General features: G+C 38.3%; 48 protein-coding genes, 5 long non-coding RNA genes and 1 pseudogene across 112 annotated transcripts in view; 43 read left to right on the forward strand and 11 right to left on the reverse strand.

Annotated features, from left to right (window-relative positions):
- The first annotated feature begins 8,130 nt into the window (after positions 1–8,130).
- LOC126865861 (uncharacterized) lies at positions 8,131–32,144 on the forward strand. The gene is made up of 5 exons (XM_050618752.1): positions 8,131–8,310; positions 22,709–22,791; positions 24,649–27,412; positions 28,092–28,169; positions 28,774–32,144. Exons 2-5 carry the CDS (start codon positions 22,716–22,718, stop codon positions 31,919–31,921), a joined length of 6,066 nt encoding a protein of 2,021 aa, XP_050474709.1. The 5' UTR covers positions 8,131–8,310; positions 22,709–22,715; the 3' UTR covers positions 31,922–32,144.
- Positions 32,145–32,412: 268 nt separating this feature from the next.
- Positions 32,413–37,875, reverse strand: LOC126866098 (uncharacterized). Of its 2 annotated transcripts, XM_050619239.1 has the most exons (6): positions 37,729–37,875; positions 36,264–36,764; positions 35,794–36,041; positions 34,980–35,550; positions 34,036–34,255; positions 32,413–33,654 (listed from the first exon to the last, which is right to left on the reverse strand). In XM_050619239.1, exons 2-6 carry the CDS (start codon positions 36,762–36,764, stop codon positions 33,485–33,487), a joined length of 1,710 nt encoding a protein of 569 aa, XP_050475196.1. In that variant the 5' UTR covers positions 37,729–37,875; the 3' UTR covers positions 32,413–33,484. The 2 variants fall into 2 exon arrangements, with proteins under 2 accessions (XP_050475196.1, XP_050475198.1); XM_050619241.1 differs by lacking the exon at positions 32,413–33,654 and having other exon boundaries at positions 34,036–34,250.
- A 1,265-nt stretch (positions 37,876–39,140) lies between these two features.
- Positions 39,141–47,455, forward strand: LOC126865862 (uncharacterized). The gene is made up of 5 exons (XM_050618753.1): positions 39,141–44,560; positions 44,906–45,628; positions 46,167–46,271; positions 46,347–46,526; positions 47,368–47,455. The coding sequence occupies exons 1-5, from the start codon at positions 44,265–44,267 to the stop codon at positions 47,453–47,455; spliced, it is 1,392 nt and encodes a 463-aa protein (XP_050474710.1). The 5' UTR covers positions 39,141–44,264.
- A 9,122-nt stretch (positions 47,456–56,577) lies between these two features.
- On the forward strand, positions 56,578–69,574 carry LOC126866092 (uncharacterized). Its single transcript, XM_050619223.1, has 4 exons — positions 56,578–56,946; positions 63,249–64,345; positions 64,660–66,312; positions 68,332–69,574. The coding sequence occupies exons 1-4, from the start codon at positions 56,932–56,934 to the stop codon at positions 68,453–68,455; spliced, it is 2,889 nt and encodes a 962-aa protein (XP_050475180.1). The 5' UTR covers positions 56,578–56,931; the 3' UTR covers positions 68,456–69,574.
- Positions 69,575–70,926: 1,352 nt separating this feature from the next.
- LOC126866105 (odorant receptor 4-like) lies at positions 70,927–74,110 on the forward strand. Its single transcript, XM_050619262.1, has 7 exons — positions 70,927–71,463; positions 71,598–71,870; positions 72,091–72,541; positions 72,767–72,866; positions 72,970–73,092; positions 73,169–73,327; positions 73,867–74,110. Exons 1-7 carry the CDS (start codon positions 71,448–71,450, stop codon positions 73,921–73,923), a joined length of 1,179 nt encoding a protein of 392 aa, XP_050475219.1. The 5' UTR covers positions 70,927–71,447; the 3' UTR covers positions 73,924–74,110.
- Positions 74,111–77,402: 3,292 nt separating this feature from the next.
- Positions 77,403–79,836, forward strand: LOC126865863 (odorant receptor 22c-like). The gene is made up of 6 exons (XM_050618754.1): positions 77,403–77,587; positions 77,709–78,240; positions 78,469–78,568; positions 78,682–78,804; positions 78,876–79,034; positions 79,732–79,836. Exons 1-6 carry the CDS (start codon positions 77,443–77,445, stop codon positions 79,786–79,788), a joined length of 1,116 nt encoding a protein of 371 aa, XP_050474711.1. The 5' UTR covers positions 77,403–77,442; the 3' UTR covers positions 79,789–79,836.
- Positions 79,837–80,806: 970 nt separating this feature from the next.
- On the forward strand, positions 80,807–82,093 carry LOC126866116 (uncharacterized; annotated as a pseudogene).
- A 1,605-nt stretch (positions 82,094–83,698) lies between these two features.
- On the forward strand, positions 83,699–85,652 carry LOC126865864 (odorant receptor 22c-like). Its single transcript, XM_050618756.1, has 5 exons — positions 83,699–83,895; positions 84,115–84,565; positions 84,746–84,896; positions 84,959–85,081; positions 85,159–85,652. The coding sequence occupies exons 1-5, from the start codon at positions 83,748–83,750 to the stop codon at positions 85,336–85,338; spliced, it is 1,053 nt and encodes a 350-aa protein (XP_050474713.1). The 5' UTR covers positions 83,699–83,747; the 3' UTR covers positions 85,339–85,652.
- Positions 85,653–86,975: 1,323 nt separating this feature from the next.
- On the forward strand, positions 86,976–89,572 carry LOC126865865 (odorant receptor 4-like). The gene is made up of 6 exons (XM_050618757.1): positions 86,976–87,374; positions 87,614–88,136; positions 88,290–88,389; positions 88,492–88,614; positions 88,690–88,848; positions 89,400–89,572. Exons 1-6 carry the CDS (start codon positions 87,158–87,160, stop codon positions 89,454–89,456), a joined length of 1,179 nt encoding a protein of 392 aa, XP_050474714.1. The 5' UTR covers positions 86,976–87,157; the 3' UTR covers positions 89,457–89,572.
- Positions 89,573–91,415: 1,843 nt separating this feature from the next.
- Positions 91,416–94,343, forward strand: LOC126865866 (odorant receptor 9a-like). The gene is made up of 5 exons (XM_050618758.1): positions 91,416–91,514; positions 91,811–92,140; positions 92,549–93,035; positions 93,404–93,503; positions 94,140–94,343. The coding sequence occupies exons 1-5, from the start codon at positions 91,499–91,501 to the stop codon at positions 94,341–94,343; spliced, it is 1,137 nt and encodes a 378-aa protein (XP_050474715.1). The 5' UTR covers positions 91,416–91,498.
- A 389-nt stretch (positions 94,344–94,732) lies between these two features.
- LOC126866130 (odorant receptor 13a-like) lies at positions 94,733–97,818 on the forward strand. Its single transcript, XM_050619304.1, has 6 exons — positions 94,733–95,687; positions 96,128–96,608; positions 96,835–96,934; positions 97,017–97,139; positions 97,250–97,405; positions 97,501–97,818. The coding sequence occupies exons 1-6, from the start codon at positions 95,417–95,419 to the stop codon at positions 97,552–97,554; spliced, it is 1,185 nt and encodes a 394-aa protein (XP_050475261.1). The 5' UTR covers positions 94,733–95,416; the 3' UTR covers positions 97,555–97,818.
- A 5,773-nt stretch (positions 97,819–103,591) lies between these two features.
- On the forward strand, positions 103,592–105,585 carry LOC126865867 (odorant receptor 13a-like). The gene is made up of 5 exons (XM_050618759.1): positions 103,592–104,410; positions 104,638–104,737; positions 104,820–104,942; positions 105,049–105,204; positions 105,300–105,585. Exons 1-5 carry the CDS (start codon positions 103,839–103,841, stop codon positions 105,351–105,353), a joined length of 1,005 nt encoding a protein of 334 aa, XP_050474716.1. The 5' UTR covers positions 103,592–103,838; the 3' UTR covers positions 105,354–105,585.
- A 1,572-nt stretch (positions 105,586–107,157) lies between these two features.
- Positions 107,158–108,770, forward strand: LOC126865868 (odorant receptor 4-like). The gene is made up of 5 exons (XM_050618760.1): positions 107,158–107,302; positions 107,524–108,039; positions 108,173–108,300; positions 108,400–108,522; positions 108,591–108,770. The coding sequence occupies exons 1-5, from the start codon at positions 107,158–107,160 to the stop codon at positions 108,768–108,770; spliced, it is 1,092 nt and encodes a 363-aa protein (XP_050474717.1).
- A 1,946-nt stretch (positions 108,771–110,716) lies between these two features.
- LOC126866118 (uncharacterized) lies at positions 110,717–112,240 on the forward strand. The gene is made up of 4 exons (XM_050619283.1): positions 110,717–110,893; positions 111,302–111,413; positions 111,467–111,656; positions 111,941–112,240. Exons 1-4 carry the CDS (start codon positions 110,717–110,719, stop codon positions 112,083–112,085), a joined length of 624 nt encoding a protein of 207 aa, XP_050475240.1. The 3' UTR covers positions 112,086–112,240.
- Positions 112,241–112,925: 685 nt separating this feature from the next.
- On the forward strand, positions 112,926–114,832 carry LOC126866113 (proteasome subunit alpha type-3). Its single transcript, XM_050619277.1, has 4 exons — positions 112,926–113,083; positions 113,173–113,255; positions 113,437–113,828; positions 114,430–114,832. The coding sequence occupies exons 1-4, from the start codon at positions 113,063–113,065 to the stop codon at positions 114,696–114,698; spliced, it is 765 nt and encodes a 254-aa protein (XP_050475234.1). The 5' UTR covers positions 112,926–113,062; the 3' UTR covers positions 114,699–114,832.
- A 137-nt stretch (positions 114,833–114,969) lies between these two features.
- LOC126866108 (green-sensitive opsin-like) lies at positions 114,970–125,944 on the forward strand. 3 transcript variants are annotated; one of them, XM_050619268.1, is made up of 7 exons: positions 114,970–115,604; positions 115,854–116,040; positions 117,816–117,910; positions 120,412–120,522; positions 122,162–122,421; positions 123,439–123,554; positions 124,329–125,944. In XM_050619268.1, exons 2-7 carry the CDS (start codon positions 115,900–115,902, stop codon positions 124,533–124,535), a joined length of 930 nt encoding a protein of 309 aa, XP_050475225.1. In that variant the 5' UTR covers positions 114,970–115,604; positions 115,854–115,899; the 3' UTR covers positions 124,536–125,944. The 3 variants fall into 3 exon arrangements, with proteins under 3 accessions (XP_050475225.1, XP_050475223.1, XP_050475224.1); XM_050619266.1 differs by having other exon boundaries at positions 114,970–116,040; XM_050619267.1 differs by having other exon boundaries at positions 114,970–116,028.
- A 9,525-nt stretch (positions 125,945–135,469) lies between these two features.
- On the forward strand, positions 135,470–142,753 carry LOC126866099 (UDP-glycosyltransferase UGT4). The gene is made up of 7 exons (XM_050619242.1): positions 135,470–137,996; positions 139,129–139,395; positions 139,735–139,933; positions 140,020–140,196; positions 140,731–141,048; positions 141,457–141,685; positions 141,766–142,753. The coding sequence occupies exons 1-7, from the start codon at positions 137,760–137,762 to the stop codon at positions 141,902–141,904; spliced, it is 1,566 nt and encodes a 521-aa protein (XP_050475199.1). The 5' UTR covers positions 135,470–137,759; the 3' UTR covers positions 141,905–142,753.
- A 7-nt stretch (positions 142,754–142,760) lies between these two features.
- On the forward strand, positions 142,761–186,736 carry LOC126866091 (insulin-like peptide receptor). 3 transcript variants are annotated; one of them, XM_050619220.1, is made up of 8 exons: positions 142,761–143,583; positions 146,722–146,850; positions 163,576–164,669; positions 165,471–165,903; positions 167,086–167,236; positions 169,020–169,197; positions 170,193–170,361; positions 171,024–186,736. In XM_050619220.1, the coding sequence occupies exons 3-8, from the start codon at positions 164,401–164,403 to the stop codon at positions 174,069–174,071; spliced, it is 4,248 nt and encodes a 1,415-aa protein (XP_050475177.1). In that variant the 5' UTR covers positions 142,761–143,583; positions 146,722–146,850; positions 163,576–164,400; the 3' UTR covers positions 174,072–186,736. The 3 variants fall into 3 exon arrangements, with proteins under 3 accessions (XP_050475177.1, XP_050475178.1, XP_050475179.1); XM_050619221.1 differs by lacking the exon at positions 142,761–143,583 and adding an exon at positions 143,590–145,399; XM_050619222.1 differs by lacking the exon at positions 142,761–143,583 and adding an exon at positions 145,407–146,658.
- A 2,187-nt stretch (positions 186,737–188,923) lies between these two features.
- On the forward strand, positions 188,924–192,348 carry LOC126866104 (PI-PLC X domain-containing protein 1-like). The gene is made up of 8 exons (XM_050619261.1): positions 188,924–189,058; positions 189,425–189,524; positions 189,589–189,837; positions 190,019–190,221; positions 190,308–190,515; positions 190,684–190,948; positions 191,048–191,283; positions 192,314–192,348. The coding sequence occupies exons 2-8, from the start codon at positions 189,428–189,430 to the stop codon at positions 192,346–192,348; spliced, it is 1,293 nt and encodes a 430-aa protein (XP_050475218.1). The 5' UTR covers positions 188,924–189,058; positions 189,425–189,427.
- Positions 192,349–192,379: 31 nt separating this feature from the next.
- Positions 192,380–194,148, forward strand: LOC126866112 (vitamin K-dependent protein C-like). Its single transcript, XM_050619276.1, has 7 exons — positions 192,380–192,522; positions 192,610–192,715; positions 192,774–192,934; positions 193,029–193,127; positions 193,204–193,376; positions 193,492–193,610; positions 193,930–194,148. Exons 1-6 carry the CDS (start codon positions 192,381–192,383, stop codon positions 193,594–193,596), a joined length of 786 nt encoding a protein of 261 aa, XP_050475233.1. The 5' UTR covers position 192,380; the 3' UTR covers positions 193,597–193,610; positions 193,930–194,148.
- Positions 193,370–194,595, reverse strand: LOC126866122 (protein lin-52 homolog). Of its 6 annotated transcripts, none has more exons than XM_050619293.1 (6): positions 194,454–194,595; positions 194,238–194,291; positions 194,086–194,163; positions 193,906–194,004; positions 193,658–193,828; positions 193,370–193,581 (listed from the first exon to the last, which is right to left on the reverse strand). In XM_050619293.1, exons 2-5 carry the CDS (start codon positions 194,275–194,277, stop codon positions 193,695–193,697), a joined length of 351 nt encoding a protein of 116 aa, XP_050475250.1. In that variant the 5' UTR covers positions 194,278–194,291; positions 194,454–194,595; the 3' UTR covers positions 193,370–193,581; positions 193,658–193,694. The 6 variants fall into 6 exon arrangements, with proteins under 6 accessions (XP_050475250.1, XP_050475251.1, XP_050475249.1 ...); XM_050619294.1 differs by having other exon boundaries at positions 193,906–193,998; positions 194,238–194,296; XM_050619292.1 differs by having other exon boundaries at positions 194,238–194,296.
- Positions 194,596–195,168: 573 nt separating this feature from the next.
- On the forward strand, positions 195,169–386,794 carry LOC126866133 (uncharacterized). Its single transcript, XR_007689776.1, has 3 exons — positions 195,169–195,409; positions 241,382–241,585; positions 380,356–386,794. It is a non-coding gene; the product is annotated as an uncharacterized LOC126866133 (long non-coding RNA).
- Positions 351,464–362,015, reverse strand: LOC126866100 (silk gland factor 1). The gene has a single exon (XM_050619243.1). It carries the CDS (start codon positions 360,444–360,446, stop codon positions 358,923–358,925), a length of 1,524 nt encoding a protein of 507 aa, XP_050475200.1. The 5' UTR covers positions 360,447–362,015; the 3' UTR covers positions 351,464–358,922.
- A 707-nt stretch (positions 386,795–387,501) lies between the features above and the next one.
- Positions 387,502–399,480, reverse strand: LOC126866095 (uncharacterized). 4 transcript variants are annotated; one of them, XM_050619227.1, is made up of 7 exons: positions 398,984–399,477; positions 398,218–398,911; positions 397,979–398,108; positions 397,715–397,833; positions 394,490–394,584; positions 391,198–392,412; positions 387,502–387,649 (listed from the first exon to the last, which is right to left on the reverse strand). In XM_050619227.1, exons 1-6 carry the CDS (start codon positions 398,992–398,994, stop codon positions 391,311–391,313), a joined length of 2,151 nt encoding a protein of 716 aa, XP_050475184.1. In that variant the 5' UTR covers positions 398,995–399,477; the 3' UTR covers positions 387,502–387,649; positions 391,198–391,310. The 4 variants fall into 4 exon arrangements, with proteins under 4 accessions (XP_050475184.1, XP_050475185.1, XP_050475186.1 ...); XM_050619228.1 differs by having other exon boundaries at positions 387,507–387,787; positions 398,218–398,908; positions 398,984–399,480; XM_050619229.1 differs by having other exon boundaries at positions 387,507–387,787; positions 391,198–392,055; positions 398,984–399,479.
- A 549-nt stretch (positions 399,481–400,029) lies between these two features.
- LOC126866093 (protein transport protein Sec23A) lies at positions 400,030–404,487 on the forward strand. 2 transcript variants are annotated; one of them, XM_050619225.1, is made up of 11 exons: positions 400,030–400,218; positions 400,340–400,622; positions 400,714–400,800; positions 400,881–401,127; positions 401,198–401,447; positions 401,512–402,162; positions 402,231–402,384; positions 402,466–402,617; positions 402,692–402,866; positions 402,941–403,162; positions 403,343–404,487. In XM_050619225.1, the coding sequence occupies exons 2-11, from the start codon at positions 400,344–400,346 to the stop codon at positions 403,382–403,384; spliced, it is 2,259 nt and encodes a 752-aa protein (XP_050475182.1). In that variant the 5' UTR covers positions 400,030–400,218; positions 400,340–400,343; the 3' UTR covers positions 403,385–404,487. The 2 variants fall into 2 exon arrangements, with proteins under 2 accessions (XP_050475182.1, XP_050475181.1); XM_050619224.1 differs by having other exon boundaries at positions 403,868–404,487.
- Positions 403,471–406,158, reverse strand: LOC126866117 (calcineurin B homologous protein 1). 2 transcript variants are annotated; one of them, XM_050619282.1, is made up of 5 exons: positions 405,914–406,158; positions 405,472–405,816; positions 405,053–405,316; positions 404,883–404,976; positions 403,471–404,801 (listed from the first exon to the last, which is right to left on the reverse strand). In XM_050619282.1, the coding sequence occupies exons 2-5, from the start codon at positions 405,536–405,538 to the stop codon at positions 404,657–404,659; spliced, it is 570 nt and encodes a 189-aa protein (XP_050475239.1). In that variant the 5' UTR covers positions 405,539–405,816; positions 405,914–406,158; the 3' UTR covers positions 403,471–404,656. The 2 variants fall into 2 exon arrangements, with proteins under 2 accessions (XP_050475239.1, XP_050475238.1); XM_050619281.1 differs by having other exon boundaries at positions 405,472–406,158.
- Positions 406,159–406,719: 561 nt separating this feature from the next.
- On the forward strand, positions 406,720–407,725 carry LOC126866129 (protein transport protein Sec61 subunit gamma). Its single transcript, XM_050619303.1, has 4 exons — positions 406,720–406,878; positions 407,180–407,286; positions 407,354–407,456; positions 407,529–407,725. Exons 2-4 carry the CDS (start codon positions 407,193–407,195, stop codon positions 407,536–407,538), a joined length of 207 nt encoding a protein of 68 aa, XP_050475260.1. The 5' UTR covers positions 406,720–406,878; positions 407,180–407,192; the 3' UTR covers positions 407,539–407,725.
- Positions 407,726–407,805: 80 nt separating this feature from the next.
- On the reverse strand, positions 407,806–438,307 carry LOC126866111 (activating transcription factor 3). 5 transcript variants are annotated; one of them, XM_050619274.1, is made up of 4 exons: positions 438,164–438,307; positions 412,474–412,735; positions 411,550–411,686; positions 407,806–410,982 (listed from the first exon to the last, which is right to left on the reverse strand). In XM_050619274.1, exons 2-4 carry the CDS (start codon positions 412,709–412,711, stop codon positions 410,548–410,550), a joined length of 810 nt encoding a protein of 269 aa, XP_050475231.1. In that variant the 5' UTR covers positions 412,712–412,735; positions 438,164–438,307; the 3' UTR covers positions 407,806–410,547. The 5 variants fall into 5 exon arrangements, with proteins under 5 accessions (XP_050475231.1, XP_050475232.1, XP_050475227.1 ...); XM_050619275.1 differs by lacking the exon at positions 438,164–438,307 and adding an exon at positions 436,694–436,812 and having other exon boundaries at positions 412,528–412,735; XM_050619270.1 differs by lacking the exon at positions 438,164–438,307 and adding an exon at positions 436,694–436,812.
- A 71-nt stretch (positions 438,308–438,378) lies between these two features.
- On the forward strand, positions 438,379–439,606 carry LOC126866110 (nucleic acid dioxygenase ALKBH1). The gene is made up of 3 exons (XM_050619269.1): positions 438,379–438,570; positions 438,631–438,887; positions 438,976–439,606. The coding sequence occupies exons 1-3, from the start codon at positions 438,478–438,480 to the stop codon at positions 439,550–439,552; spliced, it is 927 nt and encodes a 308-aa protein (XP_050475226.1). The 5' UTR covers positions 438,379–438,477; the 3' UTR covers positions 439,553–439,606.
- A 961-nt stretch (positions 439,607–440,567) lies between these two features.
- Positions 440,568–442,371, forward strand: LOC126866115 (V-type proton ATPase subunit D). The gene is made up of 4 exons (XM_050619279.1): positions 440,568–440,687; positions 441,027–441,144; positions 441,217–441,702; positions 441,785–442,371. Exons 1-4 carry the CDS (start codon positions 440,647–440,649, stop codon positions 441,878–441,880), a joined length of 741 nt encoding a protein of 246 aa, XP_050475236.1. The 5' UTR covers positions 440,568–440,646; the 3' UTR covers positions 441,881–442,371.
- A 311-nt stretch (positions 442,372–442,682) lies between these two features.
- On the forward strand, positions 442,683–445,153 carry LOC126866114 (arylalkylamine N-acetyltransferase 1-like). Of its 2 annotated transcripts, XR_007689774.1 has the most exons (4): positions 442,683–443,012; positions 443,213–443,482; positions 444,111–444,851; positions 444,928–445,153. XR_007689774.1 is itself a non-coding variant. In XM_050619278.1 (3 exons), the coding sequence occupies exons 1-3, from the start codon at positions 442,698–442,700 to the stop codon at positions 444,267–444,269; spliced, it is 744 nt and encodes a 247-aa protein (XP_050475235.1). In that variant the 5' UTR covers positions 442,683–442,697; the 3' UTR covers positions 444,270–445,153. The 2 variants fall into 2 exon arrangements, 1 of the variants encoding a protein (XP_050475235.1); XM_050619278.1 differs by having other exon boundaries at positions 444,111–445,153.
- LOC126866106 (cytoplasmic 60S subunit biogenesis factor ZNF622) lies at positions 445,053–446,957 on the reverse strand. The gene is made up of 2 exons (XM_050619263.1): positions 445,911–446,957; positions 445,053–445,830 (listed from the first exon to the last, which is right to left on the reverse strand). Exons 1-2 carry the CDS (start codon positions 446,578–446,580, stop codon positions 445,358–445,360), a joined length of 1,143 nt encoding a protein of 380 aa, XP_050475220.1. The 5' UTR covers positions 446,581–446,957; the 3' UTR covers positions 445,053–445,357.
- Positions 446,958–448,743: 1,786 nt separating this feature from the next.
- On the forward strand, positions 448,744–470,314 carry LOC126866127 (uncharacterized). Of its 2 annotated transcripts, none has more exons than XM_050619300.1 (3): positions 448,744–449,113; positions 469,729–470,053; positions 470,207–470,314. In XM_050619300.1, the coding sequence occupies exons 1-3, from the start codon at positions 449,092–449,094 to the stop codon at positions 470,244–470,246; spliced, it is 387 nt and encodes a 128-aa protein (XP_050475257.1). In that variant the 5' UTR covers positions 448,744–449,091; the 3' UTR covers positions 470,247–470,314. The 2 variants fall into 2 exon arrangements, with proteins under 2 accessions (XP_050475257.1, XP_050475258.1); XM_050619301.1 differs by lacking the exon at positions 448,744–449,113 and adding an exon at positions 460,892–461,224.
- A 136-nt stretch (positions 470,315–470,450) lies between these two features.
- Positions 470,451–473,619, forward strand: LOC126866103 (eukaryotic translation initiation factor 5). The gene is made up of 4 exons (XM_050619259.1): positions 470,451–471,692; positions 471,775–471,960; positions 472,044–473,394; positions 473,530–473,619. Exons 1-3 carry the CDS (start codon positions 470,637–470,639, stop codon positions 472,164–472,166), a joined length of 1,365 nt encoding a protein of 454 aa, XP_050475216.1. The 5' UTR covers positions 470,451–470,636; the 3' UTR covers positions 472,167–473,394; positions 473,530–473,619.
- Positions 473,620–476,475: 2,856 nt separating this feature from the next.
- On the forward strand, positions 476,476–489,468 carry LOC126866097 (kinesin light chain). Of its 7 annotated transcripts, none has more exons than XM_050619233.1 (8): positions 476,476–476,814; positions 478,998–479,364; positions 480,540–480,705; positions 480,990–481,705; positions 481,787–481,990; positions 482,293–482,409; positions 482,564–484,806; positions 485,545–489,468. In XM_050619233.1, the coding sequence occupies exons 1-7, from the start codon at positions 476,771–476,773 to the stop codon at positions 482,687–482,689; spliced, it is 1,740 nt and encodes a 579-aa protein (XP_050475190.1). In that variant the 5' UTR covers positions 476,476–476,770; the 3' UTR covers positions 482,690–484,806; positions 485,545–489,468. The 7 variants fall into 7 exon arrangements, with proteins under 7 accessions (XP_050475190.1, XP_050475191.1, XP_050475189.1 ...); XM_050619234.1 differs by having other exon boundaries at positions 480,540–480,699; positions 482,290–482,409; XM_050619232.1 differs by having other exon boundaries at positions 476,477–476,814; positions 482,290–482,409.
- Positions 489,469–489,714: 246 nt separating this feature from the next.
- On the reverse strand, positions 489,715–649,085 carry LOC126866090 (protein sprint). 12 transcript variants are annotated; one of them, XM_050619208.1, is made up of 18 exons: positions 648,846–649,085; positions 636,275–636,519; positions 614,516–614,589; positions 525,535–525,658; positions 520,144–520,335; positions 511,947–512,131; positions 507,779–507,954; positions 507,478–507,573; positions 506,574–507,166; positions 504,900–505,602; positions 504,181–504,654; positions 503,427–503,571; positions 502,492–502,721; positions 494,279–494,739; positions 493,584–493,715; positions 493,195–493,437; positions 492,748–492,940; positions 489,715–492,311 (listed from the first exon to the last, which is right to left on the reverse strand). In XM_050619208.1, the coding sequence occupies exons 2-18, from the start codon at positions 636,353–636,355 to the stop codon at positions 492,208–492,210; spliced, it is 4,206 nt and encodes a 1,401-aa protein (XP_050475165.1). In that variant the 5' UTR covers positions 636,356–636,519; positions 648,846–649,085; the 3' UTR covers positions 489,715–492,207. The 12 variants fall into 12 exon arrangements, with proteins under 12 accessions (XP_050475165.1, XP_050475166.1, XP_050475163.1 ...); XM_050619209.1 differs by lacking the exon at positions 648,846–649,085 and adding an exon at positions 638,256–638,414; XM_050619206.1 differs by lacking the exons at positions 636,275–636,519; positions 648,846–649,085 and adding an exon at positions 621,809–622,115.
- Positions 586,529–596,983, forward strand: LOC126866134 (uncharacterized). The gene is made up of 2 exons (XR_007689777.1): positions 586,529–587,277; positions 587,418–596,983. It is a non-coding gene; the product is annotated as an uncharacterized LOC126866134 (long non-coding RNA).
- Positions 624,218–665,855, forward strand: LOC126866120 (general odorant-binding protein 56d-like). Of its 2 annotated transcripts, none has more exons than XM_050619285.1 (5): positions 624,218–625,336; positions 662,419–662,494; positions 662,592–662,680; positions 662,764–662,875; positions 663,289–665,855. In XM_050619285.1, the coding sequence occupies exons 1-5, from the start codon at positions 625,238–625,240 to the stop codon at positions 663,372–663,374; spliced, it is 462 nt and encodes a 153-aa protein (XP_050475242.1). In that variant the 5' UTR covers positions 624,218–625,237; the 3' UTR covers positions 663,375–665,855. The 2 variants fall into 2 exon arrangements, with proteins under 2 accessions (XP_050475242.1, XP_050475243.1); XM_050619286.1 differs by lacking the exon at positions 624,218–625,336 and adding an exon at positions 659,753–661,879.
- LOC126866121 (uncharacterized) lies at positions 665,709–667,612 on the forward strand. The gene is made up of 6 exons (XM_050619287.1): positions 665,709–665,855; positions 665,953–666,034; positions 666,464–666,552; positions 666,684–666,795; positions 666,962–667,029; positions 667,466–667,612. The coding sequence occupies exons 1-6, from the start codon at positions 665,784–665,786 to the stop codon at positions 667,481–667,483; spliced, it is 441 nt and encodes a 146-aa protein (XP_050475244.1). The 5' UTR covers positions 665,709–665,783; the 3' UTR covers positions 667,484–667,612.
- A 2,049-nt stretch (positions 667,613–669,661) lies between these two features.
- LOC126866124 (uncharacterized) lies at positions 669,662–671,934 on the forward strand. The gene is made up of 5 exons (XM_050619296.1): positions 669,662–669,778; positions 670,462–670,552; positions 670,632–670,726; positions 671,525–671,651; positions 671,730–671,934. The coding sequence occupies exons 1-5, from the start codon at positions 669,737–669,739 to the stop codon at positions 671,792–671,794; spliced, it is 420 nt and encodes a 139-aa protein (XP_050475253.1). The 5' UTR covers positions 669,662–669,736; the 3' UTR covers positions 671,795–671,934.
- Positions 671,935–673,441: 1,507 nt separating this feature from the next.
- Positions 673,442–675,096, forward strand: LOC126866125 (general odorant-binding protein 19d). The gene is made up of 5 exons (XM_050619298.1): positions 673,442–673,558; positions 674,131–674,221; positions 674,299–674,390; positions 674,594–674,711; positions 674,773–675,096. Exons 1-5 carry the CDS (start codon positions 673,517–673,519, stop codon positions 674,838–674,840), a joined length of 411 nt encoding a protein of 136 aa, XP_050475255.1. The 5' UTR covers positions 673,442–673,516; the 3' UTR covers positions 674,841–675,096.
- An 829-nt stretch (positions 675,097–675,925) lies between these two features.
- LOC126866123 (uncharacterized) lies at positions 675,926–678,213 on the forward strand. The gene is made up of 5 exons (XM_050619295.1): positions 675,926–676,054; positions 677,219–677,321; positions 677,439–677,530; positions 677,615–677,732; positions 678,041–678,213. Exons 1-5 carry the CDS (start codon positions 676,013–676,015, stop codon positions 678,112–678,114), a joined length of 429 nt encoding a protein of 142 aa, XP_050475252.1. The 5' UTR covers positions 675,926–676,012; the 3' UTR covers positions 678,115–678,213.
- A 2,485-nt stretch (positions 678,214–680,698) lies between these two features.
- On the forward strand, positions 680,699–682,645 carry LOC126866128 (uncharacterized). Its single transcript, XM_050619302.1, has 3 exons — positions 680,699–681,660; positions 681,974–682,092; positions 682,182–682,645. Exons 1-3 carry the CDS (start codon positions 681,600–681,602, stop codon positions 682,311–682,313), a joined length of 312 nt encoding a protein of 103 aa, XP_050475259.1. The 5' UTR covers positions 680,699–681,599; the 3' UTR covers positions 682,314–682,645.
- A 1,266-nt stretch (positions 682,646–683,911) lies between these two features.
- Positions 683,912–685,473, forward strand: LOC126866119 (uncharacterized). Its single transcript, XM_050619284.1, has 5 exons — positions 683,912–684,069; positions 684,241–684,295; positions 684,495–684,586; positions 685,073–685,187; positions 685,269–685,473. The coding sequence occupies exons 1-5, from the start codon at positions 683,965–683,967 to the stop codon at positions 685,367–685,369; spliced, it is 468 nt and encodes a 155-aa protein (XP_050475241.1). The 5' UTR covers positions 683,912–683,964; the 3' UTR covers positions 685,370–685,473.
- A 2,790-nt stretch (positions 685,474–688,263) lies between these two features.
- On the forward strand, positions 688,264–690,053 carry LOC126866126 (uncharacterized). The gene is made up of 5 exons (XM_050619299.1): positions 688,264–688,441; positions 688,613–688,667; positions 688,860–688,951; positions 689,636–689,750; positions 689,825–690,053. Exons 1-5 carry the CDS (start codon positions 688,391–688,393, stop codon positions 689,917–689,919), a joined length of 408 nt encoding a protein of 135 aa, XP_050475256.1. The 5' UTR covers positions 688,264–688,390; the 3' UTR covers positions 689,920–690,053.
- An 11,262-nt stretch (positions 690,054–701,315) lies between these two features.
- On the reverse strand, positions 701,316–703,984 carry LOC126866101 (mitochondrial ribonuclease P catalytic subunit). 4 transcript variants are annotated; one of them, XM_050619247.1, is made up of 6 exons: positions 703,633–703,984; positions 703,280–703,329; positions 702,534–703,131; positions 702,206–702,452; positions 701,947–702,074; positions 701,316–701,865 (listed from the first exon to the last, which is right to left on the reverse strand). In XM_050619247.1, exons 3-6 carry the CDS (start codon positions 703,127–703,129, stop codon positions 701,544–701,546), a joined length of 1,293 nt encoding a protein of 430 aa, XP_050475204.1. In that variant the 5' UTR covers positions 703,130–703,131; positions 703,280–703,329; positions 703,633–703,984; the 3' UTR covers positions 701,316–701,543. The 4 variants fall into 4 exon arrangements, with proteins under 4 accessions (XP_050475204.1, XP_050475202.1, XP_050475203.1 ...); XM_050619245.1 differs by having other exon boundaries at positions 703,193–703,329; XM_050619246.1 differs by lacking the exon at positions 703,633–703,984 and having other exon boundaries at positions 703,193–703,341.
- Positions 703,985–704,857: 873 nt separating this feature from the next.
- LOC126866107 (leucine-rich repeat-containing protein 58) lies at positions 704,858–711,756 on the forward strand. Of its 2 annotated transcripts, none has more exons than XM_050619264.1 (5): positions 704,858–705,508; positions 707,451–707,964; positions 708,396–708,612; positions 708,874–709,063; positions 709,957–711,756. In XM_050619264.1, exons 2-5 carry the CDS (start codon positions 707,492–707,494, stop codon positions 710,118–710,120), a joined length of 1,044 nt encoding a protein of 347 aa, XP_050475221.1. In that variant the 5' UTR covers positions 704,858–705,508; positions 707,451–707,491; the 3' UTR covers positions 710,121–711,756. The 2 variants fall into 2 exon arrangements, with proteins under 2 accessions (XP_050475221.1, XP_050475222.1); XM_050619265.1 differs by lacking the exon at positions 704,858–705,508 and adding an exon at positions 706,039–706,526.
- Positions 711,757–715,227: 3,471 nt separating this feature from the next.
- On the reverse strand, positions 715,228–777,248 carry LOC126866102 (protein kinase shaggy-like). Of its 10 annotated transcripts, none has more exons than XM_050619254.1 (9): positions 775,414–777,248; positions 757,380–757,412; positions 727,312–727,502; positions 726,350–726,433; positions 725,572–725,610; positions 724,335–724,445; positions 723,679–723,916; positions 722,564–722,757; positions 715,228–720,535 (listed from the first exon to the last, which is right to left on the reverse strand). In XM_050619254.1, the coding sequence occupies exons 1-9, from the start codon at positions 775,496–775,498 to the stop codon at positions 720,164–720,166; spliced, it is 1,347 nt and encodes a 448-aa protein (XP_050475211.1). In that variant the 5' UTR covers positions 775,499–777,248; the 3' UTR covers positions 715,228–720,163. The 10 variants fall into 10 exon arrangements, with proteins under 10 accessions (XP_050475211.1, XP_050475210.1, XP_050475213.1 ...); XM_050619253.1 differs by having other exon boundaries at positions 727,312–727,522; positions 757,379–757,412; XM_050619256.1 differs by lacking the exon at positions 775,414–777,248 and adding an exon at positions 775,112–775,225.
- On the forward strand, positions 769,060–774,309 carry LOC126866135 (uncharacterized). The gene is made up of 2 exons (XR_007689778.1): positions 769,060–773,066; positions 773,166–774,309. It is a non-coding gene; the product is annotated as an uncharacterized LOC126866135 (long non-coding RNA).
- A 221-nt stretch (positions 777,249–777,469) lies between the features above and the next one.
- On the forward strand, positions 777,470–779,741 carry LOC126866132 (uncharacterized). The gene is made up of 2 exons (XR_007689775.1): positions 777,470–778,259; positions 778,407–779,741. It is a non-coding gene; the product is annotated as an uncharacterized LOC126866132 (long non-coding RNA).
- A 1,561-nt stretch (positions 779,742–781,302) lies between these two features.
- On the reverse strand, positions 781,303–785,042 carry LOC126866096 (myotubularin-related protein 9). Its single transcript, XM_050619231.1, has 7 exons — positions 784,507–785,042; positions 784,248–784,413; positions 783,869–784,161; positions 783,686–783,789; positions 783,226–783,530; positions 782,816–783,139; positions 781,303–782,733 (listed from the first exon to the last, which is right to left on the reverse strand). The coding sequence occupies exons 1-7, from the start codon at positions 784,660–784,662 to the stop codon at positions 782,333–782,335; spliced, it is 1,749 nt and encodes a 582-aa protein (XP_050475188.1). The 5' UTR covers positions 784,663–785,042; the 3' UTR covers positions 781,303–782,332.
- A 670-nt stretch (positions 785,043–785,712) lies between these two features.
- Positions 785,713–1,134,784, forward strand: LOC126866077 (connectin-like). Of its 3 annotated transcripts, XM_050619178.1 has the most exons (9): positions 785,713–785,881; positions 832,222–832,285; positions 882,383–882,444; positions 973,477–973,553; positions 1,003,204–1,003,772; positions 1,008,604–1,009,097; positions 1,120,884–1,121,069; positions 1,123,407–1,123,531; positions 1,125,609–1,134,784. In XM_050619178.1, the coding sequence occupies exons 5-9, from the start codon at positions 1,003,228–1,003,230 to the stop codon at positions 1,125,855–1,125,857; spliced, it is 1,599 nt and encodes a 532-aa protein (XP_050475135.1). In that variant the 5' UTR covers positions 785,713–785,881; positions 832,222–832,285; positions 882,383–882,444; positions 973,477–973,553; positions 1,003,204–1,003,227; the 3' UTR covers positions 1,125,858–1,134,784. The 3 variants fall into 3 exon arrangements, with proteins under 3 accessions (XP_050475135.1, XP_050475134.1, XP_050475136.1); XM_050619177.1 differs by lacking the exon at positions 882,383–882,444; XM_050619179.1 differs by lacking the exons at positions 785,713–785,881; positions 832,222–832,285; positions 882,383–882,444 and adding an exon at positions 948,412–948,885.
- Positions 1,038,004–1,038,748, forward strand: LOC126866078 (uncharacterized). Its single transcript, XR_007689769.1, has 3 exons — positions 1,038,004–1,038,259; positions 1,038,363–1,038,465; positions 1,038,569–1,038,748. It is a non-coding gene; the product is annotated as an uncharacterized LOC126866078 (long non-coding RNA).
- A 1,128-nt stretch (positions 1,134,785–1,135,912) lies between the features above and the next one.
- The window catches only part of LOC126866022 (ammonium transporter Rh type A), a 43,539-nt gene continuing 26,018 nt past the window's right edge, over positions 1,135,913–1,153,433 (forward strand). For 2 of the 6 annotated variants that reach the window (XM_050619060.1, XM_050619064.1), the window contains exons 1-3: positions 1,148,149–1,148,175; positions 1,148,509–1,148,647; positions 1,150,087–1,150,146. In XM_050619060.1, coding sequence (XP_050475017.1) covers positions 1,148,164–1,148,175; positions 1,148,509–1,148,647; positions 1,150,087–1,150,146 — 211 coding nt within the window. In that variant the 5' untranslated portion in view covers positions 1,148,149–1,148,163. Of the gene's footprint in view, positions 1,136,342–1,137,694; positions 1,137,850–1,140,835; positions 1,140,965–1,145,429; positions 1,145,735–1,148,148; positions 1,148,176–1,148,508; positions 1,148,648–1,150,086; positions 1,150,147–1,153,433 lie in introns of those variants that run through there. The other 4 variants (XM_050619066.1, XM_050619061.1, XM_050619065.1 and 1 more) reach the window with 4 other exon arrangements.

The following is a 1,153,433-nucleotide window of genomic DNA, read 5'->3' on the forward strand; positions in this document are numbered from 1 at the left end:
GATGCACAACATTTTCCGTTTCATATTATTTTATCGAATTGCGTACGATCCATTTCGTTCTATCAAACTAAAGATCACAACGTTCCACAGATTAGGTTTCATGTTCGTAATAAAGATGCATCGTTGTAAAACACGTGTCTGTGAAAGAAAGACACGTTTCGGGCAATCTAATAAATCCAGAAATTGGATTTAACTGAATGAAATATAGATCCGAGTGGTTTATCTCCGTTTAAAAGCGTAGCTCGCGCTTTTGTTCGACGTATGGAGGAGTTTCGAAAATTCAACATCGGCATCGCGTTCGATGCGTCGTTACGCTGCGGGACGCCTGTGAACATGGCAGAAATCTGGGCTACGCACGTGCAAATGTACCGTAATAATAATTGTTTCCTTAATTACAGCCACGGCGTATGATTATGCGTACGGTTCGTTCGTCGCGTTCTTTTTTCACGAAGATCGCGCCGCTCCTAGAAAAATTGGTTCCTTCGCAACCGTTTCGGCGACGTACGGATGCGAGCAATGATTCATCGAGATCAGCTAACGTGTCTCTTTGAAATTGCGCGTGAAAGTACGACGGGTTTACAGCGATGAGATCATCGAGAGGTGAAGCATGGGATCGCGTGGGTGACCATGTGGTTCGCGTTAAAATTCCCAGTCTTTTCGTAGTATTTTCTCGTCGATAAACGAATCGAAGTGACGTTGCAAGCGATTCGAGGGATTTGCGTCGGGAAATATGCGACCAAGCGTTGATTAGCATAGGACGATAATCGAAGCGAAAATGTTTATGGATTTATAGGTTTTATGGTGCGAGAATACAGAGAACGCGTATAATATGGAAAAATACGCAAAGCATCGAAACGAAAGCGATCAACTTGTGACGATATTTAAGAAATGAAATCGATCTTTATCTAAGTTCTATTTCTTTTAGCCACGAAATTAATGGAAATATAAATTCACACGAAGATTCGTAGTCTAGTGATTATAATTGGCAGCGTGAATGTGTCAAGTGTGTGCAGGTTTCTTAATTTTTAATTGGACAGTATTAGTTGTAATAAGATGTAGAGATGTTATATTCATGGGAAGCTGTTTCATTTGAAATTCCATTTAATTTCAACTTAGTTAACATCTTCTTTAATTAATAAATAACACCTCCGACTCGTAGTTGGTCATTTGCAAAGTGTAATTGCCACTTGATAAAATAATTACGTGCCCGTCACGCCTTATACAAGCAAGATAATAGCGATCAACGAACAATTTAAGTACACAATATCTATATTCATGACGTACGAGCAAATCGTTGTGTAATTCGTGTAAGATTTGTTTCAAGAATTATTTGAACCGTCGGTGTTAAATTGAAGCAAAGTAACAGTAACGTGCCGGTGATATTAAAACGGCATGAACAATTTCGAGGCAGTGAAAAAATTGTGCGTTGTAGATAGAGGATTCATAGTGCTCTTGAATTACACACACACACACACACATATATATGTAATTTACAAGTTACATTATAATATCCGGCCATATAATATAATTAATAATTTCCAATCGTTCGGTATCGTTGCATGTGCATCAATCGTTAAACAAAAACAAAAAAAAAAAAAAAATATTAAATCAAAATTCAGATGGAAATGAGCTGGGATACACGTTTGACGCGGTTGGAAGATTTTTAGCGATAAAACGTAAATTACGAGCAGAACGCTGAGATTCGCAAAGTCTCTACTGTTGCGCTGACATCGTTCCCTATCCTGGTATTGAAATCACTCTGAACTCTGAACCATGCGTTCCCTGATATGCCTAACGCTATATGCTATGCTATAAAAATGGATCGAGCGCTTTACGTCAGTTCTTTTCCTTTCCTTCTTCTTCTTCTTCTTCTTCTTCTTTTTTCTATTCTCATAACAAAAAAAAAAAAAAAATGTCTCCCAAAATTGCGATCTTGTGGCGAAAAAATGTGCATAGAAACATCGATAGCGATTATTAAAAGACTAACCGATTATTTTACGATCGACTTTAGCCATCACAATCTTCATAGACATCTGCGCTAATTGGTATTCGAGTTACGATTGTATTGTAATCGCGTCTAGCTATTATAATTTTATTTGTTTTTACAATTCTTCTGGTTCGCGAGTTCTCTGTAGAATGTTCATTATCTTCTTTTACATTCTATTGCCGTCGTTTATCGACTTGTTTCTCTGTCATTTCTACCCGTACACTGTTTCCGTTTTACTTTTAAAATTCCGCCCAGATGATCCGACAGTTTTTCCCCCAGTTTTCTTACGTCCATATTCTAGTTGATTATTATTTCGTTGCAATTTCATTTATTATACTTATTATCTATCGATAACGAGCATCGAGAAGATCGCAAATGGTCGTAGACGGGCTCATTAACGCTGCAACTAGACGCTTGGAATCCTATCGAGAAAATGGAACGAGTTTCAGTTGTAAAACGATCGACCAGGAGCCATGAATTTAATTGCTGAGCAAATAGCTGCGCACTGGAGAACAATGGGCCGTTCGATGCGAACAGTTACGGGAAATTAGCCCGTTAACATGGCGCATTAACATGTTACAACGTTAAAGTGTTAGCGCTTACAGCGAACGACAGACACCTTGCGCTTCGCTCGAGTTTCCCGGTTTCGATACAAATCGTTTCAAAGCTTTCCTTAATTGAACGCGCGGCTGCGAATTAAAGCGAAACGTTAACAGGTCGGAAGTTGTCTTTCCTGACAGCGAAGGAGAGAGAAAGGAAGAAAGTATCGTCGAATTTTAAGCATCTTTTCGTGCCTTGCGTTATGATACAGCGAGTATCTCGATTTTATCGTTGCTTGTGTCAGGATGGAGAAGAGGAAGCGATCTTCAACGCGGCTACAGGAACAAAGTTGTACATTTAAATGAAATAATAAGAAACGGCAGGTCGAAATCGAAGTTGGTAAAAACGTTGAATTTTTTCTTTCGATATTTAAAAGAGGCGACAAAGAAGATTCTCTTTGCCCGGATTAATCCGAGCCGAGAAAAGATCCGAATTTGTATCTAAGAAATATTCCAACCGAACGATATTTAAGAATGTTTAAGATGGAAATACAGGATGGCGGTCGCTGGTAACGTTCAGCGGTGCGCGCGGTTTTAAACGAGCAAAACACTAATACAGAAAAGACGAATAAAACGACAGATAATATTCCTAAAGTTGTCGGGAATAAAATACACAGATCTTAAGATATATTTTTCCATTAGCCTTTTATCTCGCTATACTTTGCCGATCGCGTTTTTCGATCTCCGTTGAACTGCCGATGTCGCTCATCGGAGGCTCCTAAAGCCAAGAGATCAGCTTCCCGGTAGCCGCGCGAACAGAAACAGCCTTTCCTATGGAACGACCATTGGGTCACAACGAACAATAGGTGGAAAAAAAATTGATCGATCGAGAAAGCAGGAACGCGAATACGTTGGAATAGCAGTGAGCGTGCAATTGCACGGCGATTCTGAATATCGACACGAATCTCCGCTTTCGAGGCAGCGGTATTAGCCGCGTGAATGGTGTTACCGGTTAAACGGGAGAATCGTGGGAACGAGAGGCGAATGAAACAGACCTAGAAAGAGGAGGAGGAGGAGCAGCAGCAGCAGCGGGAGAAGGAGCAGCAGGACGAAGAAAGGGAAGAAGGAAAGAGGAAAAAGACGAAGAGGACGTGCAGCAAGGTGAAAGAAATACGGTCGGTAGGGAGAAGGTCTTCTCCGCCGTAAGCAACGAGGATATCGCGATCGTGAATAGCAAGGACACGAACAGCGTTCGCGAGTAGCTTCCCAGTGAAAGAAGGGATATCCGAGTCCCCACTATTAAATGGCTCGACTCTGACGCGGTAAGGAGAAGCTACATCGGGGGCGGTAGAATACCACCAGCCTCAGTGCAATTTCGACACTCGTCTCGCAGTCACTTGTCACAAAAGGGCGATCGTTTTACGATCTTGTCCGACTCTTGCTCCGATTTTACGATCTTCGAAACGTGAGAGAAAGGTATGCACCACCAAAGGATGGTGATAGAGGGCGAAGGCGTTTGATGGACGCGCGAAGAACCGCGGCACGCCGTTCAAGTTGCCGAAGAAACAGATAAAAGATGCGCCGGATCGTTTAAAGAGAAATTGTAGGATTTCGTTGTGGAAGAGAAGCGCGTTTTCTTTCGCGAAGAATCTACGTTTCCGGATGAAATTGTCGGAGAGACCGGATCGAAGGACGAGCGAAGATAGAACTGTTTAGAGAGAAACTCCGAGGCTACGCTTTTGGCGAGCAACTGGAACGCGTGGAAGAAGTTGGAAGGAAGAGTTTGTTTAGAGAGAAATTGAATCGTATCTCGCGAACGACTACGGCTATTTGGCGAGGTACCCAAGAATATCGTAAATGAAGGAACAGTCTAGATAAGAACAGAGAGATTTTTCTCCAGAGGGTTAAATTTCCGCGACACTCCGTGCTGGAACACGGCTGTCCCAAAAGAAAGACAAAACGTTGGACGATGTGGTCGGAGAACATCGGAGAGCGATTCTCGTCAAGGACAAAAGGGTAAAGTTGCACAACAGGATATTACGAAAGAATTTTTGCATGAAATTTGAAGGGAATAGGATAGAGGCGTATTACGGTGGGAAAAGAAGGAATTAGAAGATGTAAACATTGGAACGATCGTGATCGTTTGACAAATTGGACAGCACCGCGGAGATCGGTAGCCTAACGCAATTGCCTTAAGCACAGGTTCTGGCGTACCGATAAAAGATAATTAGCCTATGGATAAAAAATTGAAAGGAGTAAGTTGACTTGCAAAAACATCGATAGGAAGAGAAAGTAACTAAAGAACGGCATCTCTAACAAGCTGATTGCTATGAATCTCGACAGATTTCAATTACAAATAAAAGAACCGTTTTGTGTAAAAAACTATTACGATCGAGCGTCGTTATTTTTATTTTGACCATCGACCAAGCTGGCAGAAGCGCCGTATAAAGCGATAAAAATAGAAAGGAATTGTTAAACGAAGACTCGTAAAAGTCGGGCTTCCATTAGCGCGAAAGGAACAAAGGATTTGACAGCGAAATAGAAACGAACTGCTTGAGTTTGCATTTTCGTGGAAAAGATCGAGAAGCAGCGGACGGTGAAGGAAGTGACCTGGTCAGAGGATTCTTCTTCAACGACGAACTTCCACAAATTGAACGTTTCCTGTGATTTTACTGGAGCACGAACGACCGTGTCCACGAACATGCAAGACCTCTTTGATGGCACGCAATGACACAAAACGCGTATTTATTTCTTCGTCGATTAGCGTGTCTACCTAGAAACGCGTCGTGCCGGAAGCCCATTGCAGAATCATCAACGTCTCTTCGATTCGAACATATCTCGGTCACAGAATCAATCTGTCATACATAATTGAACGAAACAAGGAGCATATTGCCGCTTTTTCGATATTCCTTTGATTTCTTTCCTTTGACACGATTCCGAGATCATTTACCGACGATGATAATAGGAAAGACGATCTCTTCGTTTCGAATAGAACGTGACGAAGGATCGAGGATTTATCAGACACGTGACACGTACGCTGGAAAATGATCAAAGAGGAAGGACACTGTATTTCTGCGATGTTTCTTTGCTTTCATGCATCTGCAGCATTCTAAGGTCGTGATACTTTTCCAGGGAAATTATTAGAAAATCTGATCTTTTCAGATCGAACAGACGCGTTCGAATGATCGACGATCTGTCGCGAACTATCCAACGACTCGTTACGAAGAGAAAAAGAATGTCACGATTCTAAGATCGCATCTTCAGGGAAATAATCGATAAATATAATCCCTCGATCGGAAACAGAACACGATCGAAGGATCAGCGATCCATCATACGCGATCGACCGAGAGGCGAAAGGAAAGAGAAGAAACACGCTACTACCTTCGTAACCGTTTCCTTGATTTCTTGCATCCAACACGACTTCAAGATCGCTTCGCGACAAAAATAATTAAAAAACATAATTCCACGCAACTTTCCTAGGCGTTAGCCCTGGAGCAGCAACGATCGGATCGATAAGAGCAGATCGTATAGTCGTGGATGGCGAGAGACTCGAAAGGACAGCCGCCGGAAGCAAAGAGGAAAAACGACGAATGGTCGGAGAAGAGTAAAAACGACACCGGAGGAGTCGGTCGAATCAGAGAAAGCAGCAAGAAACGATTCGAAGCGCAAAAAGGGATGAAACGTTTCGGGGCTTATGAGGCGTGAAACCAAGATCGCGAATCTCTTCAGCAAGTGGTTGGTTTACGGACGAGCGGACGAGTAGATAGGGAGGAGACTCGTACGTTATGAGGCGAGGATGATCGTCGAGCAAGTCGACAACTTGGGAACGAAGCGAGTGTTATAGTTGGACAGGCGAAGAAGAAACAGCAACTGCAAGTTGAAGCTTTAATTATCATTATTCTCTTTGTCTCGAAGAGCGTATTTGAATGGCAACGATGAGAAATTTAAAGAACATTCCAAAGAATTGAAGATTTCGTTCTTTGGAAAGGAGAGACTGTTCTTCCTGGAAAGAAGAAAACAGGAGAAGAGATAATTAGCCGCGGGGAAACCATACGAGTCTGACACGGTATTCGCATCTCCAAGAAGAAACTCTGACAGGTGAGTAACGAAAATTGGATATTATTTGTCTGTAAAAAATAATCAAACTCCGATGCTTCTCCGTTTACTCTTTTTACTCGATAGAACGATTGATTCAATAAGATAAACGTTATTGGTCGTACGAGATCTTTAAACGAAACATAAATCGGGATAGCAACCGAAATACAAAGTTTTAAACGTTTTTCACAGCACGATAATATTCAGCGATAAATTTAATTAACAAAATGACGAAGGTTCCTAATCGAGTGAGACAGCGATTTCGCAATGAAGCTACAGAGAAATAGGTATATCAAGTATTTTTAGAAACATAGCGAATATTAGGTGAAAATTATTTGTCCTACATGACGAAGATTCAAAAATGTGTAATCGGGATAACGACACAAGTGGGAAGAAACGTGGTGCGTTTTTCCAAACGTGTTCCCGTTTCACTGAATTCTAATCAAATCTGTTAGACACGACGAAAGGGGAGAGAAAACATCGGCATACCAGAGCACTCGTGATTTGCACGCGTTATCCGGCGCACAGCACGAATCAACCTCTGAAATACGCGTTCACGCCGGCTACTAGACTCTACGACTAAAAGAGCAACGTCGATATCGTAGATTCTATAGCGTAGAATGTAGGTAGACAAGCCACCTAGTTTTATTGGATGCAAAACGATAAATTATCCAGTAGAAAGTCTGTGACGTGCAGTAAGCTGTGAATACGTCTTATCTCTCGATAGAAAAGGAAAGCCAGTAATCTGCATACAAATCGAAACGCTAGACGAATCTGAAGGCATTGAATTTTCTTACCGGGTATAACGTTGACATTTTAATTTGACTTTTCATTTGATTCGGTAATTCTCATCTGGCTGGTTGAGAATCATAGCGATGTAGGTCAGTTTTATAAAATACCTTGTTATCGCGAATTATCCACCTTATGTATTGTCAGGATGAAAATTATTTTCATAGAATACAAATTTTATTCCATAACACGTGCAAATATAATGTACTTATCGAGTAGCTTCACTAGTTCTTTTTTTTTTTGATTTTTTGAAAATCTTTTCGTTGATTCTCAATCTAATAGTGAAATACGCGGCAAAAGTTCAGATCGTATCGATCGTCAAAGACGCTACCAACTTTTCGCCAACGATTCCATATTATTGCGAAATGTTCGTTATATTTTTTCATATCGTGAAAAAGCATCGTAGCAAAGAATAAAATTATAATTTAATTATTTACGAAATCAAAGGGACGATACCTTTAAAATATATAATTAAATTCGAATTCTCAAATGTTTGGCTCGTATCGCTGTGATTTTCAGCTCGCTACCATAGCGTTTGATAATTTTCATATTTTTCTTACACTTTCCCTGGATATACAAATAGAATCGATTCTACAGCAAGAATGATAGACTTGATTTCACGATGGATCAATGAATTCGATTGTTTCACGCGTGATTTGAGCGAACGATCCAAGACAAATCGTTCACCTTGACCGTGAATCGATGTTCCGTTTCAGGAACGGAAGTGCCGCGATCGACGCCAGCCAGAAAGTTGTCGTTCGCGTAAATCGAATCGATACCGTGTCGAGACTGCCGATTCCATCGGGATAAAACGAAACGAAGCGAACCAGCGTGTTCCTCTGGAGCGAATAGAGGAGGAATCGAGAGGGTACGCGAGGAATAGTCACGACTCCAAAGTAGGTGAGTATCCTGGAACTTATTTAAGAAGCAAAGATTCTATAAACGGTTTACGAAAGCTGGAAAAATAAATTCATGCAAGTTAAAGTCATAATATCGAGAATAAAAGATACCAATACGTTGGAGAAATTAAGAATCCAAATCAGTAAGTTGCACAGTTCAAAGTTGGAGTTTCTCGAATTTTGGGAAATTTCAAGCTGAAAATTTTGATGTTGATTAAATTAATAACTGCAGTTTCGTAGAAACTAGAAAAATTAAAAGCTGGAATTTTTGCAAATCGAATCAATTAACAGCTGGAATTTGTTATAATTGGAGAAATTCAAAAATGTGGTATCTAAAAGTTGAAATTTAAGAACATTGAAATTGTTCACTTGAGACTTTTCAAAATTACGATTCAATTAGAATGTTCTCTCTCTCTCTCTCTCTCTCTCTCTCTCTCTCTCTCTCTCTCTCTCGATGGAAATAATATTTAATAATACACAGTAGACGATGTTCAAAGAGATCTTGAAAATTGGATCAATGAATCAGTGGATTAGTAGAGTTATGGGTTGGCGATATTTTATGAATGATATATTAAGGTTTTTTTCAAGATGAAATATGAAATATGAAATAACGTAACACCGTATTGAATAAAGTAAACAGTAAATACTTAATGACCGACAATCTTTCAAACGTAATTTACGAATTCTACAAAGTCACGATCGATGCAATCAAGCTTGCAGTTGATTTTATCGCGTGTAGAGTACAATGCTCGCGGCGAGTCAGAATGTAGGTGGCCATTATGACGATGGTAATCAGAATTTCATGCAGGAAATCGTCGGTGAATGATGGCATGGTACTGCCGTTGTTTACAAACATTTTTTATTTTTTTTTTACACGCGATGTAATTAACGACGGTATAATTAACGCGCACTTTCGCGAGAAGCAAAACGCTTCCTTCCGATTGAACGATTTATTCTTTCGATCAATGCCACTCGCCTAACGCCATTTAACGCTTCTTTCGGACATTGACTAGTAGACAAAGAGTATTCTTTTTAATCGCTATATTTTTCCTAATGATACTACCTGATATTTATTAATTAATTAAAGTTATCGAAGTAGTCGGTATTTTAGATATTTCGGTTTCTAGATACTTGAGTATTTTTTATTATTTTAATATTCTTTTTACAGACATCTGATGATCTACGAATGATCGTAAACGATGATAAAAAAGATTCATTATAGATAATAGAAATTTATATATCGCTACAGAATATTTCTTTGCGAAATCGATACAACTGGTATTTATTCGAACAAAAGTATACGCGATTGATGTTTGCCAATTACTTCTATCATCCTTTATAATTAACTTTTGTAATTCATTTTTATACAATGTTCGTCTATTTTATATCAAGTTTGTATAATAACTTAAATTCACTCTCGTCGAATATATTCTTAAAAGAGATTCTTCCTCTTACTTGCGATACATTTTATACGAACAGCATGTGGGAATACCAGTTGTTGAAAACGAGTTGGCACATGTTATCCCCAGGTTTCACGTGTTCGTCAATTATCACGAACGCGACGGCAGCAATTAGTACCGTTTCAAGAAGCCAGAGTTACTTTTTCCTTCTTCGGCTGTTGTTTCTGATTTCCTCGAAACTTTCGTTCTCTTCACGATCGATAACCTTCTTGCCCATCAACGTCACGTTCGTTTCGCCATCTTCTCATAAAACGATTTCCTCGTCCTATCATCGGCAAACTTCCCCAACACCGCATTAATCTTTCTCTTCCAGTAAATTCCAATCTTACTTCATTTCGTTTCACTTGTTTTCACTAATAAATGAACAGTTTCCTCCAAAAGAAAAAAAAATCGTACAATACCAATCTATGCAATTACATGAAACGCGCGTTACTCTCGGTTTATCAATGGAGATCGGATACAGCGTAAATGCCGATCGAATACATTAGGAAAGCTTGTTTCCTTCGATTCGCATGCATTCGTTCAACGTTATAAGCCGAAAGCTCGTTTACTACATTTTTATTTAAATTCTGTGCACGCTATACTTGGACGCGCATCTACATAATTCTAATTATTAAAAGAGCATGATCTAAAGTAAGATGTTCCAAAGACCGGATGCGTGTCCTGCTCAGATAGTCGAACGAGAATTTTCGTAGCCTGCGGCCCACGAGTTCAAGGTTCTAATTAGCATCGTTCTCGATCCATTTTTCAGCGGATCATCCTGGTTTGGTTTCCTGCGAGATCCAACGAGCACATGCAAAACAGCTACTTGGCGGGATCGGTTGGTTGTCGAGCGGCTCGCGTTAAAAAAGGTTTTCGATAGATAACGGTCCGCTCGTTGCGGAAGCGCTCCCGTTCAACGATCCGCGGACGTTGCTCTTAATTATTTATTACGCGTCGATGACGTAACCCTCGGGGAATCGTTACGGTGTCAGACACGGTGGAAATTTTATTAATTCGAATCGTCGCTTCATCGTGGAAATCTTTCTTCTTCTTTGCTAATGATTCTTTGTTTCTTATGTATTACATTTAGATACATGGGATTATCAGTCTTTTTCCTTCTAGTATTTGACCCTCGATTCGCATACTGGGTCGTTTTCCATCAGTCATTATCATTAATTTTTCATTTTTCTCATACTTTTGTTTAAATTTAAACTCTGCTTGAAAAAATTAATTTAGCACGTAGATGTCGATTAAAAAGTACTCGGGCGATATTCTAGAAACTTGAAAGTATGTTCAAGAATTTTGGAGGATTTTTTAAAGACACAAAAACATAGAAAAAATAGATTTCGTGGACTCGAAGGACGTTTCATGCGGGCGACACGACGTTGGGAAAAGCGAGGTTGCAGGCTTACGTGGTTAAGTATGGTGTTATATTTATTTTTAATTGAAGTATTTAGTCCTAGTTTTAATCTTCTTTTTTTTTTAGATTTCTTTTTCCATTGAAAATGAGTGATCATAAGTAGTTTTCTTCTAACATTTAACCACGCTATTTACCATGTTTTCGAAGATTAGATTCGTGTTTCAATTTTAATACTTTTAATGCATCAGGCTTTCCAAAGACAAGATTCAATTCTTATCAAGTTTATAAACAAATAAAGATTAAAATTCCACTTTGATCTAGAAATAAATTAAACAATGACACCTTGATGGTATTCTCTTAATTTTTGCCTGCTTCTAAACCAGATTTCGCAAATATTCCACGAATTGTGTTTCGAGGACATGTTTTGCCACGCGCGTTTCTCATATTCTGCTATTTTGAAACGTAAGCTTTCATCAACGTGTCGTCACGATAACGATTAAGAGCCGCAGATGGATTAACGTTTCTCCGCGATTTCCTAGTAATTTCCCGCATCTTGGCGTCCTCGCTAATCGATCAGGACTTGTCATGGGAATCGTTCAATCTCCCCTCGTCGACGATGATTTACAACGCGAGACAGACTACTACGATCGTTCTATAATAATGTGAGATTTCAGTTGAAAGATTCATTGAACGATACAAAAGAGACGATCACGTCGAATCCCATTTTAAACAACTAATTGCCTATATACAATCGAAAATAATCTCTTCTAATATTAAACGCTTAACTTTTCAAAGAAATTCCCAGCACACTTAAAAATTACAATCGTCGTGCCGTAATCTTTTCTTGTCTAATCATGAAACACAGGCAATTACGTTAAAGTTTATTAATACTCGAATTCTTCCTGCATTTTCCACGATGATAATGAAAGCCTGTTCTCGAATAGTTGCCGACCATTGTTCCGCGGAGGCGGCATTAATTACTCGTGTTCCTCTTTTGCTTTCTTCTTTCCTCGTCGTCGTAGCGGTCACAGGCACGCGTCGAAATGGTCTGGCGACAGTGAGGTCGACAGGCGTCGTTTGGCAACAGATGGGAAAGGTATCTATGGCCGTAAGAAGTGCCGCTATGTCCCACATCGGCTGCCTACGATTCTGGCACGGTAACCACGTTCCCCTATTATATGTGCACACCTTCCGGCAGGTGGTTCCCGAGATTTGCTTCTCTTCCTTACAGGGATGCGTAGAGTTCGATTTATTCGAATATCGTATGCTTCCTGTACTATGTACTATGAAAAGCGAAAAGAAGATAGGACAATTCACATGTGCTGTATTCACGGAAGAATTGTCGTTCGGAAATGACGATTAGACTGCGGACTATTTTTGCAAAATTTCTATTTTTCCAAAATTCCTATTTTTGCAAATTTCCTATTTTTCCAAATTTCCTATTTTTATAAACGCAAGTGAGGACATGGAACTTTCAAGTAAGTTTAGAAAATAGATGTATGTACATGTGTATTGTACCAGCGAGGAATGAAAGAGAGGAAGACAAAAGGAAATCGCCGTGGGACAAGCGCATCGCGTATGTGTCGAACGAATGAATGTGCGATGAAACAAATTCATTGCTGTTTGAGATGTACAAGAGAATAGAGGGCTGTTCGTTAATATTTCAAGTTATTATGTTATGTATAAGATAGTTCTTCTGTTCTAATAAATTTTGTATTTCATAAAAAATTAACAATTGTCACGATGAGTATCTTGTATTTTGGATATTTCATGTATTTTTACATTTTACGTGAATTTTCGTAATCGTCGAACATTCGGTAAACGCATAAAAATCCGCCGTCTAACGACGATAATTAAACATCAGACGTACACGCTGATACAATCTTTTTATTTTAACAAGACGTTGAAATTAGTACAAAATAGTGTAACACCAGCTGTATTTGTACCTAACGTTTTTCTCCTTTCTAATTTCCCTCGATACCTCTAAATCGCGTGCTCGACTTACCAGCTTTCCTCGTTAGGGATGGTAATTACAGCCATCTTGATCCTTTTTTATTATACTAGCACGTTGTTAAAGGTATTTAAATGTAACAGACTGATGCTTACGTATATTCAACGCTTATATTTTTGTTCCCAGATTTCGCGAGATATCCCACAAGATATCTTCAAGCACGTACTTGAATTTGTTTTCACTCGTTGACACGATAATCCTTTTTTCCTTTTTCCTGGTTCCTTTTTTCAAATTTTGAAGCGAATTTCAGATCGCACAGCTGACCGGAGCACAAGTATCACTATGAGCATATTACGAGCAATAAAATTTCCCATGAACGTACAACCATAAGCGGTGTAATTATTAGCTGATAAATTATCGCGCAAGAAGGTACATTTTAAACAAATTTGCGACAAACCAAACGACGAAATTGTTCCTATCCAAAACTGTCTGCAAAAGTTCTTTCTATATCGACACCATCCAAGCCTTTTTGGTATTCTATTTTTTTTTCTTTTTTACGCATACTGGCTGCTTTATTTATTTTGGACGTTATCTTCGAAAACGAAATACAGAAACAGATCTACTTCATCTACAATTTACGTTAGCGTTTTCTTCACGAAATCGTGCAACTATTGCACCCTCTTGCATCTGACATTTGACGACAAAAGGGAGTAATCTAGCGTCCCAATCCGATCTATCTGCACCGTTGAGTCGATGGCGTTAGCACCGGAAGTGGATGTCCGCCTTCTCCGCGTTGTCGCGTTCACGCGTTTCTCGTTTCGACCCAACGAATCCAAATAGACGCTCGTTCGTCTACCAGAACCAGTTTCCCTAAGACCAATATCCCTATGCCGTCGATTACTGTCAACGTTATTTTCGCTTAAAGTGAAATTTCGTTGTAAATCTGAAGCTCGGCGTAGCGTAAATTTAACAGGGAAAATTAGTAGAGTGAATTTAATTGCCTGTTAAAATGTCCGAGCGAGTAATAAGTTAGCAGAGGAAATTGAAAATACCAGGGTCAGGATCTGCTGTAAAATCGTTTGGTAATAAATTCAAACGGAGAAACGTTATATCTAGAAGTTAATTACACCTGTAAAAGTATTGTTTAATGTTATTCGTGGAACAATTTCAAGCTAATTGTATTTGTAGAAAATGTCCCGAATAATGAAGTCGAAAGATCGACAATTACGTGGAAATGTTTTACGAGAGAATAAGATTGTTTTTTTTCAAGTTACATTTTAAAGAATCTTATTTTTATTCTTCCAATATCTGTCATCTCATCGACACTGGTTAACATTTTTCTTTTACATTGCTTTTGATAAATATAAATTAAAAGATCGATCCGCTGAGAAAGTTTTGCATATCGCTATATGTACGCGACTGTTGGTATTTCTCTAACAAAGTTTTGAGAAAGATCTTCGAAACGCGGACGTTAACGGACAAAAAGCGAATATCGAGCATCTTGAGTGACATTTAGAACGCAACAGCATGTTATCCACGTGGCGAGTACTGTTGCCTTTCTTGCAGAATGTATCGCCATTAGGAAGCAAGTGGTGCTTGTAAAAACAGATCTTCTGCGTGTTCGACGATCACAATCGCGATGAACGTACTTACCCTTGGAACCGGTTTCACGGTCTCTGCTAGGATTACAAAGGTATGTCGAAGTACTATGATCCTTTTTTCTCGATTCTAGGTCGAGATCCATCGCGTGGCTGTAATTGGCACGATAAAAAGAAAAGGAAGAAATAAGAGAAAATAGAAGGTAAAACGTTTTAATCGTGTCAATTATTGTCACGATATAAGGCAATTTTTGTTTTTGTTTATTGGAATTAGTTTGAAACACGTTGGAATTATATTGGATATGTCAGCAATTTGTATCGAAATTATCTTCGTACTCGACCTTCTTGCATAGCGCTTCGCTGGCGAACTGTTAGATCTGTTTTCGGAATAATATAAACTCGAGTTAGTTTCTCAGGTTAAAATACCATGGTATAACCGTTGCCCACGCATAATTAATGGATCACTCATTTCACATCTCGCGTTCCATATAATTCAAACTGTTTTCCGTGGGTTTGGTTCAGGGAAATGTACGGTATCCGACGTTCCTGCTTTCTGATACGATCAAACTCCACGCTGTATGTTCGTTCGCCAGTTCGTTGTTTGAAAGAACGTGCAACCTAAATCACCATGTGCCATTTTATATTCGCGGTGTGGAATATCGTAAACAGTACCTGAGAACAGTACCTTTCGGATATAAGTCAGGAAACTTTGAAAAAAGGACGAACGTTACGAAAGCAAATTGACAGAATTGATAAATATCATTTACGTAACAGATAAACGAGAGAAGCGCTGAATATTTGATTTTCACTGAATTAGATCTGTGATAGTAATGACACGACTTTGGTAGTTAGCCATGGCATTCAAACGACCTTGGGAAGAAGCAAAGCGATAATATGATAATTGCTAACGACTCGTAAGTGACTTTCAGTGCTAATATCGCGACGTCGATGACGGTTTAAGAACTTGAAGCGACTTTGAATAGCGATGATTCGACTTTGAAAATTATTGATAATCTTCGAATGACCTCGAGCGTTAAGGGCAAGCGATCTTTTACGACCTCGTGGTTAGCGAGGAAAGTATATGCAATATATAAATTTGTTTTTTTTTTATTAATTTTACACTCTTTTTCGTAATCGTTCAGATTCTTATTCAACCTCAGCATACGCTGCATTATTACGTGTAAAGTACACGTAATATCGTGGTAATTGTTTTCAATTTTCAGTTCAGCCTAATATGAGATATATCGAGCTTATAATTCACCTGACGAAAATTAAAAAAATGCTATATAACGATTCACTTCCGTGATTGTACCGTTTAAAGCAATTTTTACGGTAATTAATTCTTTATCAAAGCGATCTTACAAAGTCTTAAGGTGTTAGTACTTTCAAAGAAATATCCTGTAGGATATAAATTAAAATGTAAGTCAGAATTATACAGTCAGAAATAATAGGAAGGCAAAAATATTTGATTGATGCGACTTTCGGACGATAGAACAATCGATTTTTATTAAGGGGGTATTCTGGTCTAGAAATTTGAAAAAATCGAACATTTTTTTTCATATTTCCAAAGTTTAGACATTCGAGAATATGCCCTTAAAAGGATTTTTCAAAATTTCAATTATTTTACGAGTTACAGCCATTTTTGTGACGCAGCATCTGCTCCGGTCCGACCGGGACCAATGTGCAGTAAACGATAGACGCTGCTCGAGTAGCTACGTCTCAAAACTTTAAACGCGTTTTTCTCGAAACTACTTTTTTCGAGTTGGCGTGCACGATATCTCAAGTTCTAACGAACCGATTTATTTTAAATTTGGTCTGAATATTCCTTATATACTCCTGTATCGTTCGGACCACGCTCAGCTCAAAATCTTTAATATTACTATTTTTTAAACGTTCGGAATTATCAAAAAAACGTGCGAAATAAGACATTTTTTTTCAAACGGCCGTCATTTTGTGAAAAAATGTTGTGTTGACTTTTCCAAGATTCAAACGATAGCGGCATCCATACTAATTAAGAATCCGTTCGCATTTTTTGTTTCGGATGACCAGAAGGGTTGATATCGTGCACGCCACGACACCCTATTTTCTTGGCAGCACCCACTTTGCCAGCTCATAACTTTTTAAATATTGAATTTTTTTTCAGTGAATTTTTTACGTAATCTCGAAATATCAATAAACAAATGCTAAAAAGAAGGGTAGCAAAAATATTTGTTGTTTCGCTTGTACAGAGCTTCAAAAATCGCCCGAAATTCATGCCTCTAGACCAGAATACCCCCTTAAATCTCATTTCTTCGAACAGAGAATGAGAAAATTGTCAGTTTGATTAAATATTTAAGGGCTGCGTATCTTTTTGGCCGCTAAGCTACATAATGAGATGAGAAGGTACAGTCTCGCTTTCGTTTGTTTATTTTCTAATACATACGCGTGGCTTGGTGCAACAAGCGCCAATGTAATATTTTTGCAAAAATCAGTTAAACTCTGTACTAAGTTTGTAAATAATTGGGCACTCTATATAAAAAACGACAATTTCAAATTCTATGTGGAAATTACTATAATGGCACTGTATATACGTCAACGTAAACATTTTTCATGAAATAAAGTTTCTGCTAAAAATAGCAAAGTCAACGTAGATAAAACAAATAGCATGTCCTTTAATTCTTCCTCTTTGTATTAGAAGAGAAATTTGAAACAGCAGAAACTTGAACACGAACTTTTTCACATATCTCTAAGTGCTAATATAATTTTTATTTATTTATTTATAAGCACCGACGTTGATATTTCCTGCATCAAGCCGCAGATATAATAATTCGTGACAGGAAAAGAGTATCTTTTAGTAATAAACATTCCGTTCGGATATTTGAATATTCGAATAACGAAGGCTCTACCCTAATACAGATCGTTTTTCTTCTAAACGAACGTTTCCATCTTTTATTTCTTCCTTCATAGTGATGGTCGTAAACCGCCAAATAGCCAACGAAATTGCGTAAATTGCACAAATTGTATAAATTGGAAATTATTCGTGCAATCGAGTATCGCTGAAGCTTTCCTTCCTCAACTAGGTTCAGCGATAAAAGTTTAGGCGAAGTTCGTTCGTCGAATCGATGTTTTATTCATCGTGTGGATCACATTAAGCCATGTTTCGTAGGAAACAGTCGTAGAGATCTCGAAAGTCGGTGAAATTTTCCAGTCGAACTTCCTGTACGTTTTACAGAACCCTAATAATCTTTTATTCTCAAGCCATTTAACTAAATTATCCAAACAGTATGAATTCGATACAGTTTCCCGGTCGACTTCCTGCAACGAAAGCAGAAAAACAGATTTGATCGTAACGGCGACTGAATGTAACGCAGCTATGCAACTCACTCGCAATGATTTAACGCGTCGAGTATAATAAAGCTCGCTATTACGGAACAACGAATCAACCTTCTTCTTAACTAATTACGCGTAATTCGTTAAGTGTCAGGGTTTCCCATACAACTTTTTATCGTCGCGTGGCAGCCAAACACGCGATCGCGGTACGATGTGAACACGTTTTGCTTTAATTTAGAACGCAAGTATTTCTCTCCAACGCTGTTACAACTATGCTCTCGTCATTAGGTGGTATTGACAAAATCCGCAAATCGCTTAGTTGCCAACCCGATAGAACGCCAGAGCATAGTTGTAACATCGTTGGAGAGAAGTACTTGCGTTCTAAATTAAAGCAAAGTCGATGCCACCTAATGAAGAAATTCGCAAATCATTTAGTTGCCAACCCGATAGAACTCCTGTTAAGTCTTTAACAAAAGAGAAATCATAGTAGTCCATCTTCGTTAAAAGATATTTCTACCTTTCGTACTTGCTGTACGCATCCCCTGTACTTTTCTGCCTACGAATTTCCCGTAAACGCGACAAATTTCGCAACATCGCCGACATATCTCGCATATCGTGTGCGGTTACGTCATACGCGTAACCCCAATCGAGCGTGGTGGTTCCGATGCGCGCGTCCTTCCCCGTTTTCGTTGGCTCGTCTCGACGAATCATCCAGGAGATTCACCCAATTCCCGAGGTGATCGGCCAAGGTAGTCACGAACACGCTTTAGCATACACGTCGCGCCGCGCAGCGAAGGTTATTCAACCCGAGCAGATCTCGTTCGTAGGCAACGCGGAGTAACGGGTTCCCGATGACTCGTGCATGAGGCGCCTCTCCACCTTGCCGGATTACCCGGTGGTCAGGCTGCGTGCACGCCGGGCCCACCGCTTCTCCAACCTTCGAGTCGTAGATTCAGTCAGCCGTGCACCATTGTCGAAACATCGTCCTGCCGCACGACACGATCGCGATTCCTCACCGCGTCTACTCCTCCGCCAATGATCCTAGTTTCGTCCCGCGATCGCTAGCTTTGTCTCATCTTCGTAGAACGTTCGAGTTTCAAGTCGGTTCGAACAGTGTTTCTTCGTTTGTCTTTCAGTTTGACGAGTAGTTTGCCTTCTGTAGTGTCGCGTTCTGATATTTTCTTTGGTGTAGCTTTCTGCTTTCCTTCGTATCTCGTTATTGCGCGTGTTTGGTGATTAAATGCGGTTTCCAGGAGGATTCTGAGATTCAGGTAAGAGAAATTCCAAGGTTTCAGACGGCTTGGTCTTTGATTTCGATCCGCGAGAGTCAAAGGAGCGCGCGCTTCGTGCGTTTCGCTGAGGATTCGCTCGTCGATTTATGTTTATTCAAGTTCGACAGGTTTCCGTCTACGGTGGTTCGTACCGGAACTGGTTTCACGCCATAAAGCGAGCAATTTAGATTTTGTAATGGCGAAACTCGAGTACCAACTATTTTACAGGATGATCGTGTTCGCGTAATTAAGTCGTTTTTCTCTCGAGACGGTTTTAAGCGCCATGGTGGAAGAAGGAAGAATTCCCTTCAACGAGAAGAAGCTTTCAAAGCAGTTTCGAGATAACAAAGCTAAGATGAAAGAGAAACGCAAGAAATATTCTCTCAACGATCGAGTCTCCCGAGATTTAAACTGACCAACCTGTGATCGATTTTCCACTTTCTAGAAGTCTATCAATGTTAATCTCGGAATACGTAAATGGTATTCAATTTTTCGCAAATCGAACGATTCATCTCCATACGGTTGTCGGTTTAATTTCCCTATCGTTCGGTTATCGCAAAACGCTAGACGAGCTATGGAAAAAATCATCGGCGCAAGGACATATTCGTCTCCATTAGCCTCGTTAGGATTTTAATCCCATTATCCAATTTCTATCGTTCTACGTTCCTTGTACAAAGCTACAAGCTATGAAAATCATTGCCAAACGTGGCAGAACGTTCAGGAACCCGTCGACCTGGAAACGCGACGACGGCCACGGTCCATTCGGAGGAAATACCGTGACGATGCATCGCTGAAACGACATTCGCGATTCGCGACACACGTATCAAAAGTATTTCGACTTAACGGTACGTTGGTTGTAATCGAGCTACGAACACTCTCCGACGATTTGCAGTGGCCTCTGACACGCTTGCCGGCCTACACCGTTGGCCATAAATATATCAGGACACCCAGTGATTACGTTTAATGGAACGCCGAAACGAATTTTACTTCGCCTTATAATACTCTTCCTTGCAAATAGACCGCGTGTTTTTCTTCATTCGTAGGAAATTCGAATATGCAAAAGTGGGCAGAATGCGTGCGATATAAAGCATCGAAAGTACAGTACCGGTTATAGTATTTAGTAAAACAATTTTCTACCTGGCTTTCATTTACCTAATTACCTCCATAAAAACATGAATTTGCGTAAATAACCGTAGTATATTTATTTTATAGGATACGTATGGTAGCGGACGAAAGAAAGCTTCACGGCTATACAGTACGAAATGTACGAAGACTATAATCTTACGAAACGCATTTATATTTGACAAGAGCAACGAACGAACGTGAAATATACTGCAAAGTAGATTATCGTTATCAACGTAGCAGAAAATCGTCAGTACGAGCGTTATTGACGCTTATAGAGCACCATACTTTTACGCTCTCTTTCGTCCGCCACTGTACAATGCGAGTCAAATAACAGATTTATAACGAAATAACTGAAAAATAAAAAAGTAGTCGGTAACGTTCGATTTGTACGGAATGTCTGTCAATGTTGTGACGCTTACGGCCAGGTGTGTACGTCGGAGGATGCACAATGTGCTCACACCGACACATTCAAATGGGGGGGGGGGGGGGACTAAGAAGATTGATAGTCCAGGTACCGTTACCGGACACCAATATCAACGAAAAAGATGCAACGGTACAAAATAAAAGAAAAAACACGATACTTTTACGGCGTTCGAAGAGAAACCACCGGGGAGCTTGGAACGCGCTCAATATTGGGCACCGATTGAAAGGAGAATGTGGATGTTGGTCAGGCTCGGTGTACACGACGAACGCTTGGGTTTAATTGAGATGGAATTTCGGCTGGTAGGATTAGGCTGAACCGGTTATAGTATTCGATGGAGTTTAATTAGGATACGTGATTTGGATGGATTTTAGAGTTTTTTAAGTAACTGCTGTAGCATTCGATTGGATGGGACTAGAATTTCTAGAGTTTAAGTTCTCCATTGCTTGTATTGGTTGGCAACTAAGTGATCGCGGATTTTGTCATTAGGTGGTATTGACAAAATCCGCAATAACTTAGTTGCCAATCCAATAATATTTCCAAGATGAAGTTGGTATTTTTAAACATCTCCGGTGTCTGTTTTAAATGTTCATCTTTAATTTTTAAGCCTTTGGAGCATCTGTTAGGTTGTATAAAATTGACGAAGAAATTGTACAAAGAAGAAAGAGTTAATTCAAAAAAGGAAGAAAGCAATAAGAAAGAAAAGTAAAAAGAAAGAGAACGTCTTTAAAAAAAGGATTATTCACATTTTATCGCAAGGTTTCGATTTGCATAAAATAAAGTCATAAAATAAAATTGAGTATTAAACGGTGTGTTCCTTCGCGTCTGTGCCGCGAAACGACCGCAAAACTCCTCATTTCCATGCGATCGGCATCGCGAAGCGAACGACCAAGACGCGGCTATCGAATACGAACGATCACCTCGATCGAGACCTTCGTACGCAAATCGACGATCAAACATTCCCGACGTGTCCCACTGGAAAACGATCGAGCCACCTGTTTCGATCGTCATTGCGTCATTGCTCTGTAATTTATCGTAACGTACATTCATTTTCGGATACGTTTCGTTAAGTGATCGTTCCACTGATTCATCTTACGAAGTTGGCTCACCTTCGATAAGGTCGAGGTTAATTTCTGGAGGAAGAAGCGCACGTGCTTCCTGGTGAAGCTACTAAAATTATTCCATTCGTGATAAACTCTGAATAAAAATCGAGTGGATTATTGGGTCGAGGATAAACCTGGTCCTTAATTCTTTTCTTTATTATTCCTTTTTAATGCTTCGTTTTTGTAAGCAGAATATATTTTCTAAGATATCAGGTTGTCCGAAAAGTTTCTTTCGGTTTATAAGATGATAATAGATGAACAATAATTTCTGTTTTATACTATTTTATCGAATTAGGTTTTCGTTATATTTCTATTATTATATTCGTGCACAATTCAATAAACTAATATGAAACAAGAAACATTGTACGTCTATTATTTCCTTATAAAACGAAAGAAACTTTTCGGACAACCTAATATAACAATCGACGATTAAAGAAAAGTATAAGCGAGAGAACGTTCAATTGCAGAAAATCATAGGCAAAGCTAAATTCAAATAGGAAATTTATATCTTCGAAATTTTAAACACTAGAACATTGATTCGCTAAACGTCAAAGCAGACAATTGCAACTATATTTCTAAATATTAACGTTAAACATTGAGATTACTTGCGTTTATAAAGGTTTCAACATTTGTAATATCATTTTTTGGATTGTACAGCTAAGAATTACAAAATCCATGATTAACATCACTCAGGCAGGAAGATATAAATACGGACGAGTTTTACGGATGAAAAATCATTAAATGTACCGTAGACATTACGCAGTCAAAAAGATACAAATACGTGGGTAGATGAAACTACTATTTCTCGTTTTGTTTCAGTGCAAAAATGCGGATGAAGCTGTTAAAGATCGTGGTGGTCCTGTTGCTGTCAGGATCGGGCAACGCCAGGCCGCAGAAAACCGGTAAGAATCAACGTTTCTCATGAACATCGTTACGATTATCCATAAAACGTGAATCGTTCGAGGGAAAAATATTTATTTCATAGAGGAAACGTTAAATATTTTCGCGTGAAATAGTCAAGAGGAAAGGGATATTCCGCGAACACTAGACGTTCTGATTGTCGGTTACTCGTCGCAAACAGGCTATGTACTTATTTGATTGCGAATCCTCTAAGGGAAACGTTGCTAGTTTCCATGAAACTTTCCATTTAACAAGGCGAAGTTTAAAGTCTTTAATCAAGCGACGCGCTATACAATTATCGAGGATGACTGTCTTTCGTGTCTATTAAAATGTTGAAATTATTACGATAGCACGGATACGACGATAGTTTTATCTTTTTCCTAATGAGATTTCCTTTCGAGGCTTCCTTATGATGGAAAAACGTGGGGGCGGATTTTGCTCCATCGTTTTCTGTATTTTGTAATCGTAGCTGCTATTAATTACATCATCCTGAAAGTATACGTACACGTAGAAGATAATGCATAGGTGTAGCTATACCAATAGCCTAAATTTTCAACTCGAAGTCGTTAACTTTTAGGTAGAAAATATTCAATTATTAAAAACATATGATATCGTCGAATTACGAATTTTTGCTTGTTAAACTCTCTCCCAGCTCTCAATTCCCACAGGTAATTCTCAACGTTTTCAACATATATTTTATTCTACGTATACTCCTTTATATCTTCCTGTCGTTCTTTCGTTCGCGAAAAGGAAAAGCTTCGTTTTATCGCGAAATGCAAATTTCTCGTAAAGCTTTGTATCTACCGAAGCTACTGTGTCCAGTAAATTCGTGTTTCACCATATCGATCGTATCGACCACGTTCCGTGTCAGAGGAAAGCGCGGTGTGTAGCACGTGATTACGCGAACCAGTCTGCACGCAGATTACACGTTCACCAGGAAATGTAATTCCCGGAGTCGCAACAGAAATTTTCTATCCGAACGACGATCGTCCACCGATTCCTCCTTGTTTGTTACAAAATTTTATTTCGTAACATAAAAGTTTCTTTCTTCTTTTTATCCCTCTAACTAGGTTTTTATTTCGCTGGCCAATTACGGCTGTTGTAATCTTCCAATCAATAATCTGTTGTTTTCTAAGAATTCATAACAACCGTTGTTACGAAACGACTATTCTGTGGGATAACGCGCGTGCAATGTGTTTCGATCGGATTTTATCTACAGGGCGAATATCGTGGGAAACTTGAGAAACCCAAGTGAATTTAATTAACGTTATAATGTAAATGTAATTTTCCTATCATATCGTTGTATATACTTGTTATTTCATAATTTTCGAAATGTTATATTTTTATATTAATGCTAATAGAAATCTTTCTTCCTCTCTTTCATTCGAGAACTAATTATACAATATAAAATATACAGGGTGGTTGGTAACTGGTGGTACAAGCGGAAAGGGGATGATCCTACGCGAAAAAAGAAGTCGAAAATATAGAATAACAATTTTTCGTTCGAGGCTTTGTTTTCGAGAAAATCGACTTTGAATTTTCGCTCGGTACGCGCGCACTTCATCACGTTTCGTTATAACGGATCTCACTGTAGATTTTTAAAAAAATTAAAAGAAAATAAAAAAAAATTTTTATGCTATATCTTCGACTTTTTTTCGCGTACAATCACCCTGTATATAACGTAATTATATTATTCGCATAAAAATATAATATAATATAATTTTTCCCCATGATATCCCGGAACAATTCTCATTTCGTGCTTTTACAAATATTATATCATTATCTTTCTATATTTTCGAATAATACGTACAAAGTAAAAGTTTATTTCAGAAATGAATTAACATTTAATTAATTTTCAGAAGGATCGATTCAAGTTCAGCCATCGAGGCCAAATCCTGAGCAATGGAGAGGCTCCGGCGTGCCCCACACCGTTCGAGAAGATAGCAGGTACAGGTGGAATTCCGGAAGTAGTACTATTCCGTACATTAACTTACATTATCGCGATAATGTTAATCCTCCTATCGAGTCTAACGTCGAGGTAAGTGTCGATAAAACGAGACAACCGGAATCAACGCGCTTTCTTCGGCCGAACTCGAACAACTTCTGGAATCCCTCGAAGTTTCAACCAAGAAACTCAGGAAAGATAATCGACAAACAAAGTACGAGCATGTTTCATGAACGATCAATTAAAGGCGACCATCTAACCAGGTTTAGAAACACGTCTCGTCGTCAATCTATAGTGCCAAAGAATCATAGCACTGTTTCAGGTGATTCCACTAAAGAATCAGCCAATTGCTTCTCAAAAACAGATCAGAGACTTAATGTAGGTTATAGACGCGTACCGCTTCCAAATTCGAGAATTTCGAACGCGAAGATAGCCACTAGAAGAAATTCCACGAAAAATGGCCCTACGCGAGATTTCACGCGCGATAGTCCGCGGAGAAAGGCGAATGATATGTTGATGAATAATTCAGGATCCAATGTCGTAACCTTGAGCCAGAATTCGGAATTCTCGGGTCAGGAGGAAGTGTTTTCGCTCACGCTGGACAAAAAGGTCGAGTCCACGACTGCGTTCGATCACGTCGCGGCCATCAGAAAGATCACAAGCATGTTGACTCGCAATCAGACTACCTCTAAATTACCTTTAGAAAACAAACACGGCGTAGACGTTGGTATTCCGTCGACTCTTTCTTTGCACAGCCATTCCAATCGTTATTGGGGCTCCAAGCATTCCAACAGAACAAAAATTCGTCGTCCTCAAGGTCATTCCTCTAATTCGAACAAAAAGAATCAGAATAGGCTTCATTTAAATAAGATGCACGTCAAAAGGAACAATTCTTCTATTTCTAACACGAGCTTGAAGAATTGGCCCAATAGTGCCATTCAAAACGACGAAGATTTTCATAATTACGATCAATATACCACGATAGAAGAGGATGTGAAGCCAGAGGAGGTGGTTGAGAAACCATTTCCATTGAGAAATTCCACTTTCAATTATCACATACCTGTTTCGAATCCCAATTTTCAAGAAATAGTTCACTGGTTGAAAATCCCGGCTTTTATGACGAATGGCAGTCATATAATGGAGAGTGATCAACTCAATAGTCCAATTAGCCTCGCTTTTGATCCAGTTTATCAAAATCTGGAACCGAATAGGCCTTCTAAGCCGAATATCGTTCCACAGCTCAAGCCTGGCTTCATTTATCCTCTTCGTCCTCCGAGCTATACCGCGGAGAAGGTGCCAATTTGGCCACCGAGTGGCCCATCGAGGAACAAGACTCAGGATCCTTTCGTTCACAATCCACAGACTCAGGTTTCTCAAAACACAGTTGTTCAATTAATAAATACAGACTCGAGCAGGCCAAATAGGACGACTCTTGGGACCAAAGTGCCTCCAGGATTTATCAGGCCAATTCCGCCAGGTCCTTCAAGTCCTTCGTCCTCTTTGACCTCTTCAGGATCTGGTCCGTATCCCCCTTTTGCCTCTTTAGCTTCGTCAGGATCTGGATCGCACTCTCCTTCGTCGAGTCTCTCGCAATTGTATCCTTCCACCGCAACAACTTCGAAGCCAGGCCCAAACGTTCACATAGGCTTTACCTCTTACGAGGACAACGATAAAGTACCTGATCAGAAACCTCAGACTCCGATGGTAACCTATGACCAAAGTTGTCCTACGATCCTAATAAACACTTACACGAGAATCAATAACACTATTCAAAGCAAAGAAGGCTGTACAGACTTGAACATCATCATCAATTCCCAAGTGTTCAACACTAACGCCTTTAAGTCTACACCTCCCCCTCTGCCTGACCAATCCAATCCTGAAAATTATCAGGTTTATGGAGACTCAGACAAATATGGTAGCCAAATAGGTTCAGATACCAATTATCAAGCAATACCTATCTACCAACCTAGTTCTCCAGGATCTCAGTGGCCTCAGAACAGTTACTACGACTCCTCAAAGTACCCACAGAACCAGAATCTTCAGCAAAACGACGTTTCCAACGTGGAGGTGATTCAGGATACCCAGATCAGTATTTCGAGTCCAGCTGAAGTTTCTCCTCCAGTCGAGTCTTCCTTAGAAGCAGTGGAAGAAACTGATCCGTTAAACGACAGTACAGGTTCTTCGGCACAAGTTGGCTCAGACGTTGGTCAAGCAAACGATTCTCCAGGTGTGAATTCATTAGTTCGACCAGCTGTGACACCAGCTGCGTCAAATCCTGGCTCCTCAGGATCTACTAATATCTCTCCGGCAGGTCTAGGCACAGGATCATCTTCTATTCCAAGTCGTCCAAGTCATGACGATGACGACGACGACTTTGACTTGTCCCCCAGTGGTATCATGGATTCCATAGCTTCGGTGTTCACTTATTTCACGTTTGTCAATCCCTTGCATTATGGGTTCTTCAGCTTGGCAGCTGCTCCTTTCACCGCTCTCGCAGCTGGAATGCTTGGTATCGTTACTTTTATCTATCCTTGGCTGTTCCCTGCTTCGTTTAGCTTTAGCAGGGCTAACAATAATAATGGCGATAGCCTTTGGTATAATATCGAAGAAGTGGTGATCCAGTCTTTGGAGAAGTATGGAAGGATGAACGAATGGAAGAGTAAGAGGAAGAAGAGGAAGAGATGAAACATTGGAGAGTTTCAGATTCAGGTTCTCCTGATAATTTTTCATCATGTGAAGATTTAAGTTTGGGTTTTTTGAGACAATTTAGAACCTCGTGCGTTGATATACAGGGTAAGTTAGGATAGTTCCCGAAGAAACGAAGGGTGTCACTGTTAGAACCAGGTGGATGTTAGGAACATATGGCGTATATAGGATGATTCAATGGTGGAGTTTAAATAGATCATATGGTGGTCATAATTGCAAGTTACCAGTGCTAATAAATTCTCCTGCGAATACAAATAGAATAACAAAATCTATATTCTATACGTTAGTTTTACAAATTACAAATTAAAATAATAAAATTGGGCAACAGAAATCTATAACCTACAGCTTTTCATTTTACGCATCCGTAGAAAATTTCAAGGCACAAAATATATTAGTTTATGATACAAATTTCTGCTTAGATCCCATTTTTAGTAGGATTTATGAAAATATAAATTTTCAGAAATACAAGTGGTCTGTATATAAAGAAACGAAGAAAATACAATTATTGGATCAGCCTGTATATTGCATAATTATTAAAAAGTTTTCTTATACTAGAAAGTTTTAGAAGCTCTAATATTTAATATCTTTAATACTAATATTTTTTAAAATAACTCTTAGATTTTATTTATTTAATTTATGAATCGTTTGAAGGGCAAAGGACATAGAATGGTGTCTAGAGAATAGAAAATTAACCTCGCCAATGGTAGCTTTACTTAATTATGTTAATAAGTAAGTATACAGAGTACGAAGAGATTTCCTAGCAATAGAAACATACACACACAGAACAGTATTACAGATGTACTTATGCTATACCTTTAATGATAATGATTTACTTTTACGTTACTTCGAATTACGTACTTTTCTTTAGAGTATCTAGGGCATTGCTAGTATTTGTGCCAGTGAATTGTAATTGAAATAAAACCATTGAAACGAACAAATTATGCGTTTCTTTCTTTCAATACAACCAATAATTTATCACATTTCATATGTCTTTCTTATCAGCAGAATATAGTTATCTTCATATACCTAAGAAATAGCCTTATCAAATTCCAATCCTATATTCCAAAAATCATTTGCCATTACAATTATTCCAAAGAGATTATTGAAAATCACTCTGTATCATAAAATCCTTGAAAATAGTTAAGATAATAGAATCTATTTTAACATAAAGATTAACAAAACAATCCTTTTCCTGAAATATTTCACAGACTTATAGAAAGGTAAGGAACAAGCATCCATTGATCACTCTGCTAACTAAATTATTGCTATTTAATGTAATTTAAAGATATCTCAATTGTTATTTAAACTGCCAATTTAATTTACCACAAATTTGAAGCTTTAATTTTCCGAAAATCGACGTAATCTTTCAATCTTCTTTCAGTATCCATTCGAACGACACGCAACGTCACCTGAAAGACATGCACCACATCGATCAGTCCTTAAGAACGGTGGCCACTCAATTACTAAACGTGACCAATCCCGAAGAACCGCCAAAGATCCTCGACAACGTGATCAAGAGGCCCATTCCGAGTCAAAAACCAATCGAAAGAAACGAAGCCACTCCGATCAAAGAGATATACGTGAACAATGGTCCACCTGCTAATATTGGATTTGGCAGACCGATCAATTCCAAGTTCAACTACTTCGAGACGAGTCATCCAGGTCAAGCAATGGCCATCACCGAAGAAGAACTCGAAAAAGAATTAAGTTCAACGCGTCTGATGACTGCTTATAAGAATCATGCAACGACCACTGGTGGAATTTCCACATGGATCCTTCTAAACCCACCGTCGACAACGACGAAGACGACAGAGATAGAAAAGAAGACGAAACAGCCGTTTCAAATGGAAGTGAAAATGACTGTGAAACCAACGACTTTGATGGAGAGAGTGGAAACCACTGAAAGAGTGACAGAGAAAGTTACCATGCCCGTATCCACGACATTAGTCATGGATCAGTCTTCTACTACAAAGAAATCTGTCTCAGTCGACACGAAGAAGAGCACCGAATCGAAACCAGAGAAAATTCAAACCACAGAGAAGGTAGAGTCCATGCAGAGTACCACTTTGAAGGTTCCACAGACTACTGCGAATAATTTGGAGAATAAGGAGGCTGTTGTTAGTACCACGAAGAAGATACAGATTTTAAGAACGACACCTAAGCCTAAGATAGCTACCACGAAGACTACCGTATTATCTAAACCTTCTGGTTCGAAGCCTTCTAGACCTAGTCAACAGAATAGGCCTAAGCCTCCTATGAGAAGAACTACTACCGTTAAGCCGGATTCTGCGAAAAATGAGACTGTTTCTACTGGTAAGATAGAGAAGGTTACTTTCAGACCGGTTCAAATGATCACCATTCCAAAGAACAAGGTAGAAAGCACCGAGAAGCCTATGTTCGTGACCAAGATCAAAGCGTCTATCGCGATGGACACTCAGAAGACTAGCACGCAGTCTTCGGCTTCTTCCATGGCCACCAGTTTAGAAGTAACTACGACTTCTAGACCGACTACGATCGAGAATAATCTAGTGGAGGTGTCTGTGAAGCCGAAACCAGTTGGTACAAAGGTGAACAACGTATTGAAAGTCCAATTGAAGAAGCCTCTAGACGAGACGACAAAGATCGAAGTAGAACCCATTAAGGTGAATGCTCCCGTGTTGAAGATCGAGAAAGTGGAAAAGAACGAGGTTAAGAAAGAAGAAGAGAAGGAAACAGAGAATCTGGACAATACCAGGATAGATTTAATGAAATTTGATTTTAATCCTGAACTGACCAAGATCAACGTAAACACAGAAGTTTCTTCGACTTCAACGAGCACCACACAATCGACGACGTCCACTTCGACAACTAAAAGACCTAGGAACAATCCTAAGAGGAAGAAGAATAAAGTCAGAAGGCGAAAGCCAACTACATCCACCACTACAACCACTGTTTCTTCGGTGATATCTAGTACGACAGAGAAAGATTTAATAGAGGAACCAATCGCTGAAAATGGTATACAGGAGTCGAAGATAGTACCTGAGACCAAGGTGGCTGGTAATTGGACGAAGACAAAGAAGAAGCCAGCTTCGACTCCCATTAGTATGCAGATTTACAACTTCCTGAGTCGAGAGGTGATGCCTAGTTTTGGAGTGATGTCTTTGGTGGGATTGGGACTTGGCCTGGCTTCTTACTTCTTGTATCCGCTCGGAGGAACCGTCACTAGAAGAAACTACGACGTTGAGCCTAAATATAAGTATAATTTCGACGAATACGGTGGAAACTATGGTCAAAGGGAAGAGGAGGTCTTGTCTAAAGTTCTTCAGGGTATGACAATTGACGAGAACAAGTATCCTGGCTCGAAGGACTATGACAACAATTACTATAGGTACCAACATTATGACGGAGGTTATGACGCTCAGCCAATCAAGAAAAGCGATCAAAGGTACCCTCCTTCATCTGCAATATATCGTCCAGAGAACACAGCGTCTATACATAAATATAAGAACACTGATTATCGTTATTCGGATAGTACAAGCACTCCAAATTACTATGACAGGTCTAAACATCGCGAGTACGTGGTTGGATCTGCCGCTCCTGGCACAGCCAACCGACAATTCGTTGTCGGAAGCATTCCCAAAGAGTACCCACCTTACGAAGAGAAGATTCCTTCTTTATCGACCCCAGGAAAGCTGGCTAACAGTTACGAGCCTACAGAAAGTGGGCAGATACAGTTCGACCACGATGTAAACCAGAACTTCAATTTTCCTGTGGGGTCTGCTCAAAACTATGGTCCAGTACAGACAGCTAGACCAGATGACACTTACGAGGAAGTTGAGATCACACCTACCGCGGTTGCTGTGGAGCATGGACCTAGGTCTCTGAAGCTTAAACGGTCTCTCCTGGACTTGACAAAGATATCTCCAACGGAGACACGTCGTTCTAGAAAGAGAAGGGACTCCGTAATTCAAGTTATACCATCGAAACGACAATTGGAAGAGGAAGGGAAGGAGCAAGATTTGAGCAACGAAATCCTTAATATCATTGACTCAGCTATACCCGAAGAAGACTATACTCAGAAGAAGAAGAACAAGAACAAGGAAATGGAAGATTTTGCGAATAAAAGAAGAAAAGAGAAAGAGGACGAAAGGAATCGACTGAAAGAATCCACTACCAACAGTCAGATTTTAAAAACGAGCACAGCTGCCCCTGTGGACACTTCTACGGAGACTACCGAGTCTCCTACTTTTTCTCCGAGTTCCACGGAAAGCGATTCTGAAAGTAACACGACGAATAATCCGAAATCGACCGAAAGCACCAGCGAGTGGATCGATCTGACCACGGCGAAGCCAACCGAGCAGAACGGTTTCAATCTCTTCAGTTTCGTGAAGAAGATCGCCGAGATCAAGTTCAGGCTCGGTCTGACGCTCCTTAAACACGCCAGCGAGGGTTTTGCCAGATATCTTGGCCACGTGCAGAAGAGGATCAACGGAGAGGAGTGAATAGGCTCCTTCCAGGAAGCTGAATACAATGGACTCGAGTGACGACCGCGATTTATACTGTCACTAGGTCAGCACGTACCTTATTCTTCGAGCACGTCAGGACATCGTCTTGAAAACGGAAATCCCTCGTATCTTAACATCTGTTCGAGAATTTCGAGAGGGTGGAGACGATTTTCGGACGTTTTATGGTTGGAAAGGTCTTTCCACGAGGGTGACTTTCTGTAGAATCTGAAATACCTTCGTCGTTTGTTTTTTCTTTTTTCTTTCTTGTTGAATATTCAGCATTTTTTTTTTTTTTTTTTTTTAGGGAAGAAATGTTTGTTTCTGGAGGAAGAAGGTAATTTTTTGAGAGCAAGGTATTGTTAAATTTTTACAATATTGAGATAGCAGGATTGTAAGATCGGGGAAGAATTAGCATTTGACTGGAATTATGTATATTTTGTATTTTTGCGTAAGAGATTGATATCTCTTGTTTTAATAATTTGCGAAGATTCCTTTAACATTTTTATAATATAAATGTTTTATATTATAATTTGACATTTTATATTATATTAACATTACATAATATTCGAAGAAGGGTGTTTCTTTTTGTTTGGAAATGAACATTTCTTCTTTGTTACGAAAATGATGAAGTTATTTTAGCTCGTAGAACCAGACAGCTCACCCTCTGTTAGTATAATACTCTGACGATGAAGAGAACTGCTCTTTCTATATGTTTTAAATAATTCTTATTGCGTAGAATCATAATTTTTGCAAACTTTCTTAGAAATGTTGCTTCATCCATTTATTAATCTATAGTTTCATTAAAATTTTTATCGTGCAATTGGGATCAAGAGAAGAGGAAGAGTTTTTCCTGGACGCGAATGAGTACGACAAGCTTTAAAAATAAATGTTAAGGAATAGGATTTCTCGCATAGAATCTAATTTCCATTAAAAGATATATTCCAAGAACGCTTTCCCCGAATTATAGAAACGTTTTTTAGGGAACGCTAAAGGTTTTGATAAACTTTCAACGAAAAGTTCTATTTTTTTATTCTCCAAGTGACTCTTTCGTTCTTCGATCGTATTTTTCGTTGGTACTTATGCTTTTTATTAAGTATTTAAGCGAACGACGAAATGTAAAGTATGTTATAAATACGCATATGATTAAATAAATAAATAATAAATAAGATGCATGTCTACATAATACCCTGACATGTGTGTATATGTCATATATACGAACGAAACTAGTAATAAAAATCTAATTTTTCTATCCGAAAGAACACATTCGTTTTTCTATGAGAAAATTCAACTAACCGCTACTAAACTATCATAGAGAACCTGATTAACGTACAAATAAAAAGTAAAGCACTTACGGAATAGATACTTAAAATTATGTGTATAGATCTATCATGTACATTTTCTTAAACTCTAGTATGTTAATTTACTTTTTATATTTTCTATCCGAAGTCTGTTCTATTTTTTCTAAATTCTTTTTCTTGCTAAATTCTCTTATTTATATCTTCTATTCTCATTCCTATTCCCACGAATTGTCAGAGAGTTTATTTCTCTAGATTGGTTTACCTATCGTAGTCTCGTTCCACGGACTCGATGTTCGTTCGTGGGATTGAGATCGCGAATATTCGTCACTGTATCATCCTCATTGAGAAGCCTTGATCCAGAAGTCATTAGGTCCCTCTTTCGTCGGCCAAGAAACATGGGTATCATCATCGCCATCGTTGCCGGTAATATTCCTGCAGAGGAGCAAATTTACTCCAACGAAATCAATTCCCTTAAATCTTAGCTTCTGATCTTAGTTTTTGATCTTCTCGTTATTTTCCCAACGTTTAACTTCTAAACTTCTAAATCGTCAGTTTTTTCGCTTAAATTCTACGAACTTCAAAATCTCAAGTTCACAATTCGTGAATTTTCTCTATGTAAGGAACATGATAAATAACAATATTTCTCTGCGTCTCTTCAAGAATTTTGATCCTTCTGTTACTTTAAATAATCGCTTCTAAATGCACAATACTACTGTTGCTATGTTACCACATTAATTCTATTTCCTACAGACAATTCCTATGTTCTACTTCTCTAAAGTAGTTAGATAAATTAGTAACAAATGACAAACTTACCAGCACCGACAGCAGCCAAGACAGCAGAGCTAGATGCTTGATTTCCTAACGTGTTTCTGATAGGTCTCTTCCTTAGAATCATCGGTACCGTTTGCCTCTCCATTTCGTACTCTCTTCGGCTCTGGTCCACGCTCTTGAAGGTCTTTTCCACTTCCAGAAGACCTCCGTGCGATGTTGTCGTATTTGTGCCGTTGATCGACGGTAACACCGTCAACCTGACCTAGGTAAACGATATTTCATCAAGCGACTGCCAGTTTCCGATAAATATTACAAAACCGAAGACAATGCGATATATATGTGACGTGTAGAATTTCAAAATTGCCCTCCTATAAGATATGGAAATATAAAAGATCTATCATGTTTTTCACCCATGCCTTTGGGTCTTCAATTGTAAAGAAAAAATGACGACAGAATTTTGTTCTAATATATTCTCTTCTCCAAAATTCTCCTTTTTGCTTCTACTATATTTTAGGTAGAATAATCCTATTTTTTTCATTTCTCGTTTTTACTAATGAAACCTTGATTCGTCCATGGGATTTAATTTCGGGGATTACTCAGCTACGTTTCGCAAACACGCAAATGATTTTTCGTTTACGCAAGCCTGGCTCACGTACTAATAAACGTGTTACGAATCGCGAGTTACGACGCAAAAGTGAAAGAATTGCTCTTTCCTCCTTCTGCGAGTTATTATATTGCAATTATCATTATAGGTGACTTTTAGTCGACTCTGTAACTCTGTTTCATTCCTCTTCTAGGACACACACGAAAGAATCAAGAAAACAGTTATAATTGTCATTTTGTCAATCGATAATTTATAAAAGTTGCAAGCAAGGGGTAATACTTAATTTTAACGAGAAACATTCAAAGAATCTTTCCTATGCTCAAATTTTCTCAAACGTTTTTCCAAGTATATTACAGAAACTTCTTTGATCATCTAGCCTAACCTGTCTCTTCGACGTGACCACGGCGATCGCTGGATCAGGTTCTTCCTCTTTTCTATCCACGCTCTTAGTAACGTTCTGTACTTGACCTATCGAATCTATCTTCATCGACCTTTGTCTGGACTTGGAGTAGCCTCTGTTCGTCGACAGCAATACCCATTGCCCATCCCCGTTTCCGGGATAGCTCTGTGGATGATTGTTTACATATTGATACTGAGAGAATCCTGGTCTCTCCGTGGGAGGCCGCAGACGATCGTCGAATCTCGTTGGAAAATCATGCCAATCGTTACTCTCTTCTCCTTGGTTTTTATCAGCGTATCTATCCAAATATTGATAACTCGGTTTCGTTGGTTGAGGTCTGTTCCAGTTACTTGGGAAATTGGCTGGACGATTGTCGGTAATTATGTCGCTATTTGGACGGTCAGAATAATTGTTCCAAGACGGCCTCTCAGGGGGCCACTTTTGAGCCTGAGTTTCTTCAGGCTTTTCGGTATAGTAAGCAGGACGAGTTGTAGGCTTTTGCCATGGTTTCTCGTTGGTGTTCTCTGGCCAAGTTGGTTTTGGCTTTTCATACCTGCAATTCGAACGTGATGGTATAAATTGCTTTGAGAAAATGAAAATGTTATTCGGTTCTATATAATATGAAATATCTTTTCTGGCTTGTTAAATCCCTTGTTAAGTAGAAAATATATGTTTATCATTTCTGACGAAGCTGATTTAGCCTTTCAACGGATGGTCTGGTATTTACTTCAATTAGGATGACAATGTAGAGAATAGAAAATGAACGACTTCAGTGCAAAATCGCAGGCAAATTTACCATGGCTTATTGTTCTCGTAGATTGGCCTGACAGAGTAATCCGAGGCCCAAGGTTTCCCAATGCTCGGTTTGTCCCATGGTTTCACTTCCGGCCAGGGCCGCTGCGTACTTGGAGTCGCTTGCCATTTAGAAATTTTGCTTTTCGACCATGGTATTGCCTCCAAGGTAACCCAACCATTTCTATCTTCGTGCGAATTCGCTCCGTAATACTTGTTCCTCTTCAAGGTGTCGTTCAACGTCGCGCTTAACTGAAACCGTCAATTACAGAACAATCGGTTAAAAAGCCTGTAACCGATTACGATCTTCGTCTCTCATAAGCAAGAAAAATTCAGATTATAGAAAATTGCAACACTAAAATATGAATGTATCATCTACTCATTCTCCAGATTTTCTTTTTTTTTTTTTTTTGTTATGACACAATATTACACCCTTCGTCATTAACTTAATCAACCCTTAAACAATTATCTTACCCCGTCTTCAGTGGACGTAGAATTTATAGTATCCTCCTCGTCCTTAATATTTTGATCGTAACTCGTATTAGTCGACTGTGTAGTAGTTTGATCATCCACCTCAAGGGACAGAGCTTCGGCAGGTTTCACGATCCTGAACGGATATCTTTGATACTTGTCCGTGCTGCTCTTGATCTTACTCGCGTACTCCTCCAGGAACTTGTTCAACACGTCCGGATTGAAGGTGGACGTCTCAAATCCGTTAATCGACTCGTCCTCGCTCCTGGGGAAGTCCTTGATCATCCTTTGATTGCTGTTCTGAAAGACAGACTTTGCCTCCTGGTGTAATGGACTTCGCGTGGCCGCGATCGGTCCGTCGAGTACCCTCAGACTTTCCCCCCTCGTCCTGAAGAGCTCTGATGCGTTTGTCTTCACTTTCGCGACGTATCTCGCGCTGCACTGCGAGCCCCTCAGGGTCAATGTCACCAGCAGCAGCAGGCAGATCGCTCCTCTCGCTGCCATCTGCAAGGATAAGACGAGGAGAATGTACACGCTTTTGGTTTAGAAACGTTTTCTGCGGATATCGATCTGTTCGTGACTAGTAGACAAGGAGATAAATGGGTTTTCTCTATTACGGATTAGGTTGGTTATTTATCTTTCATGGTGGAAAATATTTTAAGGAAAAAAGGAACGATTTTCAGTTTGGAGTTATTAGAGGAGGCGTATTAGGGGGTTTATTGGGATCCTTTGAGGAGTGGAAAGAATGTATTTTGTGGAAGTAAGACATTGGGAATTTTTGTATACGAGGTGTTCGGGAACAACGTCACTCTTTATTTATTTCCATTGGAAGAGATATTTTCAGAAATTTCTTAGGATTTTTCATTTAATTAATAGGAATGTTGGTTGTATCCTGTGGAACCAAATGGGTACCTTTCCAAAAATTGAATATCAAGTAAGAAATTTGGTAAATAGCGAGAAAATACGTTAGGAGTATTAAACCTGTAAATAAATTCTTTGTTAATTGGAAGTTCTTTCGCGGGACACTTTGAAACTACCAGTAGAGTGGTTTGAAGATAACTTTTTCTGTACGAAAATATAGTTTGAGAGTAACGGTTGATAAATAGTTAAAACATTTCTAAAAACACGAAATACGTAAGAACTAACTTATGACAAATAAGAAGAGCCATGCTAACTATCATAGAACATTCGTCGCAAGAAGATAAGACCAAAAATCGTCGATCGTGCCATTACAGATAAACGAGAGTGGTCCATGAAACATTCGTCGTTGCATTGCAAACAAAGAGAAGCATTAAATTTAAAAAAAAAAGAACAGACCAAAGACCATCCTACTTTAAAAAAAAAATGTATCGCGAAAAGGACCATCCCTAAAAAATACCGATCTGCTCGAAAGCTACGAAAAATAACAAACAAAAAAGAAAAAGGTGAAAGATAGAGAACGAAAAGTAAATCACGTCGCGACACTAACCGTTTTCGATGGTCTTCGTCCAAGTTCTGCAATCCTGGCAGCGACTTTCGGCTGCAGCGAACCAACGAACGATCGTAGGATCGGTTGGAACCAAGGGCAGCCAGGAACCCGTTAGAAAACCACGAAGTAAGCAACGTGAACCGAAAGGTAGCTGAACCGCGCGTCGACCTCCACTGTTCAAGGTCCGAGATGGTTCTGTCGCGGAGACGTTGCCCTCGTTTGCTTTTAATCCAGGTCCCCACTTCCTGAACACCTGGTCCATTTTGCGTCTCGCTCGTGCAACCACGTGCTGCAACAAGCTCGTCCACGCTCCGTACGCTTGGTCACCTGGAGAACGGACGTGTCGGTCGCGTCCACCATTCTTCTCTTCATCTCGTATCTCTGTTCTTCTAGCTGCTGATAATTGTCAGTTGGGCATCTACGCGAGGATTTGGCGAGCTAACTGACACAGATCTTCATCTCGTGCAGTTTCGACTTGTAGCTTTTCTTTTTTCTATCTTTCGTTGCTTTACATCTCATCGATAAATTACGTTTGGTGACGTTTTCAAGTTGCCTATCATCGGCGTAATAACTTTTTTAGGCTGACCGTTCCTCGTACACTACTTTTCCTCCATCGGAATTACCATCCTCCAACGGCGCTTGTCCTCTTTCCACTGATAAAACCAGGATCGTGACAACGCGGTTATCAGTACCACCCGACGTATATAGTGGTCGTTGGAGTATTTCGTAGACAAAACAGATTCTATCTACGCTTCATCTTTTTAATTGTCTTTGTAGGAATAAATATTCGCTGTTTAGTTATCGCATAGACACGCTATAACGAAAGAAACGGCCACAATATCCGAAACTACTTGGCAGACGCCTGTGCATGACGATGGTTTAATACGTTTCTCTTTCTGGAATTTTGAATGAATTTTCAACTCGCCGATGCTTTCCAGTTCTCGTTAATTTTCAATTTTCCATACTTTTAAACGGATATCGTAAAACGTGGAGCGTTAGGTTTCTCGTAAGTTTCTGAGGAGTTTAAGGAGCAGAACCATGCAGTCCGTTTCCTCGGCTCTTGTTGACTTCAAGGTGCGAATAGAATCCAGCGAGCAAGCCAGGGTTCGTCACGCACTAATTGTTTCCAGCGTGGACAATCAACGGCTACTTTGCACGGTGGTTTTTCTGGTTATGATTCGGAATGTCAGCCGTTCACGCTGGCGGAGTTCTCCATTTTTCTCAATGAACAATTCTTGTCGATTCATAGATATCTTGCCGGTAAATGCGTTTTGTTGACCGAGGATCTTTAAAAACCGGTTCCTTCGCACTGACACTCGCTATCGAGCTTCCTCCAGACCATAAAAGTATCGACGACGTTGAAGAAGGCCTTGATCAACGAAGTTCCAACGAAAATGGCCACTCTCCGGAACGATCCTTCAAATTGAAAAGAAAATTAAAATCATAATATCGATTTTCGAAGAAATATCTAACAAAATTAATAGCAAAAGTAATCCTTCTACTCTAAACCTATTGGGTTGGCAACTAAGTGATTGCGGATTTTATCAATACCACCTAATGACAAAATCCGCAGTCACTTAGTTGCCAAGCCAATAGCTCCTAACGTTAAGAAATTCGTAGATCATCGACAGCTGAGAACGATGAAGATGAGAATGAGAACTGTGTTCTTCCCGATAGTAAAATTAGATTCTAATAATGAGAATCCTTTCACGAGGATTTCTAATAAATACAGCGGCACAAGACGAATCCTTTTAACCAGAGAATTAAACTCCGATATTAAAAAGCGAATCGATTGACAATGAAAATAGTTTCAATATATTCGGTGGTTCTTCCACTTTGATAGTGGCGTCTTCGATGGTTACGTTATTAGAGGGAAAAGATGGCTAACGTCGATAAAAGTCCCTTGCTATTGTTTCACAGACGAATTTCGTCGTCTTGCCATATGGAATTCGTTCATCGATTAAGGACACAGGGAAAAAGGAGTAGAGGAACGAGCATGACGATGTTCATGCTCGATAAATCACCAATTCCTTGCTGTTTTATAGTCAGAGGGAGTCGATCGTTTCGCTGTTTTTGCGCTTTCTCGGCACAGAAACCCCGTGAGTTTTTCCCCTTTTTTATCTCTTGTCACACCATGAAATTCTTCCACCTTGCTCCGCCAGTGAAACGTCTCTAACGTTTTCCGTTTTACGAGCAGTTTCCGTACCACGTGCTCGGATTTTCACATTTTTGCATCCTCGACCCACAAACCTCCCGTTAATTTCTTTCTTCCAACAGGAATTTCTTAGGTCAGGTCAATGATTCTGCAGGATTCTCTTCGAGAATTTCTTACCTGCTTCGTTCTCGGTCCATCAAACACTTATATTTTGCGAACCATCTTTTCTTCCTCTTTTTGTTACAGATATTTTTATTAGAAATATTTTCCTATAGCGTCGCTACGAATTTCAACAAATTCCATAGGATCGATAAACGGTAAATTGATTTTTCTTCGTTGGTCGGACGTGAAACCTTAGATCATCGACTCGACGTCGATTTTCGGAAGATACAAAGCGACATGGAAATGCGAATGAAAGACACGATGGAAGATACAAGATACGAAATACAATAGAAGAAGGAAAAATGCGAGAAGATCAAAAGTTTGAATTTGATGTTAGGAAATTCATTCTATGAAAAATACTGAAACTTCGAGTTTAAGCTGTTGGCAATTTTCCATGCTTTTTATAGAAACTCCAACAGTTTTCGAAACGCTCCGAAAGATTTGATAGAAACTCGAAGAATCTTTGTATTATGCCGAAGACGAAGATCGTTCGATTCCACTGGACTTCCGATAGACGCGCAACGAGCCAGGATTTTTCCCTTCCGATTCCGGTCTGACGGTGCGGTCGCTTGGCCTACTCGAAACCGGAATTGGGTCGTTCTCCGGCGTAGATAACCGCGAAAACGAGCAGCAGGACGCGCATTGGAAAAAGGAGAGAACAGACGACTGTCAAGTGCAGGGATCGTCTACTTTCGTTGTCGGCCGATCCAAACGGAAGGGGATATCGTGCGCAGAAACTCGTGACTCGTGTGTCGCGTGTCCTGTGTTTTTTTAATAAACCGATGGATTTTTCTAGAATTACGAGAAACATCGAAGGAACTACGTCACGAACGAAAATAGCGAAAACGAAGAGAATTTTGATATGGTAAAAATGAAAAAGTGACCAAGTTTTGTAAATGAAACATTTGTGACATTTTGCGATTGATCTGGAAAAATTGTCGATTGAAATTCTTGAGAAATTATCAATCGACGCTAGAAACTCACAGTTCCCTTTTTCTAACATTTTTCTCGAGTACTCTAGCTGTTTTTATCGTTTGAAAACAATTTATCTGATACTATTTTAAATAGAATACAAAAAGGTCTCGTTTCCCTTTAAAACCAAAGACTCGCGAATGTTCATATCTGCTAGCGAAAATAATAATCTTTTGCGAATTGTTAATAGATCAAAATTAATTCTCTAGTTTCTCTACCGTTAAACGGAGGATAGTTAAGCACAAGTTGCGATTATTATTTGAGCCTAATTTACGGAAAAATGAGATTCCTTAATAAAGAATGGTTTAACCTATTAATTACGATATCTTTTGATCAGAGTAATTAGAAATTGGCGAACGTGAATCAATGTTGGTCAAGCCGGTAAATAAATGTGCTCGTATAAAGTATGTCAAGTAATTTAGTAAATGTAAATAGAATAAATTAGAATAATTTTTAATGACGATGGAACGATGTTTTAAAATGGCAAAAAATTCTTAAATATATAAATCGAATATAAGATGTGACAATAAGATATCGACGAACGAAATGACAAGTTCTTAAAGCTTCCACTTTACCACAATAATCCCGATCATTTATAAATATTTCTTATCGTATATCGTAATAGATTTATGCTCGTAATTTAAAAGATTAAATTACACCTATATATATAAACTGCGAAGCGTAATTGATCTTTGAAAGAAAACGGAACGAAAGTTTCAGACGAATGTTAATTAAAAGGCGACAGTCACGATGACTATTCGGACACGAAGAAGTCGTGCATAGGATTGGTATTGTACAGGTTTATCGTGTATCTAACATCTGCTTTAACCAGTTCCTGGGCACGACTTGACCTCTGTTTGAAACAAGGCCAGACTCTCGCCGCTCGCTGATAAAACTCGCCTTAGAAAGTCTTTTCACCCCTTTCCGCTCTTTGCTCAGATTCCGTGAAGCCGTGTAATAAAACATTTTTCCTTCCTATTTTACGCCTCATCCGTAGAAATCCAACCAGCTGGTCGGTTTCTTCCTTAACGATCCATTTGTTTTACCGATCGACTTCCTTTGCCTGGTTACGACACTTATCTTCGAACCTCTTCGTCTCATTCGCGAACATCACGAATTACTTTTATTATTTCATGATCGAATCGCTCAAATTGATTCGCTTGAATATTTACTTATTTTATTTACTTTATTTATTAATTAAGGGAACTTATATTTATGGATATTTCAATAGAAGAGTCACAGGAGATCGAAATTTCTGAAAATTTCATTCTATCGCGGTAGGGATAAAATCGGAGATGTTGAAAATTCCACATCCATCTCTGGATGAATCTTCTAACCTACTAAAATCACCAGCTCTCTTATAGCTACGTTTCACTGCCAGTATAATATACTACGAGTATAATAAAACGAATAATACTCGAAACTCGGGAGTTTTAGCGTCTGAAAGTTAAGACGACTTGAAAATGTTAAATCCACTTACGAATGACTTTTATAGCCCGATAGAACCGTCGTAATCGTAAGCTATAGCCACGTATAGAATCGTTAGAAAATTTCACACGTGTACAATCCAATAAGCCGATAATCCTACGAAACTACGAACACAAGGTCGACATATAGGCAAAGTTGTAGCATCTGAAAAGATTGCCTAATTGAACGTGAAAATGTCGAGATACATCGTTAATCGTTGCAATTTCCACGACTTAACGAGCGAGCAACGGTGAAACCAGGGAAAAGTGTAGCTGGGAAACGCGTTAAACGATTATTTCTTTCATTGCAGGTTTTATATGCGGCCAGCGTGAAAAGTGTCCCAGAATCCATCCGAGAAATCCGATATAACGTGGTCGGTTACGTGGGTCTATTCTATGAGTTTCGTGACTTCTCGCGTTAAAAACCTTTCGTTATTCTCAAGTGTACTTTCCATGGAAACTGGTTGTCGATGCGTGAATATCGTCCCGACATCTAGGCTATCCCCTTTCGCGGTCGTTCTTTCTTCCTTATTTTTCCGGCCACTTTCGTTCCGACCTCGCCAAGATGTTAACGTACCGATAATGAAAACAAGTATTAAGCAGAGAGAAGACAAGCTGCTGACAATCGTAATTATCTGATCGCCTAGAAACTACCGACGATGAACTTGTTTACACAGGCTCGCGAAAATACTCGAACGCTTATGGTTATCCTTTGCGAACAGACTGCGGATTTTGATGAATCCATTCGAGCAATTCGAAGATATAGAATGGCAACGTGACATACGAAAGTATAAATGAAGTATACAAAGTAGAGTACTTATTATAATATTTAGTAGATGAAACGAATTGAGATAAAGTTTGAAAATATACTGGGTGGCCGGCGAGTCGGTCGCTACGATTCTTCATTTTCTTTTTCGATTTCAACGTGAAATGTTTTGAACCAAAAGTCAGCGAGTTTTCAAGCCACTACAAATGTCGATACAAGGAGTTTAGGTTTTCCTTTTATCGATTAACTGTCGTTCGAAACACTTCCCTTGCTAAATTATCTGGTGTTTGAAATATCGTGGCTACCGCATCACCCTGTATGTAGAAATTACAAGATATTTGTAATATTCGTATCATACGCGATGGTAATGATTTGATAGAAATCCAAATAGTCAAAAGTTGATAGAAACGATAAGAAAAATTTGTACGCTTAAAATAATTTACCTCGTCGTTAATAATAAATGGTGTATTTCGATGTTAACGACGTGATAATTTAACAAAGATGTAGCTTTGTATATCTTACGTATAGGGTGACTCGGGAATAATACAGTACGTTCGATAAATCGTTCGGCAAACGGTGCAATGATAGAGTGAAACGTTTTTCTGTTTGTTCTGATACGAGTTGATGAACTTGAGCGAATGGGAACATACCGGATGGCCTGTGTCTTAGGACAACAGGCTACCAGAATTCGTACTATAAATGAAACCTTCTGTACAATTAATTTTAGACGCCAAAGTGTTGCGAGAATACGTTGTCGAAATCTCTCTGTAGCGTCCCCTTCGCCCACGCCTCAGCTGGAACTAAACGAGCACTTTGTCAACGGCAATTGGAGTAAGGCTGATGATTAAGAGACGAATTTCACCTTCACGCTTTTTAGAGAACACGTCGACTCTAGTTTCTCGCGTGTTAAAGACGCCGAATCGCCGAAGATCCTGTTTAGTGCGACAGACACACCGCCGTAGAACATCTTAAACACATCCACCATTTTTCGTTCTACGAAATACGCCAACGCAGAATGGACCGGCAGGTTATTACGACGAAACTGTTATTCCTCATCTTGTTGCTATTCGCAAGCTCAGTCCGCGCCAAAGATCACGCAAGATCGAGCAGCCTAACTCCAAACGAGGCGGTGAAGCCAGTGGAAGAATTCGTCGAGGAGTCCTCCACCGAAGACCAATTTTCGTTGGAATCCGCGACGACCACAGAGTCCGCCACAACTGTACAGACCTACCAGAAGCTGACACTGTCCATCAATGCCAGGAAAAACATTTCCAGAGAATTCAGACCCAGTGTACATCTAGGTGTGGTATCGTAATTTTGAGTGAATGCAGAACAGAGAGTTTGAGCGAAAGATTCGTGCGAAACGATAGTGAATCGAACGGATGTTTATCGATAGCAAGTGAGTATAGATTGTTGCGCGTGTGAATTAGGATGTATGGCGGACACGTGTAAATTTGATTGAGATAATCGAGCGTCATGCGTGTGAGATCTTCGACCCATCTTTAATCCTCCTATCTTTATATTTCCACTTTATTCTTATTGCAACAAATGAAAACTTATCTGTCGCTATATTCGTAATTCTAATATTCAATGAACCATTCGATACTACGCTTAACAATTTCTCTACATAGGTGAAATTAAGGAATCGAGAATCAGTAATGTTCCCTTCAACGCTGTTCATCATTTCAACTTCGACAATGGAGTGGATCCTGCCTCGTATCACCAACATTTAAAAGATTTCCAAATAGTCTTCCAGCCTACGGCGAAGACTCTGCAAACTCTTCAGGCTGGTAATCAAGGGAATTCTTACCAGAATTTATTCGAAACTGTCGTTGCACCAACTGAAGAGAGTAAGAAAGATGGGACGACGCAGAATGGTTACGTCAAATTTCAAGACGATGGGTTGGACGCTGTCAGAGTCGAATACGACGACTCTTCGAAGGATCAAGCTTTCCATCAACAGTTCTCTCATTCGGTTACGGAAAATATGGGGGCGCAGTACGATTCCACGGACCAACAAATCTTCCAGAATTTAGAGAAGCCTGTTTTCGATCAGCAAACGTCCACCGTTTGGGGAAAACCGTCAAAATTTCAGGCTGAAAGTGAGAAACACGAGGGAAGCTTTTCAAAACCGGAACTGAACGCTGATCCTTTAAAGATGTCACATTATACTGGATTTTACGATCATCAGAATCAGCAACAGTCAAATCTGAAAAGTTTCGAGTTATTCAGGAAGCCGAGTAACGGGGTGGTCTATGTCCAGGAGTCGTCGTTTCTCACAACTAGGAAGTATCCTTATCCTATCTATCAGCCACACCGTGGATATCATCAGGTTGATTTTATCAACGACGAACGTCCGTCTTATCCTGTTAAGAAAAGGTGAGCGTTCCGTCGACTTTCCACTTTTCCTTCGCTTTTGAAAATATCTTCCAAGTTGCTACTTCTCCTCTGGATCCGTGTTCTCTTTTAAATCGCGATTTCCCACTGCAACAGCCAAAAATAATTTAGACATCTCACAACTTCATTCATATCGTTTACAAAGAGCGAATCAATGTTCGTCGCGATGAAAATTTTCTAAATACTAATGGTCACGTTAAGATGAACGAGCGTCGATAATTTTCAAAGTAAAATTAAAAGCAACGATACCTCGAGAACTGTATCGTTTCCAGCGGATATCTTTTTCATGAGAAAAAGTACACTTGTACCTTTCTTGGTCTGTCAGTTTTGCGACGCCTAAATTATCGTTCTCCTCTCAGTCCTTGCAACAATAGCAAAATTCCTGAATACATAAAAATAGCTGCTTTATTATTGGGTTGGCAGCCAAGTGTCATTAGGTGGTAATGACAAAATCCGCAATCGCTTAGTTGCCAACCCAATACTTCAAAGATGTTATTCGCTCACGAGATTCTCTTCGCAGAGTGTCCTCCTGGAAAAAGATCTTCCATTTGATCGGCGCTATTCTGCCTCTCGGTCTGCTCATAGCTGCTCTGACTCCAAATGTCGTAAAGGTCGACAACACTACGTGAGTGCACTCTCGTTTTTTTTCCGCTCCAGAAACGTGTCTACTGGAATTCTAATCACGAACGAAACCCTTTAGCCAGCCTAACATCGTTTTGTCCAAGTGGAGGGTCGCTGACCTTCCAGCGGAACATAAACACGCGAGATACACGGATCCCTTCAACGACTGCGAGGAAAGATCCATTTGTGATATGATCTTGGCTGGCGGTGACGCTGGATCCACCGTGTTGCAGAACATTTTATGGAACCTGGCGACAAGGTAATTGTTCGATTATTAAAAATTAAGAATAAATGGAAGAACAGAATTTTGGGCAAAGGTCGAGTAATTTTCTTTATACTTGTGATCGTGAAACTTACGTCGTTATTTATGTATATTAATCGGAGATTGGATAATTGTTTAATCGTTTGGAGTAAATTGGAGAGGAAAGTTTTCAAGACGCATAGAAAAACGTGAAATGCAATTTTAGTCGTGAGATTCGTCTACGAGTTCTTGTAAATCGTTCGCTGTATAATTCTTCAATTATTTGGAAAGTTGCGAACAGAATATGGGGACAATTTCACGTTGGGAAAATTAAAAATAGAATTTAGTGAAATATCGAACGATTTCGTTTATAATCGTGGTTGCAAGACTTGCGTAGAATTCTTGAAAACCTGTAAACTAAGAAGCAGCGACAAGTGATAGTACGCATAACGTTTAGTAGGTTAAAAATCGCTTTATTAGCTCTACAAAACGTGGTTCGTTTACTCTGAGCCGATTCATCAGTGGATTTTTAATAGCTTGTCAGCCAGTTAATGGTGTCTATGCAATTAGAAAAGTGGAACAGCGAAGGCGATGTTTAAAACGCGCGTGAGTTATCCGTTCGGAGACAATTTTTGTTTCTCTGGCGTACCGAATAAAAAAAAAGAAAAAAAAAGAATAAATAAAAGAAGAAGAGATAATTTATTTGTAAAGAGCTGTTCCAACTTTTTCCAACGATTTCTAAAATATGAAGAAGAGAAAATTTCTCTTTTATTCCATTTTTAGAAATTTGAAAATTATTTATAAATTCTTAACCGTATCGTTGTGCTTCGACGTGATGGATTTTTTTTTTTATTGTTAGAACATCGACAACAATGGCGAAAGAAAGCGGGCTTCACGATGTTTTCGAGGCGGTGAAGAAAAAGGATTGTACCAACGTCCTTTGTTAATTTCTTCTTTAATTTGCGATGAAAGATATAGAACCGGACGAGGGTAACAGTGATTCTCTGCATTATAATCGCGGATGTGAGCAATTTTCACGGTGAAAAATTGAAACCTGCTAATGTTTAACTTTCTCCAAGCGATCGTATTAAAAATAAGACACAGAAGTGGACTCGTAGAAACCTGGCAGAAAGTAGCTGCTAAGTAATTACTGCTACCATTCCGACTCTTCATACGTCGATTAATATTTCTATCATTCGAAAATAACCGTAACCTCGAGATTATTGGTGTAATGTGAATTTTTATAATTAGAAAAAAATTGGGAACAACAAATTATTATTCTGCCCAATGTGCTTCTAAGAATATCAAATTTATATTTTCAATAATTCGATACTTTTTTCTTACTGAATCTCCATTCGATTATTTCAAGAATAAAATACTCTTGGCATACAATATTTCGATCAATGTTATAAATATTTCGATTTTGTTCAATTCAACTCCGTCAATTTGCCAACGTGTACAAACCAATTTTTTAATTTTCTATTCACGTGTTTCAATTACAAAATGTATTAGGTTGTCCGGAAAGTGTCTTTCTTTTACAGACACGTCTTTTACAACGATGTATCTTTGTACAAACATGAAACCTAATCTGTCGAACGTTGTGACTTTTATTTTGATAGAACAAAATTGATCATGCGCGATTCGACAAAATAATATAAAAAGGAAAATGTTTCCTATTATTTCCTCATAAAAGGAAAGAAACTTTTCGGGCAACCTAATATTATCATTTAACGATAATATATTTAATTGTATTACAAAAAAAAAAAATTTAACAATCCTCGATCAATATGCATTAATAACCACTCGGAAATCGAACTGATCTGTCTCACAATTTACAGCAGCATTTTAAATTGAAATATTTGTACAACGAATTAGTATACACTCCGATTAGTTTGTATCACCAGCTATAACACGTTCCTTTACTCGAGCGTCGATGAAAGTGACCAAAGCTTCACCGAACAAGGGCACCACGACCGAATGAAAGGATTATTCGGGAATTGTTGGTGCGAGTGCGCTTCTCTTCGGCGCAAGTGAAAGTAGTCACAGTGTATAAGTGGGTCGACAATATTCTACGCTAGTTTGAGTCCGGAATTTATGTCCCTGCGACGAGATACGGGTTATCGGCAAGTGCAACGAGCTTTCACACGCGTCTCGAGTACCAATACCTCGACCAATTCACGAAAATCATCCTGTTCATCTCATTTTTTTTTTTATTATTATTATTTTCAATTCTTTTTCTCAATCTTCGTAATTTGAAATTATTATTGAAATTTATGGAGAAGCGAATTTTGAGAAACATCGCGCTTTAGGTAGAAGTTAACTGGAAGATCGAACGATGGAAAAAATCATCGGTCGGTTGAGGCGCGTTCAGGGCTGAAAAATACCGGGTGGGACTCGAATTTTGGGTCGACCGATTTGCTTCTCCATTTTCACTTGAGGAATGCAAGAAAGACCAGCGTGGATCACCGTACTGTTACCTGAACGATTGATTAATGACAGCCTGCTTCACTGAATACGATAAAACATATCTTCGTTTCCTTTAATCAACGCCCTTTCACTTAATTATCCATTCGATAGTCAACACGAATTTCTGTTAATCGAATAAACGAATTATCATATCTCATTCGAACTCTGTTACAACATCCAACTTCGACGTTACATTAATCAATGTGACACCGACGATCTCGTTTACACGAAAATTGGTATAACTTTACTTTGTAAGTTGCACCGTCGTGAATTTCATAAAACGACGAATTATTCTTATACAGGATGGTTGGTAACTGGTGGTACAAGCGGAAAGGGGGCGATTCTACGCGAAAAAAGAAGTCAAAAATATAGAACAAAATTTTTTTTTAATTTTTTTTTAAATCTACAGTGAGATCCCTTATAACGAGACGCGATAAAGTGCAGGCGTACCGAGCGGAAATTCAAAGTCGATTTTCTCGAAAACAAAGCCTCGAACGAAAAATTGTTATTCTATATTTTCGACTTCTTTTTTCGCCTGGAATCACCCCCTTTCCGCTTGTACCACCAGTTATCAACCACCCTGTATATTCGATCGCACCGAAGTAAATTCAACCGCGCGTATAATATTTCCACGACGCTTAACCATCCATACAAAAGCCGACGTACAGAATACCAGCACGTGAGTGAAACCGATCTTCCATTTCCCACGATCGTCATCGTGTCCAATTAATGGCACACACGCGCCACATACGCAACAAAGCAAGGAGCAAAGATAAAACAAAGAGCAGAATTCCAGCGCGTGTCGATTCAGAAGTAAAACGTTTTATTCGAGGGACGGACAACCGTGGAAAGAAAGTCCAGCCAATTACGCGCACTTATCTCTAATTACCCTAGCCTCTTTCCTAATAAACACACTTTCGCAGAACGTCGTCCACCGCTTTGCGGTGGCTCGTGTGATCGTAAGATCGCGTTTGAATGGCAACGAAAGTGAGCCACTTTTTATCGACGGTTCTACTTCTGACGAGGTTATCCTCGACGAGTCGACGAGCTGGTAAAAAACCGACGAGCAGACATGGAGTTTCCGGTGATCGCGCCGGATGCGGATATTCCCTCGATACTTATGGCGATTTCTTATCGTTGCGAGAACTGTGTTAACGAGATCACTGACTTTCGTACGATCGAATGGTCAAGAAGACACGGGAAAATGATTTCTGGAAACTTGCGATTACAACGTCCGTAAAGGGATCTCACCGTTTCCTTTTTCTCTTCGTTTTATCGACAAAGCATTTGATTGTTTGGCGAAATTTTAGAAATTCTAATTGGAAGAATCGGAGATAATTGATTCTTAAGTATCGAATGTCAAGCAAATGGATCATTTGAAAGATCGGTAAATTGTATTATTAAGTAGATCGAACGTTGAGAAAATGGGCCCTTTTGAAGATCAATGCTTAAGGTAGTTCGTTGGTAACGATAATTTTATATATCAGGTTGTCCGGAAAGTGTCTTTCTTCTACAGACACGTGTTTTACAACAACGTGTCTTTATACAAACATGAAACCTAATCTGTCGAACGTTGTGATCTTTACTTTGATAGAACAAAATGGATCGTACGTAATTCGATAAAATAATATAAAACGGAAGAAACTTTTCGGACGACCTAATAGTAAGCTACATACTTTAAGAAAATGAAGCATTTTCCGGATTATTTCGTGCATCTGGAATCTTGAGAAGACGCATAATTTGGAAGATTCGGGTAATGGCTTATATCGGAAGAAAATCATTAATAAGGGATTTTGTTGAAACTTTGCACAAGTGTTCGTCAGACCTGCCTGAGAATTTAGCCACAATTTGTACGTTTCTTACTATAAGAGAGAAATCAACTCTTTTATTCGAACCGATTCTTCTACGTAGACGCTTGTAAATGTCGCAAATGATCTAAAATATTAAAAAATTAAAAGTTATACCGTGTCTCGAGATTTGTGCGAAAAATTTTTCAAAGAAATCATTTTTTTACGTGTATTATTGTACGTAACGTATAATTTCTGTTCACGTGTGGCCGAAAACGTATTTATATAAAACGTCCATTGTCCCTTTTTTTTAAAAATAATCACGAGAAGGTAATAATGTCCATTTCTTAAGAATTGGAACGAATCTTAATATCGACAGATTACTATATTCGAATGCTATGAAATAGAAGAAACTGGAAACAGATTCACTAATAATTATTATACGTAATTACGATAATGATTATCATCGTATAAGAAACTCTGGCGTGTTATTTACTTAAGTTTCATTTCCACTGTAGGTTCTTTACACGAAATTACGGGTGCTATATTAAGTGGTGTAATTTTCGAGATTGCGGGGTTTTGCTCCATCTTATTGCGAAGGTCGGATCAATTTGAAAAAGATGAAAGAATCATTATGCTCGTTAAGGTGTTCCGTGCCGCCTGTTTATTAGCTGTCCCATTTTTACAATATCAAAATGGTAAGTGGAAACGGCTGTCCTACGTGTTAAATTGACGCGCGAAAATTAAACGTTCGGTCGTCGATGAATATGGAAAACGAGAAAGATTAACGCCTCCTACAGGGACATTAACAAACATTTACTTTGCTCACAAAGAAATTTGTAAAAAGTCTCAAGAAACTCGAAAGACGGGTATCCCAAAAAATAAGGACAAGAGCGAAAAACCTAAATTTATTTGTACTATTATTTATGTTTTTAAAGCTATTAATCGCTAAACCACGGATTTTTTTATATCCCCCAAAATATAATAGAAAAAAATAGAACGTAGGCAGAAAATTCGTGTTACGTGCAATCTGTACACTTCTGCGCTTTCAAACTTCCCGTAAACGCGTAACAATCCGCAAAAAATTTAATGATCGCAAAAGACACGCATTGCGAAAGAAGAAATTTGTCCATGAATTTTTAACTGTCAATCTACATGCGCGTCAACGACCCAGAAAATTCTCAAAATGCTCGATGCTCGATCCCGCGTCCGACACTTTCACTTTCATCCAGCTTTCTCCGCTAACGGGCCATCTTCCTTAACAGCCATCGTCGACCCTTTGCCGATTGGTGGGAAGGTTTCTGAACGATCATCCTCTGAACTGTGACGCTTATCTTTCAACGCTTGCAAACAGCGGTCTTTCGGGCGTGGGTCGTCAACTATGACGACGCGTAGGCTCATCTTCGAGGTGTGTCAAGGAAAACGAGTGCGCAACAGATACCGAGCGATATTGGAAAACCAACGATGCCATCGTCCATCGTATCCAACACAATGGAAACGATCACGATCGTACGCGTCTATAGTTCTTAATGGCACGAGGACGCGAAATTCTATCGAAGGACGTGAATCCGCTTATCGGCTCGATACCTGCAACCACAACATACTAACAAGTAAGGTACACGGTAAATAAGGTACGAAAGGTACGCTGTGTATAATTTCTAAAAAAGAGCACACGAAAAAGTATGTCGGTGCCTCGATAAATTTTCTAAAGTAAACGAATCGTCGTTGGCAGCTTGTAAATCGTTTAAGCTGCCTTTGTGAGAAAAAGAAAGTAGCCGATCGTTTTTCTAGCTCGACAAGGTACGGCTGCGACCTTTCTCGACCTTCCGGAATGTGCGCAGCATTTATGGAAATGATCGTACCGTGGCAGTGCCGGAGTCACGGCATGCAGGAAATTCGTCGACTTTCGCTGTTCAAGGGCGGCGAGGAAAGTAAAACGCAGCACGCTCAGTTCTATTCTCGGTTTGCCGAGACTATGCCGTGTAATCATTTACATGACCAAGAGCCAGAGACGGCGGTAAAATACGAAAGGGAGAGCAGTTAATGACACCAGCCACCTGTTAGCTGGCCAAGTTTCTCAGGATCGATTCTATATAACCGAATGACTATGATATAGACTGGTAGGTGATTGCTAGACTACGGTTATTTATGCAAATTCATATTTTTATGCAAATAATTAAAAGAACAGGTCCGAGACGGTGATTCGTTTCATCGTTCATCGACGAGTATTCTATGAATTTTTGTATCTTTAAATTTACCATAAAAATCCACGGTTTGACGATTATTCAGCTATGTAACAAAAAAATAATCCGTTTTATACGCACGTGGTATCTGTGGAGTGTTTCTACGACGTAGAATATAGACGTCAGGGGATACAGAAATGGGACACAAATTTTCGATACCTCGAAATGAAATTTAGCCCGAGGGCGAAGTTTAAGTCGAAGTATACTTTGTTACTATAGGAGCGGATTATTTGAATAGAAAAGAGAATATGTGAAGTGTATAGGATTGTCGAAACGATCTTCGTACTATTTATGTTCTCGAACAGATCGATCATATCGATCGTGTTTCGTGATTCGAGTTCTATTGGCGTAGTAATCGAAGTCCCTCGCCATTCTCTCGTTCTGTATTTTTATTATAACCTTTTGGTAAAAGTTTAAACGTTCCACGTTCGTACAATATCTTTTTCTTCCTGAGTTTGGCTGAAAAAAATCCGGAATTCTCTATAAAACTCTTACTATACTACAAAAAATGGAAACACAAGAACGTGTAAGAACATTCATTTACATTTCGACTTATTCATGATAATTATATTTCAGAATACTATATTACATCACTATAGTATCGTTCATTAATAAAACATAACGTCTACATAAATTTCTAATTGCAAATTACAACCGGATTCACTTGTATAGTTCACGAATTGTCCATAGTAAAGGATTCATTGAGAAACAGAATTTTACGATAATTGAATGAGTTTTAGAATAAATATGTAGATTTTAATTACGAATCTCGAATACAAGCATATCCGTGTTGATAGAATTTGGCCATCGTACTACTACTAGTGGTGTATCATAGTCGTTTATCCGCATGCCAATCTACCGACATGCAAATGAGACTAATGATCCTCAACCAATGGATCGATGTAATCAGATATCGCTGACGCGTTTCATATGACGCTAGTGTTACCGATTAGCATTAGAGTTCATGTTCGATCAGACCGCTTACAAGTCGTTCATTGAATTTTTCTCTTATCTCCGTTTCGCATCTGCCTTTGGCAATTACAAAATAGCAAACAAGTAGAAAAATATATTCTGTAGTGTGAAGGTGACGCATAGATTTCTAGATCGAACAACGATTTTTAGAAATTTATTGTGCTTGCTTTATTGCAGCATGAAGAACAAAGAATTGCTGGTACATTTTCAAGACGAAACCTTTCCGTTCCAAAATACTTGCAAAAATAAAATATTGTAAAAATCGTCGAAATACAAAGGACTTGTAGCGAAACGTTTCTATGTCAAAACATCATCGAAAATATATCTAAGCTAAAAATTGGTCATTGAGAAAAAAAAGGAAGCAACACGCGTGGAATTAAAAGTTAAGGAACTAAGAAATCCGATCTTTTGCATTAGGTCGTTCGAGAAGTTTCTTTCGTTTTATAAGGCAATAATGGATGCACAGCATTTTCTCTTTTATATTATTTTATCGAATTACGTATGACCCATTTTGTTCTATCAAACTAAAGATCACAACGTTCGACAGATTAGGTTTCATGTTAGCACCCAAAAAGCAAGCTACCGAAACGTCCTATTTTGCGACCAAGTTTTCAGGACAGAAAAAAACAAATAAAAACAAAATCACATAGAAGCTCCGCTCCCCCAAACTTAAACCTTAAACCCAAAAATTATATTAAACACGAAAAATGTAAAGCGCCGACACATATTATAGCATGGCTACGTCGTACCCGTTGCGTATCGGCACTTTTGCCTAAAACGTCATTACAAAAATTCACCGTTTATTGTGAATACCAAAATGTATTTAAAATTGTATCTTGGGTTTAATAAACATCTTAAAAAAAAAGAAATTAGGTTTCATGTTTGTATAAAGATGCATCGTTGTAGAAGACGTGTCTGTAAAAGGAAGACGCTTTTCGGACAGTCTAATAGCATGCTGAAATCTATTAATCGAAAACGATCAAGATTATTAAAAATGCATCTAATCTTTCGTCATCCGCAAGGCGAATTTTCATAAAAATCGAGTTGCAAAGTGCGTGTTATTTAAAAATTCAGTAACGGACAGGAGGTTACGCGGCCATGCACCGACGCGACGCTCCTCTTCTTCGTCGTCTTCATCGAATCGATGGACTTTCACTGGCAGGTCTCTGAACCCGGCGCGCCGCCGCTTCAACGACGTCTCTTCCGGTTTGGCCCCGTCGCACCGTTCGTGAACTTGAAAACCGGACCGGCCACTGTCTCAAAGTTTCGCGAACTCACCTTCCCTCTCCTCTCCTCTTCTCTGCTCGCCAAACCCTGGTCTGCGAAACCTTGCACAGCTGTTCGTGCATTTTACGGAACGCTCGTGAGGAGAAAGTGGCGGAGGAACGTGGAAGAACCGATTGGAGTGGAGAATTTTCCTATCGCCATTGTAATTCATGCTACTGACCTTAATAACGATGGTAATCTTTGTCGTACGTCGCAGCAATCGGATATATGTGAAATTAAAAGCAAGTAAAAATGTAATGAAAAATAACGTGGAGAAGGTGAGATCTAGCAAACGGCTATTAGTCTAATTACGTGAACAACATGTTCATGTAATTAACGTCGTTATAGTAACGTATGTATACATGTAACAGCATAGTGAGCATCACTGAGGAGGATTTCAATGACTTATGCTGATAGATCATTTTCACGTAAATTCTATTTTCATTTTTACGCTCTTTGTAATCAGATCGTGGATGTTGGCGAAAATTTAGTCGATTTGAAATTAATTTGAAGAATTACGGAATAATCCGGATGGCTGTCGATTATCACTAGAGTTCGACGAAGTACCGATTAGTAATGTGAAGTGGAATGAAAAAAATCATTGACCTGGATTAGATGGACGAATCGTCGAGTAAGAATGTTCGTAAAATTTCTATCTTCGTTCGCGAATGAAAGGTGATTGACAGTCGTCAAGCTAAGGCGATAAAGTTCTAGTTTGAATTCCTGGATTAGACGACAATCGATTTCTCCTGGTTTCAATGATTTGAAAAACGTACGACTTCCTACGGCAGGATTTAAAAAAGAACTTTCAACCGGACGATTTCTCTCCAAGAGATTCTTTTCTTTTTTTCAAATACAGATTTTCACTCTGGATCCGAATCTACGAACCCGAAAGGTAAAATTTCGATTTTCCGATTGCTTCCGTCGCTCCAATTTCAAAATTGCTAATTTTTTTTTTCTTATAAATAACTAGTAAAAAAAAAAAAAGTACCGAAAGCTAGAATTTCAAAATCCCAAAAATCGGCTTCCATGTGCATCGTCGATCGATGGATTTCTATCGATCTGTGCCCAATCAGATTCACTTCCGTCATACAATTTTACGATATACAAAGTTCCAACAAACTAATACCGTTAAAGTATCGAAAGGCAGAGGTTGGAAATTCTTAGAATCCAGTGCCATATCCGTTGGCAATCGGTTTCCATTGACCTGTACCCGACGATACGGAAAATGTTTCGATCAACCGGGGGAGAGACGCTGAACGTCGCGACGGAAGAAGGCGAAGGCGAACGCGGGAAGTAGGTCGGAGAGAAGTGCCGGTCCTTCGTCGGAGACACGAGGAGCCGCTGACTGAGCGCCTTCGTCAGTCTCGCGAAGATATTCCGGGAGTCAACAGGTGCGTAGGAGCAGGCCTTCTCTTTCTGCTTCTTTAAAAAAAAAAAAAAAAAAAAGAAGAAACATCTATCTTTGATCCTCACGTTCCACGCGAATCGATCGTTCGTCAATTTCGTTCTTTACGCGTCTATCATGCGGATCTAACGACGTATCCACGTTATAATCTTCCTCCTTTTTCCCTCGTTTCTTTTTTTATTCTTTGCCTATTACTTCGTGCGCTCTCTCTGGACACGATCTTCCCACTGGATCTTTGACCATTGGATCAGCTGGATCAGCACGATCGAAGACACGCAAAAATGGACAGATTTAAGGTATTTATTCTTTTTGAGTTTGCGCGTTGCTAAGACTTGACGTACAGGTATCTTCGCAAACTTTCTACAGAATTTTGTTATTTTTTTTTTTAATTTGACGCGCTTTAAAGATTTCATATGTAACGTGTATTTTGTTCCGTGACAGAGGTCTTGTAGTTCTTCGTGATCTTGTGTATGGATAAAATTTGCCGTCTATCGACTTTGTTAAGTATCGTGAAATTTCTGACATTTGATGCGTTTTATTTGTTAACAGCTTTTTAGTATTCCTTCGTTAAATCTCCGTTAGCGTTTAATATTCTTCTAACTTTACTTCCTGAGTTCTCTGTTTACTTTGTAGTCCCTTGAAATAGTGTTACGACTTGCTACTCAAGCTTCTCGAACGTTTCTTACTTTCGATATCTTCTTTTCTTCGAGTTGCAAGATATTTCTCCAGCACGTCGTTCTTTTCACTGCTCACATTCCTGCAATTGCAAGACAAGCTTCCACTGTATCGGCCGCTTTTATCTCAAGCGTAAAAGCGATTCTTTATTCTTCACATCTTAACAAGCCTATGGAATACGTAAACAGGCAAACGTTCCTCTTACGCTTTTCCTCCACCTTCGTCAAATAAATCTTCGTCTCTTTAACAATGATTTCTCGCGAAACAACATTTCCAACAGGCATTTTTAAAGCCTGCGCATCTCCGTCGTATCGCAAAAATAATTCCTCTCGTTTTTTAAATTATTGTCAATTTTCTACATCCTTCTTCCGGTTCTTCCACCTCGCAGTTTCACATTTCTACCGATGAACGCTCGGAGGCGATTTCAATCGAAGAATCACCGAGCAAACACTGGAGCAGGACCAAGGAATTAAATAGAAATAAAAAAGAAAAGAATAATCGTTAATTGGCAGAGAATGAACGTCGATCCGCGAGCTTTCTGGAGCGGAAACGCAATGTGACACGGATCGGGGGCATCGCAGTCCGCGTGGATCGTGCGCTTCCTTCGCCGACACATTAATTGCGTATCGTTCATTAGTTGGACGTTGCAATTTTCATGTTCCCATAAGCTCGATAATGCACGAACCTTCAATTTCACGCTTCAACGATGTACGTATGTTCACCAACAGACTGTTAGCGATCTATGATTATTTATCCTTCGTGAGTTTCTCAGCCATACGATCAATTACCATGTTCGATTTTGGATAGTTAGATCTGCATAGTTCGCAAGAATCGGAATATTAATTACTTTTAAAACTATAGGTTTTTTATATCGTTCCTTCGAAAAAAAAAAAAAAAAAAAATAGAAAAATGGTTCAGAACTTGTCCCGATTAATTTATCTATATTACGTCCTACTTTCGAAATTTTATTTTGCATTGAAAAACGTTTATCTTAGAAACCTCGAAAACGAAGAGAACGGGTATATTGTAACCCTATTCAACGAAGGAAGATAAGACTCGAGAATCATAAACGTTCATGAACATAATCGCGATGTCGTAAAACGATGAATGGAGACTTTAAATTTGCAGACTTTGAAGTATTACGAATCAACGAGTATTATACAAAAGAATATATTCATTCGATTAGGCGATAGGCGAAAGAAGGCTATTACGATAAGAAATATTTAAGTCGATATTAATCATGGATTAATCGTTTGCTTCGTCAGCACAAAATTAATACGCTACGCTCAATTTATAACGACTTTTACGAGCATCTTTACACGCCATTTCCATCGTTACGATTGAAATTAAATTCACCGCAACAGAGAAATAATGCAGATCACTGGTTTTTACATCGTCGAAACCACAATTTCCATCGAACTAAGTTCAATTCTACCGAGGCACGACTATCCGTATCCAAGTGGAAGAATAAGAAAGAACTTAAGATCGTTTCGTACCATTTGCGAACATCATTGCAAATACCATCGCAATCCACGACCAACAGAAAACCCATTCCACTTTCCTTTGCATATTTCAACACAAAGATGGTTGCTGCAAAAGGTAAAGAGTCTCAGCGAGGTCGTGCACGCGTTAAGGTCACGAGGGGTTCGATCGGTTAGCAGTTTCTCGGCACCAGCCGTTCGGCCGTGAATCGTCGAACGAAAGTCACCAGAATGGAAAAAGTGGATCGTCTCTTCAACGCGTGGACGCGACGCGTGCAGGCCGATCGTGTGCGAGACGTGCCCGGGGAAAGCACGTCGTTCTGTTTCACTTGTTGATGCGAGACCAGCCTTCTCGGTCCAATTGTTAATTTTATTTCGATCCATCTTTATCGTCGTCTCTTCGGTGTCTTTGTTTTTATCGGTATGTTCGAGAACCGCACTTACATTTCGTTCCGTTATTTTTGCGTTATTATTTGGAAAAATTATACGGTAAAAATGGTCGAAGAGTTTGGATGAATTCCGAGATAATCGAAGACTACAAGGGAAATAACACAATTCATATTTTCCGTCCATGTACGAAACAATTTTAAGATTATGTTGTCGATTAATGTTATGTTACTAGATTTGAATTTTTATTTGATTTTGATACTGAACATGCGTTTTTCCACCCTCTTCGTAACTTTGAAAATATCGTTAGAATATTGAAATATCGAAGATATTAAAATATTGCTTGTCTTGATATTTATACAGGGTGGTTGGTAACTGGTGGTACAAGCGGAAAGGGGGTGATTCTACGCGAAAAAAGAAGTCGAAAATATAGAATAACAATTTTTCGTTCGAGGCTTTGTTTTCGAGAAAATCGACTTTGAATTTTCGCTCGGTACGCCTGCACTTTATCGCGTTTCGTTATAACGGATCTCACTGTAGATCGTTGTCTCGATTGACGTTACTTGTTAAATTTTAAAATTTTAAAATTTTTGAATTTTTAAATTTTTAAATTTTTAAATTTTTAAATTTTTAAATTTTTAAATTTTTAAATGTTTAAATGTTTAAATTTTTAAATTTTTAAATTTTAAAATTTTTAAATTTTTGAATTTTTGAATTTTTAAATTTTTAAATTTTTAAATTTTTAAATTTTTAAATTTTTAAATTTTTAAATTTTTATTCTATATTTTCGACTTCTTTTTTCGCGTAGAATCACCCCCTTTCCGCTTGTACCACCAGTTACCAACCACTCTGTATATTTCGCTTTTATCAAAGTTTATCGGTTGCGTGTTTGAATTTAACCGATTCTCGCCACTTTTAGCTACTTCATGTAGAAATATTCCTTCTGAATCGTGTGGTAACGTTGAAATAGAAAATCAGTAAGAGCGTATTTGTCGCGTTTCTTTTCTTGCGATATTCAACTAATTATTAATCTACGTGGAAATTTTTTAATGGATTTTTTATCGTAAAATTGTCCGATGAAAAGATTATGCGTTTTTTATGTGTCTCCGTTTTCATGGACGATATACGCGATGTTTAAGTTTCAAGTAGTAACTGTGAATCGAGCGATTGAGCTGTTCATCGTGATTTTCTCTTCGTTATTTACTTTTTATTTCATACACTTATATATTTTTATACTCACTCGTGCTAGCTCATGCTTCAATCTTTTTCCTTCTATTCTTGCTCGTGCTATTTCACATTTCTATTAAATCTAACGCTCTATCCGACAACAAATATCATTTCGTTTTAAAGCGCAATAATCTCAATGTCGGTCGTTTTCACGCATCAGCGTTTTCAATGGATAATGTTTGTTCCAACCTGATAAAATATGAGCGAGCAATGTCCAGAAAATTGCTGCGATTTGTCGATACTATTCAGTTCGTAAAGGAAATTTCAATCATTGAATAAGTAGTACGTTATCTCATTGTCATTGTCGTCAATTCGACAATTTAATTTTACAAACATAAGTACTTCGCCATGTTTAATCGATTTATATTTTCTCTCGTTACGATTTAAACGAAGCTTTTCCAACCATTTGCGAAATTTTACTCCTCCAGACTTTTCTTCATGTCGCAGCCACATCAAGTCGATCATTGGTCGTTGCAACAGACCGTTGTATCGCCTGAACGACATGGTGTTTCCTCGATGAATAATCATGGGATTTATAATAGAAAGTATCTAGACACTCGGTTACTGCATCGCTATTTTCTAATCTTCGCCGAAGAATCCGGGAGATTTCAACGAGCCATTAAATTTCTCTCACCGCGATTGCCTCCTGCGACGCGATTCTCGTTTCTGTGAGGCGCATTCGTCTTTCAACGCAACTTCCTCAGCATAATTCATTGCAAGGTCGTGCGGTAGATGTTAGCGGAAGAACATTTAGGTGCGAGACTGGTGGATCTTCATTTGCATTACACTGGTGAAACTTTCGTTCTAAAATAGCTACATTTCAAGAGAAGCCTAATGTATTTTCTTCTTTCTTTTTTTTTTCTTTTTTTTTGGAAATTAATATCAACGGAGGGAAATACGATTGCATTAATCAGGACATTTTGTAAAAATTCGATCGACTCACGAAATTGTAATTTCGTGACATTTCACAAACGCACGATGGCAAAGTCTCCGAATTCCGACACGGTAGATGATAATGTAACTGTACTTTGAAAAGTATAGAACCGCAACTACACTCATTTCAAAAATATAACGTGTAAAAGTACACGTGGAAAAGACTATAACAGAATTTATCAGTTAAATCGAACGTGTAACTTTATAAATGCGCGATCACGATGTTCCATTCAAAAAGAACACGATGGTAAATTTGCAAATTACTACGATAGAAATCGATGTCTGTAACTATTAATAATTAACGAGTAATTTCTCAAATTACATTTATATCCTGCAATCAATCAAATTCATAAAAATTATCGCAAAGATATAATAGCAGAGTTTAGCATTTAAATCCGATTTATACTTTCTCGTGGCAATTTTTTCTATACTACGAAGTATCTTGGCAGCAAGGCTGATTCTACTTCCTAAAATAGTTTAGACAACTTAGGCTTACTAGGAATAAAGAGGAGGCGTAAAGGAGAAAGTTCGATGACTCATAAAGCGTAATACGGATCGCATGTTATTCCTCTTTTGTTCGATGCAATTAAACACGTCTTTTTTGCTGATTCTGAACTATCCTTCGAAAGTTAGTTTCGCGAGTTAAGAATTTTACAGAAGGCTCGCGAATTCCTCGTTTCTCGTTTTATAGAAAATTTTCTTTCCCATCGAGAGTAGACGTGGAAATTTTATTCATCTGCTGTCTTTTTTTCTTTTTACCAACAAACAGCTTGAACGACGAAACGTCAACGAAAAATATCTATCATTATTGAAACTTTTTAAGATACGGATACTTGTCGAAAGAAACTAATTTGCAATGCTACACAGAGTTTATAATTCATTCGAAATAATTTCTTTTGATCTTCGAGCTTGGCTCGTTAACATAGACACAGTTTCGACATTACTGTTTTGGTACTCAAATTTTTCGATCAGGTTTCACTGATAAAAAATTCCGGCGGCGCGATATGAAAAGTGAAAGTGACCCTAAAAATCTTCGAATCACTGTCACCAAGCCGATCGCATCTGAAACCTTGCGTTTTCAGCTTTACATACATCACTGTGCATAAGTATTTCTTCAGCTGGTGCAATTTCAGCAAAATATTATTTTATGACGGTAATACGTTTCGTAAGAAAGAGATCAAGTCCGATCAGAATTTACTCTGACCCAAACCTAATTAAAACTTAATTTACATGCAATGTAAATTACCTATTCGATGTAAACTCGCCTATTTCCCATTGTAGCAACGATCTGTTATAAAACGAATTTCTCATAATAAAGTCGACGATAAATTCAAACAAACCTCTCACTTGCCACTTTTTTCAAACTAATCATACGCTCGTTAATCGCAATCACGCGTCAACCTAATTGTTTCACCATCTTTCATTTATTACAGATGTATTCACACCCACTTAAATAGCGAAATCATGAAACTCGCCTATAAAATCTTGACACAAAGAGTCTAAATAGGCTTCGTGAGCATAATCGAGCACGTAACATATGCCATACAAAGCTGTACGTAGACGTAACGCGTAAAAGCATGTAGCTTGGGATCGAGGAGGACATAATGGACTTCCGGTAGGCCCGTTTCCATCCAGATACACGGCCATGTAACGAATGAATCGTTACATAAACTGTATTCGTAGTTAATCCTTCGTACTTACTGCCAAAAATTAATTATCTTACGTATCGTTATTGGTTAATCTTAATTATCGTCTAAATTAATCCACTAATTTCTGATAATCTTTCAGAGACCTCAAACTTAGACACTTTACTCGCTTCAATGGCATTTCTCAAACTTGTTTCTAAATATATCGACCACTACATAATTCTGCAAAAAGTATTTCCCTCGTTTTAGGTGACGTTCATTCTGGCGTTGATGACACTAGCCATCATCCACATCAGCACGGCTGATCTACCGAAACCCAGCTACGCTAGAACGATGCTGAAAGTATCACGAAGCCTTCCAGGCGAAACAGAGGAGCTGAAAGTACGAACGAGCGAAGGGAACGTGGCAACTTTGATCGTGAAACGTCGAGACAAATCCTACCCCGAACAACAAACAGCGAACGAGCCTGCTAAAACTCTTCAAGATCCTGAAAATCCTAATCCTCGACTAACCAACGAGAACGCCACATCGTCGGACGTATCTGAATCGATAAAAACCGAACCAAAGACCAAAGAGGACATCAGAAGATTGGAAGAGGCTCAAATAGAGCAACTCAGAGCGAAACTGTCAGACTCTGACAGCCAAAGTGGCTTCTCCAAACTTGAGAACGTATCCGCGAACGAGGAGACGAACATCGGTGAAAAGATTCGACCAGTCAGAGAACAGAACATCGATTACGGAAGCTGGACTCCTCTGGGTACCGATGGAAGGGCTGTTCAGCTTCAGGAATCGACGACGGAGGAATATCTGAGCTGGAAACCTCTTCAAAGTGATTTGAAGACGACTACCGAAGAAAGGACCAATTACGCCAGATTCGATCCAGCGTTTCCTGCAGGTGGACTACTTCTGCCGCGACATTTTCAGGACAGATCGGAGAGGAAACTGCAGTTGGCCGACCAGAGCGAGGAAAAGACTCGCTACACGTTTTTGCCTCATCAGATACGATCTTCGAGAACGAATATCGGAGCAAACGCGTCCAAGAACAGAGATGGCAAGAACGTGCCGCCAGAAGTAATCGTCAGGTCGGAGATAAACGTGAAATCAAATCCAAAGAGGTCACCTATGACGCTGGATAGGGATGGTACCCCTGTGATTCATGGCAAGCGGGTTCCCGACGAACCTATCGATAAGATTCAAACGTGGCGCAACGCACGAGTGATTAACAATAAATTGATACACGATGCAACATCTACGGACAACCTGGAAACCTCTTCGAGTTTTTATCCGGCGGAGAATGCTGTGGAGAGGCAGAGGTTCGAGAGATTCTTCAAGAACGTTAACAGGAGGTATGTCGAGGGTATAAAGATGAAAGAACATTTTATAATCGAAAAATAGAGCTGGCTTCTGTTGCACACGTTGAACTAATATTATCGGTAGTTCAACCAATGAAATTATTAGTAACTGAACTAGTTTATTATTTTGTTATTATTATTATTATTATTATTGGTAATAGCAACAGCGGTAGTACGTAGTAGCAATTGAACTAATATTATTAGCGAAAGTTCACGAGTCACGGGTTACGAGTTAGCTACTTGGTTATATATGCTTCGAGGAAATACACGATAAATATCGATATATTTTTCGTCAATTTGTCCGATAGATACGGCAAAGACTACGAAGAGGAAGGGAGAAACGTGTTCTTCGAGTGGGATCCAAAGAACTACAAGAACGAAGCGTTGAAAGCAGAGGTCTACGAAGCAAGAACAGACAATTACCGAAGCAACTCTCACAAAAGGATGCTACACCCTGACGGCGTGTCGATCTATCCAGTTTCGCAGCTCTACACCCCGGAAAGTCAAAAGATCGCGCCAGTCGCCTTGAAGCCTGGCGCCAGGGCACCGGTCCTTCAATACGCTCATCCAGAATTGGGCGTGCAGCCTGCAAAGATCCTAAAAAACGAGAAAAGAAGGCCGGACAATTTCCCGGAGAACCAATACTCCTTTACCGAACAAAGACAGAAGAAGAAGTACGTCTTAAACGACAAGAACATCGTGGACACTTACACGACGAAGAATTATTACCCTAATCAGCATTTCTATGGTCTGAAGAGACCGAACGACGCCCCATTTTGGGTGAAAATCTCGGAGAACCTGAAAAATCAATTCTCCAATGGCGTGGAGAAGGTTTCGCAATTTACTCGACCAGTGATCGATCCTCTGGTGGAAGCTACGCATAAAATTTCACAGAATTTAGGTCTTTCGAACGGCAAAGAGGCTGAAGACAAGGTCGGCACTGTTGCTTCCGGTAGCAGTATCCTGATTCCAGCTCTGGGACTCGTGGCATCAGGAGCTGCTCTCGGAATCGGTGCTGTCGCTGTTGGAAGATACCTAGACGTTGATGTTTTAAAGAGATCTAACGAAGCTCTAGGCAGCGAGGTGGAATATCAACGAGCTTTGGACGCTAGTCAGCTAGCTACTCAGCCTTTGTTGAGAGAAGCGGATCGACAGAATAATGGCGGAGACTCGGAGCAGGTAGACAAATATAGCGGAACCGTGTACTTCCTCGAGAACGTAACACCGAACGAAGAATTGAAAGTTGATCGCGATGGTGGAAATTCAAATAATCGGAACGGAGTTTTGTTGATCGTGGAGGGAAATGGGAAAGTAGAGAACCAAGAGACTAAGCCGGAAATGGAGGAGAACAAGCAGGCGACGGGATACTCGAGAAGGAAACGAAGTCTCGATTATTTGGACATTTTCCAAGCGGAAGGGAATTTAAAGAACTTAATCAGAAATAAACGTTTGCAACGAAAGGGACCCGATTCGATCAGCGAGATCGTAGAGATCGATCTTCCTTCTCGCGAAGGTAGCATTGACGTCACGGAGTTTCTTATTCCAAATAGAAAAGCGAACGACCGAAGTAATTCGAAAAAGAACAACGAGGATTCTGCTATTTTGATAATCGAGGATGGCTCCACGCCTTTGGACTTCCTCCAGAAAAATCTGGCTAACGATGTGTCTGATAAAAATGATTTGGTCAGCTTGGAGAGGGTCGTAGAAGGTTCTGTGAGCGACGAAAAAGAGTCTGTAGACGGAAGGGGCGAAAGACGAAGGAGAAGAAGCATCGAAAGCGATCAGGAACTGGAAGACGCACTTCAGAATCTGGAGAACGCAGAGGTTGCTGAGGTAGCTCATATCGATGGTGACTGGACCAACACACCCTGTGCCAAAAGGATATTCTGCGACGCTATGATCGAAAGGGGCGCAGATGCGGTTATTTTGATGGAGAAAAAAATGGCTGGTCTTTTAGGCTTGTGAGTATCACGTCAACATTCATATCGAACTATTATGGTCATTTCGAAAAATTATTACGACCTATAGAATTATGTAATTTGGTATCGAATTGTGTTATATTACAGTTAGTAGAGAATGTTACAGTCAGTTACCTATAAAGTTTTACTATGATACGTAGTTTCAGAACCAAACTATCGTGGTATTTTCCTAGCATTGTTATGGTACACAGTTTTCAGATTGAACTATTATGGTAGTTTCCAAGAATTATTTTCTTTTTAGCAAAAAGGTGAACGTAAAGTTACAAAACACACGGGAAGTTGTTTGTTCGTGTGATATAATGACGGTTCTCGCCAATTAGCATATTATTTTGTAGCTGGCTATGTTTGGTGTACGGCCTTTCGGTTTCGTAGATCTGAGAAATGCCGATAGACCTCTTTTCTTCCTCTTCGCCGCTTCTTTTAGAAGAAACGAGTCTTTTTACGGATACGTACTCCTTCTAGAGAAAGGAACGCATTTTAAAAGCTTCGCCGATTCGTCTACGAAGATGTATAGATTTTTCAAGAAAATGGTAATCGGTTTTACAGAATGGAAATGCACTAGAGAAACTACACAGTGGAATGGACAGTAGAGATACAGTCCATTTATCTGAACTTGCCTGAACAATTTACAGATTGCAGTTCATATAATAGAATTATTTCTACCTCCTACTAGGAGATCACGTTCAGATCAATGATTTTTCAGACCAGCAAACGTTCAATCGATCGAATATGAAATAAAATTTCGTTCGGATAAACCGAGTTCTACTGTACGCGTTTCAAGAGCGAATCGACGTTACTCGCGTGTTTAATTTACAAGAAATACCGTATCATCGAATCATTGGAAACAGATAACTTAATTCTTTAAATATTCATGAGTGCCCAGTGAAAATCGATCGCACGGTCGTGATTTCCAGTGAAACTATGCTCGAAACGAACATGCAGCTATCTCGGGGTAGAAATCGTTTACGATCGATAACCAGGAGCGAGGAATGAAACGTTCAGATTCGAGATCAATTTGTCATCGTTTAATTTTCTATCGTTTCTTACGCGGGGCTTTTCCCGTGACACACGCGTACATAGTCTGGCTCGTCACGAAGGTACACGACGTGCGCACGCGCTCGCGCACGCGTGTATGCACAGAGTGAAATTGTGCTAAGAGGTAAAAGTCGAATCAGTCAGTAGGACGTCGCCGGCGAAAGCTGGGAAGAAAGTTATCTGTTTCTCGCTATGGTTCCGTCCAGCCGGCGAGGTTCTTTGATTTTCACGACTCGTCCCGGGATAATGGCTTTGTTTGAACTGGTTTCAAATGGAAAGGAAATTGCAGATACTATTTCAAGGATTTGAAGAATCGATCTGGAGTATTCTTTAGATAGAGGCAGACTTTTTAAGGTTCCTTTTCTTTTTCAGAAGCTCAGAAAATCTACATTTGTTTTGCCTGAATATCTACATATTCGTTTTAGAAAAAGTTAAAGGTCAATGTTGCAAACGGTATTCATCGTCCTATGGTATCATTTAGTTATTTCATGTGGCTTTCGTACGACTATAAAAATTTGATAGGAATTTAAATTACCAAAATAAAATGTAGAATCTGATAAAAAGGACGCTTCATTGTGAATAATTTCAGCCACTCTACGTGAATTTAAATACGCTGGTATACACAACTTTTACGCTACATAGCCTTGCAAGGGATTAATTTCTCCATTTATTAATCGCACCTATTCGATCAGACTTTCTAACTCGTCAATTTCACCAAAACAACTTCGATTTATCGTCACAATTCGATAGGGTCAACTTTCGATTCTACCATCTGCTTGTCATCGTCTTTTTCATTCGATCCTACGATTTATTAACGATCCAATTACACATCGTTCCGTTAACTATCAATTCAATATCACCGTGCCTATCGATAGTCTGGCAAGATCACGGTCGCCTCGGGCTTTTTCTAACGAATTGCCGTCAACCATCGGCCATTAATCGCTTGAATTTGTGCGATGTTCACAGAATTCAGCCGGGAGCAGCTGTCCAAGTGTCCAGCCACTTCCAGCAGGTCATGGACGCGGTACGAAGACACGATTGTTCGAGCTTTCTGTGTCCCCAGGCCAGGCCAGGAAACGTTTTCTTCTAAACAAAAGAAAAGAAGAAAGAGGAAGAAAGAGAACTCTTCGCTTAGATTCCTCTTGTAGATTCGTCGACGGACCGTGTACTTGCCCCCCGTCCTCAGCATCGGAGAAAAGCGGAACTGAGAAATTGTTAACTTCGCGACCGGTGAAAGCATTCGCCGTATAGTTCGATTCGAGTGATTCGGGATCCGGCGATTCGACTCGCACGTTGATTTGGTTTTAGAGACGTTTTCGAGAGTTACTTTCAATCAGAGCACGAAAAGTGGGAATTTTTTTCAATCGGAGTGCGAACGTTTCGATTATTGGGATTCCATTCGAGGTGATAAAGGTTTGGCTGTAGTTTTTACAAAATTGGATGGCTGAGATTCGATAGCAAGATTAATTTGTAGATCAGGATCTAAATTATTGAGATTTCTTTGAACGCGTAATAGAAACTGCATTTTTCTCAATTATTTCCTCAATTTGACACAAATAAATAGAATCTGGATGCCCTTAAAAGCATAAAAGAAGCTTGACTAAATGACAAAGTTCGTTCGACTTTCAGTCAATTTAATGGGACTTGCATTCATGTATGTATGTAATGGAACATTTATTTTAAATTTCTGAAGCTCAGCAAAGTTTTTAATAGAACAGGGCGAAAATGGAGTCACGAATAATCTCTGTGAAAATTGTAGGGAACATTGCGAACTGATCGTTCAGTAAAAACTGTACATATTTGCCACCTTATTTAATATAAACTTAGGCTGGTAATTTAAGAAACTAGAGTTAATTGATTTCTATGAAACTCGAAACGACATAGCTCAAACTTGACCTAAATTATTCGATGCTACTAGATTGCATTGTTTCAACGCGATGAATTAGATAAATCGTTTGAATTACGTTTTAATTAGTTTGGGTCAAATTTGAGCCTTCATTGGGTCCTTTTCAAAGGAATGGATTTGGCTTGAGAAATCTGAATAGATGGATTGATTTCTTAAGAAAAATCGACAGACAAATTACTAATCGATATGTATAATATTCTTAAGCGATATATTTATTTTGTTTCTTCCATTTTATCGTTTCACCTGCCTAATGGAAACAGCCTTAATTTGTAAAATAGGAATAAATTATACTTTCTTGCAATACTTCTGGTAAGATCATTTATTCTCTTGCTTTACCGACTGCAAATAATTATCTGAATGGTACATTACCGTACCACATGCAAGAAGGAACTTTAACCAATTTTATATACAGATTAATACTATTATATGAAATTATTTATATAGAAATCCTTATCTATCATGTATTCTCCTCATCTAATTTGCTCCTAAATAATATTGATATACGTGAGTTTTCGTTTTAATTATATGCCCATAATTTTCTTCAAAAACTGAAACTTATTTTCCTCGTTTAAAACGAAAATAAGAACGAGACACGAGAAATAAAAGAACAACAGTAATAACTAAAATGAAAGTTGATTAAAGCAAATAAAAGTTAATTAAAAAAACTCTCAAGTTACCTTTATCCACGTACTGCAAACAAGTGTATATCTGCAAACGTGATCCAACGTTTCGTATCCAATTTCAGTAGCGTATAAATGCGAACGAAAATGTAGTATGTTCCATGGTAAAAGTTTCTCAATAAAGACAATTAATTATTCAAGGAAGGAGACAGAAGTTAGTCAGTAAGCACTTAACTTGAAGACAGTTTGCTAGCAGGCAAAGACGATTAAAAAAAATTGTCTATCCTCGTAGACGCGAAACTTCGAAGCTTGCACGTTTCCAAGTTGCAACATTTTCGTATGAAAAAAGGTGCAGAGGTGGTTTTTCACCTGCCAAGACGGGCATGCGCACGTCTTCTTTCGTGTAAAGAACGAGAAATTCGTGACAGTCGTTTGATCGTGCAGCTCGCGTGCGTGCACTTCTAACGGACTTCGACACAGGTACACATTTAACGGTAATTTCCTAAATGTTACTCAATGTTTCGCACATCTCATGGGGTACTATGCAATAGAAAAATGTCATAAGAATTAAACTATACAGTAACTCTCCAATTTTATCTGGGAAAGTATATTCCAGTTACAGAATCATCCTAGATACTTATAAAAGCTACATCAGACGAACTTTCACGGTCAGTTACATTTCATTATAAAAGATATAATCATTCTATAAAATTTTTAATATATGTTACTATTCAATGAACGTAAGATTTTATACAGAATTTTACAAAATTACACTACTTATCGAATAGATACTTTGGTATTCATATACTCTCATAAGACTTTTTTTATCCGAAAGAACAAAACTCTATTACGAAAGAATTCCATAAACAATTGAAGAATTTGATACAGTGATTAAAAAATTGAATCGTCTACAAAACTTACATTTTGTACAAGCGACACCAAAGATTCTTCTGTTGATGATTTCTTCATTGCTCCCAATTTGTCATCTTAACATTCCTAAAAAAAAATATGAAATACAAAATTGTATTGTTTGTTTTAAAATAACAACAAAATGATGACATTAGTATGACCAATATAATACACATCCGTTCTTTTATTACATAATATACAAGATCATAAGGTTTTTTATTTTATATAATTTCTGGATATTATATTCGCCACTTAAACAAATTTCTCTGACAGCATTAATTTCCAGTAATAATTGCAGTTATTGATGAATTGTTTCCTTCACCAAATTAATTTTTTTTATTTGCAAATTTTGATGCACATCCGTGAAAGGAAGACAGTATGAACTAACAACGTAGCAAAAACGCGAACAATCCCCGTCTTTCTTTCACTTCCACGAATGTTGGAAGTAGTTATGAGTAATTACAGACGAATAATCGTAATAGCCAAAATTAGACATAACTTTGAGAAAGACACTGAACTATATATTCACGAATAATTAATATCATAATAAGCATTCTGATTGAGCAAAGCGACATGCGCTGTGAAAAACGTCCTGATAGTTTTTGAACGTGAGAACAGGTGGTTCAGTTACGAGAAAAAAGGCCCCTATGGATACCCAACGAGGTAATTTTAAATATTAATTGCAGAATTCTTTGTTTTACCACCTTAAAAATAAATATTTTTAGAAATTATATTTTTAAGTAATCATAGAGTAATCATAGATTCTGAAATATTATTTAAGTACCTCTTTGTGATAGATAGAGATATAGATTTAAACAATGTGTACGCTTGGAATTACAACCTGCTGAAGTTTATGGGTATCTGGCCGGAAGAGAGGAAATGGAACCGATCTTCCAGTTACCTCGTTCTTTTACCATTTCTCACGATGATGTGCTTCGCATGTGGTCCACAAACTATTAATCTTTCGATAATCGCGGCTGACTCTGATCTGGTGATTGAGAATCTATCGAATAACATTACCTTCATGGTTTCGATTATGAAGACTTTGACCGTTTGGATCAACGGCATACGTAAGCATTTCAGAAAATTAATAAATATGGATATATCATTTTTTTTTAAATAAAAGTACTACCACATATGCAGCTTATAAATCTCATTGTACTGTTCTATTTTATCATATTCTCTCATCTATTTACGTTATATTTTAAAATATTCTTTAATCTTATTCTAATTGTTACACAAAAAGATCTATCAAGACGTATTCTATCTGCCATTTCCTCCTCTTCCAAGCGTTAAAGTCTCTGCTAGGATATATGGCCAATGACTGGGACGCAGTGACGAATAATATCGAACGAAAAACAATGGTGAATACCGCGAGGATCACTAGAAAGATTACAATAGGAAGCACATTGATGGTCAACATCGTAATTCTCGCTTTTGTGCCTGCACGATTGTCTAGCATGAAAAACAACGACATTGCATTATTCCTTCGTGGCTATTACCCATACAACACTAGCATCAGTCCAAATTTCGAATTGACGATGATCGCTCAATACGTGGCTGCCATTTATGCTGCAAATACGTACACAACTGTAGATGCTCTCGTTGTCCTGCTGATTTTTCACGTCTGCGGACAGCTTTCGATTTTGAGGCAAGATTTAGGGAAGATTGATTCGCACGATAAGAAAAATATAGAAATGAAGATGCAGAAGATTGTCGAAAAGCATGAATATATAAATAGGTTCGTATTAAGGAAATTTGTTATTTTGTTGAAGATACTAGGGAATATATACAGCGAAGAGAATAAATTAGAGTAAGCGTATACATGGAATGTTAATTTTCGATGTTTAAGTTCATCAATGTAAAACCATTGTATGTTCGTCTTTTCTTTTCTTCGTCTCAATCTTTAAACTCATAATGTTGCTGTCATTTGCTAACTATTAATCTTGTCATGTGCACAACTAAGGTTCGCGGGAAGGATAGAGAATTCCTTTAACATGATGCTTCTGTTTCAAATGCTGAGTTGCACCATTCAGATATGTTCTCAGTTTTACCAAGTTATTATGGTACGATGAAAGACATGCCTTTTTTCAAGTGTATATAATATAAAAAAATTTCAAAAAGCATTACAAAATAATACATTATTTTTTCTCATAATTTAATGTGCAGTCGTTAGGAGAGAATACAATGGAACACATGATTTTGCAAATTTCGTTCCTATTGATATACGTAGCTTACGTGATGTTGCAACTGTTCCTATATTGTTACATGGGAGAAAAACTAGCAGCCGAGGTACTTTTTAGAAAAGAAAAATGAATGGATTGTCATATCTAGAGGTGGGAAATTATTAAAATGGCAATTTTTTCAGAGTACAGAAATAGCTAACACAGCCTATAATACCAAGTGGTACGATTTACCTCCCAAGAATGCAAGAGGGCTTGTAATTATTATGTGTCGTGCCAGATCTTCACCCTTACAAATTACAGCAGGCAGATTTTGTTCCTTTACTTTTGCACTTTACTGTCAGGTAAGTGTAAACGAGTTATAATACAATTTACAGGTAGTATTTTTGTGTACTATTTTTTCGGAAATGAAGATGATTTTTGATCTTTTAACTGGACTGATGTATGTCGTTCTATGTCATATGAAGGGGTTTGTGGAGGCAATGGGCTTAAAAGGTTGCATGTCATCTCATTTCTAGAAAAATTCTGCAAGTATAAACAAACGATATACTGTATTCTATTGGTCATAGGAAACTGTACAACTTTTCCCTGATTATTTTTTTCTACTACATAGCATTAGGAAAATACCAAGGAAAAAGGTGACTAATAAACACCCTATAGGTTTAAGATTTAGTTTCGATATAAAATAAATAGATGAATGTAAGTCTTTATATGTGAAAATATTCCAAAACAAGTTCCGGAAAAAGCAGGGATTAGAAAAATATGTAATGCAGATCTTCTATCCAGTGTGTGAAGATGAATAATAATCAAAAATATGTGTATACATATAAAATATCTCATACGTATATAAAGACATGCAGAACAACCTTCTTTTTGTGTTCAGGTCTTAAAAACATCGATGGGGTATGTTTCTGTTCTACACGCAATGAAAAATCAATAATAGACGATCCCATACAACTGTGAATTTTACAACTGGCCATAAACTTGATGAAAGAAGCGTTAAGAAAAGAATAGTATTTAGTATATATCTCTAAATGATAAATTATATCTTGAAGCAACGGGAATTAAAATGACGAGACAAAAAATTAGGCACTGCGTAAAGTAATAAAACAATTGATTATTAAAGAGATTCCTCGGGAAACCTTGAAGATATTATTTTTCCCTCTTTGTGCACATCCATACTATTCCCATAACATTTGTTGAGAACGAAGAAAAATTGGCCACCATTTGCTTTGATGCGTACAGATAAAAAATGAGCAGGCTTCTCGGTTTGCTGGCAAAACATTGCACGTATGTGTAGTTTAGTGAAGTTTGGTACGATTGTTCCTGGATCCTACGCCAACGAGTTGAATCTATTCGATATACCTATACTTGTACTGCATAAATGCTTTTGCTATACCTATTTTATACCAAACTATCAACACACATATCAGCAAAGGTTTACAGAAAGTATGTGGTTTGCTGTGACAGCAGTCAGGTGAATACACAAGTTAGCGGAATGATTTTCGCGTCATTCGCATCCCTTACGCTTGGTTTATAAATTCGTGCGTGGATGCAAGGCAGTGACAGTCACGCGTGTGAGACGAGCACATGATTTTCTGTGCTTCCAGGTCAGACCAGTGGTACGCTAGTAGCGTCGGAGCAGAGTAGAAAGCATTTGTGGAGAGTATAAGGGGAGCTTTTTTTAGTGGGTTGACATTAGCATTTTGCAGTTCCACATAATTCATATTATGCACAATACGCGTAACGTGGTATTTCTGCTGTCCTTCGAAAAAATAGACGAAGCTAAGTAATATTGTCTTCTAAAAAAAAACTTACCGTTTGGATTCCTCCTCTAGATTCGGCTAACCGTGTACTAGCCCCCCTCGTCTTTAGCCCTTGGAGAAAATCGAAACTGAGAAATCGTCAATTTGCGGCCGGTGATAGAATTCGTATAGTTCGATTCGGGTCATTCGAGATCCGTTCGTTTTTTGGTTTTACTGACGTCTTCGACATTTACCTACAATCAAAGCACAAAAAGTGGAAATTTTTATTCAATTGGAGCGCGAACGTTTGGATTATTGGGATTTGATTCATGGTGATATAGCTTTTAATAAAATTTGATGGCTGAGATTGGATAGCAGGTCTAATTTGGTGATCAGAATTTGCAATATTTCTGGCGAGACCGTTTATCCTTCTATTTTATCGACTGTAAATAATTGTCTAACTTGTACATTACTGTGCTGTATGCAAAAAGTAATCATGTTTGTGTACAATTTAATAGTATTATATAAAATAGTTTATACATCACTACAGCCTTTCCATCTTTTGACAATTTTCTACCTTATCCTTTTAATTAAGAATGTGCTTTCTTATCCTTATTATTAAATGAACCTCGCTTTGTCTCATATTTTCCTGATACAATTTGTTTCCATATAATATTGATACGTATGTGTTCTCGTCTCACTTACATGTTAAAGATTTTCTTAAAACATTGAAACTCTATTTCCTGGTTGAAACCATAACAATATCGAGGCACGAAAAATACAAGAAACGCAGTAATACTTGAAATTGAAATTGATTGAAGTAAATTAAAGTTAGTTAAAAATGTCCTACGTTACCTCTGTTCATGTACTGCGAACAAGCCTCCGTTTACAAATGTGAAGGAGTTTCGCATCGAATTTAGGTAACACATAAATGCGAATAAAAACGTAGTATGTTCCACGGCAAAAGTTTCTCAATAAAGTCAATCAATTATTCAAGGACGAAGACAGAAGTTAGTCAGCAAGTACTTAAGTTGAAGACAGTTTGCTAGCAAGCGAAGACGATTAAAAAAATTTGTCTATCCTCGTAGACGCGAAACTTTGATGCTTGCACGCTTACAAGTTGCATCATTTTCACATGAGAAAAGGTGATGAGGTGGTTTTTCACCTGCCAAGACGGGCATGCGTTCTTCTTTGGTGTAAAGAACGAGAAATTCGTGACAGTCATTTGATCGTGCAGCTTGCTTGCGTGTACTTCTAATGGACTTCGACGCAGGTACGCATTTAACGATATTTTCCTAAATGTTACTTAATGTTTCGCACATCTCATGGGGTACTATGCAATAGAAAAATGTTATAAGAATTAAATTATATAGTAACTTTACAATTTTATTTGGAAGAAAATATCGCAGTTACAGAACCATCCTATATATTTACAAAAGCAATATCAGACGAACATTCACAGTCAGTTACATTTCATTATAAAAGATATAATTATTCTATAGAATTTTTAATGTATGTTACTATTCAATGAACGTAAGATTTTATACAGAATTTTACAAAATTACACTACTTATCGAATAGATACTTTGGTATTCATATACTCTCATAAGATTTTTTTTATCCGAAAGAACAAAACTCTATTACGAAAGAATTGCATAAACAATTGAAGAAGTGATAAAGTGATTAAAAAATTGAATCGTCTACAAAACTTACATTTTGTACAAGTGACACCAAAGATTCTTCTGTTGACGATTTCTTCATTGCTCCCAATTTGTCATCTTAACATTCCTAAAAAAAATATGAAATACAAAATTGTATTGTTTGTTTTAAAATAACAACAAAATGATGACATTAGTATGACTAATATAATAGACATCCGTTCTTTTATTAGATAATATACAAGATCATAAGGTTTTTTATTTTATATAATTTCTGGATATTATATTCGCCACTTAAACAAATTTCTCTGACAGCATTAATTTCCAGTAATAATTGCAATTATTGATGAATTATTTCCTCCACGAAATTAAATTTTTTTACTTGTAAATTTTGATGCACATCCGTGAAAGGAAGACAGTGTGGACTAACGACGTAGCGAAAACGCGAACAATCCCCGTTTTTCTTTCATTTCCACGAATGTTGGAAGTAGTTACGAGTGATTACAGACGAATAATCGTAATAACCAAAATTAGACATAACTTTGAGAAAGACACTGAACTACATATTCACGAATAATTAATATCATAATAAGCATTCTGACTGAACAAGGAGACATGCGCTATGAAAAACGTCCTGATAGTTTTTGAACGTGAGAACAGGTGGTTCAGTTACGAGAAAACAGGCCCCTATGGATACCCAACGAGGTAATTTTACATATTAATACAGAAATATTCGGAAAAAATTGCAATGCTTACAGAAATTTTTGTTTTGCCACCTAAAAAATAAATGGCTAATTGAGAAAAAAGGGCAAATTATATTTTTAAGTAACATAGCAATCATAGAGTAATCATGGGGAGAAAAAGATAAATTATAGGTATATTTAATCTTAAGATTCTGAAATATTATTTAAGTACACATTTATGATAGATAGAGATATAGATTTAAACTATATGTACGGTTGGAACTACAACATGCTGAAGTTTATGGGTATTTGGCCGGAAGAGAGGAAATGGAACCGACCTTCCAGTTACTTCGTTCTGTTGCCGTGTATCGTGATGGTGTGCTTCATTTGTGCTCCACAAACTTTTAATCTTTCGATAATTGCGGGTGACTCTGATCTGGTGATCGAGAATCTATCGACTAACATTACTATCACGATTTCTCTTATGAAGACTATGGCTGTGTGGATGAAAGGCAAACGTAAGCATTTCAAAAATGTTTTTTTTTTTAACTAAAAATACTACCAAATATCCACTTTGTAAATATTATTCTACTGTTTTATTCTATTATATTCTATAATCTATCTAAATTATATTCTAAGACATTCATTTATCTTATTCTAATTGTTACACAAAAAGATCCATCAAGACGTATTCTATTAGCCATATTCTTCTGTTGCAAGCATTAAAGTCTTTGCTGAGATGCATGGCGAATGACTGGGATACAGTGACGAACAATGCCGACCGAGAAAAGATGGTGAACATCGCGAGGATCACTAAAAAGATTACGATAAGAAGCATACTGCTGGCCAACATCGTAATTGTAGCTTTTTTACCCGCTCGATTGTCTAGCATGCTATACAACGACAAAGAACTGTTTTACCGTGGTTATTACCCCTACAATACTACGATCAGTCCAAATTTCGAATTGACACTAATCGGTCAATTGATGGCTGCTCTTTATGCAGCCATAACCTATACAACGGTAGATACTTTTGTCGTCTTGTTGATTTTTCATGCCTGTGGACAACTTTCGATTCTGAGAGACGATCTAAGGAAGATTCATTCGTATCATAACAAAAATGTAGAAATAAAATTACAGCAGATCGTGCAAAAGCATGTATATATTAATAGGTTTGTATTAGAAAAAATCGTTCTTTTGTTGACGATGGAAAGAAAGATTGAAGAAGCACAGTAATGATTATGAATTATAATCAGAAGAATCATGAAATACTAAGTACCGAAATTAAATTCGAGAATTTAAAATCTTTCTAAGTCCACCTTTTACTTTCTTTCCCTTAACCTATAAATGCATAATGTTAACATCTGACAATTATTAATCGCGTCGTATGTATATTTAAGGTTCGCGGAAACGATAGAGAAATCTTTCAACATGATGCTTCTGTTTCAAATGCTCGGTTGCACCACTCAGCTATGTTCTCAGACTTATCAAGTTCTTATGGTACGAAGAATAAAACATTCATTTCCAAATGGATAATACATTGTCGAAGGATACAGCAAAAAGTATTATAATAACAAAATAATACATCATTTTTCTCATAATTTAATTTATAGTCACTTGGAGAGGAAGCAATAGAACATATGATTTTGCAAATTACGTTCCTGTTGATATACGTAATTTACGTGATGTTGCAATTGCTCTTATATTGTTACATGGGAGAAAAGCTAACTGTCGAGGTACATACTTTTTATAAATCAAAAATGGATCAATCGACGTTTTGGAAAATAAAATTTGCAATTTTTTTCAGAGTACAGAAATTGCCAACACTGCGTACAATGCCGAATGGTACAATTTACCTCCCAAGAATGCAAGATGGCTTGTAATTATCATGTGCCGTGCCAGGTCTTCACCCTTACAAATTACAGCTGGCAGATTTTGTTGCTTTACTTTAGTGCTATACTCTCAGGTAAGCGTAAAGCGGGTATAATTCAAATAACGGATACCAATTTTCCTAAAATTCTCTGGATAAATTGCGACGTATCCGAGAGATACAGTGACTAATTTATAATGTTGTGCCAATTTTTGGACAGAGATTGTGTCCATATGAAAAATGTTCAATTTTATTCAAATAGTTGCAATATAAGAATTCTATATACATGTAAAATATAGGTATCCTGTTTGAGAGAAGTATTAGATGATTCTTGCTGCAATTCTATCAGGACAGATTCTATCCTTGGAAGATATGTATCGATAAAGTTTAGTTAGTAAATCCTGGAATACATCATATGTAAGAGATATAAAAATATCCCACAAATTGACTGCTTAGATTCTAGCATATTAAGAGAGGAAGATATATCGAAAAGTAGAATAAATGCAGCGGTGATATATTGATCTTAGGACATAGAATTCTAACCGAGGCAAAAAGTAGATATATAATATTACGTTAAGAGAAATTAAGGTATACACAGAGGGTCCACGTATTTACCAGCCGTAGGTATATGTGTATACGTCCCAGACATGTCAGAGGAATATAGATAGGAGTAAATCTATAGATGTGACGATATTCCAACAGAAATTTGGGAATGAGTAGGAGTTAGAAAAATATGTAATGATATCTCATATTTACATAAACGTATACAGAGCAATCTTTTCTTTGTGTTCAGGTCTTAAAAACCTCGATGGGGTATGTATCCGTTCTACTCGCAATGAAAAATAAATAATGTACTTCTGCAAATTTTACAACTGTCTATCAACTTGATAAAAGAAGAGCTACGATAAGAATATTTTAGTATATTTCTCTAAATGATAAATTATATCTCAGAGCAACGAGAATTAAAATGGTGAGACAAAAAATTAGGCACTGTGGAAAGTAATGAAATTATTAATTACTAAAGAGATACCTCGAGACCACGAATACTTCTCACAAAACCTTTCCTTCTGCACCTTGATATTCTCCAATTCTTTCCTTTTCTTTTTTTAAAAATATTATGTTTAGGATGCTTCTTTGAGCAACGTTAAACCTATTCGTAGTCGATTGCTGAGACACTAACCGCAGACATGCCATTGATAAATATTTAATAGGTTTATGAACCGTAGCTGCAACTGGTACTTTTGTTACTAACGTTGTTCGTGTTAGATATTATCTTCATTCGCTGCTATTTTCCCCATTTCTCAGCAATTATGCGCTATTTTTAAGCGAAAACTTGGACACACTGAGAATACATGACAGTCTGTATATCAGCACGGTTAGCTTTAATCAAAAACAATGATGTTTCTGCTATTGTGTTACGAAAATTACTTTTCTAAACATTTTTCGATAGCGAATAATCATTTGCATAAACATATAAACATGGATACGTACACCTCCTTTGCAAATATTAAAAAATCTTATATAATACACGTTAATTGGCACGGATCATCAAGAAAACGATTAATAAGTACTTGGCGAATTTTTTAGCAGATTCCTAGATAAATTATTAAAATTAGATAAAGTGGTGTACAATACCCGCTTGTTGCGATGGTCAGGTCTAATATATTGTCAGGACGATCAGGTATGAAAGTGGATGTTTGAAATTGGCACGTGCGAATTTTCGCGTAAGCGGTGGCTCCTCAGTGCGCGGCTACCGTAGCGATTTTGAACAGCGAAGGAGACAGTGGAGCGTCCGAACATCCGCTTGTCGATCATAAGTGATCGTAATGCGTATCCGTTTATTCATCTCTTTCGTTTTTCACCCGTGAATGCTATCCTTTCTTTTTCCCCGCTTGCAGAGTAATACACAAAGCGAGTCAGAAGCTGATCTAGGTGCACTTCATCCAGCCACGTTCCCTTACGACGTCAGCAAGAGTCAAAATGTTGAGATCGCATGGCCGGGACAATTCATGGGCTCGGTGCTAAGCGCGATATGCTATTCTTGTTTCGACACGTTCCTTGCGGTTCTCGTGTTATACTTGTGCGGTCAATTAACTGTTCTTAGGATGGCTCTCGAGGATCCAACTAACGTGACAAAGCAGAATAATTACGCAAGCTTCTATGAACGACTGGGATTCATTGTGAACCAGGACAATCAGTTGCCTAGGTTGGTAGAAGCGATTTATCAGTACGCTAAAAATGTTTGCGCGAATTAAGAAATGAATATTAGAAAGATATTTCTTTCGCAATCCAATTAGTGAAAGGAGATTATTTCAAAAAAAAAAAAAAAAAAAAAAAGAAAATAGGAAATGTTAGTCGATTTATCAGATCGAAAAATCGTTTAGGATATAACTAGTAAACAAATTTAAGGAAGCGTTTGTTCCAAGGTTTGCCGTGATCGTGGAAGATCGTTTCAATTTCACGATACTCGTTCGGGTTATAATCTGCACGTCGTTGTATTTTCTGACTGGATGCCGTATGACAACCGTATGCTAAAGTTAATATTACATTGACATTTGTTCGACGAGGAAAGAAATTGGTACGTAATGCAGTTTCTTTTCCGTTTTAGACCGTAAATCAGGTGCAAGTGGACGTGCCAATAGTTGGAATGATATTTTTCACCATACACGTAATTTATACTGTGCTACATCTTCGCACTTATGACCATATGGGTGAAATGCTTCGTGGACAAGTGAGTTATTTATGTATAAATAGAAAATTTGTCCAAAGGTTAAAAGTTTCATTTCTTTCTTCCAAATTACGCTTTCAATACTCTAATAGAAGATTTGCTTTCAGAGTGCTGGTATTGGACAATCAGCGTACGATTGCAACTGGTATTTACCACCGAAGGACGTCATTTCATTAATTATCGTGATGTGTCGAGCGAAAGTATCGTTTCAAATAACAGCTGGAAAGTTCAGTTCCTTCTCCCTCGAACTCTTTGATACTGTGAATCAAACGATCATGGAACTAAATTATTTTTTAACTGACTTTTACAAACATTTAAATGTGCATCTGAAGAGTTCAGAATAGTATTTTGTCAAGTTCTAAAAATTTCTATTTGATATCTTACCATATGGTTAGCTATGAAATATCGACTGATAGATGAAAAGTAACATAATCGTATGGTTGACAAATGTTTGTTCTCGTTTAGGATAATAGGAAACACAGCACACTGCGTATTTTATAAAATCACACTCCTTACGGAATAAATATTTTGATATCTATTCAGAGTTCTATATCAAGATTCATATAATCTGATAAAGATACTTTTAACCGAAAGAATAGAGATTTAGTACGAAGAAATTGTACATTCGAAGAACTTGATAAAATCACAAAAAAATTGAGATGTTGATAAAACTCACACTTTATAGAAATAGTATCTCTCCCAAAGATTTCTTCCTAAAACGAAAAGTTCCTGAAGAGAACTTGCTGAAAAAAAAGTATGGAATAGAAAAATGCATTTCACATTTTAAGATTGCAAGAAAATGATGATATTACTATCACGAATACAATACGCATTTGCACTTTTACAACACAATATAAAAGACCACAAGATAGATATAAATAAATATGTAGCGTAGAACTATCTATACGTTTTATCACTGAAATCAACAGGGAAAGACTGCTCTTATACAGATCTGTGAAACTACCTGAAGTCTTAATGTATAAATGAGAAATTTGACAGATCTGAATTTTCTAAGTTAATTCTAGTGATGCATTAAATCTAACCCTTAAGTGTAAACTATATAAATATAATTCTATTAGTTGAAAATCTTAATTTTATGAATTACATATTTTTTATTTTATAAAATTACTGGATATTGTATTTATCATTTAAACAAATTTCTTCGAAAACGCTTTCTTTCAATAATAGGTGTTTATTACTGGTGATATATTTGCTCAATACAATTGAAAAAATTCTTTTGCTTGTAAACTTTGAATCGTATCCATGAAAGGAATATAGTGTCGAGTTAACAATATTGTAAAAACGCAATGCATTCCCTGTTTATTCCCTCGTACTGTCGAAGAGGTTGTGAATAATTGCGGATGAGCACTTGTAACAGCCAAACTGTAATGATAGATCCAACTTACTTAGAGACAAAGTTGAGAACGGCGCTGAACTACGCATTCACGAATAATTGATATCATAACGCGCATGAAGGAGACGCGCGCTGAGGAAAACGTCGTAGTAGCTTTCGAACGTGAGAACAGGTAGTTCAGTTATGGGAAAAAATGCCTCTATGGATATCCAACGAGGTAACTTTACAATTTTTCAAATTTAATTAAACATATTCGAAAAATATTGCAGTGCCTGCAGATATTTTTGTTTTATCAAATTAATTTACAAAATATCCTAATTATTCGAAATAAATAAATAGGTAAATGAGAATAATATGCAAAAGGGAAAAAAAGAAAAAGGAAATTTATATTTTTAAGTAATATATCATAAAGAAAAAAAGAAATACAGTATATTAAATTTGACGGCCCAGAACTATTCTTTGGATGATAATAATTTAGATTCAAAATACAAGAAAAATGAAGATTATATTCTAAAATAATATTATAGATAGTGAATAAGAAAAATTGTAGGTATATTTAATCTCAGGATTCTGATATATCTTTAAGTACCCATTCATGACAGATAGTGATATAGACGTAAAGTATATATACGGTTGGAACTATTACATGCTGAGATTTATGGGTATCTGGCCGGAAGAGAGGAAATGGTACCGAGCTTACAGTTACCTCGTTCTTTTACCGTGTATCATGATGCTGTGCTTCGTATGTGCTCCACAAACAATTAACCTTCCGATGATCGCGAGTGACTCTGATCTGGTGATCGAGAATCTATCGACTAACATTACCATCACGCTGTCGCTTATGAAGACAATAGTTATTTGGTTCAAAGGCAAATGTGAGTATTTAAAAAATTAACAAAAATACATTTATCGTGTTAATTTAACTAAAAACACTATCAATTATCTACTTTGTAAATTTTATTCTATTGCTTTATTCTATCATATTCTGTTACATATTTATATTATATTTTAAGATATTCTTTAGTCTTATTCTAATTGCTTCACAAAACGAGCATTCAAGACGTACTCTATCTGGCATTTTCTTCTCTTGCAAGCATTAAGACCTCTGATAAAGTGCATGGTCAACGATTGGGACACAGTGATGAACGAAACCGAACGAGAAACAATGGTGAACATTGCGATAATCACCAGAAAGACTACAATGAGAAGCACATTGATGGTTAACATCGTAGTTCTCGCTTTTCTACCTGCACGACTATCTAACATGAGATACAACGACAGCGCACTGTTCTTTCGTGGTTATTTCCCCTACAACACTAGCATCAGTCCAAATTTCGAATTGACGATGATCGGTCAATTCGTCGCTACTGTTTATGCTGCGAATACCTACACAGCTATAGATACTTTTGTCGTCCTGTTGATTTTTCATGTCTGTGGACAGCTTTCGAATTTGAGAGACGATTTACAGAAGATTCATTCGTACGATAAGAAAGATGTAGAAACGAAGTTGCGGAAAATTATTCAGAAGCATGAATATATTAACAGGTTCGTATTCTAAAGATATTGTTTTACTGAAGATGGTAAGAAAGCTACACAGTAAGGAGAATAAATTATAATAAGCGTATTCATGAAATATTAATATCTTAAATCAAAATTCATCGACTTAAAATTTCTGTACGTTTATCTTTTATTTTCTTTGTTTTAACATGTAATTGCATAATTTAGCCGCCGTTTAGCAAATATTAATCATGTCGTACGTACATCTAAGGTTCGCGACAACGATAGAGAATTCTTTCAACATGATGCTTCTGCTTCAAATGCTGGGTTGCACTATTCAAATATGCTCTCAGTCTTATCAAATCATTATGGTACGAAGGTAAAAATATCAAGGAATTTTCTAAAATAAATACATCAGCTTTGATATAATTTAATTTATAGTCATTTGAAGAGGAAGCAATGGAATACATGATTTTCCAAATTACGTTTCTGTTGTTATACGTAGTTTACGTGATGTTGCAATTGTTCCTATATTGTTACATGGGAGAAAAACTAGCAGCCGAGGTACTTTTTATAAAAGGCAAATTAGTTAATTGACGTTTTCGGTGATGAGAAATTATTAAAATTCGCAATTTTTTCAGAGTACGGAAATAGCTAACACGGCGTACTACGCCGAATGGTACAATTTACCTCCCAAGAATGCAAGATGGCTTGTAATTATTATGTGCCGTGCCAGATCTTCACCGTTACAAATTACAGCAGGCAGATTTTATTGGTTTACTCTAGCGCTATATACTCAGGTAAGTGTGAACGAGTCCTAATACGATTTACGAACACAAACTTTCTTAACAATTCTGTGATAAATTGCGAAGTATCTGAGAGCTACAGTGACCAATTTATAACGCATTGTCAATTGTTGACACAACAAAAATTATAACGAGTATTAGATGATTGCTGTTCAATTGCTGATCAATTCTAGCAGCACTGACTACAGGCTCAGAATGTATCGATACAATTTAGGTACCAAATTCTGAAACACATCCTGTGTAAAAAACACAAAAATATCTCGCAATTTAAATGCTACAGGTTACATTCTAGCGTATTAAGAGAGATGGATATAGTAGAAGAAAAAAGCGTACGAGTATAGAGAATATAGAGAACTAAACTAAAAAATAGATATGCGATATGGTATATAGATCAAGAGATGAAAAAATATGTACACGGTGTTCACGGTATTTCTAGACAGCGTTCTTATCGTAAACGTTAAGTATGAGGATAAATTGAATAAGGAACAAGTGTTACTGTTATTTGTAAGCAACATAATGGCGTATGTAATTTTTTTATATGTGTGATAATATATGTGCAAGTCTTTAGATGCGACGATACTCCAGAAGAAGTATAGGATTGAATGAGAGTTTGAAAAATATGTAATCCAAGTCCTTCTTTTCGGGCTGCGAAGCCGAAAAATAAGTAAATGTATGTAGGGGAGAGTACTGACCGTAATACAATAGCGACCAAAATTAGTTCTACCTTTTTTCACCAGGTATTAGCAATTTTACTTGAATGAAAAAATGAATATAACGATCCTGTGCAACATATTTCGGAATCATATTGTTTGTTCCACAGCTTTCGCTGTTCTGACATTTTAAACGTGTACATTTTGACGTGCTGATATTTTATTTGTCAGGTAAGTAAATGATTTTTACTATTTTTTTTATTATGTATACTATATCTAATCTATTAATTGTAATTACCTGCCCCAACTTTTCAATTTTCTTTGTATGTTATATACATTACAATCTAAAAGGTTTCCACATGTTTCTCGTCCAGCATCCAACAAATCAGTAGTCGACCAGTACACATCAAGTTCTTTTTATCAAGTTCAATCTGTTGGCAACTGAAATGAAATAAAAAAATGTTGTCAATTCTACATACTGAGTTTCACAAAATTAATATCACTCCTTTTATTAAGTCCATTTGTATTACAAACATATTTTTTAAATTCTGATTATTGCTGATTCTAGCCCAGGATATAACAAAAAAGCTTAGAGTGGTCGGTAGTGTAAGAAAGCTGCAAAAGCGCAGGCATCACCTGCTTCTCTTTTATTTCCTCGTATCGTGGAGGAGGTTGTGAATAATTACAGATAAATACATACTTGTAACAGTCAAACTGTAATGACAGATCCAACTTACTGAGACATAAAGTTGAGAGCGACGCTGAACTACGCATTCACGAATAATTGATATCATAATGCGCATGAAGGGGACGCGCGCTGAGGAAACCGTCGGAGTAGCTTTTGAACGTGAGAGCAGGTGGTTCAGTTATGGGAAAACAGGCCTCTATGGATATCCAACGAGGTAATTTCACATATTACCTAATAAATATTGGTAAAAACCAGCGAGATTAGCAGAAATTTCTCTTTTATCACTTTAATCGTTGAAAATAAGAAGTGAATAATTGAAAATAATAGAAAATAACTAAAACTGGAGACTGTAATTTTAGATATTACTATGGATAGTGGAAGAGAAATATGACATATTTAATCTTGCGACTGTGAATTATTTTTTAAGTACCTATTTATAGATAGAGATGTAGATTTAAACAATGTGTACGCTTGGAATTACAACCTTCTGAAGTTTATGGGTATCTGGCCGGAAGAGAGGAAATGGAACCGATCTTCCAGTTACCTAGTTCTATTACCGTGTATCATAATGCTGTGCTTCGCATGTGCTCCACAAACAATTAACCTTCCTATGATCGCCGGTGACTCTGATTTGGTGATCGAGAATCTATCGACTAATATTACCGTCATGGTTTCCCTCATGAAGACTCTGACTGTTTGGATCAACGGCATACGTAAGCATTTCAGAAAATTACACAACAACAAATTAAACAAGAAATATGGATTTGTCTTCTTTTTTTAATTAAAAATACTGCCCAATATGCAGCTTATAAATCTCATTGTACTGTTCTATTTTGTCATATTGTCTTATCTATTTACGCTATATTTTAAAATATTCTTTAATCTTATTCTAATTGTTACACAAAAAGATCTATCAAGACGTATTCTATCTGCCATTTCCTCCTCTTCCAAGCGTTAAAGTCTCTGCTAGGATATATGGCCAATGACTGGGACGCAGTGACGAATAATATCGAACGAGAAACAATGGTGAACACCGCGAGGATCACTAGAAAGATTACAATAGGAAGCACATTGATGGTTAACATCGTAATTCTCGCTTTTGTGCCTGCACGATTGTCTAGCATGAAAAACAACGACATTACACTATTCCTTCGTGGCTATTACCCGTATAACACTAGCATCAGTCCAAATTTCGAATTGACGATGATCGGTCAATACGTGGCTGCCATTTATGCAGCGAATACGTACACAACTGTAGATGCTCTCGTTGTCCTACTGATTTTTCACGTCTGCGGACAGCTTTCGATTTTGAGGCAAGATTTAGGGAAGATTGATTCGTACGATAAGAAAAATATAGAAATGAAGATGCAGAAGATTGTCGAAAAGCATGAATATATAAATAGGTTCGTATTAAGGAAATTTGTTATTTTGTTGAAGATACTAGGGAATATATACAGCGAAGAGAATAAATTAGAGTAAGCGTATGCATGGAATGTTAATTTTCGATGTTTGAGTTCATCAATGTAAAACCATTGTATATTCGTCTTTTCTTTTCTTCGTCTCAACCTTTAAACTCATAATGTTGCTGTCATTTGCTAACTATTAATCTTGTCATGTGTACAACTAAGGTTCGCCGGAAGGATAGAGAATTCCTTTAACATGATGCTTCTGTTTCAAATGCTGAGTTGCACCATTCAGATATGTTCTCAGTTTTACCAAGTTATGATGGTACGATGAAAAACATATCTTTTTTCAAGTGCATATAATATAAAAAAATTTCAAAAAGTATTACAAAATAATATATCATTTTTCTCATAATTTAATGTGCAGTCGTTGGGAGAGAATACAATGGAAGACATGATTTTTCAAATTTCGTTCTTATTGATATACGTATTTTACGTGATGTTGCAACTGTTCCTATATTGTTACATGGGAGAAAAACTAGCAGCCGAGGTATTTTTTAGAAAAGAAAAATGAATATTGCCGTTTCTAGTGATGAGAAATTATTCAAATTTTCAGTTTTTTCAGAGTACAGAAATAGCTAACATAGCCTACGGTACAAAATGGTACAATTTACCTCCCAAGAATGCAAGATGGCTTGTAATTATTATGTGCCGTGCCACGTCTTCACCCTTACAAATTACAGCAGGCAGATTTTGTTCCTTTACTTTTGCGCTTTACTGTCAGGTAAGTGTAAACGAGTTATAATACAATTTACAGGTAGTATTTTTGTGTACTATTTTTTCGGAAATGAAGATCATTTTCGATCCTTTAAATAGACTGCTGCATGTCTTTTTATGTCATATGACGCGATTTGTGGAGACTATGGGCTTAAATAGCTGCATGTCACTATCGTTTCTAGAATCATACTGCAAGTATAAAAAAAATGATATACGCTATTATATTGGTCACAGGAAATTGTAAAACTTTTTCCTGATAATTTTTTTCTAATAAATGCCATTTGGAAAATACCAAGAAAAAGCTGGCTGATAAATTCGTGAACACCCTATTTCTTTAAGATTTAGCTTAGATATAAAATAAGTAGATGTGTGTAAGCCTTTAGATGTAACAGTATTCTCAAACACGTTTCGGAATGAGCAGAGATTAGAAAAATATGTAATGCAAATCATTTATCCGGAGTGTGAAGATGAATAATAATCAAAAATATGTATATATATGTATAATATCTCACATTTACATAAACATATACAGAACAACATTTTTTTTTTTGTATTCAGGTCATAAAAACCTCGATGGGGTATGTTTCTGTCCTATACGCAATGAAAAATAAATAATAGACGATCCGATACATCTGTGAATTTTACAACCGTCCATCAGCTTGATAAAAGAAGCGTTACAAAAAGAATATTTTAGTATATTTCTCTAAATGATAAATTATATCTCAAAGTAATGAGAATTAAAATGGCGAAACAAAAAAATTAAATACTGTGTAAAGTAATAAAATTATTAATTATTAAAGAGATTCCTCGAGACCACGAGTGCTTCTCAGGAAACCTTAAAGATATCATCTTTCCCTCTTTTCGCAGATCGACATTTTTCCCATCACAATTGTTGAGAACAAAGAAAAGTTGGTCACCGTTTGCTTTGACGCGTACAGATAAAAAATGAGCAGATTTCCGAGTTTGCTGGCAAAACAATGTACGTGTGTGTAGTTTAGTGAAGCTTGGTACAATTCTTCTTGGATCCTACGCCAACGAGTTGATGATCCTATTAGATATATGTATACTTGTAATGCATAAATGCTTTTGCTATACCCATTTTATACCAAACTATTAACACACATATCAGCAAAGGTTTACAGAAAGTATGTGGTTTGCTGTGACAGCCGTCAGGTGAGTATACAAGTTAGGGGAAGGTTCTTCGCGTCATTCGCATCCCCTATGCTTGGTTTATAAATTCGTGCGTCGATACAAACCAATGACAGTCACGCATGTGATACGGGAATATGATTTTCTGTGTCTTCAGATCAGACCAGTAATACGCTAATAGTGTCAAAGCAGCATTTATGGAGAGTGTAAGGGCAGTTTTTTTTTAGTGGGTTGAAATTAGCATTTAGCAGTTCCACATAATTCATATTATGCATAATATGCATAGCATGGTATTTCTGCTCTCCTTCGAAAAAAAGACGAAGCTAAGAAATACTTTCTTCTAAAAAAAAACTTACCGTTTGGATTCCTCCTCTAGGTTCGGCTAACCGTGTACTTGCCCCTCGTCTTTAGCCCTTGGAGAAAATCGGAGCTGAGAAATCGTCAATTTGCGGCCGGTGATAGCATTCGCCGTATAGTTCGATTCGAGTCATTCGAGATCTGTTCGTTTTTTGGTTTTACCGACGTCTTTGACATTTACCTACAATTAACAAAAAGTGAAAATTTTTATTCGACTGGGATGTGAACGAATTCATGGTGATATAGGTATCTATAAAATTTGATGGCTCAGATTGGATAGTAGGTTTAGTTTAGTGATCGAAATTTGCAATATTTCTGGCGGAATCGTTTATCCTCCTATTTTATCGATTGTAAATAATTGTCTAAGTAGTATATTACTGTGCTGTATGCAAAAAGTAATAATGTTTGTGTGCAATTTAATGGTATTATATAAAATAATTCATACATAACTACACATTTTTCCATTTTTTGACAATTTTCTACCTTATTCTTTTAATTAAGAAGGTGCTTTCTTATTTTTATTATTAAATGAACCTCGCTTTGTCTCATATTTTCCTGATACAATTTGTTTCCATATAATGTTGATATGTATGTGTTCTCGTCTCACTTACATGCTAAAGATTTTCTTAAAACATTGTAACTCAATTTCTTGGTTGAAACGAAAACAACATCGAGGCATGAAAAATACAAGAACCGCAGTAATAATTGAAATTGAAATTGATTGAAGTAAATTAAAGTTAGTTAAAAATGTCGTACGTTACCTCTGTACATGTACTGCGAACAAGCCTCCGTTTACAAATGTGAAGGAGTTTCGCATCGAATTTAACACATAAATGCGAATAAAAACGTAGCATGTTCCATGGTAAAAGTTTCTCAATAAAGGCAATCAATTATTCAACGATGAAGACAGAAAGTATCCAGTAAGTAGTTAAGTTAAAGACAGTTTGTTAGCAGGCGAAGACGATTAAAAAAATTTGTCTATCTACGTAGACGCAAAACTTCGAAGTTTGCTCGTACTACTTGGAAGTTGTAACATTTTCACATGAGGTGGTTTCTCACGTACCAAGAGGAGCAGGCATTTTTCTTTCGTGTAAAGAACGAGAAATTCGCGGCAGTCATTTGATCGTGCAGCTGGCGCGTGTGTACTTCTAATGGACTTCGATGCAGGTGCCATTTTTAATTATTTTCGTGAATTTTACTTAATCTTCGGATATGTCATGGGATACCTAAAAAGAAAAATACAATGAAAAATAAATTGTATAGTAACATTCGAATTTCGCTTTAAAAAGTTGCAGCATATCTCAGTTAATAGAATCACCCTTTATATTTATAAAAGATATACAACATGAATTTTTGCTATCACTTAATTTTTATTATAAGAAATATGATCATTCTAAACTAACTTTAATATCTCGTAGTATTCAATAAGCGTAAGATTTTCCACGAACTCGTTTACTTTTGAGGATTGAAGACAGCCATTGGATGGAATCGTTGGAATATGGAACTAATTGGCATCTGGCCGGAACCGGGAAGAACTGACGAACGATTGTCACATTTCAAGGCTCTAATTTATTTGTCCATAATAACTATATTTGGAACTGGACCGCAGAGTGCGAACCTATTTTTCATATGGGGGAATCTTGAGTTGGTGACAGAAAACCTGTCAACAGCTAATATTCCTGGTATAAACGCTATGATAAAGCTGATCTTTGCTTGGTACTACAAAGACTGTACGTATAAAGAGGACAAGCGATCTGCTAAACAATTACAATGTTGCACGCTTAAATTCTATTAGATTTATTAGATCACATTTCTCGCAGAACAGCGATTTTGCTCTGGAAATATTACCAGTCCCCTTAATATGGGCGAAGAATAAACATTGAGTTTAAGAGAAATAACTACACTGGAATCTTTTACGTTTTTGTACACATTTCTTTTTCTTTTTGGTATTTAAATCACATCAACTGCTTGGTTATTAGCGATTATATTACTTTATATTTTTTTTTGATATTATGTTACTTGTGTACTTATTGCGTTACTTATGTTACTTATATCTAAAAACTTGGTAAGGTCTTTTGTTTCGTTAATATATATAAAAGTTGTCCTTTAGTGGTGTTATCTTGCAAAAATCTTGTTGTTTACACATTGAAGTGATACGAGTTAATAGGCCATTTAACAAATTAATTGGATTATATTTCAAGCTTTCAAACCTATCATGAAGTCTTTCTACGATGACTGGCGCAGTGCGAAGACGGAAGAAGAAAAGACAGCGATGCTGAAGATGGCTAAACCTGCGAACTTTATTTCCGTCTGGTGTTCAATATTAACTCTCACAATGGTCACTGCATATTTAAGCCTTCGATCTATTAACGTCTATCTTTCTGATAGATTACACGAAAACCAGGATCATTTGAGCTTGTATCCTGGATATTTTCCCTATAACATTCGACCAGTACCGATATTGTTAATGACCAATTTTGCTCAAGTAATTGCGGGATATTCAGCTACTATTTGCTATACCACTGTCGACACTTTTATCGCTATGTTAGTCCTGCATATATGTGGACAATTTGAAATTTTAAGGAAGAAATTAACAAGATTGATGGACGGCGAGGAAGGAAATAGAAGCATAGATGAGTTTCAAAAGGAGTTGGTTTGGATTATTACCAAGCACGAGCATCTGAACTGGTGAATAGCATATCTCGATATTTACTAGCTTTTTACATATTAGATTATTATATAATAGATTTCTAAAACGATCCTTATAACATATTCTAAGGATATTCCTTAACGTATTAAATGTGCATTATTTTGTTCTTAAGAACAATACTAGGAAATTTGAGTTTTCCTTTATACTATGATAATCTCAATTCTTCTTCAATACCATGATGTATTTTGATATTACCATATTTCAATACTTAACGTGTATCCAAGGCTATCATTTGTTAATATTCCAATGCTTAAAATTATCCTATCCTAGTATTTCAATATTATAATATTTCATTTTCTAACATTCCAACCTGAAACACTAATCTCGGTAAACATTTTTATTAAAGGCTTGCACAGACGATCGAAAAATGCTTTAGTCCGCTATTGTTGCTACAGATGTTACTGTGTACCATCGAAATATGCTTTCAAGGTTTCTTGTTCTTTAACGTAAGTTACGTTTACTATATTCTTTGTACTCCGTGGTTGTAAGATCACAGTAATAACGCAAATTAACCAGGTATTGATTAAAAACGAAAATGGAATCTTCAACTTTCAACTGGTTTTCTTTGTCCTCTTCGTCTGCTTCATCCTTGTACACGTGTATCTTTATTGTTACATAGGCGAGATGCTTCTCATTCAAGTAAGTAATCCTTCATGCCACTGTAATCAACATATTCATAACTGAGTTCTGATAGATCCGATCTCATGCTCCTTGTAAATTGGAAATCGTGCATCGAGTTTTAATGTCTGACTAGTCTCTCAAAAATCAACAATTGTCTGAATCGTGTTATAAACCATGAAATCCGAACCGTAATAGAATACATTTTTATAGCATCGCTTGTTACTAATTTATTATTGTCCAAATAAAATAAAAATGATAAATGTGAACACAATACTTTCAATAATCATAGAATAGATACATAATAATCTTACAATCATCTGTTTGAAGAGATAATAGATAAAAAAGTACACAGAAATAGCTTTGAACGAAAATCTCACAAACGTCAAGATAATTATAATTCTTTTTAATTCATCGATGCTCGACGAACAAACGAATGAAGCAGAGGCTCATGAAGGAAGTAGAAAAGTTACTTTGGATGGTTTCAGAGTAGAGAAATGAGCAATAGCGCGTACGAATCGAATTGGTACAACGTCTCACCTTCTCAAACCAAATGTCTTCTATTCATCATGAACCGGTCCACTCGTCCACTTTGTTTGACTGCAGGCAAATTTGGTATCTTCTCTATGGAACTGTTCAGTACCGTATGTACAAATATCGACTCATAAACCACGGCTATCGAAGTACATAATTCACTTTCATCAGTAAAATCACTTAAATCTTGTTTTAGATTCTGAAAACAGCGATGGGATACCTTTCGGTGTTACTAACAGTTGCAAATAACGATTAGACTTGTTTATCCGTAGTCAAGTTGCAAACTCATCCTTAGAATACGTACCCTGATCTGTACGATTGTTCATCTACAATTATTTGAACGAAATGTTATCACAGTTACGACATATCACGGTACCGTATGTAAAACTTGAGCGTATTAAACGTTACAACACAAGACTAACCGAGAAAGTGAATATTCTCTACATCACAAAAAGAAGTTCGAGTTCAGCTCGATTAGAGGTAAACTTTCCTTTGCTGGTTGATAGATAAGATAATTATCGAAGACAAAGTTTCACAGACGAGACAGACCATCGAAAATACAATTTCTATGTTTCGGTTCGTCAGCCCTCGATCTTATCGTTGCCTAACCGAAAGAGTTCGAAATTGCAAGGTTTGTTTCGCTTCGCAAACTTCCAGATTGCGCCTATTAAAAGTTCCATAAGAAAGGTTTCAACATCACGATTGTGAATGCGTAATGAGCGGCACGAAAGGCCTGCGCGTAATCTGCAGGACCAGTTATCGAAATATCCCCGCTGAGGAGACAACTAGAACAGAGACATCGCGTCGATTCAGTCGGAATTTAATCCTTTCAACCGATGGAAAAATTTCAACTTTGAAATTCGCCACTCATTGACATTTTTTAAAAGATTCGTTTCAAGAATTATAAACTGTCGAAAATATAATTCAAGTAACACGATTTCCACAGTAGTGGAAGATAAAAATTCGTTATTTCTTCAAACGAATCATAGTATTCAATAACTCCAAGTACCAAATTCTAAATTTGATAACAGCCCTCCTATAGTTCTATAGATACAAATAAAATTGTAAATATTCCAAACAATGTTCTGTTCTCAATGCGTTCAAGCTACGATGTAACGATCGTTTAAAATTACAATTGCTGATAATTACAATATATTCATAATTAGTACGTTCTCAAAATTACGCGAGGTATCGTTCGAAAGGAAAAATGGACTTTGCAATGGGATGGAATCGTTTCAACTTGACGTTACTCGGTGTGTGGCCGGAACCGAGAAAAGTATCAAGAGGATCACGATTACTTTCGAGTATAATATTCTGGTTTACGACTATTGTGACGTTTATTTTCATCTGTGCACCACAAACAGCAAATCTGGTATTGAAATCAACTAATTTGGACGAAGTAATCGAAAATTTGTCGATTAATATACCGATCGCCTTTGCATTGGTTAAGCAGATCGTTCTACGGTATTATAAGAAAGGTAATTATACCTATATATATTTCTATTTATATATATATATATATATTTTGTATGTATATTTATATATATTTACTTACATATTTATTTTTCCAAATCTACCTAATCAAAGAAATAAAATCTAAACGCAGACTTATTTCACCCTTGTAATATTTTAAGGAATATTTTATGTAGCAGTATGAATGTGCATTCTATAGATTTTTACAAAATTTCTCATAAATGCATAAATATTCATAGTTAATTAATCTTTCAAGGTTCTGAATCAAGCTTATTTAATTTTGTCCCTTTTAGTATCAATACGTTAGACCATACGTGAGCTAATTTAACTAGAAACACAAAGATCTAATTACTGATACTTCACCCAACTACACGTCAATATTTGTTTAAAATATGTGACGATATCCACAAATATAATATACATATAACAATTAATATCTCTTTAGCCCTGACGCTATTACTCAGCCAAATGTTCGACGACTGGAACGAGCCAATCGCAAATCAAGATCGTCAAACGATGTTAAAGAACGCGAAAATTAGTCGAATGATATCCATAGTCTGTTCCACTTTAACATATCTCATGCTTTTCGCTTTTATATCGCTACAAATTTGGAGTAATATGCAAAGTGCGTCAGAAGCCGATCTAGGAGGACTCCTTCATCCAGCCACGTTCCCTTACGACACACGCAAAAGTCCAAATTTCGAGATTACATGGCTGGGACAGTTTATGGGCACGGTGCTAACCGCGATATGCTATTCTTGCTTCGACACGTTCCTTGCGGTTCTTGTGTTGCACTTGTGCGGTCAATTAACTGTTCTTAGAATGGCACTCGAGGATCTAGCTAACACGACGAAGAAGGATAATAATTACGCAAGATTCCATGAACGACTGGGATTCATTGTGAACAGGCACAATCTGTTATCTAGGTTGGTACAAACGATCTATTAGTGAACTAAAAATGTTTATTAAAATGTTTATTAAAATGGGTGTTAAAAGAAGATGTATTTCTCTCGCCAATTATTAAAAAAAGAAGAAAGAAAAATAAATTAAATGTTACTTAAAGAAAAGAAGATGTTAATAAATTTGGAAAATGAAAAATGCAAAACAATAATTTAATTAAATTAGGATTTAAAGAAGCATTTGTGATCCAAGGTTTGCCGTGATCGTGGAAGATTGCTTCAATCTCACGTTACTTATTCAGACTGTAATCTGCACAGCGATGTTTTGTCTGACTGGATATCGTATGATAACTGTATGCTGAAGTTAATATTACATTGATATTTTTCCAACGAGATAAGAAATTGCTATATAATGTACATTCCGTTCCATTTTAGTCCGTAGATCAGGAGCAAGCGGACGTACCAATAGTTGGAATGATATTTTTCATCATACACGTAATTTATACTATGCTGCATCTTTTTATTTATTGTTATATAGGAGAAATGCTTCTAGGGGAAGTGAGTTATTTATATATACATAAATAGAAAATTTTATTAAAGAACGAAAGTTCAATTTCTTTCTTGGAAAAGTAACGCTCCACACGCCCTAATACAACATTTACTTTCAGAGTACCGGTGTTGGGCAAGCAGCATACGAGTGCGATTGGTACGATTTACCACCGAAGAACGCGATTTCACTAATTATCGTAATATGTCGCGCGAAAGTATCGTTTCAAATAACAGCTGGAAAATTCAGTCCTTTCTCGCTCGAACTCTTTAATGCTGTGAGTCAAACGATCATGATTCTAAATTATTTTCTAATGGATTTTTACACACATTTAGACATGGATCTGAAGAGCTGACAGTGGTATTTTGTTAGGTTCTAAAAACGTCTGCTGGATACCTTTCAGTATTGTTAGCCATGAAGGATTGATTGTTCGAAGAAAAGTAACGTAATCGTATGGTTGAAATATATTGGTTCTTGTATATGGAAGAAACAATAAAAAAACACAGTACACCGAGCATTTTATAAAATCACGTTACATATCGTATAAATATTTTGATATCCGTTCAGAGGTTCATGTTGCGATTCATATAGTCCCATAACAATGCTTTTATCCGAAGTAATTGCACAAACATTCGAAGAAACTTTTGGTAAAACGATCAAAACATTGAAATATTCATAAAACTCACATTTCGTTGAAATAGCACGTCTTCCAAAGATTTTGCTTTTGGTTTTTTCCTCGTCGTTTCCACTTCACCGTTTTAACTTCGTGCAAGAAAAAAATATGAAATAAAAAAATTCATCCTATATTATATATACATAATATTATAAGAAAACAATGATATTTTTGTCACTAATGTAAAAAAAATTTGCACTTGTATAACATAACATAGAAAACCACTAGATACAAATAAAAAGCAAGCGATATGTTCCGGAGAGCTATCTATACGTTGTATCACTGCAGCGTACAGGGAAAGACTGCCCTTACATAGACCTCTGGAACTACCTAAACCCTAAGTGAAGAATATGACAGAAGAAAGTTTGATACTGAACTACGTACTATATTGAAAGTATTGGCATTACATGTAACTACACATTTAAAAAATTCGCATAGAAGAGAAATGAAATTTTTAATTACGTTATATTTTATTTTTATATATTAATCCTACAAATATAATATAATAAACATGCTACATAAATGTAACCGGTATAAATTTAATTCAATCTATTTCATAAACATAATTTTACAAACTATACATTTTATATTTTATAGAATTCCTGGGCATTATATTCATCGACTAAACAAATTTCTTTGACAACGTTACCTTCTAGTAATAATTGTATTTATTCATAGATTATTTGCTCGATGTGATCCAATTTCTTTTACTTGTGAATTTTGACACGCATCAATGAAAGGAACGTAGTATATACTGAGAGAGTTGCAAAAACGCAGGCATCACTTGCTTCTTTTTTATTTTCTCGTGTCGTGGAAGAAGTTATGAATAATTACAAATGAATACATACTTGCAACAGCCAAACTGTAATGATAGATCCAACTTACCTCGACATAAAGTTGAGAATGACACTGTACTGCATATTCACGAATAATTGATATCATAATGCTCATTCTAACTGCATGAAGGGGTCATGCGCTGAGAAAAACGACGGAATGGCTCCCCAACGTAAGAACAGGTGATTCAGTTTTGGGAAAAGGAGCCTCTATGGATAACCAACAAGGTAATGTTACATATTAGATAAAAAATATTTGTAAAATGTAGCAGTAGTTGTAGAAAATTTTCTTTTGTCATCTTAATTGTTAAAAATAAATGGTTATGTATGTGAAAATAATACAAAAAGAGCAAAAACGAGGGAAATCATATTTTTAAGTAATATACATACACCGCAAACAGAAAAAGAAATATTGTATATTAAATTTTGAGGTCGAAAACTATTTTTTAGTTAACAATGATTTAGATTTAAAATACCAAAAAATGGAGACTATATTTTTGAAGAATATTAGGGTTAGAAAAGAAATGTTATATATATATGCAACTGGCGACAAGTTCAAACCTTTCGGTATCCCCTCGACCAGTATAAATAGACGACCATGTCCTCCAGACACAGTCAGTCGCGGGAATCAATATCATTATCGAGTCAGTCAGTCAGTCAATCGCACGAATCAATATCAGTATCGAGTCAGTCAGTCGAGCGAATAAATACAACGAATCAGTCTAGCTAATCAGCATAACAATTAGTATCAGTACCGCAGTATCGCGTAATCTTATAACGAATATCATCAAGCGAGCAACACTTGCGATTAACTTTGTATTCTACACTTTAAAATATCTGTAAATAGAGTTAATCGAATTAACTCATTTTCTTATTACTATAACCAACAACGCGTCTCACCGCCCAACCCCAAAGTTTTTCCTGATTATTTTTTTGTAATACACACCATTTGGAAAATACTAAGAAAAAAGCTGCCTAATAAATCCGTGAACACCCTATATGTTTAAGATTTAGCTTAGGTATAAAATAAGTAGATGTGTGTAAGCCTTTATATGTGACAATATTCTCAAACAAGTTTCGGAATGAGCAGAGATTAGAAAAATATATAATGCACATCATTTATCCAGAGTGTGAAGATGAATAATAATAAAAAATATCAGAAAATATAATATCTCACATTTACATAAACATATACAGAACAACATTTTTTTTTTGTATTCAGGTCATAAAAACCTCGATGGGGTATGTTTCTGTCCTATACCCAATGAAAAATAAATAATAGACGATCCGATATATCTGTGAATTTTACAACCGTCCGTCAGCTTGATAAAAGAAGCGTTACAAAAAGAATATTTCAGTATACTTCTCCAAATGATGAGTTATATCTCAAAGCACTGAAAATTAAAATGACGAGATAAAAAAATTAGACACTGTGAAAAGTAATAAAATTATTAATTATTAAAGAGATTTTTCGAGAACACGAGTGCTTCTCAGGAAACCTTAAAGATATCATTTTGCCCTCTTTTCGCAGATCGACATTTTTCCCATCAAAATTGTTGAGAACAAAGGAAATTTGGTCACCGTTTGCTTTGACGAGTACAGATAAAAAATGAGCATGTACTTCCCGGCTTGCTGGGAAAACAATGTACGTATGTGTAGTTTAGTGAAGCCTGGTACAATTTTTCCTGGATCCTACGCCAACGAGTTGATGATCCCACTCGAAGCATAAATGCTTTTGCTGTAGCCACTTTATACCAAACTATCAACACACGTATCAGCAAAGGTTTACAGAAAGTATGTGGTCTGAAGTGACAGCAGTCAGGTGAGTACACAAGTTAGGGGAAGGATCTTCGCGTCATTCGCATCCCTTATGCTTGGTTTATAAATTTGTGCGTCGATGTAAGTCAGTGACAGTCACGCGTGTGATAGGGGGACATGATTTTCTGTGTCTTCAGGTCAGACTAGTAGTACGCTAGTAGTGTCGGAGCAGAGTGGAAAGCATTTATGGAGAATATAAAGGGAGGTTTTTTAGTAGGTTGACATTAGCATTCTACAGTTCCCCATAATTCATATTATGCATAATATGCATAACCTGTCATTTCCGTCCTCCTTAAGAAAAAAAGACGATGCTAAGAAACATTTTGTAAATTAGAGATCGTGCATCAAGTTTTAATGTCTGACTAGTCTCTCAAAAATCAACAATTGTCTGAATCGTGTTATAAACCATGAAATCCGAACCGTAATAGAATACATTTTTATAGCATCGCTTGTTACTAATTTATTATTGTCCAAATAAAATAAAAATGATAAATGTGAACACAATACTTTCAATAATCATAGAATAGATACATAATCATCTTACAATCATCTTTTTGAAGAGATAATAGACACACGCACGTATCTTGATTTTTAATTTATATTAAAAAAAACACACACAGAAATAGCTTTGAACGAAAATCTCACAAACGTCAAGATAATTATAATTATTTTTAATTCATCGATGCTTGACGAACAAACCAATAAAGCAGAGGCTCATGAAGGAAGTAGAAAAGTTACTTTGGATGGTCTCAGAGTAGAGAAATGAGCAATTGCGCGTACGAATCGAATTGATACAACGTCTCACCTTCTGAAACCAAATATCTTCTATTATTCATCATGAACAGGTCCACCCTTCCACTTTGTTTGACTGCAGGCAAATTTGGCATCTTCTCTATAGAACTGTTCAGTACCGTATGTACAAATACCGACTCATTAATCACGGCTATCGAAGTACATAATTCACTTTCATCAGTAAAATCACTTAAATCTTGTTTTAGATTCTGAAAACAGCGATGGGATGCCTTTCGGTGTTACTAACAGTTGCAAATAACGATTAGACTTGTTTATCTTTATCTCTTCTTTATCTCATCTTTAGAATACGTACCCTGATCTGTACGATTGTTCATCTACAATTATTTGAACGAAATGTTATCACAGTTACGACATATCACGGTACCGTATGTAAAACTTGAACGTATTAAACGTTACAACACAAGACTAACCGAGAAAGTGAATATTCTCTACATCACAAAAAGAAAATCCGCGATATAAGCAAAAGTTTCGAGCTTGGAGTTCAGCTGGATTCGTGGTAAAGTTTGTTTTGCTGGCTGAAAGATAACATAATTATCGAAGACAAAGTTTCACAAAGAAGACAGACTATGGAAAATACAATTTTTATATTTCGGTTCGTCAGCCCTCGATCTTATCGTCGGCTAACCGAAAGAGTTCGAAATTGCAAGGTTTGTTTCGCTTCGCAAACTTTCAGACTGCGCCTATTAAAAGTTCCAACAGAAAGGTTTCAACGTCACGATTGTGAATGTATAATGAGCGACACGAAAGGCCTGCGCGTAATCTGCAGGACCAGTTATCGAAATATCCCCGCTGAGGAAGCAATTAGAACAGAGACATCGCGTCGATTCAGTCGGAATTTAATCCTTTCAACCGATGGAAAAATTTCAACTTTGAAATTCGCCACTCATTGACATTTTTTAAAAGATTCGTTTCAAGAATTATAAACCGTCGAAAATATAATTCAAGTAAGACGATTTCCACAGTAGTGGAAGATAAAAATTCGTTATTTCTTCAAACGAATCATAGTATTCAATAACTCCAAGTACCAAATTCTAAATTTGATAACAGCCCTCCTATAGTTCTATAGATACAAATAAAATTGTAAATATTCCAAACAATGTTCTGTTCTCAATGCGTTCAAGCTACGATGTAACGATCGTTTAAAATTACAATTGCTGATAATTACAATATATTCATAATTAGTACGTTCTCAAAATTACGCGAGGTATCGTTCGAAAGGAAAAATGGACTTTGCAATGGGATGGAATCGTTTCAACTTGACGTTACTCGGTGTGTGGCCGGAACCGAGAAAAGTATCAAGAGGATCACGATTACTTTCGAGTATAATATTCTGGTTTACGACTATTGTGACGTTTACTTTCATCTGTGTACCACAAACAGCAAATCTGGTATTGAAATCGACTAATTTCAACGAAATAATCGAAAACCTATCGATTAATATACCGATCGCCTTTGCATTGATTAAGCAGATCGTTCTACGATATTATAAGAAAGGTATTTATACCTATATATATTTATATCTATGTTTACGTTTACGTTTACGTTTACGTTTACGTTTACGTTTACGTTTACGTTTACGTTTACGTTTACGTTTACGTTTACGTTTACGTTTACGTTTACGTTTACGTTTACGTTTACGTTTACGTTTACGTTTACGTTTACGTTTACGTTTACGTTTACGTTTACGTTTACGTTTACGTTTACGTTTACGTTTACGTTTACGTTTACGTTTACGTTTACGTTTACGTTTACGTTTACGTTTACGTTTACGTTTACGTTTACGTTTACGTTTACGTTTACGTTTACGTTTACGTTTACGTTTACGTTTACGTTTACGTTTACGTTTACGTTTACGTTTACGTTTACGTTTACGTTTACGTTTACGTTTACGTTTACGTTTACGTTTACGTTTACGTTTACGTTTACGTTTACGTTTACGTTTACGTTTACGTTTACGTTTACGTTTACGTTTACGTTTACGTTTACGTTTACGTTTACGTTTACGTTTACGTTTACGTTTACGTTTACGTTTACGTTTACGTTTACGTTTACGTTTACGTTTACGTTTACGTTTACGTTTACGTTTACGTTTACGTTTACGTTTACGTTTACGTTTATGTTTACGTTTATGTTTGTGTTTATGTTTATGTTTGTGTTTCTGTTTATGTGTACGTTTACGGTTACGGTTACGGTTACGGTTACGGTTACGTTTACGTTTACGTTTATTTACTTACATATTTATTTTTCCAAATCTACCTAATCAAAGAAATAAAGTTTAAACGGAGACTTATTTCACCCTTGTAATATTCTAAGGAATATTTTATGTAGCCGTATGAATGTGTATTCAATAGATTTTTACTAAATTTCTCATAAATGCATAAATATCCATAGCTAATAAATCTTTCAAGGTTTTAAATCAAGCTAAATTATTTTTATCCCTTTTAGTATCAATACGTAAAATCAATTATTCCCTATCAATACTTAATTTCGAAATACATACTTGCGTACATCAAGTATGTATAATAGGCCATACGTGAGCTAATTTAACTAGAAACAGAAAGATCTAATTACTGATGCTGCACCCAACTACACGTCAATATTTGTCTAAAATATGTGACGATATCCACAAATATAATATACATATAACAATTAATATCTCCCTAGCCCTGACGCTATTACTCAGCCAAATGTTCGACGACTGGACCGAGCCAATCGCAAATCAAGATCGTCAAACGATGTTAAAGAACGCGCAAATTAGTCGAATGATATCTATAGTCTGTTCCACTCTAACGTATCTCATGCTTTTCGCTTTTATATCGCTACAAATTTGGAGTAATATGCAAAGTGCGTCAGAAGCCGATCTAGGAGGACTCCTTCATCCAGCTACGTTTCCTTACAACACCAGCAAGAGTCCAAATTTCGAACTCACATGGCTGGGACAATTTATAGGCACGATGTTAGCCGGGATATCCTATTCTTGCTTCGACACGTTCCTTGCGGTTCCCGTGTTACATTTGTGCGGTCAATTAACTGTTCTTAGAATGGCACTCGAGGATCTAGCTAACGCGACGAAGAAGGATAATAATTACGCAAGGTTCCATGAACGACTGGGATTCATTGTGAACAGGCACAATCTGTTATCTAGGTTGGTACAAACGATCTATTAGTGAACTAAAAATGTTTATTAAAATGTTTATTAAAATAGGTCTTAAAAGAAGATTTATTTCCCTCACCAATTATTTAAAAAAAAGAAAAGAAAAATAAATTAAGTGTTACTTAAAGAAAAGAAGATGTTAATAAATTTAGAAAAATGAAAAATGCCCAACGATAATTTAATTAAATTAGGATTTAAAGAAGCATTTGTGATCCAAGGTTTGCCGTGATCGTGGAAGATTGCTTCAATCTCACGTTACTTGTTCAGACTGTAATCTGCACAGCGATGTTTTGTCTGACTGGATATCGTATGATAACTGTATGCTGAAGTTAATATTACATTGATATTTTTCCGACGAGATAAGAAATTGCTATATAATGTACATTCCTTTCCATTTTAGTCCGTAGATCAGGAGCAAGCGGACATACGAATAGTTGGAATGATATTTTTCATCATACACGTAATTTATACTATGCTGCATCTTTTTATTTATTGTTATATAGGAGAAATGCTTCTAGGGGAAGTGAGTTATTTATATATAAATGGAAAATTTTGTTAAAGAACGAAAGTTCAATTTCTTTCTTGGAAAAGTAACGCTCCACACGCCCTAATACAACATTTACTTTCAGAGTACCGGTGTTGGGCAATCAGCATACGAGTGCGATTGGTACGATTTACCACCGAAGAACGCGATTTCACTAATTATCGTAATATGTCGCGCGAAAGTATCGTTTCAAATAACAGCTGGAAAATTCAGTCCCTTCTCCCTCGAACTCTTTAATGCTGTGAGTCAAACGATCATGCATCTAAATTATTTTCTAGTGGACTTTTACATACAGTTAGACATGGATCAGAAGAGTTGACAATGATATTTTGTTAGGTTCTAAAAACTTCTGCCGGATATCTTTCAGTATTGTTAGCCATGAAGGATTGACTGTTCGGAGAAGAGTAACATAATCGTATGGTTGAAATATATTGGTTCTTGTATATGAGAGAAAAAATAAAAAAACACTGTAAACCGAACGTTTTATAAAATTACGCTACATGTTGAATAAATATTTTGATATCCGTTCAGAGGTTCATGTTGCGATTCATATAGTCCCATAACAATGCTTTTATCCGAAGTAATTGCACAAACTTTCGAAGAATCTTTTGGTAAAACGATCAAAACATTGAAATATTCATAAAACTCACATTTCATTGAAATAGCACGTCTTCTGCTTTTCGTTATTTCCTTGTCATTTTCACTTCACCGTTTTAACTTCCTGCAAGAAAAAAATATGAAATAAAAAAATGCATCCTATATTATATATACATAATATTATAAGAAAACAATGATATTGCTGTCATTAATATAAAAAAAATTTGCACTTGTATAACATAACATAGAAAACCACTAGATACAAATAAAAAGCAAGCGATATGTCCCGGAGAGCTATCTATACGTTGTATCACTGCAGCGTACAGGGAAAGACTGCCCTTACATAGACCTCTGGAACTACCTAAACCCTAAGTGAAGAATATGACAGAAGAAAGTTTGATACTGAACTACGTACTATATTGAAAGTATTGGCATTACATGTAACTACACATTTAAAAAATTCGCATAGAAGAGAAATGAAATTTTTAATTACGTTATATTTTATTTTTATATATTAATCCTACAAATATAATATAATAAACATGCTACATAAATGTAACCGGTATAAATTTAATTCAATCTATTTCATAAACATAATTTTACAAACTATACATTTTATATTTTATAGAATTCCTGGGCATTATATTCATCGACTAAACAAATTTCTTTGACAACGTTACCTTCTAGTAATAATTGTAATTATTCATAGATTATTTGCTCGATGTGATCCAATTTCTTTTACTTGTGAATTTTGACACGCATCAATGAAAGGAACGTAGTATATACTGAGAGAGTTGCAAAAACGCAGGCATCACTTGCTTCTTTTTTATTTTCTCGTGTCGTGGAAGAAGTTATGAATAATTACAAATGAATACATACTTGCAACAGCCAAACTGTAATGATAGATCCAACTTACCTCGACATAAAGTTGAGAATGACACTGTACTGCATATTCACGAATAATTGATATCATAATGCGCATTCTGACTGCATGAAGGGGACATGCGCTGAGAAGAACGACGGAATAGCTCCCCAACGTAAGAACAGGTGATTCAGTTATGGGAAAAAGGGCCTCTATGGATAACCAACAAGGTAATGTTACATATTAGATAAAAAATATTTATAAAATGTAGCAGTAGTTGTAGAAAATTTTCTTTTGTCATCTTAATTGTTAAAAATAAATGATTATGTAAGTGAAAATAATACAAAAGGAGTAAAAACGAAGGAAATTATATTTTTAAGTAATATACATACACTGCAAACAGAAAAAGAAATATTGTATGTTAAATTTTGAGGTCGAAAACTGTTTTTTAGTAAACAATGATTTAGATTTAAAATACCAAAAAAATAGAGACTATATTTTTGAAGAATACTAAAGTTAGAAAAAAAATGTTATGTATATATATATATATATATATATATATATTATTGGCATGCAGAATTATTTATTAAGCGCCTATTTATGATAGATGGAAACATAGATTTAAACTATGTGTATGGTTGGAACTATCACATGCTAAAGTTTATGGGTATCTGGCCGGAAGAAAGGAAATGGAACCGGCCTTCCAGTTATCACATTCTGTTACCGTTTATCATGATGGTGTGCTTCGCATGTGCCCCACAAACTATTAATCTTTTGTTAATCGCGGGTAACTCTAACTTGGTGATCGAGAATCTTTCGACTAATATTACTACCACGATTTCACTTATGAAGGCTATGGCTGTTTGGATCAAAGGCAAACGTAAGCATTTCAGAAAATTAACAAGTAAGGATTTATCATGTTTCTTTTCAGTAAGAATACTGCCAAATATAAACTATATAAATCTTATTCTATTATTCTACTTCATTATATTCTATTACCTATCTACGTTATATTCTACAATATTCTTTAATCATATTTCAATTGTCAAACAAAACGGACTCTCAAGACGTACTCTATCTGCCATTTTCTCTTACTGCAAGCATTAAAGTTTTTGGTAAAGTGCATGGCTAATGACTGGAACACAACGATGGACAAAGCCGAACGAGAAACAATGGTGAACATCCGGAGGATCACTAGAAAGACTACAATAAGAAGCACGTTGATGGCCAACATTGTGCTTCTCGCTTTTGTGCCTGCACGGTTGTTTAGTATGAGATACAGTGACAACATGCTGTTCTATCGTGGCTATTTCCCCTATAACATTACCATCAGTCCAAATTACGAATTGACAATGATCGGTCAATTCATGGCTACGTTTTATGCGGCCACTACGTACACAGCAGTAGATACTTTTGTCGTTCTGTTGATTTTCCATGTCTGCGGACAGCTTTCGAATTTGAGAGACGATTTACGGAAGATTCATTCGTACGATAAAAAAGATCTGGAAAAGAAGTTGCAGAAAATTATTCAGAAGCATGAATATATTAGTAGGTTCGTATTCAAAAAATTTGTTCTTTTTGAAGATGGTGAAAAAGATGGAAGGAGCACAGTGATGAGTATAAATTATAATAAGAAGAATTATGAGATATTAATTAACGAAATTGAAATTCGAGAATTTAAAATCTTTCTAAGTCCATCTTTTACTTTCTTTGTTTTAACCATTAAATGCATAATTTGCCATCTGACAATTATTAATCATGTCGTATGCATATCTAAGATTCGCCAACAAGATAGAGAATTCTTTCAACATGATGCTCCTCCTTCAAATGCTGAGTTGCACCATTCAGATATGCTCTCAATCTTACCAAGTCATTATGGTACGAAGAAAACATACCTTTTCCAAATGTATATCGCACTAAAGTATCAACAAATTTTCTAAAATAAATACACCATCTTTGACATCATTTAATTTATAGTCATTTGGAGAGCAAGAGATGGAATACATGATTTTGCAACTTTCGTTTCTGCTGATATACGTAGTTTATGTGATGTTGCATTTGTTCCTATACTGTTACATGGGCGAAAAACTAACTTCCGAGGTACCTTTTATGAAAGAAAAATTAATTAATCGATGTTTTCGGTAATTAAAATTTGCAATTTTTTTCAGAGTACAGAAATTGCTGACACGGTGTACAATGCCGAATGGTACAATTTACCTCCCAAGAATGCAAGATGGCTTATAATTATCATGTGTCGTGCCAGGGCTTCGCCTTTAAAAATTACAGCAGGCAAATTTTGTTCCTTTACTTTAGTGCTATTCTCTCAGGTAAGCGTGAACGAGTCATAATACAATTTACTCTAAAATGTGTTATAACGCAAACGTGTCATTAGCAGAATTGAAATGTGCATTCGATAAATTCGTCGTGTCATGCGCTTTCGTATGAGATAAAAAAACGTACAGCATTCTGCTTCAAAAACTGTAGTTCACTCTCGTTTCTTGAAAAATACTGAAAATATTAAAAATATATATATATATATGCTATTACACTGGTCATAGAAAACTATAAAATTTTTTCCTCGACCACTTTTTTCTAATATATGCAATTTACAAGAAAAACACTGGCTAATAAATCCGTAAACGCCCTATACATTTAAGATTTAGTTCAAATATAAGATAAGATGTATGTATATGTTTAAGATAGGAATGTAAACTGGTGAAAGTCTTTAGATAGAACAATATTCTAAAAGAAATGCGAGAATGTGTAGAAGTTAGAAAAATACGTAATCCAGACCCTTCGTCTGGGCTGTGAAAACGAATAATAATATAAAAAAGAACAATATACATATGTGACATTTCACATTTACATAAACATATACAGAGCAATTTCTTTTTCTTGTGTTTAGGTCTTAAAAACCTCGATGGGATATGTTTCTGTTCTACACGCAATGAAAAATAAATAATATACTTCTGCAAATTTTACAACTGTCCATTAACTTGATAAAAGAAGTATTACGAGAAGAAAATCTTAATATATTCCTCTAAATGATAAATTATGCCCCAAAGCAACAAGAAGTAAAAAGACGAGATGAAAAATTTGACAGCGTAAAGAGTAATCGAATTATTAATTATTAACAAGATTCCTCGAGACCACGAATATTTCTGACGAAACATTTTTCTTTCTTCTTGCGTTCATTTTTCTCCACATCGACATTTTTTCTTTTTTCTTTTTGCTTTGGGTGCATAATACTTGAGCAGCTTTAAACTTACTTCTAGTTGACTACTTACAGACGATCCGCAGACACGCTATTGATGAATATTTAACCAGTCTACGATCCGTAACCGCAGCTGATACTTTTGTTACAAGTGTTGCTCGTGTTAGGTATCATCATTGTCCACTGTCATTTTCCCTATTTCTCATCGATTATGCGCTCTTTTTGAGGTGGAAACTTGGACACATTGCGAATGGACGACAGTTGGTATACCATCACGAGTAGCTACGATCAAAAGCAATGGTGTTACTGCTATTATACTATAATATAAAAATAATATAAATAATACAATTATGCTAAAATATAATATAATGAATCATCAAGAAAACTCTGAATCAATAGCCCGCGAATTTTTTAGCAAATTCATATTTCCATGAATATCATTTAAGAAAATATAACTTGGATAAAAAATTGTTTTACTTTCTGGATATTATAGAGAATACTGTACTGTATCACGTGCATTTTGTGTAATTTTTCATTTCCAAAATTTCCATAAATCCATGAAAATCCGAAATCTGTTAATCAGTAAAAATTGTTTATTCGTATAGAATAACGATTAAGAATACATAGAAGAAAACTTGTAGAAGTTATTTGCAAGAGTTTTCACCGTTTATTTCCGTCAACGTTGACGAATGAAAGTTCGCGTGGTGCGTGGCTAATAAACGTTATTAACAATTGTGTATGGAACACCATCACAATGGGTGAAAACAAAGAGAGATTGGCCATAGTTTTCTTTGATGCGCGCAGATAAAAAATAAACGAGCTGTACGGTTTGCTGGCAACAGAAAACGTCACCTTATAAAAATCACCGCTCCCATCGTCTGCGACGTTACTTTAGTTCTTCTCATGTCGCGAAGTACACGACTTTTCTCTTACACGAGAACTTACAATAATTTTTTCTTTGTACGATGAATAATTTCGATTATAATTAATACTTGATTTGTTTCGTGAGATACTTTTAGTTTGACCAAAAGGTCCAGTCTGTTGTGTATATGGTGAGAAATTAAATTAAGTCGACAGAAAATGATGTTAAATGCGAAGATTTTGATTATCATGGGATTAGTGAGTTATGGGGTTATTGCTAGAAACATGGAAGGCAATAAAGAGCTTCTTAAGGAACCAAATAATAAGAAGCATGGAGTTTCTATGTTGATGGAAATAGCGAAGGAGCTTGTACAAAGATCCTCGACTAGTAGTCAGGTATGTCATCATATAATAATATATTATAAATATAATAGTGAATTATATTTATTATGTACATATTTAATATCGTATACAAGGTGTTTCTAGCACCTTAGCTTAGGTCAAATACATTTATATTCAATTTAAGAAAGTAAAGGCAACTGGAATCTTTGATTTCGCCTCTGCTTCAGAAGCAAACACATATACCTCGTGTTGCACTATGCGAAATTATTTAATTTTAATTCGTGAAATATTCGTCTACATAGTTTCAACATTTTTGGTGAGAAATATCTTATACAGTAGCATAATAATGATAACAGAAATTATTACAAAACCGAACATACTGAAGTAATTTTGTCAGAAATTATAAAATAAACGAATTAAGAATAGATGAAGTATTAATTTTTAACGATACAATTCTTACAGGTGTTGAATCTGAATTTATCAAATTTGTTATTACTTTTGGTATTGAAAGCAGTCGTGTTTGGAGCAGGATATCTAGGCCATCATGGTTACAAAGGACGCGACTTAGAAGAAGGTGTATTTTATCGAAACAATTATCAAAATTGAACAATGTTTTCTTATATTTAGACATACGAAATATTGAAAATAATAATATATTTCTAGAAAATGTGGTATCTGAAGCTGAAGTTACGTTGGCATTAGGATACTTAATGGGAGATACGTGTCTGTATAGAGCAGCTTGTGAAGAACCTCACGTCGCGAAAGAATATCTAGGAGCTGCAGAAATGATCATCCAAACGATAAAATTGCTACCCCAGTACGTAATTTATAATAAATTTTTCTAAATATATCTTTTAGTTCGTCTAGCGCTAGATTATGAATTTTCATGCCTTTATGGGAAAAAAATACAAAGGATAAATAAAATGCATATAATATTCAAAAATGTATAAAATATACAAAGTAAAGTATTTTTTATACATAATATTTAGTACATGAAATAAATCTCTACTCAGGTCCCGTTTCTTTGTGTTCATAAAGGCATAAATGTGCATAAATATTCGCAGCTTATAATTTTTAAAAATAGCTGTATCTACTTTTCAGAGGTTCGTCGATTGAAGGGAAGTATCAGCAAATAGTGACGGAATTCCGAAAAGCCATCGAACATGGTGTTGCAGATAATTGTCCGCCTCAATATACTTGCAAGAAAGAGAATATTAAGAATTTTTTGAAAGAAGAGGGGAAATGAAAACATGCTGAATTAATAGTTGATGCTCTGGAAGAACCTATAGTATTTATTGGATGCTTCCAAAAATAAATTGTACGCTTCTAAATGACTCCTTTAATTTTTTACCATTATTACATTTGTCCATAGAGCTCTTTTTTGTTATTTGTCAATTTGATAATTAGTGTCAATTGAAAAAACTAACCTCTATCAATTATCCTTTTTTAAACAAATTGATCATTTTTCTAGTAACGTCGTAGATTACAATCATTGTTAGGCTTTATATAATTAATTTCTGACAGTGTAAAAACCGAAGTACTTAAGTGCACGAAGAATTGAACTTGAAATATTCAGATTGTGCTGAAAAATTTTATTTTATTAGAGACCAGTACGGCGTCGGACGGCCCATCGGCGGAACCGACAGCCAAACGACATATAGATATATCTAGAATTTTATGATTCATGTACCATAAAGCTTGAAAAATTACTAACAATATACACGCAGTATATCTGCATAATTTTAACATATTACATATTTAGTTACCTGCTTCTTCCTCCAAAACTATCAAGAATCTTACTTCGCAGTTTCAAATTCGTATTCATATGCGCCATCTTGATGTTTTCTAGCATTCCTTTCCTAGAAATGATTTAATTTTTATTGAAAAAACGTAAAAACAGTAGTATCTGACAAAATATGCATTATCTTAAACATAACGAGATACTTAAGTAAAACGTTAAACGTTGATTTACCTAATTTTTCTTATTTTATTTCAATTTTACGACGAAGAAATAATGCATTAGTATCACAGTCGTTTAAAAACTAAAAGCTTTCGTATTCGCCGCCAGACGTCAGTTCTGCAGTTTGACAACTAACCTATCATGATGAGGCATACAGCATTGACGATCAAGTTTTGATTTTCGCCTATTCACGCCGTTTGAGCATATAAACAATTTTTGCCTGTAATAGTATTACAGTACTTATAACCACGATTGACTAAAAAATGAGTTCCATAGGCACAGGGGTAAATATATAGTGTATTAATTTAAAAGAAACTGTGATAATCCATTAGTTATGAACAATTATAAAATATAACCTCCTTCTGATTTTCAGTATGATTTGTCTGCTTCTCAATTTTCACCTGACGGACGTGTGTTTCAAGTGGAATATGCACAAAAAGCCGTCGAAAATGGAGGGTGAGTGTTCAAATAGTTTTATTTGTCAATTTATCCTAAAAATATCTTTTGCGGATTTGGTTATCTACACCGTTCACAAGACTTTAAAGATACTGCAGTGACACAGAGAATTTTCAATAATTTATAAACTTTTGTTATAGTTTAAAATATTTATTTGAAAATTATATTGCTTTGATTATAGAACAGTTATAGGATTAAGAGGAAAAGATGGCATTGTATTTGCTGTGGAAAAGATAGTTACTTCCAAGCTTTATGAGGTTGGCACAAATAAAAGAATATTCAATATAGACAAACATCTTGGTATGGCAGTTTCTGGTTTGATATCCGATGCCAGACAGATCGTAGAGATCGCTAGATCCGAAGCGTCTAGCTACAAATCCCAATATGGAATTGGTATTCCTCTGAAATACTTAAACGAAAGAGTTTCTATGTACATGCATGCGTATACTTTGTATTCGGCAGTCAGGCCATACGGCTGTTCTGTAATACTTGGTGCATATGAACACGATGGCCCAGCTATGTATATGATAGATCCTTCTGGAGTTTCATATGGGTACTACGGTTGTGCTGTTGGTATGTATTAATATATGAGATATGTCCATTTTAAATATATACATATGATTATTTCTATAAACATCTTCTATAAACATCTATAAACATCGGATACAATTTTTAATTTTTTACAAAAAAATATTAAAATACTTTGGTCAGAAGTGATTATTTTGAAAGATATTTTGACTTTAATCTTGTAAAATTTATTGTATGAAAGGCAAGGGAAGGCATCGCAACGTTTTTATGTTTATATTTTCCTTGCCTTTCATACGATAAGTTTTACGAAAGTAAAGTTAAAATATCTCTCGAACCAATCATTTTTTAATCAAGGTACCTTAATACTTTTTTGTAGAGAATTAAAGTATGCATCGAATGGTGTATAAGAAATTGTTCATTTTAAAAAGTTATGTTATTGAAATCTCTGAAAAATAAGAAAGTAAAAAAAGAATCGATATATCTTATTAAGTTTTCCCCATGAAATCAAACAACTATCATTTGAAATATTTTTCGAATTTCTGATATTTATAGAAATAATCAGATGTATATATTTAAAACGGACATATCACATATATTAATACATATCAACAGCACAACCATTATATTTAAATACATCATTCTGTAGGCAAGGCAAAACAGTCTGCAAAGACGGAAATTGAAAAATTGAAGCTATCTGAAATGACTTGCAATGAATTAGTAAAAGAAGCAGCACGTATAATTTATCTTGTTCACGATGAATTAAAAGACAAGCAGTTTGAGCTTGAAATGAGCTGGGTTGGTAAACACACGAATGGAAGGCACGAGCGTATACCGGCGGACGTAAAAGCTGATGCTGAGGCAAAAGCGAAACAAGCAATGGCGGAAGATTCAGACAGTGACACGGAAGACATGTAAATTGACTCGATAATCTTAAAGATACTTTTTACATTGTAAGTTATAATTTAAATACCTACAAATTACTGCAACAAATTTATTGTCATCTTGATATAGTCAAATAAAGAATACTGTCTGTTGTTTATAAAATTGCATATTCTCTCTTTTTAATATAAAGCATCATTTAGTTTCATAATCTCTCGATGTGTTACAAACGAATGTTATGGATTTCTTTTATCAATTTACCACAGTGTGACATAACTTTTTAATCTGCTCGAGAAAAATCCTGCATCACACATCCATTCGTTAAATGTAAATTTTGTAAACAATCGGGGGCCTGTCATCCGCAATAATCCACAAATAACGAGTACGGTTTTCCCTGCCGTTAATTGGATTTGCAAATCTTTTTACTCGCCGAAAAAGGATTCTTTGTACTCTACATGCAAAGGATACAATACAACAAAATCAAGTTTGCTTAAAAAAATAATCCTTAGCAATTTGTAAGAAATTTCCTTTATACATAATTCCAATTTGAACTCTCTGTCTAATCAGAATATAACACAGAATCCAAACAAACTCGTTTCCAGCATCAGTTCTCAGGATTGTACTTCCAACCAGATCTCCAGCTCTTTCATCACCTAGTTTCCATCATGATACATCTATCCTCAAGAGAGAATACCCTTACCCAATGCAATTAAGTGCACCAAGTGACCGGAGGTTGAAAACAATATGACCATGTGATCGTTGATTTCATCCTAATGGAATGAAACTGGTAACCGCGAGGGGTTGAACGGGGGTTGCTGCTGTAGTTTCGCGCATGCTGTTTCTACCTGCCGGCAAGAGGGTTGGTTTTAGCCGGTAACGGCGACTGATAGAGAGTACGTGCAGTCAGAGGAAAGGGTAGTTTCATCCGGGCTTTATATAAGGGTACGTACAGTTTGAAACTTAGTCATAAACTGCTTTTGGTTGATGCATGTAGTCCGCTTCTTGCGCGACTTCGAAAAGAGGAACGTAATCTGTCCGACGATTAACGCGTTCAATCGCCACGTGGTGCTTTTTCGTTTGCTTTTTCCCCTTTTTCGTGTCGGTGGTAAAAAAAAAAAAAAAAAAAAAAGGGCGGAGAAGTGTGGAAGTGTAAAGGCAGAAAAATACAAGAAGAATGTCCTTGAACCGTAGCACCGTGGACAATGTCGTTTACGATGCCGATGATCAAGTCAGTCCGATGGTGTACGTCGCTGCAGCGATCGCATTGGGATTTATCGGATTTTTTGGTTTCACCATGAATCTTCTGGTGGCGATCGTGATCGTCAAGGACGCGCAGATACTGTGGACACCCGTCAACGTGATCCTGGTTAATCTTGTCGTAAGACATCAAATAATAGTTCTTGAAACGATATTAGCTGATTTTATAACGTTTTTCATACTGGTTTTTGAAGTTTGCGAGCGATGATTTATAAATGTTGAAAGATCTTAGTTTAGTAAATTCATTTTGGAATGAGTAAGAATATTAATTGATTCGATATTTAGAAATTATTTCTTCATAATTACAGTCGACAGATATCTACTATTTTTTCCAAAATTGTATTGTGGTAAAATAGAGGTCAATATAAATCAATTTTTTTAATTCTTCAAAACCTGTATCCTCTTGCATAATAATTTACTGGTAATATTACCAAATTTACAAGTTATAAATTGTAGATTATACACATCTGCTTTACAATTTTATAATCTTATATAGAATAATCAAATAATTCGTAATTTGTAAAGTTTACTCGTAAAATTTTATTTGTTTTTTGTTTAAACGAGAGAGGATAATATCGTTAAAGGTATTTATGTGAAATCTTCTCAGTCGTATAATTCGCATAGGAGATGTTAAGGTTCGTGGATGCGAATAATTTATACGTCTGTATATCGCGCCTCCATGCAACTCTTTAGCACGGTGCTAAGTAGACGTATTAGTTACACTCTACGTTACTCACATAGAAACTGTGTCATTCGATATTATGCAAATGAATCGTTTGCTTTTCTCTTTCATGGGAAACTAGATATACCTATAACTTGATTGGATTTTTATAATTTAAAAACCAATCAAGTTATTATCCAGTTATTGGAATTGTCGTAAATTTGATTACTTTTATGAAATTCTATCTTCTGACTAATTGGTAAGTGAAGATTCAGTTGATTGAAAATTCTAATCGGAAAATCTGTGGAATAAATTTATTTTCTATTGTTTTAGATTACAATCGCGGGAGAATTTTAACCGAAACCATGACGAGCAATTTGGAAACCAGTATTTACGTAGTTCAGATTTTTATTAAAAATATTAAAATCGATTCTCGCCACATCGATTTACTCCATTAATTTAATCGAAGCTTCGCGTGCATTAATTTTCCACCGTATAATTGATGCTTTCAGCTCTTTCATTTTCAATCGTAACGTCGAAGAATGTTATCCTTTCAATTAATTTTATTACAGAATTATTAACGCATCATAGATTTATATCTCTGCTGAATTTTGTAAGAACGTTCCATACAATCATGATTCCTTTCCCGGGGATGAGGCTAGAGAAGAGGATGAAAGCTCTGAAATTCGAGGAATTATAGTTGAAGAAGATGGAGTTGCGCGTACTCTAGCAACGAAAGCGACTAGAAGAAATTCTTCTAGAAAGCAGAATCGACCTTAGAGTACTAAGTCGATAAAATTCGTGGAGCTTTCACGGCAGGCTTTCGTGTTATCACACCTTTAACTTTGATTTTTTTTTTATGATACAATTATTCGGCGAACTAGAGATACGAAACGATCGAAAAAAATATAGAAGAGTGTGAATATTTATAGAGTTGCAAACTTCACTAAAGTTGGAATCTACCGCAACAGAACGGTGTTTTTCCGCGTCGTTTGTGTCAATCAATTCTCTAATGGCACCCTCGTAGCACCGTGTTTTCATCGAATATCACCGAAAATATTCCCATTGTGGAATTGAATACGAGTGTTGAATGGAAATTGAAAAATTGCGAAAGTTCTCTGATCGTTTTGTTTTTTCTTTTATTTCGTTTTATGCGATAATTGTTTTACACATCTGTTCCTTTCCGTTTGAGTAAAGACTCAACGTGAATAATTTAAGGACAATTTTTACTTCAGGTTGGCGATTTCCTGGTGGCTGCGTTTGGAAATCCTGTTGCGATGGTTTCTGCTATCACAGGCGGATGGTACTGGGGCTACAAAATGTGCCTCTGGTATAATTTATCGTTTATTAAACGTAATCGCATGAAACTTCTCCGAGGCATATCAACTACATACGAGACGATATTCCCTTTCATCCTGAACGAATGTAATCTTCCTATTATTCCCTTTTCTTACTCGCTTTCGTTGTAATCGCGATGCACATCGTGGTTTCTCGCGGTAGAGAATAATTGAATCTCGGATAAATGTAATCTTCTTGCTGCCGTTTAAAGCGGCTGACTCCAACGAACGGAAAGAAACTCAGGCAACTTTTACTGAAAATTAATGGCTGAGCAGAATTGTTTTCCCCGCGGCTTACAGTTGAAAATTAAAGACAAACGTGAAAATGTCTGATAAAGCATTCGCATTACAGCATTGCGATTAGTTTACGCTGTCTCGACTTACGCTATAATTAGTTTACACCATCAATATCGGCTATTTACGGAATACGGTAAAATTTCTTGTTATGTGGAATGGCAACGACACTCCGTGATCCTTGGTGAAAGGAAAAATTGAATTCTTCGTCGTGACAGATCTAACGCTACTGCGTCAGTATTGGTAGGCATGTACGTACAGAGCGAATTGTGTCATTTTTTTTAACGAGCTTGTAAAGCAACATACGTAAGCTACAAAAGCTACCATTGAAAGGGGAAGGTTTTTCTGGAAATAGAACAGCCGAAACACGGCCAACGAAACCAGCCCTTCTCTGCTCTCTTCTATTCCGTCTCCATTGGGAGCGTGATTACTTTACAACGTTAAAATTCCAGCCAATGTTGGTATTTAATTATGAAGATTTCACAAATGAATAACTCGCTTTCATCTTCTTAACTTATTTCATTCAAATATTTCTCTACGTTTATTTGAAAGTTTTGTTCACTGATTCTCTATGATACAGCACTTTTTTTTTTATACAAAATACAGAATAATCGTTCAGAAGAATTAGAATAACCAAGGAAAACGAAGTAGGAAGTACTATTTATGTTACTATGATACTTATGTTCCAGATGAAACTTCCAAGCACAAACGCAATGTGTGAATGTTGTGACATTCCCTGTCATGCACGTTTCGCTCGTAGAATTTCAATAGCACGAACAGAAAATCCATTTATTTAATACGTTAATGCTCATTATCGGCACGAATGTAATTATTCAGGAGCGTGCGCCAATGAAGATGCGGTTCGTTAAACGTAATTATCGTAAGATAATTCTGCAAAACTTTATTCGAGTTCTTTTCTGTTTAAAAAAATTATCGCCTATTTCATTTGGTTAACTTTTATCTTCTTCCAAGTAAGTACTTATCGACTGGCCCATCTTTTCAGTTGCTGGTTATTTCATTTTCGCTTCCTCCCGTTAATTCTGTAATTCCTTTAATTCAGCGACTGTTTTTAGCGTTATTTTTCTATATTTTTATATCTTTGAATATAGCTATTACTATTGCAACATAATCAATTTTATATATATAAATATCTTAATACATGTATACTTATCATCAGTATAAATGTGGGATATAAGATAAAATGAAGTATTTTCGAACTCAAATCGTCGAGACTTGAGAGTGGTTAATAAAGGAACGTAAAAGCGAGCCGAGTATCTTTTATGAATTATTTTTGCCTTCATTTTGTCACAAAATTTGACGAATTTCCTCGTTAACGGAACGTATAATTATCCCTGGAACTAATAATTCTTTAGGATTCCTAGAATGGACGAGTTTCGTTATAACGAGATGAAACGTTCGCTCTGTCACGGTCTCGTAAAATCCTGTGTCTCTTTCAGGTCATTAAATATGGTGTCGAGACGACGAAATTAAGAGAAAGTATCTGGCGCACGGTGTACCTACCGCAAAGTGGAGTTTCGTGGTTTGCCATCGTTTAAACGTTCAACAAACCTTCGAAGAATTCTTCGTGGACACCGCAAATGATAAAAGCAAACAATGTTACGTCTAAGTCCGAGAGAGAATTGGGAATAAACGGATATTTCTAGTGAAAAGTTGAGAAATGTAAATCGACACGATTGCAATCGAAAATTGACGTCGTCGTACAGGATGTCCCAGTTCCTCTCTCTAAAACTATACTGGCATATTTTATAAATAAAAGTTTAAAGATATAGCCTTCGGTCAAATATAAGTTCATAAAAAGTTCATAGAAAAATTATAGTTTAAAATAAAACTGGTTACAATAGTTATTCTTATATCTTACTGCTTTTTGATGATACTTTTGTATCTGATAGAATTGTAACTTTAAAGTTTCATTGATCTTACTAATGGTTTATTGCAACAATATATTATTCTGATTGTGATAACGCGAGTAATATTAATTTATAAAAATTTCAAGTTCCCATGATACTTATAGAATAAAATATGCCAAAGATCCCAGGTCGAAGTCAAATCTAACAATTTTCAGAAATTTCGTTAATCTCTCGCCCAATTTCTCCTGCCTAGAATGATTAATATTAACCAAAAATCTTTGGCTTGTTACAATTCCATTGAAACAACGTTTTTCTTTTTTTGTTTTTCAAAGCTACGCTTGGTTCATGTCCACTCTGGGGTTCGCCAGTATCGGGAACCTGACAGTAATGGCTGTTGAAAGGTGGTTACTGGTAGCCAGACCGATGAAAGCTCTGTCCATAAGGTGAGAATGATTCCATTTACTTTTACTTTATTTGGCAGGCAAAGATGTTTCGAAAGAACTGTGTATATATTTCGTCAAGGTGAAGAAAAATGGCCTTGACTTTGTCAGTCGAATCGCGGAGCAACACGACGGACGTTCCGCTCCGAAAACCTCAACTCGTCGCGACACACGTGCACGTGAACAATGTAGAGAAGAAGTGGATCGTAACACTCGATCCTGCATAATACACGATGCTTTTCTTTGCTCTGTCTAATTACACGTCGAGATACGTCGCATGTCGAATCGAATAACGCGAAGGCGAATTGATCGTTCGTTCCGCTTACAATTACAAGTTATAGCTTTTCAGATCAATCTTATGAATCGAGCGTTTATGTAAATACAGCTCCATGTTTATGCTTTTATGTAAATGAACGTTCGCGGCGAGAAATAATTACTAATTTATAAATATTCAGAAGATAAAAAGCATAACACTGAACAGCTAGCTTCATAGATCAGAATTTCTGATGTCTCAACAGAGACCCGTCAAACAACTTTCAATCGCAGTCTTTGAACTTTATAGTGGAAAAAATTTGTATCGCAAGCTGAGAAAATCTTACGAAAATTCTTGTCTCTCTACAGAAATTCGGAGAAGCCTTTTCTAACAATTTGTAACATTTTGCGCCGTCGACTGTTCGACGAATACGAAAACGTTCGAAGCAAAGATGTTTCACGTCGTGGATCGAGCCTGTAAGGTAGTAGCATTCTTTAATAACCCGCGAGAGTCGCCTGTGTAATTATGAACGTCGTTCTAGATTCTAGAGGATAAGTTCAAGATTAAAAATCCGCGTGAATCACTTCAACGGTATTTTACCGATCTTCTAATCAATTTTGGATTAACAATGTCGGTTTCCGTTCTTTAGACGCTTCTTAAGGTGCAGCTTTTCACTCTTACGTTAAGACAGGATGGTGTTTCGACGATGAAAAAGAAAACGCGTAGAGAAATGTTCTTAAGTGCTTACGCTACGATGATAAAGGAGAAAATAAATTTTCCTGGCCGCGAGCCACGATTACTTCGTTGAACACCGTAAACGAAGTAATCCTCTAACGCGAAAATTTTTGCCGACAATCGTCGGCCAACCAAAAACCGAATTAAACTGAACACGTTCGGACGTGACACGTGTTTCTTAGAAAAAGGAGATTTTTACTTCCAACTTTGTTCCCATTGATATTGAAACTTTAATCGATTGCAACGAAAGTTGTACGAAATGTTCCAGTAACATCCTTATCTATTCTTGAAGAAACGTTCCGTTGCAAATTTTCGATGCGATTCTTTCGAAATGTGCAACGTGTCTTCCGTGATTATTCTACATAAATGAATTTTTTATTTCTCTGCCAAGTTATTTAAAAACCAAGAAAGAGGCTAATTCTCGAGATACTCTGTATTGCCTATGCAATTACCTACTATACTAAATATATCAAATATTACAAATAAATACTATACTGAATAATATACTAAATATAATTGCAGATTTTGTCAATACCATTTAATGACGAAATCCGCAATCACTTGGTTGCCAACCCAATATTATGCACGCCGACGATAAGCTGCCTTATAATTTTACTTCACGCACTGTCTGTACGAATCGTCTGTTTTCTACAGGCATGCGATAACACTTGGAATCTTTGTCTGGATCTATGCACTCTGCCTCTCTCTGCCACCACTATTTGGCTGGGGTAGTTACGGTCCAGAGGCAGGAAACGTGTCTTGCAGCGTGTCCTGGGAAGTCCACGACCCTCTTACCAAAAGCGACAGCTACATAGGATTCCTCTTCGTGTTTGGTCTGATCATCCCCGTTTTGGTGATCAGTAGTAGTTACGTGGCAATTATAGCGACCTTGAGAAAAGTGCGAAAGAGAGCAGGTAAGTTAGTTCCTGATCGTAATCTTTTCTAATAATTTGCAAAATCTGATCGAGTCTGATCGAAATCTCCTCAAAACTACGGTAAAGCTTCGTCTATGTAAACTTGTCGGCAGATAAGCGATTCGTACAATAGGAATTCCTCGCAGTATTTCTTTTTTATTTAATTTGTAATTTACAATTTGTCCAGATGGCCATTTGGTAAATGTTTCTAACTTATTTGCTAAGTAACATGTGGATGGCTACCCCCAGCTGGATACCATCTTTGAGTTGAGTTTGACTGTTTTATTTCTTATCTTGAAAATTGAACATAAGAAAATTTACTTTTTTTATTATTTAATTTGTACTTTACAATTTGTCCAGATGGACATTTGGCAAATGTTTCTAACTTAATTGCTAAATAACATGTGGATGGCTACCCCCAGCGGGATACCATCTTTGAGTTGAGTTTGACTGTTTTATTTCTTATCTTGAAAATTGAACATAAGAAAATTTACTTTTTTTATTATTTAATTTGTACTTTACAATTTGTCCAGCTGGACATTTGGCAAATGTTTCTAACTTAATTGCTAAATAACATGTGGATGGCTACCCCCAGCGGGATACCATCTTCGAGTTTGACTATTTTATTTCTTACCTTGAAAATTGAACATAAAAAAATTTCTTTTTTTGAATTGTTTAATTTGTACTTTACAATTTGTCCAGATGGACATTTGGTAAATGTTTCTAACTTAATTGCTAAATAACATGTGGATGGCTGCCCCCAGGGGGTACCATCTTCGAGTTCGTCTATTTTATTTCTTTAGTCAGGTCAGTGGGGTGTTTTTTTTTTAATTTTTCGTTCAAATAAATGAGCTCGATCGACGGAAGGCTATTTAATTGAGCGCTAGATAATAAAACTTCAAATACATAAACGGACTTAATACGAACAGAGTTCTTCTATAGTTTGCCTTTTGTATTTGTGAAAGAGCCATACTTCCGTTGCTCACGTTAGCAACGCGAAAATAATTTGTTTCACAGGCGCAAGCGGAAGACGCGAGGCGAAGATCACGAAAATGGTTGCACTAATGATAACTGCCTTCCTGCTCGCCTGGTCGCCTTACGCTGCTCTTGCGATCGCCGCGCAATATTTCGACGTAAGTTGTAAATTCATATCCAAGAATATAATCTTTTAAAGTGGTCACAGTTCCATAATTTCACGCAGAAAATTTTACAACTTCCTCTTATTACTTACATCGATCTTCTTGAATACATCTTTTCTTAGTGTTATCAGACGAACAATTTCTAATTTTGTTCTTGCAAAGTTTCGTTTAACGCGCGATGTAAAATTCAAATTTTCGTTGATAGAACTGAGATAACACGAAAACTCGCGTTACGAGGTTCTTCACCATCAACACCAGTTTCATATTAATTCGTAAGATCGGCTGAAATTGAGAAAGCTGTATCGTTGCACGCGATACGAGATGCACCTTCCTTTGTTCGTACACCGTGAACGATTTGCATATCTATACATGTGGGGTGAAAGTATTTCGTTATAATTTCGTATTACCAGCAGGTGCCATTAACAGACACAACGCCATAACGATGCCCGTTAAATATCGTCACTCGTTTCGTATGTATTCGATGATACTTTGTGTTTCAAACTGGTCTCCGAACCTAGCACTGAACATCGCCATCGACGAGAAAGTTCAAACTTGTCGTTTGAACTTTCAATTTTATAAACATAATAATTTCTTTACTTAAGAATCTTCCGTTTTTTAATATAATCACGTCCATTATAATTTATTTAGAAATCACAACGCTATTGGTAGACGATGCAATACAACCGACAAAACTTATTATGCAGCTAATAGAAATCGTTTAGCGAGAGCAACAGATTATTCTAACAAAATCTTCGATTAATTTTCTAGGCGAAGCCATCGGCATCGGTAGCTGTGCTTCCGGCGTTATTGGCCAAATCCTCCATTTGCTACAACCCTATAATCTACGCAGGTTTAAACAGCCAATTTCCCCGCTCTCTAAAGAAGATCTTCGACGTACGAATCGCGAGATCCTCGTTACCGGACAGTCAAAACACCGCGTTGACGCTGTTGAACAGACAAGAGCAAAGGAACTGAGGACCATTATCTCTATCGAACAACGCCATAAATGTCTGCAGCTATGTAGATGTTGGATGAATCGTGGAACCATCGAATATAAGTCGTCTTAACAACGTGGTTCTTCCTTCTTGCCTCTTTGTTGTTTGCTTTCGCTTCTTTTCGTCCGCTGGATTTGCTTATCCGATTACGGATTCACGTACGTGAGCGGATCTTTTGTTTCTGCGATCGAATTAGTCGTGAGAACAGCGTTGAATTTTGCCGGGATACGCTAAACGTTCTTTCGTTTCGATGCGAAGATCTTAACACCTGGTGGAAGTTTCGAAGATCGCGGTGAAAAGCAAACGATACGCGTTCTTTTCTTTCGTTTTCCGGTATTTTCGTTTGCTTTTTACAGTCTTCGTGGCTCTCACGCGTTGCCATGTGTTAATTGATGCGTGAACTTTTTTGGCCGCTTGGTTCCACCGATGAACGTCGCAGTGTGTCTCTCGAAGATCGTTCGTGTAATGAAACGTGCGAATAAGAAAAATTGAATTTCATTACGGTTTGGTTTCACACAGCGTGACATTCTTTGCCGAAATCATTCGTAGCAGGTAGTTTGAATGTATTTTGGCGCAGGTAAATTGCTAAAATACCGAATGAAAGAAACACCGAAGTTTTGAGTAGAGTAAGATAGAATTATTTAAGTTAGAAGGATATTTGAGCGAAGCTAAGTAATTCGCCTTGCGATTCGCCAAATCTCACAATGAACAATTTTCAAGCAAGCCACGTTTCAAGATATTCGACTTGTTAATCACGCGATAAACGAGAAGACGGATGATCATAATGTCAGAGAAACAATAAGAATCTCGATTAAACTTCATTTGTAATCTATATTGCACGCGACATATTTTAAGTCCATAAAATGACAATTGGTCGTAAATTAAAAGCAAGTGGAAGGAAAAAAGCAAAGCTTGGAGCAATGACGAAATTACGTTATCCATTAAGTATCGTAAGGATCGTAAAGCAGACGCGTTGTTATAATTTAGAAATAAAAATAACCAATAAGCAATCATATCTCTCTCTGTTCTCCATTGAAAGAGATTCTACGCTCGTAGAATAGTAATAGTTGCGCTGTTATTCTTTCTAATTCCTCTTACGAGTTCCAGTCGCGATGGAATCATTATGGATGGCTTTGCAAAGTATCTGTATTACGATTCGTAACACGTGCGATTATGGCAAGATAGCGAAAGTGAAATCGCGAGGAAAATTCAACGTCGCTAATCAAACCTTTTCTGAAGCAACCGCGTACGATGCGATTGACCCATCCAGATATGTAATTTCAAATTCAATCAGAAATTCGAATCGCAATTATATCTGCACGCTCTCCCATATCGTCGTTATTTTTCTTCAATTGTAATTATATTAAATTAAATTCAATTAAATTATAATCATGGCAAAAGAACATACAGTGGTTCGCGAAAGTAATCGAACGTTCGTAAACGTTTTTTAATATCGCGTGTCACGTAAAACATTTTGAAATTTCACTGGCATCGTGAGATACGGATATGCTGATTATATTGAATTAAATTTTGAAACAAATGTAAAAACGTACACGGAAAGTACGCAAGATGTTTAATGCAAGTACACGTGTATCTTTTAGAAATTATAAAACAGCCGAATAAGCCTCGATATTCGGTAGGATCGTCTTTCACACTTATTATACGCCCAAGATGACTATCTATGCTGTATACTAATCTTTCGCTAAATACATATTTGCGGTAAATATCTCGTGGCTTCTGTACGCGTTTCCAGATTGATTTGAAATATTATTAATACAACGATAGTACAACGTTCCAAAATGTTTTCTATAACGTAAAATGTTTTCTACATAAAAGTTTTCTGCAGTGAGCGTTCGCGTATTTTTGCGCGCCACTCTACACCTACGTAGAGTACAGTTTATGAAGACACTGCAGATGATCGAAGAAGAGAATTTTTCCCTGAAATTTTCTGAAAACGCGCGTTTCTATATTCTACGACTGAGACTACGATAGATAATCGTCGTATCGGTTGATCGTATCGTGACTATGGCAAGATAGCGAAAACAGGATTAGGATTTCCATTAATCGAGCGTGTAACGACTCGAGCGAAGAGCGAAAAGGAATGAATGGATACCGTGCGTAATCTGTCTGTGAACGTTTTCACAAGAACGATCGGTATTACGCAACGATAATTGGCCACAGTCTCGCGACTACGAAGATTCGTTCGAGACGACGAGTTGCACGCCAGCCGTGAGACAGGTTTCGAATAAAAGCAAAAGCCACGGCGAAATGGGACATTGGATCTTGGTTTTTTTATTGCCACATCCTTAGCACGTGACCGTAATACTTCATCGATGGCCAAAGAAAATCTTGGCAACTGATACACGTGCTCGTCGTTTGAGAAAGAGAAGAATAGGAATCGTGGGATTAACGAACGAGGAACTATTTGTTCCGGAAGCTTTATCGTACAGAACGATTTTACACAGAAGTTTACAAATTGTTATTTTTCTCTATTGTTTATTGCATTTCATCTTTCGATAAGAGAAACGATATTTTTTCGTGGTTGATCTTCTCTTAATTTTCTTCTCGTAACGTACAAATCCGATCGTACTGTGCAACGTTCGATGCTAAATTTTTAACTGATTCGAATAATCCTACCCTGTGTTGAATTTTCTACGAATGAAATTCCTATCTTACAAAGTAGCTTTTATTTATCGTATCTTTAACGTATAAAGTTTCCCTCGATTTGCCATCGAAAATTAACAAATCCTTTGTATAATAAGAAACAGCTGACTGTAACTATTTTGTGAAATATATTTTTAGTATTCTTTCACGGATCGAAGGCGTAGAAACTAGATATTTTTGTAGGAAAGCGCGTTGCGAGTTAAAGAACGATCGCATCGGGCCAGTGCACAGTGCGGCATTGGAATGAGAATTGGGGACAAAAATCAGAATTCGCTGGTCACATTCGTTCGCACGTTCGCAGATCAGATACACAGGTAATCGCATTAGATTTTGAGGTAGAAACGACTTTTATTAACTTCCGTCGATTTTTTGGGGAGAATTACTGTTCACGATTATATCGTTTACTTACAGACTGATGATATCATCGTACAATAAGATCGAAATCGGACGATTATTTAGATTCTTATCCACCGCATACCGCATTGTATGGCGTAACGATTGGAACCAGATCCGAATGCGGATGAAGCCAGAAAGAATTAAAAAATGACGGCTTCGAAAGGAGCGTTTGCGATATAAACGTTAGTCGAGGCAAGCAGCCTTTTTTTTGTTTTTTAACATAGAGACTCGTTTTCGACGAGAAACCTGCTTCGAACAGGAGTGTCGATCCTTTACGGAAGCGAATTTTTCGAGAGTGGAAGCAAAGATAAAAGTTACAGTTAAACGCGAAAACATGCGAGAAGAGTCAAATGGAAAGAGGTAGTTGATGAGAGGAATTGATAAGTTTCTACGTTCAATCCGATAATCGTTTCGTTTTGTTAAGAAAAAATTAATCCACGTTGTTTAAAAGCTCGACTAAGTAACTTTATGGAAAAAGAAGCGAGTGGATGAAATAAAAGAGAAATAATTTTCCCGAACAAAAGCATCAAACTGTGGATAAAAAATATTCCATATTCCCCATTAAAATATATCATCGCCGTTTTAACGAATCTTCTACGCATTTTGTATTAAACCCTCTCCTGTTCCGTCAAACGATTTATAGAAAAGTACTTGACTATTTCATAACAAATCGTCTTCAATGGAAGCAATTAACCGAAAGAACAGATACAATTCGCCGTTTCGACGAGACGGTCGTAAAACACGAAGAACGACCGGCAGAAAATGTCTTCGTTGTCAACGAGCCAGAATCTCTCTTGAACGAAAGAAGAAGAACGAATTTTTTCGACAGGGATACTTTCATTTCCTGACATTTAAATCTTACGTGGAACGAGTTAACCAAATCGATGGAGAAGCAATTAGGAGGGAAGAAAAGAGGCAGAAGAACGGCGAATCTGACGTAGCTTCTGAAATCTGAGCTGTTGAAAATAGGATCCACGTTAAGAGACGCGAGTTTCTATTCTTTCGTTGAACAAGGCCATAAACTTGACAAATGAAAGGCGATTTCAGAGCAAGTGTAATTTACCGATATAAATGGCTGTGAAAGGAACTTATCGAGTGGACCACGGAAAAGATCGTACTGCGACTTGATCGATCGCTAGAAATCTAATGGTAAATTGTGGCCAATTCGATTCGATTCGATATACGACCGTCTTGTTAGTTATTTCATCACGAGAGCAAGAAATAAGAAATATTTCGTGTTTTTGGTGGGTCGATTCGGTTGGTTGAATTGTTACGGAGCAACGTGGATTGTTATCGGTCTGGAATATACAGAGAATCCAAAGTTTCATGGATTTTCCGTATATATTACGCGACCAATACACAAACACGTTATACAGTACGTCGCTTCACGTTATTCTCTTATGCTGTTAGGTTGCACGTTTGAAGAAACGACAGATTACGCGTAGTGAGTTTGCAGACTGAAGTCAGAAATATTGGATTGGCGATTACGATAAAGAGAACGATCTGGTTTCTACGATTGTTTGATTAATCTATATCACGTCTCTTCGAAGATATGACATTTATCGTTTAATTAGTCGATTAGCTCGTCTATAATACTCTGCTGAGATTTATGTTACAACGATCTATATTCTCCGAGAGCAGGTAAACCAGTTTTGCCTGTAAGATTTATCAAGTGTTGAGAATTCTCAGGTAATAAAAACATGGAGCGCGTGCTTTCAACTTGCGGCAACTCGTAACAGCTTAAAAAAGCAAGTCTCGTTGAAGAAACGTGGCGCAGCCCTACGCTTCTGTTCGAGTAGTGGTCCCAATAAAACTTTTGCTTATATAAAAGTAAATGAGAACGTAGACCATTAAAAGAGTCGAAAAGTTGATTTTCATCTTCTTCGGAGGAATAACGTGGAGTAAGAATGAAAAAGAAAAACAAGGTCGTTAGCGAGCGTGACTTTTAAGGAATTTTTCCTCATCGAATCCTTGAAATTTATGCGCACACTTTATGGCGCGCATTTTTATGTACGTGCGATTTAATAGCACGAAGATGTTTCTCTACTTGAGACACGCATCGATCGAGAAAGAAATCGATATGCACGGTACGTGTAATACGCGGTGGTTTCGATATGGGACGGGCCACAGTGCAGCGAACTGTTCCGATAGCAAATCGGTCGCGAACGAGTAACGGTACCGAACCAGTGAAATTTGTCCTAATTCTTTATTTCGCCACGATTCGCGAAACGCTATCTCGTGCTTGATACGTTCTATAAAATAGTTTCTTTTTTGTCGCGCATAAAAATTTCTACGTTTCATAATTTTTGATCGGAGATTTCTAGGTCTCGCTCATTTAACATTCGTAATCGTTGTTTTCGATATAAAAATAGGAAAATGTACGTAAATGTAAGAAGATCGCAGGCGAACTCGTAGCGATTACACGTTTGTTTGTTCTAACGTTACTTTGCGACTAGAAAAGAATAGCTTAATATGAAAATACATTCGTCACATTTGACGATGCTATTGCTACGTTCTCGTCGTTTAAATTGAATTTTATTTGAAAACGATATCTCGCTCTGGGTTCCTATGTCTCTGTCGCTTGAATTGAACGCGGTAAAAGTATCGAGAGGTGGAATTATTTCAAAATGATATGCACCAGCAGTTTCCTACGCTCTTATTTCTTGAATCGAATTTAATCAAACTTTTACCACGTCGAATTAATACCTGCGATTTCCTATATTGCTGTTGCTGCGACGTTGATAAAAAGCCTGATGATCGGTCGAAACTGCGATTAGATTAGATTAGATTAAAATAGATAAATTAGATATTCGAAATCACTTACTTCGTTTCTGCTTTATATCTAATACGTTCTCCAAAACGGGACCAAGTATTTTACAATGCCTCGAAAGGCGATAGAAATCGTTAAAAATACGAGTTAAGGTAAATGGAAAGTAAATAAAAATATTTGAATCGCCAGTACTTGACGGTTTACTTCCGATGATATGTGAGCGTTGCAATTATTTTGACCGTCTGGCACAGGTAAAAATAATTCGACCTGGTCTCGAAGAAAAGAAAATTATAAAAGAGAAACTCGAGTCCTTCGACACTCGAAACGAGCGTCCAAGTTTCTGGGTGTCCTGGTTTATCCTCCTATCGATAAATTCGTTCGTACAGGCGTATGATATTATTATTCGCGATTATTCGTATAGCGGAACATTTCTTGTACAAATTCCAATTACACAAACGAACGCAACAAGTCAACGTGGATCTAGTTTCTTATCAATCGTGATCTTACCGACCACGATCATGTTCCACGTATTTGTATCGGTTTAAAAACATGATTATGCAACTTGGAAAAACTCTAGCAATTTTTCTTTTCCACTTCAGCGTTACACGTTTCGTTTTGCAATTATACGTTGTCTCTGCTAATTTATACTTTTTATACTTTATTAATTTATACTTGTGGTTATTGCGTTAGGGATTATAAAAGGAATACAGCGTTCTTCGGTGCTAGAAACAATTTTCTTTTCTTATTGTTGGGCTTTAAAAGTTATAAATCTCAGAGGTTTGATTTCGGTTTATCGGTTGACATCGAAAAAGAATTGGAAAGTAAGAACTGTTGGAAATCGTAGAAGACGGCAGTAGAATTTTATTTTAGCTTTAAAATTCGCAACCCACGGATATTTGTTTCTTTACCTTTGCCTTTAAAGAGTCAGATCTGCCTGAAGCAAATTATTAGACCGTCCGAAAAGTTTTTTTGGTTTTATAAGGAAATAATAAATGCACAATATTTTTCGTTTTATATTATTTTATCGAGCTACGTACGATCCATTTTCTTCTATCGAAATCAAAAATCAGAACGTCCGACAGATTAGGTTTCATGTTCGTACAAAGATGCGTCGTTGTAAAAAACGTGTAAGTTGTAAAGACACTTTTCGGACAGGCTAATACAAATTACAAATTACACCGTGTGACACAGTTTGACACTTGTAACGGGTAGACTATCGAACATTCCTTTCTCACAGACCCGTTATTTGCTTAATACATTCTCATCGGTCTCACACAAATCATCATATTAATTCGTCCAGTCATCGTGGTAAAAGATTGCCGTTATTCTATTGCACAATCACATTTTAAGATTTACTCGTCAAATCTTCAACTTTCACTTGTAAGTATCGTCCACTTCGTTGATACTACTCGTTCATCTTCGAAGAGAATTTGTGGTCTCAAAACGGCCAGCCGTTAAATTAATCATCGTGCTCTGTCGTTTAAATTGTAAAGCAACTTCTACGAGCAACTATCGAAGAAAGCTTGCAGCGATTTTGTTTCGACGGTGGTTCCACAGCGACGAAAAAATAATATTCGTGATGACAGAAGCCAATTATAAACGTCGGAAATACCTGCGATATTCGTACATCAATAATATCTAGAAGCGTGGACGATCAGAGAGATGCGGTTCTGTTTGCCATCGACTTAATCTTAGAGCGTAAACGTGTTATTCTTCGAGATATTTACAATTGATAAATTGCTTCCGTTTGTCGTACAAATAGCACGTTCCATCCTCGATTATTAATGGAATAAAATGTTAAATAATCGATCAGAGGTAAGATGAAATAAAATATCGCATCGTGAAAAGAACGATGCAGAGACAAAGTTTTCTAAATTGTACATTTTAAATGGAATCGTAATTTTGATAAACGCATTTTGTTTCACGTGTTTAGCGAGATATCGAATAATAATGTACGATAAATGATATTAAAACGACGATCAAAGATGAACGTTCTTGACATTTAACAAACGTTTGATACTCTAAAGTGTAACAAGATCTGGAAACGATATGAAAAACTGTTCGAAAGTATAGAAAGTATATTGGAATTAAAAGAAACTGTTTCGCCGAAGGGGTAGAATTTTATAAAGAATATCCAATTAGGATAGCAGAGCGAATCGTCGTTGTAAAATGTAACGGATATTACGTTACTATTTAATGATGGTAATAACGATTAACGAAGACGCTCCTAAACGAGCTCGGATAATCTTTCAGTAAATTGTTCTTTTATCGTGTTTATTATCGATATTCTTTATTCTCTGATATTAAATGTAAATTATAAATAAACGAAATGAGAAGATCAATGAGAAGAACTCCTATGCGCTTATACGTTGTCTTTACTAATTTATAATAAACTTGTCGTTATTCTATTGGAGATTATAAAAAAGAATACAGTGTTCTTCGGTTGATGAGAAAATTATACTGGGAATCAGCTGGTACACGAGCTATACCTAGACAAATTTTTCTTCCTTTTATTATTTAATTTGTACTTTACAATTTGTCCAGATGGACATTTGGTAAATGTTTCTAACTTAATTGCTAAATAACATGTGGATGGCTACCCCCAGCGGGATACCATCTTCGAGTTTGGCTATTTTATTTTTTACCTTGAAAATTGAACATAAAAAAATTTCTTTTTTTGAATTGTTTAATTTGTACTTTACAATTTGTCCAGCTGAGCATTTGGCAAATGTTTCTAACTTAATTGCTAAATAACATGCGGATGGCTACCCCCAGCGGGATACCATCTTCGAGTTTGGCTATTTTATTTTTTACCTTGAAAATTGAACATAAAAAAATTTCTTTTTTGAATTGTTTAATTTGTACTTTACAATTTGTCCAGCTGGGCATTTGGCAAATGTTTCTAACTTAATTGCTAAATAACATGTGGATGGCTACTCCCAGCGGGATACCATCTTCGAGTTTGGCTATTTTATTTTTTACCTTGAAAATTGAACATAAAAAAATTTCTTTTTTGAATTGTTTAATTTGTACTTTACAATTTGTCCAGCTGGGCATTTGGCAAATGTTTCTAACTTAATTGCTAAATAACATGTGGATGGCTACTCCCAGCGGGATACCATCTTCGAGTTTGGCTATTTTATTTTTTACCTTGAAAATTGAACATAAAAAAATTTCTTTTTTTGAATTGTTTAATTTGTACTTTACAATTTGTCCAGCTGGACATTTGGTAAATTTTTCTAACTTAATATAAGAAAATGACTCGGTATTATACGCCTACTATGTCGACGAATAAGACAATGCTCGAATATTCCAATAGTATATCAAGATGCGAAGCAATCTTTCACTTTTATTTCACTTTTCACGAATTGATAATCCTAACAGCGTGGTAAATCAAACTCTTATATTCTCTACTTTCCACTGATTAAAAAACCTTCTATCCTGCGATATCTCAATTTAAAGAATTTCCAATACCATTTCATCCACCTCGTACGAATAATACGAAATGGTTTGTCATTCCGTCAATCCATCAAAAGTCCATCAATCTCCGATCCTCCTCCGATCTTTTCAATCCAAAAAGTTAGCAATACCACGGTTCTGACTTGTAACGAGCAGCCCCAAATCATTTTCCCACTACCAATGGATCAACCAGCCATCACAGCAACAGAAGCAAAATTCTAATCGAACCTCCCACTTTTGCATCGACAGCATAGTATAACAAAGGTGTCGAGGTAACTCACGATTGGTTTGTGTATCTCATTGTTGCTGGTTCGCGGGACATCTTTGTGAACGGGGACCATCGAAAAGCAAGAAGAAGCAAGTGCTGGTGGGAGGGAAAACTCTCTCTCTCGAGCACAGCTGATCATTAAAGCTACCGCTGGCCAGTCAAACTTTCACGCTCGGTGATATCCAAGCTTCGTGCGTCGAAACGCGTCGAGTCTCAAGGTCTGCGAAAATCGATCGACCGATTTTTTTCGCTCGAGCCCCTGCACCTGGGCCTATTAACCTCGTTTTCGCTAAATCGAAATTTAACGGAAGATAAAAGCGAGATAAATTTTCGAAATACGAAAGCAGTGAATGTGATTCGATCGACTCGCTAAACAATAAGAATCTTCGCTATAGAGCGACGTTGAAAAATCTGCCAACTTCGTTTTCGCTGAATCGAAATTCAGCCGAGTTCGTACAATACGAACATCGCGAACGACAAGATCGACCTACGTATTTACGTACGAAACATCGAGAGTTTTTAACCTAACGCAAACTAAAAGGTGTTTATCTCGTTTTCATTGCATCGATATTTAATCAGAAATATGACCGAATGAATCTTCCACGAAATAAATTTCCGATCGAATCGACACGTCAAAGGATAAGGAACCTTCGCTGTAAAGTGACATTAAAAGGCGTAGGTATCGGGTTCTAGCGAGAAGAATCGTGAGCGAGGATATCCGAATGGAATTAATGGAAAAGTTGCATGGTGAAACTGAATCGATGAAACGTTGATTAAAAAGGACGATTTCAATTTGGCAGAAGAAACTTCTTTCGTAGAAATGGTAAGGAAAACGCGGAGGAACGAGCGCACGAGAAAGGAAGGAAACGCTGGCTGCGCGTAAATCGCAAGAAAGAAGTCGAGGACCAGCGCCACGAGGTAAGGAAAAGTGTTACGGATCGCGTCCCACGATTTTCGACGACTCGATCGAGGAGCTTCGTCGACGACCAGATACACTGTCGAGCTGTGGCAAACATTTGTGAAATAACATCATAAATATGTTCGTCATACGTCCGTCGACTCGTGAAGACTTAATCGTTAAAATTTGCTAGTGAAAAGAACGAGACTTTGATCCTCGAAGAATCTTTGCTCCTTAATTTCCTCTGTATACGTTCGAAAATAAGTCTCCTGTGAAATATGATAACTAAACTAGACTTTCAACGAGTCGATTTTGTATTTGGCACTTTGTATCTATTGGAAATTACGATTTAGTCTAACAAGGGAAGAATTTGTCGAAACTATTTGCAAGAGCCATAGAAACGTAGATTAGTTACATATAGAGTCATAGAAAAAAAATAGGAATGGAACGATCTTCCAAAGATCGTAGAAATTTGAAAAAAAGGACCACTTATCGTTAGGGTCCACAGTATCGATCCTTTTAACGAAAAATCCATCGAAATCAAGAGTTACGCGTATCTAATTATTAGTCGAGACGAATGTTGCTAATTAATCAGAAAAACGCAAAAGTATTTGGACACCGTTCGATTTCCTATTAACACAGATAATATATTCGTACAAATTTTCTACATTTACCAAATGTCCAACCGGGCAAATTGTAAAGTACAAATTAAATAATAAAACAAAAATTTTCTCCGACAAATGTTTCGATAATTTCCCGTATCGCTGTAATCCATACAAATGTTCGATTCGTCGACAAATCTGCGTTCCTCGTGTCTGTACGATTGAACTTTCGATCCCTGAAACTCCCTAAAACGTACATCTCGTTGGTTGGGAAGGTTACTCGTCCATTTGAGATTCACGAAAAGGATTTAACGTCTCGTCTAATCCCGTTAAACGTGCCGTATCACGTACGGATATCGACCTATCCGTTTTTCGCGAAGGAAAGAGAATCGTCAAAGGAAGAGCCAGAGAAAGGAACAGGAGGGAAGGAGAGTCAAGATCAGGATTTCAATCTCGAGAGATCGTATTGTCGGTCTGGAACGAGCGCTGCACTTGAAACTTGCATTATTTAGTGAAAGTTTCAGGCGTCGTTTGAATATCGTCGAAGGTTAAATTTACGTGTTCTCGCGAGCGAACGAGAATTGATTAAAGATGATCGGCTGATGAATTGGATGATCTTTACTCCGAGTTTCGCGTACCGTACTTGAAACAGTGTCGTTTGTCGATCGAACCACTGTCGCGTAAGAAAGAAAATTGCCGGGACAAGCGACGAGTTTCGAATGTTTCCTTTGGCAGAAATTTTGCATATCAGAAACGAGGATAGGTAGCTTCCCTTTCTTTAAATAACAAATATTTAGGCTTAACGTTATACAGTGGATTTATTCCTATGGTTTTATCACGTTTCAATAGTTCGGTTGAAGTATCGATTAATTTATAAAGCGTTACAGCAACGCGTCGCTCGATGAAAGACAAAACGAACGTAAAAATGTTCCGTTTGAAAACGTGTTTCTTTACTTTTAAATAGTGAAATTGTAATCGTACAGGCCATTGCGAAATACATCGAGTATCGTACACCGATTGATGTAGAAAGGCAAAGATGACACAAAGAAAATGATAAAACTTGAATGTCCTTCGCATTTAAAACGGTAGACAGAACATTTGAACTAAGAAGAGCTTCCGTGTAGCCGTGCTACACGAACAAACAAATCATTTTGTGGTTTTCTGTGTTTCAGTTGCAGACCTTTAAGCCGGAATAAAGAATCACGGAAACGAACGTGATCGGTCATGCTCGGCGACTTCGTGTAAAAATGACGAGGAAATAGCAGTCTCGAGGTTTCATGGACGGGTTTGTCCGAAGAAAAGCCGTCTCCTCTCCCGTCTACTCGTCTCTCTCAGGACTATCGTCCATCGTACGATCGATGGCCGTTTCTTTTTTCTCTCGTCGACCTATCATTACAATGATAATGGAGTTGTTTTCCCAATCCTTCGGGCTTTGACGGGCCAACGTATTTAGGCGCGGTTCCACCGACGAAAAGCAGACAGACAGTGCCACACGAGCAACATCGTAGTACGCTACTTGGAAACAGAAGTTGGAAGAATTTGAGAAATTCAGTGGAGGAAAAGATAGGAATATACATGGGCAGTAATATAAAGTAGAGAACGTTGGAACGTCGAGGTTACAAGTGAGAAACTGTCATAGAAGCTCAGGCAGAACTTGCAGGAATTTATCAAACTACACGAAAGAGGAGATAGAGACGTACAGCTGAAGTAACGCGAAACAGAGGACGTTGGAATGTTAAGATACGAACGAGCAGCTTTCATATAAGGAGCTTAGGCAAAACTTTGGAGAACTTGAGGAATTAGATCGAAGAGGACAAGGCATACGAAGAAGATACTTGAATGTTAAGATCGCAAGTGAGAAACTTTCTGTTCGAATAAAGGATAAAGCAACATCGAGTGGAAAATAGGAATCAACGTAGAACGAGGAACATCGAAGAATACTAACGGCGCGAACGAGGAATGTTCACGGAAGAAAGTTGCAACGTTTAAGGGTGCTGCTTTGACGATGATATAGTATCCGATGTCAAAAGCTTCTTCCTCCAGTGTAAACTTGATCGGATAGACGCAGGACACGCTGGTTGAGGTGTTGTGGACGACCAAAACAGCTGAAACGCGAAAAGAAAAAAATAAACGGTGAAAACTTAAAGATGAGCAATTCGATGGCTCCAACAATTATTTTCTTCGTTATCTTGTTAGTCTGTAATTGCACGATGGGTTACAATATCCTGCTGGCCACTATGGGTGGCACGAAGTCGCACACCGTGCCATTTGTGGCACTGGGTAGCAGTTTGAAGGCACGTGGACACAACGTGACCCTGTTGAGCGCGTTTCCGGGACCAGCTGCGAACAGCGGATTGCAAGAGTTCGTTCCGCCTATCTTCGAGGTATTCATTTCCAATTTTTACGAATAAGATATTTCACAAAAAAAAAAAGAGAAAAATTGCGATACGAAGATCGACAAGTGACAGAAATTGAGAATTCTTGAATTCGGTGTTTCCCTGCTATCTAATTATGAAAGATAAGCTGATTAGAAGTAGCTCTTAGAGAATAACGGAAGACATTTTCGAGCGCGTATTATTCCGTCTAGACGCAATTTCACCTATAGTATCAGTTCGTTGGGTTATTTAATTACGGGAGTGCCGGAAGTAGCACAAGGGCGTACAAAAGGGATGGTATACGAATTGACTGGAGTTTGTAGCGTGAGCAAACAGCTGCTGGTAAATTATAGAAACCCGGGTCGAGAAGCTTGGGGAATTCGATGGTTGTAGGTCATGTACACGCAGAACCTCTTGGTTTCAATGAATCCTGTTCGTTCCACTGGGTGGAAATAAAACAAATAATTTGATACTGGTATTTTGATAATTGAAATAGAGAAGATTATTATCGAGAACGACGTATAAAAGGTTCAAGAAAAGCAACAATACAAAATAATACGAATTAAAACGTATTTGTCAAATGGAATAAGACAATCGAGCTTCGTTCAAATTAATCGAGTCAGCTGACTCAGATGCGCACTGATAAAATGGTTTCAAATTGCTTGAGTCCGCGTTTTGCTTCACACGAAACGTACAAACTTCAAGCGAAGTCGAGGTTCTTCAATTACTCGCAAAAATGTCAAGTTACGTAATTATGTTCGAAGCAAACGCTTGGCTTTTGACCCGACAGTTTTGTACGAATCTCCTAAACTTGAATTTTACAAGCCTGTTTTAATTCCAAATAATCTGATTAATCTACTGAAGGATTTGGTAAAGAAAACTCGGAAACCTAACTGCGTCTAAATTCGTCGCTTCGCATATCGGTAACGTTAATGACTTTACACGAATTGCGTACGTATTAAGCTTTAACTTCTCCATATTCTAGTTTTGTCTCACTAAAATGCTCGCGTTCCGTGGTTATTCGAAATAACGCGTTTCCATCGAGTGGATACACAGTGGAAGAAATTTATTAAAGAAAAACGCGATAGTAGGATTGCTTTACGAGGAAGCTGGCATTTAGACTGTGTTTTATTATCGATAGGCTTATGTCGGGAATTACACGTCCGAATGGGACTTGGTTGGCGCAAGATTCCGAGATGAAATGCCTATCTCTCCGTGGGACGCAATGCGATATGCCTGGGAGGCATGCGAGGCGCTTCTTCGCGACGAAATCTCCGTATCTTGGCTGAGAAGACCCGAAGGCAATTCTCAGACGCGATGGGACGTCGCGGTCGTCGACGGAGCCTTCCCCGAGTGCCTTCTAGGAGTTCTTCATGGCGAGGATGTGCCCACTATCATGCTGAATACCGTAACTATTTTAAATACGCTGTAAAGACAGGCCATTCGCTAGCAAACATATTTGCCAATAGCGTTCGCGAATAACAAGTCTGTAATGGCCGAGACCTAAAAAAGTATTTCATTATGTACATGATCTTTAGTCTGGATTAAAATTTTGAATAATTTTGGATAAATTAATTTTGAATAAGAGCGTAATAATGGGTGCAGGAGTAGACATTTGAAAGAATATTTTAAAGCAAATAAATGACAGCAAAGTAGATAAAAGAGTTTCGAGAAAACTGGTTCACCGCACCTTTCTCAATGTCTCGATTACTCGTAGCGAAACAACTGAAGAAAAATGTCGATATAGGTGGCACTATACAGCGGATCCATAAGTCGCCAAGGGAACCCATCGCCATGGTCCGTCACGCCTTACTTTGGCAAATCCCTGACCCAGGACATGAACTTCTTTCAAAGGGTTCTAAACGTAGCCTGTCTCGTCACCTTGAGAATAATGCACTGGATTATGGTCAGCGGGTACCTTCAACCGGTTCTGAGAAAGTACCTAGGTACGTACATCTTTTATCCGCGATCGGTTTCATCGACGACGATCTGCTTTTTCTCGAACAATCTCGTTTCATCTTCGCTGCTTCAGGGAACCAGTTACCAGACGTGCGAGATCTGACCACGGAGATTCCTCTGACGTTGCAGAACAGTCATTACAGCGTGGCGGAGTCGGTGCCGTATTTAGCGAACGTGGTGAACGTCGCGTGTCTGCATTGCAAGCCGGCGACAAAGCTTAGTCCCGACTTGGAGAGCTTCTTGCAACGCGGTGAGTCGATATCCTAAGTCAACTCGCGTCGTTAACGGGAAATTACGCTCGCCTGTTGGGCCAAGGTTTGTCGATTGGTCGGAGAAAGTGGAGATGATGGAGCTGCGTCAAAGGATATTGAACATTTCTCTCGTAGCATGGGAAAGATGCAAACTCGCGCGATGTAGAATTTACATGCTCGCTGTAGCGAAGATCGAATTGCCGTAGGAATGTAACGCTAGAACCACCGACTAGATTAAAATACACAACTTGTGCCAAAGAGATAGAAAAGGAAGATACGGAGAACCAATTGTTATCCTGTATTTTACGAAGAATCGTTCGAAATTATTATAAAAATTCACATATCGGTCATTTCAATGGACCTGCTAGCTTTAATGTTAAAGTAGCCTTGATACGTCAAAAATGTCTAATCTGTCTTTCTGTCATAACGATCCATTACGTTTTTGTACCAGCTTATCGTACAATGGATCATTTTCAGGCCAAGTCGAAAGACTGAAAGTAGTTCGTCACGATAACCGTGAAACATGGCCGTAGGTTTCATATTCGTATCTATGGGTTCGTCGGTTCGAGCATCAGGAATGCCAGAGGCACTTCGTCAAATTTTCGTGGCAGCCTTCGCCACGCTTCCGTACAACGTCGTGTGGAAATGGGAAGCTATGAAGATCAAAGATCTGCCGTCGAACGTCAGAACGGCGGCATGGTGGCCTCAGCAAGAGCTGTTAGGCCATCCGAAGCTACAAGCGTTCGTCTCACACGGAGGACTTTTGTCTTTGCACGAGGCTGCTTATCACGCCGCCCCGACCCTCGTTTTGCCTGTTTTCTGCGATCACGATGGAAACGCGGCACAAGCTGGTAAAATATCGACGCTTCGCCTTTTATCTTATTGTTTCGTTTGCACTTGGAATATCGATCAAAGAGCACGTAACAAATGTGACTATCTGTCTATGCTTGTGTTTCTTTAAACGAACGAAGAATATACTCTGGCATCTTTGATCTCTGTTTAATATATTTGAATTTTTTAACATTTTCTACGATATTTCTTACATTATACAATTATCGTAAGCGCGTGTCTAATTCTATCACAGAGAATTGTTTTCCATTAAGTCGTGGAACCTTGGCAAAGACCATGAATATCGATAAATGAAATAAATTAATAATAACTTTAGAAATATATAAAACTGAAAGAATTGGATGACTTGTAAGAACTTCCACTAAGCGTACGATCTTCGAAGGAATATTTTCAATCCTTTTGCATTACAGAAAAACTGGGTTACGTTCTGGTGATGGACTTGGCTAGGATATCCATCGGAAGTTTTCGTGATGGGATTCTCAAGGTGGCTGCCATACACAACAATTCGTACCGAATGGCAGCGAGGAAGAGAAGCTCGTTGCTACGGGAGTTGCCAATTAACCCCAGAAAACTGGCTACTTGGTGGGTAGAACACGTTGCCAAGTACAAAGGAGCTGAGCATTTAAAAAGTTCTACAAGGTACGTCGAAGCCTTTCTAAGAATTTCTCTTTTAGGTCTTAATCCCTAAGAAATTGTTTAATGGAATTAATTTGTTTTAGATATATGAATGTTATTCACTATTATTCCATCGATGTGGCAATGTTTTACGCGATAGCGTTATTACTATCGGTATACGGACTGAAGAAATTGTGTTGGAGAACTATTTCCAAACAAATTGTCAGGAAGAAAATCGACTAGACTGTGAATAGTGTCAATTTCGTTTTCTGTGAAATTATCATGTATTTATTTAATATGTTTAGTACCTTTTAATACCGTTTATGGATATTTTAGCGATTTTTGATATTGCCTATATAAATATCTTACGATTAGATTTAAAATATTTTCTTAAAAATCTAAACATTTCTATCCTCTTTACTGTGCTTGAATTAATATGTAATATAGTAAAATAAGCTCTGTTTAGATGAAAGAAGAAATAATTAAAAGTAAAAATTAGTGATTATTCAGAAAATGATAATATCGACGTATAACAGGTTTCTACGTTAACTACTATTGATGTAGCGGACCGAATGTATCTTTGAAATCTCACGGAATGATGCAATGTAGTTTACATTGCACATGCAATTTGCACATTGCAATTTGCAAAGTCTATGGTTTAAACTAGAAGCGCGAAAATATATTGAAACAATCTTTTTGAGACTATATGCAATTCATAAAACTATAAACATCCGGTTGTTCGGCAATTGAATAAAAGCGAACTTGTTTACAAACATTCGAATCAAAAGCTATTCTGACATGTTATATGTATATTGCCTGCATAACCACTCTCCGATGTAAATAAGAGAAACCAGATATATATCATGAACATTGATATAAATCACTTCTGGCAAGATGTTTTTGCTTATGCAACCTTCAACAAGATAAATAAAAAATAGTACTCGCTTCAAAACAAAGACTCAACGATAAGAAGTCTTTTTTACGTAGATATCTACTCTTATGCAACCTTCAACGGGATAAATAAAAAACAGTATTCGTTGCTTCGGAACAAAGACTCAATAATAAATATTCTTGAAAACAAGTTTCTACCGATACATACGCTGCTACATATGTAAACTGGCTGAACACATTCCCATTTTTCCCTCTACATGGAAGAATTCCTGTATGCTTTACCCGTCGTAACTACTCGTCGTAACTTATCGCGTCTGGCCTCCATTATTGGGTGTTCTGACAGCGCTTCCAATCATTCAGACAAGTATCGTTTCTCATCGGGAACGACAGTTCAGGAAATGGTTGAAACCTACGTCGCACTTTTAAACACTTTAGACTGGATGCAGATACACCTACATGCTATTCGATTCTGTAGGTTTATACATAAACGATGTAATGCACATGAGTGCGAGATCTCGTTCTTAAAAATATAAAGATATCGAATTGCCTAGCGTCACTGATGATAAATCGCAACGACGTCATATCGTACACACGCTGTGTCAGGCCTTACGTCCCAAATGTTTGTGAATATATAAACGTCTACGGATATTGACGGAAGCAAGATAGCAAGACGGGGAAGGGGGCATGCACGTGGCTAGTGGCGAAGTATGGTACTGACGTTAGTTAAGGAGTCTTTACGAACGGCGGCGCACGAGTCGGATTCCCGCCGCGACACGAGCAGAGTACTCGTGTTTTCACGACGCTTCTACGTCCGTGACCCGTGGCGAAGTCGGCGCTCGATCACGATTGGATCAGTACCAGCTGATTCGTTCGTCAGAATGTTGGTGTACGTTTTGTTATTACGTTTCTGAGGGCTGCCTCTAACCGAGTGTTCTCTCGTCGTCAATCGCGAATCGGTCCGTGTGTGCGGAGACGATACGAGAGTGGCGGGCCAGAGTGCAAATTCCGGGGCACGCGAGTAGAGCCAAAAGGTAAATGCCAAATATGGGATACAACGTAACGTGTGTGTATGTGCGAGATGGTAGTGAGGATCGTGGTGTTTTGAAAGGACACGTCTAACCACGTGGAACGTGGTGCCAGTTTGTAGCGTGACTCGACAATTTGTTCGTGAGACGAAAAATATATTAAACGTGCATGCTTGAGAAAAGTGAGGAGGTAACAGTCTATGAGAGGAGGCGAGAAACAAAAGAGGGCACTTGAGACGATGTCGCGAAAGAAGAGAGAACAGAGACGGGAGAGAAAAGAGAGAGAGAGAGGCAGAGAAAGAGACAGAGAGAGAGAGAGAGAGAGAGAGAGAGAAACAGGCGAGGCAAAGATAGAATAAAGACACGAAGAAGAGAGTCGAGGCAGAGAGTTGACTGTTGTTCGTTCAGCGAAAACACGTGGGGAGCGAGCGGGAGTTTCGCCGTGATCGACGAACGTTGTTTCATAGCCCCGTAAATGAAAGTTCTTCTCGTTAAATGGATGAATCCCTCGTGTCGTATCTTGACGATCGATCGTTCCTCGGCACTTGGCGAAGGTGCACGAGAAACGGTGGAAAACGGCATCCTGTTAGACGAATATGCGCGAACGGTAAACGATGCTGCGCATACGAGCATGTAGAGTGTTCACATGGTGGCGGTAGGTGGGTAGCTGGATATCTGGTTTCTCACTCGCGGCTTCTGGGGCCTGTTGGTCACCGGAAAACAAACGGTCGAGGTCGGGGCCGAAGTCCTCCATGCAAAATGCCGCATACTGAATACGCGCAACAACCGATGCAACAAACGAATGCTCTATGCAGTATGGGCATCATCGTGTGTGTTGTGTGTCTGTTGGGACGCTTTTACCCTCTTGCGCTTGCCTCTGGCGCGTGACGTAATCCATTCAAGCGCTTACTACGCAATACGGGACGCGGGCAGTAGCAGCCGCCTCTCTCTCTCTCTCTCTCTTTCTCCTCTCTCCTCTCTCTCCTCTCCAATATAGTATACCTTTCTCTTTATCTAGTCTAGAGGAAGACCATGCTTTCCATGCTTCCTTCCTTGTCGCACCCCCCTCCCACTTTGTCGGAACAACCCTTCTTTTTCTTATCATTCGATAATGGCGACGGGAAAGAAAACGGTCTCACGTCGTGCGTCGCAATTATAGTTTCCTCCCGACCGGTTTTTCCTTTCGTCCGTCAGTCGTGCTACTCTGTCTGTGTCTGCCTGCCTTTTGTGGCACGTGTTTTTACATATTCTCTGTTTGTCTCCGTCTCGAGTTAAGCGATCGTGCGTGCATAGACGTATATCCTGTGGTGCGAAGGAAATCATCAACGATCGAAGGATTTCCGAATACACGAGAGCAGAATTTCGCAGTCGTGTCCACTCGTGACCACCCTTTCTCCCTACCCCCACTTTTATGACATTCCCCTACCGTCGCGGCGAGTTTTCTTAGCGTCGCATGTGAATTACGCGGTTCTTACAGCAATCGGACGTGCCGAGCCGCGTTTTGTTTCGTCGCGTGTAGTGTGTACGCGTGTGTCGAACGCGTCGCGCGTGAGTACCGCGGGGAGTTAACGGTATCATGTTTAAAAAAGCAACCCGAGGCGCGCCAGTGACGATAACATGGTCGCCTTGAACGGTGTTTGGTGTACTTGTTCGTTTGGTGATGTCTGTTCATCATCCATGTGAATTCGTACTTCCGTTGTACTATTTAAATCTTTATAGTCGCATAAGAAACGATATTCCAATTGTGCTAGTAAACACAAAAGAAGCAGACTAGATCGAACTGTTTAACGAAGTTCAGTGCCGTGAATTATGAATTCTTCTGGTACGTAAATATGATTCCATCGCGTATCAACAACCTGTTCGAAGGTGGGATAAAGTAAACAAGCGGTGCGTAGATCGTCGAGAGCAGAGGCTACTTGCGGTGGTGGCGTCTCGGCGCTTTAACCTTCGGGGAGTGGTTCTTTGTGTTTCTTCTTTCTCTTTATGTTTTATGTTTTATTTTATTTTACCGGAGTCCGCGAAGCTAACTACGCATTAGAAGCGGCTACGAATCATCGCGCGTCAGTCGAAGGAGTGAGCACGCGCGCGCACGTACGCATCAACTCACGCACGCAGTCTTTGTCCTAAATAGTCCGTGGAGCGAAGTGTTGGAAGAAAAAAGATGGAATTTCGTGGTGTATAGAGCAAACTCGTGTCTCTTGTGAAATCTTCTACGGGCGAAGCCTTGAAAAAGTTCCGGCTAGGCGACGACGCAGAAAAAGAGAATTAGTCTGTGGTCGTGTGTTTTGTAATCGGTCGCGTTACCGTACACATCGATCCAGCTCCTTTTCCACGTGCACTTGTATCTACGTATATACCCCTATACTTGTACAATTAATCACAAATGTCTACGTGTACTCCTCGAGCCGGAAACGTTTTTTAAAACGAACAAAGACATTGGCTCTCAGCAATTGTTTTGCGGTTCATTTTCTTTGAACGTATTTCCACAGCTATGTGAAATCGTAGAACAAGTATACTTAACCGTCTTCTGTTCTCGTTAAACGTCACAGAGAATCAAAGAGAAAAGTTTCTGATGGAAAAAGTTTTGTCTTAGTCCTTAGTCTTAAGTTTCCTATACGAAATAAAACATCTTATCTCTTGTCGTTGTTGGCACGCGTGATCTGTTTCACTTTTACGCGAAAGATTTTCTCGAAACACCAAAAGTTCTCCTCGAAGTCGAAACAAGTTTGACACACATATAAAAAAATTCATACATGCAAATGTCCATATAATATATATAATACACGTACGAAGAAGTCCTCCACATAGACGTCGCTAAGAACCTTCGTAGAACTGATCAAATCAAAACGTTAAACGTTTCGTAATTTCTGATAAAATTTCGTTCTAAAAGTCTCTCCTAAGTCTTCCTCCAAACACCTTAATATGCCGAGCAAATTTACCTTTTCACTTTGCACTGATGTATAACTGATAGTGTTGCCTTTTGGTTTCTATTGATAATATCATACGTACACATACACTGGAAACTTGAAGCGTGTAAACAGACCGCCGTGAGCAACTGCATGCGTACATCTACACGTCTATGTACGTGCAAAAATCGTTCTACTTGGCCTTTTTACTTCATATCTATTTTCGTTATTTACGCAGTGATTTCGGACTATCGGCATGCCGAGTAATGTGGGACACACGGCAGTGGTGCTTCGGTAGTGATTGTGTTATCGACGTGTCATCATCGAGGACGAACGACACGGATCCACTTCGCGGCCAGGAATGTATGTATGTATCTATGACACGCGTAAGTATTGGCGCGTAAAAAATTTCGGCACGTTCCTTAGCCGGCAATTTGAACGGTTTCTGCGATAATAACGCGCAACAAGCGATCGTGTCCCATAGCCGTTCGAATTGCGTGTCGGCCAAAGTATGTCGAAGAGAATGTTATTTGTTCGCCGGCGTCTAGACGCATGATTTTTTCGATAAAAGGTGCTTCGATAATGGTGTGGCGATTAAGCATGCGGATTAGAATAGTTTGTTTGCTACGAAGATAGTGTCGATATTAGGGGATAAATGCATTTACTGGAAATATTGATTACTATATAAGTATAGTCTACAGCGAGTCACGAAACTGTTTCGATTACTCGTACATTTATTAATATTACGCGTGTTGTGCAAAACTTCTTGAAGTTTCGTGATTTCACATTTCGTTAGAATTCTGATCGTGGTTACATATATTGGTAAAATTTGAATATCTTGTAAAAAATCAGTATACGACATAAGCAGTCGTATACTGTGCCAAAGCCGTGCCGCTGTGAAAAGATTTAATAATTAGCCGTTTCGTTACGATAGAACTTGGGTTAAAATTGAAAACCATTCTGGATGTCTTTTTTTTTTCAACTCGTGAACCATTGTTTGGCTCAGCACGAGATATACATATCTGTCACGTGCTCGCGAAACAGCGTTCAACTTCGACTTTGCGACACTTGTTCCGCGCTCAGGGTATCGCGTGAACAATGTTTTTTTTTTTTGTCTCTGCTTCTCCGTGCCGACGTGTTTTTTGCACGCGTGGAAGAAGCTCGCGCGCGCACACGCTGTCTTCTGCACCACGTGCGCGTAGAAAACACGTTGCACGACATTCGATTAATCGGAAGCGATTAAACGGAAGTAAATAAAAACGCGCTCGAGCGAGGAACTGCAATGGTCGTTTCGAGTCGGTTTCGAAGTACGTTCGTTCGTAAATCGTGGAAAATGCTAATTACGCGTAAACATGCTGCGAACAATTAATTGGCTAGCCAACGAAACGGTTTTTGCGGCGCTAGTAAACAAAATTCAATTAATTGATCAATTATGCAACGAAGTTATTGCGGACGAGCGTGCATACTGATATCGATGATCGTTAAATTTTAAACGAAAGATACAGAGCGCACGGAAACGTTAAATTTAACGATTCTGCGATAAATTACGTTTAGTGGCCGTTTAATTTGACCGATTGCTATAATAAGAAAAAACTGTCAATTTACGTGCGCGAGCTTAAATCACGTTAAATTATTTATAGTAGGTTGTATCGCATACTTAAAGAATCGAAAGTCACGTAACCGCGTATCAGAATGAAGACACGATTTAAAGAGGATCGTAACTCGACGAGAAAAAGCCGTGACGCAACCATGTTTTGTGTTATTGTGATTATCTTGAAATTATAACCTTCAACAGAGAGAGAGAGAGAGAGAGAGAGAGAGAGAAAGAGCGTGTTTCCTCGTAAACAAAATTTTTATCGTAGATCGTTCTATCCATCCTTACTCGACTGTCAGAATTTCGTTCGGGTGTGAAATAAACATGGCTGGTCCGTCGTCACGCGAATGCAGGGAGCTGTGACGGAGACCGGGAAACGAGAGAAATATTGACCATCAGATATAACAAAATGGTTACGTAAGCTAGGCGACGGAAGGGTGGTTGATCTGAGGAAAATTATTGTCACGTCTCTCGTTCGGTTAAATTTTCTCTCGCATAAATTTTCCCATAGAAATAACCATCTAGCTAGCGTGTAACCACTTTTACGTATGCAGAGTAAAGAAACGTATCAGATAGCCGTATTTCATTTACGCTCGATGGAAAAGAGAGATAAGAAGATTTTATTAAAGGTACACCATCCTCGATAACCGACAGGATAAAATACGTGACCAGTTAACGAAACGACGAAAGTTATTGTATTCTCGACTATGAACACGAAACGACAGCTCGCATCGTTACGACCGATCATCCCCATTATCTCGACTCTTCCGTAATCAGCTTCTGTTCTAAAAATAACGACAACGTGTCGCTACCGATGGAAAAGAAACGCGGACACATGTACGTCGAGAACGTTACTAAACACGATAACGATCGCGAGAAATCACCGTCGGGATCGTAGAACGGAAACGCCGATGACTTATAGTTTAAAAAAGGTCTGCGCCGTTTAATAAGGTCGAGATCATCTCCCTGGTATCGCGGTCCGGTGCGTTTGGGGAGGGACGCTTTTCCAACGGTTTTAATATAGAACGACTCGGTCGACGAAACGATCGGACTACGAGCGAAGACAATGAACGTGTACGGCTAATTTTTAATGAGACGCGCACCAAGCATTTACCTACGTAACGCGAACCGATTCAACGAGTTTGACGCAACGGTTGTGACACACATGACGTATACCTTGCAGCGATAACGTGTTATCGCGACCACCGTGATGCAATTTCTTCGGTTTCCATTAATCTTAATCGATTTTTTTTTTCTTTCATGAATGAAAATCGTAGAATAAGCATTCTATTTTCTCTCGATGTTTCTATTACGTTACTACGTTTATCGAGTACTATTATACAACTTAGGCGTAGATAACGCAGCATCTGGTTGAAACTTTATTTACTTGTCTTATTTATTTGGAAAAGGAAAGAGCTAGTTCATCGTAGTGATATACATTTTTGTATTTAACGCTTCGAGTAAGTAGTAACGAAAGTAATATTCAGCGAATTCTTGCGATTGTTTTTCAGCATCGCATAAATCGAACGAATTTAACAGAATTGAATAACGTGAATCGATCAAGAGGGAATGAAATGAAATGCTGCGTCAACGTAAGTTCCAGCCTCGATGGGTTAAGGTTGGCTAGAACTTGCGTTTTGACAGAATACTGAACGTCCGATTCAATCGAAAGTTAAATAGCCGTGCTTCCACGTTTTAACGATTTTCATCCCGGCGTGTAATACGCGCGGTATTTGCGCTATCACAGCGACCACTACTAGCAACGAACTGACCGGCACGAAAATGAAAGTTACGAAGTGGAAAAGTGGAAATTTCCTCGCGTGAAGGTCGTGGTTGTAATACAGCCGTTTAAGGAGATCGAGGTTTCCATGGAAAAGGAAAATGTGACGGTCAAGGACGACGAAAATGTAGATCAATTAGCGCGGTATCGCGCTTCGTATGCTCGCCGCAGGGAACTCAGTTTCAAAGTAACAAGCAATTCTTGTCGCACAAAACGCGCGTATCTATTTGTCGTGTAACAACGACTGAAATCGATGAAATCATTAAGACGATATGTCGGCTTCTCCTGTGTCTCCCAATATACACCGAATTAAGGACAAATATCTGTACGTAGGTCAGAAGTAATCGGGAGAGCAGTTTGGAGTTTCGTGACGAATTGATACAGGTGGAGAAATTAAGGTCATTGGGAGATTTTGAGTGATGGAACTTCTTTGCAACTTTGTTCTTATGGACTTTTTCTTTCTTCAAATTTATGGTATCACAGTATCATCAATTTTAACATGTTTTATATCTGTTAGCGTTAGTAAGCGTACGTCTTCTCCAGGTTATCGTTTAATTTTTACACAGTCGCATAGATGGATCCTTTTTATATAAAATTTTCATTTGAAGTTTAAACAAATTTTTATAATATCGATATACAGAGCGACAACGTGGGAAATATTTATCGTTACATGATCGACGTGAAAACGCGTCGAAAATAATTTGATTGTAAAAGCTGTTTGTAAGAGTCACAAGAGGAACGTAATGAATTATGACCAATTATACGTGTTAGCTTTTGCTGTCAAACCGAAATTCGATGATCGTTTATGGAATATATCGTACGATTTTGGAATATTATTTAAATTCTGCGTAATCGAGCTTCACGCTTATCCGTACACCATAGATCCCAAAATTCCAATGAATCAGCCTGTATATCGTGACTACGTCTAATCGGCCGAAAAGGACACACGTGGCCATATAAGCCAAAGAGGCATCTATTTCCTCGTAAACGGCTGGAAATGTCCTCGAAGCGTTCGTCTGTCGGTGAGCAAGTAGTATAAACCGAAAAGGATGGGAGAGGCCAAAAGAGGCCGTGATCTCTTGACACACGTAATTTGGGACGACGCAAAAGCAATGCGTGGGTCGTTGCCGAAGCTTCCTGGAAGCGTTTTCTCACGGTGTTTATATGTTCTTGTTTCCACGCCTTCGATCGATTCCGCAACCCACTGAAAATAGATCGTCTATCGAATCACGCGATCCCATGAAATAAAATATGCAAAGTAGATCTTTTCGTTAATTTAAACTCGTTGCGATCCTCGACTTTTTATATTTCCATCTTTCGCCGATAACGGAAACTCGTGATATATTTTTTAAAGTTAGAAGGATACAAATTGAACCGAAAATAAACCGCAAGGCTAAGTATAAATGTCCAACGGTATAATTTTGCGTTGCAACGGTTTGATTCTATGGCGAATAATAGCAATTTCCGGAGGCCATTAACCCCTGATACACGAGCGGTTAACTGGCCCCTTATTGTACGGAGTCTGATCCTGATGATCATTCAAATCGATAGTCCGGTTATGTAGATACATCGTGCGGATTAGAACCGATGCAGCGCAGACGAGAGATGCGATGCTGCACCCCGTTCCGATTTCGTATTAATCGCCGTTACTCGATGCACGCGACCTGTCTTCAATGTGTGATTCGTCGGATTTGTGTGTATTTCTAATCGCAGAATGCGCATACGGTACGTCGTGAAATATATCGGTGGTTGTAATGGAATCGAAAAAGAAGGACATTCGCAAGTGAAGCTGTTGCGGAGAGAATGAACGATGGAATTCTCAAATCACAGAAATAGAAATTAACACGCGTTTACCATTGCACACTAAGAGGAGATTCCAACGCTTTGTTGCGTTATCTTGAAATAGTTGCGCCAATCTGGCAATTTGTAGCACTTTGTTAAGAAAATAACCGGAGAATGCGACGAAATAAAAATTTATGTTTGTACTATTCTCTTTGTCTAATCTACCGAGATAGTAACTAACATTTGAAATTATTTGCATAACTAAAATACATATGCATTTGCATAAAAGTCCTCGGTTTAGTCGTCGCTGTAAACAATCACAGAGTAAAGAAACACCGTACAATATGTGCGTAATAAATATTACGCGATTTTGCTACGTCTCGACTCGTATTGTACGATCTACTGTTGCAATCCGATACGTATTTCGTACATTATATGTTACGTGCTAAAGCTGCCAAGTCTCACAGCTTCACTTGTATGTACAAAGCCGCGACTACATGACATCGTTTATCTACATCGGGCCTTACTCGAAGTCTTTTCTACAGAAATGTGTCTGTACACTTTTGAATATCGCCTGTTGCTCGTCTATCTGGCTTCAGACATCGTCGATGCGAAGGGAAACTCGAGGGACTCGGTGGAAAATTGATACAGATTCGGAAGGAAGATGAGACAAATTTAGGAAATATCGTATAGAACTTTTAGACCTTCATGAGATGATTTAGCAGTGTTCGGAAGCATACACATTCTAAAAAAAATAAAACTAAAAGTTTAACTGCCTTTTTATCTGTCTTTGATTTCTTCGATGTAAAAATTTCCTCGTTTCTACTATCTTTCTAGCGAGCTTCTCCGCTTTGGTGGAAATTTCTATTGTGAGAATTTTCATTCTATACTTAAACAATAGGAAGCAGATTCTTATTTGGTTTTATTTTATTCTGTCGCTCTTCTTCCGACCTGCTTGGTTGACAATCAAGCGATTGAGGATTTTGTCATTAGATGGTAATGACAAAATCCACGATCAGTTGTCGACCCAGTAAACGGATAGAATTCCTATCGCGTCGTATCTTGACTAGGAAGAAAATATGATTTTTCAGAAGCTCGGCAAGGTTAATCTTGTTTCTCGTTGTTCCTCGGCGTGTCGCAATTTTGTTTCGTTTTGTTTTCGTAGATGTTCATAGACCGTAGAATCTGGTATTATTTGAATATCGAAAATTGGCGCAGATAGAAGCGGTGAAAGTCGATCAAATTGGTGGCGACAGATGTTAAGCACGAGAATAGTAATTTAATGGTCGACTAACTTCGATGAAAGCATTTCCCCGTCGATGCGTCTCTTCTTCCGCGTGTTTTTTTCGTCGCGATCAGACGCTATGGTCTTTTTACGCTGTTCGCGATGAACGAACTTGTGTCTACGTATAAGCCAGGAAACATTTATCATCAGAAGCTCCGCGCCGATGCGTAGACTCGGGATTACGGTGGAATGTAAAAGATCCATAGAGAAGTGTTTGACTTTTACGAGCGAGCATGAAAATCGATCGTAAACGTCCCTCCCTCTTTTTCATAATTTACCATTTTACGTACTGTCATATCCTGTATATTACCTTGCGGCGAAAGCACGTCGCTGTATTAAAACTGACGTTTGAATCATTCTCCCAAGTCACGTGATACGCTAGCGTCATTTCGAACAGTATATTAAACGAAGCTGCCACGATTGGAGGGGGTCAAACGTGCGCCATTTTAGTTGATCGATCGTCGCGTGTTACTCGAAGACCGAATATCGCCCGTTTTCTGCGTCGTTCCTCCTTAATTCTCGTGCGCCCTTCGCATGGAACCTTGCAGGAAACGAGGAATAAGTCACATGGCTCGAAGGACCAAAGTAACGACGCAGTGATGCAATTTCTCGTCCTGTCATTCCCGTTTGCCTTCGTATAATCTCGTTTGCCCGATGATCCGGCCCGTAATCACGTAAATGAGATTTCTCTATCGTCATCGTCTCGTTTGCCGCAACGGTGAACGTTGTTTACGCGCGTGAATATAATTTGCGTTTCTAGAAATAATCCGCTATTATCTCCCGGTTGCACTCGTCTTGGTTTCGCATCTCGCTAAATCGACCGTGCCCTCGTTTCGGGATAAACTCGAAAGAATTTCCTTCCCGCGAACAATTCTCGTAGGCATTATTATTGGTTGCTTGTGATTTTTCTTTCCATGAAATTGATAATCGAGATGACCTTCCGTGATTTATTTTTGCTTTCGAGAAAACACGTTAGAGGAAATGGAAAAAGAAGATACCGCGTAGGAGTAGTGTCGGAAAGTTGATACTGGCGTGTAAATGTTGGCGACTCTGATGTTGATATATTAATGCGTTGAAAAATATTAATGGTGCTCGACTCGACCGATGTTTTTCGATATCAATACGTATCGTCGTTTAATTACTGTCAACAGACAGTCCGTAGAAATGATAGTTTTATAATAAGTCCAAATGAAACCACCGAGGAAGTTAAAGTGCGAGTTTAAAAAACGGCATAAAGTATTTCGCAATAATTTGAACACCGATACTCGAGGACTAATAACGTAATAAGGTATTAGCAAGCATACGTATGGTTTTCATGATCGTTATCATTAAGACGTTAACGAGCCTCGCAGTCCATCCTTAATGTACAAATACGTAATTTCACACAGTCTTGCGGTTGTAAAATACCGTGCGTATCGTCTTGTTACAAGCTGTAATTACGACTAATCTAATTGTATCTTTACCAGTCGAGCATTTTGCATCGCTGATTTCGTTGCCTGTTACACCAAGGGTTATTTCTCTCTTTTTTCGTTTTCTGCTCGTAAAACACCATTTGCACGTTAATTATCAGCAGTCGAACGTTCTTCACAATTTCATTGGAGAATTTTAATTGTATCGATATTACGCTCGTTCGCGATGATACGGCCAACATCGTTGCTTAATCAATCCGTATCTTGTCCATTCGATTAATTGGCGAATATTTCAGGCTTGGTATGTACGGCTTTTGTGATTTACCGATCCGAATGATTATTATCGTGTTTGTCATCGTTATCGTTATGATATTATTATCGGAGGAAATATAAAATATAATAATTTTCAGATATAATTTGTCGATCACCGATGTGGATTTATTTCGAATATTTTTCATTTAGTTAAAATTTCAATTTTAGTTAACGAATTTCTGATAATGCAACGAAAATGTTAATTATACTTTGTTTCGGTTTGTTTCGATTAAAAATAAAGAATATGTCAACGTTAAGAATATTTTGTTACGTCGGTCTTTATTTTGGCTCGATAATAAAATTCAAATATTTAAACAGTTAGCTGTTGCGACCTCTTTGAAAAGCGTGTGCCTAAAACTTATCGGAAAAAGTAAACTGCGACGAATATACTCGTCAAATACAGAGTATACGTGGCTGTTATTACACAGAATTAAATTATAATGAAACGACTGTTTTATTTTTTAATTTTATTGCCGACAGGGAACGCCGTAACGCGAAATATTGCCATCTCTTCATGACGAATATACTCGTCAAAAACAGCTAACTGGTTAAGATACATTCCTCGGGAATGTAAATCAATTCCGTGGCGCTATTGCGTCATTATATTTTCCTGTCGTTGCAGCATCGAGTTATATCTAATATCACCATACTTATATCTCTTACAGAACAATTCGAAATTCTTTCAAAAGAATTGCAAGTACTTCCAAATGTCCATTTATACGTAATCACGCGTAATTTATAAATGAAATTAATTAGCGTGTAACGAGAACGAGGACCGCGACTTAACAGCAAAATAAGCTTGCAGAATGTTCCGGACGAATTCTCGAGCTGGAAAATTTCGGCACGAGGTTACAACGTCATGTCCATCTAATTATGGTCCGGTTAACATAACGCCTCGTTCGTGAGTCAGCTTGTTGACGTTCTTTCAAACGATTTTGCTCTACCGCTTCGTTTCTGTCTTTCTTATTATTTCGTCGGGTCTCGCTCGCTCACGTTCATTCAAGACAATGAAAGGTGGTCGGTTTTGCGTAAGGATGATAAAAAAAGCATCAGCTCGTAAACACGCGCATCTGCAGCTACCATTCATATTTAGACATTTGGTGTATAATTAGACCAAAAGATTGATATTTTTGATATATTCTGAAAGTTGTGATAGAAGAACGTGCCTTTGCTGTTCATTTGTTTATAAATAGATCTAAGTTGAAATCAGTTGTATGTACAGCTGTATCACTCGAGAGAGGAACATGTTTTATAATAAATAAAATAATAATAAACAGGTTCGTTTCAAGAGTATTTTACATATTTGTAGGCGGTAACGTATCTATATTTCTTTTTTTTTTTTTTCTGTTTCTTGTTCTCTGTTATCGTTTGTTGCGTCAGCATGAGGCGAACAGAGAGACCGGAAATGGGTTGCGAGTGAAAACAATGTGCGTTATAGCGAGGCTAGTGTTCGTTACGTGCTACGGAACAAGTCGCCTCTAAAGGGAGTACTCTTCTCCGCTTTTCCTTCTTTTTCTTTCGTTTCAGGGTTGATAAAATTGTTCGTGATAGAAGGGTTTATCGTGACTCATGGGATTCGCGAGATGAGCTGTCTTGGGGTAAATTTGCTTTGGTCTTCTTTTCCTTCCTACATAATTGAGTGAAATTGTGGCTAATACGAGTGACACAGGTTTCGACAAAGTTAAAATCGAGTTACTAGGAAGCTAAACTGATCAATTTAATTTTCTTTCACTTAGAAAGAAATTTTGGTTTTATATTTTCGTTTTAATGTCGGAATATAACATTAGTGGACGAATTTGTTTTTCGCGTAAAGTTAAAATCCAAGGGTTTGGCGAATTTTCGATGACTTGGAAATTAAATAAAAATTCCAATTAAACAAAAGCCGAACGCTCTTGGAAACTATATACAAATCTTAACCAAATGAAAACCAAAGTGCAATGGAAAGCTAAACGATGGTCAAATGCGAAAAGAAATGGCACAAGACCGTTTATGTTATAATTTCACACGCGAGACTGCATCCTGCAAACAAGAACTTGGGACATTTTTTACCAAACTACGAACCATTTGTAGGGAATTTGTACCGAGGTATACCGTAGAATTTCAAATTAATTAACCGTACCACGAACAATATTTCAAACTAAGTACACCGAAACGTTGTTAGTTATTAGTTAAAATCTGGAAAATTGAGCACACAGAGGGTTCGAGTTTAATCGTTTAATCTTCGTTCATGGTCTGCAGGAAGAAATTAATATGTATGTGTATATCCTTGGAATTACGTGATTCGTTTCTGAATCTCGGATATCCTATCGAGTAGCAACTACGAGGAAAACGTGAGATCGCGAACGAAACATCGTTAACATCATCGAAGGTTCACGATCGCATCAACCTTTAACTAATTCTCACTCGATCGTATCCAGTCGGTCGTACATCACGATTGGTACATAGAACGAAAGAATTTAAAATTCTATCAGGTACGTCGAAAGGTTCTGTCGTTTTTGTTCTTCGAAAGGATGGGAACCAATTATTCGCACTGGAATTTCTACTAATTAGTCTTCGATATAGCGTCCTTTTCGTTAAATTTCTCATTGTTCTTATTAAAATATCCTTCCAACCACTACTCTACGACTTGATTCTCAGCGTCGAATATTTTTCCTATCGATTTATAAAGACCCGAAGAAATTGCCAATTTATATTTAAAAAAGGCTGAGAGAACTACTTTTATCATATACTTTTTTTTGAAGCTTCAACAAAATGCCAGATTTCTGGTGCGTTTCGTCGTGGAACGATCGATCGATCGAATTTTCAACAAATAATTTGTTCAGCAAAGTACATATTATGGACTGTCATATACTAAGCACAGAAATAAATAGATAGCGCACACAGGGTGGTTGGTTATACTGGTGGTACAAACGGAAAGGGGGTGATTCTATGCGAAAAAAGAAGTTGAAAATATAGAATAACAATTTTTTTTTTTTTTTAATTTTTCCATCGAGACAACGATCTACAGTGAGCTCCGTTATAACGAGACGCGATAAAGTGCGCGCGTACCGAGCGAAAATTCAAAGCCGATTTTCTCGAAAACAAAGCCTCGAACGAAAAATTTTTATTCTATATTTTCGACTTCTTTTTTCGCGTAGAATCACGCCCTTTCCGCTTGTGCCACCAATTACCAACCACCCTGTATACGAGAAATTTAAATATCCAGAGCGAAGCACATACTTCTTATCGTGTTTACTAGGTGAAACAAATTTTTACTCGGATCCTACTTCAGTTGCGTTTGTAAATAAAAATATGAAATTGTACGAACGTCTGAACGTACACGATCTACTCGTAAATATACACAGAAAAGCTGACGATAAAATTTCTTGGTCGATCTAACACAATAGAACATCAAGATTCGTGTCGGGCGAAGGTCATAAGAGACCAAGTTTGAACTGTTGAAATCTGTATTGGGCTGTGTACGATGTTTCACGATATCTATTACACTCGTATGAAGAAAAGATCGCAACAAGCGAAGCTTCACTGCCGAAATTTCGTCGTAAGTAGCACGACTTTAACGCGTGACGAGTATATGAAAGATGCAAGTTCCTTAGACCGAGAGGTGTAAAAGTTGCTAATAAATAGCGCGATGAGTCGTTCGACTGAAAATTCGTGCACGTGCGTCTGTCGCTATGGCGAAATAACATAGCCGCGCAACTATGCCGGCCCTGGGCTGCGGCTGGCATACTTTTCGTGCTAAGAACCAAACGCGAGCGTGCCAAGCTACCTCGATGCGTTAATTAATTTTGCAACTTGTCGTCGAACGTCGATGAAAGTCGAATCTTGTCATTTCGAGGACGCGCGACCGTATACACAGTCGAATTCCTTTCGAGTTTGTAGCATTTCTCGCGAACTTGAAATTCGTCGGCCAAGTTTTACGCGAATTCGTCGCTGTAAATTTGTTTTTCCCAATTCTTGATCGCGAATATTACATTAACGCGTTCACCGCCACTTCCATTTATTCCAACACTTACGGACGGTTTTTGTAAATATACTGCGCGTGTCACGCGAAAGATTTTTTATGATACACGACGATATGATACAATTGGCGCGATCACGTTGGCAAAGTTTGAAACTGAAATCCGGAAATTCGTATAGAAGATGGAAAATATTTATTGCAGAAACGTATACTTTGGGAAAATCAGAAAATTATTTGAGCAGTTGGTCGTCCATCGTGACTCGTAAATGTATTCTCAGATCGCTTTCAAACTTTACCACTGGTATTCAGTCAGCTATACTCGCAAACAGTTAACGTTTGGACTTAGAACAGTTAGGACATTGTACAGTTAGAAAAAGAAGAAAAGAGAATATGCTTTTCTCTACTGTAGTATATCTTAGGCTTAATTTTAAACATGTGATCATTCTTCTTTTATCACATCTTGTCGATGATTCAAAATGGTTTCAGCCTGTTTGTTTTGGATCGGTTCAAATGTGAACAGAATAGATACTATGATTTATTTCTGATATACGCGAGTTGCTCGAAATAATTTGAGGGTCGTTCGTAAATAGATTATCCAACACTCTCGATACTATGCTATGCAAATGCTCTGTAAAGTTCATACAAACTGAAATACATGTAGCCTGGTTTTTCTCTATGTACTTTATAGTAAAACTTATTTCGCCATTCCTTGTTGAAAGCTGACGAAACAACGTGAATTTTACGTCGTTTTACGTCGATCGTGTATCCCTGTTTCAAAGATCTATCTCTTATTGTTTATAATAGATTTTAAAGGGATCTATTTTGAGTGGACATATTTTTCTAACGAAATTCGACGACGTACTTCTCTGCGTTACGAATTATTCATGTCGTCTAGATCACGTATCGTCACGAATTCCTTGGCAGAGTGGCTGATAAGAAACGAGGGCTCAGACACGAGCCAATCCGCTGTTTATCAGCTCGTTATCAGGGCCGCGTCAACTTATGAATGGGCGGAATGATGCCAGTTCGTACGATTTCGGGCTCCTTCATGACCACCCGAGTTTTTCGTAAGATTTAATTACGAGCACGAGAAACGTATGGACCATTCACTTGGCGGAATTTCTTATGAACTGTTTTTCAAGTGCGTGTATTATCTCGGAAATTTGGAATGGCTTGATATCAGGGCAAATCAAATACTCGAAAATGTCAAGTACTCTTAGCAAGATCAAAACAAATCTGTTTACTTCGGCATTACTTCTTAATATGAAAAGGAAGAAGAAGGAGCCAAGGAGGAAGTTAAAGAGGTGCAACCTAAATTGCATACTAAATTACGTTGTATTCACGAGAGAAACCAATAAGTATACGATTTACTCGAAGATGAACATTTTTAGTCGAACTAAAAGCCACCTGAATGTTTCCATTACCGTTTGATAAGGTCGTTCACTTTAGTTTCGTTTTTACTTTCGTAAAATCACCGTATTTTTGCTGTTTTATCTAGGCTCGTCGAAAAGAGAAATAATTTGAATATCGCGTTTTCCACTTTGTGACAAGCGACACATTTTTAAGAGAATTAAAAAGTCGTTAAAAAGATAAAGGATTAGAGATATTTTCCAGAAAACGATATCCAAACAAGGATAATAATCGTGGAATATTTTAGCGGTTGAAACAAAACCTCCCTAATATCTGGAACAAGAGTTAACAATCTGTAATTTTTCTTAGTATAATTTATAATTTATAATTACTTTACCGAATAGTTATGTATTTGCATATTACGTGTTCCTCCTACGTATTTGTAAAATTTTCCTAAGCGAATAAATGTTTTGCTTAGATATTTGCATAAACGAGGTCAAACAAATTTAACACAACTCCAGAGTTGAAAAGTCGGTCGATATAGTCAGCAATATATATAGTTATATATATATATAATTAACACTTGCAATTATCGCAATTTGTTTCAAAATGAATATCAGCCAATCCTCTCAATTAATCGTCTCGAGTTTATCGAAGTTCCCCGATACGATGAATTATTGGGTTTCAACAAAGAGAATGAAGTGGATAAATTAAGTACCATGAGAATAATTCGATAACGAACTCTGTTTCTTCTTGCGATCGGGTTCAAGTATTTTTATCGTCGTTTTATCTGTAGTAAATTTTCAGTTACTGTACTACTTCCTTTGAGACTTCCTTTTCCTCCGTGTAATTACGCTACCATGAAATTTGCCGGTCGAAGCTACTATCAAGCTATTTTCTTTCCTGTTTGTTACTTTTTTTTATCTGCATGAATGGCATTTAAAATTGTTGTGAAGCAAATGCCATCGCGTTGTTTTCAAATCTTGTTGGAAAGAATATTGCATAAAAGAAACGACTTCTCCAACTTTTCTTATTTAACAAAAACAGGCTTCTGTTTTCCAACGAATACGTTAATTACGAGATAATACGATAATTACGAGATCGTTTGATTTCTTTTTTCTTTTGTTTCTCAAATTTTTATTCAATGACATTTCAAGAATTTTTCTTACGATTACCCGCAATGACGAAAGGGAGATGTCTTTGAATTCTCCTCTTTATGAAACCTCTTGTAATTTTCTCTGCTTGTTTCTAGGAAATGATAGGAAACAGAATAATCTAATCAGCGTGACTCGATAGCAGATTATCCAATAATTCTACTGTCCATTAAGTCTAGCTTAATTCAGTGAAATGACACTTTACAAATTTCTGAACCTTATCAAACAAGATTTCACCCATATTCCAATTTGTTCGTTAAATTACAACAACTTGGATACTCATCGTTAGTTACGTCAAAGTACCAGGCTAATTACCATTCGAAGCAACCTGAATATTCCTAATAACCATATTAAAACGATCAATTTCTCTTCGCGATAACCAACCTCTCATCTTCATCTGTCCACAAAAGGAAGAGTGTAAAAATAAAAAAATAGAAAGAAAAAAAAGAAAAGAAAAGTAAAAGGAGAAATGGAAACTTCAAAATGAGGCATCAACGTGTCGACCATTCCTCGTACAAACTTGACAAGATATAAATTCCAATTTCTGGGCTGGAAAGGAGTGGATATCTGATGAATATAGAAGCGGATCCTTGGTTTCACCGCAGAAAACTTGTTCCCAGACCTGACAGTGGAGCATAATTATACTCGTCACGTAAATAAAAATGAACCGTGCAATTACTGCGCAAACCACACGAACTATGTTGCATATAGGAAAAAATCTCCTCCTTTGGAAATATTTGCATACAAGATACTGGAGTAACAAAAATGCTAAGTGCAGGCAAAAAGTTAATGTTCGGTATTCATCATCCAGTTAGCTACCACGTTATTATCACGCGCAACTCGGCCTTTTACGTAATCTTGAGCAACTTGAAATCTTTTCACCAAAAAGCGCCGCTTACAACAGCTTTGAAGTTGTCGGTAAATTTATGCGAGTAGGAAGGTGTCAAAGTCCACATCTGTAACATTACGTTCGATATATTGCACGAAGCGATTTCTTTCCGCACAATTTCTGATGATACAGAGAGTTCTCTGGAGGTTAGCGATCCCGCGAGTAAAAACGCGTTTGGCCATTCCAATCTTATGTTTTTTATCTTTTCTTCACCGGTGAGCTGAGAATTCCACGAAACCCCGACGAAACTAGTCTGGTTTCACGAAATTCTTTATTTTTTTACTCCTTTCTTTTTATCCTTTTTTTTTTCTTTTTTACATATTTATCTTCCATTTCGTTCGGAAGTCAAGTTCAAAAGTTCCTTCATCAATGTGTCTGTTAGCTCGTGAGTCACTCAGCTTGTGAGTGAATCGGTACACCCATGTGGTTGCAATTTTTGCAGGGCAGCTCTGCTGTTAAGTCGAACACCGTCCGTGATTTATGCTCGTAACTTTATAAAGAACGTTATGCGATACGTTTATGGATATAACAGCGTGCGCGGATCGTGAGATCTTTCGGGCGTCTTATCGAGGGTGGAGGTTGTGGCTAAAAAGTACGAAAGAACAGAAAGTGGACGGCGAAGATTACGAGATGCTTTCACCGCTTATCGAGTTAAAATTTCGTGAATCCTACAACTCGCGTGACAAAACGGCATTCGCACGGTTATAAGCAGCGTCATGAATATGCAAGTCATTTTTCTCTTTCTTTTTCTCTTTCTTCCCTTTCCGTTCCTTTTTTCGCTGGTAACCCGTGAAAGCTGTTTATTAAAACAGCTGTGCCTTGTCCAGGTGTTCGCCACCTTTTTCTGCAACTTTGTTAGATTAAGCGCACCGGTGTGAGACGCTCCATGATCACCGGTCATTTTATCTACTCTCCTTAATTATTTCCAAATTTAGTGATTTACATTTCCGTAACCAAAGCACCAAATGTGTACGATCTTGGCGTTCGCAAATTTGCCGATGACACGCGATTTTCTCGTGCGATTTTAATCATCGCGCTCCATGACTGTTACTGCAGGTACCGCATTCTATAATACAATTTAATGCCCCGTAAGCGAACCAACTTGTTCACGTTTTAAGCTTATACAAAATTTAGCGAAATCCTAAAACGTTTATCAACGTCTTTGCCACATTATGCGGTCTTTGGTCCAGGTAAATATTTGACACTTATTTTAGTAAGAATAACGATTAACTTGGAGAAATTTGAGAGGTTCAATTTTTAAGTTTTTTCAAAGTTCTAGTAAACTTTATGATACGAATATTAAAATGCAAAACCGGGCCATACGATAATAAGGAAATGTAAGAAACCCCAAATTCTGAATCTAGAGAAACCTTTCTAACGATGCGTAAACACGTCACAGTGCTACGAGTAAAAGTTGTGTGAAACTTCTTAAAGGGTTATGTGGTCGGTTAGTCTCGTTAGTTTCTGCCGACGACTACTGCGACAATCCGCTAAACAACGTTTAGGAATAATCATCAGGAATTGCCTGAATCGGACATGAATCCGACTAGTCACAATTGTGCCGTTCGATTGCTTGCAGGCGTCGCACTGGTACAGCTATGAGGGGCGGAAAATTCTTCATCTTCAATAAGAAGCTTCTTTGAGCATCGCTTTGTCCAGGATTTGCACACTGGTTCTGGAGAAAGGCTTCGAAAACAACAAAGGGAAAAGAACAAGAAGAAACTAAACCATTCGATCGACTATATCCGAGTCCTAGCTGTCTGCATCGAGTCGATCTTTTTTCTTAAAAATTCGCTTTTCTAATTGGAACTTGCAAGAAGAGCCCTAAGATCGATCTATAAAACCGTGGATCGAGGATCGCGATTTACTATCGGCCAGGAACAGAGCATGAAGCCGGAAGATCCGCAAACCAGGTCGTTGAGCAGTCATTAAACCAGCTGTGACCGCAGTTCATCGTGCTTGTTAATCATTTGCACAAGGTAGAAAGTCGAAATCGTCACGGAACTATAATATATTGCATAGCTGGAAGCCTGAGTCACGATTCTTGGTAGAATGATATTTGCAAGTTTCGCGCGATCCTAACGATTCGTCCGAGAACGAGCAGAGGTGGAAAAAAGGTCTAACGAGAGAGCAACTAGCGATTCTGCTCGAGGCAAACGATCGTTCGAGTTCCTTGGATCTGGAAGAGGAGAAGCGAAACCGTGTTGTCTGTTGTTCGATCTTGTTCGAGGTCCATCGGCTGAGATCAAACTGTTTAGAATCGCTTGACACACAGAGAGGGCCTTTGTTCGACGATCGATCGATCTGGTAGAGGTGGGGAGGCGAAACACGTTAAAGGGTGGGGTAATTTGGGAAGATTTGACGATCGTCTTCTCGATAGTACAGTCTTGCCTGAGACAGGAAGATGAAGATGAGGTGGTTACTGGTGGTCGTGCTCCTTTCCACCACAACGCTGCTGTCCTGCTGCCAACCAAATAGTGTTCGGTACAGGACAAGCCTCGACGATGACAACGACGAGATTAGGAGCAGATACGAAGCGAATTACGCATATACAAACACCGAGAAGGCTATCCCTAGGCACGGACGTCGCGAGAGGAACCTGGACGATTCTGACGATCCGTTTTACGAGCGGATCGTTTCCTACAGAAGCAACAGGGCCATCGATGCTTCCAGGTATATACTCTTGAAAAGAGCTGATTGCTTGTTTGATCAAGGATTTTTCGTTGTTAATCGATCACGCCATTACTAGTGGGTCCTTAACCCACCTTTGGTTGAAGGGAATTGTTTTTGGATACCTGAGTTATGTAAAGCGTAATAATAATTCTTTGCAAAAAATTGAGAAGAAAACGTGAAAAGAGCTTTCTCGTAGGGTTGCTCGTTTGCGGAGAAATCGGAATTGAAATGTATGGAGAGCTGCGTGCAGGAGGCGTAGGTACCATAATTTCAGAGCCGATTTGCGTGCCAACGAAGAATCCCAGAACAAAACTTTTTGCACGTTTTCTGCGCACTTTTTTGCGCTGAATAATTTCCCGTATCCCAAATCCCAATCCTATTTGTCTGTAATTTACGTTAACATTAATCTGTGTCTGTTGCGTCTAATCTATGTCTGTAATTTATACCGTAATTAATTTCTTCTATCGCCTATCTGAAAACGCAGTGTTTTAAAACATCTAATCAAGCATAATTGATTCAAATTAATCCCCCTTGTCTTTTTAAAAAATTACTATTCTCTAAGACGTATCGTTATTTGTCCAAAGCAGCAATACAATTTCCTAAGAAGAAGAATTTCTTCCCATATATAAAGAAACAAAATTTAAAGTATTGCACGTACATGGAAGGAAAAGAGAACTTGGACCTTCTTCGACTAACCCAAACACAGAACCTTCAATCCTGATTCGAACAAATCGCACCTCGCCGTACATTTTACGATACTCTCCAGCGATCTCGGCTAAATTCGTTGCCTAATGACGACAGGTCGACGGAAGCCAACGCAAAATTGACCCAGCAACCGGGCCAACTACCGAACCTCCCTAAATCGAACGCAAAACCAATCGACGTGGTTCACGAGAAGGGTCGACGAAGGGTCACAAACAAAAACGTGACGATTGGCGATGGAATTTGCCAGAGCATCGATATACGGAACAGCGCGTCTGGTTTCGGCATTATGAAGGATTGTCGCGTGATAGAGGGCTTTCTGCAGATCGTCCTCATCGAGAATAACTCCGAGACGGACTTTCAACCGATCACTTTTCCCAAACTTCGGGAGATCACTGGCTACCTGCTTCTCTATCGCGTGAATGGATTGAAGACTCTCAGCAATCTGTTCCCAAATCTCGAGGTGATCAGAGGCAACATCTTGCTGACCGATTACGCGTTCATGGTGTACGAGATGCAGAATCTACAGGAGGTAAGCATTACGTAGGTACGATTTATAATTCTGCGCTGCGAAGTTTTTACTTCCGCGGTGTGAAAAAGTAAACGAGCGACGATCGAATAATAGCTCTGTTTGCGAAGCAAATATTGTCCAGCCGTATTGGTGAAAGAGAGAACGAAAGAGAGAAAGAGAGAGAGAGAGGGAGAGAAAGTTGGTTGACTCTGGAAAAAAGAGATGGTGCTAATAATTCGCGTGTTGTTTCTGAAAATAAATCAATATTCACACCGCTGGCAAATATTTGCACAGAGAAATATCATTTTTCCGCAGTTCGTTCTGTATTCTCTGTTTTTTATTCGATCGGTGTTCTTGTTCGAAAGCAACAGATAGATAATTAAAAAAGATATTCGATTAGTATTTAGTTGAATTTAATTTTAGCCTGCTTTAAATTTAGCTGCTTTAAATTTTAGTTTCATTTCAACATAAACTATGTATCTATGTTAGAGATGGAATCAACTTCACTATGTGTTTATAATATGAATATATGTAAATGTAAAATAACTTTAGCCTCGAGAATCGTATAATAGTTTAATTATTTTAAAGTTTTGTTTTAAAGATTGTTTCTTCTCTTGAAATGACATTTTTTTTTTGCAGACACTATGGCAGTGTATCCTTAAAACCTTGGCAACTTAATCATGTGCTAACTTATTTTCTTTATTCTGCAATTTATTTCTAATCACCTCGGCGTTACGAGCCACTGCCCGTTCTTTACAGAAAGAAAATTTCCATTAAATAGACCAAGATATGTCTTGTCAATCGAGTAAAGTAAAGAATTTGAAATGCGAACCAGTTTGCAAATACAAACCACTTTACAAACGTAAATTATTATTTTTTTTTTTTTTTTTACTTATTACGTACTTCAAAGCAATACATATCGGTAGTGTATCATAATCAGCGAAGAAAATTAGTAATTATGTTATAGTGGAACCGGTTAGAGGATCAATACGAAAAACACGAGTAGATGGACGTGCTCGGATCATTTCCCACGTTCCTGACAGAGAGGCTTCTCTCCAATTTGCTTTCTGGACGTAGCTAGTTGACTCGGCGGGTCAAGTGACGTTAATTAGTCAATCGAATTAACCAGTCGTTCGACCTCTGGCTAGCAGTTAGCTTTATCGGGGCTAAATCGACGCCTTGTGGCGGAATTCTTTCTTGCAGATCGGTTTGAAGAAACTTACCGAGATCTCACGGGGCAGCGTTCGGATCGAGAAGAATCCGGCGTTGTGTTACACCACCCTCGACTGGGACCTCATCGTTTCTGCTGGGGAGAATGTTATCAAGGACAATGGGGAGGAAGCCTCTTGCCCTGGTAGTTATCGACTTATTAGTCGATTAATATTATTATTCTTTCAATTGATGAAAATCTCTTTGAGTAGAATATCATGTTACGAACATGCTGTGTTAATAATTAAAGGGCTTATGATAAAACTAATTTGCGTTCGCGTTTTGTTCTATTTCGGAAGAATGGAAGAATGTTCTAATATATTTAATTTTTGTTTAATACATTGACTTTTTTTTTAACAAAATATCCGTATAATCGGTACGTAATTACAATGCGGTAGTGTATCTAATTATTGGATTGGCAATTAAGTGATTGCGGATTTTGCCAATACCACCTAATGACAAAATCCGCAATCATTTAGTTGCCAACCGATTACGAAGATGTGGAATTATTTTTGCAGAATCGACTAATTTTCATTCGATAAGTCAAAATGTTGATTATTTTCTATAATATCGGTTTCATCGTGAGCCTTGATTTCGACTGCCAGAACGAGATATTATTTAAAGAATCGCAAGATTGAACGCCGATGTTCTTATTTTTAAGCTCGTTGATTTACAACATATCGTATATAAAGCATACTGTTACGATCAAATTTTGTTCTTTTTTTTTTTCTTTAATACGATTTTATTGAAATTACAAATCTGTATGCTTTTTTCGTGCATGTGATTAAGCGATTAATGCTGACACAGAGATCTTTGCTTTTTGTGCTTGGTGTGCTTTTTGCTTTGGAAAGGCAATCTACTGATCTCTCATTTTTATTCTTTCTATTCTTTGTGATCTTAATGAACTTCCTTTTCTTTGTTTGGTCGGTTTCATAATTAAAAGATTTTCTTTGAATTAAAGTCTTCGTAGGATCACGCCCAGACTCAAAATACTCTATAACCGTGTATATAACTCGTTAAAATATAAAATTCCACTGCTTTTGCACTAATTGGCTGTTCGTTCTTTCTTTTTTTTTTCATTTCTGTTGCAGGCGAAGAACGGTTTGGTAGAATATTAAATCCAATCTACATATAACATAGTATATAAGCATGAGAGGTATAAGAATAGGGAGGAGTAGTACTAAGTCATTGACCATTATTTTAGATGCGTATGTGTAAAGAAAAAGTGTGGAAAATCCACTACATAGATACGAAAAAGTCTTACGTGTAATTAGATATGTGCGAGGGCTTTGACGAAATGTTTTTCTTGTGGATTTGAACCGTAAGTTAAAAGTTTTCAATTGGATTACTTAAAAATATGAAAAACAGGCGGAAAAATTTTGTGGAAGTTTTTTTTTTTTTTTGGTTAAGATTAGGTTTGGAATGTTTATAAAATTATGGTTTCTGTAAGAACATAGAAAGAACTAAATATAAACTTCGCTATGTTACTTCGGAATATAAACAAATTCAGTTTTTATTCTCCAATAATTTGGTTCGATCTATTTGACGAATGATTTACTTTAAAACGAGAAAAACAAAACGAAAAGAAGAATTACTTAGAAAATGAACAAAGCAGTTTACACGATTTAGTTTTTATAGAAAATATTTAAGAAATCACGATCGTACGATTGTTGTGAATGCTTTTTCTTTAATCGTCACAAATTGAAGCAATACATTTGCCCAAGGGAGAATCGTGTATGTACCTAACGCACGTACTGTAGCAATTGAACTCGTGACGAGACTTCAAGTATGTTTAAGAGCTTCTACAAGGCGACATTACCAGTATACGATCCTCCCAACGTCGTGCTCGCATGTTAAAGATACATTAGTTCAGGTACGAGCAAAATTACCACGCAGCCATAGTTTTAATCGACTTTTCACCGCTACAGGATGTTCCCACTGTCCCGGGGGTTACTGCTGGACTTCGCAGCATTGTCAGAGAACAGAGAGGCTGGATTGTCACGATCAGTGTCTGGGAGAGTGTCACGGTCCAACGGAAAGCGAATGTTACGTATGCAAGCATTATCGGCACGAGGGGAAATGCGTGGAAACCTGCCCTAGTGATCTGTGAGTTATATTCTGCAAGCTTACTTTTCTTCCTCCTTCCTTTATATACTATCTGTTTAAAAATATTTTTATCGTTAATTTCACATAACATAAATTCGTTCTTTTAAAAATATTTTTATCGTTCATTTCGCATAGCATAAATTTGTTCTCTTGTAATCCGTAATTGTGTATCCGTTAATTTTATTCGTAAATGTAACGTTAAATATTCGTGGAAAATTGGCCGAGCGATTTAAATAATGCTGCGGAAGCTGTATTGATTTTTTTATTTATACAGAAATTCTTTCCAAAATTAATTCAATTGATTTTCAGAAGATAAATTCTTCGTTCGGTAACCGGTAATATCATTTATTTTATTTTTATAAATATATTACTACAACCTTTCTTGTGTAATGTTAATCAACGATTTAAAATAACTATATCTAAAAGTTACTCTCGTTTTTTTGTCTTTTCTTAAATCTTCTTTATTTTCACTTCTTTTTAATCGTCGATTTCTCGCAAAAGTCTTATATTTATTATTTAGCGATACCTTGTATGATTTGCCCTTTCGAACTTCGAGGGGTTCTGCTGATTACATCCTCGCGTATATCTTACTTTTCTCTGATCGATAGTAAATCTCGCAAAATTCCTGTGAAACTAACTTACAGAATGCACAAAATTCCAGCTGATTGAATTATTTCTCCGACAATTTGTATGAGTTATCGGATATCGTGCAGGAACAACGTAACACTTATGGATAGGTGTTGGAATAGCTGGAAAAAGTCTTTTCCACTGCAAAGGTGCTGAGTATTTCCATAGTTATGGAAAAAGTTTCTCTTGAAACTCTGAAGCATCCTTCCTTTGGAAAGGAGAGCGGAAGTCGCCGGTCATGCTTTCTATTCTTTCATGAACGTTATGAACACGTATAGTGGGGGGATTGTATCGCAGTGACCTTGAGCTGCTAACTGTTTCCAGCAAGCTATAGCAGCCGGATAAACGCGACACGATCTGTTCCACAGATACTCCTATCTCTCGAGACGCTGCGTCACGAAGGATGAGTGTGTACGAATGAATCGTCTAAGACGAGTATATTATGTCCTGGAAGATGGTCAGGCTTGGAGACCATTCAATGGATCCTGCGTGACTCATTGCCCTGATGGTTACGAGGATGCACTCGACGAGAACAATGTACGTAAAATATTCTCCTTTGTGTTCTCGTCCTTTACTTCGATCCCACCATACGATTAATTATTGTGTACCAACATTGCGATCAGATTGCGAGATCAAGGAAGGAAAACGGGAAGGTAAGGTATAGACCGGTCGCGTTGAACATTCGCTTCATATTTAATTCAACGCACGATGAGAAGAGAGAACGTTCGTTATTGTGGAACGCGCGCGGGTGTTAAAATACTAAATCGCCGATAGAATTATAAAACGATGAGATCTCTTGTTCTACTTGAAGAGATCAAGGGTGATGGTAATTGACAATTGTGGGCTGGCCAAAGATGATAGAGATACCAACAAACTACGGTGTGATAACGTTCTACCGTCTGATCGAAGATGTGGCTTATGAGATTGTTCGAGTGTGTTTTTTTTTTTTTTTTTTATTTATTGTAAGTCAATCGTTCTCTGAACAGCTACAGTGCGGAAATAGAGGTAGATTTTAATTTACAAAGGAAATGTCAATAGGTCTTTGTGAGTTTCGGTCAGCTCGTAGATCGTTGTTAACTTAAGTTAATAGTAATTAAAATAAGAAATCAGTTAGATTCCTATAGCAAGTGTCTTCTACAAATGGTATCGATGTATTTCTGGTAACACATACCATTCATAACACTTGGTTCTAATTACAGATGACCACGTGTCGCGCTTGCGTGAACAGCTGCCGGAAGGTCGGCCACGGCGCTCTGATCCGTCACATCTCCGACGCCCAGAGCTTCCGTGGTATAACCGTAGTGAAAGGCGCGCTGGAGTTCCAAATTCGAAATGGAAATCCGAACATAATGAACGAACTAAGCGACGCATTCGGTCGAGTCGAAGAAATTACCGAGTACGTCAAGATCACTCATTCGTTCCCCATTACCTCGTTGAATTTCTTCAAAAAGCTCAAGGTTATCAAGGGTGAGAAACTGGACATTAACAACGCCAGCCTATCCGTCTTGGACAATCCCAATCTGTCCAGCCTGTTCCCACCAGGGCAAGAAATCAGAATCGAAAATGGCCGACTCTTCTTCCATTACAATCCAAAGCTCTGCTTGTCCAAAATCATACAGTTCAGTCAAATGGTGAACATCACGAACTACACCGACCTGGAAATACAGCCGCAATCGAATGGCGAGAAAGTGGCTTGCGATATAGTGAATATAAATATCACGGTTAAAAATTTGGGACCCGATTACGCGGATTTGATGTGGGATAGTTACAAGCCACCGGAAGGGCAGCAGTTGCTCAGTTACCTGTTGAATTATATTGAGACGGAAAATCAGAACATCACGTACGAGATGAACGCTTGCGGGTGGAACAACACCTGGCAGATAGTCGACGTAGATATTCCTAAATGGAACACAACGGTTTCGAAGCATATCAGCAATCTGAAGCCCTACACTATGTACGCGGTATACGTAAAGACGTTCAACGCCAGGACCACCAAGTTCGTGGGACCAGTGGGTCAGTCGAGAATCATCTTCTTCAGGACGAAGAGCACCATTCCATCACCTCCGATGAACGCAGTATCCACTGCCTTGAGCGAGACTGAGATTCTAGTCAAGTGGGAACCGCCACTGTTCCCTAATGGGCCAATAGGATACTACATGGTCTCTAGCGTCATGATCTACGAAGACGAGAATCTAATCTCGTCCAGGGATTACTGCAACGATACGCTAGACAGTGAACTGGAATCTGAGGAAGTGGTGCCGGACGTAACCGTGAAGACGCCAGTGGTAAATCGGGTTTCGTGTTGCTCGAAGAGCACGAACAGGAATATCGTCACGTCGAAGAAGTTCGAGATTTTCTGCCACGAGAACACGACTATCAGCTACATATCGCCCGGCTGGAAGGACTACTGCGTGTACAACTCCTACAACACTGTGGACAATCAGTTCTACGAGCTGGCGAACAATCTGTCCACCCCTCGACCGGAAGAATCCAGCAGATTCGATGCATTCAAGTCCACGGGGAACGTGTTAGACAAGCACGCGGTCACGTACAACGTTAGCGGTCGAAACAATTCGTTCGTGATCAAGAATCTGCGCCATTACTCGCGCTACATCATCAGTATAGCCGCGTGCGGCGTCAAAGTCAACGAGTCGAATATGTGCTCATCGATTCAGTACACGAACACCCGAACGAGGAAGCGGAATCGTGCGGATGACGTGAAGAACGTGAAAGTGCAGGTGACTAACAACACCATCGTTGAGGTTTTTTGGGATCTGGTGAAAGATCCTAACGCCCTCACCGTTTCATACACCATCGAATACACCAACTTGGACGTGAAAGACGCGAAGAAGAGCACCGAGTGCATCCCACGAACTGGACGAAAAGATACCATCAACAGTTACTTGATCAAGAACCTGAGTCCTGGAAAATACAGTTTACGGATGAAGTCCACGTCGTTGGCCGGTGATGGTAACTTCTCGAACGTGGTGTATTTTTCCATAGGTCTGAGCAACACCACACCCATCACGTTAATAGCGTTGTTCACGTTTGGTGTTCTGTCTATGGTATTCGTCATTTTACTCGTCGTTTTGAGGCATCATCAGAAGAGGAAGAAACAGGAAAGACTGATCGCCAGCGTAAACCCTGATTACATAGAAACAAAGTACGTGATCGACGAGTGGGAGGTACCCAGGGAAAGCGTGGAGATCTTGGAGGAACTTGGTTTGGGCAATTTTGGTATGGTGTATAGAGGAGTGTACGACAAAACTACGCCAGTGGCCATCAAAACGATTTCGAAGACGGCTAGTCAGAGGGAGAAGAACGAGTTCCTGAACGAAGCCTCGGTAATGAAGAACTTCTCGACTTTTCACATAATTAAGCTCATCGGCGTGGTATCCATCGAGAACCCCCCGTTCGTTATCATGGAACTAATGGAGAATGGAGACCTGAAGACCTATCTGCGTCGGATTCGCGACACCCATCTCGTGCCGGATGCCTGCAGAATTATGAGGATGGCGGCTGAGATAGCCGATGGCATGGCTTATTTGGAATCGAAGAAGTACGTTCATCGAGACTTAGCTGCGCGGAATTGCATGGTGTCGAAGAACTTGGTGTGCAAAATCGGTGACTTTGGCATGGCCAGAGACGTTTATGAAACGGACTACTACAAAATCGGTAGGAAAGGCCTTCTTCCGATCAGATGGATGGCACCGGAGAATTTGTCAGACGGTGTGTTTACGTCAGATTCTGACGTCTGGTCGTTCGGTGTGGTTCTTTATGAGATTTTAACTCTCGCAGAGATTCCTTACCAAGGTTTCTCTAACGAGGAAGTGCTCAGCCATGTGTTGCACAAAGGGACTCTAAATATTCCACGTAATTGTCCCGAAAATATCCAGAAGATCATGGAGAAGTGTTTCAAGTGGCGACCAAACGACCGTCCCACGTTCATGGAGATCGTGTCAGAGCTGGAGCCGTTTCTTGGCCAAGATTTCTACGAGAAATCGTTCTACCACTCGATGGAAGGTGTGGAGAGCCGAAACTCGGGTATGAAGAAGCCCTATCATCACGCAGCTCCTATCAGATTTCATTGGGGCAACGAGACGGCCAGGTGGGTAAAGGAGTTCGAGGACAACGTGACGCTGTTGGATCAGACGAAAGCCGGCACCAGCAGGGGACGTATTTTTAAGAATGGCTTCCAGCATTTCGGTAATGTAGCCAACATGGAGGACGTACCCCTCGATCGATGAAGTTCTACGGTCAGTCTATAATAGCGAATTTTTCAATGGCGTAAGTGTATTCGTCCGGGACAAGTCCCCGGCAAGTCACAAACTCGTTTAGGTACGATGTACAAAGGATACTCAGGGCAATGAAACGTAAACGAGGGCCCAACGAGTTCGGCAGACGGGAATAGGCAAGGATTTTTTTTCTGTCTCTTGCCAGCCTGACAAGTTCAGGACGACACTTGAAAAGATTCGTCTGTCGGTGCTCGTTGATTTCCAATTAGGACCTTAATGGCAACGAGCGACTAAGAATATCTTCACAGCTTTTCGTGCATACGTTCTTCGCTCTAACCGAGCGCTAATAGTATGTATAATGTTTAACTTAACCAAAAGCGTTTGAAGACAGAGTCCAATCAGACGCGATGTTTTTCTTTGATTTCTTTTGTTTTTCTTCTTAGAAAGCGTAACCAAAAGCTCTTAGCTCCTCGGCCATGCAAGCCTACGAACTTTGTTCATTCCTTGAAAGGATTATATTTCGTTTCGTCCTTTCACATGGATATTTCTTTCTGTTTCTCTTCTACTTTTTCTCTCTAGATTAGTAGATAATGTTTTAGGGACACGCGGTTTTTTTTTTTTTTTTTTTTTTTTTTTTTTGTTAACTTGCAGTCTCCTGCCGCTCAAAGAACTGACTAATTATATGTGCTAGGTACGAAGTTGCGTAGAGTTCGTAAGCCCAGGTACAATGAATTCTTTGTTGTTTGATACTCGTTGCATTTTCATCAACTCATTGTTCGAAACTGCCCTGTCTAAACTTGCCAAGTTTGGTGCTCGTCCAAGATCAAATTTTTGATTGTGTACATTTTTATAAAGGGAACATTACTGACTGTTAGTTATTAGATCCAGAAAAATAGACGGAAATAACAGAGACTCAAGAGACTCCGAAGGAAAACATTTTTCTACAGATAACAGTAATTTGATTGTATGCTTCGATGCATAAACGACTGGAAATGCTGAGTAACAATGAATTCACTGTATTCACGCGCAGTTTTTGCGAAGAAGAAAGTGGAAGAAGACACATTCGCGTCGTAGGTACTTTCTTCGTCGACCGTTTCAAAACGACGCGACGACCGATCGAAAGTTCAAAGCTCATCGAATCGCGTTGTCGTGCTCCATTTGCCAAGTGGGACTCGATGTGTCAAGATTTATGGATGCTTATACATATCTATATCAACGTTCTATCAAGAGAGGAAGACTTAGCAATACCATGAATTAAAAAGAAAACTCCCTCTTTTTCACACTGTTGCAATACTCTAAGGTTCCAAAATTAAGCAGAGTTCGTTTCCATTTTTATACGAACGACGTCAGTCAGGTTTTCCGAAAAAAAAAAGAAAAAAAAAAGGTGGACTAAAAATGCTATTCGCGAAACGATCTCTGGATCACCAAGAAAATCTGGCGGTGCAGCCAAACGGTAAAATAATTTGATTAGATATTACATCACCGCGACATATCGAATCCATTGATTTACTTTCTTTCTGACAGTAGAATCGTTGAAGAAATTGCAAAAGTTTGAAACAACGTACCATTCGAACTCGTGCTACTGATCTCTTCTATTAAACAAACGAATTTACTTTCACTAAAATCTTATAAAATTTAGGCGGATGTATACATTGATTAATCACTTGCTAAATTCTATACTCGCAATCTGACAACAGAATGCTTCCAAAATTTAAGAAACTCTTACATTTTCCCTTTATTCGATCTATAAAGTCAACTGATGAAAATGCTCGAGCAATTTCCCTATATCCAGTTTTACGTCCATTCTGTGATCTTTTTCTAAATCCTATTCCCTTCCAGAAACTTCCGATTCATTCTGCGATTCGTTCCATCATGAAAGAACGATCGAAAAGAGAGGCAAAGAAGCAGCTGCACGGCGATGCACCGCCACCCCATTTCGTCCACGAATCGATCCCAGACTGTGTTCATAGGACAGAGTCGACCGGAAGCCGACAGAAAGAGAGAGGAGATAGAGATAGAGATTGAATAAAGGGGAGGGGGAAGGGAAGGGAAGGGAAGGGGGGTAATTTAGGCGATCGTCGAGCGCTCGAGAATCCATAGACAGACACACTGATCCCCCTCCGCACGTACATAGTACACATATGCATACCAGAGTTCCTTGTTCAGATATACGTATATAGTTTACGCGAGTCGTGCCCGTGTGCGCGTGTACACATATTTTATTCGCGGAGGAAGATAATGGTTATACTTCCGGGGGCACATGCGCGCTAAGCCGCGTTTCCATCGTGCAACGTATACGTTGTTCTAGGTAAAAAAGAAAAGAAAGAAAAAAAAAAAGAAAACACTTGCAATAAGCATGCCAACAATCTTCTTGCAATAAGTACTGAATATAATTAAACGTATAAAGAATAGTTAAGCGTTGTAAGCGTGTATAGCGGCTTCGGTAAATGCCAAGGAAATCTAAGAGACAGAAAAAGAGTATATCTCTATTTTATTGTAATGATATATATATATATATATATATATATATATATATATATATATATATATATATATATATATATATGAATATATATGTACACATAATAGGCACACGTTCGGATAAGTATTTTTTCGGCTGCAGTATATATATATATATATATATTCACTCTTTGACCGATCGACATACACACTCGCAAGGGGAATGAAAGAAAAAGGGGACAGAAAGGTGTACGCGTATCATGGCGCACGAATACATTGGCGCAGGTACAGACAGAAGTTCCAGAGAGGCTTTTATCGACGGACGTTGCGAAAAGTCGTCCACCAGAAAGATTATGTTCTTTCCGGTTATTGAACGATAACAGTCTCCGTTTCCGATTTCTCGCTCTTTCATTATATCGAATGGAGACATGAATTGAGTCGGCCCGAGGTATTAAAATTCGAGTCCATTTCGTGAAAGAGAATTTATGATATGGTTATGTACTGGGTGTTCTTTCTTGTCGAGTTTGATCGTTTCGAATGGTTTGTAGTAGTATTAAATTTGTTTAGTACGCCAAAGTGGTAGTAACTTCGTACGTATTTTTTTTTTTTTTTTTTTTTTTTTTTTTTTTTTTTTTTTTTTTCGAACGTCATTTGATTTCCTTTTCTGCTTTTCTGTAGAAGTCGTAGACGCTCGCGAGACATAGGTGATCGATGCAAAATCTCTGACAAAGCGTACACGTTCTCGCACACAGTATTAATGTACACTTACATCGTTGCATCGATTAAGAATGGTAACACGGAGTAATCACGATTTTATCAGCATTGCATAACGCTTAAAGCAAACGAAAGAAATCGTAAGTTTTCATTTCTTGAATATTTTCACTATATAACGATATTCGTTGAAATTCTCTCGTATATTTATCATAAAAGTGTATTACGGTGGCGCGAATAATTTTTTAAACATTTATGTGAATCGATAAAAATTGAACACCTTGTACGTACCGTATCATGCATTGCAACCTTTCGTTTACCTGGATCAACTTCACACGCAGATAAAAGAGTATATATATTATAAATATATCATATGTTATTATTACTATTATTACTATTATTATTATTATAATTTCTATGTTTATACATATATGTAAATATTTAACTTATTTTTATTTTATATTCGATTCGCGAGCGTAGCTCGTGTCCCGTTATTACTAATTCTAATCGTTTGCTAGCGCACGCATAGAAGTTCCTTTAATTTAGCAATATTTCAGCGGTATGTCGTTCGATTTCGTCAAATATTTACCGTAATTTATCCGTGCTAGCTTTAACATTAACGATAGCGATTTGAAAAACGGAGAATAAGGATGCACATAGTCGGAAGTCTGACCTGCGCGAATACCATGTACCTTCTCGTTCTTTTTCATTTTCTATTTTAACCCTTAACGGTTGTCATACACGGACGTTCGTTCACCGCAGCACATCTTTCTTTAACTAAAAAGTTCACCAAGTCAAACAAACTGGACTAAACGTATTATTATCGTTCAACGTTAGACGAATAGTTCGCAGCAGTTAGTTCAGTAGTATTATGTATTGCAGCACGATGATATTAAGATAAAGCGGGCTACAGTGAAATTTCACTCGCCGTAGCCTTCAAAAAGGATAGATAGACTTTTAAACCGACGAAACGGTTTTAAACGGGGAAAATATTTGACAAACGAAAGTGCGTGGTAAATTAATTTTACCATAAACTACCCTACGATTAGCAGTCAGGCAGGTATTACGTAGGATAAAACGTTACTAAAAGAATAATAACGATATGAGATAGTCGTGTTTTATCGTTGAGATATTTGATCTCCGCGGTTTAATATCTTCGCCAACACAGATATACGAGATTCTAAAAGCATAGAACTTTCTTCGTTTTAAGATTAAACCGTGCAACCGTGTGAATAATCTCTTGAAGGAATAGAGAACAGTCGAATGGAAACAAGCAATCTTACTTACGATTAGTTAGGAAGCATCGCGAACACGTTATGTACCCTAATGGCCGATCACAATGAGTTTGCCCCGTTGTTGCAACCATTTCTAAACTATTCCGTCTTTATTTTCTCGACCTATGTGCATACGGTTCTATCGATACGCTGTTATTTACTGAAAACCGTTCTAATTTGGAAACATTTGAATTAACTAGTTGCGAATTGATTCGGTTGTTTAAATTAAACTAAATCTTCCTTGCGCCAATGTTTGATGAGATTAAGCATCGGATGTTATTAAAACCGCTGACAACTATAATCGACAATTAGAAAAATTTAATTGGATGAAAGAATGAGTTAGAGAGCGAAGCAGGATTAAGATGGGTTTGTTAATGAACAAATTTATTTGATTACAGCGATACCGGTGTTCAGATAAGGCAATATTCAGTAAATAACGCGTACAAGAGAATCCTTGAAATCGAGTCCTGAGATGTTCACCATCGCACACGTTGTATATATTATTGTGTAACAAATAGTGATAATAATGTTAACATAACGATTCGTATCCGGATAGAACGATGTAGGAACGATGTTGGCTCGATATTCCTTGAAATTTCGATAATTAGACGAATCATAGACCAATAAATAATAGAGGATAAATGTTTAAATTCGCGGCATTGTATATACTAGGGTGTCCTAAAATATTTAGTCGAATGAAATGAAATTTGAACGAACGACGACGTGTAACGAAAAAATTGATTTTGAAGTTTCGATCGCATGCGATATTGAAAAATATTTTTCATATTATAAAAAAAATGTTTTTTCATATCTCCGGGGGATCTTTATCTTTTATTTACTATGAATTTTCACGTTTTTTTTTAAGAACTAGTAAGGCAGAAAGATTTCAATTTAAAGATTCTAAAATAAATTGGAATATTCTGAGCTTGTCGAACGTTGTCTACGTTGATAAAAAAAAAAAAAAAAAAAGACCAATGCGATCGAAATTGTAGAAACAATATTTTGTTCCTCGTTGTTGATCCTCGAATCCATTTTCTCTCATATTTGACTGCATATTTTTCGATGCTACGTTTGAAACGTTAATCGTTAACGTACTAATTCCACTAAATTCTTCAGGAAGGGTCTTTTTCTCTCTTTCTCTCTTTTTCATTGTGTTCCATGATATCGACAATGTGTATAATGATATTAAAAGCGACGAAGAAGAAACTAAAGAAGTAAAAAGAAAAAAAATGTGTAAAAACGAAATTAAAATTTTGCCACTAAAATATGCTAATGAGAAAGAGAGACTGGAAACTGTATAATAATATTCTCGAAAATCAAAATATTCTAATGGGCATTAATCGTGTGTATTTATCGTGAGCCTCGTGTTTGAATAATAAACGACTATTTTTTACACGTTGCAATAAGTAGAAATTTAAAAATCGTGTAAATAAAAGAGAATAAACATTTCGAATAACTAGAAGAGGAAGAGAGAGAGAGAGAGAGAGAGAGAGAGAGAGAGAAACTTGTATCGAATCAACGTTTGTGGAAAGTAAGTAAATAAATGAATAAGAGAAAAATATAGAACCCTTAGGGTGTATATGAACTAAAATTAAAAAATTAATTAAAAGGGAAAGGGAATATCGAAAATCGAATGCCGGGCCAACGCATAAAAGACTAAAAAAAAAAAAAAAGAAAAAAAAAAAAAGAGCAGTGAACTACGTTCTATGTGGGTGATCGATTTTATTAAAGTATTTATTATTGCCGCCTAGTGCCTGAAGGCAGGAAATCGTTTCGCGTGCATTTCCCGATACGTGGAAGCACGTGTTTCCATCAGGAAACGCGCGAGGGGAAGAGTTTTTCGTTGATGCAGGTGATCAGTGCCGTAACTAGAACTAACTTCCTTAATGAGTCGTTAACAGCACTATTACTGAATTGTTGAATCATTAAACGAAGGATCTACGATCTTGATCTATTAAACTCTAGGCAGTGGAACGATTTATAAAAATTACATGGACGCGACTTTAACGAAGGTAAATTAAACTATATTATAATAATAAATACTTCGCAAATGTTTGCTATGCGATTCAAAGATACGAAAATTATTTCTATGATATTCTTCTATCGATTAATCGTACGGTATTTTTATTGGAACACGAGCGAGTAATTAATTAATTAATTAATAATGCCATTTATATCTAACAATCCTCCTTCAATTTCTTCAAATTTCATTCTTTCAAACGTCGACGAAAAACACATTAGCCAAATTCTTGGCACGTTCTTTCCGTCGTTAAGGAAATGTTAGATTTAAATAGCGTAAATCGTCTGGCACCTCTCGATAGGTTAATCCGAGTCCTTTTCGTTTCGATCTAGTACACACGCCACTTTCTATCTATCAGATATTAGATCACATTCTTTGAAATAGACTGCAAAAACAATCAGGTGCGAAGTAAAGTAGCGAAAGGTAATAAGACTAAATAAAAAAAAGAAGAAAAAAAGATGATAGATAGAGGTTCACAGTGCGGCCTAGTGCCACTGATCGCTTTCACACGACCTATACAACTTTCGATGTACATATTGGATTGGCAACTAAGCGATTGCGGGTTTTGTCAATACCATCTAATGACAAAATCCGCAATCACTTAGTTGCCAATCCAATATGTCGTGTTTTCTCGCGTTAATTTATCGAATGTTAGAATGTTAGAATGTTAGAATGTTAGAATGTTAGAATGTGGTCCAATCGCGCATTACGTTTGCGATACGCATCTGTATCGGTTCTCGTGTACATAAATAGATTTTCTGGATCTAGATTTAGTAACTATGAACAGGGTGAGCACAAGCCTAGCTTGTCGAGTCTGTCGACGAACGATCAGTCAAGTAAAAGAAATCTCTTAATTCGTTTCGCAGGCAAATATCCTAATTTAGTGAGCAGCACTGAAACGTAGACACACACACGCTACGAAGCGTGTGCGCAGCACCTTAGTTGCCTATACTGAGTAATCATAGACGGTTAATTAGCGTGAGGATGAATTTCCGTGAAGTGTCCCACGGTGAATCAGGTTCAGAAGGCGTCGTTCGACGCTTTAAATCGATAAATTAGTCGTAAAAGAGGCGAAGCAACATCGGGCGTGAGTCGTGCTGGTTGCTCTGATGACTTTCGTTTAAATCTCACCGACTGCACTGCTTCCTGAATGTACAGGGTGTTTAGGAGAAAAGCTCTAAGATTTTTCTCACTCGTATTATTCATTCGGATGAATAATTTGCTAAATTATCTTCGATACGACTTGTTCCTTTGCAAGAAATGTTTATTTTTTTATAGGCAATTGTATACTTTGACAAAATACTCATACGTGTACTATAAATCCATCAAATCCGATCATTGGATATTTACGAACAGTAACGTTAACTCGCTCATCGATCGCGCGAATGTTGCATCGAAGTTAGAGAAAAGAAATTATACTTGGAAATATTACTTGGCAAAGAGAAAAGAAAGTTCCTTGCTTTTCTATCATCTTTTCTGATATTAACGATAATCTATAATTACGATACCATGTTGTTTCCTCTTACGTACTCTTTGTTCCATATACTCGTATTCTCAGATCGTTTATTTCCTTCTTTGAGTATTATACCGATCAGACGTGCTCTATTCTTCTCGGTGAGTAAAATATTTCGTTGAAATAATTTCATTGATAACATTAACGTCTTGGATCCTTATTTTTCTTTTCCACGCTCTATAGCAACGTATACGGTCTTGTTGATTCAGTATTTTTCTTTTTGCTACTTGGTTTTATAGGGTCGTTTTCCTTTTTCTCTGAACGTGGCGCTTGGCCGTTGTTCATCGAACGAAACTGATTAAACGACAGGCCACTTCGGAATTTGTGATAGTTCTAGTTACGGTACTAGTTGTAAGCGTTCATATAGTATGTATAGGGTGCGCGAATGTACGCACAAGAAAAAATGCGCGCCGCGTCTAGTAGAATTTCAATGGACTGACACCGAAGATTTAGTTTTTAAATTGTATAGGTATATAGCGCCTCAAATATTCCTTCGTTCGAACGACTGGCCTTCGATAGAGAAATATTCGCGGCAATTACGAGTATCGTAAGAACCTTTGCAACCGCCTGTACATAGTTCCGGCGGTCTTCATTTTCGATGTGTTTTTTTTCTAAAATTGAAGCGCCACTTCTTCTGAAAAAAAAAGCGTGATCTGGGAATCGGAAGAGGAAATTATGTTTCAGTTCCGAGTGTCGAATAACATTATCTATAGATTATAAATCGTTGAACGTTCTTTGGTTTCTTCGAGATTAAGAGCGAGCATAATCGTTAGTTATTACTATCGCGAGTTTGGATCGAATCCAAAAGCTTTGATCAATTTCTCATTTTCTTGATATCCGTTGAAATGTTAAATGTAAGATAAACGATTGTACGTATGGTTTTGTTTGACGCGTAAAATCACCAAGATTGTTCAATCGATCGACGTTCGATTTATGTTTAACCGTAAAAGTAATTTTTTTTTTAAGATTCGTTCCAACGCCTTCTTCAGGTTTCGTTAGGTTCTTTTTCAAACATCTTCGTATAAATAGATTCCTAATAAAAAAAATTACGTAAAACGAATACTGCCTAAGCACGATCAAACTATATAAATATACAAGCAAGAAACCATAGAAAATAATTTCTATCGTCTCAAGGTACTAGGAGCAATAAAAAAAGGTACAACGTAAAAATTAACTTAGAGAAGTTTAACGAGATAAGATTCGAAATCCAAGATTCCTGGATCGCGAATAGCCTGCAAGACTAAACTTATTATAATACAGCTTGAACTCGGAAATCAGAAAGAGAAAAGGATAATTGAGAGGCTGTGAAAAGAAAAGTATTATGTACGGTACTATGGAAACTATACTATCTATGTACCGTTTTTCGTAAACGTTTAAACACCAATACGTTACAAATAAATAAGAAAATTTACACCGATAAATATCGTATAATAGTTTGAATATAAACAATTTGATTAGACCGATTTGAAACTTCTTTTTTTCATTAGTTTATATTTCTTTTTGATAAAATTCACGTTTTTCCGTCATCGAATCCCTCAATTATCCTTATGGAAATAATCGATCGAAGGAAAATGTTAACGTTAATTTCCGATCGATTTCCGGCGTATTTTTATGCAGACTGCTCGGATATTTAAGATTCTTCTACTCATCTACCACACGTAACCAAAAGCGACAGGAAACTTCAATTTTCTCGATATACAGAAAAGAAAAAGGGGAAAAAAGAACTCGAGGTGCATAGTCCTATATTTTATACAGACCTTGTTACCTTAAGTATATAATATCGATAATAAGCAGCATGTATACGCGTATAACGATTCACCGAACTATACTATATCGTATAACGATAAAAACTATAAAACGTTATAGATATAACGATCTAACGAATACCTATATACATAATTTCCTTTTCTTCGTCTTTTTCTTCTTTTCTTCCTTTTAAGGATCGTGTACAATCGGAGCACAGGTGTTCGTTTTTTTTTTTCTAATTAATTATTCGATATTCGTTTTCTTTTTTATTTATGATCGTTAAACATAGAAGTTAAGAAGCTATTCCTCTAGCAACGAATTATTTTGCTCGCTCAGTGGATCATCGAGTTTATTACTCGTTAAATAGGGAATAAGAGCGACATCGTGAAAAGTAAAATATCGCTATGATGCAGCATGCTACTTGCGATTTTATCGCGCGTGATTTTTCGTTCACACATTTCTCGAAGCAATAGAAAGCAACGATGGTTGCAAAAATAGTTTCGTATGGAATGCAAGGGATGTTTCTGTCTTCTGCGAAAAAGAGGAATTTGTTTTTCTTTTGGTTTGAAAGTGCGCGTCGAGGCGTGTGCCGTGTTCAGGCAGAAGAATCTCACGAATTGAACAACCCGTTTTCAACTTCGTAGCACTTTCGTTAATTCGTAAGAATTGTCACATATCCGCCACAACGTCAGCCGCCAATTTGTCGTCAATAGTCATCCGAGACATTGACTAGATCGCCCGTGTTAAACTGCATTTAAAAAAAAGAATATTCATATATATAAATAAATATATTGTTCATGAAATCCATTCGGAAGATTTTAAATCATTGGTAACTTTGTGCTTCGTACATTTTCACATTGTATAGAACACAGTGAGAAATGTAACTAAATCGATAAGTCTAATGTTTCCGATCTTTTTTTTTTTTTTTTTTTTTAATCTAATTTAAAAGAAATTGTTTTAATGAATTTTATTTATTTAAAAAATCACGTTATACGAAATTGAGTCAGAAATTTGTCGAATGACATTTGAATATTATTCGTGAACGATAAAAGCTTTCCCCGAGGGCGCTTGATCCTTAATTAATAGATAATCATAATTTATTATTTATCCCGTATGGGTGAATCCTCCCAAACGTTCCCCCTCGGTTTTTCGAAAGGTTTCGCGATTCCAGCGTAACCCATTATCCGTCAGAATTGTTGGAAATGTATATTTACGACATGAGATATCGCCTAACTGTGTTGCAATTTTCTCAAATGAAAAAAATAAAATAGAATCGAACGATCGATAGAGGAAAAGTTATATAGAACTGACGGATAATGGGTGAAGATTTCATTGAAATTCTGAGGATAATATCGAAGAGATGAGCCGGAGAACGCGAGGAGAAACCAAAATCCAGACCTTTCCATAAGAAACGTTATTCCTAATCAAAAAAATCCTGCCATACCGTGTCTTCCAAGACAGAGATTATTGAATAGCGAATTAGTTTAGTATTTATACACGGTTTTGCGCCGCTATCTGTGTTGCGAACTCGCCCAAATCGACTAATTATTATCGATGAATGGATATTATAGAAACTGATCACATTCCGATACATGGGAATAACATTGGAATTATTATTCTAATTTTGATAATATCATTGTACCGAATTTATAAAAAAAAATATCTCGTGTCGCGACGCTCAAACTTTTACATATATTTCGATCTTCCTCTCGTTTTAATAGAAGATGGGATTTATAACGTTTTAGAAAGATGTTCGACGTAAAATTCAAATGATAAACCGTGCATACCGATAAGAATCTCTTTCATATTTTACTAGAAATTGACATTTTTTCTTCGAGTGAAATTGTAACAATCACATTGTCGATAATCAATCAAGCAAAACTATTGTCTCGCGCGTAGATCATTTGAACGATGAGTTTACTGGATACGAGGAACGTTGTAGGAAAGAAATAACGAATAATAATAATAATAATAATTATGGGCTAGCAATATTCGATAACGATGAAAAACCGTACCCCTGTAATCCGAAATAAGTTAAGTTGTCGTTTTATCCTGTTAAAGAAGAAAAAGTAGCGAACGTGCGAGCATTGAGATGAATGAAAGAAATAAGTCTGATTGCCTGTGAGGTGAAAGAAGTAACGCGCGAATATTTTACGACGCGGAAAGAAAGAGTCGGCGAACGTCGTTGTCAACTTTCTTACGGCGAAAACGATGATGCACGCGCACGCGTAAAAAGAACATGTTTTTACACTGTGTAAGATACGAGTTTTAACGATTGTGTAAGAAAAAAAGGTTCTATCCGGGGGAAAAATTGGCGGTGGTGTGAAGAAAAAACCAGAGACATCGAAGATAAAATTGTTCTGAAATAATTATGATACGATTAATGAGAACACTGCACCACGATTACTTGCGACACTCGATGTGTATTTAAAAAATAAGTCCTTCTTTTCACGAGTTGTATCGGCTGAGAATCTAATTTGGTAAAGAAAAATCAAACACTATATCGTTTGTTGCTATATGTGTTCGAAATACAGTTATTATTGTTCTTGTGGTCAAGATACGAGAATCTAATATAAAATTGTTTTAAAATGAAAAAGAAATGTATAAGAAATCCGAACGTTTCGTATGATATTCCCTAAAATGCATCACATACATACAAGATCGTGAAATTTCTAATTTTATCGGTAATCTGCCCTTTACTAACTTATTTGCGTACTTTCGTTTCGAGTTTCAACGTGAAACTCGTTCGATTTCTTCGATATCTCCTGTTAATACCCCTTGCCGGACCCGCCACACCTAATCACACAAATGTACATACTTATATTGCACTAATTTTAGTATTGCCGCTGAGTATTATAACTAGTCACATAAGCCAAAAGTTTGTTACTCTCGCAAAGTTTTCTTTTTTCTCAGTTTTGTAATAAAGGAGGATGAGTAAAGTCCTTAAATTGAACTTACGCGTTATTCACAATCCCACCCTTATGTTTCCTATTTCTGAAATTTTTTGTATGTTAAAAAATACAAAATTTAAGTAGACAGAGTGAAAAGTTAACAGTGGAAAGCAAATAGAGTAAATATCAGTTTTAAGTCGTACAAATTTATTTTAAATATAATTTCAAATAAGTAATTATTTAATAATTAAACGGATAATTTCAAATAAAAACTATCATTAGTTTTACTTTATTTGTTTAACTTTGGATATATCGTGTCATTACATGTCATACGTTAACGGCTAAATTTAATGAGAAGTAAAGTTACAAGTGGCATTCAGGCAAATAGGATCTTCAAATTTCCCGCCTATGTTCGACAAGCAAACATGGAAGATAACCATTAAAATCGATTAAATATCTTAATGTATTTCATTCAAATAGATTCTTATCGCTATTTCATAACTTCATATAAGTACTCTTCCATTTACTCAACTTTATTGTCTTTAAATGTCGGAAATTTCAAAACAGTCACTTACCATTTGACGAATAACCTTGATCGTAAATAATTTGAAGTCTGTACTTGACGTCATAAACTTGTGTTACACCCAAATTACGTATAAATGCAACGTACTTTTGTCCTCGAAATTATCGATAATTGGTATAAATAGAAAAATATTTTTAATGTATTCGTTATCATAAAATTTTTTCGCGAAATGTTCGTTTTTACTTGATCGTTGACTAGACTTCGTCCGCGATTTGACAAGCATTGATATCTCGTAGAATCGTAGAAATATATCACGTTACTTTTAGAGTTTAATGCAAGATGCAACCACAAATGCATCAAGGGAAGAACACTAGCAAAATTTATGGAACGATTGAAATATTTAACGTAAATTTAAAAGGTATATTGGAAATTGGAATCGACGAAGACACCACCACAAGCTTCGATCGCGAACCGCGTTTGCAACGATAATCGTTCGAAGGCAGTTCAAATTGTTTCCAACGAAGTCAATTGCATATCATTAAAAAAAAAATCAACTTAATTATTAAAAAATTTAATATAGTATTGTATTAAATTATTTTTAATAATTATAAAGCTTGAATTACATCACAAAGATTAATAAAGAATCCAGTTAAAATTAGTCAGTGTAAATATTTTATCCGTGATATTATCGACTTGCGCAGATTTATCGACGGTTGATACAAACTGGTCATACACGAAAACTCAAATGAACGACGATAGATAAATATTACCACCGAATTATTTAATCCACCTGTGTTATCACAGGTATTATCCTCATCATAGCCATACATATTGAAATATTACAACGAGTTTAACATTTCAATCGGCTTCCTTCGATAATAAAACTTGTAGAATATCAATATCGATCGAATAATAAAGAAAGATTATAATATCTGTATCTTCTCGTTTTCCATACTAGAGAAAATTATATTTAACGCTATGATTCACACATTTTCAAGGCTAATATCAGGATATTAAGAACCTTTTAGAACAATTCTCTAAAGCAAATGGCAACTAAAATTGTTCTCGCGTCTGAATCGGGCTAAAACAACGCTTTAGTGACCTAAAAGCGAAGGTCGTTTCTCATGCAGTTACGCTCGACGTAATTACCTCTTAGGAAACAACACTACGAGCAAAATATTATTACGAAAGGTAAGATTGACGTCTTTGTACAAGCAGCGGGTCTTAAACTGGTAGGTGAGAGAGTTTATAACATATCTAAGAAACATACGATACAAAGTTACATTGTTATTTCAATATAGATTTAATTAATTTTCTTATACAGACAATGCAATCGAAAATATCGGTAGACATAGTCGACACATTCATTGAAAAAGAACGAAGGATTCGTTGCAAAATCACGTTGCATCGTTTAAAGATCATAGTACCACGCGTTCTTCATCTTTTTCTCTCCTTTCCAGCTCGTCCGCCTATTTCTTCTTTATTCTACTTCCAATTATCGCGTACCTAGTTAACCGAATGGTAATTCGCTCAAACGATCTCTAAATTAAATAGACTTTATTACACTAGGAGAGAAACGTAGAAAGGCACAGTAAGATTCTAACGTTTTGTCGTAAACTTTGGCATTTTACGTAAAGAGTCAATGAATGTTTCGCGTTTAGATTAGATAAAACCGCATGTTTAGTTTTACATTTCTAATCAGTCGCAATTATAATTTTCGTATAACGAAAGGGCCCAACAATATTTGATCAGATTTAAATGACGCGTACTCGTCAAAAATCAGTTCGTATCTGTCGACCACGGTTTGTGTCACGTGCAACGCTCGTTCTACTAATTTAGTTTTAAAATCGAATTTTTCTAGGTACGTATCGCACCAAACAGATTACTAACAGTCACTTTTTATCATCAATAGATTATGGATATGTGTGGAAATTCATATTTCTGAAGCATATTTTTCACTCACTAAATATTATAACGAATATATTCTATTCTGAATACTAACGTAGTTTTGTATATATTACGTCCATTTTATGCATCTTTGCACTTTTATGCATCCTTTAAATGCATAGAAATCTGCAATCCAGTCGTAAGTAAACAGTTTTAAATAATTTCTCAATAATATTTCCTAAGATTTATACATGTTCGATCAATTTTCAATAATTAATTTTAAACGAAACAAAGAACTACGGCTATCACTGTAGTATCAACTTTCTGCAATTACAAAAAGGTAATGGCGCAGTATACGACAAGAATATTATTCGTTCTCTTATCGGTGATAATTAACGAGACATCGTTTGCCAGAATTTGCAATTCATCCGGGGAAAATTGTAAGTATATTTCTTTTATAACTTCGAAACTGTTCTTTAAAGCTTAACCGTTCCGACCACTTAGGGCAATCCCGGATTGGTTTACTCGTTTCGCCGATAATTTCGAGATCAAAGATTCGAGAGATAGAGATTTACTGGAATAACGTTAATATCGAGCCCGGAGACAAAATCTCGCTATTCGAGGAAAGCTCTTCGGGAGATCAACGTGAAATTTACACCGTTGTTCCGAATAGTCTCAGTGGTGTCGAGAAGACCGGAGTACTAGCTGAATTCATACCTAGTTCGAACCTTTCTTTCGTGAAAAGGTGTACAAGTTAGTGGTCATAGAATTTTTTAATCAATCTAATCTCGCAAACGGATCGCCATTTAATCAGAAATTTCTATCATTCGTCTGTAATTGATTTCTCATATTTTTCTATAATTATAAATTAACCTGAATTATTTTGTACTTGGAAAAAGGTCTCGCTCTAATTCTGGCGGTATTTTTTTTTCAGGGTACAGTATAAGATGGCGGGCAGATAAAGAAATAAAAGATACAAAGTGTCTGGGAACTCAGCCGACATGGATGAAAGAAAGGAAAGATATTCTGGGCCCTTTAAAAATGAAACAGATATTTCTGCCTGGAACTCACGATTCCGCGTCGTACAATGAGAACGACGACAGAGCAAGCATCGTTTCAGACTTTGCTGTGACTCAGGTATAAATGTAATACGGCAGATAGAGAATTGAAATTTGCAATATCTTCGACGTGATTGTCAGCAGAATAAATTAACAAATTCGTAGGATTTAGATATCCTCGGGCAATTAATACACGGTGTACGGTACTTAGACATCAGAGTGGGACGTTATCACGAGACCAACGAGATTTGGTGGACCAATCATGGACCATTTTATCGATCAGTCTCGTTAAAAACTGTCATAGACCAAGTGAAAAAGTTCCTCGACAATACCGAAGAAATCGTGATAATAGATATCCGTGAATTTCCTGTTGGTAATGCGTTTAATTTTAATCTATTTTTATAAACGATAATCTTATTTGGTCTAGTTGCATTTAACTGTCCATGAATTTCCCATTTATAGTACTTTAAATCATCGATCCATCGTGACAAAGAATAATTTTATTTTTCATTCTAATCGCCTGTTTCTGGTAAATTCACAGGTTTCAATAACATATCAGATCACCACGCATTGGCCACGTATCTGGAAGATGAATTTCGGGATTATTATTTGCCCAATAATTATGGATGGGGCACCACGTTGAACGAGATCTGGTCTTCTGGAAAACGATTGATAATCGGTTATGAAAACATGAGAATCGTGAACAGTCACTCTAGCATGTGGCCTTATGTGTTGCACCAGTGGGGAAACGTTCAAAGCACCGAGCAATTGTTCCGATATTTGGATAAAATTGAGACCAGTGATAGGTAAACTACTTAGAAAATAAAACTAAAATGCGATGGATCTATTTTACATGTTACAAACGATATTGACAGAAAATAAACTTGGTAACAATTTGGTTGCAGGAATAGCGCAACAAGACCTCGATCGGCTATGGCAGAGATGACCGCGGATCTTACGTATATTCTTTTCAATGGATTGACAAGTCTACGAGATATGGCGCACAAAGTTAATTTAAATGTAACTAATTGGTATAGCACCGTTTGGCAATACTCGGCCAATATCGTAGCAGTGGATTTTTTAAGAAGCACAGATATTGTCGAAATTGCCATTGAGTCTAATGAAAATCGTCATTTACATTGTAGGTATTAGCCATTCTTTGTATAAGTCTAATTCATCGTTAATCCTAGCTCGTACAATACGTTACTGTTTGGAACGTACTATGCAGGATCATGCAGAAAATTTTTCTTTAATACGTTCGCTATCATAGCGGATTGGAGTACAAAATGTCCATCACCGATCGTATTTTATTTCCCGCATTTTTCTACAATATTTAATAATATTTTTCTTATAAATAATAACTCTGAGATTTATTTTTGTTTTAATCAGGCACGTCGGTTATACGAATTTCATTTATCTGGCAACTTGTAATTAAATGTAAATTAATTTTAAGCGTCGCACGTGTACGTGCTGGTAGCGAACATATTAAATTCATTCCAATTAAGCAATACTCATCCAGGATATAAACATATTTGTAAATGTTATCCGAGTAATAAAATATACTTTCGAATAAGGTTTTCAGATAGAATATTTTATCTATCAGATAGAATAATAGAAATCGTATTTTCCGAGTTATATAATGTTAAAAATGGTGGTGTGTGTAGGCGTGTGCGTGTGTGTGTTTAACAGCATCGCTTTAGAAACTTTCTGCACAAGCATTTGTGCACCGTTTTCTGCATGACAATGAGACTTCCGCCGGAAGAACGAATAATACTTTGAACGTAATAAAATCTGTGTCGCATTGCATGTTACGAAATAGGATCTGCCAAACAAGACAGTCTGAAATATGTTTCAAACGGCGCCGGTTGATCAAAGAAAAGATGTTCCTTTCGTCAGTTTTTATTGTTCTTCTTTATTCTATCTGTACATTAAGCGTCACCGATCAGACACAACACGTTTTCAGCGAAACGTATTCGATTAATTTGATTAATTGTCCGAACGATAAAAAGTGTACATTTGTCGAGCATTGTCCCGCTATTCTGAATTTAATGAATCACAATCTACTGCCGATTCATAGGTAAATCGGTGTAATGCTGCTTTATAAGAAATTGGAATATAAACGAAATCGATAAGAGACATGATTTAAGCTTTTATTTTAAAAATTAACGTAGATTTCGACAAGCGATTTGTGGTTACGAGAACATAAAACCAAAAGTGTGCTGCGACGTGGATAGCAATATGGTGAACTCATTTTTTACCCAAAAGGATGGTACATCTTTTACGAGATCGAATCTAATTCCAGAATGTGGCAGGAGCTTCGTTCATGGTGATGTTAACTCTATAGGAATGTACCCTTTTGTTGCAAGAATTGGATTTAAAAGTAAGCCAGAAATGAGATATTTATTTATACAAACGGTACATTTATTAATCAATAATAGATAATTGATGTTTCACAATTTTGTCATAGGTAACACAGGGCAAATAAAGTATCCTTGTAACGGTGTAATTTTGAATCAGCGCACGATATTAACTACTGCCAGTTGCGCACTTGCAAAGTCTAGTATTTATCAATTGTGAGTACTCTCATCTTTTAAGGTAAAACTTCGAACAGATTTTTCGATGTTTTAATAGGGATTCTGTGCTTGTTGGTGAGTTTAATACTGATACTGATCCTGATTGCAATACACAGAAAATTAATATATCGTACGTGATAAAACATCCCAACTATCGATCTGATACTTTTGCGAATAATATAGCGATGTTACGTTTAAAAGAATCAATACAATATACTGGTAATTATTAAAAGATTCTTCGATTTTTTATATGAAAAATATATCGATCAATGTGAGTAAGATTTTTACCTTTGTTTCAATACTAAATAATTAGTAACTGCACAACCTGTGTGTCTTTTACCAAGAGATGGATATGTAAATGTAGGAATGAATCCTATTCTTGTCGGATGGGGTAAGCTGGCAAGCCAGAAAGGTAAAAAGATTACGTACAACTCAATGAAACAGAGTGTATTTGTAAGGAAGTTAAAAATATTGAAATTTTATCGAAGTGAACACTTGTAAGCAACAATTGCTGAAAATGAGGATTGTATCGACTGAAGAATGCATGAATTATTACAACCAAGGATCAACAGTCGAATTGTGCACGATAGGGGATGAAGAGCCATGTTCAGGATACAATGGAAGTCCCCTTTTATTTAAATATGGCGATACATATTTCTTGGTAAAACTTTATATATTTAACGTTTCATGAAATTTTACATTTGATTATTTACAATGAAATACATTTATAAAACTACAGTTATATATATATATATATATATATATATCATTTTTAGTTAGGCATTTTATCGTACGGTTCCGACTGCAGCATGACCAACAACTTCCCCTCAGTCTTCGTGAATATACAGAAATACACAAGATGGATTCTAGAAAATTGTTGATTGTACATTAAGAGGTTAGTAGCTTATTTAATATTGTATATTTTAATAAAACATGTATTACCACTTTCTTACATATAATTTCTTTGGACAAAATTCTGTTATTTATGCTTGAAAATGTTTAAATATTTTCCACGGGTCATCTCCTTCGCCTCTTCCAATCCCAATTGATACGCCATATCGTGTAACTTTTTCACTTCAGATATTAAACCACCCATTGATAAATTTCCGAGTTCTAAAATAAAAATCATCATATTTTCAGCATAATAAAAGATATTCTGTATGAAATTGTGTTTCTGGATGTAAACTTACGATGTAATTGATTTATATCATCAGGTGTGAGACCAGCAGCCCAAGATGACGGTTCTGTTTGAGGTGAATTTTGCGCTACGAATTCATTTACACCTGGAACTTCATTAATTGTTAATATATATATGATATATCGTAATTCTTGTCCAGAGTAGGCTATAAAATTGTATGGAATATACTTACTTTGCTCAGGCCATAGGTCAGGCGATGCTCTATCTAGTTTCTCTAAACTCATAAGACTTTCTTCTACACAAATTAGATCTATAAATGAAAAATATGTGAATATCTAAGAAATTTATTGTTACTTTATTTAAGGGTATGTTAAATATATATACCTGATTGGTCCGTTGGATCTTCTGTAGTCATTATGTTCATTGGATCCGTGTTACCTAACCTTCGTTCAAATTTAATATCCGAAATGAAAGTGAAAAAGCAAATATTTACAAAGACGTAGAAATGTACTTAATACGAAAAATATGAAAATTAGACAGTTTTCGTTACAATTATTATGAAATAAATACAACATGTACAATATATTATACAATATTTACACGTTATGTAGCTTGAAGAATTGGACCCTGTTTTGCCGCTTTTAATAGTGGCTCCACCGATTGCGTTTCTTGTTGCGTTTTCCTTAATTTGTTGCGTTCTTGACGTTCAATATCACGTTCTACACCTAGTCGAAGCTGTCTTCTGTAAAAGTTATGGAAATACACATTATAAAATATTATTTCAAAGGCTAACGTGCCGCGAAATACAACTTTATCGTGTAACATGGATCGAACGCTCTAATCAAATTAATTTACATTTATGGTACATGGATTAAATATATTTAAGTTGTACTTTTAATTCAGAAAAAAAAATAATTAGTTGAAACTCTTTATAACATAAAGATTGAACAGAATGATCGACGTTATTAACTTTAAATAGTTCGGTAACTTTTTATTTGAACTATGGCTTGAAATATTGACTTAAAAAAGACATTTGAAGAAACATATTTTTGCTCTATCTATCGTCACAACACATGTAAAAAGGAAATAAAAATATTTGTATTTTGTATTGTATAGTATATTTGCTGTTAATGTTTAACGATGAGTCCATGTTACACGATGTTAATTTTGTATATAGAATACGTTGCTTACGCATAACCTAACAATATAAGAATACTTTGAATTACCTCTCAGCTTCTTGTTGATAATGTACATAACCTACCATCCATGCTGTCGTTGCACAACATAATGCAAAAGTAGTTTTCGCAGCAAGTGACATAATATCCTTCTCGCTATTTTTTTTTAATATACCTGTGCACTTTTACATCTATAAGCGATTATATCGAAAGTATATTTTTGTTCACATGCGAGAATGCGATATATCGAATGTACGTAACGAATTATCTATTTCGATTCTCGAAAGTACGAACGGTAGTTTTGTGAAAAGTGCATAGTGCAAATTCTCTGTGAAAAATTGTGATAGTCAAGAATAACTTCGAAGCCGGATGCTGTAAAATGTAAGTAAGACGTTCTTTCGATATATTTTTTATTATTTTGTTATAATATTTGTTTTATAAGTTGTTATCGTTACATAAATGATGAAATAGGTTTCGTTGTTCTGAAATTGTATAATTTCGCCATTTTAACGTATCGAAATAAATTTCAAACATACGAAAAATTAAAACTTCCCTTTCAATTAATATCAATTGAAAGTAGAACGATTGTTATGTTTTTTTTTTATGAAATGTATAAAAAGATAATTTAATTTAAGTATTTATTATCGACAGGAAAGTCGATTGCTAGACAGGTACCTAATCTTGCCGCGAGAGATCACATCCAGTACGTCGTACGTTTCGAAACGATAAAATATTTATATTTATGTATAAAACTTATTGTTACAATAATTAATGATACGAAAGAAAGATGCAACGAAAACGGTTATATTAACAACAAGTGTTATAGATAATTCTTATCGATCGGTGACTTAATATTTATAAATTTCTATTCAAATTCCATCAAATCATCTAATTATACTTCTTCATAGAAAAGTCTTTTTAAACAAGAAAGTTATTTCAGACACTTACAACTATAATATCCATAATAGCATTTCAAAATGTTTCACATATACATAATATACAAAAAATCCTCTATGATATGTATTTAAATACTATCAGAAATCGCTGTATTTCAAATGCTATAAATTATAAGACCCAAAACCATATCTGCTATTTAGTTCAGATACTCGAATTTATCCAAAAAAGTTATCAATACTATAAATTTCCATCAGAAATGATTCAAGATCTGTACCAGAGTACATATATTCCATCTTTCTTGGTACATATTCTTGTTACTTGAGAAGGGACGATAATCCTCTCGTGACCACGCAACCATATGAAACGTAATTGGGACCGGAAGGAATCTGATGATGCGGAAGGGTGGAGACGACGACGTAACCGAGATATAGGGTCCGTTCTTATCTACAGAATACAGGCCACGTTTCTCTACCTCTCGGCATTCCACATCTCGTAAGTTATATCACGAGTTCGGAAACACCGTAGGACACTGTATGATGAATCGACCTCGTTGCCCTTTTGTCCGCCCTTCAGATAAATTCCTTATGTCCCTTACACTTTGCTATTTGCATATTCGAAAATTGAATTATGCATCATTCTTGACGACGCAATTCTTTGAGAGTATTGATCATTGGTTATTGCTGCAGCATCGCACTTCTTCCATTCTTTTGGATCTGACGTACTTCTCTATGGTTTTAAAGAATAATTTGTATAAAAATAATTTGCAGAATAGAAATCCTAAATGCTGTTATAGGTGTTTTGGGTTAACGTTGAATTAGGGTTGAAGCTAGTGTTGTTGTACGTTGTTGTTAGTGTGTTTAGGTGTTTAGGGCTCTCAGCCCCTTACACATAAAACGCAAAGCTCAAAATATTGGCTTAATTTCGATTCCAACTTTATTATCAACTCCTATGCTCGAATACCAGCAAACTGAAATTTATAACCTTTACAAAAATGCCGAATCACGGAACGAATATCAATTATTGAATATCGTATTACATCACACGTAGAAATGTTATCAATGTTACCTCCCTCTCTCTCTCTCTCTCTCTCTTTCTCGTGTCCAAATTTTAAATATCAAAGAAGATTTGAAAAAGAAGAGGTCGCCTAGGTGCAGCCAGCGTTCGTAGACTTCCTAAGAAGTTCTTCACCTTAGGAAGGGACGCGTGAGAGAACGGTTTAGGATATAATTATCGAATTCCGTTGGATGGCTGCTGGACACAGGGGCCCCGTGTATCCTTAGTGTGAACTTTACTGAACTTATATAATGCATGCGTAAGGAGAATGGACCACCCATGTAGAGAGGTCTCTCTCGACGCGGCCTCGAGTACCCTTAGGAGTCGCGCGCGGACCAAGTACTCCATCGGAACGAGTAGTCGCTTGGACAGCATACCGGGTAGAATATGACACCAGGTATGAGAACCAGCTTTTTCTAGCAGTCGAATAATATGCATCGTGCATGCTCGATGGATCCAGTGACGATTCGGTTTCCGAATGCCGGGTTACGAGTCTCTTTTGCTTTGGAATACCTAAACATACAGTTGAATATAATGAATTTGATGAATGATGATTTTGACTGATCGAGATTCGCTGAAAATTGCACTTTTCTTTAGTCTTCTTGTCTGTCTTGATCGAAGGCTCGTTTTACGTAACATTGGAATTTATTGCAATTTAAATTCATTTGCAAGGAAATGGCAATTGAAGTTTTCTTATCAATATATTTGAAGTTTTCGTTCTTTAGATTCCAAACTATCGAATTAGTCAAGTGCAGTGAATTTGACGATGATTCTGGCCGCTTGGAATTTCTGGTAATTCTGCAATTTCCAAGTAGCAGTGTCCGAAGCTTTTCTTCTTTAGACTTCCTTTCAAAATCGATCAAATTAGTCCGTTGGTTTATATTTCTGGATACTCGAGAGATTTACATAGCGAAATGGAAGTTTTAGTTTCAATTGAAAAGGACGAAGATCATTGTGAATTCATCTTACGCTACAAAGAGTTATGAAATTTCAAAAATAACATATAAGCGATGTTAATGTTCGTTATTGGATAAGATTTGCAAAAGTTGAGACCAAAGTCTACAAAGTAGAAATTTTGTTGTAAGAATTCTTGCAATAAATACTGACAAGAATCAACAGGCATTTCAAGCGTCGACCTAAACAAGATAATCGAAGCGGCTAGGAACGAAGCAACTGGAACCTTGGTATTTTTATATTTAAATCGAATGAAAGAATTCTCAGCTAAAAAGAGTTCATTTGGTAGTTGGGCGTTTATTTTATACGCCCGGGACACATAGTATATCAGATAAATCCGTAGAAAGCGCAGCGGAATGACGAGTCGTGATGCTGTTCCTTCGTGAAGAGCAGTAGAGGCCGAAGATTTCAGGTCAGTCCGTCTCGAGAGCATAATGCATCACAGTACGGGAAAGAGTTGTGTAAACGAACTTTCATGAACTTCCGAAAGTAGTCGCTTTTTTTCTCCTCCCTCCTTTCACCCCCTCCTGCTATACTCCTTTTGCTGTTGATGTTTTCGCTAAGCATTTCTGCACTCTTACCACGGTAGGCTCTGTCTGAAACATATTTTCAAAATTCTTCTCGTTCTTTAAGTCCGCCTGTTATCCCTCATTCGCCAATTTTAATTCTTCGATGACTTATGGTCAAGCTTCGTTGAAATTAGCGTCGAATTCTGTAATTCTATCCTTCGTAGTACCACTAGATACAAATTTCTATTAGGTCACCCGAAAAGTTTCTTTCGTTTTATAAGGAAATAATGGATGCACTATATTTTTCGTTTTATATTATTTTATCGAATCACGTACGATCCATTTTGTTCTATCGAAACAAAGATCACAACGTTCGACAGATTAGGTTTCAAAAGACGGGTCTGTAAAAGAAAGACACTTCTCGGACAACCTAATACAATCTTAAAATTTTGTTTTTCGTAAACAAATTACGAGTATCTATCTGTATGAAAATATTTTTCTCTCGCCAATTATATAATTTTGTAATTATTTTCTGCCACTGGCGTCCGGATAGTCTCGCCAGTGTTAGAATCTTGGTAGTGAGAATAATAAAGAACAACGATACTGTTGAAAGTCACGTCGTTATTACGCGACATGCAGATTCGAGAGTGTGTCGATAATAAAAATAGGACTGGAAATTCTTCAAATTTTGTTTTTCGTCAACAGATTAGAAGGATCTATCTGTATGAAAATATTTTTCTCTCGCTAATTATATAATTTTGTAATTATTTTCTGCTACTGGCGTCCGGATAGTCTCGCCAGTGTTGGAATCTTGGTAATGAGAATAATAAAGAACAACGATGCTGTTGAAAGTCACGTCGTTATTACGCGACATGCAGATTCGAGCGTGTGTCGATAAATAAAAATAGGACTGAAAATTCTTTAAACTGAGGCTGTGTGTGGTCCGCAAGAGGTGTTAATCGAGAGACTCGCTACTGTCTTGCTTCTAACCGGCCCTTCAATTAGTATACATCTTCTACCTTCTCTACACATGGTACAGGAACTCTCGTGGCCCGGCCGAATTCACTAACCTCTCTGTCTCGAATGAAAGAAAATAAAAAGACGAGAAAGAAGAAGCTGCTGTTCTTGGAATTGCGTCGTTCCTTCACGATTTCGATCGATTTTCTCCGTGGAAAGTGGTCAGCGTCGAACACTTTGATAGAAATAATCGAATGTATAGAATAGAATTACATGTTTGTGGTGGAACTTTTATGCTCTTTGGATTTCGCTTCAAATTGCTAAGTATTTTAAAGGCAACGATAATAATTCGGTAGTGTTGCACCGACATAAAACGTAACGTTAGATTTCGTTCGAATTCACCGAGGATCAAAAGTAAATAGAAACAAAGGTAATAATTTGGTAACGTTGAGTGACCAGTGTGAAACTGGATTTTATTTCAAGTAGAAAAAACTGAGTATTTTAAAGGTAAAAATAATTGTTGGATAGGATAGAATTTTTACGGGGTCGTGAAAAGAGCGTTCGAATCATCGAAATGAATTCCCTTTCTCGATATATTTGACAAATTTTCTGTTCGATATGTGTCAGAGTATTGATTTCATAAATAGCGTCACTGTGCAAGGATTTTTATATTTCTCTGCATTTTTTCTTTTTTTTTTTTTTTTTTTTCGTATTTAGGTGTCATCCAGAGTCGCATTCCAACAGCAACTTTGACATGAATATTCGATGAGCAATTTAAGTGAACACCGTTGACAATTGGCACTCATTGAACAAGTTGTACGCAGAAACGCGCGTACGTCGCTCATAAATATTAATTTACCGTCTTCTAGTCGATGCTCGTCGTGTGGCCGGGGACACGAGCTCGATCTTCTGCGTCTCGAAATTTTTCTTGGTAGAAAGGTTTAAAAGAGTTGGCGGAAAAGATCAAAGAATTAGACGAAATAATGCACAATTGCCTTGTGCTCGTTTCATTCCATTAGAAATGGATTATTAAACGGAACCGATACAGCGTCGATTATTAAAGACGGTTATTCGCGTACTTTGAGAAGCTGGAAGAATTGAAAATACGTATTTTTCGTATCTCAGATGTACTCGACTTTTTCGTACTCGAAAAAATCTGAAAAATCAGTCCATCGATAACAACGATATTACGGTGGAATGGAAAAGTCGACAAATAAAGGAAAGTCGTAAAAATGTCGTTGGACGAAACCTCGCGCACGCACGCAACACACGAAAACCACTGAGCTCGATCGTAGAGGCGAACCTCTACGAAACACCGCGCCACTGAAACCGCTAAATTACCCAAATCTGACCCTTTCGCCGCCGAAACAATCGCTGTTTGATCCAGCTGCAGCCGATCATCCCCTGGCAACTGAAACAGCCTCGAAAAGATCAGTGGAAAGAGCGTGCTCGAGTTGGTCTATCAACACGAATCCATGAGTCACAAAAGTCAGTCGCGGGCTAATATTTGACGGGGGTGTGCGGCTTTCCAAAGAAATTCCGAGGTGCAAAGCGAATCCAACGCAAACCGTTTGAATGAACTTGCCTTTTTGTTATACTTTACCACCTGTCGCGTGTGTGCGCAAGAGGGGCGGCGGCGCGAAGACGGGGATGCAAGAGAGAACGAACGCGAGAGACAGAGAATGACTGGAACGAGCAGAGGAAAGAGGGAAGAGGAGGAGGAGGAGGAGGAGGAGGAGGAGGCAGGGGGGAGGGAAGAAAGAAAGAAAGAAAGAGACACACGGAAAGCTGAGGGCTGGGTGAAAGGGTGAAGGAGGGGGCGAAAGAGAATGGGTAGAGGGTGAACGGAGGAACATGTGGTTCTATTTGTAAAAACAAAGTTTGCGCGGGACAAACACGGGCAGACAGTGGCGGGCCTAGTCGGCTTCCAGGTAAAAGCGCAACAAAGACTCGATTGCGTTCCGTTTCACTCGCTCTGATTCCTTTTTGCCTACGGTTCACGGTTGTCGTTCGTCCCGGACCCCGTGTACCCAACCCCCTTGTCCAAGTATGACGGCTGTTGACCGATCTTTGCGGTTCCAACGAGCCTTCTTTAATTAACCCTTCGATCTTGGAGCTGTTTCGCGATAGAAATGTCATGACGTACGAATTGTACGAGGGTCGCGTGACACAGTTACGACGAGTCTATTTTTATCGATCAGCTGACTTTTCTGTCATTCGATGGTTGAAAAATGGTACTTTACCGTGAAATAGCTGGAAAAGGGAATATAACGATAAACTGAGAGATGCGAGCGTTTCGAAGATAAATGGCAAATAGACGAGAGATTTTTTCGTATTTATGGGAAATTTAAAAACATTAAATTGCGCAAAATGAAGGTAATATAAAAATATACAGAGTCAGTCGATAAGTACTGTGTCGATAATTTCAAGGGATTATTCGAATTGATGCAATTTTATTTTCTAATGCCTTATATTCTTCTGCTTCTGTTAACACGATCTTGAGCTTTTTAAATAGTATCGTATTAGGTTGTCCGAAAAGTCTCTTTCGTTTTATAAAAAAAATAATAGACGCACGATGTTTTTTTGTTTTGTAATAGTTTATTGAATTATGCACGAACGTGATAATAGAAATAGAAGGAGATGGATCATATCTAATTCGATAAAATAATATAAAACAAAAATCGTTGTTCATCTATTATCACCTTATGAAAGGAAAGAAACTTTTCGGACAATCTAATATATTTTCTGTACCGTTAGTGGATTCAGCTGGACGTTCCATGCAACAAAATATTGGCCTATTTATATCGAAGAAACATTAGTTTGCCCGATATCCTAACTTCGATTTGCCAAAGTTAATGTACGACAGACGAAGAAAGACGCTTGTGTTTGCGTTGTCTCAAGGAGGCGACAAAAGTATATCCCAAAAGCATATCCCATTTCGTTTAATCCGAAAATCAAATGAAAAGTATTTGTTGACGCAGAAGTGGCCGAGGATATGTTGAATTTTAAAATTGCTCTTCTGTAAAACACGAGAAATGTGTCTTATCGTGTTCTTCACCCGTGACCTTCCTACGTACAGTATTGCGCCTACTGTGGACTTTTATGGTGAATGTTTTATGACATTGATGGTTGATTGACATGTTGATTGCAACCCGGGGGTTATTCCTGACTGCTGATGTTTGGAATCTATCGAAGTATTAAATTTTACGAATAAATAAAAGGTGAAAATATTTGCGAAATTTTTTATATTTTTATTGTACTACGGTAAAAGGGTAAAATACTAAATGCATCATAAGTCGCTTAATTATTTAATACATATATTTAATATAAATATATGTGCATAGATTGCTTTCAGTTTATTTTATGGATTATTTTAGCTATCCATTTTTATAAATTCAGTATGTATAAAAGATATATTATACATATTTTTTAACAAGGTTGTTGTAAACTGTCCAATGTGTGTATATGCATGTTGAAATATTATCGTGTTGAAATAAGCGACAATTTTCTAGCGTTATGGACGAAACGTACAAAATTCAAGCAAATTGGTGTATTAAAAAATGGGTTAAAAAATTGAGTGAACTGCGCGATCTGTCAAGAATAAGAGATAATTAGTTACTTTTGGCTTAAAAAGAGTCCATCTTTTTTCATAGTTTGATCTATTTTATTATTTTTTTATTCTAATCGTTGCATTAGATGATCTATGTCTCTTTTCGTAAGCACTCTTTTCGATAGCACTTCTTCTTCTCTATCTAGTCTTTATTTGTTCTTGCATTTATATCGAAGTATTTTAAAGACGAATATCGGTAAATTTATTAATATCGCACTTGGCACATTCGCCAAGTTAACGAAAGTATCGATTTATCGTTCTATATTCGCAGAAAGGCTAAATAAATAAGAAAAGAAATTCGTTTAAATTGCCATTACCTAATAATGTTCCCTTGAATGAACGCAGCAAAGTTTCCTAACGGATTAGGGCTGCCAGTACAAAGATGACTAAGGAACAACGTTGTTTGATGTGGACGTGTTGTCGAATGGCTCGTCAACAGCGGTGCAACGCGCCAGCTTTGTTGGTTTATATTCTAGGAGCAATAGTTTAAGGAAAATATTTGTCAACAGTTCGTTGATTGTTAGCTTAAACACTGAATATTCGACAGTGTTTATGATTGGCTAAGAATAGTTCAGAATTTCCGGTTAAAGATACCTTTTGCGATCGTTAAATGCATATTAATGTCTCCTATATATGTACGTGTAACTTGTACGTAGGTTAACGCGTGTCTCACACGTCCTGTTCTTCATTTTCCAACACGAGCTTCGTATTACGCTCTGGCAAAGCAAACTTTTTAAGTTTCTCTCTATTCGTTCAACGTCCTTTTTAATCGGCGAAACCTCCTCTTTCTCCACGTTTTTTTTTTTTTTTTTTTTTGATAAATTTCGTTTCTCGATTGGCTTCGGGAAAAAGGATTCTTAATACCGTAATTCTCGGCAGATACTTGCATTTTGACAAATTTATAAAATCCCGAAGAACCCTATCCGAACGTAGACGTCTGATCCGGAAGAGTAACGGAATTCGAACGAATCCTCGTTCGTCAACTTCTCAAATCGCAACTTCTTCCATCTTCGAAATCATCGAAGAACCCGGCAGCTCCTACGAACCGTTCGTCTAGGCTATCTGTTCAAGGACGGACAGGTTCATAGGCCGTTTTGACGCGAGAATGAGAAAACGGAAGAGAAAAGAACGTGAACGAGAAGGGGTGCAGGCACGGAGGATGCGAACGCGGAGATGGTGGTGGTGGCGGTTGACGGTGGTCGACGGTGGTTGACGGTGGTGGTGTATGCCGCGACAAATATTTACCTGTCAACACAGAGAGGCTCGCACTACCATCCCGTTCCATCCCTTCGCCGCAAACGACATGCATATCCAAGCGAACGTTTGATGGCTGGACTGGAGAGTTGGGGACGAAGGGAGCAGAGGAGAGAGATGGGACGTCGCGAACGGAGCCAAACGAATCATAAAAGAGGCCGATTGAGAGACAAAGCGGAATAGAGAGGAAAGGCAATGACACGCGATAAGAACCGAGAACTTGATTTTCACGCGAGCCTCGGCTTTATCATCGGTGGAACGCGAGTTTTCGGCCGATTATATGGTGTTTCAGGAAAGGCTTCAAAGGAGGTACGCAACCACGAAGACCTATCCTGCAGGGTACATGTAACATTTTCTTTCGCCTACGAGTATCGAAGGCGAAGGATGAAGGCTTTTGTGGAGAACTTTAAGCTGCGCTTTTACTCTGTGTTCATCTCTTTCCATTATCCGATTGCATATCCAGGGGAACCTTATTCGCTTTATTAAACAACGGCAAATGTGACTAGAACGTAGAAAGTAAAAAATTTGTGCGCGGACTTGAACAAAAATATCCACGATAGATCTAGTCTAAGAAGAATATGTCTATTAAGAGTTAATAATAAATTAATAAGATAATAATAATGTAAAGATCTTAGTCGGACGTTAAATCAAATCAAAGGACTAATCGCATCTATCGAAGAATTGATTCTATCGTACATTCTGTTTTCAGGTCGAATCAAAAATTTATTTCAGTTTTATCAGCAAAGAAATGTTAAAACTTTCTAACATGAGTCGATCTCCTGACCAGTTGGAAATGTTAGGAACTTGTGGAAATTGATTTAACTTGGCGATCATGGGTCACGCGAGAGGTTCAATTTTATTTCCAACTTAAATTCGAAGTTCTCGAATTCGGTTGCAAGAAACTCGTGCAGAATTTGCAATTACAAATTTTCCGGTTACGTGTATCCGGCAGTTTATTCAAAAATATTTCATAAGTGTATGTAGAAGCACAGCAGTTACCGAGTTAACAGGGAGTTGGTGTTCTACGCTCTTTGTTCAACGAAAGACAGGCCAATGTTGTAGATTAATTTGGACAAGCCACCGAAAATGTAACCGCGTTTACGTGCAAGGGGCTAATAAATTAAAAAGCTCGCTTCCTGGCTCCCTTCGCTGTAATTTTTCCTGTCCAGCACGTTATGTAATTTTAACGCACCAAAGACGAACAAAATTGGCAACTTAAAAATCAATACCGCCTTCAAAACTTCTTCATGTAGTACGGCTTTACAGTCGATATCATTCGACGTTACACTTTATCAACGACCAAATTAATTAGGAACTACGAACTAAAGATAAGCAGAAATTCTGCAAGAAACCTTGCTGTGCAACAAAATTAATTACATCTCCCCTTACACGCTCCACCCGATTATAAATCCCAGAATTTTCCAATATTCGAATACAATATTCGATCGTTTTCAAATTTTCAAGTATCCAAAATTGTTCGAACTGCAGATAAAATTATACCTTGCGTCTGAACTATAAAACATACGAACAAATTTATCCATCCCTTCCAAACTCTAAAACCTTCGAAATATCTTAAATCTCAATCCTCCCACAAACGCTTCATCAAATCCGCACTACAATCCTCAACATGCCTCCTATCCTTCACAAAAATATGAAAACATTTCAGGAATCGATATAATCGAACGAATATCCCTCCCTCCGCATCGTCGTTCGCGAAATCACCCTGTAACCGTGCGATGCTTGCTTAAAGGCCGCTTTCAGCCGGCTGTTAAGCGAACGGAGCCTAATCGAACAATTTTTCCGGCGCATTTCGAGTTTGTTGCGGATCGTGGGTACACAGAGGCAAAGCGGATCGCGGCCGAGATTCGGTTGCTCGAGAGCGATGCAAAAGGGGGTGGCAAGGGGATGGAGGAAACACGGTGGAGGAAACGATGGCCACCTACGATCCCTCGCTCGTTCGTTCATTCACTTATTCACTCTCCTCCCGTTTCTATTCTCTCCTCTCTGTGTGCTTTTAATTTACCGGGCGGCAGGCAAATGTTTGCGCCACTCCCCCTCGATCGTACGACCATCTCTTTCTCTCTTTCCACCGTATTCCATCGCCGCCTCCTCCACCTCCTCCGCCGCCGCCTCTTCGTCGATTTTCCTCCACCTTTTGCCTCCTACGCCGTTTCCTGTTCGCCCTGTCTCGCTTTCTCCGCGATCGTTCTCGTGTACAGCCCCTTGGCGAGCCACCCTCCGCTCGCTCCTCGAATATATTGACCGACTCTGACCATTCTGATGCTCGCGGGGGTGGTTCAACGTCGATGGTAATCTAGGTAATACGGCGAGGTCACTTATCGAGGAATCGCTCGCGGTGCCGCTTTGAAAAAAGCGCAAACCGATGGCGGGACGCGGCGAGGGGGTTGGTCAGAGGTTTCGTTCGGTTCGTGCATCCTCTTGTAGCTATGAATATACGTGTATCGTGTAGTGGACAGTCGAATTCGCGTGCTTTCAAAAGCGCTTTGGTTTTCGTCCGTTTTTTATCCACTTTTCCCTTTTTTTCGTCTCGTTCCCTCGTGGAGGGAACTTTGGCAGAGCTTTAGTTCAGGGGTGGGAATCGGTTGGTAGGGTAAATTGATAGGGTTTTCGACATAGGTGATGGTACTAGGAGAGTACATTTTTCAAAGAGGAAGGCTTTCTTTCCTTTTTTATTTTGTTTATCCCTTTTCTGTTTTAATTGCCAAGCTTTCTGAAAGTTCATTGGCAAACTTTTCAAATTTTTGGAATAAGGAAACGAAATAGCTAATGCTACTAGAATAGCGCATTCTCAAAGAGACGAGTTTTATCTCTTTTTTCATTTTTCTTTAATATTCTTCTCTATCGAAAACCTGTTTGGCGGTTAATTGCGTCTTTTATACGTTTTAGAATGGTTGACGAAACAAACGATGTTACTGGAACGATACTTACTTTCTCGAAAGACGATAGTTTCAGTTCTTTTATTTTCGTCCTCCTATCACTTTTGTTTTTAATCGCGGAACTATCTCGATGCGAATCGAAAGATTCGTAATATCAATGATCGTTTATCGATTCGATCGTTTCGGACGACCTTGCCAATCTTTTGGCAATAGAAACGCAGTGAAGCAGTAGTTGCGATTAATTTTTCCTTTTCGTTTTTGTAATCGGCAATTTTGTTATTCGAATCGTACAGGTTCTATACGACAATGTTTATTGGGGTTCTTTAAGGGCAGCAAGCGGCCGATCGGCGCGCCACTTAATGTATTTGAAGAGCACCGCATAAAGGTAGATTTGCAGAAGTTAGGCGAAATTTTATTGGGCCGGTAGCCGAGGAATAATATTGACAGGGGAGACGTAGAAACGAAATTGAGTCAACATCGGGTAATGGGAGAGTAATGCAATCTTGGGAATAAGAAAAAAAAATGAGACTGTGTATTACACTGAAGTGGGGGTTATATAGATTATAAAATCGATTGCGAGTCAATAAATGGAATCCCGTAGGCGAAACGAAATTACTAATTTCTTAATATTACAAACGCTGGTATCTGATAGATCGATAACGAGACGAGAAATATATTAACATATTACCTACAACGCTCCGTTTCTCCATTAGAAGAAATTCTTTCGTTCTTAATGTGATATCGGTTCTTTCATATCCTGCAGTTTTTCTTTCTGCAAGTACACACATTGCCCTTTTTGAGATTCTTCGTTTCTTGTAACAGTCGTAACACAGATAAATCACCGTTTACTGCTAAAACTGCAAATTGGAAAGTTGCAGAAAATTTCCAATTTTAACACGAATATTGAAATTCTAATGAACAAAGTGTAACAATCGTCGGAAAGAAATTAAAGCGATTGTTGAGTATTCGTAAAAGCTGGAACACGATGCTTATTTCCGAACATCCAATTCTCACCAGCCACTTTCCTCCAACAACCCTCTCGAACTTCCCCTGTCGACTACCAAGCATACCGACCAACCACCACCCTCCGGCGAGCTTACTTTCTTGTCCAATCTAAATTCCAATAATCGTCCACCTTTGGCCGGGAAGCCGTGTTTCGGCGCGCGATAAAACGACGATGGCCGTCGGAACAGAACGGTATCGGCGCGCGGCGGATTTCGGTTAAGGCGCGTGTGCGCGCGTTTCACTTGTGGCTTTTAATAAATGGTATAAAAACGAGATCAAATATTTAACCGGGAAATATTTGAGCGAGTGCCTATTATTACAGGGTAGTCGCGTAGCATAGATATCTGGCCGCAACCCCATGGTACCCCGCGCCATTCCGTTTATGCCTGGCAAATATACCTAGTTGTTCGTTAGATATATGTAGGAAAGAGAACAGAGGAGATACAGGGTATCTGTGTGTCGATTTAAAGCGACACCAGCAGAGTGCCTCTCTACTTTTCGCCCGCTCCCTCTTTTATTTCCTTTCTTTCTCTCTTTCCCCTCTCTTTTTTAATTTAAACATCCTTGCTCGATCGCTTGCCCGCTCACGTCCAAGTGTTCTGGCTAATTATCGCGATTCTCGGATATTACATTGAATAATACATGGGAAATTTCGGACTGCCTTCGACGTTTCCTCGGCACGTTCCCTGAAAAATTTGTTGCAAATGAATTGCATGGAAATACGTACTTGTATGTTAGGATAGTTGGCAAATAGTCTTTCTTGAGTGATTAGGTTTTCCTTCGTTGTCTTTTAGCTTCGATAGAGAAGTCAATTATTATGCTAGATGTCTATATGTTGCATTAGGTTTTCCAGAATGTGTTTTACTTTCGCAAACGTGTTTTTCACAACAATGCATCTTTATACAGGGTGGTTGGTAACTGGTGGTACAAGCGGAAAGGGGGTGATTCTACGCGAAAAAGGAAGTCGAAAATATAGAATAAAAATCTTTCGTTTTAGGCTTTGTTTTCGAGAAAATCGACTTTGAATTTTCGCTCGGTACGCGTGCACTTTGTCGCGTCTCGTTATAACGGATCTCACTGTCGAGATCGTTGTCTCGATGGAAAAATTAAAGAAAAATGAAAAAACATTTTTGTTCTGTATTTTCGACTTCTCTTTTCGCGTAGAATCACCCCCTTTCTGCTTGTACCACCAGTTACCAACCACCCTGTATAAACGTGAAACCAAGTCTGTGAAATGTCGCGGTGTTTATCTCGACAGAACAAAATGGATTGTACGTAATTCGAGGATCTCATAAAACGAAAGAAACTTTTCAGACAACCCAATACTAGTAGAGATAGGAATGTGCCTTCTCACGATCTATGGTGGTATCTTTGTGCACGATAAAAATAAAATCGATTATATAAAAATTGTCTTTACGATATTATAGAACGATTCCATTTCGACGATTCGATTTCATCGAATTCCGGTATTCAAAATTCATAATTTCCAAAAGCAAAATCTTTTACTTTTCGAAAATTACTTTTGGTAGATTTCTGCACGCATTCTATTTGTCTTTAACGCGTTCATTAATTATTCGTAGACAACGGTCGTTACACGTTGTCGGGCGATCTTCGTGTTCCTCGCGTCGTGCTGCTTCCGGTCACGTGGCGACGCACTACAAAACGAGAGGGTCAAACGAGTGGCCAACGTTTATCGAAGGTAGCCGCGTGCGGAAGACGCGTAATTACACGACACCTTACGTCCTACCGTACGCTATTTGCATCAAATTTTCTTCGAACGTGCAAACATGTCCCTGGCCGATAATTACAGCCCATAAATGTACTGTTTATTCGATTGTGCGTGAGGTTCGCGATGGAATCCTTCCACCTTCCCACGAAATGGACGACGTGTTCGTCGCCTCCACTTCGTTCGATAAATTCGAGCAATAAGCAAAAGCGGTAGTTGTTCTTAGATTTAGAACAACACGTATAAACCATTGATCTCTCGATGTAGCAATACAAAATGAATCAAATGAACCGAAGCAGATATAATCTTTAGATCTGATTACGAAAAACTATTTTTCGTAATTTAATTAACTAATCGTAATTAACTAATTTCCTTACATTTATTTAAATAAGATTCGATGTTTGCCGACAATTCCTAAGGATGAGGCAACAAAGAGTACGTGTGAGTTATCAATTCGTCGTCAGATCCACGTAGGCTGCCATGGTTTCCCGAAACTCGACTAGGGCCGCGCCATAAAGGCGCGTTATTCGTGGTGAGCGCGTCAGTGTGTAAATCACGTCTCTGAAAGTCGGGTTTATTAGCGACGAGGCGACGACCGGCGATGTTTGCCTGGCAATAGAACAGGCCGGAAAGAAGAGAGGATCACGAAGATCCTCGAGATCCTCTGTCGAAACGCTCGTGCGTATCGCCCTTCAATAACTGTCGCCTTTGTGTGCACGCCGAAATTATGTTCCAATAAAGGTTTTACGGGGCTGGGTAATACACCGTGTCTCGTTAATTGCACCCGATACCGAGCAACATGGTGGTGATGGTGTTGGAGCCAAAGATGCTCGTTCATATCCTTCAATTTCAATAATTCCATCCACTTCTTAAAGAACAATGAAACTTATTTATACGTAATATACCTAGATGCTGATTAAAAGTTTGTTATTATTTGTTATTATTGTCGTTCTAGGATTTTGCGCTGTTTTATGCACGCGTGAACGTATTTGAGGATATATCAATTGCGGAATTAAGTATTTAGTTTTCATATAATCGTTATAATGGAATTGAACAATTTCTGCAACAGGAATTAAAAGGCAGATGCGCACTAGTACACTGAAACAGGATAATTTCTCCTATCGTATACATATAATGGAACGGATTAACGTTACTTCATCCTGATCGAGATATCGTGGAGGATTTTTTGTTTCAACTGCAACCATCTTATAGCCCATTGTGCTCGGATTTCTATTTACTCGAAGAGAATCGCTATTTCTACGATATCCTGTGTACCGGCAAATATTTTTCTGTCAACATTAGCGCTCAAGAGAGCTCCCCGTTGTCATCGAGCGATATCTAAAGCTATTTTGATGTCCTTAAGACTTTCAATTTCCTTCAAGTACCTTCTTCCATCAAAAAGGAGAAAAAAAAATAATAATAATAAAATAGGACAAGAATTTTCGATTAAATGTTGCTACATACATATCACACTTATGGCTAGGAGCACGGTGACTTAAGTCAGCCCACCACTGGGTTTCTTATATTAAAAATATCAGTACATCTCTTTCGAGTCATAAAAACGTATCGTGCTAATTACAAATCGCTATTGTATAACTTTCACCAGTACGATCAATCCAACGATAAATTGTGCCAATAGCCGAATCGTTTAAAGGAAAAAGTACAAAGTAGAAACGGAAAGGAGGGGGATACTAATTCCACGTATCGCCACGAGGCGGAATTACTTTTTGACGAATTTAATTTCAAGCTTAATTAATCGTGACGACCGGACGGGCAGCGCGCGCACGGGGATCCCAAAGACGCTCCAATTAACTTTAAATTCCCGGCTTGCCTCGTAATTTCTCCGCCGTGTGGCTCGACACAACCCCACTCCTCTTCCGAACCCCTTCCCGTCGCTTCTCGGATGGACGAACGTAGAAAACAGAGGCTCTTGAAAAACCCTGGAAAATTCTGCGATACTCCGTTCGAGGGGGAAAAAACCAGCTCTGCGAGGAAGAAAGAAAGAGCCAGAGAATAAGGAACGAGAAGCGGAAGGAGAAGGAGGAAACGACGGAAGATCCGGTCTTTGAACTTCGTCTAGCGGAAGGCGGATGATTGTACGCTGTCTTTGAAGCTGGTTAAACTCTCTCTTTCTCTCTCTCTCTCTCTCTCTCTCTCTCTCGAGAAGGGCGAGACAGAGGAGGACAGAGAAACGGAGGATGGAAGGAGAAAGGGGTGGAAAGAGCCGCGAGTGAACGAACAGTAAAGCCACCCTTTGAGACGAACCGGTTAGAAGATGAATTCGAACGCTGGCTGAGAGAGGGTTCCAAGGGGCAGAGAGGGTGGTTACAAACACGAAGATGGTAAAAGTTTATTAATTAGCTAGAATTAAGCGTGGCCAAGGCTGGCGTTCCGTGCCGAAGTTCCTCGCAGCAAGTGGAAACTGAAGGAAGAAAACGGAAGGAGGAGGTGCGCAACTTTTATCCTGCTGGATCTCGTTGTCCTGTCATCGTGGCGATTCGCATCCCCTTCGACCGGCTAATCGACCATTCCACCGTAATTCGCCATTATTTTTAAGGTGTAATTGAATATTGCAGTAATAGATGGCAGAAGGGTGATAAGATGGTTGATTCTTTATTAACGCTGATTCGATTTGGTCGAGGGTGAAGGTTTCAGTGGTTTATCGGTTTAATTGCGGGGAATTCGAGGGGATGGACTTTATGTTGAGAATAGAAACACTTGAAAGGTGTTGGGGATGGTTTGTAAGCAAAATCATTTTTACAGTGAAAGCGCCTTTACAATAAAATAAATTAGGGGGAGATTGAGTGGTAAATAATATTTCGCAATAATCGACTTCACTGAGCATTAGTCTTTTACTTTCGTTTTAATTATTCGAAAAACACTTTGTTTAGGTGAAGTTTCTAGTAACACAGAAAAACCAAGACTATCGTCTAATAACAGATTTAAGCTCGTTAATAGAAGCATGCTTCTCAAATTAAATTTTACTTTCATGGATTTTCATAGAGCGCATAGCTCTTCGATGTAACGTTAACGAAGATATATCTAGATGTGGCATCGCAATGACATTTTAAAAAATTTAAAAAAATCCAACATTTTTCACTCCTCGTCGTTCTTACGATCGACCAACAAGCTTCAAACTTTCCTTAAAACTAAAAATCCAAGAACAAGTTTGTTTCCAAAACTGGCCACGTCCGTTGTTTCCATGTATTCCGTTCAACCCCCGTTTGATCGCATCCCCCGAGCCCGTAAGTGCAGCGTAATTCGTCGTACCAAATAGGCGAGGCATGAGAATCGTTTGGTCGCACGGAGGCACCGCTTATTCATATTTAATTCGCTCGACTCGTCAGTTGTACGTCAAGGGGTAGTCGCGAGCGTGAATCGTAGGGGTTGGTTCAGCCAGCGGGCAAACGTGACCCATTATGCCGCGTTTCCGGCCGACTTGCTCTCATTGCCCGCTCATCATCGTCGATAATTCTCGTAAACTGCGCGTCCGGCCCCTCGTAATATTGTCCTACGCCGATATTTTAACGAGGTCGACCCATCAAGTCATAATTCCAGCCCAAGTGTCCGTGTTTATGATAGTAATTTTGTTAACGAAGTTGTGCAACGATGCTACCTAATGATTCTCTAACGTTTTGGAAAAGGTGTCGTTGAAGGGTAATTTGGTATGTTTGAAGCTATTAGTGGGTAGATTGCACAAGGGTTAGGATAGGGTGCTAAATATTAATTATGTAGACAGTTTGGTATGTTCGTGATGAAGGTGTTTGAATTGATAATTTTGAGTTGGCGTTTCGAATGGATGTCTGGAAATGGAAAATCCAAATGTTGAGCGATTATTAGGGCTCTTCAGGTTCCCTCACTCCGGAAAATCTCTACAGATGGCGCCAGCGAAGTCGCTTCATAGGCGCCGAATGATAGCATGATCAATACAAGATGTACAATTTCGAAAGTACCAGATTCTACGTGAAACCTGACCGCATCTTTGAAGAAACTGATACTCGAATATTGCTTTCGGTACGGTGCAGGCTAATCTTCAAACATGTCACTTCGTAAATTTCAGAAAATCTTCCTTGAGGATCAATCTGGTCACTCCAGAAGAACAACAAACACGATCGAGTCCCCTGTCCTCCAAATTCTAGATATCGTCAAACTTCTGTCGCAATCCTAGCTTCATAAAAAAACCTTTCTCGCTACTCCATAGTATTCAACGCAAAAGTTCAGCTTCCTTTTTCAAAAACGGTCGGATCATCGCTCGATCTTTCTGCAAACTTCAAGAGTCTCAGCCAGACGCGACCCAACCTCCGTCGCGATGTACGCAAACGGTGGTTTCGGCGTCACGGGGCAGTTAAGGTCGACTTAAATCCATTAAACGCGCACACGCGCTTTCACTGTCCCGGCGCGGTATTCTCTTTCTCGGAACGGCTTGATGCCACGAGGGTGAATAACGGGCGCTGTAGTCCTCCTCGTCGTGGCGTCGTCGTCTTTTCCAAACAAGAATTTGCACTCTCTTCGTTACCATGGCCAGGCGTCTCTGCAAACTACAGTGAGCGGGAACGCTAAAGTAACGTGGAGTAACGCAACGTATATACACGAAGAGAGAGGTGGGCAAGGGGGGAGTGGATGGTTGGGTGGCGGGTGTATACACCCTGTTGGAGCCCCGGAGAGTCTCGACCAACCCTGGAAGAGGCCAGAGTCCCGCGCGATAGACGAAGACGGAAGGACGCGGGAGCAGAGGGAGCGGCGGAGTGAGAGAAAGGGAGAAAGAGAGAGATTTGCAGGCCCGTGGGTTTGTTTGACTTTACTTGCAGCTATGTAATTGAATATTATACCAGGCCGCCTCGTTGGAAGGGTTGAAAACTCTTACGAAAAGGGAAGGGCTCCGGGGCCGAGGATCCGAATGGTGGACGAGAGATAGCCCAGAAAAGCTTCGGGGGAAGGGGGATGCTTGATGGAGTGGTCCATAAGAGGAACCAGAAAATTAACTGAAAATCTCACGAAATCGCAAAGGACCTACCGTGCCGCCGTGGGGTGTGTTTACCCTTTATTATACTCGCGCGCATCTACCCTTCTAACGCAGACCGCTTCTTCCACCCCCGCGTTTCGCGTCCGGAACGTCGAGCTTCTTTTGAGTCGCTCGAGCTGGCTTTTCCCTTCTACCGTTCAAAAATCTTATTGTAAATTTTGGATTTTACTTCTAGAGCTTGGATCCCTTTGTACGTTGTGGTCGTAGCTATGGAAGTCGATCCGCTGTTGTTTGATTTGATATTCTGTTCGGATGGAAAATTGTGTCGCGACGAGTCCTTCTGTAAAGCTTCTGATCCCCTAATATTGAAACTTTCCTTCGTTCGTCTATTATGCCGTTTGCACAAAATTCAGAAACCTTCGTTTTACGTAACGATTCAATTATCATCGCAAGCAAAGATCTCGAGTTTCGAGCCTCACAGAAATTCGTCACGAAGATCACATGCCGAATATACTCGTTCACGCTTATGTTCACGCTCTTCAATAATCGTCAACAAGTCCGAGCCATCGACCACACTTCACCGGTATCCTTCGTCAAACCACACTACCTAAATACGAGTACATACATCTGCTACTCTAAACTATCTCCTTAGTAGTTCCACGAAAATATCCAGTACTTCGTTCTCCATGAGTACAACTGGTTTACCAAAAGGCATTTTCAACCGGCTCTTCCCGGCTACCATACGTCCACGCTAAAATCAAAAATACTCCGACAAGTACGACTGGAAAGCATCGTAAGGAACAACAGGAACGAGACCCAGAACCGCGGATTCTACCCCTCGGGAGAGATGAAACTCGAGAAAAAGAGAAAGCGAAAGAGAACGAAAGAAAGAGACAGTGGACGGCAGAGGGGAAGAGGGAGAGGGAGAAGAGAACATGCCGCAGGATGGTTGGTATACAGTAGCGCGTACAATCCGCTGGTCGATGGTGCGGCCCGTAACGCCCAGCTACTGCGCAACCAATGCGCGAGTCCACCATGTTTAATGCTGCGAATTCGCTCACCCTCCGAGGCGGCTCGCCCTCGTCCCTTCTAGCCTCTCGCCCGGCATGCTGGTACCGACCCTAACCTCCGTCTGCTCGTCCTCCTATCCCCTCCGTGTCCTGCCCTTTCTGCCCTTCCCTCTCCTAACCCGGTCATCCTTCTTCAGGCTTTGCCTCCTCTGCAACTTCCCTTCTCCTCGTTGCGGCTCTTCTTCAACAGCGATCCGTGCACTCGCTCGCGTCCACATGACGGACAACAAATTCTCATGTACACGCGGCTGAAACCTCATCGGCTATACGACATCCGCTATTCTCTCTTTTGCCTAAGACCATTTTCCTCTGGATCGTTCGTTTTTCAGCCTGGACCGCTGTTTGGGTTGCTTCGAACGCCTTCATCTTTTGGTTGCATTGTATTAATTCGACAGTCGAGTCGTCGGTTAATCAGAAGCTTCGCTAGTCGTGGAATTATAAGTTAACGGAGACATACAGCCGGGGACGAAGATAAGTGGACAAAGACCTTCACTGGCAGTGAAAGCAGGCATCGATTAAATTTAATCGAACTCTCTCTCTCTCTTCTCTGGTATTAGCGTTAGATACTTAAGTCTTCTTCATTACAATGTTGTAGATATCTTCTCGGGGACGTTTGATGGAAAATTTTAAAATCCTGTTATTCATCTCACATTACGATACTTCCTCATACATCTTCCATCTTGACTTCATTTCTTCATCTTCGTCCCATCTTTTCATTTCTTTGCTACAAATCCAATAGCCTATTTTTAATGACACAAGTACAGTGCATCTTCGATGTATTTAACCCGTATAATCCACTCGACGAACGTGTCCCGATACCAGAGCATCAAGATTCTTTTTCCAAAAGAACCTTGCTAACACCAAAAAAGAAAGAAAGAGTGAACTGCCGGATGAGAAAGAGTCGGGCGGGCCATGGAACTGGATCCAGCCGATGTTGTAACGCTGCATAATGATTACCGATGTATTTAGGTATGGCTAGGTCGGGCTATTGACAGAAGGTACGTTGATGGTGCCGCGTTTGTCGGTTCGCGAGGAGGGTTGGCAAGGAAGAGGGGCGGATGGACGCGCAGAGAGTAGGCACGGGCCGTGGGCGCGTGGGTGACAAAGGGGGTGGCCGAGTCAGGGGGTTGGTAGCGGTGGATCGAGGCCGTAGGGTGGGCTAGTACGGAGAAGCACTAGTAACGAGTATTTGCAGGCCGGCTCGATGCATAGTTAATGATTTGTCAACCGAACCCCCTACTGGACCACGCCGAACCTGACTAGGCCATACATTATAACCAGCCAGATATACCGGGTGAGCCGCGGAAGCGCGTGACCTGTAGTGCACGCGCCACTTCCGCTTACAGCCAGCCTGATCAAAGTGTCGCGTTTGCTCTACCCTGTTTGCCACGGCTCTGCTCGTTTCCTATGAGCCAGGAACCATTTTCATCGAGATAAAAAGCGTTTCGATTCGTGATCGTTTGGTTATTCGTTGGACAGGCTGATGGTAGGTGTTGAGCGAAAGGAAAGTTGATTCGTTCGCGATCAAGGCTAGGAGATGGGATATCGACGAGACTGTGCAACATTCTAAGTGGTGGAAATTGGAAAATGGGAATTTTGGAGCAGATCTGCTCTGTATCTCATTCTTAGAGTGATTAGGTATTTTAGGAAGACGGTTTTGTTTGGGGTTAGGGGTGGAAATTATGTCGAGAAGTTTAGCGAGGCAAAGGGTGACTATAGGAATTAATTTGTGCAATTTTTTCTTCTAAGGTTTAAAGAAGCTTTTAATTAAATTTGAGAAATTTTTGTTGGTTAAATTTGTTGAAGTAATTACTTCAAGAAAAACTCTACATCTTTACTTTTGTATATCCGTGACCTGGAAACCGCTGTTACGAAGAGAATAGAATTTAAGGAAACAAAAGATTTGAAATACCGAAATGTCCATATTATTGTACCCTTGAATATAAATTATGTTTTGGGTTATGAGATCTATAAACGAAAGACCTATAAACAAAAGTAGATTTCTATTGCTGTTTCTTGTAGCCTTCAGCTAGAGCTACACGGTTAACTTTCTGGTAATAACCTTTGTCATAAATTTACGAACGTGCTCCCTATCATAGCTTCTTCTACTGTATTGTAACACTATAAGAATGAGGATCTGGATCAACATACACTATACACTATACCTATACCTATATTTATACCTTTATTTATTTCAATATATTTTCCTATTACAAATTCATCCTCTCGTTATTCTATCAATCGATCTCAACAAAATTAAAGAGTTACGTTAGTTAAATATCGACGGGGTTGTAGAATATTCAATGTAACGACATGGAAATGATAGGCTAATTTATAATTTTGAAGGAGATTCGGTGGCTAAAATTTTGTGTAATAATTTTGGGAAAGGAGTTAGTTTCGATTGAAATTGTTGATAATTTAACGAGGCAAAAACTGGTAATTGAAATTTATTTATACGGTTATCTGTATTGTGTTGTTATGAGAAAACTTTCAATCAAATGGGAATGATGATTAAATTATGGAGTTATTAATAATAAGCCAGAGCCGAATAAAAATAATTTTCCGCGTAACGAGTTGAAAAACTGAACAAAGTTACCAATGAAAACATTAAAACTCATTTAATATTCCGTTAAATTGATATCGGAACGGACGTCCGCGATTCAACGCGATACGCACGCACGGCCGGATGTATAATTTTTATTTAAATATATTTCATTGCGCGCTACGTTTTCGAATTTTTGATGCGCTAAAGTGTAATATAAACAGCCGGTTTAATTATTTCAGTAATATGCAATTTAATTTTCGGATTGTACTGCTTACGCGTCTTGAAATATTTACTCTCGTGGTTGCAGCTCTATTTCGAATTCGCGTTAATCTGTAATTTTGCCCGAAATTCAATGTACGATTCTTTCTTTTCTCATTGAAACGCGAATTAATATCTTTAGAGAAATAAATTTTATTGTTTACAAAATATCGAACAAATGGTTACGAATTACTGTTCCTAACGAAATTCATTACACTTCGTCGAGTATTTTTCAAATTTTTCAAAGATTCGAATCTCAAGCGTTTGAACGTTAAATTCAAACTTTTCATTTTTTACATCAAACTTTAATTCCAAAACTAAAATTCTTTGGAATTCAATTTTTATTTGTCAATGTATTCGAGTATTCGAGTTTTAGAAGCGGATTATCGACAAATCGGTAATCCCTTGTGGCAACGCATGATAATTTTCTGCGTGCGACCATACAACGAGCGCGCATAAGGGCAAACTAAATAGCCTTAACAACCGGTTAATGGTCGACCACATTATTGAAAAGGACTTGCGGTTTCTTCTAAGGACAGCGACCACCCAGCCGTAATATTAGGGAGGGATTGTGGTTTATGACCATGCTTCGTTCACACGAAACGCCATAAAAAGCTTTTACGCATCCTCTCTACATTGTCCACAATGAAAACCCTTCATGCTTTGCAAACAGAGCGTTAGGAACGTTTAAAGAAAAAGAAAGGCAGAGTAAAAAATTTTCTATTCTTCCGATTAGACCAATCTCTAGGCAAATATTACGCTAATACTTTCTCGTAATATTTATTTTTTATAATTTGCAAGTAAATGTAATTTCTCCAATTAAGCCTTTTATGCTCGATGTTGAATACGCGTAACATTGTAACAATTCGTTAACTAACCGAACGATATACAAACGTGTTTTTTTCGTTAAATTGGCCCATGTTTTCATGCATTATACCTTCTTTTTTTTTTGCACCAGAACACTAGCGAAAATGTTTCTATTGTTAACAAAATTGACTTCGAGAAAGGTTAACAATTTTGCCAATTACACAATTCCCTTCTGAATTGTTTCGCTCGAGGAGGTCACTAGTCCTGCAATACGATTCTCTAAATACGCAACAAGCTTTCTATCGAGCACACAAAGATTACGATGTTTCCTGATACACGCGTTACATCTTTCACGAGGCTTCGTTACTATTTACATGCTCGTTAACTATCATGAAAGTCGGTTTGCCGTTCGACGTTACAATGCAAATCCGACGTGCAATCGGTCGTTTACACGAAACGAAATAATCTCGTAATGTTAATAAAACCGTGATGTACGTTTGTGTGCGCATTGGTCTCTGCTTGTACGTGTATTCGCGAGTGTGTACGCCGGCAAGAATGCAAACGATAATCTTGAAGCGACGATTCCGTTAAGGTGCATCAACACCTCGAACGTTGGTATACGTCATTAATTAAATGGAAGAGTCGATGGAGTGGTGCGCAGTGGTTAGAGGCTGTAGACAATCTCCAAATATTTGCGAGGCCAAATATCTTACCTAAACATCGGAGTGACACGGTAGTTTCTAACCATCACTCTCATCTCCGCGTATAACTGCTTTCTGAAACGTCAAACCGAACGAGGGTAACACCGCTATAGTGTTTTACCCTCTTTAACAATGTGTAATCGTTACCTATTTTCCATACGGTTGTCTAATAAGTTCGTTTGCCTTTCGGCATTACTAGGTTGCGAACGTTTATGTACTTCTATTATATCTTTATGAACAGGATTTAAGGATTAAAATCCAAATAGAAATTTAGTTTTGTTTACTAGATATCGTAACAGATTACTCTACGTTGGATATTTGAATCATTTTTCTTTTTTTACGCCAAGTTAAAATTTTATTTGGTGGATTTGGAGAAACTTACTGTTGTTTTTTTTTTTTAATTCGGAAAGTAGTTACGTATATGCGTAAAGTTTGCGAAATTATTTGAAGATCCGAGTCGACGAAATAGAGGGTTGAAAAGTAGATTGAAATTCAAATCAACGTTTTAATGTTTGAACTGTGTCCCATCGTCGAATTTACATATGTGTGTATGTTGCGTGATTAATGGTTCACGAATGTCGCTCATGTTCGACAGTCTCTATTTTTAATGCCACTCGTGACACGTTGAAAGTGTTGGTTCAGTTTGTTAATTCGTCGAGTACGTTTGCTCGAAAATTGAACGTTACGTATGAGCGAGGATTAAACAACGCTCTTTTATGTACAAACTTTCGCAAATAAGAAGTTACACATTTTCACGTGCATGTAAGATGTTTCGATAGATTCAATATTGTCATTTCTGGAATTGATCATCTTCTATTTGCTTACCTTTTCACGTTAAAACATTCAAGATTATCCGCGTTAAGTCTATTTTAACATTTATTTAACAGGATCACATATATATATATATTAAATATTTACATCGATTTCTTATCAACTCCAAAATAAAATACAAACGATCTCTGAATATTTACGGGAAACGTATCTACGTAAAGTTGAAATTACGCGAATCTCACGTAATATTTATTTTTCAAAAATTCTTTATTTCCAACGATTTCGTCTTGAACGTAGAACAAAACGGTCTCCGGAATTAAATTAAATTTCTCAATTTTCAGTTTCGTTCATCCAATAGTCGAACAGTAAAAAATGGTTTATTGTCGTTGAAAAGACGTTTAATTCAAAAATTATTGAACCAAATATAACCAAATGTATGAGCCGAGTCCCACAAAATTATCAGTGAAAATGCGATTTAACGAAACACAGATAAAAATGTACGCATCAAAGCTTCCACCTTCTACCGAAGGTAAAAAAGAAAATACGTTACGTCTTAGAATATAATTTATCGTAATCGATTATGGGACTCTCGTGTCGACCGTAGGAACATCGTCGAGGCGGTGGTATGTTCTATCGTGTTATGTAATTGTTCGACTCGCAGTATGGGGTGGGCACGCCCCACCTGGCGCTTAGTTCCCCATTCGGAAGCGTGGCAAAAGGCAAGGACCATAACCTCGTCCGTAATTTGTCACGATTACCAGCAGATTACTGGTGTCGCTGACAGCCTTTTAGGCTACCGTTCGTAACAGTACGGCTGCTCCTCCCTCGAGAGATCATCCTCGTCCTTTGCCTTTGATTAAGGATTTTTTCGTTTAAAATTTGCAGCGGAAGTGGTGATTCTACGGATATTTGGTACGTCATCAATCGCTTCTTTACAAATGCACGATATATTTTTTATTTAGCAAGCGTTATAAAGGTATATCTGACGCATCGTTCGTGCGATATTTTATTCTTTTTCTTTATTTGAACGCAAATGTTTAGCCGTTGATTTCGTTATCAAATAGAAGAGACGGAAATTGATCGCCAAATATTGTGATTAAGATTTCTCGTGCTGTTAGTTATTTGATGATATTGACTGTTAGAATTGGCGTGTGATTTAGGGATAAGCGGAGGATTTAAATAAACCGTCGAAGATTTCGAATAAAGACAAAACCGTATATAATTATGAAACAAGGCTAACATCTAGTAATCGTTTACCTTGTACAGTATATATAAATTAAATCTAAACTGCAAATGGTAATTGTCAATTTGTTGGTAATTAGCAAATATCCAGTGACTTGTGAATAAATATGTACCAATCTATACGTGATTATGATTGTTTACCTAATCGTTTGCCAAATTTATTTACCTTATATACACAAATTCATTTACTTTACAAATATGAATTATACATAGTATTTTTAAACGTTAGTTATAATTCTATGGAACATTTCCGATTCTCCGGTAACGTGTGAGCCACTTCCAAGCATAACCGATCAACCCTATCTTCCGAATATTACTTTCATTCAACTCGGTGCCAAAACATGTAATTAGCGTTTAATTCGCGAGAACTGATGCGATAAATCGTTACGTAATACGCTATTAATTGCTTAATGAACTTGATAAATCAACTAACCAGTCAAGTTTAAAGTTATACGAATTGCGTTGGTACACACAACAGTCCAATTCTCGTCAGCTCGTACGACCAACATCTTACAAAATAAAACCTCCTACAGATCGACCATAGTTGAAAAGGAGAACAGGAAAGAAAGGAAAACTAAAATAATCATTCGGTAGGTACCTGCGAGTAGCCGCGAGGAACAGCACAATTCGAATCTCCGCGCGCGACGTAACGATATGGCTAAACACACTTGCGCACCGTGTGCACGGAGTTCATAGAGCGGCGTGGAACGAGCTGGATGTTAGTATTTTAAGCCTATTTAAGTGTGTTTGTCGTATAATATTGACATCGTGCACACACAGGCGAAGATAGCGCACTTACACATGCGTGCTGCCTCTTTTCCTTTCTCTCCCTTTCTCACTTGCGAGACGATCTTACTATTTCTCCTTCCTTTCCCATTTCTCATCTCTCTCTCTCTCTCTCTCTCTCTCTCTCTCCCTTTTTCACCCCTTTCTTTTTGCTGGCGTAAGCGCCACACGTAAGAAGACACACGCACGAACGAGAAAAGGAGCGGCGAGTGAATGAAATCGCGGTGTGTGCTCGGCAAACGACGCGGCGCGTCGCGTCGCGACGCCCCGTGCCACCGAGAATAGAACGTAAAAATTCCGTCGTCGAACTGCCGCTATCGGGATTAGCTGCCGATCGATCTCGTGTTTGAACGTCTCAATGAGTGGATTCGCGCGAGAATTGTTTGTCAAGGTATTGTTAACCGAGTGGTTTCTTTAGTTTGTTTGGCGAATTATTAAGATCCCCGTGGCTGCCGTGAGTATTTGTCGAATTTTGTGTGCAAGTTTGTCCTGGGGAAACGAAAGTGATTTTCGTACAAGTTTCAAACTTACCACCGGATATGAAATGGCTGTTCGATCGAATTCTTTATAGGTGTGTTTCAAACTTTGTCTCCAGTAGAGGAATATCATCTAAACGTGCAAGATGTTAATTAAAACGGTTGTTAAACCAATCGTTTTATTTTTCTAGAATTTTCTTTGAACGAGAGTCTCGTAAAATATGCATCGTTTTAATAAAAAAAATTTGGAAGAACGTTCTCTGATCAAACAAGCAATGGTTGTGCGAAATCAACTTTCGTAAAAATGAAACAAATATCAATTACTTGTCGATAATTTCTTGAAACGAATGGTCCTCGTTTCAGCGTAACTGCTTCTCTATAAACAACATTCCGATGAATTTAACAAATTCTAAACCACAAATTGTACACAAATAAAGGTTAGAAGCGTGTTGGATGACGATCTGTCGCGAAATCGGTAGCCGGAATCCCGGTCGAAGGAAGCGAAGAGCGATAGGAGGAATTGTAAGGAGAAAAGTGTGCGAATCATAGGACGGTGTGCCGGGGGTACGTGAAACGCAACATTGAACTTGTAAAGATCTAACGAGATCAATGTTGAGGTTCAGAACTGGCGACTGACTGTTTGCTGATTGGCTTAAATCAACGTTAAGCCGATCCAATCCAATCCGTGCTCGGAGGCAGGCGGTCCCTTTCCTTCCCTTTCGTCGGTCTCGGAAACTTTAGGGGTGAGTCCTTCGAAGCAACCGATACAAGTAAACTCGAACAAACGATCTTAAAGCCTGGATATCTTTCGCGATAGGATTAGAAGCCGAGCTTCCTGTATCATCCGTCATTCATCCTATGTTTAAGTGATCTAAGTTGCAAACATCTGAAAACGCGCGCTTCCCTATCAACTTTGGTAGATGAGGACAAATTTCGTATCTCGAAGAAGTATTCGCGAAAATCTAAGCTGGTCTAATTCGAGACTGGTCAGGAGAAATGTCTAGACTGACGTTTAGATATATTTTTGTCAGTACAGAAACCGCTCCAAATCGCTCGTCCGTTGGAACGAATACCTCATTCTTCGTCCCTTATTTCAATTTCTACGCTCACTGGTAAATTATTGTTAATTTTATTCTATATATCGTTGACAAACCGACTATGTTACGTATAACTAAAAGTATTGGGATTTATAAATAGGAATAAAGCTAGTAAACAAAACAAGATCAAAAGTTCTAACTAGAAACGACTGTTCCATTAGAGCCAATATTCTCGGCAAAGCTAACATCGAAATAATAAAAGCTAACAATCAACGCGATATCTCCCAATTCCAGAAGTAAATACCAAACAGAAAACACAACGTGAAAATCCAAAGTTCTACAATTCCACGCAGATATACAAATATTGAAAAAAGCTAGAAACAAGCGAAAAAGGAAGTTGCAACGATACGCCAAGTCATCGGAGGATCTAATTACCGCGGAATCATGCGTAATCGACGACGAATGAGCGCGTAACAGGGTGTATTCTTTCGCGACGAACAAAGGGGCAACGGTTCATCTTCTCGGAGAATTTGTGAGACGATTGTGAATAGGCAAAAGGACTCCAGAATCCGGAGCAGCGAACGTCCGGTGGAATTGGAGAGGCAGAAAGGAGAAAAGGAAACGACGATGGTTAAAGAGCGGACAAAAGTCAAAACGTCCGGATCCAGGCGTGTATTGTGCTTCGTTGAATCGGCCGTGAAATCCATGTTGTGCCTTTTTCGTGAAATTTCTTTTCACGTGGCCGTTCAATGGCCAACAGGCTGACCTGGCCTTTTTGCCGCGATGTCTAAACGAGAATCGAATGGAAGGTAGCGCTCGATGACGAGCTGGGAGGAGTGTTACGTCCGAATCGATGATCGATCGCGAGAAAACTGTCGAAAGTGCGTGGACAAGGGTGGAGTCGAATATCCATTTGGAAATTCTATGGAAGTACAAGGTTGTTTTCGATTCTGCGTCTCGAATTGGAAATGGATATTGTGGGTTCTGGGTATCAGTGGTCGTCGAAATTAGGACAAGAAATGGCATTAGGAAATGGGACGAACGTTCCGAACAAATTTTAGTTCCAAGTAATTTCTTTCAAGGACGAAGAAGGGTGTAGGTGTCTATTTGAAAATTCCATGCACGCGCAAGGTTGTATTTGATTCTTGATTTAGGAATAAATGTTGGAATAGGATGGGTATCGGTTTTCAAACTATTGCAGTCATCGACGTTTTTCAAAGTATCTTAAAGAGTCGTCTCGTAAATTCTTTTATTCCAAAAATCCATCGCCCTTTTTTTCGTTAATAGTTCAACCATTGCTCGTTCGTTACTCTTCTTACCCCAGTAATATTACATTTTCATTAAATCAATTTGTTCGATTCGGAGCCTGAGTATCGAGAAGGGGTGGAAGTCGATCTATAGAGTCTTTCCCAGCCAATTTGTCGGGGTTGTCTATTCCTCGGGCGTCCATGAATGCCGCATCGCCGCCCTACACGCCCCCAGGAAATACCATTCAGACAACACAACGTCCCTGCAAACCTTTGATTGCGTATATAATGTGTCTCGTTTATTGTCGGGGCGTGGAACGCGAAGGGACGACTGTTCGATGATATATGGCACCTTTCTGTCTCCACGAGACCAAAATTCCCCTGTATTTACGAGGATTCGTTTCAATCTTCTGTCGCTCGATCGATCGGCCGATTCATCTTCAAAAACGTCCATAGTTACGTAAGAATCGCTGTAGTAAACAACCTCGAAGGAACAGGTCTTTCTATCGAAGATCTGCTCATACACTTCGATCCAAAAATGTATTTTAACGCCTCTTTTTTTTTTTCTGGCGATAAAACCACGCGTGAACGATGCCAGAGGGAAAAGCGTACGTTAATATTAACACGCTATCGCGGATAAACATTCTGTTTTTAAGATTCAGACGGTCCTGGATGGAAATTTGCATTCGCTTTTTACGCGTGTTTGGCAAATAGGTTTATGGTAGGGGTGAAAACGGAGCGTTTGCAAATATGTATCGAAAGGAAAAAGGAAGGGGGGAAAAAAAGGAACGAACTATTTTCATTGTTCCATCGTGTACGTCGGGGATCGACGGCGAAACAAAAAAAAAAATGTTGCAAATATTTATTAACGCGCACTATACATTTTTTACAAGTGCTTCAGACGCGAAAATGGGCCGTTTAATTGTGATTTGAAAACACACAAACGGGAAAAGAAAAAATATGGAAAAAATACGGCCGGTCGAAAAATAGGGATGCCTCCTTGGACACAAGAGGGCGAGTATACACGAGCCTGTTTTTCCCCGTGAATCATGTCGAAACACGGAGATCGCGCGGGAAATAAATGTCTCTGATTTTTATTAATGGCTCGTGTTTCAACAGCAAATGATAGCAAATACGAAAAACAACAAATAGAATTTCAACGCGAGCAAGATTATAGCGCGCCGCCTGTTTCCGCTTCGCCGTTTCCTCTCCTCGATTTTTTTCCATGATATTTTTTTTACCCGTTTTCGACGGATATTACTTCCTGCTCGTATTACGTGTTTGCCTACGCATTGTAAACATTAATCAAATTGCCTAGTAATTTCGTGCAACCAATTGGTCTATTAATTGACTTTCCGCCGCGAAACCAAGCGCTTCATCGGCATCCTTACATAAGTATGAAACGTTTTTTCGCATCGTTTTCGGAACCGCCTTAAAGGCGTATCTTGCGATAAACGTTCCGTCTAAATTCAAGGAAAATATCGTCTGACCAACTTTTTTCGTTTTACATATTTTTGCAGGAAAAATAGTATCCGTGGTTCAACTATATTTAAGATCCGACGTTTAAAATCGGTTTATGGAAATACTCGAGAGACGCGTGGAATGGTACGAAAAAATAAATTGAACAATTCCATTAAAAAAATTCGATATAAGAATTTCATCGATTAAAATGTCAAAATTATATCGATCGACCATGGAGATGGTGATAGCTTGCAGAAAGATATTTCTCTTTTCTATTGGTTTCCCATAAAGTAAGAACGTTGCAATTATAACCTCCGTTCTTTCTAATTAATTATACATTTTTAACGTCTAAAAACAAAAGTTTCTTCAATTCCTTCCGTACTACGGCAATTCTAAAATCCCCCAAAAAATTCTTCTTGCCGTATCTCTTCGTCATACAACTCACAAACAAAGATTCGAGTCTCGGAAGGGATCGAATCGTTCGATCGACGGCGGCAACAAGTCTGCCGCGATTTTAACAAGAAGAATAAGATGGCGCTGGATGATCCATTGACTAGGAACGCGTGTCGAGTCAGTGCAAAAAGGGATGCGTGGCGCGAGCGCTAAAACAACATTTTAAGCGGGCAAACATGCATAGAATATGATAACAAAAGGCGTGACCGGAGCGGAACACATGTCCAAACATTAGGCACAATGTCCTACCGGTCGAAATCGTCTGTATCCTCTCCTCTCTCACCCTTCTGGCCGATCAGTTGTTCACCGGCAACGGTAAAATGTTTGCAATACGTTACACGGCCATTCAAACCGGCGAAACGGCCCCGGTGAACTGTTACCTAAATGCCGTACGATGGCCAAGAAATGGCCCCCCGAAGAATGACCGCTTTCCTACAACCGATCGATCTTTTCTTCTCTTGTGCCGCAATGAAAACACCGTGACATCGTTTTTCACCCCTCGCTCATCCTCGATCTTGACCAGTTTTGAGGAACGTTGACGCGAGCTGTTGACCGTCCTTGAAAATCTCTACCCCTTTTGTTTGCTTTTTGGTTACACGCACTTCAGGCGAATTTCGCGAGATTGTTTCTTTAGGGTCGGATATTAACTCCGTTGCATATTTCGGATCGTTTTCGATTCAATTGCGTTTCCCTATTGTTCACGAATTTGCTAACCGCAAGGTGCGGTTTAATGAAATCTCAGTGATTTCTATTTTTGTAATAATTTGGCCTTCTCGATCTTACTGTTTCGATATACAATTCCTTTATCGATATCTTATTTTAAACGTAATTAAGAGATCGTCTGGATAATATGCGATTAGCTGATACGAGATTGGATTTAAAAATTGCTCTCGTATGAAAAAGACAAAATCCATCTTCGTTTTGTGATCTTCGTGTAAACAGTAGTATGATCTTATAACGTATGACAAGATCTACCGGTATTGAAAGTTTCTACTTCGTAAGTGCAGGAAAATTGTCGCGTTGTCGATGCGAGCCGAGAGGAGGCAAGCTGGAATAAAGGTGGCGCGTTTTTCTTTCTCTCGTTACGTTTCGCTTCCTGTTCCTTCGTTACCGCGAGACGCCGGCGGTCTTTCTCGTGCTCTCCGGTGGATGTTATGTGGGTCGTTCCATCCCGTCTCAGCCTGTCTCTTTCTATTCTCTGTCTGTATCTGGTCCCGCGGCCTCTCGCCCGCCATTCTCGTCTCTTCCGTTCCGTTTCGTTCCAGGCTGGCTTGCGAGCCCAACTTGCGTCAATATTTGACTCAAACACGTTAAAACAATACCCAGGCCCCGGAGTAGAGAGTCGTTTCAACGTGCTTCCCAGAATTTTATCTCGCGTCAGAAAACGCCTAACGACTTCCCGCCGCGGAGAATTTCGGGCTTGTGGAGGGAGTTTGCGAACACCCGTCGCCACCCCCGGAAAACGCACGGAACCAGAGAATCGGTCGTTCTCGTCGTCTGCTTCTTCTTCCTCTTCTTCTCGCAGTCTCTGCCGTTTCCTTTTCATCTTTTATTTTTTTCAATCTCCCCTTGGTGTATTCTTCTTTGATTTCATATTTATCCGAACGTTTTATTGCCCACGGCGACCAAACGGCACGCGGCCAACCTGGTTCAGCCTTTCGAGACTTTGTTGTGTATTTCCATTAGGAGGATAGGATCCAGGCTTTTTCGGGGTAAATAGAGGAAGAAGGAAGGATGGAAGGTTGATTGGACCATCGAGCGTACGGTTAATTAACTCGCAGAGTTGACCAGAATTGCTTTAGAAGGGCCGCATAAGCTGAATCGAGGTTCGAATTTTTGCAAATTGTTGTAGCGATTAATTCTGACAATTAATCGGAATTGCCTCGGGCTAAGAATCGAATACATCTAGGAAAATTATATGTAGCGCGGTTAGTTTCGCCAGTTGATCAACATTGTTTCAAGCGAAACTGGATATAATCTGTTGATTGAATTAGTTCTGGCAGTCGATGCTGGCCAACGAGCATACAAGTGAATTCTGAATCGAATTATTCGGTTATTAACTAATAGCAATAAGAGTGACGATTAAGTTGAAAAGTATAAATAAAATTTGTATCGTCTTCTTTCCTCTTTTTACGAGAACTTTCAGTTTCTTATTCGCTCGATTATCGTTAACCTACGTCAGAACGAATTAATGTTTCATTCGCTCGGAAACACGTTTCGCGTGTTCGTTTATCGAGTTCGTATATTTTCATAGAGAAGAAAATTCCTCGAAGAATAGCTTCAATTGCAAATTCAAGTTTATGAGGTAGGATTTTAGTTTGGATTATTGCGACGAGTTATCTGTTAATGGACCGAAGCCAGGAAGTAATAGAAAAAGATTCGTAGAAAAAGCGGTTCCAGGAAAACGAAGCACGAGGTACGAAGATTTAACACTTTGTTCGCGGCAGTCGAATGCATTTCGTATTTCACCTACGGTTCGCTTCTGTTTGCACGCGAGATACGAGGTAATAAATCGAAAACTACCATTGCAGGTCCGCTCAAAGCATTCGCTTCATATTCAAGCTGCTTCCATTATTCACTTTCAAAAGAAGTTGGAGCAGTTTTCCGTTTCGGCGTGCTGCTTGATAAATTAAAGGTTTGATTCTTCGGATCGTCGTGATGCAACTCTTTTTTATCTTTTCAAAGCATATCGTATCGTTTCGATCCTGCAGGTTTCATCTTCCACACATTTTCTCTGGGATTGTACCGATTTCGAGCGATTTCTATCGCTGTTTTCCTTGTTTTTGGCAAAGTTCTTCGAGTTCTTAGAACGATAAATCAGTATCGGAATAATAAATGAAATGAGCGACTATGATATATGGGTGATAACAACTTAAACAATCGGAGAGGAAACTAACTGTAAAATCGTTAGTTATTAGAGGTTTACAAGAGGAAAATTTCCTGAGTTACAAATCCATAATAGTCGTTAGAAACACGTAAGTAGATACAGAAGAATTTTTCTCCAATTTGTGCAGCAAAATTTCTACGTAATATCGCGATATTTAACGAGTCGAAGAAAGGGAAGGGTGGAACAGACGAAAGAGAAGGAAAGAAGGATGGAAAAAGAGGAATAAGAATAGTAGCCATTAAAAGTATCTAGAATCGAAAAAAGGAATCACCTTAAGGCGTGATTATGCGATCTTTTCATTTTTAACTCTAATATACCAATATACTTGTTGGGAATTGTGGATTTTAATCGCCGAAATAAATGTATAGGAGCACTTGCATTACACTTAGAATCGATATCAAAATAGTTTCAGATTTATTTGATATGTGATTTACAAGATATTCGTCGATATACATTTGCACTTGTCTCAGCACTCTCTTTGTCTCACCATCTTCTATACCACACTACCAACGAAACAGTTGCATTCATCTGTTTTACGAGACGCTGTGCACTCACATACTCCCATATACACTCATAACTGACATATGTGTGTCACTACTACGCGGCTAATCCAGTGTAGCACAGAAAATGACACATATCCGAATAATACTATCCTTCTTAAACCACGTTTGCAATTAGGCCATGATTCGTATGACAGAAATACTTCAATATCAAAGAGTTACAAGGCAGATAATGGTTGCAATTTCAACCACGCAACAAAGAAAACTCCAAATCCCCGATCTTGTCTTATTTTACGATCGGGTATTGGTAATTCGTAGCATGAACGAAAGAAATCCCGGGCGCCTAAACCGCTTTGGCTCTCATAAAATCTCATAACCCGGGGGCGAGGTGGGCTTTCCCTATCGGCAGAGAAAAAAATAGGAGAAAGGAAAGGGAGAAAGAGAAGCGGGACGGGATGGAAAGGGCCTCCGGGAAGAAAGGAGCACGGAATCGCTGGTGGCTTGATTCACGATGGGGCGACACCGACGAAAAGGGTCCGGCGCACTTTTGCCTGTGCGATGAATTTTCAATGGGAAAAGCGACGGCCAGGGTGCATCTGTTTGTCTTTCGGATCACGCCTTTAACGCGCAGACTTATAATGCCTCCGCCGCGTGTATGTACACGCGTACACACCGTCGTGTTCCCCTTTTCGTATAGAGAGACTTGTTATTCGTACTTGCGGATCAGTGTACACGACCGCTTCGTTATCAAATGCTCCAGAGGCGATTTTTCGTTGCATTCTTCCTGGTCGCTTGTTTTCTATTGAAAGGGACGTTTCTCAGCGAGGTTCGTTATCGATCAACCACGTAAGGATTAGAAAGTTAGAAATGTGTAAAAGCTGCTTTTTTTTTTTTTTTTTTTGTCAAATTCTAATCGCACGAGTTTTTTTTTTATTGAGAGGAAGAGTGCTTGGGTCTGTCGTCGATCGATTAAGATTTTCAAAAGTTGGAAACTAGCAGATAGATGTAAATTTATCGGCAGGGAATAATGGCGAAGCATCAAATCCAATTGTGCTTTTACGCGATCTTACGGAATTGTTGTTAAAGGCGATTTTTCGTTGCATCGATCTGGTTCTTCGCTTCCTCGAGAACATTCGGAAGGAGAAAAAATCCGAGCGTCGGAACGAAGCTATAAAGAAACCAGAGAAGGATGGGTGGACGATCCAGGCAGGAGAGAGACGAAATAGCAGCGCTACTCTCTCGGCTCTCGTCCTTCAAAAGACTCGGAATATTGTCCTGCAGTGCAAACAGTCCCAGACACATTCTACGTCCCACTTCGCCTCGAGGCAGCGCCAAGACGCTTCAGCTTCGCCTTCGCCACGGTTGGCCGTGTTTGCCCGCAGGCAAATGTGTTTCCTTAGGCTGTCCGAAATGTTTGGACGAAGGCAGCAAGCCGCCTCGGTCGCGGGTTTCGCTATTCCATGGCTATCAGAGTTAAAGCTTTTCGATAAAAAGTACCCACCAGTATCGTAGTTTTCTTACGAAACATAGTGCCTATCGAATTTCTGTTAAACTCGTCTCTGAAATCAGAGCGGATGAATTGATGTGACTGGAATCATCGAGAGAATTTGATTCGTTGTAGAGAACAACGTTGGGTTATTTGAGACACTATGATATTTGGATCAAAGTGTACAAGCAGTTTACCTTGTAATTCATCGACGATTCTTTTATTCTTCTGTATTTAAAAATATATAACGATGAAACCTTCAATTCGGAGAAATAGCTTAGATGATTATCCGAGGGTAGTAAGGAAAGAATATGGCGTATCTACAGTGAAATGAAATTTATTAATCAGGTACAATGGACGTGGTTAAGTAGATAATCGATTGGGAAAGTGAAGATTGATATTTGGTATTCAGTAATGGAGTTGGTTAATGGAGAGGACGGAGTGTCTGACCAGTGAAGGATGATTCTACTTTCGCTTAATCACGACAGTATCTATGTCCGTATATGTACATGGAGAATTATTTGTACGACGCAAATTGATTTTGCATATGAGTATACTTCCTATTACTTGTATTCCTTTGTTACTTCCCTTATTAATTCATATATTTATATGCGTGTTAACGTGTTTTCACTACAAGCGAACGCAATTTCTACTAATCGTGATTCCACGGAGCTCGTTGCTGTACCTACGATTTTATCTGAGAAACAAATTTGCAAAACATCAATTGGCAAATCAGAAACATTCCACGCCTTCACCAACACCCAAGTCCAAAAAACCCAGAAACGCGTAAATACGCGATCACAACCAGAACCAGTCGATCTGCAGCCTGTCTACACCCGAAATCGGTAATCTCAAGTTAACTACCGTTAGAATTCGCCGATCAGTAAACTGTCCTGCAGCAAACGGCCTCGAGACCACACGTCCGACCACCTACACACACGTCTATATGTATGTATGCGGTTCGAGGTTAGTCCGTTCATCGAAGACGCCCTGTAGCCGTACGGAAACAGCGACTTATATCGAGGTATCCTCCGATTGGGTCATCCTCTCTGTATTCCGATCAAAGCCCTCAGGGCGGCGGAGTAGACGCTGCAGGTCGCATCGGGGATGCACCTACACAGACGCACCCTTGCCTACACGCTAGCCTATATGCATGTACATACCTGCGGGGAATAGATTAAGCTTGTGTCGGCGCATTGTCGTAGGGACACATGTAGGCTCTAAGTAGGTTGTGTGTGTCGAGTTTGCAAACATGTCTGTAGCGTTGTCAGGCGGGCAGGAAATTACGTCCGCCTTTAGCCGGTCTCTATATTACGCCACCCCCTGGTATCTCCTCCCGGTCACACAGACGCGCGTAAACGGACACACGTAGGCAAGATACAGGTACGTATATGTGTACGTGTACATACATCAGGCATCCTTATATTCCAACGTGTACAACAGTAGAGTTTAGAGGGTGAGTGCGCGTACGCGCACGCGCGCGCGCGCGCACATACCACGTATACATGGCATGGATGGATTCTCTGAGGATGAGGCGGCTTCGTACGTAGTAGCTACCTGGGCCAGAGATACGTGTGTACACAAGCGTTGTGTACCAACGCGGTATGGTACATACCTAGGGCTAACAATAATGCGACTAGTTGCAAATGGGATGGATACCCATACCTGCCGACGTGACAACGTGTAAGACGGCGTACCGCGACGCGACGCTTCCTTTCCAGGATTGTCTTTGCCCGGATTAGGGTTAATGGATGCTTCTGCGATCGATCATTTGGTCGTTTGAAATAATTTCGAGATTCAGTGCCGAGAGAAGATCGTCGCGGTCGTTTGTTTCATGACTGATCCTAAGCGTAATCGTAGAAGATAATCTGATAGTTTGAAATCGTCTTGAGATATAATATCGAAATACGAATGGAAGATTCTTAGATGGCTTGATTACAGTCAGTTGTTTCATGGTGATCTTTGCAAGAGGAAGGGGGAATAGTTCGATGAGATGTTGAGATAGATCGAACTATCAACGTACTTAAATCATTTCCATCGTTCTTTTTTCAAATTACACTGTACGCTGTATCGATCACTTGGTCGTTTGAAATAATTTCGAGATTCAGTGCCGAGAGAAGAGTGGAAGATCGTCGCGGTCGTTTGTTTCATGACTGATCCTAAGCGTAATCGTAGAAGATAATCTGATAGTTTGAAATCGTTTTGAGATATAATATCGAAATACGAATGGAAGATTCTTAGATGGCTCGATTACACTCAGTTGTATAGTTGTTTCATGATGAATTTTGCAAGAGGAAGGGGAAATAGTTCGATGAGGTGTTGAGATAGATCGAACTATCAACGTACTTAAATCATTTCCATTGCTCGTTTTTTAAATTACACTATACGCTCCAAACAATTAGAACGGTGGTAGATGGCGTATCGCAGTCGGATTTCGCGGCACAATATCGTCGGTATCGCCGGGTTTTTCACTAGCAGTAATAACAGCAGGAATAAAAGAGCAGCCGGTAGAACGCATAAACGCATAAAACAGTGCGCGAGCGAAAGGTAAAGTTTGAAAGGCAAATTTATACACGCTTTTTGCTTTTGATCTTATCAATGATTACGTAGCGTCGATTTCGAAAAATGTTCAACCGCCCAGGTCCGTTCGCTTTTTGATCAAACGCATTTCTATCTCTCTTCCGCTCTCGTTTCGTATTTTACTTTCGTCACGCCGTTTATTCACCCCGCAGCGATTTCGCTGGATAGCTGAAATTTTCATGCGAACTAAGGCTTGGACAACACCGTGGCCAACGTCATTTTAAAGTACATCCGAAGACAAAGGCGTTTCTTCGTTTCTTGGGAGAAAAGCTTTTGTATTTTGTTTGTAACTTTCTAGACGAGTATAAAAGTATGGTTAAACAGTGATAAAAAAGGGAGTAGTTTATTTGTGGATAAGCACTCTATTTTATTCGCCTACGTCAATATTTAACACTTTGATACTGGGTATTCGAACACACCGTACAGCAAATATTATACACACGCGTGTACTTATAACCTGCTACGATTAAAACGTGAAATTGTAAGAGCCAGCACAGCAGAATGGTGTGGACGTTTCTATGTATAAGAGAACGTCAAGAATAATTGACACTGGAAATTATAGAAAATATTCAAAGTACAAAATGAAAAATGGTCAGTATCTTACAGCACATATAGAGACTTTTTCACCATTTTACGTGTATTTAAAAAAGGTAGTTCCTCTCTTTTTTAATTTGGTTTTATCGTAACGATAATCGCAAGAGTTAGATTATTTACATATTACCAAAAAGTAATTATCTGTTTCATTTAAGATAGTCGAAACTTTCATCTTCACTTTGATAGAAGCGCCGTAATATCCGATTGCTTCAACTGTAAATAAAGCGGTCCCATAAACAAAAGGGTATAAACGTCGAGGCGGTAGCGTTAATCTACGGCGCAACTAAAATATTTATCGGTGAATAAATTTGTTCGTCGTCGCCGGGAGCAAACATCGAAGTTACTTATGGTGTAATGAATCACGGTTAATACCTGCTGCGCGTTCTCCTTGGCGAGTCGGCAAACTTTACGAAGCAGTTAGCACAGTACAGGCGTACAGTGTGCGCTACACTCGCCTGGGATCGTGTTCGATTATCCAGATCCAGATCCAACGATCGTAGAGTTTAATTTTGAAGAAGTCTTTGGTATTTGACAAAAGTTATTTCCTTCTAAATAATTCTTAAATAGGCCAAGACGAAAATTAATAAATTTGACTCGATTTTCTATTCTATTGGAATTTCGATTAAAAATCTCTTTGTTTTTAACTGTATAAGTAGAAAACGGAGACTTGTAAATTTCAATGTCGTCCTGTAGTGACCATGTACAAAAAGCACAAACGATACCGTGTTAATTATTTTCTGTCGTCGGACTATTATTTTTTTGAATCAGTTTCTGTTTATCAACTATACTTAGTGTCCTATTTTAACTATAAACGTAGCTATAAAATACATGCCAGATGCCAAGGTTTTAAATGTTGCAAGGTCTAAGAGAGCGAAGATTTTCAAGCGGTTCGAGGAGCACAGATCGTTCCTTGTCGAAAGTAGAACCGTTCATTGGCCGTAGCACGAGGCTCTTGTCCAAATACTGAGTCACTGTGACAACAATGGATCACCACTACGATTCTCATCGTCGTGAACGGGGTCGAAGGCTCAGCTGATTGCTCCGTATCACTCAGGGGATGAGGGTTTGTTTATTAATACCTCGAAGATGCAACGCTTCCCCTATTTCCACATACGATTCGCGTGAATCCGACGACCTAATTTTACGCCCCCTAATCGTTCCCACGATTTTGTCGAAATTCCTGAAATCACCCTTCCCGACGATATTGCATCTAACGAAGATCTTTGTCTCGTTTCAACGTGGACAAAACATTATTTTCATAGAATAATATTCAACTTAGAAACCTCATAAGGCGCACGAGCGTAGGTTGATCGAGTCAGAACGAGTCGTAAAAAAAAAAAAAAACGAAAGTTCAAAGTGAAAGCAAATTGTTTGAGATATAAAAAACGAGTGCGAGCAAATAGTACAGAATGGGTTTATCGAGATTCTCGAGAGAATAAAAGAAGACTACCTAAAATATGAATTATTTGAAATAAATTAAAATTCTTTCAGCAAATTACCGCTTAAATCAAACCCTTTTTAATTAGCAGCAGATTAAAAACAACGTCAAGCATCTTTGTACTCGTTCATAAAGATGTAACATCTCTTTTCGGTAATAAAATCCATGGTAGGTGCGATTAAACATGCCATAGAGAAACAAGTCCTTACAAGCAAATCCACCATCGTCCCGCTAACCTTGAAGAAACATTTCCACCCTTCGAACACGAAAAGTTCCACCATCTGTTGTCTCAGCGAAGGCACTCGATGTCGCGCGAAGTATCAAAAATTAAGACGCATTCTTAGAGGCGAAAGGGAAAACAAGGTGGAGTGTTTGCATGGAACGGTTGGAAAGGGATGCGCAAGGGAGGGCCGCTTTGCATGGCATTAGCACCTATATTATTGTAAGCCGACGCGCATAATTCTCCAGGCTGCAAGATGGCCGACAATTTCGCGCACACCCCTCTTTCCGGGGATCTCGAATTAATTTAATATCGTTACACCCTTTTACCATCCCCCTTCCCTACACCTTTTCGTCCGGCTCTCTTTTGTCGGATATTTACACGATACGGCAATGATAAAACTGCGCCTGGACATGTCATGCAACCTGTTAATCGGCCGACGCTGCAAATCGAATATAAATATGTTTATAGGCGCGTATTTGTATTTTTGCGCGAGTCGACAGGTTGCAATTACACCGATTAATAAACAGAGAGTAAAAAATAATATCGGAGCCAAGTCACTGGCGCGTGATTGTTTCACGATGCGTTTGTGATTTTTGGAATTTTTCCCTGGTGAAACGTGCGCGTGTTCGCGAATATTATACAGCATAAGTTGTGGTAATTTTGCCAGCGAGATTGTGCAAGGAAATTAGTGGCTTTTGGAACTCGGCTTTTTTCAGAAGTAAATCAACGATAAACAAAGGTTGATATTTTTTACTACGTAGGCTTATGCGCAACTACCGACACAGATTTTCCATTACCAAACAAATATTCGATCTGTTACAGTCGCGATAATTTTAGTGCTTCTCAAGACTCAACTTTTGCTAGCTGCTGAACTAGATGCATCCTAATTAGGTGTTAAAAATTCGAAACATGATTTTATTTCAAGCTGTACTTGCTTGTCCAAGGTAGACCCGAAGAAGCGAAACGCAATGCTCACGAAAAACGTTGTCGCGAGAGTACAACTCGTAACACGATTGTCTTCCGAGAAATCAAAATCGCAATATTAACGTGTTATTATATACCAAGAAACAATTCCTCCAGGAACAAAATTGTACATCTTTGACCGGTTGAAAAGAATTGTACGTAAAGCGGTTAAAACCTTCATCCCCCTTCCATGACAAAAAAAAAAAAAAAAAAAAAAGAAAAACAGCAAATTTCACGAGATACTCGAGCGAAAAGACGAGAGAAGCATTGGACAGAATCACCGAATAATATCGAGCACACGGGGCTCAAAGCGAGTGGCATCGAATCGATCGTGGCGTTTGAAAGGGAGCCGGATCGAACGGGCAATCGGCGAACCGGCCCATCGATGTCGCGGTCGAGCATTACGTTTTTCCTGGCCGGATGTAAATGCAGGCAATATCGCGATGTTGGCGCCAATGGTCGACGCTCGAGTGACTGGTGCTGATTGATGTTGCCGTGTTTGGTCAGAGGGTTGTTTCTCCGCTCCGCAGCAGCCCCCAGCGGACCCAATAAGCACCTCACGCATACACGCGTGCCTGCTCTCCGGTCCACCTACGCCTAACTTAGCCGAAGGAAGCGGAGCCATTGTTTACACGAGTCGCAGTGGCCGTCTGTCGCGATACTACGAGCTCAGCCATCCCCGAACGCCCGCTCCTCCGACTCCCATGGGGAGGAACTAGCTTTAAACCATCCCTTTTCAAAGCCTCTCCTACAGAGAACAACGACGTCGATTTATCGAACTTCAATTGTGACCAGCTTTAAATCAATCCTCATTTTTACATCTCTGTGCCTGTTGTTGTTCGCATTGCTTTCGCCTTTGCGTGGATAATTCCAAGGGTTGTTCAGGCTAAATCGGTGCTTATGGGTTTATGAGAAATTTAAATATGTAGAGATGTAATGCTTAAAGGATAAAGAAAATTCTTAGGTGGGATTCATTTCTTTAGTTGAGCTCTTATACATTCGCATAAACGTTCCCAACGTAGTGACGATCGTAGGATTCTGGCGTTAGAAGGTTGTTGGGTAATCGATGGATTTTGTGAGTTTTGGAGATGTTAACCATCGACTCGTGTAATGCGGGTCTCATTCGTGTTTTGATTTTCCCATTAGAGCGTTATGTTTCTCGTTGCATTTGATACAGCGCGAGAGAAATGAACTATAATTTCAGAGACATGACATTAGAGATAAAGATACACTCCGTACCGAAGATTTTGCAGAACAGTCGTTGATACTTCTAATTACGTTAAACAACGGGGGTGCGGAAACTTCTCACGATATTTTTTCGATCGACGTGAAAGAAAGGGGTTTGCACTGGGGGTTGGTCAAGCGGAAGCACGGTAGCGATAAAGTAAACAGGCCTACCAATGTCACCAGCAAACGCGGCTTTCAATAAAAATTTTCCTCCGCGAAATTCTGCGTGCGTCCTCGTCTTTGCCGATTCAGACGCCTCTAAAACGAAAGTGTACCGTTGAAACACTTGCCAACAATTTTCAACGCGACGAGATGTTCCATCTCTCCGCAGAAACCTCCGAAATTTTTGCTCTTGCAGCGCCTGTAATTAAACAGAGATCGTCCCGTGTCGGCGTTTCGTCGAGTCTAATCCGACAATCATCGCGATGAAATAAAACGCGCAGCGTGCCAAAACGCGGAGAGATAAAATCGAGTTAAAATCGCGTTCGCCAGCCAGGAAGTTGGGACGTTGAAAATGAAACTCGCTGCCTCCCTCCTGAAAATGCATTAATTATACGAATGCGGACGTGAATCGCGACGCTGGAATATTTCAATCTACTTAAAAAGCCATCCGTTTGAAAGTAATTATCGCGATGAAATTAAAATGTCAACCGTGGTGCAACGGTATACACGAATATGTGTGTTTGAGCGCGCGCGCCCGCGCGCCAGCCAGTTCGTATCGTATGTTTGTGTTGTGTGATCGGCGGCGTGCTGTTTACCTGCAAATCTAACTAATCTAAATGGTAATGTGACAGAATTACGATAGCACCCGCTCCTCCCTCCTCTCACTCTGACTCGCGGCCGAGCTTTTTCTCTTTCTCCGCCTCCGTCCCCTGTTCCGTCCCTCTTGCGCCCGCATTTCGCCGCAGCACGACGACAACGTCATCGTTGTCCCATTACCAGCGCGCTTTTAATGAATTTTCAACCAACAACACCGGCGAAAGCTCGCCATTTTAAAACGTTTATCGCGCAACGCGATCATTCGCGCTTTCGGCTGTTATCGAAATTTCTGAGCGGCTTTTCGAAGGTGCTGGGACATAGACACACTCTCGCACAATTGGGAAATTCAGTATCGTTCAGGAAATTTTATAAGTTAGAGATTTTAAGTCGCCTCTGTCAATATTTTGATGATGGAATAGTTCTCGCTAAGAATGAAATGGCTGATAGATAACGAAGACTATACGCAAAGACTCGATCAGCTATATTTGTTGATTTTTATATCACTTGATAGCTAAAACAGGGCATTTTAATGTGTTATCTGATCGAAAATAGCGTGTTTTTAATTATATTCATAGAAATATAAAATTGTATATCCACAGTTTATACAGATAATATAATATAGATAACAGGCAACTAGTTTCTTTGAATAAGCAATCGATCCTTGATCAAATAGAGTTCAAATGAAAAGACACCGTATTGGCTATCAACAATATCAAATACCAAAAATATACAATTTTCGCTGCCATAAAAATCAACTAAATCGGCTTATTACCCACGATTAATCGATATTTCATAACGGCAATCAAAGGAAGCAAGTTAAGTTCCTTAAACAAGAACCTGTAGAAAGAAGCTCCTTGCTATTGGTTACAGTTTAACGAGCGCGTATCACGAGACACGTGTTTCGAGACACGGCGTATTTTTCTTTGACAAGCATCGTAGAGCCCTTAAACGACGTTCTCGCGGCGTTTCGAGGGCATTCTATTTCTATTCCGGAGAGTAAATGAAGTCACTTTACAGGTACGACGGAAGCGGCGAACAAACGAGGTCGCAACGAGAAACGCCTCGTCTCACCCTCCTTTCGCCTCTCCTAGTCTTTTCGACGGTGATGTTCCGGGGTAGGTTGGGCCTCGGTGCTTCGAAGAATGCGACGCGCATCAGGAACCGCAGCCAATTTCAATATTTGAGGAAACTCGGCTGACAGGAGTTCCGCAAAATTTGCAGGTAAAAGGCGAAAATGTCCGTGGTGATTTAACGAGCCCTTTAAGGCACTCTCAAAAAGGACTCTGTTGACAGCCAAACAAACTATTCGGAATAACAGGTTAAACTCTCCCGCGCACGATAACGTCTACACATGAATATTGAGAGGCGAGAGACACGTGGAGATGTTACCCTCTGCGGCTTCTTTTTTTTTTTTCTCCTCCTTTCCTACTCCTCTTTGCATTCCAGTCGTCCCTTTTTCCTTTTCGTCACGGACTAATGCTCGCTTCTACCCGGATAAAAGAGATAAAAAGCGGGGAATTTTGGTGGAGAAATTTCTGCGTCGATGCGAATCCTTCTGGGGACGTTTTTTTTTATTGCAGGTACGCTACTGGTCACAAATTTCGAATTACCTCTTTTTCATTCAAATAATAAGATCGTTAAAAGAAAGGAGTAATTTATGTTCCTTTACACGATGTTCAAATACGATACAGTAACCTTTTAACGAGTTTCTGCGCAATACTTAACAAAGTCCACGGTATTGATACTATATTTCAAAGACTTTATTACACACCAGTTTTATTAAAGCCAATGTTTATAACTATCAAGTGATTTGTTAACAGAAGTGTACTTAGTAAACACATGCAATTAACGAAGTAACGTTTCGATGCCATAAAGGTTAGCGCATATATTATCCGCTGACTTACAGATACGGATATTCTCTACAGTATCTCTTCTTTCAACTAGCCCAATTTTCTGCAAATCTTAGGACTCTGAATAAGAAAAATGTGAGAGACGTGCTAAAACACGTTACTCTTATTACCGATCTCCGCAAAGACGTCCGAGCAGAGCGTCCGTAGGTTCTTTGAATGGGCTTGAACGCCAGCATATGGGGGTGGAGCTGCGGGTTCAGCGATCGACCGCGTGAAATCGACCACCTCGTGCACCGCCATCCCACGGGCAGCATCCACCATCCAGCATCCAGCATCCAACGTCCACGTTCCGCTCCCACCCTCGTCGCTTCCGCCATCCACCCTCGTGCTCGTTGTATTATCGTACGACCGCACGGGCTAGCCCCTACATCGTCAACATGTCCGGGACAAGCAGCGGTGTGTGCGCGGGCGCGCGCTCTCCGCTCGTTTTCACACATATCCATCTGCATGTATGTATATAATATAGATATATAGATATATATGTATATATGTGCATGTGTATACATACGTACATCTGCATACATATACACATGTACGTATGTGGGTGATAGTCGCGTGGTACATTGAGACAGTCATGGTCGACGATGTACAGTTGGTGGTGCGTCTGTGTATGACGTGATTAAACCGGGCTCCACCACTCACTCCCTCCCTCTGGTATCGCTTTCCACCCCCGACAACTGCCGGCGGCCAACATGGCCGCCGCTAATTAGCGCCTAATTATTATTTATTGCATCGGACGCGACCCGGTATATGCCGACACCAGCGACAGTCGCGACACACCGCGTAATATAACTGCCACTACGTCCGTCTCTAATCGTCTCTCTCTCTCTCTCTCTCTCTCTCACCCCCTGTTTTTCACTCTGTGCTCGTCGTTGCCTCGGGCGAGAAGCCAATTGTGCTACGTTACGATCCGCATACGCCCGAAATCAATCTGGCTTGTCGCAGTGGCTTCCACGATAGTTTTTTCGGCGTTGCTTGAACTGATGCTTTTTGATGAACACGGTAGAACCGTGGGGTTTGGTCGAGAAGGGTGCAGGATGTTGCATCGAATGCGAATGAATTTATCGTTAGGAGCCGTGGTAAATGCAATGGATGAGGCGAGGAGCTAAAGAAAAGTTTGGTGTATGTTCGCAGAGATTTGATTAGGTTTGAACGTCGATATTTGCAGCGATGATCACGTGTAGATCTTTGGACAACCAGCGATCCTTGTCTTTCTGGCAGTTTTGCGCCTTCGAGATAATATTTCGGCTTCTGATATTCTTTGCGTTTCGTTGTCTGATTATAACGGATATTTAATTCGATAATTTGATTTCAACGTTATGTCATGTTCATAGTTACAGAAACGTAGTACAGGTATGATTAGAAATAATCTAAACCTCTTCGATCACTCTCCTGTATAAAAGCTTAGAAAGATCAACCCTTAAATTACACTCGTTGATCAAACTCACAAAACGCATACTCACGTACGTACCTATTATCAAAATCGACGCGAATCGATGCACGGAAACTGGCTGAAAGGTTGGTTATCTGGACGAGGACGATAACGAGGGAGATGGCAGAGTTTTTCTGCCGCGGAATAATCCAGAAGAGGCCGCGATAGTCAGCGAGAAGAAGGGGTGACGAAGGGAGTCGTAGTCGAGTTGCGGCCGGATCGGTCGAGTTAAGTCGGGTCAGGTCGAGTCGAGCAGAGGTACCAACAGGGCGGTCGCAAATATTGGTATTTGGCAAAGACTATCCTTGATCCGTGTCTCTCTTTCTCTTTCTCCGCGCCTCCTTGTCACCGCACCCCCTTATCCTCGTGCATTCTCTCACTTGTCGTCACCCTCTTTCCATCGATGTCTCTTCTATCGTTCCTCCGTTTCCGGATCCGGGCTCACCCCGTTGTCCGGCCATCTTCTCAAGTTCGAAAGGGGTGCGAATGCCAGTTTTTCTTTCGAATCGTGATCAATGATCGGGAAAGTGGTCGTTAGAGCACTCTGTTCGGACTGTTTGAGCAAGTTTGATGGACTTGTAGAATAACAGGCGTAGTTCTTAAGGGATATTTAAGGGATATATAAAGGATATTTCGGGTGTTGCAGCTTTTCCAAAGGAATTAGGACCTTCTTGATACTATTTTTTTGGTAATATTTTCGATACTGCCGATAGCTTGGATTTACGGATGAATTATATTATAACTCTGGCTGGAATTTGTACAGATTACGATGAACTTTGGACGTAGTAGATTACAGTTTATCAAAGTTTCAAACTCTGGGAAACTTTGATATAACGGAATTGGTGGAAGCAGGTTTTAGCAACAAGTAATTCAATTGTTTATTGAACTTTGCAGCGAAATAAATAATCGACGATATATTTCTCAATTAAAACGATAAAACAATTTACTTCGTTTAATTCCAAAATTACGAATCCACTTACTAACTAATTTACTAACATTGCTATTATACTCAAACTTTTGATATTATTGAATTTACCGATATTTATTTAATGATTAAATGTTCCAATTCTGACTATCGCTTGCGATCCAATGATACGAAATTACGATTAAAATTTTTCACATTTTTGAAACGAAGCCCAACTTCCGAATACATATCGGTAAGCACACGCGTCCCTAACACAGAGTTTACGCTTGTGGTTTGCGTGCGAGTCCGTCTACAAGAAACAGGTTGCATTGCTCAAGCGTGCATTGTACTTTGAGAGAGCCGGAGAATAATAAACGGGGAGTGGCTGGTAGTTTGTATCTATTCGCGCGATCGACGCCAGACAAAGCGATATTTTTTCCAGACGATCGAGCAACAATCGGCTTCCGCTACCCGTTTGGATTTTCACGCGAAAACGATCGGACATGGCTTCGCTTGCTCTAATATTTACTTCATGGAACTGTAAAAATGGCGACCCGAATGTTACATGTTAAAAATCTGTCGCACGCGAGCGGCGATCTGCTAAATGCCAACGCGATGCTTCGATTCACGGCCTGCAGCTATCCTCGTGTAAATAATCCTCATATTTTTTTTGCTTCCCCCCACCTTTTTTTTTATTTTTCACGGCAGATATGATGAAATTTAAAGGTATGTTTGGTGTGTAGTGGGAATTTGTAAGCTGGAAAAGGATAAAGGCGAATTGGAAGGAACTGCGCGCTAGCGTGATTCGTTTCTGAACAGGATTTTTGAATTTACAAAATTCTGCAATCTGTAAAAGAGTGCGACGAATGAGGCTGGATAATAAGAAATATTTTTCTGGTAGGTGTAAAAGTATGAAATTTGTAGTCGGTTATTGCAATAATTTATCGCGAAGATGAATATGCCATAAGATTTGTAGCCCGACGTTTTTATCGAGTCTTGGTTTAGATAGTGGATTTTGGTTATCACGTACGATTATTAAACGATATTTAAGAAGAATTCCCACAAGCACACCTCGTCCTCAATTGCTTAAACGCAACCATGGCCCTTCACGAGCGCTGATGTTTGCTCAGCCAGGAACGCTATCGCATTCTCATGACGGAAAATCCACCAGATAGTCTTCTTCTTAGTCTCGCTGATGCGCGTGAATACCGCTGCGCCCTTCTTCGACTTAAAGCTCCGTTCACAAGCAAATTATCATTTAACAAATTCACGATCCCTATAACGTTTCTAAAAAATATATTACGGATAAACGTTACGAAAATACAGCATATCCTTAAAATATAAAATACAGAAAATTCTTTAACAAAAGATCGAGAAGATCGAGGAAACCTCTGAAATACATTGATATCGACGAATCATTGGAAATATTGAAACTAAAATTTTCCATAATATAAACCATTTCCAAAATAGTTAAACTAAATCCATTGAATTATTCTTTGAAGCTTCTAAGTATTTTACGCAGAGTTCACTGAGAAAAAAGTTGCAAAGTATAGTTCCTTGTTAGCAGAAGTATGTACGCGTAATATGTAGAATTTAATCGCTCGAATCATCTCCAGAATGCCGTAAAAGAACTTTTTTATTGCACTGAGTTTCTCAAGTCATTCCTGAAAAATACCAAACGTATTGCGTAGAGCATACAGAATAGAAGATTGCAGTGAACAAACACCGGAAACAATTCGTGAACCTCGACAGGAAGTTCTTCGCAGACGTTTCGTCCGATCTTCTGTGAACGTAGCTTAACGGCCGATGGATGGGAGGGAGTTCGGTGTGGCAGAACAGCGATACAGCCAGGGTACACAGAGAAAGCAGCACGGTGCAAAGCAAACGCGCGACTACTAAGGCTAATCTCAAAAATGATAACGCGGAGATAACGTCGGCCCAGATGTCAGACGTTGCTCGCCACAAGAAACGCGTTGTTACCGTGTTCGCGTTATCCGTTTCACGTTCCTAACCATGAAATTTCAACATCTACGGCAACTTGCGGAAAGGCTACGCTCGTTCGAGTACCTGCTCCCATGAAATATCGCTTATCGTTTTCGTGGTTTCCGAGTTACTGACGATTTTCTAAGATTTTCGAAATTTTTGGTAAGTCGACATAAAATCCGGGTTGTCCACTTCGTTTCAAGATACTGACCTATATAAACGTTGTTAGATATCCCGAGACGGAATCGAAGCCACATTGATCGATTCTATAAATGAGAAAATAAAGAAGGAGGTGACGAGTGTTAAAGAATTTTTTAAATTTTCTTGGATTTTACGATTGCTTATGTATCGCAAACTAATGAAAGTAAAAATAATTTGAGAAGTTATACGATGGCAGTTACGTGTCTGGATGATGAAATCGAGAAATTTATAAAGACTGGAGTCGATCAATTTGGTTCTGCGTTTCAAAGAACAGAAGTTTTTAGAAATATGAAGATGAAAGGTAGACTCGATGAAAATACAATCGACTTGGTCTTAATACATCGAATACTGGCAGCTTCCTGCCACGATATCAAATTCTCCTCGTGTGTCACGTTTAACGCTAGAACTACCGATTGTTAACACGAAGCTATTTCTACCAAAATCAGTCGAAATGACTGATCTTTAAAAGATACCTAAAATATTTTCATATTTATTGATTTATTACTTTCTTACAGAAGCAATTCCATGTTATGTAGTACATTTTTGGTATTATTAATCCATCTAGGACCATGACCCCTAAACGAGGATTGACACATTTATAAAATTGTAGAACCGGTATTTCTAGTGTTAAACGTGATCCAAACGATGCCATGAAAATTGTTCAAATAATTCCCAACGTGTCCAAATTTACGAAATCTGTCCTCGAACGTGATCAATCCGTCTCGTATTTTCGAGTCACATTAAACATTATCGGCTAATAGCTATGATATAACTAACTATTCTATGTTTACATTGGACTAACGAGGCACGAATAAAACTGGAAACGAACGGAGGAAAGCAAGAGATGGTAATATATCACGCTTGACGCCAATAGGACGGCCCTTCTACGTAACAATAAACTTCCTAATTAGCTCGACACGAAACGACGCAAGGCCTGGGCGTCTTTGTGTTGGCCAACCCTCGACGAACACTTAGCCTCGCACGAGCCCTCGTCACACGTATGGAATCGTTCTATCGGGCCGATTATATCGACGTTTACGATCGGCCACCTCTTTGTACCAACCCTCCACTTTTGTTTTCGCGAAACCGTTTTGCTCGCTGATACACAGGAGGGGCGAGATTCTTCTGTTATCGTCGAAATCGAATGGTATCGAGTGCGTACTGAATTTGGGTCGTGTGATCGTGCGAGTTCACGTTATTAACGTGTCAGGCTATGGTCGAAGCGAACGCGTTTTCTGACAAACTAGTGTCCATTTCGACAAGTACGTGAAAAGAATCAAATTTACGTATATACAGTGACTACAAAAGTTATTGGCGCGTAAATCTTATTTTCTTTATCACGATGCGTTTTTCCATCGGTTCTACCTATCGTTCTCGCAGTATCAGAAATTTAAGACGCAAGTTTCTCAAGTTGCTTTCATATTGGAGCGAAATGACAAATTACGCAATCGAATCTGATTTAAAAGTAGAAAGTCGTACAATTATCAATACGTACGTTTTCTAATTAATTCCTGAATATGTTATTACATATATTAATATAAATATAACATAAATTAGGATTACTTGCGTATCGTGATTAGAGTCGTTAAAAGGACACGAAGGGCGAGTGGCAGAATGTCCTTTATCGGTAAAAACGGTACTTCCGTGAGAAACCGGAAGTGGATCCTCCGCATTTCGCGCGGTGACACGTGTCAAGAAACACAGCGAGTGTCCCGGTCTATTGAAAAATCGAGTCGGAACGTGAAACACCTGTGACACGCGTCCTTTTCCGTTCGGGACGCATATTAAACAGACCTTATTGTCGCAAGGTGTGTCGAAAACGATGGAACAAAGATTCCAAAACTGGGGGTTTGCCGTAGAGAACGAGCAGAGTCTTCTAAATGGTGCTTGATTGTCGAACAATAAAAGTTAGAGGGAGTTGGAATGGAAAAAGTGACGCTTTTCTTCTTTTTCTGCCATTTCAAATATATTTCCCTCGCTCCTTTACAGACAATGAAACCAGATGTTATTCGAATAAGTTTTCAAAAAATATTCAAATAATAGTTACAAAATGTAAAGCATAAAATTAGTTAGTGAAACGAGTACGAATCTATTTCTTCCTTTGGTTTTCGTAACTAGCTTTCAAGAACTCCGGCGAAACTATTTTCAGTATAATGTTACCTCGAAGAATTCGTCCCTTTTTTTGCGCCAATATCCCTGATTACCTGTAAAACCTGCGATTATCGTACAGTTAAGTCATAAATGGCCGACAGATTGCACGTAATTGAACATATGGTGGTCATCCGCAGTTTTACAAGCACACCTTGTCGCCCTTTGGGTATCGACCCTCAACAGGGATTCATATATTAGTCCATGCGCAATCTTTGAACAATAGACCACGTAACCGACTACACGTTCACTTACTATTCCTTTATTGTCGTGTTTCAACAATCTGCTTTCATTTGTACGATAAATACCACAAATCAGCCTTGGAATACTAATTGAAAAATTAAATTACGCAGCTAGTAGGTAGATTAAGCTTATGGAAGAAATTTACTAAAATATATCCGCTGTAATAAAATATACCCTTGTCGCACTATGCAAAACAAAGCTACAAAAAATGAATAATACCGAAAGCTCTTAATGCTCCTAATTTTATGATCAGGGACTGGATATATCCTTTTCATGTAGCTTTCGTTCTAATATCCTTGGCATAAATCTATATTTAATAGCTCTGACGTTGGAAATTGCAACACCTTGCAACCCAGTACCTGGGAATAGCAACTCCAAATCCATCCTAATCGTTGCTTCGGTAACAGGTGCTGCCAACCTCGAAGACGTCTCAAACGATTCGTTCGGCCGATCCTACGCGATTTTCATGGTATATCCGGCTTGGTTTTGCGCAATATTTTTACCAGACCACCCTTCTAATGGAAACTCGTTGGAAAATCTCCGGTCAGTCTTCGAGACCGAGCCTTTGAGGGATCGAAGGTACGTAGTGGCTGTATCTAATCGATGAACGGTCAGCGGAACCCTGAAACGTTCCGGAGATACGAGGCTCTACCTATTTTCGATCATTTCACTAGAAAGATTACGAGTTCACGAGTCGGTCGCTGCGTTTGAACCAGTTTCGCCTAACAGGATCTGAATTCTGACCACGGATGGTGGATTTCATGGGAACGGATTTTGATCGACCTTAGATTCTGAGATTTTTTTCTTTGGAGGGGTTTTTTTGCTGCAAGTTTGTAGGTGGAGATTTCTCGTATTGAAAAGTGATCGATGAGTGAGGAAACGTGGCTGTCGATGGTGCTATTACGAGAATAGAAAGTTCGTGCAATTTACGATGTAGAGAAACGATTAGAATTCAGACCAATAAAAATCTGCAATTGTTTCAACTGGGACAACGATAGTTTGCTATGATTATAATTGAAAGTATTAGAAGTTTTCGCTAATTGTATTTCCCAGTGATAGAAATCGGGAATATTTTTTAGTAATAGCAATAATAATTTACAGCAGATATCATTCTATAGCAGAGTAGTCAGAATGTAATTATGTTAATTAATATTCCGATTTGTAATCGTCATATTAACACACTTGGCAACAACTGTGATTCGAGTGAATAGAAAACGATAAAAAGGTCATAGGAATTTTATTGCGTGTAAAAAGTACAATTTTCTGTAATAAAATAGTTTCAAATACAATAAAATTCAGAAGTTGATACTAATCATTAGATGTAAAAGAAAAATCGGAGTAAAAAGTTATTAAAATATGCTTGAAGAACGTTTCTATGAAACACAACTACGCGAAAAAGGTTGATAGCTAATTAAATCTTCTTCACTTTGGACAGTGGCTCGTCAGCCAAGTTTCTTTTGTTCGGTGTCCACGATTTTGGCAAATTTGGCGATGGTATCGGTCGTTTTTGATTGCGGCTTTTACTTCTCGTGTTGTTCGGTCGTTGTCTCGACTTCGTCCTCCTCTTAACACTTCGAACCTTATTTTTCCCTCGACTCCTGTTCCTACGAGATGAAGTCTCGCGTCTGGCGGTACTAAGTTTTGCATTGTCCAGATCGAATCTGTGCTCGTTGAAAGAAAACGACGCGAGATGAATCTCCTGATAGTAAAATTTCCATGTTTGAGAACCAACAAAATATTTAACAATCTCTGAGCGATTTTAGAATCGATATAAAACCTTATATCTGATACGAACAATGAACGAAACGGATAATTCTTAAGATTTCAGTTCTTCGTAACAATTATCCAGAATAAAGTTTCCTATGTTTCCCTATGTTTTATATTTTGCAAAAGAATCAAGTAGAGAATAACGTTTTTTCTTTTATATAAATTTACATAATTTTGCAAGGAAGGTTGGTTTGTACCAATAGATTTATTCGTTGTTTCGATTAAAAAATTGTTACAATCACCTAAATCTGTTATTCCTCTTGGCGATGATGCCAAAATCGACGCCACGACGAAGCGCCACGGCTACCTGCTTCCGAAGTGCCTTTCCGGCCAAGATGTCGTGCTTGGCACTGATCTGCTCGACGATCTCCTTCTCGGTGAAACCGTCTGGCGGTTGTTCGCTCCTCAGCAGATCGTAGACGAGGATCGACTTCCGTACCATCTTGATCTTCTAGTTCTTGCTTTCGTTAATGGGTCAACCGGTCGCCAGAATTGGCCAGAAGGAAACATAGGGAATCACACGAGAATAAGTCAAGCCAACATCGTTCTCCGGAAGTTGGTCCCTTATCGTGCGATTATTTCAGAGATTTTCGTTGTATCGTTGGATATTCGCGTCTGCGTTCATTTGGTCTGGATCGTTTTTGTTTCGCTATCGATTTTCTTAATTTTTGATAAATTGTGAAATTATCGCGAATATTTCACTCGTGATAGTCCATAAGGATGAAAAATAGAAGAAAACGCGACGAGAATCGTCTGTATTATCAACCGATGAATTTTACATTGAAAAGTTAATTTGTTAAGTTAATAGGTTGAGTGTGAAATATTCGAGAACGGCGTAGCTCTTGGTTCTTTAATCACAGACGATTAAAAAGATAGGACGAGATAGGAACGATATAATTTCTAAATCAAGCAGCATATAAAGTGTTTACAGAACTCAGCTCGTTCAAATTAAGCTACATTTGTATATTTTTTTTCCAGGTTTAATTTTGATCTTACGCTTCGACAAAGAGGAAACTAATAAAACATTGTGTTTCATCGTATCTGCCAGAAATTGCATTTTGAAATCACGTTTACTTTTTACAAGCCGCCCCGGCTCGCTGTATGTTCTGCTTGCTCTAGTATTTGCGCTCGCCGCATTTATTGCATCCCCGACGCGTGGAACTAACTAAACGGCGTGTTCAGAACGTGCAAATTAAACTCGTTCCACACACCACACAGAATTCAGTCATTCGCGTTCTGCTTCGAACGGCCTTGAAAGATTTTCCCTTAATTTTTGTGTGATTTCAAAATTCCGTTTGGACGATGACGATGCGCAAACATTCCGACTATTCTGCCTTAATTTAAAAGAAAATATTCTGCAAACCTCCAAAGCGCAAATCTTCGCCTGTACCAAAAGATGTATGTCCTTCTGTATGTCCACCTGTATGTCCTTCTCATTACCAGACCACAAAACCAAAGCTGCTTCGTTCGACTTTCGATAATCCCCCGAGAGATCTGTCCTTTTCTTCCTTTGGTTCCCAACTCGGAACTTCTCCAACGACGATATTTCTAAATTCCCAATATTCTGTCACTCGGCCGCTCATTTTCCAAAGAAAAAGTCGCTTGAAAACCTCGAGAATCCCAACTACCCTCGTTGTTGCCTCGAAGCCCAAAACCAACCACTTCGTTCGGTCTTGAAAAACTCGTCGAAGAAACCTCAGTCGCTCGTCTTAGTCGCTTTTTCCTTCGATTTCGCGAAGTTGGTATCGAAGTCGCGACCATCCCAGGGTACAACTCGGTTACACCTGAGCTCTTCGGTATCCGCGGCGGAGGATTCCGTGGCGGAGCTGGATGTTTGCCAAGAGGGACCCGGCTGTCGGAGGGTTTAGAAGGAGCGGCTGGCTTTGAGGATAGCTCCCGAAGGATGACAAGAGGGGATCGGAGGGTGTGGGTGGTTGGTTGGTTGGTTGGTACGTTGGCGCTTAGAAAGAGGGAACACGGCTGGATGGCCAGCGACTCTGATTTCCGTCGGGAATTTCGCCCTATCCGACGCAACCAGGCGAAACCGCCTTTAATCATTCGATTGCCGCCGCTTAGAGTCGTTTCTCGACCAGGACCGATATCTAACCGCCCGCCATATTTACCCAGTAGCATCTGCTGGACCAGACGTTTCTCCTTGGCGCACGGTTAATTAATTTGCCGTTTTTCTTAGCGTTTCGTCGTGGATAATCTTGGCGTCAGGTAGGACCAAGCGATGCTCAACACGCCGCATGTAAATTTTCTTTTCCATCGATAGTCGAATTTCGTATTCTACCTTCGTTTTTCATCTGTATATCTTAAAAATCTTCTTATTGTTGATCGCGACGAATATTTGTTCGAAATATATTACTTGGCGCTTCGAAGCAATTTTTCAGCATTTTATTTCAACGTTTGAGGGGGTCCCGGTTGGATCAAAGGAAGTTTTGCAGAGAGAAAAATTGGAATGTTGAAAAAGAAGCATTGCGCTTCTCTTGTAGAGAAAGGTGGTTCCATCTCGTGTTTGGATTCTTAAACGAAATTGGAGTAGAATTGTAGCGTCGACTCTTATTTCATGCTGCAGTATAGGAAACAGAAATTGGCTTTCGCTGTGTTCTTCATTACGTGACAGCTAAATTTGGACTACAACGAGTGAAACGGACATGGACCAAACAGTGTGCCCCGAAATCGCCAAGTGTACACCGTGTTCTACATTCTGAAATCAACGTAAATCCAAATCCAATTATAGTCCTTCTCCAGCCATTCTGCTAAACAAACCTCGTGTGTCTCCCTAATTTTCTCGACGTTCTACCGCACTCTTTTACTCCGATTAAGAGAAGATCAGTAAAATAATAATTCATCTTTCTTACGAACATCCACGAGGCATTGAACAAAGAATCTTTCATTTTAATTTTGTTAATTAAACTTCATCGGTTTTGCTTATTCTCACTTAAAAAAAAAAAAAAAAAAAAAGGAGAAGAAACCATTACTATATAATAATTCATCTTCGTTAGAAAGCTTCGCAAGAGATTCTTTAAAAAATCTTCTCGTTTAATTAGACCATCTAACTTCCTCGGTCTTTCAATTATCCCTCTGCCAAATTCCTCAAACTTGACCTTTCTATTCAATGGACGAGATTTCTAACGAATAACGATTCATCTTTCTTACAAATTTTCGCGAGACAAGGAACCGAACCAGACGTCTCTCACTTTAATTTTCTTAACCAAACTTCATTAGTTCTTCAGTTTCTTTCTCGTTGTTTCGAAATTCCAAATATTTCGAATATTCTACGACGTTTAAATTGCAAGAAAATTCTTGAACATTCCACTTGAATTAAAACCACAATTTCCCTTCTCGTTCACCTCAAATTCTATACGTTTCGACGTTCCAATCTTCGGATTCTCGTTCGAACCAAAAAATCGACGATGGTCGCTCCTTGTTACAAACTCCACACCATAAAATATTCCGCCAAACAAAGACTATCAGTCGACCGATAGAAAGGAACCTCGTAAATCCGGCTCGTGATCACGAAGGAAAGAATAAAAGAGATGGAAGCTCTTGCAATCTGGATCAGCGAGTGGTTGGTTCGTGCTCAGCATCGTCGAGGACGATAGAATCGAAGGCTTCGATCGTCTTGCCTTTTCTTACCGTAGGATGGACCCCGTGGGGCATCGGTTTCCCGGTTTCCACGGCGCTTTTTCCAATTGTGCCGGCCCCCAGCTCGCCTCCGGTCGGTCCTCCAAGTCAGGGCAAGTGGATTATTGACGGCACGAAACAATGGCGTAGCTTTGTTCCACCAGCTCCGAACGTAATATGTTCGATGCAGTAGTAGGGCCTGTCCGTCCGACAGTTTTGTGCTCATCGAGTGGTTAAAGCCGCGCGCGAGTACTCTTTCTCTTTTTTACTCTCTTTCTCTCTTGTTCGAGCTGAGAGTCAAGTACCCGTGCGGTACATCTGGCTGTCTGATCGGTGTTTATTAAAAATCATACGAAATCTACCGGCCCCTTAGTCCCTCTTTTAGAGTCAGGCGAATATTCGATGCGATGCAAGTCGAGGATTTGACAGGGAATTGGGTAGACGTGGAGTGGTGCGAAGGTTCGAGCGTGGTTCGCTTTCTTTTCCAACGACAGCAGAAATTGCTGCTGGTTTGATTCGAGTACCGTTCGATTGACGTACCAGTGGAACGCAAAAGACGCGTTAGGTCGTGGTTTTTTCGCGGATCGACGGTTTTCGTCGATAATTTGGCTTGGGCAGTGGTCGAACCTCCTTTGCAGAAACTTGAATTTGTAGGGGATTTATTCAGTTTGGTATTAAAATGATCGTGACGTTACTAGAAGTATTAACAGAGACTGGGGACTGAGTACTATGAAGAAAATATACGAAATAAGCGTCTCGCGTAAAGAGTAAGCCGCAGGAAGAAATCGAAGAATATCGATCCCTCCGAAAGATACCCAGGCTGAACGCCATTTAAACAACAAAGCTTTTTAAACCGATCAATCGTCGAATATGAAACCTTTTCGTCAAATTTGAAAATCCAGCAACGTCGTAAAATTATTCGCTGAAGAAGAAGGAGGAAGATGGTGGGAGAAGAAAAGCATGTTGCCAGATAAATCCTCGAGGAACAGGCAGCCAAACACTCGAGCCGACAGTGCCGCCAGCGGAAAAGGATGAAAAGGAGCGAGGAGCAGCGATTACATTTCAAGTCGGTCCGTAACCGGCGTAACGAAGGACCGGAGGAACGATAGTTGAGGAATTAATTCAACTCGACCATCTTTTTCCCCTTCTGTGCCATCACGAGGGAGCAACTGGCTGCCTCTTTGAAGAAGGGCCAATAAGATCGTCCCGGGAACCTCCTTCTTCCTGTCCTCGGGGATAAGACGAGCACTCTGCCGAACAAAACTATCAGATCTTTTCGCGAGAGACTGCTTCGTCATGAGGCGCGAGCCTCGATGGCTAATTTCGCTCCATCTTCGATGTTTCGCCTTCGAGATCTTGCCATTTATTTTCCTTTGATACTGTCTTGACTCATTTTTAGGAAATTTTGATGAATCTTTTCGCAGGATGTTCGAAATAAGGTAAAGAGAATGTCGAATTATTCTTTAGAGTACACATCAAGTTTTGTTTCGTGACTTGAAACATTGAATGCGTTTGTGAGTGGCCAAACCATCTCTCACTTATTAATTAATGCGTCGCTGACAGAAATTAACAGACGCTGTTCGAAAAGTGGACGTAAGTTAGTCTGCCGTGTGTCAGCTTTTCCTCCAGTTTTCGAGCTGATCACATTTTTAATTTGTAATTCAGCTTAAAGCGTAAACTACGACAAATGGTTCGATAATTGCAGTCTTTTCGTTCTTGTTAATTTGTGTAACGTAATTGTATCCGTAAAGATAATTTCGTCTAAGATCCGAGTACTTTCGATCAATATTTTGACTCACTCTACGTACGTGGACTGTCTTGGTTGATTCGATTAAACATTGTCTAATTGTTAGCAGTACTTTTGTGGTTTCCACGAAGATGGTAACGTTGCTAGAATGATTTTGACGAAAGTTATATAAATTAAGCATAGAAATCTGGAATAGGTTTGTGATTCTATGCAGATTAAATTTAAGCAAACCACTAGTTTAGATTAAGTTCTAGTAGAGTTAGTAGAAAAATCATCATCCGTCTTTGAGGAATTCTGTGACGAGTTACCTACGTGATTTGTGTCAAATATATCACATTCTGTAAAAAATTCGTCCCGATTAAGCCCAAGCGCAGGTCGTACGAGAATCTGGTTATATCTCAGCAAATCCATTGCTATATTTAACGCTATTGAGTTATAATTATAAATATCGCTGTTTTTTTTTTTTTTTTTTTTTTTTTAAAAATAACACTAGTCTCTGACGCAAGATACTTGGACGATCGCTATCGTCGTGAAATTCCAAGGGCGGAATGCGATATTAAAATTGGAAAGAAATGCTGTACGTTGGAAACGATTGATAAAACAAGAAAAGCGAGGTCGAAGGCACCGAAATATCGGGACAGGAAGCGGCGGAAAGGTCGGGCCTTCGAGGCGAGTCTCGTGCCGCTGGGAATAGCAAGGTTTTGCTATGGTGAATTTTGCCATGGAGGTCGTGATCCAACGTGCAAACATCCCTGTGGGCAAGAGCTTCGATTTGGTATCCGCCGGCGGTAACTACCGTGCAACCCTCGAGATTCAAAAGTGGTGCTCACCCGTGCAACCGAAATTCGCCGTTTATTCCCTTCCTTGATGCTTTTCCTTTCGCGGTCACTGTATGCTATCCATCACACGGTCCGACTTTTAGCAAAAGCCTCTTACGATTTCAATACCGTCATCAAACTTTGCCTCTCAGACCGCAAGAAAGATCGGTGTTTAATATTTTTTAATAAATCGTACACTTTGATATATATCTTTCGTTTCATTCGAGGTTCGAGCTTCGAAGTTTGAAAAATATCTTTTAACGTTCCAGCGATTTAATGCAAATATAACGATTCTCCCTTTTTTAACGGTATTATTTGACGATCTTTTCAAGAATTACGAGAAATGATTATGAATAAAAAGTAAAATATACATAGTAAAAAAAATAAATTATAAATAAAAGAAGAAAAAGCTATATTTAATAACTTCCTCGGGAATTATGAAAACTTTAGAAACACGGCATAGAATTTCCGAATTTATCGCTTTGTAATGACCCAAAAATATCGAGAAACAGAGATCAATGGACAAAGAAGAGAAAGAAATAAAAAGTTGAAACGTTCCATGGACGAATTTCGAATTATCTCGGTGGAACGTTTGAGCACCACATGAAACCTTCTCCACGGGGGTGGAACAACGAGGGTGGGGTTTGACAGTAGCTGGTGGCTCGGAGGGATTCAATATAATCGCGCAATAAAATTCACTTACAAGCTATAGCCGTCCCTCTTCGCCCTTCGAAAGCGGCGCCTCTCTTTCACCCTACCTCCCCTGCCCTCAACCCTCGTCGATTCGTTTCTCACTGGTCCCAAAAGCGAGCCTTTATCCTGCTGGAAGCGTTCGAGGGAGTACCGCGAAGTATTATCGTTCAGCTTTCGACAGAAGCTCCCTCGACGACTCTTTTTTACCATCCCCTGCCAAAGTACGGAAGCCTCATTTTCTTGCGCGCCCCTTTCTATCTTTCAGCCTTCCACGACTTTTCCTTATGTTTTTACCATTCGCCCGTTTGTCAGCTAATTTGACGGTGTTTCTTTGATTTGTTTCCTTCTACATCATTCTCGTTCAGTGTATACGTGTGTTTTATTTGACGTGTATATAATTTGTCCATATAATATTCTTCTTTTTAGTCTGTTCCCTTTAAAAGAAAAAAAGAAAACAATTTTTCTGCATTCATCGAGTGTTCTCTTCAACGTCACCTTCGTAACTTTATAATGTACGTGTATTTTATGTTTTCTAATTGTTTTATGGAACTATTTTTTCTTCTCTTCATATCGCAATGTTCCATCCTTCTCGATAATCTTCTTATCTTTCGTTATTTGTATCTGGTTTATATTTCTCAATTTTTATTGTATTTATTTATTCCAATTCTCTTAAGAATTCGACTTTATCGCTTGTTTCCCAACGTTTGAAGCGTGTCGAATTTTCGAGAAGCCATTACGCGTATCCCCGGCGTATCTCTTATTCAGGATGGCCATTGTAACGGGAATAATTCAGTGTAATTTTGTCCAGACAACGAAATTTGGTGGCGCGGTTCGATCAATCGAGTGGGCAACCTTTCGTTAAATTATGCATTGCCAATCTCGGCATGTTGACGGGGACAATGTGTATTACACGATGAATATAATAACAAGCCCTCTCTTTTACAGCGCCAAAGTTGCGTTAAAATTTCTCCGTGTTCTTTCTTCTCAACGTTCGAAATTAATCAAACCGATCAACAGCCCCGCCACTCACTGAACCTACTTTCCTAGAATTTCACCAAAATTCCTCCAAAATTTCCTCAAATAGTCTTCTTGTAAATAATTTTCTACTTTCTTGAAGCTACACCAAAACACCACCGCAATCCATTTTCCCAAATTTCTACGGTCAAGTACACACGCATATACATCGACTCAATTCAAAGCGTGGAAATTCCATCGAACTAATCGACCACTTCGTCACTCGCGAGACCTTCGATTCTCTCGCGGTTACTCTAAAGTCCACGCTCCTAAAACCCACGTTTCTTCTGCTCGAATCAAAATCAAAAATCAAAATACGACAACGGACGTCCGCCATTCAAAGGTTTATTTAATCGAACAACTTCTCGCGGAGAAATCTTCCAATGTACGATACTCTGGAATTATGGCCAATTTCTACGAGATCGACCGGACACGAAATCGACTGCGATAGTTGAGGCCAGAGGGTTGGAAAGGACGTGGATAAAAACAGGCCGACAGCTGAGTGTACACAGGAGCCTGTGCCTTTCTTTCTTTCTTTCTTTCTTTATTTTCGGCTCTCTTTCGCTCTCTCGTCGACGTTTCGAATTCTCCACCCCATCGTGAACGCTCGTGCGCGCGCGACCATACTCTCTCTCTCTCTCTCTCTCTCTCTCTCTGCTTTCCTCTTCTCTCCTCTTCTCTACTCTCGTCACTCGCATCCCTGACAACGCGCGCTGCACCTCGGGACCTATGCAAACACGGCCTATTCATTGGGCAACGTGCTCGTATATTGGCGGCGGCGACGTCGAGCAGAAACGAGCGGAACGGAGCGTAACCGACGCGTCTCTATGATTTAATGAATGGGCCCGGTCGATTGAACCACGCGATTCCGCGGCTGTTCACTCTGTGATTATCCTGCCATTGCTTGTCTGCGTTACATCCTTGTCTCTGTGTTCCTTTCTTTTTCTACTCGACTGTTCGGGAAGTTCGTAGCGTTTTCAGGATCTTTCTCAGGAATTTTCTCAGGAAATTCTATCAGCCGAGTATTAAACGTAACGACAAACGCGAGCAACGAAAGATCGGTCAGGAATATGTTTTCTGATAAGACAGTGAATATCGACCTTCGTGCAACGACGAAGCACGTCGAAGTATGTCGATGTTGATGAAGTATGTTCGGTTGAGACGTTGGTGTCATGCTGCGCGACAAATAGCGAGAGAATTACGACGAACGAGACAGCGCATAAAATACGCGATAGAAATTTAGCTGTAGAAAAATACAAAGATGCTTTTGTCGAGTAACCGCCTTACGATTATTGAACCAACATATCGAATTTGTCAGTCTTCGTTCTGCCAATAGAACAAACTATTCTGTGCTACCTCTAACTATAGGTAGATACTTGATTGCTAGAATTCGAAGAAAATCATTCGTTTTCGTTCAAATCGAAATTAGTCGATACGGAATTCCACGCTCGATATCTTGCCACTGGCAATGCCATAATCACTGTACGTTTTGTACGTTCCACAGCGAATTGCAGGAAAGAAAATAGCGCGTTATCTTCTTTTTTTCAGCACAAACCATGCCATATGAATATTATCCAACGCAATCGTTTCGAAGAGAATTATTTAAATGGGCAACCGGGCGGGGATCGCATTATTTCCAGCAGATTATGTCATTTAAGTTTCATGCAGTGCAACGTTGCACTTTATACGCGTAATATACCGCGTTATTTATACCCGGGGCGCCCCGTTAATTTAATAAATTGCGTTATTTCCAGAAGCAGAGATAATAATAATCACGGATCGTTAGAAAAATCGCGACGTCCGTGCTAATGAATTCGTTGCGACGCGGCGATAACATTAATTAAACCGGCTGGCGATTCGTTACGTAATGCCCATTATCAGGCGAATTTTAGTAAATGCCTGCTGTTGCAATAATATATTCCCTCTGAATCCACTGGACGAATAAATTCGTCCCAGTTTATAAAGAACCGCTGTCAACGACCGTTTTTCGATCGATCTACGATAATCCGATAAACAGCGGACACTTAAAACACTCGACGGAGAATATATTCCGACCTTTTTAAAATATCTAAATCGTCGTTGCGTTTGAATCGCTGAAAAGCCACACATTGATCAACTTGAGACATTGAAAAATAGAGAAAATAAACGTTTTCTCTTCTTTCTTTTATTATTGAAGCAATTTAAATATCTTTCTTGATCAGATTCTTCTGCGGCATGTTGCACGTTATTGCAAGACGAATTATAATTGCAATTACAACTACGATTACAATCGTTTTCTTACGCTACTGGGTTATACCTTTTTGCAGCCTCTCTACAACTCTTAATATTCGAGCAAACACGATCTACGTGCAAAGTGAAAAACGAAAGCGTACTATCCACATTTTTTCGATCTCCACGAATCAAAGTGGCCAAAAACTGTACGCGGCTCGATGGTTCATTATTCTCCATCACGTAGAACGAACGGATCGCCCGTGAAAATTCACTAGATGCTCGAAACGCTATCGCGTGTAATATTGTCGAATATCGAGCTTCAGTTTTCCGCAAGTTTCACGTCTACGTCTCACATTCTTCTCTCGTATACGTATCTCGCGTAAATCATGGATCCACGCCTAAGTATGTTTTCTGCAAGAACGTGGTAACGCGTTTCTAATTCGATTTCTGACGATCGTAATGAAACGGCCGGAAGAATTTCTCTAGAAATTCATTCTTAGAAATTTTAGAAAGAAGCGTTATCGAAGAAAATAAGGGATATTCTTGATGAAAATATTTTTTTACAGATTCTTTCTTCGCGCAGGAAATTTGATCTCAGTGGAAGCCAAAGAATTCTTTTTCAAGAAATTTCTAAAAAATTCGTCTATTCTCTGATATTCCTGCGAGCGACAAATTAACGATGTCCCTGGAACTATAAATTTTGTCGCTTGTCCACGGATCAGAGTTCGGTATTTCCGAGTCTGACAGGAATTTCGCGCAGAAGTAACCGGTATAACGCGCGAACGGACTTGTGATGGATTAATGGTAGCTGCAGGACTTTTATGAGGTTGAACGTGGCACGGTTAGTCCTGCGAGACGAGCCGGAATGGAAATCCTAGCCGCTGGTTGGCTGCGGCTGGCTCCGCCTTTCATCCTTGCCATCCCGCCGTTATGTGTGTTACATCCTGCCGTTTAAGTAGATACGTATACTCTCATGTTGGTTCCTACTACCTTGTAATAGGAGTCTTTCGACCTACAGGTTCCTTCACGCAAGGAGATTCGGCGAAATAAGGCGTTCAGCGAGCAGATTCTTAAGTTGCAATAACTTCAAGTTGGACAACCTGTTTTAAGCATTTGAAGTATTTTGAAATGGAAAGTTAAGTCACTACGTGCGTCCCGAATATCACAGTCTCTATCACACGCTATCACGCGTCTTATTTTTTGGCAAATAATTTTAATGTCTATGATGATTTGAAAATAATCTTAATGTCTGCGATAACTGAAACGTCCCTGGTTTCAACAGCATTTAAGGAATACTTCTTTTTCTTTTTTAGGAATATTTTTAAGAATCAGTGACACTAAGTGGACGAAAAGTTTGGTTTGGCTTAGAATTTTCTACATCTCAGAGAAATTTTAAATATCTTAGTCAGCTTGGAGAAATTGCAAAAAATTAGAACGATTCTTAAGATGTAATAACTTCAGTTACACAAGCTGTTTTAAGCATTTGAAGTATTTTGAAGTGGCAAGTTAAGTCACTACATACGCCTCGAATATCACAGTCTCTATCACACGCTCTCACGCGTCTTATTTCTTGGCAAATAATTTTAATGTCTATGATGATTTGAAAATAATCTTAATGTTTGCGATAATTAAAACGTCTCTCGTTTCAACAGCATTTAAGGAATACTTCTCTTTCTTTTTTAGAAATATTTTTGAGAGTCAGTGGCATTAAGTGGACGAAAAGTTTGGTTCGGCTTAGAATTTTCTACATCTCAGAGAAATTCTAAATATTTGAAATATCTTAGTCAACTTGAAGAAATTGCAAAAAATTAGAACGATTCTTAAATTGTAATAACTTCAAGTTGCACAACCTGTTTTAAGCATTTGAAGTATTTTGAAATGGAAAGTTAAGTCGCTACATGCGCCCCGAATATCACAGCCTCTATCACACGCTATCACGCGTCTTATTTCTTGGCAAATAATTTTAATGTCTATGATGATTTGAAAATAATCTTAATGTTTGCGATAACTGAAACGTCCCTGGTTTCAACAGCATTTAAGGAATACTTCTCTTTCTTTTTTAGGAATATTTTTAAGAATCAGTGGCATTAAGTGGACGAAAAGTTTGGTTCGGCTTAGAATTTTCTACATCTCAGAGAAATGTTAAATATTTTAAATATCTTAGTCAGCTTGGAGAAATTGCAAAAAATTAGAACGAAAGAGAATCACGTACCATCGATAGTAGTTTTCTTTTGATACAGATAGTTTGATAAAATAGAAGCAAGCTGCAGGTCCTGTTATAGATTTGCACAGTGGCAAGTAATCCTGACGTGAGAATTACGTGGTCGACACTCGAAACAAGCTGCTCCGTTTATCCATGTAGCTTAATTCGAGAATCTAGCGTTTCAAACTTTGTGTATCTTGCTCGATTTACAACGTTAAACACACAAGGGACATACTATACATCCGTGTCGAGTCTGAATCTCTTTACAATACATTTCACCACCTATTTTCCAATGTTTCACCTGTGTATCTCTACTTTCGATTTTCTCTTGTTTCTTTCAACCATCCTCCGTACATTCGTGGTTTTTCATTGTTAACACTTTGACTGCCACGCCGAAATCACGTGTTTCGCTCAGCACGCCACGGGAGTATTTTTATTATTCGAAGCATATAATGACAAAATAATAATAAATTGATGATGTAAGACAACATTCTTCCCCAATGGACCGTTTATCTTATTGGTGGTCACGGGTGACCACCGTGACGCCTTGATAACAGTCGATAGCGACATATTATAACAAGGCTTCGTTTATTTCAACAAACCAATCGCATTCGTTGTTTCGTCGCAAGCAAAACGTGCAGAATATATCGTTGAAACGTGTAGAAGATATTGGTAAATGGTATTTGCTCGTTCTATATATAATAGTAAGGTATGTTCACACTTCTAACTTCAATTATACGATTATAAAGCAGCATTTACGATTATTTTTTAAACTGTGTTTATAATAATATTCGTAGATTACCCCTGAAAGATATGGATGCAAACACAATGCACCGTTAGATGCAAGATTTGTTCTCTCTTTTTTTTTATTGATGTTCTAATAAAAATGTTTAATCGTTCAATGGAGCACTTTTTATTTCAAAGTATCTTCTATTTATCGGTTATATTAAAAATGCCCTAACTGTCAATTTTCATTGAATTTTTACAATTTTAAGTTCAATCGCTCCGGTCACCACTGACCACCGTCACAGGAGAAACCGTGACCGGTCGTATATGACCAACGTGGCAGTCAAAGTGTTAAAATATTTGTAAAAAAGCTGTCGTACGATCATCTCGCGGAGATTAGAATTTGAAAAAGATTCGTCTCGAAATTTTATTGAAATCCTTAACACTAAACCTACCACTGCTGATCAAATTGACCGCTTTCAAACTTCTACGCAAATTTAAGCATATTTAAACGTTATCATATCGCTTCCTAATTTCTGACTTTTCATGAAACATGCGTACAATATATTTTTTTGGTATTTACTTCTAATTTACTTTGACCGGACACGGTAGGAACAGGTATACACGAAGTGTCGGTAGGTTTAGTGTTAAAACAACGATTATCGAAGATTTCCATCGAAAGTTTTGTATTAGAAACAAATAGATGGCCGATCGTTTGGCTAAGATTCGCTATATTTCCCAGGGTTGGATACGGCAGAGAGGCAGGGTATCCCGTTTCGAGGCGGCCAAATATTTACTAGAAAATGAACCGGTAATCAGTGGTCATATAATTATCGAGATAAATGATAGCCAGTGTACTTGTTTGGCGTTCGAGATGGATACGCGATGACACGCAGTTTGACTGAGCCAAACACGTTTTATTGATTCGCCAAGTGATATCTGCTTCTCGGCCGCCTCGCTCGCCAGCTTCTCTAACGGGTGTGTAATTACGAACGGCCACCTATTGACAATCGTAATTCGACGCTCGACGAGTAGCTACTCTGTTTGCTGTTATTCTCCTATCTCTGCCTTCTCTAAAGAAACATCCACTCTTGGATATCGTTTAATAAACATATGTTCTTCGCCATTCTATTGTGCAAGATGTAACGAAATTAGCAAAGTATCTTTTCATTGGTATAAAGTAACCTTTCAGCTATTTCCACACATTTATCTGTTATCAGGATTTTGTGCGATTTGTAGACGAACCTCGTTAATTTTCCTGGCATATTAGCCATATTTTATAATAATAATTATTAAGGTTTCTTAGCGATACGTCTTATCCGAACGAACAGAAAATTGTACGAATTGAATGGAAGAAAATAAATTGCATCAATTGTTCTTGTCTTTATGTAGATTTTTGTCTGATTAACGGCGTTGTTTTAGCACCAGTAGAATAACAACTATTAATATTCGTCAAATATTAACAGGAGAATATGAAAAAGAATTTGATCCGATCGATAGGTCAATTTTAACAGAAGTTGATTAACAATCGTCGTGTTTACCTAAATTATCATAAGACGAAGTAATCCCGTGTAATACAAAACGTTAAGATCGTGGATAAATTTTCTTCGGGATAAATTTATTTCTCCGCGTAAAAAGTCTGAACTAAAAAGGAATCACAGTTGATCGAAAAATCACAGAGAGTGGTACCGAGCACCATCCAACTAATTCCTGCTCGGTTTCGAGATCACGAGAGTGTACATCGATCCTCCAACCCCACGCTCCAGTATTTTCGTATCTCGATTTTTGATTTCGCGAAAGCTCGTCCACCTTTGGACGCGCGGCAGCCGTGTTTCACGGCGCTGGAATAATGCGTCTATGATCGTCGCGGCGTCGAACGAAGCGGCACAATATTTGAATCGAGCCACCACCCTCCCTCGACCACCAGCAGCGACGCTCTTCCATTGCTGGACAAATATACTCCGAGTCAACATTCGCGATATACCGAATACAGCTACGCGACGTCTGATTGTGTTCACTGCCGGACGGCCCTGACAGAAATCGGAGGGATGAGGGATGAAAAAAGAGAGCAAGGGTAGGCTTTGCACAGCGCATTGTGCGTGTATTGAATTCTTACGACGTACGTGACACCTCGCGAAGAAGAAGTTGTTGTTGTTGTTGCTATTGTTGTTGTTGTTGTTGTTGTTGTTGTTGTTGCTGTCGCTGTCGCTGCTGCTGCTGCTGTTGTTGTTGTTGTTGTTGTTGTTGTTTAGACCGTGCCTTTCGGCTTTGGACGAACTTTCGGTTTTACATCTCTTATGTTGTTGTTATTGCTGCTGTTGTTGCTGTTGTTGCTGCTGCTGCTGCTGCTGCTGTTGTTGTTGTTGTTGTTGTTGTTGTTGTTGTTGTTGTTGTTGTTGTTTAGACCGTGCCTTTCGGCTTTGGACGAACTTTCGGTTTTACATCTCTTATTTCTATTTCTCTTCTTATATGTCTACCTCTCCTCATTTCCACTCTATTCTATTGCACTACCTTACTTATTCTACCTCTGGAAACTAAAAATTGATGACTAAAATAATAATGACTAAAAACTATTGCAACTTTGGTTTTTAGCCTCCTTGCTGCGCCTCCTTCTTGTCGTTTTCCCTTCTCTTCTCGAAATAGCTTCGTTTTTAATTTCCTTCGAGCGATTATGTTAATAATCAGTAAGTTAAATTTGAGGAAAATCCGACGTTCGAATCTTTCAACTGTTTCATCTTACCGTTAGAAGTTACGTTTCTTATTTTTTTTCGAGGAATTCTAAATTCGAGCTAAATCCGATTTTTGGAACTGTTTTATTCGATTCTCAGAAATATAATAAATTGCAATTTCCTTTGATGAACGCGTAGGTTCGTTCTGCGAAAAGTTGAACGAAAGATAGAAGAAAATATTTTAAATATTGAGTTTGGGAATTTTTTTATTCAATAATCGAGAGTATCGATTATTTTGAATCTTATTTTAATTCTGTTGGTGTATGGATCGAATTTGGGAAAAATCGAGCGAAACATCGGGCCTTCGAATTTTCCAACTGTTCTATATTTCATCATCGCTAATGTAAAAAGTTTAAAGTTTTTCGATGGGATATTTGGATGGGATTTGGAAAAATTGAGTCGATGGGAAAAATTGAGCGTTTGAAACTTAACGAGATAGTAGCAGAGTTTATTTATAACAAAAGTGTGGGACGTAATGCAATTAAGTTCGACGAGGGTCGATAATTGCCGCGGCAGTCAACACGCTAACGACCGTGATCAATTTCGCAGTGAAATCTGATTCGTGCTGCTGCTCCAGCGACATATGCAAATAGGTTAAGAATACAGTTGCTTATTAGTCGCCGCGAGGGACCTCGTGTTTGACGTTGCACACGTTGTGTGTGCTTAAACGTAGGAAGGGAAAGTAGCGTCGTGCTACGCAATTTTCACGACAGGACAAAGCGACGTGCCACCTTCTCGCTATTTCAAAATTATACGAAGAAACGACCGACGCTTTCACCGTCATTTTCACACAATTTTCGATCATTATCTCCACTCTTGTACTTCGTTTTAACGTTTTTCAACTTGCAAACTTTTACTTAATTTTAGTTTGTGCATTACATTTTATATTGCGGAACCTATCGATAACCTTCGCTTAAAGTTATACGTACAAACATACTTATATACATATAAAATTAAATATTTTAACGGAAATTTGCAATCGTTGTAATCAAACGATACAGTCGATTTCGAGAAATTTTCCAACCAAAAGTATGTTATATATTTCTTCGTATCGAACAAGAAAACCAAGCCAGCTTATTACAAAACCTGCTATGAAATTCATTGTTTCTGTTATTACGTCAACAGCGCTCCAATCGTATTTAACAAACTCGATATCTTCGCTGCAAAGAAAACTGAAGAAACAACAAGAAACGATGAAGAAATACGCGCGATTTTCCAATAAGCTTCGCAGAAACTACTTACACCGCCTTCTTTCCCTTTATCTGTGCCGCAAGGATACAATAACACCAGGAAGCAATGGAAAGAAGGAAACGGAAGTAGAATAGCCGGAAGCAACGAGGAAGCGACATTAAAGAAAATTAAACGTAAAACCGTGCCGACCCAGAAATTGAGTTTCTTCGCCTTTGGCGGGCCGGCTCCGTAGGGATCTAATTATCAGTTTCGGAACTTTCGAAATTAATAAAACTCCCATCCCTTGCCCGTCCCAAGCTCTTACTCCCCCCCCCCCTTCCAACCCTCCTCGATACCCTTGCTTGGTCCCTCTTGTTATATTGCTCTTCCAAGTCTCGAAGAACCGACCTCTTTGAGGCTGGACGAGCAATGGGCGATGAAGAGGGATGGAAAAGGAGTTTCCAAGTCTTCGTTGGCAAGGGTGAGACTGTTCCTCGCGGTAGAAGGCTGGATTCGGAATTTACCAGTCTAATGCGACTGAAACTCTACCCTCGAGACTCTGTGGGAAAGTTTGCGGGCTCTGCTCGCGTCAGACTCTGCTGCTGTCTTCTTCCATCGTTTACCATCATCCATCGCCTTGTGCCTCTTCCTTATAGCGTTGTCATCTAACTACTTTCTGCGTCGTCGCTTCGTACATAGTCGCGTCTTGCTGTTTGTGGCTCGTTGCTAACACGACGACTGCCACGGTGGTCATCGGTGAACCAGAAATTCTGTACAACGATCGAAAGAGAACGTTGAAAGTTCGTTTTATGTATTAGGTTCGGAATACTAGCCCAGATATTCGTACCCCCGTTCAACGGGGTAACCTGTCCCCTTCTTTCTTTCTCTTCGAATTTGTTTCGTGCCTGAACGACGCTACGTCGTGGTCTTTCGCGTGGTGCGTGCACGTGGACCACGTGGGCCACGATATCGGCCTATGATGACATCGTGAATGGATGCACGAGTTCAGAGACGAAGGTTTAATCGCGTGGTAATTCGTCGTTCGATAGTTTCAGTCGGAATAAGTGGAAACGTATCACTGGGTTTGGGTGCACTGAACGACGAGATTCGCGAGCAGCTACCGTATCCGTGAAGTATTAGGTTGTCCGAGAAGCCTCTTTCGTCTTACGAGGAAATAATAAACGCACAAGATTTTTTGTTTTATATTATTTTGTCGAATCACGTACGATTCATTTTGTTCTGTTGGAGATAAACACCGCGACATTTCACAGACTCGCTTTCACGTTTATACGAAGGTGTATTGTTGTAGAAAACGCGTTTGCGAAAGAAAGACACTTTCCGGACAACCTAATACTGCGACGAGAATGATACTTCTTGATGAATGAATCTCGTACAAAGATTGAAACTAGGATTAAAGTATCACTTTTTCCCATTAAATACGGTCGATGAAGGCGATGACTGTGGGTCGATATCTAAAAATGCAACTGAAAAGACGCAGCAATGGTGCGAAGACCGCAATCAGACGCGTGTAACCAACGCGTGAAACGAACGAAAACGTGGAAAAGCTGGAGACACTCGAGGGCCCGCCGGATACCATGTGTCTGGAAAACGCTTCGAGTCCGATCGAGAGACGAAAGTAACGTCTCTGTAACGGTGACATCGAGGACCCTCGACCGGCCACGCGGGGATCCCCGCTGCTTGCTTTTCGTTGCTTCACGCGCGCGCAACACGCGTCGACACGAAAGCTGCGAGTAATTCGCTGTCAGGACAAGCTGCGGTTTTACATCAGAATTCGAGTGCTCCATTGATACATTTTCCTGTCGCCTGGCCATTATTCACGCCTTCGTTTCCACGCTGTAGGTATCGAGGGACGAACATCGACACTTTGTATTTTCATTTCTCTCTGGGTTTTTCGATGTTGAACGTTTCGTTTTTCTCTTTTATATTTTTATTTTTCTAGGATAGGTTTTTGGGGGATTTGATGGTATTGTGTATGGACTAGAGTGTGGATATGAATTTTTATGCGCTTTCTATGAATATTTGCTACTATGTAGATTCTTTGATGGACGGATGGATATAGATTGTGTTGTCTGAAGCTTCTTCGTGTTAGTGGATTTTCCACATTCATTTGTGATTTTGCGCGATTATTCGCGAATACCGAGAGTGTATTGGTCCGAGCGACCAATAAACCTAGGTTCCATCGTGTTTCACACGAAGCTCGTATCCGCTTGCTTGCTGATATTTCACGACCCACGATTACTTGCGCCCGCGAAAGACGATATATTTCATCCCGTACTCGGCCAATCTGTCTAAAGAGATCTTGTAAAGGCAAGAACGACAGAGAATAAAGAAAAAATAACGTCAAATTCTGCAATGAAAGAAACACACACAACCCTCCAAACAGCATTAATAGAAAATTACATTTCCCAGGAAATCTACTTTATTTACAGCGAAAACGAAATGATACGTAACTGACGATTCACAAAAACAACGCACGATCTCCAACAAATGAACTAATTAAAAGGAAAACCGAGAAAGACACTCGCGGAAGATCGCAAGAAACGAATGCAGTCAACACGATAGCCAAATAAATACATCACGAATCGTCGCCACCTCGTTATCTATCAGCCGAAATCTAAAAACCTCGCTTCCTGTATCACACAATTAACCCCAATCGACCCGTTGCGCGTACACCATCGAACCGAACAAAACAACGAGCGAGCTGAATCTCGAGAAAAGAACCCAATAAAAACCACCCCACGTACCAGTCTCCGTTTCAACTATACACAGTCGTCATCGTAGCAAGTATCGTGGCCGCGAGAGCCGACGAGGGGTTGTCACGGAGTAGACAAACGGGGTGGCACGGTCTTTCCGTCCAAGTGGCCCCAGGGGGTGGCTGTGGCCGGGTCCCGGACGCAGAAACGGGCGATACGTTCGACCAGCAAATCAGAGTCGGTAATCCTGAGCGACAGGGAAGCTTAGCGCCCTCCTGGAAATGGTGGCGAGGGTGGCGAAGCAAGGGTAGCCTGCACCCTGTTTCCAAGCATTGTGCGCGGTTGTACGCGCGATTACGGCCGAATACTGGCCCGACACACCCCCTGGCGTGGATCCTTGGCATCGGTAACCCCGTTGCGATCAAGGGTCGCGAATAATGCCCGTTAAATGCTACATATTGCTCGGCTAGGCCGGAATTTAGCTTGGGGATTTGAATAACGATTTGTCGCCCGGCTCCTTCGATATCACGAGCGTCCCTTTTACGGTCGCGGTGGGGGTTGCGCGGTGATAATTTCGTGGACGGGTCCATGAAACGCTTGTTTTCGGCTCGTGTGGTTTCGCTTGGAACGGTCCTGCGGAAAAGCGAGATTTGTGGTGGCTCGTTGGTTTGTTTGTGTATAACGTAGTTTTAACGAGAATACGCGGAAATAAACTGTTACAGGAATATCGCGAGCGTACGGTGTATAATGATTTTAATGGAAATATCATATATGGGGATAGGAATTGTTATAACGTTTGAATATTACAGGCGACATGTTAGTAATTGGGTCTTGATTTATATTTGATGTAATGGGTAAATTGATCGTAACTGTCCGAACTTTATGGACTGTCGTCTATTATTTTAGAGGAAGTTTCCGGGCTTAATAGGCTCAATTAAAAATAACTTATGTGGTGGAATCGCAGAGGATTGATAAAACGGTAACGAGAACTTGCTGTTGCAACCCGTCAAATATATTTGAAACAAATGAAATAAATTATAAATAAATATAGACAATGTCCAAAGTCGCTGGTACAAACGTATTCGCAAAGACAGTGTATAATCGCTCGTAGATAACTCGTAGATATTAATCAATAACTCATATAACTCTTATAATAATTGATAATAACTCGCGGGGGAGAGTCGGAAAATTCGAATTCGACGGTTGCACGTAGCGGCGACGTTGTTTTGTTTATTCTTTATTTATTCTTACACTTATTTATTCTTTATTTATTCTTATAAAAGTTTATTTATTCTTACATCAGGTGTATCCTAACGATCATGATACTCCGAGGCAAAACAACAACATGATTTGAATTGTCCTCCGACTCATGTGCCGCTACACCTACACACAGCACACGAACGACGCGGTATTCTTCGATTATGTTAACCTTCCCTGCAAGAAATATTTAAAAATCCAGAAACGACGAATTTCCCACACTTCGGCACAATTTATCTTCATTTGCATCTGGCCAAACACCAAAAATGAAATCCTACTTTTCCACTACAAAACGACTTTCCTTTTCACTCTATTCGCTCGGATTCGACCGGAAATCGAGCTTCCTCTTTCTTCCACTCGCGCGTCCATTTCTCACGTGGCAGACAACTCGAAGGAACCCTCGAGCCCCGTAACGTTTTCACATTCGCCTACGAACCTGCGAACGAGTCGATGCGACGAGTCTTCGAACGAGTCGAGACGCGTCGCGAGTGTCGTTAGGGGTGTTCGCCACCCTTTGCTGCTTCTCCTCTGCTCCATGCTTCTTTTCCCCTGCCTGAAACCGAAAACGAAGACAGCAGTTGCGAAGGAGGGCGACACGAGGGGCGGTGGCGAGCGAAAAGAGGCGAATTAAAATTCATGAACGCTTCGAGCAGCGTCGAATTAAAATTCATGGCGGAATTATCGCTGGCTCCTCGAAAACAAAGGAACGGGACGAGTTAGGGGCCCACTCACGAAGTCGCGCCACGGAAATCATCCCCGACACGAGAGTTCCGCGTGAACGGAACCCAGTCGACCCTCCAAAGTCGACTTTTTATCCAACGCTTCCACCATCCCCATCTTTTTAACCCCGTTAGTATCTCCACCCGTTTCGTTCCCCATGGATAATGAGGCTCAGCTCGATCGTTTAACAGGTTGTAATTTGCTGAGACGAATTGGGGGTGGACCGACGGATGACGTGCTGCACGTAATATCAACGATCGACTGTATCGCGGAATTCTACGCGTTTATGAATATCGTTTTGATAACGTACAATCGTTTGAAACAAGTTGGATTTTCACGTTTCCTTGCTTTGACACGTCTAATGAAACTTGGCACAAACGTTTCGAAATCCAGGAACGACCAGGTCCAGGAACCGCACACTTTGTCGAAAGTGCTTTGTCACAGCGATTCGAGGAAACGCGTTTTATTCCAAAAATTCTCTCGTACCTTGATCAACGCGAACGCATCGCACCGAACTTAAAGAAGAGTGAACGAAACGATATGGAAAAATGCATCGGCTTCCAGGAATCGTGTGCGCACGTCCGTTGAACTTTGCCCATTGGTTCGCCGTGTTTTCGCGTGCACGGTTACGAAAGGAGTAGACGGCGACATTAATATTTCATTAATATTCCAGCGAGAGAAGATTCCTGGAAAAGCGAGGCTCGGGGCCTTGTGTACGCGGAGGCGTCGATGTTTTCAACGACGAACGAAGATGGTGGCTTACCAACGAAGGAAAAAGAAAGACAGACGGGCCGCACAGGCTACAGAAGAGAGAATATTCCGTCGTCGGTCGATGGATCGGAGAAAGAAGGAATTTCTCGTCTGGACGTCGTCGACTGGTCGAGCCGGTGGTAGTTAATTAAGTGCTAACAAGTAGAGAACTACCTCGCGTAGCGAGCCACCTCGCCGGAGTAAAATCGTACGACGTGTCCGGCATGGAAGGAAAAAGAAAAAAAAAAAAAAGGAAAAAGAACAAGAAACGCAAGGAAGAAAAATAACGGTGGAAAAAGGAGACGATACGTCCACGCGGCTACAACTTTATTATTTTATTCGAGCCTGGGCTTTTGATTCTTTTCTTTCGGAGAACTGCTGGCTGGTATGGCATTGCTTGGCCAGCTATCGTGGATATCGTGGGAATGGGAAACCGAAGAGTAGATGGAGAAATCTTTTATTTGGTAGCCGAGTGGATGGAAACGTTGGATTTCTTGACAATTTTGTCAATTAGAATTTCTCGTATTTTGATAGGAAAACACGAGAGAGATTCGCGATTTTCTTGAAAATTGAATAATCCACATTTTTTTAAAGACCAGATTCGGCCAGAGATATATGGAAATTTATAAGATCCTAGATTTTCTTAAAAATCCGTTAATTAAAATATTTTAAAGAAGGGATTTACATGGAAAGGTACGAAAATTTACGAGGCGTGATATTTGTTGAACGTAGCTTGTTGGATAACTCGAACGAAGGAAGATTAATATGATTATTATTTTCTCTATTATTAGTTTCTCCGACACATTCGCCGCAATTTATGATTTATGGAATATTTTGTAATAATGGAAAAAATGTTTGGCACGAAACGTTCGATAATTCTTTGTAAGATCGGTGATAAAGCGTCGTCGTCGACACGAAAGAATAAAATGGAGAAACATCAGTCTTGTCTTCGAGAAGGACGATAAAATTATGCACGCGAGAATAGGACGTGCTAATTGAGCAGGCCGTCGGACATTCGAGTTACAGTTACTCTCAAAAATGTTCGTCCGTCTGCGTCCCAGAAATGACGAATTGCAGCTATGAGAACAAATACAATTACGTTGGAAATATTTTTATCGAATAAAAATCACAGGAGTAAAACGCGATAAATACGTTTTTATCGATTTAACTTTCAACTGTAACGAAAAAATAGGAATCGTAACTTATATTATTCGCCTGTGATCTTCGAATGGAATCTCAAAATCTCCGAGACATCGTTCGTAAAAATCTTCTCTCCTCGATCTCGATAAATTTCTTCAAGATATTAACAACGAATATGAATTCCCGCCTTAAAATTCGTTTTTAAAACGAGAGAAGCGATTCTGTTTCTCGGACTTCAACCACGGATTTTCCATTTTACTATCTTCGCCAATAAGCGATCAAAGGCTGTCCGCCTTGTACAAGCTTCGAAGTAAAGAGCACACAGAATCGTACGTCCTTGGAGACGTTAATGCATCAATATAAGTTATATAAGTGGACGGCGCAAGATTTTGCCCGTGGGCTGGCAACGTTGAGTAACACGGACGAGTCGCGATAGAAAATGTGGATTTACAATACACTGGGACGTGTAGTTTCACGAATATCTATCTTCTGGTCAGCAGGATTCTACCTAGAAAATCTTAAGATCGCGGTAAATTATCCGCGATGATTTGCAAATTCGCGAACGAGCAGTTGCGAATTTATTTTCCACATATCGTTACTAATTCATGCAAATATTGCGAACGATTATATGGAATAATATAATCCGCATTATCTCTCAAAGTATTTCTACAACTCTTAGATACTTAGAACCGAGTATAGTATGTACGAATCGACGAATACATTAATAGCGTAGTATCTTGGACTACAATTAATTAATTCACAATAAATGGATTAAACAGATGTTGGTTAAACAGGAAACGATGGTTGTTTAACGCGAACTAATCGCAATAACGTATTACAATTAAGACAACTAGATAATTAATTAGCAACTGTCGTCACCACGGATTCGACTCTCTCTCTCTCTCTCGACAACGCTAGCAACACTATGTCGACAACGCAATTCGCACTCTCTAGCTTCTCAACACACACTGCTATTAATTCGTTTATGTCCCTTAGCAACTCCTTGTCTTTTGTCTTAGCCTCGTATCTTTCGTCTTAGCCCCACCACGCACATTCTCAGCAACCGCTTGTTTATAATTCGCACGACACCCCACTGGCCCCTCGTCCACGATACTACAATATTTGACACCAATAAACAAACAAGTTCTGTAAATACCTAATTGACTAAGCTGAACATCGCACGTCCTGATATCGATCTATCATCCACACCGAGCCAGTTAACAATTCCTTTCGAATCGGCCACCAAACAAGAAAGAATTCAATTATATCGTGGCAGACACGCGGCGTCTGAGTAGCAACAGCTGGACGTTGAGGTAGGTCACGGCTGATTCGGGGACGCGCCACTTAATTCGATGAAGAGATCGGAATCGCGAGTGGAACGCGTGACGCGAGGGACTCGCAGGACCTGGTCGGCTGTTTGAACGACAAATATTTTGTCATCAAACTTCTGTTTCGCGCGGAATCAGCGTGTCTATATGTGCAGGGCTAATACAAAGCGTTTCGCGAGCGTTTGCTAAAATCGGGTCGCACGCTCACCCTAGAACACGCGTTTCGCCTTTCGACATCGATCATTTTTCTTCTTTTCCTTAATATGTCGTAGGATAAGGAATAATTTCAAACGATGTTCTGCTCTTTGTTTATGAATCGATCGACGGGTATTCGTTTAAATAAGCGTGGTGATATCCATCCACGGAAATATAAATTCCAAATAATCGCGAGGAGGAAAGTCGAGGAAGAATGTTCTTGAAACGAATTATTTCTTTATCGTTTGACAAGACGACGAGCAGACAGATCGACTCGCAGAATGCAACGAGACCGAACTGCTCGTTGTTCCCGAATTTATAATTACCACATCGTGGAAGTTTCAAAAATTTCCAGATTATTCGTAAGTTATGAACGTTTACGACGAAGAACGACGTTTGTTCTTAGACGGAGACGGTGACAAGCTTCGCGCAATCTCTTCCACCGTTGTGGCTACTCGACTATTTTCAACGTTGCTTCGAGAAATTTCTATTTGCTAGAAAATTCCTTGCATAACAGATACTCGATCGTCTCTCTTCTCACTTTCTTCTCTGACAAACTTCCAATCTCTTTCACACCCTCGCCCTATTCTGTTTCTCAAGCAATCGATGTCGAATTCTCTCGCCAAACGATCGACGGAATAAGAGAACACTGGGCTAACACTGTGTCTCGCGTATACGTTGTACGCGCGTGGAAGGATCGTAAACGCGGATGCTCTCCGTTTGATTTCCGCTGTCACGACGAGGAGGGTTGTACAAATCGGCGACGTGGAGAACCGCGGCAATTACTGTTGACGCTCAGCGATATTTAACATGGCGTGTCTTAACGACGATTTGGAACATTGTTCAAATGGTTGCTTTGATGCGCGTACAGTCGCAATAACGTCGCCGGAACAACGGAACTGTTGTTTGCCCGACTAGAACACACCGCCGGTTTGTAACTGTTGCGTCGACGACAAGGCGCTGTGTAACGTTTCTAACGCGCTCCTGACAATTTAACAAGTCGCGTATATACATCAACGAATACGGTATTGCGTCTTCCAGTTCTGTCATTCGTCGTGCATTCGTGTTTCAGCAGAGCGGAGGTTAAATCCGTACTAAACGACGTACGATCGTCATAGCTCGGATCGTGACACAAAATGTACGATTCCTGGCTTCTGATTTCCTTCACAGCATTCGCAACTTTCATCGATCGATACGCGATATAACGCGATCCTCTATGTTCCGAATTACTTCACTTTTAGTTCTCATCTTTATATATTAGGTTGTCGGAAAAGTTTCTTTCGTCTGATAAGGTGATAATAGATGAAGAACAATTTCCGTTTTATATTATTTTATCGAATTAGGTACGATCCATTTCCTTCTATTTCTATTATTATGTTCGTGCATAATTCAGTAAACTAATATAAAACAAAAAACATCGTGCGTCTATTATTTCCTTATAAAACAAAGGAAACCTTTCGGACAACCTAATACCAAGGTTTCTCGAATAACACAATTTTGTACTATTTGGTCATTCAAACGTCACACTGATCGACTCCATAAATTGAAAATCCGAGAGAAATAACGACGCAACAAATAATGTTGTAAACAAGTAATGTAAATGTACCTTTGAATTTCGTCGTTGTTTAGTCGTTTCCTTGTGATCAGCGAATTTATGGAATGTTATTCGTTAGATCACTTATTCGTCGAATGGACGAGGCTTGTCTACTTTCACGTCGTCTTCCAATCGTCTGAAAACCATCGCGCGATCCAAAAATGGAATACAGATTCTTTGGAAGAGAGAAATAAAGGAAGGCGAAGATAAACGAAGGTAGAAAGGTTTGGATTCTGAGAGAATCACGAGCAACATGGTTCACGAGGATGATTCGCGAGCCCACAGAACCGTTAGATCGTCCTCTCTGTGCACGCAATTGCGTAAGTGGCCAGGTATCCGGTTGTGTTCGGGCACGTGTCGCGGCGAACAAATAAACGTTGCACGCTCGCAGCTACCTTGGGACCGCGTGTTAACCAGGCTAACCAAGATAATCACTCATTACGAGCGTTTAGCGTGGCCAAGGACCGAGGTGTTCTCGTCGCACGATTGGACGTCGTTAAAGTGGAAATAACTCGCGCGGCAAACACGCGAACCCCGTTGTTCTGCTTAGACCACCGATCTATTTCTTCTTTTAGCGAGTGTCGCGACAACGGAGATCTACACTTCCGGGAAACTATCCTTGGAATCGACCATCCTTCTCGAAGGTTCGTCCATTGTTCGAAAATTTCACGTTCCCGGCTACGTCTGTGCACGAGACGTTTTAAAGGCGAGATGTCTCTAAAACCGAAGATCTTGTCCAGAATTTAATCCCGAGGGGGTGTGGGAAATAATCCACAATTATCTCGATAACGACAAAATTTAATCCCGATCTACAGAGTTAGTTTAAATTTCTAAGCCGTAGAATTTCGTGCGATGAGTATTTTTCCAAGTTTCCACGATTTAGAACTTGATAGACAAAGCATTCGAATTTTACACGGTTGGAAATATGCTTGCGAGAATTTATTAACTTCGAAGTTGGAAAGAACTGCTCCTGGAAAGAAGTTCAAAGGCAAAGAAAGCTCATTAGGAAATTAAATAGATCGAGACACGTCGATAATTACGTATATGGTGTAAAAATCGAGGATACGCGAGTGGTTACCTTAATTAATGATTGTTAACGATTGGATTGAATTTTTAATCGCGATTATACACGATTTTTATCGACGAATCGCGAGAGAGTCTGTAAATACAGGGAGCACGATTTTCATTAAGTTATCGCTGATAATTATGAGTCGAACTAATATTTGCGAGGATATTTCGGGACCACGGATAGAGGAAACGGGAGAGCGGCGGTTGGATTAAAAATGCGCAGGATTTTCGTTGACTTAAACGAGGAAAATTTATTTGCCGACCGCGCTGTTATAAATTGTGTACGCAATTATTTTATTGCATGATGATTTACTTTATCGATACGTTGATATAGAACGATGTTAAAAAGTTAACGCAATGTGAAATGAGTGCTTTAAAAATTATCGAAACGCTTCAATTTACGAGTTTCAATAATTTCCGGTTATTTATGAACAAACAAGAACGCGGACGAGCTAATTAATTATGATTTTATTCGGGCATTGATGATTCTATTATGCAAATATAATATATGTGGTGCATAAAAATTTAATAAATTTCGTAATCGCCTCTGTAATCACTACGTATTTTGCTCGAATCTTCGTTACTGTCCAAATGTTATAATTTACCGAGGAAATAAAACAACATGAATCATCAGAATCCTCGTCGATCTTTCGTATTATCTCTCATTATCTCCCCATATTTGCGACAGTCATGGTAATTAAATGGTATCTTCAATGGTTTTAGATGTTTAATTAGGATGCTGATTCATAACAGATAATTTTCTGTCAGTTTACTCGTGGTCCGGGCCTTGTTTACGAGCTGTAACGATTCTTTTCACGTTTTAGCAACTTGATGTTTGTTTCTTTCCTCGTGTATTTTTATCGCCAATAACGTAACATTTATCTTTTATTTATATACAACGATATAAATTGTTACAAGATTAAATTGTCAATAATTAACGTATCGCAACCCGATTATAAGATATCTCGTGTCCCAGTTCTCTTGTCCTAACAAGAAAAAAACACAAACATCGCTAATTAGTGAATTACTTTCGAACACGATTATCTTAGCAATTCGTAGTTACACCAGATAAATACGTAATCTTGTATATATGAATAAAATTAACAACACCATACTATTTTATGTTTTTATTAATATGTTAATTCTATCGACGTAAAGGCTATGATACAAAGCCTTAAACACTATCGTCAGTGAAATTTCACCCCATTGGTATTTCGTCCCGATATCTTCCCTGTGATGATATATTCCATGGCAATGTTGTTCCTTACAATCAGCGCAAGAACATTCCCCACTCTTCGTCTCATATCGAAAGATAATAAAACGTTTAATTCCGCTCGCTTAACGAGCTATCGACAGTTGCTTTTAACTTGTTGTTGATTTTCCAGTTATAAGGAAATACACCGCCTTGAACTTTCAGCCGTAATAGCCTGTAAAACTACGAGTTAACCATTCAGAAACTTCGTTTCCTTCGACGATCCTTTTTACGAAACGTAATGATTGGAAAAGACTGTGGATCGCGAAGTAGGTGCATAACGAAGCTCGCGTACGCGCTTCTACACGCGCGAGCCGGCGCGCGTATGCAGCCGCGTGTTCGCATATGGCCGCGGAAGGTCGAGCGTGACGTGGTCTCCACTCCCGGCTGCGCAAATATTGATCGAGGTGTCGCCGTGACGAAAAATTCCACCGAACGGGAATACAATGTCCCCGAAGTCGCGAAAGATGGCGCGGAAACGGACGCTAGAACGTCGTCACGGTACCTGGTGAACCGACCACGTGCCGATTCCGCGAAATGGACCTCGTTGAGAACCCTTAAATGGCACTCACGATATCCCGTTTCACGATTTTCTGCCACGAATATTCGTTTTTACGATGTGTGTATAGGCTATGCGTGTAAGCTTGCGCGAAGATTAGAAGAAGTAGAAGTTTGATTTGTTTGTTAACACTCGATGATGGAGAAGATGGGGGTTCGTCGAGGTGCGTCTAAACCAAACGAGCGAGAACGTACAACGAGCGGATAAAAGAAAGTTTATAAACTAAGAAGTATAAAAAGATACCATAAATCGTACAAAATAGATTTACGCGTAGTAGATTGCGATGATACGATCAAATTAATATACAGAAACGAAATGAACGTGTTCGATCCTATGGAAACATTTTTTAAGTATTTCAAACTAAATTTCTTATCTGCAGTTTGTTTAACTCCTAAGCCACGGGCCAGATAAGAGACTTCCTTGCAAACTGATACTAAGATTTACCTCAATTAATTCAAGCATCGATATCTAAATCCGGTGAGTACATCGACGAAACATCCATTTAGCTTTCGTGCACTATTGCTGAACTACTTGGAGTGTAATTTAAATTTATAATCTTTTGTCCGTATAAGAAGGCAACAAGTGTTGTTTTAGTCATTAATCTGTCATCAATTTACATATTTTAGTAATATCTATGTACATATCTTCTGTTAGTATAAATCGACCAAAGTGTCTGTACTTATGAATGTGCATACTTGATCATATTGTGTAAATACTTGCCAGTTATTGGGGTCGATTATCGTATTATTTTCATCGTTTCGTTATAGTACCATACATATATATTTTTGTCTTATAATTAACGCAGCCTACAAATTCAACATTTGTACAATATGTTTTTTCATTTAACACTAGAACTACCGATAGTTAACGCGAAGCTATTTCTACCAAAACCAGTGAAAATGACTGGCCTTCTTACAGAAGAAATTTCATGTTATGTAGTACATTTTTGGTATTATCGATCCATCTAGGACCATGACCCCTAAACGAGGGTCGACACATTTATAAAATTGTAGAACCAGTCATTTTGACCGGCGTGGTATTTCTAGTGTCAACATCTAGCGATCTAGCGATCGATCCGGAACTTTCCTGATAACCGATATCGTCATATCGAACGATACGCGGTAAAAATTTGAAAAACGTGTGGCAAGTTGTAGAAAACGAGGAAACTGGTTAATTGGGGTTCGATAAACAGATCGCAAGACCCTTTTACGCTTTGACGAGTACCAGTCATTTTGACTGCTATTGGTATAAGTAGCCTGAATACGAAATTACTTTCAGTTTGAATACATAAAAAACAAAATAAAATTCATTGTATTATTCTTTTAGTTATCGTTGCGAAAGTTATTACATCATTGCGGAAAAAGATATAACACGATGTAGGAATTTGAAAATAAAATTGTAAAACCAGTCAATTTGTCTGGTGTGGTAGTTCTGGTGTTAAGACTGAAATTCTGATTCGACGCAAGTAGATAGTCTCTTTGTTGAATCGAATAATCCTAGCACCTAGGTATTTTCAGTTAGTTTCAGATTTTTGACATATCGTCTTGTCCGACATAAAGTACACGATATTCTCTCGTTCTTTCGTTATCATATCGAAGATTAATAATCTCTCGGTGTAATAATATCCAATGGTGGCAATAATTTTGTTACTACTATATGAATTCGGGAATTTGGAATATTTTTATAAATTTCGAGTATAGTAATCGACGACGATTTCGATTATGATACGTGGAAATCGCTGCAACAATTTATCGTTGCGATTAAATTCGATCGAAATGACAAATCTGTCGACGTATTCGCCAAACAAAATACAATAATCAAATTGTTTGGCCTATTGGCAATATTCGACGATGTTTTATCGAGTTTCAATAGGCGTCCCCTTGAGTATGCTCGAAACACAGGCCCTCGATTTACAACGTATGTACAAACTATTAATTCGATATACCTCACCGAGGAATATCGATACAAAGTTGTTTCGATATTCTACAACGTTCCTATCGAATTATGACAAGCTGTCGGCTAGCTCCAACTATAAATTCTACGATTGGTCGGTCCGTGAATCCGATGAACGACGTTACACATCTAAATGTCGATTTCTACATTTTATTCGTTCATTTATTTAACAAATGGTGCAAGGAAGGAAGTTACAACGATCTATCGTACAACGAAGAAAACGAGAAGAAATATAAGAAAATAAAAAGGTATAAATATGCATATAAGAAAAAAAGAAGACGGATAAATAAATTTATAAATTATAATAACACGTTAGAAGTTGGATAATTGCAACGCCGATCGTTGCAGCACTCAAAAAAGAGATCGGCTCGATCGAAGATTTCGGAGATACTATTGGCTTGGCAACTAAGTGATTGCGGATTTTTTCATTAGGCGATAACGACAAAATCCGCAATCATTTACTTGCCAACCCAGTGTTTATAAAGTTGCATATTCTGGCGAAAGGATCACGAAATTTAAGATTATTCGAGAATAAGCCAACGCAGAAGAACTAGAATATCGCGTAAAGAACATAAGCAAGCATGAAAATTAACAGGTTGAAATAACAGAGGACTGTCAATGTGATTATTGATGATTTGAAATAAAAACGAAGCATCCTTTGTCTGATCCTTCGGTGTTAACATATTCAACGTACGGAGTACAGGGTCATAGTTGTAGCCTCGACTGCTAAATTCGACGACTATGCGCACGTGATACAAATCGCAGGAATTTATACTGTCTTCTTTCAATAAGTATGATACAGGTATATTCCAGGTGAGGTACAACTAACGAATTGTAGACAGTTTTCGATGTGCAGAGATTACTGGAAATCGTCACAGAAATGAAAAATAAATCCAATAATAATCCAATTAATTTTCTGTAAATGCATAAATATCTGAAGTTTATTAATAATTTACTATAGTGGTGGATACGATTACAAGAAGAAAATCTTATCCGTTGTAGAAAGCACGTAAAATTTCTTAAATGTAGCTTGTAGGTTTTAAAAAATTAGTCGATTACGAGAACTTAATTATATCAAAACTCTTAGCGGATATCATATTCACACAAAGGTGGGTCGACGAAATCGATCGATCTTCTAGAGACCTGGAAGTACCGATAAACAGATAATTGGCTGAGACGTAATATTCCGTGATGGTGTGTAATCCGATACAACTGAACGTCAAACAGTAGGATCATAGAACAGCGAATTGAATTGACTATGGTACCGGGATTCAATTTGGTTTGTGGGGTTCCTTCAGTAAATGGTCATTAAATGTCCTTTTATTATTAAAATTTCCTATTATTTATATTCTCTATTATTCCTACATATTACGCTTATTCTCTAGATTTTTGCTTCCCCAAATCTCCCCGAAACGTATCGACATTCGCATTATACCGACTATAAATATTGCCATCCACTCGTTGAAACGTTCGAAACGTCGAAATCTCTGCAAAGACATCAGCTAGAAACTTCAGGAAAAAACCATCCTCGTGCAACCACTTGCTCGAAACTTTCTCAAAGCTGTGCCTCCCATGGTGCAACGAACACTCGAGCTCAGTCGCTTTTGTTTTATCGCGGCATCTCGCGTATGGGGCGATCAAACGAGCCAGCAAATCCCCTTTTGAGGAGCCGCGGAACAGGTGGTAAGCGCGCAGCGTGGGGTAGGCGCACGTCAAACCACCCCCGTGGTAAATCCCGTACGCAACACCAGACACCATGGGGCCACAGCTGGGCGCCGTGTAGCTGCTTAACCCCCGACAACCATGGCCACCGCACTTCATGCTCCTTTCGAACCGATTGAAAGAGGACACGCGCCCCCTCGAACGTTCAAGGGGTTGATTCGTTTGTCCCATCCGTGGTTTTGAGATTTCTACGCGGTTATTGCTTCGTCGAGACTGGCCACGGTCTTAATTTTAATTTTGTTGTAATTAATTTTGTGGCGCGTTCGCGTTTTAGGACGGTGTTCCTAGGGGTGGATTAGGGTGTCGGTCTTTTGCAGGCGGTTTATCGCTGACAATTGTTACGAGATTCAATTTGTAATCGGTTCTCGGCTGTTTGTGTTTCGAGCTTGTGTTTTCAGAGGGTGAGTCGTGATTTTTTGAGGGTGTATTAGAATCGTGGGTTCTTCTTGAGCTATAAAGTCACGATGGTAAAGAACTATTAATGTAGAACAACGTGTTGAAACACGAAGTACGTTGTATTAGGTCGTCCGAAAAATTTCTTTCCTTTTATAAGGAAATAATGGACGCGCAATATTTTCCCTTTTACATTATTTTATCGAATTACGTATGATCCATCTTGTACTATCAAGATAAAGATCACAACGTTTGATAGATTAGATCTCATGTTTGTACAAAGATAACACTTTTCGGACAACCGAATACTTTAAGCAGAAAGGAACATTTTTCTGCGCACAAGAGAATCACACAACGCGCTTAAACGCTATACCGTAGACGCTATATTGCGAACGGTTATATAAATCTTTTGTTCGATAATAACCTCCTAGCAGTCACATATTCCGAGAGCATTTAGTCGCATAATTATTCTTGCCCCGTGTGTACATTATAAGTTGTATTCTATTCAATCTTCCATGTGTTTTCCATATGTAGAACGTCGATCGATAACGAGGAAAAGGAATTTTTCGCGTGTCGATCGACTGCCGGGTATCGGTTGGGCTCGGGTAATTTCGTAAGTCAAAACTATAATAGCGAGAAACGACACGGCGTGTTTGCACATTTCGACGGTGACACTTTAAGCGGGAGGCCGCATTGAACACAGCCAGACATTTATCGTTGTATACATTGTATATATTTGCTCGTGCTTCCAGCGAGCTTTCGCGTAGAGCCGTTCCCCTGTTGATTCAAAATATCGTAGCCATTTATTCAGCAATCATCGTCGAACGATTAGAAATAATAAAGATCGCTGGTTGCGTTATTATTTATCCCTTCTCTCCCGGCGATACGCCAGGATGATTCGATCGCTCGCTGCACGCGCAAATATTCTTTTAATATTTAAAGATCCTCCCGTGTAACCGCTTTCGTACAAATACTCCGGCCGAGTGTAAATATGTACAAAATATACATCGGCGGAATGTATAAATACGAGGACTATACACTTTCAGGAATAAAATATTTGTCGCTCGTCGAGTCGATGATTCCTCTCGTTTGGTTTTACGGAGGGATTACAAGCCACGTTTCTCTCGCCACGGGCCAATAATTCCCATCCTTTGTTTGCTTTTTGTGGAAGCAGTGATTAGAGCGATTAAAAGAAAGATTATCGTGCCAGTCGATAGTGAAACACGGCTTTCGTTTTTTCCGTTAACGGAGATCATTAAAATATGTGCAGCATTGCTGGGAATTCAGGACGATCAAAGAACTGCCAATGGTAATACGAAATACGTAATGTATTAGCGAGAAACGAAGCTATCGAGACAGCGACCATACCCGAATTCATGTTATTCCACACTACCTGACAATGAACTTTTGCATTTTGACCTTACCTTTGCACATGGCCCGATACCAAATTTTCCCCATCGCGTAGGGCACTCAGGATCCTCTTCTTGCCTCTCAACTCCTACAAACTCGACGTATAAAACTGCGAGCGTTCGACCTCGAGACTAGTCTTGGGTGCGGTCTTGGTCGCGATTTCAGCAAATATTTTCATACTTTGTAACTTCGCTATTTCATTGTAATATTATACTTAATCATTTTTGCGAATAAAAGCATATAAAATTATAAAAGGACAGTCAAGTGAAGCTATCGCTCAGCTCTTCCTTTTTTATCACCAATTTTACGTGACACTATCAACGATAGGAAACTAGAAAACGATCGATTATTAAATTTATCGACCATTTATTTATCAAAGTTATCAAGATGAACTATCCAAAGGAAACAACCACGTCAAACAAAGATCCTTTCACAGATCCTTCCAAAATTCTTCCACCATATACCATCGATCAATATCGTGTAAAAATATTTACAAACATCAACGCGATACCACAAACACCGGTACACCCCATAAATCACAAGAAACGATCTAAAAGAAACAAATATACAGACTTGCCGCTACCTACGATCGTTTGAATCTTCAAACCATAGACCATTCGTGTCAGATGGGTTATGACAGCCGAGACGTCGGCTTTGAAGCGAATACGTAGCGTGGCTTGAAACGAATCTGCCTAGTATAACGCTTGTTAATCGCATCAGCGCCAACATCGTCGATAAATCAGACAATTAGCGGCCATAAGCGCATCGTAAATCGGAATTATCAGAATCGGCTAATGCATTTTGATGCTGCCTGTTTGCTTGGTAACGCGCTGCGGCGGGCCAGCATATATGTTTACCAGTCTTACGATCGCTGGAACCATCACCTGTTTGTTCTGTCAACTAGGAGCCCGGGCCGCTCGTCCCATCCTGTCATAATCGAGTCTCGAAGTAAAATTCTACGCGTCGCACAGCTTCCAATCCCTTGCCACGATTATCCGACTTCTGACTATCGTTCCTGATACGATTCCACGAATCGTACTTAATCGTTCCTGGAAATATTCGCAACGATACACCGTTGTGAATACAAAGGTACGGTTCTTCCAATTATCCTGCAACAATGAAAGCAGTTTGCGATAATAGGAAATAATCGTTGCTATGAAAGAAGAACTAGGTGTTTTTGTATCATACGTGACGTTTCTCTCGGTATGTGCATCAGCTGAGCGAGTTGCGACAGACAGTCTTCAGAAAGAAGATCTGACAATTGGAACGATCGATGGATATTTCAGATTGTTACGTAGCGGCACACGAGTCGTAAGACGAATTCGAATGGAAAATCTCACGTTGTTGTTTCGCCTCGGAATATCAACGCCGTTTTTCGATGTGCAAGATTTAAAAGTAAACAGACTCCGGACAAATCAATAACCGTCAACAAATAGACGAACATACTCTCTAGAACGATCATAACTGGTATCGTTATAGCGAGTAGCATTGTGCGAGCGACGATCACGACGTATTATACTAACTCTGTATTTTTATACTTAGAGTGATTTTTAAATATATCCGACTATCGCGATTAAATAAATCAACGCGTTTAACATTCCACCACAGTTATCTTGGTCCAGATCGAATCTTATCCGATAACGTGTGTTGATGATACTTATGAACGAACGTACGTTAAATACCGAAACGTTACTAACACAGTCGAGTTCGTTGGATCGTTTTAGAGACAATCGTGCTTTTTAATTGTCAGCAAATTATTGAAGATTGAAAGAAAGAATACCACAGGATCCTTGTTGATACACACGATGTTCGCTTGAAGTATTTCTCAAAATATCAGCAGTGTTTTTAATTTGATTAGAACTTGGGTCGCAGCAACGTTAAAAATGAAAGGTGTGCGAAGATTTTCAAACGAGAGTGTATGTAGAATACCATCGTTTCTCTTTTTATTACGTTCTCATCTGGAGTTTTAAAACCGAGAACCTGTCACGTGCCAGTGCGATTTCTCAAGAGAAAACCGTCTCTTCTTGCAACTCTCTCTGGTCAATCGTGGTTGGCACGGTTTCCCACGATCGAGCTGGCATCTATTTAAAAAGCAATCGCCTTCGAGCGTCGGAGAAGTTAATCGCGACGCGGGTACTAGCCGATGTAAACAACCTCTCGATGATGCTTCTAAGTCCATCGACGTCGAACCAATTCCCCGAAGCGGCCAACGCATCCCCTGCGTTACTCCCATAATTTCCCATGCGTTCTACTCGTGCGTGTTATTCACAGGGTATACATATACGAATTCACCTCGTGTTACGCGCGTTCTTCGAAACGCTCGACGATCGATCCTGAATTACGTTCCTCGGTATTCTGCATTCTAAATGATTAAACGCTATGTTCGATCAATTTCGATACTAACCTCTTGAAAGCCAAACTTCTCGATTTATGACTCGGAGATACTCGATGTACGATTAGGGGACTCTGTCGACGTCTCTGTAGATGCATATTTTTATCAGCACAACTAGAGAAACAGAATTCGGAGAAAAATTTGTCTCGTGTACTAGATACTACAACGAGTGGTTTAAAAAATTATATATTTTTTAGGAGAGTCGAAACTGGAAGTCTTTAACGCTCCTGTTTCCCGACTCTTACTTTCTTCTGTTTCTTGCCATTGACAGTCGATAGTTTATCCTTAATTAATTCCCAACTTCCTACGAACCTTCGATTATCAATTTACACTGGGTTCGTGACTTTTGTTGCTTCGTTTACATACCGAGAATACCAATTTTGAACTATTTCAGAATATTCGTCTGAAGTATCCGACGACGAATTATCACACAGTTTGTAACTCTCGCAAATACAATGCCTTCTTAATTAAATGTTACGTCCATTTAATCAAATCGATTATTATTCCATGTAACGAACTTACTTTCCCAGTGACTTGATATTCACCAGATATTCTACCTCATAGCTGCTATGTCTAAGTTTAATTGAATCGGTATTTCTAATTCTATAGTAGTAGGTTGTCCGGAAAGTGTCTTTCTTTCGCAAACGCGTTTTCTACAACAATGCACCTTCGTATAAACGTGAAAGCGAGTCTGTGAAATGTCGCGGTGTTTATCTCCAACAGAACAAAATGAATCGTACGTGATTCGACAAAATAATATAAAACAAAAAATCTTGTGCGTTTATTATTTCCTCGTAAAACGAAAGAGACTTCTCGGACAACCTAATACTTCACGGATACGATAGCTGCTCGCGAATCTCGTCGTTCAGTGCACCCAAACCCAGTGACGCGTTTCCACCTATTCCGACTGAAACTATCGAACGACGAATTACCACGCGATTAAACCTTCGTCTCTGAACTCGTGCATCCATCCACGATGTTCTCATAGGCCGATATCGTGGCCCACGTGGTCCACGTGCACGCACCACGCGAAAGACCACGACGTAGCGTCGTTCAGGCACGAAACAAATTCGAAGAGAAAGAAAGAAGGGGACAGGTTACCCCGTTGAACGGGGGTACGAATATCTGGGCTAGTATTCCGAATGTTTTGACAGGGGGTGGCTGGTCACGTGGCGGTCTTGTGTTTGTAAAACATCGCCGGCTCCTTTATCGCGGCGATATTAAGCAGCAGCACCGCCACGTGACGATCTATTGTTCGCATTGTTGCGGCTCGAGAGAGCAATGATACGGCATTGTTGGCCAGGCGAGACGCAACGCCGTGATTTTGTTTCTCCGCTGCCGATAATCTAATTGAAATTAATTCCCTTGCAGCGATACCGGGGGTTAAACGATAAGAGAGAGAGAGAGAGAGGGAAGAAGATTTCAGCGGACTGAATTAAGCAGAAAGATTTTTGAATTTCATTTACGTAGTAATATGATTTCTGTGATTTTCCTTGCAAGGATTTTCCTTTAAGCATGGAAACTTTCTAGAAAGTAAATTTTTAGAAGCTTCAAGTTGCTTTCGGTAGTTTATACGGAAAAGAATTTCATAGTAGTTTCTTTTTCGTTTCATTCGTTTGCTTTTCTTGTCATTTTACGCGTGCAATTTCTTTTTGGGAAGAAAACTTGGAGGGCTACTTTGAAAAATCATTTGTTGGTATAGATAATATTTTTCTATGGAAAAATGTAGGTTGCATCGAAGATAGGAATACACGGGAACACAGGAAATACAGAAATTACCATTTTCAACGTTTCTGCGTGAGATAAAAAGCCTTTAATAAAAATCTCTCAGACTAAGACGACATTGCTAAGAAATCCAATAATCAGTGTCAACAAATTAAACAATATACATATTTTTCATCGTCTCCGTGAACTCCTCGCCGATAATACAAACAATTTTATCAACCAACGATTAACGATATCGTTGGAAGAATTCTTTCATAAAAGGCTACAGAGTACAAACGAAAATCTCTTCTTTCGTATTAGATTTTGGTCGCGCGCTGCCATTATTCTCTTTGCATAATTTCCATTCGCCAGTCTTTCGTCTAAAACGGAAAAACGTCTCGTTTTTCCAACGATAACTGCCGGTTGATGCGAGATGGCGGAAAAACGCGGTGTGAAACAAGACAGGGCAAATACGCGTCGCGATATTATCGGGCATCAACCGATCCGATTGAGAGACGATAATGTTGCGCCGCCTGATGAAAAACAGCGCTATGCAAACAGCCGATTTTTGCGTCTACCGCGCCACGGCGCCGTAAAGTTCCTTGCCATTTTCAAGCTGAATGTCTATCTCGCGGAACGATGCTGTGCCAGTTTGATCGGGTTTTCCAGGAAACGGCTATTTATTTGATCGAGAGAAATGCTTGAGAATCTTTCTGAAAACATTGTAGTCTACGTATAGAGATAGATATATTATTAGATTTCAAGTGGCACGAAAGTATTCGAGCACTTTTGAAAGCATCGTTAGCACTGTAACGAGACCCAACGATTAGACTGCGGATTTTTATGCAAATTTATATTCTATCAAATCTAAACGGAGAATTCGTTTCGTTTGCTTTGAAAACGTTGTAACAAACACCTTACTTTGGATATTTTATATATCGTTGTACTCTCGTTATACGCACTCTCTGTACTTTTTCTGCAATTTCCGATAAATAAATACGTAGAAATCCGTAGTCTGCCAATGATTCGATAAAACGAAATACGATATACGGCGAAAGAAGGTACACGAATAACCGCGAATAAGCGCGATGTCTCCGCTTCCTTTTTGCCATTAACTCGTCGGCCATCCGATCCGCGTTCGTTCGTTTTCGCACCTTCGTTTGTTCTCTCATCGGCGCAGAATTCCACGCATCTACACGCACGCATACGCACCGTTTATCCTCATACGCATTCGTACGCTGCGTCGTTCTCGCGTGAATAAAAACAGCCACCTCGACCTGTCATCGTCGATAAACGTATCTCATCGAAGCAGCCACGAAAGCGGAGAAATTTTCAAATATTCCATGGTAAACTCGGCTCGCGATCCATTCGGCGCCGCGATAATTAATAGCTGGATGAAACGATAGCACGGGATAGAAAATGCGAGTAGAGTAAGTAGAAAGTGGTAGGAGGTTAGGACTTAGCGTTGACCAGGCGGAAGTTCGTTAATAATTCGGCCCCCGCGCGCTTTCCTCTCGGCGAAGTCTTTTTGAAGCGGGCCCAGTCTCGTCGAAGCTCGCCTCTTCTTGACGAAAAGGTTAGAGCGAGCGAGCGAGAGAAAGAGGAGACGCGAGGGGAATGGTTGCAGCGCATGCCACGAGGGGTTGAAGTCTGTTTGCTCATGAAATATGCAGGCATGCGCCCTCCATAACTGCTCGAAAGCACTGAAACTTGCGTGCAGCCTGGCCGGGCCACGGGATTTTCTGCCCCTTCGAACGTTTACCAAAGCGCAACGTTTACGTCGATGGGAACACGCGTTCTTATCGACGCGGATATCGACTCATAGGCCCGGCAACCGGTTACTCGTCCGCGCAACCGAGTAATTTTAAGTTACAAAGACTTTCTCTTCGTGGATGTAAGATAAGCCTGTTTGTGGAAGTAGGTTTACGCGTTCATGGCTTTTGGCCGCGTTTCTACGAATTTGCTTCCATCCGAACTACTTATAAGCCGAATAGATCGGTTACGTATCCGTGCATTCGAGTAATTTTAACTTGCAACGATAACTTTCTTCGCGAATGTAAAGTAAGTCTTCCAGCGAAAGTACGTAGGTTTGTATGCTCTTGGATTCTGATTCTATTCGTTCGAGTTTGGTTCCATTCGAATGTTAAATTAAATAAAAATTCTGACAATGTGTCGACGAGACATTTTCCTCTAAAAATCCACGCCGCTAATTTCCTCTATCAAAATCGGCTTTCAAACCCGACCCCTCGAAAGAAGCTAATTAAAACAAAAAAAAAAAAAAAAAAAAAAGACGACAGGTAGCAAGAAACGATCTGTAGCCTTTTGAAAAAACCCACAAAATCGCGTGTTTCCTCGAGTTTGGTGCCGCTGTACGATTAAATGAGTCGCGAATCGCTGGCAGAAAGTTAGACATATGGTGAAAGAGCGTACAGGTTGCGTGGGCGTAGCGTGTCAAGCGTTTTTACGAGCCGACGAGCTGCACGAAAGCTCGTCACGTCGACGTGTGTATCCGACGAGTCACGGCCGGATTATTTAACCCCGTGGAGAGCATATGTCGCCATCCCCCTGTATCTAACCGGCTCGGGTTATCGCAATTAACCCGCGTCGAAATCAACGTCGAAATCACCCGCCGATAGCGATCGCCTATAAAAAGCTATTTTATTCGCCCACCTTACTCACCACGGTGCACGATATTTAGACAGGTTGCAAAATTTCTCGTTCTAACGATTTTAACTTTGCGCGTAACTCTCGTTGCGTCTCTGAGCTCGAAGAGATATCGAAGTGGCTACGAAAAGTATTTGTACATATCCTTATGTTTCAATAAATTTCACTTTCGCAGTGTTGAATTTTTGTAGCCATATCAAAGCATTAGATCGTTCGTTTTATATTATTTTATCGAATTACGTACGATCCATTTTGTTCTATCGAAATAAAGATCACAACGTTCGACAGACTAGGTTTCGCGTTCGTATAAAGATGCGTCGTTGTAAAACACGTGTCTGTAAAAGAAAGACAATTTTCGGGCTACCTAATAGCACCGAGTGACGCGAAATTTAGTATTCTTGGATTTGATCGATTATTATATACGTGTCATAACAGGGTACACTGATGTACGAATACCTTTTTCTGATCACTGTACGTGTAGCTGAAAGGTTTGTCTATGGCCCAAATCGAGTTTCTGCTGGTCTTATTTAAGCAAGTTCCTGTACGAGGAAAAGTGACGTTAAGAGGGACGTGTAGAAGAAATCGGGTGAGTCGCAGGGTGAAACAACCGGGAGGGTTGACACCGAGACTGAAAAAGTCTGCGTCAGGCAAACTGCCTACCCTTTGCTCTCGCTTGCACTCGACCACCTCCGCAGGACATTGGGATTTTAAACAAGGACACCTCTGTTAAATCCACGTCTTTGAAAAAGAATATCTCGCGAATATCGCGTAACATATATCTGTGATATAAAGAATTAAAAAGAAGAATAAAAAACGAGCGAGAAGGAGACTCAAGGTACACGCAACTTAGGTTAAAACGAAATGTAATACAGTTAAGGTTGATAAGAAACATTGTTGATAATTGTACGAGAATAATCTTGATGCTTTGAACGATTGGACGTGGAGAAATAAATTGTAATCACCTCGGTCTTGATAAAAAGAAAACAATTGCTTGCAATTGAATAGAGAGAAATAAATTGTATAAACTGGATTTCGAAAACTCGACCTTTTTCTTCCGAGAAAATGGAACGACTCAACGTGAAAAATAAGAGATCTTTAAGAACACATTAATTACGAAGGACGTGGTTGCGTCATGGTAATTTCATAATGAGGTACTCTGTACGGTACACATGCCAGTTAGTCAACGTGCTGGCCAACGAAGCGACGATTATCGATCGAGAAACGAGTTCTCTCTAATATGCATCTACGTACTTGGCGATCGATCAAGAAATAGGAAATTAAAGTTAAAATTTGAACGCACTTTGTCCATATAATTATCACGAATACCTGTACAATTAAAATACCACAATCTCAAAAATATGGAAATCCCAACTCCGCAGAATCAGTATTTTAGTTGTTGTTCGTAGAAGATAAAAAGTCACAGTTAATCATAATCGTTTTAATTTGAAACCTACAAAAAGTACAATGCTATATCGTGATAAAACATAGTAGCGCGATGTTGAGCGAGTAAAATGTATCGAGAGAAAAAAGGAAAAAGAAAATAAAAGTATGCAAAATCGCGCGTAATCTCCAATTCGCATAGCGTAATAAAAGGATTACATTGAAAATTTCACCAACGATTACACGTAATAATTTCCATAAATTATACTATTTTATCTCTATATTATTAATATTCAGGTATAATAATTTCCACTTGTTTCGCAAAACGATATCAGCTATCAACGATTCGCAACAATCATAAGGGAACGATTCAACGGCGATATAAACGTCTACCGCAGACGCGTGAAATTAATAAATTTTTGTTGAATCAGCAGAACACGGCCAACTATACAGCCACACGCATTCTTTCTGTCAGCTCGAGCAGCGACGAATAGCGTGAGAGAGGGTTCACGTGCACGTCGTTTCAATTCGGGCCGATGCCTTGGCCGATCGGACACGGGCCTCGTCGTCGAACGATCCGATGGATCTTCTTCGGCGGTGCGTCGTAAAAAATTCATTACTCGGCCGAGGAATCGATCGTGAACCCGTGTAATTACCTGCCCTCTCGATCTCGCGAACTCTGCCTCGTGGCTCCGCTTCGTTCATGATAGAAGACGTAACGTGCAAAGGAAACACCGTGTGTTCTCTTAATAAGAACAATCGTCGTAGTAATCGTTGACAAAAATGCATTATCCGCTTCTTACTCTTTCCATAGTACTCCTCGTTGTTATTTATCGATTTATCGATGACACCTTCAACGATTTGGTAACGATTTTGTACGATTCGTGAAAGTGATTCTTGTGGTAAATGGTTATGATATGATTCTTATGGTGAATGGGTTTGTAGTACTTGGTGTACGCGTTGCGGTGAATTTTGATCCATTTGGAAATTCTGTTTCTTTCTGATAGAAAAATGTTATTCGAAGTCTCTTGCGTTGCAATGAAATGTACAGATAATAGAAGCAGTCGTCAAAGATAAATGCAAGATAGGTAGGTGCTCGTTTATGTATCGTACAAACACCGAGAATGTTCTTTCCCGTAGTCGGAAAGAAAGCAAAACAATTTCTTAGAAATTACACTAACGATTCTAAGTGTTCGTACTTAAAAAGTCAATTTATCGTTCCATAATGTTAATCGAACGAATGTATCGAAATCGTTTAACAGCTGAGTTATCGGTCTGTCTGATTTGTTTATTTGCTTATTTTGGGTTCGTTTGTTTACATTTCTCGATTGTTTATTTACATTCCTCAGCTAGTACGCGAACCGCCTATTTGTCAAATTGGTTCGCTCTGCGAGAGAAAAGATAGTGAAACCTGAAGAAATTCTACGAGACGAGTGCGGGACGACGCGACAACAGCAACAACAGGACACGCACGCACAGGTGATTTGGCGTTGGAACTTGAGAAATTTCATAAAACGAGAGGAAATGTTATCTTCGCGCGGATCCGATCGCGTTTTATTTCTTCTCTGAAATTATTCGTCGCATATTTTCGCACGTTTCGCGTGAAAAGACGAACGAGCGAACCGAGTGACGATGATCCTGTGGAACACGGTCGTAACGTACGATTCTTCGCACGCTCGAAGAAGCATCGAGCGAGAGAAACAGATAGCGAGGATACAACAGAGGAAACACAGAAGAGAGATCGATTCTGAAAGAACGAAGCTCATCCTTCACGGAGAAGATTTAATTACAGCCCATTCAACGCCTCGTAAAAGCCGACTTTCTAGAAACCCAACGTTCCTCCGCTTCCTCTCTCTCTCTCTCTCTCTCTCTCTCTCCCTCCCTGCGACGCCGCTTAAAATATCTACTTGCATACTCGTTCTTCCCGGATTTGCAGTTTCAATGCTCGTGTCTCGATATACGATATTTCTACATTGTCTGGATATTCTTACAATATTCCTACGCGATATATTTTTCCCTCCAAATTATATACTGGCAGAGGAGTGCAAATTAATAGAAACGAAAGAAAAAGCATTAAAAAGAGCGGCGAGGTACGAAGAGAAAGCCCTAGAATCAAAAAAGGAATTAGTAAAGGAGTGCATAAAAGAGAGAGAGAGAGAGAGAATGGGGGAATGGTCAGGAAGGGAAAAGAGCAAGAAAGAGAAAGAAGGGACTAGAAGAGGTGAGAAAAGGAGGGACGCAGATAGAAACAGGAGAGGAGCAAGAAAGGATGACAGCGGACCAAATTATAGAAGAAAGAAGAAAGAGAGAAACAGAAGAGAGGGGGAAAGGATAAGGGAATCCAAGTATAATATACACTACAGAAACACAGCCAAAGAGAAATTACCAAAGTACTTAGAAGGGAGGATGAAGTGGAAGGACGGAAGAATACTGGCAAGATTCAGACGCGGAAACGAGACCAAAGCAAGGGAATACTGGAAAGAAGAGGGGGGAAAAGGATGCAGACTATGCAGAAGGAAAGAAGAAGACCTAAGACGTGTAATAGAAGAATGTGAAATAACGGGAGGGCCAAAAGACATAGGAAAAACGCTGAACGAGACTGGAGAAGGTTTGGCAGAACTGAAAGCAATAATAGAGAAGAGAAGGGCGAACGACAAGAAGGAGGCACAGCAAGGAGGCTAAGGACCAAAGTTGCAATAGTTTTTAGTCATTAGTTGATAATTTATAGTTCCTAATTTGTAGTTTTTAGAGGTAAAATAAGCAAGGTAGTGCAATAGAATAGAGTGGAAAAGGGGGAAGGTAGACATATAAGAAGAGAAATAGACGTAAGAGATGTAAAACCGAAAGTTCGTCCAAAGCCGAAAGGCACGGACTAAACGATAATAATAATAATAATATTTTTTCATTTTTCTTGTAATACAAGTTATATCGACTAGTGGAATAGACGTAAAATGAAATACGTGGAACTGTAAATACGAAAGACGGTAGTTGCGACCAGAGGTTCGACGTTTTCGCGACGCGGTATCACGTAATTACTAAAATTGACAGTTTTCTCCATTTTTATTCGAATCGTATTTTTCTATTCTATTGGACAATTTCTTAAGTTCGAGCGAAATAAAAATGAATCGATACGAATGATTTGTCGTTTCGATGCTACGCGCTAGATTCGTCTAAAAGATTAAAAATATTTTTTTCTTTTTTGATTGAAACGAGAAGAGGATTGCGATATAAAAAATTTGAAGGTCGAAGATAGCAGTAGGGTTACGATTTTTGGATAACAGAAATCGAACGATACCGATGCGTCCAACGCTGCTCCAAAGCTGATACCAGTGTACGTGCTCGTACGTTGCAACGACTCGAAAGTCATCGCGAAAAGGCGAAGCTCGCTACCGAAAACTCCAAGCGGAAAAATTCTTTCTAATTTCTCATCTGTCAAGTTTTATACATTGTTTAAACTCGCTGAGAAGTTTCGACGTGCATTTTGATAAACTTCGATCGTCCAGCTGCTCGTTCTAATTTACTGGCCACATAGTTGTGATCGTTCTCGCGAGCGAACGACCGACTGGCGCAAATCGTGGAACACACTGCAAAATTAACGATTTGTCCCGCATCGGAACAATGGCATCACGTTCGAGACAGTGTGGATGCTCGATGCCGACAAAAGAACCACCGATTAAATCTTTCCCGTCTAAACGATTGTTATTAACCTCGTATAATCAACATTTTATTCGCTTATGGTTCGTTTTACTTCGATCTGGAATCTAGAAACTCATACTCCTTATAGGCAATTTATGTTACTGCTATATAGAGAGTAATAGCATACTGAGAATATACGACACCTCAATAGCGAGTATTAGCTCGTAGTAAATAGTAAATAATAAATAGTAGACAGGCGGAAAATGCAAGTAGTTTCCCATGCGTTTACGTATTTAATTCTGCCACTCTTCGTCCTCTATTTTTCGATCGATCGATGTCTCTCACAGACAATTTTAAGCTCTTTCGTTTAATTTGATTCGTTCGAGTGAAATTTAAAGAGTATAATAAACGCTGTTGAAAATTAAATCTTAACATGAAATAAGAATTCGTTTAATCGTTTCCTCTGGAATAAACGAGTCTTAAAAGAAGAGGAACGATTTAAAAAGTATACTCATTGACTAATCGTCGTGTTAATGGGCATCGATATCCGGAAGAAACGAGATTCGTCAAGCAGCGAGAGAGACAGAATCGCTTTCCCCGTCGCTTCTAATCAAATTTCGCGAAGCCTGCAATACCGACGAACTGCTTAATGAATTGTATCAACCGGTGCAAGGCCAACGAGGTGAACACGATTTGACTAACGAGGCAGATTCTTAAACGGACGACCCACTCACCCCCTTCGAATTTCTTTCCGTCAGTCCGCCACGCGTTCCTTTTCTTTTCCTCTTCCATGATTATCTTCGCCAGAATTGACTCGATTCGTTTTCTTAATTCTCGATTAGGCTGCGAGCCTGGCCGAGTAAATTGTTCAACGTGAAACGTCATTGGGATTCTACGATATTATCGTATCGCGTAATGTTCAGTGAGAACGACGATTTTATAGATCGTGAAAGGATGCAGAGGATCGGACGAGTGTGCAGTCTGGCGACGACATTTTTCCTCCTCGGGTAAGAGCTTGAGAAGCGCGCGTGTTGACTTACTTGGTTCACGCAGGACGATAAGACGAGCGTGTCTAACGAACAGATAACTGTTTTTCCCGGAAAAGCTGCATGGTACCGATGGAACAGAACTCGCTAGTGGAATCTCGATGATTCATCGATCGTAAGACGATTGTAAATTCGCTTTTTCAAAGATACCGCCGCGTATCATCGAGTATAGTTTCTCTTCAAGGTTCAAGAAGAATTGCAAGACCACGTTATTGCGAATGAACGTTCTCAGCTGGTCCTACGTTCTATTGTCACCGAGATTCTACTTTTTTCCCTTACATTCTCAAACGCACGAATTCGCGAAAAAATTCACAATCGATTAATCGCTAACTCTGATAAATTCGCCTGTGAAGATGCTGCAAAGATAAAATCGCTATCAAGAAGAAAGGAAAAAATTGAAAAAATCAAGGAAGATAGACGGTCGTGGATCGACCGGAAATCGCACGTGATAATCGCGGCGCTGTTGCCTGCGTGCTCCACCCTCTATAAAAGATCGTTCGTAGCGGAATCGATCGCGATAGGAAATCGTTGGAGGCGCGGACGATTATGTCGGGGTCTCCGCGGCGATACGCGTCGACCGGGGCAAAAAGTGTATACTTTATCAGGTGTGTAAACAGTGGCGTAGCTCGACAGAAAATTATGGCGGAACCGGTGTACTCTCGGGCGCTTCGGCTCCGGCCGGTCCCGGCCTTAAACAGAGTTGTAAATTAATGCAGCAGCCGAGCGAACCAGCCCCGTTGCCCGGTGCTATTAATCACGAGGAACTTAATTACAGTCACGCGCTGCCGCGTCATTGTTCCCATCCATGATTCCAGCACGACGCGCGCCAGTAGCCGTGGAAAAACTGCGCCGCACCTCCTCAAATTGCACGTTTAATTACATACTGAATATTCCTCTATAAAGACTATTTTCTGCAAAACGACGCTGTCGTCGTGTTAGTTCGATCGGACATTCCAGAAAATGGCTATACGCGTTCGAAATTCTTGACAATTCTTCAGAGGAATTCTTGCCAATCTTTGCGACAACTTTCTATAGATAGAGAGACATATCGTTTGATTTACAGTGACTCCGCGAAAGTATTCGACCATGTACCATGTACCATGTACCATTTACCATTTACCATTTACCATTTACCATTTATCATTTACTATTTACCATTTACCAGTTACCAGTTATCATTTACTATTTACCATTTACCAGTTACCAGTTACCATTTACTATTTACCATTTACCATTTACCATTTACCATTTACCATTTACTATTTACCATTTACCATTTACCATTCGAAAGTTTATTTCGTTTTATGGGGAAATAATAGACGCGCGACGTTTTCTGTTTTATATTATTTTATTACGATCCATTTTATTTTGCTGAGATAAACACCGCGACATTTCACAGACTTGGTTTCGTTTGTACGAAGGTGCACTGTTGTAAAAAAACACGTTTGCGAAAGAAACACACTTTCCGGACAACCTAATATAATATATGGTGTGAATATGTATAGTTTTTTGGAATTTGGTTAACGCTGTACCTAGCGAAACGCGATTATCGCGATTATAATAGGCAAATTTCGCACCTTGTTTCAAGAGAGACGCTAGGACTCTAATGTTTCCTTTAGAATACGAGAGATCGTCTTGTTCCTGGAAACGGGAATAAAATTGAGACGTAGAGGACTCTAGGACCGCGGCGATGTTGAGAAAATTGTATTAGGTTGTCCGAAAAGTGTCTATTATTTCCTCGTAAAACAACAACCTAATATTTCGCATTAAGAATTCATTGAAGTTTAAAAAATTCACGAAAGTACGTGTATTTTAATTAGAAGAAGAAAACGAGGAAAAATGCAAAGTATAAGAATTGAAGAAGAAATTGAAGACACTGAATTGTACGAAACGATTCTCGAAACTAGCTGTCGATGCCATAAAATATTCTATTTTTCTTTTCTTTCATTCTTTCTTTATTATCCATATCTTGGATGAAATTATATTTCGATGAACAGATACGTTGAAAGGAAAAGAATCTCGAGTGAATCAGCGTGGAAGCAGCCAATGACACGCGAGAATCCACCTAATATAATCTGTTCGCGTAAAAGCGATTGGATCGGTCGTGCCGGTAACACGCCATGGAGAAATCGTAATAAAATAATTCTACTTGTCCCTGGATTTCACGTACAAACATGCTCATGTCGCACGGTACGTGCACTCGTTCCTCTAAATGTACCAGCCTTACTGACGATATCTATCCAATCTTCGGCTTCATATCCCGCCCTATAAATACATTAGCTGATAACGAACGTTCCGGCGACGATAAGATACACGACGAGAAGAAACGTTCGTGTAACTCTTCTAAAGAGGAAAAAAGGTGAAAAAAAAATGTAAAAAAGTGAAGAAATAAAATACAAGATGACGTTCCGTGGCAGGAACACGAATATCCATATAAGAATCAAAGAAATTTGAAAAAGGAAGCAGAAAACATAATTACGAATAATATCTCCTCATTGTCTCAAATAATCTCATCGTTATCGTTTTTTCATATATTTCTTTGCTGGACATAGACTACACCGTGTTTTCTCGTCGTTTCGTCAAAGAGACTCATCGTGTCTCGTAATATTCCGTGCAAAGTTAAAATCAAATTTTATATAGAAAATAGCAACACGTGCTTGCTGTATGTAGGATCGATCGAATTGTCGATTAGTTGAATCGCTAAAATTACAAGTCGGTACAATTCGATATAGTTAAAAATAATTCAAAATGGCACAAATCGATGCGATGTATAGAGGACCACGCGACTGATTCTCAATTTCGGCATTAGATACGCGGATGGCCGTAGGAAAAGAGTTAAGAAACGTTAAAAAACAAAACGAACGTCGATCTATTTAAACAATCGTTGGTTCTCGAGCACTTGGAAATTCGTGGTCGTCGATTTGTCGATCTTTACGTCACGATGACGACCGCGCGTAGTTTGCACAAGTGTTCGGTGTCTTGTTAATTGGCCCCTCGTCGAACGGATGCTAATAAATTTTGTTTCGTTACTTGGACGAGCACCGGCGCTTTTCAATCCCGCATCGTCGATTCGCATCGGGTGGAGGGGAATTATAACAGGTCTTGTGTACGATCGACCGAGAGGAACTTTAATTAAAGTTAATTCCGATACACGCGTTTCTTAATTATCCATGCTCGCCTGTGTGCGAGCCGCGAGATCGTAATCAAGCGTTCCTTCATACACCAATCAAATCGCTCTGTTTCTCCTTCATTTTATCGTCTTCTGTACATTTTATCGATGGTGCAGATGCGTGTGCCTGTTGGTTGGCGATCTACACGAAGGATGATCGTTTTTTAGAAATTTCCACGTCCGATTTTTCACATGCAGAAACTAGCCACGAATATTTCTGGCCACCTAAATATTTGTTTATATTTATTAGAAAATTGTAAGAAACTCTACGATCCTCGTTTAACCCTTTGACTATTGATCGACCGACAACGCGCTGCGATACATAACAAAATATTATCTTATGTGGAAATGTTATCTTCCTTGCACAGTTATTTACTTATTGGTTAAGATGTGCTGCTCGTGCGAGAGATTTTACAACAGGGAATACTCGCTTGTGTCGTCGTAAGAATTACGAGTCTTACGGCTTATATTTTTCCACATATCCGTACGATGTACGGGCTCGACAGTTTCAGCGACGAGTTTCCAGGATGCAAGAATCGCCAGGTTCGAATGATCCGGTTTTCCGAAACATACTGACAACGTTGGTAATTTGAAAAGTGGCTCGGCGCAAAAATTGCACCGATCGAACGATATCGAAGCAAGACGGAGGAAAGGAAAGAAATATAGAAACGATAAAAGGATTAGGAAATCTGGAGAATATAGAAAGACGAAGGAGAAATAGAGAGCGCGAGGAATTTGTAAAATACGAAAAGCATAGAAAATACAAAGAGCAACGCATGAACTAGCGTGGAATGTTATAAAAATTATTCGTGATGTTGAAAGTGGTCGAACGTAGGAAAGAAAAATTGTAAGTATCTTTATTTAGAGGATGACCTTCCGTTTCCAACAAACAGCAACGCGATTAGATACAAGTCCCTGCATAATCGTTCTTTGCGTAAAGAGATAAAATCTTTCGTACATTTGTATGCTTTACATATCTGTTTGAGAACGAAATGGCACACCGAAATCTTGGAGAGCTCGAAGATACCGGAGACTAATTATGGTAGAAGGTTTCGCCGATAACGATTCTGTAAATAAAATAAAATAGCCTGCGAATCAAAATAATTCTACTCTCGTTCTTGTTTATTAATTTTTTTACGAGTATATCTAGATCGCCGATCTGTTTACGCGAATTTAGAATTTACCGCTGGAAACCGAGCATTTACGCGAAGATCCGTTTCAAATTCTACATATTTTTAGAGACTATATTTTTCGTAGGTGCATAAATATCCGCGAGCTATTTTTACGTGGCTGTCAAATGTTGATGGAAAAGATGAACCGAAATAGAATTATACAGAAGAGAGAGAGAGAGAGAGATCGAATCAAATGCATAACAAATATTATAACATATTAAGTGTACGATTAAATATTGAAACGTTTGAGATTCGAGTTTGAAGTGTCAATGAGGAGCGAGTATTGACATCCGCCTTTTAAAGGAAGAAACAATCGGAAGATAATCCTAAAAACCATCAGAAATAGCCGAACAGCCGATTCTGTGTAAAACTACAAGCCGATCTAATTTGAAAATTACACAGTTAAGAAACGAAAAGGGGAACAGGGACTTAATAATTTTTTGATCAAACGTCTATCAAAGGAATATAACAAATGTTAATCTTTGTATAAAATAATATAACGATAATGTCAACTTCTCGAAGAAAAGAAACTCACAAACGTCAAATAATAATGTTTCTTCTTAAAACAATTCGAAACTAATTTTAAAATCACACAAGTGAAATAAGAATCGTATAAGTGTTTGATCAAACATTTACTAAAACGAATATAACAAATATTAATAGCCACCGCAAAATACAGCAAAGAGAAGCGTAAAATGTAATCGATACTCGTCGAGTAATAACAACGATCGATCGAATGCTTTTCAAACTGCTCAAAATCGAAATCTTCGAAATCTAAAGCAGCTTTCCAATTTCCACCAAATCGCTGCTCCATCGAATCGACTACAAAGAATCGTAAATAGTCTGCGAATTTTTATACAAATTTATATTTTTACCAACAGAGAAATATGTTATTTTCATTTGCAACGTAAAGAGATAGAACTTGAATAGAAATTTGCTTCGCGTATTAAACATTTATTACGATATTCTCATCGAATATTTTCTATGTTTTTACTCTATGCTATATGCATTTTCTATTTATGTTTGCACCTTAAAATGTGAATTCTCATCAGAAACATAAAAATCCACATTCTCATTGGAAGAAAAGGACAAAGTTACTGAAAGCGCGGGAGACACGTGGAGAAAGTCGCGCGCGTCCAGTGGTGTCGGCGTCGGCGTCGGCGTCGGCGTCGTCGCCAGGGCGCACTCCAAGCGGCCAAAATATTTAACCTACGATTAACCACTCCTCTCGTACACAAAATGATTCAAGAATCAAATACCAAGAGTCAACCGTGGGGTAGACTGAGTACATATTGTACCCGAACGCTATCGCCAGCCGTCCTACGTGGATACGGATACGCGTACTCTGCTTTCCCTCTGTGTACGTGCTGGCGTGTATAACGACGGTATAATGGCAGACGCACACGTACGAACGCGCAAACAGCGGAAGAGGACATGGAAGGGAAGCGGAGAAAGAAGGTTCGCTGGATGGGGGGTGGTTGAAGCGAGAAAATGAAGAGAAGAATCGAAGAGGAGTGGGCCAAGGTAAAGTGGACGAAGAGAGACGAGGAGGTGCTACGATGCAAGAGCGAAGAAAAAGTGAGGAACGCGGACAAATGAGGAGGAGAAGGTTGAGCAAAACTGGGAGAAGGAGAAAATGGAAAGATACAGGTAGATAGAAATGTGGGGAGGGGGCAGAGGCACAGAGTGGGTAAAGTAAAGAATAAAGAAGGAGAGAAGAAGAAAGAAGAAAGAGGTGGAGGAGCAGGAAGATGCGAATGGATGGGATTTTGGATAAATTGACCGTGTCGTAATACACGAATTTTTACGTTTCGTTCGTCCACGGAGGTGGGAATACGTGATAAAAGATGTTTAAAAGAGAGAACAATTTGTAGATATAAAAGGAGAAAGTAGAAACCAGGGAAACAGGGTGAAAGAAATAAGTGGAAAGAGGAGCATAGGGAATGTAACCGAATATGAATAATTGAAATGAAGAAATATAAACAGCACGGAATAGATGCTGAAGAGAAAAGCAACGACCAAAAGAGACTCTCAGGTCGCGTTTCTAAAAGATCTAAGCGCGAAATCGCCAGAAAAGGAACCGCGTACATGAAACTACGTACACCAGGAAAACACAACGGAACAGGAAAGAATCTCTGAAAAACAAAAGGGGGAAAAACGGTAGAAAAGAGCGAACAAAACGGGGCGGACCGAGAATGAAACGTCGCGGAAATGAGCAGAGAAAAGCGAGGTGAAAAAGCAAGGCAGAGAGGGGAGAAAAAGGGGGAAAATCAAAGCTGTTGGTGCCAATGAATACATATATACACGCCGTTTGTGCCTGGTCGCGTTTCCTTTTTACCCTATATTTCCACGCACGTGTCTACGTATTTTCACGTAAATATTCTCCACACACGTTATATATACACCCATACGTACATTTAGTCGTGTATGTATATGCACGCCGTCACACGCGTGTATTAGCTAGATATTCTCACCACGCTAACGTACATACACCCACACGTGCTGCTTACGTATTTTACGCCCACACGCACGCACATATACCCGCTTACACGTGAGTTTCGACACATATTCTCCACGCATACGCGTGCATACAAACGTCAACGCGTGTACTAGCCACGTATTTTCAGCGCGCATACATTTTACCTATACGTATTAACATGATCCTGCACGTACTCATATACGCGCATACGTACACGTACGTGCGCACAGTCGTCGGAGAAAGAGGAACAGGAGGAGGAAAGAGAGGGAGAAAGAGAGCGTCGACAGAGATGCTGCTGACATTGCTTGAACATATTTGAGTTGCTCCGCTCATGACCAAATATTTATTTATTTGCACGGTAATACACATTTGTATTAACCGCGTAGCACGATTCAAGGCACGTTCATTCAGATTTCTCTGGCAAATTTTGCGCGACCCGCTGCACGACTAATTAGCGACGTGTCCTCCCCCTTTCCTCGCTGGCCCCACGCCCCTCTATACGTATATTGCTCGCTTATTAACCCTAAAAACTGGCCATCCCCGAACGTTAGTTCGTTCCTACGGTGTCCTGTTTACGCGAGTTTTTCCACCGGTTAAAGTATCGTCGCCAAGAAAATTGTTTTCAAAGTGATCGACGAGCTTATGGTCGAACGAAAAACGTTGGTTCAGTCTACGTACGTAGTTTTCGAATAACTTTTCAGGGTAATTAGTAGGCTACGGATTCTTACGGAAATTTATATCTTAAATAGAGGTTCGTTCTACTCGTTAAAAGTTGTTAACAATTATCCTACTTTGGATACTTTATATATTCTTGCGTATTGTATGCATATTGTTTACGTTTTGTATCTTAAAATTTCACGCAAGTACGCAAAAAAACTATATACATATGTATTACGTGTCGGCTTAATAAACGTTTCGAGTTGTCCATAATCTGCCCCATTTTAACGAAACGCTTATCGATCCGCGTTTCGACGCGCACGTTGGTCTGCAACATTACATCGAAAAGTATGTTCATGCTAACGACAAGCAAACAAACCGAGCGTGTTCGATTCTCACCGTGTAGTTGGGTAATCCACCTATCTGTCCGTATATCTAACTTCTTTTCCACTTTTTTCCTCTCTTTCTTTTTTCTCTTTTGTTCGAAGAATGAAATAACACCTGCGAAGATTGCCACCGTTGCCATCGGCGCTCATTTTTCGAGCCAATAGCTTTTTCTTCTTCTTCGCGTACGATAAGAGGAAATCAACTGAAGCAATACGCGCATAGAATTCGAATTTTTGACAAAAAGAATCGTCGTTTTACCTTTGGATGTTTAACCTTCGACGTTACCGCAACGTTGAACGCCGAAACAAGAAAACAAAAGCTGCTGTTATTCAAAACATGCTTCGGATATAATTTCCTTCTTATTTCAAGTACAACGATAAGAAATACACGGAAATACGCAAACAACTGGAACGAATTTCTTCGTGAGAAAACTTGTCACCCTACCATCGTCGTTCGACGCGACTCGATCGTCGTACAGGCATTTCTTACCTTCCAAAAATTCCAAAACTTCTTCCCTTCGTGACTCTATCGCCGGACGAATCGCGCAAAATTGCTCATAATTCGACGATGGATCGTCGATCGCGCTCGCGAATGGAAATGTCGCGAAACATCGGCTGCTGTATTTACTCGCAATTCCGCGGCAGCCGATAATGGGTCCTCGACCCCCTTCAGATAAAAACCAGCACACCACCTTACCACGAACGATCGAGTAATCGTGGAGATACCGCGGGAATAGTTTTCACCGATAATTAATCGATGGAAAAAAGCGGTCTGTTTGCGACCGACCTACATTACATTGCGATAATGACGCTCTTACGTGACTGCGCCGGGGCGCAATCGTTTTCAGAACACGACTCGATGAGAACGATAATATTTGGCTAACTCGGGAAACGGGGGTTGAAGCATTCCTTCGGCCAAACCACCACGTTGCTCTTCCTTCTTTACTTTCCATTCGTTTCGGTCTTTCTGTTGTGTAGGTAGATTATTTCGGACGAGGCTGCGCGTTTAACGACGAATTTCAGTGTACCGTTTAAAACTTGTATCTGAATCTATCGAAAGACGAGTAATTCGTGCGTAGATACGGTACACGATTGGCGCATGTTATTCGGTCGCACCCTGTATATAATTGGAGTTTATATTATAGGTAGTTCGAAAAGTTTCTTTCGTTTGATAAGGTGATAACGGATGAACAATAATTTCTGTTTTATAGCATTTTATCGAATTAGGTATGACCCATTTCGTTCTATTTCTATTATTATGTTCGTGCGTAATTCGATAAACTGATATAAAACAAAAAACATCGTGAGTCTATTATTTCCCTATAAAACGAAAGAAACTTTTCCGACAACCTGATGTAATGGGAATTCGTTGATCCTCCCCATCGCTTGTTACTTTTCGTTCGAACAACGTAACAGAAATGCACGCTCTCGTGGATTCAATTGGCAAAATAGATTTGATCCAGACACCAATGAAAATTTTGTTGCGGTAATTGGAGGCGGATTACACGGAATAGTACACGATATGCGATGAATTACTCTTGAAAACGTTCAGACTACTAAAAAATCTTACAAAGCAGGAGGGTAGTCGATTGAAAATTCTAAAACTCCAACAAACAAGGTTATATAGCAGGTTGGACGAGGCAAGGAGAGGGAGCAAAGGGTCGGGGAGCGTGCTCGGTCGTCGATCAGACGCGGAAACGAGCGTGAATCGCGGGGTCAGGGGGCGCGTGCAAATCCACCCCCGCCAGTGGACGACAAAGGGAGGCGCGACGATATGTACAAACCAACGGAAGCGTGTCGAATCCAGGAAGCGAGGCGAGAATTTCCGGGGAAACATTCGGAAATCGTTGAACGCGTCTAGCCGCCGTTCCGGAAACGTGATTTCGCCAGCCGCCACCTTCGTTCACCCCCATGCACCCTCTCGTCCCTCGACAAGCCACTGTTACACACTCGAAGGCGTCGAAATTCTTGCACAAGCCTCCTCGACGCGTCGAATTTGTGCCCGCGAGTCAATTTTCCATTCCTTGGCAAATACTCGATGCCTGTTTATAAGCGGTGAACGTACGAAGCTGGCAAGTACGTAAAGCGTGAATAAGGAAAGGTAGAAGGGAAGATGTCGCTTTGAGGATAACGCGTGGTTCTTTAAGACGAGAGAAATCTCGCATAAGAAACGGACCTTGCGTTTAACGCTGCAACTACCGATAGTTAACGCGAAGCTATTTCTGCCAAAACCAGTGAAAGTCACTGGTCTTCTTACAGAAGGAATTCCATGTTATGTGATACATTTTTGGTATTATCGATCCATCTAGGACCATGACCCCTAAACGAGGGTCGACGCATTTATAAAATTGTAGAACCAGTCATTTTGACCGGCGTGGTATTTCTAGTGTCAGCATTTAGCGATCTAGCGATCGATCAGGAACTTTCCTGATAACCGATATCGTCATATCGAACGATACGCGGGAAAAATTTGAAAAACGTGTAGGAAGTTGTAGAAAACGAGAAAACTGGTCAATTGGGGTTCGATAAACAGATCGCAGGACCCTTTTACGCTATGACGAGTACCAGCCATTTTGACTGCTATTGGTATAAGTAGCCTGGATACGAAATTACTTTCAGTTTGAATACATAAAAAACAAAATAAAATTCATTGTATTATTCTTTTAGTTATCGTTGCGAAATTCATTACATCATTGCGGAAAAAGATATAACACGATGTAGGAATTTGAAAATAAAATTGTAAAACCAGTCAATTTGTCCGGTGTGGTAGTTCTAGTGTTAACGATATCTCGAACTTGGACAAAATGAATACTTACAAATATACAGGGTGGTTGGTAACTGGTGGTACAAGCGGAAAGGGGGTGATTCTACGCGAAAAAAGAAGTCAAAAATTTACAATAAAAATTCTTTTCTTTTAGTTTTTTCTTCTTTTTTTTTTAAATTTTTCCATCGAGACAACGATCTACAGTGAGATCCTTTATAAAGTGCACGCGTACCGAACGAAAATTCAAAGTCGATTTTCTCGAAAACAAAGCCTCGAGCGAAAAATTTTTATTCTATGTTTTCGACTACCAACGTAGTTACCAACGACCCGTTGGTAACGAGTTACCAACCACCCTGTATAAATATCAGTTTGTGTTCTTCAAAATTTTCTTTAAAATATATCGTTATTTCGATGTCTTTGAAAATAACAGCAATAATAGGCAAATAGAATCTTAGTGAATTAATTCCAGTTAATTAATCTCGATTATAACGAATTTCGAATAAAGATACACGGTGGAGCAATTATTATATTATTTTTCGACGTATATATTTTTATGGCTAATACAGACAACGTAGACGGCTTATTAGCGTTTTCAGTAAATAATGCAATTTGAAATATCGTACGATCACAGTTCGATATTCTCCTAATGCCCGATATGCAGCGAACCAGGGGGTGAAATAATGCGGCTTACCGCCGGGGATGTTTTTAAAGCCAACAAATAGAACGGAGGCCTCTCTAAATATGCTCTGGAATCAGGAGAATCCTGATGCTCGATTGCGAGCCGTGCAACCCTTATTCGCGGAATCCGACGTCGATAGAAAGAGGGGAAAAGTGCCTATCGAACGACTTACTTGAAAAGTAGTACAGGATATAATACTCGCTCGTGCCTCTTTAATATACATCCACTTTGCATACCTTTATTCTACGAAATATTTCATAATATTTCTTTCTTATATTTCGTCTGATTTTTTATTATCACAGCTAATCAATGGTCTGTCATTATCGTTTCACGAATGAACACATCTTTTAACGTGCGTCGAATACAATCGTACGCGTCTATAGTATAAATTATTCAAAGGATCTCGTTCCAAGTTACTTGAGCGACGTTAATCGAAGTTGTTGCAATAATTACGAACAATAGTTTATATCGTTCCTTCGTAACTCGGAAGATAATTTATACATCATATATCTTTTGCGATTATTCGAGCGATTTCCGATCTAAATAATTCACACGATAATTTAGACTCGAAACGATTTAGGACATTGGACGTAACTTGAATAACAGTCGAATGCGTGGTAACCTGTTCGAAAGGAATTTTTAACGATCCTTTTTCATCGATCATTCATAATGGAACAAATTTATAATTAAAGACTGCCTAGATAAGGGTTGGTAGATTAAAACCAGCATTACACGATTCATCTGTGTAACGAACACCACCTTGTCACGACGTAAAAATGGCGTCGTAACCTCCGCCAACGCTTGATTACCACCAGGCAAACGAATCCTGGAAAAGGACAAAGAGCGTACAACGACGACGACGTCTACGAAACCGATAGGGGGAGGGCGACAGTTTACGAGGGTGACGCTAACTCAACGGGGGTGGATGGGTGGTGGCTGGAGTGGACTGGTTTATAGGAGAAACGCGTAGAAAGGACGAAGAGGAGGCGAGAAAAAAAGGGAACCACCCACGGAGAGTCCGACAAAGGCCTGGCCACTTGTCCGATCTCTTGGATCTACGCAAATAGACGCCCACGAAGCCTTTTAACGTTCCTGGTCTCTCGTCGTTGCTTGTCTCCGTCGTTTCTCCGCTTGTTTCCGTGTCCCCATGGCCGACACACCTGCCTTGGCCTCCTTTGAACCGTTTCGCGGTGTCTTCACTCGCTCGTCGCATCGTACGATGATGTTTTTTAACCAGATTCCTCCAGTTTAACGAGTTTAATGGGCGTTCACTGTTGATTGATAATACGCTGCGGTGAATGTAGCATAAATTTGTTCTCGTTTCTGTCAAAAACGATATAATCGTTTATTCGAATATCCCTCTGTCAAACAGAAGTTACTTTCGAATTCTTAGAGGAAAGGAGCACGCAATAGAGAGAATAGGAATGTTTAAACACAGTTGTGTTGCGTATAATATTCGATGATTTATTTCAATCGTCGTTCGTCTCTTTACTATCTCGCGTGCATTTTTGCTGCTGAATAATCTGGATACGCACACTTGTCTATGTATCGATCGTACAGTGGCTAGGAAAAATATTCATTTCCCAATGGAGCGTTTTCTTCTTAGATTCTACGTTTCATTTCCATAGTATTCGATTTCCGTAATCGTGCGAAAGTGCTATTAAACGATACAAAATTTATTATAGTTGGATCTAAATAACTGGTGTATAAGTGAAATGATACGTGCGCAAGCATACAATGTGTACAAATAGCTTTGTAGCCACTGTATATACGCGACGAAATATAAACAACGATACAAAAGGAGAAAAGGAAGGAAACACACAGAATAAAGTAAAACTTTTTTCATGGCTGCTTTGAAACGAGAAAAGCTCGCGCGTACAAGAGAAAAGGGGAGAAAGAGAGAGAGAGAGAGTTAAGGCATCGGCATTGATTGGTTTGTTTGCGAAGAACACACAAGCCAATACACGATGAGAGAGAGAGAGAGAGAGAGAGAGAGAGAGAGAGAGAACGGAACACGCCGACGGAACGCAGCGTGCTAATATTGGCGCGGAAATTACGTAAAACAAAGGAAGCGTGCCGGAACTCCGTGTCTCTCGACAAATCGGCCAATCGATCTTCGCCAGGAGAAAGTTCCTGACCTGGGGAATCGAGTGCCACCTCCGAGAGTATCGATAGCGTTCACGTTACGTTTCAATCTTGTATTTTCCCAGTTGCTCCATTTCAAACCCTTCAACGTGTACGAAAAGAATTTAATAATTGAATGTTATATCTCAATGTGCTTTTAAATGCGTTATACGCACCGCAGAATTGGAACATTAGGAACATTGGAACCAACGAATCTATCGATATTCTTATTACCATTGATATTACTTGCGAACTGTCGTCTGTACACTTTCGTCGACTGTAGTAACAGCACACGAATTTGACCAAATGTAGTCCCAGTTGATGATGGATCGATAACTTGGACACGTTCTTCTCTGAGATATAAGAAACTTATTAGCGTAATAGAAATTCTTGACAAGCCCGCTACACAGATTAGACACACGAAGTAAGTCTCCAGAATTAACAAGAAATAGTTTACCACATACATATCACATATACAGGGTGGTTGGTAACTGGCGGTACAAGCGGAAAGGGGGTGATTCCACGCGAGAAAAGAAGTCGAAAATTTGGAATAAAAATTCTTTTCTTTTAATTTTTCCATCGAGACAACGATCTACAGTGAGATCCGTTATAACGAGACGCGATAAAGTGCACGCGTACCGAGCGAAAATTCATAGTCGATTTTCTCGAAAACAAAGCCTCAAAGGAAAAATTTTTATTCTATATTTTCGACTTCTTTTGTCGCGTAGAATCGCCCCCTTTCCGCTTGTACCACCAGTTACCAATGACTCTGTATATCTTCAACTCCTTCGAGCTTCATAAAATCGTACGATCTAAATGAATCTGAACGAAGAAAGGAACACCGACATCCTTCGTTGAATTCCTAAAAAAGCAACACTGAATAATACAAATTAGCCAACCTATACCTGCGTATATAAACCGTAGAGCGTTAACTGAATTTAATTGCTCTTCGACAACTTACCTCGAAAATGACTTCGAAGCTGGTGCACCTTCCCAGTACCAAGATGCAACCTCAACGCCGATCCTCAGCACTCCCAGAACCCATCGAAAAACCGTGTTGTTACGAAAAGGTTGACGAGTGTGGTCCTCATTTCCATTCTCACCGTGGTCGCCAGGGCCACGAAACCTGATCCTCCGACGCCGCAAGAAGAATACGGATGAGCAGAGAAAACACTGCGGGGCCAAAAAACGGCGGCACTCGAGGCTTTTACGCCTCTTCGAGGAAGAAGGACGTGACGGAGAGATGGCGACGGAAGTGGAGGGCCCGCCGGCTCAAGAGCTTCTATCGGGCCCTTTCGACGAAATCCTGAGCGTGCCGCTGTTTGCCCAAGCGGCTGAGGGTCAAACATCGGATCGCGGCCGGTTTCCACGTCCCCACGTACGATACCTGGGGAAAAGTACCACGTTGGTACCTCGGGGCGTTTACCATTTACCTGAAAAAACCGCGGCTTTCACCGCAGACTCGACGCGCGACTCTTCTTCTTGGTACACGCTGTTGCGCCATGCGTTTCGGCAACGTCGTTCGAAAGACTCGTCCAACATGTAAAATAGCGAAGTTGGTTAACCCCTTGCGTTAAGATTTGTTTTCTGCTGCCCGTGGCAGACACGGAAATCCGATTTCGGAACGTCGCGAGTGATACGAACATCGCCGTGGAATCGAGGGTCTCGCGAACTCAGTACGTCGATGTACTGATTTTTGCAAGTGTACGCGATCATTCGTTGAAACGTCAGTTCTAAATTCCAAGGCCACGCTGTTAAAAGACTACAGCAGACAAAATGGTATAATTAGGCGGTACAGTGTTCTGCGATTGAAAGACAGTAAAATTAACGCATAGATCTACACGTGTGGAATTTAGTTTTTGTTTAACGTTATGAGATAAGGAATTAAAGGATAGTATGATGGTATAATGACACGATCATTGGAAAATTATCGTACTCCCTTTTTTCTATGTATTTAAAGGATGGAAGAAACGGTAGAACGAAGGAATCGAATAAACGAAAGATTTTTATTAAATATTTTTATTAGATATTTGAATTCTTCCAACCCGGGGACATTTTTTACAGCAACCAGACAAGCAGGTTCGTAAAATGTATCCTTTGTCTAATAGAACAAGTTAAATTACGGTATACGAGGTGGCTGGAGGTTGCGGGAAAACAATGAACGCCTTATTTCTGGCACAGACGCGCGGGCCAAGATGACGGGATGGCTAAGGAGACGGGCGCCAGGTACAAGTCAATTTATCGTTGTGCAAACACGCGCTATCGTCGTGCGAACTGGTATCGTCGCGTTACGACTATTCCGCTAGGAATTCTGGGATGAACTCGCGCCTCCTCGATCGTTGGCCTCGTTATCTTCTTGCGTGAAGCGAAATCAGAGAACTCGGGTTTACCTGTGTCACATAAATTTTACGAAATGTAAGAAAATTTTATATAGCACCGCTATCAAAGTGTGCGCGACAATAATAACTCGCTTATGGTGGGTTTATCTCTACATGGAAGAAGAAACTGCAAATAAATTTGAGTAGTCGCTAATCGTTATCGAAATAAATATATCGTTGATATATTTATTTTGTTCTCTCTCTTTGATCTCAGCTGTATATTTAAGACAAAATACAACATCGTAGTAGTCGTTTATTTTATCTCGTTGGGGAATCGAGTATAACAATTTAGGCAAAAATATCTTGTTGCTATTTATTGCTCGTTGTAGATAGATCGAAAACAATTTCTTTAGGAAAATTTATTTCTAAAATGTTATTCGACAATTGAAGCGAATAGATCGGTGAATAAAGCACTGGAGATTAAAACTGTATTCGAGATTAAAACGAAGTATTATTATAGATACAAAAGCAAAATGTAAACCAATATCGAGGAATATTCCATTTGCTGTAAAATTCCATCTCACAGGTCACCGCCTTCCATTTTCTTTCGTCTTCTTCCTTCAACAGTCGCCTGGAATGGCGCGGCCCACGATTTCTTATCAACCACATATTCCCCCGTCGTTGCTATCGCTTCTTCGAACATTTCTGTGAACTCTGCATTCGACAAATTTGTGGTATCCAATATAGAAACCTTGTAACTTCATTTGTACAAAAATTATGTTCCACATCGTATCGATAAACTGTTGCCAGGTTTCTCACTTAAATTCTTACCAAAAATAATTATCCTTCGACCAGAGTGGTTTACGATTGAAAAATAAATGATAAATCGAGCGATCGGAAGAATTACAAATTTCTCTTCTCTTTTAAAAAGAGAATTGTCTCAAGGTTTTTTTAATCTGCAGCGGAAAAATAAGAACTTAGACCGCGCCAAGACGCTATTAAGCTTCCTAAAATTTATAGCCCGTCTTCTGCGTGCCGTGTCTTGATAACATTTATCCTTTGAGTCTTGCGTCTTTTTGTGCGTGAAAACCAGACGATTTCACGGAACATCGTGTTGAAAACAAATATTCGTTTGAAATATTCTTAATTATTCTTCTACGAAAAGAAACGATCTTAACCCAGAGACGAAGGATATTGAATTCTCACTCGTGCAGACGTTTCAGACGTGCAAATTAATCGCTTCGTATATTTAAGTAATTACAATTCTGTTTCTTCGAATTAAAGTTCTACACTTTCTATCCTATCCTTTAAAAAACACCGTACAAGTTGCTGTCCATTTCGAAAATTGAAATATCTTCTTTCTGTAGACGAACGTTTTATGTTGTATACGAAAAACACCAAATTAATTTGTACGCCTAATATTTCCTTCTTTAATTAATATTCCATTAAACTGTATAAACTATTTTATTTTCAAACTCACAGAGGCTATAACGTGTGAAGATTATGGTTTTAACTAAGAAGAAGAGAAATCCTCTTCGTTAGATGTATTTCTTTAATCATTAGAATATTTCTTTATTTCCTAGCGATTTCCTGATGATTTAGCTTCTATCTTTGGCAAATCTATATAGAATACAATATAGAGGGTGGGACAGATGTGTGTCTCCTATACGAAGAAAGCATAATAATAAAGCTGCCAACAGTGGTCGAGTAAATCTAAAGCCTGGTTCATCCTACTAAATAAAGGAAACACCCAACAGATCTCACAAAGGACAGAACCTAACATACAAACACTCACCACACTAAAGAAATAAATCAATCAAATTCGAAGATGGTATCCCACTGGAGGTAGCCATCCACATGTTATATCACTATATCACTGAGCTATAATATTTTACCAAATGTCCTACTGGACAAATTGTAAAATGTAAATAAATAAATAAATAAATAAAAAATCCTACTAAATACAGTGGCAAGCGTGTAACAAAAGGGTCTACATTTGCAACATTGTGATTCTTACCAAGCGTACCTCGAATTACGCTTTGTTTACTTCCCTCAACATGCATCCAGCTCTGACAAATTTTTCCGAAACGCTGATCCTTTGGTACAATAGCAGTTTTTTCGCGCAGATAGTATCATACGAGACTACATAATATTGTCTTTCTTCGTTCTTTATTAATATTATTTCCGTAGCTGAAAACCAAACTGGCATAGGTGAACTTCTTTGGAGTTTCTTAACGGAGAAAGAGAATAAAAATACAGAAATATAGAGAATGGGTAAACACGAAGAGAAGAGAAGAGATAACGAAGAGAAAGAAGAAGAGATGAAAGGAACAAAGGTGGAAGAGTTGCAAAGGGTGTAAAAGGAAATAAACGCTCCAAATTTTAATTAATTACCCTAATAGCTTGTCTAATTACAAACATTACTTAAACTTCTAGTGAATTAATATTTTCAAACAAACATTCTAAAGCTTACTGTTGTAAAAACTATTTATTATACGCTACATTAAATCCATACGTATGAGCATTTTTCCTTTCTTAAAAGAAAATGCTATCATTTCTGGTTAATACACCACAACGTCTTCAAACGACGTCAAACATCTTCCTAAAAATTTCAACAAACGTAAAGAGAATCCTTTGAATCTTCTTTCGCGTACTCGCAAAATTCGGAAAACTACCAATTAAGGCGAGTCTAACGGTCTGATCTAAATTCGAAACAGTTGCGATCATCGAACTTAGCCAAACATCACTCCCACGCGAGAAACGTGTCGGCGGACCGTTTAAAAGAGCAAGAATCGCACAATGAACGGTAAGGCCCGACTAATAGACCTGTTCACCATGGCACGAGAATCCGCCTAAACTGTCCTGCGACAAATTCGGGGGTGCAGATGCTGTTCAATGGGGAATCCGGCTTAAGATCACGCCGTTTAACGCGGTTGAACCCCTGCAGCGCGACACCCGTCAATAAAACACCCCATGAAACGGCAACTATACGCGTTGCGGCTTGCACCCTTCGACCTATGCACTTACACCCCTTATTAAGGGGCTGTTACTGATCAATACGTACCATGGATCGATTAAATTTCACAGATCCAATTGCTTTGGTATTTTTGCCAACTGAATTAACTTGCACCAGAATTTTTACGTGCCATGTGCATTCGTTATCTCCCGCGTCTTCGTTCCGCAAGTATTTCAAACGATTTGTACAATTTTTCAGAAGAAGAATTTATCTGTGCTATTGGTCAAACGTGTGAGATCGTTGCATACGTATATCGCGAAAGACTAGAATTCTTTAGAAGAGTAAACTTGAAATTTCGTTGCTTCAACGTTCCTTTATCGAAAATTTAGAAGAAAATTCAGATTGATAGGAGAATTAGCATAATTAGAAAGTTTGGTATAAATACAACTGCGAGAGTCAGTACAAATTTGCATTACCTTTTAAAATTCTCTACTAAAGAATTTACCAAAATACAAGGTTCCTGTCGGTACGTGATGCACTAATTTCGAACCAGCCATCAAATTAACGGCAGATCCGATATAGACACAAGCGCAAACATGATTCCAAATGTTTGTTCAGTAGTATACTAACAAACATCAAACTTATCAAAGAACAAAGCAAAGAAACTATACCTAATTTATGTCCTACACGTACCCTCCCTTATAGTAAAGTTCCAAGTGCCCAAACTCACCCAAAGCAACAATTAAATCCATCCTCGACAAACATCAACACGAACCATCGGTTTTATACAACTCCGGCTATCGCGACAAACACTTTTGCTTTCGGATACGATCGAAATCGAAGATTTAGAGCGTAGAAAGATGCAGTTGTCGACAGGGCGCATACGGCCCAGTTTATCGCGAATGAGTCTCCGAAGGGGTGCAAGGTACGCGCAAAGGGGGATCCCAAGGGATTGGCCGGGGAATTAGCAGGAATATAGCAGCATTTAGTAGAGCGAACAGCACAGAATCCACCGAATCGCCCCTGTTTGTCGAACAGCCATATACATACAGGACATTTTCCACGCGAGCAATGATCTCGTTATTTGTTTCCAGTCCGATAAAAGGGTGTAAGCTCCTCGTTTCTCCGATACGGTTGCTGAATGCTTTTCACCAGGCGACGAGCATCGAACAGATCGTGGCCTGGCCAAATTTATTTCTTCGTAATTCATCGTGACTGGTGTTCAGATTGTCAACCACGTTACGTACATTTCGCTTCGTAACGTTGCACGTTTCGCGAACTTTCCAGTTTATTTCTTCGGGATAACCCTTTGCTATATTTATATTCATATCGTTGTTGATGTAACGATACGACGAAAGGTTATACTGAAACTGAGGATTATTGGCTGAAGAAGAGAATACGTGACACGATCGATAAGGCGAAAAGTATGTCGGAGATGAAAGGACACCGGAGCCTTCCCTCTGGAACTTCAGGAAAATTGTAATTAAAGTTTACAATTGTAATTAAACAATTTGCCGTCATTCTGCCCAATCGTACTTGTTTGCGATTTATGATAATAAACTTGGGCTCAAGGCGACCATCAGTCGCCGAACGTAGCCGTGGTCAACGGGACGGACGCTTCGCCTAACAAAGGTGTGGAATCATAGTATGACCTCATTAAAAGAAACACCAATAGAGGTACTTGACAGTAAAACATTCCAACGGTTCCTTCGGACAATGAATACCAGATGCTGAGGCGCTTACACAGCACTAGTTCGGTTAGCCCGAGGATCCGCTATAAAACCTGAGTTTTTTTGGTAGTTCAGATTTTTCAAACGGACAGGCAGTCTTTGTCCCAAATTGACCAATTGACAGCGACGTCAATTTCCCTTACTTTCGGAACGAGGACTATACTCGACGAATCCGATGATCTCGTGTCCTTAGACACACTCCATCATAGTTTTCCTCTGTGGCATCATTGGGACGAAAAGTCATTCTTTCTTGTGATCTCATCGAGGAGAGTAGCGCCTTACGATCTGTGAGTATTACACGCTTGAGTTAGAGCAAGTATATCTATCATCCCGTTGACCGTGGATTCGTTATCGAACCTAAGACCAACGTCACTAGCATCGCAAGTGTCCAGCCACCGCTGTTGATCGTCGAATCGGTAATGTTCATACTCGTCGTACCAGGCCGTATCTTCGTTATAACGCAACGATGGCCAATTCCAAGGGAGGTCTATCGAACGCCCACAACTCTATTCCTGACTCTTCTCCGGCAAGTAATTATGACGAAGATTATGAGAAAAACATCGCGAACGTCTTAAATGAATCTGTTTGTTCGTGTACGCAGCCCTAAACGTGTACGTTCTACGAATGGTAAATTTCGAAATGGTAGAAGGGGCTGTATCGATGCCTGGCAAAGTAATTAGTTTAATTTCGTTGAATGGAAAATATTTATTTCTATATTTGTTTGTAGGTTTACTTTTTCCCCTCTTTATTATTTTTCCATCGTAATTCGATAATTGTATCTTTTTGTAGATGTTGAATGTATGAATTTAATTTAACGATTGAAATTTATATATTGAACGTTTGCTATATGCTTCATATCTGCCGCCGATAATTTCAAATTATCGATATTTATATATGCAGCTTGAATTTTTAACTCGATTTGCCCAATATATCGGCTTCATTATTACGCAGAAAGTTTTTATCTTCGTTTAATCAATCGGACATTTCATCGCTAATCATGGCTAGTGGCTAGTAGTTATTTCTTCGCGTCAAACACTTGCCAATTACTCCCAACTATCGTCAATATCCAGCTTATTTTCCAATCACGTTACGATCATCGGTCACAATTACAATTATTAATTCAAACGTAACTAATATCGAAAACGTCTAAAACTTTTCATACAATTCGCATCATTTTTTGTCTTATGGGACTCGTTCTTTGGAAAATGCCAAATTACCTTTCGATATCTATGTGGGATGGTGTGACGTTAGCGAAAGACGTGGCTGATTGTTTATAAACGTTGTTAAGATATGTTAACGTTGTCAAGGAGTGTTGTGAGCGTTACCAAGGTTTGTTAAAGGAAAAATGAGCGTGGTAATGCTGTCAAAGTTGAATTAATCGTGGTCGAGAGAAGTTCATCGTGTTGCTGTGACGTAGAAATAGTGTTAAGCGAATTCGTGAAGTGCGATATTATATTCAATTTTGTGAGAGTGTTACAATATTGTGTTTATCATACTGTCTTTTCTGTTAATTTATAATAAACATTCCCACATCTATAAACGTAACAGTCAGTCGATCAGAATAATCCCGATTACTCTGTGCGAAACAGTCTTTAAAAGCCAATCGAAAATCGTCTTAAAGACCAGCTCGTCGATCAAAAATTCGGAAAAAGCGACGGACTTTCGCGCGAGGCATCGACATACTTTGAAAATTAGCCGAAACACACATCGTTACGATTCGGCGAATTAAAACGGCACGCTCGCCATTGATTAGGAATAATTACCGTTAACGAGCACGATTAAAAGCCAGTGGAACCGGCGAGGGCGGCAAGGTGGAGAGGGAGAGGCGGAGTCGTTTATTAAATGTAAACAGCCATGTTTTTAACGATCGTCCCCGTTCGTTCGTTCGTTTCGAATCATCGGTCCCGGGAATTTCTCGCTTGGCGAATAATCACCGGAACTTCCGGATTATTTTAACCGGTAACCCGGCCCGGCCGGCGTATTTACTTAGCGCGCATAAATTACCAAACGCGAAGCGCAAAATCGTCCGATTTCGCGGCCGCGCAACGCAAATTCACCGACGAATCGGAGGCATCCGACATAATGTCGCGGCTGATAATTACTAAATGCGACTTTGATTAATCGTCGCTTATGAAACGCTGTTTCTACCGATCCAACGAACGAACGCAAGTTTTTATCGCGATATCTCGCGGGATACGTTGCCGAGTTTCGAATGGAAAATCCGATGGAAAATTGCGAGGCTCGTATCTTTGAATACAAGCGGTGTTTCTCTTCTTCCTCCTTTGATTAACCAGATTTGTTGCGTCGCGTGACACAATTCGAACGTCATCGCTCGTTGTCTGGCCGCGAACGGTACATGCGCCGTTATTCAGACCCTCGATAAACCTAAGGGCCCACCATAAATCGTATACATTTTGAAGTTGAACTTTTTGACATAATCCTTTTAAATCGAAGGTTTTATCTGTTTAAATCGAAGGTTTAAATCGAAGTGTTTTATGAACGGTCCTTAGAACACTCCTTACGGAAAACTCCTTACTCCTAATCACGGAAAAGCGAGTAGTTAGTAGAAGCGGATTTTCTCGTGAACAATGACACCTCCTATTCTCCTCTACCTATTCTCATTCATTAACGCTGATCATAACTAATGGACATCACTGATCGTTACCCTCGCCTTCCTAACGAAAAGTGTGAGCAATGAATGAGCAATGAATCAGGTACAATTAATTGTACCTGAAACGCACCCACATTTCCTGCGTAATGACACGAGAGCGATGAGTCCGTCGAAATCAGTCACCACAGCCGCCAAGTCGAAAACGATCAATCGACAGAAGTGAAATCGCAATGTCAGCCAAGTAACGGTCAAATCTCGACAAATTCGAAGATGGTATCCCACTGGGGGTAGCCATCCACATGCTATATTACTATATCACTAAGCTATAATATTTTACCAAATGTCCTACTGGACAAATTGTAAAATGTAAATAAATAAATAAAAAAAAAAATCTCGACAACAGTCAAAGTCAAAACGCAGTCGCCAACACGAAAAGAGTGTCAGGCTGTACTCACTCGTAGTTTAGCAGTCAACGTACACACAATTGTATCCAATATCGATGTTACGTCGGGCGACACTCTAATAGTCTTAAGGACCCATCATAAATCTCAGGAATTTTCTATCTAAGGCCCTTCAGACCGAACAAACATCTCTTTACTGAATCGTTTCTAAAGCTTATCGTCTACTACGGGAAGACACCAGAAAGTTGGTCTTCTTCTAGTTAGTTTTCTTTAGTTAGTACGATACTTCACACTGGCAACTTTCTATAGGGCGATTAAGACCCTTCTTAGTCCACCAACCTTCTTTTATCCAATCAAGAAGAATGTCCATCGTCCTCACTTTCCTAACCAAAATTTTCATGAAAAAATCCGATGGTCCCTCGCGTTAGACACGCTCGTCACTAGCTTTCCTCCGACACAGCATCGTCACTTTAACTTACTTATTCTTCATCGTTAGGACAGTCAACAAGTCATTACCGAGTTTCTATCCTTAAATCAATCACTTACTTAACTTATGCGCATTCACGCAGGTCATTCACGTAGATTCTTACACTCTTGGAATGGACTATTGTCGGAGAAAGTTAACTTTGACAAGTGCTACGTTTGAAAATTGACCAATCTGAATTTGCAAATCTAGAAATCTGAAAACGGTATATCGCAGGGTCAAACCTGATCGAACCTGTTACATCCGATGACTCTACACAAATCAAGGTGCAAGGTAGCAGCCAGATGTCTGCACACCCTTCTTGTATAGTCTTCAACAGTCTTAAGGACTCACCATAAATCTTGGCATTTTCATAGTTAAAGTATTTTCCGCTAGTAACTTTCTCTCGGGGATGGCTAAGACCCTTCCTAGTCCGCCAACCTTCTTATTATCCAATCAGAAGCAATACCTATTGCCCTCACTTTCCTAGCCAAAATTGTCATCAATAAATCCGATGGTCTCGTGCGCTAGACACACCCATCACTAGCTTTCCTCTGCCACAGCATCGTCACTGAACTTCACTGATTTTCCATCTTTAGAACAGTCAACATCTCTTGACCGGGTTTCCACCCTTAGATCAGTCACCTACTTAACTTATACATACGCACCAGCGTAACTATCTTCTTTACAAAGTTGTTGGAATAAACTGTAATGTGTAACTTGTTATATCAGTGCCATGTTTAATTCAACCACCCCTATTATCATAACAGAAATCAGGGGATCGATCAGTTCGTGGCGTCGATTATCTAATCGTAATGGGAATTTACGACTCCCGTTGACGTGCTTCCTCGCGATCGCGTCTCTCCGCGAATGATCGAATAAACAATTGAAGTTGTTTAATTGTTGGAAATATATATGTCGGAGTCAGGTTGGTATTTTGGAACGTTCGATGAACCTTTACTTACTCTACCGTCGCCGACGTAGCTAATATTTATCGGTACAAATGTGGGCGCTACAAGGGGCTATGAGTAATAGCGGCGATAGGATGGTCGAGATGATGGTGACAACGAATTCAGGTTCGATAATTCAGGAATCCACGGTCCACGGGAGGACAGGTATCAACGTAATCCTCGATTCGGGTAACTTCTCGATAACTCAATCAACAATTCGTCCAACGACTAACTAACAAACTGACTCTCTCGTAATCCAAAAGAAACTGCCCTTATATACTCCTGTCCCCACTTCTCGGGTCAATCTTTGTTTTCAAGGAGAGCCATATGATCATTTCATACCTCTGTCAGGTACACGTCCCTCCCGCGACCGTGGCTACGTCTAGTGACCCGCTATGTCACTTTGAACCCGAACCCATCGTCATAAAGTCAGATTGGAACATTAAAACTATTTCTTATTTTTATTACGTAAGTGCAGCTATAGTAAAAGTCTGGACTAGGGTATTGGGCTTTTTCCCAACATTCCGGACAGGAAATCACGATGTTCTTTCATCTCCGACATATATATATCATAACCTGTTAAAATCAGCGTTATACTCGCTCAACCACCCCTATTATCCTAATCGAAATAGGGCATCGATCTATTCGTAACGATTATTCGAATCGGAACGGGAATTTACGACTCCCGTTGACGCGCTTCTTCGAGATCTCGTCGAAACAAAATTCGTGCCCGATATAGCAGGCGGGAGAAAATTTAGATCTAAATAGATCTAGATTTAAATACCATTTAATGACAAATTTCGCAATCACTTAGTTGCCAACCCAATAGAAATAGCATCGACGTACAGGAGAAAATTACACGCGTGCCCATTGCGATATGTACGTAGTGTCGTAACGTCTAGATGTGTGCATTTTAATCGTAATTTATAATTATGCAGTGCTGAAATACTTTACGTCGATGACTATAAAATACATTTTCCCGACTGTCTCGTTATTTTCCGCTCACATTCGTCCGACTTAATTTTTCAGAAAGTTCTCCCGTTCCACAAACATTCCACTTGTTTCATAAAATTTCGAACTTTCGTCTTAAATCTTGTCATGCGTCCACTAAAAATCGAACGAACGGTTCTAAGAAGCTTGAAAATGAAGAAAAATCCGGCGCACGATTTCCATTATCGAAATTAACGAGGTTTCTCGATCGATTCCCGATCGCATTTTAATCGCAATTTATAATTATGCAGTGCTGAAATACTTTTACGTCGATGACTATAAAATACATTTTCCCGACTGTCTCGTTATTTTCCGCTCACATTCGTCCGACTTAATTTTTCAGAAAGTTCTCCCGTTCCACAAACATTCCACTTGTTCCATAAAATTTCGAACTTTCGTTCTAAATCTTGTCATACGTCCACTAAAAATCGAACGAACGGTTCTAAGAAGCTTGAAAATGAAGAAAAATCCGGCGCACGATTTCCATTATCGAAATTAACGAGGTTTCTCGATCGATTCCCGATCGCATTTTAATCGCAATTTATAATTATGCAGTGCTGAAATACTTTTACGTCGATGACTATAAAATACATTTTCCCGACTGTCTCGTTATTTTCCGCTCACATTCGTCCGACTTAATTTTTCAGAAAGTTCTCCCGTTCCACAAACATTCCACTTGTTCCATAAAATTTCGAACTTTCGTTCTAAATCTTGTCATACGTCCACTAAAAATCGAACGAACGGTTCTAAGAAGCTTGAAAATGAAGAAAAATCCGGCGCACGGTTTCCATTATCGAAATTAACGAGGTTTCTCGATCGATTCCCGGTATGGCCGAGCGAATATACGCCTCCACGTGTATCCACTTTAGAAAATTAATACGTCAATTCGAACGACCGTCGTCCGACGACGGTGGTAGAGTTCTTGGCCCGAGAAGAGACAACGTGAACGAAGGATCGTCCAGCGAGTGTTTACCATCGGGAAAACCCGAGGACGGACCAGCGGTTACAGGGAGGACGAGGGGGGTGGACGTTGTATAATTAATCACCGCTCATCCATCAAGCATCTCTGACGTCCTGGTCACTTCACCACGATAATAGATTTCACCACGTCCAGGGATCGAGTGGACGTGCCTGTTACGCGATAACGCATCCTTTCGAATCGGTCGGTGGTTAGAGAAATTGCGCGTTTCTCGCGAAAGATGAACGAAATTCCGAGTACTTTGCGAAACGTATCGCACAGCTGAATGGCTGTAACGCTACAAGCTTCTCGTTTTTCTCGCCGATTGTTGTAGAATCAGAATGGAAATACTTGCGGTGCAAGTAGAACGACGTCATCGTCAGACGTAACTCGCGGTGTGTACGTTGAAATTTTCAGCAATTTTTTCTCGCGAACGTTCGAGTCCGAATGGTAAAATAGGCATAAGCAAATGAGAAAATTCTTTTCGGGGTTTGCTGAAACGAATATTTTACAAAAGCGCAACGGAACGCAGGAATCGCGCAAACAATTCGATCGGTTGCGCTCGCGACGTGCCGGACAGCGCGGAGTGTGGATTTACGAGACAATGATCAAGAGATGACCGTGGTCCGCTACAATTACGGAAATGGTTACTCGAGGCAATCAGGTTAACTGGCAAATTGCGATCGATCGTCCTTTAGCCGCGTAAGGAACTGCGCAAACAGCCTCGAAGATCTCGTTAACCCTATAGATTTTCCAGAAAATTGCATCCAATCTTCGAATCGTTTCAAATTTACCGATCGTACGATCGTTTTATGCTCTTCGGGGAACACAGTGTCGTTGAAAAACCACGATAGGGAAAATTTGTAATCACTTGAAATAGCAATATAATCGTAACTATGCCTTCTTTCATTGAGAATGACATTTCGAAATGTTTTATACAACGCGTAATATACGTCAAAGTTTTCTAAAAAAAATCTTAATAGCGTATTTCGCGTTCCTATGTTGTTTTCTCTCGTGCGTTTCTTCTCACCGAGTTGCTTATAAAACTAATTAAACGTTAAATTGTAATTGTTCTAATAGTAACATTTTTCGCTGTTTGTTATATACATTTAACGTAAGAGATTCGACATGTTCAAAGAGACGGGAATTTGTCTCTTTCAAACCTACAAGATTCTTCGTTGCAACGTAAATTAACCAAACTCGAGAATTTTTTAATCGCCGTTAAAAAGCTATTAAAATTCTACCGACAACGCAAACTATCAACTATCCGACCGTTCGAAATTTCCAGCTCCCATTGATCGAACTTTTTCAATATGGTATCGAAATCTGGAAATAAGAAACAATCGTCTAGTTGAAAGAAGGAGACGTTGAACGAATCGATTTCGAAACGCGCATATGAAATACGTGGTCGTCTGCAAATGGCGTTGTCGTGGCGAGACGTGCCTGTCGGTATAGCGCGTGGATTTGCACGAGGATAATCGAGGGATGACCATGGTCAGCGATCATTACGTCGATGGTCACTCCAGCGGATCACAATGAGCAAGAGCCAAACGACGCGATCGATTCGATGCTTGATGGAAGGATCCGCGTCGCGATAGCTTTATAGCGTTCGAAAATGTTCGAGTACGATGCAGCTTGCTCGCATGCAGTTTGCTCGATTTATTCCTTTGTAGAGGTTGTTCGAAAAACAAAAGGTAGTTTTTAAGTTTGCCGCTAGCCTTTTGAAAATGAAAAAACTTTCGTTGAGTCGTTTGTCATCGCTGATTACGAATTCGATGAAATTCTACTGCGCCATTCGAAGAGTTTGTTATGCGTAGTTGAAAATGTAATGGATGTAACTAAATCGTTAATTCGTATAATTAAATTTTGTTCGAACATAGAAAATAGTAGAGAATCCGAAATTTGATTTAAAAGTGAAATTTGATAAATTCTATTCCATCTTTGATGCTGGTCGAAGAATTTGCCGTTACGTTGCATCGCACTGGTCAATTTTTTAAAGGATTTCTCATTTCTCGCTCCTTACGCGGGTAATTTTATCAATTTTATCGAGTTTGGCACTAGCCTTTTGAAGATGGAAAAAGCTTTGATAAATTGTTTGTCATCGCTGATTACGAATTCGATGAAATTTTTCTGCGCCATTCGAAGAGTTTGTTATGTGTAGTTGAAAATGTAACGGAAGTAACTAAATCGTTAATTCGTATAATTAAATTTTGTTCGAACATAGAAAATAGTAGAGAATCCGAAATTTGATTTAGAAGTGAAGATCTGATAAATTCTATTCCATCTTTGATGCTGGTCGAAGAATTTGCCGTTACGTTGCATCGCACTGGTCAATTTTTTAAAGGATTTCTCATTTCTCGCTCCTTGCGCGGCTAAATTTTATCAATTCGTGATAACTTGGAGAAAAAATTTGCCAGATACCAACAAATCTTCGAATTCATTGAAAACTACAAAATCTCGCCTTTCGCGAAATTACAAATATACTCGTCTAATCTACTTCCCACTTCTACTTTTCTCTTCTTTTCTTCCACCTTCACCCCCCTTCCCCATATCCCTTAGCAATTACAAAACTTACGCTCATAACCACCGACTTTAAAACAGTAATTGTTCACAAACGATCTTCCCTTTCGGAAATTTCCTACCATCCCATGACCAAAAAATCCGACAGCTCGCGAAACACCAGAAATGCTAATCCGTAAACAGCCTATTCACTCGAAGCAGCCACCCTAACGATAAACTCGTCAAACAGATTGCAGAAAATCCACCCTTCGCCACCTTAGCCAGTGCATAATTCTCGCCTGGCCTTCGGACCTGATACCATACTAATCCACTTTTTCCCGATCAAATTCACCCCTGGCTGAAAAAACATTCGCACTAGCTGACAGGGTGAAATCAGGTGTGTGGAACGAAAGGCGACCGCACATGTTCGTTCTCGCGGTTCGCTCACGGCTCGGCTGATTATGCGCCATTATCCTTAATACGATTAAACCGGTGGACAATTTGTCGATTGTTTTAAACCAGCTGATCCTTTTGTTACGCCGATGACGCGTCGATGACGATCAAAGGGCCGATGATCAGGCCCGGACGTATAGACGTGTTTGTCGAAGGTGTATAGCGCGCGTTGTAATCGGGGCCGACTTTGTTCCACGACTCTGGCTGTTTGTTATTGGTAAATCCAAACAAGCGTCGCGATCATCGTTCCGAACGCTCGTCCTTTGCCAGGCTCGTCGATAGCCGGCCGATTTCGAAACGCTGATCAGCGGGTCCGCTGCGGCCGCTTCTGCAAATCGGCCGGACCGAATTCGAACGCTCGTAACGATTCTTCGCAAATATTGCGTCGAAACGGCAAATTTCCACGGATCTTTTTCCCTTTTTCTTTTTTTTTCCTCGCTGCTCTCTTTTTTCTTTTTTTTTTTTTCTATTGGAACAAGATAGGATACCCTGAGGCGTTTAAAAATAGGTAGGATTTGAGAATTTGTTTTTCTTTACATGCATTTCTACATACAATATTTCACATCTTGTCTAGTTTTTCGTTTATTGCAACAGATTCGTAGTAGCTCGCTGCGTTATTTTCCAATTTCTTTTAGATGAAAATAGTACAAAATAGCGAAGCTACTTGCTATGCGTGTAACTCCTGCCGCTGTAACGCTGGTAGTTGGCTGCCATGTTTTACGTGAACTGAAATTTTCAAAAGGAAATATTCATAAATTAAAATCTATTGCACCGAGAATGTAGCGTAAGATTTCTCGAAAGAACGTTAATTTGAGGAAAAGAAAGAAATCGTTCACCAGGCAGACGTCGACTTTAAACGTTTCTAAAAAGTCTATCGAAAAATTAAGATATCGAAGAAATCTTACGCTACGTTGTGAAACATAATACGTGGGTTAATTCTTTAAAATTTGAAGAAAGTCGGATGTGCAATTACGAACGTCTCTCGATCTTCCATACGATCGTGAAATTAAAAAAAGATAAAAGAAAGAAATACACACGCAACTATTTTCACGATGTAACAAGATTTACTAAATATTAGATGATCCGAATGAAGGTCTAATACGCGTGAACCCCCATAGGCTCGCAACCCCGAACCACCCTACAGTCACGCCCCTGCGATACAGTTATTATCAAGCTTACCCTTTGCACTTCATTATAGATGAATAGAGCTAAACGCGAAGCACTATAGCCTACGAATAATTAGCGTGAATATATCGAGCCAATTCACTGTCAATATATCCAACCAGCTCGTCAACGTTTTACCCTTCTCTCTCGCTCTTTTACCCTTTTTACGCCCCCTGCACACGGTGTAATATTAGTCGCGTTATTCACGCAAGCATAAAACGTCATCGTGTTCCAGCGTCGATGAAATATCGATCGAATTAACAAATTAACACGGTCAACCCTTCCGGATGCGATATCTTCTTACACGTAGGTACGTGTTTTACCTACAGACGAGAAAAATCGTCTCTTGCGAATTGTTAATTAAAAGGCGAGATACGACCGTTGAAGCGGTCACGACTTCTAAGAAAACTCTACATCTGGTCCTTTTAATTTTCTCAAGCACCGACGCCATCGACAGCGTATAGACGATAGACTGGGACGAAGACAGACCATAGACAGTAGACAGGCGACGATGGCTTCAGGAGTTTCAGTTATGGGGTAACACTGCAAGCGTGCGGATCTGGACCAGCTCAAATTATATTCCTACTTTGTACTTACACTTCTGTATTAACATATATTTTCTACTTTACAATTTGTTCGCTGTTCATACGTCTAATAACCTCAACAACGACAAATTGTATCTTGCAATGGTCGGCTAATCCGATGGCAAAACTATTCTTCGAATTTTCTATCGTACCGAGGCTCTCGAATCTCGAGAACAAACGCCCGAGCGTGACGAGCGTGAAAATAGAAAGGCGCGGGGAAAAAAGAATAGGCGGAGCACCAAGAGACGACCAGAGAGAGAGTTGCAACGAGCCTCGCGGAGAGTAAACCCTCGATTCGATGTCAAATTTTGTTTCTCGTACAATTAGAGAAAAAGCGTTCGGCGTCGCACGGTTTTAAATTCGTTTGCTCGCTCGATTTCCAGATGTCCAACGAGAAGGAATTTTTAGAGGCGATGCTGAATCGATTTAGAGGGACACGAGGGTAGAGGCAGGGGATAGACAGTGAAGTGCGAAATTGGAAACGCGTCGCCATTAAAACGGCATTAAGCATCGATCGTGGCGCCATAGCGCTCATCGAAAAGGGCTTCTGTGTATTTATAAAGCTAAGATTATTCGGATGATCGGAGATAGCGCGATAAAAGTTATAGAATTCTTTCGAATGGCTTGCAATTCATACAGATTGAACAGTGTGGCGCTAGTTTCAACTTAGGGTATTGGTATCCCGTAGAGTTATCAGTTTTGCCTCGAAATACTTTGTCGTCTCCTGACTTGCTCGTCTCCTGGTATCGCCAAGAACTTTATACAACCGATTGCAAATTTTTGGCCGCTGGTACGCAAGAATTAAAACAGATCCCAGCAGACCAAATTATAGAAGGAAGAAGAAAGAGAGAAACAGAGGAGAGGGGGAAAATGATAAGAGAATCCAAGTATAATATACACTACAGAAACACAGCCAAAGAGAAATTACCAAAGTACTTAGAAGGGAGGATGAAGTGGAAGGACGGAAGAATACTGGCAAGATTCAGACGCGGAAACGAGACCAAAGCAAGGGAATACTGGAAAGAAGAGGGGGGGAAAAGGATGCAGACTATGCAGAAGGAAAGAAGAAGACCTAAGACGTGTAATAGAAGAATGTGAAATAACGGGAGGACCAAAAGACATAGGAAAAACGCTGAACGAGACTGGAGAAGGTTTGGCAGAACTGAAAGCAATAATAGAGAAGAGAAGGGCGAACGGCAAGAAGGAGGCACAGCAAGGAGGCTAAGGACCAAAGTTGTAATAGTTTTTAGTCATTAGTTGATAATTTATAGTTCCTAATGCTAGTTTTTAGAGGTAAAATAAGCAAGGTAGTGCAATAGAATAGAGTGGAAAAGGGGGAAGGTAGACATATAAGAAGAGAAATAGACGTAAGAGATGTAAAACCGAAAGTTCGTCCAAAGCCAAAAGGCACGGACTAAACAATAATAAATAATAAGATAAATAAAACAGATCCAACCGACGTTGATCCATCAGCTTCTAATTGCACGATCTTAAGAGTATCCAGTTAACACTTCGACTGCCACGTTGGTCAGTTTCTCCTCTGACGCCACTGTGGTCATTGCTGGCTGAACTTCTTATAATTGTAAAAATTGAATGAAAATTGACAGACAGGGCATTTTGAACATAACCGATAAATAGAAGACGCTTTGAAATAAAAGTTGCCCCATTGAACAATTAAACATTTTTATTAGAACGTCGATAAAAAAAGAAATGAGAATAAATCTTGCATCTAACGGTGCACTGTGTTAAAACGCTTTAAACATAAATGTGGCTCATCGATACAATCTGGACAATAGGAGGTCACCTTTTTGGTCCGATTCTTAGGAATTTTTTATTCTAACTGTTTAATTTACGTGCCAGGTACGCCTTTCTTTCTTTTGCATTTCGTGTCGCAATCTTTGACGGCTCTGACGAATGGCACTGTATAAGATTCCAAAATCTGATACGTTGATTTTTCTTTTTGTTGCTTGTTTATAGAGTATCATCGCGTTTGAAATCGATGTATTGAACAATAACACTAAAGCTAATTTTATATACCACTTGAGGGTTCTTCTATGTGCTGTAGAATATGCTATCATTTGATCTGATAAATCAACAGCACATTTTCCTCTGTTGTAATCTACCACTACCATTGCTTTATCGCAAACATCATTTTTTTCCGCACCTCTACAATTTCAGACGAGTGCTTCGTCGAAATCATAAAAATAATCATAATGCTGTTTACTAATATCTTGTACACGTTCCAACAATATATTCTGCACGTTTTGCTTACGACGAAATAACAAATGCGAATGGTTTGTTGAAATAAACGAAGCCTTGTTATAATATGTCGCTATCAACTGTTACCAATAAGATAAACGGTCCATTAGGGAAGAATGTCGTCTTACATCATCAATTTATCATTATTTTGCCATTATATGCTTTGAATAAAAAAATAAAAATCTCGTGGCGTATTGAGCGAAACATGTGATTTAGGCGTAGGAATCAAAATTTTAAAGAATTCCACGAGAAATAATATGATTTAATTTCCATTCCAATCTAAATAATCTTTTTTTTAACTAAATAATTTTTACCTTTTTCCTCTGTTACAAAGAACGTAACGCGCAATGTTTGCGAAGTAACATTGTCTAGCAATCGTTTTGAACAGTAAATTTTCGATAAACTCCATGAAGAATTCCGATGTCATTTACTACACCTACGACCGACAGCGTGCGGTGATGAGGACCATTCGTCGGTTGAACGCCGCTGATGCCTTCAACCGTCCTCTTAAAGTAGGACCATGATGCAAATGTGTTAAGCGACGATCCGATTAACGAGTTAAACACTCGCTGAAAAAATAAAACTTATTCGGACACGAAGAAAAAATATCCTCGAAATATTTGAATATTTATCGCGCGCTGTAAAACCGAGCAACAACTTCGACGCGTTTAATGAACGCGCAAACACGAGAACGGGGCGGCAGAACGATGGTCTGGAGTTGATTTCTTGCCGGTAGCCCGGAATTATCGAGTACAGTCCTCTCTGGAAGCGAGCAGCCGGTTCACGGGCTTCCGCCTGGAATTCATTTCGACGAGAAACTCGGGGAACGCGTAACCCCTGTCTCACGGGGTGTTTTAATATTTCATAGGCCGCTACCTCTCGTCGTTCCAGCGAAACGACGTCTTCGCGAATTCCGACCTCCGCACGTGAATACGCGACATCGTGGAATATCTCGACCGGCCGCTATCCTCGGGACGTTAACTGGTGCATTTCGATTAGCAGCGAGATCAGTAGCAAAGCAGAAAGTCCCGAATACATCGCGAAAATGTACGAGAATTGGAGTCGCGAGTTCGTAGGATTGGGATTCGTGCAGTTTTCATTTTTCGGTGAATTTATCGATGTCGCGGGAAACACAGGGAAACGGAGAAATTGGAAGACTTGGAGAGAATAGGCGAAAGAGTTCGAAGATCGAAGCTTGAAGATGGTTCGGTAAGATGGAAGAGACAGTGGTGAATGGAGACGCAAGGAAATGGGAACGTTAGAAACACTGAAGAGAAGGAGCAAAGATAAGCGATAAAAGATAGAGATATAAGCAGTTGAGAGATCAAATTGGCCAATATCATTTTCTGACAATCGTTTGTCGCTTTAAACGAGAAGAAACAAAGGGAACATAAATAGCAATTATGAAAGAAAGAGCTACAAGTTGCGGAAGGTCCACGAGTTTCTCAGAAGTAACAAAGCCATACAATTCTCTCTTTTGCAAAATTCAACCGAATAAATGGAACTAAATAGGAAAAGTCTGAATTAAAGTGTATCTGCTCTTTAAAGGGAATTAAAGGATAGCGTGAGAAAGAGAAGATCGAAAGAGAAAGCTTTAATAAAAAATTTGAAAGAATAGAAAACATCCGCTGAGTTGGAAAAAGTAAATTGAAAGTATAAAAATACAATAAAACAGGTACGAGGCAGTTACATACGTACAAGATGGTAAAAGGGGAAAAGGATATACGAAGAAGAGAGAAAAATGGTACAAGGAAATTTGTAACAAACCTTACGGCTCTCCATGAAATCCGAGATTCAAGGCTGACGTAAAACTATTATACTCCTTGACTGGCTATGATCATCCGTTTCTACTTATCAAACTGTATGACACACGATACGTTTCACGTTTAAATCATCTCGTTCTCAAAAGCATCAGCTTCCGAGTCCAAAAGTAGCGAGTCTCGGATGAAACTACTATAACGTTACAGCGACTGACTACGATCATCCGTTTCTACTTCACGCGATAATAAATAAATGAATGTAAAAATAATTACGATCGCTATCGTCTCGTTCTTCGATCAAATAGTCTGTCAAGACTGAAATAATACTACTATATTTTCCGCCTGACTACGAGTATCCGTTTCCATTTAACAAACTGACGAACGCGTAACTGCACAAGTAACTTGCTTACCATCGCTGTCTCGCACCAAATTCTCGCATAAACGATCTTCGAACCAATGGATCTGGTCGTGAATGAAACAATCCTATGACTTAGCTCGCGCGACTTCCAACTCGATCTTCTCAAACCAACTTCTGTCTCACAAAACTCGTAGAACATCGTTCTCAAAAATCCACGCTCCCAAATTCCTTTCAATCTCAAATAACGAGACCGTAAATGATGAAACACGGAGGAATTATCGAAACGTAGAATCACGTCTACCTGGTACGATCCTCGACCCGATCGATCTGCCAAACCATGTTCGCTCGACCTCCATTGCGATCTCCGCCACAAAATCAACCTGCTGCCTGCAAATCCTCAAAAATGCGATTCTCAAGAACGCACGCTGCCGAGTCGGTGGATTCTCCGCTGCATCCGTTCAGCGGGCGAAAATTTCGATCGCCGTGAGCCTGGTAGCCCAGTGAACCTGCCGTGAATCTGCTACTATCCATCCTCTAGGGATAGCCGGCAAATCTCTCGACGTTCTCCTTGGTTTTGCCCGTGATTTTCCGCGAGATCGGCGGGGAGGAAGGAAGAGAGAAAAGAGAGTGAGATTCGAAGCGTGACAACGGGGCTAGGCAGAGGTTGTGGACGAGAGGAGCGGCGCGGAGAGAGTGGAGAGAGCCGGCTGCCCGGCGGCGGCGGCGGTGGCGGCGGCGGTCGAGCGAGGAAAGCGTTGCCATCGCTACGCCTGGGTATCAGCTTGCCTTCTGGTTGGCCCGAGCGAACGCGGCCCATGAGACTTCGCAGGGTGCAAAGCACGCTTGGTCGAGGTATTGACGCGCCTTCGTGTCCGACTGAGAGGGACGAACACAGGGTGCTGGCAGAGGGAGAGACCAGCGGAGAGTGAACCAGAGCCAGACGAAGAGCGAACAAACCGTATATGCAGTGGCCGTAAAACGAACAGAGAGGACAGAGCAAGGGGAACGAGAGCGAGAGAATCAGGCAGCGACAGCTTGAACAAGGACAGGCTTACGGATGAAAATCGTGGAAGAGGAAAGGATAGGCGAGAAGGAAAGAGGAAACTTTGGGTACCGATGGTTCGGACGAAGATGAACGTATACGTGGATATGGCGAAGAAGAAGAGGATGAACGGAGAGGAAAGAGGAAAGTGACAAAGTGAAAGGGTGAAAACGTAGGATAAAGAGGGACGGATGAAGAGGAGAGGAAACGGCAGAGTGGGAGAGAGCACAGTAGGGAGCAGGAACGAGCCAGAACGCAGGCTCGTTCAACATGGCCGACGCTTCGGGTAACCCCCCACGCTGATAAACGTGCTCATATTCGCTGATAGCCGCTCCCACACGCGTCAGCAGTCGCGTCTTTCCCTCCTCTTCGCCTCGTTCCTCTCACTCGCCGCGTTCTTCCTTCCTCCTGCTGGCTCCTTGCACTCCAAGCTTTTTTCTAGTAGCTTGAGATTCTGCGAGTCTCTTTTCCCAGCTCCGCTCGATTCACCCTGCTCCGCCTCGATTTTCTCCTCTTTCTTTTATTTCGTCTTGTTTTTCAGCAGAAGTCTTCTTTGGATTTTTGGTTTTAAGATAGTCTTTCGGTTCTCTGCCATATAGCTTTCTTTTCTATATAGTTTCCCTAGAGAGGGGTAGTTTTATCGCGATGTTTAAAATGGTTCTCGGTGTTCCGTTTGCGCAGCTCCGTGTTGGAGACGAGCTGGATCGTAGCTCTCTGTTTACGCTTTGATGGGAATTTTACGAGATTGTTCGCGATTTTGATGCGAATTTTCTCGCAACTTTATACTTTTGTTCCTCGATACGACCGTTTTGTACGTATACTGAAATATTTTTGCGAATTTACTTTCGTCTTACTTGGTTGGACATTTTCTAGGAACGTGAGACGCGTTATTTCCGAGACCCGAGAGACTTTTACACTGACACGACCACGTCATGGCGGCGTATGGGGAAATTACGGGAGGATTTACAACGCGAGATTACAAGCGTTACGTAACGATAACCAAATAGAGAACGGAATCGATTCCTTTCCCACGCTCGTGCTCTTCTCGAGAAAGAAAGTGCCGGTCTCGTTCCAAGGAAAATACGGTTTTATCGAAGAAAAATGTTCTCTGATACTTTCCAACCGCGTTACGTAATTTTTTCTCCTATAAAGTGTAAACATTTTACCGAATACACGCGGACGTCTGGAAATTTACCAGTTACATTAGCTCTTGTGCTTTCTGTAAACTTATTCGCAGAAACATTATTTCAATTCGTATCGGGGAACAAGAACACGTCATACGTAACATCGAAATACGTACACGAATTCACTAAATAGAATTCAATAAATAGCAAGGTACGACGTATAGAATCAAAAATCGAACGAGAGACTCCGTTTAAATTTACAATCGACCTTTAATTATTAAATTCACAACCAATCGTACGAATTACGATGGATTTCGAAGATTTCATGAAACTAAAAATACGAAATATTCAACGTTCCGACCAAACGTTCAATTCCTATCGCGTGAAAAAAGACCATAAAGGCACATCACTTTCAACTTATCGTTAGAAAATTTTAACAATTTTAACAATTTTCTCATAACTCCAATAATTCTTCCAAAGTAGAATTATTAATTTCCATCCCTGTGCACCCTATCTCGCTCACCCTGTTCGTCGGAAAAAATATCTTCCATGGAACGCAACGCTCGTAACGGTCATCTTCGCATTGCCACGGTAACGTTCGATTTAATTGCAACGATTTTATCCCCCTCTCCCCTCCGCCCCCGTCCGTCCAACATACAAACACAATTTAGACAGAGTATATCTCGCTCGAGGAGTTATTATTTTTTTCCCCAAAAAATTGTAGACAACGACGACTGCAAGCTTCTATACATAGTAACACGGCGGTTGATGAAAGGAAAGCGGAAGACGAAATCTCCGCCACATTTCGCCATTCACACGAACGGGGATTAAAACGATCCGTGGGCTGTGTATCTTTCTCGAGCACGATCCTTAAACTCGTGCCGCGATGCAATCAGCGGACGGGGGTGTCGGTGTTCTCCAGACGCGGGTGCTTTCAATTTCCTGGCCGATCCTCCGCGCGAAATTGGCCAACGGGTGTCTCAGATCGCGACCGACATGTGCCGGCTGATTTTATTAGCGGACGTCCCATTAAGCGGCGGATTACATTCTAATTAACAAGGAGTTTGTCGTGCGGCCGGGGCCCCCTAATCCGTTTACGAAAATTTCAATTTCTCGGCCGCACCTAAGTAAACCGCGTTTTACCTTCGGACACACACGCTGGTGTGCGCGCGCGCGCGCGCGCGCAAATGCGCTAACCCTCCACAGACTTTGCCTTTCGTCTCGGCATCGTGAGTATATACAGAAATCCCTGAAGCGGTAATCCTTTCGACGATCAAGAAATTACGAACACGGGAAACCGGAAGGTAGAAAGGTTTGCGATCGCAACGATGTTTCTTCGAATGTTCTCGATGTGTTTCGAGGGTTGATTTCTTCGGCTAAGCCTTCGGTGGAGAATTTGTGTCGGGGAAATCGAAGTTTGTTATAAAATTGGATCGGACGTTTAGACTTCTACGGCGATTTTTACGCTTAGCATCTCTGGAAATAAGATAAACGCGAGGAAAGACAATGTTACCGATGTTTGTTACTTGATTTGCACCCGATTGAAATTCCCCTGATAAAGCGATAAACGATGTATCTTAACGTTCTTTGTTTGTGTATAGATCAGGATGATATAGGTGCATTTAATTAGATGAAAGAATATGATACAAGATAGTGATAAGTAAATACGACGTAAGCCGGAAGCCATCCGAAGCCAAAAAGCAAGCATTACAATAAAATTATAAGGAAATTAAGAAAAGGTTAAGTGAAATATGGACTTCTCGCGATGAAATGTTCATTTCCTGCTACGAATGAAAATAAGATTATAGATCGGATATTAGAAAGAATCAATTTCGAGACGCCGGTCGTGTGAAATAACGTTGCGGGTCATAAATTTCATCCGCTACGAGAAATATGTGATAGACGCAGCTCTGTTAGTTTGTGTGACTGACTAAGCTTGCTAGCGTAATTGCTATTATACTTTGTCAGCCACTTTACGTACGAATGCATTAACGCGTACAGGCAGACAACACCGACGTGCTTAAACGTCCACGTCGAAATCCGAAGGGGGTGAACTCCCCTCTTACGAGAATAATCTAACAAGTAAACGACGTGGCCGACGCAACGCGCGTCGGCTTGACGTTAACTGCCGTTCAACGCGCACTCCATGTCACTTTGGTCAGCCGAATCAATTATGACCGACAGTCAACAATTACGTCGTCTAAAGTACAGTGATAGTTGACAGACTCAATAAAATATCGTAAAGTGTAAAAAGGTAGTCTACTTTTTTATCGTCTAACCTACCTTACGCTGTTGAATTTAACACTAGGCTGTCGGAACTAATATTGTTCTTCTTGAAATTTTACGATTATATTTATTATGCCAGTGTTAAAATATACGAATATAATTTTAGTATACTTGTAATATTTTATATGAATGCTGGTAACGCTTATGTAACAAAACTGGTATCTTATTTTCACGAAAAATTCACTGATTCAGTTGCGTAAGGTAGATTAAATGACGAAATATTAGGTTGTCGGAAAAGTGTCTTTTTCTCGCAAACGTGTTTCTTACAACGATGCACCTTCGAACAAACGTGAAAGCAAGTCTGTGAAATGTCACGGTGTTTATCTCGACGGAACACAATCGATCGTAGGTAATTCGATAAAATAATAATTTAAAGAAGAAACGTTGTGCGTTTATTATTTCCTCATAAAACGAAAGAAACTTTTTCGGACAATCTAGTAGAAAATTATACGATGTTTCGTTAAATCTATTGTATCAACTATATCTCTGTAATTAGTCTACTCCGTAAATTGAATTCTGAAATTTTAGAATACAGACAGAATATAGGAAATATGCTACGAATCATAACGAAAAAATGGACGAACGAGCTTTCGATGACGGTTACGCGTTTCTCACCACCGTAAAACGTTAACGTTGCAAAAATCGTAGAGGGTGTGTTAACTTCGTTTCGCTGTATTAACGTCTCGTTTGCCTTCTGGTAGGCGAAAACGCGATAAAATAGAATCGAGCGAAAAAAGAGAAAACGTATTTCAAACCGAATAAGAGGAAATTTGCAGCGAAGAGGCCGGTAGATAGAGATAAGTAACCTCGCGTCAAATATTTGTCCCATACGCGAGAGTGTTGGTTAATTGTAGTAACGTTAATTAAAAGGGGCACTGCTGGTATTATGTCACGCGTGAAACAGAATGGAATAACATTTGCTTGCTTAAATCTTCGTGTAGAAAAACAGACGAATCCTACATTCTTGTTTTCCACTTATTCGTCGATCCATAATTAATCGTTTCCCTTCCTTTCGTCTTCTTTTTCAGCTTTTCTGAGCGACTTGTCGTCGCTTTTGCAGACAGACGAACAATTAATTCTTATTCTTCGACTCGTTGTCTCGTTTATCGATTGAAATGAAAATATAAAAGAGGAAAGAGATTGCTCGTGTTCGATAATCGAGTCAGGTATAAAATTATAAATTTTAATTTTTTACAGACAGAGAGCTACTTTGCGTTCTAATTAATTTGAGCGAAACAACGAGGGATGAACGAGGAGGAGAACGATAGAGCGCACGCGTCCGCGATCCAGTTATAAAATTAAATTGAAAATTATACGGGCCCGCGTGTGCCATACACGATGCGTGAAATGTATCAAAATTGTTTGCAGTTTTTATCATGTTTGCCGTGCCAGCGAATTATTATATCGTATTTCCATAAAGCCATTACACTCCATTAAAATGAAATTCGCAGCTGGACGCTAATCGATCGCCTGTACACGCGTAAACTTTTTGTTTATTACGCATTTATTGTAGCCCGATACCGGGCTTGAAATTATATTTTTTATGCTTAACAGATGGCCACGCGACGAAGTCGATTTTTCATTATTGTTTTATCGTTCGATCATCTTCGAAAAAATAAATAAATTCGACAAACCGATTTTGCAACTGATATTTCAACCGGCAAATATTAATTCGTTTCAATTGTATAATTCTGATAATTTTGTTTTCCTCTTGCCAATGTTTAATCACTTCGTAATTTATATAGCTAAATGAAAATGTGAAACAATTTCATTGAAACGCTTTTCTTTCAAATACATAGGGTAGATGCACGCGGTGAAAAGTAATAAGTTTACCAGTTAACTCGTCGTTCGAATTATAAATCTCTTGGATATTATATATATATATGTTTGTGTGTGTGTGTGTGATACGATATATCTTTATTTATTAAAATATCTTCGCCATGATATAACTTTTTCACGTGTTATTTCATTTCTGTTAAAAATAAATCGTATCATATTTACGTCTGCAAGAACGAAAACCGTCCAAATTGAAATTCACGTATCCTTATTAACTTTTAATTAAGCGATGATGCGTAGAAATTTTTAATTAAACGACAATCCTATCGGCAGATTAAATATCTCAAAATGTATCATAGCCATTAACGCAAGTGTTAATCATAATAATACGAAGGCAAATAACAATTGAAATGCACGTATCAACATTTTAATAACCTGCATAGTAATCTTTTATAAATACATATATATGAAACAATGACAGACATATATATGAAACAAATTTTCGATACGAGCTTATTTTTCTTTTTTCATTTCTAATCTCGTGGTATTTGTTGAGTATAACTTTCGTATTATGGGCACTTTGCATTTTTAAGCAACGTGATGTGAAAATTTACTTGAAAATTGTGATATAAAAATTTCCCCTGCGACTATAAGCTTTTCATTATTTTCGCTGTCTGACCTGGCTTTTCTCGACCGTATTTTACATCGTGTTCTCTGCGCCTTTAAACACGTTGCAAATGAAAATCTGTAAAGTTGACAAACACAGTTAGATTGTCGGCTTCGTTGCAAGAAACGAAATTTTCCGAATGTTTATCGCCGTCGCGTAATCACGATCGCGAAGATTCGATAGGAATCCGCCGTGGAAAATGCATCAGGGAAATTACACCCGATAACGCAGTTACGTGGAAAGACGTCTGCGCAGGTTTCATTTATGCGAGAATCTGAAGTGAAGAAGAAGTTAAGTAGATATCTCTTATCTGATATTATTCAATCATCTACGAGGCAACGAGCTATTCACGATACCTTGTAAATTTCACGTTTATCGAGCGATGGAAACATTCGATGCACGCGAGCAATTTTTCGTCAACGAACGTTCCCAACGTCGATTACTCGGCTCGAAGATTTTACGTTATACAGCTACCTACGATTCGTCAGAAACTTGTTATTTATTCTTGCTACTTTTTTTAAAACGCAGACTGAATTGAAAATTAAACGTTTTCGCTAATACAAGCGCGATATCTGCCACTGAAATAGAGAATCTTCAATTTAATACAAAGTACATTACGGAGGATTCGTTTTATTTTGTATCTTATACTTTACACAATATTGGCTATCAATGATATCTAACGTTCAAGATACAAACTATAAACTAAAGTTAAACAACCAGATTCAGTCTGTCCAATAATTATCAAAATTAGTGCGTTAACACGAATATTTTGCTCCTGAGGTATAAAAGAATTTTATTTTGTATCTTATACTTTACACAATATTGGCTATTAACGATATCTAACGTTTCAGTCTGACCAATAATTATCAAAATTAGCGCGTTAACACGAATATTTCGTTGCTGGCGTACGAAAGAAAAGTTGCGAAGAAGAACTTTAAAGTGTCCGATGCAAAACACGATACTCGGAACCAACGACTGGCGGACTATCGAGTGAAATGAGCGATCAACCCTTTAAAAACACCTCTTAACAAGTTAAACAAACGCGAGAAGACATGCGACGATCATTTTCGTTTCTGTTTGATTCATTCGTTTAGCTGATTCTTTTAATTATTTCGAGCAGCGTGGATGGCGTGCTTTGCTACAATTCGAGTATGCATTTTTATACGAATAACAAAGACCGGGCCTGTCACGCGACTAATAATAAAAAATAAAAGGGAAGATAAAAATATTGTTCGATCGCTGGTCAAATATTTGCCGCCGATAGAAAGAATCAGAGCAACATTAATACTTTTCTGCCTGTTGTTTGCGTTTTATTAACGCGTCGTTGAAAAACTATTTCACGACAAATACGGGAACATTCGGTGGCGGAAAGGTGTTCTAATAGCAGCTCAAGATACGAGGTTACTACCTTGCCTCAAATATTTGCCCTGTCCACGACATCGTCGGTTAATTATGACAACGCTAATTAAAAGAGAAACTGCAATAAATTCGATAAAGCTATATTGACATTCCATCGGACTCGAGTTTTTCTAAGGGGAAACGTGCAAATGCGAAAGAAGTACGAGTTAAAGATCCGTTTATCTTGTAATTTTCTAAATCCTCGGCTCTCTTCCATCGCTTCGTTGACAAACAAAGAATATCAATGTATTATGGTAAATTCTAATCGAACAGCTTTCTAAAAACAAGGTCTCTCGTAAAGCAAAATTTGGAAGATCGCAGTTGCACTTTCTCAATACCAACCACGTTGCGATCGAAGTTATCCTCGATTTTTACGATCTGACGATATCAAATCAAACAATTTTACGAATTATTGAATTGACCTGTAAAAACACAGCATAGAAATTACCGTGCGAGCCTCAAACGTACTAGATTCGATCGCGTGAATTACGATTGCACGCGTTGCAATTACGTGACTGTGCAAGTAGCGATTGCGTGTGATTATCGCGTAAATTGTTGATCAGACTCAGTACGATAATATGACGCACAATCCTAGAAATTATAAATCATAGTACGCACAAATCGAATTAAAACGCCGTTACTAGTCTATCTATACTCGAAAGCTTCGATGCTACGAACTTTCTAGAAGATAATATCAGATAATACAAATCACAAAGATATCCTCGTTTCGTTTCCTCGATTATTCGATCAGTAGTGTATTTATCATTAATTTGTGCTAATTTTACAGTCGATTAAAAACGGTAGATATATAGCGAATTTAATCTTTCGAAAAATGAACCGGCGAGACATAATATTTGACGTGGCGTTGACAGAGAAAATATTCCTCGTAGCAGTGGATGTGCATCGCTGCGTCTCCGGTCAGACATCTTGTCACTGATTCTCCGCGAACCTTGACTCCTCGCCTTTGCCAGCGACGCGAAATTCACGCTTGCGCAACCATAAATTAACGAAGCTGCAAATTACCCTGACTAACACCGCGTGCACATGTACGGCCGTGCAAATATCTGCATACAGGCGATGCAATGCAGCCGTGCACACCACGCGACCAACGTAAAACGGGATATCGGTATCGGTACGATCGAGTAACTATAGTTGCATCGAGTTCGCGTTACGCCAATATAATACTTGGTACACGATATCACGAAATATTTGGTAGTACCATTGTAAATTCACGGTCACAAAATCGCCACAATACATAGTATTTACGAGATAATAGAGTACAATTAAACGATATATTTACAATTGCGTAGTTGGTTGTTTTCACTTTATTCGTTGTAACCGAATATCGAAATATAACGACCTCGGTTTATTGTAATTTCTCATCGTTTTCAGATATCGTACTGTTATATTACCGGATATGGACAGATTTCTTGGAACAGCTATAAACGAGCTTCGCATAAGTTAAACTGGTCGACTCAACTTTGCGTAAATCTTTCAACTTCATTACACATGTACATAATTAGCGTCTAACTTCTCGAAAAACATAATGACTTATATCTCCATAAATAGGTATGTTTTATCATAAATTCCAAGGTAAAATCTGAAAAATAACATTTACACTTTTAATTTCTATTATTAACCAGTATGACTTCTAAGCGACTCGATGTTAGATACAACGCAATATTGATCTATCGTGTTATTAAATACCAATACCCTCTCCTAGACGTAATATCAAGTATTCGATTGATCCGGTATGCCATCAAACATCAGCCTATTACAATTACGCTACTATCAATGCTACCATACCACTCCAGAAAACATCGTTAACCGTAGCCAACCGTAACCACCGCCGCATTCCCAAGAGTACCAACATTATCGACGAACTATACCTGTCGCGTCTCATCCATATACAGCGTGTCCGTCAGAGTTCCGTTTAATACCCTCGAATTAACGACGCCGCTTATCGCCGTGTCCCGAGAGCGAGCCGCTGATAAAACCCGTCGATGAAGCGTTAAATTCCATGCGAGGGGGCTTCTGTCCTTCGTATCCTCCTTCGCAGCAACCCTCGCGCGCACTTTCCACGTTAGCGAGCAAGAGAGAAGAAGCGAGGTTACAAGAGAGCAGGGTAAATTCGTAGCACGCACACGACTTTCCTCTCCTCGTCGATATCGGCGTCGCCTCCCCTCTCGCGCTGTACACGACGGCCCTCCAACCCCCCCACTGCTCGACTGTAGCGTCACACGCTCCCCACCACGTCGACCTACGATATCGTCACTCTCCCCACTACCGCGCCGCTACACTATAGCTTCCCCCACTTTAGCGCCGTTGTCCCGTTCGTCTCTCCGCTTTCGCATCGTTACACCATAGATTCACCCACTCTCGCGCAACCGCTCGTTCGCCTTCCTTCGCGTTCCCCGCTTTTTCCCCCACTCTTTCGCGTCTCCGTTACGTCCCCTCCGCTTCTTCGTTACTCCACCTTTCATCCAGCGCATTCTCCAGCGCGACTCTTTCTCCCTTCGTTGGTGTCTTTCCACGCTCTCTCCCCCCTCCATTCCAGCAACTCTTCGCCCCGCTGCTGTACCGTTCTTCACCGTACGCCGACTCTTTTTTGCCTTGCCTTCTTGTGTCCATTTTTCCACCTCTTTTCACTCGTGTCTTACTGCTTCTCCCTCTTTGTCCCTCTCACGACCACGATTCACCCTTTCTGCTCCACTCCCATCAACCTCCGCTATACTTTCACCGTGTCTCGCTTCGACTCGCGTGCTATTCGATTCGTCTCGCTTCCGCTCGCTTGCGCGTCGCGTCCCTTCCTTCACCCCTTTCTTTCCCCCTCCGACATATACATACGCGTATAAGTATATATACGTATAGGTATAGAGAAGGATATATAGCGTCTCGTTTCACGGCACGGCGAGCCTATATCGAACGAGGAATAGGTACGCGCGAGCCGGCGCGTGTGTGCGCGCGGTATGAGCGCGCGCGGCCGCGCGCATGTGTACAATCAAACATTGTTCATGATTTAGTCAAATATTGGCGAGATACACAGGTTTGTAGTACCTCTCAATGTATATCTGCCTGTGTATCATGCTGAATAATCCGCGGGAGATTGCACCTCGATTGTCCACCCGTTAACTAAGACTCGTTACGCTTACCCGGACTCGCGACGCCCGGCTCCGCGTCCATTCTCCCGTCTTTCTACCGTTATAGTTGTTGTTGATCGTTCGATAGTCGTTAACGTGTCCGACCATGTTTTACGAGACTAGGCTGTTAGAAAACGTTGGAGAAAATGCACGTGTTAGATTCCACTGTTTTTGGTACCTGCAACCTGTTTACTGTATGATTAGGTATGTCTATAGCGTATTATTGTATTTGTATTACAACCGGAACAGTCGGCCAATTCTATTGTAACGTATTTGAGAACACGTGGATGAGATAATGTAACGCTGTCCTCGGATTTCATAGTCGCTGCACGTTGTAAATTGCTATTTATACTATGTGGTATCAGCAATAATGAATTATTTACAATCGCGAACACTTGCTTTTGGTTAGAGATAACAGTAGTAATTAATACTAATCGTAGAACGAGGCTATATTTTCATTTTGATTTCACGGTATAATTGTAATAGGAAATGGACAATACGATATTTGAAAGGGAAATTTAAGTTACAGAGAATGCACAAAGTGAGAAATGTGTCTGATACAAGATTAATATACGTGCATATGATAATACTTACATAGATTAATAGAATTAATAGAAAAATGGAAAATAGTAATATATCCTGTACAGAATAATATGCTAGTGTAATACCTAGAGAGATATGAAATTTGAAAATTAATTTTTGCAATTCATTATGGATGGTTTCTTGATCGATTCTCTTTTCGCCATATTAAAACACACGTGGTCATCAAGGTGACGTTCAATTTAGGGGTCAATTTAAGAGTAATAAAGGCGAGATAGGTGTAATAGGAACTTTTAATGCTTGACGTAAAAGGGGCAGATAAGATAATAAAAACACCACGGCAGTAAATTCGGCCAACGGTATCTGCTAAAGGAAAATCAATATGTCAGGAAACTCTTTCGACCGAGTTATCCGGTCTTGTCGATCCTTTAATTCAGGAAACCTCCATAGAACACGTCGAAAAGAAAAGAAAGAAATCACCAGAAAAGCATCCTATCGCACGTACGTTCCTCGTATTAGGTTGTCCGAGAAGCTTCTTTCGTTTCGTAACAATTTCTGTTTTATATTATTTTATCGAATTAGGTATAATTCATTTCGTTCTATTTCTATTATTACGTTCGTGCATAATTCAATAAACTAATATAAAACAAACAACATTGCGCGTCTATTATTTCCTTATAAAACAAAAGAAACATTTCGGACAACCTGATACAATGTTTGAGACCCACCATACTTTTGTATTCTCCATAACGTCGTTCAAAAAAATGTTGCTCAATTAAATCGCAAACGACTCAAAGTCTATCATGTACCAATACCTAATTTATAATTAATTAAGCAATTTTTCCTGAAATATCTCAAAAGAAAATTCCACGTAATTCGATTGAAAGAACACACCGCCAATAATCCTGGCAATTAACGTGACTTTGAATAGCAAAAAGAAACAGATAAAAAATCAGTTCCGTTTTCTCAAATTCAAACTTATTCAAAAAGAAAAACTACCCTCCATTTAAACTTATTTCGCTGTCCCTCTAAAATCTAACAAAATCATTTCGTTCCCAAGTTGGTAGGTTTCTCCTGGCCCTCGAAGGTTCGACGTACACCGATTCAGTTGCCGGATGATTTCGATGATCGGCACGTAGCCGCGATCGACCGCGTTATAATCCCCCATTACCGTGTCGATGAGGATCGATCGCATCACGAGATTCGTATCGAGGCAACATTGTCTGGCGGAAGCCTGTCGATAATACAATCGGCCGAATTTTTACGGCCGTTCTCGCCGGAATCGCCCGTCGAATCCGTAATTAATGAGCGCATATCGATTGCATACACAGATTAGGAGATTCGAGGAGAGACTGGCTGAACCGGAAATAAAAGGTGAGATGAAATAAAAAAATTAAGGGAGGGGGGCAAAGAGTCAATGAACGCGAACGTGCCTCCTGGATGAAAGTCAAATATTATCGGGCGAATTTGTTAATGCTCTTATATCGCGGAAAACTCCACGGCCTCGTTTTTTCTTTCTCGTTGATGGAATAAAGCTTGCGAAGCGAGGCTGCGATGAAACGATTCGGTAGAATCGAAGAGTAATAGACGGCAACTCGGATTTGGATAAAATATGGCGCAGAGGCGTAAGGTTTCATTTCTATCGCTCAGTTATCCTTTATACGTGCACGAAAATAATTTGTTGTAACTAATAATATCAACGACTATTGTCGAGCGACGAGTTATAGACTTCGTAGATTTCTTTTCCATAATTTTCCAATTTGACATCATCTTATCAACTTCCTTTTGTAAATACATTTATTTTGATAATTTTATGTTCGGTAGAACGATCGGATAATTCATAATTTTGTAAATAATTTACTTTGTTAGATTTAATTTGTCTGATGTTGGTTTTATGTATATGTATAATGTATAGCGTTGATTTATTTATTACTAATTGGAGGTTGTTATTAATCGTTAGATTAAAGGATTAAAGATAAAAGATAATCGTATTACGATACGATCAATTATTTTCCTTTTACTCTATTATAAAAAAAAATTGAATTATAGCTACGGAAGGTTAGAAGTTATGGAAGAATTTATGCACAGTTACACGAATTGCTTATCTAATTCGTTTCATGATTTGGCAATCTTAGATTGTGACAGATTACGACTGACAATGACACGATTTTAGGTATCACTTCGATGATACTAGCAGCGGAACACGATATCATTCCTCTGTTTATCATAGAATTTATCGCCGCGAACTTTCTAAATTAAGCCGTTTAACGCGAACAAGTTAATAAAATATCGATTTTCAACGTAATTTGTAGATTTGCGATTACGATAAACTTAACTATTTTCTTCATGGATAGTAGGTATATAGTCGATAAATTGTGTAAATTACACTTTTAAATAACGAGCTATGCAAATTAGAAGAAGTCCAAGAGAAATTATATCTTGGTCAACCACGAAAGGAGCATTGACACGGTTGCTACCTCGTTATTTTATTTTCGTCCACTTGTTCCAGCTGGACATTACACGCGCGCTATCGTATTTTTACAATACACAACGATTCCTCAGACTCGGCCATCTATCGATCATCATATGATAACGCCGACGATGATGAATCCGCGATCTACATAGCATAATGACCGGAGAATTCTTTCGAATAATTGTTTCTTCGAACGTGCAAATCGCCCTGTTATGATATTGGTTTCCACATAATCATTGAAGCGTTCAAAATGATATACAACGATGATATATATGGCGGCACATGAATTAGAGGTCAATCCAAATCATGTTGTTGTTTTGCCTCGGAGCATCAGGATCGTTAGAATACGCGTAATGTAAGAATAAATAAACTCTGAGCAAAACAATGTCGCCGTTACGTGCAACCGTCGAATAAAGACGAATTTGAATTTTCCGACTCTCCCTCGAGCAATATAAATAAGCTGACGCGATCGCAAACAAATGAGTTACAGTCGGTTGTCGATCAGTTATCAACCAGTTATCGACGAATTATCAGCGATCTAATTAACGAGTCATTAGCGATCCTATTTTACGACTTATACACTGTCTTAGCGAATCGGTTAGTACGAGCGTCTTTGCGAACATTATCTGTATTCTAATTTATCGTTTTAAATATATTCGACGGTTTCAACAACGGCCAATCTCGTCCATTAAACCTCGTCGACCAACCTCTCATATAAACCTGTTCGTATATATTTTTGGAATTTTATCTGCAATATAATCGATAGAGTTAATCTTTATTTGAGTGGCATACTTTAACCTTGCATCGAGGCCATGAAAACTCAAAGTTGTAGACATTCGTACCTTAACGAAATTTATCGACTACCCATTAATAAATTTTTCTGCGGTTAAATTCACTGAATATTTTCATACGTTTTGATTTCCATTTCAACTTGATGGTTCGTCCTTCGAGCTTCCGAAAGACGGGAAATAAAAATGGAATTTTTCGAGTACGTTGTTTCAATTTGTAAAAGAACGACTGCGATTAATTAGTCGAAACGTTCTGCCGCGTCTCTGTAGCATTAAATGCTCTAACTAACGGCAAGGCTCCGATCGCGTTGCTTTTGAAAGATTCGGACGAAAATGGAATTTTTTTGTAAGCGTTGCCAGCCAATGTGGTTAGCTAAAAATCAATTAGCAAAGACACTGGTAATGAATATGCAAGAAGTCGTAATGCTTCTTGGTGAAAACTTTGTGTAACTTTGCTGTCTTCGTACGACGTTGAAAGATACTGTGAATTCGCACACCGAATATCGTGGATAGGCATTTTGCTTACGAATATGGTTAGAGTCGTGAATTAATTAACAGCTTTCCTATTCAAAAATATTATATCCTTGGTGAATGTTATCGAGTACACGAAGTCTGTGAGCTATCGAAAGGAGCGGTGTTTAACGGACTCGCGAATGAAAACGGGAAACCGTAAAGAAACAAGGCTAAGAAATCACTGGTGTGTCTGTACGCGGCAGATAGGCAAGTGCGAGAAAACGAGAAAAAGCTTGCAACAACTTTCTTCAGAGGAAACATCGGAATTTCCGTTTGCTCGTTGCAAACAGTATCGGTGCGATAAAATTATTTAACTTTTGCCGTTTTCTTCTGTTACCGAAATGCTAATACTAATACTACGACGGTATCGTCGGTTATTGTTGCAAGAGATTGCACGACAATTGTTTTCTATTTACGCGCATTATTCTACTTATAAAATACCAAGTCGAAGAAATTTTTACTAACGCTAAACGGGTAAATATTTGCGAATGTTAGTAAACAAATATTCGTGAACATCGCTGAACAAACATTTGTGAGAAATATATTATCTGCCAAATATGTGCAATACGTCGGTGTTACAGCGATTGTAATCGAGTATATCTATGAATATTACATCATGTATTTCTATTAAATTTTAACTCGCGATAATAACTTTTTATCTGATCGTAAGTACTATATCTTAAGTACATGTTATCGTTCTTTTGTTTGAGAATATATCATCTCGTAAAATAAGCTTTAATAACGCGTAGCTACACTGATTCTAGTCTACCGCGATGATTTTGAAGTCGATTCGTTAAATTAGTTTCATAATGCAATCGATAACGGTTGCCTGTGATACACAAGCATAACGATTCGTGGGCAAACATTGACGCGAACCGTGCAAAAGATATATGAAATTCGAAGAAAGTTGAACAAATGGTAGAAGTATCGTAGTATTCGTTGATCTCAAGATGTTTACATTTCAGAAGAAAATAATTCCAATTAATTATAAATACTTCTCGAAGATACGAAGAGGAAGAAAAGAGGAGATAATCGGGTATAATAAAAGAAGAACGTTTAAAAATCAGGCGAATTTTCGTAGAAATACGTGGATTTATTGAAACATTTACAACCTCGTTTGCTCGCGTCGTTTCTTCTCTGTCCGCGGCCCTTGAACACGCGAGGGCCGTGGACGTCATTTCCGCTGCTGTGGCTTGTGCGTGTTATGTACATGAACCACAGAATCACCGCTGGATCGTCATCGAACCACGTGATTCTTCAGAATCCCCGGTCAGAAACGACACTGAAAAACTTCTCCGAAGCGGCGATTCGAACAAGTAAATAGAAGATGTTGCCGTAGAAGTGGACGAAGTTAGGAAGTTATTCGGAAGGTTCGACGGAGATTGGGATGTGGGAGCAAGAGAGGACAGAAGAAAGGGGTGATTTCGTTCCTTGATTCTGATACATCGAGGTTACGTCTCATGGATAAGCGTGGAGAAATGCCGGAATGCACAGGAACAATGAAAGCGTAAACATGGCGACGAGATTTCGTGATTTCGAGACTTTTCCTTTCATTTCGTACGCAAGCGCGAACGCATCCGCAACTTTCGCGGTAGCATCGTTCAACCCGCGAAATCGATCCAGATCTACCATTCTACGTATTCGTGCAAAAGATCGAATGACGAACGAGAAAGGAGGAATGACTTTTCTTCGTGTTTTCTTTTATATCTTCATTCTTTTATTATTATTAGTATTATTTTCTTTTTCGTCTCTGTTTTACTCGTGCACGTGCGTTGCCTTCGGTCGCGGTAATTACCGTTCGACGAGTCTCGAACGGCGAGAAAAATGAACGGAGAGCACATGTCGATAGAAGGAAACCTAGAAACACACTCGGTAACCGACGATATTATTTTCTTTCTCGCTAAGTGATCATAGCGATTCGCGATGCTCGCTGCTCCCTGGCTTTCGTCTCCTCTATTTACAGGGCGTTTCGTGGAGGGGCGTGTTTCAAAAGCAACCCGCAGTCAGTAGCGGTCGTTGAATCGACTAGGGTGGCCAAGAATCGAACCGTGGCATCAGCTGCTACGCTTTTTACAAGCGTTGCTTTTGAAACGCGCTGTACAATGCTCACGCTTCTGCCTCTCTCATGCTATCATTCGCTCGCACATTCGCTCTATCGCACATTATATATATATATATAATATTATATATATATACATACACACACACACATATATATATATATATATAATATGTATATACCTAATAGTGTATCATTAGACACCATTTATTTATATATTTATACTTTGTATTTATAATATTTATATGTATATATATATATATATAGCTCCTGTAACATATATAATATTGTACATCGTACACGTTACGTTTGTGCCGCTATCTACACGTATCATACAAAAAACACTGGACGTGTCCTGCTTTCGACGCTTTTAAACAAGAATTCTTACTCCTGGTATCTCTCTCTCTCTCTCCCTCTCTTTCTCTCTCTCTCTCTCTCTCTCTCGCTCGCTCGCTCGCTCTCTGTCGTACGTTGTGTGAATAAGAATGTGCATGTGTATGTCTGTGCATATCGCGTTGTATCTTGTGTGTTTCGAATGTGCTGCAGCACGAGGATTTTCGAGTATAACGTTGCGTACGAACGCGCACCTCTACAAGGGGAAATACACAGGCGTCTCTTGCAAGCCTACGTTCATTAATTTAGATTTATTCTCGCGGGTTATCACATTTTTCGCTCTACGCCGGCGCTCACGCGGGTTCGAGCCAGCCATCGAACGGGGGCTCTCTTTCCCTTCGGAATCTCCACTCGGATTCGAGACACGAATCGTCAGATCTTGGATCCTTGAGAATTCGCGAGATCGATCGTAACGTCTGCGGTTATTGTTGGTTACAGTCATCGGCATTTATTCCGTCGCTGATTAATATCGTTAAAAGAAAAGAGAAATATAAAAATATAGAAAAAGTATAGCGATCAAGATCGTTCACGTATCGTTCGTTGATTGGAAACGAGAAGAAACAAGTGAGAATGAGATGAACGTGGAAACATTCTAAAGACGACTGCAATTTAACGATTGTAATCGTAACGCGATTAAACTTGCGTGTAATCTCGTCTACCTGAACCGACGCAGCTGTGACTTCTAAGAACTGTGTCTACGTTCACGAAGAATGACGATCTATCACACACTTGTCAAATTATTCGTCATTGTCGATTGTCAATTATTCATTTTCCTATAAATTAATCTTTTCCACGGATAACTATTTTCTGATGATTTGTCAGAAGGCGATTCGTCATTTATACGTGTAACTTGTTTAACTTTCACTCTAACGTCATACGTGGTGTCATCGTCCTATGAAAATATATAACGCTTAACTATATATATGCCAAAACACTTTTCGAACATCCTCGCAGCTTCTGTCGGTTGATTTTCTCAAAGAAGAGGAAACTGATATTAACGAAACTCGCACTGTATTCGAATAATATTCGATAAATATCGAAGATCTCGAGGGAAAAACAGAATAAGTCACTGGTTCTTTGGTTCGGAATCAAAATTCCTCTACTGTATATTTATCGACAGATCTTGATTTCTGATAAACTTTAATAATCGAATTAACAGGATGTTTGATATGCAGGCCTGTCCAATTGTATCGGAACGATAAATTACAGAAACAGAGAAGAGCAGAGGGATTGAGATCAACGACCGGCTGAAAATAGGCATATATCATCGAAGGTACAGATAATCCTAGAAAAATCCTTCGCTATCGCTTTTTAGTATCGCAATCTATACTCGGTAAACAATCGTCTATTGATCGTCGACTCTGCTCTTTGTTCCGCGAAAAAGTACAAGAATCGAGTCAGAAACTTTAAATAACAGAACATTTCCAAGACTGAAGTTTCGTGTTAAACCTCTTAGGTACAGCTGAATTTTGCTGAATTAGGAATTGGCGTATATCGTTAACGCTGTTACAAAGCATTACGAGAGCAAGAAAAGTGTGAAGCAAAACAAACGAAAAAGATCGTTTGGTTCAAACGCTGAGCGAAAGCCGCTACTACAGTGGCGTACTGTACCTGAGTGGTTAAACTCGGTATTGTCTTGGAAAAGTTGAATTTGACTTTTATTTAACACGTCGACTGTCGCGCGCGTTTTCAAAGAAATCTCCGTCAGGCCACGCGTGCAGCAGTACCAAACGTTCTCTGCTAGGTGCTTCCATCGATATTTTAGTAACGCGAGTCGCTCAAGCGGTGGTCTCGTGGAATGATGTGTCGTTTCGTTTGTTCGCAACATTAAAAGCACTAGCTGTTGTCGAATATAACGAAGGAAAGCGTGGTATGGATTATTCCGATCAAATGGTTTCTTATGCCACTGCAATTAGAAAAGGAATCAAATGGTACAGAAAACTCGGCATTCGACTCCTTCTGGGAATTTCTGTTGTAAACCCTTCGACGGTTTACAAAATTGCAACAAGGAAGAATATAAATATTAGAATATTTGGACAATTATTAATTGCAAAATTATAAACGGTTATCTGAAAATACAAAAAATCCTCGAAGTCAGCATAGTATCGCCGTTCGGAAAAACGATTTCGGAAGAAGCATTAGACGCGCGAGCAAACTATGTTACGCAAATAAAAAACGTCGAATGGACCGAACAATGGCACAAAAAAATTTGAAGAAAACAAGAATTTATTGTCCAAATTGTCCCGACCAACCTCAGCTATATATAAAATGCTTTAAGGTTTTACATTCTAAATAATTTGTTTAATAAATCATTTTCGTATTACTTTTATAACAATTCAACAGTTTTATTATTATGGAATTCAAATACCTACAACGATCCTTCGCAAATAGTCAAATAATATAAAACAACCCGAATATGGGTTACGCTGGCCGACCGGAAACTTCGCTGACACCCGAATACGGGAGTCGTGACAGTCAACGTGTTAAATACAGAATCTGAAGTCTTTATCTCAATTTGTAACATGCTACTTGATGCATTGTCAAACGAATGAATTATCATTCAACAAATGTTAACTAGAAACAATCGTAATAAAACACAGAGTTTGAAGATATTTATTTGGATATATTATTTAATATACCTGGGAAATAAACTTTATAAATATAAAACAAAATTGTAATTACTTTATAAAGAAATATCTTGCAATTATTTTAAAGATAAATATCTTAGTAGTCGTATTACAGTGTAAAGATAAAATTAAAAAATTGTTATATTTATCTAATATGTATCTTTTTTTACTTATATTAAACACATGTCCTCGTCAAATATTATTTAAATATTATTTATTATATTTATTATTATCAAATAATTAAATTGCAAAATAATACAATAAATAATTATGTTATAAAGTCTAAGGAACGATGTTGAATTCGATTAACATATTGAGATTACATAGATAACAACTCTCGATTATTTTTATTTGGTAATTGAGCATACGACATCTTCAAGCTTGGTTTTATTTAACGACGGTAATCTTGGTAAACGTCAAAATCATCGAATCAAAGAGAACCAGTTACATAGAGCTCTGTAGAATTTTAACTATCGAATCTTGTCGTATCCCTTGCGTTATTCTCTACGCAATCTTATCTTTCTATAATCGAAGTAACTTAAGATCGAGGAAAATATGAAATTTTCCCTTCGCCTACTTTAAAAACCCTACCCTAAAATTGTTTAAGAACGTTAAAAATTTGTCGTCCTGTTAAAACAAAAATGAGATTGCGACATATATATATATATTCGAGTTAATATTCCGCGTAATAACCAGCAACAAAATAAAGTAAAAGAAAGTAAAAGAAAGTAAAAGAAAGGAAAACCAAGGTTCACGTTCGTGTCTCGAAATGCGAAAATATTCGACTCGATCTCGCCCGATCAACTTCCCTCCGACAAGAAGGAAATTGCACACGTGTATTGCGACTAGAAACGAATCGTTCGAACGAATCGACGATTGTGTTTCCGTGTTAAGAAAGGAACGAGAGAACGGCTGACGGTCGAGGCAAGTGTGGCGCAGCCGGAGGATCGCATCGTTGTCGCGTATCACAGAAAAAAACCTATGCGTATCGTGGTGAACGTCAGTCGAAAAAGGTCGCGAACCGGAAGTCCATGGAGAACTCGTCGAGCATCTACGAATATCTTCGTTTTATTTTCTCCTTTACATCGCAATCTTATGTCTGGTCTCGCGGCCGTATGTCACGATTCGAGTACAGCTTAATCGACGTCTTGACATATTTTTCTTTTTCAACGTCGATTGCCTCGTGTAACGATGAAGAGCAAAGAGATAATCCAGCGACCAAGCGTTCGTACGATGTCGACCGTGAGTTTCGAAACACGCGTCTTTCTCTAACCAAAAATTTCTACGATCCTGGAAACAAGAATCTATTCAAATAAATTAATCTCAGACTCGTAGAGTCGATGTTTACTAGAAATGAACGAACGTGTTAAAAGATAATCTACGTTTATAAATGGACAAGTTAGGTTCAAGAGTTTGGGAATGGAACAACGATGGAAAATAAATAATAAATCGATGGAAACCGACTGGAATTTATAACGCTCGAATGCTTCGATTTTCTTGTACGGTATTAACGATATCAGCGAATCGCGATTAATTGAGAATGCTACGAATATCGATGCGTTTATGGGTAACTTTGAGAAGAAATATACGCGAAGTACGCGTAACGCGCGGAAGTACGAAGAATATTGAAAATACACGTTGGAAAATTTAGCGGGCGAAACAAACTTTTACTTGGGTTAGTTACGTTCACAAAAATACGCGTTTTGCATAAACACGTGTAGATAACTAATGAATAATACGTGATATTATCGAGTTGAAAAACAAGAAATCGTAGATTATCAACTTTTACTGGACGAATAATCTTTACAATTTTATAATTTGATGTCGAATATCGTCAGCTGGTTCTTGTAATTTGTAAAATTCACTTTTAGAAATTTCTAGAACTCTGCGTATTTTATCAAACTTGTTACTATGCTGCGCAAGAGAATTTATCGTTGGAAATTTGTTAGTTTCGCTGACGATATCAATTTAATTGTAAAACAAGATCCCGCTGAAACATCGACGGTTCCGAATTTGTAAATGAAAAGACTACGAGAGAAATGATCAAAAATGGAAAAGGCGAGGATATTATCCGAATCGCCGCACGATTTTTCAAATCGATTTTCTAATTATTGGAATAGAAGATGCGTAAACAACTGGCACTAATTCGAAATTCAATATCATTCAAAATACCGAAAACACGTGTTTAATTTTAAAATAAGATCGACATCGTACTTACTCGGCATTACAGTTCGAACTTCCATAGAACTAATAAACATAGATCGTTGCATTATAAATTTCTTCTTTCGATAAAACTTCTCCGTCAGGCATTTTTAAATCGCCAACATACGTACGACGTACCGCGCAAGATTTCGATTTAGCATTTTCCTCGATAGTTTAATACGCTTTTCAAAACAATTACGTATTTAACTCGTTTCAAAGCACATCATACGAAAATCAGATTATCAGATCATTTTGCTTTATAAATAAAAACACAACGAAGCAACAAGAAGACAGTTTTTACAAAAATAAAATCAACAAAAGTGTAACGATTCGAGTAATTTTAGCTTTGCGTTATTGCTTAATTTTTACTTCAGAAGAAGAAATATTGATTCAACGTCACTGGTATCTCTCGTCTCAAGACTTTCGAAATTTATTATGCAACAGCTTAGTACGATTTAAAAGTCACGCGAGATTAAAAGATCGTCTCGCGAAGGAGCCTTTTATCCCTTACTATTGTACGCGATAGCGAAACAACAGCCGATTAGAACCCATTGTATCCAAAAATGATCTAGGTGAACTCACGACCAGCCAGACCAGAACCGTGTATCACGATCGAACCTTTCAAGATCACACTTTCCACAAAAAGAAACCGCAAAATTCGCACCTGCCCAGCTCGACGATTTCCTAAGCGTCCTCCAGTTGTCGTCCTCCGTGTCTCGAAACGCCCTTTCGCACCCGCACCGTTCGCACCACACCATCCCCTTTTTGACAACGATCGACTCGGAATCCAGCCGCGCGACTCTCACCTCCTACGATCCGGTCTAATCTCCTCCGTTCTAACATCTTCTTACACCATATCCTCCTCGTCGTCTTCCTCCTCCTCCTCGTCGTAATCGTCCTCGTGGCCGACGGGCCAGCAAGCCTCCACCTCGTTGTCCTCGCAGCGTCGCCGACGCCGCTGTTGCGGCGGTTGTATCGACGCTGAGACTCGCAACGACGCTGACTGCGAGACGGCAGCCGCCGGCTGCGGGGGTGCCGACGACGAGGACGAAGAAGACGATGACGAGGACGACAAGGAGGTGGAAGAGGAGGGTGGTTGATGATGATGGGCTTGGTGATCCTGATCGAGGACAGGGAGAACGATGTTCGCCGTGGTCGAGGGATTGCTCGCGGCTGCGGTGGCGGCGTATGCCGCGGCTGCAGCGACTCAGGCCAGGGCGTAGGGGTGGGTAGCGTGGTGTCACAAGCCTGGAGCCGCGGTGGCGACGGAGGACGGCGGGGGCGCGCTGCTACTAGCCACGCTGGTCGCGTGATGGTACAGCGGACTCTGGTAATACTCCTGGTGATGGTGATTGGTCATGTTGTGCATTGGACCAGCCGCGTTCGAGCCCGTGTGCATGCCATTGTGATGATGGTGACTTGGTGGCGCGGAGTGAGCGTGAGGATGATGAGGCGAGCCGAAGTTGGCGTAGCTCTGATGCAGCTGTTCATACATTTTCATCTCCGGTGGCTTGATGTCTTGCGCTCCTGGCGATGTGCCCGCCGTCGCGCCCGGCAGTAGCCTGGTGATGCTAAAAGGATGACTGGCAGCGGTGTACGGTGGCTCTTGTTTCAAACTACCGGTCATTCCATGATGCAGAGCCGTAGGTTCGGAGATCAAGTGAGGATGAAGACTTCGACTGACCATGGCGGTCAATTCGTCGTGAGCAGCGCCTAGTTCGGGTCCTAGGAGGCCGCCTATGTCCGTTGTATCGCTTTTCAACGAGGCGTGGTGTTGATGGAGACTGGCTGCGTGATGATGATGGTGCGACGACACCAGAGAATGAAGATCCTTGTCGTCCTGTTGCTGGGGTCCGTGGTGGAGAGAAGACGTTGTCTTTTTAGCCGCGTGAGCCAACTCGTGGGAGGTAGGACTATTGTGTCCGGCGGCGGCTGCGGCGGCTGCCGCGGCTGCGGCTGCTGCGGCTCCGGTATGATGCTGTTGGTGCTTGTTGTTCTGTCTGGTTAATTCTTTCTTCTCGTCTTTGAACCTCTTCTGTCGACGTAGATAACATCCATTCTCAAACATGTTCCCACTCTCTGGATGCAAGGTCCAAAAGGAGCCCTTGCCAGGCTTGTCCGGAGTTCGCGCCACTTTCACGAAACAATCGTTGAAGCTGAGCGAGTGCCTGATGGAATTCTGCCAGCGTTGCTGATTTTGTCTGTAGAAGGGGAACAGGTCCATGATGAACTGATAGATCTCCGACAACGTAAGCATCTTGCTGGGCGCGTTCTGGATAGCCATTGTGATCAGGCTGATGTAGGAATAGGGCGGTTTCGCGTGCGTGTAACTTCTGCGGTAAGACTTGTCGGTTCTGGCGCGTTGCAAAGCGGAATTAGGCGAATCCGGCTCGGTAAGGGAAAGAGGATCCCTGGTAACACCGGCGCCGCCGCCTGGCGTTAGAGGACCATAGCCGACGGCGCTCATACACGCGCCACCGCCTCCCATCGAGGCACCCCCGTAACCACCCATAGCACCACCGCCCATCGATGCCATCCCCATTGCCGAACTCATGGTGCTCATGTTGAAACCGCCGGCGCCCTGAGGACTGCAACTCGGTCCGACACCGACTCCCATTGACATACCCATAGGCATACATCCTACCGAGTTGATCGAGCTGTACGTCGGCGCCATGCTGCCCATCGTGGACATCGCGGCGCTGGTCATCGCGCCGCCGAGGCTACCAGCATCGCCGTACAGCTTCTGCGACTGGAGCATGGTCATAGAGCTGACCGGTGCCGGAGTGGCGGGTTGCTGTCTGCTTGTCAAACGAGAATCATGAAAACCGCGGTACCACGGCTGCTGTTGGTAATGCGACGGTTCCCGAATCTTCTCCTCGGTGACGAAAATGCTTGACACCGTTCGTCAACACACGGTTATTTCGATTACTCACGATCCTTTATATCCAACATACGACTGCGATTATCATCGAGTTACATGTGTCAATATCACTGATATTTCACTGTCCACGATAATCTGATTCGTACGGCGACAAACAGAAACTTCACCTTCCTTTTCTATGTTTTCTGCAACTTGCTTGATACGATGTTTAAAACACAATTCGCGCACTCCAGCAATTATCCTCTTTGGAAAAATTCACAGAATCTTCGGAAGAAATTCCACGATCTTCCCGGATATAGTATCTTCTTTCGTCCAACACTAAGATTCCTTTAAAATACACCGTAAACGAGCGTCGATAGGTCGGAAAAGTTCACGATCGCTCCGTCACTTCGTCAACACGTTGAGAATAACGCACGGTATGAAATTGTACGCGCGGGCTGTTCGCGCACCGCCAGCACCAAGCACGAGCTGAGAACACACGGCGAGCAGCGATCGACGTTGTTTGAGCGGGGTTCTGTGTGCTCGATCCGCCTCACCTCCACTCTCCCTCATTCACCAGTCTCGTTGTCTCACTGTCTCTCTGTCTCTCTGTGTGCCGTGTGGATGGACGCCGGTTAGCGAGTGTACTCCGCTACTCTTGAGTCTGCCGATCTTGTTCAAACACTCCCCACTCCGTACTACGTCTACCACGCCTGTTCCACGTCCGCCGACCAATCGGCGTCCACGTCTCCCCGTTACTCGACGGTTACACCAACGGAAACGCAACGGAGGGTGTTCAACGTGTCCCCTTCGTATCGCGTGAATCTACAGCGCGATAATGCGAGCGGGGAAACAGCCAGACCTTCGAGCGTTCGACGAAGTACGAAGAGCGCAGCTGCGAAATATCCCGCTTGCGCAATATTCCACAGGATGCCGGGCCACGGCGCCCGACCACCACGTCCCGACGGCCGCGTCCCGATGCTCCTCTCTCATGTCATGTCAACTGTCTGTCTGCCACACGTTTGACACCTATCGGCGCGTGTCACGCGACGGGCTGATTTTCTTCCATTTCTTTCTTTCCTTATTTTCTTCCTTTCGATTCTTTCCTCCTATCTTTGGATACGTCTCCTTTTCGTACATGTTCTTATTCTTCTTTCTTTTTATTTTATTTTAAGTCGATCGCTTGATTTACAGTTTCTTGTATTTCACTTTCCTTTCTCTTTGTGCATTCTTCTTCTTCTTCTTCTTCTTCTTCTTCTTCTTCTTCTTCTTCTTCTTCTTCTTTTGCTTTGTTCCAATATGTTTGAATATGTTATTTGGTTCAGTGAATCGATGCACACAGTTTTTGAAGATAGTTTCCGAAAGAATGTTCGAATTGTGTTTCTCAAACTCGTGGCGATTTTGTGATCTGCGGAGGTTCATGACGGTGCTCGGAGAAGAGGAAGAACGAAGCTACGTTTCTGGTGCAGTACAGGTTCGTAGATCTGTTTGATACAGTAGATTTTTCACGCGTTCACGACGCTTCTCACTCGTTCGCGCTATCGATAGTTACGCGTTCCTCTTACTTTGCTTCGTCCGTTCGTTGAATTTTCGTAGAAATTTCTTATCGACGAATAAAATTAGTCTGCGATAACTATCGTGTACTATACGATATTTTCTAGAGCGATACTCTGTATCAAATACTCGATACAAAATTATTTATTTCTTCAACCTTTTTATCGATTTTTCGTATTTGAACAAACGTTGAAACATTATTTCAATTAATTAAGAATAGCTCGCTAAATTAGATTATCTAGCAAATTGGAGTCGTTGCGATTGAAAGATCGTGAAATTTGGATTCGATGGATCGGTCGTTTTATTTTCTGCGTTTTCTGTGGCAGGTAGATGATGTCTTCCTTTTACGACCCGTTACAACTCGAGCAAATCAAACGAATTAGATGCGCAAACAAACGTGAAATATTGAAACTAATAACACGTAGCTAGTGACATAGAACTTGTTTAAATTAGTCAAACGTCCACTTGTCCTCGAGTTACTTCGATGCTCGAAGATCCAGTAAACACGACAACATCTTGGTGGAAATTCTGATTAGTTTACAGTGTGTTTGAGAGTAGAATTATCAATGACCGTAGTAAATTATGACTGGATTATTTGGTATACGAGAAAAGAAAATGATGTACGTAACTACAGCATCAAACAGCAGGTCGTTTTTACAGTGGTAAGATAGTAAAATACGAGAAACTTAGCTGACAAAGGCCGACCCTATAAAAGCAAATAGAATAAAATGCAGACAATGTATGTATGTACACATAACTTGGAATGTAACGCGCCGTTGCAAATGTTTAACTTTATCAGAAAGAAAAACACGAACGTTTTCTCTGGACTATCTGGAAATAAAGAATTTTTGGTGGGAAAAATGGAAGCTCGTTAAGTAGAGTTTGGCAATAGTAAATGAGAGGAGTAAATATTGACGGATAATAGATTCGTCAAATTGTACGAGTGTACTGTTAGAATCATTTAGCTTGGAAAATAGATCACTTAAATCTAACAACATAAATATTGAAGTATAGCAAATTACAGGGAGTTTGGACTGGCTCAATCAACTTACATAAGAATACCGCTGCTTTCATTACCTATGTCAAAGCTAGATAACTCAAACAGTTACCGATAACATTTAATTACAACAACAAATATACACGCATAATATTTATCTATATCCGTATAACACACTGATAACTCTAAACATCCAACGTAAATTTGTCGATATTTACGATTGAGTTAAACCTCTTCTACTACAAGTAGGCACACTCGAATTTTTTTTTTTTTTTTTTTTTTTTGAGAGAGAGAGAGAACAAATTACAAAACAAGCACTTATTAACTTTTTAACAATAAAGAAATCAGATACAACATAGCTACATAAATATTCTTCAGCCGACTATTCTCTGACATTTTTCGAACGCTTCTTTCCTATGTCGCGATAATTTCGTAATCCTGTCGCAGTCATTGAACGTTTACGCGTCAATGGTACTCTTGTTTCAACGAATAAGAGAAAAATAAAAAGTCGAATCGAACTTTAGGAAATTCGCGGAGAGAAAGGAGAATTATTTTAATTAGTACGATGAAATTACACGTGTACGCGACATTGACTTGTAGATTTTTACTTTTGAAATGATTAGAAAAGACACACACGCGCGCAAACATAACTAACACGAAAAATAGAAATTTCTTTTTTCAAGAAGAAAATCTTATTCTCGATAAATATTCGCGAGTTTTCTTTCTCGGAGAAGGCAAGCAACGATCGTTGGAATATAATTTCATAGAGGAAATCGATAAAAATACGACATCACCATGAGACAATCGAGTTTTGCAATCGAATTTTCCGCTTTCCCGACGCGTCGCGTCGCTCGATCAGCGTCGATTAATCGTTTATCGCGTCTCGAATAATTAACCGTCCGTGGCCCATGAATATTAAACGCGCGTAATAAAAAGAGATCGGATTTTCGGCGGATAATTCGGTTAGCTTAACTGGATCCGGTCGCGCGGTTTCCTCTGTCGCTCCCTCCGTCGATTCGACGCCTCGAAGCTCGCAAGTCGACCGATTTCCTCGTCATTATTTCGCGATTATCCATCGATTCTCTCGTAATTACGATTTTATTTCAAGCGTCGATATTAAAACGACCGATTACTGACAGACGATTTCCTCTATTTAAATAATTCCTGATGCTTTACACGACGCAAAGTACGTACCATTGCAACCAACTATTTCTTCCGACGGAAAGTTGCCAACAATTCCATCAGCACGCAAAGTATCAAAAATGTCAAAAAATCCAATAATTCTAAATTATCGAACAAAGGACTTTGGTTTCTTTCGAATTATAAAGTCTGAAATAAATTGTATAAAATTACTTGTATAAAATTTCATGCTTCAACGGGTTTCGTGTATTTTCATTCAGCGTGATTTTCTGACATTTTCCACGTTGCCATTCTTCTATATGCAAAACCTTTTTCTATACTGATACGTTTACAAACATCCTGCGGGATCTTATTTTCACGATCTTTATGGCCGTGTCGAGGCTCGTAGAGATTGAAAAAAATTAACAAGCCGAATCGATAATGAGCAGTTGAGAAATGACTACCTGTAAATTTGCGATCGTTCTCGAACCGAGATGGAATCAGCGATTCGTTCACGTGGCTAGCTATTTTTCGAGCAAGTGCGAAGTACGGTCTAATGTGTCCGACGCGGACGATTCGAAATGTGAAGGGAACGCGACGAAGAAGAAAGCATCGAAGGGTGGTCGATGTGTCGCATTTATTCAACGACTTAACACGTCCTCCGTCGTGTAAATCACCGAATGGTGACCCATTTTGCTCGTCACGAAGGAGAAACCTCCTTTGCAGTTTCACAGTCGCGTTAGAAACGCGCGATGAAACGTCAAAAAATTAATAGAAATGACCAGATATTTATAGTTACGATAAAGGGATAAAGAAGATAAAACGCGTGGCTAAAAGATCGCTTTAACGCGTTAATTTTTTTAAACGATCGACTAACTTTGTAAGTATGTAGGCAATACAGATTTCCAGGTTGCAAGTGAACGCCACATTATTTTCCACTGGACAATCTGGCGCGACATTATTTATGATAAATAGCGAGGTTGGCGTTAATAATTTTACAGGTTTGTCACGCGGTGCACAATACGATGAACCTGGAACGCGTGCATGTGTGTTAACGGTGAATTAAATATCGAGTTAGCCGATTAATTTGCTGCTGGTTTCTCGCGCGAATAATGGAACCTGTGAAACTCCGTGATCGCGACAGGTTTACGTAAATTACATCTACTAGTTAGAAAAATAGATCCGAATGAAAATGATATCCTATTACAATTATTACAAAATACGTGATATTCTCAAAACTTTTATTTTACGTCTAGAAATTCTTCATGATTATTACACAGTACAAAATTCACTGAAAATTTCCAATCTACGTTCGAAGATTCCGCTTATTTATTCCAAAAATGAGAAACTATATTTCCGCTATTTCTCTCCAAAAACACACAAATTTTAATTAATTCATCCCTCTGAAATCATCCTGTCGAACAAGTTCTTATTTTACCTACATTACTATTGTTCTCTTGCTTCTTTTCTCTTTAACTTCCTTTTCTCTTCTCCTTTTGCTCCTTCGAAGGAGCAACATTCGAAACTGCTAAATCCAGCAACGACTTTTATTATCATTCGCGTAATTTCGTTGCTCGTTTCGTAAGAAAAATGACGGCCGAATATTTCCAAACGATTTGGTCAAACCACCTCGTTTCTTTCGTCAAGAGATAGAAATATTTCCTATTTTTTTTCTCTTTTTTCTTTTCTTGCTTTATTCCCTCTCAGAAGGCTCACCGCGCAGATCAAATATTCCACGGAATAGATTTTAACGCAAAAACTTGGATCGAGCGGAAAAATCTTTGCACGATCGGTTAGGGAACCTTGTTTGCCATCGACCAACAGCTTCGAGACGACATTTTCACCTCAGCCGTCTCTGTGCTTAACACGTTCGCGTCACCATTTACTAATTGTTAATAATCTATAGGCGTTTCGCTCTTCCAACAAGCATCGCCCGTTGTTCTTCGATTTTCGAAAGGAAACACAAAATAGACACAAGCATTTACCTACTATCCTATTATTTCTTGTTGCTTCTACCTTCTCACGGACCTGAGAATTTAAGCAATGTCTCAATAAACGATCAGAGACGTTGCTTTTCGATCGACGCGTACGCCAGTTATCACGAAGTATCTCTTATCGATTACATTGGCGTTGAATTCTAGGGCACAAGGCCCTTATTTACGCATCGGTGTGACAAATATAAAATTTGATTTTTCCGACGGAGCTCGTATTCGCAAATTGAAGAAAGGAATTCCTGAGATTAACTGCTTTCCGAGACTCGTTGCGAAAAAGTAAACGACAAAATGGTGTCCACCGTTGGACAAAGTCACAAAAGGCAGAGTCGATTACGAACGGGCTCCGTCGTTTTATCGATTGCCTGTCCGTCGGCCCTTGTATCTTGTCCACTGACCACCGATTAACAGTCCCCTCTGTCATGATAAAACCACGTCTAAATATCTATCTACGCTATTACAATACAGTTCCTATCGCTACCAAAACGAAAGGAAGACACAATTGAAAAGTACGTAACAGCGCGAAGAAATAAAAGATGTAAAAATTCAAAGTCTGTCTAGACAAACAGGAAATAGGGAATAATAACAGGGAATAATCGGGATAATCACCAAACAAACAATTATCAATTTTTTAATTTATAAAAAAAAATAAGCTAAGAGAATAATCCGGGCGGAGTTGCTAAAAATCATTATCTACGGCCAACTTATAGATATTCGTAGATATTCGCGCTTCGATCATTTCCAAACACCGACAAACATCGTCAAACCATACGTATTTCTTATCCAGCGAAGAAAAATCTTAAAGTATAGCAAGATCGAAGCATTGGCGCCTGAAAGGAGGTGAATTTAAGACTTCAAACGTCGTCAAACTTTCTACAACCACGTTATTCCAACCGATCTTCCGCTATTAATCGCAAAGACAAGAACTGTACCGGATTCCAAATCGTTGGTTTTCGTGATTCCAGCAGCACGAATATACTTTCAAACAATGACGGAATAACCTCAAACAGAAAGATTTTTAAACTTTCTCGAACGCTCGAATTCTGCACAATCCTAACCTACATACCTGAAAGTATTCCAACGAATTACCGCAGAATGTTTTACATGTTGAACATTTCAAACTTGAAAGACCCTACAATATATTTTATGACAGTTCAAAAAAGCAATGTGCTATCTCAACCTCGGTCAAACTTCGTTTGCCGATCGTCAAACAAACGATACAGGAGGGAGAATAGCGCAAAAACTAAAGAAGATAAAGAGTACTAAAATCCAAACTCCATAAACTCGGGGAACATCGGGCACGAAGATCGACCGCACGCTTTTCATCTGGCAACCAGCAAATCTCCGTTTACGGTCACTTTAGTTCCGCTCATTATCCTTGGAAAGCTTCCGCTGGACTTTGGCCCCGATGAGTGTGCACGTGTCGTTTGCATGTACGTGTCGTTACGTACGAACTTGCGGTTGCTCGATCGTAAACACCACAGGATTATCTTTACTGGACACCATTACCATTGTTTCTTTCCTCGTTGCCAACCCTTAGACGTGCAACGAATGGCTGCGGGTTTTCTTGCGTGTTTCATGCTCCTCCATTTCCACGCAATGTCGCTCCAACACGTTCGAAAGATTTCAATAATCCTTTTACACGACCGAATACGAAACTATCGTTGACCGACGATCATCTCAAGTCCCCATATGTATCAGGCGATACATACGATATTTATTGATGATTGCTTAGCGATAGCACGATCATATGCGTTATCTATGGTTTATCATAGATGAGGAAGGAATTTGACGAACACCGATGTTTACACGATTGATTGCATTACAAGCTCGCATAGTACCTACCGTAGTAGCTGCTATTGCGTAAAACTTGTCGAATGCTCCATAAAACCAAAGTATAGGAGATTACAGTTAGGAAAATTCCACGGAGACCAACAGCCGGACAACTTCTCGATAGGAGGAAAGAACTCGAACGTAGAAAGAAGAACGTACGCGTCTCCGCTCTTTATCAACCCCTTACGATGCGATTAACGTTCCCGTCAAATTTCTCAAGCAAAGACAACGTCTTCGTACGTCTGCTCGTTGCCAAGCTACGCAGTACCCGGTCAAAGTTCAAGACACCAAAACCAGAAGCTTGCCGCTATCCAAACTCTTGCTCCCTCTTGATACTTTCGTGGATGATCCGAAGGGAAACCGAAGAAGATCGAAAAAGCAAATGCTTGCCGCGATTAACCGCTGTTAAAATTCAATCCGACGTAACTAGCGCGCGTATATAATAGAAGAATAATAGAAGAAGCTTCTGGCACGGGAAGAGAAAAGGAGAAGCGAGAGAAATATCGGTAGAGTTGCCGGGCGTGACGGGCCGACGAATCGAAGGCATACAACTCGATGATTCAAGCGTTTAGAGTCGGCTAATACTTTACTCGAGAGATTCGTAAACACACACATATGTAGAGGGATGAGGAGGAGGAGGAGAAAGAGGAGGAGGAGAGGCATTCACGAACGGGCGGCGCGTTCCAACATTAGATCCGAGAGCACCCACCTGTACGCCGGGTCTTTATCGAGCCACCAATTGTTTGCGGAATGAAAATATTGTCCCTGTAAACAAGTGGCTACATTGTGCCAAGCGCGCGCGGCGTTCTTCGTTACAACAAATCACTCCCTCTCCTCGGTGCCTCCTCCGCCTCGTGTATCCGCAGCCGCCGCCGCCGCCGCCCGCCAAGTACGGCACAAGTGCGCAATCGAGTACTGTTTGTTTCGATTAGTACCGATCCTCGATCTACGATTAAATAACGATTTGCTATTTGACCTAGATTACATCGTATCACGGACCGCGATCGATTCTACTCTCTCGTCGATGCTCGCTACCGACGATCTACCGACGCTACGCGGCTACCGACTTTTCTGCTTAGCGTGTCCCCTGGGATGCACGATCGTACAACGTTTCGTTTTCTCGCCTTGTTTGTTTCTTGTAATTATCGACACAGCGATTGCTCGATCACGATGACATAGTTTTATCGGAATAATCGAGTGCAGAAAGACCTCTGATTTAGAAAGATTTAGTTTCTGTTTGAACGGGGAGGTTGATGCGTTGATTCGGCTTCTTATCTCTTTCCGCTTGTCTGTCAACTTTTCGTATATTTTACAAAACGACTGTTAACGACGCTATGAGCAAATATGTTACGTAGGAGTCGTTTATTGCGCTAATTTATCGTATCGATTATCGTCGTGGTAATTTATCGGGTAATTTGATTTAACTCGACAAACGTTTCGCGTTTGAAGTAAGAATTTTTTAAGGAGAAACGTAATCGGAGTTGGGAAAAAATGGGAATCAGTCTGAAAAGATAGAGACCCGGCTTGTTGCAGCGGCATTTTTGCCTCAATTACCCGCTGCTTTATTTTCAGTCCGAACGTCATGCTTGGCAACAGTCGGTTTTATTGCATGGAATTTTAACAAACTTATTTGCGCGTGATAAAAAGGCGACACAGAGCCAGAAATTCGTCAGGATCGTGGAAAGAAGACGAGTTCTTTGGATAAACGGAAATTAGCCTGATTAAAGCTGAATATTATGAATTAAAAGTGAATTGTTCGTTCGTTCCCTCGTTTTGTCTCTACAGCCGATCCCTAATTAATCTTTAACTGCATCTTCGTTACAAATCTAATTATACGAATTATAAACTAACAAAGAAAAATAGGAAAAATATCCTGGATTGAATTAAAATTATTTTCTCATATCGTAAAATATCCAGTGTCGCTGCATTTTTCGATTCAATGGTATTTTCCTGCTGTTAAAACATTAATTGAGATCGGAGAAGACAGGAAAAATACGGTTTTATCTGAATTTTGTTCAAAAACTTCTTAAAAATTAATCGTAAAAAAGAAGATATCACGATTTTACAAATTCATTCATTTTACAAACTAAACAAAACGTTGTCGATTCTCCCCTAATTGCTGTCACACATTGAAAGCTTCGAAACGCCCTACGAACCAAACGGTGTTTGACTTCGTTTGAAGCACCGAAACGCGCGAGTCAAGATCCTTCGACTCGATAGAAGTGTTTTGTCATTTTTATACGAAAGTAAGAGGGTTGCCACGAGGGTAGACAGATGGAAGAACGGGCTACGGACCCTGAAGAATGGCTACCTGGTCCACGTGGGTGGTCCACTCCTGTTTTTCTTTCTATTAACGCCGTTGATAGCTTGTTGGCACACAGAACGCGGTCCGCCAAGCCAAAGAAACGCGAAAAACTTATCGACTTCTTTCCCAGAAGAAACGTACTAAAGAAGTTGAAAACAATAATTTGATTGTTATTTTAGATAATTTCTTAAGATCAAATTCATCAACGCCACGGTATTCATCGTCGATTTTCCAAAATCAGAACCCGTTTATCTTCGTTAACAAAGTATCGAATCACGAAGCAACTGCTACAAACACGATGAAAATAATTTGCATACGATTCTACATAATTTCCGGATATAAAATTTTACCTTATCCATCGCTGTTCCATCTTTCGATTCGCGAAAATATCTCTCCTCTCGATATTTCGACTTCGATCTCGCCCTTCCATCTACGCACAATAGAAAAAAAAAGTCTTCCACGTAAAAGACCAACGAGTTTCACTGAAAATCCGACAATCACCGATTTCCCCGGCCTCGGACTCTTTCTTCTTCGGCTCGACCTAGAAAAATATCTGGACGAGCATGCGGCAACCTAAATACCTGTCATCGGACATAGGACGAGTGGCACGAGATTTGTTGTTTCAAGGCTTTGCGAAACAACAATCCGTCGCACCGCCGGGAAGTCAACGTATCGCAGAGCGAAAGGAAAATCAGGTGCGTTCGTGGCTGGGTCACGTCCGAAAAACACCGGCAACTTTTGTCTGCCAAGTGGACAGTGGTAAAAATCACGATACGAGACACGAACACGCGTGAATGGTAGACGCGACTCGTAAACGTTTCGCGTGTTTCGGCATAAATTAGGATGGAAGTTTGGTTGGAGGAAATTTGATTCCGTCAGGTCAAAAGGAGAGAAGCAAGGAAAAACAGAGTTACAATGAAATGTTTAGCCTGCTGAAGATTTCTAGACAAAATATAATCTTATTGATCGATGGAGAATTTCCAAAAATACGGATCTATCGCACAAGCGTAAAACTAGAACAATCATCGAGAAACCTTCGAAGACACGAAAAGTCTGCTGATGCTTGAAACGCGATTTAAAATTACTCGTTTTACCAAAAACGTGAAATCGTTTTAACTTGCAAATTAGCGAAATTCCTATTATTATAATAAAAAGCTGCGGCCAAATTTCCAACAAACATCATCGCTAATGCGTACTTGAACCAACCAACTGGAACTTTGTCAGCTCTGCGAAAAGAGAAGAGACTAAGTCACATTCGTACGCTGAATATTTTCCATCTCAAATATTCCACCTTTCTGCCTAGTTTTATATTCCACGTTCTTACTTACTTATCGCCTAGAAAAACAAGGAACCACCCCGATGGACAGAAGTCAGTCTAAAACTAACTCGGAGAAGATCTTATTCGCAGTTGTGGGTAGCAGATCGACAAATCCGTGTCTCTGAATGCGAACGACCGAACAAGGAGCTTGTGGATCGTGGCCGAACGTCGTTAAGTCCGTACAAATCTTAACCTGTGACTTCGTAAATCGCTGTCACAACATTTACGCGAGAGAAGAGCGTGAACCGCATTAAGCACCGGCATAATCAGGGCAAAACCAATTTTCTTGGCCTAAGGAAAGCCCGGTTCTACGTACATTTCGAGTTTAGGCGATCCTTTGCTTCTCTGAACGCGTCGTGAACGTGCAGCGTGGAATTTGTCGATAGTCGAAAAATTTTTAATGCGCATATCGGTCGAATCGATCGAACCAAGATAAACTTGGTAATTTCTCAGTATCATACAGATGCTTTTTTAGATACCGAAAAGATCTCTTATTTCTTTTTCATTAATTCTATCGTTTACTAACTCTACCGTTTACTACGTCGCTGTTTACACGTTTGTTCGTTCGCGATAGATACAAATTTTACTATTATATTATTTTATTATCTTATTATTACAATTTTTACTCGCAATTTTCATTTTATACTCGCGCGAAACGTCGATACGAATATAAGCGACGAGTAGAAGATAAATAAAAGTCGTCTTTCGAAAAACCATATTCTCACGTTGGACTGCATGCAATTCGCAAGATATAAATTCGCGTCAACGTTACACTTCCAACGTACGATATTATTGCCGAAAAGATTCGATGAAAAAGAGGCCGTAAAAAGACGATAAAAAGACAGACCTTCTACCAGAAATGGTAATTATCGTCGTTCTTCGAAGGATTCGATCAAATACCTTTGTATTTTCTTTTCTTTCCGTCCGCTCATTTTGATGAACCATCGTGCAAAAGCTCCATTCGTATCTGTGTACCTTGCACGCTGTTATATAAACTCATTGACTTCGACCGGTGCCAACGTCGCCATAAAAAAGAAGCAATTTTCCAATCACTTCGACGATTCGCTTTAACCAAGATTCATCCTCGTTTCACGATTCTTCGCGGCAGCACGATCCTCGAGAACGTGCGACGAGTCTATTATTTTTGCCAGGGGCCGAATCCGGGGGGTAGCTCGGCTCGTCCTGGTCGTAGATAGGCCGACGGTCGATCTCGAGGGCCGCAAATCTGGCGAAAGCTCGACGAAGCACGCACAGCACGTGACTCCTCCGAGGGCTCGGTCTGCGTCGCCTCGACCACGATAAAGCACACGCGGTGTATCGTTTTTTAAGTGACTCAATTTCGTCCTGCATCCACTTACGTCTTCCCTTCCTCCGATCGTTCTTCCACACTGTTTTCATCCCCGTGTAATTTCGTCGGGGCTCGAGGGCCTCTGGAAACGACGCTTATGGTCGAGAATGATACTGTTTTGTGGGAATAGACACGCGTGTCGCGTTATTAGATGCGTGTGACCGTTGATCGAACTACTCGAAAGAATTAAAATAATTCGTTGGATAGGAATCTCCTCGGTGAACTGTTGATACTTTGCGTTGTAATTAATAGAAATAAAATAATTATTTATTTATCTGCGCGTTCTTCTTTTTTTTTTTTTTTTTGGTCGCTGTAACTTTTTTTCTTTCGCATTGTTCGCTTCCTGTAGTAAATAAATGACGGATTTATTGCTAAAATTCATTCATCCCTGTCGATCTTTCATCGAATGATTATAGAAATTTCTGGATAAGAGTCAGTTAAAAGACTAATTAAAGTGTATTTTGGTTCATATTAATAATCGTGATAATATTATAATAATATGGTATTAATAATATTGGTTAAAGACGAGGAAGTATATGTAGAAAAATATGCTAAACATATGCCGACAAGTAATCGATGTAACGTATATTTAATTTTAATATACTGTTCGGTTTATTGATAAAACGAGATTTTAATCTACTTGAATAAAATGCTTCTGTATTTAACAAAATTTACTTAACATTAAAAATTCATTGAAACTAATTCCGCGTAAAATCATGATAAATATTGCTTTCGGTCGAATCGATCTTTCATCGATTTATTATAATTTTCGCAACCCTGTGAATTTTTATTCCAATCGTCGTGCTTTCGTTTCATTAGAATGCCAAAACTCTGAACGTTTCAAACGAAGCTCGATATAAAATCGATAAACTCGATTCTTCCATACCATTTTCAAACCGAAGAAATTTTGTAACAATACAAAAACTCGTTTTAAGTAAAAAATAACAAAAGCAGCCGAAAGAACGTCACAAGGTTAATATTCCTCGAAGGGAAACACTTTTACTTGGTGAACCATCGAACTGATACAATTATGTTACGCGTATGTACCTATCCCGAAGAACTTCGAACCTATTGATATTCACAGAACAAAAATATCACGATAATTCGGTTTTATCTACGCCGCCTTATCTTCCCCATTATTATCTTAGTTTCAATACGACGTGAGCGATATATCTGTCGGTGCAGAAAGTATAAATAGCTGGAAAGCGCGTGCAAAGCTCGTCGAAAATCGCGGCGCTAGTCGGTTGTTTGTCATTGCGGGAAATCGGTAAATATTTGCAAGTAATAACCGAGTCGTTGGAAGGATCAATAGAGCACAATTGCTCGACGACGTCTGCCAGGCATCGGGATCTCGTACCCTCGAATCGTTTGCGCAAACTTTTTAACCTGTAAACGGTGTATTCCACAGCTCTACACTGAATAGAATTATTCCGACGATTTGTCTTCTTTCTTTTCTTTCTTTCTTTCTTTCTTTCTTTCTTTCTTTCTTTCTTTCTTTCTTTCTTTCTTTCTTTCTTTCTATTTGTTACTGAGAAAAGCAAGTTCGACGAACAAGATGAAAGTCCACTTTGCGATGGAGTGGCTCTTTTTCGGAGAGTTTGAAAGCGGTTAAAGACCCAGGTTTGTAGTTTTATTTGTCGAGTCATAAACGTCGTGAAATAAAAGAACAGATGAGATGGGAAAAAAATTTATTACGGACGAAGAGTATTATCGAACGTGTCATGGACAAAGAGTTTCATCGAAATTTGGGTATCGCAAAAGGGGCAGGTAATTTTGTCTTTTGTGCGTCTTCCATACAAAAACGAATTAGGCAAATTGAAAAGAAAAACTCAACGAATATCATAAAATTATAAAGTTTGAAAAACTCGTACAAACCGAACCGAAAATATTCCTCGCATAAAAGACAATTTCTGGCCTACTATCGAGTCATAGAACAAGTTGACAACGATATTTACAGCTGTTGAAAAGACCAATACTCTATGAATCATTACAGTCGAAAGTTCAACAGGCTGGCAGGTAAATAAAGTAAACGACAAACAATACAACGATGAATACAGCGTAACGGAAAGAAAATACGACTCATTACCGAGTCATAGGCTATATACAATGAGAGGTAGATGATTCAAAGGGACCAAAGGTTTTAACCGGTAACGTAACCTGTCAAAAGTAACAAACATTTTATTTTATGGTCCTGATCGTTATCAGGCTCGATGACCGAATAGCAAATAAGGCCCAAAATCCTAACATTCTTCGTAAACGGTATTATCTTATTTAATGTCAAATTACCACGGGAGACATCAGTCACGTAGTGAACATTTTTGTTTGTAATGTTTTCTCTGTCTCGTTATCGACTCCCTGGAAACGAGGAAGAATTCGGCTATTGGGTTTACATACACTTCGTACTTTTCGATCTTTCGAATTTGTTATTCCCTGAGTCGAATCGTTAATCGTTGGCTGACTATCGATGGACGAGCATCGAAGCTGACTATAACGAAGAAGCTTTTAACCTGAGAATAATTTGTTACATCGTGTAGGAAATGTAGAATATTTTGTTCCTTTTCTTTTTCTTTTTACGGTAAGATAGCGGTAATAATTTTTGGCAACGAATTACAGTTGTTTCTTAATATTTTGCATAGGAAAGGGGAGTAGTATTAGTTCGTGCGAAACGTTTCTTTCGTTTTACGAGGAAATAATAGACGCGCAAGGTTTTTTCTTTGATATTACTTTGTCGAATTACGTACGATCCGTTTTGTTCGCAGATTTACTTTCACGTTCGTACGAAGGTGCACTGTCGCAGAAAACGCAAAAACAAATTCTCTAGCATTCAAGATTATTTTATAATATTAGTTATTGTTATACAATCTGTAGTCGTAATTCGTACGTAAACTTTACGTAATCGTAAAGTTTCGTAATTTCGTAATTTTCTACGATGGAAATATAATTTTCTATATTGATTCGACGATTAATATTTGTCAGCGGTATCAGTTATCAGTACGTGTGATTAGTGGAAATATCGAGTTAAGAACTAATTAAAACAAATCGTACAGGTATTAGCAGGAAAAATATATAAAACACGTAAGTACGAACACTGCGACGATATTTCCTAACACGTTGAGAAAACAGGTCTACACTAACGCAAACATCGATTCAGAGAATCTGTACATACGTTCCAGTAAACATTTCTTTATAAATATTTGATCGCTAATATTGAACATGTTTAATGTTCCATCTTCATTAGTTGTGCGCTTTTATTTCCACGAGTCTTGCAAGCACCTTTAATCGACCAACCTACAAGATTCATCTAATATTTGCACCACTGGTATTATTTACAATTTTCAACGAGTAATTTATCATCTGCTTACAAACCACAAAAATATTATCGCAAATACAAAAATATCGATAGAAGTTTCGCTTCTTTTACTACCCTGTCCCTCGCTACGTTTTCACTACTTTTGCCGTTTCCTTTTCTTTCTCCTCCGTGTAATTACCCGATCGACCAGACGATTTTTCCATCGTCTTTCGAAACGCTGAAAACCAGGATATATATGTAGCTATAGATACGAAGGAAGACTTATTAAACGACATTCTCATATTATCCTGCAATATCCCATTTGTATTTTTCCAACGACAATAAAAATCTTAATCTCTGGTCGAAGCTTTGTGAACCCACATTTCCAAGAACCAAGTAATTTATCAACAAGAATTTTTCCACCGGGTTAACCCTTTCCCGTCTATTAAACTTACCGTCGGTAAAAGTACCGTCTATCAAATAACCAAAAAAAAATCATACAATAAACCGTTATCGTTTTTAAATTGCGAGTAATTTGGGTAAAAATTATGGGTAGCTATCCTCGCGGCTATCACCCCGTCCATTAGTTCAAACAACGGAGAAAAGCAAATGAGATAACTACCGGCGATAAGTCTAATTAAATTCGTGGTACAACAAAGTTTTTGTTCGAGGAAACGAACGGCCGAAGATTTTTCGATATTTTCCAACGAGAAAGGGCGATCCTGTGTCGCGGGGCGCGTGTATAAAAGCAGCACGCTTCGAAATCGATTGTACAAACAAGAAGGTCGGTAGTGTATGTGTGTGTGTACGTGCGTGCGCGTGTGTGTATGTGTATGCGCGCACCCTCAGCCCCTGGGTGCCGATCTTTCGTTAAATTTCCGTTTCATCGTTTCCGTGCAAACGTACCGCGAAAGGTAAAAGTTTTAAGCAGGCCATCAGGCCAAACCTGAAAAACGTTTGATTTTCGTCGTTCCTCTGCCTCGTTACTCATTCCCATGCCCCTCTTCTCTTCTCGAACACACCGATACTTCCTACGAACGACCGGTGGAAAACACATTTCTATTTAATTGACGAGGAATGGGTGGAAACGAAACGTGAAAGCTTCCTTCCTCTCGTTTATTTTCCACCTTTTTATCTTTCTTCTTCCTCCCAAGTTTCACTCCGTGTTTCACTCGTTACAGCTATTCTATGTCCCGTGATATCACTGTCGTCATCGAATACAGTCAAAGCGTCAGACTGTCGGAAAAGCGTCTTTCTTTCGCAAACGTGTCTTTTACAACAGTGCATTTTTATACAAACGTGAAAGCAAGTCTGTGAAACGTCGCGGTGTTTATCTGGACGGAACAAAACGGATCGTACGTAATTCGACGAAATAATCTAAAACAGAAAAACGTTGTTATTTCCTCATAGAACGAAAGACGCTTTTCGGGCAATCTAATAGAAAATTCCACGTATTTGCTCTTTTCGTTCGAACTTCATTCTTACCAGATAATAAATAGATTATCGTCGTCGGATTGACGGCGTTTCTGGTTGTTCCGGTTGAGTTTCACTGCGAATACCATTTCGTCCTTAAAAGATATTTCATTCTGTAGCTTTTGAGAATATTTTCTTACGCGCAATGAGATTAGACGAGACGAGGTTTATCTTTATTTGTCAGATTTTCTTCAACTTCGTTGTAAGACGCTTTAAGATTAGGACAGCTAGGGAGAAAGATTTTTAATCGAAACGGAACGCGTAGGAAGAAATTTTCGTCAACGCCACTTTTAAGAATGTCCGTTAATTCCTGCATTTACGTGTTTTTGCCAAACGAGAAACGCTCCGTGATTTTCTTTGGCGACTGAAATCGGTCGTTCTCACCATCCTGGAAAAATTTTTCACGACGCCGATGATGTGAAATCACGTTTAATTCAGTTTTCTGCTGGCAAAAACCAAAAGTTTTATGAACATGCAACTATGACACCGCCCGAAAGATGGCAAAAAATGATCGAAGAAAACGAACAATACGTAATTGAATAAAGCTATGTTTCTAAGCAAAAATTTGCTATTTTGTTTATTTAAAATACGCAATCACTTAGTTGCCAACCCTCGACGTCGCGTCAGTCGGTCACCGCGATTTAATTAACGTTACCGATCATCGCAATGGTCATTTACCATCGATAAAACATCGAATTTCTATGTTTTACCGTCTTAAAGAGTAACCCTGTTTCTCTACTCAGCTATTTATCTACCGAGATCTGGCGGAAAATCTCGATACCTGAACGTGTGTCTTGAAAAAGCGGACGAATCAGACTTTCGTTACGTAACGCAAAAAATTGTTAAGGGTGTAACACGAAGTAAAGAACGATCGATGAGCACGTGGAAAGAGACAGCAGGTGTTGGATGAGCGTGGCCGATCAAACGGCTCGAATTGGCAGCGATTTCTCGACTGACGACTCACCACCCCCTTCTTGTTTCAGTCAATTTTAATAATATCAGCCCGTTCTGTACGCCTTCGTGCACGATGACTCGCACGATTTTACGACGGCTTTCAATTATCCGGGGAACCATACTCCCACGGGCCGCTGCCCTCGCGAAATATCGATCCTCGTGCTCTCGACTGCGTGGCTGCCGGAAGTGGGTGGAACGAGGAATTACGTTACGGAGGCGAGACTCGACGATAATCGTCGCTGCACTTTTCCAGATCGTACTTGCGCGTCATAGAGGTAGAACAAATTTATTTGGAACAACGTGGAAGAAGTTTATCGGGTCGAATAAACCGCCCAGCGTCTATGCGAATTCTTATTTTTACAGACTCGATCGGACAGACGGAGTTGAAATAAAAATTTATTTCGTCCGATGTGAATTACAATAAACACTGTGCTTTCCACGTTTCCTATATTTCCTATTGCGTTACGTTCGTTTGCCTTTGAATCGGCTACGAATTCATAAATGTCCGTAGTCGTCCAACATCTTTGGGACGAAGGAAGAACATCTGCGATAGATCTACGAACGCGACCGTTTTAAAGGAAAATTAAAACGGTCAGGGAAATATATTCGTTGCAATCGTCGTTGTCCAACCGAGTGTATAGTTAAACAGCGTACACGCGATAAAGTGATTAGCGGTGAAAAAGAAAGTGCAGGATTATATGCCGGGAAGAAGAACGCTTCGAAGGGAGAAGTATCGTAAATGAAATGTTGTAGAAGCGAAAATAATACAGATCGACCCTGACCACACGTATTCGGCCGAGGTTACCATGTTGGTTCGCAGGTAATCGCCACGAGAACTCGCGCGGAAGATAAGTTTTACCGAATTCCGTCGCCGTATAATAAAACGTTGGGAAAACCCGCGTGTCAGGTAGGAAGAAGAAACGGTTTTTTTTAGAGGGAAACGTGCGAGAGAAAACCTAAAATCCTACCATAAAACGATAATCGACTTACAACAGCGGTACTTTGGCTCAAACGTATTCCAAAGAGACGGTAGAAAAAGCGGGGTAGAAAGGGATGATAGTCCCAGATGTAGATTTTTTTCCTCTCCGTTGTCTTTCCTTTTCGTTTTTATCTTACTTTTGGAAAGACAGTAAACCGAACCAACTATCGAACGACTACCGTACAAAGAACTTAGTAGCAATTTTTATGGTCGCATGGACGACAATTGGAATTGTTATAATTAACAGAGAATTTCGTTGATAAATTTTTCCACGAGACGCAGAGAATACGAAGAAACCATTGATATAGAATGTATAGTAAATCGCTGGAATTATCAGCGTGGTTCAAATCTCTGATTCGTAAATTTGTTGAGAAATTTTCCAAATTTACAATGCTTCAATTTGCGCAGAATGCTTTTCTTATATACCTTTTTAATTCTTTCGTACGAATTTCATGAATCGCGTTCCTACGAAAAAACGCACCGCGCGAAGGGAAAAGCATCGAGACTGCAGCGAGAAAAGATTCGATTCGTAGCAACGGATCGTTTCATCGTAACGCATTTCTCCGTTTCTACCTAAGCTTCGATCGAAACAATGTTTTGCTATCATCACCTACACCGATGCTATCCATATATCGAGCCTTTTACTGTTTCAGACGATCTTCGTGGGAGGCTGTGCACCAAAGACAAACAACCATACACAAGAATAACATCTTTCGCGTTCCGCTAATCACAACACTTGGTGCTGCCTGTACACAGACGTAGAGACGACGATGGAAAAACATAGCGCGGTCGTCGTTCGAGCCGATGGAAAAAGTACCGCTTCTATCGGCGGGTTAATGAAGTGGCCTGTGCACGAGAATTGTTTTTGTTCAAAACATACGAACGTAATTACAGATAAAAATCCATACTATTTTAATTCTCATCTATTCTTCCCTTTTTTTTTTCGGTAATCGAAATTCAATAGTTTACGGTTAATTCCATATACAGGTATAATTTTCGTAAGACCATTACCATTTGAATACAGCGATTTGCGAAATGAAACGATCATACGAATAATAAATTCACCAAACACGAATACCACAGTCCTACAGGAATTTTGTAATATCTTAACAAATAAACAGACAAATCATCCATCCGACAGTTTTCTTCGTGTACATTTTCTTTTATTAAAGTCTCAAGAATATACGTGTACATATGATTATGTATTAAAACAATCCATCCGAAAATGTGTGACACCGAACTATCTGATAATCATCCTCTTTGTGTATTGTAGAACGCTTTGTGTATTTTCTAACTCGACGTATAAAACCGTGACGATAATTTAGCCACAGGTGAAGTATATACGTATAGAGGTGAAAAAATCGTGAGGGTTCTATTTAGTACCTTTAACGGAAAATTTTACGCGCTATCATTATCAGGCTATTCGGTTATTCTTAACGATTACGGATATCGGTTATTCTTAACTTAAGTGTTAGGGGCATCCAGTAGAAAGGTCACTTTTAGTGCGAGATTACCCTCTGATCGGTTGTCCGATTAAAAAATACAATGGAAACCTGAGCGTTCGGCACGATCTTAATGGCACTTCGAGAATTGTTTGATCGAGTAATTACGGATGCGCAGTGCGTTTCGATCATGCACACGGTGTATAATACAGGCCACGATATAGCCAGGCTGTAAATTAATCCTTCGTCCGCAGTGTCCTTGAAACTGAAAGCGTTTCTTACGCAGAGAAATTGGAGGTGAGAAAAAAGAGAAATTCGTTTTCGACAATTAACATCGCGTCTAAACTTTTCCACGAAAAGAGTTACACGTTAGGAATTACATGGAAATTTATCGAGACTTAGATATTACAAGAAACATTAAATTCACTATGTATATTTTATTTTCGAATTCCGCGTAGTGAAACAGAAAATGATCGATGTTATTTCATTTACAGATCGACGAGCTACAAATATATAGCGATCAATGTTAAAGCAAATTGAAAAATAAAAGACAGATCGTAATATAAATATAAATTTGTATTTTGATGCGTTACATGAAGGATGACGATGTTAAAAATGTTCTTGTACACGCTTAACCGAGCTTTTAGATTCTTATACGCATAGCTGTATTTTTCTGTCAACTTCACCGTCCTGACACTCGAAACGCGATCGTTATAACTTTGCTATATCATGGCTCGTACTATCTGATTATACATTTGATATAAACATCGTGATTACGTTGATTCGTGCGATCGTTAAGTACTCTATTTAGGTATACGTGAATTACAGTTACTATATATATACAGGGTGGTTGGTAACTGGTGGTACAAGCGGACAGGGGGTGATTCTACGCGAAAAAAGAAGTCGAAAATATAGAATACAAATTTTTCGTTCGAGGCTTTGTTTTCGAGAAAATCGACTTTGAATTTTGGCTCGGTACGCGTGCACTTTATCGCGTCTCGTTATAACGGATCTCACTGTAGATCGTTGTCTCGATTGACGTTATTTTTTTAATTTTTTAAATTTTTATTCTATATTTTCGACTTCTTTTTTCGCGTAGAATCACCCCCTTTTTATATCACCAGTTACCAACCACCCTGTATATATATTTTTTATTTTTCTTCTTACTATGTATAAAGTAATTAGCAAATGAGATAGACCTCGTTTTTAGAAACTTGTCCATTATATAAATTAGATTCGAAATTATCGTTATAAGTTAGAATCATAGCCGCGTGTCACTGAAACTTATTCCATGGGAATGAACATCTAAACATAGAACGGTAATAATAGTAAAATACTGATATAATAGTAGTAAGGTTGAAACATTTTGAATAAAATTACTTGTATCTATGTAATTGCTGCTATCACAGGAAAAAAATGATTTCTCAATGAAAATGCCAAATTTCGTGAAAATTTGATAAAAGTATAATATAAAATTTACAGATTTATTACAATTTCACAGACATTTACCAGGTCTATCTCTACTCGAATTACCCTACCATCCTCTGTAATCTATCTCTTCCCTTCTTTTTGTCGATTCGTTCATTGGAATTTTTTGTGTACTCATTAACAACGGGACAAGTATTGTGCTACGTAAATTCCAAATGAAAGTTTCTTAAAAATTAAATAACAAAACTTTTAGATATTTTCTATATACCTATACATAAATATACAGGCTGACCCACGAATTGGTCGCCACGATTTTTCAAACACTACCGATTAGCTGACAAGAAAGTTAATCAGCTTTAAATCGGCTTCGAAGTTTCTTATATCGCGGTTTGTAGCCGATTGAAAACCGATCAACCTTCGTTCGAAACATTTTCGCGTCATTTTTACCGAAAATGGTGGAAATTTCGTGAACCACCCTGTATATATTTTGTATGAGAAATATTTGTATTATTTTAACGATATTTTGAATTACAGAGAGCCTCAATTGTGTCGAATCGTGGAACATATTTTTCTATAAATACATGTACGTTTAAAATATCCTGGAAACGAGCGCGACAATAGACGCAATGCTCGGCAAAGAAATTCCTAAAAATGGAATGAAAATTACTGCATAAAAGGAAATAACAGAAAAGAAAATAATAACAAACGATACTCTGAAATTACCGAGCGAATACTATAAAAGAGAGTAAAACAGCGTTTGCTAAAAGAAAAATTGTTCATCGAGAAGGTGCAATTGAAATGGGAATTTCGTCGGGAAAAACAGCCATCGATTACCGTGAATCGAATTCGTGCGAATTTGAATAAAAGATCGACTGTGAATTCCCGCCATTTTAATCTGATTAAATTTCGCGTATCGATAAGTTTGCGCAAACTAAATCGGTAACAATTCATGCAATACACACACGCAGAGAAAGAAAATAAAAGATATTGATCACTCGTGTTGCTATTGGTTAATGCTAGATACATTCATAATGATCAATTGTTTCCCATTCAAACATCACACGCTATCGTTAAATACGAATCGGTTTGCGACATTTCAAATTGTTCTACGATTCGTCAAATCGCACGTATTTCTGTCTTACGAATCTAATTGCAAGAACTATAGTCTTTACATGTTCCGATCGAATTGGTAAATCTATTTACGAAAATAGAACACGCTATTGCAAGTTCGAGTGATCCGAGTTCAATGCCTTAGACACGGAGGACCATACGCTGTCCACTCGAAAAGAGCAACGATCGATGATACAATTTATTTACAATATCGTGTTGCAAAAATGTGAATTAAAATGCTTAAAACAATTAGAAAATCGCTTATCCTTGTAATCTAACAGAAAGAACCAGATAGCTGATATGAAAAAATTAGATATTTCTCGTCGAATTCCTAATTTGTTATGCGAAATTACGAAACAAATTGCGATAGGTACATTCTTGATAAAAAAAAAAAAGCAAATCGAATAATTCTATATCGCATTTTAATCCGAGCCTTCGTTTCTCTGATACGAACGATCAAAATTTCGGAGCGTAACGCGAGAATATGTACGTTCTCTCGTTCAACTTCGATCACAGTTGCCTCGAAAACGAAAATTCAAACTGAAAAATGGTAAAGGACACTTCGATTGTTCCTTTTTGTATCAAAAATAAATTGACCGTGAAAATGATTAAAATATGGACTAATTTTCTAATTATTTTGAGCACTGAAATCGTTCAATTGTCACGGTTGGCTCATCGCAAACAACAGATTCTTCCATTTTTATATATATACGATATCGAAAAATAGAAAGTAAGTTTCATGAAATATCGATGATGAAAGTAATATCACTTCGTTTATGAAAATACTGCTTTTACGACGAGCTTCGGCCCTTAAACTACTTTACATGCATAGTATGTGTATATATATGTGTGTCGTAATATATTTGTTTAATGAGAAATAGATAACACGAGAGACAGAATCTCCGTAGATCGTAATATAAGTCGTTAATTGATTAATTTGTAGCTATTAACTGCCGTTTACTAGAAGAACGCTAATTTCTAAGTAGACAGAGATTCAATCGCAGAAATCGTTCGCTTAATCCCTTTGCCGAGACAATACGAAATCAGGTGAGAGAAATTAAACGGAAAAAGTAGAAATTTTGTTTTGCCCATTAGCATCAATTTATATGTACTACGACATTGAAAAAAGTATAGACGACAATTAAAATCACAGCAAAGAGATTAATCGTTACGCGTTACTATGTACAATGCTGTATCTACATTGTTCATAAAAAAATATATATTTCCGCTATTACAAACTACCAATTCTCGAACGAGGCTTTCCCGAAAATTGCAGAATACCTGTACAAAAATTGGTAACACGATCTTTAATAACGTCCATACACGATGTGGAAATTCAACGAGAGAACATTGCGCTCTCTCTCTTGGGTTTCTGCAATCGAGATAATTTTGGCGAAACATCGACAAAAGCGAGAAAAAGACCAGCTTCGACAAATAACAACGAGCGAAGAATAATTAACATAATAATACTAGACATTCAACTTTCCCGGAAAATTGATAAAACTTCGTCAAATGGAGGGATCGATGTTCGAAGAATATAACAAAGATTCATTTTCAAACCTACGTTTCTCGCAGAACGACCGATCGTTCTAGTTCCAGCTACCATTCTGGATCATCGAGAAACCTTTAGGAGGGAAAATTCCAAAAAATACTCGATGCACCGTTGATTCGATTGGAAACGGGAAAGAAATCAACGTATTAACACGATTACGTCAACTTTGCTCTTAGGACAAACACCAGCGTCGCTGATCTTCGATCCATGAACAGAACACGCAAGCTTATCGACCAGCATCCTCCATTGCGAAGGCTAATCAGCGAAAAATATAACTCGGCGAACGATCGCGCGATAGTTTCATCCCTCGCGATTCTAAAATCGATGCGTTTCGATGCAATCGACGATTTGAGAAAGAAATTGAGAATTTTTCTTTAAGTGGCTGAAACTATGGAACACTTGGAAATTTGTAAATTGGAATATTTCCGTGCAAAACGGACATTCGTTAAGGCATCCGATACTTTGACATTACGTGATATCACTTTTATCGATTTTAATTAAAACAGAATTCTACTCTCAATTAGAATTTATTATTTTAACAATGTGATTTTGATTCGAATTTATCTTATTTTTAGTTTCTGATCTGGGAATAAATCGCGAGAGATAAGAGTACGCGCTTTTTCAGCGAAAACTCATTTAAATCGTTTAACGAATCTAGCAAACTTTCAGGCACGTTCGACGGTATAATAAAAGTCTCGAGGAACCGTCTTCTAAAAAAATTGGGACGAATGAACGATCACAGGTAAGGTTGCGAATCAGTTTTATCAAACCTCGTTACTAACTCTCGAATAATCGACAGATTATCCTCGCGTAACCTTAAAGCGTTAATGTCCGATGAAATTTATGACACGAAAAAAGTAGAAAAAGAGTTTAAGATTATAAATAAATCGAGATTTCTTTTCCCAACGTTAACTGTATGTACAATATTACTTAATCCATAAAAAAAAAAAGTTATTAAGCTTTGTAGAATTGCAGAAATTTTCGTCTTCTCCGTTTCATTGCAATCCACGTTCTTCGCAGTAACCAACACAAAAGTTAGTCATTTGACAACGTTCAAACAAACGACGATCGTAGAAATCGCTCGTCACACATTATGTTTCTTATTATTGAAACAAAATTTCGTCGAGATCTTTCAAACTCGAGTAATTTTAATAGAGCAAACAAATTGATTTAAAAGAATTAACAAGCACTTGTTTTCGCTCATCAAACAACTTCAAACTTATTGCAAAATATTTGTTACTTGTTTCAAAATCTTTTTTTAAAAACTATGGCCTAAGGCGACACAGATAGAGAGCTTGATACTCTTCTCGATCATCGTTCATGATTTTTGGCTCTTCTTCGTTTTCACGCAAAGTTTTCACAATTTTTGGAAGAGTTAATCTAATGTCGTGGACTTAACAATTTCAATTCTGTCATTCATTATGCTCCAATCGAAGGCGTTCACATTCGTCAAATTCGTGAACACTTTCGCACAATCGTTCAATTGCATCTGCAATACTCAAAAAATTCGATTCCAGAGATTATCAAGGAATCTAAATACTCTGTTGCCAATTTCTTCAATCTCCGATCGCTATAAACGTTCGCAAACTCTTCCAAACCATTCTAACGCTTCGAATATCCTAGTTTTCTACACCTTAACGTAAAATCTCCAGTACTCGAAAATGGATCATCGAAAAATCCAAATAGTCTAATGCTACTTTTTTAAATCTCAAATTTCTACAAACCTTTCCAGAATCTTGCAAAACTATCGTTTCCCCTGGCATCCTCCTGTTTCTCAAATTTTAATTTTAAATTTCCAGTGCTTCGAAGATTATCGAGATTTCAAACACGCTACTACTAATTATCATAAACTTTTACAAACATTTCCACTCTGACGCGCCAAATCTTTTTAACTCTTCGGAGTTTCGTCTAGAATTTCCGATACTCCATCCAAGATCATCATCAACCAGTTCATATACGAAATACTCTGACACACTTCCTTCCAATCTCCACTCATCGCAAACCTTTTCAAACCACTTCAGATTATCTCACACCCTGCAAACACATCAAATCACCCTGTTTCTTCGCTTAAACTCTAATCGAAAATTTCGAATATTCCGAAAAATTGCGATCTAAAGATCGGTAACAGGTCCGGACAGCTTAATACCATTTTCGATCATCGACAACCATTCAGGAACCTTCTCTCTGTACGCTGTTCCTCCTTGCTCGTCCACTTTACCATCGTCCTCTTCGTCCTTTCGCTGCCTTCCCTCCTGATTATTCTTCTCGTCTCCTTCCTCTTCGTCTTCCTCTTCATCCTCGGACGAGGACGAAGCGTTCCTCGAGCGTTTCACGTTCACCAAGCTCGGGATGGTTCCCCCTTGGTCGGCGGGATCGATCATCTTATTACGCAGAATGTCCAGCAGCTTCTCCCGTCTGACAAATCACGAGTCAATGAACGTTACATGCGTTCGTTCGCCTATCATCCACTACTCGGCCCAAAGAAATCTCTGTAATGCTCTCTTTAGAAGCGGCAAAAGCAACAGTGAGGTCAGCTGAAAGCCATGCTACCAGCTAGAAGAACAGAAAAAGAATACACACGACCAAAACCGGTCACTCGCGGTTTACCCTCGTCCATTGGCGTCTTGCGGGGTTGTCTTTGAGGTATGGAGGATTGTATAAAGTGTGGAATACGCTTGATATGCAAGGAATATATACACAAGGTGTTTGCAACGTGAAATTACTTTCTATCAGGATTTTTGAGCTGGATGGCGCTCGTTGATACAATCGATCAAAGACGTTCGTTTGTTAATTCGTTTTTGCTCGTTTCGAACGTTCAAATTTCCTAATTTAGAAAATTCCGCTTCGCATTGTGTTCGTCAGATAATTTCCACTGGATCGTTTGACGAACGTGGTTGGAAAAATCAACTCTGTTGCAATTAAAAACAACGTTCGACGTCGGAATTTCTATCTATCGACTTTTGCGAAATATAATAGGAAAAACAATTATTTTATAGCACCGTAGAGGAATTATAAATTGGCGAACGTAAAATATTTGTAAAACGTTTAAATCCTGAGATCTCGAAACCCGTCAAACGTTAAGATCTAAAAATTGTTGACGAATTTTCCGCCATTCCTCTCGTGACAAAAACTGAATCGACAATGAAAAGACAAGATTATCTTCTCTCCCTATAAGATAAATATGAGCCAAAGCAAATCACTCGTATCACCAACATCGAACGAACAGTTGATTTTTCAATCTTCTGTTCGCCAAACAGTCTCAACAGCGAACAGAGTGCCATCCAGCCTACAAGTCCTGAATGAATTTTCGCAAAAGATACTTCTCGCATGGTAAATAGACACTACATTATACATAAAAATAATAAGGGAAATTCGGAATATATGTATTAAGAAGTTCCTTTGGAATTTAGCAGGATCGTTCCTTGTCGGTGGCGTTAAACGCGTTTGCCAGCGACAAACAGCCGGCCTCTGGAACTGTTTAAACAACGAATTAATTTGTTGTTTGCCGTTGTTGACGGGGATTCTACGGCGGCTGTTTGCCGTGGAAATTGTAGAAGAAAGAAAATATCAATTTTGTGCGCGTTCGCGCAAACACACACACACACACGTACACGCAACGCGAGCGCCGGCTTGAAAACATTAAATTAATATAATATTTGATCATTTATTAAATTGCCGCGTACAAACTCGATGCAACGAAACAGAGAATTGCAGAGGAATATCGAGAGAGGGGAAGAAAAAAGAGAAAGAATGGGTAAGAGGAAGAGAAAAATGGAGAAACGTGTATCGGTGGCGGTCGTTATTTCCACCGAACGAACAGATCGAAAGATAAAAATTGACTTTGCTTGTTTAAACTGTACACACCGGGACTTTTATGATGTTTGAGCGAAACGACGGGGATGCAACGAGTATAATCGATAATGATACGTTGATTCTTTCGATCTCGTCCTCGACCATCGATGAAAACCATTATTTTTCCTCCCTTTTTTTTCCTTCTTTTTTTTTTATTTTATTTTTCTATTTTCGTTCCTGGAAGGGAAGTTGCGTAACGTCGAAAATATCGACGCTCGAAAACGTGGTTAACATGTTTGGGGATATCGTCGGAACTTTTTAACTGGCACTGTTCAATAGGTCGAAATGCGTATTATACTCTTGCTATTTAGTCAGTCTTAACCCTGTTACGATCCTTCAATTTTTATGTATATTTATGTTCCAGTCTCACTCTCGTTTTGGCAAGTAGAAAAGTTTGCCGTAGTTTAAGAACAAATTTCAGCGTAGAATCGAAACGAAAAATCGCACGTCTCGACAAACATTTTCTGATATTTTTCGCAGACTGAAAATTATTGAAGGAATCGCGAACGATACCGATGCCTATTTCATGTTCGTCTCTCTCCTCTCTAGGAGAATATTTTAGCATCTTTAATATCCGTCCGATGCATTCCAATTTTTTTTTTTTTTTTTTTTTTTTTAATAAAATACTAATTACATTGCGCGACAATCATTAGAAACTTATTAGATTCAAAATGAAATATATAACACAATTATATAATTATTTCCGTAACATGTAAAGATATTAAAATTATTACGTAGCAGGGTCAATCGTCTCGAACTTACGTCTAAAAAAAAGCGTATTTAGTTGAGGATATTACTTAAGATAATATTTATGATATCGATATAAAAACGTAAGAGATTCTTAAAATCACTTTTACAAAAATTCTATAAGAATATCAAATCTTCCCTGTATGCCTAATGCCGACGATGTTTAAGTTGATTTAAAAATGATCGATCCAAATTGAGAAAAATCGAACCAGTTGAAAAGTTCTAGGGGAATTAAACTAAAAATATGATACAGGCTTGGAAAACAATGTACACTCGGTATTGAAAATGATAAACAAAGTGATAAAACGCATGCTAGACAAGCTGCAAAAGCCATGCCAACGTGGTAATTTACGCTATTTAAATGTACACACGCTTATCGTATAATTAATTACAGCTACAAAGCGAAAGTGAAAGAATCAGCAAACTCTAAAACCATTTTCCCAACATCTCTTTTTCGCGAATTTCTCAACCGTAGATTTTAACGTCGATGTAATATTGGAAATATATTCGTTTCTTTCATTTTCACTTGGAACACATCGAAACTGTACAATACGTAAGTAGAAGAAGAGTACAGAAAAGCGAAGATCGACAGATCGCGAAGATACAAAAATGGATAAATAACTTTACGCGAATCATCAAACAGAGACAGATTTCTTTGAAACTACAAAACGATCGAACTCTTCTCGTACTTCGAACAAAAGCCATCGAGGAAAACACACGATTATTAACATTTTCGAACGATCTTAAGCTTGGTTGCAGGTTTCAGGTCCTGGTATATCGCTTCGTTTATATTAGAAATGACATTACATACTTTAGGAGCGTCTCTTATACAACTAGAAAGACACGATAACAATACAAGAGAAGGCAACAAAGTACTAGAAATAATGGTGTGGAATGTTTCGTCGAACTATAAAACAATCATTTTATACAATTGGTCCGTAAACATCATAACAGATATATTCTTAAAAGCTAAAACAAGAACCCTTAAAAGGTCCAAGTAACTAAATAAACAATTGACGAAATCACCGAAATACCACGATAAAAACCTACGATACACATCTTGATAAAATACTTCTTTAAAATCGATATTTTTCTTCTTAATCTTTCTTCTTAATCTTTCTTCTTAATCGACACTTGTTCGTAAACTAGAGCATACGCTCAAAATACCTAAAATATTGACTCGAAGGTACCTCTGTTTAAATATTCCGTAAACACAGCGAACCAAGCGAAAGGTCGTTCGTCGAGCCCGAAGGAATAGCGCGAAGCGTGTCCACGAAGAAAAAGGAAGAAAGACAGAAAAAGTCTCTATATGGAAACAGACAGACAGACAGAGAGAAAAAGGAGTGGTACAACGATAGACCTACGTGCTATTCGACATGTACATAGTAGTAGCCTCTAGCAAGCCCTTGAAGCCCCCCTCGCTCAACGGCGACCGTTGGTTCGCGTTTGGTTCGCAGGGGCCCCGCGCGTACGTAGCCTAAATGTAGGCGGTGGTGTAGGTAGCGCGTGAAGGTGCTGTCAGGACTCTGGAGGTCAGGATTCCCGTCGAGCAGAGATCTTTCGGCACGAAGGAGCCACCACCGACTACGGTCACTTCCGGGATCTCGGTGATGGCTCGGCTCGTTTCATCGCCGTCGTCGACGTCGTCGTCGCCGCCGTTCAGACGACTCCGATCTTCGTCCTCGCTCACCGTTCTCCGTGCGTCTTTCGTCCCACTGTCGTTCCTCTCTGCGACCGTTCCACCCTTGTCCGTTTCGACGAACGATCTCTTCGACACCGAACTACCCTTCTTCTTCCTCGACTTCTTCGATCCTATTCTCTGATGATGAACGCGCGACAATTCCGCTTCCTTCTTCGACTCTCTTGTCCTTTTCTCTTGCACGTTCGAGGATATCGCGCCAAGGTTCTTGGTCGTAGTCGAATCCGTTTTAGGCTCGTCGTCTCGCGCCGTATCCTCGTCTTTCGTCTTCTTCGAGCTCGAGTTCTCTTCCAAACGATGTTCCACGAGGACAAGGTCGTGGTCCTCGCGTTGATCGCAACTGTTGGTCTCTAACGCGAGCTCGGAAGCAGAGAAAGTGGAGCTCTCGTCCAAACTGACGTCCGTGCGATGTTGCTCGAAACTGTTGCTAGCGGTAACTATCAGCGGCGACTGGTTACCACTGCTAGACACCTGACACTGATCATCCAACGACCACGAAGCATTGATGGACGTTGTCGGACTGCTACAATCAACGGTTGGATAAACGTTCGTCTTGTCCGCGACGAAATGGTGAGCCAGGTCCGCGGTTCGGGAACGTAGTAACGAGGTGATGTGTTGTGGGACTATCGAGGACAACGACGGTGTCGATGACGGTGGTGCGGGGATCAGGCTACAGGTGTCGGATAGAGCGGTACGCACGGGGGTGCTGGTTACGTAGGATTGCGTAGTATCGAAAGTAGCGACAGGCGTGACTGATCTTGCGTTTACGCACTTTGCCGCGTGATTCTCGGCCAGGCACTTGGACGCCCGGGCCTCCTGCAGCTCCCGTCTCAGCGCCAGAGTCTCTTCCTCGAACGCGGCAATCTCGCGGCCTTCGTTGCTACGTGCCAATCAACACACAATTTCCACCATGTTTATATATACATATGTGTTCAGCACGCGGAGATCGCGCGCGCGTATTATCCATTAGACGGCGTATGTGTTTTGTTGGTTCTGCGTTTTGTGGGTGGGTGTTTGGTGCATGCGGTCCCATTTTCACGTGCGGGGTGTAAATAATTGAGAAAGTGCGGGTGCAAAGAGAAGATGGAAGGATAAGAAAGCTGGGAGATGGTCTCGTGCATTTTTTTTTTCTTTTTCGTTTTTAAAAGTGGGTGAAGTTTCTCTCGAATCTCGAGACTGAGTTGCAGCGTTTCTCAAATTCAGGTTCAGTGGATGAAGGTTTGCGACAGGCGAGTTACTAAATATCCAAGTGATCCGCAATAATTTCGACTAATTCACTTACAAACAGCGAGTGTTTTCGCAGAAGCTTTCTGTTAAAATGACGATTCGTAAGCGTTCGCTGGTTGGTTTTAGCGTTAGAGAATAGTGTCGCATAGATGCTATTTAGTTTGGTAATCATTTAGCGAGAAAAATCTTTAAGAGGATTTTGAAATAGCTTTTAAGCAACAAGTGGCGATTCGTTTAAGCGTTTACTCGGTGATTTAAATCGAAAGAACGTTACTGCGATAAAATTAAGTAATTATATTTGGTAACTAACGTCCGTAAAGAGAAATTCTATACCGACGTGTATATTAGATTTTCTGAAATTTAGAAAGGAAAGAAGAGTATGGCTGTATGATAATACGCTGGATACATAGCTATTTAGCGATGAACGTTTCAAGACTGGTTTTTTTTTAATGATTTTCGAGAAGAGGGACGAATACCAGTTTGCAAAGGGAACGACTTTCCGAGTTGAAACTTAAATCTAAGAGAAGAAAGTTAAAGCAATTTCAGCTAGGTAATTAATTTAGTGGTTTTGAAAAATAAGAGATAAATTGCAACTCGCAAGCATTCTGTGAGATCAGAAATTAGCGGTTAGTTTGTTAAAAGATCTTAAAGAAAAGTGTCTAAAAGTAAAAACGAATAGGCTGAAAAGAGGAAAAAATGTGGTAGAAGCTCGAGTGATTATTTGAGAAGTTCTAGCTAAGGTGTTAGTTAGTGCGCTTAATAATTTTGTAGTTCGGATGGTTTCGGTTGTTAAATGTTCGTGTAATATTTTATTTAGAGAAATGAATACTTCTAGAGCTACAAAGGCAAGTTGTTGCATGCTGGTTGTTAGTAATAGACCAAAGTAATTAATTCGGTGATCAGAGATTTCCTATAAGAAAATTGAAAATATTGTATATATATCTTCTATAATATGTTATAGACGAGAAAGGAAGAAATAAAGTTCTAGCAACACGGTTGGTGACCGATCTTCTGCGTTAAATCAACAAAAATTGCAACGAAACGTTTTGCTCAAATTAGAAATAAATTCTTGCTACTACCATAAGACACTGAAGTCGTAAATAAAAACACGTGTAAAATTGCAAAGTACATTTTTAATTAACGAAACACTCCTTTTAGGTGACAGAGAAATCTAACGACAGATAAAACGATATAAATAATAGAAATATCGTAATTTTGTTCGGCCTGCTCGAATGCAGGAAAGCGGGGAAAACGACGTGAAAGAAACAGAGGGCGAGAATGGAAAAAATTAGAAAAAAATAAAAAAGAAAAGACTACGGTCTTATACGATCTTTCCGCTGGTTCGGAAAAAGATCCAATAAAAGTATGTAATAAAGAAAAGGAAAGTATATCGAAATATGCGACGGCAAATCAAATTTCAAATTTGCTTCCACCGATCAAATCGTAGAAATAAATTATTTCGACAAAGCTACTTTTCCGTGAAATTCCACGCTTATCGCTCGTGATCGCAATTGGAAAAAACGTTGGATCGATAGAAATTCCACGTGGTCTATCGATATCAATGATATTTTACAAGATTTAAATTCAGTGCGAAACGCATACTAGATGAAAAACCACGTGTAAAACAATCCACAAAACCTGTATTTGATAAAAGAAGAAACGATGAAGAAGTAGCAAAGTTTATTACAGGAATTCGCAATAATCATGCCAAACTATAATTGGGTACTCACTTTACGTTCAGCTTCAACATGGCAACTTCCTCCTCCAGTTTTGCTATTCGCCTGTCGCTTTCTTCTTTCTCCTCCGTCAGTTTCATTATTTGATTCTGAAACGATCCGACGAGAAACTCGTGCGTTCATAAATGTTCTTTCGTTAACGTAAAAGGTTTCTATTCTATTTAGAAATAATTTGAAAATTATTGGCGAAGCGTGAATTTATTAGAAATACAGAGACATAAAAATAAAGATGTGCACAGGTTTAATGAATTTTAAGACGGTCGGTCGGAAAAAATCTTTCCCGAAGTTTCTTCCCGTCGGAAGAAAACGAGGATAAAGATAAAAGATAAGGGGGGGGGCAATAATACTCGGCACAGATAAGATGGCTCGGCACGTTTCGAAAGAAATCAAACAATTTACATAGCAACCTGCAATTTTTCGCCAGATAACGTTTTACTGGCTTGGATCTCTTTGCTCGTACGATTCTCTAGAACGTGCTCACAATTACCAAGTGCCGTGGAAGAGAAATAATATTTTTGAGAGGAAGCATTTATGATATTCGTTTGCACGTGGTACGATAATTGATTTTCAAGTACGTACGTTCGTACATATTGTACGTTATACGATATTCCTTAAAATCCGCTTAAATTTCTCCATCTAGCGCCAGTTGCGATGATAGTCAAAGAATTAAACAACACTGGGAACGTCCTTCGATCGTAATTTTCCAAGATGTAACGAAAATACCAATTGAGTGTTCTTCGTGTGAAACGTTCGTTTCAAGACATCAGATTCTAAGATTATAAAATATTCGCAATCGTAAACGGTCTGTTCGATAGCGATAGAAATTCGTCGCCGACGTAAAGGAAAATCCTTTTGTGAAGAGCGGAAAATCAAAATAGCGAGACGGTGCGAAGAACAGGATTCCGTGAATCGTCGCGACGGCCACTTGGACCGCGTGAAAACGCGTGGAAATGCCAGAAAGCGAACATGGCAGAAATTTACATGGTCGAAAGTGGAAGGTCCCGGAGGTTCAATTACGGAGATTGGCAACGAGACGAAGAGAGGCTAGCATGGCGCGGACGGCCATCGCTTCGGCTGATGAGGCTAATGGATGGTTGAAACCCGAGAAGACAGAAGAGGAAAAGAGGGAGAGGAAGGAGGCCAAGGGAGAGGCCGTGACAGCCGCTAAGTGCCTCATCCTTCACCCTTCCTCGTCCCTCGACGCACCGTAACACACGGGGCGAAGCGTTCTCTCTTCCTCCGTCTTCCTTTCTACCCCCGTAGCTGACACCCTCATGTGAAACCTAATCATTTTTACCAAACGTCACGGATATTTCGTATTACGTCTACATTAGGTTCTCCGGTATCAGGCTGGGTTTTTATCGAGAACACGAAGCTGCCTTTCGTTTCCTCGGTGAGACCAATTAGGGGATGAAGACGATTTTTACTGCGATGGCAGCAGGAGAATGCAATTGGAGTAAGAGTACGTTTCGAGTCTTTAAATTGAAGGGGTTGCTATAATATGGAGATTCGTTCTTTTTTTTTTTTTTTTTTTTTTGTGAGACTACAAGAAGAAGAAGAAGAAGAAGAAGAAGGTTGTTTTTTTGTGTCAACTAATATTGTACTTTTTTCATTTGACCTTGGAGCTGAAGATATAGATATTATTTCATCCTTCTAATAATTTTAGAATTAATTTTAGTCACGATACTAAGTATCGTCTAAGTATGAAATACCTAGGCTCTTTGTACGAGATGTCCTCGTTTGAAAGCATCAGATTTCTCAGATAGATCGTATCAAGAAATATATCATTTACGTAAAGTATGATTCACACGTTACGTCAGGTAGATTTATGTAATTAATGTGACTTTGCTGAGAGTTGAATTGGAAAGAATAAAACTCACGAAAGAAAACTCGATAACTGAATGGACTCGATAGAGAAAAGTAATTTTAAAAAATGATGCAAAATACTGATCGATTATATATCACTGAATAATTGTTCATTCTCGACTAATATACGCGGTGAAAAATATTGCATTAATCAGTGGATGACCTGATACAATTGGATACCGATTTTTTGTCTCGTGTACCTCTTTGGTTGAAAAGAATACTCACCACCTAATGTGAAAGTATGAAAAATAGAACAGCAGCAGATATTTTTTATTGATAAAATAACGAAGAGGCAAAGATTCAAATTGAACGTTATCTCTCATGAACAGAATAAATGCGGATATATTTGAAGATTACTTTGGTATGCAGATCCCCTTCTTAGATAATAAGAAATTAATCGAACGAGAATACCAATCTTGATTGAAATACGGAAAAAATTATGTTCTCTTCCATAAATAATAAACGATACGTTGACTAAGTTCGGTGAAACGCTTCATATTAAACAGATCGCTGTGAAAAATTACTCGAGAACAACAAACTATGTATGTATATATTTAAAGGCGGCTTATTCTTTTCAATCGCTAACTCTCTGCTAGACATGAATATGAATACGCTCTAGATACTTCTTACTGTTAATATGAAGCTGCGCAGTCGATATAAATATTACGAAAAACAGGGGAGTCTTTATTTGAAGAACGGTATATAAAAATTCCAACGCAAACGTACATAAATAATCAAACAAAAACAGATGGGGTCTCAGGAAACGCGTACGGACGAACTTGATCGATGAAAATTCGCGCGCAGATGATAATCGAGGAAGGAAAATTGTAAGAAAGGAAAAAAGGGGGAAAGGTGAGAGAGGGGAGAAGCGAAGATCACCTGGCCGTCCTAATCAAACAAAACGTACGAATGCTACGCAAACAATACGTCCATGACCATGTCATGGAAATGCCGAAAGCGTCGGTCGGAGCGGCACATTACCGTAGCCTAACTGCAAAGTAGATTCTTTCTCTTCCTTTCTCTTTATCCGCTTTGTTTTCACTTCCCACGTTTTCTATCCGCTGAATTTTTATCCTGTTTCGAAGTTTCCTGCCTTCTCTACACCGAACGAACTTTTCACAAACCTATCGACGCTTGAGTCTACGATCGAGAGGACTAGTATAACGATAACACATTGTGTTTGTTTATGGAAAACTTTTACGTTACCGAATCACGATTGTGAGTCGGTATTTTGAATAACTGTGATACGAGTAAGCGTATGGGGTGAAGCGAATTAGTACATAGGGAATTTGATTTAGAAACTAATTAGTAACTAATAGAAATTAATTTTGTATAAGTTAGTTTAATACGTACGTTTAAATTTGCCACTTCCAACGACCTTTGGTTCAGCTTTTCCTCGATCATGAATTTTACTTTTGAAACTAGTACCTCCTCGTATGTTTTGTTGGCTTGCCTGATTTCGCGAATAAAATCTAAAACAATCAAAATATTTATGGAATTAATTTCTTTTTAATTATACGGATTTAATGTAAAAACATAGAAGTAGAGTAACAAAAATGTATCGTAAAATAGAGGTACTAATAATAAGATACTATAACGATTTCCGTTAACATTTACCTGATAACATTCCTGGTTGATAATCCGAAGAACTACACACTGCTAACTTTGTCTTCATACTACCTATTTCAGACTTTGTTTCGTTTAACTCTTTAAACAGTTGATTATTGCTCTTTTTCAGTTCTGTCATCTGGAAGCAAAATTACGCGATTATTGATTACATCTCTGTAATGCCTTAAATATATACCTGTGTTTATGTGGCTATAATCTATGTTTATTTATTAAGAAAAACTACTCACCTGTTCGATAAGAGATAGAACTAACTTATTGCTACGTCCAACTGTAGTAATGGAGCTACCACTGTCGGCGCTATCAGAGTCTTCGCTCTGACTCTGTACCGGTGCTTCCGCAGACCCAAGACCAGGGTCTGAATACCTCCGATGCTCTGAATTTATCTCATCTCCATTTATTCCATTGTTCTTATTAGCAGTAGATGGCAAACTCGCGTAATCTCCGTTCTGATAGTTAGCAGGGACAGGAGATCCTCCCCCATTTTCTTGTAAACTCGTGTAACCATTTGCCATAGAATTCATATTCAAGTTCAATGGTTGATTTTGATTACAATGTCGTCGGGGTCTACTGTGAACGGCTCTTATACCAGAGACTGGCACCGGCTGATACAGTCTATACATGGTTGGTAGTGAAACAGGCTCCATGGTATATGTCATAGGCATCTGCGTATAACCACACATGCTAGGGTCAGATGTTGTAGTAAAGAGACGTTGTCCATTGTTCTGAAAGTTTTGCGGCATGTTAGACTGCCACAATAACTGTGGATACTCCATTCCAGGTACTATATCGTTATTTTGATCGTTTTGAAAGTTGTTCGTCCACGAGCTAAGCATACTGCTTTTCTTACTGGGTCGTTTTTTGTTCTTCTTGGAATGACTAATAACATCCTCGCGATTCTCTAACCTCGAAGCGTCTAACCTGCTGAAGATTCATCAAAATTATACAAATTGACAACCATGTATCTTATGAACCACGAGAAACATCGCGTCTTACCTTTTATCCATTTTTACGGGATATTATACACTGTGTCAGAGGTTAGCCGTGGATCAACACTCGCGATGTACGTGACATGGAGACTCAAACAGATATCGTATCGTAATGCGTACGCTGGAATACTGACTTCCTGACTCGTATAAAACTTAAACTTGCTAATTCACGTTACAGCATGAGTAGTGCATAATAGATAATAGTAAATAAGGACTAAGGACGGTAAACACTCGGCCTGCTCTATTCTATTCGGAATCGGTCGTTATCACTTTGTGGCTGATTGGTTGAATGAATCCCTACCATTTCGTTGTCACAAAACATGATTAGTTCTAGAATGACACCGCGAACTTTACTTTTTAGTTCTTAAAAACATATTATCGTATTATATTACGCTAATTATGCTACACTTTTTATAATTACTTTTACGCACGCTTTCAAACTTGCCACGTGCATGTACTTTTCGATGTAAATCCTCACATTTATTTGGAAATAAATGCTAAAACATAAATATCATTAGTTTGTTAAAAAAAAGATACAACTAAGAACTATTTCTTAGGAAATCAGTTTAAAATAGAACATTATTAACTGGTCAAGCATTTAACAAAAAAAAGATTTGTTTCTTTTTACAACTTAGCTAATAACCTAATAACCTTTGGGTTTTCAAAGACTTTAATAAAATGTTTATTTAAAATGCAAAAAAATTTAAATGCATTATTTATTATTAAAAAGAGGATTACCTATCTTATCGATGTACTTGACAAATTATATCACGATTATAATTCTCCTCAGATTCTATGCACATTTCTGTTAAGTTTGGAACTTCGCAGTTCCACAAAATAAAAATAATTGCATTGTGAGGTTGTCAATGTACTTAGACACATTTATTGTTCTCTTTACATTTAGCTTACATCTTTCGTTCTAACGACAAAATAAAGGAATGATATAAAGTATTATAAAGGGCTATCTTTTTAAATATTCCAAATTTTTGTTTACTTACAAATTCACGTTCGAATACCGCCTGTGATATCAAAGCGCTGCACGCATGCGTCAAAGTAATTCTTCCAAGCTCCCAAGTGACGTGGCTTCAATGACGGCACGAGTCGTGCTGTTACGGTGAAATTGTGTCGTTTTAATATAATTGTAAAACAATATTGTAACTATGAGAATTTGATAGTTGAGATTATTTAAGATACTTTCAAACTCATTGTCGGGAAACGATAATTAAACGTTGATTTAATTAGGTATGTTTAACCTAAAATCATTAATTGCACCTTTACACTTGTCACATATTTAGAAACTGTATGTATAATAGGAATTAAATATCAGTTGAATTTGTTATTATATGGTATTCGTTAATCATAGAAAAATGACTACTTATGAAGATTTCATTCAACAAAATGAAGACCGCGATGGAGTACGTATCACTTGGAATGTTTGGCCTTCTTCACGTTTAGATGCCACCAGACTTGTCGTGCCATTAGGAACACTTTACCAACCGATCAAAGAAAGGCCAGATCTTCCACCAATACAGTATGATCCTGTTCTTTGTACAAGATCTACTTGTAGAGCAATTTTGAATCCACTGTGCCAGGTGGATTACCGTGCTAAGCTATGGGTGTGCAACCTTTGCTTTCAGAGGAATCCTGTAAGAACCAAGTCATTTTGTTTTGAGAACTAAACAAAATTATCTTCTCTTAAGAAATAAAATAATATTTTGATATTTAATATGTTTTCAGTTTCCTCCACAATATGCTGCTATTTCAGAACAACATCAGCCGGCTGAATTGATACCGAAGTTTTCGACAATTGAATATACCATAATGGTAAATAATATCTATAAATCAAGGTGAAGCAGTATTTTTATTAATCCACAGGATCAATATTGATTGTTATTTTTATACAGAGAGCACAATGCTTGCCTCCTATTTTCTTGTTGGTCGTGGATACATGTATGGATGATGAAGAACTAGGTTCCCTCAAAGATTCATTGCAAATGTCACTTTCTCTGCTCCCATCTAATGCCCTAATTGGTCTTATTACATTTGGAAGAATGGTCCAAGTTCATGAACTAGGTTGTGAAGGATGTAGTAAAAGTTATGTTTTTCGGGGTACTAAGGATTTACAACCAAAACAAGTCCAAGATATGTTGGGTACATATTTTTATTTTTCTATAATAGAATAAAACAATGTAGAATAAATATTTATTATAGAGTGTTATAGGTATAGGCAGACCAATGCCGGGTCAAAATCCAAATCAACAAAGAGGACCAAGTGGACAACCACTTCCGCCAGCTAATCGCTTTTTACAGCCTGTACATAAGTGTGATATGAGTTTAACAGACCTTCTGGGAGAATTACAACGCGATCCATGGCCGATCGGTCCGGGAAAACGTCCATTGCGATCAACTGGTGTCGCACTAGCCGTTGCTACTGGTCTTTTGGAAGCCAGTTATGCTAATACAGGAGCTAGGTACACATTTCATTTGTAAACATTGTATTTAAGTGTTTTGAGTATATTTTACTATTATTTTCAGAATAATGTTATTTGTCGGTGGGCCTTGTTCTCAAGGACCAGGTCAAGTCGTAACGGACGACTTAAGACAGCCTATTAGATCTCACCATGATATTCAAAAAGATAACGCCAAACATATGAAAAAGGCGACTAAACACTATGATTCTCTCGCGTCACGAGCCGCAACCAATGGCCACATAATAGATATATACTCATGCGCTCTCGATCAAACTGGTCTGTTAGAAATGAGACAATGTTGTAACTCAACAGGTGGTCACATGGTCATGGGAGATTCTTTCAATTCTTCTCTATTTAAACAAACGTTCCAACGTGTGTTCGCTAAGGATCATAAAGGCGACTTGAAAATGGCATTTAATGCGACATTAGAAGTAAAGACATCGCGAGAGATCAAAGTTTCGGGTGCGATTGGACCCTGTGTGTCTCTGGGCGTAAAAGGATCGAGTGTCGGAGAACAGGAAGTAGGATTAGGTGGAACGTGTCAGTGGAAATTTTGTTCCCTTACGCCATCCAGTACTACAGCATTGTTTTTCGAGGTTGTTAATCAACATACTGCGCCGATTCCTCAAGGTGGAAGGGGCTGCATTCAGTTCATCACACAGTATCAACATAGTAGTGGTCAACGAAGAATCAGAGTTACTACGATCGCTAGAAAGTACGTTAATATAATCATCCAATTATTAAATATTATTGTATTTTAAATTACAATATTCTTCATTACAGTTGGGCGGATGCATCAACATCTTTGCATCATATAAGTGCTGGTTTTGATCAAGAAGCAGCAGCTGTTCTTATGTCACGTTTAGCGGTATTTAAAGCAGAGAGTGATGACGGACCAGATGTTCTAAGATGGGTCGATCGAATGCTTATCAGATTGGTTCATATTTTTTACTAAATTAGCATTTAATATTTTACATGGCATACGTAATTTTTTTAACGTTAAGGATTTCTGTAATAGTGCCAGAAATTCGGAGAATACGCAAAAGATGATCCAAACAGTTTTAGACTTGCAGAGAATTTCTCTTTATATCCTCAATTTATGTATCATTTGCGTAGATCGCAATTCTTACAAGTATTTAATAATTCCCCCGATGAAACTAGTTTTTATAGGTCAGTAGCTGTTGTACTTCTGTGTTCCGATCAGTCGAAACGCTTCGTTACTAATCGAATTTTACATATTACAGACATATGCTCATGCGAGAAGATTTAACAAATTCTTTAATAATGGTGCAGCCAATTTTGTATAGTTATGGATTTAGTGGTCCCCCAGAACCAGTTTTATTAGATACTTCGTCTATTCAACCAGACAGGATTTTATTGATGGATACTTTCTTCCAAATCCTTATATTCCATGGAGAGGTAGTTATTTGTTACTATTACTTATGATTACTTATAATAAACGATATGATCGTAATGAGTTTAATTTATTACAGACCATTGCACAATGGCGCCAATTAAAATATCAAGATTTGCCGGAATACGAGAATTTCAGACAATTATTAGCAGCGCCTGTTGATGATGCCGCTGAAATATTAGCTGAACGGTTTCCTGCACCAAGATATATTGATACTGAACAAGGTGGTTCACAAGCGAGATTTTTATTGAGTAAAGTAAATCCAAGTCAAACCCACAATAATATGTACGCCTATGGAGCGGTAAGTATATTTTGTTTTTCATTTTTGTTCCTAATGATGCGTTTCATTTACAACATAAATTTTTTCTATATCAAACTATTTTATTTGTTGTTCACTTTCAACAACATTAAATATGAATCAATCATACGTAACTAATAATTTTTTTTATTATCATTTTTATCACCGTGATCCTGCAACCAGGGGATGCCGATACCCAGTGGGGTGTGTTCTTCATTCATTTGATAATTATATTTCTCTTATTATATTTGCTTTCATTGCTTTGGTAATGGAATTTGATCGAAAAAATTTACAGACCTAGACAGTTGATATCTATCTATGCAGTAAAATATTTATTTTCTCTTTATCATACACGTTTCTTAACAGTAGTAAAATAACTAACATATTAATCGTTACTTCGAAAGTTTACAGGAACATTAATATTGAGTCGTTTTAATTTATCTGACATTATTTAACACAATTTCATGTTGCTATAAAGCAAGCATAAAATTCTACACACTTTAACAGTTTTTTGTAGCAGTATTGTCACAATTCACTGGTGGTTGGCATCAAGACATCTTTTTTCTTAAAATATATTTTTATCAATTGTAACTAACTCTAATATCTTTTCTTCTTTTTTTCTATGGATTTGGGAATAAAACTCTTTGATTCCTCTCTACTTCTACAATTATCAATTGTAATTTCTAATTAATTGTTATTATGATTTAGGAAAGTGGAGCACCTGTCTTAACTGACGATGTCAGTCTACAAGTATTCATGGAGCATTTGAAAAAATTGGCTGTATCATCCACGGCTTAAAATGCAGCAATACAAAAGATATTCTCATTGTTTTGCATATGCAAAATTTAATGCCTCAGACACTATGATGATAATTGACACCTATAGTTGCAGTCTATTAAGGAAGGTAAAATAGATACAGTAAGAATTTCCATTATAATGAAAATATACGATTAATGAAATATATAATAATTCTCCAATATTTTTTCCGAAGTCAAGATATAATTCATGTACAAATAAAATACATAGTATTAATGTAATACATATTTTACATCCATGTTTCCATTTTTTTAATGTGTCATTAATATCATAATTTATTTTTCAAGAATGCTCTTTATTATAAATGTGATCACGTTCTCATTTTCTTTTGGAAAATTGTAAACAGTGAAGCAGAACGAATAATGGATTAGTTATTGTAAACAACAGGTTAAAAATCTGTAATGGCAATCGAGTTTGTATATTATGAATCATAAAAATATATAATATTGTACTATTTTTTATTAATTAAAACTGCAGCTGTTTTAATAACAATTTGAAAGAAATGCAATTTACGATATCTTTCCTTTTATTGTACCATTAAATACCAAACGTTATTCAACCTTATCACAAACTGGCAGATGTAACAAAAGGTAATTGTATTCATTAATATTAATTATAAATCTTCTTACATATGCTCAACACATCAGCAAATTGTGCATCATCTAAACAAAAATAAATAAATTAACTAAGGAATCGTATAGACATTTTTTGCTCCACATCTGTCCTCTCTAGTGCTTTAGAAAACTCCTCAAATGAAATCATTCCATCACCATTTTCATCAGCCTCTACTATAGTTCTCTCTGCAATGCTAGTTAACTGTTCTTCGCTAAAATAAATAAATAAAAATTGTTCAGATATGTAATTGTTACTTTATATTGAAACTGATAAATCAAAACTACTTTCTTACCTAATATTTGCACCAACCATCATGTGCAAAATAGCTAGAAGTTCATCTTTCGAAATTAAATCATCATTATCTAAATCATACATTTTGAAAGCAACTGAAAATAATAAGAAACTTATAATATATTAAGACCTTTTTAACTAGATTTAATCAACAACATATTATTGACTTACATTTCAGTTTCTCTTGTCTAGAATTTAATCTATTAGGGCTATTCTTCTTAATGGGTCTGAAATGAGCCAACACTTGCATAAATTGCAAGAAATTCACCCTATCATTACCACTTTCCTCGAAGAAAGCATTTACAATTCTATCGCCAAGAGGATTTATTGCTAATTCTGGGATTCTCAGGAAATCTTCTCTGCTAAGTGTTCCACAATCACCACGATCAAGACTTGTGAAACGACTATATAAGCGTTCAATTTGGTTTGGTGTAACTATAATTACATCAAAATAATGATATAATGCTTATGCATAAACTTACATAATATTTGAATACATATGCATACATTTGAACAAGAATATCATAAACAAAACAGTGAATATGGATATCATTTAAAAATATTATAAGTATCTTATAAATTAAACTTACATCCAGTAGCTTCTTGGATTTGTGCTATTTCCTCTTCACGTAAAAGAAGACTAGATCTGTTACCCATATTTTTTTCGTGTAATAATTAAAATATTTTGTAATAAAATAATTTGATAATTTGAACTAGGTTCGACTAATCTGCATATTTAATTTCCTTGGTCAAAGTACAGTCTCCAAATATAATTCCCTGACAGGTTGACAGGCTAACCACAATCGTAAGTGTCAAAGGTAACTGATAATGTAGAAATTTCACTCAAAGTCGAAGCTAATATATGTGTGCCTGTACACTATACAACATACAATACTACAATCGACTCGTGGCAGTATATATGTTGCAGAAGTATTCTGATAAACAAATTGAATGTATTTAACATTAGTATGACATAATCAAATAATTTTTTAAAACCATCTTCTTTTATACGCTAAGTTTTTTTACAGCTACCTGCGATTTGTAATGTTAATGTTATTCTTTACTAATATTATTAAATGTTACAACGAACCAGATTTTCTCTCTGACTGAACATAACTATATTCAACAAAACATGCTTCGTGCCAAAATTGGGAAAAAAAACTAAATTTCATATTCTAGGAAACCCTATGACTACTATCAGCCACTATCATTTCGACATTCCCATACTGGAGTTTAGGGGAAATTATCCGAAAATTGAATCATGAAAAAACAACATGGAAGACAAAAAGGTTCTCGTTTTGCGCATGTATGACGTGTTATGAATGTCTCAGACAGAGACAGAAATACTCTACTCATCTCTGTCTGTCTCGTAAAAACGAGAATCTATTTTCTTCCATGTTGTTTTTGCACAACTCAATTTTCAGATGGTTTTCCCTAGTGAATGTCGGGACCTGTTTATATGATCGTGACCGGTATTGTAGGAATCCCTAACAGACATTTCATAATTCGTAAGGTGTTCTCAAGTCATATTATTCAATAAAAAGTTCATAATAAAATGAATTTCTTTATTTATGTATATTAAATTATGGATAATCAATATCATGCATTAACATCCCTTTATCTATCCTCCATTTAATGAAAACTGATTTATTTAGAAAAACTTTTCCTTCCGTATCGTTTTTACTTTTTCTCTTGAAATAGAAAGTTATGTGAATCCATGTAATTTATATTCATAAATTACTTATTCGTTACTTTGTACTATTATCCAAATTACAATTTTTCAGAAAGTCATTCAAAAAATTTTTATAAATTTGAATAATTATAAATTCCCGCTGCAGTTCTTCAATTCCAACGTCAGTAACTAGGAAGTGACGTTCCTACAGCATAGTGTCCACGTAGCGCCTCAACTTCTGACGAGCGCAGATTTTTATACGTATACCGTACACGCGGTATACGTCAAATAACACTTTGTGAATCGCCCTCCAATACTACAAAACGTGAGTACAGTGTTTTGGAAATCAACTTTCCGATTTTTTTAAAGAAAACTAAGAAAAATATTAATAATACGCTAGAGAACATTTGTTATAACCTATAAATCAAATTCTATTATTAAGGAATTCAAAATTGAATATATATAATCTATCTAGTTCAAGTGAGATATAACAAATTATTAGGCGCACTATATGTTCAAAAGCATATGTAATTTGCACGTCTATTGGTTTGTTCTAATTGTAAAAATCGGGTGTAACTGTGACTTGCTCAATGTGTTGCTTCGTTACACGTACATTTTACTTTCAGTTGCTCGAACATAATGGATCAAGTGAAGAAACTCACCGAACCTGGACGTCAATTCGCGAAAGACAGTATTCGTCTTATTAAACGATGCACGAAGCCTGATAGAAAGGGTAGGTTTTTAATAAAGTTGATTGACAAATGAGTTTCGACTGTAACTCATTGTACGATGATTTTTAGAATTTCAGAAAATTGCCATTGCCACTGCCATTGGTTTTTGTATAATGGGATTTATAGGATTTTTTGTTAAATTAATCCATATTCCAATTAATAACATCATTGTGTAAGTAGATTTGGTTGTGTACTCTTTACATTTATTCAAGTAATTATATTTATATATCTTTTTTCGTTTTAGGGGTTCATAAGCTCACACTAAATAGGTACAATTAAGATATAATAAGATTATTTTCACTGTTTTCTCCCATTATGTATCTTTATTTATAAGGTAAAATTATGTATTTCATTTTGAATTGATTGTGATTGAGACATGAGAATGTGTGTGTATAATATTAATATTGAATTTTATAATAAAATATGTGTGTAATATTCTTACTGTTTGTACTTTTTTTAACATTTAGACTTTTCTTTTAAAACTTATGGAGTATCTTGAAGCAAAAATAAACATTAGATGATTAGTATCGAAGGCACTTTTATTTGAAGAATAAAATTTTCCCTTAGGGGTTACAACAATAAGATTTTGTCAGCCATTTTTCTAGCTTCAATTCAATGCATTTCTCCTAAGAAAAAATAGCTGTCGCATGGAAAACCACGGCCAGGTACTCAGTAATAAAAAGACAATAGTACGATTTTGTTACAATGAATAAAATCCTATATACTGTTTGCTATTGGTTATTAAAGTTATTCTGCACTTATCCTCTAGAAAGACTTCGTTTTTAATATACTTTACTAAGAAGACAACCAACCTATAGGCCAGATACTATAAGCGACTGTATCTGGGATTTTAATAATGGCAGTATATATTGGATAGCAAACGTAATTATATGAAAATACACTCTATATTTTATTTTAAAGAATCGTCAATTTTGTCCGTGATTTTTTGACAAATGTATGTGTATATGTATATTCCGTAAGCATCGGAATATTTTTCGTTTAAAATAAAATGCAATACTTTCGAACAGTCTGCATATTAAAATCAATTGTGCATTTTTAGCATATTAATAATAATTATTTCGATTATTTTCGGATTCTTTTCTAAATGTGTCAACGATAGAAAAATCTCGTATATAAATATAAACTCTGTTTCAATATATCTGATATACTATTACTTTCAGAACTCTGCATTAGTAAATAGACATCGATAATATACGCTTAACATGTGTATTAAACTATTAAATACTCTTTTCGGGCAACTTAATAAAATTTATATAAAAAGCAAATATATATAATATCTATATATATATATATATATGTATATATATATATGTAGCACCACACGTGTGACTGTTACGTGTTCGTCCTACGCGTAAAAAAAAGAAATCATTCTTAATGCTCGTGGACGCTTTTTTCTTAATCTCGTGAAAGAAGAACAAGAGGAAGACTTTGTCTCACTTCCGCTTTATGAAGTGCAAGGAAAATCTTCTCTTTCGTTAGATCAATCGGCGGTAACATTCCGAATGAATGAAAAGCATCTTTTAGTCCGTGGACACGAAAAAGCGTTTCACTATTTAAAGTAGCTTTCGGCTAAGAATTAAACTAGCTTCCGTACATTGCAAGAACGCGTAAGCGTAGCCCAGAGTGCGTTTACTAATTTTTTTCCACCGATAATCTTGTTATAAAGAAACAAAAATATTCTCTGATCGATATTTCTGATGGTTCTTTGGCATTCCTCCTTGTCACTATTACATATACATTCGTGTATTAAAAATTTTAACGATTACGAACGATCAGAGTTGTAATATAAAAGAAAATTAAGTTGTAACAAATTTTTCCACGCAAACGCACTGAGGGAGGGTAACTACCCACGAAATTGAGGTATGTCGTTCGGTCATTGTCATTAATCGTCATGTATATCGTGTTTTCGTTAACTGTTAATGACGCATACGTGTTTGACATGTGCGTGTCTGCGAGTGTAAATACAATAACATACGTAAACTGTATAAAATATGCACGTTTCACAGTATTAAATATATCGTTTTCGATTATTCGTATAATTATAAGTATCCTTTGAGAACGCGTCTCGTAATCACGTCCCAATGCACGTGAGATAGTCGTAATCAATATCAGAGGACCTATTTTATGCTGAGTTACAAATTATACTTTTCTGTTCTCACTGGTGAATCGAGATGTCGCGTATAAAATAACGGCACTTGACGCGAACCGCCATTTGTAAAAGAAATTCTCGACTCTTACCTAAAGCAACGAAACACCTTTGCCATGCTCAATCGTTTTTACTACATCGTGTTCATAATCCACAAGTATATGTTTCTTTAGAAAACAATCATACAATACGGTAAAGAATAAAATAAGAATTTATAATCTCTCTTTGTATAACGTTCGATACAAATATATCGATATTAATGAATCGGGTATCGCAAAGGTGATTCGTTTCTACCTTACATTTATCGATTACATTAATTATACCTTAGAATGTCACAGTACTTATGTTCAAGGAATCGGTTACTTATTTTCAAGAAAGGGTTACTTTCAAGGAATGTCTTCAAGCGTTCTCCATCGAACGCTTCGAGTATAAAGGGACATATATTAAAAAAAGAAAGAAGAAGAAAACAGGATGAAAGGAGAAGACAGGAGCGCACCGTTATTACAGTAATCAACTTACGAACTACAGACTTGCGATTAACAGAGATGGGAGATCCAAAAGATTCGGTCTACCGGAAGTATTAAGAAAGAGATCAGGGTCGTTTCTTGTAATAATCTACTAACTAATAATATCGCTGACTAATGAAATGACAAATGATAAGTTACAGTTACAGATTTCTTCTTTACAATTTTACAATTCTTTCCGCAAATAAAATAATCGAATAATCTCTAATTTATAAAATTTCCTTTATAAATTATAGATGAAAAGCAATTTTGGTATTGATAATTTGTAACTTGTGACTTTTAATATCCTTCTAATGATACTAGTTCAGTAGGATGCAAAAGGACCCAGAATAATCTCGAAATCTCGTTCAAAACTCCTAAATCGTCTTCAAGACGACGTTTCCGCTAACCGACATAGGTATTTTCGCTTTCTTGCGTCTTCCTGGAATGCATACGACTGTTCTTTCATCGTTAGACGATCCTAGATTCTTAACCGAACAACGTACCATATTCGTCAACCGGTAAACCGAATCTTCACAAGGACTACTCCTGAAAATGGCGCGGTAGACGTTTTTAGAACGTCTATAAAGCTACTAAACCGTACAACCAGCGTTTGAAGTCGGCACGAAGGGACTCTCTTGTCGATAAAAGTCACCCTCGTACTCTTCCACCTTTACCGGATATTCTGTCACACAGTTTTGAGGCTGATTCAATGCTGGCGGAGGCTGCACAAAGTTCTCCTGGTAACTGGGCAGCTGCAAAGGTTCTGCAAACTGTTGGTACGAGGTATCTGTGCCACCTTGCTTCAAGCAAGTTGGTCCATGGAGACTCAACATGTCTACTAGCCTGCGCCTCTGCGTTTCCAGCTCCTGAATCTGCGACTTCAGGTCGTGGTTCTGTGTTTCCAGGATCTCTGATTCCTGCACCAAGGTCACTGTCTTCTCGCGTTTCTTCAATCGACATTTGGTAGCGGCTATCTTGTTCCTCTCGCGTCTCCTTCGGCGCCTTTCCTCGTCCTCTGGAGTTAGCTACAAAAATTTTAGATCTTTAAGAACCATTCTAGTCTTGTCTTATCGTTAGAAATCTTTTTAGTACAGCAATGTGCAAAAGCTTTAGGCTATTTAACGACCTCGCAATAGCAATTGATATTTCTAGGAAATATTTCCACGTTATAACGACGTTAAGAACAACCTATGGTTTTAAGATTATCTCTTTAAATGTTTTCTTTATTTCGCTACAGATTAATCAATATCTTTGGTTGAATTATTAATACGTAATCCTTAAATCAAATATTTCTTAAGAAGCAATTTCTTAATTTCTAAAAGCAGAGCATTTTCGTTTACCAAATAGCCGAAGAGTTTTGCACAGTACCTTATACATTTATAAAGAACAGCTGTATGAAAGTAATTTATTTTATGGTGTAGCGTTTGAGTTCTTGATGAGAGCAGTAACTGATAGAGAACTGGATGGAATGAGCATATCCGGTCTGACTTGAAAACCCGTGAAATCGATGAAACGGCGACTTACAGCGCGGATCGCCCAACATCACGACTGCTTTATCGTATTAACGAGAACAGTATGTGAAGGTTTCTTACTCCACCGCGGTTGTTGTTGTTGCTCGCTTCCTCCTCTTCCTCGTCGTCTGCGCTCCCGTCTTCCTTCTTTGTCTTCTTTTTCGTGTCGTCCCCGGTCCCGTTGGCTCTCCTTTTTGTTTGCAGCGTCAACTTCAATCCTGTGATGTTCAAATACCAGTTAATCGCCTAAACCATTACTAAAAACGATAATATAAGACTTTTGGAATATAAAGTATCGCTCACCAAAATATTCCTAACAACCGTTCGACCGATCAATATATCATTGTCAATATTTGAAATTTTCAACATTATCGTACGTAAAAGCCACTGCAATGTTGAGAACTTTAGGTATTGACAATAATATCGATCGTCTGAACGTTCCTTCGATCTTTCTGCTTTTTTCCAGTCATTCCTAAAAATCCATCAAACGAAAATGTTTTGTTTTTACGAATACGACTCTCTACTTTGTCGACAATTATTCTTCTCCAATTTTCCGCTATCTGTATTTTTACCATTATCTACCGTTCCGCTTTAAACACTGCGAACAACTCATTTTCGTTTTCTGACTAGCAGCACCTTTCTGACGGCCTATTTTTTAAATCGTTCCATTTATAACGCAAGGTAATTTATCTCGAGCCTATTCGCTCGAGTATCTGCACAAAATTTGAAAACCAGAGGAACACAGCAACCGAGTAGCATCACGAAGGAAATGTCTAAAGATCCTTAAAAATACGATTAATTACCGTTATTAGGATTACAATCGTAGAAAGTTCAAGACTCTCTGCGCGGTTACTGTCCCTAGAAAACCAGAATCGCTACCGAATCCCGGATAACCTTGGATATATAGCGAGTTTCGACGGTAAAAGAAAAGAAGAAGAGCAAGAAATTCGGCAACAAGAGAGGACCCTGTAGGATATATTATCAAGGCCACCACCGGATGGCTACCTTCTTTAATGAGCTGACTACAGGTGTGCTGAACGCTCGGTGGGCTCGGCTCACCGCTACTAGTCGAATCCGTACGGTCCCTGCTCCTCTCGTTCGTGTAACCCTCGAAGGGATTGGTCATGGCGATTAGGGAGTTTACGATTTCCGGTGTCCTTGGTGTGACCTCGGCCGCCGCGACACCGAGAAGACCCGCGGCAGCCGTCGGACTAGGGTTCACGTTCAGATTCAGGTTGTACATGGTCGATTTAGATTACCATTTAACCTGGAACAAGAACAGAGATTAAGAGTGCGGATGTGCGGTTTGATGGTTCGAGCTGGTTGGAAGCGAACGAAGTCTCTTTATGGCATTCGAGTTTCTCATAGCGTTACGTTTCGACGAAGTCGACGAGTATATACCAATTTGTCGAATGCTTAGAGAAATGATGGCTATGAAATGGATACATATCGGTTTTATCATAATCCGCAAAATCATTTCGAAAATCTGTTAATCACGTTGGAAAGATTTATTCTTCGTATCGATTCTAGATCCTATCGAACGATTAACAACGAACAAGGACGGAACGCAGATTTCAGAATTTCCTTCCTCTATTTGCAAATCGTAAACAATCGTGAAATAATTCGAAGCACTTCTTTTTAATAAACGTTACTTGTGTACGTGGAGCTTATCGCAGGATCTTATGGCGTTAACGACTCCGCTCACTTCTTTAAATAATTATTTCCGTCGGAAACAAAAGAAAAGCGATCTTTTCTCACGCTCGATCGACAAACAAGTCCGCCGGTCTTCTTGTAATTTCGTGGAATTATTCAATGGAATAATTGAAAAATAAAGGGAACGAGGAGAATACCTACGAAACATAAAAATACAAAAGTCAAATCCGATTGTTTCTCATTTCTGTTTGCTTTATCTTTGATCGAATGTATTTCCAGAGAGAGAGAGAGAGAAAGAGAGAGAGAGTTTTGGCAAAAATGAAACGAAATCTCAACAGTTTGCCCGTTACGTCCTTTCTACGACTCTCGGGAGAATTTCGAACGCCTGATAACTGCAACATCCTTGATTGCGGTTTTTCCCGGACTTGCAATTAATTAGAAAAGAACAGAAGTAACGGAAACTTGTCATTATCTTGAATGGTTTTTACAATCGAATTTATTATTAATTTAACACAGTCGAATGTACATAGGATTTCCATTATCTGTCATGATATATAGAAACAAACACGTATATCACGCAAAATCTATCTTTGTATCGTGGAATTTTATATACAATGAGCTTTACACGAGTTATTATACTTTTTCTTTTCTACATAATTCTTTTTTCATATACTTCGTGTATATTATTACGAAATTTTCTTTCGTGAATTTTTTCAAACGTTTCATACGAATTATTCTGGAAATTTGTTCAACGACTTTTAATTTTTATTCGAAATTAATGTCACAAAAATGATTAAAGACTCGATTTTACTCGATTTACGATTACGAGCTTTTCGGAAAAATGTAACTCACGATGCGATGCTCGAGAAACACGTATATTCGCCATCTACACGTGTAAACGTTAAGAGTTTAACAAACAACGTGACTCGCCGATACATGGAAAAGTAAAATAGTAGTTGGTTAATTTGTAGAAACGAATTAGCATATTTCCACGCGCGTTCAGCGACGATTCAACGATGGTTTACTGGAGCTAACTGGATCTCTATTCCCCTTATTGTGCAGTCTCCTTTCCGGGGAACGAGAAGTTTATTGATACGTCCTTGAAAGCGTGGCTATTGAGCTTGAATCAATGCGGGAACAAAGAGGAATTCAAACCGAATCGCGAAACGTTGATAACGAAACCGGAAACTCAAGATCCTTATCGATTAGCTGAAGCGCGACCAGTTTTCGATCAGCTGTCATAGGATAGAGTATTTTAACTCGACATTCGTCGTGAATCGCGCTGAAAATGATCGATTAAGAAATTTCTAAAAGTCGCGAAATATTCCCAAACCTATGTAAGACAAATACAGCATACGCTTGAAACACGAGAAACGCGCAAATACGAAAAAATGATCTCCGAATCTGCAGCGCGTCAACTTGCAGGAACTTGGTCGCAGCAAGTGATTTTAGTTTCAGTTTCTAAACTAAATTTCATATTCCCCAAAAAATCACATAGATGCAGAGAAAATGCGAATAAAAAACCACTACAAACCTCGTCGCAGGAAGTTGCAAAGCGAAACGTATTCGCGCCTCGTTTCAGCTCGCATATCCTCAAAAAGTTTCAGTTCTCCTGCTCGTTATCTCGGCCACAGAACCTGTCACTTTCCGGTAACCTTTCCAGAGGCAGCGCACACGCTTACGTAACACGATTGGCAAAAATAACGAGGCACAGAAGCGGCACGCAGGACGCGCGAAAATCCATCGTTGCGTGGAGGCGGAAAGGAGGCGGACGAAGAAGAAGAGGAGGCCAGGAAGGGGAACGTTAAAAGCTTGTCAAACGGCCGTCAAAAATACATTTTGACGCGCGGACGGCTCCGCGTCGTGTGTCTGGCGTGTCCTCTAAAACGAAACGCGTCCTCCAGCGGAGGTTTGTTTTCGAGCGTCGAATTCTTCGGCCACCGGCTCGTTTCCAGTTGCCCAATCTCCTCTCCACAACGCACGAGGATCCTCCCTCTACCTCCGACGTTTCTGCCTCTCGTTTTGTGAGAGTGCCAGTTCGATGCACGAGAGTATGAAAGATGGAACAACAGAGAGGGAAATAACGTGGCGTTTCGTAAGAATTTTATCGTTCCGTATTCGGAGCCTAATGCCCTTGCAACTCCTCCTTCGCAACCTTCTACGGTTCCTTCGCCACTCCACCATCTTCCAAGTGGTCCTCTCGCGGGCCTCCTCGGCCTGGCATCCGCCGACCAAAAAGTCCACTTCCTCGGACCGGATCTGGTCTCCTACGGATTCGTCGGTTCGTGGCCAAACCAGCCGAGCAACGTATATACCCACTGACCTATATGCTGCCACGGGAAAACGAGTCAGGGATACACGAGCCACTCAGAAGTCACGTCGAACAGCTTGAAAGATCGAAAGGTAGAAGAAAGTGACAGCTACATGGTGAATTCTTATGGAAGTTCGTAATTTTTTCGAGCACGATTGAAACGGTAGAACCTCGGTGGAAGATCGTTTCGACTATCGACTGTTACAGAAACCATTGTATGGATATTTTATACATCTGTACGATTGTTATCTTCTGATTTCCTATAAACGCGTAAAAACTTTGAATCAGCTGCGATCTAACTCGTCTCCTTGCTACGGACGAACTGACGAACGAAGGTGAGCGATTTCATTTTTAAGAATCCAACTATTCGCCGTGTTTCTTTTAACGAGAAGATAAAAGCCAGAAATGGAGGAAACAAAGGACGACGATTTCAAACGAACGACAAACGAGTGTGTGGGTCTAATTTCCTCTTGTCATTTTCCCTCGCGTATTTATTCACACCGATTAAACGGGAAGATGATAGAGAGGATGTGGAGGAATCCAGCGAATCGAGGCCACGAAGCGGAAGGAGGAAGAACGCTTAGATTTTGAAATTGAGCTCTACGAAAATAGTCGGCCGAGTGGAATCGCGAAACAAAGCGATACATTCTGCGCGTTAAGCCCGAATTTCCATTAATTAACTACTTCTACCTACGTATGTATCTCTTTTTCCATTTTTACACTCCAATCGGAGTTAAATAAATGTGAAAACAATCTTCGCCGAATGGTGCTTCCCGAGACATAGTTATTTTTCTTTCTTTCTTCTTTAGCGTTTTAATATACAACGTTGAAAATTGTTAAGAAAAATTATAACGAGGAGTATATTTCTCTAAATGTTTATTTTCCTTGTCGTTTAGTTATTTATCAGAAGACACTAAAACATTCTACGATTTTCTCTTCCTTTTTTTTTTTTTATTATTATACTGATATATTTTTGCAAGAGAGTTTCAAGCGTTCCAAGAATCTATCTCGTGATGTAAAAATATCTGCACAATACGATATTATGACACGAAAGACATAGAAATATTCCTTTAAATTACGTCAAGTACTCGATTCGTTTAACCGAAATGCTACTTCAAATAATCGATACTAATTAATCTTTGTTCCTGTTAAGTTCGTTCTACGATTTTCCAGCTGTCGGAGAGCTTTCCTTTCTCGTTTTATTATTCCATTCCATTTTCAAAAATCTATCGTATATAGATATGTAGTGTGAAATTTAGCTGTAACTTTAAAATAACTACGTCCGGCAGATATCACGTACTATCGGATGATAAAAATTTCAGAAATTAGAACGTAGAAGATTTATTTCGAAGGTTCGAAGATTCTTCGAGAACGAACTTCCATCGAGAGTTAAAAAAAAAAAAAACAAAAAATCGAGAACCGAAGATGCAACGGAAAGCTGTAACGATCAGTAAAAATCGTTCTGCAAACTCTTGAAAATAATCGGTCGAGTGCAACACACCGATCGAATACGTAATCAGTGCGCGCTTATGTAAAGCTCGAGGGGCGATGCAACGGATTGAAATAATAATCGAAGAACCGAGTTTGTTTGAATGGAAACAGGTGTCCGATCGAAGCCGTCGCCGTTGCACGCTGTTATAAAACGTATAAATAGAAACCGTTTGATTTTGATGTATGCCACGAACAACTCGGTATTCGGCTGATCTCCCGCCGAAACGTTTTCGGGAGACAATGCTTTCGATTGTTGCCACGCGGCAAGTTTCTTCGAAAACTCTTCCTCCGGCCATTTGACTTTCGTCAATAATCGTCGCTAAATCCTTGCCGCGTTATAAATCGCGTTCAACTGTTTTCCAAACGCCACCCAAATATCTGACAAATCTGAGAATCTGACAAAAGCGAAGAATTATCAAACAGTTAGATAAAAACTCGACAAAATAGATGGTTGACACTGAAATACACTGTACGATACTTAATAAAAGCAAATAACATGAAACGTATTATTTAAAATCCAACTCTCAGCTTCTGTCCCCAAATGCCATCGAATTCAAATCATCGCTTCTAAATCTACAAAATCATGTACAGACAAATACGACGAAACGAGGAAAATTGAAATGATAATATTCTAAATTTAAAATTCCGCACCAAGTTCCAAAGCGACTGGCGATGCATCAAAATCCTCGATGAATTCGGTCGAGGCGCGCTTCGAACGCTACAGAATTTATAAGCGCCATTATTATTTCGTCTCGTCAAGGTGCGGACTATTCGCAGAGCGTGGCCTAATAATAAGCTCACTTCCGATTCATAGAGCGCCGCGAGTGTATTATGCGTTTGTCGCGCGTCAGCTTCCACGGACAAGCCGCCTTTCCCTCTTTCTGCACCAGAAATCTTATCGATTTTATCTTCGGCTGCCAGCGAGGAGCGCGGAGAAGGGCACGTAGTGGACAGATGGGCCATTGTTGTCTTCTGGATTCGTCGTGTTCGCGTCCAAGGTACGTTACAAAGGAGGGGAATTGAAAGGCTTTGGGATGAAGATAACCAGTCGTCGAACGTGTTTACGGCGATTGATCTCGACGTCGATGATGGTTCGTGGAACTGTCGTTTGGCTCGAGAGGCGAAATTGGGGAGGTACACGTGTTTGGAGAAGTTCCGTGGCTCTTTAACGGCGAGTGATTTACGAATACGAAAGAAAAGGGCACTTGAGCTTTCGAGAGGAAAGGTACATGTTAAAAATTGATAAAGTTTGCTTTACGCGGTGCGGATGATTACGCGGTAAAGGAGATCTACTTGAGATGTTTTCCAAATGAACATTTCGTTGAAGGGACGAGGCATGTACGCAGAGCATGCACGTTCTAAAGTGAAGATGGCGAGATTCAGTTTGGAATATATTACATGGTGGGAAAATAGGGCGCGCGTTGATAAGTTCTCCCTGTTCTGTACATTAGATTTAACGAGGAAGATTTAGGGACAAGAGAAGTAGACGGAGCAGCTCAAAATTCGATATTTCTTCTTCTATCGTAATCCGAAAAACACGATACAAAACGAAGATTTACGGATAGGAAATATTTCAACGAAAAACACAAAATTATCGAGCGGACAAATTTTTAGAAACTACCAAACCTTCCAGTTATATAGCGGCAGAGTAAATCTTCGATAATCCGAACGTGTCATTCTCGAACGTGATTTATTATCTTCCACTGCCGCTCGAATCGATATCTCTGGCTACAGGCTCAAATCCGGAGATCTTCGTCGAACAGGAAAAAGATATTTCGAAAAACAATTGTAAAGATAAATATCGATAGATCATTGGAAAGATAGAGTCAAAAATAGTAACCCGAAAAATAATGCTAAAAATGTAACCGATATCGCTAAAATATTCAGAAATCTGTTTGAGAATATTTATAGGCAAAAAAAAATTCACAAAAGCGTTCGAGAGGCACGTATAAAGAACGTATGCAAATTTCAGGCCAGTTTCGAGCAGACTGCAGCTCCTTTTCTCTTAATTATTCCACATTTGTAGAGATTATTTAAGAGCCGAACGCTTTTTCCAACGTCTACAAAAGAGATATAGTTGCAATTAAATGTAATTATTAAAATTCAACGAGCGAAACTCCTCCTTTTTATTTTGTTTATGATGTTTATTCGCATCTCGTATATTTATCTGTTACATTTCATTCGGATTAAACGACCTAACTTTCTCCATATTATTTCTTTCATTCCTATTTATATTCTCGCAAATTTGTTTCTTGCGTTTCAACGATTGCATAACCCCGATTTTCCTTCTTTTTCTTCTTTTTTTTTTTTTCTTAATTAATTCATCTTTAAAATCGCATCTCGTCTGTCTTCAAGTTCTGCGTTATCTGACAAGTCTCAAAACTATTCTCACAGTTAACCTCCTTCTAATCGCTCCTTTCTTGGTATCTCTGTCGATTGCTACGTTATAGATATAAATGGTTTTCCATTGAGTTCTCTCATCTTCTGTAACCTTCTTCCTTAACCTTCTTTCGGAGAGATCCAATAAATTAAGACTATAACGTGCACGTTCTACAGCCGTGCACCTATTTATCTTCTAAACTTATACTAAACGCGGCAGAACAAATGGTGGGCCATCTATTAGCAACCTATTCCAAGGTCTGTTGCGTAATATTTAGGGAATTGTCATATGTTGGAAAGATAAACGCTGGTTTCGCGGAAAATTCGCGAATAGAGATCAAAGAAAATGTGGACGAAAGAAATTTCTGCGGCCTTTGACGAGAACCAGGTATTATCGATGATTTTCCACGCAGCTTAAAGTAAAGCGTACGATGCATCGAAGCGGCACGTAACGAGCACGAGTCATAAATACACCAGGAACGATATATATCGAAGGTGCCCCCCCCCTTTGCCTCAAAAGCGGCGAGACGCGCCGAAAATCCTGGCTACGCGCGATCGTCTTTCGCGTGCACGGGACCCAGCTGGCAATTAATCTTTCCACGATCTTCTGGTCGACTCGTTTTCCTTCGAACATGTGCCACGGTTCTCACCCTAAATCCCGTCGCGCGTGACGAAACTTCCACGCGCCAAGTTCCGAGCCTTTTAATTTGGACGGGAAAGAAATTCGAACGACGAATAAAGAGTCTACTAATTACGGCGAATTCGAGGTCGTTTTGTATTTTCACGCGTAATACACGTGAAAACAGTTGCAGCGTTAACGATTAAAAAGATTCTCTTTACGTCCTAACGTGGCACGAAATGTTTCTGTCGAAAATGACAACGTGAGTTGTCGTGCTCGCCATCTATATGCAGATGCGTTAGTTACAAGAAATAGTAACTAGAGGACGATCCTAGTTACAATCGATAGATTTAATCGATAGGCTTGAGATGTCTTTTTGTTTTTTATAAACAAAAAATTTTTTTTTGGCTCACAACGGTGTAATAAATTTATCCATTCAATAAAATAATAACTATTGTAGCCCCACCTCTGAGTATAGAAATAACAACAGTTTCCTTCGATCTTAAACTTACGATAAACTTGCTTCGAAAAGAAGCCAAAATGAAGTGCGAATATCCTTGGTGTTTAAATAAATACCGATCGCCCAAGTGCGTTTTGCAATATTACGTAATTATTCTGCGTTCCACCATTGCCAGCACACGATGTAACGATAACACGAAAGAAGTCTTATGGTGGCTCGTCGAAAGTCTCTGTAAAGGAAGATCTCGTGTATGTAGATGAACGGGACGAGGAAAGAGATGTTGAGAAATCTGTCTCTAACGAGAGAGCGAGAGAGCTTGCGCAACCGGTGCCCATCTGGCCAGAAAGCTTTTATCGTGCTTTTTCGGTACGGTCGTCGACATAAGCGTGGGCAGCCTAATTCCTACGGCTGTCGTTTCTGCAACATACGCGTTCGACCGCCGATAGACAGAACAGACGACCATCGGCACGACCCCTTCCATCCATCGAAATCCCATGAAACTCCTACGAAACATGCGACCAGCCCACGAGTTTACGAGCGACTCGATTCCCTGGAACCGTGGAAACCAGCCTCCAAACAGCCAGGAAAAAAGACGTCGAGGAAGAGAAAAAGATCGTAACGAAGGGCTGTGAAAGCATAGGAACGTGAGAATTGGACAAATTTGGACGTTCGGCAGCGTAGAAGCGCGTAAGTTCGAAAATCAAAGGGTTGGAAAACGCGCGACACCGGCTAGCTACTTGGACATTTAAAAATTTGAACCTACGACCCGGGGAACGTAGAACCTAAAAACCTTGGAATCTGTGATCTTGCAAGCGTAAAAATTTGTAATTGCGAATATTGGAATCCGGAGAGTATGAGAGTCCAAGAGTCCGCGATACGTTGAAAGACTGTGAGAATAAGTAAGCAGAAGATCGAAATGTTTGGAAGTTCCATTAACAGGAGACAGTGTGACGTGCAACAGACAAGATACGAGTCTGTTTTTGATGGAATCATCTGCTATAATAATAAACCTAACAGCGTCTTGGTAAATCAGGCTTTTCATTGCTAAGCTCTGAGAGAGCTTATACATAGAAAAGACCACTGTATTTTACAAAATTCTTCTCGAAACTGCACGGTATAACCGCACAATATCGTACGTGCATCCACGTGCGCGTTATAAACGATAAAAATTTGTATTCTGACGCAGATAAAAAGGCTGCAAGTCGATAGAAACAGACAGTATGATCGATCTTCTTTAAACTTACGATACTTTCGATAAACTAACGATAACATCGATGAAAACGTAAAAAGATACTATTTTATTAGCGGTATTTGCGATTAATAGAAGATATTGCAGCAGATATAAATCAGAATCAAGGGAATTTAGGAATGCCACTGTAATACTTCCAATTTTCCACGCCCAATTAATCCAATCATCAAAGTATCGCTTGCCAACCTAACGTTCCAAGAGGTTCTTTCAACAGATTCTCGAATACAGCTACATCGTTACAACAACTTTGTACCGCTGTTTATTATTTCAGCCACGCGAGCAAAAGAATAATTAGACAAATACAAACGATGTTATTAAGAACCGCGGAATAAGTAGAAGAATTATCCTGCGATCATCTACCTGGCAGTATACAGGGTGGTTGGTAACTGGTGGTACAAGCGGAAAGGGGGTGATTCTACGCGAAAAAAGGAGTCGAAAATATAGAATAAAAATTTGTCGCTCGAGGCTTTGTTTTCGAGAAAATCGACTTTGAATTTTGGCTCGGTACGCGTGCACTTTATCGCGTCTCGTTATAACGGATCTCACTGTAGATCGTCGTCTCGATGGAAAAATTTAAAAGAAATTAAAAAAAAAATTTTTTCGCGTAGAATCACCCCCGTTTCGCTTGTACCATCCGTTACCAACCATAATAGACATATAAATACGGGTTAAATTGAAAAAGCCGTATCGATTATTATTATAAATTATAATTATCACATCTTGTAAGTGAAGAAAATTCAAGTGGCAAAGGATTATATACTGGAATTCATCGTTGCAACAGAACGATCTCGAGATAGCTATCTCGAGATGGACGTTTCAACGTCTAAATTCTGTTCAGCGGCAATTTCCACCGGTTTACGAGTCTCATTTTCATAAACATTCAGCCAGGCTTCGAGTTAACGGACCTCACGAGAAATAGAAAGAATAGTGAAATTCGAGGCAAGGCCGTCGTAAAAAAAAGAATGCACGAGGGGAAACGACGATAAAGCACGAACCTGTTGGATGGAACAATACACGTTGGCCAAGCGATTTCAACTAGTTGCGAAGGTGAGAGGTCGCCGCGGGAGAAAAGAGTTCGAAAAGTCAATGCCTCCGAGCACTTTGTGCGCTTGTCAAACTGTTGCTCACGATCACTTTCTAAAGACACGAATTTCGTGGCCGACCAACTTGCTTCTTGCCAACTTCTTTCGCTCGAACATCGCCGAAGCCTTCGGAATAAACATCTTAAAAATTCCAAGGTTAGATACATGAAACATTATAATCACGCGCCTCTCTTTGTCAAGATTCTAAAGATTCCAAAAAAATTGTAAAGCCACAGATCCGCGTATCAGGTTTATTTTGGACGAGAAGAGTAAAGGAACGTGAGACTACTAGGCTACGAAATATACTTTTGTTTGATAATTTTGTCATTTGATACACGTGCCTTTCGCGGTATTACGCGTTGACAATGAAAATCTAGAATTCCAGTTGTGTCAACGGTGTCGAGCGATTTTTCGCTTTCACTGTCTTAATATTTCTACTTTGCAAATGAAGATAGAAATTTTCTTAACGAAAATCTTCTCCGATTAGTTAAATCCGATAAGAAGAAACTTAAAATCTCGAACAATTCTCTGTAATATCGAATCAAATATCAAGTCCCCTGTCTCTCGTCGAACCGGATAAAAAGATCTCGCGAGATCCTTTTTTCCGCTTCGCTATAACAGAAAAAGAAGGGGAAGGAAAAAAATTCAATTTCCTCTGGTAATTTATCGACGAACGGAAAGAAAAATCGTTGCGGATTGGTTTTACCTTTCGGCACGGCTTGGCTGTCGCACAATTAAGCCCGTAATTAAACGGAACATCGAAGGAGGGTGATCAAGATCGAAACGAGCTGGTTCGGAAAAAAAAAGGTCTGAAATTAGCGTTACACACAGAGAGAAAGCAGATTCCGACGAGGAACACACTGTACGAAGGGACACGGGAATATTACGACGCTATCTGTCCCAATTATACGACTTTAATTACGGCAAATTACTTTACCAGGAGGCACGATGAGTTACTCACGAAGCTAGACTATAGTTTTACTTTTACAAGCTGTTTATCGATCCACGAGCAGACCTTCCTCAGGAAATAGTCTCAACCTCCATTACAGGTTGCATCAAGGTAACATTCCACTTGCAATTATTTTTCGATTACTTTACGTTATTGAATAATTTGAACGTTATCGTCTCTCATTATGATTAGAATACAGATATAGATTACATCAAACTTTGCAGTATAATTGAATTTTATTGCAAAGAGGAAATTTGTCGATTCTATAATGAAATAGATTAATTTATAATTTTTGTACCATTTCTTTTTTCCACTCACAGTTTTATACTTAATCGGCTTAAACGATATATAAATTATTTCATTTGCATTGTTCAGTACCATCTACGTAACTTTAACGTTGTTATAATGTTGTTGTAACAATAAGGTTGTCTTAATGGATTACCATTTCGTTTCTAACAACATGGGATTCGCGATACAGTATGAAATGCTTCCGTGTACATTGAACAGAACAGCAGGGTTTCGCATAAAGTTTCATTTCTATCGTCAATCCATGCCGGAGATATGCAAATGTTGAAAAGTTAGCGAAGTCTGCACGTTAAGTGTAGCTAAATATGCTAAGTGACCAGGCAATTAAATCTGTCTTAACGTTGTTTTAATTAAGGGGAAGATAAAGAAAGAAATTAGACTCTTTGTTTCTACGAATAGTCGAGGATTCGGAGAAACGTATTCCACTTTCTTTATTTTTATCGATTCGCAGCCTTGTGGTCGAACGTTCAGAGGGCGATTTAATCTTTCGAGCATGGCAGTATAAATCACTTTATCCGTCACGATAGCGTGCTTTCCTTTTCCGTGATAAGAGCGAGAATCGTGTTTCGTATAGAAAACAACCTTGTAAATTAAAACGTTCCTTCTTATTACGATTAATCGCCGGTGAAATCATACGATTCGCGTCCGCCCAGTATTCTATATGATTAAACGAAAAAGAGCAAAACACGAGATACAGAGGACACCTAAGAAGTCAAAAATACGATAACGCATAAAGAAACTTAGGACTCTATTTTATACAAAATATTTTACTGCAGTAGATTACTAAATCGCGCACGATGATTGAGAACCATGTACAAAAGCATACAGCATATTTTACATAATTTACTTATAATTCTCAATGAGAATTGATTGTAAATAGTCTACCAAATAAAAAAAACAAAAGAGCATATTTTACATAAATACATTAGGAAATAATACACGCGCAATATTTTCTGTTTTATATTATTTTATTGGATTACGTATGGTCCATTTTGCTCTATTGGAAAATTTTTTATTTTTTTTTTATTTATTTATTTATTAAAATTACAATCAATTCTCGCGTTGAGAATCTATTGGAAAATAAAACAAAAAATATTGTGCATCTATTATTTCTTCATAAAAGAAAAGAAATTTTTTGGGACAGCCGAATATATACGTTTGTTATATTTCTTCTCGTAATGTCTAGTATCATTTGCTTCGCTTTTCAACTTTACCAACTACGAGCAATAATAATAAATCGCGAATGTCTATGCATGAACGTGTAAATCTTCTATTGAGTTGGCAACTAAGTGATTGCGGATTTTTTCAATACCACCTAATGACAAAATCCGCAATCACTTAGTTGCCAATGCGATATTTTCACTACACGAAACTTTGATATTCGCAGTAACAACTTGCATTGTATGTCCAACGTTTGGTTGCCAAAAAAATTGCATTGCTTATAGGAAAAGCTACTATTTACCACAGAGGCTTACAACTTACGAGCCCAATTAAAAACAAAGAACAAAATTTTTTCTATATAAGAAATTCGACTGCAAAGAGGTAAAATACGCATAAATTAGAGTACTTCGGCTTGAACGTGATTCAAGCACCTAATCCAATCACCACCGAAGCTCGAATTGAGTTACGAAAGCGATCGTCGAACGTATCTAACCGAACGTTTCAAACGATTCGACGAATCGAACGAGTTGATTGCTGAAAACGCCGAACGGTCCTGGCGTTTCCTACGCACGCTCTTCTCGCACACTATGTTTGGCGTTCGTAACGAAATTTATGCTTCCTGTCCGACCGTAATGCGACCACACGCTCGTTGCCTGGCCATATAATTTACATACGCTGCCGGTTTGCGCGCGCTTTGTCTATGATCGCGTCGCAAGGAGGAAAGAGGAGCCGAAACGAATTTACGTTTCGTGCTTCTGTACTGCGTGCACGCACGTTTGTCACTATTATACCGATTGGTTTATTACTTTGTTCGATAGAGATAAACCAGCTAAATTGAGAAATAACTTCTTCGATATGCTATTCGATAGAAAATTCGATTTAAGGAAATACAAATAGAATTCGACGCTCTTAACAGATTATTATTTCTTATTAAATAATCTTTCACTTTTTTGGGCAATTCTTTTCGAATGGAATTTATTAGACTTCGTTACGAGAGAGAGAGAGAGAGAGAGAGAGAGAATAACGAAAGAAATTCGTGATAACTAAATCTGAATTTCTTCGTGACATTTCTAAAAGTTATTTCAAGAGATTCGATTCTGATCTTCTACTTTCGTGGATAATTTTTTCCATAGAATTCCTTGATACTACTTGAAAAATTCTGTGGAGATGAAAAGGAACGAAATGAGGGTAGAAATGATTAGAATGCTTTAGTCTCCACTCGATTGTTTTTGGAAAAATATAGACAGTTTATGTGATTTATTGTAACTACTGTAAGTTTCGTATTTTTGGCTACTAAGGTAGTTTGATCAAAAAGTTTTTCAAGAATTTGAAATGTTTGCAAACGTTCGAAAAATTCCTTTAGCCCGATAAAAGATAAATATCGTAACAAATTGTCTAAAATACGTTCTATCGTTAAAATACTAAACGTTAAACGCTCGATAAATTCTTTCGCCTGTAATTCAATTCACATAGAAAACTTCCAATTTATAGAAAAATGATGACACAAAGAATGCCGGCTTCAGTGTCGAGAATGTAACCTTGATCGTATTCCCTAGAAAAAGTTGTATCAAGAATCGCAAGACGCTAATGTTACATCATAATTTGCACGGGACAAAGTGCGCACGTAGTGCACCTAAAGCAACAAATAGATGTGTCATTGGTGGATTTTCCTGCTTCGAAAGCAACGATGGAATTTTCGAAGACCATGATTCCCTTTCTAAACGATCGCCACACGTTGTCCGATCTTTCGAAGAAACAGTTGGGTAAGGAACAATTAATGGAGATTGATGCCTCTCGAACCCGCATGCTGTTCTCCCTTCTCGGAGAATCGTTCTCGACATACGGGCGCAAATTTGTATCTTAAGAACGAGTCGAACCTCCTCACAAAGAACTTCTAAGAAGCTACAAACTCGAAATTGCAAAAATGGTTCTAAATTTGGGAGAGAAACGATTCTTTGAATTCCTCGTAACGACTACGTACGTTCAAACGCGTTAAAGAGACAATTCTTTCGTTTAAATGAAAAAGGCAAAGATTCTTTGTTAATGTTCGTTTGAAAAATTTCAACGTAAATTTCCTCTGCGGAAGAAAATTCTTCTATACGTTCGCGCGAATAACGGAAAATTGCCTTTTTAGTTTTCTTTCAGAAATTCGTTGAATTATTCGCAAAAATGTCAACTTTTCAACGATTCTCGTCGATGATTCGTGCACGAATCACAGCAGCGTTCCCTTGCAGCGTTTGTTTGACGATTCGTCGCGAGATTTTCCCGTTGTGTCATAACAGTTGAACACATTATTTCGTAATCAGAGATATCGAAAGTGCTCAGGTGTACGAAGCCGCGATGTTTCTGAAAAAATGAAAAACGTCACGCGCAGCCATTTAACCATTTTTAACGAAACAACGAGGAAATTATTCGTAAAATCGTTCTTAGAATAGTATTCGCAAGGGACGCGGGATTCCAGGTCGCGCGGTTTGTCTCTCTGGTCGCAGCGAACGAGTCGGTGATCGACTTTAAGATAAAGCTAATTGCGAGGAAAGTTACCGTCGATGACTACAGTGAATAGATACCGAGCAGTGGTTAAAAGTTCACAGACTAAAGATTAACAAGCCTCTTCTATGCGCAGACATTTAATGGCAGATTGAGAGATATTTGTTGGCATTGAGAGATTCGATGGACACTTCGAATTCCAACGTACAGATGCATTTATAGATCTCTCTTTTGAAAAGAATACCACCCACATAAGTTTAATAATAGACAAAATATCGATTACTATCTTGTTCAATATTTTATTCCAATTTTCTAAGATAAATAAAATGAATTTTATATAAGATATAAGATATTATTTTAATAATATTTTACTTCAACCATTTGCCATTCTTTAACATATACACTTTAAGCTAGTTTTTCTATTCCTCTAACGTTATCTTCCTTTCGATATAACATTCCAGTGAGATAATTCTTCAACGATAATAGTACGCTACACGTTGAATAATAGCACTCGCTTTAACACTCCGTTATTCTTCGTTATTTTTTCTCACTCGTTTCTCAACTACCTCTCAACCAAAACTCTTCTACTACAACCAACGACTAACGTCTTCTCGAACTAAACCAATATTTATCATACTCGTTGAACTTCGCTAACAAATTCCCGATTTACTCGGTTCGGTATCAGGAAACACTTAAAACAAGCTGTACCACAGCCTAGCCCAAAAATAGTTGCCGATGACCTACGAGGATCATCAAACGCGCTTCGATCTTCAATCTCCGCTTTGAAAGCGGACACAACTCGCGGATAGAAGCTGGCCCGACAAGGATGCAACGAACTCGAACGCGATTATTTCTTGGAACGAGTCTCTCGTTTTCACCCAGAAACGATTACCCACTTAAACGAGACGAGGCATCGAAGAAAACAGTTCGTTCGACGCTCGTAAACAGCGAATAACGCGTTTGCACCGGATTTCAACGGTGTGTAAATTTACGAAGGAAGAGAGTGAGAGAGAGAGTGAGAGAGAGAGAGAGAGAGAGACCCGTATCTCGACGAATGCAGCAACTCCGTTGTATCTTCGTCTTTCATCGAGCAAGCTGGTTCATTTGAAGACCTAAATCCGAGGGAAATTTCGTGGAACTGCGAAATATTCAGGCGACAGAGCCAACTCGAATATTTAGGATCGCTGAGCACGTGCGCGATCCAGCCTTTGAAATCCTAAGGATGTGTTCCCATCCTCCTCTTTCTTTCGGCTTCTCAGCCATCGATGGTTATGTAACGGACGCTGGCAGAGGTCCTACAGACTTCCATACGTCGACGATATTTTATGGCACCGTGGTGAACGACGAAGAAGAACGAAAACGACGGTAACGACGATTATTTACTTCTGTAAAGTCAGGCTTCCATCGAAAACGATTTATCGTCGTGATTTTATCGCGATCCATACTGCTTTTCAAAATGTTCGTGCCTCGACAAATCTTCTTAATATCCGAATTCTTGTCAAACTGGGGATTAACTCGAAAAGTGTCGTCCTGACATTTTGTGAAAATAACCAAGTCCCTTTACGAGTTATTTCTACGAGTATTCGCGATCTTCTAATTACAAGAAACACGGTCCACCTTGCGAGAATGAAACAACGTAGCAAAACAAGCACGTCTGTCGTATCTACGAACTTCCATTGCTACACCACTTTCTACGTTCATCTGCCGAAACGTAACGTACGATAAAACGCAGCGATGCTCTGCAGTTATTCGAGAAACGTTTAATTGACACGTAACAGACTGACTGTCGTAAACCTGTCCTTTTCAGAAAGCAAAGAACAAAACGAAATTAGTAAATGTCGTGGACGCGGCACTCAATAACACAGAGATAAAGACGTCGAGATTTTAGGGTTATCGTGGTTTCTTTGCTATTATAAATTACTCTCGCTTTCTGTGATACGTGCATTCGTGTGCGAAACGTGGAGCCGGTAATTTTGCTTAGAATTGTTGTCGCGCGTTACACGCAGTTATTTACAACTGTTCCGGGTGCTCGTTCCGACAAAAACGATTTAAGAAGAAGCGGCCGCGTTGTAAGACTTCGACTTCTCGCTTTGATCTCTAAAGTGACACAGATTTGTTGCCGCTCGTTTACGATGAATTACGAGCAGAATATCGTACATCGTTGCCCTTACCCCGATGAAACGCGATTCCTCGTAGAATTTGTCCCATTAAAAGAGCCGCCGACTCGCGTGATCGTTCATTTTTCCCGCTTTGAACGTATTAGCTTGTTGCACAATATACGAAGCTCCTTCGAGTCAATCTGCCTGACTTTCACTTTTTGCAAATTTCGCAATTTCATTAGCAAAGTATATCGTTGACCATACGGTTATTTATCGAAGTATTCGAACGCTTATAAAGACCGCGAATATATTAATTAATTAGTAAAATTAATCGATAAATACCGTAACGAGTAGAATGATATGCAAATACTCTGTGCAACTATAGAATTTCCTAGCATTATGAAATTCCGATTTCATTGACGAATACGACAAGAGCAAAGTTCTTTAAGAGCGATATTACAATTGTTAATTGGAAGGTAGCTGTTATTAAAAAATTTAGAACCAAAGCTTTCAACACGATTTACTCGATGCGTCATTCCGCCTTACGCGAGCCTGTTTTCCACAAAGTTCCTCGATTTTCCTTTCTATTGTACAACATTACTACCAATAATCTTGGTTGTAATTGAGTTTTATAACATATGGCATCGACGTAACCTAAACGACTGTTTCTTAAAATAGGAACTTGCATCGTAATTAACATGCTATTCTCATGGCCATCTTTAATAATTCTGCAGTGCAATTAACATAACGATAACTTTAAATTCACATAAATATTCAATTTACTCCACGTTTATATTCCTTTAACTTACGTTTATGTTCGAAATTATTAAGACGCTTTTTACTGTCACGTTTTTACAACTTTCGGCCCTTTTAGCGTCCTATTAAGAATTTAATCGAGCGCAGTGCCATTTTAATCGCCGTATTTTAATCTTTTCGCCGATTACGATATAACGCGATTATAACGCGCCGAATTTTTGCACGGTGAAACTCCCATTGCCTCTAATTTACCTCGCGCTGTTGATCCAGCTCGGTATTTCGACGCGCAACAACTATACTTTCGATCATGGTGTTAAAAAACCAAATTCAATAAACTGTACAATCTTGAAAAAACGACGAATACAATGGATCCGATCGGAAAGTCCAACGGCAAAGAAACCAAACTGTATATCGTTTGTTCGCGTGGAAACGCTTATGTAATGCATAATACGTATCATAATTACAATACATTGTCGACAATGGATCCCGATAAGATACATTAAACTAATATACTCCCACCTCTTCTCTTTTTGCTCGCTGCGTTAATCGCTTATCTGTCGCATGGTCGATTCATCGGGCTAGACATCGCGCACGCATATGCAAATATTCGTATAAATGGCAAAAATACTTGCAAACGATATCACCTGTAGAATGATAAATAGATAACCGGAATTTTTGCATTTCTACAGGTTCGACCTGTGTGAATTCATTTAAGCGATTTCGTTTTTCCACAGCCAGTAACAACACCTTAAAAAATGTCGATAAAAAAATGTTCAAAGAAATCGTAAAAAATGTACATTGGCAAAAAGACAGTTTGAGGATATCGTATAAAGATATAGCGAGTAAAGTAAGCGTTAAAAAAAAAATCGTAAAATCCTGTGCCGGATAAAAGAACGTTTTACAAAATAGAAAAAATATATATCGGAGGAAAAATATAGGGAAAAATCGTATGTAAATATACGTATGTTATTGAAGAAAGCGCGCGATTCGAAGCATGTAGATAATTTTGTACGGTCGACAAGAATGTGTAATCTTTTTATCGCGCGAAATATTGTATCCGCCAGCGATAAGAGTAAAAGGGATCGATAACCAACCCACCCACGAATCGAACAAATCGAACAATGTATTCATTCATCCGAGAAGGAACGCGGAGCGATCTGAAGTGTTACGCGCCTGTTTCTGTGTACGAACGAATATACTCGACTGGTCGACGTTGAAACGGCGGTGCTACAGCTTTTCTTATGTCGAACATTTTAAGGAAAGATCGATATTGGTTTGGTATTGCAATCATTTTCATGGAAGTTTCAACAATTTCTGATAATCCTAACAATTTCGTAATTAGACGACGGATGGAGTTTGTTGAATTGTAAAAATTGCAAAGGAGATCTGCGATCTATAAAATTGTAAAAAATTACTAGATCCACGATGGAAATGTATAAACGACAATTCGTTATATACTTGTTTATTCATTAGTCGATTAGTTGATTAATTGACCAGACCATTGATTGACGATTAGTTGATAAATTATTATACAAGACCTTGAATATATGATAATTACTTAACTCTTAAGCATCGACGATTAAGCTAAAGGATTAATCGCGGTAAAGTTGGTCGATCTGCGAGTTTTAATAAAACCGTATTGCGCCAGCTAACCGATCTCGATAGATGGAAAAATAATTCGCGACTCGAACGCTCGCGCGCTATTTTCTTCGCGCGCGAATCCTTCCTCTTGCCATTTCTCTGCGATGCGCATTAGCATTTTAAATTGAATCGGTACATTGACGCCCTTGAACAATAATGGCCTGCCTCCCCCGCTGGTCCCCTTTTTTCCCTCATCCAACCTCTCTCGTTCTTTCACCGTGACAACTTGCAAATCCAGTTATATCATCTCTCGACTTTGTAATCAGCTGTGTGTAAAAAGGTGACTCGCGGCCTCTAGGCGTGAACGCGCGCGCGCATCCCTCGACGATAAATCAACCGCGCGCGAGAGCTTTTTATTCGAGTACACGTTTTCCCTTGACCGCGGCAAATTCAATTAAGACGCGCTCTGCTCTATCCTATGTACACGAACTTCCAGAGTGATCTTCGAATAAAGAAAAACTCAGCCTACTTCGTCCGTCTTTTACTTTCAAATTTCACCCCTGAATTTATAGCTCGAGATTTTTATTTTTATTGGCGAAAGTTTCAAACAATTGATCGAAGATAATAAAACAGAGAAAAGAAATATTTGGATCACTCGAAAGAACAAGGGAATTCAGTTGGATCGTAAACGACCCAGTTGGTCGACAAGATACGAAGAAATATATATTTTTCCACGAAGAGAAAAGATTCGAAACTCGGCGATCGATATCGTCGAATTTGACTAAATTTTGTTTCGCGATTTCCAAATGGGAACCGATAGTTGGAAATTGTACGATCAAACTGTAAGTGGACGTTCTGTTTACAAAATATGCTTTCAAAACGTCGGAAATATATATATATACATCTTCTAATTAAAGAGAAAACATTTGGCGATAACGAGATCAACGTCATGAAATTTGAACTTTCTTTCCGCGATTGCTAGATGAGAAGCACAGTTGAGAATTCCAAAGCGAAGCTATAAGTCAGACTAGAGGAATTTCGATGAACAATTTCCACAACGAAAATAATACCAGACGATGATCAAAGATATGAGAAAATCGATGTAAATGGCGAGTGCGCGTGCAAGAGAAATTATATTTAAACCCGACAGGATTAGGGGGAAAAAGAAACGCTCGATGAAAGCGAGATAAACAGACGAACTACAACAGAAGAGCCAAAGGTATTCGTCTAGTTGCAATATTTGACGGCCTTCGGCGTTATGGAAATGCGCACGCTATCTGACACACGTGTAGATCCTGTATGGGTGAGTTTCGATGTCGGCGACGATCTAAGAATTAAATGTCAGTAAGGTCACGGTCGCGAAGAAACGAAGAATCTTTGTCGACCGACCAGAGATAATTACTCAAAAATATCGCGATAATGTACGGCTATATCTCTTGGGAAATTTGTCTTTTTTTAGCTATATGTACTGTAATATTACTATAATTTCGTCGTGTTTCATATCTAACTATTAAAACTGCTCGATTTATATTGACTTTAAAATTCCGACGGAAGCCAAACGTTTGATAAATGCAACACGTCATCCTTGTAATATGATTTTGTCGTACCAACTGTTTGAAACTAGTCTTTCTATTGGGTTGGCAACTAAGGGTGATTGCGGATTTTGTCACTAGGTGGTATTAACAAAATCCGTGATCACTTGGTTGCCAACCCAATAACACGATAGAAAACCGAAAGTGTTTTCCACCGATCCAACATATGTTATAGGTGCGGGCATATTGTAAAAGTATAACTTCTATGTTTATTTTTTAGCTAATCTAACGAATATTTTTTGTTTATCTTTTGAACGAGCCCACTATCTCGTATTCGGAATTACGAAAACAACGTAGGCGTTCGATTTCGAATGTTGGCCAGAAAACAGGATCTTTTATCTTCTCCTTTAATTTAATATTCGATGATTCCTAAAGTCAATGATTCTCAAGATAACGTAGGTGTCTGAATTTTTATTAAAATAGAAAACTTGAATTTTTTCTAAGATCCTAGGATATTGGCGACCGCTAAAACCTTGTTAAAATTTATCGTGGCAGAGACAGCTAACTAGTATTTATCGAATACTTTTATATAATATTTAATTACTGCTTCGAGAAAGACCAAATTGAAGGGAAGGTTGGTCATTTTCGAAAGTAAAAGAAACATAATATTCGAAAACCGATAAAAAAGATAAAAGATAGCATTTCCGGTTTTCAACGTAGGTCGTAACGCAGAAAAATACAAACTCTCATTACAAGTTGCTAATGCGTCGACTCGTGTGAAAATATTCATTAAATATTAGAAGGTAAAAACGAAATAGAAGAAATATATAACAACGTGCAAAAAGTTATGCGACTATTGCGCTGTCCAACCTTGCGGCTAATTATCACACGCCCAGCAGATTGCACCTTGAGAAGATTGGCTCGTTTGCATAGAGAACGCAAAGATAAGATTATTATTGTATAATGATTATCAGCCGCGAAGGAAGTTTACAAACGAAAGTAAACATTTAAGATTCGTGACTTGGCGAACGCGAATCTCTACATTTGATACGATTCGAATCGGTTGTAAATACGATTCAAAATATGTTTTTTCATTCACTTTTCCTTTCTGCGCTTTAATCTTTTTCTTTCCTGTGGTTTAGTTAAATTCAAATTTACACAATTGCCATCGTCGACGACATTGTGTTTCAATCAAATATATTTTATAACGATAGATATTTATCCCAACACGTATATACTTTGTTTGCTATTTGAATATTATGTAACAAATTGTTTGTGCAATAGTTTGTGCATATATTAGCTGGGAAATGTGGCTCATGCTTCTTTTTTAGGTTTGTTAATATTTTTATAAAATATAATAACGATATGAAATAATTGTTTATAATGAATAATTTTCCTTGGTAATGATAAACTATTTACGTATGAATCGTAAAAAAAGTTTCATAATTATTTTTTAATATACGAATGCAGAAGTAAACAATCAAGGTGGGGAAAAAATGATTGGTATTTACGAAGGCATAAATTCTAGAATCGATAGATCTTCTCGTAAATTCATTTTCAACGTTTAATTTAAAATCCAAAATTAATAGAAACGCGTTGAGAAACAAAATATTTTTTTGTAAAATAATCGTAGAATAAAAGAAGGAAAAAAAAAAAGAATAGTTCGACTACAGAACTATTAAGGTATTCATGAAGTTTGTTTTTCCACGGAGAAATATGTTCCCTTATGAGCATACATTTCCAGTAAACACTAAGTCGTTCATAATAAACGCACTCCCCATTTAAGCCGTCGTAATATGAGGTTTTATGATTACGGTTATTTGTGATCCTACTTAACTTCACTTTACATGCCAATATAAACATTATACTTTCATTCGCGTACGTGCGAAAGATACTCGAACGATCGCGAAATCTCAAAGATTCTTTCTTACCGACGTTGCACGTTCCATTATAAACGTATTGAAAAGAAGGATAAAAAAGAAATAAAGAGAATAAAAAAACGAAGCGTATATACTTTGAATGTTTAGTTCGACGCAAGGTATTGTGCAATCAGGAGCATTGGTACCGTGTGAGGATGCTATATAGTCTTTACTAGATTCGTGACAATGTTGCCAATGTTCTGTTTTGCTATATTTAAGATTCCCCACTACACCAGATGTTCTCCGTGACACTAATCATGCATTATTACGAGTGCATCCTCAGGTGTCATGAGCCCATGCCTGTCGAAAAATTCTCGAAACGGATCCATTGTATCGTGACAAATCGTAGAAACGACATACTTTTCGTTTTACTACCACGGCCATACTAAACTTTCGTTGCGAACAATTTTTACTGCACCTCTTTCGATCCGTATCGCGTGGACGCTGTAAACGATAATCGACTTCACAGCTAACTTCATATTCGTGGAAACACGATGCACGAACGTTACCGCGATATTTCAATCGTTCGAATTGAATTCGAAAAAGAAAGAAAAATAAGGAAGTTACTACAACGACCTTTCTCACGATTTTATGTGTTCTTTATGATACGTATCTATGTGAAAAAAACGTACAAGAGTTGAGAGAAATATTCTTACAGAACGTAAATGCAGTTTCACCGCGTTTAACATATTCTTCTCTCGACTCTTGTCGTAATAATGCAACATGTTCGTAATAAAGCTCCACTTGGTAGTCGCACGACCTTGGCTACTCGCGAACTCGATTTTCGTTGTATTTCTCGAAAGATATTACTGGAACATTACTGATAATTTTGACATCTGTTTCATGGCAACATTCCTTCCGAATTCCGATGATAAAGAAATCAACCGATGATCTTTTAAATATGTTTGGCTTTTCGCAAACACCCGGCCTATCAGAAAAGATATCTTTAAAATACGCATTAGTACGGATAAATCGACAAATAAATGTCACTAACGTTGTAACGTAAACTGTATCTCCGGTTCAAACATACTTGACAATTTAAAAGAGGTCTAATGAAATTACTACCGCAGCCTCGATACACCTTATTGCAGCCCTCAAATTATATTACAAGAATAGCCGACTCGACCTACAAAGAGCTTTATCACGTGCAGAGAAGACGGTTTGTTTTAGGTGCGTGTACGGGGGTCCTACCTTTACAGTTGCGAACGACTATGCAGCGTCCCGATACGCCCCACACCGTCCTTCTCCGTCGGCTGCCGACGCACGACTATGGATAATTCGCGGTTGCGACCGGCCTAGATATATACGAGCTATATTTAGCGACTGTCGTCATGAGCAGCGTTCGCGATTGGTCGTTGGTGACGTGACAGACGTGCGTGATTGGCTGATCTCGCGAATACGCCGCGATTGCTTGGTGCAGACCTGGCTTACGGCTGGGCGCGACTCGCGGGCACGACATTTGTTGACATGAAACTGTCAGAGAATACGCGCGCCCTTAATGCACCGGTATATTCGTATTCGCGTGTTACCGCTCTACCTATGTCGATTCTTTCCGTTCATTTTCATTTATACCTTCAACATTGTTCGTCTATTACTATGATACAAATCTTTTGTAGATGCTCTCTTACAATTTCTGAATCTAACTATAATTGACAATATTATAAATAAAATAATTATAGTGTGATAATAATTGATAACGCGTTGACTACCGGGTGAATTTTTATAATATACGTGTTCGTAAAAGAATAATATTGTTTAAGCGCTTTATGCTACATTTATGTATAACAATCTATATTGTTACCATAATAATAAAAAGTGACGAATTTTTCGAATGCGATACTTTCTTTAATTTATATACTTTAACATTAGAACCATCCCTTATACCAAAGAATACAAAATGAAATATGATACAAACCTTTGCCCATTTATTTTACAAACTATCACAGAAAATTCCCAAAATATACCATTGTAAATATAAAATTTCTACAAAAAAAAAAAGAACAAATTGGTTATTTTAACCATTCTAAAATATCTAATATTAATTAATTCTGACATTCCCGGTCTCACCGGTGACACTTATGGTTGTCAACGTGGTAAGTAGACATGTAATCCAGCAGGATCAGTGAAGTGGTTGAACCCAAGATCCAGTTTAATAACTGGAACAAGGTTCGCTCGTATTCTTTGAGATACAGGTGAACAATTATTCGCGACCGGGCTAGGTGAGTGGGTGGAATTTATGGAGAATAGGAGCGATGGTAATGGACGATTATTAACGTGGTGCGCACTATTAATTTGCACGAAGCTTTCGAAAAGCCTTGAAGTCGGCTGTCGTGCCTCTCTTCGCTTCTATGAAATCATAGATTTCCCGGCAGTGTTATTATGCGAAAATTACGCTCTAAAATTAGTCACAGTCCATTAACGTGTGCGTACACAGATAGGGGACGGGGTTGGGCACGGTAAGAAAAAAGATTGCTCGAAGCTCAGACATTTTCGATATGTATCTGGCTATTAATGCCCATACGACGATGATGGTATTATGCTAAACGAGTCGAATAATCGTGATGCAGAATGCGCTGTCCACATGTCCACTCATCGATCGTTTCTGCACGGTACTTACAATTAGTCACATGTCACATCATAGATTCATCTTCGATTGCTTACTTGTGGGTTAGACAAGATGCGTTGGGGCTGGTCGTAGTAAAAACGTCATTGTTTTCGTGAACATCGAGAGAAAGTTGCAATCCGGTGATTTAGAATAGGAGAACCGATACCTTCGATTGTCACCATCGCGAACCGGGTCAAAATGACATTCTTATTCAAACATCCTAAGCATTTAGTACTATCTCGCTTAGGAATCTGCGTTAAAATCTACTTTCAAATTGCACAGATCCAATTGACGAATAAAGCAGCCCCATCTATCGGCACACGTGCGAACCAACAAACATGGCAGCGCCGATGATTCGAAATTCGAAGTAATGTTCAAAGATAGTTTTAAATATTATAAAAGTCGAAAACCTTGTCCAGACTTAAAAGATGTAATCGATTTGAATAATCCCGATTATAACAAAGTATGTAACAAATTATGAGAACCTTATTCTTTACGTACATAAATTCTTAATACTTTTTAGGTTACTGATTTTAGGAAGAGGTTACCTGATGAACAATGCGAATATGAATTGGGATTAAGACCAGTAAAGGACTGGGAAGTCTTTGAACTTCGAAGTATTCCAGGACTTATTTTTATAAAAAATCCATTTACGACATACGGACAACGATATTGGATTATAAAATGCTTGAAAGAGTACTCTAGAGAGCCACATAAATTAAACTTAGATGCTCATAATGTTTTAAACAAAGACGAAAATTGGTGGGATATATGTTTTGGGTAAGATACAATATGATGATATAAAAAAAAATATATTTGCAGTATACCATATACCATAATAATAATATGTTTGCCATATTAATTATAGAAATTCTGACAAAGGTAAAGAATTATTACCAAAATTAAGATGGGCAACATTTGGGTACCACCATAACTGGGATACAAAATTATATTCTGAAACATCCAGGACAAAAATGCCTACTGAGATATCTTTGTTGACCTCATTTTTAGCACAAACATTAGGTTTTAAGGATTTTAAGGCTGAAGCAGCAATTATTAACTATTATAGAATGAATTCAACTTTAGCGGGTCATACAGATCATTCTGAAGTTAATGTGGAAGCACCCTTATTCTCTATAAGTTTTGGTCAAACTGCAATATTTTTAATTGGAGGACTTACACAAGAGGATGCAGCTAACGCAATGTTTCTACGGAGTGGAGACATAATAGTGATGTCTGGAAAGTCCCGTCTAAGGTACCATGGCGTACCAAAAATTTTACCAACCATTGATGCACCATGGGATGACATAGAAATGAATGATAATAATCAGCACTGTACATGGAATGAGAGTGATTGGATCAAAGCAAAAACTTACATTTCTGAAGCCAGAATAAATATGAATGTAAGACAAGTGTTGAAACCTGGACAATTGTCCCTGTTGTAAAATATTGTACAAAATTGACTTGTATATTTTTATTAAAAATACTTATATTAATTACATTGCAGTTAATACTTATATCTTCCCCATTATATTGCTGTCAATTCACATCAGTACTAGAAGCTGCACCATAAAAATACATTGATTCTAATATTTAAACATCATTATTTGGATTGTCTTCTTGTATGTTTCGATTTATCAGATTACTTTGGAACATATTCAAAATATTCAAAAAGTCCCAGGCAATTGTTGCCATTCTTAATAAAAAATCTTGTGAATGTGATATCCATTTGTCTTTGATGTGATTGATTGCTTCATATTTACTTTCATAGGTATTTGAGGTTGATTCCATTGGCCTATATGGTCTTAGTAAAATATTCGTAGCATCATGAACTGCTTTATTTAGTATAAAATCTTTAGAAATATCTGATTTATGAATCATTCTCTTTTTCATAAAATTAATAATGTAATTTACCAAAATAAGTAGACCTGGAACAGGGATTTCCCACTTAGCGTTCATTTTTCGTTTTTATGTCGAATATATACAAACCTATATCCAAAGACGATTAATGTTCATTCTCATAAGAATATCTTCGGAGGCTTTCCTTATTATTCCAGGTTGCCAGCAACTTCTACGTGTGTTATGCGGATTGACAGCGCAAACGTCTATTCTAAACGTGTTATTTGACTTACTGTCGCTAATACGAAAACAACGATTTTCTTTTATTAATCGTTGCATGAAACAATCTTTCATTTCTTCAAATGAGTAGGAGGTATCGTACTTATGTTCCATTGAAGATTTTTGTTTTCTATTCCCCTTATTTCATTCTTTGTTTAAATTAAGTTTAAGATATTATAAATTTTGATTAAACATACTTCCGAACTTATGTACTAATGTTAATGTTGCGACATTTTGCTTTTCAGTTGTTTCATATACCCACTGTATCAAATAATCTGATTATATTCCTTTTTCTTCATCCTCTTACTAATTTTAAAATTACGCGCTAATTTTTGCGCAACTATATATACAGCTTCAAACTTCCGGTCCTACGAGTCAGCTGATCAGTTTCATTCTTGTCTGCTTGATAGTTCTCTCAACTATGTCTGGAAAGGATAAACTTGCGATTTTCCCTTCTCGGGGGTAAGTATTTCCCTTTCAAATTATACGACTCTATTTTATTCTTTCAGTGGATCTTATTTTTCACTTATTTAATATCTTTTCTCTTTTATTACCAAATTTTCTGAGTCTGTTATCATCCATCATAAGATGGGTGTAACCCTATTCCTATTTATTTAAAACGTTTAAATTATATTTCTCATATATTCGTATTATTAACATGTAAGTATTTTTTTTATAAATCGAGATTGTAGTCTTTAACTGTTATACAAGGACAGCAAGTGTACATATTGTTTACTTCTTTCATTATATTGATAATAATGTCTGTGAATATAATAACACAGAATTTATATTTTTTTTCAGAGCGCAAATGTTAATGAAATCCCGTTTACATGGAGCACAAAAGGGTCATGGTTTGTTAAAAAAGAAAGCAGATGCATTGCAAATGCGTTTCAGATTAATTCTGGGTAAAATTATTGAGGTACAAAAAGACACTTATTTGTATGAATAATTGTTCTTTTTTTATAACAATTTTATTCTTCTCTATATCTAGACAAAAACTCTTATGGGAGAAGTAATGAAAGAGGCAGCTTTCTCATTGGCTGAAGCCAAGTTTGCAACTGGAGACTTCAATCAAGTAGTTCTTCAGAATGTGACAAAAGCTCAAATTAAAATTAGATCTAAGAAAGATAATGTTGCTGGTGTTAATCTTCCAGTGTTTGAGTCCTATCAAGATGGTACAGATACCTATGAGTTAGCAGGTTTGGCAAGAGGTGGCCAGCAATTGGCAAAATTGAAAAAGAATTATCAAAGAGCAGTGAAATTATTAGTGGAATTAGCATCTTTACAAACAAGTTTTGTAACCTTGGATGAAGTTATTAAAATCACAAACCGCCGTGTAAATGCCATTGAACATGTTATCATCCCAAGAATTGAAAAAACTCTTGCTTATATAATTTCGGAGCTGGATGAATTGGAAAGAGAAGAATTCTATCGATTAAAAAAGATTCAGGATAAGAAGAAACAAATAAAAGCAAAGGTGAGATTTATATTCCGAAAATAATTCCATTCTTCACCTTTTTTGATCAAGTATCTTTTAAAATGCTTAAACTGTTTCACAGGCTGAAGCAGCTAGGGCAGAGATGATAGCTTCTGGCAGAGAATATGTAGAATCTGCAAATATCCTAGATGAAGGAGATGATGACATTTTATTTTAAACACTGTACACAACATATTTTCACACTCTGAAGTATTAAAAAAATATGTTTTAATTCTGAATGAATGTGTTAAAGAATGAGTCCAACAAGGCATGAGAATAGATTTAGTTCTTTCACAAATATCCTTGGACAATATTAATTTCACAGTAGATAGCTATATTATACAGAAGATTGTATTATAAAAATATGAAACATCTGTACAAGCAGATGATAATGTGTTTATGTATTACTAACATTTTTTAATTACAATATATCATATTATAATATGATATAATAAGTGAAAAATGTTATTAATATTTTTTATCAGTTGTATATTATTGACTCGATATTTGTTGAAACTGTATTTGGTGCATACAATGTACTCATATTGTTATATTGATAAAGATATAATTTTACGCGATCAATTTGCGGCAACAGCAACATTACGGAAGATTATAGAATCAATTATTTAGTAAAAATTTATGAAGAATAAAGATATTCATATACATATACATATATATTCATTTCTATGTTTGTATTCTTTTTGTTCATCAATACTCAATCCCCTCTATGATAATCAGAAATACTTGTCTGTTAATTTCATACAATTTGTAAAAACATCACTGGTTTTCATTAATCAATAAACACATATTTCTTTCTAACAATGTATTCCAGTGATACCCAAGAACATAAATCTAATATGTTTATTTTCTTATTCTTTATCAAAAAATGTGGGTACTATTGGAACATGATCAGCGCGAATTTCACATTAGAAATAATTAAGAAGGATGCATAATCATTATAGCCAGTAAATTTCTTGAACTGGGTCAATCAATATATGGAGCTTTTCCCATATGAGTCAGCTCTCCCTACTAAGGGTAGTGCGCGCGTAGAAAATCCTTTCAGTGCGCGGAAAATTCGTGCCGTGACCACCCCAAAGATGTCGTCCGATGATTTAAAGGTCGTGGGTGTTCCAGAAAGTCGTTTCGACGATGCAATTAACCATCTGAAATGGAATTTCTTCTCCGACGAACCGTTGAATCACGCGGTAGGACTATGCGAAAAAGGGGAGAGCCAGTTCGAGCTGGAAAGACATTGTCTACTCACTTTAAAGCAGGGATACTCGAGGATGCTGGTGGATCAAAATGGAATGGTAAGCTGAATTTAAAAAAGCGAATGTTGTACCTTTCTTTTTTTTTTTACAATAAAAAAATTATGATTATGTACTGTTGCTCAACTTGTGAATTTATTTTCTGCGTTATAAGTATTTCATTGACGAGGGAAGGTTTTCTTACGATATGTATGGACCTTGAACGTTAAGTTCATTGCCGATCATAAGTACTGTCCTATCAGATAGCTGGTATGGCATTGAATGGTATCCTGAAGAAGGGAGAGCGCGAAGAAGCTGAACGTCGCCTTGCAGAATTGAAAGATGAAAAATTCAAAATAATATTCGGACTCCTGTACAAAGTTAACAAGAAAGTAGATCTTTTTTACAAGTACAATGTCGACGAGTTATTTGAGTGTCGAATCCTCAGTATCGATGAGAACTTCCGTGGGAAAGGTCTGGCGAGCATTTTGATGGCAGACAGTATAGAAATCGCTAAAACCGCTGGTTTCAAGGTATAATCCTAAATCGTATTTCATCCTTATCATCGTAATTATAGTAACTTTCTTCACAAAATGATAACTCTGTATGATAAATGTTGTTGAAGCATGCAGTTTAAGTTCGGTGAAAAATTTCTTTAGAGCCGTACTATTGTATACTCCGTGACCTTTACCATTCCCTGCTGGAAGCTTGTATTAATTTTATGGCAATCCATCATATTTGAATTATAATTTGCTAATATTTATGTACTGAGTAATGCTTTTTTATGTAAATGACAAACAAATTATTTATTAAATCTAATATCGTAAAATAACATGAAGAAATTTACGCAAAGTTACAAATTTGTTAAAGAATAGATTCAATGTATTTATTCGTGTATATATATATATGTGCAACACGATCGTGCGTGGAGGCGTGGTCGTTTTGGTAAGAAGTTCACATTTTACTTTTGTTTCAGCATGTTCTTCGATTAATATGCATGGGATGATTTTCGTTTACCAAGATGTAAAATTGCAATGCACTCGTTACTTTCTCGAGAGGTATTTTTGCACGCAGTGTACTTCGTACGAAGTGTATGTAAATGTCTGTGTGCACTCAAAGATATCCCACAAATATAGTGTTGAAATTGTTGTATGTTTACAGGTGTTTAAAGTTGATGCAACGGGAATGTATTCGCAGAAGGTATGCTACAAGCATGGTCTTGAAGTAGAGGCGACGATTCTGTACAGGGATCTCGATGAATCAATCAGACCGGCCCCTCCCCACCAAGCTTTAAAGTTGTTGGTGAAGGTGTTGGATTAAAAATTGAAAATCTAATAGAAAACAAAATGAGAGTTAACGTTAATCTTGAGAAATCTTTAATAATCAGAAAAAGATTTTACGAAAGAGCAGTAGTGTAAACTATGTGTATCGTTGTGTGACAATAACAGGTCTCTAATGTATGTTTGTCTTAAAGATGCATTTATGAAATATATCTATAAACAGGGCGAACCGTATGCCTTTCTTAAAAAGTATTAATAATTTGAGGCATCGGTTACTGCCCTTTGTCGGTGTTCTGAATGGTGTGCCATTATTAAGACGGAAAAAAAAGATAATATTAAGTAATAATATTACGATAATATTTGAGTTGACAAATACAAGAATGAAAAGATCCATTTAACATTTCCTTTTTTGGACCACTGTTCTGCATTCTGCTAATTCAGAATAAAACGAATCGCTCTGCTTTGCATAGTAAAAGATATATGAAAAGAAATTCGTGTATCCGTGTACCGCAAAGAAATGCGAATGTATATCAACGATAGTATCATAATAGAAACCCTATGTCAAGAATGTGATAGTTTAACAATTGTTAACTCTCTTTTACAATTCTACAGTTCACTGATGGTAAATTGAAAGTATATTATACGTACATAGTATCGAAATGTTTGAAGTCTTCGATTGTGCAGTCATTTTTTTGCAGCTATCATGAGAAACTAACAGAACATGGAATATTTCTTGATCCGTGTCTAAAAATTTATCGAAAACGGTAATTTAGCTAATGATTACAGGAATAACTGGATGGGTCCACGTGAATATAGAATAAAGTCACGAGAAGTATTATTTTTATTGGTGTTACATGTTGCGAAAATATATTGTAAATTATTTTGTAAAAGTATCCGCCAAATAAACATTACACTTCATAATGACCAATGTCTAATAATCCTTTCAAATAACTTCAAGCTATATTAAATACGAATTTTTCAACTATATAGGCAATTTTATATTAATAATGAATGTATAAGTATGCAGTGCAGCATATTTAGCAGCAACAATTAAATTTTCCATAAAACTTACATAGTTTAAAAATGAATACAGTTTTACAGGAACATTTATACATGTAACAGAAAAGCTTAAAAGATCACTTGAGGTCTAAAATGTTTTTGCAGCTTATTTGCCTTAAATTGCAATTGTGTAGAATATTTTGCTTGTACTCTTTCCATATATTTGATATCTCTCGCTTTCTTTACAACTGCCTCTTTTTGTGTTTCTGACCATCCTAAAGCTCTATATTGTGACAGTATTTTACGCAGTTTATCACTCTTTGATACTGCCTTATTTGGATTTAAGTTTTGTTTATAATATATGAACAGAGATCTATGGCCAATAATACTTCCTGATGGTAATACTAGCTGGTAATCGCTATCATCTAATTCTGGTATTTCAACTTCTGCATCTGGATCACCAATTTCTGCATCAGGATAGCTGGATGAATAATCATAAAATTCTGCATATTCTGCTAATGCATCTCCTTCGTGCAACATTTTACAATGACCTTTATCTATCATATGTGCCCTAGCAGCCTCAACGCTTTGAAAACATCTTCCTGTTAATTTATTATGAACAAATACAATTAGTTTGCCAATTTCTTTATAATTATAAAAATACAAATTTAAATTAACTTACCAGAATCATTACACCAAATGCACATGTATCCAGCAAAAATTTTTTTTCCAAGATACACAAGTAAACCTTTAATGTCTGTGCAATATTCAGGATCTGGTACGAAGAACGAATGTGCAATCGTCATGTGTTTTAGATTGCGCACCAATGACCTACTATGATGATTGCAAAATAAACAATTGTTATTTGTAACTGGATTTTCAGTATCTTCCATCCATTCGTCGGAATTTATAGATTCAATATCAGAATCTACTTCCATATCTTCACTTAGTTGTTTTACAGAAACTTCCCCTTGCACATTTTTCTTAATTACAGAACCAAACGATGGACCAGCATTATTTTCAAGATCTTCATTTTCAGTTTCAAAAGGAACATTTTGTTTTGCACACTTTTCCTTGTGTTTTTTTGATAATAAATGATTTTCGTATTGATTTCTTGTGTTGAAATTCTTCTTACATATTTTACAACTTATTGTTCCTTCTTCCTTTTCTTTGTAACCTTTGGTTCTTTGTGTAATCACTCTTTTCTGAAATTCTTCCGCAGATGCAGGGGGTAGTTCAGCTACTTTTCTTTTTAAATTGTATCTGTGCCAGTCTGATTTGTAGTGTTGTCTCTGTATATCTAAATCTCTGAATGCTACTCGGCATGTGATGCAAGTAAACGGCGAAGTCATTTTTGTTAATAGCTTTTAACAAATCAAATATTAACAACAGCCAACAACTTTATAAATTTACTATTCTTAAGCGTCAAAGATTTCGTTGTTAAATATTAACTATATTATAACATTTACTGCAGTTTATTCATTATGTTAATCAATACTACAAATACTAGTAGTTGTTATATCTTGTTGGTCTATAACAAGAAGTCCAAGACGCATCACGTGCACAACTACTTTTTCCACCAAAATTGAGGTTATGTTGGTAATCAACACAATTACTAATATCGAAACATATAACATTGCATCAGTATATTCTGAAGCATACATATATTTACTTCTGTACTTGTAAGATAAGAAAATTTTTTGATAAATTATCAATAAGTCGTATACTTGATTTTGACGACAATCTTGTAAAATATGTACTTGTGAAAGAACTAAGCATTATAATTATAGCTACAACATCAAAAAAGTCACCAATAAGTTTGTTATTAATAAGTTTTTAATTGTGACTGAAAAATTAAAATTTAATACTAAAAATATCTGTTAAATGTATACTTGTTTATTCACATGGCTTTATATTAATTAATTTATATTAATATCGTATCGGTTATAAGCATACATTCTAATTTATGATTAAACAAGATTACTGCATTGTTATTGTTTCTTTAAATCAATCCGGATAGGGTTATTTTTTATACTCATATAAGCAAACAAAAGTTTTTTTCAATTGTATTCATATAGTGAATAAATTTTTACATCGTTGTATGTTAAGATAATATTTCAGTGACAAACATCAACGAATCTCTTATCAAAATAATTAAGGAATTGAATGAGAAATGAAACCACGAAATTTTTGTTGCATCTTTGATAATGATAATGTGCGATGTCACATTGGGATTAAATAAAAAACAAATATGTATTTAAAAAAGTAGAAATAGTGATGGTTTCAATCTTAATTTTGAGCGATTTAATGCTACAAAAATTCATATCACTTTGAATACAATTCAATATTTAAAACTCTTAAAAGTCTTGAAAATCATGTAAGTCTTAAAAGACTTGTATGTAGCAAATCTTAAAAGTATTAAAAGTAGGATATAATAAAGAGATTGTAGATTGTAGATACAAGATATTGAATGGATTAAGATTATTAGATTTATCAAGACTTTTAACACATATCGAAACTTTAAAGATTCAAGATTAAAGACTTATCGAGACTTCCAAAATCTTTCAAATATAAAAGCATGATTAGATTCGAATTCTTCGCAATATATAGATATATATTCAAAACAATTGTGTATCATCTCACCTGAAAGTCAAAGTGAGAGTAAATACAAAATACAACTAGTCACGTGGTATTCCAACTATTGGCTGATTAGTCGTTAGCAAATTATAATCTTCGGGGACAGCTTTATATTATTGGAGAAAATATTTAAACTGACCTGTTAAATGTAATATATTTGCTTGATACATCGTAACGGAAGTATTTGCTCAGTATAGCTCAATGTGGACAAATGTATTCGATTTTCCAATTTCGGAAATTAATGTTCGAAAAAATAACGTTTTATTTTACTTTATTACAACCAGGCATGTACAACCAAACAGAAGATTATTTTATATGTGAAGATAAGTAAACAGTGTACAGAAGCTTTCTCGGTTTCCTTCCTGAAAAATTTGAGTTGGAAAATGTTCAATCAAAAATTAGTGCGCTACACGCATATTCGATGAAGTTTTAAATGCGGATTTTTTGAAAACGAACTAATTGTATTCTATATTTTCCATTTAGTTTAATTTACTTTAGTTTAGTATCACGCGATCTGCCACACTCCGTATTTTACAATTGAACAGTTGCAATATTGGTTTAATTATTTTAAATTTTCTTATAACATTTACAACGTTTAAAGCTCTATTCAATAAAGAATATACGTGTTCATTTAAAAAAATCATCTTTTAGTTTTTATCATTTGTATCATTCATCGTTCAAACCATAGCTTATACGACCTCGATTATGAATTCAATTCCGTTTTCCCTAGATCATATGGTTTTATTTACCTCTCCTGACTGGACTCGTTGGTGAAAAAGATTAGGTAGTGGCACAAATATCAGTCGCGGGGATTCACGACTGACGTTTACGGCCCTGGTTTCGAGGATCGTTTCGTTTGCAGTTGTATTCAGATAGTAGCCGTCTCAGAAGCCGGAACGTTTCGTGTGCACGTCTCAAGCGATAAAGTTACTCACAGCACGCAATTCTTTACAAAGAATCGCCAAGCAAATAGCCATTTGACAACAGGGATACTTGTCATCGAACAGGAAAAGGGATAGAGAGTACGCAGAAGTATTATCACGGTGTCACGTCTACGCGACTGACCGTTTCAACGACCGACTTTCGTAGGCGACATCGTTGAAAGACGTAAAACGAGACACTGGGGTACACCCGACAGGGCGATCCATCTGTGTCGATACACCTACGAACACCCGTTCAATTTTCACGCTAGAAGGCGGCCGTCCAGCAGGGCGATACCATTTTATATGACTTTTCTGCGACGTCAAGGTGAGTGGAAACATGGTATAGTAGCGATCGCCGATGTTCTATCTGGTATCGTTTCGTATACTTCCGACGCTAATTTTAGCGACCAGCCATTTTGGACACGAGAACGTGCACGAGATTCGCGACCAGTTTATTTTACACGGGAATTGAACATTTCTACCGTATCCTAATCTTTTCTTCGGCTTGTTCCATAAGCAAACGTACATACATGCATACCACGTTTCATCTTCGTCTTTTACTCGTCGTATCCGTTTGTTGCCTTTCATATCACAACGACGTAACGTTGGATCGATATTGCTTACCGGATTATTGAACGCACCGAAACGGATAGTTTCGTCGCTTGAGTGAACCACGAGATTGCGATAACGTGCGTATAACGTAATATTTTGATGAATCATGGTTTAATATATACAATGTACGTTTCAGTGGTTATGGGAAACGAGTGAAACAAAGTTCGAGAAAAAATACGAGATATAATGTCTTAAAAAGTAATATTAGGAAGAGGTGTTAGAAGCGGTTATGTGTTTAAAATTTCTTCATTCGTTTCTTATATCTTTTTGTACGTTTGATTTATTTCGCATGATTTAAAAAGTGCTATATCATCTATACTAAATTAGCAATTATAATAAATCGTATCACGGAGAAAAAATTATTTTTTAAATTAACCGGTATACATCGAGTCGTGTATTCAAACTTTAGTACTGTCGATAAAAAGAACAGGTTCGTATAGTTGTGTATCACTGTCGAGTTTGATTGTTCTTCCATCACAATATTACATACATGTTAATATCGACTTAAACGATTTGTCCGTTGGTGTTTGTATCGAATCATCGACTATCCGTACTTTGTACGTTTATCACGATCGACCATATTTCTTCGATATAAGGCCATTATTTTTGTGCGTTTGCATGTTTGAATGTTTACCGATCGAGATTCGAGGAAGTGTGTACCGAGTGATTTCCAAAAATAGATTGAAAAATTGTATAAATTATAGAGTTACATCGCTCGTTCCTTCTTTATCGGCAAACAAAGATCATCGGAGAAATTTCTGTTTTCTTTATTTGTAAATACATTTGAAACCATACGCTTCCTTTGTTGTTGAAAATATTAGTTGATAAAATATTTATATTTTTCTACTATGTCGTTTAAAATACATCCATATTTTACTATTTACGTAACTTCTCTTTCTCGTTTGAGAGATATCGTCGTGTAATAGTAATTGATGGAATTTTTTCCTCGCATATTAAGCAAATAAAAAACACGTGTTAAAATTTACCATTGCGATATTACTCCTGTCTCTTTCCACTCTTGCGTTAGCGTTGATAATTTCTTTCTGAAGTTCCACGCGTTATCCAGATGAAAATAATCTAACAAGAGGTCTTTATCTGTAACGATGCTTGTGGTTCACGATCAATGACGCTTTTTATTATTATTTCTTGTAGCCGAACAGGAAGTACAGCTGCGAAGGATTTCTTTTACAATTTCTTACTTACGTATTGTACTAAAAAAAAAAAAAAAAAAAGATAAATTTTATAACACGTGATTTTGTAATTCTTAAATAAACTTATGGTGTCACATTATTTCAAACTTAAATGGTATGTATTTATGTACAATATCGCAAGTAATTGATATTTCGTTTTCTCGGGGAAAAACGAACGATATTGGAATTAATCGGACGCGATTAATTAACAAGATCGCGAAAGGTTAACTCTCAATTCGATGTTTGGCTTCTTACAATATTTACATTTTGATTTCACTTTCCTCTGGATATACATGACCTGTTTGCGTCTAAATCGTTCAATAAACATTATTTCAATGATTCTTCATTCCTGTAAATATTTTATAGTATCTAAATTGTATTTCTGAGAGTAATATTCCCCAAAGTACACTAGATATATATAAATTGTGAAATTTTTAATAAGAAGATGGTAAATTATGCATATAAAATTGTAGTAGAATATTGTGTTTGAAGTATTTATAAATTTCTTGTTAGGAGCTGATCATCATTTTAACAAGATACTCTATTGGCAATTTATTGGAAAAGGTAATTTCACTGACGAAGATCAAAGCGAACTTTTCTAATTAGCAAAGAAAGTAGAATCGAATGAACCATCAAATTAAATAGATAAATGTTGCAATAATGAAATATATTACCGCAACGGACAGTCAATTACATAATCCGCTTTCTTTTTCTTCTTGAAAAATTCATTCGCATTTCCATTGCTTTTACGTCGTCATTGCTTTTTACTGTAAAAGAAGGTTCAAAAAATATCTAAAATGAGTGTGTCGTTGAAATGTCATGTTGCAGACAGATAACATTAATAACCCCTATTCATATTATATTCTCTGTTGTGTAACATTTATGTTATTCTTAACGTCTATTGATTTATTCATAGGAATATCGAAAGGACCTTGGCTTCGATATTACTATATATTATACTATAATATTATTATTAGTACAGTACGAAAGGTATATATCTGTCTGTAACTGAAGCTAGTTCTGATTTTCTCTTTGTTATAGAAAACCTCCAAAAACGAAAAAAAAAAAAATTAAAAGAAAACGAAAGAACAGACCATATATAAGTAGAAAAATGAATCTTTGTCAAAATTTATTGTAAATCTATATAAAAGTTTATATTTAGAAATTGTAGATAAAATAAAAAATAAGAAATAATTCATGGATAAGAGAAAAAATTAGTTCTACAACATTGTTGATTTACTGGCTTTGAATTGTATATTTTCTCCCGGTAATTAATCTGAAAATGTGTTTCTACCTACGTATCGGTCCAACTTTATTCTATCATTACGTGATGTTCGATCATCAGAACACGAAACGTCTGCTTTCGAAACGGATTCTTCGAACGGACTCGAGTAATCCGACCTTTCGCTCCCTTCGCGTATGCTCGCCTTATTTTTTCCATTTATCTGCGGCTTAAGATGGCCTGCTCTGACCCTTAAGCGTGCATAGTTGCTCGATAGCGATGCAAAATAATACCTCTTAATCAGTTCCTCTCAGTGCGACCCGTGGTTCTCAAACGGTGTTTCGAGATTGCCAACCAGTTTCCTTTAATCGTAATCTGATCCTGCTGAGATGCTCGAATTGTTATGTTTCGTTCTAGCTCTTATCTCGATAAACGAAAAGATCTTTTAAGACTATGTTTAACTCGCGACTAAAATGATTAATCACGTATATCAATGACGATTATTTTATATTTTCCTCGAGACGATTCGGACAAAGAAGAGAAAAGATCATTTGTAATATTTCTTTGATAAATAACGACGTGAGAAATGAATTGATATACTTGGCCTCTCTATACCTAGCTGTTGAATCAGATGTTAATTTCTAAATCTTTGGATTTTGCAGATTAATCGACATACACAGGAATATTGCATTTATCGTAACATCGATAGTTTACATATATGAAGTAGAATCTATACAGCAACCTAGTATTACGAACCATAGATCTTGCTATAGTTTGCTATGAATTTTCCAATCTCAAAAAACAAGTTGCTTTCAATGCTTACATCATCATGGAGAATTCATTCATTCTTCCTTGTAGTTTATTTTCTCTGCGATTCATTCGAAAAATAAACGATACTCCAAAAGTAGAACACTTTTATTAGAGAAACTTCTAAATTGGTTAAATAGATCCATTTGACGATAGCTTTATGATACTACCATCTTGTGGGTGTGGAAAGGAATTTCTTTCCATCGATGTTCCAAGAAGAGTAAAAGTTTCAAATTAAAGTATTTATAGAACGTAATACGATAGCAGTTCGTTGATCCTTAATGGGCTGATAGATTAAGAATGAAAATATCCAACTAAAAACACGAAATACAAACTTATTTTGTATCTTTGATCTTTACAATTTTGACTTATAGTTTATCTTGAATTGAATCACACGTTTCGTTCGTTCGTTCATTCACAAGTACGTACATAGAAGATTTACGCGTTTGGTCAAGGCTACGATGTCCGTAATCTCGTTTTCTTCGCCGATTCAGGTTCAATAATCTCGCGAATCGTGCTGGAGAGCCTCTGGAAGGTCGGTGTGAATGACTTGCTCTCGAAGGGAAGCGGTCATCGAGGATCGACGAGTAGATAATTAGATCGTTTATTGTGCAGCTTGTTGTTGAATCTATGTATTCTTCTTAATTCCACCGAGACGATTGATCGTCTGCTCTCCGGTTGGAAATCCCGCGCTTTATTGTTTGAGTGAATTTATTTCGAATAAAATTCAACAGAATTTTTGTGATATCGTTTTACAGCTGTACGAAATTAACACTAAGCTATAATGAAATTACAGTAATTACATCAGAAGCAATATTTACAAACTTAAGGTAAAAAAAATGCTCAAAAATGACCAAAGACAAAAATCGGAAGAAAAGCAGATTTTATTACGTATATAACTCGATCGAGAAAAGATCATAAGATTCATTGAAACATAAATACTTCTTTCCTTCTTTTTATGTCGTATGTCAATATATGAAGAATACAAACTTCTGAAAAATGTTAAAAGAACGACTATTTAGAATCGATCTCGATTAACCGGTTGAACGTAAATCGTATTCGTATATTAAATTGGTATAACACGATCCCGTAAGATAGCCATTAATTAGTCGCAGAAATTTTCCTGTACCTTGTATTCGTGTATTATCCTTCGGTTCTTGCGTTATTTTATTGGAATCGATCCGGTCGTATTTCGTACTATCATGCCGCTCCATTTCCCTTTATCCCCTTTATGCCTTTTATCGCCATCTTCAAACTCTCCCTTTTCCATTTTCTTCGTCTCGTTCTTCTTCAATTTATAACTCCTTTTCTTCGATTATCTTGTATTTTTTGTAGTGGAATTGAATATCCTAGATAACGACGGTGTTTTAACCCTTTGCAGACGCTCTAGAAGAGAAGTATTGGCGCGTACAGTTGAGAAAATATACACGTTGGACGTTTGCGTTATTCATTTTCGAGGCTTGTATTATTTTTAGTTATATTATTTAGTTCATCATTATTGTCACTATTACTGCGAAGGCGACGGCACTAGGGGTGGCAGAAGCCGGATTCTTACCGGCTAATAAAACCCCCAACGGGCGGGACGGTAGAGACCAGTGCGAGTTGATCGTCGGGCCCCCCCTGGGTGCTTAAACACCAAAAGCACTTTTACCAAGCACTCCCAGAAAGTACACCCACAACAGCGCAAGGGAGGGGGCTTGCCTGTTGTAGTATATTACTTTTAAGAGAGATTTTGGCTTTTTCATCTTTTGCAAATATATCTCCAGGCCGAGGATTCGAACTCGCGATGCGCCCTCTTCAGTTCTGGGCCTTAACGAGCGTAGCTGGTTTTAACATGGCCTTATATATATATTTTTTTTTTATTTGGAAGAATTTTACAATCATTTCTCATTGAGAATTATAAGTAAATTATTCTTGCGTGGTACTGTAACTTGGATTATAAGAGTTTATAATATGTTTGATTCTAGCTGAATCTAATGTTCAAATCTAAAGGGTATTGTCTTTTTAGCCTGCGGATCTGATCCGTCGTGTCAAGTAATTGGGCAACTAATGGGTTTTGGTGGTTGTTAACTCTTATATTATATCCGTTACTGAATTTTGATATTTCTTCTTTAACTGTAGGTATCTGAAGGTCGCGATGTAAATGAAAGACTGAAATTCGTTTTGACTCGACCATCGTCCTACGTCGTGAGTTTACGTTAAACGGAAGATAAAATTTCGCAAGATCTATAATTTTCTTTCGTCAAAAACATAATACTGTTTAGTTTAGATTATCGCTCGGAAAAATAGACGCACGCTAGCCACTTGAAAATAAGTGTCCGGAACTGTGAACAGATTCGGGCGGCTATATACCGACACGCGTCCGCAAAGTGTTAAAACACGTTGCAGATGTTATTTTTACGGCGACCCATATTTTCTACCGTACATTTTTGTTTTAAATCGTCGGAAAATTGAGAAGGAAGGAACCCGCGATTTGAATACCATTGACGAGTTTCGTTGTTGAGACGTGGCATGCAACTCGCTCAAACCACGGAAATAAAATTGCTGCGTCTCGTGCTAGCGTAAAATCGTAAAACTTGTCCTTGCCTTTCGTCTGTTTTTTTCCACGTACTTGACCGTGACTTGGTCTGACCATCTCAGTTTAGAAAGAAATACGCGTCGTTTATCTTCAACCTTACCGTATCAAATCTTCGCAAACCATTTCATTCAATTTCTTTCTCTCTGCTTTTTAGAACGTTATTTTTGCTGTAAGTTGTTGATTCCTTTGCTCGGCTTAAGGCTTAATCGAGGCTATAATTAATATGGCGCAAGAGGGTAAAAAAACACGTGCAAAAAAAGAACGAGATTCGTCCCACGATGCAAATTTTATGCAAAGTTGAAGGGATTTCCATCTGTTTTAACGCGTCGAGTTAATTGGGCAGAAATGGCTATCATGTCGGTGGAAAAACAGTGAATCTAGCCGGGAACGAAACATCCGAGAAATTTGCATTTATGTCGACGACGCGTTCATAAATTGATAGAATAAATAAAAAGACTTGTAAATATCGTAACGAATATTTTACTTTGGTTATCTTGCGTATTTTTCCAACGTTTCTGTATTTTTCAATTTTCCATAAATACGAAGTATCGTTGTATCGTTTAAAAAGCAGACGGTCTTGCAAACGTTCCAGCGCCAGTGCATTTTCTATGTTCGAGATATGGAAATTTGTCACACATTCAGCAACAAATTAACAGAATTCTATAACGTGTAAAAGACAAAAAGATAAGTGAATTTATAGTAAACTTATATGTTTGCCGGAAAATTCGTATTATTTAGCCATAAAATATTCTTATTCGCGTTTAGAAAGTTCCACGTGGCACTCGATCGAGTGCAGAAAACCTTGTAAATTAAATTTCTGATGCAAGAGTTGTTTGAGAAAAAGATTCGCATAAATTATGTCGATTGCAACGATATTTCAGGCACAGGTGTCGAACAGACGGTCGTAAGCGTTAATTACAAGTTCCCAAATATATCTTCCATATATATCCCTTATGTGTTCTCTCGCCAACCTTTCACTTCTGATAAACAAGGTTAAATTTTAAATCACCAAAAGAAGACATTATATACGTTGAGAAAGATCATGGAGCTCGATACGCGCGAAGGCGGTCAACGCTAGTTTCTAATGTTAGGATCACGAGAAAGAAACGGAAAGTCTGACCTTGTCGTAAGATGCAGTTCGTGGAAAAATAGTCGACACGCTGGATATGGCGCACCGAAAGTTCCGTGTGCTTGTATGAATTAGCATAGAACTATGTTTCGTTGCGTCATTTTCGGGGATGCCCGAAATCGCAGTTGCTCGATCTACGCCGTTTTTCACGTTCCGCCTACTTCCTGTCATCTCAGCCTCATTCCCAACGATCGAATATTCTTCCAAAAATTTTACGCACGTCCACGTCCAAGTATTCTTCTTCAAATCGATCGTTTAAAAAATTGTTTTCTTCCCATTCTTCGTCTTTCTTAATTCGTATCCGATGTATTAGGTTGTCAGAAAAGGTTTCTTTCGTTTTATAAGGAAATAATAGACGCACGATGTTCCTTGTTTTATATTAGTTTATTGAATTATGCACGAGCATGATAATAGAAACAGAACGAAATGGATCAATAAAATAATATAAAATAGAAACTGTTGTTCATCTATTATCACCTTGTGAAACGAGAGAAACGTTTTGGACGAACTAATTATATTATACAACATGCTATTAACTAACTAAATGATAGATGTATTTGTTTTTTGGTTAAATTAATTCTAACGCTAGGAACGAGTGGTTGGTTCGGTTATAAATTTTTGACAAATTGTTCATTTCCTTTAGAGGTTTCGTAATGCGTACGTATTATCTTATCTTCCACGGAGGAAGAGTATTATTACGATAGAGTGTCGTAAGAAACGCGCGAAAGCGATAAATGGCGATAGGATTTTTAAGAAGATTTTTTGCAAAAGAGAAATTGATTACGAAGTGCTTCGATTGGATAACCGGTCTTTTCACAGAGCGAAGAAGCATAATATTTCATTTTGGGGGAAAGGGGGGAAAGTGGAATGAAAATATTCTAAAAAGCATTTGTTCGTTAAAATATATTTCCTTTGGCTAGATGCTTTCTAAGACTTCTGTACTTGTTCCACGTGACATTTCACGTATCGTGGAAATTATTTTCTTCGCTTTGCCCTTGCGCGATTAATATTTTTTTATTTCAAATGTCTTATACGCGTTACATCATGCAAACGTTTAAACGTAAAATATTTTGTATAGCTATCGATTGTTAAAACGACATTTCATATGAGTCAGATCCGAAGATAATATCGTTTATGAATCACCATATAAAAACAGGATGGGATACCATGTAATTCGAAACGTATATACAAAAGATATCGTATCATTCCTCTTGTTGATTCAAAGTGGAATTTGCAAATATCCTGTCTGCGAATCATGTACTAATTACAGTCTAACACTGTATGTGAAACATCCTGTATAAACAGAATACGTTACACAATGCAACGTAGGAATACGATGTAACGCTACATATAATCTACCTTATGTGGATTGTCCTCTATGTGTTACCATATAGATCGTGCTGTACAGTCTATGTAGTTTATTCTATACAAATAAAACACTAGATGTAATCCATTTTACACGAATGTCCTTAGACATATACGGTAGAACGTTTTACGCGGATCACTCTGTAAACACGGAGTACGTTATACAATTCACGATGCAATCGCAAAACACTACAGAAACGCATAGAATAACATGCAAACTGTGCTGCGATTGTACTGCAAGCTGTTGAGGTCACGAGTGGCAAGATTTACTTCTACGTCTCATAATGGCTATTCTATCTTTCCAGATTTCAATTAGTAGACGATTGCCAGACGGATAAATTACAATAATCGTTTAGCACCACGTAATTTAGAAGTTACATAGAAGTACCATATTATCTACATTGTTGAAATATTATTTCACCTATTTATTATACTTTTCTTATTTATTCTTTCGATAATAATGAATTCAGTGATAGCAATTGTTATTTCGTGGATCTAAAATTGATTCTTACGATGCAAATGGAAAACAAGTTCAATCTTGAACCTTGTTATGCGGATTCTTTACTCATCCAACGAATATGAATCGTCCTGTATGTACATTACAGTGAACGTATTAATTTAGTAAGTGTATACGCTAATTTGATAAGGAACTGTAATTATAGACAGTGATATTTTTACTAGTAGAAGTATACTAGTATAGTTTAAAAAGTAAGCGGATATATTTACAAGGAATGAAGAAATTATACGCTTTCACCGTAATGTTGTGCATCATTAACCCTTTTACTTCCTCTCGCCACTTTTCCATTTTTCCAATCGAATATCGTACTTCGTTAAACTCGAACGCGTTCAACGATTTTTCCCCTTTATCAGTTCTATTAATTCGGAATTTGCATGAGCTCGATCTGAGTCACGATCAAACGCCTAAAACCGCGCGCGTGCGCCCACGATAACAGGCGAAACTGTATCAGCGGTAATGAAACGTTCGAGCGGCATTGCAGGTCGAAGGGAACGAAATTTGCATAAGGAGAGCCGCATGCCGTGTTTTATCGCCGCGAATCTGTCTCGGCCGCAATATGTCTTCCCGCGACGAGTCGCGTACGATCTAGCCTTGCCTGAAACGTATCGGTGGAAATCGATCGTTACCAGAAAATGCATAATGCATATCCGTCAGTTCGCTGGATAATAAACGGTCCGCAGAATGCATAACCGCGTGATCTGTTGCACGAACAAGCGGTAATTTTTCGTCGTGCGTGAAAAATGGAGAACCGGACTCGTTGATGGACATTTTCAGCAATTTTATTGCGTTTATTACCATTTAGTCTTGTGCTAGTCTTTGATAATTCATCGTAGGACGATCCAGAGACTTGTGAGATTCGAAGTATTTAATTAGACGCGATAGAAATTTAATTCCCATATGCAATGACTTTTTATTGATTTTTATGAACATTTGCAGAACGATTGCTAGGAATATGGTTTACGATTTCTCGTTTCCCTGTAATATATTTCTATTAGGCGGTTATCCCGTGAATATGCAAAGCGACCGATATATTCTACGTTATGAAAAGGAGGCTGCGCAATGTTTCTTATAACAGAAATCCAAATTCCTTTGAAATCCGTAATTTACTGATGCAAGATTTCTCGTTATCGTTTGTCGAGCTCTAATCAAGCGGTTAGTTGTGATCAATAGAAGCAGCTAACGTTTTCCTCCTATCCTGCAGAGGAAATACAATGCACAGTGGTCCTGGTAACCAAGGATCGCGGTTATTAGGTTTGGCCCAAGATTATTCGGTTATTATAGAAATTCCATTTGGTTTGACCGAAGTATTTCATTAATCATTCTGTCGTTCACCGTATCTCGTAATTATAAACACAGTCTAAAAATGTTAACTCTTATACAATTACGAAAGAAAAATATCTTACTTGACTTTGTTTTTCCGATGGATATAATCTATTGTTTTGGACAGAGGAAATATTTCGTTCCTTATCATGTTAACCTGTAAAAATATATAACACAGTGTAGAAAAATTGAAAGTTCTTGTATAATTTTATTCTGCTTCTATTCTACGTAGTATTCGATCAAATTTTTGCTACATCTTCAATCTGATTCTCCACATTTTTTTTTTGTATTTATTATTTTGGTTGTATTTCACATTTTAATCAGATGGAGAGCATATTCCGAGTAATATTACTGTTACGTGATGAAAATCGGATATTACTGTTTCCATTAAACCTACATTATGGTTGAGGAACCATTCTGTGCTTATCCAATTTAATCATGAAGCTATCCTACATTAAATCAGGAGTATGATATTATCATCGCAATTTGATCAATAGTTTTTTAACAAATTCACTTAAGGTACATTCAAAATATACAAAGTACACTAATGTTAGTAGCTATTTATTCTCTGTCCAACCAAGAACATGACGTAACTAGATTTTAATTCAAGTAAATCTCAACCCACTAATAAACTTTCTGTATATGCCACAAACGAGAATCTGGTTAATTTATTCTGATCCGCTTAATAAGATCTAAGACCGAACCTAACCTCAAACTTCTTTCTTGTTTAATCAAAACTATTATCGATATTATCGATTCGAGTTTCAACCCCTTCAACATTCCAACTAATTCCACATAATGCATCCCATAGAATCGACCAGTACAACAATCCTCACAGATCACTACGTGTCAAACCTAACCTAAAAATTTCTTTCTATTCCTATATCTCTTAATATTCTATGATGGAAAAATATCTCGTTCCATTCCTCGTATCCCAATTTTCTTATTTTCTTCTCATAATCGGTCAAACGCAAGTGAGAAAACTCCAGGAAGCATGATTCGCCAACATGTGGATCTGAACCTAACCTAAAAATTCTCAATCTCCCATCATTCTGTGATGCAAAAATATTATATTCCATCTTCCACGCGTGTCGATCGACTGATTCTCTTACCCTCGTCGCATAACCAGTCGAAACACGCGAGGGAACTCCAGGAAGCTTGGACTCAGCAGCGCGGTCCTCGTGGCGAAAGATCGTCGAGGTCTGACCTTGCCTGACGCGCGTAATCGTAGCAGAAATTCCTCGTCGGGGTTCGTTACGTCCAGATCGGGGCAAGTTTCGATCAATATACGGCGTATCCTCGGCCGGAGGACGCGTGCGCGCCTCGTCAGGCCGATCCGGGTGCCGCGAGCGAGCGAGCGCGCACGACGAGGATGACTCGAGTTACGACAGCCGGCAGAAAGCACTCGTCCAACACGCGTGTCGTTCGCAATACGTCGTGTCGTAACGCGTATCTAAATTCACGTATAATAATAATCCCTCGATCGTAACGATAATAATTGACAAATTTACGCGAGACTACGCAGGATCGAGCGTTTTTTCTCGGGCTACCAAACGGAAACCGGCCAGTTAAACTCTTCCTCTGTCAAACTCTCCCTACCTCTGGCGAGAGTCTCGAGGAGGATATAGGGACGACTCGACCACCAGCAGCTGCAGCCACGGTCGCAAATCACGACTTATGCGTCTGTACCGAGCAGGTAAAGATCCTCCGGGCCCTGCTACGCCTCCGCACCCGCTCGATACTCGTTCCTGGGGGCTCAGGCTGCTCGTTGCCTCTACAGGAGGATCTTTTTTCTCTCGATGCTTCTTTCGACATCTTTCGGACACTGGATCGTTGCTCGAGATCTTTTTACTTTGATCCTTTAAGACGTGGTGTTTAGTATCTATAGGTGTGTAAGAAGGTTGGGTTTGGTGATAAGGTTGGACTTGGTTTAACATCCGTAGAGCAAAAGATGCTCTTTTTCGAAACTTTTGGAGAATCAGAATCGGATTCTTCTAAACTAGTGGTGTTTTAGGTAGATGCGACAATTTTGCGTTTCGTGATTTGAAATGTGAGAAGGTTGAGTTGAACTTGGTTTGGTATCTACAAAGTGTAAGATGATCTTTTCAAACCTTTCGAGGGACCAAAATTGCATTCTATTCGATCGGCAGTGTTTAAGGTAGATGTGAAAAGGTGGCATTTGGTGAAAATGCGAGAAAGTTGGATTTGATGAATTTTGACGAAGAGGTTGGACTCAGTTTGAAATGCATGGCATTACAGTAGGTACTTTGGAACGTGAAGTCATAATTGATGTCGTGTGGTAGCTTTTCGTTCATTGATCCGAGATCTTTTGAACTGCGTAGCGTGCGTTGACGTGGTCTCTTTCGCATTGTATCGTTCCGATTCATGGTATATATCGGAGAGTAATCGAAAATTGGATTGAATTTAGTAATTCTGTGATTACGAATAGATTTTATACCATCTTTCTCGAATATCTTAATTTAGTCTGTGATTTCTTTAATTTTGTTGGAAGTTTGCATCAATGATTACTGCTTTTCAATGTTCTAGTCGTAAAATTCCATACATCGAATATTTCTTGAAATTCTTTTAAAAAGACTGTGTCAATTAGACTCCCAATTTACACAGATGTAATGCTCAGATGTGGTAACTTTCAATTATTGCAATAGCAAATTTTTATTTTGGGAGGAATATTGATCTTGTTGCTTTAATTTGTAATTAATTAACACAAATGACTCTTAACTATTATACTAACAAATTTTCCACCATTCGCGGTCTTCTAAATCCTAAACAAATCCATCTGGAAATTTTTTACAAATAACGATTCGACCTAAACGTCTTGAAACACTGTCTCGGCACTGACGATTTTTCCAAACTGCTATGCCGTATCCTTAAACTTTCAGAGAGGTAGAAAAATCATCGCCAAATGCTTAATCTTGAAACAATGACATAGCTACGATTACCTACTAATCGCCATCGTGGTTTCCATTCATCCGGGTGTTCCGGGTCTCTTCTCCTCTTCAGTGCCACCTCCTACGAGCAGCGTAACGTGCATTGACGTGGCCTCTTTGCGCATTCTGTGACACGATGCAACGTGACCGTGCGCACCGGCTCTCTGGTATTTCAATCTCCATATTCCACCACGAGGTTCATCTACGCGATATACGCAGATTACTATCTGAATATCATATTATCAAACGTATATCGCCAACAGGGTGAATTTCATCTTATCGTGCCACCAATGGGAGTGGTTTCGCACATTTTCGCGTCGATGAAATTGCTTGATAAACGATGGCGATCGCATCAGTTTCTGTGATACCGTGTTCTCTTCGTTCATTCTCTTGCCGCGTGTTAGATAATTTTTTCCCCTTGTAGCTCCAACATTTTTTTATATTATACGATTATATATCGTACGATTTTTTTATATTATCGACCAGCACACTTTCACGGTGCACAACTTTTTGAGATAAAAGGAGAGATTATACATATTTGTCAATTTATTTATACCGTGATCTTCCTTTTTCCATATTTTATAATTATATATATTATAATTATTGTTGGTGTGGCGAGTACAATGCGTTAATTTTTGTGATTTTCTATTCTATGATTTTGTGTGGGAGATGATTAATCTTTTTCGTTTCTAAGCCTATGTTTTACTCATTATCTAGGAAATTGTGTGTGGGTACTAATAACGATTTTAGTCGTCGTTTTATCGTTAAAGTGCGTAATGCTAGTGACCTGGTAGTATCTCCTGTTTTCTATATTTATTCTGTTATGAAATATTTTATCTAGAATAATTTTCCACATTAACGTAGTTCGATCGTTAGAACATCTAACGCCGATGACCTACATAGTCTTCTATTTTCTATATTTTACTATTTATCTACGATACTTTGCTATATTGCCCTAGTTTTATCATTACAATGTGTAATGCTAATGTTCCGCATAATTATTGCTCCGTTAATCTCATTGGTACGAAACGCTTAAATATGCGTCCAAATTTCCCCTTGTTCTTTGATCGACCACAGATTCATGATTCATCCAACCTCTGCTCTAGAACAACTATCCAATCATTTTTTCAATCTTCTCAATGCTTGCCTTCCATGGTTTGGAATTCGAAAGATTCTCTTGACGAAAGCCGAAGAATCGGTGAATGCGAACTGTCTAAGAATCAGTTCACGAGGAGATGTTTTTATCGATCTGTTTCGACCAGGTGTCTGTTGGTTCGCCGACTGATAGCTTGGGGAATAAACAATTGCCACAAGAGGCGCGGGTTCGAAGGAAGTGGGTGAACGTGACGTCCCTTTGAGCTGTTCCTCCTGGGTTAAAAATGTTAAAATATCTGGCCCCTCTTTATCTACCCGCTGTGCTCCTCCGTATGCCCCGTTTATTACACACGTAAACCGTACGAAGATTGTTATAGACATTGAACACTACAGTTGAATTCCATTCGTCAGAATAAAATTGTATTTAATATATACAATAATTAACTCTTCGTTGGTATTATTGGTGGAAGCCTGAGATCAGATGAATTACAGTGTTATAATTTTATAGCCTGACAGCTACATTGATGTGCAAAAATCTAGAATCACATAATTTTTTCATTTTATATTCCAAAGGCAGCGTCTTAAAAAATTTTAACTAATATTATATATTTATAACAGACATAGTACTTTCGTACTTGATATTAATTAAAATTCTCTGAGTATTGCGTTTGGAACATAGAGAAAAATCTATTCAGCTGGACGTTTTTTCCACATCGCCGTAGCTCTTGCGCTCCAGACGCGATTCTATCACTTTAATTTTGCTTCGGAAGTTTTATATATTTTTGCATTCTTTATGTTTTTACATAGAGTAATATACATCGTGTAGTTTGGCTATTATCCTCTAGACAATATTACATACGCTCTTCGTATTTTTAAATATTTCCGTATATTTGAATTTTCTATAAATTCACAATCCTAGTCTAGCCATTGTACCACTGTAATGTTTACCACTGTAATAATTTGTCTGGCCATGTAATTGGTGTAATTGCTATTCGCCATACGCGTGCACGAAATTCTCTTTCTATAGAGATGGGAGAGAAGCTCATTTGACAGCTCGACTAGTATTATATTGATAAATGGTTATTGATACGAAGCATCGCGGTTAGAATTCTAAGCCGTTATTTTACGCCGCGTGCTGGACATCAGACCGCTCGATATACACGAGTGCCTGAATATTTTAAGAGGAAACGTTGATAAAGTTCAAGAAGGTATTCAATCCTGAGGCATTTGGGATTTTACTTGAAAAATATTTTTTTCTTTTTTTTTTTTTAGATTTTTAATCCACCATCATATAAAATCATTAAATACGGAAGGGAAATTGCTTATGTCCTATCGTCTCGTTATTATTATTTTATCTTCTACTAAATATAGGAACGAAATTTCATTACACTTTGTTACTATTTATGACGTTTTTTTATTAAATAAGGAAATAAAATGAATAGGGAAAAATCAGAATCGATAATATGAAATGTATCGAACAACTGGAATAAATATTTGTTTAATCTTTTTGCTACATAAAAGTAGAAGAGGAGAATTGTTATATCTTGTTGTGTTGCATTATTGCTGTATTTCATATTAAATAAAAAAACAAAATTCATTACATTTTATCATATTTTTATTAGTTTCTATTGATCGTATTTTATATCGATTGCAGAATTTATATAAATATCATCATCGATATGAGGTGAATAATATCGGAATGTACAGAATGTCGCGTTTGGTTTGTACGAATTTATTCGATTTGCGAACTCGATGCTTCCTTTGTGTGATTAATTCTCTCGCTATAAATACATGTCATTGTGAATATCTGTAGCTACTGGACATCGAACATTAAAGCAATAATTATTTTATGATAACGATTATTTATCTGATAGATTATCGATGCACTTGAAACTCCAGTTTGTTGTACTGCGTTTTTATATTATCGAAATGAAAAGATTAAATCTCGTAATCAGTTACATATGATATTTTATATATCGAACGTTTCATTTCTACAAGGTTACATTTTATTGAAATTTTAATATAACGTTACATTATACTAACATAACACAATATAAAATTATATAAAAATCAAGTGACTTTCGCATTTTTATGTTATCGCAACTTTATAATTCAATCTATGATTACAACTAAATATTTGAATTAAGCAACTCTTAAAAAATGTAGAACACAAGTGGTGAAATTTTTAATTTGAGGATACTGTGGAAAAGCTAAACTTTGATAGACGAATTTGTGTCTTATATGTTCAGATACTACGATCAGTACTATTTTTGTAGATAATATAAACTAGTATTATCGTCCTGTGTATTTTATAACGTCCTATTGTATTTCCCTTATTTTTCGAAAAAATATTACAGTCGTACCATTTTTCTACATTTCCACTTAATTTATCACCGTAGCTGGATATTGCAATCTGCTGTTATAAATTTCAATATCCATTCCATCATAGTAACTTTCTATCATAATTTTACACTCCAATCCATTGTTGCAACTTGCTATTTCAGCTTAGCATTTCAATTTCGCATTTCAACACTTTTGCTCGATGACATAATACAACGATAACAAGCACTTTCACGTACACCATTCTGCGGCTTTTCCTTCGCCATTATCATGCCATTTAATTCACAACTTCTCTTGGAAAATACAAATTTGTCGTACAATATAAAACCATTACATTGGAACGCATCTCCTACGGTCCATTGGTCTGCGCGGATACAAAGTTAAATATAAATCAGAGAAGAAAATCGTAAATGAAAATTCAAGAATAATACGACATTTCGTTCGCCATTTTACGAATCTGTAAGGATTTCGAAGCAAGGAGAAGCATAATCAACGCGAGGATTAATTCTCCGTAATCGCAATACGAAATAAAAGGTTTCATTGTAAATTTCCGCGTTACGTTGCTTCGCAATTGGAGCGTACCCGGGCGAAATAACTTTGCTCGTCGTGGAAGACTTCCATGCAACGTTCGCGTTACCGTTTATCGTTCTACGAGGTTTAAATTATTAACTTTCGGTCAAGTCTTCTGCAGAATATTGATCAGATCATATCCCACGTTCTGTGTATCGTTTGCTATATTCCATTCTCTGTTTCCTCTTTTCCTGCATTCTAAATCAAATAATCGATTTTCCTAAACCCACTTCCTATTATCCTATTATCACAAACGCATTACGAGTTACATAACAATTACAAGGGAAAACAAGTTTATTTTTGAGTGGAAATAATATATATTTGACGAGAAAGAAATCGTCACTTGTCAGAAAAGAAATTCGCTATTTCACAAATAGAAATTCGAAATGCAGTACTTCGTGTGGTACACCCTATATATATATACGTAACCGGAAGCGTGGTTACGGAGTTACGAGCCATGTCTGGCTTCTTGTCGACAATGATCGCGTCGATATTACGGTTAATACGCAACCACGATTGTTTTCTATCGGTTTCTTGTTTTACGTGACAGGAGGATTATCCGTGGAGCTTTCGAAATCTCAAACGTAAATCTCGCGAGAACGTTAGAATGTCATAATATTTCGAAGTAGAAATATTACTCATCATTTCGGTAGAAATACAATATTGTATTATCAAGCTGCGAATGTTCAAAATTGAAGATTCAAAGATGCATATAATGCACATGATATGCAAAAATATACAGGGTGGTTGGTAACTGGTGGTACACGCGAAAAGGGGGTGATTCTACGCGAAAAAAGAAGTCGAAAATATAGAATAAAAAAAATTTTTTTTTTAATTTTTCCATCGAGACAACGATCTACAGTGAGATCCGTTATAACGAGACGCGATAAAGTGCACGCGTACCGAGCGAAAATTCAAAGTCGATTTTCTCGAAAACAAAGCCTCGAACGAAAAATTTTTATTCTATATTTTCGACTTCTTTTTTCGCGTAGAATCACCCCCTTTCCGCTTGTACCACCAGTTACCAACCACCCTGTATAAAATATACAAAGTACAGCGATCGTTATGATATTTAATGGGCGAAGTAAATTGAGATTACGGTCTACTTATCGCTAGTGTTTAAAAAAGAAAAAATTGCTACGATAAGACGCGTAATATTTGTAAAGAAAAAACATCTATAAAAGAAAACAGGGAGAATCGTGGAAGAAAAATATTTTAAAGAATTTCACGATAAATCTTTGCTATTTTTAGTGCAAACTTTTCAAAGAAAATTGATCATAAATTAGAAAAAAGAAACGCGACGTTGAAAGAACGAAGATTGCAGAATATTTATGCAGAACATTCACGGAGAGTTTAATTCAGTATACGTATCACGATGGAAAAATCCGAGCTCGACGTCAAATATCGTGGCCTGATTTTCGGGTCAAACCGTGTGGCCAATTTGACTGTATGAGAAATTAAAGTATAGATTGGTTGCCGTGTAGGTTTACGTAACACGCCTGTGCTTATCGTATAAATCGTAATTGTATCTGTAATTCGATCGCAGTTACGTTAATGCCCGTTATATACAATAGAAGAATCGTATTAATGCACGTAAGATCTCGAGGAAATCTTGATGTTATTCAAGTAATCACGTGATATAAACATTTGTTTCATTAGAGAACAACCAGAGTAGAATTACAATGATGGATTATCGTTACTTCGCACGCGAAAAAATGTCTGTTGAATTTTATTATCTTGGCGCAAGAAATTTGACGATTCGTTAAGCCGAATTTACACTGGTTCAGTTTGTAGAAACACAGCGGACGAACGCTGCTTTCGGCGGATGAAACGAAGATGATAAATTCGGTTTTAGACACTTTGTTTAATAATAAGTAAAAATTAGGATCGAGAGTAAAATCTATAAATTCAAGTCGAGATATTTAATTATTTAATTATTTACTTATCAATAAAGTAGAAAACCAGCCGATGTTTTGCAATATTTAACATGTATAAAGAATAAAAATTGAGTGATATACCCCGTTATTCCTCTCAAAGCATTCACCAAACTTAATTTTCTAACTCAATACTTTTCAATTTCTTCGATATCTTGTGTGATACATTTTAGGCTACATATTCCAGTGACTTGCACAATATTCTTTTTCGATTTATTACAAAAAGGGAATATATTAAATTGTAATTTTATTTTGGATATTTTATATATTTTTCTAAAATATATGTATCCTATACATTGCTACAAATTTCTCATAAATGCATCAACATGCGCAATCGACTAATAACATTAATTCAGTCGCGTAGCTTTCTACAAGTCATGTGACGTGATAAAAGGATAATTAAAAAATTCTGTACTCGAATGATAAATTTTTCCATTAAATATACTATCGCCGAGCTGATGCAGAAAACACTTCAAAAACGAGTGGATCCATATCCCGTTATCCTCAATCGTCTTTTGTCATACTTCGTCATTCAGTTGTTTCATTTTTGACCGACGATGCTCATCGAAGGATCCTCGTGGCGTCGTTTCCGGTACTCATACCTCGAGACGTTCCTCTTTTTCGACCAGGTCCGCGTGTGATTTTCGCTATCATGATTTTCGCATGGTCGATCACCTCCGAACATCGGCTGGACGATCGTTAAATCGCCGCGAACTAAATGATATTAAAACACCAAGCAAAATTCACGAACGATCGACAAAGAAATCCCACGCACAAATGATCCACGAGCCATATGTTGAAAATCATCCTCCGATGTTCCTATTTTGCGAACGGTTTTAGTAGGCCCGACTCTTTCCATGTCTGCGAGGCGTCCCACGTCTTCTTCGGGTTGAGATGATTTGGCTGATTGAACGTAGGTTCGTTTTTAGTCGTCTTCGATGGTGAAATGAGAGAGGGGGAGGGGAGAGTATGTTTTTGATGGTAATAATTGAGGTAATCCTTAAAATATTAATTTTCAATTTCAAATGGCCAATTTTTATTAGGTTTCCTTTGATATTAATAAATGGATATGGTGAGCCGTTATGTTAATATTTGACGGTAGCTGACGTTTTGTTACTTCATCCAGCTTCCGAGAAAAGATATTATTCTGTTCAATTGAGTGGTGAAATTGGAATTATAAAATATAAAATATATTATATTAATGTTTATATTGTATTGTATTAAATGCATGAAATGTAAATTAAATAAGTTTAGAACTTAGAGATTGCTTTTCCTCTACAGCAAATGATTAATTGGTTTTTGTTTAATTTCAGAAACATTCAGGATATCATCCAGAGGGAAAGGATCGGTGTACAGCAAAGGCGGCGGTAGTAGGACATTGTCCAAGCGATTTTTAAAAGGCAACATCATCACTTTCGACCGGTCTAATCGTTCGTTACGAGCCACTTGTGAATTAACCACACCAACCTTGTACCCAGGCTTTCTTAGGGGCACAAGCAACGGACAGGCAGCGTGTATGATCATTGAAGACTATCCCCCTCTGCCCACCAAACCGAGGCAATATTTGCATCAAGATACCACCCAACGATTTCTAAATCATTTAGTCCTGCCTAAGCACAGGACCTCAAAATTTTCCAGGTTAATATTTAGGGTAATAAATCGTATAGACATTAGCTCATTAGTCGTAAGGGACATTAGTCTCTGTAGACATGATCTGAATTTATGAAAATTATTATATTATATACAATTCGATTCAAAGATTGAATTTTTAATACGTACTTTAATTTTTAGTAATAGGCATCGGAAGCTACAGCCGTTCAGAGAAACGTGACTGGCGTCAGCGGGTAGTGCGGCACACGTTACCGCAGACAACGAAAATCACCCTGACTCGATACGTAACGAGCTACCATCGGGTAGCCATTGCCTGGCAACGTCGCTGCACAGCAATCAAACTGCCGCTGGAAAACGTGGAAAGTAGATCCAGGAGGACGAGGACGAAAACGTTACCTACTTGAACGTCAAAAGATTAGGAGCCAGGAGATCCAGAGAGAACAAGAGTCACCGACCGAACGAAGCTTGGTAGCTTTCAACAGTCTGACACTCGCGTCACCACTTGCCGACAGCTCGTTTTCACAACGACGTCTCGTCAGAAATTGCTGTTGTCGCTCGGAAGGGACATTAATTTAGCAAGGAGCAAGAGACGGAAACATCATCAATCACCATGGGGAGTGTCAATGTAAACCGTAATGTCAGCGATGCGTTTTACCGCTATAAAATGCCACGGATCCAAGCCAAAGTGGAGGGCAAGGGAAATGGTATCAAGACAGTAATCGTGAATATGGTCGATGTCGCCAAAGCGATTGGGAGACCTGCTACCTATCCTACCAAATATTTCGGCTGTGAGCTTGGAGCGCAGACCCAATTCGATTTCAAAAACGAAAGATTTATTGTAAATGGATCGCACGATGCTTCGAAATTACAAGATCTGTTGGATGGATTCATCCGCAAATATGTATTATGCCCGGCTTGCGATAATCCCGAGACAGAGTTGATGGTCAGCTCGAAGAAAGGAACCATTTCGCAAGGATGTAAAGCATGCGGCTATCACGGACTATTAGAAAGTAATCATAAATTGAACACCTATATCTTGAAAAATCCACCGAGCTTGAATCCTGCTGTTCAAGGCAGCTCTTTAACTGAGGGTAAACGCGGTAAACGTTCGAAACGTGCGAATGGTGAAACAACCACCACTACAACCACTGCTACTGCTAATGGTGATCGATCTGGTTCTCCGGAGAACGATACCAGCACCACCGACATCGTGGTCGAGGCTCCTGAAAAGATGGCGGATGAGAACGGAGATGACGATAATTGGGCAGTCGACGTGTCGGAGGAAGCAGTTAGAGCCCGTTTGCAGGATTTAACAGATGGGGCAAAGGGAATGACTATTAGCGATGATCTCGATAAGACTGAAAAAGAAAGGATGGATATGTTTTATAAATTAGTTAAATGTCGTCGCGATGCTGGACAATTGGATAACCATAAAGAGCTGATTGCAGAGGCTGAACGTCTAGAGATCAAGACAAAAGCACCATTGATTTTGGCGGAATTACTCTTCGATCAGAATATTGCTGCTCAAGCCAAAAAGTATCGAGTACTTCTCCTTCGTTTTACCCACGATGATATCAAGGCACAAAAATATTTAATTAGAGGAATCGAACAAGTGATAGCCCTCCATAAAGATGCTTTGATGCCGAAGGTACCTGGCATTCTGAAGGTAAGGCAAATTGCTGACATGAATTCTTTGGTAATTGTTATGAGTATATGTTTTGATTAATAGACTTTGTTTATTGTTTTAGCTCTTTTACGATGCTGATATTTTGGAAGAAAAAGCTTTGTTCGAATGGTCGAACAAGGTGACTAAAAAATATGTATCAAAAGATTTATCCCAAGAAATTCACGATAAAGCTGCACCGTTTTTAACCTGGTTACAAGAAGCAGAAGAAGAAGATTCTGAACCAGAAGAAGAAGACGACGATTTAGAGGTAAATGTTTGTTTTGTAAATAACTTATATTTCTATACAATTCCAAATTACACATATAATCTATATATTTGTTTCTGTTATAGATTGAATATGACGATAGAGCCAAACAGTCGCTAAAACCACAACAGTCACCGCCTATACAGAAGCCTGCTGTAGTCAATGAAGACTCGGATGATGAGGATGATTTTGATATTGATGCCATTTAAAAAAAAACGACAAGATGCTCAGATGTCGGACATAAAAAATAGACAAAAAACGACAGAAAAATATATGTCCGATAAACGATCATTTCTCACACGATACAAAGAGTCGCAATGCAATCTCTTATTATAATATAGCATTTTGTTATTTTAGGCCAAGGAGTGATTATAAATGCCATTACACGTATGAGAAATTTTAACTGTTCTCAAGTTAGCAATATTTATCTGTACGGTAATACTTTTAATTGTTTTTAATAAGGCGATTACGAATTAATCTATATCATTATTCTTAATTATTGAGAGGTTTTAAAAAGAAATGAAAATGAACGATGCTTCCATACATTGATATGCATCTCTTTTAGAAGAAAAAAAAATATTGATAGTTCTCTGCCGTTATTGGGAAGTTGGCCTGCTAAAAACGTTCTCTATTGTATCTATTTACTATTCAAATAATAATTATTCAAATAAATATGGTTTACCGCAATATATCAAGTTCTTTCTTATTTCCAAAGCATTTCCTCCATTTGAAAAGCATATGTATGTATATAGTATGAATAAGCAATGAAGTAAAAATAGGTATAATGAATGATGGCCTAGTTAGTCATCATTACTTGCATCTATATCTCTGTTCTTTATCGTAGCTAAATTGTTAATAATTCACGCCAAAAAATTGCATATTTTATTGAGCGAAACGTCAATTCCTACTAGATAAGCTATATTATATCTAAATCGTTTACAACGAACGAATTAATGGTACGGTATGTAAAAAGAAACCAATTTTACATTACGATGTCGCTTCATAGAAACCGACGAATTTCAGAAAATTCCAGTAACTGGCGCTGCGATCGAACAGAGTCGCTTCAATCGCGTTTTTATAATTGACCGACTGTCGACGTACATTCTGGATATTTTGTCGTCAATTTATTCGTTCTAAGGAACGCATTTTATATTTGTACGGGATTTGACGGTAGTCTACATTATTATCAGAGTGTAGACTACGCTTAATGGCTGTTTATTCAACATTCGGACTGTAAAATATGTGGTTATTGTACTTTTATTAACTTATACTTGGTCCACGCCATCTTAGTCTGTCATCAAACGTGCAGAAATAAAGTTTAGTGCCTCTTTTCTCGTGTTCCTTCTTGCCGGTGGAGACGATTTCTAAACGAGAGTTCAATCAACTATTCCTTCGTATCGTGAGCATCGTTTCACAGTGAATCCGCGACCGAAATCGGTGAGTGGAATCCACTTTTTTCAACATTATCGTCGCCGTGAATCATTATACATCGTCGTTGCACCGATTGTAAAATATTGTATGAGCTAAATCTATAAGAATCTACGCGTTCAACGTAAAAAAATTCTTTTAAAGGTTCGTCGCATCGAGGCATCCTGCCCTTTATTAAAAAAGGGGGATGATACACTGAACAGGGGAGAATTCCTGCGTGGACCGTTCACAAGGGTAAGCTTTCGTTCACCATCAAATTTCCGAATATCTTTTGCGTTTCTGGTCATATGAATATAATCAGACTCCTCGGTTTTAAATTGCCACGCCTTCGATAGGCGGTTACAACCGGAAGCAAATGATGTTAATTTGTTTCCGTAAGATTCTGCGGAACCATGACAGAAAACCAGTGACCATGACGATGATTGTAATGATAATTATCCCTATTCTGGTACACTTAGAAAGGAGCGCGTTTCATTGGATTTTCACTAATTCGTTAAAAGGAGTCAAAGTTGTTGCGTTAAGAAAAATGATTCGGTGTCATGTATCATTCGGTTCTGTTATGTATTCTATGCGTATCGTTACATAAATGAATGTACGTAGATAAGCAAAGATTAATCGTAGAATACCGGATAAGTGGAGATAGGATTAACAGTATATCAATCTATTTTTTTTTTAAATTGATTTATCTTTTTTGTTTGTAAATATTCTTCCGTGAGCTTTTTATCTATTCTATGTGCAGTTATTGAACATCTAAAGGTAAAGAAACTAGCACAGGTGTTCAATTGACTATCGTATTATGCAGCCCGAATTCCTAACCTCTAAGAAATTAGAAAACTATAGAACAATTCAAAGGAGTGGTTCTATTATTTATTCAGATATTTCAGGAACTCGTATAATGGAGTTTTTAACGTCTTCTATAAATTGTCACCACAATTGGTTATATATGCACGAAGCTTGAAACGAGTATGCAATTGTTATATGATATGAATTTCAATCAGCGATTCAGCCGTTACTCTTTACAAATATAGATCTTCGATTGTTTCACGTTGTGACGACCATTTGTAGTTGAAAATTTCATTATCCTACCTGTACTGTCACTGACCTCTTTCTACTGTACTTTCGAAAATACGATGCAAAATTTTACTTATCAAGTTATAGATTTCTAACTACATATGTATCAGTAAATGTGAAATGGAACTGGGTTACTAACGTATGCAATATTTTTTAGACAATTTAAAATTTTTATTTCAAAGTTATTACATTTCATATTTTTCTAGGGTAAAGTTTTTAAGATAAAAATGGCGCTTTGCCATGTAAAATAATTGTATTAAACCTATAGTATATATACGTATTGTTTACCTCATTTTACGTCAAATGCTCACGCACGTGCTCTTCTCAATCCTCTTATCGATTTGTAATACATATACAATATACATATACAATATACATATATACCTTCAACTCGTAAGATATTCCCAAAGGTCAACTCACCAATTGTGACAATATTAACTTTTTTAAGCATTCTCTTTTATCTTATTTCCGATAATATGCCTTTATATTTGCATCGATATGTTTTTATAAAAGATAAAATTTCTAACATGAAATGAGCGTGAATAAATCGTTGGTCCGACGATAAACGAGGAAGGTTTTGAAGCACTGTATGGTCAATCACGCCACCATATTCTCATAAGCAGGTTCGTCGAATTAAATTCGTGAAAGCAATTTTATGTGTTGGGTAGATACGGTTGTATGTAATACACTTCTCTACGAACGGGCGCGCACATGGTACAGCACTTGTAATGTTCTGTCGTCATGCTATGAGTCATCAGCTACCTCGTCTCTATTCCCCTTGAAGTAAGAAAGATTGCGAAAACTGGCGTTCTATGTGTGCTTCTTACCGGCTCTGCGGAGACTTAAAACATTCCGCAAACTTCAGACAAAATTAATTGGTTCACCAATAATTACCGCCGTTGCTCCGCATCGGCATTTGTTTACATGATATGTATCTACCAGCTCTTCTCATTAATACGATACGCTTTTATGTCTGCACATCACTTTAACACTATTAATTACGAAAGAAAGCCGCGAAGAGAAAAAACTAATTAAAACTCGATAGTTACTTATTAATCGTGCGCTTTTCTCAATTGTGCAAAAGTTCAAGATTATCAATCAAACGGAAATTTTTTAATCTCAGAGATAGATAGATATTTTAATTGTATTTTTTGAATAATGGTTATTTTAATTCTAGTGTATTTGGGAATTGTAATTGCCAAAAAATATTAATTTAGAGTAAACTATATAAAAAATAAATGTAAGTAAATACGCTAATAAAAAATAATATTTTACGAAATCTTATTTTAATAACAACAGCATTTTTAGAAATTGTGTCGAAAAATTGTTGAATATGTTTTTGCTATAATTCTATTAGAAATTAGTTGTTTCATGAAACTGATTCACGTTTCTGAATTCCTTTTCTTCACTGATTCGTATTAGATGATCTCATGCATATTTTATAACATTCACATCAAGGTCTTGTTGATTGCAATATTTTGAAAAAGTGCATCAAAACAAGCAACACCATAAAGAGAATCTCTTAAAATTCGCTTTCATGTACATAACATGTGAAAACTTTTTCTAAGGTTTCTAAGTCGCCGTTATAAAATCAGTAACGACATGATATAAGACTCTTACACTATACTGTGTATCCTGTTTCGTAAAGTGTTCAGACGGGAGGAATGATAAAAGGTGGACGCGGATACGCGTCCCCGTGAAGTGTTAAGTATCATGCACGCGTATCATAGCACCCTCTCTTGGAAGCTTCATTCATCGTACCCTTACGCACCCTCCGGTTATTCCTACTGACCGACTGACGTTTATTTGCGTATGTGGTCGTAACGACGCTAAGCACGAAGCTCTTCTTAACGTAGAAAGACATCATTCATTTTGTTATGCATACCTGGCGTGGACATACCGGTGTCCATGCACGTTCTTCGTGCAGTTGTAGGAACACCCCTGAATTTTGAACGCATGCGCAATCTTTCCATCCCCCTCTGTCCCCGGATGTGTCGGTCTCTCATGCAAGAGGGTGCGAAGCCAAACGTTAGTCCTCAGTAAAGAATTAAACGCGATTCCGCGAGGGTGCCCCCCTTTAGAAATCACATTGCGGGACACATTGTAGTGTATATATATATGTATATTGTACAGATTCTATTTTTATACGATTGAAAAACGAGATAAATGACTTTTTTACAACAGATTCGATTGACTGAGAGTGACAATACAGTCGCGATTGTCCGCGAAGAAACGACAGACAGATCGATATAGTAGAAAGTTAAATTTTTTTTGTATACGGATTAGGTAGGTCCAACAGAGTCCAACATTACCGATGGGTAGAACAGATATGTCAAAAACGCTGAACGCTTATAGAATGTGAGTAGTTCCCCTACTTACGAATCCTTATACCATTTGAATCCATTTTGATCGTTATCTGTACTTTTTCTATTATTTTTTCCATTTTCTTTTCCTATTAACACCAGGCTTATGGTCAGTTATATCTAAGTCGCTACGTTTTTACGTAAACATACCAAGCTCTAATTGCCGCACACTTTCATTAGAAACTTCACGTACGTCTTTTTTGCTCAGTTTTTCAAGCAATACGATCGAATACACGCCGTCGAGGAAATCTTTGCGACTGCATGCGCGAACCACTGAAAATAATTTCCATCGTAAACTGAAGCGCGTTCAGATGTCGCAATATGTCGATGAAGGAAAAAGTGACATGAAAAATTTTGTCATGTGAGCTAATAGAAATCAAACTGATCAATTTCGCCGTTTCCAAACAATTAAACGTTAACTATGTATTCTAATATTAAAATTAAGAAATTTTCAAAAAATCGAGTCGATCAGTTTTTATTTTGAGTGATTCGATGTGTCACTGGTTCTATTGTGTACATATTAGCTGCGACATTCACTTTCCCTGTTGATATCCTATAATGCAGGTTTCGTAAAAAATCAATGTATCGACCCGAGACTTTCGTGCTTTCCTCACCACGCTTCCTGCTCGCTTATGCTGGAAAGTCGATTCACAACGATTATCATGCTGGTAACTAAGAATGTTATTACCCTTCTACGTTATAAGTCCTTGGACAAATCAATTGATCGGAAGTAGCTGTCAATGTCGAAAGTGCGAAATAGTGTTACTCAAGTACATTTGTTAAACGATACAGTGTTTCATTTGGTATGGTGAGGTCAAGGCTTGTTTGGAAGGACGATTGCACGAGGTCAAGGTTTACAAGCGCAGAACCCTGAAATCCTGATCCGGCTGCGACCACGTCAATCATTTCTTTATGTTTTTTCGCTAACACGTATTTCTTCTGATTTGTTTTTATCGATTGGCAACGGCGTTTCGAATTCTACTCTTCCCTCGTGAAATTTCACCATCTTTCTCTATACACCTATATATATTCTGTCGCATTAAAAGAGCACGCCATGGTTGTTGCGTTTGCGCAGAACTACCGAGCCATTGATTTCGCTTGTGTTATAACGCGGTCGTGACATGGGGTGAGTTTTCTATCGAAAACTTTGCCAGTCTGCAATTAATTTTAACCTGTCGTCGTGTCGTTACCTGATTCTTCGCGCGAATATTCCTCCCGTTAATAATAATCGTATGTGTAATGCGTAAGAGTTTTTGATAATTCTCTCTTCTTGGTAATTCACTTTTACTCGGTACATTGGTGTCGCATAGAAGAAGCGCCGCGGCAATTGCGCCTGCGCGTATATATTAAACCATTGATTTCTGTGGATTTAACGTGGCCCTGACATGGGGTAAGTTTTTATTCGAATTAATTTTAGAGTAATCGACGTTCGAGTATTTCGAAAAATGTTTTAAGTCGTCATGATCGGCGATTGAATCACCGAGATTGTATATTTATTTTATTTTAAAATAAAACCGTTCTACCAGCTTAAATCCGAAAACATTCTCTGTACGTACCAATGCCGGATACGTTCTGCTTGCCTGGACTGAAATACTTCACGATGCCTATTTTTGATTGCGGTTAATTATTGGCGCGTAAAGCAAGTCGTTCCAAATACCGCTTACTTCTGTTTTACCTTTTTCTTTATGCTTTCTGCCTTGGTTACGAGAACCAGAGGTCTATGCAAAATAGAGTCTTGTTATCATTGCGTATTTATCATTGTAATAAATGTATTTTATGATGTTTACGTTGATGCTAACACAAATTGTAGAAAAGATTCTACATTTCATTATATAACCTTTTTAATACTGGAACCGATAACGAAAACGTAACAAAATTTGTTTAGGAACAAAGAGAAATTAGAAGCAACGATATATGAAAACAAGCCTCTATCTATATACTTTATAAAGAGAATTACAGAAAATGATTTCAAAATGTGTCGTTTGGAAATTTCTAAAATATCTGTAAAGAATTAAGGATTGGTTCTACTATATTAATTAAAAACGATACTCTAACGCGAATTTAATTAACGTTTAAAATAAACTCGTTATATTGAACTTTAAATTTAAGTCATTGTGTGGAATTTTAATGTTCCTTTTTCAGCTGAGTTTTCGTTAATTCTACTTTTTCAATTTTTAGCAAAAAAATAGAAAATATTGGTAGAATGACGGCCATGACGCAGGAAGAAATTATGGCTGGTGCCAGAATTGTATCCCAGGGTCTGGAAGCCCTTCGTGTTGAACACGGGGGACTTCTACAAGCCCTACAGACCCAGGATGCACCAGTCGCGAGAGACAAAGCTAGCTTGCTATCGAAGAACATTGAGATGATAGAGTTGGGCCTTGGTGAAGCACAGGTCATGATGGCACTTGCAAATCATTTACAAATGGTAGAGGCTGAGAAACAAAAGCTTAGAACGCAAGTGAGAAGGTTGTGCCAAGAGAACGCCTGGTTAAGGGATGAATTGGCTGGAACGCAACAAAAATTGCAAGCCAGTCAGCAAGCAGTAAGTAGTCAAATGTAAAGTAGATGATAAGAATGAGAACCAGGTGTCGAAGCTAGGCTATCGATTACGCGTAATTGCGGAACTACATCTGGAGATCTAAAATTGCACAAGTTTATTCTTCTCCTTAACTCGTCTTATCGTACGAAATTCCATAAAGATGACATCAACGAAGAGTTGCACATATGTATATGTAAATATATATGTCGGAGAGGAAAGGACACCGGAGCCTTCCCTTTGGAACTTCAGGAAAATCCGTAAAGTTGTAATTAAAGTTTACAGTTGTAACTAAACAATTTGCCGTCATCCTGCCCAATTGTACTTGTTTGCGATTTGTGATAATAAGCTTGGGCTTAAGGCGACCATTAGTCACCGAACGTAGCCGCGGTCAACGGGACGGGCGCTTTGTCTAACAAAGGTATAGAGCGATAGTATGACCCTCATTAGGAGAAATACCTCTATAGGTACCTAACAGTAAAACATTCCAACGGGTCCTTCGGACAATGAATATCAGAGGTTGAGGCACTTACACGGTACGAGTACAGTTAGCCTGGGGACCCTCTTTAAAACCTGGGCTTTTCCGGTAATTAAGATTTTCCAAACGGACAGGCAGCTTTTGTCCCAAATTGACCAATTGAGAGCGATGTCGAGAGGATCTCGTGTCCTTAGACACACCCCATCATAGTTTTCCTCGGTGGCATCCTCGGGACGAGAATTCATTCTTTCTTGAGATCTGGTCGACGAAGGGAGTAGCGCCTTACGATCAGCGAGTAGTACACGTTTGAGTTAGAGTAAGTATATCTATCATTCCGTTGACCGTGGATTCGTTATCGAGCCTAAGACCAACGTCACTAGCATCGCAAGTGCCCAGCCACCGCTGTTGATTGTCGCGTCGGTAGTGTTCATTCTCGTGTTAACAGACCGTACCCTTGTGATATCATGGCCAATTTCCCTGAAGATTTATCAATCGTCCATAACCCTATTCCTGACGTTTTTCCGACATATATAATATACTGATAGAAATGGTAGATCTTTTGACGCTATCCTGCATCGAATTGCTGCGATTATATTGCGGGAATTATTCGAGCTTATGTTATGTATATAGATTATATATACAAAGATATTACATATAGAGAAATATGTAGTTTAAGAGACTAAAATATTTCTTATTTTACTAGCTAGTTCAATTGGAAGAACAGAAGAAACACCTAGATTTCATGGAAAGCATGAAGCAGTATGATCCTGATCCTTCTGCGGATGATGAAAATGCAAAAGACCGGCCACCAGATGATCCTGTGGTTGATCTATTCCCCGATGATGATGCGGACGACCGAAATAGTAAGTGTACGTTCGCTTTCTCTCTCTTTTTTATCAAGCATCTTTTTTAGGTGCTCCAATTTTCTCTTAAGTCTGTGTGAATAACACAAAGGGATTTTACTGAAATTATTTTGTAATTTTCTCCATTAGATTCGAAGATACTTCATCCAATGTATAAGAGTAAGAGTACGAGGTAGCTTCGTTTCAAGTTGTGTTACTGTTTACGAACACTTTAGTAAGGTTTCGTATTCGCACAGGCTTAAGCTACCGATAAGGACCACTTTTTGCAATGTTCGCCATTTTTATTGCAGCGATATTACCGACACCGCCTTCGCAATTTGCACAACAAGTGAACGCTGGATACGAGATACCCGCGCGCTTGCGTACACTGCACAATTTGGTTATACAGTACGCCAGCCAAGGCCGTTACGAGGTGGCCGTTCCTCTCTGTAAACAGGCGCTGGAAGATCTGGAAAAGACTTCTGGTCACGATCATCCTGACGTCGCTACGATGTTGAATATCCTTGCTTTAGTATATAGGGATCAAAATAAATATAAAGAAGCAGCGAACTTGTTGAACGATGCCTTGGCTATTCGTGAAAAGACGCTCGGTGAAAATCACCCTGCAGTCGCTGCCACGTTGAACAACTTGGCAGTTTTATATGGAAAACGCGGCAAATACAAGGAGGCTGAGCCGTTGTGCAAACGTGCTCTCGATATCCGAGAAAAGGTTCTCGGTCGTGACCATCCTGATGTCGCGAAGCAGCTGAATAACCTTGCCTTGCTTTGCCAGAATCAGGGTAAATACGAAGAAGTGGAGCGCTATTACTTGCGAGCGCTGGAGATCTACGAAGGCAAACTTGGACCGGACGATCCTAATGTCGCGAAGACGAAAAATAATTTGGCATCGTGTTACTTGAAACAAGGAAAGTACAAGGATGCGGAAGTTTTGTACAAACAAGTATTGACCAGAGCACACGAGAAAGAGTTTGGTGCTATTGCTGGTGATAACAAACCAATCTGGCAGGTAAGAATGCCTTCGGTGGTTTTAAGAATGATATTTAGGATATAAGTGTCTGTGACATTATGGAAAACGTTTCTACTTCAGGTTGCTGAAGAAAGAGAGGAGAATAAACATAGAAATAAGGAGAATGCTCCATATGGAGAATATGGTGGTTGGCACAAAGCTGCTAAAGTGGACTCACCTACAGTTACGACTACTCTAAAGAATCTTGGTGCGTTATATCGAAGACAAGGAAAATATGAAGCGGCGGAAACTCTAGAAGATTGCGCCCTTAGGTCACGAAAAGAGGTAAGTTCAATAATTGCTTGGATATAAAATCTGAACCGAGCGTAGATGTTTTTACTTTTATTGTAATAATACTCGAATAGTACAGTAAAAGAGATTGAAAGAATAGAAAAATATAAAATATAAACAAAATTTTCGCGGTGTGAAAATGAATTAGACGAATATAATTTCTCTCTAATATACGGTATTAAAGTGATTAAATTTTATAGAAGATAGATTGTTAAAGTTAAAAGTATTACAATTACTTCGACTAAAAAAAATTGCAGGCATTTGTTACTTAAGTTTTTTCGTTTAATTTGAAGCAGACATTGGAGTTCGTAAAGCAAGGGAAAGTCGCGCAAATTTTAGGGGAAGAAAAAGGGTCGACGAGACGCGGTTCGCGATCCAGTTTAGCCAACAGCGAACACGAGCAACACGACGAGGTAAGTTGTGTCGGATACAAGAAAGAAATATTTTAGTTGCACTGCATGTTGTAGCACACGATTAGTCGTCTACTATCCTTTTCTTCTTTCTTTTTGTTCTTTTTTCGTTATCCGGCCCGTTCTGATGAATTGGCGACACAACACACAATCACAGGGCTCGCTGCCGCTGGTACAAAGGGCGCTACATGAAGGACAGTCTGGCCACAACGACGCTAGTCCTAACAAACCCGGTTTTAAAAACAAGATCTTCCAAGCTTTCGGGATTCACTCTTCCACGTAGGATATTCTTCGTCTGTAGTATTGCCTGTCGTTCGATTTATGCCCAGTCGCATGGTGATTTTCGGTGTATACCGCATCGAAAAGTCTATACTTCTAGAGCGAGAAAGAATTATTTAAAGAAAGCGTACGATTGTTCGGGAGAAGTTATATTTAGGTATTCGTTTTTAAATTCCACGATAGTGTAATCCAAATACGCTGAGGAATTTGCGATCTTTTGGAAACTATCTTAAACGATTCCTCTTAAATGCAAGCATTTATAGGAATTTATAGTAGTTTGGACGTAGGTATGGGCCTTTGGCAATTTTTTGGGCATTTGATATACTGTTTTTTCTCGCAGCCAGATATCCCCAATTGACAATGACGACAGCACATCATAACTGCACATTCTTTTATTACATTTACTATACGAGTATTTCTATAATCCTTCGATGCTATTTCCATTTGTAACTCTTTTCTTATCTGGGAAAGTATCGCGTAGAAAAAGTATACAGTCTTTTATAAATTACTTCCACTTGTAAGCTGTGATAACGATGCCCTTTCACTTCACGTTAATTTCTCTGTGTGTTTTTTCGTCGTATTCTGCCTTTTAAACAAAAATATCGAAGATATTTGTATTCCGTATTTTTTAAAGACAAGCGAATCAATTGAAGTTCGATGGATAGGTGCTTTTCTACAAAGCATTTTATTTTTATCACATCGCATTATTTATCTATAATTATTATTATTAACTGTTTTTACGCTTGTATCATACACAATCGTATAGAAAGCAATTAGAATAAATCAATAAGCTTCCAGAGACAATTATTTTAATAGTGAAACTACACGAATCGGCCGTTTCACGTGTTAGTCTTGGCTGAGATAGGATAATAAGAAAAGTAACATTGTTTTATGTTCGAGCTATTTTATCATGTAAGCCAGAACACCGTGAAACTACGCACACGGATTACAAGTAGTCAATTCTAGCAGCGGCTTTTGCTTAACTATATAGTTCAGTATAGATTTGCAAAGGTGACAATTTCACGATGATCAATGTGTAGAGAAAATTAATAATAATCAATCTAACGATTTGCAGTTCAACGTGCGAAGAATTATTTTTTGTAACAGGTTGTTCTTGCGATATTCTCGTATACGTACTCTGTTCTTAATTTTTAATACCAGAAAAAAGTCTTCTTCAAGCCTCAGATGACTCGTGTCAATAGTTTACATTCATTTTTCACTTATTATAATTAACACGAATTTTATATTTTTCTCGTTTTATTATATAACGAAGAGGAATTCTTCATCTTGCTTAGGATTACACTTGACTGTATCCTATAGTTTTAACACGATGTGAGGTGTCTCGAAGTTTCCCCATAAGTGTTTTAATATTTTTCTTCTTCGGAAAGTATTCGTTGTATACACTACATATTTACGTATATACGTATGCTATTATTTTCAAACTATCCTCATTTATGTAACAAATGACGACTATATTTTAAAAAGAAGATCTCAAGAGCCTGCGTTTCTTATTCTCGTTCGGGGCACCTTGTATCATCCCTCACTGTTTTTTAAATTAATCTCCAACTACATTTCTAGACTTCGAACTTTCTATTCAAAAAGGAAAGAAGGATAAACGAATAAAGATATCCTATTATTATTCGACCATATGGTACAATGTTTCTGAACTCGTGATTAATTATTACGAAAGCTGGATTATTTAATATAAGTAGTGCCTTGAGACTTTAACGAGCGAGCGAATAAATTATTTTTTAACTGAACATGGTTGTTACTCGACTATATATGGGTTTGTCGTGTATCATGGGGTATATCCTTATCATATTCTGTGTCTGTGTTCCTTTTTCTTTATTTGTCATATAACCAAATCATGTAGGAACCTTTGTATGAAACCAAGAATGCGTATGTAACAGGTTTGCATTATTAATTCTCCTCGCACGCCATTTGTGTTTCTTAACCATCATTGTTATCAGTCGTTTTTTCGATATTTGCGTTGTCGTTTTGTTTCGCTTTGATTTGAGTACTCTGCGGGCCGGGACTTAGATAAAAGGATGTCACTCTGGAGTACGATTTCGTCTGGACAGCAAAATACCGGGGCGAAACTAGACCGGGTTTCTGTAGCAGGTGCGTATTTGTAGATTTTGTAGAACAATTTTTAATTTTTTTTTTTTTTTGTTTATTTTTTTTATTTTCTATCCCTGATGTTTCGTGTCGATGCACAGACAAGTCTTTTTATCGTTATTAATTTTTTTTTTGTCATTATCGACCACCACGCATACCATCGTTTTCGACTCACCTCTGTTCCTTTGTTTTTTTTTTATAGACATTGCCACAGTGCAGACTATCTTTTGTTTTTAATCGTAACAAGATCACGATCGAGAATCATCATTCTGTGTCGTGGCGATTAATTACTGCTCCTTTTATGTAAAACCCGTAGCTAGCATGGGAAAATGTAACATTTGGCTTGTGTATATACTCGAAACCACCCCTTGTACGAGCAGTAATTAATTATTGTAAATGTCATGTTGATACTTGATATCGAGTTTTGGCTTGTCATGGTACATACGAATTAATATTATTTCTTTTTCCAGCTTCTGTAACGATTTTGTCAGAGTTTCATACAGATCTTGTGTCTTTGGTAGAAAATTTTTATTATTTTTCATGTTTTTTTTTTTTTTTCGAAATTCTTTCAGTTTATTTTGAATCAGTAGCCACCAGTCGAAAGTTTCCGAAATTTTTTAACATTTAGCCTTCTAGATTCCATTGTCAGAAGGAAATAAGTTGCATTTTGAAGGCACGAGATCCTTGGGATTTTTTTTTTAACTGATTTCTTTAGAAAACCGTCGTCCTCTTTTGTTTCAGGAACGGAAGTATTACGTTCGTGCGCAGTAAAGGAATACCACATAAGAGAGCTATACGCGAAACGATAACGCCAGGATGATAAAAGGGCTCTGCATTGTTTAGTTGAAACATTGACTGATGTCCATTCTATCTGAATCGTTTAACGTATAACAGCACATTCCAGCTGCTTTTCTCGATCAATCAGACGCACCGTAAAAAAGAAGTACTTCATGTTGCTGTTCGTGCTCGACACACGGGACGAATTATTATGGCTTTGTGCTAGCGACTGATCGTTTTGGAATAGAAAAAGGAAAGGAAAGAAACACAATGTCTGCAAGGCGAATTGGTCTATCTTGCTTTGAACGTGCATCTGAATCAAAATTCGAATTCAAGTTAATCATATTTCTTTGCGTTCTATGTCTTTTCACTCGAATAACAGAAGAGATTCGTTGCTACAAACTTACATTGACCTAACGGAAAGAAATAAATACCGCGATGTATTCAATTCTTTTCTCGTATTGTACAGAAAAAGCGACGGACAGTTTTCTTCTCTTAGACACTATACGTCCATACTTGCATCTACATGCATCTAATCAGGCCGTACACCCGTATACATATCCCTTTCGTTAATTACTATTATCATATTCGAAGTAACATGACAACGTGTAATCATTCCACGAGCTCTAGCTTTTTTCGATCGACGCTCGGATAAAATCCGAAGAAAAAGTGCAGTCACATTTAAACATAGGGGGAACATTTGTATGTCGCTTAGCATTATTGAATGTATTCTTACACACACAGAGACACACATACACCGTGCACGTTAGAATAATGCGAGTATATTCATCGTCATATTAATGATTGTAACAAGATAGAAGGGGGAGAACCGCGCTTCTTTCCCTTTCGTTTCTGTCTCAGAGTTCAGTTATGCAGATGCTAACGTGTAAACAGTATAGAGGAAAGAGCCAATCTGACTGGCGACGTTTGATTTCTCTATCCTATTTATAATTGTACACTTAAGTACTTACGTATTCGCAGATATTTAATTTATTCTCTATGCGTTCGATATGATATGTTGTATTATAAGATCGTGATTATTTAAATTATTTCGAAGAGGAAGAAACGCGGGAAATTTTATTATTGTTCTTATTTTTACTTGGAGCCATTTTTATTGGGACGAGGATATCTTTTTAGCAAAATTTACGTATCGCCCTGAACATCGTGTTATTGGTTTCAAAAGTCAAGAATCGTATATTGTAACCGGCTGTGAATTAAAAACCGAGTCTGAAATATCCTTTGATCGATGAGCAGTCACGACGACGTAGAATGATGATCGTTTGAATTAGTCGAGTCCTTACGGTAGATATAAGCTTTATTCGAGTTAAGAACCTCACGTTTTTGTTTAGCGTTGCCATTTCGTACAGATTTCACACAACATGTATCGCTTAACTCTTTCATTACAAAACCAGTTGCTATGATGACTGATTACTGTATGTATTCAGTCGCAATGGTGATTATAGTTTACTCTATAGTCACACGGCGAACAGAATTATATTAACAAGCATGGAAATCATTGTCGCGAATATTTAACAATTAATCTATGTTGTACAGAGTAATTATAGTTGCTTTGGAATGCAACTATAATTATACTTATATAGAAATATTACGGAAGGAAGTAGCGAATGTAATCTATTATGAGATATTTTCATCAATGCATGATGACAACGAATGATGGTATATATATATATATCTATATACACATATAGTAATGAATTATTACTATATTATTATAATACTTGTTGTATCACAGTAACGTATCCAATTGAAGAAAAAGAGCAACTTTTACACAGTGGCTATTTGCTTGTTAAACACACTTTCAAATCTGCTTGTTATAAACTCTCTTCGCATGTGTAAAGATGTTGAATAATTAAGAAAGAGTTATAAAAAAGAAAAAAAGAAGAATCTTTCGAAATAGAAAAAGAAATTTGCTTTATCGCAAGATCTTTATAACGTGAGTTCCATTGGACTGGCCTAGTTCAAAAGATTCAGGATTACACTCCGAATATCTGGTGTATAGGAATCATTTACAGTCGTAGCGACGATACGATGGTTTTTCGTTTTTCGAATTCATGCAATTTTCCGGTGACAAAGCGAGATTTCATTTTTTTATTCGAGACTGCGGAATACAACCTCGGTGTTTAGTCCTGCGTTCATCGATGATGATTCTTAGTCGTTTTTTAAATAATCATTATTTCCTATTTATCGTTAATTTCACTTCATTCTCGTAGTACATCGTTTTTCATTTGATTTTCATGTGTGCTCTTCTCATTATCCCGGAAAAAAACATGCATTTAATGATATACGCTGTCACATTATGCGCCTGAGAGCTTGAAGGCCTAGAATTAGTAGTTTTTATTCTGCTTTGGGTTTTATTTTTCACCTTTTCACAATTCGTTCTTAACGTAGACAATTCTGCCCGCTTCTATGTATTTTAACTAGCATGTAGTGTATTCAAGACACAATCTTTTTTACGATTCACCAGCTGGGTTTTAACGGTACTTTTAAGTGCAATCTAAGTGCAATCGAATTAAAATTGTTTCTATATGTTTAATACAGAAACTGGCACTATATATTTATATATTTGGCTTAATTTTTATCCTCTAGTTAAACTTGATGCAATTATTTGTATGAAGTGTATGAAGGTCAATGTTTAACTATTGGTTAAATTAGGTGAGATTTTCAAATAATTTTGATTTTTAAAATATTTTTTTGTTAAATCTTGTTTGATATTCATTTGTAATATATGTTCAGTTTTTGGTAAGCGGTAAAAGACAGCTGTAATTTTTAATCGCTTAAATCTACGATTTTATTATTTATTAGATATTTTAGTAAGTTTTATTTTGGCATAGAAGGGAACACTGTTTTATTTTTATCTTAAGAAAATTTACCTTCTGTCTCGAGTTTTACGTGGACCGTAGATCAACGTCGATCGATCTACTTCTTCATAGTCGAGAAATAGATGTGATACAATATTAGGAATAAGGTTTTTAGTCTTCACTTATTGTCGGAAGTAGTCGCTTTATTCTATAAATTGTTTAAGGTATTGCAGCTCTCAGGTGCAAGTACTGTTATTTAAATAATGTAAGTTTTGATTTATAATAAATATTTCCACTTGTAATCCTTGTTCATGTGCCTCCTTCGCGTGGAAAACATCCGACTATTTCTTATCGTAACAAGAATTTCAAAAGATATGCATTTTTAAGCAACATTGTATTCGTGTTTTCGAATTTTATTAAAATTTCGTTGCTAACAAAGGCTAATTTATTTTCTTTGATTATGTATCTTTTAATCTTCATTCCCCTCCTTGCGTAATTTTTTTGCGATATTCTGCTTGCCCAACCATCCTAATTTTGTATTAATCGTCAAGAATGATTAATAATTAAATATGAGCGAATTATATATTTTACGAACAAAATTTATTATTGTTTTATTATAATATGTTTATAGTCATATATAATTATTTATTATAATTTGTTTTACGTAAATAACTTTTACGAATAAAATTATAATATCAAATTCTTCATTCGCTCGTATCTAATTATCATTAGTCATTCCTTGTAATTAATTGCAAAAGTAGGAAAGTAAAATGAGTTTCTATTAAAATTTTACTATGAAGTTCTTCATCCTCTATTTTATTGATCTAATGATACGTGCTTCATTGATTTTAGTAGAACTCCAGGCCTAGATCACGCGTAGGTAACATCGCCACGTCACACGTTGTAGTAATATCACAAGTTGATAAGATTGATCGGTTATTTATAACATTACAACAGTAGCTATAAATACCGACAGTCTGTTCACCGATAATATTTCGTCCGTCATCTTGATTGCCAGACGGCACAAATGCGCGCTCTTATAATACAAAAAAAAAAAAAAAAAGGAAAAGATTTCGATGCAAATATGACACACATACGTTGCATCGTGTCGGGGCTATTGTTAACCCTGTAATCATCTTTTCCTGGTACAAGTCTGTTTCGTTACTCTTTCGTTATACAATCATTACACTCGCAAGGTAGTGTAAAAACAAAGAGAAAAGAAAATAATTAGATGACGAAGCATTAGTTTCGCTCTGCATACGAAATTTTATTACACAATTATTTGTATACCACATTAGCACTGTTCCATCCACTGTTCGAATTATAGAAAAGTTTTTATTGAGCATACTGTTACACGTTACAATAGTAATCATAATCAGTAATCGTAATAAAGGTGAGAATAATTGATAATAAATGATATTACCTTATCTCTTTTTTTTTTTTTGTCAACAAGTAGAAACTATCACGTGAAAAGTTACACCTATAAAAGGGCCATAGAGAGGAGAGAAAAAACGGTACTCTTTTACAAACTTCTGATTTGTATCGGCTTGACTAGCATATTAGAAGCATTAACATTACGGTTAATCGTAATCAATTAGATTCGAAGAGGGCTGGGGGGGGGGGTGGAGGATCGAAAGCACGTTTAATGCAGAGAGATATTATTAATTACGACATTACAGGTATTAAAAATTCGCTTCATAATAAATTAGATACGACATATAAAGGAGAAATGTACATTTATAAATTGCTAATAATTATTATCGTATATTATTACACGTATTTATCGAGGGCTACACATCGTGTTACTTTTCACTTTTTTCTTTTTTCCTTTTTTTTTTTGTTCGTTTTCTTATATAAGACAATACCTAATAACAATTGCAAGGCTGATTTGTACGAGAGTTTCAGTAGCAAAATATTCGCTCCACGATTTACGCTCCAACCCTCATATCTCAACCCCCATACAAATCCCCCAAAAACACAAACATGATCGAACTCTGCTCTGTATTCAATTGCTCATTTCTGGAGAGAGAGAGAGAGAGCGAGAGAGAGAGAGAGAGAGAGAGAGGGAGAGAGTAAGAGATTAATTAGTTCCACAGCCTTTTATAATAATATTAGGTGAGCAAATCAGCCTGGCAGATTCGGAGAAAAGAAGAAGCGACACTCGCGCACGCACACGCGAAAAAAAAAGGAAAAATCCGACGAATGATAGTAAAATATTGTGTACAACTTCCCAATAAATATGCGACGTCCGCCTAAAAGTACAGATTGCTTGTATAATCCGCCAACGTCTCGACGAGAAAGTACTTAAAATAGAGTCTAAACTAGCCTTTCGTGTTCTATATATATATAAGTCTAGTATTCAATTTGTATTAAAAGGGGTAATCCCCCTATGATTTTTAATCGGTTATACTATAGGCTTGAATCACCCCTAACAGAGGCAATCCAACATATCTCTGATCTCCTTTCACATATAAATAATTCGTACATGGTAAAAATTGAATTTTTGTAACAAGATGTCAACAAAAAATAATAACGTTAAAAATATAAAAATGAGTGACTGATATAAAGAGTAAGATGGCAGCATCAATCTCATCGATTAATCGTAGAAAAATATTTTTAAAAAATCAATTGATATGCTAAAAATGTTTTTAATAAGAGAATTGAGTAAGTAAGTAATCTGCGGTAAAGTTATTTCGAAAGAAATGTTACAGAGACATTTGGTTGCTCTCTTTTCAGTGATTTCATCCCGTAAAAAACTTAGTGTTCTCTCGTGAAGTAGGTTTCGATATCGAAGGACAATCACGAAAGATTCAAAACCTTGGTTTCTTGCAGCGAAAAGCGAAGAATTTTCCATTGACTTCCTCGATTCGAAACCTATTTCATCAATGAGACTTAGTCAGTAGCTTCGTTATCGAAGAATTTTGCAAAATATCGAATACTGAGTAATACACAATCCTTTATCTCGTATTATTCATGTGTTCATAAATAAGAAACGGTCGTTTGGCGGAAATTTGTTCGAAATCTCGGGTTCAGTGCCAACGAACGAACGGAATCGACCCTCCATTTAGCCGATCCGACGCTCTAGCACCTGCTTGTAAAGCAAATTAAATCCGATTGAATGCTAATCGCCCGATCGTAAGATCATACTCTGCTTTTTCAGACTCTTTAGCTGCGTTATATGAAATTCTTACTTCGAGATCGTACCCAGCTACGCATTGCACTACTAGATTGCACTACTATAATCATCACCCTCAGCAGCTAAATGATTCAGACAAATAATACAATTTCTTTGGACCATCGCGCAGCTAAGACAAGTCCTTCTTTTTCTTTACATTAATTACTAATTACAAAAAATATGGGCAAGAATTCTATATATCAAAAAGCGACCAATAGAATGATGACGATTGTACTGATTTTAAATACCGGATATGTGGGAATATAGATCTAGATTAACACGATTTACGAATAAAAGTACAAGGTTTAGTAATCGTTTTCCTTAAATTAAACTTTGGTCGCTTTCAGTGGACTTTTTTTTCGTTTTTACGTCGATCGTTCGAAAGCTGTCTATACCTGGCAGTGTTCAAGTATATTCTAAGAGTTAGATTACCGAAGAGGTTTTTGTGCTGGAAATTGAAAAATTCGTTACGGACTTACATGTAAAATGTGTGAACAATGAGACGATCAAAAGGAAAACATGGTGCTAGCAACGAAACTAACAGTAAGAGTAGAGACAGGTGTTTCAGACTTGTTAGTTTCGCCACCACGAAATCGACATCGTTAACTCTACGAGGTTTCCTGTTCGCGAGGCTTAAGAACTGGTCTTCGGCCAGGCTATCTTCGCGTCGATCCGCTTGTAAGCGAAAAGGCAGTGAGAGAGTTCTTGCGGACACTCGTGGTCACCGAGTAAGGTTTCTGCAAGAGAAAATAAAAAAAAATCTATGTAATATCTCTTTAATTTATATCACCGTGATAGCACAGGTTAGTAAATGGTAGTTTAATGATAACTGTTTTTTAATTGTTCGATGTTGCAATTCTGTAACTGCTTTTTAATCGTTCTTCAGCTATTTAGCTAATTTCTTAAGTATGTAAATTACCTGCTTAATAATTTATTTTGTGTGTATTTTTCATTAACACGTTATAAATCATATATGTAGTATCCTTAATTAAATGTTTGTAGACAAATTTTTTTTAGCAAAGTTTGTACAAATTTTTATATTCTAAAAATTAATAAGCAAATAATCCATTTAACGATAGGAAGGAACAAAATAACAGACGAATGTGTTAATAAAATTGGAATTTCTAACGATGACAATAGAAATTGTACAAATTTGGTAAAACTAGCGTTTACCTTCCCCTTGAACCAGTTTGAACAGTCCATAGTCCTGGGGGTTGGTGCATCTAATTTTATGTGCAAGAATGCGACAGATCTCTCTCGTGTTCATATTTGGTCGCACAGGCAACGTTCTGGTGTTCAGGGATCCATGCAGTTCATCTGGCACTAAGATTCGTAGTACGGATGAACAGTCTGGTGTTCCACAGCCCTGAAACATTCAAATAGCAATTGTTCAACATGTACAGATATTTTTATTAATGTATTAATTTAATATATACTAATAGTATAACAGAGTATTAATATTCAAATTATAAATAATAACACAGTATATCGATATATCTTCATTGAAATCTAAAGAAGATTAACACTTCTTAAAGTTGTATACTAACATTACACTAAAAAAAACCATAGAAATTTGATAAATATAATGCTTCAGAGGCCAGCATCAGCCAAGTCACTTACATTTAAAGTGGACATCGTTCCCTGGCTGGACTTGAACGTCTTCAAAACGTGAACTGCGCTGGACAAGGTCGTCAGATAATATCCCCCTTCGCCAGTGAGAAGAGAGGGATGAAGCAAGCCCCACATGTACTCAGCCTCCACTTCAGCGTCCACAACTCTGCCACGAACCAACACCCAAACTAGAAGAGGAAGGAGGTCGTCGGCACCCAGCGCCAAATGTTTACCAGAATTTGCGTGTTTTACCTGAAAAGCCAATCGCAATAAGCCTTTAAAATTTGCTCCGAATACGATACACATTTATGAATATTACGATAAACATTTAAATTTCGTATCGAACAAGAAATCACATATTTATTTAAAAACGAGAAGGGGCTCGTAACGCGACTTACAGAGTTGAAAATTGCCGAAAAAGCTGCGAGAAGGTTTTCCAGCTTATCCAAAGGTGAATCCGCCTTCTGAAGACGATCGATGCACTTGAGGATTCGTTCCAAATTGGGCTCCGATGGGGGTATGATCTTTGGCTGTAAACAAAACTATTATTAATATTTATCGATTTTTATTTTAAGCTTAATCGCTTCGATGATATAAACTGTAATCTACTTTAAGAATTTGAGGCCTTCTAGCTACGTATTTCTAGATTCTGATTACTCTAATATCTAATAGACGAAACTAGATATGCTAGAAAATCTGTATCGCGTATAAATAATTACAGTTAGACGAGGATTCGCTATTTTAAAAATCTGCCAAACAGCACTATAATCAAAGCCTATTTCTTCTGCTCTCTTTGAATCAGGAAATAAATCGAAATAAATAAAGTTACTAATCTCGATTTTCACTTTATTCTCTTTCTCAAACCCTCCAGAGAGGGAGAAAAAAGCTCCCCTAATCGAGGGAAATGCAAAAGGAACTAAAATATTTAATCTCCACTAAACTACAACAACTACGATCATACAAGGTAATAATAGCCTCTCCAAACTACCCCTACTGGTAAACTACCCTCACAGGAGGGACTACAAGAATAAACTCCATATTAGAACAACTCCCATTCGGCAGACAATGATCATTTCGACAAACGGTTACTAACTCGAACGCCGAGATCCTGAATGTGTTTCCCTTGGGCGTGTTGAATGCTCTCGGCGAGGGTTTGCAACGAACCGGTGGTCGCGTAATGATCCACAAACAGTCTGTAAACATGTTCCCTGAGCGGTCTGACCACCAGGTTCATCATCACGCCCTCCAAAATCGCGTCCAGATTCAAAAATTCATTCGCCTTCAGCTTCAATCTTTCCTTCTCCACTTCTTTCTCGAACTCCTTTTCGCCGTGTTTCACCAAATAGTTTTTCATTCCAGACATGAACTGTCTCATGTTTCTCATAACCACGTGCGGACTGGCTTCTTTCCCTTCTTTCGTGCATTGGATGAAATTATCGATATTCTGAGAGAAGGTGGTAGTTTTGTCAGCGGCTAGCTGCAAGGCGTACGACCTTATGCTGGAGCCTGTGCCTCCGTTGTCACGATTCCTGAGGGCTTGCAACCTCGGAGGAGCTGTGGGGCAAAGAAAAATTCGATTAGGTTCTTGGTTCTATTAATTGCAGGCTTTTATTCGAAGGGGATGTTTATCGTTGGATCATCAAATTCAAGCTTGTTATTAGTTTATTAAATTTTTTATCAAATACGGGGGTAGGCATCGATTAAAATAAATGGTCTTAGCGTGAACGATTTCTCCAAATTATTCGATATCTTTTATTGATTTTAAAACGGGGATGATCATTTTATTGCGCGTGGCTTCCAGTTTATTCGTTCTGATAGCAAGAAACGAAAGACCATCGATATAAACATTGACTAAAGCATCGATAAAGAGGAATAAACGTTGAAATAGCGATTTAAATAATAGATACTGAATAAAGAATGAACGCCGATAGAGGGATGCAAATACTCGTACTCCTAGTTCCATACTGTTATTTGATCACTACTGCTATTTAATTTTTTTTAATTCGATATCTTAGCAAATAGGCACGGTATCGCAAAGCGTTGTCTTATCAAAGGGGCGCCACTAATGATACGTGTGATTTTGAACTAAGTGAAGTATGTTAAAGACATTACAAACAGACTTTATCCGTACACTATACACATGCTTATAAAGATAGTAAATTGATCATCTCTCACTATCGGTTAACACTCATGCGATAATTTGTTGGAAAAAAAGCTCCTTAAGCTACGCAAACAAAATTTTCTTCGTGTTTTCCGATATAGAGCTCTTCCAATACGGTGTTCAAATATTTAAAGGTTCAGAAGAGAACGCATGTGTTTGTTGAAATTTCGAAAATTCAACATTACGAATATTCGGACGTTTCTAAATTTAAAAACTTGAAATTTGAAATCGCCGCTTACTTTTACATATTGCGATACCATTTCGCAATCTCTTGCAAATGCACCGGAACCATTTGGAAATTCTCAGAAAGATATTCTTCTTCTTTACGACTTGCTCGCCCTTTTCCGTATGCACCTTTGTCGTGGTACGACTGGCCATCTTCTTCTTAATTTGCCAAATTTTCCAAAATTTTAGTTTGCACCGTTCCATGGTTCGCTATAATATCGTTGTTTTATATCCTCAACCCAGGAATCTTGGCTCGTAAACTCCAATCAAATCAAATACGCTGACAAGCTCGATTTTCCACAGTTTTCTTCTTCGCAAGATTCAGATAGTTCGACTATTCACGATCTTTCTACAGTGTTACACGATAGCTCGATCGATAGATCCCTGCAACGAGCCTACTTCCCGTTCGTATTTCTTCTTTCCGCCAATTGTACTCGCCGCTATCTGAGGCGAAGATCGATTAATTTGCGGAAATGTTCTGCGATCGAAGGACTTCTGTTCGAGGCAATTGGCTTATCAACTTCGCAACTCCATTGAAAATTATCGATGACGACGACACAGGGCAGCACGTTTAGACGTCTTCGAGATTCGTCGGCCGGTTATCTCGTCGACCCTGGAATCTTAAGGCCAGATATATGCACCCTCCTTTGGAAAAGCTTCTTCCACGAGGACTCTTTGTCGTTGTTTATCGTTGGAGAACGATCGACGGAAATTTCGTACGATTCTTTCGCGGGAGAATGGAAGAACGATGGTTACGAGAATCCTCTTCACGAGACAGAAATTCTCTTCAAAAATCGAAAATCGTTCGTGTAATCTTCGTACGTGCAACGAAGCTCGAACTCGATCAAAGATTTTGAACACTATTCTGTCAAACTTTTCGGAAATTTTTCGATCGATCGTCACTGTTCCTCGGAAAATTTTGAACGAACAAACTGTGAAATAACGCGAAGAAACTTTGACGAACGCTGTATGCACCGATCGAAACTCAGCTCGAATCGTCAACAAAGCTCACGATGATCCTCAGAGATCGAAGTCATCGAGCTCTGGGCTGGGTCCAATTCGATCCTCCACGAGGCTTCACCAACGCTGAATCGGCGAACACTGAACTATGGACAGCGCTATCGCGAAAAGGTAACCTCCGGGCTGCTTTGTATTGGTAGGGGGGCAAGTAATCAGCTTGCAAACGGAAGACATAGGTTAATGAATTTTGGCGATTGCTATCGTTACTGATAAATCCGGCCCTTTCCTACCCTTTAAACGTGAGCTAATACTCGAAGAAATTAAGAAGGTTTACAGACCCATACATTCATAGACGAAGACATACATTCATTGTTTTCATTGTCCTTCGAGCGTAAGCTTAACTATCGGAAAGTTTTAATGAGTTTATTAGAGAGCTTCAAATTATCCATTAGGCGAAGCCTTTGTTACGTTCTTTTTTGTGATTACAATTAGACTTCGGTTGTTTATGCATTTATGGGAAATATGTTTTTGCTTAAATATTCATTAAAATATGTTTTTGCATAAATATTCATTAAAACATGTTTTTGCATAAATATTCATTCACCGTGAACGAGCGATATAAAAGTTTCGTTATAATTCTTCGTAGAAATATTTTTTACAGTCTTTAAAACCAGTGGAGAAACAACCCTTGTTACCTGGCCATTCGAAAAAGGAAGAAAATAGAGTATAAAATATCGGAAATAATTTGTCAAGAATCATCGCTGATAACTGTGTTCTATCGAACAACGAGTTACAGTTCAAAACCTGATTGTTCAAACACTGTCAGACGATTCGCAGCCTATTACCTACTCACGAAAACAAGCAAGTTCTAGCGACTTGTTTGTTACTACGTCGTATTGCGTTAAGTGCTGGAAATGGATCGACCACTGTTACACCGTGATCAATGTTTCCATATTGTTACGAACAAAATCTTTTCTTCGTAGATAAATATTGTTCCGTTGCAGAGGTAAACAGTTAAAGAAAAAGGAAAGCTTGTAGAACGTAACAAATTTTTCGAAGAATTCTACGAGAAATCATACGTCAACGACTGCACCTGCGCACGTTTTTGCGATTTTATATTTTTATGAAAATGATCGAAAAAGTAGGACCCAGACACGGAGATTCGTTTCGCCTATTAAACGTTATATCGGCTACTGTGTTTTCGATATTCAACACTTTCGCGTATCTTTGCGTATCGAATATTTAGCAGATTCCACGAATCTATCGAATATTCTGGGAACGACGAAACGATCGTTCAAATTATTCCCAGCGATTTTATTTTATAGCCGGCTATGAAACAACCCCTCGGATAACACGGCATTTAAACTTAAGGGACGATTACGAGCAACGATGCGCAACATGCGAGTTTGCTGTTCCAACCACTGACACCTCGTAAACTATTCCAATTTGTTGGCAAATCCAGCCATTATCGTTCGCCTTGTAGTTAGATACCGTTGTTCGTCATAAACCCTCGAAGATGAAAAGATATGTCGTAATATCGACACTTTGGAGAAACTTCGCAAGATTAAATTTACTTCGAATTTCTAAAGGACGAACGTCGTTGAACAGTATTTTACATTTCGTACAAACGATATCTTTCAAATTTTTCGCATAGCTTGTTCCGTATACCTGACGGATTTAATTGCGGGTTTGAGTTTTTCCGGGCTATTGTTAAAGCAATAAAGCGATATAGCAATAAAATTAGGTGTTAGATTCGTGCCAATTGCAGGACAGGATCTAATTTCTATTACGATCAATTATTATACCTGTTTTAATTGTTATGTTTTATTAATTTGTTTATAATTTAGGTCGTCTTAGATTTAGAAATTCGAGATCTATCGAGAATTAATACAATTTTCATTCGAAATTTTGCAATTCAAAACTATTACGACAATTAGAGAATACGCATTTGAAAAATATAAATTAAGACAATGTCGAGGCGTAGGAAATTCGAGGATTCGAAAAATATACGTTAGAAATTTTCTCTTATTCGAAATCTCTATTCTTATTGTTTTTTCTTTTTTTATGCTTTATATATTTTATCGGCTTTATCGTTGTTCGTTCAAATCGTTGCTCGAAAATTTCAAATGCACCGTAAAATAAATCGAACGTGAAAATTTCCATGGCCCCGTACGAATTAATTCTCGGAGGGGCCAGACAACGAGAACGTCGATACTCTCTTACAAAAGAAAACAGGGATAAAAGAGTACTCGGGGAGTAGACGAAGATAATTAACGACCGATGCTAGCCGCGCCGAGTGAAACGAACGCGTTTTCCATACGACAGATTACGTTTTCGATGCATCGTTTGCAACGTGAGTTTCTGTATTCACCGGCTGTTCACGTGCACGACTAACGATCGGCAGAATCGAGGTATCTGTCACGATTCAACTGTACCGTATTACAAATTGCTACTGCATCTGCCAACTCCATTTATCTTTATTATGATTTTATAATAGATCGACCACGTCTTGTCGTGTTGCGTTTTTATTTCCGTCTTTTTCTCTTCTTTTTCCAATGGTCTTTTTTATATCTCAGCATCGATAGCAGAAGCTACTTGTTGATTTTATATAAAATACTTGCTTCGTTCCCTCTGTTGTGTGTAGTAAAGCACGAAGGATGCTCGTGTTTTATCTACTGTTTTTCTTATTTTGATATTGCTAATTAAATATTAACGCGCTTTGGTGCTCGATGGAGATAATTTTGTTTAGACGGTCTTTATTATGGGATAGTAAAATAATCTCTCTCTCTTTTTTTTTTGTTATAGAAAAACGATTCTTACTTTGCGATGATAGTTTCTTCCGTCGTTCTTTATGGAGACTCGTTTTAATCTAATTATAGTTAATTACGCGCTGGATTTCTACGTTTCTTTCGCAAGCGCTTGACACAGTGACTTCACAATTTCGATGATCCACATCTAGGCGAGATAATTTCGCGAAGAAATGGGGTAACGTGGACGAGATTGAAACGTAGCACGGTGTCACATGCTCAACAAGGCCATTAGGCCTTTAGAAACAGTAATCAGGTAAACGAAACATTCTGCATGCCACAGTTATCGAAATAATAATCAGACAGAAACGGAATAGTTGCCTCTGATATACATCCGACGATAATCACTCCAAAACCTCGATATAAAAATCCTCCTAAATTAGCGCTCGAAACCTTATTCCGTTGTAACACTTTAAACCGTCATTCTGTTTGATTTCTATAATAAAAATTCCATTATCATATACGAAGTTCAATTTCTTCACTTTATTCGTGAAACGTTCGAACTGCGACGCGAGATCACCGGCGATCTATCGGTTTCGTGATTTCTCGTGTCTCCGACGTGACAACGGTAACGAATTTTTACAAAGACAGACGTGCCCAAGGCGGTGATAATCGTATCGCGATGAACGCATGTATCGCGGGATAATAAAATGATTTCCGCCATGTGTGTTACGTTGACACCGAAGATAAAACGTTTCTATTTTAACTGATGCGTTTGTTGCGTGTGCCACTAGCGATTTCTCTTGTCACAAAACTGTGAACAGTAAATAAAGGACGAAGCTTATTTCATACTCTTCCTTTTATTTTATGAATTTTATTTCTACATTTTTTTACTTCTAATTTACTGAGGAGTAAATTTTGCATTTCGAACAGTGTCCGAGAGGATTGGAATTTAGTCAAAAATGATGAATCATTTTTGCTAATAAAGTAAATATCTTATCATTACAATTAAATAAATATTATTGTTCTATAATTATAGCATTGCAAGTATATTATTGTAAAATATTTACGATCTTTTTATCAATTACAATATTCGCAATTTAATTATAAATTGCAAGCATCGTCGATAAAATCGTAAAATTACAACAAAAGAAATTTTCACTGAACGAGAGAACAATAATCCTCGACTCTGCTTTCGATGAAAATGGAATTCGTCGATCTTTGGTATCTTTCTCTTCGTGAATTTTTATTTTATTTCTTTCTTCCTTGTAAAAGGAAGCTCAACAATTTTTAACACCTTCAGATCGTCCTTGTATCAAGACAATAATTACAAATGTACAACATAAAATCCAAGAAGAAACGTAAGAGAATTACATGTTTTTCAACTTGAGGAGGATATGCATCGGTAGTGTTCTTTCTTTGCTTTCTGTAATTATTGAGATTTTCCATTTACGTTGCTTGTCCATTGATAGAATAAAATAATAAAGAGACAGTACGTAAAAGCATCGACTGGAATTAATAATTAATGATTAGTAAATTAAGGGTGCAACGTGCACTTTGAGAGTTATAGGTTCTACCTGAGTTTGAGCCTCTTTATCGCACTTCTATTGTGCATCGTAAACTACCGTTTGAAAGGAGTCGGCATCGTGACGTTTCCATGGGAAGGAAGTGTTTGAGGATCGATGGAAAATTTTGGGAGTTTGCTCGTAGTCGCAGGAAAATTGCGCGTCAAGACCGAAATCCTAACAACGGAAAAGTTACGTTTTATTCGTTCGTTATTGTTATTCATACAGAGTTGGATGACGAAAGCTTACAGTTTGTCTGTATAGATCAATTAATTCCAGTTTTAATCTATTAATTATGCAAGAGTGTTCATAAATATTCATGCTTATGCATATTTAATCTGCTTAGTTTCTTGCTTTGAAATTCCTTGGTCTAATATCCTAATTTACTAATTTATATATTTTTTCGATTATCGAGTATTCTGACCTTTGTAACGTGTCAGCTATTTGATCTCTGAACTTCCCTATTTTTTTCTCCAAATATATTTATATACATTTTATAAACTATCAAACATATTCGAGCTACCAAGTTTTTAAAGGGACGAACTTTCTACTCAACCAATTTTCTACAACCTTCTAATTTTTCGATTCCTCAATTTCCTATTTTAAACCTCTAATATCGCAATATTTCCACATTTCTATTGAAATAAAAACTTTCTCCATTTCCAAATCTTCTATCTTGTTCTTCTAATTCTCTCATTTCTAACGTGTCAATTCGTATATTCGCAAACTTTCGAATTTACTGTAACTGTTTACCCTCCTATCCTTTTTACTCTCATTCTGCAAGTCCTTTTAAAACCCATCGATAAACATCGACACCAGCGTTTCCTGTTCGACAAACGACATGCGTCGCAGACAAAGATCATCTCGAAACGATCATCAACCTCTTATCCTCTTATCTCCACCTCCAGACGAGAAACCAGCGCAATCATCAGCATATAACATCACACGCATTATCCATCTAGCGTTGGATAGAACGATCGACGAAATCAGAGCGCGTGTAACGTGACCGCGTTTACTCCGACAATCTCTTGTTAAAGCGGTTCTTTTTCTCTTTAGAATCGGTTGTCGTTGCAACGTCATAATCCATTCGGAAGCTCCTTTTATTCGCGATAGTCGACACAATGGTACGCTTCTCCTATGACACATCTCGCTATTGCCTTCCTCTCGGTCTTCAGCTATCGATCGGTCACGACTGTGTCATCCACGACTCGTGACCTTCTGGATACGATTTCCGATACACTTGCGCCATGCATTGGCAATGCACTTCGATGGATCTTTGACTATGAGTCATCCGATACTGACAGTTGTCGATAAATCGCCGTATAAATATGTTTTATACGTATGTTCCAGTTCTACGTTCTACATGCGTGCTCCAGTTCGGCTAGCATACTTTGTTTATGCGAAATAAACACTCTTTAATACATACTAATAGTACTATGGACGATTGAAGAGTACCAAGTTTGTATCGAACAAATAAAATTGAAAGATATGTTATATATGCTATAAAAAAGAATAAAATAATCTTCGGAATTTCACGGTGGTGTATTTTCAAAATCTCTATCTTTTGTTCTTTTATTTTTCCATCTGTTTTTAAATGTTTGCTATTGTCTTCTAGAGCAAGAAAGAGAATATAAGCTCGTACACTTACAGAGAAGAGGGTCCAGTCGTTCTTTGAAGCTCTTGTTCCTCTTCATCCTCTCCACGTCGCTTTCGTCCGTCTCCAATGGCGTCTCCCACTCGGAAGAGTCATAAGTTTGGTCCTTCCTGGTGTCTCCAGCCTCCTCTCTTTCGTTCCTCTTCTCGACGTTGTCGTACGAGGAGTTCCTGTCGCTGTAAAGCGACTCCGACGTGTCTGGCGGTTTCAACAGCTCTGGGTACCTATTGGACACACGTAAAAATCACTAATAATTATTTTAAACAATTTACAGTCGCGTCATTGATTGTTTCCAGGTATTTTTATAGTACAGTAACATTCGGTAATTTTTCTGCAGTTCTTTTCCCAAAAATTACTCGGCTTCGTTAGAAATGAATTTCTTTTAAGCAGATCCCATTAAAAATTATTAAAAATACTCTAACTAAAATTTGAAGATGGAAAGATACGTGTAAGTTTATTGCTAAAACTGTTAATTAATAGACTGCGAGTGTTTCTGCGTTTTTGGGAAATTTAAGATTCCAAAAATCTACAGAGTGCGTACAATATGCAAAGATACGTGTAATATTTAAAGCGTAGACCACTCAGTATGATGTTTAGTAGATTTCTATTAAAGTAAATTCCATTTCTTTCATTGTGTTCATAAAAATATAAAATCGAATAAACATTCGCAGTCTAGTAATTAATATTTTTTCTTTAACACTCGTAAAGTGATTCGAATTGGCTAGACTTTTAGCTGGCTTTTGTTGATCGACGCAAATTGTTGGAAAATGGACTTTTATCTCTTTATAGCAACAGTCCCTTAGATGTAAGAAATATGTTTCCCTCGTCCGAATTTAAACAGCTTTGTTTGATTCATTATCGACACTATTGATGACTGTAAATAACAAGAAATAGTGGCAAATTGTGAATGATGTCGGCTGGGAACTTACCGTTGGAGGATGATACTCTGAACGGTCAAAGTGTTCCCAACAACGTCCCTGTCACACTCCTCGTCCGGAAACTTTCTGGCCACGTTGTCGCCCTCGTAATCCGCGTCACAGTCGTAGTCCGGATCGCAGTCGTCCCCTTCGTTGCCTGAACAAATATTATCAAATGTCGTTATCGTTGCCCCTATCGACCTATCCTCTATATTCATCGTTTACAAAGAAAGAAAATCGATTTTTTAATGAATTTCGCGCACAGCTTGCGCATCTACATGCGTGCATTTGGTTGACTATTCGAACAGAATACAATTCTTATATAACAGAAGAGAACGTGCTGATTTATCGGAAGCTTGTTTAAACTTTCTCAAATAGAGATTAGATTATGCGAATCGTTAGATTCATCGCGACATGATTTGCTGATGTTATGTAAAGATTGGACAAGAGATTCGATCGTATCTTTCGTTTCAAGTTGCTTGTTGGTTGCTATATTATGATGTATTATCGATGTGTTTGATGTAACGACACGATGTCGGGTTCGCTGATTCGAAAAGAAATCGTGTATGTGTGCACTACGACTTCAACAAGGTGTTAGATTCTTCGCTCGTGCCTTTCGATACGATCTTTTTCCTCGTTCACCTCAAAATTATTTAAAAGATCAACGAAGCGATAATTTAACGATAGGTCTCCAACTACAGAGATCGTCGCTTTTCACAAAATCATAAATAACGAAATATATAACGAATAAGAAATCGTATCACACCAATAAATTCCCAGCTGGAGTCCACGGCCCAGGAAGTGTCGTTGAACACCTTGGTCCTGATCTTTGGTGGTTGTACTGGCTTGGCACGTGGAATCTTTTTCGTCTCTTTGGTGCCGAGTCTCTTGGCCAGATTATCCACGGAAGACGAGATCAGAGGCGTCTTATCTTCCGTTTCTTCCGATTCCTCCCAGTCGATCGGATGCAGCTGATTAGAATTTGCACCTACTGGGTTTTGTAGCCACCCTGGTTCGCTGTGTCGATATTTGTTCGTTGCTGGGTTGTTCCTAGGTCGTCTTCTTGGTATTATCGCCGCGCTCTGCGCGATAGCGTCCGCTGGCTCCGCGTAAAACGGACTACCCTGCTTCGACTCTGGTGTCAGGGGGCTGTTGCTCTCAGATTTGGCCAGCATTAAGCCTAGTTTGTTCCTGGGAGGTGTCACTGTGCTGGGACTGTTCAAGGAATTCGCGCTACCTGCTTGGTAAACGATAATTTTGAATTAGTGGCAGTGGATAAGCGAAGGTCGCTGAACAATTTGCTTCTTATTTATTGATATATCCAATTTCGAAACTACAGATTTTTATGCACTTTTACATTCTTAAATTCGATGAATTCAAACAGAAATTTGTTTCACCTACCAATTATTATAATGTACAAATATTATATAATACTACGATATATAAATTCTGTCAAATAAACCCGATTCTGCACTAAATACTCACAGACTCGAGATAACAGATCAGGTCTCCTGCCCATTCCTGTTTCTTCCGGCGATCCATTGCTCTGCTCTACAGGCTTCGCCTCCTGAGCAGGCTTAAAACTGCTAAACTCGGGACTGGTCATCTCCTTGTAACTCAATTTCTCATTACCGATCGACTTGTCGTTTCTCACGATCATCCTGTCGTTCCTCACTATCAACTGCTCGCTCGTTGGTAGTCGTTCGTTGAAATTTCTCTCGGAATTTGCATTTGCAACTCTGTCTGGGACCATCAGTCGATCGTTCGAGTTCCTCAGTCGGTCCTGAGGGTTCGCTGGTCCATCATTCCTGGCCAGTTTGTCGTTGGGAGACCACGTGGAGTGGTTCGACTGATCGGTAGTATTCCAAATATCCTCGTAGTCCGAAATCTTATCTCCAGGTGAACTTCGATAGTACGACTCCAAAATGTCAGATTCTTGGTAGTGTTGCGAGTTCTTTCGAGCTTCTCGGTCTCGTCTTCGTTTCGATTTGCTCGTACTGGATGGCGTAGTTGGTGAAAGAACGTTGGGCGTCTTGACGCCTGTGTTTGGGACTAGTTTTGACATTGGGGAGAGTATCGGCGTCGTCGGAGACAAGGGTGACTTCACGGAGAAGTTTGAGGTCAGAGACTTGTTCGACGTGGCGCTCTGTGGGCTCAATAGAGAAGTGTTGGGGTCCGATGGGGTGTTCTGAAAGAGAAAGACAAAGAGTCAGTGATTTAATTTTATTATTGTTCGACTGGAAATCAGTGGATTTTGAACAGAGTGTAGAGAATCGATAGAGCAGCAATATTTCTAGAATTTTGTGAATTAACAGTGAATAAAGAATGCAGAGTTAATAGAGAAATTGATTGCACCGTAGGTAAGGAAAATAAAACACATATTTAACATTTAGCCAACCGAACGGGGAGATCTCCCCTCTGTGAAGCACATCGTTGCGTGACCGAACCGGGAGATCTCTCTGTTTGACTTTGACAACGCGTTTTCCTTCTTTGTTGTTGTTATTATCAGTTATTATTTACCTGGAATTGTTCCCAATCAATTGCGACACTTTTTCCGCTTCTATGAAGTACAGTATGTAATAAAATACACCAATTTAGTGGTGTTAAAATTAATTAAAAAGTTATGACTAAATAAAGTTATAACCGAACGATACCACGCTGTAAAAAAATATTAAAATGCATTATGAATGTTTAATTTCACGCTATTTATCTTTAGTCATCTTTAATGTTTTGAATTTTACCTATATTTTTGTATACTTTTAATTTGATATTTTGCATAAATAATATGTGAATAATATGTAAAGAAAATCATTACCGCAAAATATAATTGACCAGTTAAATAATTTTTAGACTTCTTTGTTTTTCAAGTAGTGAATATTAATCCTCGTTGCTTGGAAAAATGCACAGTGGACAGCGTATAGATTGGCTTGTCCAGTGCGATGAGAGGCGTATAGCTCGTTCTGCGCGCGGTTGGCTAAGTGTTAAGATAAATCGTTAAACATTCTATAACACAATTGACGAATAACAATTTCCTAATTTAATCACAGATATTAAATCATCCCGTCTTCTAAGCCGCGATCTCATCGGATTCATCATCATCGTCAACCCTAATACCAAACTTTCAATCTCTAATCTTCCAAACTATTCTCAAATAATTACCTGAGAGCTACCGACATCATTCGAGTGATTGACATTGAACGTCACGGTGGTAGTAACGCTGAAATTATTCTGATTCGGGCCAATCGCTGGTTTCGCCCATCTCGGAGGCGGCGGAGGTGGCGTTTTCACGTTCTGTCCCACAGAATGATTCTCCGCTATGATATTTCTTATCTCAGGTAGTACAGGGGACGTGGTGCAGGACAGATTATTGAACGTCGACACGTTTTGATGGAAATTCATCATGGAAGTGCTGACAGAGGAGAATCTGGTCCTGGACAGTTCGACCATCGTCGATTTCGAAGTCTCTGCCATGGTTTTCGATTCGAAGCTGACTTTGGTGTCCTGGACAGGACTCAGCACGTTACTCTCCACGTTGTGAACCACGGGTGAAGGGCAACGAACGCTCTGCACCAGATTAGGGGAGATTAATTTCTGAGACAGTTTGTCGCCTGGTGAGATCTTCTCTTTCTTCAGGTCCAAAGGCTCGTTGAAGGTTGTCAAATTCAAGGTGTTTGGTGGCGTTGGACGAGGCTGTCGAGGCAACGACGACGCGAATGTGATTGTCGTCAAGGCGCCTGTAGGCGACGAGCTTCCTGCATACGAAAATAAGGCGATGCGGGATTATTTTTGGTGCGTGAATAGTTTTTATTTTTGTTCTCTGGAGATTCTGGTCCCCGAAGGTTCATTGAGTAAGAGGCAGAAGGAAAGTTATGGCTGGATGAGGATTGTAGGTGGGTAGGTTTCTTGGTTTGGCGTTCGATTTGGTGAAGTCGTGAAATTTGTCTTTATTGTTGTGTGTTAATATTGTCATTGTTTTCGTATATTAGTATGCTGACGTAAACGAAAGGTTGTTATTAAAGCAAACTTCTAATTTGGTAATTCGATTGTATATTCAGTCACTCACGGGTATCATGCGACGAGATTGGCGCCAAATTCAACACGATACTCTCCGTCGTCGGCGTATGAATATTGTTATTGTTGTTATTCAAATTATTGTTACCTGAAATAAACAATACCAAATACTCATTCCGGTGTAAGAAAAACGCACTCGATAAAAAAGAAGCTATTAATTCTTATTTCTCTCAGCAGAACGAAAAACTACATACAATTATAATTTCTTCCCATAAGCAAATTAAAAGATCCAGTTAAGTTGAGACATAAAAATGAAGTAAAAAAAGCCAATGAAACTCTCTACTCCGACTTACCACCCCGGAAACTGCTTAAGCTAGACGTGTTGCTGCTGCTGCTCTCCGGTGGTTTCGGATTCGCCATCGGGTATCTCCAGAATTCCTGACCCAGAAGCGCCAGGGAGGAGAGCTGCTGCCTATTCTTGGCCTCGCGCATCGCCCTTGGCAGTGTCAATTGGACCGGCAATTCGTCACTGCTCCGACCAAGGGAAACAGATAAATCAGAGCGAATTAGCGGTCGAGAGGCTCGTCCGAAGCTAATCGAGACGGTAATATAAATGATTCGTTAATCGCACAACACGGTGGAGTCGAGGAAAAGATTTTGATATAACGGGAGGTACTTGGAAGTGCGCATCAATTAACCCTAATAATTGCCAATCCCTTTCATTCTTTTTTATTACATAATTTAGTAGATTGAAGTTGGTTTTCACTGAATGATTTTAATTGAAATATATATTTTGAAATACCAAATAAATAGGTATACCGGTACATTTAAAAAAATATATATATGTGTGTGTGTGTGTGTGTGTTCGTATGTATCGTTAAAAAAATAAATACAGATATATTGTATTTATGCAATAAAAACATTCACGGGTCATTCACGTAGGTTCTTACACTCTTGGAATGGACTATTGTCGGAGAAAGTTAACTTTGACAAGTGCTACGTTTGAAAATTGACCAATCTGAATTTGCAAATCTAGAAATCTGAAAACGGTATATCGCAGGATCAAACCTGATCGAACCTGTTACGTCCGGTGACTCTACACAAATCAGGCCCCACGCCGCGTGCAAGGTGGCAGCCAGATGTCTGCACACCCTTATTGCATAGTCTTCAACAGTCTTAAGGACTCACCATAAATCTTGGCATTTTCATAGTTAAAGTATTTTCCGCTAGCAACTTTTTCTCGGGGATGGCTAAGACCCTTCCTAGTCCGTCAACCTTCTTATTATCCAATCAGAAGCAATGCCTATTGCCCTCACTTTCCTAGCCAAAATTGTCATCAATAAATCCGATGGTCTCGTGCGCTAGACACACCCATCACTAGCTTTCCTCTGCCACAGCATCGTCACTGAACTTCACTGATTTTCCATCTTTAGAACAGTCAACATATCTTGACCGGGTTTCCACCCTTAGATCAGTCACCTACTTAACTTATACATACGCACCAGCGTAACTATCTTCTTTACAAAGTTGTTGGAATAAACTGCAATGTGTAACTTGTTATATCAGCGTCATGTTTAATTCAACCACCTCTATTATCCTAACCGAAATAGGGGATCGATCATTTCGTGTCGTCGACCGTTTAATCGTAACGGGAATTTACGACTTCCGTTGACGTGCTTCCTCGCGATCGCGTCTGTCCGCGAGTGGTCGAAACGGTCGGAGAAGGTTAACTTGGATAATTGCTACGTTTGAAAATTGACCAATCTGAATTTGCAAATCCAGAAATCTCAAAACGGTATATCACAGGATCAAACACGTATCTACCGATTGAACCATTAAATGCACTGAATCCATCACACGTGCAGGTGTACATATAATTTCACCACGACTGTGCTCGCTTTCAAGATTCGAGTGGCTACCACAAGCGACCATAATCTAGCAATTAACCAGTCTGTCCGACCTAGTAAACGCAAATTGAACAATCAACGATCTAATGACAGTTATTATACGCGCGGTTCGTTTACAAAACGTCGCTGCCACCCTCTAATCATCGCACCAGACTTGAAACGAAACAAGAAACAGGGGAAAAATGTAGAAGCAAGCAAAAATGGGCAGCTCGGTACGATTACCGTGTTATCGGATCGGATCGGCGGAACGATAGGAGGTAAACGGCTGGAACGCTCATGAATCATTAATCGGGATCGTTAAAAGGAAAAACGGCGCGTTGATTATCACGAAAACCGGGGCTTACGACGCTAACAGTGCGAACCTGGCTTTCCAGAGCTCCCATTAGCCGCCTAAATTATCTCTGAACACGATCCGGCTGCGACTTTCACCTCGCGTATCGAGTCTGCCTGCACTCGCATACTCGAGGAATTCGATAAATTATGCAACGCTACCGATCGCCACCGACTACATTTGCTGGCTAATCATCGATACGATCTTTCTTTTGGATTCTGTTTCGCTGGAACGTGGACTCGGTCTTGTGATCCCATTTTGGTCGCGATCGTTTGTGGATGATCTTTACGTGCACACATCCTGTGCAGAGTCATCAGGAGATCCGATCGAAGAGACGATTAAACGACCAGAAATAAACTTATTTATTAGGGAGAACCGAAGCAAATCCGAAAAATACAAGATAGTCAGGAAGATACTAAAACCTCTGGGATACTATTATTTCGTTTGAAACTTTGTGATGCGAAGAATATATATGTCGGAGATGAAAGAACATCAGGACCTTTCTTTTGGAATTTTTGGGAAAATCCCCAATACTTTAGTCTAAGAATTTTTATCCTAGTTGTACTTAAATAATAAAGCTTAGAAGTAGTTGTTTATGATTTAATCCGTTTATGTTTGCCCGAGATTCATGGCTTGGGCTCGAAGTGACACATCTGGTCGCTAAACGTAGCCACGGTCACGGGATGGACGTTTTTACCTAACAGAAGTATGGAGTAGTTGTATAGTAGTTGGAGTATAGTTCCACTTGTACTGTGGACAAGTTGAGCCACACTTGAATTGTGAACAAATAAGTTCAGGTCGACTTGGACTTTGGAAGAAAACGCATTTGCTATCCCGTTGACCGTGTATTCGTTATTGAACCTAAGATTATTGTCATTAACATCTCGAGTATCTAATCGCCACGGTTAATTGTCAAATTCTGTGATAATCATATTTGTACCATTAACTATTATCTATATTGTATAATAACAATAGCTAATCCAAATGAAGATTCGTTAAACGCCACTAATCCCAATGATAACTTGACATATATATATATATATATATATATATATATATATATACCTGGTGAATTACGAATAATACAAGCAAACCTTTTTTCATCCATGTTGTTGCTTTTCCATGAGTTCAAGGTAAAGGTGGTGCGATCAATGTATCGCAGGGACGAATGTACAATTCTAATCTAATTTTTCATTCATTTATGTACGGCGCTGTATGGTTTCACCGAGAAGAGAAGTTTCTGAGAAAAGTTAAATTATCGGTCGCAGGTAATTAGACGAACGAGAGGAAATAAAGTAGGCGAAGAAAACGTTACATTGAACTTCCTTGCTTTCCATTATCTGCTGGAACATGCACGTTGGAAATTTCACTTTTACTCCGTTTAGCAGCAGCTATCGTATCTAACGTTCGGTAATTTGCCTTTTATGATATCTTTTCACGCATATTCTCTTTGTAGTTTCACGTACTTTGTCACACAGTGTTCTCCGGCCTTTTCTAGTTACTTTATCATCGATTTGTTACTTCACTTACATCCTATATACCTTACAACGTAAAAGATTAAATAAATTAAAATTTGTTAGAATCCTTCAACGAGTAAAGTACGAGCTAATTCAATCGAGTGCCGTGATACTTTTGACCAACAGCGTATATATAATATTTATATCATTTATCTATACTCAATTTGTTACTTCACTTACATCCTACATACCTTACAAAGTAAAAGAATGAATAAACTAAAATTTGTTAGAATCCTTCAACGAGTAAAGTACGAGCTAATTTAACCGAGTGCCGTGATACTTTTGACCAACAGCGTATATATAATATTTATATCATTTATCTATATTTAATTTGTTACTTCACTTACATCCTACATACCTTACAACGTAAAAGACTGAATAAACTAAAATTTGCAACGAGTAAAGTACGAGCTAATTCAACCGAGTGCCGTGATACTTTTGACCAACAGCGTATATATAATATTCCTATCATTTATCTATACTCTCTTATCTCTCTATAATCGGTTCTTATCTATAATCGTGTAAAATTTCAATATCATTTTTCAATGACAATGAAACAACTATAAAAACATGCTGCCTCGCAACCTCGAAAGAGGAAAAGTCCTTGCAGAGATGGGAAGATTCGATCAAGTAGAATTTTCATAGGAGACGAGAAGGAGATCGTGGTAAATAAATGGCAGGGAAAGGAAGTTGTGATAGCGCAGGTAGTAGAGTAGTAGATGGTATCCGGTCGAGTAGAAGGCGAACACGAAGAGAGGCCACTCACCAACACTGAGAATAGTGGGCGATCAGCGAGGGGATGTTGTCGAACCTGTTCTCGCTGGTCTCCAAGCTCAGCTTCCCCTTGTTGGCTTGGATCAGGTAGTGCTCGATGTACGGTCCCTTTCCTGGTGGCAGCCGCACGGACAGGGCCATCGTGTCGCTCTGACTTGACTGGCGGACTACGAAGTTCTGGAAACATCAAGAGGAGATCGGAATTATACAAATTATTCAACGATTTAGGTGAAATTTCAGGATTTCGCTGATTTACGAATTATAAGAACGTCGAGTATTTATTATTTATTCGAATAAGTTTTTTAGTGGTCAAAAGGTACTGTTTTTTTTGCGATTTGTATATTACGCGTTATTTTTAAAAATATATTTCTTGCGTTTATAATTTTGCAAATATTATCTATTCTTTTGTCGACAAATTGATATAGCGGAAGGAAATAGCAAACGTCACGATGAAAAGTTAGAAATTGTGAAAATAATGGTACGCAGAAAAGACTGACCGTAACCTAGGAAACTTATTTTCTCGCAAATAATCCGCTTACATTCTATTTCCAGAGAGACGTATATTTAATCACGGGAAACCTTGGACTTTAACAAACACGGGTTCTTCAAACTCAAACACGTTTAGTGACAGAAATAACAGAAAATTAAATCGCTGAAAGTTGTTGAATCTTCGATAATACAAATTCCTTGAGTCGTAAAGTCTGTCACAGAAGAAAACCTACAAAGATAATCTAATAGTCAGGTACTCGTTCTTAACGCGCGTACTGGATGCACATTTGCTTATCATATTATCATCTCGAATTAATGACATTCCTACGCTACTCAGAATCATCGCGAATGAAAAGTTATTTATAACTATCTCACGAGACAAAAATACGATAAGTACATCCTCGTTGGTTTTTAGATTTTAAGGGTTAAAAGAAAATTGCAATCCTGCTCGAAAATAACGATACTCTTCTTGTCGCTCCATTTCCTCTCTTTCTATCATACTTAAACCTTTCTTTCCACGGAAATACAGTTGAGACAAAAAGGAAGAACACAAAAGGCGGGAGACACTTATTATTATCCAGCGGTTTCCTCATTCCTATTACGCTCCATAAATTTCCTGCAAGCAGCCAAATCCTCGTGTCTCGGGGAAAGAATAACTGCTTTTGCTCGAGAGAAAAAGGAAACCGAGGCGAGACACCGCGTAGTACCGCGACAGACAAAACACCTTGCATAATTCCGCGACATTTCCAGCCGGAAATCTACGTCCGCGTCGATAGAACGTCGACTTCTCGCGACTGACGTTTGGAAGAGCAAGAGAGGACAAAGCGGATAAGAAAGACAGGAAGAGCTTCTTTATGCTCGACCCGTTTCCATCTCTGCTCATTTTCTTTCCTTTTTCGGTTGAACAAAAAACTCCCTCACAGAGGCACAGTTTGTTTTAATCTTAGAATCCGTGCTTTTCCCTTCATTTTCGTTTCTTTTCTTCTCCTTTCTTCCTCTTTCCTTTTCTTCCCTGTTTTCGGGGGAAATGGAATCTGGGTGAAGCTGCAGGTTTGATTTCTTGATTCGGGTATTTTTAATTCCTATACGGTTCTCGAATTCCCTGTGTCTCGAGCTCTTCCTAGTTTCAGTCGAAGAAAAGATTCTTAATGTTCTAAAGAAGATGCGTTACCACGAATAAAATTGAGACGAAATTGAAGAAATTCCTCCAACGATGGAAAACGTATTTTCAAAAATATTTTATAACTCGCTGGCAAAATTCCTATTGTTTCTTTCGCAGATCAAATCGATCCACATCTAACATCTAGTTATCAGTTGTCAAATTAATTTCCAAAGAATTTTCAATCTTCATATCGTTACGATCTTTTATCTCAAAATAAAACTAGCCTCAGAGATCCCACAAAAAAAGAGCGAAATACTTTCAAATATCGATTCTTTGCTTTTTTCTGAAACTTTAGCGCTCATTCCATTCTCAATCATATACTCGACAGTTGTATCCATCCACGAATCACCGCCAGTCGCGATAATTTCAACTCGGATCCCTCTCCACTCTGCGTTGTTGTGCCGTTTCGTGCAATCACGATCCGCGTTTCAACACGTCGGGGGTGGCGGTGTCTCGTCTATGGAGAAGTAATTGCGAGCCGTATTGTTTTTCGGTCCTGTGCCATTCGCCCGCGGCCGCGGGGGTAGCCGGGGGACGATTAACAAAGCTAGAAAACAATGAGTCAGTGGGAAAACAATGCCGCCACAATGGCACGGCTCGTTCGCTGCCATTCCACCCCCGCTGATTACAAGTTCCGCGCCAAGCCCCCGCACTCTTCCATTATTCAACGAAAAACAGAGGTGGAAAAAATACCGCTAGCTACTGGAGAAATCACTGGAAAGTGATCGAGCACGGGACTTGTCCTTTTCAATATGAAACATCCATCGGGGTAGTTCTCTTGGATGTCGTCGAAGGATCGACGATTCTACGATTTTTCGTCGTTCTTCAACGATCGAAACAAGGGTTGTTATCTTTGTTTATCGCCTTTTTGTGTTTCTTGCAGGAGATCTATGGATCATTGTTCATTTTAGCCTTCTTCTTTAATTTGGTGTACAGGTATGGGCGTATTTAAGATGAAAATATCGATATTTTCGTAAATATTTGATTATTGTAGATAGTTATATCGTCCGTCGATTTAAATAATTACAATTCACTTTTGAGGTAGTTCCATATAGCGAATTGTGATATAGATATACTTGGATAGATAGCGAATTGAAATTTAGCTGTGAGCATTAAACTAGGATAAAAAGAGAATGTATCAAGCGTGTAACATACACAAATAGTTTGTAACAGCCATAAGCCCCGATCGAATAAACGAATACAACGGGATACGATGCAACGATAGTTGATTTTCTAATTGAAACAAATGGAAAATAAAATACCGAACAGCATATTGCTTCCATTATCTTTCGATCTATACGACGAAGAGAAAACGTTGCTTGTATTGGATCTCGGTTTAAAGAAACAGTCACTAAGAGGGAATATCTGGCGAAGAAATTAATTTGATACGTAAACCACTTAATAATACCGAACAATATCGAGGAAAAGAAAAATGTCGACGTAGAAAGAAATTGCCATCTTCTCGTCTCAAGTTTCGCCGTACTCAAAGCGAGGTAAATTAATTAGATTCAACGGTTCATGAAACTTTCTCCGGCGGAGAGTACACCGGGGACCAATCGATCCTGTGTTAAAAGAGACGCTCGACCTGGTCTCGATTCACCGTTTTCCTCATTGCGATTCTTATCACCGTTCGAGTCGTTACTCCATCTTGACCCGATACTCAATTTTTTCACGAGTTTTTATCTATTCTTGATCTCGTTCCGCTGAGCATAAAGCCAGCGATATGAAAGGCTTGACCCTGCTTCCATACAGGCTTTATCACGAGGAAACCTCGATTCCATCTTGATACAATTCCAAGAGGATCTTGACCTCGCTGCTTTCGCCTCTTTGGCCCCTTCCTCTAGTTTAGTCTAGTCTAGTCTCGAGCTCCAGCTCCAGCTCCAGCTCCTTCTCGAGTGATCTTTCGTTCGTCTTGACACGGTCTCCAAAAGTAATTCGAAAGTTATTACTTTTGGTAGATGCAATTAAGCGATCTCTGTCCAACGTCTGATAGGAGATCTTAACGATCTCGTTAAAAAAGTGGAAGTTGTCAGAGGGAAAATTATCGTTTAAATTATAAAAGAAGCAGTTTGGACGACTTTTTGTACGGCGATAGACTGTTTATATAGCGATTAACCCTTAAATTTTAATTGTGAATATCAATCGGCAACTTCAATTTATTCTCAGCATACTTGGACTTGCAAGTTTTTAAGTGTCACATTTGAAATGCTACAACGACGTGTAAATAATAATATTAAAGTCATTCAAAACGATCTTTATTCATCTCAGGAGTAATATAATCTTGATTAAAATATTTATATTTTAACACTTTACCGACCGTTAACGGTTCAACGGCATACGCACGTCCGACCGGCAGCTCAGGCGCAGATTCTCCCTGACGTCGGCTCTGTTTCGGTTTAGACTCTCCAATACCATTCTTTTCGTTCATCACGAACGGTAGGTAAGTTTTTCAAATTGGTATAAAACTGTGGAAGCTTACAAAGCAACTGAGCAAGATACCTTAGTACTAAATAACAAATTACTGCTTAAATAATGAGAAAGATTGTCGACGATAAAAAACCGATTAATTGGCTATCGGTCGGTAACTGCCGGCGACAAGGAACCGATTAATCGGCTATCGGTCGGTAACCGCCGGCGACAAGAAACCGATTAATCGGCTATCGGTCGGTAACCGCCGGCGACAAGGAACCGATTAATCGGCTATCGGTCGGTAAAGTGTTAAATATAATTGAGTAATGTGTGGAATTTTTTGAGCGCCGCACATCGGTGGTGCTTGAGAGACACACTCGAAGCGTTAAGGGTTCGTTTCAATGAAAAGAATTCATTGATTCATAAATTCTTTCCAAAAGAATTCATAAATTCTAATAAATACCAATACTTGCATAAACATGAAAAAGATGTTCAACTAACAACGCGTTCTTCGCTTTGATGAACCAGTATCTTCATAACACTCTTAGTCGTCTCGTAATGTGCAAGAAATTCTAAATTAAACGCATCGATGCCTCTGATAATTAACACGTTCCTTAAATCAATCAAATAATCCTATAGCTGGATAAATATTGCTGGATAACATTAAAGAACTATTATCTTAATAGAGGAGATAATTTTCCAAGAATTAGTAAAGAGTCTATACTTGCAGAGTATCTAAGCGTATACGAAATCAGCGCGGCGACGTCGAACACCAGGCATTGACACGATTTTCCATTTGGGACCCAGTCGCCTCGACTTCTATTCTTCTTCGCGTGTCAGATAAGACCCATGCACGGCTCGTCGCGATTGTTCCTGTGGCGGGCAACAGAGATAGCCGCCGTGGAAACAATGCTGCTCGCCGAGAAGTGGAAAGCGGCTACGGATTGCGTAGATGGAGAAGTTTGATCGGTTCTTATCTAACACAACCGGAAGAACGGGAGTCCAGCTGGCTGGTGCGTCCGATGGGAAACTGTGCCGACGTTATATGCGCATTAACGACGTTGTTTTAGTATTATCTAACTTTATCGCGATTCCGGTATATGGAATATCTAATTAAAAAGTAGTCGGACTGCAAGCACAGGACAGATGATAAAAATGTGAAAAATATCGTACGTTTAGGTATGCGTTACCGGTTGTTCTAGTATCAGTCTTTCAACGAAAACGTATCACGACAAAATTCTACGCTCTATTAATTCTTTGGCAGCGTAACAAAATTACGTAGACTCGAGAATGAACGGCCTAGATGATCATTAATTCTCTATCCTTGACGCTTCCTGCGTTTCTGGTATCGAATATAAAAAAGCAAAATATATACTTTCAACGTACTTGTAAGCACCGGATCAATAATTGCGTCACGTGTAACGATATTCAAATTGTCAAATTTGTAGCAATATATTTTATAGTTTGCTCGGCTCTATCTCGGATCTGTGTACTCGGTCGAAGTTCTAAAATCCGCTACTTGAATAAATGTCAGAACTAGTTGAAGAGGTCGCGCCTAACACAGCCATCGTGTTCCTCTTCGTCTATTCGATCTAGCTCGGATAATGTATGGTACTCGAAAAGATCAGCTACTTTGTCACGCGACAAATGCTCGTGCCACGTGCGTTTTCAGCGCGAACAAACGTTGAAATCGGGCAAAAAGCAGGCAACACTGGAGGAAAATCCCTGGCGAGAGGAACCACGCTAACAACGCCACTTGTTATGCGTATTTTCTGGCAGACCACGGGTTGGAACGTTGCCAGCAGCTTAGGCAGTCGTATTTCGTCGAGGCAACGTCTGCCGTTTGCATTTACCGCATATTAAGCCGAGCCGGCTGCAACGGTGCTGCTTGCCAAACGGTCGATGCATTCGCAGACACTTTGGCCACGGCTGATCTGGCGACCATCTACGCCAGCATCCTTATTACCCCGTACAAGGGTTGTTAATTACACCTCCATGTGTTTTATTGGGTAGACAGTTCGAATGAAATTGGGAAATTGGTGTTGGAGCGAGGTGGAAAGGATTTAATAAGGTGGCTTATAAAGGAGAGGTACTTTAATGGTTGCAGGATTGAAAAGGAGCGAGAAACCAGTTCCATGTCCTAGGATTTGAATGGAACAAGATATTTTCTTGTGTGTCGGAATTTTAGAAAATAGAAGATCGAATGTGCAAAGGATGATGCCCGTGAAGTGTAAAGAAAAAGTGGTGGGAGAATCAAGTGACTCGCGTCTTGCGACTTTGAAAGATGAGAAATTTCGACGCTTGAAAATTTGGATATACGCGATTCTCTTAGATAAGCCGAACCGTAACCTCTTTTCGTTGTTTTAACAAGCTCGCTTATCACAGGAAAATCTACGATTTTGAGAAATCGAAAAATTGCAAAATTTGACGTCATTCGTTTAACAAACACAAGTAATAAATAACTTTCAAAAATATCGAAATCTCTACGTAAATCGTTCTTCGGTGAAACTATCCGTAAAAGAGCGTTACGAATGTCGGAGCAGCGAGAAAAGAAAACGAGTATATATATTTTAAATTCCCCTAACCTTCCTCTGCCATCGCTGTTTCCATTATCAAATAGCATTGAAAGGAAAAAATCCCGCTTTTATTAAGCGTTATAGATCATCAACGAACAACGTTAAAGCGAGGAGATACTCTGGCATAAATTCTCCTCGTAAATAAAACGAACAGATCCTAAGCCGCCATTCATTCTCATGGTCGAACAATGCGAGACGACGAAAAATATTCGCGGAATCAGTGACCGATCAAAGCGTCGGAAAAGCCTGCAGGCCCGAGGCAATACTTTTTCCAGTAAACAAAAAAACGCCGGTCGAACAATCGCTCGCGAGATATTTCATACTCTTTGTTTCGTCCGCAGCTGATTTAATGGCGGCACTCTCCCTTCGTGGCTACTTGAACAGCTTCTTCACTCGCTGTTCGTTGTACGCGATGCTTCCCTCTTCGCCGTTGTCTCTTGTTACGTAAATGCATCATCGACAACGCGAGTTATACATTTTCCGTAAACTTGTTCATTGCAGTATGGCGAAGATAGATCGGCGACTAAACTTGAAAATATTGAATTTTCGAAAATATTGATTTTCAAAAGGAAAGAGATTGCGAAAAGGGGAAGCACCAAGGCCGGTTTCACGTATCGCGAGCTACGTATCGCTGGTCTCGTCTAGTTCCTGCGTGGATCACCTGTGTCGATCGCTCTTTCATCTGGCAAAATTATCGCCGGCGGCTGAAGTTGTTGGGAAACCAGCAGACGACGAAATCAGTACCGCGATGCTGTATCTTTTGAAAATCGGCGTGTGTCGTGCGAAAGGATTCATTGGCATACACGTGTAGTGTATATTGGGTGTCTATCATACGCGTACAGCGATACACGTGTCGCCGCGTGAAACCAGTTTAGCCTTCTATAGATCTGGCTGATTTTAACGCTGCTGTACTTCTCGCGTCTATGCAATTTGGAACGTACGTTACATTTTGATAGACGTTATTAGAATATACCAGTTATCGAATAGCAAAAAAATCAGACGAGTTAGTATAGAATATAATAGTTATTAAATATTTTATCACTCGCTGTAATTTTCGTAATTTTCATTTTTGTGTATTCCACGCTTTTTTACTGAACGAATAGTTGAAAAAAAAAAGATGATACACGAGGAGATACAAAGCGAAGAAGAAGCGAGGAGAACAGCAGAGTTAAAGCTATTTGAATTTTTTAAATCTCCATCACACGTCCTAGCAAAACCTTCACGACCGATTAAAAATACTCGTAGCAAGGAAGATCGATAGGAAAAGCCGAGTACGATAATGCGATAGTTTTCATCGAAGAAACAGCTTTCCAACGGGGCGATAAATGAAATTCTCTCGCATCGGAAACTCTAAGAGGTTGGTGCAGCAGCACTCGAGAGCTTTCCACGACGCTACGCTTTTAACCCCCTGCTCGGAACGCCCGTGTACCTTCGGTGGAAAACTTCCTGGTCGGTCAACAAGAGAGAAATACAAAACGAGAGATAAAGACAAGGCAGACTTTACCCAGCTTGCAATTTTCTTACGGCTAATCGATTCGTTTAAGTGCACTCACCCCTTCCTCTTTGCCTTGCAACAAGTGGAAAGCGCCGGCTCTTTGGATGCCAGGAAGGAACCAAATCGGATGCGAGCGTATAAGCCTCTCGATCAGAGTGATGTCGCACGCGACCTCGCTGCCAGAATCTTCCGTCGAGCTCGAAGATCCACCCGAGGTGGCCGACCCTTCCGAGGAAAGCGACTCCTCGCTCTGAAACATAAAGTTAATCGATTAACATTTCCGTCAACACCTACGCGTTTCAAGAGCGAACTTTCTCAGACCGCGTACCATCAATATCATTTAACGATACATCAAGCTGGGTTATCATTTTTATCGTTCTACGAATTTTGCAAGACCAATAAGAGCCCAAATAGCCCAACTCGTTCCTCTTTATTGAATAAAATGACATACGAGTTTCCTCCTACAGCTGTTGTCGAACCTTAACTCGAGACATTTTTCATTGACATATGACATTTTCAGACATTTTGTTTCGTGTAGTTGGTCGTGAGACTTTGAAAAATGGTGACGATAAAGACGCTTGCACGTCCACTTCAATGACACATATTATACAATTCAAATCACGTTGTTGTTTTGCCTCGGAGTATCAAGATCGTTAGGATACATGTAATGTAAGAATAAATAAACTCCGGGTAAAACAATATCGCCGCTACGTGCAACCATCGAGCGAAGACAAATTTGAATTTTCCGACTACTCCCGACCAGTATAAATAAATGGATGCAATCGAAAAGAGTTCAGTATCGATGAGTTATCTACGAATTATCAAGAGTTTCGAGTATTAATTAGCAATTTTATAATGCGATTTATACACTGTACGAGCGAATATCGTCTGTATATTTATTTATTATTTTAAATATATTCGATGGTTTCGACAACAAGCAATAACATCTAATAAATCTCACGAACAAACATTCTCTATACAAGTCTTCTACAGATATTTATATGTCGGGTTTGTCGGGCTGGCGCTAGTTTTAGGGGCGCGTTGCGTATCTTCATTAGGACAAGCCATCGTAGTTGTTCAATGAGCTTTATATTTTCAATTATATGTACAAGTGTTGATTTAACAGGGTTTAACGATTTAACGTGATTATTAGACACTCTTAAAGTAAAGACAATGTTCTTAGGTTCGAACGAATCCACGGTCAACGGGATAACTCTTTGTACAATTGAATGTTTTGAAACTCAAAGTGACGTTAGCTGTGACGCACGGTATCTTTCTGACTGATTGACCAGACGTTGTGTGTAAATTCTTCAAGGTGATCATAAGAATAAAATACTGACACGATCGCGTTTGTTAATTGCGTATGGACCGGGGTTATCAATAAAAATTCCAGGCGCCGTTACTAGGCAGACCCGCGTGGAGCCGTCATTGCTCCTGCCCCGGGGCTTGTTTGTTAATACAGCGTGTGTCCCTCGATATTGGTACTTCTACTGTTAAGTAAAAACGTTCGTCCCGTGACCGTGGCTACGTTTGGAGACCATTTGTGTCACTTTGACCCCAAGCCCACTGTCACAAACCTCGGGCAAACATAATCAGATTGTATCACAACAACTACTTCTAAGTTCTATTATTTAAGTACAGTTTAGACCAAAGTATCGGGGATCCTCCCAAAATTCCAAACGAAAGATCCTATGTGCCTACATCTCCGACATATACAGGGTGGTTGGTAACTGACTGGAAAGGGGGTGATTCTACGCGAAAAAAGAAGTCGAAAATATAGAATAAAAATTCAAAAATTTAAAAATTTAAAAATTCAAAAATTTAAAAATTTAAAAATTTAAAAATTAAAAAAGTAACGTCAATCGAGACAACGATCTACAGTGAGATCCGTTGTAACGAAACGCGATAAAGTGCACGCGTACCGAGCGAAAATTCAAAGTCGATTTTCTCGAAAACAAAGCCTCGAACGAAAATTTTTATTCTATATTTTCGACTCTTTTTTTCGCGTAGAATCACCCCCTTTCCGCTTGTACCGCCAGTTACCAACCACCCTGTATATCGTCGGATCTATGCGAAAGTTTCTTCGATTGATTGAAACCTTGTTATCAGTATCGTCGCAACGACCGTTTCTCTCGCTTAGATACTAGCAACGCGTATTAACGAAAGAAATTATTCGCTTCAGAAAGCCGAAACCACCTTTCTACCCACCCGTACACGCTTCTCACTCGTAATTGCCATTTTACGATTCTCGTAATGGAATCATTACGAGCGTTCCTGGTATCCCCGCGGGAAGCCAGGGCTACGATATTCGTTTATTTCGTTCATAGCTCGACGACGATAATCGTCGCGGAAACAAAGAGGACAATTAAAAGTGGCGCAGATACGAGGAAGCGTTCTGCGCAAGAAAAACGAGAGAGTAAAAAAAGAGGAAAAAGGAAGTGTGTAACAGTAGACGGATGGAAAAAAAAGTCGGAGGAACGATTAAACGAGCAGCGAATAAAGGTTGGGGCGAGCATTGGCTGCAAATTGAGATAACCGGTGAACCCGTTCGTTCTGCACCCTGCGTGGTGTCGGTATAATACCGCATTAGAGTGTATTGTATGACGATCAGGTAGGATTTACACCCTCGGAATTGCGGCTTAAGGGCCAGAGATTTCCATATTCGCGGCGTCGCGTCGCCCGCCAGCGAATCGTGACTTTGTCCAGTCGTTCTTCGTGCTCGTGTTGGAATTGGCCGACGCGAGGTTTTACGGTGGTCGAAAGGAACCATGGGGACCGAGATTAAGCAATGAAGTGGAATTAACGTCGCGGAACGCGTCAGACGTTTGAGAAATTATACCGTGCATGGTTTATATGTTGTGCGTATTCAGGCTGATGTTACGTTTATGATACTTTTAGATGTTATTCCCAAGAATAGAATATCAAGGAGCTCGTTATACATCGGATTACGTGGTCCGAAAAGTTTCGTTCGTTTTATAAGGAGATAATAGGCGCACAATGTTTTTTGTTTTATATTATTTTGTCGAATTACGTATGATCCATTTTCTTTTATCCAGATAAAAATCACAACGTTTGACAGAATAGGTTTCATGTTTGTATAAAGATAAGTTGTTGTAAAACGCGTGTTTGTAAAAGAAAGACACTTTCCGGACTACCTAATGATATATTTGTACTTGGAATTTCATTATTATATAATTACGTTAGAATTATATAATTACGTCGCATTTGAAAGGGTAGAATTGTCGCTAATATCGAATCGTGTATGTCGGACACGATTCAGAGAATTGGGAAACGAAACGAACAATATGAAATGAGAGATGCGGGAAACGCGTATATCGATAGAAAGTTTCCGATACTTTTGTCAGCGTGCTCTTTCATTCTGCAAGAAATTCGTCGGTCAACGAGTTAATGAATCTAAAAAAATCGTATGAATCTGAGTTTCCTAATAGTCTGAATGTCAACGCACACCCCGTGGCCACGTTGCAATCCATAAATAATCACTAAACGATACTCGAACGTTAAACGATCGCAATCACGCTAGCTCGTGTCGTAATAAATCAAGGCAGGCGTCGATTAAACTTCTCCCACCTTTTATCCGATTCTGTCGCCCCGAATAATCCCACGATTCCCCTAAATACCCTGTAAAAAGTACAGAAGGGTCGCGAACCCAAACGGAATCGGTCTCATTTCCAGTGACGCGAATTAGACGTTTGACGAATCGTAGAAAAACGTTGGACGGGAAAGTCGATGATTGTAAAAATCCAGTGCAATCGATCAGCATCGATCAAAGTGTCTTACCAGGTGGAGGACGTGCGATTTAGCCAAGCAACTAAATGTATTCCTTTGTAGCTAATCGTTCGCGATTATCTCGGATAAAATCTGTAATATTTGAAATATTTGTTACAAGCATACGCTTCGCAAAGTTCGCGTTCTTCTTCTTTTTTTTTTTCTTTCAAATTGGTGCGGGAACAGGTTTCGCAGTTACGCTGAAACGACGGTAATTTAACCGAGTGTTTCTGCATCGCGCTAGAATTTCCCAACAAGAGGCTTTCCTATTCAAGTGCGAAGGTTTTGCTCCGGTTGGCTTCGTTTGTGGAAAGGGTTCAACGCTGTAATACCGTGGAATTGCCTTCGTTACCAGCGATTCACGATCCCACCGATACGTGTTTCGTTTAAGGATAATAATTTGTGAAAATTAAAACACATTCACCACACGCGTCTGCCTTTGCGCTCGGAGAAACGCTTTTTATTTTCCGTTACGTCGTCCTATTAACGCAAGGAAATTGAACGAAAGAACGGGAAAAATGTTTGATAGGACAATGATAAAAAGTTTGACGCGACAACGAGGGAAAATTGATCAGTCTTTTAACTCTTTACTTCGTCCCTGTTCCCATCGAAAGTATCACGAACACCAACGTGCTCGTACGACCTATCAATTTGTATCATTCACGAGAGCTTTCAATCAGACCGAGTTTCGAAAATAATGAAAAAGATAACGAGAAACAATTCGATCCAGGCGCTTGCCACGAGTTTCGCACCGACACATCGCAAACGTCGATCACTTGCGTTTCTCAATTTTTCCGGCAACCCTATTTTTTCACTGCGGTGGCGCACGAGGACACGACGGGGGTCCGAAGAGGATTCGCGAAGGGGTTCGCCGCGTACTGGAGTTTCGAGTGTAATTTAATTTGAAATGCAGACTGACACACAACGGCGTTTCAGGTTAAACGGATTAAACGAGGACGTGCGACGCGTGTTAAACACCCTCGCAGCCAATTACGAATCCCTTAATTACGAGCCGCCGAAAGTATTCCACAGTCGTTGCAATTTCCCGATCACTCGATTGCTTGCGTCATTTCGTGCGCCGAAATTGCGAAATTTCATTACAGGACATTAATTCGCTGTAACACAAGATACTAATTATTTCCTGACAATTTTATCAACGTTGTGTCCCTCGGAAAAACTGAACTTTCAATCTTCAGTGAATGAGTCAATCGAATGGTTCGAAGATATCCGATCATTTTCGACAGGATATGTTTCAATTACAAAATTAAAAATCGAAAACGTAAATACGACGTAATTCGTTTACAAACAAAGCGTAAAATGTCGAGGTGCATGTCCAAGAGATTGTCAATTCGAACAACGAGTTAATAAATTATCGATTAACTAAACGACGCATTTATGTGATTTTAGTAAAATAAATCTCAAGTATCAAAATACCAAAATGTGTCAAACCATTCAAAAGATATTGCCAGTTATTAAAAAACAATCATTTTCGCATACAAAAAAAAAAAAAAAAAAAAGAAAAATGATTCGGTGTGAATAGAATCGAAGATCTCGTTACGAGTACCAACTCTTTCATCTCGTCGTTGGCAAACTATACAGCCATTAGCGAAGACCTTCGAACGTCAAGGCGATTATTAAGCAAGAAGGAAGATCTCTTACTCACCTGTACATGATGTAGCTGCGTGAGCTGATGATGCTGCAGCGGATTTGGCGGAGGCGTGCTCGGCGAGCTGACAACCTGAACGGTTCCATGCTGCTGCAGATACGGTTCCAGGAAGACATCGCTCCTACGAACAGAGAAAATAGACCGTCTCCGTTTAGTCTCGTTTCGTTAATTAGCCTCCTTCTGTCAGACGTCTGCTAGAATTCGCCTGGACAAATAAGTAACGCGATTTCGAGCCGCTTTCACGCGGTTAGAAAGACTATTAGCATTCCGTACGTACATCGCGTCGTCGTTGTACGACTATAATTAACAACTTTCAGTTTGTTCAAATTGCATGGATCGCATCTGTGAACTCGTTTCAATATGGCACGTTGTACGATACTGATTGTTAGTTTTGTAAATCTCCCGGATTGTATGACATAAATAGACAAGATGGGTTGGTAACATTCCTGTTCCGTTACATCAAGCAACTGTTAAGCCACGGCATTTTCTCGATAAACTTCCTTCGACAGAATTCTTGGAAATTCATCGCGAACAATTATTACACAGAGTGTCTCGTTTTAATTCGTCGATGCAATTGTTTAGAGAAATGTATGAAATCTGTATAAAATCCATCCTGTTTACGCGTCGATCTGTCTCCTGTTTTTCGCTCAACGTCCCCATCGTTAATCCACATCATTGGAAAAATAAATCCAAATCCTCTGATCGTACGAGAAACGTCTCCTTGAATGCGCGTAAAGCTCGTCTTTACGATCGTCGTTCCATTCACCCGGTAAATACTATATTTTCTTGCGTTCCATTTCCCCACCAAAAACCTTCTAACGTAGAATGGCGAAAGAGGAAGCGGAGGCAAACATAAAAGTGCCCTGCGATCGTCCAATTTTGTATGGTGAAGCGATGGTATACGGGTAGAGAATTCTCGTTACCTGCGCCATTGCACTGCTGCAGGTAATCGCTTAGAAACTCACGAGTAAATTCTCCGCGTCGGGGCGCCTCCGCTCTGAGGGGACAATACACGCTTTGTAAACAGACCTCTGTACCCTGGCGTAATTTCCGCCGAGCTGATTCAGAGAAACTGCGGTCTCTGTGACGAGAACAGACCTAATTGATCCCGGGATTCCTCCCTTAGGGATCATCGTTGAAACAAAGATAGGATTTTAGAGAAATTCGAACAAATTTGAAGTTTCGTGGTTTCGAGCATTACGTTAATCTTCGTCTATTTCTCTTTTCTTGCGAATTTGTCACGGTTAAATGGGTCGAGTAAATTTAAGTAGTTTCGCTGATTTTGCTTTGAGCTTCGAACTTTTGGTTAGTAGGTGGAAAATATTTTGATACGCGTAGCATCCAAGAAGATTAATTTGCTAACACTGACTAAAAGTTACGAGACATTTTTAATTATTAAACGAGAATGATACTTATTAATCGCGTGTATTATAAGGAAAATTAAATTACGCTACGTTTTGAAAATTTTATCGTAGATCGATTGCATTAAAATTTACGTTTCAAGTCAGCGAGTTCGTTAACTATAGGAACTTACAGACGGAATGAACGTGGCAAACCATCGATCGAACCATCGTCTTAGCGTTCGTCGAGCTTAACAAGCGTCCACGAGACATCGTAGCATCTCGAAATTAACGTCGACTTAACGAAGCCTCCGGTATCCGCTAATTATACCGATAATCCGTACTCGTGTAAAGAGATTCGAAGCCCACCGGTACCGACGGTGCTCCGACTCTTAATTAATGATCTCATTAGAGTCCGAAAAGTCCCCTAATGACCTATCTTACGGCCACGTCCAACCCTTATCCTCCCACAACCCTTTCGATTCTCTTCCTACGCTCTTTTTCAACGTTTCTAAGTTTTTCTCGCTCGTCTCGTATTCTTTTCTTCTCTCTCCTTACAGTTTCATCGATTTGTTTATCACCTGCTTCGTGAGTCGAGGTCAGCTGTCTCGAACAAAGAAACCAGTGTGTGTATGCGTTCTCCGGCGAATGGGAACGACGTATCGCGTTGCGTATCGCAAGCTAATTACGCCACGTAGTAGTCACCACGCGTCAGAATCTAGAGAGTAAGTGGCGCGTTACGCGGAAACGCTAGGCGTTAGATTAACGACGCAAGTTTTTGTGCGTCCTAGAGTATTTACGCAGTTCCTGGGAAGCTTCGAGTACCAGGGCTTTACCATTAGTAGCTTTGAACGCAGATGCTTGACCGTAGTTGCCGATGGAAAGTAGAGATCTTTTATAGGAATTCCAGGATATCTACGTTGATACGACGTTCGTTATAATTCGATGGATCGGTGCATCGACCAGCTTTCAGTTCGTTTCTACGACTTCTTCGTGTTTATTCGAAGCAATTTTTTCACGTTACAATTTTTAATACCAGTAGGCTTTCTCGCGAGGGAATAATCGTCGGAGTTGCGCGAACCATTTAACCGCGAGCGGCACGCTTCACAAACGGTATTATTTCGAGCAAACTTTGTCGCAATTCCCGAGCTGAATATCGAATGAAGGGGCGTTGACGTATGCAAAGTCACCGGCTAACACCCCCTACACGTCCGGCGTTCTATTGTCCTCTGCGTTTGACAGTTAGACGGCTTGTCTCGGACCTTGTCTGCCCCAAACTATCGCGTTCGTGCTCCAACATCGCTCTCGGGACCGTATACGGATCTCTGTGAGGGAGCCGCAGAAATTTTCGTTGCGTTTCGATCGATCTAGAAGAGGACAAACGCTTGACAACGGCAGCGGATACGAATCGAGGAGTCAAAGTAGCAAATGGCGCAAGTGTCGGAGGTGAAGATTTTCCGCATGGCTTCGAGTTGAGAATCGTAGCGATCCCAGTTAAGATTCTTTCAATTTCTGCAAGTATCGTTCCCTTAGTTTCGCTTACCGATTAATATTAACTTACGACTTTGCTCTCTGTCATTATACGTACGTTTTCGCGTCTTGAAAAAGATATAATGAATTTTTCAAACAATAAACGCGGAACATCGTTTAACGAAGAATAACGGTGAACTAACTCACGCAACTATGATTTTCAGTCGGTATGTTTGCGAATTTTTGCATCTACTTATGCTATTTGGCTTATTTTGTATTATACACGGGTGTCCTGATTTTTAGAAACTCCGACGACTCCTGTCGAAAATTTTGTTAATAAACAATTTTAATTCATAGCGTGATATTAATCGAGCTGTGATTAATTAAGCTGATTACACTTTTATCTTTTTCCGATCACAACGAAACAGAGATTTAGCACTTCAATCCTCTGGCGACAGTCTTCGGGAGTAAAATAAACGATTGTAGCACTCGTACTTTATCAATGAGATTTAAAGAAGCAGTTTTTCATGTTTTTGGCAGCCACGTCGTTTATCACTTGCACGCTACAACTATCCGAGACGCGATAGCAATTGTAACCGATGATACAGCAAATTTGAACGAACAAATGACGACTTTATCGATGTAGATGCTCTATGATCGTAGAACGCTGCAAGTGCTCATAGAAGAAATAAATGGTCAGGGAGAGTTCGATTTAATGAAATGAAACGAGCTCGAGATGATTACCAGTGCACGATAATTGCTCGCTCTTGGTATTGATACAGGTTCGAAGTTCCAATCGTTTCTAGCGATCTCAATTATACAAGATGATTCTAAAGTTCAGAATTCTTCGCGTAACGTTTGTAACAGATCAAGCGGAACTGCGATACTTCCTTAAAATTATCAGATTAAGCGTATCATTTTCTTCGAAGATATTAATTACATCGATAATCCTCGGACTACGTCGATCGTTCGACAACTGCATTTGACGTGTCTCTATTAATTCTTAGCGGTCGATAATTAACGAACCGCAGACGGATACTAATTATGCATGGCGACGAACAAAGATATTCATACAACTGAAATTTTGCTATTACGATTCCTCATGCAATTTTATAGATTACATCCCTTCGAATGTTATATCGAGAACTTTGGGTATTTCGTATATTTTTGCATATTACGTACATCCTGTTAATTGTGATTATTTAATTACAAGGATATTTAAGTTTGTCAAAACGTGTAAAATCTACATAATATACAGAAACGCATAAAACATTGCAGGTAAAATATTTACTCGACGTGAAATTTAATGGACAACAAATTTTTGCTTGCTTCTTTATATTCGTGAACGAGCGAATTTGCATAAACGTGCACGCAATGTTCCCACGATAAACGAATTGAAATATAATAATTTAACAGTGATATCTTCGCAGCGCAGCCTTCTAACCTTTTAAGGTTAATTAGTAGGACAAACAGACCTCCTTTCTCTACTTAGTCTAATTGCCAGCCTGTTTCAAAAATTCATCCATCATTCGCTGATCCGTGAAATCCAGTCACCATCTGTCCATGGTTCGGCAATTAAAAGCTGTTCTTTCGGAGCATAAATCATCGTCGAGGAAACTGCGTTGACGTTTGGCCGTTCTATATTTTATTTTTCTTTCGTCGAGCATCAGGAGACGATTTGTTACGTCGCGACGCGACGTATCGATTTTTCCGCCGCAGCGATATCTGCCGGACGTCATTGATTAATTTTACGCCGTGGATTAATTGACTGCTGGAAGAGTTTTCAGTCGCACGCGCCGCCACGTTCCTGCTTCCGAAACACAAACACACACAGGTGTATCGATTTAATTAGACAGGAAACATGCGCCGAAAAAGCCGGTCGGTCAACATATACGGAAGTACCCGAGGTTTTCCGCTCGCGTGATTTAATTGGTAAATCAGCTCCGACTATTTTTAGATACTGGTGAAACGTATAAAACATTCATGCGGTAGAATATTTAACTTGCCAGTTTTTAGATCATTTGGTAGTTTCCAACGAGCCTGCAAAAACTATCGTGCGAGAGACATAAACAATTTCTAAAATTCCCTTCTATCACTCCAAGCCTGATCCCAAACAAACCCACGATGATAATGTCTATGACGATGATTTATCATCGACTGGAAACTAAAAAACGAAGCCAAACAAATAATTCTTCGAAGCAAAAGCACATTTCCCTTTCTCAGCAAATGTCAGAACCCTTACATATAAAGACTCGTACCAGTTGCTAGAACAGTCGATCTGAAAATAACAAAGGGCCAACGACGCGGAAGTTACGTTCCTGATTCGGGCACCAGGAACGTGTTCGTCGTCTGCGGGATCGGACGGGGGTTGCCATGACGACTGGGGAGGTTCTCAACACGTGGTCCAGCAACGGCCTCGTAAGGGTAAAAAGGGGATTTTTACGTATTAACGAGCGACCCTGTGCATCGTGCTTGCAACGGCGGATGCGTTCTTGCGTCTGGAGAAGTTCAAGGGACGAAGCTTCCATCTCGAGGAACGCGTCTCAAAGGCGAGGATTCTCGAGTGGCGGAGCTGGCCGCTCAAAGGAACGCGACCAACGAACGACTCTTCGTTCTTTCGAGCGATATGGCCCTCGTGTTTTCGACTAGTCTTCCTACCTCGAGATGTTAAGTTCGTTGCCGTTAACAGAAAGGGCGGCTAATTGTTGCGAGTTTCGAGGGTTGGGGATCGCTATTTATGGAAGTGGGTTGTTGCTACCGTGATCGACAAAGCGTACGTATGTACGTATTTATTAAATTCAGATTTTTTCAGCTCTGAAATAGGTTTCGGTTACCATCTATTCCGTCCTATTTTGGTTACCATTATTTGGTCACCATAAAAAGAATAAAAAGCGTACGTATGTACGTATTTATCAAATTCAGATTTTTTCAACTCTGAAATAGGCTTCGGTTACTATCTATTCATTCCTATTTTGGTTACCATTATTTGGTCACCATAAAAAGAATAAAAAGCGTACGTATGTACGTATTTATTAAATTCAGATTTTTTCAGCTCTGAAATAGGTTTCGGTTACCATCTATTCCGTCCTATTTTGGTTTCCATTATTTGGTCACCATAAAAAGAATAAAAAGCGTACGTATGTACGTATTTATCAAATTCAGATTTTTTCAGCTCTGAAATAGGTTTCGGTTACCATCTATTCCGTCCTATTTTGGTTACCATTATTTGGTCACCATAAAAAGAATAAAAAGCGTACGTATGTACGTATTTATCAAATTCAGATTTTTTCAACTCTGAAATAGGCTTCGGTTACTATCTATTCATTCTTATTTTGGTTACCATTATTTGGTCACCATAAAAAGAATAAAAAGCGTACGTATGTACGTATTTATTAAATTCAGATTTTTGCAGCTCTGAAATAGGCTTCGGTTACCATCTATTCCGTCCTATTTTGGTTACCATTATTTGGTCACTATAAAAAGAATAAAAAGCGTACGTATGTACGTATTTATTAAATTCAGATTTTTTCAGCTCTGAAATAGGTTTGGGTTACCATCTATTCCTTTCTATTTTGGTTACCATTATTTGGTTACCATAAAAAGAAAAGAAAATAACGAGATAGGAGGCGAGAAAGTTTGACAAAATTCGAAATTTCATTTAAGGAGCGAACTATTCGAGGCATTCTAATTTTATGTAAAATTAGTATAAGGTGGGGAAGATAGGGAATGCGTTTTAAATGGTATGTTATTTCGATTCCGAACTCTAATTCAATTCACCGGCTGCTATTGAACTCGGGCCAATCGGGCCTGGTATTCCTGCAAAACCTTGAATCGTCGCCAATGGGGGCGGTTCAGAAATTCTTAGGCAGTCGGCAGAAAGCATCTCCTTTTTTAGTCTTATCGTTGCGATAAATTAAACGTACCAGGTACATACACTTTAATTAATCGCGAAGAAAATCCCAGTTACATTTGCTAGTCGTTCTAAAGAAAATTGTTATCGTTTTCAAGATTTCTTTCGTCTTGTTTCAAGCATTTTTGCAATCTCTTGTCAATTACGTTGAATTGTTTCCACCTGTTTCTGACAAAAAAATCCGTGTGAATTTACACTTGAGGAAAAGCAAGCTTTTCGAGGAAACACTCTCGTTCATTTAACGCTACCTTCGAGAAAAAGAAGCAGCACGAAACAGAAAGGAAAACTCACTTCTTCTCGGGAGAGTACTAATTTCATTAATTAGAGAAGGGTTAAAATGTAAAATGGAGATTGCATTCTTTCGCAAGCATCGCGACGCTTCTCCTAAGGTCTTTTCGGAAGACGCTTTCTCTGCGAAGTTTAAAGAAATTCTCAGCCTCTAAAAGAACCTTCGCTTCCTCTTTTCTTCCACCTCTTGCATCCTTCACATCGTGCAAACGAGGAAAGTTTCACTAACAAGAATAGACGTAAGCTTTCTAACAAATTAGAGTGGTTTCTTCTCAGTTCATAAAAATCGCGAAATAATTTTAATAGAATGAAATTTTAATACAATAAATCCTACTAATTGGCAGAACGAAACAATTAAGAAGAATTATCTTTTATATTGATATGTAAATCGAATTTTTGAGGCAATCTTTAAAACAGTTAATATTTACATAAGATCGTCAAAGGAAATGTGACGATTTTCAAGCTAAATTTTTTAATAGACCCTTTGGATAGAATGCTTTAAATTTTCACGCTAAATTTTAAAATAGGATTTTCGAACGCAATATTTTGACTATTCCAAAGTACTATTTAACTAAGCCAAATCTTACAGAAGATAGAATTCTCGTACGAAAAATGTAAATTTTCGATGGAAGAATGTTTTGAATCAAAAATCAATTTTAATATTTTTGAATAAAATTTTCGTGAATCTCATTTACACTTTCGAAATCTTTTTCAGTAGTAAAGTTTACGATCGTTAATTTTCTTGCGCGAATCTCTACGCGAGCGCACTTCTGGTTGTCCCGTAGTTTTTGCTTCTTCCGTATGAAGGTTAGGGGAAAAAAAAAAAGAAAAAGACGAAATCAGCTGATTCGATGGCTTCGAACGCGCGTCCTACGATGCATAAAAGACGTTCTTCTTTTTTTTCTCACGGAGAGAAAACACGATAGACGGCGTGCACATATTTTTCCGGTCAACGATCATCGACAACTCTTTTCTAATTCTCTTTTCCTCTCACGCTGAGCATGAAACCGTTTCTCGTGACTCAGCATCGTTTAAAACGAACGTTTCTTACTTTTTCTCGACGCACGGCTGTCAATGGAAAGTTCTATAACTGTTACGCTAATTATTTGGGCCAATTAGATGCGATTTCGTTACAAGAAATCAACCACGCTCAATTGAATCTTTCGACTTTCTTTTATATTTCGCGGAATAATAATTATCGTGCAAATTTTCTTTATGTAAAATAAAACATCGTCGTCGTTCGTTCTTACTTTTCGTTCGTTATGGAGTTAACAGCGGAGAATTTTAATTTGCCAGAGAAATTCATTTTTTCAGAATGAATTGTACGGTTCGAATTTTAATTTCTATTTAATACATTTTCTCCCGGATTTTTTTTTTTTAGGATTCTTTAGACATTACACGTTTCAATTCGGAATTTAATTAAGAAGATTTAATTAGTCCCAATTCGCGCTAGGATTTCAGCTACAGCGTATAATTTCAGATGTAGCTTGTACAGCTTCGCTCACTTTTTATTTACGTTCGCTGTACTTTCTCTTGTATTTTCACGAGCTGATTCTACACAAAAATTAACACAATTACGAGAAATTTATTGCGAGTAACATCGTAGGCAGATTGCAGCAACATGATCGTGATAATATCATTTTTGAATTTTAAATCTCTTCAATGTATTCTACAACAAATATTTCCTTCAAACAATTTAATTAAATTCCAATAGCAAGTCACGAACCAAATTGTACGTTCCCATAAACGATTCTAACAAATTATCTTTTACAAACATCAACGCAAGATATGTTCCTCTCCCCATCTAAAAAGATATCGACAAAAAATTGAGAACTACCATAATCGATACCAGACTAACTTCTTCAACTTTTCCGCCTGGCTCACATCTTACGACGAAAAGTTTCTATTAATCCAACTTCCTAACCGAGTTGTCGGCACTCTAAGAATCGCGTGGCTCATCGGTGGAGATTAAATCGACCGGAAGCGGCGTGCTTCATCCGGATATTGGCGGAAGCCCGTTCACGAAAGGGATTAATTTACGTCGTAAGAAGCAAAACGCGATCGTGTTCGATCCAATCTCAAGAATGGGTCGAAGAAATCGTGTTTTCCTCGCTGTGTTGGCTTATTCGTGAAATTTTCCGCTAAATCGCGAATATTCGATGACCCGTGCAACTGTGCGCGATAATTTTGCGCATGAAATGGCTTAAAGGAAGAAATACAGTGCTTGTTTTTTGGAGGAATATTGGGGTTGAGAGTTTTATGTTGTCTTTTTAGACGAACACCGATTTTGGGAAATCGTTTTCTTCTCAATAATTTATTGTTTCGCGTATACGACCTTTGTAATCTGTCTAATTAATTTATCGCTTCTTCTTCCTTTTGTTATTTGAAAAAAAAATTCTATCGAATAAAACAAGTTGCGAGTTTTCTTTTGCCCTTTTGACTGACAAAGGCAATTTAAAAAAAAAATTGTTTTCGTTTCGTTGGAGAATTCTTCGAGAAAATATTCCATCGGAAAATCGAGTTAAAAGAAGAAAAATAACGGGTAGGAGCAACAAAGCGAATGTAATTAACTATCTCGTACGCCTATTCATTACTGCATACTAGATAGTGAAAATGACGTTTCGTCATGCATAGAAAGCACAAACGATGATTCCAATGGGAATCAGGCCGATGCTGCTTGAAATAATGGTGTTGTCTCACGCAAAACAGGAAAAATTGGACCGTGAAGTAATCGCGCGATCGGTAGGGTGCTCGATGGAACGAGACAACGCGACATGTAACCCGGAAATGGTGATGGATCGGTCAAAAATTGCCTGTCTGCTTCCGACGTAAGGAAACTTGTCTCTTTATTTTCGAGTTACGAGCCCGTCAAGATCCATCGTGTTAGGAAGAAACAAAGCTCTTCGAGGAAAGCACTCTGCTGCATTAAGACTAATAGCACGCTTCCTGGTCGTTACTTCATAGAACGTGGCCGTTGCTCGCCTCGATGCCAGGGGAACCATCGGAGACGTTATGTTTTAGAGGGAATTCTTAATGTTTAGCGAGAAGAAATGGTCCACTGGAAGGAAAAAAGATTCCAGACCATAGTTCTAGTTTATTATGTATAGTTCGAGTACTTTTCGAATACCTTTCACTGGGAAATTATCTGTAGAATTTAGCGCAAAAGTGTGTTTATCTTGGTTTTGCGATAAAATTCTATTTTACATATTTCTACGTATCTGTAAATATTAAATTGGTAAACCGAAATGTAAATTTCACTCATCTGACAGTACTTGAGAGTATCTGAATCTACAGTTGTCATTTTGGCTCTTCTATTTTTATTATAACACGATATCGAGTGAAACGTACGTATGTAGATGTTTGTATATCGTAAAAATATAGAATTTTCAAACCTTTCATTTTCGCATCATACAGCAGGTTGAGAATGTTTTGCATTGTGTCGCTTTCAAAGCATATCGTACATACGATGACCAGAAACTGAGGTGGAAGAACATCGAAATAAGTGGCGAGTAGGCTACTCCGAATTAAGCTTGCACAGACAACCTATTCTACTTAAACTTTAGCGATCTCTACTCTCAAAAATTCGCAAGATTCGATGTGAAACCTGATAGCTAGAATCTTATACCTTCTCAAACGTTCGTAAAACCTACTGATAACCTTCTGCTATACTAAATTCCCTCTGATATCGCGTTAATAATAATTTGATGATACACACGAGCGTCTGACGCTTGTTAAGCGGTCAGCTAACCGTCAACACATAGGTAGATCAGGAAGAAGAACAGGAAACTGAGAAGAAAGAGAGAGAGATGGAAGGGAAGAACGAAAAAGGTGAGTCGAAGGAAGGCACAGTGCGACTGCCGTACACTGGCCTATCCAATTTCTCGTGGAAACCGAAGCCGAAGAAGGCTCTTGGATTACACGAGTGGGAGCAGCAAAGTGATCTTGAGTTACTCTATGTAACACGCGACACTTTACTCGCTAAGTGTACCTCCACGCTCTGTTTCGGCTGTCTCACCGACGTCACCCGTTATATTGTCCTCTTTGGGACCGGAAAGTCGTAGGGTTCAAGGCGTTCCTCCTCGATATCTTCTACTGTTGATAGTACAAGGGGAATTCTTTATTTAGGACGTCTGATAAATAGATATAAATAGAGAAATTGTAATGGAAAATATTTTGAAACATCGTTATTAGCTGTAGAGTAATTGTAACAACATGGAGTATCGATCAAGTACATTTAGGTTATTCGATAATGATGCGTAAATAGATAAATTGTTCTCGAGAATATTTAGAAATATTATTACTATTTTCCTTTGCCAAATTTTCAATCGTAATATGTTGTTCATATTAGGTTGTTCGTTTTGTAAGGAAATAATAGACGCACGATGCTTGTTCTTTTATATTAGTTTATTGAATTATGCACAAACATAATATTAGAGATAGAACAAAATGGATTATACCTAATTCAATAAAATAATATAAAACAGAGATTGTTGTTCATCTATTATCACCTTATGAAACGAAAGAAACTTTTCTTTACCTAACCTAATATTATAATTAATATCACGTTGATTTAATTAATATTACACAGCGTGACATCGATGGGACTCGTGTGGTTATTACATTCATATATCTGGTCTTCTTCGCATAAAAATGAGTGTGGGATATAATTAAATAGAGAATGCAAGTAGTTAAATTCAAAAGTATAAAAATTTATGGACGACGTTCGGTATAGCGTTGCTATAGTTAAGAAGAATATTTGTGAAAGAGTATCTTTACGAAGGTGTTTTGTTTGTTGAGTAAATTTTTGTTGCACTCATTTATACCGTATTACTGTCTCATTTTTCGCTCTATCTTCGTTATTTCCCCGAGCCATCCAAAAAAAAGATTCTTCTCGAGGGTGAAAAATATCATTAGAGCTCGTCTTTTTCCCGTCGTCCCGGTGACTGCACGTTAACGGGGATTAAGGGGATAGAAGCTTAATCTTTTTCAAAATTCATGATTCCTACCGTGGGATGCGCCTGTCAGCTCTAATCTTGGTCGTCCGAGAAAGGTCGTCTCTATCCGACTGAATGCTTGAAATTTTTATTCCCTCGACAAATTTATCTCATTTCTTATATCGAAATTTAGATCGCCGCAACAGTTGATTCCAGCGAAATTTACTCGACGAAGAAGAAGAAAAAAAGAAGAGGGGAAAGGAAAGAAGGGCTACAAAAATCTTCAACTTTAACAATAGTTCCAAAGAACAGAGGAGAGGAGACAAAGACAGACAAAAGAGAGAGAGCAAGAGAGAGAGAGAGAGAAAACAAAAAGGAAAAAATTCGAATTACAAGGGAAATCGAAACCGTGTATCTCTCAGTGCGTATATTCGACAGATCGTTTGTCAAACCGAAACAGGCTGATGGAAACAGCGATTCGACGAAGGATACGTTCCATTCTGGAAATTGGTCGGCTGAAACGAGCTGGCCAAATATAGTAATTAGAGGGTACATAATTGCGGGAGTTCGGAATGGTCGGTGATCAAAGGCGAACCGTTTGCCCTTTTCCGTTCATTCGACGTCGCACCGCGCATATTGGGCTTCTGTGCAAAACATTCCACCAAGAATCCACACGAGGGTCTGCGGAAATTTACGCTACGCCCTCCGTTTCCTGTCTGCCATCGTATCTTTAGTCTGTACGAGGACAAATTCTTGATCAGAGAAAAAACGACAAAAAATTCCCCGCTTTCGTCCCTTTTCTTTTCTTATTTATCCGCTGCTTGTGTACGATCCATGAAATAATGATATTCAACAACTGACTACGACGACTTATGTGTCTTGAAAATGAATATACATCCAGTGATGTATCACAGTGTCATTTACTGACATTCTTCGCTAAATCCGAAGGGTAGTTGGACACTGAAAAAGTATCTTTTTAGTCCTTTTCGTTTCATGGAGATGTCCAGGAGATTAGCTGCGACTCCGTTGGGATGATTGGCATCTTTTGCCAAATCGAGAGATTTCTTCCATTAATCGTGGTAATGTCGGTTTCCTCGTTGATTTGGCGTCTCGAAACATACCAATTTGCACTCTCGATGGCTCTTTTAGCTTCTTGTTTTGCCATCTTTCTATAATTTTTAAATTACGATCAAGCTTGTTGAATGGTTAACTATATTGGGTTGATTTTATCCGAGAAAGATAACTGAGACTTTCTATGAGTCAACATTCTTATCAATTATTTCTGCGCATTGCAATTATTATTATTATTATTATTATTATTCATCGCAAAATAAGTATGAAATCGATATTCATACTTAAAATTCCTTATGCAAACTCATCAGTTTCATCCAAAATCTCTCGACCATCGTCCAAACTCACAAACTCCAGCATCGTAGCCCTCGATTACTCAAATTCCCCCAAAAGAGCGCACCATCGTCACTTCTACCTTAAAACTGTAATCGTTTTACCCAATAAAAATCACTTCTAATCACTGTTACCCTCATCCAGACTAAGATATCTGTCCGTGTGCCGACACGTTCCACGGATACAACGCCAAAGGCGCAACAAACAACCGGTCTTAATCGAGCCTCCGGTCATCCCAGTCGTTTCTTTGTTCACCGTAAGGTCGGGATTCCATCGAAATTAAGCGATTGAACCGACTGCTCGGCCTGCAAACGTCGCTTTGTACTTGATCCGTTATCAAAGGCAACCATTATGGCCAGTCCTCCTAGTTGGATTCATGGAAGACCGTGGATTCAAAGGAACTCTGGTTGCAGCCGATATTCATCGCGAAAACGGAGATACTATGTGCCTTGTCTCTTGGCAGAGGACTGCGAGAGAAACGGATGCTCGTGGAAACGGATGTCGTTCCTTTGGAGAATGGAGAGCGTGGGGCGAGTAGATGTGATTGTCCTTCCGGCTAGGAAGATGTTCTTGTTGATTGAGAAATCGGGGACGGAAGCGTGTTTGTTTCGTGATGATTTCAGGGGGCTTTTACGAGTTTATGGCGAGATCGTAAGATTGTGTAAATTCACGTATTCTTTCTAGATACAGATAGAAACATTTTTTATGAATCGAAGAAATTTCTAGTAGGTTTTTATGAATTACATAGAAGTTTCGTGGATTTTTGTGGACTTTTCGCGAAGGACAAAATTCGATAGACTTTATATTAGATTAGGTAGAATTAAGGGTAAATTTTGACGAATAAAATTGTATTTGAATTTTGTATTAGATTAGATAGGATTAAGGGTAAGTTTTGACGAATAAAATTATATTTGAAATATCGCGCAAAATTTCTCTTTTACGTCTATGGTACAGGTTTGCGATGATTTCATACTATATCGTAGATACGTTGTGGGAAGTTATATCGAGTACAAACATAACGAGACAACGCGATATATATCCATCCATATCGGGACGAGCAAATCATGCGATCTCTCATCTGTAACCAGTTTCCAGTGATAATCCCATTTCCAGCAGATAATTATTATCCCTCGTCGAATGACTTAACAACTCGTTTCCCGTAGCAAACGAGTTTACATGGTCTAATGGTAGCCAGGTTCCTCGATTAACTTAATCAAATCGATCGGTTTTCATCGCTGAAAAATCTTACGCAGCGCCACTTTATACTCGACCATCTTACACAGAAACTTCCTCGGTAACATTTTTGCAAAATAATGGTTTCTGTCGCACAAATCACAAAGTACAAAGTAAAATCAAACAATCTAAAATTCAATAATGATAATTTCTAATCGTCTCACAGTTATCTAATTATTACGATCGTACATAATCCTCGGATACCATTTAAAGATCGACGTTTCTTAAAGAAATACCACTGGCAGGTCATTTAAGTGGAAACTTCTCCGAGTGACGTTTCTAAGACTGCAGGTCTCGCGATTGTTTCTCGAGCTTTTCCCATGTCACGATTTCCCAGCGATCAGCGATGGGAAAACGAAAGGGAAAGCGCAGGCGATATCGTCAACGTTGAATTAAACGATCCTTCCGCTCTCGTGCCTCGTAACTTTAGACTGAAAGTGCTGTATCGTGTTTCGCGTGGTTTCTTCGATTTACCCGCCCGATGAGATCGAACTTTCCGTCCCGAAACGCTTGTTAGAAATCCCGCTGGTTCTCTGCCCGCTACAGGAAGTAGCCAAAAATTCGATCGATAACGGTAGACACATAAATTTCTCGTTACGACGTCTTAGAATCGTGTAAAGTATACATTTTGTTTAGAATTCGAACGATACGGCATTTTAAAAAATATTTTAAAACATTTGTCCAAGCCGGTTTAGACGAAATTGTTTGTTTTACTCATTTTTGTAGCGTATCTTGCAAATAATAAAATGGATACTTTAAAGTTACAAGATGATGGAAAATGATTTTTAAAACGAACCTATAATTAATTCGCTCTAAATGTATAAAAAATCTTTGATATAAAAATTTCCTTATTCTTCGTATCCTCGTTCCGCATAATACAAACCTAATTCGTCTTTATATTATTCGAAGCCTAGCCCTCGACCTGCACCTAATTTTTCATACGAAATATCTGAAAAATCGCCAACGACCCTGCATTAACCCCAAGTTCCTGTCGTTTTCGCAGCTCCTTCCTACTAAAACGCGTGCACGTGCGCCTGCATTCACCAGTTCACACGTCCTGCACCTCGAGGACCGCATTAGGACGAGTGCACGTCGTTTCGACCCCCTTCGATTCGATAGGGTTGCGAGTGGTGTTAATGCAACCCCTCGATCAACCGACCATTGTTTATTGTTAACGTGTACCGTGCGAGATTGTGTCGGAAACGACGAATCGTTGATGCGCGTGTGTCCCACGAGTCCATTGAATTTCGACGATTGTCCGCTTTGGTATTCTAATCGATTGGGGTCATCGAGGATGTTTCTATTATTTTTTACGACGCCGCGACGTGGGAAAAGAGGTAGCAATGAACGTTTATCGTAGATAAAATAAATTTCGTCGATTAAGCGTCGTATACGTACTGGCAAAATATTGAGTGCGAATTAAAAATGCACACTCGCGATTATTTATTATGAAAGACTTTCATTTATAGTTGGAAATGACACGGGAATAATCGATTTGCCAATTCTTAGCAGTTAAAATTCTTTTTGCCAATTCTTATCTTACTTGGCAGTTAAAAGAGGCTATTTTTTATATGATGTAGATAGAAAAAGTGACCTGTCATGTGCAAAGGTATATTTTTTTTTTTTCAAAAACGAGTGTTGAACTCAAGAATTTTTGCATAAAACCCACCAGGAATAATTACGATTCGATCGCATATTATTACAAAATAATATTCTTCTCCTACGCGGCTATTCTATCCGACTATCCTACAGTCAGCCCTTTGCCCAAAACTATTAAAAAGATTACAAATTAATCTCGAGCAATATAAAAGCTGAAGAAATAATTTGTTCGCATACATTACATGGTAAATGGTATAAAATGCACGAAGCGGTGTTATGTTCGGACAAGATTCGAAGACCCACTTTTAAATGGCACGGTTCGAGGCTAAATTTCAACTTGTCCATTTAAATTTCCCGCAAGATTTAAAAGTCACTTCGCAATGGATGACTGTCTCTCGTGATACGCAACATAGGAGACAAGTTTCGTTCGAGTGGCTCGATTAATTAACGCAACGTCGTTGACGATCGGCCGGTCCTCAAAGAGGCTCCGATTTTTTCCAAGCGGAAAGACGCGTAAAACGCGGGAAAAACGGTAACGAGGCCGCGTTCGCGCATCAAAGACGCCTCGAATGGCTCAAAAGGTCTCGCTTAAATTCCACTTACGGTCCTCCTCGCTTTTTCGTGCACAGGGCTTTACCGTCCAAGCTCTTTGATGCAAACGCGTTTACTCGCGTTCGCGCTCTTCCGCTCGGGTCACAGGATAAGCTTCCGGTATTCCTTTGGCGTAAACAGCCTCCTCCAAAGGATCATTGCTGCCTTTGCCTGGTTAATTTCGGATTCGTTCATTCCGTTCTACGAATAATTGGTAATTGAATTGAAAATTTTAAGAGGTTTAAATTATTTGTTCATCCGTTTGGCATCCTTTGGACTATTTTGTACAAAGATTGATGACAAAGAGATAAGCGGTTTTATCAAGACGGATGAATTGTCTCAATAGCTTCGCGCGATGGAAAAATCGTTGGGATAGCAAGTTCGAAGGTTCTTTATTGCTCGAGATTAATTTGTAATCTTCTTAATAGTTTTAGGCAAAGGGTCAACCGTAGGATAGTTGGATAGAATGGTCGCTTAGGAGAAGAAAATTTTCATCAAAAGTCGAGAATATGATGAGACTGAGACGCATATAATATTTAGATTCTACATTTACTTTTTGCAAAGATAATTCTTATCTGTTTAAGCTTATACATGAAAAGAGACAAGAGACTTCCATACTGAGTAAATAGCTCGATCTACGGCGTAAATTCTACGCGTTTCAGTTAAAAATTAATCTCACAATTAACGGAGCAACGAGCAACAATATCGCCAAACTGTGTAGAGGAACGATGAACGTCGACCTCGTCGCTGTGTAATTTCCGTGCGACGCTCGCAGTTTCGCATGTATATCATGGTATGATTCATTGAGCAACGATGGGACTCTGAACGCTTCTGTGTGCACTTCCGACCAAGCGCAATGTTACCCGGAAATTCTACTGGTTTTAGTCACCTCCCGGCCATATCGTTTCTCGTCTCCGAATCTCCTGCAAGCTCTGTATCGTTTGGCCGAACTTATAAATTTTCCAGTTACGATATTCGATGTTTAATACCTACGTTTATAACATGTATGGAAACTCGATAATGTTCATCAACGATATATCTAGTTTCATTAATTTTTTAATTTATATTATTTAAAGAACGTAATAAAATCTGTCCTTTCTACGTCAGTATTAAGTACCACACAGATTAAACATCAATTTGGGGAAGAAATTAAACTTGGAAACAGCGGTTCCAACCTGTTTTAAAGTATCTCCGATTTCTCAATTTTTCAAAAAAGAAAGACCAAAAATAAGTATCGATATTCGATAATAATTCGTTAAAACGTGAAATCTTTCTTTTTTCCTCGTATCGAGATACGCGAAGCTGGCGAGCTGGAATTTTATTTTAACGGCGTCAACGAGGAACACCCGGTAATTGGAATCCATGGGAGGAACCCCATTATAACCGGGTCAGGATCCTCCCATAGAGTGGCCTGCAGCCGAAAAAAGGAAATAAATGAATCTCTATTCGCAAAGACCCCAAGCGGATTACGGGTAAGAGGCTTACATAAGAATAAACCGAAGGGTTTCTCGCGGCTCGGCCACTTTTGCTATCATATTTCATATTAACCGCTGATTAAAATCGATTTTTCCGCGGTGACATGCGAGACACGAGCCGTTTCGTCGACCTCCGTAATGATTCACGACCGATCGATTTTTCACAAGGCGAAAAATATTTTATTTTTAATCTCGATTCACGAAGCATTGGAGAAAATTTGAAAATCTATCGACATGCTGAAACATTTCTGAGTATTTCCTATTTTAGTTTCCTTTAAAACGTTATTTAAGGATAGCTTTATTTCCGGAGGAAACGCGAGCGACGATTGCGACTGTTTATTCGTACAGCTTTTTTCATTGCGACTTTTTAAATTCGATCGCTGCGGTTTCAGGACCTCGATCATTTTTGTCGTGACTTTTTGAAGTGGTATAGTTCGATATAATAGAATCGACGAATTGCAAACGCGAATAATTGAATTTTTAAATTGCGGTTGCTTGTCTGTCGAAATATCTCCTATTTTCTTTTTTCTTTTTTACTGCCAATTTCCAAAATTGAATCGTTGTAGACCGTAATATAGTTTCGAGTCGACAATTCACAAACTTCATTATACGAGATGATTCAATTTTACGGCAATCTAAATTTTCGCGATATTCAAATTTCATAATATAGAATTTTTATGTAAAATTGAAAATACGGATTCTATGAAGATTGTCTATATTTGATTTTTAGAAGAACGTTGACGCGAATCGCTGTTTATGGAAATTGAAAAAAAAGAAAAGAAGAAGGAAAAAATACGCGAACGACTCGCGTCGCAGCATCACTCGAAAATTTCCATTTCCGCGTTCACCATCGGGTTCATGGTGGTCGGTGGCGGCGGGATCAATAAACGCAGGTGCCGGCAATGGCAACTGCAACAAGCACGATCCGAGTGCAATGGCCATCGATTAATAATTAACACACGGTTTCGTGGCTATAATATAACATAACAGTCGGTTTTTCTTAACGGTAAATACTTTCTTTCGAACAATTTCATTTCCAACGAAACCATCTTTTAATCGTTTAAAACAGATTATTCGACAGAAACCTATCGACGAAATAGATTCCATAGATATTTCTTTTCAACTAATGTTTCGTACATTAATTCTTTGTAAAAACAAATATCACGTCTTCAAATATTTTATAAACGATCTCATTTATAACTTTCATAAACGATCTAATAGTTTTAATATCGTAAAATTATTAAATATTATTATATCATTAATAGCAAATAACAAGAGTATAAAATATCAGGAAATGTTTTCCCATACGATTAATACACGTCAAAAGGATGATAAATTACACGATAACGAGCAATTCTAATGACAAAAGTACGAAAATACTACTATTTTAAAAGGAATCAACTAAAGGGAATCGTTCTACCATACTGAAAGATGCTTTTCATAAATCATGCAAACGAACGTTAAAATATTCATTGCCTTTCGTCTTCGATTAACCTATAAATACACTTAAAAGGTTTCCTCTGCGTGACTGGAGCTACGTTTTCAACAGGGACATCGATTTTTCATGCGAAAAGTTACCTTTTGACGCCGATCTCCGCGTAACGGCCCCTTGTGGCCCGAGTGGCCACGCTTCTTCCGCTTCCGGGGTTCGTGTACAGCGTCAGTATGTCGCTGTTAATGTTGTTCAGAATCGGTGGTAGCATTATTGCGATCCTGTTTGCCGACGATCCTTCCGCGAGTTCCACGTATACCAACGCATCTCACAGATACGAGATTTCTCTCGCTTCTCTTTGGTTCACACACTCCTTTTTCGTCCTCGTCGAATTTCTGGGAAGAACGATTTGGTTGTGGTCGAGCCTTCATTTTAGTATATCAAAGGAGGAAGTTCGATTTTGAGTGACCGTTGTACTTCTTGGAAAGTTCTTGGTCTTTAAGATAGTTTCGATCGTCGTTCGTTCTTTTGCTTTTTTGACGAATTCTTTTTTTTTTTTTTTTTTTTTGATAAAACATCGAGTTTGAATCTCGAGGAATTCAATCACGTTAATTATTTATTTTAGAAACGACCGATTGTAATTTATCGCAGAACTTTTCGTCTATTAAGGAATTTTAATTCGTCGAAAGATTCTTTATCTGTGCTTTTTCTCATTAAAGAATTCTTTACTTGACAAGCGCGAAAAGATTTTTTTCTTCTTTTTTATCGGGAACTTCTTAGTCATTGTACGAACTTTTTCGGATAAAACGATCGATTTGCTTCACGGGAAATTGAACTTTTCTCGCTACTTACTCTCCTCAGTAGCAATTACAATTTATAGAATTCTTTGTGCTCTTATAAAAGTATGCGTTGTTTCCTGATTTGAAGTTTTCTAATTAACTTTGGACGATTTTAATGGCGACACAAAGTTACGTAAGCGTGATTTAAATCGGTGTAAGTGAACCTTCTATTCTATTCTATTCTATTCTACTTTTCTATAGACTACTTCTAGTGCACTTTGACCAAAGTACTATGTCTACTTCTACTTCAAAGTTCTGGTGTTCTAAACGAGCCTCGATTCAAACAGTTTCTTACGATAAACACGATAATGGTGGTGGCTAAAGAACGTACGATGAACAGGTGGCTTTGACGAATTTGACTGAAATGCAAATATGTCAATCCTTATGCCGTAATATTTTTTTTTCTTTCATAAAAACGCATTTAAATTAAAACTCGATGTTTAGTGAATTTTTAGCTCCAATAAAACGGCGAATCGTCTGTGGCACGCGATCGAGGCGCCAGAGAATTATCGCCACGTCATAAACGACTTAACGCAGTGATTATTTATTGTCGACGATTCCGAGGAAAAGTATGTGTCTGTTGGCGATAGAAATTACCCGTGAAATATCGCTACAAAGCTGGTCGAGTAATTAATTGGCGAAGATAAAGTATTTTCGGGAGAAATTGCCTAGATCGCTCGTTCTTACCCCTAGTTGTAATTGTTATGGAAACTATGGGGGAAATGATCGAAGGGGTCCGAGTGAATTGAAATAAAACGAATCAAACGTTTGATCTACGATCGATGTTTCGTTCGTTTGTAAGAAAAATTGTCACCGGTTATAATTATTCGTTCTGGTTTGAAAATTCAGAACCGACGATTGTTATAAATGGAATAAAATATTTCTTGGAAAATTGAAATAAACTTTTTATAGTATTCTACAACGTAAGACGCGATAACAAATTTCTGATAAAATAATTAAAAATAGAAAACTCGACGGACGATTGCCGCAGGAAGCCCAATTACACGAATATGCTCAAAGCCAAAGGCAATCTCTGCGTCGTGTCAGCCGAAACGCCATCACAAAAGATCCAGAATAAAGAAGAATATTTTCCGTGCTCTGGAAATATAACAGGGCTATGAAACGTTCCTATGATCAAAGTTCTGAGAACGGATAGACATAAAAGGAACCTGGACCAGCATGTTTGAGACACGCAGTGTTATTACGATACCGATCGGAAAAAAATTGCCGGCAAAAAGAGGAGAGAAAGGGGAAAGGGAGAAAGAGGTGCACACACGCGATTTGAGAAACGCCCTCGATATTGGACCAACGAAAAATGGCCAGATGTGATGAGAAAGCAAGAGAGGAAAATGCCAACTGCTGGAGGTCATCGATCGTCGTAGTATTCGCCTGCAGATTTCTCATTCGTTATCAGACTTTTTTCTACATTCCTTTTACGCTTTATTCGTTATTAGAAGGGCCACGAAGAAGATACGACAGCACACGAGAATTATATTTCCTAATAAACGGTCTCCACGAGGGATCACGTTCGTGGGTATTCGATGATTCTTCCGACGGAGGAAAAAAAAAGAAAGGGACGAGGAGGGTCTGTCATAATGACGTGCAGTTTGAACAGTGACGCCATGCTGAATGTACTGCTCGAAATAAGTGGAGGACCTCGTCCCTCGACCAGTGAATTGAATTAGCGACGAAGAAGATTGAACAACTTCCGTCGGTTTTTATTCGAACGAGGTCCCGTTTCAAGGATTCCTTAAAATCTGTCATCTTTTATTCCTAATTCTACGTTCTGTTAGCCTCGTTAATTCATTTTTCTCATGTCATTCTCATAGTCCAGTCCTATAGCTTCCTTACATTATTTATTATTTCTCGGTCTGTTACTTTTCCATTCTTTGCTCTGTCTTCGTCGTCGCCAGAGAAGGTTCTGTCTCAAAGATTCCCTGAAATCCCTAACTTTTGCGTATAGTTTCATCTTACCATCCAACTTTCCTATAACGAGATATTCAGCTCTTTGGCTCGAGACGAATAGACGTTTAATAATTAAAAATTAGTCATCGCGTGGAACGCGATCATGCGATAAATAAATGTGGCCGGATCAGGGGAATTGCTTTAGCCTTTTAACAGGTGCGGTTTCGGTGAAATCGGTAACAACGTGTCAGCTCTATGGTTTAATTGCGATCGATCGCGTGAATTGCTGGACTGACCACGCATGTCCTGGTATTAATATTAAATACGACAGTCGGCAGATCGCGGAAATGAACGTGAAACTGCGGATTTAGGGGTGGAAAGTCCATGCGCATGTAAACTGTCGACAAACACTGAACAGGGACACAAAGGGTATTTTGCAGCCGAATTCCGTGGTGGTTCGTTTCGCAGCTAATTCTCGCTCCAAGGCCGCTATTGCGAGGCTGATTTGCATAGCATAGTTTGCTGGCTATTTCGACGATTTGCCTGCAATATATCGAAACATATATCGCAAGATACTAATATGTTAAAGAGAACCGCACAGTATTTCCTCGATTCTTTCGTATAAATTTGGCAGAATAATATTGCAAGCAAATAATAGAAATTTTATAAACGATTTATGAGATAATACAAATTCTTGCGTTGAAAAAAAATCAGCGAAGGTATTCTTTAACAGAATATCGAGAATAAAAATGATTATACTGTTAAAGAATCTGAGAATCGATACCAATCACCGATCAGGAGTGGAACGCGTCCAAAATATAATAAAAATAATAAATAAAAAATATATATTGCACCATTATAAGTAGAAGCTCTACAGATAACATCGAACGTAATATTAATCGATAAAGTGAAACTAAAGAAAATTGCAATTGTCATTATCGCTGCAAGGCTTAGTAACGATTTTATCTAACAATTCCCTATCAAATTAATCAGACGCGTAATCTCCGAGATACTTCATTGAGCCAATTCGAAGCGAACGCGAAGAATTTTAAGATACATCCGCAGTGAAACATCAACACGAACATCGCCAACGAGAGTAATGAAACAAAAAGAAGGGAATAAGAGAAACGAATAAAGAGGAGAGTAACTCGTTCCACTAACGAGTCATCAATAAAGTAGACGCGTTTCGTATCAGCAACGAAGACAAATCGTTTCGTATCTCACGACGTTCATTCAACCTACGAAATCTCGAGATTCACTCGAACGATCGACGTCATTTCGTTGGTTTCGAAATAAAACGACGATTGAGAAATCGTCTGCGCTTGAATTGCGATCGCGTGAATAGTCGAGCGTGATCCAAATTCGAACATCTAGACGGGCTGCAGACGAAACTGCATGAAAAGTGACTGACCGTACCGTGGTTCTGATTTACAGGCGGATTTATTTTGGGAAAATCTCTATCGTGTTTGATATCCTGAATGGGAGTTTGCGTGGGATAGAAGTAGATCTGGGTTGCAGAATTATTTATAGAAATTTGCATAACTAGAGTGCTCGTGGTCAGTCTGCGATGAAATTTGTGAAATTTAGGCGAAAAGCGCGCAATTTCTATGCGGTCGAAGAAAATCGTAGGCAGGTTATATCTGAATTTTTCAAGAAATTTCGAGAACCTGAAAGAAATTCGTCAGATTCACTCGTCTCGCGTTTCTTCTTTTGGTACGTACCTCGCAGGCAATTAAAATTGTTAAAAATGAAACTGGTTTGGCGAGAGAAGAGTTTACGATTGGATTTATAGAAGCCTTTGAATTTTTAACTTGTAATTCCTGGTACAAAGTTTCATCGTATCGTAGAATGATATTGGTCTGTTATATGCAATCACGATGAAAATAAAATTAATATATCAAATTGCTTGTAATTTCGTTGGAAAAATAAAGTCAGGTTCGTTCGTGTACAGTGACATATTAAAGAAGGAAAACTCGATTTGTCCGAAGAAAGTAATTCGAAGAACCTCCGATAAGCTGTCTCCTCTCCCTCGCTTCTTTCCTTTCTCTTTCACATCTCGATGAGACTCCGTGGAACAGAGTTTCCCGTCACGTTCCTGATCTGTCTTGATCGCAGAGCGATCTCCTTGGCCGAAAGTTAATTTGCAACCGCGTCTTTCTCCGTGACGCTTTATCGTTCAGAGTCCCAATAAAAAGCGACGTGAAAATATAACGCGATTTGTATGAAAATTAGAAAATGGAAAAAGAAATATACATAGGAGAATATAAAATAAACAGCGGAAATTTAGAATCATTAATTGTCATATTTCTCATTTGATAAATATTAATTTTTATACATTTTTCGTTCGCTTCGCTTATCGAAACAATCTTATTCAAATAATAAGCTTCGTCGAATTTTAGTTTTTCCTTGAAAAACGCTGTTCGATCGGTCGGAAAAATGTTTTTCTTCCTTAAGAGGAATTAAAGGTGTTAAAGCTGGATTTAATTAAAAGCTACGAAAGTAGAGTGGCTTGAAACGTAGTCGTAATTGATTTTGTTAAAAGAATGGCATGTTTAAACAAACCGACCATTTTTAGATATCCACAAAAATGAACTTTGCAAGTAGGCTACTCATTAGCATAGGAATGCCATAATCTTCCAAGTTGAGTAACGCGATATTATTAGGAAATCATTGAAATTTTATTTTGAAGCACAGTTTCGACGGGAAACGGTTCTAGTCTCGGCGAATAACGCGCTTCTGTTTAATCTCGATGATCGTTTCTCTCGATTCGATCGAACATTTTTGCGCTGAAATCTTTTTCAATTGTATTTTTCCATTCTTTATCGAGTAGAACGTGACAAATCAGTGGAAACGACCGTGTGACTAGTGTGACTATACGCTATACTACACACCTTTCGTTAGAACTGATTCATTCGTCGCGCCGTGTCGATTCGATGGAAAGCCAAAGACACGCGAAACTCGCCTAAGGCTACTTTTAAGTTTGTCGACGCAGACTGCGTGGAAGCAAAATTTCGAAGGAAAAGTACGGGCAATATTTTTGCTAATGCTGCGACTCGTTGCAGAAATATGCAAAAGTCATAACACGAATATTGGAAGAGGAAAGAAGATGCAAAAGATAGATAATTTTATCTCACATAACTTATTTCTTTTATTTTAGGATAATTTTGTTTTAGGACTCTTTTTATTTCGCAATTGACAAATATTGTACATACGAAAATTTCCACGTAACAGAGTGGGATTTTATTATAAAATTTGATTCGGATGTAATTTGGTTTGATAACGCAAAACTATTCGCATGAACAGGCGGATCTACAATGACTTCGTTCTTTGTGATGACTACACGTAGGTGTAAAAGTAACGTAACATTATCACATACTTAAGTGGTAGGGAAAATAAATTTCTATTTAGGTTTCATTTTTTTCTGTTTAATTATGGTTATAAAAATATGAGGTTGCATAAACATCCGCAGTTTAATTATTAATTTTAGAAATTCGCGATATTGTTAATGTATCATTGAGATACTATTTTTAAAAGAAACAAAATTAAACGTCTCAAACCTTAAAGCTATGATAGTTCAATTCATTGAACTTGCGCATTGATTAATGAATTTTCCAGAAATTCGACTGCGCGTATCGCGTACTATCACACGACGCGACGTTTTAAAGGATTCGGAACGCAAACGTTCCTCGGTTGATATTTCGCAGAAATTTTATGAACGCCGTTTCACGATTTCACGTATTTTTGATAAACTTTTTATCGGCACTCACCTTCTCAGTCTATTCAACAGTTTTTTTAGCATAATTCATCACAACCTCGAGGATCTAGTAATACGAGCAGCGATTCAATCGTCGGCGAGAAATTCGCCAGAAAGAACTTTGTCCATCTTCGATTGAAAATTCGGCTATAACGTTATGCAACGTAACGTAAAATGTAATTTCGCACTAATTATTCACAAATTGTTGTCTCTGCAGTAAGATAACTCTTTTACTTAAACAAACATGTTTTCCTCTATTTTATTTCAAACTAATGCTCCTCGATAATCGATAAACCGATAACTTTACGTATAAAAAAAGGCACACTCAGAGAGCAATATTAAAAAGAAGAGGACTCTGCCTACTTTTGTTATTATCTTGCACGGGATGAAACAACGATGTACGCACTTGCACCAGAACAAAACAATTCCCATTTCATCCTTTCCACGAATACCGCAAACCACGATTCCTTCGAACGTAACATCAATTATACCTTCACGGAAAAGATTACTGCACAAATTACGTTCGTCCAGCGACACGTCCCGCGACAAACTGAATCACGCTCGAGCGAATCACTATCGCGAGAATAGTCGCAAACAAAGTGTTTATCGCGCGAAAAACCGGGAATAATCGCGTTTATTGAGCACCAAGAACGTCCAATCAACCAGTCACGAGCATTGATCCCGGAGGCTGGCATGGAACTGCGACCGCACCACCCACGACGACGTCCAACAGCCTCGACTCGTCGTTATCGAAACTGATAAGTGACACGAGCGACGTCATCCAGCGAAACGTTGGTCCTTAATTTATATATATATATATATATTTATATAAAAATCAATTTCACCCCCAAAGGGGTAAAGGAAGGGGTAAAGGATAAGAGAGAAAAAAGGGCGAAGCTAAGAAATTAGAATATGTTAAGTAAAACGATAAAGGACAGACTTTAAAAAGGAGAGAGAACGAAGATGATCCACTAGGAACAGGAAAAGAATCTTTCTAAAGTTTCTCAAACGTGTAAATTTTCTGCAGTCGTTGCCAAATTTAACGCGTGCAAACTAACCTCGTACGATGTTGCGTGTCATCGCTTGATACGTAGATGCAGCAACGAAGAAAATGTTTATTCTCGATGCAAGTACACGTATGCTGTTTCGTGTAGTTACACAATTCTCGCTAGAGAAGTTTTCACTTCTGTTAATAAGCACGAACGCGTCTAAATGCATTCTGTTAACAATTCTTTGTCCTTAGGGCTCTTTTAAGAACAATTCGAAAATCCAACAACGAACAAAGATGTTACTATGTCTAAGAAATTGGGAATTTTCCAGTCAACTTGGTAGTTTCTTTTTACAGGACAAAGAGGTAATTTTTAAGGGTTGAAGAGGTATTTTCTGCAAGTTTCTATTGGAGAGTGGTTGCAGAATTATTCCGGGGTGAGATGCAGGAGAATGGAGCAGACAGAGATCCCTTATCGGTCGTGATGTATAGCACAGAGATTGGGCGGGTGCTGGAGAAGATTTCTTTCGAAATCAATGGAGTTCCTAGCTGAACCGTGTGGATTGTAAAGTACCTCCTTCAGTGGCTTTTTTATTTTTATGCGCGATAGTATCATTGAGTTACACAGTCATGAATATAAGATTTGTTACGTGCGGTAGATTTATGAGTAATTGTTTCGTATTGTTCCCAAGTTGAGGAGTTTTGTTCTATTTCGGGTAATTTTATTGTCTAGAGAGACAATGCTGGAGGATACTCGAGGATGAGTCTTTTGTTTCCCTTTAAAAACAGTATTGCTCAGCTTATGGATGGTGATAAAGTAGAGCACATACTAGATCAAAGCGTTTCTTCTGTTAATTTCATTACATTATTTTATTCAATGACATATTGTTATTTCTTCATATTGTTCGTTCAATGCGTTGTCCTTTTACCGTAGGCAAAATATATGAACTTTTAATACGTGTAATATTTGTAACAACCATATACAGTCTATGCGTTGACAGCCGTTTTATGGATGTTCAGAAGAAGGTGAAATTCAGAGTTTGAACACAGAAGAAGGATCTTCGTCTAAAGCAGAATAGATAGAGCGAATAGAAGGTATGACACGTTAAAAATGTTTTCATCGTATTTAACAAAATGCATATATGTATCAACCTTTCACAGGTGGAAACAATTTATACAAGCAAAATTCTATTTAGATATATGAACTTGTACGAACAGATAAAACTACAAGCAAAGACGTCTATTCAAACAAAGTAAGTAGCTCCAGTTTCTGTCTCTTCTAGCCTTAATCCAATTCTGATTCTCCGGACAAACCTAATCCTTCCCCTACGAAGATTACAAACGGAAGCAAAATCAACAGAAACCAACAGAAGATACATTCGATAGAGTCCAATTTCTGTCGCATTGGGTCCCACTTTAATCAACGTCCAGCGTCCAGAACCTCATTGGGCGAATGTCGAACATACGACGAGATATCCACGCATCGTTCGATCAAACAGCACGAGTTACCTTTGCACGGGCATCCTCCTTTCACGACGAGGCGTTCGATAAGACGACCATGGCACACGGTTAACAAGCAGTCCGTTATCAGCGACGGCTGCAACCGGCTGACGGTGTCACCAGCCGGAAGATTATCGTGCACAAAGCCTGACAACGGAATCAGATAACTCTGACTGACACGATTCTCAACGAACGTATTGTAAGGTATTTTGTTTCGAGAGAATTCTATTATAATTCTGTATCGATATGTTAAAGCATTAGAGAACGGTATCGTTAAACTTGTAAAAGGAATAAATAATTTTATAATATAGAGAATAATACAGCTAGTCTTCTAGTTTTCTAGTTTCCTAGAAGAAGTTTGTATTAATAAGCTCTACAGTAAAAAATTGTTAAAGGAACGGGTGTATGTATATGTTTTTTTGTAATAAATAATTTTATAATATAGAGAATAATACAGCTAGTCTTCTAGTTTTCTAGTTTCCTAGAAGAAGTTTGTATTAATAAGCTCTACAGTAAAAAATTGTTAAAGAAACGGGTGTATGTATATGTTTTTTTGTGATAAAGCTGTCATTGGAGGTGTAAACAGAATAGAAAGATATCTTGGAAAAATAGAACGATATATTATATTTAGAAAAGCCGAATCACTGAGAAATAGCGAATGCTATGAAAATAACTTGTATAAAAATAATTTACTTCTTTTCGTATTAGATCTGTCACTGACTTGTTACATTCGCGCGAAGAATAAAATATTCTCAAAAACGAAGAAAACAGTTCGATTAACAAATTTAAAATATCGCTAGAAAATATTTCGACATATATATTCCGTTTAAAAAAATTTGCATCGCTAAATTAATCAATACACTCTATATAAGATATTTATAAATAACTTGATGAAAATTGCAGGGAGAACAACGAATTCTCAAAGATTGTATTAATGTTCCGTATAAAATTATAGCAGTGAGAATAGGTATCCTTTTAACTGTTCAGTCGATTAATTAAAACTTGATTTATATAAAACGTTCATGTTATCATTAGCCACTATTTTTCTAAAGTGGCAAGTATATAGAAAACATAAGAAAAGGAAGGGTTTCACTGATTCACTCGACGAGATAAGCAACGATGTGACACGGAAACCACGCTAGACTTATCAATACACAACAAGAAATTCTGAACAGAGACACGGGGCTACGAAACGTTCTTCGTATTATTACGCAGGAGCTTCGTTGACATAAATTGGTGATATGACGCGCAGCCTTTTCCTACGGCGTCACCAAGATACGATTAATCTTTTTTATACAAAATGCTTGTAAAAAAAGACTCTCTAAATTTATAAAGAAAATAAACAATTCTGAAACGTGCGGTTTAATATATCTTCGATGATATCCTTCGTAAGGTGCTTGTAAAAAATCTCATCTATCTTGTAAAAAAAGTTTGATATATCCTGTAAAACATTCCACATAAGATACTCGTAAAAAAAAAGCCTCGTGAAATTCGTAGAGCGAATAAGAAAGTAAAGCTTTTTATGGGCTTCAATAAGATATAAGCTTTTAAAAGCATAGTTGATCGCACCCTCTGTAACATTTCACAGAATATAGTTGTACAGAATCCTATGAAATATGTAAAAAGGATAAAAAATTCCTCAGGGTTCGATCCCTTCTCTACGATATTCTGTATTAAATATTTATCAAATTTGTAAAGACGATAAAAAGTTGTCAAAGGTAGAGTTTGACATACTCTTTACAACACACCTACATTATCGGATATGTAAATAGATTAAAAAGATTATCGTATCATCTGAAACACTTCAACAAGTCCGACATCCATATTTCACTCGTTGAAACCTGCCAGTAGACGTAAGCTTGCAGTATTTCCATGGAACACTGCATTTCTTTTATCTCTAACTTTCTCTATCCATATGTTCCACAGATTTACCATACGCAAGACAAATTATGGCAGACTGTGGACATTCCGCACACGCGATCCTCCGTTTTGTTACTGGCAACACTTTTCCCTGTGGACATGGTTTGCATTCGCGGAAGACTTCCAAATAGAAAATCCCAACGATCACGATACGAATCAGGAAAACAACGATTAAAAATACAACTCCTTTCGTGTTCCTACATAATCACGATAAGACGACGTTCACGTTGACACTTTTCAGTCATCCTTACCAAGAACTCTGCCTGAGTACCCGATCACTCTTATCGACGACTACGCGACGTTGTCGCGAGACCATTGCCTCCTCCCGAATCTTGAATCACGCGACTGTGAAGTCACCGACGATCAACCTCTTTTTTTTTCTCAATTTCCCTCTACCTCTCCCGTCGATTCGGTTTTTCCTGCTCTGGAACTTGTCTTCGATCGATAACACCGGCGCGATAGACTTTTCTCGACTTTCACTTCCGGTGTCCACCACGTGTCCCACCACAACAGATTCGATTTTAAAAATACACTACAGAACGAGACACACTCGACAAACGCTTCTTTAGGAAGAAGGGAGAGGAGCAGTAGAGAAAGAAGAAAAAAAAAAGAAGGAAGGAGCACACGAGGGGACGCACAATCAACGGCGAGAGGCGCCGTGACGCCAGTCGGCGACGCACTGGCACCTGGCGTCCCGACAAGACGCACAAACGCGTACAGAAACGCAACTGTCCGCTAGTAGACACGAGACCGGTCTACTACCTACTAGCCGGTTACGAGAGACACGGTGGTGGGGTTAACGGTTAGGGGAGCTGCGCATGCGCATTAACGGATTCTGCTAGTTCATTCTAACCTTGCCATCGGCATCGATGCCTCCACCGGACCTGGTGGTAGGATGGTGGCAACCGAAAAATCGAGACGCGACCGCCGGAGAAAGTAATCATCCGGTTGGTTTTTTTTCGCCTTTTATGGGTCGTTGTGGGCCAGTCTTTGGATACGGAGAAAAAAGATTCGGGGAGGATGGAAGGGTGGTAATGGTAGACTTCGTAAAGGAAGAAAGGTTTTGAAGAAGCGCAGGATAATTAGATAAATTGGAAATGATTATTGGAATGATCGTTGTATTTTACAGATAGAAGATTCTGTTTTGTATATGGTTAGGGTTCAGAAGCTGTGTCAAGAACGGGTTCTTCGCTACAGCGAAGTGAAAGTAATTAGAAAAATTGAAAATAGGTGATGGGCTTCAAAGATAGAAGATTCTGTTTTACGTGCGAGAAGCCACAGAGAGATGGTAATGTCAGCCGTATAGCGACAACTATACTTGATCAGAAATTGGGAAAATTTAGAAATTTTGTTGGTAAAATTCATTTACGTCCGTCAATTTTGCTAAACAAGCGAAAAATGTTAAAAGTATCAAGTTGCCCTCGCTCGATGACCAGTAACTGAAAAGTTTCTGGTTAAGGAATGAGCCGGTTAATAAGTTCGTGACAATTAACCGGTGGATAGTTGAATTCGCTCGGTTTAATCGTTGCACCGTTTAGAGGAAACGTGGTCGTCGTGTGAGGTTAGGAATAGGAAACCGGTCCATCCTCCGCAAGTACAACCACCGAGCGTGATCGGCTGTTACGATCCATCGTAGCCTTAGATCTGTCCGCTCGTGCCGAGGTGTGGCTCAAGAAAACCATCGGTGGCTGCGGTATCGGCTTATGTAACAGGTTTTACGTGGCCGTGGCGTTTGACGACTGCTGTAAAGTGCGAGCTTCGTGCCACGGATCCTTCCTTTTTCAATCACACCTGAATGCACGTGGTTAGCGTCGCGGTACATGTAGTTGCGGTTTCGCCAGAACGGATCTGGTAATGATAGATAATGGCCAGAGAAAGGACAACCATTGTCTACTGGCTTCTGTTCTGCCGCGTCTTGCCGCGGATTGACGATGTTGCTGGATTATAGCGTATTTTCACCTTTCCTAGCAATTTTTGCGACTGCTAGAGACAATTTTGTCCGAGATATTTCTGATGGTTGCGACAGTTTGAAGATTCTAAGGAAAGATTCGTACGTAACAACGATATATACAAGTAATTTTTATGAGTTTTGTCTTTTTAGAGAAATTGCTGATTACATGGAGCTAGGACTCGTAACTAGATTTGTACTTTGATTATGTTTACATTCCAAAAAGGTCTAGACCTATGTATAACTAGTAATTAGAATAAAAAAATTCATACAAATTGCTTGATTTTATTGTTACTACACGAAAATCGCTGGTTAAATCGAAGATCACGGAAGGATACAAAACTTTCGGTAAAATTTTCAGAAAAATGTCATTCGCGAAGATCAGACGGAAATGTTTCTCGATGGTAATTTGTCACGCCGGAAGCATTAAAAAATCGCTGCGATACGTTATTTATTAGGTAGCAGTCGGTCGACACCGGCTGATTATCTCGTGGTACAGCCACCATTTCCTCTTTAATGGCTACGTACAGTTTTCCATGATTTACGACACGAAGAACTTCCGTGGAAGGAAGCTGTTCCAGCATGGGAATCGCAATTGGACCGTGGTTCGAGGCAATCGTTGCCTCGCATATCGTCTGCAGAGGAAATCGGACGCTGCGCTATATAATACTCGTGAAACTGACGTGGACGACTGCGTTTCTAGCTGCGCTTCACTCGTTTCTGCTCTTGAACGTGTAAAGCGCAATTGAAAAAGAGCCACCGAGTGAAAGTGGAAATGATTTGAAGATGCATCGATCAGAATGTACACGAGAGATTGGATACTCGATTAAATATATTTTCGCTTCATTCATTCGATTAATTTACTGCCTGTTTTCAATTTACTCCGGTCGATCGTTTAAATTGAAATTCCAGCATTATATAAATATTTTTTTTCCAAACATTTAATATTCTGTCTTCTCTACAGATTTTTATGAAATGTAAAGGTGGAAAATTGCATGGAATATACGTAGTGTAGAAGTACAGTGGTCGTTACAATATTTAGTAGATGAAACAACTTTCTATCTAGACTCCATCTTTTTATCAGAAAAATATGAATTTGTACTGTTAGACGTAATCCTGTTTTCCAACATTACGATGTGCTTCCATATCGGCTATCTTCTAAACTGCCTTTTGTTCGCCGCTATACTGTTACTCCGTACGATGATTATTTGTAAACGTAAACTGGTCATAATACAGACAATACAAGCTGCTCTTTCGCAGTTTAAGGAAGTGTAACAATCTTAAGTTGTTACTCGAATAATCAAGATTCTACTCTACGACTGATAAAGCGATCTCGTATATTTGACCAACGGTATAGATCCCCGCAATCTTTCTACAAAGGAACGAATATTTCCAAACCAATACACCTAATCACAACCCGATACGATACGATATACCTTTCAAAGACACCCTCCCTCCAATCTCTAAAGAAGTCGACAATCCTCGTAAAGCTGAAAGAGGGACACAAGAGGTACGGTCGAAACATTGATTCCACGTGGATTCTTCAAGGACGGACTTACACAGATCACCGGGAAGCGATCCTCTGGAAAGGGGGGTGCAGTGGATTAAGCGAATGGCTGTAAAAGGGCCACGCAACGTTCGAAAAAACCGGGGGTGATAGTGGCGGAAGAGATTTGTGGCGGGTTGGTTTACCGCCGTGAAAGAACCATCGCCACTTTTCGTCTCTTCTTATGGAAAAAGCGATCGCGACTTACGACGTATGCGTATACGTGTAAGAGAAAAAGAAGAAGAAAGAGAAGAGGAAGAGACTTGGTTGAGAGAAGAAATACGAGCTCACGACTGGCGAGAAGAAACTTCGATCGTTTTCACGGAGAAAAAGTTTATTGTTCGCGTATCGTGAGCTGAAGGATGATCCTCGGACTACGATGGCGTATAGCGTTCCTGTGTTTGTTTTAGGGCGAAGCATTAAGCCCTGTGTGTGCTTCTAGTGGACGGCCAGGGTTAATGATTCTTGATGGAGGAAAAGGGCGAGGAAATTTGACGAGTGCAAAGAAGCTTTGAATTAAGGCGTTTAGTTCAGCTGTTTCGTCTGCGATGGGGCGCAGCGGATGATGATGATACCGGTAGTGTTTCGTTGGAACCTTGTGATAAAATTTAACGACGTAACGCGTCCTACGATTATATCGTTGTAATCTTTTATTACTACTCATACGTATTATATCGTAATAATTTCTAATCGGAGAAGAATTAAAGTTTGATAAAATTGAACGAGGCAACGAACATAGAAATTTCAATTTTCGATGAAGTTGCGTAGGAATCTTGACAAATGGATATTTTGGACACTGCTTTAATATATCTGCAAAATTTTGAATTCTAATTTCTAAGAAATTTAACCGTCGATACAAATATAGAAAATCTGTATGTTCGGTACTCAAAAATTTAGACGCGTAAACTCTGATCTATTAATCAAAAATGCTTCTATATATCTTGCGAAAATTTCTAAAAATTCCAAGTATCGGAAACTAATTTCGTTCAAAGCCCATTTATTTCTATACGATTCGCATCTCGTATAGGACGCTATAAAAAAGCGATTTTCTTTCGACAGAAACGCGGTTCAGGTATCGTTCGATCTACCCTCGTTCAACCCTTACGCGGTAAGAAAAATCGGATCGTAAAAGTGGTTGTTAAATACAAGATTCAGCTTCATTCCTCGAGAATCGTGTAACGATCAAACAAGCAACACTCGTAAAAATCCCAATGGAAAACGATCGGAGAGAGAAAATACACGTTTCTCACCCTTCGTTCAGTGGTGGAACCTTGTACTTGGAAAATCATGGAAGTGGTCACGGGCTCAGGTGCACAGACCAGAATTTCTCGCTGGAACTTCCTAAAGTTTCTTCGGAAGTTGTCGGCTGCTTCATCGTACCTATATTTCATGAATTATGCCGAGTAACTCCGGCCAAAGATCGTATATTTCTTCTTTTGAAGATCCTGAAATATTTGACGTTGTTGAACGAAGTTAAGCTAGGGAAGTTTGGCGAAAGAAGTTCGCTTTTCTGGTAGATACTCGAGTTTAGCCTGTTGAGGATTGAATTTTATATATTGTAAAATATCGTTGATGCAAATTCGATGGTATAAAACGAAACGTTCGATAAAATTTGGTATAAACGTAAGAAATACATTTTCAGACGAAGAAATTGCTCGCTATCAGAGTTTTCAACGTAGTGTCTACTACTCCAACGAGTTCAATCGATTTCTACTTCCATCGCGAGATTTCTTCACAGATTCGACAATAATACTTGTAACGAAAGGTAACTACGGTTAATAATAAGAATAAAAATTCATGAAACTTGTAGCGAATACTAAATTCTAATGAAAATAAATTTCCATAGTCTTTGTACTTGATTAAAAAATATCCAATTAAATAAAAAACATCCGAAAATATCTACGCAACTTTTGAGAGACCATAAACGAAACTGCTCGTTTCCCCATGGTGAGTTCCTTCGGTCACAACGTAGCCCGGTTTTTCCGCTCTGAGAGGCGCGATTGTCCCCTCAGGGACGGCGCAAAAGGTTTCCGCGGGATGAGAATTATAATCGCGAGCCGAGTAATCACCTTTGCACCCTGTTTCACCTCCCGCTTGCCAGGCGGTCGAATATGCAAAATACTTTGTCGAGGTCGTAGTTTTCTAAACAATTTGGGAAACTGGCGAGGCCAGACACTCTGGGTACAATTGAAACGAGACGTTCCAGTAATGAATTATGTCCCTCTAAAGGGGGTGAGAAGGGGTTCCAGGACATGGAGAAAGGTTTGAATAGCGCATAGGCGGAAGGGGTGGAAGCGTGAATTGGGATTAATTCTTGGGGTTGGATGAATGAACGACGGCTTCGAGGATTGCCGCAGGTTAATGTTAATTGTCGAGCATAAAGTGCTTGCTGTTTGTCGTTCCATTCGCTACTCGATAATAGCTCTTTGCACGATCGTATCCTTTATTTCGCTTTTGTTGCGTGCTGTTCTGGTTTTTTAGAAAATTACGTGGAACTTTCTGTTGGATCGAGCCACTATTCGTTTCTTGAAAATCTGACGAATAAAAGTGTATCTAACGATTTATGCAAACTATCGGTACCTTTTTAAGGTAATCAATTATTAGAGTTGTTCTTGCAAATTTGTTGAGGTAGAAATAAAAAAAAATTGTAGTGCAATTTGTATAGGTATTTTTCAATCCCAGTTGGCCCCGAATACAAAACATATTTACGGCACAGACGAACAAACAATTCCTATTTCTCTGTATTCCATGGTGGATTAAATAAAACGAAATATGCGTTATGCGGCGGATAAAACGCACGGGATGAATATTTTTGCATACGTAACACGGAGAATTTACATTATCCTCGAATAAAATAGTTCAGCTGCGGAAACTCTCAGGAACGAGTTCTATTTTCTGGCTCTCGGTTTATTGAACCAAAAGTGTGATTCATAAGTGGCCTGGAAGGAAGACGAAAAATAAGAAAAACGAGGCGTCGAACCTTCCGCCTGTAAATAAACGAGAGACCATGGCGGCTGCACTCGAAAAGAAATCAACACGAAACAATTTGCACCTTGTAATCGTGGTAACGGTGTTGGTAATTAGCGTGCCTTCTTATGCACCGGAGGAAACGTTCCGTTGCAGTACGAAACGGTCATTTACAACCGCGTGTCTGCAATTCAATAATTTTCTCCGGATGGTTTAACACACTCTGTGCTTTTGTTTCAACCGTTTCGAAACGTTTCCTGATTTTACCTCGCTATCGAGACAGTCTCTGCACGTGGAACATCGGTCGGCGTAGTCGTTTTTCGACAATTTTTCCTTCCTCCAGTAAATTACCCATGTAAAACGACAGACCTCGCTATTATCAACGTCACATTCGTCGATAAGAAACATATTAAAATATAGCACGGAAGAACGTATTAATAAAAATATTTCAACCATTCCAATAACATCGAGCGAAACTAATTTTCATTTTCTTGCTTCCAATCTGTTCTTCTCGCGGAAAATCATCCATGGCCCAATCTCAGTTGGTATCGAGCGAGAAATTCTCTACCAGACAAACGGTGCAATTTTCATCAGAATATTAAAACGACATAATTTTCAAGGAGCAACAGGATTCGAAGGATGATCGACGAGCATGGCACGCAATCGGAAGCCAATCAACCGAGCCACGGCCAGCTACTCCATGATAAATGCTGAGCTTCATCGTTCAACCCGGCGACAATTGGCAGCGGTGGACGACTTCGTCTAGCTTCCTCCGCTTATATCAGCGCGCCCGTATCCGTCGAACAATTTGTTGTCTGCCAGCCAGGCCATTTTCCATCGCTCCACCCTCTTATCCGTCATATCTGAAGCTTCGTCTCTGTCAAATTCCGTGCTCTCGAGCGACCGCAGACTTTCGTAGCACAGTGAAACAGAGGGAGTAGAATCCCGTTTCCCGGAAATCACGTCACGTACGCGCTGGTCCCAGCCTTTCGCGTCTCTTTTGATTGCTTTTTGAATCGGAATGCTGATGTTCCTTCGTGTACCGAAGATGGAACACGTTAGTTACTTCGCTTCTTCGTGGGGTTCATTTCTGGAATTATGAAGCGGTTTCGGTGCTACAGACGTATTTCACGAATAGTCGAGGATTATTTATTAGCGTTAATCGATTGGTAGTTTTGAAATTGCAAAAGTTTGTTTCAGCTTGTTGAGGTTTGAGAGCGATGGAGCCAGATTCTTGATAATCGAAATCAAGGAATCTTCAGGAAATGGAATTCATCAGTTTGACTTCCGGGCATGTAACTCTGATTATTCGTACAAGAGCCAATCCATCAAACCCGATCAAACCCGATCAAACTCGATCAAACCTAACTAATATTAAAATCAGGGAATCTTCAGAAATGCCATTAAATTAGCTTCCAAATGTGTATAGCCAAGCTCAAAAGACTACGTATTGCTTTCCGTAATCCCAAATTGTCTACAACGTCCTCAAACTTTCTGAAACTTTCCAAACCAGAGTATAAAATTCTATCTCACGGACAAAAATCCTGGTTAACGACACAACTTCTGGTATCCATAGAACGTTTGTCCAACCGTATCAGAATAAGCATTTCGAACGGTCGTACACACTCGCAAACACCCTCGGAGCGTGGATGGTGCTTCTAGGGGCAGGTAGCGGCGCGCTGCGTTTCTGGAATAATTTAATTAGTAAGCGTACGAAGTGAAGTGCCAAGTCTTATCCCGTGGGCTTAATAGCTGGCTCTTCCCCGCTTCTGACTTCGCCTCCCGCGGGACGTACCTTTGCCCGGGAACTCGTCTGCGTTAGAAACACGCACCACGAATCCCCCGTAGGTCGAACGAGATCATGAAACCGGGACCTAGCATCTTGCTAGCCACCCGAGGACGTCGTTTAATGAATTAATTAAGCATTATTTTGTTTAACTGCGAGACCTGCTGACAGTTCGTCTTTCTCATCGGCAAATGGTCGCACGTTTTACGACCGTTTCATTGGGGGCTCTGTTTTATGGCTCCTTCATGATATTCGTTCTTTCGGTGATCTTTTATCTTCTTTTCTTGGGATTTGTTGCTCTCGTTAAATACTGCGACTTCCTGTATCTGTAGATAATTACTGTGATTTGTTGTGAAGTACGCGTGATTGTAATAAACAACGATACGCAAATTGTATCTTCTACATCGAACATTTTCGGCATTTTTTTTTAAATTCTAACGCTGCGATCGTGACACTCGTATCGTACAGTATGCCATACAAAACGCTTTGTATAACGTATACAGTGGCAACGAAAAGTACACACCGTTTTCTCCAACAAAGTATTTATTCTTTTATTAGATTTTACACTCCATTTCGTTAGTATCAAATTTTTGTAATCGTTTGAAAATACGAGATTTATTACAGTTGGATCTAATTAACCATTATACCATAAAGTATGAACGCAGTGATGTACAAATACGTTTTATGGCCACTACTTGGTACGTCTTAGAATAAGTTTTCTCAAGTGTTATACATATTTTGTAATCTTGCTCTGTAAAAATATTACAATTCTGATCATTTTCTTGATGCTTTGTATCAATTGTCTCGCTCGGTATGAAGCTAACAAATGCTCTAACAGCATCTATGAGTACAAGCGTGCTATGCTCTATTATCGAACGACAACGTTCGTCGAGTAGGAAAAAGAAATCCGAGAGGTTTCACTTGGACGAAATCGCGCAGAAATTCTTTTGCAACGCCGTCAATTTGGTAGTTCCAGCGATTTTCTGGTTTCTGGCGGTACACCCTCGCCGTTTCCGGCGATTCTACAACAGTGGGAGCAGGAAGAGAACTTTTATATCGCAGCAAATTGCTCGAGGCCAGTCGTTCTTCTTCCCCCGCTGTCCGATGGTTACTTTTTAATTAAAAGTTTCGCCTTTAAAGCCACGGCCAGACGAGACCCCAGTCGGCAAAGGGACAAATTGCATCGGGTTGTATCCGCGTGCGTACGCTCGCTGTCGCGCGACACCGAACCGCGAGACAATCGAATGGAAAACAAGTCGAGCACGCATCGAACGACTGCACGTGAAAGCTTTCCTTTGTCACTGCTCGTCTGCGGCTGTATGCGAAACGTAATGGCGAAGTAAATGAATTTTTTTAAACGTCGCGTCGGGAATAGATTTTGTTTCTTCCTTCTTTTTCCTTTTAATACGAGTCGTCGACTAATATCACACGATAATATTAATCTACACTTCGTAGAGATTATGAAACTATTTAAATCGTCGATTATTCGTTATATTCATAAATCACGGCGTTAACATACAGATTTACAGAGGTAGATGATAATACAGACCATAAGGACAGATGTAAGTAGTTGTATGCACAGTTGATAGAGTTTAGATTATGTCACGATTGTTGTTCTGTCTTGTTGAAGTAACTACTTGAAGAAAAACTCTACATCCTACGTATATATGTGACCTGGTGTTTGCTATTATGCAGAAATATTCTAAATAAGGTGCGGTGTATATTATTGTATCCTTGAATATACATTATGTTTTGAGTTGCAAGGTCTAACAACAAAGGAACTAATAAACAGATTTCTATTTATGTTTCCTGTAGCCTCTAGCTCAAGCTATAAAGTTAGCTTCTTTGGTGATGTCCTTTTGCTATAAAAATATGAACGTGCCCCCTATCATTCCATTGTCTAGTAACACTAAGAGAGTAAAGATCTGAATCAGCATAAACTTATACTTATACCTTTAATTAATTCAATATACTTTTCTATTACAAATTCATCCACTCGTTCCTCAATCAGTCAACCTCAACCTCAACCTCAACATGTCGTTCTGTTATTTTCTACGTATTTTGTTTATGTTTAAGTTCGTGTTTTATGCAAACTCTGTAAATGGAACCTCGATAGACAAACGGAAATAAAATATTTATACAGGGTGGTTGGTAACTGGTGGTACAAGCGGAAAGGGGGTGATTCTACGCGAAAAAAGAAATCGAAAATATAGAATAAAAATATAGAATAAAAAAAAAATCACTCCCTTTCCGCTTGTACCACCAGTTACCAACCACCCTGTATATATAGATAAATCAAAAGATATGCAGCGATCTTCATCTTTAGCGCTAACTATATTCGAGATCACTATTCTGCATAGAATATAGATTATTAGTAAATTAAAATTACAAGAAGGTAATGTAACAATGTTAGAGTAGTAGTACAGTGTTATAAGAGCAAGGCAATTGTACAATAGCAGATTAGTACTAGCACGATAATAGTAAAGTAGTACTATCGTAGCAATAGTACTACGACAATAGTAAAGTGGTACTATAATAGTAATAGACCAACATTAAACCACTGAATTACAGTTAATATACCACATCATGGTAACCATTCCTCGTGCTTCATCTTGCGTCCACTGCATGTGAACCGCTAGATGCCTAAGTGTCACAGTACACCCACTATTCCATTACGCTCATTCATCGCATTCCACGGTCCCTTTATCTCTCTCCAGCAATTCCAATTCAATCTCCTGTCTACGTAACAGTCTCACGAATAGAACTATCTAAAAACTGCAAACCCGTTCTTTTTTCCTTCGCCTCTATATATCTACGCAGCCACAGTCTCTTTTAATTCTCTCGTAATCCCTGGTATCATCTTATCTTCTCCATTAAACACGTCGGGCTACGCACACATATACGCGTTATCTTTGCACGGAAAAGATCCAGTTAGCCACCATCTCAGCCCGCTGAACTTTTGCAACAAGAAGAGTACTAGAAGCAGCATTAAAGGACCATTAAGAAAATTAGAAAAAAATTAATTTTAAAGGATTACTCGTTTCTTTGTTCTGCAAACTAATTGTCACTGGGAAATTTGGATACATCTACGGGGTGTCTCGTGTAACTAGATGGATTATAGGTTTAAAGCGATAGAGAATAGTAGAATAGCGGAGCAATTAATTAGGAAATGTAATGACAAAAATTGTGAGAAAAATGTCTCGACCAGCTGAGAACAAAGAGAATAAAGTTAACAGGAAATTCGATACAAGTAATGACTAAGGATAAAAGAATTAATTTTTAATTTTCTATTAATAATCTATAGACGCTAGAGTCCGGATTTTATCCACACAAAGGGCCATTCTTTTTGCTTGTCCCTCAACGAGAACACGTTTTAGTTAAATCAAGGGAAGAGGAGATCGAAGGAAGTCTTGTTTGGACCCACTACCAAAGGACGAGCAACAGCAAAAAAAGGACGGTCTGAACGATACTCTTCTGCGACTGGTCGACAAGAAGAGGCCCGTTTTCCTTTTACGACGTGGCTCCGCTCGGCGACACGCGGCCATTAACATATTCTTCATCCTGCGACAGAAGCTCTCACGGAGCTTCTTGTCAACCGATTTCGAGAATGGAACGTCCGGGTTCTTTGTGCGTGTTCCGTGCACTGGTTCGGCGATCGGTGGCGACCATTTTTGGCGAACGATCGGTAGAAGAATGGGTAGAAGGTGTACCACGTGGGAGGACGTTGAATTTATTGGATCTCGATATTGCTAAACTTTCTCTACCGAATCGTAGAAACTCTCACGCAACGAACGTGTTAAACGGAAATTTTCGTACAGAGTGAAATTACAACTTGGCTAACTAGGAAATCAAACGGAATAAAAACAAGAAGAGAACAAAACCGCGAAATAGACTTCTTCCAAAGAGGAGCCTGCTCGAAATCAGTGGTAATCACCCACGCGAGGATCCAAAACGAGCTGTACACACGTACACACACAGAGTACCGCGATTTGAAAACAACGGGTGCACAGCATCCCGAAGCAACAGCCTGGTAATTACGTTCACGAAACCGCGAACAGGCAAGAACATCGGCGAGAACGGTCGTTTGTCAGTGGCAAATAGAACAGTTGATCTCATCGAGGCCCTCTAACGAGGCCTCGTTATTGCAGTTCGCGTGCACACGCGTCGATCTTTCGACCAAGCGTTTTCGATCGCCTAATTAAAACGAACTTCTCGTTTCGAGACTTAATCTCTACCACTGAGAACCAATAAAGGGCAAACGGAATCGTTCCTTCCCTTTCCATTCTCTTCTTTTCTTTTTTTCGTTAGTCTCTTTTCCTCTGATTCGCGAGGAACGCGATCGATCGCAAACGCCGCCGGATGTCCGACATCCGGGGACAATTTATATCGACGATAAATTCCTACCCTCTTTCATTAGTGGCCTTTGCACGCCAGATTTACAGCTATCTCTCGCGCTATGAACAGTGTTCCGTGTTTCGCGGTCGATCGTATTTTTCGCCAGCCATTTTAACTGTACCTGCAGGGGACGAAGGCGCGGGAGGTGACAGTTTCGGTTGATTCGAATTAGTTTCGTCGTTAGCGATAGCGATAATTAACGGCGAGCGGCCGAAACGTTGCAATTCGAAGAATTTCTCTGATGTTTTGCTATGGAGGATATACCTCGGCTCTTTTGTCATGATATTTTAGAAAAGGAAGGACACGCACGTGTCTAGTACATAGGAATTTCGATTGGATTAGAGTTAGTTTCTGATTAAAAACTAGTGGGAGCGATTGAAACGAGACGAAAGATACATTTCAATCAATACGACGACGCTTTGGAAACTGGACGTATCTGCGGTTCGTAGAATAATATTGGAAATTCTGCTAATCGACTGTAATTGTAGAATACCAAAAACCAAGAAGCTTGGAAAATTTCAGAAAAATTTCAAGATAGGGAAACTGAAAGGTATATTGAAATTCACGAAGAAGGTGCCATTTCGTTTCACAGAGAAATCAGCAACTGACTGTACAATCGATATAGACGTCGTAAAAGCAGCCTTCCAAAAAGAAGCGCGAAGAATGTGCACCGCGGCAATTTCAGCGACACTCCGGGTGTAGCCCGTTCGACTTTCCATGCTGAAACTTCTCTCCATTTTCGGCGCGTGCGGCTCGATTTATCACCGTTGAGTTAAATTTCGATCGACCTCTATAACCGTGAACTTGCGATCGCGCCAAGACTCGACGCCCCGCGCCATTCAATTTAAATCCTCGTCCGATCAACTCCAACCTCGATGCTCCTCTATAAACGGAGGGATATACGTCTACGTATATATCGTCGATATCGTCAGACAACATCTGTGACAGCCAGAACGAGCTTCAAGCTCGATCTGTTATCGCCTTGGTAGGCTATGATCCGCCCTCTTACGTGAAAGTTGTAAAAGAGACGAAGAAAACAGATTGCGATGGCGCGCGTGGATGTTTATTGAAATATAAAGGATTTATGTCTCTCTCTCTCTCTCTCTCTCTCTTTCTTTTTCTTTCTCTTCGTAATAAGTTTGCGTGACGACGGAGTTTCAGGTTTTGAATTTAGAGAAGTTTGCTATGGATAGCTGAGAAGGGTGAGAGCTAAAGATTTTCACTGACGCGAGACAAAAATCGTCGCCTAAAACACGTAAATTAATTTTTCTGTGAATAATTTTGGAAACAGAACATTTTTACTTTCTCATTAAAGGATATTCAAAATCGACCAATATTACAACCTGTTTTCTATTGTAGTAATTTCAAATAAATATGAATATCTAGATGGAACTTTAGACAGAAAGAAGCTGAGAGTGGGTGAAAAAATCTTTGAGAAAAAGAAGACGTATTTAAATGGGACTGTAATTGATTTTTAATATTTTTTAAAAGATCATTAATATTTTCTTGGAAACATAGAGCGCGTATTTAGAAGGGAATAAATCAACGAGAAATAGAAATACGATGCTTGGATGTTTGGAGAAGAGTTGGGAAATACAGATGCAACTTCGATCGACGTTTCTCCCAATGACAGACGATATTCAAATGAGACATTCGATGCAAACTGAACAAGATCAAAAGGGAATTGAATCGAATGCTAAGATTTAACTCTTCTGGATCTGGTACTATGGAGATACATGAAACGTCTAGTTTGTGCCTCTTGAGATTCAAGATCTCTCATTGTATTGAAATGGCAGACAGATCCTTGACAGATTTATCACTTATTTCTGTGTCACTACGAGTGTCGTTTCAATCACAGAATCGTGTTACTATTTTATCATCTCGTAGATCATCAATTAACAAAACAAACAATATTTGGTTCGCGATATGATTACAAGAAATTGCAGAAATCTGAAATAATGGAATTAATTAGTCTTTTAAATTGAAAAATTCTTTTAAAAAACTATATGTACGACTAAATCTTGGTTTTAAAAAACGATATTTTATATGTAACAATTTAATAACGTATTCGAGATTTTCTCTTCTACACAAGAAATTTAATAACTTCTTGTTCGATTGAAGATTCAAATATGCAGCGGAAGATTCGTACGTCTCTATCGGATTTCCTTGAGAAAATTTTCTCAAGAAAATTCACCGACGAAGACTCTACACCACCGAGCTACCTTCCTCCCTTATCCTTCTGAATTATTCTGGAGAGTAATCGGAGGAAATGAAATCTACCAGCTCCAGTTACCGACGTCAGAAGTTCGTATTAATTATGACTCGTAATTGTCAATCGACGTTCTGTTGGTTTCTACGAGCACTAAGGGCAGTTGGGAAAGGGCTGAGATAAGTCATGAATCTCCATTAATAGAAGAGGGATTTTGAAGTGAAATTTCACATTAATATACCAGAAACTTAGTCAAGTCGACCATATTAATTTCTATGTCAAACGAACGAAAACGATTCATCGAGCACGAACGAAGAAAATTCATCGAGCACGAACGAAGAAAATTCATCGAGCACGAACGAAAATAAGTATAAAAATATCGTCGATATTATCGGTATATAATCTAACATTTTACGTTCGTAATATTCTTACGTGGGAAGTTCAAGAAAGTTCAGCGTCTCTTACGTAATTCCATAACCTTCAGCTACAACCTTTAACTTTAACCTTTATCTTTTTAATCTTATCGATACTCCAGGGACTATAATCATGTACTATACAGAGTGTTCTAAATTCTTCCAGCCAAACCTTTGCAAAAATCGCGGTAATAAAACAAAAATTCGCAAAGTCTTACCTAATGGTATTTGGTCGTCCGAAAAGTGTCTTTCTCTTACAGACACGTCTTTTACAACGACGCATCTTCATACAAACATGAAACCTAATCTATCGAACTTTGTAATCTTTATCTTGATAAAACAAAATGGATCATACGTAATTCGATAAAATAATATAAAACGGAAAATGTTGTGCATCCACTATTTCCTTATAAAACGAAAGAAACTTTTCGGACCATCTAATATATAGTTAAGAGATAAATTCAATTATATTCCATATATGAAAATTTCGAAAAGTCCGGTTTAACGTAATACCATAAAACGTAAAAACATCACCCCACCCTCTCAAAAATGCCCAACGTTCCTTCGACTCACCTGAGAATATGTTGATTGGTAGACTGCAGCAGGATCGTAGTATACTTGGTGATCAGCATTTTTCCTCTCGCAGATACCTCGAGGAAATTCACTAGCCGAATCGTTAGAAGTAAAACCGAGCTAATTCGCGTACAGCCGTGTAACACGAAGCTGCGATAGTCTCCGCGCGACAACGACGACAGTCGAAAGAGGGGTCTCGCACTCGTTTCGCATAAATCGCGGTCTAGGAAAATCGAGCAAAGCGAATGAAGAGCCCGTGGATGCCGCGGAAATTCTTCCGGCTATATTTAACGTTTCCAGCAGGCACAAAGCGATCCGGCTGCATCCTTCTTTTCTCCTTCTTTTCGAGGTTCCAGCGAAAACCTTGACGTCATTCGGCCGTCGATCTTGCCCGTGGTCAAGTCACCGGTTTCGCGCCTCCTCCGCAACGATCGTCGCTGTGTTTGCTTCGGCTTTCGCTTTGTTTGTGCTGCACGTCGTCGACGAGGCGTGGTTTCGAGGCTGAGTGAGTTGCCGGATTGATTGGGTGTCTGCTTTTGGCGAGGGTGTTGATTCAAATCGCGTCACTTCGTGGTCTCTCGCGTTTCCTTTCGAGAATACGTGCACAAGTGTTTGTGCGATTGATTGGAAGTTTTGCTAGCTTCGCAAATATTGAAGTTACGATCGGTGCTTATTTTAAGTATGATTAATGTGGCTTCTTGGCGATGAAATATCGTTCCACTCGATCGATGCGTTCATAACGCTGATTAGAATTTCCGTAGAAATATTACCGATATACGATCGATGTTAATTTCAACTGTAATTTCCGTCATTTATCGGTGATTCGATAAAACATCTTTTTAATAAATTGTTTAAACATTCTACCAGTGTTTGTGGTAATTGAAATTTTTATCGGAAGGTTGGAATTACGATTAGTGATCGTTTTGGATACGATCGATACTCGATCGATAGTGGTTCGACGTATATTTGCCGCTTCAATTGATTATTTATAGCATTGATTGAAATCTTCGTAGAAGTATCGAAGTCACGGTCAATGTTAATTATAAGTATGATCAACGTCGACCGTTGGGAATTCGGCGAAACACTCCTTTTAGCTCGAAGCTTTGCCCTTTATGATTTCATTTCTAGAAAGTTAATAACTTCATTGAGAAATCTGCAGCTTGGTAAGTTTTAACATAGGAACCTTGTTCGCGATTAATATCTACGCTTCGTTATCTTCGCAATATTTATTAACTTGCCTTAAACCGCTATCGATCTATTCCTTTCCTTAAAACAGGTTACTTTTCACAGCATCCGTAGCAACAGATCTTGATTCGAGCAATCTTACCTTCTAAATTAAACTTCCTGTATAATCAACTTACAAAGTTGTTCTTTACGCGAGAACAAGATCCTCACGATTACTCGCAACACCCACTTTAATCATTAAATTTATTCAGAAAGATAAGTCATTTGACGTAAATCTCATCTTCTGACCAAGCTTCCTCTTCCTCGTCAATTTCAACTTCTTACTCTCCTCTTTCTCACCAATTCTTCAAAACTTTTCGTATCCACGACGATTACGTCGAAGTCTTGAAAAGTCAATTTTTTCAGTTCCTCCAGTTTCCACCTTCAACCCAGAGCGATAGTGAACGTAACAATCACGTCTCTGTCAACCGTGTTCGACCGAAACACGCAGCTGTCGCAAGAAAGAAGCTTCGAGTCAGGTGTGCTGTACCCTCTTTACTCTCTAACTGTCCAGGTCGAGAAGCTCGCGAACGGGTCCCAAGGTTTTGCCTCGTGTTTACCAGCCTGACAGATAGCGACAGGTGCAACGATCACAGATTGGCTTTCTTCGTTCGAGAACGGACACCATGGCGCCGTTTCGATTCTATTCTCGCGTATCGTCCTTGGTTGACGTTGGTCAGCGTTGTTGCACGACTTTTCCTTCGATTTAGTCGCGTTTATTCGTTGGAGATAGGATTTTCACTGTGATTTATTCTCGCTCAACTATTAATCGAGTTTGATATCGCGTCTCCAACAGAATCTTCAGCTCTAGTTTTATTCTTCAGCACTACTAAGTCGTCGAGATTTTCGTGAAGTAGTTGGCAATGCTACATGATTTATTCTCTGATTTATGTCTCATTCATTCAACTTCGAAATTTTCACGCGATCCTGAATTTCTTGAATTTACGTAGTCCTTTTGATATCCGCCATCTGATGCAGCTTGTCGATCTCGAAGTTAGACTCTGTTTTCATATCTTCGGTGTATCTTCATCAAAACTGTCGATTTTCCCCTCATTGGCGTTGGTCAACGACCTTTCAAATGTCTTCAGTGGTTTTCTTTCGCATCGACGATGTCACGCAATATATTCTTGAATTTACTTTCATACATACACCGATCTAGCTTCACTCTCGATCCTCCATTCGATCGTGAATTTCGATTTTCCTGTTAAACGTTCAGCGTGTAAACGCTTCTTAGCGTCTCGCCAAAGTACCGTGGTGCGTTGCTTGACGTTGGTCAGGGATCCCACGACTTGCCCTTCGATTTATCCTCGTTTATCCACCGATCGAGCTTCGCGTCGAGTCTGCCGTGCGATCTTGAAAGATCGGTCAACGTTCCTGCGACCTTGTCGGCCTCGAGGTCCGGTCGATTATTCTTTATTGCGACTCGTCGAACGATCGAGGGCCGCGCCACCGTTTCTGGAATACGATTTCGTGGAAATCGTGTTGTCGATCGAGTCGAATCACCAATGGTCGTGTATTTTTAGCGCCACTCTGCCAGAGATCGCGACGGTCAACTTGTTCAATGATGCAGAGAATCACGGGACTCTGTGAGATTCCGAAACGTAACACGATCGACTTGCCTCGTTCAGGGAATTGATTCTGTCTAAGACGTTCAGTGTATTCTCAACTGCATTCCGTTTTGAAGCTCGTATCGATTATTAGATTGTCTGCTGATCAGTAACTTCTTTGAATCTTGTAATTGAAGATGACAATTTTAAATAAATTTATATATTTTAAATCTTGCAAGTTTATAAGTAAAATACGATAATGTATTTTTGGTCGACCATTGCTTCGATGAATTATTCGAGCTTTTTGATCTTCTAAGATTTATTTACCAATAGCTTGACTTTTCGTCGTACGATCTTTTCTGCTACGCTACGCGTCGACATTCTTAGATTTTCCAAGACGAAGTTGGCTTAGATTGCACAGGAAGATCCTGATTATTCTAGCGATTCTCGGCTCGGTCGTTTGGGATTCAGGGTTTGACAAGGAGGTCAGCTTGATCAACTCGTTGTCTCAGAGAATCATAGCGATGTTACGCATCTATGCACCGAGATCTTGATTATTAAACGAGACCAATTTAGTAGACGCGGCAGAAGTGTCTTCTTTGTTTCATAAAATCGTCTGAATGGAGTTCTGTTCGAGGAAATCATTGAGCCGTAACGGAGGATCGCAAGCGCGTGTGCCACGTTAAAAACAAAATTCCGAAAATTTTAGCAGTCCGAAAGTAATCGTAGGACACGTGCGTTGTAACGTTACGCGGAAGTCGATCACCAAAGATTCCAATTATTCGAAGAATTCAGTCCAATCAAGTTACTCGACGTTGGAAAGATCGTACAAACGTGCGTTAAATTGTCACAGAAACCTCGATCCTCTAGAATTCGTATTATTCGTAGAATTCACTAGAAAGCAGTTATCAGTAACGTCAAATAATTTCAAACATTCGCGTTAAATTGTTACAAAGGCCTTGGCCTGGAATTCATATCGGAAAATCCAGCTGAGAAGAGAGTCACTGGAAAAATATTATATAATTTGAAAACCGCAGTTATTAAATTGCAGTAAAGTCCTTGATCGCGTAGAATTCGCATTGTTTGAAAAAATTTAGTTGCACGAAAGTCAGGAGAAATGTCAAATAGCTTCAAACATCTACTAAATAACTATTAAATTCTGTATATCAAATTGTCAGAGACCTCGGTTAAAATTTGGATTATTTAAAAAATCCAGCTGCTGCGAATAATTGCAAGCACTAATTATATAGTGTTAAGATCGATTAAAAATTGGAACGTTCGTGATTTTCTTCAAATACTTCCAATACTCGATCACTCGATTAATCACCTGTTTGTCGGTCACGTATCGTTCATTCGAAGCTCTCCGTATCTCGGTTCACCAATGCCGTATTCACATCGTAAATCACACTAAAAGGAGGAAGAATCTACACTCAAGAAGAATATTAAAAAAAGAGAGATATTCGGTCGCAACGATTGGTCTATCGATCGTCCGCTTACACTCACAAATTGGTAACTCAAAGTTCACCAATATATCTTATATCGTACATAATACCGTAGAAAAAACAGTCTGCGTTGAAGAAGAACAGCGAAGAAGCAATTAAAAATGATTCACGAATCTCGACGATCGATCATCTACTCTTGAAACTCACATATTGGCCATTCAAGGTTCACCAAATGTCAATTCACCGGTCACCATATCCGATGTCATGTATCACCACATCAAGAAGAAACAGTCTATGTTGAAGAAAAGTAGCAAAGAAGCCGATCAATGCCAAAATAGTTGACAGATCTGGATGAGCGAGGACAATGATCCGAGGTCTCTGTTGAAGAACAAGGTACTCGCGTGTCAGAGACACTGGCAGGTGGTAGCAAACCGCCTTAAGTAGCATCGACAGGAGCGTGGCTGGTGCCAGTCCTTGTCTGCCAGTTCATTCGGAAGTGATCTGCTCAATAAGCGTCGCTCTGAGGCGCGTTTAATCGGTGTCAACGAAGGACAGGCGAACGATAAACAGTCTTGCGGTGGTTATATCGATGACGTCGCTTCTAGAAACTCCTCCGAGTGCACTTACTTCTCTGTTAACTACACGATCCTCTATCAGAAACGTTTCTCCTCGAGCGTTTCTCTTCCTCGACGAATTTATCAAATTTATCGGCGAATCTCGAAAGAATCGAACCTTTCGGTGACCTCTTCCGGTATCTTGCCCTTCTATCCGAACTCTGAACTCTGTTCGTGGATCGTTCGTGAACTATAGCAAGGTTCGAAGGATCGGAGGCTGGATCACGAGACGAATCGCGTTATCGATCCCTGAGAATCGACAATGGCGACGAGGAGGGATCGGTTGCAGAGCGGAGGAAGCGGATCGAGGGATTTTCGCGAGACCCCAGGTAAATTGAGCTCAGCGTCCACTCTGCTTCGCGTCTCGCCGTCTCGAATTGATTTCATGCTCGATCGCGCTTGAGTCTGGGTCATCCGCGCTAACTTTCCAACTCCGCCGAGTCTTGGAAACGCGTAGTGTCGAAGACGTGGCCATTGTACGCGGTTCGGTTGCGATTTTGGGCCGATCGACGCGCCATTCCTCTCGACCATCGCGGTTAACCTTCGGAAACTATCTGAATTGGGGAACTACCGTGGATCCCGTTTCCCTTCATCGTGAGAATCTTACGTTCGATCGAGACAAGCTTCGACGATATTAGAAAACCTTCAACGAGACACTGTCTAAGAACGTTCGTAGATAATCGACACTCGCACTCGAAGACCTTTCATCTTCACCTAATCACGTCCCACGTCACCAGAGGACGAAACCTCTTCCAAACACTTTCTCCTTCGAATCTTCAAGCTCTTTCCAAGTTTTCCTAGTCCTTTCGCGTTACCACACCTTTTACCTGCGCCATGTTCAAAGAACCATCGATCCACGTTATCCAAGGATCAGACAAAGAATCACCACCCAAGCTTCCTTCGTGAACCTTTTAATTGAAGGATTCCGGTTCACGGTAAAGTCCTCCAGGGATTCATGATACTACGATCCTCGAGGATCTCGATCATCTCCAATACCTAAAATCTGAAGGATTTGGCATCGATCGTTCTCCAGGATCTCGCTTTCTTGGATTATTTATAGACACGGCGGACAAAGAGGTTCTCGAGCGTGCAGCCCGGCTGCCGGTCGCGAATGGACTGGTTGCACGTTTGTTAAACACTATAGTCGCGGCTGTACCGCGCGGACTCTAGCTGCACAGGCGCCTATAGTCTCGGCTGGTTACGCCGACTGGATCGTCCTGTGCTCTCTCGGCGACTTTTCGAGCACGCCGTGGCTGTCTCTCCGCGGCGTGGCCACGTGTGCTTCAACAGTGTGCAAGGGGACTCTGCACTCGCGTCGAGAGTGCGCACACCGGGGCTGGGAGAACTGGCTGCCGGCACGTAGGCACCGGGAAACGCGGGACGCCTACTTGCAGGGTACTGGGTGGGGGTGATAATTTCGTGAGGCACCCGGTCGACCGACCGAAGAACGGTCCTTCTTCGACGGCATCGAGATACGTGTGGGGCCACGTCCGTAGGGTTTTCGTTGTAGAGAAGATCGCGATCGGTTAGTATATAAGGTGTTCTTTCGTTTTGAAACGAATTGCAAGATTTAATAGTAGAATGCTACGATTTTCCCTATTTTCCCTAGGAATGGTAAGCGTAGGAACGTACAGTGGCAAATAAAATTAATTTACAGTTTAATTCACAAGTTTAATTGACACAGTGAATCGATGAACGTTTACGAAGCTTTCGTTGTAGGGAAGATCGCAGTCGGTTGGTTGTTATACAGGGTGATTCTGAAAATCATGGTACAATCGAAAGGAACATAGTTGCTCTCGTAGAAATTTGTTTAATCGTTAATTGTTACCAATATTTTATAGCAGCGAATATATCTTCAAAAAGTCTTCAAAAAATCTTTTAATTCCATAAATGTTCACCTTTTACCAAAACGCTCGCGTTCCAGAACTCGTTGACTAAAGCACGATCAATCAACCCGGGAGCAAATATACTTATGCAGAAGCAAAAATTCCGCAAGGAAACGCTAATTTCACGCGACTGCCTCGAGACTCTATCAGCCAGTTATCTGGCGATTATTCAAATTACCGAGTCGACCTCGCGAGTTTCACAGAGGAAACGGTTGATACTTAACAAATTGCGGCAACTCTCTTACCATGGTCCGATTATTTCAATTGCACGTGGTCACCGACGAAAGAAAATCACCGGCAACTACTAAATTCAAATAAAATAAAATAGGAGAAAAATCGTGAACGGAACTCGATTACTCGCCGTGACCAGGCTTAACCTAATTGCGTGCGCGAGTACGTGCCTGGTAATTAAGAACAATTCGCGAGTTAGAGCGATCGAGAGGTGAGTTGGTTCAGGCTCGTTGAAATTCCAACCGCGAGGGACGAGCCGTACGTAATGTGCGTAATTTATCGTAAGCTTCTTACGCGAGTCGGTTTCAATTTCTTGCTATTAAGGCACGTACGTGATGGCAGACGTAGTGGAAGATCGGGCGGTTAACGGTGGTGGTTCTTGATACTTTTCTTCATTTTCGCTCTCTTCGCAGTTGCTTTTTGCCTCTTTTATTTCTTCCATTTTAGAGAATCTTTCTTGTACCGTATTTTTCATTTAATTGCTGCGACTCTGTTGGAATACTTGTAACAGATATTTATACATGCAAGTGTTCAGCTTCCTATAAATAAAATTTCGCCTGCCTACAAGAAATTATTCCTTCTCGCTTTAATCTTTTCTATTCTTTGCGTAATTTCGTCGTACAACAGGATCCAAAATTATAATTATATTTCCCTCTGTGATTAATCTATTTCACAAACTGACACGATATAGTTAAGAACGCAGTGCTGTAGGTTCCAAAAAATTCACACCCGTAAACCGTTCGCCGATCGTTCGACCGGAAGTCCTCCAGTTTTATCCTCTCACGTGTAGTACGTTGCACCGCGTGAAACGGTTGCCAACGGCAACAAACGGCAGTTTGCAACGTCCAGATAGGCGCATTAACGGAGGAACGGGGATGAAAACGAACAGATTTGGCCGTGGCCCGCTCGATTGTCCCATCGTCCCTTTCTCTCGTAGCCGGTCGTCTATTAAATAACCGTGGATCGCCGCTTTTCCGGCGCTCTCGCCCGTGAGATTGATAACACAGCTGCGTTATTGCCTCGAGATCGACCCTGCGTTTCTCTCAGTGCACTTTTTTTTCTCTTCTTTCACTGCATTTTATGAAGCCGGCATGCTTAATTGCCACAGGTATCTCGAAGGTAGATTTTATACTTTTTTTACGAATTGCAGAATTTAATTCCATTGTGAAGGATCGAGAAATTGTTCATCTTTTGCACAATGATTATCATCGCTTCGGACTGATTTAGTTAAAGCAACGATATTCATCGTTAAATAATATTATTATTGATTTTGTGTGCTATCGATCTTGCTATCATGCTATCACGTTATCAATTTTGTGTGCTGGACTAGATTGGCCGCGTGGTAGTGTTACACAAAAACAGATGAATGTAATTTTCGTTGGCAGTGTGGTATGGAAGATGGTGAGACAAAGAGAGCGCTGAGACGCGTGCAAATGTATATCGACGAGAATCCTGTACATCGTTCATTAAATAAATCTAAAATTATTTTAATAAGAATTCTAAGTGTAATCTTAGTGTTCCTTCACTTTTATTTCGGCGATTAAGATCCATAATACTTAACAATTATTAATACTTTTCTATGCGAAATTATCGCTGGAACATGGATATTCACGCATTGGTAAGAATTTATTAAACACACGAAAATCCACGTAATATACAAAAATATCTAAAATATGCAAAGTTTAAAATACCGATTCGACGTATGTGTATAGCAAATATACAGCAATAATATGTGTTAGAGATTTTATGTAAGGGGACAGCACTAAACTCCACAGAGATTTCCACATAGCAAGGTAGTTCTTCCACTTCGAGTTCTTGCAACAGAAATAATTTTTACTATTGCAATCGTAATATCTCTGTTAACCTACTTTTCGCCTATAAATCCTAACCACAGAAATATTATTGCCGCGAACCGGGTATTACGACATTCTCAAATTTTTCTTTAGGAAAGGGAAAAGAAATTACGGAAGAGTCAGCTTCCCAGAAATTCCCTGTACTCGTTTCTCATATTAAAAACACGTTTGCGTATCGTGTCCCTTCATTGTATGCTAACGACGCACAATTTACGGCGTGTTTCGTACCACCACCGTATTTTCGCGCGTTTAATTCATCTTCGCTCTTGCACAATTACGCTTCGTTTATCCTTTCATTCATTGCCGCTCGTCTCATACACCAACGAAAGCCTCAAAACTACTCGTTAACGAATCCCCCCATCTCTCTCTCTCCTCTCTCTCTCTTTCGAGCAATTAAATCGCAGAATTGCAATGTAAGGTTCATTATAATTCCGCGACACATTCTCTTCGAGGAAACGGTTTCCGCGCAAAATTTATTTTATTCCTCCCTTTTTAATTTATTTCGATATCGAGTTCGGAGTTGCAGAAAATTTCGAAATATTTGGAACAAAAGTCGACAAGCTCTGAAATCGAATTTCAGCCCACTTGAATTTTCTCTTTAAGTTACTCTTCAATCTTTACTCCAGAATCCTAATTCTCAAGAATTTAATGAAGCTACTCTCTTCGTTCGATCGATTCCCCATAATCCTATCCTATAGATATCACACTTACACATACGTACGTCTATATTATCTCCATCATCTATACTATTTCTCAACATCGTATTTCTTCGTTCGTCAATCCGCGATCTATTCATTTAAGAAACCTCGGTATCAAAGTTTTAGAAATTTGACACGACTTTGTCGTTCGACGACGATCCTGCGTCTTCGATTTTCATAAAAATATTTCAACTCCCACTTCACTGTCCTTCTACTGAAAGTTGCTTCCACAGAAATTCTAGCAAAATTCTAATCGATCCTCTGCCTAGATTGAGCTAAAAATTCTAGCAATGCTGCGCAAGATTCCACGTGCAACATTCAGTCTCCTCTTCGAGTCGAAGAAACGGAAAGTCTTTCCACTCGATTGTTTCCTTCTCGACGGCCGTATATAGGCGGAACAGGATCCGGTAGAAAAATCCACGGAAGAGGACGAGGCGGACGAGATGGAAGGCGCAAGAAACCTTCGCGAGAAACCGGCAGCCGTTCCCCGAGTTTTGCTGTCGGCCAGTGAAGGTCGAGCGTAACTGCTCAGCCAGTTGGCCGGTTTCCACAAATAGCCGTCCTACTGTGCCTTCTTTGTTCGTTAATCGTCCCGAGAAAGCAATTAGAAGCTTGTGCACACAACCGTGCCACCAATGCTGATCTTCTTCTTCCTCCTTTTGAATCTATTTTTTCTTCCTTTATACCAAGTACTCGGTTACGTTTTTCCGGAATGGAAAAAACCTTGTTTAGAAGTTCTTAGGAGGAAAGACACAGATGGGAACAATAAAGCTTCGCGTGTTCTAGATGTTGGATATTTTTATGACGACTTTGTAATGGTTTCTTGCCTGAAGATTTATGGGTAGAGCGTGAAAGTGTTGGAAGAATTCGATTTCAGTATGTATCCTTTTGTTTCTTCTTTTTCTTCAACGATGTTTTCTATAGGTCCATGACGAAAATCTTACAACTTTTTTAACTCTTTCGGAGTATAGCTCGGGACAGACTTCGGTACAGATATAACCTCGTTTGTCTCATCAAACTTTTTACTATGATTTCTTTATTTTGAGAGAATTTGTTGACGCGATATTAATAATTTGTAATAAAACCATCTACCAACACATAATACTAACTTCTGACTTGTGAAATTTTATTAACAAAATTCGTTCGAAAGTGCGACAGAATTGAGATTTAACAAAAATATAGTTGCCAACTTTCGCAGGTAACCCGGGGAAAGCGATGTGGAAGCGCTTCGAAATTGCAAAACTATGGCTAGTCGAAAATTCACATCGAAACAACCTTCTACTACACTTGCCCACTTCGCACCCTCGTACCCTCGCCTCCTGTCCAAGGCGCCATTAATCAAAAAACAAATTCGAACGTGTCTCACCGTTCAACGCACTGTTCACCAGTCAGTTTAGTTCGTTCACCCCTCGAAAGCCCCCGTCACGCTTACAGCGACGTTTCTTCGCCCGTCTCGATCGAGATTACCCCCGACTCGCCTGTTTCACTCCTCTTGCAACTTCCTGCGCGTTGCACTGCGGGCTTTTCCTGCATTTTTCCTATTTGCACGATTTTCAGCTGGTGCAGGGTACACGTTTTTCCCATTGTTTATACGGGAATTCCACGACAAGTGGTTTGATGCCGTTCGAGGGTCGCGCTCCAGCGATGAAAAACTCTCTTCTCCTGTCTTTCGCAACGTTTCGAAGGGGAAAAAGCATTCTCGATGGCAATGGCGCCGCATAGATGGTACCGTTGAATTTATGGAGGGTGAATCGAGCGTTGTAATATCGGGGGCCGCGTAATCACGGCCCTCTTGATCCACGAACGAACCGAGATTAATCGCGCACGACCTCTTATTGGCGGATCCACACTCTGTCCTCGATAGTGTGGTCGAAGTTAATTGGCAATGGATACAACTGTGTGTGTGTCTGTGTGCATTTCGGGGCTGAAAAGTTGGAGAGAGCCGTTGAACGTTGAACATATTCGCGGCAGGGAAATTTTGATTAATTTCTTACAGCGAAGAAAATTTGTTATTTACTTTCGTTAAACGGGCCGAAGGAAAGTTAGAGAAAAGAAGATGACTGCACATGTGTGCTAGGGAAATGTAAAAAAAAACGAGAGTCTACAGATTACAACTATAATCGTCTTAGGAGACTTTCTCCGAAAGCTTGGACATTTCGACAAGAAATGGAAGAAAACCGTGACGGTAACAAACGAGGAAAGAAACAGAATTACTGCGAGCTATTTTCACCGCGATGACTCGCTCCCATTCAATAGCATTTTCACTCGAAAACTCGATAAGACGCGCATCTGTCGACGGTTTTGCCGGTTCCGTGTTTTTCAAGCGTGCGACTGCAAAAGCATCGTTGTTCTTCGCCTTGCAACGCAGAATCGACCGACAGAGGGGTATCGTTTCAGGTTCATTAGCGCTTAATGAGTTAATATGAGTGAGCTCTTTCAGACTACCACGGATTAGAAGATTCGAATCAAAGTACTGCTCGATACGCGACTCTGACGAATTCAATTAAACACGAAACGGCCATATTCGATTGGCCTATTTCCAACTATCAATTACCTAAACTTCGTCAAAGATCGCGATCAGCTCGTTTCCATCGAACGACTATTTGGATTTTGTCCAATCTTCGCGTTTGTCTATTTTACTTTGATTAAATTTCCTCGGGTTTTGAAACTCGACAAAGTGCATCGAACTAGCAGAGAAAAAGCAAAGATCCTGTTGAGAATTTTGGATCCTAATAGCCGAAATAATGGTATAGAAACACTAAATTTACACTTGGAATTGACATTAGAATAGTTATACATTTATTTGATAAACGATTTCAAAGATATTCATCGATACACACTTGCACGCGTCTCAGCATTTTCTTCCATACCGGACTGTTACCCGACTGAACCGTTTACATTCATTTGTTTTTGAGACGCCGCGCACACACATACTTCTACACACTGATATTCACATACAAGTATTACTACTACGCATCTAACCTAGTCTAGCACATAAAATTATACATATCTCAATAGCTACTCTCTGCTACATCGACTCTTCAGCTACTCTCTGACACATCGACGCTACAAAAGTAAACTGAAGATAAACTACTTACCTAATCATTCGCAAATTTCTCATCAGAAATTTCATTTAAAAGGAACCACTTCATCTCAAAGACGAAAGTATGCACCGCTATGTTGGTAGCTTTCGAGTTCGTACCCATTGAGAAAAATGAGAAGCAAAGTGAAGGAACGATCTCTGAATTCGAGTCCCTATTAGCCTCTATCTGATCGCGGAGAATCGGCCGTTCTTTCACCGGTTTAAACGGTCCCGTAATGAAAGCTCAGCTCTTCCTCCGGGCGAAAGGAGATCGAAGAGGACGGACAATTAATTTTACGAGCGGTGCAAATGGAAGCCAAGCGAAGCGACCACGAAGAGACACGATTGGCCACGATATTTATCGTCTTTTATCGTTCGGAGGAAATACGACTCGTCTCTTAGATGCTCTTTTAATCGATCGTCTGGTAGAATCGCCGTAAGGCTGCCTCTTTTTCTCGTTTTTCATTTCCGTTTTCAACAACTATCGGATGTCTGATAGAAGTGAAGTGTTTGAAATTCTCACGAGTGTGTTTGTTACGTAACAGATGTTCGTTGCTTGGATTTCTTACGATGTTTAATCAGGATAATTATGATGGATCGGTGAAAGATAAATACCCTTTTGTTCGTATGTCGCTGGAAATGATAGTCAGTGGTGCTGTGATGCGTAATAATTTACCAATTAATAATATCGATAGGTTTGACAAATCACAAATCATTGTAGACTTCTCTTTTACAGTTTCACAATTTTAAGTAAAATAGAATAATCGAGTGACTCTTCACTCGTAAAATGTATTTTAAAAATCGTATTTGTTTTATTATCAAATTTGTAATTCGTGGCCTGTACGTACGCGTGTATTTTATTATCTCTTGCCTTTGGGCTTCGAGGGACTTCCAATTTTATTTTTATTTACGACGCCTTACAAATTCTATACGATTGCTTCCATTACATTTTTTTATTCTAATCTCGTTCTTCACTTATCACCAAATAAACTTTGCCTAATTACTTTAACGATTAATTTAGTCGATCCTAAACTCTCAGCAGTCTCCTAACAATCTTATTTTGATCTGACTCTCATTGCGCTATATGTAACGAACAACACACGATAAACCAAGATCAGCGCCTTACAAATTCTATACGACTGCTTCATTACATTTTAATTTTAATTTTAATCTCGTTCTTCGCTTATCACTACATAAACTTTGCCTAATTTAACGATTAATTTAGTCGATCCTAAACTCTCAGCAGTCTTCTAACAATCTTATTTTGATCTGACTCTCATTGCGCTATATGTAACGAACAATACACGATAAACCAAGATCAGCGCCTTACAAATTCTATACGACTGCTTCATTACATTTTTTATTTTAATTTTAATCTCGTTCTTCGCTTATCACTACATAAACTTTGCCTAATTTAACGATTAATTTAGTCGATCCTAAACTCTCAGCAGTCTCCTAACAATCTTATTTTGATCTGACTCTCATTGCGCTATATGTAACGAACAACACACAATAAACCAAGATCAGCGCCTTACAAATTCTATACGACTGCTTCATTACATTTTTTACTTTAATCTCGTTCTTCGCTTATCACAACATAAACTTTGCCTAATTACTTTAACGATTAATTTAGTCGATCCTAAACTCTCAGCAGTCTCCTAACAATCTTATTTTGATCTGACTCTCATTGCGCTATATGTAACGAACAACACACGATAAACCAAGATCAGCGCCTTACAAATTCTATACGACTGCTTCATTACATTTTTTATTTTAATTTTAATCTCGTTCTTCGCTTATCACTACATAAACTTTGCCTAATTTAACGATTAATTTAGTCGATCCTAAACTCTCAGCAGTCTCCTAACAATCTTATTTTGATCTGACTCTCATTGCGCTATATGTAACGAACAACACACAATAAACCAAGATCAGCGCCCTACAAATTCTATACGACTGCTTCATTACATTTTTTATTTTAATTTTAATCTCGTTCTTCGCTTATCACTACATAAACTTTGCCTAATTTAACGATTAATTTAGTCGATCCTAAACTCACAGCAGTCTTCTAACAATCTTATTTTGATCTGACTTTCATTGCGCTATATGTAACGAACAATACGATAAACCAAGATCGATTGACTCGTAAAATTTGATTAATATTAAATTCAGATACGCAAGAGGAGCCAGATTTAGAATAAAAAGATTTGATGTCATTGATAAGGCAAAAGAAGAATCGATGCAAACGCGATCTATCTAACTGCAATCTTTCTTTTAGCCCGATCAATTCCGTCATCCTCAACGTCCTTTCGCACGAGTAGTTCATGCAAAAAGACACACGAGATCTCGAGCAGATTATCGAGCGTGACAAGTGTCGTCCCAAGGTCGTATGAATCTTGCACGAGTTTGCCTGCGACGAATATTTTCCACGCGGCGGACGTTTCCGCGGGGTGGACAGGGTAAAAAAGGTGGCGCTTACGCGTCGATTTATGGAGATTGTACATCATGCCCGGAGCTGGATAATCCGTTACGTGGTAACACGAGTACAGACGCGGCGCAATGGTTCCCAGGAGGATTCTGATGAGAGAGACGCGACGGCGGAAACGCGCGGCGACGCCCGCTCGCGGCTTCGCCTTGTAAATAATTCAGTGCGCATTAAGGTGCTCATGCTTGTGAGCGCGATCCTCTCGCGAAAACGAACGAACGAGTGCAAGGGAAATCGGCACACGTTGCGGTTGGAACAGGTGCGGAAGTTACGTTTGAAGGGTTGATTTTTGAAGGGCGATGCCTGGTTTTCTTTCATAATGGTTGTGCGTGCGTTTGGGATATAAGAAAATGCGTGACATTTTTGAAAATAATTTCATTTTCTTTCGATTATTTCTAGGCCGATTTAATGGCTATGGTACCGATGAGTTAAATACGAGCAGAGGGAGACTGTAGCGAGGTAAGTTTAACGCGCCAGAATCTTGTCGATCAGTGAAGTCGATCGTGGTAATTCTATTTATATTATTATCTATTCTTGCAACTTCCGCAATAACGAAACACAATTTCCATTCTTTATCAATTTCGCGAAAAGAAAGAAGAGCAACGAAAAATCCACTAAGAGTTACGCTTACTGGGTAATTCATTTACCAGAACATTCGCGATTCGGAAACTACTTTGTTAATTAGGGATTCCTCGTTACGTTTCATACAGCTTGGTCATACACCAACATCAAAGTCATAAAACAACACCCGTGTCTCGAAGAAAATGAAAAACAAAAGAAAGAGAAACGTAGGAAAATACAGAGGGAGACATAATCACGCGAAACATAATCTTTCGCGTCTTCAATATCCTCAGAACATACCCTGCCGTGAAAACCAAAAAACCAGTCGCGTCAAAGGAGAACAGAACAAACGAAACCAGAAGAAACATCCAGCTTATACGCGTTCAAATGTTCATCTCGTGAAGAGTGTGTGTGTGTGTGTGTGAGGGAGAGAGAGAGAGAGAGAGATTTTAATCAGACCTGGAAATCGTAGTCTCCCTTTTGGAAAGGGGTTAGAGATCTTTCTCGGGGTGTCTACCCTCGCCTTTTGTGTCCTCTTCTTTTCTTCCTTTCCTCTTTGTCCTTTCTTTTTTATTTTTTTCTCGCAAAGGGAACATCAGCAGACTGCCTTCTCGACGACAATGCTTCGAGCCGGTCGTCATTGTCCCGACGTTATGAGGTGAAAAATGAAAGATAACGATTTCGCGGTGTCTTCCTCGCGATAACGTTTTCGACCGCGTTCCCTTCATATTTTCAGCCCGTAATCCCCGCTGTCCCCCTCGGGGGTCGTGCAGAAGGTGTCGTAAATTCGAGGGACGACACTTTTTTCTATATTAAGGTCGCCTCCAGAGCGAAAAGTCGCCATGCGGAAGGAGAAACCGAGGAAAGAGGGTTTCTGTCCTTCCAGTGTGGAAGCTTCCAAATAAGAAAGATAAAAATATTAATTTTCCATAGTTTGCGTGAAACAATTCAAGACACTAATATTCAATCAGGAAGGTAACGAGAAATTATAACGTTCTGATTGAAAAGAGCAAAAATAATTGAAAGACACGTAGCAGGATACTATATTTTTTTCTTGCAGATTAGAAGGTAAAATTAATTTTCTATTGCTTATTTTCTATCTGATTGTTTTGTTCAGGAAAGAGATCAGTAAACGAAACTCTCACACTTGTACAGTTTTCTCTACTAGGATTCTCATAGAAATTTCTTAAATTAAAGATGTTATCGCATACACCGCTTTTTCATCCGCACCCTCGCACGTCACTGCAGAAGATGAAAATTTGATCCGCGGTGAGCGCGTTAATACCTCAAACGCCCGAAACACTGTTCAATCACCATAGCTTCCAGTCGTCCCCACAGACGATATTCCATTCTCCACACCCCCGATACCACAATCGAAGACTCGCAAGTCCAGCAACAGTTCCTCGTCAACGTTCCCCATTATCGACTGCTACACGCGAACCACTATCGAACCTAATCGATCGCGTCCAGCCTATCAGTCTCCGTTATTCAGCGCGATATCAGGTTGGACTGCGCGCCATAGCGTCCATGGGGGTTGCAGCGACAGTGCTGCAACTCCCCCGGCAGGCTATTGTCACCGGTGACAAAGACACGCACTTCACGCTGCTCGAGTCAGGAACGAGAGCGTAGGAAGTAAAAAAAAAAAAAAAAAGGAAGGGACAGAGTAGGAGAAGAGGCGGAAGGAGAAGGAAGGAAGAGCTCTCGTGCACGCCAGCCGACCAACCCTCTTGCATTGTGAGCCGCGACATCGATTTTCCCGCCGCCGGGCGCTTTGTAAATGCTGGAAATTGAGCGGGAAACGCGCGCCGGAGAATGGGCCTGCGGCGGTCCGAGAAAGTGCATTAGTGCGAAATATAGGGGCGGGTATGGTTTTCCCCGGTGTCACGGAATTTTCTGGCAGAGCCGTAGCGATCGTATAGCGAATAAGTTTATGGGCACAGCCGTAGTTTCTGTAAATTCCATTTTATGTATTTTAATATTTATCTTAAGCCTTGACCGTTGAAAGAGCGTTACGGGCGCATCTCCACGTGCATATTATTAGGTCGAACGAAATGTATCTTTCGTTTTATAAGGAAATAATAGACGCACGATGTTTTTTGTTTTATATTAGTTTATTGAATTATACACATCACAGCTGATTCGATAAAATAATATAAAACAGAAATTGTTGTTCATCCATTATCACCTTACGAAACGAAAGAAACTTTTCGGACAACCTAATATTACGTGTGTTGTTATTTCTGTATTCAGAGGTATCACAACAGCTATTATTTTATTTTTTGGATAAATCGAAAAACCTTTATTCCACTTACTTACATGGACTAGGGATAAAAACAAAAGAACATCTCAAACCTATCGATTAAATCTATCGATTGTATCTAGAATTATCTTCTAGTTAATATTTATTGTAACTAGCGCATCTGCATATGGATGTCGAGCGCGAACTCACCTTGTCATTTTCAACAACGTGTCTATGCATATTATAGAAGACGACGCTTAATGCATAATAACGAATCGTTGCAGAATTTATCATCCGCTGATAAAGATGTAGATATCTAAGGTATGATTAGTATTCGTTTTATTCGCGGGATAATTTCCATCACGTTGGTATTGATTATTCTACTGTGAGAAAGTGCGTTAGTACGTAAGAGACGAGACGGCACCGGTTTCTCGTTGCCACGGAATTTCCTAGCAAGAGTATAGGAATCGCGCAGCGAATCAGATTACGAATATATCGGTTGTTTGTATAAATTTTACTTTATGTAAGTTTCGATTCTTGACAGTCGGAGGAGAGGTGCAGTGTGAGGATTTTTTATATCGTAGCTACAGCTTTTGAATCTTCATTTGCCTATTTATACGCTAGCCGCGTATATTTGTGTCGTTTGTGTAAATTATAGGATTTATATGCGATGTTTGCCAAGTCTCTGATCGTGTATACATATCGTCGAAGTTCAGTTTGTGCATTTTTTCGAACTACCCTTACGAGAATTTTTAGATGCCATTGCGATTTTAATCTTAGAATTTGGTTAGAGAGATAATTGCTTGAAATAATATTTAAAGAAATTGTACGAAGAAGAATCGGCGAGTCTCTAACAAAGTACTGCGTTAAACTTCCAAAAAAGAGAGAAAGAGCAATAAGGATATGGCAAAGTTCGTTAAAAAAATTCTGAATAAAATTACAGGTGTGTAACGAAACCGAATTTCTCGAGACGTTTATTAATAACGATCTGTCAAAGCGAGTATTAACCGCGCTGATAGATGCGTACAAGAAACATTCTTAAAGTATTTGATTAAAAATAATCGCTGTAATTAAGGAAGTTTTAAGAACACGGTGCGCTGACGAGTTAAAGATCAGATTTTGATTAGATACATAAGTGGTAGGTATTATCGATGGTAATGATAAAAGCTATTTACAAGACAAGATTCGTCAGACGAGAAAGTCGGTTTTGTCGATCGATCTCTAAAACACCGGGTGAAAATAACTTTCACACCTGCCGGCGACAGTGTCCACGATTACGTGGCACGATCGAGATCGAGCGCAACCGTGGATCATCCTTTCCTCTATACATTCTCGTTCGCATATTCAGTCGAAATCAGAAATCTCGTACGATCTTCCAAAAATCTACGAAGCCATAAAAAAATGTCGAAACTTCAAAAATTTCTTTCAGATGAATATGAAATATTTATAACGCTTGTAACTCTACTTCGATTTTGCGATTCATCGAAGTATCTGATTCGCGGAAGCGATCTCCCACGGATTTCCTCATAGCGTTGGCAGCGGATTCATCTAAACTTGGAGGATGAAATTCGAGCTCGGTATCCGGTGTCATTTTGTGAATCGATTTCTCGGCCGCTTTCCCGAGAAAATAATTATAAATTGTGCGCTTTAAGGATGCTTAATGCACCGTTAAACGAGTTAAGTAACGGGACCAGTCGAGCGATTTTAATGACGACGCGTACACCGCGCTCCTCATCGTCGTTCCGGCAGCCTTGATCGGCTTAATGCCGCGACGACCACGCGAATTCTGCTCGAGCAGAACGACACGCCTTCGTTCCACGCTTTACATAGTTGGCTGGATTATGTGGGAAAAAGGAAACGCCGAACAAAGTGTGAAATATGCAAATCTGCCTAGATCTAATCTCGGGGAGATAATTGAAGCTTTCGGAAGCCAAACTGATTAATTCCACTTTTTGCCAGTTTCTCAATTTCGTTACTCACGCACACGATTAATATTCTAGTACTAAGGAATAAATTAAGATGGTTATATAAATTCGTTTGGGAAATTGTAAAGAGCAAATCTTACGGCAATATTTCAAGAATAATATTTGTAACGCTTCATCAGGTTTCTCTGATTTTTTTAAGAATTAATTCTTTGTCTGTTTGGTTCGTAATTAAAATTACACGTAAGTGAGGAATTATATTTACTTCGACTTCTCCGATAGTTTTAGTATCAGGGATAATCGAAGGGGGAAAAAAGAAAAAGAAAAGGGAGAAAGAAAAATAGAGAGAAAAAGAAACTTACACGTTTTTTTGTACAAAAATCGAAATACCAAGGTACATCCTTAATAAAAATAATCATTCTTCGTAATTTTGTAGAAAAAGTAGAAAATTGTACCGTAATATTCTTCCTCTCCCCTGAAAATTTCATATAAACCCACACTTCCTCGTGGAAAAAAGAAAATGGGCAAAGCACGATAACTATTCATGCAAAATTCCAAAGCAATCGAACTGCATACGTGGGTTAAATCACCTCTTCCTCTTGTAGTGAAAAATGCCAAGCACCAGGTCGCAAAGGAGCAGCATGACGAGCCTCTGAAATCCAACTTCGACTCTCTGTAGTAGGAAACACGCCGACTCATCAACGCGAGAAAATTTAGACTCTTTCCGCCTGGGAACGCGCGACTCCATGAAAGAAGCGAGTCGAAAGCAACACGATGCGATGGACGAGGATGTTCGAGGCGATCGAGGAACGACACGCGACTCGACAATGCGCCGAGGAGTACAGTGCACTCGGCCACTCGTCTGCTAACATTAGACAAAAATAGAAGTGGACGATAATTTGCAAATCGGGAGAAGGGACGAGGAGACGAGCTCTGGAACTGGGCCAAAAGAGTGGTTGCAGGGATGTACACGAGGCGTGCCATTTTGGAGAACCAAGGGGTTTGTCGTTTTAGCGGCGAGAAGAAGATGACGGTAATAAAATTTGAGAATTTCTGAATGTTTTTTTTTTTCTTTTGCACGTAGAAATAATGGATCTATAAATGTTCTTCTACGAATATTTTGGAGATAATTTATAAGTATATAGCAGAATATAATTTATCCATTAATCGGAATTAATGTATGAAATGCATAGTATGACAAAACGGAAATTTGAGAATTTTCGTAGTAATTTTTCGAAGGTATTTCATGGACGAATGGATCTAAAATCCTGTTATAAATTTTATGGAAGTGAATTATTAGTACAGATGGCACGTAATGCTTGTACAAAGCTTCGAGTCACTCTCGGCCGAACCCCAGCAATAAAATTAAGGAGATAATTGATCGTTAAACAGAGACTGCCCCTATGGTAAAATAATTATCGCAATTATTTACTTCAAAGTGGATTGATTGTGCGAATGTATCGATTCGTGGCGAATCACGAGAAAAAATTCTCAGCACTTTACGGTTCATAAAACGCGAATAATTCAAAATAATATCAAACGTACCGGAAGAACGCTTATCGTTTATTGAATCCAATTAATCGAATTACAAAGCTTTCTCTGTACGATAAGGACGCGCTTGACAGCCGATATTTTAACCATAAATCATCGCCAGCTAGTGATTCATTGGTCATAAATTAGCCCTCCCTATTATTCGACGAATTATTATTCGCGGAATCCATTGCTCTCCTCCTTAGCGATTTCCCGAAAAATTTCAAGACAAAGAAGTTATCCTTGCTATGATTTGTTCAAACAATTTACGTAGTTAACTTTGGTTAAACAACTCTTTCGTGGCCTTAAAATAAAAGGTATAAACGCAACATTATTGACAAATGTACATAAGATAAGCCTCGTCACAGGAGTACTAAAAATTCCAAGGTTGAAGAAGTTATATCTCTAGCGTCATTCGTTTATTCGAGTCATCAGAAAGTTTCACTTGAAGAGTTTCGTCTTATTTCGACTTTTCTTGGTCTGTGTTAAGGACCAAGCAACGAAACGATCGAAACAAAAATGAAAATATTTAAAATTAGAAACCCATTGGAGACGTAAATTTTGATTGAAAAAGGGTTATAAATTAATGAAATAAATAATTCATATCAATTTGTATCGGGGGATGGTTTCTAAAATTTATTTCGCGTAAAACAAGATATCCATCCATAAGAGATCCGTCGTATCGTAAATTTCCACTAAAAAAAAAAAAAAAAATAAAAATAAAAATAAAAAAAATAAAAATAAAAAAGAAAGTGAGTCGTAATACGATTTATGGTTCACGAGCCCTCGATTATTCAACACGGGGTGAATCGCGACACGCTTATTAACCTTTCCAAGACCCGAGAAGGCAATGATAGAATCTTTGGTTGGGAAATTGAAAGAGATGAAAAAGCAGGAAACGAGAACAAGCTGATTGTTAATTCGTTCGAGTTTCTGCGAAATTCAAGGGGAAACCAGATTGACGAAATGACCTACGAACGTTATAATGGAGCCGTAACAAACCTGCTATGAGTAAATATTAACATCTTCGTAAATATTAGCTCTTAATATTGTATTTAGCGATTGAGAATAGTCGAAAATTGATCGATAATAATTTGAGAATTGCTAGAAATAACCAAATGTCAATTGACAGTTGACTGTGAATTATGGAGAACGAACTTACAGTTGTCTGACGATTCATTACCATAAATTAATTAGCATAACAAAATTTAAATTCCAAACAAATGAAAACGAGAGATAGTTAATTTCAGGGACTGAGAACTACCATACGATTATACTGCAAATTTTCACTTCTAAAATTTCTATCATTTGTTGTTTCGACACTTCGATTATGAAACTTCTATCAGTAACAGAAACAAATTCATACGAATCAAAAGTTGCCTAATACACAAATTTCTACCAAGTTTCTCGCTCTACGGTTCGATATTCCAGGGAAATTAATAGTCGTAGGGCTTCTGGTGAACATGGTGAAGTCGGAGAAGAAGACGAAGGGATCCTTTAAATGCGCGAGACGATGCGGAATGACTGTAACGCGGTCTCGCAGACCACCGACTTTCCCATTTAACTTAATATTCCATTCGGATACTCGGTTCAAGTTTCTTATCCGAGACGTTCCCTTTTTCTTACCTCTCGCCGTTCATTGTTCCAAGCCAACAGGAGATTCTCCGGAAAGTTTGTTTAATCCGGCGACGACTCCAAACAATTTGTCTAATCTCGTATTAGTCGACGGCCCCTTGGCTCTTTTCAACGGGGAAAATCAATCAACGGTTACGCTTTCGTGAAACTATCGTAACTACCGTAGTCAAAATTTCGTTGAGCTTTCGCATTAAAAAAACTGTTCGTTTCTTTACGATCAGACAATTTTATCGATTTTCGGTGACAGTGGAATTAGAATTTCTAAGTGTGGAAACTTCGTATAAAAATTGGAAGATTAAACCGTATTACTCTCTCTCCTTTTTACGAAGTCATTCTTCAAGGGGATAATAAATTCTGAAGCTATTCATACTGAGCGCTTCAAAAACGTTAAAGAAATTCTCCCACTAGAAATGCAGTATATGCGTTCAATGCACATTGAAAAATCGATCGGTAATAAATATATATTCCCTGTCACAATTAACGTCAAGTCTATCGCTGACGCGGTACGAACAGCGAAACAAACGTTAAAATCTTCTTCTCTGATTAATTATTCCCTGCACCAAACCATCTCCTCGTCGACCACGTCTTCGACTTCCAAACACAGACAGCGGCATCTAAAAGCGAATGTAAAAATAAACTGGACGAAACATTTGGCGATAGGACCCGTCGGACACGTTCCTGGCTCCCGTTATCCGGCATTCGCGAATTAGTATTCGTTTGCATACTGCGTCGCGTGAACGCATCAACGGTCGCGATCATGCGCCAACGAGCCAGGACTGGCGATCACGTCTCGAACGAATGGTCGTCGAGTTTCCCTCGGAAACGCTCGAAAAGGCCCCCTTTCTCGGCGTAGCGAACCCAAAAGTTGGCACAATAGCCGCGAACAATACGAAAGCAGCCCTCGTCCAAGCCGCTTTTTCGAACTTCTCTTCATCGCCGAGAACGAAAATCGCGTGTCCCTGCGTTTACAGCGTTTCTCCAGTGAAATCTCGCGGGGAGATGCCCACTTCTGCAAGCAATCGACGCGAGTGCGTGTTAAACGAGTCGCTAATTGGCCGGAACGATCCGCGATAATTAGCCCCGAGTTGAATGAGTCGATAAATGGTCGAAGAAGAGGAGGAGGCTTTGTCTTCGATGGAAGGAGAATCGTGGCCGAGTTTCGAGAGATCCAGTCGAGTTTTCGAGTGCAATTGCGCGAGTAATTCCGCTGCGGAGTGAGATTTCCAGTTGCTCGAAGAGATAGAGATTACTGGAAATTCGACTTCTATTATGTTAGGTTCACGGCCGAACGAATGAAAAGGTGTTACCAACTATGCAATAGTTCGGTAGAGGCGTCTTTTATTCTCTAGCGGATCATAGACTTTCGTCTCGTACGAGGCGAGAGCTTTAACTGTGTGTCGCCTCCGCAGTTCGTACGCTCTAAGTTCAAGGATAATTTCTCTTCCAATCTGATTAGCTGATTTCTACGCTGGCTTAGACGATTAGATATCTATTTGTTACTTTTGTCGTGGTCTTTGTCGTAGATCGGGGTGCGACTCAGAGGTGGATGCTGTTCGTGTACAATTGGTGACGCAGCGGGGCTTCTTCCGGGCCCGAGCCACTTGACGTGGTCTGTCTCTGCTCACCAGACCTTCGACAAGTGGGTCCTTTGGAAACTCGGAATTTATGACTGCCGCTAACGCTATTGAACGCTGATAATAAAACTCGAATGAAAAGATTCATACGTAGACGCGAAACTAATTGAAGCAGCGGATAGAAGACAGCTTCTTCAAAAATAGCTTCGCTGGCCCGTGTGTCATAAATCGTACCCACACATGCAAGACAAAAGGCTTTTACTTATGTTTGCTCTCGGCTGCTACACAGCGTACAAAATCTGAATTTTAAGAATTCGTGGACGTTAAAAAATCACCGATAGAAAATGTTTCAATGGATAATTAAAATACCATTGGTACGATATTAAATTAATATTAACCTTTTATTAATTCAATTAATTGACTATTCGTCGATAAACTAATACGATTAACCAGAAGAACCGGTCTAACAGAACTACACATTAAAATTCTGGTCGAAAATTTTCATATGTTACTGCTTGGTTTATTTTAATATCCTCGTTCTATCTCTTCAAAGCGGACCAACCGTAGCGTAAAATTTTTAATCTGAAATACTCGCGAATTTGCAGGTAAAACGCACTGAACTCCGCAAACGCGCCAGTTAATATAGACACAGCGATTAACGAGCGATTTAATTGGCACTCATCGTTGCAGCTGTTCGCATATTACATTTACCGTTGCAAAGGCAACCGTGCGGAACACGACTAAAAAACGCCATTGAATTAAACCAAATTAAAAAGCATTTCATATATTTGCCATAATGTCGAGGCCATTTTGAGAATTCCAGCGATTTAAATTTACCGATTCAAGTCGGAGCATCCGTTTGTTGACGACGATTGCTGGGATCGAATCACGTTTTCAATTTTCTCTTCGAACTCGCACCAAGCGACGATACTGATCGATGGCGTACGGTGCAAACGGCGACAAATTCGACCAATTTGTCTTCAACCTCGAAATCACAGAAATTTCGACGTCTGGCTGGTCGAAAAATCTGCTTGTTCCTCTTTCGATGCTTTAGAGAGGGACAATTTTTTCCCTCGTTTCATCCCTTCGTTTTCAATCCCCACTTCGTAGGGCACAGAGGGACAGAGGAAATTTTCGGGGATGGCAGCAGGTGTTCCTGGCGGAATAGAGGCGATTTCGGTGCAAATTACGGATTTACAAATTAGGATCGAGCTGACGTCGATCGTTGTCTGCGAGATAACGAACCGATCAACTGGAACGAGCGAGAATATATTATGTGACAGGGTGAAACTGCGAAAAAAACGTTTTCCACGCTCGACGAGGGGCACGTGGAAGATGACGAAAATGCTGACTATCCGTTTTCTTCCCATAGATCAAGCCATTTTTACGAAACATTTCGTTTTACTTTAGATACTATTCGCGCTTCATACGGGAGTGAATATTTTTTAGCGTAAAGCGATGTTTTTTATTTCTACCGATTTATCCTTTTTCATAAATGTCGTACTTATAATTCAGGATCAACGTGACATTAATTTATGATGTTAAAAGGTATTCAAATTTTGATAATTTCAAATTTCCAAATTTCTTCACGCATAGAACCTTCTGTCTCTCCTTCTGCTACGAAACGAAAATACAAATTAGAAATAGAATAAAATAAAATTCCAAATTGCATGTAATTCTTCCAACAATTGACAGAGTCTTCGTGAATATTAAAATTCCACGGACAACAAGCAGAGGAATGTAAATTCGAAGGGGTTAAAAGTGGAAATCGTAGATGTGGCGGTAGGGGCGCGAAAGCTCTCCTTTTGTTAGCCATTCAAATTAGGATTTCCATTTAAACGTCCACGTGGCAAGCCATCGTAAGGTCTTCTTAGCCACTGCAGCCCCTCTTCTTCGTCTTCTTCTTCGTAGCAACGTGATTTTTTGGTTCGTTAGACCCTTTGGTCCCGGACTGCGGGCAAATTCGATTTACTTTCGGTGAATTTCATTTCTCGCCTGGTACAGGCCCTCTTCCGGTTACGGACCCTATCAAACGCTCCTCTACGCTTGTTAACTCTAATCGCGATTATTTGAATATCGATGAATACAAAATATTTTTAATCGAATCGCGCGGTCGAAAATTATTTGAAAAGCGAACAGATCGAACAGCTTGTGATTTTCTGCGATTAAAAACTTTAATCAAAGAGAAACGCGAATTGCAAATTATCGAGAAACACCTCACTGACTTCGCTAAAGAAATAAAATAGTCATCCTGGGGGTAGCCATCCGCACGTTATTTAGCAATTAATTTAGAAAAATTTACCAAATGTCCAGCTGCACAAATTGTAAAATACAAATTGAATAATAAAAAAAAAATTATTGATAAAGAAGAAGGACTAAAGAAATCGAATACTTTGCTTTTTAGATTTCAAAAGTACTTCTTTGTTACGAGCGATTCTCCGTACGCAACACTCGCGTAACTAAATTTAATAGCGCTACGATATCACTTTGAAATACGGGTAATTAGTAGGCGTGGTTATCCGAAACATTGCGCGAATATAAATCACCAAACGATCAGGAACATGCTGCAGACAAAACCAGTGTAACTTGCAATAACAGTATAATACCAGTGAGAAACGAAACTGCGCGAGACGGACATTGCAGTAGGGTGTGTCTGCCGATGCATCCGAGAGAATATAAATGCCTGCATTAATAAATACACGCGATTTGAATGAGAATGCTGCATCACGAAACTGTCTCATCATGGACTACGCGATGAATATTAAACCTAACAGCACGGAATTCCTATGCTTTTTATTATAGTTTGTCATCAAACTTCCAAATTTTTAACATTCTAATAGTTTCTAAAAAGTATACTATTGAGATATGTATAATTTTGTGTGCTGGACTAGATTGGCCGCATAGTAGTTATACACGTACGTGAATACGAGTGTGTGGAAGTATGTGTGCGCGCGGCGTCTCGAAGAACAGATGAATGTAACTTTCGTTGGCAGTGTGGTATGGAAAATGGTAAGACAAAGAGACCGCTGAGACACGTGCAAATGTATATCGACGAGAATCCTGTAAATGGTTCATTAAATAAATGTAAAACTATTTTAATATGAATTCTAAGTGCAATCTTAGTCTTCCTTTATTTTTATTTCGACAGTTAAGATCCACAATTCTCAACATACACTAAAAGTTTCTAGACAAAACTAACGCAACGTAATTTCGAGTGCTTGTGTCACGTAAACTTAAGGGTAGGTCGATGAAATAAAGTAGCTGAGTCGTAACACAACTACTGTCTTTATTTTTTATCACAGGTTTACACCAATCGGAGAGATGTTCACTGTTCGATGGGTTTGTCTATTTCTCATCTAGGTGATCTCGTCTCATTACGGAGGAAAGCTCGGTGTGGGTGTGCCCTTTTTAATTAACAACACGGATTCGCTGTTCGGGTCTTCCGTTAGGAAAAGTGAGGGTAACGATCCACGATGCCAATCGGTTATAGGTCATGTTAATAAATGAAGATAGGAGGAGAAAGCCTCCTACCAACGTGGCTAGTAGGTAATATTGTTCATGGGAAAAACCAGCTTTTTCGTTAGTCAAGTTTTTTTTTATTATTATTTAAATTTGTACTTTACAATTTGTCCAGCTGGACATTTGGTAAATTTCGTTAGTCAAATATTGGGGTTTTCTCATTAGGTAACTACCCGCTTTCCCCGTAATTAGTAAGGAAGTATAACAACCTAAGGGCTGTTCCGACACAAAAATAATAAACTAAAAGTTTAAGTTCATGGTGGGTCCCTGGGTTAATTGAGGATACGCACTGAAGTCCTGCACACATCCGGCCTCTAATATGAATTCACGTTACACTTGCAACGTACGATGCAACGGTAAGGGAGAAGAAACTCAGCCAAATCCCTACGATCCCACTACGAAAAAAGAAGAAGAGACAGAAAATGAGCAAAAGGAACACGAATTCCATTCCTTTCAGGCATAGACATCCCATCGTACGGGATCTATCAACGAGAAACGTGAATACGCGGTCGAGCGATCAAATAATTCCGATACTCCTGTCCACGTCAACTTTGACATCCGTGAAACGAAGAACATCGCTGCTTGTGGCTGAATTCGATCTCGTTCTAACCACTGTCGTCCGCACTCGTACACCTGTTGCGACAGAGACGAGTATCCGAAATAATGGCTGGTTCTGACACGATGCGGATAATCGGTTGGAAAGTCGTCTGGCTTGGCAACCAACGGACAACATTTGGCATCGTCGACCGTATTTGAACTGGAATTTTCGTGGTTCTTCTATTTTGTGAATGCTCGTCGAAACGTGGGCGTTTCGGATTTAATTAAAATTTAATGCGGGCAGTTTAAATTTAAAATTGGAAAATGTAACAGTAGCAATAGTATCATCTAAAATGTCAGTTAAAATGGGCCATAATCCATTACATCTAAAAATAAGATTAATCGTTGACGATAATTTATAATTTAGTTAAGAATCCGTGTGTAAAAATTAGTGCGGTTTATCGACTCTTCCAATATGTTTTTATCTAAAAAAAAAGACACCTCTTTGAATGTTTCTTCAGAACTACTCGAATGTAATCCAGAAAATCTAAGGAAGAAAAATATTTTCTCTATAAAACAACCGTATATCAATAACACCATCTCCATGTTCGTTGCCAAAGGCTTTAAAACAGGGGGTAAAGATAGAAAGAAAAATGCATCTGCTTCGTCGAGCTCATAAAGTTCCTTTTTCTCTTCGATACGTTCCTTCTTTTTGTAAAACGAGTTTACGTCGCTGTGCGCGGCGTCGTGTGAAGGCACCTTAAAGGAAAACGGTTCGTTTCCCGTTGGCCAAGTCGGTGTGCATAATTCAAGGCTGGTCCAGTATCGATTGAGTCGCCCGTCGTTCCGTTTCCTTTCGGCTCTCCATGGAACAACCGTAGGAAAACTGGAGGAACGAGAAAGAAAAAGAGGAATAAGGTGGAGGGAGAAAGGGAAAGACGCATGAAAGATTCACGAGTGTCCTGCTGCAACGAAGTTTGCAGAGCGTGGTGGTGGTAGTGGTGGAAGGAGGGCGGAAAATTAGAGAAACACCGGGGAAAACAGCGGCAAGGCTGACTCCTTCAATCTTTTCTCAAGAATCCTTGCGTTGCTTCTTCGATGGATGTCTGTCACGATGCGCCCTTTTCTTCTCTTATTTCTACATATTTTAAATATCACCTTCCGTATCCGATTTCCATATTCCGTAGTATTACCAGCCTTTAATTGATTTTCTGTGCTCAGTATCTCAGATATTTTATCGTTCGATATTGAATGCAGTTACGAGAAAAATGATCGAAGTAGGTTTGTCAAAACGAAGAAGAATTATACGACGATAGCGAGGCTGATCATGTTTGTTCGATTCGTATTAACGTCGCGACACCTTTCAAATTACATGGTACGATATCATCGTCAAACTAAACCTAATCTTCGTGCGGCTCTTATGGCGTATACCTCAACAATTACACAGCACGTCGTGGTCCACGTAATCCAAACCTAAGTAATTCAAACAAGAGCACGATCCAAGAATTTAACGACCAAGAAATTTTCACAACTGCCCTAAAGAATCGACTTGATTGCGCTTAATCATCATAGATTCGACTGGTCCAGGATAATCGAAGCGAAAGGTCCTTCTGAGTGGTTGCCCTCCTGCATTTCGCCAGTTTCCGTTCTTCCACGTCGTTACGAGCGAAGAAAGGCCGAGGAGTATGGAATCGTAGCGCACGCGAGCGATTTCACGCGGCGACGCGTGTCACCGCGCCATAAAAGTGTCGGCTAAATTGCGAAGGAACCGAAAAGGCGTAGGACGAGAAAAGAAAATTGCCGTGAGGGTCGAGGTGGCAAAATAAAAGAGCCTAAGGACGAGATCGACCTTTTGAATTAGCCCGACCAGACATTCTGCTAATCGCGTTCAAACCTCCGCACCGACTGACCCGATCGGCGCGGTGCAATCATCCCAATTACGTTTTCCCTTCTACTGGGTTTCGTTCTCGAGTTTCGTTTTGCACGAAGGAACCGTTGCCCTCTGCGATATAACATTAGTGCAGGTGTTGGAAGTTGTTTCGACCTCGGCGATGAGTCGGAGATTTGGGAGACTGGAGGATGCTTGGTTGAAAATGACGTGCCGCAAATTTCGGTTGAAATAGGGTTTGAAATTTTAATATGGGTTAAAGCGAGTTGGATGGCTGTTAACTCTGAAATACTACGATAGAATACCGCCTTTTCTACGTGGTTCTGTCTTTTCGTTTTGTCTGAATGATATTTATTCGAAGGAAATTTTGATTAGTGTCTGATTAAACGAACTGCTACTGATTCGATTTGAAGAAAGTTTGTTCTCAAACGTAAGAAACAGATCAACGGTAGTAAACTTTTTCTTGAAAGTTGAAACTCCTACAAACTACCCTTGGAACTCATAAAATCACGATAGACCTGATAGTATAAAATCATCTGGAATTTAAGAAAAGGAGAGCTCTCGACGAAGATGAAAATGAAATATCTGCAACCCTCGAATCCAGCCCACCGAGCATTACCACTAATTCACGCTACCCACTTCACCGTGTACAATCAAATTACGCTGTTCATCTAACAAACATCCTGCCCGTCCAAACATACAACTTCCTCTAAATAGCAAATCCTAATATGAAATGCAAATTGTACTGGACGAGGGAAAGTCGAAGTAAATTTACCTGTTCATCGATCATCCGTCAGAGTCAATGTAGTGTCAACCGTAGTTTAAACGATTCTCATTGCAGGATGGAGGTAACGAAGCGCAAAGATTAATGGACCGTCGTTGGCCAGATAAACGACAAAAGAGACGGGTGGCCGTGAATATTAGCGCGATCCTAAGCGACGCCGCAAATTATCGTCCTCATATCGGGCTGCAATTCCGCAACGAGATTCACTTTCGAGAGCGGGCCGCATTAATGGCCGCGGAATGGTCTCTACGGCTGCCATAAATTCCTCTTCCCCTCGTTCCGTGTCTAACCCTGCTCTCCTCGTTGCCAGGGTATCTGCGATTTCAGCCTGAATTCCACGTTTTGCGTCCCCCGAATAAATTTGAATTGCCCGCCAACTTTCACGACGCTTCTCCTCCAACAGCATTTAGGTTTCGATCGTTCAGACTCTCAACTACAGAGCTGAAATGATGCGGGACAGTATGTACAGAATTACAAAGAAAGCAAAGTAGTGCTGTCTATTGCTCGCCATGGAGAGCTAACGTATGGTCTTATTTGTGTGTACGTGACACTTTTGGTCGATGTTCGTGATCCGTGTTGGTTGATTGTACCAGAAATAACCAGTCAGACCAGCATTTCTCTATCTAACCATCTTCAAGTTCTCTATTATACCTCCACGTTCTGATACCGCTATAATTGCGTTTCCTTTTCCATTGCCACCTCTTTTCTTCTTTGTCTATTCTTTCCTTCTTCCGTTTCCCTTTTCGTTTCTCTTCGCTTTTCATGCCCCGTTCCTTTTACGCGTCTTCTTTCTACTCCTCCTCCAGCATTTCCCATTGCCATTCTCATTTCCTCTATCTCTTCTCTCCCCTTTGCTTCTCCTTTCATTTTCTGTCCTTTTCGACGCTCTTTCTCTCTTCACGATCGCTCACTTTGCTCTCTTGACGAGCCCCTGTTCTCCCTTTTCATCGAATAGGTGAAACGCGTGCCTGTAGCGGAAACAGGAAAAACCAGACTCTTCTGTATCATTGGATGTGGTTCACGCATCCAACCACGCCTACGAGAGATCCTTGCCCCTGGGATTCTCCCCGTGGAATTTATGTGGTTACCACGGGGGTCTGCGGTTGACAGTTTTAGAAGCCTGTTAAGGAACACCTTAGACGCCAGGCAGACGTCTCTGACACCATTGATTTACGGTGTTTTGGGATAACCCGTGGTGCTCGTCGATCGGATTCAGTATTAACGTCTATGTTTGATCTATCAGCGCGTGTACCTGACTCAGGCGTTGATTTATACGTAGATGCGGCTTGATACTCGTCGGACAACTTCCATTAAGAAGCTACAAAGCTTACAAGTTGGTGCGTTGACTTTGAATTTTAAAACACATTTCATTCTTTTTCTTCATATTTCTAGACGAATTTACTGAGAAGAGCGAAAAGAGAATCGTACGAGCAGACAACATTACTTACAGCATTATTTCACTTTCACGGTGTACCAAATGAATAGGATTAATTTGACGAAAAATTAAAAGGAAACGAAGTCAAAGGACAGAATCGTTGCGGAATTATTTCGCTTCTACAATTCGGCGAGAAGGGACGATCTAGTGGAAACTTTGCATAATTACATCAAACGAACGGAAGTCGCACGGGCCAAGGTACAAAAATATCGTGTTAACGTAAAAGTCGAAAGAATTCACAGCGGATACGTCCACGTAGATTCATGATTCATCGAATTCACCGCGTCAACGGACGCTACCATCCCTATTATGCGTTATTCCGATGCTTATTCACTGGCTGCCGCCACGTATTCGCAACATCTGACATCTTTGTGCGTTTCGTGCGTGAAATGATACAACACCTGGCGTTGACACGGCCCGGAAATTAACCAATTGTCAGAAACCCGGTGATACCGGTGCCAGGCATCACGGTGTACGCTTGTCTCGGCCAAGATTATAACCCAACTATAGCGTATGACATACGTCCACTGGTATCATTTGAATTTAATTCAGAGGAATTGCTCGACAAATAAACATCGAAACTTGCCACGTTAATGATCGCTCACGCAGTACCACGGTTTTCATGATCGAAGTACCTTAGGCTTTTGCTGACCTTTAGAAAACCATAATTTCCTATATTTATTTCAATCGGTAAAAATAAATTGTACAATATCAGAAATCGAACTTTCTGCATTTTAATTACACGATCTTGCGATTTCGTAGGTATTTTTTTACGACGATAAAAGGTAAAAGAGACGACAAGAATTGGCTTTCTTTAGCACGATATCTTCAAATATCTTACTTTGGAATATTTTAAACTTCCAGTTTGAAACTTTCACGATAACTAGATGGTAGTTCTTCGAATTTCGATCGTCGAAACAAAACACCAATAAAAACGTATTAACAAAAACACGGTTGAAATTGAAAAAACCACCAAGTACAAGTTAATTCGAGTTTTCTCTGGTTTCGTTAGTACGCTATCTGTGCGTTTAGCGCTATAACTCAAACTCAAAGAATAGAAATTCGAGAAAGTTCCGGAAATCCAATCATTGGTCGACTAGTGTCCGAATAGAGTTGTACTATGACTAGAGTTGGAAGGAAAAATCTCACGACGAGCAGGGTGAAATCTATTATCGGTAGAATTAGCGGCGCCTGGGGGCACGTATTTCGACGACACACCCTTTGTCTATGGCTAACGATACGGGGTGGCCGGATAAGGGTTGCTCACCCTCGCAAACATCAGACTCGCGTTAGTCGTCAGAAATCAGGGGGATATCCGGTGGCAGCCGGAGAAACCAACCCAGGGGAATCCGCATGTCCCTCTGTCTCGCTTCTTCGTTTCCCTCTACGCTCTTTTTTTTGTATCGAGTTTCTCAATAATTCGATCGGTGCTTTTGCTCCCCGCTTTCCACTCCTTTCGATCGCTTTGGATTTCATTTCTTTCCGCGGCGGCAAATTCCTCCTCGTGGAAGAATAAATTCTGCAAGCCGTGACGTTTCTCTTTCGATGTATCCAAGTGGATTTTGAAATACGTCGAAGGTACGACGATATATCGTGCTTTGGGTGTTAGAGATCCAGGTCAGCCTCCATTATTTGCTGTTTATAATTATTGAGATGCGTGTAATTTTGTATGCTACACTGCATTAGCCGCATAGTAGTGACACACATATATGAGAATGAGCGTGTGTGGGAGTATACGTGTGCGTAGCGTCTCGTAAAACAAAAGAATGCAGCTGTCTCGTACGCATGGTGGTAAAGAAGATGCTGAGACATAAAGAGTGCTGAGACGCGAGCAACGTGTATCTACGAACATCTTGTAAATCACATATTAAATAGATCTGAAACTATTTTAATATCGTTTCTACGTGTAATGCGACTATTCTCATATATTTATTTAGGCAAATAAGATTTACAATTCTCAAGAATAATTTATAAAAATCAAATCGAACGTTACATGTGTGGCTTGATGCGAAAACAGTCAATATGAAATTTTGGCAAAAAAATGAATTAAATTCGGTATTCAGTCTGTGAACAATCGTATACTCTATATAAAAAAAGCGACAGTTTAAAATTCTATCTAGAAACGACTATAACGGCATTCGTATATGCCAACGTCGACATTTTTCATAACGTAAACTTTCTGCAAAGAATGCCAAGCGCGAGATACGAAGCACGAATAGTATAAGCTTTGATTCTCCCTTTCCGAGTTAGGAAGGAATTTTGAAACATCAAAAGCTTCTGTGTCGAAAACTATTGGAACATGAATTTTTTAACGAGTGCTAATATCTCTTCGTAAATACTCCGTGAACACTGACGCTGGTACTTCTTGCAGCAAGCCGTAGATATAAAATATAAACGACGAAAGAAATATACCGAGAATTACGATCACTGCCATAAATATTCAGCTACCGCGCTATGTCTAACTTTATTACTCTATGGCCGAAAAAATTATTCGAATATCGCGTTGCTCGTTATGCGAAAATACCAATCATCTATCATACTTGGTAAACAAGTATTGAATTTGTTCGCCAGTACGCTTATGAAAAATCGAATGAAAGAAACTCGAAATTCCAATGATGGTTGCAGAGTGCGAAGCACGGTAGCCCAAGAATCTCTAAATAAATCATCGATACGTAGTTTCGAGAGCGCGTGTTACCCTCAACGTCCACCTGACGCCAGGGTTGCCGAATGATTAACGACAAGCCGGCCAATTATCAAGATCGAACGTGATCGTTATCGATCGAGAGGCGAGATCGAGGGACGGTTAGGGTGGGAGGTGGTTGAAAAGGGGGGAATCAACGTGGCCCGAGGGAACCGGCGTGTATCCAATTTATGCTCTACATCGATTACGATAGCCTGCGCGCCGTGCCGGCCAACACGGATGATTATCTTAATGATTATGTAGACAACGCTCCGGCGACCGTCACGAATTAACGAGATCCAAGGGGAAAAAAGGTATTTTCAGCGATAACAAATTGGAATCGAGCTCTGGAGAAACGAATTCATAGCGTGCCTGGTGTAGCCAGCGTGGATGATACAGCTTGGATTAAAAAGTTGCTGGTGATTTGTTGCGGTGTGTCGGACGTGATACGTGGAAGATGAAAGGAAAAGTGGAACTCACGAGTCGGAGGAAATTTGTATTTCAGAGGAAGCGCGAAGTGGTGCTTGGTTTGGGTAAAATTGAGGACGGTTTGAACGTGTCGGAGAATTGAAATTTGGATTGAATCGCGGAACGAAGAGATAGCTGATGATCGATTGCAGCGTATTGGGGATGATATAGAAGATTAAAGCGAAAGTGAAGCATGACTGATTAAATTTGTGAATCTTTCGGAGTTAGCTGGAAGTAGTACTTGGTTTGAGTGAGATTGGGAAGAAAAAATTGGAGTATTATTGTTTGAATTAATTTCCTGATCGAAATGCAATCGGTACGAAGTCTATATGAATATGAACTAAATCGATATGGAAAGAGTCTAACAAGACATCTTTACATTTTGAAACAAATTTCCACTCTCAATTAATAATTCCATCTCCAATTTCGTCTTTTAATCCCAGACATCACGTATCAAATTTCCAGCCGAACAGAAGCAGCGAAAAATAAACGCACAAATCTATCAGACAGATGAGAAATCGAACCATCGATTTCCCATCTCGTTCCACTTACGAAATCTCTCTCCCGTGTATTATTAGCCGCGTATTATTTCTCCGACGTACGTGATCCGCGAATATCTCATCAGCTTTTGCCCATTAAACGGCCCTTGGCTCGTAACAAGAAGATCGGACCAATATGTTTCTATTATAATCGGGGAAAATAATTAAAAAGAAAGAAAATACATTTTCTGTACGCAATTACAGAAGCATTCTAAAGCGAAAGGATTAGTGATAAATTAACCCCTTGGCATACAACGACGTCTAGGAGACGTCATCCATCATCTCATGTGCCATTGTAGACTTTGACATCTCCGAGACGTCAAAAACCGTCCCTGGCGAACGTCGAAAATCGTGCATCGATTCTGTTTTATTTAAAATGATCTTTTACCTGCTTTATATAGCTATTTATAATACTTACGTCCTGTATTCTAAATTACCTAATTCAGCAAAACAATCGATTGTAAATTTTCGATTGAATATCGCACAAGATATGCTACACAATTTGTCTCTTTCTAATTATTCGACACGCGGCGCACAGTCGCAAAGTGAGTGCTCAACTCGGCTACAGACAAAACATTGGGCACATTTTCTTGAACATATACCTTCGACTAATAACAATGAATATCCTGTAGAGAGATGTCATGTGCGAGTAAAAAATAATATAACAGATACAAGAGACAACTTGGCAGTGTAAAAAATGTTTTGAAATGTATTATACTTTATAGAATTATTAATTTATTATTTTATAATGTTGCTTAACTACCGTCCATTAACATTATATATCAACCTGATTAAATATTATACAGCAATGTAAATTTCGAAATAAAATGGTCTGTTTCTAAGTTTGCATATAATTGTTCAATTGAGCCAAATTAAATCTTCGGATGCATCAAATTCCATTTTATTTGTACGTCAGTAGGTTAATAAAATTTAACGCTACAGTGCTACGAAGAATTTAAGAAATACTTTATCACGATTTACAAACTGATAATAACGCAATGTACAACAAAACATTCGCACCAAGTAGGAAACTCTTTGATGAAAACAGCCCTCGAAACAGCCGTCTGGTTGGAAGCGTTCAAACGTTCAAAGAACGCTATTGTAATAGGCGAAGAGGCCTCGAGGAAAGCCTTACGGCCAAGTGTAAAGCACTCGACTGTCACTTGCAAATCTAGTAACACCGCTAACTTTACGTAAACGTTTCTACCAACTACAAAATCTCTGTCAGATCTTCAAGAATACCGCAACTGTTCCAATGTAAATTCTCCGATCCAACGTAGCCTCGAACGTTGATAAGCAACGTTCTGGCGTATGATTTTCGACATACCGATCAGATTTTCGGCGCCGCGCTACTGTCACTTACAGCCCCGGGAATAGAAGCGACCGAAATCGCGTCCCACCCCTGAACTGGGGCGGGCTTGTGGAATTGAAATGAAATTCCGTCCCTAGGCCACAGCTCCGCTGCCGCTTGAATTATTATCGGTCGGTAATCTCGCTAAAAAGTTCACCCTCGTTGAAATATCACCATTCTTTTCGTCCCTGCAGCAACCCCCGTCGTTTCCTGTTTTCACTTTCGCTGTCTTTTCTGTGTTTATTGTATCCCAAGAGAGAACATCTTTCTAAACGTTTCTTTTTATTTCTTTTTTGTTTCATCCTTTGCTCGAACGATTAACCGAATTGTATAAATTATCGTCGCGTGAAAGCAGTTTTTACAATCGTTCAGAAAGGAATTTTCGTTTAGCTTCCATTTCTTTAATTGTATCTGTAAAAATACGAATCCGCGTAAATATCCATAGTCCAGTCATCAAATTCAACGCGAACGTATTAATTATTTCGCATTCTCTACAGTTCTATTTTTTCTTTTTTTTTTTTTACGAGATTCCGCGTGTATTTAACACGTAATACGTAATCGAGCCTTGCACAAATATTTGAGTACGAGCCAACGTAAAACAGCAGCGCAAACACGAGCTAAATATCCCGAGACAACAGCATAATTCTCTTTCTTCTTGTTTGGCTTAACTCGGCATTTACGCGAAATAAAGTAAAAGAAGAAAAAATAACCAACACGGAAAACCTGGTTAAGCTCGCCAGAGCTGCTCGTCGCGAGAAATTCCCGAAAGCGTTCGAATTATTTTTTATCCGTAGCCGGAGAGGAAATTCCCGGACGCTGGTCGATCGACCGTGGTGTGAAAAACGACGTAAAAAAAGAGGATCGATTCGATACGGAAGAGCTCGCGGTACGATAACGAGTCGAGTTATTCTTTCACCGGCGCGTACGCGTATCGTTGCGCTGTTGACGCGAATGAAATTTCCATTTTTTCCCATCGTTTCAGCAACCCCGGAAATGTCCAACGTGTCTGCTCGCCTCGTCCCTTTCATCCTCCCGTTGCTCCTCGCTTCGCGATCAACCATCTCTGTTCCGTGTGCGTAATTCGATTTTTGCGACCAGCGGAAGCACCGGTAATATCGTAGATTAACAACGAGTGAAGCTTGAATTTTCGTGCAGTAGCAATTGATCTCGCGAGAGCACCGTGTTTGATAATTTCGCTAATATTGTGGAGAAATTCAAGCGATATTTTGTTTGACGATATAGCATACGCTTTTATACGAAGTTGCTTTATTTCGAATTATTGCGTTCATATGGAATTTTATGTAACTGCCTGACAGCAATTAAATTATGTAATTCCACTGGAATTACATGATTTCCAGTTAATTGGCTTGAATTCAGATACGTTGATATACATATGTATGTATGTTGACGTGAATTGCAATGAGCTGGAAATTTATGTAACGAAAATTTATGTAAACGAGTTAATTTAAACTGACGTAAATTTGAAGAAAGTGATACGAGTACGAACGAAACGATATTTCAACAAATTCGATTGAATCTATCGGTATATTATTGCTATCTGATGCTCGTCACAATAAGCATAACAGAATTTTGTAGATGTCGAATATATGAAATATTTCTCTTTTATATTTATTTATTAAATATTAATAAATTATATATTTGTGAAATAAATATTTTCTATTCCCTAAATATTTCCCAATATTTCTCTTTGATGCAAATATTCTTAAGGTGAATATTTTTATATTTTGTAGATATTTATTTTCTATTATTTTTCTTTTCTCTAAATAATTTAAAATAAATATTCTTCTATTTTCTATTTTCTAAACATATGCAAGTTTAATTGCTTTCTGATCATTTCTAAAGAAAATTTCTTTCTCGCCAATCTATGAAATAATAAGCTTCACGTATCGATTATTCCCAACTCTATAATTACGAACAACACGAGTGAACCTCGCTACCGTAGGATTTATCGCGGAACTCACTGTACTTGGGGAAGCTCGGCAACTTTCCGGTAAACGACCAGATGGGTATCTTGATAGATTATACAAGTTTCTTATGAATGGTCGGCGACTTTTGAAGTTGCGACGAAATTGGGAACAAGAGGCCCTTTCAGATTGCTCGGATATAATGCCAGGAATCTTTTTGTGATTAACATCCTCTGTGATTAATTAATGCCAAGTTCGAGAAATCGCGAGTAAACCAATTATGTCTAACAATATGTTGATATTCGAATAGACTGCGGATATTTATTTATTTATGGAGAATTGAAATGTGCGAGAACATAGAAAATACGCACAATATGCAAAACCATGTGAAAAATTCAAACTATTCGTTATAATATTTAGCATTTAGCGTAATAAATTCCTATATGGAGGTTACGCTTTTTCAAAAGTATTACTTGAAATTAAATAAATAAGTTAACATTGAAAAAATTAGTCGATATTCGAAGAATGGCGAACCAATAATTTAAGAAAAATAGAGCTCTGATCTTAATCTTTAAAAAATCGGATAAATTTATATTTAGGTTTCTTCGCGTTGATAAAAATACGAATTAACACAGACACTTGCGTTATCCAGCGGTGACCAATTTCTTTCAGACTCGTCTAAAATTATTAGCTACTAAATACCAATATATTTTTAACGAAATTTTATTATATTTTCTACAGCTAGTTAAAACTTAGACACATCAAATTTTATTCGATACATCACAATTGAACCTCGTACGGAAGATTCGCTCGCAAACAGACGTATAAATTAATAAACGGTCTGTCCTTGCTGTCCACTTTTCAACGAGCAATCCGTTTCCTCTAATTTAAACAGTTTCACGGGTAGAATTTCCAAGACGGAAACCCGTCGCATCAATCTTCATCTCAAGCTCGTTTCTGCAACTCGTTCGAAATAAAGAAAAACGGAAAGATTGAAGAACGAAAAAGCTGAATCGGCGGAGCTCGTGCGGAAAATCGAACGAGCAACAAGCAGAACAATAAGTACGTGCGAAATTAGAGTTTTCACCGAGCAAATAGCGCAATTCGTGGCATGTGTCAGGGATCAACGTCATAATATTATGCGTAATCGTTTTTGGCTGCCATCTGCCCGTCGTTTGTTCCTTCCAGCAAGTTTTCTAATATTCCGTGGTATAATAAGCGGCCCTCTTTTCTCTTGCAGTGGCTATTTAAAATAAATATCACGGCGGTTTTTCTAAAGCAAATTTTTATTAAAATTTGTCACCTTGTGAAATTTTCTGCATAGAATTATCAAGGTATTTCTTATTAAAATAACTCGATAAAGACTTGAACAAAATTTTGAAGTTACACGACACTGCATATTGCTACACAATATTTTCATTTCGCTTTTATTATTTTATTTTGCTCCGCAATATTTTAATCGATGATTTGAAAAATTCACGGTATTTTAATCAATTATTTTAGACATCTGAAGTATCTTATTTACACAACCCTTGTGTTAAATTATCTGTCAAGATGTCGTTTATACTGGCGTGTAAAGTGGAAAGGGAAACCAAAGATATAAACAGTTTATATTTCGGACGTATGCGAAATCGATGCTCGCTCGTTAAATATTAAAAGTCATTTTTCTCGGAACCACCTGCTGACCAGATAGGTACGCGCTTACTTGAATTAACACGACAGTACAGCGAGCTGTAACTATAAATTAATGGAAGAAAAATGACAAGGAAAAAAGGAAGGTTAGAAAGAGTATGAGATTCGCGTAGCGGACTTAAATAATTCACAGATAAGGTGATTAAATATGAAAGAAATATTCAAGCAATTCCAGCATCACCTGACCAACATTCTAGCGATAATTCAACAAGGCGATATAAATCGAGGCCGCGCAATAATGTCGAAAGTTAGGCGCGTGTTTAATCCAACGGGGTGGTCGTTATACTCAGTGTCCCATATAGCATCGTGGATATTGTAAGCGAAATCGTCCATAGATCATTGTGGAGCCCTTACGATATGGAAATTATTCTGCGTATAAGCGACCAGTACGGAGGCGTCGCGTCAAGATTTCCATCGTAAATTATGGGAATTCACGATTTAACCGCGGTCACGCGAAGGGGTTGTTGTCACCCCCTTTGAGAATCTACAGTACGTTGATTATAGTGTTCCTCGAATATCTTAGACGAAGTTAAAAGTGATTAATTTCTCATGAGATTTCGTATCGTATTTAATAATATATCGTATTATATGTAATAATTTTAATAGCATGATAACGACGATCTTCATAACGTTTCATATTATTGGATACTGGTGTTTGCTGTTGTTTGTATTTCTCGAAAATAATTGGCATTTTTTCTTTACTTAAAGAGATATATATATTTGTCATACTCGTTCGAACGAATTAATCAAATCGATCAAAGCGTAGATCGCTTTAGAAATAGAAATTTCACGAAGAAAATGATAAATTTGCGTTATTTACGAAGTAGATTAGTTCCATAACTATTAAGATAATACTGTGTGCTGGATGTGTGTACCTATTTAAATCATCTCGTTATTATTCCATCCTCTTAGAATTTGCCATTCGTATTCTGAATAAATTCCCCTCTGATAATCCACAAAATCACGACTAATACTAATTCGAATTTAATTTAATTTCATAGCGATAAAATTATCATTTCTTCCGGAAAAATGTCAGAAGACCAAAGTTCCTTTTTATTTGAGAAACGTTTTACGACCGCGTAACGAGAGTACCCAGAGGCGTGTACACGGTCTATCGAATCGATCGCCTTCAATAGCCCTGCTCTTGACCTCGAACAAGACGAGGGCGAAAGAGAGGAGAAGGAAGAAACGAAGTAAGAAGAAGAAGTAAGTACTCACCGCTCGTAGGAATTCGGGGTCGTGCAGAGCTCGCTCAGCATGCAGTCCAAATCGGTCGCCAGGGAATTAAGCAGCTGAAAGAGAAGCAAAAGGGGTTAGACTCGTCGGTGCACACCTCGTCTCGCAGCGCTACATCAATCGCTTTTTACTCTTTAATGAATACGCAGCCGGTGTTCCGCTGCTGAACACCATCGCTCTGTATATTTTTAATGAAAATTCGAACTCGAGTACAAACTCGTTCGAACGTACTGCGGATGCTTAGCAAGAGTTACAAAAGGGTGAAACGAAAATAAAAGTGGCGTAGAGGGTTGAAGAGGGAGTTTGCAATTGATTGACGTATGTCGGAACTGGTTGGACTAATTGATCGTGATTTACAGCGAATTGAAAGTAAAATAAAATTGGAAGTAACATAGCGTGTATTTTAATGATAATTTGGAAATAAGAGCGGCGAATAAGATTTGCAGAGAAAGAACTGGATTTGGTCGAGACGTGTCGAAATGAGTTAGAGTAATCGATAGTGATATAAAACAAGTCTGGAATAAAATAGCGTGAATCGTAGTAACGTGTCTATCGTTGAAAAGGTGTAACGTGTAACATAAATCTTTCTGGCAATCGTCAATTTTACCAAGTGACACGAATTGCAATGCCGAAAGATGATAACTCGTAACTAAATGTTAATTCTTTAACATAGCACACATGGAAAGCGATATCCTTATATTGTATCAAGAAATCACTAAAACATGTACATAGATCACTAAATCTCGAGCGGTATAAATTAAATTTAATTACGGATTAAAGTAAATTGGTTATAATGAAGTCACAGGAAATTGATAATATACGTATGGTAGATGCTGGCTATTTGCAATCACGTTAATCCTTAATTGAAGCCATGTTACAGCGAAACCGCGTCGTAAAATCGCTCCTAAACGCGTACCCTCAGCGAGACCTGCTGTTGCTCCGCGATAACACAATTCATGCAGGAACCGCGAGAACACCGTAATCGAACACAGATCGTTTCCGCTTCCGGGCGTCGTGCTACGTTACGCGATAATTCGCGTCTACTAACGTCGATGTTTACGCTGAGATTACGTGTGATTTTCTACTTTCGTTGAAATTACAAAAGGAAATGGAATATTTATACGATGTATTGGCGAAAGGGAATTTTTAATATCGTTCGTCGGGTAAACAGCAAAATCTATACTACGCTTCATTCTGCTTAAGAACTCGTAAAAAATCAAATAATCCACGAAGGGATCATCGAATTCTATAGAAGTTACACAGAAAGTATTAGCAAATTCTTTGCGAAAAGAACGATAGGTTTGATAAAAAAAGAAAACAAATACAGAAAAGAAGAGACGGAAAAATGTTGAGAGCATCGTGGAAGAAATGAAGTTTGCGCGAACACAGGACACAGCCGTTTGTGCGTGTACAACGAATGCCTGGTGTATTTGCATTGCATCATGGAATCGGAGTCCGGAAAATTAGAAGGTTTCCATTCGGAGGCACTTTCGCAAAGTCAATATTGAACATGGAGAAGACGTCCGATAAAGTTTCGTGGCGCGTCGCAGGGAACACGAGCCACCAAACTTAAGGGGGGTGACGGACATAAAACGCAAAATTCTTTGCCCTCGTTGGGGGTAAAATCGTTATATACTGTATCAGTGATCGGTTTCCAATTTCTCCCACGTTTTTTCGAAAGCAATTACGGAATCTCTGCCATTATTGCTTCTCTATTTATCTTAAAAGGCGGTAGTTGGTGGTTGCAACACGTTTTATTATCGTTTGTAAATCTTTATAAGAAAAGTAACAATATCGTTTGACTTTTGCTTTATATACAAGAATATTTGAGAATGTTTAAAGAAGAAAAAAAGAGTGAGAGAGAAGAGAGAAAGAGATGAAAGAAATTATAGCAGAATATTTAAAATACCACCCTTCTATCCCTCCATTAAAAAAATAAGAACAAAGCGAGAATAATTTATACATCAAGACGAAAAATATAAAAGATACCACACCCTATCAAAGGGGTGAACGCTAATTAAATACGTAAATAGACGAACATAATTATCTCTGAAACTCGATTTCACGGGCAACCAGCCTCTTCCTCGATGCTATCATCTACCAACACGATCACTGTAATTTATGACCAACTGCAATTTTCGTTTATGAAAAAAACGTAGCCTGTTTGAAGGGGTTGTTACTTTAGTCGGTGATCCCCGGTCGAGAGGGGATTTTTCTAATAAACTAACCTCCCTTTTCTCGTTTCGAGGGCACAACAGGCCTTTCTATGGCGAACTCACACTTTTTCCTCTACCTGTCTTTGTGTGTATTTGGTTGGTGAATGTGTAAGCTCATGGAGCCAGAAGTTTTATCACGCGATCTCAGAGAGTAATACGAAATTATACAATGATAGAGAATCACGATGTTCCATCAATTGAGAAATTGTCTTTTTGCATCGAATAAAATCGTATTAATTTAAAAATCATATTTTTAAAATAATAATGATTTTCATTTCACAATAATGTAATTTTCCTATTATTTAATATACGATGCAGTGTTTTACCACTTTTTGATAAATTTTTAGTGCTTGATATTTTTCATCTGCTACAGAAAACCACCTATACACACTTCTTTGTTTCTGATATAAAACAGAGACCAACGACATTTATTTCTTTTTGCGTTTTACTTTTCACGATAAATCGCTAAAAACGCTGCACCTTGAGCTTCGACTATTAGAAAGAAAAAGATAAAAACCACAAAGTGTTAAGCTTCCCTTAAACAACTCTCTAAAAAAGACGCTTTTCCGCCCTAATAAATATTTCCTAAAAAACGATAGTCCTCTTCTATCCCCTTTAAACGGAAGATGATTTTCAACTCCACTTCGACCTCAAAATTAAATCTCCTTTTGATACGATATACTGACTCTTCGATTCACAAATGGAATTATTCATAGGTCTTTCTCATATTTGAAGTCGATCCGCTGACTGATCCGAGAATGAAAGCGAACTTACCTCGCCACATTATTTATGTAATTCGGCTCGAACCACTCTGTCGACGTTGACACGACATTGCACAATAGCCGAGCGCGATTAAAGCCCTGTCGTGTGGTGAATGGAGGTTCCGAGTGGCGAAAGGGGTAGCTAGCTAGCCAAGTGGCAATCACGAGTTACCCTTTTATTTTTCCATCGCGTGCATTATAATTCAGGCACAACGAACCGACTTTCTTTCATTTTCTTTCACGTCGAGGGGCTCTGGTCGATCGAGGAAATTCAGAATTCGAATGATACTTGTTTGAAGTGTACTTGCGAGTAGAATATTCTTTTTTATCTTCTTTTATTTTTGTCGTTTTTATTTTTATCGTTGTCACTATATTTGAGATTGGTGTCAAGCTACATAATTGATACATATTGATTGAGAATTCAGTATTGTACTATTAAAATAAGAAGTTGGTACGAGTCGTTGGATCTTAAGAACATTTGCCTTGGTAGAACATTGAATTTATATCATTAAATGACCGAGGGTTGTAACGAAACGTTTGATACCAGAGCTGTCACAAGTAGAACGAAGCTGATGTCGCGTAGCCACAAGCTAGGGGTTGTTAGAGCAAAGTAGAACGGGAGTCGATGCGACTTAAGCTGACTAGGAGTAGGCTGAAACAACCTAAAGAGCTTTGAAGCGTATTACAGCGTACATTCGCATGACTTAGAGAACAACTTGTTAACAGATTAACCGATGTAATTCTCAACATTCTCCAACATCAATATTCATCGTTATAAGCTTACAAGTATTTATAAGCTAGTAAATCCAAAGTATCAGGCAAAGTAAATTATCCAATTATCAACCATTACTTTAAATTATATAAAGCTAAATAAATTACGTACTAGATAACAATTAACGATTATTTCGAAATCTATAGGAAGAAATAGAGTAGAAAAATAAGCATAATTTCGGAATATTTCGTACTTAACGTCAAACTTCATCGAAATAACGAGTTACAGAGTCGAGTACGATGCATCGTTTCAAGTGGAATTTAAATATCATCAAAACCCTCGCTGAACACGCGACCTTAAAGGGTCATCCTGAGAATGTAATTGCAATTCACCCCAGCCACAACCCCGCGATCTGTCGATACGTGTATCGAGTTCCCCTGTGACACGGGTACATCATCCCCCGTGCCAGAAATCTCAGACTATTTCTGAAATTTTCATACCCGTCCGCCTCAGTGAGACTCGATTGACAGATAACAAGATACGTCGTTGTCTTTTGAAAATTCGTGTCCTCTCCTATACCATCGCTGTCCGATTCCATCATTTTGTTGCACGTCGGTCGAATATCAAGAGTTTGAAGTGTAATTCTGTTTACAGATGGCTTGTGAATATTCTTTGTCCTTTGTTAATCAGTTTTAAGTTAACTTTTCCTTTAACCGTGGGCTTTTCGTATTTTTAGACTATTTTTGATGTTTTTAAAAGAGCTCGTGAACGTTCTTCATTGTTTCCATCGGGTTACATTTATTTTCCAAATTGTGATATTTGGTATTTTTGGATTATATCGTAGATTTTCCCTTATGATTTACGATTCATTTATATTTGACATAAAGGATATAACCTAACAAACACGAAGATGGTACTCCGCTGGGGGTAGCCACCCACATGATAATCAAACAGCTAAAAAATTCTACCAAATGTCCAAATTGGACAAATTGTGAATGTGAAATATTAAATAAAAAGAAAAATTTATATTTGATCTAATATTTGATAAGATTATAAGTTTACGTTGAAAAATATCTTTTCTAAACTAATTAACGTTGATTTTACCTTAAAAATAATATCCAGTTAACATTCTAAATCCAAAAATTCCCTTCAAATCTGGGAATTCTTTTCAAATAAATTTAAATATCGCTTCGAATTTACCAATTCTCGGCTGGAAGTAACAAATAGCTAATATTAACGGCGAAAACGTGATTTTCGTGGAATACGGACGCTTTTAGCGCGACGGAAGCAAGAGACGCATAACCGTGTGCCTTCGATTCGCGAATATTTGGCTTGCACACGGATCCTCGTGTGTATTCGGGGTGAGTCATGCGAGCAACGAAGCATGGAACCCCATAGGACGCCGGTTAGATATTCCGGCTGTCGAAGCTTTGCTCACAAAGCCGATGGAAATCGATGGATTCGCCAAAGCAACGGAAACCCTTCGTCGATCTTTCTCGCTAGAAATCCGATGGAACCCGTAGAAATGATCGACGTCTCGTTCGATGAACTTTCATTGAACTCCCTACCATACCGCACGATTATTTCCAAAATAATCCAATTTTTATAATTCGTTCGCCACGTGCATATTAATCGATTGTCAGATTCTCTTGCAATCTAAAAAGCTCAGTGAAATTCTACTCGAATTATACTCCAACTTTACTCAAATCGTGTAGAGAGAATCTATTCGCGTTGAAAATTTTGTAGGAATTTATGCAATATCAGCAGATAGTTACAAATGATTTTCACATATTAAATAATATTTACAAGTTCTTATACGAAAACAAAAAATAGAAGAGGAGAATAATTCAAAGAAAAAGCAGTCGCAATATACAATTTGTAGTCCTCCTCTCAGCCCAATACACATAGGAAATCGATCGACTAGAATTGATTTTGATATTAAGCGATACATATTTATAAGATTTCATACAGAAACGAGAAACACAAGAAAAGAATAATTCAAGCAGAAACCACTCGTAATAAGTATAATTTACAATCCTCCTCCTAACCCGATACACACAGAAAACCAATCAACTGAAATTACCAATTAAGACAACAAGAGACACCCTCGAATTAAACAGATCGATACATTTCATCAACTCATTTGTCCCAAACTCCAGATGCATCTTCTATATTCTAGGAAAAAAAAAAGGAAAAAAATATGCATTTAAATAACAAGCCGAAGAACCTCGCGCGATGACAAAGGATCGGAAAAACACGCGGATGAATGCATAAATAACACCGACACCCTTCCGGTCCATTGTCATTCAGAACGCTGTCTTGCGCACTATCTTAAATGAAGATAGCGCGGCTTACAATGGAAAAAAGGTGGACCTGACGCTTGAATCTCGATCTTGGTCACGGACGTGGGGACCCCGAAAATCGTTGCTGCATTTTTCATGGGGCACACCGAGAGAAGAAAAACCGCGAATAAGAGAACACCAGTGTACGTAACTCGGCCACGGTCGTACCAGGGGTGCAAGGGGGGCAGAAAAGTAGCGGCTTATTCTCGCCTTGAAAATAGATGGAAATAGATTGACACCGTTTCGTTGCTGCTTCTTTTTATACCTGTGATGGGGTTTATTAAAAATTGCAAACGTGTCAGGGTCGCAGAAACTTCGCTCAAAGACCATGTTATGATTCTTTTGGATATGAATTCACGATTCTGGGGCAAGTAAACTCGGGCCACTTTCTTGCTTATTAATTTCCATTTTCTGACTCTTCGCTGTATCGTTTGGGTTAGTTTTAGCTTCAGTTTGCTTGGGTTCAGTCAGTTTGGGTTACAGTTGACAAGTAAACTTTCTTCACTTTATGCAAATTCTCGCACGAGCTTCTATTTTGGAAATTTTCGTAGCTTAATTCCGATTACGTTCGAATTAAATTTAGGTTTGGATCGACGAGGAAACTCCTTCAACTCTATGCTTTAACAATTTCTATTTGTTAATTATTCGTTGCTTCGTTCAGATTAGATTGGAAATAAGATTGGATCGATAAACTTCGTCGCCTTTGTATCTTCGTATTAATTTTCATTTCCAAATGTTTCGTTAATTGACTTTGTCTCCCAGTTGTCTCCAAATTACTTGTTAAATTTCTCAAGTAGATTGCTGGAATTTTTCACTCTTTTCTTAATTTCGACTTTTTAACTTCTTGTTAAAGTTTCTACGCTGGTTAGCTGGATCTCGAAGGAAAGTTAGCTATGCACGTCGGGTCTATATGACCTGAGAAGATATGACGCGAGTCAGAGCAAGTTAGACCATTCGGGAGCAACTTCTCAGAAACTATAGTCATTCGAAGCAGTTGAAGACGAATTAGAGTGGACAGGAACATTAGCTACCATACACTGAATCGGGCTTTGGTCTAATTTAGAGCTACTTGAAATAGAACTTGCCCAAATAGAGAAACTTCCTATCGACTCGCGCCACTCCGAAACATACGAATACCGATATTCGCGATCACAAATATGTAGAAATATTTCATAGAAATTTGTAAAAACATTCGCGAGCCGCTGTATAGAGGTACATAAACATATAGAACTCGAATCTTCTACCAATTCTTTCCTCCACCAGTTCTCCATCTCCATGATTAGATCATAGCGTTCGTGTTCCCAGGCTAAGACGTTCCCTGTCGACGATCTCCTTTCCTCGTTTTCCCCTTCCAACTGGTAACAACTTACGATCATCGAGAGATTCTCGAGCGAATTCTCGGATGTATGCGTTCGAGACAACGCGACCCACACGGGGTCCCTAATAACCGTAACGCGTGGAAACTCTGCGGGGCTCCCGGCGCGATCGTTAAACTGCGAACACGATGGCTGGCCTCGCGGCGCGAGCAGGCTTGCCAATTCCCCTTCGCGTCGCGGAACTCGCAGAAGAAGAGCAAACGCGACACGACGGCGGCTCGAATTAAAATGGTCCGCTGAAACTCATTCCCCGAATTAAACGGATTAGATCCAATCAGCACCGGCCGCTGTCGTCGACGTCGTGCAACACGTTGTACCGTTGTCGCGGCGTTTCATTCGATTCCGGTCTTTGTTTAATTAAATTCATCGAGTACGCCCGGAATAACGCGAAACTTTCCACGAAAGCTCGCAAGTTTCGTACTACGTAAGCATGGCCGTGTGTTTACAACGTATGAATAGACTTTGTTTGATTTACGTCTGGTGGCATTTTGACGAAACCGGATTTTGTTGCCTTTGAAGGATCTAGACTGTTCGAGCCTCGTATCTTGTAGTCGAATAGGTTAACGAAGTTCGGCTCTTTCGAATGCATATTATCGCTCGGAATATTTGAACATTTCGATTCGTGCGAATGGGTTTCGCGATTTATGCGAGAAGGTTCGTTCGTTGGACGATAGAACAAGTTTGTCGATGTACAAGAGCTGGAAAGTACGGCGGTGTCTCAGGTGTGACGCGCGACAAGGTGTAGAAATCGAGATACCATTGCGCGAAGAAAAGAGAAGAAAATGGATGAATAGGAAAGTACATAGAAGAGTTTGAACGACGTTGTTAATAAGAAAATTCGCGAATAATTATCGCGCTACGGTGTCAAACTAATTTTATAATCTTAACTTTTAAAAGCTTCGATCTGAATTTTTATACTGGAAGGTTTGAGTTGAAATTTTTCTGTTCGAAAGTGCGAATCATAATTTTTATATTTGTCAATCTTAAATTCGAACATTTGCGTAACCAAGCATTCGGATAGCAAGCAAAAACGCTTATCTTTTCTCTAGAATACTCTGCTCTAGATAACGCGTTCGAATGATTCACGTTTAATGGATCGAAGCTATCGCTAGCGAACTCTGCGTGTCTACCCGGTAGAAGCAAGCAAAGCAGAACACAGTCATTCAGATCACCGCTCGAGATAGCCGACGATGTATGTCTTACGTCCAATGGTCTGTTAGCTTGCATAACGCACCCATACACATAGATTACTTCATATTTTATTCTGTCCATACGCTGCCTGCCATGGCATGGATACGCGGGACAAAGAATTTGGGAAGCCCATATACGATCGCTGTCCCAGGTCCCAGAGGAATTGCCTAACTTCGTACAGGGAACTCGAGAATATACTGCGTAGCAGTATTCTGTTATGTAGTCGATTAATCAACGATCCATCAACTGTAGGATCAATGTCCTGACTTCGGAGGGTTGTCACGCGATGGGGTTAACCCTATTTCCTTCGTTCCTAGTTAGCTTAACGATGAATTATGATTTTTCTGTTCCGATGCGATCATTAGAACTAATTACTGACAGGAAGATTGCGAACTAATGCGAAACATTGAACTATGTTATAGTTGTATGATATAGCAATTACATCGTGTAACAAAGTCGTTCATTCTTCAGTTTATTTCGGAGATTAACGTAAAAGCCTCGCTAATATTACGATAAATAAACACGCGACGAGTAGTATAAATAAATATTCTTCTTCTTCTATTAGGTTGTCCGAAAAGCTTCTTTCGTTCGATAATAGATGATAATAGATGAACGACAATTTCTGTTTTATATTATTTTATCGAATTAGGTATGATCCATTTCGTTCTATTTCTATTATTATGTTCGTGCGTAATTCAATAAACAAATATAAAACAGGATATTGTGCGTCTATTATTTCCTTATAAAACGAAAGAAACTTTTCGGACCACCTAATATAATTTATTGGCGATATCAATACCACCTAGTGACAAAATCCGCAATCACCTAGTTGTCAATAAAATAAAATACGACTAAATAGATCAATCGTGCTCGTTCAATTTCTACTCAAAATTTTCCCGAGGGAAACTGAATCCGCAATCGTATTCGCATGTAACGCGCTGTAGTTGCTTGTTTTCACCCCGTGTTTATATCAGCTCGTAGCCACTAGTAAAGAGAGTACGACAACGATTAGGTAGCACAAACGACAATTAAGCGGGTCCTGGTGTTGGCTGCTCGTTATCGTAATAGACGATGCACGCACATAGTCCAACCCGTGCAAATAAACGTAGAACACGCGCGTCCGGTTGACGACTCTTGTCGCCGCAAAAGTCGAATGTTCGGCGCGCCGCTGAAAAGATTCGTTTAATAAGGACACGACGAACCGGAAGCGGATCGTTTATAGGGTGTCTCGAATGGAAGAGATCGAAGGTCAACCAAGAGGATTTCAGAGGGTAGAAACAGGGATCGAGATGATTCTTCGGTTTGGAATTTTTTTCTTAATCTTCGTGTGTCGTGTCGTACGTTCTACCGAAAAAAGATGAAATATGGGGTAGCGAGAAATGGTAAGAGGTAATATCACGATAGAATAGAATTCACAGGGTGTCCGTAATCTTTCTCGTTCTTTGAAACTGTACGAAATGCTGAATTATTGAATACCGAAATCAATGGAATTTGAATGAAATTTGAAATTGAAATTTTATACGCAAAGATAGCATAACCAACGCGATCCCTCTTTTTCCTGTTCTTTCGCCAAAAAGTATCGACCCACCTATTCCACGTGACCCAAAGCAAAGAAAAAGAACGCCATACAGTTCAAACGATAGAAATCACGAGACGAACCGACCCTATCCCTCTGCTGAAATCAAACCCTCAGGCTCCAAGCACGATGAAATCTTGAAACAAAACGCTACTTTTTCTATCACAATCTGATCGAAGCAAGATAGACAGCCCCTGTCGAGCGCCCAACTCAAAAATACCCTATGATTGCCCACCTGCGATTCGAAACTATCGGTACACACGGTGTGCAACGACAGCTGCACTCGATCGGCAATGTTACGTGCTTCCCGTGGCCACCATTTATTTGCCAGCCTCTGTGTGTCCACGAACACACGACACAAAGGATGATAAGACAACCAGAGAATGAAAAAGAGAAGAAGATGAAGAGTATATTCCCGAGTGTACATATATTATACAGTAACGTACACGCGTGTCTTCGTACGCCAGTGCAGCGCGAGTAACGAAGACGCAGCTGCGAGGAAAGAAACAGACTTCAGAGAAGGTGAATCTATGAGCTGTACGAGATCCAGTGCGCGTGACGAGAATCTCGATTATCGAGGAATTGATCCTGAACGATGCTGGTTACGGACGTTTAACTCTGCGGTGGAGGTACTAATTTTGTCTATGATCGTGAAAAAATAGCGGGAGAGCCGATTTAAAAGAAATAAATAAAGTTCGAACAAAGTGAAATTCGGATAAGACACGATATTGTGCGCGTTAATCAAATAGAAAGTCGGGGTACGCGATGGAGTCTCAACATCTTGGCTTTTATAAGAGAACTTGTTTTCTGATGTTTCACTTTTATTCAAGTTGTGTGGATAAGGTTTGATATCGTGTGTTAATTGAAGAGGAAGTCTCGACATCTTGGCTTTTATAAGAGAACTTGATTTTTGTGTTTCATTTTTATTCAAGTTGTGTGGATAAGGTTTGATATCGTGTGTTAATTGAAGAGGAAGTCTCGACATCTTGGCTTTTATAAGAAAACTTGATTTTTGTGTTTCATTTTTATTCAACTTGTGTGGATAAAGTTTGATATCGTGTGTATTAATTGAAGAGGAAGTTATGACAAGTGATCAAACCTTGAGATCTTATTGTCGGTCTAGTTGCTGGCAAAATCTTCGTCGCTTATGTCATTCTTACGACTAATTTCTAGCAAATACTTCGTCACGTTTTCCATGTAATCAAACACGCTGCGTTCATTCGTATCGAATTTTCTGCAAGCCATCGTGCGTACCCCTTTTTTTTCACAGAATCAGATTAAACAGCAGTTCTTCGTTTTTCACGCGATTCTATTTTATTCCATTCCACGTTCAATTATTTTTCAAGCATGCAGTGACATCGCAATTGCTTTAACTCACGCTAGTTTCATTTACGGACGACAGATACAAAGAACAAACTTTATATCTGTATTTTCCACAATTCAAATTCCAATTTTAATACGAAACGATCTAGCCTCGGTAATCGTTTAATTATTATCAGCGTCTGCTGTAAAGTGGATATCGCTAGAAAAATAGTAAACGTGAGGCGATAACGTACGTTGATTCATCGATAGCGTATCAAACTTTATCACTCATTTCAGAATATATCTGAAAATTAAAATAATTATTCCCCATTTCCAAACACAGCTATTCCCAATTTTTTGATATTTCCGCAAGTTCAGAAGTTCGAATGACTAAAATTGAAAAATAAAGGCAAGAGGTGATATCTGAATACATTTTGTTTCACTAACGAACTTGTGGAAATATTTCTTGAAAGGAAGACATTTCTTGCAATTAAAAAAGGGACATTAATTATATATATAATTATATTATATTTAATAATTATATACATATGGATAAAAAGAAAGAAACTGATTTATTTGCTCTAACTAAGCTACGTGATATTAAAAGAAAATTAATAGCAATATTAAATTAATTTTTCTCAAATTATATTTCATAATCAAATCCGATGTAAATATTAATCTTCTTATATCGGACGATAGAATGTGACATATACATATATGGATAAAAAGAAATGAAAAACTGAATACAAAGTTATCATCAGTCTGGCGTTTGAGAGGCTCGTTTATCCTGCACAGGAAATTAAACAGTATTTCATGCAGATTTATCAACCATGCATAAACATGCATATCCGATCGTTACACGATTAACACAAAATGAAAACCATCGTACGCGATATACTGTCATAAGCATAACAGGATTAAAATCGTAGAAACCGCAACTTAGCAGATGTATTAGGTTGTCCGAAAAGTTTCTTTCGTTTTATAAGTTGATAATAGACGAACAACAATTTCTGTTTTATATTATTCTATTGACTTAGGTATGGTCCATTTCGTTCTATTACTATTATTACGCTCAATTATTATAATTCAATAAATTAATATAAAACAAAAGACATTGCGCGTCTATTATTTCCTTATAAAACGAAAGAAACATTTCGGTCAACCTAATAATTTTCAGCCGCCACCTCCCAAAAGGAATTCTGACCAAAAACCAAGTCGGTGGACAGATCAATCGTCGCGGATCGATCGAAAACGTTTATTCGTGGATTTTCAACGATGTAACTGGAAACTATCCTCGATCGGGCTAGTTGAACGCTGTTCTCGTTATCATCTTCGTTATCGGAATCGGTTGCACGCACACGTTTCCAACGATCGATCCCAAGCCGACGAAATTGCCGTGTTTTCCAGCTCTGCCGGCATGCGTTCACAACCGACGGAATTAATTAATCGCGCCTGGGGCTATTCGTGGCCGGGAAAAGAATTAATCGGCCGACTACCGGCTGAAATACGAGGGGATGGAAAAATTGTTGACGCGATGCTCGATTTGATGGCGATATTTGCTCGGAATGATGCACGCGCGAAACGGTTGTTAGTGTTAAGCCGCCTCTCTCCACCACGATTTTTCACCATCTCCGATTTAATCCCGTATCTCGTTCCGTTCTACCGTGTCGATTATGGTTTCAACCGAGGGCCGGTTCGTTTGTAATAGTTACGCCTTGTGGCCTTTTTTCGTAGAACAGCGATACGACAGAAGATTAATTGATTTTAAACGAAGGGAATTTTTATACTACATGGAGAACGAATTTCGGACATCGTAGCTGTTGTAAGATGAATTGCAAAGGTTCCGGTGTACGAGTTAATATTTTTAATTAAGAAATTTTGCTTACGGATAACCATTACAAATGATTAAAATTGTTTTCATTGCCAGTAGTTGTTATCGAGGGAAATTTAATTTTGGTTATCAGTAACCGGTTATAAATAGCCAGGAATTTTGTTTGGTTACCAGTAACCATTATCGATGACCCGAATTTTATTTTGGTTACCGATAATCATTATCGATGGCTAAAGTTTTTCCTGTAGTTTCTTGCGAAGCACAAAAACATTAACTGTGAAATTTACATGTACTTATATATACTTTAATAACTTGCTTAACAAAATGCATAAGTTTTAGAATTAAGCCTTCTTATGTTACCAACGAATATCTACTAATTATTGGTAACCTTAGCAAGAGGTAAGCAAGAAGATATTTGGCAATATATAATGATTGGCAATTAAAAATTAATATTTGTGACTTTTTTCCACAGAACAGTGATACGACGGAAGATTAATTGATTTTAAACGAAGGGATTTTTTATTCTACACGGAGAACGAATTTCGGACATGGTAGCTGTTGTAAGATGAATTTTAAAGGATGTCATTTTTTGACAAATTTCTTCCACACTTATCGATAACTGGCCTTCGTCCGAATAAAAATGTTAACAAAAAAAGAAGTAGTATTAATCAACAAAGAGGAATTATAAACATTCTGTTTGTTTATTTATCTTTTCTTCGGTATAATTCATATTATTTACACCGAACGATAGCGCTTCCAAAAACTTCCTGCTCTTAGATTGCCAATACGAACATTTTAATCCTCTCTACGTTGTGGGATTATTTCAATATCCCGTTGATTCGAGAAATTTTTTAGAGGATATTGATAGGCAAGAAAATTTATTAGATTTTAATAAGAGAAATGATTACATACCGGGTGTCAAGGTGTACGAGAAGCGCGATCGATTTAGTAAAAACCACTGGAACCCGGTCACTCACCGGAGAACGCTGTTTCCTCTCGTCTTCGCGCGAAGATAACAGCAACTTCCGTTTTCTGACAGACGATAACACCGCGATACCGCTCGATTTCCTTTCTACAACTATAAACACTGTCAAACAGCGACTACCAACGTTTCGACGACTCGCATAACAACGACGCTAATTTCACACGAATGACGCACACGCGACTCTGAATTGCACTTTACACGATACACTTGACGCGATTCCGAGAATAACGTAAAAAGAGAGGAGAACGAGAACGAAATGTCAGCGCCTTTTTATTACCGATCCGACAGAGAACCGATCGATACTACCGAGCGACCATTTTTCTGAAAATCCTTGGCTCCGTTCGATTCCACGTTCCTGTATTGTTTCCATGGAATAGATAATATAATGTTTCTTTTAATTTTTATATCCACGCGATAGTATTATTAATCTGTCAAATGTTTGCAATGGAATTATGAGATTCGAAGAAATTTCACACACTGTTTATAACATTATTCTAAACAGTTAAACAGTCTTCTGTCTTTTATTTTTATTTTGAAACAATGGTATTTTTAGTATTTGGAACGTTTAAAATGGAATTATGAAGATGTCGTTGATTCTTTATAACACCTTTAATATTTCTCATTGAAAATTTCCACCTTTTTTAAATTTAAAAATAGCGTTATTAATCTTCGAAATGTTCTAATTCAAAATAACGAGTTGGAGAGGATTTCGAACGTTGTTTGTGACGTCTGTACGTTTTCGCGAACAAAGACGAGTTTGAATAATTAGCGGTGTAAAATTAATTTCCGTAATTCAGCGCTCGGACACACGATTTCGTCACACGTACGATCGTAAGCAACCTTCTTACGATCAGAGCAGGTGAGTGAACTGAACTTTAACACGAATGTGCAGCCACGAGTACACGAGACGTGTACTCGTCCCTGGGAATCGATACGAACGTGCCGCCGACCCATCGTTCAATTTCCATAGCAACATCTGAGTCCAAACAAAAATGATTTCGTGCCACTTTTGTCCCACAGACGACACAACCGACCAACGAAAGAATTTTGTAACAGATCTTTCACATTTCTACGTGATACACGATCGATACATTTTGCATAATTATTTTTAGGTGATACGAAAACCTTTGGAAAATTGCAATTTACTGACGAAAATACAAAAAGAAGGAAAAAAACACCAGTATTGATCTAACACTACTACGTGATTAGTAGAGCGGGGATATTTATGAAAATTCATAATCTTGCAGGCAATCGTAAAGCAGCGAGACTCGAATAAAAACGTAAAACGTAATTTTACAATTAAAGTACATCTCGCAACAAAATAAGTACGTGTCGGGATATTTTTGAGCACATTACATAAAAATGACGCATCGTATGTATCAATGGCTTTTTAATAGAATACATTTTACAGTTGTAGAAAAGTGTTTCTTTAATTATGCGAAGATTTTGCTAATAATATTATAACGTCGGTAATCGAGGGTTGAGAAACGAAGAATACAGAGGGAAGACATAATAATTTTCACAAGCAAAGAAAAAAGTTTCTCCCTGTATTATTCGCCTCGTACAACCACCAGAATTATATCTCCTCAACTATGATATCAGACTACTCCAGAAGAAAAAGGAAAAAAACGGAGGACCAACTAAATTGCGAGCTAGAACGCAATTTCTCCGGGCCCTTTCAGCGAGAATTCGCGATACTCGAGTCGCTCGAGGGTTGACCATCTCCGCAGTTAAAGGCTTCGCCTTTAAGGCTGCGGTCACACGAGCGTTGGTTCTGTCATCCGTGACGAATAACGCATTTTCATAAAATGTATAATTCATTATTTTCACGTACCGATAATTTTCTTCGTTATAATTTCCTTTTCGAAATTAAAGATTGCCTGGGTGATATAAATGAGATAAATAGGTTGATAAAAATACATATCATATCTGATCCTGAAAGCAAATAAAGATACAGTATGTTAATTACGTAGACATAATTATATCAAGATACAAGAACAGCAGTGTGCCGAATTAAAAAATTTCCGTGTGACCGAGGCCTAAGGCGACGACATAAAGGAGCGCGCTCTCTGCCGCGGAAGAACATTTCTTGCCATCCCCAAACACGGAAAAATATAATCCCACGAAACGATTGTACACACGTACACCATTCTTAAGGCCTCGACTTTTAGCACCGTTATGTCCTTCCAAATAATTTAGCATCGTTTTAACTTGATTGAACGAAGGATTTATCGGCTCCTCGCGCGTTCCTCTTCCACCCTCGGCCGCGGTGCGTTCGACTTTCTTCCACGTCGATGGACCGTAGCGACGCGATAGGCGTTCACTCGCCTGAAAATTCACTCGCCTTTAGTACTCTCTCTCTTTTTTTTTCTTTTTCTTCTTTTTTTTTTCCCTATATCTTTGCTTCACTGTCGCGCTTTTTCTCGCAGAATGACGAACAGACTTACTCGAGATGCGAGTTTCTGGTGAAATTAATTCCAGTTCGTTGAAATATCGAATGGCGGGATTAAAGGGTAGACGAATTTATTATTCAGAATTTTATGGTGATTTTTACGATGTAATCTCTTGAGCTTTTTCCATTCCGCGTGTATCTTTGGATTTTCGAAGCACGTAACGCGCGAAGCGAGAATCGAATAAAAGAAATATACGATTCGATGAATCGTAGATCGTAACTGTTCTAATATAATTTGTAATTGATCGTTCCATACGATTTGCATTTTTCTTATTTAATTTACGCTATGTAATTTACGGCTGTGTGATTATTATTGAGCACCTCGTAATGTTATAAAACGTTTAAATACCACGATCCAGTGTATCTGCAGTTTACCAGACCAACAACCGAAACACCGATTTTCTCAAGGAACGTTGAACATCCTCGAGTTGGTCGAAGAGGATTCAGCTAATTACAGCAGGAGATTCGCCGCGACGAAGTAAAGCCGAGAGGATCGAAAGTGTATCGATGGTCGGCTGACAGGAAACTTTCTAGACACTGGAACCGGTGTCTGCGAAGATGGCCTTCGATCTGGTACAATTGAAGTGCACCGGGTGTCGAAGAATCATTGTTCTCCGACTCCGTTTCAACTTTTTCAATCCAAACACCGTAATTCCGTCTGATTTACTTTCTCGTAATTGATTGTACTCGAAGAAATGAAATTGACCATCTGTAGCACAGTAAATCCTATGTATCTACTGGTAATAAATCGTTTTATTTTATCGCTTTCTAATTTTTCCAATAATCTATCAGTTATTTTGTATTATTTCCGACTGTTTTCGATTTCAATTTTAACTTTTTCACTAGCTGTCAAATTCGATTAACATTATTCGTACGATTCCAAGAAATTTGCATCGTAGCTTCAAACAGCCTTGAAAAATTCCTCCATTAAACGAATAAAACAAGTTAGAAGCTGTAAGTCACCGATATTACAAATTTCCCTTGCATAAAAGTAACAAGTTTGTTAATAAAAATGAACTGGTTTTAAAAACTGACTGCTTTTTTTTTATAACGACTATTCAATTACCGCGCGAAGAGATTCTCCTTCTATTTCTTATATTTTTATAGCGTTCGTTGCTTATTTTCCTAATGTCCGGTAATAAATCGTTGCAAGACACCATGTACGGCGCTTTTAATGGAAAACTACGGCCTCAAGGACGAAACAGGCTTCCGCCGCAGCTCGAGAATCAACCGGTATGCAAATGAAGCTTAAGGTCCTGTCTGCCGATCTCTGAAACCGTGCAGTGCCAGATCGATCGTGCAGTCGCCGTTAATTGAATTAATCATCGGATTAAGCCTTCCTCTGAGCTTTGGAAATCGTTTTAGCCCCCCTTCGCCGTTCATAGAGCCAACCTCGCCATCAGGAAAATGAAATATAACGTTGAACGTAGAGGAATTTATCGATCGGATTTTTCAGATAAATCAGATTACGTGTCTATGAACCTGTTCTCAGCTCGACAGAATCTTCAGATTCTAACATGCAAGAGAGAGAATCTAATATTCAAAAGAGGTAGAATTTTTTCACAAATAATGTACGGACAAATAGAGGTGGATTACGGTTTGAGAAAATTCCAATATCCCACTGTAAGTTTTGTTATCGTATTTTAAATACGGCCGTCAAAAAAAGAAAAAAAAAAGGAGAAAAATGGCGTATTTCTTTAATGCGTACTGGAAGGCGACTCTCCGTGAAAAATAGTGATTCCGTGACTACCTTTGAATATTCCAGCGAGCATTAACTCGCATGGCTTGTATGTTTCCGTGGGGACAGCAGAACCATCTGTTCTTATCCGTGCGGCAAGTTAAAGCGTTTTTAAGCTGCCCGGGGACGTAACAATCCCCATAAGGGCGAAAGACGCGGGGATGGACTTCGTGCTCAAGCATAATCGTCCAGATAGCTAGACCCATTCAAATTTCACCTAATTGCCTCTACCCTGAAACGCGGTTGTCACGGACATCCTTCCAGGGGCCAAGTTTAATTGCACTTTTCGGATGATCGATCGAAAAAATTCACGTTGTACTTCGATATCCATAAACTGAATTACATTTGTATTAACAAATCGTACACGATTTTATAGAGAAAATATGTAATTTTTGATTCTAAAAAGCGAATCTTTTCTTCATCGACAAGTTTGATGGCAGTCGACGTATGGAACATTCGCTTCCTACAAATCATCGTATAAAACTCTGAAATAACGTTGACAAATAGATCGCGGATATTTATACAAATTCATATTTTTACGAAGACGGAAACGAAGTTTGAATAGAAAATTGTTTCATCTACTAAATATTAACAGAAGCCCTACGATTTTGATATTTTATACAATTTTACATGTCGCGCGTTTTGCGCGCATCTTTGCATCTCCAAATTACCTGTAAGTCCATAAAAGTACGGAATCTATCAATAAACTTCTTCGCAGCAAATAGAAAAAGAGGGAAAAAAGAAAAGAGAATAGGAAAAGATCGTCTACCACATCTTCTATTTATCCAAGGTAATCTAAACGATTGTGCTGCTACTAGGAGAATTCGAAACAAAGGAGCCTGTAAATCGACCTGGGGCGAGATTTTTGGCCATCCATCATGTTTCGAGGATCGCGGCGGGGCGACAGTGGCGGAAATGAAAAGGAAACATCGGGAACATTAATTTTACAACGACGAGATATCGCTCTGGTGCATGAGAAAATTTGCATTAAATAGGATTTCGCCGACTTTGCGTTTCTCCTTGTCGACCCCATCGAGGCCACCGCCACCGACGTCGCGATGCTTCACTTTTTGCCCCTTTGCATACCTTTCCAGCCATCCAACCCCCAGCGCGCTTTTCCTCGTCCCGGATATATTTTCCCCGCCGTTTATAAAATTCCGACCACGCAGCGCCGGTTCAATACCGAAAAATGCTCGCCGGAAGCGAACTCGAGCGCGCGAGATAGGGGGCGCTTAGTCCGAAAGAAAAGATGCGTCCCATTAATGGGAAACGCGCGAGAGAATGGTTTGCACGCGGTGAAAATGGCGATGTTAGAGAGTTTTTGCAAGGGAGGGAAGAAGTGGAGGTGACGTGGAATAGAGTAATTTGGCCGGAGAGTAAGTAACAGGGGGGGGGGAGGGGGGTGTGGAAATAGCGGCTGGAGGATGGGTAGTATTTTAGGGTGATTTGAAGTGAATATGTGCAACGAAATTTTATAGAACAGTTGAAAAAGTGTGACATGTTTGTAAATTACGAAGTAGATACATTGTGATCGTTGACGTAGAGTCTTTTGGGGTTTGAAATTAGTAAAAGTGTGGAAGTGCACTCTTGTTGAAATGAATTATTTATTTATTTATTTATTTTCATCATGTCAGTTTTATCAGGGAAATACGCGAAGAATTCAAATGCGAGAATAAAAAAGATAAATAAATAAGGAATACGAAGATGGTAGAACAATGCTATTCCATTGTTTCATTTTTCATCCCCTCTGTTACGGATCCTAAAGGGGATAGCGAACTGAATATACGATAAACAAAAATATAGAGAGATAGAAGAATAAGCATAAATATCGCAACAAGAATAATCTAACAACGTACTGTAACTATCGAAGAAAAGTGTCTACGAAGTGAAGAAAAATTCCATAAAAATGTAGTTTAAATGCAAACGTAAATTCCTGCGCAATTAAAACAGCGCCTAAGGTAATTTACATTTCAGACTCATAAAAATTCAACGGACAATAGAAAAAATAAACATGAATATCCGCGATAAGAATAATCTAATACTTTTTAAAAAGGTATTTAACAAATAAAAAGATTTCTAAAGAGTACATTAATAACGATCACGGAAATCATAATCATCGTTTCTTTATCGACTTCTACTATCGTTGCTCTACGGCAAACGCTAAAAAAAATTAAAACAACCCGAAAATAATCCGAATTCCAGGCTCATAAAAATTTCACAGAGAAATCGCGTCAACAGGAAGGGACACGTGGCACACGCTCGGATAATCAAAGGAAAGGCGGCGACGAGGAAGTTCAGGGATGTTTCGCGAAACTTTTCCATCGGCCTAACACACTTGACAAACGATAACGCGCACCCTACGCGTCACGACGCTCCTCATGGTCAAACGTAGACGTCGTGGAAGGCGCCACAGTACGTTTCCAGTTTTCGAGATCGTCGCCTCGTTATTGTCGCGACTACACGATACTCGTGACGCGACCAGATCTAGAGCCAGCCTTGGACATCGCAGGCGCGATAAGAATGGGGGTTGCTGATATCACGAATTATTTGGACAACGATAGCACTGGGAAAGCAACGAGAAATTTCTCCCGAAGATTACGAACACGATGGTAGGGAGAATCTATGCTGAGAGTATTTCCATGGGATTGGAGTTGATAGAGCCACGTTTTTGGGGGGTGATTCGGGTTACATGGTACGATGCTTTCTACGTTGCAATAGTTTGCAGAGATTGGACGAAGCTCGAGATTTGAATATTGATGTCTTATATATGTTTAGCACATGTATGCGTGTTTAAACGTGGTTCTTTTAAGCTGGAGTATTTTTGAAACGTCACTTGTTCGAAATTTACATTTCATGGGCTAATATCTGTTGTTAAATTTTGTTAAACTATTCAATCAATTATCGATCATATTGAAGAAGAAACTAGCTGTGAATTATATCAAAACGTTATGCAAGCGTATTTTTTAAAAAAAAGATATTATGACACGGAATGTTGTATGCGTGCAATTTACATTTAGATCATCATAGAAGAAGAAACCGGTTATTCGTTGAATAAAGTTATCTTCATAATTATTCGCCAATTAATATGTATATTTTTACACCAAAGACTTACGTCCTCGGCATCGATGGCTTATTAAAATTTCTTTGGACAATCGTCTACTTTTGTATACAAGTAATTCAGAGAATAATCGAATATAGCTACTACTAAAATTTATGTCAGGTACTAAAATATACTTGGAAAAGATTTATTCTCACTCACCATCAAGTAACTGGAAGCATTACTGCTGGTGGATTCCCTCTTCCGTGTTGGCGCCAAATCCCTCTGAACCAATGACGTCATCTTCTTGTCATATTAGTCATCAAGATTCAACGCCGCTTAGCCACGAACGCGATGATTAATCGATGCAAACCGTGAAACTTTAATTGCACCTTATTTTCTCCACTGAGCATATAAACATAAACCAATCGGACACAAAATTGTCACGCACCACGAAACTACGTAATCTGTAACAAAAAGGAACACCCACATTCTCATGAATATTCATTACAGCGTAAATTTATTACTATCATAAATCGTAAGAAAAGAACGAATAAGAGAGAGAGAGAAAGAGAGAAAGAGAGGGAGGAAGAGAGAGAGAAAGAGAGAATGAAGTCAGCCGGATTATTTTGAAAAAAAATTTCACAATGTATGTCTCAATCACCGTAAAATTTCTCCGGAATTATTTGCATCGCCGTGAGGGTCGAAATTTTCTGGCGTCAAATTTGTCGGTAATTTGCAGCGATATTTCATCGGTTTCAGTCGGGCCCCGAGGATTTAAATCGTAAGTTGCGCTAAAGCGACGGTTTATAGCGTCGTCGTTCAACGCTGGACGACGCTTGTTTCGCGAGCTTTGGATTTACGAGGTCGAATTAAACGTAATCGAATCGTTTGCACGAAAGGGATCGAAAGAAATCGGGAGAAAATGACGAATGTTAAAGAACTTGACACCGATGACCTTTAATAATACAGGATATGTTCACATGAAAATCGGAGAATCGAAGGACTAGAAGGCTAGAGGATTAGGATTAGGAAACTGAACGATTAGGTGCTTGCAGAATTAATTGAAAGACTAGAAGATCAGAGAGTTAGAAAATTGTAGAACTGGTAGGACTTGGATTGAAATGAACAACTAGACGAATGAGATCAGAAAATCGAAGGAGTGGAGAACTGAAGAGGCAAAACATAAAAGAGGACAACATTGACAAGTAAATTTCAGATCGATAACGCGAAATATTTATCGAAAAACGTTTAATTTTTGCAACGAAACACGTTCAATTTCCGTATAACGCTTTCGACTAAAATTCCCGTGAAATTGAATTTTCCACGGTCGCAAGCTCCCCCACACACGGGCCACATTTATTGTAAATTCACGTTTAACGTGGTTTACCTTTATCCATAGCCACTCGATGCTCCTTGACTGAGCTTTTCGGTCTCTAAATTCAATTCACTACACTTCATGGTGGATCGAGTACGAGGGGACAGGCCTAGCTGACAACACCGAGCAAATTCTTCCGTGAAAACCTTGCCAACAATGCGGTAAATTATACTGCACATCCGTTAGATATCGGGGGTTACGCGGTCGAGATGCGATTAAGGGAATTCTAAATTCAGAACAACCACTTTATTCGATTTTCCACCGATAAGAATTTTAACCATCCTGGATATCGCAAATATTTCAATTACGCCAGGTGAAAGATCTCAAGTCGGAAGATTCTTAACATTCAAATTTTAATATCCTTCGTTTTGGAATTTCTCATATATAATTCTGATAAAAAAATAGCAAAACCGTAAAGAGAACGTATCTTTAGAATTATTAATATCTCAACTTTATGGATACTGACATTTATACTTGTTAAACCAAACCATAGGTACAATAACAATAATAATAATAATAATAATAATAATAATAATAATAATAGTACTTTGTTATTTAACAATTGGTTGTACAGTATATCTATACGATATTTATCTATATCGATTCTATTTCGGTCACTTCCAGTCTCTCTCTTTCTCTCTTTCTAACTTTAATCTCACTTTTTTTATCACTTTTTCTTTTCTACTCTAAATTATTTTCAAACCTCCGCTCTAGATTCTACTATCACCGCTCTTATCACTCCTCTATACTTTGTACAACATCTTTTTTCTATTCTATTCCTATCTACCCCTATCAATCTATTTCTTCTGTCTATTTCTTTTTTACCTTTCTCCTTTCTACTCTTCGTTCATCTGATATTTCTTCTCTTCTAGCCAATTCTTCGCTCTTCCTTTTCCATATAATTTCATTTGACCTTGCCAGGCTTACTTTTCCACTTGCGCTTACTACTTCTACCCAATTTGAATCTTTATTTCTCGTTATTTTATTCCGAATCTTTATTCCGCACTTTCTTGTCACACCTTTCCACTTTCATCTCACCACATAATTTACATTCTTCTTTGCATTCTTCCCAATATCTACATTCCCTTAATCATCGAAATCTCGCTCTTGCTTTTAATTCATTTCTATTCCTCTAACTTCTTCTGCTTATTTTGATTTCTTCGTGTCTGTCTCTCTTCCTCCTTGTTTCATATCCTTAGCTCTTCGCTCTTCCCAGATTTCCTCTCCATTTTCTATTCTCTTTACGTGATCATCTCTGCACCTGATCATTCTCTTAGCTCTAAAAATCTCTTTCTACTTTTCTCTTTCTACTTTCATATAGCTATCTTTCGTTTCACTAGTATCCTCTTGCATTTCCACCTGGTTGAATCTTTCTCGGTGCTTTCTAACTTCTCTTCGTATTTTGCTGGTCTCGCGCCTGTTTTTATTGCGAATTTTTCTCTCCTCCTTTGATTCCAGCGATACGTGGCTCGCTGAATCTTTTCTATCGTCGGATGTTCGTTTGTAAAAAGAGAAAAACGCTCCTAACTAGACTATCAAACAGCTTTATCCTTAACTTCCAATCTTCCTTACATCTTCGTTCTCCTATGCTTCACGACTATGCTATTTTCCAAAATATCGTATTTCCTATTCTTGCTAAATCTTTTACATGTTTTTCGTCTGTGTTATTGACCCTTACTTTATACATGTAGAAGACTTGTGTAGGATGTTTGATGTTGCGAGATTTATTAAATGTTATTGCTTGTTGTTGAAATCGTCGAATATATTTAAAATAATAAATTAGTATACAGACTATATTGGCTGAGACGCTCGTACAGTATACAAGTCGTAAAATAGGATCGCTAATCACTCGTTAATTAGATCGATGATAATTCGTTGATAACTGGTTGATAACTGACTGTAACTCCGTTAATAACTGATTCGCTCGAGATCGCGTCTGTTTATTTATACTCATCGGGGGAGAGTCGGAAAATTCGAATTCGTCTTTGATCGACGATAACACGTAGCGGCGACATTGTTTTGCCCGGAATTTATTTATCGTTACGTTTCGTGCGTCAAGGCGGTGCCAATGTCCCGAGGCAAAATAACAACACGAATTGAACTGTCTTCTAACTCATGTGCCGCTACATACAGTTTCCTATATTATTCGTATTCGATGTGTATCTGTGCCTTCGAATTTCTCATAAACACAGAAAAATCCAAATTATTTCTTGCGCAAGAGAATACAGCTAATAGTTAACCTACAGATCCGAGATTCGAATGCAAATACGAGAAACAGCGATCGAAACGAACCGAATTCATCCGTCAATAACACGCGTTACATTTACCATTAATCTGCCCGATCGATCATGTGTCCCCGGGGATTCGAACGCATCTCCAGAGTGCTGTCCTGTCCGGTAATATCAATCTGCCACATTTTTTTCTTTCCATTCTACTCGTTTTACGCTCTAGGGACTGGAACCCTACGTGTCCGCAACGGACACTAATTTACGAGCAGCGTCACATTGAAAATTCATAATGGCCAAAAGTTGAAATTCCGCGGCTTTAATCAAGCCATCGACATTCATGGGCTCGCCTTGACCCCTTGGGGGCTGCAACGGTTCTGTTACATCGCGCTGTTGGGACATAAACCGACCTTTCAGTCGTAAAACTCGAACTCGATCATCTTTTCGTTACTTTACTCGTACGCGTGATTTTTTCAATTCTTTTGTATCGTTCGATACTTGACAGATGTTGATCTTTTAGAAGGAAGAGTGAAAGTGAATTTCGTGCGTGAGATAATCGACCGAGGTGAATGGAAAGTGGACGTAAATTACATCTCGTTAACGCGAAACTACCCTAAAATGTTCGATTCTTTACTCGAGGTATCTTAAGATCCCAAACGAAAGAAAATACTCAAATTTGATTAGTTTCTTTCTGTCAAGGTTGTTTCAAATGTTTACTAGACAGCTCGTGAATTGGAATTTAATGCCACAGTATAGGACAATTCATCCGACTCTCTGAATATTCTTTCATACTAAATATCGATGTGAAAAATCGACAGACATAGTGCAACGTGCGTTATGCCACGATATCTCCTTTCGATATATTAAATGCAGACTTCTATTATAGCAGGATCTACTGGTACGCGTGATTTTTTTCAATTCTTTCGTATCGTTCGATACTTGACAGGTGCCAGGTGTAACACGTATCGCGCGTCCTTTGTAAGGGTGTTAAAATCTCGATAAAAAGAGAGGAATATTTCTTTGAAGAGAATAGAGACAAAGCGTTGATTCGTGAGAATATTGAAAAATAGAAAAGAATAGACATTTTGTTGAAAATGACAAGGTTCGAGCTCGCCATCCATGTGCAGATGCGCTAGTTACAGAAAATAGTAACTAAAAGATAGTTCTAGATATAGTCGATAATTTTTTGTTTTTATCCCTAGTCCATTTAAGAAAGTGCAATAAAGGTTTTTCGGCTCAGAACGACGTGATAGATTCATCCAAAGAATAAAATATTGCGACCCTACCTCTAAATACAGAAATAACAACACATTTTGATGCGACAAGTATTTTTGGAATATTTGAATATTTGTATTTTTCCAGTGTTCGATATTTTTAATACCTTCAGCAACTTCTCTCGATCGCTTAAACCTTCGGAATCTGATTAAATTTCAAAAACGAAATTTACTTCCAGCCTCGTGGATTTAATTGACGAAATTGGAATGTTTTAATTACTTCGATAAATGATGTTACGATGCGAAGATCGACGATTCTTTTTGCGGAGGGCAGGCGCGTTCCCATGAAACAGCTGAATGTAATCGTTCATTGGTAGTTGCAGTCATTGCCCTGATTGGTCTCGATTAAAATCGACTTGCGAAATCGTCCGAACGATCCACGCTGATGACATCAGACAGTTATAAGAAAGCCTACGACGAACGCGTTCGATGTAACACCAACGTGCTTTGCGCAAGGAAAGAATGAATAATTCACAGGGACTTACAACTAGAAGAAGAAAACCACGATGGTTAAATTATAATAAATTATTCGTTGATTTAGTGACAATTTTTGGTGATTATTCGATAGACGTTGTATTAAATAAATATTACTTTGTAATTGACATACCGATAAAATGAATTTTATAATTTAAACGATCGAGCGATTAATGTATTTTAATTGTTCAATAACCCGAACTATAATATCTGTATCACGTACTACGTGTCTCCAAAATTATTCTTTTCTATTTTTTCCCTTTTTAACACCGTGTACATAACCGATTTTCACATGCCGAAATGAAGTTGTCATACTGTTGCATGGATTACGTAATGCAGCTAAAATTAGAGGTACAACGAAATTCCATTTATTTAAACGAAATTTTACTGTTCAAATATTCGTAAACATATTACCGAACTTATCACGCTTGATTAATAAAACGCGTACTTGCCTCTGTTACGTAACAAAGCGAACCACCCGTTCACGCAATATTAACATATCGTTCATTTGCAAAGTGACAATGACATAACGCAAAATTTCTAGTTTTCGTACTTGGACAGAAAAAGCGTTCTAGCGAACTTGAAATATTTACTACGCGAGGGCAGTTTGCTGCATCGTCAAAAAACCATAACAATTTGGAATATTCAAATTGCATAAAATTGCGATTTTTGAGTCATGTGATTGTTGCAGCCAATGACTGATATTTTCTTTAATACTTACATCATCGATGAACGATATTGCTGCAACTCTTTCGATACTAATCGCTAATCGAAAAGAAAGCAGACGAATCTCTGTGATATGATAAAGTAACTTCTCGAATTCTTCCAAACATTATTCCTCTATCTACTCGATATTTCGCGACTAAGAATCTTGTTAATACCTTTACTTAATCCAAAGTTAAGAACGTAATTGACAGAACAGAGAACGTTTTTAAATACGCGAAGATTCTGATCTTGTTCCAATAGCTTTGTCATCGATCTAGAACACGTACTACTTAATTGAAAATGATCGTTCCTCGATGAAATTGTTTCAAACCTGAATTATTATTATGAAAGAAACGATCAGAGCCAAAGCGTCTAAAAATCAATTCTACACCCTCGTTTATTTCCCCGCTGACTCTCGTTAATATTCACCGTGAAACTCATTTACCAAACACGTCAGAGTTCTGCGGCGTTCGCCACCTTCTCCGAAACCAAAAGAAAAGGAAAACGAAGGAGAATCGTCTGGCTCGGACGGGGTTGGGTCTTTATTTTCGTCTGGTCGGGGGATTTAATAAAGTCTGGAGCAGGTGTCATTGGCGAGACGCAAAAACGTCAAAAGTGGTAGCAGGCCGTGGAGGTTTCTCTGAAAACCCCAACGTGTCTCAACCCCCTACGGTTATTCTCGCGTTCGATTTCGTTCGACGAACAAAGCTGCAGACGATAGAACTGTCGATCAATCCTCCGTCGTAGACGTAATCTCGACATTTTTGCCTCGTTAGAAGTTACTGGGAGGCCGCGTCCAGGATTTCGACGAGAATTCGATGAGATCCGCGCGGGGGTGCGGCTGTGAAAACCGTTCAGACACGCGTCATTGTGCGCGTAAATGGGCGTTTCGCTGGTTCTTCGGCTCAGGTGGTACGTATGAGGATCTTAGAAAAGGGTATTTCAAAGTTTAAATTGAGGGTAGAAATTTGCAAGGTAGCCTCAATTGGTATGGTAATATCGGGAACGGGATTTGCAGTTAAGTGGCGGATTTATGAAAGATTGTAAAAAGAGGGCAATGATGAATTTCGATCTTGCTGTAATATTAGGTAGCGTTTTAAGAAACGGATGAGACGATTACTTGAGACGAAGGTGGTGGATGGCGAATTTTAATTGATACGATACTGTTTTTTGGAATTAAACAAGAAAGATATTTTGCAAGGTGGCGAAGAAAGAACGTAGATCGATTCCGCGTCAGTAGCAAGAATTCGAGTTAGACGATAGAAGCATTTGCTAATCAATGTTTCCCAGTACAATGTCTTCACGCATCGTTCATTTGCAAGGTAGCTTCAATAGGTATGGTAATATCAGGAACGAGATTTGGAGTTAAGTGGCGGATTTATGGAAGATTGTAAAAAGAGGGCAATGAAGAATTTCGATCGTGCTACGATATTAGGCGTTTTAGCGTTTTAAGAAACGGATGAGACGATTACTTGAGACGAAGGTGGTGGATAGCAAATTTTAGTTGATACGATACCAAACGCAGTACTGTTTTTTTTTTTTTTTTTTTTTTTTTTTTTTTTTTTTTTTTTTTTTTTTTTTTTTTAATTAAACAAGAAAGATATTTTGCAAGAGAACCCGAGTTAGATGATAGAAATATTTTGCAACGTATAAACGAATGCTAATCGATGTTTCCCAGTACAATGTCTTCACGCATCGTTCTTTATTATCTTACGTTTTTTCCCAAACTAAGAACATTCCAAGACATCGATTGAAAAAATCTAATCGTAATTCAACGATTGTATGCGAAACTTTCTACCACATCAGATACACCGACCAGATACCAATCTCCATTATGCTGCCCGATAATCATATTCCACGATCCTGGCCAGAATATCCCCATCAACTTGAGAAATCACTTGCATGCGAAAAAAGAAAGCCCGCCCTCGATACATAGCTCGCAAGTTAATGCGCTTACAGACCTCGAAAATACGAGTCCTCCGCTTGCTTCTCGAAGGGCGAATCTTCCGAGCTACGTACATCAAATGGAAACACTATATTTCTTCTTCTTCGACGAGGAAACTCGATGAAACTTCGGCATATCCAACAACGTGCAATTTTCTTTGTCAAGCTGCGCGATCGTGTCACGACTTTGTTCCCAAACGCGAAAAATATCAAACTATCGCGACGAGTGACCTTGGCCAGGGAAATTTTCGCGTCGCAAACGCTATTAATGGCAACGTCGGCGTCGAGATTCGATTCTAGGAACGAAGAAGAGTCGATTAGATTATCCAGACAGATATTAGAATCGCTGGATCCTCGATTCCTTGCAAAACTTTATGGAATCTTGCGCTAAATTAAATTTCGAACACGAAGAATTAGCGACGATCTTCAGGAAAATTTTTTCGCTCTGCTTTCTTAACCCTTTGCGCTCCTATGTCGTTTTATATTTGTTTTCTTTCAGTCCCACCTTTTTTTGTGAAACGTGCGAAAGAAAAGCAGGATTACATCCTGGAAATTATTTCAAGATATATCATACAGTTAAAAATTACAAAATACGACAATAGTGTGAATAAAATTGGTATTTAAGTGAATTTGTTTCTTCCTTTATTTACTTAAATTGTCTTATTTTTTAGTTAAAGTAAATTTCAAATAAAGCACTTAAAAGCGTTGGGAGCTGCTGCTAACGAAATTGAAATAAAATTCGAAGTGCGAAGAATTAACCGTTTGAGTCCCAAGCAGCGCTGTTTAGATTTTGTATCGAAAAGTCCCAGTACGTGAGAACGCTGCGGACGACTTACGGTATTTTGAATTTCACTGTTATATTCCGAATAATTTTTATTGACCAAAACTCGAAATATTTATAAACTAATACTACGCATATACAGGGTGGTTGGTAACTGGTGGTACAAGCGGAAAGGGGGTGATTTTACGCGAAAAAAGAAGTCGAAAATATAGAATAAAAATTTTTCGTTCGAGGCTTTGTTTTCGAGAAAATCGACTTTGAATTTTCGTTCGGTACGCGTGCACTTTATCGCGTCTCGTTATAACGGATCTCACTGTAGATCGTTGTCTCGATTGACGTTACTTTTTAATTTTTTTAATTTTTAAATTTTTAAATTTTTAAATTTTTAAATTATCAAATTTTTAAATTTTCAAATTTTCAAATTTTTAAATTTTTAAATTTTTAAATTTGTATTCTATATTTTCGACTTCTTTCTTCGCGTAGAATCACCCCCTTTCCGTTTGTACCACCAGTTACCAACCACCCTGTAGATGTATTTCATAAAGTGACAAATATGACGAGTGCTATTGAGCCGCTTGTTTCTCTTCGCAATCGATTAAGACAAGCGCTATAACGCTGTTCGGGGTTTTTCGACCTTATTTTTTCAATAACCCCCGGGACTCAAACGGTTAAAACGATACTTTATACATCGGATATTACATTACGTATCGGAATATTTGATTTCGATTTGAATTCGAACTTAGTCGCATCCTGTTTCTCAATTATGTCTCGTCACGCGCTCGTGTAGTTTCTGAAAATTTTCTACGAAACGTCTCTCTTCTCTTTACTTTTCCGGATCTAATAACAAAGTTTGAAACTCTTACGCGTCTAAGTTTCTAAAGTCCTTCTGAAATGTTTACAAAGTTTAAGAGGTTTTTATCCTGGTTTCAGAGAATTCCTACTCGTGTGTGTTAAAAGTGTGTTTCTATGAGAAAAAGGATATGACGGAAACACGATGAACGATCGCGCTATGAAATTAGCCTAAATTGGCTGAACGGTTGAACCCGCATACACCCGTATGTTCGTCGATGGAAACGAGGTTTGACACGCGTCTCGTCTTCTTCTTCTTCTTCTTCTCCTTCTTCTTCTTCTTCTTCTTCTTCTTCTTCTTCTCTTTCTTCTTCTGTATCAGGGAACTTTCAGTTCTTAGACAATGGTCGACCGTCAAATGCTTTCAAATTTTCCTCAACCAAATTAGAAGTTTCCTTGTCGGAATATTACAGAGGCAGCTACTATTTATCGTTTTATTTATTCTCGAAGAAAAGTATCTCAACGAATTACGATGCAGATGAAAAGAAACTTTCCGAAGATTATTTTCCTCGTTGGAATATCACAACAGTGCTATTTATTTTTTCGCTCGATTTAAATGGAATTTTCAGTTTCAAAGAATTCGAAGGAACGTCTAACGATTCTTCTGACAAAAATTCTAAAATTATCATCGATGAAAAAAGAAATTAAAAATGCATAGGAAACGTAGAAGGAAATATTCCCAACATATTCGTTGACTATTATTGTTAGCGTTAGACTATTATAATTGTTATTATTGTTAATATAATTCTACAGAAAGTCGACCTCTTATTTCTTAGAAGGAATTTGTTAGAAGAAAATGCAGACGCAAGTCGATCGTTTCGAAACGCCAATCGACCAACTGAATAACATGAAACGGATCATACGGTCAGCCTGGATGGATCCCGAACCGCATGATCGCAGTGTTTGGTAAACGGTGAGTGTTGATGTAAATTACTATTAATGAAACGAGACGTAACGGTGCAGCATCTAAATTGAAGCAATACGGTTTCTTTATCGTGTGCTGGACGAAAGGGGGAACAGGCAGAGGAGACAGACGAAGCTAAGTAGGCAGTCAGACAGAGTGTTGGTGTGTGAAACGATAAGTTAGCGAGCAACAAGCCCGAATACACTTTTAAAACACGCGTTCCCTTGCCTTACTCGCGTATACACTGGGTGATCTTAAATAAAGCGATCGAACATTTCTATTTAAACTTTGCTGCAGTTTACGAATTCGCGTTTCAATTACGAATTTTACTGCAATGCCGCTATTCTCCCAACCAGTGAAAGTTTTGATGTTTGGAGAAAAATATTTGCGTATAATTCAATTATAAAATCAACTACATAACGCTGATATTACGCGAAAGCGATCATGCGAGCGCGAGAGCAGTAGAACGGTGAAAGTCTGCTGGAAAATTGCAGACACGCTTCGTCAAACGTATTTGAATGATAAATAGACTGTTGATATTTATGCAAATTCGCATGTTGACAAATATTCTTAAAGAAATGAAACCATTGCGAAAAATTGCTTCACCTACTGTTTTCATATGGTGAAAGTACTATCAGGTTGTCCGAAAAGTATCTTTCTTTTACAGACACGTCTTTTACAACGACGCATCTTTGTACAAACATGAAACCTAATCTGTCGAACGTTGTGATCTTTATTTCGATGGAACAAAATGGATCATACGTAATTCGATAAAATAATAAACGTCGTGCATACTTTATTTCCTTATAAGACGAAAGAAACTTTTCGGACGACCTAATATATTTTGGAAATTTTATACGTTTCTGCATATTATGTGCATTTTCGCATCTTCAGATTTCCTAATAATAAGCTCCGAAAAAAAATCCACGGTTTAATGTTTCGATTTAAGCTTCAAGATTGTTACATTTTTACGACTTACAGCTATTAACTTGTCCACTGACTAATTGTTATTCGTCGACAAATTACGGTGCAGAGGAATTCATAAAATAGAAAGACAGACGAAGGAAACGAGTTTTTTGACTAGCTCTATCAACCATCCTTGTTCGTTTCAGGCCTACATTCTCAAGAACATTTCTCGAGAACATTTCTCGAGCTCTAAAAACTTGTAACTCGCGTTACACGCGAAACACGCGTCTACCTATCGCCAAATCGATCTGTATTTCGCGCCCGGAGTCTGCGAGCGATTCGTCATTCGCGAGACGCGAGCAATCAGCGTAATTGGCGCCGGGAACTTGAACCGAGAAAGAACAAAAGGCTAACCGTACATCGTACTGTGGCAATAAATAATCAACGATACGAATCGCGGCTGTCCACGAATTCAAAAGCCCTGGAAAACCGAGTGGACACGCGTCTCGCGTCTCCTTCTCGTCGAAGAACGAAGGAAGGAATTCCCTGCACGCATCGGCCGTAGTTCCTGCTCCGTTGAATGAATCGTTCCCTTAGTTATGGCAGGCAAAAAAAGGAAAAAAAAAAAAAATACGCAGGCGTGCAGCACCTCGAATTATAGTTACGGTGCCAGCGTACGATGAATCACCGTGCGACCGCGAGTTTTTGAAAGTTCCTGTGAACCGTCGACGATTATTCCTTTTCAAACCCACGCTAATGCCATTTTGTCCATTATTATTGTCCGCATATCTAATACGAGTGTTTCAAATATGTAACGTATAAAACTTTATTATCATATGGATAATAGATAATAAAATAAATATTCTCACGAACAACCAAGTATGCCTATTTAAAGGCAAACAATATTTTTCATTAACCATATATTTCTTCTATACTCTCTGTTATGTTCTACGTTTGTTTTTAATAAAAAATACAAATATATATCATAACACGATATATATTAGGTTGTCCGAAAAGTGTCTTTTACAGGTACGTCTTTTACAACGATGCATCTTTATACAAATACGAAACCTAATCTGTCGAATATTATGGTCTTTACTTTGATAGAACAAAATGGATTATACGCAATTCGATAAAATAACATAAAACAGAAAATATCGTGCATCCATTATTTCCTTATAAAACGAAAGAAACTTTTCGGACGACCTAATACGATATATAAACACGTGTAGAGTTTATATGGAAATGTAGAAATACCAAATATATAGCACAAAAGAGATTAAAAAGATACAAATGTAAAATCAATTACTAAATTAGAAAAAAAAACAAATGATTAAATCATTCTCAACGTACCTAGAGCACACGTGCATCAACAGCCACGCTCTCGATCAACGAAAAGTTTCCCAAAGAAATCTCTAACGGCTGGAACACCGAGGCACGCGTAGAAGATAAAAAAAAAAAGAAAAAAGAAACGGCACAGAAATTAGAAACGGCGGGGTGGAACGCGTTTTTCCGTTTGTTCACGTGGCGAGACACCGAAGACGCGCGCCGTCTCACGCTTGTCAAAGTACGCGCGTCGTCGACTTCGCTCGAGCACGGCCACCGAGACACTGAACCACAGTCCTTGCCCTCGAAAACGCTCAGGTGGCCCGTCTGCAATGTAAACAGGGAGGCCTTGTTGCGATCCACATCGTTCTCCGTTTTCTTTTCATTCCCCTAATTTCTCATCTTTTCAAAAAATCTTCCACCATTTACATTTTCGACGTGGCGGTATAACGTACGGCTATACTCCTTGACCTCTTTCCTTTGATCGCCAGCTTTTTTCACACAAGTACATTCCGTTGGTGCAAGAGTCGATTAGAATGGGGAAGGTGATCGAGTTTCTTTTAGAAGGAAGAGTGAAAGTGAATTTCGTGCGTGAGATAATCGACCGAGGTGAATGGAAAGTGGACGTAAATTACATCTCGTTAACGCGAAACTACCCTAAAATGTTCGATTCTTTACTCGAGGTATCTTAAGATCCCAAACGAAAGAAAATACTCAAATTTGATTAGTTTCTTTCTGTCAAGGTTGTTTCAAATGTTTACTAGACAACCCGTGAATTGGAATTTAATGCCACCGTATAGGACAATTTATCCGACTCTCTAAATATTCTTTCAATGATATTTCATACTAAATATCGATGTGAAAAATCGACAGACATAGTGCAACGTGCGTTATGCCACGATATCTCGTTTCGATATATTAAATCCAGACGCTTTATACGTTTCGTACAATCGCTAGTAAATGTTACGTTAATAAAATTACATTTTTCAAGCGACTCTACTCTTACTCGTGTTCACGTTACGGTATACGATTCTTCGCTATAGTATTAACAGCATTACGCGTGGGTGTAGTATCGTAGAGTTAATAGGAAGTAGAGAATCGATATTTTAGGTGGCAGAAAATAATATTCTTTTGAACGACGTATCAACTGGTAAACGATATAAATTCGAAGGGTCCTCCTCGGTAAACGTCCTCGTCGACACTAATTTATACAGAGGACATAAAATATGGTGTTTGAGAATGATATACCGGGTATAGTTTGTAGGAAATAATATTCACAAATTCACTTTCACACTATTACCGACTCACTGAATATTCCTTATTACAATTATCTATTATTATAGCAATCAATGCACTAATGAAATATCGTATGCAAGCAATTCTCTCTGCTTTATTTTATAAATAATATTCATCGAAAACACAATTGGAAAACGTATTAATTACCTATACTGACAATGAATAATTCGTCACTGAAAAATCCAAAGCACCAAGGTCACTAAAATTACCTATACGACAATTACATTCATTTTCTCGTCTCTCGATTGTTCTAATTAAGGATCGCGATATATTAAGAGTAATAATCGTTGCAAGGAATAAAAGAAAGAGAAGAGAAAATCACTGAGAAAAGAATGGAAAGAGGCGCGAATTATAGAACGTCGCGGCGTCGATCCGGACGAATTTAACGATGCGCCAGGGAAGAAGACGACCAGAGAAAGACTCCAGCACCACTGGTTGCGGCATTAACATCATCATCGCCATCAACCTCCTCTTCGTCACCACCACCACCAAGCATTTGCCAGCGGTACTGGCAGCGGCGCTGACAACGGTGCCCTTAAAGCCTGTCTACTTTCACGCAGCTCGTGCGTACGACCTACTCGAGCGTAAACAGTAATAATTTGTTGTTTCGTGGTTGTTAAACTCTCCCGAGAGGCGTAAACGAGAAAATGCGGAGTACGTGAGAATAAGAAACGAGGATATGGCGATGGCAAAATAGGAGTATCACGAGGCGGAATAATTTCGTATGGTTGGAAATGCGTTTCGCCGTTTTCTATTAATAAGTTAGCAGTCAGTGATACACGGTCTTCGAGTTATTTAGAATGGTCGTGAGATCGTGTTTACGGGGTAGATGATCGATGGGAATAATTAAGAAAGTTAAGGAAGTTATCGACGTAAGATCGAATCGAGTAGAAATTGTTCGACGTAGGTTGCCGTTTCGTAAGATTACGAATACTACGAACTTTCAATCGGCTTGTTAATTGATATCTAGGTTTTCTTATTAAAGGGGGGGGGGGGTGGGATTAAATAGTCATTAAAAAATCGTCCATCTTGCATCTTGAATTCCGTCTTGAGAGAGTAAAAGTCGGAGCAAAATTTCGCACGGCGGGGTAACTTTTGTCGCGTCACCTTACCGCGAGATTCGCTGCGGACAGCCCGCGTGGAACATCAAAAATATAGAGGAAAGATGGTTGGAAAGAGAGACAGGCAGAGGGACTCGCGTTTCGCCGGCCGCTGAATCATGCAGCTAAAATATACCGAGTGTACGTTTCGTACTCTCCGACATGGGTACGTAGTCATTGAAAAAAGGAACGAACAGAGTTCCAGCTGTTTATTAATAAACGAGCCTTGCGGTTGAAGCTGTTCGCCGCCGTACAAGAAGAAGATCAGCCATGCAACAGGGAATAAAATCGTGCAGAGAGAAATTCTCGTAACGAACGAGGAACCAACACCATGAACGTGATTGATCGTGCCACGAGAATGGATGGTTTTATGTTCGAATTAAAAACGCTAACTCTGGATTGCTTGCGATTTTTACTCGTTTTCATGGTTCGATGATGAAAAGAAAGACACGTATAAAGGAAATTTTATAGCAAAATGTTCTTTCAACGCGTTAGTTCCGTTTGTGACTCGAAACGGAGCTCGAATTTTTGTACGACTAAGGAAAAAGAAAGAAAAGTAATGGTTCTTTGAAAGTGAGATTGCGTAACGATGACAGGCGAGTAGTTATCTCTATAAATTTCTATCTTATTGAGAGGAGAATTTTATCGTTCCAAATGCGACTCAGGTTTCTTCCCAGCAATTCTGAAAGACGTTATTTACAAAACAGCTGAAAGAAAATTAAAGAAAGGAAACATCCACGTGAAAATGTAACGGTGATTGTTTGATTTAGAGAAACAGATGATTTGTGGGAACACTCGAAAGAAGGATTGCGGCGAGTTTCAAATATATCGCTAATTAAGTGCAAAAAAAAAAAAAAGAAAGACAGTAATTGTAATCGCAGTTTCCATCGGGCGTCTTTGTTCCTTTGTTCGCAGAATTATTTACAATTAAGGAAATTACGACATCGTAAGGACATGTATCGCATGATCCTTGTAATTTCTTGAAAAATGTTTAAAAAGTTTGAGGTGTAGTATTATTAAAAAATATCAGAATAATTATTATCGTGCCGTTAATATATATTACGATATTTTCAAGTGTTTCTAGTGGAAACAATGGGATTCCAAACAATGGAATAAAACAGAAAAATATTATTTTCCAAATTATATATCGATCCTCTGGTTTAATTACAGAGATGCTTAAAATGTCTGTTATATAGACGCAAATTACTAACAAAATTGTTCGATCGGTTACATCACTCGGGAAAGATAGTTTTCGTCGAAACTGCTCGTTAATTAATAAAATGAAGCAATACTATTATCATTAACCGTGCTATCGTGTACGAGTAACTACATGTTACTCCGAATGCTTATTACACGTTGCCGAAGAGCGTATTATGGTTACGTAATCCATTGACAATGTAATATTTTACCTACGACCAATCACTGTATTGCGTAATGGAGCGTAATTTATATCGTCCTAAACTCTTAAACATTGTTTGTCGGTTTCTTCGTTCTATCTTCGTTATCGCTAAAGTGACAGAAAAGTGGTTTAAAAAATTGCAAATATAGTGTATCGTTTAAAATTCGTATTCGATGATACCTCGTAATCAAAATGTTCTCTTTCCGATAAAACTTTCAAACATAGAGAAAAGTTTAATCACGAGGGAAATACAGTTTAATTACAAAAATGTGCAATCGGAAAAATTTGAACGATTAAAGAAACAAAATTTGAGATTGACAACTATCGGAGAAAATTCCATTTAAACGTTTCAATTAACGTTCCATCGATCATGTTTGTCATATTGATCCTTTTTTTAGCCCCGTGTTAGAAGGATTTTTCGATTAAGAAATGGTCCATCTAACAGATTCAACTGTAATTTATCCTGTCGATAAATTCTACCTGCCTGAACCTAACATCCCGGAAGACTACCGTCTACGCTCTGTCATAAATTAGGTCCAACGAATGACTCTATTTGATCAGGAAAGGTAAAAGCCGGTTCGTGAACGCGTAATACGGTTACGCCTGTGCAGTCGACAGCAATTAAATCAAAAAACGATCCGCCGTCGCTAATTGCCGAGTGTCAGGCTTCGTTACGGGTCACCTTTGTTCTCCCCATCCAGTGCAATCCCCTTTATTTGAATGAAGCGTAATCGATTAGTCGTAATATCGCGAGGACTTCGCGGCCTAACGCAATCAAAGTCCCTCCTCTGGCTATAATTTATATAAATCGACACGACTGTTAGTATAATTAGATATGAGGAAGGAATTGCCGAATCTGTGTAAACGTTTGTTTATTGCAATAGAGTTTATATCAACGACAGACTGTGAGTATCTATGCGAACTTATAAATTGGATAAATCAGATTTATACGTAGATTAGGTACAGATTGGATTTAGAAATAATAATCGTATCTTATAAGCAATAATAATTTCTAAATTAAATTCAGAGATATAGATTAGACGGGAATATAAAATGATAAAACGCGATTGATGAAAATTGTTGTTATTTCTGTATCCAGAGGTAGGATCATAATAGCTATTGTTTTATTCTTTGGATAAATCTATCGCACCGTTCTGAGTCGAAAAACCTTTATTGTACTTTCTTACATGGACCAGGGATAAAAACAAAAGAACATCTTAAATCTATCGATTGTATCTAGAATTTCTGGTTACTGTTTATTGTAACTCACGTTGTCATTTCCAACAAAAATAATTCTGAATGAAAATCGTCGTGAACGCCATATGTGTATTGGGTTGTCCGAAAAGTGTCTTTCTTTCGCAAACGTGTTTTTTCAAACGGTGCACCTGCACAGAAACGTGAAACCAAATCTGTGAAATCTCGCGATGTTTATCTCGACAGAACAAAATGGATCGTAGGTAATTCGATGAAATAATATAAAAGAAAAAACGTTTATTATTTCCTCATAAAACGAAAGAAACTTTTCGGACAACCTAATATATGCCACGTATTCACGTTCCATCGTGTTTCCATGATATTCGCCGTGCGTTTGGACTCGTTTCGATGGAAGCAGAGATGGAAGTTATGCAATTTGTTAACACGCAGATAGGCCGTATAATTTCTAAGCGTGAAACTCGCCGAGTCATGCGGGGTTAGGTTGGGGTTAGACCTGGTTCGAGATTCGAAGTGCAGTTTGTTTAATAGGAAAATATACGATTGTTGGTCAAAAAATCGGTCGAAGAGGGAAGCGTGGCTTCGCGGCGAAGATTATTTCGAGAGCAACGATTTCTGTTTGTTTATCGTCAAATGGACGTGGCTCGCTACGAAACTCACAGGAAGCGGATACGATTAGCTCTGTTCGCGTGTGTGTCAGCGCTCGAGAAAATAGACAGCGATACCGCGAGTCCAACCCATTTTCTTTTCTAACTGGTTTCCTACTTTTCTGTTAGAAATATTTTAACATAGGAGAGACTCATTATCAGTTATCGACGTTTACGTCGATTTTTCACAATATAGATTTTGTTTATCGATTCGAAGCATATACGTGGATCGTTCGATTATTCGACGAAGAGGAGAAATTTGCATGAGAGGAAGCAAGAAATTTTGCAGGACTAGATACGTGATACGATGATGAGAAATTGCAAACTATCTTGTTAGAACGCGTGCGATAAATTTGTTTATTGTAAAGTTTGGGCTAAGAGTAACGACAATTGCAGTTAGCAATAGGCATATTTGTAAAAATTCCTAAAATTAAAGATACGAACGTCGTGGAACTGGAGCTAAGACTAAGAATAAGTGCACTTAGAAACCGATTTCCAAGATTTGCAACATTTACGACAGGTATACTACTAAAATATGAGATAAAAATAAACGCATATGGAGTTAGAGAAATAGTAAACGATATTTCGAGATTAATGATATCATCACGTTATACAATATCTTGTATGGACTATACCGGAGACATAATACGATGGTTCAGGGGAATTGCTGATCCTCGAAAATGGTCGAAGATCGTTTCGAGAATCCTAAATCTCCGTTAGTAACCAGAGAAAACGCTGATCCTGAAAATTTCTTGATGGTCGTTCCAACAACCCTAAATCTTTGTTAGTGGTCTAGAAAAGTGCTGAACTTTACAATCTGTTGGTGACCCCTACCAGAATTTTAAGCGATATCACTTACATCTTTCGATAAATTGACACCATTGTTTATCAACTGTAAGAAATTCATGTTACAAATACAAAGAACACCCAAGTTTATTTCACATCTCGATTGGCTTTTTATATCGCGCACTTTCTTCGACAAATGAAACTTGCAATCTCTGAGCAGCAATTAGTTTTATTTCATACGTATCGTATAAATAACTTCTCGTTCATAATAAATTTTTCCTTGCAAAAATTCCAATTTCCCGCAACATCCTATCTATAGTCTCGACAAGTTAGGAAAAAATAACATTTTTCCTATTCAAACTGAAACGGAGAATCCACATTGTTCGGAGTGAAAATAGAGCTTGGAACTGGAACGATCGCACGAACCGGTAACACGACTTATTCTTTCCATCGGTTTAACATCGCAACAAGAATCGGTAGATTAAACGTTGTGCCCGCGATAGAGGGGAAACGAGTTTGTGAGTCACATCGTGTGCCGGAAGTGTGGCGATATCTCCGGGGCCCGACCTTTTTCGCCCCTTCTCCCTTCTATCGGTGAACATCGCGTCGAGGTCATCGAAAACGTCTTCGCGAACTATAGTCTCGATTACAAATCGAAACTATATGAACGCTGGCTACGAAAAGTATTATTATACAGTGTATATACTAATTAATTAGGTACAAATACAGGGTGGTTGGTAACTGGTGGTACAAGCGGAAAGGAGGTAATTCTACGCGAAAAAAGAAATCGAAAATGTAGAATAAAAATTTTTCGTTCGAGGCTTTGTTTTCGAGAAAATCGACTTTGAATTTTCGCTCGGTACGCGTGCACTTTATCGCGTCTCGTTATAACGGATCTCACTGTAGATCGTTGTCTCGATTGATGTTACTTTTTTAATTTGTAAAATTTTAAATTTTTAAATTTTCAAATTTTTGAATTTTTAAATTTTTGAATTTTTAAATTTTTAAATTTTTAAATTTTTATTCTATATTTTCGACTTCTTTTTTCGCGTAGAATCACCCCCTTTTCGCTTGTATCACCAGCTACCAACCACCCTGTATATCCGTATCGTTTAATACTCTATGACTACAAAAATTGTCATAGCATTAAAACGAAGCATAGAACTTAATACGAAGAAACTGTTGATTGAAAAATAAGACTATGTGCCAATATCGATTCGTATATCGGGCCAGGCATACATCCGCTTTTATCGTTACGGATCACGATATCGTATAAAATCGATATATATTTTTCAAGGAAAGAAAAATTACCTAACGTCGCAACCCCAACAAAGACGAACAACCCCATACTCCATTTCCGCTGCGAGACTGTCAGAGGTCGTGATTGCGAATAACCAGGCAAAAGACGCGGGAAGCGAGTTTCGAGAGGCCACTCTGATCACGAAGAACGAAGGCCAAATGTATCTTTTTCTTTTTTCTCTTTATTCCCTTCGAAGGGTGTTCTACGTGGAACAGAGGGAGGTTGGACTAAAAGCACGAGCCACAATTTGCTTGGAATTTTGCGGCAGAAAGTAAGTTGCCCGAATCAGAGTCGACTGAAAGCTAATTCAGGCAAGCTCGGGGACCCCGGTACTGTGAAGTTTAATTGAAAGGTAATTAGCATGACAAAGGGCAGCCTTTAATCGCGACGGGGCACGCGATTAATTTATTACGCAGTCGCGAGTCTCTCGGCTGGTGATCGTCGCGTTTCGAAAACGTATCGACACAGTTCATTTATCGCGTGCTCGTTCCTTTTTCTTCGGCCACGCGTTTATACGCCTCTCAATTTGGCGGCGATGTTGATGCAACAATGTGACGCACTGTCGCCAGGAATACGGCCTGGGCATTTTATGCGAATACCTTTCAAATGAAAGCGATATCTTTTTAAGAGCGAGATTCGCGCCTCCCAGACGGAGAGAGCTTCTCGTTTTTTATGTTTACAAATTCTTTGAAATGTTTTTCATTATATTTTCGTTACATAAAAAAGTTAAATGTTAACCTTTCCCACAATCCGAGATTTACGAGACTTACATTACATACGTAGGTTCTCGAACCTTTTAATATTTCCAATTTTAAATATCCGGATCCTTTATCATTAACATTGTCCGTCGATTTATTCGTCGGCTTTCCAAACTTTCAAATTACATCTCCCGCTTCATCGACTACGTTCTACGTAATACAGGATCGTAGCAAAACGGAACATTCTAAATTATTTGTCGAAAATGACAACGCGAGTTCGTGCTCGCCATCCATATGCAGATGCGCTGGTTACAATAAATAGCAACTAGAAGATAGTTCTAGATACAATCGATAGGTTTAAGATATTCTTTTGTTTCTATCCCTAGTCCATGTAAGAAAGTGGAATAAAGGTTTTTCGGCTCAGAACGGTGCGATAGATTTATCCAAAGAATAAAATAATAACTATTACGATCCCACCTCTGAATAACAACATTGTTAAATAAACGCAGGCCAAAACGAACCAACTTACCAGACGATATCGAACCTTTTCAGCCAACTGTATACATCGTCGCAAGCTGAACGCGTTATTATAATTCTGGACGAAGCAGCGACCTATCGACAAGACGTTCGTTACGCAATTCGCCGTGAAACGCGGTTATTACCGTTAATTAAAGGCGCTTAATTAGGGCGGCGTCGCAGAGGTCACGTTATTCCCATGACTCGTACGACGTGATTCTCTAACACGCCCTTCCCTTTCAGTAATTCGTAACATCGCTGCCCCGTTTCTTACTCACCGTTTTGCGTCCATCCTTTTTTCGCTCTTCACCCTTCGCTTCCGCGTTCTTATTTCCCCGTTGTTTATATTACGGAAGAAGCTAGTTTTGTCGCACGCGATCTTCGTTAACGCCCGCAAACAATCGGACACCGTTTTCTTTTATCGCTCAATCCTCTCTAGCGAACCGACTGGACTTGATTGCTATTCCTTAAGAAGCAATTTTGGTCTCGTAGAGCCAAGAGATTCTCACGATGCTCCTTTCACATTGTACGTTTTCGCGTTTTGATTGTTCGATTATTATCGTGAACAACACTTTTGCGATGGATATTCTGCGGTTTGATCAACTCGTTCTTGTAAAAATCCTTAATACATATCCCCACCCCTGTTCATAAGTATCAGCACATTTGCTTTATACAAATTAGCAGACTGCGGATATTTGTCCATTTATGGAAAATTCAAGGATGCAAAAATATACATACAACGCAGATGAGATGTAAAAATATACAGGGTGGTTGGTAACTGGTGGTACAAGCGGAAAGTGGATGACTCTACGCGAAAAAAGAAGTCGAAAATATGGAATAAAAATTTTTCGCTCGAGGCTTTGTTTTCGAGAAAATCGACTTTGAATTTTCGCTCGGTACGCGTGCGGTACGTTATAACGGATCTCACTGTAGATCGTTGTCTCGATGGAAAAATTAAAAAAAAATTTTTATTCTATATTTTCGACTTCTTTTTTCGCGTAGAACCACCCCCTTTCCACCCCAGTTACCAACCACCCTGTATAAAGGTATAATATTTAACGAGTAAAAGAAGTTCACGTCTACGTGCTATCTGTGTAGTTACGTTTCTAAAAATATCAATTTGCATCGACATCCACGATTTAATTATTAGGTAATCGCATATTATGTAAAGTTGTCCACGTATGTGGATATAGGTAACATACTGACATTCTTCACGCTCTAAAATCGAACGTGTCCATGAATAGCGGAGAAAGTCCGCGTTATGATATCGCGGATCGTTGTTCGGAAACGAGCACGCGGTGTCCAGATGTGGGTGAAGGAAGGCCGGTATTGCGCGATCGGATTCCATCGGTTCGATTCGATGTCACCGTCTGACGAAATTTTGTTGTTACACGTGTACAAGTATTTTTAGTTTACGAGGCAAGATGCGGATATGATATCGTGGAATTAGGTCCATCCCACGGAGGAGCTTCTTCCTTCTCTTTCATATTTTTCATCGAATTAGAAACATAAACGTCCCACACTGTCGCGTTTCTCTTAATTTAAAAGTTTTTTTATTCTTAACCCTTAGTGCGCTATGGACGCATATATGCGTCTGGCGAAAGCTATCGGTGTGGACTATGGACACATGTATACGTTTTCTGTAAGTGTCCGGCATGGACTAAGGACGCCTATATGCGTTTGTCAATTTTTCCGAACGCCTACGCAGAAGTAATACTATTACGTTTTAATATATATAAATGTATTGCTTATATATAATGCATATATTTTATATCAAAAATCTACTGCTTCGAAACAAAAATTTAGTGAATTTCATTTAGCGTTGATAAGAGATATTTAACGAAAATATTTCCAACGTAGAAGCATGTTAGGAGGAGGAAAGAGAAAGTCCGAGGATTTACCATTTCGTTTAATCGATAGGCATTTTTCCATGAAAATGCCCTAATCGTGCCGGCACAACACAATCATCAAGAAGAAAATGTGTTGTTTGTGCGAAAAATAAGAGAAGGAGCGACACGCGATACGAATGCAGAAAATGCCATGTCGGATTACGTATCGATAATTGTTTTGAAATTTTTCACACACAACTGAATTATTAACTTGTGTTATATTTACTAAATTTAGTTTTCTAGTTTATCGTTTTTTAGTTTATTATCCAGATTCTAGTTTATTGCAAATTTCAATGTTTATAATAAATGATTGATACTAAAAAATAACGCTCTTGAACCATATAATCTCGTGCAAAAGAATTACTATAACTTATTACGATTTGCGCTTTCAATAGTCAATCAACAGAGTTAAGTCTAGCGAAAAAGTACTCCGTCCACAGCGATGGTCAGCGCTGGCCGCGAGTATTCAACGCTCCAAGGGTTAAATTTCTCTTAATTTGATAATAAATGTACCATTCGTTTGCAAGGGAAAAACGTGAAACCGAAATAATTTATTTTACCCTCTAAATGTTATAACCGTTGCTTTACTTTCGATTGATCTTCTATAAATGTATAAGTATCCGCGATCTGCTAATGATATAAAATCAATTGACAAATAACAAGAGCAAGATATATGATTTCGTTGCACACGCAGAAATATTTTCTTTACGTCCAACATAAATCTACGAAATTTCTATGAAAACTTTTAAATTGATCGTTTCAACCATTCTGATAATTCTAGCGCTAAGATCCTTAAAATCCCAGAAATTCGTTTGTTATTCAAATTCAAAACCAAAGTTTCGCATCTCATCGACGGTAACATATACGTTTCCAATGAATTTCATCGCGCTCGATCCACGAACTCTCAAAGAGGAGCCGGAATATTCTGGCAAAAGCCATCGTCTCTTCAAAAGCCAAGCTTACTATAGTCGCTTGCAGCAAAAGAGAAAAGAAAAACGAAGGGATGAACATCGAAAAGGACACGAAGAGGAATTCCTCTCGAGATTCGTTGAAGTATAGGACGATCAGGTGGAAACGAATCGCCGAGGAGATCGTGTCGAGAGGGTGGAAAAAAATGTAATTATCGAACCGGCGAAGAGTAGCCCCACGAACTAATGGCCGCGGGGATGGCGTCGCTTTCTGGCCAGATGCTCCTGTTTTAAGGGTGTCTCTCGAGATACAAGGGTTCGACATTAACGCCGAGTCTTCGGTCGGCGAAGGGAGCTGCAGACAAAGCGAACGACCGGCCAAAACTTGCTTCGTACAAGTTGGAGCGTGCAAACCGCACCGAGCGGGTGTGGGGCTCGAGACGGTGCAGTGGCTGGCATGATCGAGCCTGTGACTGTTACCGCGAACTATAATGGAATAATTTGTCGATAGTTTTGCAATGGAAGCTCGCTAAACAGTTTTTAAATTACGATTGTCGAAATATGTCGAATTTTTGAATAGATACGACGATGTGATCGTAGGTATCGGGTTGTCTCAAAAGTTCCTTTCTTTTTATACGGAATTAGTAGGTGCGCAGCATGTTTTGTTTTATATTATTTTATTGAATTTAATAAAATAATGTAAAAGGAAAAATGCTGTGCATCTATCGTTTCCTCGTAAAACGAAAGACAACCTAATATTTAAAATAATATCTGCTCGTCCTGCGAAGAAATTATTTAGCTTCTACTCTTTCTCGAAAGATAAACGATATTTTCTACGATAATCTTACATTTTTAACTAGGAAATTACAGTGAAAAAGGAAATCGTATCGAATCATTGCGGAAAGAACAAGACGGTAAAAGATTATTTCGTTCGAGGGAGTTGAAACTCGTCGAGACGATAATTCAGTGGTTGAAAACGCTCTTTAACTCGCGTTACATAAAGTCAGCGAGTTTATCATCAAGTCGAAAAAGACCATGTTTTTCTATCGTAATTTCCTAGCGAATGTCAAATTATCAAATTATCTGATATTGAACAAAAGTCATCGCATATGACTTACGAAACGTTAGAGCAGAAAGGTTTATAAGAGAAAGACTAGGCGAATAAGCCTTCAGTCGCTTGGTCCTGAAGAAAGACTACGCTTTAATATTCGTTTTCATCTCCTTTTCTATTTAAAAATTTGAATATGCATGTGAAATTTTTACTTGTCGCAATGTTGTTCGCGTTCGTGGCGTGGAAACCAGCAGAAAGTGTACGTTTCTTCAATTTTAATGGAAGAATACATTTGGCTGAGTATTAGTGAAAATATTAATTTTTCAGCGATCCAGGAATTTTGTTCGCTGGAATAATGGGAATTAGATAGATAAAAGTGATAAATAGTTTTCGAAAAATATTTCTCGAATATTCTCCGAAATATCTTACCGTTCGAAATTCGACATACTTTTTCGTCATTTAGAAATTGAAAAGTTTTATTTAAATACCAAAGTATTAAAATATTAACAGATCTAGATATTTGAAATTTTGAAAATTAAAATATTCCGGTGACCTGATCATCCAAAGGGTTAGACGTGTGAAAATTGAATAAAATTTAATGGTAACAAATTCATCGTCATAATGACCAATAGTTCTTGGAAATCGTGGTTCATTGTCGCTATTCGGGATCTTGGGACAATGTACCATAGTGCGTTGTTAGAAACAAAACCAGTAAATTCTCAACGCGTGTCATTATGTATTAAAAGTTAAAAGGAAAGAAAACTGATAACAGAATCTAAATTATTGCATGAACTTTAGGCCACTGCCGAGCAAATGGACAAAATGGCAAGGAGTCTGCGCAGGTCTTGTTTGCAAAAAATCGATATATCAGAAGGTAAGCAGAGAAGACGAATAAAACAGAATTCGATCAAATCGAAGAAAATTAGATCGTTGACAAAATGTCTTCTGTATTTCTGTCGGAATTTATTTAGATAAAGTGGAGGGCATGCGAAGAGGTGAATTTCCAGAAGATCCAAATCTTAAGTGCTATACGAATTGCATTATGAAATTAATTCGAACCGTAAATACAAAATATACTTCGATATTAAGATTGTCCACTGGAAGATCGATTAATCGACATTTTTGATCCGTTTGTTCGTCTAGTTTAAAAATGGCAATATCGATTTTGCTATGGTGATCAAACAAGTAGAACTTTCGATGGCACCGGAAGAAGCAGCCGTAATGAAGGAAGCCATACTGAAATGTAGTCATATGGGTAAGGCAAATTACCAAATATTCGAACATTTGCTCGTTCAAAACAAGCAAATAGATTTTTAATATTTCAAGAAGAACTTTACCAGACATTTAATCATAAATATCAACAACGATTCTTTCATAATTTTTCCAAATTTAGAAAATTTATCAACAATGAAAAAGTATGATTGGAGCCGAAATGATCGATAATTAAATAAAAGTTGGTTGCTTATAAAGAAATTTGCAAAACCATCGACAACTTCGAATCACCGTATTCGCGTAAAGATACTGTAGAAAAATTCCAATAATTTATTCCTTTTTGAATCAAGATTCGATCGCTTTAGAAACTTTTCAGACGCACCATACTTTTTTTATTTTTTTTTCACATGAAAGAAGTTAAAGCTTCCAGCTAAACTTTGTTCCATTTATACGCAGAATACACCGGTGATGAATGCCAGAAATCATATACGTTCGTAAAATGCACCTACGATACGAATCCGGAAAAGTTTTTCTTTCCTTAACAAACGACATTCACAACAAACTGCACCATCTTTCGAAGAGGCGCCGTGCAAATTTATCAAACTGCAAACCCACGATCGCGAGATCGATAGAAGAAGCGAGCCACCGATAACGTGTACGAATAGTTTACTTATTTTGAGCTGTAATTTTTTTAAATTTAGTATGACGTTATATAATACGATCGTAAACTTTAAGAAATATTTTAGGTTGACATTAATTTTGCAATCAAAATAATGTTAGTGATTTACATTACTGTGTTATTACACTTTCTTATGTTGTTAGTTATAGAGAATGAAATGTCCGATTTTTAACAATTCATACATACTTCTGCTGAAACCTAAGAAAAGGATACGTTTATATATCCTTTACACATGTACGTAAATATTAAAGATGCATAAACGAGAAAATCAACTGTCTGAAAGACAAAGATATTCGTCGAAGGCGATAAAATTCGATATTTTATACGTTACGATCTAATATCGTATTGTATCAAACATTCGCAATAAAATAGCGTGCAAGTATAACGTAGCAATCATTAATCTCCAGATTTCAAGTCCGAGTAAGATTTCAATAAATTATGCGAGACGGTTTCTATCCAAAAAGTTCGTACTCTTTTCGGGAAATTTTTAACCGTTTTAGTGCCACGGCTTTTTAAGAATCCGTGTCGGATTGTGCCATACAGCGCGATAGCGTTTCGTTCATTTATTTCCGAGAAATACCGATCGACGCGATCGCACTGCCCTTTTTTTTCGTTTACGCAGGTGGTTTAAGATTGTTTGAAACAAAAAAGAAGTAATTACGAGAGGAAACTCTGACATGACTCGCGACGAGCTACGTTCGAAACCGAACGCGTTGCGAATTGTCGATCGTAACCAAACATCGCGACACAGTTCACCACAGTACGCGAACAGCGCGATCGCGCTGCGTGACGCTAAAACGGTTAAACAGCATCGTAGTGACTCACCGTTACTAACAAGACGCGATTATATGCGTAAAATTTGAAACCAATTTGAAATCGATAGTATGCAGAGTGGTTGGTAATTGGTGGTACAAGCGGAAAGGGGGTGATTCTACGCGAAAAAAGAAGTCGAAAATATAGAATAAACATTTTTCGTTCGAGGCTTTGTTTTCGAGAAAATCGACTTTGAATTTTCGCTCGGTACGCGTGCACTTTGTCGCGTCTTGTTATAACGGATCTCACTGTAGATCGTTGTCTCGATTGACGTTACTTTTTTAATTTAAAAAATTTTTAAATTTTTAAATTTTTAAATTTTCAAATTTTTAAATTTTCAAATTTTCAAATTTTCAAATTTTCAAATTTTCAAATTTTCAAATTTTCAAATTTTCAAATTTTCAAATTTTCAAATTTTCAAATTTTCAAATTTTCAAATTTTCAAATTTTCAAATTTTCAAATTTTCAAATTTTCAAATTTTCAAATTTTCAAATTTTTAAATTTTTAAATTTTTAAATTTTTATTCTATATTTCCGACTTCTTTTTTCGCGTAGAATCACCCCCTTCCCGCTTGTACCACCAGTTACCAACCACCCTGTATACGTGAATTTCGTTAATAAATTAACACTTTACCGACCGCTAGCGATTCAACAGCATACGCACGTCCGACCGGCGTCTCAGGCGCAGATTCTCCCTGGCGCCGGCTCTGTTTCGGTTTAGACTCTCCAATACCATTCTTTTTGTTCATCGCGATCGATACGTTTTTCATTTCAATTGATATAAAACTGTGGCAGCTTACGAAGCAACGCAACTGACGCAACTGAGCAAGGTACCTTAGTACTAAATAATAAATTACTGCTCAAATAATGAGAAAGATTGTCGGCGATAAAAAACCGATTAATAGGCTATCGGTCGATGAGCGTCGGTGACAAAAAACTGATTAATCGGCTATCGGTCGGTAAAGTGTTGATTGAACAAGCGAGTCCTCGTACAAAACCGGAAAAGAAAAATTAGAAGCAAAGAACACAAAATCAAAGAGAAAAAGAAGTAACTCGTTAAAAGAGGTACTCTCAGGATATGATCCAGCATCGTCAATGATAATACAATGCATAATGATTTCATATTTGCGACGTAATCCACTACGTGGCGGAAACACTCTTCCCTTTCCGACGTAGTCTGAGTTTCCGAAGATGCTACGCGGAAAGTGCAGGTTGCACATTAATTATTAGTCGGCAGGGTAATTACGGGTCAAGCTTCGTGCAACACCCACAAAATGCAAAAATTGTTCCTTCTCCTACCGCGACGATCAACGCGGACTATAAAAGGGAGTGTACGATCATATTGCGAATCCACGTGCGCTATTTCTTCGTGGTTTGAACCATCGAGAAGTTAGCGAAGTTGGTTCGAAACATCAACGAGGAAGAGGAAGAAGAATAAATTTGGAACAAGTCAAACAGGATGAAGGGGGTCGGCGTTTGCCTGCTGGTCTCGTTGATGCTTGTCTTGTTGGCGATCAAAGATACAGAGAGCGTGAGTTTGATCGATCGATTCTTCCTATTCGAAGCTATAATTCGCCTGAATGTGTACATTATACACACGGACTTTGGACTTTCTTTTACGCGTACAGAAAAAGATGAACCTCGATGAACTGAAGAAGTCCATCAAGAACTTGAGGAAGCCTTGCAGCAAGAAGAACGACACCCCCAAAGGTACTTTTCGATGCTACTTTTTTCAATTTGCAAGGATGACTGTGGTATTTGATCAGATTTTTTTAAACGAGGAAGAGATAGTCTTCGTGACTTGTGCACACACTTGGTTATGCAGACGTTCGATGATGATTCGATGGGAAATGTAATCGAAATTAATGCGTCGCTCTTTGATTTGAGATTCAATGTTATTCGACAGTTTTGATAGTTCTTTCTTATTTTTAACTTTTACTTCAACTTCAACTTTATCGTTGAACGTTAAATGTTATCTATCTATCGTGGACGAAAATTCCGTCCCAATGCGAATTTTGTTTCAATTTTGTTCGTCTTGATGATTAATTTCGAACATAAACAAAATGTACTATGTAGGTACAATTTCTTGGTAACAGCTTTCAAGAAAGAATAATAAACTCTTTGGTGATTTACGTACAGAGCTTCTAGACGGCCAACATAAAGGTGAATTCCCAAAAGACGAGAGGTTGATGTGCTATATGAAATGCGTCCTGACACAAACCAAAGCTGTAAGTGAAATTTCTCAATTTTCTTCTTTTTTTTTAATCAATGGTCAGAAAGTTAGTCATCATTTCGCAACAATGAACGTTACATCTTTTAAATCAACAAGATGGAAAAATACGTTTGCTTTGTTCGTTAGATGAAGGGCGACGAAATCATGTGGGATTTCTTCGTGAAGAATGCTCGTGTTATGATCCTCGACGAATATTTTCCACGCATTACACATTTAGTTGAAACGTGTAAAAACGCAGGCAAGTACCTTCGTTGATAATCAACGACGTAAGCAATCGATTCAATAACACCGTTTTAAACAAATATTTAAAGCAAGAATTTCTCTAGCGTATTACTAATAACACAGTATTAATAAGAAATTATCTATATCTTTTTGCGTTCGTTATTTGTAATTTTCATTTGCAGTGACGGCTACGGACGGGTGCGAAGCTGCATGGCAATTTAGCGCATGCACCTATGCAACAGATTCGGAGGTGATTTTTAATTACGATTACACCGGAAACAATAACATGGGTGCAGTAATTCATCTTAGATCGATCTCTCGAGAAAGAGCTTGGAACGTTACCAATTTTATGTAATAATTGGAATTTTGCACAAAATTCTTTCGACATTTTTGGATTATGGGCATGAGATACGTTTGTACGAAAGTAAAGCGAAATACGATCTCTTCGAAAGATTCCCATCGCTACTTTTCAAAATTTCGTTATTTTATCTTATTGTTAAACGATATGAACGACAATGTACGGACAAACTGATTCAAGTTGCAGTAACATTTCCGAAGCTGCTTTCAGAATCTTTGAAACAATTTCATAAATTCCAAATATTTCACATTTTCCTAATCACGTCGGTCATTAAAAAACTTGCCAGTTATCGATACGTAATTTTAAATATTCGTAAAATCTGTTACAGCTTTATATAATACCGTGAACAACTCGTTAACGGCGGACTCACAAGATCATCGAAGAACCAAGAGAAATTTCCAATCGCAAACGCCTCGACATCGTCATCTCCGTCATCGTCGTCGTAGTAGTCGAAAAGTAGCAGTGTGTAGACATAGCCGAAAAAAACCACAATGCAGAAGGGTTTAAACTATCCAAGTCTTATTCTATAATCGATCATCGATCAATGATATCAAGGGTCTGGGAGCGTACTGATGATATGTCAGCTATTTGTCTAGAAAAATTAACTTTCGAAGTTCACTGACTTCTTGAACGATACGATTCGATAACTTTAGAAAATGTTATTGTATGTAAAATAATATTTAATTCTTATATTATAAAAGCGTTGTTCCCTCTGTCTTTGATATTACTTTAATTATTGATAAAAATATTCCCCGAAACGAATATTTTCCGAAAAAATATAGCTATGTTCGATAAAATAATAAAAACTAGATGACAACAATTAAACGAACAAATTTACTCGTAGAATGATAAATATATCACGAAATAACTGTATCATTACCCCATATTCTCCATATTTCTTCCAACTCTTCGTTTCTAACTAATCTGTCTAACAGAAACTCTCTGCTTCCACCTCGCAATCTTCAAAACCCATCACGAGACACCAATACGACTTTATATAACGTTTCTAAGCAATTGTCCACGACTTTGGATTATACGAACCAGCTTCTACCAACCGTGTAATTAAGACAATCATATCGCAATTAAAAGATTCTCTTGCGGTTACATACACTATTGCACAGAACAGAAAGATTATTATCAGTTATTCGATATCAAACTACCTGTGCGCAACGCCTAACTTACGATAGGATGAAATATCGCACCTATTTTACAACTTTATGACGGTGCACTGGCAAGATTTATCTTGTACGCCCGTAGCTACACAGTCTCATTCGAGCAGACAAATTTATAGTTGGTTGCTCGAATCGATGAAATATTTTGATCGTTCTAAGATGAGGTTGATTTCCGCGGTTTAAACTTCCTTCTGTTACGACGATAATAACGCTCAGATTAATTCAAGGCCGTCCGTCATCCGCCTTTAATCGAAGGAAAAACCCAATCCGGTTCTTCTAATAGTTGGTCGAACTGGTTCGGAATCTTTCTGTCGATGCTTTAGCTCGAAAGTTCTTAATTCTTGCGAATAAGTCCCGTTGCTGTTAAAAGTTGGACTAACTGATGTAAAACGACGATCCTTGTCCGTGACTTCGATGCACTCGTTCTGAAAAAAATGGCTTTCTTCGTTGCGTAGAAATTTGCCAGGCTTTAGCTTTTCTTACACGTTGACACCTTACGTTATGAAGAACATAGGCTACTAATTAAAAATTGGAAGTAACTTCCTCAAGTGCGTGTATCGAATCTGCTACTAATTTCGTTGTTAATTTGATATCCGTGTTGTAGATATCATATGCGCACACCCCACAAATATTTCGTGTTAGTAGACTTTTAGAAAAGAGTTTCAAGCCAATAGAAACGTAATTGTTCTCTTAAATTTCTGGATTCTATGGAACGCGTAATAACTGCAAACTCTTGAAACACAAAGTGGCCGATACTGTACAACGAAAATACTCTCAGCTTTGAGGATACCACGTAGCAAGGGTTAACGCGTACCTGTTACGACGATTCTATTTTAAAAGGCCACCTGTAATCATTCCAGATTTCACACGCGTGTTTGCGATAATTATAGGCAATAATTAGAATAGAATCGAACGGAGTAATTAGCCGACCAATTAATTCCGTCCGTTTGAATCGTAAACGTCGGTTATCGTCCATAAAAAAGTGTCTAAAAAGAGAAACCATTCCCATGACGGATCATCGCATGCCAATGGCACTGGGGTGATCGGCGAAGATATCGGGGAATAAATCACGCCTAACGATCGTTATGTATCGATCACGCAACGTGGCTCGTTAGAAGAAAACCGAATTTTAATTATACGAACGACGATCATCTTCCCTGATTCTGACGAAGTCTATTATTTTTTTTTATTCTTCATCCGAAGCAATCGAGGGCCGGCAGATTTTAATCAAGACACGTTACATAAACACCAACATGAATTAAGCAATTATTTCTCTTCCTGTTATTCCATAATGGAATCTTAACACCTCAGAAGATGTTGGACACATATTTCCACAGTTCTGCTATAAATATGATGTTCAAGTGTCGACAGGCGTCAGTCAAGTGTTTTGCTTTCTGTGGAATTTTTATCCGAAACTTACTTACAACATGAGAGTTAGCTTGGCTATCTGCTGCCTCTTGTTCGTTGCGGTGAGTGAGATTCCATATTAATTTAGTGCCTGTCCTGGTTGCTATGGGATCGTTAGGGGATAGAATTCGTTTTAGCTACGGTTACCTATAAAACCGAAGTTGAGTGTACTTTTGTCCACAGTGAAAGCATTAACATTTATAGAAACATTTGAACAACACGCAGAAATTTCATTGATACCGCAGTGGAACACGACTATCGTAATTATAATACTAACATTTGCAACGAATCTAGAAATGCATATGACTATACTTATCGCAAGCATAAATTTTATAGATATCATCAAAGGATTTCAAATAGTCGATTGGTCGCTATGTATTAGTAAGCAACAAGAATCACGTATAGTTAATTATTTGCCGCTTTTTTTTTAACAACATCAGCGTATCCTCTGCTATACCTGAAGCTTCTTACAATTCGCAAATTAAATGAAAAAACGTGTGAACAAGATCACTGCCTGAATCGCCTGTATATGTCTCAAGAAACTATTTATGTTTAACTATAAAAAAGTATTATAACTAATTATATATTAATTTTTGTATTCGGAAAAATGACTCTTTCGTCAAGCGTTTTACTTTATCTCCTAAAAAAAAAAGTAAAATGAAATAAACGACAAAGTAAACGGTGTAATGAAAAGGAAGAAGATGTAAAAAATTAAATTTCAATAAACATCAAATGTTTATTTTAGGGAGCTATATGTGACGATAAGGCTGAAGAACTCATAGAAGCTTTAAAAGAGGATATAATACCTTGTTTGGAAGAAGTTGAGATTCCGCAAGGTAACGCATTGCAATAATCATTCAAATTTTGTCGATGATTTCCTAACACATTCGTTAAAACGATCTATCTGTATTTTAGATCAAATTGAGAAGTTTGTCGTTAATGACTTGGAAGGTGAGGAAAGGACCAAATGGGGATGCGTGAAAGCCTGTGTTATGAAACGCATAAACATTGTAAGACATTTTCCTTATTTTTGAACATCTTTTCCTTTATCTCACTGCCCTTTTATTAGGTTGGTTCGTAAGTTTATACTTCAATTTTCTTGCAATTATTTAATTTAACTTTACCCTCAATTTCTCACCAATGTTTGATAGTTCCTGAATTCTTTGCTCGAAAGGTTTCGACAAATTTTTCAATCGTTAGTTATGCTAGAAAATTTCACTTAACTTTTCAACAATGTACCATGTAGACACACAAATATGCAATACGATATTACACACACACGATTATCGAATATAATATTATAAATCTCACGTCTTAAATGTCGTCATACTCCAAACAATTATTAGTATTTATCACTTATAGAAAGTTAAAAGAACGTATTTTTTTCTCTTATTTGATCCTTCTAGAAAACCTTGTTTCTAGAAGACCAGAAACGCAGGAAATCTTCAGGATAAAGAGACGATGTTTCTTCTAAATTTTTCATTCTCGATTCTTCGTCCATCTTCTATTCTGAGTTCTTATTACATTGTCAAAGGATTAGAATAACTTAGAGAGTGTAAAAAAGACGATAGATCATCGAAATAAGGTCTATAGTTAAACAGTGACTGAACAACTTTCTATTCAAAGCCCTAAAATTCCATTGTTGATTAATTTATAACGCGAAACCTGACGTTAATCGTGTCCGTACAGTACCTGACATGTACTCGGTCGTTTTTTCCGAACAATCAAACTTCTCAAATATATATTTACAACTTTTCTATGTTCGACAATCTTCAACTATGTTCTCTGATATAAAAATGGTTGTTTAGATGACGAACGGTCAGATCCATGTAGACAACTTAAAAGACTTTATGGATAAGAAATTTAGCGAAGAGTCAGAATCAGACTCTGAACATATGGAACATATGGATAAGATAAAGAAATGTATGGAAGAAGGTAAGCAAAGATTAAACTGGATAGGAAAGAACGTATCGAATATATAGATTCCTAATAATTCATTAAAAATCCTTGCAGTTGCTGGGAAAACCGACGAGTGCGACATCGCTTTCGAGTTTTCACGCTGCTTGACGCCGGCTTAATTCAAAGGAATTTCGACTTCTTGATTTCTTGAATAGCAGAGAAGCATTGGAATTATCACACAGAAAATAATACAAGATATGATGCAACTGTAAAGACGCGAATACAAAAGCAATTAAATGAAAATTGAGCACTTCAATAATTATTTTTAATATGCCCTCATTTTTCTTTTCATTTTGGCAAATCATCGTTTGTTTTTCGTTTCGTAAATTCAATATAACGTGAACTTTATAATAAAATTGATTAATATGCGTTTTTACAACGAAGTAGGCATATATCGTAAAATTTAATAGAGTTTATTATTAAAGTTTATTAAACACGAAGAAACTATTATTTCTGCGGTATTTGTTAACATTTCTCTGACGTATGAATTACAAAAGATTCAAACATCTACCTCACATCTAATCACCTAATCTTTTCAACCATGTAAACATCTGTACACGAATAAAGTCGAATATATTGCACTTAGAAAGACTCGTTTTTCTAAATACAATGAATGACTATTTCACCGATATAAAGAAAGGAAGCGAAAGATGACTGTTGTCACCTTCTATTTGGTTACCGCGTTCGGAAGCGTTAACTGACGTTTAATGCAACTGGCAATAAGTTCCACTTTCGGCTAACCTGCTATGTGCGGCAATACTGGCACCAGAGAGGATTAAAGTTGTTCGAAAGTAAATTAACAATATGTAACGATTTATTCAAATCTTACTCGATTTCGATATTGGCAATTGACTGACAGACTGACGGATTTAAAATTCTTCGGTTGACAAAATGGTAATTCTTCGGTTGACAAAATGATGATTCTTCGGTTGACAAAATGGCAACTAACTCTTCGATTGACAATGGTAATTATTCGGTTGACGAACGGTAATTAATTATTCGATAGACGAACGGTAATTAATTGTTACTCGATAGACGAACGGTAATTATTATTATGACTTCCCTGAGTCGCTACGTTTATTTATATCTGTCGGAGATGAAAAAAAATTCGGGGTTTCTCTTTTGAAAATGTTTGGGAAGATCGCCAACGTTTGTTCAAACTGCCGACTTTGTTTACAGTTTAAACCGTCTTAATATCGTTATAAAAACATAGTTAGGTAATTATAGAAACATAGTTGGATAAATTTATCGCAAGATATAGCTTTTAGCGGGTTTAACTGACTTTCACTTCAAATATTGTAAACACGGTTTCAAATAAACGTTTTAAATTGCCCTGATTTGAAAGGAATTACCAATTTTGCTTTCTACACTATACACAACATTCGTTCTCGTAAGATTCTTCGTATCATCTCTAATTAATTCCATCGACAAAGACTTTCGCGGCGTTATTTCATTTTAGTAAAGTATTTTGATATTTTTAAAATTTTTGTCCAGTGTTTTGAATCATATAAGTGTTTCGAATCCGATTCGAATCGTGGCTGATAAACAGAACGTCAAACAAGACGATACGTAACTAAAGGAAGTAATTATTATTCCAGTTTTTTGATTAATAATCATATAACCAACAGTTCTCATCATCATCATACGAGACGTAGGTGATCGGAAACGATCCATCAATACGATATACTTTAATAGGTTTTTTTAGGCTATGTATCATATGTAACAGGCTTTTTTTATCAGCACATTTGCAATATAAATATCGCCGCAATTCGCTAAGAAAATTTAGTAGTGGAAATATATTCTTAACGCGTATTTCTTGTTTGTTAAAAATCAACCTCAAAATGAAGAGTCTTCTGCTTGGCATCTGTCTTTTGTTAACTATAGTAAGTAAAATACTGATTATTATCGAGTTTGGAATTTCCATCTATTTGAAATTTAAAACGTCTCAATTTGGAATCTCATTGCCTTGCTTTTCTTTAATTTGAAGAATTCCGCTATAGATTTTTATTTCTTTTCCTTTTGCGTTAATCCAGACTAGCTCGACTTTCAATTTTATTTCGTTTCCTTTTTTTCATTCGCAACCTTATAAAGATGATTATATGCACGTGCACGTGCACGATAGAAGCCTGCACGGTTAAACGCTAGGCATCGAGCACGAAATCAGACACCAAAACTAACGTACATATTAAAAATAAAATTGAGAAGAATCCCCGGTAATTCAACGCGTCATAGAATATACAGTGTATAATGGACTTCTGTGCTGTATCTGCTGCTATAAGGCTTTTTACATCTCGATAAAACAATATACAAATTATTTCACGTTTCTCGATAACGTTGCGTCCAAGCAATTTTTACGCGTTATTTCTCCTCAATCGGCAGAGTATAGAAATTTTCGTATAGGCTACGAATTGTTTATTCGTTGAGTATTATTAATCGATATTTATTAATTATTCAGGCAGTTATCCAAGCAGATTTCATCGACACTTACTTGGAGCTTTCGAAGGTTCCTACTCTAAAGTGTGCGAAAACAGTTGGCTACACTGAAAGTTAGTGTAATAATTATTTTCTCCAACAGAGAGACATAATTTATTAAATTGATACGCGAAATATTATAATATTTCAGCGGACCCAAGGATAATATTTGACCAGGAGGTAAAACTGGGAGTGGATAAAGCTTCGTGTTTAAGATCGTGTATATTAAAATCTCTGAACATGGTGAGCTCATTTGAAAGAGGCTTTAAATATTTATTAACATCCGGTAAATTCAATTCGCCTAATAACTTGTTATACTTGATCATCTTTCGATTAACCGATAAGATATTACTATCGAGCAAAAAATTCATAGACGATGTTTTTTAATTTAACCAAAAGTTAAATTACGGAATAGTTGCATAACGCAGAACATCTTTGTATTTAAGTTGAAAGACTCCAAGATAGATTTAGAGATGATAAACGAGTTCATCAAGATCGTGCACAACGAAGAACCTGAGAAGATCGAACCTATGAAACAGAATGCAGTTGAATGCCTTGATAAAGGTACATTACGTCTACCTATTTATTTAAAACTATATTCTTTACTAACACAGTTTCATTTTAGTTAAAGATATGACGGACGATTGCAAGATGGCTTACTCTTTCATTCAATGTTACGTGGACAAGTATTAAGAGGATCTCTTAAAAGGAAATTGCAGGAAATATCTGCTTTATATTTTTAATATAACCGAATCTCTTGCGTTACCATTACTTGTAATTATATTACGAATCTATCGTAGAAGAGAAACTGTATGTTATAAAATACACCGTAGTTCGATAACAATCGATGATCACGATCTCGATCAGTTATACTTTAATCTTACAAATTGCACGACAATGGTCTCGCTTCTCTTTTACTAAGATAATAAATTGATATAAGACACTTTAATCTTTCTAATCAGTCAACATTAACGTTTAACTTCAAAAATTTCTCAATAGAATTCCACTTCTTTCTCGCCAGCATAATCAATCGATACAATTGTTAAATGCCAATATAATCAGTCGTTACGATTATTTAATCTCTTCGGTCTATCTTTAAAAACCTTGTCGTCGTTATTTTTCCTCTACCTCCTCAATAATCGTATCTTACGCAATTTGTCCAACCAATCTTTATTCTAATCATCTGACCTCACGCCAGTTTGCAAAAAGACTTAATCATCATCTTTCTTGCTATCATTCGTGGAACCTTTAATCATACTTTTCTCAACGAATCTCTTTTTCGCTCTATTCACAGTTTCATGCTCTTTCGTCATCCCTCAATATCCTACGATCAAACAGATCCTTCGTCGTCAAAGACTATTCGCTATACTCGACCAGCTCGTTTCTCCTTGGTCGTACGATTCTCAGAAGGCGAATAAGAGGAGGAAGAAACAAACAAATCAGCGAATACTCGATTGCACTGTCATTTCTAGTGTCCTAGTCGAGATTACAGTACTACGGTACAGGACGATGCCATTATTACAGGATGGCTGATTCGATCCTGTAATTTACGTTGAACAAGTGCTTCTTCCAAGATCACCGAACGTACGGCAAACGATCACTTTTCTGTGACAAATTTGACGCGTGCCAATGATGATTAGACGTATTTCGGCCGTACTTGAACCAATCTTACGTAAATCGAGGTAGAACCAGAGGCAATTATCTCGTTTCCTGCTGTACGCTGTCAGACCTTAACACCAGCTATTGTCTCTGTTTGTTCTCCATATAAATATCGTCCCACGGGATCCAATACTGCACACTGTGATACCAGGAGGAAACCAATCGATCTTCGTTCAGAAATTAAGTTTTGATACGTCGACTGAAAGATGAAGACCCTTGTGACTTTTACTTGCCTGTTGGCCGCCGTGGTAAGTCGATTTTTTAGAAATTAAACAGGTAACCGCGATAAAAAGGAGGTTCATTTTTCAGTAATTCGAGTAAATCGATATAAATCAACTATAGATCGATTAGAGACAAATCAGTTTTTGAAAAGTAGTATAAATCATCCGATGTTAACAGTAGTAACTGAATGCTGCAATTTTTAATCTGAAACCTATATACCGTCCTTTCTCTTCTGATAAATACAATTTAAATATTGGAACCGTCTTCCTTACTGTTGCACAACTTTTTAATTTTCTCGTTCGATTTTTTTTTTTGTTTCTAAGACTAGTTTTTTTAAAACTACAGGATGTTTTATCCTCGAATATTATAACGAACGCTTCAGTTTATAAATACTACGTTGTTTAATAAGTTTAACTGTGACGGATAAAGCATCCAGTTAAGAATGGTTTGTAAGTTTGTATTTCATCCGCAGTGTCGGCCAGTTCTTCTTCAGTTTCGATCGAGAAGATTGTATCTTCGAAATTGGCGATCAGAGTATTCATTTTTGCCATTCCATGGTTTTTTATTTCCGGGAAAAAGAGTGTAGAGTAAATAAAGAAATGAATTTGTGGTGTCTATGGTGATAATTCCATTAACAAACGTATTATTGCAAGATGGATTAGAAAGTTTAACGATGAAGATTACTCGAAGATCACGCAGATGAAGTTCACCAGAGACTTGGAAGATGAAAGACGAAGTGACAGGTCGATAACAAATAGCGGTGAAATAGCAAACTTAACTGAACGAAATCCAAGACATTCAGCAACGGAGATTGCCAACATATTGCACGTTTCACGCCAATCAGTCGCATTGCGTTAAAAAAAAAGAACTTGGTGCGATGAACAGATGTGACGTGTATTTAAAAATCAAAGGAATCGCGACAAAGCTTTTTGCATAACATATTACTACTGATACTACTTTTTCCATCATCTGCATTCCTATATTTTCCAAAATGTCAGTTTTCATAAATTCACAGCCTAATATTAACATATTCTTTAATCCTTAAGGACTATCATGGATGAAATTTCACCACATGCGAACTCTTTTCTCTTTGACATCGTCGTCTTCTTATAATACACCGTCGCAATGTTATTTACAATCATACGGCGAACAATAATTTTTTAGCTTTTATCAATAATCTTTTTTTGCAGACGATCGTGCGCGGTATGGATCAGGACGCCGTAATCGGAAAATACATGGAGTACTTGTTGCCGGATATCAAACCGTGCGCCGACGAGCTTAACATCGCAGAAGGTAAAATCTCTTAAAAAATCTTTTAATTCGACGAAATATATTGGAAAAAATATTAGATAAAAGAAAAATTGATTTTTTAGATTCGTTGTGAAATGTATTATGATTATCGCGTTTCAGACACTGCAACGAACATCCAGCAACCGAAAGCTGACGCTGACATCAGGAAAATGGGTTGCCTGAAAGCCTGTGTGATGAAACGAATGAACGTGGTACGTGTATTGTTAACCGAACGATCAGTTAACTTCGACCAATGGTTTTAATCGTTTTTTTTTTCTTCTATCTTTTTTATCTAGTTGAAAGGCTTCGATTTCAATATGGATCCGGTGTACAAAATGATAGAAACCGTCCACGCTGGCAACGACGATGATATCAAATTTGTGAAGGATATCGCAAACGAATGCAGTGCTGGCAGTAAGTATCGATGTTTAGTTCTGATCGACGCTTGACGATTTTATAATCTTCGAATTTTTCTAATTACTTGGCAAAGAAATCGAAAAATTAATAGCAATTTCTCTAAGCATCGTGAACAAACAAATTAGCGACCCTGAGCGGCTATCCTGGATGTTTAAAGATATAGTTTTAAAGTATCAAACAGATGCTATATTCAGAAGGACAACGCGAACAGAGCTTCTTAATTGCTGAGAAATTGTTATTATCGATGATGCTCGTACACATTTGCTGTCCATATTTGTTAACTCGAACTACTTGCTTTGTTATAGCCAAAGGGGAAACAGACGAGTGCAACATCGGTAACAAATACGTAGACTGTTACATAGGGAAGTTGTTCAACTAATAAGACAGTCGACCAAATATCATTCGTCGAAGGCTATGAAGTTGTAATCATTCGAATTACCACGTGTAGTACGTTTAATAAAATGATGTAAGAGATACAGCTCGTGGTGCATCCTTCCCTTCTCCAACTTCATAAATATTAATCGAACCATTGGTGTCGCGTGTCGATTCTTTTTATCGTTAGTGACGCAGCTGAATAATAAACGATCCTTCCGTAATAAAAATTGTCTCGCCGATCAAATCTTCTCTACGTAGCCGCTCTTCTAACTTACAAATTTATTAAATTTAAGAAACTTCAAAATATTTTACGACGCGTACGATGTGGTCATCGAACTTCCCTGTGATAAGCGTTCGACTCTACTTTCGCGAACCAGTGCACGCGTTATCGATAATTTCTTCGTTCAAGTTCGTTTAGTTGGCGATATTTCGCGATTCACGATCGATCTATCGGTCGATGATCACGAGGACACGGGCATCCGATATTCGAACAAGAAACTTACATTTCTGACTTAATATTCCACTTGGGTCCGGACCCGAATCCGTGATTCCATCGAAAACGTATCCGACGTCTGTAATCGGTCGTAAAGCCGACCATTTGCAAAAGTGTCTCCGTGTCGTGTCTTCGCTGTCGCGTAAGGTCGTCGTAACTTTATTCCATCCTGTATGCCAGCCAACTTCGACCATTACGGGCTACATTATACCGCCTCACAACGTGAGTCGCTTACGCTAACGCGATCGTTGCTCGTCGTTCGCTAGACAGCATGCTGTGAGTCAAGCATGGACAATCTCGTGGATTATGAAGAACGACAGCGAGAAAAGAATAATATACCTTTGATATTTAATACGTTTACTTTCTTAAAGATACAATGAAATATTCTTTAAATTGCCAGATTACGTTTCATGGGACGATAGGGAATTAATGTTAAAAATCTGTTTCATTCTTTTGTCGTATTCGTCGCTTGAGAAAGGAAGCTACAACGCGTGGAAAAGATCAAATTCGAAGCTACGAATTAGAAATCCATTAAATCAATGTCAAATATACAGAAATGAGATATTGTGAAAATATAATAATTACTCGCACTGTATAGCACGATTCCTAAAATATTTTAATATAGTGACAAATACAGACCAAAATACGTAATAGAAAATGACTATTAACATAGAGATATTCGAGTTACAGACGAATAAGATAGAAAATAATAAATAACGGACTCGCAGTTTGTACGTAATTAAAAAGTTCAAAAATTCTGCATTCGTGTATCTACACCTTTTTAGCCTCTTTTATGTAGTAAAAGATCGCGAAAGAAGAAAGAAAGAAAGAAGATAAAAAGTAAATGAAACCTCTCGTTGCTTTCAAGATGAAAAATTTCCATACACGATCACAATGCATCAGTTTTCACCGTGAAATATCCCGAAAGCATACATTCGCGCGATCGTACGTATACCGGGTGGTCGTAAAACATTGGCCTGTTTCACGTTGAAATGCACACAGCGTCCGTGTCTCGAGTGCAGGTTAATTATTCATAACGCGTTAACGCCGCAGTGTTTATTCATAAGCCAACCGCCGCCACCACCGTGGTGTTTGCGTGAGTAACGATGCCCCGAATCGGCTTCGTTTAATCTCATTCTTATTAACGAAACCCCATGGATCGCTCTTCGAAAAGCCGAGCAACCACGACTTCAGGAAAGACGAAAGTTCATCGAATATTTTAAGTGGAAGATATCTTTTTCGTTAAAATAATACGATAATTATCAGTGAAATTAAAATAGTAACAGCGTGAGAGTTAGTATCTTACGATTAGTTTTAACGATCTTGGTCCACTTTCGAAGCTCTTTCTTTGAGAATTACGCGACGATCAATTGGAGATAAAATAAAATTTTAGTAGTACTAGAATCTTTCTTTCGATCTTTACAAATTTCAGAACAATGGAACGATGAATGTTATTTTGATACGTAAATAATGTTCTTACTTGGAAGATTACAGAATATTCGAAGCAGTAGTATCAAAATTATCCCCATCTTTGTGTCTTTCTTTCTCTATTTTCATTTTTCTCTTCGTCTTGGATAAAATCATGCAGCTTTCTCCTCTTTTATCTGCATCCCGTTGAAGTAAATAAAGTTATATCATTGTTTAAAACCACTTCGTTTGTTCTCTTGTCGTTCTTTATTGCCTTGAACGTCGTTGCTTCATTTTCGCTGACTAACTCACTTTTGATACGTATGCATAAAACAATTTTGGTTAAAATCCGATACGTTTGTCAACTGGGGCACCGTTTTCACGGTCGACGATAAATATAAGCAGAGATACTTTGCAGTCGCGCAGTTTGCATACCTTTTCGCAGAAACAGCTTCTGAATTTCTCGTTGACATCGTGACAGTGATTTTAAAAGATTGTAATCGTTTGGAAAGATGGGAAAGAGACGATATCTCGCGATTCTTGTCTACGTTCTTTCCGTAAACGTAAGTACATACAACAAGGTATATTTTTGTGTAGGTAAAATATTTATATAATAATATACAAATAATTGAAAATTTCTACAATTTTAGATTTGTAAAGTTTGTAGATGTAATTACGTAATATTTTAATAAGTTATTTTCGATTGCTTTTTACTGCTTTTTCTTTCTCTTTCTTTAGTAAGTTTCTTTGTAAATATGAGAGAAGATCTCTTCGCGTAAATAAAATTATAATGTTAAAATATGAAATGAAAATATTTTGTTACACTGATATTTGTATAGCGCTAACATGAACAGGATTGCAATTTTTTACACAATACATGTAAATACACGCAAATAATTTTTAATATACAGGGTGGTTGGTAACTGATGGTATAAGCGGAAAGGGGGTGATTCTACGCGAAAAAAGAAGTCGAAAATATAGAATAAAAATTTTTCGTTCGAGGCTTTGTTTCCGAGAAAATCGACTTTGAATTTTCGCTTGGTACGCGTGCACTTTATCACGTCTCGTTATAACGGATCTCACTGTAGATCGTTGTCTCGATTGACGTTACTTTTTTAATTTTTAAAATTTTCAAATTTTTAAATTTTTAAATTTTCAAATTTTTAAATTTTTAAATTTTTAAATTTTTAAATTTAAAAATTTAAAAATTTTCAAATTTTCAAATTTTTAAATTTTCAAATTTTCAAATTTTTAAATTTTCAAATTTTTAAATTTTTAAATTTTTAAATTTTTATTCTATATTTTCGACTTCTTTTTTCGCGTAGTATCACCTCCTTTCCGCTTGTACCACCAGTTACCAACTACCCTGTATAATACATTGAACTGCTAAACTTTTGGAAGTATGATAGATGTATCTAATATTAACTGGGTATTAAATGAACTGTATATTAACGGGACCAAAAAGTTTTGTAATTAACATGATACTTTTATACACTCTACGTTAAAAAATAATTAATTATTACGATTGAAGTAATTACCATCTATTACAGATACTCGTCCGAGCAAGCAATCTAATACAATTCACAAAAATGTTAAACATTAATATAAAGGATATACGGCAATGTTTGCACCACAGCAATCTAACTGACAGTATGTATTATAAAATAACTAATAATTTGTTTCTAAATAATTTATTGTATATAATTTCGCGATTCTTTTCTCTTTTTTAATTTCTTAGAAAATTCTGTATTTTACATTTTCCTTTATAATTCTCATTTCTATTCTAAAAGATATAATCAATTTAAACATATACGTGGTAAATTATTAAATAATAGCAAGTAAATAAAATTCAAGTACGATTCTGTTTAAAAGATTAGAAGAGAGAAATTATTATAATTCATGTCCACGAAAATAATATATATTTGATATTTGTCATTCCTAATGATTTTACCAACGACTATAGCGGATTTGATAAAGTTGGACGCCATTTTCCAAGAGGAAAATATATCACGCGAGAACTTCGAAAACGTCATGTTGGACTTCGGTTGTTTCATTACATGCGTTCTGGACAAAGCTCACATGGTAAACGTTGATTATCATTTAATTCTTTAATTATCTAACGACTTGTCGATATTTCAAACAAAATTTTTGTTATTTCATAATGTTTGCAGGTGGAAGACAAGAACATTCGGTTTGAATATTTATTAAAAACGGCGGAACGCAACAATTTCCCTATAGCCACGAATCAAACATTGAACGAATGTTGCAAAAAGGGTAAGTTTGAATTTTTTGTCAAAGTATAAAACTCAATCTATAGCGCCAATTATTAGAAAATCTAATATAGCGACCGATGAAATTGTGAACTATCGACCAAAAAAATAACGTTAGTATCTTTTTCCTGGAAATATTTTTTTTTAAATGTCGGTCACAGATAATATATTCGAACGGTCATTTGCTGTTATCAATAGTATTTGAAATTATATAATCAGATAGAAACATATAATGAGAACAGAGTGTCGTAGAAAGTAAATGAAAAATTCTTGGGAATTTACGAAATTCCGCTTCGACGTATCGATATTAAATAGCAAATAGAAAATAACATGCACGTTTTTAGAATTCTTAATCAACAATATTTAACGCACGAAATAGATATAAATAGAATAAACTATTCGAGGAACTACAAAGAAAAAGCTACGATTATTTACAAATTACATACTTAGATAACATTTTCCTACTCTCTTTCATAGATTAAAAGCCGTACATGGCGTACACTAACGTTCACAAGTATTTTGACGTCTTTGCGATATATTCCAGATACGTACATTGTATATACATTTCGAATAAAACCTTTTCATCTAATTTTCGCCTCTGATCTTAGCTCAGATCAGCTACAATTAATAGGTATCGATAAAGTCAATATTTAAGCCTGATATTCTCTTTCGTTGTTCTCTTTCCGAGATGAAAATTATATTTCAATAGACATCGTTAAAATATAGGTAGTTTTTGATGTTATCAAAACTGGAGCTATCAAATCAAACAAAACCTAGGCTAGTGTCGGAATTTGTTATTTTTACAGACATTAAAAGCATGCAACTGTTGTCAATAATATCAGCGTAATATCTTCATAAACATCTATTTCATTGTTTCAGCGCAAGAACAGGACGACATTTGTAAGAGTGGATTCGTTTTTGCAACTTGCTCCATAAAACAAACGGGACTATAACAAAATAAATGTTTATAATGTAATCGTATAAAGTATAGAAACATATTATTGTAACATTGAATTGTTCTTGGTAAGAGAATTTATACCGATCACGTGTTATACGTCGATAAGTTTTTTTTGCTGTTTCATTTCCCTATCAATGGCACAATTAATATTTCGTGGAATATCATCCGTGTGCATGTTGTGACTCGTAAAATTGTGCTGCAATCAGACGGCGATTTCCACGAAAATTTTAATAGTAAAAAAAAAGATTCAAATCGATTAGCTTAATTTAGAGTTAGGTATCAGAAAAAGACAAACTACCTATATTCCTGTCAAATACGAAACATCTCTCAATAATTTTTCTCTGTCTAGCTTAAAGGTAATAGAATTCATTTTTAATAAAATTTAGTCTTCTCGAAAAGCTTTTCGTTTTGCCAAATATTCAAATTCGAACGTTCCCAAAGAAATAAAGATGGATGAAGATATGTGATCGATAAAGATATGTATCTTAACGAACTGCAAATATATATAAAAATGATTACAATACATATCTATCGTAATCGCAAATAATTCACCTCATAAACACGTAAATGTTTACTATGTTTCCGGGAAATTAAATTACGTAAAGCCATTATCAGCGACGATCAATCTTCTACTTCTTATTCACCTATGAGGTATAAATAGCAAGGCGAAACGCTGACTAACCAGTCGAATAAGTTCCTTTCGCACATCGAAAGTATTGTTAAAGTATGTGCTCTTCTTCTGCAAACACTTTGCATATCAATATCACGAAAAACGCAAGCATGAAGACTATCGTCGCTGTTTTCTGCGTGCTTTACTTCGTATGTTGCGGGGTATGTCTTTAACCGGTTTAAAGTTTCCGTGGCTCAAGCTCGATTACGCTAAACGTAGAGAAGAGAAAACGCAGACGACTCTGTAAAACTGAATTTCGATAATATCACGGAATCTATCGTTTCTCTAAGCTACGTTCGAAAAGTTAATATTTTTCATTTTCGTAATTTTAGGTTACTGCCAATGAGATGTCCGAGTCGTGCTTGAAACAAATGGATCTTAGCATCGGTAAGTAGAAACTCGTTAAAAAGTAATATAGATACATTTTAACATATTTTACGATGCCATACGACTTTATTAATAATAAATTGGAACCAGTGAAACGAGTACTGTTTACGTTTCAACGTAAATATTTTCCATCGAAGAAAAGAATTAAATAGACGGCTCGAAACGAAAATAAATAATAAAGAAAATACTTCTTCGATAGCTGATCTCCCAAGTTTAGTTCACGACAACAGCCCTGAGATAGCGAGAAAACGTGGATGCCTCGAAGCCTGTATGATGCAGAAGATGGGTCTGGTACGTAAAGTCTCATTCTACTTAGCATAGTCAAGCATGGAGAATTTATCGAACAAGTACAACTTAGGTTCCTGCCAATGAAGAGTATAATAAACAAAAAAAAGGAAACTCAAATAGCATACAAAATTAATATACCGCTAGTACAACAGTACATGTTACTACATCCGATTCATTACGGTAGTGTAATAATTAATTTATGTACAGTGAATAATCGTATTTTAGAAACTAAATATAGAATATCAATAAAGGTAAGAAGATATTTGCTTCACAACAGAGTACGAATTTTGCAAAACTGTGATGCAGAAAATTTTAGATCAATGAAAAAATTCTATATTTTATAAAATCGTAGAAATACCGAAAATTAATTTTTAATTTTGCTTCTCCTCGAATTCTTTACTTTAAGTTACCTTTTTCATTCGTCGAAAGTGACATTTTTCGATATGTATGCTTACTAGCATTGTCTATAATATATTGCACCTGTTTTAGATGGATGGCAACGTTATTAACACACAGAAGATCGACGAACTGCTCGACAGTATATTACCTGACGGCGAGAGCAAGGAGATCGTTCACAATAATGTACACCAATGTGCCAAGGATGGTACGTTAATCGGACAAATGATAACGTGACTTTTCACACCAGTGCCAGTTGTTTCACACGTTTCCATTCTTTCTTATTTAGCTGCGGACGACGACCAGTGTCTGGTTGCTCAAAACTTCGCCCAATGTGGCCTGGAACACTTGAAACTCACTGCTCGTCAACTGCTATCAACAATCGCATAAATCGTCAAGATACTTTTTTAAATACAACAAACGTTGAAGACCCCTCGATACATGTGATTAACCGGATCAATTGTAAAACTTGTCAATAAAACGAAAAGCATGTACTCTTCGCTTTTGTTAAGATGACATTTCTTTCTGTGTAGAAAGTTAAACAAAAAGGTCGATAACTAGCCACTAAGTTAGTAAGTTAACGATTTAATCGAAATTCTCATGTTCGAACGGAAAACCTTTTATCGCGGGATCTTTCTGCAGGAAAAACTACGAGATAAGGTCATTCTCCGCGCAGTATTTATAATTAACGTAACCAAGCGTAAAAAAGAGAATAAATAACGACACAAATAATCTACTTTGTGGGACTCGTGTACATTCATCGCTGACACGTTATTTCCTTATTTTTCAAGCAATTAAAACGCAAACAAGACCAAGGTTAAAATTGCACCGTGGAAATTGCCAGAAAGTTATTCAATCCGATTAATTTTGTACATCTGCAAGCTTTCCGCTTAAAAATTTCATACATCGCAACTGTGAGCTGGCTACCTCGAACACCAGAAATTGTAATGCCGTGTTTTGTCTCACGTTTAGTCCACTCGATAAGCGAGTACGTGATCACTCGTGACCAGGTGCACGAACGCCTTTTTTTTCTTCTTTAACCTTGTTTTTTTTTTTTGCTCTGTTATTGGTTATTACTAGATCTTCGAGGTTGCATACAGGGAACAAAATAATTTTCCGTAATTATTCGTTCGTACTCGTGTTGGTCTAAAACAGATACCTGGAAGAAGCGTTTCTATGAAATTGCAAGGACACCTCCTCCTCTATCACCAGAGGTTGGTTTACCGACACTTTCGTTGCCTATACTTGCTTTCTCGCAAGTATTTCCATGCACCAAACAGCTCTGACAAATACAACTGCCGATGTGACTTGTGTATAAACCGAATTTACACCGTTTCACATTGCACGATCACCGCAGATGATTCCTCCACGGTGAAAGTGTAGAATGAAAACCGGAGTATTTACAGTATTTACAGTTCACTGTATCAATATTCCGGATGAACACTTCGAGCGTATTTTTGAACGGGGAAATGACCGTATAAACTGATTGTTAAAAGGTCCATTTGTTGGAACAATATATTACAAATTGTCATTTTTTTTATTTAATATTTCTTGTAGATATTTATCGATTTTCACGTAAACTTGTTTATGCCAATTGCACACCTCGAAATTCGGATAAATCAAAATTTTGATTTGTTTTCAAAAGTAAGGAATATAATTATTGTTGAAATTACAGTCTACATTAGAACAACCGGCGGAGACGTTGCAAGTCGAACGTTCGAGCTATGATAAAATTAATCCTACGTAAACATGAATTAAAAATCAATTAAAAGCGATTAATAAGAATTATTAATAGGAAATACTTTTTAATACTGTATCACTTCTTTATGTCGAGATAAAATCTTTCATAATCATAATATAATGAACGGAGGATAATGTACCATGTTCTTACTTATCTCTAAACATAGTTGTAAACGCGACAACATATTAGCTTATGTTTATCTTATCGTTTCCAATGTAAATGCTTCATAATTCTATCAATTCTTTCCAAAGTTACCTTATTTCTACAATATAAAGAATTGAGATATTTCTCTATCTCTTTCCCTCACTCTTCATAGTATAAACAGTGTTTAAATAAAACATTCAAATGAATCTTCGGGATTTTTCTGATTAAAACGCAATCCAATTAGGCCAGCGACCACCTAAGCTGACCACCTTGCTCTTAACAGCGCTACAGATTCCTAGAATAACAATTTCTATTAAACTACGAGTCATCTGTAGCACGCTCTAGTAATATATTTACTAAATATATTTTAATTCAAATAATCACTCCAAATTTTAACTTGCAAAGTTTCGCTTATCCGTAGGACAGTATCCTGTGCAAACAAACATCAATGATAATTGTATTCCTTAATTTGGGAAACGTCAATTCCAATTTGTTCGTATTGATTTCCACACTCATCTTGTACAATACGCGTACAAAGTTTGTACGAGCTGGTTGTCCAAAGACGCATTCAACATGAGTTTATCAGCAAAGAAACACGCGGATTCTCCAACTTGCAAGTTACAACCCTACAACTAATGACTACGCACCGCACGACCGAGACAGCGATGCCACAATAGAAGAAAGGATGCAACTAAAACCAACAAGTGACAGACGTCGTTAGATTCGGCTCTTGGATGGACTTGGATTCAACCAACCGCCTATCGTAACTTCTCTGCTGGGGTGGTCACAAGATAACGACGCCCTAATCCCACACCGACATGGGAGAAACACGACGAAAACGAACCCGCTATACCGATCGCTGGGATGCGCTGTAGCCACGACGGCAGAGGTACAGCAGACGGAAGACGTCTACAAGCTACAACGTCGACCAGCGTAGGGAAGTTACGGACTGTTTCGTCGATGATTCAACGCAACGTAACGACGTACATTCGACGACTAACCTCACGTGCATTAGACACGCTCGTGGCTAAATTGCCTCGAGCATAGTAGAGATGCAAAAAAATGTGCTGGCTGAAAAAATTAACCAAAACATCTTAACGATGCACAATGTATAAACGAATACAGACACCCACCGTCCAATGGAAGCATCAGAGGAAGGAGATAGACGCCACAAGATTTCAGGATATCGTTAACCACTGACAGGAAGGTGATACAGGGACACTCCCTACTCCCTAGTCAGAAGCCAGAGATCTACGCCGTGACACGCCGATAAAACACTTTTTCTTTCCTTTTCCCATCCTTCTCCGATTCTCAAAATACAACCCTACATTACGTAAGAATCACTGTCAACAACAATTCTCTATGTTTTTATGCACTTACTATACGGTATAAATAGCAGATCGAAACGCTGACCAGCCAGTCGAAGAAGTTCGTGTCTAGCGGTAGTTCGTGTTCACTTTGCATCTATCGTAACTGTTCTTTCTCTACGGTCACTTTCAGCGTCGATATCTTGAAAAAACGCAAGCATGAAGACTATCGTCGCTGTTTTCTGCGTACTTTACTTCGTATGTTGCGGGGTATGTCTTTGACCGGTTTAAAGTTTCCGTGGCTCGGGCTCGATTACGCTAAACATAGAGAAGAAAGAACGTAGACGATACTGTGAAACTGAATTTCGATAATATCACAGAATCCATCGTTTCTCTAAGCTACGTTCGGAAAGTTAATATTTTTCATTTTCGTAATTTTAGGTTACTGCCAATGAGATGTCCGAGACCTGCTTGAAACAAATGGGTCTTACTATCTGTAAGTAAAAACTCGTTGCAACGTTATAGACATATTTTAATATGTTTTATGGTGCTATACGATTTTATTAATAAATAGAAACCAACGAACTGAGCACTTTTTACGCTTGAAAGTAAATACTTTTTATAGGAAAAGAATTAAACAAACCATTAGAAATGAAAATGAATAATAATGAAAATATTGTTTCGATAGTCGACCTAGGAAACTTAATTCGCGACACCAGCCCAGAGGGAATAAGAACACGAGGATGCTTCGAAGGTTGTCTGATGCAAAAGATAGGTCTGGTACGTACAGTCTCTGATTCTACTTAATAAAGTCCAGCACGGAGAATTTATCGGATAAACACAGAACGTTGCTGGAAACGAAGATTGGCATAAAGAGCTATTTCGTATAGATTCGATAAAACAACACAGCAAAGTGCGACGATGAACGATACGGAACAGTTTCTTCTTTGCTTCTGTGCCATCCCACTAGTCTTCTTTCCAGCAACGCATAGTACTTGGATTCTTAGCAACGAAAAGTATAATAAAAGATTCGAACTATGAATAACATACAAAATTAATATGCAGTATCCGATATAGTATGACGTAACAATTAATTTATGAACAGTGAATAACTATATCTTAACCAGTTATAGCGTGGAATTTAGTTTTAGAAATCTCTCGTAGGATCAGGCCATGGAGTGGGTAAATTAATTAATTGATATTAATTAAAAACTGAATATGAGATATGAAGGTGAACAGGATACTTGCGACACAACCTTATGAATCTTTAAAAACCTCGATCCAGAAAATTATCGGTCACTGAAAATTCTATGTTAAAATTATAAAAATACTCTAAATTAATTTCGAATTTTACCTGGCCGCAAATTCTTTACTTAAAATTAATTTCTTCATCTGTCGTAAACGACGCTTTTCGATATACATATTTGCTTACTAACCGTTTCTAAAATGTTCCACTTATTTTAGATGGATGGCAACGTTATTAATCTACGTAAGATCGACGAGCAAATCGACAGGGCATATCCTGACAGTGAGAAGAAGGACATCATTCGTGATACCGTACACCAATGTGCCTATAGTGGTACGTCGATCGAGCAAATTATAAGACGATTTTTCGTACACTTGTTTCACGCGTTTCCATTCTTTCTTGTTTAGCTGCAAACGACGACCAATGCGTGGTTGCCCAAAACTTTGGCAGATGTGGCCTGGATCAACTGAGATTCGCTGAACTCGCTCATCGATTCACATAATCAACAATGGCATAAATGGTCGAGGCTTGCTCTTAAACACAACAAATTCCGGCAATGTAATTCATGTAATTTGTAGCGTAATTCGCTGAATTAATTGTAAATATTATCAATAAAACGAAAAGCATTTAAACGACCACCTCTTTATTCTTGTTCGGACGAATTTTATTTTTATTTGCAAATTGAACAAATGGCAATGACTGGTAACTAACTAATAAATTAATAATTTCATCGAAATTCTCGCGTTGGAACGAAACAATCATTACAGCGGGATCATTTTTTACTAAAAACGTAGGAGATGCAGTCATTCTCCGCGTAATTAGTACGATAATGCGTAAAAAGAAGAATAAATAATAACAAAAATAACCTACGTCGTGGCAGATCTAGATACACAATATTGAGACATCATTTTTCTATTTTTTCAAGCAATTAAGAGGCAAGCAATACCACCGCCGAGATTAAACCGTGAAAATCACCGGAAAATTATTCAGTCTAATTAATCTCCTATTCCTGCAAGTTTTCCGCTTTAAAGTATCGTTCGAAACTCGAAGATGTGATTCAGATAGCTCGAACACCAGAAGTTATTAATTAATCGCTCGATCGTTTCACGTTTAATCGATTCAATTATTCCCACTGTTTACAATCTATTTTGCGCACAGACAAGCGATTACGTGATCAGTCGCGGTTAGAAGTACGGACGCCCTCTTTTTTCTCTTCAATCTGGTTTTTGCTCCAATACTGTTTACTGTCAGAGATCTTGAAGGTCGCATACACGGAATAAAATGATTTATCGTAATTATTCGTTCTTACCGGCGTTGGTCTAAAATATATGTGAATTATTTATGAAATATTTATGAATTACGACGTAGTAAATTCCTGGGCTCACCTTTTCTCGTCCTTTTTTGAGAATAAAACGATAATTCGTTTTAACTTTTAAATAATGCAACGTGTAAAATTCTTAGGAAAAATTTTATTGACAACTAGCATTGTTCCTTTCACGAATATCACGTTTTGCGCGTAATTGGGACGCTTAATTAAACTATTAATAAAAAATCTATCCGTCTATCTCATGTCGTTTAAAAAATATTTGAAAACAAAGCGATAAAACTTCTTTTATCCTGTATTTCACGAAATTCGACGAAGTTTAGGTCTAACAAAAATCAGTGTCGTTCGAGCTGAATTAGGAATTGTCCTTATCACGAGGTTTAATCACGAGATTCATGAGCACAGCAGTTTCAATTGGAAGTTGGCTGGTCAAAGAAGGTCCTGCGAGATGCGAAACTCAAAGCTGGCTGCAAATGTTTGCGCGCGTTGCCCGTAGCCAGCCGGAATACGCGATTCACCATAAATGAAATTACAAAGTCAAATACAGATTGGGGTAGGCGCGCGTCGGATAAAGCCACTTAATGCAAACGACCGTCGTCAAAACGACTAAACCTTTTGTTTAACACGCGCCGAATTAACTGCGACCAGCGATGACACTCGATCATTCGAATCGTCTACCCCTTCAGCCCACCAGACATTCCTCGCTATAATTTACAACGGAAACACACGTCGAATAATATGCCCAATTATCACAGGACGATTCCGTTGCTTGATCGTACTCGAAATAACAACCTGAACAATTTGTGAGAAAAAAGAAGTAGAACTTTAAGAGATAACGTTTTGATTCTCAACGTTTTCGTTATAATAGGATTATATAGTTAGATTTGTGAGAAAAATTGAGAAGGATCATGTTTTTCGCTAGTTTGTATTCCAATAATATAGAATTCTGATCGATTTAACGTTTCCTTGATGATTTCAGTTAGATCGCTCTTCGTATGGAAATAGCAGGTGTCTGAACACCCACGAACGAGAGTGTATATTCTATAAAATAATTATCTCATATCCAACCCGATCATCGTTCGAAGTTCTAACTAAACCAAAGCTTCAAATTTCAAGTTTCTATTAAAATGGAGAAACTGTAACGAAAAAGCAGACTGAACTGTCTATACGAGATACTTGTACGATAGAAGGAGGTTTCTTCCATTTCGATCAATCTTGCTTAAGACGCGATCCCTTTCTTCGAAATAAGCTGAAAATCAGTTTAGATCCCGTTGAGACACAGTGTTTAGCCCTTAGCCCGCGTCGCACGAAGTGACGGATAACTTTGTTACTATAATTCAATCGACTTGTCTGGCTCTATAAAGGCTTCCAACCATAGAACACACGTACGTGTATACATTGGCTCGTACAAGATATCGTGGTACAAATGCGTATCGTGAAATATAGACGCGTACACACTAGACCGAACGTACACACAAGCTCGAGAACGAGAATGTAGTCGAGAAGAATACAGATGGAAACGATAGCTTGCTTTATAATCGAGTTTACATTCGACGACGACGTCGCGAACGTCGCATACTTATGTCGCGACGCACACGATTGTACAATGATTCCGTGGTGTACGTCGTTGTTCGCCATTGTGCTTTTGTTCCACTCGATCATGATGGTTTACGTTGCGCTTCAACGTGGTCGTTTGTTGGAGAACGAGGCAGTTTAATTGGTCATGAGCACTCGGGACAGCGTACTAATTATTTAAACATTCTAAAAATAACTATTTTCACAAACTGTTTCCTTCGACCAGGCGTCTTCTCGTCTAAATTCAACGTTGCTTCTTGTTTGCACGATTGAGCCGAGTACTTACATCTTTGCAGACGGTATACCTATACAAACATCGAGATACGATTAAACATTACTTTTGCATAATATTATGATTACCTCACCTATAACGTACGCATCGCGATATCACGATAAGCTAAATAATTCTTGAACGTTTTAACTGCCAGAGAAACACGTGGATGATCCACAAGGACCTTCGAATTGCTTCGAACGTCAATGATACGAACCTTAATGGCTCCTCGCAATCCTCAAATTATCGCGATCATCGATCATAGGAATTACGAATACGATGTTTCTAATTGAAAAATAACGATCGTTCGTGATAATCTTACGTGCCAGTAATATTTACTCGATGATGTTTCGTCGCTTGCAAATAATTTTGGATGCCACTGAAGCAATCTCGACCATTTTCTGCTCAGATGCAAACAACAACTATCAATGATCCGTAACTTTTAATAATTTTCCAACGCTATTAAAACCTATTGAAACATAGAATTCCATATGAATGGAACTTCACTGTATTTCAATCTACATTTCTTCAACTTCGAGTGTATCTCGCTCGTCTTATTATATTATTGCGCTAAATGTTTTAAAAACTTTCTCTCCAAAGAGTTAAGCGGTTAAACGGGTCTCGAGACTTAACAAAGGAAAAAAAAGACAAAGAAAAAGGAATGTGGAAAACGATATCGCCAAAAATTCGACCTCCAAATTCCTTTTTCGCCACCGTTATCTTACATCTTTCTCTTCGATTCCACAAACCTCAGCCATCGTGAATCAACGCAAAAAGTTACGAATCCAAGCCAAACCCCCAACCAGAACCATATTACGATAAACTGGCGTAATGTAACGATGATCTAACAACAGGATGGAACTGCAACGAGGAGGAACGTTATCGTTCGCGATATTATCTCTGGCCGACGCGGCGACTCTCGTCGTTATTGCACGAATTGCTCCGATACCACGCGGCCAATCGAACGTTTCCGGAAATGCGGTTAATATAACTGCACGGCGCATGTCCCCGGTCGAAATAGCGCCAGATGATAACCGCGTCCGACCCGAACCCCTGGAATTCCGCTATCCTACGATGAAATTAGCATCGCTGGAATTCCTAGCCGCGGAAGTTATGGGATCGAAGAACCGGGCAAGGGCTCTTTCCATTAAGGCGCCGGCTGCGAATTATTCTCGAATTATCTGACCAAACTACGCCGTTTTATCTCTATTATCGAGACACCGAAGCCTTCGATCGTTCGAAAATTGCAAAATATTCGACACCCTATACCGTAGATGAATTATGTATAGGCTATGTGTAGGCTAGGTCGATTGATTTTTCATTTCATCGTGAATTTATTTTTGAAATTTTAGTCCCGTTTTTCTTCCAAATCGATCGTTCAGTGATATTACACGTTACTCACGTGTGGACGTTTATGCAAATTGAAATGTATAAATATAGCTAGAGACACGAGATACGTTTCGGAAACGAAATATCGTAAAGAGTATGTTAATTTAGATTTCTTCTATATTTTATGTATATGTTGGTGCTTCTCGGTCTCCCATAAGCGCATAAACGTCCATAATCCATTTGTACAATAGCTACAAAACGTAGTTTTTTTTTTTTTTTATGTTCCGATGAATCAATTTCAGAGAAATGTGAAACATAACGAAACGAAATGACGAACGGTATCAGCATTTTACCTTGTGAGTATTTTTAGAAGTAACCGCGGTGGATATGATAAGGGTGATCGAAGGTCGGATAGGTGATGCAGTCGTATTCTATTTAGCAGGATAATTTCGTTCTTGATTGCTTGCGACGATAAAACGATACGCTCGAGTCCTGAAATCAAAGCAAATATCACTGACTCGTTCTTTCGAAATCCACGATCAAGATATTAAGTCGTAACATACGTACTACAAGTGGCCGATCAAAGTATTAAGATCGAAGCTTAAAAAACTTCAAATCCGCTAGAGCTTATTGGATAATTACTGTGAAACCTATGCCAATTAGTCACAAGATAATATCTGCCACGCGTGTACGCTCGATTTTTCCAAACTATCCGGTCAAAGCACGAGGAAACGAAGGAACGTACGAGTACGAAACGATCGACATAAACTAAACTGTCCAATAGATTTCTGGCTGTAATCGCGAAGGCTCCGTAGCCACCCATAGCGAAATCCCATATTTCGCCCCCACGAAAGAGAGTCCTTTCTATAGCTGTAGGCGCGCTCCAAGAGCCTGATGCGCTAACACGCGCACTACTCGAGCCTCGTACGTTCTATACAACGGGTGCATACCCGGTAAAATGCGCTCACGAACGTACGGTTACCGTGATATATAGAACAGCGTGTAACATGGAGGTATTTCGCCAGGGCACACACCAGACCACCCTATACATTATGCATATATTACGCTGGTACGTGTGCACACGACGCTTCCGTGCATACGCAGCATGATGTACAGGGTGTACCAGGTGTCGCGCTGCATTATTTACTATGAGAGTGAACTACGACGGAGGCGTTGGCGCGTGGTAATGAACTGAAAATAAGAACGCGTCCGAACCGATCCCGGTTACGTATGTAATGGTTCAAGGTTTCGTTCGTTTTGCTCTCATAAAGCGTTCAACCCTTTCGTATCTACGGGCGAGATCTTGCAATTTAAATGGCGTTTGTGCGTCGCTATCTCGCGCGTCGTTTCGTTAAAACCACGTCGATCGATCTCCTACGTTTCATCGGAATGCGAGGCCAAACCGATCGTCGATTCCACTTTTGCTAAATTTGTTAATTTCAGATGAACAGTAGTGCACAGATAGCGACGATCCTGTACGTTTTGTTCGTCGATGTTGCGAATAAACAAATGTTACAACAAACATACAAGTTTGAGAAAAAGACGATCCCGGGAATTCTGAATTCTCTCTAAGACGTTAAATCGCAATTACAAATTCCTCTCAAATTCCAAGCATTCTGTATCCTACCTTGAATCCTAAACCTAATTTCCGCAAACAACTCGCCACTAAAACGTAATTACGAAACACACTACAAAAACTCGAATTTTCTACGCAAGTATCCTGAATTCTATTTTCAGAATTAAACATACGCGAACGATATAATTCGAAAAGAATTCGAATAAAACGTGGATGCACCCATACGAAAACTCGTCTTTTTTAGAAGCGCGGTTTTAATTTCTTCGGAGTTGGCGAGGGAAAAAAAGGGTTGTTACGAAGCCGGTGGAAAATAATAGATCGCCATAAACGCTCGCCGGGCTCCAACAACGTCCACGGTCCGTACATAGTCTGCGACTAAAACGAAAAACAGAGGGACGTCGAAACGACGCTGAAGATGGACCGAGTTCCCCGAGTGAAAACGGCGACTAATAAACCTAACCGCCATAAAGACGGTGTGTATCCAACGTAGTCAGGGCTCATTGTGAAAACTCGGTCGAGTGGCCCTAGTGCCGCGGAATTTCCACCATAATAATTTGGCCGTGCCACGATTACGAGCGATCGTAAAATTTCGAGACGGTGCACCGGCGAAATTTCGCCAACGCCACGTCGTCGACGACGCGACGTCGACTTTTTGGACCCGACCCCGGCCTCGTGGACAATTTTCCGGCGTCGAAAGCGAAGGAAAACGAAAACTTGCAGCCAACTCTGACGTTACGAGTATAAAGATAAGAGAGTTTCGATGGAATTAATTTTCTTGAATGTTTCTGAACGTAAACATCGACCTTTATTTCTGTCTACATGATGTTTTAAACAGATAGTCCAAGTGGATTACAGAGCATAAAAAATGAATGACTAACTTGTGAAATATAATTAACTTGCAGCAAGCTGCGCTATTAAAAATATTAATTTTCGCGAACGCTGAAAATCTGTATATTAATCCGAGATTCTTAACAAACGTTCTTACAAACTTTTCAAAAACATCCAAACTACTCCTGTTGGCAACGTGTCGCATTCTATATCGCTCCGTTTTTTCCCGGCATTTTTACAATTCGCGAATAGTTACACAACCGAGTAACAGGAATTTGCACTCGTAAATTTTGTCTCAACGGAAGTGATTAGATATGCAGAACCTCTTAACTCACTTTTCACGAAGGAAAGTGGTACATTCTAGTTTATATAATATTCCAGACAGGTATTAAACCCAAAATACAATTTATCGGAGAATTTAAATTTCTCTCTAACTTGATCCTGCACCGCGTAAATTTCTCGCACGCTTCTTTAAAAAAAAAAAAAAACAGTGAATCGTAAGAAAAAAGATTGCATGGATACGACAGAAGAAGAAGACGACAAGACGCGTTTCACATTTTTTATAGAGTAATTTTCGAGTTCAATCGATTTCATATTCTCAAAATTGCCCTTTCATCTGGATCTTAAAGCTACACGCGTGCTTTTCCATCGTCGTCGAAATTTTCAAATTAATAATTGTACCTTTACCTTGTAATTATCTATTTTCAAGAAACTTACATCTTTGAACCTAACACGTTGCTCTCATTTTCGATCATTGCATATTAGAATTCTCCTGTTTAATCGTAAAGTGACGTTAAAATCAGAAAATAAACAAAAAATGTACTCTTCGTATAATTTCCGATCTGTCGACCATACAGACGAGGAAATACGCACAGTTTCGGCAAGTTACGACGAATCAACCCTGCGCACCAAGGTCTATGCCCTGTCTGTGTCTCTCTGAATCGATTTTAGGCGCGTGGTCCACCATAGGCGTATACACCCCATGCACAAAGCGATGGGAGGCGAGCCACCGTCTGCACTCGGCCGCGAGTCGTATAAATTTTTCCGAAATGACGCGCGATTAACCGCGATTCACCTGCATCTCGATAATGGGCCGACTAATCGAGTGGAAAACTGCGCGAACGCGATCTCATGGGCAACTAAGCGATCACAGGAAGTAGGTGGTAGATCGTAGAAATGGAAAGAGAAGTCGAGAGAGAAGGAACGATGTTCCATGAGTTCGACTTTATAAATCGACCGAGAGAATTGTGTACGAACAGCGAAAATACGTAACAGAGAGATGAAAAGAATTAGTTGGTACTAATTAGCTCGATGAAATAATTTGTGAATTACCTCACGCTGTATTAGTGGTAGATAGTGTGAGTGAAAAAAAAAACGTGAACCTTCCGACAACAATAGTGCAATTGTGCCTGCGAATACGTTATCACTAGCTACACACGTTATACGACTGATAAGAGAGATAGTTGGTAGTAGATGTCAACGAACCAGGTAGGTGGGATAAGATTTATCTTATCCAGATGTGTGCCTACTGGTGTTGATCTCCATTCGACCATTCGTCTCCTCGTTCTGTACATTTTTCAAGTAAATTATTTATATAGATGTCTAATGTGTAGCACTTTACACGTTACCAAGCACCAATGAGTTAATTATACTTCGAAGACAAGATGGTAGAAACTTCAAGTTACGAACATAACGTAGAACAAGAGTGAAAATATAAACTTACGATTTAAAATTGAAATTTAAATTCTAATTTGAATCTGAAATAAATTACTTGGAATAAAATCTAATATGTCGTTAAATTATGTTTGTTACATCCGTCGAATCGTTATAATATTACTTTCGCTGCTAATGACGCATTTTGATGAAACAATATTGAGAAAAGCAAAAAAGCAATGAACAGTGTGATGGAATAAATATTCTGTTGGAATAAAATAGTTTCGATGAGAAAAATGTGCAACGAATACAACGGAATGGTCGTATTTTAGTAACAACGAATATGATATCTTATCACAAGTCAAAATTCCACTATTTCTTATTACTATTACAGGAATACTTTAACCCTTAGGTACAATATACCTCGCGATATCTACCAATCCGCAATGCGCTCTTCCACTTCTTTCTCTCCCACCAATGTGTATAAATACAACACACACGTTAGCCCATAATCGAGAAACTCGAGAGAATACGAGGAAACAACCCCCTGTATCTCAACGCTCGTACATCGAAGTTATTTCCAATTTTTTCTATTCACCCCGTTTCTCGATGCTATCCATATTAATTTTTATTTCTCGATGTTGTATATAGCCATATATGTTCTTCAGCTTAACAGAGTATGTTATTCCGGTTACAAAGAAATAAAACAGTAGAGAAACGTTCTTTGATCGTAAATTTGGACGTATAACCCGAATATCAATCAGGCGAATATTTAAAAACAACAGGATCTTCGCATTTTCGCTGATACGGTTTCAAGATCCGCGTTAACGGAGCAGGGCAAACGCGCGCAGAGGGCGGAACGCGTAATGGCGACGTATCGTGAAACGACGAAACACGATTATAAGAGTAAGTGGTCGTATAACCAAGGTTTTAGTCGCCGTTTCGAAATATCGGGTCGTTCTTCGTGGAAATGCTCCCATAGTTGCGTTCGAAGAGGCACCCCGCAACACCCTAGACCATCCAATTCGCTATTAGCACTTTTCGCGATAGTTCTTGAAGCTTTACGTTTATACGTGATATTTTACGACTAAATATTGTAGTCGATTTCCAAGGATGAAAATGTAAAATGTTTCGAAGGTTTAAGTACATGGATATGCTTGTAATAAAAGTGACAGATATTAAAGCATCTTCGTTCATCCATATGAATATCAAAACATTGGTTCACTTTTTTAACACCCTGTATAAAGGTCTAAATGTACTAGTAGTATCGGAAGAGTTAACTCGAGACATGTATCGAATTATTGAAATCGAGCTTATAGTGGTGCGCAGCGTGCCTACGTTTTCCTACACAGAACGCGAAAGCCAAGGGACGTTCGATCGTTGAAGTTGAAACGCGCCAAATGCGTGAAACTCGCGTAGGTTCTAATATTTTTGCGCCACCCACGCGCAAAAACGGGTTTCCGCGGAGTACGAACACCAGGCCATTCACTTTTACGATGTTAGAACCGGAGATTATCGACATTGTTAATTACATCGATGTCTATTTTGTGATTTTCTATTAGGTAGAGGCGCTATCGAGGTTTCAAGGTCGACCGATTTTTCTCTCCCTTTTTCGTATCTAGAATTCCATTACGTAATCATTGATTACCAAGAATTGAGAATTTAATATCGAGTTAAAAATGTCGTAATTGAAGTGGTAATTCGATATCATGCCATGTTATTAGACACCGTGTATACGTTAGTCTACGCAACGAATAAATGTATATTTCTAAATAAATCCTTAAAGATGAATTGCTCTTAATAGAAAGTATCTCAAATAGCAAATCGTGAACGACACGTGCCTTTAGAAGTCGTTAGCAAATTGTCATTTCAAGTTTAGATCGAAACAAAAAAATGAAAGTAACAAACACGTTCAGGAAACTCGTAACAAACCTGATTCGTTTCCCGCTGGATCGCCTCCTTTTCAAGATGAATGCACCACATTGATTGACTCGTTTAAATAATCCACTCATTTACGTGCTCATTTGTACGCAAATGCGTTTAAACCGTACTATCCAACTTCCTTTTCGAAACGAACGACTACCGCGACATCACAGTCACGTGACTGCTTTTCAATATTTCTCATTGTTATTCAAAATTATCGAGAATATTCTTCTTTTCGATATGGAAACATATTTGTATAATATAAAGAAAAATAACACGCGTAACGTAAAACGAATATAAATATTTTAAGTTCGAAGTATCAATGATATGTATCACCGATGTGTCACGTATGCCATAAAAAGATCACGCTTTAACTGTCAGACGACTGATTCTTCATATTCTATGGCGGCGCAGCGAAACGAACATCAGGAAAAGATAGGTACTCTCTTGCGATGTCTCTCACGATACGGCCGAGGACACTATTATCGATTATCACTGTCACCGTTTCGCGAAATCTGTCGTAAAAATCACTTCCTTACATTCGTTTCAAATACAATTACCTCATTCAATCATTATTCGATACAAAAGACCATATAGAGAATATTATGTATACATACATATTAATGATTATAACAAAGAGAATATAAAGTAACCAAACGGACAGCATCGTGATGCATACAGTAATGACAACAAATTAACGAAAGAGTTTTCCAATCGATGCCGTGAAACAAAAATAAATGAATAACAATAATTATGTTCGCTAGTAGGTTGGTGCAATAACATAACTAGTGCGTGTATTTTATAGTGTATAATACGGAACACGCATTTTGCGTGATGGACAACAAGCGTTCTCGTTAACGGACAACTACAAGTAAATCACGTTCGCTTCACGCACGTGTCAACAATCACAATTAAATCACAAATAACCTAAATACTTCGCGTTCTGTTGTCACCAAACAGTAAAATCGAAATGATGGTGCGTAAATTAACGTGCGTTGTCTCTTGTATGGTTAATAAACAAATACTTGCCTCGAAACGAGTATGACTGTTTTTCTATATATAAATATCGTATATATGTATATACTTCAAGCACCAAAGATCGTTTCTTGAAGATGTGCGTTTTGGATCAAGGGATGTAATAGCGAAAATAAGCGTGTATCACTTTGACGAGAAGACGTCAAAGAATACGTACACACTTATTCAAACGTACAACAACGTATAATAAAAAGTTCACACGAAAACTCGACGGACCGTAACACCTGTTGCATTGAAAAGCACAAACTGGAATGTATGACACGAATTCTATTGAACTATATCTAATGACGCATTATGCGCCATCTGCTAGTACATTTTTGTACAACAGAAACATTTTGTTATCGACATAATCCTGTCAATGAATTAGATAAGAAAAGTACAAAATTCGCATAATATATATATATTTATAAAATAAACTTAAAAGAAAATACGTAATGCATTATACATATATATTATGACAACATTTTACGCAGTATCAAACATAACACCGTCCTGTTTAATATATTCATATTTTCATATTTATGTAAATGTGAATATATTTAAAAAGAAGTTATTTTTATAAAATAGATGTAATTTTAAAAATTTCTATAAAAATATATACATATAATTTTATTAATGCATTTTGAAGCACAGCCAGTCATTGGTACATGTATGCCTCATTCTAGATATTTTATCATTAGCGACATACGGTATATGCCAACTATTATTTTGCTTTTGAACGATCGCGTCAATAGGAAACAGTGAATTTAACTGCATGAAACCCTTCTTTACATCAATAAAAAACTGATGCGATAACTGCCATTTTTTAAAGAGAGCATTTAACTCAATGTCTTGCAAAGCAAATATATGTTGACGCATCAAGTCCTTAGAAATAATTCTACCATTTTTTCTACTTGCAAATGCCGCATATAATAGAAATAAATCATCGTTTGAGCTAAAAAAACGGAACAATATAAATATAATCTATGGTTTAAGGAATAAATAACAATATATTATAGATAGCTATAATACATACCTATTTTTAACATAGAAACAATCTACACTTTGCAGACCTATTTTGGCTATAAACTTCTTCATATGTGCTTTTCCAATGATTAATACCTTTTTATTCTGCTTTTCATAAGATTTGAAAATCCGTTTGATCTGCAAAATATTAATTACTTATCGATCGTGCATATTCAATTGATAAAAAGATAGCAATCGTTAAAATATTATTTATTATTATTTATTAATATTATTTATTATGCTACTGTGATAGTTTTAAAGTTACGTACTTCATATATTAGATCTTTATTGATACCGTTTTTAGCAACATACATAATATTTAATCCATCTGCGATTATGTCATATGGTTTATTTTTATTAATAAAATTTATAAACGATTGTATCTCTCGCGGCTCAGTTACATAATGCAATTCTTTAAAGATCAAACGTTTCTTTGTAGCTTGCAATAAACGCTCGTAGTCCTCGTCAGGTAAACTTTGTTGTGAAATGTCTTCGTTACACTTCTGACACCTTGATCTATGTAAAAGATAATAAAGGGTAACGGTACGGAAAAATAAAACTAATTACCATTATTATTAATAATTGTATATCTTATACCTTGATATTACAGTTTGACTGACAGACCAACCACATTCAATACATGCATTCATACATTCAAATGCAATGTCTTGACTAGGTTTAATACCATATGCATTCCACATTAGAAATAACTTCTCAATTTTCATATTAAATGTGTCTTTTTCTTTTAAACAATATTTTAAATACGTAGTATATGCACTGTCATAAGGCCCATAGCTGTTTTGTAGGCTATGCATGAGATATTCATATGCCAACTCCTCTTGTTTATGATCAAATAAATATGAAATTAAGCTAGTATATCCAGTTCGAAGCAAATATTTATCATTTTCTTCGTGTATTTTTATAATTTTAATAGCTTCCTTCCACATGTCCATTTTACATAAGCATTCAATAAAAGCATTACTGAGCTGTTCATTAAATGAAGTATACAATTTACTAATATTATTGTACAAACCTAAAATATATTCTTTATCTGGTTCTGATATTGGACCATTTTTTATGCTATACAACTGCAAATATTTAGTAATAACAGGGATTTCAGGTTTATAATTATTATCTATTAAAAATTTATAATAAGATATTCCAGCATCCGGATAGTTCATATGTTGAAACATGTCTAGAATAACAAAATCAAGAGTGGATGGATCGCATTGTGATTCTATGATATGTTTTCTTACATTTTCCCATGTTTCTTTTGATATAGTACTAGGTTGTGTTAATGCATTTTCACAATTATTCACCACATATTGCCAATATTTACCAACCTTCTGCTCAATAGTACTTATGTATACATTTCTAATAATTGTACGTAGCACTGATGTTTGACGAATATATGAAAACATATTTATATTATTTCAATTAATTTCAATTTTGCTAAAATTACAAAATGTTTTGGTATATTTTTCACTTTAATGTATGGAGTCTGTTGTCTTTTTCTAACCTCAAAAAGCAATCACGGTTGAACAGAACATAACAGCAAAGGCACGATATATTTTAACATTCTTTAAAAAAATATTGAGGTTAAACTTATTTGGGAATACGTCAATTTTCTTCTCGTAGTTTTTAATAAGTAAGGTCCAGTTTTACAACACGGAGATCATTAACCTAAAGTACTCACAGCGTTGAAATTGTAGTCACATGCAATCTATAAGCTGTTAAAAGTTACACTCGAGTAAAGCGAATATTTCGTCTTAATTTTAAATTATTATTTTTATTATGAATGAATGAATATGAATTATATATTTTTCCTGAACTTTGTCTTTTATACATATCGAATTTCTGACTCTCTTTTTATAGTATATGATTTTTACTTTTCACAAATAAAATCCAAAAATGTTAGTTTTAAGGTATGAAGATCATTACTTTAAAAGTTATACGTGTACAAAGTTTATGCATATCTTAAATTTACTTAGACGCTACTAATAAGTTGTAAATTATATATGTAAACTGTATATTGGCTTTATGTATAAGCCTATAGAATAAATTAAATCAGTACTATACACTGTAAGTGATAATTGTTAGGAAAATCAGATTTATATTAGGCAGAAAGTAATGAAATTAGTTTGTAGAACTATTTACATTCATTATATAAAATTAAAATGTCTTCGTATTGCCGTTATTAGTGACTCCATCGAACCAATTCCATCTGGCGACAGAAACGTCACCATAAAAATTCACACAAACAATCGGCAAAGTTATCATCATGATACCGGCGTCTCCTGTGCATTTAGTCTTTTACAGGGTGACAACATGCTTCTATCTTTTGCATAATTTAGGTCTAATCTAATCATAATTTAACTTAAACTTACATTTGTGCATTCTCTACATCAAAATCTCGCTTACTTATAAACTTGATGCTATACGATCTCTTGTATTGTTGAATATATGTACTTGTATACATATATTTATATAGCTTTCAGCAATAAGCCGATAGTAATATTAATTAAAGCTGTTGCCTTCCTATTCTTAATTAAAGGAATCCTGCAATTTTTTGCTTTCGTGTTTAATACCCAATAGCTGTCAGTTCCTCCAGCACAATTGTATTTACGTTTTCCAAATTTTACTTCAACCTTTGAAATAATGTAGAAATAAAAATTACTATAATGTTAGAAACATTGTTTCAAACATTCTAGAATGTGTAATACGATGACCATATTCTTATCAATATTGTATAATTGAGAATAATTTAATTTAAATGTAATAAGTGTAAAATTAACGATAAAAGATTGATTAATTTACCATTATAAATATTTCAATTTAAATAATTTTTTCAATACCGAATAAATTTTAATAAATAAATTACACCTATCGATCGACTTTCTGACAATAAACATAGATATAAAGAGTTTCTTTGGCAAAAAAATGTTCTTGAAAAGAAGCAATACTACAGTATCAATAATGTTTTGGAAATCTGAATCTCCAATCACGCATTTCAACTCTTAAAAGTATTATCCCTTTCTTCTTGTATGTAGTTAAATTCTTACTTTACTTTCTATCGAAATATGTTTTCACAATTAAACAAAATACAGTGGATAATTTGAAATATATTAATTTGTTATAATTTTTTATAATAATAAACGTAAAATCCCTTGTTTTATGAAAAACGAAAATGGTCTAACTTACACCACTATATATTCATAACATTATGATAAACATTGCTTGGTCTTTAATGAGTTAATAGTTAATAAAAAATTCAAATTTTCTTGAAATGTGTCGTTCACTCGTTACCACGACATCTACCATGCGAATCAACACGCGGTCGGTGATGTCAAGTGCTTCTGCAACAACTTATAAAGAGGACTGATAAAACCAGATATAGTTTAGTCTCGTGCCTGGCGCTCACACATCTTAAACCGATCGTAAACCCAGTTTCTCTGTAAACCGCGGCCGAGCGTGGCACGGAACTCGGAACAGTGAACGACCGAGACAATCTTGCAACAACGTAGAAGGGCGAAAACTTTCTGACGTTCAACGAGAGACGAAATTGCACCGAGGTAAGAGAATATTATTGAGACAGGGTTATTTCGTGTGATCGGAATACTCGAAACATTCACGGCTACGCGAACCAGTTGACTCTGCGGTTAATTAATTTTGATCCTACAACTATGTGATGGCTTCGTGAAAATGGCGGAAGTCACGTGAAGTCCTTAGGACCAAGCTACTACGAGATACGAACTCGTTTATACACGAAGATCGCTGACAGGTCTATTTTCTCTTTTAAAAGTATGAAAGAGCTCTCGATTAAAATTATTTGAATTTAAATTATCTGATAAGGAAATTATTATCGTCGTTTCATTGACGTAGGAAAATTTTCGAAGTGGACGTTGAGGCGTTTTAGATTACAAACAGATGAGCGAAATTTTTAAAATCAAAGACACTGAGCTTTGATTCTCAATTCGTTTCTTACATTGGTACTTTAACGATAGTAGTTCGCAACGTATCGTAGTAACGTAGTAACGATAGATAGTTCGTTTCGCGCAAAACAATCGATGGCCTTTGCCTGGAACATTTATGATAAATTATGATTCTTCGAATAATAATTTTTCGAACGAAAATGAAAATAAGAAAAGTGCGTTATTAAGACAGTTTTACTTAATGTTTTATATTTTCTAACATCTGATGACTTGCCAGAAGTTAACGGAATTATTGTTCGTAATTGTCATCAGTGTATTATAGAAGCAAAATATCGCAACGTTTCACGACCTCTCGTCACGGTCTTTGAAATCATGAAGGTTGCAACAGATAAAGACAGATTCACACGGTTCACGATATGACCCCCTTCGGTATGCTTTCTGTTCGTCTTCGATTATGTGTTAGTCGTAAAGTAACAGAGTCAGCGTTAATTTCAAACGTGTCAGGACGAACAGTACAACGAAACAAAAAGATTCTGTACAGAGATTTGTCGAAAGAAAAGTAAATAACTTTGAAAGTAAGATGAAAGAGGTATTATACGGATTCTGCATGCAACAGTTTTCGAGAAAATCGAGTTCGAAAATTTATTGATCGCTCAAGGTAAGCAAGTACATTATATACAGAAGACAAAACGTTTGCTTCGCAATATTTTTATTTTACGTAGTATCGTATTCTGTATATTGTATTTTATAAAGTCACTCTGGAAACTTTGCTCCTGAAAGATTTCTAACACTTTCGTCAAAGAAATAAGGAGTCACCGTCTCGAAAAAAACGACATTTATCTCTCAAAGAATCAAGCTAATTACCGATAAATGCATTCGCTTCCCTCGTCACCGTTCTTCAAGTAATGCATCATCGAAATTACGAAACGCTATTGGTCGATCAAGTAGTTAACGAAACATTAACATCGATGTCTCATCTAAAAATATCTGTTTACCATTGGAAACCCGTTAATCATTCGTGGTCAGAGTGAGATATAAATTAGCGGTTTATCATTTAAATGTTTTCTATTGATTCGAAGTACGTAACCAAGGGAATATAAAACACTGTTTATATTTGCGTGCTTAAGTTTTTTCAATTTTTATCGAGAGTAGTTACGCTTAGATTAACACGCGCAGCAAGATAGGCGATTTATTTCGCGTATAAAATGATTTGCATATATAATGTACATATCCGTGTATAGAAGAGTCGTCGTGATTATCATAAACACGTTATATCTTTGTAAGTAAGATAAATTAAAAAACGGCGATTGTTTGATGAAGAAATTCTGCAATTGATCTATTTCTTTGAAAGTTGTTTGAAGATGACGATACAAGAAGTAAAGGAATTAATATTTTTCTCAAAAAGGAAAAAAACAATAGAGGTAAATAGAGCAATGATAAGCAACCTTCGAGATATAAAGAAATTAATCCAGCTACAATTATATTGCAATTATTCCTTTTTTTCTTTTTTTTTTTTTTTTTTGAGTGAATGAACAATTTTCTCTAAAAAAATTGTTTCATCCTTTCTCTTCTGTTTCCCAAGGTTTTCTACACAGTTGAACGGAAACCCGTGAAACTTCGTTTATGGAGAACTACACGTCGGACTCGAGCGACTCGGATTCCGGCAGCAAGACACTGGATCTGTCCTATTTGATGCTCGACCCTCAATTACTAGACGATCATTTCATCAATGCCAAGAATCCGGAACATGTGGACACCTTGTTACTTCATCAGAATCGGCTGACCAGTATTCCACAGTCGATAGTCAGATTCACGAACTTGAACTCGTTGGTCGTATCAAATTGTGGCCTTCATCGGTTGCCCGACTTCTTCGAGGATTGTCCTCTGACCTGCTTGGTAGCCAAGCACAATAACTTCACGAATGATTCCTTACCGAAGAATTTCCAAAATCTGTCGAGACTCAGAGAACTGAATCTCAGCGGCAACAGGTTAACAGATTTTCCGGAGCAGGTTTTTGACTTGACGGATCTTAAGTACCTGTATTTGGGTGGCAACCAAATCACTGAGATCAGTAAAGATGTTTGGAAGCTGCAAAGGTATTTTTGGGTTCGTTTATTTCTGATGTTTCAGCCACCATGTACGTCTAATTAAATATTTCGATTTTAAAGCACAGTGGCTCACGAAAGTATTCCAACTTTGGACAGGTTTCAAAAATATGGTAAAAATATAGGAAAATTAGACACGCCCGAATCTTTTCGTGATATTTTCAAAATAATGTCATTTTTTCCTTTATTTGACCTCTAAATTGAATGTATCGATCCAATTTTTGATTACTGTTAGTTGACTTTCCAAAAGAAGGGCTTTTGATTCTCTGAAAAGGACGTTAAACGGTATGGACAATGTTAAGAAATCACAAAATTAGGTATCTTGCAATCTTTTTCTCAGAAATATGAGAGACATACTTATCTAGGTTAATAGTTGTGTTAGCATGGGAATTATATAAAGAGATTAATAATTTTGTTTCAAGATTGCAAGTGTTATCGATGGGAGGCAACAGACTGACAGAAGTACCGTCTACCTTAGGCGAACTGATGTCTCTCCAGGCGTTGGTATTGTGTGACAACATGCTGGAAAGCCTACCTAGTTCCATAGCAAAGTTGACGAACTTGAAATCACTGCTGCTTCACAAAAACAGACTGAGGACACTGCCTACCGAGATCATCACGTTAAAATGTCTGACGGAGGTGGTATAAAGTTACTTAAAAAAATTACATAGTATAAATTAGTCTAGCTCTTCTACAATTACGTTCTAGTTTTTTACTCTTACTATATATATATATATATATATATATTCTAAATCTGTCATATATGTACCACGTTTCGAAAAAAAACCGAATGCAGAAGATGGGTTAAACATCAACAAAGATGCTTCCTAATATCCACCACTTAAACATTGGTTTATAGGAATTTTATTCGCTAAATTATTCGTTTATTCGTTTGTCCAGTTATCTTTGAGAGACAATCCGTTGGTAGTAAGATTCGTGTCGGATATGACACACAATCCTCCGTCTCTGCTGGAGTTGGCTGCCAGAGTTATCATGACTAACAACATCCAATATGACGGGGAGAGTATACCAAGAAACCTGGTGGAGTATCTAAACAGCGGTCATCGTTGCGTCAACTCGAAGTGTAAAGGTCAGTGACTAAGCTTGATTCAAAGTTCAAAGTTCTATCGACTCTACCACCATCGACATCGATTTTCCTTCTATTACAATCCCTTACAGTATCATAGATATACCGTTCTATCGCGCCTTTCCCCACGAGATTGTTTTCACGTTTGCAATTCATGAAACAAGTACATCGGCCTGACGATAAGACATCGTGAACCGTTGCTTGTTAGCGATTTTCATTTGCCCCGTTGTAGTCTGTTAATGCTTTTAACAGTAGTAATCCATACTATTGCGTTCAAAATTGTTTCAATTATACAGATAACGCAGTCGTTGCGTTTTTTATCTTGGTACGTTCGCTGGTGATTAAATTTATTTATACAGCGTGTCAATATCTTAGTTAATTTTGTCTATATAAAAGATTGGGTTGGGACAAAGGTTAATCGTTCTAAAGCAACGAATATTAGGACTCGTGATCTTTTACCTTCAGTATCACTGTGTTTCATACGACAGATTTTACAAAATAAAAGTTAAAATATCTGCTAAACTAATGATTTTTTTATAGGGTATGTCAAAATGGATCGACCAATCTATTGCAAAATATATGATTCCATTAAAGAAAAATTGATCTTAATATGCTTTTTACGTTTCCACCTACAAAACAATTACTAACGTCGAACCACGTAACTGTTATTCGAAACATTCTCCGGTTTAATGAATAGTTTCAGAAATATTCATAGGGATCAGATTAAATAATTTAGGACACCTTATATATTAACGTATAATTAAGACCTCTCATGTACTCTTTCTGCAAAACGCTTGTCAGTTATATCTTTTATGCCAATGAACAAAGATTTTTATAATACAAAGACTCGTTCTTTTTCAAGTGTTTCCATCTGTAAAAATATCATTTCTTTCCAGGTGTGTTCTTCAACAACAGAGTGGAACACGTCAAGTTCGTCGATTTCTGTGGCAAGTATCGTCTACCTCTGCTACAGTACCTTTGTAGCAGGAAGTGCATAGAATCACGGGACGGAGACGAAGTAGTCAGTGGCGCGATGATAAGGAAGGTTCTTCTGGGCTGATTGATATTACTGGAATTTTGTATTAATATTACCGAAGGCTGTTACGTTTTGCGTTCAGAGGGCGTTAACGACTGAACTATCGCGCTATTCATCGGCGAATTCTCTCTCTGTGCTCAAATCAGATCAAACACGAGTATCAGGTTCAAGAGTCGAAGGCTAAGCATAGAGATACGCGAGGAATTACGTTCGACAATAAATCAAGCGTTTCGATCAGACAAATTTGAAATTGAAAATTACGTTAAAATCGAAAGTTGGAGGGAAGTGGAAGTTCGAGGTCGAATTTTTGTTCGTCGACCGAGCACTCGTATTGACTAAACGACATTGTCGCTAAGAATAAAAAGTCTTTCAAAGATGACGAATTACTTTTACAAAGTCTTATATGTATGAGTCTGCTTACGCATACAAATTTGTCATATGCGTGAACAAATATTTCGTAAAATAAATATTTCATCGAGATCGATTCGAGCTTAATTCGCTTCATACTTACTCCACCGTCCATCGTGCGGAACCGTCGCGAATGAAACCGCAGTGTCTGTTAACCGTGTTATCGTTTTATTGTTAAATAAACCACAAAATCTACAATAATAATAATCATAGTATCATAGAGTCTCCGTAGGAACGGAGGCGTTCGATCCTCGCTTAAAACACATCCACTGATTTATTTCTACGATTACCGATTATCGACTATTCTCGTGTGTGAACCGTGTAAAACTGAAAACATCCGACAAGTGAACGGTAGCGAAGCGAACGATGTTACTTAATCATCGTGATTCGTCGGTATAGAGTCGTTCAAGATTCATAGAGAACATCGTTATCATATCTTTTTTTCCATTTTCTTCGTCATCTTTTTTAATAACTCGAAGTTAAGTCGGTGACAATTCTTCGTGAATAATAGCAATATCGTAATAAGAGTTCGCTAGTGTTTTTTTTTTTTTTTCATTTTTCTTTCTGTCAGGATTTTTTTATCATTTTTTCCTTTTGTTCTTTAATATCGCATATAGCGTCGCCGCGTTCTGTTTAATTACCTATACATACATATGCATATTCATATATATGCGCTCTGTTATTTTATACATTACATACATGTATATGTATGTACATGCTTGGGTTTCGTTCCCCCCCCTCAAAACCCCCACTCTATTTCTCCATCGAACGAGTATTCTTTTTGCTCACACGCATCAGGCACTCCGTTTTGCTCGCACACAGCCACACGTTCGTTCTTTTTTTCTTTTTTCTTTTTCATTTTTCTTCTCTTCTCCTCGCCCGCCATGATCTTTCACGGATCGGCAAGTTGTCTTAATTTTTTTAATAACTACGCTACTCCCTTTCTCTTCCGCTTCGTTTTCTTCTCCACGTTTCCTCGAATCGCTCACGCTAACCACATTTCGTACGTTCGCGGATTCTCTTCTTCCTCCATTTCACAAATTATCTATATATATATATATATATATATGATATATATATATATATATTAACACAATTTTTTCCTATTATAATCGTGAGTAACGAGTAACCCTCTCGGTATGGCGTTTTACGGTTCATCGCTGGTGTGAACGGTGCTGTCGATGATTAATAGTGCGTTATGGACGTTTTTTTTTCTCTTGCTGCTTACTTTACAGAGTATGTATAGTAAAAACGAGATTTCTACAGCTCGCTGAGTCGTTATAGTTCTATTATAGTATCGACGAATGATTGGTTAGTGCTCACGATGGTTGGCCGACTATAGTCGGCAAGCGAATATAAAAGCGTACCGGCTTGCTGACTATAATCGTCGCGCGCAATTCTCGAGATTCAAAGCACGAGAGTATGACTATAGTCAACAACGTCCTAAATATGCGCTTCACCGCTGACTATACTCAACTTGCAGCTTAAGTAAGCGTATAATGGCGGCCGACTATAATCGGCTTACAGTCAAGAAGTATATAAGTACGCAGGGACCGTCGACTTAATAGCCGACGAGTTAACTTAGATGAAAGACTTTAATTCCGTACTATAATCGTAAGGGTGAACGGTTGCATTCACCGTGCCGATAACAGATCAGCGACTATAATCGACTTAAGGTCTCGAGTCGCACGTGCAAGTCACCGTAGCCGGTACGTGTTCTGTACTTGATACGATTAGGTTATAGTCACCCGAAACAAGCGACCATCATGGTGACTATAAACGACGGCAGCATAGAAGGTAATCTTGGCCGACGTATAGACCTAGAAGAGCGAACTGTAGTCAATGAGAAGTCTGACGAGACCTTTGATTACAGTCAACATTCGTCAAAAGCACATCCGCGACTATACTTGGCTTATGTATACGACTATAGTACATGGCCATACCGGAATGGGTTAAGCACTCATTTCACAGACGACTGTACGATCTCTGATCGACGTCATTGCACGACTATTATCTTTCCACGCTACGACCGACTGTACGTTTGCACCCGTCCCTCCTCTTCCTCGTCCCACCGTTCTCATCATACTCTCGTCGTTTTCTTCGCGTTTCGTTCTCGTCTTAACGCACAGTCTCTACTATCTATACACCTGTTCGTCGTATTCTTTCGCTAAAATTTCGCCACGTGATCGAATCAAGTACAGGAAGTCTTGATAGAGAGCGATACAGTCGGGGAAGAGAATCGCGTAGGACGATCGCCTACGAGTCTTCCGCATGAAACTCGATTCTGGCGTGAATACCACGCGAGAATAGTTAGCCGATCTCATTCGGAAAATCGAATAACGGCCTTTTCCCGAGTATCGTGGAATTCGGCTATCGTTCGATACGATGGGAAAAGGAAGTAAAGGGAAAGAAAAATTTTACAAGAATAACGCGGACGATCCACGCCAAGGAACGTTTTTCTCCGTGGAAGGTGAGAAACTAATGGTCGATTCTTTCCTGGGCAGGTCAGTAAGGTATATAGATTATACATATTTATAGTACATATACTTCTGAAGAGGATGTCCTATGGTTACATTCCTACAAGCGAGTACTTCAAGCGTATGGATACACGGGAGAAACAAAGGTTTGTACAAAGGGCGATCTCAGAGGGATAAGAATCGTACGAGAACACGTACGTGTCTCGATTATATCCTTGACTATACATACATCGTAGAAACGAGAGATATTATCGTTACATTACTACTTATATTGCCACTGCTTCTTTCTTTTTTTTTCTATTCGCGAAAAATATCTCCCTATCTCTCGGAATCGCTGTCCCTAACTGCGAAAATAGTAGCAGTGTCTTTAAATATCGATCGACTGCGATGGTTTTTACTCTCCTCGACTTATTCCTTCTCGATTCGTCGCTTCTTACCTTTAATGGAGGTAAAACGCGTGGAAGTGGTACGGACAGAATCGCCAGTGTGGTGCAAAAGTAAAAAGCTTATAAAAATTCGATCGTGTGTGTGTCGTAAGGTCCGTCTTTAAAATTTTCCACTAAAAAGTCTCGAAGACTCGGCTTCGTCGGGTTCACCTTTTCCTCTCGATTGTCGTTAAAAAAAGCGTTATGCTAACTCTCGATCGATACTGTTGAGTCTCGAACGAGCCCGATAATAGTTTGGATTTTTCAGTTAGGTCACTTTTCCTTAGTGAAATTAAATTTTAATTTATTGTGTTCAAACCTAATTGTTTCGTAATATCGAACCACGAACAAATTCGAAAAAATTCCGCAACATTCATCGATATCTTTACCACAGTATAAAATTCGTTTGTTAACCAAAACGTCTGAGTTCGTTTATATTTCGTATTTTACGCAATAAATGTCGTGTAAAACATAGAATAGAAATTAAGACAAAGTGCTTTATAATGAAGCCACTCGATCCAAGCTATCATTGGTCACCTATATCCCAATCGTACCAATTGAGAGTTAAACGACGTAAAATAGGGACTCAATTTCATCCTTATGTACATGCACGACTGTTCGTGATCGAGATCGGAAAAGGGATGCGTGCTGATTAAAGTCTTAACTATTTTAGTTCTACTAGTACGAATCAGGAATCTACTAGTACGTTTCGAAGATGGACCAGAGAAAGTGGAACGTCTAGAACAGTTGTCGTTTAGAATGAAGTACAAGCTCGGGTCTTGCGATAGACTATTTTCCTGTTAGAGCGTGATAGGTACAACTTAGTCGTTTCTTCAAAGATATTACAGAACCGACCAAATATTGGAATTTGGATTTTGGAATCGTGTAAATTAGTTGATCAGCCTCTTAAATTAGTCGCATGTATCGGAAATCATACGAAAAAATGCTTACTAATAAAAAATACTCGAAAATAGATTCGATGAAATGTTCGAACGATGGTGCCACGTTTATCAATGAGATTGTTAATAATCGGAAATTATATCGTACAGCTGTTTGCCATTTTAATTCGACTTGTAATTATTTGTAACAAAAGAAGATGTTACACGATAAACGTAAGAGACACGTTAGAAAATGAGATTAGTTTCCCAGGATTACAAAGAGTACTGATAACATTGAGCCTATAACACGTGAAGTTTAATACGAAATTTTTATTGCGTCGTTCGTTCAAACTTTACATTCGTGTAGAAACGAAATTACTCGTAAAAAAAGAATACAGTTTTTTTTTTTTTGTTTACCATCCACTCGAACCAATCGAAAACGGAAGCAAATATAATTCGTTTATTTATTGACGAATTTCGTATTAAATTAATCACTATTATAATTTAAAAACATACTTGTTCTTAAAAATATCGTAATATATATATATATATATATATATATATATATATATATATATATATATATATATATATATATATATATATATATATATATATATATATATATATATATATATATATATATATATATATATACACACACATATACATATACACACACACACACACACACACATATATATATATATATATATATATATATATATATATATATATATATATATATATATATATATATATATATATGTATATATATATACACTCCGCAGTGAAATGAATTTACAGATACAGAGTTTCTTCCCCTCGTTTTGCTTTTAAATCGATTACTCACCACCGTCATAGTTCGTACGATACGAAGAACTAAAACGAAACGGTACGAAATCGGAAATGATCGTAACTAGACTGCAACTTTTATGCAAGCTTGTTTTCTTTTTCGTGGACACAAACAAAAGAATAAAACTTAAATAGAGATTCGTTTTACCCATTAAAAATTACAACGAGTTTACTACTTTGAATGCTTTATATATTTCGGTACATTATATGCATTCTGTGCATCTCTTTGTATCTTTAAAACTCTGTAGGAATGCATAAAAATCCGCAGTCTAATCGTAACAATAAACTACAATTCATCGCAATTCAAGCGTTTGCTGTTCATCAAGCGTACAATATCGGACATATACAGTGCTTAACTACGCTACTTTAGCCACGATCGTTCAAAACGTGCAATTCGAATAGAATTCTCGACTTAATTTTTTTTGTTTCTCGTGAATAATACGAACGATTAATGGTCCATCTTGGAATTTCCGTGGAATCAGCGGAAAAATAGTAGCTTTTTTTTTTTGCAAATAGAAGTAGCTACTGGAGCATCAGGGATAGCCCATGACGATAATCTCTAATTCCATGTTCGAAGCTCAGTGGTTCTCAAAGGAGGTTTCTAATTCTTCATACATGATCAAATAATCATTTCTGTTCCACAGAGACACTTGATAAGGATATCATAGATTTATGATATTTGTGATTCGTCCAAAGCATCGAATCGAACGCAAAATATTTGATTCGTGGCTTTAATTAACGACAGAAAGCCATCGCTAAATCTCGCTCGATCGGTACAGCAGCGATTAAATATACGTATACCTCTTGCGAGTTAACTTCTTTTTTTCTCTTTCTCTCTCGCTCCCTTTTTCTCACGTATATACATATGCACACCACACACGCATACATATATGCATATATATACATATTAAATTACTTTATTAATTTGTTTTCTTTACACAATTATTACAATTTATTTACTAGGTGATTCGAAACGGTGCGACATGATGATAGTAATAAGAAGACAAAGAAAAGAACAAAAAACTGGTGGTCTCTGTAGTGGTAACGGTGATGAAAATGTCAGGCAAACGACGAATATAGTTGTTCTCGAAGAGTCAATTAATCATTTTTTTTTCCCTTTCTCTCCGTCTAAATCGCGTTTCCCTCCATGTCACTTTCACTTGCTCCCATCTCTTTCACACTCTCACGCGCATCTTCCATTCAGCTCGTCTTTCTCTCTTTACAACAATGCAGCAATATCGTTAACTGCTATCGTTAAAAATTAATCTACATATTTATATAGATGTACACACATATACGTAATTGAATCGTATGCACGTATCATATGTATATACCTATACGTATGTATATGTATATTATATACACACACATATATGTAAGTATTTATATATATAGACTTTCAGTATTTTACATGGGCTCTTCCCTCACCTGATGATTTCCCTACATTTTGCAAATGTTTGTGTAATGTATGTTTGCGTGTATGTTTGTAATCGAATAACGCTAGAGTCTCTCGAAAGAAGCAAAAAAAAAAAGAAAACGAGGCAAAATAAGGAAATGTCGGTGTCCATTCACTAGTAATTGCACGGAATACAATTTAATTCACCTAATTTAACGTGGATTTCATCCCTTTAATCATATACGATTCTCATATCATGATAATCATATCTTCCTTCTTCTCAGACTATGAATTAACTTTCTGCCTTCTCTAACTGGTAACAAAATAATGTTCAAAGCACGCAAAATCGCAGAACACGTGAAAGACTGGATTAGAACTAAATCGATGAATTTCTTTATTAATCGAATAATCACGACAATTAACCAACAATTTATACTTCAGGTTGTCCATGAATTTTTCACATTCGTCTTTTTTACTCTTGTTTCCTCTTTATCTATTTTATTTTGTTCTACCTTTCACAGTTAGATTCGTGACCATTTTTCGGTTTCTCATCAGTCGGGAAGATCAAAATTAATAATCTCCGTTTGAACCTGTTCGGTCGATAACTCTTCCTCTTGTTTTTACGCACGGATATCACGTCTCCTTTTTTTCAAGATGTCGGTTGACAAGGAGAACGAAGATACATCAAGCCAGCTGCTGCCTGAACATATAAATAATTTAAATCTACAATAATTACATATTTCTTCTTTTCAATCATATATGAAAACTATATCGCATGCTTATGTAATCTGTTCGAGCTTCTCTGAAGTGTCCTCGACAGCTATATAGCTTGCCTAATGTTTCTTTCAAGGGATCCGTTGTCTCACGGCGGAAAAATGATGGCTCGATTATTAAGCAAACGCAAAACTAATGGCGCCTATGGAATCTCCAATGTACGCTTGGAATTTTTTGTGATCAAAGAATTTTTTGTGACGAAGTTCATAAACTTTGAAAGAAACGAATCATTATATAATTATCTAAATAATACATTGTATAATTTTAAACAAAAAATGAAGAGGCGACCATTATGTTAGCATATACTTAATGCGTATGGATTTATGTGCGAGTAAGTGCTGGAAAGATACCACCATTATTAAAAGTGCCACGATCGACACATATCTGAACATCCTGTTTTTTCTTTTTCAACGCAAAAACGAGAAATTATCCTTCGGTCGTCAGAACGCAAAGACTCGTCTTCGTAATTTTCATGATCGTGTATCAAAAATCTCATGTACTTCCCTCCGTTTTCGTTTAGACTAGAGGAAAAACGAAATCGATGAATTCACCTAACTGTTCAGCTAGTAATGAAGGAAGCTGTCCGTGTTAATTGTTTAAAAACGTAATCTACATCATATCAACGTTCGTTAAAACTCTGAAACAAATGTCTTAGCATTTCTCTTTCTCTCCCATTCTCACTCGCTTGCTGTCCCTTTCACTCTCCCACTCATACTTCCACCCACGTTCTCACTCTGCTACCATTCTATTTTCTTTCTTTCTTTTTCGTTTTCCCTGTTCTTTTAATCAACGTTCGTCTTTTCCCTCTCTTTAAAAGGAAAAAAAAAGGAAAAAAGAAAGGAACTAAATGATCGTTCGGTATGGACTTTCATCGGCAGCCTCTCTTTTCTGATTTCTTGCGGCGCGATATGATATGTAGAAACGTGCAAAATGGCGGCTAGGTCACGCGCGACATGCCCGGAAGGGTTCAGGGGTTCTTTTCTTTCGTTTTGTTACCGTTCCGCAGAATTGAAATTCATCACGCAAAATGCACAAATTTCCTTCGTACACCTCTTCTTTCATCTTACAATTCTCCAAGACTACCATAGACGAGACAGCGATCTAGATATTAAAAAAGGTTCAACAATCTCGATCGAAGAAATTCAGAGGCCTCGTACGACTGCGCTTTCTCTATCGCGGGCATATAAAGTATGCTAAGTGATGCGCACGAAAGGATAACTTCATAATTTGCTTACAAATCTTGTTCTTACTTTTTTATCCGTCTGTCGTTCACACGCTGATACAGAAAAAAGAAGAGGACATTCGAAATTTGTCGAAAAACTAAAGCACTTCAGGCGTAAGAAAAAACAATTTGTGGCCATTTAAAAAGAAAATCGCTCTCTGATGCGCAGAGCTTTGTCGCGTCTGGTGAAAAATATCGCTCGGTGAAGCCGAGGGTTCGGTAAGACCAACGACAGAAATATATAATGATAAACGCGCGACGACTAAATCGAGTTGATTCATTCATTGAATAGAGGATCGTATTCCGACATATTTTTCTCCTTTTTCATCTGCTAATTATGGTGCTGGTATACGCAGCATGTCTCACGTCGCGGAAATTCGTCTTACGATAAATAGAGATTGTGCACGCAAATTACTAACGTGTGTGTTTATGTGTGTGTGTTTGGTGTTCAATCGTGACATTCTCCGCGTGAAAATTTCCCTATCAGTTGCGACAGCATCGATCGGCGCTTGAATCTTGAACACAATAAGAATATTATCTATGTAACATGCGTGTTCTTTAATACAATATAATGATAAGTATTGTAATCGTCATTTCCCTTTTTCCAGTTCGTTGTTACGCATTCAAGAGGAAACGTCCGAGTCTCGGTTCCTATCCATACTGTTCTTCGCGAAAGCTGAGAATCTAGCGATCTCTTTCTCATTGAATCACTAAAATTTGTCGAAGCCCGTGTCAAAAGGCAGGTGGCTCTTGTATCTCTTTAATAATCGCGATGATCGTGTATCTGTTTGTGTGTGTATGCGCGCGCGCGCGCGCGTGTGTGTGCGTGTGTGTGTGTTGTCGAATTATGAGATGACGACGAGGCAAGCAACGTAACGCGCTACTAGACATAGTGTATCATAGATTACACATCGTTTGGTTTGTCTTCAACTAGAAAAAGTTCGCGTTCGTTATTATCTTTCTTTTTTTTTTTTTTTGTTGTTTTGTTTCTTTCTTTCTTTGTTTATAGCAATTATCAATTAAAAGAGGTTACGAGCCAGTTCCTATAACATATATATACATTGAATTGAATTGTCTGTTATGCTGTTTTTGGCAATAAGGTGGCAATCAAGCGTTCGCACACGCCACTCAGAATTCGAGGTGTCCTCAGGCAAAATTGTTATAAAGAGGGGAACTATTCATCTTCTTTATTCAATAATCCTATAATATTTCGTCGTTCGTGTTTCAAGCGAACAAAGCTTAAAATACCACACTGGTATCGCCATTTGCATAGAGTTCAAAAAAATTTACAATTGGGGATTCTTTGTGTTATGTGTATGTTATATCGTCTATGGACATCCTCCTCAGAAGAATATCAATCTTCCTTCTATTCTTTTTTTTTTTTCGTCCTTGCTATACCGTACTTGAATTTTTTTCTTTTTTCGTTTCTTTTAAGGCTAGTTTCTAACACGCGAATTCTTGGCTTTTCCTTTCTTTTTCACTCTCGCTCCCTCTCCTTCTATCGTTATATCTCTCTTTTTCTCCTTCTCTCATTCTCTCTTTCCCTTTCTCCCTCTCCCTCTCTCTTTCTCACTCTCTCGCCGTGTTTTCTATCGTTTGTTGTTTAATTAAACGTTAAAAATAGAAAGCAGCTTAAGCCATGTTCGACTGGCCGGGGTCTGTGTTCTTTGAAGAGGACAGCGTGTTGGTGTTCACGTTATTATCACTAGAGTTACCGCTACTCCCCGCGACCGGTTCCGACTGGCCTCCAGGATTTTCCGAAGTCTGCATGTACTTCGGTTTTAGGATCGAGTTTAGCGACGGTTGAATTCGTAGCTCGTACTCTGTAAAGTTAAACAAAGGGGGAAGCTCTCGCCCATTTGGTAATCGCGTCCCCTGCTCCCGAAGTTCGTCGAAAAACGGATGAGCGCACGCTTCCAACGGTGTGATCCGGCCGGATGGCGTGTACTCCAAAAGTCCAGCGACCAACTCCATCGCTTCCGGGGGTGTGCGTGCCCTGAACACCTGTAATCATCGTCGTCGTTAGTTTCGATCTGTCCTGGTAAAATTTTCATGGTTAATCTGTGGCTAACAAGGAGAAATCTCAAGATGATCTTGTTTCTCGATGTTAATTTCTGTTACTGGACGAAGGTTCGTTAAGAAAGAAAAAATTATTCCTCGGGATTTGCCCACTTTTTACAGTAGCGAGGATTTTACAGTAGAGGCAAGAAATTTTGTTCGTCTGTTCAGGGTTACGTAGTCTCAATATACTCACTATTAGATTGTGCGTGTTCATGCAAATGTATATTTTTATGAGAGATTTATAGCGAAAAAGTGGATGATCAGGAAGTAGCCTTGACTTAAAAAAAAACTTTTCACCTCCACCATAAGAAATCGCATAGCAACACAAACTGAACGAAATCCTATACCACAAAGCAATAAAAAAACGGCAGCAATACGTTCCGCTTATAAGTTCGTTTGAAGTTTCGTATCTGATCGGTGTATATTAGGTATATTACAATCGATATTAGTAGTGATGAACCGCTTCGGTTTTGGTATTTGTTCTCGTATAAAAGTTTATCCACCCGAGGAGCTGACCGTTCGGGAGGCGAAGTCAGATTCATTCGATGTTCACTGCTTTTTATCTGTTCTCTAATAAAATGTGTTTACTCCAGGAGAATATAATTCGTACAGAGGAAGATCGTTCGATACATGAAATTAACGATCCATAAAAATCGTATCATTAAGATACTCGGCAGGCACAAAAGCAGTGCGTGAGAATGAAAGAGATGATAAATTTAGATCTTACAAACGGTAAGTTGGTTTCGCAGACAGTCTGTTGTCGCTCTTTACAATGTACAAGAGAGGAAAGAAAAGAAATGAAATGGAAAGAAAAGGAAAAAAAAAGAAAAAAAAAGAAAAGAATAACTGCATACCATTTTCAAGTCAGTGAAAAATATTTTTGTTCACCACCAGAACATTAGAGTAAGTGATACACCGAGATTTTGAACAGATCTGTTTCTATTTAAAAAGTTAGTAACGTGGATGATGATGATGATGATGATGATGATGATGATGATGATGATGATGATGATGATGACGATGATTATGATGATGACGATTATGAGATAGAAAAATGGATATTACACATGAGTTCGAGAAAAGATGCACGTCGAGCGATTTGTGATGCGAAGAATCGAAATGAAGGTGGTTTTTTTCAATCGTCGAGGCTCGTCGTCCTCCGTTCGACACAGCGGTAACTGAGCATCGTATCCAGCTTATTTCTTACCGTTTCAGATGCTGAAAATGTTGGTTATACTGGTTAGTAATATCACGGGCTAGAGAGAAAAAAAAGGAATATTTGCCAGCCAGTAAATGATAAAGACACATTGCTTTTTGAACAGGGGACCACTTACTCTAATCTTTTGGTGCTCCGTGGAACACTTTAGTCCACTCATTCGTTGAAGCATAAACTGTAACCACGAGTAACCATGTGTTGATGAATGTGATTAGAGCCGATTTGTTAGTTAGAAGGAACAAGACTGCGGAACAAGACCTTACCCTTCAACGATTCCATCGCTATTCTTTGCAATTTTTTTCACACAATGTGATCACAAGAAACCTTATTAACGCAATAATGTTTCCCTTGCAAAGGGATCATGTGAAGAGCGTGCACTGATTTAGATATTACGTTTTTCTCTTTCTCTACGCTAGTTTTACGTTTGCATAGACATTAAATATTTCAATTTTAAATGAAATATCTTTACTCCTGCGAGATATAATTTCTAACGAAAATAACATTTGGCAAATCACCGAATATCTATGCAAACGATGTTGTTTCTCGGTAGACCTACTATTCTTATAAATTCTCTAAATCATTGAAATCAGAGCACACCAGATCATCTGTTTCCCCCGTTAGTCACGAAACCGCCAAACATGTACGCAGTACGCAGTTACGAAATTAGACGAGCTACACGAAAACCCGTCTCGACAGTCTAACGTATTGCGCACAAAGAGCGCATAATACAACGAGTAGATCAGATGATAGGCTACCTTTTGCCACGGGTGCGCCTTAATCTGTGGAAATTTGAACTCGGTATAGTTGGGATTCATCTCACGTATCTGGTCGCGTGTAGGTGTGCCGAGCACCTTGATGATCTCGACCAGTTGATCCACGCCACTATCTCCGGGAAATATCGGTTGGCCGAGCAACAATTCCGCTACCACACAGCCTGCGCTCCATACATCTGTAAACACGATAAAACTTTTTAATTAGACATATAAACGAAAGAAAAGAATAAATCTTTCTATTTTCTGTCCCGCCCTTTTCCTGTATTTTATATTTTATATTTATTTTATATATATTTTGTGTGCCATATTTCTTTCTAGTTTATCATATTCATATAAGTAAAGTGCCTTGACGCATTGCCAGCCAATCTTTCAATCTTTAACGTAATAAATAGACTGCGGATGTTTATGCAAATTTATACTTTCATAAGCATGACTAAAAAAACGGAACTTAAATAGAACCGCAAATACTGTTACGGGGTCGATTCTGTTCCTCTTGCATGATTCTTTGTCCATGCTACGTACATTCTATATACATTCTATACAATTCTACACGTACGATGTATTTAGATCTGTACGAGTCGAGGCTACGGAAACGACTGGCTGCTGTCCTTTCTATTTAATCAATATCCCGGATATAGGTAAAGTCGTCTTCTTGATTTTCTGTTACGATACGCATTGCCTTTAACGTTTCACGCTGCGGCTGTCGGATAGTTTTGACGTTCCACATTGTGACTTTCGAACTTTCAAATATCCAGAATTCTATTATAGCAATCTGCTTTACTTTGGATATTTTGCGCGCTTGTACATATCGTGTATAGCCTACGTTTTTACACGCTCCAATATCTTTCAAATTTGGAATGATTTTCGTACGTATCGAACAAGTAAGAGATTTTATAAAAATTTACTAAAATACCTTCAAAATACGTAGTTTAAGCTGATAAAATTCGAACGTTCAAAGAAGGTTAAACAACCTTTTATTTACAATTAACCAAACTGGTATTCTGCTAGGCACATGAAACAGTCTACAGTACACCATTCAATGAATTAACTAGAATTGAATGATGTTAACAATAAAAATAATACATAAGTAATCGTACCAATCTTCGTGGTATAATCGATAGCACCAAAGATTAATTCGGGTGCGCGATAATAACGACTACAGATGTAAGACACATTAGGCTCTCCTTTGACCAGATGTTTAGCAGAACCAAAATCACAGAGCTTCAAGACACCGGATTCTGGGTCCAGGAGTAGATTCTGTGGCTTGATGTCCCTGTGACAGATCCCCAGCGAGTGGATGTATGCCAGAGAGCGGAACAGTTGGTACATGTACAACTGGAAATATATCACAAAAAATGATATTAGAATGTTATTAATGTGAAATTAAAAATGTTCCGATTATAGCGACTGATGAATCGAATACGAGGAAAGCTTTAGTTGGTCTACGGTTTAATTGCGTCTGTCGATAATTATGGATAATTATTGTATGTCATATGATTATATGTAAGATCGAGTAATTTTGCAATCTATGACACGTCGTTCTGTAGAATGAAACGAGTTCGTATTATATGTATGAGCTGGTATATTAAAGCTGGTTGATTAAAGATAATGATATTTTTGAATTAAAGATGTCTTGGTTATTTATTTTTCAACAAATTGAGAATTATGCTGTATTCTATTTGAAATTATTACGTCATGTATAAAACCTCTTGCGGTAGTGGTTCAACGATTATTATTGTAATTTTCAGCTTACCTTAATGAAATTTATCGGTATGGTTTGCTTGCTTTTGTTATAATGCCGAGCGACTTTATACACTGTTTCAGGTATGTATTCCAACACTAGGTTCAGATAAACCTCGTCCTTCTAAAAGAAATCCGCAAAGTCTTTTGTTAGTACGAATCTACACCATCGACATACGAAGGTGTACCGTTTCAAAGGCACACGCGACTCGAGAGTAAATTCTTTTGCACGGCTTAGTTGCTTGTTTCATCGTAGAAAATCGATCAGCATGAATTTTACATGACGAATTACGCGAAGTGCCTTTGAACCGTGCACACGCAACTCCAGAAGATTATTTTCTATAACTAGTCAAGCTGCGTTAGCTACTACAGCTTGAATCAAAAATATAGTCACTCAAGGATACACTCCACTACTCAAAGTTAAGAAAAAACAAGAACAACGATTATAAAGTACCGTGCGAAAATTTTAGGCCACCCATCGAACAACAATTTTTTATATTTTTTTATTTCTCGGTGTCACTTTAGATTTGTCGTCTACTTCATAAAGCAGACGTTCGATTAAAAAATTACTGGTAATTTGTTTAAAAACATAATAACGGTATTTCACTGTTTCTTAGATCTTGTCGAATAATTTTTCAACAATCATTGAAATTTATTTTCTACTATTCGATATTTTGTTTTCAGTATTTCAAATAAATCGCATTTTTCGTTTCCTCCGTTCTGATTGATAGCTCATCTAAAATCTATCTAAACACGCGTTTTATAACATTTAGGCAATAACTGGACACAATTTTCTAATTTTCTAATGTTCCTTCCTCGCTCGTAAATATTTTCTAAAAATACGATTGATAAATATAATGATTGAATAAAGCTCGCTATCATTGATGGCCTAAAACATTTGCATCGTACTGCATCTCTATATAAAATCAGTCTATTTAGAAAAAATAAAATTCCAGAAATAATTGACACTGTGCAACACACGTGGAACCAAACTATGATTCGTAGGGGTGAGGGTAGAGTTTCCAATATGATTGGTGACGGGGCTGGCGGCCTTGAGCAACGAAGTTCTTTGACTCAGGCTATAGACTTCGTATTTAGTGTTCTACGATGTTCGCGGCTGACACATAACAACAAAAACGTGTTATCGTTTTTTTGTCGTTAATCTGTCTACGTGTAAGCGGAACTGCCTAAATTCTCTCAAAAAAAGGACCTCTCCGTCAAAACTACTGGGTACTCTCTTGTTCACTTACGTCCACATGAAAAACTGGATTAGTTGCGTTTAAGATGTTCTACAAAATAACACAACAACGTCGCATGCATTAAACTAACAATGAATACTTGGCGTTTTGTATCATTGTGTATCATTCGAGAGAAATCAGAAGTATCGCTCTACTGCATTTAATTCCAAAAGTATTCGAACAGTAGCAAACTGCGGCTCAAAAATCAATTAAATTTGTTTTTCTTTTTTTTTTGTTTTCTCAAAATGTTCGACAAAATTATACGTAATTATTAAAGCAAACGATATTTTAACGTGATGTTTAAAAAATTTTGAAGAGGATAAAAAATCTCGTTTAGCTTCGAGGATCAATCGTCTAAAAAAGACAATTTTAAGCGAATTTTAAGCGACAATTTTAAGGATTGAGCGAATTTTAAAACTGCTTCCCTGTAAAAAAAAAAAGATACAAAATACGACATCATATTCTTCCTTTGTACTCCTCAATTCTTTCGTAATTAACTCAGATATATCGCTGTACGGTTAAATTTTGTTACTATCCAAATACTTTTAGGTAATATCTGTATATCGTGAGTATAATCGAAGAAAAAGAAGAAAAAAAAAAGAGAGAGAGAAAGAATCAAGGGAAATAATTTGCGTGACGCAAGAAACGTTCGAATAAAAAACATTGTGTGAAAAGAAAAATCCACTTTCTTATGGAGTAGATCGTACGTCCAACAATAATTGCTTCAACGTTCAAAATTTCAATCGAGTGTACGGAATTATCGTTAAAAAGAATCTTAATAAATAGTTACCTTATCGCCACTGGAGTAGAAGAAGTATTTCAGTTTTACAATGTTGCAGTGCTCGAGACGCCGCATGATTTGTAACTCCCTGTTCTATAAATAAAAGGAAGGGAAAATCCGATTAATTCACGTAGTTCCTCGTTCGTGTTTACTTCGTCGCGACGACGGTGTTTCCCTTATCTTCGATTAGAATCGTTGTTAAGCACGTTTGTTGTTACATTCCCGAGATTTAATACGGAGATTGAGGTCGTGGATTATCGTTTCTCAAACATTGCAATCTCGCAAAACATAAATCTAATTTTATCGATACGTAAATACGACGATATTATACGGTCGTCTCGGATCGGACGAATTAAACAATTTCATCGAACAGCGATAATTTATCTCTACTCGTACAGTTTCCTTCCTTTTCGTTTTATCTCTACGACTATCGATCAAAGGTAAAAACTATAGAAAGATACAGCAGAATTTGTAAACGCATTCGAGGATTAAAAAATGAGAATTTACTTTTAAGTATAGGCTTGTCTTCGCAGACCCTCTGTTTCCGAATCGGAGCTACCTCGAATCGACGAATTACTATAATACGCGTTGGCAAATGATCTCTAGCCTTCATACAGCCTATATATTTCCAACATGCAGAAAAAGAATCTGTTCGTTCTATCCAGACCTTCGTCCGTTCCCTGCACTATAATTTCTGCTAATTTCTTACTGTAGAAAAATACAGATTGGTCAATCCGATCGTTAAATCCAGGTACGAACGACGACTAGTTTCTATCGGTCGAATTTCAATTTCAAGTTGAACGTTACTTTGTAATTGCAAATCGTAGTGAGAAACATCAGAGGATCTGCGAATTTATTTTTTTATTAATTCAACAATTAATACGCGTTTAGTTCGTCGTATCGGTTAGAGGTTGAAGGTGTGTCGAAATTATTAAGAAATTATTTATCGAGGAATTTTCTATTTCTCTTACCTTAAATCGTTTGTCTTGGAGAACTTTTTTGATGGCGACCAGTTCTTCCGTGTCACATAGTTTCGCTAGGTATACAACGCCGAAGCTGCCGTTACCGATTACTTTAGTGTCTGTATAGGAGATCTCTTGGGGACGATCTGGACCAGCACCAGGTGTAGCCACCACGGTTGTGACTTTGTTGCCATCTCTATCTGCATTATACATCACACCGCCCATAGAAACAATCGAAAACCAGAATGGTAAAGTACAAGTAGAAAGTAAGAAGGTATAGTAACGATTTGGAGTCGTATAAAAAAAAAAAGGAAAAAGAAAGAAAAAGAAAAATAAGGAAAAGATGAAATAGTAAATCGATTCTACGAAGCAATGGACTCATGCTCGGTGCTATAATTTTTGAAGGTTTTGTTATTCAAAGAATTTTATGAAACAGTTATGATTGTTCAACACGTTGACTGCTACGTAAGTTCACGCGAGGCTGCTCGTACCAGCAAATTAATCGAATGATTTAAACTCTGTAAACAATCCCGTTCGAGGAGATTTTCGATATTTTATAAAATGATTGAAGAATTTTATTTTTTAATAAACGTATGTTGCGTATCCGCGTTCAAAAGTATGAGAATCGTCGATGAATTTCTAACAAAACATCAGTAGATAATCCATTATGAAACGACAATTATTTCATGAAATTCATATTCCATTCGTTCATATTCAACTTTGATTACGTGAGTTTAGAAAAAGTACTTTTTCAAGAGAATATCGTCATATTTTTCCAACATTTTTCGAAAGCTAAACTACGTGTCATGTGGGAATGAACAATAAGCAAGAATCACAGTCAATGAACTTCAAATTGAAGTCAACGTGTTAATACTTAGTGGACTAGATGTATTGAGTTGGCAACTAAGTGATCGCGGATTTTGCCATTAGGTGGTATTGACAAAATCCGCGATCACTTAGTTGCCAACCCAATATAATACGCGTAGCTAGAAAATGGAAGGAAATTTATAGAAAGATGAAGTAGATCGAAGAAAATGCGCCAGGAATTTGAAAGTTATAAAGCGATACAGTTACGATTTATTCGACTATAATTTAAGCACGAAATAGAAATATTTCAATTACAGCAATAACGATTAACGTAAACTATGAATTCGTCGGAATCTTATCAATTGAAATGATCGTCATTTTGTTTCATTGCTCTTGTTTTCGAGTTAATCGCCGTAAACAGTATAAAATCCTACTTAAAAAAGAAATTCTAGAATCCTGTTCCACTATTCCCATTGTATCGATTTTCGATGCATCGTTTTCGAGCCGAACAACATCCTGCGCGGCCTCAAACTTGAAAACGATTTCGAGGAGCATCAACAAGGGGCCAGACACGAAAGAATGTACAACACAACATCGAAGGAGTCGCAGCACACAGTCGAAATAGCCTCGTCGTCGTGAAAATAGCGCGACGATCCGAAATAGCGCGATCGTCCATTCGGTTTTATTGCGGAAAAGTCAGCATCGAAAACGACTGCTCCCTGTTCGAAGACGAAACAATCTTGCCGAGAATTTTCGCGCTTTAACCTCGTCGTTAACCATTCGTTACGCTTGTAACGCCCAACCATAGAGCTGTATCGTTCGACGAATAAGAATTGAAGCAATGTTCGTTGAAAACATACAGAGTCGTTGCATACAGCAAAAAAAAAAAAAAAGAAAAACAAAAAAACCTTGAGCCGAGATCCAAAATATTTACCATCTACTTCGACGATAGACGATGAAAAGCATCGATACGATGAATTTGGAGATGTCGAGATTATTAAAAATTTACTGTATTATTTTTCGTACAGTTTTATCGAGGGACGTAATAAGAAAATGTTTGAAAGTCTGCGTAAAACACAACGTTATAAAGGCAACGTTAAATTTGCAATAAAATCGGAGGATATAGCATTATGGTATGATCGAATTCGTCTTGTTGTTCTTTTTATCTATCCGTTTGTTTCACCAAAAGAAGACCATGTAACCTTGAGATCTTGAGAAATATTGCAAGATCTTCGATAGAAAGCGAGGTTATCGTAGCAGCCGTTAGTTCATAAGATGATAAAAAAAAAAGAGGCTATTAAAAGAAGCGTAGTGTTTTGTAACTCGAAGGAAGTTCGCGAGCAGTTAACGAAGAAATAAGAACGGAGATCAGTGAAATCACTGCTTCCTCTTGCTTTATATCCGCCAAGGTCGTACAATCATCTAGAATTAGAGGGGAGATCTATGAAAATTAGTGTTTACCATAGAAATTCTCTAACGTTTTTACGGCGAGATTTCCCTATACGTTTCTACACTGGTGGCAACATCTGCAAGCTTTCATCGTCGATAAAAAAAAACACCGTGTTTATTCCTGTACATTCTTTTAAGAAGAAGTCTACCGACGATTTTGTTAAAAAATATTTATAGTCAGAAAAGGATGGCTACATTTTAGAAACGTAAGGGTAGCAAGGTTGTACAGAGATACGAGAGCTCTTGCAATCTTAATCCTTTGTACGTGAAAGCTGAAGAGAAGAAGAGAAATCTATAACCTATAACTAGTCAATACGTTGATATTGTTAGTCGATAAATAATTATGCGACAGAGCGCCAAAGTTCTTGAACCGCGCAGAGTTAATTAATGTTCGATTCTTGAAAACTTCAAATTATTACTTTAACTACGAAAAGATCGCTCATAGGATTTAAAGGACCTTCGAATTTAAAGGTTATCGTAAATCAAAAAACGAGATGGACCAACGAACGTAATCGATAAAAACAAACACCCTTTACCCTTGTCCTGCTTAACACCTAGAAGAAAGGAAAACTAAAACGCTGTTACAGTTTACACCGGTTGGATTCTTACACGGTTCGCGATTCTATTCTATTGCTCGATAGCAGCAGGCGCGTGAGAGGTATAACCTTGATAAGATGCGACGTAGGATAATGCGAGGGCCGCGTTTACAGACCGGTTTTCTCATTGAACCGCGGCTGAAAATAACCACGCGCCGCATAATTCAAGCGTTGTAACGCGACCGGGCCCGAAAATTCGCACGACCGTACCGGAAACCCGGTTGATGTCTCGCGATCGCGTTTATCGTCGTCGGATGAATCGAAACAGGCGCAGCCAACGATAACATGCCACGTGGGCCACGATTTACTTCTTGACATTTCGCCAACATCTTTCCCTTCGGTTAACCTTTTCCTCTTCCGTATCGTCACCTCTTTCCCTCTTCACGCAGAGTATTTCCAAGTTTCAATGCAGAGTAACGCGAACCGGCAGAGAACTGGGCGCATTTGTGATTTGTTTCTTTAACAGTTTGCGAACAGTTTCAAGGCGAATAGGACGTCGGTCGACTATCGTTGGAGAAATTTCAGGTTGAACGATTTTGGTAATTTCCTAGGGAATGCGAGGCGTACGAGATTGTAGAGGAAATGGTGACCTTTGGAATATCGTTAGGTTGATGCATAGAAAGTGTTGGTTTCCTGGATTAATCTTTAATCGCGCGTAATTTCGTCAAAATATGTATGTATATGGTGTCTTTAATCGAAGAAATTAATCGCATTGTTTCAAATTTACAAGGATTATCAATTCTTGAACTGCAAAAATCTTGAAACGAAACTGTCGTAGTTTTCTTGTTCAAATAATTTATAGATCGAAGATTGTTTAAGCGGAATACATAGAATGTCCTTGATTTTCTCCAAATGTATTAGGTTGTCCGAAAAATGTCTCTCTTTCGCAAACGTGTCTTTTACAACAATGCACCTTCATAGAAACGTGAAACCAAGTCTGTGAAACGTCGCGGTGTTTATCTCAGAACGGAACAAAATGGATCGTACGTAATTCGACAAAATAATATAAAACAAAAAACGATTTATTTATTGCGCGTCTATCATTTCCTCGTAAAATGAAAGAAACTTTTCAGACAACCTAATACAATGAAAAGCATTTACTGTCCCAATTTCTAAGAAGTAGTACACCAAAAAAGAAAGACAATTCCACTAAAATAAACATATTCCAAATTCTATACGCTTTATATAAAATTTGTATTTTTCTCGAATGTTTATGTCGGATCTACGATGGCCGAAAATATCTCAAGTACCATGATTTAAAATATAGTCGAAGTATCCAGAAGCTGATGCAAGATTAGTCGCGTCAACAGAATTTTAAAGGCCTTGAGACAGATATATGCTAACCTTGGTTCTAAGGAAACGTAGGAAACGTATCTCTGAAATTCGCAAAAGAGCCACGGTTATTTCGAAGTGGGAGCAAACTCCTAATTAGACTGTGAAGTTCCATCTCGCGAACCAGCTGATCGAAAAGTGCCAAGTCGAGGTGCGAAACATTACTAACGCTCGAAAATAGCGACAGCTCGTACATCAAAATCCTGAACTGCATCGTTCAGCACCTGTCCGCGCAACATTTCACGCGAATCGAACTTAGAAGATATTACAAGAAAGAATAACGAAGAACTGAACAATAATACGCCTTTAGAAGTAGAACCTTTAGACTTGGAATTACGAGAACCATGCGAAGATTACAATTTTCGTATCTTTTGACAATTAAATTAGAACGCTGCATGTACAAAAGAACTTGGAACTTTGTCTCTAATTAGGTTTTAATATCGTTAAATGTTATTAAATATCATAGAAAGTATAGTTATTTCCTGTTACACGCCTGTTCCTAGTAACACACCTGTTTCTAACAAATATATTACAATATATTACCTTTAAATCGTTTTAATTTTTATACTCGGCTCTACGAAGTAATGTGCAAGTATCAGCAATATATTCGATCTTGAATTTTTTTTCGGGGATATAGTTCCCTGAAATAGTTGGGCAATTACTATTGCCTAGTTTTTATTGGAGGATCCTTAGGGACACGCGGGAGACGAAAGAAGTGGGTCAACCGGCAGCGATCTCTGGCAAAAGTGCCGCTTGGATCGGAGCCGGCTAAATCCAGCGTGCGACAAAAAGTGCAACCCAAGGATCCGGATGCACGTCAGCCTCCCTTTTACCGCGTTACGCGCGCATCAGAGGATTCACGACCTTTTTCCTGGCCGTATCGCACGGGACTGGCAACCGTGTGACATTTTGCGGCCAACCAGACGATGCACAGCCTTTGGCTCAACGGTGCATCGTCTAAAGCGATTGCAGGATCATGGGGTAGAATAATCGCGTTTTCTTTGACACGCAGATTTCCGCTGATGAACCGAGTTCGCGCTAGTCGGTGTTACGAATCGAAAAAAAGCTCGCGGTAAGTAATTATTAACTCTCGACAATATACCAGCCCGATATTGGTTACGACAAAAGATGATCTGACAATAAATTTTCCGACCTGCCTCGATCTATTTGCGTTCAAATTCTCTTCAGATTCGTTCGAAGTATTTTCAGCGAAGAAATTTTCCGAGTACTGTTCCGAACTTTATCGTTTGCTTTGAAACGAAAGATCGTAGGCTTATTTTGTATGAAAAAATCTCGGATCTATTTATCGAAATAACGAGTTTCGAAGTAGCAACTTGAATATTTCAAAAACTTCTGAAACATCAAACATCGGTGCAATATTGGCGCGTCAAGGTGTTAAAACTGCACTTTATTCGCAGGTTTCGATCTCTTATCGCATGAAATCTCAGAAGCAACGTCGACGAAATTTGCGATCGTGCAAAATCCGATTTGCACACCAAACGCACGTTTCACGCGACTTTAGATCTGCATCGGTGTTTATCCACTACTTATAAACGACGTTAGGCAACGCTTTCGCAACAAGTATTGTCTCCTTCGCTTTGCATCAAAGGTGTTACTTACTATGCACTTGGATCGATCGAATAATTCGCAGCACGTTCTATCGATTGTACAAGTATTTCAAGGGTTATAGAAAACATCATCGACACAGAAAGTCTCGATTTTAAAGCAAAGCTCGTCGGTTATCCTCGCGCGAGAGCATGTTTCATATATGATACGTTATTCAGCGCAAGGGACGCGTGTGGTTTTGTTCTTCTGATTTTATTCTACGTGGTTGAACGTTAGATATCACGTTCTACAGTTTTATACAAAGAAAGAGCTTGCGACGGAATTAAATATTCAACAGTAGGAAGAAATTTCAATTTTGCAAAGGTTGGCAGCCTCTGGTACGCGACGAAGAAGAAAAGGATCGATCGGTTACACACATCGAGCATCCCGGCAAGCAAAAAATCTCTTTATCATTTTTATTTCACCTTTTCTTTTTTTCTTTTTCCTTTTTTGCCCCCTTTTTTTTGCCGCAACGTGTCAAGCCGACGTAGCCAGCTTTTGATGTATGAAAAAATAATTCCCGTGGGTCGATGTGTGTAACTAAAATAAATACGAATAACAAGGGATAAATGTCAGTGGGTCGGTGTATTACTTCTCGTCGAACAGTTTTTCTTTCTTTACTCATCTGTCTTGTGTTTCTAACCTTTCCCGCTCAAATGGCAGATGGCTTTTTAAAAACGCGACTAGATGTTTTGTTTAATAAACAAATTCATAAGCGTCATCGCGTTGTAGCTTTTTGCGTCATCCTCGTTTCAGTCATAATTTTCTCGATAAAATCGAGATTCGAGGATCAATGGGTAGAAATCTTCGCAAGAATTGGGAGCGGAAAATTAACGAAACAGAAAATTATTGCAAAAATGACAAGGTTCTACATACGAGTTATTATGATTTTTCTTCTCTAGAAAATAGGTACTTTGCAGTATGACGAAAAATACTACATAGCATTTCAAATTTCAAAATGTCTGCTTTGCGATATATTTGTGAATTAATCGAAACAAATAGAAGATGGAACTGGAGATTGTTAAGATGCATCTCGTTCCATCGAAAGTCAGAAATAACACAACTCGTCTCGAGGCGACTGACATGTTTGAAAAGCAAGAATAATCCAGTGTTGAATAATTTATCGATAATGTCTGGGTTCATTATACTTTAAAATATTCCGAGTACAGTGTACACGCCGAGATTAAAAAGCAGTCAAACTTGGTAGAAACAGAGAATATATTACGCCTACGGATCGTCAAAGTCAATGATCGATGATGATTTCAAGGCTAATTAGCGGATTTTAATAATCCAGATAAAATTGAGGTTACTCCAACGTTTAGAACAGCTGCTGAAGAGCATTCTGATTTAAAATCTCTCTTCTACTCTCCAATTACAAGTTTTTGTCAATTTTTACGAAGCGAGCACCGTACACGCAATAACCGAAGAATCCAAAGATGTTTCAACTAGAAACTTTAAATTCGACAAATTTTTGGTAATTTTTATAAGACGAAAAATCCACCGACGACCGGGCAAGAAGACGATGTAATTACAATTTTCAAATCTCGAACTTACAAATACAGTTCGTATAAAAACTTTTGTCGCAAATGTAATAGCTTTTGCATAAACGAAGTCTCAAGTCGAACTGTTACTATCGTCCCCTACGATTTGCCCTATTTTCCGTGGAATAAGAGATCTGCTACTATCACTGCGCCAACGTTTCCAATATGTTCTACTTGGAAATATCGAACCTCGAAGAGCGAATTTCTTTTTATCAATTTTTATCAAGAAATTCGAAAAAGGAGCTGTGAAAGAGAACTCAGAGAAATTTCACGGAGAAACATTTTCTCGAAAGCGGGAAACTTGGACGCGAAATATTATTTCGCGATTCTCGCGCGACTATGCGCTAACAAACCCGATTCCCACTGCCAGAACAACGATCATCCTTCGCCCTCCAGACGAGCAACTTACGTTTCCTGTTCTTCAGCCGGCGCAGGAACTTGCAGAACTTTTTGTACGCTGTGTTCGCCTCCTTGCTGCTCAGTTCCATCGCGCTCTTCGCCCTTTCATGCTTCTGCTGTCCAGACGGACAGAATTTCGGATAACGCCAATGCTGGCAAGGTTCTGACCAGTCTAGCGCGGCAGCTGGCGCCATTACACTTTACAAAATTCACTTAAAAAAAAATCCACCGAAAAAGAAAGAACACTTGATCGTGTGAATTTTTTCTTGGTAAAAAATACTCTGGTTTACCCGTCCGTTTTCGATAAATATCTCAGTGCGACAGAAGCTTGACGCATCTAGTCTATAATCGTATAGTTTACAAATATTCCAAGAGTCTGAAACTACTTGGAAGGTCACCAACAACTAATATTAACACCGTGTCAAGGTGCACGGCGTGGGTCATCGTAACTATGCCAAATAAACGATTTTCCACGCTGATCTCACTGCCTGTCTTTATCATGCTTCCGACAAGAAGCTGGCCAAACCAGGTAATTCGGGGCGACTCACACGATCGCCATTCAGCACACGGGAATGCCGCGTTGAAACGCACGAGCCTACACACCGGGTCGTACACGAATTCGCGCGTGCCACGAATCGTCAATAACTCCGCGATCTAGCTTACGTGTCGTGATCACGCGATCATTGTTCGTTTTCCGTCCGAGCCGATTTGTGAGACAGGAGGACAAGGTTCAAGACCGACCACCGTCTCCGACGATTTAATCGAACGACGTAACATCGATCGGTGTGCACGAACGACAGATTGCTTCCACCGATGACACGTATCCTTTGGAATGCTCAGCGAGTCTCCTTTGGACACCTTGTAACGTACAGATATTGTTGCTTGTCTCCGGATAAGGTTCCCTTTCGAAGATCTTCCAAGACTCGGATTTTCTCTCACCGAGCGTTCAACGATCTTTGGCGATTTTAGCAGATTTATTTGGGTAGAATCGTTACTGGAAGACTCGAGGAGATTCGTTGGCACGTATATCGTTATAATAGCTCAGGTTGAGCATCGATCGTCTCGCTTGCTTCAGACTACCGAGTTACGCGGAGATGTAATTTCTCCTTGTCGAGTGATCAGTCTATTTCGTTGGTTTCGGATCGGTTCTAACCGCTTGCTATCACCAAATAATACTCACGAAGGATAAAAACGAGTCACAGCGCGTGTGAATCTTTGGTCGAACGTATAACGTGTAAATCAACTTGAAGATTCCTCTTATCGAGTCTTCTTAGTGGAAATCTTAATCAAACGGTCCTCTTCCACTTTGGGAACGTACAACTTTCAAACCGCACGATCGGATCACAACTCACAAACTTTCCTCCAACACTTTCGGCTAATATGGTACTTCGGTAGAGATAGAAGACGACGGGGTGAGAATCGCGCGGTTAATCGTAGCGCGTTCTCAGGTTGACGAAACGAACTGGCTTTACGTGTCGAGATCACGCGACGATCCGAGACCTGGCCGATTTGTATCGCTGCGTATCGCTCGCGTTCCACGTAGCCAGCTCGCCAGAAACGTTCTCGTTCCACGGCGTCTCGGCACGCGACTAAACCGAACGCGTCGCCAATCGCCATTACCCGCGGAAGAATCAGCTTCCCGGAGGGGGGGAGGAAGACGCCGAGCGTCGCGGAGGGGGGAGCGAGCGTTGTACAACGTATAACAGATACGAGCCGCGAGAGCTAGCGATAAACGGTGCCTGGCCGCTTTTCGACTTTCCTGACTGCTGCTCTTCCAACGCTACCGTACAATTTCTTATTATTTTAGGGCGAATTTAGGTTGAGCGTTGTCTCTTCAGCCAAGTCTATACCGAATATTGGCTTTTAGGTTGAGTGATGCACTTTAGATCGAAATTAGGTCGAGTATCGTCTCTTTGACGGCTAACGTAAAATTCTGTGTCTTTTAAGGTAGATTCCTTCTTTTAGGTTAATGTCTTTTTTTAGATTGGTTCGTTTAGATCGAGTACCAACGAGTCTAACGCTAGACTCTTTGGATTTTTCGAAAGTTTAGCGAGAAATACTCGATAGCGTTAGATCTGAAAGCTTTTACCGGTCTCTCTATTTAGTTCAGCTGCTCTTCCATCGACTTACGTTACGTTTGTTGTTTCTCTCGCTGTTCTTGAGATTCGAACGATTTTATTTTTAGCATAACAGGTTTAAAACCGCGACAACTCGACGTACCCCGCAAAACACAATCTTGCGCTAAAATAGGAAAGTAAAGTATTTTTCGAGCACAAGTATTTCTTAATCTCGACTCAACGTATCAAAGTCACCTTTTTTCTTTTTTATCCCTCGATTCTCGAAAATCTTTTTCTATCGCATCCGCGTGTTTTCCGCTTGATCAAGACCTTATTTAATTCCGGAAGCAGATAAGATAATTAACATCTGCATTAACGCGGATTACAGGATCAGCTTCGAGTCGGTCGTTCGTTAATCGATTAAACCCACGAAATCGACGTAATACGGATTTAAATATTTATCTGACGATCATTTACTAAATACGCTATCCTTCAAAAGTATCGGGATATCGGCATATTTTTGATAAAATGTATTTTAGCTACGGAATTAACGCAAACGGGGTATTTCAGTACCAAACGATATATAAAGTAACGTGCAAAAATTTCTAATCAGACAAACTTTTCACTTCAGAGTGCAAAGGCGATATTTCATAGAATTCTACGTATAATTGAAATTTATAACTCGATAGACGATTCGGAAGGTAATAAGTTCTGCCTGTGATTATTAATTCGTCATTAACTCGTACGCGCCGGTTAAATTCAAATACCTTTATTGCAATATCGATGGAAACGTCCGGATGCTCATAAACGGTAGCATATTCGTAGCCTAAATACGAAATATGTATCCATACTGACCCATATTTCCCTAACGAGTTGCAAAGCCGTGAAGCCATTCGACCACGTAAAATGGATCAACGAAGATTCGATGGTCGCTTATTAATGACCGTCTGCAGTCTCTCGAACGAAGAGCAAAGCTTGGACTCTGTAACGAATTTGTCATGGAACAAAGTGGCCTGCGATATATTTCATTCGCGTACAGCAGTAAACTCGTCATGACTATGCGTGACACCAGAGGATTATTCATGATAAAATCTATTTATAGTAGATCGTGTCGTCAATGACGAACGTTACGTTGGATTAAATAGAACGTGCCAGTTTTGCAAAGTAGAATTTCGCGGCTGATGAGCAATCACGCTGACCGCCACTCTTCTCTGAATCTTTCCGTCTACTCGAGTAGTTTTACAACCTGCTGTTGTTTATTGGCAAGTCGTCGTTTGTAATCGTGTTTTGCGTGCTTTTTGGTACAGACTTTGTTATCTCGAGAAAGAATATTTCTCATAACCATAACATAATATTTCTCGTACATATCGTATGATAACGATCACGATATTCCTCTGGAAGAAAGATAGCGATATCTCGCGAGTAAACAGAATTTTCTAAGTGATAAATTAGAAGTAATCTGTTCGCGATACGTAAAAGGGGAATTGAAAACTTAGAAATATAACAAGCGACTGTTGAAAATAATATCGGATTACGGATGTCCACGCCGATTCATATTTTCACGAATATAGCGAAAGAAATAGAATTTAAATAGAGATTTGATTCATCTACCGAGCATTACAACGTGATTCTTACTTGGAATTATTCCTATCATCCTCTTTGTCCTTACTTCTTCTCTAAACAGCTACACTAAACAAACTTCTTTTTATTTCTTATCTCTAATTACATGAATTAAAACGGAAATCTAATTACATAAATTACACGCAGCATAAAAACCATGGTTATGCTCTTAGCTCCGGCGAATTTCTTCCTTATTTATCAACTCGAACTAATCGTTTAACGGCGTAATATTTTTATAATTCAGATATTTCACAGATGCGCGAACACCGAACTGAAACCGTCTGTTACGTAATTGTCCACCGGCAGTTTATTCGCACCTACTGCATGGAATTTAAAGTAGCGTAAATTAACAACATAAATAAAATAGAGTACCACGTAAGACATCTAAAAAGATTACACACAGAATAAGCAAACACTTTCTACCAGCAGAAATTGAAATTCCTATAAAAACTCGATTCCAACGAGGACAGAATCATTTAGCAAATTCTGAGGTATTCCGAATACAAACAGGCGCAAATGAAATTATTGTATATCAATAAGAATTGTAAATAAGATATATAAATAGCAAGAAGAGAAAACAAGCTGTAGATAAACAACTATCGAGCTCGCGTTTTTTACCACGATTTGCCGCAACGTACGTTTTTGAAAAATAACGACCGATATAATATCGCTTAAATCAGGTAAAAACTAACGAAGAAACGACGGCGATCAGATAGCTCGACCAAGCTGATAGCGCGTTTAAAAATCTTCTCCTACGAGAAACGCTCTGTATTTGTCTCGAAGATTATTTCATCGTAGAGGGAGAGCGGAATGAGCAAACGAATACACCACAATCTCAGCGTGGAGTTGTGCGCCAGACGAAGCGTAATCAAAGGTTAAGGTGCTATCGTTACTTTGCAGCGATCTCGGTTTTATCCGCGGTTTCACCTCGATGACGACGTTTTAGTTCCTCGATCGTGGTATTAATTAGTAGACGCCTCTGCTGCATTTCGTATCGCGATAGTCGCGAGAATTTCGTTTCGTTCATCCAAAGTTCTCGCTGTAATCCGAATATGATAAATATCGACATATACGAAGGTGATATCAGGTGACTTGTTTATTTGGAACGAAAGTAAGAAAACAATTGTAATTGCAGAACGGAAGATTACGTAATACTTTAGCAAGTAATAACATGAGTGAACTGGCAGATTAGAAGCGATAGATTACGAACTCGCGTGTCAATCGGATGATTTTTAACTTATAGAATTCGATTGTAACGCGAAGCTTGTTATTCGTAAAATTTCACCAACGATATTAGTTCAGTTGTGCAAGAAGATACAAAATATTGATATAAAAAATACCTTGGAAAGAATGCTACGAGTAAACGAAATACGTTTTTAAATATCCAATTTAGATAACTAAAAAGAAAACGTCATAAAAGTTGAACGATGTAAGAAATTCGCTACGAAGCAAGGAATATTCTATTGCGAGTGTCAATTTTATGACTCTAGGAAAAGCGGTTCGTATGATCCGGGCTTTGTTTTATTTAAGGCTGAACACGATGAAACGGTTATTCTTAAGGCTGTATGTGCGTCTTTACTACCTGTAAAAACGCCACGGAAGTGGAATGATTCGTTAAAGGAAATGATACCGTGTCGATCGTAAAAAAACTGTTGGTACAAAAAGTAATAAAATGTTTATTGTTTAAACGACGGAAAGCCGGACAATAAAAAGAATGATATTTCGATGGAGTCGTTAACGTCGACGTTGGTAATGGAGCTGGCGCGTTAGACGCATAGACTGATGATGAATAATTTGTGAATCCCGATCGAAGATACGAAGATAACGAACATCGTTTTGTCGCGTCGACGTATATAGTCGAAACGAGAACAAATCTCACGAAAGTCGTGTTGCTATCGTACTCCTCCTGCGTCACTGCTTTCTTCAAGCTCTTACGACAAAGTTTCCAGAAAATTTTCCACGAAACGATTTTTTCATATCTGCCACAAATCGAAGAAATTATCTAGCGGCGAGTACGATCCAAAGAACTTTGGTTTTTATTTTGATTGTTATTAATTAAAGTTGAGTTGACTCAAGCTATCAATAATAGAAGTTAGATTAGCTCTAGTTATTGGTAATCGAAGATAAGTTGACTTCGGTCGAAGGTTCGTTTTTTCGATATTAAATAAGTTTTACGAACGATCAAAGAGTAGAGTTCTTCGTGATATAAAAGAATTTAGAAAGTAACAGAGACAAGTGCAAAGGACAAAAAGCTGTAGTTCTTTAATTAGCGGGATTAACAGGGTCAGGGATTTTGAAATAAATTTTCGACGAACGAACGTAATCTGTTCAATGTTCGATCTCGAGATAAGACAGGAAAGAATTCTTTTTTAAATATAAACCACTTTAATACGATTGGCCAATAGGATGATATTCCGACACTCCAATATCCTCATGAATGTCAATCATTTTAACGTAACCAGCGTTGTTTTCTTAAGACTCTAAAGTACGAACATAATCTCTGTTAAAATATACATGGAAATAATATTTAGAACGTTCCAAAAACCAGTGTAAATTGTTTCGAGCGCCACAAAGTCGCGGGCGCATTGATATATCGCTGGTGTTTGAACACTGGTTAGAGCACCCGCTATATTTAGCCGTAATAAGCAGATAACAGGCGAGCAACAGCACAGAAATCGCACGTGAAACCTGTGTTCTGCGTTCAAAACACCGTCACGAGTTTAAAAAGGCAATTCTATCTTCGGGAAAATAAGGATGACGTTGAATATTCCTCTCGGGTGACATCACTTTTTTCATCGACAGGAAAAAACACGAAGATTTAGAAGAAACGCGCGATGGAACGATCCAAATCCGATTCTTTGCCTTTCTTTTTTTCTTCTTTTTTTTTTTATATATATATATGTTTCAAATATTTGAGGCTACTGGGTGTCCTAATTACCTTATTTCAATGATTTGGATGCTAATGAGGCGGCCGAGTCTTCGATATCGAAAGTGTACAGCTCGTCGTCCGAGAAGGAATCGAGGCTCGCTTTCGTGACCAATAACACGGACAGTTGATGAGGTTGCTTTAAGCGTGCTGCTTGGAATATCGATGAACCGTTTGTTTCGTGAAAGTTCTCCCTCGGTGAAAATTTATTTGTTTATCGTTGCTGGATACGTAAGAAAAGAAAAAAATGCTTTCCCGTGTCTTAAGACGGCCGAACAAAATTAACAAAGTAACAAGTATTCTTTCTCCAGAGAATTATTTCGCGCGTCACTTCTCTTCTTTATGTTTCTTACTTTCTTCTTTCTTAATATTTATTTCATTCCGTGCTATCTTTTGCCTTCAAAGTAACTGTCACGGCTCTTTGAAAAGGCATCCTCATCCAACCGTCTCAATTGCAGAATTCCCTTTGAAGAAGAAGAAAAAGAAGAAGAAGAAAAAACAGGGAAAAAGTAACAAACAGGCAACGAGGAGCCGCGTGATTAATTTTCGATGAAGCTCGCGCGCTTCGCGATAAGGAACTCGTTCTATAGAATCGCCGGTTTATTCGCGGTAAGTGTGTCGAAAGCCGGCGTTTCGAGCTTCGGGGCGAACAAACTGGACAATTTATAGCCGCGAGACTGAAAGAAGTAAAGCAAGTTCATCGTCTATAGCACCTAGCGAGGCCGATGACACCGAGAGAACAAAACGGGAATTTGTAACTAACTTAAAGGCCGGCGATCGTGTTAAGAAACTGCAGTCGCCTGTATATCGCTTATTAGGCGACGTCCAGGCATTAAAAGCTTCAATGAGTTTCAAGATCTAACGAAAGGAGCAAGAAAATTAATAAAGTGCACGGTTCGACCGGTTAATTATGTTTAATTATAATTTAGACCAGTCACTGGCAAACCAGTGAAGATAAACGAAAGAGTCGAGGAAATGTTCGAATGAAACGAGAGACCTGACAATTATATTTATTAATGTACGTGGTCACAGACGATTATGAAAATATATGAATCGATCAATTACGTAAATTACGATTTGATTAATTGATTCCATTCATAGAGAATCGTTGTAAAAATAAAGACGAATGAAAGAGCTGATGATCGCAGATGATTACCAAGGTAAATGAATTAATAAGTTTATTAAAATATTGGAGTGACGTATGAATCAAACTATTATGAGAATGAATATATAATATGATCGAACATATTGGGAAAACATTGCTCTATCTATAATTGACTCGATCGATTAATGAAAATAATTAATGAATATGAGATGAAGAAACGTTAGGATCGAAAGGCCAATTCTGTATTAATCCGTACGAGTAAATAATTATGAAAATTAATGGAAGATCAATCTGATCGAACAATCGTATCGTAAAACGAATTAAATCCGAGTAACGTGGCATCCTGCACGCCAAGGAACGACAACCATGATCCTCAAACTGTCTAATTGCCAAGGAAGAAGCCTCGAATCTCTCCAAACAGGCCGATATTGCGAATCAGATTCAATTGGACGGCCTACGAACCGCAACTACGACGAAATTGAAATGCCTGGCTAAGAAATTTCACTCTACTACGATCATGGAATCGGAGATTGCTTTTGCATTACGTAGAAATCGATATGTCGCCATATCGAACGATTAGACGATTTCCGAAGTACTCGAAAAATACCTCTTCGAAATATCTCTTGAGCGTAAGGCTGATTTAAATTTATCTACCGTCACGCGGATCGGCTGATAGAAATTTCAATAGGTCGCAGATAATCCGGAACTCTCCAGTCGGCTGGGTTATCGAGCGTTTATTTTTTTATTTTTTAATTTTTTTTATCGATACGTGGCTATCGATCGCGGTCATTGCGGAATAACCGTTCCACGAAACGTAATCGTGGAATCGGTGTATTCTCGACAATGAATAATGAACCGACGTCATTAATCGAATCATTGAATTGCCCGGACGCTGTAAAACGCGAAGTAACACACCCGTGGCTCAACGAGTTTGGCGCAAAAATAAACGAGTCGTAGTCGAAAACAATTCCACGAAGCACAGTTCAACGCGGTCCGGTTTCCGGTTAAGAAGGATTCGCGAGGATAACTTAACGTTGAAACGTGACTGGCCTATTCTCGTGATAAATGAAAGGTAATCAGAGAAAAACCGAGATCGTCCGTTTTTAGTGATCACAGGAAGGCTTCCTAAAATACCACGTGTCTCAGAATTTTTTTACTGGGAACCTATACTAATCTTTTTACCGGGAACCTATACTAATCTTTTTACTGTGAAGTTATACTAGTTTTTCAAACAGCATTATATAATCTCAAGGGTTTTCTGGAAAACTGAAACGATCGTTTATCTTTGATCGATTCATTTTCCGATCTTTACATGAAAACACTGGAGGTATACAAAAAATACATCAATGTTTCCTTTCAATCAACGAATCTCACGATAAAGTAATAAAAAAAAAAAGAAAAAGAAGAGAGAATAAGAGGTAAGTCGCGATAAGCGAGATATGAAAGTTGTCGTCCGTAAGGTATCACCCGAGTTTCTCGTTAGAAATCTTTTAAAGTGCTTCTAAGTGTACACACACAACATACATTCTATACATTTAAATGGATAAAACATATTCCGAGCAATTCAATTAATTGTTGTACAACTTTGTTTTGTACTGTGCTTATCACGATACTTCGAAACAAGTGGTTTTTTCCTGTATCAAAGACGTGTGCAAAACTCCATTTATAATTCCCTCTCTATCTTACGATTCCAATGAGAAATACCAAAAAGTTCAAATTTTTAATTAACTCCTTCGCAGCGACAAGATATGATTCATTGATCGTATACGGTGTAACAAAAGAATCGCTGACTGTTTAAATACTTTTGTAAACCGATGTACGTAACAACGCCAATCCATGACGGACACCTGTTCCGTCAATCGTATAACTTGTTTACAAGCGACAGTTCGTTTCGAAACAGCGAAAGGTACGTTTCGAGCGAGGCAAAATGACGAACACGCGTAACACCGTACACGCGTCGAGGCCATCGCTATTGAGTTATGGGCAGGCCATGCAGCTGATCGACCATATAAATAGATCGACCGTACATTGAACGGTTATTCTCGTTCGGTACTGATACACTTCGACCGACGAGGACGTAGAAAATCATCTGACGCAAGACCGTTTAACGATCGTTCGTTTATCTATACGCCGCTTCTTTCCAATTCCCAAATGCAATTGCTTCGTTCAGACGTTTCCAACGTATATATTATCAGCGCAATAGATTGCAGTTCGAATTAGATAGAGAACGAAAAGAATATCTATGCAAGTAATAGAAACGCGTATGAAAAGATATACAGATTACGGAAAATGTAATTAATATCTCTATGAAGAAATTATTATGAATTAATTAATAATCGAATACCGATGAATTTCAATAGAAAAACGTCGTAAATTAATAACTAAATATTATATAATATTATATAATAATAATAACTAAATATAAATGTAAGATATCGATAACGACGTCCGTGATACGTTTCTAACAAGTGTCCGATTGTTAAAGCGAGCAATTAATCCTTTGAATAGCGAACAGCTTAAACACGAGTATTTGTTACGTAATAGACGACACGATATGTGATTTACTGTGATCAGAACTGCGTACTTAATATCATCCTTGGTATACAAAACGTCGATTAAATTCTACATGTATATTCGAGCCATATACCTCGTTTGACATTTCGCCGAGGAAAAAATGCGAATCGGATGAACTGCGTTTCTTTTTACTTCAAATACGTCAATAGTTTATACCGATGAGATTTTTTTCAACGCGTCTATACATCCATAATTTATCTTTATCGATGAAATACACCGGATATATATGCATACATGCATTTCTATCGTCTAATAATCATAGTAGATGCAAATTAGATCCGTAACTGCTAACCTATGACATAAATATGTCATGTAAATGTCGACGATGTTAGGTGTAATAAGTACACACTAGGAAGATATCGGAATTCGATAAAGATGGTAAGAAGGAAAATCGTAAATCGAAGAATTAGTGAAGCGAAATTTGGAATAAAATCCCTCGCGCCGTGTTAATAACATCGTGAAACGAAATTCCTCGGCTTTGTACATTTATCGTGAATCATACGACATTTGAGTAATTGCCAATGGATAAAGAAATAGTTCGATTCGTCGAGTTTCTAATGTACAGGCCATTTTACCAACTATGCGGATCATTGGCATTAAATCATCGGCTATAAACTTCACGGACCACCCATTTGCTGTTTCATTTTGAAATACAGCGAATCAAGGGCTGCAATTATAATTCACCCGTGTTTATTCGTATGTAACTACTGCTTGACTGCGTGTAGTGCATTTCAAATATTGTTTTATAGGGTTGTAAAATTTCTGCGACTATAGATAACCTATTTTCCATTGAGAGTCAGGCAATGGGTTCGAAGAATTGATTGGGAATATTTAGACTAAGTATCTGATGCTCCGTGCGAATGAAATTGAAAGAAGTTTAATTGAAAACAAATTCTGACGAACGTTCGATGATACCTGGCATTCTTTTGTTTCCTCCTTTACAAAGAAACGAATTTTCTAAAGCAATAGAGCGTACGTTAACACTTATAAGATTAACGGTTTAACGCGAGCCAAAGTTATTTTTGCAAAGATGACTAGTTTAATACTGGCTGTGATTAGACTGCACATGTTTACACACTTTTGAGAAATCCAAGGGTGTAGAAATCTATGGATTATGCGCGTAATATAGAAAAATATATAAAATGCTGGAAATACCGATTTAACAAACGATATTCAAATTCCGCAACTCCATCGACGAAGTGCAATCGTATTAAATCTTCTATTGCACATCTATCTTTCGTTGATCTGGACCGTTTCTAACTGGACTAAAATGATTCTAAACAGATTTCAAAAGATCCTGAGAAGCAGTAAAAAAAACGTGTAATTATTTTCGGACAAGTATAACTTTGAAAATATATTGCACGATATTGCCATAAGGAGGTTTCGACTAACGGAAAGACCTAGACACGCTGCTCTGAACGCGGAACGAAATTTTAGGGCAGAGTTCGTTCACACTAATCTAGATTCGGGATAGTGTCGTCAACGGGCAGGTTGGTACCGATCTGGCGGGATTCCAGGTCTCTTCACAGGAACCAGAAAGAGGCGTGCAACCTAGCTCAAAGGCTATACACAGCCAACGATTAATCGACGTTCGAGTCGAGATACAAATTGAGTCGCGAGATGCTGCAACGCCTCTGCGACACGAACTGCAACATTTTTCTTCTCTTTTCTTTTCCTTGCTTTTTTCACTCCGAAAAAAAGTACGCGAATACCACGATCTATTTTCTGCACAACGTGTCGGGCGCTTTGCTTGTTAATCGATGACGAATGTCTTAACTGATTCTATCATGGATTCACGAAACACGTGTCTAACTGCTAACGATCGAAGATGATCCCCAGCAGAGTCTGCTAAAATTGGTGTCGGGCCGAGCAAGTGGCTAGCTGGTTGCAATTAAAGACAAAAGGGAACTTGTACGGGTTCGCGGAGTGAAGTAGTCAACGTATAGTGCGGTTCCTTAGCTCGATAGTTCTATTTTCGTCTGGCAATTAGCGGATTTGCTTGGAACAAAAACTAGCAGCTCTGGATTGCCTCTCCAAACACGTTGTTAGCTATTTCGACAAAATTTTCGTACACACAGATTGCTAAACGATCTGCTTCGACAACGAATCAACATCGTTTGACTATGTCGCGGAACAGAATGATCGACACACTTATACTCAGATACGAGTATCGTAATAAAATATACAGAGAAACACCTTGCTATATATGTAGTCGCAAGGACTCGAAAATAATATGATAATAAATAACCTACTCGTTACATATATTGCAAAACTCTAGCCAATTTTACTTCGTTTTGCATGACATACAATATCGAATAACATAAGTCTTATAGAGACTTTACGCGATGAGAAGTCGATCGATCTGACAGCAAAGATCGGAAATTGTTCCGTGGAAAGAGGATCAAGGCCTGGTTCGAAAGAAATCGACGAATCATGGGATAGATTAAGATCTGCGCTCGTGCAACACGCGTAACGAGCATGAAAATTCCGCTTAATCAGATCCGTTGTACCCGCAAAAGCCCTCGGCGTGCCTCGAGGATACGCGTTTAATAATAGGCTGTTGCGAGTAAGAGCAAAGCAAAATTACGGTGTTTTCATATAATCAATAACTCGGTCTCTCTCAGGGTCGCCGACAAGCGTGTATCGCATATCCTCTCTTCCTCGTTGTTAGCTTCTCGGAGGCTTCCATGAATTCATGTGACACGAAATGTGATTATTAGGCTCTGTTCGATTAATTGCAACCAAGGTTTGTATTTTTATAAATAAAGATGACGAACGTTTACTGTCGGCGATGGCACGCGATGAAACTACAAAGGAAATGAATGAAAAAAGTACCACTGTGTTTTTAAACACATTCGCAAATTAATAACAGCGTTCCATATTTCTTAACATTTTTTTACAAAAATAGAGATTTTGGAAATTCTCAATTCTTCTTTTTCTACCTTTTCCTATTAATTGACTTTTTCCAAGTGATTTTGATCGAAGTTTACTAGCTATTATACTACAAATTATAAATAATATAGCTTCAGAAGAGAAATAATTATTAGAGTTTTAATTTTTTATTTTTTTATCGTAAAGTCTTGCCTTTCGACTTAAGATGATTTATATCATTAGAAGAGAAATAATTGTCGCAATGCTTTTAAATTACCAAAGGATAAAAAGAAACGTTAAAGATACCAAAGATTTGTGTCTTTCTAAATATTTTCACTCGGAGAATCTTCAGGGTATTGTCTTCCGATAGTAATTGAACACTACGATTATTATTTCCCTCTAAACGCTAGATTGTTTATAAATTATATCACCACAAACAATAAACTGTTACCTTGTTGTATCGGACAGTAAAAGCTATTGCTATCTTACACGTCAGAGGATGGAAATATTTAACACAAGTTTCAGAACACAGTCTTTTGGTTCAGAATTACCATATTATACATTATATATATATATAAAATATAGAAATATATATATATATATTTCTTTTATATTATCCTCGTACTATTATTACTTATGCTGTAATCCAAGTTAAATAATGTAACGTGAATTGTTTGTGTATCATAGCCAGCGTTGCGTAGTCACTAGGAAGATGGATGTGATTGTAAGTAAATAAATTTCCGGTTCTATCGCATCAATTCCTCTTTGATATTTAACTAAATAACTAATCCGCTATTAACAACTATAAAAGTGTTTCAAACTACAATCTATAATTCCTAGAAACCAGAAGATAACTATCTTTCAAACATAAAAGACCATGCACAGAAGATCAAACAAACCGATTACTAATGGCTCGAAATTGACGATTTTAATTCGATTTCCGTCCGATTTCCACAAAAACAAATCGACGATTCTCGTTCGAGCTATGTTCGACAGAAACAATGACGTCATTCGAGCCTCCTGGATCAAGCATAACGTTCATTGTGACGTCAAGAGGCTTGCCTAACCCAGGTGCACATACCATCAGAGTACAATTCATTCTCGGCCTCGTTTCGTGCTATCGTCGCGTTTCTACAAAAGACAGCAGAACATTGATAGATAGGAACGCGTTCGACATTAAAATTCGTGGACGTTTTCAGATGCGATGACCGGAAGCTCGCGTCAACGGAAACCACTTTGACGCAAGATGCACCGATGAGCTGTCTACGTGACTTTCGTAACCACTCTTTCAATACGATCCGTTGGACGTGCTTGTAAGGTGAGGTTGAATGGACGTATAATTCATGGAATTTCTATCGTTGCGTAATACAAGAATAAATCTATTTATCTTTAAAATTGTTGTATGTATCGTGATTACATCTTACGTTTTTCATTCGTAGTTTCCGATCCTCTATCGATACAGACTGCGTACAGTTATGACTGAGGATTTTCACGCATTTATGGGAAGTTCAAAAACGCAAAAATTCAAATATCCAGAATGTAATACTATGAACGCTATTTATTAGTAGATAAAATAACGATGTACCTAACTTCCATTGTTTAAATTATATTCACAAAGAGACGAGTTTGCGTAAATATCCGCAATCTACTTATGACACGAGCTTGATATATTAATAGATTATCTAAGAATCTTAGTAAACTTTAATCGTACTAAACATTAACCAGAATTTTTATAAAACTTAAAAAAAAATGAAAACCGGCAAAAAATACTAGAAACATTTTAATCCATGCCTAATAATATTCCATATCTCTGTTCCTCGTAAATAAAAATGAGTTTTCCTAGAAGACGTGATTAATAATCTAAGTACACGATGATTATTGTCTACACGCTACTTTCGTATTCCGGGCCTAATCGTCGCGACGAAACAAAGAAACGGAAGATTTTCACACGATTAAGGTTCTAAGAAGACGAAGAAGCAGAAGAAGCAGCAGCGGTTTTAAGATTCGCGATTAATCGTGCGAATGAACGGAACGTGACTAGGTCACATGGAATTCTTGCCAATTCGCGTGACACGATGAACCGCGAGGAATCGTTGGGATTGTCGTGGATGGAACATTTGTTTCGTTCGCGTGTTATGCTTCGATACAGTTTCGGTTTCTCTAACGACCGCGATCAATTTTCGCGATGTGCGCTGAACAATTTCCAGCCTGCATAGGCCACATTTTGGCTGTCGTCAAAGAGATTCATCCATCTTCGTATTTCGAGAGAAATACACAGTGTGTACCTACCAGATGTTAACGAAAGATTCGATAGCCGAAGAATCGTGTTTCGCGATAGGTATACCGTGCTTCGTGTTAATTCGCTGTTACAGTGTTTACGTAAGTTTGTTACGTATTAAATTTTTGGACGCTTTGAACGACTGCTTCCAAGTCATCGTTCACGTGGAATGGATTGAATAATTGATAAAGAATTATTTTGCATTGCTTTGAACATGTACGAAGTTGACGCAATAACGTATCAGGTATGAAATATCGTTTCTACGAATTTCGAACTTAATGTTAGTCATTAAACCTGGAAATTTTGGCAGCATATTGACTGCGCTTGAGTAACAGCTATTGTATTACGATATAACAGACGTTGTTAAAATTAGATACAATCTAAATATTCCTTCGCGTGTTAGGAACATAATTCTGGCAGTTGATATTTGAAAAGCGGTAATGTCGTCTGACCCAAGTTTCGCGAATTCTAAAGAAGCGATTTGGCAATTTTCCCATGCCAGGAGACAGAAGAACAAGGTGAGGATCGAATTCTTAAAAACAAAGCAGTCGGCAACCTGTGTCTTCTTTAATCTTTACTCAGAAGTGGCGCATTGCCCTCGAACAAAACTGAAACTCACTTTTTTCTTCAAACTTTTAGATATTCTTGAAAGAGATTACCCGAGCGTTACTCTTTAACGATATTAAAGAATTCCGATTTCTTTTTATCTTTTAGTCGCAAAAATAACAACTAAATCTCACAGATCGTTCTCTTTCGTTATTACTGTATGCGTTTTTGCTTTTATTTATTCTTTATCTTCGCCCTGTTAATATACTATAAATAACCTTGTCAGCGCCGAATATTTATCGTTTGATTATGGAAAAATTTATTCAACGATTACTAACAACGCGAAGATATTTCTGCGAATATTGTAAACAAGATTATAATGCACCATACAGTTCAACTGTCGTGGCAGAATCCAGATTAGTAGAGATACGATCCGATGATTCAGAGCTCGGAAGTGCGTCGCTCTCGCGGAGACGATTTTCCACGGGCAATCGCTCGTGATAAAGAATACACGCGGCCACGCAACCACGGTGGCAAAGTTCAAATTTAGCAGCACGTGCTGAATAATGATCGGCCTGAGAGAAAGTCGACGGCAACGACACGCGATTCTTTATGCTATAATTAAACGGATCGTACAGAATTCAACGATTCGAAAGAAAATCGCGTTGTAACGCAAGATTCTAATCGTGATCTTGATAGAAAAAGTAAAGAAAGATATTCCTAATGTATATGTTTCTTGATAAAATGAAACGTCAAAGAGGTAGAATGGTTTCAGTGTTGAACGATGAATAAAGATCAGATGCAAATGATTAGGTTTACTCGTGAATTCATGAATGTAACATCGTCTTAAAGAAGCTGTCTTAGAAAATATGTACTTTCAAAATGCTAACAAGATCGATATACACTGTAATTTATTTCCAACCTATTCGACTGCCATCCCAAAGTCGACCATTCGCGCGCTCCTAATTTTCGATACTCATAGAAATACCAAAGTTGAGTCACTTGAGAACGCGAGGGCGTGAATTCCTATTGGTGATGAGTCTCGAGTGAAAAATGCCACTGCTCTGTCTGACGAGTATCTGTTGGAATAGAATCAAACGCGTCTAAATTCGGCGACGTCAGCTCTGACGTATTCGGCCGAAGCCAATTAATAATTCTTTGTAACGATGACGTCGCTTGTTGTCGAGCCTTTTGCCAATTCTCCGATGCGCTAGCCATTCCTGCAAATCTTTTTTTTTTACATACGAACGTGTGGGAAAAGTTCATGGAAGAGAGATTTAAGAAAAATCATCGACGTATTAAGATTTTCGTTTTTTATGTAATCGTTAACGGTTCTTTTTAGAAGAAGACAAAATTAATGATAAACGAAGATATAAGTTTTGTACAGAGATGAAAGGTTCTAGTAGAGAACGACAGTTGAGGTATTTTATGGGCTTCTATTTTCTTTTGATGCTATCTAGAGTCAGAACACTGGCGAAAACGACGATAACGCCATAACTATTAATAGAAAGAACCAGTTGTATTCCCTGCGGCAATACTCGCAAAAATAGCCCACGTTCCACTCGAAATCGAATGACGTTCCATGCGAACGATCGTCGCTCGAGATCGCTATTTGCGATCGTATCAAATTGGTTTGACCGTTCGTTTTGCTGTTTGAAAATTGGCAAAGTGGCTTTTACGTCTATCCCTGAATCGCTAATTCTTGGTTTTGATACGGTTTGATTCAAAATAGCTTCCAATCACTTACGATTTTCATTAGGATTTTTATTAAAAAAAAAAGAAAAAAAAATTACGACAGTATAGTTCTACAAATTTGATTAACCGAGTCGATAAGATCCAGTTCTAGATGTAAAGAGCAGTCTGTTCGCGAAATTCAGACTCGGCGAAGTTGTACTATGGTCCGCAAACGCAGGTCATTTCGATCCTATAGATAGGTAAAACGGTACGGCCGTGAGGTACGGGGGCTGCTCAATAAATCATGCCGATTCTATGCCTAACCGCTGCTAGACACAGGAGGTAGATCATTTCGATTCATACCTAAGCGTTCAAACGCACAATGTACCAGGGAATGCTCGATAAATCATTTCGACTCTATAACCAGGGGCACCTGAACTCGTAGAATTCCAGCAAGGATTCGTAGATCATTTCGATTCATGGCTAAATGATAACAACCAAGTAACTTCGATAAATAGCTTAGATACTGAATGTTTCTGATAAATCGTCTAATTCAAAAATAAAACTGTTATAAATCTCTTTCTAGCGGTTGAGTCATAATCGTATTATAGCAGATAAGGATTGAGGATTCCTGATTTTTAGAAAAGTATGTTTAAAGTTTTGGAAGACTGACGAATATGTTAAATCGTCGCTTACGAGGCGATGGCGAGAACTACGAAATGTCGAATGAGTTGGTTGTATGTACATTCGATGCTTTAGACTGATGGTAAAACAGCCTCGAAAGGATTTCAGTGCATAGTCCTATATCTTACTCTATGAATTCTTTTAATACGACGTTATATTTTTCTTCGATATTTTAGATTTTTACAATTTATTGCGATAAATTTTCGATTATTTTTAATTATTATAGTGGTTCTGCATATTCTTACGGTTTTGAAATCATCTCGCTAGATTAGCACTGAGTTATCGATCTGTTTCCTAAAGGACGAGTCAAAGAATAGGCCTTCGTTCATCCTAATAAATAAGCAATAAACCGACGAGAAGACAACTCTACCTTACCGACCAACATTCAAGTATCGATCTCACCAACGCAATGCAAGAACGGGGGAACACCGATGTCAACGATCGTCAACAGAGATCGCTATCGTACAACACGTTAGTCGTTTTATAGGCAATGTAGCACGTTAATCGCGATAACGAATGACGTGCCTACCACGATACAGTCGGCTCTGTTTCGTCAACTATCACTACTATTACTCTACCTGGTATGTTTTAGTAAACACGCATCGCAATTATATCAGATTATCGAATTTTGATAACGAGCTCGATAACGAGATTTGATGACAATTTCCGGACCGTTTTAATTATTTACATTTTAATTATTCCGCGTTATCGCTGGAACACCTGCGACCTCATCGCATTTGGCCGGGTGCTCGCTTGATGCTTCCATCGCATCGGTTAGTCTCGCTCCGAAGATTGTACATCGCCGAATGGAAAATTTTAATAAATCCATGTTATCGTCTGAGACGACTGAACAAAGCCGTTAGGCTTGTTTGAATATCAATTATATCAGAGAAACGAAATTAATTCACGCCGCTGTCGAGATTATTACAGTTCTTAGAGATTAACGATTCTACAGATCATCGATAGCGCCCCGACTTTTTGTTCGTTGTTTTATCCGAGCGTTTCTATATTATCGAGCTCTATCGATTAATAATAATTTGTTGAAATTTGATTCGCAAACGCAAGAACAAGAGTTGTTTCTGTGCAATTAGCAATTGGTCTCATAATATGGTCCAATAAAAATTTAATCGACTAAATGCTTCTGAATTATGAGTTAATTAACAAACTTGTCAAATATTAATTTTCTCGATGAAATCAGCGATTTTTAAATTCCTTCTGCAAACATAATCTTGAAGCGATTTAACCTCGAATTTTCTACATCTACGTATCTTTAGACGAGAATATTTATTCGCTTGAAAACTTCGAGGTACATAATTGTAAACAACGATCCATTATTCCGCTACCTTTTTCTTTGTTTACTCGTGATCGAGTGACTCGATATCGAAGCAAGACAATCGAGATAGATCTCGCGTAGCGGAGCGGTCAAACGTGTTCGGAATTTTTGTGTCTCGTAACCACGATAAGCTTATCGCGGCAGACACTTCGTCGGTCGTGAAAGATAGAAAAGAGACGCGGACCGAAGGATATCGTTCCATTTTTTCAATCTTTATGAACAGATTTGCTCGTAAAATAATAATAAAAAAAAAAATAATGTAGATTGTATTAAAAAGTGGAATGTCATCGTCGTATCATCTCAACAGAAATATCGTGATATCATTTATACAAAGAGAACGAGGAATCTTTCTCTTTAAATATGAAAACTGAAACTTAAATATATAAATTTAATACTATTAACAAAATTTTACAAGTTACCAGATAGGTAACCAGATTGATTATGATATTATAAATCTTGCAATTCAATTCACTCAAATTTTATAAAATTGTAGAGTCTCTAAGTAGAACAAAAAAAAAAAGATAAATAACGAAAAAATATTAAACAAATCTTTCAAATTTCCTCTCGTAATCGCAATGTTAAAAAAAGAACGATGTAAAATAAGCAAAAAAAGGATTGCAAATGAAACGTTAAATCAACGTAACGCTTGATGGGTTAAAGGTCATCACTTGGATAACCGGAATTCCATCAGAAACAAAAACAATCCGAACAATTTCCCTAGAGAGAATCAATCGACCCGTCCAATAAGCCCTACACTGGCCTGCATACGTAGAAAAATCCCACGTACTCCATCGAATTCGCGCTAGAACCATAGAAGTCGATCGGAATCCAATTGCACCGGCCAATCGGAACGCGTTATCGACCGAGTCACGACGAACTCCTATTATACTAACCGGCTTGCGAGAGTATTCACTCGCTACACTCAGTTCCCGTTCTTGTTACTCATCTGTAAATGGATGAATTCTAACCTCGTCCCGTCGTCATGTCAAGACACTACACGTAAGGATTCCAGGGATTAGTAGAAACTCGATTGGACATCTAACACAATCCGTCACGCGGTAGATGAAACAATGTCTACCGATTCTTGACGTACGAGTAACACGCGATCTGCAAGTAGACACGTGGATCACGTGCTCAAAATTTACTAACCAATGGCGTGTTCGGCTTAGGAACTTCCGAGCGCCAACTTACGCGTCGAATTTATGCGAATGAACCCCTGAATTCAGACCAAGATCATGAATTGCAAATTGCCTGCGAGCTATCTAAACGTCCTGCGTTAAACACCAAAACAATGTAATTCTATCTCCTTGCAGTGTAGAATAATTTCAATTTGATATCCATCGTTTGTTTTTCTGTCTTTCAAGTTAACTTTATCATCCGTATTAAAATACTATCGATTACGGATTAATTACGACTTGCAAAATAAAACAACGGAATTCTGATACTTTAAGTTAGAAATTGTTAGAATAATATTAAAACACGAAAGCACGCGAGTCAGTGCGTTTCTTCATTCCTCGCGTATTCCTCAAACTTCAGAAATTTTCTAACGAATAGAAAAATAATTTTCAACCGAAAATGACTGAAACAACGCAGCACGATTGATATCGTTTCGAAGCAAATATTCGCGAAAATCGTCGGGATCGATACAAACATAATATATATATCGGAGGTGGTCCCGCGAGCGAGGCCAGACATTAGTGAATTACAGTCGAGCACGTTATTGACTAGGATCAATAAGAACGAGGTCGCGAGAGTGAGAATAATTCGTAATCACTCGAGGGTAATAGATCAGAGCTGATAATGGTATTGTCGCTCTGAGAGAGTTCACCAGGCTCTGAGCACCGACCGAGCCACTCGACGCTGCGTGAATGGAGAAAGGTGAACTCGTGTTCGTCAAGGGCAGCCTTGCAAACAGCTGATTCCGTCTCGACGCGATGACAAATCAATGGAACGTGGACCAGATGTTCGCGGAGAGTGACTCTGCGCTCGGATCCTCCCCCGAACGCATAATATTGTGATATTGTTGTCACAGTAAGAATGACACGCGACTTCGAGGACAACCACGACGAACCCACAGAGACAATCACGACTTGTCGCCGAGATGCGCTACTGGTTACATTCTCGCTACGCGTCGAGTCTATTTTCTGCTAACTGTTTAAAATCTTTTAACGACACGTGCTCAACATCTGGGTGCATAAACGCGATCGTGGTAACTTTCTTAAAATAGAGACGATTCTTTAATATCGTGGAGGCTTATTTGGTGTAGAATTCATTTATAGGTTTGGAATAATATTGATACGATGGTTATATCTAAAATGATGGTAGTGTTTAAAATAATCGTGCTGGATGATTAATGATTTGGCATCTAAAATCATTGGTTTTTAGTATTTGGATTATTGTTGGAGATATTAAATTGCAATTAATCATAAAGTATCGATGATATAGATTGGTTAGTACTTCTTACAGCCGCTGCTAGAGGGCCGCGAGTACTCGTCATTAGCACGTTTCTTTTACATTTAAAGATTCTAAACTCATTGTAGGATATATTGGAAATCCAAGTACTAAAAACTCGACTAAATGAATCTGCTTCTCCTATCCGTCTTTGTAAATGATTCACATTTAAAGTTTCTTACTTTGCGAAGTATACGAATAGCATCTACAGTAGCAATCGGAGTATTACCTTTTTTTAAAGTTACACCACCAGCCGGATGACCTGAAAATGAAACAATAAACCAAACTGCGGCATTTCAACACAAAATTATAATCTAATCATATAATGCTATACAACTATATTGTGATCTCGTATGTACAACAAAGACGTGCTCCGCTAATTTCAAATCAATAAAAATTTATGTTGAGGGAGCGTGCCCGTTATTATAGATCGTGTCTTGGAAATTAGCGCTAAGACGTAGATCGGGGAGGAAACCCTCGCGGATTTATCGATTGCCCTCGAAATACACAGGGGAATCGCTCTACTCGAAAAAGAAGAAAAGGGCGCTACACAAAATTCTCCGATATCATTCATGGACGTGTGTTCTGCTTTACTAACCGAGAACTACAGTTATCGCGAAGGTGGGGGCGCCACTTAACGCAGGAAAGTGGCGCCGCTATCGGACGCCAGTCATTTAATCAAGCATCAGTGTAGGAGCAAAATGGCGTCACTAGAAAAGCAATCAACCGCTCCTTCTTAGGCATGATTTACCTTTCTCTGCAAATGACTAATACAAGACGCTCAAAGCCATTCGGCGAACGGAAACCTTGACCAATCTTTCGATCAATCATCGAAAAACGTTTTATAGGTTAAGTATATATAAAGCACGATACAGAACACAGTTTTTAGACTACAAATTTAGAATTTTGAATTGTTAAGTGCACCGGTTTTCCAGTGATAGTTCGCTCAACTTTAGCTCTTGACGAGTTACATTCAAGGTCGGCAATTGCTGTCGGAAATAGAAGACCAAGTAAACGTAACAATAGTTTCCGAGCGGCCGCCCCGAATAACTTCCGTTACTTCGTTAAATCGAAGTCTGCGGCCTGTCGAGAGCGTCGTATACACCAGACGGGTGTGCTACGAGTTTCTGGAAATTGATCACAGAAATTTAATGGCAGCTATTTAAAGCTTAATACGATTGAGATCGAGAAGCACGATTTCTCTAATCCTCCATTTCGATCTCGTATTGAATTCCGGTGACCTTGCACGACCTTAAAGGGCATAGTCTACTCTTCGAACAATCAGGCTAGCTACATATATTTTTTAAAGTACTTCCGTCACGAAACTTCCCTTTTCCATTCGTGTTCTAAAAATCTCTCCTTCTTTCAATTGTCGAAGTCGTTCAAATGTTTCTCCCTTTCCTTTCCTTCTAACAAACATTGTCATCAAATTTTCCCAAAGGTTGACAAAATAATCATTTTGAAGAAAAAAGATTGTTTTGTGAACATTTTTAACAACTAGAGATAAAAATAACGTAGGCACCATTTTTTTTTTTTATGAATAACCCTAGGAATTGATCTCATAGATTCTTTTCACTTGGAAGTTTTTAAAACATACACATATATCTACGATAGACGATTCATTTCGAATCCACAGATAGATTCGTCAACAAGAATAGCAAAGATTAACCGGCGAACTCGAGGCTCAGATCTAGGAATATTTAATTATCACGAGATCTACAGAAAGCAATCGATGATTTAAAGGAGCTTGCGAGAAGAGGGATTGATGGAAAGTCCTCTGGTGGCGAGCACGGGAGCTGCTGCCACACCCAATTTGCTCCACATCTAGAAGACGCGTATAGTACTTCCTGTTTCGAGTCTTGGTGACCCCTATCCTCACTTGCGCATAACAATCCCACTTTAGTTACGATATACACATGTCATAAACACATCCTACCAGCCTCTCTGTTCCCCGTATCGAACCCTATTAACCGCCAACATTTACACAGTAATTACACGATTCGTGTTACCACCACATCCCATGCACCCTGTTAGATCATGCCATAGAACTATATTTACCGATGTCGCTAACGATTACCACCCTTATCGACAAGAAAAAACACAGATATATACCTCCCTGCTATTAGAATAATGATCACTTGGACACTCAAAGCACACAAACAGACGTCCACGTGCGCGCGTGCGCATATTTTTGCTGAGAAAGCAGATAAACCGGTAAACGGTAGCACCCTACGGTTAATATCGCTAGGCGATACTAACGAAAAGCAAACAGTTCGGTGTGTGTTTGACAAACAACGGATTTTCATTCGAAAACGTGAAAACATCGAATCAACCATCGTTGTGCATTATATATCGTCTCGAATAAAGAAGTCCTGCTTAATGCATCATTTGTATCATTCCCAAACGAAATGCCTCCTTATTTGACATTCATTAGAATCTATTCGAAGAAAAGCGAAATACTATTTGGAAACTTACAAAACGATTAGTTACTATACGCACAGTGTTAACAGAAAGAGTAAACTTTAGGAACCAATATTCAAATATTATTTTTATAATTATCCATTTATAATTCTTAAAATCCTCTTTGAAATCCTACCGGCTTTGGGTTGTGATATACAGGATACGTAAGCAAACAAAGCTATTATATTTAAGAAACTAAGATGCGAATAATATCTTAACTGCCTGATTTAACAGATTAATTATCACATCGAGGGTAACAATCCTTTATAACCGTCTCTTCGTTTCATATGTAAAAATTAAAAATATGGAATAAAAATTCGGCGCTGCCGATAATAATGAGCCGCGGTTGCACAACTTGATAGAATAAATTACCTTAGAAACAAGTAAAATCATTTAGAAATATGAAAGAGCAAAAAACAAGAGACTCTATCGTACAGATGTGACGATGAGGTGCTCGAATAGAATAGAACGATCCTGAAAAATGGCGAAACAGTTGATCGCAGAGTTTAGACGATTGAATGAGCATCCAGTTCCGCTTCTACACTCTTTGTTCCGGCTAATTCGCGTGATCGATCCGAAATAACGCACGGAAACCTTTTTCCCGTCAAAGAATAACCTCACACGTACAACAGCCAGAGAGAGAGAGAAGCCTAGTGTCACGCTCACAAACGCGAGCTTCCCTTTACCAGAGCATTCTCATTCTTGGCCAGCCTTTGTAACCCTCTGGCTGTAGCTTCCACTTTGCTGAAACGTCTGTCGGTTTCCGGGGTCGGAGGAGGAGACGCTTTTCACTCGCAACGGGAGTTCCCCGCGACTACGCCCGCATGGAACACTCGGTGGGGTAAAGTGTGTCACGGGGAGAAGAGAAGGAAAAGCGGGAGAGACGAAGAGTCAACGAGCTCGTCTCTCGTCGACTCTCGTAACGCAACCCGCCGAGACTGACCTTGCAGCCGGAAAAACAAGTTGGTTGGCCTGGTACCAGAATTTCGCGTTATTAATAAATCCAAAAATGCGCGGTTGATTTGCGTTCATTATCCTTCGCCGTTGCATTCTCTAATTCTGCGATTGTCTCGACGCGAAGATAAACTGATGAAGTCACGGGGTTGTTTACTTTTCGATCCTGGCAATCTGGTGACTCAGCGATCTTTATCGCTTTTAGGCAAACTTTACAAACGGAGATGAGACTCAGAGTCCGAGTAAGTGGAAATTTTCCATTCATTTCCATTTTCATTCGGAGATCGAAAGTTTTATTCGGTTTGCGAATCTTTCGTTCCAGATTGGAACATTCTATCAAAGTTCCTAGAACGTAAATCGAGTCTTTGTATCTTACGATTAGTCCAAGTTGTGAAATCATCCTCCGAGGTTTCCAAAATTTCTAAATGCATTTCTAATTTGAATATTTGGAATTCTATCGAAACTTTGAACCTTTGGTTTCCGAAGTAAACATTTGACGTTGACAAGAAACTTGATGTTCTATCAACTTTCATGCAGCTTTTGGAACTTTTCGATCTGCCGAATCTCTGGGTCTCGGTTGAAGTTTCCTTACCAGATCACAAAACCTTCGTCTCAAAATCAAAGAGATTTTCTCTTTTATCCTGAAATATACACAACCCCTGATCGTGTCCACCGCTTCCTTGTCCTCGCTTGTCATCGCGCAAATCTATCACGACTCTACTTAGAAGCACTAAAGTACCGTTTGCATCGATCGCAGATCTTTTTTGTCCTATGTCCACGCAACCCTCCAAGCTTTCATCGCGACGCCTTTCTGCGGTTTATCTACAGGTTAATTAGTTTATCGAGAGTGGTCTTGATTATACGTACAAGCTCGTTATATAATGTCGTGGATGGATATGAGTTTCAGTATCACCCATTTGACGTTACGTGGAAGTCGATTTGTTCCGACGAAGAAAGACCTGCAATTGATCAATTATCGCTAGGAAGATCGTTCGTACCGACGTCTGTGCCAGTTGTAATTACAATTGAGTTTGCGTGCAAATGCATCGCGGAGGATTACATGGAAAAGAAACTGGAGTTTCAAGATGAGCAAAGAAATTTTTAGAAATTTAATAGTTAATAGTTAATAGTAGATAATTTAAATAGTTTAGAAATTTTTATGTTTTTATATTTAGATACAATGGACGCAAGAAGTATTTGCGTACTCCCATGTTTCTCAATCAGAGGTGTTTCAATATTGAATTCCGTAGTTCGTTTCATCGACATGGAATCGTTGTAACAACGTAAAAACACATTTCTAAATTGGTTCACTTACTAAATAAATAAGCAAATATACAATTCTATTTTTGCACGGTTCTCTTTTAAATGGCTTAGAAGCAGAATCCAATTGTCTTCTTAGACGATATAATTTGATCTAACACGACAAACAACGCCACTTCAAAAATATTTACTTGGATTTAACGCTTCGGTCACGAAGTCTTCTTGTTAGTCTTTTGCCTTAAACGCGCACTCTGATTCTATTTTATGCTTCTTCCTTCAACAGCTCTTTTCTTATCTCGTTTTCTATTTTATGGAAAAAAACGAACGAAATCTACTTCATTTGGGATAAAATGATAAAACGGAGCACTGGGGACTCCCATCATCGCATTAAATTACGTGGAATTCTTCTCAATTTTATCTTCAATACATAGTCAATCTTGCTCTCATTTCGTTTTTCAAGTTAAAAGTAACGTCCAAGTAAAGCAGAATCGAAAAAATTGTTGTTACGTCTTTTTCCAAGTTTTGTCGGCATAATATAAATTTCCTACATTTTGCTGGTAGATGATCAACTACTTTTTATAACCAAAATAGTCTCGTTTATAACCAAATACAGATTTAATTAAATCACATTTGGCATTGCGCGCATTTTTTTCGATTTCTTCAGCAACCTATCCACATACCACGTGTAAACAGAATTATATGTAAATTCAATGCAAATATTTTCTGCACCTGCTACGAAATTTTTAAGGAATGTAAAAGTCTCGAAGAATAAGTGATCGAAGTCCTTCCTCTTCTAAATTCCTTCCTAACGTCGAGACCAACCACATATTTTTCCATACTAATCTCATCCGCGTACACCTACTATCCCCGCTATTTCCACTTCTCTAACAAATTCGATTTTTTACATTTCACAAACCATAAAATCATCTTTTTCGAAGGAAGAAGAAAAATACCTGTCGTTCGCTTTTGTTCATTCAGGCCGTCGTTCATAAATGAAAAACGAGCATAAAGAAAATATGCATCAAGTCAAGAGCATTCGTCTCCTTAGCACTTAACGAAGTAAAGTGACGACAATTCGCCGCAGTGGATCGCCCCTTTTGGAACAAACGCTCACCCACGCTCTGGCTCAGGGTCAAAACGCGTCGACACGCGAAAACGTGCGAGATATTCGCGAGATCGTTACCGAAACTCCTGCAAGAACACGCCATTTTCTCAATGCAGTAATCGTAAGAAACTCGGAAAATATGCCAAACAGCGGGACGAAGCGATGTTCACGGTACGTGGAATCGGCTGAACGAATGCTTAATTAATTTATGCAACGTATACACGTGGCACAGATGACAAATGTCGTTTAATGGGGAAAAATTCAATGACGATATTCTCCAGTGACCGGCTTGAAGGTAAGTGATTTATTGATGACGAAGTACGATGCGCATGGATGACTGTGTTTGGAAGAACGAACGCACAGGATGTCTCGTTTTAATATGTTAATGAACGTGATACATTGAAGAGTATGTTGAATCAGAGATACTGGCTATTATAGATATGGGCAATGGAATTTTTGAATAATTATTCCTTCAAGGACGATAGTTGCACTTTGACAGAGGGTGACAGAGGGTGAATTCTAAAGGGTGGAATCGTTTTAATTTTCTACAATCGAAGTGTCGTTTTGTTAGAAGACAAAGCGTTATACGCATTCTTATTTGAAATCAAAGTCCAAGAAGTAGTAATTGCTAATAGATTGATTAGCCCCAGCAGTTACGGTGTGTGAAAGCAACAATTTTGTCCGATTACGAGATAGTATTCTTTGAACTTACTGCTTGATCTCAAAGTTCGAAACGATTATCCTTTAGCATAGAAAAAGTAAATTTGGAATGGAATTAACGAATTGTTTAGACTTGCCTATCTTTAATATTTTTAAATATATAACACGACACATGGTAGGTTTATTTTTACTACGCTTTCTTTTTCCTTTCTTCGACAAGATAAGATGGTTCTGTTTTTCAAAGGCTGTGGAAAACACGAGTTCCGATAGGCGATAAGTATGATGTACGATACAATGTAACAACCGACGAGAAACTTGCAATTACGCGGTTAATAATGGAACAGGGATCGTTTAATGATTTTTTTTAATCTTAATTTGGTTATTAGAAACCGGCTATAACCGGCTGTGCGAGTACTATCATTAGGATTGGTAGCAGGTAATAAAATTTCATGGTAGATTAAGCTCCTTTATACCCGGAGTCGTTTAGCTTTTTTCTACGTGAACGCCTCGAAATCAATATCATCCTGTGCACTATAATTAGTAAATTGAAATATGTTGGTCTTAAACTAAATTTTAACGAGAGCCATGTTACATTAATCACCCGTTACACCGATAGCAACATAAATATTAATTTTACACCTAACGTTCGTTGTTCTTGTCTAACGTTGAAAACGAAATGTACTTTTGTCTATCAAACTCTCTCGGCAAAATTTTTATATCTCTATCTTAAAATCGTTTAATCCGACATACTGAAACTGAAACACCGTGTATATAAGATAGGGACGGTTTATGAGCGACATAAAACTTTCAATGCCATTTTATGGGGCCAATAACTATACGAATCACAAAGGTGAACGAACGTGCTGGTACAAAATAATGTACGATAGCTATGAGAAATCGTGAGTTTGAAGTGAGTGCAGTGAGAGTAAAAGTAATGTGACTGGGCCAAAATTTTTCTCAACGTGAAATTTTAGCATCGAAAGTGGAGGAATTAAATTTTTCCAAATTAAATCCAGATAACGTACCGAAATCACACTGATTTCTCTGCGATTGAATATTTTGTGTTCGCATTTATTTTAGTCGGCGAATTACTCAGTTTGTCGAGCATTGAGATTAGTTCACTTTGGCTTTCAATGTCTCGAATAACCATAGACACCAATCTACGTAACGATTTGTGACTTTCTTGTATCGAAGGTTTCGATCATCGATCAAGCTTCAGCTGATAATTTCGATAACACGCGAAAACCATCAGAAATATCGTCGAGACAGTTGACGTGGCTAACATAATGACCTATGTAATTCCAATTTTTAGACTCATTTTCTCAGATATTATAAACAGACAAAATCGACAAAATCGAAAACAGTCGAAATATTCAGACAAACCACGGTCGTTGTTAATTTGTTGACCAAATTCTCTTCCGCGACGACAATTAAAGGAAAGGAACCAACCTTCGTTCTTGAAATATGAATATGATAGAATATATTTTTAACAGAAATAGAACGACACATTAAATAATGGAGTACACGTAAATAAATCAAGAAATTGGTGAATCAACTCATCTTTCCTGATTAAGAGTTTAGGGAAAATAAATTGGAATTTTAACGAATATCACGAATTACCGTAGAATCGTGGATTTAACATGAATTTAGAAGAAGGATCGAGATCTCCGATTTGGATAAAAATCATACTGACAAGATATCGCGACGATTTCTTATAAGCACCCGATAACCTTTGAATTGGCCAAAGCAAGCGATATCTGGGAGCTAAAAGCTGGTAAAAAGAGTAAACTGCGTGGCAAACTTTGTAGAATTCTGATCTCTTGGCAGGCGCCAAGATAAAGAGAACTTGAGTTCTTTGAACGTGTAAATTTCCTCGATTGCGCAGTTTCTGCTTTTTTGGTTTCGTTTTATTTTGGTTTTTCTCTCGGTATTAAATGCAGGTATGAGATATGGCATGGTTAAAAATCACAGCGATATAAGTCGAGAATTTGGATACAATTACGTATTATTTTTTTTTTTTTTTTGTAGTTAAGATTTAGTTTAATATTTCAACGTACAAAGTTTCGCGATATTTTGGATAGAATTAATTTCCACGTTCGCGATCTTCCTGCGTAACCAGTTGGCAGCCATACTCGAAACACGATTTTGGCGATGAGAGCTACAGAAATCCACGTTTGAAACGAGGCGAGTCGTCTCGGACAAATTAGAAAGTCACTTGGTCGAATTTCGTGCGATACTTCCGATCAATATTTTTTCTTTTATCTGTTCGCGTTGAAAACGAACGTAATATCGATGGAACTAAGTCGAATGAGAGGCGATCGTCGTGGTGACCGGCAATTAGCTGGCAATTTAAAAGCTATTACCGCGACTAATTAGTTTTTAATAGCAACGAATTTCACTCGGAACGAAATATTCCACTACTTCTGGTTCTATCCTCCAGCTTTCTATCTGGCGTTAAAGCGAACGGTATTCGGGAAATAAATCAGGCGGATTAAACATCGTAAATCTGTGAAGTTGATATTTGAAGTTGCCCAAGGTCAGAAATGGCAGTTTATTTAAACATCGAAGAATATTGCTCGATTTGTCGAGATGATGAATAACGTATGTATTTTATCGAATAACCGTTTCTTTATACTTTTTGTTATGTTATCTCGGAAATGATTACACAGAGAGTACTTTTTAGAGAGTGCATTATTAATATTTATCGCGTAAGACTCAGACGCTTTACAATTTATCTCTTATTATCTATTTCTTTCTCGCTTTTTTTCTAATCCATAGTATTTTAATCAATGATTATTTAACTGCCATGCCTGTAACTTTGCAAGTTTCATCGTATAATTTTGCTTCAAGTGGTTCAACGATCGTCAGCATAGGATCGAACACTTGAAAACACCGGGTGATGTAAAACGATCGTATATTTTTGCCTAATATTAGTCTAATATCGAAGTCTAATAATGAGTCATCGTGCCGTATTAATAATATCTATTAAGGCTCACGAATCTTACAAAATAAATATACATATTATAACACATATTGTATTAATATTCGCGTGTACGGTGTATCAAATCATTATATTCCTCTATAAGTTCTAATTCTCGCATAATATTTACGCATTCTTATATCTCCAATATTTCTATATCTTCTGAATCATATACTTAAATATGATGCATCACCGTCCAAAAAGATAAAGTCGCTGTGTATTCCACAGTGCATACGAATCCTCAAGAAACATCAGAATTAATATTTCAATATTTACGCACTTTTTTTTTTTTTTTTTTTGCTTTTTTTGTAGTAAATGAATGATACTTGTTTACCGTAAGATCTATGAACAACGCCCATGTTTCTATGAACTTCATTCGGGGTCAGAAGAAGCTTGAAGAGAAAGAGAGACAGAGAGGATAATCGATACTTGGCTGGTGAACACTGGTACCAGTACTGCCTTCGTTCTGCCTGGCAACCGCGAGATATCGATATTCGTAATTACTTAATCGGCCATCACGCGCGATTATTTATAAATCCGATCGGACGTCGTTATTCTGGTCGAACAACGGGCCGCGAAATTATCGATCAGTTATCGTTCCCCGAACTGACTAATCGTTTCTTAACGAGCTGCACGCAACCATTTTGCCGAAATCAGTCTACGAAACTACCTCTTGATACTTTCTTTCACGTTAGCTATTAAAGTTATAGTCGTTCAACGGTCGGCTAATGGAAGAACAATTACAATTACAATGAATGCACTGACAATTACAGCGGTGCGAGTCAATTCACTGTCACTTTTTATAAAATAATATAATATTTCTTATAAAATAATGTTTTGTTTCGTCGATAGAACAAATTCGTAATGTATGTTTCGTTAGTATAAAAAATTCATTGTATTCTTTTAGGTCATAAAAACGTATCGTGACGAAGAATTGAGTTATGACCTAATTAATTATGAAATTAAGAGATGTCACTGTCAATGCGTGATTAAATCCAAATTCCCCAAATCTAGACTCACACCATTACGATTTTAAACTGTTTTTCTTGTTGATTGTAGAATATTGCGAACGCCGTTTCATAAAATAGCCTGGCTATTAGATACTTTGAGCCGCTTCGGTATCTCCTACCATCGTGAACTATAACTTCGACCAATCGTTCCAACGAGCTAATAATTCCACACTTTTGAAACTACAATTTATCTAATTCTCCATTTTTCTACAGTTTAAAAGCTTCTCGGATAAACTCAGATAAGGACGAGATAAGGAAATTCTCCAAGAAGAATATAAAAAGGTAATTAAATGAAAGAAACACAAGCAGCTTCTCTCTTAATTACATACTACCAAAGCAGACTGATTAATCAATCAAAAGCTGCGATTATTTGCATTTCTACGTGATGAATCGTTGCTGAGAGACTGGAAAGGAAACGAATCGAAGATGAGACGAACCGCCCAATTGCGAAACTCGCGTGTCGCGAATGGCTTAATATCATTGGGGCATATTGACCCAGATAGCGACACGTGAGCTGGTAACGTGATCAACCTTCTTGCAACGCAAACAGCCGCGAACTTTCAACGTGAACGCGTCTCTCCGCCGCGCCGTCGCCGAAGATAAGCTGGCACACGCGTTCACAGGCTAGGGACACGATTTTTCGAAACAGAAGGGAAGAAGCGGAACTGGGTCGGTCTATAACGTCGACACGCTTTCGAACCAAGGGGGTGAAAACGTTGCGGATATCCAAGGATTATTTTTCGCGAGGAAAAGCGGCAGCAATTTCTGGGTTTAATGCGGATGCGGTTACGTGCGTTCGTGTAATTACGAAGGGCAGTTACACGAACGCTTTAAATAGAATATTCAATGCGGTTCTTTGATCAATAGAAACAGGGGTTGAGATGTTTTCGTAGAGACACATAAGTTTGAATATCTTTTTTTTTATTGTATCCCATTTTAATGATCTTTGATATGATAAAAATGGAATTCGCAACGCTATGATGATCGTCAAGGTATCGGACGTTTTTCAAATCTAAGGTTTAAATATGTTGGAATAAAAAATATGATTTTATGTTGTTTTTAATAAGTGGTTAATATTCCTTTTATGCACATAATACGCATACTTGTATCATATATAGATGTTGTTAAACAATTATGTTACATATTCATAGCAAGTTCTTACGCTTTCCAACAATTACAATTTTTATTTCTCGAGCTTTTCGTACAATGATTTGTATTTATGCGATATCGATTGATATTAGTTTTACGAGTGTTGGATACTGTTTGGACCAAGTTGCTTTTCAGGTTCCAGTTTCTATTTGTTAAGCATTCCATAGGATAGTTATCGTCTTTCTGTTTGTGTCTCCTGTAGCCAGTTCATCTTTTGTGGCATAGTTTAGTAACAATGAAACTCCATAGTACGGTTCCACTCTACTACGTAGGAATAATCGATTAAAGTTAGTAGAAATTCTCTGTCCTAATGTGCGACAATTTCCTATGAAAAATCAATACGTATTCGGAATCAAAATTACACGACTTACGAAAGTACACACACACGCGCACACATACACAACAAAAGAAATACACCATGATAAACCATACTGAACGGTCAACTTTGAAACATACGGATAATACGATGTTCTCTCAATTTTCATGACATATACCTACACCTGTTGAATCCCCTATTTTTTAACACGTTCATCCATTTTTATCAAAAATAAATTACATCACATTTACGTTTGTGAGAATTAAAATCAATCCAACTAATATTGATTTGTCTTTACGAACGTTTAATTAATTGACTACGAGTTCATACCATGTTTGAAGAAGCTCATTGATTACTTTGTTGGTTTTTGTCAACCTATGGCAGGAACCCTTCTAATTGTACAATTTTCTGATTAAAGGACAATTAAGAGATTGAATTTTCCACAAACGCATAAACATCCGCAGACGAACGATTACTAGAACACCCTGTATATAATCCTGTAGAGTTCTCAGGTATAAAATCACGTTCAATTCGGGCGTCCAGCGTATTCGTAAGAATACGTCTAAACCTATCGTCAGTGGAGCAGATCGAAGTAAAGGCCAGAAGAACAGAGTTGGGCCACGGCGATTTCGTTCAGGCCGAGATTCCTCGACACGCTTTCTGCTTTTTTTCACGGCGCGCGGATCCTTAGCAGGAAGGATCGAACTTACACGCAGGCGCGCGTACATATATTCTTTTCTAAGAGATTCGCTTCGATTAATGCGCTGTCGATGACACTATTTTTGCACGTCGTGCACGCGACGACATCGCGGAAACGCGTTCATCCGGCTCCGGCTCGATTCCATTTGAAAATTTTTCCATTGTACCAGAGAAGGATATGTATATCGCGTTTTGTCCTGCAAAACGGTCGACACCGACGCGTGGCGTTGTGACGCCATAATATTGACCCAGTTTTTCTAGGCAACCGCGGGCTGCCATGAATGTGTCATGCGATCATTTCGAGCTGATGCGCTCGCAGCCCTGGCGCATGAATTTTTTACGCCGACCAGCTTTTTCATCGCGCTCGTGGAAACGAGGAAGGCGGTCCTCGTTCCGGATGGAAAATTGGAGGGAAGAACGCTTGTGTATTTCGCGTTGCTTTCGAGAGATTTACGAAGTACTTAAGCATTCCGGTGAACGAGTAAAAATGAAAAATAAATTATTCAGTTGTCCGTAACTTGAATACTGTATGTACTAAAATTGAAAAATATCGTATATCGCGTGTTGCTTTCGAGACATTTACGAAGTACTTACAGCGAGTCAGATGAATATTCGTACGCCTTTTAAAACCAAATAAATTGTTTAAAATTTTCGTTTAGAAGATGGACGCGTTGGTTTATTAGTTTTTTTTTTTCAAAAGTTTTTGAAAAAGTTGCATTTAGTCGGAATCGCGAAGAAGAAAGTGAAAGTCGTTTTCTACGACTTTTTTATCTGGCCCTGTAGTGAAAAATTTAAACAATACATTTTAGAGATTTTTACCTATGCCAATTACATATTGAAATTATATATGCCGAAATATATATAATAATTATATATACCGAAAATTGTATCGAAATCGGATTCTGCGGAAACGCGCTGCAGGTATCGAAAGACGTAACAATCTTTAGATTTATTACAGTTACAGGCCGAATGCGGCGAAAAACTGCGATTTTCAGCATCTTTAACTCATGTTTGTAGCTCGTAACAAAGTCAAGCGATTTCCATGAAATTTTCAACACGTAGCTTAAATTTTCATTACAGGCCCAAATGAAAATTTGTAAGACGTAACGTTTATCTTTTCTTCGGACCAGTTGCAATTTTTTCAACAAATTTTTAAGCGTCATCTAGTAAACTAGTGTTCCTAATTTCTAAAAAAGAAAAAAAATCAAATCGTTTAGCCCAATTTTAAACAAGTTATTCGATTTTAAAGGATGTACAAATATTCAAATGACTCAGTGTAGATATTTTGGTGAACGAGAAAAGAAGAAAATAAATTTTTCAGTTGTCGGTATTGCTAAAATTGAAAAATATTGGAAAATTCTTTTTAAGATCACCATATATCACGTGTACACGTGAATGAATCTATCAAGCTGATTAATGGCTTAATATCGTGAAAGATTTGTAGAAAAAAATATTTGTAAAGTTATATAGCACATTTTGCGGTCGTGGGTTTTTCGTTTCTGAAAGATTCTCGTAAATAATCAGGGTATCGTAACATCGAGAACACGATTTCTTTAAAAATTATATTTAAAAATATACGCTGAGATATGATTTAACATTTCCCGGTGTCTAAGTTCTTTCCATTTAACTTTATTTTAATCTAAATCGATCATAGGAGTCATCGAGACGTCAATTTTAATCTTAGTATATCGTTGTTACACCAGTAGACAACGAAGAAGCAGAACGAGAGAAATCTATTTTATCATAACCATAGGCATCAAAAATTTTCCAACCAAAGGAAAGTTCAGTTATCTTAATTTGACTTATGTCGTAGGAAGTTGAATTACCAACTATAGTAATCTCCAAAATTTCATTACTATGTCGTCCGAATCATTTTACTTAAGAGGAAGAAATATAAAAAGACATTAACTAAACAAGATTATTAATATTCGTGATTTCTCCTTTAAACATAAAAAGATATAAAAAAATCGAAGATCATAGCATAATTAAAGATCGATAATGTAAACATCAAGTTTAGCCGATGTTAAATTAATGTTCATTTCCTTTTCTATCGAACCCGAACTACTCTATCTATGGAATTAATTAACGATCGCACGACTACTTCGTGTTTTCTGCATGAGATTAGACTGAAAGGAAATTTCTATTTGAAAATCTCAGGATTAAACTTCAACTTGGGATGATGTTAGATCAATGCTAATTACATCATCTAATACCATAAAGCATGTATTCTCTTTGTTCTATCACGAACAATGCAATCCAAACGAACCTACTTCAATTAATTAAGAATTAATTAGCCATCCATGTTACGTTTCCACTGTCAGTGTGCAGGGAATGAAAATCGAAGACCACATTGGCAAGAGCATAAGTAGATATTAATAAGACAACTAAGCTTTTAATATTTCGATTTTTAGATCGCTTAATAATACTAATTATAAATATATCGTTAATAAAATCAAGATAACACAATAATTAAACTAATATCGTTCGTTTCTTACAAAATATTGCGCATTTATAGTTAAATGTTGTAAACGTTGTGAAAATTTCTTTCATGCAATTTTATCTTATTCGATTATTTCCAATGCCTCTTCTTAGTCATCAAGTGACGCAAAGATCAACAAATTAACAACGATAGACTTGTCGTACTTTTGCCGTGTGGTCTCCGTTTGAAAATCATGCAACAAGGCGATACGAGCGGATTTGCGACGACGATCAATATCGTTAATCCTTAATCCAAGCCATAAACAGCGAGTACGAGGCAAAATGATAATCATCGAACAGCCGTTTCGTTTATGCAATCATGCAAATTGATTAGATAACGTAGCGTTCTAGAGGAAGATCGAAGCCGAATCCTCCAGCTATTTCGTAATATTCTCCTGAAGGTAGCAGCATCTGGACGAAGAAACGACGGAATAATGATTTTTTCTATACGCACCTTCACACAGAGGCGATCTGCCAAAAATATACGATACATGCGATATATCGATTTGATAGGAACGGAGATTGACACCAACAACTCGGACGAAAGCTCGTTATTTCGGGCCTGTAGATGTCGTATACATAGAGCTGTTAGACGTATTAAAAATTACATCGTCGTCGATTGCTTTTTCGAGTGCGACATTGAAGAAGAGCGTATTAATCATCCAACGGGGCAATAAAGACGTTAATGAAGAACGATGCATTACGTGCACCGATATCGTGGTTTCCAAGTTTTCCTGTTAGCCTTGCTACGTTTTTACGTCATTTTCAATTCAATGTTTCGCTATTCTATATCGTTAGAAGATTTCTTCAAATTTGTACAAACTATGAAAGGATCATCGTTTTTGGTATGTGAGGTTTCTCGTTCCAATTTTCTGTTAACTGATTGGTCTCCTTGTTTGTCGAGATAAGAACGAGATCGCAATATAAAAATTCTGACATTGTAGCAAGGTTGAAAACACTGAAATATCAGGATACAGAGAGCAAAGCAAAAACGAGAAAGGAGCATCGATTTTCTGAATTCTGTGTCAAGTTGGCAACACACTGCGAGGATCTCGCGCGAGTTTTCTTCTCCCCTCTGACATTATAGGTTCTCTCATTGTGCCGCTGGAACGTATATACCTGAATTTCCAAAAGGGCTGGAAGGGCGTAGCCCAAATACCAACCAGATGATACCCTCGATTGTTCACCGTCATGATACCATCGTGTAAAGCTTTTCCCAAAAACATATTTCTCGTTGAATTTTCTCGCATACATCGCCATTGAGATTCATTAATCGGTCGATAATTAGTCATCTCGAAATAATTAGAAAAATAGTAGAAAAAGCTTGGCCTTTAAACTAGAGAGATAAAAGGGGATAGATAACAAAGAAGATTTTACTTATTCGCGTTCAAAAAACGAGGAATTAGAGTTGTATGAACAGTTGTTTGTAAGAAGCCAATAATTCTCAAACAATAGCTTTCAGTAACTATCAGTTTCCAAGTGATAAGAAAACATCATTGAGAAGATTAGATTCTTCATAATAATACAAACTAATGTGTTTACAATTAATAGATCTGGAGGAAAATATTTATTGATATCTGAGAAATCATGATTAGAAATCTACAGACTCACAATGGAAATCTGCCTTTTGTAAAGAAACTAAGTTTCATGGTATGATAATTTGGAACAAAACGGCAAACAGTATTTGTATAAAGTTGTAAATGTTCTTGATCGTAAGTGCTGTGTAATTGAAGAACTTCACACAGAGCTCTTAGTTACTTACTCAAGCTATTAGAAAAGAATCTGAATATACAACCAATGAAAAAATCATTCGTATAAGCAGACACTATTTTTAATCATAGACATTGCATAAGTCTCTTGTCAAAGAAAAGAGACTGTGTCGATTGAACTTCTTTATTGCCAGTAATGTTTTACACGATACAGTTAGATATAACTAGAAAAGATCTTGAACGAATTTAATAGCAATTATACAGACTTAATATCTTGTAATATGATTTTAAACCACTTAGTGGATTTAGATTTTATTCTTCTGTACCTTAATAACATAAAACTCCATGAATTAATAAAGTTCTATATAATATTATTGTACTCGATTACTTTCTCTCATACTTTAAGAACTAAGTAGCAGAACCAAAGCAAAGGATAATTTTTTATTAGTTACCTAGTTACCTTAACCCGATTTAAGTCTTAAGGAATTAACTGAAAAAGAATTTGTAGCGCTTTGTTAAGAAAAGACATTGAATCTCCCTATCGTATAAAGGAAATAGTAATCTAAAGGTAGAGCTTAGAAATCCAACATTATTGTCAAGCTCCCACCCACAATTTCTCGTCTAATCCTTCAAAAACCATCTAAAAAAATCCATAATCATGCAATGAACACAAACAATTCATGCCAAGACTGAACATAGGTTAGGACTGTCGAGCAACTATCACTCTTCACTTTGAAAAACTTGACATATCGCATGTTATTCACACATTAGGAAGTACTGTACTATTAAAATAAATGATCAAGAAATTCAACGTGTCCGTGCAGCGGTATCAGCCGAATACAATGTTTACCGTTCAACACATCTCACTGTCATGTCAATTTATAATCTACAATGTATATAACCATCTACTTCTCTATGTTACAGTAAGGAAACGTTCAAGACAATACGTAACGGCGATTTCTGGCGAAAACGATCGAGAAGCACAGCGTTTTCGTGGACAACACCCGCGGAGAAGATCGCGTTTTCACGATGATCGAGCGGGCGACGATCAAGAAGAGTCGAGCACAACTGTGGTACGCGTGTCGCGTAAACATCGGATTCAGCAGAAGCCGCCAAAATCGAGAATTACGAAGGAACATCCTTAGAACAGCATCGGGTAAAAAAGCGATGGTCCCCCCTACCCTCTTCCTCGGGCACCCGCTCCATCGTTTTCCCAAGAGTAACCCAGGCACTGGCACGCAGACGCACAGCTCTGCATTCGGAGTTCGGAGACGGACAGGCAAACGAGCGAAGCGGCGAGAGAAAGAGCGCGGTAAGAGGGGCAACAAGTGAGGAAGGGGTTCCTAGGGAGGGAGACTCGGGGAAGAGAGACGTAGTGGGGGGAGGGAACACAGGGAAAGAAGAGGGAGAGAAGCCCGAGAGACCCGAGTAAAAGCTATGTGTGCTAGAGGTTAAGGCACGTCCTACGGCCTACGGTACTCACTGCTGACTCTCATGCCACCCAGGGGTGGATTCGTGGGCGCGTTGGTGCAATCGGCAAAGGAGGTGGTCCTCGGTCGGCTGCTCATTCTGAAATCTTCTTGACCCGATTCTCCACCGCCACCTGACACTCAAATCTTTTTAGAATAAAACGCCGCTTCTAGTTATTCCTATGCTGGTCGCCGCCTCGGCTGGCCGTGGCACTTCCTCACGTGAAGATAGCCAGCAGCGCGTCGTCGTCGTCGCCGTCGTCGTTGTTATTGTCGTCGTCGACACCACCTCGGACATCAATGACAGCACGAACGATAATTACATCGCACGCACGCATGCACGTCCGCACGGTTCGGTTCTTCTATATTACGCCACGGCCGCGCTCGATCGATGGATGGAGGGAGAGAAAGAAAAAGAGAGGAAGGGTGGGAGGGAGTAGGAGGGATAGATGGAAGGGAAGAGCTACGAGCGAGCAAAGCGCGCGCAAGATCCAGAAAACGGAAACCACGTCGGAGAATAGTGTGCTCCTTCACGATGATTAATCGAATCACTAAAATAAAGAAAATGGAAAACGATGGTCGCCGAAATCTTCGATTACTTTCTCGACACTTTCTTCGACGAATTACGCTCCTGTTAACCGCTGACGATGTAGCGTGGCAATGGTAGTGACGGCAGCGACTCTCACAAGCAAAACGTTCGTCGTTAACAACGCACACTGGGTTATACGCTCCGTTCGCACAAGCAACTTCGCGCGATAGACTTGACCGTCGCGATACGCGATTCACTCGATGCTCTCTTTTCCCTTGGGGAATCTAGTCGATTCTCCACCAATGAATATGATATACGCCGCGTCGATAGCGTCCAACTACACGAATTGACACAATTTGCGACAATCTTTCGTATTAACCGCTGACTGTCAGGGAGTATCACGCACCGAGAAGTGCGGTTCTACTACCTAATAACCTGACGGGGGCGCGGAGTGTTGCGGAGAGCTATGCCGCGAGGGGAGGCAGGGGTTGACGTTTTCGGAACGGTTCGTACACGTTCGCCAGTGGAGGCACACCGCCGCACTTGCTTGCCTTCCTATATAGTACAACTCCACGATGATCCGGCTGACGGGTCGGATTTCTTCGTCGTTGGTGATCTTTCTATGTAACTCGCCACCGTGGCTTCTACAACAGCCGCAACACTTTGAATTTTTCTTCTCTCAATGACGATACACCTATACGACGCTTGTCGTTCTTACATCGTACACTTCTTCCAATCGTTCTCTCTTTTTCGGTCTAACGGCGTAGTCGTCAATCGTCTCTTTTCGTTTCTCTCACTCTCTCGCTTTTCTTCCTTTCTCTTGCTTCTCTTATTCTCTCGACTGTTTTCTCTCACTTCTACGCTCGAACTTTTCGAGTATGCGGGGGAAGCGCTACTGCCTCACCTCCTCCACTACCACTCTTTCTCGCTCGCTCTATCTTTCTCGATATACTTTGAATCTTGTCACTACTCGTCACTCCTGGCGCTTCTTGACTTGTCAGGCCCGACGTTATCGACTTGCCAGGCTTGTGCACGCTTCGTCGCGAACACCGCTTTCCTAGGCGGAAAAACAAGCTTCGACCGTGTTGACGCCGACGTGGACGTCTTCGTCGTCGTCCGTGTCGACGTTGCTCGAGGGGAGGTCGTCGTCACCGTCGTTGTTCACCTCTGCTTTCGATAATCGTGAAACCACTATACGAACGTCGTCTCGAGCCTGACGGCGGGAAAGGGGTAAAAGGCGCGAGCTGGACTTACGCGGCAAAACCAATTCCTCGACAATCAACGACGACGTTTTCTCTTCCTCACCGTGCACACGAACACCACACCACTTACGAATTTTTCGAAGCCTCCTCAGACATTGACCCGTTCGGGCTAGATCGGGCCACTCGAATGTCCACGAACATTGCCGAAAGTGACGTCAGTAATACCCCGCCCTGCCTCTTACCCTGCAGACCTGCAGATCATCGTATAGCAAGTGAGATGGCGCTTTCGTCGTCCATTTTACCACCATCTTGTGACAATTTTTCTTACTAAATTAGTTGGGCGGTAAATTTAACAGTATATTGCATATGTTTAAAAAACTTACAAACGAAAACCAAAGGAGAAAAACATGATAAGTTGTACTTTTCAATTTTGACAAGAAAGCGATTTAAAAATTTGATCCTAATATGGAATTGTCATATTCCTTTCATGCGGTCTTCAAATAATATACAATAATCGTATTAAAGGATGATATATAACAAGTATACGAATAGCTGCTAAAGTAATATATATATATTTCTTTAACGAAATTGTTCGTATAGGATACTATGTTTTACGGATAAGATAAATAATAAAAGTATGTGTAAATATGTATTTCTAACATGTTGTATATGTTACATTCTCTATTAATCTATTATTTTTTTGAAATTAGTTTTAACTGAGGAATAAATATTCATATATTATAAAGTTCTTTCCGGTCATTATCAGTTTTAAATATTGTACTACTTTATTCAAATACTATATCAATATTTCTTAGCAATATAAATAAACGATTGTTTTATGAAGTGTTCGATAATATAGGAGCATTAAATATTTTTTGTTAAAGCAAGTTTCATTTTAAAATTATTTGGAATTATATACTTATACACATTTGTCAATTGTATATTGATATACACGTGACTTGACTCACGTGATTTCCGATTTCTAGTTTCAGCTATAGTTAACAATTTCCTGGTTTGAATGTGAAAAGTGCAGAAAGCGTGGGATGTATTTCCCATTTGAATATTTCAGATGGTTGTGTTAAAAATGGTATATTATCACGAAAAGTGGCGTTATAGTACTAAAGAAAAGGTATGAACGATAATTGGTAAAGTTTATCATAGTTTTATTGTAACTTGAATCTCGCGAATGACATGGGACAACCAACGTTTAATCATAATGTCATCAAATTACACGATTTGCGCAATTAAACTCGTCATTATTAATATGTTGTTCTAGATATCGAATACGATATCTAGAAATATCGTAGGTCCTTTTTATAGATATAGAAGGCACAAATAATGATGCCACTATGTGGTAAATACATAGACAAGAAATTATTGCCAGATTAGTTAGTCAAATCATACTGTTGTAATGACAACTGTATTTAAAATCATGGAACTTGCTGTACAGACAAAATATAGTATAAATTTGTCTTAAAAACATTCAAACATCGTAATCCATATACAAACATAGGAATTATATTCACTGGAATTGTTGAAAACAGATATCGATAAAATCAATAGCATCTCAAGTAATAGTCAACTAATTGACCAAATATAGAATGCTATACATATAATATACAGCATAGAGCTTGCATTTTATGGATCCTTGTGTTCCATATTCTGAAATACTGATTATATAAAAAATTAATGTTTCTTATGTCCTCTGTGATTTATAGCAATGGATGTAGGAATTATATTTAATCCAACTAACAAAATTGATAAAGTCACAGACGATGCGTATTTGTCATCAGTCATCAGTACAATCCCACTGAGGATGGAAAGAATGGCAAATAGAGAAAAGGGAAAAGTATGTACATACATACTTATTACTAATACACTTATTCTTTCCTTATACAAATTATATGGTTGTTGTATATACTATGTACAATCATAACTAAAGCTTATTGTTAATGTTAAAGATGGCTCTTGTATATGCTATGCCAGATTGTAAAAGTATTTACAAATGCAACGGTAGTATTGCCTTTTTAAAACATCAAAAAATTCAAACTTGGAAATATATGGGAAAAAGCTATTCCTGATATAAGAGAACTAAAGGCAAGGCCCTTAATATATGAGAAACATTTTAAAGAGGAATTTATAAAAAAAAAGAATTGTTCAAAAAGGTTATTGTAATAATTTTTTATATAATTAGTATTATTTTGTACATATATATTATGCTGTGTAGTATTATATACAAAAAATTGAATAAAATGTAGGTATGTATATAGAAAATTGTACATTATTTACTGTATAGTTTGCGATAGTTTAAATATTGTATAGTTGGTGTTAAGGATAATGTATCAGCGATCTTGCGTATGATCCAATAGTTCTGTATTTATTGGAAAAATGATATATTTCATAAACTATATAACAAATAACGTGGAAAAACTTCTTTATTAACATTCTACCTTCAAAAAGCAATCCCATATTTTTACTTTTATAAAATTACTTTTATCTTGTTCTTTCTTATAAAAAAAAGAGTGGTTTCCGTACTGTTCCTCTTTTACCTAATAATTATATTTCATTTCTGTCGAAATGTCTCCAATAAATAATGATTTTTTCTTGGTTATTAAGCGTATTTTAGATTTTGAATTTTGCATCAAATATCACATTATTCTTGGCTATGTCAATAATGGCGAATGCTCATGTGTATTCTTGGATTCCTTCAAGCAGCGCTACTACGTGAGAGGTAAGGGAATTAAAGATAGGACTTCCAAATGAAGCTATTCACCACCAGCCAAAAAATTCGGCGAGTTACCAGACTGCGTTATGTATACGACAGTGGTCATCGTAAGAACTACATAACTGATTATCATTAATGCGAGTGTAAATAAATAAGATGAGCATAAAAATCATGGAAGCTACATTAACAAACTGAGATGATTATATGATTTACATATAATATGTATAATAGGGAACAGAAAAGGTGATTATCTTGGAATGGATTATGCAGAGGAATGCAAATCTGATTGGTTATTTCTGATGGACCCAACATAATCATTAAGATAAGCACGCGTATTAGTAATTTGAAGTATCATACTGGGATAGAGATCAGTGTTTTCGGTTATCCGTGTACTGTCCCGCATATATCTTCCCAGTTTTAGAGAATTTTAGTGAGGTATTATGGCCAGTAGTAAGGAAGAGGAAATATATTAAAGCGCGTACGCAACAAAAATGATAGGAAAGGTAGGAAATCCCTATAACCAGTGTCGTTGTTGATTTCCTTACCGACCATATTTTACTAAGTGCAAAAGTGAGCCACGGTCATATACGTAGGTTCGAACTCTTTTCTACCGAAAGCATTGACGAAACCGTTCATCTTTTGAGTCAACAAAAATCAAGGTGGAGGGCAAGAAAAGCTCTCATTATACTGCGTGACAGATTTATACACATATACATAGATATTATGAATGTCTCAGAGAGCAGAGACGCTTCTCATTTCTATTTATCTCACAGAACGAGACCTTTTCTACTTCTCCATCTTGATTTTTTTTACTCAAGAGACGGACGGTTTTCCCTAGCGAGTGTTCAGATTTGTTTATATGACCGTGAGGTGATTATAGTGAAAACCAGGTTATAGGGAATCTTTTGTTGTGTTTTGTTCGATCCACGGACGACCGTGGTTCGATCCATCGAAGGTCCCTTTCCCACTTAAGGGCCTTACTTGTAACATAGGAGGAGTAGGGAGACACACCAATCCAGGCCCGTTTACTTTATTCCCCTACCTGGAACTTCTACAATTCCATTTTCAAACGTATCATTTCTCCACATTCTGCCTCGTGATTCCGTTGTTGGTTTAGATCGTGGACTTGTTTTCTCAACGAAATTTTGTTGGAACGTCTTTTTATTCACAATCTATATTTTGGCAAGTTTAAACATCACAAATCAGGATAGAAAACGGATTTGCTTGTTGGCCTTGGATGGGTTTGAATTCAGTCCACGTTTTTTAATTTTATTCGTGACTAGATCCACACTCATCCAGGGAAATCGAGCTGATGTTCAGAGACGATCCTCAAGATTGAACCTGTTTGTTGGACTTACAGAAAATACTTTTCAGTTTTTTTCCAACAAATTTTGTGTTTTATTGTAAATAATTTATAGAAATGAAGAAAGAAAAGAAAAGAAGCAAAGAAGTAATTAATATCGCTATATTTGATGAACAAATATACTTTTATATCGTCGTAAGTAACATATTTAAAAAAAATGAAATGTTTTCTCTCTGTCTATCTTATTTTATATCGTTTCATGTAAGAACAAATCTTTTGTATTCTATATGATCTTATCTTAAAATTATTCTAGTATACAACTCTTGTGTAAAAGTAAGAAATATACGAAAGATACTTAAATTTTAAACCAGTGAATATAGGATTTGTTTCATTTTCTTTGTGTATGAACACCTGCTGTATTTCCCCTCCAACGATCTCCCTCTTTTCATTGGCAGTAATAATCCTGCTGCCCTTAACCCTCCCCTCCTGATCTATCCGTCTCTGTCTATCCACTTTTCCTTCTCATATTTCATTCGTCCTTCCTATATAACGGTAAGAACTTGTCTTTACCGTCTTTTTTCTACGTCCAGATTATTTTTACTTTTGGATATATGTAAAATTCGAGAATGGAATCAATGTACCATAATTTTATAATTCATTCGTTTTTCTATTTTCTTTTATCAAAATATTTTGTATATATTTGAGAATAAAACAATATTGAATACGAAGTAGTTGTAAACATTTCATTTTTTCACTATATATATACTTCGTACAATGTTATATTTACAAATACTTGACGTATATAAGGGACCGGATATCTGCATGGAATCAATAAATACTTGTTTCCTCTGCTCTACATGTATAATATAAATCTTAAGTGTATTATAATAAATTCTTTAAGAATAAATAATATGAATAAACAATGTGCGTCTTTACACACGTGAACGTGTTATTTATATTTCAATTACTATATTATGGAAAAAATGATTTTTATCCTAAGGAAACATAAAAAAACATATATATGAGATAAATAACTTTTGAAATTTTGGTGAATTTTTGATAAACATACGATTATGATACTTGGTAATTTTATATCGTAAATAAGTTCAAATTACGATATTGTGTGTCTCATGTAAATGAAGTTTTTTCCTCTTTACATTGTCCATAATGTATATCACGTATTTCGAGATTCTAGACTTAATTGTGCTATACAAGTATGCTCATCTTGATTTTCCTCTTCATAACATATATCAGGGTTTGAACGCATTTGCTCTATCGCTTGTTTAATCTGAATTTGTAATTGACTGGCAACTTTGCGTACTGCCATATAGTTTTGTTTTATTTGTTTTATACATGATGGTAAACTTTTCCATGGTGCAACACTTGTATGGCCAAGATAAAGTTCCTTCCACAACTGAATACTAATAGGTGCAACGCTGGGCCAAATGACTCCTGAATTTGGTTCATACAAAGGATTCAACCATTTCTCCAATATTTCCGGTTGATTTATATAAGACCATAAACTACACGTTCGTTCAGATAATCGAAGTCTAACCCTCTCTGCTTCCGAATCACCTGGAGCCAATATATATACAAATATTTTAAATATGGAAATTAAGTATTAGAATGAATATATAATAGTATTATGTGTAAATACCTAAAAATGTGCCATAATTAGAGTAATATGCATGATTGTACAACTCAATCAATAATTCTACTGTATATTCAAAGCTAAATTGAAATTGGTAATGGAGTTGGTAAAGACAATCGAGGAAAAGAAGAAAAGTCGGTGCATGCGTTGGATTTTGTGAATTTGATGGATGGTATGGTCCATGACGTGTACGGCTAAAAAATTGATGACCAGCTTGTATCCATTCACGTTCGATTAAAGCTTGAAGGCCACGTACTGTTCTACAGTCAGGATTTAATATCGTTTGTGCTAAGCTGGTTACCACTAAAGTAGAATCTCTGCCAGCACTACCTGTTCAAAACGCAGCAAGTATCCTTACTTAGTAATACTATAATTAATATAATCGTATTTGCTTAATCATTTTATAGATTATATACCATGAACTAATACAGCTGCAACTTCTTGATGAAGACACTGAGCAGTTACACAAGCAGCGTTTAAAGCGCTTTGTACAGCGGATAACCATCCACCGTTATCAAGTCTTGAGATCCACTGGGAAGTAGAACACGTTATATCATTACAAGCTTCTATCAATTTAAAAAAACTATCTGCTAAATCATGGGGTCGCGGAACCGCTTTGTGTACTTTCCGCCATTGCGGATAAGCAGCATCCATTTCTGTACCACCACCCTTAGCTCTGGAACTTTGAGCTTGGCTAATGGACCTTGTATCTATTATATAACTATCGACAAATCTTACATTAGTAACATTGGTTAGATCGAAAAAGTATTACTTTGTTATTAGTATGAGACACTGTGATTGATATTAAATATCAAATCATAGTTAAACACTTCTAAGATCGGCTAAAGTATAAGCTTTAAAGAATGTGGTATTTACCCACGTCTTCCTGGTCCTAACACAGCATTTAACAATCTTTCATCTTCTTTACATCTTTTACCATTAGTGCCACACATTGGTTGACTACTTCTTAACAAGATACTCTGTAACGTTGGTTGATCAATCCTGTATATATATCTAATTTATTGCATTGTACTTGCTGCACAATATGATATTACATACCCCTCCTTCGTGTCTGTAACATAAAACTGGAAATCGTCCACCATCTCTAAAATTGGCAGATGATATTATAATCTTATCTTCTATGTGACGTGGTACTATAACAGCAGAAGGATAAGAATTGCAAACTTTGTAGTCTTTATTTAAATAACTAATACGCCATTCATCCGCATAAGCAGTTAACAATCTGGACCATTCTGATACTGGAGAAAACGCAGTCCACCCATCTTCTATTTGTTTTATAGTACTGTTAGCAACTTGTGGTCTATTAAAAAAGGGATACTGTAAAGTTTGCTCTGTAGTAAAGAAAGAAATGGGAATTAACACAAAATATGGAAAAAATATACTTTTACAAAGATGAAAATAACGTTACGTATTTCACCTTGTGACGTTAACATCTCTATAGATAACGCAACATTTGTTAAGTCATCTGTTGAATTAATATCTAATTGAAGAATGTGAAAATCTTTACATTTCAATATAATGGTACCACCTGGACTTTGGGTATTCAATCTTTTCTCTATAAGATCAATATTTCGATATAATAGCTGAAAAACATTGAAAGAAGATAGAACATAAATGGACTAAACTAACATTTCAAATAATCATAATGCTAAAATAATTTTCACATTAGATCGTACCCAGAGCTCTTGTCCATCGCCTTGTCGCGAAGACCAAAGAAGATGGTGACTACTAATACATAGTCTTCCATCTATACTTTTGTAATTGCCATCACTTTTATCTACCAACGCAACGTTATCAAGTTTTGGAATTAATATTAGGTCGCCAAGTTCCATTATACGTTTCGATCGAACGTTGTTGATATTTAATTATTGACAGAAATACATATAATTTGTTTTTCAAGCTCTACATAACCTAACACTGTTATCTATATAATCATCACCGAACAAATTTTATTTGGTTACTTAGAATAATTGCAAATGTAGATTTATGGATAGATTTATAAAGAAATATTTGTTAAGCCTTCATACTCTTCAATCTCTGTGAAATGTGTTTATATCATGTATGCTAATATTTTAGTATACGTTGGAAAAATGTATTGTTAATCGCTGCACTTCTGTTTACGTTTCTTATATTTTATGCTATTCATTAATAAATTTGCCTCCCCTTAGCCGTTGTTACTTATTATGTTATGTATAGTTTACGTAATGTGGCTCCCCGCAGCGTTAATTTTAAGAACGTCATGGTTATGTAGGTAGCCTTCGTCTTTTGTCTATGCCTTTTGTGAGTACACTTGTGACCTCTCGTAGTATGGATTCTGTCGCGGTAAATACGAATATCGTACAGCAATGTCGTCGAAGGAACGAACAAAGGAATTGCGATAATAAATTTATTACGTGTCATAATTATTAATTATCATTGATAGCTACTAATAATTCTTGTCGTTAGAAGCAACATTGATAGAAGAAACATTGGTAAGACGTGAAATTCTCGTTTTAAACCTCCTTTTAGTCAATGACCGTGTTGTGTACTCGCCTGTGATCAAGTTTACCCGGTTTTTTAGTTACAAAAGGTAAACGAAGATTCGTCATCGATAACATCATTTTCTGTATTAATGTGCGTCGATTTGCTGCTATCTTTTCCTTTTTTGTTTCTCCTTTTGCTAATAGCACTTAGACTTGTCCGAGACTTATGCGTGTTTTTTATGTGTTCAATAAGTAGTATTTACATTTGCCAATAACAGCGGTTGCTATAGCAGAAGTCGATCTTAACGTCATCTACTGTAAAATCATACCAAACCCGTACAGTCATCTGGTGGCGATTTCGCGTGAACACAATGGCGAAGGGTAGAGAATCCCCACTCTCAGTTCTTTGGCAGTCACCAAAGCGCGGGCTAAGGTTCAAGTTGCATTTTAGATGCGAACGAACGCACATCGTTTTCGGTTAGTGGTCATGAACTAAGTTTCGTGAAACTCATCTACTTTTGCGAAGAGGGACAGGGTCGAGTGGTGCAGGTTGTGATATCTCGTTGTGGACTCTACGATCGAGAATTCGGTAAGTTTCAATGTTGACATTTCTCTGTTTGTTCAACCATGTTCCTTAACTACGAGAAAATGTTGACATTACCAGTGCATCGACTCTCGTTGCGAGTTAACGTTCTCTCCCTTCGGTGATTTGACGCATTGTCGTATAATGACGTTTCGTCACCGTGTTTCCTGTGGCATTTATCGAGCGAAATTGCCGTACTTTCGTTTAATACGTAACCACGTTAAATCGCACGTGGAGTTGAAATACGGAGGCGAACCGCATCCGGCGTTGCATGATTGGTCCGAAGCGGTCAAATCACATGTAATTCGAATTAATGTCAACTTTCCTGCGTCAACGGAAGTCGTCGAATGTACTCGATCACCGCGACACGTTTACGTCTCCTACATGTGACAGTCGATGTGCTCGTTAACGACGAACATCTTATTCCACGTACACATTTTGTAAATTCCCCTAGATCGCTATTTAGTGAATATCGACCAAGTTTTTAACAAATTAAATAATTTTCGATATTAACACATTGTTAGCGGCATACATAACATGCGTTCGTATACGCGTACAAGTACAGGTTTGAATACGTTTTTTCCATTGTTTCATCCTGTCAATAACCTGCTACATACTGTTAAATAAGAATCTCGAGCGAAAGACAGGAATTTGTCGCGACATCATTCGAAGGCTCATTGGCGAATCCGTGCGCGTTTTATAATCGACTGGAACGTTCTGTATTCCGAATAGGTTATCGGCGTATAAATTCATAAATCGTGGCGCGCGCGTGGTTGTTGGTAGCCATGGATCGTCGAATCGCGAAAGTCACGTAGTCGTCGTTAGCTCGTCGCCTACGCGTACGCGCGGTTCGCTTGTTAAAAAGGATTAATCTGAACGATTACGTTATCAAACGATCGGGGTGTGAAAGGTATTACGACAGCGCGGTAACATCGCGGAGAAGTTCTCGGGGCGTAGCGGTGGCTTTATCCGCGTCGCTGTCGCCTCTCGCCCCGGCCAAATTGTTTTAGTGGCGAAAAGTTGCACGGAACTTTAAGAGGGCGCGTGTTAACTGCCGGCGAAGAAGGTGGCGCGGGAAGACACTGCCATATTAATGTCGCGCGACGAGCAACTTTTCGGGAGTAATAGCCGACCGAGAGAAAGATGCAAAAATGAAAACAAAATATTATTCGATCTAGCGGAAACTTCTTTTTGATTTCAACTCTTTGCGTTCTGAAAATTTTTATGGTCGGGTTAGCAATTCCAGTACGCTTTTACAGTAAAACTTTATCGAACCGAAGAGTCTTGTCTCGAAAAGAAAAATATTCCTACACTCGTTTAATAGCATTCTCTTCTTTTCTATCCTTTATAGATGGAAGCAATATGGAAAGTAATTTTAAAGAAGTAATTTAAGAAGCAAACTATCGTTTCGTTACCTACGTTCTGTGTGCTACACGTTTCATAAGATCTAAATACCGCGTATGACAAGTTTCGTTTTCAAATAGAATACCAAATGCACGAATTGAGTACCGTTTTTCAACAAGTTAACGTAGAACAGAAATTTGGTTTCTTTGTAATTTGTAATTCTACGATGGTAGAAGCATTTGGTTAAAAAATGGTTCGGTCAAGTGGTTAGTACATAGAATTATAACTTCTAGCTACTAATAACTCTATGTTTGGAAATTTCGTGAATCGGCAAGCGGACGCAATTTCCTCGTAAATCTGATATTTTATTTCGTGATTTTTACATTGTATCTCGGAATATCGAACACGCGGTTCGCGAATGCATGTGTGCGTTCGCATGTATGCTCGCGAGGAATCTGAAATGCTATTCGACCGGCATAATCCGCCCAAGCATCGCCACTAAATTACCATTCGAATTGATTCGCGTTTCGACGGCATAGCGGCGGCATTACCGCACCGACGCCGCGATTTATTTGGAAATCGTAACAATGCCGTTTTCATTGAACGCTACCCAGTAGCAGCGTAAGGTCCGCTGCTATTGTCAAAATGCGGCAGAGGGCGAGTTCTATGCGTCTAATGTTGACCAATGAATTCTGTTCCGTTGCGTTATTAACTGATATCACGATCGCGCGTGTCTCTTCCAACTATGTATGCTCGATTTAGAGTACCCGCGGGAATTTCAATGTGAAAGAACTTTTGCCTATTCATCGGCAATGTACGATACGGTAGAACGTGGTTTACACGAACAAATTAATGCTCAGCTCCAGATATACATCTATGAATCTTTATTATCAGTCGAAGTATAGTTTCAACTATACGAACGTATTTTATGACGATTTAAATTATAAAAAGAAAATTATTGGGCTGGCGACTAAGCGATCGCGGATTTTGTCGTTTCCACCTAATGGTATCATTAATGGGAAAATACATAAAAAAAAAGCTCCGCTCCCCAGAGGCTTAAACCCAAAAACTGCATCATACAACGAAAAATGTAAAACGCCGACACATAATACAGCATGGCTACGTCGTACCGCCGCGTATCGGTGCCTTTGCCTAACATACCATTACAAAAATTCATGTTTATTGTGAATAACGTACTTAAAATCTGTATTTTCTGGACTCAATAAACTCCTTTGTAAAAAAAAAAAAAAAGAAAAAGTATCATTAATGGGATCAATAGGCAAAATCGGCGATTACTTAGTTGCCAACCCGATATATTCCCAAGGTTCTAGACATCGAGCTAACGACGAAAATATCGTTTGAATTTTATTTTTAATTTCGAATAATCGTACTTCTGTTTATCGCTACTGTAATTAAAAAGATATTTGATTCGACTACCGCTGACACTTACAGTTCCATTAATTTATTTTTTACACTGATGGCTCTCGTAAGAAGTAATTCATAAAATAATCACTGTTTCGGATAAAATAATTACAAACGCTTCCGCGACTCGCCGTACGTACATATTTACGGGTTACGAATTTACAATTTCCCTCGGACGTATAATTTAAACTAACTTAACCGTATAATTTCGAAATATCCGACTACCCTTAAACATAAATTATTCCGCGAAGGAGGGTAGATACGTTGTTGCTTTTCTCACGGGCGTTCGAGGGTTAAAGACTCGTTCGCCACGCGATTATGAACGTTGGAACAGCATTGGTCGCGGCTTCATGTAAATCGCGCGGATTCCTGACAATTCAATTATACGCGTTCTCGAGCGTGGATCGGCGTGTGCCCTCTTTTCCCTCTCGTTCCTCGTTCGCTCCCTTCGCCGAGCCGAGCGCCTGCATTTGAAAATGGCGCGCTGCTAATCTCGTAATGCTCGCGTGAGCGTGCTTGCACGACGACTGGCCGGAAAGCTCGATACGATAAAAAGCGCGACAATGAAATCGGTACCCGCTGATCCGTACCCTGATTTCCATTTTCGTCGCAATCGTGTTTTCTTGTACCTTTTTTTCAAGTTTCACGCACTAACCGTGAAACTGTAATGCTTAATCGTGCACGAGTCGTGTGACTCGCGTGTTCGTTTACAGTTGCAGGGAATCGCTGTTCCAATTGTACAGGCTGTTTCAGAACGAAGATAGTAGTTTAGTCGTTTTTCCTAATTTCGATTCCTTATTACTCTACATTCGGAAAGTTTTATTTTATTCTAAGGTAAGAGATCGGATCGAGGAAGCGCGAGAAGCTAATATGCTTGCTGCTAATGTACCAATAAACCGCAGTTAGTATAATTTCAATTTTATTATAATTTCATGATCGATTCAAAACCGATATACCGCAGTCGTATCGATGATAATTATTTGCACTTTGATAAATCGAGGGAAAAACTTGCTAAAATAACGAAATTCTAAATCGTTACATTTCTTAAGTTCCTTCCTTCCTAACTTTGACGGAATACGTACGTTTGATTCCACGAATCTGACGAATTCCAAGCTTCTGACCGACAGTGTACATCTCTGTGTATCCAATATCTTTTTCTCAATTTCCGCAGTAGAGCAGAGTGCGGCATTCGAACGAGGATTCCAGACAAAAAGCAAAAATTGTTGCCCACGTTCGCGCGTTTGCAGGCCACGTTCGCACGTTCACAGACCAGGTTCGCAGGCAGCGATCGTACGTTTGCAGGTAACGTTCTCACGTTCCACGGTGTGGCATTTGAATAAGGATTTGGGGCAAAGCTAAAAAATGTACGTAATGTGCAGTTTTCCTGAAACTTGGTATTAAGGGATTCGACGCGAGTAGAAGTCTGTTTATCGACTCTTTGTCAGGATTTTTCCTGTTCTCTGGCTTCGTTTAAATATGTTACAACGTATCTTTTTCTTTGTCCAACCACACACGGTGACGTTTCAGTAAATAGCGTCGATGTTGGCAACGGTCGTTTCGTTTTTTCGTAAGTGTCACGCAGAAATCGTTCATCTTTTCTTCCATCTCGTCAGACATTGCGCCGACATCTGGTAAAGAACGGAGCTTTTGCGTTACTTTGACAACTTTCTTGGAACAAGTGCGATGAGAAACCCACTCCTCAGCCAAGTCGCGCTTAGTCCGTAACAGAAAAAGATTATGTAGCAACGTAATATAATACCTTCTTGACACCGAGCGATCTTTTAAATTGCCAATTGAATTTATACGTATTTTTCTTCAAATTCTTCATGTTTAATATTTAAGGCGTAACAAATGCTACTTAACACGAATCAACGGGACTGTAAGAACAGGAACGTATAGCCAGCGAGCTAATTTCCAAGTAATTATTGACTTTGGTGTACAAACGATTTTTATCGATCCTCTGTGGATTTTTCGACAAATTATCGTTGACGTTCGTTACTAATTACTTACTTACGAATTAACGATATCATCGAATAATACGATGAAAATCGAGCAACGATTATTTCGATTTCTGTCCACTGCATGCCATACTGCGCGTTTATTTCGTTATAAAATTGTTTCTCTCTGTTCCTGTCGAACAGTATCAGCATCCTTTGTACCATAGTCTCGTAGTGGGAAAAACGAACGACGACCGGAAACTGTGAATCAGCAGGAGAGAAAGAGAAGGGAAAACGTGGAACGAGTGGGTTTTCGGGTGACACAGTCTCGAGCTTCGCATTTTCGCAGCCTAACAAGATTTCAACGGCCACTTTAGGGTGTCGCGAAAATCCTTTCAGTGGGCTCGAAACGGCGTATTGTTAGCCGTTGTCTTTCCTTTCGTATCTCTGGTCCCGCGCCTCGCGGAACACGGATTCGATTTGTTCCCCTCTATTTCCTTCCTTCGTTCGTTCTCCCTTCGCCTCTTCTCTTTCTTTTTTCCTTTTCTTTTTTTCTATCTCTACAGTTCTCTAAATTTTATAGGATCAGGACTGATCCGGTGATCGAATTTAGCCCCGTGCTCTCTTGACTGAATTTAGGGGTAGTTTCTTCCGAGGATCTGAACGTGAATGGCCTGCGAATCTTTCTCTTACAGAATCGTTTTTGTTTCCGGAGTATTTAACGCGTCGAGTAAAACTCGCGATAATCTTTTCGTCTCATTTTCAGTTTGCGAGGGTCTTGCGGCGGTTTTCTCAGAGAATCGCTTCCGAGGGTTATGTTATAAAAATTCAAGCATTCTGATTTACTGTATAAACATCTTGACGCGTGTTTCCTTCTTTTGCTACTACAAATACCGCGTAATACACGCGATAGTCGTTTTTCAATCTTGCAATTTAGAGATCCGATTCATTTTGTAAATTCCATTAAGTACATATATATATATATATACACATGTATTCGATTGATCCTGTACACTTTTAAGATTCCTCCGCTATTCAACACGTCGTATGAAACGGCTCTCTTTAATCCCGGCCAGTGGGATATAATGGAAATCGATCGGATGGATACGGGATCGTCGTCTCGTTAATAAACGAAAAGCAAGAAGATTTATCGTGTCGGCTATTTGAATATACATGGACGGCAGATTACGATCCGCTGGCCCCGTGAAAGCCCGAAAGTCTTAGCCGACCCCTTTTCATATCAACCCCTAACTTTGAAAACGATTCGTAAGTCCTTTTGAAATTGTCGAAGCATGATCGTGCACGTTTATTTGTGGACAAACGGACCTCGCCTCTTTCGCCAGGGACACGCAGAGTCGATATTTCTCGTCGATTTTCACGTCGATTTTCGCGTCACCGCAAAGGTAAATCACTTTCGGACATCGATTAAAACGTCAATCGTGAATATGTTAAATTTAAACGAAGTATTAGCGTGAAAGTTTACTTGAACAAACAGGTATTTCGTTTATCGTGTTCTACGTAGCGTCGATGCGTCTGTGTTAGTCGAGGAAAGTAAAGCTCTCATCGAGCGAAGAGAGACGTTCTTTGCCGTATCGTTGGCAAATACAACGTCAAAGGTGAGCAATTTTTTCTCCGATTAAAAAGTTACGTTGCTACTAACGCGGCTCGTTTACGAGAATTTAAAGTTTTGGCGAAACTATTTGGTAAAAACATACCGAAGGTACCAGTAAAATTTAACTTTGCAATACGTTCATTCGTTAAATCGTAATGTTACAAAACAAAATGTCATTTATTTCGCGACGTTCTATACTTTCTGTACAATTTTCTACGACGAAACACGTAGATATATTCATACGTTGAAGTTTTAACATTTCTCGCTAGATCGTAATAACGAAATAAAAATTCAGCTGTGTAAAAAATTTTCTCCGAGAACGAGCGTTTTATTTCTATTAAAAGCATATTGATTAACTTCTATGTATTCCGGGGATCTTCTTTCGAATTATACGGCGAGAAAGACTGAAAAAGTGGAGACAAAAGGATAGACTTTCGGTTCCAATTACTCCACGAAACAGTTGGATGAAAGGGATCGAGGAAACGGGAAACGTCGACCAACTTTTTACCATAATCCACGCAGTAGTACATATACGTAGGCGATGAAGCGCGATCAAATAAACCGTTTCCACCCGTGGATCTGTTTGTTACGTAGAAACTTTGTTAAAAATTGCCATCGGCCGCCTACCTCCATCGATTGCCGTTTATTTCCACCTGCAACGTTGTTTTTGTCTACTTTTGCTTTCGAATGTCAACGCCGCCGCGATATTGTACCCTGCGTGGACCCGATGCACTCTCAGTCTGCACTCGTTCCAAACCGGTGTATGGAAGCTCGCGGAACACGTGAAAACAGCCCGCCAACCCTTTTTAGTTACGAGCCGCACCAGGTTCGCGGCAGTAAGTTGCGGATTATTTGTTCCAATTTCTCTCTCTCTCTCTCTCTCTCTCCCTCTCTCTCTCTTCCTTATGCTGCCTGTTTCTGTTTTTCGAGCGTAACGTGTGTATGTAACGCGCGGTTGCGACATACAGGGCTCGCGAGTATTGCTCTGGCATAAATGACGCCTGAATTTTTTTCCTCTGACGCGATATATTCAATTTACCGAGTTTCTTTGACACAAGTCGCGCCGCATCGTTTGTCGCACCGACCGATTTCGCGATGTCGCTCGCGCGCGTTTTCTCCCGCTGCGCTTTGGATACGCCGGGTAGTGCGCTAAATTAGGCTGAAGTTCGCTCCATAGGAGCGTAAACAGGTATTTCGCTTTGGTTTGCGATCGTTGAGGTATCTTCGTTGAGGTTGTTCGGGGAATTTTGGCTGAATATTTCCGGTACGCGTAAGGTAATTTCGCGAGAGAGTTTTCGAGTTCGTCTGTAGAAGCATTAACCCCTTAACCTGCAACTACGGGCACAGCCCGTAGCACGATGATCGGGCCAAATATAATATATAATATTAATATATAATAGTTTGTTTACGTTTTCGGCCCAAAATTCTCGAACGTAAATCGTAGGTCAAGGGGTTAACACCATTGATATCAAATTTAAACGAGATTTATACAGGGTGGTTGGTAACTGGTGGTGCAAGCGGAAAGGGGGTGATTCTACGTGAAAAAAGAAGTCGAAAATATAGAATAAAAATTTTCTTTTTTAATTTTTCCGTCGAGACAACGATCTACAGTGAGATCCGTTATAACGTACCGCACGCGTACCGAGCGAGAATTCAAAGTCGATTTTTTCGAAAACAAAGCCTCGAACGAAAAATTTTTATTCTATGTTTTCGACTTCTTTTTTCGCGTAGAATCACCCCCTTTCCGCTTGTACCACCAGTTCATCAACCACCTTGTATAAACAGAAGATCGCAGGTTATGATTATGGTTGAACGTTATCGGAATTTATCTTACCAGAATGATGCATCTTCTTATGCAGAAAATCATTGATCTTGTCAGGAATTGAGGTTTCACGATTATCGTGCACATTTTATAAAGATATAACAGAAAATTCATAATGCGGAACGTAAAAATATAAAGTAAAGCAGATGAGATGGCAACTGTGATTTTAACCGTTGTTAATTTTTGGACATGTTTTCGTCGAAAACGTTCCGGATAATTGACACGGTGTTTCATTATTCGACCAAGTGGATATTTTCTCATTGTTCCGTTTAACGTTACAACGAATATCTACAAAGCGAACACTCCAATGATTTTAATTCCTCTCGCTTTTGCATCGATAACGGTATAAATTCTACGGTTTCCTGTTTCGGCCGTATCGATGTTCATAATAAATCGATGGTTCGCTGTGAATTCGAAACACGCAGCTCTTCTCCCGCTCTATCTTTCGTTGTTTCTCTATTGTTCCATCGCCGACGAATCCAAATAAAAAGGGTACAAAATCGTGAATGCGAATGTTCAACGCGGCATAACGAATCGGTTCAGTTTTCGTCTTGTGAATCGCGTTTCTTTCGTCAGCGTTCAGGTGAAATCACCCGGCAGAATGGACGCGACAAAATGGACGGGCCGTGGACTCGATTTCGGCGAGCACGCGCTACCAAAACCATTGAACCGACTGCATCCGCCAACGGAACACGTTGTGCACGCTTGTTGTTTTCATGACTGACGGATGCAACGGTGGATTAGTCTCATGGCAAAGTGCCGGCTGCTATACAACGGAATAATCGCCATCGACGAATAACTTGGAGCAGTTTAACGCTTGTCGATCGTTGAATTTTCCAAACCGAAGCTATTCGTAGACTGACGTTTAATACGAACGGGTTCTCCGCGAACGACGCGCGATCAGATCAAACACAGTTTGTCCGTATTACGCGATTTTTATATCATACAAATTACACGTAACCGTCTAACTATATAAAACTATATTTGAAAAGTAACTGGTTTATTTTACGAACGAGAAGCGCGATAACCTTCGTTATGATTTTTATTACGTTCGATCGGAGGTTTGTTTGCTTAACTTTATTAAAGTTTTCTCTTTCATATCGACCGTTTCGTCTATCATGCGATCTTTAAGCCACAGTATTTGTATAAAAATTTCATTTACGAACGAGAAGCTTCGTCTGGCACGTGATTTCAAGCTACGTTCGAATAAAAATTCGTTCACGAACGAATCGTTTCTCGCGTATTACGTTTTTAATATACGTACACGTAGGTACGGGCGATCGTAACTTAATTTAGGCGTTTGTAGTTGTGTTGGAAAGTGTGAAAAAGCAATTACATAGATATTAATTTTTTTATTAATTTCTTTTTACAGTAATTGACTTGTTTTATCGGAGTTTCCCCGTCCGCAGGAAAAAAGTGAATAATTTCGCAACATCCATTCAGAACCTCTCTTCTTTTTTTTTTTTTTAGCTTTAGCTTTATTCGCATTTTAAACAGGATCCTATGTAGGTGTAGTACTATAAATTGTAAAAATATGAAATCAAGACAATAAAAGAATCGTCAATTAAATCGCTAATTGAATATCTATCGTTTTTTAGATTAACTTTTATAAAAGTTTCACCTATTAATTAAAAAGAGACGAATAAAATCCAGTAGATTATATTCGATCAATTGTCAGTGAACGTGTTTATTGCTTTTTAATTTGATGAACGCGCAACTTGATTCGCGACTTTATCGAGTTACACGGACACGAACAGCTTCAGGCTAATGGAATATCGCTATCTGATCTTCGTTATCAGCGAAATTAGTATTTTGCGTAGCAATAATTTGATCCGACGCGATGGCAGTGACGAAGCACCCGCGTAGATCGTTTGCTGATTATTTTCTATGGATTTTATGTTCGTGGATAGCCTGTGAAATTGACGGCTGTCCACGCAGAACGCATTTATATTGGAATTTGTTGCATAATGAATGAATTATAGATCACTGCGTGGAAACTTGCTCTCCTTGACCAACGCCCACATCAACGATCAAGTCGCTTCTTCTTTCTTATTATTTCATTCTTTACTAGTCCCTATGTTGCTATTTAAATTATCAGCTATTCGCTTCGTTGAGAATTGTGGATCTTCATCGCTGAAATAAAAGTAACGGAACACTTAGATTACACTTAGAATTTGTATCAAAGTAGTTTCATTTAACAAGTGATTTACAGGATCTTTGTCTCAGCATTCTCTTTGTCTCACTATCTTCTATACCATACTACTCACGGAACAGTTGCATTCATCTGTTTTTCGAGGCACTGTGCACACACATACTTCCATACATTTATACTCACATACGCGTGTCATTAATACGCGGCTCATCTAGTCTAGCACGCGAAATTACATATATCTCAATACGCTTATAAATGTATGTTGGCGAATTACACGGAACGAATATAATATCGCGTCTTGTAAAGTTACAAGCCTCGTTTTATAATGAAAGGTCCTTGAGTTTAGTTGAGATCGTTTTCCGTATACAGTTAATCAATCGTATGGTGTATCTGTTCGGGATTTGGAGTGGCCATCGGTTCACGACTTGGACAACATATCTCCCTTTTTGAGGAAGTTCGAATCGTCTAGCTCCCCAAGCTGTAGACCTTACGATGCGAACCTCATTAAGAGGCTAAAAAACGTCCTGAGTGTCCGTGGGTCTGGTCAAAGGTAAACAGCTAGCAATACCAGAAGATGATACGCGCCTATGAGAATGCATAATTAACCCTTAACGCTTCGATTTTTAATTGTGAATATCATCATATTTGGACTTGCAACTTTTTAAGCGTCAGATTTTAAATGCTACAATGACGTTTAAATAATAATATTAAAGTCATTCAAAACAATCTTTATTCGTCTCAGAAGTAATATAATTTTCATTACAATATTTATGACACCGCATATCGGTGGTGCTTGAGAGGCACGCTTGAAGCGTTAAGAGTTAAACCATGGAAAACCTGAAGGCGGAAAGTCAATACATAAGAACCGGACGAAGCTCCTGGCAGTAGTAGCAACAACGTGCTACCACAGTCTTCATCAGAGCGTCGTACTGCTCGTGTTATACTACACCGTATTGAGTATCAACAAGATGGTACAACCGTCGTGATGAAAACGTCAAACTCTTCGTGTATATTAAAGTGCAAATAAATTACTAAATTAATACTCGATATATTTAATTTACCTCCACCTTGAGCGTCGATCACGTTCAAGGTTCGCGATATCAACCGATCGGTCGAACTTGAACCTGACCGATCTTCATTTAGTTGAGAATTCGCGACAGTATCTCTTCGAAGTATCTGGAACCGCGTGCTTCGTTTTAGACATTCCGATACCTGTCTCTCATCTTCCGTATGTGTATATTCTCGAACAAACAAAAAAGAAAAAAAAAAAATAAAAGCTACCGGAAATCTTCTAGAAAACGCCTCGAATTTCACGAACGACACTCTCCTTTGCCTTGACGCTTTTCTCAATTGCTGGATATCTGTTGGAATTCGCGCCAGAATGCAGATGAACTCGCGAGTCAAATACTCGAAGAGTAGGTCGAGCAACGTCGATGAAATATCGTCGACTGCCTTGCAGAAAAAGCTTCCGTAACGGTTACGTATTATCTGTGCGCGAGTATCGCCGCAACAAGTACAAAAGCTTGGCGAACGAAAAACGAAGGAGGAGAAGGAGAAAGGAAAAGGGAGGAAAAGTGGAAGCCGCGATTAAACTTGGAAGTCGGACTTGGGGAATTCCTTTTTCTCTCTTCCTCTATTACGCAGTAACTTTGACGTCTCCTAATCCCTTTAAAACGGCAGGGTACGCTCGTACAATGAAGCGTTTAATGAACGTTTAAATATACACGGGCGAAGCGAGTCGCGGTGATTAGCATCGAGAACGAATTCACCGTCTTAATTAGGTCTGTGCTGTCGCCGGTGTCGTTCTCATTGTCGTGGGATCTCGCGGAGAAAGAACGAGGCGTAAAAAGCAGCTGGACACGTCGTTTTTCTCCGTTGCGCTTCTCTCTTCCTCTTCTCTTTTTTTCCCTCCCAAACCCCCGTTTTATTCTTCTTACCCGTTTTTACTTCGGCTTCCATCCTTCCCTCAGGAGTCAGTCGGTGTTTCGATCTTCTTTTTCCTAGCCATCCTCCGACCTAAAGCTCGTTTCCTCTTTCGCCTCCGGGAGCACCGAGTTTCGTCACGGTTAGATCGCGTTTGTATCAATCAACCGGTGACGTGAAAAATGATTTCGACGCTGGCACACGCGACGCTTTTAAACGGTGATTCATAGGACGGTGTTGTGGAAGAATGCGCGGTCGGAGAAAGGGAAACGCGTCCCTTAAAAGCCTGGAAAGCGAACGAATGGCCATTGGTATCGCACCAGTCGATACTACCATGTTCGATACCTTCGTTTTGTACTTGTCGAGGAAATGTGACACGATTTTTAAACTGGGAACGCGAAAGACCCACGTTGCCTGTTTCGTTGGATGTACGCGTTACAGCGAACATGTTGATTTTACTTGTTACGGTCGTGTTCTACGTACGATGATTTCACGAGTGAACGTATTCGAAGGCAATTAGATTCAAGGTTCTATCTCTCAAGGGGAGTACAAGTTTGTTCGATTTACGATTTCTCGTTTTTTAATCCAGTTGTCCGATACTTTCTACGAAAGTTTCCGCGTCTCGGATTATCTACTCGTCGGTGGGTCAGCATATTCCGGTTTTCTGCGGAGGCAAGTTTCCTCGTACGATCTCAAAATTGCTTGTGAAACGTTGATTTCGAGTTTGCTCGAGATTACGTAAATAACTAGCGACGACGAAGCTGCAAACTTTCCCACTTTGCGTTCTTGTTATAAGGCGGCTTCGCCAATTCTGTATATTTCCGTTTTCTCACAAGTAAATCGTACTGTACCGAAAATATTCCATTGAAAGATATCCGAAGGAATATCGCATGGATACGTTGAAAACAGTAACAAAAAGAAAAAGTAGGTAGGGAAAGAACGAAGAGAAAAATATCAGCAACGAAGAGCAGAAGGAAAAATGAAAAATGCGGTCACAGAACTGCTGTTAAAGCTCGTTATAATTGTGACGTGCGATTAACTTGACAATTGTAATTTTTTTCTTTTTTAATTTGATTTTAACGTTGTATCAAACGTAAACGATTGTTAGCCGTTAGTGATCCATCGCGGATTTTTATGCAAATTTATATATTTGCGAGTATAACTGTAATATTTGTGTCTAACTATTCCAACGAAATTAATTTTTTTTTATCCTCTTTTTTTTCTCAAATCTCACTTACGGATTTAAGCGGATAATGAGTTAAGAAATACATACTTGAGAAGAAAAAAATCATGCGTCCTAGTACGTACAGTAGAGATAGTTTGATAAGATCGATACGATAATTCAAAATACGCCGCGCCAGTACACAGTGTTTGTGTAAAGGTTGCGTGTTTATATATAAATCAGTGGAGTAAGAGAATCCTGTTACATTAACGCGGTGCATTGGTTTCAAATTGGCGGACGATGCGTGTGCAATTTGGTACAATGTGACACGAATAATCGAATCAGGCAATCGACCTGCTCGAGAGTAAATTATGCAGACTACGCAAGGATCATGATTGACAATTTGATTCCACATTATGCACGAGAAGCACAGGGTTTCTACAATGTGCTCTTTAAGGCGGGCAAATTGGTCCTTTTGACGGATTCCATAGTTTCTCGCCTGTAAAACGTGATTACAAGTGGAGCGTGCGTAAAAGCAATATGTGCAACATCGAGATTGAAATTGAATAAATTGCATCGAGACTCGAAATCAAATTTAACGATAGAATTACGACCGGCAAAATAGATTCGATCCGAAACGAAGAAACATAATATATTTTTCTTTTTTTCTAACGTAGTTAAAAATTTTTTAAATATAGTTCAAAATTTGACGAATTTTCCGATTTCTTCTCCCTGCTTCGCCATATTTCCCAAACGTCCGTGGCAAACGTTCAAATGTGGCGAATTCCTCGATTTATAATCATCGAATTCGTCAGAATTAGTGTCCGTTAGCCCGGTTCGTACGTATCGAAAAACCAACGTTTGTGTTTAAAAGAGAACCACAGACGTATTTGACGTATCCTTGACAATGTGCTATACGCTCGTTTTTCGCGTCCAAAAATACAGAAGCAAAAACTTGAATGCCAAAATATTCCAACTTCGTTTATTAACATTTTTCGATATTACCAATATTTATGGAAATATCCAGTTGTCTTCTCCTATATAACTCAGCCTGTGTACGGAATACGGTCGGAATAAATGTTTACAAAATACAGCAAATAGCTATTAAACTGGCAAACCATATCGTCGTTCGTGCCATCTTCCTCCGATAATCTCCATTCTGTGAACGTTCCTTCGTTCAGCCGCTTCTCTCGCACGTAATTATTCAACCACGCGACAGCTGACAAAAGCTCTCTAACCACGCTTTTGAAAGTGCAAAAAAGACCTTAATATCGTGAAAGCGCGGGTACACCTGTTCCAGTGGAATTTTACGACTGGCAGGACACCGATGGAATGTAAATTCCCCTAAAGACAGACAAGATTTACGGCCGGGGATATGTAAACTGCATCGTGTCCGTACATTTACCTGTCCGCGCGAGTTTTTTCCTGTGTGAAAAGGGGCGTTTTCCGAAATTTTGCCAAAAGTATATCTTTTTGCTGGTGACTTTGGCGCCTGACCGAATTAAAGGGTCAAAAACTCGTAAAACCGTGTGAAATGCTCGAATACGGCCGTCAGAATCACACGTACGAGAATTCTGTACAAGATCGTGCACCACGGCCAAACAGCAAAAACAGCGCGCCGTATTTATTTCCATAACTAATTCAGGAAATGCAGCCACTATTTGCCAATTACTTTCCATCATGCCCGACTGACTGTTTACATTGAAATATTTTATAAATAAAATATTTGCGAATATTAATCTCGATGTATTTGGCTTGTCGATAATTTTTTGTGTTTGCTAATATCGAATATCAATATGAATAACGAACGAATAAATTTTATCTTACCAAAGACTACAATGTATAATCGTTATCATTGTACGAATTAAATGGAATTTTAGATACAAAACGCGTGTGATTTGGCGCCAGCGAAATTCATTCGACGGGTCTGAATAGTTCTACTATGCGAAATATCCCGCTAGAGTATTTATTAGATTGTCAACGGGCAATGTTATCGCCGCTGTTTACACGCTAAACCGAAACATCGATTGTTAACCATCGGTCGGTGTACGAGGCTGGCCCCATCCATAAATCCATGGAAATTACGGGAAACGATTTTATGCAGAGGTAGCCAGTTTAAATCGAAGCCCCTCTGCCATTCCGTATTCTCGATTTAAAAGTCTGAGGAGCAGTGGAATGTGGGAAGACACGCGATCGAACCTCGGCTCGTCCAACTTCGAATCGAGGCCGCCTGTGCCCTGGACATTTTCTTCGGCAACCAGGAGTTTCACGACGTTCGAGCCACTTCCGTTACTGAAATCCTTCGCGACGCTATTGGCCAACAAATTTCAAACGAATCTACACCCTCTTGTGAAAGTTAGTGGACTCGTGAAAACATCAATTTTTATTTAGATACAAGATACTGCGATTTACGAAAGTATTCGAGGATTTATCATAGAAAATTTGTACGAATATATTATGAACGTTACACGCAACTTTTGATAAGTTTATCGATACTTTAAAAAGAAACAAATCTGTTGGATTAAATACTAAACGCGTTTTAGTTTTGGTTTACGAAAGTATTCGAGGATTTATCATAGAAAATTTGTACGAATATATTATGAACGTTACACGCAACTTTTGATAAGTTTATCGATACTTTAAAAAGAAACAAATCTGTTGGATTAAATACTAAACGCGTTTTAGTTTTGGTTTACGAAAGTATTTGAGGGTCTATCATAGACAATTTGTACGAATATATTATGAACGTTACACGCAACTTTTGATGAGTTTATCGATACTTTAAAAAGAGACAAATCTGTTGGATTAAATACTAAACACGTTTTAGTTTTGGTTTACGAAAGTATTTGAGGGTCTATCATAGACAATTTGTACGAATATATTATGAACGTTACACGCAACTTTTGATGAGTTTATCGATACTTTAAAAAGAGACAAATCTGTTGGATTAAATACTAAACGCGTTTTAGTTTTGGTTCGAGTATTCCTTATAAATCATTGTAAATTATTCTAACCAATCGTATTTTAATTTTGAACATTGCTGAGTTGGTTGGTTCAGCGTTTACAAGTTTTCAAGCTTCTATTAGTTTTTTATTCAGTAACAATACTAATATATATACAAATATACAAATATATACACAAGTCAATACATATAACAAACAAAAAAGTCTCGCAAGAGTGGCGATTATTCAGGATCGAGGTATCCCAGCTCCAACCAGTGTGCTCCCATGACTCTGGGGGATTCTCCCGGCCCCGGTCCAACAGCAACCTCCTGGGGAAGGGTCGATGTTCACCAGGCATCCCGACCATCTCAACATGGTAAGTTGGACCACACGGTGTCTCAGTGCTTGGTCCGTTTGGTCACGTACGTCTGACAGGCGGATCTTCCTAGCCCATGGTACTATCCTCTCCAACTTCCGTGGAACAACCGAATCGAATTGAGGCTTTGGTGGGTTTCTATCCCCCAGTCGATTAAAAAAGCGGCGTAACTCCTCGCAGTTTGTTGAGAATAGCTCCGTCTCAAAAGCTAGCATCCTCAGAATTTGCTAGCACTGCGACGAGCATGTCTGGTATCAAACTTTTCGTCTTCGGCCAATACCCCATGAGTTGCGCCATCATCTCGCAATTGAGCGTTTCGGTTATTTTCGGCCATCCTTCTATGCGGACTCAAATGGTAGTAAGCGCCTCGACTCGCGCCACCCTGACAGGAATCCCTTCTCGAAACCGATCGTTCGTACGTTGCAAGATCCGCATCTTGCAGAAGTCTGGTCCAAAATTTCGAACGTCAGTGTTTGGCTATGCTGATTTGCCTAGTCACTTCTCGAGGTGAGACGACGCTTTGGATTTTCCGGAAGTCGGATCACCCTGATATAGAGGGTGGGTGTCATCTTATATTGCGAGTAATAGCGGGACTACAGTGGCGTACAATATTACTCATTGAAACGATCTTTTCATTTGTCTTGCTTCACACTTTTCTTGTCCTCGTTTTATAACAGTGTTAACAATATACAGACAGAATATATAGTCTTTGTTTCTGATACGTCAGTGTCGGATATCAATTGTTGCTTTTCGTTCAAATAAATAATATCATTATTAGATGCTTTTTTTAACATGCCGATTCGTATTCTTATAATTTTTTAGAATCTTCAAGCTTCAAAATAGAAAACTAAGAGCAATTTGAAAAACACTATCGCGCTACGAGTATGAAAATTGTGACGTCTATGTGTCGTACCGTGCTTTAAAATATATCACACTCAATTGTGTTATTAATTATTAAAGTAAATTATTAAAGTTCAAGTATATGCGTCATATCTTTAAGAAAAATTGTAATTTAATTATCAACAACTTCGTTCCAACGTGCGTTTACGCGTAAAACGTAATTCGCGTCAAACTCTGCCGCACAGAGAAACAATTCCGCACAAAATCCTCACGTGGTTGATTGTGACTAATTCACGTATAACGAAGATTTCTTCTGAACGAAAAATTGCTATTAATTTGTAAAAACATCATTAAACAGGAGGAAGAAAATTTCAGAAAATTTGTCTAATCTTCGATCTTTGAATTATACCATCAACGTCGTTCCCATTCAAAATTTCGCCATTTTTATCGAGTACAGGTACTTAGAAACCCTGGCAATTCGATTAAGTAACTCTGCACGAGGAAATCTGCCGACGTTCGTTTGCATTTAAAGCGCCGTTTAAAAATGCTAACCGTGTTTGACGCAAACCGTGAGACCGTGAAACCTCGTTCCACTTAAAAATTAGCTGAAATTTTTCAGAAGAGAACGCGTCCGCCGACCAGCGAGACGAGTAAATTAATGCGTACAGACGTGTAAAAAGATATTGTTGCTCGGTGTTAAAAAAACAGACAACGTCCGTTTCGAGACACGTTGAACGTTCTTTGCTCGTCAGCCGGTCGAAATGATGTATGATAATGAGTTTAACAGTCGCTCGGTTCGCTGATACCAAGTCTCCTCGCGAGAAGGACGGGCAAACGCCGGCAAATTTCTCAGGTTCGTTGTGGAAATTTGGTTATCCGACGGGAGACGATCCTTGTCTTTGCCGTGGAAAGTTTCAAGCAGTCGCTGGAAGCGGTGTCACGTAGAACAAAAGAAAGTTTAAATGCAAGTAGTACAAAAAAATACCATAGTTTTACAAAACAGCGTTATTATATTTCACGAGATCATCGACATTGTATTTGAATAAATATAGAATATGTATAACATAAATATAGAAATATATACAGTGGCTCACGAAAGTACCTATTCTTAGAGGATTATAATTATCGATACACTTTTATTTAAGTTTGACATTTTTAATAAGTTCACGGTCTTGTCATAAATATCGGTTCGACGCCTGAAGAAGTTAATGGCGATGCTGGCGTAACATTGAGATGTAATTCTTCTCAGACAGGTTTCATATTAGTAAGAGGAAATTATAAATTTTAACGACGATATAAACACGGACGAAGAATCTCTGAAACTTTTCTTAAATATTATATGCTTCTTAAATAATATACTTGTACGAGGTGCTCCTTTTTATTTTTACATTTTACGATTTATTAGATAATTTCGTAGTTGCTCTTTCAAATAACTTTCCAACCTTTCCCGGCACCGAATTCTCGGAAGCAGTCTGCCCCCTTTCTTCGCAGTTGTTTCCATTGTTATAACTTAACCTTAATAAAAACGGAAATGACAGAAGAACGAAATAAAACGTAAAAGAAGATGTATACCGGCAAATAAAATGAAAGAAACGTAGAAATGGAATATAAAATGTATTATGTAGCGTATGGAATCTTCCGGCATAAATGAAAGGATCGAATTCGTTTATTGCTTTGTAAACGTAATAATTGAAACCTTCATTTTTGAATTTTCATCCTCGAAGTTATCAGAATTGATTATTCACGGAACGAAGGAGAGGTGAGTTTTGATGCGATCCGGTACCGATTAATATTTTACGCCAGATGGAAGGCGTTCCTGACCCGTTACATAGCGACGCGATTTTCCATTCGCGTTCTAATAAAACTACGCCCCAACGCGGCCGATAAAAAATGCATGCTGAATCGCGGAATAAATTGCGGGGGCGGAAACCTTGTATCTTCCAGCACCAGACAAGTATATCCGCTAAAGAATTGCTTCTTTGTGAGAAAATGGAAGATTAAAAATGCAGCCTTGTTTCTGCTAGTTTCCTACCAACTATGTGTTATAGGTTATCACGCGTTTGATATCACGAGAGACAAAAATTTCCATTCAATCCTTTCGCAAAACTCTGCACAAACGGCGTGTCGCACTATCGTTCGTATGTATGCGGACGTTTTTACTTGATTCGAATACGACATTGAATATACACGAACGACGGTAAAACATATAAATTAACGAGAAATTGATATCTTAAGGCAATATTTATCGTCTTCTTATACGTTAGAATTCTGGAATCACAAATTTTTTTAATTATTTGTTTATATATTAATCAATAGTATACGATAATTCGACAGGCAATTCATCAATATACTTGAAAGGATATCGTTGTTTTCTATAAAATATGCTCCATATACATATTCGATGATACGTATCTTGTACAAACTGAGCACGCTATAATGCACATGTTACATCGATATTTATCAGACTCGATACGTCGTCGGTTTAAAATCGACAGTCGATATTCGCGAACCGAATTCCTGGAAAATAATGGAATTAAAAAAGTCGCAAGTAACATATACCTCGTTGAATTTTCCGATACGAAAAATAAATATCCACGTCCATTAGTCGCTTTACTCTGTACGACGCGTTCGTTCTTCTACCCCAGTAATCTTCGAACACGACAATTCCCATAGATGGTTATCGTCGGAATTCTTTCGTCGAGCATTTCGTTTCCTTCCATTTCTTCCTTTCCATTGTCGAAGGAACCCAGAATTTTTCGTTCTTCTGTATATAATCTTAAGACACTTTGCACAGGTACCGGGATGGTTATAAGGTTGGTCAGGATTATGCAGAGTGCGTCAAAGGGTGGACAGCTTAACCCTCTTTTTCGTTTCCTTTCTTATTTCCCTTTGACACGGACCCTTCGAAGAATCGCCAATCCTATGGCAGGTTCGTATTTTACATTTCACTGGCTGGCCCTTTTTCTCATTGGTTCTATGGTTAGATTCAAGGAAAAGCACACTCGTACTTTGCTATTTACTTTGAAGATCAATGTTAGCTCGATGGAGTAGGATTCTGCTGAATTCTTTTCTTTTTTTGGCGGCTCTGTGGACCTTCGGTTTGCAGAAATACATCTTGATCGTTTGAACGTTTGGAAATGGTTAGGTAAGTGAGGCGAACAGTTTTCGTTACATATTTCAGGATATTTGCCGGTTGGCTCAACAGAGCTCGTTTTAAATGTAATATCGATATTAAAAAAAGAAAAATATTTTAGAAATCTACGTTCCAATAATAGAGATGGTAGTTCAACAGAGAAAAATCTTGGCGAATATTTTTCTTCTGATCTTTTAAGTTTAGTAAGATTTAGAGAAATAAACTTGGATCGTTAAGATTGTTAGTTTGATCGATTTATTGGTTTAATTTATTTTCATAAGTAAATAATTCCCCCTTATCCTTTGAATTTATGGGAGGATGATTTATAAAAACGAATGCTGATCGTTTAGTTGCTTGGAACGTTTATCTTCGGAGTTATCTAAGCGAGGCAAAGAAGATTTCGTTACATATTTTAGAATTCTGAAACTTGAAATTTCATAGCAAACGTGGTCAGGATTTTTCCCTGGTTCCCGAGTTCCCTGTATGATAAAAATTTTTCGCCAAACATCACCTTTGGTTGTTTGTCTAACGTAAACGATCGAGACTCGCGGAATCGCTGAGAAGGGAAAGAGAATCGAGAACTTTACACCGGCAAAGCAAACTCACGACTGAGCCAAGTTTATTGATCAGATAGGTGGAGCTTAAAGTTTGAGGGGCTTTATTTTTTCTTGCCAAAAGATATTTTTCGCCTTTCGACCAAAGATGTTTAACGAAATAATGTTTCCAGCCGTACGATCGAGAAGTCGAGCATGATTACTTCCGCATCGATTGTTAGAATAATTTATACCTTCTTACTACGCTGCAAAATATACTCTAAATATCATCTTATCTATCTCGCTTCCTCGATCTGTTCCTCTTTCCATCTCCACTCTCCCTTGTCGCTGCTATGTCTTTCTCAAACCGCCACCATCTTCGTTTCCTCTTCGTTTCCTCAACATCGTTTGCTTTATCTCTAAATATTTCTTCAACCTGCTTAACGCTTGTTTTATCTCGTTCTACCGTTCCGGTACAACAACCACAACGCTGTATCTTCTTACTCGTTAATCGTTGTAACATTGAGCGGATGAAACAAATCCTTACCTCACTTCTATTTCTCTGATTGCGTCTGTAAAAATTTGAATTTACATAAACAAACAACAACAACCTCTATCTATAAATCTATAAATCTCCTCAACAAACTCTAAATCTATGAAACGTACAAATTGAAAAAAATGTCTCGTATTCGTCATTCGCTCTCACCGTCCCCGATAAATCATCTCGAGCGACTGAAAAAAAAGAGATCCTCGAACGCATCAAAAATCCTCTTCACCCAGCCTGCACCCGTCCCCGGATTTGCACTGCGCCGCGTTTAACAGCCGAAGATGATACTTGGCAGCGCGTTCTCCAGTTCGCATTTCAACGTATCGACCATATGGGCCACTCGACTCTTCTGGACATCTGTGTTGGCGCAACAATGGTTTCGTCCAGTAGGCCACGAGCGTTCTCGCGTACTTGACTTTTGTAACACAGTTACTATCCTCTCGTGTCTCTGTTCGAGGCCCGTCACCGACCAAGTTTTTCCCTCTCTGTGCCGGTTCATTGAGCCAGATCGACGTCCTCCGCTACACAAGTCCCATTTCGACCGAATGAATGTTTAATTCGAGCGTCATTCAGCCGGCTGGCTGTTCTCTACGAGCGCGATCGACGTATTAATTCAATTTCGTGCTAATTAATGGAGCCACTCCTCGGTTGATACGATTTGAATACCCTCGCTCCTAGACATCGCAACGGCCCCTCCTTTCTTCCACGTTTCTTTCTCCCTGGCCGAAGTTATTTCTACCGTTTCCCACCTCTTTCGTTCTTTTTCGCTTCTCTTCTTCCACCGTTCTCTCTTTATGGTCTCGATTCCAACCGGACAATGTCCGTGTTCGATCAATTCTGCTCGCAACGAGTACCCTTTATCACTCTGTCTCCTTTCCTCAAAACTCGTTTCAGGGATTTTCGAGGACCTCTAGGGGGCGGAAGAGCCGCCGTGCAAACGCCTAATGGCATTACCGTCGGTTCGTTATCGTCGAAACGCAGCTATGCACAAGCCTGAACCATCGCCATTGCTCGGTTACTTGGCTGAAATTCATCGACCGTGTTCCTCCCGTTCATCGGTTCTTTCGCCTTTGTTTCAACGGTTGGTCGTTTCACTGCTGTTTAATTATACGATAATGTGTCCGTTTAATTATAGTTAATCGTAGGGAAATCTTGAACGGTTGTCTGTTTTGCAAATTTTTGTCTATCAGCCGGGGATTAATCGTCGATCGATTTAGCGATTTTAAACGCGTGCGTACCTTTGTGCTATTTTTTCTTTTTTACTTTTAATATACAATAAAACGCCGATTGTTAGAGCACAGATCAATGGAACGATCCGTTATCGGAACGTTAATTAACGAAAAATTTAAGGACCGTTGTTTATAAGAGGGATCAGCGAAACGAGAATCGAAACTGAACAGAATTATTATCTTCCGTATGAAAAAAATTGATTCGATTATTAGAAAAGTGAAATTATTCGATTATCGCGAGGCACTATTAGTTTCTAATAATCGAAATTCTACTACATTAAAAGAAAGCCTGTATCTTCGTCAATTTAGAGATCGCAGATATGAAAGGCAATAATAGATGCATCAGCTGAAACTCAGGGACATCGCTGTTAAAGAACAAAGTGGAAGAACATGGAGACTGCACAGATTGAAGCACGTTACGTATGCTTTTATCGCATATTTCTATGTGATATTCGTGTGCCTCTGGCACTGGGATACTTTACAATCTTGTAAATAGAATAATGGACGTTAATCTTTGTTCTCTCCTTTGTGTCGAAATAACCCACCCTTTTCCATTTCTCTGCAAAACTAATCTTCGCATTTTACAGCTAAAAATATCGACCGATTTTTCGCGATTATCGTAAATAATGCAATTATTACGTTGAAGTTGCGTTTGTACTCGACGTGGACGGCCGCGCTTGCGATTCTTTGTCGGCCGTCATATTTCCCTGAAATTTTACTAATCCCCTGCGTTCATACATTACCCAGTCCCTCCTGGGGTTCATTTCAACTCCATGTATCACGAAATCACTGTGTTGGAACCGAGTGATTTGCTAGATTAGGGGAACGCCAGGGACTTAGGGTAGCGCTTGACAGGTACAACACAGGCCACGATCGTATTTCGCGTATCTCGTTTCGTGGGAGGTAGGATATATTATCGAGGATAGGAAGGTACGGTAATTTTTTGGCTGTTTATTTGGCTCTGAACGTTCGACCGTGTCCCCATTTACAAGTTATTTTCGTTTAGACCAGGTGCCTGAAAAATTGTTAAGTCCCGAACAAAACGTACCATCCATTGTTCAGTTTTCCTATTATTCCTCGTTGATCTTTTCGTTGTTAATCTTTTCCTTGGAATCGATGCTTAAAATTCTTCATCGTCGAAAACCAAATACCTTTTCAAAATCGCGATTCTTTAGCTCTTACACTTTGAAATCTCTATTATTTTCCTTCTATCTGTCGCCTGTTAGGAATTTCGAGTTTCAAAGCGCTTATATTTCCCAGTGTGCAACCCATATTGCGTTAAATTAAAAAGAACAAGCTTTTACTTGTCTTCCTTTTCTTCCACAAACCATGCTTTCGCAAGACCATTAAAAACCTCCTCTACCAGCGTAGGTACCATTCTTTGCCCAAAGAGCTTTACCCAAAGAGGTATCCTACGGCAGGTGTTTCCTAAATACCTACAGACTAACGTTTAACCCTATCCCACAGATTTACAGATTCCGCCGTAAGCATGTAGGAAAACTTGCAAAAAGAAACAAACAGCCCATACAGCTTCCGCTGTATCGTACATTTCCTTCTAACCCTTTCTGTGTATGTAACTACCTCTTCTCGCATCTCCGATTAAAGAGGGAACGAGCCACGGCGCAGGTATTTCGAATAGGACGAGTTAATTCTCGGGCTGCGACAATTATTACCGCTACGAAGTCCCATTAACCCGGTATGCATCCGAGCACGATATCGATGTACACTGCACGCTTGGTACGGTAAATTCGAGCGGGAAGGGGGTTTGCGAGGGCGCAATAAAGGAGCCATGGCGTCCCGATAGAATTTATCGCCGACTCCGTGCAGTCGAGCAACAGAAAACTGCCTTTCCCGCGTCCTGCGATTCCATCGCCGCGTAGCTGATTAGAAATTCCGCAAGTCGGCGATGGTTACGAAGATCGCGTCGCAGCTCGCGATTCCACTGACAACCGTCTTGCGGATTAGGTTTTGGTTTCGCGTCGATTCGATAGTCGAAAAGGCATTTCAAATGGAAGGCCGTCTTCTTCGGGGAAAGCGGAAAGGAGTCGAGATAATCCGAATCTGATTCGATTCGCGCATCTTTGCGTTCGTCGTACACAAAAGAGGGATGGGCTCGTCTTCCGGCTGGTCGAAGAGACACGAACGTTTCTTCGTATTTCCAATTCCATGTTTCGCGTTCGCTGTGATGCATCGAGACACAGACATTGGAGAACACGGGTCGCGTGTCGTCCTTTCAACGCCTGTCCTATCCCCCCGACGACCTGCGACAACGGATCCTCAGTGTCGGGTCTCGAGAATCGAATTATCTCAGGATAGGGGAAAAATGTCTTGTTGCGAGTGAGATTGATGTGGCTGGAATCTTGGAATTCTCCAACCACGCTCCAACTCCGTTTACGGTGAATTGTTTTATGAATATAATCGCCACTGGAATTCTTAGGTTCTACGTAATCATTCCTACGTAACGATTCTTCTGACTTTTTGAAGCGAGAGTGGAACGACAGCGAGACTGTGAAATCTTAGATATTGGAGAATCGTACGAGTTGAAAAGCTTCGTACGAAGCGGAGAAAAAGATGGAGACGAAAGATGGAAATATTTGCGAGTTGAAAGAAAAATATATTTTGACAGGCTGAATGTAAATCTCGCCAACGAAACTTAGCTCTTATATTATACGTTAAATTCGTAACATGTTCGTTATACGTGGGACGAAAATAAAAAAATTGTAAGCAATTGTGTACAGAAAGAGTTAAAAAGTAGATATCCACCGTTGCAAAATGTCAAGAATTTATGTTTGAATCTACGGTTTCGACGAGAAGAGCGACGATAGAACGATATATGGATATTTTTCATTTCTTGCAAAGTCAGGCGTCGCGCGTTTGCACCATTTTAACCGGTCCCGAGTATAAAAAAGCGTGATCGACGACAGAATTTTCGTTCGGAGGATGTTTCATTCAGACCTGACGGCTAAAACTGTCGCGGCCTGACGCTCAAAACGAAACACGTAGCGACCGTTTGGCATCTCGGAAATATATGTTCGACCAAGATGTCTCTCGTTCGCGTAACTCTTTCCCACGTAGTATTGTCAACTGTTACGATCCGCGCATCTGCGTCTTCGCGATGCTCGACCGACACGACGGCTTAGACAATTTTTGCTCGTCTAGCAGCCGAGTTACATTTTTTATATATCGTTAAAGTTTTTTCTTTCTTTGAGTACGTGTGTACATGAAAACCTACGGTTTCCTCTTGTCAAAGTTGATTATGTCGTCAAAGAAGAATTTCGTTAATGAAATGTTCTTTAACCCGCTAACCGGTTCGTTTCTTAATTAAAAACTTCTATAATTACGTAACTTTAGCGTTGTAGCGTTAGAATTATTCTCCTTCATCTCCAGCTTCCAGACAAAACGCTTTATATTATTTCCAATATTTATTGTTTGCATGTCAACGGAAAGACGTGACAGTTTCACGCGTTACAATCCTATTACGTTAAAAAGAGAAGAAAGAAAACACGCATCTCGTAAAGTTTCCACGGTTTCTATAAATTCTTTCCCTTCGTAGAATTCTGAGGGGAAAAAGGGTTGACTGCAATGACTTAGCGAAGGAAAGAATTAAATGAAACGCGAGCAATGATAAAGGTACCGAACGTGCTTGGACGCTGGAAGCGATGAAAGGTAACGACGTCTTAGGTATCTAACACAGTAAAGAACGTCGCTTGCATATTGAATTAAAAGAGCTCTGTCCCTTGTCGTTATTTTATTACGAACAAACGAGCTGTTGCAAAACGAAGAAAAATAAGAAACCTTGACAGACGTAACACGGTGTGAAAAATTCGCTGTGATCAATCATTCGGTTTCAATTTTTCTTGCCTATAATATAACCTGTTTGTATAGAAAGGAAACCATAATCGTTGAATTAGGTTGAAAACCTAACTGCAATCTAAATTTCAACGTGTGACTCGGATAACGAAGTCTTATAGGAGATCGTCGAATCGGAATAATTCGACGCAATTTGCGTCCAATTTTCTGTTACCAACGCGACGTACAAACTTTTTTACATTATTTATCGGCGATGAGTAAACTAAAGTCTTTAAATCAGCTCGTAAAAAGGAATCCAGTGAGTACGAGTCAAGTGATCGAGGAGGCCATTCTATCGAACCGTTGCAGTACCATAAGGCACCCTCGCTTTCTCCACTCCGTAGCTAACTCTTCTAGAAATAGCGTTGCTGCGCTTTAAAAGGAGCAAAGTAGAGCGGGAGATGTAAAGAATGATTTCGTTTATATTCTCTGAAAAAGATGCCTTCTCTTTCTTATTTGGTTTCTTCGAAATATACTTCAAGAACGCTTCCCCTAAGTTTTGTGAAAACATTGAAAATATAAGGAATTCTTAATGCCAAGCTGTTTATCATTGCTCGATATCTTTGGCGTCCTTTTTTAAACGATCGAAAGCATAATCGACGCGTAATAGTTACGCGACTTTCGCTATTTATCGGCACATCATCACTTTCGCTGGTCACACGCGGCCTAAGTTGTCAAAAGTGGTTTTTTTTTTAAAGTTTGTTTATTATACCAAGATACATTTTAATACATTTGGGTATTCACAATAAACTATGAATTTTGGTAAGATGTGTTAGGCAAAAGTACCGATACGCGACGGTACGACGTAGCCATACTATGTTATGTGACGGCGTTTTACATTTTTTGTGTTTTAATATCATCTTTGGACTTAAGCCTCTGGGGAGCGGAGCTTTTATGCGATTATGTTTTTAGTTGATTTTTTCTGTCCTCGAAACTTATTTTCTGTCCTGGAAACTTTGTTGTCAAAAGTGGAATAACGCCAGGCTGACTGTCGACTGACTTCGACGATCCTTAAAAATGCCGCGTTACCAACAAATTGTAATTATTAAACAAATGGTAATTACTCTGGACTATGTGTCATTTCTCTCATATCGTTCAAAATTTACAGAGAGACGATTCTGCCTGTTAAAGCCATTTAGTTAGAAATCTTCTACCTTCTTAACGCGAAATAAAATAAACAGCTGAAGCTTCTTACCTGCGTTGCAACGTGAAGATTACAAAGGAGAAATAACAATTTGTAATAACGCAAATCGGTTTATCGGCTAGTTGGTCCGCTTGTGGGCTACGAAAAATCTAGCAATATCGTTGAAGTGCTCGATAATTCCGTGGTCGGTGAAGGAACAGCGAGCTGACGTGAATACACGTAATAATCTTTTCGAGAGGCAGCGGCTGCACGATACGATCCAAAATACACGTGTATGCATACGGTAATCCCGTAAGAGGCGGGCAGCAATCCCTTGGAGTGGCTTAAAAGCACTCTGTGAGCTCAGCCGCGGACATTTCGAATTTCTCCTCGTAGCTGCCGTATGAAAGAACTCTGTTTTCATAGACGTTCGAGCTTTCAGATGCGGTCGTATCGTCTGCGTTTCGATCTCATGATTATCATTCGACTTACCTATCGATTTGTTTAGTAGCCACCTTTCGCCGTTTCATCGACGTTCTTTCGAAATTAGATCAATGAAATCGCGCGAAGGAAACTATTTTTCGTTGCGTTCCGTTCGACTTACGAAAATGTTGAAGTTTCTTGTAGTTCGACTATGGATCGACCATCTATTTTCGTAAAAGGCTAAACGATCGATATATTTCAGGCGTTATGGATCGAAAGAGAAATTTGAATTTATCAGGTGTATCGTTAAAGTATTTGTAAAATCGAAAGCATATTGCCAACTGGTCCAAATCGTGCATCGCATTCCAATTTTGACAAATTCCAAATGAAACGTAATTCATACCAGAACAAAGCGTTGGATATAATTTAGGATCGATCGATGTTATTAATAACGAGGCTGAGTCGCGGAACGAACGCGCAAAATCTGTCGCGGACTTGTCGACAAAATTAATGTAACAAAGATTACATGACGCGATCAGCCGCGCGGATTAACCGTATTTACATTACTTTATCGTGTCCCACGATTAACTTACACGCCAGGTGGTCCATTAATCATCGGATGAACGATCAATTGCGACGATTGCGGCTAGAAACGAAAATGAATTCTACCCCGGTCGACTAATTGAAAATCATAACTAATTACTTTGCTCGGTCTGGGCCATTCAGATTTCCCCGTTTCGCTGGAATCGATCGATCGTCGAAACGCGTGAGTGGTGGACACGCGTGGTCCACGATTGTCAATGCAAAGATATTATTCTTGTCATGCATACGAGTCGCTAACGTTTCGATGTTGCGAAATGATTTCATCCGGGATACGCGATTGTCATTTGCAAATATGGAAACGGCATTCCACCCAATTATCACGTCATTATTCGATATAATGTTTCCCGCGAACAAAATGGACAAATTTTCGAAGATGCTGGGTATTCCGTATGGAAAGATATTTGCATGTTTTCCACGACGGACTTGGGATTATTCGATCATGCACGATAATGGCGTTGAATCGCCTTGTGAGATAGGTACTCATAAACGATAGTACTTGTAATCTAAAGCTTATAATAAATAATTCGAGTTACACCGATACGTTTCTTATTAGCGATTAGTTGAATAGTTCTCTGCCATCTATCTTCTAATTTCTCTTATGAATCGTCATTATTTTCGGTCGTTATCACTTAGTAACTTGGAATTGCGAAAAAATCAATCGTTGTTAAATCGAACGAGACGAATCTACTAATCGCGACCTCTAATTTTCCAGAAATCCTTAAAAACATGCCAATCGTTAAATTACGGCGAAAACTGTCCATACGTCCGGAAGGCTGGTTCCTTTCTCGATAGACGAAAACGTCAGGCTCGCCTAATCACGCGAAAGGCCAACTATGCGGCGTATTCCATCGTCGGTAGTCGCGAGAAATCGTTCGATCTTATAAACCTAATTCCGTGCATAAGTTGAGGAATTCGCTGCATAATCCTATGCAGCGGCGCCAGCAATTCCGCGGAGTGGCTGGATGCTTGCGGAAGTAGCGGCCTTGGTCAATCGATCGTGACGGAAGTAGCGAATTTCGCCCCTTCAAACGCTCTACTCTGGATCCCTGTTTCCTCTAGATCCGATGGTATCTCTCTTCCTTCGAGTTTCAGGGTTCTTCCACGTTGAAACTTTAATTTGCACACTCGAGAGATCGCGCGTGTATACTTGATGAATCTGGAAAAAATCCCCGCCGTCTTCCTTGGTCCATGAGAGAAAAGTCAACAAGATGGAGACAAGAGAGGAGGAGCCAGGATTTCACTGTGGACTAAGGTGACACGGCGTCCTTCTATCTTGAAGTTTCGCAACCGAGCTTATGTGAATGAGCCGAGAGTTTGCCTACGTGTACGAGAAGGAAGTTTGGCTCTTGCTGACCGTGGAGTTTTTCGGTTATTTGCATGCCGTGCTGCATGCGCTCGTGGAAATTGATCTGACCACGTGCTCCCATAAAACTTCGCTTTACCGTGAACGCTTCATTCTAAACGAAATTAATGTCAGTTTTCCGTACGCCTCTATCCAGAGGACGTTTCACACTGCCAGCGTGTACCGTGGGTTGGTGTAAATAGTTATAATTAGAGAGAAACGTGCAGCGATGAAATTAAATTCCATCGAACGATGTATATTTCTAAATTTATATCGCGAAAATGCAATTGCATATTTCTTTTAAAACGAAATCTTACGTCGATGCAACTCCTCTTTGTCCTCTACAAGTAAATTTGTGCGATCGCATCGTGAAATCGGTTAATATACGAATTACAGTTACAGTCGTATATCTTTGATAATCGATGTAGTTTTTTATTTTCTATTGATTTATTAAATATTACATATACATGTAAATTTGAATTTTATATTTGTTAAATTAAACCTTTCATCTATATTAGAGAATCGGCAAATAGTCTTTAGAAATTATAATATACGTTAAATATATTTATTTGGAGACGTTGCCAGGAAAAGGACCCTATCCAAAGTAGATCTAGAACAGAAAACATCTTGTAAAATTTTTCGCGGGTCAAAGTTCTCATGATGACGGTTAAGAGGGCCGATGCTCCTCACCGTTAACCAGGTTGGAGCGTGCAGAATACAGCCGGGAGCGGAATAAATCGGCGTAAAGCGTGGTGAATCAATTCCATCCGCGTTCTGGTAGGCTCTCCGCTGTCAGAAGTACAAACCGGCGGGTATTTAAGCGCACGTTGAGCCGCACGACGACCGACCAACCCTCTTCACTTAGGTTCGGGCGCAGGTTGCATTATTCAAAAGTATCGGCGCATTGCAGGCTACGTAAGGGGGCTTGAATTATGCACGATTTATTAGCCTAGAGAGGAGAGAGGCTCCCTCGTAGTGATTCGTGCTTGTGTACATAGCATATCTCAATTATGTCGGGGTGCCACCCCCTCCGCTTGGAAAATTGATACTCTCTCTAGTCTATTCCCGCCCTCTTCTTCTCGCAACCGATTCGATCTAATTATTAATACCGTTTTCGTTCTCGTAACGGGATCGTTTGTAATCTGATTTTTTATTCCCTGGCGTTTATTCGATAATCACGGACCTGCTCGAGGTATGAATCGTACAACCGGTCAGAAATTGCCGGAGATCGTGGAAGAAATTTATGCCGATCCTTATCTCCCATATTTAACGTTCCTTCTGTTCTTTCCTGGATTTTTACGTCGAGTAGGTTTGCGGTAAGGAGGACTATGATCAAATGGAATAACAGCGATTGTACTATCGGTAGTATCCTATACGAAAGAAAAAAAAAAGTACGAAGAAGAGGCTGGTTATCGTGTGATGAATATAAAGAGAGAAGATAGAGGGTGAGTATGGTCATCGAACCCTGGACTTCCTGACCTCCTTCGCGAGGTATTCGTGCAGCCAAGAGGTATAATCACGGAGATTGTTCACTTTGTCTCTTCGTACTGTCCCGTCTGCCGGCGAATGTCGAAGCAGAAATTAAAAAAAAAGAAAAGAAAAAAGAGGAAACTAATCTTCTTCGGAAGGACAGCGTGCAGGGAAATATGCACAAAGGATATTTGAAGCACATGAGACGACTATTACTCGCCGGTCGCGATTAAACCTTTCGAATAGGGGACCAAGCTTTTTATGAATTCTCTTTGTCGGCTCTGTGTTTCGAGATGATCAATCCCTTCGTGTAATGTAAAGCGTATTCTTTCTTGGATACGTTGATCGTTTGTAAACGCTTGGATCAACGAAATTGACCGGATTCAAGCGATTTGAAACTACTTCGTCCCCGTGAATCTGTCGTTTATTCGACTTGAAGTATTTTTTCGAGTTAATTAACTGGAAGCTATTCGCGTGCGAGGATTATCAGTGCGAGGAAAATCGCATATCAATCGATGCGAGGTCAATGAGCAAGATAAAGCAATTTTTCTGTCTTTACCGAGAAACAAAATTAACAAATTAAGAAACAGAAAGTGTAATTATTTATAAATCGAATTTATTATTATACTAATAGAATATTATGTAGTATTATATACTATTGCACATACTCTTAAACTTACGATGCAAAATACTCTTTTCATCCTTTTGTCTTATGGTACCTCCTTTCAGAAACATCTCCTCTTCCATTATTACGGTGTAGCTTTCTCTATAGCTAACGCTTTGAACAGAGTTTCATCAGTTCGTACCGCAGCAACTTCTTCCGACAATTCGTTTCTTTATCAAAGATTGATCTATTAAAATTAGATTATTCGAACTTACGTCCAATCAACTCGATTAATCCGAATTAGGCTTAAGTGGTTGATAATGTTACGTTGGCGTTTATCCACGAGAATGGAGGTAATAGGATCGAATGATACATGGGTGAGAATTAATCGAATCGATTTTATAGAATGGCGATATTGAACAGGCACGGGAGAAAGAGGATTCTTGTCCCGTAAAAGCCATATTTGTACTCGCGTTTATTGTTACGGATAACATCCGCATAGAGATATCCGAGGTGTGGGAGCATCGATTCTCAAATAATGGGCGCCGCTCCCAACCGGAAGCCGCAGTAAATTCAAATATCGACATCGCTCGTGGCCGCCTGAAATCTACTGATTTTTATCATCGTCGGAATTGCTCTTATCGGCTGGTGTTTGCGGCAGAAGAATTTTTGTAAACACGTTGTAATATATATATATATATATGTATATTGGAGCCTATTATCAAAGGCTCTGGTAAAGTAATTTCTCTTCCGCCCTTTTTCAGATCTTGTCTTTTATCAAACTAGGTGATCTTTCTCCATCGTTGTTTTTTAATAAATTAATTAAATCTGAATTGATCTTCAAGTCGATGTTGTTGTCGTAAAATGCTTAATAGACTTTTACGATAAAAATCGTGCATGTGTGCATTTACTAAAGAGAGATTTTACGAACAAGTTGTCTTATTCAAAATTCCAAAATGACAGAGTTGCAAGTGCTAGAAACGGCAGGCTTTATGCGTGTTCCTAGCAAATCTAACCTGGTACTAAATAAATTTGTTCTAAGCTACAAACTACAGCTAAGACCATCCAAAATATAACCACTGTATATACAGGGTGTCTCGCGACTCACATTTGTCAGGTATGCTGCTTTAACATGGCCAACCAGCGACTAGGTGTAAGTAAACAATCAACAGCAGGTTATTATACATGCGAAAATAAGTCGGAAACTTAATTAAGAAACTAAAGTTTAAACACGTTTAATTACGATACATTTTCAAATGTGACGCATTTTATGAAAACATTTTATTTCACATATTCTACTTATTTTTTAACGTAGTTGAAACCCCTGTCGGTTATTTACTCTCCGGTTCAGTCCGGAATTAATCAAGTTAGAGTATACTCGTCAAATTTTTAAAGTCGATTTTCTCGAAAACGAAGCCTCGGACGAAAAAATGTCATATCAAACTCCTTTCCTAGTTTTTCACGTAGGATCATCCCTGTCCGGCTGTCTGACTATCGCCTCGCTGTGTGCAGTAGTCAAGGGTGTAAAGGGTGCATATCGTGTTTGGCGAACGGCGTTAGCGTTAATCAGTCAATCGAAGTTTCAAAATAGGCCAAGCCTGTCTCTGTCTCGAATATCGGGAGACTACACTCGCGAGAGATTCGCGATGGCGCGAACAGCATATCCGTGGACACATACATAAATGCATTATTCAGGCAGCCGGTACGGACTGGCCCGCCGCTATGTGGCTACTGCATTTGCGTTACTTCCACAAGATTAAACTTGCATGCGACGCGCTAGGCTATGAAGTATAGTCGCAGACGGCACGGTCCGACATGCGACTTGCTCTCGGACAAAGCAGAGACTAGTTTCGTGGTACCCTGTGTCGCCATTGCGCCGCCACGATCCTCGTTCCCCTGCTCTCTCACCCTCTCTCTTTCTTTCTCTCTCTCTCTATCTATCTATCTATCTCTTGCTATTCGCTCTACCTTCTGCTCCCTTTCACCCTTGTTATTCTTTTTCTTCCTGTCGACCAGAACCTCGCATGGATAAATTGCGATTTTATTACGTGGCCTGTTATGAGTACAGTCAACAGTGTGATAGAAGTGGCGGCGGTCCCTGGCGAATTTTCTCCTTTTTCGTTTTCCTTTTTTCAGTCTTGTTGGGATTCGGACGTAAGAATGGTCGATTCGTACGACGTACGCAATGTTTTCATTTGAAAAGAGGCTGGGATTTCTGCGGTGGTCGTTTAGGATCCAGCCACGTCGTTCCGGGCTATCGATCGTTGTCCATGCTGGATCGCGCCAGTCTTTTTGGAACTTGCTCCTGGTTTTTGACTGGGTTCTGTGGTGCGTCTGATACTCGACGGACGTCGATTGATTTCCGCGTTGGTCGCGCAGTGCATGAGCAGCAGCACAGCCCATCAACGGCCAGGGTATTGGATTTTGGAGAGGATTGATAAAGTTCTACGAATCATCGTGATACGATTGTAGTTAGATGGTTGCTCAACGATCCGATGTCAAAAATATTGCACTCCGTATTAGATTTTATCGTGAAAAACATGGCTGTCGTTTAAATATGTACGTCAAAAAGCGATGAATTTCGCGTAAATGGAATGCTCCTGGAATTAAAAAACGAACGATAAAAAATTGAAAATCACTCTTTATGGTCTGTCTGGATGGATGAATTTTGTAAGCAAGTTCTATACAGATAACGTAGTTTCGTTAACCCTACAATATTCTTTTTAACCTAACGTGATGAAAACCGAAGACTCAACGAATTATTTCTATCCCAATCCAATCTAAAATTATGCAATTCTTTCCTATTAATTCCCGTAATATTACCATAGAATATCTCTACCGGAAAATTTTTGTTGTATTTTCATAAGCCACAGACCAATGGAATCGAAGAATATAAATTTTCGTAATTTTATTTAGACTTGACCTGGAATTATGCAAATCTTCCTACTAATTTTTCTCACATTCGCTTCTTTCCTTTACGAAAATTATATAAAATGTTTAGGATAACTGGAATGCGTCCAACGCGTCGAAATAACGATACTCGACGTGTTCTCGGTAGAAACGCTTCTGAATAGCAGGATTCATACTCGACGCATACACGAAGCTTCATCGACACACTTTCTTCTCACAGTTTTCACGTTCCTGGATGATGTCTTGCTAGAATGATTGATGAGCGCAGTCGGACTCCTATCTCAGCCCTCTCTAGTCTCTTGGCTGAAATCTTTCAGACTTTTATCTCTCGTGTACGTCCATGATTTGCGGCGAACGATGAATTGCAGATTACCACTCCGTAGAAAACTGAACAAACCTCCCTCTCCATTAAAACTAGCAAGCATATATTCCTCTACCTTCGCCATACTCGAAATTTGAAAGCTGCAAATTGCTGCTATTTATATAACAAATTTTATTAGAATCGTATTCAGTGCACGCCTCCGTATTAACATATACTCTCGGAAACAGGCTGCGTTTATTCGTGCGCAGCAAGTAGAAGAGAAACAAGGAGAATTATAGAGAGCAGAGGGCACCATAGAGACCTATTCGCGAAAAGCAAGTTACATTTTACAATACAGCTTCACACGTACAAGCTTGATTTCAACCCTTGTATACAATTTCGCTCTATTCGTAGAATGGAAAAAACGGGATTGTTCACAAGTTAGAGAAACTGTTGGTTCTCTTGACGTAATTTATTAACATTTTTCAGTTAATACACGTTACATCTAACTCTGTTTTTTCACGATGTAATTATGAAAGCGAATGCCAAGGATTTGCTTCGCATCCTTTTCTTTCTTTTCTTCTTTCAACGACATCAAATTTTATGGAATTTGAAGAAACTAGACAGCACTATGATAAACTATCTTCCTTCCTTTTAACGCTGCTAGTCTTTTTGTATCTCTGACTGATATTGCGAGCATCCGTAAAATACTTGTATCTGCGTATTTTCCAATTTATATTTTTAAACAACGTTAGATTTACGCAATTTCTGCGCATATTACTTTGCCGCTTGTTCCTTACTCAGACATACCTAAACTAAACGAACTACGGAATTAGAAATCTCGATCACGCGAACCACGATTCTTTCACTTTGATATTCACAACGGTAGCGTATGTCTTTAAAGAATATAATTCGCAAAAGAAAAAGTATACACCGCGAACGAACCGCGTCGCAGTTCTATTTTACGTCTGTTTTCGTTTGCATGGCAAATGTCGATTTTATTACGCGCGATGCTCGTCGCAACTCGTTCGGACCACGAAATACACGGAATAGGGTTCGAGCAACAAAAAACGAGTCGAAGGAAACAATGTTATGCGGGATTTCGACGGGATTTTTCAGTGGAGTTTTACGATTCACTTCTGGTTTGGCAGATTTCCGGGATATAGATCGCTATCATGGTCGAATTGAAAGTCGTGTTTGATATATTAAAACAACGAAACGTTGATTTATCGCGTAGCCAACGATCAGCCGGATAGATTGGTCGGTCGGATAAGTGCGTTGGAATGAAAAGCGACGATCTTAAATGGGTTGGACAATGGATGAGCGTCGTGGGGATGGAACTTTCGATTCAACATGACGTTTCCGACCGTTGCTTCTGCTTCCTGTTAGACCGTCTCATTCTTCGTGTAATTTTATTATCTATTTTAATACAACGACACCGGAAGAAATATTTTACGTATATATTTTATACGGTTCGTTCATAGAATTTCACGTCGTAAGTGCTCAGTACGTACGTAGATTCAGAGTTGATCAGAAATTTTTGAAAATTATGATATCACGAAGAAAAATTATGATAAGCAGACGCGGTAGATATAAGTAACGAAGAAAAGAAATTAGTTTTATTATACTAAATCAACGAGATATTATTATAACATGTCGTTTAACGTTTCGAGCGGAATAATAATCCCTGAATGTTTGAATAATTTTGTAGCGATGTCTCAAGTTCACGTAAGTTTTCATAAGTATCGTAATCCTACTTATGCAAGGCAGCGTAAGTCGGTAATATTTAAAATAAGAATGGGGTTAGGTTGGTTTTTATTTAAGCCGATATAGAAGGGGTTTTCCAGGGCGATGCATCCGAAAGAACGCCGCTGGGACGTTGACGAGAAACGATGAAGCGAAGATTCACATGATTTATCGTCACTAGCTTACTCTTCGTGCGTCTATAAATTGTTCTTCAACGGGAGCATCTTAAATAACGGCTTAAGAGGAAGTTTTTTAATCTCGAAATCTGTTCGCCCTACGAAAAGAAGAAGCCGGTTGGTCTTGAAAGTTCGCATTTTATTAATGAAATAAGCCTGCGGGCTTTATACTTGGCGCTAGGAGGGAGTGGCCTAACTTTTGCAATTAATATTATTGCACCGCGGCCTAAGTACATAATGAGACTTCATAATTTGTTAAATGTCTTTTATTAAGGCTTCGCGGAAACTTTTATTCGATTCGCGAGATGTATTTGTATTACGAAGAGAAAGCCTCGAGGAGCCTTTCGTAATTCGCCATGTAATGGATTCTGCAATGGAAAATTGGGATCTTGGGAAAACGAAAGCAAATTACTTGCGAAAATTATATAGCATTCCGAGGGAAGGACACGCGAGATGATTTATTTTAATTCGTAAGGGAATAAAAGTGCAGATTGGAACGATTTGCATATTCAAATTTTTTCCGCGTGTAATTTTTAAAGTTTAAAGGATTTTCTGAAACTCGATATATCGCAGGTGTTTAAGTTTCTCTTTGTATGGAATTTAGTTATTGTAATATCGAATTATAAATGCATTCGCTTCAATAGGACGTAATGGCTTTCGTATAAGTAAATTTCCATAATAAAATATCGACGTGTCTCGAATTAACATCGTTAAAATCGAATTTAATCCAGTTCTCGCCTTAGAAAACAACAAATACTCGTGATATTTTAAAAAGACGTTATTCGCGTTCGCGAAATATCACGGGCCGTTCCCTTTCTCCTCTTCATTTTGCCTTTTTTTTATCAAATCGAGGCCAGAAAAACGGGAACAAGCAAAACGAGTGCCTTCTGAAAGCCCATCGAGTGCATTCGCGGTCTCTCGAAAGCGAACAACATGCCTCGATTCAATAACCTCGATAAACCCCCACCCGCTCAACTTCGCCTCCCTCTGCCGCTTTCATTGCCGCCTACGTTTTAAACCGAGGGGGTGAATCATCCGCGACGCTCAACGCTCAGAAAGCTTCCTTGCCGAGTCTGCCTCCGGTTGTAAGCCTTCTATTCCGCGGCATAACTCGATAACTCGATAAACTGGTCTTATCCGTGAACCGTTGGCGAGTAAATGTAAGAGGTCACTTAAAATTCAGCCACCTCACCGAGATCTTTTCTCAATGGAACGTCAGCCTGGCCCGTTAGACGCCTTTTCGAACGGGCTGAACCAACTCGTATAAACAGCAACACAGTTTTAGATTGCGCTCGTTTCAAATTCCGAGATCCGTTTTATGGTGGAAATTCGAGGTATTCGGCAGATACGTTATCAGACCAGTTTATGTAAGTAGGCTTATCTTTTATCTTGCGCTGTATAAAGGGCTGTGTTTGTCAAGATCGTGGATATTTCGGAGCGTTTGCTGAAGTTGCGGATGTAACTTGGTGCTTACGAGCTCTTCTCTGGCTAACGTACGTTGCGCGCTAAGTAATTTACTACACTTATTCCGAATACCGTGTACTTAATACCTGAACTATCAGTGTGCTGTGCTTATTTCGGCGCGGTTCTGGTAAGTCAGTTCAACTTTTCGGAAACTCATTATCACTCACTCCGCGTGTATGTAACGAGACGTTAGAGTACCAGCGTCGACAACACCACACAGGCATCCAATAGAATAGTAGATCCTTGTAAGCGAGTATCGCAATGATTGCCTCGATAATCTCGCTAGTAGATTTAGAGTAATAGAATCTTTAAGAAATCGGAAAATATACATATGCGTTGTTGAAACAGAACGATTTTAAATAACGATAAATAGATTACAAGTGGTAATTTTAACCGACGAGTTTCTAGTTAAATGAATAACGACACGAACGATCGAAAGTCGACTTGGTTTTCTTCTGGAATATCGGTACAAAAGGAAGAGGGAATGTTACGACTTCGAATCTCAACGAGATTCGCCACTGCCTTCTGACAATTCGAACTTAATTAACCGCCTGGTCCGAGTATCTCTCCGTCGAATTTCAATTATCCTCTATCCCTGCATTGAAACCACGTGGAACTATTTCCGTCAGTTGGAACTTCTATGCGTTATAATTCGATCCTATTGGCATGCGGATATTAATTTTAGCAAAATTCCAACTGTCCCGAGCTCGCGAGGCATCGAACCGGGTCATCTTTAGTCGGTTAACTTCTACTCGTGGTATTAACTCCGACACTTACGATCGTATCGACTATAATCGGAGATAATAAAGCGACTCATCGATGAAACTTTCCCAGTAACACCGCTAAAACGATTGTCCGTTAGAACTTTTCGAACGTTCTAGTAGTTGTTGCTTTTCCTTCCCGATTTCCTATTAAATCCCTTGAATGTTAAGTTTTAAAAATCGTTAGCTAGATATCTAGAATAATTTACAGATTCTTTCGTCGAAATAACAAAATTTTATTGGAAAGATAAATACTTCATTTATAAATCGACGATATTTTTCGACTTCCGCTGACTTTCGCGACTACCTTGCTAAGAAAATGATATTCGATACTGTAAATTAATCGAAAGAAACAAATTATACGTACGTTGAAATTTTTACAACGCGAAATTGTCCCCTAAAACGGTCAATTCCGATCTTCGTCAAAAATATCGATAATTGTATCAGTCAATTCATTAATACCTAGTAATATTCCAATTATCGAATGTCAGCTTCAGTTGCCTCGCTGAACGAACATAGCCAGCGACATGTCGTTTAAAACGCTAAAATTCTCCAGAGACTACGTTTGAATAAATTTAGAGACTACATTAATCTAATTAACCAACGATAGCGTGGCACGAGTCGACGGCTTCAGCCTTCGAACGATTTCATTAATTAGTCGAACGATAGCGAGCTACTCTGTCTTCTTTATTTATCGTGCTGCACCGTGTCCCATCTATTCTGACCATTCGTCATGGAACGTAGGAGGGACGACTGGAACAATAATAATTATTAGCATCGTCCCGTGGCTAGCGTCCATCCCTCCCCGCTTTAATTCTCGAGTATCCCCGGTCGACCGTGGCTCGATGAATAATTGCAGGACTCTCGAGGAGCACGCACGTGCTTGCGTGCGCAAGAAACACGCGCGCGCGTTACAAGTGCATTCTCGAGAGCTGGCTGCTTATAATTGCGCCTCCGTCGAGCAGAAAGAAACGGAAAGGGGGTGAAAGGGTGCAGATTATTATTAAACGGAGGAAAGAAGACGGAAGGGGTTGGGTGAGCGTCGCGACCGGGTTCAAGTGCCAAAATCAATAGAAATCGGGGGCGGGAAAAAAAAAGGTGGAGCCGCGAGAGGATTTTTGGCACGTATGGTGTGACGCGCTGGCAGTCGCCAGGATCGCAATTAACAGGAATTTTGGCAACATTACGCGCACTGCCGGACATTGCCGTGCTCGATTTCGGTTATTGCGGTACGATTAAAGATTTTTTCGTTCGATGTGTAGCTTCGCAGGTTTTCATATGGATCGTTGGCCAGGACATTTGTGGCAACGTTTGGCAGAAAGTGCTCTTTTGAGAAAATATTCGACGTAAACAGGTTTGGTAAAGTACGGAAACAATGGAAGCAGATAGTCGACTAAATATTTGCTAGGACGCTTCGGTATCGTTTGGAGCAGAGAAATTGGTACAAATTTTCAATATTGCCGCGCCGATTCCCGTTCTCCGATCGCACATTCGATTAAAACAACGAGTTATTCCGTAATAAGACTCGTTGCTCTACGCTTCCGAGAAGAATATTGGATAGGATGTTTGCAAACATCAGGAAAGAATCGGTTTTAGGATTTCCCTAGATGAAGATCTCTGCCGAAGATAAAGTTAAATTTAAGGAATGGCAAAGATCTTCTCGAAGGCTTCGAAAGTTTTTGACATCGGATATTCGGTAAATTAGATATTCCAGTTACAGGATCAATATGATCGAACCGGAAAGTAGTCAACTTCCGCCTAAATGGAGAAAAGTTTTCGTCTCTTCTCCGCCGAGGATTCGTATTGATTTTCTCAAGGTTCGGTCTTCTAATTGTGTGTCAGTATTCCAGTGGAGCAGATGGTAAATCTGGCACGCAAAACAAGAAAGTATTTTATTATGCGATCGTAAGTTTGGCGGCTCTTAGCTTTGCTTTCCGGATTATAACAAGTTTTCATCTCTCTTTTTCTTCGCAAACTCTATAAAATCGCTAATTAATATTATCGCGTGTAATTGCCTTTTGCAAGAAGCTTTAGGATTTATCTCGCCCCCTCCTTTTAAACCATTAGTTCAGAGTTATAAGTAGCTGTTATAAGTACCCTAGAACTTTGGCATTATCTCCATCTCATCTATTTCGTTGTTAATTTTATGAAGTTATTAGCCGATATTGCGGAAGATTTATTAAAGCTGCTGCATCCTTGTCATAATACGATCTTATAAAAATAATTCTCTGTATACATATAACGAGATAGTTTCCAAGCCACTTCCCAATACATCACAATCGATCTTTAAGTATTAAGATACATGCTAATTTTATTCGTACAAAACGCGTTACCTAAATGTATTAGATCGTGACACAATATTCGACTATTGCTAATCTTTCATATGGCGATAGTACAGGTTATCACTGATTACAGCAATTGCAGACTTTGTTTAGAACTTGTTACTTAGCTTCTATCAAATCACGCTTTACCGAAGTTGGACTAAACTGTGAGCTATTTAATTTAATTTAATTTCCTCGTAGTCAACCGCCAACAACCACCGTACCACTGTAAAATTCGTTGCTATAACAGCAAACACGAAAGTTTTACCGTATTGGCGACAAAAATTCTACGTGTCTCAAACAACACCCCTCGATCTTCTCCAAAGTTCAAACCCCTTTCGCCGTGTCTTTTCCCTCTATATCCTATCGCCATCTATCAAAAACCAGTGCTGTTTCTACTCCGAAGACGAGTGCGAGAATACACGATCGTCACGGCTGGTCGTGTTCTAACGATCGTTAAAATTAATGACGCACGGCAAGGTGTCCACGTGGCGACAGGAAAAGCGAGTCAATGAAATACTCCAGAACGCCAGAGGAGAACGATAGTTGACGTTTTTCCACGTGACAGGCTGGAGTCTGCAGCTTGTAAGCTTCGCGTTGAATCGAGTTGCGAATCGAACCGGAGGGTTGAACAGGCCCGACGAAAGGCAGAAACGGCGACTCTGTCATAAGTCACCGTCGACGACTGGTCGATCGATGGTCCCTGCTGATGTCGCGTCTGTGTATCTTTTCCCAGGAACTCAGTTTCGCCACGCAGTTTCTCTCTGTCATTGGCCATTTGCTCGTCCGTGACGGGTTCATCCGAATTTCCTCTGTATCCTGAACACGCACCAGGATACAATAGTCCAGGGGCTGTTAGGGTCTCCTGCTATTATTAGGAGTTAACAAAATGTGAATCGATTGCAGATTGATGACTATGAGCTTGATAGATCGTAGTAGGTTTGGGCGCCTTTCGAACTTTCTTTCTGGACGGTTTATTTTCAACAATGGGGGAGGAACGTGCGTCGAGTTTGAATCGTATAACACGCAAAGGTGATTGCTGTTTTATGGACTGAAGTTTCGGTTAGTTTTCGTGAGCGGAAAGACGGGGAACTTTTAGGCATATTTCCTTATTTTCGACGATTTTCTTCATAGTTCTTAGGTATTTTTTAAACGGAAACACATTGCAGGAGACAAGTATCGCTGTTTCGTGCAACAGCGAAACAATTAAGTGCTTTTGTTTCGTCTTATTCGCATTCGTCTCTATTATTGTTTAACATCGAGCAAGATCGTGTTTTAGAAACTTCTTGATATTCTAAAAACTTTGCGCCCGGTGTTAAAAGAGCCATTGCGTAACTCCAATGGCTCCTTTTTGTGCCCTAGAAATTAACAATATACATAATAAGAAATAGAATACGTAGAAGAAACGTATGGCGTCTAATAAATTTGAACGCAATAAATAAATTTCAAGTGGATTATTTCGCAAAAGCGGAGAAGCGACCCATTTGCCAGCTTATTCTTTATCGAATTAGTTGGATAACAACGATTATTAAATTCGACGAAAGCGGAGCAACGGTAACCGGAAGTCGTCTCGCGTTCTCTATTATTGACAAAAGCGTCTCTGAGGTCTAACGATACACAGAACATAGCGAATTTCGTGGCACGCAGAGGGCGGGGATGACAAATCCCGATGTCATCGTAGGAAACGGAAATAGAAATTAGGAAAGTCCCTGGTAACGGTGACGCATCGTTTCTATAGTCGAAGTTTCGTAAACTGCTGGTTGGTTGGAAAAGTAGAAACGTCGCGACTCTCGTAAAACTTATTTACTGGAAGGACAGTTTAAACGGTTTTTACTGTTGTTCGTGTGCGAGATACACGTGTCGATGAAACGTGAGCGCGCGATGGTGTACACGTACTTGGATGAAACGGTGTCGGTTTTACGCTGGCCAAAGTGGATTGCCGATTTATTAGATCGCCCCTGGCGATTTTCCTCGGCATTATTATCACGCGATTACGCTTATCGGCTACTCGATTTAAGTATATCGAGCGTATGACGGTAGCTACGACGACGGAAATATAATTAGAGTAAAGTTGGGCAAAGTTGTTGAAATTTTACTTTGCCTGCGGTTTTTAACTCTCTTGTCAGTTTGGTACACATTTTTCTGTCTCTTTTAACAATTCTTTACGTTCTTATGAAAATATCGCAGAATTTCTTTAAATTTCTATTTTCTAAACATTTTTATCCTTGTTTTGATTTATGTTTCCAGAATGGCATTGTACGCAATGTTACGCATTGGTTAAAAAAGTAGGCGCAGTTGCGGTTTGTGAAAACTACGAATTCTCGAGTTGCAGAAGTTCAGCGTGTTATAAAGATGGAAAACTAGATTGACTTACGCGAAGCTGATATTCAAAATACCCGAGTAGCCTAGTTTGCAATTTTAGCATTCAATGCTAAAACTCTTTCAAGGCACAAAAGTAGGTTAAAAACGATTAACTCAAGCTAATTTCAATGATTCTAAAATTTCTAGACTTCTTCTCGCAGAATCTCAGTCGCTCGAAGAGTCTCATTTTTAAACGACACGGCTCTAAATTATTCGCCAAGCTTTTACCTCACGACCGCGAGATATTCCCCCGCGAAACTCTCAAACGGTCCACCTCGATCTCCCACCACTTCTCCGCGAACAAACGAAGCGAAATTAAAGACCTATTAATCGTTTCCTCTAGTTTTCAACGCCGTCGTGGCAGATAACGTTGTTCATCACGCGGCAGGCACATGCAACTTCCGGCTGCGTTTCCCGCAAGCGGACGAAAACAATTAATCGCCGCAAGACGGCGAACGATAATTTAGTTTGCTTACTTGCTCCGGAGCTATATCCCGGTTATAATCCGGCGATACGAGGAGTTCACGCCACGGATCGAATTACGCCTATGAATATTAATTAGACAGGGAATCGCTTCGTTTAGAATCGACCATACGGCTTTCCATACATCCGGAGAACGCGATCCGACGAAATGGATTTGTCTCGCGATAAACGACTGTTGCAACGAACGCCTGGCCGTTTTGTCAACTTCGAAAATGGTCAGAGAGCTGTTGTGTCAACCGGTCGTTTCCAGTTGGAAAAATCGAGGCTTACTCGAGGGATTCGGTCGCTCGAATTTTCCTTTTTTTTTGTTTCTCTCTCTCTTTCTCTCTAGGCTACGAAATACGGAGCGGTTTTGGTAGGACGGTTGGTGGATTCGTTTATCCCAATTCTGTAGGGTATTTGTTTTATTAAACAGGTTTCGTGACTGGGCAAGAGTTCATATTTTGTGGAAAGTTCGTAATCCTGGTGAACGATTACGACGGCTTATTTCGTTCGAGGAACATGTAACGGCGTTTGCATTGTGTTTCTGGTTTGTTGTTTGCCAGTGACTCCTGTCAGATTCGAGCGTAGTATATTTAATAATTTCGTTATTCGTTAGATTCTGTCGTATACTTACAGTATACGTTATATTTATTTTCTAAGGACTGTAACGAACGAAGCAGATTTTTAAGAATTTATAAAGTAATTTGCTCCTTTTTTTTTTTTTTTGATGAAAAGCAATTATAGAGAGGATAAAGAAATTTTATACGAAATGTTGCGTTTAATATCACCATGGAAGTAGGTACTTTGGTCTGGATAGTACCGAAATACGGTATATTATCAGGATCAGTCGAAGGTACTAAACAGACTTGGTAATTTACATTTCCCAACGACTTTTTAGAGTCGTTCTTGCTGAAGATTTTATTGCAGGTTACGTGCTGTCTCTATTCGTTTTAACTCCTTTAATTTACATTATAAATGAAGAAGCGAATCTCCCTTTTTCTGTAGTATTTTTTTATCAAAACGTAAATTTAAAATATCGACATAAAGTTAAACGTATGAAAGCCGGGTAACGAGAGATCGTAGAATAAGTGATACGCGATGAAAATGGTAACAAAAATGGTAACACAGCAGAAATTGCTTGAATTTTACATAGAAGAATCACGCAATCCCTTCGCACGACGTTGAAATCAGCAATATTGCATAAAATTCCCATGATTTCGAGACGTATAACGATATCTCTTGTAATCGTGTCGCATGAACTTTTTCTCAGATAATAATCTAGAAAACTCGACTATTTTTCCACCTCCGTGTCGTTCGATAATTAGTCGGCGCGAAAGTTCGATCTTGATGCGAAAGGAAAACGGAAGTCTTTCAACTTTATCCATAAATTATCGGAATGAAACACTTCATTTTGATTTATTTCTAATTTCTTCTTCTTCTTTTTTTTTTACAGAAGATCGAGCGAGTCCACGCAAAGGCAGAAAGGATCGGTGATCATTGGAGTCGACGAATATTCGGTGAGTCGAATGAAATCGACGATATTGTATACTCGACTATTCGCGTTGGTTTTTTAATTGGTTTCTTCTTTTAATTGGTTAATTGGATATTAATTCAATTTGTTCAATGTTTAAGGGATATTCATTGCTTTTGCATGTTCCATACTTTTTCTATACATTTCTCTCACTGAAGTGTTTCACTACAAGTAACAAAAATTCGTCATATATCTAAGATACAATCGTTTATTATAAATGTTCGTCTCTTGATAACAATTAATTACAAGAGAAACTAAAATTCGTTCTATATTTAAGACAGAAACAATCGCTACAAGTATCCGTACTATTCTTTGACAATTTCCCTCAAAACTTCCGTAGACTGAAATCACTAAACGACTGGAACAGAGCTTCGTACTTTCCTAACTCGCATCGATTTCTGCATCGTTTTCCTTAAGAACGTTCGAAATTATTTCTCTCCTATTTCAATTCTATTTCCCAGTGTTGCAGCTCTTTATCCTTTCCTTATAAGCCCGCGAAGAATCTACCGCCTACTAAAGCTAAACGCCTCGATTTCCCGGCAATATTCGCGATAATAGTCGCGACAACTAGCCATTGCGAGAAGCATTCGCAGCATGGAGTCTCATTCATCCTGCGTTTCAATAACCATCGAACCCATTAACGAGCCGACACCAGCCGGTGTCTCTGGCCGTTTTAAACAGCAAATTCATCTGGACGATACGGTTCGTTTCGATTGCCCGTCGAACGAAGAAGCCCATAACTTCGCCGCTCGTTTTCCTATCGCGAGCGCTCGATGACGATTTTACGAATGGGAGGGCGAGGAGTGTTGCACGCAGCGACGAAATTGCTCGATTCTCCTTCTGTCGTTATTGTTTCACATCGGTGAGAAAAGCGATCGGAGGAAAAAAAAAGGAAGGAACGAGCCACGAAACATCTGGCGTCGCGAGGAAATCAAATTTCCAGAGCCTTTGCCTGACTTCTGTGCTAATTTCTCCTTTCGTAACTCGATAAAATCACCACGATGAAAGATCCTAACCCCGGTTATGGACTCAGCGTGATTTTTTTCTCTGTCGGAAGTTCGATCGTTGATGTCAAAGGTGTTTTAGCTGTTACGATGATTGACAGATACGTGGGGGTTAGTTCGGGGATGAAACGGTTTGTTGAATAGTAAATTTGGTCGCGATGGTTGGGGGCAAGTAGGGTGGCTTTGATACTTTTGCTTTGTATGTAATTTGATCTATTTTAATGGGATACGTACTTTGTGTATGATTTATTGTTATTATCGTTATTATTCGTTTATGTTCCAAAACAAAATTAGAGACAATCTCGCTCTGCATGGTTTGCTACAGTTAGTTGTACGATGGTCGAACAAAAAGGTTTGTAATAATAAAGGTAAGGATGATGGTTAAATTAACAGTAAAAATTCATTTCGATCATGCGATTGTTCAGCTGTGCGCACCGATCAGGTGTCACTGTGCGGTCCATTCATCGAACGAAGCATCGAGTGAAGCCAATATGATGTCAAAGTAACGTGTAAAATATATTAAAAATGCTCGGTTTTACATAGCTTTGATTTTCGAACCGCTAGATTCTGCAACTTCAATCTTGCATTTTCAGATGTTACGTATCGAAAACTACAGAATTGCTGATACAAAAGTAAATCATTTTCGTAAAGTAATTCGATATAAATGTAAATAATAATAATAATAATTACATTTAAGTATAACAGTTTAATTTAACTGTAATAATAATAATTTATTAAAGGTAATAATTATTTACAAGCATATTACCGAATCGCATTTAAACAACTTGTTCACCATCGTTTGTTTTTGATTATTATCGATACCGCGACTATTTGATTAAAGTACAGATTTAAAATAATTCAAAGCAAGTGGTCGTGCAATTCCACTTATTAACAAACGTTTAATTAATCAGAACAAACGAATATATCAAGATAAATTGAAATTATAAATTGTTTATAAATAAAAAGTTCACATTAAAGTACACATACATTTTTCATTCTCTCAATTGTTTCAAGGAATGGACATATCCCACTTTCAAAATAAACGGCCCGTTTAATAAATCGATCTTCACTCGTTCACGTACACAAAATAATATGTTCGACAGCCTCTTAACTTAAATTTTCAAATAAACGCTTCAACTAAAACGCTCTCGCTCATCCTTCTCATTCGTATTCTTTCCCTCTTTCAACAAAATCGAACAAACGCTCTCTCGCCTATTCTTTCACCTGAAAACCATGTCGCAAATACGATTTATCGACTCGTATCGAAATCGAACGCTATCTGAAGCTCACCGGTTACACTTTCTGAAAAAAAACTACGCGGCTTCCTCTATCCGTCGTTGATTGGAAATGTTTGTCTCGTGATCGAACGGTCGTCGAGTTGAAAGGCTCTCGGCTGCTTAAAAATGTTTGCCGTGGAAATATTCGAATCGATCGTTCCGCTATGAAGTTTTAGAGGGAATTGTCCATCGAAAAGAAAACACGAAACGTGTGAGCAGAGCAGGAACGATCGCGAGATTACCAAGATCGAAAAATGATTATGTTTGAGAATATTTCTCGCGCGGAATTCCAGCCGACCGCGTTCTCTGCTCGCGAGGCTTTCTTGACTTCTGCAGTCCTTTCTCGGGAGCTGAAACGTGGTTGTGATCGAACGACACGTCTTCGTGGCTCGCAATTACGCGCAGCTACGCCAAGTTTTTCGGATATTGGAAGCTCGTTTTCGATAAAACAAACGGTTAATCTGTCGCCGGCGTCTTTGCATGGGTGACGCGTGAATTTTCGAGCCGGGAAATTTTTTCCAAGCTTTATAGTTTACTATTTCAATTTATTATTTTTACGAGTATAATTCTTTATAACATTTACGACTTGAGAATTATAAAAAGAAAGAAGGAAAATCGTGGGAGAAAATTGAAGTAAAAGGAGAGGATGTTATAGAATAAATTTTTGTTTCAGAATGTTTCGTAAATTTAATCAATCTTCGAATAACTTTGATTCTCTTCGTTACAATCGAAGAAAAATTTAATTACGAAGGCATAATTAATATTAAAATCTAATTGTGAAAGATTATTGGCTTAAACGTATTAAAGAGGTAAAGAAAAATCGTGACGATATGACTATACACGTAACGGATTTATATGTTGGGGCGGCTTGTGACAGGAAGATGTAGTATCATTTTCTACAAATTGATTTTACATTTGTGAATGAAAAGCTTCAGGCATCCGTTTGTTTCTATTTTTTCTGCTTTTCTATATTTTTTTCTCTGGTTTTGAAATATTGCTACACGTGACAGGTTTTTCATCTCTTGTTATCATCTGACCCAAAAATGTTGCGCGAAGTTGTCAGCCGGACAATAAATTGCGGACTGAAGTTTCACACAGCCCAGTTTTGTTCCGATAATTCATGTTATGTCGGCGGGTTCGCGGCTTTTACTACCTTCCCGAACATTCCCAATTGTCCTCGCAATTTTCTCTTCAATTTACATATGGCTAATTTCGTGGATCACTTTAAATCAGTGTCTCGAGAATAAGGATACATTTATTTACTTTTCTACAATTTCAAGAAATTCAAGATATGAAAGTTTTTAAATTTATTTTTCTAAATCTACAACACATATAAACAAAATATATTAAATTTAAAAAATATTATTTGTTGGTACTTTCGTACGATCATAAAAATTTGATACTACGAATACGTAACGTAGATCTTGATAAAGAAAAACTGCCGTATCGAAAAATAAGGGCATGTGCAAATGCTTTTTGCAGTCAATATACATTTCTATTTTGTAGAGAATTCTGAAGTATCTTCTATATGAGCGTGATTTCATCGATTGACATTTCGGTTTCCTGGCCAACTTGGCACGCTACCTTTCAGCCAGTTTATTCTTCACCATCGGCCATCCAGATAACGAAAATAGCTTCCTTTACATATTGACATCAGCATTATCTAGAAGTTTAAATTCACAAATAATCAAATTTTCCAACAGTCAAGAGGATAACTAGCGTTGAACAGAAATTTAAAAACCCTTTACTCGCTACTTGTCTTCTAAACAATCAATTACGTTAGCAGAAACTGCTAACACTCATATACTTTCGTTATGAGCATACACACGCGCACACACACAAGTCGAAAAATTGCAGTTCCATGCAAAAACACGCCGGTTCCCAGTACTCTTTGCCAAGCTGCAGCAAAACTTTCGATTGCTTCCGGCTTCAAGAGCGACATTTTTCGACTCGTTTCCGGAAACAAGTCCCTGAACTTCCGCTAACACTGTTCCGTGAACATTGTTTCCCTAAAAATTAAGCAAATCGACACGATTTATCATCACAAACCAATTTTGTATTATATTCGTTGCTTATGGTTAGAGCGAGAACGTTTATACGCATATAAGTTGTCCGAAAAGTGTCTTTCTTTTACAGACACGTCTTTTACAACGACGCATCTTTATACGAACGTGAAACCTAATTTGTCGAACGTTGTCATCTTTATTCTGATAGAACAAAATGAATCACACGTAATTCGATAAAACAATATAAAACGGAAAAATGTTGTGCGTCCATTATTTCCTTATTAAACGAAAGAAACTTTCCGGACGACCTAATAGAAAATTAAAAGATACGGATAATGCATAGGAATATAGAAGACATCTAGTCCATTGAATTTATTATGATATTTAATGAGTGAAACAAATGTTTGCGTAATTGTAAAGACGTAAATTTGCATAAGCACTTTCGCAGCTTACTTACGAACATCTCAATTTTCGTCTGTGGAATCACGTTATTCCATCGAAATCTTTACGGTAATCTTTCGTGTTCCAAACTATATCTCTTTTATGGTTATCTTCGTTCTAGATATTCCAAGACTTTTAGTATAAATATTGTTGAAAATGACAACGTGAGTTCGTGCTCGCCATCCATATGCAGATGCGTTAGTTATAAAAAATAGTAACTAGAGGATGATCCTAATTACAATCGATAGATTTAATCGATAGGCTTAAGATGCCTTTTTGTTTTTATCCCTAGCTTTTTTTGTAAGCACGTGCAATAAAGGTTTTTTTTGGCTCAGAACGCTGTGATAGATTTATCCATTCAATAAAACAATAACTATTCAGATCCTATCTCTGAGTATAGAAATAACAACAAATATCTTTTACGATTGTCAGAGCATAAATGAAAATGGCCCGGAAACAATTATTTTCAATATCGAGATCGAGATTCTAAGCATATATATTCAGCGTTTTAGTGAAAACGAGAGTTTAAAATATCGCGAGAACACACAGGTTGAAATAACTTGACCGTTTCATTTCAGATTTTTCAATGCGGCTATAACTACCGTTTATTATTTCTGGTGAGTTTGTCAGGCAAGTTAGGTAATCGATTTAGAAACTCGCGTGTGGTCGGTCGTAGCTTCTCTGAAAGACAAGAGGTTACTGTAAGCCGCATTTCCATATTCATACCGCGGTGTTTCGAAATTTCGGCCAGTTGATCGTGTTTTACCTGTGCAGCTGGAATTTCATCGGTTGTAAATCAGGCAAAGAAATGGGGGCAACGGGTGAACGCGATAGCATGGATTCCGCGGCTTTACGTTAATGAATTATTAGGGCTGTCGGAAAGTTCCGTCGTTTTTCGTGCCGCTGGCCAGAGATAATAAAATGCGTCTGGCTTAATCTCGTCGGCCGATAGAACTTGCTTCTGCTTGTTTTAAACTATAATCCTTCATGTTCCCAGTGATTTTGCGAAATTCTTTTCGCCTGGTCATGCAGAACCGGGAATTTCATTTTCAGCGAGTTTCGTCAAATTAACCCTGTTGTTATCGTTCTTAAAATTTCATTTTCCAGTTAGATTCGAAATCATTAGTTTAGCAAATTCATAGATAGTCAATTTCCAGAGAGCAAAATTAAATTTGCCCATGTCGAGGATAAATCTCGTTGCCTCTTTCATCAAAATGTTTCAACAGTTTTCCCAACCGAACCCCTTGCTTTTTTGTTTCCATCGCGTCAATTCGGCGAGAATCCATAACCGTAAAAGCGGCGATATTAGTTCGCGCTTGGTGTCGAAAACACAGGCGAACCACTCGTACTTGGCTGAATTTCAATCCTTTAAACCTTAGATTCCCTCATTTATAAATGTCTAGACCAGATCGTGTACCAAATTCCAGCGTGACACGATTTGCCATATGTTGAGAATCCTCGAACATATTCGACACCAATCTAAATGGCATTCCTTAGGAGAATTCCACTTCGACCACGAAGCATAATTCCCAAAATTATCGATCCCAGATATGTCGCCGATATTTTCCGCGATATTTCGTCAGATGCTGATGAACATATTCGAACGAGATTACGCTACCCGCCAAAAATTCGAAATCATTTCACAGCTCTAGAATGTTTATGTTGAATTTTTCGCTAGTTTTCGTGGATACTAAGCCTTCGAGGCTGTCTTACTTTATATTATCATATTCATTTCAACATCATCACTGTCGTTTCTAATCACTGCAAATATTAATTTTCCGGCTCTTTAAAGGATAGAAATGACAATAGAAGCTTCTTTTACGTTTTCTAGACTTTTCTCTAAATTACTGGATGCCACGGAACACGTAACGATCGCAAAATTTTTATCATAGTCGATGCTGTTTCTCAATTCTGTTTGCCCCATCGGCACCGTATTACAAGCCAAACCAAAGCTATAAAACGTAACACAAAATACCGGAACGCGCAACGAGGGCAACGCATTATCGATAGGAACCATAAAAGATGGGTTTATCGGTGTCTGAAAATTGACATAAAATCGGCACTAGATTCTACCGATGCTCCAATTTCTCCAGTAGCTCGTTATGGTGACTGGAAAAATATAATAACGGCTCAGTAACGATAGGTTAATACGCTAATGGTCGACGAAAACACTTGAACGTATCGTCGGCAACGTTGCGAAGAGGATAAAAGCCATCGAAAACGAGCTTTACGAGACCGAACACTTTGCAGCCTCGCCTAAACATCCCTGAACCGTGTTGCAATTCAAATAACTAAGCGTTGGGGGTGATTCAACGATGCTGGTATGAGATGGTATTCGCTCTACTCGCATACTTTACGTTGAGTATCGCGAGCGAGTGATAAAGTCGCTTGATGCACGTCGTTTATGCATCGTTAAGGTAATTTTTAGCGATCTCCGGCCGTGCAACTTACTTAACGGAGTTATTCTTTGTCTACCGTTCGCGTGAAATCGTTGAGAGACTTTTGAGCAATTTTTAAGAGACTTCTCGCGCGCTGAATATCAGAGTTTTTGGAAGAACGGATATTATGGTGTTAACGGCTAAATGTCTCAGTGATTTATGGGAATAGCGTTTGACGAGCGTTCGAAGGGAACGGAATTGGAGAATAACGATAGAAATTTGTTTAGAAATTTATTACATCGAGAGAGGTTGCTTGACTACTTTATATAATTTTTTTTTAGATTCTATAGCGACGAATGATAATCTGTCGACACGAGATAAATCAGTTTTCTTATAAACCGCACTTGTTCGTCTTTGTAACAATATTTTCTTTATCAAGCCACGAAGAACCGAAGAAGAAACGAAAATGTACACGGGCATCGAATACGCGACGACGACGATAAAATTATAAAAAATTTCATTGCGATCTAAATTATTTAATTTTGCAGTGGCCTAGCTTCGAACGAGGAAAATAAAACTTCTTTCCAGGAGGTAAAATTCCATGTCAGAAGGTGGAATATTTTGGTCCTCGTGGACGTGGGGCAGTAATAGGTACTAAATTTTACCTCGTACTCGTGATTTATTCGGCCACATAGCAACAGAAAATTTTACCTCTCGATATAAAGAAATTCTAACATGGGCCGTTTCATGCTTGCGCGTGTCAAATTGCCATCGTAGTATTTAGATCGGAGAGAAATTCTTATCATTGCGTGACACATCTAGATAGATTACGAATTCTTGAATAACTAATTGCAAACAACGATCGAGTATTAACTCGATGAATGTTATTAATTTTAATTACAAATTCCCTCGTTTCCGCTAGATATTACACATTTATTGTAATCATACATGGTAATTTATATATCTCTGATATGATTCAAACGTAATAATTCATACATTTCATTATACATTATACATATCATACATTAAATGCACATTACCGATACTCCACAAGTCGAAAGTCTCCATGAAAAAATACCTTTACGAGAATTTCGTATTTATATTCTAATTTGTAAACATTAGACGTATCTAGTGTTATGTATACGCATTTTAATTGATAAAAATAATCCACACGTTTATGAATATAATCCCAATTCTGCGATAGTGTTTATCTACTCTAATGGATTTCAATTGTTTATAAAATATCTCAATTTCTAAGTTTATAGTTTTCCTATTGTTCGCTTATCAGAAGAATATTTATTATTGCGTTTTAATGGAAAATATCTGTATATTAAAGTATATATTTTTACCCATTTCCTTCGTAATAGGCTGGTTAGCCTGAAGCATGAATAAACGACTACACTGTATAGATTTTCAGTGGAACTAAAGCAGAATTCGTATTTTATTTTGGAACAAATATCCTCCCCTTCAAATTTAATATTTAACCGGCAGAGTCATTTATTTTCCCATTTCTCGAAAATTTGAACGAAATCATCTTTAATTTATCTATTACACTGGCTCGTACAACTTTTCGTTCTATATAAAAACAATTTACCAAACGAAATATTTATTTTTGATAGAAAAAATAATTTCATGCTTGATAACATCGATTGTTCTCGGTGTGAGAAATCATAAGTTTACGATTCGAAACGAACTATCCGTAACAATTTACCTTCAATATAAATATTACCATCAACATTAAATATTCTATAATAACATTAATTTTTCATTGTAAATCGACTATCCTTAAAATTACTTATTTTTCTTTCGATCTTTGATCACAGACCAGTCTATTCTCAGATAAGTTTGAATGATTATTTTATCACCACGGTTTGATAAGAACTTTTATGCCAAGAAGTTTCTTTGATAGTCGTATTATTTTTAAAACGCGTTTAACAAATAACCGTATCGTTACAACAAACAAGTATATCAATAATTATTATTGCAGAGTGTTCACAGTTTCGCACTTTCGATAATATGAAATCGCAGAGAGGCGTAGATTATTTATTAAATCGTTGTATTGTATGAAAATTAAAATACCAAATAAATCTGAGAGACTACGTCTGTGGCAAAGGCGAAACTATCGATTCTGCAATTAAAGATCAATTTTAACGTAACATCTGGATATTCTAGTTTGCTGAAACTGTCGCAAGAGTATTTGCATTTTTGATACCGCGCGCGTATATATTTTCACCGATCATTTCCACATGCCTCGTGAAATCGAGCCGCCCCGAGGTACCTGCAGGCTTTTCGAAGCCCCTTCATTCGCACGAGCACGAAAGACGAAAAGGGAGAACGTGTTCCAACCAGAGAATCCCAGGATTCTGCCCTCGGGCTGGAGGAATCGGTACTCGTCTCTGGAATGCCAAACGGAGGAATGAAACGGGATGCGTGGGTGGTGTGCGTGCTGTGAGCGCGGGAAAACGAGATTCTGATACTGGATAGCGTAAAGTTTTGCGATAGGGGGACAGATTTGTGTGTTTTCGATAGCTTTGCATGGCCTTTGTAAGAATCAAAGTCTCGGAAGAATCAATATTATCAAAGTATGTTGATTTTTTAAAATATACACAATTTATTTCTTATACTATACGTTAGAAAAATGCGCAAATTCTATGAACGTATATGTATTATTCTTTTTTTTTCAAAAAATACTCATCTACGACTATTAAATTGTTTTCTATAAAACGAATTCCGAGCAGACGCGTTAATTTCACAGTTCGTTTCAATTTTCCACAACTCGACCAGTCTCTAATTCCTTCCTCCGTTATTTTCCTGCACAGTGTACCATGATCTTCGATTTTTCTTCTTTTCACAATTCGGCTATATTCTCTAATTTCATCCATTTCCCCAAAACATACGTCAAACGATTTTCCAAAAATCGGGCCTCGAACAGACGCGTTGATCTTCCATTCGCTTCGATCTTTGCGTTATCCAATTTGACAAAAACTCAAACACCGTCTGTAATTTCCTCCTTTTTCTAGCAGGACGCACACCGAGGATCGGAAAAGCATTTTCCATGAAACATGCTCTGGCCAGACACGTGTTAACCGTCGACAATCGTATTTGTCTATCCTCTAAACGGAGATGGTGACGCAGGGGATGCCGGAAAGAGCGGAGGGTCGGCAGCGAAAAAAATCAATTTGTCCCGACGTGATATCCTTTGACGATCGCTTGGCCGAAATTTCGCGAGACAACCCCGTCAAGCCTCGCTACCAGATCCCACCCCCTTTCCTTCTTAATGGGTCGCGGCAAGAGGGTTCCGTTGCTTTCCGCCACGGGGTGAAGCTACCGACGACTAATGTCTTTGTCATGTTGACTGTCGACAAATCGCCCTTTGAACAGTCCTGAGCCCTGCAGCGTACCAGGGGTGCGTCACCCCCGCGTACCTTTCCCTAGTTGAGGCTTACGTCACTACGAGCTAACTAGTTTTTGGTCGCGATAAAAGAGGCGGAGAAAAGGACGTGGGGTGGAAATCAGGAAGCGGAGGGAATAAGAAGGGGAATGATAGCGGGATATCGAGCACATCCGCTGGGATTTTTGTGCTCCGACCGGAGGAAATCAGCGAAAGGTCGCAAGAGAGCGGAGAATAGGACAGCGCAGCTTTCTCTTTCTCGATGGGATGATGTTTAAAACCCGTGAAATGGCTCATCCACCGAGTATTCCTCGGCGATCCAGCACCACAGGACTATTTTGTGACTACGATTATTTCAGGCTGTCCCGGCACTGAAATGGGCTGACGATAACGTAGTCGATGAAGCACTTTGCCTCATTTGTGTATCATTCGTCTGAGGAAATTATGGTTCGTAGCCTCTGTGAAATAGCGACGTATCATAAATTGTTGTTTGTTGATTCTCGATTTCGTTGCAACAAGCTTGAGAATATCTGAATAATTTTTTAGCCAACTTTACATTTATCTTCATTTTGTGTAAATCGAAGAAAGAAATATTCGCATGTGTATTATAAAGAAGTACGTCGTTAAGTAGATAATTGTATACCGCAAATAAATATAGTTAAGTAAATGATCAAGGAATTTTATATAAATATAATCTAATATAATTTTTTTATAAATAATTACCCTAATACGAAACATTTAATCGGTCTAAATTAAAAAATATTCACATCCTCGCGGAGTAACGTAACACGAAGCATGTGCACGGGGTCGATAGTGGCCGAAAAACGGAGGCAAACTCGGGCTAGAAATCGCGGCTCGATAAGAATCTCGAGTGATTAACAGTTCTAAGTTGTCAGGAAGAGTAATCACTGCTGCTCGTATCGCCAGAGCAAAGCGAGATCGCACGGGTTCGAATGAAGATCACGAGACTCGGCGATGAACACGGCCATCTTCTCTCGTCTTTGTCATTTCGTTTCTGGCAATCGCGTTTCATCCAGCTTTTCAATGATACAAATGACGGTTTTATTCGAAACATTGACAACAACGGAAATTCTCATTGGGCGGGAGAAATTGTTGTTAGTAGCGCGAGTTTGTTTTCGCTTCTTCGGCTTCCACCGTCGTCATCACTTTCTAATTTTCTGCTTGTTGGCTCAGTTGCGAATAATTTTGACAAGGACGAGCGAAACTGTGACGTTGAAATAATAAACGATGCGATCGACGAAAGGTACTCGACACTGTAATTGACAAAATACATTCGAAAGTTTTAGCTGTGGTTAACTTATTCTCTGTTTTAAAGACGACAAGTTCTGAAAGTTTATAATGTTCATAGTAATGTTTATAATGTTTATAGTAAATAGCATAGGTGCAAAACTAAGGTAAATGGATTGTTTGCTGTGAGCAATCTTCGCGTCTGGCACATACGATGGTGATCTGATAAACAAATAGATACTACAAATAATTTAGCTCCTTAACCGTAATATTCTGACAATTGCGGTTTCAGCAAACGAGGATCGATGAAATTTATTAGGCAGCTTTGTTGATTTCATGAAATGCTACTTTAATGAAATGTGGCTTTGATAATGATAATTTGAAACTCGCTAGCAAGTAAAAGTTGAGACTCGTATTGCATTGGAGCGTGTAAATAGCGCGTATGTTGTTTGTGCTGCCTGCAGGGTGCTTTCCGAAACAAACTTGCGTTGCTTGTTTCGATGTTAACGAGAATGTTATGAAATCAAATAGCGATATAATGTATCATTCGCGTTATTTCATTTGTATTTCCTTTCAACTTCCTGCCTCTCGTCATAACGTTTCGGTTTCCCGGTAAATACGAAATGTTCATGGTAAATACTTTTTGGTTACTGTTTTATGTACGGCCGTCTAATTATTCTAACTATAAATATTCTACGGAGCGTTTATTACACATAGGTATAATTAGCTTTTAAACTAAACACTGTTAAAATTTTAAAACATTAATAAACTAATAATTCTGTCGTGATAATTTACTATTTTATTCATTAAATCACACTTTCTAGTTTGATATTAGATTATAACACGGATCTCTTATTCTCGTTTAATTGACAGAATTGAACACTATTCTGACATAAAATGTACCAGATAAAATGTACCAGACGTCTCTTATTTAATAACTACGTATCATATTCTGGAATATATTTATATACTAGCTACCTAGTACGTCAGATTCATGATTTACTCAATTTTAAATTAGTTTATCGAATGTAATTTTAACAATTTATCAATATTAGATTTATGCTGTTTATTTGGAAACGATATTTATTATGGAATAATCTAACGTTTAAGTATATGATACAAATTTGATTACGAGCCATCGAATCGATATATTTTACATTGTTAATAATTCTTCGATCACGATTAACACGAATCAACGATATTCGAACGAAATAAACTATAATTCGAGTACACAGCTGTGGTAAGTACTCATCGATACGAACGCATGTTTTCGAGCTGCAGAAAAAATAGCTGCACCGTATTACGTGGATTGGTGTGGAGGGCAAAGCATCAGTTTTCATAATGTGATCGTAACTGTAACCGACAGGTTCGCTAGGAGCTCTACCTGTGGTCGATTTATTAGTAGCGGATAAGGTCAACGATTCTCGATGTTTGTTTCCCGTGAACCACGCGAGAAACTTTCTATATCATTGAGCATCGAAAAAGCTGGGAAACCAACTGAAAATATTGTAACTTTCGCGATGCTTCTAACAAATTATTTCATTCGTATCTCGATTATCTTATTTATTTCACTGTTTATTCGTTCTTCGTTAATTTCACGCGAGAAGCATGAAAATTAAATTTGTCGAATATTCTTTTAAAAATTAAAAAAAATTTCTGATCAGAGCGTACATATTTTTTCAGTGTATTCGATACAATAAAGGAAACCAAAGTCGATAGAAATAGGACAAATCTTTTTTTACTGCTCGCCTTGAAAATATTAGTCTTCTTAAATATATTTAAAAAATCAATCAAGCCTTTGTTTTATTAAATTAGATTCAATAAACACGCGATATTTCTCATTTACTGCAAAAACTTTCGTCATAAACTTTCTAACTATGTACGAATAATACATGTAATTTCATATTGTTTCTCTGTGTTACGATTTGTATTCTCCCAACACTAATAATAAAAGAGATACAAGTTATCGTTGAACAATATTTTACGAAATTAACGATTAGCGAATGCAATTGAAATATTTGATTATCGATCGTAATTAAAATACCACAATTAATCGGATCAATTGGATTAATTGCTAAAATTCTTCTTGTGAAATTAATGTTTGAATCGAACCTCAAATCTAGTGTTAATCAGCTTTAGCCATTAACGGTATTTAGATAGATATCGCGTATATATCTGTAATATAATTCGCAAATTTATGTATATTGAATAGCTGTTCGACAAATCATGATTAAAAACAATCGGTGATTCATGATCGATATTTCGTACATGTTTCTGTTTTGATAAAAACCGACGTTAATTCTGTCAAGCAATTTTAAATATTTTGAATAATCACGAAGGCAACAAATCTGAAATCTAATTTAACGTTAAACTCTGAAAAATCGGCAGAAGCGAACGTATCACGTTTATTTCCTCTGATTTTCAATTTATTAATTACCAGTTTTAATCAACGACCAACGATTAACCATCTGAAATTATCTTAATACCGATCAGCGACTAATTTAATCAGGCGATTAAATCAACCTTCTCGATGATTAATTCCTCTCAACCATAAGAATTAATCGATCAGAGATTTTTGTAAACTTTGAACGATCGATGTTCAACACCGATGCGTATGTTTAATATTTGATTAATGCAATAAATATTAGCAATAGCGTAGATTCGTTTCGTAAGATTTCCGGAAGCGTGGTGATCTGTTAGCTCGATCAATCTGTTTGCCGTTCGTGATATCACAAGGTGCATTGTGGCAACGTACGGAGTGATATCTAAATTAAAATCTAAAATAGTCCCGTGGCGAAATTTTCAGCTGGTTCGTTCGAGCTTTTCGCGATACGAGAAGAGAACGGGGGTTTGTCTCAACTTGGAAAGAAAACATTTGGCGCGATTAAGTGGTCGGAAATGCTTCTACTCTCGCGACCCTTGACGTTTGGTTTTGCTTTCCTCGTAGATTTAATTATCTTCCTCCTGGAATCAGGTACCCCAAGACCAACGCTATGGCGGTAACGTTTTAATTTGCTCGAGTAATTAATTTGATTTGTACTGTTCTAGAAACAATGAGTATTTTCAGTCGATTCTCCTCTTCATTTTTTTCTTTATACATTCGTTGTGAATATTGCTTTTATTTACTACGTAGGAAATAAATTAGTAATCGAGGTATACCAGCAATCACCATATTACTATAATGCAATAGCTTAACGAAAGGTTTGTAACAAATACGAGCCTTGTGAATATATTTCCAATACACGTATTTGATAATAGATCTGATATCTTAACGTTAAATAGGATCGTTAAATACGTTAAATAGAATATCAGGATCAAATCACCTATCAATAAAACGAATTGGAATAAGATCGGAATGGAATAAAACGAACGACTGCAACGATCTTTTTTTGCAACGATTCGGATGCTTCCAATTGCTTACTCATTTTCAAAGCTTGTAAAAATATTGCTTTATAAAACGAGAAATCAGATCTTATTCCAACGACTGTGCCCTACAGAATGACCAGTCAATTTGACTGGTACTGGTATCAGTAGCCATGATACAAAATTACTTTTATTCTAAATGAACGAAACAAAATTAAAGTTTATTATATTATTCCTCTAACTATCCCTGCAAAAGTCATTACATCATTGCGGAGAAAAAATATAATATGAAGTAAGAATTTTAAAATAAAATTGTTAAACCAGTCATTTCGACTGGTAGTTCCAGTGTCGACGAACGTCTAATGCTTCATAAAATCTATATCAACTTTTGGAATATCCCTGAAAACGCTATAATAAATAAATTCGATAGACGCTGTTTCGTCTAATTTTATTTATTGTTCTTCTATCCCTTTTAATTAAATGAATACCGTTTTCAGCAGCTACTAACCTTGGAAAGAGCGAAACTTCTATTGATCGTTGCCTCAGAAAATATCGAAAATCGAAATTACATGAAAGAGATTCGTTTGAATCATATTTTATATATTTACAATTAGGCGAATACAGTGCTCAGATACCTACGAATAGTATCGTAGGTTAAACTTTACGATATTATCGTTGCATTTCGAACGAAATATTACATGGAATGAGACGCGAAGCGCGTAAATGCAACGGAGCTCTTAGCATCTACTCACCGGCACGTTCTTTGTGACAGCAATTTACGCATTTTGTATATTGCGTCCACATTGTCGCATGTGCGGCCAGAGGGCCGTAAACCACTTCACCGGATCCACGAATGAGTGCATCACTCGCAGCATTGTGCAACGCGTTGACAATATTAGACACCTGGCCGAACATTAGTCCATCTTTCTCTATTATTCTAAAACAGACTACACCATGGATATTATGTTTGAAACTCCAATTTTCCTACATAATTAAAAATGACACAAATGTAGAAATGAGCTGGATAAAGTCGAAACTGCCCATTTCTGATTCTGCGTTCAGGCAAGAGACAAGCATTCATCTATACGTATACTTTACTAAAAAAATCATTCAAATTTCTAAACAACAAATGTATGATCGTAGACTAGTGATAATCCATCGTGAAATATTATAAATTGCTCGTTTCGACCATTCTGATAGATGCAGTGCTAAAGATATGATTAGTGGCCATTACGAGATCACTATCATGGATAACCTAATACTCTTGCACGCTACTGTATCTACATTTCTCTACATCAGGGATAGCACGATAAGAGACACCCATCTCCCGCTAATAAACTCGTCGCTCGTGCAAACGCTTACGATGAAAACCGCATAGCGCTCGGAATTACGAGCCGTAACGCTGAAAAGAGTGCCGTTCCCGCTCATTCAAGTTTCAAGCTGACGCAGTCCTATTTCCGCGCGGCTTTTCCGCGAGTATAGTCACCAGCCGATGCGTATCGACGCCCAGGCGCCGTTTACTCCTGCGCTATTTTCGTTTCTCGTGTGTAAAACAACCTTCCTCTGGTCGCCATCATTGTTCCTCCGGAGCTTTCAAAAATTCTGTATCGCGTGACGGTGAATTTCAGGTTGGTTGAAAAATCGTACGAAACCTCAAGTGAAGTATAACTTTGTATCGATATGATTCGTACGAGCGAATATTTTTTGCTTCTCCTGTGTATTAAGTTGCCCGAAAAGTTCCTTTCGTTTTATAAGGAAATTCTAGATGCACATTTTTTGTTTTGTATTATTTTATCGAATTACGTTTGATCCACTTTATTCTATTACTACACAATGGATTATACATAAATTCATGAAATAATATGAAATAAAAAATATTGGGTATCTATTATTTCATTTGTGAAACGAAAGAAACTTTTCGGACAACCTAACAGCTCTGTTCCATTTCTTGCTCTTTGCCGAACTGCGCGTACGAAGGTTTCTGAAGGTTCTAAACATTTGCAAAGGGCTCCTTGAAAAGGTCGTCCAGTGTTTTAAAGCGCGTAGGCGTAAATTCCTATTCGTAAAGGCCATTTACAGGTCATCGATATTCCATTCGTCGGTGTTTTAAGCCACGTGAAAAATTCACAAGCCACTTGTCCATCTATACTTGTCATTTCTCCTGTGTAACTAAACGCATTATGAAAAATGAATGGCTATTTAAATATATAGGGTGGTTGGTAACTGGTGGTACAAGCGGAAAGGGGGTGATTCTACGCGAAAAAAGAAGTCGAAAATATAGAATAAAAATTTTTCGTTTGAGGCTTTGTTTTCGAGAAAATCGACTTTGAATTTTCGTTCGGTACGCGCGCACTTTATCACGCCTCGTTATAACGAATCTCACTGCAACATTTTCAGCAATTTTTGTAAGAATAAACTTTTTGATTACTTCATATTATTTCATTATGTATTCCTAATTTTCCGTTACGGCAAAAACAAACTTAAACTGCGATAATATCCATCTAGACAACGATCTACAGTGAGATCCGCTATAACAAGACGCGATAAAGTGCACGCGTACCGAGCGAAAATTCAAAGTCGATTTTCTCGGAAACAAAGCCTCGAACGAAAAATTTTTATTCTATATTTTCGACTTCCTTTTTCGCGTAGAATCACCCCCTTTCCGCTTGTACCACCAGTTACCAACCACCCTGTATAAATATCCGGCTATGTTGAATTTCGAACGAGTACATTTTCAAGATGCAACGTGAATTTTTCGAACGCTACCTGAAATCTGAATTGATCTTTCCAATTTTCAAAGAGAGAGACAGAGAGAAAGAGAGAAATTCCTTTAAAGTCTACGATGTCTTCGAATAATTTAACGATGGAGGCTAATTGCTGTCTTAATTCTAAGCTACGTTATCCATGTCGTTCCCTTTAGTTAAAATATCCTACGTATCGTTTCAACACTGCAGATAATTTTGTTTCAGAAGAAGCTTTATTTCATTTTTTACTTATCGTTTCTGCGTTAACGTTAAGACATAAGATAATATCGAAGATTCTTCAAATGGAAGATCATTCGGGCCGTTAACTGGTCAGTGAAATTCTATAACAGTTCATTAAAAATGGTAATTTCGGTGTGTTCTTATCAGCGAGTATAAACAGAATAAAAGTAAGAGATCCTTGGGATCGGAGAAGTGTGAGAGAGCAAAAAATTGCAGAAAGAAAGGAGGTATCATGGGTCACAAAAGGGAACGGAAGACTCTAGGTTGAAAGAAAAGTTAGACCGAAGGAAGGAAGAGAGGCAGAGAAGAACGTCGTTCTACATTGTTTGGAAGGCCACTCAAGATATCTCGAAAACTAACTTCTTCTCTCAGGTCTTCGAGCTCGTTACGATCCAAGAATTTTTTCATTCAACCGAATTATAAATTTTACCAAAAGCACCCTTCTAAATTTCCCAAGATAACACTAAAATCGAGTATCTTTTGTTACTCGTTCGACACAAGAAAACTATTCCTCTCAAAAAGAGAAGAGTCCACAGAATATAGAAAATTATAAATTTCACAAGAAAATTCATTACGATTTTCCAGAATAAGAACACAACAGCCTCTCGTATAATTTTTGTTTACTTATCCAGTGCAAAAGACACCATAATTGAGAAACAAAAAGGAAAGAATCGGAACGATCAAAGAATCAATCGGTTTCAAAAGACTATGTATTAGGTTGTCCGGAAAGTGTCTTTCTTCCGTGAACGTGTTTTTTACAACAATTCACCTTCGTAGAAACGTGAAATCAAGTCTGTGAAATGTCACGGTGTTCGCCTCAACAGAACAAAATGGATCGTACGTAATTCGACAAAATAATATAAAACAAAAAACGTGCATCTATTATTTCCTCATAAAACGAAAGAAACTTTTCCGACAACCTAATATCTCGTAAAAGGAATGCATCTTAATTTTCCAATATAACAACACGAAAATCTCTCGATAATCCATTTTCATTACATAGCCATTGCAAAAAGGGACCGCGGAAAACGAAATAGAAGAGAAACGAACGTTCGAGACCCACGATCAAAATTCAATCGTGAATAATAAAAAGGCGAGGCAACTCGACCAGCGCGCAGGATAAACCCACTGTTTTAATGTCTAATGGACAGTTATGCTTTTATTACCTTTCTTTCCGTGTCGCGCCCACTCACGCACGATTCTGCTTGTCACACGCGATCACAGCGTATATCCAATCATTGTCGCGTTCTATCGAATTAATTAGTCGCCAGGTGAATGTCGATTCACAGTTATAATCTAATTTCTTTTTCCCTCTCTTCTCGATTAAATATTATGTCGTTATATCGTCGTCGATCGTTCGAGAAACTTGGAATAGAATGGTGTCGCGTGCTTAATTATGCGCCAACGAAGGCGGCTTTGTGAGCGATTTCGCGGCCGCTGAAAATGCTATTTTAGAGGAAAGCTATGTATAATATCCAACTGCCAACGGCAGGGTAATTAAATTTCTACGTCGCTTCGAGCGGAACTTGAATCTCGCGGTCGATCGTTTATTGGCTGTCGTTCTGTCGGTCTGAAAGTTTCGAAAGTGTTCCGGATACAGTTCAGACGGTATTCCTCCATCATTCTCGTTGCACTGTTTCTTTCTTTTTGTTTATTTCTTTTATCGAGAAGTGGAAAGTAATTATTTTTTTCATAGGACGAACCAGGCTTTATTAGAGAATTTTATTCTATTTCAGGACTAATACTTCAGACGTGTAATGTTATGGATCGTATTTTTTACATTCTACGCAGAAGTAATTTTAAAATTTAGCTCATTGTTAATTAATTTTATGTTGCCAAAAATTTTCCCTTCATTTCAGGGATTAAACACGTATTTTTCGCTAGTAATACTTTCACGTGCCTACAAAAATTTGATACTACGAGAATGAAATTTGCAACTTGATAAAAATATGCCTCATTAAAAGATAATGACGTTCTAATATTTTTCTTGGCCACTGTATATACCGGTAACGTAATTTTAATGACTAACAAAGACTCGAATTTTTCCTTTTATTATTCCCATACGTATGAAAATATTTCACGAAAATTTGAAAAACGATTCACGTACTACGAGAAAATAGAAATACGAAAGTTTCGAAAGTTCGAAATTCGCGGAATTGTATAAGAACATTGTAGCCGCGACGCATATTCGAGAAAGGATAATTAATTATTTACCGTATAAGAAGAAACTTCAGAAGTTCCATACATATTCTGCTCCAACGGAGAACGTTGAAAGCATAATCACGCGATAATGACGGGTTGACTCCTGTGGGTTGGTCTAAATCAACGATGGAAAAAAACCTTAATTACACATTGATAACAAAGTGATCGTCGAATGGCGTCGTTGCGACGCTTCGACATTCTGTAACGGACGACGGTAGTAATTAATGTTTATTTGGTAATCAGCCATTACGGATTGCTCGAATAATGTCTCGCGCACAAATCTGTTCTACTAATTACGAATGTGACGTTCCACGTGATAACTGATATCGAGCAGGATGTAATTAGTGGGCCGTCGTTAGTCCCTCGTGAACTCGTACGGGTTGTCCTAAAGTGAGTTTGATCGAGAGTCGAGGTAACAGTTGGACAAGTGGAGTGCCAAAGATGCCCTTGCTTGATCTTGCTTGTTACGTGCTAATTTAGTGATTGCTAATGGCTTGATATCGCCAAGCTACTAAAACTTTTATTTGGACTTTTTAATTCGCTAAAGGTACGAGACGAGTTAACACGTCGCGCTTTCTGTTAATTTCTCGAATAATCTTTTTAGTTAGGAATTTCTTGCTTCTTATTATATCGTTCCATTTCTATCGGAAAACGAATTATATCAGATTTACACGTGTGAGGATTAAATTCGATATGGACTAAAATCGATTAATTTAAATTGATTTCATGATTTCAAAATACGACAACTGAGCATTTATTACCTCTACCGTTAAGCGAAAATAGCATTATTTTGTTCAAAGTGAATTTAACAGTAGCGACGTACGATGGAATCGTAGTTAGAATGGTTCGTTAGTCACTGAGCGATGTTAACTCATTCCCTAAATCATCGTGTTACTAATTGTAAGACTTTCGTGCTCCGCAGTAGTTAAGTGTATCTTTTTACAATCTTTATATTTATTATCGTTCTATCTGTGTATTGGCTGACGTGGTAAAGCCAGGTATAGAACAGAAGAGAAGTAGCTAAGCTCATTCTGGTTATATCATCACGTTGGAAATTTATTGCTTTACCAGAATACTAAAACTATAAACGATTTCGTGTTTCCATTTCTAAGCTTACCTTGTGCCAAATAACTGGCGTGTTTGCATGGGTTGCATCTATCGGCGTAAGTGGTACATACATATCTTATATAAGAGGATGGGTGAAAAGACAAGAAGGAAAAAAATAGAAAAGAAAGAAGGACAAATGTGAAAAGAAGGAAAAAGAGGCAGGAGATAGAGATAGATAGATAGATAGATAAATAGAGAGAGAGAGAGAGAGAGAGAGAGAGAGAGGGAGGAAAAAAGAAAAGGAAAGGAAGAAAGGGAAACGAAGGGAAGTGAGTAGTGAGACGCAGAAGGAGATGAAGTGGAAATAGGGAAGATAAGGGTGGGAAAGAAGAAAAGAAAATGAAAGGGTAGTGGAAAAAGAAAGAAAAAGGAAACAGAAGGAAGTAAGGCAAGAAAGATACAAAAGGAGGAAATAGTACGAAGACTATCTGTCTTTGTTTCTGCAAGTTCTACTTCACTATCCAACTCTAAATTTTTCTTGCCATAAATTAATCAAGATTTTTAATCCTGCACAGCTTGTGCCTCGTCTGAACATTTGACAAATGTCTAACCATTAAAATATCTTATATTTTAAGTAATTACGCCAATTGATTAATATTTAACAACCATAAGTATAATATCAATTAATCCAGCGACGGCTGCATTCGATTCTTCATAAAATAAATATACATGCGAAAACGTTTCAGAGATATTTTTGATATTGAGTTAATGCAATAATATCTGACATATGTAAGAACTATGTATATATGTACGTTAGGAGTGAATTTGAGAGATTTATGTGCAATTTATTTAATTAATTTGTATGTAATTACGTATTACATACTAGATATATTACACGCTACTTATGTACGTCTACTTACGAGTAAATTCATCCGCTAATTTAACAAGAAACTACACCGACTCTTAGAAATTCACAGGTGGCGCGAAGTTTAACAGCACCCTCCTTGGAAATTAGTTAAACGTGTCTGCGGAAGGATACGTAATTGCTAATTAAGTCGGCATTTCCGTCAGTAGATATTTTTACAACATTTAACTCGACGTGTTCACGTACAGACACACGAAACTTTGATCTGATTATTAATAATTTCATGCCGCAGGGATATAATTATAATCTTCGTTAATTTGTAATGAAATTGTTATTAATAGATAAGACCAGATTTCAGGTTTGTATGGCAGAAATAATCGCGGACAATTATAACAAACCGAATTCCTGAAATTCCTAATTAAACCGAAATCCAAATTAGAACGTATAATACATGAAATATAATCAGCTGTGCAAAACTTCTAACTCGATTATATACACGGTGTACGTAAAATTGCGATGCAAAGTGAAAGTAAATGGAAAATGTAGAGTGACCATTTTTGATACAAGGCTTCGTTTTCGATAAAATCGACTTTAATAGAAAAGTAATACGAGTCAAGTGAGCGGAACTCCATAATCGATTTTCTTAAAAAGCAAATCTGTATCAAAAATTATTATTCTACATTTTCTACTGACTTTGCCACAGTGAATCGTTCCCTTTCGGTTTATGTCTGGCACACCCTGTGTACATATTTCTAGATGTCCTGTGTGGATATAATTATGGGTATTTGAAGTCGAATTTTTTCGAAAATTCACCAGCATCGTCTCTCGCACGAAATTTTTAGATTTATAATAAGAACTGAAATAGAAAAAGTTTCATACATTTCCATTTTTTCGTCGCTCGAAATACGGAAAAGTCGCATGCGTTTACTATTTTTACAAAAGTATTGATACGCTTATGGTATACCTAGAAATTTTTTATGCATATATAGTAGTCAGAAAAAGTATGTGTATCTAGTTGGATTATCTTTAGCATTGATTGCATATTCGATACCGCTATTTATATCCTGTGTTAATTTATTGATCGGTTTCGATTAGTTTCAAATTGTACCAGCGTATAATTGTCACAGTCGTGTCTACGCTACAGTGCTAGTGAGATTTGAGAAAGTCTCGTACAATACGTGTACGCGATACATTCGTAAAAATTTTCTGTGGTAAGTGTTCGAATGCTTTGAATACTTTCGCGAGTACGTATGCTCGAACGTGAAACACACGAGCTGGATCATTGGCTCGTGAATTGGAAATAGTAATTTAACGCGAACAGATTTAACATGGTCAAAGGGCGGAACTTCCGGACGTTTAAACAAGCCCTTTAACCTGTGCACGATCGTCCAGTTACTTTTCCGTCTCTTTTCTTTCCTGTGTAGTCGGCTGCATCGTTGCATCGTTCACCGATTAGTATAAATAGGATCAATGAATTAATTGGTCCAACCCTTCGCCGGTCGTTAAAGTGACACACGCTGCCTGATCGGTGATTTAAGCTGCGATTTAAAGAGGAAGCCTCGTGACTGAAAGTACGCGGTTCCTTCGACTGTTCACTCTTTACGATTCGTAATTTAGGAAAGACCAACTTCATAATTGTTCAATCGCTTAATCATCAACCGAAGAAAATCCGAAGACTGGATAAGTTTAATCGCTGTGAAAGATTTAGCAGAGACTGGCGAAGTTTCGAAAATATCGTTGCGATATTCCATATGCTATTTTTAATCTCTTTGTACTCGATTCTTCGCACACTGTCGTATTACATCACTTTCTCTATGTCGTAAAGAGAAAATTACAGTCTATAACTTCGATTCCATGGCATATTTGCTGGATAATGGCGATCATCAGTTTCACAAGGTATTTTTAGAGTTTCTATTCGAACAGCTCTATATCAACTTTTCTCTAGTAAAAGTTGCATATTAGAAATACGTAGAGCAGAGCGATAAACGTCGCTAAATATTACGTTCAGCATTCACGTCCATCGAGATCCAAGAGTTGCAAACGAATCGAACGTACAACTTCTACGGAGCGGTAGTAGTCGCAATGGTTCTGCAAGCTCGTCTCGTTCTCGAGCTTCTACTAAGTTATTTCACCGAGCGAGCAAACTTGTTTCTTGCCAGTTTGTCTCTTCGGTAACTGGCAAAATGTACTGTTATCGAGTTTCAGCTAGTACTAATCGTAATTCCACATTTCAAATTCCTCTTTCTATCCAACCAATTATGTTCTATAAAAGTATGCAAACTGGAAAAGTTAAACTTATTGAAAATGAAAGCAGACCTACATATTATTAGGCTATTGTTACAATTTCACGTCATAACGTTCTCAGTTCAATTTATATGTAATTAAAATTAAGTATTCTATCGTATCGATTTTACAATTGTACGAATTTTCACCGCGTCCTATTAACGAGTGATCGTCGACCTGGTTTCTGCATCGTCTTTTGCTTCACATCGCGCGAGTCTTTTATTTTCTCGATCAATTTCGATCTTCCTCGAACATAGTCAAGTTCTCATTCAACTATCGCTTGATATTATTAATTAAACGTTTTTTGTTTTATATTATTTTGTCGAATTACGATCCATTTTGTTCTATCGAGATAAACACCGCGATATTTCACAGACTTGCTTTCACGTTTGTATGGAGGTGCATTGTTGTAAAAAACACGTTTGCGAAAGAAAGATACTTTTCGGGCAACCTAATAATTTCGAATGAAACAATTTTCTATTTTCATCTTGTCTTGCGTTTCTTACGCTACCATTGATCCTCGTCGATTCCTACAGCGTGAGAGAATAAATTTTGATAGAAAACATATTACGATCAAATCCTTTGCCAAATACACGCGCGATAAAGTTCGACAATGATCGAATATCACAGCGTAGAGGTTAACTCGCCTATTAAAATTTACCAATTTCTTCGCTTATACTCTTATCCATCTTCATAATCCGTATCTCGCTGTTCGTTGAAACATCGGAAGGAATCAAATTTTCGCGAACCTGATCGATACACTACGTCTTGCGAAAAATATTCTCGTAGAGAAGAACGGAGATCGAACTGCAATTAATCTTGGTCGGTAGTATCTAAATGCATCGATTTCCGTTTTAATACATAGTCACGATTCGCGAGGGAATCCCCTCGAAGAAAAATGACGCCGCTGACAAAGGCTCGCGTTCCTTCCTACGAAATTTATTCCGATCGCACGCCTTTCCTGTTTTCGATGCATTCCATTCCCGAAATGAGAATAGAAGTCGATGCTCGATACGATATCGGCCGTCCTGCGATTTATTCCGAGCCGGCTGAGAAACACAGAGGCGTTAATTCTTCTTCCTTGTCGCGTCTCGCGAATGCAACAGCTTTTACAAAAGAGTTTCTTGTTTTTGTTAGCGTGTATTCGGCTGGCCCTTTGTCTTTTTGAATCTTTATAATTTTTTTTTTTTTTTTTTTAGACCAAAGAATCTGTATTTATAGAGGAAAGTTAACGATTCACTGAGTTCTCGAATTTAATAACTGGAAAAATAAAATGATTTTTAACTAAATTTGCAAGATAGTACGAAACACTAGTATCGGCAGTAATAACAGCGTTGAACAGACGTTGTGACATATTCGAAGAATCCAAAGTAGTAAATCGATAGTAGTTTCTCTGATTTTTGCATATAAAAACACGCAAGTTCTACTTTTCCAACTTTTATTTGCCTGGCGTATGGCTTTAAACGCAAAGTTCTACTTAACCGTTTGAGTCGCAAGCAGCGCGATCGCGCTGTTTAGATTTTGTGTCGAAAAATGTCAGTACATTTAAACGCTACGGACGACCGACGGTATTTTGTATTTCATTGTAACCTTGTGAATAATTTTTATGGATCAAAACTCGAAATATTTATAAACTAATAGTACGCATATATAATACTATAGACGAATTTCATAAAAACAACAAATATGACGAGCGCTATTGCGCCGCTTGTTTCTCTTCGCAATCGATTAAGACACAAGCGTTATCGCGATGTTCGGGGTTTTTCGACCCTGCTTTTTCAAAGACCCCTGAGATTCAAACGGTTAAATTATCAGAAACTCGATCCATTTTTAGTCAGTATCATTTTATTATATTATTCTATTAGATTGAGACAAACGATAAAAGATATCTCCTTACAAAACTAGTGGAAGATTCTATGAGTGACGTGAGATTCTATTGTCAGAGTATATCTTTCTTAATTGGACTCGCTGGAATATTTCCAATGAAACTATCAAGTTATGATGGACGGAAATAATGAAAGATATTTTAGCAAGAGGATCGTGAAAATAGCGAAAGAGGGCGAAAGATGGCGATTGACACGTATCGAGAGTAACGAAGACGAAAGAGGCTGGCTGTAAAAAGCCAATTTTCGTGAAGGTCGGTTGGTTCGTTAGAAAATAGGTAATCACGTTTAATTAACTAGATCCGGTTGACGCGACATGACAACGTGTCAAGAGGATAGGACATGGATGGTCCTGGCTTCGACAAAACACCACGTGTCCTCTATTTCGTTGGATTATGATTTATTTTAACAAGCAACGTTCGTAATACCACGCTGGAAGTGATATTTATACCGATAATATAAATCAGAAAAGTAATTAAGGAGCTTCGGTGTTTTATGGGTCGGTGGCGCGCCAGTTGCCGCACTAAAGGAACTTTTCAACAAATTTCGTTTTAATTTATTCTTGAAAAGCGCATCGACCCACTGAGTTTAAGAGAACTTGCTACGCTACTCAAAAGATTAAGAAAGGGGAAAAATAAGAGGGAAAATATGGAGAAGTAAGGGAAAAGAAACGAAAAGGTTAATTCTTATTATTAGCGGAGATCGAATTGGCAATCACCGGTCTATTAATTACTTGCCTCGCTTTTGAGTAAAGTATTTCATATTTTCTGCGATTTGCAATCTATAAACTATAATCTATAATTTATAATCTACGAATGCTTTCGTACTTCTGTTAATTTATCAAAATCGTAACGCGTTTCTCTTTCGGTTAAAACATTAAACATTTTCAGAGATTCATAGTCTCCAAGCGTCTTTTCATGTTTGTCAGACCATTCCGAATTTCATTTTGAAGATTTCAAACTCCCATTCCAATTCATTCAACGTGTTCTTTCATATTTTGCATAAAATATGCGTTGTTTCTTGAAATTTACACTTTCTAAATTATTTCTTATTTTTGTTAGCACACTGTTGGATTATCGAACAAATTAAAAAATTCTTATTGGGATTTGTAGCACTTAGAATAATTTCATGCGATAAGGATCAAAATACCGGGAGAGAAAATAGAAATATACGGTGTAAGCAAATTTAAAATAAGATTCGATCTCAGGTGACTTAAGTTGGATTTTGTGAGCATGGTTTTAGTTAAGGAATACGATCGATTGTTTCTTAACCCAAATGGAGGAATCTATTTTTAACCGAGTATTGCTATTTGTAGCCCGCAAGCTACCATGATGAAGGGTGATTCTTCTTCCGCTAATAAGTGCAGCCTTTCCTTCCTTAATGACTGTACTAAATTCATCCAACTAGCTTTCTTGTTTCTCTAAAAGCCTGCTTTAACGCCTGCTCCAATTCATCAACCTGCAATTATTAGCCTACCCGTATTAAAAATCGATCGAACTACCGATATGGAAAGTAATTTACAATGAAATGTGTTCGAATATGAATATTGATAATCGAACCGAAGCCGCATAGTGAAAAAGGTAGAGAAGTAAAATATCACGCATACGCTGAAGCCAGAACGATTACGAAGATAATATTTTTTCAGAGTTTTTAAATTCTAATGAAATTCCTTACAGAAAAGTAACAGAAATTTCCCACTTTATAGTTTGAATAATTTTCTAAAGTTCTAAAAATTTCATAAATTTTATTAACAAAACTAAAACAAAGAATTCAGAGAATAAAATATTTGCAGTAGTCTTTAAAAAACTGTTATCTAAATCTTTATATTTCCGAATGTTCTACCTAATTTCTATACGAAGAACATTAAAAATTCTTCTTAGTTTCCTAATATTTAAATTAGAACTTTCTTCCAAATATTCTACTTACTTTTACGATACGAAAAAAAGTGGTTATCGTTCGTAATATCAAGAAATCATAAAAAATGTCATTTATCGCTTCATCTAGAATTTATCGGACTTTCTATCTCTTCCATATTTGATTGCACCTAAAAATCCTTTAAATCAAGAGCATCTGTGGATTCTTTATCTCGTCATTCTGTCACAAAAATTGCCTCGTTTTCGACGCTAAACGTTTGTACACGTCGACCGGTCGAATGAAAGTTTCATAATTCGGCATCGACCCCTGCAGCTTCGCCCAAGTGTTCAAAGATTCATGGCTCCTCTCCCCTTGGTTCGTCGACAGCCTGTCATCGCCCTCCACGCCGGCGAACGTTCCAGGGAGACGATCACGCAATCGTGATCGACGACGATCGTCCGTCTGTCTCCTACTTTTTTCCCTTCCCCTTTCCTTTCTATTTCCATAGTGTCTTAACGTGTTATTTTGCATACAAACGCCACGTTGCCTTCGCTTGGAGAAACAGCACGAGTAATTTTTGCTCGTATTATTTCGTTCAACGAGAAACAGCTCGGAAAGTTGTTTGTGCGTTCGATTAACAACGCTCCAATCTCACTGTCAATGTTCCACTGTTTTATTAATATCGTAGATTAATATCATAGATTGTTTTATTAATATCGTAATATTAACAGCAACAAATGCTAGGAACTTTTCGAACAACTCTTAGACATAATTTAAATTTTATTAATTTATAATTATTCGCTAAACGTTCGCTTTGATAAAAATAAGATGTAACTTTATCGTAAATCACGATTGAAATTGAAATTTTTTCTGTTCCTCGAAATGCAAGTTTATAGCTTGTTTGGACGATTATAGATCGATTCAATTCAACTTCATAGATAAAGTCTGTTACGTAAGAGCGTACCGACGATATCCCAGCAAAAACGAGTATATTTCTAAAGAAATGTAATATGGATCGAAAGTACACCTAAAACACTAATACGCTCTCACTTAATAATCGGTCTAATCTCCTACGTTATCGATTATAGTTTAGCAGCAACGTTTCGGCGTGTTCTCTACTAATTTTGTAGCGTACAATACAGGTAGCGATCTGCATATTTTTCAAATGCGATTTATCGAAGTTTTTAACTTTAAAATACCTTTCAATTCGTGCTTCGTAACAGACCGAACATTTTTTTGTGATTTACGTCGGGTGACTGGAACGGTCAGTCCGACATAGTGATATCGTGGGAGGTCGTTTGAAACCGCTTAGCGTACGCCACATTCATCGCGGAAAGCTCTGTTCCTTCGAATCTGCTCTTTAAATAATTTAAACTTGAAACGAAACCGAGATACAAGCCATTGCATAATCGAAAGGAGTGCACATGTTTAGATTATCACAATTTCACTCTTATTAGCTATCGACTTTCGTAAATATCGTGGCTATGTTCTTGTACGAAAGATCGTAGAAGCCAACAGCCAATAAAATATAAACCGCGTAATAACGTAGTTGAGATGATTTAACAATCATAATACAATGGTTGCGAGTCGCTTGTGATCCGATTATGAGACCTGCGTGCACTTGTTCGGGACTCCCTTGAATTCCGAACCAATATAATACGAAAGCTGATTTTGTCGTAGCTAAAAACCCGATTAACTGAGTGAAAAAAAATTTTCTCCGATGAATGTACGATTAAAATCTCATCCTTTGGGTCTGATGCAGGCTTGCGAGCCTTCCATTTATTATTATTTCACGTTAAACACGCGGTTATCGTAATTTTTAATTCCAGAAAATAGTTTTATCAGCAATCAGGTGACGCATCGTACGACAGATCGGCAATTGCAATTACGTTCGTGCACAACTTTCGCGTTTTTTTACTACTCATCGTGACCACTATTTTTCCTCTATAGAAGTTGAAAACTGTTCGAGCCGGCGCCATTCCGACCACGCAAACTTTCTGTCCTGCGTCCCTCGTGTTCTTCCTCTACCTATAGATTATGATTACTGTTCAGTCACGGTATCGTCGAACGACAGGAATTATAGCTTACATCGTTGTAAAAATATTTTCCTGATTATTTTATGAAGACTGTAATGCTTAAGTTTGAAGCTTCCAGGGGCTTTATTAAGTATGGTATCTTCAAATCAGCATATCACAGCTTATCAATATTACCATTGTAATGCTTTACATTGCATATTTGTAAGTATGTTCGACACTGATCAATTTTTGGTAACTTTATATGCATATAAAAAAGTTAATTACAATTTAAGTAGCGTAAATCCGCGCTTTATTAAAATTTAACATGCCGATTAAAAACGCCAATTTTATCATCGCGTATCGACTTTCAAAAATCAATTTAACGGTGTCGCTGCGTTGCATCGCATGCTGCGATGATTACAAAACGATATACATTTCGGGTTGTCCATGATTTTCTAATTAAAACACATCTTGTCAAAAAGAAAAAAAAAAAGAATAATCCAATACCTGCAGACGGTGTCATATATCGTACGAAGATCGCTTCAACGTTGAAAACGATTCGTAATTTTCGTAGACTCTTCGGAGATGCAGGCAGTTCGTTTAGGCCAGACATTACAGCTGAATTATGCAAAAATATCGATTCGAAGCCACGTAGGAAACTCGTCTCCAGCTCTGCGGAGTGGTTTATCTGGTACTGTTTGTCGGATGCAAACTGCACTACGATACGGCACCCGACTGTATTATAATTACGCCGTTGAAACGCGAGTGTTGACGTTAGACTTGATATCGGTGTACGTGATACCACGTTTACGAGATGGACAGTGTTATTTATTGATGGCCGCTGGTGTTTTCGCCGGCGTTGCCTCGTCAGTTAGCCATAAGGGACTTTCCAAGATTGCACGGGGTGTTATGAATGCGGCTAAACGGATATACGGGGTTTTTAGACCAGCGGGGAATTGTTGTTTCTCACCGGTGGTAACGGTGCGTACGCGGCTTGGTTTATGAATGTTTCTATTCCAGAAATGTTTGCTCGAAGGGTTAGATGTGTGGGAAATGTGGTCCATTACCGCTGTTGCGGAGAATTCGTTCTTGTCAGAGTCATGCGAGTCTTGAAATTCTCTTGTTTTATCCGCGAATTTGTTCAGAAGTTTCCACCGGCTAACTTTTATTCGTTGAACAGCGCGTGTCTCTTCACAACGTAGTGAATACGTTATGCGAAGAATCATTGGTGTTGAAAATGTTTTATTTCTGCCACGAGCAGATCCAGTAGTCTTTTCCGACTATTTGTGTCAAGAGACTGGCACAAAGCAGAAAAACTACATCCCGTTCTTGCGTTAGTGTTTTCGCTACTATTTTCCTTCATTTTTTATTTATACAGTGTTCGTTGACGGAATTATCGATTTGCAGAAATGAATAGCTTTACATCTCGCTGGCTACTAGCGACTGGTAGAAACGCTTCTTTCAGTAGTATCGACAATTTATAGCCAGACACGCGATGTTCTCGATTATTCAACCGAAAAGTTCGTCCAACTGTTTCGATCATTATGAAAGTGGCTACGCCATAATTTCGGTCTTTTCCGTTTATTTCATTTGTGCAGCAACGATATGAAACTGAATTGTTTCTAAAGGATCTATTTATACCGTTGTCAGGTGTATGAATTCAGTTGGAAACTACGCTAGTACCAAATGGACAGTCCGAAATAAGTTTTAACTCGCAACTCGTTTTCTCCAACAATAACCAATAATTTCATGTGCTAATATAAACACAAAAAGAAATGATTAAACAAGCTGTACAATCAGCGTTTCTCGTAACACCAGCTATACGTTTACCTCCACTTTCGACCTTAATTTTTCTTTAATTAAATAGAATGAAAAATTCCTGTTGTGTTTTATATATAAAGCTGCAAGTATAATTAAAGATATTCACATTTGCCAGGATTGGTATCTAGTGAAACTCGTAAAAAAGTATATACATATTTATATGTAGCATGTATATGTGCATAATATGCATTGATTCGATCTTCTCCGAAACGAATTATCAAATAACGAAACTCTCCATCTCACGCTTTTCACCTCGCTCACCAAGAAGATTCGTCGTCTCCAAAACGAACCATGTCTTTCAGCTACTATCCCACACAATCTTCTTAGCCCAAGGTAATTGTCGACAATGAATCTCTAGTAATGCGACCACTCGCGACACTGTACAACATAATAGTGTCGCGACATTGGAACCGACGCCACGTCTATGAAGCCAGGATTAATCCTGATGAATTGTTCGGACGAGATTGCGTGTCCGCAGGCTCGTCGACGATATCGAAATCAGCTGGGTGCGTAAGAGCGCGTTCGGTTGCGCTAATTAAATGGATGCCTGACCATTGTGTGCTGCTGACCAACGTCGGCCTGTGTTTCGAGAACAAGTTGATCTGAAGCACGTTCTTGTTACAGAGTACTATCGGGTTGCGGATCATCCTGACTGGCTGATTGCATCCTGATACTCTTTGATCTGTGTCTTGATCAAGTGTCTTGATCAAGAAATTCGACGAATAGACTTTTATGCATGTTCGCTCCTAATAGTAATCTCTTTCGTACACCGAATTGTACTGCAACGAACTCATCGAATATTTTACAATCAGAGACCGGAATTTCTATTTTACTGGCTGTTTGATCGGTACGATAAAATAGCGAAGAATTTAGAATAGAAGCTTTACAACGAAAAATTATGATTTAGAAAATAATTATTCGTTTATCGCCAAGATTACTTTCACGTCTGCTATTGGACAAAAACTGTGTCTTTTTAACTTATTGTTATTTATTTTCTATACGAATTAAGTAACGTGTGATGACACGAAATATATGATATTTATGATATCTATGTCTGACCTCTTTTGAACTATATCGTAAAAGACCTAAATGCTGCAAGCTGCTTCCGATTCTTTGACCAGCAGAAAACGTATCTTGAAATTGATGCAGAAGGAAAATTCGAAACGCTTCTTTAGCCATTCTCATTCTTCTAATTTTTTAAATTTTAATTGTCCGGTATTAACAACTGCGCAATGACTTAAGGACAATAATAAGGAAAATATTTCACGAATTCGTTCGTTCCAATCGAAAATTTCTACCATGTATAATTCTATTTAGCAGCCGCGAATAATTGAAGAACAGGGATTCCATAATATGTTTCCCCTATCAATTAATTGCCATGCAATTAACAATCAGATCATTAATAAGTGATATAGTCTCTTCAGTAAATATGGTTTCATCCGCTTTATACGCAGTCCGACTTGAATAGCGGAACTTCAATTGGGTTCCATCTCATTATGTTGCGGGGAAACTGTGTAATCATGATACAGTCCGGTAATCTTGCGGTTGGTTCATTATTGGAGATTACAGATGCTTGCTCTTCATTCACTGTGCCGAAACGTAAATCATTTCTGCGAGTGCGTTCCATTCGTTCCATTGTCTTCTTCTACTTTTTGCCCTACGTGGAAAAGAAAAGGAGAAAAGAAGTATAACGATCTTCGACTTTAATCGAATAAAACTGTGGAAACAAATATGCTGATAAATATAAAACAAATACGATTACAAATATACGAAACGAATATAACTTCATCTCTGTTCTAGATCAATTACGTTATCAAGATGTAATTAATAGCCGCGTAAATCTTACAAATACGTTCGATTCACTTCGCTATTCTCTTTTATCTTTTTCTATATTTTTTCTAGTTTATCTGAAAAAAAAGGAAATTCTCAATGGTATAGTTAGGATAGTTTCTCTCTCTTTTTTCTCATAAATCTTGTAATTTCAATCAGATGTACAACTGTAGAAACAAACGTAATTCCGTTTTTAATGTTACGCTTTTAATAATCGACACGGAATTTCTTCTCGATCAATCACGTCGCGAAAGTATAATTAATAACGGGCTGAGTTAATCTAGATATCGGGTATCGTGAGCGTCATTAATATTAAGTTAATGGTGTAAAGTGCGATAATGGTGCTTTATGCGATTATCCGGTCCATCTTGACGGGGCTGTAAAAAAATTTAATGCCGGCTACTGGGTTAAGATAGCGATATGGAAAAGAGTAATTAATATCGGGTTAATGACTCGTGGTAATAAGGAAACGTTAAACCGCGATTATTATGCCGCGTGTGATTCTTTTACCGTAAACGTATCGCGATTAACATCCAATTGGCTGGAATTTCCTTTCGTTGGAAGTACTAGCGTAGATTCGTTTAGCAATTCAGCTCGTTTATTCACTGCGAGCCTCGATGCTACATCCAGCCTCCATCTACTGATAAAATGAAAATTCCCGGATGATAATTATTATTTGGTAGTAAATGTTAGCCGTACTCACTGCTACAGGAAGTACTTACGTTCTAATTAGAGGATTGCAGTTATTCGAAGCGTGCAGCATGCTGTACTCGCAATTACACTCCTGTTGCGCCCGTACGAAGTATTATTTAATATCTTCCCTTTATCCTATCTCATTGTCTCTTTCTATTTTCTTTTTTCTTCATTTTTCTAGATTCCTTCGCCTCGTCTTGTTGTGCTTCGTTCTATTCACGCTTAAAGAAACGTATAGCAATATTCGCCTGGTTTAATCAGCCGGCCTGTTCTTAGAATTGTTAAGTATTAATTGGCCAAGTTATTTCCTACTTCGTAGTACCTTGCCAAAGAGTTAACAATTTCCTGGCGCGGGTTAAAACAAGTCTTCGTCTCGAGTTCCGAATAACGACGAAATAATGAAATATCTCTGATATTTGTTGAGTTTTAAGCTTCGTCCAAAATTCGAGAAATTGAAATCGATTGTAATTCGAAAACGGTAAGATTGTCCTTACAGTGTTCTATATTTCTGTTCTATATTTGTCATTCTTTGAAACGATATTCGCTACGCGTCACGTGATATTTCAAATTTCACTCCATCTTCCACCCCTTTCTCATCCCTTAATTTTGTCTCTCCGAGTGTCTGTGCTTAATTTCTTCGATCGTCTTTTTCCGCATGAACGTTACGCGCCAGAACGCCGTCATCCGCAGAAACCTTCGCTCTAGTTAGACGAAGTCGTCGTCACGTCGCTAGTTACATCGTGCGGCGATTAACTCGAACCGAGATTCGTTGGAAAGTGGTTGATCCGAAGGAAGTTTCACGGAGGATAGTGGTACACAGAGGTTAAGCGTGATAAGACTGATAATTAAGCGCCGTTGCGTGCCGTTAAATTCGATAAGCGAATTTTTTTCGAATTTTATTTCCTAGGAATATCGAATGTTTACGCGTGCGGCATTTTTCAAATGGCCGCCAGTCTATGTATTATGCATCAGCGTTCCATTAAAGAAATTTTCCCGGTAGATTGGGCAAGAACAATTAGTTCGAAGGCCGTATCGAAGAGAAACTCTCGAGCGTTTCGTTCGTGCATTTTGTTCCCCTTTTCTCGATCGAACTTGGTAAAATGCAACGTGACGGTGAAATAAAATCAGCCTCGACTAAATTGATTTTCAATTGAACGGGCAAGACGGGCGTCAGCCAGCGGTGGAATTGATTCTCATATTATTTCGATCGACCGCTTCCGTCTGTCTTTGCTTCGCGTCGAAATGCAGGCAAAAGGAATACGGCAATACGTCTTCGAGGTTTGCTTATTTGTATTTAAAAGAGTCGAGCGTTGCTTTGCTTTTTATTTCGATACGACGCGACGGTTGCGGATGGAGGCTGCTACGATGCGGTAATGGAACCGGAAGCAGCCCAAGTATGATGCTATTTTTGAAGCACCGAGTTATTCGAAATTTATGGATTTATAGGAAACAAACGAACATGGGAAAAGACGTAGTTACGCGAGATATAAATAGAAAGGAATTATTTGAAATGATATTGGAAATTTATGGAAAGGACACGAAACGATATGAATAAGAAGAAATTAGCAAAAATGTATGGATTTGTTAAAACTGTATTAGTCGATTGTCCATATCGAACCACATTGTCCATATAGAACCGGTACTTTGTCGATTAAAAAGTATACAAATCGAATACATGGTTTTAATAAAGTCATAGAGATGAGTTGGTACATGTGATTTTCATTCTATCAATGGTAGTATACATGTGCAATCCATAGGTATCGAATCTGTTCGTTCGTTTTTCCTAATTAATTAGAGGACGATACGTATTCGTCAATTGGTCGAGGAAATATCTAGAACTCCTCACATTGGAACACGATATTAAGATCTCTCAATTAATTAACTATCTCATTTGCTGTCGACTCTTCTTCCCTTCGTTTCACGCAATCAATTTGAATCTTTTAACGATGGAACAATACTATGGATTGAAACTATCCGTAAAGGACGCGGCAGAATTAACTACGATATTACAAATCAACGACGATTAGTCAACTCTAACAAACGTAACATTAAAGAGACTGCTAAAAAAAAAAAAAAAAAAAAAAAAAAAAACAAGAGAAGCTACGAACCAGTGTTAAGAAACAACGTATCAAAGCCTTCTGTATCTGAAACCCAGCACTCCATCTTCTAGTTTTGGGAATCGGTAAACCCTCGACCGGCGAACAAAGGAGGGCACTCGAGGGCCGACGAGAGCAGGTGCAGGGACGAAGCGATTCCCAATAACGGGGCGGCATTTTTCCGTGGAATTCGCGACACGGCCGGCTTTATGATCGCTCTCCATCGTCTCCCTCGCGGATTTACGGCTGTTTTCAGACGCACGAAACGCACGGAATATCGCGTCGCCGATAACAAACGTCGGTCGCGTTTAAATGGACGTGGATACGATGTAACGTCGTGGGAACGCGCAAAGGTTCGATACGTCGAACGACGTGTGTACAGCTTTGTCTATTATCCATCCCTTACTGTTTCTAGTGCTGTCTGGCTGTGTAGGAGCGCAATTATCTAATTAGAAATGGCGGCCAAATGTAATCAGTCGCGTGGCGCGCAGGCCTCAGCTACATCCGACCAATGAACTAAACGATATTGCCACGGCGAACCGCTTTTGTTCACGCGAACTCGACTCCTCGGCCGGAAGCGGTGCACGACCGTGTGCTAATGGCCGACAGACGACGCTCGATGGCTCCGGATATTAGTTAAGCTCGCCAGTTTGAGAACGTTGTTTTTGGTAACACGTTTCGGATACGGTGGGATTCGCGCGATTTCACTGGAAGATTATGCCAGAATTTCGTCGTTAATTGGAGAACGGAGGATCGTGTATAATGGCATGATATACCTGATTTTGCAGTTCCGGTGCTTGGTAATTTCTGGTCCAGCTTTTGTAAATTTCAATGGACTTTCTTTGTAGTAGATGAACCTTTTAGGATGTGGAAGAACGAGAAACTGCGTAAATTTTTACTAGCGCGTGAGTAATCGATCGTCTAATTTACGCTCAATTAAAAGTTTAAGTTTCGTCGTTAATTCGACTTTATTTTCGCAGTGGACGAGCAAGAGACAGAAGAACGAGAGATTGAAATAAATTCGATGGAAGGGCGTAGGTGTTTGGTTAATGGCTTAGGAAATTTGTAAACTGTATAATACGCGTTTCGCGGAAAGATTTCAATGAAATCTTCCGTGAGAGGGGATTTCCTCGACAATCTGGAAACGAGGTCAGAAAGCCTGCGCTCGGTTCTATTGTATGGTAGACACTGTATATTTGCACTGCGATTCTTTTATTCTGGACCTCCTGTTTCTCTAGCAAGTTGAGTGAACCTTCGGAGGAAAGTCTCTGTGATTCCTGCGGTGTGATTCTCGTCCCGACTTGTTCGTTTTGATTTCTGTTCTCGCCAGTTGGTCGACTAGTGACTTTATTTTTAAACATTTCCGCTTAGAAGAATGTCTCGTCGTTACCTCGTTACTCGAGGTCTGTAAAAGAAACTAACAACAGCGTTTTCTTTCCTTTGATCATTTTATGATTAGCGAAGGAACGTTTTACGGATTCTTCCTGGTAGGCACAATCGAATCGTAGATGGTTGAAATTTTATTTTACGTCCGATGTATTTACCAGAGTGGCATATCTATTCCAATTTTTCAAGCATCGAAATACGAAATAACTCGACTGTCTTGACGATCTGAAATTGTGCGTGAAATGCTCGACGTATGAAAGAAAATTGTTGGAACGAAAGTAATCTTGTTCCTTCGTAGAATTATGGGCATCGTATTCTTTGCCATTCCTCGCCGAATAGATCATTCAGAATTATGGTCTTCTATAGCACAAACAGGTTCATATAACACGGAACATCAATTATAATACTTTCTTCTCCAGATTCTTCCGCAGAATGTGTAAAATATAGAAATAATATTTCCTTGTTACATTTACAATTTTCCATAATGAAAATATTAAATATCAATATTATATGCAAAGCGTAAAAGATATAGGGACAAGAGACAATATTTCTCATGATATTTCCAAATCTTCTACGGCATAACTTTTTGCATTTAATCCCAATCTTTCCCAACAAAATATTCCCAATAAAATCCCAATAAAATTTAAATAATAAAAAATGAAAAATAAACGGACAAGATCTTTTACCACGTTTACGATTAGAGAGAAATAAACGCTTCCATGGAATAAAAATCGACAGCGAAATATTTCAACGGAGTAACAATCCGCGAGACGAAAATCAAATTCGGGATGATAATCGCAAGTGTAATATTAAAAACGAGTCTCGTATCGAACGCGTTAGAATAAATCGCGTAACAATTCATTCATTTCTTCAGCTATCGAATAAAACTATAATCCTCGAGAGAACCGCGTAGGATTTTCCTAGTAAACGTTTCCGAGAAAGTTTCAATCGAACGTAATGCAGAAGTAATCGTGGGATGGAGTTTTTATCGGATCGCGTGCGTCGTTCGTTATCGCATTGTTGCTCGTTCGATGGTTGCTGGGCGTCGCGACGCCCGTGTTATGCAGATGCGTTCCGCGGGAAGGCGTTGCTCGGTCGCAGGCTTCGACAAATCATAAATCGAAACTCGAACTGGAAAAAGGCGGACAGGGGAATAACTTTCAACGAACGAGAGGAAAAAGGCTGGCCACACGGTGAAATAGCGTTTCGCGGTTCCGCAGGAGTAAAATCGGGACCATTTTTAAGCGTAGTCCTCGAATTTCCACTCTCTGTTGCGCGAGATCGAGTTTTCGCCGCTTTCGATTCTGATATTGCGTTTTACACGCACGCCGATTACGATTCGTTACTACGTTTCTCTACTTTTCGTTCGGAAAAAATGTTATTTTCTTCTATTTTGTTGTTCCTTCCTAATTCGATTACATTTTTCGCTGTGCTGGAATATCGCGGTGCAACGTAAAACCGAATGCATCTGAACGCGAAAAATATTTTTGTAGGTTGAAAAATAATTGAAACGAAACGAGTGAAATTGCATTTTGTCGAGGAAATTTCGTACTTTTCCGTCATTCACCTCTCCTTTAATCATTTTTATCGTTTGCGTTGAAGACGATATCATCTTACTATTACTATGTGTAACTTATTTATGATACAATCGATACGATTCGTCGCTTATTTCTGCCTATTTATTTCTTTTCTTATAAACTACTTTCTTTATGTGTCCTATAGCATCGTAATTGAAATATGAATTAATTTTTTCTATCATAAGGATGAATCGTGTATGACACGAAGGATACCTTCGCTCCAATTTTTGCTTCTTTTGTATCATATTTTCGAGGAAGGCCCGGTCCGAATGGATAGGAACGAGTATAACGAAGAGGTGAATGGACTTGGGTATGAATGAAATTCTCGTGCGTTGAGTGTGAGCGATGAATCGTTGAAGTAGCGATTGAGTAATTACGCTGAATGGTTTCTGGGAATACAGTTGGAGTTTTGGACGCGAAGAGGTGCTTGATTCAAAATGACGGTCTTCAAAGCTCGAACTTGACACGTGTACATATTCCTGAAATTCAGAGGAACAATTTGAACCACCGGGAAACTTTCTACTTTTCCATTTTTCAACAGGCAGAGTTTTATAGTTTGCGCGGGAGAACTTTTCCTTTTATCATATTTTCCAACTTGTATTATGATTTGAAGGCTATACCGAGAAGACACGATAAGTCCATTTTTATTGATTTTCTGATCAAGAAGATAAATATACGCGTACAAGTTCTCTAAAAATATGTTACGCGTTAAAAATATTACAAGTCTATAGAGAAATAACGTTATCAAAATATTTGATCAAAAATCAAAAACATAAATATCTCAACAAGCGTTGGTTGTTTGAACATTATAACGCATGCTCTTGTGTGAAAATTACATATTCCATTTGGTAAACCTAATAAAAAGAGAGCTCTGCTATTATGCAATCGATTCGTCAAATATGAAATTTTAAACAGGAAAAATTATATTTCGAAAGCGTAATTCTCCTCGTCATCGACTACCTAAACTTCCCAAAAAGATGTTCCAATAAGGTCTAAATATCATATTTCATCCTTCTCTGCAAACTACAAAGTTTCCAAACACACTTCCATGAATCATTCTCTCGAGTAATCCTCACTTTCGGGAACAGTATTCTCCGTAAGATGACTCGGCTATACCCATCGACCGCGGGACATTGAACTTCCTTCGATCCATCCGCTATACCCTGTCTCTTTTGAAACATTAGAAGGTCCAAGTTCCTCCGGAAGACCATCCTTGCAAGGGTAAAGCATACCCGAGTTCACGTAACGACAGGAATTTTTCAACGGATTCATTCGCGCGTAAGAAACGACAGACTTAGGCGCGCGCTTCGATCTACACGTTGCCGGCACAAACTTTGCTTTCTCTCCAGGGGAAGCTTGGACGGGGCGGATTCTCTGACCTGCTTTCGAATCGATACTATCTTGCAAGAGAAATTAATACTGTCGGGAATTGGGATGCACGTTCGCGTTTTTGCGTACATACACGTAGTTCAACAGCGTGTGACAAGAAAGTGATGATCCGTGCAATCGAAGAACGAAAATTTGTTGGCTTTCGGTAGAACTGAACGAAGAATTAAACGATGATTGGAAAACATTTTCAAAGGAATTATTGCTAATAAAAATAAGAGAACGGGAGAGGGTTATATAAGAAACTTATCGTCTTACAATTTCTTTAAAAATTCTCTCAGTTTTCGCCTATTTGTTCTACATTTTTCTGACGTTAACACTTTGACTGCCACGTTGATCATTGGTGACCGGAGCGCTTGAACCTCTTACAATTGTAAAAATTGAATGAAAATTGACAGTTAGGGTATTTTGAAATAAAAAGTGCCTTATTGAATGATTAAACATTTTTGTTAGAACATCAATAAAAAAAAAAAAAAAAAAAATGAGAACAAATTTTGCATCTAACGGTGCACTGTGTTTGCATCCATATCTTTCAGAGGTACGAATATTATTATAAACACAGCTTAGAAAATAATCGTAAATGCTGCTTTATAATCATATAATTGAAGTTAGAAGTGTGAACATACCTTACTGTTACATACAGGGTGGTTGGTAACTGGTGGTACAAGCGGAAAGGGGGTGATTCTACGCGAAAAAGAAAGTCGAAAATATAGAATAAAAATTTTTCGTTTGAGGCTTTGTTTTCGAGAAAATCGACTTTGAATTTTCGCTCGGTACGCGTGCACTTTATCACGCCTCGTTATAACGGATCTCACTGCAACATTTTCAGCAATTTTTGTAATAATAAACTTTATGATTACTTCATATTATTTCATTACGTATTCCTAATTTTCCGTTACGGCAAAAACAAACTTAAACTGCGATAATATCCATCGAGACAACGATCTACAGTGAGATGCGTTATAACAAGACGCGATAAAGTGCACGCGTACCGAGCGAAAATTCAAAGTCGATTTTCTCGAAAATAAAGCCTCGAACGAAAAATTTTTATTCTATATTTTCGACTTCTTTTTTCGCGTAGAATCGTCCCCTTTCCGCTTGTACCACCAGTTACCAACCACCCTGTATAGAATGAGCAAATACCGTTTACTAATATCTTCTACGCGTTTCAACGATATATTCTGCACGTTTTGCTTACGACAAAATAACGAATGCGAATGGTTTGTTGAAATAAACGAAGCGTTGTTACAATATGTCGCTATCAATTGTTACCAAAGCGCTACGGTGGTCACCCGTGACCACCAATAAGATAAACGGTCCATTGGGGAAGAATGTTGTCTTACATCATCAATTTATTATTATTTTGCCATTATATGCTTTAAATAATAAAAATACTCCCGTGGCGTGCTGAGCGAAACACGTGATTTCGGCATGGCAGTCAAAGTGTTAAAAGATATTTCAAGTTTCAGCAAAATTGTCATTGGTACGCACGATTTCTCGTTTTAATCCTACGCTGTAGATTTCCTTGAAACGTCAAAAGTAGTCGGTTTATTGAAGCAAAAGCACAACTGCTAATTCTCGAATCATAGTTTGATTAAAAAACTCGAAAAAACTAGTTCTGTTCGCGGTCGAACGTAAACACCTGATGGATCTATCAATCTACAATATTTTATCTAAACGGCGAATTCGCTGAAACGTACCGTCTGCCACGCGAATCCTGGCCATTAATTATAATTAACACAGGGCGTCGATAAGATCGGAAGTTCCTTCTTGCGACCGAAGTGGCACCGAACTTTCCAGGGAGGAAAAATTGCAAATTGCCAGCAGTGATCTCGGCGCCGCGGCGCGACCTCGTTGGGGATAAAGGATCATTCGGAAGTTCCGAGGAGATAAAGTTAAGTGAATTCCACGGTGTAGAGTAACGGCCCTGGAACTTTGTTTCTCTTTGGCCTCGTCTCGAGGACCAAAGGTTCCAAGAGCTGATTCTTTGCGTTCCTTGAATAATCGTGTCGTTACTTAGGAGTCCCTTACTAAAGCAGGGGAAAGGGTTTAGGTTTACGTTTGGCCAAAGGCTTAGTTACCACCCAGGTTTACGAACTTCCTTCTATTGGCCATGCTTAACTTAGGATTAGAGTTTTCGCCTCCGCCTTCCGAAGATTCTAACAGATTCCGAGAGGCTTTTTACTGTTTTTACTTGATTTGAAAGTAAATGTTCAAGACACTGGGAATTAAAGATGGATCCTGAGACTTGGTGTTGATGGCTTTGTAAAAACATTCAATCTCTCGTTTCCAAATACAATCGTGAAATTGTCCAACAATGAAGTTTCAACGGAAGATATTCTTTCGGATATATCGTGTTAATTTCATTCGGACAATTCGTAACATATATGGAAAAATGCTAAAACTTCAATCTCGAAATGGCAAGCAGAACATTTCTACATAGATTACCGTACTACGGAGAAACTCCAAGAAGATCTTCGTTCTTTGAATTGTAGCACAGTTCCTTGTCATCCTCAACGTTCAGTCTCGGCTTAAATGCGCAAGCTACGCCCAAGTTTCGGCCTACAAAGAGATCTCTGCAACATCTGTCGGATCTCAAAGTCGAACCGCTCGGTTTGAGTTAGGTGGAACTCTGCAGAGTTGCGAGAGAATTCGACCGGTCTGCGTTGTCTAGCAGTTTGAACAGGGAAAAATCCTTGCTCCCCGATGTAGTGCGGGCTTCGTGGGTCGAATGTTGCGCCGGGGGCGCTACTCGAAAGCGCTTTTTACCGCGGGCGTCGCGCTCGGGTGGGAAAGGCGGTGCAACCAGACGATTCGAAATGTTTCGCGCTCTACGATTCTGATCGATCGGTCGGAAAAACGGCTTCCTGTGAATCGTCGAGCGTAAAAGGACTTTCGTAATTAGCCACCTCGTTAATTACGCGCGACGAGTTTCCCGTGATTTATCGGGAAACGCACAATCTGTTCCGGTTCGTTTCCAAAGCGTCGATATAGCGGGTTTAAATGCGGAAATATGCGAGAGAACGATTAGGATAGAGTGGATCGAGACTCAGAATAGACGATAATGATAAATAGAGTGCGGATACCTTTGCAAATTCGTATTTTTACGCATATGATTTAAGAAATATAATTTAGACAGAAATTTGTTCCAACTGTTAAATATCACGACAAATATCACGTTTTGAACATTTCGTATATTTTTCTATATTGCGTATATTCCGTGCATTTGTACGTCTTTAAATTTCCCAAAAAGTGCGCAAATGTCCGTAGTCTGGTGATAAATTCGAACTGCCTACGATACCTCAAACTTACCACGAAAGACGCAATTTTTCTGAGTTTGAAGTATGTTAAATAAATGCAGCAAAATGCGAGAAACTGTAGTATCTCAGAAATTAAACAAGACATCTTAAAGTAGATGCGTTGAAAATCGCGAAGAAATTATTTAGTCTGGAATTAATGTCTTAAACATCTTGAAAGTGTTTTCACAGTCTCGATAAGTTTTACGATTTTCAGAAATAGTTTCAAGAGCTTTGTCTTTGGTCGGTAGAAGTTAGCCCACGCGACGGTCCGTGAAAATTTCGAAGGAGCGAGTTTTCGACGCTCGGTGATGAATCGAACGAACGGACGCCACGTCGAGGAACAGACACGGCCAATGACGATAAATTATACTCGAAATCGCACGGCCGATCGGTGCATCGATTTTCGAACTCGTTTACTATTTGCTGCCCTAGTGCATCCATAAACGCGTTTCCAATAACGTGGAAATTAATAGAAATCGATTCGCTCGTGTAACGTCGGACTGGTCTCGTTAATTTCTGCCCGCCTTTCGCCGATCTAACAGAATATTAGAATTAGAAAGGCAGAATTTGTCGATGGCGTTGGAGTTGGAGTTAATTTATTGTCGATGAAAATTATTCTTACTCGTGGAAAGGATGGAATTTGTAATTCAATTTAAGACGTGGTCTCGCATATTGATCACTATACGCTGTTACATAGGATACAAAGGGGTTGTTTGAATTAATATCTAGTCGCTCGAAACGACCAGAAGCGTCTCATTCAAATGGGGTGTTTAGTAATGTATGTGAAAAATACGATCAACATCTTTGATAAATTCTTCTCCCTTTTTTCATCTCAAAGTTAGGTTGTCCGGAAAGTGTCTTTCTTCCGCAAACGTGTTTTTTATAACAGTGCACCTTCGTACAAACGTGAAAGCAAGTCTGTGAAATGTTTATCTCAACGGAACAAAATGGATCGTACGTAATTCGACGAAATAATATAAAACAAAAAACGTTGTGCGTCTATTATTTCCTCATAACACGAAAGAAACCTTTCCGACAACCTAATACTTATTGAACATTATTTGAGGCAAATATTAATTGTAAAAAGACCTTCGTGACCTTCCGTATTATCGTGAAATAATTTGTCGTCGTCGAAAATATGACCTCGAGGACCCTCAATGGCCCTGAGTCCCAGTATTACAACCTCGATGGTTGCTGCGTGACTCGAAGTTCAACATAAGTTGAAGTTGACATAACGCCGATGGTTCCACCAAGATCTTGAACTAACTTCAATGCCATCTAAATAACGTAATCGTGAAACAAGTTTCCAACAATCGAAGCTACTATTTTAAGCAGCTGTTCGTCTAAAATTCGTCCTTACTCGCGAATCTACTTGGCCAGCTTTCGTGCGTTTCGTCTCGGTAATGCTGTTTTATACGAAGCGTCGTAAGCTCACGGTCTTAATACCGTTGGGAGTCAACGGGAGGCTGCTAGGTGGAAAAATTCACGGCGGATACAGCGAAGAGACGGAAAATCGAGGACGTTTCCGGGTGAGTGACCCCGTTCTCATTTGACATTCAATGGATGGCGCGCACCATAAAGGGTCGGAATGTCGTGTACTCGAGCGGCGTAAATTACAGCCGGTCGGGAAATTCGTTGTAATTTCTCGGCGTGACGATTAGACGCGAGTTCCAGGAAAAATCGACGAATTCTCGTCGAAGGGATCGCACGGGATCTTCGTTCGACCGCTGGAGAACGTACATCCTTGTTGAAAGTTTCTAATGAAAAAGAAGAACAACCGGTGTAAACGCGGCGGACGAATAATTCCAATGGAAATTCCACGAATATGGACGAATTTTTTTACTGGAAACAGGAAAAAGTAATCGACGAGGAAATATGAGAATCGATACACTGACTATACGACGAGTATCTATTTTATTTCCATCTTTTTTCCTTTTCTTTCTTTTTTATAGTTCCTTAATCATCGATGTAATTAAAAACCTTGCGAACAATCTGATAATTATCGTTGCTTCTGAAGATATTGTTTCCTTGTGGTGCAATTAGTCATGGGCGTTTCGAGTCTGTGTAATTTTCCAGCGACTCGACGTTTTTCGATAGTAGACGTTCTTTAAGAAATTTTAATAAATTTGATAAGTTCTCGATACTTACAACGAAATTGTAATATGAGTGGCGAACGCATAAATAACGAAATGCTTATGAAATCACGAACAATTTTATTTACATATTTTTCGCATATCTATGATACAGAATTTGAAAATATATTTCTTGTACTTTAAAGCATAAACATATAAATGTAGGATACAATTGTGTATTTCTAATTGTGTATTATATAATTATTCGAAACGATTCGCAGTGTTCCAGACCGCGTTAATAGGTATAGTTCATGGATTTTGTTAACTGTCTTTATTTTATCCACTGGAAAGTACGAAATTCTAATTAGAACCGAGGGTCCTAGAGATTTCTTCCATTCTCAGGATTACAGGTCGGTTCTCCCGAAATGGAGTTCGCTTAAAAAATCCCCTCTAGGTATAACTAGGTATACATTCTTGAAGTGTCGCCTACGTTGGAGTGTAAGAAGGTTCTATAGAGGAGCGTAGGAATATACATTTTAGGGTAAGACGGGTTTTAGAAGTTAGAATTGCTGAAACTTTCAGACGGACACGTTCGCTGTTCAGGTTGTAGAATTCGATCTACCTTTGAGCTAACTTTCAGATTATAGCTCCGAGTAAAATTGTTATTTTTCGTTGAATAATTTTTCACTTGCAGCTATTCTTAAAAAACTTTTAGTCCAATCGATTTTGCTTTAATTCATTTACGCGGACAGTATTTCCAGGCGATATTTTTCAATTCTTTTTTCTCTATTTTTCCATGAAATAATTTTGAAAGTGAACGATCTCCAAATGGTGGAAATTGGTGGCTCTCAGCTAAAAATTACATTCCACGTGCTGAATTTCCATCGATACTTTTCAATCACGACCTATTCGCAATTTTCTACGAAGAGAAAAACTATTTTGCTAACGAAAAATAGAAGCATCGGAAAGCAAGTTGCAAATGCCGACCAATTCCGCATCTTCCGCTTCTTTTATCTTTTATTTTCTTAATTAATATCTATTTAGGGAACTCAAACGATCACAGCTTACGTCTTGATCCTCTTTCATTCGCCATAATCTCTTAGAAAATTACAGTGCCTGTGAAACATTTTTAAACGAACTGTAATTCTGTTTCAATTTAAATTGTACGCTAATACGATTGTTCTAGGAGAAATTTTGATACGCCACCATATTATTCCATGGAATACATGGAACACTTATATCACATTCGTACCGTTGTCTTCAAAAGTTGTTCGTTTTAAGGAAGCAACAGAGAGACGTTTCAAGTCGAGAAAGTCTTTCCAATCGAGCGATAAATTGCACTGTTGTAATAAATTAAAACTAATCGGTTCGTCTTTCACGAGATCCTACAACAAGTAAACACGTTCTAGATAATTATACGCATCTGCAAGATAACGTTAATCTTTGTTACGTTAATTTGAGTAAATAAATATATCCCCCTCGCAGTTGAATCAAGACAACCATCACAGCGGTAATGCATCTCGCCTCGAGAACTCGGCAAGCCTCGATATATCATACTTTTCCTTCATTATCGCTACCATTTCATTATCCTTTTTCTGCAGTCTGTTTCAACTAGTCAACACAGCATACAGATTGAGACAATCAAATTTCCATCTGACGAAAGACCATTAGGTTGGAACGGCTGGATTGACCTTGCGAGATCTGGTGAATTCGAAAAACCGGCACTTAAGCCGATTACGAGCTTATGTTCGCAATCGATCTTCGTCGTAAGTAGCCAACAATGGCGGAGTCATTTCCGTTTTTGCGGTAATTATGCACACGCCGCGGCCGCGTTCGCATTTAATTTCAGCCGCGTGTCATTATCGTACAGGTTTGTGCACTCGTTGCCGCTTGCTCGTTCAACTGATTGAATTTTTCATAAGACCCCATAATAAGAAGCATTGCAACTGTGCCTAGCATACGTAATGTATTCTGAAACGTTACTTGTTCCTGGCAGAATGGGAAAAAAGAGAACGCTTGTAGTAACGACGCTATCATATTTTCCGTTGCATAATATTCTCGACGTAAGTAATGCACCTTCGATCGCATTTAGATATCTCGACACACCTTACTCTAATATCATCGCTAGGAATTGTCGTTGAAAAGCGATGAAAATAGTTGTTAGTTTTAATGTAAATTAGCATCTAAGAAATTATGATTTTCTTTCGTCATTTTGTGAATTTTATAGAAATTGGAAGGAACTCGCTTCATTTCAGGAAAGCAAAAGAATATTCTAGCGCATTTAGTTTCTGTTTAACGTATCTGAATTTTTCTAACAAAATGTTCATCGTGTTAGTTGGCACAAAACCGTGACGAACAGAGAGACACTTTAGGTTTATAGAATCGTTTATTTTTTTCAACACTGTCGGCGATTCGCGCGTCTATGTGCATATGCGACACCGATCTATCTTTCACACGATGACCAGGCGAACAAACGACAAAAAAAAAAAAAAAAAAAATATCGGTTTGATTGGAGGGAGGGATGAGATTCGTACACGCAATTTCGGAGTTGTCGTACAACTAACGGAAACGAATTTGATCGCTGTAACAATCTCCGATATAGGTCTCGCTGGAGGTTAAAACGATCCAGCATTCTGGTTAAATATCTTACGAATATTTTTGTACTTTTCGAACTTTAACGTAGAACAAACGACACAACGAAATCACGTTACGCGATCTACGATTTTTCTTCTCGCGAATTTTCATTTTCGTTCAAAATTTTCGCAGAAACTTAAATTCAACAAGAAATCTAACTAAATGAACAAATAAGAATTCCTCTTAAGAGGTCTAATTTTAGAGGAATAGAAATAGCTCGTCGCTCTCCTCTAAATTAAAACAACCTGTAGAATTCGCAGCTGTCTGAGGCTCTTCAAAATATCACGCCGCAGAAACAATTCTTTCCCATCTGGAACACAAATCGGTGGCAAAATGCTCTCGAAGCAGTTACGTCGGTTCGCGTTACACTGTGTTTGCGCCGGTTAGCCATTTGAATCTCATTCCCCATGCAAATTGTGGCGGTGCTGGCACCGTGATTGATACGTACACCGTTTGGTCCCGATCTAAACTATTTTCCCGCGTGCGATAAACCGACCCGAATTTCGAGTCGCGGTATTTAATACGCGTTGTGCATGCAACAGACGAAAATCCAGACATTGAGAAAAAACAAATATCGAGTGCCGTTTAGGGCCGCCCCGCGAACGTTAGTTTGCACACCGATTCATTTGTCACGTGTCCCGTGTATTTGTCTTCGTGCCGGTTATTAATTGCCCCCTCGTCGAGTCGAGCACGTACAAATATTGGCTTGCACGAAATACGCTGGCAAGTCATTATACAACGGCCAAAACATCGCCTGGACATACTTTTCCAACGAAACTAACTGCTTGGTCAGTTTTAGTCGTGTTTTTTTTATTGTCAGTGGGTTATTAGTAAACTAGGCCAATAGACATTCGGTTAAGCCGGAGAATAAGTTCGATAAATCGATAGTAAGACTCGACGAAGAACGTTTTAAGATAGCGACGACGAGATACGGGACATTAAGATTTTCATTTAAGTGGAATCAATAGATGGGTACTGTCCCATAGAGGTTCGTCAATTATCAAGGGAGTTTGTTAATTAACAATATCGTGGTGTTCTTTGCTTTCAGGTGAGTCTCGAGTAATCTGCTTTCGTCTTACGCCACTGATGATCCGTTCTTTGACGTTTAATGTAAGTAACAGTTCATAAAATATGCTTCATTAGTATGTATATATAAATTTGACATATGTGAACTATTAAACGAAGTACAAATTACTTCATATATAAATATACATACATATACATACATATAATAAATATACATATATATATATCGCTGTCAGATCGGTACCAAACTTGATGGATCTTTACCAACATTCAAGAATTAAACCTCGAAATCTAAATTCAAAGCTACCTATGAAAACTCTTCCTCTTATCTTTCGTTCTTTGTCAAAGGACCCTCTGAATGATCGAGCAAGTTGTTCAACTTCGAAACTCTGTTCAAATGATATCTATTCGATCGATCTCATCCCATGCGTCCTTTTTATATCTTTACAGTCATATTTACGTTTCTTGAAAATACTAGACTATGAAAAGAAGAAGGTCCATATATTATTAATAGCACTGCATATACACCGAAGATTCATAAATTACTGTTCATAATTTATTGGTACGCAACACCGGTAATAATTTACTACCTTGGACGCGCGAACAAAGATCGACGCATCACTCGAAGCGTTAATCCAAACGGGATGAGACCCTCGCACGGTTCGCTATACTTCTCAGGCGAACATCTGACGGCAATCGAGCGACGGATAAACAGAGGGATTGGGCTCGTGTAGGTTCGCGAGAAACGTGGTACACCTGGTGGCTCGGAAGCAACTACAAGTGCACGAGGAATACACCGTGAGATTATTTTCTCTGACTCGCTTGTTTCCGAGCGAATTTATGCCCGTAAGCAGTTGCCAAGATATCCATCCGGCGCGTTCTGCTGGCTGGACAAACACTTAGCCACGACTTACGAACGGCCATCGTCCAAGACAACCGTCGCGTCGTACGAATAACTTTTGCGAACAATGGAGCACGCACGAGTGATTGCACGTGAATTCGGCCCGTGAGACGAAGTTTTCATTGTTCGCGTAATATCGTCGCGTGCTGGCTTCCACTTCGAAAGATCTCTTTACGATCCCTTGAGAAGATCGGGAGGTGATTTTAAACGGAATTTTCTTTGGGATGAAAAGTATCAAATTCTTTCCTTCGAGAGGGTAGAACGAACGTTTGATTTTATTCGTGATCGATGTATGCGTGGAGCGATGGTAGTCGAAATGTACAGTTGAAAAGGAAACGAGTAGATAGCAAAAGTAAGACGATTTTAACATAGAATAACAAAAACAAAGTTTTCCTCGCTTCTGCATGTCAGAATAGACTAGTTCACGGTTTTTGACTTTGGTCCAGCGTTGTTCACGAACATTTGAGCCGAGGATTACTCCACGAGGATAGCGTGGCGTCGTGGTTCAATTCCCGTTGAAGTCGATGCTTCCTGAGACCGGTTAGTAATGACTGTGGAAGTTGTCGCGGAAACGGAACAACGTTTAGGAAATGGGCTCCAGGGAAATTGAGTTGAAAGTTGAATTTCAAGGATCCTCGGCGTAATGGAATCAGTTAAACCTTTTAGAACATAATCTTTACTTTTCCATGGATTAATAATCGTCCACTTAAATTGTAATTCTTTTTAATTCTACAACTTCTAGCAGACATCAACTTTTTCACTTCGTTTTTTCCTCAGTTTCGTAAAATATGACTTTTAAATAATCATTCAACTTCTCTAGAACGCATCGGTTGTAAATCTACAAAATTGGTATAGACAATTATCAATTGATCATTTTGATATCATTGGCCATTTTAATAGTTGTAGCGTTAAAATGCTTCGAATTTCGTTCAAAAACCGTTTGTAGCGCTATCTGTTCAAGATGAGCGAATGGCGAATATGCATGGAAGAAGAAACGTCGAATAGCGATCGTCGCTTATGGGCATTCATGCGAACCAAACGACACAACGTTCTATCTACTGCAATTTTCGTTTCGATATTCCCTCTATTTCATGTTGCATATTTTAAATCTCCTATCGTAGAAATTTTATTTTATTTCTGACTTTTCTTCTTTGTCACCTTTAGATGACATCGTTACCGAGAGAAATTTCTCTTCGACTTTAACTATTCTCAGAAGATTGCAATTTCAATTGCAGGGAATTACAAAAGTACAAAATTAACCATTAGCGTTTACAAAAAATTTACCTTCAAGATCCAAATTCAAAGACTGGTGAATATATTTCCACGTCATTCACCTTAGTCTTTTTATCTCTATATACAACTCTGTGAAACGATTACAAAGTTAAAACAATTATCAAGATAAATTATCACGTCTAAAATAATTTGGCGCCGAGTCACGAAGATCACGATTTCCGCGTCACGATTTCCCCGACCAACGGAACCCACCCAGACACCAAACCTAGCGTACCATATATTCCCTAACCCAACCATGATAAGTTTATGCTCATATAGGACCCGAGCATATCGCCTAAGATGAGCGCCGTCGAACAAACAATCCTCCGTTGTTTGAAGTGCTATTAAAGGGCTCCAGATGGTATGCATCTGAGCGAAGAGGCTGGAACGGCGATCGAAGCGAGAAAGAGAGACAATTGATATTGAAGGAAGCCCCGGGATTGGATGCACTCCAAACGCGTAGAATGGAACAACAAGCAAAAGCCGATGGCTATGTCTACTTATGCAAAATGGAGAAATAGGAAGGTTCGTTGTTATCGCTTGAATCACTGGTTCCGTTGGACCGAATTCTCTAGCTGGCGCAGGATATCCTCACTTTCAACCAACCGAATGCTCTTCCGCCTCTTTGGAGATGTTGTGTTATCTCGCCTCTCGTGTGCCCCGAGAGGTATAGCGTTCGATGCACGAGATATTTCGATAGGAACGTTGTTTTCTATCGTTCCTATAGACTTTGTTGAACGAAAGCCTGGTCATGTTGGAAGATTCGGTCAAAGGTTTTGGATTAAGAGATTTTTACGGAATTTTACGGATAGCGTTGTCGGACCATTAGTTTCGTGCTCATTTGTAAGATTATTCTTGCTCGAGGTTCGATACAGTTTAGCAATTACTTCATGTACATTTTATTTCTTAAATGGAAGATTATTGGAAATAGTTCTAGTGTAAGTGAATAGGTCTGTATTTTAAGATCTCTTTCGATCAATACTGTGGCTACTTTAAAATATAGAACGCGTTGTATCGTAAATCACACTGATGATTCACGTGGTCGTCGTATACAGCGAAGTTTGTTCTTATCGTCTTAATATTTTCATTATTGTTAGCAGCTTGTTGACCTTTTCTTCGTCATCGAACCGAGCAACCCACCAAACGCAAAAACTCATCAGGACAGAAGACAAATTACAACGTTACCACGATTCTCAATTCCCTCAACGAGAACAACCAAAAAATATATAAAATGTTCCATTTTCTCCTATCGGAGGGGAAAAAAGTATTCCTCGGAGAACCTCCCTTCCTGAACGGTGGCGCGTTAACCGCCAAGGGTGGATTTACCGGACGATTAAAACACCGCCCGGTTTCTTTCGTACTCTGCTAGAAGGAAAGTTCTTGTAACGATGTCTTAACGAGCTAATGGGATTTATTAATTCCCCCGCCGTTTGAATAATTAAAAAACTACGATGTTAACATCCGCAAGACACGGGTTGTTCGTATTTTGCGAGCTGCCCTTTGCGTCGCCCAGGGAGCTACACGTATTAAAACACACGAAGCCTTCCGTCTCCAGGGGATGATTTCTCTTCGTTAGACAACCCTACTATTCTTTCGGTAAAGGGAATTAATTCTCGCGTGTAACTTCTCAGAGAGAAAGTTCGCAGTTCGGATCTGTTCCGCTTTCAAATAGAATTAAAATAAAATTTTTACGTCGGAATTTACACAGTTTTCCTCCTACCTGTTCCTCTGTGCTTTTGTTTCCGTTCGGACGCAGGCCGTTTCGTTTCATTCTCACAGCTATCTTTTGTTCCCGATTCCTTGCTTTTCCTAATTTTTATTTGTCCTGAAATAATAACCCGACGAGTTTGTTTGTTCTAGGGGGAACCTTAACTACTTATTCTACCGGTTTTTGCTTCTTCTCTATTTTTTTTTATCTTCGCTGCTACTGCTGCTCGCTTCGTTGAATTTCTGGCATTTCGTTTCGGGCGATTTAAATAATTAGGAACATACGGTGTAGAAGCCGTGCAAATTCTCCCCTCGACGTCTTTTCCGATTATTGCGTTTTAAAATATCTTTGAAGTACCTTCAAAATTTCTCTGGTTCTACAACAGCGGAACAATCAAATAGGAAAATTTAGTTTAACGTACGCTTCAGCGAATTTGTATTCCTTTTTACGAGTAGCTTTCATCACTTTATATCGCCTTGTATAAGAAAATCGACGTTGATCCAGGATTCGTTTCTGTTGAGAATTAATGTTGATCTTAATCGGCCAAATAAATGTATAGGAACACTTAGATTACACTTAGAATTGATATCAAGATAGTTTCAGATTTATTGGATATGTGATTTACAAGATATTCGTCGATACACATTTGCACGCGTCTCAGCACTCTCTTTGTCTCACCATCTTCATTACCACACTACCAACGGAACGGTTGCATTCTTCTATTTCACGAGACGCTGTGCACACTCATACTCATATATGTGTGTCACTACTACGCGGCTAATCTAGTGTAGCACACAAAATTACACATATCTCAATAGTTTCGATTCATAGTTTGCCGCTTTATAGTAAAACAATCGTGAAGACACATTTATCGTATTTCATTTCATTAACTTGAAATTTGAAACTGATACAGGATAAGCGTTACCTAACCGTACGTTTAATCACGAAATTCTGAATGGTTTCATACGTTCGTAAAATAATCAGCTTAAAGCCGAATAATCTAATTTTTAATTTCACAACATCGACTTCATCTGTATCTAATTTCTGATCCACAAACGAGATTTCCACCGATGACCACTCTAAATAACATCCATTACGACCACCGTACTACTTCCACAGCGTTCTACGTTCCTCCCTCTGTGTCCGGCAACCGCTTAGCATACGAAATTTCGATCAGAATCGTTCGCCCGTGTCGGTCGATATTTTTCCACGCGAGAGGTTCGCCGTTTACCCTCAGCAGGGAATAAAACAACCCCTATGCGGGGTCCAACAATTGTGCCGGACGAGCAAACACTCGTACGTTGGCCAGAATCCATTAATAAGACGAAGCGGGACGCAAAGTGCGTGCGAAATGTCTGGGCAAGAGCCAGAAAAATGGCGCAGGTGAATGACTATTTGCAGACTCGTTGCAGGTCGACCCTATATCAGCTCTATACGAGGGTTCAACTTCAACTTTGAAATTACTGCGTTTTGTTCGTGGAAATCGCCTCGAAGAATAAATCGAAAACACGCCGGTTCGATTGTCAATTTCCCGCACGTGCGACTTTAGCTTTCGATTTTTTTTCCATATACAATCGGCTTGCGCACTTGGACAGGAAAGAAATTAGCAGGCAACTCGGTGTCGCTGATGCTTCGACAGGGATTATCCGGTTTCACGGATTTTTGATTTAGCGCACCTTTGGTTATTTATTTCTTCGCGATCCGTCAATCGGAACGTCGACGAAAAAATTTGTCTCAAAATCGCGTACGCAGAGCGAGGTATCTATGTTGTATGTTATCTATATCGTTCCGATTGTGCGTGTTAATAAATTTATGGGAAATATACAGAACGCAGATAATACGCAAAAGAATATAATATTCGGAATAATTCAGTCGATATAGAATCGAAGGAGGGCGAAACAAATTTTATTTGTTTAATCGTATTCATAAAAATATGAATTCGCGTAAACACGAGTAGTTTTATCGATTAGACTACCTTATATTATTATTCATAAACTGCTTATTGTATGATACGAAGACGAATTGAGTTTGGCGGGTTACACAGTTTGGAAAGTAGCTTCTAGAAAATCGTAATCCTGATGAATTTTGTTTGAAAGCTATGCATTTCCCTGTGGTGAATTTGGAAATGATTAATTAGAGTACCTAAATTGTGCTTTGTTCGTCGCATTACGGTATTCTGGTAATTGTTAGAGAATTTATGGAATTAACAGGATTAGGTAGGATTAACAGCATGCTTTCCGTTGCAGATTAATGTAAAACCAAGAGCAACGGCCATTGTTAACGTTAATAAGATGACATGAGAGGATTCTTGGCCTTTCATTCTCCCGAGTCTATTCTAAAATATATACAGAGGCAGCTTGACTTACAAATACCAGAAATTCTTTTATTCGATGGAATAAAAAATGGAACATTTCCATTAAAATCTCAGAAAATAGTAAAATATATTTAGAAATATTGAAACACTTAAAATAGTCAAAACATAGATTTCCTTCAGTCAAAACCAAAATTATTTCGGAATTTCGTCGAACCAGGAGATTATCCTAAAAAAATAAAACAGTTTCGATACTGAGATTATTATTTCATAGTTAGATGTATGTGTGTACATGTTAAAAACAATTCTACTGTACACAAAATACGACACGATGCAGCACAGTGCGACACAAACAGATTTAACGACCACCGTTTAACGAGTTGCCCAAAATATTAAAATTTTCACGAACATGTACCTTTCTGTCGCATCCTAATTCCAAGCTCCCGATCCTTCCATCCGTATCTCTGCTAGTCGAAGCTTCGTCATTTGCAATGGACAGCGTGCCAAAAAGCAAACAAGATTCCATTCCCACAATGCATCACCGATTCAAGAAGATTAACGATCCAAGGTTACCCTAATCTAAAATTCCAAGCAAATGTCCATGAAATATCGAACGCTACAGAGGATTCGTGAAAGCCGTAGGAAAACACGAATTAATAAATTAAGCAGGAATTATTGCTAGGATAGTTGGAGTGGAAACGAAAGAGACGAATTGTTTCGCTATCGGTGGTCGGAAGCCACTTGTTGATCTGTATCGTGGCTAGAAGAGCGATTCATTGTCCTCGGTGGCGACAGTGGCCGCAAAGCGGCAGATTTCGTGAATGCAAAGGAATACCCTTTAATCCTTCGATTGTGGTTCCATGGCGCGTTTAACTTGCGCTGGGAATCCGCGACAGAAGGACCCGGAACGAGTTTGCTGACCGATGGAACAGGTGGGTGGAGTTGCAGTTCTATTCAACGTACCCGCCGACGCTCTCGTCACCGTTGCCTACCCCTCGCACACCAGTTCGTCGTTTATAAAAGAGACGAGAGACCGACCACACCACCTGTCCTCTGATTTACTCGTAGGAACAGGTGTCACCGATGACCGGTGTTCCCAGGTCGCGAGGCAGTTCGGGATTTAATGGAACATTCGCGCTACCCTTTCGTGGCTCTGAGTAATTTTAAGGGGAAAATTTGGTTTTCCCAGCCATCTGTGGTAATTTTATTTGAGCGATGAGGAACATTTGTGTGTGTTATTTAGAGGATTACTGCGGAGGTTACGTTCAGGATTATGTAATATCTACTGAACGAACGACAGAAGTAATTGAAGATTTACTTGAAGAAACGACTTCTGATAATTTTGTTTTTAACAATGCGGAATATTTGTTTGGAGCGTAGTTAACTGATAACATTCACTTAGAATTCTCTCTTAGTTTCGCTATTTTTTTTTGGCATTAATTAACGAAATAATACGAGCCGAAGTAATCTTTGTTAAGCAACTTTTTCTAGCATTATATTTTTCTTTCTTTCGATAGCTGCAGACTCAAACGATTTCGACCTCCTGATTCTCTTTTATTCTCTTTTACTCGTAACGACATGTATTACGATTTATTTGAAAATATTGCGAAATTGCATGGAGATTCTATCGTAAAGCTTCGACGGGAGACAGTTTCATTTGGAAAAATGTTTTGTAAAATTATTGTTTAATGTCGATATGGAGATATCGTTACGCATCAGATGTTAAAGAGACGTTAAAATGGGAAACTTTAATTTTAAGATGCGTCGTGTCAGTCGCTTTTTCTCGAAAATGCATAGAACGCATTACCGCTAAGAACCGAGTCAAAATTCTCGCGATGTTTCATACATTTCCAGAGTTACCGAAAGGAGATTATATGGAATCGAGTTTCTTGATTCTTGCAACATAAACGGAAATGGAAGGTAGTTTTAACATTGACAGAGTACAGTGTAGAAACAAGCAATTTATCGTTAATCGTACCTACAATATACTCAACACGTAATTCTGGCATCGTTTCCTAGCTTGCAGTTCCACGAAATCCGTAGTCTGGAACTAACATAATACTTCGTCGTTTCCATTGTACCTACGCTCACTTCAGTGGTTCGTCTCACTTTACAAGCGACTATTTAAAGCGGATTTCCGTCGTTCTACTGATCATTCGGAGCTACAACAACAGTTACTAAATCCTCCACAACCACTCCACTTCACATACTAAAATCCTTGCTCACGTGTAATGTTAGACGATTATGAATTAATCGTATTCCTGACATTCTGAAAAATAAAAAAAAAAAAAAAAAAAAACAAGACAGAAATTATCCTATTTATAGTAGCTTACAACTTTCTAATTTTCATTGTGCGAATTAGTAAACGAAAGAGACGAAATTAAGACATACGAACGTTTTGACTTTCATAGAAGAGATCAACCGAATCGCAGGATAAAGTTGCAGGCTAAGCGAACGAGGGGTTGAAATCGTCTGAATCGAAGCGTCAGAATTAAAGAAGGGCAAAATGGCGAGACTGCGACCCTTCGACTATCAGACGAATTGGAATGGTGGGCCGGGTCTGCGCGTAATTTTCGCAAAAATTAGCCAGACGTCGCGTCGGGATGTTCGCCATCTTTGAGCCGACAGTTGGGGCCATTTTGTCGGAGGGGTTCAGCCGCGAATGGTTTCACGCTCCGATTAGCCTAACGAAATTTCACCACCCCACTTACCAGCCACCGGCTTAATTCTATAAATATTGGGTTATGTCATCAGCGTACCAACCCTGGTCCCTCTCGAGCACGTGCATAATTTGCAAATCGACCTTAAGGACTGATGACCTCCCCCGTGCTGACCGCTCTCGTTGACCACTGGTCGTTCTGCAAGCTCTGCTATTATTGGATTACCGTGCGTATCAATAACGTTAAACTTGTTTGCTCTCCGGCATCTCGTTAGCTACTTCCAAAAAAAAGTTCACTGCGAGAGTCGAGCATGGTTAATTAGGTTACTCTGGTAAAAGGGATTAATTTACGGGATATACGAGTTTTGCATCAAGCGATAAAAGTACTGGATGTAGAAGCAACAGTATTATCGACAACTTTTTAGTTTTTCATTAGAAGAATCTATTTTTGTTTTTTGTTAGACGTATTCTAATCGTAATTATACTTTGTATAATGAACGATGTATTGGAAAATAATCTTTATATGGAGATGGGAGATTGATGGGATATGGACAAACAATAATTGAACGATTAAAAGTTGATTTTATTTTCCTTTTGTTACGCGTTAACCTTTTGACCCTCGAAGATCATGATATTCATTTAGAGAACAAATTTTAGTTTCAAGATTTCTTGAGTCTCCGATATTATGTCACAACCTTTTATACAAAATCAATACGAATAATTACGTTACGTTAGATGGTATTTCACATGTAGAATTCATGTATGTAGTACTATATTTGATCACTTGCCCTAGTCTCGCTCGCGCGGCATTGTAAAAATATCGAGAAATTTGGAAGACGACTGATAATAAGGACAATGAAACTGAATAATCGATAAGTTCAAACAAATCGGTGATTATAAAAGATTTCATCGCAAGTTTTAACATAGAAATAACAGCATGCCCGTTATTTTACTATTCCACCAACGCGTTTTAAAAACCATCGAATAATCTTCGTTAAAGACATTCCATCTAAAAACTCACCCCCGTAAAAGAAATGAAAAGTACACGACAATTCTGCCAAGCGTTACTTCGCCAGACAATACGTGTCATCGTCGCTTAAACGAAAGCGGAGACCATCAGGCCGCTCGAGTTAGATAAAACACGTAATCCCGTAAAAACAGGCGGGGACAGGTGAAAGCCATCTCGGTTCTACGAATCATCCCCGGAGACGGTATCCTCCATCTCGAGATTGTCAGGATTGTTTCTCTTTAACGTCAATCCGTCGTAACTTCGTTCTTCTTATTCCATCATCTCTGATCAGCTCTGATGCCGGTTTCGCTGAATGTTGGGGTGCATATCCACGAAGAAAAGGGGGCGGACTTGGTAGCGGCGAGGGGAAGGCACGGGGTTCGGTTTCCGGCGGCTCATCCCTTCGCAGTTCTCCACGCGTCTTTTTCCCCGTCGTTTCGCGGAGAATCAAATCTCGTTCGAAACTAATTTCGTGCCTTTGTGGATCCACGTCATTACCGCCACGGCAGACGTCAGGCAACTTGGCTCTGAAGAGGGGCGCACGGAGTACCGTGGCTAGGGGTAGCTAGATTTCCGATACTATTGAAATCCGTCGAAGCGAAAAGTAAATTATACGAACTCTCCCCGTCTCTCTCCCTTTCGTTCGTTTTCGAAACGTGGACCAGCGGGCCCTTTGATGTTCTCGTCGATGGAAAAGTGGCAGCCACACGTTCTCATGCGGAACGCGATCCTCCGTGCCTCCTTCGATTATCGTTGCGCGAAAAAGCCTCGGAATCGAGTCTCTGGATTTTTCTATCACAGATCAAAAGTTTTGAATCTATATACGGCTAATTTGACAGCGACTATGGGGAGATATGGGAATAGCGGTGTATGCGTTTGTTTGTTTCAATCCGAAAGCAATCTTTCGATCATCCGCGATCCGGCTTTCATACGAATATCGGCTATGCTACCCGCGTGATCCTTCTACGATGATTGTTTGAGAATATTTTCGAGCGGATTTTTAGATATCTCTACGCTGTATTCTTGGTTGCTAAACTTAATTATATCGTTAATTCCTCAAGGAATTCGCTTTGGAATTCTTACTCACGGTAAGACACTTTCTTACCAAATTTGTTCGTTTTCTGTCTTCAAATTTGTACTGGCAGTGATACGATTCTCTTCATTAGCAAATCTTAGTTTCCCTGTGTAAGTTTCTAAATTATTGGCTGTTTTTGGAACCGACAGTAATATCAACTGCTTGACTATTAAATCGTGGTCTTCGTATGTAAATTTTTAAGTTCTTTTTTTCGAAATTTGTGCCAACGGTGATATCGTTTTCTCGATTACTAAACCTTGGTTTCCTTATATGTATTTTTTTTATTCTTTTCTCTTTTCGATCTGTAACGACCAGATCGCAGATGTTTGAACTTTTCTTCCAACAATTTTTTAATGCTTTTTCTCCAAGATTGTATCGCGGGAAGCATAGTTTTCTTATAAACGTCTTGGAGAGTTTAACGATTATCTTTGCAAAGCAAGAAGAGGAAGAAACACGAGGAAGACAGTTTACATTTCTTCACTGGGAAGTATCTTCACTGGACATGAGTCGTGGGAGTCAGGAGTTAGCAGTTAAGAGGTAATGGTTGCCCTTACAAGCGGCTGTATTCCACATTCCTATTTTTCTCGTTACAGTTCATGGCTACCCGTGAATTTGTTCAACGTGACTTTCTCTGGCTATTCGACTCTCCCTGCCGGAGAAAGATTTCACGGAATAATCGTTGAAATAAAAGGTACGAGTTAATGTCCGTTTACCAAGAGTCGCGTCGTTTCACTTTGTTTATCTTTCTCAAACGACCACGCGTTCTTTTTCTTTTTTGAACAAGTATCCAAGAATTTACTGCGCTATTTTAAAGAATATATTGCTACGCGTACTTATTTTCACAAACTTTCGAAGCTTCTCAGTTAAGCTTTCCTAACACAAGTTTCCTATTATAGTACTAAACATCAAGTATCGTCATTATACACATAACAATCCGAATATCAATCATAAACGTTAACTATAAACTACAAAAAATGAATTCTGGAATGGTATTATCATTGTTCGATCTTCGATATTGCATCCATTATTTACAAAGCCTGAGGAACCTTATCTCTAGGGCCTACATTCTTTTCCTTTCAGAAAAAAGATCCTATCGATCCATCAGCGATCGTCGTTACACTTTCACAAAATCACTTTCCTATATCCTCTTTCACGAAATCGATACTTTTTTACTGACACTGATCACGTCTGACGAACAGGGTGAAATTTCCAGCAATTTCTATCCTATAACGATCGATTCTCGAACAACTCGATTCACGATCGTCGTCTAATATAAATATATTTACCATGTATTTTGACTTCGTCGACGATCACGTTCTTACTACAAGCGTCTATCACTCGTTGATACGATGCTGCTCTCGATAACGATATCATATTTACTGTCCGTCCCAACGAATATGTGCACGTACACAGATTTCCGGTTCAATTCTCAGTGGACGCGAGAAAATTCATCAAGAGACTACGCGGAGAAAGTCTGCTAAGCGGATTTCAATCGTGCCGTTTATTGAAGTTTGATGTTTCGTTAATCGCATCACCGTCCTGTCCGTTGTAAATAAACCGTCTTTCAAAGTTTCGCTATAAGACGATGCCGCCATGCCTCAACTTCTTTAAAACGATTACACTCTCGTTCCTTGACTCTTCGATCTATTTCGATCGTTCGCGCTTCGTCGTTCGAAATGATAGTTTCTTGACGTTGATACAGGATCGTGGTAAAATTGTTTAATTTCGTTAGTTAGAATGGTTACAGCAAGTATTTGTAGACCACTGTATTTATTATAGCATTTATATGCTAGTTAATTAAGTTTAAGTATATTAAGTTTTATATCGCTTGGTATTACTTTCGTACGACTGCGAAACTTTAATATTACAAGAATGTAGAAGCTGATAAGGTTTGAATAAAAATCCACAGTCCAGTAATTATATAGAAAGAAGCACATTGAAAAATTAAAAATTTAGAATTAGGGATCGATCGCTATACAATTACGAACACGCAAATTGGAAGTGGTTGGTCGTAACGCAACCATCTTCCTGTGATTAACATCGCGAATTCCGATTTCTCCGAAACTTGGAGTTTCGAAGCCCGCGGGACGTCGTTCTCGATCGAATCGATTTAGTTTGAGATCTCGAAATTCTCGTCGCAAATTGGATTCTACTTACAAAATCGGTCCCAGTCGTGAATCACATTAATATTTAACCGATAACATTTCCTAATAAACCTTTCCTCGCGGATTCCACACTTTTTTCTCGTCTCCTAAAGTTATACGATATTCCTCTTATTAAAAATTTCACATAATTCTGACAATTTTCTAATGAAAAGTTCCACGAACAGGCGACGTTGCATTCGCGGTGTCTCAAATACCAACTTGGAATTCGTTAGATTCTTTGGTCGAATTAAACTCTCGAGATTATTGTACCTTAGATTTGTCGATCGCGAGCTGTATGAAATATTATACCAAGGTTCGTCAACGCCGGTGCTTACGTTCATCAAAAGCTGAATGCATCGCACGGCTGGCCATCTAAAAGACTGATTGGCAGTCAATTTGGAACACGAGCAAATACACGTAGAGAATAACAAGCGTAGTTCCCTATCGGTATCTTCAAATCCCAGTCAATTTGAATGGAATCTTCGATTATAGGAATATTGGTGTAGGTATTGGTGTATTGGATTGTCTTTGGAAGGAATACTTCGTCCATATTGGTGATTCATTAATTATTTAATACACTTTTGTCAATAAGAGAGAAGGATCTTTTATATTTCTTAATAACTTATTTCGAAACTGATACACGTTTTCTTTTTTAAAGGGACAAGTATAAGCATCGATATATAAGATTTATATCTCGAGATTAACAGACAGATATTAACATACATAGAATAGCAAAGATACGTTAGTACGTCTTCTTGCGAATGAAATTTGTCTCGCTGATCGAAATCTCTTAATTTGAATTCTTCGTGCCTCTGCCAACCTGCATTACCTCTGCCATCAAACTCATAAATAAGTTGGAAATTTTGGCTAGCTATAACCGCGTTATTTCCTTGTTAGGACATACTTCTGCAATATACGACGTCGTAAATGCGCTTTACGCGCAGACATGTTCGCTGTATCTTCTCGACTAACTGGTTAATTATCCGTGTTATAGTAGACCGACGATCATTTGTTACCGCTTCTTAATACCATCGATTCACAATGAAACGAACGTTTCACCGACCTGCTTTATTATAAACGTTCTTTATTGTCAATTAAAATTAGAAATTGATTCGTGCTTCTCGTAGCAATAAGATACGATAACAGCAAAGGTATCAATACCCAACATCTTTGCAGCAATTTTACTAAAGACCATCTCGGTGAATCACAACAGCTTCCGTCGGTTGAAATTGATATATTTCGACTTATTGTTCGAACGAGAGGGATTTCTAAAGTTAGGGAAAATGTACTGGATGTGGGTAACCGCATTCTAGGATAGATACAGGAAATTGTTCAGAATTAGAAGTCCTATGTTTAGAATCGCAAATCGATGCATCTGTTGACAGCCAGATGTTTGAGATCAAACGTTTCGATCAAGAATGTCGAGCGATTGAAAGTTTCGCCTCTAACTAGTACAAACTGAACTTTCAATCGATAGATCTCGGAAATTCTTTTTACTGCATTGTACGTATCTCTGTATCGTTAGATTAGTAGATTTAAAAATCTTTGATTGTACTACGTTTTAAATTAATAGATATATCAATTAAATTATTAGAGACACATGCTTGTGTCTGTTTATACGCTTGCTATTGTACAGTTCAACCATCCGCGATTTCTGAAAATTCCAAAATGAGATCATAAAGATCTATGAAATGACGAATTTTTACAATCGCAGGTTAAAATTTCAACGTCAAATATGCTAAATTTGTAATCGAATACCCGACGCCGAAAATTACACGTTCCAGTTCAAAAGTCACACGTTCCAATCGATACTCGCACATCCTGTCCCCGATTTGCATGTAACACGGTACGTTTCTGTTTAATGCGCAGATTAAAATAGCCAAACTCGTAAACCGAACTGATCCGGCGTTTCGAGTAAACAGTCATCGCATTACACGCCGCCATCATTATTTAAGAAATAAAATTTCGTTGTGTGCTTCTCGTACGTTCGCAAAGAAGAGCCTTGTGAAAAATAAGATGAGCAGATTGGATCACTAGAATATCTCTGAATACGTTTTGTATTCGACGACACGAATAGAATCGACAAAATATCGTCGCGATAGAAAGCATAGCTATAAAACACGTAACGCTACTAGTTTTTCTAAGTTGATGTAAAATAAGGATAATATAGCAAAACCTGACTCGTAAAAGTCGTTCTCGATTCTTTTCTTCGATTAAATTTTTGTCCAAATTTTGATCAAATTTGTCTCCCAAGTGTTGCGGTTTTTTCTTTCAAATATCATCCAACACACACAGACACACACGTATTCAAACTCCAGTAATTTATAAGACCTTCGCTATTTCAAATAACTCGAAAGATTCTACCTTTGTACTTTGAACGGGAATTCTTATCGTATTTTCATCCGTATTGTCTCACGTTCGGATATCGTAACAACCAGTTTGAATATTTAATATATTTCTGCGTGTTAGGTATATTTTATACATTTCTGCACCTTCGAATTCCCCGTAAATGCATAAACAATCGCAGTTTGGGTATTATGTACCGTCAGTAGACGGTTGGAAAAAGAAACATTAAAGTGGATACCTACGATATCGAGGTTTTTCTGAAGTTGGAGCGTCGGTTACGAGAGATCGTGGAAAAAGCGGGCGTCGATTTACGATCGAGAGGCAGAGTTTAGATTCGCTGATACCGACATATAGACCTGTTGGTGAGTAAAAAAGCTGGCTTGATAAACCGCGCCGTGCTGGTCACTGTCAGAGAACGAAAAAATCTGGATACTGTGTTTTGTCACTCCGTGCGCTTCTAACGATCACCAAACCATGATAAGAAATTCATCGGCGATTTGTTCGCCAACTAAATTGCACGGTCGGTTTTTTCCATCTGAATCTCTGTTTCTTCGTCCGATTTATCAGAACGTAATCAAGCATGCAATCCTTCTTACAATTTCAAAAGTGAGAATTTATAGGATATTCATAAATATAGGATAACACTATTTATAGAATAATAATTAATATCGAATATAGTATGTTCTAAAAAGAATATAACGAGATTTTGTTCCATTAATTTTCCAACTTCTTTTTCCTTCAATAAGAAGATATAAATGTATTATTGTGTATACATTTTAATTTCTCACCATCGATGTAATATAAATGCATTAAATTTTGGATTCACTGGTGTGAAACCCGATGCATGTATTCATTCTACCGAATATCTGTTATATCGAATATTATATGTGAATGCGTGAATGTATATTATTATGGTGACATTCGATCTAATATTCGAAAGAAAATAATTTATTTGATAATACCTCGTATGTCGTAAGTAATTCCGAAGAATTGTTTCTCATTCTTTTTAAAAAGACACAACGTACTAACATTTTTAATCTGTTTTACCGAAGACAAATAAATACATTCATCGTTTAATCGATTAATAATATCGTAAAGAACAATGGCGTATGCGTATACGCGATATCACCTATATAAAAGGATTCGATATTATTAAGTAACGATATAAAAGAACAAAAAATTCTATTTGCAAAGATAATTACTATTTTCTAAAGGATCGTATAATATTTGCAACAATATTTCATCTATCGAATAGCTGTTACAACCTTTTAACAATTTGAAATTCTTTCATCGATTCTACGTTCGCCGAAAACGCCCGTATCTCCGTATCAACGCTCTAAACCTGGCACCATCCGAAAATTTTAGCTTCCGCACCTACGAGCACCGACTACACAGAATCAAAATGCAATAGAACGATCTCCATTCCCGAAACCGTAAAGGGAAAAAGTACCGCCCGATCGTGATTCGAATTCGAACGTGTCTCGTTCCACGAAGCTCCCGACAATCGAAACATACGCGCACCGTTCGACAAAGTTCTTTCTGCAGAGCGTGGAAGTTCGCGTTCGAAGCTCGTATCCTGAAAACTGATCCACGCGTCATGAGAAACGTAATTGCGACGGAAAATTGTAAGCGACCACCGAGGCCGGTCCGCCTGCCGCCGTGTCGTAAACGCAATAACAGTCGACGAGATGCACGGTCCGGAATAATTTTGCCTAAGTAGATTACACTCCGCGCAACGCTTTCTTTAGGCGCCGTTAAGCCAAAACACGTACAACGGTCTGCTTCTGTAAATCACGCGTGTCGTTCAATTATTCCTTGCTTGTTTGTTGGCGTCGCTGTTTCCCCGCGTTTTACCAATAAACAAGCTGAACAGCGCGAGATAACAGCGTAGTAATCGAAAGAAGGTAGCTTCCTTTCGGCTGGATTTTGGAGAAGGAAGAATTTTGCAAACCGATGCTTCGTACGTCTCAACCTACGTCTTACGTTCGAAGCTCTACGACATCTACGATGTAACATTTCTATAGACACAGAGCATATAAATCTTTTCGATAGAATTTCACGTCTTTTGATAGCAATTTTTTGTTCGCTACAAACTTGTGAATGTATTACGATCAAGACGATATATTCGACTAGATGCTCGTAACTCTCAGGAAACGAATCGCACGATATTCTTGAACACGTGAACAGACCAACGTGCGAAACACTAAATTATCCGCGGCACGGACGATCGCAATTAATCGGGCGACGATTAATCAAGCTTCTCACCTATTACACGGAACAAACAGGTAATCCACGCAAAAGCAATCGCGACGCAGCCAATTAGCCTTGGCTTATTAGCCAGCGTTGCCGTCGGAAATGAAGTTAAAACGCGAGCCAGGCATTGTCGCTCGAAGGGAAAACTCTTCATCGTGTCCATTAGAAGGCTACCGCGACAATACGATACAAGGGGCTGTTGAATATGGAGTAGCCTGCCTTTATGAAATTCGAATCCCCGACGGACACCGACCGGAACTACCGAATACGTAATACCTCGCGGCAACCAGTGTAATTAGTTGTTACTTTATGAAGCTCATCCTTCTCTCTCTCCCTCTCTCTTTCTATTTTCATTGTCGTCGATAACTTTAATCATGCTGTACATACGAATAGTTCCGTACTCTATTCTGTTCTATTCTATCCGTTCTCGTCTATAACGTTCTACGCCCGTACAACAGTACCATGGCGAACAGCGATAGCATCGAAAGTGCCGCCAAAGTTATCGTTCGCGGACGGTACTCGCTTGTTCGTGAAACGGCACGCGTAACCCGGACATAGATGCATAGGTCTGCGCGTATCGCGTTTCCTCCTGCTGGTCGAGGGTGCATCTTGCACGAATGCAAATGGACGCCCGCCTGCTCGAGGATCTAGCGTCGATTGCGAGCAGGCTATTGTAAGCCGGTGAAAGTTTGATACTGGCTGGAGTACGGGAGTTGGGTGAAAGGCGAGGAACAGCGTGATGTGTTAATAGGCTGCTGACTGCGAGTCGTATGTCTTTGGTGTAGAGACTTCTCCAGATATCGCGAACGACGGAATGGAAGGTTTTACCGTTGTTAGTTTGGCAGTTTGCTCTGTTGGATGAGAAAAATTCTGTTGATAAGCGAATTCGACACGGTTGCAGGATTTTTAGAGGATAGTTGGTCGTGTGGTTTAAATAACGAGATAACTCGATGTTATAACCGTCAAATGTATTTAAAAATAATTAATAAATACAGAGAATGTTCGCTAAGACGCTCGGTACAAGCTGACTCGTTGAAGACTGTGTATTGATCGCTAATAAAATCGCTCGAGACTGAGACTGATAAACTGGCCACCTTACGATCGCGTTCGTTGCACGTAGCGGCGACATTGTTTTGTCCGGAGTTTATTGATACTTATTGATACGGAGTTTATGTTGATACTCCGAGGCAAAACAACAACATGATTCGAATTGTCCTCTGGCTCACGTGCCGCTACAGATTAATATATACGGATATGGGTGACTAAGGTAAAATGCGTAGGTGTGTATAGTTGTTATTGTGCATTTTTTATATCGTGATATTTAAAAAAAAAAGATAGTATTATTCAGTGTATAACGATACCAGTGATTCAATTAATTTTGTTAATTTAGAATCGCTGAAACATTCGAAAAGCTCTCCGTTAACAAAGATCCAGTCCAGCAATTAATTAAGGCTAGATGATATTTTGACGAATATAATACAAACACGTGAGAGGATCGATCTTTCCGATTTCGCGCTAAACAATTACGGTATTGAAAATTGACGGCGTCGAACGCGTATGCACCAATATGAGGGTTACCAGAGAACTGGTCCATTATGATATAGAGGTGTCGGTTGAGGCTTTGTATACAGCAGCATCGTGCTCAGTCGAAATAATAGGATTCAGTTTCAGTGAGCGGAAATTTCGGATAGTTGGCGGTGATACGAAATTTGCATACGCGGCCAGAAATCCGCAGGATTTATGTTAATAATATGATTCGTTAGATCGGGTCGTGCGGCTAAGTAAATTGACGTGTACAGGTCGTATACATATCAGTGGCGAAGCGACAATCTCGAAAAATTTCTAGATTTCATTATGAATTTACAATCTCTTCAAAGATAATGAAAAAATTTTGTTCTCGTCTTCTACGTCTTTTCCCTTGTTTTTCCTTCTTAATTATTCAATTTGCAACTGTCATTATTTTCACTGCTTTCTCTCTATCATATATTCGCATGTATGTAAATTAACTTATAATCATCGAAGTAGCTAGGCAATAAGGTTAGGTAAATAAATAAAAATCATTTCCCGATCATCGGTATTCGGCATGATTCTTCTTCGGCGCATAGCGAAAGACCTGAGCGCAAAGAGGCCAATTATCGTAATAAAATTTTTCACGCCGTTTTGTTTTCTCATTTTCGCTATCTGCGTCCTAACAAACAATCTTTTCAAACGCTTCGAGGCAATCAGATGCTAAAAACCGTTGTACCATTTCACTCCTGCGCGGTCGTCAAAGCCGCCCTTAAAAGAAGCGTACGAAAATAACATTCCAAGAAAGAAATACAGAATGTTCCTATCTTTCTTTTATCATCTACGACGCAATTTTCCTATTTTACACAGATCAATCTCTCACTTCCAAGGAAACTGCGCGTAACTAGACCGCGCATTTCTGTACAAATTTAAATCTTTACCAATACACCTAAAGAAATAGAAGCTGAACAAAAGTTTGTTTGATATTTGTCTCGCTTGTTAAAAATCATGGCAAATTGTACTCCGCTTCGGTTATTTTGTTTATTTTTGTATTTTTCAATCCAGCATAAATACATAAATATCTGCAGTGTACCTGAGAGAAGCGAACGGAAAAGTGCAAAAATATCGAATTTACAAATTTCGCCACTTTCGATTCTTCGATAACTCCCTGCTACGATTTTCCACGGATCAACCCCTCGCTATAAAAAAAACTCCACGAAACGACCCTTCAAACTGTACCCTTAAAGAGAGAAAGGAAAGGAAGAAAATAAAAATAGCGAAGCAAAGCGACAAAATTTCAACTCTTTCTGCTACTCGGCACAGTCGAACATCCTGACAGAGATCGAGAATAATTGTAGTTTATGCCGTTGTGTCGCGTCGGGTATCAGCATCGTTGCGGTGCTCCGAACCCAACTCCCAACGGTGGCGCGGCGACGAGGCCACTTCACCTCTCGCTTCGTTACAGCGACCTCGACTTTTCCGGCCGGCGTGTTTCTATCGCGTTGTCTACACTTTGTACACGCTCTTTTTCGCCCTGACTACAATGCGCCGCGTCTGGCTGGCTCGTTATCCAGCCAGCCCTGGAAATATATATCTTTATCTCCGGCCTTTCTTTGCCCAACCATACAAAGGACCGTGCTCGGAGAAATGCCTCGCGTTCAAGCGAGCCCGCCCCGTGTTTGTAACGCGGTTACCCGACCGTGCTAGGGACTCGGGCTACGTGAGCCCGGGGCAGTCGTCGACATTGGTCGTACCGCGTGCCGGAATTCTGATCGCTTTGTGCGAGGATTAGACGATTTCGTTAACAGAGATTTCTTCTTCCATCTTCTTTTTCTCTTTTCTTTTTGTACGTTTTTACGTCGTCGTTTCTGAAGGCTGAGAATTATGACAGGCTGAGAATGAATTTACACAAGCTGCGCGTTTTCCTGCTGCTAAGGGAGATTAGTTTTTGGCAACGAGGACAGATCTTTTGAACATTTTCTGTCTTTGGTCGGGCGACTCAGTTTTGAACGTCGGTTTCTCGATTCGTCAAGCACAGAGATATATCTTTAGGAAATTGGTAAAATTGTTTGCATTTGGAAGCGTGTAATTTTTTGTCCAGAATGGGGATGAATTTCGAAAAAATGGAAGAACACAACATACGTAGTAACGTTTACTTTGTAGATCTTCCGATTTCTTTAAATTTAATAATGCGGTCCTGGATATCGATTGTTACACGTACTAAATATGTAGACCTTCGACGAAGGGAAATTTCGAGAAATTAATTCCGCGCGCGCGGTGGAAATGGAAAAGGTTCTAATTGTTTCGTGCACGTTAGGATTCATTAACGTTGTTTTTCAAGCACAACGATTCTATTGTATCGGATCCTGCAACTAGGTCTTCAACTATTGAGGTAACGAGGAACATCGCTCGTAGTAATCCTTTACTTCTTTTTTCAAAGCTGGCCTCGAAGAAAATGCTGCTTTTCCTTCGATCGTATCGGTAAGAAGTTTTTATACCCCGGGGGAAATTAAACGGAAGGGTATTAATTTACCTCGCCTCATTAACTGCGGTTCGGACGAGAATATTATTATCGCAGGGTTAAGATTACTTCCAACGATGGTACGACCACCTTCAATTAATTCTGCTCATTTTACGATCGCGTAATGATACATTTCTTTCGTCCAATTAACCATTCCGTTTCGTATCAGCCACTGTAAAACAGTCCCTCGTTTAAGCAACTATCGTAATTTCATGTCTTTTAACGTTTAATCCCTTTGTCGCTTATGCTCCTTTCTTTACTACCATTCTGTGAATTTTAATTTTAGTGAAAGACATTCGCGATAAAAATAGAGATGCCAGACGTAGTAATCGACCGAGCCCAACGGTTACCAAATGAAAACTCCGCTCAAATTTTCAAACAACTTGTTTTCTTGGAATAATTCGATGAACAATTGTCTGTCATATAAATAAAGCACGATCGATCAAAGATCAAAATCGATAATGAAATAATTGATAATGAAATAAAATAATTGATAGGAAATTTATCTAAAGAACGAATTAATTTCTACATCTATAGTATAATATTAGCGTAATTCCGTACGATTTTGTATTTTCTCGGACCACAGATCCTACTCGAAACTCGCTGCGAGTCATCGTTTGCGGATGACACTTGAATACAGCTTCAAGAAATTCCAGTATTCTGTGACGCCAGCCGAACGAGGTAACAGAACCATAGCAACAACCGCATCGTCACTCTTTGCCCTTAATTTCATATTCCAAATTCGTAACCACACTTGGTCGCCTCGACAAGGTAGATCTTCCCTAACCACCTTGTTTCAACTCGAACGAAGTCACTTGGTCGAGTTTCCCTCTGGATAAACTTAACCTTAATCCCAACTTGCTCCAAAGGACGCGACATTCTTGTTCAACAATTTCCAAAGATTCGCTTGCAAAATGCGTCTCATTTACAACGACTGCGCTCTTTCCATTCTCGTGTTAAACCCTTGCACGATAGTAGCGTTTAAGAATGGTTGTTTAAAAGTTCGGTTTACGAGCTATCCTCTTTACGGAACAACAATTTTCCAGTTTAGTCTAACTAACTAGAAAAAACGTGGTGACCGACGCACGGTCTAGTTACGCTTTACGATTTCAAGCTATCACGATGATTAAATGACATGTTTCCGGTTCTTCGGTTTCTCAATCGTGTTTTTTTATTCGTGCTTTATTTCTACATTTCGTAATCGTTCTCCGGTTCACTTCTTCAGGGCAGACTCGGAGAAAAAATCATAAGAATCGTCGGTTTAATTGTACTCTTCAAATGTACGAAAAATGTGATACTACTTAGCAGATAATTTTTCTAACTACGATCTCAACGAGCGTTTTTAACGATAAAACCATATACCGTAAAAGGACACTGTGTAGTTGACAAACGAGAGAAAATCGCGAAATACGTTCGTTACGCTTCTCTATATTCTTGAATGTAAAATAATTGAAAAATTTCGCTGTACGCGATGTCAGTCGGAAAGCTCCAGAAGTCTAGTGGGAATCGAGCTTTAGACGGACGTCGAACTGATAGCAGACGTCCTGCAATATGCCGCGTAAACCGTGCTTTAAGCCGGCAGAGATCGTCTCATGAATATTCACCTGGTCCCGGAAGTTAGTCGGCCAGGCGTTACCGCGAGACGTGCCGCTGCGACGAGACCGCGATGGATCGTTCCACGGGTCCTGGATCACGCTTAAACGGACCATTCGGGATTTATTCTGACCAACGAGTTGGATTTTAGGGAAGGAAGATTGTTTAGTTCGTTGATGACGTAGAAGATCGAGGATTGTTGACTCGGTTAGAGAAGTTGCGTAGCCGAATGTTGGGATAATTCGGAGTTTCGAGGTTGCTTGCGTTGAGATTAAGAATTCCACGGTGCATTCAATCGTTTAGAGTTTAGAGACGACTCGGTAGGAATTCCGATGAATTTTACTTCGCCAAGTATCGCGTCATTTTTTCGTATCAAGTAAAGAGGAACAGTTTTGGTTCTCGAAGGATTCGTAGTCGCGAGATAATCATTTCCGGCAAAGGGAATTTCGGGCTGCGAATTAGGAGTAGGTACAACGAAAAGCACGAAGGGGAATGGAAACTTTGTTGCGGACCGTGCTAATGACAGGCGGGAAGTGATGAAGTTGAAAACGATGCGATGAAAGCGATGCGCTGCAAAAGCAAGGCTTTGCTCGTTAGACAACCAAATGCCTCTCTCTAAAATTGTCGTCTTTCAGCAATTTTAATCGCAATTCTCGATCTTTCTGTAGACCAATTTTGTTGCCACAAATTTGAAAAATCTTCTATTTAAATATTTTCGGATGATAAAACGAAAGCTTATCCTAAAAGACTCGTCGAAATGTTTTCTTCCACTTGTTCTCGAAAGTTTACCTCGTTAGCCGAAAATTCCTTCTTAACGCTAAATATCTACATCCAGCTATTATACTCGTGGCATTTAGGAGGCAAAAGGGCGCGTGCCAAGCGTATCGCGTAGCGTTGGGCGTGTAAGGGTGCACGATACACGCATTCGACAAGAGCCGCGACATCGTGTCGGCTGGCTGACACGTTCAGATTGATGACGAAAGGGGGAACCGGCGTAAAATGATATTCCCGTGCTAGGGCCGGTCGAATGTTAATTACCTGCATAATTAATGTTCGTAGAGTCGGTGAAACAGGCGCGGGCTTTACTCAACCGAATGGTCTGGCGACACGTTGCCGATAACAGTACTCTCTGTCCCTCCTTCTTGTCTCCCATTTTTCCTTTTCTCAACGTTCATAAACAGAGGGTGAATTTCGTAAGCACGATCGATGCCAACCACGTATTACGACCTTTATCACGCATTTTCTACCGATTACTTCTGTCGTCTCTTGGTTACCTGTTACTTTCTTAGAACTTTCGTCGATACGATATTGTATTTATTGCACGAGAACGAGATAAGGAGACGAATGGCAGTCTGAAACGTGGTTTAGGCGAGCTAGAGCTTCCTAATTTACCGCTCCACCCTCGGTGAGTTCGATTTTATACGTTCAAGTGCTTATTAGGGGGAAGAGATCGTTTGGACGCGAAGGGAAGTTTCGGAGGGTCGCTAGGCTGAAAAGTGAACGTTCGCATAATTGTGACTGTGACTAGACCGTGTATGGAATAGCAGCGTAAAACCTGTGGATAATGATCTCCTATTATTAAGAAATAATAATTGAGAATGAAGATACAATTTTTGGAAAATCTATATGCTGGGTTTGTAGCAAATTAAAGTATTTCTAGGCGGTTGATAGTCTCAGTTGAACGAATTTTAATATAAAGAAGGTTTGTCGATCGAAGCGTAAATAACAACGCGATATAAATGAATAAATTTCTCAGTTTATTCGCGGATCACCAGCATAAATGTTCCTTTAACCTCGCTCAAAAATACTCCAAAATCGCTACAAGATTGGAAACATCCCCAATTTTGTTTCCGATCCATACCATCGCTACCGCTTTTTACTGCACGGACCAGCATTCGATCCAAAATAAAAAAGAAAAAAAGAAATATCGACAAAAAAAAAAAAAAGGAATATATGTGTAGTTGAAAGAATCCTGTGCGTTTTAACGCGCGTTTTGTGGGTTTGCGAAAAAGCGCGTGATCAGTGGAGAATGGAGAAGGCCCGCGCGGGAATAACGATCGTTATACAGTGTGGGACAAATAAACGGGCCGGGTCTCGCTTTGATCGTTCATCCCAGGAGCGTGCGGTCGCGTTCGATTGCCGTGCGAGACCATAGCACGCCAAACGAATCGCCATAAAGTAGTAAATTGCGCTAAATGGTGGCTCAGAATGCGTTAACGGATGATCTAACGCACGTGGTTCGCCACCGTGGACGCGTCTCGCTATCGATTATCCATTAGATATCCGGTTGTCGATAATTATCTCGGGAATTGAATTTTTCTCGTTTGTGATGTGATTAATTACTCTCTTTTGATGTAGCTTTATTTTAGTATTTGGTTTCGAATTTTTCGCAGTCAAATTTTGTTTCTTCGATTCGTTCTCATTAAATTTGTATTCTTGTTGCTAAGGATTTCAAGTATTTGATTTAACGATCGTATTATATAGTAGAGATACCGATAATTATACGAACTTTTGCAGACTTTTTGAATGCTTAAATTTGTTAAAAAATTAGACCACGACCAATGGTTGCCTTTCTTTATATTTCCATTTCTATCGAAAAATATGTCGAATATTTTACTCGGAAAATGAATTTGACGATGTAGATGTAAATAATAAATGCTCTGGAACTTTGTAGATTTCTTGAAAGACTAGTACAGCGAAGAGCGATCAAACACGAACTCACAAGTTACTTTTCTCCGAATTTTTATATTTATTATAAAAGTTTTAAGTATTCGACTCAACGACGAATTCTATAATACAATAGACACTCGATTAATACTCCAAAATCTCGTTACTTTCTAACTTTCTGAAAATCTAGAGCAGAATTTCTAAAGAATTAAATTTGAACAAATGACCCAGCTTTCCTACGGTATAGAGGACGTGAAAATTGCCCGAAAAGATATTAAAGTCGTTGTATCTTCGTATACTTATACATTGAGTGAAACAAACGTCGCATATACGTGCCAGTAAATCTCAAGAGGTTAAACCTCGTGATATAAACTGTAATAACAGCAATATTAATAGACGCAAGAAAGAATACTTCCGACGTGAGCATGGAACGTGTCAGAGTTTGTAGCCAGGCGAATACCTCGTTCCCGTTTCACGAACCAGCTAGACGAGCGAGAAATTTATGGGCCACGGTTTCGCGGTCAGTCGTCGTACGCGTAAATCGCGAAAACACTTGCTTACGATATTCAGCGGAGCTTCGTAAATTCGAACGTACATCAGCAGCCAGTTTTGTTGTATGAGAGCAAACGGGCTGAATACGTACCGTGCGTCATATGAGACAATTTCAGCGCACAAATTTGCTTTATACAATCCTACCACGCAAACGTTGTTCAATATGTCTCTCTGACGCGAATGCTTGTAAAATTTACTAGCCTTTGTATTCTCATTAATCGATTAATCGATTAGTCTATGTAACGAAACAATGCGTTGCTTGGTGAAAAATTAGGAATTCTCGAAGTAAATAAAAATTAGAAATCATAAAAATGGGATTTCGTCGTGCCAATTCGACGATAAATGAGAGATTAAGTAGCGGAGACGAAGAACGAACGAGTTATTAATTTAGTAAGGTATATACACGCAAAGAAAGCAACTTTTTTGTATTTTTGAAAAGGTAGCTTTTATGTGTATTTTAGTGGCCGTTTTATTCGAACTGGGTCAAACCTGTCCCTTTTCGCCATTCGTTCCTCATTCCGTTTACTATAGCTTTTTATTACATTCTTTTCTTATTACTTCTCGCGCGTGAAATTTATTTGTCCCCGACGAATCTCTTCGCAATACGAATTTCTCGGGAATTCTGGCTAATATCACCAACTATCCATAGATGTGTTTTTAGTTTAAAATAAATATTAAATAGATCATTCTCCGTTATCAAATATTTTCACGGTATCTCGATATAACGCGGTAATTCTTAAGAAAATATTATTTTCATGTATAACTTTCCACATTTCGAAGTAACGAAAATCGTTCGCTATTTAAAGATACCAAAATCAGAGGAATATTAGCGTTCGAATCGAACATATCTACCCCAAATCGCAAAAACAAGTAAATTTATTTTTCTACAAATTTATTCCACCAAATAAACATAAATTTATTAATTTTACCATCAAGTTTTCACGATAAAAGTAAAAACTTTAATTTGATCGAGCAAGGATGTGCTATCTCTATCCTCAGATGGTGTCCACAAATTTTTATCAAATCCATGAAATATCGACGCGAACGTCGAAACATCCGTGAGCCAGGATTCCCCTAGTGACGGGAACGCAGACAATAAGTATGTACGACAGGTGTCCTTTAGGTGTGAAACGTGATCCATGCTAGCTAGAGGCACGCGTCACAGCCGGAATCGATATCTCGAAGGTAACGCGTCCTTAGCCGATCGAACGACAGCTTGTACCGGAAGATTGAACGAGCACTTCGGCTTTTATTGTCCGTGGAACTTGCACCGACTACTCGAGGATCTCGACGAGCAGTTCCAAGAACTGGCGTCCTGTATCCCGATAATATAATAGAAGTTGAGAAGTAGATAGGTTAGAGAAGGAGAGAAGAAAAAGTAGTGGAGCAGAAAGATGGAATAACAGCGATCAAGATCGAGTAACTGGTCGAAGAGCGAACTTCTCCCCTGGCTACAGATATTGACCTTTCTTGCTTCGAGGGTAGAGAATTCCACGTGAAACTGACGAAGAAATTGTTCTTCCATGTTTCTTCGTTTATCATTCGATCAGTATGATCAGTCATCGTGCAGTATGATTAAATTCCAATGCTCTATCACGTAGAAAGAAAAAAATTGTTGCAATGTTTATCCGAAGAGAATTAAAAATTTTGTAACTCTGAAGGTGCCATCAACGGTATCGTCGATATTTCAAGGTTCTCGACGAAGATGCCGGCTGTTTGTCAGCAAACATTGACAATATCGTATCGACGATACATATTTATGGCCACTATATCTTTTGCATACAATGTATCGAATGTATCGGACATCGTGTCTCAAACCTGAGTCCTTTAAAGATACGCAAGACCCACGAACACACCGAAGGATTCCGCATGGCGATCGATTCCGTGAAACGAAGCGTTCTCGAAATTAACGCCAGGTCGTCGCGCAGTCCAGGACCGTTGTTTGATATTAGTGTAATGCACGTTGTAACGGCCGTTGTAATACGTGACCGAGTGTGAATTATACGCCGACAAAGGGCCACGCCGGGAATCCGAAATGGCAGTCGCGTCCCGCGTGATTTACAGAACCGCCCGTGCTCGCCTAAACTCTCTCTCTCTCTCTCTCTTGCGCGCGCGCACGCCTCTCTTTGTCTCTGTTCCACTCCAATGTTCAAGCACTTCGAGATTGAATTGCAGAAATGACGCCCCTGAGGAAGTCGAACGAACAAAGGAACGAGGCTCGCGAACTCGCGAAACTGATACCCGGTCCTGGATGATTTGTTGAACGAGGTGAACTGATGGGGCGGTTCTGTGGCGCGAAATGCGAGCTGATGATGCGTGCAGCAGCCGTAGCGATTAGATGGTGGGAAATTATGCGAAACCCTCTGTCAAGACTTGAAAACTTGGAGACAGGTGCAGCGAGAATTCCGAGAATTGGGTAGGAATTAATGTTTGGAATTGAATGTCGTTTCAACTCTTCGAACTTTCCTTAGTGCCGCTATAGTGACATTAATAGCGTGGAAATTGACTGTTGTATTGTTTCCATTGATAAAAGATGCTAAAAGCAATTGTACATATGTAAATTTACACACATCTACAAGTTTAGTCTTTCCGACAAAAAGTCTTCGGATTTTATGATCTTTTCGCGAAAACTTATTCGACACACCCGATATACGTAATAAATAAAAATTGACTAAAACACAGTTAAAAACAGGAAAAAATCACACTTGCTAAATGGTCAATTTTAAATTTCCAGGAAACATAGTACGAGATAAAAATTTGTCCAAAGAACAAATTTCCTATAAATGCGACGATGAAAAGTCCCTTCTCGATGAAAAAGGGACGGTCTCCGTGACTAGACATCTTCTATATTTCTGGAAACCAAAAATAAAATAAATACGAAACTCGAGATCAAAGTAAACGAACTATTTAGGGACGTTGACAAGGAACCTCTGGTTTCCTTCGAGGGTTCTATGCTCGTCCCGACAGTCTGAAGTTCGATCCCGTTGGAAAAAGATGGTTGCATGTTTTAATGAGCCAGTAATTGAAGTTTGATGTTTGCCGCGAATCGCTGGAATATTCATGCAACTCTGGACATTCTGGTGGGCCGCATGGAAATTTCCAGGCTAGTCGATTACCAAAGTGATTCCCGATGGCCGCCGTCGATTCCCATCGGACGGACGCTGTCCAACTTAGCAAAGCTAATTAGCATAACAATTAGTCAATTAATTAAACCGATGTACCTATAGCCATTGTCAGTGCAATTGATTAGTACTTACCACCCAACTGGAACCCCCGACAACGATCTCTACGCGTTACTCGATCACGCCCACGTGTTTCCCCTTTGTTACTTTCACTTCCGACTTATTCGCGTCCAACGTACATTTTCTTTAAATTGACTTCCTTTATTTATTTTTCGTTTATTTATTTATTCGTTATCGTAAACTCCTATCAGTGTTTTGCAGGTCCAAAGCGAGTACGACTCATACTAATTCGACCGGACATATCTCACGAGTTGGCCCCATAAAGTAACGTTCATTTAAATTAAACGATGTACCGTTTGCTCCATGTCAAAGTTATCCGCGTGCAGTTGAAGTAAAATGCAGTTATGAAAGGATGTTATCAGCTTGAACATTTTCGTCGGGGTAAAGCAAAAATTCGAAACTGTGGAACACAGGATCATCGACAAATAATATAAAAATTAACGGACCAAGAATTGTTGGGATTAAAAAAATATTTAACGATGACTTTGTTGCTTTCAATTGAAAGATTCCCAACTTGAGCCTCTTAAACGACGAAAGAATTTGATATTTCGTCGAGTTTCGTAAAATCCGAACTTTTGGGATTGTTAGGTTCAAGGAACATTTGATGATTACGTTTCTTTTATAGAGAAGTTGAAGAGGAAGAGATGATTTTGTTTCTTTTACAAGACAGATTTGCAATTTGAATTCTTCGAGGAGAAAAAAAAAGAAAAAGAGAAAAGAATGTGATGGAAATGTAATTTTACCTGAACGGAGGTAACAATCAAACGATGTTAAATTAGATCAAGATCAAAATTGCATGCAATGTTCCAAAATAACAAACACGCGACGATTCAAGACACGAACCTCTAAGTCTATTCCACCGGCAACCCTAATTTTACGCGAGTTAATCTCAGCGTCTGGATGGTCCTCGAAAGCACATATAAGCATGAAAACGAATCTGTACTTACCACTCGTTAATTACGCAAACTTGTCTCTCCTTGGTCTACGTAAGAGGTTTAAATTCATTCTGCTAGTTGGGCCACCTATTACACGAGTCTCCGATCATATTCAACGTAGTAATTTCTTTGCTCGGATGAAAACTTCGTTCAGAAATGTTTCAAAATTTACATTACGCGAAAACTCAATTTTCGGTAGAACAAAGCCTGGAACGAAAGAAACGTTACTCCACATTTTCGACTTATTTTTGCGCGTAGAATCACTCCCTAGTCGGTTAACCACGTTATGCGAGTCAGCTTATATACTTAAGCTACTTAAGATAATAAGAAGATCGTCTAGAGGATTTTTCTTCGTATTTTCCTCCGACTGGTTCATTACTGTTTCGAATTTATCTTATCGACGTTCTGGCGTAAAAGGGAGAAGAGATTCTAACTATCAAGTACAAAGAGACAGAGACATTTCACTGTACATGCACTTCGTGAAGCCGCAATTCTTGTTGCTTAGCCAAGATAAACCCGGAACAATAAGCGTTCCTATTCTTGTCGTCGATTTTACTTGAAACAGACATTTAATTTAACGCCAGTATCTCGCAGCTATTTTGATCCGGCGTGTAAACGTCTCGCATAAGTTTCGATGGTTAATAATAGAAAAGATTCGCTTGTTCAAAAGATTGGTAAACTATCTTTCTTAGAAGGGGAATTGATAGCGATTCAGAATACGAGAAAAGAAAGAAAATTTATTACGATATAATTCATTGAATTTATATGTAAGCATATTCCTATTTACAAATTCACTGCCGTTTTTGTCCATTCAATTCGATTTGAAATTTAAAGTTATTCATAGTTTTCCCCAAAGCTGATCAAACGCGTATCAACTGAAACGATTTTGTTTCGCTTCACTGACGAATCCATTTCTTTTCAATGAAATTCTCGAACATTTAAAAATTCAATTGTAAATGCTGCTGATTATCGTTTAGTTCACTGATTACAAGATGTAGCGTGTCAATGGAGAATCGAGATGTTAATCTGAACGCGTAGCATGAAACGGACTGTCATGTTACGATTCCACGTAGAGGCGGTGTTGCGTGCAGACATTTTTAATGGCCGCGTGGAATTGCAAATGCACTGCCGCCGGCATTGTCGCTTTTTCTTTCTCTTCTTTGCGTTTCTCTTATTTATCGTGGAACAAGCAGCACCCCTCCCATTGGATAAAGTATATAGAGACGAGCTGCGACGTGCTTTCGTCGACTTCCCCACAGCTAAATCAACGTTTTCAAATACCTCTTAGTAATCATCATACACGAGAGCATGAGAACGGAAGATACGCGAGGCTCAGAAAGGAATGTCCCGCGAGGAATTGTCGAAACAAACGCAGTAACGAAGCTCCTGTTCGTAATACGTGGATTTTAACGACACATGTTCCGAGCTATGGGACATTGTTAATTATTCGAGCAAACGGTGGAATTTATGGTGGACAATTTTAGAAGCAAATAGTTTAATTTTGGAAATAAGCGATATGAAAGATAGATAGAAAGGAAAGAGAAGAAAGGAAATGAGATCTTTCTGTCTGTTCGCAAAATACGATATTTGATTTTAACGTGTTACTCGAACTAAGGATCCCGATACCTGCTTTTTTCACGCGTAAAGGTATTTAAGTTGGGAGAAAGCTAGAAAGATCTGATACAGATCAGATATAGCGTACTATACAGCACTTTGAACGAGCCAGCACTTTCGTACCTTGGAAACATGTGAATTCGATTCCTGAAACAGTATATCAAGTATTTCGAAACCTTTTGTGCAACAGGACTTGTATCGTCTTTCGCGAAAGTACATTTTAGATTCTTTGTCCAGATCCCAACTTCCAAATATTATTTGTTCTCGAAAGTATACGGTTACTTCAAGTATTTCTCTTCCTGAAACGTTCCGGAATAAATTTTCTTCCCAATTTTACGCGTATCTTAAAATTCTCTTGAACGTCTTGAAATTCTTTCAGAGATTTTTTAGTGTTCGTTAACCAATAAAGCCTGTCGACGAACAGAAATGTCGATGACACGGGAGATAACGTTTTGACGGCATCTTCGAAGACCGAAGAGGATCGACATCGATTCCTGAAACAGGCCCTCGGATCGCGCATTTACTTTCACGGATCTAGCGATGTCGACGGACTTCCTTATCGCTACATCTCTCGTTTATCGAGTATATAAAAGGGAAATTTCAAAGAAGATTACGCTACTGTCGGATGACAGTCACTCGAGTCAGAAATAAAAGTTTTTACGAGAAATCATAAGCCCTTCTACGAAGGTAGCAGCATCCGATGTACATGTTGTCAGTAATTAAACGATAAAGAATAAAGTTTGAATTTGGAATCAATAGATCGAGAAAATATAATTTCATCGTTCGATCATGACTGGTATTTAATTTCAGAATGAAATCTTTCTACCTTTCTTTATTCGATGTACGTTCGAAATTATTAATTTATCTAGTTGATCACTGTCCTTTAAAAATCGTTTAATAAATTAACATATATACGATGTATCTTTAACGAAACTAGCTCATTTTTTATTTAACAGATCAATAAAAGAAGAATATCTTCTTTAACGATCACTATCTCTATGTCGTGGAATTAAAATTGAGTATTTTTCGAGAAGGAAGAGAAAGGAGCAAATCTCATCGTGATTTGCAGCTTTTCAAACGAATCTCTACGGAAAGGAAGTTATTGTACGAATTATCAAACGATACAAGATCAGTAAAGTATGCACATCGTATTAAACCATCGAGAAAAGCTTGTTACAAATTACAATTTCTATGAAAATTTCATCGATTCGTAATGTGTTAAAATAATTGTTATCGATCAAATACTAGAGAACTTCTCGCATACTTTTTGCAAGCGATAGGAAGAAATAAAGATTCTCTTTGTAAATCGAACGAATAGGAAGTTTCAGTGTTTTGTTAAATTTACTATGACTGAATTGCATGGAACATTCAGGGAGGAATTGGTTTCGACGGATTACCTAGGGGGTTCGATCGTTTCTCGATACCAGGGGAATTGTCGAACGCATTGTGGCCCCCTCTCTCTCTCTCTCTCTCTCTCGTAGCATTGCGTATGACACGCGTGCTTGAACCTCGAATTTCCTCACGCAATAACTGAAACAGAATACAAACGCGACATATCAGCGATGGCCATCTACGTCAGGAAATTAACTCGACTAGTAACCTAGATACAGAGGCACGATATCAATGCCGCGTTGAAAGTAACACATCGCGAAAATCAGACTGAAGCTGTGGAAATGCTTTCGTTTGAAACATCCATTTAGCATAACTAGTATAACGTCGTACAACGAATAACAAAGTTAAAACGTTTTACTGATATATGCAATCTTGAAATCTTACAACTCTTAAAAATATTAGTTTATCGCGTTGCACGGGAAGATTTTGCATTTCCAATGGGATCTCAAGCATAGTAATGTTGTATTTAGCAGTGTTAGTTCTTTGATTTTATTATCCTTATTTAGCATTCTATTACCTGCTGTAATTACGAGAATATCTTGAAACATCGCCAATATCTCGTTCACAGGAAAAGACTCGTCTTCTAAGAAAGCGATAGACGGAGCTAAATTAATCAGTGAAATTGCAACACTATGCATCGCATCAAATCGTCTTCAAACATTGTCAATCTTTTTCTACAAATTTCTTAGAACACATAATACTTATTGCGCGTCATCTTTAAGTTGTCAATTCATTTTTCAAAATTCCTTTGACCGTATAATAATTGTTACACGTTCTACCCGTATTTTCACAAAAATATATTTACACATCAAAAGAAGCAAGCAAAGCGCAGCAACGTATAACAGTCGACGCTTCGACCTCAAACAGGAGGCAACCCTCGTTCGTCCATCGACTGCCCAACATGAGCACACCCTCGTGTACTCAACTTCACTCGCAACCTCGACCTCTCGGTTCTTTTCCGATAAAAGTGCCGCCCCAGGTAACTCAGTTTCACCATTCGACGTCTAAGTGTCGTCCAGCAGCCGTAATCAGAACACTTACCGGGCGCGGAGGCGACCTTTCCGGTTCGATCGGGAAGTTTTCCATCCGTCTGGATTCCATTTGAGAGCGGCTCTCGTCGAGTTCCGTCGAGTAGGAAGCTTCTTCGCATAATTTCCATCGGTCGCCGACCGAGACGTGGAAGGAGAGAAGACGTCGGCTAGGCGGAACCGGAAAAAACCTCGCGTATAATTCGAGTCACGGAGAAAGAGCGCGAAGAAAAGTTCGAAGCATGGCTAGTCGAAGGCGCAAAAAGACCGTACAACCGGCGCTAATATGAATTTATACGGGCTTGCGTTTGCCCTGCGATCCGTTATCTCGCCAACAGCTTTACAACCGGATGTTTCGAGCGATGGTCCAAGTCACGTGCTGCTGCGGATCGAAGATAACCCGCGTCCTATTGCCGGAAGAACGGAAATTGTGCGTTCCGTGGATGTGGATCACGAAATAGATTCTTCCCTTTGTAATACTTTTTTTAATAATTCGATAAGGCCGATAATCTGGTTGTTTTATTCCATATCAAACGAGATAATCTAGGATATCGGATAATTAGGAGGATTTTAGATAATCGATTTTTATTTGGCGTTGTTTAGAATTTAATTCGGGATACGGGATATCTTTTAGACGGGGAACGTTTTATCCATAAGAAACATCCGTAATTTGATCCTTTTTTCCAAAATCGACAGATGTACCCTTTCACCACGATAGCGATAAATCAAGAACAGAGAAAACTCATACCATTCTACTCATTGTCAGTGATAGATGAAAGAGAACAATGGTTCGTTTGTTTCATAGTGTATCACATGAAATAGCCTGCGGTGAAAGTTTTTTATTATAACGGGTTTTTATATGAAGTAATTTATGATTTAATTGTGATAGGAGAAATTTCATAAACGAAAAAGTTTGATATATGAAAAAACTTCGTCCATTGTCTTTGTTTGATATCGACGATTCTTTTATGCTTTATAGAGTGTTACAACAAATAATTTTTTGCCAAGCACACCGATTATATTCGATTGCTCTGATTTACGATTTAATTTTCATACGAGAAATTTTATTATGACGAGATCCTTTTATCATCTTTGGTCATTCGAGAGATACTAAATATTTTGTTGCGATACGATGGAAGCACTGAATGTGTTTTAGCGTGGGCGACGCGACGGTAATAAGAGGAATTATTGGTAATTGATATTGATTGGTCTATTCTTAGAGTATACGTGTCATTATATGATCCTATAATGAACTTTATGGCATTACGAACTACTGTTCATATAACACGATGAAGCTGAAGACTTGACTTATATTCTTTTACTTACTCTTACGTAAAAATACGTGTAAGAAAGTCTTTCCTCTACGTATCTTACCACTACGATAGTAATAAATCAAGGAAAGAAAAAAGTTGCACCATTCTATTCATTGTCAGAGATAGATGAAAGAGAAAGAGTTCTTGTCCAACCAGTTACATGTGAGCGACAAACGAAAGCTTCGTCCATGTTGTTTTTGCAGAGCAACAGCTACAACGATAGGTGTATAACTGCTTACAAGCTAAGACACCGTAAGACAGAAAGCACTCACTGAAGTAAGATCCTGACAAATATAGTATACCCTCGAGTAAACAGCTTCACTGACTCGGCTAACTTCCTTACGGGCTGGTTCGGAGTAAGGCGTAGTCATATATCTGGTGTGAAAATAACAGAGATACGTTACAACATTCAATTATCATGCCGTGTTGCGAGAAACTTGAATTTATCAAATTTTGAAGACAACGAGGACTCGAAGTTTGCGAATATTCTTCATTTCCAGCGCCTCTTTACGTATTAATTCTACAATTTTACTTAAATTTAACTCAATTATTCGAATATATATGGACTCTTTTACTTGTAACCTTTGGTAAGTTTCGCCAATTTTTCAAAGATACTACGAGCATGTAATCCATTCTCCAGATCTGTAAATAATGTAGATCTAAAAGAAGAAAAGAAAGAAGAAAGAAAAGAAAGAAATAGGCGCACGAAAGGGAGAATTCGAATTCGCCGAATTGCAACGTCGCTCGCTTCAAAGACGCATTATAGAATTTCGTCAGTTCGCTCGCAGTATTTTCCTCCTTTTCTCGTCGCAGCTTCTTTCTGTGAAAAAGTATGAAGGAATAGGAGAGAAGAGAAAACGCCATTTTCCGAGAGTTCGCTCTCGCGATTCAGAAAATCTCGTTGTTCGCGAAGAAAAGGATGCATCTACGCATCGCTCACGCCCGCTCCGTTGGACCGTCAGTTTGAGAAAATTGCACGGAGAATTTTCATTTTCTTTAAGCTCGCTCTCCTCACGGTTACTTCCTCGGAATGGCCGGAGCCAGTTAAAATGTAGACTTTAAATCAGCATCGTTCTCCATTGTTTCTCTCCATTCCAGTAAGTACATCGTCGTCCAAAAGTTTGGGTATTAAAATAAATTAAGAAAAAAATAATTGTAATTTGTGTTTTTTGAGATGTTTGTCTAAATGAATAGGTTTGTGTATCTCGTCAGGTTTCAAGAAACCTAATTTGTTAAATTTATCTCTGACAGTTTCTTTTATTATATTCTTTAACCCTGTCGTAGTCTTCGATTTTTTATTTCAATCTCATTCTTGTTTCAACACGAATGGCAAATGAACGTAATGAGAAAAGCAGTCCAACACTCTGGCCAATATTTTCTTCTTCTTCCTTTCAGCCCCATTTCAAACAATGAATTTCACGTGGCTTTCACGCGAATAGAATCGCGATCAAATAATTTTATTAATTTTCACAAAATTACATTTTTCCTTTTCCCTTGGAATCTTTCAACGTTCACGTTGCCTTCCCAACGTTTTATCGTTTTATCGATATAAATCGAAGGTGTAACGTTTTAACGCGTCTGTTTCATCCCCTTTCAGACCTTGAAATAATTAGATGTAATCCCGATAACGTCTCTCATAGCATGATAAATTGCCAGACTGCGTTATTCGTCTCTTAAAATCCAATCTATAAAATTTTCTCATAGAAGCTTGAAACGAATCGATACAGAACGATTCAAGAACGACGATCGTCTGCTGATGAATAATTCGACTATTCTACGCGGAAAAAAAAGTAAAAGTTGGATCACGAAGCTGGCAGAGTTAAACGTAAGCGGTTTCCGACATGAAAATCCTCCAACACCCGCATCAGTCTTGTCTTTCGCAGTCTGTGTAGGTTAAAGGTAATCCTTGCTTAAGCAGAAAACGAACGAGACGAGTTAAGGGTTGAATTACTTGAGTGCGCAAATTAGGAGCGACCCTTAGGCCCTTGTTTAATTTGGCAACCCCTTATGTCAGCCACCGTCTCCTAAGGTACACACGTTCCGGAAGGTTTGCCTTGGCCTTCCTGACGGTTGTTTTCCGCAACCCTTTCTTCCCCTGTGTTACTTCTTCATGTTTTATTAATTATGTATTCTGTTCTTTACCTTCTTCGTAGGTGGGTCATTAGCGGTTAATTGCCTTATTGTTATTTCAGCTTTTTAGTTTGGTTATTTTATATAGATTTATTATAAATAAATATGGAATAATAAGTAACTAACCAAATTAGAAACAATCTGTACATTGTATTCGTAAATGTGTTTTTTCAGTTGTAGTAAGCGTCTTAGAATTTCTATTAATTTTCCTTTACTCCTGTTTCAATCTTTTCGTATTCTTTGCCATCGTTTTTTCCCATTGTAATATCCTTATTAACCGTTTCATCCCTTGTTTTCAATCGTAGAAAGATTCTCTACGTTTCATTCGTAAAAGTTCTTATCTACCCTATTAGCATTTTATAATTTCTATTAATTTTCCTTTACCTTTCACCCTGCCGTATTCTCTACCTTTTCCTTTTAACTATCTTCATATTTTTATTAACCGTTCCGTTCTTCCATTAGCCGTGCCCCCATCTTTTTAAAAAATTCCTGACATTTTATCCATAAATTCTTTTCCTTAGATTTTCTATTATACTTTTTATTATCATTCCCAATTACCTTATTATTCTATTCGCTCGTAGGTCTATTTTGCCTCTGCTTTCCGCTTTCATCTCCACCGATTCTCCTTTTTGTCCATTTCCTGCCTCTGTTTCGTCTCTCTTCTCTCCGTTCATTTTCTCAGTTTCCACCCTCTACCCTCTTGGATCCCTTTCCCTCTTTGTTTACGCAAATTCAAGTTCCCAGCAATTCTCCGCCACGGACAGAACATCCTGGTGTATTCAAGAGACAAGTACAAGGCAATAGTCGGACAGATTCCATCCTCTTCCCTGCCGTGAAGGTCTCGGATTCCTTAATCACGGTGCATAGAAGCGCTCAGCTTTATGCAATTATTGTAATTGTACTTGCTTATGAATAATTCCCCTTTGACGAGACTGTTAGCCAGCTGAACGTCGTCCCATAATTTATCGGGTTCAATTGAATCCCTTCTTCGAAATTCAGCGTCTTGTTGGCTTGTCGCGATGTGGCATTTTAATGAGGTACACAATTCGTAATCCTTTAATATGATTCGCTAATGAACAACTGGTATACTTTACGCGAGCATGTTCTGATATTGTGGTGAATGGGACGAAGTTTTCTTAAGGAATTCAGAAGGAAAGCAGGAATTTGAAATTATTCCGAAGATATGACAGGAAAGTACGTGCAACTTCTGTTAGGCAGCTATCAGCCCTCTTTTATTTCGCGCGATGGAGTGACGTTATTCGGTCATCCTGCAAGCTTTCGCAGCTTGGAAGCGTTCATTTTGAAACAATATAGACGTTTCACGTTGTCGACACTTTACCTTAAATACTTTGTATTTAATATTTTGTATTTTTGATCGTTGTACCTGAAATACATGACATTTTTTTCTCATTTTTTCTTATTAAAGGCTAACAGTATCTTGAACCTACAGCGTATGTTAGAGCTCAGCTAACTGAAATAACTTTACCTTACCCTAGATCTATTTCATCGAATGCTTAATTTTGCTGTGGTATAAAATAGAAAAATCGTTGATGAAGATATTACGAAAATTCGAAATTGTTAGAAAACTTTGTTACTGTTTGTTTGAATTAGAAATAAATTATTTTAGAAATTTCTTATTCGAATTCATTTCGTACTTTAGCAAGGATTTTTTAAATTTACGTCATATTTGTTTTTAACTTAAAAGCAATACGCTCCGCTTAAAATGCGAATCAAGAATTTTACGTTCGCCATTACGACAGAGAATCGTCAGGAATCTCTATTGTTGCCAACATCGTTCGTCCTCTCAAATTTTGTCACGTATCGGGAGAAACGTAAAAAGAACATCGAGATATCGTCAGGATTTTCGGTCGTTTAGTTCTTTAATCGCGATTTACATGAACGCTCATGGCACGGAATTATAATTAATAGCGTCTATTTCGAGCACGGTGCAGAAATTAACCGATTCGCTGTACGATTCTTCCTTCCTTCTGCTCTTGTTCTTCAAATATCGAGCGTAGCTTCTACATAACTAGGAATATTATTTTTATGTAACATATAACAAAAATTGAAACTTTATTGAAATTAAAATACTATTTTAAAAAGTCATTAAATATTCTATCGAAAATTTATATTAAAATTAGATTAACTTGCGGAAAAGAATTTTCAAGCGGAAACGAAATTACATGAAATATAAAAATCACCTGTCTTATTATTTATGTTCCTCTTCCTTTAAGTTTATCATAATTTTCAATGAATCGTCTTATGGACGTTTCTATAATCGATTATTGCTAAATTAATTAGATCAATGTTTATCGGAAATTAAAAGAGTTCAACTCTTATGAGAAATATCGTGCATTTCATCTTTATTGTAATTCAATCTCGATTCCATAAAAGATACATAGCTAAAATGGCTAAATATGCGAACGTTATATTTGCAATTTGACATTAAGACCTCTTTCTTCTCTCACTAGGAGAATCATAAATTCTCCCTGGAAAATGCTAAGAATTGATAAAAATTGACAGAGTTCCTTTTACCTTCGCTGCCGCGCTGGTTTCAAAAATTTAAATTCGTTGAATATTAAAAGATTTCTAGTCGCGCTAGTACGAGTAGTTCGGCAAACAAAATTCCAACTGGTCGGGCAAAGGCGATTGAAATGCTGCGTCGGGAGTGCAGCGCCGACACCGGTTTGTGTGTGTGTGTAAAAGGTATTAAAAACGCTTTTTGACGTTCTGTAACGATTACACTCGCGGCGCCGATACTTTAAACTGCGAAACGGCCGTTCAATTTAGCGCATAAGCGTTTTTTTGGCCGTTTAAATAAATTTCATACAGTCGAAGTGAGTTGGAGCTCGCCGATCACCCGTACAAAAAATTCGACGTAAATCACGATGTACCACGCTCTAATATCCGACAGTTCCAAATATTTTCACCTGTGAGCATTAGCCGACAGGTTATTTCATACCAATGTTTTATAGTCGACCTGATCACAGCTGTCATCCGACGGTCGTATTTCTCGCGACGAAGAATTTTTTATTTCGCTGACTTTTCGAGATATAACGGACTAAGAGCACTTAATCGAACGATATAGTAATCTCGATGGCAATAACGAGGTCCTAAATTAAAGCGTATACGAACAACGGTTAAGCGGAATATAAATGTCATTCGATATTTTTTTGATACAAGCGTTGATACGATTTATCGTCTTTTCCATTTCTAGAAAATAATATATTTTAATCAGACGACCCATCGTTAATAACAAGTTCCACTTTGAATACCATCGTGTAGACTCTTTTGGTAAGAGTCGATGTAACTTGGTAAAAGTAAACGAGAATTTTAAGCTCGGACGAGGTGATGCGTGTGCCTGGACTTAAATTTCGATTGAAGAAAAAGAATAGGCTAGCGATAAGATTTGTGAGCGACGAAAAGAGAAAAAATAATACATCGACTGAAAATAAAATTTCAGCAATAAGATGTAGTTGAAAGTAAAGGTTCGAGTAAGGAATTTTTGAGAAATAAGACAACGGGACGCCGGTAGAGAAACAATAATTAATAGAAAATAAATAGAATTTCTGCGATAAAAATATAAGTAAATAAATAAAGGAATTGCATCGATAAAAGAGCCAGATTACAATAAATGCAGCAGAATATCAGGAAGATTCCAGGGAAAAATTTTAACGATAAAAGAAATAGCTCAAGGACATCTGGAAACAATTCACAATAAAAGCACCATAAAAAGGCTAATAATAGAAAGGCACTAGAGTCTTCATGCGTAAAAATAGGACAAACGGGCTCCACGAGATGTCCATCCAACGTGTTTCTGTCTATTCGAGGAGACTTCCCGGCAGAGTGGCGTCTGCAAGACGCTTGCTGGAAATTCCGTCGTTTACCTTTGGATTTCCGAGCAAATACGGTTCTCACGTACGAACGTAAACGTTTATTAGACCTCTGGTCGGGGGACACGCGTGTACTTTAATCCGCGGAATTGATCCCTCTAAATGGAAGCGTTCTCGGCACGTCGTTCGACGAGCTCGCGAGCGTTTTCAACCGGAAACAAAGCCGACGGTCCCCCATCAGGTCTCCGTAGGATTAGCTACTCGTGAAATTGCTAAGCACGTAGCCTACAGGAATTGTCTGAAGAGGCGAACTGTTGATAGGACCATGTCGTTCCTGAGTCTCTGGGACTCTACTGATTTTCCTGCAAGCTCCCCGCGTGTCTGCTACTCCTGGCAAATTGAAAAGGGAAGCATGGAACGGCACACTTGAAGCTCAATGACCCAGTTATAAAACGAGTCGCAACATCTTACCTAATTTACGTGGACAGTATAGCTTGCATACAGTTTACGATTTTTCCATTTTCGTACAATGTCGTCTTATCTTTGATTAATAGAGTAACGTGTTATTTGATCAATGGCAGATGACCAGATATACGTGTTATTAGGTTATTTCAGAAAAACTGTCGACTCTTATCTTTTCAGTTCGAATCTTTAACCCCTTAACCTACGATTTACGTTCAGGAATACCCGTAATATTTACGTTTGGTCCGATCATCTACTACGGGATATGCCCGTAATATTTACGTTTGGCCCGATCATCGTACTACGGTCTGTGCCCGTAGTTGTAGGTTAAGGGGTTAACACGAGAATAAAATTGAACGATAACTGCGACACGCTTCTTAACGTAATCGCGTCTAATCCGCTCCAGAAAACTACTCAACCTAATAATGATCCCTAATAAAGCACTTCTATCTTCGAGAAACCGAAGCGACCAACTTCGCGAACATAAAGTAAATCAAACGTCTATTCGATCTACGCAATTCAATCTGCTCTCTTCCAGCTCCGCTAATTGTTCCACACGATAATTATTCAAAATCCTTGTGTAAACGATCTGTAACACCTCACGGCGGGCTCATTGTTCGACGTTAAGTTGCGGAAATGTCGATGTCCCGATCGATCAATCTTTCATCTGACCAATTACGGTGTCACATTGTGTGTGAAAATTCCAGATAACGTCGTTTCAGTGGACTTTCGATTTTTCATCGAATCGATCAATAGCCGGATCGTTGAAAAAGTCGATCAATTATTTGCACGACCGTGGCTTTCAACGATAGCTGAAGCACAACAACTCGACGCACCAACTTATAAGCCGATTTCTAGTCGAACGTTGGTGGATTCTCCGGGGCAATGCCGCTTCGAAAAAGTTAATGGAAAGAACCGATGCGAAAGAGGGTTGGAGGAAGAACTTTGTTCCTGTTAGAGGAAACGAAAACGGCCAGTTTTAATGGTCCCCTTTAATTAACCACGCTTGAATACCTTCGAGATTCTTCCCCGTCCCCGTGCCGCCTTTTCCGGTCATTTCTCCGATGTAATCGAATGGCTAACGCGAAGAAGCTTCTTACGAAACTTATCTATCGGCGTGTAGCCGCTTGTTTCTTCTTCCAGTCGTTCCAGTTTTCCATTATTCCTCCACGTAAAGTTGCTTTTCTTAACGAGAACGCGATTCGCCCAGAGCTTCTAATCCTAAATGAAAACTTCGACAGAAATAGAATATCGGTATAAAAGTCATCCTGGTGTATCATTTATTATTATTTCGAGGAAATCGTTCATTAACAAACGTCTTCAATGATTTACTCTAAAAGCGGATTACAATAACTCGCAAGATCGAAGTGTCTGTTTTGTCTCATGCCGGTTGTCACTCGAGCGACCAGCGCTACACGTAGAAAGATCTGCCTCGCTTCACCTGCGATATTCGATTATGGCAGCGGTAACGTAATAACGCGGAACATCTTATAAATCTTGCCCGTAAAACTTGATGCCGAGGAACTTATACAGGTAGCACGGACATTATTCGAAGTGCAATTAAAGAAACGGTGGTTTTCAGGTTTAATTAAAGTTGAGATGCACGTCACACGCACGTGCGTCTCGCGGACATGCAACGGTTCGTCGAGAAATCTAATTGAAGTGCTTGAGGGCCGGAGAAATGGGAACTCGGATCGAAACGAGCCGCAGGAAAAACTTCTGGCTGTCGGTCAGATTTTGCCAGAGTTGAGCGGTCTTTTAATTAAAAACAACTTCGGTTGATGATGAAAATAGTGGACGTCATGTTGTTAAGCTGCAGCTGGAATTAGAACAAACGCTTGTCATCTAAATTCTTTTGCCATAGAAGTTCATAACGCGATAGAAAAGAATAGTACATTTATTTAATAGCTTTTTGTCGACAGTTTGGAAGTTTAAGTAGGGTATTTTGTTGTCGAATAAGTTCTAATAGACCTTCTGGTTTATGATATAGAGTCGGAACTTTTTCGTCGTGCCTTTACAATTTATTGGTTTGTAAGAAACACGATGGTTCGTGTATCGTTATTCGGATTTTCAAGTTTTATACCTTCTTAAATTGATTTACGTAGCATCATGGTTTTAAATGGAAAGCTAGGAGGAAATTAGTGACACGAGAAAACCGAAGGAAATTCTTTTTGTAGTTGTAAAGATTTGGTGCAAGTCATCGTGAGGGTATCGAGATCGATAGACGACGATTCGTTAAGATAAGTCGAGAGTCTTTCAAGTATCACGAGTCGAAAAAATTTCCAGAGTTCGAAATTATACTTTCTCATCGTTTAATCGTTATGTATTGACTATCGTTTGTTATTAAAGCTCGTAATAAATTTAATAAACTATCGTTCACGATTAGACTGCTAATATTTATAGGAAAAGCGTATAGAACCGCGCAAGATATGCAAAACTACGTAAAATATCTAACGTAAAGTGCTCTATAATTAAGTATACCTTTAGTTGAGTTCATAAAGATATGAATTTGCGTCAACGTCCATAGCCTGTCGATAATATTTCCACATTTAAGTCATGTTATAAATTTAACGAAACTCGTGCATTAGAAGCTTTAGAAATTTCTGTTCGATGCAATATACCATAGAAAAATAAATTATCGACAGAAAAGATACATCATCAAAGCGTGCATCATTTATCTTACGAGCCTTCTTTACACCATAAAAATCCAAAACCATAAACTTCTTCCATCGCTCATTTCCTAAGTTTTTACTGTTGCAAGAAAGTTTAATCCAACAAAGAGGTTTCCACACATCGTAGAAACGTAGCTCATAAACTTGCTCTTCATCATTCTTCCGAAGAAAGTGGAATTGTCCCGATGAGCCAGCACCAAAATCCGCAAACTTCTCTTACAAACGTCGCCCTGATTTCATCGAACACCCAAATCACCTACGATCGTCCAACTTCCTATATTTCTTCTAGTTTCTCAGAAGCAATCTTCGGACAAACTTTAATCCAAACCGAACGATGGTTACACGAAAACGATAAAATCCAACGACACGAGGTACGCGTTTCTTTCAGGAAGATTACGTTTTATACTTATTGCTTCGATTCTAATTAATCGTGATACGTTTAAATTTCTCTCTTTCCTTGTTAACCCTCTCAGTATCATTTCTCTTCCTCTCTCTCTCTGCTATTTTTCTACTGTTATTACCTTTATCATTTTCTATGTAGTCTGTCGCTATTCGTAAGCTTCCTTACTCTTTTCAACTTATTGTAGAACCTTTGTTCTCTTTACCGTTACATATTACCATTAGTATCATCGCCATAATTTTACAACCTATTTCTATCCATCCCCATAGTTCTTCATCTATTCTTCGTTTCCTCATACCTCCTCTCGATTCCTTTCCTTTCCCCCATCGATCACCGCTTTTTTAGCTGCAGTAAAAAAAAAAAAAAAAAAATAGAAAGACACTCCACCCGTCTGTCACTCATTCTCTTCTTTCCAAATCGCCCTACTTTTCCCTACCGAAGCTTTCCATGCCCTTTCGCTCCCCCTTCAATAGCCTCAAACCACAGGCTTGACATTACCAACATTAACGTATGCGGGCGTGTCGTTGACCTGAAAAATCACCGTGTTTTTCGACGGTACTCAATTCCCTCGAATTCTTTCGACTCGACGTATCACTAAAAGCGAGCGCTTTCGTAGATTAAAAATCGACTAATGCGGAAACCAAAGAGGAGGCTAAGATGATTTGTTCGATCGAACAAAAGCAAGCGTATAAAGCGAGGAAAGAATTGAAACAATTTTTTTTGTTTTTTTGAGGGCAAAAGCAGCTTGGAGAAACTATGGAAAGAAGCGTGAGACGATAAGAAGAAACGTTCGTGCGATTTAAAGATCTATTAACAAATGGAGTCGACGATGGTGGGGTGCACCGTCTCCGAAGGACGGAGTGTGCTTAGGGTTAATTAAGATTTTCAACGAATTTTTAATACTCCGTGTCCGTTTTAATTGAATTTGCTTTAATTAAGCCTTCGACCAGGCCGCCAAGAGACGTCGCGGAAAGAGACGGTAGAACTGTGACCGTGGGATTCGAGAATTCCACGGAATAATTGGAGTGCCGGCTCTTTTTAACCCTTGAACCAGCCTGCGAGTAGTCGGTTCATGGCTATTACGATGCATGTTTATAGCGAGAAAGTATAGGCCTATGGTGGGTAAATGTAGGGAAAAGTATGTTTAATTTTCCGCGTGTAATACGTACAGCTAGTTACTTACCGACTACAGTGGATATTATTTTTTCTGTGTGGTTTGAGTAATTGAAAAAATGAATATTTTCGCGTGTACATAAGTAAGCGAAATATCATGATGTTCAATGTTATTTTTGGTACTAAAAAGAATGATTAATTAGTTTTGTATACATACATATATACATACAGTATATTTAATTTAAACGAGTTTACGGATGATAGAGTTTAATAAATCCTTCGCTCTTGGCTTAATGCTTTTTCACCCCCCGAGAAAAAGCCACCAATATCACAGTTCTGAACGTTTTATCATTCAGTCTACCAAAATTGCTTTTTGAAATCAATTCTACAAACGAACTTTTGTTCCCATCAAAAATATTATTCGAAGCAAAAGCAGATATAGAATTTTGCCAAGAGTGGAATAAATCCTGTATTCACAGTTTCATGTTTTCCATTGCCGAATAAAGCTATCACTAGGCATATCGCAATTTCGAACATTTTAATACTATTTTATCATCGGCGATCCCATACAATTGCTTTTTGAAACCAGCGTGGCAATGAAACTTGTCAATTTCCAAAACTTTGCTTTCACCACTTACTCGAACATCTCTTAAACGATAAAATGGATATAGAATTTTAATAAGACAATCTCGTGCCTTTTTTTCCGTGTTTTCCATCATTTTTCTTTCGTATATTTTTCCGAAAAGATCAACTAATCATCGTGTCAAAGTACCGTGTATACTCACCGTATATCCTTCGTGGCACGTGACACTGGGAGGAAAATATCAACGACTACTTAGTCTCGTAGCATGTGAATAAATAATTAGTGAAATTATCACGATGGCCGACTGAAAGGGTGGAAGAAAAAAGCCGCGGTCGAGAGAGAAAAAAAAAACCAGGAACAGAGCAGCAGACGGCCATTGTCTCGAAGCATAGACCGTCGCCGCTTCGTTGCTCTTATTTCCTTCTTTCTCATCATGGCGAGTCCATTCAGCCGCAATTAGGATTATTTATTTTTCTACGATGTCGGGGAAAGGACATACTGTCGAAACTTCTAGAGAGGACTTCCCTTCTTTTCCTTTTTCACCCCTTTCTTCCCCCTCGTGGCAAAGCGGATCTGCGCGTCGCGCATTTACCTTTCATTTATTCGAGATGCAAATCTCTGTTTCTTTGTTTCATGGTGGTAAATGTGTTTTAACGTCTAATGATGATACAAGAGATTTTGCGAAATATTGGCAAATATATTGGCGTATATATCAAGAAGCGTATTGTTATTAACGAACACATTTACGAGCATGTAAGACGTTTGAGTTTAATTTATTTATCGACACATTTTAGGTATTTCAATTGTATGCTTTTTTTTAAATAGAAATACAATTATATTTTTTGGCAAAAGCGACAAATATCGGTGAGTCTATTTTCTATGGAAAATTTGCTCCAGTCGATATTTCGAATGTATGTTCTAGCTTTAACAGAGTGAAAATCAGTTTTATGAACGTTGTGCCTGGAAATGAGGCGAATTAAATCGCTCTTAAGGCTGGAAGTTCGTGGTGCATCATCGAAAAGTCGTTGAAAGAGCTTGTTTGTGTTGTATTAACAGGAACTGCGGGTCCGCAGGATGAAATCGGTGCTAAACTTATTTAACGAGAAACCAGACGCATCCGTTTGCCGCTGCTATCCAAATTTGCATAGTTAACAGTGCAATATTTAACTACGTAACAACGTTGATGCCTGGGATGCACTATCAACGTAATTACGAAATAACGTCGTGTCCTTATCCGCTGTAAACTTAACATTGTCCTTTTTTTTCTTTTTTTTTTTTATCGAATCCGTGGTAAATTCGGTCAGTGGTATATCCGTGGAAATAATCGCACAGTAACCTAACTCTGATAATATTTCTACAATAACTATAGAATGATAAAGATTTGATCTAAGAAAAAAACATTCGATTTTAAACAAGATTTTAAAACACGAACAAACGAATTACAGAATTTAAATATATATATAAATAATATATAAATATATATATTTCTTTAACTTTTTTCATTTTGCATTTTATTCAACAAGTTTCTATATTACTTAAAAGAAACATTGTCGTCTTTGAAATACACAACGCCACAGCGTGGCTTGAATATTATTACAGTCAAACAGAAATATCAGTTTAAAATACGTCGTATTCTAGACGACAGGATATCACGGATGAGAATACGAATAATATGATTGTTTCCGCGAGCATGGCGCACAGCACCAGAGAGCTCCGTTTTGCTTACGTTAGGTACAAGAAAGGGACGGGTCTTATGGAGAAATAAAAGACACTATAAAGTCTTTTACTTTCTATCCCGTAGAAGAAAACGGGATGAGTCTCGCGCGGTTTACCGAACCGTGATTCGAATCTGGATCTTTCCTTTTCTCTGCTGACTGTTCTAACCAATCGAGCCATCCTTTTCGTGAGTAGATTTCACCTTTCTAAGTTCAATAATTCCTCGAAATTGATAGAAATTTTGTGGGCGAGTAAAAGTGGTACGATCTACGTTCAATAAATTGTATTTCAATGAAAAAGAAACAGACTATAGAGACTCGTAAATTCGTGTTACGATGAGTTGAAGAATTTGAATTATTTCACAAAGAATATATTGCGGGAATGATGTTATTGGTATATCCATATTTTGTTACCAATCGAATATCGGTCTATATGTAAGCAGAACTTAAAAATGAAAACATTTTTTAAAGAAATATACATAATATATTTCAAGTATAGATGTATATTTTATGGAATATTGTAATGAGAATTTTATGTTGGATATTTTATATATTTTTATATATTACCACATTCATAAACATCCGTAGTCTAGGATTTACCATTGTTAGACTATTAATATTATTACTGTAACTTATTAATATTATTATTACTATTGGTATTATTAAATTTCACGCTAGACTTATACACAGAACCCTTTACGTCACAACGTTGCTCACCGCACGTGCTAATGAACCGTAAAACAATAGATCACAAGTTAACAGACTATGATCTAATAGACTGCACTCCGATAGACCGCAAACTAATGTGATTATAGTATTATAGTATTGTAATTTACAAAGTGATAAACTGAAAACACCGATTCAATATAAATTAATAAATTGCATCTACTAATAAACGAATCCGCGAGCTACATATGTGCACGAATAAACTGTAAACTCTAGTAGCCTGTAGCGAAACTAGTAGTCCGCAAATTAATAAACTAGAAGCAGTAATGGACTATGAACTGATAAACTACACACACTAATATACTGAAAACCAGTGAACTATACGCGCAAACAAACTACATACCAACTAACGCGTTACGAATTTAAATACATTCGTATGCAAACGATAAACGTCTGAAAAATAATGAATTTTTATCTTACCGATAATTGGTAGAATTTAGAAAATTATCGTTACATATGAAGAATGATAGATGATGATCTCTCCTATAGAAGGACAATTTACAAATTTGCAAATATTACATTGTCCCAGAAGTTTCTTCCGTTTCATGAGAAAATAATAGACGCGTTTTCCGTTTTATATTATTTTTCTGAATTACGTACGATCCATTTTGTTCCAACAGAATAATATAATGTTCAGCAAAATAATAAACTTTTCACGACAAGCTAATGTGTCCTTAAGCACTTCCACGTCGAGACTCTCTTTGCATTTGATTTTGCGATAAAATATAATCCTTTAAAATACTTAAAAATAATCATCGAATAAAGCAAATTCTCCAATATCTATTTTTGCAAGAACAAAAAATATTCGAATAAACATGCACGATCTACTCACAATATCACCGTAAACTACCTTCCTAAATTTCTAAATTCCCTTGTCAGATATTAATTTTCAAACTAAATCACAACAATCTTCAGAACGACCACTAATACCCGAGTCACTGAACGTTTAACATCGAAGCATCTAAACCGCGCACGTCACCCAAAGCAATAAAGTTGGCTCGTTGCACGGCTCAGAGGACGAATCGAGGCTCGAACGAGAGTTTCGCGCGAGCTGTCTCAGTAGAGGATAGAGGACGAAGTCGTAACCAAGCATTTAGCATCGGCCTCGTAGGGGAGCTCGCTATGCACTCCGGCTAACTCGTTTGTCACCGAATTACTGTACAGCCCCGTGAGTGATAAAGTGTTCGTAAATCGTGGCCGCGACACACGTGATTTTCTTCTTCCTTTCCCTTCCCTACTCTTCTGACATGTTCTTCTTTCGAGTAACGGAGATCTACGTTTTGTGAGGATTTTAACGGATTCATATCGGATTGGAAGAAAGCTCGAACCTTTTAGCAAATAGGTTTCTGTTACGAAGATTTGTTTCACGTTCGAATTATACCAAAGATGTTGCCAGATGCTATATATTGTTAGTATGTAATCGAGAGTTATACGAGCAGAAGGAAGATGAAAAAGAGTGAAAGAATTTTTGTTATTAAAATAATTAAATTAAATGCATAGAAGTAAGAGCAAAAATGTTCATTTCTCTAAATAAAGCTTACCGTGCCTCGCATTTCTAAAATCTGTTTATTGTCGAACGAATTGATTTGTTTTCCTCCTTCGTCTAATAAAATAATCGAATAGCAATCCGTTCGATTAACAATAAGAAATACGATGACAAAGATATTCCTAAATATTGAGAACATGGAGAGGATTTTTGAAGCAAAAAGTTCCTTTTGAATTCGTTAAACTTTATCACAATTGCTTTGATAACTTTAACAGCTGCTAATTTCAAGTCGACATTAATTGCATACTTTCTGTCAGATGCAACGTAATTCGGTTAATTCGAGTAGTGTAGTGGAGATCGAAAGAGAAATCCAGATTTTCCAAGGTGCGAACCGCTTTACACTCAGCCGACGTCCGGCCTGTTTCAAGTTTCCTCTACTTCGGTGCTGGAAGGGCTCGGTTAAAACAGCTTTTGAACTTCTCACGCAATCCACGAAACCGAAAGGAACTTGAGCATGTTAATTTCGCGGCTGCTGAATGTACTTTTATTCCGCAAAACGATTTTCTCGTTTCACGACTGTTGTAACTATGGAAAATCTTCCGCAACGTTTAAAATCGAACCTGCGTCCGGCTAAACCAATTTCCACGTTTCGCAGTCTCTTGTAAATCACAGAATAGCCGTTTAATCGCGAATGCACGCTCACCGATGTAAAACAAAAATAGAAAGAAATAAAAGATGGAAAAAAATAGAAACAAGTGGCCGTAACGTTTTTTTCGAGTTGAATTTTCCGATTCTCGACGCTCGTTCTTTCTCCCTTAACGCGAAGACATTAATCCGCAGATTAGGCGAACGCTTAACAACCGGCCCCTTAAATCCGGCCGAAGATTAAGGTGAAAGTTATCCAGGATTATTGCGAGTTTAACTGAACACCAAATTGTTGTTACTTAATCTCTAATTAGCATCGCTAGCCTATGTTTTTACCAATTTCACTGGAAAATCTGCGCGATCGTTGTATTCCAACAACTAAGAAATAATTTTAATGTTCTAATCCGATTTTATGACGATAGGCTTGGGCTCGAAGTGACATAACGGGTCATTGGACGTAGCCCACGGTCAAGGGAGGGACGTGTACCTAACAGAGGTATGGAATAATTATATAGCTCTCTTTAAAAACAAAGATTGACCTGAGAGGTGGGGAGGAGAATATATAAGGGCAGTTCCACCTGGACTGCGGGTCAGTTCATTCAGACAAGTTTTACTTGTACGTCGAGTCATACGTGTATCACATCGCATTCGTCATTCCGTTGGCCGTGGTTTCGTTATCGAACCTGAATTCATTGTCATCGACATCTCGACCATCCGATCGCCGCTATTACTTGTATCCTCTCGTAATAACCACATTTGTACCAATAAATATCAGCTATAACCGCGATGGCAAATTCGAGCGAAGGTTCGTCAAACGCCCAAAATTCCAACATTAACCCGACATATATATTGTATATTAGTATCATGGACAGTCTTTATGATATAGTTTCTATCGAAGTAAATCGACCAACGGTTACATCAGAATAATTACACACGTCAAACAAGACGATACATTGGTTAAATAATTATTTTTCAAATATTTTGGAACACTAGTCTGGACGATAGCAAACAAGCATTTATTTCCCCTTTATTTCGTTTTATTTTCATAGCTAAGTCCGTTCAAGATCTTTCAGCAGCAGTATTTCTCTGCTTTTGGCTCTTAATTTCCTTTTATTTTCACGCTATTCTGTTCCACATGCGTCTTCTTTCTTTCTACATCGTTTTCGTTTTCCTTTTACCATTTCTTCCGCTTTTTTGCCCTTTTTCCTTCACGCCTCGCGCCTTTTCACGCTTCTGCTTTCTGCACGTACTCGACCACTCTTTTTCACGCACGCCCTCCGCCGATCCTCGCTCGTTTTCATTTTGTTCAGTCTCTTCTGGTTTATATCGTTGCAGCGTACGCACCCTCTCTTTATGGTTACCCCTATCTCGCCATTCTTCCTTTCTTCTCGCGTTTTTTCGGACACCCCCTATTTTCTTTCACGTATTTTGATTTTTGCCAAGACATTTCGTAATCTGATTTATGGAAATTTTTAAAGTGACCCGTTTTTGTTCGCTCGATCTCGCTAAGCTCGTTACGTTGTTGTTTAATCCTTCTTCTCTCTTTTCATAAATGTAAATTTTGAGAATTTTAATTTTTGCATTTGAAGTGGAGATTGAACGAAGATCCGAAGAATGGATGACTTGATTACATTCTACATTAAATTTTACAGATTTATAATCCTTCTCATTTCTCGATCATTGTCGCTTCTTTAATAATTTTTATTAAATATTTAACAAATTCTCTGTAGATCGTATTTTGCTTTTCTGCGGCATCAAAAAGGTCAGAGTATTTGGGGTATAAATCATATGAATAAATTATAAATAATATATATTTTCACTGTAGAATAATATTCTTCATTAAGAAAATGAATTTTTAATGTTAATCAAAAATAATATTCATCGTTGAAAAATTTAAACACCGCACATTTCAATTCCATTATTTATGCAACATTCTAAATTTTTAATCCCTGAAATTTCGCTTCTTTAAACCATGTTTAATCAAATTATCATACTAAAACCATAGAGTCTCCAAAATCTGGGAAGAATTATCGTTGCTTGGTGCAGTTTATCTTGCAGAAGCTCTAATGGTCAGTTGATATCCTAATGCGTAGATACATTCACGATTTCCAGAAAGTCTCTCAACCACGTTCATGCGAATTATCCTTCCACAAACACAGTATTTATACACGCTAATCGACGCATAGAACGTTAACAGACTCTGGTCGACTTTAGCAGTGCGTATGCTATTCCGTGGGAAAGCGTAAGGGTGGATGAAGTTCGTACGTTTTCGGTAATCCGACGATTACACGGCGGCTCGTTGAAGAGAGCTTTCGTGAGAAAAGCCTGGTAATGGGTTTCGATGCTGGCCGTGCTGTTTCTCGCGATCGAGGGAAATTTTTATAGTTTGGATAAATGATGATCCGCATGAATTATGAAATACATCGGAGGAAGATTTTATTGGAAGGATTCCAAAATTGAAATTAAATCCACTTCCGAGATGTAAATTAAGAGATCCAAACCTGCAATTCGATATTTTAAACTCGCCTCTTCAAACTTCATTCCCTACTCCCTAAATTTCTATATTTTCCTACCTGGAAAACCGCAGTTATTTGAAAACTTTGAACACAAATCCCTCGGCCCTGACCCACCTCTTCGATCCTCTTCATTCTTCGATTCTAAATTCTCCCGCCATCCTCCCTAATCCTCACGAGTCCCAGCAATCGATCTCAAATTGTTTCACTCTTGAATCACTTTCCTTGCCTCTTACCATTCCAGACTGGAACACCGTTGTCACCCTTTCAAGTTCCTTCGTGAGGCACAGGTGAGCTACTGCCTTTTGTTTCCAACATGGATAGAATTACGAGGGTGGTGGCCTGTTGCCGGTCGTCTCGTGTTCGCGATACCTTCGCACACACTCGCACACACAGACCAACGTACACATGCAGAGGGGTGCATTTAATTTTGCGAATTTCGTTCTTGGTCTGGATACGTCGCGGTGGATACAAGGAGAGGCAGGAAGGAAGAGGGTCAGGTTAATGTACGGGCTACGAGGTCGGTCTTTTCAACCCAAGGGAATCTAAACGGCTCTCGCTGAATAAGACGCCGCCGAAGACGGAAGCGAGTCGGATCCCCGGTTAGTAGAGAAACTCGTAAATAATCGACCTGTTAAACTTGGGATTCGACTGATCTTTTGTCAATGGAGATCGATACTTTAACGCGTACATAGCCGTTGTGATGCTTTTTTAATAATTGAATGGAGTATCCTTTGTAAAGGGAAGTTTGACGACGCTTGGTCACGTCAGTTTGAGAGAAAATTTCTAGTAACTGTGCAAATGTTTGGAATTGGGTTAATCCTTTGTGGATGGAGGCCGATACTTTTACGCGAACATAGCGATTTTGAAATTTTTTTGACAATAGAATAAAGTATCCTTTACGAAGGGAAGTTTGACGTTGTTTGATAATATCAATTTGAGAGGAAATTTCTAGTAATTCTGCAAATTTTTAAAATTGGGTTAACATTTTGTCGGTGGAGGTCGATACTTTGACACGAACATAACGATTGTGAAATTTTTTTGACAATAGCATAAAGTATTCTGTGCAAAGGGGAGTTTGACGCTGTTTGATAATATCAATTTGAGAGAAAATTTCTAGTAATTGTATTATGTTGTTATTCTTTTATGTTGTATTGAATTTTTTTAGTAACTGGCTAGAGTTTCCCTTCTGACAGGTAAATTGATTGGTAAAGTTTATTTGGATGTTTTTCAAATTTTCTAAAAATATCGATATCTACTTTTATGTAAATAAACTGGGTAAAGTTCTTCCACAATTGCATAAAGTGGCCTTTGTGGAAGACAATTTCCTAGTGGAGGTTGTTTGAGAGGAAATTTTCGACGAATTTTACAACTTCTCCATCAAGTATTTCGGATATGGAAATTATTTATGGTTAATATTTTGTGATAAATTATTCTTACATCGAAAATTTCGAAGGGATCTTAAAATTGTTTTTATGATATCTGTGTGAAACTTTTGACGTCTCTTATCTTCAGCCATTGAATTTCGAATTATATCGAAAGTGTTTCGGCAACGAAAGTGCTCTGGATTAGTTCTTTGAAGGAGATTTGAAAAATTTTGTTGAGCCTTGTATCATGCAAATGGAAGACAGAAAGCTCGAAGATTGAATATTCTAGGAGATGAAGTACGAGTCAGTAGTTTTCAAACGGAACTAGGTATTGTAAAATCAAATATCAATGCTTTTATGGTTTCAGAGGGTGTATTTCTATTTTAACCAAAAAGTTATTTTCTTGTGTTGCCTTTTATTTCATAAAAGATGTTGTCAAAGATATCAAATGAAACCGAAGTATCGTTCGTTTCAAAGGATTCTATAATTTTTAATAATTTATCATTTGAAAAATTCATACAATCCCGCGGAAGCTATAATTTATAGCCCACGAGTAACATCTTAAAGCAATTCTGATAGTACTCCGTGAATTTAAATTTTTCTTGAAATATATCCGAGCCATTAAAGGACGGGTATGCTTGTGAAATTTCAAGTAGTATAAGTCAGTCTGTAGTCAGACTCCGTCAAGAAGACCTAAACCTTTTATAAATTTACTATTATGCTAATATTCGTGACTTCAACATCAGCGTATGCAATAGAGCAGTTTCCTAAAAAGCTTCTGTCCAAAGAAACTTATATCTTGCAACATAATTCACTAAAAATTCATCTCCTGGTATAGTTGATTCATAAGCTGATATATAAATTCGTATAGTTGATTCATTTACAACGATTTCGATTAGATTACTTAATTTTAGAGCGAGCTTTGTTTTAATTTCTACCCTATATTTTATACAATGAAACCTTTTAATCCTGTCTTTATCATAGAAAAAATACAGTACAAGTTATAACAATATATCGTAGATTCTCGAATGAAACTTGCCGAGCGAAAGACAATCGACAAACTCTCGTATCGATAGTTATCACCGTCCATACAAGTTCGCTAGACATTTCCAACCATAGCCTGAAGCAGCGTGGCCAAGGTTTGCCAACTGTTCCACTTGGCTCGAACCTTTTCCATCTTCCCGATAAACGAACTCTCGGCTGCCAACGCGTGCCATTATCGATAAGGAGCATCCCCATTTTTTTTCCCATGGATGTTCCATGGTCACGAGAAGGGAGGAAAGGTGAGAAAATAAGGAACAGAGAGAAAGAAGGATCAGAAAAACGCCAGGTTGGATACCAGGTTCGTGATGCGACGAGGAGATCGATTCGACGAGTTCTCTTGGAACAATGTCGCGGAAAAACGAATTCGAACGGAGGGCATACTTCTAACGCGTCCTTATCTGCGAGCTTATGCAAATGCCGAGCAGTTTGCTACGGGGATTTGCATAGACTAGCCCGACGATCTATACGGGATCATGTCTGGGCATAATCTCAAGACGCTCCGCCAGTTATGCACTGCCTTTTCGAGTAGTCACGTTAGCGGTTCGCCTAGTTTCTTTTTTGCGTCCTCTCTCGCGGATGCAGATTCTCCTCTTGCGAAAGGCAGCATTATAAAGCTCGATTTCCACCCAAAGCAGATTTCTGGCGAACGTTTAGAAATTAAGAATCCATTCCATGTTCCAAGCTTACGTCGCTATTACGCTTTCATGGAACTACGCTGTCGGCCATAAGTTTCGCACTTCTACGAATTCCGTTAAACTCGAGAATTTGCAGGAAATGTTGGCTTGCGATTTTGTTCCTCTAGAAAGCTTTCTAACGGAGAAAGAAAATTACCATCATCTATAAGGTTAATTTGTAATCAATAAGAAAAGTAGCGAGAGATTTGTTAGAGATGCAATTGGAAAAGTTGGTTGAAAAATTTTGACCAACGGTGTATACTTCGTCGTCTCAATGTTTAAGTAGACAGTAGTTGTAAATTTCTATTTAGATCCTGTTTCTTCAGCTACATTTATAAAAATATGAATATTGTATAAATATTCGAGGTTTGTTAACGAGTAAATGAACAGTTTGTCTTTTATTTCACCTTTTTCGCAAGTTTTCCAACAGAGTAACGAGGACAGCCACCGCTGTGAAATTGCCACGATCGCTATCCCTGGTCTACATAGGGCTTAAACCGATGAAACATGGTCCACGTCATTGCAGAACGCTTGTTCATTATCAGAGCAGCTGAAGATCGGACTTTTGGACACTCTGCAGTGACGTTTCGTTAAGATAATGCTCCGGCTAACAGAAGTTGCCGGGCCAGAGTCAAGTTTGCCGAGAGTTCGTGAATGTGAATCTCTTTAATGGATATGTGTCATCAGGCTGGTGGAAAATGGTGGTTGGTTGGTGGAGCACAGTGGTTTCTCTGAAGTGGTTTCTTGCTTTTTATTTAGTAGTTTTAACCAGACATAGGAAGACTGTTACCTTTGAGTGACATATCGAGGTAAATCTGAAATTTGCACGACGTATTTATGGAAACTCGTCAATTTGTAATACTTCGGGACTGTGTTGTCGACGTTGATACTATCTTAAGATCGAAGAAGTTGAAAGGAACTTGGATTTAAAGGACTTGTGATGTACCTACTTTAGAAGATTGGTTCAAATTAAACGAATATTATTTTATGAAAACTTAAGAATTCACTGTCGAAATACTTAAGACTCATTAGAATACAATTAAGAAAAATGGCGCAAATTAGTATGGTAGTTGTACTTTGATTTTTCACTGATTTTATTTTCAATCACTCGCAAAGAGGAAATATAATCGAACGGTGTGCAGCGAATCTCAATAGAATCTCGAATCTCGAAAACGATCTATAACCCTTCTATTCTTAACATTCCTCTAATTCTTCTAATTTTTTTCTTAGTTGCAACTGAAACGTAGAATTTATTTGTTTCAAATTAAAGCGTTCGCGCCGGGTAAATTATTAAAACCGAACGTATCGACGGCCCTGAGATAAAATAGTACTCATTTGCAAATAACGTTGGTTACCAGCGCGAGTTTACAGTTACAGCGAGCCGAATTGTCGAGCAACGGTCTTGTTAAACCAGAGCTGTACCACAGTTCGTGAAAAAAAGGTGAAATAAAATGAAAGGAAAAAAAAACTGGAAACTGGATCGCGGCGCGTGTGGTCGTCGATTAACACTTCGTGGTTTTATTAAAGCTCGTTTCGACACCATATTTTATGGTACTCGTCTTTAATTTAAACCAGAACACAATGTCAGAGAAGCGTAAAAATTGCCCAAACCCAACCAAATTCATTATTCCGTTAAAAAGTTTGACATAACGCGAATTATCGACCCAGTTCTAAAAATTTACATATATGTAGCTCCGATCTACGAATATTTCATTTCATAATCAATAAGTTCTGATAGATACGTCAATTTTAATAGATAACTACGAGCATATAACTAGGGACAGTGTGTTTCAACAGGTGACTACGCGGAAACCCTTCAAGTTCACGAGCTCGGACAGAAACTCCAATCTTGAAGTTCCATCCCTTAAAGACAATTCTAACTTTTATCCAAACGTCACAGAACTGCTTTTAAATCTTTGCGCGATCCTTGAGCAATCGATGCCAATGATAAATGGCGTACGATAGGACTATTATTATCTTCCAATCATTTTAGTAACGTGTCAAAGCGGAACTTAATCCGATCCCTTTTCTAGTCCCTCTCGATATCTCACTGCATATTTGTTTTAAAAATGTCTATCGAATTGTTCCTTCGATATTCGTGTTACATTAATAACACGAGAAGATTTTTAATTGTTGAAGCGGTCGCCACTTCTAAGAAAACTCTATATCTGGTCGTTGTAGTTTTCTCAAGCACTGAAGCCATCGACAGCGTATAAACAATAGACTGGGACGAAGGCAAACCATAGACAGTAGACAGGCGACGATGGCTTCGGGGTTTTCAGTTATAGGATAACACTGCTAGCCTGCGAATTTGGACCAGCTGAAACTATATTCCTACTTGTACTTACACTTCTGTATTAAAATATATTTTCTACTTTACAATTTATCCACGAGTTTCTCTGTTTATAATCATCTAATAACCTCAACGTTAATTGATAATCGTATTCTTTTAATTATCTTGTGAACCAGTCCAGTATCTTTGTCCTTTTACAATCTTAAATATCGTCTTTTGAACAACAAACAGTAACCAGCCTTTGCCTGAATAATAGTATTAGTCCTATTATAGTATTTGCCTTAATAATAGTATTGTCCTGATATTAAAGTTCAGACAGAAATAATCTAACGTCCAACTAACGTAAAAATCCTGCGATTCTCAAAGAAACAACGCTGTAGATGTGTAAGCATTCTTATATTCGTACGAACATAAATGAAGAAATTGAACTTTTCTCGAACAAAAATTTAGTCGATCTACTAAATTCTATGAAATATCATAATAGCTTTAGTTAATATTAATAACGCACTCTGTGGACTTTTGCACTCTTGAATTCTCGAAGAATGCAGTCTGTGTGGTAATAATTATGAAATAAGCTAATCTTCCAATCCTCCAATTTTGACACAAAGCCTATGTTTCCCTTAACGAGGCACGCGCTTTTCACGGTCGATTTTCAAATTCGGTTACGGGCTACTTTAATCTGATGAGAAGTTACCTTCCAGTCGAAACTTGGTCCCTGTGCTTTCGCCACGATAGTGTTGATTAATTTGTTCCGAAACGGCTTATCTGGCCGTACTGGCGGACTGTAAATGCAATCGAGTCGCGTGGTGTAGGCGAGGGCTAACTTTCGCATAGTTGCCACAACAAGTATTTATCTTTCCGATAGTTGGCTCGCAAGAACTGAACCACGCCGTTCGAAAACACGGTTATGCCGCCAACTCTGGACCTTCCTTGTCAGATTTCACTTCAGATTTCTCGTTAGTCTCAAGTCGTTCATCGAACCGGTGATTAAGTTTCTATGCTGTTTAAGTTTTATGGATTCGCAGGATTCGAATGCAAATCTCGCGTGGCAAACATGATCTTTCTCAAGATAGATCTGCATTTCGGTTTCATATTTATTGGTTCTGACGAGAATAGCTTTCTTGTTTGCTACAGAAACTTCCGCGATTTTATGAAAACACGCGATCTGTAGATTGGTTTCCGACTTCCTGTAACTAAAACGAACGTTCGTCTAATTATCGACGAAAAATTCGAAGGCTAAAGGAATAAAGGCTGCAGAGGAAACACATAAGAAGTTATATTTTCTGTTTTTTTATAGAACAGCAATTCTTATGTTCGATATACCGTGAACTAAACACGAGCTATTAAAATAATCGTACGCTACACGATATCAATTAATTGATTCCACGATAAAATACGTATCTCTGCTACTCTATCGAAGTCTTGAAAATGTTAGCTATATGATTTTACCAATCTTCGTGAAATTAGCTACCTTTAGAAAGTATGTATTTATAAGCGTAATGTTTCTATACGATGAATGAATATAATCGAAAATTTCGCGCGAAATTCGCCATTTACTATCAATCGAAGATTCCCACGTTTAAACACCAAATTCTATCATTTAATCAACGTAACTTCCACCTCTGTTTTCTATCCCACAACCAATCATTTTGATTCCATTTCGAAAGCGGAGCACCGACCTCCCTTAAGAAAGCCGTATACACATTCTCACGCATTCGATCGATTTCAAATTGGATAAGGTGCGGCAGGGCCGAATTAAAGCTCACGAGGCCCTGAGGATCCCTTCAAGGAAGAACGAGGAAGGGAGTTAAGATGAAATTTTTATTTTATTTTGTAATAAATTGTATTAAAAACTTTTTAGTACCCATTTCTAAAATACATTTGCCTTTTTTAAAATTTTTCTTAAGGTAATTTTCTCGTTATACTTGCAAGATAAAACGTATTTTTCTCGAACAGCTAGGCCCGCGGTGATAGACCCCCTCCGTCTCTTAATCCGCGCGTGAGATCAAGAGAAACACGAACCTCGACAAAATTATTTATTCGACTATGAAATAGATGGAACATGAAACGTATCGGCCAAACGATTCTGCTCACGTTTCCAAGGCTTCCTGTTAAATTGTATGATGTTTCTATCTCTCTCGCTGCCTCTCTCTCTCTCTCTCTTTCTCTCTCTCAGGCGAGAGTCAGTGCCCGCGGAACTGATCCACGGAAATTCGAGTAACTTAGTACCGCGTTGCGCTCACCGCGTTTGAAGAAAATCGAAGCGAAACCCCTTTAATGCCGCCATGTTTACAGAACTTGTGTTAATTTAACTTCTGTCCTACCCTGCACGGCTGGTATTCGATTTATTCGAACGGTTTGCCAGTGCCTGCGACACTCGCTCGCGCATTCGCAATTTTGAAGAAAGTCCATCAATTATTTGTTCGAAGTCTGCAACGATCACAGAGACAGAGAGTCAGTCTAAAGTTAACGTATGATGTTGCAGATGCGAAAGAAGAATGTTTGGACTTCTCGAAACCTTTAAGAGGCTTCGATTAGATGCGACAGAATTTCCAAGAAATGATCGCATCGAACGAGAGAAACAGGGAAAAAGAGAAAGAATTAGAAACAATGATAAATGAAAATCTTTTAAATCCGTGAAATTTATCTTATCTTAATCGTCCTTAAAAATTTAGTACGTGGATAACCGATATCCAACGAGACAGTCAACGCGTTTAACGAGAGAAAATGACACGGTATAACTGGTGAGAATGATCTTTCTCTTGGAAGTTCTTCTATTTAGATCGCAGGCACAATTTTCATAGAAATCGATTTCAGCTATCCGGTGGAACCAATTGAAACGGTCTGGGCATAACCTATTATTGAGTCTGCTCAATTATGAGTTATCTCCTCGTAAAGTTCAAGAGTGCAAGGTATGCGTGGCGCATCGCATCGAAGTCCTGGGAACGTTCCTCATGCGCATTTAATGGTGGGTAACGCACGAGTGGCTCCTCAATAACATACGTTATTGAACCATCCAGCCGACTTCCCACCAGCTCCGTCTACTGAAATGGAGCTGAATACCTTCGCTGTAAGAAAAGAAAATTGCGATAACGACATCGATCTCCGTAGCTGGTCCATCGACATAAGGCTCTGACAAGATGCGATGCGCTTGTTTATGGTTTTTCTCAACACTTTTACAGCCGAGGCGAACGATTGATGTTCGGTGTGAAATAATCACATTGCAATGTGTAAACATGAGATGTAACTATAGTAGAATCTTTTTGTTTGCTGTTAGTTATCATCCGAATTGATTGTAACTAGATTTAAAAGCGGATTTCTATGCATTTAGGAGTAAATGAAATATGTAAAAATGTATTATTCGATAAAAATTTATGCGAAAATTAAATCTCTTTCTTCGTTATCTTGAACGGTGTTGATAAAAATAGAAATTTACAGAAACATCGAATAACTTTGTCTTCGTATGGGAGAAATTATTTTATTTAGCTCTTTTCTGGCTATTTTACGAATTAGAAGTAAAATTAGAGGATTCCAAAATTTTCGCTGCAAAATTTAAGCTATTATAACTTTGCGAAGAAAAATCGTACAAGTATTTGCTTGACGTTATTTTAAAGAGCGAAGTTTCTACCTTCAGCTCGCTGAATTGACTTTCCCTTAGAATTCAGATTCTACGTGGAAGTAGAAATAGTAATCAAAAAATATGGAGTAAATTCTTAAAAAAAAACAAAAATTCTTTTCACGATCGCATTATTAATTTAATAGAATTCGACGGTATATTTACATTACATTACATTAACTAACGTTAAATTGAATTTTCTTTGAAAGACTCAAAATTTGCAGAAATAGGAACACAGAAACCGATTAAATATCCATAGCGTTTTTCTCTCATTTAATTATAATTTAATTATAATAAAGAAATTATAATTTACTTATAGCAAACAAGAATGGTTTGTAGGTCGTTATACGTCGATACAGAGATTTATGATCTATTGGTTAATTCCCTAAACCGGGTCACCGTTCCTTCGATAAATGGAGATCGCTACGGCATCCTGCCGCACGGTATAATTGATCATTTCTCGAATACACCCACTGCAGCTAATGTACACGCGCATCCTGATGATTTGTAATTATATTGGCGATTGGCTGTCGCTTTATCGAGCGGCACTGTTAACGGGAAATTTATCGGAAACTGGCGGTAATTCGTATAATTGTTGATAGTGTAAATTGTCGGTAAAACGAATCGAATGTTTGGTCTATGGTTTTCACGTTATTCATAGATCATCATACGATCAACCAAAATCGTTTTCAAATTGATTCTCTAACAATTTTCCCAGAAATTATCGGATATAATGTTACTACGTTCGTCGATTATAATATTTATTTAATATTAGCCGAATTGAATACAAAGGCTGTAGAGAAATAACACGACAAATCTCATTTTACATTGCTTTATTCAAAGTTGCCTTTTTATTCGATCTTAGGGTTAAATCTGTATTTTTCTCAGTTTTAATAATTTTACATTTGGCTGGACCTAACAAATTCCATTCTTAATCATTTTATATCGAAATATACCTTGTCATACTTAATTAGAAAACGACATTAAAATTTAAAAATCAACAAAAATGTACTTGTATTATTTTCCCCGAGCTTCGTACGAACCAATTATCTTTCCGCTTTAAACAACTGCATCGTTATAAATTTTTGTATTTTATATTTATGTGTCTGTCTGTGTAAAGTTCCAAACTAAATACAAAGTCGCAGGATTAGTATTTTAGTATGCTAAACACACGAATCCGCCAAAAAGCTATGGAAACGAATGTACGACATTTGTTAATTTTATTCATTTGATATTTTTCAAATTTAATAGGAATTAATTATCTTTTCGCTTTAAACTATTGTTTCGTTGGAAATTTTTCTGCTTTATGTTGCTGTGGGTGTACTCGCAGAAAAATAAATATAAAATTTCAGGATTAGAGTCTTAGTATATCGAACGAGGTAGGCACATGCTTTATATTAATTCGTTAGCACATGTTGAGAACAATTGTGTTACGCGTTAAACTAAAAGGCCGACGGTCCTTCGCAATCGTTTAATAAATTTTTTATTTCGGGCCCGCGAATGAGACACACGGATGAACACAAAGGACAGTGAAAGCGTTAACTTTTTTAATTAGTAACCGCGACATACAACGCGGCAGAAAAGCTGTCGTTTTACGAGCGTGAAAATCTGATTTAATCATCGCAATTAAAATAATTTTTCAGCGAGGTAAAAACGTAACGCACCAAGGATGATAAATTGTCGAGTCGTTAAATACTTCTAGTCGTTGCGATAATAATTTTACAAACAAATATCATTTTGATCGATCCAATTTTCACCAATATTATTTCGCTATGCAACAATGTTAACAGGTGTTGAATATCGCTTAAGGCTCGAAGTAACAGTTTCGCAAACAAGTGTCATTTCGATGACGTAGGGAAATATTCCTTTATCTTCAATATTTTATATGTTCAATGCATAAAAAGTTCCAACACTCCAAAATACCATTACGTGCAAATCGTCTCATTTTCCAAAAGGTAAATGAAACAAGTCAAAGGAAATAAAAAGAAGAGGATTTAAAAGAATATTACCTTCGTAAATATACTTATATATATAAAAGAAATAAAAAAAAAATAAAAATTCAAAGATATTTATTTCCTGTTCTGTAAAGTACAAACTGAAAAATTAATCGTCTATTAATCATTCTTTAATTCGCGAATCGTCCACGGATCAGTTACAAATAAAAAGTTGACAAGTATCAATCGTCAACTTTCCATCCCTTCAATTCGTAAACCCAAACGTTACACCCTCGATCAAACTCCCCGTTTACAGAACGACAAATCGTAAATCTCTTGCACGCTAATTATCCACCCTCAAACATCAAAATCACCAGTTAAACGCATGTTGAAAGGGCGGAAACGTCGCCGAACATCCCGGCGATAATTCGAAGCTCAACTTCCAGCCAAGCGTAGAAAGGCGTCGCGTCGGGAGCTGTTCGAAGGAGCGAGTTAATTGTCCAACTTGTAAAGAGTATGAGAGAGAACAAGAGAGAGAAAGAGAGAGAGAGAGAGAGAAAGAGAGAGCAAGAAAAAGGAGAAGAGGGCGAGAGTTGCACAATTCACGGTGGACGTCATCGACTTAAGTGGATATCATTTGATCGCGCGGGACCTTTTCCTCCGACTAGCATCCCTCTATTTACGCAGGGGGGATGTTGCGAGGAGGGGGGATAGAGTGGGGCGGGCATTTTCGTTATACCTGACCTCGGGGACGACTTTGTACTTTGTTCGGAACGAGTCAGTCGTGCTTTGCCTTTCGCTTCGAAAGCATCGTTGTCGTTCTGCTCGTTAACGCGTGCCGTCCTATTCGAAGCGTAACTTATACACAGCAACTTAATGTTAGTGTTTTCATACGTGTGTGCGCGACTTTCTCTGTATTTCTTTTCTTAACGTTCATTAACGAAGTTTTAAAAATATATCGTAAAATATCTTTTAACGACGTCTTGGAATATTAAATTTTATTAAATTTTGAAACAACATAGTAGACCATTGAACCGATACAGTGACTTTGGATTAATATAGTGGACTGTCGAAACGATCTTTTGCAATTTCTCGAGTTTCCGAATATCGTGAACGTTAGAAGCAAAGTGAGTGTTCCTGTGCCGATTAGAGAGAAAATAGTTTCAATAGTGGAGGACAGTCTGATTTATCATCCGCTGTTTGGCTGGACGAATGTTTTAGAAAACCCTTGGGCCTCGCCGACTTGGAGAACGCCGGCGTGAATTTCGCTGCCAAAAGGTAAGGCGATTTATCTATCACTAGTCGATATCCGCGTTGATTTCTCTCAGGAGTTGACTTATTAAGATATTTCGATCGACGAATGGATTTAAGGAAAATTTTACGAATATTATACGCAGAAGTTCGATCGGTTATAGGCCCAAAACTGGTGAAAAACTCCCATTTTTAATATTTTTAATCATTTGTAGCTCGCAATAACGTTAACCGACTTCGATGAAATTTTCAGCATGCGTGTAACCAACATAAATCGATAAAGTATTTTTTTAATGTTTGCTAGCCACGGATAAAAAAAATTCTAACCGCGACCTTTCTCACTTTCTTCGTTATTTTGATCAACTACAATTTTTTCAATATTTTTTTACACGTCGTCTAACATCTAGTGAACTATGTAATTTCTAAAATAAAAAGCTCAGATCGTTTGGTCCAACATTAAAAAAGTTATTCCGCTTTAAAGATGCTCAAATATACGCGAGTCACCGTATTGTGTACACACGCAGAGATTGTATCGATTCTGTTTTGGAATTTTGTTTTGGAAGAAATAGCTTTAGGACGTGAGATGTAAACACTTGGCAGAATTTGTTCTACTTTCTGCATTTGTTTCCGAGTTTAATTTCTAATGCGACGAAATACCGTTTAGAGAAGGTGCACAAAAATAGCCCGAGCTTTGATTATGTTACAGGCATGGAATAATCATAACAAAGAATAGAGGAAAAAATTTTGTTGTAATTTAATACCGTGACCAGATAGCATTTCGGCAACAAAATATTATGGCGCAATATATAAAAGTTGTACAAAATATTTAAAGAATAGAGATCAATTGGCGCAGGTTTCTGTTTTATGACAATGAATTTCTAATTCGGTTCTATGATAATGTAGGCGGTTTTATTGATGCGCGTGAAAAGATTTTTTTACAAAGAAAATTTCATCGAGAAGAGCGCAGCTCCGTTTAGCCGCTGTCGCGTTGTTTTCGTAGACTTTCTCGTAAAATAGGCAGCGAGAAGTGTTTCGCGAGACTTGACAAAAAAAGACTGCACGCTAATTTCTTAAATATTTTAATTATTCTCGAATTTAATAACCCGATTCGAGCGATAAATCCTCTGAAACTATGCAAGAATCGAATAATTTGAAAAAATCGAAATTCTTTGCTCGAACATCTAGTCAGTCATCCGTCAAATGGCAAGGCAGAGGGAAAAGATTTCAAACAAAAATTTGTCTGAAACTTAAATAAAAATATCGTAAAGCAGAATATCCCCCGGGTGCAATAAACGTTTCAGTGTTCAGTAAAAAGTCACTGATAAAATACTCGATGAATATTTCCAATAATCCCCCACTTTGTAGTACGTTCGGCACGTAGAAACGGTGACACACGACGACCCTTAACCGCGCCCTTAATGTGCGAGTCGATTCCGTTGAAGTTGCATGGGAAAATCGGCCGTTAAATTTGCGATTCAGCCAGTAAATATTGGGTATCGGTGTAACGAAACTGCATGCTCGAAACAGCTATCCAGCCCAACCACCCTATATCAAATATATATTCTGAACCGACGCATCGTAAACACGCGCGAACTGACCACGATCTGACCGTACTCTATCTACAGGGTGAGATCGTCAAGGGGATACGTTCAACTCGTCCCTTTCGTCTCTTGGGATGCATAATACAGTCTCGGGAATTATATTTTAATTATTTTAAGAATCTTTTGTTTCATTATCTTCTTTGTTTTATTCCGATGTATAGTAATCCGTTTTTCAGTTGGTGAATTAACAAGATTTAATAAGAAAATTTGCTATTTATCCTATTCTTCGTACTATATCCAAATGTTGATTAAATTTTAGATTTATATAATAGATATCGTTTCCTAACAAAGATATCCAGGCTTATCGTAATACGATAATTTTTCATAATGAGAACTAGAATAGGATGCTGCAAATTACTCTGATGGAATTAGTTTAGTTTGGTATTGATCGGGAATTTGGTAATTTTAGTTAGAGATTTCGAGTATTTTTATTACGAATCTGTTGATACAAGCTTTATTGGAAACCTTAATAGCTAGATTAACGGAATAATGATCAGATGTTTCAAGGTGGTAAACGGTGTTTATCTCGTTTATTATCGTAGATTTTAAAATATCCACGATAAGTGTACAGACAAAGAATTGTTCGATGTTATTAAGAAAATAAAAATGATATAATTATGTAACTGCGACGATCATGTAAATTTGAAATGAAAGGAACTTACGAGGAAGATGATAATCTTTTACCTACCCACCTAAGTATGAATTCATAAATTCTGCTGCAAATTCGCTCGGTACTTTCAAAGTATGGTGTGTCAGAGAGAAACGATGGTATCATCCTTCGTAAAGCAGATTATTGTCTGCATCCAGTGTTCAGACGTTCAGATTTGGGTGGCTGGAAAAGTTTCGAGTACACAGGGCGAGGCACTTGAAACAGGCCACCCAAATAACTTCCTGACTTCTTGCAGATAAGGTGGAGTGTTTCAGATAAAAGTTTCTAAACTCGTAGCGAGAAACCGCGCGATAAAAATGAGATATTAAGTTCATTGCTGCTTCTTCATTTTTTCACTATGCATTCCTGAGGCGAACTGTTTACGAGATTCTTTCAGTCCATCGCTTTTGATTTCTATCGGATACGCGGACATTTTTCAATAATGTCGCCTATAAGAACGCCCCAAGACTATCAATTTAAGAATATCGTCAGTATCTCATTTAATAGAATCAATATGTATTGTTCAGACAATATTGTTAATATTCATTGACAAACCACATTGCGAGAGTCTTGAAATATTGACTATATCATTGATTGTTTAAGGGGACACCTAAGGATTTTGCTGCAGAAGAATAAAAGTTTTGATTGTTCTACAGGAAAGACAAGAAATATGAATATTTTTAAAAAATTGCACCCTCGTTGTACGAATTTTTCGAACATCTGCTAAAATTTCTAGATGAATTTGTCGTTCGTATTATAATAAATTATTTCTATTAACGTTATAACAAGAAATCGAATTTTATACATCGATTTTTAGATATCGAATTCGATATATAGATATTGTCATGAGAGGGAAAATAAGTTTAATGTTTAAAACTGCGCTGTGCTTCATTTAAGAAGACTCATCTTCTCGCAATTATCCTTAAACGAACATCAAACACGAAAGTATCATGTTTTTCTCCAGAAGATAAATTACTTCCACAGAAAATCATACTCTGGCTTAATTACCCCGAGACAAATATTAGACATCGATCTTACGCTACCTTATAAAAGAGTCTTCTTAATTTCCTTAACTCTCTCGGCTACCAATAGAATACTATTTTTATGGAATTATGAAACAATTACGGGTCACGATAAAATACGCTGTCTCCGTATACAGTTTCGGTCGGTCTCTCGTAATTTCATCTCTAAAGAGGCAATTTATCATTTGTTTTCTATTATCATTATTGGAACAGTATACGTATCAGCTGAAACTCCATTCTTTAAACGAATAATACACGTCAAACATTTTCTTATTAACAAAAAATTGCACCGTCATAAAAACTGAATCTAAACTTTATAATCCGATTTAACCATCATTTCTCAAAATATAGTTAGAACCGCCACGCACCATCCAGTCCATTTATAATATATTTTGCAATACTTAATGCATCGCGATATAATATTTTTATAATATCGGACAAATTGAGCGGAAAAATCTACCTTCTTTTTTTTTGAATAAAAAAATTAACACGAAATATCCTATAAACCACGCATCGTCCACGTAGTCGAGATTTCCTCGTGGAAATAGTCCCATAGGATGCTCGACTGACGTAATTCCCGAGCCACCCTGTACGCGCAGTCCGCGTCCATGCGAGAGAGCGGATATCGGCTGTGTATGTTTGCGAGCTTCGTGAGGTTAACTCGCAGCGCCGGAAGCATTACCAGGAATCAAGTTTACGTTTCCTGATATGCGTATTTCCAGGCCGTGACATATGATTTAGACGTCATGCAGGCTTCCCCGCGGCCTCACGATCACTGCCACGCGCAACCCCTGTTTCCAGCATCATCGTCACACGTCGAAACTTGCGCGATTTTACGAGTCGAAGTTACGTTTCCTGACGCGACCCTCCATCGAACGTCTTCGACCTCGTTTTTCCCTTTTTTACTTCCTTACTGTATCATCTTATCCAACGATTTAATCGGATACCCGATATCCATGTCAATACCTTTCTTCCTTCGATGGTTTCCTTCCTATGGATCCTCCTCTTTCTCGTTTTTATCTCTTTAGCGTAACATCCTGCCTATGATATAATAGAATTTGGTGGACCGTTTTGCGATATTGTCGTTTTATTTGATATTTCGTATTTATTAAACATCGCGTTGTTATATATCGTGTAGAAAATTTGACTTTTATCGCGTTTCAACTGCGAATTCGTATCGGCTAAGAGGTTCTTTCTAAACGGAGAACTAAAGAAGACGTAAAATTACGTTACTCGTTCAATTATCAAAAGGATAAGAAATAGAATTGTCTGGCTAGAATGATCCAGTTTAAATCACCGACATTTATTTCTAAGAAATCCGATAGAAAAATATTCTCCGTAACAGAGCAACCGATCTGTAACGTCGCAACTGTCCTAATTCATTTGAAACGTTTAAACGGTTGAATTTCGCTGATACAAACGCGAAGCATGACAAACACGGGTCGAATGGAAAGCTAGATGGGTTTTTAATGCGTTACAGGAAACTTCGTACAGGAAATAAAGAGCCAAGTGAATTATATCGACGTTTTATATTGTCTAACAAAAATCGAGTGGAAATCGAACCAATTCTCCAAAATCCCAGCTGGTTATTTATTACAGAATAAAACCGATGCCAGCAAATCAAGAGATTCGCCGTGCAGTTTCATGTGCAACTTTCGCTCGTCGGTGCACGCAACTTTTGCTTCTCGAAATCTCTCGGGGAATTTAATCAAACAGCGAACAATAACGCGAATCTCTGGTCTCTGATGTAAAATATGATGTATTGTTTTATTGGTTTCAATTAACACCACCCACGAAGCAGGAACCATATATTATTCCGATTTTTTCTTTTTTCCTTTTTTATTTTTTGGAATCGGAGATTGTATCGCTCAGTCTAATAACACAAGTTGATTCATACCAGCAATGAAAATTAAATCTTCCCATATATTTTTTTTATCGAAAATTGAACAGTGTTACGTAGAAATTATTTTTATTCAGACAAATCTATATAGGTATACGTAAATGGTATTGAAAGATGTTTTAATAAATATATTCTGTTTTTAAAGACGAGTGTTGATTTATAGTATCGGGTAACAATTTTAATTACTTAGAGTCACGTTTCATGTTATTGTTGAGAATTGTGGATCTTAATTGCCGAAATAAAAGTAAAGGAACACTAAGGTTACACTTAGCATTCATATTAAAATAGTTTTACATTTATTTAATAAACGATTTTCAGGATCTTCGCCGATATACATCTGCACGCGTCTCGGCAATCTCTTAGTCTCACCATCTTCCGTACCACATACTCGTATTCACATACGTGTGTCACTACTGCGCGGCCAATCTAATCTAGCACACATAATTATACATATCTCGATAGTTATATTACTTTTTTAATGTTTCTATAAATATTAAATATAGTTAACTATTCGTGATGGATAGACTTATCGTTCTACTTCGTATAATTACCACTTTATTCAATCAACTCGTTTGATACTGTAGTTCCTAATTAATAGTAATTAGAGCGTCTCTAACTCGTAATTTGCTACGTTCTCACAAGGTCCATCGGGTAACCCTCTCATAAAACCAAACTGTCTGAAACCGTTTCAGACACTTTTCAACCAGACATAAGTATCTAGCACCCCTCCCCCCTCCCTTAAAGACGTTCCTATACAGTAATATACAACTCGTACAATTCCGAATACCATAAACTTTTCGTCAGAATAAAGAAAACATCACGATGATAAAACTTCGGTATATGGTAGCTTTCAAAAAATATTCGATAGGTATATTTGTTATCGATCGTCTTCCACACTGGACGCATGGAAATTGCTCTTCAAATTGTGGGTAGTAAACATATCTCCCTCAGTATCTCGTAAATTGTTACAGCTAGAAAAATGGTGTAAATGGATGAATTTTATATTTTTGGAGCAACGAACTTTCATTCGTTTAAATAATGTATTCAATGTTATTACGTTTCGCTAAACTTTTCCCATCGATTTCTATGTATAGACTACATGTCTGATTAAAATTGTTAACTTTTTTTATAACGTTTCTGCTGTTTTCGAGGCAAAAAAAAACCCCGATTTAAATTCTTTTCAAACAATTCCACTATTGTCCATATTTCGTAAAATAATTCAAAAACGTAATCGAAATATCAAATTTCAAAGCCAAGTAATTTCTCAAACATTTTCCTCGATTGGAACTTCGAAACTTGGGCAAAACGTGCTCCACATCTATCACCCTTCAATTACCTCCAATTACTGGAACACCGACAATCCGTCACTCGAAAAACACCCCTATTAGTCTCAAATTCTATCGTTTACAAACAAGAAGCCACCCCTTCGCTTGCTTTCCCTTTGCGGTTCGCTAGGAATTCCAGTGACCAAAATCCGCGTGACAAACGCGTCAATTACGATCGATCGGTCGAACGAACGACGAGAATAGGTACAGGTGACTCGTTGCACGCAGTTTGCAGGACGCGATTTAATAGAGAAATCTATTTGCGCCGTCGCGTCGGCGTGGCCGATTCGAGAGCCGCATTGACGCGATACGAACGTGTAGGAACGTGAAACAGCCCGCAGGCGGTTCCAACCCTTGGCCTGCCGATAATATGGGCATGTAATTAAAGCTCGATGATCGACGCACGCCATCCTGACCGATTGATCGTTTGTGGCCTGTCAAGTCGCGATAACGTCGCCCTGAAACTATGTTCGGATCAAGATTTTTAAAACTATCGATAGATGAACATTTTCTTTTATTTTATTTTTGATTATATGGATAAGCTTTTATTTGATAAATTGCGGACTGATCGGTGAAAAGTAGTTTATAATTTGAGAGCGTAGAGTTGTACTTAGATGATAGTGATTATTACTTTGTACACAGTGATATCATTATTATACATAATAACTATACTATTATTCAGCATGCTCAACTTTATAGATGATGTTACAAGCTTAATTTTGGTAATGATAAGAGATATTAACGAAAGCATAAATTTCTTCCGCAAATTTTTTAGCAAATTTTTTTAAAATTCTGCTTATTTCGTTGAAATTTTATTCAATTATATTTCTTTTTTAATTCGCCAAAAATTTATCGAATTATCAACTTTGAATACTTTTATTCCGAGCGATTATAATCGCTATTAACATTCGTCAACCGGTTTTCTTCCCTGAAACCTAATTTTCCCCGCTTAATCATCCCCCGGTGAACTACATTCTTTTTGTATTTCAAACTACGCTCGCCCGATTTCCACGACACGGCGTTCTCTCGCCGATTCCAATTCGCACCGACCTCATTAGAAAAATATTCACAATCACCTCGTCGCATTTCCAACCGCTTATCCGTTCTGAACCCGACGTAAATTATGTTAGTTGAGCTGCGACGGGCTTGAACACGATTTTTTTCATGCGAGATCGACGCGTTATAACTCGGCGAAGCGACGTTTTATTGCCAGCCATGGCGTCGTAAATCTTTCACACAGCCCGTCCCGAAAGTTCGCCGGCCACATTTGTAGGAAATTCATTTGAAATTCATTTGAAATTCATTCCGACAGGAGAAGAAGTCACGGCAATGCCGGAGACTTTTAAAACTCCTCGCCCTCCCCGATTTAATTACTCCCTGTAACGCGGTTTTCTCATAGTCACGAGCAAAATATTCGTACACTAATTCAGGAAGGTATAACGTTGGAACATTTAACAGCGGTGAACTTTTACGTCCATTTATCGTGTATTTCTGTCGATATGTAAAGCATATTGAAATTTCATTAGCATCGTAACGAGACTATCGTGATTGGTAAGATTTGAAACCGATCTGAAAATTCATTCAAATATTTAGACCTATTTATAATTACGAAACACTAAAAATAATTATTATACATTCTGTATATTCCAGTTCTATTCTAGTTTTATATCATAGCTTTCTAGCCTTATGAATATTTCATTCTCCGATTGTATATTTAACTTCTCACGATACATTCAAAATTTCGCGCTCTACCGTCAAAATACCACTATCTTTTATTGATAATATATCGTCGACAAATGTCTTCTTTAATATTTTATCCAATGATTCGTTTCACTTTTTGAAGCAATTTTTGATAATCCGTGTTTTCATTACCGTTTACCTTTACTCGCTACGTACCAGCATATGAAACATAATTTCTGAGATTTCGCAAATGACGCAACAGAGTATCATGCCTAAAGTGGCCATCCTCTATTCCATACAAACCAACAACTGGTTGACTAATATACTGGTTGGTTAATTAATACGCTTGCGCCATTAATAACCGGGACGAAGATATCCAGAGGGTTTAATTCGGTGCGGCGAGTTAGCGCTCTAAAAGGCCATATTGTCTAATCCACTTTCCTGGAAACGGCCCAATGAGTTATGCTGGCACCCGCTAAACAACATTCAAGAGACAATGCTTCGATATTGTTAATGCTTCAGAATCGATATAATTCTACCAGGTGGAAGGGTCGAAACTATTTTAAAAACACGAGAATCACAGTAATACTGAAATTTCCTTTCCACCGCCCAAGTTTCATCAAGTTTCTATAGAAGCACGTTTTGATCAACGTTACAAAGTTTCACAATATAAAGACGACGTTTTTATTTTTGCCACACGTATTCTATGACAATTTTTGTTACCATACGACATTCTAGTAAATGAAACTCGGATCTACAGCGGACGTGTTAAACAATAAAACAGCAGTAACGAGACTAAAGTACGCTGTACTCGCTATATCAAACGCAAAACCTCAAAAACCGTACCGCAAAAATGGTAAACTTTATCGACCAGTAAAAATTCATTAGAAAATCCCCTGCGAGTGATCCTTAAGCTCTTTAAATACAGATTCGCCAATCAACCCCCGGTAGACTTAACAGTTTTCCTGCGAGGTTTCGATGTCCAAGCGGCGGGTCGCTGCTTCTCCTTGGCCGGCCATTAATTTCTCGAGCACGTAGCCCACCGCTCGTGTTCTCTTTTTATATTTCGAGTCACCTCTTCCTGAGGTAAGCGGCGTAGAAACTTCGTGTCCCGCAAACGAGTTCCGAGCCAATGCGGCGCGGGGGTTCTGCACGGTACAAACGTGCGGAACGATCTCCGCTTTTTCTCCGACAATCCCCTTTCCACTATCGTCCGTCTCTTCGGTCGCCATCGTTGCGAACGGGTCTACGCCGTTAAGGCTGCAACTTCATAAGCGGCAACGCGGTTTCTTTTGCGTGTCGCGACGCAAAAATGAACGACTTAATTGAAAACCGGGGAAATAGAGTTCGAGCTTTAGGTTTCGTGGGTTTGCGCGAACTGCAAATTCCAAATCTGACGTTGTATAGCTTAGGGATTTCGTTAAATTAAATTTCAGGTTTTAGTCTGGCTCTTTATAGCGCGGTTCAGATTGGTTTTCTGTGCAGAGAGTTTAGATTTCGTGGTATAGTTTCGATTTTCCGGATTATTGATATTTAGAGATATTTTTTACATTTATCGTTTCAAGATTTCATGCGAGAAGATTTGAAATCGTTGTTCGGTTTCCTGTAGCTTGGTTTCTTGGCATTCGTATTTCTTGTTTTGTAATTGAATTTTTATTATTATTTGTATTCATTTTTGAGCAAAGTTCATATCCTATTTGCATGGACTAGTTGGCTAACAAGATAGTAGGCTTTGGATAGCAACTCTCAAATTTTCTGAACCATTGGTATTTAGAACTTACAAACGTTGCAATATTTTATTTTTGTTATGCTACGTAGGATATTTTTATACTCGTATCGAAACAAATATCGACACGATGTCGTGCAACATTCGTCTCAAACCTTTTTTGTATCATCCATAGTTTCCGGGATATTTTCGTGTTTCCGGATAAAACGGACACACTGTATATCGAAGATCGTTTTCACAGCGGAAACACTCTGCGTATTCTCAGCTGATTCCAAACTTGCGCTAGGAACTCTCCAGCAACTAGTCAATTTACACTTACGTTACATTTCTTCGAACCGCAACCGATCTACTCCGACTTCTCCGTTACGCAACGAACATTTGCTTCTCTCCTTTTCGATACTTTTTGAAGTACCGACAAACATGGAAAAATCGAGGGAACAGTAACGAAGAAGGACTCTTGGTTCATCGATGCTCTTTCCTGAACTCGACCTAACGAGGAAAAGGAAAGTTGGAAAAGACGATGGAAATACGCTACTCGAAACTTGCCGTTTCGGTTTGAGGAACCGAACGTTTGGTATATTTGTTTATAAACGTATTCACGACCACGTCGATCGTACGTTCAGTTGAATTTCATCATCTCGTGCTTCCTCGCGCGCATTCCGCTTCGCTTGCTCGAGATTTAGCCGGCCAACTCGGTAGAAGCATTTCCTTTTTGTCGCTGTGTCGTCGTTTCGCGAAACTTACGCGTTAGACTATCCCCTCAGTCGAAAGTGGCTCGTTTGACTCACGTGGCCAACTTCCAAGATTTTCTGCCGGTCTGTGAAATATTAAAATTACTCGCACCAATTGGATCAGAGCTATCGACGATGCATCGCGGAAACTGGTTTGGAAAAGTGGATTTGGCTGGTTCGTAACGTTTGTTGGGAAAGTTTGGGCGAAGAAACATCATGACTAGGGAGATGGTTTGGATTTGACAGGAGGATGAGTCACGTTGTAACGAAATATTGTTGAAACTTTAAAGCAACTGTCTAGAGATTCTGTTAGACATTGACGCGATTGACTGCTATTGAAGTGAAAGAAAATGGCAATTAAGGAGGTCGTTTGACAGGAGGATGAATTGCTATACGAAGTGATAAATTTGCAGAAAATATTAAAAGATTGAAGAAAGAGTGATTTTTTGGGAAAAAAAATTTCCACGTTAGCAGCGATTAGAATGTTTGATGATTGTTATTGAAAATGTTGAGCATCTAAAGCGTTAGATCGACTGTAAAATTTTTATTATCAAAAAAATAAAAAATTCAAGATTTGTCAAGATTCTATTCAAACTTTAGTCCTATATAAATGTTAATTAGGACATTGCTACGTTGCGCTTTTAAACAAAATATTTCCCTGAAAGAGTCGTTTAAAAACTGCTACCGAGTAAATAAGAACCTTCAGGAGAACTTCAAAGAGAGTTTTATGAAAGCGGAAATTTAGTCATAGACAGTTAGTCAAAAACATCAGTACTTCAACTCAAAGACTGCACTGCGTTAATAAGTTATCCAACTCGAAATCACGTAGTAAAATGTAACTTTAAAATTCACTCCAAAAATCATAGAAGAAACTCTTCAACAAACAACCCTCAGTTTATACACACACCCTTATATAATAGTATTAAACCAAAGTTAATTGAAACCAAACATTTAGGACCACGAGATTATTAAGTTGGTTTATTGCTTCTAAGGAATTTTAAAGACAAGTTTCGTTATAAAACCTTTCACGTATAAAATCACATTATTATGCGTATAATTTATTGTCTATTTTTCTCATTTTTCTTTTTGTTACGATTGTTTACCATTTTTTCAAGAAATTTCGTTATTCCTCCTTGGCAGAAGGACAAAATTCTTTTTGTGCTTACATGGCGATACAAATATCACGTTTAAAGGAAAACGAGACAGTTTTTCGACATTAAACTTACATTTCCCCTAGAACACCTTTCAATATCACAAAATGGAATTTATTTTCACGACACATCGATGAAATAAATTAAATAGATACTGGCCGAGCTTCTCGGCCATAGATCAAACCAATCCAATTCAATTGCAGAATAAATTAAGAATAGAATTCAATTAGAAAGAGAAGGGATACGAAATTCTTGCTTTAATCACGATTGCATTTCGTATCTCTCGTTTCTCCGAGAATGCCGTTCTTTTGAGATTACACTGACACTTTCTTGAAAAAATCCTCTTGCTTCAAATAATAGAATTCATTTCAGTAGCACATCAAAGAGCACCGCGTTAATCCGGCAGAAAAATTCGAGTCTGCTTTACAAACTCTAGGCGCACCGTTTTCTCTCCCTCTCTCGCGCCCTTTTCCACCCTTACCTCCCTCTTTCTCGAAAAAAAAGCGGAAAAAGTTAGTGGAAACGCGCGAACCTCCTTTTAGCGCAGTTGTGATTCTTGGAGCGTTCAGCTACTCTTCGTTATTTATTTCTTTCCGTTCCCCTGCCTCGTTGCCCCCACGTTTCGCCTTTGTGGTAAATTATTGTCGTCCTCCTGCCTCTTCCTGCTTCCGTCTTCCACGCCACGACGATGCCACGTTCTCGTCGTCGGGTGCTACGTACGTGGCTGAAAGCCTGACAACCCGAAGGGTAGAGGACCCTGCAACGTACTAGATTCAAATTTCGCGAAGAACACCACCAAGGATTTTTATCCGCCTGTGACGATATATCGTTTGAAACGTCCACGAGGACTAAATTTTATGGCGTATCGCACGGTTAATTGGGTCTTGGGGTGAACAAGGGCCATCCTCTGTTCGTAGGGTAGTTTGTTGGAATACTCTTCTATTAAATTGGAAGTACGTTTTATCGCGTTTCGTATAAATTATGATAGAGAGAGAGAGATCTCTCGTATTGTACGATACTTTAATATGAAATTGTATCCCCGTGACCTTTGTATTATTTCTTTACGTTAAATAAAAATTGCAAACTTTTTATTATATTTTGTAACTTTGTATTATTCAATATACTCCATTTATTAAACTTTTTATATTGTTAAATTTATATTGCCAATATCCGTGTGTCGCTGGAACCATTTTTCTATATTAAAATTGTACTTTCGAACGTTTACGTTATTAAAGATCCGTCATTAAGTATTGAAACACCTATATTATGTAGCTTTTATAACCATGTTTTTGTATATCTTTAAAACTCTATGTTATTAATCATACTATTCAATATTTTTCATTATTAAAATCCTGTCACTCTCTGGCCTTGTATAGAAATTTGTATATTTCCCTTTAATCTTTTTTTTACGTTATATCAGTATCGTATTTCACTGAAGTTTCAATAATTTTGTATCAAATTAAAACTCTGTTTTCCAATATTTTGGGAAGCTTTTTTTTTACCAAAATTAATATTGTATTTTCTTGAATGTTGAATCAATACGTAGTCGTTTTATAAAACATAGATGAAAAATGATTTATTCTCATTTTTTCTCTCCGCGTGCAAAACTACAGCTGTCCATTCGAAATTGCATTGATTTAGGAAGAATCCACGTGTTTCCATTTTTAAAGGTGGTCGCTTGAATTTTTGATACTCGAGCCAGTCGCATTTTTAGCTGGAACATTTCAGCATTAGCATAAGGTACAATGACAAGTGATTTGTTACTGGCTGTCTTGCTCGCTGGGAATATTTGCTCTTTGAATATCTTTTCGCATTGTAAAAGTGAGATTTACGAGCGTAATAGAACGATATCTCGATAGTTACGCGTATCGTGTAGTCAGCTACTAAATAATACTGATTAACGCTACGTTATCGTTCTACGTTCTATTCCATGCATTATTCAAGCACAGGACTGTAGAAAAATTATTGGATAGAATATTCTATTATACGTACGTATATCGACCTACATTCGAAACCAAATTTCCCTGCATGATGCAATACTGTTGCTGTAAATCTATTGTAGAACGTTCCTTTCTGTATTACCTCGATCACCATTTTTTCGTGGAATTAAACCTTTTCGCTGCGTATTGAAATAATGGAGTATGGTAAAAACCGGTGTTATTTTGTTATATAAATGCGAGAAAAAGATATTTTATATGCGTGGAATGGAAAATTCGAATGAAAAAAAAAGATAGAAACTAAAAGAAATTTGTTACATTTTTTTCAAAAGTTTTTCTTCCTCTTCCATAGTAATATTTATAAAAGCATTGAGAAGGATATTCTGGATATTCCGATCGGTTTCTTAATAATTCAAAAACATTCTTATGTCTGTAGATTTTCATCTTCTTCGAGCGAAACAGTTTCAACGGAGGAGATTAATCAATTCGAAGGTCGTAAGATATGCAGTGTTCTTTTAACAACAAATACGCAGATTTTGATAAAGAAAGGCATCCACACAAATGAATATTATATATCGAATTTATCAAATATGTGTTGTAACGAATAGAACCTATGCAGCAAATTGACATTTATTAATTAAAAGAAGCCTTATAGGTCCCTTATTCAGAATGTTTCTGAATTATTTGTAGGACATGAATATCGCTCGAAGCTTTCACGCGAGATCGAACATCCCAAGATGAAATCGGTCGACGTTTACCGGCCTTAAGCGCCGATGTAACAATTTTTCTCGGTGAAAAGATTATCCTGGTCAAAGATCCCGTGGAAATCGTTGCTCTGCCACCGGCGCGAAGAGCTCCTCTAATCGCGTAGATGTCAATAAACGGATAAATCTCGGCGAAGATTCACGTTACCACGAGTAAGAGCGCAGGAGTGGGTAGCTTTTAATCGTTAAAACGTCGATGAGCGAGCAAACCGCTTCGGAAATGGGCAAACAAACCTGATGGCTGTGAGCTTTCGCCGATTCGCAAAGACAGGCCGACGTTCTTTTCGCGGATGAAACGAAGAAAAGTGAGCAACGCGATGGAGCAAATAAAAATTATACTTGAGAGGTTATTAAAGATCATCGATATTTCTTGATATTCAGATTATCCATGTTCAATGATATTTATCAAAACATTAATAATATTGTTTAGAAGTCGATAACACGACAGTTCGCAGGATGTGGCATGTATTAGTATATTCGTTAATTAAATGGAATTTGTCGGCATGTTAACGATATCATCAATATATTGAATTATGGACAACATTTCGGTATTATGAATATTTACCGATAATTGATACCGGCGCCATTTCTAAAACATATTTGTGGTATATAGCGAGCAGATAATACTAAATTATCGGAATGGAAAATATTTGTCTCTCTTCGTGACTCGATGCATAGTTTGTCGGCGGTTATGGTTTTCGATCGAGCCTGGAAATTTCCTGCGCGAAAATGCGAATTTAATGAACAGACTGGCTGAATGCAAGAAAAATGAAGCAAGAACAGAGCCAGGCTCAAAGGAAACTTGCTCGCTCCTGTTGCCGTTTTTCCGGTCTGATCGGACCAAGTGTTCGCCTTTCTCGGTGCGTACTTAAAAACAAACGTAGTTGCGAAGTTGGTTAAGAGTCCGTGGAATATCGAACAAGTAGCTTAAATTCGCGATTTAATTAAATAAAATAGGAAAGAATCGAAAAAGTCGATTTATAGGAATTTATAAAAATTTCCAATAATTGCTTAAGAATTCTCCGAGATGTCGTACCTTTTTAATATTAGTGTCTTTCTTTTACAGATACGTCTTCTACAACGATGTATCTCTATACAAACATGAAACCTAATCTGTCGAGCGTTGTGATCTTTATTTTGATTGACAAAATAATATAAAACGGAAAATATTGTGCATCCATTATTTCCTTATCAAACGAAAGAAACTTTTCGGACGACATAATAGATTACTCCGAAATACTTATTTTTTATTGAGACGATTCGAATCTGAAACGTTCCTAAGTTATCAACAAAATTATAATTACAATTATGACAACATTATTAGAAAAATATAATACAGACCATGGGTAGCATCGAAGACAGCCAGTTGTCAAGGTAATTTCTCAAGGAATTTAATTAATTTAATTCCTCTGTCAACGAATATTGATCACTGATACGTAATAAAGCAAGTAATAAGAAATAGAGATGGAAACAGAAATGACATTCATATGGCTTGGTGGAAAGTTGAAATTTTACAAATTACTTCGCTCCGTTCTCCAAAGTGTTCCCAGTCAAATCCATGGGTGATCGGGCCAAGAAGAAAGTCGCAGAAAGTTACGTTTGTTCCACACTTGTTGGAAACTTTCGTCGATTTTGTCTAACACTTGCCCGTTGCTCGAGAACCTTGTTTGGCAAGTCTCCGCGCAGTCTGCTGCTTAGTAGCTGCCAGTTTGAAATGTGACACCATTTCGACGACTTATTGGGACGATCTTTTGGCGACGAGTCAGTAAAGAAATATCCAGGGGATGAAGGATAGGGCGGCAGATAGAAAGGAAATATCGGCTAAAGACGTTGGGGAAATTTAATAAGACGAAGGGATCTGCAAGTAATGAATAGAATAAAAATTGAATGACGAGTCTGTTAGACAGTTGATACGAAGGAACGTACTGTCACGAATATTTAAGCCTCTGCTAGGAAGATTAAGAAGTCAGTTGATCTTTACCGATATCCGGGATATTCGTTAAATCGAGAGAACAATCAGTCGCTTTTGGAATTTTCCACAGATCAGACGCATCATAGATCTTTTAACTGCTGTTATCGATAAAAAAAATTGTCAGTGGAAGGTTAGTTGGTTAACAGTGACGAGCATTACGATTAAAATAAAAATAGTAAACTTATTGTATTGCTGTTAGCAGGTGTCTGAACTAATTGGAAGCTAGTTGGGTGCTTAGTTAAGAGAGTTTAAAGGATTAGAAATTTCATGGCGCGAAGTTTGGAGAACTGGAATTCGATAACTGTATCTATAACTGTTCCTCGATTAACAACACGTTGAAACTATAATCAAATTTTCAGCATTTACGCTTATCGAACAAACAAAGTAAATTCTTTATCTTTTCTAATCAGTTTTCCCGTTTCCCTTGTTCCCAGTTTTCCTTGATACTATTTTTTTGTTAATGGAAAATAACAGGCGGAGATTGATAATTGGTCGAAGTAGATGTGACTAAAAATGTTGCATAACAAGAATTATTCTCGTTAAGGGAATAATTCGTTTATCGGATGAAGGACTTATCCTTTGTAACTGATAACGAATAAACAAGAATTATATTTATAATATTAAATTTTCGAAGCGTTGATCGAAGTTTGAATAGAAAAATTGATCGAACGAATCTCATTAATTTTGAATCGGCGGATCCGGGTGCAACAGTGCAGCGGTTTCCTCGGCTACACTTCAACCTAATAAACCGGCTGATCCAAGCAGAGATCTCAATGATCCGATGACTCATCTCGTGCGGAGGACATTGCCATGCTCGATGGACATTCCTCTTGACTGGCGTAACACGTGTCGTGTTAAACGAGACTCGGTCCCCTTTTAATTGCTCGTGGCATTGTGGGTGTGAATTCATGATGTCATTGGACGTGGATGATTGCGGTTTAGAAAGTGAAATTTTTGGGGTATGATTATGTGACAGGGGTCGTACGTTGAGGTTTCTAACTACTGATGTATTATATAGTATTCACTTTATATTAAAATTAATCAATTAAAAATTAGTTTGAAGTAATACAAAAAAATTGACACTAGATTCAGTATCCGCTTAACTAGGACGTGGAAATATAGTTTGGATATTGATATCGATTTGGACGTTGGATTTTGATCTGTGCTTCTATCGATATATTGTATTATTATGGTAATCGTATTTCAGAGACTGTTTTTTTATTTATTATTATTTTAAAGTGTATATCACTGAGATATGCTTTTTTTTTAATGTTGTTGTATTTTAGAAGTCAAAATTCTCTGTTCGTAACGAGGTTCTATCTTTTTTTTTTTAATTACAACATTAACGTCACGTGTATCTTTCGTTATTATCGATTATCACGGCGAAAGTAATCAGTGGGACCAAACGCTATTTTATTTTTCGTTTAGGGAATTATAAAAAAGTGAATTTGATGAGAAAATGTCATAGTATTTGAAGAGTTTCCTAAATTTCTATAAGAAGCCAATTATAACATCTTTCAAAACTGAAGCTAGGGAAATCGTTTCAACAAAAAAGAGAGGATGGTTTTATCTCTTATAAAAAAGGAATAATATAAAGATATCTCGACTGAAAGAAAGACCATTTTGGTTGATAAAATTGTTTGTTTGGTTCTCAATAGCAAACCTACAGCATTTTACCTGAATTCAAGAAAATGCATTTTTACAACATTTCATTTTTAGTGGTTTCTCTATTCAGCCTACTTTCCTCTTTGTCTGTTTGTCTGAGTGAAGTTAAACGAAATTTCATTAAGTGGAATGGTTCTCTTAAAATAATCGCTTACCAAATCTGGACGCCTCTTTTTCGAGGAATATTTCAATCTTCGAAATATTTGACCGGCTCAGGTTTGCAAATGTCTCGCAGCTATCTTTTACAGATGTATCGAACAATCTATTTAAATAGCTATCTACTAGAAAGAGGTAGCTAAAAGTATACATATATTTCTTACTATTTAGCTTCCAACCACTTCTATCGATTAACGTCAAATTTAGCTTAAGTTATTATCTCTCGTGAACCAATCCCCGAACAAATAGTAGTATTATGTGTAATGAAACTTTTTCATTTACCAATTATCAACTACTATCAAACGCAACAGGTAGTTTTTATCAATGAGTTATAAAGCTTCGTTTAAGTGTCTTTACGAAGCAACTTCACGTAAGTGTCTCTTCGCTTAAATTAAATTACCTGCGAGCATGATCATGCTTCATTGCACGTATAAGGTGACATGCAACAGGAGGTGAAACTTGAAAAGGGTCTTACACGCAGGAGGAAATCGGAAACGTGAAATAATATACACAGCGAAGACTAAATTCGAAGAGAATATTTGGTAGTTAGTAGGATCAAATATCTTGCTGTTATATTTATTCTAATTGCTATGGAATATTCTTGTCGACTGGAAATAGAAAATAAACGAATGATAGGAAATATATTAGGTTGGGGTTAGGTTGGTATATTAGGAAATAACTGACGCACAACGTTTTTTGTTTTATATTATTTTGTCGAATTACGTACATTTTGTTCCATTGAGATAAACATTTCACAGGCTTGCTTTCACGTTTCTATGAAGGTGCACTATTGTAAAAAACACGTTTGCGAAAGAAAGACACTTTCCGGACAATCTAATGTTATAATTTATGGTACTCCAGAAGGGATGGTGTTTGAAAATAGAAATTAAACTAAGAAGAAATATTCTATTTATTCTAACAGTTAATGGAATCGAATAATTTGTCTATCGATATTTTCTAGTTTCCTTTCTTCTTTCGTTAACAAAATTATATGCAAGTTTATCGTTATATCTCAACCTACGTACAGGTATCCTCTTAATATACGCGAAACCGATCAACCTTCAAATATATTTCTCTCGATAAATGAATCTTCCTATGCGAAAACTTTATTCTAAAATATAAACTTACTTGTTGGCAAAATTGCCAGGTCATCCAGTGTATTTTGAAATTCGACACACACTAGTAAAGAGAAAGCATGTAAAAAATCATAGACCCATGTAGGTCAATGCTTAGCCTCGTGGTGACGTTTTACACGATCATGTAACCTGCATGTAATGCGAGCCATTAGAGCCATTTCGAGGGACGCTCGACCTTAATTGCGGTTGTTTCGACGAGATATAGTTTAACATCGCGCCCCTTTTACTTGACAGCAATTATCCTCGAGGTTGACGAACGTCCACGGGAAACTGCCGGTCGACAAATCGACCAGAATCCATTGCTCGCTTGTCTTTTTCTCTCTGCATCTAGTCACGTCTATTTTCAAACGCAACTGCCGACGTTTCGTCGCCTCTTGAATTATTTCTATGCATCGCCGAAAAATCGTTGTAATAATCGATGTAATAATCGTCGAATAATATCTATCAATTTTCGTGAACGCGGGTTAATTTACTCAGAATAGAATACTCTCGTCTGTGAAAGAAACGATCTTCTTTATCAATTATTAATAGCAATTTTCTCAGTTGGTTATTAAAGATGCGATGTACATGTTAAAATTTGAGAGCAGTTTTATCAAAAGCAAATATATTTATTGTTTAGTCAATTAATAATTTATAACAGTACAAAGTGACTAATAAAAAAGTGAGAAATTTAATTCAATTTAATTTAATTTAATTTAATTTAGGTTGACAATTTACGGACACACAGTACTGCACGTTATATAGTACTATATATGAAAAATGCAAATTATTCACCGAAATGTTTGTCAATCGGTTGACGAAGGATATTAAAAGAATTTTTAATCCACAGGTTTCACGATATTCGAGAGTGTGATTGAAAGTTTAAACCAGCTCGAAAATCATTGAATGCAGGACGTACATAAAAGATCAAAATTATCCATCGAAATGTTATTTCAATTAGATCGCAAATAATTAATCCGCAGAAAATGTTCGATATATAGATGTGGAAATGTGCGGAAGTGTTATTGAAAGTTGAAAAATCGTTTAGAGAGATTTCGAACTGAGCCCCAGTTATTAAACTTTCCTTCGGGTAACAGTTAGTGAAATATCGTCCTGGCTAATTACCAAAATCCCCAAGTAACTGCGCCACCGACCGCGGAAAAACTACGACGTGTGAGCCGCAAGCTGCACGAGGAAAGCTTCTTATTACGTGTTCCGTTTATTTCCGGTAAAGGAACGGGGGGAAAAAAGGAGGAAAAAGCATTAAACGGCGCATTGGCAGCGGTTACGAAGCCGACTCGTGGCTTTTAAAGAAGAAAAATCACGAGCGTGCTCGAAGTTACCGTAAAGAAGCCAAATAGTTGGCGAAAGTTTTCGATCGAGTTGCCGGTTGTTTATTAGCCGAACCAATCGAACAAATTGATTTTTCAAATTAGTTGAAAATGTTCAAGTGCGTTTTGTACCATGACGATTTAATTTAAACGCAACCTTCTCACTTCTGACGTATTCCGATATATCCGTCCAATGTTTTACAACGTTGATAATTTATTAATTCCTCCGTTGAATATTTTTTTCATATTATCTACGTCCTTTAAAAATTGATGGATGCGTTTGTACTAAATATTCGTAGCTATACGAAAAGGAAGCTTAAATATACTATTTCAGCGAGCACGCTATATATATGCATTCTAAATATAGATAATCGATCGTTATTACCAAATCAATTTTACATCTTCGGTGCTGACAATAACCTATTACATGTATCGTTCTATAGCGATCGAAATAAATGAAAGTTTGTCGATACTAACAACAAATATAGAGAATAGAATGGATGACGTAATAATTTCCATAATAATTTCCAATTACACTTTTTTATTCTATCTAATATTTCTTCATTGTTTGCGATCGAATATTGTCACGGTGAAACAGAATTTGAGATTCATTAATATCGATTATTCCTCCATCAATTCTATTCGTAAACTTCGTAATTTTCGTCCATATATTTCTCCAGTTACCTCTGATTTCTGCTTAAATGGAAATATCGTAAATTAACTATTTAATCGGTAAATCTCTTTCATTCGCTCATTATACATTTGCTCGTTGATTTTCGATCACGAAATCGGTCAGTTTTTACAAACAGTTTAATTTGAAAAGAATGAAAATGTTGTAGAACCCTCGTAAAGTAAGTTTCTCGTCATCGGTAATCGGTTTATGTTCCATCGAATAATTAATTCCTGTTAATGAGCAGCAAGCCAAGCTTTTTCGACTCGTGTCGCCAGGATAATTGAAGCGGCTGATCCCATTTGCTAGCATTAAACGCACAACGAGCCCTCTCGAATTATCTTGACAAGTGTGTTGCTGACTGGTAATTACTTGTTCGCAATTAACGAAACAAATAGTCGTGTCGCAGGTCTATGAACATATTTTTCCGATTTAAATATCCCGATTCAATATGAATACCGTGGTTGAAATTTTAAATATCCCGATCGTTTTTCAATCCCCTACAAATTTTAAATATCCCCAATTTTTCGATAAATTAATTCCACGATTCTAACAAGAATATAGTAGAGTAATCTGGAGATTTGAATTTTTTGAACATTTCAATTTCATTGTTCGAAATACTAAAGATTTAATATCCTTGATGCATTAACTTTACTGTTCTACGATTATGAATACTTAATTGTTTTATAATATACAATGGGCTGTATTTTAGTAGCGATTTTTCACGTCCATAAAAACAAATTTGCCCGAAAACAATTTCCACGTCGGCCGGTTTTATCGTTAAAGACCTGGGACACTTTCACGTTAAACAAACTTTCTCGGTGTACTTAGTTGCGTGCCCTCGGTTTAATCGAACGTTAAGATCTGTAAGTACGTTGGGCTGTGATTTATGCGTCAGATAGCACTGAGAAAATAGCCTCGTATTAATTGTCCAGCGAGACATCGATCTTAATAGAAATTATATTGCCAGCGATTAGATTGACCTTCTTTTCTCTCCAGAAGCTTTTCTTTATCGCTTTACTGATAAAAATCCATCCTTCAACTTTCTTTTCTTCGTCAAAATTTTTCGACATTTTCTTCAACTATCTATCTCGAGTTAAAATTTGAAGAAACTTTAATTTTTGAATTTTTGAATCACAATTTCTGTCTTATAATATGTAGAATATTATTTACATTGAATCTTGCTGTATTTCTTTTATTTATTACCCTGCAATATCAATGATTATTAATATAAGTCGAGATTGCAGAAAATTACTGGAAGTTGCTGTACGTAAGTGGTGAAAAAAATTGGATTTCTTTTACTTAAACCAGGAATGTGTAATTATTATATTTCACGAATGCATTGCTGCCACTTGAAGCCATAAGTCAGACTCGTAAGATATATTCTCGTGGTTTATATTATATTTGTTATGAAAAATTACACTTCGTTATGTATATAGCCGCAGTCACGCAGCGACTAGACGAGTCGTACGTCATTTTTGGTAGCGCATTAAAGAACCGAATAGTTTCAGGAAATTCCACTTCCTTTAACCCCATTTCCTTCGTAACAGCGCGAGGAAAAATCTCGAAAAATTACTCCTTTAGCTTGATTGATGTATCCCTTTTTTCCATATATCGATTCCTTTTACCCTTCTGCGTGTAAAGATATTAGGGTAGAATAGTGAGGTAATGAGTACCTTTCAAAGTGGTAACACCTCATCTTTTATTCAAGATACGACAATGTTATTGCGATGGATACTTAAACGAACGCGTAAATGCAATAACTAAAAAACTATAATAAATTACAAATCTACTTTGCCGATGTAAATGAGACAAGAAAAAGTGTAAATCACGAAACGTTCGAATGTTTCATTTCTCGACATTTTTATTTTTTACGTTATACATACGCATTTCCATCCATTCTTAAAATCCCCGGAAAAATAGTATTTGTCGATCCAGCATAGAAATTATAGTGCCATTTAGGACATGAAATACAAGAAAGAAATTTTTGAATGAAAATATTGGATCTGTAAAGAACTACAGGCACGTAATTCAAGATTAGCGAAAAAGATATTTTTTGTGTGCGCAGAATTGGAAAAAAGAAAGGACACAAAAGGATAAACAGAAATTTTTACGAAAAATGTACGCTATTAAAAAAATTCTCGAGTCACTGCTTCTATCTAATATTTTCTTCTACAATCTTCCTTCGTTTACACCAAAATAAAACCAAAAGAGGTATAGAGCACGGGGAAGACATTTTCGTGAAAAGTTTAACCTGTAAAAACATCTTTGACTCGCTCTTTCCCCTCTCGCCATTTTTTTTACCATTTCCTCTCCATTTATGCACGGGCGAGAGCAAAGAACGCGCAACACAAAAATGAAGTTTTTGCGAGAAATGTAATTTAACCCAGACTACCAAGAAGCGTCAGAAAAGAAATATTTCAAATCATCTCCTTAACGTTTTCTTCCAGAAAAATTTTTTGTCCACTTACGTGAAACTAAAAACGGAATATATACAGAGTACCAAAAGAGAAATTTTTATGAAAAATGCAATCTACAAAAGTGTACGAACAGACATTGCAAAAGAGAGAAACAGAAATCACCCCTTCCTTCCAAACATATTCTTCTAAACTTTCTTCTCCGCTGACAACATAAAGGGAATAAAAGATAGAAAGGGGGGGGGGGGAAGGAAGCGAAAAACGCTTGTTCCAACCACGTGAATCGCTCTGTAGAATCATCTTCTCGCCCGAAGCGACACCCGCTTCCGCCCAGCCGCGTTTCCTTCTTTTCCTCGTCGTTTTCCTCTGCTCTCGTACGCGCCGGCTGTACCTGGTACTACTCTGTAGCCAAACGACGGGGCAGGCTCGTTAACAACTCGTCCTTACTAATTAGTACGAGGGTCGGATCGATCAGAACCAATTAGGTACGGCAGGGTATCGGTAGCTTCTCTGTCGATTGAAATCCGCACTTTGTAGCAGCGATTAAGATACGAGCACTTTCGCGTATACATTCCATCTATGACATTTTCGATTTCCGTGGATGGATCCATTCCGTGGATCACAAGAACAGCGAATGACGGAACGAAGCGTTTGTAAATATTCTGTGATTTATTTTACATTTTTTCTAATATTTTGTTGATTAGGAAGATCGAGATGTGGGAATTACAGTGGTCGTAAAAATGTCATTGCGATCTTTTCTATGTAACTGTTTCTTGTCATTAATTATGGATTAATTTTTGTTACAGATTGAAATACCGTTGGTACCGTGATCCTGCTGTCTTCTTCGGAAGTTCCTCGATCGAACGTTCCATCTTCAAAATAGGTAAATAGTATAAAGATTTCTTAATTAAATTTTCTTAACTGTAGACTCATTACAGAATATTACTAATTCAATTAAATAGATAATCAATGATTGGACGTCGTATTGTACATCAGCGAATATAAACGATACATTTTAATTTGCAATATTTCCAAAGAACCTCAAAAGACGCGAAATAAATTATTAAAAAAGAGCGAAATATCGTTAGATCGGAACATAATCGTACAAGGTTTTATAAAATTTTCCAAAGTAAGGGATGCTCGTTCGCAGTTGATTTTCGCGGCCTGAGCGTAGCAGTGATCAATTTTATAACGCGATTAATACCTGGAAACCGCGGCGGTACAAGTACGTAGGAAAAGTTGAAATGGCCGATATTTTATAAAGTTGCCAGGGATAGCGTGGTTTACAGACACTCGGCGCGAAAATGTTGGATCACTGGCCGATATGTGTTCGCATAAGTCACGGAAAAATACTATAAGAAGGGAACCGCGGCGCGATAAGCTCGCCACGTTTAAACTTCTTACACTCGGCTCCGTATCGAACTTCTCCGATGAATAACCCAAGACGTAGCCGTACGTCTCGCAAAAATGTACATTCACTCTGTTTTTCATCGTAAAATTGTATTTTTGCGTGAATCCGAAAAATGCTCAAGTAGAGGATTATTTATATTATTTTTATTACGAAATATTTTATTACATTTGCTATTTTTACCACGAAACGGCAATTACAAGGAATATTTGTTATCTTCCTTTGGGATATGAGAAAGGAAATTTTTAATCGCTTGACTTTGTTAACTTTTGTAACTGAAAAATTTTGGTTAATAAACCGTGTCGTTTTTGTTCTATCCGATTTTGTATTCAATATTCTAACTACCAAAGTGATTGAAATGATCGATTTATATTTGTTAATAGAAGGAGAATAAATTAAAAAAAAGAAAACATTATGATTAACAGTTCAAAAGTAGTTGATACTGAAATAGTAGAACTGTAGTAGAAGTTGCAAGGTAATTTATTCAATTCACTTTGTTTTGTGACGCCAAAAAGCTCTTCGGTTCGAAATGACTCTATGAAACAATACAAATATAATTTCGCTATTTTACATTCAAGCTAGTTTATTTCCAAATGAATATTCAAATACACTTTGTTTTTCATTTCCACGATCGTTAAATCCTCTTATTGTTAGTGTGCTAATTAAATAAGAATCTTGGTACATTAAAGTATATATGTAGAAAATTAGACGATAATTATGTCAATTAATAGAAGCTGAAATTTAATAATACGCATCGTAAGTTACGAATTACCGTTGAGCTGAATAGACAGGTGTTGAGATATATTTGTACTTGATGAAGCTAATGCCAGTGTTGACAATATAATGGGGCCACATTGTTGTGCGCCACAATGATGCTGTCTGTGCCGTAGATTTGTGGCTGTTTGATAAAATCACGTCGTGGCTGCGTATTATATAGCTGTGGATATGAATTGAAAATGATTTCTGGTACTTTTATCGTCGAATATTTCAATGAAAAATAATTTTCGCTAGTTTCGTTGTGGTATATTTCAATGGAATGTTATTCCATATAAATTTCGTGAAATATATGGAGGATAAAAGCAAAACGCCTCTCATTAGTATAATACATAAAGTAACGAGCGTATAACCAGGGGAATGCTTGCTCGCAAATATAACTAATTGTGTTGCGTGGATTAATTATAAACGATTTTTTAATTTTTATTTGCAGTAGTAATTACAAATTAAATTAAGCTATATTTCTACAAGGACTTTCCCTATAAATGTGGCTCGCTCGATCGAAGCAACGATCATAGATACACGCATAATTAATTATGTTTTTATAATAGCTAACAATAATTATCATACTTTCTCGTAATTAGTACTAGATTCATCGTTGCATAATTGTATCCAGTGATCAGTGCGAAATAACCAATCAGACGTGCGTTACTTTGCCTAGTCATCTTCTGGTAAATGTACTTGCCTTAACCTACCTGCTTCTGAGGGATGCAAATTCACACGGCGCAAGAGCGCGAGTCTCGTGGAATATAGAAGACGGGGAGAGAAACGCGTAATCCGCACACACTTGGTCGATATGCAAATCTTGGAAGGCACTTCATAAACAGCTACATCACTTAAGCATTGTACGCCGGGCTGCTATTGAGGATAATCTTGGCGTGCCATTTCGCGAAACAATATGATTACATTTGCATAGAGACCTCGCGCTGGGTTAAAGGGGGGAGTGGAAGGGACTGGTTAAGGGTGATCTTCCGTATCTGTTCTCTTACGACCTGGATTATCGATTTCGTCGTGTTGCGCGCGATTCGAGGCGTAAACATCTACCGATCGTTTTCGACAATACAGTCGATTACTTGGCGCGTATGGCGCTTCTAATGGAATTGAATTTAATGAAACTTGGCAAGTAGATGTTGTTCATTGTCGAGTTCACGGCAGTTTGCTGGTTTGTTGGAACGGTTGCTTGTTTTTCACAAAAGAGAACTGAATTCGCGCGATAATGGAAACGATGACAGTGGAACGTGGAATGAGATGGCACGATTGCAGTGCGTTCTTCGATTTTATTAGCGTGAAAGTCTTCTATGAGCTTTAACGATTTACGTTTTTCTTGCTAACGAAATAGTGGATAAAAATATCAAATATGACAGAACAAAGCTATCCAAGAAGATGTTTGGAAAAACTGATACTATTAAACAGAAAGTCAGCAGACGAAAGGAGGAATTGGGCCATCCAGCTGAAAACTAAGTTACAGCGGTACGATAGAGAAAATGTAAACCTATTAAATATAAAGGTGCGAGTAGAAACACAAAAAGGACTATCGGAACAAATCTGCAAAAAGTTTCGCGATAAGAATGGAAGGAGAGTGCTAAACTCGTTCTATGGCAAAATGTATAAAAACATTAGTAAAAATGAACTGGAGAAACTTAATTAGCCGAATATGAACATCCCACTTGCAGTGAAGCAAATTATCGAACAAGCAAGATTACTCGGGAAGTTAGACTGGGTTACAAGAACCGAAAAGGAGTGCAAATACAAAATAGAAGAAATCTACGAATGCAGACTATACAAAGAGGTAGAGCAGGAAAATATGAATCATGTTCTAACTAAATGTCCAAATCTACAAAGAAATTAGACCGAGGTGGTTGGAGAACAGAGAGCTGACGCAAATCCTAACAGCGGATACAGAGAAAGCAGTATGGGAATTGGCAAACTTCGTCAAAGCAACCCTAAAGAGCCTTCTGCATGAAAGAGTAGAACTAAACAGACACAGACTCCATAGTCGAGCAAGTCTAACAAATACGTCCTTGTAAATACACAAAATGGATATACATATACTATATAATATACAGTATAAATTATATATACATATATAAGTTAAGGTATTATAATAACAAATACAGGTTAAAGACAAGAAGACATATATAGGTCATAAGACAGTAGTTTTCATATAACAAACATTAGACATATAAGAAAGATAAATAGGATATGTGTTCAATACTAAACCAAAGATTCTAGCAGACAACTAGGTCCATTACAATATATAAATGACTGAAAAAAATAAAAAAATAATACTTTTTTGTTATTAACAATTTGAAAGGGACAGGTGAATGGAGGTTTATAGAGGATGCTTCGTGACAATGTTTCGGAAAAGTCAATTGTCAAAACAATTGTACATTTCCATTAAAAATAGTAACACAATTGTTAAATACACATGACCGTAGTATTGTTTGAAAATAAATGGTACGAATGTAGTACTCGTCGTATCATTCATCTTTTTTTCCAACTAATAAATTAGCGTCATTTACACACCTAACAAATACACTTGAAAATATATTTAAACTATAAAATTCGTTTACGAAAGAAAAGATACAAAAGTACGCTATCTGCTTTTGGATTTATCAATTTCGTATTAATTCTTGATATATATTTCAACTTGCGAAAAGTATCAATTTATAGATCGTAATACGCAGAAGTAAATTTATGCGTAATCTTTATAAATTTGTTTAGAATATTTAAAATAAAGAATGAAAAATTGTTTGATGTATATACAAGTGATTAGTTGTTTATTCCCATTTTTCATCACGGAGTACGTAACATTTATCATCTGCTATAAAACGGGAACACGACTTCCAACTTCGTTAAAATTCAGCTTTTACGTAAACATCGTTACAATTCTTCATAATTTTTACTCCATTTGCGAAGATTATGTTTCATATAGACTGACTAACGAACCTTCTAAACTCCATACTTACCTGACTACGAACTTGTATTATATTTTCCTTTCAGCAACTTCTATCCATCCTTGTTGTATCCTTCGAAACCGGAAGTATCCGAAACCAAGCACTACCACTGTTACCAAAGCAAACGCCGAAGTTTGCTTGCTACTTCTATACCCGTGCACTAAGCCGATCTCGTGATACGATAATATTGCTGGTATGATGCATGTCAAATCAATGAACAACTTGGACAATTTCTATGATATGATCAACCAATGATCGTAGCATAATTTTGCAGTGAATATTTTTGAAACCAAATGTTTCATTTTAAGAAAAGAATGGTTGTGAACCTCTGTAAATTTATACGTACAATAACCTTTTTCCCTTTTTCAATTTTTATCATTAAGGATACAATCAGATAGAAATTCTAACATTGTCGTTGTACCACGTGTCAATGTACGTTGACTTTGGAAAATTTCATCGTAGATAGTAATTGATCTATAAGCGGACAATCAGACGATCAGCGGACAGGCAGAGGCCTGTATGGATTTAGCTTTATTAACCCACGCATCTCACGTACACAGAGCCAATCAGCGATTAACCAGACAAGGGAGAACTCTAACCGTTTTTGTCAACACTTTTTCCAAAACTTTCACCCCTGCAAACACGTTTCTTCGCCCGCTTCGACACGCCCAGCACTTCAAGCACAATTAGTAAAAAAAAAAAAAAAAAAAAAATAATGCGATCACCACATCCACCAGGACACATGATCGAACGGAAGTAACCCTAGCTCAGATAAAATCGCGCATTTCAGCAGACAGGCAGCTTTTTTGCTAGCAACGCTCCAATATTCTACCCATTCAAATACAGCGTTCATTGACACAGTTTCATTTTCCTTATCATTTTGTACTCATACAACTTTACCATTTCTTCGTCCATTCGAACGACACGGTGACGTAGGAATAGTAATCGAGTAAAGGCAAAATCAAATCCTCGGAATACCGTGATGAATTAAATTTTGTTAGGAATTTCCCAGCTGTTCCAGTTTGCCCCGAAAATAATAAGGAATTTCAATCTGACTAACGATTTTGCGATCTCCAAGATCCAAAATTTTCTCATTTAAAACACACGTGTTATAAGACACGTAGAGTAAGATGCAAACGATCATCGTAATTAATCCCACCCACTGTGAGCAGCCAGCCAGCCAGACGATAAGGCTGGCCGCATAATTAGACGTGCCTCGGTGTACTTTGCCGGGAAATTCATCGCTGCAAGTGATGTATATTCATAAACAGAGCAGCTCGAAAACTGAAATCGAGCGTCACATCGTTGAAGTCGCGGCCACAAAAGCGACAAGCTAGCGAAGAGATGGGGCTGGATGGAACGTGAGAAAGAAAGGTCGTCGTCGAGAGGAAGATACTGAAAGCCAGCGGCTGGGTCGCGTAATTGTGAACTCACCGGAATCAATATAGTACCAGGGAAATAACAGTATGCCACGCGATACACTGACTTGAGACTAGACTCTGTCGTGGTTTATTGTTCGCGTTGCAGACACAAACCTAACGCCTCGATAACGCCACTCGAGCGCGTCTTTTGCTCGCTTAATTAACCTGCCTTCGGCGAAAGTCGAAGCTGCGAATCTTGCCGGGTACCATCCTGCAGGGATTTGCGTTGCATTTCACATGGTTCGTCGTTGGGATGTTGGTTGATTCGCTTCACGCAAATTACGTGGTAATTTGACGTCGATGCAGAGAAATGAGAAGGAAACGCGAGACGTAAGAGTGTCGTCAGGGAATGGTTTTAAGATTCTGATGATTTCCTTGTGCTTCAGGTTGAGTCGAACGAGCTTCTCGAGGGAGTAGTCTCGAGTTGGACTTTTATTCCATCTGTATCCTAGTACGGTATAACTTGTTTACTATGCATTTTTGTTAACTTTGAATAATTTTTCTAAAAATAAACAACATGCTTGTAACAAAGTTATATCTTTGCACAAGATTTGGAATCGATATAATTAAAATTAACTTTCAAGTAACTTTTCACGATTATTTATGTGTTTAATTCACAGATACTACAGTTTATAACTTGCTCTGAATTTATTCTCAATTAGAAAATATAACATTAGAATTTCAGAGTTTCTGGTATTTCTAGCATTACGCTATTAAATATCATGAATTCTGAACATTCATGAACATTTCCTACCTCTTAAAAACTATTAATTCTGAAGATTTCAGTACTTCGGTGCTTCAAATATTGTAATAACGTGATATCATTCGTATATTATTGTATCTCAGATTCGAGATACAAATGACCAAGAATTCCTTAACTAGGTTTCGAGAATAATAAAGATATCAGATATTACGAATTCTTGAGTAGTTTTCGTATCGAGGATTGCCATCTCTCAGACGGTACAGAGATTTGCTTTCCATCATAGAATCCGTGAATTATAAAAGGTTTTGTTGGCGTTGCCAAGCGCGGAGTGTGCCGTGTTTTGTCTCCGCAAGAAAGTCACCCGAAAGATGATATCGCATGCCCGTGTAATTTGCGTGGAAATGCAGTTTGAGAATACAATTTAACGCTTCAGCGATACGTTCCGTATGTTGGAGCGCAATTACACATTTCCTGCGTTCAAATTCTGCAAACCTACACACAAGCACAAACCGAAATTAATCCCTTTCAACCTTTCGATACATTCGATTTACGATCTTTTACTATAACGCTTATGCGACATAAAAAAATCGACGAGCTATACATAATATTTGTTAACGCGTTTATTCGTTTCTGTACAGTTTATTCTATAAACGTTTAAAATTAATTTACATTGTACTTTTTTAAATAAAAAATTTGTTCTCTCTGTAATTTTCTCTCTGTTTCAGACAATTATTTTATTACCATTTATTTGTTCGCTCTTATTTTATTAACGTTTTTCGACCGATTCTGGTTCGATTATGTTTCATTTCTATCAAAAAAGTATCTAATATCGAAAACGGTAGATACGATTCTGCTTCCAGTTTCATATAACAAAGTTTCGTTTTCCTCATAATTAAATTTCCCTAGAAAAAGGTGTATCCTACATATCGTCTATCAGATAAATCGATTTTGCTACTCGGTTATACCAACTCAAGCATAAAAATTCGGGATTAAAAATTGAAACATAGCCTACATTCGGATTATAATCATCGTAATCCATGTAAATAACGGAACAGAACTGATCATTAACAAATCGGGAAATCGAGTTAGCATCGTTACTCTGGATCACCTTCGCGCGTTAATTTCTCCATAACTTTTTATGAAACAAGAAAAGAAGATAGGAAACGAGTTTATTTCATCTCCTCTCTTTCAATATCCGCCGATAGCCGCGGCGATATTGCAGCGAATCGTTTCATTACATTTTTGCCACCGAATTTTTATCACTTCTTTTTTTTGTTCAACTTGGTCAGTGATAAAAAAAAATTGGATATTCTCGCAGTTGCTACGAGTTAATTACGATGGTTAAACGATGATCGCGAATTTTTCGCGTGTTTCACGGAAAAGAACGAAAAGAGAGAAAAATTGCAGGTGCAATCGAGTTGTTGGTGCCATTAATTCGAGGCTTTTGATTCAAAAGGAGAATTCTGACGCAAAGAGCGCCGGAATTGTAACTTAGTCTGGCAATTTGACGCGTCTCCCGCACTTGCTGGCAAGCGTTTGTCAGTTTTTGCAGGCAAACGCTATATGCAAAGGAGTATGGCAAGATGGGACAATTTACGCGGCAATGGTTCAGCTTGGCAAGAAGGCAAGGTTGTTGCGGCGATTTCACAGAGATGGTTTGGGGGTGAGATTGTTGGGTGTTCTGGGCTAGCAGTTCTATTTCGTGCCATGTGATTTCATTGTGCATTCAGAAGATAGCACCTCCTCTAGAAGAATTCAAAGCCATTTTGTTCGTCTTTTTTATTCCTGAAACAGCAAGACAGTGTGAAATATCGTTTATATCGTTTTATATCATTCACGTATTTCCTAATCGTATATCATCTACGAGTATTTAATATTGTGTTAAATATTGTATAATAATGTGTATCATCGTTTGTTTGGTACATAATGAACTAGCTAATCTGCAAATTGTAATTATTCCCCATTTCCAGACACGCTTGTTATTTCTACAAGAAATGTATCGAGCTTTTTCTGACAATATATGCGAAAAGCTATTTTACGCGGAATAGCAACGAATTATCTGTTACCGATATAATTCTCAATCAATTGCAGTAATGCTAGAGAAATGAAAGATTAATTTAAATTCAAGCTGCTACTATATTGAGAAATATAACCGTTACTGTAAATCTGTTCTTCAACTGCTTAAGTATTCCCTTAAAAATCTACAAATACATCGAGAAATTCATCGATGCCAAAAGAGTTCTTCGAACAAAACGCTTGAAACACCTCTCAACTATAAAATTCACTTACACAAATTTTTACGAACGAGATACTAAATACCGTCTCTCTTAAATAGAAACAATATTTCGAAATCTTCGGAGCAAAACCAGAATAATCAAATATGATTCTCCCGTAAACTCCGCTAGTCGCCCTGAACGTACCGAATTACGTCGCATCTTTTCGATCGTTGTTGCGAGACGACGTAAGTCGTATAACGAGTCACGGAATAGACGGAAATACGACGGGAGAATAAAGAAGATAGCGAAACGGTGTAATTTATGTGCTGAGCCGCGGAAATTTACGAGGCTGCCGACCGGTGGCTTCGCGAAATCTTAAAGCAACGTAAGCCGTGGGGATTATTTCGCTCATTTCCACGCGCCGGATCTCTGTCCTTCTGTGTTTACACGTCGTAATACGTTGTTACGTTATCGTTTCGGCGACGTTGGCGAACGAGGGTTAGACAGAAGGTGCGACCAGCCGGAAAAGGAGTTACGCGTGCAAACCGGGTTTATTTTGCTGATCGCACGTCGAATGGTACTCTCGTACTAATTTCCACTGCTACGTAGAACTCGTCAATTCTGAGAAACGTGTACTATATACGTTGATGAATGCGTGGAGAACGAGAGATGCCCGGGGGATAACGATGGAAGGATGAATGGATCTACCGCAGGAAACGATGTGTATTTGAGGTTTGCGCAAGCGTGTACGATGATTTATCGAGCGTGCTGGATCATTTTGGATTAATTCGAATGTCATATACATACGTCAGCAGGTTATGGATGATATGTTAGTTTTTTAGATACCGGAGTTTATTTATCCGTGTAATTGGATCGTGTAATGCGTGCGCACGAAAGATCTTTGTGTCTCTTCTTCTGTGTCTCTAACGCTGTATTATATCAAATTGTATTGGGAATCATATGCACCAGGAAAGTGAATAAGCGAAATTCTAACGTTTACATACCTACGATATTGAAAAGCAGAATTCAATACTGTAGGACTTTCTTATTTCTTTAAAATGAATTAAACAGGAAACGATGGTTATTGAATTAAATACAGTAATGTGCTATGACTAAGACAACTGAATAGTTGATTTACAACTCTCGTCACAATGTCTCCAACGCTCTCTTCCACGCGGACCACCCTCCTCGACAACGCTGACAACACTCTCTGACAACGCTGGCCACACTATGACTTCCCAACTCACGACTGCCTGTTAATTCGTCTTTTTCCCTTAAGCATCCCTTTGTCTTTTCTCATAGCCTCGCCATGTACGCGTTCTACGCGGCCATGGCCACGTAGATCTTTTTTTCCGCGTAATTATTCGACCGAAGGACCGACGATACACTGATGGACCGCTCGATCCATTGAAGTTTCCAGACTCTTTCGGCTTCTCCGCACTTAGACTTTCTCGCAACATTGTTTATTTCTTGAACAATCTTTTTTTTTATTATTATTATTTATTTTGTACTTTACAATTTGTCCAGCTGGACATTTGGTAAATTTTTCTAACTTTATTGCTAAATAACACGTGGATGGCTACCCCCAGCGGGATACCATCCTCGAGTTTGACTATTTTATTTCTTTAGTGAGGTCAGTGGGGTGTTTTCTTTTTAGTCTTCTTCGTATGAGAGTTTTGCACGCTTCAGCAGCCACCTGGTTTGGATGTGTTGCCGTTCTTCACTTGTATTTTTCTGAGTATCTTAAACAATCTGTCCACGATACTACAATACTGTAACACGTAACAAGGATCGAATACGCGATCTATACGATACAAATGAGGATCAGAAACTCGAGTGATTAAATTAATATTCGCCAGTTTGAAACGAAACGATCTATGCAAGTATCTGAAATTTGTTTGAAACTGTTGCGATTGAGTTTGACGTAGCGATATCGATTGAGAATTCAATTTTGCAACGTCCTAAAGGATTACATAACTTTCCTATGTGATTTCACTCGATAATCCGTAGCATCATCATAAACGTACTGACGAACATCGATTAAGGCCAGAACCGAAGATTTTGCTGTCGTTATACAGCAAACACGTAGCAAGGGGGTGTATAAATGATCGAACGCGGGTTTAAGCAGAGGAATTAGCGTGTCGCCGAGAACCGTGGATAAATCACGAAGCGGCACAGCGCGTGAATAGGAAATGACGCTCCTGCGTGTTTGAAATAACGAAGAAATATCGTACAAACAGCGCGATGACGTTTAATCTCTAAACGTTGGTACTAAAACAAACTTGGTAAAGAAAACCGCGTGAAAATAATGCCGCTCTTTGTTTAAATTTGTTTGAGAAAAATATTTGGAAAATTCTTGAAGGTAGAACAAGAGTGACGATAATGATAATGATGATATTCCTTCAGAAACTTCATAGTGTATAAATCTTGTTTAAAGATATTGTGATTTATACGAAAGTAAAAAAGTTCATCTTACTTAAAATATTATAGTCTATCCAGATATATAGAGATTAATATATATCTTATAAATTGCAACAAATCAGGAAAGCAATTTCTTTGAGAAAAATTTACTCTCTTTGGAAGTAAATATTTTTCGAAGATTCTCGAAGAACGAAGTACATAAAGTAGGGCTTCTTTGAACGCCTGATAGTTTTTTTTTTTTTTTTTTTTTTTTTTAGTATTTAATTTGTACTTTACAATTTATCCAGCTGGACATTTGGTAAATCTTTCTAACTTAATCCCGAAAGTGTATCAATGTTGTTTAAAAAAAAAAAAAAAAATCGGTGTACATACAGAAATGAAAGAGTTAGTATTTTAGAAGTTTCAGGAATCGTTTTGTCGAGGGGCAAATATTTCGAAGTTTTTCGAAGAAAGGGGAACTGAAAGACGAACTACTTTTACTCGATTTACTCCGAGAGATTGTTGGAAAATATTCGTAACTTTGTTTCCAGTTTAAAGCAACATTTTAAAGTATCTCTGGTAACACGTTGATTAACCAGAGAAAATTTCGAGTATACCAGGTCGAACGAATACGTCTGAAGGATCGCGCTGCATAATTTTCGCGTAATTACGACGGTTCACACTTGGAGTGTAACAAGATAAATTCTTAAATGCGGTTTCCTGGCTCACTGACCATTATTACGTTCTTTCACGAATGATAAGGCAAAATGAAATTCCTCGCTCCTCGTGATGCATCTTTATTCCGCTCTTTATGTTTTCTCTCTTTTCTTTCCTTCCTTTCTTCTTAACGATGCACGTAATCATGCGTGCTCCAATAGAGTCTTGTTTATCGATATAAATTATAATTTTGATATAACTTTTATAAATATCATGTTATTAATAGAACGAAACAAGAAGAAAGAATATAATTGAGAGATAGAACTTGGAAAGTTATTTTCCCCCAAAAGTATATAATCCAAGATATTGCGAAATGTACTGCAGCCAAGATACTCGCGTACATATTTGCGTGTTATATGCACTCTATGCAACATCAAATTTCTCGTAAATTTATAACTTATGCCACTTTATACGCCTCTACTGCTTTCCATTTGAAACAAATTCGATTAAATCGAGCAGACCTGACGAAACGCGTGCTCCGTCCTCGATTTCTCTACAGATACACCGATCTTCCATTGGGAACCGCGACAGCACGTTCTCCAAGGCGTGTGCACTGCGACTGGTCGCTATATTAGCGGCGTTCCAATATCCCTGTGGCGTGTGTATTTCGAAATTGGCGTAAACCACCGTAAGCGAGAGCGTCGCTGTAGCGATCGTGAACAACGCCTGTGACTCTTCCGTCTGAATCGGAAGCGGATATCGATCGAGCCATCGTGATTCGTGGCAGAACGGTATGTACAATCTCACGAGAATCGCGCAATAACGCGTTAATCGTACTCGTTAGAAACCACAAAATGCCGCGGCTGGAAAATAGAGGGCTGGCTACGGGATCAGAAACGGCGATAGAAAATAGTTGAACTAGTTGGAGCGCGCAGAAATACCTTTCCAGCTGCTTCGTATAATGACGAAGGGATTATTAGGGTTAGCGTTGATTCTTTGGGATCGCGGCGGGAAATAATAGTTTGTGGGATTTGCATTAAACAGCGTTCGATAGCTAAGAGAAATGCGAATTGAAAAAGAATTAAAATGGTACGATGAAATTAAAATAGGCATACGGTATACGTAATTCAATTTTGCAAGTACGCGACGAAAAGAAAGCTAATACTCGTCGTTTTCACTGGTTTCGTAATTTTAGTGACGATATTGCTATTTTACGTTAAAAACAAAAATAAAACAGAAGAGAAAACCAAGTATGGTTAATGCCAAGATGACTAAACAAAACCTTCTCCTCCTCCGTAAATCCTCTTATTCTTCAAAAAAAAAACCGTATCGCATAAATACCGCTGTCTCGTTAGACGCTTTGCTGGTCAAGCTCTCACACCAAGGTGTCCCACACGCGCGCCATACACGCTCGTTTACGTTTCCTTCCACCGTGACGTTCATAAATCGCTCGGGCTACACGATGTTAACCCGAAGCTTCTCGCGGGGGCAAATTGGATTAGCCGGCGGCCAGAAAAGTAAGCTATTATCAGCGTACGAAGGAAGACGATGAAAAAGAAAAAACAGGAGTCGGCGAAGAAAGGAGAAAGGAGAAAGCAGTTTACCTTGCCGCAACGACGCGTTAATTATTCACGGTCGGCGTCGTAAGGGTGATTAAGACCCGTTTCGCGCGACGAACTTCCGCCAGAACAAAAGCGGCCGAGTAATTAATGGACGCAAAACGCACGCGGAGGCGTCTTGACAAACCTGCGCAGATCTTACGGAATGGAAATCACTCGAAATGCGGCACGGAACTCGCAAACGTGTGTAATTAATCGAAAAGTCCTCCCCTTATCAATATACTTTTGTTAATAATGTTTGTTTTCTACAATAATTGAGAGGTAGAACTGTTGAAAAACTCTACATCTTTTCTTTTTTGTATACCCGTGACCTGGAGATCGAATGTTACGAAGAGAATAGAATTTAGGTAAACAAAAATACAAAACAAGGAGAGCTGCATATTATTGTGCCCTTGAATATAAATTTTGTTTTGGGTTACAAGGTCTAGAAACCAAAGAGTTATAAGTAGATTTCTATTGCTGTTTCTTGTAGCCTTCAGCTAGAGCTACACACCAAGGTTAACTTTTTGATAATGTCCTTTGCTGTAAATATAGTTGAAAAACTTTACACCTTTTTTTCGTGTATCCGTGACCCGGAGATCGAATGTTACGAAGAGAATAGAATTTAGGTAAACAAAAATACAAAACAAGGACAGGTGCATATTATTGTGCCCTTGAATATAAATTTTGTTTTGGGTTACAAGGTCTAGAAACCAAAGAGTTATAAGTAGATTTCTATTGCTGTTTCTTGTAGCCTTCAGCTAGAGCTACACACCAAGGTTAGCTTTTTGATAATGTCCTTTGCTGTAAATATAGTTGAAAAACTTTACACCTTTTCTTTCGTATATCCGTGACCCGGAGATCGAATGTTACGAAGAGAATAGAATTTAGTTAAACAAAAATACAAAACAAGGACAGGTGCATATTATTGTGCCCTTGAATATAAATTTTGTTTTGGGTTACAAGGTCTAGAAACCAAAGAGTTATAAGTAGATTTCTATTGCTGTTTCTTGTAGCCTTCAGCTAGAGCTACACACCAAGGTTAACTTTTTGGTAATGTCCTTTGCTATAAATATATGAACGTGATCTCTATCGTCCTTCCTATTGTATTGTAACACTGAAGATCTGGATCATCATACACTATACCTGTACTTATACTTATACCTATACTTATTTCAATATATTTTTCTATCACAAATTCATCCACTCGTTCCTCTATCAGTCAACCTGGACAAAAAACAATTCTTTATATCATATCCTCAAGAATATGAATTTGCATAAAAACCCACAGTATGCTTATTAGTTCCGCGAGAATTTAAAGGAGTTCAGGCTTCGTCCGGTAATCCGAGATGCTTCTCTATTAATTATGGCCGAACCTGAGCACTTCTATCCGACTTCGCGATAATTAGGAGCTTCTGAACGATTGCTTAATAGTTTGGGAGTTTCTAAGATGACACGGTTTGTCGCAGGAGCTACGAAAGTATTGAAATAATTAGAGGCTGCTTTGGGTCTTTTCCTCGTCTGTTTTCTCGTGCGAGATAACGTTAACCCCAGTAAACTTAATTAGTAAACTATATTATATAGTAAAAGGTTATAAAAAGGCAACAACAACGCAGCTTCCGCTGGGAAATGGTTAAACTTAATTTACAATTTGTTTAAATCCTAGTGAATTAGTGACTTAATAATATTAGTCTTAAATTAAATCGATAAAAATGGTAATATCACTCATTCCGCTAATAATTATAAATAAAAAATCAAGGAGATAAAATTACTTGACCCCACATAAAATCGTTAAAGTAAATCTAAATTAATCTTGATTCGTATCGATCGAATTATTCTCTCCCGATTTATCCTATCATTAGCATTAATTATTATCATGCAAATTAATTATCAAACAGAGTACGCTTCATCGTAGCGAAATATTTTTACAGTCTAACAGGAGATATTAGATGGAAAATTCCCTCTGATTCCTCCATCTCATAGACTCTCTCGTCACGTTTCAAAAATTCTCTTCACCAACGGTCGTCATCTAGCGGGTCCCCAGCTATTTTCGCGACGAATTCATCCTTTACCCGGGAAATATGTGTCGCTCACCTAAGAGACAGGTAAAAAAACGCTCGAAAAGAAGTTGTCTCAACTCTATCTGTCGCAAAGAGAACAGATCTCGAAAAATAATCTGCCATTTCGTATATTACGGATCTTCTAAACGAGATGAAACTTAAAATAGAAAGAACCAATCCTGTGCAGAAGCGTTAGACAATATTATTCATTTAAACACATTCATCATGATGCCGTTTAATTCTAGATTTATTCTGAAAAGAGTTCGTTAATTAGGAAGTAGCGGTGTCGAATAATTAAATACGAGGTCTTCTCGAGGAGCTAACATTTTCCGCGATTAAAAATTCAAACCCGGTATTTTAAGTCGCTTGATAAAAATAATTTTCACACCAACTAATGACAATAACTTCTCGGAATTATATTGCGGAATTAAATCTGAATATTTCTAGGAAAATACGAAATTAACAAAAATTTCTCGTGACGATAAAGAATTAAAGATCCGTGTTTCACCAAATAAAACCTTGTTATCATTATGGAAGATACAAAGGCGACAAAAATTTCTCACCAAGCTGAAAAATAAAGAAATTGAATTTTCACGTTAACGGCAACGAATTTCCGGAATTTACTGCAAAATTTATTATTCAAACTCGGGGCATAAAAATCTGTTTCCTAAAGTTGTAGTACCACACTTTGAACAACCGCAGGGACACGATATTAAACACAAAGTGGACACCTTAACTGCATCCCTTTCTCGTATGAAACGGCGTCGTAATTCAATTTTCGTAGAGCCAAGTACTCCGCGATCTCTGACGTTAAATTCTCGTACGCGACCTTCCATTTTCCATCGTTCTCGACACCGGCCAAATGGAACCAGAAATTCTGCCAGCTGGTTTTACGGGGGACATCAATGCGCGACACGCGATATTTACATTTCCAGCCCGCTTTAACGCACGTATCGTTAACTGAAAGCCGCGTATAAGGCTTTGTGTCGCCGTAGATCCGCTCGAGTACGCCGCGTTTCGCTTGAATTCATCTCGAGGAAGCCAATAGAAGACTCTTTTGCTTCCGTGGAATAAATGCGCCCGTTTACGAGAAACCAGCGTAATGGCCGTGTGTTATTTTCAGATTTTCTCCCGATTGTTCGCGTCTGCGCCGGTTTCTTTTTCAAAGGAATTTTCAAGTAAGGTGCATTGTTGTTTGTTTCTGAATCATCCGGGATAGGCATGAATGATGATAGAGGCAGGTTGCACAAAGTTCTTTCAATTTTCCAGAGTTTCCTTCAATCGCGGTTCTTGATAATAATTCGAATAGAAAATGGTAATAAACTTGTCGTCTAGGTATAAGTATGGGTAATTCTAAATATCTGGTGGTGCAGCTAATTCTAAATAAGACGAAAAATTCTGATTTATAAATCTTAAAGCAGAGGATTCTAATTTCAAAAACATTGAAGAAAATAAAATTCTTTTTAAACAGATTATAAAATACCAGTTGCTTATAATATCGACCAGAAGAATGGTAAATTTAAGAAAAAGAGGATTACAGTTTACAAAAATCTGCAATTCAGAGATACTGTACATTTTTAATTCGGGAAGGTTGCATTCTTAAAAGAAGAAATTCTACGTTCAAAGACATCTTTCTAAACTAAGAGAAAATTTCGTGTAGTACGAGTGTAAAATCTCAGTTGCTCTCGATAACGATCACGGAGAAACTTTCGATGTAAACAAGAAAATTCTACGAAAGAGAAATAAAACAAGAACGAAGATAATGGGACGTAAAATGAACAAATGATCGAGCATCTCTTTAATAAATCAGAAAACGCCAGCTCCACAAAACTCACGGCAGACTTTACCGCAACAAGATCCCCTCGAGCCACTTCTGAAATCTCGATAATCGCACGCAGCCTCTTGTGGCGTGTGCACACGCTCGATGCATTGACCGAGGTGCATCTATAATTAACGAAGCAGGATCATTTTCTTGCTCTGGTCGAGATGCATACGGTCGATGGGCTTGTTCGAGGGTTGTAGCGTCGCAAGAGGAAGCGAAGTCGAGGAATAATCGTACGATACGTCGCACTACTTTACGCTGGGAACTTGGTCGGCGAGATACATAAAAAGGGAAAGATATCTGGTTTTGTCTGGGCAAGTTTTCCGATGTTCGTGGAACCACGCGTCGCTTGAAAGAAACTCTCAACTTCGTCGTCGTTATTATTTTTAAATCGATACAGCAGCTAGAACGATCTGTTTCGAGATTCGAGAAATCGCGAGTGATTAATTTTAAATAGTTAGAGATCAGTGGCATCTAGAATTTAGAGGAAACCGACAAGCAAAAATCTATTTAATATTTGCAAATTTGAAAACCTACTTAAAATTATATTTAATGTTTGAATCTACCGTGAAATTCTCTATATTTGTTTTATATCAATGTGTATTATTTTCGCTTCTTGGTTGATGTTTACATGTACAGATTGAATTACGCATACGGTTCTAATCCCTCGAGGTTGATCTTTCTTCTTTCACTGCGAACGATCCATTCCATATAATATAATAACTATATTGTACGTATTAATATTATGTTCATTTTCAAATATTAATGTTCGCAATTAGTATCTATATGAAAGTTTTAGCACCTGTGTACCCTTTGAAAAATATTCCCTGCTTCAGTTCGAGAGTTGACATTCGTTCAGGGCTATCACACAGCCAGCCAACCATATTTTAATCACTGATATACCGAAGTTTCAAATCTCGTTAAAACATTTCTTCTATTCTGAAGTTATTTCACCCTTCCTCGAAGGTATTGCTCATTGATGTTAAAACTACCAGGATATTTTATTTTATCGCGCTGTAGCGTCCTCTTAAACACGTCCCTTTTATGTTATTATTTATCGTTTTGCTTTATTATCGATCGTTTTGAAATTACAAACTATCAACGAACCGATTAATACCTCGAATCTCACGAAAAAAATCTGTTGTCCTGAGAACAACAAATTCCAGAAAACAGATGTCTAATCGCAAGGGGCAGAGAAAGTTCCCTGGTATTCGTAATGAACTCTTCGTGTTACCTTGAACGTTTCAACAAATATAGCGGCACTTTTTACTTTTAGTCCTTTTCTCTCGAAAAACACGAATCATCGCTTGAAAAATATATTTCCACGGATTTCTCCCTCCCCTGTCGCCCCCATTCACCATAAAAAAAGAAGATGAAAGAAGAGGAAACAAACATCGCGCGAAGTGGATCGCGAGAACGAACAAAAGCGACGAAAATATCACAGGCGATATCCGGAAATTTCGTCGGTTGTCCCGGGAAACGATCGACTCGGTATTCCGGAAAATTTTCACGACTGTCGGCCAAGGGATCGCCGTATTTCACGCTCGTTCCTTCGTCTTCCGGCCGGATTATCGGTTCTTATCCGTAAATGCGGGTTCACATGCTTCAAACTACATATTAAAGTTAATAACGCGAAAGTATACGTTCGCGAACCAAACTTCGAGGAATTTTATTTTCTCTTTTTTTTTTTTTCGAGGAATCGCTGTTCCTTGTATATTGACAAAAATTAACATTTCCTAGAAAAGTAGAGATTTTGATCTTGAATGTTATTTATGTTCGACCCAAGATCATAAACTTCTACTTCTAAACTTTATATGGAAAAATTTCTTAAGATCGAGGGAAGTATCTTTTTAGTGGATGATAAGAAATATCTATCTTCCTATTATGGAAGTATCTGTTATGAAAATTACACGATAATACCTATCATGGAAACATGTACATTAAACATACATTATAATACTTAATAATATGACGTTATAATGCTTGTTACTGACGTATCACGTGTGTACAGGTATGTTTGCCTATTATAAAAATACCTATTACGAAAATTTATTCTGAAAACATCCATCTCCCCATTAATGTCTATAGTTTGGGAAAAATATGAAAGAATGGTTATCGATACGTTTAATTTCTCGTTTCAATTTTCTATACAAATTTTTCGTAAAACATTCAAAATCCTTTCCGTTGTCTCTTATCGAACCAGGACTGAAATTGGGACATAAAACATCCGAGGACAGTAACAGAGTCAAGAACAGTGAAAATATTTAATGTTTGAGGAAGAGAGACTACGTATCGACCTATTTTTTAATTATTTTGCTTGCTGGTTGAAGAACATTATTCTCTGAAAATTAACGACCCGAGTATTTAGTATTTAGGTCTGTTTTATTGAAAGCATAAATTAGCAAAAATTTGTTGTTTGACGTTGTAAGATTTACTTTATTTACATACGAAGAGACTGATGTACTTCGAAGAGAGGTAACCATGAACGAAGTATGGAAATTCCCTTTGGGGAATGTAACTTTGTAAAATACGTGTATTTGCATGGAGATTAAAAGATAGAAATTTTATTGAAATACATGGAAAACCCTTTTCAAAGGGGAATCATGTCGTACCATTGCTTCGAGCCTGTAAAATAAAGACCTTGTGACAGAACATTATACGAGTTTCCTGGTGACACGGTACTACATATACAATAAAATAACTTTTTAAAAGATTGAAAATCTCAAAGCATGTAAGCTTTGAAATACACGCTTGTTAAAGGGAAAATTATTATGCGAGTTTCGGTTCTGTAAAAAACAGTGCTTCAAGTGAAATTGTAATCGCGATGCGACAAAGTTGATGAATAATATAAGATTAAGAACTTCGTGCAAGGAAACCATAGCAGTTTTCTAGAAGCATGTATATCATCAGATTAAGTCGCTGTACCAAAAAAATTGAAAATTTATCACAGAATAAAGACATTTAGATGGACAAATTAGATGGTCGATCGATCGATAAATAAAATTTAATTGCTTTAGTATTTTGGGGTAAATATTTTCTGCTGAAAAGTACGCGCCGGTGATTATTTTTATCCGTTGTAATTAGGAGACAAAAATTTAATTTTCAATCAAAAACATTCAATTTAGGTTTTAATAACTTTCTCAGAGAAAAACTTTTGATCATTTTCTTCGACGTTCTCGGGCAGATGTTCATTTCCTTGAGGTATCTTCCGAACCTATTTTAAAAAAGCGAGACTTCTCTTTCTAAAAGAGAAAAATCAATTTTCAAAAATACTAAAATTACCATTTTGAGTAAAAACGTTTCCGCAAGTGTCAAGCAGGTACTCGTGTGAAAGGTAGAGATTACGGTGAAATTCACGGGACAATGTTGCTATAGGGACGTTAACGTTCTCTGGGAAATACATATTTTGCGTAAGTGGAGTATGCAAATCGTGTTTGAGAAACATCGTGGTCGGTGGTTTAAATACATACGCGTTCACGGTCGGCAAAGATCGGGAAACGACGTACATCTAGGAAAATTTCACAGCAGGGTGTTCACGATTTAAGTGCACGCTCGACGCTGAAACACGAACTACGTAGAACAGAATTTTGAATAGCGATCACCTAACTGTACAGAGATTAATGTTCGTGGAAAACAGAAATTTTGCCGGGGCGCAGAGGGAGTATGCAAATTTTGTTTGAGAAACACGATCGCGTTAAATCGATGCTTTGGAACGCGACTCGCCTCGTTGAAGATTCGATGTCACTCTTCCGGTATATTTCGATCGTTTAAGGTACAATGGTACACGCGAGTCTCTGAACACTTACGAATGTATATATTATGCGTGTTAGGCGAAAAGTTTGGAAATTTCATTAGCGTGTAACGAGCATCGTAATAAGACAGCAGCGTCGTGATTACATCGACAAAATTTGAAATCAAATTGAAAATGTATACAGATATTACGATGATATATTTATTGCAGACGTATATTTAATGATAAACAAGAACAGTTAAAATATTGGTATTACTGGAACACTTTAAAGCACAACGAACAAATAACTCAGCGTCTCCTTAAGCACCGAAATCGCATTTCGTTCGTCACCGATCTCCGAGAGGCTACTTCCGGCACAGCCAGCATTCAAGCGCGTCTGGAGCTTATTCCGATAAGATTCTAATTAAGGAGACTTATCGTGGGTCGTCTGCGACCGTGGCTCCGTGTCGAATACCTGCGATTCCTCCCGTCTCTGCCTCCATCCGATTTCCTATTCCGTTGCAACCTTTGGAGCGTGCCTGACTTCCGGATAAGCGCAAGTTTTTCCAACGTGGAGGACGGAACGACTAGCTGGCAAGACGTATCGATCTCTTAACGGGACTGTTGACAGCGTGACTTACGCGGTACCATCGTGATTGGACTAGAGACGTTTCATCGTCGCTTGGATCGATCTGTTTCCGAGATGCGGACGACGAAATTGCCGCAGAGGATTCGCGTGACTTCGCACGCTCCATAGTGCGACAGGGGATTTATAGGCCCGAGACGTGGCACTGTTCTGTGACTAGTTTCCGCGAACTTAAAGATCCCCCGAGTATCTTGAAAGATTACGAAGGTTTCGATTCTCCGTGGATGAATTTCGAGCAAACGAGGTTACTGGAAGTTGAGCTCGTCCGTGGAATTGCTGGATGCAAGGTGGTCGATAGCTTTGGTAATTGCTGTGACATCTTCATTTTTCTACTCTTCTTGCGTATATACAGTAAATGTGAAAGACATTAGCACAGCATTGTATCTATTGCAGTATTCATATACTACAATAATCGAAGAGATTCATTCGCAAGAACTGAAAATCTTGGACACGAAATCTTCATAAGTTTGCGTGAAAACGAATCAATCGCGAGCAAGACCATCCCCTTCCATTCGCCATCGCCCCTCGAATCATTAAAGTCTTATCGAACAGGGTGGAAACGTACCTGGAATACTAATAAACTCGCAGACCATCGATCCCTTCATAAAATTATACGATCCTCGTCGGAATTCGAACGTTCGAACTGCACCGAGCATCTTCGTTGAAACGGAAGTCGGTGAGAGTGGTCCTTAGAAGCGGAAACGAGGCCAGATAAGAGAATATCAGTAGAAGACGTGGAACAGCAGCAGGTCCAAGGGTAAAAAATATTAAGGAATACAGTGGAACATTTTACTCTCGATACCTCCTAGTTTCCTCCCTATCTTGCGTCGTTTTAGTCCGCCAATGCCGTTTTAACATTCCACAGACGACGTTTTCGCCTCGTGTCGAGGTAGCGAAACGCGAACTCTGCCGCTTTCTAAACAGGAATCCCTCTGTTGCATGGGATGGCGAATGTGTGTGCAAATCGACACGCAGGCTCGTCGACACACCTTTTCCGCTCTACGGTTGGGTATAAAGGGATGAACGCGTCCTAGTTATTCTCGAGGAATTTCATTTAAAAGTTTCGACGGCACATGCCCCGGCTGCGGGGCCCTTCTCCCTTCTTCTTTCAGTTCTTCTTTCACGTTTAGTATACGAACTGTTTTAGTACAGCTTTTCGTATGTTTCTCTTTTCTTCCTAGTTCTCTTTCTTTCTTTTTCCCCTTTCTTTTCTTTGAGAATCATGTTCGTATTTGTTACTTTTTCTCTGATACGAGAATAATACTTAAAGTTGATGACGAAATGTCGTTCATAGATATTCGGGTATTTCTAATTTCGTTTATAGTAGGTTTCGTTTATATACATAACCAATAATTAGACCGCGGATTTTTGTGCATTCATAGGAAATTTAGAAATGGAAAAGTAAAGAAAAATCTGCATTTACATGGCGTATGAAATATTTGAGTAAAAATCTCTGTGTATTTCTCTTTTCTTTCCCTTCCTGTTTCGGAAATTGCTATGAGTGGTTGGTATGTCCTTTGCAAGCTTTCATTTTTATATTTCAATGTTTGTTGCTTTAGTTTCGATTTTTGTTTCTCAATGATTTTTCGTTCAACTCTGTGTAAACTTGCAGTAGTTCTGTACAGTTGTTTTTACACTGTAGTTTCAATTTCTGTATTGTATTCTACGATTTTGCGTCCTTTTATACTCTTACGTGCAGTTCTCGTATTCCCATTGCTTTCGTTGGTATTACGTTTAGTTTGCCTTATTTCGTTACATTTTTACATTTAATGTTCGACTCCTTTACGTATACAAGCTGCTAGGAGATCTTCTCATTCGTTCGTGCTTCTTTTTAAAGTAAGCTTTCTTGGTTCTTCATCTTCGTTGCACTTGTTCCTTTGCCTGATCTTCACGACGATTTCAACGAAATACAACTACGATTCTAGCGATAAATAAGACTTCTGGCTGTAAAGTCTACGCCACTCTACAATCGTACACGTTTCAGGTAGAGTTGCTTTAACTTTTAAAAACATCAACCTGATTGTAATATAACAAGTAGAATTTTTCTTTTATTTCAACTAAACTTTCAATTTTGCGAAACGATCTCTTCATTCAATCGTGTTTGTATTGTAACTTCTTTGGAGTACCATTCATCGACGTAGCTTCTAATTAAGCATGTTTCGACGTCAACTTGATCTATTAGCTACACTGGAAACTTTGTATATCCGTTTCAAGCGTACAGTGGTATTTTATAGCTTTTACTTTGAACCATCTCCAACTCTTCTCGTTACCTACGTTCGTTGTACCAATTTGGCGAATAATATACGACGAGTTTTAGAAAATTTTCTATTCTCCTCGTGAAAGAAATCTTTTAACGGAAGATTTTTCGAAAAGATTTTCTTTTCAATTTTGTAAGTGGGATGCTGTAAAGCTTTTTCAGCTAAAAACGTGTAGCGTTTACTCGAATATTTCTTGCGTCGAATGTACACGACAAATATTTCATAGATGTCTTTTAACGAAAGTAGAAATTAACAAAATTCGCCATATTGTATCACAATTTAAATTATGAGAATTAGAGGATTAACATTATTGAATCGAAGCATTTCCAATCAGATAACACGTCGAAGCTGCCGGTGAAGATGGATTTCTTCCGATTTCCGGCCGCTCTTCGATTCGTCACCCTCTCTGTATCGAGATTACACGCAACTTTAAAAGCATTGCGATTAGTCGATCGTCCCTCTCTGGGCATAAATCGATTTCAACGGCAACCCACGAAATCTTCGAGCGCGGAATTTTTGGCAGCCGAGGAATTTTCCAGGTGGCGAATATTGCCAGCGAGATTCTCGCGGTTTTGGTTTCAAAATCATGAAATCTGACGGTGAATCGGCGAATTAATAAATTAAATTGTACGATAACGCGCGTCATGGAGGAATTCCACCGAGATACTTTTCTCTGTTCGTTGTCGAAAGGGATTTATTTATTTATTTATCGTGACAGGGATCGTTAGTCCGGCCCCGTTTTATAAACCGGGGGCTTGATTTTCATTTTGTCGCTCGCTTGTTAACTTCGTTGCCATTTATAAAGTGTATAATGCTCGAAAGTTGGCCAGGAAGAGGGAGAAACGATGATCGATCGGTAAACGCGGTTTTAAAGCAGAACTCGTGCGCTCTTACTTTCTCTTACTCGTTGTATGTGATGGATTTGTTCAATTAGAAGGGTTGTTGTTTTCTATTTCTGTGTCGTCTTTCGACAAAATAGTACCAAACTGCATTAAAATTAAAACGTGACTTCTTGTTTTCGCGAGAATATTTTCATTAGGAAGTTTGTGAATATTCAAATTGTTTTACCGCTTTGGGGATTAATCTATAATCCCTTATTTATTATTTAGCGAACCAGCGATGAATTTATTTTTAGCGTACTTGCTATGCAAGCAATAAGTGATGACGTATTTTACTTTTCATTTGTATATTTTTAATTCTTCATTCATATCGCATTTATTTTCTGAAGGATGCTAGAGATATTGAATTTTTAATATGTTGTTAATACAAATATATTTACTTTCCTTTATAATATTATCCACAACTATATTTATTTCATTGTGAAATCGATTTTCTTCCCGAGTCGTATTTCTTATTTGTATCGTCACTATAATTAGGATTATACGTATCGAATATTTTTGGAAAATTTCGAGAACGACAGACATAGAAAAGATCGAGGAAGAACATTCACATTCCATATAGAATTGTATTATACTTACATTACAAAATTATGTGATGTACCTGTGTTATATAATTATACTATGATATTCTTTATTTTCTGTTTACAAAATTCTATCTTCCCTTTGTTCTTTCTCAAAAGAATATAAGATTATGAAAAATATTACAAGATTCCGTTCCAGGTAGGCGTCTCATTCCAATGAATCATACAATGAGTGCAATTGAGCCATACAGAAGACACGATAAACGTCATGCAGGGCAATGACTTGATTACAGGGAAGTCGTTATGTATTCTGCTGATAATATCAAGATAATATCAAGATAATATCAAGTATTGCTAGAAAAAAACAGAGTTGATCATGACGATTCTATAATGGGAAATTGAACCCTAAATCTCTTTTTTTATTTGGATGAATTGTACACTCAATTCTCATTGAGAATTATAAGCAAATTTTTCTGTTTATTTATCGTGTGTTTGGTTCTTATTGAATGTAGTGCTTAAGTCTAAAGGGTAATGTCTTTTTAGCCTGCGGATCTGATCCGACGTGTCAAGTAATCGAGTAACTAGCGGGTTTTGGTGGTTGTTAACTCCTATGTTATATCTGTTACTGAATTTGCATATTTCTTCTTTGACTGTGGGTATCTTGAGGTCGCGATGTATCGTTTCGTTGGTAACATACCAAGGTGCATCTATCAAGGATCTTAGTCTTCGATTGGAATCGTTGAAAAATTTCTATGTTGAAATTACTTGCTCTTCCCCATAGTTGGATTTCATAGGTCCAAACAGGTTTTAATATGACCTTATATAGCATTATTTTACTCTGCACGCTTAAGTTGGAACGTCTGAGAACCCTAAATCGATATAAAATTGATCGTCTCCTCTCAAGTGTGAACGGTTCAATGAAGCACAGAGAATGCAGTACCAAGACGCGGTATAACGTAAACAAAATGTCGAAAGTGTCCCTCATGCATCACGCTGTCTGCACAATTGCGATTTCCATTGGTATCCTGGTTAGAGGTTAGCGAAGGGAAGAGAGGGATTTTCCTTGTTTCGAAGACCTCGAAAGCTGGGCTCCGCCTACGTCTGCTTCGAGCTTGTCTCCTCTACGTTCTCTTTCCTAGATTCTCGCGTAATGCCGACGATAAATCCTGGGTCTCTCGCTTCTTGCCTAAGTGCTGGCGAAGCAACCAGTTTCCATCCTTAAATTGTGTCCCTTGAAACTATGTTAGGGGAGTCGTTGCGGAGGTTAATCGGTCAGAAAGATTCTCCGATCTTATATCGGAGAAGCTTGTTGACTGTATTCGATTCGACTTTTTCGTCCCGAGTTTCTTGCTCATTGCTATATTGGTCTGTAACACGGATTCCTTGAAATCGATTGATATCGATAGCATTTTATTTATTGTCTATCTTTATTACGATAGAAAATTGAAGTTCGAGGAGAATTTTACACGCGAATAAAAATACGATACGATATACGTGTACAATATCTTATGTAAGTAGGAAAAATAAAAATAACAGGTTACATAAACGATATGTTATGAGAATGCTTACCAGACACGTTATTTTTGAATGGACTGCGGATTGTTATACGTGTATGGGAAATTTAAAGCTACGAAATACATAGAATGCATATAATTTGCAAAAATGTAGAAAACATCCAAAATACGGTATACTCGTTATAATATCTTGGTGAAATTCGGTTCAGTATTTTGAAAATAATATCTGCAGATTACCTACAACCATCGAGCTTTAACCACAGTACCTGATTATAGTATTCCGGAGCTAAATTCATCTAGAAATCTTATACACAAAAATCGCTTACGCGTGATCCAATGAGAGCATTCGTAGTAAGCAATTCGGTCAATCCAAATGAAAATCTCTTGACCTATGTCTGTCTTGATGCGATTTGACCGTACCGAGTTTGAATCGAGCTTAATTCGGGAAACTCGAGCGTTCAATCAAAAACCGACCATCTACCGTATTGTTGGTGCGTCGCGTGTTAATTGGAGTACTCGCAAGAACGAGCGTGTGCGTGAAATCGATAGCCGGTGGTTGATTGCACGATCAAAAATTAAAGGTCCCGTACAGGTTTCGTGATCGCTCGATTTTCATCCAGCTGATTTATTCCTTTCCCTACAGCGAGCCACTACACGAAAATACGTATTCTCTGAATCCTCAGACGTTTATGAATAGTTGGTTGGCATAAACGCTTTGAACGTGCGCCACGTGTCCAGTTAGCCGGTTGGCACACTATAAAAAGCATAATGCAAGGGTTGAAATGAAACGCAGAGATCGTTCGTTGTACGCGAAGCAGCGTTTTTAAACGCGTTATTATTTATACGCTGTGTAAAATGGTAATCGCGAGGACGGAAACGTGCAACAGCGTCGCCTTTTTTTCGTGCACGCAAACTCAGCTGGGAAAAAGAGACCAGACTCGGCTTAACGATTCTGTTTAATGGACCGTCTTGTGTAACGTATGGCGACATAGCGGTTAATGTTTTTATTTTCGCGCCACGCGGGATGCGACCGAGCCACAGGTATTCAACGTGAATTTTCAATTATAAAATAGATGGGTGCAAACAGAGGCTGAGCAAGTGGGAGCTTCGCCCCTTTCCGCGTTGTCGCGGGAATAATAAAAAAAACGAGCGTGGATAAAAACGCGATGCAGTAAGTCGACCGTGCTTGACCCAGGCGATATATTCGATACACCTTACGAGCCAACAAATTTCCTGCTGGTCTGAAAAACGGGCAGAGTTTATTATTTTTCGATTATTATACGCTTCTTTATTTCTTTGTTAGGATGCATCGCTTGATCAAAAAGAGGAACTAGAGCTTGAAACTAGCAAATAAATGACTAGAATGAATTTTCAAACGTTTGTATATTAAAACACGTGGCTATATTTACTCGATTATTCGTCGATCAAGATACCTATTATTAGGTTACCCAAAGACTCGATTACTCGTGGATCAAAATGCTTTGATAATTTCATTTGCCAATATTCGTGTTTGAAAATATTCATGTCGTGTCGAAAAGTTTCTTTCGTTTCATAAGGCGCAAATAGACGAACAGCAATTTCCGTTTTATATTATTTTATTGAATTAGGTATGGTCCATTTCGTTATATTTCTATTATTACGTTCGCGTATAATTCAATAAACTAATATAAAAGAAACAATATTGTGCGTCTATTATTTCCTTACAAAACGTAAGCGACTTTTCGGACAATCTAATAAGAAGCACGGTGTATATCCATCGGTTTGATGCCGCCACTTTGAAATATCCTGTACAAAACAAGAACACGTGGTGGTCAAAGGATGAGACAGAAGACAGAATCCAGACACGGAAAAAGAACTTGCGAGCATTTTTCACGTTCGTGAAGCGAAGATGACCGCGAGAATACACCCACGCGGGAGCGGCTTGCGAGACGAGGCGACGCCGGACGTCGACGGACGCCAGTTTGAAAAATAAAGACAAACGAAACGCGGTATTATGCGAGCGTTCCGCTCGGAATGATAATTTTTCAAAGAGTTTCTCGCGAGCCGCTGTCTTTTTTGGGTCGTCTTCGTTTTGCGATGGAGAAAGTGGAAAGAAAAAAGCGTGGCGTCGACAAGTGAAAGGTTCTCTCACACATGTCCACGCGGCCGTGAACTCGCCTTCCTTTCCCTCTTCCTGTTCCCCTTCGTTTACCTTTTTCACGGCCTTTACACCCCCCGAGCGCCCAGCCTTCTTCCATCTTTCTGTACTTTTTTCTTTCCACTTTCTACGGTCCTAACCTATTCCGCCTTTGTTTCGTTGGCTCTCGACTAGATCTTTCTGGGCCGATGAAGCATGATCGCGTTCACTGTTAGAGCGATAACGCGTAGTTCGAGGAAGGTACGAAGGAATAGGGTGAATCGTCATACGAGAATGGAAGAAATTTACGTGGAGGCTTTTGGTGATTTGATAATTTTATGATAGATGGTTACTAAAAGGATAATATAATAACCGTACAAAAATTGATCGCAACAACGATGATAAAACGAGCCGCAGAAAGTTACATACTTTTTTTTCCATTCACAGAGTTTCCGAATTTGATCGAAATTGCAGTTCGTCGTTGTTATAAAAATCGTACCGACGAACGATCCAATCATAGATTACTCTATTACAATACAATAATCGATTAATCGCACTATCAAATTTCTAGAATCTACATTTTACGCCGTTCCATTTACAGAATCCAATCGCCGATATCCGCAGTAATTAATCCGAAAGCGCGATGTGTACCGTGTCCAACGACAACACAAAGCATCCCATGTATCTTCCGCTGTATATTTCATCAGCGCTTAATAATTCTATTATCGCTAATATGCCAGCGGCACAACCTTCGTATCTCTATCGATAACCCATACATAATTGATCGATCATAACCAGAAACAATTTCCAACACGTAACTTCTCTGCTTGCAGATTCGTTGTAGAGCGACGATCAAGATGAAACAATTATCCTGGATCTTTCTTCAGCTGCTGTTTCTGACCTCGATGTTTCCTTCGAGCCTGTCAGCCTCGACGAGGTCACGGGGCAAAAAGAAGGTCGCCAAAGAGACGAAAGAAGTGAACATCTGCGCGATCGAAGGCATACAGGCTCCTATGTACTGTTACTGCGATAACAATACCATTAGAAACGCCACGGAAGCCACTTGCGTCGTGTTGAGCCCGTTCAGCATTAACGATCCAACGTGGAATTACTTCACCTCGCAGATCTACTTACAGAAGCTAAAGTTCGTGGTTCGAACGCCAAACGGATTGGAATACATACCTGTTCAACTGCTGAGACAGCTGAAGAACTTGCAGAAGATCACGTTCCAAGATGCCAGCATCGAGGAGCTGAAGGAATCCGCGTTCTCGAACCTTCCTACGATCACAGAAATCGATTTGAGCACGAATTCCATTTCGACGCTGAGGACGCACGCGTTTGAGAACTTGAAGAATCTAACGGCGATCTTTTTGAACTCGAACCGGATCACCGAGATCAATAGGTAGGATCGTTCTTTATTTTGTTAAGCTCTGTTTTAAATTCCTTCGCGCATTTATATTTGGCATGTTTCGAGTAGAAATTTTTTAGAATGACGGTCATTGAGAAATAATTTTTATAGTTTTATATTTGAGAAAATATCTTTGATAAATGATCGAAGTTATCGTAGATAAATGGCTAGTAATTCGTAGTAATTCTTAGTAATTCGAGATCAGCTTTTTTTTATTCGAGAAAGCACCGACAATTAGACTACTTTATCTTGCAATTCATATCTTTACGAATACAACTGAAATAGTAGACACTAGACAAGCATCTGTTTCGCTTACAAAATATTACAAGAGATACTATACTTTGGATATTTTATATATTTTTGCATATCAGCGGCATTATTCTCTGCATTTTTCTATCTAAATCCCCTTTGAATCTTCCATAAATGCATAAGAATTCAGAGTCTACCGATAACCTATAGTACTCAAATATTACTTAATAAGAAATAATTTCAATAATTCCGGCTAGACGATTATCAAAGTTCATATTGGCAAAAATATTTTTGTGATAAATAGTAAAAGTTACTATAATTGAAATAACTTTAATAATTTGAGGTTGCTCCGCTGTTAGTTAAACAGTTACCTGAATTGGTTAAACAAGAATCGCTGGTTGCAATTTACCACACATAAACGTCGTTCGATGATGTTCGAATATCCCCTTTCCTCACCCTTTGTAATTCCGGCTGATTCGTTCAATTACGCTCTATTACGGAGTCTGAGCTCGAGTAAAGTGAAAATGTCTTCCTCGAAGGGAGCGTTTTACGAGCCGACTGCATAAATTGTCGTGGAATTTCGCGATGCGCGGAGAATTCGCGTTTCGGAGAATCAGAGAACTCCTCTAGCAAATCGAATCGACTCCTCGCGTTAGAATGTCTCGAAATACGCAGTATGCGATGTGTTCGCTTCATTAATTGTCGGTTAGGCCATTACTGACTACATATAACCTGTGATTAAATGTACGTTATCGCGTTCAGAAAGATTTAAGAATAATTTGATTAGTTATTCATTAGTAAAGTTATGAAACTTTATTTTCGAGAGATTCGTTAGATGTTCGTTACTGGGTCGATCGAAATACTCCACCAGCCTGAGTTCTTGTCCTAAGGAATATTCTGTTCATCAATTTTTAATGTAATTTTCATCGTTACTTACGTCTTTCATATATGCGACAATCTATTCATTCGTACAAAGTCTTTGCTTTATTTTTCAAATATTTTTATAGAGTATTCATAATCTAATTATAATCTAATATTTTCTTCCTATCAAAATGCTTTACAAAGATGGAGATGTACATCTGTAATTGTCTGTCTTTCCCGTGGTAATTGATGGGGTAAAAATGAGTAACCGAGCAAAATAGTTGATTGTCGTGAACGGATAGAAGATTGTGATAGTTTGTTGGATTAAATTATTATCTTGTTGATCCCTTGGGGGCTGTATGATAAAATGTTAAAGAATGATGGAAGCGACGAAGAATTATGAAGTATTTAATTCCACAACGATACATTAAAAGTGACAAAGAACGAGTCATTAAATATGTGTTTCGTCTTTTTTTACTTTTTGTTCGTTTAATTCATAGATAAATTTTATACGATATATTTTATAACATAGAACGCGTAATTCCACGCTAGAGGTATTTTCAGTGTCCATTAATTAAATACATTAAGTTATGAAAGATAATATAGCAGATATTAGCATAGATATTAGCAGGCAATATATTCTTTGATAAATTTGAACAAATTATACTAGGTATTATTTGAAATGATATAAATTCATAAAATAAAATACACGTGATTAGTTCATGAATAAAGCTTCAATTAGAATATTTATTAGAAGATAGGAACACGATGTCTGATTAAACCTTGACCTGTGTCACTTACACGCTTCAGTCCTCTTCACTGTATTTTCTTTTGTATGTGTGTAAGCACAAGATAAAAATTGTACTCGCGATACTCGTAGCTTTCGACTAAAGTTACAGTTGTTTTTAATGAAATAACTTAATGACAAGTTAATAACAGAGATTAAGTCGAGCAATGTGTACTACGCGAATTGATCAATTACATTTACACGACAAAGTGAACAGAGTTTATAAAGTGCACCTGGCAATTAAGAGTTAATCGATAAAACACAGTTAACCGGTTAACCGGTTAACACAGCTCCATTCATGTGTACCAACCACATTAACGCGATCAGAGCAAACTTATCGAAGTCGTTAATAAACAATTGAATCAAACAATCCAAGTTTAGCTCGCCGATGAAATTAATGGAACGCAAATATGACTGATGTGAAAGCAAAACAAAATTCTGTTTGTACGTACCGGGTAATACGCTAGAAACAGATTCTACTCAAATCTACCTACCTAGCTTTATTGTCAAAGTAATCGAATCTTTCGAACATATTTTACGATATAACAAATTACAGTAATTACTAGTTCAATTAATTAAATCGCTATATTCGAACAACCAACGACAATTTACGTGATACATCGTGTGTATGTGTGTGTGTACAGAATGTACTGTAATTGGAAAAAGTATGCTTTTTAATTACATTCTAAATAATTATTTGAATAAATGAAATTGTAATGTTTGAACAACCAACGACGATTTTCCATTTATCTGATAAAGTTTGCGCGTATACACGCTGTAATTAAACAAGCGTAGTCTTAATTCGATGGTCAAAGTCCATATATTGTCATACTTGTCGTACTTTCAAGATTCTGATTAAACGAATGAGAAATCTAGAAAGCGAACAACGTTGCCAGCATTCGTAACGGTATATGCATTATGATTTCCTATCTGGCGTGCAAAACGCGACTTGGGGTGCATACCGAACGCATTATCAGGCGTCGAAAGTTGCAACTGGCGGCTCGTTATCGACGAAAAGTCTGAGGGTGTCGCGCGCGTGATCGCGCGAGTACTCGCAATCTCTGCATCGCGCCGCGCCCTGTAACATCATAAATAATCGTTGACGCTCGATATGAATGCAGTCACGCGATAGAAACGCGGACAATAAGGCGGGGAATCTCGATCGCTCGACTTTCGTCTAAACGCGGTCGCTTAGGGTAAACGCGGATAGACGACAAAAGATTGCTCGATGGGGGAGTATCCTGCCTCTGTGTAGATTTCTCGAGAATATTCCGAAGGGTTGAAAGGTGCCGAAGCGGAGAATATGCGGGTTTAATTGATCGAAGGGTAGGATTAATCGTTGGAAGTGTTTCGAGAGTGTTTTAGAAGTACTTAGGTTGATTGATTTTTTATCTCGCGGCGAGTGACGTGTTTTAAATTGATTTCAGATTACTTTTCAGCCTTCTTAAGATTGGCCTGAGATAAACTAGTGATTGTATTTTTATATATAAAGGGGAGCGACAAATTTATGTAAATCTACTTGAATGTTATAGGCTGATGAAAAGCGTAGAAGTAAATAATCTGTAAATAATCGTTTTAAATTTTCTCAGGATCGATGTGAGGCAAGATAGGAATTGGAAATTACCATGTGATTATATTTTTATTTTTGAAGGAACGACTGAAAAATTTCTACGATTTTACTGTATATTTATCGAGCGAATTTTGTAGAATGGAGACGTTTGACCCGTATCGAGTTGGTTCTATACGTAATAGTTTACGAGATGCTTAATAATGAGGATCGCGTTTTATGTGCCGATACACGAAGCATTCGTGACTTTACGGCTGCTTCAAGGAAAGATATGGACCGAATAGCTGTAGTAATAGATTTATATTCCTGTAGGAGCATTACGTATATTCTTTCTTTACGTTCAATATCACTCCCGTTAAAGATACAATTTATATATTTCGATAAAAAGCATAGTAGTTCTTATTGACAAATATTTTAAAAATCGCGACGTGTCCGTACAAAATTTCAACGTGATTCACTTCTTTTATCTATCTATGAAACTTCGTAAGAACATACTTTATGATGTAAATAATGATGAACATACTTCATGATTCATATACCTTATTTATGAATAAATACAATTACTATTCTAAAGTCGTTATTTCAAGAAATAGATTATTCTTCCGTGTAATATTCTTTCTGAAACTTATAAGCTTTGAAAAATGCTTTCTGCTTTATTCTATCCAGTATCTGGAACAGTATTCGCTATTGTATCTCTTCTACCACTTGCCCTACTATTTTACAGAATTCTTTCTCCTGTTATTTCCCTTGGCACTTCTATCACATCGATTCTCCGAATTGCCATATAGTTAAAAATAAAAAATATTAAACATTGAAATGTAAACATATCCAATTCCATTTTTTACTCTACGTAACACTACGTATTTACTGCGTTTAATCCAATGCGAATCACGCGTCATCTTTTTCCAAAAGTTCCAAGTTCCTCGCAAAAAAACAACTCGAAATCATTCGAACCGAACCACAGCAGCAACTTCAAAACACAACCGTCAAAAGTCAGCAACCTCATCCTTCTTGAAACAAAACAACTGCTCCTTAAGGAGCGCATCCCTATCAACGTCGAAGCTCCGACATCGATTCGATACACCAAGTATGTCGTTCGTGTTGCGCGGCGCCATTAACACGGTCATAAAGCATCCTTCTCGTGCAACTTTTTCCTGGAAACTCTGTCTCTTCCATCATTCTCGCAGCTCGTCTTGCCATCTTCGTTTAACCCTAGCGACACGATGACTGCTTCATTCCAGACCCAGTCAAAATGTTGAAATTACCCGTTCGGGTAATTTGCATAGAAACGAATTGATTATTTAGGACTTTTTGGATTGATTATTTTAAGAAGTTGTTAATTCTGCTCGTTCAATTTCCAGAGACACGTTCGTCAATCTACCATCGCTAAAGATACTTTCCCTGAACGGGAACAACATCAGCACGTTGCACGACAAGGCGTTCAAGCATCTGACTACTTTGGAAGAACTGCAGCTGGTCGACAATCAGATCAAAGTCATCACCGCGGATAGTTTCCACGGTTTGAGAAGTCTGCTGAAGCTCGACATGCGTAACAATTTGATCGCCATGATTGGCGATAGAACTTTCATCGAGATGCCCTCGTTAAGACAGCTGGACCTCGATCAAAATGAGATTGAGTATATTTCGGAGAAGGCGTTGGACGGAATGAGGAATTTGAAGAAGTTGAAGCTCAGTGAAAACAAGTTGGTCACCCTGGAACCGGATTTCCTGGCCGGTGCACCGGGAGTGTACGTGCTGGACTTGAGGGATAATTCGCTGAAGACCTTGACCTTCGATAATATCAAGCCAATCGTGACGAATTTATACAACAGCAGCAGCCAATTCTACCTGAGCGGTGAGTGACGGTTTCGTTCTACATTTTTAGAAAGTTATCCGATTTTGAAATTCCTGTTGATTCGTTGACTAAATATAAAGAATAGTAGGAAGTTTGTTAAAAATTGTGCACGGCGTTTTAATAAACTATAAGTTTGGAATAATTTGCCGGACATCTACGAGCTCGAGCAATAATCCTGTAAAGCGTGTCAATTACATACTCGATTAGAAAACCGAAATTGCTGAACGTCACGAAGAAGGTATAAAAATTCTGAACTAGAATAATCCAGGATAGAAATTCCATAAAAATAACGAGAAGCGGAGATTACGGAATGGCGATCGACTTTGGTGACCGCAATTTTACGATCGGCAAAAATTCAACTCTCAGCGGAACTCTGACGAAATGCCCGTAACAATTTTATGGAGACCCTCCAGGTCGAATACTTAACACCTAATACACCTATAAAATCGCCGGTCAGGAAATTGAGATTCATCGTTCGTAATTGGTTGATGAAAACGCTGCAACTTTCTTCTCGTTGACGCTTAATAGATAATTTTCTAACGATCCTATAATGGCCGTCGTTAAGGGATATCCCACGCGAATATCTGAAATCTCTTCGGTCGACTTACGCGCCCGGCAATTGCCCTTTAGCCGAGCGATCGGGATACGATGTTATCGTGCCTGGAAATCTTTAATTTTCATGGTTAAACGAGCGATGCGTGCCAATTTTCTGACCACTCGAGGGTTGCAACCCCCATGCCACGGTACCTTCCCCATTTTAACGATTATCTGCTATTTTACTGGCCGATTTATCAGTGAATATGTCGCAAAATTATGCCTTCTTCCGGATTCTCGACAATTGCTTTCATTTCTCTTTTTAGTTTTTACTTCATTCTACACCGCTCACAAGTATGCAGAAGCATTTTGTTTTCACAATTCGCGTGAAATACGTGCTGTTTATTTTGATCTCAATAATATTATGCTGTATGATTAATTACCGAATGATTAATTTGCTTTAAAATGACACGGGTTGTTATTTTAAAAAAGCAACCAGAAAATGTTAAGAATTTTTTTATACATTTTTACAAATATTTCTCAACTGCTTATAACGTAAATGTACATATGTCTTGTCAGAATTTGATCAGTTTCTATTGTCCTTACAATATCCCGCGTATTTCTATGAAATATTTGCTGAAAATATATTCGTGTGTGGATACAATCGAAGTATTCGGTTGGTTCGTTATCTGTTCTCTAATTAAGAAAGATTCGAGACTATTTTAGTAAATATATGTCGTGTGTTTCATCTTGGTAATCGTGGGGTTAATGGGAGGCAAGTTTAGGAGGAGTTCTAATGAGTTTCGCTTCGCTTTCGTAAATTTAGATTTACTCGAGTTTCACTTAGGTAAATTTGTGCGGCTCACGAAAAAGAAAAAATCTCCGCGAGTAAATCATGTATGATTAATTCCGTTGCAATTACGGCATGTTCAAACTAAACAAAATATAAGAAAAAAAGTAAAAGGTAAGTAGAAGGAAGTTTCTTTACCGAAGGAAAATTCTTCTTCGAAAATCTCGCGAGGAAACGAGATAAAACGTTCATGCACGATACAAACCTATTCATAGGTATCAGGATTCCTGTTGCCCTTGCACAAAACGTCATAGTTTATCAATCGTTGATTATTGTGGAACCACAATCGCAATTTTCTTTGATCTCCTATTTTCGAATCGAACATCCTGCATTAATCAGGATTTCGCACGAAGAATTTCGTACGAGAAATCCATTTTTGTTGATTGTCCAATTTCCTTTCAAAATACACACGATTAATTCTAAGATCAAATAAAACGAGAGAAATTGCCGTAATATAAAGTTGATGGGTAAAATGGATTTTTAAATTGTTCTGCTGTAAAAGACACGTACGAGACCTTTACAGGCTAATATTTCAAACGAGGTTTAATAATTTGTCAGGTTTACCTCGTTTTTCTCTAGATGTTCTGATAGTCACGAACAGACGTGTGCATGGAACAAAACCTACAAGTTTCCATCGACTCGTCGTAGGCGCACGTGCATCGCGATCAAATCTCAATGAAATACCTCCGCAATCCTTCATCTCGTGGCCTGACGAACGATAAAAAGATAAAAAAAAAAACAAAAACAAAAAAAAAAGGATTATTTCCCATCGGAGCCGGCCCCTCTAGTTTGAAATGTAAATAATCCCTGGCAAAATATTTCCAAGCGGCGTGCAGTTTCCGATATCGCAGAGGTTGGTCTGTCTCTCGCAGCGCGTTCTATCCATCCTGAAATTACCATAGAGCGGCAAAAAGGCCGCCTCCGACCATTGTCTGTCTTTTGAGAAGCGCAACGATAACTGTGGTCTGCCTTCAATCGCTCAACACTAACGATAAGACTCGTACAGTTCCGAAAATGTTGTCTTCTCAAAACCACTGCACTAACTGTATCAGTTGCACCACGGTTATTCTTCAGCTTTTAGAATCTCGTCTAGTAGACGTCACACGTTCTTATGGTAATTTGCTATTAAATACTACTTTCTGAAAAGTTATGTGAACCAAGTTGGGAGAACAGACAACGTGTCGTTGATACAAATATTTAAAATGTCGAAACATTAAGAAAGATGGACCACAAAGTTGTTGATAACGAGCACTCGAAGATTCTTTCGTACAATTGTAACCAACATCGCTTTACCGTGATCGAGATATAGCAAGTTTGATACGTCATATTTTGATTAATATTACGTATCTTCGACAAAACTGTACATCTAAAACTTCATCCATCTCATCTGCGAGAATTCAACGATATAAATAATTGATTCCTCTATTATTGACGGTTGTAAAAACATCGAATGTGTATCCAGCGACGAACATTCACCGAAGTGATGGGACTCTAAACTTCACGGAAATTCAATATTTTTCTGTAAAAAAAAATATCGAAAGAAATATCACGAAAATTCTAATCATGAAAAACTGATAGAGAATCCTCGAAACGCATGAAATTCTAGGATACACTGTGATATTCTACGATATATCGAGCTTTGAAAAACATCCGTCTACTTCTTTTGGTATCCCCAGAAATAGCCAAAATACATGTTCGAACTACAAGCAGGCCAGGGGAGTTTCAAGTGTCAAAACGTTTTACGGGGCTGCAAAACTTGCTTTCGTACCGAACGAGTTAATTGAATTGGACGAGACAGGCCGAAAAGCTGACCAACTTCCTGGCAAATCCTGTCCAGGACGACGATTTCGCGGCAAGAAATTTCGAAAAGCATAACTTTAATAAGAGAACCGATGAACGTCAGACAGTGGGTCGTCGACCCTCTAGCACTTGACAGCTTCGAATGCGGGTACCGTAAGGTTTGGGAATAGGAAGGAAGAGGTAAAACCAGACGATTTTCAGAACGAAGTTTCTAAGGAAGGCAAGAACTTCCTGATGGAACTTGCATATTCATGATAACACTTGGTAGAACGTTCGAGTATTTTTTATTTTTAATGTTCCAATTAACGAATCTATAATCGTGGAAATTCTTTATTTGGTTATGCTTCCGGTTTTATCTGTACAACGTCTGGAAAGACATATGACACGATTTGGGACGATGTTTAGATTCGTCGAGTTCGCGATTTCAGTTATTCCGTCTCTTAGTAATGTTACATTTTTATCTGTTATTTCATTGTTTCGTCTTTAATGGATTTATATGACTTGCAATTTGTGGGAAAGACGAATGGCCTGTTATGTGCAAAAATATTTTACCTTTTTAAAACGGGCAGTAAACCCAAGAAGTTTTGTACGATACCAATGAAATACGAATGTCGTGGCAATCAATATTTTAATAATATTCAGCGATAGGTGAATAAAAGAGCATATATTTAATCGTTAAAAATGTGCAACAAATAAAAAACAATGATGCTAGTTAACAGCGTATCGAATTTTACGGTTGTTCTCCTGTAAAAGATAGAAAGTGATCTTCGTTTATACTAACGCGTTTCAAGTCTGTGATTAATAATAAATATCGAAATAATTCGAAGCCAAAGATTCTTTGTGTTAACACAGAATAATAGATGTATTTTTCACCCAATTTTCCAAATATTTAAAGCAACATTCTGGTTATTATCAATCTAATTTTAAAATCGGATAACAGACGAAACGTATGACTTTTCAATATCGCTTGCATGCAATTTTAAAGAGCACGGACTTTACGAGCCGATAAAACGATTATGAAACGAATGGAGTCGAAAGTAACAATGATAATTTTGGTATTATATTGCCAAACGAAATACCTTGATGATAATGATAATACTTTTAATCAATGTTTGAACAGCGAATTCAATTAAGGATGATCATTTCGTTGAAGCAGTACACCGGAAACGTATATTGAATTAAACGGCTTTAATATTAACTCGCCTCGTCTAATTTCGGCAATGTAGTGATCATTAATTAATATTAACAGGGAGAATTGAATCGAACGTTATTACACGCGGATAAAATCTTCTTCCTTATATAATAAAATTATTAGATATTATTATTACATTGGTAATGCACATATGCAATGTCATATCTTCACATACATAATTAATAGCTTAATTAATCCTTAATCAATAGCTTCAGATCTTAATAATTTCTTCCAAATATCATATATTTAATAGAAGTATGATTTAAAACACTTTTTCAATATCTTTTAGGAAAAATGAAAAAATTAATTTTTCACGCTTCTTAGATGCACATGTTTTTTCAAGCTGTATTTGGAAAAATATAAAAAAGATAGAATGTAGTGGGAAATATGTATAAAAAAGGAGAGACGATTCAAACGAAAGTTTTCAAGGGTTCGTTCAGTTTATTGGACAACCGGTAACAAACATATATTATTATCTAATTTAAAATAACTATCATGCACGGATATAAAATTCATATAAAGTTTTCTAATTTATTAAAACTTGCAGATATCGATATCTCAGATAACTCATATATTCGAAATCTCTCGACCGATTCTTCAACGAAAAATTAATGGAACGTTTTAGAAACTCCAATTACGATTCCATTGTTCCTAAAGATATAATGAGTACGTTATAAATATGTTGCGAAACAGCCGTCTAGCCAGTCAATTTTGCAAAATTTACACCCGTGAATGTTAGAATCGAGTTGCGGAGCTTAATGATTATCGTCGTTTCATAAAATAAATTAGAAAGTGATCTGAGAATTTCGACTTTAAAGCGCACCTCCTCATATCACCACTGCAAATCACGTTCCATTTACGAATGAATCACGTTTGAAGCGGATTCCCGCTGATATAGAGTCATCAAATATACATGGAGCATTAAATTCGAACGAACCTGCAGAGGATTCTATTAAAAAGGCTATCTCTGTACTTCGCTATTCGCGTCGTCGTGTTTCGATTACGAATTAATAGAAGTGTGCGCCTTTATATATAAATTCCACAGAAGGTATATTATACATAGATACAGTGGTCCACAAAAGTATATTTAGAATAGAAAGCTTTTATAATTACATTATATATGCATGATCCAATATACATTATTTTTACATTCCATTAGTGGTTATTTGTTGGGAATTATTTAGACATATGTATGTATATTCTCAAATATTTAAGGTAGAAATTGGTAAATTTGTAAATTTGAGAACAGGAGGAATCGAAAAGTATTTAACGAAGAATTTAACGAGCATGACTAGGAAAATTTCAGGTAATCTAAGATAAATGTAAAATCGTTATTTAACGCGGTCGTGGTTTAAATTGTATTCAAGAACCAGTACAGTATATGCCACGTAGATAAAATGATTCATTAATAATTCATGCCCCGATTTCACTTGGATACCTTGCAATATATCGAATTTGTTTATTTTCGTGGCATAGTTGAGATAATTCGTTCTATTATATAACATCGATTTTAATTTCATTACAATGCAGCATACTCTGACATTCGTGTTATTTTGCGCAGAAGATCAACGACGGATAGATTTTCGCTGACGTTAAATACAAAATTCAGCTAACCCAAACCCACAGAGTGCAGCGAATCGTTCGATTAAATTTACACTTAAAGAGAAGCGAACACAACTTCTATGCGACATCGAATCGGTGTTCACCGCAGAATATTTTTACTAAATTACAAAGTCGTACTATCGTTAACAAATTTCTTAATGAGTTTCAAGAAAATGTAAAGATTCTCCTAAAACGTTAAAAGTCTTTTTCCTGATCGAAATTCAGCCGAGATTGAAGCAAAAAGAATCGAGAACCGCTATACAGTGTATAAAGTGAACCAATTGAAATGAAATATTTCAATGTTATTTTAGTATTTTATTACGGCGCGTAATATTAAAAGAAAATTCGCGTCGATTGAAATTTCGCTTCGGAGGCTTAAAAACTGCCAACGTCGAATCCAATAAACTTCGGTGGCATTAATAATTATCTGAGCCACAAGTGTACGCAATGGCCAACGAAATGCGGATATTAGTATCAATTAAATCAACCATAACTTCAAACTATATCCGATTAATAGCAACCGATCGATTAACCTCAAAATGATCGATCGGACGCTATTAGTCAGTACTAAACCGCCATTATGCTTAAAACGCAATTCGATTTCATGAATCTTCCACAGAGGATTACAGTTCTCGCGATCGATATAATATGTAACTCGATTTCTCCCTTTCGCACGCGATTTTATTTTTCTTCGTTCTCTCGTTCGTTCGACGAAGCTTATACCTGTCAATTTATAAATTCGTTCGCCAAACACGCTCGATCGCATTAGGTGGCATACACACGTCCGATGAGAGATACTCGAGCGGAACATTCGGTCAGATATCGAAGAAAAGTTCGATAACGAGACCGATGTCAGCACATCGATTTCATCGAGTTCTATATCCTCGTCTTCTCGTTCGATGGCTCGCGTTTATTTTCCTTCCCCTCAATAGGACGATTCCTCGATAGATGAATTTACATTCCAAACAGTTATTTCTTTGCCTTATTCTTTAACAGGCGCGTGATCGACGTATTAACAGACGTATTTTAATTTAATTGCCACACAATTCGGCTAGATGGTATTGAGAATGTATGACTGTGGGTAGACCGCTATTTTCTCGGAACTGTATTATGCAAAAATTTAATAAACTTCGTCTTCTTGCTTTTATCAAATAATCGAACATCAATTCGAGGTTACCAAGGAAATTTAAGAATCGATAAGGCTATAAAAAGAGCAAATACCCTTTCCTAAAAGTTCATGTACATGGAATATTAAATTCTTGAATCTATCGAACATATTGAAAAAGGATACATCGCAGTTCGATTAAGAGAGGCAGCTTAAATGTATCGAATATACTGATAAAACAGAGGATAAAAAAGTCCAATAAAGAATCTTTTATGGACCGATGAAACCGGAATAGATGATTTAAGATTGCCCGATGATAGTTTCTCTATTATAATATCTGAAGTATTATTTCCATCGTGTTCCATTAGACGTCGTTAGAACACATTTTTGGAGAACCATTTTTATTCTCTCAACGCCTTGCTGTTCCGCGACCTTCGAATTTGCACGCATAAATTTCGCGATTCTCCAGGCAACTTATCGCGAACGCTATTCTCCAGCATTGGATATCGGGCAGGTGAAGCAACCGATTATAGGAAATACGTACTTGAATATGTGCGCCACAGGTGGCACACAGATGCTTCAATATTTAACCCCGATATTGTTCCTTAAAGTCGCGCGATATTGCATCCACCGCGAGGTATTTACGCGTGTACACGTGCAGGTTGAACGACTTTCCTTAAATTATAGAACTACCGTCGGGAAAGCAGAATAATTACCGTAGTAAATTTTATCTATTAATAAGTATTGCAAAATATCGTGTCATAAAGAACTCGACTTTGCTGCTTGAATAATGGAAATTTATAAATCTTAATTTTGAAGGATTTCTTTTAGAGCTTGGAAAATCGTATTATTTTGAGGAAAAAAATGGGAAAGTTATTATTATACGTGGAATGGTTAAAGAAAGTTAGGAATGGGAATATATTTAATTAAAAAAGTTGTTAATTATGCTTACGGTGTTAAAACATATCTGTAACGATATAAAATATATAAAATAAAATGAAATTTTATAAATAGAACGATACGTGATAATAGGATAATAAACTATCATGCATACTCTTCACGTTTACTACGATAATTAATATTCACGTTACTTTGAACAATTTAAAACGTAATTATAATTTCCTTTCACTTTAAAACAAACAGAAGAATTCTTCTCCTCTGTATAAAAATATTCGTTCTAAAGAATTACCAGGAATAATCCAGCCAGCTAAATATCTTTCTCGTGTTCGTTCGCGAAAAACATAGCAAACAAACCAAATTTCTTCAAATCTCTTTCACCAAGTACCTATAGTTCTGCTTAAAATCCATCAAGTATTCCTCAACTTCCGGCAAAAGATTTATCGTAACCGTGGAAGTGAAAAGAAAAGACATGAAATATCAATCTCCATTCCTTGTTGTTTCTCGTGGTACCGTTGTAAGAAGCCAAGCAAAGAGGAAGAATTATTACTTTTAGGACGAGCAATCGACACAGATACATACATTGGTCCAGCAATAGATCAATTACATATACGTAAATATATACACAGAGTGTCCTAAGATTTCAAACTTGTTTCATCGTGGGACGTTCTGTGTATACATTTGGTGAGACGATTATTTGAATATGTAAAACGATACTCGTGCAATATTGTAATAATAATAGAGTTAATAACGACAATACAACGTAAAGTGGCAATTATCGTTAATATATCACGTTTAATAACGCCTGGGCCGAGAGCAGAAAATACTGAAATTAATGAAACCCTTATGACACAACAGCGGCTCGATATTTCGATTAACAATTGATTTAGTTCGATAAAAAATGAGAATTTCTTTAAGTAGAACCTTTCGTTCTCTTGATCACGAAAGGGTTGGGATTTTTTGAAACGAGACTCGTGTGGTTTGGAGAACACGACTTCGTTGTTTCGAAGCTGTGAAGACAGGAATTTCGAAACGAGATTTACTTTGGAACAAGACTTCGCTATTTAGCTAAGAGACTTTGCTGATCTTTTCTGATTTCAGATCAATAGCTAAGACGTTTGTAACATGCAGTTTTATCGTCTCGAAAATAGGAATATCTATACTTGGCAAAATCTGATAAATAGTCGCGTTCTATCTGCTTCTTCGTTTATTTCCTCGGCAATTTTTACCACTTTTCGCCGATAATTCACAATTTTATTATTTTAACATTGAATATTCTCGAATATAGGAAAAACATTTCTCACTAGCACGCGCCTCGTTTGCCTTTCTCCTTCGTTGCGATATTCCATTTTCAGAATACGAATTGTATTTTAGGATTCTAGAAGCGCCGGCTATGAATAAGCAACGGGGAAATTTAAGAATAAATAAGCAAACTTATTCGTATGAAATCTTTGGTCGCGAACGAATAACGAAAATATCTACGACGAAAACGAAAATATAAAGTAAAGGAAAGTGGTTAAGTAACTTTCTCGATATTCTCGTTAATCTTTATTTCGGAATAACCGCTCTTCAAACTCGCGTATTTCTTTCGCATTCGTTCGTTCTTCCCCCTGGAAACTGTCATTGACCAACGAGTTCAAAAGCCCTAATGGCATCTCCAGCATCTCTACCTCTCTTTATCGATCCCTAATAGATCTCTCGTGTCCCAGGCCCATAAATCCCCGGCCTCTCTTCAAACAGCTAGCCGTCGCGTAATAGAAAAGCGACTCTGCGGCGTAAAATGCGCATCCGTTCGACGATAGAGGGTTCTGAAAGGCAACGAGAGGCACGAGGGATGCATCATCGCCAGCTAAGCTAGCTGCAAGAGTAATTGCTGGAAATTTATCACCTTATCGCGGCCGCTCTGCGATATATGTATATCGAAATAGCCTCTCGACCAGGTGGCGCGGCTCGTTGCTGCCCGATTAATAAAACGTACGGCTGCCATTTTACACGATGATCCTGGCTAATCGCGCACACGCGTTCGACCGTACGTTCCGCTTGATAAACTGTCTTCTTTTGCATAGTACTTTTTTTAGCTAAGAAATTCTAGTATTTTAGGTGTTTCGCTCTTTCTTTACGTCGATGAAGAATTTTACGCTTCTTCTTTAAAAATTGAGGAATTTTAAATCTTATCCGAAGAAACTAGAGAATTTTACATGTTTTTGTTTTTTATGCAATTGAAATACTTGAGACGTTGTTTTAAGAAATTCCCACGACGAATTTTCGATCTCATTTTTAAGAGATCGAAGGATTCTGGACAGTTTTCTAAGAAACCGACCAATTTTAGATTTTTCTTCTTTTCGCTCCAAGTAATTTATGGTATTTGCATAACAATAATTTACGGAAGAGGTAAAACGCGTACGTAATGCTATATGAAGAAATCAATTGTGAATTTTGTTCGTTCTGTACGTAACATAAAATCCAATGCAAAACAAAACTCTCGCCTGCTTCTGTTTGAATGTCTCGTTTCTCAGGCTGTGCAATTGGAAGTCTTTGGAAAATAAGAATCGTCAGTATAGTCGTGATTATCTGTAGAATGGAAGAATAGAATGCGTGTTTTAGCAAGCTAAGTTACGATATGTAGTCATATTTGTCGTGCGTTGATTATTCGCTCTGAACGGATATCGAGTAGCTGTCAATTGACATTTAAACATTACACGGTGATCATTAATGTCACGCTTTTATGCTTGAGAGATATTTTATGTAAATAATTGTATGATTCAAATGTGTGGAACGAAAGGCATGCAGTGTCGATATCGACCGACCTGCATTTCATGCATTTCAATTCAATTTCAAAAAATTTCAAAAAAATAGCGCTTGTCAAACAGTCAATTAGTCGTTAAGAATCCTATTCAATTCTATCTTTGAAGAAATAATTAAGCATTGATTCTTGATTGATTGCCGACAGATTTTCAATTTATAAAAAAAAAAAAGATCGAATTGACGCAGTTGCTATAATCGCAGATTAGTAACTATCAATCAGCTGTTATTTATTCGCACTCGTTCACCGGATAATTCATTTAGAAGACGCGCTAATTTGTTTCCGATATTTCGGTAATTAGTCGATAGGTCCAGCTGCAGTATGCGAATCGTTAGAAAAATAAAAGAAGAATATTTCGGATAATATCGTTGCTCGCAGAATATTACGAAGTTAACGAATGCGGTAAGAAGATAAAATTACTATGAAAAGTTAGGAACAGGTTATTTCGATTACTTTGATAGTTCTTGCATTTAGGTTGCTGCTACTTTTCAACTTCCTGTTTAACGTTGTAATAAAAAATCCATTAAAAAGCTACGGCACGTACACGATACGTTTGTAAACTGGCTGGTTTAGATGCATTTTTAGCAGAAATTAGACGTTTCTGTTATGCCATGATGAAAATAGAAGCAGAAACAAAGGACTTTCACGGGGCCTCTTAAGATCGTATCGGTGCTTTTCCGCTGTTTATTCCCCGATTCGACCCTTCTTGCGGCAGCGATCAGCTTGTTTCGCGATATTTCACGAGCTGAAACACGAACAACCGTCTCGCGAAACGTCTTAAATACGCTTTATAGGCGGCACGCGGCCGAGAAACGAGCAAAGGATAGACAAGCTTTGATTTACGATTTCTTCCAACCTTTTGTTGCGCTCCTTTCCACCGCGTAAGCTAGAAAAATGTTGATAATACATTTCGTACCGTTTTACGAGATGTCGACGCTTTCTTTTCTTAATTTTCTTGAGAAATCGGAGTTGTTATTAAAAGCTGTCCAAGTACGATATTTCGTTCCGTCGATTTTCATCTTAAAGTATTAATTATATTTGATTATTTTATACATTCTGTAAACGGTGTTACAGAAACTGTAATTATTCTTTAAATTTTACCACACGATCTTGCCAATCGAATTATATTTTTCCACTTGATTCAAATTACTTTCGTTCGAACAAAGGAACGTAATAATAATTCGTTGCTTATCTATTATAACCACAATTAATTATTACCACTTTCGAATTCACACTCTTCTAAACTGTTTCTAAGCTGATGCAAATCAAATATGATTATTCCTGTGCATAGAATGTGCTGTATGCGACGCATTATAATAATCGATACAACGTAATTGTCTACAGTCTTCGTAAATAATTCCTGTGATCCGAGGGATTAGTAATGCTCATGAACGCAGTAACCGTGATATTAGGATTAATCGGATTAAAACAATGACAATTTAAAGGGAATGGAGAACGATCTCGCGATGGCGAGTGTCCCGACCTCGAAATAAAGTCGAGGAAAAAACATTGGACGGTAAATCAAAGTCAGCGTATATTTCATTTGTACGTGTTTGCAGCCATGCCGCGTGCCTTCCACTTTGTTTGAACTTTGCTTTATTACTCACTTCGTTTAAATAAAATTATCCCGAAATTCCACTGCTAATTTAGGCGTGTTTTCTGTGCTGCTTGGAACCTACAGACTAGAGGAAAAAACAGCTTCCTTTCTATTTGTCATCGAATTTAAGACGAATGTTACGTAATTCTTCAAAGGAGTAAACGTATTATACCATGTAACTGTGATACGTTTTTAAGTCAATTACGAGCGAATTTTGTTTGCCTTTCGTTGAAAAAGTTCTTTCATCGTTGATATATTCAAATTATTTTCTCATATTTTCATTAAATTCGACATATCCTTGGTTTTCCCTGAAATCACGAGAATCGCTACGAGCCTCGTAAACGCTGCCAATGAAACTTCGTAACGTTACCCGTAACGTGTATAAATATATTGATAGAAAGTGTCTATGAGTGTTGGAATACTTTAACCAATCTGTACTACATTTTCCGACTTATCCTCTGGCGAAACACCTATCAGTATCAAATATTTGCGCGTTGGTGGCCGCATTTTTCCAATACCATCGATCTCAAACAACATTTCGACGGTTGTGCATCGAGCGTCAATCGAAATCTATTAAACACGAGGGTATCGATCGTGTCTAATGGATTCGGTATAGCCGGCAGTCAATTCTGGCGGCCGCGTTATTTGCTAATATCGCGATATCGAGTTTGACTTTCCGCCACGCTCGAACAGGAAGGATATGTTTACGAGCCGGCGATATTCGCCTGTAAATTATCAGCAAATTCTGTTTTTACTTTGTCGGCTGTACTCGATGGAGAGTCGGCGTGGATGATCGTAAAACGACGAAACGACAACCGCCGCGTGATCGAGCCGATTTGCGAAATAATTGCCTCGTGGCCTCGCCACCCCTGTCCGATCGCTGGAAAAGCTTTTCGGAAATACACAGCTACATACCAGAGAGGGATATTGCGACGAGATATCGTGTGTCAAAAGTTGACAATGTGAGAGCGCAGTTTATTGCTTCGTTACTTTTTATAGGTGGAATTTGCGGGTTTTGCTACGTTCGTCTATTTGCGCGGCAACTGCAGCGGAAATGATTGGAAATTTTAAGTGAGATATCAAGAGTTTAGAGTAGATTTCTCTGCCTTCTTCTAATATTTTTTTTCTTTTTTTTTAGGGGCGAAGGGAATGATCATAGCAATTAAGAAAGATAGATTTTCGTTAAATTTGGAAGAAGCTTCATCCTGTTTGAGAGAAAGATTCAAAGTCTCAAAGTCAATCAATTCTGGCATCTGTACGAAAAATCAATGATTATCATCTAATTTCAATTAGCACAGTTTTATTCGTAATAATTAGCGTTATCTAAATTTTTTACGTTACATTACAAGATTACATTAAATAGTATTCAATTATGTGGTAACAATTTCAATATGAACTGTAAGAAATTACTAGAATTTTAATGAAACAAAGAGAAGATGAGAATAGTTTACTGCAAACGCGCATAGAGAAATCTTTTTCTCGCCGCGTAAAACGACCAGGAAAAAGCAGTGTAAAACAAATCCTTATCAAAAGCGAGCCTTAAATCCTTCACCTCGCAGCTCGTACTCGAAAGCGGGCAACAAATAAAAGCAGTTCTAATCAAAGTTAGCGAAGAACAGAACAGCGTACGAGTAGATCGACTGTGTTCACGCCGTCACAAAGCGCGTCGACGTTCAAAGAGCGCGGCAGCGAGTTCAACCCTTTGACACGTTTTAATTCTTGCGCCAGCGCACACTCGAGAACCACCGCGTCAAAGTTGCTCGCGCCACACGTTCGATTTGAACGGGGGTTCAGGAAGGGCGCACGTGTCGATTTCGAAGCGTCTTGTTAGACGGGGCCGTCGTCAAAAACGCGAACGCGTGCTCGAGCAGAAAAGTTCGAAGGAGACGGTGGCGGTTAATGGACGTCTGCTTTGTACGACTACGGCACTGGGAACAGCTCGGTTTGTTTTACAACGATGCTTGCGCAGAATGCTTCGTGCAAGTAATACGATTAAGAGAAACATTTTTAAATTTACGTTTCATTCTTTTTTCAATTCCACGAAACCTACGAGCCGTAAATATAACTACGGTTCCAAGGATCGAGAACGTAATAAAATGTGAAACACAATACGATAGATCGTGAAATCTCTGAACATTCGCTTCGTTTATTGTAATTAGGAAAATAAACGATATCGAGTTTCGGGATTAAATCGTTCAGTTATTTTAATGCAATTGATATTAAATGAAATTCCCTTAAAATTCAACGCGTTAAAAATAAAAACAATAAAAAAACGAAGAAAAATGTATCTTCGTATGTTTTCTCTTGGTTCTGCAATACGTGCGATCAATTTCACGATCTAGGTCGACGATCGATTTCAAGGTAAGTCGATGATTGTTCTCTATCGACGTAGTTTCATGGTTCGTTGTTGCAACAATAATTTAACGAGAATAATTCGAGCAAGATTGGGTCAGTGGCGGCTAACAGCGGCTGCAACGCGATCCCTCTCGCCCCTGGCAAATAATTACGATCTCGAGGAGCCTGGTTTTTAAGAAACCAGATAACGTCATTCTTAATATTTCACGTTTATCTTCGCCATTAGCCGTATAAAGTCGAGGTAATGCCACGAGCAGAAGCAAGATTTATTTTATCTCGTAAAGAGCCCTGCTCGGACGTAGTAATTCAATATTTAGAATAACGCGAAACGCTGCTGAATACCGGCGCGTAGTGTACACTGTGGTAAGAAAAATGTATAATTCAAGAAAAACATTCTTAACGATGTTTTCCTTTGAAACGCGGGCTTTAAAAGAGAATGAAAATGGAGAACTTCAATTTGATATGTTACCATTAACTTTGGATATATTCGGTACTTGCGTTTCTTCCGGTGAACAATCCACGCTACATTCGCTATTATTTAAACTGTCGCTTTAAATAATAAACTAGTGAAATGAAGAAAATTAAAAAAACAAAATCTTTTTTTTTCTTTTTTTTATCATTGACTAGTAAAAAGTCGAAGTGTAAAAGAATTGCGTTACGCCTGAATATAGCAAATTTTTGTTTCTTCCACCGGCAAATTCCATATCATTATGATTGACTATTTGTACATAATCCTTCGCGTACAACGGACGAAAGTAATGGACAAGAGACGGATAAACAGAGGAATGAAAAAGAAGGAAAAGACGCGCCTGTGTCTCTTCATGACGAATTTCACGACGAAGTCCCGTAATGGGACACCCTACGACGAACGAAATGAACCGAGGCCAGGATGATTCCGATTCGACGGCGTAAAGTCAGATTTCATCGCGACGCGAGTGTGATTGAACGCGGTAAACCGTTACCATCGCCATTTTTTCCTGATCTCTGGTTTGCACGTTCGTTGTCGCGGATTGCGCCGCGGCGAGTCCAGCTGCCCGAAACGACTGAAACGTAAATGGTTGAAAGTTAATCTGCCGTTGAAGGTAAGTGAAGTTTTTCGAAAGTTCACCGGTGTTCCAGTTCTTATAAGTGGAAATTTTTTTCATAGGATACGATCTCCGACGAGGACGATGAAAACGATGGCAGAGTTGTGCAATTTCTATTGTTAGACGCGATAAAATTATTTTTTACGATTCAAATTATATTTCGAGTACCCGAGATCGTTCCCGTTGAAATAAAATTTAAAATCGCTGTTTTTAACGATTCCATTAACGTTTCAAGTATTAATCATTTCGACTTAAACCGGACATCCTGTATGGTAAAACATCGAGCCACCTATACATATATAATCCGTGACAATCGCAGCACACGAACGTTCACTCCACCGAACGAAAACGACAAGAGACAAAAGCCACGAATAGTACTGTTACTCATAATCATTTCAGCCATCGAAGCACGCGATATGTAAAGGGTAGACTAGTTCCTTTTCCGGGTGGAATATCACGCAGGTCGCAGAGCTACGTCAGCCGGTAAAAGCGGCGATATTTCAACGTGGCCCACCTATAATGACTCACAGGAAGTCACGTGTCGCTTCAGTCGGTATACTATATCGCGAAGCATTACGCTTAAAACGTCGCGCCAAAAGTCTTCAGGGACCAAGAGAGCACTTTGCCAACGCGCACACCGCCAATTAAGTGCTACCGATACTTTAAACTAACAGCTTAGCCGTAGCATCGCTCTCCTCCGCAATGTGGGCTACGTTCGTTCGATGTTTTCGAGAAGCCAAAGCAAAACGTCGAATATCGCATTTTTCTGACGAGGAACGACGTAGAAATTTGCCTCTTCGTTTGAGTCCCTTAACGATCGTGATCGATTGTGAAACACGGACACGCTCGGTCAATCATTTTTTGTATCGATGTATTTGTGAGAATACAATCGCTCTCGTTCACTTCCCATTTTGTGTTTTGCATTATTTTGGGTGCGGTACAGGCAAGAGACAATTTCGCTAAGACAAAAATTGTGTATCGTCGGTTAAGTGGAATGAAATTGTACGCGTTGAGCGGTTAAACCGTTGAGACGTTATGCGAAGTTTATATCAAGTGTGCAAATATTTGGGAAGAAAATTGCAAATTTTTGGAATAAAAATATTCTAGAAGTTATTACAGAGAATTATAGAATTATAGTTCTCGTAATTCAAAAATTTAATTAACAGTTGAAATCCCGAATGGGCGGCAAATTTTCAACGAGGTGTGGCGAAAGAGGTTCATCGCGGAGAAAATGAATGGTTTGTTAGTACGTTTGATGAGAATTGAGCGTGGAAAATGAGAGAAATTAAAGCTACCAGTTCCGAGAACTAATCTTAGTAATTGTACGTCCGAAGATAGATTACCGTTGTTAGAAGTTTCGTCTTAGAATTTACTGATTTCTTCTTTACTTTTTCCTTCCACTATATACATATGTATGTTACTTTGGAAAAATTAATTGAAACGCAATGGACAAGAAGGAAAGCGGAAGAATTTTCTTAAATCGTGGAATATTTCTTATAAAATTCTATCGACAATTTTTCGTTCAATTTTTTGTATCACTATCTTTTTATATATTTTACGCCTCTTCGTTTTATATTAATTCGTTTCCAATTATCTCATAATGAGAGATACCCGCGTGACAGAGATGTGCACAAATCTTATTTTAATAAATCGCCGACTGGCTTCACGAACGATAAAAAACTGGACAAAATACAATAATCAAAACCTAACAACAGTGAACAAGGTAATTGAATCGATGCAATGTACGCGTCCGTAAAAGCGAATTTATCGAACATATCAAAGCTAAATTGTCTTATTGTTCGAATTTGACACAAGCATAAATCCTACGACTATGAAAAATAAGTCTTCGTATTTTTTATACATAAAACATAATCCTACTATTGCGAATAATTACCATAGCCCGATTCGAAACTCGTATATTCATCATTTTCATCCGAAAGATGAAACTGTCGGTCATATATCGAGCTTGCGAATTCAAACACGATGTGCACGTGTGCATTTTAAATTACAATATTGACTTCAGCCAACGTGGAACCGAACGTTTTCCGCTAACGCGCACAATGACTCGTGAATCGATCTCGGCCACGAGATGAACCCGATTTGCGTCCCACCAATAATCGGTCGCAATAATCGAATCGTTTCGGCGTTTCTCCGTTAATGAATAAAAATCAGCGAAACCGAGTGAACCGAATAATGAACAAAAATGATTTATCGGACGGCAATTGATTTTTCACGGTAGAACGATCTGCAACCCACTGCACCGGCCCGTTTGACCAGCTTTTAATTAAGGATTACTCAGTCGAGAACCGTGGTTCGTGAATGTGTTTAACGTGTTTATCCGAAAAATTAAGGATTATATTGGATTATCAGTAGGGTCTCAATTATAGAAATTAATCATTTACGGGATAATTTAATTATGGAGAGATAATTCCCTCTATATTGGTAGAACTTTTTACATCATCGAATGGATAAAGTCGTGATATTCTTTAATTCTTCTTTTAAGAATGTAAATCAAATTTTCGAAGTATATACGTGGCGAGAACAGAATCGTAGAAAATACAAAGCAAGTTTAATAAAACAACAACGAGTTTATTTTAAGAAATTTAAGGATACAATATATCGATTCTTATATCGAGAAAATTCTACCGACAATTATGTTATTTTCCCTTACTTTTGTATAGAAAATTCGTTGTCCATATAAAAAGAAATTGGAGAATCTATTTCACTTCTAATTGGATCGCGGTTTCAGCTTCAACGAGGAAATTTAGGATTCGTTAATGCCTACTAGGAACTTTCGTGCACTTTCGTATAATTTTTTTGCTTTTTATTCTTTGTAACGTCGTATTACATGTATTTGTAAGTACAGAATTTATTGACGATACGTGGTTCGATGGTCGTGATTAAAATAAACCGTACTAGTTTCGAACAACATTGAACGCCAGAGAGCCCTTTTCCTGGTAGTTTTAAAATCCACTTGACACAAGTTAATCCGCACCACCTGCGTCCCAATTAGTTGGAAATTCTGATTAAACGTCCCGAACGCATTTTCGCTGACCTGACAATGACTTCTTTAGAAATTGAGCTACATAGACGGTGTATTACTGTTTCGAAGCAAGATATCTCAAAACTTTTCGTAAATTTGATCAGTAACTTTTCTGAAAATTTGTTTGATCAGCTAATTTACCCGACTACTAATTTCTATATTTAACTTTAACACGATCAGGATCATCGCTTCTATTATTACCCGTTCTTTTTATTCTATAAAAATAAAATATATGATCTGTTTTCAAATTATTAAAATCACGTACGTATGCGAATTATCGTCAAAAAATAACACGATGTAAAAGCCATACTAAGAAAGCATAACTCGTGTATTTAGAAATCTTCGAGCTCCTTCCGATCCAGTGAAAATTCATCGCGGTTTCGGTGTATTTTCGCGAGATCCAACTGGTTGAAAAATAATGTCCGGCAAATAGGGGTTGAACGCATGGGAGCAGTGTCGTTCTACTCCACCCTTTCGCCTCCCTTTTCTCGTTCGCTCCGAAGCTGGCTCAAGGGACGACAAATTTCCCTCTCGTCGACACTTGGCCAGTAGTATACGTAGGCAGAGACATAAATCATTCATCGACGCGGCGGGCCGAGAAGCGGGATCAGAAAAGGTCTGTTTGCCACGGAACGGCCGATAAGCCACGCCATTTACAGCGCTTGCACCATCGCGACACGCTTTCGTTTGTACAAGCGCTGATGGTCCCATGAATTCTACGGCGAATTCGAACTGGAGCATGTTGAAAGATGGTCGAGTATAAGGAATCCTGAGGAACGAGTCGCTATGACGAATATGCTAAGGATATATTCTTGTATGTGGTAGAATCCCTATATAGATAGGGATCGATGTGGTGGACTCTATACGATGATGGATGTAGTAGGCTCGATATAATAGTGAACATAGGAAATTTAATAGGATGATTTACGGTAGCTGAAAAAAGTGTAGCCAATATTCAACACGCCAAACTCTCAAAATAATAGATAGCATGTTGTATTTAATATAATAGTTAATACAGTAGATTCATTGTCGGATTCATCGTAATGTTTAATATGATTCGACGTAGCATTGAAATTATACGCAGTAAACTATGTAGTAGATTTAATAATCAACATGGTTCATTTGGCACAACTATTAACATGTTATTACCACTCTCGATGTAATGGTTAATAGAATGGCGAATATGATCCATTTCACATAATCATGAACATGTCGTTCAATATTAATAGACGCGATAGAATTTAACATAAACCAACAGGGTATCAAAACTTTAATGTTAAAAATTGAATATGATACCTGGTGTAACAAATCTAACATAATAAACGGCATAATAAATTCAATTCGTTGAATTCGCAGGTAGAACAATAGTAACATAACAGGCAACATAATGCCGCCAATATATTAGCTGAGATTATTCTTATGTAATTTGTTTCCATAGATAATTTGTTTTGATGATAAATCGTGTAATAAGAACCTAGGACAATTAAAGAACTGATTTTTACTTGCAACGTTATAAATTATAAATTATAAATTATAAATTATCTCGCCGTTCGAATATAACTATAGATGATTATATATCGTTTATCATATCTTCCGTTTTATTAACAATATTAACAATGAAACGATGATAAGCTTAAAATTCATGAAAATCGCGCGCGATCGTTGCTTCATGACACTGACTTCCGAACATTTATTTAGCCACGAAATCTCCACACAATCGTTGTTTGTTATCGTCGTTATCAATGTATTAGTATACCTACTGCAATTTTAATAACATTTTCGAAGAATTTATTTCATAATAATTCCCTATATGTATTTTCGTCGGAAGATTAAAGCAACCGATCGAATGTCCATGAAAATCGAACATCATCAGTTTATGAATAATCATGAACGCAGAATGCCACGTGAACGCTTCATCATTTACATCATTCGATGTGTCCGACGTTCTTCCATGATTTACGTTTGATCGAACACAATGACGTACGTTACGCCAACAGAAACGAACCGAGCATTTTCGTTTTCATTTCATTGTTTTGCTACCTTTTTTTTTCCTTGTTTTATCGACGGTGATTATTACGTGCTATTTTCTGGATCGTTCGTAACAAATTGCGAGTTGAACGGCAAAATGGCGCGTGATTGGACGTTTAAAATGGACGTTACGAAGGAGCTCCATCTTTCATTCGTCCCGAGCTGATTGCATCCCCCGCTGACACATTCTTTATTTAAATGAATCGATCGCGAGGATGTTATGCGAGACCTTGGAGGCAGCGTCGATTTATTGCTCCATCGATTCCCCATAATTCGATCGATTTTATGGTGATCGGGTTGTAAATTCGACGTCGCGTCGTGATTAAGGCGCTGAGGAACGTGTTGTGCAAGAAGATATATGGAACATGACTGATATGTACGGTCATCAATGGAATAGTAATTGCACGTAGAAAGACACGTACTGATGATAGCAATAGTACAGAACTTGTAATAGGAGAAATACCATAGTATTTGATACAGTAGAAATTTGAATAGCAGAATATTTAGCAGAATATCGAGAGATATCAAATAAGTTAAAATCTAGTACCATAAAAAGTCAGTCATTAAAAAAAAAAAAAAAAAAAAAAAAGAAAAGAAGATTCATTTACGTTATGATCGGTGAAACGTTCTTTTTATTCCCATTCAATTCCCTGTTACTTACATTTTTGTGGTGTTCCAAGGAACGAGAGAACAACGTGTAAAAAAGGAAGAATGGAACAAGTATGGAAACATCGTGGTAAAAGTTTTATTATTGAAAAATTACGAGATTCGTAGGATGTCTCTGGTTCTCGAAGTAATACGGATGGCCGTGAGTTTTTCCTCTCGTTTCTGGTTCTTTGTAACAGGTTTGAAAGTTTCCTTGGCGGAATGCTTTCCAGGGTGCTCCTTGTGCCCCTTTGTGTCACGAAAGTCAGAATGGTTTCTTTCTCAGTGTACAAAGCATTGTTTCATCGCCATAAATGTTTCAACCGTAATGGTGGTGCTCTGACGACAGTTCTCTTAGATTTGTCGAAAAGTTTCACAATATCTTTCCCGAAATTTTGCTCACGGATGAATGATTCAGAGAGCTAGACGATATGTATACCGTTTGAATAAAAGGTGTATTTGGCATTTCGAATATTTAAAATTAATAAATAAGAGTAAATCGTTCGAATTCGAATGTATTTTAATTATTAATAATCGTACCACATATTGGAAAGTCGATTAATTCTGTCGCATAAAAATATATTAATTTTATATATTATTTTGTAGCGAATATTTTGCGAACGGTAATTTTAAGCGCAGCGAGACCGAGCAACTTCTTAATCTCTTAAAATGTTTGCCGTGCGCGTTTTTCAATTTTTTATTTCGTCTTGATTTATGTTGTTTAATTTTAAAGCGTACTTGGAATAACAGACTTCGTTCTTATTACTGCCACCGCAGAGAATTCCTTACTTTTTTAAACATCCCTCGGGAACGTATCTTTTTATCCTATTTATTCTTCCTTTTTTTTCTCTCTACTAAGAGTAACTGCACGTATACCGAGAGTTTTAATTCCTTTGAATCATATTCCTCCCAGGCGAAGCCAAGAATCTCCCAACTAAGCATCTGCACCCGGTCATTGATTAATCGTTTTGTTATTCAATGAAAATTCCGAGAGGAACAACTTCCACAGGGTTACCAGCATCACGCTTTTAACTCACACGATATATTTACTTTAAAACACGGTTAAAAATTGTTCACAGTTTCCAATTACATTCGTTCCCGGAATTATTTTCCCCTGCGCTCGGCGAACATTCACGCGAAAATCCTCTTTCAATTCTTCTCTCGTACAAGTCGTATTAAATCATATCGACCGATACAAATCTTCTTACCAATTAATTTCATTCAACCTTCGATCTATCAATGATACCTAAAACACGATATTTTACTCGCCGCTATTACTCACTGCTGCACTATCAGCAAATATTTAATTACTATAATTCTCTATACACGGTACTTGATTCGAAATGCAAAACCACAACGTAATTCAGAAAACTTACTGCCTGTGTGAAGCGCGAAATGCAGTCGAAAACGACTATTGTTCAAAGGGAGTTTCGGTCAACAATGCGTCTATATCGCGAATTCGGCAATATCAAATTCAGCCACGCAAACCACCCTTGAAGGATCGTTCGAAGCGGCTGATAACTGACGTAGGATCGTCCATCGAACGATCGGCTCGTAAAGCGGCTTATCGCGAACCAGGCAAGACACAAAGATACACTTTGCCATAAAGCAGCTCGATTGAATATATAGCAGAGGTGGGTTGAAATTGGCCCGATAAGCGTACCTGATTTCACCCCGACCGACCATAGAATTTCACGTTTTTACGATCAAACGCTTTACGACAGCCAACCTGGCTAGAAGTGGCATAAAGAAGCCGAAGGAAGAGATGTGCTGGCCGTGTCTGCTGCTGGATTTGTAAATAATTACCGCATCCCATGGTCGAACGAATGGCATTAATATTTACGGAAACCGCACAGAGACCATCGTCGCGTTGGAAAGAGCGACGAGAAACAGAGGGAGTTGCTGGAATTCCGGAACAAGTTCCGGGACACACGTAATTCCGCGTAATTTTATGCCGCCAGGGATGCTCGGCTTTTTTGTACTTCTATTTCTTCGTCGTTTTTTCTTCCCTACACCGCAGCCACGGTGTCCCCTTTATTCGTTTTCCCTCTCCTTTTCCTTTCCTACTTTCTATTTTCTTGCGTTCTCCGCCACTTTTTCCCCTCTCAACCTTTACGAGCGGCTGTAAAACCGCGTTTGAGCAACGGAGATTCTTTCTCATGCAAATTGAATTCTTTTTGATTCTTAGCGGTAGAAGGATGGAAAGATGGATCGAAACGAGCGGACGTAACATGAAAAATTTCCGCGAACCGGTGACCGACAGAAAGTTGATGGGTCCGCGGGTAAAGCGATATGCGAAACAATTAAAAATATAACGGGAATAAATTTAGGACTGTGGTGTCTGCATGGTTTCCACCTCATTCGCCGATTTTTATTTTTCCACGTTTTTAGTTCATGTATTTGCTTGTACGAGGATTGTCAGGGTTTTCTGGAATTTGTCAAACGGATATCACATGAGAATATCACGTTAAATTATTATTATTCGTGCTTTCCACGGGAACAATCCTGAAATTCAATGCGTTGCCAACGAATCCTATATTAATCGCAAAATTCTCTTTTCGCTCGATGTTCCGGTAAAATATACGTTTTTTCCTTTTGAATATTTCAAAGGTCTCGACCGTCTACGGCGTATCGATTACGATGTTGATTCTTTGCTATGTTGTGTATTTAATAATTGAAAAAAGTATATATCATTCTAATAAAATAAACACGGTTCGATACTGTATCGATTCCAGAGAAAATGTTTTATCGCTAATCCTATCTTCGTATCTCGCTTCGGCTTCGATAACAAGAAACGATAACATCATGCTCGCTTATACATAAAAAGTAGTATAATTTATTGAAAGTTTGAGAAGGAGATCTTCGTTGCAATTGAAAATGCAGACAAAATAATTAGAGGATTAATTAAATCGTGTGATACACTGTCCAACCATTTGGCAAACAAATTCATCACACGTCAGAACATGGACCTTTCAAAAAGCTTGGTAATTTAACTGCTAAATTTTGAAAAATAGGAGAACGTCGAGCGTTGAACGGGAAATGAAAGTTGCACGATGGACTACCGATACACGTGAAATCGAATCGAACACGAGAAACAACTCGCAGTCCATTCCGCTTGGATTTATTACTTTGCAGTTGCGTTTCGTAAAAAATGTTCACCGTTAACGACCACCAATAACGATTTACCGCAAGAATTACGCGTATTAAACGAGAGGGAAAAAAATCGGGAAACGAGAAGAAATACAAACAAAGTAACGAAATTCGGACAGAGTTTTTAAACGAAATCGGTGCGCAAGAACGAATATGGATTTGTTTACACGTCAGCAGACCATTTTCTGGTTGCGTGTGTGCTTGGAAATTGCGAAACTGCACAGAATATTACCTCGATCGAGGAAATTAGCTTTTTAACGATTCGTTTTGCCTTTCGTTTTTCCAGTTATGAGTCGATCGACGGTGTTTTTTCCAGTAAATAGACAACGGAAAAGGTTGAAAATACTGGCAAAATTGTTTAAATCGCACATTCCATCTGTATGTCAGCCATTTGTTTCGAAAGTCCATTTTTCTTCGTTTTGAAATATTGAAGTGTTTGCGTTTATCGATTAAAAAATCCTGATAACGTCTACTTTGTTTGTTCGCTTCTCTGTGTATTTAAGCAGATTAAATTCATCGTATAAATAGCATTGAATTATAACAATTTAATTTGATTGTAATAATAATAATTTAGTAAATGTAATAATTTGCCAGTATGTTGCTGAATGGTATTTAAGCAATTTGTTCGCATCCGTGTATGCGATATTATGTCAGTTGCAAAAGTTAAGATCGTATTGGCTATCATTTGCTTTTAATTATCGGTGCCTTGACTGTTTGGCCAGGCTACAGATTACAGCAAGTGGACTTACACCGCTTCCAAAATAAATGATCATGTAATTCCATTTATCGAGGAAATTTCAAGTGATTAAAACAAGCGTATATTTTAAGGCTCGAATTATAAATCGTTTGGAAATAAAAGGTTCGGATTGAGGTAAATTTTTCGCTTTCTCAATTTTTTCCAAATATGAACTTATGCTACTAGCAAAAGAAAAAAAAACGGTCCATATAATCCATATGTCACTCGTAAACATTAAACATATTCATAAAATGTTTCGTTTAATTTTTATTGATTTTTTTTTAGCAGCAAAAATTATTATATTTTTATTGGAAGAACGTTAATCCATTTTCATGAAAATTTGCATGTACAAACTTCGAGCAATTTTATGAAATACGGATAAACCGACATGTTGATTTTTGACATTATAGCAAAAACAATTTATTATATTTTACGTAGTTTTATATCTGCGCAGAGATTCATAAGTGGCAATGCCGATGTTTATGTAAATTCGCATTTCTATTAACACAACTAAAAGGGTGAAATCAAATGAAAGATTTGTAACGATATATCCGTTTTTGTTTTAGATGCTTGACAGATCTTCGTATATTATATACGCCATCCAAATTTCTCATAAATATCTTCAGTTTTATAACGAATATGAGAGAGTAAAACGATTGATTAACAGACAGCTTTATCGCTTAACTAAAGGCTGAAAAATGTTGAAAAACGCTAAAAGTTGGTTAAGTTATGCTTATAACGAGGAAAGTTAAAACAGAATATGGTCGATTAATCTAGAAAGAGAGTCTGCGAAACCTGGCAGACACGAATGCGCGAGTTGAAGAGAATCTCAACTAGAAAAGAAGCGGAGAGCAGCTTGAAAAGGAAAAATGCATGAAGTCTGGTTTATGGAAAGGAAAATATATTCATTGCTTCTTTTTTTCTTTGAACGAAACTTCCGTGGTGGCTTATTCTGACGAAATCGCAAGACTTTTACACGATGTCGCGTTTTTTCAATTTGTCTTTTACGCGTCCGTCACCTTGAAAAATTGATGCTGCTTCTTGAAAAACGGTCAGAAACACAATCAAACCAGCAGATTGAGCAGAGTGGGGAAAAAATAGAATTAAACATCACGTTAAGTACACTGAACACTTGACTGCAGATTATTCGTTGCTGAGAAATTGGTAAAATTAATTTATTATTTCTGCTTTAAAAACAATTTCTCATTTTAATTGGCGGTATCAAATAAAACGGTAAATAATCTAGAATGTTATATACCGTATATCTATGTGCAGCATTAATTACATTTCGTACTCTATCGATCTTTATGACGTGGTAATATAACAAATAAAATTATTAAGCAATCTGAAGTATTAAGCGTTTTTGATGATAATAAGAAAAATTACAGCGGCGTATGATTAAACTCGTACGAAATATTTATCAAGGAAAATACGTAACGCATTTTCCACGTCGAATCCGTGTATCGAAAAACGAAAACGAGAGGAAAGAACCGAGATAAGAGGTCTAAAGCAGCACGCGATCTAATTTGCTTGGTAAGCGAAAGTTGCGCGCTTGTTAGCTTAAAAACAAAAAAGGGCAGGAAAATAAATAAAGGAACAGGAAATAAAACAAGCGGAAGAAAGAGTAATGATTTTAACGAGCTCGGGAAAAAAGAAAGTCTGCGCCAGCGCGTGGCTACCTTTCTTTATTGGAATATTCGTGGACGCGTGAGAGAATGTTTAAAAACGAAAAATATCTTACACGGCCTATCTCGATTAATCCGACAGACACTTTGTCCCGTAGAATGTTTTCCTTTTTTTCTTCGTCGTGGCGCTCTATTAAAAAGTCCTTAGCCTTCTTTGCGCGATAGTCGAAACTTCCGACCCGTCCTTTGACACCGTCAGAAGCGGAAGTTTCGCGCACAAGCTGCGCAAAAGCTCTCTTTGAACGGGCCAGACCGTTCCGATAATGAAACGAGAGTATAAGTTAAATTGAGAAGACTCTTGTACCGTTTCGTTCGTCTGCCTGTCGTCTCGTTTTCTACGATAATTATCGTTGTGTCTTTGAAAAGCTCTTTGATATTTATACTTCTCATAAAACGACTCTTGTTCGTGCTCGCCTTTTTTTTGGTAAAAGCAGAAGCAAAGCATATAACGCATGCAGAAAAACACGTCTTTTTTTCGTAATTGGAGAGTTGTAATATTTTAGGTATAATATTTAAAAATGAAGTAACGTAGGTATATGTATATATATCTGTGATTGGTTCGTAAAGTGATAATGATAATTGAAGAACCACAATAGGTATTATTTTTCTCTTATTTTTCTCTTTGGAGAGTTTCTATACTACGGTAGTGAAAGTAATAATTTGTTCTCGAAAGAGTACGAGAAGAGATGGAAAATGGACGTAATTGGAAAATAGAAAGATGTTCCGTGTTTTGTTCCGAGAATTTTCAAGCTATTAACGAGGCAGCAATTGATTCTTGAAAGGTTATGAGGGAAGACTGCAAATTGTAAAACGATGGCTTGAAAATTAATAATAGATCGCGTTTCGTTCCAGATATTTCGCAACCTATAAGACTAAAATAAGTGGTTACTAAATAGTTACAATATCAATAGGAATTAATAACCGAAAAAATTGAAAAAATACGCTTTCATTTGACGTTTACATTTGACGTTTAAGGATATATTCATGTGTCTGATATACACCTACGTTAAAAAAGAAATATTAAAAATTACACAAAGGTATTTTTCTCTTTTTGGTATTTAAATTGCATCGACTGTATGGTTATTATTCGGTGAAACGGAAAAAGATTACTGGATAGATAATATCAAACGAATGGGATTTAACAAACAGCATAGGCAGGCACTTCCCTATAAACGCAGTACGTGTATGAAATTCGTATTCGTGCACGATAGGCGTACATACAAAGTACAATAAACGTCCTGAACTTGGCGAATGAAAAGAAAGGAATCGTAACCATATGTCGTACGTAGAAGTGCCATAAATCGTCGGATCTTGGGCTCGGCTCAGCTTCAATCCAAGTCCCCATAAAGCCACTGGAATTATGCTTATATGCATCCGTCACATTACAAAGTGAAGTTGGAAATTTTATAAAATATCGCCAACGAATTCAACCTCGTTCCAGTATTCATGGCTACACCAATGTGCTTTCCTAGACACATTTTTTAAACCACCGTGCAGTTCTTAAGACTCGATGTATTGTTATCGCGCGTGGCATTATTAATTCGACAAAACGATCGGCTGTTTTATTTCACCGATTGCCAACCATTTATTAGTCGTAAATATGTCAGGTGCAAAATACTATGCACCATATATCCGTACATCAAGTATTACGTTATTGAATGGAAGAATTGAATAAACTTGCCAATCATTTATTAGTTGTAGATACGTCAGGTGTAGAGTACTATGCACTACGTATCCGTACATCAGATATTACGTTATTGAATGGAAGAATTGAATAAACTTGCCAATCATTTATTAGTCGTAGATACGTCAGGTGTAGAGTACTATGCACTACGTATCCGTACATCAGGTAGTACGTTATTGAATGGAAGAATTGAATAAACTTGCCAATCATTTATTAGTCGTAGATACGTCAGGTGTAGAGTACTATGCACTACGTATCCGTACATCAGGTAGTACGTTATTGAATGGAAGAATTGAATAAACTTGCCAATCATTTATTAGTTGTAGATACGTCACGTGTAGAGTACTATGCACTACGTATCCGTACATCAGGTAGTACGTTATTGAATGGAAGAATTGAATAAACTTGCCAATCATTTATTAGTTGTAGATACGTCAGGTGCAAAATACTATGCGCTATATATCCGTACATTAGGTAGTACGTTATTGAATGGAAGAATTGAATAAACTTGCCAATCATTTATTAGTCGTAGATACGTCAGGTGTAGAGTACTATGCACTACGTATCCGTACATCAGGTATTACGTTATTGAATGGAAGAATTGAATAAACTTGCCAATCATTTACTAGTCGTAAATACGTCAGATGCAAAATACTATGCGCTATATATCCGTACATCAGGTAGTACGTTATTGAATGGAAGAATTGAATAAACTTGCCAATCATTTATTAGTCGTAAATACGTCAGGTGTAGAGTACTATGCACTACGTATCCGTACATCAGGTATTACGTTATTGCATGAAAGAATTGAATAAACTTGCCAATCATTTATTAGTCGTAAATACGTCAGGTGTAGAGTACTATGCACTACGTATCCGTACATCAGGTATTACGTTATTGAATAGAAGAATTGAATGAACTCTAGAGTATTTAATAAATTGAATTTAATTTAAGAATTTAATAAATTCAAATTTCAGTTAAACTTACGAAAGTCTATGAGATTTATATATATTAAAAAACCAAGTTCGTTAAGACTCGTTTGAATGATAATCTCAAACCTACCTAATATTAAAAATATTAAACTACAATTGCCAGCATAATTTACGTAACTCGTTATTTCGTCTAACAGATTCTTTTCTCCAGAAAACTTCTCGCATTCTTTAAAAGTGAAAAAGAACGAGTAGAATTTTCGTATAGATCTGATAAATATTACCAGCTATTATCCTTAAAATGTCAAAAGCTATCATAAATTTCCCGAAAACGTGCTCCATCTGCCGGCATCGTAAACAAATACGTTTCAGCCCATATCGAAGAACTCTCTCGTTACCTTTGACTCCGTCGCATCCCCACAAATGCCAAACACGTAGCATTATGTACACACTACGGTATCGTTTCACAAAGAGCGGTTCCCAAAACCTATTTTCATAAAGGTCGAACGTTGCTTCGTCGTCGTTATTCGTGCTTAGGACTGCATCTTTCGTTGGTAAACGAAACGGTTAAACAAAGGACGACGAAAGAAGAAAAAAAAAAGAATGGAAAGGGAAAATAAAAGTTGAAGCGGAATCGAACCAGGGGACGAAACGACAAGTCGCGTGCCCCCTGTAAAATAATCCGCAAACATAGCGATCACGATGGCACGCGCGTGGTTCTGATCCCTACCCTATATCGGCGATCACGGAGGGTTAATTCCTTGCCCTTGAATTACGAACGCGTTTTCGACGGTGTCCGGAAGATTTACGCGCTCGTAAAAGGCATAGAAACTATCCATTTTCGGAGGATCGGTCGAACAACCGTCACGAAGTCGAGCATTACGGTGCGGAATGTAAACGAGACTGCTTAAAAGATTCACGAAGCAACGTTTCCACCCTGCAAGATATACGAATCTCCCTTTTGTGTCCCTTTCTCTGTTGCAGACGTTGTCTAGGTTTTGTTTTTATGTTTAATGAACCCGCTGCTTTGTATCGATGCACTTTTGTTCCGAGACCATAGCCTGAGAGCTTACGCCACTGAATGTCTTTTTAACGATGGCTGTGGATGTTTAACGAAGTAAGAGACGAAATAAGTTACATTAGCGAGGCGTAAATGTTACATTTATAGATTAAACTAATAAATTATATGGAAAATGTGTTCAGCTTGAAATTTTATCGTAGGGCAGAATTCTCTTCGTACACTCGACTCTGAATAATTAAATGACAAATATTTGAAACCCCTTTGAAATTCTTTCTCGAATTTCCTGTCAAAATTGAACGTTCGTACACGTAAATTTATGAAAATCTGGTTATTGAGTTTTCCTGCCTGTCGATGAGCCCTGTCACTTATGCACGATTTATCAAAACTGTCGTTTTTAGAGTGTTTTTTCCGAGCAAACCCCTTCATGCGGACCAGTTCTCATTCATTAGCTTACACGTTTGCTGTTTATTAACAACGCGTGCATTATAGCCGTTTCGACAAATATTTACAAGCCCGTCGTTGACAAATGGAACATCATTTCGAGCGTCCATTACGCGAAATGAAACATTCTGATTTTAAGCGTGACTTTAATAAATTTCCCGTGTGGAAAGCTCGTTGCATGCTCGCTTGTACAAATATACTACATGAGTTACACATATAGACGCAGAAACACCATTAATGTAATTCGATTAAGCTGGCCATTTTTTTTTCGTAGCAATTTCCAAAATTTCCGCTATGTCGTTGTCAGGTAAATCGAAATTGTGGAAACTTCTCCTTGTCTAACGTTTGTCTAAAATCGACGCTGAATTTCTTGAAAATGTTTCAATTACGCTACCGTGATAACATTTTTACTTGTAAATAAAACCAAAAAATTCAACGTATAAGAAAGCGGAAAATTAAAAATGTCCTAGTACAATGAACGATGAAACAAAACGTGCATTAGTACAACGAATCAAATGACTCCAAATTTTCCAAACGAGGTAATCAATTTTGAAACAACTGAGAGACGAGTCGAAAATATTCGAAGGTTTTCTTGATTCTTTACTTACAACGCCAAAGAGTTTCCCACAGATACGAATAAAATTAGCAAACTAATCGCATCAAAAACAAAGAATCAATCAACAAAATTCTACGTCGATACGCTCGAACGAGTGCCAAGTAAACTGGGTAAAAGGAATTCTCGTTTCAAACGAGCACCCCCGCAACCATCCTCGGAAGAAAGAAAAGCCTCACCTCTGTCGAGTTTCGCATTGTTCGTGTAAAAAGCAAAACAAAACCCGATCGAGCGGACAGAAGACGAAGGAACGAGGAAAACAGAACATTTTCACCCTCGCTGTTGCGCAAGAGCATAATCAGCTCAAACAACGAACGAGCACTCGTTTGCGAGGGAAGTCAAAATGCAGCGGACACGCGTACAGAGAGAGAGAGAGAGAGAGAGAGAGAGAGAGAGAGAGAGAGAGAGAAGTAGAGAACAAAATAAAATAAAACATGAAAAAACACAGACAGAGAGGTTCCGTGGCGGTATGGTAGTTCGTGGCGAGAATAGGCGTCCGGCCGTGTCCCTGTATGACGTAATCCGTTCCATTTATTAAGAGGCGATCCCCCATTGTTTCACGGTGAGTCGCGAGGCGACACAATGCGTCTCGATGCGAGCCACATGGCGTCGTCGATCGGCTTACACACAGTTTTCTGTGTGTACGCGTGCTTGCATACGCCACACGATCTCGTGGGAAATACGCATTCCCTCTCTTTTCGCCTGTTGTCTATCTGCGTTCGGCTGCGAAACGCGCGAAAGGGTTGAGACAAGTCGGTTGCCGAGAGGGTCGAACGATTCGAGCGGACGTTAAGCGGGATCCGCTCGAGAATTCGGACTTTTTCGACGGAAAAACAATGTACCGAGAACCGTTTTTGTATACACACGGTAGATACGGTGTGTACGTTCAGAAAAGGGTTGAACGAGGATAGCGAAGCGTCGCGTCGCGGTGCACACCCGGGACGCTGCCCTCCGTGGGACACGTTGTAAATCCTCCGACAGTCGCGGTCGTTAATAATTGAAATGGGAAAACTGGCGAGTGTCGACCGAAAAATCGAACCGAACGAAGGAACGAAGCGAAGAGAAACGTAGCGATGCAATACCGAGGGTTTAACGAGAGATTTCTAAGTTTCAGTGGGGTGAGCGTTGCTTTAATCGTAATAGAAAGAAGTTTCGATGGATAATTATAGCGAAATGTGAATAACTGTGTTTTTGCAATTTTGCTTCTTTCGAACAACTTCGTTTTATTTATTCCGTGCTTACGACATATTTCAAACGAAAGATCGAACATTGTGCCACGCGATATAGTGGTGCATGTTGAGGTTGACTGATAGAGGAACGAGTGGATGAATTTGTAATAGAAAAGTATAAACAAGTATAGGTATAAGTACAGGTGTAGTGTATGCTGATTCAAATCTTCACTCTTTCAGTGTCACAATACAATAGGAAGGACGATAGGGAGCACGTTCACATATATTTACAGCAAAGGACATTACCACAAAATTAACCTTGGTGCGTAGCTCTAGCTGAAGGCTACAAGAAACAGCAATAGAAATCTACTTATAGTTCTTTTGTTTCTAGACCTTGTAACCCAAAACAAAATTTATATTCAAAGGCACAATAATATGCACCTCTCCTTGTTTTGTATTTTTGTTTAACTAAATTCTATTCCCTTCGTAACATTCGATCTCCAGGTCACGGATATACAAAAGAAAAGGTGTAAAGTTTTTCAACTATATTTACAGCAAAGGACATTACCACAAAGTTAACCTTGGTGCGTAGCTCTAGCTGAAGGCTACAAGAAACAGCAATAGAAATCTACTTATAGCTCTTTTGTTTCTAGACCTTGTAACCCAAAACAAAATATATATTCAAAGGCACAATAATATGCACCTCCCTTTGTTCTGAATTCTTGTTTACTAAATTCTATTCTCTTGGTAAAAGAAAAGGTGTAGAGTTTTTCTCCAAGTAATTACTTCAACACTATAGAATAACTCGATATAGCGACTCGTTCCTAATAGAGTTTTATTAATCGGTTTAGGCGATCGATCTGGAAAAGAATATTTCGATCCCCCTTGGTATTCGTGACGTTCGAAAACATTTTCCTTTCAACGATGATCGTCGGAGCGTAGGTAATAACGATCGGTAAAGAATCGTGGCTTTTTGCGTTCTGGACCGGTTTCAATAACACCTCGACCACGCACGCGATAAACGGGATGGCAATGTTACTCGATGATCGAGATCTGAATTTCAAATCCACTGGAAGACTCCTACCACGGTATCGAAGATGATAATGACACCTGGGATCGCGAGAATGAAATTATTCGAGGGCTACGTGACACGATGGCGTCGCAGCATCGGCCAAATGGGAACGTTTCAACGACATTGCGATTCCATTGTTCCTCTACTCTGGATCATATTAGAAACTGATAGTTCTTTTTTCTTCAGAAACGGTTATTTCTTATTTTGTATCGATTCGAAGATACAATTCCAAAGGTTAGTTTCGTACGGTTGTGTCTTGAATGATAAAATTTTTAATTTTCCTAGAGATCCGCGAATTTTTATAAGAATTTTTATAAAAATTTTTATAAGACAACCGTAAGAAAGTTTTCGTTTCGTTTTATTTCGTTAAAGACATCTAATTCATTTTTATAAACAATAAAAAAAGGAAGTTATGATATGTTTTAGCAGAAGACTTTTTTAATTATATGCTTATTAATCACCGAAGATACTAATGATACGTCGAATAGCAGATATTTATGAAAATATTTGAATTCTATCGTAAAGCTGAGAACATATTTAACAGCATCAGAGAACCGTGAAATTTCAGTTACAATATTGTACAAATATTGAATTTTCTGGATGGAAATATTGAGAGTTTGTACGAACTTGCGTTGCCAAACGTGTTTTATTTTTTAATTAACGTTGCTATTTTGTTTTCAAATACGCGTAATTTAAACGAGCCTTTATCCACGAGACGCAAAATAACCCGGAGTTGATCGATCAGTTATTTGCTTGGTTAATGTAGAGTAAAAAGTATCGCGTAATTTTAGTCACGTTTGATTGGAATTTTTTCTATGAAAAAATAAAATCTCAAACGCCATAAAAAGGGTAGTTTCTCGAACCTATTCCAATCACGAACAACATTTCCAGCGTAAGAAAAATGCGAGAGAAACAATAAAATCGTGGGTACATTAAACATTAGTATCCAATAAACGGATCTTACTTTCTGTCGCCACGAAATCGATCTAGCTTTCGTATTTTTTCTACGATTCACGTAAAAATCAATGATTCGTATTACGAATTTCTAAACTGAAATTTGTATCGACCCCTCGACCAATTAATAAAATTCAAACTCTCCAAAATGATGAAATTTAAGTAAGATATCGTGGAACAATCGAGCAAAATTCAGTATAGCACTAACAGCAGAAAATTCTCTTCCTACGTCTGATGATTTTCCATAAGTTCCAAAAGCTTTGAAAATCTGCCAAACCTCCGACGCTTAATTATCCGAAATCTACGCTGATCTATGATGAAATCCTCGTATCGATGGCTGGAAAATCGTGCAAACAGTTGCGAAGCCTGGCGATCAACAACGAAGTTACCGGCGTCGTTCCGTAGAATCGTTTTCAATTAATTTATTTTCAAAAATAAACACATCGCCGCGAGTCAACGCGATTAATCACCGAATTAACGCCAAAGACCCGCGCTCCGTTCGTTGCGGCTTCGTTTCAATTTAGATGGACCTGCCAACGTTCGACTAGTTCAGCTTGCGTTCTTTTGGCACGTCGAAAACGCAGCGGACAGCGTTAGAAGTATTCGAAACATGCAGGAAACGTAAATTATTTCTCCTGGGCATGAATTCGACGAATCGACCTTCGATTATTATGCATATCTCGGTTAAACCAGCGTATTTTGTTTTACGGAGGATAAAATGAAAGGAAGAATAACGTATAAACAAACAAAAAGTGGTCGTGTTTGTTTTTTTTTTTTTTTATGACAAGGGATCGTACTGGGAGGTGGAAAATATTATATTTGGCATTGTTTAATTTATTTGGTAAAACTTCTCCTCGAGAGAATTCTAAATAATTTTTGCTGCCGGTATCGAAAGTTTAAAGTTTGAAATTGGCGATTAATTCATCGGAGAAATGTCTTTTGCCTGAAATTGAAGTGTTTAAATTTTCCATCGACATTGTCACTTGTAAAACGCAAAGGAAGGGGAAAATTTGACGAGTTTCGAAACGTTCAATTAAAAGCTGAAACGCGCCGTGTCAAGACCCCTTTAAACTCCACCACGAGGTATGCAGACCGCGTTTTAAAGAGCCGCGATTTATAGCGACGATTCGATTTATCGCGACGAAACAATGCGCGTCTGCGCTCGTCTTGCTCCCTTTTATTTGTTAACAAATGGGCTGGGCCAGGCTTATGCGTTGACAAACGCGTTTCATGTGTTCCTGCGGTTTTTTGGTACGAATTCACGGATGCATTGAAGCGACACTGACATTAAACAAAAAAACAATAATCCCAAAAATTGCACTTCGTTGAAAGTCACTTATTCTACCTATAGAAATTTTTAACCAAAATATTAAACAGCTATAGCAAATTTGATATCTGCAAGCTGCCCAATCGAAGGATAATTGTTGAATGGAGTTAACAAATATTTACAATTACAACACGCGAATGAGATAGATTTTCGAACGGAGAATGTTTCGCGTTTAACATTTTCAACGTTACAGTGCAAACAAAATCGAAAAATTCATATTTATTCGCTTTTCATTTCAATTGTATCAATTTACTACGACGAATATTAAAACTTAAGTTTATAATAAGCTGAATTTTCAAATGCACCTTATGGTAAAAATATTTAACATCGCAGTTTGTTTCAATAGCATACGAAAATTAAGGGAGAGATTAAACTTGCCATAAGTTCCGGTTACTATACATGTTTATTAATTCACCACCAATACTAAGATTTTAGAAAACAAACGTTGTAAAGAAGATTAATCAACCACAAACTGCATCCTGCTAGACCGCAAGGATTCAGCCGATGACCTATTCTCTCTTCACAACCTTCCCATTTCCCTACTTTTCAATACATCAATACCTTCGTCTATCCATCAACCACCCAACAACAATATCCCCCACAACTCACCCTCGCGTCACTTCACCCTCCTCGACGTCCACTTTTATCTAGCTCACTGCTTCGGTATATATTAGACCAACGAAACCACCACGCTCAGGTAACCTCGTTAAACTCTGCTCAATCCTTTTCTAACAATAACGTAACCAGACTGGCTCAAAAAAGGGGGTAGAAGACGCATCTGGTCGGATTAGAATCTGACCTCCGTAATCGCTTTAAAACCAACGGTTAATTTATTCGCGGCGTTCCTGGGCCTGAGGGTTCGGCGGTCGCTGTTGCGGTAGAAAAATCATCAAGTTCTTCAAATCAGCTGAGCCTTATGAATATTTAGCTGTAGCTGAAAAGTATGAATATTTCAATTGCCGATTCGTCCGTAGCTGAATGAAGTAATATATTCGCAACTAATTTAATTATTTCCGGTTTTCGCTTGGAAAGTATTTTTATTTCGAAATAATTGACACCAAGAACGTGCTGTCACACCTGAAAAATCATAGAAACCTTCAACTTTCAACAACCACCGACAACATCCACAATTTTCATCGACAAATATCATCGTTATTTGCGTATCTCCTGTAAATCCAACGATTTGCCGAATATCCTCCTACCCCGACCTATCCATTCAAGCTCAGAAATCTCTCTTACTCGTCCATTCATATGGAATTAACAAATCCGCAAGCTGTGCTATCGATTCATCCGTTGGGTCCGCATCTCGAACGTCGGCCATCCGACACGCAGGAACTTCCTGTGGACGCGTTCGACCGTAATATCAGCGACATGATAATTTCTGCCGCCTCCTCGGAGAAGTTGCCCCAGATGACTAGGCGAAAGAACGAAACGACCGGCCAAACGAAGGAAAAGGAACGCACTCATCGAGATTCAAGTGGTCTCGTCGCAGCTCGAGTATCACGACGCCTCGATCGATATTCCCTCGACGGCGTACGCCAACCGCAAATTTCTAATGTACGATCACCGTGTAAGTGGAAAGATAAGAAGTGGAAGGAATGCTGACCAAATTGATCATGGCGTGAATAATCTATTTTTTTTTTTTTTTTTTTTTTTTTACACGATTGCGAAGCGGATGGGGTATACGAATTTTTGACATTAGTCGAAACTGTTATATCGGTAGAATCAGTGTATGAGCGGAAAAGCGAGAAATTTGGTAACCGATAGTCTGATCGATCATAGCGTAATAGGTCTGTCTATTTTCTTTCGTACAACCGCGAAGACAGGCTACAGCAATTTGTTTTTAACGGCAGCAACTGTAATGTAAATACGATGACGGTTTTTCTCGACTATTCTTCGCAAAAGTATCTTAAAAATATCAATTTTCTGTGGTGAAAAGTTTGTAAACTAATATCTTCCAACAATTGTATCGCTTTAAAGAAACGCTTCTTCTCCGAAGGAAAATTTTAAGAGGAGAAGATTCTGATATTTTTCTGTGGAATTTCAAAGACTTCGATGTGACCAGGATATTCTAGCGTGTAAAGGCTAGCTTGAGCGTACCACTGTAGTTGACAGAGCCTCATTTCTCTTTCTGATTCGCCCCTTGCTTCGCTGTTTCGACGATTGATGGATGATTTTCGAACAGGTCAAGCTAAAGCGCATCATTCGATGGCTAAAAATCGATCGCTGATCATGACAGCTCGAAATTCAGCCGAGCAAAGAGAAACTATCCCGCCGATTGTTTCCCCTGTCAAGGAAAACTATCTGAAAATCGAGAGGGAAACGGTTTTCCTGTACTTTTTGTTCCCTGCTGTCGGAAAAGGCGATCAAACACATGTGGCAGGAAAAATCAACGTGAAAACGCATTGAAAAATTTCCTCGATTACGAAATATTCAGCGCAGTGGTATTTACCGAAGCTTAAGATTGATCGATTATAATTTTAATGCAAAAACCATTACATTCTATTATTTTTTCCTACTACTCTATTTAATTTATTTCCAATTGAAAAATCGTAAGTTTGTTTCAGGATTTCTAAATTTATTTCAGAATTTTGATCGATCGTAATTTCAACAGCGATGGTGTTTTACAATTATAACGCTACGTCTACGTATTTTATTCCATGTTGCGTTTTATACGAAAGATTTCACATATATCGTTCCATCTTTTACTTCGTTTTCCTACGATTTTTATAACTTTTGTACTTTTTACTTGCTTTAGATATTTTTTACACGGTACACAAAGTCGAATAATAAATAACGATGGATGAGTGAACACGCTTCAAATGGAAATTTTTACCACGAGCATAAGTGACTTTCACGATGGTAGTCCCTCGATGTTGATCATTTTTCCGCGATCGGTTAAGGGTAGTGTCCCGTGATCGAGAGTTTGATATAAGCTAATGACGCGCTTGACGAACGATCATCCATCTCGTTTTAATCGATATCGTTCATGGAGACAGCGACGAGCAACGACGCTATTGCATTAACACATTAAAATGTCAACCTGTCAATAAGATGGAGCGTATAAACTTTTGATCAATCTAAGAGACACGTTCAACGAACGACGCCGATGAATTGAATCCTGTTAAAGTAATAATATATAACGTTTTATTAAACACAAAATTTATATGTAACAGAATAACTTGAAGTATTAACGTACACCGCCCTATTCTCTTATACATCTCAAACAACAACGAATTTGTTTTATTGCACATTCATTCATTCAACGCATACGCGATGCGCTCGTCTCGTGATGTTTTCCTTTTGTCTTCCTCTCTTTCATTCACCGCTCGTACAATACAGACGTACACACATTTATTTTCTAACAAAACCAACTATTAAAATTCTCGAGAAATAGCTAACATACTTTAACATCTTTTTAATATCATGCACTCGGAAAATGGAGGATTTATGGTGTAGGAGATAAAAACGACTAGTATTCGAAATTTGATGAACAAACTAGCTGTTGATCCACCTTCGATCGATCTGAGTAGGTTCGATATACAAAAATTTCAAAAATAATTCGTAAAACTAAAATTCTTGATAAGATAATTTCGTATCATAATAATACAGCACAATATAAAAATCCTATTGAAGTGGATATAATTAAAAATATTTGATAAACGAAAATGTTGAAAACAACGTGCATGAGCTAAAATATTTGAATATGGTGCGATGTAATACGTATAATATAAGCACCTGTAATATATCATTACAATATAAAAATCTAATTTGAATGTTGAAGAATATTCAACAGACAGACGTCGCAAAAGTAATCGACAAAAGTGAATTTAATAATACCACGGCAAAAACGTAATACAGCTTTCTTAATTATAATTTCTCAGCGCAATAACCACCTGCAATCAAGGTAATTAGTGTACGATAGCGATTACAATCCAACAAACGAAATCGGTTCACGCGCTCGCTTTATCTAACCCACCGTAAAAATTCAGCCTCTACCATCACCGTACCGCAAACCATCCCACCAATTCTTCCAACCCCGTGATACACACGCGCGTCATTCCTAAGAGGAACGGTCGACGCTACGTTCGTTTCGTCGAATCGCATCCCTCGATCGCTACCCCTGCATCGCATCGCGTTCCAATTAGCGCGCTCGAATCGCGCCACCAGCGCGAAAGCGAAGCGGAGACTGCACGCGCACCCGGTAGGCAGAAAAACACGGCGTGTCCCTAGACGAAACAACAATGGTCCGTTGATTTTGCATTCGCTGCGGAGAGGGTTTGCCCCTCGTACCCCATCGTACGTCTGCGCCCTTTCCACTAAACTAAACCCTCCCCTCCGTCATCGGTCCCTCCACGGTTTTCTTCTCTATTTCTACGTTCATTGTGATCGTGGCCGGTGATTCCTAGCGTCGATGTTTTGACGTAATCCCATAAAGCGCGTTATTCTTGTGTAAATAGCCGTTCGGCCGCTGAGGGTTGGTAACCGATACGCGGTCCATAGACAGGGGTGCGTCCGGTCAGTTAATTGCCAAAACGTTGCCACGCACCGACACCGGTGGGAACGAGTTCTGTATCTGGCTGCATGGGATCCCGTTCTTCTACGTTCACGCGACGTTTCCATTCCGTTTATGGGACTCGTGGAAATTGTACGATATTGTAGACTTTCGTTTTTCCTTTTTGTTTAATCTTTTCTTTTTTCTTCCTCCTTCTTCTTTTTTTTTTAATCTGGGCTTTCGCATGGATGTGCGAGTGAAGGTTGAAGGTTTGAGTATCGGTATAACGTTGAGAGTGGTAGAATTGCGCGTTGATTTTGGTATCGATGGAATTTGTATGTTTAGATGGTGAAGATGTGAGATGTTCGAGATGCAGGAACTTCCATTTGCAGGGGGTTCTGGGAAGCGAGCGGAGAAATATTCGGAACGGTATAAAATTTATCGGAATTCCATGTATTTAATCTTTTGCGTTTTGTACTTTTTAATGGGTTAATGGTTAGCGAAAGTTTTTAAATATCGGTGACTAATTAATCGTTGAAATTCTTTGCGCAAGAGAAAGGTTCCGATCGCTTTGAGGAGTGCGATTACTTTTAGAAATGCCGAAAACTCTCCGAGATCTTGAAATCATCTGCTGGCCTTGAATTAGAAAAGCCAAGAACCCGAGAGTTGCGAAAGTTCTTGAGCATTGCAATCGCTTAAGATCCTCGAATAGTTCGTTAACTGTCCCAATGAATTTAAAAGGCCTCCAACTTTCCTCCAGAGCCTTGAAAATTTTCGTGTAACCGTGGAACGTTAGAATGTCCGAAGAACTTGAACAAAAACCATCAAACCAGATATTTCAAATCTACGTTTCAAACTACCCCTAACGTCTCGTTTTTTATAACTCAATTTTCAAACCCTGCTTCGACGCGTGTCACGCAAATTTCTTAGTCTGTAACATTTCCTTGAAAATAAAATTCCCACGCCATTTCTCGCCTCCATTCGTCCCTGAAATCATCTAAATACTATTTCAACGCATAGTTTATGCAGTGTATTTTATAATAATCCCTCGAACGATATAACCAGCCTACATAATATATGGTGAGAAAGGCTTAACGAATCCGTGGAATGGCTCATGGAGGATCGTCGATGCTTTATGTGTTTGTTTGATTCGATGGAGGGGTGGGGGCAGATTTTCGGAGGCTGGATGGGTTGCTTAATCCCCGTTTCGATGAAATCGAGGGCTGGCGGGGGTCTATTGTAAATAAATTATCGAGATTGAACGAGTCGTCCGAGAGATTTCGTGACTGGGATCGATGTCCCGCACTTTCTTCTCCCCCTTCTCAATGGCGAAACTATAGTCGAGGGTTTGTGGGGTTTTGTATCGTCTCCTGGGGGGTGGATTCTCTGGTAACTGTGAAACCGGTACTTGTTTGACTTGTACGCGATTCATTAAATATATTGGCAAAAATTCAAAACATTTCACCTTTTAATTTTTTAATCCTTATTTTTCAAACCTTATCATCTGTTATGGTATTTCACTATGTACATATTTAAAATGTTTAACTCTGTACTGCATTCTATCAGGTTGTCGGAAAAGTTTCTTTCGTTTCATAAGGTGATAATAGACGAACAACAATTTTTGTTTTATATTATTTTATCGAATTAGGTATCATCCATTTCGTTATATTTCTATTATTACGTTCGTGCATAATTCAATAAACTAATATAAAACAAAAAACATGGTGCGTCTACTATTTCCTTACAAAACGAAAGCAACTTTTCGGACAACCTAATAAACTCGATATAAGAATATCGAAACGTACGATACGTTTCGTTCGATCGTGAGGAATATTTAGCAAGGGAAGATTTTATCTCACAGTAGATGCATAATTTTCAGAAGGCTGTAATATGGTGCTTTGGATATTACAGTAATCCGATAGGACACGATGTAACGTATCACGTTTAAAGATAAGGGGTTGAAGATAAGAAGTAGAAGATAAGGTTAGATAAGAAGTTGAAGATCGTATTATAAGTTTTTTATACTTAATACCGCTTATCTTTCGAAAAAAAACTTCGTAATTATTCCAATACGGTGACGCGAAATTATTCATCGACCTAAAGCGATTCTTTTAACAAAAATGCAAACCACATCGCCATTTTTTTTCTTTTTCCTTTGTTTTTCTGCGGCTCGTCCTGAATTCTTATTGACGTTTTCGGTGCATTCAGATATATTCTATTCTCTCATTCGAACTTTCATTCATTGTTCCGCTCGAGAATCGTTTCGATTTCAAGCGGGAAACAATTGCGCATTAATTGACGTCTCTGCAAATTTTTGCCCCTTTTTTAAAAAGAAACGAGCATGCATTCGCTAGACAGCTGTGTAATGATGAATATAATATTCTTAAACTCTATTGTACGTATTGTTATAACGATATTACAAGATTTTAAATGCCGTGGATACAGTTTTATTTACTAAGAATTTGTCGTGCTGAATGGTCCGTGCGATAACTTTTTTGTCAAAAAGCTTCATTCGTACGTTTCTATTGAAGAAATGTATCATTGTTAGAAACTGGTGACCAAAGAATCTGATAGCTATTGATAGAAGAAAATTCCTCTACATTTTTTATTCACCCCTTTTTTAAGATATTACAATCATATCAAAGAAGCGCCTTTTATCTTGCAAAAAGTTGCCTAAAGTATTAAATAATTTTCAGCATAAATACGAGAAACGTACAACACAAATTTCGCACGATTTTGTTCCCTTTTGTTCCCTTTAAAACGCTTCAAACATAGTTGTCGTCCGTAACGACGACGAACTGCAGAAATGTCTGGAGTAATAGTTTGTTGCGTCGAAAGCAACGAATTTCAAAACTCTCAAAATCTGGAGAAGAACTTGTAAATAACAACGAAAAATATGTAAATGTAAATAATTCGACTGTGGATTTTTACACATTTGCATATTGTCATAGACGTAACTAAAGAAATGCCGTCTCAATAGAAAGTTTCATCGAAATATTATAATAGACGCTCTATTTCGGATATTTTATGTCCTTTTGAATACTATACGTATCGTGTGCATTTCCGCGTCTTCAAATTTCCCGCGCGTAAAAATTTTCGGTCTATAAATAACTACGAAAAAACAAACTGCACGAACGTAAAATATCGCTAAATGGAAGCTTCCATCGTTGGACGTAAAAATCATTGAAATTGACTTCCTTTGTCGATCCTCTGTCACATTCGCTACTTAATCCTTATCAGTTTGTGTACGTAAGTGTCTGAGATAGCGTTAGCGTGTTTTATCCGTCACATCGTAAGTAACGAGCGGAAAAAGGAAACAACGTTGGACCTCTTGTTTGATCTTCTGCTTACTAAATTTCCGCACCGTGACCCGTTCTCTCCGGGAATTTCGCCGGGAAGATATATCCTGTGCAACGCTGCGAAGATTTACGGAGTGCAGCAGCCTTTCTGGTTGCTACCGTTGCTCTTGTTCTTGCGGAAAGCGTTAAGTTAAAAGATTAGGCTGAATTGTGTGCTATGGCGCGGGATTATCCGAGACTTTGGCTTGGCGTTTTGTAAGTAATTAGTACAAGGTTGAATTTTTTACCAGAAATTGACTATCAAGAAGTTTCAGAATGAAATTGAGATGAATTAATGTTCTAAAAAGGAGAGGCTAATCTTTAGCCGAATTAGAAACATTTTGAAAATAACGTTTTATTTAACATAGGTCTTAGGTTTATTTTAGTACATTGTTAGATTTGTATTAAAAGTACGTTGTATCGTAGGATTGTGTAAAGATAGTTTAACGAAAATGAGACAGACATACGTATAAAACTGTGTTTTTTGTAACAATAGAGGTTAATAATAATTTCTTTTATTATTCTCTCGTATTGTAATATAAGAAAAATACGATGTACAAAATAATATTCTTGTATAATGTTAAATCGTTTAACTGAATAGTAAATATTAGATATTAAATGCTACCACTATATTTAACATTCGTCTAGTAAAAACATTCCATAGCATTTAATTACAAAATTTTAATATACATGAACGATCAAAATTCAACACAGGAAGAACAGGCAGATGTTATATAATATTCAAAGAGTAGTATCATTTAACATTAAATCCTGCAGTTAAGCAGGAAACATTAAATATTAACAAATTATTAAATTATAATCAGTATCGCTATTTTAAACATTCACACGCAACTGGCACCTAACACGAGAGAAACAGAAAGCTCTTTATAATCTCTCTGAAAGAATGATTCACTTGAAGTTTCAAATCATCTTGCACGTTTTTTTTAATTTTACCACACTCTTGCCAGATTATCCATCATCAATCCTTATAACGATCACGAATCCTAGAAATATTTTTGAAACTAATTCGTCTTTCGGCAAATTTCTGTCGAAAAACCGAAGGAATCCGGGATAGAAAAATCGTGATTCGGTGCCATTTGTCCGCGGGAATCTGGTCACGAGCTACACGTTTTAACGGAAGGCGGATAAAGATAAATCGGCGGGAGCAGGTTTTATCGACTCGACAAGGCGTCTAAAACGGAAGTCTACGAGTTGCGAGAAGCCTTGCTGCTACGGGTTTTATTCAGTTTCGTCTGGCATGGTTTGGCGCGACGCTGCTTCCTTCCGCCAAGCGAACCACCGGTGGGGATGACCACGTTGATTTATCGTCGATTTATTTCGAGCTACCGACGACAACGAAAAAGGAACGCCATCGTCGTCCCGTTAGCAAGACGCGCCTGCTCGATGTTTCTTCTAGGCGAAATCCGTGCCATCGGGTACGATACAAGCGCGTAAATCGCGTACGTCTTCGCACCAATTCTTGTCGAATTTTCAGCAACGTGACGACCAAGAGGTGTTGCATATCGTACAGCGGATACGCCTCTCTTGCGAATAAATCACCGATGACACGGCCACTTGATTTTCGTTATTTTATTGCTGATCGTATTAATCAACGTTCCGAATTGAAACGAACGAACTGATTAAATTGGCAGAGAACGAAGGATTATAAATGGCGCGATCGTTCGATAATAACTGCACTGATTATTTCATCGGATAATTCTTTTGGTCTGAAAAAAACTGTCGCGGAGAGAATTTCGTTGCAAAGGTCCTTTCAATTTACTCTGACACGCTGATCGATGCAGATGCATCGCGCGTCGAGCACGATCGACGTCTGGACACGCGACACGCGTGTCACCATGGATATTACGTTCCATTTGAATACGTCATATTACGTCCGACCAGACGGCCACGTTACGTTCCTGTTACGGATTATTATCGAGAGAGAAATTTCGGCTGCGGAGCGACGCTGAAAATTCGCAAAATTACCATCCATTGTATAATATTAATCGATATCGTTAGTTACATCTACTGCACGCGATTTACAATTGTTTATTTCCGACCATCGCTGTCCCATAAATCGAGAAAACATGTCCCTTCGATCTATTATTCGCTGTTGTACAAAATTCATCCATCGCAGCTCGTTTATCCGCATCTTGTAAAATCTTAAAAGGACATCTCCGGGTCGATGTACGACCTCCACTTTCGCGGATCGTGCAACGCTGAATTACGACTAGCGCTTGGTTTCTCCTGCGCCACTCGTCCAACTTCTTCACGCTTGTCGTCCGTGGAATTTACGCGAGTCCGTAAAAATGTACATAAACGATAGGGCGAGGGCTCCGGTTTTCTTTTATCGTTCGTTACGAAGGGATTCGTTCGGTTGCAGGCTATTAGCGAGCGGCTTTAAGGGATGTTTGCACGGCCGCTTATCGCCACTGGATGCGAGATAGACATCTCGTACTCGAAGAAACGCACGCGAGCCAAAGCTCGTAAAAAGCGTGCCGGTAATTCGCCCGGACGTGGATAACTCAATTCAACGTTCTACTTTCACTTTGTGACAATTTAATTTTATGCCGCTGCGTGTGTGGTATTGTAAACGGTGAAATTTTCTTTCTAAACGAAAGAAGGTAAAGAATTTCTTTCCGTAGGAGACGATAAGCTTTCGAGTGCTTTAAAGATACAGAAATACGAATGGAGGTCAGCAGAAATTCTGCAAATTCTATCGATACTGGTCGAAGAGCACGAAACTTTCGCCAGTGGAACGTATACAGATTGTATCTCGATCGAGCAGGTGAATCTCGAAAGCGCGTCGAGTGGAGAAGCGAAAGGACCGCGACGGGTGTCTGGCTGGAATTCAATTTGATCGTTCCATTCGTCTTTGCATCGGCGTCGGGACACCACACGCAACCCTCGTGACGGGACATCGACCCCCTGTTTCTCGATTTATCCGCCTCTTTGTGCCAAAGGGGCCGCGCCATCGACCACGCGTAAACGTTTATTAATGCGCGTAAATCAAAACGGTGCTCGATTACGACGAGCCTCCTCGAAAGTGGCGCGCGTGGAAACCAGAAGTTGCTGGACGATCGAATAACGATTTTCTCGCTCGTATATCGATTACTTGGCTGCGAGTAATCCTGCAAATTCGTATTTCTACGAACGCGACTAAATAGAAATTTCGTTTCCATGTGAGTTCAAGTATCGCAACGCAGATTTAAATATCATCGATGTTATGATATCGCAAGTAGATTCAAACGTTAAACGTAACGAATTGGTACACTCGACGTTATCAAAAAATCTTTTTCGACATCTTCCACCATATTCGCGCATCGATTTTGTTCATCGAAACAACGTACTTTCGCGTCAATACGTTCATTTGATAAACTCGTGAAAATTACGATCAACGAGCTACTAGGAATTCTTGCTTTCACGATTGCTTAAAATAATCCACATTGCGTTTGCATCGGATAATGCAATTCCGTGATCAACCACGTATGAATCATGCGAACGATTCGTAGAAATTTCCAAAGTACGTTTCGTTCTTCGCCGAGACGTAAAAGATGAAAGTTCGTACAATTAAACGACTGCTCGGCAGTCTGGCAAGTTTAGAAATGCTCACAGATAATCGTAGACAGGCTTCGTGTGTCGGACCGAGAAACTTGAAACTTTCGAAGTTCGATATAATTTGTTGGGTATTTGAATACTTGCAAGCTCCGACTTCAAGTTGCAAGCGTTAGAAGAGCCTGCGTAATAAATATTCCAAGGATTGACGATTGTCTGTACGCTGAAACGTGTGCGTTTAAACGTAAATCGAATAAGATCTACGGATCTGCTAATTATTTTTCTTTGAATTATTACGGATCGTCGTATTTTGCAATTTTACAATGAAATTATACGTTTAGATTTCTTTTATACTCGGTTATATTATTCCATTTATGACTTATTGTTAGTAAAAATCGTTAGGATTATATTTAACGGAACAATTTTACGACGATAAGTAAAATGATGGGATTAAAAACAGGAAATGTACATAGGGGAAAGTAATAAATCAAGATATTCGATTCACGTCAGTTAATATTTACGCTCTATTGATCAAACCCTATAGGACCGTGATGTTCAGCCAATAAACCATTAAACACCCTAAAAGAGCTCGTCCAGAGTATCACAAATATCCGCTGAAACATCCTTCTTCCACTCAAATAGAAGCACGCGTCGAAATAATCGGATGACAACCGCCTCTCTACCGCCGTTACAGCATTAATCATCGTTCTTCCAAAACGAATCAGTTCGCCCTACACAATCGCGCCATAGACCTCATTAACGCGCGTGAATCGCATTACCACTCGATGTGACGACCCCCTATCGAGATTAGGAGGGATCAGAACTTTGTCCAAACTGTCCCCCTTGACCCCTCGTTTCCTGCCTTCTTCCACCTTTCCATTCGTACGTACGTTCCACAGAAATATTACATCTATCGCGGGTCGAGAGTTTCCGATCGCCATGTGTTTCGCAAGAAAAGAATGAATTGATAAGAACGACGAAAAGATATAATGGATCGATAAGAAGGTGAATTAAAGCGGAGGAATTCCGCAAAAGCTACTTTTACCACGCAGATGCTACGAACCTCCAATCACACTGACATCGTTTTCTTTCAGACTCGACACAAAAGAACGCAAATAAATCCTGTTGAGGTTGAGATTGACTGATTGAAGAACGAATGGATGAATTTGTAATAGAAAAGTATATTGAAATAATTAAAGATATAAGTATAATGTATAATGTATAAGTTTATGCTGATTCAGATCCTTACTCTCTTAGTGTTGCTAGACAATGGAATGATTGGGAGCACGTTCATATTTTTATAGCAAAAGGACATCGGCATTTGCGTTTTATCGTCGACATTGACTGTAAGTCGGCGATCTTTCCGCGATACTATAATAGAAACCAAAGAAGCCGCTGGAAAGAACATCCGCAAGAGTTGTGGCAAAACTAAACTAAACACTAGAGAAGATGTAGAGCTTTCCTTGAAGCGAGACCCACTTCAACAAATACCACTGAACGAATCAATCCCTCGAAACTTTCTCCGAGCTTCGCATTCTTTCGCCCACGTGCACGGTATACTCGATTAATCACTAACAAGCAACCATGTTCACAGATCACCCTCTTTAAAAAGCTGAAATACCTTGGTAGGTGGACGCAGGATGCCATGTACGTAAAAGCATCCAACGCACGCACGCAATTATTCTCCGTCGTTATTATTACTACGCGTCTCACCCTCTTCTTTCCTCCCTTTTCCACCCCTTTGCCTTTCCTCGCGGCCCCGTTGGTCAGCGCATAATATTTTCAGAGGCACGCGACTCTCCGGCGATGACCTAAAAATTCTAATGGCCCCGGCCACGCTGTGATTAGAGCCGTTTGCGTTCACCGGGCCTACAGAGAAAAGGAGTGACCCTCTGGCCGCACTAACGGAGAAGTTAATTGCTGGCAATTCGCTTGGTATCGCGCGGGGAGCCACCTTAATGGCCCCTTTTCCTTTCCTTTCCTTTCCTCCCTTGCCGCGAAATTAATTACCGGGAGCCCGCGTTCAGGGAACACGTTCGTTTATTCTTTCCTGGAACTTTCGTTTTCTCCCGTTTGTTTGTCTTTCGGGGGTTGGACGGCGAATCGAGAGGGAAATCGTGACTGCTAGACGAGCGAGGAACCTTTAGAGAGCGGGGCTGGAAGCTGAGATTTTGGAACGTTTTCGAATGAAAATTTTTGAAAGGTCGAGTTCACCGTTTCCACCTGTGGACTCGTGGAGTCCATTTGACACGGTCCCGTGGCTCGTTTAACGAGTAAGCGAGATTGATATTTACATCTTTTGTGCGAATAAACCGTACATTCAACGAAGACGTTATCGACGTGCGCTATCTTCGCTGTTCTTGTCTCCGACTGTACCTATTTACGTTGTTAATAAAAATTCCTCGGATGGGAAACCAACATTTTTCGGATTGTAAACTTACGCGATGATCGTGTGACATATTCGTGCTTGTCGGGTAAATACGTGTGGTATATTACGTCAATCGTATCAAACTACTAACGATATTTATCGAAGAACGTCAATATGTATGTACAATATAGATATGCGGATTATTACCTGGAGAATGTAGAATAACACATGCTGCGCATCTAATCCGCCGATGCAAATTATATTCGCCGCGTGTTTATTGATAACAGTGGTTAGTAATTTCATCTCGCATATAAAAGCAGCCGTTAAGCGGTGAGTTTAAAAAATAGACCTACGTAGTCTGATAGGGAAATGTGACAATAAACCAGTCAACGTAAATTAACAAAAGAGAGAGCTACTTTACGTTCACGTGGAAAACGACAAAAATAGTTGGTCAAAATTTGATGAAAAATTAAATATTAGTTTACGGATACCCGTAAACGGTACAATACTAAAATATTTTTGATCGATGAAGCATGAATACATTTCGTTAATTACTTTTATAGTATTACTTTCACACTCACACGCTACTGATACATTGCGCGTATTGAATTAAAATCTAAATACGATTGTTCTTGCGAAGCAACTTCCTAAAAGGAATCTCAGCTTCGAACTTTTTCTCCTTTATCAGCCATCCCTCGAACGTTACCCTCACAAAGCCGAAGAGAAAGAAATTAACATTGAAACGAGAATTAATCTCGTATAATTGACACGTAGATCACGGGTACGGCCTCTGGAATTATTTTCGACACCGCATCCCCACGGCAATTTGAAAGAAAGAACGCGTATGCGCAAACACAGATACGAATATATGTATATACTGGAAGAGGGGGTGAAAGAGAAAGCTATCTTTTGAGCTACGCTGCCATAAATCGAGCCACCCTGCACGCCAGCATTTCGACGTGGCCGTGGGGTAATAATTCCATGATTATTTCACGAACAGAAAACACAGAGCAGAGGGTAGTCGGAAACAAGCAAGGAGATGTGTAAAGAGGAACGAAGAGAGGGTAGGAAGAAAGTAAAAGCAACACGCGTACAATACTGGTCAAAAGTATGGAATCGAATAATTCAAAAGCAACACTCCACATAGCATTCCGTTACGTTGCACAAGTTTTTAGAGAAATATGCGTGCAAGTAATGGAAAGCTAATTTTAAATTATTCGCTCGTACAGTTACGTCTATCTAAAACGACGAAATATCTATGTACGTAACGAAAAATTACGAATATCATGAAAAATCAGTTTCCAAATAAAACGACGAATCGCGTATAGGATTTGAGAAATGTCGAACGAAATAAAAATATTATTTATTTATTAGCTATTTATATATCGTGAGTTCCGTAGCAGTACAGGAATTATTTAGCAAGCTTTTTTACAATTATCAGACACATTGTATAGGTACAAACGGTAAGATAAACGAGGAAGAACGAGACCAAAGATGTTCCGTCTCTCTCTGTGAATATGCATGCGTCGAAATTTATAGCCGGCCAGAGGGCAAATCGTAATTGTAGAGCCGGCACGGGCTTCGAGGGGCCGCGACGCACGTTATAATGGAACCAAAACATCCCTTAGGCCGGCCACCGCCGAACCATTAATTATATTTCGACTCCCCATCACGAAGGTACACAGAGCGGGGTTCTGCTAATAACCAGAAAGCGCTGTTGCGGCCATCCTGCTTCTTTTTTTTTCATTCGCTTTCTTCCAGTTGCCGCGTCTCGCGCCCAACGCCGCAGGATTCTCGGGGCATACGTGCGTTTTCCAGCGGATTCTGCACGCTCCGCGGGAAGAACACAGTCGAGAGGGAAACGGAGGGGTTCTATAGAGCTGCTTACACCCTCGGGCTACCGTCGCATCGTTTTCAAACCGGCCAGGTTTCGATTTGAACGACGTGTATTTTCGTATGGGTTCGGCGGAATTGTTCGTATTTGGCGCTTACTTGATATCGCGTTACAGAGTTTTCAACATTAAGACTCGAATAGTTGCAATCGATAATTCTGGATTTTATCATTGGCAGAGCGTAGCTTTTAGCGACAATTAGTTGTTTCAACGTACGCAATGTAATGGGTTGGCACCTAAGTGATTGCGGATTTTGTCATTACCATCTAACGATGTATAATCATTACCACCTAATGACAAAATGTCAAAATCCGAGGGTGCAAACGCATAAATCCGTTAAATTTACGAGGAGATGTCGAAGAACGAACACGACTCGAGAAAAATTGACAATATCCTGAATAAACTTTCGTCCAAGGATACACGGCTTTTTGATAATTATAATAATTCAGAGTCGGCAATATACCGATAGGTATCGGCTGTTAAAATATTAACCTGCTAAATATTCCAAAGATACGTCAGATATTTGATTATACACCCGTAAACTGTCTGTTGCGTCAATAATAAATTATCCAATTCAATCTTGATGATAGACAACGTAATTTGATAGTCTGCGACTCTTGAAACGCAAACAGCTTGACTCAGAGTTTTCTATTATTTAATCAAAAACTCCCCCAACGTTGAGAGAATAACACGTTCCGTCGACTGTATCAACAAGGATGGCGCAGCAAGTTTCTTTCCCTCTGGTCGGCTCAAGCAGATGCGATCTGTAAGAAATTCGAGATTCCCGCTCTGTAACCGTATCTACGTTGTGTATGCAAAGAGGGCACTGACAATGGACCGTCGGTATGATATTTCATATATTTGTCAATTTATTAAAGTGCTTTTAATGGATTACAACGAGGGCGCAGTCCGTGTCGTGCGTAATCGCCGTGAATCACCCTAGCGAGTTACAACTTGGAGAAAAAGGGAAACGGGTCGGTCGCTATGGGACCTACAATTCTTATTTCCAACGCAAAACTGTCGAGATATATTCGCATCCTTGCGATAAAATTGCAGTTTCCTCGCGATTCTGATATTATAAATACGCTACAATTTCGATATTGTCCTCCGACCGACTTCAAAATTCGCGAGTACAACGATTTTTAACCATTTTATCCAATTCCTCCTTGACGTTCCATCAAAAGTTTCTTCCGTCATAGAACTTGCACGATTTTTTAATCCTCCAGTACCAAATATATCTACGATCTCTTGAACCAGGCAAACTCTCTACCTATCTCAACCATAAAAATTAACGAAACTGAATTCTACCTAGAATAATTGAGATAAAAATTATTTCCAACAAATTCCACCCGGTGACTTGATACTCTTGCTGTGTGTACGTTAGAAAATTAGCAAAAAGTACGGATGACTGTATTATAGTGGGTAAGTAAGGGCCAAGATACAGGGTCGTGATGGTAATATAAATTATCGAAAGGCAACATCGATCATCCCTTAGAGATATCTAGAAGAAAAATGAGTAGATAATACAATAGCTCGCCGTGTTGTTTCAAAGTTAAACGAATAAATTCAGTAACTCGAAGAAAAGCAAAGGTTGATCAGACTCCTCGAAAACTCGTAACAACATTAATCAACGGCTTCGTAAAGAAAGCAGAGAAACCGGTTGAAACTAACACCCACCCCACGCAACGTACAGGCGTTGGAAAATATCTTTCCGCCTCGAACAACGAGAAACATCAGGAACAATGTCGTCGAAGACAGGATGATGAAAAATAGTAGTTGTAGCTATTTAACAAAATCCTATCCCACCCGTGGCAGTCCTCGAAGCTCACCTCGAGCGAAGCCAGAGAAAGGGGCTTTATCATCGCCAATGACGCGCGCGATACACGAGAACGAATAGCGTCGGTCGACTACACGGGACAAACACATAAATTACGCCCCATGGCCTTTGTACTTTTGTCGTCGATCATTCTCGCCCTGTACACGCCGCCAGAAGAAAGTTCGGACTAGCTGTTCGCCCGGCGGGGGACGTTTTGTCAGAGCGCCGATCGCGCTACTGGACCAACCCGATAAGCTCTGGTAAGGGGTTGCACGACTTTACGTTGATCTTTCGATCGAGTTTCGAAGGGTAGAATAGAGGGTTTAAGGGTACAACGGGGATATAGTGTACAGAGTCGCGTAAAAGAGGCTGGTTTCTTAGGAACTTTAACGATTTGAAATTTTTTACGAAGCTCGAGTTGATTTGGACGTTTTTAGAATTTTTAGGATAATTTAGAATTTTTTAACGATTGCAAGTTAATTTGGGATTTTTTTTTTTTTTTTTTTTGTAGAGATCTTATAACCATTCGATTGGAATATTTTCGGATAACGTACGGAATAATTTTTCAAAGCAATTAATTCCTCCTCTGCGAAGCGAAAAATTGAACGGTTTTCCGTATGATTTTCCAGCAGACATCGGGGCCGAATTTCGAATCCGTAAAAACATTAATAAATGCGACAAGGGCAAAATTGGCCATTATTTAACGCGACATCGTCTGGATTTCGACTGCGGGATCGAGCGGCATCGAGCGGCTTTTTAATTCCATTAAACGGAAATTTCACCGAGAGAGAGCCGGCTCCGAATTTACGAGGACATTTTTGTATCGACTGTGGAAAACGTTTTCAATCGGGTTGGGGAATTAAAATATTTGTTACAATGTTTCTGGTCGAACCCACGATCGAGGTTCTATGGCTTTCAAATTGTTTCGAACGTGGAAAGGGGAAAGACAGGGTAAACGTGTATTACGACTCTCTGGCACGATTATTTTTTATTACCTTCGTCGTGTTTAATAATAAAATTTTACTGCTTGTCGCGAACATTTAATGTTCGATGCAGGTCTAATTTTATGCTTTGCGAATGTAAATTATTTTTGTCTCCTTTGTTACGTTTCTCAGTGAGGAAACGCTTGCTCGTATATTTAACTAAACGAATTTTTTTTCTATAATATTTTTAATATAACATTCAAAAACACATTTGTTCTATTTTGAAGCCTCGTAAGCGTCAAACAGCTTGCAAATTTTTGCTTGAATTAATAATCATGAAATAAATGAAATCAAATTCCAATTGGAGAAATTCTAATTGAAGAGATACTATAGCATTGTATTCGGAATTTAGTTTTATTTCAGCTATTTCGAAAAGATGGTAATTCTTTCCTATTTATGCTCTCCGTTAGTCTTCTGGTATGACGAGGCAGAATAAGTTTGAACTTGTTTGAAGTTTCAAGTGTATGCTAATACTAGAACTACAGACGAATAAAATGTAACTTGTACCAAAGAAATTAAAACGAAAGGTACATGAAAAAATGTACAATACAACGAGGGAATCTAGTTTTTATACAGGATGCACCGAAAATCGTGGTACACGCTAAAAAAAAGGGTGATCCCTATGTAAAAGTAAATGGGAAATGTGGTATGACAATTTTTGATACAAGGATTTTTTCCACAAAATCGACGATAAAGTTCCGTCAAATACGCGTGCACTTGAGAGGTAACGACAATCTATCGAACGAATTTCCCCGCGCTTAGGCGCTCTGTTAGGTGCAGGCCGAATGGCTGCGATTTCCTGTACAGTGGAAGTGGAAAATGTAGAATAACAATTTTTGATATTAGTCCGTCATCGTAAAATCCCTGCGTGTCGAGAAACGTGACTTCTTTCAATTTTAAAACACGTGTTAATTTATTTGTACGTGCATGAGAAAACGATATATCATACTAGAGATATATTGTTTCCTCGATGAAAAGGAAAGCCAACACCGCACGAAGTTCCCAAACGAGTACATTCAACGGGATGTGAACGTTGGCTAAGGTAGTTAGTTTTGTTATTCGACGTTGTTTTACAGAAAAATACTAAAACAGGACATACGAGTGTGTGTGGAAGTGAACGGTATTCGTATGCGTGCGTTCGGATTTGTAAAAATTTTGCCTGGCCTTGTTTTCAAGAAAATGGATCACGAAATTCGATCGTACAGGTGCGCGAGTACTTGGGAAGTAAATTAATTGATTTTCCCGAAAGCAAAGTCTTGTATCAATAATTGTTATTCTACATTTTCGACTTGCTTTCGCATAGGCGATTTTGCAATCGCCCACAATTGTACAACAATCTTTGGTACACCCTTAGCACGAGATTGTAAATGTATAAGATTTCTGTGGAAAATTAGATCATCGATCACTTTGTATCTACTTCGCAAATGATTTTAGTTCGAGAAATCATTAAATATGGAAAGAAAATTATTGTATAAGAATGCTATTTTATATCCTTCTATTTATGCGTTTATTAAATGCTCTTTCCCTTTATTTTCATAACGCATCTAGTTATTTATCGCGTACTAATTACCGATAGATCGCTGTAAAATATTATTCTTGAGCGATTGGAACAATAAGAATTAAACTTGCAGCAAGTATAGTCAGAAAATATGTTTTATCAAACTCCTCCAATAATACTTCACTGATTAACAACGGAATATGCAATAACTATTTACTCAGCCTCCGAAAATATTTTATTCCCTGCTTTCAGTGCAGCAAGATTGAAATCGCAAACAGAAATTATCAAAATTAAGTCGATCGAAGAGAAAAGATACTATGTGTACTGGACTTTCATGTATTTGTATTATTAGAATTATTAAAATCATTAAAAAGGAGTTAATACAATTATTTTGGAAAAATTGAAAATTTTCTAAACATTGATCGACGCAAAGAAAATTTAAAAAATCAACCGATTAATTAAATAATTTAAAGCAACAATTAAACGAATATAGAAAGAGAACGTAAAGAAAGAAGCGTAATGAACGCTAAACGAAGTCATAAAACAAAGTAAAATATCATAGAACGATAACTAAAACAAGTAGAATAATATAAAATAGAAAGAATTTTTTAAAATGATGAAAATTATCAAATTATATCGGCGAAAAAAAATGAATCGCGATAACCATATTAAAAAATGAGATAAATTTCTCATCTAAGACTAGAGAGGATGTTAGTTGCGCTATTAATGAGAAACGATCTCCGGCAGTCATTATTATTACATTCGAGCTAAAAATATTAAATCCTGTCAGATATTCGCGAACCTGGCTTAATGAAATTGCGATGGTGATCTTAAAATTTGATGAGCTCGCAAGTCTGCCGGCAATCTGTCTAATTGCATTGATCCTGTATCCCCTACGCTTAGCGGAAATCAACGGCTACGTTCGTTAATTAATTAATCGCCGTGTTCCCGTTCGCTTTTTCCAACCTTTTCGCGAACACCACGCGCTCACACGCGAAAACAAAGGATGAATTTGCAGAACGCGTTACTCGACGATCGATTTTTCGACAATGCGCGGCGGCTTGAAAAATTACATTTTCCGCAGGACTGAAATATTCCACGAAATTTTCGGAGAGACTACGAGTCAATTGTTCTTTCGATTCTATTAACTAGACGGTACTCGGATCTTCTCACTCTCCTCGTTTCTCGTTTCTGTAATTCCGAAATTCGTGCCATTTTCAACTTGAAATTCTACCCTGCAAAGATTCTTAAACAATGCCTGTACACCCTGTGCAACTTCTAAGAACTGTTGCAACGAAAAGCGTACGTTATGACGTTTGCGTAATTTCCACCGTTGAAACTTGAATTCCACTATCTGCTATAACACGATCGCGCTACCTAAAACAACCGGAGAATTCTTTCTAACAATCAGTCGAAGACACACGAAATTTTACAATACGAATCCTACTTCGCCAAATCTCAATCAGTTAGAAAATAATATTTTCCATCCGATTCTCGATGCACTCGATTATAAATAACACCCATAATCTCGTTCCATCGCCTAATCTAATCAAATTCATCGATATATTTCACGATCGACAGGATCTGATTCCAAAACCTAATTAAAGTAGCCGAAACTTTAGTGGAAAAATAAAACACTTTCCCGCAGCAAAATCGTACATCTTCTTAACTCGTTAGAGACAAAAAATCCTCCTCTTCAAAACCGTTTTTACCTCGTGTCGATACGATGTACCGTTCTCGAGATATCGTCGTTCGAAGGGAACGTTAATTTTCGCTGTCGCTGTCCTTGTCGCACCTTTCTCCCTCTCTTTGTCCCTCTTTCTCTCTCGCACGTTCGTTCACTGACCTACCTCGAGTGCGGTGGTCAGTGACAGCCGCTGAGTCAGCGCTTTTTTACTATCGTCGCGTCGTCCGCAACGTACGCATTTCCAGGAAAAAAAGTGGGTCACGGCGTTTCCGGTAATTTTGGCCGCCATTCACTATACCTCGCGCCTTCCACGCTATATTCAAACGACCGTATCTCGAGAACCGATCGAGATATGGGGATGAAACAAAATGGAGTCTCCAGGGTACGCTTCCTTCTATCTTTTGAAGGGCTCTGCATGAAATTTTCTCGAATATCTTGTCTGCAACGCGTATACGATGATCCGTGTATTTGTTTCTCCAATATTTCGTGGATGTAATTCTTCTCTAATATCCCATCGCATGGTTTTTGAGATTACAGTGAGACTTGTTTATATGGTGTGTGTGTGTGTGTATATATATGTCGGAGATGAAAGAACCTTTCTCTTGGAATTTTTGGGAAGATCCCCGATACTTTAGTCTAGACTATTTATTATAGCTGTACTTAAATAATAAAACTTAGAAGTAGTTGTTTATGATTCAATCGGATTATGTTTGCCCGAGACTTGTGACGGTGGGCTTGTGCTCGAGGTGACACAACTGGTCGCTAAACGTAGCCAAGGTCACGGAATGGACGTTTTTACCTAACAGAGGTACGGAGTGGTTGTATAGTTCTCCTTAAAAAAAATATAGTTGTAGCGGCACACGAGCTCGAGGACAAATCAAGCCACGTGTGGTTTTGCCTCAGAAGCGTCAATATCATGGGACACACGCTGTATTAATAATCAAAAAATTCATGTTTATTGTGAAAACTTCGTGTTTATTGTGAACAATGTACCTAAAACTGTATTTTCTGGACTCAATAAACTTAAATCTCACTCTCGTATTAATAATCAAACTCCGGGCAGAAACAATGATACGCGGGACTGCCTAGCAACGGCGATTGGAATTTTGTTGGTATCCTCCGACCAATTTATTTCGTGCGATCTCCTTGAAGAGTTACACATCTTCTTGACGAGCAGTTAACCCCTTTCCATATTTTAGCGAGTCAGACTAGCGATGAAGATTTTGGTCCAAACATGAATATCGCGAGTCTGACTCGCGATCAGATACTTGGACCAAACGTAAACATAACAAGCCGAGCTCGCGGACTGTTTTTTTGTCCGTTACAATCGTGACAGAATGTTAGTTCCTGTTTACGAGCATCAGTCTGGTCTGTTTAGCGCGCGTCGAGTCCGCTTGGGTCCGAGTTTCGTCGAACTATGGACGTGCTTAGAACTTTCGGCAACTACTTCATCCTTTGACCATGAAATAGCCCCGATATTATCACAGAAAATTTTGCAAGGACGAGGGCAATATGACAATTGACCCAACTCCCTTGACAGTAAGGAAATCCACACTGTTTCCCTTGCTGCTTCCTGCATCGCCACGAACTCCGCTTCGCACGTTAATTGTGCTATGATCGGTTGTTTTTTAGACAATTCTCCGAAAAGTTCTAGACATTTTTTAACAAAATTCTTCCTGATGACTTTGAGGATTTTGTTTTGTTGCAACATCTCACGCGAAATATTCAATGGAAAATCTTCACTGTCCACAACACACAAGCACGGGAAGGGATTAATATACCGAGCGTCCTAGCGAACGTTTTTGTGTTTCAAAATATACTCTACGTTTTAACAAAGAATTATCCAGTTGACCGTGGATTCGTTATTGAACTTGAGGCGATCGTCAGTGAAGGTGCCCACAAGAAAATACCCTTGATTTTCAACAATAACGTTTATTAAACTCTTAACAATTTACAACAGATAACGATTAACCACGATTAACGATTAACAACGATTAACGATTAACAATGATTAACGATTAATAACAAGTAACGATTAAAACTGAACTCTCAAGAGTAGACGACTCGTTTCTCTAATTGCGTTGGCTTCGCTTGGCCTTTTGCACATCGCAGCTCGGGGCAGAATGAATCTTTTGGTTCAAAACCAAACAGATTTTTTTCTTTGTTGCCCCTCGACATCCCCACTACGCGCGCGTTTATTATAAATCCGCGACGTTTGCCGCGTGTGCGTTCTACCGAATATTCGGCGAAAGAACCGTAAAGATATCGATGGTACGTTAGGCCTGTCAACCTTACGCTTTGAGGGGTGTAGCGATTTGTGTCGCGAAGCTGTTGGAATGTGTACATCGAATAATCGCTATTGGGGCTCGTATTGTTTGTACAGCTAACAGTAAAAAATAGTGAAAGCGAAAGAACTGTATTTCGAGAACGCTTCTTGGTGTTGTAATATGGAAACAGATCTTGGATGCTTGAAACGAACATAAAGATAGAGAAGTTTATTTTTCGTTATTAACTTGGAGTAATTGATTCGGTATTAAACCGGATCACAGGATAAAAACGAATATAAGTAAGGAAAGGATAATAGCGAATTTTTTTTATCAGGACGTAATATAGCTTTATCGTCTTTTCTCATTTTCCGATAGTTATCGTTTCTACGAACGCGATTCGCCACTGGATGCTGACTTAAAGATAAATAAAACCGGCCGCGGCTTATTATATGTACAGAGGCAGGCTTTAAGGATGGAAATATGATTCTGGGGATTTTAATTTCTCGTCGGGCTAGTGGAAAATGATACAGTTTATCTGGCGAATCCTCGCGGATTAGATAGCCCGGCGCTGCGCTGGATGGAACGGAGACTGTAATTAATATTTGTTGGATATATAAAAACGAAGTACACGGTCGAAACGGAAAAAGAATGGCGAAAAGGATATGATTGAAATATAATATAACGGGGAAAGCATTTTCAGGATGGATCAAAATAAATAGAAATTATATTCCCGAAACATGTTCTGAATACTTGAATATCCTGTAACCAGGAGAAACGAAACTCGAAGAAACAAATTATAGAAAAAAATTGCTTACTCTTCGATAGATGGTATTTTTTTTTATGAGTAAATTCAATAATTATATAACGCAATTCTCTAAATTTTAATCTAATCCCATTTATATGAAAACAACGTACGCGTCCATCGTCACAAAAAAAAAAAAAAAAAAGAAAAAGGAAAAAAGAAAAAGAACAAAATCACGGCAGCGAGAAGGGCATCAATCCAAGTTCTCGTGGGCATCGTTTGCATAACCGAGAAATGGAGCAACAGCGTGACGAGAGCAGCTAGGGAATGAAATCGCGTTGGATCAAGTTGTCTTCGAAGGGCGGTGATCCCGGAAGGAACGAAGCTTTGCCTGAACAGGAAGAGGCCAAAACGATATTTCATCCTCTTCGTTTCACAGCTGTCAATGGCCGCCACTTTTATACGCGAACAGGGTAACCGTGAATTATGCAAAGCACGAGAGCAAAAACCGGTGGTTGGAGTGTGGAACTTGAGGAGAAAATTACAAGCGTCTGGCGAGGAAAGAGGACGTCTGCTCTCTGTTTCTCTCTGATGGGAAAACGTAGAACGTAAAAGAGACAAGAGACTGACAAGTAATTTCCAAGTGACACTTTTAGGTCAAACGAATCGATCACCGGTCCATTTTCTATTACATCATACTGATTTCGAAGGGACTCTCGTCTGTCTTCTATTGACTTCTATCGACATCGAGTGAAGCGGAGTTAGTTGGATGATCTGGCGAAAGAGTTGAGGATTTTTGTTTGGCAAGAAAAAGAACCGACAGAGAATGGATAGAGAAAGAATGTTGCTAATTTCAACGAAAATAGAATTTCTGTTCTTAAGTTGTTATTTTTTATTTGGTGTTTGTGCAAATTCATATTTTTAATAATTTAACACGGCTGAAAAGATAAAATCCAACCACAAATTCTTTCTTCTACTATAGATCGTCTAGATTCTTCCTTTTCTTGTTTATTATTTATTTATTTCTGTCTAATGTATTTGCTCGTTTAAGTTGTTTTTGTCTCTTTACTGATATCATCTGCGATCGAAAGCATTATTTTCCTCTCTTTTCTTCGACGTATCCTGTGACCTGAATAATTCTTTATCTCCTGCCTAATTTTTAAATCTGTATCATTCTTTCCAGTAATAGATTCTGAAACTCAGACCATTCTTTATCTGAATTTTAACAGACACTGTAACCGTATCGTGCTTCTTCGTTCCACCGAGTCGATATCACAGCTTCGTTCTGTTTCTTCGTACGGCTTGAATCTGGCCGTTAGCGCGAATTAAAATTCTTTTATGAACCCGTATAATCTTATCCCGTCCTTTTACGCTTCAACTTGCACCAGCCGCGGTTTCAAAATGCAACACGTAAAAAAGTTACAGCGAATTTACCTCAGAGTTGCTGCGTTATTTTGCCTAAAAAAATGCAAAATAATCACGCAGCTCGATATTAGAGACGAGAAGAGACGTCAAACGTTTTTCGTGCCATTTTTCTTTATTTACACGGCGTAAAGTTACGTTTCTTGTGCCTCTGACTTTTCACTCTATCAAGTCAACGTTCAGAATCTATGTCTATCAAAGTTGCTCTATTTTAACGAAACACGGAGTTTAATCGATCTTCGTCAATTTATTTTGGATTATTTAAGCACGAAAATAAAATATTCTTACGACATTAAATAAATGTACAGAATCATCTTATAGAGGTACTTACGGAGTACAGATTTACACATTTTTATGGATTTATATATTTATACACTGTTCTACTTTATAGAAAATTATTATCTCCAGAGCAAACTCCTTTATTTTAAGCAAGTACGAGATTTAGTAAATATTCATCGACTTATTCTGGATCGTCGAAGCATGAAAATTAAAAATAACGTAGAATTTTAATTTTATTAACCGTGATAAAGTAGCGAAACGTGGAGAGGCAGAGATTGTCTTTTCACCCGGAGACTATATTTCCGGACGATAAAGTTTCCAGAAGCAGAGAGTAGCCATGAATTCGGCGAACTTAAAACATTCCCGGGAAATGAATCTAACGCGACGTAAAGATTTAAGATGGAAATATTTCACGCTTAGCCAACAAATAAAGATACATTATCACGCCTGGCCGAATCCGCATCACCGCGTAGAATAAAATGTCCGAATATTCGTGAAATATGTAAATTAAGGAACGAAAACTTGTCGTAGAGTGTTATACATATATCACTCGTATAATGTTTTTTATGGAAATTTATTATACGCTTCGGTGCGAAACAAAATTACTGGATAATTTCCAAATCTAAATTATTCGTAGCCCTGCGGGAAAATCTACTGCTGATCAAAGAAGAGACTCAAAAACGAATGGAACAACGAACATCTTTTAGATAGGATACTCGCGAGAACCAGACTCGTAGAAATGACGAGCTCGAACAAAATGACTCTAAGCGAAGTTTTCAGTGTTACACAACTTCGAATTTCTTCCGACTCGTCGAAATTCCAACAGAATCGGCGCCGATTCAGAAAAATGAGAAAAAATGGACAGGATTTCTAACGTGGTTCGGGGATATCGAGGATTAAACCGTTCTTTCGCGATGCTCGTTCTCTTAACGAGGCTCATTACGCGAAAGGGGCGAGCCGTGCTGAATCGCAAGTACGTAAAACACGGAGAAGAGTGGCGTTGGCGAGACGCGACGACGATGAGTTCCGCCGGAAGACTTCCGGGAGACGTAGTGGAATCGCGTGTCTGCTGGCGCTCGCTGGCTGAGAGCTTGCAATCCTCGATCGAAAAACGAGCAAACCCCCGATGAAAAAGTAACGCGTGAAACGAGGAGAAAAAGAAATGACGACGCGACGACTTTATTAATATCGCGTCGAACGTTTCTTTTTCCTTTTCTTCTCCTTCTATTTTCCCTTTGACATCGTCGGTTTCAATTTGCCGCTAATGCACGTGCGCGAAAACTCTCTCTCCTTCGCCCTCTCTCTCTCTTTCTCTCTCTCTCTTTCTCTCTCTCTCTCTCCGTGTCTCTGCTCTGTTTATTCCTTTTTCCATCCTGCAAGCCGCATTTTTCGATTGCCTGCGTGCATTCCGAGGAAATATACGGATTATTCACCGAATCATTGGTTTCGTCGTTTTCTTAGTTTCTTTTCGCCAGATGGCAAAGATGGCGAACAAAGGATTAAAAAAAAAAATGAAAGATGTTATCGATCGAACACGCCAGAGGATTCACGTGGGGAAAAATAGTTGTCATCGACCGAGCGAGATTGTTCTGTCTTGTTTCGGAATTTGAAGCACGGTGTGGCTTTGAAATTGGGGATCAGAGTTTGAGAGGGAAACGTGAAATATTTGTAGAGAATTTGGGTAACGATATTAACGCGCTTATTCTGTAACGACAGAATAGCATTGCGGTACCGTGGGTCGTTGGAATAATTTATTTGTAATATTTAAAGATCGAAACGATGTAAGTATTCTCTGTATATCGATTATAGGACAGTAGGAGAGAAAACAATACGAATCTCATCTACAATAATCCATGCTTCAGAGAGTACAATGTGCACGATCTCCAATCGTACAATTCTCCACGGATCGATATGTAGATTCAGCCTAAAGCATATACACGCCTTTATGATACTATATCACTCTGTTCGTCCAGTCTATATCATCGTATAGATTGTCAACTTAGGAATTTCAGGCCACGCGGTATTACACCGTACCATTCTATCACATTCTATATCACAGAGCTATCGAAATGATAACGAAACAGCAACTGAATAGCCGCCTCTGATATACATCCGACGATAATCACTCCAAAGGGACTAAAACCTCCATATAAAAACCCTCCTAAATTAGCGCTCAACACATTAATTCTGTTGTAACACTTTGAACCGTCACTCTGTTGCATTTATACAATAAAATTTCCATCATCTTATACGAAGTTCAATTTCTTCATCTTATTCGTGAAACGTTCGAACTGCCACGCGAGGAGATCACCGGCGATCTATCGGTTTCGCGATTTCTTGTGTCTTCGACGTGACACTAGCAACACTATCTCGACAACGCAGTTCGCACTCTCTGACTTCTCAACTAACACTGACTATTAATTCGTTTTTCTCTCTTAGCATCCCTCTCTCTTTCCTCTTAGGCCTACCACCGCGACCTTTCTCGCGACACTGTTTATGGTTTGCCAGGATCTTTTAGGCCTTTCGTCCACGATACTACATATACATTTTTTTTCTTAATAAATAACTTGACAAAAATGTATATTTATTTACAAAACACCGTTATTTACTTGAAAGATAACTTCAAGCTGTCTCAACGATTTTTATTTTAGAAGTAACTTCGTAACAGCTTAACAAATCTTTCGCGAGAAACAGCTAAAAGAGCCTTGCGGTCTAGCACACGGCCACGTTTCGACACAATAGCCCCGTAGAATCTTCAAAACTCCGACGAAAGAATCTTCCAACCGATTCAACATCGCCCCCTATTTCCAAACACCGAGACCAAACCACACTTCTATCCTTCCTACTTTCTTTTCACCGGCACACGCTACTCATAACTCAGCCCTCGGTCGAACGCTTTTGCACGTATTTTCACCAACAGATTTCACCACGACGCGGTGCAACGAATTTCGACTCGCATTTTCCATCTCCTCCATCAGCGTCGCTGCAGAAACTGTACTTTCCCTGGCCAGCAATTATGCAAAGTGCCTTCGTTACCATTGGCTTAATTATTTCCGGTTCCATTTTTCGCGATCACCGCGCCTCTTCGCCCGATATCTCGCGAAACAAATACCAGCCGCTTCTCTTCGTCGCTGACGAAACAGAGAGAGTAGCAGTTACGTCCGTTAAACGAGCAAGAAAGAGCTTCTTTATGTTTAAGATATTCCGATGGGATTGAACGCGTTGTATGGCCAGCAGCTCCTAGACGATGTTACTGGAAACTGTGGGGTACGTTCCTCGTAGAGCAGCTTCTTCGATTTTGCGAAGATTGCTCGGTCTGTTTCTCGTTACCCTTTCGCTGCTGCAAGTGAATGGGTTTTTGTAGCTTCCTAGGTTTCTTGCCACCGTGGAGCAGGCTTTTGTGGAATATTACATTATGGCGATCTTTTTCTCTCTTCTTTTCTTTTTTTTTTTTTTTTTATAAAGAACGTTTAAGGCTGAAATTGCGTAAGAAAGGAAATATTGCATTAAATTAAATGTTAGAAAGAGAGAGTTGACTGTATATTTACGAAGCGATTGAGTCGAAGCCTTTGTAGGATTGTAATTGATTAAAGTCGTATTTTAGCGTTAGAGAGAGATCGATAAAAGCGAGTAGGAAAATGATAAGCTGTTCGAGTTGGAAACTTCATCGGTTTGTAAAAATTGTAATCTTCCAATGTATTGGAGTATTATTATATTTCGATACGAATATGGAATTAATTATGGAAATTTAGTACGCGATATTTTAATCGGCTGTACATATTTCTCGTTTACTTTTGTAGCGGTACATATTAATAACTTTACTGCATTATTGTAGTTTAAACGATTCTATCTAGTCGGTAAATTTCAAAGTAAATATTCATGTTTGGCGAAGAAATTTAATTAAGCCAAAGTGAGGATAAACGATGATACATTATGAAAAAATTAAAACACCATAATTGATACATATCGCAATGGAAATTGATCATTTAATTAATCAATCTCCCAGCGAAATTAATTAAGCATTTGCACGATGAATATCCTGCAAAAGTAATACTGAAGATCTTGGAAAGTACGGAGTATATGTGTTCCACGTGCATATTTTACATTACTCAACGTGTAATTCTTAACATCAACGTCCATTGTTCACGAAATATCAGAAGGATCATGAATCATACAAATATTAATTATCCGACAAATTAGTGCTATCGTTGAAATTAATTAGTCGCGTTATAGCTGTTCGTGAATACTGATGTGAAAACTTTGAACCATCGAAATTCATTCGTTTCGATAATAAATCACGGTTAAACGAAAAGGAACGTTTTATCAGAGGAAACACGCACAGTTTTCTGTAAATCTCACCACGATTCTTATTACGTGCCTCTTTTCTAAACGCATGGTTAAAATAATTTCTACGAATCTTCCGTTTAAAAGCACTCGTTCTCGCTTTACTTTTATTACGATCAAAGTGACTCGAATGCTGTGTTGCTTTTAATGAAATTATATTAAGAGAGGTGTTCACGAGAATAACCTATTTTTGTGTTCCACGTTGAATACGTTAATTAAATTACCACGGGCGTAGATACGCTGCAATTAACTTGCCAAGAGGTAAAGCAGTTTTTTATTTTAAATTGCACCTCTGCTTCGTTATTTCAAAATATTAAATTAAGACGAAACTCATATCGAGTATTAAATATATCAAATGGAGAAGTCACATCAGGTAATTGAACAAATTATATTAATGCGTATGTATGCCACGGTCACTCGATATTCAGACACCATAATTTTCGAGATACATAGAATATATAATGGTTCTAAAAATAACGTCATAAAAGCAAAAGGAAAGGCTGGTGGGCGAAAAGTCAACGTTGCGCGAAGTTCGGGTATATTAGGTCGTCCGGAAAGTGTCTTTCTTTCGCAAACATGTTTTTTAGAACAATGCACCTTCGTACGAACGTGAAACCAAGTCTGTGAAATATCTCAACAGAACAAAATGGATCGTACGTAATTCGACAAAATAGTATAAACCGAAGAAACGTTGTGCGTCTATTATTTGCTCATAAAACGAAAGAAACTTTTGGGACAACCTAATACATTCGCGATCTCTCATCAAGAAGAATAAAAAATGAAAACGGGCGATGAGGCCAAGGACACAGTCCATGAGTAAACTAAAAAGAATTGAAGACTAAAAAGAAAACACCTCACTGAAGAAATAAAATAGTCAAACTCGAAGATGGTATCCCGCTGGAGGTAGCCATCCACATGTTATTTGGCAATTAAGTTAGAAAAATTTACCAAATGTCCAGCTGGACAAATTGTAAAACACAAGTTAAATAATAAAAAGAAAACCTCACTGAAGAAAACACCTCACTGAAGAAATAAAATAGTCAAACTCGAAGATGGCATCCCGCTGGAGGTAGCCATCCACATGTTATTTAGCAATTAAGTTAGAAAAATTTACCAAATGTCCAGCTGGACAAATTGTAAAGTACAAGTTAAATAATAAAAAGAAAAAAAAGAAAACTAAGAAGAATGCGACAGGTACGTGTATTCGTTGAAGTTCCCCTGATTTCTCGTACACGCATCGCCGCTTTTCACGTCGTTAAAAAATATCAATAGCGAGTCGATTCGGTATTATCAGGACGAGTTTATGGTTTTATAAACAAAAGAATTTCTAACGATATTCTCAAACAATTCTAACTCAAGAAATTGCCTCATTCACGCTGATCCGCACCCTGAAATTCAAATCAAGCTCAAATCAAATTCCAGCCAGTTAAAGGGAAACAGACGAGTCAGAGGAAAATTCGTCTTTTTACGACGATGTAATTTATTGTTGAAACAGAATGACTTCTTTGAAGAGCTTCTTCCTAATTTCACAAACTCATAGACGATTCGTCGAAGGAACTTTGTCACGACAGTCCTCGATACGGCAAGTTTCACGTTGTCCATCGTGGTTTGCCACCTCTTGGCGAACATGTTTGGTAAAGATAACTTGGAAAATGCAAATCAGAACAGCGAAGAGATATACATGTATATGTGGAATATATGTAAAAGAGGAAGAGGGAGCGAGAGCAACCAAGGAGCATCGCCTCAAGGCAGAAGATGGCGTATCCTCATCGTTCCAAAGTGAGCTAGCTACGGCCCTCGTCAGCCGATTCGGGGAATCCCTTTGTGCCGCGAAATTGGTCGAGTTCACTGGCTTGTCTACTATAAACAAAGCTGGTTCTGGCCGCTGTGCTGGAAACTGTCGAGCGTCCATTTCGTCTTGCAAACGAAGCAAAATCCACGTCGTTCGATCGAAGGAACGATGGTACACGATGCCGAGAAGGCTGCCGCCTAGAAACGGTCGCGCTATTGCTTAGTTGCACGGTAATTTCCAAGAGGAAGGACAAACAAACGATCAACATTGAAATTTCGTACAGACAATTACAAATTTTTAGCGACAAGTTTAGCGGTCAAAGGTTTTACGACGAAGGAAGATACTTTGAAATTCGATAAATTTCAACGTCAACGAGAACGTTAGAGGACATTGTATCGTACTTACGATACGAAAGGTGTGACGAAACTGTCAATTGCCAATTTTGATGAAACTTCTAGTCGGAATAGCGTTCTGAAAAATATTTGACCAATATTTTTCTTTGTCGATCGTTTGCCATTTTAAATAGCAAAAATAGCCCTCGATGTTACGGTCGAAAAAAATGTTTCTTCCGATATATTGAAAACTATTCGGACCAGAAAAAAAATTACTTTCAATATTTTGTCAAAAAATATTTTTCTGCAAAAGTTTCGTCAAAAACTGTTTTCGTCGATGTTTCGCGTATCATTTAGAAAACTGCAATACTTTGTTCGAAAGTTTCATCAACAGTTGTTTAAGCAGAAGTTGTGCATTTTTGAAATAACAGATTCGCGTAGCTGCGATATTTCCCCGTAAATTAATTTCGCTAAAACGTTCACCAAGAAGTTTGAGCAGAAATTTCTCCCTGTGTATTTTTTCTTTTTTTTTTTTTTTTTAATAGCGTTATTACGTAGTTGCAATATTTCGCCTAAATGGCCAATAATAATTAGGAAAGCCCTCTTGTAAAATTCATAAAAATCCAAACCGACTACCATCGACTGAAAGTGTTACTAACCAAGAAATGACGAAACACCGATTCGCAAGCTGTAACCCATCAACATTGCCATAATTCTTCGTCTCGATCCGTAGCAAAAATTGAAGCAGCAAAGTTATTCTTAAAGACCATGGCACAAGATCCGGAACAGACGTCACGCGATGAGACTAGGAGACGTTCTTGCGCGATCTGTCGCGAAGATTCATCCGCGTCGAGAAATTCGGTCGAGTGAAATTCATAAAGGTCCATTTTTCTTACACGATGCCGCTCTTAATATCTTCCGCAAGCTTCTCTTTTATTTCAACGGGGACCAGGTAAGTCGAGAGAGGATGGCAGAAGGACGGATGGAACGAGGGATGGAAGTCGGAAGGAAATAAAACGCGCGCAGGATTGCGACTCGTAACCGAGTTTGCCTTTCAGACCAGCGAGTTTTAGGCAACGGGGGCTGAATAACGTATCAGACAAGTGACAGGAGATTGCTATGAGGTTACAGGCTGGTTTATTTAAGAGATGACGCGCCCTTTCAGTCGGAGGAAGACGGTTATAAAAAGATTACTATTTGAAAAATCGATAAATAAATAGGCGATGATATAGTTTTAAATATACAGGTGATCCGCGAGTCGCTTTTCCTTTTAAGAGTTACATAACTTTTTTCTATCGCATATCTCCTCGAAACGTTTGCCTCCGATTTTTAGTTCGTTTCTGGGAAATTTACAATGGAAAAATTCACAGCTGACAACGAGCAACGATATTTATAAAAGAGAATATCGCGTTTCTATCCGTTTGCTTGGTGTTGATATCTATAAAATGCAAAAACTACTTGCTATTTATGAGACGAAGAATAAAATCCGAAAAAAATGATGTTCTCTGCTGTGAAGTTAAAGTCACGCGCGATTAATTCTGATAATTAAGATTCTACTGTATTTTTAACGCTATAATAATCTGTTTTTCTTTAAATCACGAAAACTTGGTTACGATATTCTTCTATGCAGGTTTTATTAATTTTATATATTTTTCGTAATTCGATAAAACAATATCTAATTTACTCTTTCTACGTTTTTCCTATGTTTCTTTATATTTTTTGCGTCTGTACGATATTCCAACTAGTACGAACTGTTTCGCTGGTGGATCTTTAATGGGTTAATGGAAAACGGATCGATGCGTGAAGATTGTTCTACGGGATAGATGTTGCTGTTGGATGATTTGTATTATCGGCCACGAGGACGCGTTCGTTGGGATGATTGTCTCGGCGACGAGCTCATTAACGCTTCGAAGAGGGACGCCCATTGAACCGATGGAAAAATTGGATGCAATGCGGTGGTGTGCATCCTGCATAGCTGCTTCACGGAGTAATTTTCAAGTACAAAAGAGAATATTGCCATGTCTTGACACAGTAATTGCGAGATTAATCGATTCTCATGATAGAAGTATATAATTTAACAAAAAATTAGTATATGCGTTTACGATGAGACAAGAATCGTGATATTGTAAATAGGAAATTACAAATTTCTACTTTAATATCGCTTTTTGACTCTCGAACGTGTCATTCGTTTAGTTAATTCTTTTAGGCTCGAACTTTGTTTAATGTATAAGAAAAACTGTCTTCTATCGATCATTGGGATAAATTGTTTAAATATTTATATACAACCCTGTCGTAAAATTTTATTGACTCGTATTTGCTCTATGATTAAACATTTCTGAATGCTCTGGCTGTTTAAAGATTCCTTAAGTGGTATTAAAAAACTTTCAATGACATAAAATGAGATTTTTCTTCGCGACAAATGACATGGATTTTCTTTCATAAGGTATACTGTATCGAACACGATACATCAAACGCTGTAGCATCGTTGCGAATTGATATCAATACTTTTATCGCTCTTCTCGACAATTCGTCATTCTTCGTCGCTCATATTGAAAATTCTTGCAACAATGATACAATATGGCAAACGATGCTGAAATATCCAACGCAAAGCCACTCTGTTTGTAAAAACGAAGCAAAGAAATTCATGTTTAGACGATATTCAATGAGATGATTAATCGATATCTCCTCTATTAACCCTAAACTTACTCTTCTTCTTTCTCGACGAATAATTAATGATACAGCGGCAAGATACGAGAACGAAATAAATTAAAACGTAGAAATTTAATTCCCTTGCCGATTATTAATTACCAAATAATTAACAAGCAGATAAAATAATTAGTATCAATTAGTTTAAAATCCGGAGAAAACATATCGAACTTTATCGAATATATATTTTCATAAGGAATGTTATTTTAATAGCCGCTATGGTGTCGTCTAAATACAAAGCATGCGTTTAACTGAAAATTTTGTTCAGAGAGAAAGCGAGAGAGGATAATTGCACTTGTTGCATCTTTTGAACGAGGCAAATGGTCACTTCTCGACGTTTAAACAAATCGTTAGCCATTTGGTACACGCGTTTTAATTTGCTGTATATGTAGCATCGTGAAATCGTGCCTCGCGATTTTCATTTAAAGCGGCAAAGGAATTCAACTGTGGTGGAATACTGGACAGAACGCTTTTCAATAGTCGTAATTACCTCGAGCTTTAATAACTTTTCAAGCTGATGTTTCGCAATTTGTATTTTACATTTGTTTCTACTTATACGCGAATATACAGATTCCGAGAAAATATTCCGAACAAGGAAATATTTCAAATATCTCTCATACAAAAATGTTATTTTCTATGATTATTCCAGAACGTATCTTATTCCCAAAATCATCGTAGAAGGTGATAAATCTTTTGGACAATATCGACTTCCTTTTCTCTAATTATAATTCCGCGATAACGTTATCCCAAATTATTTGATATCCCTTCGATAAATTATAGCGTTGAACGTAATTACAAAGCTTTTCAATTACTGTTATTTCGACGAGAAAGGAACACTGGAAAAATTGCGAACGAGACGATAATTTCGAAGATGGAGCTGGACAATTCAATGGAACGAAAAACGTACAGCGTTTTAAACGCAGGTTCCTCTTTATTTACCTCAACCGAGATATCCACGGATGAAAATACTATGATAGCATTATTGTCATCGATAATAACTATATCGGGAAGCTCATTAGCAGGCCATGGGTGCCGAGCTATTATTATCCTCGTCGAAAATCACCGCTCGTTTTCGGATAACGATCACTGGGCCGGTGATCGTAAAATAAGATACGCTTGTTCGAGCATCCGTTCCACTGGTTTTATTGGCGACGCTGCATGCGTTACAAGAGTGAAACATAAACGTAATCGACTGCGGATGAATTATGAGGGAATTGATATAGGAACCTCGAATTTGGTTCGATTAATAATGGGATAGCGCGTTAATTGAAATTTTGAACTTGAAAACATCGCGAAAGTTCAAATTTGCAAGATCTATTTGGCTATAACAAAAAGTTATAAAATGTAAAAGAACTACGATAATAATTAATAACGGGAAAATGATATAGATGAATAATATTATTTGAAAATGGAAAATATATATTATAAAAGGGTTAGTTTTCGAATTAAAAACGTCCTAATGCGAAGAAGAAACAACCAATTATAATTATCGTAATGTTATTTAAAATTTCAAGAAATTTTTTAATTTCATTTTTCTTATTTTTCGACTTAATTATTTAAAACGTGAATAAATTATTGTTTCGAGCGGAGATATAAACGGTTTTTTCCTCTTTGCGTTGTTTAATTAATCAACAACCAGGAGAGACATTGTTCGTTATTTCGTGTTACATATCCTTGTTTTAATACAAATATTACTTTAATTATAACAAAATATTATATGTTTTTGGACATAATAATTGATAATACCGATATGATATTCTCCTTGGCAAAATGAAATTATTCGATAAACGATATATAGAAAGAAATTGATTAAAATCCCCGCAATCGGATCATAAACTCTTCGAAAAAGTATCCGGAAATATTATAATATTAAACGAGCACAATACTAATTGGAAAATTGGCCGGTTTAATTATCTCAACAGAAATGATCGTAATCATTTATAAACTTCCGCTCGTGAATCCGATAATGATTACTGATAAAATCTCATTAGAAAACAATAAAACAAGGTATATCGTTACTTTGTAATTATATATTTGTAGATTCATTATTTCCATATTAATGACAGAAGAGTAATTATACTTCTTGCGTATTATGACCAAAGCTTTCAGACATTTTCTGAAATAAATTGCGAGTGAAACCAACAGACTTGAAATATTCCAGAGAGTTAATTCCATATTTTAAAAATAATTAGTACGTGGGTCTGCATTTAGATTTTAATTTTCCTTACGTTCTAGAAACTTTTTCGCTCCTTAAACTTTATCTACTCTATTCGTTTCATACGTTCCATTTTTAATGCTCAAATTAGTCTATTCAATTTCCTTTGTTCTAAAACATTTGACAAATTTACTTTGCAAAATTACGATATTCGTATATCCTACTACGAACTTACTTACGAACAATTTGAGCATACTTTATCATTTAAACTCCATTTCGCAATACTATACTATAAACTAATATTCGCAAATACAGGATGGAACGAAAGTTATCTCTTAATCAAATTTCATTTTAATTTTGTCGAAAACAAACTAAAAAATGTACTCATCGAAGATCATAGAACCCATAATATTCATAAAACGTTGTAACGTGAAATATAATTTTTAATTCACCATGAGACATCGTTCCCGATTCTTAAATCATCGGAACTTCCAAAACGCGTATGACTCATTCGTAAGCCAAATCGATCGACTCTGGTTCCTGAAAAATTCTTAATTTTAGTATCAACCTGACATCTGTGGAAACGTTCATTTTCCAGATAACAAGTCATCTCTTTTATTACGATCGATCGGTTCTCGACTTCTGTATGGTCCACGTAAGAGTATTTTTGGATCGATCGGTTAGCAAAACTCTCTAAAAAAAAGAAAAGAAAAAAAAATTTCCCAAAAGCCGCTTGAACTCAAACCACCATTGGTGTCTCCAAATCGTCGCAAGAACATAGAACTGGAAATTCCCCGAACCAAACGCAGAGGACAAGCTCTCTCCCACGAGGAAGAACAGCTGGAAAATCGTGAGAGCGTGCATTTACAAAACTAAAACTCGGACGCAATTTGTGGTTTGCGGATGGTGTTTCGCGGACGCCAAATCGCGGCGAAAACGGAAACGAGGGACGACCGAAACGGCCGTTTCGTCGACTAATTTTAATCACTGCTGATTTCGTGGTTCGCTCGGCTGTTTGTCGAGCAAATTGTTCCCTGGAAATCGGCGAAAGCGTCGAGACCTCGAATCCACCACGCATTCAAATCACCGCCGCCACTCCCGTTTAACCGTATGCTGATTGCTCGACCACCGAATTGTTTGTGTTTTTTCCCAACAATCCTTCTCCCGTATTTTTATTTATTTTTTTTTTTTTTTTTTTTTTTTTTTACTCTCTTCATGCTCTTGTATAAATTTTTAACACGTTCCAGCATTCCATCGATCCCCCGTATAGGATACCTTCCTTTTTTCATTCTAGTTCGACTTGTTCCTTTTTTTTCTTCTCTTTTCGTCGATTCTTTTCTCCTTGTGCTCTCGTTCGGTAACGAACAACGGAGCTGTGGAACTCGAGCAAAAAACGTGTAAGTTTGGAAGTTGGTCTTTATTGGACGGAGAAAGAGTTTCGATGGGATGAGGCAGTCGTGAGAAAGAGAGCAACGGATAATCGATGGAGGGCGAAGTGGCTGGCTGGCTGGCTGCCTATGCAGATTGGGATTGGTTTGCAAGAATGTGGAAAAGTTGCTCTTGATTTCGCGAAAATAAGGGGACAGTGAGAGCGGATTTATGTATTGCGCGATAAGAGCGTTTTCTTATTGTTTTTGCTGCTTGAAACGTCATATGAGAAAATCTTATTTCATATGTTTGATCTTGAGCTTTTTCACATTGAATCGCCTCGTTGCCGATTGTACCATCAATGCTAAAACACCCTGTGTATGTGTGTAGAAAACAGCGAGCAACGATGTTAAAACAAACGTTATTAATATAATTGATATTGGTGTTAACATGTTTGTGTTTGTAAGTAAACTACCTTTTGTTTTGTCATTTTTCTACGCTATACCTAAATGTTATTAAGCTGGAATATTTTAGAAATTGTACCATACACCTAACAGGATACGCAATTTGTCGTATCCTCTTAATAATTAGTTTGCTACTCCTTTATTTGCCCTACGCACGAACGAATAAACAACAATCGGATTTGCCAAATGCAAAAAAGTTAAACGGGTCGATGAATTTTTTAGACCATTTCTTTACTTGCATACCCTATATATTGACAATTTAAGAATATTTTGTTCCATTATTTGACATTATTTGACTAGTTCCTAAAAAATAGTTACGATACTCCATATTTTTTGCTGGTGTTAGAATTTAATCTCGAAGTTAAGATAAATAATCTGTGGAAGACGCAATGTTTATATTGAAATAATATTAGATGATATTTATTAAACAGAATTACAGAACCAAATGTATTTAAAACATAAGTGAGTGATATAATATAATTAACAAAGTGTGCAGGTAAAGAATTTATGGATTGCCGATAGTTGGCCAGTTACTCTCAGACTGACTGTACGTAGTGACCCATGGTCCCTTAAAAGATTTTCAACCCCACTCTCTATACAGTAGTGAGTATGACCTGTGTAAGTGTCCCGTTCAAATGCCTGTGTAGGTGTCTGTATTAGACTATTTGTGTCTATGTGTGTAATATCGTTGTATTGCAACAGCTGGTAACAACAAATATACGAAGAGATCTGCTTACTCAAGATCCATACATCAAGTACAATGTTTTCGAGCTAATGTTCAACGTTAAATGAATTCCGTCACGCGACACGTTTCCACTTACGATCGACGAGAATGCGGTAGACGCGAGTTACAAGTAGAGTCAGAAAAGAGAGTAGGCCAGCTTTGTCGGTTTGGAAAACCGCGAAGGAGGCCGGGTGTCCGTGTTTCGTTCGAACGGGAAAAGTTACAAAGGATTTGAAAACAGAACCCGATCTCGTTGCATAACGACGCCGATTCGAAATAGAAAAATGAGAAAGCAGCGTTTCGCAAAAGGTAATACGCGTTGGTCTTGCAAATTTCTCTTTGACGATCGACATTCGACCAGCACCTGTGTCACGACCGATGTGATTCACTGGGATGACGAGAATTTGGGAGGAAAAATAACCTTTGGGCTTCGTCAGAGAATCCCAGTTTTGCCAATGCACCGGGACATTGCAACAGCTGTACAAACTAAATCTTTGCCATTTCATTCCCATATTTTGGAATAATTGAACTTCCCATTGAAATTATCGAGTTTCTTCGAGTTGTTTTAATTGCTCGATAATCTTCGCGATTGTTACGTGATTCTGTGTTTGGAAATACATTAAAACGCACTCGAAGTTACTGAAACTTCGAATTTAACGTTTCAGAAATTCGAATTAATTCGATTGCGCACTTTCGGGTCTGCGATCAAACTGCGAGGTGTTATCGAAATAAAATGCGATAATGGAAATAAAGAGAAACAAAGGAAAGAGAGCAATTGGATTCGAACTGTACTTGGTGGCAAATATTTGAACGATTTAGTGAACAATATAAAACGCACGATGGATGCGTGGTCAGGTGACGAAAGGAAATAATGAAATTTTCGAGCTACGCTTTTGTTTGACGTTCGTGCATCGAACAAAGCGTACTGTAAATAACGATATATTTTGCGCGATACTAGGTACGCGATTCGTAGTTACGTTTAAGATGAAACGGTGCAACATCAAACATTGCAACTTGCATCGAACATCCAATTCATTAAAAGGAACTGAAATGGAAAAACTAAGTTTAATCCAGCGTAGTAATCTTCGTCGACGCGAGTATAAAAATTGTGACGCTGCAGATACTTGTTTCATGTTCGATTTCTGCTAATTTAATATTCGCAATTATTTCGAATAAGTATTAAATCATTCGGAAGATTAAATCGTTCTAATTATATCAACTTAATTATATTAAACGTGTACTCGTGAAAGAAACAAAGTGCTTTCAATTACAGAGGTGAATAAATATAAATACACACAGCAACAAATATAAATATACTTTCATTAAAAAAGTAAAAAGGACGAAAAATAACCTAAGTTTGTATTAACACCAGCTGGTCGCCCGCACAGCTTTTATAACAATTTACGTTTATTAGCCTCTGTTCGAACACCGTTTATACGTTGAATTTCAAAAAACGCGCGAACAAGTTTGTTTATTTTTAATTAGGAGTCCATACGCTGAATTTCACAGCCCCAACTTCAGCAACTCGTGGAATATGACTAACTCTTAAAAAAAATTACACCCCCTTTGTTTTACGCCTCACGACTATCCCATAAAAAGTAGCATACTATCCATACTTCACGATTCTACGTACAGCCGTTTAGGCTGATAAGTATACCAGTCACTTTTGCATTTTATGTACATTTTATACACAATTTTTAAATTGAATCTCCCCGAAAACTAAGCCTCGACCGAGAAAATTATACTTTATATTTCCTTCTTATTTTTTACAGGAAATCGCTTCCTACTCGTTTGACGTATTATTCGGTCGCGCTATGTATACATGTTGAGGTTATTTGATGTGTAAACAGAGAAACCCGTGGATAAATTGTAAGGTAGAAAATATATTTAAATAGAAGTGTAATTACAAGTAAGAATACAATTTGAGCTGGTCCAGATCCTCACGCTAGCGGTGTTACCCAATAACTGAAAACTCCGAAGTCAACGTCGCCTGTCTACCGTTTATGGTCTGTCTTCGTCGCAGTCTTTTGTCTGCACGCTGTCGATGGCTTCGGTGCTTGAGAAAACTAAAAAGACGAGATGCAGAGTTTTCTTAAAAGTGGTGACCACTCCAACAATACACGTCGTATTAAAATAATATAGGTGTATTACAATTGTTGTTATTTTTGTATTTAGAGAATCACGATAATTATTATTTTATTCTTTGGATAAATCAATCACACCGTTCTGGGCCGAAAAATCTTTATTGCACTTTTTTACATGGGCTAGGTATAAAAAAAAGAGAATATCTTAAACCTATCGATTAAATCCATCGATTATATCTAGAACTGTCTATTCTAGTTACTATTTATTGCAACTAGCGCATCTGCATATGCATGGCGAGCGCGAACTCACGTTGTCATTTTCAGCAACAATCTTGTCATATAAATACATTAAAAGCGTCCTTATGAAACGTCCGTTTTGTCTCCTTTCGCTTTCTGTTAGAATATCCAGTGTCCGCGTCGTGTAAATCTCGTCGACGTTCAATCAATTCATACCCTCGCGCAGTTATTGAACCGAATCGGATTTGCGGGGACAATCGTCATCAGACAATCGGTGCTTTGTACCGGGCGCAAGTTTGATCGGTGGCGACTGTGTTGTCCCAACTATCAGTCAACGACCATTTAACTTCGGTGTGTGTAAATTGCATAAGAGAAAACGCGGTCGATAATAGCTCGTTTCAGTGAAAAATTCACCGTATAAATTTGAATAAAACCTATACATTCAAATATGCGTTGATAAATGTTACATGGATTTTTACAACCAACAACGCTTGCAATTTTTAACCGGGAATGAACATTTTTAAAGTCACAGTTCGCTCGAGCAGACGATATATAAAGAGGAGGAAAGTCACGGCGAAAGTCACATTCTTGCCTTTTCGTACGAAGATCGCAATGGAGAAACGTAATACGTCGTATTTTTCATATTTTATGCAGCAACGATATTAAAATTAGTACTTGTGCTGTCGAGATATTTTACATTATCAATTTCTGTTCTTTTATTTAACTTCGTCTCGACTTATCACAGCATTCGTTTGTCACGAAACTTGGTAGATTCGTCAGCTATTTGTAAAAGATTCGTATCTTTGAATTTAACAAAAGTTTTCTTCCCAACTGCGCAACTATTCCAAAATACTCTCTTCTACACGCCAAGTAGAATGTAAATTAAAAAACCAACAAAAATGGATTTATATATCATGCATTTGCCCTGTGATCTTCGTATAAAATCGCGATCAATCCACGATGTGTTTACGTCGGAAATTGCACGTCGAAGAAAATTGCAATTGACGCAACATTGATCGAGGACAACTCGATCCCACTGCAATAAAATTTAACGATCAATTCAAGGAAACCGCTTTGGGAAAATTAAGAAACTCTAGAATCAATTTTTGCAGTGAAATGAACAATTCCGCTATGTGTATGTTACAAGTGTACGTATAAATTAGGAGGAATTATATAAATTAAAGCGATAGATGAGAAGTGGATCGTAAAAAGTCCTTCGCTGAATTACGGACCGGATGGTCGAACAAGGATCGAGTATTAGCGCTTTTATTTAATGAGCTGGCGAAAATGACCGTCTCGACGCGCTCGCTGAATTTACGCGTTGTTAACTTGACAACCATAAATTAAGATAGAGACGAAAGCCAGCGAAGGCAGACACGTGCTGAAAGCTACTCATTGTCAAAGTGAAACATGTTACGAGAATTATAATAAATCGCGTTCCCATGCGAGCCAAGGAAGCCCGTAAATAATCAGATTATCGTAGATCAGCATCTCGGAATAATGACGTAAAAGTTTCGACGAGTTGATTTATGCAGCTTTCGATACGTCACTGCTGCGACTTGCAACATTGAATTATAGCTAATGCCTCGAGATGTGTTTTCCACTAATGTGCCCTCATATACGAAGATCGATTTAGTTTGCATAGACGGGCGAATAGCAGACGAGGAAATCGACAGAGAAATTTATACGAATGAACCTGATTCTTTCGATGCTCTTCTTGCATCTAACGATACAATTGACAGTGAAAAAATGATCGTTTTACTACTGAGAATATCTTCCGCTCTGCTTATCCAAGTCGAAAGGTTTCTCCTTCTAATTCGATAATTTTTAAGCAAAAATAAAATTCCTCGTTGCCATTTCTATTCTGCGCTAGCTTCCTGCGACTTTTCCTTTTTGTTTCGTACAGCGAGTCGTTGAAAGAACACTGTTTTAAAGCAATGGAAGAAATAAAAAGAAGTTGATCTAAAATCGATTCCTAAAAGTACCTATAAGGAAAGGAGAGCTTTCAGAGGTGGAAAAGGCGAATGGCAACGGTGCATAGCTACCGAATGGGGCTACTTTAAAAGCAACCGTTACAATGTAAAATAATTTCGTATAAATAACAGTAGGTATAAAAAGACAGGTATATAACGGTAGGATTTTTATACACGTATGCGAATGTTAGGAATTTTATTACGTTTTATAATTTATATTGCATCTCGTAGAGAAACTATGATTTAATAACAAATAGCAAACATAGAAAAGTTTAAACGACGTGTTTATCGAAATTCCGAATGCTCGAAGAAGCGTAATATCTTTGATATTTCATAGAACCTATACACAGGTTTTGCATATTTCATAGAATCTCTGGTAGAATCTTGTATATTCCATGGAGTTTCGAACATTTGGTAATTCCTAGATCTCCCGTAGAATTTTAACATTCTATTGAATTTTTCATAAAATATTTCGTAACGATATTTAACAATATCTAATAGAATATTTCATAAAACTTCGCACGATCGAACGAATTTTCCCGGGGAAAAAAAATAAAAACTTCTAACAAATTGAGAATTCTGTCAGCATCCTGACATCGTTTAGCCATAGAGAAAAGGAGAAAATCGCTAGATGCTGCGTGCAATTATTTGTCCATTGTCCTCGTAGAAGCGAGAAAGCAGAATCGCGCCGGTGAAAATATTGCGCCCGGACAAGGCCATCGGATAGAAATCACCGCTGCGCGACGAGATAATCGTCGAGGCTCGTCACATATCTCTTCAAAGCGAAATTGTTGCCCGGTCGAGGGATGAATCCAGGCGAAGCTCTAAACGAAGTCTGGGTGCCACGCAAATGCGGCGGGACAATTCCGCGAATTCGAATCGCGCCTCGCGATTTCAACCATTTCAGAGAGTAGGGAACGGCCGAACGTACCCAATTTTTTCTACTTTTCCACGCTGGAACGCGAAATAGATGCCACTTTTCTATTGTTCCCACGTTGGTTTCGGTGTTTTGCGTAGAACCAGCGTGTCTGTACGCGAGTTATTCTGTTTTTACCTGCTCTCGTCGCTGTTTCCCGCCAATTGCATTTATATGCTTCGATCGAAGTACCACGAACAAAATGGGAATGTTTGTGAAATTGGAAAGTTCGGTGTACCGTTTCCATCGATTTCTTCTAATTTTACTCGAGCGCCTAAGGGATTACGAGTAATTCTACTTTGCTTCGCTGAATTTAAATTACTCCTTACAACGAAACACTGTCATCTCCAATACTTTCTCCTTATCAACGTGTTAATTTCCAGAGCAACGAACGAATCTCGAATCGAACGTCGAATTATCTCGCGAAATACTCATCATCGGCATGAGATTTCTTAGATCGATTAACGCGGCCGTACAAAGTCTCAGAATCTCGGAAACGACTTATCGAAACGGGACAGATCTTCGTTTCGTTCACGGCCGAATTCCTACGAATTCAAATTACGATTCTAAATTCGAGGCAGCCGCGGTCTCGCCAACTTAAATGTAATGGGAACTTTCATTGTTATCGCGACCGGGAGTGGAACGGGGGGCACCATGTTCTCGAAAGGCTCGGGGAATCACGAGCGAATAATCGAGCCGTGCTCGTTTCACGGCTGTTGGCGAGTTCTCTAGGTCTGGCTGCTTCTTAATTAAGAAGAGTATTTCAGACGACTCGGAAACGACCTGTTAAGCGAGTCTCCCCGAGTCGAACTTCCGTTGGAAAAAATTTGCGAAACAACGGCCGAAGATGCTGCTGAAATTTTCGCGACAATTGAATGCAACAACTTGCTCAGTTCGAACGTTCCCCAAGAATTGTTCGCATTTATCTCAATTTTCTTAGCAGCCGTGCGCCCATTGAGTCCCTGATTAATTCAGTTACGGTGTTTGCTACGAGTTGAGATATTTCTTTCAAAACGACGAACTTTACATCTGGTTCCTCTTGTGCGATAATTTACCGATTAAACTGTCTTTGACGGTGTAGTAAAACGAAAAGAGTAAAACATATTATCAATATGTACGATACATAATATATAGGATTTTATTTATTCAAAAATATTAGAAATTAGAGTTTCCAATGATTCCTATCCCATATGATAAGTTTATCGATAGATAGATCTATTTACGATCGATTAAACGATAGTTATTTAACGTGAACTAAATACAGTAACGTGCTATAACTAAGACAGCTAAATAGATCATTCACAACTCACAACTAATAATTTACAACTCATAACGACTCGACAATTCGACTCTTATTTGACGACTCCTCACAACTCGACTCTTAGTCGACGACTCCCTGTTATTTCGTCCTTTTCCCTTAAACATCCCTTTGTCTTTTCTCATAGCCCCACCACGTACGCGTTCCGCACTCGTCCACGGCCATGGTCACGTAGACCTTTTTTCCGCGTAGTTATTCGATCGAAGAACCAACGACACATTGAAGGGTCGCTCGGCCCATTGAAGTTTCCAGGTCTTTTTGACCTGTCCGCACTTAGGCTTTGTCGCAACATTGTTTATGGTTCACCCGATATTTCTTAGGCAATCTGTCCACGATACTACGTATATATTATAATACATACGACTGAAATCATGTAAGGGGATCACGGATGCAAATTCATATTTTTATGAACAATATCAAAAAATAGCTTTTTCTGTGAATTGCATTAGAACCCCAAACGAAAAGTTATGGAAATCGGCGATCGATGGAAAGTTCTGACAATTTTCATCGTCGAAGGAAACAAAGACGGTATTTTTGCAAAATGTTTCCCGATATGGGCTATCGATTTCCGTGTTGGAAACGCTTGGAGGCGAGTACTGGGCTAAGCAAAGGAGCGCAAAAGGAGCAGCAAACAAAAGGCACCGGATGAAACGCGGGAACCACCACTTTCCAACGCTTTCTTCCCAAATATCGTTCTTGCTCCTTCGGGAATACCAAAGGATGCGTCGCGCTGAATAATTGAGAACCCAATTTCCCCGTTGAAAAAGCGGTGTATCGGCCCGAGACACGTTTCCCCTTGCCCTTTCATCCTCGTCCTATAGACTACTACGGAATACCATTAATTCGTGACTTGGAACTATCTTCGCGACCTCGTTTAGGTACATGGTACGTGGCGAACAGTGTATATTCTATCGAATATTTTACTTAGAAAAGAAGGAAAACAGAAACTTTTTATCTTTCATCAAGACTGTATTTTTCTCTTTAATGGTTAACCTCGATAGCCATGATCACGTAGATTTCTCCTTGGAGAGAGTATTTAAATGTTCTTTCTTTCGTAACTGGCTGGCAAAGTTAGCTTAAAGTATCATAATATAAAGTATAGAAATAATAGAAGATAAGGTAAAATTTCGTGTTTTGTTTCGTCGCAATTTACCGTTACTTTTTCTGTTAAAATATACCAGTACGACAGGATTTTTACGAAACAAAAGAAAACACAATTTTAATTTCAAATGTTCTCCGTAAATCATTTATCGTGTTTTGTTATATATCGAATGGGAGTTTTCCAAAGTTAAATCTTTATTTTTCCTCAGTTACAATTTACAAAGTACCATATATCGGAGTCTGTTTAAAGGAACAACGAAACAGAAGAAGAATAAAATAATATAGCAGCAATGTATCGTTATTCGATATCGAAGAACAAATTTAATTACGTCATATAACGAACCCCAGTCGGCTGTGTACCTGAGATTTTTATTACTATTACTAACCATTGAAAAATAAACGTAACTTTAATTTCCTATAGAAATTTTAATCTCCCATGTTTCTCAAGCCATCGTCTATTCTTGCTACATTTTCTACGATTTTTAATTAACAATCAACGAAATACGAATTTCATAGGTGTAAGAATTAAACGTTGAAAGACTAGAGATTTTCCTGTAGATTTTTTCAAGACAAACCAAAGGATATGCGCAATAACGCGCTTTACATCGAGTTACGTTGCTTGGTTTCCCGCTTAACGAGTTGAACATGGTTCGTTAGTTTGATGCATACGCGGTTGATTTAAAGGGGATGAGGGACTCTGTCACAGAGACGGTACTCATTGTAATTGGAACATTTTTGGACACGATGTTCGGCAGGAAGTTTGGTAACTTTCTAACCAAACTAACGTTCCTCCTTTTTCGTCCGTGTCCGTCCACGTGTGTGTTTTCGTTCTTTTCGGAATTTCCCGAGGACGGATTAACGACCCACGATTTTGTGAAACGTTGCAATTGAATTTAAGCCTGCGAGAACACGGATCGTTCGAAGGGAAGTTTCTTAATTAAACGGATTCTGAACTCGTATGCAACGTTCTGCTCGAGTAATCGTGGTTTCTAGTTAAGCTGAAAAGTACATTTTCAAGTACCGTTACAACTTTTCTACGACCGTATGATGATAAAAGAATTGGCTCGCGAATGGCGATAATAAGTTCGAACGAGCTTTGTAACGTATTGGAATGTCAGCTGGTTCGTTACCTGAAATTCAGGTGCAGATTTTTACCAGAAATGTAGCAACATAGTTTTTCGTTCATTAGCACGATCTATCAAACGTCCCAATAATCTTCTATTAAGCCGATAACTTGATACGTAAATACCTTCGTTAGGGTAAATTAAATTCGCCGTTAAGAATTATTTTTGTGGCGAAACTCGACAACAAATACCGTCACTCGACACTAACTGCAACCGGACGACGGTAGCGCAGTGGTTAGCAATATTGGCGGATACCGAATCCATAATAAAATAAGAGAGAAAACCATTAAACCGACGGAACTCAATTCTGCCTCCATATAACACAGGTGTAAACATTGTAAATATTTTAAATTTTGTAAATAATCCTATTTAACATCCCTCTCACTCTCATCCCGCCCCTCCCCAAAGTTACACAGCACCCAAAAAGTAGACTACCGAAGCGTCCTGTTTTGCGACCAAATTTTCAGGACAGAAAAAACAACTAAAAACAAAATCACATAAAAGGTCCGCTCCCCAGCGGCTTAAATCCAAAGAATATATTAAAACACAAAAAATGTAAAACGCCGACGCATAATATCGGTACTTTTCATATCAGTACTTTTGCCTAACGCGTCTTATCAAAATTCATAGTTTATTGTGAATATCCAAATGTTTTAAAATGTATCTTGGTCTAATAAACGTTATTTAAAAAAAAAAAAAAAAGCGCAGTGGTTAGCGCCTTAGGTTACGAACGTTCGGGACCCGGGTTCGAATCCCGGCGCCCGTAGCCCTATTTTTCTTTCACGCATCTCAATTAGAAGAGAAATAGCAGTACCCCAGCAGCGACATCACAGCCAGCAGCTACAAGTATCATCACGGTCAACACGTACACCTCATTCTCATATATTTGCACGTATTTTAACTTACCCCTGAAGCTACTATATTACCATTCCATCGCGCTAAAACTATCAAAGTATGGCACGATCGGAATCTCGAAAGCAGAATAATCCCGCACTACCGTAATTCCACTACGAACGAATCATAAATCCACGAGGAATGTCGCCGATTGTCGCAAAATCCTGAAACCTATGCGGAAACGTCTCTTAACGCGTGTCTAATGCCATGCAGAGATCTTTCGTCATGAATCGTCCCCGTGACGTTGAACAGAGTTGAACGTGTGTCTCATTAAGGCGGTATCGATTTCGCGAGGAAGAGCTCGCAATTACCAGCAGTCCCGGATCACGCTACCTTGTAATTTCACCATGCTATAATTATACGTATCACCGCGGGGCTGTTGCTCGGCTGCGCCGCTCCTATAATAAAGACATCCGCTTTTCCCCCCTCTGTTCCCGCCGCCATGGCGAGGCAGTCGACGAAATTGGAGCCAGTGACCGTGAAAATTTTCAGCCACGGATTTTCACGGAGGGCGTCTCGACCCTTCTTCCTTTCAGCGTACGAAAAACACGGCGAAGGGGTGGAAAAAAACCAGGCAACGAACGAGGGTGGTTTGAACGTGTGGCGGAGGGGAGGCAATGGAATCGTTGAAAGTGAGAGCCCGTACGAAAGTGAGAGGAACATCGAAAGCGAATATGGAGCGAGCCAGGGGGGTTGCAAATGGAAATAGAGGGGCGCGAAACTCCTCGCCGGTAGGCGTGTCTCTGTATTAGGTTTTAATCATTCAGGGGATGAAATTTTAGGCGCGTAGGCGTGGTAGTCTGCTCTTCTGCCGGGTACAACCCCCTTTCTGCAGACTCATCGTCAAATTCGTCGCGAACGTATCCGCATTTCGACGCACTCTCCGCAGAGCGGAGGTTAGTATGAGGGGCGAAAATCGAGGGTTTAAGGGAGACATCGCGTGTGCAGCGACTCGACTCCGTGCCACATTTTGCAGCGTTTCTCGCTCCGAATAAACTGCAATCTATTCGAACTTCTTCGCTTTAAAATGGAAACTAAAATTCTTGCTCGTATACAGTAGGAATGGACACATCTCGACATCGAAACTTTCTTTCGTCCGAGTACCCTTTAACCACTTTCAGCAAGTGTTTAGACCGGTTAGCGAGCGATAGAATAGTTTCAGAGGTTCCCGTTTCACGAGTTCCTAGAACTTTGTCTGTCAGCTGCTATCGAGAATCGTGCGGCCAACATCCTAGTAACATACGGCATACTGTTCTTTCCTTTCGAACCATTCTTTTCGTTTAGAGCGTTCTAAGAAAATATTTTGAACGTATCTTGTATTTTTCGATTCTCTCTGGCTTTCGATATTTGACCATTTGCCATCGTCGCGACGCATGTTTTCAATTAATTAGTTTATGACCGTAGGTAATTGCTAGCTTCCTGACTTTATTCGTAATTTCGCATGGAAACGTATTTTAGCGTTTCGTAACGTTCAAATTATTGGAACAAACGAAATGGGTAGAGTTTCGTATTTCGGTAGTGCGCTTTGTGTACCTATCACATTATTAATTCATTTAGTTGATTACGCGAATGCATACTGTATAATCAAACTAACAAAGTTAAATTGAACGTTATAATTTTACGCGGCGTCGCATATAAAATGGTAATAACGTCCATCACAAATCTTCATCGCGAACCAATCATATAAAATGGATTAAAAAGACAATTGAAATCTACGATGGACGAAATTTGGAGCCACGGAAATTCACGAAAGACGAAACACAAAGTATTTATGGTACGCTATATCCACGACTAGTGTTAAAAATTGACTTTCGATCGATCGTACCCAATTGATATCGTGATATTAGGTCGTCCAAAATATTTTCCGTTTTATATTATTTTATCGAATTACGCACGATCCATTTTGTTCTATCAAGATAAAGATCACAACGTTCGACAGATTAGGTTTCACGTTTGTATAAAGATACGTCGTTGTAAAAGACGTGTCCGTAAAAGAAAGACACTTTCCGGACAACCTAATGCAACAATTATTACTATAGCAGTCATCCCCGGAAGTAAACACGAGCTCGTAGCTCGTCGCGAAGTACAATAGAAAGACGGCTCAACATTGGAAAAAGTCTGTAAGGCTGCGAGTTGCATGTAATCTGCAGTAAATTTCTCCACAGTGCGATGGTTCCGCGAGACTATCTAAGCCGCTCCATGGATTCGCGTTATCTCGCGATCTCTCTCTACGATTTATAATCTGAAAATTTCCTTAAAATTTACGCGCAAACGCCATTTCGACCGTAGAGGATGCGCGACGTTGAGACTCGACTCCTCGATAGAATTTCTTGGTCGCCAGTTCGATATCTTTGATTTTGTCATATGTACGTGTTGCTTCGTAGAGAGAAATTTAAAGTGGAATTTGGAACTGATGGAACGGAAGGTTTCGCTTGAGAGGAATTTTATTCCAATGGAATTAGAATGGCGCAGAGTGTTGATAATAACACTTAGAACATTTTTAACGTTAATCGATAGTTTGATTAGTACTAATCATTACTACTAACATCATTAATATTATTAACATTTCATGATTTTAATAGACCGTGCACGTTTATGCATTTATGAGAACTTTGATATTGAGTTATATTTTATATGCTAAAATATACAGAATGCACATAATATGCAAATATATAGAGGAGATATCCAAAATAAAATAACTAAAATTATAATATTCAAGGAACGGAACAAATTTCCATTTACGTTTCGTTTAATCAATGGTATTCGTAAAAGTCTGAATTTGCATAAATATTCGCGGTCTAATTATTAAATATGCATACAATGTTTAGAAAGTGGTATAATATCGATACATTGAAAAACATCGACAGAGCTCGGAATAAAGTGTTCTTGCTTAAAAATTCGTATATTATACAATAGGGGTACGATAATACCGTGCAGGAAATGGGCGTTCTCCGTTCTGGCTATTTCGCTGTCCTTTGTTTCGTTCGACACAATTCGGCAGTGGACTTCGATTTGCGTCACCAACGAAATAATACGTGCAGCAGCTGCGACAATGGGAGTTCGCGTAGCAAGAAGCCTGTCGCGTTAAGTTATGGTCCGACTGACAAAGTGCATAGACTACTGGTGCACGACGCCAGACGTCGCGGCCAATGAGGCGTCTCTGCCGATCCTCTGTTGCATCTTCGATCTATTTCAATGCATTTTCTGCCTCGACAACGCTATCGTCGAATCGCTCGCGAAATGGCTTCCTTTCGGATACTCGGTCGACTTATACACAGCGCATCGTTCGACAAGATTTTACGGTTATTTGATTCTTATCGTCATTGGAAATTGTTAGTTCGATGATAACGATCGAATATCTGTCTGGCCATCTTTAAAACGACGTTTACCTTCTGTGTTAATGAAAATATAGTTTAAAAGTAATTTAAAAGGAAGAGTGAAGAAAGGTCACGTAACGATTAAGCTCTTCTAGAACTCGTTAATTTCTACAGTGAAAAATTAATTCGGTAATTATTGTACGAGCTCGAGGAAAATTTGAAATATTAATTAAGGCAAACTTACAGGATCCCATGAGACAAACACTTAAACCTTGAACTACCCCTTCTTAGCGTCGGATATCCTTCTCAGGAGTTTAGTACGAGAGATTTCAGTAACAAAACGCGAGACCGTCTTACGGGAACGTCTAACATAACCCTCCTTCAGTATTCGCACGAACTTGCCGGGTAAATTGAAATTCTGGATTTAAGAGGGACCGCCTGACGCAAAGTTACATTCGCCGCGACAGGACGCTCGTCTTCAAACGTTGTTCTACCATCGTCCAACGGACGGACGGTACTTCGCGTTTATACAAGCTTTCGAGAAATTCAACATTTCCCTCCATAATGCATTCTTTTTTTCGCGAACAGACAAGAAAGAACGAATCGTTTCTTCGCCTTTAAAATAGCTACGGTTGCACGTGTTCGTCGTTTACGTACCGGTGCATTAGGTTTTACGTGCGCTAAGAAAACACGACGACGAGACGCGGAAATGCCGATATGATTATTTAACACGTAACGGAGTTTCTTCCATTTTTCTACGATATATTTAATAATACCGCATACTTTCATGTCTGAGATTGTTTTCTAATCAGGAACGATAGTTATACGCATTAATAAATACACGAGATACGTTCGCAGAATTGTTTCTAAATACCGAAGCAGATGCCAAAAGTTGATATACAAAAATATCGTTTCAAACTTATTTTCCAACTTATAAGCAAATAGTACGAATTCATTTATTTTCTATTCCTTGAAATTCTAATTAAAATCTAAATTAATCTCGAAAAGGGCAAATTCAATACAATAAACCAGCAATAAAATTCGGAATTTAATCAGCCAGTACGAGAATTTGCATAAATATAAAAAAGAAAAAGAAACGCCAACGTGATCAGCGCTATAATTTAGTCCGATATGATAAAACGCCACAATGATATTCAATCATGGAATTGTGCAATTTGCCAATCAACCATGACCGAGGAAGAAGTATAAAACAACTGGTTGAAAGTCAGTTTATCAATTCATCGATTCGAAGCGTTCCCCGACTTGTCAATTTCCGCCATCGACGACAAATTTCCTCGAGAACCTTCCGGCTCTCCGTCGACACTACCGATCCCGATCGTCCATTTTCGATTAATTAAACAGGCGTGAAAGCCCGGTGACCCAGGCCGAGAGTGCGCGTGACTGGCGGCGACCCGGAGGATGGCGCTCAACTTCCGCAAGTTTGGCCACCGTTAAATCCTCGTTACCGCGAGGATTAATACGTCCCGGTGGTTGTGCGAGATCCAGAGAACTCTTAGCGCGTAGCAGGACCTGTAATATGTACGATTCATCAAAACGCAATTATTAATTTCTAGCGCTGAACCGCGAATATCTTGCGTTTACTCGAAAGTTGAGGGGAAACGTGATCCGTCCAGTGTTAGTTCGTACTGTGACCGGTTCATCGAAGTCGAAACGAGTTTACTGTATGAAATTTAAGTTGTTCACTTGTTGTTGTTGTTGTTGTTGTTGTTGTTCTTGTTGTTGTTCTTGTTGTTGATATATGGGTGAGAACTTGCATAGCCAGAGATAATTCCACCGAACAATTTGATAGGAGTTTCGAAGCTGATCAGAAAGTTGTATCGGTCCGATGTTCGTCATGGATTCTGGATATTTGCCTACGAGGTTTCCAGTATATCATATTACTACGACAAAAAGGAAATGGTAACTGCGCAAAAATTGTATGCGAAGATCGGATCTTTTGGTTCTTAACGTCGCTGTATCTACGAGCGAACTGCTGAGAATTTCGATACGACTGAATCGAAGATGAAAAAGACTTGCTAGATTGAAAGACGCGTCTTTTAAAAATGAACGATACCGATCAAGTTTGAGAACTGACTTTCTTCGTGCAGATCGTTCGAACGAAAGGAAAGGAAAAAGAGGCGATAAATCGTCTTTTACGAATCGAAGGTCCCGGCGGCCAAATTGCAACGTAGCTTGAGTTTTTAACATCGAAATACGAAGAAGTAGGACAGTAAGGGAACGGAAACTTAAATTATAAATCTAACTTCATTTTCCATGGACCACAATGAAGTTCTCTTTTGAACTTAAATAACTCATCAAACTCTAAGAACAAACCAACAAATTCCATTCGTATTGGTTCAAAGATCGTCTACTATAAAAAGCAAGGTTTTATTCCTTCATCGAGCCAACGGTAAAAGTTTATTTAATTGCAAATTATCGTCCTGTCGGACACCATTTACATTCGTCCGACATCCCGTTTCTCGTCGCAATTTCCATCCTCCTTCGAGAGGATGACAGGGGCCACTGATCTAACGTCAAATATTTTCGTTTCATTTGCTCTAAAATCCTTCGATCGCTTACTTGAGCCGGACAGAAGGAAAAAAATAGATTGCAGTTGCTCGTTGGGGGAATAAGGAAGCACGGTGAAAGCGTACGACGAACGGAAGTATCGCCTTCGACTTTCGCCAGCACGCGAAAACTGAAATCCGCGGTATGCAGCGAATTGAATCAACTAAAATGTTGCCGCGGATTAAACAAACTGAAACATCCCCGTGGTACACGCTTCAACTTGGCGCCGCATCGGCGCAAGTGACTCTAGAAATTCGATAAAATAAAACAGCGCGCTGTTATTCCGTCGAGGCGCTGCATCAAAACTAAAAGGTAAAAAGTTTCGAATTAAAAACCGGTCTGCTCTGTCAGAAATCGAATAAAAAGTAGTTTCTAACCGGTTGATAAGCGACCGCGGCGAAAAGTTTCTTTTAAAATAATTATCCTTTTGCCTTCTCTTCGATCGTTTTATTCTCTATCCAGGCGCTCTATCGCAAATTCTTTTTAAATCGAGTTCGCTAATTGCAAGATGTTTGCGTGAAATTTCAAGGATTTCCATGCTTCTTTATACGCGATACCATGCGTATACTTAGTCTCTTTCGTACTATCGTAGAGAATAAAGCGACAAATTCAACCATAACGGTAGAATAGCTCGGAACAAGGATACTTCGGTATTTCCATTTAAATACACCGAAATCTCGTATTAAAATAAGATTAGAATTATACGATGTAAAGCCACGTAATCCACAAGAATTACGAAAGTTCCATTGAAATTCTTCCTTCACGATGACTCGTACATTTTACTGGAAACTTTGCTAGAGGAAATCGGGTGACTCGAGTTTCAACTTTAATGCGGCTGCGAAGAAACGTTCGAGGGCCAACTAATTCCTCCACTTTACCCGACGGTGGTGGTTACATGAAACGCGGATAAGGTATACCCTCGGCTTCGACGGTGCACATTCGCGTGAAATATCTGTCTGCAGCGCGTGCCGTAGCAATATTTCGCGATATCACGCAACAGGGCTAGCCACCACGAGCCTTATCGATTTAGTTGTCTCCCTTTCGTCGGCCTGCTCGTTCGCCCGCGATAAAAATGTGCAAATGTTTTAACATCGTCTTCGAGCGCCAAAGAAACGACGTGGACGAAAGGAAAAAAGAGAGAAAAAGACGAGCCGCAAGGAGAAAGGAGAGGATCGATGTAAGCAGAACGAGAAATGGCAAAGGAAGGAAGAGGGTGAACGAACCCTTTTTAAATAGATTTTCATTTGCTTTCGCAATTTTTTTTCTTTGCTTTTTTCTCTTCTAGGATAGAATTTCCGAACAATTAGTTCGCGATACATTAGTTTATCGTTAGATTTAATAAATCTATCGATTAGATTAATTGCACGATTTTATTTGAATATATCTTTTATTGTATTTATTAATTTAGAAAATTTTTTTATTTGAGATAGTATCGAGATTTCGTGATATCGCTGGAGGATAATAGAAAATAATTGAAGATTATTTCAAGGAATAATTTTAGAAGACAACGAAGAAAGAAAGCAATTTAGAAGGAATAATTAAGAAAGTAGAAGTTTCGTGTAATTCAGTTTGAATAAAAAATTGAATCGGTATCTTAGTGTCTTAGTGTACACAGTATGCCAGAAGTTAATGTAAATTGTTGTAACAAGAACTAGCGAAATGCCGTAAAAGAAAGGAGAGCTAAATAAATAAAAGGAGGGAAATGTAGCGAGACGAGGAAGGGAATTAAATGAAGCAAAGAGCTAAATGAGTGTATGTAGGAACAAAGAACGTGAGAAAGAAACTCGATTGAGACGAAAGGGGAAAAAAAAGAAGAAGAAAAGAATGAAAAACCAAGAGGTGGTGAGGAAGGAATACAAGGAGAGCGTAAATTAAGGCAATAAAAGAAAGTCCAACATACTATAAATAGGATAAAAAAAAAATAAAAGAAGAAACCACGCTAAGACTCGAAGTTTCCCTTTCCTTAAACAATAAGAAAGGTCGAACGTAAAAAGTACAACGGACTAGAAAAAGGAAATTTTCGATATATTCCTGGGAAAAAAGTGCTAATGACGAGCAATTAAAAGAAACGAGTCGCAGGAAACTCCGCGGAAAAAAAAGACTGAAAAATATTGAAAACAAAAGAAGAGAAAAAGAAACGTACAGAGAGATATAAAAATTGGCCGAGAAAAGGAAGTGAAATATAAGAAAGAAAAACAAAAAGTATAAATAGGTAAGAAACGAATCAAAGTATATTTTACAAGAACCTGAAAATAATTGTAAGAGGAAACGAATGAAAATATCGAGGAAAAGAAGAGAATAATTATTCTCGATCAATCGATGGAAAAGAAGTTGAATATAGAAAGAAGAAACGAGGTAATGCAAAGAAATACGGAACGCGTGGAGTAAATGTAGATGACGAGAGAAAAAAAGAGGAGTATATCGAATTAATGAGCAAGGGCCAGTAAAAGCAGCTCATACGGAGGGAAAAAGAGGGAAAAGAACAGGAGTTGAAGGGGTGAGAAAGGGAGATGGGGGACAAAGTAACGACCAGAAGAGTGGAAAAACAAGTGAAACGGAAGGAAGAAAAAAAAAGCGAGGACGGGTGAAAGACAGGCGGAAGAGAGATATAAATAAAGGAGAAACAAGACGGATCAAAGTAACGATCGAAGTAAAAAACGAGTGGAAAGGGATGAACTACATAGTCGGAACAAAAGTTGAGAGAAAGATAAGAAAGGAATGGTGAATAGGTACAAGAGAGAAACAGAATAAAGGAGAACCGAGGATAATAAGAAAAATACCAGAAGACGATTTATTTGTACGTCTCGCGTGGCGCTGTATCTTTTTTAAATCTTTATCAACGAACTACGTGTTACAAACGTTACGATACGATATTTTTATAAAGACGAAAAATATATAGAATAGAAAATAATAATAAATTTTAACATACGGTGCAATAAGCTTCCAAGATACGTATTTAAATCAAATTTCATTTTTATTCTTCTAAATCTCTTCTTTTCACAAAATTCCTTTAACAACGAGAGATAGAGATTCCCGAAGGAATGGTTGAAAAAGATGAATAATTTTTCAAATAGAGCTTTTCGCGTTTAAAAAATTAAACTTTCACGATTTACGAAATTATCCTATAATTTCTGTTGTTATTTCTATACTCGGAGGTAAGATCGCAATAGTTATTATTTTATTGAATGGATAAATCTATCACATCGTTCTGAGCCAAAAGAACCTTTATTGTACGCGCTTACAAAAACCAGGGATAAAAACAAAAAAACATTTTAAGTCTATCGATTAAATCTATCGATTGTAATTAGGATTATCTTCTAGTTACTATTTCGTATAACTAACGCATCTGCATATGGATGGCGAGCACGAACTCACGTTGTCATTTTCAACAATTTCCTATAATTAGAAAAATGTTTGAAAATCAGAAAGCCACTATGGAGTTTGAGAATTTCTCCCGAACTTCCTCCCAGAACAAAGAATGCGTAGAACTTTTACCGACCTCAAAAACCACCAAATTCCATGAAACGAGCAACCAGAAAAAGCTCACCTCGCCTCGCTCAAAAGAAGAAAATGATTTGCGACGACATTCCATCGGCAGAATATTCGCTTACGTCAAAGCGGAGTACCGGATTAAAATTCGATACGGATATCGCGTTGCCCTGCTGCCAATACTATCTCTCCACCATACGACAGGAAATACCGATCGTTAAATAATTCTTGGCGGGCGGAAATCGTCGACGAGTCGTAGCGCAAAAACCTGTCTTTCTCCCGATCTCTATCTCCTATCCGCACGGTTCTCCGCATGCTGGAACGACGAACGAAAGGACGTGTAAGAGAAATAGACGGAGGTGGAGGGAAATCGAAGCTGCCAGCTCGGTCAAGGGTATCGTTTCTGGCGGGAAGCGAGTCGATCCGGTTACCAATATCGGCGATCAAAGAGGAAACGGGTTTCCAGGCATCCGGTGTCCTAACACGCGGACCACGTATTCAATTTTTCCGGCGAGCACGCGTTCACGATATCGCGCCGTCTACGTTGTCTTCTGCAAGCACCGAGCCGAAACCTCTGACGGCACTCGAATAGCTGACTGACCTGCCAATAGGGCTTGCTTTGTGAAACGCAGTAGGTTTCGAGGCTGCAGTCGAATATACGTCGCTCTCTGCAGCGTGGATGAGGCGTTGTTCATCTCGAAACGAAGGCACAGCTTTCAAGTTTAAATGGAAGTTTGATCGAAAGTTGCCGGACTATGCAGGATACGCTGGGAGCTGAGCGCTTGGTTATTCTTGTTTTCGTGGGCAAATTTATCGCGAATTCTGTTGTCTGGCGTATCGCGTTGAATATTTGCAATTTTGTCGTAAGCTGTAGAATTTCTATCGTCGTCGTTGGTAATTTTTGATACAAAGTTCCTACTTGATAATTTTGGAAACCGGGTACGTTTGTATAGAAACCAGGTAACATCGGAAAAATTGGAAAGAATAGAAATTTGTTCGATCGAAGGAATCTGGATGAACGTTAGTCTTCGGCTACGAATTTTTCGAACTGATTTACAAAGAAAATTAACCGCGCGAATAATATAAATTTTCCGTTCTATAAGTGATACTCTTGAAGTATAGCGACATCGATAACAGGCTGAAATATGTGACGCGAATATGGACAACAATGGTTTAAATAATTTAAATTTTTTCAAATTCTCTGACGGTCGTATAATGCACAGCAAGTGTAACTGAAATTCAGGTCGATCGATTTTCGATATTTACACGTGATACAGGCTTCGTGGATTCTTGAACGATTCGTTTTTACGACGCTTGTCATAGAGTGTACGCGTGAGCATGAATACGGACCTGCATGTTCCTTGTTGCTGAAATTGTCCCTCAAGGTATCGAAAGTATCGGTTTTACCGAAACAAAATCGCCGTTTGTAAGCGGCACGTTGCATCTATGGTTTCTAACGAAAAGGTAATGCAAGAGCATTAACGAAAAATGGGGCATAATGCCGCGAAATAAGTAGATAATAAAATAGAAAAGTAAGTAGATAAAATTTCAAAGGGAATAGAAATCACTCGCAGGTTGCGTGAAAAAACAGAATAAATTAAACTTTCTTAGGTTTTTTATTTTAATGTCACTCGGTGACGGAAAGGGAATGTTTTAATTTTTAATAACGCGGACAGGTAAAAATATAAATAAATAAAAATATTGCAGAAAATCATAATCATTTGATGAAAAAGCCACGAAACTCCCTCCACCTTCTCCTTTTATTTTAATGTCGCTTGGTGACTAAAAAGGAATATTTTAATACGAGATACTTGAAGAAGCGAAGCATCTATGAAATTCAAGAATCCTTTAAATCTTTTATTAGGGCGTAATAAATCCACGATGTTCCATAAAAAGCCAATGGAACACGGAATAGCCATTTTTGTGACGATTGATATTTTTAATTAAATACTCGACGTTATAGCGAAAATACGTATTTCATTCGAAATCCAAATAAAAAGATAATTTCTATAATATAAAATGATTGACGGTGTATTAAATTTTTCAATTTCTTCGTTACAAAATAGGAAAAATATGGGAAATATGGTTGACCACGTTTACTGAACTGGAGCGATGGTTGCATAATGGACAACATCTTCGACAGAGACGAAAGATTTCGATAAATATAAATCGTTTGAATAATGAAATTTTTCAATCAAAGCTGTTTTAATAGTGAAAATTTTCTCGATTATATAATCGTACAACTTTATATAAACGTAAGTTTGATAAATCATACAGATTTGTTGGTTGTTGATTCTTCTTACTTTGGTTAAATGATTGAAACTTTTAGAAGAAAAAGAAATACGCTGAAGCCTCTCTTGTATAAAACGATATACAAATTGAAAATTGTCAAATATTTTATGATTTTGGAATTAGTGAAACGAAACGATATTTATTATTTAAAAATTATTTAAACTAATCCAATGTAATTTTTATTAAATTTCGATTTACCAGAAAATCCAAAAAAAAACAGCTTCCCAAAAATTTATTTCAAAAATACAAATAGACAAATAGAGGAAAAATGAAGAATTTCAAGGACTCGTTCTTCGAATAATCTGAACAAGAAAGAGACAGCTGATAATATCCTGCTACACGACAATTATTACCGTAACACAGAAACAACGCGAACAATACGAAAGGAAACACGAGGGAGGTGCGTTGTTATTACGGTAGACTCGTCCAGGAGATATTCTTATGAAAGGGGAACTCCTCTCGAGGAATCTTGTACCGCTCGTATTCTCTGCACGCGGGTATGTTTCCCCTAATAACAAACGAAAAGCCGACACGCCTTCGAGTAAATATGGTTACTACGGTCGCCTCGTTTTTCTTATCCTCTTTTTTTCTCTCAACTTTCAATTAATAAAATATAGCGACAAATAAACTTGTCTCCTTCAACATGGTAGAATTTTCAGCAAAGTAATGTTAATATGTATTCGATCCGAGTAAAAGCTACAGTATTAATTTTTCCAAAAACTCGCGTATAATAGCAGGTATATCACGTAAGAAAGAGAAAAACCGAGTCTCGACATTTTTGTGGATATGTTAGTTCCAGCGTAAAATCTTGTTTTCGATCGTACGTGATTCTGTTTCGAGCACGATGCGAACTGTTTCTTTGCTTGCGCTATATTTAAAAAGGTCGTACGTAAGAAAGCGAATTTCAGAAGCACACAGTTTACTACTTTTTATAAAATGTTGTCACGTTACAAAGAGATTCGACGGATTAGGTTGTCTCAAAAGATCCCTTTGTTCTATAAAGAAGTGGTAGATGCACAACTATTTTTGTTTTATATTATTTTATTGAATTACGTTTGATCCGTTTTAGTCTATTACTACAAAATGGGTCATACGTAAATCCATAAAATAATATAAAATAAAAAATCTCGTGCATCTATTATTTCACTTACGAAACGAAAGAAACTATTGGGCAACCTAATATCAAACCAGGATCACGATTTTCCAGCCTGAGACTCAAGACGCTGCGTAAAATTCGCTCGATCCTGGATCTGGCTAAATCAACCGATGCAGGAACAATGTCCGAATGAAAAATTCCTCGCTATGTGTCTTTCACCAGAAATATTTAAACTAAGGTAGAAGATTCGCTTGAAATAGCTCCGTTTCTATTTTCCAGAGTATAATCGTTTCTCTTATCTGGCGGATCCATTAGCCCAGAGAACCGACCGACAATCCGAAACCGGTCAAGATTCATTTTATTAATCTATTTTCCCTGTCGTTGGTCCGATATCGACGTCGAATATCGCTAATTCCCGAATTAATCCGCGTCCGTGCAAGCTGCGTAGTTTACGCGCGCTACCCGCAACTTTCCATTCGTTGTCGTGCACCCTGCGTTTTGTTTCATCGCCTCGAACACTTTGTACACGAGACCGATAATGGAGAAACCGATGCAACTGGGGGTATAACGAAGAGAAAACAGGGAACAGAGCGCCGATGAAATTTCGGGAGTTTCAATCGAGGATTCCCCAACGGTTCGCATTTCCTATTTCGATTTTCTTTTCGTTTGGTCGCTTTTTCTTCCCACTATTTTCGTTTCCCATTTATTGGAACGTTGCATTGTCCACGAATCTTCTCTTGAATCGTTAGGTTCATTTGCAGACTCGATTTGCAGTATCTCCAGATACGAGCGCGTGTCAACGTTGCGAGAAGATTTGGTTACTATTTTTCCGATTTCTTTTTCGCGGCCAACAAATCCATCGATACGTTTTCGCTACGTGAAATTGTTTTTGGCGATAAGCCGCAAATATGTAAAATACTTAAAGAAGGTAAATAAAAAAAAATGTAATTCGCAGTACGCCGTGACGATTAAGAGATCGTTCGTCGAAAAGACGATATTCTCGACGATATTATATAAAATTGTGAAACCTTGAATCCACGAGGCCATGGAATAAAAATCATCATGGCGTAATCTAATTTTTGTATTTTATTCATTAGTCGAGTTATTTCGAAGCTTCAACGAAACCAGAATTGAAACAATTGTCGCAAACTGAGTCATCGTTAACGATTCATCTCGGCCAGCTGAGCAAGCTGTTTAATTGTTTAATTGATACTATCCAACACCACTGGAAGCACGAAGAGGGGCACGCGAGTATCGTAAAATAAAGAAAAGCTGCTGAAAAGAATTGGAAGAGAGAGTGGCTGGAGGCACTGAGAGACAGATACAAAGAGAGAGAGAGAGAGAGAGAGAGAGAGCGAGGGCACTTTGAAGGAGCACGGAGAACATTCACGATTCATGGCGTGCAAATGTCCCAAAGTACGTAGAAAGATCTTCTCGAACCATTCGACATCTCGGGCCTATCGCTGTTTGCTTCTGTAAATTTTTCATCTTGGAAACTCGCGGCCTGAAACAGTGAATTAATGCGTGCCTGTAGCGAATGGAAGTAGAAATATTCATGGGATGAGATCTCTACGTACAAAGCGTATTTTTAGTTCATTTTTCCAATTCTAATGAATTTTTTGCTACTTTTAGTAAAAAAGAAAAGAGACCTGTATAAAAGATTCCATGAAATCAAAAGCAAAGAATATTCGTAATCCAATAAAATCGAGAAATATCGTATTTCGAATTATTTGAAATAAGCAATCACGCGTTAACGTCGTTCCTCGTTCGAGGAAACAGTAATTTAATGGGGGATAAGAATAAAAATACGAGTAGAAAAAAAGAGGAAGTACGTGGAGAAACAGAGAATACACCCCTTTCGATAAATATTCAAGGCGCGAACAACGTACATGGGTAGACTTTAATTCTGAAATTAACGAACGTTTTGTCGAAGTTGACACGATTAACCCTCGTTAGCCGACGCCGAGCGCGATTATTTCGCAAAAATAGGATTCGTTCAACTTTAATAAACACCGTTGCGTTGCTGGCCGAAATTTATGGACTAGCAGCCCGGAACGAAAGCTGTCCACCCTACAATCACAATTATTCCACTTAGCTGTTGTACCATCCGGCTGAAATACAACGGTGCCTGTAATTACGTGAACAGACATCGTTGGACGTCGATGTAACGGCGATTGGCCTCGACCATTCAGCTTCCATGGATTTACGTTTTTATATGAGTCGTTCTTCCAGTTCTATCTGGGATTTTCGTAATTGTAATGGGGTGATAAAGTAGGGTATAAGTTAATGGGGGAAATTAAAGTTACTCGAAGTGCAAAAGAGGCAACTACTAACGACGAATTCGGAAAGAAATATTACGAAATAAATATTATACGATAAAAATTGCTTGGCTTTCATAAATTTCGCGATCTTATGAATTTTCTACCTTCAGGCAATAATTTTATTCTTCTAAAATTGCTCTACTTATTCGCTCGTTATTTTATATTTTTACCACGTTCCAATCTCACGGAAGAGCTTAACATTCCAATTTAATCTGCCACCAACGATTATTCGTAGCGAAATCCACTGAATTTATTTATTATCACCCTCGAATGATCTAGTCGTGGCTAAAAATGGGAGACGATTTTTAAGTAAACCGCTCTAAAGATGTCCTTTCTCTTTTGCTAGTGTGAACGTTAGAACATTCACGATTGGAAGAATATTTGCGAGAAAGAAGCCCGGAATTAGATTCCACCTCTGCTAACCGAAAGCCTCAAAGGAAACACACGGAACCACCCGGCAAACGAAATCATCCGCCATCGTTCCCTCTGTTCGAGCCTAGCCGTTTCTCTGTTCCAGTCTGACCCAGAACCTCCACAGATCTTCGAAAAACGCCCGACGAAACCAACCAGAAGAAAGAGGAAAAAACAACGAAAAAGGAGACGAAGTAGAAGATAGGAGAAAGAGAAACGACAGAGAGGAGAAAGGAGAATCGTGCAATAAAGAGGGATCCGGTTAAAGATTCGCTGGACGTACGTAGATGAAAATTCCAAAGTCAAGAGAGGAACGACCGAGGATAAGGAGAGCCAGCCTGAAAGGGTGGATCGAAGGGAAGAAGTGAAACGTTTCCCTCCTTTCTCTATTTCCCTCCGCGAGCAGAGGACTCTTTGCCGTTTTTCATTCCGGAAGATCGATCCTCGATGCCTTCTGCCTGGCCTGGAAGGATCAAAAGGACCACGAAGAGCTCTGGAAAGAAAGGAAAACGAAGAAGGAGCGTATCACCGTTGAACGAAGAGATGAGACGACGAGACGTGTTCTCCAAGATGGTGTGCGTAACAATAATCAAATACCGCGGGGAGAGACTCTCCCCGTGGGAAATAAAGTTCGACAGGAACGGAAAGCGGGGATTTCATACGGCGAAAGCGATCAGGAGATACAAACGTAAGCGTAAAACGTTTGCTTATGCTTGTTAGCGGTAAAGCGTGCTAAGATGATTTATCCTCGAAGTTTGACCAGGGTTTTGACGAGTTCGTTCGTTAAAATCTCTTCGGTGCTAGAGGCGTTGAATGGACACGATTAGTCTTCGTTCTTCGTTTCTTAGAAAAATCACAGCGATGAGCGAACGGTAAATGACAGATCGCCGTTAAAAATAATTACTTTGGCTGGAACCTTCAACGAAGAATCGTATTTAACGTATAAATTCTTTAGAAAGGATCGATATCACGTTCCCTTTCACCAAATGAAACCCGATTTAAAAGTGAAATTAATCATCGGTAAAAAGCAAAATCATAGTAGCAAAAGGGCTACTAATTTATACGAATACGTTCGCTTTGCATCGAATAAACGTACCTTTGATACGATGCTAATGAACTGAACGACAGAAGATGTATTCGTTTTCGATAAAACCGATCTGAAATCTTAATATATTATATTTCCTTTATAAAACAAAATTTTATCGATAAATTCTTCTTACAGGATAAAAAGGATTGGTGTTCGAAGAGTTAATCACTTCGTATTTTCCATACGATACTCGAATGGATAACCCAAAAACACGAAACGAATGCGATTAGTTGTACTATGTTGTAACATACAGTTCTCTCTCTTAACACGTCGCAAACCATTTTGAGCTTGCCAAGTGGCAACTGAACAGGAAGTCATTAAGAATCCCGGATTAACATCGTCGTTATAATTGAAGTTAGTTCGCTGTAGTTTATAGACCTCCGCGCTCGTGTTAAACGTGCCAGTATCAGGTGCAAAGTATATAATAGAGTCGCAGTCATTATTATCCAGATACTGCAACTGAAGTTTCCCAAATCCCTTATCCTCTCCTGACCTTATATCGAATCCGAAGGAAGTAAATGCACAGGAAGGACCGGATATTAGCCGATTCACAAAAGTTACCATTCCAGGAGCAACTTCTCACGTGAATCGTACGATGCTATATTTGTCAAGTTTTCATCTAATATCCATTTAATTTCATTTTATTTGTCCTACTACTTTTACCGTTACTTTACTTTACCATTTACTTAGTTTACTGGCTAGACTTTTGCTTCAATTTACTATTTACTTTACTAAATAGCTTTAGTTTTACTTCATTTTACTATTCGCTTTACAAGTTTCTAATCTTCGCGTCTCGTTACGATCTTTTTCATCTCTACTTTCGTCTCATAGATCATTTCGATCATTTTACATTATGCAATTTTATCAACTTCCAATTATTCGTTATTCTTCTTCAACGTTTTTTATCGTTTCTCATTTTTTAATCTTATAGTTTCTAATTGCCAGGTACATTCCCTTTTGAATTTTCTCCGAGCTTGGATTATTCTTCGTTTTACAATTTTTTACTCTCGTTCGCTTGTTCCTCTTATTCTTTGCTTTACACTTACCATTCGTTGGTGCTCTTGCGACTCTTTCAGAACATCAAGAGCCAATCATTTTTCAGTTTATAATTTCGTAACTTTCGGTTCTTCTTTGCTCTTTCCACAATTTTCCCATAATTGTAATCACTTTTTACTCCGATACTCCATACTTTGCGATATCTCGTCCAATTTCGTTCACAGTTTTAATCGCTTTTATATATAATTTCATAATTTTTCTACTCCTCCGGGGTATATCGAATTTTCTCACGATTTTAATCATTTTCAATTATACAACATTTTCAAAGTTCGCCACGTCGAAACGAAAGAGGTGGAACGGTACTGTTAATTCTCTTTGAAGAACAAGTTGCTCGTGGTTTCTCCCGCAACTCTGATAATAATCTTTACGCGAAAACTCGGCGATCGGTTTGACGATCGTTTGTTCCGTCTCATCGCAGCGCGGATCGCTCGAAGGCTTTCACTAGATCATCCGTAAGAACTATCTTTCCCAGAACCGTGTCTGCTCACGGCAGTTTCATCCGCCAACTAGAAATCAAAATCTGATTGAAATCCTGTGCACCGTCAAAGTTCTTGCCGTGTATCAAAGAGAGGTCGTAACGCGTTCTTTATAATCGCAACGAGCTACGAGCTTTTCCAAACATCTTTTGTGAACCGAGTTTTCATCAGCTTGAAACACGTTGATTGATTACCGCCGGTGAAACGTCTCTGATCTTTCGTTCCGCTTTCGATAATTCTGCACGCGTACAAATTTTCATCGCGAAACGTGAATCTTAACCAAGACATTGGTAAAAGAAAAATAGAAAGCGACTAAAGTAAATTTTATTTCGAAAACCGGCTCTGAGAATAATTGCTGCTTTATTCTTACTGGTGCGCGAATATTTATGCGTTTTTTGGGAACTTTGAAGCTGTAGAAAGGCGTATAATATACAAAAATACATAAAATATCCGATTGTTTGCCGGAAAAGTGTCTTTCTTTTACAGACGCGTCTTTTACAACAACACATCTTTATACAAACATGAAACCTAATCTGTCGAACGTTGTGATCTTTAACTTGATAGATTGAAAATACTGTGCATCCGTTATTTCCTTATAAAACGAAAGAAACTCTTCAGACGATCTAATAGAATCAGACCAAAGTATAATTATTAGAAGATCGCTAAGAGTTTAAGACCGATCTTGCGCTAGTCGTTCAAGTAATTAATCCATAGTTCACGCAATGAAGAGTAAAGAGCGAGCTTAGATCGAATAAATGTAAGGAATGCAGATGTATAAAATTTGGATGAGGTTAGGTGGAAAATCGGAAGCTTCGTGAAGCCGAAACGCAAGCGATAATAAATACAAATATAATATAAATTATCCAAAGTAAAATACTGGTTTAATATTTAGCGAACGAAGCTAATCTCTGGTATAACTTGCACTTCTTTAATCGCGTTAGCGAAAGAAACGAGCTGGCATAAAAATTCATCGTTTAATTATTACAATATCCGTGAGAAAAATTCTTCTATAACCCATATAACTTTTCGCTGTACTTGGCGCGAGCACGTTCTTCCAAGGTAGAGGGAGGAGTATTCATTCGCTTTCATCTCGATAGAATCGACGATCGGTTCACGATATTGCCCTCTATCTCAATCGGGCAAGACTGCGATGAGAAAACACTCGTAGCACGCTCGAAAAAGGGAAACGCTGCTCGCTCGCCTTGTCTTCTCTTTCTCTATGGCATCTTGCGTAGTGGAAGACTCTTCTCCTGGATGATATCGCTGATTGAAAGCGGTTTGTGCCGTTCGATGCACTACAAAACCGTCTAGAACGAACACAAGCATTGGCAAGTAAAGATTCAAGCTAAAGTAAAGTACACCGAAACGAATAAAAGCATGGATAAATCGCAGATCTTAGGAAAAGCTCAACGATATTCTTCGTTTCTTTTGTTTCTCTGTTTTCTTCGATGTTTAATACGTTTATGAATTCCGTATTTCGCTGTTTGATCAATGAGAATTTCTAACGAGCACAGAAAGATTTCAAAGGTTTTCCGTGATAGCTTTAGAATTACTTTTGGAGATGTTTTCAGCAGCGAAGAGTTTATTGGGATTTTGTCGGATCGGTAGGACTTTTAAAAGAATTTTTCGAACGGTTCGCAGGTGCTACTGAAAGAAGTAATTTTCTGAGTAGCAGCTTTGTTTGTTCCATTTCCTTTCCTTTTTTAGACATGCTTTATCTTGCGGGATTATCGAGTCAATGCTTCAAAGTTGCTTTTAGAAATACACCTGTTTGGAAATGGTTTACAAGATTGAAATTTAATCTTTTGGACAATTGATATTCGAACGTGAAATGCTGTCAGGTATTCGCCCAGTCTTACGAATAATTTCTCGATAAGCCACTCGTTTTCTCCGGTTTCTTTTTCCGCTTATCTTGTCTACGCCTATCGCGAGAGAAAATACACACAACTCACGGAGAAAATATTTGCGACAGTTCACAGGAGGAAAAAGTAGCTACGGAACACTCTGCACCCTTTTGGTCCTTCACCACTCGTCTCAGAATTTCGTCCGAACATTGTCAACTCGATTGAAAATAATTGCAAAGTTCTCGTTCTCGTCGAACATCGCTCGAACAGCGGATGAAAGAATTCTAAGACGTCGCTAGAAATTATCCCTTGTCTTTCACGCAATAATGAAAGAATTCGCGCAGCTTGTCGAAAATTGTCACCCTTTTTCCCTCTTTTTCCTTTTCATTCGAACGATTCCCGGCGAAAATGTTCGCCTTAAATAAGTAAAAATAGCAGAGGACGCGCGTCGTTTCTCTCTAACCTTTTCCCAATTCGAAAATTCGAACGGTGATTCGAGCATAATTGGACGCTGTATGCAAACCGAGCGAAAACGTTGAAAATCGAAAGATTGATTCGTTTGATATCGTAAATTTCCTGTCTATAATCGACGCGGCTTCCGACGGAAAATTATTCGATAGGCATGCTGTTAAATGTCGCTATTAAATCCGCGTGCAACGATGAAGTGGTCGCGTTCAAACGGCTATCCTGTTTCATTTTCGGCTCGTTTGAAACCGTTGAATAAATTTTGATTGCAACGTCTCGATACGGAACGCGTGGCTACCGATAATCGCCGATGAAAAGATTCGGCAGAATTTTCCTCTTCACCGATAAAGGAAATTGAGAAGAACGCGAACCGGTGGATTTTGAAATATTAGAAAAATTCAACTTCAATTTCTTGCTTGCCGATTCGGATTTTAATAAAATTTAATAATTTGAATAAAATCTGGCCAACGCTCCAAACTAAGCACACAGAATAAAATTACCCTGTATAAGACCGTAATAAAACCTGTCCGGACCTACGGAATCCAACTACGGGGAACAGCAAGTAACTCCAACGTTGAAATACTTCAACGCTTCCAATCGAAAACGCTAAGATCCATTATAAATGCACCCTGGTATGTCACCAACGAACTAACACATCGCGACCTCAAGATACCAACAGTCGAGGAGGAAATAGCAAAATATAGCGGCAGGTATAGCAAAAGAGTCAAGAAACATCGAAACCCCCTAATTACCGGACTACTCGATACGTCGGACCGGGTCCGCAGGCTGAAGAGACACTATCCGCTAGACCTAAACGCTAGATTCAATTATTTATCTAAATTAAGTAACATTTACTTATTTATAATACTTACTTATAAGTTACACTTATCTATAATAAGTATTAACTTATTATAAATAATTAGCCATGTCACTGCGCCACGGCAGAAAAAATTACTGAAAATTCTCAATGCGAGAATTGATTGTAAATTTTAATAAATAAAAAAAAAAATTTGAATAAAAGGAAAGGTTGAGCGCGGCGAAAAAAGACTGATTATGAAGGTGATAAAATAACGTACGATACGAATATTTAGGAGAAAAACTAAAAACTAAAAACTATCTCTCTTCGTCCTTAATAAATTCTTTGCACAAAAGGCGAACCTACACTGTAGCAATTTCATCGGCAGCGCACAACAGACAAATCACGGCAAAAATACTTAGAATGCAGGCAATAACCGTCAAGCAGAGAAGCAACGTTGCCCGTACGAAGGAAACACGAAAACGAGCCACGAGATTTAACCCTATACAAGTTCATGCTCGAAGGGAGACAACTTATTCAATTTTGTCGCTCATCCGGAAACAGCACGTCCCTATTCTGACCTGTATTTTCCTTGATTCCGCGATGAATCAGGCAGGATCGCGTTCCAGCAAACGAGATCCGTCCTCCAGATCTCTTTATATTATTTCGTTATTCTTTCACGAGTCGAGCCCACGAGACCGCTTGCTTCGCCAGGTTGGCCTTTCAATTTTCAGCGCACTATCCCGCTAACACAACGCGAGGTACTAGAAAATGTCGGCCATGAAAGATGCAGGAAGAAAACGAGTAGAGAGCAACGAGCTCTGTCGTTCTACTGCTCGTTTGTAACTCGTCGCTGGACGAACCAACGGAAGCAATCAGCGACGATAATATCATTTCACCTGTCTCGAGACGAATTTCTATGCAAATTCCCCCTCCATCCAGCGAATTTCGATCGCTCGTATTTTTTAAACATTCCCAGACGCGCTGTTTTCTTGGTATTGTCAGTTCTTTCTATAGTTTTCTTGACCTTGTCTCTTCTTCGATTTATGTTCCTTGTGGAAGATACGAAACATTTGAAAGTTACATTTCTTTTTTCGTTTCCGATCGTCTTCATGAAAATGTGAAAAATTCTTATTTCCTAAGTATAGAAAAGGTATAAAGCCTCTTAAGGGTCGTTATAATTGTCAATTCAAAGGTTGCCGATATTGAAATAGCGAAATTAGAATTTTCACCATTTTATCTTCTTATATAGCCTTTTCACAGCAAGCTTTTCTATACTTGGCGTTCTACCAATTAATGAAAATATTTCTATTCGTTTTTTCTGTTTGTTAAAAGATCTTACTTAAATACGGCGCTTGTTTCACCGTAGAAGGTAAGGTTCGTTTGCGTAAGACTCTACATAAATCATTCTTTCGTTTACAAAATCTTGATAAATAGGTTCGAAGCTGTGCCTCTTTGAACACTTTATTTTCATGGAATCCTTAACTTTTTTATTTACGAGATTGCCTTCTTTATTTCGACGAGCTCGTGGACATTGTAAATTTAGCGAACGTTCTGTTTTCTTTGGAGTTTTACCTCTTTCCTTGAAAGTTATCTCTTTGGAGAAAGTTTCAGAAACCTGCGGGAAACGTTCGTGGGAATATGAAAAAATGGAATATTGCTGGGAAATAAATTTTATAGTAATCGTAGCAAATAAAGACGACCGATTCCAATACTTTGATTTTTCAATGCGTTAAAAAATTGCGATCCGATCGCGTTACGATAATTTTCACGCGTGTACTTAAATCTCTGGGAAAAATTTCCACAAAAATGAGAGTCGGCGAAGAATTTGCAAAAAATTTCCATTTTTTTCACGATTCCATTATTTTGATCTGTGAAAAAGTAATCCAGAGGAACGAGACTTTAACAAAAAGTACAAAATTTCCTGCCATTTCCTCGTCGCAATTCCATCATTCTAATTCCCTGTACAAAAATAAGCGAAATGAACGAAATAAACAAAAAGCCTGATAAAAGATTAGAAAACTCTTATTTTCTATCCTACGACTCCGCTGTTCTCTCTGACTTTCTGAAAAATTGCATCATAACGTTTTTTTTCTGGTTTTCACTCTTACAGGTACCAATACATCTCGTAGCCTGTCAAAATTTGTAAAAATCTGATAGACAACAAACGATAGTTTCATCTTTCTCCTCTTACTCTGGTTTCGTCGTCCCAAAAAATGAGATTCGATGATTTCTACTGTTGTCTCCTTAAAAGAGTAGCTAGCGAGGTTCGAGACACGTGAATTTAAACGGATGTATCGCGAGACCGAGCCGCGTAACAATGAAAGCACGATAAATGGAGATTGAAGGGACAGAGACGGTTGTCTTGGTTCGTCTTCAGTCACCGCTTCTGCTGTTATTATGAGTCATTATGAGCTTCAAAGCTGGAATATGGAACAAGTTACTATATACGCGACTCGCTCTCATTGTTTCGAGGGCCGCTTTAAAATAATTGCTAAGCGCCATTGTCCACGCAACAATCACCACGCTCGTATCCATTACATTCACAGAAGCGAGGTGTTGTCTCGCGCTAATCCTTCTTCACTGAATTCGAAAATGAAACGACCAACTTTAATAGCATTCTTTCTTTCCTCGCTCTTCGCCATCGCGATGGGGAGAGGAGAAGAAAAAAGAAAGCGGAGAAGAAAAGATATCAACGCTACTTTCCCGTAAATGACAATGAATTTTCTGTAATTTTGTAGCTGCTCTCCGGGGAATCGCGTATTCTGTGCGTTTCACGGGCGGAGGTACAGGATGTCCGAAAAATTAATCCCTTCGTTTGTTTTTTAATAACTTGTAACGTTGTATTGGGAATTTGTTACGATGTTATTCTATACAGATGCACTGGAGATTTGATATATCTCGCGTGTATATTTTTCGCATCGGACATTTTTCCATTGTATTTATCAAAATCGAGAAATCAATAGGTACACGAAAGGGAAGAAAATGGAAAATAAAAGGTAAAAAAATGAGATGAAAACTGTATTCGAAGCTCGTATTTTTCCCAGGATTATTTTCATCCGAGGATTTTGTTATCTCTTAATTTCATATAAATTTCATGGCTGTCCGAATCGGCAAGGTTTTCTCGCGATTCTCAAACAACGCGAAAGCATTCCCAACGCTCATGGGGGTGAAAACAAATAGAACTCGTTAAAATGGGCCGAGGGAATCGCGTGTAATCGGCGAAACTCCTGGCGAGCCGAACTTCGCTATGGAAATTCCACAAGAGTGGCGAACATAAAGAAGCTCTTAGAGGTAGAACGCGTGCAAAGTCGAAAAGCCGGTCTCTAGTCGGCTTTTCGTTCCTCGTGTCCGGTTGTATATGGACGACACACCGCAATCGCATGAATTTCTGAGGACCACAGGGGACAAAATTCTGGAGAAGCTTCCCCTCTGCTAGGAATGTATTATTAAACAATTAATTACAATGGTCAGCACGCGGTCTCCCATCCCTTGTAGCCCAGCCAGATCATTCTTGAATTATTTCAGTGCAGACAGTTACAACTCTTCGTCGCTGAATTACGATGTTGCCACGTATTCGAATTAACATAGCAACGAACGGTATTTTCATCGTTTCATTTCATTTCTTGAGTATCCTCTTAAAAGGGAAAAGTATACATAAATTTTACACCTAAATTAACTGTTACTTGCAATTCGATGGATCTAATAGGGTTCTTCGAGTTTTTAGAATTAACGTAGTATTAATTTTTCAAAAAGGACTACACCAACTTTAATTTGCAACTAAGAAAACTAACAAGATTCTCGGGTGCTTGTATTTTCTGATAGTATCGATATACCTTCGATTTGTTGTATTTTTTTTTTTTTTTTCATCTGAAATCTTGAACCTCTCCATTCCACTGGATACTGTTGAGTTGGCAACTAAGTGATCGCGGATTTTTGTCATTAGGTGGTATTGACAAAATCCGCGATCACTTAGTTGCCAACCCAGTATATATTTGAAAAGTTTCTTTCGTTTTATAAGACGCACAATGTTTTTTGTCTTATATTAGTTTACTGAATTATACACGACCATGATAATAAAAATACGACGAAATGGATGATACCTAATTCAATAAAATAATATAAAACAGAAATTATTGTTCGTCTATTATCACCGTATGAAACGAAAGAAACTTTTCCGACAATCTGATACAATTACCAAAAGTAGGATAATTGTGAAAGCTCGTTGGTAATATTATTAAATTTCTCAATGAAATCCGAGTATTCCCGAACTTCCTCTAGCATTGCTGCGTCCTTTTCCAATGAACGACAGCGTGGAAACACGTTAAGACGAAGGTCCATCTAATCAAACATCCACCGCCGGTGTCTCGGTTTCAGGCAATAAACTGATCTGCGACTGCAAGCTGGCATGGATCTGGGGCCTGAGGAACGAGACGAAGAACGTAAAGCTGCGGGAGTCCCTGGAGGAGCTCACTTGCTTCCTGGAGAGCAATAACGCAACGCTGAAGATCAACAACGACGACCTCGAATGGAACGAAGCGCTCGAAATTGCACGGAACTCAGGTAGGTTCAAGGTGCTTACACGCTTTTCGTTTCTACTGTCTGCCCGTTCAATTTTCTTGGACATTCTGCTAGCCAGATTTTCGTCTTAGACCCATTTGTTCTGTAAAACTATGTAACAGCGTCGATGAAGTTTTACGACGTTGCGAGTCACGCGTTTATAGTATTAATGCAGATATTCGGTAATAGCGAAACAAGAAAGTGAGAAGTTTGTAACAAAATAGCGAGTAATAAAGCAAAGTAACGAAATGAAGGAAACGTTGGAGAGGGGAGTTTTACGAATCGCGAGTCGCGTGATAAATTAGACAAGACGTTGCGAGTAAATTGTATAAAGTCGATGCAAGTTGAGATGAAGTCGAGTAAATTTGTAAAAGAAAAGTCTATGACCTATGCATTTTGTAAATGTTAACGGTGAGCTTTTTCTCGGATAGTAGCACGAAAATGAAACGCGTAGCGTAAAACCGTGAACACGCGTGAATCGCACTTTATGATCCCGTTATTCGTATTCGGATGTTAATCTGTCGTCATTCAAAATATTATCTTTCAACGTGAACAAAAAAGCATTGAGGACAGTGGGCTGAATTCGTCCAAGTGCATTTCCGTCATTGTAACGAATGAATAAGGCTTGCTTCTTGGGATCTTGCATTGTCCGCTAGGATAGCTCCTTTCCCTACATTGTTTTCGCGGTTCATGGTAAACGTTACTTCGTACCGAATGTTTGGATCGAATTCTGATTCTCTGAGATACAGAAGAATAGACATTTTAACCATCTCCGAATTTATTTCGATTTACCAAAAATTAAAAGGAAAAACTTTGACTAATTATTCGTAGTAAAAATTCATCTACTCGAATCTAGTTTCGTAGATTGAAGCGTACAATATTTTTATCGTTAAACGGAAGAAGGAAAATATTATTTTACGAAACTATCGGAACGCGATATGTGTGCCGTGTATAGATGGATTTTTAATCGATACATTTGAAAAGAAAAAAAAAATCGTTTCTATTTATTAGCCACTTTGTGCAAAACTGAATCGCAGGAACACCTGTTTCGCGTTACAGTTTCTTTCAATTGGTACAAAGTGTGCCGGAATATTAACCTTTATAACGACCAGCCATAACGTAAATCACGAATCCATTAAATTCATTTATTTTGCTGGTGCGTTACATTTGCTATTACTGCCAGATACGAATAAAGGCTCGAAAAATGAAATGAAATACAAAAAAAAAAGACCGAATACCGCTTGGAGACAAAGGAGCTTTCGTTTCATTGTAAACCATATCGACAAATAATATTATATTAAATTTTGTTCCATTGTTTCGTTGCACCTAGTACCCGCATTACATCCCAGGGGATAAAATTTCACAAAACAAATATTTTGTAATAATTCCCTGTGTCTCAACGATATCATCTGAGGGCTAAAAATTACTTGAATTAATCGAATTAATGAGAAAATTTAATGTCCAGGGCATAAAATTGCGGCTGAAAGCGAACGCTAAACAAATTAATCAACGTTCGAGATACGGAGGGAAATTTTGCAGTTTCGTTGTTCGTCCCTGCAAACTAATTTTTCACAATTAAATCACAACGTTTTCCGTTTCAGTGATCAAATTCACCGTCGTACGAAATCTTTAATAATCCAGCCGATGCTTGGACTTACCGATATCTAGAACGTTTAATCAGTACCCGACCAATAAAATAGAATTTCCGATATTCCACTCGTTGTTAGAGACCCTCGGTATTTCGAATTTCAAATTCTCTGTTCGATAATCGAATCCTTCAAAAGGAATATTTGGTATCGGTTTAATTGATCGATATTCCTCGAGAGCATTTCAATTTCCTAGCAATCGGTTACAAATGAAAATGTAGTTATTCTCTTTAAAAGCTGACAGGCAAATTATACGTCGCTTAAAACGAAAATACAGAAAATTAACGTAACAGTAGGCGTACATAAATTAAAAGAGAAAAAAAAGATAACGCGGATATCGAAATTTTCATATTCCTAATAAGCAGACGACTTTTTCACAATGAGAACCATGGTCCTTTAATTTTCATTTTACTCTACACTTTCAACGACATTCCATTTTACTGAAATGATCAAAGAAAGGGATCCTAAGATTCTCGCGGACGACGGTTATGCGGACCACGCTGTACGTCCTTTTTTAAACAAAAAAGTTCCCGTTTTATTTCGCTTTATCTACGACATGTCAAGCCCTTTTCTCCTCTCTATTTCATTTCGCGATATAGAAGACCAAGGAAGGAAACAGCAACAATCTAGAACGCATTTTCGACGACTGCTCGATATGCATTTTGTTCGAATTTTCGATTCTCTGCTGTTACAGAGGAATATCGCACCGGGAGCTTGAGAGACGGCAGCGTCGAGGACGACGACGCCTACTTGGGCGACGAATACGAGAGCAAAGATGGATACGAGGATTCTTCCTCGAATTCCGATTTTCAGCCGAAGGTAAGATATACGTTTACCTTCTATATTTTTCTTCCTGCCATCGAAGGGAACGGGATCAATTTCGCCCCAATTCCATCACCACGTTTCTTCCAATCTGTCGCTGAATTAAGGGACGAATAACCTGTCGCCATTATATTTTATGTTACGTTCATCGTGTCTGGTATAATAATATCACGTATCACGCAATATTTGTCTACAATTTCTACAACGTCTTTTATCTTCTTTCTTCGTGAACAATTTTGATATTCGCGAATATTTCTCTGTCGATACCCGGTATTAGGTCGTCCGGAAAGTGTCTTTCTTTCGCAAACGTGTTTTTTACAACAGTGCACCTTCGTACAAACGTGAAACCAAGTCTGTGAAATGTTTATCTCGACAGAACGAAATGGATCGTACGTAATTCGACCAAATAATATAAAACAAGAAAACGTTGTACGTCTATTATTTTCTCATAAAACGGAAGAAACTTTTCGGACAAGCTAATATTTTAAGGAAATGTTCGATTTTACACCACACCGTTTACCGATCGTGCATTTAAGGGAACAAAGTGTCACGTTGATTCAATATCGACTCGAATTTCAGTAACCTGATTTTATTTTTATTTTATTTGATATTATTTTATCGTATACATCGTGCAAGTGTCGCGAGAGAAGATTTTCAAATTGCTTTAATCGCATATCCAAATGCCATCGCGATAAAATGTATCGGACGTTCAAGAGACGCGCGACCGAATTAAAACATGTAGAAAAATCGTCTGGAATTCGACGAAACGCTGCATACCGCCGACATGGGCGCGAAACACTGTCTGGTTATGAAACGCTGTTATAAAGTTCCTTATCACGAAGGGACCTTTGGTTTCGCCGGTTTTTTCCACGTGCTCGGAATTTCTCGGAGACTATTTTTTATTTAAATGTCCAACGGAAGCATAGGGTGCGGATAAGCTGACCAGGCATGACGATATTTCGGAAAAACCACAAGTAAAATCGACACTTTGTTCGAAATAGCGTAACTTATTTCTCTGCGTGACGAAAGGCATTTATTTATTCGTACTGCTCTTCTTTTTATCTTTTAATAAAAATGTATAGCGCCATAAAGTTTCAAGCGAACAATTTAACAAACTGTGAAATTTGTTTAACGAAACGCCGCATTCTATTTTTATATACAATTAAAACCGGCCAAAGCACTCGGCCACGTTTTTCGCCCCTCGATTTATTCTCAAAATATGTACGCATCGACTCACTTGTCAAAATAATGCCGCGACTAAAGTTTTAATTCGTCCGTTCGTTTTCAGCGGACAACAAATTCGGACCATCGAATGTTTCCGATGTTGCGTTTAGTTGCGCCCGAAATGGAAAAAGCTTTATGAATCGTGAACGGAGGTTAAACGTGTGGTGTGTATCAGCGTTCCACGTATAAAATTAATGTCTAATAAGATTCGAAAAGAAGTATCGAAATATCGTTTATTCGCGTGTTTATAAAATAAGCAGAAAGTAAAAAAGAAAGAGGAAGAAGCGGCGAAAGTTTTATCAATTGCGCCAACTTTCTCGATACCAGTCTCTTGCGTAGTTCCCGGCAATCCTTTCGAAGAAGGCGAGAAACTACAACCAACATCGTACGAATTCCATACAGACGTAAGGAAATGTTATTTATACGAATAGAAATTCTAACACTGTCGCAGGAATTTTACTTTTATTTTATTATCAGTAGACTGAATTGTCTAATCGTAAGAATATTCCTCAAAAAAAAAAAAAAAAAAAAAAATACAAGAAAACGTTAATCAGAAGAAGATACGTTCGTAAAAACCGCAACTTGAATAATTCTTTCGTCAAGATGGGATAACTTAATCTCGCGGAACTCTTAGAACAAGCTCGCGGAACACCGGTTACTGAACCACTGGCATATAACAACGCGTGACGGTGAGCGATAGAGAGCACTAATTCCCTTACCCAGTGTCGTCTCGCTAATCATCTTTGCAGCTCTGTACAGTGCTTTAATTTAAGCTTACAAGAATGTCACTTCACCCTGGAACCGCAACCATCCCTGACTAAAACACCCTTCTTCGTGCATACTGTTACAGGTGCAGATGGTGGAGGGTAAACTGTGCTACGTGAAGAACCTATTCGACTTGAAACTAGAAGAGCTGCCGTGCCCGGAGCCCTCGAGGGAGGATTTAATGGCGTCCGAACAACCTTCGAGTCGCCATGAGAATGCTCGTGTCGGCTCCTCGGGTTCCATATGGTTTTCGTCTTCGCCTGACCTCGTTCGCCTCGACCTGTCCGTCCTCCTATGCTCTCTGCTCCTGTTTCTGTCGGTTCTGTTCACGTAGAAGCGGCTATGTTCGCCGGACGGCCCAGCAAACAGATCGGAAAGACGGCCCGTGCACGAGGACGAGGACGGTTCTCGCTATTGCGAAACATAAGAGCGTGTATAATCGAATCGCGCGAGGTGTGTATGTGTGTGTATCGTCGCGTGCGTTCTCACCGGTGTTCTTCAAGGTTTGACGCGTCTCGAACGATCCTTCTTGCCGAGGAATTTTTATTTTCTCACTTCGAACAAGCTTTCTCCGCCGTTGTCGCTTGGCAAGATAGATTTTATGGATATTCGCAGAGTATTTGGTATTCTTCCGGTGAAAGGAATTCGTTGTAGCAAGGATCGTGGACTAAAGGGTGCTATCTCGCCGAATTTGAGCTTTGGCGCGAGATCAAGCGATGTATCGAGTTTCTGGGATTTTTAACGATGGGAATAATCCGGTTGACAACGTTTCTCGATGAGACGAAGCGAGTTCCAAGCCTTGGGAAATTTATGGCCAACGAAGGAGCAATCGATACGACGTTTTACTCTACAAGTTTAGGAATTACGCGTTCCAACGTTTTTCGAGTTTCCATTTCAAGAAGCTTTTATGTTTCTAAATTGCAACGAAGGCTCGGACAACTCCAAGATCCATAGTCTTCTTCTAAACACGAAAAAGCAATCGATCTGGCATGCCAAACGTTACGTATCTCGATCGATCTCTTCTTTCCACCGATATCCGCAAAATCTAACTAAACCAATGAAACTTACGAGCGTGAGAACTTGAACACGATGAAACGAACGACTCGAGAAACGTCGATCGTCGGTTTCAGCCAACAAGAAGCCGAGGTGAGTGATAGGAATTGCGAGGCGACGACGAGCGAAACATCAATTTGGCTCTTCTCGTAAATGAAGAAGCGTTCAAGTCGCGTCAAAACCGTCCCGGAACGATCGACGGATCGTTCGCGAGGCTGAATTCCACCTACACACGGTGAGGAGAATTTTGAAGCGCGTGCTGTCGGACGTCGACGAGACTCGAATCGGATTTATCGAGCGCGATCTCGCGAGATGACACGGAGTACGCTTGGAATATAATATATGCATCTTCGAGGGGAAAAACACGTTCGATTCGCGTTTTTCTACGCACGGACTCGTTATCGCCGCGTACGTTTACAGGCTGCTTAACCAGCTGGCACTTTTCAGTGACCATTTTGTATTATTGACTTTTCGACGTACTTTTATTCTCCATAATGGAGTCCCTTTTTCGAACGATCGATTATTAAATATAAACTCGTGTTTTTCGCGCGACTTTTTCATTAGCTCGCTCGATTATAGAGAACGTTTGTACATAATTGGTGGAGAATAGTCTTCGTGTGCTTTATGGCCGATCTTTCGTATCGGTTTTTTCTCGGTTTTTTACACGCGTCTCGTGTCAAGATTTATTATCGGTCCGCAAGGTGTCGGAAAAATCGAGGGATTCGAAGGAAAATTGGTACAGGTGATAAAACGCCCTTAACCGATAAGAAAAACCTTTCGAGGCTCGATGTTTCGTGGGTCGTGGAAAGAAGTTCTTTCTAATAATTGATATAACAGTAGATATAAATCTTGTCTAGAATTTACGTAAGTAGAACATAGGATTAGTATCGATGATTATATTACGATTTAGTTAATTAACATTTTTAGCGATTTTACTCCGTTTATTGTTCTTTTTTTTTTCTACACGTTTACCGCGGAAGGAACAGCCTTTCTCAGGAAGAATGGGAAAAATGTCTTTGAAAAGTATCAATAAGTAAATTACAGACTGGATTATCGATTACGTAGATATCTAATTTCGACTAATTTCCATCGGATGATCAATCAGCGATAACTTAACAACATTAATTGGATATAAATTCGCAAATGGAAATGGGAATCCGATCGGGTTGCAATCGACGAAATTACAGCCTCTGATGAACTTCCACTGATACCTGTTCATTTTATCAATCACAGAGTACCCCTTACTAATTAATTCGATTACATATCATCAAAGAATTCGAAACTGCCTCTTTCGATTCTGTCGTATTTTCAGATTTTCACCGAACGCTCTTTTGCGATTAAAATCCACGAAAATCGTTTTATCCGCGATGCAATCTTTTCTATATTACATCCTAACAGGATAAAAAAGAAAAAAGAACAAGAGGAAGTAAGAAATATCGATAACACGTAATTTCCAATTAACCAAATATATCGAACGTATCTAAAATCGCCGATATCTCCAATCGCTTAAAATATTACCACAAATATTCTCAAGCTAAACTTTTTAAATATATCGCGAACGTTCATGATATTTGTATGTATTTTTCGATTCGCACGAAGACTATTCCAACCGAGTCTGATTCATCGTTGCTTAAATCTACATACACATATACGTGCGCACACAGAGACACATATACACATGTAAGATTGTTTCCACGAGTTGGCAATTTCTGGCCAGCCGCGTCCTCGCGAGGCTCTCGGAAGTTCGACGGTAACGGAAGTTGACCGAGGAGACGATCCACCCGAAGCTTAGTCAATTCCCCGTGCAATCGCGCCGGTTTTATCGTTGTGGATCAGTCTCCACTCTCTTACTCCCCCTTTCTCTCTCTCTCTCTCTCTCTCTCTCTCCCTCTCTCTCTCTGTAAACGCACAAAATCCCCTGGAAAACCGCAACGGTAGATCCATCTCGATATGTAGAAACGATTATCGAACACTGTTAACGTTTCTCTGAATTGCTTCAGAGATAGTTTTAGGGACACTGACTCTAGTATCGATAGCGTTGGACTTTGATGTAAAATTGTAACGACGCTGGAGGAGGAATGGGAGCAATCTGATCTCGTAATTGTCTCACAAATTCATTTGCGACAAATGTGAAATTTTGCCTTTTTATTTTTAGTAGCGAGATACGTCTGCAATAGGGTGAGAATTGATATTTAGTTGAAATTTAGATCTATAGAAACGCTGACGCTAATTAAAACGTCATTGGCTATAATATGGAATTTGCAAGCCGCAAGAGAAAGGACGATTGAAATTCGACCATTTTTTGGAAATGCTGAAATAGGTTTCGAATAGGAGATGAAAGATATTTGTTGGAAATTGAAACATAGATTTACAGAGACGTTAATTAAAACAGCATTGGTTGTGGCATGAAATTACAAACGATACCGGACGAAGACTAGAAAAGAGTGGATCGTGACTGGGAAATTTATTTCTGGCATAAAGATGGAATACAATTGCGACGGCTGGTTTATAGATCACGCGGTCAAATCAGCGTAGAAAAGGAGAAAAACAGATGTTTGTTCTGTTAATTTCTTTCATAATCGATTTAAGAGTTGTACGATGTAAGAGAAGTAAAAACACTTGTCCGATTATTTTAATCTATTGTACAATATCAGCGAAATTACGAATAGTAATGGAGATTTTGGTGGAGATTTAGGTGCGAGTTTCTAACCACCTGTTTCGGATTAACCGAAGCTGACCCGGAAAATGAGATTTCGCTATCGATTTATCACCTCTACCCCAAAACTAAACCTAACACAGACCTAATTTAAACCTCATTCATTAACCTGCGTTTCACCAAAGTGAAACACGAACTAGCCTTTTAATAACTTCCAACCTGTCTCTCGAATTTAAGATATACTAATCTATTGTTTACTAAAAAAAAAAAAAAGTCGACGATGAAAGCTAATAAAGTAATTCGTATCTCTGAAAAATTCGGTGTGGAATACTCGGCAATCGGAAAAATTCGTCATACGTCTCCAAAGAGGTCGCAGTCTGTGAAAACTTTCGAGCGGAAATCCGCCCATCTGGAAACATCGGTTCCTCGCGATCGAGCTAAAAATCTCGCGCTCGAGGACGCGTATTCCTCCTCCAGCTGCATAATTCGCAGCAGCAAGGACGAATCGAATTCCCCAAGTGAATCGTGTTTCGAGAGCTTCGCGCGGTTTCGCGACATCCAATGAATAAATTAGCACAGTCTCGAGTTATCACAGGGCAGAGGATGATCCGGCAAATCCTTCGTCTCCGTAGCTAGCTTAATTACGCCGCTAATTGAACGTCAGACAATCGAGAGAAAGAAGGAAGGAGCGAGTGAACTGATCGTTCGCGACGATATCACACAGCGAATCGTCTTTTCTTTTCTTTTAGAGCCGCGGAGAGCAAACGAGACGATAAAAGAAGGAAACGCGCGACGGTCGAATGAAACGGCTATAGTTTCTTATTGTACGATAGAGAAGCTGTGTTCTAGATTGGACGAGTAGGTACCTGTGTTTTGCTTCTCGGCCGACCCCTCAGTGCCATCCCTTAGCTGTTAACTTATTATTCGTAGAGATTAGGTTTTATCGAGGTTCGAACGAGCAGGATAGTTCGGTTAGCATTTTATCAGTAAGTTTCTGCGTTTTGGGAAAATTGCGGGGAAATTGGTGACAGTGGAGTTTCGATCATCCCGCGTTTCGAATTATAAATTCTTGGAAAGTTGCGAGTTTTGGAGAAGCAGCGAAATACCGAAATCGTCGAAGGAACGAACGAACGTTAAACGATAATTTATCTTTGCATTTCTGGAGATAAAAATCGCTGAGATTGAAATTTTCGTCGTCCTTGCTTTCGAATGAAACTTTTCCAGAGATTTACGTTGCAAAAGAGGGAAATAACGCGGAGAAATCGTTCGAGCGAATGTTCGACAACTTATCTCGCTGTTATTTTAATAATTTATTTATTTAGCTGCGTGTTTTTAGGATTTGCGAAAGTTATTATTAACAGATGATGTTGGTAGCTTAACTGCGTTAATAAAATATCAGCGTGAAATTCTATATGAATAAAGTTACGTAAGTAAACAATCATGGTATCGAAAATTTGAGTCACGCGCGTTGCACTTTGTCAACGGATTAATCGGCTTTGCGTAACGGCAGCCAGCTCACACAATCGACATTGTTTACCCAATCCATATTCGTTGGATCGATGGTCTTTTTCGCTTTGTTCTAAAAAGAAAAGCCGGACGGACAATTTTATATCGAAACCTATAAAAACAGTCAGTCGATAAAACTTGCAAAAGCTTCCATATTTACGAAATACCATTTCGGAAGGTTCGACCATAGAATTTACTTCCTTCGATCGCTCAAATAAACAACGAAAGATAAAATTATCGTACTCGTCTACCATCTACTCGTTTATTATCCTACGATCGTAAAAATTCTCCAGACAGAAATTAAAATCTAATCTTTAATTCTCAATTCTATTCGAATAATAATTCGATCCTACAAAACTCTGCATCTCCGAGCTTATTCGATCGCAAAATTTCTCCCATCGATATATGTTTGCTGCATTGTTAAGAAAACACAAAACTAAGGGCGACAGGTGACCAAAAGACGTCGAAACTCGATTCTGCCGCCAGTTGATCTCAACGATTTTCCCAAAGAATGCGGAAGAATCGCCTGATACGGTATAATAAGCGTACGTCTAAGTTCTCCTTCTAATCATACGTTTACGTTAATTTAAAGCGTCTGTCTACCAAGAAACAAACGAGAAAGTCGAGGATTTACGCGCACGAATGAAACGAAATTGAAAGGAAACGTAAAGCTTCGTATTGTGCTTTATCTTTCATTTTTTCCCCCTAAAGGTAGCCCGCGCGTCGCTTTTATCGTAACGCGAAACGATCGAAGATAAAATGGCGTGTAGGGTCGAAAGGAACAATCGAAACGATGAGCACCCCTTGATAACAGCGGACGAACGATTGATAACGTGGAGTATCGCTTGCCCCGCGCGATCTAGAGAAAGAAAGTAGAAAAATGGAGAATTATCGATGATGTTGAGATTGTTTGTCATAGTATATGCGTTATCATATATATAGTATCGCGATATATAGTATATGAATGGTCGGACTGCAAAATGACCTTGGCTGCAGAGGATGGGATTGGTGAGTTGATGGAGAAAATTCGATTATAGCGCGCACTGAAAACGAGCCTCGATCCATTAAGGGACAACGTTGCATTCACACAACGTCGTTTTTCCGTCAATTTACGTTGTTGCGTTCCGGTGTTTTCAACATTGAAGTTGCGAACCGAGATACCAAAAATTTATTTCGTCCTATCTACGATGAAATATGTAGGCCATACAACTTTACGAGGGTCGAGGAAGTCAGAAATCTTCCCCACTTACGTACAGAGATCCGATTTTCGTACTTTTACGAATTATCTATCATTGTAATACGCTTCTCTGTCTATGTCAGGCGAGGTGTTTAAATTATTCGACGATTATTTCAAGATTCGATTATTTCAAGATCTCATTCGATGTTATTTTCCTTAATCGATGTTGATCCTTAATCGGTTGATCGAGCAACGTGTAGAAAACGGAACGTAGATTCTGAAGGAACAACCATTTTTTCTATTCTTCTTCTACTTCCCGGTATTATAAAGGAGGGAAAATGGAGCGCGAGACGAGATGAGAAAATTTGGGGAACGTTCTTTCCTTTTCCTTTTTACTCTTCTTCCTTCTTTTCCATTTTTCTCTTTTTTTTTTTTTTTTTGCAGATTTAGAAGAAAATAATTTAAGACAAATGATTTAGATGAAAAAGTTTGAGGTAGGCGAACTGGATTCTTCTGCTAGGGACGATCTTGAGATTGGGACGAGCGAGCGAAGCTTCTGGGTAACGAAAAGATTGGGGGATTTGAGCGACTAAGATCGAATGAAAAATACGTTTTCTCGGAGATTTCTTGAGAAAGAGATTCGGTAGAATTCAAGGCGACCCTGAGGACAACACGTAGCATCGAGCGAATCAAAATTTAACAATGGCGAGTCAAATCTTTAGACGTTAGAAGATAATTAAAATTGGGGAACGTGAACGAGAGCAAGTAGTAGAAGTGGCGGTATCTGTGAAGCGAAACTGATCGCTCTATTCGATATTTTCGATCAATCTCAAGATCCTCTTGCCAACGTAGCATCAGTCACAAGAGCTAAGAGTACGAAGTTCCATGAACGAGTCCCCTGGTTTCTCATCTTCGACCACGTCGTCTTACCCTAATCCAATTCTTTCTCATTGTCATTGTTCTTCGCCGACTTCATTGTATATCGTCATCCATGCGTCCTGCACGATGGCATTTTGTGGCACGACGTCTGTTGTCGATGGAGACGCACGCACGCGTACGAAGGGAGACAAAAGAGATACAACAAAACGAAGCTAAAACAAAAGTAAACGAAAATGAAAAACGAAGGGACGAATAAAATTGTGTACCAAAAGGGGTTGTCGCGTGCGCCACGTTATTTCAAAAAAAAAAAAAAAAAAAAAGAAAGAAACGAAAACAAAGGAGCTACCAACTATTAAAGATTGCGGATATTTATGCAAATCCATATTTTTATTCGTCCGATTGAAGATGAATTATTAACGGGATTTGTTTCGCTTGGTAATTACGTATTAAAAATTATGTTACGTATTACTATTATTATCAATCGACCGTGAATATTTTATATATTTGCGCATGTTTACGCGGTTTTTATATAATTCTATATTTTCCATAAGCGCATAAAAATCCGCAGTTTACTAGAAACGAGAAAGTTAAAGGAAAATCCCATGAACGCACCGATAGCCGATTTCCCATGTTTCACGTGTGCGTGGAGCGTTCTCGCTCGAATCGAGGATATAAAAGATGTTCTAGAAAACGTTCCGAGTTTTTTCAATGATTCTCGATGAGCATAGGATATAAAAGAAAAGGAAAAAAAACGATATCTTCTAAGCTAGGCTTAAGTACGATTCTGTCTAAAAGAAAAATAACAAAAAGGTCTGTCTATCTGTCCCTCTCTCTCTCTCTCTCTCCCTCTCCCCCTCTCTCGCTCTCTTTCACACGAATATAAGAAACACATACAAACATACATATACATCCATACCTTACACACAGTCACAAAACATACGAATTCTCTGGAAAAAAAAATATTAAGCTCGTAGGTAAACCAAAGATAAGGAAAGTTCGGTGTTAGTCGTTAGGAAAGCTCATTAACACAACCGGATATTCATCGTCCGCCTTTGATCGATCACGTCTTTTAAAAGCAGAATTAATACTCGAGTCATTACCGAGGAGCTGCAGAGCGAATCGCTCTAACATCGCTCCGATCAGAGAGAAAAGAAAAAGAATGTGAAAGATATAAGAGAATATAGTATAAGCACGTTCGATTCTTGTATTGTATTTAAATGAGGGGAGGGGCCATTTTAAACGTCGTCGAGCGAACGACGACGACGCGGTCCCCCGTTTTTTAGCCGTAAGATCGTACGAATCTTGTTTCCGTTTCGTATTACTAAGAAAGAAAAGAAAATATTATTCGACGAAACACAGCGAAACTTTACGATTCGCGATCGAAATCGTGTGAATTTCGGTTTTCGTGTTATCAACACGGAAGAAAGAAATTATTCGACGACGAGATATAGCGTGATCGTGCGAGTTTCGTTTAGTTTCGTATTGTGTAAAAATAAAAAAAAATAAAAAAAAGAAGAAAAGAAAGGAAAAAGAAAACTGTTTAACGAGAAATACAGCGAAATTTTGTGACTTCCGTATTTTTTCTTTTTTCTTTTTTCTTTCGTTACGCGTAAGTAATTACGGTGATTGTCGTTGTTTCTATTTACAAAGAGGATGAAACGCGGAGACGATCAGACGCCGAATTCTCGGAAATCGTGTCGTACGTGTGTACGCATACGGCACACGAGATTGTCATCGATACGTTTGCCGTCATGTGTACTATCATATACACCTGTCCAAGGACAGTAAGTACGCACGTACGTATGGGTTCTTTCTCACACCGAGTGATTCTAATTTTTAAGCTAACACACGAGCGTGAGTGCGCTACGATATAAGTTCTAAGGTTTTGAATATTGTACTACTTATGAATTCACTGTCAAGCCGTAATATGTATTATATGTTCTTTTGTAAGATCTAAACGATAAATAAATAAATCGTCGAGAAAGAAGAACGTTGTGAAATGTATATCTTTGCCTGCTGGAATATCGATTACCTTCGAGAATGAGAAAATCATTTCCAAAAACATGTTTCGATAACTTTTCCAGTTATTATCCTTCGTCCGTCTATCTATGGACTTTACTTACTACCTTGCTACTTATGGCCGAAGCAAAATATTATTTTTACCTTTTCTACAGTATCTTTGCTTGCCTTTGTTATCTCGACAAAATTTCATTTCATTAGAAAGTCTCGAACAAGAGGGACATCGACGTTTCTCATTTTTATTTATAACTGAGAAAGCTTTATAGATACGCGTGTATATTAGAAAATATTACGATACGATAGAATCGATTTTTAAAGCTTAACGCGCGACAGCAAAATCAGTTGTTCGTGAAATTGTATTAACCTACGCGCTTTTAAATTTACTATTAACTCGTACATTTATACATTGTTGCTCTAAATTGACAGAGATGTCTGGATTCTTAAGAGCTTTGCCTTTCCTGGTTATTGCATTTCGTGCTTTGTAATTTCCTTTTTTAAGATCGAGCAAATATTAAACGGAAGCAATTTAACGAGATCAAAGGTCGTCAGTGGCTTGATAAGAATCGAAGCGGAAAACTGGCATACCAGACGACCATGGGATGCGTCTCTTCCTTTTTCATTGCCATTTCGGATGCATTAGAAAGCAAATAAATAATAAAATTAGTAAGTCGTACGTGATTCTATAGTCTGTTTATCCTACGACGAACGTGCATTCGCCAATTCCACGTCTGATGCGCGTTTAAGTGGCATATTTATTCCGTGAGTCACGCGACTAATTTCGAAATAATGGTAACACATTGAATCTATAGCATTTTCGTTTAACCTCGTTAAAATATCTTAAAAATACTTATCTATTAATATTTTTGTTCCCTTGGTTTTTCGATCGCTACATAATGTTTATATTTTTATTTAAATACCTATGTATTACACGCGACTTTTTATCGGTTAAAAAGACATTTTGGCTTTAACTCGGCAAACTCTGAAACACGCGATAATCGACTTCCTGCGACTCGAGCGAAGCTGTCCTGATTTTAGCTGTTCGTCGCAATACATAATCGTCTGGGTATACACGATCACCCATCGATTCGTGTTCCAACGCAAATCGATCGCGTGTCATCCGTCGGCATTGAACGACTGTTTGCTCCGAGTACGTGCTTGTCCGTCTTCGAGAGAACAAGCGAACGATTTCGTGCGATACCATCGATCTTGGCGAAAGTTTCTCCAGAAAAAGTACACCTTGATTTACCCGAATTTTTCAACTTATTCTCCCTCATAAATCTATTTTATCGTTCGCTTCTCTCATCTTTCCGACTTCTCCTTCGTTGTTTTAATTTTAATTCGGCAAAATTTAGCAATCCTAATTGTTCGTAACTATAATTGGTGAAATTGGCCGAGGCATCGATTCGCGAGTGGCAAACGAACGACCGGTTTTAGCGTGAATTTAGAGCGAACGAGAAGTAGCCGATATGACGGCATAAATTACTACGGAGTGGCTCACTTCCATCCAAGGCTTTTCTACAGAGACACGGTAAGCACGCTGGGAAATGTGTTCCCGTAAGTAGCTCATAAATATAATAAATATCTCCGTGTTCGATTACCGGGCCAACGATGTCGCGAATTTATGGATCTACATCGATCAACTCCGCTGAATTGCCTGTTTTCCGCTTCATAGAGAGAGAGCAAGGGAGAAATTCTATCACCTATAGCTCTACGGTTACAATCCATGAAGCAATTCTATGGATCTTAAAACTCGCTAGTGGGAAACCTGGGAAATTTTCTATGGACGGTGACGTTTCTCACGCGGAACTAATATTATTCCGGTATCGACGACTCCACAGAAACCTATTCTATATCAGTTCTTCGAGTTCTCAACGACAACTCTAGAAAATTCTATAGACGTTGAAATTCCTCCTTGGTGAGAAAAATACTTGAAGATCGTACCAATAAAATTCCAATATTTGTAATCCTTAAATCTTGAATCGGATTTCCTTCGCTCGATCGACTAGAAGCTTCGTTAAACTGTAAATTACGAAATCTCGAAATTCGTTGCTCGTCCACTATCCGTTAAAGATTCTGCTAAATTTCTATCGCAAGTAGAATCAAATCTTTATATTTCGTAATAAATATTGATATTTCGTAATAATGACGTAAAAGAAGATCGTATTAAAGAAAAAACAAGATAGTAAGTACTATGAAATTTACAAGAATTATACTTTTACTCGATATATTACATCGACGTGATTTGCTTAACTCGAAATTTCTTAAGTTCGTTATTTACACGCTAAATCGTTATGCTAAGTTTCTATCACAGGTAGAATCAAATCTTTATATTCCGTAATAAATAATGATATTTTGCAACAATAACGTAAAAGAAGATCGTATTAAAGAAAAAACAAGATAGTAAGTACTATGAAATTTACAAGAATTATGCTTTTACTCGATATATTACATCAACGTGATTTGCTTAACTCGAAATTCCTTAAATTCGTTATTTACACGCTAAATCGTTATGCTAAGTTTCTATCACAGGTAGAATCAAATCTTTATATTTCGTAATAAACATTGATATTTCGTAATAATGACGTAAAAGAAGATCGTATTAAAGAAAAAACAAGATAGTAAGTACTATGAAATTTACAAGAATTATACTTTTACTCGATATATTATATCGTCGTGATTTGCTTAACTCGAAATTCCTTAAGTTCGTTATTTACACGCTAAATCGTTAAAAGTTCGAATAAATTTCCACTGTAATCGGATTTGAATTAAAAATCTCTTACATCTCGGTCATCGGAATTACATCGTTACGTTATGTATCGCGTGGTTCTGGTTTGTCTAACTTGAAATCCACCTAAATCGTAAATGTACCTCCATATAACAGGAGATCTTTAACCCCATTACTCGTGGACCAGACTGTGCACGCATCGAGCGCTACGGAGATTAAGTGAAACCAGACTCTCGAAAGCATCAACACGCAGAACGTCGGCTGTAAATTACAGCGAGTTATACAGGAGGGAGCTAAAGCCGCGGTAATTGGTACGCATTTACAGATTCGATTTAATTTATCTCAGCTGCGCATATCGATCTCCCCTGCTCAATTAACGATACAAGTATAATACCTCGAAACTAACCGTATCGAAATCGCAATCATCGACTGCAAACCAGACGTTTCCACGTCGTAACGATCTTCACCTCCTAAATGAATCGTAACTCTGTTAGCGACGTTGTAACGTTGTTTTCGATATCGCGCGTTATTATGAATAGCCGTTGCGTTCAAAATGTCCACGCTCATAGAAATTCAAAAGATTTCGTAGAATTATCGTTTAGCGAGTTAACGTTTGCGAATTGACTCGAGGAATATTTGATATGTCGTTGGAAATATGGTAAAAATTTCATGAAATTTTGTGCGCCAATGGATAACGAAGGACACGAAGTACTTGATGTCGGAGTTTCTGAAATTCAGAAACGTTAGATTCGACGTGTAGTTGACGATAAATATGTAAAAAGCCATCGTCGCGCAAGTATCTTGCAACGGTATTCTTTCGCCTCGAGAATTTCTCCGTCTCGCAGCAAGAAACCTTTTCACTTGCAATCATTCTTGGAAGGATTTCTCGCAACACGCGCAATGCAACTCCATTCTTCTCGGCCACTTGTTAAAAGCGTCTAAAAGAGCCCTTTTATAATTCACCTATTCCCAATGGCGCTGCAGTTAGAAAAGCATTCTGCGTCGCTAAGAATTTCATTAATTTCCTTCCCCCTTTTTTTCTCTTTTCCAACCAAACGTTCTTTTACGATGGAGAAATCGAGCTTCCATTTCGTTTCTCTTGGAAACGAAACGATGTAACTTCTTCAGAAACGGAAATTTTATCGAGGCAACGGATGAAGATAATTATTTGCCGCTTTTTTTTTTAGAAAATCAACAACGCAACGAGATACAAAGCGAAGTATTATTGTAGAGAAATAATTACAACTATCAGCGAGGTAAACTGACGCGTGTATACAGAGAGTGTAAAAAATATTTTCAACAAATATTTGAACAAAAATTTGGAAACATTTGATCAGACTGGAAACAAAAAATGTGCTTACACGTACCACCTGCGCCTGTTTAAACACAGCTTATAGTTTTTGTCTTGGAAATTTTCTTCCATCTGCAATTTCCGATTCGGTAAATATATGTATATCGCGTGACTAATCTTGTATAACGTGTATAACCATTGAATTTATCTTAACGAACAACATATTGCGTTATAAATAAAATTGTATAAAAAAACTCGTGATTCCACGAAATTCCACTTAGGAGGATTAATATTACGAGTAAAATTGTACTACGTTCGACATATTTAAAAGAACCGTGAATACTTAAAAATCCTTTCGTCTACTTCGTTTAGAAGCACAAAAATTATTTAAACCGCACGGTATTCTTTTTCGTATCGAGAAACTCGTATTACGTGTAATAATTCTTTCTTATATTTTCAACCATTTACGACGTGCTTCCAGTATATCTAGTTACAAAAGAAACACCCTGTATAGAATGAGATTGAAGAACACGATTACGATAGAGACATCTGGCACGGAGGAAACAAAATGAAAAATATCGAGTAACGGCGTTCACCTTTTTCATTTCGAGGCTCGTTGACAAACGTCGAAAACACTCTCTCGTTGAATCGCTGCATTTGAAGTCGCGGTTCGAATATAATTAGCCACGAACGATTCGCGGATGAAAGACCGGTGGTTTCGACCGATGGCGACCGCTCGATTGCCTCGATTCAATCTCACTTCCGGTAAATCGTGCCACGACTGCGGATCCGTGGAGAGAATTTAAAAAAAAAACCTGCTGGAATTCGCGAGAAAGATATGGACCGCGAAAAGATGTCATTTGACAATTTTTGACAGCGACTTTTTCCTCTGTTCGTTATAATGCAAGAAATTTGAGGAGGATTAGAAAAATAATTTTGAAAATGGCATCACGAACGATCCTTGGAACGTTACAATTTGAAGAAGTCGTCGGAATGTTAGAATTTCGAAAAATCCTTCAAGTATGAAAATTTTGAGAAAATTGGAAAATTGTTCGCAATGAAGGAAATGGAAATACGATGCTGATAAGGTGCGTTCGGGCCAAAGGAAAATAATTCTGCCGTGAAAAGCACGTATTATTTCAAGAAATCAACTTACGTAAATAATAACAAACGTAATAAACGAAATTACATGAATTCACATGCAAAATAAATCTCGTGATATTACTGTAATAAAACATAATAAATATAATATAAGTGTACAAGGTTACAGATAAAAAAAGAAAAATTCTAAAGAAGGTTGAATAAGGAAGATTCAAAGGACGTTAAATATTTCGTTTCGAAAGTTTCACGATCTCCTATTTACAGGGATGAAAGTTGCATTAACGATCCGGAGCGAACGCGAGTTTCACAGGAAAGAAAAGCAAAAGAAATAACATAGCGCAAAGGAAATCGTTAGGTGAAAGAGCGACTAGCCAATTAATTTATCATTGAACGATCAGTCGTCGAACACTAGTCCAAAAATCCCCAAAAACGTATGAACTCGAGTGCATCTAGCATTCGTAGCTTCGACATGCACGTTCTCGTTCAAGAAAGAAATCTTCCTCTTGAGCGAAAAATCTTCTCGTCCTGAACTTCCATCCCGACTTCGTCCACGTTATTTCCACCATGTCCATCGTCTCGTCGTCTCGTTGACCTTCCCTCGCCGTTACACGCGTAACACAGCGAGCCAACCACTCGTCTTGCGCGTCATTAGCGTCCAGAGGACTGGACACAATAAATCCTCATTCTTAGCCGGCCTACTTTCAATTAGTAAGGCTAATTGTCGGCGATGATACAGTAGCCCGAGTGGTATCGCGTTTCAACTTGAGAAATTCAACGCAACGTCGTGGGATCCTTGCTACCCGCCTATTTCTGGAGAACTAAACTGCCTCCGCATGGTCATCCACGCAGAATTATGTAAAAGGACCAATTATCGCTAATTCACGGAGTTTATATAAACCTGTTGTGCGTTCTTGTCGGATTACTGTCGTGTTTTCTGCTGTTTTGTGCGCGGAAGTCGTGTTCTCTTTTCATTTTTCTTCTGTTTTTTGTGTCTAGGGAAGATCGGCGGAGATTCCTTGACGAGGCGACTCGAGGTTCGAGATTAGTAGACTGCGGCTGTTGATGCGTTTATGGGAGATTTGATTGTGTAAAAACGTGGAGAGTGTAAAGAACGAAAGGGGAAATAAGAATATTATAAAGTTTAACTTTAAGAGCGTTTTTCCCTTAGAGCGTGAAATTTCTATTTAAATTCTATTTCTTTAACTGCGTCCGTTAATGTAAATATGCAGAAAAGCCCGCAATCTATCGATTACACTGGACAACGTGGATTTGACGGTTTGGTCGAAAGGGTAGAAACAAAGTGGATAACGAGAGAACCGATCGGTAGTTTGGACGTTTGGCAGAAGAAGTTTATTTGATTAAACGTAGAGAACGATTGACCGGATAAGTTAATGACCGAATAAGGGCAGGTTACCGTGTATTTTGTTCTCAGTCTGTTGCGTATCGTAGATTTTTCAAGGTAAATTTCAGGCTAAATTTTTTCCCTCTAAATTGAGATTTATTTTGTCGTTAGTTACATTAATGAGAAGGTATTTGGAACAAGGTAGCTGTACGAAACGCTCCATAAAAGGAAATTAAGCGTTGTAAACGTTTTTCTGACAGACAAGGAACGGGATTAAAATGTAATTTCTTTCCTAGCTTTCTGTATTCTATTTCTGCAATGAAATTTTCCACTCTTTAGGATCATGCTTTATGGCGACTGTAAAGTGTATCATAACCTATCGTAGTATCATAGTGTCAGTCATAATATGCTACATCGTTTCAAATAATCTTCAAATATCTTACCAAACGATTTAGCGAATTTCATTGTAAAAGTTTCTTACCAGCGGAGACAAAGCAAACTGATTTAGATAAATACAAATAATCAACGGCGTAATACGCGAAAGTGACGAGAAGAAGAAGAGGGATGACGATAAATCGAATGATTTAAACGAGTCCGTGCGGTCGTTCAATGAAAAGGAAATTCGATTTCTTCGCTGTGCGGTCAAGGAAATATCTCGTGTGAGCCGAGAGGTTCGTAGAGAAGCAAATTGATTTTCGTGTACCTTATCCAACCCTTGCGAAGACACGGAACGGTCCTGGTTCGCGAAAAATAGGGGCGAAAAAATGAAGAAAGAAGGGCGGCGGATGCTAGTTACTCGAGCTCATCGTTATTCTAAAAAAGCATCCGCGAGCTCTAAGATAAATCGCATAATTTATGAAAGCAGCTTCCGTATAATCCTCTGCAGTGTCTGCAGCCGTGATTTGCTTCTGTTTCCATCGGAAACCCATTCCACTGGCAGAGTTTTCCACGTGGAAATAATTGTGCCGCTCACAAATCAAGCCCTGCCCTCCTTTCGCCATAAAGGAACGACGATTGAGACAAAGGGATTGGCTTGTTTCTTTCACGTGTTAGCAGCTACTCGCTGTGCAAAACGAGGAACACAGGTAATTTTGTGTTTCTTCGATGTTGGTTCCTTTGATACTAATTTTCGCATCGAATATCCCTGAAGTACCTGCCGCAGTATTTCAAGAACACGGAAGAACGATTAATTTGAGAAATTTGTAAACGAGAGCATTAACGATGGAACTAACAGAATAGTCGGAATAATCGAATGATTTCGATGAGAATTTTTCATGATCCGAATAACTTTTTGGAAAGTATACGGATGATAGTTTGTTTTCTTCTTTTGCATCATATATCTTATCGTGTGTTTTTCATTTTGATTTGATACAAACCTTTTACTTAGAATTCTAATGTTAATAGAGAATTGTTTTTAGCGCTGATTAGGATAAAGAGATTGGCTTGGTTCGTTTGTTATGCGAATCAACAGAGGAAATTTCTTTTTCCATCGATGCTAGTTCCCCCAACGCTAATTTCGATACTGGATATCTTTGAAATATCAACGCGTTTGATGGACTTAGGTAAAGAATGGTATAAATAACAAGTATTTTCGATTTGAAAAATTCTTGAGTTTCGAGTCTCGTTATTTCGACTGTTAGAGTGGTGAAAATTACGAGTTTATAATTTTTCATAGGAAATTTGTAGATTCACAACGGTTAATTTCCCTGTCCGTGTCGACTTTTTAGTTTCCATCGTTATAATTGTAAAATGATTTGATATTTTTAACATCTGCACAACGGTGGAATATTTCTGGAAGAGTACACAGATAGAATAACATTTTTTCATGCTTTCTAGGCGTGGAATTTTTTTGTAGTATGTTGTAAAAAAATATAAAAGATAGGAAAAAATAATTTTTAGAAAAAGGGGGACAATTTAATCAAGAGTTGGCGAGTTCCTCTATTCTATTCGACATACAGCAACGTAATACCTGTTTTTGTCGGGTATTGATTTTTATGCGATTTAAAAAGAAAGGAACAACAGAAGAGAGAAAGCAAAATGGTAATAGCAAGAGAAAAAGGAATGTTTTGGGTAAAGGTTTGAGTTACGAGTTCCATATTTTTCCGGCGGGCCGGAATCACGCAAGTTTTTCAGCCTCTCCAGTCGATTTTCCATTGAATTCGAGAGCTTCCTCGCATACAGATATCGATATTTTTCTTTTCTCTCTATTTATTTTTTTGTTTGTTTTTTCCGCATTGTACGAACGATCGAAGGAGGACAGTATCTAACGTTTCGCTTCTGAGCGCCATTAAAATCTTCTATACAGTAAAAGCGTTTAAATAATGAGAATTCGAACGATAGAAATTCTTATAATACTTTTAATAAAAATAGGTCGCAATATCTTCTTTTGTCCTTGTTTTAAGCCATTAGGGATTGAGCAATAAAATAATACAGAGAAATCGATTAAACATGATATTATCGAACGAACAACGAGCGACGAAGCTCTAAGTGTTTGACAATTAAAACATTTTTTAAATAAGGAAATTAAAAAATTGGCCAGTTGGAAGAATAGTTAAAATTAATTGATCGATAAGAATATCATCGATTAAAAATTATTTCTACAAAGTTATAATTATTATCGTTCGGTCGGTTCACCGTTGCGTTACAAAAATTAAACAGACGAGATACGCTAGTTTTTAACTATAAAATATTCGATTGCGACGAGTTAAATGGTCGTGTTGTTTTCAGAAAATTACAAAGAAATCTATCATCTCTTTTCGTTATTCCGTATGAAGTTGTTCACATGGGATCGTTCGGTCACGATTTCATTCCTAATACATTCGATTGCTATTTCGTTTGACGCTCGCGTGACACTTTTTGCATCGTCGACGAGAAACCGCCTCTCGAATCGTCGACGAACAATCGAACGTTAGTTTGCGGTTACGAGTTAATCGCGTAATAACAATAGCCGATTGACTTTCCGCTTTATTGATTGTTCGCTCGCCGAACGAAAACAATATCGTGCGATTTAAAACAGAGAAACGTGAAAAAGGTTGGCAGGAAAAGAACAAAGTGAATTAAAATTCAAGAATCTTTGCAGAGAAAATTTAATAGCAAGTTTTACGATACTCTACGTTTTTTAAATATGAAATTTCCGATTTTCCCAAAGTATTTGAATCCGCACAAACACTCGCAGTTCACGTTCCAACTAAGATTTAATTCGATCAAATTTCAGTCTTAAGCGACTTAAAGGAGAATTAACGCTAATTCCACTACTCATTGCGCGTTAATTAATCACTGGAACTGCTAGTACGCGGCACGAACAACACGTTCGAGAAATCGTTTGCCGGCCAAACGTGCCACGATGAAATATTAGGCGTGAACGTTTTCAACGATCCTTTCCCACTGAACTGTACGAGAAATCGATTAACACCAGGCAAGACTGGATAATAACGTTTCTGTCGAACGGATCGCCTCCGTTGAAAAACGCTATACGTTAGCTTCGCGACACTGTTCGCGCGTCAAACGTGTCGGCATTAAGGGAATGGCGTATATCCGTTGGGGAGATTTAGACGACGAGGTCAATCAGGATCAATCGTGTTGTAATTGGATCGTCCATCGTAGAAACGGATAAACAATATCGGGAACGAGCCGATATATCGGCCGAGAATCGTTGATTTCACGACAGATACTTTTGTCCCTCTGTGTGTGATTCTTCTACAAACCGCTGGGTATATCGCGAAACTGTCGTTCGTGTGTTTATTGGGAAATAGGTTTTGATGGGTTACCGATACCAAACCAATGTATTTTTAGGTTGTTACAGTAATAAGCGTCGTCTCGGAACAAATGGTATCGATAGAGGTGTAATTTGTCTTAAAATAAATAGTTTTATTCGAAGAAAAAATCTTAATTGGAACTTCTTCTTGCGATCGTGTTAGCTTGTATTCTTGCCAAATAAAGAATCCATAGATATTTATCTTCTTAATTTTTATTTCTTTATTTTTCTAAATTTAGAACTTGATAAAATTGACAATAGTACTGTATTGTAGAATATTAAGTATTATAAAATTATTGTGATATAAAATATAAGCCTTAAATAATGTAACGAATAATTGAGAAATCTATCCTTTCTCCAAACCGTTCGGAGTGATTCACAACCTCGAAAGACAAGAATTTATTCGAACGACGAAAAAGTCCTTTTCAACTCGCGCGCCCAACGATCATCGTTACGTCGTTTACAGTCATCGTTGCATCGATCTTTGCCCCGGCACAGTCATTCGTCAACGTCGTTCGAATTAAGATAGCCTCGTCGGGGAACACGATCTGCTCCATTTAGACGAACAGTTCTTGGCGAAACGAAATTGTGAAACAATAAAAAATCTGTCGCGTCAGGCGAGAACTATGAGTTGATCGACGGCCAGTGAAGGGTGAAACGAGCTTTTTGCAACCGGCCGCAAGTTACAAAGCTATCTAAATCAAAATGGTAAAAATATTGCCTGAACGATGTCGCCGCGAACGACGCTGCCATCGTGAAATTTGGATACGAATCGCTTCGGTGCATGATCGCAGCTTTCGATCGATTTGTTCTTCGTTAATCAGTCTTTTTCCAAGCATGTGCACAACGTGATATTACGCGTAAAGTTACGTGATAAAAGTGGAATGAAGTTTCTTCGTGGGAAAGCCTTCTTCTTAAAAGAATTTAAATTAAGAAATTATCTTCATCGCGAGATATCCAGAAGAACAAGTAATTCAAGGATCGAGTTAACTCGTCCTCTTTGGTTAACAGGTTATTCGTCGAGCGATTTCGAAATCGAAAAGTCGACGAATTTTCGTTTACAATTTCCTCCATATAGAGCAAGATACGAGTATTGGGGTCGGCGAGTAAAATAAACAACGAAATAACTTCGAAAAATAGAACAATTGTACGATAAAATATCATATAGCCGTCATAGAGCTATACTCATTTCCTCCTTCTCGATATTTTTTCTCGCAAAACCTAAAATATTAGGTTGTCCGAAAAGTGTCTTTCTTTTACAGACACGTCTTTTACAATAATACATCTTTATACAAACATGAGACCTAATCTGTCGAACGTTGTGATCCTTATTTTGATAGAACAAAATGGATCACACGTAATTCGATAAAATAATATAAAATGGAGAATATCGTGCATCCATTATTTCCTTATGAAACTAAAGAAACTTTTCGGACGACCTAATACAAATCATTTCCTCGTTCTTGATATTTTTTCTCGCTAAACCTAAAATATTAGGTTGTCCGAGAAGTGTCTTTCTTTTACAGACACGTCTTTTACAACGATACATCTTTATACAAACATGAGACCTAATCTGTCGAACGTTGTGATCCTTATTTTGATAGAACAAAATGGATCATACGTAATTCGATAAAATAATATAAAATGAAGAATATCGTGCATCCATTATTTCCTTATGAAACTAAAGAAACTTTTCGGACGACCTAATACAAATCATTTCCTCGTTCTTCCATTATTGCATCAAAGATTAATAGTATAATCTCATAATACGCACCGAGTTTGGTTATTCCGTGCAAAGTTCAGGATCGAATCCTAAAACGTAGAAACTCGATCGACTCGAGTAGCTGTATCTTAGCTCAGGGAGGCGAAAAACCTGAAGCAGAGCGAAATCGTCGATGAAATAACGTCTGCGTGTACGTATCGGGTTCATTAATTTCATTCTTGCTGGTTGCGCGTTTCCCGCTTGCAATTATCGGCGGAAAATCAGCATCGAAAGATAAAACGATGAAAACGGATGGAGAGTGACACAACTGGCAGCGACGCGACTGAAATTTCAGCTTTAACATTATATGATATCATTAAACCGAGCAACATCTATCTGCATCGCTCACGCGCACGCAATTTGCCTTACAAATATTATCTCTGTAAACGATTAACGAATTATCGAGTTTTCCATCGTACCGCGCTTGCAATTTTTCTGCTTAAACCTTCGAATAATTGCAAGCATTATTTCCCCTTTTTCGTCCTAGAACATTTTATATTTATAACGCCGACTATGTGCAATCTCACGAACCGTTGTATATTTCCTGACGATTTTTAAGAACAGATTATGAGAAAATTTCGATCCGTTATTGCATGTACAGCTGCGATACGTGTAACGGTTTGAGATTGTCGAGGATATAGCAATTGCTTATTGGAATTTCTGTTTATATCTATATTTGCTAATTAATTTGGTCGTAATATAATAGTGTAAATATGTTTATGGAATGTATTTGCTGTCTTGTAGCGGAACTTCGCTATTAGATTATAATTGATACGCAGAATGTGTAGTATGATTACGATATCGAATTATCGAGTGATTCGTATTGAACGGATTAATAAAAGATAGAGAATGACATTTGTTTGAAGTAGAACTTTGTTGGAAGGATCGATTTTTAACACGTATAGTACGAAACTGTAAATATTCTCACGAACAGATAGTTAAAAATGTACTTACAGTCGCTTAGCAACGTCTCTGCCATCGTATTAGATATAATCGTAATAATTAGTCATTAATCATAATATTATTCGTGAATTATGTCCGGAACTTTCCTGCAAACCTTCGCAATTATACTACTCTTGCATCCTCTCTTCTCTCTCTCTCACTCTCTCTCTCTCTCATTTAATTACCTTCATACAATCTCTCTACTATTTGCCACATCTATAATACCGTGTGACTTATAGAAATGTGTGACTCGAAGAAATGTAACGAATGCTTCGTAACGGTAAACGCAGAACATTATTTTACGCAGCAGCACGACCTACACCACTCGCATTCTCAGCTCTACATATGATAACGGGACTGCAAAATGTTTATGCACTTACGACAAATTTGAAGATACAGGAACATACTCGAACGCAACGTAACAAACGAACAAATGAAAAATATGGTATACAAAGTTATATAAAATATCTGAAATAAATAAATAAAAGGTTTTAATCGAATTAAGTTGCCTGTATCGAAGTTACATGGATATTCGCGGTCTGATAATAATAGCAAAGTGTTGCTTGTTCCACGTAGCTAAGCGATCTACGGTAAATAACATTAATCGCTTTAACATTTATTCATAAACAAAGATCAGATTTAAAAAACGCTTAGACACGTACCCGGCCAATAACGTTCAGCTTACAAAAGACGTCTTAAAACGTCTAAAGCCGGTTATTAGAGCTAATGTTAATAAACATTCATCCAGTTTCCACTAAATCCTTGCTTCTTTCATTAGGGAATGTTCTCCGTGAGTGGAAAGCAACAAGTATGCCAGCTGTTCTTCGTCCAAGTCATCCTAATCGTCCTAATGGGCGCGTTGATGACGTACGGACCCGAGGCGGACGCTAATTCGCTAAAAAATCACGGACAGACAGGTCTGTATGAGTTCCATAAGAGAGTGCATACGAGCGACGAGTTATACTCGACGATGTAACTTATCACAGCGGCCAGCACGCCGTTATTATCGTTGAATATGTATCTCGTGACGTCGCGTCGAAAAATATACACGGTCATTGTACATTAATTTTGGAAAATTTTCATCCGTGATTCTCTTTACGATCCAATGATTACGACGCGAATAAATCTTGTGCAACAACGAGAATACGCAAATAAATGCGAATAACCTGATTTTTCTAGCACATGAGATTCGTAAATGTTAATGGAATTGATAATACACGTGGAATTTGAATAATTACTTTTGGTCCTTTACGAAGCTTTTTTCCCCGTAATGATCGAAACGTCGATTAATCGTAAAAAAATCGATAAAAATTGGCGAGGTTAAATAACGTAGAAAATTTTGTGATACGTAAAAAGAGGTAACACGGAATGTTCGCTTTTAGTGATTTTATCGAATAGCGTATTTTGTTGGTGGCAAATTGATCGTGAAACTGCAGAACCATCGTATCGCAAAGGGTTACAATTATCACTTTTTATCATTTACATAGGCAAAAATTTGATACTTCCAATCCAATGACTTTCCTTTGTAAGCGTTAAATATAGAAGGTAATTAAATATAAACGGTAGTACACGGCTTCTTTTATCGGTCTAATTTTGTCTCGGTGAAGGAAGAAGGAAAGCATCCCAAGACGAAGAAACTGTCGCTTCTTCCTTCCTCCCTTACCATCAATCTACCATTATCTCTAGGCAAATTACAAGATACACCGGGTGAAATCAAACGAAGAAAGGAAAAGACAAACGAACAAGATCCAGGAAGCAAACAATTACTCACCCTCGTCTCTGTTTCTCTTTACTTTCCTTTTTTTATTCCTTTACTCGGTCGCGAATAAAGTTGCACCGTGTCGTGTCGCGATAAATTGAGAAGGAAACGATCTTTGCGTCGTATTTTCCTTAAATATTGTTTCGTATATTTCGTATATAATTCTAAATGACTGGACTCATTTTCTTTTTTCGGTCGCAATTACAAAATATAAACAGATCGAATTTCCATAAATATCCAGAGTTGAACGACGAGTCGAAATATAAATGGAACTTGTACGTCGAATATCATACAGTTCGCGTTCCATCGGTCTAAATCAAAGTGTCACGAGAAATATACTGTTCTAAAGATCGTTAAAGTAACTTCTCTTGGAAGCATCGTTATCCTCTGGTAACGTTAACGTAGACCACCTTGAGCTACGTATCTTGAGCAACGTTCGAAGAGCATCGAAGGAGGAGAAAAGCGAAGAACGTTTTCCCGACGAAGGGAAAGTAACGAGAAAAGAAAGATGTCCTCCGGCATGGATCCGGTGGATATTCATAAAATTTCCACACCGTCGTGGCGTGCATATAACTGAAGGAGTAATTAAACTTTCAGGCGACCACGGCCGGAAGCACGTCAAGAAACCGGATACGGACCCGTTACGAGTTTATCCGAGTGAGTATCCGAACGAATTTACTTAATTCCATATTTATATTCGCCCCGTGAGAAACGAATCCCGGAGAGCTCTGTCTTTGCCTTAACGAGAACGAACCTCGGCCTCGACTTTGAAGTCTAGCTTGTAACAAGTTCGGGGTTTATGGCTCCTCCACCTGTATACGCTATACTTTGGCAAACGGGGAATATGCAGAGTGTTAGAATTATGTTACCGGCCGCGTAGCATACGATCTTCTTTCATAAAAATGCTGATCTCGGTTTTATATGCAGCTTTTGTGCTCTTTGATTTATAACGCAGAAGTTTCTGATTAGTTTCTGTATAATTATTAAGAAATTATGAAAACTGAAATGCAAGTACTATCCTCTTAAATCTGCTTTTCTACCAAGAAAGAAGGAACTACGTGATGTTTGAAATGGCTCTCGAGTTCTCTCTGATTTTCGTTATTTACAAAATAATTATATACGATCGCAAATATCCACATACGATATTTCAAATAAAAAAGACACCGACGAGCATGTGAATTTAATCGTAAACGAAAGTTAATGACGTCGTTTAAAAAGAAAAGGGATAACCTTGAACTTAAAAGAAATAAGGTTCTATTGTTGGGATCTACTCCGTCTATCTGAATTATCTAAATTGCACGAGAATAATTGATAACATATTCTCGTATAATAATTCTTCGCTTGAAACGATATTAACTCGAGTGATCGTTTCCTGCAAATCTCAAAAATCCGACTAACGCGTCACAGAATTTCGACGTCGATAGACCAAACTGGTCGTCTGCTTAATAATAAATCCATCCCGGTCATATTCTTTCTCGAGCTCTATTAATTTAATTCACTCTTTGACTCTGATCGAACGTTTATTCGAGGTCGGCCCGAATAATCCGTATGAATTCGTCCATTTACTTTGTCGCTTGGAGAATTTGAATAATGCCACGTTGATTTCATAGCTAATGTCCCCGTGAATAATTTTATCGAAGATATAAAACGCGATGAATTTTCGAGCGAGATCAGAACCAACCGATGAAGAGGGACTTGGAAATCGAAATTTGGATTTTATTGAAATATTTTAATTAACGTCGAGATCGTGGAAATATTCTCCGTCTAAATATAAAGCTCCGCGTATTTGTTTACTTCGCGATGATAATAAAAACGATGGCGTATAAAACAATTTATCGTGTGAATTTGTTTTTGATAATTATGCGTAAAATAAGTAATTTATTAATTGCAATTTGTCTTGAAATTTCCGATGTGTCTTCATTTAGAAGGAACGCTGAGATTCGAAATAAAGAGAAAGCAGTTGCGATTAAAAGGATTATAAAAACAATTAACTTGCGCTAAAGAGCAAAAGATTTCACACTATAATTTCAACAAAGTTCACGAGAATCGTTTCACACCGGTATCTCCACCAGTCTGGTCTAACAGATATAAGAAGAAGATATAAAAGAAGACAACATGTAAAACACGTTCTAACCGGAAATATTCGCAACATATGAAACTCGTGAAAATGGTAGCAGAGGGAACTCGCGCCGCGAAATAATAGAATTTGCGAGACTAGGATCGTAGTAGAGGCCGTTTAATTGGAGGCTGGGTACCAAAACGTAAGCACAGCCGGAAGTTAACAACCGCGCCGGCATTATCCGGCGAAGAACGACAGTGACTGGCGAGAACTTTCCAGGATCCGCTTTCACGCGCAGCGAAACGCGTAAAACGCGAGTTTAGGTGCTCACCAGTGCCGTTTAGTCTTATAATTAGATTTCTTTGCTCGTAAATAATAAAAGTTGTATTAATATTTCGGAATCTAGAGTAAGAAACAGTTACATACCGATAACTTTACAAGATAGCGTGAAAAGTATTTCCTTTTGGAAAACACGTAATCAGCCACGGTAATCTTTGTGCGTTATTTAACGAGGCTATTTCTATCGAAACCAAATTCTATTAGTTTAAAGAGTCGGTGCATATTACGTCAAGAAAATCAACGGAGAATTACTCTGAAAACGGAAGAGCAAGCTCAAAATGTAACGAAATCTATAGCTAGAAAGTTGCGGATCGCAAACTTCTCTTTCGCAATTTTATAACTTTACGTTAAATAGCATGATTTGTATAATGAATGAATTGAATGATAGAACTGTAGTATCGGGGATGAAAGGCCTAAGAGATATCGGGTGAACCATAAACATTTTCTTTTCTTTTTTTATTTCGTTGACTATTTACGATCAATTCTCATTGAGAATTATAAGTACATTCTTTTGACGTGGTACTGTAGCTTGGATTATAATAGCTTATAGTATGTTTGATTCTAGTTGAATCTAATGCTTCAATCTAAAGGGTATTGTCTTTTTAGTCTGCGGATCTGATCCGTCGTGTCAAGTAGTTGGGTAGCTAATGGGTTTTGGTGTTTGTTAACTCTTATACTATATCTGTTTCTGAACTTGTATATTTTTTCTTTCACCGTGGGTAGCCATAAACATTGTCGCCAGAGAGCCGAGATATCGACAGGCCCATCAATGTGTCGTCGGTCCTTCGACTGAATAGTTTCATAGAAAATCCCTACGTGAGCCTGGCCACGTGCGGATGCGGGACACGTGCGTGGTGGGCCTAAGAAAATACAAAGGAATGCTAGGACAGGCAGTGTCAGTGGAGAAGCCAGAGAGTGTGAATCGAGAAGTCAGGGAGTGCGAGTTGCGTTGTCGAGAGAGTGTGGTCCGCGTGAGAGAGAGAGAGAGAGAGAGAGAGCTTGGATCCGTGGTGACGAGAGTGGCAAATTGAGTTGTCTAAATTATAGTACGTTATTGCGATTAGTTCACGTTAAACAACCATCGTTTCCTGTTTAATCAACATCTGTGCAATCCATTCATTGGAAATAAATCATAATTATCATTTACGATACTACAGAACTTTATTGCTAGTCGTTTAATTACTCAACGAACGAAGCCAATTTACTCGTAGATCTATAGTTTTACTAATATGTTGGTTTCACCTTCGATAGTATGACCAACTGACTTGCAAAATTTTCTTCTGAAAAATTTGCTTTTATAATCGAACTGTATTGTTCCTTAACTAACTACAGTTACTTGACTCGACTAACTTACTTGCAGAACTTTAATCTTCTCGATATGAGCGTCGACTAAAGTAAACAATGCTCACCTTAATCTCATTAACAATATTGCTTCAACTATACAAAAAAGAGCTCATTCGCCAACGTTTCAATTCTACCAATTGCTAGCAAAAACGTCGTCTCACCAAACTGAAACTACAAATTACCAATATACCAAGATATATCG

This window comes from Bombus huntii, chromosome 5, assembly GCF_024542735.1.
Source record: "Bombus huntii isolate Logan2020A chromosome 5, iyBomHunt1.1, whole genome shotgun sequence".
NCBI lineage: Eukaryota > Metazoa > Arthropoda > Insecta > Hymenoptera > Apidae > Bombus > Bombus huntii.

Excerpts from the sequence above, each read along its gene's own strand:
- LOC126866096 (XM_050619231.1), bottom strand. The coding sequence starts at position 784,662 with ATGGAACTTGGCGACCTAATATTAATTCCAAAACTTGATAACGTTGCG. Across the intron at positions 784,162-784,247 it reads AGAGATGTTAACGTCACAAG|AGCAAACTTTACAGTATCCC; the intron begins GTGAAATACGTA and ends TCTTTACTACAG. Across the intron at positions 782,734-782,815 it reads TAATTATGGCACATTTTTAG|GTGATTCGGAAGCAGAGAGG; the intron begins GTATTTACACAT and ends TATTGGCTCCAG.
- LOC126866103 (XM_050619259.1), top strand. The coding sequence starts at position 470,637 with ATGGGGAGTGTCAATGTAAACCGTAATGTCAGCGATGCGTTTTACCGC. Across the intron at positions 471,693-471,774 it reads AGGTACCTGGCATTCTGAAG|CTCTTTTACGATGCTGATAT; the intron begins GTAAGGCAAATT and ends TTATTGTTTTAG. Across the intron at positions 471,961-472,043 it reads AAGAAGACGACGATTTAGAG|ATTGAATATGACGATAGAGC; the intron begins GTAAATGTTTGT and ends TTTCTGTTATAG.
- LOC126866123 (XM_050619295.1), top strand. The coding sequence starts at position 676,013 with ATGAAGACCCTTGTGACTTTTACTTGCCTGTTGGCCGCCGTG. Across the intron at positions 677,322-677,438 it reads CGAGCTTAACATCGCAGAAG|ACACTGCAACGAACATCCAG; the intron begins GTAAAATCTCTT and ends ATCGCGTTTCAG. Across the intron at positions 677,531-677,614 it reads TGATGAAACGAATGAACGTG|TTGAAAGGCTTCGATTTCAA; the intron begins GTACGTGTATTG and ends TTTTTTATCTAG.
- LOC126865863 (XM_050618754.1), top strand. The coding sequence starts at position 77,443 with ATGGTGTGCTTCATTTGTGCTCCACAAACTTTTAATCTTTCGATAATT. Across the intron at positions 78,569-78,681 it reads AGACTTATCAAGTTCTTATG|TCACTTGGAGAGGAAGCAAT; the intron begins GTACGAAGAATA and ends TTTAATTTATAG. Across the intron at positions 79,035-79,731 it reads CTTTAGTGCTATACTCTCAG|GTCTTAAAAACCTCGATGGG; the intron begins GTAAGCGTAAAG and ends CTTTGTGTTCAG.
- LOC126866097 (XM_050619232.1), top strand. The coding sequence starts at position 476,771 with ATGGGTAGAACAGATATGTCAAAAACGCTGAACGCTTATAGAAT. Across the intron at positions 479,365-480,539 it reads TGCAAGCCAGTCAGCAAGCA|CTAGTTCAATTGGAAGAACA; the intron begins GTAAGTAGTCAA and ends TTATTTTACTAG. Across the intron at positions 481,706-481,786 it reads ATAACAAACCAATCTGGCAG|GTTGCTGAAGAAAGAGAGGA; the intron begins GTAAGAATGCCT and ends TTTCTACTTCAG.
- LOC126866107 (XM_050619264.1), top strand. The coding sequence starts at position 707,492 with ATGGAGAACTACACGTCGGACTCGAGCGACTCGGATTCCGGCAGCAAG. Across the intron at positions 707,965-708,395 it reads GATGTTTGGAAGCTGCAAAG|ATTGCAAGTGTTATCGATGG; the intron begins GTATTTTTGGGT and ends TTTTGTTTCAAG. Across the intron at positions 709,064-709,956 it reads CGTCAACTCGAAGTGTAAAG|GTGTGTTCTTCAACAACAGA; the intron begins GTCAGTGACTAA and ends ATTTCTTTCCAG.
- LOC126866124 (XM_050619296.1), top strand. The coding sequence starts at position 669,737 with ATGAGAGTTAGCTTGGCTATCTGCTGCCTCTTGTTCGTTGCG. Across the intron at positions 670,553-670,631 it reads AGAAGTTGAGATTCCGCAAG|ATCAAATTGAGAAGTTTGTC; the intron begins GTAACGCATTGC and ends TCTGTATTTTAG. Across the intron at positions 670,727-671,524 it reads TTATGAAACGCATAAACATT|ATGACGAACGGTCAGATCCA; the intron begins GTAAGACATTTT and ends ATGGTTGTTTAG.
- LOC126866127 (XM_050619300.1), top strand. The coding sequence starts at position 449,092 with ATGACTTTTCTGCGACGTCAAG. Across the intron at positions 449,114-469,728 it reads GACTTTTCTGCGACGTCAAG|AAACATTCAGGATATCATCC; the intron begins GTGAGTGGAAAC and ends GTTTAATTTCAG. Across the intron at positions 470,054-470,206 it reads AGGACCTCAAAATTTTCCAG|TAATAGGCATCGGAAGCTAC; the intron begins GTTAATATTTAG and ends TTTAATTTTTAG.
- LOC126865862 (XM_050618753.1), top strand. The coding sequence starts at position 44,265 with ATGGACCGGCAGGTTATTACGACGAAACTGTTATTCCTCATCTTGTTG. Across the intron at positions 44,561-44,905 it reads GTACATCTAGGTGTGGTATC|TAATGTTCCCTTCAACGCTG; the intron begins GTAATTTTGAGT and ends ATCGAGAATCAG. Across the intron at positions 45,629-46,166 it reads TCTTATCCTGTTAAGAAAAG|AGTGTCCTCCTGGAAAAAGA; the intron begins GTGAGCGTTCCG and ends TTCTCTTCGCAG.
- LOC126866119 (XM_050619284.1), top strand. The coding sequence starts at position 683,965 with ATGTGCTCTTCTTCTGCAAACACTTTGCATATCAATATCACGAAAAAC. Across the intron at positions 684,296-684,494 it reads ACAAATGGATCTTAGCATCG|CTGATCTCCCAAGTTTAGTT; the intron begins GTAAGTAGAAAC and ends CTTCTTCGATAG. Across the intron at positions 685,188-685,268 it reads ACACCAATGTGCCAAGGATG|CTGCGGACGACGACCAGTGT; the intron begins GTACGTTAATCG and ends TTTCTTATTTAG.
- LOC126866122 (XM_050619290.1), bottom strand. The coding sequence starts at position 194,277 with ATGAACATAATGACTACAGAAGATCCAACGGACCAATCAG. Across the intron at positions 194,164-194,237 it reads AGATCCAACGGACCAATCAG|ATCTAATTTGTGTAGAAGAA; the intron begins GTATATATATTT and ends TTTCATTTATAG. Across the intron at positions 193,829-193,905 it reads TGATATAAATCAATTACATC|AACTCGGAAATTTATCAATG; the intron begins GTAAGTTTACAT and ends TTTTTATTTTAG.
- LOC126865865 (XM_050618757.1), top strand. The coding sequence starts at position 87,158 with ATGGGTATCTGGCCGGAAGAGAGGAAATGGAACCGATCTTCCAGTTAC. Across the intron at positions 88,390-88,491 it reads AGTTTTACCAAGTTATGATG|TCGTTGGGAGAGAATACAAT; the intron begins GTACGATGAAAA and ends TTTAATGTGCAG. Across the intron at positions 88,849-89,399 it reads CTTTTGCGCTTTACTGTCAG|GTCATAAAAACCTCGATGGG; the intron begins GTAAGTGTAAAC and ends TTTTGTATTCAG.
- LOC126865868 (XM_050618760.1), top strand. The coding sequence starts at position 107,158 with ATGGTGTGCTTCGCATGTGCCCCACAAACTATTAATCTTTTGTTAATC. Across the intron at positions 108,040-108,172 it reads TGGAAGGAGCACAGTGATGA|TATTAATCATGTCGTATGCA; the intron begins GTATAAATTATA and ends CCATCTGACAAT. Across the intron at positions 108,301-108,399 it reads AATCTTACCAAGTCATTATG|TCATTTGGAGAGCAAGAGAT; the intron begins GTACGAAGAAAA and ends TTTAATTTATAG.
- LOC126865867 (XM_050618759.1), top strand. The coding sequence starts at position 103,839 with ATGCTGCACCCAACTACACGTCAATATTTGTCTAAAATATGTGACGAT. Across the intron at positions 104,943-105,048 it reads GAGAAATGCTTCTAGGGGAA|AGTACCGGTGTTGGGCAATC; the intron begins GTGAGTTATTTA and ends ATTTACTTTCAG. Across the intron at positions 105,205-105,299 it reads CCCTCGAACTCTTTAATGCT|GTTCTAAAAACTTCTGCCGG; the intron begins GTGAGTCAAACG and ends ATATTTTGTTAG.
- LOC126866113 (XM_050619277.1), top strand. The coding sequence starts at position 113,063 with ATGAGTTCCATAGGCACAGGG. Across the intron at positions 113,084-113,172 it reads TGAGTTCCATAGGCACAGGG|TATGATTTGTCTGCTTCTCA; the intron begins GTAAATATATAG and ends TCTGATTTTCAG. Across the intron at positions 113,829-114,429 it reads GTACTACGGTTGTGCTGTTG|GCAAGGCAAAACAGTCTGCA; the intron begins GTATGTATTAAT and ends ATCATTCTGTAG.
- LOC126866110 (XM_050619269.1), top strand. The coding sequence starts at position 438,478 with ATGTTCAAAGATAGTTTTAAATATTATAAAAGTCGAAAACCTTGTCCA. Across the intron at positions 438,571-438,630 it reads ATAATCCCGATTATAACAAA|GTTACTGATTTTAGGAAGAG; the intron begins GTATGTAACAAA and ends AATACTTTTTAG. Across the intron at positions 438,888-438,975 it reads TGGTGGGATATATGTTTTGG|AAATTCTGACAAAGGTAAAG; the intron begins GTAAGATACAAT and ends TATTAATTATAG.
- LOC126866121 (XM_050619287.1), top strand. The coding sequence starts at position 665,784 with ATGAAGGGGGTCGGCGTTTGCCTGCTGGTCTCGTTGATGCTTGTCTTG. Across the intron at positions 665,856-665,952 it reads CGATCAAAGATACAGAGAGC|AAAAAGATGAACCTCGATGA; the intron begins GTGAGTTTGATC and ends TTACGCGTACAG. Across the intron at positions 666,553-666,683 it reads TCCTGACACAAACCAAAGCT|ATGAAGGGCGACGAAATCAT; the intron begins GTAAGTGAAATT and ends TTTGTTCGTTAG.
- LOC126866077 (XM_050619178.1), top strand. The coding sequence starts at position 1,003,228 with ATGAAACAATTATCCTGGATCTTTCTTCAGCTGCTGTTTCTGACCTCG. Across the intron at positions 1,003,773-1,008,603 it reads CGGATCACCGAGATCAATAG|AGACACGTTCGTCAATCTAC; the intron begins GTAGGATCGTTC and ends TTCAATTTCCAG. Across the intron at positions 1,121,070-1,123,406 it reads CGAAATTGCACGGAACTCAG|AGGAATATCGCACCGGGAGC; the intron begins GTAGGTTCAAGG and ends CTGCTGTTACAG.
- LOC126866092 (XM_050619223.1), top strand. Across the intron at positions 64,346-64,659 it reads TTCAAGAACGTTAACAGGAG|ATACGGCAAAGACTACGAAG; the intron begins GTATGTCGAGGG and ends TTTGTCCGATAG. Across the intron at positions 66,313-68,331 it reads ATGGCTGGTCTTTTAGGCTT|AATTCAGCCGGGAGCAGCTG; the intron begins GTGAGTATCACG and ends CGATGTTCACAG.
- LOC126866091 (XM_050619220.1), top strand. The coding sequence starts at position 164,401 with ATGAAGATGAGGTGGTTACTGGTGGTCGTGCTCCTTTCCACCACAACG. Across the intron at positions 164,670-165,470 it reads AGGGCCATCGATGCTTCCAG|GTCGACGGAAGCCAACGCAA; the intron begins GTATATACTCTT and ends TAATGACGACAG. Across the intron at positions 170,362-171,023 it reads ATGCACTCGACGAGAACAAT|ATGACCACGTGTCGCGCTTG; the intron begins GTACGTAAAATA and ends TTCTAATTACAG.
- LOC126866126 (XM_050619299.1), top strand. The coding sequence starts at position 688,391 with ATGAAGACTATCGTCGCTGTTTTCTGCGTACTTTACTTCGTATGTTGC. Across the intron at positions 688,442-688,612 it reads TTTACTTCGTATGTTGCGGG|GTTACTGCCAATGAGATGTC; the intron begins GTATGTCTTTGA and ends TCGTAATTTTAG. Across the intron at positions 688,668-688,859 it reads ACAAATGGGTCTTACTATCT|TCGACCTAGGAAACTTAATT; the intron begins GTAAGTAAAAAC and ends TTGTTTCGATAG.
- LOC126866106 (XM_050619263.1), bottom strand. The coding sequence starts at position 446,580 with ATGACTTCGCCGTTTACTTGCATCACATGCCGAGTAGCATTCAGAGAT. Across the intron at positions 445,831-445,910 it reads CATTTGGTGTAATGATTCTG|GAAGATGTTTTCAAAGCGTT; the intron begins GTAAGTTAATTT and ends ATAAATTAACAG.
- LOC126866128 (XM_050619302.1), top strand. The coding sequence starts at position 681,600 with ATGTTAAACATTAATATAAAGGATATACGGCAATGTTTGCACCACAGC. Across the intron at positions 681,661-681,973 it reads CCACAGCAATCTAACTGACA|CGGATTTGATAAAGTTGGAC; the intron begins GTATGTATTATA and ends CAACGACTATAG. Across the intron at positions 682,093-682,181 it reads TTCTGGACAAAGCTCACATG|GTGGAAGACAAGAACATTCG; the intron begins GTAAACGTTGAT and ends TAATGTTTGCAG.
- LOC126866125 (XM_050619298.1), top strand. The coding sequence starts at position 673,517 with ATGAAGAGTCTTCTGCTTGGCATCTGTCTTTTGTTAACTATA. Across the intron at positions 674,222-674,298 it reads AACAGTTGGCTACACTGAAA|CGGACCCAAGGATAATATTT; the intron begins GTTAGTGTAATA and ends ATAATATTTCAG. Across the intron at positions 674,391-674,593 it reads TATTAAAATCTCTGAACATG|TTGAAAGACTCCAAGATAGA; the intron begins GTGAGCTCATTT and ends TTTGTATTTAAG.
- LOC126865866 (XM_050618758.1), top strand. Across the intron at positions 93,036-93,403 it reads AAGCACGAGCATCTGAACTG|GCTTGCACAGACGATCGAAA; the intron begins GTGAATAGCATA and ends TTTTTATTAAAG. Across the intron at positions 93,504-94,139 it reads AAGGTTTCTTGTTCTTTAAC|AAAAGTTACTTTGGATGGTT; the intron begins GTAAGTTACGTT and ends TGAAGGAAGTAG.
- LOC126866099 (XM_050619242.1), top strand. The coding sequence starts at position 137,760 with ATGAGCAATTCGATGGCTCCAACAATTATTTTCTTCGTTATCTTGTTA. Across the intron at positions 137,997-139,128 it reads TCGTTCCGCCTATCTTCGAG|GCTTATGTCGGGAATTACAC; the intron begins GTATTCATTTCC and ends TATTATCGATAG. Across the intron at positions 141,686-141,765 it reads CATTTAAAAAGTTCTACAAG|ATATATGAATGTTATTCACT; the intron begins GTACGTCGAAGC and ends AATTTGTTTTAG.
- LOC126866095 (XM_050619227.1), bottom strand. Across the intron at positions 398,109-398,217 it reads TTCTATCTCTTATCGAACAG|ATGACAGAACTGAAAAAGAG; the intron begins GTGAGTAGTTTT and ends TTTTGCTTCCAG. Across the intron at positions 394,585-397,714 it reads TGGAAGTGGCAAATTTAAAC|AATCAAATAATGAAACTGAC; the intron begins GTACGTATTAAA and ends GGATCGTTTCAG.
- LOC126866108 (XM_050619266.1), top strand. The coding sequence starts at position 115,837 with ATGTCCTTGAACCGTAGCACCGTGGACAATGTCGTTTACGATGCCGAT. Across the intron at positions 122,422-123,438 it reads AAAAGTGCGAAAGAGAGCAG|GCGCAAGCGGAAGACGCGAG; the intron begins GTAAGTTAGTTC and ends TTTGTTTCACAG. Across the intron at positions 123,555-124,328 it reads TCGCCGCGCAATATTTCGAC|GCGAAGCCATCGGCATCGGT; the intron begins GTAAGTTGTAAA and ends TTAATTTTCTAG.
- LOC126866098 (XM_050619239.1), bottom strand. The coding sequence starts at position 36,764 with ATGGCAGCGAGAGGAGCGATCTGCCTGCTGCTGCTGGTGACATTGACC. Across the intron at positions 35,551-35,793 it reads TACGAGAACAATAAGCCATG|GTATGAAAAGCCAAAACCAA; the intron begins GTAAATTTGCCT and ends TTCGAATTGCAG. Across the intron at positions 34,256-34,979 it reads TGGTCACGTCGAAGAGACAG|GTCAGGTTGACGGTGTTACC; the intron begins GTTAGGCTAGAT and ends TCGTTTACCTAG.
- LOC126866102 (XM_050619248.1), bottom strand. The coding sequence starts at position 775,069 with ATGTTCCTTCGTAATTCTCGATTTTGGCGGCTTCTGCTGAATCCGATG. Across the intron at positions 757,413-774,882 it reads CGTTTTCGCCAGAAATCGCC|GTCATCCGGCTGGTGGTGTA; the intron begins GTTACGTATTGT and ends TTTCATTTTCAG. Across the intron at positions 724,446-725,571 it reads ATCCAGTTTTTCATGTGGAC|AAGGACGAGGTTTATCTGAA; the intron begins GTAAGTGAACAA and ends GATTTCTTTTAG.
- LOC126866120 (XM_050619285.1), top strand. The coding sequence starts at position 625,238 with ATGAGCTGTACGAGATCCAGTGCGCGTGACGAGAATCTCGATTATCGA. Across the intron at positions 662,495-662,591 it reads AAAAATCGATATATCAGAAG|ATAAAGTGGAGGGCATGCGA; the intron begins GTAAGCAGAGAA and ends GAATTTATTTAG. Across the intron at positions 662,681-662,763 it reads TTATGAAATTAATTCGAACC|TTTAAAAATGGCAATATCGA; the intron begins GTAAATACAAAA and ends TTGTTCGTCTAG.
- LOC126866115 (XM_050619279.1), top strand. The coding sequence starts at position 440,647 with ATGTCTGGAAAGGATAAACTTGCGATTTTCCCTTCTCGGGG. Across the intron at positions 440,688-441,026 it reads GCGATTTTCCCTTCTCGGGG|AGCGCAAATGTTAATGAAAT; the intron begins GTAAGTATTTCC and ends ATTTTTTTTCAG. Across the intron at positions 441,703-441,784 it reads AGAAACAAATAAAAGCAAAG|GCTGAAGCAGCTAGGGCAGA; the intron begins GTGAGATTTATA and ends ACTGTTTCACAG.
- LOC126866118 (XM_050619283.1), top strand. The coding sequence starts at position 110,717 with ATGATGTTAAATGCGAAGATTTTGATTATCATGGGATTAGTGAGTTAT. Across the intron at positions 111,414-111,466 it reads AGGACGCGACTTAGAAGAAG|ACATACGAAATATTGAAAAT; the intron begins GTGTATTTTATC and ends TCTTATATTTAG. Across the intron at positions 111,657-111,940 it reads ACGATAAAATTGCTACCCCA|AGGTTCGTCGATTGAAGGGA; the intron begins GTACGTAATTTA and ends TCTACTTTTCAG.
- LOC126866111 (XM_050619274.1), bottom strand. The coding sequence starts at position 412,711 with ATGTACAACCTGAATCTGAACGTGAACCCTAGTCCGACGGCTGCCGCG. Across the intron at positions 411,687-412,473 it reads TAGTCAGCTCATTAAAGAAG|GATTGAAGTTGACGCTGCAA; the intron begins GTAGCCATCCGG and ends TGAACATCACAG. Across the intron at positions 410,983-411,549 it reads ACAACAACAACCGCGGTGGA|CTAACTCCAGAGGACGAGGA; the intron begins GTAAGAAACCTT and ends AAATTTTTGTAG.
- LOC126866093 (XM_050619224.1), top strand. The coding sequence starts at position 400,344 with ATGACTACTTATGAAGATTTCATTCAACAAAATGAAGACCGCGATGGA. Across the intron at positions 401,128-401,197 it reads ACAAGTCCAAGATATGTTGG|GTATAGGCAGACCAATGCCG; the intron begins GTACATATTTTT and ends AGAGTGTTATAG. Across the intron at positions 402,385-402,465 it reads ATCGAATGCTTATCAGATTG|TGCCAGAAATTCGGAGAATA; the intron begins GTTCATATTTTT and ends TTTCTGTAATAG.
- LOC126866114 (XM_050619278.1), top strand. The coding sequence starts at position 442,698 with ATGGAGCTTTTCCCATATGAGTCAGCTCTCCCTACTAAGGGTAGTGCG. Across the intron at positions 443,013-443,212 it reads TGGTGGATCAAAATGGAATG|ATAGCTGGTATGGCATTGAA; the intron begins GTAAGCTGAATT and ends CTGTCCTATCAG. Across the intron at positions 443,483-444,110 it reads CTAAAACCGCTGGTTTCAAG|GTGTTTAAAGTTGATGCAAC; the intron begins GTATAATCCTAA and ends GTATGTTTACAG.
- LOC126866090 (XM_050619206.1), bottom strand. The coding sequence starts at position 621,940 with ATGATCGTAAGTTGTTACCAGTTGGAAGGGGAAAACGAGGAAAGGAGA. Across the intron at positions 494,740-502,491 it reads ACGACTGGACCCTCTTCTCT|CTCCTCCGAGGTTGCAAGCC; the intron begins GTAAGTGTACGA and ends TTTGCCCCACAG. Across the intron at positions 492,941-493,194 it reads GAACGATGTCCACTTTAAAT|GGCTGTGGAACACCAGACTG; the intron begins GTAAGTGACTTG and ends TGAATGTTTCAG.
- LOC126866100 (XM_050619243.1), bottom strand. The coding sequence starts at position 360,446 with ATGACCATGCTCCAGTCGCAGAAGCTGTACGGCGATGCTGGTAGCCTC.
- LOC126866104 (XM_050619261.1), top strand. The coding sequence starts at position 189,428 with ATGGCGCAGTATACGACAAGAATATTATTCGTTCTCTTATCGGTGATA. Across the intron at positions 189,838-190,018 it reads TTTCGTGAAAAGGTGTACAA|GGTACAGTATAAGATGGCGG; the intron begins GTTAGTGGTCAT and ends TTTTTTTTTCAG. Across the intron at positions 191,284-192,313 it reads TGAAAATCGTCATTTACATT|ATTTCGACAAGCGATTTGTG; the intron begins GTAGGTATTAGC and ends AAATTAACGTAG.
- LOC126866117 (XM_050619282.1), bottom strand. The coding sequence starts at position 405,538 with ATGGGTAACAGATCTAGTCTTCTTTTACGTGAAGAGGAAATAGCACAA. Across the intron at positions 404,977-405,052 it reads TAGACAAGAGAAACTGAAAT|TTGCTTTCAAAATGTATGAT; the intron begins GTAAGTCAATAA and ends TATTATTTTCAG. Across the intron at positions 404,802-404,882 it reads ATGGTTGGTGCAAATATTAG|CGAAGAACAGTTAACTAGCA; the intron begins GTAAGAAAGTAG and ends TATTTATTTTAG.
- LOC126866101 (XM_050619244.1), bottom strand. The coding sequence starts at position 703,357 with ATGTTTTCATATATTCGTCAAACATCAGTGCTACGTACAATTATTAGA. Across the intron at positions 702,075-702,205 it reads ATAAAGATCTAATATATGAA|ATCAAACGGATTTTCAAATC; the intron begins GTACGTAACTTT and ends AATATTTTGCAG. Across the intron at positions 701,866-701,946 it reads TGTTTCTATGTTAAAAATAG|CTCAAACGATGATTTATTTC; the intron begins GTATGTATTATA and ends CCGTTTTTTTAG.
- LOC126866130 (XM_050619304.1), top strand. The coding sequence starts at position 95,417 with ATGGACTTTGCAATGGGATGGAATCGTTTCAACTTGACGTTACTCGGT. Across the intron at positions 96,935-97,016 it reads CTGGATATCGTATGATAACT|TCCGTAGATCAGGAGCAAGC; the intron begins GTATGCTGAAGT and ends GTTCCATTTTAG. Across the intron at positions 97,140-97,249 it reads GAGAAATGCTTCTAGGGGAA|AGTACCGGTGTTGGGCAAGC; the intron begins GTGAGTTATTTA and ends ATTTACTTTCAG.
- LOC126866112 (XM_050619276.1), top strand. The coding sequence starts at position 192,381 with ATGGTGAACTCATTTTTTACCCAAAAGGATGGTACATCTTTTACGAGA. Across the intron at positions 192,716-192,773 it reads AAGTCTAGTATTTATCAATT|GGATTCTGTGCTTGTTGGTG; the intron begins GTGAGTACTCTC and ends ATGTTTTAATAG. Across the intron at positions 193,377-193,491 it reads ATGGCGATACATATTTCTTG|TTAGGCATTTTATCGTACGG; the intron begins GTAAAACTTTAT and ends TATCATTTTTAG.
- LOC126865861 (XM_050618752.1), top strand. The coding sequence starts at position 22,716 with ATGCGGATGAAGCTGTTAAAGATCGTGGTGGTCCTGTTGCTGTCAGGA. Across the intron at positions 22,792-24,648 it reads CGCCAGGCCGCAGAAAACCG|AAGGATCGATTCAAGTTCAG; the intron begins GTAAGAATCAAC and ends ATTAATTTTCAG. Across the intron at positions 28,170-28,773 it reads TTACTTAATTATGTTAATAA|AAGCTTTAATTTTCCGAAAA; the intron begins GTAAGTATACAG and ends ACCACAAATTTG.
- LOC126865864 (XM_050618756.1), top strand. The coding sequence starts at position 83,748 with ATGATGCTGTGCTTCGTATGTGCTCCACAAACAATTAACCTTCCGATG. Across the intron at positions 83,896-84,114 it reads TATTTGGTTCAAAGGCAAAT|CATTAAGACCTCTGATAAAG; the intron begins GTGAGTATTTAA and ends TTCTCTTGCAAG. Across the intron at positions 84,566-84,745 it reads AAGCATGAATATATTAACAG|CCGCCGTTTAGCAAATATTA; the intron begins GTTCGTATTCTA and ends TGCATAATTTAG.
- LOC126866105 (XM_050619262.1), top strand. Across the intron at positions 71,871-72,090 it reads CGTTTGGATCAACGGCATAC|CGTTAAAGTCTCTGCTAGGA; the intron begins GTAAGCATTTCA and ends TCCTCTTCCAAG. Across the intron at positions 72,542-72,766 it reads AAGCATGAATATATAAATAG|GTTCGCGGGAAGGATAGAGA; the intron begins GTTCGTATTAAG and ends TGCACAACTAAG.
- LOC126866129 (XM_050619303.1), top strand. The coding sequence starts at position 407,193 with ATGGATCAAGTGAAGAAACTCACCGAACCTGGACGTCAATTCGCGAAA. Across the intron at positions 407,287-407,353 it reads CACGAAGCCTGATAGAAAGG|AATTTCAGAAAATTGCCATT; the intron begins GTAGGTTTTTAA and ends GATGATTTTTAG.